This window comes from Lycorma delicatula, chromosome 7, assembly GCF_047948215.1.
Source record: "Lycorma delicatula isolate Av1 chromosome 7, ASM4794821v1, whole genome shotgun sequence".
In the NCBI taxonomy this organism is placed as follows: domain Eukaryota; kingdom Metazoa; phylum Arthropoda; class Insecta; order Hemiptera; family Fulgoridae; genus Lycorma; species Lycorma delicatula.
The window spans coordinates 18,716,405-19,770,623 of NC_134461.1; the positions used below are offsets into that span (position 1 = coordinate 18,716,405).

Sequence of the window (1,054,219 nt, forward strand, 5' to 3'; positions counted from 1 at the left end):
TTATTTCCGTTGCAATACTACAATTTTGAAGGTTTTTAATAATTCTATTCTATTGCAATATTATCAGAGATAATGTACACATCTCCCATTTTTTAGAAAATATCCTCATAAATACATTCATTCCATGTTTTATCCGCTTCTAAAATAAGGAAAAATTAGTAATCATTGTTATTTTGAGAATTCATTACGGTGAGCTTTCTTTTTTATAATCGATAAAAGTATGTATAACTAAAAGTCAATCCATCCTCCACTCACATTTTTCTTCTATCACCAGACGTCGGGTCTAATTTGTAATACACCTTTTTTTTATTTCTCATTCACTCATCAGTACACCTGTTCTTTTAGATTTTGGTAGATATCACAGAAAAGTAGGGGTAATATTTACCCCTACTCCTCCGACTCTTGCAATACTAGAGGTAATATTTACTCCCACTCCCACGACACTTTGCTGGGTTACTATACTGTTAAATTTGTTCATGTAAATCTGGAGATATATGTAAAAATAGATATTAAACATCATCTCATGGCAAATAGGAATTTTTTGTTTGTGATATATTTCAGTAATTCTTATTTTAATTATTTATTGATATTTTCGTAAAACTACTTAATTGTAACGAATACAAATTTATTTTTCTATATAAATATCATAATATCGTTTGATTTATTTCACTCCAACATATATAATTACATTTATGAATTATATATCAAACTTTATCAAGCCAAATAAATATAACATTTTAATGAAGCGTACAAGTCGATCTTTACGTCAGAAAGATTTTATTTACTTACAACAATTTTGTTGTTTGTAGTGTCTACGATTATGATATAACCTGATGATAGGCATAGTAAAAATGTCTGTACCAGTCTATGTATATATAATGTATAATATATATATATATATTGTTACCGCATATATGCCTAATTTAATATTGGCGGGCAATAACGATAGCAACGATGTGAGCAAGTGCACAGTATACGGACGCGCTCATACAAGCAGCACTCTTACCGCGCACTTCTCCCAACGTAATGGTGCTGCAGCCTCACCACTCTCAGGCTCCTATAAAATAGCGTGCACGAGAGTGAATTGGCAATCGCCTGAATAAGAGGGCGCCTGGTGGCGAAAAGCACTGAGCTCTCTATCAGGTTGCACTTAAGCAGCGAAGAAGACTTCCGTGCAGTGCAGAGCTTTCTGGACTTGCACGGAGTAGCTTTCCAATCTTTTCAGCTCCCAAAGGACAGGGAGTTAAAAGTTGTTATACGGGACATCCTTTATGGGGCCACCCCAGAGGACCTGACCTCGCTCGGTTTTGAGGCAGCTTCCGGAAACCCTCACGTGCCGCGTCGCACTTAAGCGAAATCTAGCCACCAGGAGTATTTACGACCTGGATAGCCTGTTTTATTGCGGGGTTAAAGTTACGGTATTTGTGTCACGAGGGGGCCCTCCCCAGTGCCACAGAGCTGAAGTGTGGTGAGGACCACGACACGGCGACGTGTGCCAAGCCGCGTGAGGAGCCCGCCTCGTGCGCTAATTGTAAGAGGCCTCACCTGGCCAATTACAGGGGCTGTCCTTATTACAAGGAAGAGCTCAACAAACAGAAGGGCACTGTAAAAAGTTCCACTACTATTGACGGTCGCAGCCGGGCGCGCGTTGCTGGAGGGGGAAACCAAGCTTCCAACAAGAGGAAGCCAAACCTACTGCAAAAGTGACGGTGGAAAAGGGGGAATTACCTACCCCTAACCGCCACCAAAAAGGTGAGAACAAAACAACCGCAAAAGGCTCCTGCGAAGCCTGCTCAACAGGGAAGTAAGGTAGCCAACCAAACGGGGTGCCAAACCCACGATCCCAGAAGCCCCACGCCTCACAAAAAAGGCGTCGACATTAAACGGCCCCTCCAGCGGCAAAACAAGTACGGCCGCACCCCCGAAGGAAAGTTCCAATACAGACTTCTCGTCACCAGTGACAATGAAGGATGTCCTACCGGAAATCCTTACTGTCCTACCACTCCTGCTCCAGGCCAAATCTCTTAACGACTGCATTCAGTCCACAACAGAGTGTCTCATGACCCTGCTGTCTAGGTATGGTTAGGCATACGCTCAGATTACTGTAGTGGAACGCCAACTCAGTAGTAACTCTGCCGTAGAGGATCTACTGGTGGACGTGATACTGTTGTCTGAGACGTGTTTGAACGCAAACAAACAACCTACAAATCGGAATTATTTTACGTATAGGACGGGTAGGCCAGTACGTCCCGGACTCCCTTTTCAGCGGCGGAACCGCAATTTTAGTCCATAGACGCCACATACATACGCGGGTTGACCTCCACACTAACGTGATGGTGCATATTTGTGTGCATGTGGAGCATCTAGGCACGGTGTATCAGCTGATTTGGGTTTATAATAAGCCAAATTCAGCGGTACCCGGTGCAGATCTGGATGCCATGCTAGAAAATTGGGTAGGCCCATGATATTCATGGGCGACCTCAACGCCAAGCACGTGTCTTGGAATAGCAATCTGACAAGTGCAAATGGCAGATTGCTAAATGAAAGGGCGCGAGCACGCCGGTTAGTTGTCGTAGGTCCCGAGGTTCTTCGTTCATCGATCGAGCAGATTGAGACCTGATGTTCTCGACATTGCAGTTATGAATGCGGTAACAATCCCGTTCATGATTGAAAGGATAGAAGACCTCAGGGTCTCACTCTCCTGTCTTGTTGGAGCTGGGCCTCGATGATAAAAGGGCTTTTTATAATCAAACGAATAGGATGAAACAGCTGCTAGCAATACATCGAGAGGATTCGTGGAACGAATCGCCTCGATTTCAGACGACCGCTTCTCAGTATTCAGGCTGAACAAAATTACGAGAAGGGAAGAAGCCCCGCCACCCGGTTGTGAGGCAACGAGGCCTTTTGGCATACTCGGAGGCGGACCGGGCGGAGGTTTTCGGCAACGACCTCCAACTGGTCAAAATAATAGACGGTCTTGTCGGAGACCTGATCAAGAAAGCGGTGACTCTGGATGTGGCTTTCTGAAGTCTTTCTGAATGTGGCTAAAGCCTTTGACAAAGTTTGGCATAGCGGCTTGCTATATACGCTAGCGCATTCAACGACTCCTTGTCATATGTCATATGTCAAGCTGATACAGTCCTGTTTACTAGACCGAGAATTTGTCGTACACGTGGGGGAGACGATTTCCTCCACCTCCGACATACTCGCTGGAGTTCCCCAAAGGAGCAGTGCTTTCACGTTTCTTGTACACGGTGTACGTCAACGACATGCCGCAGTCGGAAGGAGTAAAACCAGCCCTATATGCAGACGACACGGCATATTTTTATGAATCCGTAAATTTAGATTACGGGGTCCAGTGTAGAGCGGCCGTGTCCAAACACGGGCATCTTCGGGACATCAGCTGAGATGACCCAACTCCACAGGGTGTAAGGAAGCGGCTTCATTTCGTATACCACCGTTAAGAGACGGTACGGGTGTCGAAAATTGACAAACCAATTTTAGGAGCTTCTACGTCGCGTAACCTATAACGTGAATACCGTGTAAAAAAAAATTCCAACCGCGCAAGTGACCGTTTCCATTATCAAATCATAGAGAAAATGCAACACGCCACTCCGTCTTACGAAGAGACTACAATATGTACGTACATCTATTCAGATATTCATTAAAATACTTTCTTTTTTTCAGATAACAGGATCATGTACGTACATCTATTCAGATATTCATTAAAATACTTTCTTTTTTTTCAGATAACAGGATCATGGAAATGTTATGAAGCAGGATCCAAATATGAAGCAGGAACCTCGCCGCAAAACCAGCCCAGAAATGGGACAGAGGTAAGGTGTCGAGCGAACGTCGTTTTTGGTGTCTGGAAGCGCGTTTTTTTTTGGTTTTTTTTTTGCGCGATATCACCACCCAAGTAGTTCCCATGATAGGGGAAAGAGAAACAATAATGGTACACGCCAAAGTCGGTTAAGTTTTGTATATAACCCGCCGTACAAAGAAAACACTGCCTTTTCCCTTCCTATATTTCCAAATAAAATAAAATAAACTTCCATTTTTGTGTGTGTGTGTGTGTGTGTGTGTGTGTGTGTGTGTGTGTGTATGTGTGTGTTTCTGTTTCTATGATCCAGATTCCACAGCCAACACAACACAGGTTTCTTCATTGCGGCCACGCAGTTCCCTCAACCCCTTGACGTCCATGATTAATAAATCATCCAGACACACTTGTGTCTGGATGATTTATTAATTCATGATGATGTTTGAATATTCCGCTTCTTACAAATTCAAACAATAAGGCGATCGCCACTCCCAAACCGCGATCGCGAAAAATATTACCCCATTGTAAGTTCTTTATTTCCTTATCTTTCAAGAAAGAAGAGGGAACGAGCCAAGCAGCCACCAGCACTATACCAAAGAGAGGAAAAAAAAGAAACCTGCACTTTCCCCGTTCAGCCCTTAAGGGCCACGGGATTATTAAGGCGTGTAATTTGATTACTGCCGAGACACGGAAAGTGCACGCCAAAGAAGAATGAAAAGGTCATCAAACGAAGAAAAAGAAGAAACAAGACCCACAACGCAACCCGCCGTCACGGATGTAGTCCGGAAGAAGAGTCCAGCAGAGTAGCAAAGGGCAGCCACAAACCGAAGATGAAGTAACCCTTTTATCCACAATACTTAAAACTTACAATTTAATTTAATCAGCACATGCGACTCCCTCCGGAGAAGGGGGCACATTGCTCCCTCCAAACAACTAGGGCCCCGTTTTGACGAATTCCTGCTAGCCCATAAGGTGCTAGACTTCAGCGAATGGTATGAAGGGGAATCTCACTGAGAGCACCAGGCTCAAAAAAATCTCCCACAGTCAGACCCAGTAATCAATTTAAAACGTGGTCCAAACGGATGAGAACGCAAATCACCAAATCCGTCCATAAATAAAACTTAAAACCTATAACCGACATTAAAAAACCATTTAAACGCGCCCGATTACAGAATCAAGGGACATTGCCCAGGCTCTGCGATTCGTAGGGAGAGATGATGATACTCCAGCCACTCTTGCCTTCGGTCCCGTTACGAATTGGCAATTCATCGTCGACCGCCACCTGAAGAAGAAGTTGGAAGAAGTTCCCTGGCCGGCTCAACGTGAGACCTCCTGGCGGATGCCAATATTGCCGCCGGAGCACAAGGCCTGGCCGGCCCGCCGAGGGAGCCGCTGGACGCGGACGCTCCCTTCCCGATCCAGCTCCAGCTCGCCGGGCTCAGCAGCAAGAGCCGGCCCAGCGTGGAATCGCTCGGGGAGAACCGCCTCAGCCGCACTGCGGGGCTCTGGGGACCACCACTGCCACGCTATAGTGGGGATCCAACTGCCGCTGAGGGAATGCCCGGTCGGACTTCAATGGACGAGCCGCAACTTCCCGACTTCTCCAGAGACAAGCTTCCGGATCCGGCAGCTCTTCTCAAAGTTACCGCTAAACAACGGTCCTTTTCAAGGCCACCGCAAGGTTTTGAATTACGTGCCGTCAAAGCCATCCCGCCATCACCCCATTCGGTTGCCCTAAAGCATAAGACTGAATGTCTACGCCACAAACGGCTACTAAGCCACGAAACAGTTTAGCGATCAGTGTCCTAACTAGCTGCTAGAACTAACCTAAAAGCGTGAGCGGAATAAGCGTGGTACCACCACTCGCTTGCGGTGTCCCACCATCCACTTGTCATATATCACTAAAATGGATAGGCACACCCCGTCAACTACTAAAACATATATGACTATTAATAATTAATTTATCTTGTCAAAGACAGCAATTCGCTGCCATGCATTAATTGTCAAAGACAGCAATTCGCTGCCATGCCTTAACCGCTGAATGCCAGCAAGTACCTATCCACCATTAAAGCGTTTGGAGCCTTAAGCTGGCTGGTAGCCAGTCATACCTCTCTGTTAGCATCCTACAGCAGCGTGGTAAGAGTCTTTTCCCTTAGGTAAACTACTGATGTCGGTTGAACAATGCAACCGCATAAAAGAACTCTCACACGGTCCGACGATGCGGCTTTCCCCTTGTCCTCTAAGTTTCAGGGTCGCCTGAGTTCTGGCCCCCCAAGAGTTGGGCAGTCGAACATCATGTGCTCGTTCGATTAGACCTCCCCCGCAGACGCACGGGCTCATCAGCTGCCAGGCGGAACCGATACAAATATTGGTTTAAATTAACGATGTTGGAGAGCACGAACTAGAGGTGTACCATCCCCCCAAGACCTGTATAAATTTATAGAATGACGTACCCCTTAGTCTTGGTGTGCCATTCTTGCCGCTTTGCTTCCATCGCGAAGCTATAAAACCGCTTCCGCAGGAGGGAGGTGGGTAACTGTTTGAAATTTAGAACCGGTGCATTGAGATGCACCGGTTCTTCCCTGCCTCTTCGCAATTTTCACGTGGCCACCCGAACTTTCACCACTAAATCGATTGGGAGAGCCTTTCCCAATACAGTGATAGCCTCGTAGGTTTTTTAAAAACACCAGTGCATACAATTAAGGCTCTGCGCTAGGCACTCCCTAAATTTGGAATAAGTGCTGAAGGAAATGCTGCCTCTATGTGCCAAAACATATTTACAGTCGGCGCTTTCCTCCTCGGCAAGAGCATTTAAGATGCTCTTACTAGCCTCGATTTAAAAATGAGTTCATATCGATGCTTTCCGGAGCCTTTCCACCTCAAGCCTTTCAAGTAACTGCTGACCTCACTCGGATCCTTTCCTGATTTAAGAGACCCTCACCAAAGCCACCTTTCAACAAGTCGGAAAGCAACCCCAGTTTATTGCATTAACAACTTCTGATTTTTATCTATTGTTATTATTGCATAATTTAATATAAAACACATTTTACAATCAGAGGTTAATAATTTATTAATAAATCCATATATTTAAATTTAAAAAAATTTTTTAAAGTCGGATTCGAACCGACGTGCCTTCCCCTTGTAAGATCCTAATATTTTATTATTTAAAATTTTATTTGGCTATAACTCCAATGAAAATAAGTACCACTTATGATATATCGTTGAAAAAAACTCTCAATGAGGGCTTATTACTGCAGTTAAGAAAAGTCCAAATTCAAATTTTTTGGATTTTGGGCATTTTAAGACATTTTTGGTCAAGTCGATTGCAATCAAAAGAGGAGGCGCACAACTAGATGTTACGTTTTTAAATCCAAAATTTCTAATGCTATGACTAATCGTCTTTGAGTTATGCGAAATACGTACGTACAAACAATTCAGGGATGGTCAAAATGGATATTTCCGTTGAAATCTCAAAACCGAGATTCGCGATCACAATACTTTACTTCGTAAAAGGAAGTAAAAAAACATAAAGCGGTTTTATGTCTATTAATTTTAAAAAGTAAAAAAATTTGTATTGGGGGATACATTAACCTAAACAAATAAGTATAAGTAAAATTTCATAAAGTTAAATATTTCCTTTCCGCTTGAACAGTTTCTTTTTAGTTTTATCAATCTCGATGACCCAAACTACAACCTAATCCATCACTCAAACTGCAACCTAAATTTTATGATTATAGATAAAATTATATTTTTATGATAGGCAAATATAATCATGCCACGCGCACAAAGAATTTGATTAATAAGGTTTTAAAAACTTCTTATATATAAATGCGAAAGTTTGTCTGTTTACATCACCCAAGAACCAACCGTTTGCTTTCAAATTTTCAGGTTGCATTCGTGTTACCCCAAATAAGGTTTTAATGAATAAATCGACACTCTATTCCGCCTTGGGGTGAAATTGCGAATTAAATATTCATTAAATAACAAAGATTAATTCTTTTACTCCATTATATTTCTATCTCCATAGCTACAGAAATAATGATGTAAAATGACTAAATTCATTTTTCTTTAATGAATATCTGTAAAACATTTAATATTCACACTACTATAGTTACTACTATACTGTCTTTAGTAATTATATTTTTTCAAGTTTTGTTAAATCTGTAAACTTCCATCTTCGTCGTTTCCGCTTGTCTTTTTTCTGAATAATATGTTCCCTTTCAGAATTCTTTTTCTTCTTCCTTCCATGTAGTTATTTCAGTTTTTTCGGTATACCCTCTTAGAAGAGGACGATTATCAAGTTCCGCAAAGCGTAGCCGGGTTTTATGAGAACAAGATCAAAGAGGAAAAAGAGATAGCGCCTAGAGGTTGAATGAGCATACAATGAAAAATTTCTCTCAACCATAAGGATAGCTATCTGTGTCGGAGATCCACACTGGCTGGTATATAATACAAAAGTTTTATGTTTATTTTATGGATTATATTTAATTATTTAACTTTTTTTTAATCTTCTGTCATGTTTTATTTTCTCAATTTTTAATATATATTTTTTCATATTTTTGAAAAATATACACAGAAAATTTTATTTACATTCGCGATCAAGAATCGTTAATTGGTTTAAAATAATGCTAATCTAGCTAAGGTTTTTCATAATAATTATAATAAAAACGTATCGATTATAATTTTTGCATATAAAATATAATGACATCAGTAAAATTTATAATGAATTTAAATCTTTAAATTAATTAAAATAATTAAAGGCCAGAAGATTTTTTTTTAAATAAATTTATAAACATTTTTTCTCAAAACTGCTACAAATCTGAGAAAATAAATAAATTACATAAGTAATTTAATCATAATGTAATTATAATAATTCATTTTTTTTTTTTTTTTTTTGTCTTCAGTCATTTGACTGGTTTGATGCAGCTCTCCAAGATTCCCTATCTAGTGCTAGTCGTTTCATTTCAGTATACCCTCTACATCCTACATCCCCAACAATTTGTTTTACATACTCCAAACGTGGCCTGCCTACACAATTTTTCCCTTCTACCTGTCCTTCCAATATTAAAGCGACTATTCCAGGATGCCTTAGTATGTGGCCTATAAGTCTGTTTCTTCTTTTAACTATATTTTTCCAAATGCTACTTTCTTCATCTATTTGCCGCAATACCTCTTCATTTGTCACTTTATCCACCCATCTGATTTTTAACATTCTCCTATAGCACCACATTTCAAAAGCTTCTAATCTTTTCTTCTCAGATACTCCGATTGTCCAAGTTTCACTTCCATATAAAGCGACACTCCAAACATACACTTTCAAAAATCTTTTCCTGACATTTAAATTCATTTTTGATGTAAACAAATTATATTTTTTACTGAAGGCTCGTTTAGCTTGTGCTATTCGGCATTTTATATCGCTTCTGCTTCGTCCATCTTTAGTAATTTTACTTCCCAAATAACAAAATTCTTCTACCTCCATAATCTTTTCTCCTCCTATTTTCACATTCAGTGGTCCATCTTTGTTATTTCTACTACATTTCATTACTTTTGTTTTGTTCTTGTTTATTTTCATGCGATAGTTTTTGCGTAGGACTTCATCTATGCCGTTCATTGTTTCTTCTAAATCCTTTTTACTCTCGGCTAGAATTACTATATCATCAGCAAATCGTAGCATCTTTATCTTTTCACCTTGTACTGTTACTCCGAATCTAAATTGTTCTTTAACATCATTAACTGCTAGTTCCATGTAAAGATTAAAAAGTAACGGCGATAGGGAACATCCTTGTCGGACTCCCTTTCTTATTAGGGCTTCTTTCTTATGTTCTTCAATTGTTATTGTTGCTGTTTGGTTCCTGTACATGTTAGCAATTGTTCTTCTATCTCTGTATTTGAACCCTAATTTTTTTAAAATGCTGAACATTTTATTCCAGTCTACGTTATCGAAAGCCTTTTCTAGGTCTATAAACGCCAAGTATGTTGGTTTGTTTTTCTTTAATCTTCCTTCTACTATTAATCTGAGGCCTAAAATTGCTTCCCTTGTCCCTATACTTTTCCTGAAACCAAATTGGTCTTCTCCTAACACTTCTTCCACTCTCCTCTCAATTCTTCTGTATAAAATTCTAGTTAAGATTTTTGATGCATGACTAGTTAAACTAATTGTTCTGTATTCTTCACATTTATCTGCCCCTGCTTTCTTTGGTATCATAACTATAACACTTTTTTTGAAGTCTGATGGAAATTCCCCATTTTCATAAATATTACACACCAGTTTGTATAATCTATCAATCGCTTCCTCACCTGCACTGCGCAGTAATTCTACAGGTATTCCGTCTATTCCAGGAGCCTTTCTGCCATTTAAATCTTTTAATGCTCTCTTAAATTCAGATCTCAGTATTGTTTCTCCCATTTCATCCTCCTCAACTTCCTCTTCTTCCTCTATAACACCATTTTCTAATTCATTTCCTCCGTATAACTCTTCAATATATTCCACCCATCTATCGACTTTACCTTTCGTATTATATATTGGTGTACCATCTTTGTTTAACACATTATTACATTTTAATTTATGTACCCCAAAATTTTCCTTAACTTTCCTGTATGCTCCGTCTATTTTACCAATGTTCATTTCTCTTTCCACTTCTGAACACTTTTCTTTAATCCACTCTTCTTTCACCCGTTTGCACTTCCTGTTTATAGCATTTCTTAATTGCCGATAGTTCCTTTTACTTTCTTCATCACTAGCATTCTTATATTTTCTACGTTCATCCATCAGCTGCAATATATCGTCTGAAACCCAAGGTTTTCTAGCAGTTCTCTTTATTCCGCCTAAATAATTCATTTATAGTATTAAAAAAAATTAGAAGGACTTAAAAGTTTATTAGTTAGAAAATAAAAATAATAATCTATGTTACAGAAGCAGAGAATTTCCTTGATCAATCAATCATTTCGTTGAAAACTTTCCTAGACCAGTAGTTGTTTAGATGTGTTTAATTATAAATTTAGGGTGAAAATGGATTTTAGTATAAAAAATAAGTTTCTCTTAAACTGACAAAATGATTCAACGTAAATTCATTCTTGCATTGTATTATATGCCTTAATCATAATGGCCAAAGGCGACGTGATACGAGATAAAAAGTCGCTTCTAAAATGATACAGCCATCTCTGGTAACAACAAGCTTCCCATAAAAGATTAACTAGGATAAGTAAAATGAGAAGTTATTATGCCTTTTTTACCGATAGAAATATGCGGTTATACATCAGCATGCCAAATCCACCAAATTTTAAAGGTTATTCTGACCCACAACTTGAGGTTCTGATTATTGTAAATCCGTATAGAAGTATTATAGAATTATTGTAGAAGTGAATAATGTATAGTGAATATCGTCATTCTTGGAGCCATCAGATGTGGAAGCACCATAGATGAGGGTGATACACTAGATTTCAGTCCTTTGACAGTATTTTATTTGTGGAGCAGATGACGTATTTATATAGTATGTTTGTTAATATATAGTATGTTTGTTAATAGTCCCGTATCTTCAAAACGATTGTACCGATTTTCATAAAATAGGAATTAAACGATTTGATCGTTTAATTTCCAAACGAACAGAATATTTAGAATTTTTGAAAATAAAATAGAGGGTTAGTTTTTATAACCCGAATAACCAAAACTGATTAAAACTCAGATTTAAAAATATAGTATACTTGCGCATATTATCCATGAAAAATAGTCATTAGAATCCTAAAGTAAAAGTTATTTATAATAGAAAAAAATTGTATATAAATTATTAAATGTATATGTATTTGATATACAGGTTTGCCCTGAAAGTAACTGGATTGGCTCTGGCGCGTCGTGAAGGCGCGATGGGTGGTAAAATTTGTAGTGGGGTGTCTGAATAACACATCACAACTAACCGTAGCTGGCATCTCGTCCGCGTCCGTCCCGAGATCTTTGTCGTGGTGTATCCTACATGACAATGCGTCGAGCCACACTGCATTGACAACGATGGAGTTTCTGATCAATAAGAAAGTGTCAATTTTGCCACAGCCGCCCTACAACCCTGACCTGTCTCCCTTGAACTTATTTTCGTTTCCCCAGCTGAAAAGAAATTTAAAAGGACACCGATTCGCGACCATAGAGGCTGTGACGGGGAACCTCCGCAACAGGAGTTCGTGAAGCGAAAATGGAAACATCGCTGGGAGCGCTATGTAGCCACATATGTAGCCTATTTTAAAGATAATTAAATGTATTTACTCATACCTATAATAAATTGAGTTTCCCAATATCAAAACCGTTACTTTCAGGACAACCCCTGTATATACGAATATCTAGTAACAAGAAGTCGACGTTCAACAACAATTTTACATACGATGGAATGAGATGTTAAAACTTTAACTTTAACGATAAGAAATGGCAGCCTTACTGGTATTCAAACTAAGAACTGCTACAATTTCTTCACTGAGGTCGGCAGTTTCATAATAACGATTCATTTTCATGTAATTAATCTTGGTTTACGAATAAATAACTACGGACAAATTCGCTCACTCTGCCCAGCTTTATAATCTAGGTAGCTACATTTGTATGCACTGATGTAGGTATATATGTTTATTGTTGTTTTTGCAATATTGTTCACAATACAGCATAATATACATTCATTTCGTTCAAAAAGACTAACAATATGTTTAACAATTTTCATATTAATGTAGATCACCATTATTCCTACGAAGCAGACTGTGTAACTAGAATTTATATCTTAAAAATAATAATAAAAATAATCAATTCATGTACAAGTTAATAAAAGAAAATAACAACGTATGTGAAATTCTACTGAATACCAAATGTCTGGTGGAATTAGATATGCACAAATCCCCTACTGAAATACTCAAACACCGTAGTAACATTTCAATGAAATCCTGCACTCTAGTCGACAGCATTAGTTTTACAATGGAAGCGATGAAATCAGTAAAACAGATATATGCATGGAATACGATCTAAAATCACCATCACTTTTTAAAACACAAAAATAATTTTAACGTCAGTGAGGAATAATTAAGAATTAAAATAAATTGAAATTTTAAACATAGTACTAAATTTTTTTTTTTTTTTTAGGTTTTAGTTAATAAAACTCTTTTCTTCCTGTTTTTAGCTTTAAATTTACTTTTAATGTTATAAAACAAAGTGTAATCATCAATTTTTTTTCTTTTCAAAAAATTTTAAATGCAATTTATTTTTAATACGATTAATTTATTCAACGCTTCCATTTTTTTTTCTTTTTATTCATCTATTCTTTTTTTGTGAAAAAAAGAATATTATTTAGCGGGTTGTTTAGGTCCAAATTTTCTAATTTACAATAGTGAAGGAGATAAAAATCTTTTTAAATAAGAAAAATGTCTTGTTTGACCAGAATTCGAACTTTGAATCTTGGTATGAAAGACGAATAAAAGCTATAACGATTATATATGTTGGATAGATGTAAGTTAATTGTTTAAATATTTTAATTTAAAAATCAATTTTAAAACAAAAAAAATTATTAAAATATGTTTTTGTACCGTAAAAAAAAAAGATAATGTTTGAAAATTATGAATGACCTTTTTTTCCTTAACATTATAAATAAAAATGTCTTTCTGTATATTCCTCGGTTCGAATCCCAGTCAAGCTTGTTTTTTGTATTTTTTTTTATTTTCCCAGCTACAGCGAGGGAACATTACATACTGGGTTCTATAATGGGAAGGTACACAGAACAGTAAAAAAAAAATTAATAAAAAATTGGCCTTTTTTTGTTTTGTGTCTTTAAGGAGACATTTTAAACAAAAATCTTTTTAGCAAAAAAAATAATAGATTTAACTAAATTGTAAACATTCTGCGAAAAGAATGCTTTATTTCAATGCTGGCAAAACCAAAAAATCTAATTTTGTCAGACGGACGTTCATGGTTTTACGTACTTGTATGTATGTTGGGTAGGTCTGTATTTGGCCTTATGAAATCCGTATTTGGCCTCTGTAACCCGTGGACTGATTTTCTTCAAAGTCAACAGACAGGTTCTACTTTTGGAGGGAAATGTATTAACGTTTTCCAAAAACTGAAAAAAGAGTGCAGGTATTTAGGCAAAAACAAAATTTCAAATCCTTACTGGGACAAATTTACAATTAATTTTTCTTACAAAAGTAAGTTTTTATCGAGCATATAAATTACCAAAACTCGTTTAATATTCACGCCCTTCCCAAAAATATGACTTTATACATTTTACTTTTAGGTAGATTTCATAACAAAGCTACCTATTGTAATCGGTAATGAGTTCGACTTCGGGAAAATTTCAACATATCTTCGCCTTCGCGTTTCACATCTCCCAGACCCCAAAACCACCGTCAGTTCAAAAGTTTATATACACATTTATATATAAATATTTCTGTTTCTTGTGGACACAATAACTGCCGTAATTTTCCGCCGATCACTTTTTAATTGATATATAAAATATAAAGACCCAATATCTCGATCGAGTTCAATAATGGGCAAAATCGAACTTTGGGGTGGAAATGAGAGGCTTTTTCGAAAAACAAAAAATATCGTAACTTTCTTATTAAGTAGAATAACGAGTTAGTTTAAAGTATTCTATGGATAAACTATTCTTTGGATAAGGGCCTAAAACTTATCTAAGTAAATTTTTTGATATCACCAACCATTAGCCCAGGGGGTAGAAAAAATCCCGAAGACAAAAATATCATACCTCTCTTAATTGGTACACTATCAAATTGGTTTAAAGTGTTCTTTAGTCCTCTCAAAAACCGGATGGAAATTTTCCGGATCTTCGTGTTGGCCTCTAAATCACCTTATATTTTCAGAACTACTCAACCGATTTTGACCAAACTTGTTCAGAACCCTTCTATATATGGATCATTGATGTCATTAAACTTTCAACCTAAAAGGTCAAGGGGTAAGGTCACCTTATATATCTCGCGATTTCGCCTAATTAAGGCCTAATTTTTCTTAGCACATTTGTTAATTACAAAATAATATTTGCAAAAAAAGGTTTTACAAAATCTCACCTCCACGCAAACAAATCATCTAAAATACTCTACAAACTAGTGGTTAAGTTGGTACAGTGAGTTAGTGCAACCCCCTCACCACAAGGAGCGCTAGTATAGCACTATGTTTATAAAATAATGAACTACAACCAAAACGTAGGCAGCGGAATGTAACGATCACTAGCGGAAAATCCCGATTCGCTAGTTTCAATTTCTAGAGTTAAATTTCTAATTTAACTTTCGTTATATCAATTTTCATAAAAAATATTTTTACATCATGTAATAAGTTTTGGACAACTAATAATTCCATTCCGAGACGCCGTCCGACAGAGCAACCCACCCGGAGGGCCTAGCTACGACTTGCCTATGGCACGTCTCTGTAACTAATGTACTACAAAGACAAATGATTTCTTTGGCTATATATCAAACCTACTTGCCTTGTAATGTTACCTTATAGATATACACTCTTCCACATCTGTAAGTCAACCCTTCGAAAATCAATTTATATTCAGCTCTGTTTGCGATATTTACTTTGTTTTTTTTAGTAAAACGATTTTGCTGAGTCAGTAAAAAGGAAATTTTACGATTTTTAGAAAAAACTACTTTAGAAGTTAATTTGTTGTTGCAAATTACGATAAAAATCGTAAAATTTCCTTTTTACTGACTCAGCAAAAATATAAAAACATATCGTTTTACTAAAAAAAAATTGACGATAAGGTTTATCGAGATAATTTTTTGTGGATTCTCTTTACGATTCAGTACAATATACAAACGAGACATAAAAAACAAATGAACTGGCTCCCGGTTAATTTCTTGGATAATAGCGAGGATGTTAGGCGCCTAAAACGACTACACATGTTAGATCTGTAAGTTCTCCGAGATTTGATGCGAATCAGCTACCCTAGCCTGTTGTGCATCATCAAACTTCTCCATTTCGTTTCACCACTTACTTTTGTTAGTTCTTTGATTTGTTTCACTCTGTGATTTTATTATTATTTACTCTTTATTATTTTTTGGGAGATTAATAGACTATTTTTTGGTGTTTTCTTTCCTTTTTGTGCTCTGAACTAGATGAATATTCTTTTTTTGTATGTTTATTATATATTTATTTACACTGCTTAAGAAATATATATATGTATAGTTCTTTAAGAGATTTAAATTGAAACCTCTCTCACCATGTTATTTTTTTTTTGTATTAAAAATAAACCGGTTCCGGTAAATTAGAAACACTTAGGCAAAAAAGTTACAAAAAAAATTAAACTTACTCGTCTCTCAGTATTTAAGTTATGGCCAAAACCATAACAATTTATAGATGACCTGAAATAGATCAGGAGTCATTAACCATAGTAAAGAAGCTTTCCACGCCAGACTTACTAAGGAAATGAGGAGTAAATTGGTTTCCTGTTGATTTACAGCGTTGTGTACCTGCTTGTCTGATCCAATGAAATTCAGGTGACAATCGGCTCTCCACGGTACGTTCACTTTATACACCATAAGGTCCTATGGATGAAAATTTAATTAACACCGTAACTTTTAAAGTAAGCAAATCTGAATAGTGCTGCTTGTATATCACAACTATAGAAAAGACTACAACAGATAGTGCAAACCGATAAATTATTGTACCTGATTCTGTGGAAAACAGTCGATTATTATTAAAGGCTACATTATTATCACTCGGTAGAGAAAAATTTATTTAATACGGGTTGAATTTTTACAGTAAGTTGCTAAATCGAAAAGTTTCAAATTAATTAAAATTTATAATGCTGTATAACCTACCGTAATATATAATTGTAAAGTTAATAAGTAATTATCGGAAACGTTATCCGTTGTATTAGAACTGTAAATCAGTGTTAAAGACGCTTAATTAAAGAGACGGACCACCGAACTCGAGCCTTCGCTTCTTACCCAGCATAGTTTAACTAAAATCGGTTTTGCTATACAGATCGAACTAATATTGTCTTTCTAAGCGTATAGAATCTTCTTTTTGATACTAAGGTAGATTAACTGTTTGTTACAAACCTTTATTAGGTTTTAATTAAAATTTTCTTAAGTTATTTTATTATTTTACTCTAATTATAAAAGCGGATAAGACTCCTTTATATTTTATAACTCTAATAAAAAACATTTCTGTACAATAAAGATTTATAACAACAACGTAGCTTATCAGTTTAAACTCCTGAAAATTTTATGGATTATTTTTTACCCGTACTAAAATTTTCAAAGCAAAAAAAAATTATTACAAAACGGTGTTGCTCATGAAAAAATTTAGCAAAATTATAACATAGTTATAAATTTATGTTAATGAATCCTAGTTTATCATTTATTATACAGTTTAAATATTTTACCATAGCACTTAACGTTTGATCGTTTTGCACCGACGCATATTACATTTACATTCCGACAAACACATCTATTCTAAAATATACTCATACCGAAATTAGTAGGCTATTCTTTTAGGTAAATTTCACATTTTTTCATTTTTTTACGTATTGTAATGGGTACCATGAATCGACTTCCGGAAAATTTCGACATTTCTTCGCGTTTCACATCCCCCAGACCCCAAAACCACCGTCAGCTCAAAGGTTTATATATACATTTATAAATATATATATATACACATTTATATTTCACTTTCTTGTGGACACGATAAGTGTTGTAATTTTGCGCCAATCACTTTCAAATTGTTCCTTAAAAATAAAAATAATCTTACCATGCGGGTGGAAATGGGGGGGTCGTTTTCGAAAAAACAAAATATCGCTATTCGACCAGTCTCTCAGAGGATAAAATGGAATTTAGAAGACAAAAAAAAAATCATACCTCCGTTAATAGGCATAGTATCGAATCGGTTTAAAGTGATCGTTAGCCCTATAAATATTACCTAAAACTTTTGTCCGAGACAATTTTTGATATGACCGACCCTTATGGTAAGGGATGACCAAAATATTGTTGGAATTGTAAGAAGATGGGGCTTGTTTGTATGCTAAACATGTGAAACTTTTTCACATGCAACTATTGTCATATTGAGTAAATTTGAACTTTTTCTTTACTTTAAGGTGGAAATCTTTTTTATCCCCTAATTAGCACCGGTGAAATCTATCTCCACCTTCCGGCTTGCTGAAAGGGATTTTTTTTTTTAATATAGCGTAGAGTTTCACTAGCTAATATTAAGATACGATACTTCCTGATATGTAATGCGTAAAATAAATAAACGATTTCAAAAGAACAAGTAACCTGGAATCTTAGCTGCTATTTAAGTGTAATGATGTATTAGAGTACGGCTGGAAAACGGGTTATAAATGGACGTAATTTTAAAGAAAATAATTTTTAACTCGTGTTTATTTAGATTTTAAATTTGTATGACTTAAACAATGTGAATACGTTATTTTAGATTTACTGGGCTTAAAACTTGTGTTGACTTACTCTTGAAGAGATTACATGGCTGTGATAAAATATTTCGAAATAGTAACAATGTAGATTTGTTGTATTAAAAAACTTACGCGTATCTTTTTTTTAAAAATTAAAAAAAATTATTTGGACATCACATAACTTCTTGTACGCCTCTTAAATTACATGTACACATTTTCAAAAAATGAAAACTACATAAAATTTTATTTCATTAATTAATATCGGCTGGTATTTTTTCATACTTTTCTTTTTATTGTTATTAGTGAATTTTTATTTATTGTAAAACTTTTTTGACAATCATAGGTTATTAATTATTAATAAATCAATAATTTAAATTTTAAAAAAAGATGAAGTCGGATTCGAACCGATGTGCCTTCTCCTTGTAAGCTCCAAATATTTTATTAATTAAAATTTTATTTGGCTATAACTCTTGAACCAATGAAAATAACTAGCATTTATGATATATAGTTGAAAAGTTCTAAATAACTACTGCTTGTGATATATCGTTGAAAAACCCTCAATGAGAGCTTATTACTGCAGTTCAACTACATGTTACAACAGTCCTAAATCTAAAATTTCAACATCCTACGGCTAATCGTTTTTGAGTTATATAAGCTACGTTCGTAGGTACGAACAGACGTCACGCCGAAACTAGTCAAAACGGATTGGTCAAAACGGAGATGGTCAAAGTAGACATTTCTGTTGAAATCTCAAAACCGAAACTTTTCGCGATCACATTGCTTCCTTTACTTCGTACAAGGAAGTAAAAAGAGAAAATTAGATACTCTACACTCCATTATTCCAGTCAATCTTTTTTCTTAAGGCTATAAGCAGGACAAACAAAAAGAAAGGTTATTATGGTCTAAAAATCAAAAAGATATAACGATATAACTAGTACATGAATTTGCTGGTAAGTGGACAAAATGTAAACTGTCAAAAATCACTCATTCCTTTTATATTTGACATATGTTTCAATAAATACGACTGAGCAATCAAAAAAGATTTCTAACGATCGAAGGATTTCGATCCGTCATTTTCATGTCTGTCATTTTGCTATTGGATCAACAGAAAGGGCGAAATGTGGACTATATAAAAATTCTTTTTTAATATACCGGGTGATATTTATATATGGAAACAGATTTATGGGAGTTCTATCATAATCTGCATTATGATAGTGGGATTTTAATTATTGTCCGCTATCATGGATCCGCCAAATCAAATCAAGATTAATATTTTTAAGTAGGATAGTGTATATATGAAAAAAGATTTCGATTTTTAAATTTTACAAGAAAAACAATGGTGAACCCCGTTTTTCTGTTAATGTCTTCGTTATCGAGTTGTTAGCACTCAAAGTTGCAATGACGGACAAATCGTATTAAAAACAAAACGAGGTAAAACACGCTGCATGAACAATTTTTATTGCATTTTACATTCAAAATGCAAAAAATAACGATAACAATAAATAATAATAACAAATTAAACGGCTATATGCAGATATTATTTACTTTAAATATTGAAATATTTATTTAAAAATTTTAAAGTGCCCTTAGATAATAATGAGGTGGTAACCATCTAGCTGAAACTATATGTTATTTAAACATTTTCCCGGATATTTATTAAATTCGTATCAGGTAACAAGTTGCAGTAAAAATCTCCTGTAAAATAAACTCCTGTAAAGCAGTAAACATCTCCTGTCACCTAAAATAAAAGGCCATCTGGGATTTTTACCGCTCCATTATCGACAATTTTGTTTATTCACGTGACCATTCAACATAAAAGTTGCGAAAGTCATCTTCCGAAAGCTCTTACACCAGGTGTAGCTTATAAGAGTGAAATTTATTTGTTTTAAGAATTTTTTGAACTGAAAAATAACGTATGTCATGTTGGACAACAACTTTTGGAATCGATAAATGAAGGTCTTCAACAAAGGTCTGCAATACATCTAATGACTTTGCGTAAGTTGTAACAGTTCCCGGTCTACTGCGAAAACAATTCTTTACAGTACCAGTCTCTTCAAATCGCTGACTCTCTTGATCACAGTCGATTTATTTATCGGTTCTCTGGAAATCTATTATTAAGTAAATCACATACCACTTGTAAAGGCCGAACTTTGTCACCGTACCCGTACATCATCAACAGAGTTATTCTTTAGGTTTCACTAAATAAATGAACCGCTACGCCTACAACTTAATTTTTACTAGCACTATCAGATTTTACCAACAAGTATGTTGAAGTAAAAAGGTGAAATGAAAAGTTAATAAGTTGCATTGTTTCATCATAATATATACTGTATTCTTGTAAATTAACAGCTGATTTACTCAACTAAATTTGTAATATATTTTTTAAATAATTATTTTCAGCTGATTGTTTCACTTACAATATACAGCAAATATCAGCTGATATTAACACGGGAAGTTAATTTTTATTTAGAAAATAATATCTGTTGATACAGCCGTTTAATTTGTAGTTGTATTGTTAATTATTAGTTATTGTTTATTATTATCTATACAGAAATATAATTTGTTTACATCAAAAATTAATTTAAATGTCAGGAAAAGATTTTTGAAAGTGTATGTTTGGAGTGTCGCTTTATATGGAAGTGAAACTTGGACGATCGGAGTATCTGAGAAGAAAAGATTAGAAGTTTTTGAAATGCGGTGCTATAGGAGAATGTTAAAAATCAGATGGGTGGATAAAATGACAAATGAAGAGGTATTGCGGCAAATAGACGAAGAAAGAAGCATTTGGAAAAATATAGTTAAAAGAAGAGACAGACTTATAGGCCACATACTAAGGCATCCTGGAATAGTCGCTTTAATATTGGAAGGACAGGTAGAAGGGAAAAATTGTGTAGGCAGGCCACGTTTGGAGTATGTAAAACAAATTGTTGGGGATGTAGGATGTAGACGGTATACTGAAATGAAACAACTAGCACTAGATAGGGAATCTTGGAGAGCTGCATCAAACCAGTCAAATGACTGAAGACAAAAAAAAAAAAAAAATTATCTATACTATAGCTCTCCCCGACGGGGAGTCTTATTAAGACTTTGGGGGTTGACGTCCCCACGGGCCTAGCCTCTGCAGCTTTTCTTCCCACAATACAGAGCTGCAGAACACTCTAAACTATACACATATACTACACCAAGATAAATTACAACATACACAACTATACAACAACATCCTACGCTGATATTTCTTACGTTTACACTCGATGGTGTTGCGACATCTTACGACTTCTGATTTTATTAATTATATAAAACAACCGTAACCCAAGGTGGGGAAATCGTGCCGATGGGTGAATGGCTTTACGTGGTGAGTCTCGAACGATATCCGCTGGGCACCAGGGCGAATCCAGTTGTATTTAGCTCTAGCTCAAGTACGCGTGCGCTCTGCTGGAGTGGTCCGTTATTTCGCTGGTACTCGTGGGACCGAAATTTCAGTTCCAATAATAAATACTATGATGGTTGGTGGTCCATCTGAAAAAACCACCAAACCTAGTCTTGTGAAGAGACCTCGGTCAGCTTTGTCTGACGAGGATAAAAGTCCTACTGAGGAGAACCGCAAATCATTAGACTTGAATTCTAAAAATATTAGATTCGTTGTTCTGCGAAATAGTCAGGAAGGTGGCTCCCTACAAAAGGTTTCACCTTTCTTAATAAAGAAAACTATAACAGGTGCAAGTGGTTCCCCGAAGAACATCAGAAAATTACGTGACGGATCGATTCTGATTGAAACATTCAATGATGAACAGAGTCGATTTATCTTACGTCTTCGTAGTACGGGCAGTATAAAAATAAGTGCGGAATTCCACAATACCCTAAATACGAGTCGCGGGGTAATTTTTTGTCGAGATCTTATGGATACAGAGGTGACTGAAATAGCTGATGAGCTTCGTGCTCAAGACGTTGTAGAAGTGAAGCGTATAATAAAAAGGTAAAACGGAATGGAAGAACCAACTCCTTCTCTTATACTGACGTTCTACCTTCCAGTCCCACCGGAAAAAATAAAAATCGGTTATCTTTCAGTTAAGTGTTTCAGTTAAGTTAAGATTAAATTCAGCAATTTATCTAGAGTAGGAAGTGTTCTATTTATAATGTCCTAGAGTACAAACGATAGTTTATGAAAAAAATATTAATGAAAATGGTCAATATAAAGACTGGCAATATTAAATTTAATTTAATTTAAATGGTAAAATGTTCCAAGTCTGAATTTTCTTTGGTAAATTTTAATTAAAATTATTTAGGATTATTAAACAGTAAAAAGAGATATTTTCTTCTAAAACCAGATTTCTAAGGAATAAAGAACCCTTCAACTTAAAAGCACGTCGTTTTGTTGATCCCCTCACACGGAACGCTAAATGACGGAAATGATTCATTAATGAAATAAAAGGCCCAACCCCGTAAACGAAGACAATAAAGAGAGAGAAAAAGATTTTACACTTTTCTCTTATTCTTGTTCAACATCTCCAACATTGTGTGTGTGCAGAGTGTATCACGAAGTTCTCCCGGGATTTCCACTCAACCTATTCCACTCATGAAAATAATAGACAAAAAAGTTCATATAAATAACATATGTCTTAAATTGCTTCGTTTGCGAGTTACGGCTAGTGAAAGATTTCACTCGGATTTCAGCTACTCCGGTGAAATGAGGTCTACGAAAATGAGGACGTTAATTAAGGGGCAGAATTAGTGATTTCTTATAGTTTTTGACCTGAAAAATCGAATGAAATAGGTCAGCATAAATAGTAGAGAAAAAGTAGAATAGTAATAGTAGAGAAATTTGGGGTAAAAGACCCGGTTTTTATATGATGTACAATAATTTTGTTAAATCAGCAATAAACACATAAAACTTTTAAAAACAACTAGTAGAGAATTTATATCTGAACAAACTGGTGTAAGTTAAGGAATAAAACTTGGAAAAGTTAGAATTTTAGTAAAAAACACTAGACCTAAAGGCATTCTCCGTACCAGTTTCTAACAATGTTTAAAAATGAACCCACCATCTTCAACACATTTTTTGGCAACTCTTCAGGGCTGTCCTTATTTTTCTCATCTGCATCCATAATGCGGGAAAATAATTCTTCACGAGAATGTATCTTTGTTTTATATACAATATTTTTCATCCATCCCCAGACGCAAAAATCCAAAGTTGTTAGATCAGGCGATCTTAGTGTTCAAGAATGTGAACTTCCACGACCGATCTATTTCTCAGGTAAATGATGATTCAAATTAGTAGAAACGACAAGAGAAGTGGGGGAGGCACGCCATTGTGCTGGAAGTATACTTTGCAGCTCAGCGCTATAGGAACATGGCGGCAAGCAGCTGCGGCAATTCTTCTTGAAGAAAGTGAAAGTAAACTTCAGCATTTAAGCGGTTATGTAATAGAAACGGTCCAAACAGGTGATTGTGAAAAAGGTTGTACCACACAATTCGCTAAATCTATATTGAAAATGGCCTTCCACCGTTTCATGAGAATTTACTTCTTTTATGTACGCTAGTTGCGTAAGTTGTTGACTCAATCTCCAGTGAAATTTGACTCGTCGGTAAACAAAATATACTTGTAGAGTTGTCGGTTTGTACCACCAGTTGCAGAACTCTACGCGAAGCGGACGTCTCCTGGGTATAAATATTGAACTGGCTGTTTGTGATAAGGATAAACTTGTTCTGTTTAAGTGTCCTCCAAACCGTCGAATACGAAACTTCTAACTGCTTAGAAAGACGTCGTTTACTGACTCCGGACTGCGTTGAACTGCATCAATAATTATTTCATCAATAACAGCGTCGTGTTGGACAGATCGTTCGTAACTGGTACGATTACTAGGTAGTGAGCCTGTTTCCCGAAGATTTTCAGCAGTAGCGGTAATTGTTTTGGGATCTGGAATCCTGCGATTCTTTTTTTTTGTCTTCAGTCATTTGACTGGTTTGATGCAGCTCTCCAAGATTCCCTATCTAGTGCTAGTCGTTTCATATCTACATTTTCTACCCTACCAACCTTTTTTAAGCTTCTAACATTCCACGCTCCGACTCGTAGAATGTTATTTTTTAGTTTTCTGGTGACCCCTTCCTTAGTAGTCCCCACCCGGAGATCCGAACGGGGGACTATTTTACCTCCGGAATATTTTACTAAGGAAGGCGCCTCCATTATTGCTATGTGAAAATGCAGAGAGCCACATTTTCTTGGAAAAAAAACAGCTGTAGTTTTCCATTGCTTTCAGCTGCGCAGTACTCAGAGGAATGAGTGATGATATGTAACTCACGCCCCCTAACAACTACTGAAAGAGCTGCTGCCCTCTTTCAGGAATCATTCCTTAGTCTGGCTCTCAACAGATACCTCTCCGATATGGTTGCACCTTCGGTCCAGCTACTCTGTATCCCTGAGCACTCAAGCCCCTTCACCAACGCCAAGGTCTCATGATTCATAGAGGAGGCCTGCGATTCGGAAAACTTATTTCATATTTTACTGCAGCAGCTGTAGCATTACTTTGTTATAAATAAGTACGATATTACTTCAATGTCAAACCGATCACGTTCAAACGAAAATTCACAAAAAACCTTCGCTAACGACAGCACAGTTTACAGTACCCGATATACTTAATTTACCTTACGGAATGACCTAAACACTAATACAGTATTGCTCTGCTTACAGTATTCCTAAAAATAAAGTAAATTTTATTTATTTATATTTATTTTTCAGTTGTGTAATTTCCAGTTTTTTGTTTTTAAAAGAAAATTTTGTTTTTACGAATTTTTTACATTACCAAAAAAAAATTTGGTTTTTGTTTACATTAAATAAGTAATATACTGTTTCTAAAGAAAATTCGATTTTTTTTTTACTTTAATTTTTTTAATTAACTTTTTTTTTTAATTTTCTACAGTTTTTTTTTATGTTTTATGAGTTTATTACTACCACCCATTTAATAAAATTATTGTACTTCGAACATAATAAACAGAGGTTTTCCCCCAGAATTTCTTAAAAACTACTTATTTTATTCGATTTTTCAGGTCAAAAATCAGAAAAGATCACTAATTCTGTCGCTTAATTGACGTCTTAAAAATGTCAATACGACTTCATTTCACCGAGATAGCTGAAATTTGAGCGTTATCTTTCGCTAGCGTTAACTCGCAAACGAAACATTTTAGGACCTTTAAAAGCCCCCAGGAAAACTCCGTGATACTGTTTTATATATATATACGTTTTTATTTATAGGGTTTACTACGTTAATGATATAATGAGTCATGCATTGTTGTTTGTTTTCAGTAGAAAAAAATATTTTTACCCTAAATTGATGATATACCTTTGACCATTATTATCTTGTTTTGCAATGACTCTAATCACTCTAATTAGTAAGGTAGTGTATGTAATATTTTGTTAATTAATAGTTAATAACTTAAGATGGTAAACTAAGTCTTCTTACAACCTGATAATTCCAAGACACCTGGGTTGTCTCTGAGAGTCATATTCTGGAAGTTGAATTATATGAAGTAAGATAAAATGTCAACGAACTGACACAATTAATAGCAAATCTTTTTTTCATAAATCACCGTTATTAAAACAACTTTTGATAGAGTATACATTGTATAAATTTGGCATTTATTAATGCCTAGTGACTACACAGTCGTTGCTAGTTAATTTAAAAAATATAACTATAGCAATAAATAATATGAATATAAAATCACGATGTTTGGTATTTATAAATGCTAATAAAAAATTCGTTGATTAAATAATTTAGATTTCTTTTAATAAAAACTTTTTTAAAACTTACTGATATAAAAGTGTGAGCTATATATCATGATAATATTTGAAAAGAATAAAAATATAAATTCAAACATTCTTTCGATATGAGTACATTTTAAACCTTAAACCAAGTTTAATTTGAATGGTTACTTACGTAATTAAAATATATCCTAACATCAACCAGAAATCATCGATCGCAAAACATACCTGTACTGGTGCAATTTAATTAACTGCTAAAATTTATTTTAAAAAGATTAAAATTTTATAAATAACTAGCAGACCCGGCAATGCTAGATTTGAGTATGTGTGTGTGTGTGTGTACACAATTGAAAGTTTGATAAAACAAAAAAAAACTAAACGTTACGGAACTTCACAAAATTTAATCTTTCACTATTTCCCTTTTTCCCTATCTTCATATTTCTCCTTTTCCCTTTCCCTTTTTTCATTTTTTCTTTTTTACCGCGTGTAAATCGGTCCAGTACTTTGTTAGTGTATATTGACATGCCTTTTTTTTCTATATTTATATATAACAATAATATATATATATATATATATATATATATATATATATATATACATATAAAAGAAGAAAGTCTGTTTGCATATTTGTGTATTTCGTAAATATCTCGACACCAGCGCCACCTAGCAGGTATAGTTTTTGTAAAAATTTTTCTTATCACGTAACTAATATATATTCTGAATATGATCCAAATCGATCCATTAATACAATTTCTCGACCCCAGCACCACATAACGGGTCCAAACTAATTCAGAAACCTTCGCGAGCGTGCGTACAACTCACCAAAGTTTCATCGCAATCGGATGAATGGTATAGATACGCATATAGGACAAACAAACATTCATTTTTATACATATATATATATATAGGCGTACTTGACGTGTAGCTTGAGCTCTTCGATGCTCGTTCGATCTTCATCTTCGGCAGCTCTGGGTGCTGCTTTAAGTTCAGTTTGGGGGGTTTTTGTTGCCTAACATTGAACGAGTGACAACGATAATGAGGTGGAAAATGATGAGAAGGAAATAATAGATGACACACTCACAACGAGGTAAAAAACAAAACAGTTGTGCACCGATTATCAACTTTGATTGTTCATAACTTCGAAACTAAGATGCTATCAGATTCGGGTAAATTGCATTTTATAGGAAATTTTTATGAGCTTTCAAAAAATCACCTTTCAGTTTCCCCGCGCATTTTTGAGATATTTGCGAAAAACCACAAAGCTGCGCGTTAAAATTTTACTTAAGGGGATGGAAAAGGGAATGGTAATTTTCTCAAATAATTTCCTAAGAAATAGCCTCATGAATAAAAATTAATAGACCAATCTTTCTTATGTTTGGAACTGTTGGTATGCAAAAAGTTACTAAACTTCTGACGAACTACATTATAAAAGTTACTAAACTTATTATTGAATAATAATGTAGTTCGTCAGAAACGTCACTCTTCGCTACGATGCGGGAGTACACACCGTATCCGAGGTGGAAGTGGCGCAGGTACGCAGGCTGTTCGGGATAGCGGCCGTGTCCGAACACGGCCATCTCCAGGACATCTGCCGAGAGAACCGTACTCCACAGGTTATAAGAAAACGGCCTCAAGCCGTATTAAACGAACCACCGTGAAGAGGTGGTACGAGAGTCAAAAAATGACAAACCAGGCTTAGGAGCCTCTTTATTGCGTAACCTATAAATGGAAACCGCACAAAAATTCCGGCCGCGAAAGTGACCGTTTTTGCAATTAAACTTTATTAAAACTATAAAAAGCTACATAACACCCCACACCGTCCCACGAAGAAACCATTCATTTAGTCAGCATATGCGACTCCCTCCGGAGAACGGTGGCGCATTTCTCCCTCCAAATAACTAGAGCTCCGGTAGGCCCACTCCTGCTAGCCCATAGGTGGTGGTACCGAAAGTACTTCAGCGGATGGACTGAAGGGGAATCACGCCGGGATTACTAGGCTCAAAAACTTAGTTTATCACGGTCAGAACCAGTAAATAAATTACACCGTGGTCCACACGGATAGGAACGCAAATTACCAAATCCGTCCATAAATAAAACTTAATCGCCCGATAATAGAAAGATACAGCAGCAAGGGACATTGTCGAGGCTCTGCGATTTGTAGGGAGAAATATTGAAACTCCCACCATTCTTGCGTTCTGTTCCGTAATAATGTATTTAGTAAGTAATAAGTTTCAGTTATTCAATAACATGCACTGACTTCACCTTCTCAAAGTAATCTGTATCTCTTGATATTACATCACCTTTCTTTATTTAGTTTTTATTCCAAATTTATAGCTTTGAACAAGAGATAAATATTAAAAATTAAAAAACTCAACTGCCATAAAAACATTACTGACAAACATTGCTCTTTAGTGAGGGTGACAATTTGGTATATAGTATAATTTTTTTTTTTTAATCTATATATGTTCTTATATTTATTTATATATATATTACATATAAAATAACTAAACTAGTAGTAGGGTGGTTATTAGTAGTGAGGGTTTTAGTTTTTATTAGATTTTGTGGTGAGAGGTTTATTAGTGTTTGTTGGTGTTGTTTTTTGTCATTTGTGGTTTGTATTGATATTCCTAAATCTTGGACGAAACGTCGAGGTTTTCTGCTTTTGTTTTTGTTATTTTGTTTGTTTGGTTGTTGACCTAATGAATTGCATTAGAAAATTTTCTATTAATTCTGATAATTTTCTAACTTATTTAATTTTTTATATATACGCATATTTATATAGCATAACACTCCCGGTAACGTAAGAATTCTAACGCGTGGTCATATATCTAAATCGGTTCAACCGTTTACTTTAAATATCTTACACTTCTTTTTGGGCAGTCGTGTAAAAATAATATTTGATTACAAAATAGTTCGTTTTCGTTTTCTTGCTTATTTCCGTGATCGTTTAAGTATAAAATTCATTGTAATAATATTTTAGGAGAAATTTACTTCTTCCGAATTATATTCATATAATATAATACGTACACGATGCATTCATATGAAATAGAACGTGTATTTTATAAAATAGCTTTTTATTAACTTTGACGATGAATGGAGAAATATCTTATTATAGGTAGCAGGAGTTACAACAGTAGAACGCTGAAAGGTTGGAATTTATAGAATATTGTTCGGCTTCTAGATTCTAGACTATTGATTCCTAAAGTAGGTGCTATCGTCCCACTTTGAGATCGCGTTAGAATATTAATGAACAGCTTTGGGGTAACAAAAGAGAGTGGTATCTATATTTGAGGTAAAGTCATTTTTTAATTTAAATATAAATATTATTATTTTTATAATTTTAATTTATAATAAACGTGTTAATCGAAAGTTATACTCGAACAGTAGAAAAATAAAAATCACCTTTTAAGAAAAAAAATATTTTGAAGTTTTCATAACAGAAATAAATTTTTAAGAACAGAAAAACTGTAACAGTAGTGTTGTTAACTTTTTCTAATACTTGTTCAAAATAAAGTTTAACTTCCTCCAGTAATAAAGTTAAGAAATATTATGCAACCGCATAATTTGTTTAATTTAATTATTTACCTAATTTCTTAACTAAAGAAAAAACAATCTTAAATTATTTGTTAAACCCGTAAAAATTTAAATACAAATAATAATAGTAATAAACATTTTATTAAGATTCTTTTAACTACTTATAAAATTAACACAAATTTTATCCTTTTTTGACGTAATCTGTTACAAGTTCGAAGAAGTTCTTTTTTCATTTACTTAAATTAGAATACCAGTAACTTTGTTTTAAATTTAAACATTTACATTATGATAAAACAGACTTATCAGCGAATGTAATAATTATTATTGAAGGAAAAACAAAAGCAGAAAGTACAAATAATTAATCTGCAATAAACCTTTTACTTCCTTGTACGAAGTAAAGGAAGTATTGTGATCGGGAAAAATTTCGGTTTTCAGATTTCAACGGAAATATACGTTTTGATCATCCCTGAATCCATTTTGACTAGTTCGGCGTGACGTCTGTACGTACGTACGTATGTATCTCGCATAACTCAAAAACGATTAGCTGTACTAAGTTGATATTTTGGATTTAGGACTGTTGTAACATCTAGTTGTGCATCGTCCCTTTTGATTACAATCGATTGGACCAAAAGTGTCCAAAACAGACTAAAAATTTAAAAGATTGGGATTTTGGACTCTTTATTAACTGAAATAATAAGCCCTCATTGAGAGCTTTTCAACGATATATCATAAGTGGTACTTATTTGCATTGGTTTCAGAGTTATAGCCAAATAACCTTTTTATTAATGAAATATTTGGATCTTATAAGGGAAAGGCACATCGGTTCAAATCCTACTTCATTTCCTTTTTTTAACTTATTTTTTTATTTTAAATGTATTGATTTATTAATAATTATTAACCTCTGATAGTAAAAAAAAATGTAGAATAAATAATAAAAATATTAAAAAAATTAGAAGTTAGAAAAATAAAATTTCATGTACTTTTCATTTTAATCAACAATTTTTACAGAGATTAATAATTATTAATAAATCAATATATTTAAATTACAAAAAGAAGTTAATACATATATATGAAGTCCGATTTGAACCGATATGTGCATGGTTTCGGATCCGACCCGTTATCACTTTCACCACATTACTAGAGCGACGTGAAACTAATACAAAATTCTGATACGGAAACCAAAAAACATGTGATGCAATGTGGTGGCCACCGCAATGTTATTGTGTAACTGTCCATTTTATTAAAGAATTGGAGGATCGCATCTCACTTTTTCAAATGAAATAAGTTTAAACGAAGTGCAGCTAAAACGTGTACATGTAATTTAATATGCGTACAGGGAAGTCGAGAGATTTTTTTAAATCCATAATAAAATTATTTTCTAATATTTAACAAATAAAAATTATTTTTATTATAATTATCCCTGATTTAAACCAATTTTAAAATTCTTCCTGATAATCTCATCTCATTTTGGTATAAATTATTTTTAAAATGATATTAAATCTATAAACCGAGCTGGTCTCCGTACGCGAATGGTAGTGCCTCGGCCTTTCATCTGGAGGTCCCGGGTTCGAATCTCGGTCACGCTACACAAAACTGTCATCTACCTCGTCCTCTGAAGTAGTAAATAGTTGAAATTTATTTCCTCTAAATGATTCACCACAGAAGCGTACAAAGAAGTTTGTACATGGAATATGAAAATTGAAATTTGTATGTATGAAAAATTGCCGGAATTCAAACCTAGGACCTTCGGATGAAAGATCAAAGAGATACTACTCCGCCACAGAGATCAGCATTAAATTATTTAAACAAAGATAGTTTAAATAGTAAGTCAGATAGGTTGAAAAATAGTTTTTTTTAATGTTTCGAAGTATTTTGAAAACGTATAAAACAAATTGTTTAAGGATGAGTGTTACATAGTATTAAATTTTCGTCATTAATATTTCATGAAGTCTAGTCTCTTACGAAATATTAATAAAGCAAACCTCAACTCAGTTCTATTATCAATCGAATTTTTTTTTTTTAATAAATCACTTTAATACACATGAAATCAGATTAAATATCGACATATGGGTTTATACGAATAGGCTAAGACTTTTACTAGGATACAAAAATAATAATTGTTATGTTTGTATCAATAGAAATTTTTGCCCTTTTCCGTATCATATAATAGGTTGGTGATTCTTGGTCATTAATTACTTTTATGTACTTGATACATTTACGCGACAATTGTATCTTATCTGTAATAATTATTATTGAAGAAAAAACAAAATCAGAAAGTGCAAATAATTAATCTGCTATAAACCTTTTATTTCCTTGTACGAAGTAAAGAAAATATTGTGATCGGGAAAAATTTCTGTTTTCAGATTTCAACGGAAATATCCATTTAGATCATCCCTGAATCCATTTTGACTAGTTTCGGTGTGACGTCTGTACGTTAGGACTGTTGTAACATCTAGTTGTGCACCTCCCCTTTTGATTGCAATCGACTGGACCAAAAGTGTCCAAAAAAGCCTAAAATCCAAAAAATTTAAATTTTGGTTTCTTTCTTAACTGCAGTAATAAGCCCTTATTGAGAGCTTTTCAACAATATATCATAAGTGGTACTTATTTTCATTGATTTCAGAGTTATAGCCAAATAAAATTTTAATTAGTGAAATAATTGGATCTTACAAGGGGAAGGCACATCGGTTTGAATCCGACTTCATATACATATATATGATTTTTTTTTTTTTTAATTTAAATATATTGATTTATTAATAGTTATTAACCTCAGATTGTAAAAAAAGTTTTACAACAAATAATTCAATAATAAAAAAAAAATATGAAAAAAATTAAAAGTTATTAGTAAAATAAACTTTCGCATTTATTATTTAATTGTGCACTAGAATTTCTGATGCGGGAATGGTTTATAATTAATCCAAAAAATATTCACATAGGATACAAAAGAAATAACTTAAATTTAAATTGCCTAGGATTTTCCGACGATTTAGCTTTATTAGCTAATAGTATGGCAGAAGCCAAAATACAAATAACAAGTATAGAAGAACTTGCGAATAAAATTGGACTTAAAATTTCTTACGAAAAGACTAAAATGATGGCTATAGATCCTTTAGTTATTACTTCTAAGAATATTAATGGAAACAAAGTAGAACTAGTAGAAAAATTTAAATATCTTGGAGAGATCATTACTTGTAATTGTAACGAAAAACAAAATCGGACCCAAAGAGTTAATAAATTATTTAAAGCGCTACAAGTAACCAAAATACTTACAACAAAAAATCGCTCTCGATTAACACTAAAATTAGACATTACAAAACTGTGGTTAAACCGGTAATTACTTACGCGAGCGAGACTTTATTTAGATTAAATCGGAAAAATAGGACTGAACCTCTGCTTAAAGTTGAACGCAGGATTCTTAGAACCTGCATAAACAAAAAATATAAACACGAAAATCAGTACAGATTATCGCCTAATAAATTTCCGTACGAAAACTTGGAATCCTTAATCGATACTATGAAAAAGAAGCTAATTCCTTTTTGCGCACACTTGTTAATATTACCGTAGGATAGGATTACTAAGAGAATTATCGATCGATATTGGTCTTTAAAAAATCCGCCATTATGGATCAAAGAAATTAAAGAAGACATGCAAGAATTAAATTTGACTTACAAAGTTTTACTTAATAAATCTGAAAAATTAAAATTTGTTAATAAAGATCCGAATACCAACTTTAAAGTAAGAACTTTTAATTATACAAAAAGGGTTTATTCAGAAGAGGATCGTAAAGCAAGATCATTAATAATGACAAATATTGGGAGAAAGTAAAAGCTAAGAACTTAAAGGCCAAAAGATCGGCAAAAAGGACTTGAATTATTCTGACTAAAGTGGTCCTTTGCGGCCTTAAAAGTAAAAAAAAAAATTAACTGAATTATCAGAAACTGGATTAATTTTTTTTTCTTTTAATTTCTGACTGTCTGAGAGAATTAAGAATATTAATAATTTATATTTATTTTAAATTGGAAGCATTAATTTGGGAATCCTTTTTTAATAGAGATTTATTAAGACCAATTGTTAAAAGTTAAAAACGCATATAATAAAAAAATAACATTAATATTGATTGACAAATAAATAAACTTATAAATAATTTTAAAGTGTTTTTTTAACAGATGATATTTTTCAGATATGAAATAAATGGTAGGTGAACATGGTCACTTCACTTTGTATGTATATATAAATTAAGTGCTTACGCTGTTCTCTTATGTTAAGTAATCAATTTGATAAGAGTAAAACATCCGTCCATATGATTCTACTTATAAATCATTTATATTATAAGGTACGTACCTACTTTGAATTAATATACTATTGTCTGTGTGTATATGTATACGAGCGTGCGTGTTTATGCTTTAGACGTATTTTTAATACATAAGTCATATTATAAAATTATTTATTGCATATTTTATTTTTATGACGTAAAAGAATAATTTGTATTGCATTTAACATACTATGTTAATAATTTGTATGGAGAAGCTAATAAAACATAATTTAACATTCAAATTCGTAACATTACATCATAATGTTATAGGTTCTGTGCAGGTATAACCACGTAGCAATATGAATCCTAAAAGTATCATTTCGATTCACACATGCTTAATGTCGAATTTTTATTTTTTTTTTCACGTGACATAATATCTAATTGTAACTTCGGTAATAAATTTTTTCTTTGAGTAGAAACTTGGTCTTTCCTCCTTCTAACAATAATATGTAATGCTATGAAAACGGGCGATCTCTCGGACTAAGAAATATCGCTGTATCTAGAAACAACCATTTTCTGCTTTCTCCACTGTTTGAGGAGACAAAGATTCTTCACTTATTCGGACATATATATATTTTTGAAATAATTCCTAAATTGTTCTCAAAGAAACTGGGACTATAATCTTTACAAAGAGTGCTACTGCACACCATATGGTGATATTAATGCGGTGAAGTGGTTCTCATTAAGATTGTTTATATTTTCCGATACCGTACGTTTTGTTTATTCACATATCTTCATAAGTAGAAATGCGAATAAGTTAATATTTATAAACTTCAAAAATTGAGAAAAAAAGCGGAAATCCTAGTGAAGAATCCTTCCATTACTGGTGTTCAACAAGCCGGGTAATATTACAATAACAAGCAAACCGTTTGCATTCGTAGTATTGCAGCTTTTACGGCATCAATATTTTCAGCTGTACGTACACTCATTTCTTTGTTTATTAAGAGGTTTTGTGTTCAACGCTGAATAATTTTCTTCAATATTCAGAACCCAGTCATTAATAGGCTGGACATCTAGATGGATATTAAATTGGCATTAAAGCATCTGTGTTTTCCTCGTTTTTGTAGAATGCTTTAATCGAAAACTCACAATGTTCATTCATCCAGGGTATGGTTATCTATGCATCCGAGAGGAGTAGCGCTGTTTTGATGAGAGCAGTTAATAAATGAGAAGTATCGCTGTCGGCGAGATGGTGACTGCACTGCCGAGGGCATGGTTTCCCATGCAGCCGTGAGGTGCAGCACCAACTCGACGGTGGTAGTGACAAGTGAGCGGTTGGGACACGTAAGAGAGTGGTGTGTGGTAGCACGCTTATTCCGCTCACGCTTTTAGATTAGCTCTAGGAGCTAGTTAGGACATTGGTCGCTAAATGTTTTCGAGGCTCAGTAGCCGTTTGTAGCACAGACATTCGGACTTCTGCTTTAGGGCGGCCGAATGGGGTGGTGGCGGGAGAAATGCCAAGCAAACCGATCCATCTGCGATGGAGCTGAGTGGGAGTAGGAGATCTGTCCACCTCTCCATGATAGACCAGACCGAAGTCCGTAGTTCTAATTAAACTAAGGGTTAAACTATAAATTGAGTTTCACTAAGAGAACCAGGTATAAATTCCGTTGTTGGGAACAACATTTTCTTGTGGTACGTTTATATTACTGAATTTGCTTCGAATATTATGAGGCATCTACTTACTAATAGTTTACTTAAAGTGTAGAACTAGACGCGGGAGCTAGTTCAGAGGGCAACGAAGTAGGATAGTCAAGATGTCCGAAAGAAACCTACAGCAAAGGCGAAGGCCGAGACATAATTCACTGATATAAATGTCTACCGAAACATTTACACCGGTGGCATCCCAACGAGGCCTGGCTAATTACTGTGAGATGTAATCAGTTAGAGGGTCAAAAGACGACCTCTATTAAAGGATCTGGAGGGTGGTGTAGTGACCGGAATCGTCCCAAGCCGGGTGTCTTCCCCTACGAGGGTTAGGATTTTCATTCGTCCAACGTTCCATCAAAACTATATGCTGTACAAAGAAGTGTCTATTGTTTCCGAATATTTCCGTGTGTACCCGAATATTACCGAAAATATCACCTATTTCAATGGATCACTATCTATATATATAAAACTAGAATCTCCGTGGCGGCTTCGCCCAAGCTGTGTGGTTACTTGCGCTTCCCGTTGTGATCAGGGGATATTTAGCCAGGGATGGCTCGCTTCGCTCGCCCGTCTTGACTGTCGGGACGGCTCTGCCCCTGTACCCCGCTGTGTTCATTAAACTCATGCTCAGAACTCGACTCGAAAATCTAAGAATGTAAGTTTCAAAAGGCCTCCAACTTAAACTGGTTATCCGGGTAAAAAACGGGTAAAAATGTGTTTTACCCGGTTCTCATCGACACACGACAGACACCACTAGAAAGTGACCTAATTCGTTTGTCACTTTGTCTTTTCATTTTATGTTGTTTAGTTAAGTAACCGGAGGCACGTTCAGTCAATTGTCGCACATATACGAACAATGGCTGTGTTGGTTGAGCTACCGCGTCGTACACCATCGCAACCATTAAAAAATCTTAATTAAAAAAACTCAAAAATAGTTTTTAGATATTTATCTGAAGAGCATTTACAAGTCTAGTGAATATATCGTTTAGAATAGTAGGAAATGGGGGAAATTTGCAAAAATTATTCAATTTTTTTTTCTTTTCTTCACCTCTTTCAAGGTCGAATTTCTATCTTTTTTCATGTTTTATATTAAAATTTAAAAAATATTCTCTATTTAATGATTTAAAAATAAGTAACACACCAATACAACGGATCATGAGTATTTAAAAAAATACTGCTGCTATTTTAAAAATAAACGTGTTAATTACGTAGTTTCTTTTAATTTTCCTATATTTTATAGACAAAAACATAAAAAATAAATTTTTATTATTTTGTGTTAATTATTTTTAAAACAGATTAATTTTTGTTTATATATCGTAATTAAAAAATTAAAATATATAATATTCACGTTGTAATAAACAATAAACGGTTGAAAATCTAAAAAAATAATTTAATGTTAAAAAACACTTGTGTTACTTTTTAGTTTAATTTTTAAATAAAACTAAAAAGTAACTAGAGGAATAGGATACGTGTTCACAATGTACAGTAACACACGGTGTGAAGCATTTATTTATTATTTAATTATGAATATATATATTTTTTTTTTTTTTGAACTTCAGTGTTGCGACTATGCATATTAAAAGTATTAGGTATTTTTATAACCATTTGTGTGGAGAATAAAGCTTTAAAGTATTAAAACGTGGACATTAGAAAGTTTATTCACACAAATATTATTTAGCTAATATACTCTATCGTAGAATCAACAATCATCTTTGATTTAGATGCTTTAATAATCGAAAAAAATAGAGAATGTAGTGCCTGGGAACGCAACCAGACAAAACCACTGAGAAAAACGCTAAACATACCCTAGTACATAAGCAATAGCCTCATGTATAATAATTTTAAGTTGCGAACCGTTCGGCAGGAAATCCCTCTGGTCAGCCTACGATTTTAAAATCGTTTTTATTTGGCGGTCAATTTATTGGATAACACGATCAGTGATTTTTCAAGATTGTTGAGGAACAATATTCTTGGTTTGCCTTATCTTTCAATTAGGTAACTTTATGGTATACGGAGTGCTCTTCTATTTTATTTCGTTGTTATTGTTAAGTCACCAGCCGCTGTGTCTGTTACTTCTTAATGTTAGTTCAGATAGATCTTATTTAAGTTACTGTGTCGTTATAATAAAAAAAAAAGAAATAAAAAAGTAATAAATTAGTTAAATAACACAAAAATATAAGATCATAATAGTAAGTCTTGAAGAAAAATATTTAGATACTTAGCAATTTTTCAGTTTAGTTCAAATAAAAATTATCGTATGATTTTGTCATTACAATGATATATATCTTCAAATTAATAATAAAAAAAAAAACTTTAGAATATTGTAGTTTTGTATACGAATTCCCATTTTTCTTTGAGCTAAAATATATTTCGAGACTTGAGTTTTCCTTTTTTATTCTTAGAATTGTAAATTACAAAAACATTACTCCCAAGAGATAGCTATAGTTTCTTACATTCCGCTACAAAAAAAGTGCTTTCTAATCAGTGTTCCGTCTTCCATCAGTATTTTTTACTTTTAACATATTGATATTTAACATTTTACAGTTTTATACGTGAATTTTTTTCCTATAAATTTAATGAATAGATTTTCTATAAAAAACCATTTTTTTTAAACGAATAATATTTGTTGCTATACTAGCTGTATATGGGTGTTTTAGAGATCGGAAATATTTATAAGATTTTATACTAAATGAGATTTTTAAATTTTATAAAACATAAAAAATTATAAACTTTGAATTATAAAATATTACTTATACAACCTGTAAATAATATTTAGGGGAGGAAGCTACCAAATAAATATATACCCCTACGAATATTGTCCCTTATTTTATAAATTCATCTTTGTTATAAAAGTAATCATATAGCAATTAAAGGCTAGATTTTTTCCTAAAATGTTCAGTTTTGTATTTTTATCTGTATTTGAATATAGCTTATTAAATATTGCTTTTTATATGTGTGTGTGTGTGTTCGCGCGCTCTAGTGTTGTTCAGTGCTAGTCTTTTAACGAAATACTTAAACTAGGCGCAGTCATAGAAGGCTAATTTAGAATTTCCAGTCTGTTATCTCACACATTTTTTATGAGATTTTTATTTTATCTGTATACATTTTTTTATGAGATAATAAACTGAAAATACTCATAATAATTCGTTCATATTTTTAATAGGAAAAATACGTATAGGATTTTATAACTTTTAAAGAATTTCCGGCGTGAATAATTATGTGATTTCTCCTTTACTAGCCTAAGTATAATTATCAATAACTTTTTCAGATTAAATGTACGAAAAATAAGATTTTTTTTATAAATATTATTTAACTTGAACTATATTTCATTTTTTTTTTTTTTTATACAAACAAAAATATTAGTTAGCTTATAAATTAATCAGAATTTAGTAAGTGGATGACCAAACAAGTTGTAGTTTTAATCTAATTTTTGGGGTTTTTTTTCGGGAAATAAAAGCATTGAAAATAAATTTTTCGTTAAAGTTAGAATTTTTTAATTCATAATTTTCAGTTTTTTATATTAGATTTTTGTAGTCACGTTAAAATAACTAAAATTAAAGTGAATTAAATTTCTAAAATATTTAAGATTACCAACGATTACTAGATTTAATTAAATTAAATTTTAATTGAAACATTAATATTATAAAATTACCTTTTGATGACACGAAATTTTAATTTTATTATAAGCTGATTATCATCGTTCTAGGTAAGCAACGATATTATCGAAACGGAAATTACCGCGCACAGTTAAACCAAAATTCGAACAACTGTACGGGAACGCAACCAGGGAACGACTGACTAAATAATATGAAGGCTTACCCTGACCGTGAAGGGGGTATTACAGTATAGCCAACTTTAGAACCTTACTTCCCATTTCCTAGTTTTTACTTCCTTTTTCTCTTTCCTTCGTTTTTAATCACCAGATTTTCAACCCGTAACATTTTAAGCAACATTTAACCATAATTTATTTATATATGTACTTTTTATTGGATAAATTAAATAATTTTACTCTAAATTTGTTTGTTTTTAATATAATTTGTATGGAGTAAATTTTAAGAAGCGAAATTTTGATTTGTTGACATTATTTACAAACATTAAAACAGAAGTAAAAGCGTACACTAAAGCCCATGATGCACTCATAATAGTATTCGCGTGTATTAACGTAAAATAAACAGGGTGGTTGTAGTTATATTGAAATATAAATAAAAATGTTCCTTCATTTTACATTCAGAATAAAATCTGTTTTTTTTTCCTGTACTTCGAAAAATGCGTCTATATTCTTTTCATGTTTTTAAACTGATTTTTCCGTTTGTTTGATTTAATTAATCTTTAATAATAGTTTAATATAAAGTAAATTTTAAAAAAATTATGATTCTTTTTCAATTCATCTTTAAATTTTTACTTTTGAAAAGCAATGTTAAATTAAATACAACTCTTAATTAGACATATTACAACAAAAAAAATTAATAAATTTTATTCTTGAAATTTAAAATTGCAAGAATACGACATTTTATTTTACATGTTTAGTATTATTTATTGTTTAAACCGGAAGTAAATCAAAATTTAAAAAAAACAATTCTGTAAGAAAAAAAGCATTTGGCAAAATTTAAAAAGATAAACCGACGGTGTCTTAATAAAAAAAAAAAAGGTATATAGAGAAGTACATAAAAACTATAAACGCTCACTATCTAGAAGGCGGATATGTAAAAATACTAGCCGGTCGAGAGCGCTCTCTGGACCCCTGTAGCCCATAGGGCTGCAAAGCTCTCTTCGTTCACCATTATCGTTTAGCCAGGACCTCCGCAGTGTTCGTTACACTCGTGGTTGTGAAAATAATACCGATAAATTTCAATTTAAGAAACAAAATTACTAAAAGACAGGAAAGTAGTAACCTATGGTACTAAAGTACACAAACCTTCGACAAAGAAAATTTCACAACTAATTTCTATTGCCATGGTGAAAGTAAAGTTTTTTTCTTTTTTAATGATTATATAAAATGTCTATTTTGCTTCAATAAATTTTTTTTTTTTTTTAATTTTTGTTTACGTTTTACTGTATTGAATTGTATTTTATTGTATTTACTTTAATTTTCTCAGAATTAAATTCTCTACAAGTTTTTTTACTAAATCATTCGCATTTATTAGTCACTTAACAAAACTATTGTATTACAAACCTAAAAAAAAAACTTATTTTTCGACACGAATTTTGTGTTTTACGTCGGATATCTTAAAAACTACTGAAGTTACAGTTCCAGAACAGATTCCAGAACTGTAACTTCAGTAGTTTTTAAGATATCCGACGTAAAACACAAAATTCGTGTCGAAAAATAAGTTTTTTTTTTAGGTTTGTAATACAATAGTTTTGTTAAGTGACTAATAAATGCGAATGATTTAGTAAAAAAACTTGTAGAGAATTTAATTCTGAGAAAATTAAAGTAAATACAATAAATCTGTTTATCCTATTTCCCAGCTTAAATTACATAAGAAATTACCAACTTTACTTAATTTGGGTCTAAAAATCACATTAGGTTTTTCCGTTTCTTCGTGGGACATTCTGTAACAATTCCATAAAATATACAGTTATTCTACTAACAATAATATAATCAGTTTTTGCTCAGTAGCAATTATAATTACAATTGGATCTCTTGCAAAGTGGTTTACGTGATTCTCAAGCCTCTGAAAGTATTTGACAATGCGCTATTGTGCAATCTCACGAACCGACGGGAGCTCCAGATAATCGTGAATCTCATCATTCCGCGTGAATCGTAGCGCTTCGGCAATAACCCTCACTACTTTGTTCTGGAACCGTTGTATAATTTCCACACTACTAGTACTAGCCGTTCCCCACAATTCTACACTGTACTTCTAGATTGGGCGCAAGATAGCCTTATAAATTAAAATCTTTTTGGATAACGTGAGGCCTGAGTTCCTCCGTAGCAGCCAATGAAGTTACTCGTGTTCAGCTGTTTCCTCTTCATCCTCACGTGACTTTTCCACGTCAAAAGCTAATCCAGGTGAAGTCCCAGGTACCGCAAAGTCTCCGTTTGCGGGATCAAAACAACATCTAAGTACACATTCACCCTCCGTATGGCAAATGTGACGTGCCTCGACTTACCTTGATTAACCTTAATCCTCCAATTTTTCTGCCACACGCAGATACGATCTAGCGCCATTTGCAGGTCCTGCGAGGCTAGGTCAGTGGTCTTCGTTAACGGCCAGAATAGCAATGTCATCGGCGAACGTGCCGATGATGCAATCATCCAGGGCGGGAATGCCCGCTGCGAATATGGATAAAACACAGGGCCCAGCACAGAGCCCTGAGGGACAACCGACCCAATCTCAAAGAATCTTGAAAGCTCATCATTACATTTCACCTGAACAATACGTCCCTCAAGATAATTCCTCAAGACTAGGGTTGAAAAAGTTGCAGCTTTAACTTATAGAGCCAGCCAGGTATCTATACCTTATCAAAGGGCTGTTAGATATATAATAAGTGAGAAAAAAGTATGATTTTCTGATGGAGTATTATTAAAACCAAAATGGCTTTGAGCTTTATAAATTTACCAAATATTTTATTTTTTTTTTTTTTTACTATTAGTTGACGGACCCATTATCGCTGAAAGCAACGAAATGAAGCTTTTAGAAATGAATTATTTTGTTATGCAGTTTTACAATACAGAAAAACTTTATAATATAAAATAATTTTGGAAAAGTTTTTATTTTTAATAAAATTAGATTAAATTTAAAAATGTATTAATTAATGTCTACACTAAAAATTGAATATATTAAAAGAACTGATGTACCCATATTTATACTTTTTCCTTAACACTACCCAACCCTAACATTCTGTCAATACCTGTTAAAATATGGCAGTTGAAAAAAGCATTTACTTCACCATTTTCATAGTTTAGTAATCCAATCTTTTATCATCCTGCCATACAGATACATTTTAGCACATTCAGGTAACAAGTTAAATAGTTAAGATGCAATATAATAAGAAAAAATTCTGTAGTTCTCATTCTTCAGTTAAGACAAAAAAAAATTCCTTTATATCTTAATCGGTTCTTAATATACCTGTAATTTAGTTATCACCATTAAAACAAGAACTTTATAAAAATAAAAATGGTATAAAGGAAATAAATTCAGACGCGTTTGAAATGTGGGAACAAATGAGTTCTAACCGGCATTCTATTTTAAGAAGGTTTATTTGCCCTATTATATTAGACTGAATTCCGTTAAAATAAGTACCACCCTAACATTCAACTGCATACCTTAATCTAGACTTTATCAAATCTCCGTACAACATTTTCAAAATATTAACTGTACAGAACTCTCCTAATAATAATAATAACACTTTCTTATTTTACTGTACATTTAATTTTTTATTTATACGTTATATATTGTAGGGCCGCATTTCGACAAATTTATTATATTCATTCGAACTTTTTTTTTTCAGTAATAAAAAGTAACGTTAATATAGGTTTATAATTTATTTTGAATAGTTTTTATCCTAATTTAGAATAATTAACAACAGTTTATGAAGAAGTTAGCTGTTTGATTAGGGTGCTGACTGGCCGCTAATTTACCTTTTATTCGCTATGGATATGTCATAACATATTTTTTTATTTATGGAATGGTCTATTTTTCCTTGTTCATTATTTTTACCTCGATGTCACCTGCATTTATTTAACTATATTCTATAATTAAATAAGTCAGTTCTTATAACGGTATATTACGGTCTTTTTAAACCGTTATCCATTAATTTTACTTGTAGAATTAATTGGCTATATACCCAATAAAGCTATTTCCTTTGAGTTCTAACAACAAACAAATTTCTCACTAAGTTAGATATTGTACTAGAGATCACATAATGAATTTTTACATCCTTTCGTCAAAAAAGTCAGGTTTTTGTGATTACAGACAAATCATTCCGGAAAGATGGTTTTTTTTTTGTCTTCAATCATTTGACTGGTTTGATGCAGCTCTCCAAGATTCCCTTTCTAGTGCTAGTCGTTTCATTTCAGTATACCCTCTACATCCTACATCCCTAACATGTTTTACATATTCCAAACGTGGCCTGCCTACACAATTTTTTCCTTCTACCTGTCCTTCCAATATTAAAGCGACTATTCCAGGATGCCTTAGTATGTGGCCTATAAGTCTGTCTCTTCTTTTAACTATATTTTTCAAATGCTTCTTTCTTCATCTATTTGCCGCAATACCTCTTCATTTGTCACTTTATCCACCCATCTGATTTTTAACATTCTCCTATAGCACCACATTTCAAAAGCTTCTAATCTCAGATACTCCGATCGTCCAAGTTTCACTTCCATATAAAGCGACACTCCAAACATATACTTTCAAAAATCTTTTCCTGCCATTTAAATTAATTTTTAATGTAAACAAATTATATTTCTTACTGAAGGCTCGTTTCGCTTGTGCTATTCGGCATTTTATATCGCTCCTGCTTCATCCTTCTTTAGTAATTCTACTTCCCAAATAACAAAATTCTTCTAGTTCCATAATCGATAGATGGTTAGAAGGCTCGAAATTATAATTGTAGAAAATTTTTCATCGTACTCCTGCACGGGTAAATGAATATATTACTTAAAAATTTTGTAGATGAATTCGGAATATCTCCTAAAACCTGTTCTAATGAAACATTTCCGCTCATTTATTGGAAGATCCAATCAAAATTGGCGTCTAAATTTGTTGATTTAGATAGTTCCCATCTAAAAGTTGTTTCTGTCGTTGAAAATAAATTATTGTTTGGATACTTCCTCAAAAATTAGTATTTGGAGGAATAAGCAGAGAGGACAAGAAATGTTTTGTGTATGCAGATAGAAAAACTGTCAACCTACATGGAATTTTATTACAGCCTATATTTACCGAGTACAAAAATAATTTTTGACTGTTACAGCGTATAACAATATCTCAGAGATTTCGAATATGCAATACGTGCACTATACGTCTATATGGAATCAAGTAAATCGCCGAACAAACGAGAATGCGATCACACCTACAGATTTTTTAGATTCCTACTTTTGCGAATATTTGGGGAGATGACGTCACGTGGAGAAGATTAATTGCTGTAAGTATGACAAGATATAAACATATTCTGGCCACCCAAATAAACCGATGAATAAATATGATTAAGTTTGATTAATGAACCCACCGGTTGGTATAGTGGTGAACGCGTCTTTCCAAGTCAGCTGATTTGGAAGTCGAGAGTTCCTGCGTTCAAGTCCTAGTAACGGCAGTTACTTTCATACGGATTTGAATCAAAAAATAATTTTTGACTGTTACAGCGTATAACAATATCTCAGAGATTTTGAATATGCAATACGTGCACTATACGTCTATATGGAATCAAGTAAATCGCCGAACAAACGAGAATGCGATCACACCTACAGATTTTTTAGATTCCTACTTTTGCGAATATTTGGGGAGATGACGTCACGTGGAGAAGATTAATTGCTGTAAGTATGACAAGATATAAACATATTCTGGCCACCCAAATAAACCGATGAATAAATATGATTAAGTTTGATTAATGAACCCACCGGTTGGTATAGTGGTGAACGCGTCTTTCCAAGTCAGCTGATTTGGAAGTCGAGAGTTCCTGCGTTCAAGTCCTAGTAACGGCAGTTACTTTCATACGGATTTGAATACTAGATCGTGGATACCGGTGTTTTTGGTGGTTGGGTTTCAATTAACCACATATCTCAAGAATAGTCGAACTGAGAATGTACAAGACTACACTTCATTTGCACTCATCCATATCATCCTTAATCATCCTCTGAAGTAATACATGAACGGTAGTTACCGGAGGCTTAACAGGAAAAGAAAGAAAGGTTTGATTAATGGGGCTGATAATGTACACAGTCTTCAGAACATTCAAACAAACCTCAGGTATTATTGAATTTGTAAAATTGTTCAATATAAGATCCTAATACTGGTTATACGGATATCACCAAGTATATTTGCCCCACCAGTCAACCATATATAGAGTGTTTCATTTTATTCGCCCCAGGCAATTTTATCGTAAATTACGCACAATACAAAAAAATAACCTAAACAAATTTACTCAGATTGGAGGGGGACAACTCCTTGGTGACCTTGAAATTGACATCTTATTTTAACACGATTTTTTCAAATAGAATGATCTACTTTTGACCCCACCAATGAAAAGAGCAAAACCCTTTACATTGGAATATGTGGTCACACGTATAATATTTTTGAAGGTCATATGACTATAATCTTCATTTAAGAGTGAATCACATACCGTATCCGATTAAGACAATTTGCTGAATCAAGACAGCATCAGGAAGAGGATTGCTATAATCCTCTTCTCAGAATTTAGAAACCAGTGACTGTAATCTGCAAAAAGGATCCAACACCTGTATAAAAATATCTCTAATTGTTAGCCGTATGACCTTCAAAAAATTTCCAAAATGTGGCCCCCATATTTCAATGTAAACATTTCTGCTCTTTTCATTGATGGGGTCAAAATAGGTCATTCCGTTTAAAAAAATCGTGTTAACCTTGAAACAAGGTGAAGGTCAAGTTCAAGGTCAAATTTAAGATCACCATAAGGTGATCTTAAATTTGAGTAATCTGAGTAATTTTTGTGTAAGTCATTTATCTCTGTTGTGCATAGTTTATGAGAAAATCGCCTGAGGCACTTAAAATGTAACACTATATTTTGCATATACTTCAATTTGACATTTTCAATATAAATTACGATTTTTATTCTTTACATTTTTAATGATCCAATTGGGCCATATTTTTAATTACATTTTTATATTATTTGATACAGAGTAACCTCGTTTATCTTGACCAATGTGGCGTCGGAATATTTTTAAAGACTTGCATTTTTTATTTTTTATGTTTTTTTTTAATTCCAGAATTCCATTTCTGTCGCAATTTTGGTCTAATAGTTTTAATTTCAGGTTGTTACACTCTTATAAAGTGAATATTGTAAAATAATTTTTCTTACAGTATTTTAATACTGTAGTTTAATTTTTTAATTTAAAGATTACATTATTTAAATGAGTCTATTTAATACACAAGCGTGAGCTTTTGTAACAACATTGTATTAATTTATCCTTGGATTGAAAAATACAAAAAACAAAGATCCACTTTATTTCGACGTTATCTAAGTTTCAATCTACATTAAACAGGTCTTCAAATGGTTTCTGTATTTTACACGTCACGCTAATTATGGTCGATCTTCATCAGGAATATGTTATATTTGGATTATTCGAATTTTCAATCATTCATATTGCGTCGGATTTTTTCAAGACCGATTAATGAGACTAAATTGTAGTTATGAAAATATAAATGATTCTCTATTTAACTGCATGTATATTAGGTATCAGAACAACAAAAATTGTAGGGAATTCAATTTAAGATATACAAAATTCTAGCGAAAATAGCATAGCTACTCTCAAGAATAACAAGTTTCCTATGCCTGGCTAACTAATGAAAACGTAATTTGAAATGGTTAATAGATACTTCTTTATTGTGCCAAATATTTATGCACAACCTTACGTCGATTTCACCGATATTTAGATTTGATTTTCTTCTTATTAAGTGACATTTGTAATTCTGTTCATCGCAAGGAATGACCGTATAGTTAACAACATTACTTTCAGAGAAATTAACTCTTAATGGTGATACTGAGGGTTTTAAATCTTAGAAAAAAAATCATAAAAGATATCATTTGGAAAAATATAGTTAAAAGAAGAGACAGACTTATAGGCCACGTACTAAGGCATCCTGGAATAGTCGCTTTAATATTGGAAGGACAGGTAGAAGGGAAAAATTGTGTAGGCAGACCACGTTTGGAGTATGTAAAACAAATTGTTGGGGATGTAGGATGTAGAGGGTATACTGAAATGAAACGACTAGCACTAGATAGGGAATCTTGGAGAGCTGCATCAAACCAGTCAAATGACTGAAGACAAAAAAAAAAAAAAAAAAAAAGATACAGGAAAAACAAATACAGGAATAAGAAAGACCGGTATAGATAGGTGTATAACAAAAAATTTGTGTAAACCCCTTTTTGTTGTGAAATAATGCTATATATTAACTGCTGTTATTTAATTTGAGAAATTATTTCTTTTTAATATTTTTGTATTTATTTCAGTTAAATAATATATTTTTAAAGTTTAAATTTTCTTCAACAGTACGGAAAACTGTAGTTAATGGTGTTTTCACAGATTCTCGCAGTTTACTTGAATAATCATTTGTTTTCATGGAAATCGGATCTACTGTTTTACTTTTTACCGTTATAACTTCATAAACATATTTACTTAACAAATAGCCAAATACATTAATTTGTTTATTTATCGTATAAAAAATCTGATGTAGACACCGCATGACTTAAATTACATATACACACTTTTTTTTTTTTAATGAGAAGTACATAAAATTTAATTTTTTAATAACTTCTGATATATTTTTCATATTTTGTTTTTTTTTTATTGTTATTATTGAATTATTATTTTTGTAAAAATTTTTTTGCATTCAGAAGTTATTAATTATTAATAAATAAATTTATTTAAATTAAAAAAAAAGGATGTGAAGTTGGATTTGAACCGATCTGTCTTCGCATTGGAAGACAGATATATCGTAGAAAAGCTCTCAATAAGGGCTTTTTTGGATACTTTTGGTCCAGTCGATTGCAGTCAAAAGGGGAGGTGCATAATTAGATATTACAAAAGTACTAAATCTAAAATTTCAATAACCTACGGCTAATCGTTTTTGAGTTATGCGAGAGAAATACGTACGTACAGATGTCAAGTCGAAAGTAGCCAAAATGGATTCAGGGATGATCAAAATGGATATTTCCGTTGAAATCTGAAAACCGAAATTTTCCCCGATCACAATACTTCCTTTACTTCGTACAAGAAAATAAATAGAGTTCGTCACCTAGCAGTCGAAATCGGAAACTTCTGAGCGCGGTTTTTTTTTAAATTTGATTTTCAAATGAGCGCGTTAGGCTTGCGAGTGACAACATTGTATGTATTTTTTTTCTATTTTTTTAAATAAACATATATATATATGTCACTCCTGATAAAATAAGAATTCCAATGCTGGGTCATACATTTAAATCGGTTCAGCCGTTGAGCTTCTACAGTGGAACAAACATAAGTACATACATTCACCCTAAATACATTACACTCCTTTCTGGGCAGTCGTATAATAAGCTTATTTATTACTAAAATTATTGTTTTTTTAATAAAGTATTTTTTCTTCTTAATCACTAGGGATCAGTTAAGCTTCTAAATCAAAAAATCGAAGTGCATATCAATGTCCTTTAAATGGAAAAGATACATTTATTAATAATTAATCTGTTAAATTAATTAAAAATATTTTTGTCGGGATAATTAGTTGTAAAAAATAACACGTCAAAACTTAATAAGATACTTTATATCTTAGACAAAATTCCAAAAGGCCATTTATATTTGTCGACATTTTCATTGATGAAACTTTAAGAGATCTCCCTCCTTCCATTTTATGCGACAAACAACTTTGGCATTTTCAATATCACGAAGAGTTAAGCTCTAGGGGAGTAAAGTGTTATCGATGTCCGATAGACATAGTACTTCCAAATAAGAGGGTTGACAATTTAACGTTTAAAGGATGTTTATTACAATTCTTTACAATATTTAAATGTAAAAGGTTCAAAAAAGAATGTTAGAATTATTTACAAATTTTATACGAGTATCGCTACATAAATCTTAATATACGTTAAGAAAAAATTAAATTTTAGGCTCACACTTATTACACCGGCGCTGAAGCTGCAAATAAATAACTATTAATATATGTTTTATCCGAATTAAAAAAAAAGAAGAGATCTTCGATCCGAAAAGTATAAATTATTTATGTGTCCAAGTCTTATTCTCTACCAAAAAATTTCGATGACTTGTTTAATTTATTAAAAGATGTTCCTTTGATAAACCAGTGTATGTTGAAAATTTAATGGAAAATTTTTTTTAAAGAAAACTTACATTGCCAACGTAGATAATTTTAAAATACCTTTAGGAAATGTTTTATATATTTTAATTTTTTTTTTCTTTTAATCTTGATCCCCTTAGGGAAAGACCCGCCTTGTGACGATCCCGGTCCCCACACTTTCCCCTCCCCACCGTTCGTAGCTATGATGGACTTCACCGGGGGTCTTCTTTTAAACCTTTTAAACTTGACTATACAACAGTTTTCAGTTTGGCATGTCAGGATGCCACCGGAGCAAATGCCAAATATTTCCATCAGTTAAAATTCCCCTTGATTGTCAGTGCTTGACATAATATTAAAAAACAGAAGGATGAATTTTATCCCGTTAATTCGCAAGTTCTGCTCGACCAATTTAGTGATAATTTTTTACTAATGGAATTTAATGTACAAAGAGAATCACGAAGAATGAACAAACTTTCAGGGCATGCTCTACGATAAAAATAAGAAGAAAGTTCATATAACAAAAGAAACGCTTTGTTAACGAGTGTCGATGGCGAAAAATTTCGTCCTGATTCCCGATAGAATTAAACCAAACTGTAATTCTTAAACCCAAATTAAGTGTTAAATTTGGAGGTTTTATATGAAATTTTACCTGAAAAACCGGAGAAATAAATCTCAGGAGTGTATTTTTAGTAGTTTTCGAGAAATATGACATAAAAGACAAAAGATTAGAGTTGAAGAATACTATTTTATATTTGACGTAAAATAATTAATTACTAACATAACTTTAACAATTCAAACACCGTTTCTAAGAAACCGTTCAAATAATTTTATTTAATTTTAAATCTATAATCATAATATCTAACATAAATTTTTTTCACATATTTTGATCAGTTTAAATCAACTTTAACATAATTACGGTAAGGAATTCCTTTTTGAATTTTAGTTGTTTACGTTTTATAACTCTGTTGTTTGAAAAATATTTATACAACTAAAGAAAAAACGTTTTTAGTTTTTCATAACAGTAATCTTTTTTTAAAGATTACGAAGGTTGATCAAATAGATTTTTCATTCGATTTTAAAATTTAATTTCTCTCCAAAAATATGTTTAATACCCATATAGTTATTCGAAATAGTATTTTTATTCCCTTTATTTTATGCAAGTATATAAAATATTTATTTTTAATTAAATCATATGTCTCCATTCGATTACATTATTGGTTTTCATTTTAGTAATATTCTCTTGGAAGATTTCATGATAAAACATTTTCAGATTTCCTTCTGAAAAGTTCAACTTGAAATGTTTATTATAACGATCGAATATTACTATATTAAAATCGCTTATATTATATCGGTTATGTGAAATCTGATTGCAGAAATGAATTCCTGGTAAATTTCAATCTGTTTTGATACGTCACATGACCCCACTTCCATTTAAATAAATGGATGGAGATTCAAAATGGCGGCCATTGTTGTGTTATGTCCCAAAGGTGGGCTCCATCACACCATAGAGGTACCGGATTATCAAATAAATGAAGAAATATCCATATAATTAGTTAATGATTTATTTAAATTATTTAATTTTAAATTTATTACATATATAATTAAGTTAATTAATAATGCATATATAATTAAGTCCTTAATTTAAAGGAATTCAAATTTGAACTAACTAGGCAACATCTTCTTAATTTGAAAGTAACACTTAAAAGAAGCAATTCATGACAAACCAATTAATTAAGAAGAAATAATATTTACTTCCACGATCGAACTATTGTTATACGATACAATTATCAATAAATCAAATTTTATCAACAAAAAAAGAAGCGATTGGATAATAAAAAGAATTTATAAGTTCTCTCCATCCTCTCTTACCCACCGTTACATCGATTAAAAATCAATGAGTCGTTCAAATCCCGCGTGAGTGATTTAAAGATTCTATCACAACCGTATCTGAGATACATCAACAGCTGGATAATACTTCCTTCTCTATCTTAATTTCTTAAAGGATGAGTTTTTAAAAAATCTCTTGTCGATGGGTCTACTTCACAAAGCAAGGCCTCTTAGCAAGTTTTAAGTATCTAAGTTTAGGGCTTACGGAGATGTGCTGAGAGAAAGAATTTCTTAGGTCATTGACAACAAAATAATACATTACGTATACATTATGTAAATTTTAGTTCGTCGTTAGTCATGAACTGAGAATTAAATAATTATTATGTATACAGTATTTTATTAACTCGTTTTTGTGAGTAGCAGAATATAAGCAACTTTAAACTAAGTGAGTGACTACGCACAGAAGAAAACTAATGTGTTTGGTCGATAGCTTATACGTGTTTTTAATTCCAAACGGCTGCACAAATTTTTATAAAGTTGTGCTCGCTTTCATTTTACCAGATAAAAACCCAATATTTTTTTAACATCAAAATAATACTAATGTGCAACGAACCTATAATGATAGCCATTAATGTACGAATGCGAAGTAAGTTACGTGGCGAGTATCGTAAACTTCGTAGGAGTGCGTTAGTGACCAATATAAAGAGTTTCATACCGTATTTTTTCTACGACTGAGAAAATATTAGGATAATCAATTTAAATCAGCGATAGAATACATTGTTTGCGGAATATATATATATATTTTTTAATTTTTCAGAAAATACATTAAACAATAAATTTCAATTGGAAATAGGTTATTAGTCAGTCATACGTTTTGCCTTTTCTTCAATATAGATCGGTTTCAAAGTAATTTCTTCCTCAGAATTCGACATAATTAACAAAAGGATAAACAGTGTAACATAGAAATTTGGTTACCTACTGTTGTACTTTTAAATTAACTTCTGCTTGCTAACTGCTAAATCGGATTAAAATCAAAATAAAAAAAAAACTGCTGATACATTAAAGAATGCACGCTTCTGATTGATCGATCAGTGTTTGAAAAGAATAGGCTTTTAATCGGTGAACACCGGTATCATAATAAAAATCTGTTCCATAATGTCCCTCATTACGATGTAGGTTACGGTCGCGTAATTCAGACATTATAATGAGTGTTGGAAGGAGGCAAAAGTTGTGTTTTTGCCTAAAGGCACAAATGATACAGGACAATTGACATATAGACCGTTGAGCCTCCTCAACACGATGGGAAAAGTGGTTAAAAAATGTTGGCTGGCCACATAGTGCAGGAGGTGGAAGATGGTGCGAAAATAAGTGCTAATCAGTTTGGTTTTTGGAAAGGCAGGTCAAGAGTTCAGGCAATTAGTAAGGTGATTAGTTGGGCTAACGAAACTAGAAGAGGTACTTGGCGGACAAGAAACATTCCTTTGCTTGTCTCTTTAGACGTGAAGAATGCTTTCGGGTCGATTCCATGGAAACATATTAATGCGGCCATGGTTGAAAAGGGAATTAGCCCGTACTTGAGAAGGGAAGTAGAGGAATACCTCAAAAATCGCAGCTGTAAAGTCAAGGCGCAAGAGCAAGAGATATCCTTTAGTATGAGCGCCGGAGTACCGCAGGGCTCAGTCCTTGGACCACTTTTATGGGTCATTGCCTTTGATGGTGTGCTTCGGCTAACATTTCGTGAGGGTGTACAAATTATAGCATACGCAGATGATCTTGCAATCCTTGTGCAGGCCAGAACGATCGATGAAGTTAAAAACAAGGCAAACGCTGCATTAGAGACAGTCGGTAGATGGCTCATTGATAGGGGATTGCAGGTTTCGATTGAAAAATGTAAATACATTAAATTCACTGGAAAACGTGTATTGCAGCCAGTAGATATACGAATTGGAGACTATAATATTGAGGAAGTAACAGTATTAAAATATCTTGGAGTCATCTTACAGAAAAACTGCAGATTTACTGAGCAGGTACTAAGTGTCTGTCAGAGTGCGGAGAAACTGACTAAATGCCTAAATATAATTTTGTCAAAGCAGAGCGCTCCTCGGGCATCAAAAATAAGAGTTTTAGCGACAACCGTAGTGTCAACAATGATGTATGCCGTGCCGGCATGGAGTTGTGCTCTCACTATTAGCAGAAATAGACAGGTTGAAGAGAGCACACAGGGGGATACTACTGGGAGTAGTATCTGCCTATAGAACTGTTTCTTACGAGGCCCTCTGTGTGCTCTCGGGAATGTTACCGATTGACCTTATCGCCAGATATAGAACCGACAGGTTTTTAGGGAGAGCAGAAAATGAAGTCAGGGAAAACATACATAGAATCTGGCAGGAGAGATGGGCGGAGGCTGGAGTGGCTGGATGGACAAGAACCTTAATTCCAGAATTAACAGGATGGATAAACAGGCCGCATGGAGAAACTGACTATTGGATCACCCGGTTCCTGACGGGACATGGGTGTTTCAATGGTTATCTCCATAAGGTGGAAAGAAGGAATGAACCCACGCGCATGTACAGCGAACAGGACGATGATTCTGAGCATACGTTTTTAGTATGTAATAAATGGATAAGACTAAGACACGACGCGGGTATTCATGGAAAAACGCCGAAGGAAACCACGGATTTCATGCTCAGCAGTAAGGATAACTGGAGGAAGGTCGCTGATTATATAAAGACAGTACTAAAACAGAAGAATGAAGATGAAAGAAGTACGGGTTTCTAGTATGTTAGGTCGGGTGGACAGCCTCAGCGGTGAGAGCCAGCATGCTTAGGTGTGCTGGTTTCAATGACCCGCTGAGGACTCCTTGGGGTGTCCTGTAGGGACAAGAGAGTATTATGAAAGATCCGGGGGTCACATCACGACTTGTAGGTATGATGTGGTTCCATAGAGGACATAATAGAGAATAAAAAATCACAAAAGAGCCACCGGTAGGCCTGACCTGCCATGCCGGTATATAGCCGGTAGGCGGGGAGGGCCTATTAGAGTAACGGACACTCCCCTGGGTGGCGTAATACCATCAAGTCGGTCCGGCCCAGGGGAGTAGAGAAAAAAAAAGAAGACATTATAATGCCTTTCATTCGGAGGTCCCGGGTTCGAAACCTGGTCAAGCATGGCATTTTCACACACGCTACAAATCATTCACCTCATCTCTGAAGCAACACCTAACGGTGGTCCTGAAGGTTAAACAAAAAAAAAAAAGAAAAAAAGTTATATTTTTAATATCAAACGAAAGTTATTAAAAAATACATTTAAAGGATATCTTTTTATTACAGAATTTTCTACCAATTTTATGGAATAACAACACATCATTTAGTAATCTAATAATATTAAAAATAGTTATTAAATAAATTTAGATATATTTTATAATAATAAATAAATAAGTAGGAAAATTATTATAAAGGAATAAATTTTAATTTGTTATTACTATTCTTTTGTTATGTTTGCCTAAGGACCACTTAAAAATTTCATTTCCTTCTTCTTTTCCATGTCCTTATTTTCCTGTACTCTTTCAGATTTTCGCTATGCGTTTTTTCCTTTCCTCGGACCACTTTGTTCACGCAATTGACTCTAATAGTGTCCACAATCATGAGCACTATTCTAAAAAACTGTAATCCGCAAGAGAACTTTACGTGAAATAAAAAATGCACTTATTCACTTTATAAAAGATTACTTTTTATTTCTTTATTTACTTTTTATGATATTTGATTATATTATGTTTTACATTGTTGTGTCATATAAATGAAATGAGATGAATATCCTTTGTTATGAATGTGTGAGTGAACAATACAATAATGTTAATGAAATATGTATATTAACATCACCTGTACTTAGCTAACTAGATATATGGTGAAAAGAAAAAAATAATTAATATATGGAGCTGAACCCAGACAGGCAGCATATCAACCACTCTTATCTTTCCTTTCTTGAAATCCTTCTATTTTTTGCACTTTCGTATGAAATACATCTTTATTCTGTTATTTAATCCTTTTTTTATGTTGCTTCTTTCTAGATTCTTTTATTTTTGGGATCTAGCTTGTTGTTAACTTCTTTTCCCAAAGGAACTTGAAGATCTGTTTTGTTAACTTGTTCTCATTCATTCTATATAAGAGCACAAAGAAAATCAATCTACTTTTTTTTATTATTTTCAAAATTTTTTTCCACATTTTTATCTACTTATTTTCCAGCCTTCACTGGGTTTTAGTGGACCCAATATTTTCCTAATAAGTTTTTTCTCTTAAGCATATAATCATTTTGTTTTAATTAGTGTTATAATGCGATATTTATGTTTTTTTTAGATTTTGTTAGACTATATGCTCTTTGACATTCCATGAATCCTATCATTTATGGCGGATTTCTCTAATCAATTATTACTATTGACCACGTTGCGCTACTTGTCGCAGACCGCGACGTGGAGCGCGCCCAACTGAGGCTCAGTCGAGCCATGCACAGAGTCGGTGCCTGGCTGGTCGATCATGGATTGTCTCTAGCCCTCATCTCGATTCCCCCCCCCGAGGGGAGAAGAACCCACCTCGTAGCGTGTCCGGTCGCTAAACCACCCCCTCCGTTCCTAGCAAGCAGTTGTCTCTAGCCCTCAGCAAAACGGAGATCGTAGTTCTCACGAAGAAGCGTATCGACACCCTTCTCTCCATGTGGATCGAGGTAGAGGTTGTCGAGACCAAGCCGGCCGCAAAGTAGCTCGGTATGATGATCGACCGGAAACTCAGCTTTGCTGAGCAGCTTCGTACAGCCGCCGACAAAGTTGCGAGAACCGTAACTGCTCTCAGCCGGCTTATGGCGAATGTCGGCGGACCGAAGGCAGCAAACGGCGATTGCTGATGTCCACGGTTCATTCCATCCTGTTATACGGATCGGAAGTGTGGGCCTAGGCATTAAGAGTTGCGAGAAACCGGAAGCGGCTCGCGCAGCTGCAACGCACCGCAGTCTTGCGAGTCGCTTCCGCGTATCGGACGGTCTCCGAGCCTGCAGTACTTGTGGTCGCCGGCGTCATACCCATTGCTACTTTAGCAAGGGAGCGCCAGGTGATCTACAGGAGGCGACGGGCAGGCGAAGACCGGGTGACCATTGCCGACGAGGAACGCACTCGCACGTTCCTCGCACGGCAATAGACCTGGGACAACGAAACCAGAGGACGATGGACCGCAAGGTTTATCCCTCTGGTCAGACCGTGGACGGAGCGACGGCATGGAGAAGTGGAGTACTACATGACCCAATTTTTAACGGGTCACGGGTACTTCCGCGCTTACCTCCATGTCATAGGGAAAGCGCCGTCCTCCGACTGCCTGTATTACCCCGGTGTACGGGACGACGCTGAGCACACTTTTTTCAAATGTGTTCGGTGGGCGGCTGATCGAGGGACACTGGAGGCGGATCACGGAGCACTGAGTCCCCACAACGTGGTTGCGATGATGCTCCGTGACCTGAGCGGTTGGGAAAGTGTAGCCCGATTTGTCGGCAACATTCTCAAGGCCAAAAAGGTTGACCTGGATAGTCCTGAAAATTAGGTAGCACCTAATCAGGCTAGTATAGGAGGACTCGACCGGAAGTAATGTGTTAAACGGTTCCGGGTCGAGTCCTGGTAGAAAGGGGGGTGGTTTTAGTCGGTAGTCTGCTGATAGTGGTTGGATAATACCATCAGCGGGAGCCCGACACTCCGTGCGTAAATGCATTTCCACCTCCTTCCTCAAAAAAAAAAAAAAAAAAAAATATATTAAGCAGTGCAGAAGCGATTATTCTGTATGCTGCGTCTTCATTGTGATATCTCTTCTTTTGAAAGATGTCAGGAGGAGTGCTGTTTTTGGAAGATGCAGTCGCTTAAGATCAGGCGCACTGTACAAGCGCTTGTCTTTGACCGTAAAATGGTTAATGGGGTTATTGAATGCGATTTAAGATCGCATTATATTATGATAAGATATTATGATAAATAAAAGGAACCATACGTGTTCCTTTTATTCGCTTTAACAGGCATTGTCTGTTTAAATGGTGCAACAATTGTAGATTGCATGCTAAACGAATATGATTGTGATCGATGCGTTTCGAGTTAAACCCTGCGACATAATAAGTTTATTGGAATAGGATTTCGTGTTGTTGTGCCTCATTAGGTTAATATATTGTTTTTTGTATGTTTATTTATTTAATATATTATTTTTGACATTCCCCAGCTTGATACGTCCCCTGATATGACTATTTCATATAAGAAGGTTGTCTTTACTGTTTTACGCACTACCTTCACCTTAGAGTAGGGCATTCAGCTTTCCTGTTAGTTAAGGGTTTTTTTTTCAGGGATATTGGGATGGCTGTAAGAGAAGATGTGGAGTAGGTAAAAAAAAAAAAAAAATTTATTATTGCATTTATAGTTTAATTGGAGCTGTTTAGAATCGTTTCTTTTTCATGGAGATTTTGGTCAAGCGTCTTCTGATTGTAAGATCCAGTGTAGTTTCTTGGAATCTTCGATCCCTGAATGATCGGTTTTTGTTTCGCGTTCTCAAGGTTCTCGGTTATTAAGGCACTCAAAGGAAGTAAAACTTCATAGTGATTTAACCAAAATTGATTTTCGAGTGCCTTAATTAAAGCGACAGCCAGCTTCTTTGGTTCTTTTGGAAGGTGCATGGTGAAAATTAATGTTTGTCTTCCTGATTCAGTGGTTGTCTGTTGTTGATGATCGCATTTCGTAACAAGTAGAGCCTTAAATTAAAAAGTAAAAGTAACAGATGTAATATACAAGTATACATAAAGTACTATTTTAAAGGAATTCTGAAATTCCTCTCTGCCATCGTGAATCCAATTTTAATTTTTTTTTAAGTTGCAAAATGGTCATATGATACATGACTTGACATGATACGTGTAAAATTTAACAAAAAACTATTGTAAATCATTTTCATTATTTTTTTTATCCTGGTCATGCACGGCGCATTCTCACTCTACAAAGACACTCATTTCATTTCATTCTTTGAAGTAATACGTAATGGTGTCCCGGAGGCTAAAAAAAAACTTTTTTTCAAAAATGCAAAAATCGTTTTAGAAATGAAACAAGGAAAGACGTAGCGTAGGAAGTTTATGTATTTTGTTTTTTTTTGCCTTCAGATTGCAATCAATAGTACCAGGCACTATTGTAAACTACGATCATTAGAAAAACTATTCAATATTTCGTATAATAACCGTGGCAATGTGTGTCCACAATTATAAATTCTGTACGATACGTCATGTAATTCAATAAAATTGTATATGACTGATATTACTAATAACCTTATTCATATATGTAACACGCGCAACATTTTTTCCGGAACGACGGTTTTAATAACAGCCTGCGCATGGTACATGGATTTCAAGGTTTCTCATTTATGACAGTAAATAATAATCAATTCATACAGAATTGTAATAGACTGCTTTATTTTTATATTTAATATATATCCAGAGATAAAATGATTTAGATAAAACAAAAAAATTTGGCTACGAATAATTACCGGTTAGAAAATTAAACTTTTACCTACGTTGTGGCACCAGACTTAAAAGCAGTTTTTTTTTTTTATTTATTTCTCCCAGATAGGCGGCTATCCTTATTTCATTCAAAAACATGTTTTATCGACCATTTTGTAGTCATTTTATGATCAGTCTTCATTGTGACAGTGACCAGCTATATAACACCATTATTGAGATAATTCAAACATTCCAAAATGAATTAGTGAGGACCATAATAGAGACGACCGTGGTTTGTTAGGAGTAAAGAAATTCACTACTATCTAGGATTACTTAGATTTAAAAAATCTGATGTGGACCCCACACGACTTCCTTCTACAACTATTAAATTACATATACACGTTTTTTGCTGCAATTCATTTAAATTTATTTCTTTTGAAAGTGAGATACGATACTCCAATTGTTTTGCTGAAATATTAGTTTTTATTAACATCAAATATTTATACAATTATTAATTCAACAAGCTTACATGAAATATTAGGATACAGTAAACATCCCTTTATTACTCGTATTACTAGCTCAGTATTATTCGTATCTTCGTGAGTTGCATATCAACAAAATTGTTAGATGTGTCCGGTGTACCATATAAATAAAAGTTAATAGTCATTAAATTATTCCGTTTAGTGAACTCCTGTATACCGGTTACAAATGTTAATTTCGACCTTACGGTGTAAAATATTCAGTTTTCATTATTGGATTATTTGGTGAATAATCAAAAATGAAAAAGAAACAATCATACAGGAAAAACAAAGATAAAATGTAAAAATAAATCTCAGAAAAATGACAAGATGAATATGAAGTGGAAAAAATCTTAAGAACAAAGGAAGAATAAAAAAAATTAAGAGAAGATGATAAATATAAAGAGAGAAAACGTTAAGACCAAGGAAAGAATAAAAAGATAAGAGAAGATTATGAATATAAAGAGAGAGAAAAAATTTGAAATCTAGAGAACGAGTACAGAAAATGAGATCAGAAGAATTATATCAAACCAAAGACCGATTAAATGATTGGTAACAAAAAACAAATTAACGAAATGATGATCAACTGCGACTTAGGGAGAATATTATTCGACAATATCAGAGGTGTAATGAACTGAAATATTAGAATTTTTTGCAATTTATTAAAGATCGGGCTGTATGCCTCAGTGTATATGTTGTTCTGGTGAGGGTCTATTTTTCAATCATTCTGTAGTTAACTTTAATGTAGATAAAATTAAACAAAAAATCCGTAATAATTAAGTAAAATTAAACAGAAATCAAACTAGAAAATCCAAAAATAATACGATTCTAAATTATAATTTTCAATTAATATTAAATAATCAGATTTTTCACAAAATCTTACATATACGCATATGTAATACCTATTAAATTATATTTACACATTTTTAAAAGTACATAAAATTTTATTTCATTTATAATTTTTGTTTATTTTTTTTTTTATCTTTAAAATATTATTTATTGTAAAAGGTTTTTTACAATCACGGGTTAATAATTATTATATCAGTATATTTAAATTAAAAAAAAAAGTTAAAAAAGTAAAAAAAAACAAAAGGAGATGAAGTCTAATTCGAACAGAAGTGCCTTCCCTTTAAGATCCAAATATTTTATGATTAAAAGTTTAATTTTAATTTCGATTGCAATCAAAAAGGGGGTGCACGACTAGATGTTACAACAGTGCTAAATCCAAAATTTCAACATCTTACGCCTAATCGTTTTTGAGTTATGCGAGATACATACGTACAGATGTCACGCCGAAACTATTTAAAATGGAATGGTTAAAATGGATATTTCCATTACTTCCATTTACTTCGTACAAGGAAGAAAATTAAAAAAAAATGAAAAAAAGTAGATGAAATTTAAAGACCGAGATTTTTCGCGATCACAATATTTCCTTTACTTCGTGCAAGGAACTAAAGATCGACTCGCAATACAAACAGAGGTTAGACAAACAGGAAAATTATCTGGCAATAAATCTATTGGGCAACAGCGATGACACCAAGCGACTGAAACGTTTCCATATTCTGGACCTGGGAGATGTAACCAGAGGAGAGTGACCTGAAGAACCTAGGAGGGAAAACCTAGGAGGAAAACACAGGATTACTGTGTCACTGTAGCGAACGTCTCTTTGATAGTCTACGAATTATAGCTATTTTTTTTTACCGACGAATATTTGTTTTATTTATAATATTGTTTTTATTTTTTCTTCCTATAATTTATTTCTATTTCTGTGTTGTTAACTATTGAACTTTACTTGGACGATTTGTATAAATGTTTTTCCTATATATGAGGTGTTGAAGCTTTGTATGCTTTAATTAGGGGTATCGCCGGAGACGAATTCTATACGCGAATTTACTTGTAGTCCTCTAAGTACCGATTGTAAAGGCTAACGGATAGCAAAAAAAGTATGCTTTCCATCGTATTATTATTTAAGCGGATTTTTTTTTCAATTTCGAATTTACGGTCTAAAATAAAATTTTCTATAAAAATAAAAAGATAGCAGTAAACGAAAATCGAGTTTAATATTAGTTTTTCTCTTCAAATTTTAAATGAAAATCATATATAATTAATTTCACTATTTTAAAAATTAAAGATTCGATTCAGTAATTTCAAAATTTATATAAAATAGCATTTTTACACTATTGTATACATCTGCATCTCTCCTCAAGCTAATGAGAAGCTATTTTGAATCTTTTGAAATATTATTTGAATCAGACAGTAAATTCATCATTTATAGCTTATGAATAACAATGGATACATGTGATCTAAAAAAATAGTTAAAAAAATTATTAATACTTCTAAATCACTACAATCTTTCCGCCTAGAAAAAAACCGTCATATCTTCTCTCATTTTTTTTTAATAATAAAAGTAATTTTTTAACTCTCTAAAAGGTTTTAACATAACTGGTTGAGAAGTAACAACGACGTAGGATTTCTCTGGAATCCTGTTTTTTAATTTTTAGTTTTTTATATTGTTTCCTTATTGAGAAAAAGAGAATTTGTGTAAAACACAACTTAATCGGGGTTGCTACTTAATTCGCTTATTCGATTATATTTTTTATTAAATTTCACTGTCCATAAATAATTCATGTGTCTCATGAATAAATCGTCTATAGATCGGTTTGATTTTCCGATGGACATTTTTTCTATTATATAAAGCCTAGGCAGCACTAAAAAGATGTAATGATCAGTTTACATCTCGTTTGAAAAATGATTTACGCAGTTGTATCCTACATTGTGCAAATTAATGTAAACAAGAGATATTTTCAAAAATAATCAAATTTATTTCATATAAAGAATGTACAGTGTTAGAGTATTTTTTAGTATTAAAAATGTTCTCCTCGCCTTTAATAACCATTTTAATCCTTTAGGTACTGAATCTATAAGTTTTTTATATATTTCTTAAATTTCTTGATCGTGAAACCACATCTTTATCACAACACAAAACATCTTCTCTTTGGTAATGCAGTCCACTTTTTTAAGTCTTTTCTTTTTTAAGACCAGTTCAGTTTAAGAGATGATAAATATAAAGAGTAAGAAAACATTAAGACCAAGGAAAGAATAAAAAGATAAGAGAAGATTATGAATATAAAGAAAGAGAAAAGATCTGAACCCAAATGAATTGGGTTCAGGTCTAGTTAAAACACTGAATTTTTTTTCTGAGACATGAAAAGTTTAACTTTCTTTGATTAGTGTCAGGGAGCCAAATCTTGTTGAAAAACAGCGTTTTCGACTCCAAATAAATCTGCAAATTTTTGAAGTTCTGGTAGAACCCTATTTTCCAATAGTTTGATGTATTTTGGCAAAATCCGCTCGTCATCGCTTCTTCGCACATGTGACTCGCCTACGCCCTGAACTAGAAAATGACTCTTGTCAAAGAAAGTGACTTTTTCCCAAGCCTCAGCACTCCATTTTTTGTACTTTTTGGCCCAAAGAAGCCTTTTCTTCATGGCGTCCTTAATAAATTTTTTTATTATAGGCCTTGCGACCGCTTTCCAGAAGTCTTCTGCTATAGTAGAATCCTGAATTTTCACACCACCTGATTCTAAGGCTTTTTGTAACTCGAAACTATTTTTCCGAAGATTAATTTATCTTATTCTACGAAAAATAACATCATCTTTTAAGGTAGTTTTACGTTTTCTTCCGCAGTTAACTTTTCGCTTGGTGAATTGTACCAGTCTCAAGATTTTATCTAACTTTCTTATTAACTACACGTAAACTAACGTTACACTCTGCTGCTGCTATCTGTCTTTGAGTCATGCGAGTATGTTCATCGAGTTGCTTCTTTTTTTAGGAGTTAAATTCATATTGCTACTTTTCTAAATTTATTAACGAAATCACAAGAAGATCACTTACATCTGGAATCAGTGATACAACATAACTAGCTAAAAATTACCTCTTGTTCTCATTTGCACTAATTATTAATATACTTGCATAATGTTCTGAATAACAATCGGGCAGTTGCTAGACCAGCATGATAAACAAGAGTTATGAGGATGGAAGAAATGAGTTCAAAATGGAATAGCCATCGTATCGAAATGCTAATCAACAAATAGTTATTAATGCGGTTAATTTTAGAATGTTTAAAACATTTATAACAATATGAAATTTAATTTAATTTAAATTTTCAGACACTACATTTATTACAAAAATAATAAATGAAAAATATATATACTGAAAAACATGAATGTCCAGTCTGCGTATGTCTGTAGTGCGTTTACAGTGAAATGACAGATGTTATCAAATTAAAATATATTAAACGAAAATGAAGTTTGTTTCATGAATAAAAATATAACTGAAAGTGAAGAGACCTAAATAATGAAAGCAATTTGAAACTGAATCGATAATTATATTAGAGAAAACAATATTGTTCGTCGAAAATAAATGTCAAAAACGACAAACAAATTTAATAATAAAAATTAATTTATATAACTATGTAACAAAACTAATTTTATAAATTCGACCTCATCACTTGTATGTAGTAAAAAAAATGATATTTGTGATGTTTCCAAATTTATTCACTTATAAAAATGTTTTATATGCATCTATAGTTGTACAACTTTCATAATCGCCTTCATCCAGAAGATTCTTGGTTCGATTTCGGCTAATTGGTATCCATACATTCTAAAAAATTCATTTTTCATTGAAAACGATGGTGCGTGGTTTCGTTTGTAATATATGCTCTCATTTTTATTTTAGCTGCTATTGGCGCAGAGCGGTCCAATGCTTGTGCGCCGGGCGGCGGCGCGCATCGCATGAACGATTTATACTTTTTAATACGAACAATTTATCAAAAATTATATTTGTGAGTTGGGGATAAAAAATCTGATGTGGACACCACATGACTTCCTTATACGCCTATTAAATTCATATACACATTTTATTAAAATGAAAAGTAAATCAAATTTTATTTCATTCTATAACTTCATTCTATGTAACATTCTATATAACTTCTGATATTTTTCCATATATTTTTCTTATTGTTATTATTGAATTTATCGTATTTTTTTTTTACAACAAGAAATTAATAATTATTAATAAATAAACTTAACTTAATTAACTTAATAAACTTAAATATATTTAAGTTAAAAAATAAAAAAATAAAAAAGTCTTATTCGAACCGATGTGCCTTCCCCTTGTAAGATCCAAATATTTCAACTGTGGAACCAATGAAAATAAGTACCACTTATGATATATCGTTGAAAATCTCTCAACAAGGGTTTATTACTGCGGTTAATAGAAAGTCCAACATCCACTTTTTCTTGGATTTTGGGGTTTTTTGGAAACTTTCGGTTCAGTCGATTGCAATCAAAAGGATAGGTGCATAACTAGATGTTATAACAGTTCTAAAATCCAAAATTTCAACCTCCTAAGGCTAATCGTTTTTGCGTTATGCGTGATATATACGTACGTAGAGATGTCACGCCGAAACTGGTCAAAATGGATTCTGGGAAAATCAAAATAAACAATTCCATTGAAATCTGAAAACCGAAATTTTTTAAAATCACAATACTTCCTTTACTCAACTCAAAAAACAGTAAAAATGTTCAGGATTTTTAAGCTCTTCGTTGTAAAAGTTTTTATTGTTGTTACTACACTAAATTCATGAACGTTATTTAGTTACAACTGGCAAAAAGATTTAACAATATTATGTGTAATGAAACATAAACCATCTAATATTTCCGCGACGGGCCGGCACGCATTTTTTCTAGTATTTAATAAAATATATTTTAACAAAATTAAAATTTATGGAGCTATTATTAATTCAAACATTTTAAATGGCCGCAACTGTTGAATTTTCAAAAATAAAATTTCAGACTGATTTGGTTTTACGTAAATGTGTAATAAATAAAAATATCTCGATCTGTTCTTAAGACGGGTGGAAGAAAATTTAGCGAGATATAAATTTTGTATTTATTCTGATTCAGCAATGAATCAGTCCGTTAAGTTTGACCAACATCTCCCTGGACATTATCCATGTGCGCGCGCGCGCGTGTATGTGTCAGTCACACTAATATCCTGAATATAAAATATTAATTTATAATATAACTTCCGGAATATTTATAATGCTGAATTATTTCCTAAAGAGGTTTTAAGAAATTGTAATTAAAAGTTATTTTGCTTAAACTATCACTTTCTGGAATAAATGGCGGATTACTAAAACTTATAAATTTATTAGTTGTCCGTAGTAGGATAAAGTAAGTCAATTTTTGTTAAATTACAACAAAACTTTAATAAAGACTGACTGAACGTGGAGGGTTTTATTTGGTAATCGTCGTTTATTGTTTTAAATTGATTATTATCTCCACAAACAATTTTCATCGAAACGTAACGAGTGGCTTCATAAAAAAAAAAATATATATATATATATACGTATGTCGGTTTTTTTTAAAAATTATTTCATTTACTGCATTTTTTGCTGTTGGGAATAATATTACTTCCTGTGGAATTGTAATTATAACATATAAATTAAATGTAACCTAAAGCTGTGAGTTAATTGAAACATAATCAATTACGCTGCTGGATTTCAATTTCCAGTAAGCGAAGCTAATTTTAAACGATTTGTAAGTTTTTATATTGTTACTAATTGCAACGTCAATCGAACAAAACGTAGAAAAATACAAACAACTCTTAAAAAAAAACAGAATCATGAAAAACCTACACAATATTCTATTTAGTGTTCTTAAATTCTTTTACAGATATTAATGATTTAAATTATTCTATCACAAAAAATCTAAAAAGAATAATGTAAAAATTAAAAAAAAGGAGATGAAGTCGGATTCGTACCGATCTGCCTTCTCCTTGTATGATCCAAATATTTCATTAATTAAACTTTTATTTGGTTATAACTTTGAACCAATGGAAATAAGTACAACTTATGATATATCGTTGAAAAGCTCTCAATTACTACAGTTAAGAAAAAGTCCATAATTTTGGGTTTTTGAACACTTTTGATCCAGTCGATTGCAATCAAAAGGGTAGGTGCACAACTAGATGTTACAGCAGTCCTAACTCCAAAATTTCAATATCCTACGGCTAATCGTTTTTGAGTTGTGCGAGATATATACGTACGTGCGTACAAATAAAAACCGAAACTAGTCAAAATGGATTCAGGGATGGTCAAAATGGATATTTCCGTTAAAATCTGAAAACCGAAATTTTTCGCGATCACAATACTTCCTGTACTACAAGGTAGTAAAAATTAAAAATTAACCTTTACTTCGTACAAGAACGTAAAATTAAAAATTAAAAATATGCTTTATTTTTATAAAAATAACAGTAATGAGATATAAAATAGGCAATAAAATTGTACAACCAAAAAAGGATAAATAGGTTTAAAATACAGCTAAGAGATTAATTCTAAAAAAAAAAATAATTTCATTTAAAAACGAATAAGCTATACTGTAGTGTTTTTCAAATTGAATAAAAATACGTATTTTTACATATTTTGAATAATATTTTGAATATTCAATGCGGGAAACAGGTTCACTACCTAGTACTCTTACCAGCTACGAATGATTTGTCCAACACGAGTTATTGATGGAATTATCGGTGCAATTCAGCGCAGTCCAGGCGTCAGTACACGACGTCTTTCTAAGCGGATAGGAGTTCCGCATAAGAAAAATGCGGAGTTCCGCATTTTTCCTTATCATAAGCAGTCAGTTTGGTCCGCTTCGTTTAGAGTTCTGCAAGCAGTGGAATACAAATCGGCAACTCTACAAGTATGTTTTGTTTATCGACGAAACAAATTTCACTCGAAGTGGCTCAACAACTTACGCAATGACCATACATGAGTGGATGTAAATCCGCATGAAACGGTAGAAGGCAATTTTCAACACCGATTTAGCGTAAATATGTCATGCAGCCTTCTTCACAGACATTTGTTTGGATTACTTAGCCGCTTAAATTCTGATGTTTATGCACTTTCTTCAAGAAGAATTCCCGCAGCTCCTTGAAGATGTTCTCTAGCGCTGAGAAGTAAAGTATACTTCCAGCACGATGGCGCGCCTCCCTGCTTCTCTCGTGCCGTTTCTACTCACTTGAGAAATGGATCGGTCATGGAGGTCTACATTCCTAGACCCCCAAGATTGCATGATCTAACACTAGACTTTTGCATCTGGGGATAGGTGAAAAATATTGTATACAAAACAAAAGAAATACATTCTAAAGAACTAAAAGGAGCAATAAAAGTAGTACAGAAGCGTGCCACGAAATGTACTGAAAATAGCGGGTTAATTTTTAAACAATTATTATAAACTGGTACGTCTAATGCACTATGTTCTAGTGCATTGATTCCCAAAGTGGTCCAGGTGGACCCCCAGGGGTCCACGGGAGACTCGACGGGGGTCTACGTAGGCGTGACAAAAAAATGGGGGTTCACAATTCGTAAGCGGGGGTCCACAAAAATTCATCTGGTTTCGATAGTGAAGAATTAAAATGTTGGCTTGACTTTGCGTATCAATCTAGGTAGATAATGTTTTGAGAAGCTCAGCGACTGTTACTTGTAAAAACTTGCATATTCCATATTCAGTACAACGAACGTGTCGAGACTTGCAAAGCGCCGCCGCCGTCCGCAACGCTTGTTCAGACGTGCAAAGGAACGAAATACTACTTGTGGTGTGTGTGCTAGCAATCTTGCATGAACTTGTTTGATTCTTCACTAATATAAAGTTAGAATGCCTTGATGAGGATATTCAGACATACGTTCAACATTTAATTGCCCTGCATGATGACTTCAAAATCAGATTTGAAGATATTCAGACGATGGAAATACCACCATGGATCATAAATCCATTTGATGAAACGGAAGTGGAGAATGTGATATTACAAGAGGAGCTACTCGAGCTTAGCACTAATGAAGGTGAAATTTAAAAGAGGGTATCAAACATTTTGGCTGCAGGTAGAAATACCAGAAAAATATCCTCGACTGTGGGGAATTGCGAGAAAGCTTTTGGTAGCGTTTCCCTCGTCATATCTTGTCGAAAAAAGTTTTAGTGTAGTTACAAACCTTTTATCAAAAAAAAAAAGGAGCGGATTCAATATCACAGAACGGGGAGATTTGCGCTTATCCCTAACAAAACTGAAGCCAAATATTGATAATTTGCTGTCAATCCATCAAGTACATCCCTCCCATTAAAATTGTAACTATTTCGTGATTGTCATTGTAGAAGTGACATTACGTTATTAATGTTAATTTTAATTATATTACGACAATTTTATTATATTACATTGCAATATGATAACAATAATAATTAATAGCGTAATGATTACATATTTGAATAAATGCAACGCAAAAAATATACTATTTTTCTTTTGCTTTTTACCACTCTGAATGAGAAGTTTTCTAAAAAAAATAAGTGATAATCGATTGCTTTCTTGTGCTGTGAGTAGAGTCAAAAATGTAAAGTTGGATGGAATCATTTTTTTTGATCGGCCAACTATACTATTTTGACATCCACTCACAGCACAGTCAATCAAAAATTAACTAATTAATTCTCACTTTTTTCGGAAGCTGTTCGTGGAACTCAGCCGTATCGCAAATTTTCATAGTTAGATCTAATCTTCACATTTTCCGTCGACTGGAAATATGGTAGAAATGTAGCTGCAGGGGGTCCACCGGAACCAGCAAATTTTTAAAATGGTCTATGAGAAAATAAAATAAAAAAATGGTTTTTAAATAAAATTCGAACTTTTCTTTGTTGTCTTCAACTTATAAACCATTTTGTTTAGAATTAAATTTTCTGTAAGTTTTGTTTAAACAATTTGTGTTTATTACCCATTTAACGTATTTAAGTTATCGTATGTCAAACATAAAAAGCAGGGTTTTGGACCCCAATTTATTGGTTTTCATCCCAGATTTCTCAAAAACGACTGAATATACGGTTCTCGGACCTATTTTTATTTGATTTATCAGGTTACAAACCATAAAAAATCATTAATTTTGCTCCTTAATTAACGTCCTAAAAAATCTTAGTACGACCTCATTTCATCGGGGTAGCTGAAATCCAAGCGAAATCTTTCACTAGCCATAAGTCGCAAACGAAGCATTTTAGGAGATCTGTTCAGATGTAAGTTTTCTATTATTTTCGTGAGTACAATAAGTTATGAAAGTTCAGGGAGATTTCGTGATACACTGTGTATTTTCACTGTTTTCAGTGAGAGAAAATTTTTTTTAATGTATTTTTTTAAACATTATACTGTCTGAAAATAAATAAAAAAATATTCAAATTATTCAGCAGGCAAACATATATATATATTCTTTATAAGAACAGTTTTTTCTCCTTAAAACTTTTTGAATTTTTTTCTTTTATTTTCACTGATCAAAATTGAATTTACTCTCGGATTTGGGTTTATATTAATTTTAATTAATTGTTTTTATTAAATAATTGTTTCTTTAATTACTTCAATTTTCTCTGTTAATATGTTGCTATTAATTCTTTTTTATATATGCATTATTGTTACTTTTTTACTTCCTTGTACGAAGTAAAGGAAGTATTGTGATCGTGAAAAATTTCAGTTTTCACATTTCAACACAAATATCCATTTTGACCATCCTTGAATCCATTTTGACTAGTTTCGTCCTGACATCTGTACGTACGTACGTATGTATCTCGCATAACTCAAAAACGATTAGCAGTAGGATGTTGAAATTTTGGGTTTAGGACTGTTGTAACATCTAGTTGTGCACCCCTTTTGATTGCATCGATTGAACCGAACCAAAAGTGTCCAAAAAAGCCCAAAATGCAAAAGAAAATTGGATTTTTGACTTTTTCTTAACTGCAGTAATAAGCCCTTATTGAGAGATTTTCCACGATATATCTTAAGTGATACTTATTTTCATTGGTTCCATCCAAAGTTATAGCCAAATAAAATTTTAATTAATGAAATATTTGGATCTTAGGGGAAGGCACATCGGTTCGAATCGGACTTCCATCTCCTTTTAAAAAGTTTTTTTTTTTTTAATTTAATAATTATTAACCTCTCATTGTAAAAAAAAACTTACGATGAATATACAAAAAAAAATATGAAAAATATCAGAAGTTTTTAATGAGATAAAATTTTATTATTTTTCATTTTAAAAAAAATGTGTAAATATAATTTAATAGACCTACAAGGAAGTAATGGGATGTCTACATCAGATGTTTTATTTTATAATTTTCTGCTATTATATTTTATCGAACCGATTGTAAATTAAATCCTCTTACACAGATGAAATATCCGCTATATCCTGTAAGAGAATTTATCCACTTTTATAGATGTACTAAATCACTTAAACGCTTTTATTTGATATCCCAATCTATAGATTTTATTATTAAAATCTATACTTTAATAACTTTTGTTATTTCGGTTGACCAGAAATCCCGAAACATTGACTGTTTGATGTATAACAAAATTTTAAATACAATACATACATACATACTTTTGAGAGGGATCATAATATCACAATTATTACAAAATATTATAAAATCAAAAGAAAGTAGATATAACTTATAACATTCTAAACATATTATTTACAAAAAGATTTCTTACATAAAATCTAGGACTAAATTACCATTTTCGACTGTTAAACTAGTAAATTAAATGAGCTGAGATATAATGTGTAATCATATTTAAATAAATTAAAGTATTATAATGAAAAAATAATAATTAGTAATCATATTTCTAATACAAATATCAAAAGCTGAGAATCGATTGCAAAATTTTCCTTACGCTGCCCCTTATTTTCAATAAAATTAAAAAATAAAACTAGTAAAATAAAATTAACGACAGAAAATTGTATAATAATAATAATTTCTATTATTGCTATTTTCTTCTTTTACATAGCTCCAATGCTGGAAAACTGCTCCCGCAGACGTAAACAAACTATGTGGTCTTCTTTTGCTATGGGATGCTATTTTATATTGGGTGAAATATTATCGCATGGCTGCGCTAGCAGACGCCGGGAGCCCTCGACTGTTAGGTTCTTTCAGAGGTCCAGCTCAGAAGTCATATACTTCCTATCCAATGCTCACGTATCCAGGATTATGGACTTTTTCATGGTGAGATAGTTAAATTCGGAGGAACGCCTACGGCCTTCATTGAAAGTGTTGGGTATTTCACCTTGTATACCAATAATTATGGGCATCACTTTCACCCTACACTGACCACAAATCTCCCCGATTTCATTTCCCAAGTCCTGGTAGTTGTAGATCTTTACTGTATATTTCCTCTTCATGTTGGAGATCAATGGTACTCCACTGCTCTATCTGTGAGGTTAGTTCGATCATAATAATATATCCATAACAGAAAGTAGAGCATGAGGTTTTGCAGCTGTTCCCCTTAACAGATGAAAGCGAGCAGTAGAACTCCTCCGGTGATGGGCGCTTTCCGAAGTGAATTCTACTCGCATTTGTCTGTTTAACCCTTCCAGATTTGTCCTCTTCCATTTCAAGATCCCACAGTTGTAGGCAGTTATCGGCACCGTAAAAGTATTCACGTCCATTACTTTACTTTTACTCGCTTAACTGAGATTTCATAACGGCACGTCTATTGGCTGACTGCAGCAAACCAGAAAGCGGGTTCAACGCAAGACGAAAGTAGAAAGCACTAAGTGCATCGTCTGAAATATTTATTTATCTGGAGATATTCACTCTTCTGATTATTGTGCTGGGATTTATTATGTGATCTATGTGGTCACCCTTCTGACTCATCCATGGAGTGTCGCGGAAATTCCATGGATGAGTCAGAAGGGTGACCACATAGATCACATAATGTTTGAAGTACGCACAGAATCGAAAGCCTTTATACAATATATACGCTGTAATAGTTCTCTGCGCATCTTGCAGCCCGTCTACTCCTTCGTTGTAATTTTGTACCTTTCAAGGCAGGTATTCGTTGATTTGGCACAAATGAAAGACATTAATATGTTATACATCATAGGGGGGATAGGTGATAGGGAGGCATTTGCCAGAGTCTTCTTCTGCTGGATCTGTTTCAAGAATCAGGTATCTCATTCCCTCGATGAAAAATTTCGACATTAAATCCGCGTCCCTAAGAATCCTTCCTAATAAAGCCCTGAAAGTCTCTTATGTATTGTGAAAGCGCTTACACCAATTGTTCTGTACTCCGTCAACCCGGGCGCCTTCCAATTATGAATTTTCACAACTGCACAGTGTACATCAGCGCGAGTTACGACATAATCCATCATTTCTGGTATCCCGTCAACATTCCTTCTCTCCTCACGGATACTCCGAATCTGCTCCTCCTCGATGTTGTGAAGGTGGGCTTGACCATGTTGAAGCCCAAAATTCCAGTATTATTTTTATGCAGCATTGTGTGATTCTGAATTTTCAGCTGATTTGTTTGCTGCTGTTTGTAGTATGCATGCTGATGGTTACTGAACAGATGGTTTTGTTTAGACCGTAAATTACTCAATTTATTCCGGCGTATCTTCTTCAATAATACTACCCTCAGTGGCGGAGTTGTTCTCAGAGTTCTTATAGGTCTGGAATTGTGGATTCCTCCACCGATCGGATTCTTCGACTGAGGTTAGCTGACCTCAAAAATGTGATCATACGGCCAATATCTTTCCTAGCTTGTCAACCCTCCTGCCTAGCCGAGATTTCCAGCCTGAAGGCTTTGAAGGGCTCCCCCTCGGCATCAGGTCTACACACTGACCATTCATCACTATCACCCCGAGGCCACCAAAATACACTAAGTCGTCAAGGTCTTTAACTGTGTTGATATGCTTTACTGTGCAACTGATTGATATCCTCTATGATCTTTGTCTCAGAAAATAATCTGTTCACCCACAACCTCAGAATTCTGACTATTCATTGGATCAATGAACTCATACTCCACAAACTGACGCCTGTGACTACCTCTTCTGCACTACTCTAATCCGAAGATGGATTGGAAATCAACCCAATTTCCGTGCTTCTTTCACCCTGATTGCCACTGTCACAGGAAACCCCCCGATCGCTCTTCACTTTATAGGGTTTTACCCAGTTATAATAAGGTAAACTGTAGGTAATTCCGTGTTCATTTCATCTGTCCATTTAAACTGCTTTCTACCACGTGCTTTGGGGACGGAAACGTGATTATCAAACAGGGTTAAACACCCACAGTAGACGGTCCAAGTTGCTGCTTACCTTACATCTGAGGTGGAATGTAGCTGTTCCAAGCCTCAGACTGCATCTACGGTCTTCAAGCACTAGTTGCAATCCCTCCTACACCCGAGGGCATTCACTCTTTTTGTAGGAGCAAGAAAAGGTTTGCATGGGCGAAAACCGATTCACCTGTTTGAACAATTCATTAACTCTTTAATGATTTTTAAGCGTTTTTATTTTATTTTTTTTATTTCAATAACCGTTTAGATCTTCTTTATTCTGTTTGTGTGTGCGTGTGCGTGTGTGTGTGTGGAGCTCACGCGTAGGTGGGGTGTTTTTTTACATGTAACAATTATCTTCAATAGTTTCAGAGATATTAGTAAAGAAAAATACAACATTCTGAAAATAAAAAAAAAACGTAAAAGTGTTTAATAATCGAAATTCGTTCTAAGTTTAGACCTTTATCTTGTTTACAAATGGTTGGTTTTTATATTTTGTTTTATTTCAATAACCGTTCAGCATACAATTCATTGTATTAAGAAATCTTAAAAAATGAATAAATGTATTTTTAAATAAAAATTTAAAAACTTTATTCGCCTCTCTTAAATGGAAGGAAGACAGTATTATGTAGGAAATGTGAATGAGGTAAAGGAAAGGGAATGGTGCCAAATATATTATAGAGAAGGGTGATATAAAGGATAAAATACCGGAATTGTTACTCGATAGGGACAGAACATGAGAAGGGCCTGGCCTTTTGGCTCATGTCCACTTCAAATCCCTTAATCCTTTAGTACCTTATACAATTTCACAATATAATAGATTTATTTTTGGTTTAATTGTTTCTTTTATATAAAATTATCAAAATATATATATTATTTATAAATTGTATCAGCATATTATATAAAATTACATTTTTTTTTACCTGAAATAAAAATTTAGAAATAAAAAAATCTTGTTTAAATAATAAAATAAATTCAAGGTCAACCAACTTTTATTCAGTTTTGAATTTTTATATCTTCATTGATTAATGACATTAAAATCTATTATAAAAGAAAGGAATATGATGTCTGATCACCAATATATTAATACATGCAGTAAAACCTTTATTAGTTAAAGTAACATTCTGTCCAAATCATTTTAATAGTAATTCGGATTTGATAACATTAACAACCCACGCCTTCAGAAAAACAAAAATATTAATGTGCAGGACGCTCTAGGAAGTTCAACTCTTATTGTTTTAACTTTATTTATTTTTTAGATCTTCTACATTTTTTTGTCGTCTACAGAGGGAAGAGATCTTTTATAGGCACCTTGTAGTCTCGAACCCCATCGTAGTGGGGAACTCTCGCTTGCGAGAGGGGTTTTACCCACTAAAATCCCTCCTCTACAACATGAGATCCCGAGTCGACCTTACAGTATTATCACAGCATCCCATATGACTTATGTCAATTCACCCCCAATTTGGCCCCGTGCTTCAAATTCATCACATTCCTGCGGGTATCATCGTGCCACAGCAACCACTGTACATAATAGCTCGTAGACTCCCCTTACCGTTCCAACAATATTTTTTAATAGGATTTTTTATCTACAGGTCTTGTTTCTCTTCCATATGTTTCATTGTAATATTACCTATCATTTTGTGTACAACATCCCAACTCTGCTATGCAACATTACAGCTCTCACATGGTCGACGGGAATACAGTCAATTACTCTGACTTTCGTCGCCGTATTGCTCCCATCTGGTAATCTAATCAGGCGAGTCATTTTGTCTTCGCAGTATTTACCCCTAGTTGAGACAATTTTTTTGAGTGTTATTAAATACTCTTGAAAATACCCATGATCATGAATTGTGTTAGCTCAGAAGTCAACTCGCCTTGTTTCATCTCGATCCACATCTTAACATCGGAAATCAATCTCTTAGAACAGGGACCCTGTTTGGCTAACCAGTAATTACTATATCTACTCTAAAACAAAACATTTTCCTCATCTCTGTCCTATCACCCAAATTAAAAAATCTAAATATTAACTTTTTTTTGAAATTTTTTTGTTAAAAATAAACGTCAATAATAGTTTTAATTGGAGGGAGCAAACACTCTCATTTCAGATCCAAGAGGAGAACAGGATAATTTCTTTAAAGGTTTATCGGTATTAACTTAAAACATTCTAGATGTAACAAGAAAATAAAAAAAAGATCTAAAGGTAAAGAATAATTTTCATATTTAAAAATAAGAAAAAGAAATGCTGTATATCCTATGAAATTCCGGAAAATTTCAGCTTCTTTATTTTTTTTTAACCTCCGGGACCACCGTTAAGTACTGCTTCAGAGGATGAAATGAATCATTTGTAGCGTGTGAAAATGCCATGCCTAACCGGGATTCGAACTCGGGATCTCCGGATGGAAGGCCGAGACGCTACCTCTCGCGCCACGGAGACCGGCACCTTGTTTATTATTACCGTTTTTTAAACTTCACTTTCTTAATAAGCAATAGTAAATTTAAATAGCGCCTACATTCGATAAAGTAATAGTTATTTTTAAAAAATTGTTGGATAAGTTAGTGGGTGTAATCGGGCTATTTGTTTATTCTTTTACTACCGCAGAAGAAAAAAAATCTGATGTGGACACCACATGACTTCCTTGTACGCCAATTAATTACATATACAATTTTTTTTTAATGAAAAGTACATAAAATGTTATTTCATTAATAACTTCTGATACTTTTTATAATTTTTTTTTTTTATTATTGAATTATTATCTATCGTAAAACTTTTTTTACGATCAGAGTTTAATAATTATTAATAAATCAATATTTTTAAATTTAAAAAAAAAGTTAAAAAAAAGGAAATGAAGTATGATTCTCTCTTTCGAATATTTCCTTATTTAAAATTTAATTTTGAAAATAAGTACCACTTATATATCGTTGAAAAGTTCTCAATGAAAGCTTATTACCGCAGTTAACACAAAGTCCAAAATCCAATTTTTTTGAATTTTGGACTTTACACTTTTGCTCCAGTCAATTGCGATAAAAAGGGGAGGTGCAGATGTTACAACAGTCCTAAATCAAAAATTTCAACATCCTACGGCTAATAGTTTTTAAGTTATACGAGATATATACGTATGTACAAACGTCACACCGAAAAATAGTTAAAATGGATTCAGGGATGGTCAAAATGGATATTTCCGTTGAAATCTGAAAACCGTAATTTTTCGTGATATAATACTTCCTTTACTTCATACAAAGAAGTAATTAAATTTTTTTTTTACAAAATTCTTACAATCATTGAAATTTCAAATATAATGCGAGAAACAATGATAAATACGTAACATTATGGTTAATAAAAGCATAATTTACAATGTAAACCACTATGGTATAATCCGAATTATTATTTCAAATTGTAATCAAAATCCTGACCGTAACAACCACATTAATCTGCAATTGTATAGTTTGTTATACGGTATATGGCTTTATATTCTAATTGACTGAAATAAATAGCTACGTAATGCAAAGCTGGAATTTACAGTAAAGCCAGAGTGAAAGAATTTTAACCGCATTGCAAACTTCATCCTAAGCCGTTTAAATGTTATTGTAACTTTTAAAATTTTAATCAATCGAAAAAAAATTGGAAACTTTAAGATCACAATTTAAAATAAACATTCACTACGTCTGAACTAGCTCAAATCGGCATCAGAAAGTAACCTTGCACGAAATCGTAAATTAATTAAATAATAGTTAAGTTTAATATTTTTTATTACAATAATATGAATTTACCTTAATTACGATAATCAATCGCTAAAAACATCTTATTTTAAAATTCACATTTAATAGGTCTGAACAAGTCAAGATCTGCATCCGAGATGACCTCTAACTGAAACTATAAGTGTTATATTTTTTTAAAATAATTGGTTAATTGAAATATTTTTCCAAAAAAATATTTTTTTTTACTTAACTTACGATAATCAATTGAAAAAATATAAAAATTTTAAATCACATTTTAAAATTCACATTCAGTAAATTTGAACAAACAAGATCGGTATCGGAGAAGAGATTGAGCGAAACTAAAAAAATATGATTTGGACAGCACATGCTTCCTTGTACGCCTATTAAATTACTTATACACATTTTTTTAAAATGGAAATTACATAAAATTTTATTTCTTTAATAACTTCTATAATTAAAATTTTAATTGGCTATAATTCTGGAACCACTTATAAGTACCACTTATGTGATATAACGTTGAAAAGCTCTCAATTAGGGCTTATTACTGCAGTTAAGAAAAAGTTCAAAATCCAGAAAATTGAATTTTTTGGATTTTGAGCTTTCTTGAATACTTTTGGTCCACTCAATTGCAATCAAAATAAGAGGTGCACAGATGTTACAGCAGTCCTAAATTCAAAATTTCAACATCCTACGGCTAATCATTTTTGAGTTATGCGAGGTACGTACGTAAGTACAGACGTCACCCCGAAACTTTTAAAAATGGATTCACGGATGGTCAAATGGAAATTTCCGTTGAAATCTGAAAACCAAAATTTTTCTCGATCACAGTACTTCTTTTACTTCGTACAAGGAAGTAAAAATTGTTACATTTTTTTAATAATTAGTTAATGTTAATATTTTCTATTAATGTAATTTGTGTTACTTTAAAGTAATCAATCGATAAAAATTAGTATCTTTAACGTAACATTTCAAAATTCATATTTACTAGATCTGAACAAGTTAGGATCGGAATCCGAAAGTCACTGAATGAAAACGTAAAACATTTCATTTTTTTAAAAATAATTGTTAAATTTCCATAATTTTCTATTAAAATAACTTGCTTATACTTAAATTACGGTAATCAATCGATAAAAATTAGAAATGTTCATATGCCTTTTCAGAATTCACATTTACTAACAAGTTGAGATAGGTATCCTCATATGTCACCTTGAGATAAAAGTAAGCATTAATTTTTTTTTTTAATAATCGTTTAATGTCAATAATTTTCATAAAATTCGCATTTAACATGTCTGAACAAGTCGCGATCGATATCCGAGAGACCATTGAGCGAAAATAAAAAAATTGATATTTTTTTAATTAGTAAATTTTAATATTTTTTCTATTAAAATAATTTGTATTTATTAAAATTACGGTAATAAACTGACAAAAATTAAGAAACATTAAATTCTCCGTTTAAAAATCACGTTTACTAAGGCAGAACAAGTGAAGATCGACGTCCGAAATGACCACTGAGCGATGCTGTTAAATTAATATACTTTTTAATATTATTATTCAATTATTATAATATTGATTTTTTTTTACTCCGGGACCACCGTTAGGTATTGCTTCAGAGGATGAGACGAAATGGAATTTTTTTTTAGCGTGTGAAAATGCTATGTCTGTCCAGGATCCAAACCCGGGGACCTTTGGATGAAAGGCCAAAAGTCCCCGGGTTCGCTACCACTAATATTTTTCTATTAAATTTTTTTTACTTCAATTACGGTAATAAATTGATATATATTAGAAAAATTAACATCAGATTTTTTTTAAATTAATTTTTAGACATGAACAAATCGAAATCGGTATCCTAATTGAGCGAAAATATAAAATTTATATTCTTTTAAATAATAGGTTACCTTCAATATTTTTCTATTTATTTATTTAAATTACGGTAATCAATCGAAAAAATTAACAAATTTAACGTAACATTTCAAAATTCGCATTTCTTGATCTAAACAAGTTTAGATTGGAATCCTAAAGTATCTTGAGGGAAACCTTAAAGCATTTAAATTTTTAAATAATAGTTAATTTACAATATATTTTTATTAAAAGTAACTTAATTATTCATAAGTTTCGGGTTTTTTTTGTCTTCAGTCATTTGACTGGTTTGATGCAGCTCTCCAAGATTCCCTATCTAGTGCTAATCGTTTCATTTCAGTATACCCTCTACATCCTACATCCCTAACAATTTGTTTTACATACTCCAAACATGGCCTGCCTACACAATTTTTCCCTTCTACCTGTCCTTCCAATATTAAAGCGACTATTCCAGAATGCCTTAGTATGTGGCCTATAAGTCTGTCTCTTCTTTTAGCTATATTTTTCCAAACGCTTCTTTCTTCATCTATTTGCCGCAATACCTCTTTATTTGTCACTTATCCACCCGTCTGGTTTTTAACATTCTCCTATAGCACCGCATTTCAAAAGCTTCTAATCTTTACTTCTCAGATACTCCGATCGTCCAAGTTTCACTTCCATATAAAGCGACACTCCAAACATACACTTTCAAAAATCTTTTCCTGACATTTAAATTAATTTTTGATGTAAACAAATTATATTTCTTACTGAATTGTTATTTGAGAATTAGAATTACTAAAGATGGACGAAGCAGGAGCTATATAAAATGCCGAATAGCACAAGCGAAACGAGCCTTCAGTAAGAAATATAATTTGTTTACATCAAAAATTAATTTTTGATGTATTTATATCGCTCCTGCTTCGTCCATCTTTAGTAATTCTAATTCTCAAATAACAAAATTCTTCTACCTCCATAATCTTTTCTCCTCCTATTTTCACATTCAGTGGTCCATCTTTGTTATTTCTACTACATTTCATTAGTTTCGGTAATCGTTAAAAATCACATCATAGAATTCTCATTTGATAAGTCTGAAGAAGTCGAAATCGAAACCCGACATGACCAATGAACAAAAATATAAAACTGTTTTTTTAATAATGGGTTACTTGATTATTGTAATAATAGAATAATATATCAATTTTTTAATTAAATTACTGTACTCAATCGATAAAAATTATAACATTACATTTTAAAATTCACTATACTAGGTCTGAACAAGTCGAGATCGGCATCATCCGAGATATCCATTGAGCGAATATATAAAATTGTTTCATTTGTTTAAATAATAGTTAAATTTCAATATTGATCTATTAAAATAATTTGCCTGTACATAATATGTCACATAAAATGCACCCATCTATGTCAGCAGATATATTTAAATAAAAAAGGCATTTGTAAGTTATTAAATTAATATTTTATTTCCAAACTTTCCAATACTTTACCCTGCAGAGTAAATGCTGGACGTGGCCGCCATCTTCATGAATACACGCTTCCACCCCTTTTCATTGTGTTTCTTTCAACTGTTTTCAGAATTTTTTGGTCGATATTTAAAACACCTTGTTCGATATTGACCTTCGGTTGTTCAATTATTAGTGGTTTGTTATTGTAAACTTTTTTTTAGGTAAGCCCAAAGAAAAAATCTGGCGGAGTCAAATCTGGAGATCTTGGTGATCGTAAGCCAAGACCAATAACGCGGTCACCACCATTGCATTCGTTAACGAAATCGGAAGTTGAATGTGAATAGTGTGGTATTGCACAGTCATGTTGGAACCAGCAGTGTCGATTTTCTTCTTTCAGGAGTGCAATAAATTGCAATAAAATTGTACTCGAAGAAAAGAGGATAAATAACTTTATCGCACACCATACCCCCATTTTCTTCGGGTGCAATTAGCCGTCCAGATAATGGATAATCTATGCATACATCTTTTCACTCAGAATACAAGCCTCGCTTTATGTTTGTTTGGAATAAGTTTTGTAATATCCACTTCATTTTTGGCTTATAATTTAAATTTTTATCTAAATCTATTTCTTTTTCCAGCCAGTATGCTCAGTATGTTATCTCCCCTCCCGGATAATGAATTACATCTTTTGTCTATTTACAATAAAATATTCTCTGATCAGCTGTTTTCAGATTATTGGTCAGAAGAAAACTTGGTGATTCCCGTACCCAAACCTGGTAAAGATAAATCATGCCCTCAAGTTACCGTCCTATCTTCTTGACTAGTACCCAGTAGAAGTGTAATTCTATTAGTGTAATTTGCTTTTACTTAAATTACGGTAATCAATCGAAAAAATTAGAACATTATATTCTGATTTTAAAATTTACGTTTAGTAGGTCCAAATAAGTTATGATCGGCGTCTGAATGACCCTTTAGCGAAGTCTAGAATTTTTTAATTTTTTTCAAAATTGGTTTAACATTAATAGTTTTTACAATTTTTTTTTTTACGCAATCAATTGGAAAAGGTTAGAAACTTCGTAATCATACTTCATAATTCATATTTCGTGTGTCTGAACAAGTCGAGATTGGCATTCGAGATGATCATTGAGCGAAACTGTAAAATAGTAATATATTTTGTTTTAAATAATCAGTTAGTTTTAATATTTTTCTATTAAAGTAATTTTTGTTTCGTTTACGGTAGAAAATCGAAAAAATTAGAAACAATAGAATCATATTCATAGATCTGAATAAGGTTAGATTTTCATCCCTGTTGACCAATGTACGAATCTAAAAAATTGTTCTGTTTTTTTTTATTTTTTTATTTTTAATATTTTTGTGTCAAAATAACTTGAATATACTTTTCTTTTTAATTACGGTTATGTAACGATAAAAATCAGAAACATTAACATCACATTTACATGGTCGACCATATTGAGACCGGCATCCGAGATGATCATTAAGTGAAACTCTAAAATTATAACATTTATTTTAGATTAATATTTTATAAAAAAAAAAAATAATAATTTGTTTTTAATTAAATTAGGATAATCAATCGAAAAAATTTAGTAACATTAAAATTACATTTTAAAATTCACATTTGAAAGAAATTGCGATTGGGATCCGACATGACTATGAGCATCATGAAAAAATTGTCATCTTTTTTTAATTAATGAGTAATTTTAATATTTTTTCCTTAAAAATAAATTGTTCTTACCTAAATTATGCTATAAATTACAAAAATTAGGAACCTTAACATGACATTTTAAAATCCACATTTACTAAGTTCAGATCGGCATTCGAAAGTCACCTATATTAAATCCGAAGAAATCGAGTTAGGAATCCCAGATACACATTGACCGAAAGTATAAAAATGTTATATTCGTAATAATAGGGTCTGATAATTTTGCCTCGTCGGGAGGTGTGCCTCTGACTAAGCAGTATAGTTGTGTCCGGCCGTTACCATATCTACCTTACCATATCAACGTCTTGTACTTATTGAATGACGTTTTAGAACCGCTGTCAGTCGCTCTTTCTCTCAAAACCCATTCTTTACAGAGGCACCCGAACAATTCTGGTATAGTATTTTTTTTTATTAACGTTAAATTCCCACATTTTTCTATTAAAATATATTTGTTTTTTAATTAAATAAAATTAATCACCCGATAATAATTAACCACTTTTACACCAATTTTAAAATTCATGTTATATGTAAAAATATTCTTTAATTTTCAACATTTTTCTTTTAAAATAAATTGTTCTTATATGAATTAACGTTATTCACTCGATAATAATTGGAAACTTTACATCATATTTTAAAGTACACTTTTACCAAATAACGGATTTTATTCTAATTATATTAGTAGATTTAAAAATTTTGAATATGAATTAGGCAAAAAATATTTCCACCTGTTTATCATAAACATGTCCTTTAGTGCTGAAGTCGAGATCAGCATCCGACATATACAATGCGCGTATATTGCAGCGTTCGAGCAAGAAATTGTAGTGTGGCCGTACCTTTGATAATGAAAACATCGCCGAGGGTTGGAAATGAATGGATAATGAAAGCATCGCCGAGGGTTGGAAATGAATGGTCGTACTCGAATAGACATGGAGCCTACTCTTATTTTCTCCGGTGGGATGTGGGAAGGGGTGTAACAGAGGCTGTAAGGGAGTAGATTTCTCCGTTCCACTCTGACGTCTCATAATTCGTTTCACCTCTACAACACCTTGGGGACGAAGTTTATCGATAATCTCACAATATCGATCCCTAGAATATCCAGGCAGAAAATTACTCCGCGGTTGGTATTCAAGGATTTATGACATACCTCTTTTATTTTAATACCATCTACGTTGCGATACCAGTGTGATCGGACTCTATTCGTCACTAAAGGTCTTAACCAGTATTGTTCCGACTTTTAATTTCCTTTCCTGTAGTGTGTATCAGCTCAGCTATTCATACCAATTGCCGTGTAGCAGTTGAAAATTGTATTATTTTGATTGAGACATAAAATGTAATATCTTTTATTACAACAAAATATGTTCTGCCCAGACGATGATAACGCCGAAGCGTTTTTTGACCAGAAAAAACAAAAAAATACGTTTTTTGGTGAACCACTTGAGCCAGTTATCACTTTATTTATCAAGAAAGGAAACACATGTTTTCAAGGGAGCCTCTTCCCTGATTGTTTTGAAAAATAACACATCTTATATTTTTATACTGTGGACAGAATGCATCACCAATTAAATTGTTCTCTTCAATAGAGTATTTATCCTATTTTCAAATAACGCTGAGTGAAGTCTTTTCACATGGCTTCGGGTAAGGGTTTTTCAGCTGTACCTCCAACCATCATAGAGTTTTTAGGAGTAGAAATATTGGCCCCACTAGTACGCAGGAAGTACAAGACCACCTCTGCAGAGCCCACGCATACAGAAATTAGAGCTACGTACAACTGGGTTCGCCCAGGATGCCCAGAGGACATCGTTTGAGACTCACTACGTACAGCCATCCACCGATCGGCACGATAGATTTCACTTAGGATTACGGTTGCGTTTCTTAAGTTGTCGCAACACCACCGAGTGTAAGTGTAAGAAGAAATAGTATTGTTGTGTATGATATATGTTGTAACTTGTGTAGCGTTCTTGGTGTAATGTGTTTACCCTATGTGTATAGGGTAAACTGTCCAACAGCTCGAAGTGTAGCGGGAAGAAAAACTGAATCGGCTAAACTGCCGTGAAAACGACAACCTCTATGACTTAAAAATTTCCCGTCGTTTGCGAGTAGGGCACACAAGGCTCGCTCATGGATATCTCATGACTCAGAACGATGCACCCGTTTGTGTACGCTCCGACTTTCAACTAACGGTGTACCACATCCTTGAGGATTCTGTTATGCGGCATTGCGTCGGAAGTCTAAACTAGGAGCTAACATCCGAAATATCTTAGAGAACAATGTAACGGATATTATCGAATCCCTTACGATTTCGTAAGGTCTTGCATCTGGATTAAAAAATTTGATTTTTCATACAATCTTTTTGGTCTGTTTGCTTTTCTAGTTCGTTTAAGTTAAAATTTAATTCACAAAAAAATGCATGAAGACAAATGCCCTACCTCGCTTCATTTTCCTCTCTGTCTACCTTTTTCTGTTTACCCAATATTTTGTATAAAATATGTTTAAAAATTTTATCTTAATTTTTAAGATGGCAACCGTTAAATTTCTACAATCATTATTTTTTCGCAAATATTAATTTTATCGAATTATTTTTTTATTAAGTATAATATTAAGTTTTTTATTGTGAACAAAATAACACCCGATTTGTTTAAATCGTATGACAAAAAGATGTAATGACAATAAAAAAAAGATGTAGTCTGACAATTTTTTGCTTGTTTTAATTTTTTTCACTAATTGATTTAAAAACAATAATAATTTATATTATTACATTCCCTTAAAACGTGCGGCATCGTCAGTTATGTTAACCAATAAAAGTTTTTAATATTCTATTAAATGAAATGTATGAACATGAATTAATAATATATGCAAACTAATTTGTAAAAGATTTTATAATTATTAAAATTTATTACATCAGGTAACAAAATTTGTACGACGTGGAATGGGTGGTGAGATTTTAGTCTGATGTTTGATTTCTTGTGGGTGTGAGTTTAGTATCTGTTGACTGTGGTGTTTGAATGTTGTGATGGTGTATTCCCCCTCCTAAAGTAATGCATACCAGTTGTACCAGGAAGGGTGGGTAACCAGAGGTGGAAGTGGAGGTCGGTAGTGCGCAGGAACACATACGCATTTAATAATTTCTTGCGGAATCTGTTAGCGAACCCGAAACTGCCTAGGGGCCTGTAAATGGAGTTCCTCTGCCTCGTAGATGTTACCGGTGCTAAGTAGGGAATAAAAAACATTTCCACCTTAAAGTTAAGAAAACTTTCATATTTACTTAATACGACAATGTTGCATGTGAAAAAAGTTTCACATGTTGAGCATACCACAAGACCCATCTTCTAACAATTTCAGCAAACGTTTGGTCATCCCTTGCCGTAAGGGAAGATTGGCCAATCAAAAATTGTTTCAAGGTCTTAGGTAATGTACAGAGAGGACTAACGATCACTTTGACCGATTCGATACTGTGCCTATTAAGGGAGGTATGATTTGTTTTTGGTCTTTGACCCCATTTTTTCAACCCCTGAGCCAATGGTTGGTGATATCAAAAACGATATCAAATTAGGTTTTAGGCTCTTATCCAGAAAATAGCTGAAACTTTAAACGAATACGATATTTTACTTAGGAATAGTTATAGTTATAGCGATAGTTTAATTTTTCATAAAAGCTCCACTATTTCTACTCCCATGTCAAATTTTGGTCGTTAACGAACTCGACCGAGATTTTGGGACGAGTTATTTTTAAGGAACAATTTGAAAGTGATTGGCACAAAACCACCGTCAGTGGTGGTATGAGCCAATGGTTGGTGATATCAAAAACGATATCAAATTAGGTTTTAGGCTCTTATCCAGAAAATAGCTGAAACTTTAAACGAATACGATATTTTACTTAGGAATAGTTATAGTTATAGCGATAGTTTAATTTTTCATAAAAGCTCCACTATTTCTACTCCCATGTCAAATTTTGGTCGTTAACGAACTCGACCGAGATTTTGGGACGAGTTATTTTTAAGGAACAATTTGAAAGTGATTGGCACAAAACCACCGTCAGTGGTGGTATGAGCCAATGGTTGGTGATATCAAAAACGATATCAAATTAGGTTTTAGGCTCTTATCCAGAAAATAGCTGAAACTTTAAACGAATACGATATTTTACTTAGGAATAGTTATAGTTATAGCGATAGTTTAATTTTTCATAAAAGCTCCACTATTTCTACTCCCATGTCAAATTTTGGTCGTTAACGAACTCGACCGAGATTTTGGGACGAGTTATTTTTAAGGAACAATTTGAAAGTGATTGGCACAAAACCACCGTCAGTGGTTATATATATAAACATTTGAACTGACGATGGTTTTGGGATCTGGGGGATGTGAAACGCGAAGGATATGTCGAAATTTCCGGAAGTCGAATCATGGTACCCGTTACAATAGGTAGCTTATGAAATCTACCTAAATATGATATGAATAATTTATCAAATTAGATTAATTCAGTAGGTAATTATTTTGTAAAATTTATTTTTACAAAATTAATATTTCTATAAGGTATATTTAATCTATTAATTTTCTTTTCTTTGTATCTCTGTAAATATCTTTTATATAAAACAATTTGTCCTGTACACATAAACAACGCTTTGTTTTTTCTTATATTACAAATTCTTTTCTTTTACGGGTCTGTAGTTTTCAAACGGCATATTTAATTTGTTTTTCTATTATTAAAAAGTTATAGAACATTTATTATTATTATTAGTTTTAAAAGCTATATTGTAGCCATGATGTAAAAGAAAAACTCGTATAGGTAAAATATTATTTATTAGATACCAGAATCGTTTCTATACACACACACACACACACACACACACACACACACACACACACACACACACACACACACACACACACACACACACACACACACACACACACACACACACACACACACACACACACACACACACACACACACACACACACACACACACACGAAATATATATAAATATATATATTTATATATAATATGGAAACATATTTGTTTCTAGGTGTGTAATTAACATATACTATGAGAATGAAAAATGCCGGACAAATTTTAAGAGGATAATTTACTCTGATGTCTTCCATACAATTTTAATCAAAAGAATTTATCTCTAACGTGGGTATGTTTAACAATAAGGTTTTTTTTTTAATATACCTATTATGAACAGAATGTGATTTAATCACACTCCAAATAAAACATTTCATTAATCTCTTTCTTAACGCTTTCTTTCTTCTTCTTTTTCCTGTTTAGCCTCCGGTAACTACCGTTTAGATAATACTTCAGAGGATGAATGAGGATGATATGTATGAGTGTAAATGAAGTGTATAGTCTTGTACATTCTCAGTTCGACCATTACTGAGATGTGTGATTAATTGAAACCCAACCACCAAAGAACACCGGTATCACGATTTAGTATTCAAATCCGTGTAAAAATAGCTGGCTTTACTAGGACTTGAACGCTGGAACTCTCGACTTCCAAATCACATGATTTGGGAAGACGCGTTCACCACTAGACCAACCCGGTGGGTTTCTTTCTTAACGCTAAGTTTAACTTTCCACACGGCAGTCTTCCGTTCTTATTAAATGCCTGCTTACTTGATATTCTTGTTTTAATTTTTACTGTGCATGTTAAGTTATCAGTTATAAAGCTCCCTAAGTACTAAAATCTCTTCAACTGCTCTAAGACTTCATTTCCTATCTTAATCTCAATCCTTTCCTCTTTTCCACCTAATAACATACATTTGGTCTTCTTTTTATTGATCCTTATAGCTTGACTTTCGTAAGCTTCATTTAAGTCATCATTTAGTTTAATTGGACTCGCCACCAGTACCGCCTTGTCATTAGCAAAACGTATACATTTTATTCTTCTTCCTCCGATTTTTATTCCTGTTTTCCGTTTAGACAGCATTTAATTATTTCTTGCAGATATCTACTAAAACAGTGTTTGTGATATGCAGCATTCCTGCCTGACTCCCCTTCCAATCCCTATTCTTCCAATCATTTCGTCTCCTATCCTCACTTTTATTCTGGTTATAGTACAGCTCTTTTATTAGGCGCCTCTCTTTATAGTCAACTCCCTTCGTTGAATGAATAAATTAATAATTTTTTTTTGTGTTTTTAGCACAAGTGAAATATATATTTAAAAAATAAAAAAGGTACTTTGTTATCGCACCGCCACTTTTTTCACTTTCATTGATGCAACTTCTTCAGATTTTATAAGAAAATGAATAATAACGTTTATTTAAGATGGAAAAAGTACAATCTTTAATGAAAAATTAAAATTACAAAACACTTTAGATTATCTTGATTCCGTGTACTGACGAATCGTACGTATATCAACATAACCTAACCAAACAAAATCTACGCTCCCTTCACTCGCCAATCTCGTCTAATTAAGGTTAAATATGCATTATACGCTATTTATTTAACCATTATGCGATTCGTCAGTTCACGTAGTCAACATAATCTAAACAAACAACATTCGCTAGCTTCACTCGCTTACAGACTTTTTTTTTTTAATCATTGTAATACGTTTAATAGTGTTTTTTTTTTTTTGACAAAAAAGTTGCATCGAAAAACTGAAAAAAAGGGTGGCGGTGCGATAACAAACAAAAAACATTTATCCAAAAAATATGACAAAATGTACCAAAGAAATATTTATCCTTGAATTAATATACTATATAAAATTATTAATATAAATTAATTAATAGAAAACATTACAAATTAAAGAAATCCCTTTCGGCACGCCGGAAGGCGGAGGTAGATTTCACCGATGCTAAGTAGGGTAACGAGTAACAGAGTAGTGCGGCGATCTCTGGAGGACCGCTGCTTCCGCTGCTGGCGTCCAGGGCACAGGGAAAAAGCGTGTAGTGGCCCGGACCGTACCGGCCACTGCTTTAATTGTGGGGAGGCTGGCCACATCAGGAAGGACTGTCTGTAATGTGCATGGATACGCTCTTGGAGGCCGGGGTTGCAAAATTACCCATGCGGCATGAGGATCGGCCGCTGCTGCACCTGGATACCATGCAGTTTCGGCCTGGGACAGCCCCGTCCGGGAGGGGTGGGATGCTCCGGCGTCTTACTTTCGTTGATCGGGCGGGGACTTCTTCCGGATCCGCCGAGGGAAAAATTAAGACCGTAGTCCCGGGGAGATCCCCTCAGGGGTTCCCCATTTGTGGCAAGGCAACGTAAATACCGGAGTCCCGATGAGGGTACCCCCTCGGAGGTCTCCTTATTTGAGACTTGGCAAGAAAAGACCGAGTCCAGGCTGCCTGGGTGGGGCTTTAGGAACGGCATGGCCGGGACCAGGGAACGGCATGGCCGGGACCAGGGAACGGCTTAGCCGGGCCCAGAGTTATTGCCCAGGTGGTTTGAGGTCATGGTTCCCTCCAGAGCTGAGTTTCTGTTTGTGAATGTGTCCTACTCAGGAGGGTGGAGCAAAAAAAGAAGAAAAAAGTAGGGGATAAAAAGGATTTCCATTTTAAAGTTAAGAAATACTTTACTCAATACGACAATGGTTACATGTGACAAAAAAGTTTCACATGTTTAGCAAACTACAAGCCCCATCTTCTTGCAATTCAAGCAACATTTTGGTCATTCCTTGCCGTAAGGGTTGGTAGTATCAAACACTCTTCAAAAAAAAGTTTTAGTTAATGTTTAGAGGACTAACGACCATTTTAAACCGGTTCGATACTGTGCCTATTAAGGGAGGTATGATTTTTTTTTGTTTTCGAAACCCAATTTTTCTACCCCCTGGACGAATGGTTCGTGATATAAAAAAATTTACATAGATAAGTTTTATGCCCTTATCAAAAAATGTTATGAACTTTAAACAAATTCGATATTTTACTTAATAAGAAAGTAATAGCGATATTTTGTTTTTTTCGAAAAAGGCTCCCATTTTCCCATTTCCGCCCCTATGGTACACTAACGAACTTGCCCACTAACGAACTCGACCGAGATTTTGGGTCGTTATATTTTATGCATCAATTTGAAAGTTATTGGCGCAAAATTACGGCAGTTATCGTGTCCACAAGAAAGTGAAATATACTGATTTGGGGTCTGGGGGATGTGGAACGCGAAGAAATGTAGAAATTTTCCGGAAGTTGAATCATGGTACCCATTACATAGATACTTTTCTTATGAAATCGATAGATTTCATAATAGCACTAGATATATTAGATATAATAGCATATTAGATATAATAGCACTATTAGTAAAACTTTTCAATGATATTATTATATATAAAGATTGAATATAGAGCAGTCAGGATGAATTTTTTAATTCTCGCTCTAGAATGATTTTTTTTGAGGAACTGATAGAACTGAAAGTAGTTTTTTTATACTACTATTATTCGTCTATAAAAATGGTTTATTAAATTTTTCACCAAACCGCTTTTAAATTTTCATATTTCCCGCGGTGATTTTCACCAAAATGCACCTATAATACCAATAATAATAATAACAGAGTATCGGAATTGTGAAATTACAAAAGTATTCCTATTATAGAAGTAATCCCTACATCAATAATAACCGGAAAAGTAAAAGCAAATGAAGATAATTTTTAATGTATGATGTAATAAAAGCCACACATCTCCTTGCCTAGAATCGATGTATTTAGCATATTAATATTAACTAGACTTTTCAGTTTTAATTTATGGTTTAGAAGATTAATTAAATTTTATTCCTAAATTTTCCAAACTTTATTCTTTGAATTATATTGACATCATTTTGTAGTCCGATACCTACAACAAAATATATTTCCTTTTGTATTACAGGATCAAAGAAAGGGCTTTCCTTATAAAGATAATATATATATAAACATAATTAAATCCCTCATAACTGAAATTTTGGCTTAATTCTACTGAGGATATATTTCCTTACAAAGGCAGATTGTATAATAGTGTATATAGTTCTTCATTATGTAACATACGCGTATATCCGCACACACGCATGCATGCACATTCATGTTTCGACTATAATTTCTAATTATACTCATACTGGACTTACAGACTGTTATGTTACCGTGTTACTTAGAAGTTTTAGGAGTTTACAATTCAAGTTTTCCTTCAAGTTTTGAAGTATGAAACCGACTGAATAAATTTAGCATACAAGTTTTCTTATTATAAACTACATTAAACTTTATAATAATAGGGACTTATTAAACATTCTACGTTAAAATTAAATATCGATCTACATGATTATTATTGACGCCAAATAATGATCTGACAGTTAGTTTCAGTATCTTGAAAACTTGTTTTGACTTTTTGAGTGAACTCCTTCCAAAGAGTTGATATTATATTTCAGACTGGAATATACGTAAGGTACAATACATATTTAATAACGATCACGATAAGCTTACCGTTACACCGCTTCACGAGTAACGTTATCCATGGGCCGAAAAAATTATTCCTGCTTATAAATAAGCATTTTAATATATTTAATTAAAAAAATAATTTACTTCTAAAAAATAATTCATTTATATTATTTTTTATTTACACAATATAAATTTTACATTTTTAATTATTACTTCCCAACTAAACTCTGTTGCTGTTATACAGCAGCTATAAAAAGAAACTATGTTGATCGATCCAAAATTACGATCTCGAGTTTTTTTGCAATTTTGATTCACGGCTTCCTGAGTCTAATAAATGTAAAGCTAGAATCATAGAATTTTCCGGAACATGTATGTACGTAAGTATGTACAAAATTACGTACCTAAGTACTTGTGTTGACCTGTATTTTTATGTAGCATTACATTTTGGAAAACTTCAAAAAAGGAGATGATAAACAAGGGAGAGGGGTAGTTTTGTCATTTTTGTATAATTACTATTTTGACTTTTCGAAGAATAGTGGTCGTAGGAAATTGAGCTTTCATACGTTGAAAGTACTGGATTAGGATCCATTAGAATCCGATTAAATTTGGATCCAAAGATTAGGATCGGATTAGATTCGGAATTATAAGGGAAGATATTCAATTTCTGAAAAGTTTTCATCTCGTATCTCAAAAACCCGTCGAACAAAATGGTAGGAATTTGGTACAGATATTTGATGATCTCAGTCTTAAATTTTTTGCAGAATTTTCAAAAAGTGACACAACCTTACGGATGTAAGGTTGTGTTTCCTTCTTTCCAATGTTTCTTTTGTTGTAACTTTAATTGAGGAAAAATGAGTTATACAATGCAGCAGAGAATATTCATTGTCTCCCAATACAATAGATGTGGCAGTTATGCCCAGTCCCACAATGCCTTCACAGAAAATTATGGTGTGGAAGCACCAAACAAGTCCTCCATCAAGCGGATGTACGACAAGTTTCAAGAGACAGGAAATGTGACAGATGCAGCCAAAAGTAGTCGATCAGAAAAGTTGATCGACGTGCAAGCTGCATATTCTGTTAGTCCCGTTAAGTCTATGGGACGGGTACCTAGCCAGTCTGGTCTGTCCGTCGGTAATGCCCACACGGCATCATCGCGCAAGAGTTTAAAGATGAGTCCGTACAGAATTCGTGTTTTTCACGAGTTGTTTGTTACCTGCAGACACTGGAAAACGTGTAATTTTCTGTCAGTTGTTCATGTCATCTGTAACGCGAGATAGGAAAGAACTCGATGATCGATTTCGGTCTGACGAGGAGTGGTTCCACCTCAATGAATACGTGAATATACAAAATTTACCCGTTTGGTGTACGGAAAATCCACATCAGCTACACGAGTTTCTTTTGCACGGACAAAAGGTGAGTGTTTGGTGTGCAATGTCACGTAGGCGAATCTTCACGAAATTCTTACGCAGTGAACAACGAGCGCTACATACAGATGCCGCAACAATTTGTAAACTTTATACCTGCAAACCTGCTAGAATACATGTAGAATACAATGAGAGAAAAACGTCGTGGATCCCAAAGAAAAGGCGTGGTATTGCTACACGACAATTCTCGCCCTCACACCGCCCAACTGGCCTAAGAAATCATTGGAAAAATTGGTGAAAGAGGTTCAGCAACAACGAGGAGGTCAAAGGATTGGTATTAAGCAGGACAATGCTACGGCTCATACGGCCAACAACACTGTGACTTTCTTGGATCAGTGTTTCCATGAACAAGCAATTTGGAAGGGGTTGTGTGGTCCCTCGGTCTCCTGATTTATCCTCTTCTGATTTTTTCTTATGAGATACCTTAAGGATGCTTCTTACAAAACTCATCCTCATCATTTCCGAATACCAGAGCGAAATTGAACGATTTGTCACTGCAATCCCTCAAAAAAGGTTATAATATGTGTTTAAGAGCATGTAACATCGTGTTGAATTATGTGAATTGCATCATGGAGGCCAATTTCAACTGTTGTAAATTACTCATTTTCCCATAAGGTTGCGACACTTGAAAATTCTGTATATGGCGTCTTTTTCTTTCATCCGGAGGTTCCGGGTTCGAATCCTGGTCAAGCATGGTATTTTTCATACGGTACAAATCTACATTCACATAGGGCAAAATGATCAAAGCAGTCCGTGCCCAAGATCTCAAAAATAATCTGGTTATATGTATTCTAACTTTGGCAGGATTTTCGATCCCATCGGACAAGGGGGCATTACGAAATTTACTGTCTTATTTTTGTGCAGTAACAATACAGAGTGTCCCCGAAGGTGTTGGCTAAACTTAAGGGACTAATTCAAAACATCAAAATAAATAAAAACGTTCATGTGGACAAATACTTTACCTCTCTTCATTAAAAAGCGATTGATATATTTTAATGAGATTATATGTATATACCTTATGTATATAATCTTCTACAAAATAAAATTGTTTGAAAAATTTCCTTTAAAAATTCCAAAACAACAGCCGTTAAAATTTTATAATAAATAGTTTCGTAAATATTAATTCTATCGAATATCGAATTATATTGTGTTAAATAAATTAAGATTTTTATTGTTTACAAAAACACCTTATTTTTAGATTGGTTGACAAGCAGTAGAGATGTGGCTGAAATTATTTAAGTGGATTGCAAAAATTATACTGAAAATAACACAAGATGTTTTACACCATTTCTCTACGAGCGAGTACACAGCGGTTGGTACCAGATTTTACCTTTAATTAGTTTTCTAATATCATTAAACAGATTTTGTATTAAAGTTCGAAATTTGCCTAGAATATTTTCTTATGAGGGAATCATCAAGTAACCGGTTAAATTTTTATGTGAGGTAAATATTGCTCTACAGTACTTTCTACGACCCAATAAAATATCGCCAGAACTTCTAGAAAAATTTAGTAGAAACCGATTACTAAAATCTATTTCCAAAATTGTTTTTTATAGTGTATTTCATTATTAATTTGATTGATTTTAAGTAAAAATAATTAAGTGTGCAATATTTAAATACCCGATGACGCATTTGAAATAAAAATTTGTCAATGGGGAAGCTGGTAAAGTTATGCAACCTTTTCTCTCATTTTTTTTTTATATTATGATGATCTTACATTATTTATGAATTACGGTAGAGAACCTGTGCACAGTTTACTCTTTTTTTTTTCATGCCTAACACAGTATTTCAATGACGTATTTATGTATAATTCCACCTTAATTTTAATTTTTTTGATTTTAGGTAGATTTCATAAGAAGGCTACCTATTGTAACGGGTACCATGATTCGACTTCCGGAAAATTTCGACATATTTTCGCGTTTCACATCCTCCAGATCCCAAAACCACCGTCAGTTCAAAAGTTTATATATATATTTATTTATATATATATATATATATATTTCACTTTCTTGTAAATACGATAACTGCCGTAATTTTGCGCCAATCTCTTTCAAATTAATACATAAAATATAACGACCCAAAATCTCAGTAGAGTTTGTTATTGGGCAAAATCGGACCATGGGGGTGGAAATGGGTGGGGAGCTTTTTCGAATAAACAAAATATCGCTATAACTTTCATATTAAGTAAAATATCGAATTCGTTTAAAGTTCCTGCTATTTTTTTTTTTTTTTTTTTTTTTTTTTTATAAAGGACTAAAATTCATCTAAGTAAAGTTTTTTTTATATCACAAACCAATGGCCCAGAGGATGGAAAAAATGGGGTTTCGAAGACAAAAAAAATCATACCTCCTTAATAGGCACAGTATCGAATCGGGTTTAAAGTGCTCGTTAGTTCTCTAAACATTACCTAAAACGTTTGTTTGAAAACAATTATTTATATAACCAACCCTTACGGCAAGGGATGACCAAATTTTTCCTGGAACAAGGTATGCTGGAATTGTATTCTAAACATGTGAAACGTTTTTTCACTTTCAACCATTGTCGTATTGTGTAAATTTGAAGTTTTTGTTAACAAGAAATTGAAATGTTTTTTTATTATAAATTCCATTTTCCTACAGTAAGTTTTAATATAATTCCAGCTCTTTAGTAGTTATGTTTAATTTAGTTTTCAGTGAGATGAACTGTAAAGAATAACTATATAGTACATCAATTCCACCATATATAGATATGGTAGTAGTATTTATTCATGCATAGGTATGAGTAAATACTTGGTAATCCTTTTAAGTTGATTATAAGCTGTTATTATTACAACTATAACAACCAGGTGAAAATACATTTATCATAATGTAACCTCTATTATCCGTAACGTTATCGGTATTAAAATAATATTAAGAGATTTGTAATTATTATTGTTTATTTTCATCACGAACGAATGAAATTTATTAAAGACATTTTATTTTCTGTTTTACTGCAGCGTATGTACACATTTACTGTAAAACATGTACATATTTTTTTACCGCATAACAGCGTAAATTTATTCTACATACGTCTGTCATCCGCATATTACTTTAATATAAATATAATTTTATTTTATTTAATATATGATTTTTTTGTTATTTTTTGCAACCCCCGCAAAAAGGTGACATTAATTTATTGCTTTATAGCAACTGTCCCAACATTCTTTCTTATAATAATTGTGATCCATCGTAGATACAATCAGTATAAATCAGAATTGATTTTTCTGTGATTAATGATTTCATTATCAAGCTGTTCTTTTGGTGAATGAATGAATCTGTCACGTTTAGAGATGAAAATCGTCTACATTTAAATAGTTTTGCATGTGATGTGTGATAGTATATTCGGATAAGTAAACAAATTAACGACCGGGAAACTACTTTACTTATTGTTATCTAGTAAATGTGCCATTAAATGTTTGTTATTCTTTTATATATGGCAACTTGATCATTATCGCAGCTGACATACATTTAATTTATTTATTTATACTTCTTTTTTAAATATTTAATTAAATTTTCCAAAAACTGTAATAAAATTTTGATAAAATATAGAATATCTTTATTATTGTTTAAAACAAAACGTATTTTACAAATTTTTTTACAGCATACATACATACCATACATTTTTACAGCATAAAAATAAATTGCTTCAGATTATTTGGAAAACAACAGGATTTTCGTAACGATGCCAATTGATGTGGCGACCACGATTGGCAGTTTATATCACGATGACGTTTATATCAGTTTCAGTTACATCGTCATATTGTTCTGAGCTTATCAGGTATAAGTTGCAGATATACAGTGTGCATTTTATTATTAGAGATTCACTAAATAAATTAAATATTCCTTAGATGAGCTAAGGTATGCCTTGAATAATTCCCGTGACACTTCTGAAAATGACAATATCAGGCTCAGCATGTTATCTCACCTCCTGGATACTGCATTACGACATCTTTTGTCTATTTATGATAAAATATTCTCTGATCAGGTGTTTCCAGATTCTTGTTCAGAAGCACTGATAATTCCCTTATTTGAGGAGCATGATGAAATCATGCTCCTCAAATAATCGACCTATATCCTTGACTAGTACCCTGTACAAGTGATGGACTGAATGGTAAACCGTCATCTGGTGTAGTATCTTGAGAGAAATGCCCTAATTGACCCCTAACAATGCGGTTTCCGCCACGATAGATCGGCTATTGATCATGTAGTTACCCTAGAATCTGTTATTCAAAACGGCTTCCTACTTCGCCAACGCCTGGTTGCTGTATTTTTTTTATGTACAGAAGGCGTACTGCTTGGAGGAGAACAATCTTAAATAAACTGCAAGAATGGAAAATTCGAGGAAATCTTCAAGCATTTAACAAGGGTTTCCTCAATAATCGTTCTTTTTAAATTCGAGTTGGAACGACGTATCCGAAAGTTTTACACTTCAAAAACGGAATATCACAGGGAATTTTATTAAGTATTACCTTATTTACCGTAGCCATAATAATATAACAAATGCGTGCTAAAAACCCGTTATATGTTTTTTATTTTTAAATGATTTTTCAATTTACATAACATCTAGAACTTCAGATACTAGTGAGAGGCTGCTTCAAAACACAACAACCCATTTAGAATCGTAATGTAAAATGTCTGGATTCACGTTTTCTCCGGAAAAAACAAAATGCATGTGCTTTTCCCGATTGGGAGAACATATTGACCCTCAACTGTTTTCATATAACGAACCAGTTGACCACACACACGGGTTAGATTTTTAGGATTGTGGTTTGACCAAAGACTGACGAGGGTAAAAAATTTAAAGGAACTGAAAGTAAAATGTTTAAAAATGCTAAAGTTACAGAAAGTTTTATTTAAACTCGTTGAGAAGCTGATCGAGTATGCATGTTGCGCTTCTATCGAGCTTTGGTCCGTTCCCGTTTATACAACGGCTACGTAGTTTATTCGTCCGCTTGGTCCACCGCTCTTAGAATACTCGATGCAGTTCATACATCTAGCTACAGTTACATTTCGTTCTAGCCTGTGATAAGTGTACTGATGGAAAGCGGTAAGCCACCCTTTTGTAACAGACGTAACCAGATGATCTGTTCTTACGCAGCTCGTATTAAAGCGCAACCGAATCATCTAACCTTTGATGCGGCGTTCTTTAACCCGCATCTTAATCGATACCAGGAACAACTGAGATCTACTGCTCCTCTAGGCATCAGAGCTTAGCGCCTTTTCTTAGCTCTAAATATACAATTACCTTCAATTCTTACTGTTACTCCACGTTAATAACTTTCTTGGCGGCCTTCTCTCGTTAATTACTGCTTTAGACTTTGTCGGTATCATAAGAATACAAATCCGGTTATAATACGAGAAAAAATGTATAATATTATAAATAGCGTGAATCCTGATGCTACAGTTTATAAGGGCGGCTCTAAAAACGTTAATTTTGTTAGTTGTACTTTTGTGGTTGGCAATAATAATAATAATGTTTGGCCTTCCAAGCATCATTGTTTTTGTTGTAAAGCTGTATACTCAAACATAATTAGTCCAACATTTCGACTAGTACTTGTCTGTTCAGATACCATGAGTGCTTGGCTTGCCTTACAGGCGATTAGAGACATGTACTCTAGACACCCTGTTGTCTGTGACATACAATCTGTTATCTCTAAAATGACTCAGCGTCACAAAACTATGAGCTTCTTCTGGATTCTCAGCCATATTAGAATTTCAGGCAACGGGCGCGTTATAGTGCGGTTAAAGAGATGTGTTTCTGATGATCTTGTCTGTTTTCTTAAAAGGGTGATCCGTGATAAGTGGCAAAGTGAATGGAAAACTGTCATGAACAATAAACTTTGTCCTTTTAAGAATTCTGTATCATCTTGGAGCTCCTTATGCAGGAATAACCGTCGAGAGGAGGTTATTAATTGCAGTTTGCGTATAGAGCACACTAGGCTCACTCGTAGATATCTCATGACTCAGATTGATGCACCCGTTTTGTATTCACTGCGACTGCCAGCTAACTGCACACCGTCCTTTTGGATTGGGTCTGTTATGCAGCACCGCGTCGGGTTAACTTCCGAAATATCTTAGGAAGCAATGAAACGATGTATCGATGTTTTACGATTTTTTATGGCCGTCCCTTTATATTCAAATATTTAATTTTTATTACAGTATATTTTAACTATTTAAAACATTTGGCGAACGGCAGATGGTAATTTTATTGTTTTAATTTAGATTATTAATGTGGTTTTAGATTACTATTCATTGTGGTTTTATTCTATTTTTAAATACGTCATGTGTGTTTTCCATTTATGCTGTGTTTTTATGTTACTGGGTTTTAGTTTCTTAATTTATTTTTTAACTGTTAATTTTTAATATTTATTTACTGTATAAAGATCGTGTCTGGGCGCCGATGACTGGGTTGTGCGCCCAGAAAAAATATGTCTATTCCTAAATCAAAGTAATATAATTCTGTTCACCACAGGAACTGGCAGATGTATTCTTAAAACTACCTCTCTTATTTAAATCTAAATTATTCCAAACATGAATATTTATTCATTATCACTTTCAGAGAAATCGACTAGTTCCTTTGGTATCTCAAGCAGTTTAAATTATTCCATCACAACAATGAAAATGACGGGTAAATAGTGTATACAATAAATCTCTGTTAAGTAAAAATTGATTACATACATTGCTCTAGTAGAGGAAGGTTTGTCATCCCCCAATAAATTTTTTATTCAAATCTTTTATAGCTCCATCTTCACATATAATCCAAAGGGGGATAACCTTCTCACGTAAGAAACCCAATAACAGTCGATAAAGGATACCTTTATACTGGTACTTCAGCTTTTTATAGCATTTATTGTTGGCAATGAATAATTTAAACCAATAATTTATGAACATTCGTAGTTGTAAAAATTAATTTATCATATATAATTTGTAAATTTTATAAGAAACACATCAATTTATTATATTTTTTCTATCTCTTAGAAGGGCATTTTTTCCAGAGTTTTAACAACTTTTTTTTAATAAAAATTTATGTTTTTTGTTTGCTTCTAAGTTACATGATTCATGTACCTATCTTCCATCAAACTTTTTGACACTTAAAGTTTTAAATGTCAAAACTTTATTTCTTTCTAGCGTGTTACACATTTTTATATCATTCGACTTTTTCATTTAAAAAAAAATTATGTAAAATAACTTCGTTTAATCTCAGTCGATTTCTCTTTTTGTTTACCTGTGTTTTAACGGATGAATACAAATACTGCGCATTATTATTATTTTTATTACTATTATTATTATTTTAATCGTATTAAAATACTTTTAAAATATATATTTTTTTTTATTCAAATGTAAAATTTGTATATATTCTTATATTGGATTACGTTTTTTAGATTACAGAAGTTTCTTTGATTAGTTCGAAAATGGACCTCTGCTGGGCAATATATATTAAATATCCGAATCTGAAAATACTTTGAAAATCAGAATGAAATTACGCACGCTAAGTATGCTTTTTTTTCGTTTGTTTAACCTCCTAGACCACCGTTAAGTATTGCTTCAGAGGATGAAATGAATGATTTGTAGCGTGTGTGAAAATGTCATGCTTGACCGGGATTCGAACCCGGAACCTCCGGATGAAAGGCGCTACCACTTGCACCACGTAGGTCGGTTAAGTATTGTTATAGTGAAAAATTAAGTTCTCACCAGTGATTACGATAAAAAGTCAAGACAAAAAGAAACCTACGCTAGTCGTTTTATATCATTACCGAGGGTTTAAATTTGAGTAATTCGCTTCATAAAAATATTTTTAAAAAAATAATCAGTAGTAGTCTTACTTTATACTATAACGTTTTGCTGTTATTGCATGCAATTTCATCTATTCACGAAAATAATTTTTTTTAAACATTTAAAAAAAAAATCTTTGTGGACACCACCACCACATTACTTCCTTGTACGACTGTTAAATTTCATATTCACATTTTTCAAAAATGAAAATTACATGACATTTTATTTCATAAAATAGGCGTGAAGTCTGTAATACACATACATAGGTTCGTATGTATGTATGTATCTCGCATAACTCAAAAACGATTAGCCGTAATATGTTGAAATTTTGGATTTAGGACTGTTGTAACATCTAGTTGTGTACCTCCGCTTTTGATTGCAATCAACTGGACCAAAAGCATCCAAAAAAGCTCAAAATCCAAAAAGGTTTGAATTTTGAACTTTTTCTTTACTGCAGTAATAAGCCCTCATTGAGAGCTTTTCAACAATAAATTATAAGTGGTACTTATTTTCTTTAATTCCAGAGTTATAGCCAAATAAAATTTTTATTAATGAAATATTTATTTCTTACAATGGGAAGGCACATCGGTTCGAATCCGACTTCGTATACATTTTTTTTTTAAATTTAAATATATTGATTTATTAATAATTAATTACCTCTAATTGTAAAAAAAAAATTATTACAATAAATAATAATTCAATATTAACAAAAAATAAAAAAAAAATATGAAAAACAATAGAAAGTTATTAGTGAAATAAAATTTTATGTACTTTCATTTTAATTCAAGAATTTTTACAGAGGTTAATAATTATTAATAAATCAATATAATTAAACTAAAAAATATATATATAACTATATGAAGTCGGATTCAAACCGATGTGTCCGTGGTTACGGATCAGACACTTTCTCACTTACACCACATAACTACTTGAGCGACGTGAAACAAAATTGATATGTAAACTAATATAAAATGCTGATACGGACACCACAAAAAACTGTAATACAATGTGGTATCCATCACAATCCAATTGTGTAACTGTCCACTTTATTAAAGAATTGAGGATTCCACTTTCAAATGAAATAAATTTAAATGAAATGCAGCAAAAAATGTGCACATGTAATTTAGTAGGCGTAAAAGGAAGTCTTGTGGTGTCCACATCAAATTTTTTTTTTCTGGATACTCGTACTTCTTTTTCCTGTTTAGCCTCCGGTAATTACCTGTCAGATAATATTTCAGAGGATGAATGAGGATGATATCTAGTATGAGTGTAAATGAAATGTAGTCTTGTACAGTCTCAGTTCGACTATTCCTGAGATGTGTGGTTAATTGAAAACCCAACCACCAAAGAACACCACGTGGACACACGTACTTAAAAGATTAATTCGAAACGGTTTTAATCTTCTTGTCATTTATAATGGTTGTAAATTGACTGCAAACGTTTTAAGTTTTTAAAAACAGTATATTATAAAATTCGGTTTGTTGGAACAAAAGTTTACATTTTATATTAATGTTATTATAAATGCAATAAATAGATTAATTGTAATCTGTATAATTGAAACGAATCGTTCAATATCTAATACACGAAATCGACTCAACCGTTCTGTAATTACATTGGACAATAAAAGAAGCACGCTACTTAAAACATATTTCTCTCTTTGTATAGTTCGGTAAAAATGGAATAGCATACACTTTTCAATTATATAGCGATAATATCAAATGTGTGTTATGTCACTACTGTTTATCTTCGTTTTGAACTAAATTATTTATTGAGTTTTGAAGTAAAATTTCGGCTACCTTTTTATACATAAAACATAGCATTTTCACATTCTACTTTCTAGTGAAAAATTATCACCTATACTGTTCCTATGTCAACACGTATTTCCTTCTTTTAGTGGTACATCGATTTACTCGTTTTAAATTTTTCCGTTTGTTTTACCTCAAACTAAGCAAAATTCTTTACAAAAAAAAAATACATTACAAAATAAATACAGTAAGAATAAAATACTGAAGAAAAATAATAATTAAAATTAAATATGTATATATCACGGAGTTTGTTAGTACTTAGTCGGTAATGGGCGATGAAGTCAACGAACTACGTTTATAGTTTTAAACATGACCTAGCCTAACAGTGAAATGAAAATGGGGGAAAAAATAAGCGTGAAAACGTTATATTTCAGTTCAATTAGATTAGTAATAAAAAATACCTCGAATTTTATTAGACGTTTTTTTTTTCCATTTGATGAACCGCGGGACTCGAATATGTCATTTTACTCCGCTAGATAGCAGTACTTGATAGTATTAGGTAGCGTAAAAAACTTGATGTACTTGAAATAATAAAATTTAAAAGAAAAGATACTACAGCTTGTTTTAATAGTAATGCTCTTATGTAAATGAAAATACTGAAGATGAAATATTTTTTTTATTCTCATCACTTCTTAAAAAAAAAATAAAAGTATTAGTTTACAAAAGATTATACTAGTTTTACTAAAAGAGGAATAAATAAAACAGAAATAAATTCGTCGGTAAAATCGAACTACCGCAATCGACAATTGTGAAGATTCTACACAAGCGCCTAAAACATCATGCAAATTCAGTTGGTGAATACAATTGAAGATGACGGTAAACGACGCCGTTATAATATTACCGTAGACTTTCTTGATAAAGTGAACCAAGATAATGCGTTTTTAGAAAAAGTAATCTTCTCTGACGAAGCTACCTTCCATGTTTCCGGTCACGTTACCCGTTATAATTTGTCGGGTTTGGGGTAGCGAGAATCCTCATGCAGTTCGACAAACACAACGTGATAACTCCAAAATTAATGTTTGATATGCGTCGACTGCTTATGAAGTGATTAGACCATTCTTCTTCGCTTAACCAACGGTTACTAGCGCTAGCATGTTGCAGAAGTATGCACTACCATAAATTGAACATTCACAACCCGATGTTTACTTCCAATAAGAGGGCGCACTACCGCGCTGGAGTTTAATATTAGGGACTACCTACACGAACAATTTCCTCAACGTTGGGTTGACCACGGTGGACCGATTTCACGGTGGGCTCCCTCGAGCCCCTGGTATTACGCCATTCGATTTCTTTCTTTGGAGGTTTGTCAAAGACAGGTATACGTAACGAAGGTTGTCAACATCAATGAACTAAAAAGAAGAAATGAAGTTGTAATTAATTGAATAACTCCAGATAATAATCATCGTAATGTGTGGCATGAAACTGAATGTTGTCTAGACATTTACACGCCACAAAAGGTGCTCATCTGGACTTGTTTAAGTTGATAAGTATTGTAAACATAACTATTCGAAATGCCCTGTTGAACAATAAAACGTGTATTATTTGATTTTGTTGCAAACAAATTAAATTAATTTGATTATTCCTAGTAAAACAATCAAAAATTTAGCTTTATTGTCAACAGAAATACTATCATTATTGATGGGAATTCTGTCCACGTGATCAGCATGTTACGTCTAATGAGAAACACAATGCAACGGATTTACTTTTTTTAATTTTGGATTTTTAAAGATAGATGCAGACCATCCAGTAAATATTTTTTTATACTTCTTTCGTAGAATTTTCAATTCCTTTTAAATAATTATCTTTCGATATAGATAAGTTGTGTCATCTGCAAGTAGGATAATAATGAATGCAAATCATTAACAAATAATAAGAAAAGAAAGGGACTTAGGAAACTTCTCTGTGGCACTCCGAGTTCTATATTTCGAAGTGAGAATCTGCATTTTATACATGTATTGTTATCGAAAGATGAAATTTTTACATTTAGCCATTCAAATTTATATAAATTTTAACCGAAATAAAAAAATGCCTTACTGTTTTATTAATTTATTATAAACATTTAAAAAAAGGTTTCTTTTTTAAATAAAGTATTAGTAATAAATAACTCTATCAAAGTCAATTATAAATTATTCAAAAATGTCTAATATTAAGGTTTAATTTTTCAAATATATCAAATGTAAAAAATTGTTGGATTAAGAACAAACAAAAAAAGTAATGGTTGATAGTCTTAAAGCATTACACAATTAATCAAAGAGAAGTGGTTTTTATTTTGTTTTTTAACGACTTTGCTTCGGTACATTGCGCTGGGTAGGATGGAATTCAACTGCCTAAAATCGAAAGATTTAATGATGCGTTACGAAATGGTGTTCAGCTAATATACTCTCACATTTCTAAGGACGGGAGATTTTAAGTTAAAACTTATTATTTAAGTTAAATCTTACATTTTAGTACCATTTCCTTCTCTCTTTATTTTTAATAAATCACTCTGATCAAATAGTATAGTACAACAGACTGTGATACAAAACTAAGATCTCGTTAATGTTTTTTTTTTTTTTTTTACAACGAAGTAAATACTTTTAACATACATTTAATTTTATATGTTTTATGTGAGTGAATGTTTGTTTTTGAGTTAGTAAAGATATACTTTTTCTTTTCCTTCTTTATCTCCTTATCCACAATCCCTTCAGCTTCCTTCCTTCTACCCCTCTTCTTTATGCTTCTTCCTTCTTCTCCTCCTTTTCTACCGAACCCCTTATTTTTAATTTATCCTTCTAATTCTTTCCTTCCTTCTTCCCCCTCCCATTCAGTGGATTCAGTCAGAATTGGAGGAGGAGTTTGAATTCGGACGATAACCAGCGAGGAGGGGTCTGATTTGTTGGTTTAAACTTCCAAAGGTTTTGAGGTTTACCTGTAATTTACATGTTTTTATACAAATATTTTTACCGTTTTCTTTTAGCGTTACCCAGAAATCACCGTTATAGGGGTATTTTATATTATTTTTCTAAAATCCTGGCTAAAATTACTTGGAATTTAACGTTTTTAACGCTATTAGACAATGTTTTAAATTTTTATTAGACTAATTTACTACTTGTCTAACGCTAATTTTTTCTTTCGTTTACTCTTATAAATCTTTTATGTATATTTTTCCGTAGGGTTTACAGTAGATGATTGTATAACAATCGAAATGTTTATCTAGGTTTAGATTTTAAGTATGTTTTTTTAAACGGTTATAAAAGTGAAACTTGTTTTCAAATTGAAATATTTTAACTACAAAAAAGGATTTCTAGTTTCATAACATAACCAAGAAATGACGTAGATTATATGACTAAATTTTTTAAATCCATATTTTTTATAATTAAAATATTACTTCAAAAAACATTTAATAATTTTTTTTATAATTATATCCAACGTATAATTAAAAATATTTCGCATACTAAATACTCTTCCATAATTTTACAAATAATTTTTTCATGAGTATACTGGAATTTTTTTACTATATAAGTGAATTCTATTTTTTTTAAATCTGATGTCGACACTACTCCTTGTACATATACACTTTTTTTTTAAATTAAAAGTACATAAAATTTTATTTTATTAATAGCTTTAATAATTACATTAATAATTAATCAAACATAATTAATTAAATATTAGATTAATAATTATTAATAAATTAATATATTTAAATTACAAAAAAGTTAAAACAAAAAGGTGATAAAGTCGGATTTGAAGCGATGTCCTTTCCTGTTGTAAGATCCAAATATTTCATTAATTGAAATTTCATTTGGCTGTAAGTCTGGAACCAGTGAACATAAGTACTACTACTTTTGATATATCGTTGAAAAGCTCAATGAGGGCTTATTACTGCAGTTAAGAAAAAGTCCAAAATCCAATTGTTTTGGATTTTGAGCTTTTTTGTACACATTTGATCCAGTCGATTGCAATCAAAAAGGGAAGTGAACAACTAGATGTTATAATAGTCCTAAATCCAGATTCTGAACATCCTACGGCTAATAGTTTTGAGTTATGCGATATACATACGTACGTACAGACGTCATGTCGAAACTAGTCAAAATGGATTCAGGGATAGTCAAAATGGATATTTCCATTGAAATCTGAAAACCGAAATTTTTCGCGATACAATACTTCCTTTACTTTGTACAAAGAAGTAAAAAATGAGTGAAAATTTTTTGTGCATAAAGTACATAGAATAAAGGAAAGGAATCTACTCATTTATATTATTACGAATTTCATGGTTTTTACTTAACAATCAAAGAATTTTAATACACACCTTATGCAAATTCTTCTCTTCAAGTGCCTTCTCAAGAGGTCGGCAACCATCTTGGATCTTGATGTTAGAAACTGTTGCTCGGATCAGGTTGGTCACTCGATGAATATCCGAACCGCTCTCTCAAATTACGCAATTACGATCTTCTTTCTTTTCTTCCTCATTTTCTTCTTCTTCGTCCTCCTTTTCTTCTTCTTTGGATCCTTTTCAAAATTATCTCTTGTTGAATAACTTTTTTTCTCGTGATATATGACCAACCTATAACAGCTTCCTGTGTTTCCACAATTCTCTTTCACTTCCTCATTATTCTTAAATCCAACTCGGTCCATCTAAAACATTCCTAAAATACAATAGACCGACTTTTCAAGTGCCTTGAGATTTTTATTTGTGAGTGGTAAGTCAGAGTCCATTCCTCCATTTCGTAAAGAACAATCAAAATCGGACTAAACCAACTTTTAAATTTAAAAATTAAAATTTATTTAATCAATTGCACCCTGTTACATAATACCCATTTAATCTTTACTCATTTTCTTTCTTCTGAATTCTTGTTTCATGTGGTGTAGCTAGCAGAGCCGATAAATGTACCAAAATATGTAAAAAAAAAAATGTTAACATTTTAACACTATTTCTATTTATATCAGAAATTCGTTGATACTGCGTCTCTTCGAGAACGCACATAAATTTACATTTTTAACATTCAGTGTTTTAAATATCTTCAATGTATTCCGCCAAAGTCATATGATATCCTTGACATATATTATATTGTTAATATTGATTTTAATTCGGGTGATTTCTTCCTCAAGAGTCCTCTAAGAATTTTCTGATATATATAATGTACATATATGTACACACACAGGATATAAGACAACGCTGTTTTGTGTCTAGGGTTGATATTTATAAACTTTTATCGTTAATATTATATATTAACAGAGATTTATTTCAATTTGTTTTTCGTTAAACATAATTTGATTTCTAGTTGCATCAATATGATGTCATGACGAGAAAAATTAATTGGTATAAAAGATCTAAGAGTTTTATAACAAAATATCTTCTTTTTTTAAACTTAAATGAACATTCATGAGTTTCATTAAGTTAGGCATACATCAAAGTTTTTGTACCATAATTTATTTTATTTATTACTGACATACAAACGAAATTTAATTTTCGTTTTTATAATTAACTTTGCTTTTAAACAAAAATTCAAAAAATTATTTTCATCTTAAAAACAAGAATTTCATTACTAGAGTGGCTTATAATAATTGAAAAGTAATTTTATTATAAAACTAAAGGATTATAAAAAACAGAAAATTGAATTACCCTGTTTTAATTTTTTTTTCAAAAAAATAACGTTACGTTAATTAAAAAGTATTTCAAGATGAACTTTTAAATCAAGTGTAACACACATCTACAGTAATCTATATTAATAAAATTGGAGTGTGTGTGTGTGTATATATATATATATATATATATATATATATATAAATACATATATACATACTGAGATCCCCATCGCGGTTTCGCCCAAGCTGTATGGTTATTTGCATTTCCCGTCGCGGTCAATTATATTTTTTTTATGTTTTTTTATTCAATTAACAGTAGCCAGATGCCAGTCGCGTCGCACATAAATAATAGTGGCAGTGGTTGTGTTGGTTGAACGCCGCGCCGTCCGCCGTCGCACCCCATGAAAAATTGAAATTAAAAAAAAACCGAAAATGGATCTTAGATATTTATCTGAAGAGTATTCGCAGGTCCAAATATAGTGAAAACGACGTTTGGAAAAAGTCATAAATGGGGAAAATTTGCAATCATTGTTCAAAATATTTTACCTTTCTTCACCCCTTTCATAGTCGAATTTTTAGATTTTCATATTTTTTATTCATATTCATATTTTTAGATATTTTGTTTTTTAGATATATTATTCATATTTTTTTTTGATATTCATATTAATATTACACCAAAAATCAAGTTAACATCTTCATTTTTACAGAGAAATTTAAAAAAACAGCCGGGTTTTCAAAAATTAAAAAATTCATTTTAAAATTCCTTTAACCCGGAATTTCAATAAGTTTAGAGATTAACTTTTAAATATTCACATGAAGATTACACACATCAAAAATCAATTTGATATCTTCATTTGTTACTGAAAAATTCAAAAAATAGTAAATTTCATTTCTTAGTGTGCACTTACACTGTAAGAAGAACGTTATATAAATTTTCATTAGTAGTTTTTTTTTTGTTGGGCGTTGATTATGAATCACGATATGTTGTTTTGTTTTTTATATATATATATATAAGCATCCCTTATCGCGGCTTCACCCGCGCTATATGGTTACTTAAGTTTCCCGTCGCGGTCAGGGGGTATTTAGTCGTTCATGGCTTGCTTCGCCCGCCCTTTCCGTCTAGCTAGACGGCTGTGTCCCTTGGACTCCACTGTGTTCATTAAATTCATGCTTATGAGAATAAAAATGATAAATAAAAATTATGGTCTGTTCAATTTATAAAAAATATCAATTTATTTTTATTTCTTCACACAACAGTTTGGTCAGTATAGGACCCGAAACTTACAGTGATCTAAGAATGTGGGTTTCAAAACAGTTGGCCTTCATCTTACAAATATTAGTTATAACTGGTTTCCCGTACTTCATACAGGTAAAAATGTATTTTGGTCGGTTCTTATTACCCGACAAACACCACTAGGAAGTGACAGTACTTCGTTTCTAATTTTTTTTGTATACTTTTATTTTACGTATTTTAGTCAAGTAAAAAGAGGCAGATGTAGCCAGTCGCGTCGAACATACAGTAGCAGTAGCTGCGATTTATTAGAACTGGAAATTTAAATATAAAGTAAATTAATTTATTATTTATAAATTATATTCAATTTACATATTTACACCATAAGAAGAACATGTATACAAAATTTCATCAATTTATCTTCAGTAATTTTTGCTGGGCGTTGATAAATCAATTAGTCAGTCAGAACATGTTCTTTTAAATGTATGTGTATATATATATATATATATATATATAATATATATATATATATATATATATACTAGCTGCAAGGCATGCTCACGGCACGCCTCCGCAGCTAGGCCCTCCAGTAGGGTTTCCCTGGCGGGTGGCGTCTCGGAATGGGATTATTAGGTATCCAAAATTGATTACCTGTTGTGTAAAAATTTTTTTTTGAATGATGAAAATTCAAGGAAAAGCGAAAAAATATCATATCTCATCAAATCTTCCCAATTAAATTTGGTTTAGGCATCTTTGAAAGATTGCTCACTCTCAACATTTTCATCAATATCCGTATGCAAATTCACTCAATACGAGAATTGGAAGCTTAAATATAAATTAAATTAATAATTAATTTCTTTTTTTATATATTATATTCAATTTAAGAAAAAAAATATCGCATTACGAAACTAACCTTCCTTGACACAATTACAAAAGAAAAGTTGGCTTCAAATCAATAAATCGCTAAGGAAGATATATAGGATTCAAAAATCTCCTAATTTCGACCTTTATTGTTTACCATTTGATTTGACCCACGTGTTTTGTGAAAATGTATGTTTAAAATTTATGTATGGATGTATTTTTAATTGTAACTACAAGACCAAAAAAAAATCATATATACGATTCTAAATGGATAATCGATAATATTTTCAGTATCGATTTATTTGTATTGAAAATAGTTGTATTTTAAGATCTGTTGAATGTTCGATCATGTAAGCATGTTCTCAGCTAAGGGGAACACACACAAACACACATACAAATGCCCTTTAGTGGGGTAGGATATATATATATATTGTGAGCTATTTAAAGCTTTTTGTTTATAAACGTCAAGATTTTTTTTAAATTTTTGCTTGGCTCTGTTCGTCCGACTGGAAAGATTGATTATTTATTTATGCGTAAGTAGCAATGACAGGTTGACCCCTAATATTAGTCATTATAATGGATGATAAATTTTGTAATCTGTGAAAAAAACTGACCGTGACTCGAACCCAGAACTTCCGCTATAAAAAAGCAGAAACGTTACCACTCTGCTACAATTAAAAATGTTAGAGTATACAATTTTTTCATACTATGCTTTAGAATGACACCCACGTCATAATGAAAAATTCTTGACTAATACATTTTTAAAACCTTGAAGTTTCGTGCTCCAATTAGTAAAAAGTTGTTTTCTGGTTTATTTTACTTAGTATTCTATTAATTTACATTATTTATTGGGTCAAAATTTAACAGGAACGTAGATGTATATATATTTATAAATTACAATTTATAATTTTTTTTTTCATTGAAGTTACTATAGGTATCATATCTCAATTAACGTTGCTCATGTGAGAAATATTTTTAACTCGTCAAAAATCTAAGCTCGCTTGGGATTCGAACCATTTCTTAACGATTAATTCATTAAAAAATTCCATAGTTAATCCGTGGGATATAAAATGGAAATTTTTTGGCGTATGAAAAATGACAAGCCTGATCGAGAATTAAACCCGGCACCTTCTGGATGAGAGATGCTACCACTCTACCATAGAAATTCAGCAGGTATGTTTTAAAATCTTTTGATTCTGATGAAATATTTCGTTATTTTTACAAATAAAATAATTACGAATATAAGAAACATACTAAAAATACTCTCCCACAATTTAAACGATTTTGTACTGTAATTTAATCTTCTCAACCTTTGACGTGAATGTCAATTTTCCATCCAAAACAGTAATGTGCTTCTTTTATTCAATACTTCTATTACTTTTCTAAGCTCAGTATATATTGAGCTTAGAAAGAGGTACGCAACAGAGAGGTAGGTTTTTGCTGGATCCCTAGCCACGTTGGGATTCTAGGTAACGAAAGAGCAGATTCTGCAGCCAAAGAAGCGTGTATTCAAGCTCCTTTCATAACCCGAGTTACTACCTTTGATTTTATCAATCGTATAAAGCAATCACTGAGAGCAAGGTGGCAAAGTGACTGGGCGAATACCGTCGATAATAAACTCCGACGGATTAAAGATTCAGTGTTGCCATGGGGCTTGTCTTGCAGAAAATCTCTTCGTGAGGAAGTGGTCCTCTTCCGGTTACGGATAGGAAATACGAGGATCAAACACGAATAGCTAATGTCATGAGAAGCCCCACCCCTGTGCACACGATGCAACTGCCGCATGACTGTGCACCACATTCTCGTGGGCTGCGTCTGTTATGCGGCGTTGCGTCGTCTGTTTAATATACTTAGAAACATCCGTGATATCTTGTGCAATAATAACGGAATTTTGGACCGGATGTTTCTCTTTTTGCATAGTACGAGGTAACTGCAAAGAGTTTAATATTATCATATATGTTTTTCTGTAAGAAGAGTTTTTTTAATAATTTTAACCTTTACTTTCAATTTTGATTTTTTTGGTCTGTGTATTTAATTTTACTACCCGGGGAGAGAACTTTTGCACAACCCATCGGAATTAGGTAAGTTTTATATAGTTTCTTTAATCGAGTTTCTTTATTTTAGGGTTTCATTTTGTCTTCTTGGCTTGTTTTAATAAATTTTTATTATATGATTAATATTACGTTTACACCTTATATACTTTATTATTTTGGAGTTATTTTACCTTTTTATTAATAAAATTCCGGACGATGATAACGCCCAGGCGTTTTTCGCCCACAGACAACAAAAAAAAAAAAAAATATTGAGCAAGAACGGAAGAAATTTACAGAACAAATTCTGAACACCAGTTGGCCAGAATCTGAAATTTGGATTCAGAACTTCTAAAAAACATTCTGAAATTTCTCAGCAAGAACTAGAAATTTGATCTAGAATGTAAATTTCAATGATTCCATCGTAAATTTTTTCTTTAAATTCTATTATATTGTCACAGACTTTCAGGACTGGTTGGCCCGAAGTTGGACAGTGACTAGGCTGGCTGAAGTAAGTTTAAATGTCATATTATTCCTTCTTAAAATATATAATCGATTACAATGAAATTTTATCATTACCACCAATAATAAATGTGTCTGAAGATCGGTATAAGACACACAGCGAATCCTACAATAAGCACCAAACTCGAGAGGGCGCAAGAAATTAACTTCCAATTGTAATACAATTTTTCCTACTAGAGATAAAGAAATAATTCAAAAAGACCCAACGCTAAATAATCTAATTTTTGAAGTACTTTTAATTTCGGATTGCCCGTAACCGGACCTAGAGTGAAAATTTGTCAGTTGTTGATAAAACAGTTAAAACAAAATAAACCAGTTGCAAAAAATGAAAGTCAATATGTCATCCTGTTTTTCAGCTTACTAACTATTCATTCCATAAAGAATATCTCTGTCTTATTTAATTCTTTATTTTTAAAATTTCACTTTTTTTTAGAAAAATCGTATTTAGGTTTCTTGGCTAATGTTCAAAACCAATCATTATTAATTCTGTTTTTTTTAAATATAAAAATTTTTAATTGTTATTTGTACGGTAAAACATGTTCTTTAAGTTGGTAGAGACAGCTTTTCAAAAACGTTAATTTTTAAATCAGATTTACAAAGTAAATGTAAGTATACTTCATAAACACATGAAAATGACGCTATAAACAAATTCTTATAGACAAAATCTGATGTGAACACCAGATGACTACCTTATACGCCAAATTAAATCACATATGCATATTTTTAAAGTGCATAAAATTTTATTTCACTAATAACTTCTGATTTTTTAATATCTTTTTTTTATTGATATTATTTAATGTAAGTTATATTATTAATGTAATTTTTTTACAATCAGAGGTTAAAAAATTATTAATAAATTAATATATTTAATTTTTTTTTAAATTTAAACCGATGTGCCTTCCCCTTGCAAGATCCAAATATTTCATTAATCAAACGTTTATTTGGAAAAAATTTAAACCAATGAAAATAAGTACAACTTATGATATATCGTTGAAAAGCTCTCAACGAGGGCTTAGTACTGCAGTTAGGAAAAAGTCCAAAATCCAAATTTTTTGCATTTTGGGCTTTTTTGGACACATTTGGTCCAGTCGATTGCAATCAAAAGGAGAGATACACAACTAGATGTTACAACAGTCCTAAATCCAAAATTTCAACATCCTTCGGTTGATAGTTTTTGAGTTATGCGATATACATACGTACGTACATACGTCAACCCGAGACTAGTCAAAATGGATATTTCCGTTGATATGAAAACCGAAATTTTTCACGATCACAATACTTCCTTTTTACTTCGTACAATATATCGATTTTGCGAAATTTTGCTGTTTATGGAAAAAACATTATTTTTTGAAAAAATACGTAGTTTTCGTCAATATTTTCTTTATTTTTAATATTATGAAAAAGTAAATAAGACCAGTAGAAAACTAAGACAATTTTGCATAAAACAACTTAGGAACACTTTTTTCTATGAGCAAAATTAATAAATTATGGATAAATTTGTAACTTATCCATTTAGTCTAACTGTATACGAAAAGGTCTCCATTTTCCAAGTTGCTCTAATATAGTGCGATTTTGGTGTTTATTCGGTAAGGAAGCTAGCAAAGTTCGCTAGCGCCCTTGGTTTTGCTCGTACAAAAATAATCCCGGAAGGTTTTTTATGTAATCTTTCCTCGGTTATTTAATGGTGCTTTTTATTTTTACATTCGATTAAAAATAAACTTGCTATTGGCGAAAAACAGAATTTTTTCTTTAATTTAATAAACATGTTAAATACTGTCAGATGAATCGGTGGAATTTAGAGAAGCTTGAGGAAGAGGAGGTAAAGAAGAGATTTTTGAGGAGGACATCGCAAGAGGTCTGAGTAAAAAAGATAAGGTAGTAAATGTAGAAGAAGAATGGGAGAATGTTAAAAAGGAAATTCTTAAATCAGCAGAAGCAAACTTAGGCGGAATAAAGAGAACCGGTAGAAAACCTTGGGTTTCAGACGATATATTGCAGCAGATGGATGAACGTAGAAAATATAAGAATGCTAGTGATGAAGGAAGTAAAAGAAACTATCGGCAATTAAGAAATGCTATAAACAGGCGAACTGCTATAAATGCAAACTGGCGAAAGAAGAGTGGATTAAAGAAAAGTGTTCAGAAGTGGAAAGAGAAATGAACATTGGTAAAATAGACGGAGCATACAGGAAAGTTAAGGAAAATTTTGGGGTGCATAAATTAAAATCTAATAATGTGTTAAACAAAGATGGTACACCGATATATAATACGAAAGGTAAAGTCGATAGATGGGTGGAATATATTGAAGAGTTATACGGAGGAAATGAATTAGAAAATGGTGTTATAGAGGAAGAAGAGGAAGTTGAGGAGGATGAAATGGGAGAAACAATACTGAGATCTGAATTTAAGAGAGCATTAAAAGATTTAAATGGCAGAAAGGCTCCTGGACTAGACGGAATACCTGTAGAATTACTGCGCAGTGCAGGTGAGGAAGCGATTGATAGATTATACAAACTGGTGTGTAATATTTATGAAAAACAAATTGAAGAACATAAGAAAGAAGCCGTAATAAGAAATATAAAACCCTATCTCCGTTACTTTTTAATCTTTACATGGAACTAGCAGTTAATGATGTTAAAGAACAATTTAGATTCGGAGTAACAGTACAAGGTGAAAAGATAAAGATGCTACGATTTGCTGATGATATAGTGATTCTAGCCGAGAGCAAAAATGATTTAGAAGAATCAATGAACGGCATAGATGAAGTCCTACGCAAGAACTATCGCGTGAAAATAAACAAGAACAAAACAAAAGTAATGAAATGTAGTAGAAATAACAAAGATGGACCACTGAATGTGAAAATAGGAGGAGAAAAGATTATGGAGGTAGAAGAATTTTGTTATTTGGGAAGTAGAATTACTAAAGATGGACGAAGCAGGAGCGATATAAAATGCCGAATAGCACAAGCTAAACGAGCCTTCAGTAAGAAATATAATTTGTTTACATCAAAAATTAATTTAAATGTCAGGAAAAGATTTTTGAAAGTGTATGTTTGGAGTGTCGCTTTATATGGAAGTGAAACTTGGACGATCGGAGTATCTGAGAAGAAAAGATTAGAAGCTTTTGAAATGCAGTGCTATAGGAGAATGTTAAAAATCAGATGGGTGGATAAAGTGACAAATGAAGAGGTATTGCGGCAAATAGATAAAGAAAGAAGCATTTGAAAAAATATAGTTAAAAGAAGAGACAGGCTTATAGGCCACATACTAAGGCATCCTGGAATAGTCGCTTTAATATTGGAAGGACAGGTAGAAGGGAAAAATTGTGTAGGCAGGCCACGTTTGGAATATGTAAAACAAATTGTTAGGGATGTAGGATGTAGAGGGTATACTGAAATGAAACGACTAGCACTAGATAGGGAATCTTGGAGAGCTGCATCAAACCAGTCAAATGACTGAAGACAAAAAAAAAGCACTAGATAGGGAATCTTGGAGAGCTGCATCAAACCAGTCAAATGACTGAAGACAAAAAAAAAGAAAAAAAGTTAAATACTCGTTCATGTTCATGTTATTCGCTCATGTCCAATAGGGTACAATAATTTTGAATTTCTATTGACTCAGCTATGTGATGCAAGTAAAATATCCGACGAAAAGATTATGATATTAATCAAAGCCCTTTTTTCTGTGTAAGAAATGAAATTAATTTTTTATATACTTTCATCCTCTGATGAACAAAATGAAGACGTCGATTGTAAATCTGAATATTAATTGTTTATCAGTTGCTTTTGCATACTAATATGGAGTAATCTTCGACAGAGGAAAAAGTAGCAGGACATCGCATTATTTTTTTCAGTTTCCTCAGTAAGCCTGGTATGGGATACTTTTTATTCTTAAGAGTAGCTACGTTTAATTTTGGAAGGTATTCATATAGTAACTTTGTCTCTGAAGTCGCTTATAAGAAGTACCTGGAGGAACAGTGGCTTTTCAGTCACGGTTACTATACCGTAGTCGAGTTAATCCAGTTTTAAAGTGCCAGACACCCAGCCGCACCCTTCCTATTATGGATAGGATGTGCTGTTATGTAGAACACTAATTGACAGTACTTACTCGACATTAATTTCCCAGCCGTTTTAGACTACTTTACAGCTCTTCTAAGCGTAAGCTGCTACTACGTAAGACTTTTCAAACGTAACGGAAACATAGAAGGACATAGTTTACCGTCTTATCCTGATCTCTATTGCTTCTGTAAACGATCTGTTACATAAAATAGTACTTTTAATTACTTTAAATTACGTTTTTTTACTCTCGATTTTTAAATTTACCTAAAAGTTTCGTAATTTTCATAGTTTTTTTTTAGCCTATTTCCAAGCACATTTCCTCTCTCTTGCATTCTGTTCATCTTTATTTTTATTTTTTCCCGTAACAACTGCTTGACTTTAGAAAAAAAGCCTTTTCTACTGATGTATTCAATGGATTTTTACCTTTTACCATTTTAAGATAATTAAAAATTTCTTATTACCTGTGATATGTTTATTGGGTGGAGGTATTTAGATAGTATATCGTACCGTCTTTCCACGACTGTATGCGCGTGCGCGGACGGTAGGATGCGGGTGAATGTCTTTCTTTCTTTTTCCTGTTTAGCCTCCGGTAACTACCGTTTAGATAATACTTCAGAGGATGAATGAGGATGATATGTATGAGTGTAAATGAAGTGTAGTCTTGTACATTCTCAGTTCAACCGTTCCTGAGATGTGTGGTTAATTGAATCCCAACCACCAAAGAACACCGGTATCCACGATCTAGTATTCAAATCCGTGTAAAAATATCTGGCTTTACAAGGACTTGAACGCCAGCGTTCAAATCTCGACTTCCAAATCAGCTGATTTGGGAAGACGCGTTCACCACTACACCAACCCGGTGGGTTGCGGGTGAGTGTCTGGCAATTCAAAACTAGACTAGCAATTCGACTACTATGGTAATTTGTGTGAGTGTGTATGTGTGTGTGCGCGTGTGTATGAAATAATCTTTGGGATTCAAATTTCACTTTCAATAAATCCATAATAAACTTTTTTTTTTGAAAGACCTTTTTCCCTTCACAATTCTCATTTTTTATATTTTTTTTAACATTATCTTTTTTTAACTATATCATTATTTTTGTCCTTTCTTCAACAAAGTTTGTAGTGATAAATAATATTACAATGAAATTGAATTTTGACAAGGAAAATTCCTCTATATAAAGATAAAAAAGTCTTTTCAACAAAATTATTATACATATAATATTTCATCTTTGTTTTTTTTTTTATACATAAGACAAAAGTTGAAAGAAGAACATGAAAGTGTACTTTTTAAGTAATTTTTTGTATAAATATATTCAATTTATTACTTACATATTTTTATATTTAAAACTTTGGTATTTTCTTTTTAAAAAAAAATCTTTATAATTTAAATAAAAAAGTAGGCTATAAGTTCTTTTTGTGTTTATAATAGAATATTTTTGTAATCTAAAATTTTATAAAATAAGAATCAAGGAAAACGTTTATCATAAACAGATAAATTTTCCAGAAGATTTCTTACTTATATTTAATATTAAACTTATTTATATCTGAAACTTTTAATTTCACTTTCATTATCTTATTTTACGTAAATAAATATGAATTTGCATTATTTTTTTGCTCGGATTTTCCCATTTCTAAAACAATTCCATTATAAAATTTTATAAATGATAAACATTTTAACAGGGAAGAAATATTTCTATAGCTAAAGAAATAATAATTAGCGCGAAACACAGATTTAGATTAAAAACATAAATTCCTAGTATTCAAATCGTTAAATAACATGTAAATGCTACCTCTGTATTGTTAAATATTAAACAATATTTTAAAATTTAAAAACAATTCTATAAAAAATACATACATATATATATATATATATATAGAGGGGAAGAGAAAGTGCGTGTGTGTGTGTGTGTTAGTAAAGTATGCTAACCCTAATATTACTTTTCAATAGTTAAACGTGAAAAAATAAAATCTAGTATCTCTCCCTCCTTCCCTTTCTTAAAGTGTGTGTGTGTGTGTGTGTGTGTGTGTGTGTGTTTGTGTTTTGTGTGTGTGTGTGTATTTTAACAAAGTGTACTAACCCTAACATAACTTTTCAATAATTAAACATAGAAAAGTGAATGCTTCTACCTCGAAACGATCTATTTTTTTCGTTTTGGACCTTACATTCCAATTTCCCACTTGGATAAAACATTTTAAATGGAAAGGGTAAAACTGTATCAGATCAGTTTAAAAGGCAATCAAATATAGAATTTTTACATAAAACAGATTTGAAGCAACCCTAATCCTAACGAATATTGTAGCCATTTTTAATATTTTCACTTGGTATAAACTATTTCTTAAATAAGCATTCAACAGTAAAGCAATAAAACAATTAAAATTTATCAAATTCTACTACCACAAAATTATCTGTTCGGTATGAATGTATTGCAAGCCAGTTTTAAAACTAGCTGTGAAAAATATTAAATGCCGCTACCTTGGTTAACGTTGTCATAGCCCGAGGTTGTGTTCGTCAATTTTCTTTGTTTTTATTTTTTTAAATAATTATATTTCATTAATAAATTGTTTAATATACGTCTACACTATAAGCTAGTGAACGGTATGGTTTGTTATGTTTTTTCAAAATTCCTTTGTTCTCTAAATAAGATACGTGATATTCATATAAATATGAAGTAAAATTTTCTTAGATTTCTCCTGCTCTTGTTTAATACAGGATTCATAATACATTTTAAACCCTTCGGGCAATGAAAATAGTGAATATTATACATTTACATCAAAATAATTATGAATATATGCATTATTTAAAATTACGAATACAATAACCAAAATTATTCTCTAGTAAATATAAAAGATTTTCATAAAGAAATATGACATTTCTTTCACCGAAATTTTAAACCAGAACTTTGCAAGCAGCTCGTATGAACAAATGTAAACCTGTGGTTAATTAAATTAAAAATATTATATTAATGAGGCTCTTAATAAAATTTACTGTACGAGTATATAATTTAACTCAAAAATAATATCACATAAATGTAAGAAATTCATTTATTAAAATCATTTGTATAAATATTTTTTACTTTTGTAATTTATTATTACGTAACCTTCATTTACTTTGAATACATTAACAGTAAATTAATCACCATATAAATACCGAAGTTAAACATCCTTCGGCACAATTAGTCGAGTGACTCAAAATTGATTCATCTACATCCAATACTGTTGAATTTTACTTTATAGATTAGTTCCAAGAAGAACAACCAAGCCCCGTAAAATTTCCTTCCACTTTAACATAGATTTTACTAGTAAAATTGAGTATTTAATTACTTTCAAATTAACAAATAAAGAAATTCTATTGTCATTAAAAATGGCTAACCACATTTTATCTAAACCTGCAAAGATTAGAGTAATATAATACTGGTTACAATATTATAAAGCGATTCTAAATTGCACGGCAATCTCTCGGGAGAATATTCTGCAGCCGAAAATAAGAAAAAAAGGTTAATATAAACATAGATCAAAAACGGTTTGGCTCACAAAACATTTACCCCTGCTTTCTGCCCCCTCTGTGAAATTAAACCGTACTAAAATTCTTGGGGTACAAATCCAGAGATAAATTTGATTCTTCCTCGTGGTTTAAATTTCTAATTAACTTTGAACGGAATTTAATTTCTGAGAAAATTGATGTAAATAAAGTTTATTAAGATTAAACAAGATCTTCAGAAGTTCAAATTTAATAAAAAAGAAAACGCATAAACTGGATCGGAAAAGTGAAAACAATTAGATAAGTTAAATAAATCAAAAAAAAAACTTAGAAAAAGCGTATTACGTGCATTATGCAAGATAATGATAAATATTCAAAAATGAGCCCGTCACTTTCAACACATCTTGCCACGCTCATGTACTGCTTTTGATACTCTTTTTAGTTCTTCAGGCTTGTCTTTAAGTTGCTCAGTCGCATCCATAATGCGGGTAGTTAATCCCTCACGGAATGTATTTTTGTTTTGTATATAGCACATTTCATCTACTCCCAGACGCAAAAATCTGAAGATGTTAGATTCAGTGATTTTGGTGACCAGCAATGTGAACCTCTATGACCGATCCATATCTCAGGGAATAGATGATTTAATTGAGTTAAAACGGTATAAGAAAGGTTTTTAAGGCGCGCCATCGTGGTGCAAGTATACTTGGTGTCTAAGCAGCGCTAGAGGATCATCTTCAAGCAGCTGCGGAAATTCTTGAAGAAAGTGCAAGTAGACAGCATTTAAATGGCCAGGTATTATAAACGGTCCAAACGCTGATTGTAAATAAGACCGCACTATACATTGACGCTAAATCGGTGTTGAAAATTGCCTTCCCCGTTCCATGAGGCTTTTATTCTGCCCATGTATGCTCATCGCATAAGTTGTCGACACCATCTCGAGTGAAATTTGCCTCGCCGGTAAACAAAACATACAGGTGTCGATTTATATTCCACCAGTTGCAGAACTCCAGGCGAAGCGGACCGTCTCCATGGTGTAAATGTTGATTTGGCTGTATATAATAATAAAACTTGTTTCTACTGACGCCTGGACTGCACTGAACTGCATCGATAATTTCATCAATAACAGCGTCTTGTAGGACAGATCTTTACGAATACTAGCTGGTACGAATACTAGATAGTGAACCTGTTTTCCGAAGATTGCGAAAAGTCGCGCTGATTGTTTTGGGATCTGGAATCCTGCGATTCGTAAAACGTATTTCATATTCTACTGCGGCAGATATAATATTACCGTTACACACACCCAAAATGTGTTGCATATCAGCGTATTCATCTGTTTCATTTCATTTAAAAATTTATTTAAAAATCTGGATAATTACAAAGATAATAAATTTTTTATTAACATTAAACATTATTTTTACAAATTTTTCACATCACCAAAGAAGAATTTGGTTTTTGTTTACTTTTTTGGTTTATTAAATCCATATTGGTTTATCAAAATAAGTACTTTTCTGATAATTGTAGCGGTATACAACAAAATTCGAATTTTTCTAACTGTTCTTTGTTAATTGAATTTATTTTTCACTGCTTTGTTCAGAATTAAATTCTCTTCAAGTTCTGTTTAAAAGTTTTGTATTTATTACTCATTTAACAAAATTATTGTATGTCAAACATAAAAATCATGGTTTTTTTTTACCCCAATATATTGTTGGTTTTCATTACACATTTCTCAAAAACTCCTGCAGATACCGTTGTGGAATCTATTTTATTCGATTTTTCAGGTCAAAAACCAGAATAAATCACTAATTCTGCCCCATAATTAACGTTTTAAAAATTTCAGTACGACTTCATATCAACGGGGTAGCTGAAATCCAAGCGAAATTTTTCACTAGCTGTAATTCGCTAACAGATCATTTTAAGACGTACTTTTATATGAACTTTTTCCATTATTTTCAGGAGAGAATAGGTTATAAAAGTTCCAGTAGAACTTCATGATGTACTCTGTATAGTATATAAATATGGTTTGAGTGTCCTGTTTATAAATTTATTACAGTTAATATTTAGCTTAAAATAATAATATCGTAGTGGATAAATCTCATTATACTATGCTCTGAGTAGACGTTTAAACGGTTGATATAAATAGAATAAACCGGAAGAGATTTACATTCGATGTGTGGATTAATGAGAAAACAGACATAAATCTTACCCACCGGGTTGGTCTAGTGGTTAACGCGTCTTCCCAAATTAGCTGATTTGGAAGTCGAGAGTTACAGCGTTCAAGTCCTAGTAAAGCCAGTTATTTTTACACGGATTTGAATACCAGATCGTGGATACCGGTGTTCTTTGGCGGTTGGGTTTCAATTATCCACACTTCTCAGGAACGGTCGAACTGAGAATGTACAAGACTACACTTCATTTACACTCATACATATCATCCTCATTCATCCTCTGAAGAATTATCTAAACGGTAGTTACCGGAGGCTACACAGGAAAAATATTAAAAAAAGACATAAATCTTGATGGTTCCAATAACTGTTGACCTCGATATTCTTGGTAATAAATAACGCTAAGCTGATGTAACGACAATAGATCTATTAAATTTCTTGCCTATTGAGAACATTTATTTGAGATCAGGTCACTGGAAATCCGACTGAAACTATTCCCTTTTTTAAATGAAAAGTTTAAATTAAAAATATATTTTTTATATTCGTTTATCCGACTGATTTATATGATATTCTGGAGATCTCCAGATAACTAATTCAGTTTTTTACTTCATTGTACGAATTAAAGGAAGTATGGTAATCGAGAAAAATTTCGGTTTTCAAATTTCAACGGAAATATCCATTTTGACTACCCCTGAATCCATTTTGACTAGTTTCGGCGTGAGGTCTGTACGTACGTATGTATATGGGGAACGGAACGCAAGAATGGCGGGAGTTTCAATATTTCTCCCTACAGATCGCAGAGCCTGGACAATGTCCCTTGCTGCTGTATCTTTCTATTATCGGGCGATTTCATCGGTTATTTAGTGGCGGTTATAAATTTTAAGTTTTATTTATGGACGGATTTCGTAATTTGCGTTCCTATCCGTATGGACCATAGTGTAATTTATTTACTGGTTCTGACCGTGATAGAGCACAGTAATCCCGGCATGATTCCCTTCAGTCCATCCACTGAAGTACCCTCGGTACCAGCACCTATGGGCTAGCAGGAGTACGCCTACCGGAGCTCTAGTTATTTGGAGGGAGAAATGCGCCCCGTTCTCCGGAGGGAGTCGCATATGCTGACTAAATGAAATTGTGGTCTCTTCGTGGGACGGTGTGGGGTGATGTCTAGCTTTTTATAGTTTTAACAAAATTTAATTTCCATTTATAGGTTACGCAATATAGAGACTCCTAAGACTAGTTTGTCATTTTTGACTCTCGTACAGCCGCCTCACGGTGGTTCGTTTAATACGGCATGAGGCCGTTTTCTTATACCCTGTGGAGTACGGTCCTTTCGGCAGATGTCCCTGAGATGGCCGTGTTCGGACACGGCCGCTCTCCCGAACATTCTGCGTGTATGTATGTACCTATCTCGCATAACTCAAAAATGATTAGCCGTAGGATGTTGAAATGTTGGATTTAGGATTGCTGTAACATCTAGTTGTGCACCTCCCCTTTTGATTGTAATCATCTGAACCAAAAGGGTCCAAAAAAGCCCTAAATCCAAAGAAATTTAGATTTTGGACTATTTCTAAACTGCGGTAATAAGCTTTCAATTAGAGGTTTTCAACGATATATCATAATGTTACTTATTTTCATCAGTTCCAGAATTATAACCAAATGAATTTTTAATTAATGAAATATTTGGATCTTATAAAGGAAAGGCATATCGATTCGAATCAGACTGTTTTTTTAACTTTTTTTTCTAATTTAAATATAATAATTATTAATAAAGAATTCAATAATTATGAAAAATTACCAGAATTTATTAATGAAATAAAATTTTATGTATTTTTGATTTTAAAAACATGTGTATATGTAATTTAGTAGGCGTACAAGTAAGTCATGTGGGATTCACATCAGATTTGTTGAAACAGATCTGATTATTCATTTTTGTTTTAATTTTGTTGATAGTTACATCATAATATTTTAAAAAACATAGTATTAGATAGATATAAGACATACATTTATTTAAAAAGTAAGGGATCAAAAAAGAGTAAAGGGATTTTACATGAAACATTAGGATAATGTTTCATGTAAAATTGTTCAATTAATAATTGTGTAAATATGTGATATTAAAAAAAAAAAATATTTTAGTAATTGTGTAACTGTCCACTTTATTAAAGAATTGGAGGATTGTATCTCACTCTACGATGAAGTAAGTTTAAATGAAGTGCAACAAAAAATGTGTGTAAGTAATTTAACAGGCGTACAAGGAAGTCATGTGGTATCCAAATCAGATTTTTTAATTCGGGTACAATAGGTATCTGCGTTCCTTGTCCATATAATGAATATACCAGTAACTTGTTACATCCATAGATCTCCCAGTTAAGATGTATTGTTAATTACAACTAGAATTCTTGGTGGCCAGTGATAGTACCCGACGCGTTCAGTATTAATCATCATATAATCTGTATCAGTATGTTATTTATGTATTGTAATTTACCTAAAGTAAAAATTATTTGTTCCTTATATTGATTAGATTGATTTAATTCTTTATTTCTTATTTATTGAAAAGTATTTTTATTTTATTTCTAATTTATTTTTTAACTTAGAAATATATAAATGAATATATTAAGAAATTTATGTATTGATATTCTGTATAACAAGGAATTGGTTACGTATATGATATATTATCACGAGACAGATAGTGTTACGGTGTTGTATGTTTGACAAATGCTCTTGTTTGACTGGTCTGATTGATGGATAGCAACTACTTGACATGAGTGTTTGATTTTTATTCAGAAAAAACTTCTCATCTCTCCTTCTACTACTGAAGAAACAAAAAAAAAAAAAAACGATTTATTTTCATTTTTATTAATTGTATACTTAATGATAATTTTCTTCATTATGTAATAAATTGATCTAATAAATTTTAAATTTATATTTAATAATTCTTTTTGGTAAGCATGAATATTTGAATACGATATTAAAAATAAAAGAATTCATTACATTATATTCACATTAAATGTAATATTTACGTTTGTTCATTTATTTACTTTAAATTATTGAATTACAGATAGTCGTATTAAGTAACACTGGTAAAATCCTTTTTACTGCATACATACTATTACATTATGACTAGAGACCGGATTATATACACTTGCATATTAAGCCCATTCTCACCGGTTATTTCATATTTTCCTTAAAATCTAGTGATTATGCATATTTACTTCTATAGGGCAGGTAAAGTGAATTTCTGCAAAAGATATGTAGCACCGTTAATAAAATCATCAAAAATCAAGATATTTCGTCTTAAACCCTTCAGACCCAAAATACGTTATATATAATATACAACGGTAGGGGCAGCGGGAATCTTATAATTCTATATACGTGCGTCATATTACATGGTCTTGATATCGGTTTATATTAAATTGCATTTTAACCTTTTATAAAAGTATTAAAATGTCGGGTTCATTGACCGATAAATTATTATTACTCGAAAATGAAATTAAGTAACATCAGTTAGTTCCTTTTCATCATACGGTAAGTTACGTCAACTATATCTAATTAGCTGATAAACACTGAAAGCAGAGGCTGCTTCAGAGAGCAAAGCGTATAATTAAATCAGTCATGTATTTACGTATGGTACATTACAAATAAATTTAACATTAAGGTTGATTACTCCATTCCACCTCGTAACATACATACATCATACGCAACTTGCAATCTTATGTTCTTGTTTATAAGTACCAATCTTTTTTCCATTTAAAATAATCAAACCTCCCCTTTTACATAGAATTTTAAAATTTATTTTTAAAATATCTATCCGTTAAAATTTATATCCTTTCAATCAAAATTAAAAACATTTGAAAGGATTTTAAGAAAGGTTTCCCTCTTCTTTTTTTCTGTAATTCAGTGTGCGCGATTTATAATTTCTTATTGAGAATTTAAAAAACATTTCCACTTTATTTTTGTTTTAATTCTCCCAATTATTAATTTTGTTTTACATGTTGCTTAACATCCCTCTCTTTCCTTTTTTGCCAGCACTTTTTAAATCACTGGTCAATTTTTCTGAGTTTTTTTATTATTACTCTTTTTTATTTTAAAGTTTCTTATTCGTAAAAAATCCTCCTTTCAAATAGTTTTATTTTATATTTATGCAATCAATTATTCAATATGGAATCATATTTCGGAGGGAGGACATATGAAGCTTATTTATCATATAAAAAATAATAAAAACAATTTTAAATAAAATTTTTTTTTTTATTTAAAATAAAAAAAATACGGGGTACATATTTTTTTATTTTCCTAATGTGTACTTTGCAATCTATTCAAGTAGTGAACAATAAGGAACCTCCCTCACGGCCCAATGAGATGAGTATATGTATTACATGTAAATAAGGTGTAGTCAGAAATTTAACAAAAATTATTTTTTGATTCATTCGGATCGTATATCCAAAGAATTTTAATCTTTTTTTCTAGTTTCGGTTTCCAGTTGCCTCCTGGGTTTTGTAAATTTCCTTATTTGAATTTAGTTTGTAATCTTCTTCTGTTTTTCTGGAAACGTAGATTTTACTTTTGATTTTGAAGAGATCTTTTAGACGGAAGATCTCATATTTCTCATATTAGATCTCATATTTCTTGTTTCAATTCAATATAAAATCACTGTTATGACTATTATTTAATAAAGTATTATTTATTAATTAAATTTTTATTTTTGAAAAGATAATTTGAATTTGTATTGTGAAAACTGTTTAAAAAATGTTTTTATAAATAAGTTTTTAAGGTAATAAGAAGACAGTTTGAACAGTTGAGACACCCATACTGACAGGACGTTTACGTTAACTTAATTTTAAATATATGACGGCAACTGTGTTATAATTACGCAAATATTAAAAATTCAAAAAATTAACATGTGAAGATTAGATTATGGTTACAAATATGGAGAATTATATGAGTTCCTGAGGATTGAAATTTATTCCGAAAGCGCCTGAACGTTTCAAATTCAATTGTTGGTAAGCGGGTTTTATATATTAATTATAATTAATAAGAAAACTCCCAACTATTTATAAAATTTCTAATTGAAGTTTAATATAAAATACGTAATTTACAGATTGAAAATTTTAGGTTTTGATGCAGAGCTATCTTTTTAGAATATTGTTTCTTTGAAAAAGTAATTCTCTTTGGAAATCATAAAATATATAATCGTATGTAGGATAAATTTATTGTAAAAAAGTATATTTTTTTATTTTATGTAATGAGATACTTTATTCGTGAAACTTTACTTTCTGCATTATTTTTTTCTTTCTTCGAATTTCCTTCTGGTGTTAACAGTTTACGTATAGAGTGATAAAAATGTACATTTCTCTCAGTTTAAAGAAAGTAAAAAGTTAAAAAAAAACAGAAAAGAAATACCTTTTGAAGTAGCAATGTAATACAAAAGTATACTTATCTAATTCATTATCGTCTGACCGTTTGTTTAGTATCCAATTCAATAGAAATCATTAATTCCCTCGCTCATTGGCAGCTACTGTTCAAGTAAAAAATTTATACAAAAGCAAAGGTGTTTTTTTCACACATTTAAGCCCATATAAGCTTACGCCCACACATTGTATATATGTACTGATTGTAATTGATTGAATTTAAAGCTTCAATCAAAACGTATATAACGTTTTTTTTGTTTTTCTTTAATCTATATGTTTACATTCGGAATACCATTCGTTCATTACTGCACCTCCAGTTTACCCTTTTTTCCTGTTTAGCCTCCGGTAATTACCGTTCAGATAATACTTCAGAGGATGATATGTATGAGTGTAAATGAAGTGTAGTCTTGTACAGTCTCAGTTCGACCGTTCCTGAGATGTGTGATTAATTGAAACCCAACCACCAAAGAACATCGGTATACACGATCTAGTATTCAAATCTGTGTAAAAATAACCGACTTTACTAGGACTAAAACGCTGGAACTCTCGACTTCCAAATCAGCTGGTTTGGGAAGACGCGTTCACCACTAGACCAACCCGGTGGGTGCCTCCGGTTTACCCTGGTTCTTGGTTACTAAAGTATTACCAGAAAAGAACAAAATCTTCTCCAGGTAAAACTAAACAAATCTTAGCTTTTTTTATTCTATTTTTACTTCCTTGTTCGAAGTAAACGAAGTATTGTGATTTTGTGAATTTGCGAAAAATTTCGGTTTTCAGATTTCAACGGAAATACCCATTTTGACTAGTTTCGGTTTGACATCTGTATGTACGTATGTATCTGACATAACTCAAAACTGATTAGCCGTAGAATTTGAAATTTTAGATTTAAGACTGTTGTAACATCTAGTTGTGCACCTCCCCTTTGACTGAACCAAAAGTGTCCAAAAAGGCCCAAAATCCAAAAAAGTTTGAATTTAGGATTTTATCTTAACTGCAGTAATAAGCCCTCATCGAGAGCTTTTCAACGACATATCATAAGTGGTACTAATTTTCATTGGTTCCAGAGTTATAGCCAAATTGAATTTTAATTATTGAAATATTTGGATTTTACAAGGGGAAGACACATTGATCCGACTTTATCTCTTTTTTTTTAACTTTTATTTAATTTAAATATATTGATTTATTAATAATTATTAACCTCAGGTTGTAAAAAAAGTTTTACGATAAATAATAATTCAATAATAACAATAAAAGAAATATCAAAAGTTATTAATGAAATAAAATTTTATGTACTTTTCAAGGCGTCCAAGGAGGTCATGTGGTGTCCACATAAAATTTGTTTGCGACTTTTTAACCTAATACGGAAAAAGAATTTTATTATTCCCTGATAACTGCAAAGTAACAGATTTGTTTTATCATTGTTTACTCCTGATCTGATGGTTCTTCGACCAAAACTTTTCAAATTAACGACTACTTTCCAAATAATAACTATTTTATTCAGGGTTGGTTTAAAATTAAAATAATAATTAGTTACTCATTTTGATATTCTAAATAAGAAACTAATTTGTTAGGAAGAGGAAAAAAATTACGTCATAACATTGCTTACCGGCTGTTATTGTGGAATGTTGCTAATTAAGACTAAACTCCGCCCGTACTGGTGTGATATTTAATCACACTTTATTTTTTAATGTCTGTCCATCCGCTGTGTCATTGATATTGAACAAAAACATGTCATCCATACCGAAATAATGTAAATCTGAATTCAGATGATACTTACGCGTTCAAGGTATTACCTTCACTCCGTTCAAGAGATTGGTTATAATGTGAACATGATTGCTTTTAGAGAGAGCAACACTAACTACTATCTGGAAATTTTATGAAAAAACTAACAATCCTTTAATTAATTCCCATTCTAAAAATGTAGAAAATACAAATAATTAATCGCTAAAAGAAAGTAAAATATAATGAGAAATCCAAGCGGATATCTACTACATGAAACAGGTACTAAGTCGGCAATGTCGTATCCATAGGTAAGCAACCGAAAAGAAGAACTGACCTTCTCAGCACGATTTTCTCCTCTTTGAGCACTTCTTTTTTTTTTGAGGTGGCGGAACCCATTTACGGGCGCCGAAGCAGTGTCGGACTCGCTACCAAGTACCGCAAGCTGTTACAGAAACTGCGTATGTATTTCTGCGCACTACCGACTAAACCTCCATCCCTGCCGACCCAACCTCCTGGGAAACCGCTAATAAAGCATTACTTCAGGAGGGGAGTAAGCGCCCACACACATTCGGTCTCCACAAGCAAACATCAGCCATATCAAACCACGACACGCACGCACACACTGCACACCACAATACCTAAAGGAGGAATACATCCAGGTAACAGGTACCAAGACGTACCACACACATTTATACATTCATACAACCAAGCCAACAGAATACAAGCGCACAACAATCATGAACACACGGCCATAAGACATAACTTATCTACCAAAGCACACTCAAGAGTTTCACAATCTCACCCAGAGTACACACACACACACCCCCATCTTACACAAACAAAACTCAACTACTTACTAACTTATTCCTTACCCACACGACCGTCAGCCATAATCACTAAAAACGTGAGCAACGCCCTCAGGCACTGGGAGCGAAGTGTCCACGGCCTCACCTCACCAAAGCGACCCCTCCATGCTCGAGAGGGCCCCCAAGGCCCTCAGTCACAGACCTGTCCAACCCGGCACGCTCCGACGCCTCTTGAGCACCACTTAAAACATTTTATTTCTTCATAAAAAAAAAAATTCTGTGAAAAGATTCAGGTTAGCTATAACTTTTATAAAATATCATATTCATCAATTTAAAATGACGATGACAACAAAGAGCCTTGAATCGTATTTCTATCTCATAGAAACAAAGATAAAACGGTTTAAAAACAAAATAAGAACTCTTAGACGGTTAAAGATACTGATATGAAATTTAAAAGGATATATATTAATAAAATATTGAAGTTTTTAATGAAAATCACGTTGCGATTGATGCAAAGGTTTTTTAATGACAATTAGTATCAACCTACGCTACAGAAAATAGTATCTTTTTTCGTTTTCAACACACTAACATACTTTTTGAGATGTTGAAAAAATTACCGTTTACTACCATTAAAAGCAGAAAAATATTATTTGGAAGCTGATGTAACTTAAAATCGGCTGGATGATTTTTATTTTATAAAACTTCAAACCTGAGTACATATCATTTCTGCCCCGATAATATTTTCTCTTGTATATCAAATGCATAAAGCCGTAAAAATAATGGGGTGGATTTTCTAAAGCAACATATATATATATATATTAATAAATATATCTTTCTATCGACTAACAGTGCACTTATTCTAATACACTTATTCTTATTCAGGTTAACATTTCATTAAAATCTTACAAACAATTTTTGAAAAATACATTTTTGAAGCGAAACTTCTTAACGCAGTTTCGGGGTGGGGAGTCAACTGAGAAAAAATACATAAAAAAGAAAAAACTTTTTAAAAATCAGTAATATTAAATGCACGAAAGAGTATAAAATTGAAAATATGTAAAAAAATTTTTAAAACACCACGCTTTAATTAAACGCACTAAAAGGTAAAAAATTATTTTCGAACGGTATTTCAGAATGGATTTGACAACAAGCTTTGATAGTGATATGTAAGATTATGCGAGAGTCATAGATTCAAATTAAAAATTTGATGTTTTTCCCAATTTTTTTTCATATGCGTGATGAATGGCCTAAAGAGTTGGGAGAAAAGATTTGTACTTTGACATGAGCTCCCAACTCTTTAGGCCATTCATCACGCATATGAAAAAAAATTGGGAAAAACATCAAATTTTTAATTTGAATCTATGACTCTCGCATAATCTTACATATCACTATCAAAGTTTGCTGTCAAATCTATTCTGAAACCGTTCTAAAATTATTTTTACCTTTTAGTGCGTTTAATTTAAGAATGGTGTTTTAAAAATTTTTTTAATATATTTTTTATTTTATACGTTTTAGTCTTCATATGTTACTTATATGTCTTCATATGTTATACTTATACGTTATACAGCTGCGCTAGACCACAGGTTTGAGAGATCTTTCGAAGTTTTCATGCCTCCAATTTCCAATACCGCAGACAAGAGTATAGTAGTAAAAGTTTCTAAAATACATTGAAATCGATCAAAGAAAATTATAAAAGGACTATTTTTCAAGTAAATATTTTAATCACATACTGAAAACATTTAAATATCTAAATATGAGCATGATCAAAAGCCGTTCACAAAAGAGTAATAGTATCATTATTTGTACACGATTCTTGAATATAATATGTTTCAGCTAGCGCGTGACACTCATTTTTTTCTCAGTTGACTCCCCAACCCATATGTAAGTTTAAGTTAAGTTAATTAACGCATCTTAGCGACTTTCAGAGCGAATGGATAAACGGAAGTGCTTCAAAATTCGACTGAAAGGTTACGTAACATGAATCTCACATACATAGTCCATCTCACATCATATACATAGTTCATCTCACTTACTTAGTCTAAGAGCGAGTTAATATAAGAGTGGTAAAAAAAACGAGTGTAACGTAAAAGCATCACGCGCTAGCTGATAACACAGTTCATTCAAGAATCGTGTTAAAAGAATGATACTGTTATTCTTTTGTGAGCGGTTTCTGATCACCCTAATATAAGAGAAAGAATTACATTACTTTTCATCAACATTGTATAATATAAAGAATGTATCGGTCATTAAAATAAAATTAACAAATATGAGGATAATCAGAAACCGTTCACCAAAGAGTAACAGTATCATTCTTTGAACACGATTCTTGAATGAACTGTGTCTTCAGCTAGCGCTTGACGCTTTTTTGTGACACTCGTTTTTTTTTTTTACCACTCTTATATTAACTCGGTCTTGGACTATGTTATTAAATATTTTTTGAATAGTGATCGTAAGTAGGTTTTTTCATTAAACCGGTTAACTTTTGTTTTATTTTAAAATAATAATTTGCTTTGAAAGTTACTTGATTACTATTTAAAAATTGTTTAAAATTTAAAACTTATTAATTTAAAGTTTAGTATTAGACTAATGAATTAGTTATTTTAGATTTATTTATTTAATATAATTTATTTTGATAAAAAGCATTCAATACGAAAATAATTTGTCTATAAATTTTACGTAGAGCAATATTAGGATATGTGCATGCATACATAATAATAACAATTACGTATTAGATCTGAGCAAATTGAAGTAAGCAAAAGTTACCTCGTAACAATCTCTATAAAAATCTAATGTGGATACCATATTACTTCCTTTTACGCCTATTAAATTACATATACACATTTTTAAAAGTACATAAATTTTTATTTCACTAATAACTTCCGGTTTTTTCTTATTTTTTTTAATGTTATTGAATTATTTATTATAATTTTTTACAGTCACAGGTTAATAATTATTAATAAATCAATATATTTATATTAAAAAAAAAGTACATGAAGTCTATTTCGAGCCTATGTAACTTCCCCTTGTAGGAATCAAATATTTCATTAATTAAAATTTTATTTGGTTACAACTCTGGAACCGATGAAAATAAGTACCACTTATGATATATCGTTAAAAAGCTTTCAATTAGGGCTTATTACTGCAGCGAAGAAAAAGTCCAAAATCCAGATTGTTTTGGATTTTGGGATTTTTTTAGACGCTTTTGCTCCGGTCGCTCGCAATCACAAAGGGAGGTGCACAAGTAGAAGTTATAACAGTCCTAAATCTAAAATTTCAACATCCTACGGCAAATCGTTTTTGAGTTATACGAGATACATACATACAGACGTCACGCCGAAACCAATCAAAATGGATTCAGGGATGGTCAAAATGGATATTTCCGTTGAAATCTGAAAGCCGAAATTTTTGTCTATCACAATACTTCCTTTACTTTGTACCAAAAACTAAAAAGGAACATATTTTTCTCCTTTTCTTCTATAGTCTTTAATTAATATTTTCAATGCATTTCATTAAGTAGTTACTCAAAAGATAATATTAAGTTTTAAAAATCTAGAAAACTGATCCAAGAATAATTAATAATAGCTTCGGTAATCAAAAGCGGTATGTCAAATTAAATAAACTGTGTTGCATACAACAATTAAAAGAACATCATCAAATGAAAAACATTTAGTCGAACTTGAAATTAAGTTAAATTAAAATAACTTTAATCAAAACGTTTGATTGCTTTTATTGAAATACAAACATTTAAAAACTTTTACTATTAAATAACAATAATATTTGCCCGGTCAAAATAGAAACGATATTTGCCAGATGAAAAAATATTTTTATCTTATCTTGCCGTAAGGTCATATAAACAATATCCTTTCTCTTCTATAACTAAATCCTTTATTATTTTACCATTAAGCTAGCTACTCTTACTTACTCAATCTCCTCCCTTCTCGTCTTAACTTTTCTTATCGCTTTCTCGTCTTTTCATCCTTTTCTCTTTTTATTCACCCTGACGTATGTTTTCATTTCAGAAATGAAAGCACACGAAAGGAATTTCGGAAGCTTTTGTAGTACTCCTTTTATTTCACAGCCTCGAAATACCGTAACCTATTTCTTTTATTGTTCAAAACAATCAAATCTCTCTATTATTATAGTTTGTTCAATCTTCAATGTATATTACCTTGTGAACATAAAATAACAATTTCCTAGTCATTACTAAGTGTATACGATTAACCCACAAAATCAACTTTTAATACGTACGTACATGGCCTGAAAAAGCCGTTTTTTGAGTTAGCTCTGAGAAGAGCCTTTGGGTACGGAAGTTGGTCTCCGGAGAAGTTGGGGAGTTGCGGCTCAGCCATTGAACTCCGACCGGGCTTTCCCTCAGCGGCAGTTGGGTCCCCACTACAGCGTGGCAGTGATGGTCCCCAGAGCTCCGCAGTGTCGGATCAGCGTCGATCGTCCTTCGCCGGCGCGGCCGAGGCGGTTCTCCCCGAGCGATACCACGCTGTGCCGGCTCCTGCTGCTGAGTCCGCCGCGGCCAGGACGATTGAAACCCGGCGAGCTGGAGCTGCAGCGGGAAGATAGCGTCCGCGTTCTGCGGCTCCCTCAGCGGGCCGGCCAGGCGTGCTACTCCGACGGGGATGTTGGCATCCGCCGGGAGGTCCCACGTTGAGCCGGTCGAGGAACTTCTGTCTTCTTCCAACTTCTTCTTCTTGTTGGACTTCTCCAGGTGGTGGTGGACGATGAATTGCCTTCAGTCTCGTGATGCACGCTCTTTTATTGGAGCCTGAGAGTGGTGGGGCTGCAGCGCGGTTATGGTGTTTTTTTTTGTAGTCGTATTTTTTAATTTTCAACATTTATCTCTTCTTTAATATTATTCTTGAAAAGCGTTCCCTTCTTAAAAAATATGTTTAAAAAAGTAAACTATAAGAACAATTTTATTTTTATTTATGTTGAATTCGCTACGAAAACTTAAGTCTTTGTCTACCTATAAAATTTGTGAAGCATTTAAATTTTATGAATAAAATTGTAAATTTGTGAATTATCAAATTTCTGATGTATGGAGTTCACCGTATTTCCAATAAATGAAAAAAAAATAAAATTAATTTATTTTTTCAAATTTTATTCCCGGAAGCCGTTTAGAACAGAATGTCTTTTACCATAGAACAACGAGTTTTCATTCTTGAACAATTTTCCTACGAAATCGTACGCGAGTGCAAAAGAATCATTGAAATTAAATTTGTTGGTGTTCCTCCGCTAGAAAAAATGTCAATTTCTAGGCTAGCAAACCAATTTCGAGAAACAGGTAGTGTTTCCGACAGAAAACGTAGCGGTCGACCAACTCGCTTGACAGATGACGTTTTAAAGAAAACAAGATTGCTCAATTCTTCACGGAAAAGTTTACGAAACTTTCCACGCAAGTCGGTTTGTCATATTCGAGTGTTCAGAAACCCGCTAAAAAATTGAAATTGTATCCGTATCGCGTACGATTAGTCCAAGAACTTTCAGCCTCGATTGCAATATTGCCGTTGGTTTAGGTCTCTCGTAAATGATAACGGAATCGAATTTTTAAACACAATGTTCTTTAGTTATGAAGCTTGAATCCATCTCGATGGTTATGTGAACACTCAAAACTGTCGAATTTGGGCGGTTGAAAATCCTAACTCTTTACAAGACAAACTATGCATCCTGAAAAAATTGGTGTGTGGTGTGCGTTATTTCGTCCCGTATTCTTCGAAAAAACAGTAAATGGTAAAGTATACAGGAATATTGTGCTCCAATTAGTGTCCCTCCTGGAACCTCAAGTACGGTATTGCTGGTTTCAGTAAGACGGCGGTACATGCCGCACGTCTCGAGAAACCATGGATTTTCTGCAAGAGTTCTTTGATCGAATAATAAGCAAGGGCTTATGGCCTCCAAGGTCCCCAGACCTCACATCTCCTGACTACTTTTTGTGGGGCTATATTAAGTCCGAGGCCTTCAAAAACAATCCTCACACTATTAATTCAATATTACAGACTTAATCACGAATATTTCCAATGCAACTGTGTTTCTGCTTATATGCTGAAAAGAGTCCGTGCGTGTATAACCCCAAGGTGTGGGCATTTTGAGCATATTCTTTAACAGTTATGTAAGTAACTTTTTATTAAATCTCTTTTGTAAGTAACAAATACATTTTTTATTCGATCTACATTTCCCTTTCTTAAATTACATTTAAAATTGGGTAACAGAACTAAAAAATCACTCGTGTAGCATATATTTGCATTGGAAAATCAAATTATTCAATAATATAACATTATTTGTTCTATATTCTATACAAATGTTACCGTGAAAGACCGATATCTGACAAATGTCAATATTCTCCGGTGAATGTCGATGCATACCAAAAACGTCGGTGAACGTTCAGATTCAAATCATGTCTTCTTTATTAATTAAATGAACAAACAGCCTTCTTCTTACTCCGTAATATATGAACCGGGTCCACCGTTAGGCATTCTTCAGAGGATGAGATGAATGATTTGTAGCGTATGTGAAAATGCAACTCCTGACCGGGGTTCGAACCCGGGACCTCCGGATGAAAGGCCAAGCGAGTTGGGGATTTTATTTATTATTAATCTTTTATATTGTTTAAGGTTAGTCCAAATTTAGCATTCATAGAGTAAACATGTACATATAGTAGATTATGCATATTTATCAATGTTATATTCATTAAATTAAAAAAGGTGTTAAACATAAACCAAATATTCAATGAATTATTTCTTAATCATAAGTCTGAATCAGTGACTTAAAATCAAGGAATAATTCACCAGTGAAAAACCGAAATATTTGCTTATTCGGACTTTCGCCGGTATATGTTAAAAAACACAGATAAGTTCTGGTGGCAGTCGAAACGGTAACTAGAAATAAAGAAAAAAATCAACCAGTACCAATCTCTAAAGTAAATAGATTACGATAAACCTTTACGATAACCAATTAATGAATATTTATCATCTTAAATGCTGAATAAACCTTTTCACAATTGTAAGAATTTTTCATAACGAAAAAGATTACAAAAAGATTTTTTTTTTAAAAGTAGTGAATTTTATAAATTATACGTAAATATATTCACATCGCATTTTAATTATTTTTTTAGAAAAAGTTTCCATAGTATCGTATCATATGATGAAAAAAGATTGTTGTAGTTTAGCTTTTTCAAATACATTTATTTGTTTTTAATAATGCAGAAAGATAAATTTTAAATTTGTATAAAAATTAAAATTTTTTCAATTATTTTACTTATGACAAATTATTAGTGAATATGTTTATTTAATATTAAATTTAAATGTATCTTTTTAAAAATTTTTGTTTGATTTAAATGGATTATAGAAATGAGGTAATTAGAAAATCAATTGTATAATCTTGCTACGTTTACTTTGTCGGTTTTTTTTTTTACTTTTGTCGGTTGGTATTATTTGAGTAATTATTGTATGCACATTGTTTATCTTACATTATTTAACGATATTAATTACAAAAATACAATATTTTATAATATTGATTGCAATATTAATTTGATATCTTACCGGGATTTTAATTTTGTATTTATATCACACAGATAGCGTTCCAGCTGTGCAACTACACAAGAAATGTGTGACGTCATATCTTTTATAAACAACGATTGTTTTAGGTATACTATGCACGAGTCACCTACTTCCTCCAATGACAAAGTCATTCCGCTTCATTTCACGACGAAGTTACAAAACTAAAACGTTATCTATAATATAGATAACGGTTACATCACAATTTTGCAGTATGCCACCTTATTTTATTTTATAATACGAAAGGGCTGGACTATTTCGTTGATTAATAACTTATTACTAACTTATTAATCAATGAGATAGATTAATAAGTTGATAAATAAGTTATTTTTCAAAGAAAATAATTCTTTTATAATTAATCATTTTTTTCTTAATTATAAATAAAACTTTATTGGAAAAAAATATGTGATTCAACGGTTAAATGTTTGAACGAATGGAATAAATACGATACTTGGAACATTTTCTCTGATGTAAATTATACATACGAGGTCTGTAAATAAAGTAATGAGACTAGATTTTTTGGCAGCCAAAATGGCAACACTGTAAAGTTATTAGTAAATGTATGATTATATGAACAGCTGATTTATACTAGGTATTAATATTTTTAATCTACTGTTGCCACATGAGACGTAAAAAAACTTTTCGTTAAACGAGTTTTTGTTGTGCGTTACAAAAAATGAGTGATACTAAATATGAGCAACGTTGTGCAATAAAGTTTTGTGTTAAATTCGGTGAGAATGCTACTGAAACTTTTTCAAAATTGAAAACGGCATATGGAGATGACGCTCTGTCACGAGCCCAAGTTTTTAGGTGGTTTAATGCATTTTCAATGGCCGGTAACCAGTTGCAAACGATCCACGCTCCGGAAGACCTTTAACGTCAAAAATGTTAATGACGACAATGGTGACCTAATCAGAGACTTGATACGGTACGACCGACGATTAACTGTCAGAATGATTGCAGTACGATTGAATTTGAATGGTACCACAGTCCATCAAATTTTGATAAACAAAAAGAATTATGCAAAATTGGTCCCAAAAAACCTCACTGTTGAACAGAAAAACAACAGGGTGGAAGTGTGCCGCGATCATCTAGGGCGATTTGACTGATCCTGATTTTTTTTTAAATGTTATTGCTGGTGATGAATCTTGGATTTGAGTACGACCCAGAAACAAAACGCCAGAGCAAAGAGTGGCACACTTCAAACTCACTGTGTCCCAAAAAAGCAGAAATGAGCAAATCAAAACCATGCTAATTTGTTTCTTAGATAATAATGGCATTGTCCAAAGCCGTTTTTGCTTACAGGACAGACTTTAAATAAATATGTTTACCGAGAAATTCTTAAAAGACTGCGGAAAAGAGTTGCTCGCGTGGGACCAGTCATCAAAGTCAACTGGATGCTGCATTTTGTCACACTTCACTGTCAATGAGTTTTTGGCAAAAAAAAAACATTCCTGTAGTTCCTCAACCACCTCGTTCACCTGACATGAGTCCCTGCGACTTTTTACCGTTTTCGACTTTAAAAAAACACCTCAAAGAACACTATTTTGGAACAGTAGAAAACATTTTAAAAAAATATAACTGACCATCTGAAGGATATTCTGGTTTCTGAATTCCAACACTGCTGCCAAGAGAAGTATTTTGTAGGTGATAAGTTCATGCATATTTGGATTGTAAATAAAAAATGTTTCTGAACCAGTTTCATTACTTTATTTACAGACCTCGTATAATAAATAAATAAATAAATCTTTTATTGTGATGGATACATAATAATATAATAGATAGTTCACCTCGGGAATGGGAAGTTATGTTACTCCGTGAAGAAAATATAGGACTGCCACAGCATTTGCCTGGATGGATCAAGGGAAACAATGATAAAAACCTTTATCAGAGTAGCACAAAAAATACACCATTAATTACACAACATAAAATTTGATAATGTAATAAATCCGTGATAATAATGTAATCATCCGTTAACAAACATTTAGAATCGGTCAAAACCAACTGTTTAAATGTTAAAGTCCTACTTTTCACTTTATAAAATTTTATATTCTATCCGATATTTTCTGATAGATTTTAAACAGACGCTTTTCACTAACGAATTAACAAATTTCATCGAATGATGTTAATCGATAATGAAACAATTTATATTGTATGTTTGCAGTTTGCTAACGCCTTTTTTTTATTATATTACAATAACATGTACAGGAACCAAACAGCAACAGTAATAATTGAAGAACATAAGAAAGAAGCCGTAATAAGAAAGGGAGTCCGACAAGGATGTTCCCTATCTCCGTTACTTTTTAATCTTTACATGGAACTAGCAGTTAATGATGTTGAAGAACAATTTAGATTCGGAGTAACAGTACAAGGAGAAAAGATAAAGATGCTACGATTTGCCGATGATATAGTAATTCTAGCCGAGAGTAAAAAGGATTTAGAAGAAACAATGAACGGCATAGATGAAGTCCTACGCAAGAACTATCGCATGAAAATAAACAAGAACAAAATAAAAGTAATGAAATTTAGTAGAAATAAGAAAGATGGACCGCTGAATGTGAAAATAGGAGGAGAAAAGATTACGGAGATAGAAGAATTTTGTTATTTGGGAAGTAGAATTACTAAAGATGGACGAAGCAGGAGCGATATAAAATGCCGAATAACACAAGCGAAACGAGCCTTCAGTAAGAAATATAATTTGTTTACATCAAGAATTAATTTAAATGTCAGGAAAAGATTTTTGAAAGTATATGTTTGGAGTGTCGCTTTATATGGAAGTGAAACTTGGACGATCGGGGTATCTGAGGAGAAAAGATTAGAAGTTTTTGAAATGCGGTGCTATAGAAGAATGTTAAAAATCAGACGGGTGGATAAAGTGACAAATGAAGAGATATTGCGGTAAATAGATGAAGAAAGAAGCATTTGGAAAAATATAGTTAAAAGAAGAGACAGACTTATAGGCCACATACTAAGGCATCCTGGAATAGTCGCTTTAATATTGGAAGGACGGGTAGAAGGGAAAAATTGTGTAGGCAGGCCACGTTTGGAATATGTAAAACAAATTGTTAGGGATGTAGAATGTAGAGGGTATACTGAAATGAAACGACTAGCACTAGATAGGGAATCTTGGAGAGCTGCATCAAACCAGTCAAATGACTGAAGACAAAAAAAAAAATTTCAATAATTTTTCTAGCCATAAATTCCATAATATTTTTAAACTATATTACAATATTATTACTTTTAATAACATAATTCACGCTACAAATTGCTAATCTGAATAATCTTTGTTAATAGTTCTTGTGAAAATCTCTAGGAATTAGCGTATTTAATTGGTGCTATCTGTAACGAAAAAAATATGTACAAAATAATCATGATAATAATTAATTTGAGTGTTATTTTTTGCCCTTCCTAGTATTATCACTCTTAACATTCGCAGTTGAAGCGTTTAAGAGTGCTTCCATTCTCAAAATTAATTTTAGTACTGTCTTCAGAAAGGAACGCAAGGATAGCGGGAGATGTACAGTCGCCGCCAAGTAACGGCGAGCTTGGAGTAGCGACCTTTACTACCCACGCAAGTTGCTTCATGTTTATGCTACTAATCATGGTGTGCCAATGTTTCAGAGAACAATTGTGTAGCAGTGACGTGCGGACTGATCATCCAAGGTCGCCGTTACGTGGTGGCTACAGTATCTTGGTACTAATCGCCGAACGTGGACGCTGAACCTGTTCCCCTGCTGCTGTGTCATTCTTTTTATCGGGCGAGTAATTATTTATTTGGTGTTAATATTTTAATTTGTTTTATTTACAGATGGAATTTTGTATTGTGTTCCGATCCTTTAGACCGGAGCACTGTCTTCTTCGGAACGCAAAAATAACGGGAGTGTTTATTATCTCCTTCCTAATCGCAGAACCTGGACGAATGTCCCTTGCTGCTGTCTTTCGTTTATCGGGCTGGTCATTATTTATTTAGTAGCGGTTATAAATTTTGTTCGTTCCGGTCCTTTAGACCAGTGAGAAATAATTGACCGGGACTGATCGTGGGAGACTAGGCGCATACAAGCTTCGTTCTCCCGGCGTGATTCCCCCTCAGTTCGTCCCCTGTAATCCTTTCGGTGCTAGCGCCTTTTGGCCTAAAGGCTGTCCAGGCGTCTGTCTTTTGGCGTTCCAGGCTGTCTTCCTGACTTGGGATCGTCGAATAAATAGCGATGTTAAGCTCCTACCACTTTCCATCCGTACTGTCATTGCCTCTTTTACTTTGTCCCTCCCGCTTTAACGGTTATACAACTTCTTGAAACTAATCCTTCCTATTCTTTATTTTAACTTTAAATGTTTAAATATTAATCGGAGTAAGTTTTATTCGTTCACTAATAATTCTCTCCTGTCCCTTTAATTTTAACTTCAATTATTTCCATGTTTCTGTAAAATGTAATATGTTCATGAATTTTATCATTTCATTGGGAATATATCCTTTTTCAGTGAAATGTGTTGCGTTATTTGAATCCTTTTTCTCGCATTTATATGATCTATGTTCATTAAATCTTGTTTTAAATTTTCCCTTTAGTTTGTGTTAATTTGTTCTTGTTTTAAATTTTAACGTCGCGTTACAATCACGTTTTTTTGGTACATTCCATTTTTGTTTTTGTCTTTTCCTTCTACATTATTTCTAAATTTATTCCTGATGGTATTATTTGGGGTAAATGCTATATTTATGTTAGGAAGGGCAGAATATAACACTCAAATCAATTATCATCGTAGCGGAAATATAAAATATTGTGAAAATTTTAATGATGGTAATAATTTAGTGTTGTCGAATGATAACGACATAGAAATTAATTACGAATATTATGGTTTGTGTCAATGATTATAACTAAAAATTATATTTTGTTGTAAAAAATGATTTTGAATGTGGTTTTTGGTTATTCAATGTGGTTACGGTTTAATTTTAGTGCATTGTATTTATAAATATTTTGATATATGTTGGAATTATTATTAAAAATGGAAATATGATTTATTATACCCGAGTGGTGCATAAAATCAACTGAAGTGTTTTATCGAGCATATAAATAACAAATTTTATAAATACGAAAATAAAGTCCGTCTTCGATATCCAAATACTATAAATTCCTTTTTTTTATCTTCATTTTTATTTCTACATTTTAATTTTATTTTTATTTTTATTTCTTCTTGTTTGTTATATTCTTTACCTCTTTGTATATCCTTTAATTTCTAATCCATTTACTTATCTTCGTAATTATCTCTTCTCCTTCTAACATCCATTCTTTTTCCCCCTTTGTTCTTTGTATTTTTTAACTTACCACTTTTCTTCTGATTCAAAAAAGTGCTTAGTTTTTTATGCCCTTTTCAACCACTATATATATATATTTTTTTTTTCGTTATGGTCTCTTTGGACCGCGTTGAACTTTTTGCACAACAGATGTCTTCCGTCTGTTTTCCCAGTACAATTTCATTTCGTCTCGTTTAACTTGTTTTTGTTCATCAGTCCACTGCCTCGCAGTTCTAGTCTTATCTGTAAGTTTCCGGAAAATTTGTTTATTAATTTTATCTCTAAACTCAGTTCTGTTACACTCATCGCCTTCGTTCAGTTGTAGTTCGCTGAGGTCCTTAACTTCGACTACCCAATCCGTAGTCGCTTTCATATTTGTTAAAAAAACTAAAGACGCGCTTCGTTAACCTATCATCCGACATCCTGAGTATATGATCGTAGAACCTGACCCTTCGTTTTGTCATCGTCGACGTCAGCGGTTCGTTGTTCCCTTTATAAAGTTCTTCGTTACTTCTTAGTTTGTAAGATCCGTCTTCTAGTTTTCTTGGTCCCGATATTTTCCTCAAGATTCTTCTTTCACGTATTTCCATTTCCTTCAGTTCATTCTTTTTCCTGAGTATCAAACATTCTGATGCGTAGAGCGCCTCTGGTTTTCAGCACGGTAGTGTAGTGTCTTATTTTTGATCCGTATGATATACTTTTTTTGTTGTAGATATTCTTTATCCCGTATGCTCTTTCTAATTTCCTGGTCCTTTCCGTGTTAGCTGCCTCATCGAGTCCATTAGCTTGAATAATTTCTCCAAAAAGATATTTGAAACGATCGACTCTCCTGATATTCCCTCCTTTTGTTTTTATTTATTTCTCCTTGTGATGTCGGTATTCCATGTATTCCGTCTTCTCGTAAGATATCTGTAGTCCTGTCCTTATGGCTATTTCCTCTAGTAACTCTATCGATTCTCTAGCCTCTTCAACATTTTTTGTAATTATTGCTATATCATCTGCAAAGGTCAAACAATCCACTTTTATTTGGTTTTTACCAGCTCCTAGTCGTATTTCTTTTAATCTGTTTTCCTCTTTCTTCTTCCGCCATTCCCTTATTATTTTCTCGAGGATTAGATTAAACAACATTGGCGACAGCCCATCTCCCTGCCTCAATCCCGTTTTAACTTCAAAGGGCTCTGATATTTCTCCCATAAATTTTATTTTGGACTACGTATTTGTCAACGTTTGTCCTATTAATATTTTCGTTTTCCTGTCTACTCCGAATTCCTTGAGCGTTTCCATCATTGACTGTCTGTCTATCGAATTTATATATATATATATATATATATATATATATATATAAATTCAGATCTTGTTTTTGAAATCCGATTAAAATTTATTTTAAGTCAAGCCGGCAAGTCCTTAGATTAAACCATAATATCCAATTTCAATTAATAAATTTTATATAAAAAATTTATGAAAATTAACTACTGAATAACCTTTCCGCTATTTTTATCTCAGTCTTACAATATTATATTCTATAATGCTAACAACTACCCTCAGTAGGAATCCGAGTTTCTATTTCCATTTCCAGTTTTATTTCATTTCTTATTTCCTGGCGTTTCTCCAGTACCTCAGCAATTTCCTCTCTATGAAATAATTATCGTTTACATAATCTTATAAATTTTATATAAAGTTCCGTAAAGAAGAAACATAATAGAAGGTACTGAATATAAAAACTTTGAATCCTTAAATGTCAAAACAGTAATAGTTGTTTGTAAACTGTTACAAGACACAAATTACATCCGAAAATAACGTAACCACTTCAAGAAAAACTATCTAATGCTTAAGCAATTTCACTCTCTAGGCATTAGAATGTTGGTTTTCCGTTACTTTTTTGATTGAACTGAGTATTATAATATTGCACATAGAATGGCATTTCTGCTGAAAAATGGTAAAACATAGGTTAATGGTAAAACCATTAAAAAATTCATCAATTTGTTACAATTATACATCTGTTCGACTGTTTTAATTTTACGTTTTTTTTTTATAAACACTTTCATTATTTCAAATTTATTCTTTTAATTTTGAACTAGTTCTACTTAATCTAGTTAGAAAGTAATTAATCTAATACTGCTCTCAACCCTACTTACATTGAAGTCAGGGCCAAGTCTTCTTAATTTAGAAAGCTATGCAGAGACTTTCCTTATGTGACATTAATTATAAAATAATAAAATTGTTTAAACTGCTAAAACATTAAAGTTTTTTTTATAATAATATTTTTTTTGTACTTTAATAAAAATGAATAAATTTTTCTTGTTACGTTTTTTAACTAACCAAAATTTTATATGTGTAATTGGCCTAATATAAAATTTTGTAATACGTGATAATTTTGATTAATACGTGATTAATTTTGTAATACGTTTTCCTAGATAAGGATAAAATATCAGCGTAATGCATATTGTTATTCATAAGTAAGTGTAGTGAACACGCGTATGAGAATATATATGTATGTTCATGTGAGAATCATAAACCTTATAGTATGACGTGTTGTAATATCTATACAGTTACGGTAGATAGTAGCCCCGTAGTTTAATATCGTACCTCATATCTCATATTCAAGGATTAAACTTGTTCTTGTCTCTAACTTTTGATTTACGAGTACAAAATTACACGCTTGTAGAATTGGTAATTGTAGTTAACCTAACCCATGAACCGTTCTTAAAAATAATGGTTAAAAAACACGTAAAATTTTAATAAGGTTAGTTAAAAAAGGTACAATTTTAGTTTGTTTGTTTTTTTATATTATTCATTTGTTTTTTATCAGTTAAATTATAATAATGATTTATTAATTTAATTATTCCGGAAAATATTGAATGCGAGACGGATCAAAATGTATGTATGACATCTCCTCGCAACAGTTAGTCTCCTTTTTCGTACGATGAACAATCAGTTGTAACCGCATTCCTTTTCAGAACTGTTACCACCGCTCTAAAGATGCTCGATGCACTCATTCATACATCATTCATTCATTCGTCTTGCCATGGGTACCTTTCGCTCAAGCCCCGTGGTAAGTCTGCTGGCGGAAGCAGATTAAATGCTCTTCGGATTAAAGCCCAACCAACAAACTCATCCAACCTTTGACGCGGTATTCTCCAACCATCATGTTAATCGGTACCAAGAACAGGCGAGGTCTACCGCTCCGCTAGGCATCAGAGCTCAGCGCCTTTTCTCAGCTCTAAGTATACAATTACCTCCAGTTCTTACTGTTTCTCCGTGTTATTACTTTCCTTGGCAGCCTTCTCACTTAATTACTGCTTTGATCTTTGCCAGTATAATAAAAAGTTCGCAAATCCGGTTATCGTACAAAAAAATATATAATATTAAAAACAGCACGAATCCTGATGTTACAGTTTACATGGACGGCTCTAGAAAGATGATTCTGTTGGTTGTGGTTTCATGGTTGGCAACTGAACATACATGTTTGGCTTTCCCAGCATCACCAGTATTTTCATTGCAGAACTGTATGCCATTAATAAGGCCTTACATATAAGTAGCCGAAAATTTCAACATGTTCTTGTTTGCTCAGATTTCATGAGTGCCTTACAGGCGATTTTAATGACGTGTACTCCAGACATCTGGTTGTCTGTGAGATTCATTGTCACTTCGCAAAAGAATCGCCGTAATACAAGGGTGAGCTTTTGCTGGATCCCCAACCATATAGGAATTTCAGGCAATGAGCGCCCAGATAGTGCGGCCAGAGGCTTTTTTCAGCCTATTTTTACCAATCGCGTTGCTTTTGATGATCTTGTGTATTTGCTGAAGAGGCTAGTTCATGATGAGAGGTAAAGTGAACGGGAGAATACCGTAAACAATATACTTCGCCCAATTAAGAACGCCGTTTCACCGTGGAGCTCCTCATGCAGAAATAGCTGTTGAAAGGAGGTTATTATCTGCCGTTTGCGAATAGGGGATACTGGGCTCACTCATGGATATCTTTTATTTTCTGTTTAGCCTGCGGAACCACCGTAAGATATTATTTCAGAGGATGAACGACCATGATATGTATGAATTTAAATGAAGTGTAATCTTGTACACGCTCAGGACAACCATTCCTTTAACCCACTGGGTTGGTCTAGTAGTGAACGCGTCTTCCCAAATCAGCTGATTTGGAAGTCGAGAGTTTCCAGCGTTCAAGTCCTAGTAAAGGTTAGTCCGTACTTTTATACGGATTTGAATACTAGATCGTGGATACAGGTGTTCTTTGGTGTTTGGGTTTCAATTAACCACGCATCTCAGGAATGGTCGAACTGATACTGTACAAGACTACACTTTATTTATACTAATATATCATCCTCTGAAGTAATATCTGAAAGGTAATTACCGGAGGCTAAACAGGAAAAAGAAAGAAAAAGGTCAACCATTCCTGAAATGTGGTTTATTGAAAACCCAACCGCCAAAGAACATCGGTATCCACGATCTACTATTCAAATCAGTATAAAAGTAACAGGCTTTACTAGTATTTGAACTTTAGAACTCTTGACTTCGAAATCAGTTGATTTGCGATTACGAGTTTACCACTAGACCAACCCGGAGGGTATAACTCATGGATATCTGATGATGCAAACAGATGCACCCCTTGTGCTTCCTGTCAATGCCGAGTAACAATGCACCACATCCTTCTGGATTATATCTGATATGAGGCATTGCGTCACAATTTTCACTCAGATGGTTAATCTTTAAAAGAAAATGAAGAATTAAAAACTGACATATTGAAAATGATACTGGCTTCCTATAGCTGCTGATTCTAAAGGTGAAAAATAGATGAAACATCATGTATAAGAAATAGAGCAAAATTATTTTCGATATTGTCTTTTAACTGAGAACAAATAGCAAATGGCACTAACTCTTTTGCTCACTTCACTCTTCACTAACTTCACTTCTATTACTCAGAACTCTCATCTTCAAGATTCATACTCATTTATTCAGACTTAAAATATATTTTTCATACCTCTTCTGAGGTTACTTAAATAAAAAAAATTATTTATTCTCCCTCTGGTAATTACAGGCCTAAATACCCAATAACAGTTACTCCATTCTCCTTTTTTAAGATAGATCAATTTCATAGCAAGTTGTAAAAAATGTCAAGCCTAAATGGGATTCGATGAAAGAAACATTGCAGATGAAAGACAGAGATGTTATCACTCTACCGCAAAGTTTGGTGTCATAATAATAATAAAAATAATTACCATCAGCAGAAATATGTAATCAAAAAATATTTTGTTTCATATTCTATATACAAGACTTTACATGTGGCATGGATCCTGTCACAGCCCAGAAAAAAAAATAATTTTGTTTAATATGGAATGATCATTTTCAACAGACATGACCTGTTATAAAAAAAATAAAATTCACTAAGGAATACGAGAGGAACAATTAGAAAGTAAATACTTTTATTTCGAGTCAAAAATTTGAAATCTGAATAATTGGTAAATAGAGAGTTTTCATTTCTTTAATTTTTTTCATACACAAGTTTTAACAATAATATAAAATTAATTATCTTAATAGCAGATTAATTAGGATAAAAGAAATTTTTGTTGATGTCTTAGCAAAATTGTGAACTCGGTTACTAAACTAGAAACTCATTGGTAAAGTAATAATGTATTTAGTAGAGTCAAGAAAAGATTAAGCAAACACCTTACCGTATCTTACTGTCTATATCTTATACATAATTGAAAATAATCCTTCCTAAATCCAGGAAAGCAATTAATACTTTTTTTATTGTTTTGTATCATTGAAAACAAGCTACATTTTTCTTATGAAAAGGGATAAACTATCAAATATATAACAAGTATAATTTGTAATCACCAACCAACAAAAAACTGGAGAACAAAATTCATTGACTTAATTATCATCCTAAGAATTGATATGAATTAAAATAAATTTTTTCTACTATAAAATATTACCTAATTAATCAAAAATTCTATGCCCTCAGGGAAAGAATTTATTAGCTTTTTTTAGAATAGATTAGCCTACATAATTTATAAAAATAAAATATTTTATAATCATAAACTAAATTCTTTTATCTAAATTCCATTGGGATAAAGTAGTGTTGTGATATTTAGCTGTCCATTGTATGTCAAATTTTCTCTGTCTCTAATCTCTTGTGAACTGAAAACAACATGATTTGTTAATACAAAACAATGAAAGTTTGATACATAAACAGTAAATTTCCCACAAAATCGAATGAATAGTTAACCAAACCTGTATCATATGTAAAAAAAGAATTTAAGTTAACGAAAAAGAAAAAATGTTTTAATATGTGATGAAAAAATAATGCTGCAGCTATTGTATTGCACCAGAAATGAATTTACAGTATTTTCACTATTATGTAAAACAAAATGTAATAAATTTTTAGTTATCAAAATGAAATTTTGTTTTCAGATCTTGATAGTTTATACATTTAGAATTTTCTTAATTAAAAACAATGGTTTTTTTTCTATAGCAATTTTTTTAAGTGTTACTATAGCAGTTTTTTTACAATGGGTTTATATCTGGGTTTCTTTGAATGGTTTTTTTAGTTTTGTAGTCATTTACTGCTTCCTAATCTTCTAGCCTTTCTAGTTTGGATGATTTCATCTTCCAAGTCATACTATTCCTAATCTCAGTCACACCCATTCTCCACACTCTCCTCTCATACTTTTATTAGATTATTCCCAATACCAAATCTGTCATAATTTCTGCAGACTCATTCACTGCATGTGACTATACCACAAAAGTTGTTTCCTTGAAACATTGTTTACCAATGAAGATATAACCATAATATCCTTGACCCTCTCTCTCACTTCTCACTCTGAAGCAACATCTCCTGGCAATACATCCAGCAGTACATTACTTATGTACTGTTTTAATCTGCCTTTAAAAACTTAAATTTCCGATCAAGTTTGTAACAGAAGCAATACTACCTACTAAATGTTTTAAAAATACATTTCCTTTTAGAAATTCAGTTATTTCACAGAGCTAAATGTAACTTTCTTATAATAAGGTAACTTTCTTACCTTACACCACTTTTAACTTTATTTATGTCTACTTCATAGTTCCTGATGAAGTTTTCTTTCTCCCCCACAATTATAATGATTTTCAGTTCCCATTTCTTATACATAGCCTCTACAAGCCATTTCTTATACAAGCCATTATTAAGCCATTTCTTATACAAGCCTCTAGTTAGGTACAAAATGTTCTCTTCATCTCAGTCATAAAAAACTGACAGTCCATGAACATCAAACAAAAAAATAAAATTGCGTTCGACTAAAATCTCATTTGACTATATTTATGAATCTGGCATTCATGAGAGCTGTCTGTAAATAAATTTTAAACAATGTTTGGAACACACAACAACTTTGTCTCAAACCCTAAGTGAAATCAACATTCAAATGCAGCTTTCCAAGCTGTAATTTAACTCTACCTTTGGTGAAGCTCTGTACAATTTTAACAGCATTTACTTAAACAGTCTCCACTATACAATCTTCCATTGCTTCCCAAATATGTTTAATCAGTACACTGTCAGATGCTTTTTAATGCTCATCCAATATCAAACAATATCAGCTAACGTCTTTTCCTTGAGTTGTTTTACCACAAAAGATATAGCAATGCAGGAAAGATCTTGATTGAAACCACTCCAGGTTCCATCAAACCCCTTAATTGTGTTTATTTATCTATGTTAAGTACTACAAAAATATAAGTTGTGATTTCCAAGGTACTTGCAAAAATGACATAGAATCATCCATAAAAATAACAAAAATCCTTAGGAGTACTAGGGAAAGTGAAGAAGAGTTAAGCAGTTTTCCTTTCACTGCATCAATTATCCAGCTACATATCAGTGCGCCAAAACCCACTGAAATGCAGGTGATAACCTACAAGTGACATCTTCATTTTTTTTAACCATAATGTATTGTGAACATTGAACATTATTATTCTCAGAGAAAACAATTTTGACCAGTACCTTTTGAACCTTATAGCCATAAGAAAAACTGGGACAAAATTTTGTCTATAATAATTGTTGGAAATTTTATTTTGATAGGTTTAACTTTGTTTAAACTCAGAGGGTAAATCATTTGAAATTCTGTCAGGTAAATATAGAATTAAATAAATTAAGATGCAAAATTAGATGAGTTTCTTCCATTTTTAAAAGCAGTTCGGAAATACATATAATATAATTGTTCAATTTGGAATTCTATCACAATTATCCTAAGATGGTTTTTTTTAACTTCCATTTTTTAAGATATCTCAGTGAATAAGTTTTATTTCTTTTTTATGTTCACTTTTTAAAGATTATGACTGAATTTCTTTTCTTTTAACACACATTCTGCAACCAAAATTAATAAAATATTTAACTTTAAATTCACAAAATGAAAATAATTTATACATTTTATTTTATACTTTGGTCAAATTTTTCCAGTACATTTCTTAAGTTTTGACTCATTTCAAGTTACTTGTATATGCTGAAATATCGATGTTAAGAGGTTTACTACTGAAGTTATCTTTTTTCTATTTACACAAAATTTCTTCTTGACAATCAGTCTTTGGATTTTAAAACCCAGAAGTAATTTAAAGTATTTTATAAAAACTTCACTTTTTTTTCAACTTTCATTTCATCTAATTTTTAATCGGTTACATATGCCTGCCTAATTTTCAGATAAGTTCAAAACCAATCTTTTTTTTATTAAATTCATAAAATAGTTTATTTTTTGTATATTACACATCAAATTCAAAGTATGAGCTTAAAAATAATTTATTGTTAGGATAAAAGTTACATCATTATGACCAATGTGTGATTATAGATGTTCTGTAATGTTGCAAGACAAACCAAAGTGAAGAGATCTTTTAAATTAGTTTAATGCCTATGTCACTGATTTTTCTTTGCTCTTTAGAATTTAATTAAAAAGCCTTTAATCATGAATGGTAGGCCTAAACATTGACTTATGACTTTTACTGAAGCAGTATAATTTAAAAATAAAGAAATAGAGAAAACTTCATAAACTAACAAAAAAAATAATACAGAGTGAAACTAACAAAAAAGATAATACAGAGTGTATCATAAAATTCTCCCGGGACTTTCATAATCTATTCTACTTTCTTCTACTAAGTTCATATAAATAAATGTCCTAAAATGCTTCGTTTGCAAGTTTCAGCTAGTGAAAGATTTTGCTCGGATTTCAGCTATCCTGGTGAAATGAGGTTGTACTGAAATTTATAGAATTTTAATTAAGAGGTAGAATTAGTGATTTCTTATGGTGTGTGACCTGAAAAATAGAATAAAATAGGTCCTAGAATCATATCTTCAGTAGTTTTTTGAAAAATCTGAGGGGAAAAATCAATAAACTGGGGTAAAAACTCCCTGTTTTTTTATGTTTGACATACAAGAACTTTGTTAAATGGGTAATAAACACATAAAACTTGAAGAGAATTTAATTTTGAACAAAGTGGTGTAAAATAAGTTGAATAAAACAAAGAAAAGTTAGAAACAGTGCATCACTACATATGTCAGAAAAGTACTTATTTAATGTAAACAATAAACATTCTCTTTTGGTGATGTGAAATATATATATACTTTTTTATATATTAATATTTTCATACATTCTGACAATTCAAAGAACCTTGGAAAAGTGCTTAAACATAGTGAAAACAAGAAAAAAACAACCAGCTGCCTACAGCCATCATGTGAGAACCAATCAATTGTTTTCAAATTTGCAGGATACATTTGTGTTATCCCAGGAAAGGTTTTAAGCCATACATCAAGGCCCTATTCTCCTTACAGGTGAAGTTGTTAATTAAAGATAATCATTAAAGAAAAAAATTAATTTTTTTACTTCATTGTTATATTTCTGTCACCATGGCAACAGAAATGACTTGTGAAGTTTTCCTCATCAAAAGCACGTGTACTTTAGTTACCACAGTAATCTGTTTTTTGTAATTTAGTTTCTTTTTCAGATTTCTCTAAGGCCTGAATGAATGAAATGTTATTTATCAGTATTATTCATAATCATGAGAGTAATTACACCAGGTCTAGGGTTGGAGTCCTCTGGCATGTTGGGAATAGTGAGCAAAACAAGAATGCCAGGAAGCTCCTCAGGGACCAACTAGATAGTATATATATATATATATATATATTATTTACTTTTCTTTCAAACACTACCTTTGCCACTATATTAAATAAAATTATCTTAGGTAGGAGTTAGAGTTAAGTGTTCTTCCTTTTTTATTCTGGCTGCATCTGGTGGTTATAATACATAATTGTTTAAAATATAAATAAATATATATTATACTTCCCCAATAGAGTGTAGATAATCAAAATCTTTGAATAATACTTTGTCTAAAAAAAAGCAACTTGCTTTCTACAATTAAAGGATTCTAGCCGAAAATCTTTTACAGCTATCATACAATTTCCTTCATCAGTCGTTTAGCAGGTGGCATCATTACAAAGTAGTACAGAATTAGTTCTCTTCTACAGCTTATTAGATATCTTCATAGATGATTGTTAACAGTTACGTAAATGATGATCTCAATTTCAGAAATAGACAAACTTCTGCCACCATTTTTTACTCAGTAGACAAAATATAATAATAATAATAGTTTTATTCTCATCTTTTACAAACTCATGTTTCAGAATGTTACAGAAATGCAGTGGTGACTTGTGTATAGGCACTGGGAACTGCAGCACCTCCTATTTCCACTTGATATTATCGATAACATTTAATATAATGAGTCCTTTTTTCTTTAATTATTTCTTTATACTTATACAATATAAAATCCTTCAGCTTAATGTCACTAGCCATCCCTCAGTGTATGAAAAAGATACAAAAATCTTTATATGGAACTGTGTGCTTCACAGTTCCAGCAGCATGGTGTTTTGCTGTTGTGTGCATGCACACATAGGAAACGGCACGCAAGGCTGCGAGATAAAGCACTGTCGCTCCTGCAGTGCCAACCCTGACATGCTGGTGGTAGGTAGTTTTTTTTTTACATCGTGTGTATGGAACATTCCTTGTTCATTCTCTTTCTAGTTTAGTTGTTGGAAGGAATATGAAAGTGATTTAGTTGTTTTTTCAGTAGTGATCAGAAAATGGCAGAAAGCAAGTGCTCTTTCATTGCCAAATCTGTCGAAAAACACACTGGAAGGGCAAAAGAGAATGTAATTTGTAAAAACTAATTATGTATTTGTTTCTGTGTACATATAAATTTAAATTAAGCACCACTGGACTATAGTGTTTTTAAGCAAACATTTTATTAAGTTATTATCTAATAATACTAAAAAATATTATCTATACTGACATTTTATTATTTATTCGGTTAAACCAAATGCAATCCCAAAAATAAGCACACTGTGCTCATTTTTTTTAAGCACAATGTGCTTAAAAATCGTGTACCGTATTCTTGAATATGATAAACCGTAGAATTAGATTATTATCCTGCCTCCAGCTATTCGATTTGATTGATTCTTTTCGGTTCTTTTACTTACACAAAAACCTGGCCTTGAAAACACCCAGAAAAAAATTTTCTGGAGCAGCACCACCACTAATTTTAACTACAAGCCACAACTGCAGAATTGCGTTGTAACTTAATAACAATTCTGGCAGACGTAACATAAAATAAACACAGTATAGACATAAATAAAATATACACATCTATATGAATGTATACACGTATAATAATATTTATAGTATTTTTACAATAACAATAAAAGAAAATTACCTAATATGTTATTTATATATTGCAATTTTTAGATCATAAAAGAATGAGAAGTAGATACTCCTGAGAAAATCCTATATGGGCATTACCTTTTTTTATCACTTAACGAATATGAAAATTGGAATTATGTAACTGATTCATTTATTACTAGTGCTTTTATATTATTATGCAACTTTTTGAAAGAGTGGAAAAGTAAAAATAATATTGATGTAGAATGATTATGGTTTGGCGTAAGTTGATCTGTACTTCTGAATAAGTATTTACCTTTTACATCTTAATGTACTTGACTTTACTTTACTTACCTTATTTAAACTTATCTTACTTTTGCTTAATTATCTTATTTAAACTCAAAATATATCTTATTTATACTTACAATACAGCTCTAATTTCCTATCTACATGGTGGAGTAGTAGCATCTCAACCCTTTTTCAGAAGGTCCCAGGTTCAAATCCCAGTCAGGCATGACATTTTTCATGTGCTAAAAAATTCCATTTCCATATCCCATGCACGAGCTACAAGCTTGGTGATATCATCAAGAAAAAAAATCTTTGTTAAATTAGCATTTCTAAAAACAAACTTTTGATATAATCCTCTTCGGTATCAATTTTTTTAATGCCAATTTAAATTTTGTAATTATTTTGAATTGTTTGATGTCTGCAGGGATTTCACTGAAAATTTGAATTGCAATAAAAAAATAAAATCTGCGGAAAATTTCTTTAGTTTCGGAAGTTTAATGTTATAAATTTGCACATTGCAAGCAGTACAAAAGTGGTTTTGTTCATGCTGGCCACTTTTTATATAAAATATTATCAGTCTTATAGTTAAAGGGGTAATACATCCCATTCTCTGAAAATTGGTAAGCTATTACACGTTTGAGGTTTTTTAGAAATAGTTATCATAATACATTTTTGTTCTATTATAAGAGGTTTTAATACAGAGTAATAGGCTTCTCCCCACATTGATGTTCCATATTGAAGTCTACTTTCAGTTAAAGTATAATATATTGATTTTATAATGTAATCTGGGCAGAGATTACAAATTAAACTGCTGTAGGTTACTGAATAGATCAGACTAAATAATGAATGACTGCTTGTGTGGAACAGTATGAAGTCAGTTTAAATTGACAAGTATTTTATTTAAATATGATACACTAGTAAACTAAACTTCATTTTGTCTTACAATTTTGTTTAATTAGGTTGAGAATATTTTCCTTTGCATACAGAATGTGCATTCATCACAACCTTACTAATAGTACTGCTTTAAAGGTTTTTTTGGAAGATTAAGTGGCCTGACTTTCCCAACTGGTAATTCGTCATTAGGCTTAATGAGCAGCTACAAAACAGAAAACAAATCAAATTGATCCATAAATAGATATTACCCTAGCAGACACATTGGTTCATCCCAGCATCTTTAGTTTGGAGAAATCTAGCTGTAGGGTCAAGCCTACATTAACTAAAAAAATAATGAGGAAAAAGCATCAAGAATAATGAAAAGGAGTGGATGGTGTGAAAGGATAATCTACCCATTAGGATAGTTTGCTTTCTAGCTAAGGATCATACACACACTACCTAGTGAATTAAATATATATAAAATTATCAACTTTTTGTATGTTACACCATACTCTGAACAAACATTGTACTGTTAACTATATGTAAAAAAACTTCCCCAGTTTGAATTTATTTTCACATTTGACAGGATGATTAAATGGTACCAATATGTAAAAGATGAAGTGTAAAAGATAGTAGGCAATTCTAAAAAAATATTCTGACATTGCTGTTGAGAGAAATAGTATCTTTTATCATCTTATCAGGTTTTAAATCCACCGTCCCCTCACTCAAGCAAAAAAAAAAAAAATTTTTTAAAGTAAAATTTTACTTCAAAGAAAACAAATTATATATTTACAATATTTAAATAGATTATTAAAAAAATTGATTTGAGTTTACATTGAATGTATTCACTTTCAGTAGATCATTTTGTAAATTTCTGACCTAATTTCCTTGATTATGTTTGCATAATGAATTTTATTGATTAACTCTGTGGAGTTCAATGATTGATTCATTACATTAACTGATTAGGACGTTGTTCTAGTTATTTGTAACATACAAAACTGATTTAGTTTTGTAAAACTAAAATTATCATAAATGATGTAACTAGCTAAATTACTGGATAAAATATAATCAGTGCTTAAACCTTAATGTTTTTAATTAAGTAAATGCCTTCATATGTACAAAATGTCACTTTCATTAAGCACCTCAAAGAAATCCTATAAATTAGTTAATATGGAGATAATGGTTGAAGAAAAAACTTTAGACAAGCATAACAAAATGATGTAATGCTAGATCATTATATTATATTACTCTCATTTTTATCAAAATGCTTTTTTCATCATATTCTTCTATTCCCATCATATCAGCAATGAGGTAGATGAACAAAAAGATTGTTTATAAGTAGCAGATAATGATTATGGGGGTAATATAAAATGAGATAAAATAACTGACACTTTTAAAACAGCCCTTAATATTAATTATTAAATTAAAAATCCATTTTTATACAAAAATAATTATATCATTATTAACTAATTCAATACCTACATGCTTATACCCAATAGAACTACCTATTTACTCATACTTTTTTATTTCCTTGTATAAAGTAAAGCAAGTATTGTGATTGCAAAAAAATTTCAGTTTTCAGATTTCAACGGAAATATCCGTTTTGACCATCCTTGAAACCATTTTGACTAGTTTCGGCATGATGTCTGTACGTACGTATGTATGTATTTCGCATAACTCAAAAAAGATTAGCTGTAGAATGTTGAAATTTTGGATTTAAAACTGGATTTAAAACATCTAGTTGTGTACCTTTTCTTTTGATTGCAATCGACTGAACCAAAGGTGTCCAAAAAAGCCTAAAATCAAAAAAAAAATTGGATTTTTGACTTTCTAACTGCAGTAATAAAAGCCCTTATTGAGAGCTTTTCAACGATATATCATGTGGTACTTATTTTCATTGGTTCCTGAGTTATAGCCAAATAAAATTCTAATTAAATATTTGGCTCTTACAAGGAGAAGGCATATCGGTTCAAATCAGACTTCATCTCTTTTTTTAACTTTTTTTATACATAACATGGAAAAACTAGTATATATTACAAAAATGAAGAACATCGTACAATTTACGAACAAAAAATAATTTATTTACTAGATAGCAAAGTATTAAACCACCGGTTTTGAGCCAAACTTCTCCATATGAATCTGACAACAGTAATTATCTCATCATATGTAGAGTAATACAAAATTGAAATATCTCTACTTCAATTAATTTATATCAATAGCGATGTAGAAACTTCACTGAAGAACAGTGATAGGAGACCAATGACTAATAATTCTTTTTTTTGTTTATTAAAAATCCTTTTGTGGAACTTTTCAGTTATAATAACATTAAATAGTTATTTCTATCTTAAATTTTAATATCTCTTTCAAAGATTAAAGGATCATGATAACTTATGTGAGATAAATTTTATTTATCCAACTTATCTATAAAAGGATGGAGTTTTGGGGACAGCCTGAATTTGGTTTAAATGCTTTTAAGCTAAATCTACACTATCTATTGGGAATGCCTAACACAGCAACAATTTGTTTTTCTTACTTTTACATATTTTATTCTTACACTAAAATTACTGTTAAAAATAATTTCCTATAGTATTACACAAATACTGTTTATTTTTTTCTATACATATTTATTGTTATTCGTTTTTTTTTTTTCATTTATTTAATCATTTTTTTATATACTTTAACCACTGTTGATAATTGTTTAACAATAGAATGGCCATGTAAGTATAGGTGTTAAGTAAAATCCTTTTTAAACTGTTTTTGAGCATAATTTAAGTAAAGCAAATTCATTTTTACTTAAAAAAAAGCGAAGTTATTTATTAAAATTTGATATATTTCCTTGACAATTGGCGATAATTTTTTTAAATTATTAAACTTCTAAATGACAAACAGAAATAAATTTATTAATAATATACTTTTAAAAACACATGTCAAATGTAAAACTCATCTCACCATAATCCCCAAGAACATTTTGTGATCAAAGAACTCATCCTCTTTAGTGTGAAGGCAGAAGATTCTGTAGGAAGAATTAATTCTGATTAATTACATTCTTCATAAAAACATTATCATTTTTGTTTATTTTTAATTTTTTTTTATTTTCCTTCATAAAGTGAAATTATTTCAGGAAACTTCTTTTTATTTAATTTTGCAATACAATATACAGACAATTTTTAACTAATTGTTTTTTTTTATTTTTTGTCGTAGGTAATAGAAATGGATGAAACAGAGCGTTTAACAATTTCTCTACTCTGTGTTATGGCTTTAATAGTAATGATTGCACGTTTTGTGTGGGTTCTACTACACCCAGTTGTGGAAACATGTGTAAAAATGATGTTTGCTTTACTTTTATTTCAAATAACATTGCCCTTTTTATCAAAACATACTATACGATTCATTATGTCATCATTTATACATTATTTCACTAATTTTTTCAATCTTTTATTAAAAATGAAGAAATAAATTTATAGTATTCTTTTATTACAGTAATGTGTATAAATAAAAAATAAACAAATTGCATCTATAATGTTTGTACTTTATTTACAATGTTATTTTTGGATAATTGTCATTAAAGAACCTCTACGCAAACATCCTGATATCAGAAACACTGGTCATTCTTAAAAATAAACTCAAACACAACAAAGTACCAAACATATTTCAGAAGTAATAAATGATATACAAATATTACAAAAAAACCTGATGCCATTCCTCTGTACTTTCTTATTTTTATCATCTTAACCAAGTTTTTTTTTAAAAAAATATGGAATGAAGAACCTCTGATTCTCACAAATAATGGTGCATTATACAATTAGCCCTATAATGACGGCCATTAATGCACAAGTGTGAAGTAAGATACAACTTTGCAAGAATACATTAATGGCTATTATAGAGTTGCATACTGTATTTTTTCTACAGCTGAGAAAATATTGGGATTATTAGTAGTAATAATTTATTATAACTAATTAGTCATAAGTTACGCCTTTTCTTAATATCAGTCGGTGTTAGTCGGTGTTATTTCTTCCTTAGAATCCAGCATAATTAACAAAAGGATAAACAATGTACTATAGAAACTTACCTATTGGTGTTCTTTCAAATTAACCTCTGCTTGCTAACTACTCTTTCAAATTAACCTCTGCTTGCTAACTACTAAATCAGATTAAAAAAAATCAAGACACATTAAACAACATCAGCTTCTGATTGGTTAGTGGTTGAAAAGAGTAGGCTTTATATTGGTTGAACAGCTGAATCAAAATGGAAGATCTGTTTCATAATGATCCTCATTACAACACAGGTTTCAGCCGTTTAATCCAAACATTATAATACAACTGTAGAAAAAACACATACAAAAGAATATACTGGTACATTTAACACTGATGTCACTATCTTTTAACACACTTTCAGAATATAAGAAACCCATTATGACAGATACATTTTTCACATTTCAATCCATCTAAAATCATAACTCAGAGCTTTCAAAAACACAGACTATATAGATCACTCATGTCACCAAAGATCATATATAACAACTCTATAAAATATATATCTCTATACAAGTAGATACAAAAATTCATAAAAAAAATATATATCATACATTTTAAAAAAGGATTCAATATTGCTTTAAAAAAATTATCAGCCACAGAACATATCTCCCTTTTAAACATAATACTTCAAGAATACATAATCTAAACTACTTCAACTGCCACTGTTTTATTAATGGACACAAACAGGACATTCAAAGATACGATGAACAAATAAGTTCATTCTACAGTAATACAGATTATCACTTCATTTAATTTAATCACAACTACAGCTAAATTAATAACAGTCTTGTAATTCTATAGATATATAAAAATAGAAACAGATCGTAACAACTTGTAACATGAAATGAAATATGAAACATATTGTAACATGTAATATGAATATACAATCGCAAAATAAGATTTAAACGGGCACAGTTTGTATCTAATATTCTGTTATACAAAAATGTGATCTATTCACTTGTCAATCACATTCCTAATACGTGACTTTTGAAAAAAGCCGATAACTAATGTTGAACTTGAGCATCTGCAGAAGGTTGCACGAGTGACTGAAAACAATTTAAAATTATTAAAATTTATAAATAAACTCGCTATCAAACTATATGAAAATTGTTCTCCTAAAGGACCTTTAAGATCTCTTTAAGCAGCGCCTCCTCACTGGAGTTATATGTTAATATTGTTAATGGTGTCTTTTCATTAAAATGTTAGGAAACCATTTTAATTTATAGTTGAATAATGCTATGGTCTCTAACATTAAGAGAAAATTGACATGCCACATTTAATATCATACAAGACAAAACAATTAACTTCATCACATACTAAAGCATGAAAACTATATGCATTGCTTATAAAACACAAGAACTCAATCTTTGAACAGTAACATTTTTTCTTGAAAATATATTATATTTTCAGTCTGATGTAAATTCATTGGTTACTATTAGCCCTAAATTATTTTATATTCCTTTTGTCTTTTATCTTTTTCTATAATTGGTTGAATATTATTTACTCTGTTTTTTATTACAATATACTGGTGAAGTTTTATGAAGTTGTTTTTGACTTCCTTGTATGAAGTAAAAGAATACTGTGAACAAGAAAAATTTAGGTTTTCAGATTTTAACAGAAATAAACATTTTTACGATCCCTGAATCCATTTTGACTAGTTTTGGCATGATGTCTGTATGTATGTATCTCAAAAACGATTAGTCATAGGATGTTGAAGTTTTGCATTTAGAACTAGTTGAGCACCTCCCCTTTTTATTGCAATCACCTGGACCAAATGTGTACAAAAAATCTCAAAATCCAATTGTTTTGGATTTTGAACTCTACTGCAGTGATAAACCCTCATTGAGCTTTTCAATGATATATCAAAAGTGGTACTTAGGTTCATTGGTTTCAGAGTTATAGCCAAATGAAATTTCAATTAATGAAATATTTGGATCTTACAACAGGAAGGCACATCAGTTCAAATCCAAATCCATCACCTCTTTTTTAACTTTTTTTTTTAATTTAAATATATTGATTTATTAATAATTATTAAGCTCTGATTGTAAAAATTTTGCAATAAATAATTCTATAATCCAATTGTTATTGAAAGTTATTAGTGAAATTAAATTTTATGTACTTTTAAAAACGTGAATATGTAATTTAATAGGCATATAAGGAAGTCATGAGATGTCCACATCAGATTTTTTTTTTACTTTTATTTTATATAAAATATGGGAGGCTCACCAAAACTGTATCCATTTGAAAAGAAGCATTCATAAGAAATTAAGGCAACCTGATAAAAACAAGAAAAGGAAAATGCAGGAAATAGCACAAAATGACGGCTAATTTTAAATTTTTTTAATTTAAAAAAAAATAAATATATGTACACAATACATAAGAACACCATCAGGAGATATTCAAAGTATTTTTTTTTTAAATTAAAAAAAAAATTATATTTCTGCAATTCAAAAATTCTTGTAGTTGTCATTTTGTGCTACTTCCCGCATTTCTTTTTTTGTTTTTTCATCAGGTTGCAGTATTCTTGCCTTAGTTTCTTATGAAAAATACGTAAAAAGAATTTCCATACTGGTGTCTTCAAATCACCTACAAAGATAAAAAAAAATTTAATACATACATGTCATCTGAAAAAATGTTCAACTGGACCGTAGTGATTACTCTACAAAAAAGATTATTTTCGAAATTGGCCCATTTGACAAGAAATTAAAAAATCTGATGTGGATACCACATGACTTCCTTGTACTCCTATTAAAATTACATAAACACATTTTTTTTAAATTAAAAGTACATAAAAAATGTATTTCATTAATAACTTTTATATTTTTTTAATAATTTTTTTTTTATTGTTATTATTGAATTATTATTTATTGCAAATTTTTTTTTTTACAATCAGAGGTTAATAATTAATAAATCAATATATTTAAATTAAAAAAAAAGATGTGCCTTTCCCTTATAAGGTCCAAATATTTCTTTAATTAAAATTTTGTTTTGCTGTAACTCTGGAAACTATGAAAATAAGTATCACTTATGTATATCGTTTAAAAGCTTTCATTGAGGGCTTATACTGCACTTAACCAATTTTTGGGGGGTTTCGGGTTTTTTAGACACTTTTGGTCCAGTCAATTGCAATCAAAAGGGGACGTGCACAAATATATGTTACAACAGTCCTAAATCCAAAATTTCAACATCCTACAACTAATCGTTTTTGAGTTATGCGGGATACGTATGCACATATATACGTACATACATATATATGTACATATATACGTACGTACAGACGTCACGCCAAACCAGTCAAAATAGAATCAACATGGATATTTTCGTCAAAATCTGAAAACCAACATTTTTCACGATCACAATACTTACTTTACTTCGTACAAGGAAGTAAAAATAATAATACATGTTTCAAATAATAACATCTTCAATAAAGTGCGGAGACAAAAATAAAATGATATAGTAATTCTCATCAAATATTGACTGTAGAAAGTCACTAAAAAAAAAAAAAAAAACAATCTGTCATTGTTTAACGTTTACCACAAAGCTTAGTAAAAGAACATGATGTCTACTAACAGCTGATTTACCTGCAACTATAAGTTAACTAAGACTTATTTATAATTACCCGAAAAATATCTATTTTTTTTTCGAGTAACATCTAATAATTAATTTTAAATTAAGTTGTAGAAGTAATGTAAAATTGTTAAAATTTACTCTTCGCCGCTTGTCAGTGGCTACACCATAATTCAATAAACCGGTTCTCGCCTGCTCAAAGTTTAAGCAACATTGGATGCGGTTATTATTTGAATGTGACCGCCTGTGAACATCGCGAGATGTTCGGCTTTTTCTTTTTTTTCATTTATGAAAAAAGAATAATTTTCTTTAGATTATCTAAATATTATGTTTTTTATTGTAAATTGTACTAGTTTAAGCAGCGACGTAAAGATACAGATGGCCATTCTGATTAAAATCATTAATTCCGTTCATTATAAGTAAAAGTGTTTATACGAGAAGATGTTTAGAAACGCTTTGTTTTTATCTGATTACATTTCTATTTTTTTTTAAATAAATCCATACCTTATAAACACACTGAAATATTCCAGTAAAATTTGATTGAAACATTTAATCTGAAAAAATATAAAATAGTGTTTTTCACTTTGAAATTTCCAAAATAGCCGCCATTAATTTTTTCATTTAGGAGTATTTAAATTAGCAAGTGCTAATTCAGTCAAATTGTTAAATTTACTACAGTTTGAAGCAAATTTAATCTTAAGCAAAATAATACCTCGCATATCAAATGGTTTACAAACAACCAATTTCTTTTAGTTATGCAAATTGTTTCCATCTCATTCCAAATTGGGCTGCTGATCAAAACTAAATTTTGAGCCAGTTTTGTTTTCTTGATCATAAAAATAAGATTACTTATTTGAATGGAAAACAAATGTATTTTTATAACAGATGTTAATTAGCTGTGCATAGGTTACATCTATTAAGTTTAATTATAAATAACAAATTCTATAAATGTAAATAAAGTACCTCAACTAGAATTTTTTTCTAGATAGTTGTGAAATAATTTTAACAGCATTCACTTTAAGTTGATCTAGTTATCTAACCTTATTAGTATCAGTTAAATAATTTATACTTCCAAGGATGTTACTCTTGAGAGATTCCAAGTGTTGTGCAGCCTGGAATAAATTTACAGTTATAAATAATGCAATATATTGTACTGCTCAGGATTTGGATAATTGTTTTCATCATGGTTATTCACATTTTTTGGCGTTTTAACAGTTTTCATTATTATTAAAATTTCATTAAGCAATTTTAGTAACTTTTATCTTCTGGGCGAGCTATTTCTATTAATTAACGTTCATTTATATTTTTATTAATTTAATGTACATTAGAATTTTGTTATTTTTTTACAATTTTGAAAAAAAATATAGAACTTCGCTCCAATTGTAGTCATCTTGAGATCAGTGAACATACAGATAATTAAATCCCGGGCTTTCTATCAATCAAAACTGTAGTTTATAAGAAGTAAAATTGTATTAGATATATTTTTTTTAAATAACTCATGAAGTAAAGTTTGTAAGAATTTTAACCAAGTTTATTAAAAAAAAATCAATCTCCATATTAAATTATTACCCATAAATAAAACACCATATTTATTTATTATTTTTTTTCTAAATATTACAGTTAAGTTATTATTTACAAATTTAAATGATTTATCTACTTTTACTTACTCAACTATAAATAAGAAAACTATTCATGATTGAACTATAAGTTATAAACATGTATGTAATATAAACATTATCAAACCAGAGGCTAAGTTTACAAAAAATAATTTATAATTAAGCGATCTGGAAAACGAAAACTTTTTAATGAGTAGCGTACGTAAATCGAACCAATTTGAGCTACGAAAAATATTTATGGATTAGTTAGTTGTTGGAACGCAAGATAGCGCGTGAGGAGCAAACCTTTGATTAAAAACATTAAAGAGGTTAGGGTTAGAGTTCGTGCCTTCGTGCTCTGAACTCAACCGAGTTCATCGTTGTTTTGGTTACAATTTACGTGATGTATTTCTCGTATAAATACTAATACTTTACACGTTAACAGTGTGAATTGCATATTTATTTCATAAATTTCAGTATGTCACTCGTTGAGAATGTTCAGATTTTTATTAAACAGTCAGCGGAAAACAGTTTCTACAACCGCTGCTGCGGTAAAATATAACAATTATAATTGTGAAAATCATGTTCGCATATTAAATTCTTTGAGTTACAATTCTTGTCAATTTACGGTCTTAGCCAAATTTATGAGCATGGGATCTAGAAAGTCTTCAGCAGATTCTTTGTCAAGTATAACTGACAAAAGAGTGACATTTATGGAAAATTTTAAAGATGCAAGTAGAACGGACATAAATGAAGGTTCTAAATTATCGGTATTTGATGGTGAATACTTTGATGATAGTGTGGAATTTCACTCGGTTACTCCTAGTACGACTGCTGATGAACAGAAAGTTATTGATTTACTTAAAGAAATTTTAAGCTACCAGGATAAGAATTTAAGCAGTTGGATTGTTGAGGTAGGCATTTGAAATACATTTTTTCTTTTAATTAATTTTAATTTGTATTTGTTATGAAATGGAATGAAGAATCCCTTGTATAGTTAATTTTTTGGCTGAAAGAAAAATTGAGAATGCTTAATGTTGAATTTTTATGAAGCATGACTTTCATTATTTCCATGTGTATTATTCAAATTTCCCATCAGCCTTGTAAAACAGTTATACCAAAGTACTTTCTCTCTCCCTTTCTATCTCTAGAGACAGAGAGAAATATATTTTATATAAAATATATACACTGTATTTAAATTAAGGTAAATTATTGAATCACATCATCTATTGTAGACCTATATATAATCATTATTATGTTGTTACGTAAAGCTGGTAATAGATCTGAAATACCAATAAACAAATATTTTTTTGTGATCAGTACATAATAATACATTATACAGATAATGTCAGGAATAAATGGACTGATTCTCAACAGTTATAAAAACTCCAACATTTGCTGGATGGACCCAGCTAAACTGGTAAAATTTTATAATTACATAGTGTTATAAAATAAATTAAGTACATTTTAAATAATAATTTAAAATATTAGAACCTGCTTGGAATAATATCACATAAAATATGTGAACATATATAAGTAAAATAACTAAAGATAATTCGATAATAATAAAAAGTATACATGGCAGAGTGGTAGCGCCTCTGCCTTTCATTCAGAGGGCTTGGGTTCAAATCCTGGTCATGCATGGAATTTTTCATACGCTACAAAATTCCACGTCCATATCCCATACACAAGCTTCAAGCTTATGTGATGACATCATCAAGAAAAAAATGAGAAGGATTTGGGCACATATATTTACTTAGATGCAAGAAATCAAGATTTAAACTCATTTTTCTTTAATTAATATTATTTAAAAGGTCACTGATGGAGTAATGTTGTTTCTGTAAAAGAAAATAGTTTCATTCTATTTTAAATAAACTTATGAGAAGATCTTTCAGACGGGTTGGTAATTTATTTAAAATGATATTAGAAGGTAATAAGCCAAATTATTATGTTTAATCTCCAAATTAAATTCTGTTGTTTAGTTCATTGGACAAGAATAATTTCTATCTCCAATAATTAAAAAAAACTTTATATTTTCATAGTTAAAACTAGTGAAACAATAGAATGTTTTTATTAAATAAAGAATTATTATTTAAATTAGTTAATCATATTACCTATAATGTTAATGAGGAACATTTTATTAGGTATTAAAAATAATTTTTTTTCCATAATGGAAAAGATCATGTTTCAAATCAATATTTTCAATTGAAATTGAGATAGTCTGTAAAATAAGTGTAAAATATTTTATGGTACTTAATATTACCTTTTTTTAATGTAAAATTTGATGAGGAAGGTTATTTCAATAATTTATGTTAATTATACTGAATTACAACTTCATAGTACATTAGTTTTGGGGAAAATACAATATCATAACAAGTTGAAAAAAGTATTTTAATTTTTTAAAAAACCATTAAAAATTATTATGCCAAGATATATAAAAAAAACAAAGTAACGATATTAAATAATGAAAATATGGTTTTAATTAGTAGTTGTTTGGTTAAATTTTTTTTTTAAGAAACAAAAAAATTATCAGTATTTTTATTTGATGTTTATCATAATAGTGTGCAGTAAAAAACAGTATGAGATACTGGTACTAGGGATTTAAACAATAATTATTTATAAATGTTCATATTAAAGAGTAAAAGAATGATCAATCATAATTAATGAATTTTTTAAAAAGAACATTATCAAATTATGTGTGGTAGTCATTTGACAGTCTTTGAATAAATTTTCTTGAATTTCATGAAAGGATTTTTATTAGATCATAACAAACATGCTGGAACTTTCATAATTTTTATACAAAGTGGATATTGGATATTTCTTCATTTGGATAAAACTAAGAAAATGGGTATAGATTTGATATTCCTTATCCAGTATAATAAAAAAGGGAATGTCTATCTTGGTAATCATACCACACATTTTGTGACTGGGATCAAGATAAGGTTCAAATTAATGAATACCATACAGAGATCAATTAACAGCTTAAACATTGGATGCAGACTTATTCAAGTAAATTAAAACTGTCCTACGCAACTGAAAAGTTATTGCTGCAGTATTTTGGGAACACTATGTAGTTTTTCTGGCAAACTCCATGAAATCTGGATCTTAATAACATACTAGTTTCATGTTAAGCATTTAAGAAACTTTGGAAGTCAAGCTAAAACAATTGTCTTGTTTTTTCTAATGAAATATATGGCTCCACGCCATACACGTATTACACAAAACCTTAACCCTAAATATTAGGCCGTCAAGTGACTGCATTCTCATCATTAAAATAAAATATTTGGCTTCCTACCCAGTGCTTTGAAATCAATGAGCAGCCTATTGATGGTTACTCCAGTAATGGAGTTGTTAAAAAAGTATCCACAAAAGCCTCAGTGTATTAAGGCCTGATTATCTGTGGTGACTATGAGGATAATAATTTAGATAATAAATAACTTATTTGTGCATCATGAAAAATTTTCTTATTTTTTTACTAGCTAATTAGAAATCTGTTTTAATAGTGTTAATACATCTTTCATATTTTGTGTTTGCGTGCTTCGTATAAAAGTCATAGTCACAGTAATGCATAATATAAATATAATAATGCCTCAAGGATTATAATTAAAAAAAGTGAAAGATGTTTATATTTGGGAAAAATTATTAGATTTTATTATAGTGTAGTATATATGTTTAATGATGAAGAGGTCTTTTGGAAGAATTTAAGTACCTTAGTTTTTTTATAACTATAACATTGTTTAGACATGATGAATTTTAGACTCTGTACTTTTTATGATTAATTATTCTTCAGGGCAGAATAATAATAATTTTTATATTTCTTTGCTTTTTTTTCAGAAAAAAATTAAAATACTTTGTGCTAGTTATAAGTACCTAATGCAAATCCATAAGATCAATTTTCTAAAAATTCTTGCTTGCAATTATGCTGTGAATCATGAGTTGGTTACTAAGGCTACTAAACAAATGGTAAGTTGTAATTTAACTACTTTAATAATTATTTATTTATCTTTTTCTATTTTTTTTTTCTACACCTTTTGCTCTCCTGATTATTGTAATTTATAAAGAGGAATAGATTTCTAACAGTTAAAAATGACTTCTATCTCAGGGTTTGTTAATTTTTCTTGTTATTTTGTTGCCTCCTACCCCAAAAATAAAAATGTATTGGTTACAAAATTGTGTGTGTATGGACACGTGCACACATCTTTTTTTATTAATTGGATTAGCTGTTTGTGAGATATTGATAGAGTGCTATATTTCAAAAATGAGAAGGTTAAAATTTATCAAAAATTTAATTTGTACATTATTATATCTTGTGAAAATTTTATTTTTATACAAATGCTGAACTAAAACGAAATTGTAGCTATCAGGATCTTAAAATTTTAGCAGGGAGTAGAGGATGGAGGAGAATTTGGCACAACTTCTTAAGTCTGTACTGTTCTTTTATGTTTGTTTTTGGCTTTGTTAGTTTCTTATATGATCTTTTATATTTTGTTTATAATTGTGATAGAATGCAGTAACCTTCTGTCTTAAAAACTTGGCACTTTTATATAAATGTTGGTTGATGTGTTTTAGCATGTTTATTTTATTTGTTAATGTTTTTGATTTTATTTATTCACTTTATGTACTTTTGGTGTACGTGCTACAGAATTTTTTTATTAATCTTTTTTTTCTATTTATTACCAATTTATTTTTGTTTAATATTTCAGTGTAGCAGAAAATTTTAATTTTAATTATTGTTTCCTTTATCTGTCTTGGTATAATCGGGTTTAATAAATTTAAACATTAAATAAAGTATAACATATCTAAATTGATTTCCAAATCTAAATTAATCATTTGTTAAAAATATTAATATGGCTTTTTTTTATATTGAGTATAATTATCTATGTTTCTTATCTTCATCATAATTAAATCACATGCTGATGCGCTTCGGATATATTCCATTTTTAAAACTCTTTGCACTGACGAAGTTAAAATGATGCATAATTGTACTTAATATAAAAATTATGATGATTTGCAAAAAATATATATTCTTTAGACAACATTTTTTTTATAATTAATACTGCCTTTTAATAAACTATATACAGAATTTTATATAAAAACAAAATATAATCTTTATAAACTGTGTACAATATTCATATACCCATGGGTTGCTATTTATAATACAGGAAATAAAATCAATTTTTAGATTTTGAATTACTTCAATTGCTTGATATGTTAAAATGGGAAATAAAAATTAACAGTAAACAATAACTAAAACTGCAAATTAAATCTATTCAAAATTGTCTGAGCCTGTCACGTCATTGTTACCTGAACTTTTTCTTAAATTTATTAATGAAAGGAAATTATTTTTATATTAAAGAGTGTAAAGATCTTGAAAGGCTGCACAATATATCTTTGGCAAGTTTCATGATCAGAAATTTAGATATCAAAAGGTTACTAAGATAAAAAATTAATTAAAGGTGGATTATTCAGTAAAATAAATAATTAGCCAAAAATTGGTGCATTGTCCGAATATGAAGAAATATAGGAATTAATTAAAGGATTGTTACTTAGTAAAATCTTTATTAAAAAAAAGAATTAATTTTTACCTGTAATATAAAACTTTGTTCCCTCTGTTATATGAGAAAGAAGATAGTGAATACTTTCTAACTGAATTTCCAGTGGTAGTAGATGGAGATACTTCCAAGTAGGAACTTTGATGCTAATCAAAATAAGGTATATTTAAATGGAAAAAATGGAAGATTTTTAAGCTCTTATTGTAAACGTGCTTAGAAACGTACCTTATATCTGATTGAAAATTTTAGTTAAGAAAAAAGTATTTTATACTTTGATATTTGATATTACTTTGATATTACTCTTTTTGATATTACTACTTTGATATTTGATATACTTTGATATTACTCTTTTTTCATTTAGTTTTTTCCTAATCAATTTATTTATAATAATTCAATTAACTGTCACTAAATCAATTTAAATATAAATTATTTTACTGTTACTGAAAATGTAATGGATCTTATACAAAATCTAAATATTTTCTTTCCTATTTTAAGATGAAAATTTTAAGTTGTCATTGTAAATGAACTGTGAAATTCTGAAAAACGAAAAGAGTTAGTTTCTTTTATATTCTATGTTTTTGATCTGGTTTTATTTGTTTTTCTTGAGCTTTTATTTGTATTTTTTTTTAACTTATTTTAGGAAGGTTTGGATATTGGCAGCAGACACATGTTAAAAGCAGAAGAGAGATTAAAAACTCTGCTTACACCGCAGTATTCATGGCTCTTTAAACATGTAGGAAGAGTTGAGAAAGGTGTAAAATTTCTTGTTGATATGAGAACTGATGTGTTGGTAAGTTAATTAGCAATATAATTGACATAAGAATCATTACCAGATCAACTTATGTTTAATTATTTGTTACACATTTTACACACTTACCGATTCTTTATCAGGCAATTAGAAGGTGTCATTTATTAAGTAGAATTTTGAGTGTCATTTTAAATTACTTTAAAATATAATGACCATGTTAAGCATAATCACATTTACATAGAATTGTCTCCAACATATGTATTACCAGTGGTAATATAAACATGAGGTAGCCGTTATTAATGTTGACTGTATTAACGTTAATAATATGTAATATATTGTATGTATTTTATATATATATATTTCTCCAGCTAGTTTTCCAGCTACTGGCAGGTCTGGGTGTGTGTATGTACAAGCAAATTAATTACTGCTATGACTTGCCAAGCCTGATGTAGTGCAATGTAAGTGTAATTTACACTGTTATTTATGCAATTTTTCATTGGTAACAATTTTCTACCAGTTCCTACTTTAAATAAATACAAGATCTTTTCAGCTGGATTTATTCCTGGGAATTAGTTCCTTTTTCATCAGGAGGATTTCAGTAAAGACTGGATGGAGGTGACAAAAGGATAGAGAGAGGTGGAGAAAACTTTAGTCGCAGGTCATGGATTCATGAGATCTATCAAGATCAGGATAATCTTATTATAATGTAATCATATATGATGAGTTTTTAGACAGCCTGTTTTGAGTGTTTTCAACATCTACAATTATACTGTAATGTGTCTATTAACTCTTCTCTTTTAATATAAAAGAATGAATTAATGAATCACATTTACCAGTTGTAGAATGACACATTTGTCATCAGTCAACCCTATAAAATACCATAACTCCCTCTCCCTACCAAATGCATATCACAAAAATAAACTCCAAAAGGAAAACAAAATTTTGGAGTTAGACCAAAAGGGTCATAAATCAGAAAAAAATTTTGATTGACAGCAAAATGTATGGTATTTTTGTAACCTCCATACTAGGGCACTTTCGATTTGATGAATACCAAAGGAAACTTTGTGCAAAATTCAATTTAGGAATGATTTTGATGGTATGTCTACTTTTGAAGTAGTAACAATCTCCATGAAAAATACAACATGGTCTACTGATGATTGAGATACAACGTTTGTTTATCTTACTCTTTATATAGCGTCTGCCGCATAGACAGTAGAGTTATTAGTTGTGAGATATAAGTGTCACTGTGCAAACACACCTTTATTGAATGTTTTATTGTGCTAAAGGATTGTTACTTAGTAAAATATTTATTCAAAGCAGAATTAGTTTTTACGTGTAATATAAAACTTTGTTCTGTACAAAGTTAACTACAGTTAAAAAAAAAATTAAGTAATTTTAGTTAACTTACATGATGAGCAATTCATTGTTGCACTGTTCAGAAGGGTGTGGTTATGGCTTGCATTGTTACTGACTTTTATGCTAGTCTCTTAATTTTACTATTGTGTATTTCCAATTGTAGTCTTGTTTTTCTTACAGTTTATATTTCTTTATAACTAAAGTAAGATTTATTGATTAATGGTATGCATTTTAATTCACTCCTGCCTTTTCTGCATAAGCATGGCATGTTATTCATAAGAATGAGTTTCATTTTTGTGAATGATTTTTGTGTTTCATGTCAGATAGCTGGTAGGGTTATGACATTTAACATAAATACAAGTTAATTCTTTTTTTTATCCTTTATTAGAATTAATGGTACTTACGTATTAACGCCACCGCAGCTACAGCTTTATTTAAAATTGAGTATTTATTTCATTGAGTCTCTTTATTAATTTTAAGAAGTGGTTATTTATATTTATTTATTTTAACCAAACTTAACCTACACTCGCTTCGCTCACTAACATTGACTAATTAACACCGTAATTTTTTGAGTATTTATTTAATAAATTCAGTAATTAATGCAATTATTTATTATTTAAATAACAATAATTACTGAATTTATTAAATAAATACTCAAAAAATTACAGTGTTAATTAGTCAAGGTTAGCGAGCAAAGCTAGCGTAGGTTAAGTTTGGTTAAATTTTATTTATTTTAATCTATGTTACTATTATATCGGCCCATTTCCACCGAAATCCGATTGACTACTTTGTTTTTAAATAAAGCTGTAGCTGCGGTGGCGTTAATACGTAAGTACCGAATTAATTTTTGTTAAATTACTTAAAAAAATGGAAAAAATTCTTATTAAATTAAATCTGTATATTTGTTTTTGGTAGTTTATTCTAGTTTTATTGATCAACAACAGGACTAATTTTTGTGATTGTTTATTTGGTCAAGTTTCTCTGGTGATCATCTTTCCAGAAATTTAAGTGAACATTTTTTTTAAACATTTAGTTACCTGAACAATTTGAAGATCATTTGTTTCTCATTATCATTGCCTAGTATTGGATTGTTATAATGTTATTTTATGTAGCCTGTTATCTTTATGATATTCAATATTTCTAGAAATTTCCACATGAAATCCTTTGAATATCAGAATGATAACAGGCTGTATAAAATAATATTATAACAATCTAATACTATTGAATATCATTCAAATATTCAAAGGATTTCATGTGGAAATTTCTAAAAAAATAGTAGGAAAACTTAGCAGAATAAAATAATATATATATTTCTTAATTTCAAAGAGCTTAGCCGTTGCTCTGTAGCAATCTTTGGAAGTCTCTTACCATTGCACTTCTTGTAAGGGGCCTCCCCAAACAGTCATCATCATACGCATTAACTCTGTTATTTCTAAACCTTTCACACCATTTTCAGATGTTCCTTTCATTCATTACATTATTACCATACACAGCAACCTACTGCCTATGAATTTCAACTGGCTAATGTTTTGATGGTTTAAAAAACATATGACTTCACGTATTTGACAGTCAGTGGCAACATCAATTTTCCTATTAATTTACAACTTATATCAATGCAACAACAATGCAATGTGTACATTACAAGTGTGGCCATGGACGACACAGGTTCGCCAACCTTAAGGAGAAAAATTTCCCAGCAGTCTTTGCTTTAGAGATATCCCTCGTATATCGGTAGGCAAAAAAAAGTCAGAACCAACTCACTGGTATTTAGAACCCCAGGTGCCACCTACATCACAAACACCACATTTCAATATTAACCTGATTTTGGTTTTTAGTAATAATTATAATATTTTTAAATTTATATAAATTATGACAGGAAAGTATTTTTTGTCAGATTTTTATTGTAAGAGTTTTTTGTTATTTGTGTTCTAAATATGTAATCTATTTTGGAAATTTCAAGTAAATTTGATTTGTAAATACCATAAGTTTTATTTTTTAAGTAAATTTGCATAAAAATTATGACAGCGAAGTGTTTTTGTCATAGACCCGTTTTTTTTATATTCTAAATATGTAATAATATTATTATTTCTTTGTATTCTAAATATTTTAATAGATTTTGGAGTTTATAAATACAGTTGTTTTCTAAACATTATAAGTTTTGTTTTTTGGTAATAATAATTATAATTTTCAATATAAGTAGATGAAAGTTATATTACCCCCCCCCCCCCAAACTCCGATACAGTTCATTTTAAAAATATACAGTTTATTTTAAATATATAGTTCATTTTATATAGGACTAAAAAAAAATCCTTGTGGATTACAGTAATACTTCATGTGGCCAATCGCATATTGTTGAACCGCACGACCTCTCTGTAAAGTTAAAATATAAAGGAGAATTGAAAGCAAGGTTTTATTGCTAAATAAAAGTAGTGTTCAAAACAACATATTTATTCTATTATTTAACACATCAATAATTATTTATTATTTTTGTGTTTATAAATAGGGCAATAAATTACATTGTTTACTAACAAATAATGAAACATACATCTGTGATTATGCAAACATAAATACATTCAACTATATCAAATTACGTGACTCACAGTCTTCATGACTGTTATGAAACAGTGTTTTATAAAATAAACTTGTATTTAATCTGATTAGATTTTAATATAACTTGACTAAACCTATATGATTTCTTTATAAACTGTTTCATGATGAAACTTTTTATAAATTAATGAATTTATAATGTAATAAATTATATAACATTTAGTTTTTATGTTGAATACTGTTTTACCATTTTTTTATTATATGTTGTGCGTTTCAGAACAACTTCATTATCAAAACTTACTGTACTAATACAATAAGTTTTGACAATGTAGTTGTTCTGAAACGTGTCAACATATAGTAAAAGATGAAGCTAAGAAACTTAAACAGTACTCAATGTACACCTTATAGTGATCTTAACAGAAAATTTAATAATAATTATCTTAATAACAATTATAACATTTAGTCTTTATCCACACCTTTTTTTTGATAGTTTGTAATTTACATATTACATTAAGCGTTGCTATGAAAAGCATGTGAAAGCCTTATCAATGTTAATTAAATATGCTACTTTTTTCAGATGCTTAACAACAAAATAAACAGTTAATATAAGTATAATGTTAATATAGTAGTATAATATATTTTCAAAACTTAATGAAAAAAAATTTTTTCATTGAGTGTAGGGGTCTTGGGACTCCATTAAAATGTCAACAAGTTTTTAAGATCAAAAATAGGCAGTATGATTGTTTATCTGGTATCTGTAATTTTGAATTGTGTAAGCTGACATTTAGAAAATTAAATATATTAATTATTCTTGTGTTCATGAATGTGTCCAATCTTTGTTATTCCTAAAAATTAACAATATCAAACTTTACCAAATCAAACGACAGAATCATCCTTAATTTATATTGTTTATAAGCATTCTTTTTTTTGAACAGGAATTGTTAGCAGAAATAGATTCTCAAGGTAATGATTATGTTATGATGCAGCAACTAAATAATTCATTAAAAGAATTGTTGTCTTTATGGTTTTCTGTTGGATTTTTGAATATTGAAAGAATTACATGGAAGTCTTCATGTTTAATGCTTCAAAAGGTAAGCTTCCTCATAAATCTGTTTAATAGGCCTGCAGCACACCTCAAAACGCTTTAGAAGTGGAAAAAGTGGCTAGGGTGAAGTAACCGGTTCAAAACAAAAGTTATTAATAATTTATGCAAAAAGGTATCTACAGTTGATTTTTACAAAGGATTTACACATTGGAACATATAAAAAAAATAATTAAAATGCAATTTTTCACCGCATGTGGTTTTAATAAAATTTTCTCTATAACTCACAATATAATAATTATGTAGCAATCCAGTTGAAATTTTTATGCAATAAACTATTGATCTTTTGGAGAAAAATGAGCCTAATTAGAGGTCTTATAAATATATAAATTTCCAAATAAAATGGCAATTTTTGGAAATTTTTTCATCAGATTTATGAGATTTTTTTTCAAATTAAAGAGTTGTTACAAATTTTTCAAAACTAATGTGCACTCACAACACCAAGCAAGCATGCATATAATTGCATATATGTATACACGTAATATATATAAATACTTGTGAGAAGGGTGAGGGGGTGAAAGTTTCTGTATTCGTTTATTAAAAAAAACTATACATTCAAATGTAATATGAGGATGAGTACAATATTTAATAAAATTATCAAAATTTTGAATTATACATTTACATATCAAATCAATCATTAGCATTATTTTAATTTTCTTCATTTCTATCTTATTGTATGGGCTGCAAAGAGCATTCCAATGCACATTTACATAACGGGCAACATTTTGTATTATTAGCAAAACATCTGCAAGATTTCAGCTTTACTGTAAAGTTTTTTCTTTATTATTCCAAATGCTAATTGCAATTCTTTCCCAAACATCACTTATTTGGCACTGGCCTTTTCTTTTAAACCTTCATTTTGTCGCTGTTTTTGCAAAAGTGTGCATAACAATCTTTGTGATACCAGGACTTTACATCTAATAAATTTGTATGTTTTTCAGCAGAGCGCGAATATTTTTGGTCGTTTTGGCACTAGAGAGAATATTTTTTCATATTTCGTCTGATTTCAATGTAACTACAGTTAATTTGTTAACTTTAGTACCTTTACCATATAGGAAACACAAATTTTCTCAGTCAAAATCTGTATCCGACTCTAAAACATTTTTGTCTTGTTCTTATCACTGAAGTCAGAGCTTTTTGTGGTTCGCAAATTGTTTCTATTATTATAAGTAATTCTACAATCATTATGAAATTTCACTTTATCCCAAATAAAAATGTCAGTATCTCAAACCGAAAATAATTTTTGGGCTATAATATCGTTATTTCTTTTTTAGCAGACTCAAGAAGAGAATTAATTCCTTTTCAACTCAGTTTTGCTGCAATTTCATGCTGATTTAATACACTATCACAAAAAAGCACTTATTCACTTCTACACTTGATATTGTTAACCTATAGCATGAATTATATTTGATTTTGATAAAGATGTATAACTTGAGTTAAAGAATAATCAAAAACTCAAACGATTCAACGTAGAAAATCATGTCACTGTACCTACACCTGCACCGAGACTTGCATATTTTTTTATATCACTCAGTATGTATATTATATTTCTTGTACATTTGAAAGTTATATAATAATTCACTTATTAACATTAAAAATCACATTAAAAATAGTTAAGTAACAAACCAAATTCATTATTTGTATACTAGCTATGTACCGTCCCTTCCGCTCAACAGTTTGTGCAAGTATATATATGTTCGAGCAGTGAGTGTGTTGCCACACATCAACTCTATTATTATTACTTAACCATACATTTGAAAACTTTCCATAAAACTTCAAGTGTTCAACTACAATATTGCATTGATAAAAATATTAATCTTGAAAATTTGTAACAAAATTTTTTAATTTGAAAAAATCGTAACAAATCCGATAAAAATATTTTTTTTTTTAAATCACCATTTTTTTTGTAATTTATATTAAAAGCTCTAATTAACCTCATTTCTCTTGGAAGGATCAATAGTTTATTTTGTAAAAGTTTCAAATGGATCGCTGCATAATTACCTGAGGCAGTTAATTAAAGTGAAAATTTTATTAAAACTGCATGCGGTGAAAAAATGTTTTTTTTTTTAGTGATTTTTTTTATGTTTCAATGTAAAAATCAACTGTAGATCCTTTTTGCATAAACTATCGATAACAATTGTTTTGAACCAGTTACCCCATCCTTGCCAATTCTGGGGTTAAATAGGGAGTGTGCTGCAGGCCTATAATGTATGAATAATTTTACATTATTGCATATCCAGAAGTTATTCATTTATAGCCAAATTTACATTTACAATTATATTTAAATTCATTTATAGCTACCTTTATTTAGTTATTCATTTTGACAAACACAAGCTGACAACCCTTTATACATACCTCCATTTTAAGATAAGAAATTAATTTTATTGCCTATGAAATATGTCAACCTGATTATTGTTTAAAAACCAGAGATAGAAGACAAGAACTGTTGCTACCATTCCTACCGGTTGATGGAGTGACATGTTAATATTTAAAGGATAATTTTTTCAAAGAATTATTTCCATCTAATATTTTTTTAAATCAGTAGTTTTCAAAGATTAATTTTTGGAAATGATACTTACAATGATAGAAGTGTTTTGTATTGTACCTGAAGGCATATTTAAATATTTTTTTAATCTTGTTTGAAACTAGTAGTGTTCCAAGAAAAGTTTGAATGATTTTTTTCTTCAATTCATTCAATGTATGGAAGTTATTAAATAAAATTTTCTCCCATAAATGCCAGAGAGATAAGGTATAGAAAGTGAAGGACAGATCCAAGAAATTAGGCCTCCAATAATTGTACAACTGTTATATTGTTGAGTTCATTGGATGGGCTGTTGCTTCCTTTTGTTGCATTCTATACTATTATTCATGAGGCTTTAATAAAGCTGTGAAATAAATGATCATTTCTAAACAAGATGTCTAGAAATAACAATTCTAAATTGACACAGTACATCAGTCTTCAGTTATCACTGAATGGTTGGTTGCTCAAAGAAGGTTTGCTCTGCTGCCCAGATGTCTAAATTCTCCAAATTTGATAGGTAAAAACCTTAACAAACTTTGTTAATAAAATAAACTTAATAGCTGTATTATTTTTAGTACAAAAAATACTTGTAACAATGTAGACATTTTGTCATGTCTGGGTCTTATAATGTTGTTAATTGTTAATTGAATTTGGTATGGATAGTTTCAATCGTTTCTCATTCTCTTAACATTTATGTGAAATACATCTTGCTGTCTAGTAATTCTCTGCAGTAACTTTATCTAAGAGTACACCAATAAATGTTATATTTCTAGCAAACTTTTATTGATCAAAATATTTTGACAACTTTAACAAATAGTAACATTTCTTATTTACTGGAAGCAAGATATTAAACAGCATATGGTGAATATTTTTGGTACTTTATTATCTTTATAAACAGGAGAAAAGACTTCTTAACATTGTCAATATGGTTGCTATGTAAATAAAGTTTTAGAATAGAGACTTGATGTTACTTTATGAAAAATATCTCTATTTGCTGCAGATTTATTAGTGGCTACCTAACAGCTGTATAAGTGATTATAATTTTTTCTGAGGTTAACTACTTTTAGAAAAAATTACTTTGTCTGCAGAAATGGTTTGGACATGAACTAATATATAAATTTTTTTTAAATTGCAAATTGTAAATTGTATTTGTCTAGTGTGATAATTAACTAAAAGAGTAAATTTCATTCACATAACTTGAATCACTTCAAGATTTATAGAAAATGCTGTTTATCTATAAAAAAATGAAGACCTATATAATATTACCACAATAAAAGCTATCGTCTTAAGAGTAATAAAATAATATGGTGAGGTTAAAGTAGAATTATCATATTAAATTAATTTAATAAAGATTTCAGAGTATGAGGCTGTACATCCAGTGCGAAATTGGGCAGATCTGAAAAGGCGAGTTGGTCCATATAGACGTTGTTTTGTATATACCCATAATAGTATGCCTGATGAACCGATTGTTGTTTTACATACAGCTCTTAGCGATGAGATTGCTTCAAGTACAAAAGGAATTGTTGCTGCACGTTCCAGAATGTCAGGTTAGTTTTTTCTTTATTTTAAGAATCGTAACATAAATTTTTTCTTTATTAAAAAAAAAAATGAATTTATAGTTTTCTTGAAAGAATTTAACAAGCATCTCTTACAACCTGATTTTAATTCTACAACTCATGGAATATGTTAAGGTGTACCTGTTAAATTCAAAAGACATGAAGTATAAATAAATATCAACATCCGGAGGTATGTTTAATTAACTGATTCCCTCAGATCACTTCTGTTAAAAACATTTGGTGCAGATTAACTGTATGCTATGACCACATTTTAGTAGTTAATATTTATCAATACCACTTAAAATAGAAATTATCATTACTGCAGCACTGGTATATGCTATACCAGTGCTGCAGTGATTTTTTATAAATTAACAAAAGAGGTAAAGTTTAACTTCATGCTTTTGTGCATGCTTAATTGGCTAAAAACCAGATGAGAATCTTTGTTGCTAAAAATATTGTTGGTTCCAAAAAAAATTGACATGAGTTACTCTGAATTAGTCAGTTGAATGAATGGCTACTTTAAAATAATATAGTCTTTTTTTTGCTTTTTTGAACTACAAAGGTTTAAAAAAACACAAAATACTAGCAGTTTTTTATTAGCAAAATTAATTATTTTAAATTTGTACACATTATCAAAACCTTCTTATGTAGATTATTGGTTTTTTAGATTGTCTTTTAAAAATTGGAGTGCAGAAAATACAAAAAGAGCAAATATCAGTCATTTGCTAATAGCAGAAATCAACCAGAATTCAGAAAGCAGTTTTATACAAACAAAATTTTAAATAATTTTAAAGTGTTTGACACTAATTTTTTACTGATTTTTTAATTGTAATATTCTTGTACTAATTTGCATTAACCAAGTATTTTTATAATATTGTAGTGGCCACAAAATATTTACGCAGGGCCGTGAAATTTTTTATAGAAAATCTTTAAATGTATTATTTAATTATTGTTTTGAGAACTAATCAAATAAATTCACTTTTTCTCTTCAGGACTGATATTTAATTGCAACTTAATAATTCTCTATGCATTCAATAATTTATTGAAAAATAAAACAAAGTATAATATCTTAAACAATAAAAATATAGAATTTTTGTCATCATTTTATTGTGAAAAGATAAAAGCATTTATAAATTAATGTGTTATCAGTCTTTGCAATATTAATAATCCAGTTCACAAATAAACATAAAAGTTAAGAAACATTAGGGGTGATGAATATATATTGTCAGATATCAATTTCCTCTCACATAATCGCAGTTAAACTTGGGAAAAATGGATGTAACAGACATAAAATTCTTGTTGTTAATTTGTATTAACAACCCCCCCCCCCTTTTGATCGCAGTTGACTGAACCAAGTGTGTCCAAAAAAACCCCAAAATCCAAAAAAATTTGGATTTTGGACTTTTTCTTATTACTGCAACTGCAGTAATAAACCTTAACTGAGAGCTTTTCAACGATATATCATAAGTGGTACTTATTTTCATTGGTTCCAGAGTTATAGCCAAATTAAATATTTGGATCTATTAGGGGAAGGCACATCGGTTTAAATCAGACTTCATCTCCTTTTTTATTTTTTTACCTTTTTTTTTATTTTATTTTTTTTTAAATTAAATATATTGATTTATTAATAATTATTAACCTGTGATTGTAAAAAAAGTTTTACAATAAATAATTATTCAATAATAACAATAAAAAAAAAAATATTAAAAAAAGAATTATAATATAGAATTGTATTATTTATGGAAAGAAAGGTTAATGATTGATTGTAAATGAAAAAGAAAGTGTAACGAAAGTGGTACAAGGGATATATTTAATAAATTCAAATGATAGTCAAATATTGTTTAAGAATAGCTCACTACAGTATAAGATTAAAAGTTGTGGTCAATCCTAAATTTATTGATGTAAATGAATTGAATATGGTCGAAGTGCAACACTCTAAATCATAAAATAATATGGTCACACATGATATATTGATTTGGATAATAATATTATATTTTATATTAATTGTAATTATTATTGTATTATATATTGAAAGAAAAACACACCTGTGCCTCATAATCAACCCCACAGTGTTTTATTTGTGTATGGGGAAGTTATGTTACAGTAAAATCCTGACGCATTGCATTCCATAAGCCACGAATGCTTCTTATCATTAATATTTAGAAATCTACTGTATGATGGAATGTAATGCAGCTGCATCCTGTACCAAATGTACAGAATAATTATTCAGTTCTGAATACACTCTCGTTAACCCACCGAGTTGGTCTAGTGGTGGTCTTCCCAAATTAGCTGATTTGGAAGTTGAGAGTTCCAATATTCAAGTTCTAGGAAAGTCAGTTATTTTTACACAGATTTGAATACTAGATCATGGATACCGTTGTTCTTTGGTGGTTGGATTTCAATTAACCACACATCTCAGGGATGGTCAAACTGAGAATGTACAAGACTACACCAAATTTACACTCATACATATCATCCTCATTCATCCTCTGAAGTATCATCTGAAATGTAATTACCGGAGGCTAAACAGGAAAAAGAAAGAATACACTTTCGTCGAGTAAAGTTCTATTGCAGTACTTGTTCGATGCACTTCATTCTTCTATTTAATTCATCATTAACATATATGCAAAATGATGTTAAAAGTTATTTACAATAATGTTTACCAATTGTAATAATGTTAATTGTATAAATAAAGTTAATGTTTGATTTATTAATACTTATTAACTTTTGATTGTAAAAAAATTTACGTAAATTAGAATTCAATAACTTATTATTGAAATAAAATTTTATGTATTTTTTTTTTCTAAAAGATGAGTATATATAATTTAATAGTTGTACAAAGAAGTCATGTGGTATTTACATCAAATTTTTTAGTTTTGTAACCTTTAAAATGACATCTCCAAGATCACAAACTTTTTTCTAGTGCTTTACTTTCATTTAGCATTATTTTATACATCGGCATGACTTCTTATATCTCATTCCAACCTTGGCAATGATGGAGAAGAGACATATGAGTACACTTTCCTGCCTTATGCCGCTCCCAACCTCTAATATCATCTGAACACATTTCTGTAAACCCTTTATGATCTTTACCAGTTTTATCAATTTTTCTCTTTTTCATGTTTTTCCTTGTTGTATAGTTTTCTTGTAAGGTTCTTTTTATCCAAAAATTCTGTATCTAACATCTTAATAAATTCTCATTTGTTCTTTCAGCTCTCCCACTGTTTCCTTTCTGATAAAAAGATCTCTTAAGATTCCTTAACATAAATTCAGTGTTTGATGTAACATCCCTATGATTCATACTTTCCTTTATATAAATATATTTAAATTTAGCAAAGTAATTATGTAAAATATGGTATCGAACTTAAATCTTTTTCATGTACAAAATACCTTAATTTCATGCCTTATAATATGTAGCCGTTGCACATTTTGCACTTATAACTAATAAATTAAAAAATATTTACTTTTAAAGTTTAATGTCATAAATTTTATAATTAACATCTCGCTATTGTTACAATTACTGCATGTTTAGTAGTATTTATAAATTAATAGACTAAAATATAACTATAAAATACTACTAATATAACTAATATATATAACTATAAATATACTACAATGTTGAAAAACCTAAATCCACCTTGTAGAAGGATTTATAAATATGACAAATGTTTTTCATTATAAAATTTTTTGTTTTACCTACCCAATTAAATAATATCTACTTTTGTTTGTACACAATTACTGTTTGTGGTGAAAAAAATTTATAGCTCTAAAATTTTCAGGCTCATTATTCTTATTATTAAGGTATTTGTCAATATTGTATGAGGTTATTAAAAAAAAACCTGAACTTTTTAAATTGCTTGCCAATGTCTACAGATGGTGTCCTCTGGTTACTATACACACCTAGTGGGATATCTTTGTAACAGATCACCTTTCATTGGGTACCGATCTATGCATTAGTTGTCAAGTAACTATTGATTGAGTGAAGTCATTCATAAGCTGCTCATCACATAGTGAAAAAGTATAAATGAAGGAGTTGGAGGAACAACGTACCAATGCGAAATTTTGCGTAAAACTGTTAAAATGTTCTTGAGGAAGTTGTTGTCTGCATTTGCAAGCATACCTGACAGATTTCAACTTGATTCTGCTTTTGGTCATCTGTGATCAAAAAAGGCACGAATTTTGCACTGATAGGAGGGATTGCAAATTTATCAAATTTGATGGCAAGATCCCAACTTCTTCAAAATCTCATGGACATTTAAATCATGATCTTGATGAATTACAGCACGCGCCCTCTGAACATGTTAGTCATCTGTTGATGTGGAAGTCGTCAAGTTTTTGGATCTTCGGCAACCAAATTTCTGCCCTTCTTAAAATGCTTAAACCAATCATAGCATTGTGTTCAGCTCTTGTGGTCATCCTTGTGTGCTTGGTTAAGCATTTGGAATATTTACGTGAGAGTTTTATCCTGTTTTGTGCAGAATTTCACATGGACGTACATATCAGTATCTTCCACCAGAAAATACTAATTTTCAACTCCTTCCTTCTTACAACTCCTTCATTTTTGTTTTTTCACTAATCTGACAAGCAGCTTATGCATAACATCACTCAATCAATAGTTACATGGCAACTAACGCATAGATCGGAACCCAACGAAAGGCGATATGTTACCAAGATATGCCGCTAGGTGCGCACAGTGATCATTCTGCAGTGTATAAGAAATAAAATCTTAATTTAGAGTACAACTTGTGTTATTGATTTATAGAGTTATTGATTAACGTAGATCATGCAATAGCAAGCAAAATAAAAAGTAACATTTGATGAAGATGTAACTAAAAGTATCAGTTGCTTTCAGTTAACAGAAAATAACAGTTTATAAAGAGAAAATGTGAAAATTTTCATCATTCTTGGTAAAATATTTACATCATATAATATAAATGATACTGATAGTTACAGAAAGAATAGAAAGCATATTAGTGGTAAATTTATAGTTTGATTTAATGAATTGATGATTCAGAAATTTGAATACCTCAGTAAATACCTTTGAGCTTCCAATAGCAAGCAAAATGTGTATTCAGACCCAGAATTAAAATATTCTGTAATTATGAAAAAAAACTGAGGTGGATATCATATTCTGTTAGGATTACCTGTAGGGATTATGATTATGATTCTTTTCTGGAACTGTTTAGCTTCTTAAAATATCTTTGATTATTTCATTAAGCCACAATATACTGGTAGCCAGGGCTGACTTCAGCAATTTTAGAGAGCTCTCATCCACCCTTTACTTCCGGCTTTCTTCCTTCTCAGTCTCCCTTTTTGTTTGATTCTAGTTACTTCTTCTCCTAATTGATTTGGATTGAGATGCTTCTTAAAATACTCATACCATCTATTAAATACTTTCTTCTCTTTTTGTTATCCCTTACATATACGGTCTCTTCCTTTGTTATTCTAGTCATCACCAGATTTGTATAGAATATTATTATTTTAACGTACTGATTAAAAATTGTACTGTTTTTTTTTTTCTTTTTACAGTTGATACCAAAGTAACTAATATATTGGCTGAATGTGTTGAAGATCCTTCTTGTGTAAAGGCTGCTATTTTCTACTCTATTACATCCACTCAAAAAGGTCTCCAGGTAATGTTATAGAAACATTAGTATTTACAAAATTCAAGTTTGTTAATATTTTTCAAAATACCGTATTTCATTATATTCTTATATTTATTTCAAAATGGAAGGATCTTAATCGTTTTATATTTGTATATATTGCATATCAAATAAAACACAAATGATTTTAATGATATTGTTTGATGAATTTATCCTAATTATTGTTGAAATCTATGTTGTATCATAATAAATTTGAATGTCAAACACATACATATTTAAGTAATTTTAACCCCCATGTGGTTTGAGTTCAATTGATAGCATGGACTCCTGTATGAAATTGTCCATCTTGGAAGTGGAATGGCATCGGCTTAGTATTTCCTTTTATAAGAGGTCCCAGATTCAAATCCCAATCAGGCACGGCATATTTAATATTCTAAAAAATTCCATTTCCATATCCCATGAACAAGATTCAAGTTTATGTGCAAGATCATCAAGGAAAAAAGTAGGATATCATATATAATAAAATACTGAATACAAGTACAGCGATAATTGATCTGCATTTTATAAGTTGAGCACATGATTGTTTAGTCTTACAACTTCTATTTATTTTAAGATGCATACAAAGGGTGAAGATTTTGCAATATGATTATGTATTACATTTTTCAAAATAATTTCTACCACAAATTAGACACTTCTGTATCCTTTTAAAACAGTTTTCAAAGAAACCCTGTTATATTTCAACACAGATCTGGCCACACTCATCGTCTCAAGCTCTTGGGAGGTCGTTATCACTTGTAAAATTCCTCTCTTTCAGTGTTCTTCATCAGAAGGAATAGCATGAATCACATGGAGTGAGATCAGCACTGTAGGGAGAGTGCTCTAACAGTTTTATTCAAGTACTAGCTAAATACTCGGAGCAAACTTTAAAAGCTTTATTGTGGTGGCAAAAGCTTGAGTTGGGCGCAACTTCTTGAGAGCTTTGACAACTTTAGGGAAATATTCCTCGGACTACCGCTTCCAACTGTTTTCTGAATTTCCAACACAACTTGCTCTAAAACTCTTTTCACACTAAAAATATGGTCACTATTCTTTCTTCACTGATCTGGATTTTTGAACAGCCTCAGGGTTCTCGTCATCTTCAAACACTCACACTTCTGAGCCGTGATAGGGACATCATAATAGTACAGCCAAATTCTGTCACCAGTCACAATATTGTTCATATAAGGAGATTTCCCATTTTCAGATTTTTCAGCATTTCACGGTACCGTGAAACACGACATACCATCTGATAATGTCAGTTATGTAGCACCGAGAGGTTACAACCTTTCAAATTTGAAAGTGATCTTGCAAAATAACACGAACTGCTAGTGCATTAATGCCCAAGGACACCTATATTTGTTGGTAGGTTAACATTTATCAATCTCAAACATTTTTCTTATTGCAGCAGTGTTTCTCTCGATCACAGACAAATAGGTCAACCTAACCTTGGAGTATCCTGAAAGCCAAAATTTCCTCTTTCAAACTCTCTGTACCATCTAAATGTTGTTGTATAATGAGAACAATCCTCTCTAAGCGTAGAAGGTATTTCCTTTAAATACTGATCATTATTTAAACCCATGTGCAAAATTGCCTGGTATTCAGTTTTTGACAATGATCACATCACTACCACTTTTCATTAAATTGGCTAAAAAGCAAATGACATTAAGACAGTGATTAGAGCGGCTGTAGTGCAGGTTAGGACCTGCCTAAACATGCTTTAACTTGTAAACACCTGTGTTGATCCGTTCCATCGTACTGCAAACTTTCCTAATGCCTTATATAATAGAAAAATAGTGTGTACCAAAGTTTATACTTATATATAAATGAATGCAGAATAATAACCCAGTATTCATTTTTCATTTTAATATAATACTTCTTTGATTCAGTTTGATTGATTTAAATTCTTACAACATTGGTAATTATTATATTTCATTGCATGTTTGACTGAACTTTATGATCATCGAGGATCATTTCTTAAAAATTTTATGAGTTGACAGTTTGTGTATCATTATGTAAAAGCAAAGCAAGCACCCAATTGACCCAATTGAAAACTTTGTATTTTTCTAAATAAAATTATTGTGAATGTTCCCTCGCTATTGAAATACAATAATTCATTAATACAGCAAGTTGAAAGTGGAATGGAATGCAAAGTTGGCGGGAGTTTATTACTCCCTACTTTATCGCAGAACCTGGACAGAGTCCCTTGCTGCTGGATCATTCTAATCGGGCTTGTTTTTTTTAAATTGGTTATTTTTAAATAGCGGGTCTAATTTTTAAGTTTTGTTTATTTTTAGTGATTTTAAGACGGCTTTAGTTGCATTCCAATCCGTTGTTGAACCAGCATTATCGAACCCATTTTATGGGCCGACCACGGAAGGCTAGGCTTATGAAGCCTGTCCTCCCGACGCAATTCCCCTTCAGACCGTCTACTGAAGTCCTTTCGGTGCTAACGCTTAATAGGCTAGCAGGAATACGCCACAACGGGGCACTAACTATAAGGAGGGAGCAATGCGACCCCTACTCCGGAGGAGTCGCAATTGCTGGTTTGTTTTACTCTACTTGTAAGTTTTAAAAGGAGAGGTTGTGTAGGAGCTCTTCATCCGCTTCTGCTATGGCTGCCCTTCAGGTCGCATCTCTGCTGGGCTCTGTTCCGGACTCCAGTCCGCGATGTTGGGACGAGTAGTGGGTCTTCCTTCTTCTTCACCTTCTTCTTCCGAAGACCTCTTCATTCTTCTTTGGCCTGCACTTTCCAAGAATTGGCAATAACCGAAGTTACATATCGTTAACCTTGAAATTCCCGAGGCCCCGAAGGGCTGAACGGGGGAAAGTGCAGGTTTCTTCGTTCTTCGGTGCTGTCAGTGGCTGCTGGGCGGGTGACTGCTGGGCTGATGGCTGCTGGGCTCGTTCCCTCTTTCTTCTTTCTTGAAAGGAAAGGAAGGTAATAGGGAACTTACAAAATGGTGATACCTATTCGCGATCGCGATTTTGGGGCGGCGGTTTTCTTAGAAGAAGTAAACAAATTATTCACTCTACGTAATTATTAACCTTCAGACACACATGTGTCCGAGAAGGGGTTGGGGGGACCGCGTGGCCGCAGTGAAGAAACCATTTGTTTTTGTGGTGGCTGTTGGTATCTGCAACAAAAGAAGCAGAACACACACACACACACGAAGAAAAAAAAATTTTTTTAAATAAAAATTTGATTTTTACTTTCCTTTGGACTGGCAGGATGAGAGGAAGGAAAGGCCGTTTCCCAAGACGGCACGACGAGTCGTTCCACATCCATGTTTCTCCCGTTTCTGAAACAAGAGAAACACAACAAAACACACGCGGAAAAAAAAAAATTAAAATTCAGGACCGCAATTTTTTGTTTTATGCATGACTTACCGTATTTGACGTCTTCAGACTATATAACTCGCGAAAATTAAGCACTCGCGACCCCGGAAACGCCTCTGACGCGCTATTCCGTTTATGGCTCATGAGGTATGGAGGCCCCTAAGCCTGGTTTGTCGATTCTCGGCTCCTGCACCGCACCATCACGGTGGTTCGTCCAGTACGGCGTGAGGCCGCTTCCTTACAACTGTCGGGGTTGGGTCCTCTCGACAGATGTCCCGAAGATGACTGTGTTCGGACACAGCCGCTCTCCCGAACAATCTGCGCGCCTGCGCCACCCCCACCTCGGACACGGATTGAAATCTCGCATCAGATCGGAGAGTGCCGTTCCTGACGAACCACGGAGCTCCAAAGATCGTCCGCAACGCGATGTTTTGGACGGCCTCGATCTTCTTTTGAAGCGAGGAGCTCAACACTGCCCCCCATGCCGGGTAAGCATATGTCAGAATCGGCAGTACGTACAGCCGAAAAATGAGTAGCTTAGTTGCCAGTGGGTACGGGCTGGCACTGTTCAGCACTGGGTATAGCGAGGCTCTGGCGGCCTTAGCCCTCCGGGTCGCATAATTTACATGTTCCCCGAAGGTAAGCCGCCCGTCCAACACCACCCCCAGGTACTTTACCGTTTTCTCAAAAGGGATTTTCTCCCCTGAGATTTCCAGCTGTCTGGCCGGTTTTCGTGTCTTGTATGTGAACATCACGGCCACCGATTTTTCACCGTTGACCCTGATTCTCCACATATCGAGCCACGGTTCCACTAAGTCCAGCTGCCTTTGGAGCCTCCGGACCGCGTAATCCACATTTGCGGATTCGTAGAAAAACGCCGTACCGTCTGCATAAAGGGCCGTTTTGACCCCTTCCGACAGCGGCATATCGTTCACGTACAAAGTGTACAAGAACGGGGAAAGCACTGCTCCTTGGGGAACCCCAGCGGCTATTTCTCTGGTAGAGGAAATCGTTTCCCCTACGCGCACGACAAAACGTCGGTCTAGCAAATATGACCGCATCAGTCTGACATAGCGGTAAGGGATCGCCTTCGCGCTAGTTTGTAAAGCAGCCCGCTCTGCCAAACTTTGTCAAAGGCCTTGGCCACATCCAGAAAAACGGCTGCAGTCACCGCTTTCCTGTTCAGGCCTCCGACAAGGTCATCTATTATTTTTACCAGTTGGAGGGTAGTTGAGTGACCCTCCCTGAACCCAAATTGCTCGGGCCGCAATTCTCCCTCCATGTATCGCCTCAGTTATTCGAGGAAAATTCTCTCGAACAACTTAGACAATACCGGTAACAGGGAGATTGGCCTATAATTCCGTGGAAAAAGTGAACTTTTCCCCGGTTTGGGTAAACATACGACTTTGGCCGTTTTCCAACAATTCGGGAAATACCCAACGTACAAAATGGACGTGAATATCACCGAAATTGCTGTAATCACGGAGGCCGGTATGTTCCGGAATGCACGGGCGCTGATCCCGTCGACACCCGGGGCCTTGTCGGGGCTTGTGGCCTTAATGGCTGCGGAAACTTCCGCTTCAGTGACTTGGTCAATCTCTAGGGGGGCGTCCTCCACCTGTGATAAATAATCTACGAGAAAGGATTCCACCTCGGTTGTGTGCTCGTCGTTCGGGGCGTGAGGGCGGTTTGGAGTGAATTGCTCCTCCAAGGTATCGGCGGAAACCTCGGCCCTCTCCGCCTCCGAGTAGGCAAGAAAACCTCGCTGCCCCACAACCGGATGGCGAGGCTTCTTCCCCTCTCGCAGTCTCTTGTTCAACCTGAACACCGAGGAGATGTCGTCAGAGACCGAGGCGAGGTATTCGTTCCACGAATCCTCTCGATGGCTTGTCAGCAGTTGTTTCACCCTGTCCGTTTGATATAAAAGGCCCGCTTATCAGCGGGGGACAGGGTGATTCGATATCTCCTCCTCAGTCGTCGTTTCTCCGTTATGGCTTCGGAGATATGAGGAGGGAGGTCGTTTCGAACAACTGCTCGAGTTTTGGCCGATGAGCTGCCTGCCAGGGCCTCGGTCATTGACGACGTGACGCGCCCGATAGTGTCGTCGATTTCCTACGGGGTGTTCAGGAGCTCAGGATTTACCGGCCTGTACTCCCGCTGGAGGGTCTCGTAGAACCTTTTCCAGTTAACTGACCTTCGGGGTATAGGCGGGGGATCTCGGCCACCCCCTGCCTGACCTTGTTCCAACAGGACAGGGGAATGGTCCGAGCTGAGGACTTCTATCGTTTCAATCATGAACGGGAGGGTACCCCCCGTCATGACTGCGATATCCAGCACGTCAGGCCTGAATCTGCCTGTATGATGAACGTGCGTGGGCACCTCAGGGCCTACGACGACCAAGCGGCGGGCTCTCGCCCTTTCGTACAGCAATCTGCCATTCGGGTTTGTTAGATTGCTGTTCCATGACACGTGTTTGGCATTGAGGTCGCCCATGAGTATCATGGGCCCATCCCAATTTTCCAGCACGGCATCCAGATCTGCGCCGGTTACCGCGTCTTTCGGCTTGCTATAAGCCGATACACCGTGCCTAGATGCTCCACATGCACACACGTTTGTATGAAGAACAACGCGCGTATGCATGTGGCGTCTGTGGACTAAAACCGCAGTTCCACCGGAGGTGTGTTCTCCGGTTCGTACTGGCCTATCCGTCCTATATGTAAAATAGTTCCGAAGGGTCAGTTGCTTGCTTGGGTTCAAGCGCGTCTCAGACAACAGTATAACGTCTATCAGTAGATCCTCGGCCAGACGGCATAGTTCATCCGTCCGGCCTACTACTGAGTTGGCGTTCCACTGCAAGAGTCTGAGGGTGGGCCTAACCATACCTGGACAGTACAGCCATGAGGCACTCTATTAAGGACTGAATACAGTCCTTGAGATATTTTGCCTGGAGCAGGCATGGCAAAACCATCATAATGTCTGGCAGGACATCCCTCACTGTCATCTGTGACAGGAAGTCCATGTCAGTGGTCTCCAACGGGGTAGCCGGTTTCGGTTTGCCGCTGGAGGCGCCTATTGACGCGGCCGCCCTTTTGGTGGGGCGCGGGGCCACAGGGGCCGCGGTGTTTTTAACAGCCTGCTTGGCCTTCCCAGCCGGAGCAGGCTTTGCCTTTCTCGTCGAGGAAGGCTTGGCCTTCTTCGCCGGGGCCGGCTTTGGCGCGGCCTTTTGTTTTACCACCTTCTTGGTGGTTGCCGCCGGTTTTGGCTTGGCGGGTGTTGGGGAGGGTACCTCCCCTTTTTTCACGACCGCCTTGGCCACAGGTGCCGGCACCTCCGGTTTGGGGGCTGATTTTCCCCCACCGGCAACACGGGCCCAGCTGCGGCCGTCAACAGTCACGGGCTTTTTAATACCCTTGACCCTGTTGATTTGCTCCTTATAATAGGGGCAGCCCCTGTAATTTGCCGGATGAGGCCCCTTGCAGTTAACGGATGAGGCTGGTTCCTCGCGCGACTTAACACATGTGGCAGTGTCGTGGTCCCCACCACACTTGACACATTGCTGGGCTCTCCGGCAATAATTCGATGAGTGCCCAAATTTTTGTCATCTGTGGCACTGGGGCCGCCCCCCTCGTGACACAAAAGCGGTCACTCCGACCTTGCAATAAAAAATATCGCTGAGGTCGTATATGGTGCGCGCCATAGGGGGGTCCTTTTCAGGGCCGCTAGGCAGGTCGGGGTTTCCCGACCGTCCCTCGTGAGGAGCTTCTTGACCGAAGTCACCTCAAAGCCAAGGGAGGTCAGTTCCTCCCTTATCTCCTCCGGGGTAGCCCCATAGGGGATCCCCCGTATGACAACCTTCAGCTCCCTGTCCTTCGGGAGCTGAAAGGAGCCGGTAATCCGCCTCGCTGCCCAGCTGCAGCCTGATTGAAAGCCCGGTGCTCTTGGCAACCAGGCGCCCCCCTATCCTTGACTTGATATCTCGGGATAATGCTGGCCACTCCTTCGAGCAGTCCAGCATTATCGGCGGGATTTTCTCCCGCCTGACGGTAGCAGGCTGTGATGGGGCCCCATCATCAGCCTGCGGGTTGGCGGCTGCTGCAGCCCGCTACGGGCTCAGTTTCCATGGGAGGAACGGAGTCCCGGCGTTTCTGGCGCTTCCTAGCGCCAGCCCCGCTTTCCTCTCGTCCGTCGGACAATTCTGTGGAGGGAGAACGGGGCGGGGGAGGCCTTATTTTTCTTCCATGAAGGAAAAAAAAGATAAAGCCGAAATTAAAAATTAAAATTAAATCTTATATTAACACTTCTTATAAACTACACTTCCTGTAATAATAAAATACACAAGAAATAAAATAAAAATGGAAAGTTAGTCTTTCCTTTTATATAGAATAATTTAAAATTAAATTATTCTATATGGCTTAACAATAGACCTATACAAACTTTGAATAGGCTATTAAATGTATTATTAACGACTTAGAAAAGTTCAATTTACATAATACAATAGTTAGTTGAAATAAAAATCTATTCTAAGCTTATCTGAATGGAGAACAATAGCCTGCTATACAGGCAGGTGCGGCCCGGTGGATGTCCTAACAGCACTCCTCTACATGGTCGGTCAGGTAGCCAGTCGATCCAGGTATAAAGTACTGCAGAAGCCGGTCCTAGTAGCACTGCACAGAGACACACTATAAATCACGTCCTTCCACTACAGAAGCCAAGGATGGAATCCCCCCAAGTTGAAAGTGATACGCGAAGTACACATAGCAAATCTCCCATCTTTTTTTTTGATGCAGCAGTACAACATGCAACATGTTGACTCTAGAGTTAATAAGATATGTTTCTTGGCCCTAGAGTTAATAAGATATGTTTCTTGGCCCTAGAGTTAATTCAATGATTTGGATTTAATTATGAAATAAATCAAACATATCTCTTTATATCAGTTTATGATTACAATTATATGCATTATGTCTTTCAAAAATCTTGTTATCCAATTCTTAAAGTTTTATTTTATAAAAAAGGGAAATTTTAGTTTGTCTATTAGATTAGTAGTGGTACTTGTTTGTGACTTGTCTAATATGAATGTATTTTCTATAACCTGTGTTGTGTTTTTTTACATGGTTTGAGAGCACAATGTTTTCATTACTACAGCAGGTATTCATTCTTGAACAGAATTTTGGAAAAAATTCTGTTCAAGAATATATGGCTTGTAATAAATTTCAAGCTTGACCTGGGTTCAAACCCAGAAGAAAGAGATGCTTCCACTCTGGAAAACACATGTTGTTTTCCATGTTGTGATCATTATTAAAATTTATCTTTATAACATGAACAGTCTTTATCATTAATTGTTGAGGGTCAATTCACAGTGTTTATAATAGCTCATCAGCAACAATTCCAATTAATGACTTTTTTGGTATTTTAAACAGAATAATTAAAGTTATTTATTATAATTATTTATATTCATTTTTTTTTTCTATTCAGCCACAATTGAATAATAATTTATTTATTTTTTTTACTTCTTATTTTCAGGGTATTGAATTAGGCAATTATTTAATTAAACAAGTTGTTCGGGAACTCCAGGCTGAATTTCCATATGTCTTTCAATTTTCTAGTCTCTCTCCAATACCATCATATAGAGCATGGCTTATCGACAAACTTAAAAGTGCTGAGAAAGGTATTTTGCTTTACTATTTGTTTTTACCTGCTTCTTTTTTAAAGTAGCTTAATAATAATATGAGAAAATAAATAATTAAAATGAATAAAAAACTGGTGATAGTTTTGTTTGTGTAAAAGATTTGACTTACAAGAAGATCAGATTGTGTTTTTTTTTTTTATGTTAGTATGTTATATTAGTATGTTAGTATCATGTTATCAATACATTTGTGGGTTGTCAGGTATGTTTATGTGGTTTGATGCAGTTCTCAATCCTTCTAATTCATTGTTAATCTTTTAATCATTAAAATATTTGCTTTAATTACATTTTTAATTATCTGCTGCATGTATATGTAATTTATTTTACCTTGCAATTTTTACCATACATTATCTTTTGCTATTTACTAACTGTTAACAAATGCTTTTGTAAGTAGTCCACCTGCTTAATTCTTCATTTATAAGATTCTACAAGGTGTGTTTTTAAAGTAAAGTTGGTTTTGAAATAAAAACAAAACTGAAAAATATAAACAAACTTTATTACTTGTGCATAAAAATTACTTTTATTTGCTATTTTTCTACATAACTGCCTTCAATTTCTACACATTTTTCATAGCATTTCACTAGCTTATTCATTATCTCTTCTGCCATCAGTGACTACTATATAGTAATTCCATTTTTCAATTCGCTGTCATTGTCAAATTTTTGTGATGCAAACAGCAGTTTAAGGTAAAGGAAAAGAAAGTAATCATTGGGAAAGTCAGGGTTACAGGCTGGATGATTGAAGATTTCCAACAAAATTTTTCCAATTGCTCCCCTGCCTGATTCACCATATGTAGTTGGGCATTGTCATGAAAAAACAAAATCCTGCAGAATAGCATCCCACATCATTTGTTTTTTTACCTCTTCCAAAATTTTTTGAACGTATTGGCATTAACAGTAGTTCTGCGATCACTAAATTTGACAAGTAAGACATTCTTTGTCCTAAAATATGTTAGCCATTAGCCGCTATGTTCTTCATAATGAATGTATTTTTGCCCTTCTCAAAATGAATAACAACATTGTGTTACATTAGTGTCACTCAGGATATTCGGCCTGTGAACTTCATGAATTAGCCTGTGAATTATAGTCACAAAATTTGTTTTTGCCATCAAAAATCAGATTCCTTCTCGTTTATCACACCTGGCAAGATCACCAATTATGTACAAATAACTATCAATAAGTTAACTAGATTATTGTTGCTATCAGCTAAATATTGATTGAAATAACTGAGCTATTCATGTGCCTTGGTTTACATTGCTTATAGGCTCCAAATTCAAATTGACCATACTTCAAAAATGCATCTGATATTTAACTTTTTCTCTTTTAATTGTTTTAGGCCTTTTATTAATTTTTGTATGAATTTCAATGTTAGTAACTCTACAGACCCATGGAATTCATAACATTCTGCAACTGTACCACATTTCAAAAGCTTTGATGTTATTTATATTTTGAAGTGCACCTTATCTGTAAAAAGAAATTATAGATTTTTCACAGACAGCTGTTTCCAGAGTTAAAACCTGTGTCATAACACCATTCAATGAGGTATAAGTCGCATTACAATGCAAATTAACAACCCAAAGATAAATATTATTGTTGCAATTACAAAAAACTTAAAGCAAAATTCATTTCCGTAAATCAACCATATGGAATATTCATTCACTCAACCAAGTTCCTAAATAAGTATAAACATTACTCTCTCTGTTGGTAAGTAATATTATATTCAAATCTACTCTTAACTCTTTTTAACTTTTTACTATGAATTTTGTCTTTTGTAAAATATATTTTAAAGCTGTACTTGTCTCAGTTAAAACATCCTATTAGAAGTTTAAGATCCATTATGCCAATAAAATCATATCATCTGCTTAGTATATAATATTAATTTCTTTGCCTTACCCTTTGTTCCATTTATTTCTTCAGAAATAGTCTTACTTTAAGTTAAATAGTAAGGCAAATAAAATATTACTTGTACTTGTAGATGTATGTCACTTATTTTACCGACGTTTTGAAGAAGAAAAGTATGGTAGTACTTTCGGTTCATGGTTAGAGTGGGGTATGAAAATGAATTTTCTTTACGTTTTGACATATAAGGAATACAAAAATACTGTTCACTTAAATTGGGGTTTCCTTGTATTTATGTATAAAATTGTGCTTCTTGAAAATCTCTATAACTACTGGATCAGTTTCAAATTTAGATATTCTATAGTAGTGTATCTGAAATTAAACATATGAAAATTTGATGAAGATTGGTTGAGTTGTTCTTGAATTACACTCAATTTAAGCTGGAAAAACGTTTTGGTGAAACAAGTTAGAAATGTAGCTTGTCATGATGCTGCAAGTTGGAACATCGATGTTTCTTTATCTGTACTATATTGTTAGTAATATTAAACCAAATTAAATAAGCAAAAAGTTGGTCTTCTTATACAAAAAATACATATCACTCTCTATAAAAAAAGATGGTGTGTGGGTTTGTTTGTTGTGTGTGCTCATTTTTTTTTCAGCTGCTATTGGTGCAGAGCAGACCAATGGTGATGTGCCGTGCAGCTGCATGCAGCGCACATTTGTTTGAACGATTCTCTACGATTTATACTTCTTGATACAAACGATTTATCTTAAATTATATTTGTGTTTTGGGGATAAAAAAGGAAAACATTGAGGTTAGAACTTTGTTAAAAAATAGCAACTCAAGAAACAGTTAAAAACATTCAAGATTTTGAAGCTTTTTTTGTAAAAGTTTTTGTTGTTGTTAGTACAATAAATTAATTAATATTATTTTTTTATAATTTGCAAAAACATTTAAAAACATTATGTGTAATAAAAGATACACGATGTAACATTTTAGTGGCGGGCTTTAGGCCTGCTTTTTTTCTGGTGAAGATTAGAAGTGTTATTTATAAAATTATAATCAAAAAATTGTTGTATTTAAAAACATCCTATATCCTCCACGGTATGATACAGAACAGTCATTACCATACAAATATCTAACTACTGTAGGGGATTTCTTAACCAAGGTAATTGGGGGGGTATTGCCAGCCCGGATAACGGAATCCATGGTTGACAAGAGACCTTAAGTTTCATTCTTGAATTCGGGCAACAAACCCTATTAATATCAAATTGGTAGCAGAATTAGCCATGAATTAACAATGATTATAACAATATTATTATTTATTATAATAAAATCAATAGTTGCTAATCACTCAGACGTTGACTCACATAAACTAACATTGATTTTTTAATGAAAAAGTCTTGTCACTCTCATTTGTCTTAACTGATTAACATGGTCTGCAGCAGTGCGATCACATGCCAGTTTTGTACTACCATTAAGTCAAGGAAAGGAACATCGTTTCTTGTCTAATTTAAAAGCTTTAAAATTAGTAATTTTAAAGTCGGGTGCAGAAGCTTCTTCTTCCCTTGATGCTAGTGTTTTCGATGGCAGCATTCTAAAATTTAATCCTATTTCATCTGAGTTACATACCTGTTCTGGCCGCAGATTTTCTGACTGAACAAGAGCAGAAAATATTTTGATAAAATTAGTAGCGTTTTCAGTATCAGCAGATAAATTTTCCTCTGATACAGCTAATTGTCTTATCCCATGACAATTTCTAAATTTCTCCAGCCAGCCTTTACTGGCAGAAAATGTATCTGAACCGTTCAATTTTTTAAGTTGAATAGCCTTTTCATGCAAAATAGAGCCAGATTCTGGTACCCCAAAGGTTCTCTGTTTCCTGAACCGCAAGGAAACTGCATCATGTAAAGCATCCTGGACAGCCTTCATCAGTGTAGATTGTTTATTTAAAAATGGGCACTTTTGAACAGTATTCTTCAATTTCTTTTTTGTTTCATTTCCAATTGCCGATGGTTGTTTCTCCGACACCAAGCTCTAAGTAACTTTTTAAATCGATTCTCCAGCATTTAATCTTTTAATTGCTTCTATTTTTTTTGCCCAATGACACTACCACTGTTTACGTTTTGTATTAGTAATATTTTTGCTACAACTAGCCATTATAACACAATAACGTTATAAACAATTATCAGATTATAACACAATAACCACAATACAGTACATATAAGTAAACAATATCACACACACGGTATTACAGTACAGCAGATACTCGTAAAATATAGACCAATCTTTATGCGTACAGTAGATAACAGAAACTAAAGACAATTTATTGTTCTGCTTTACTGCCACGTGCTATAAATACGCAATACTAGTTACTACGCATAGTAATTACATACAACAAGCAATAATCTTCAATAATAGGCTATAATAAAATTCATGCACGAAGTAAATGGCATCAAAGTTAATTTTCTTTTAGTTTTACTGTACTTTAGACTTTTTGTACCTGAGGCTAATTATGGATTTAATGATTGATTTGTAGCATAGTGAAAAGATGCCGTGCCTGAGCAGAAATCAAACCCACAACTGCCAGATGACAGGGCGAGATGCTACTTCACCATGGCAGCAGGTCATCTTGGTTAAGAGAGACCTCGGTTAAGAGAGTCTCAGTTAAGGGAGGCCTACCGATATTGTCATCATCACCTTATTATTCTGTATTGTACCGTGGTTGATATAGGATATTTTTAAACATGATAACAGTATTTACAAGCTGCCATTTTTAATATTATTTGGCTATGTAGAATTTTAAAAGTAATATTTTTAGTTTTCATATTTTAATTATATTGTCTTATATAAGAAAAAGGTCTACTGATGATGGAGCTGAAAGTACTTAAGACAAACAGATTTTTTGTTTGGGTTCATAGTTTTATGAACTGTATCTGGTGATATAAGTATCATTATTATATAATACTTATTTGATACAGTGGTTATAATTTTAATAAAATAAAGCCACTATTACATATTAACACTTGTAGAAGTATTAGCAGCTACATTCATTGATATTTTAGTTTTATCCTTTTTTTCTGTACTAGTTAATCTACTCTCGTTCTCGTTAATCGTTTTCTCCAGTTTATCAAACTATATATAAGCACCAAATATGAAAATTATTGAAGTTTTACTATACGTATGAAACTGTTAACATATAAAGCTTTATTTTTTATCAATTTATATCTTAGGTGAAGAGGATAACATCTTTAATAAACGAATGTGGAATGATGTAAAAGAACATGTTAAGGGTGATTGGTCTAATTTGAAAATGTTACTACTTTCAAACACATGGCATCAAGATGCTGCATTAGTATCACTTTTGCAGAACCCGTTAATGGTTTCTTGTGCACATTACCTCTATCTAGAAAAAAGGAGGGGTTATGCTTTCGATAGTGTTGGTAAGTTTTGTTCCTAATAGTTTTTTTGTAATATAATTTTTATCATTTCACTATATTTAAGTTAAAATAATTTTACTTGTAACTATCTCCAATATGTCTAAAGAAAAATAAAATTAATAACTTCTATTGCCCATAGGATGATAAAACTTGTGGATGTCTTAATTTTTATAGCATATTGGAGGGTGAGCAGAATAAAGATATTAAAACAACTATTCTAAAGAAAACATAGAAATTTAAGAAAAAATAATGTTAATAAAATAGAAACATTGTAAAAGTATATCTTTTATAAATTTAAAAATAAGCACAAGTTAATGAATTTATAGGCAACTTTTTATAAAGAGGCATTTTGTTAAATTTTCGAAGAAGTGATAGTAGAGCTTATCATAATTGCTGCACTATTTACAACAAGCAATACTAATATAATTCAGTTAGATTGAACTAACAATTACAATTAAAACTTGACAGAGTAATACAATTTAAATTTAAAATTTCTTTTTAATTTCATGTCACATAGGCCAAGTAATTCTTAAAGATTTAGTATTTTGTGAACTGTTAATGGAGGTATCTTGTTATACATCTAAATTGTCATACATTGAAAAAGCAAGCAATGAATAAAGAGGTAAGAATATTTTCCTTAAAATTGTAACCATTTTTTATTTAGTTATAACTGATTAAAGAAAGTGTGGAAACAAAAAATAAAAAAAATTTGTCTTTTTCTAATTTTTCTTTTATTTCTGTAAAATATTATGAATTTATGTTTGTTTAGAAAATAAAATGTATTTTCATTAAAAACAATTTTTTGTGTAAAAAAAATGTTTCAATGTATTTATGATTTTATTTAGTTGAATATATTTTTTTTAAATTATCATTTATTTACAGCAAACTTCCATCTTAGGAATGGTGCTATGATGTGGAGATTAAATTGGTTAGCTGATTTGTCTCCTAGGGGTCTTACAAATTCTTGTGGTATTATGGTTAACTACAGGTAATTTATGTATTTATCTTTTATGTTTTATTTGTTATTTTTTTATTAGTATTCATTTAAATTACTGAAATTCAATAAAGCTATTTATTACATGAAAATGAAGTAGATACCAATCAAAGAAGTATTTCTCATACTCTAATGATGTATGATTTATTTAGCGTATGTTACTGGAATGAGTTTAGAAAATAACAAGATAGAAACTAAGATTACAGTTGTTGATTTTTTAATTTTGTTTTTATGATAATTTATTGCTTAGTTATGTTTATTTTATCACTTATGGCCCATTAAATCTAATTATGATAACTAATTCAGATAGTTATAATAGCTAATTTTATATTTGAGTTGAAACTCCGCAACATGGGTTTGCTCCTGAGTGCTACATATAAATTTATCCCTTGTATCTCAAATTTAGTACCTCCAACAGTTTTACAGAAATACTATAATATATTGATTACTAGATATAGTAAGTAAAAACTATGATATAGTAAAGTCTTCACAATATAGATTTTTTTTTTAAATGTTTAATTAAAATAAAACTGGAGTGTATGATGAGGTGACACATATTCATAGGACATTGATCCTGTTTCTAGAAAATTATTTTTTCACGTTTTTATTTAGGAGATCCTAACCTTGTAGTGCAATTATTCTTGTTGGCTTGTGTTCTATAAGAAATGAAAACAAAAGAAATAAAATATGTTATAAATCCTATCTAGTAGCTATGCAAAAAAATCACCCTGTAGCTGAGGTACTTTTCTGGTAAGCCCCTCCAAATCCTACCTGATACAATATAATACAATACAATTGTGTTGTGATACACTTTTATTGTGTGGTTAGTTGTCTCATAAAAAAACTAAAAGAGAATTTCAGGACATGTTATGTGACTGAGAAAATAAAGAAAATATTCATAAAAACAGGCTCTTTAAATGGGTTGATTTTTAGTTATAGCTAGTGAAAAAGTTACCCTGATTTCTGCTCTAAAGTTTAAACTGAGCCTTACTGTAGTTCTTGAAACTTAAAGTAAATAGGTTAAATTTTATGGTTTCATATGATTATGACCTGGTCCCAGAACAGTATACACTAATTTTTGAGAAAATGATTGTAATATACCAAAAATTGGTTGTCATGAAACATAATTTTTTTAGGTTTGATGTACATTAAGTTTGTTAAAATACTAGTAAACAAAATTTACAGATAATATAATTCTGAAAAAGCCTATGCAAATATAATAACTGAACATGAAGAAGATAAGGAATTTGACTTTTACTATAATAAAACAAACTGAAAAGTACAGTATTTTTCTGTCATGTTCTAATCTTACACAGCTGAAGTAATAAGAATTGTATTAGATTTCCTTGACTTAATAGAAGCATTGTATATAATAGAATAGTATATTAATTTTCTCTTTATCATTAGCTTTCTTATGTTTGTGATATTTGTAAAGCGTATATTCAAAGGTTGTTTTCTCTGAGAGTAATGATGTTCATTATACAGCCATTCCCTGTAATGTACATGAAGTGTAGGTTTCAATTACAAAGCTGAACATCTGCTTTTAGAAGGAGAAATTGTTAATGTGTTGCTATATGTTAGGCTTAATTAAGTAAGTAACAGAAAATCACTTCACTGTACACTGTGTTGTAATACAGGCAATGGAGCTTGATATCTTGAGATTGGATATGCCAGTTTTTAGAACGACTTTGTGTCATGTCATGTCACGTCACCTAATAACAATTGTTTTATGTATGGTTATTTATAAAAAAAAAAAAAAATAGTCAACAGGGATTGAGAGATCCCCACCCCTTAAAATAGCCTTCTATTTAAGATGTAGAAGTACTATGAAAATTTATTTATACAAATATTTTGCTTATAAAAAAATGCTGGTAGTTTTTTCAAGTATGTAAATTTTTTATTTAAAATGATTTTTAAATAAAAATTTAATTTAATTTTAATTTTTACCTTTTATGTAACAAGTTGCAAAAAAGAGCAATTAAAAGATTAATTTTTCACTAAACTTTTATAATATTGTGTTAATTCAACCAAACAATCAGACACATCAACACAGAAAAAAAACATTTTCTCTGTATGTTAGTTTAGTGTTTTGATTCAACTTTCTTTTTTTTTTGTTAAAATAATTAATTACTAATCATTAAAATAATTAATCAGTAGACATTATTTTAAACACCATACGAAGAAAACTTAGTAAAATTGTTGCAAGGTTTTGTCATAAAACACCTCTGACAAATTCCAGTCTAGAGAATCTTAAAGTAAAATGTGATTTCTATTCTACATGTTCTTTATTAATAAAAATTATATTTATTTTAATGTATATTGACATAATTTACTTAAAATATTGTGACTGATTCTGTATTTGGCTAATGCTATCATGCATCTTATCTGTTAAATTTTGTTATAGGTATTTTCTGGAACAAACAGAAGCAAATAGCAGAAATTATATAGAAAATAAACATGTAGCTGCATCAGAGCAAATAAATAATTTCATTGGACAGAACGTAAAAGCCAAAATATGACAATAACTGAGAGTTGAATTGAAAGCTAAAGAAACTATTAAGATTCAAGTCAGATTCACATAAAGGTTTTAAATGGTATTTAATTTCTTGAGTTAGATTTCAATGCATTACAATTTTTTTTTTAGCATTCATTTTAATTATCTGTATTGCATAATACATTTTGACTATTAGCTGCTGTTTCATTGTTATTTTGCTAAATAAAAAAGAAGAAAATTTAGATCTTTTCATTCAGATTACAAAAATAAATACATTTACTAGTCATTTTAAATGTTTTTATAAAAACAAAATAATACATGTTGAAAAATTTATTCAACATCATTACCTAATAAGATTTAGTCAGTGGCTATCCTGCATATGTAATTTAAAAGATAATATTTTATGTAATGTGAATGAAAAATATTATTTTTTGTTTAAAAGAAAAATACTTTAGTACAGTAAACTTCTCATCGATGGATGGAAATAGTTTTTTAATTACTTATTTACTAGTTTTGACAGATTCTGTCTAAGCATGTTTTTAGTATTTCAGTTTCATGGAAACTGCTTTTAGGTTTAATCTAATTAAACATAATTTTTAGTTAATCTAATCGGCTTTTAGTTAATCCAGTCAGTTTCAAAGGGTAAAACAGAGAAAGATAATATATAAAGCAATTTTTTTTATGGGGTATTGATTGAAACAGGCTTTTAATTTAATACAAAAAATAATTTTATTTTTTTATACTTATAAAGACATATTACAAAAGAAAAAACGTTTCTTTGAATGGTTTGAACCACGTCTTGGAAAAATTTTAATTTATATTGTATTAAAAGTTATTCTTTTCTGGTTTCTTATTTCTGTGGATTGTAGTTTATTCAAAGAAAACATAAAATTATGGAAAATTAGGGGTAAAGTATTCTATAATTTGCATATTTTACCAATAGCTCAAGATTTCATTACTTCATTAAGAATTTAAGTAGTTAATGTTTCAGTATGTATTTAAGAATGGAGTTTTATCTCTTTTATTTTTTCAGTGGTTGGTTTCAATACAAACCTTGTTTATTTTAAAGAGATGATAATTTAGCCTTATAGAAGAAGATGCTGTTATGGTCCACACTAAGTTTACAAAATAAAAATTATGAATTATAATGTATAATTTTTTAGTTAAGTAATTTAATCTTGAGTTATTATAAAAATTGTGGATTTACATCCTTGTACAGGTGGAGCAGAAATAATTAGACAATTTAAAACTTGAAAATGAACACTTTTAATTGCAAACAAAATACTAATGATGTACACTCTTGTAAAGAACAAGGACAAATGTATAGTTTTCGACTCATGTTTCAAAGATAACATCACACAAGTGATCACCATTAGCAGTAAGACACACCTCTTCACTGCACGTCATCCATGAATTTCCTCAGCCGATCCACTGGGATTGCATGAATTTCTGCTCCAATGAATTCTTTCATCTCTGTATAGTAAGAGTCGTTGGTATAAACCTCTTTCAAATGGCCGCATAGAAAAAATCACATGCTGATAAATTAGGCGAGCAGAGAAGCCGTGCAATGAAAGATGACATGTTGGGGAAACATTTCTCAGATAGCTGCCACAGGATTTCATGCAGTCCACCATTCTGTTGGAACCACACCAGGTGTGTTTCAACATGATGCCATCAAAGTTTGTTATGGAGAAACATTCACAACAGCACCACCTGCTGATCTGATGTGACCGTTACTGACTGACCATTAGCATTCTCAAAAAAGTACGGCCCAATTACTCCAAATGTACTAACACCACACTGTAACTTTTTTACTGTGCAATGACCTTTCATGAACATGCATGGGTTTTTTATAGCCCAAAATCGGAAGTTCTGCTTAACATATTCATTTAAATGAAAATGTGCTTCATCAAACATTAGCAGATGATCCAGTAATTGTGGCATTTTTTCGATTATTTGCAGCAGTTGCCTGCAAATGTCACTCCTATGATTCAAATCAAGCAGATTGAGTTGTTGCATTACTTGCATTTTGTAGGGATGGAACTAAGTTTTCTTGTAAGATGCATCCAACAGTTTACAGGTTAAGTCTAACCCAGCTATATCTGTTTCCTCCACCACTTAGACAGATATTGGCATCATGTGACTTTTACATTATCTAATAGTTTCTCCTCTATCCAGTATAATCAAACGTATAATTTTTTCAATTGTGGTTATACATTAAAGTGTCAGAATGCTTGTATTTTTTAGTTTTTTGCTCGATTTTAATCTTGTCAAGTTTAAAATAAAGTTAATCTACTTTTTGCTCTTCAATAGCTTCCTTTTTTGCTATTGCAGAAAGATACAAAAAGTGACATAAGAATTCTCATAAGTACATTTATGTAAAGCATTGCCATCTGCGTTTTCAGCTCATATAGGAGGCATTACATAATATGCTACTGTAGATTATGTAATGGAAAATCATTACTGTATCTAATTTCTATAATAAAAAAATTTATTTATAATTTTAATCAGTGTGTTATTAATACTTAAATAAAATAAATAAAAAAAATATTCATTACTGAAATTTTTGTTTTAACAGGCAAATAATCTACTATTATCATACTACATTATAACTAACACACCTATAACAACATTAATGCACAAAACTTAAACTAGTATACTTTGTGTTTTAAGAAACAGTTAGCAACAACAATTAATGAATGCAATAGACATTGATAGTAGTGATATTGGGTTCAAGGATTATCCCAAAATAAGGTAAAAAGGTGAGGTGATTGTTATGATTAATATTAAAACTGGTAAAAAAAACTACATGTGAATTCTTTAAAAGTATAAATAGAAATATAACTAATATCTTTATTTTAATGCAGTTAATAAGAATGAATTCATCCAACTTAACCGTTTGCGGGCAGCAATGTTTTGTGGCTGTGGGCGGAAGACATTTTCAAAAAAAAAAGTTGATGAAAAAAGTTCAGACATTTAAAAAAAAATAATTCATGTGAATATATTTTATCCATTCATGCATAAAAATAACATACAACTTGTGTTTTTGCTGAATTCTGCCAGTAATTTGAAGAAGTAGTGCACCTAGGCAGGGAATAATATAATATAGTTTTATTATAATAATAATATAAATATTTTTATTCATTTCCTTCTGAATTTTTGTTTCAAAAATTGTGTTTAAATTCAGACAAAACAAGCTGAAAGTGAAGTTTTGGAAGCAACAATTTGTAAACAAATTACTTAAAAAAGAGCAAAAAAATAATATTTCCCGTCTTGTTATATAACATTATTTTTTTGACGCACAGTCATTGAACTCATCTGATAATGGAAGTGAAATGGTTCCCAATCACATTGTATCAGGAATTCCCACCTCAAAATAATTGAAAGAACATCTCCTGCCATCTCTTCAAATTTATATGTAACTACATAAAGACAAATAGCCGGTCACATTCAGAGACTCATATATGGGTTTCCGCCCTCCAGCGTAAGTACTGGTAGTCCATATATGAGCATCCACCCGCGAACGGTTAACATCAACATTTTTATTGATCGAATTATTTTATTATGATTGGCATCTGTGAATATATTATTTTTGTGCAGCTTATTGAATTTTTATGAAAAATTTGTCATTGCATTTAATCATTAATCACTAATTTTTTGTTAATTGGTTGGTTGGGTGACTTGAATCATTCTCTAAGTATAATTAATTCGTTCATTTAGTATAATTAAGAGCTTGTAATTGGAGGAAAAATTTATTTAAGTCAAATTTATTTAGAAAAATGTTTCTTTAGAATTTAAGATATTCCTTTTTTTAAGAAGTTTATGTATTTATTTGCAGTAATGTGTATGAAATTTCTTTCCCCTCCAGAAATGAACCAGACTTATTAATGTTTAACAAAAACATGCGGTGGAGGTATATTATTTCTGTTGTGTATGTTATTATCTGGGTAATAAACCAATTATTACGTTGTATTTTTGCATCCAATGAATTAGAAAAAACTGGCCGATAATCATATGACTGTTGGAATAGAAGACTTTTTAGTTTAAGTTTTGAATGAAATCACTGCTGGCTGTTTATAGTGAGCTTATGTTAAGGTTGAACTCATTGTTGAATTAGTTTAAAAAATTTTTATTAATCAGTTGATCTAAAATGCATTTCCATGTACTGTTACACTGCAGTTTCAGAATTGCTAAGATTTTATAAAATAAATATAAAGATTAAAAAGATTGTTCCATGATCATAAATATTATAATAATAGAGTGATTATTAAAACTAAAAAAACAATTGTTTAAATTATTGTCAAATTAAATTTCCTTTAGAGGATGAAACATATGATTTGAGTATTTATTCAAGCAGTTGACAACTTTTTTTACTTGCCGACTTGTTTATGTTTCTAAGATGCCTGTTGAACAGAATTTTTTTCCCTTAAAACAGGATTATTTTTAGAATCTTTTTCACTTCAAATAATAGTAGTAGTTTTTATAAGTTGTTTTGCAATGATAAATTTTAATTGAATTATATCAAATTAAGCATTTGTAGGCTTTTTACATTAAATAAAAAGTAATAATGTTGTTTTTGATATAAAAAACAAAAATAGTTAACCCTGAAAACATTATCCAAATAAAATAAAGATAAAATTGTTCTAATTTCCTTAGAAGAGAATTTATTACAGAAAATTCCATTAGTAAAACTATTAAAAATTGTTTAATACAATGTAAATTGTTTATTTATTTTTTGTATTTAACAGTAAACCGTATAACTCAAAATAAACCAAGAAAATTTGGGTTTATCCTAATTATTACATTAAAAAAATACATATTAAGTGGCAGTTTTTTATTATTAGTTCTATTAACGCTATTGCAAAGTGGTTTATTTTATTAATCCTTAATTGTAGAGATCGCGTAATGAATTTAGTTGCGCCCAGACTCTGTAATTCAATATTATTGAGGGATGAGAGAAACAATAATATCTTTCCAGAAGTAAATTTAAATGAGTTTTAAAATGATAATGACAAGTATGATAACAGGAATAATATAACCCAAGTGAAGAGTTTGAGTGTCGGGTAAAACAGTAAACTGCATCTCTTAGCTTGTTGGAAATTAAAAATTATGATGTAAAGTAAATTGGCCAACTCGTTACTACAGATTATCAAACTTGTAGATGGTAGGTGCTTGCTGTTGGAATTTGTTAGGAATTAATAACCATAATTATCAGGAAATAGAAAATAAAAAGTAGCTTATCATTGTCATTTGTGTGTTTACAGCAAAACAATTTTTGTTAAGGGGAATATGTATATTGTTATTTTATGAATATATTAAGCCGTTAACTTTAAAAGGCTGCTTCATTGAAATGTCAGCATTATATGCTGTTAGTTTTTCATTTAGGTTGACATTGAAAACTGTAGTTTAAATGTTAGTTTATTTTCTGTAGAGAAAAATTATTTTTGTATTTTTAGCTTGATCACAGTTTTCTAAAACCATGATGTATTTCAGTGAGAATATTTCTCCCATTTCTTCATGCTGTGAAAAATTTCTCAAAGGGAAAAGCAGTTGTTTTCTCTTACATTATTGTTAAAAATTTGACACTATTACTTGTAATAAATTATTTTATTTAAATAGAACACAAGTGAATTAAAAAAATTAATTTTTCATAGTTTGATAAAGTATCTCTTTATAAGGTTTGTTTTTAAATTTCACTCAGAATTTTAAATACAATTATAAAAGTGTGTTAATAAATTCAATAAAATGTATTTAGAAACAATTTTAAAAACAATTTCTAATTCTTACTAGAATTTTTTTATTATTTCATTATAAATAGCAAATATTCTGCAATTTTGCACTAGTTATCTTGGTGAATCTTAATATTTTTAGCATCAAATATCTAAGTTAAATTGATTGGCACATATCTTAATGAAGTCTATACCTCTGTGATTTTTAATTTTTTAATAGACTAAGCGTTTTTCATACTAACTTAACTGTTTATCACCTACCAGTTTGCAGCCCTACCTATTGTGTTTGTGATATAAAATAACTAAAAGAATAGAAAGGATTAGAATAAGTAAGAGCAAACCTTTCAGTATTTTTGTGCAGTTCTTTATAATTTGTAGACAGCATACAAAGTAATAATTATTGAAAACTATTAAGTTTTAATGACAAACCATTTCTGGATTCCAATCACTTTGGAATCCTAGCTAATAAAAATTTTGGAAGCCATTTAGGAAGTTTATAATCAGCCAACTATCATAGGTCATTTTTTCCATCTTAATTGTGAATGTTTTATGAGTTATGAGCTGAAGATGACTTAGTGGAATGAATTGTTAAAAATTGACAATAGTCACATTAAGTTTATTGTATTGCCATGGAAGTTGCATATGGAAGATGGTTGTTTAAGGAGGTTATCCATTTTTACTTGTGTTTAGGGCTTACCAGCTTAACGCATGAACTGGTGATGCTAAAATATGCCCCTTGGATAACTAATACTTAACATTGTTATACATTTTACATGATTGTGTATGTTATATAGCGATGCATTGTCTATTTAAAGTAGGCAGTGTTGTTGATGATGTGATTTTTCAAAATTTCTGGGATCTCTTAGGCTTCTGTCTGAATTTTAATGTATTTTTTGGTCATGATTCATTTTCAGTAAGAACTCTTTTTACTTCTACCTCAATTATTTGTAATTCATATATATACAATTAAACCAAAGCTTATTATTTTGTGTTTGTGTGGTTCCTGCACAACTCATATTCTTGTTTCTGTTTTCTACCTGCCATAATCATTTGATTTGTTTGTCCTTTGATACTTATTTTGTTTACCGATTATCTGAAAATTTACATAATTGTTATTGTTTATCAGTAGTAAAACATAATTTTTGTTTTCATGGTTTTTGGGTACTAGTAACTCATCTGGTTCTTCTTCCTTAAAATAGTAAAAGAAATGGATTGTGTTTTTTTTTAAAGACGCTTGGCAAATTTAAGACTGAATATTACCTAAAGTTTGGTTAGATTTCTGAGTATTAGAAAACTTTTATAAGATTTCTGTTCAACAATTTAAAATTGTCATAAACTACATAAATTTGAACTGTTACAAAATAAAGTTACATTGATATAAATGAAAAGATGATAGATTCTCTTTTGTGGAATTTGATGTTCAATTCCAAATTTCTATCAGATGCTTTTACTAAATTTAATATTATACTGCTTTAAATTATATAACATTTTAATCTCATTGTAATTTATTCAAATTATAAATAAAAACTATATAAATCAGGGTTATTTTTCCATAAGAATACATTATAGTAGGTGTTAACTGGTTCCATGAAAAACAAAACATAATTTTGAAATATTGTTTTTACTTTGACAATTTCACATTAATATAAAACTGAATGGAATATTACAATTAAAATACCTAATTATAATTACATATATCTCATATTAGATATTACTATATTATGAAAAGTATTATATTTACGTAATTAATAATGTAAATAATATATATATATATATTTTAGTAAATTTATTCTAGGTTTGATTTCTTAAAATAACTATGAGTATCTAGTTTGCTCTGCTTTATCATGTATTACAGATTGTCAAATACAAAATAATATTTTTACCCGTTAAAAAGTGACTGTTCAATTCTATTTCAGAGTCTTCTCATCATAAACATTATTGCCAACAATCCAGTTTTTCTTATTTGTCCTAAAACTCTTCAATTGATACATAGTACATACTTCAGTAAAATGCACTTTGTTTTTGACCACATAATCCAAGGCCACACTAATTGAAACATTAAACCAATGGATTCTGTATATCTATCTTTCACTTCAAATTGAATCAGTTTCAGTTTGATTTTATATTATGATTTAAATATTTATCAGATTAATTATTTAATGCAAATAGTTTATCAAATAGGACAAAAGTATTAGTCATAAAAGCTAACTGATAAACTGCCTATTTGAGTAATTATAACTTAATCGTATGAATATGATGTCAATAGTAAAATATCTTATTGCGACAAATAGAATTATTTATACTTACCTTTCAATTTCATCTAGTGTATTCCAATTTAATTTTTGTTACATGATAGTTATGATTTTTTCCAGAAAAATTTTTTGTTAATTAATTAACTTGTTATTTGGATTTTTCTGCTTATGTATGTTGAAACTTTTATTATTATAAATAGATATTTTGTTTTGTTTTGATTTATGTTATTTATTTATGTTAACGATTTCACATAATTTAGAATTTACTTTACATGACCAAGATTTTATTTATTGTTTTAATTTTTAGTAGTCATGGTGTAAAATAACAATTAAGTATCAAAATGAAATGATATTACAACTGAACAATGAGTGAACTACAACATCTTGCTGTAAACCAATGGAATATTTTTAAATTTGTAAACAGTTCCTACAGTAACAGACATTATTGCCAAAATTATTTTACTTTTAGAAAATCAAGGTTTCGGTGGAATGTGCAATCACAGAGTTAATTAATTTTGCCTTTATATCACATAATTTTTTTTTTTAATTGTAACATGTTTTCAAATACATTTTGTGGTTATCCTTGAGATTTCATTTATTATTGTTTAGTTAGTTTGTTTTAGTCACATCTCATTTATTTGATTTAATTATGTATTTATATTTTCTATCCAGAAAGTCGTTAAAAAAAAGTAAGAACACAAAGCTGCTTCTTAAAACATATCTAAAGATTTTGGTTAAGTTAGTGCAAAATAAGTAACATGTTACACAGCCCATATGGAAAAAATGTACATGGAAACCAATATACATGGAAAAACTACTAAATCTTTTAATAGATAAATATTAAATAATTTCATAACTTACTGTAATTTTGTTATAATAAATGTTCAAAATTCCCTCCTAGTTATACAGATATCAACACATATCTTCCTGTGAGCAGCCAGTTTTTTAATAGTTGCACTGTTCATATGGGATATTTCAATGTCAGTGATCTCTTTGAGTTGTTCAGTTATGCAAGGTTTATTTCATAATACTTGTTCTTTAGATAACCCAAAAGAAAATATCCGTAGGAAATAAATCTGGTGACCTAGGTGGCCATGGACAACAAGAAACGATTCTCCCCAAAGAACTCACATAGCAGCATCATTATGTTATTTTCTGTGTGGGTTGTACCATCTTGCTGCAACCAGCAGTCGCATTCAGTTTAATTTACAAGCACTGTGCAGTCAGTTATAATTTGCTGGTAATTTTCAGATTTTAACTGTGTCTGTGAAACATATTGGATCTACTATTCTCTTCTGAGAAATCACACACTCAACTCAGATCTTTTTTGAATGTAATATTGTCTCATGGAAAACGTTAGGATTCTCTGCATTCCAATATTGGTTGTTCTGGCTGTTTATATCAATACAGATGAAACAAGAGATAAAAATAAGTATTACCAACTCACCCATTATGTTTTAGCTTGGCACCCATTAGTGCCAATCTAAAACCATTTCAGATCATGAAATAAATCCATTTCAGAAGATTAATGAATTAAGGATGGTTTTAACTTTTCGCTCAGTTTTTTTTTTTTGCTACGCTAATTATTTATTTACTTTTAAAATTTAAACTGATGTTTTTAAAAGTTGCTGTGTGCTTTTCATTTCAATTGTCAGTATAACATTATAATCATACATGTGCATTACAAATGATTATTACTCTGTGAGATGTCTTTCTCTAGGACAGTGTAAACAACCTGTTCAGTCGCCATCTCTCAGTAAACAGTTAGCTTTATGAAGTTAATGTATATTTCTATCTTACATTAATTTTAGTTTCATGAGCAAGGAAATTGACTCCTCATTGTTCAGTTTGCAGTTGAATAAAAGAAATATTATGTGTAGTATCTTATAACTTTATTATTATTTTTTTAAGAATTAAGGTTGTATTAGGTATTAATATAATAATAATTCAGAATAAATACACAAGTAATTGTAAAAATATTTGAAAACTTTTTTTCATGTATTATGTATTAAATAATTCATAAACTTATAATCATGTTTGAAAATGTATTAATTTTTAAAATATTATGTGGTGTATCAATCTCCTTTTAGCCTTGATTATTATTACTTTAGATGAAGTGGAAGGAAAATTGGATTGTTTCTCATTAAAGCATAGTTGTAACTAGTTTTCTGCCTCTCTTTTGTCATCATAGATTAATTGGATGACCTAAACATTGAGGTTTAAGAATAAACAGCCAGTTTTCTCTGATACTCTTGTATTAATTTTCAAAGTAATGAAGTATCTTATAAAAATTAAATTTTATTATTAATCCACCTATTGTTATAGATTTTTATTAGTTTTATGTAATTTTCTTACAGTATTGCAACAAATTAAATGGTTTTATATGTTCTATTTATTTTGTGTATGTTAAGCAATGAATGTTATCTCAGTACGTTTTTAGCAGTCTGACCTTGGCTAGAAGCAGCTTAGGTACAACCATTATATCTTAAGAGTCACATTTACTTTACTTCAGATTACTGGTATAATACATGTGATCAAAAACTTGCCCTGCCCAAATATTAAATTATATTTAGGTACAGTAGAGTCATCGTGTTAATGTGAATTTTGATATGCTGAATTTATAATAACCTGAGTACAATTAGAATTCAAAAAAAAAAAATGCGTATTACAATAACTTTTAATATTCATGTTAATGACAAAAGCATTTCATATCATTACACTGTACATATGTATGTTATTGTAAATGTAGGAGGAAGAATGTAGAAATACTACTTAATGAACATAGTTGACTTGTATCTAATGCTTACTATTTCTGGCCAGAAACCCCAGCTGACTTACAGAGTTTATTTTATGTTTCTATTTAGGGTGATTTTTTTAGTTTAATAATCTGTATATGTTGTATATTTAATATTATATTATTTACTTCATCTAAACAGTATTTGAATGATAGAGCAAGTCGAACTTCTTTATTATCTGTGTGTACATTCAGACCCACGTGTGCTTATTTTTATAAAATGATATTTTGGACCAGCACAACCCTTCAAACAGGAAATGAGTAATAGATATTAACAAGAATTCAGGTCGGTTACTGCAAACGTACTGTAAAATATTGTTTTCTACTGTAGTTCTAGTTATCGTTGGATACATAAGTGATGTTCTTTTATTTCAAACTGAATTTTACAGTTTGAACAGAAATAATTATTGTTCACTGTTAAATATAAATCTGTTATTTTTTGTAATGAACAAATCAGTTTTTAAAATTAAAAATATTGTACTATATCACACTCACTTTTCATTTTATACATACTGTAATTAACTCTTTTCATTATTTATGGTCTGTTAGTGTATTGTACCTTGAACTAATGAATTATTTAAAGCTAGAATTAATGAAGAATCCTTTAATTCTAGATTTAATAAAATACTTTTAAGTTTTTGATTTTAAAAAATAGACTTACTAATCTTATGTAGTGTTAATGAATGGAAAATTACCAGTGAGTGGAAAATTAGAAGCTCCCAGTTCTATTTTATTTTTTATTATTATTACCTTTTATGACAGCATAGGATCACTTAAGTCAACCCATTATCCAAGTTTCTTCGATGTTTGGGCTTGGCAGTTCTCCCAGTACTTTTTCATAAGTTCCGATCTTTGTACCCTTTCTAGTGTTCAAAATGTTCGTATTTTGAGTTTATTCTTGTGAGTGTGAAGCGAGTGTTATTGTTCTAGATTTTCTTACTTAATTTTATCTTATCTGTGGTGTCTTCCGGTGTAGGCCAATCTCCTTCAGATCCTCTCTTATTTCTCTGATCCATCTGTATCCTGTCTTTTTGTTTTCAAGCTGAGATTGCTATGTACTTGCTGTTTCAGAAGTCTTTAATCTTGCATCCTCACAATATGTCCAAAGAATCCTAGTTTCCTCTTACACATGGTATCAGCGATGGGTTCTCTTTGTACACGACTTTGTTAGGCACACTCCACCACTGCTCGTCTTTCTGGTACTTTTTATTGATGCAGGTTCTTCCAATTTTCTATCTATCTGATTGTTCGTTCAGGTGGACGAGTGTTTCTGCTGCATAAGTGGCTTCTGGTCTTATAACTGTCATGTAGTGTCTTATTTCTCCATTTGTTGAAAGGCATTTTATATTGTAAGAGTACCAGGTTAATTTTTGAGCTTAGCTAGTTTGTTTCTTCTTATTTTGATTGAGGTTTTTTCGTTTAGGTTGTTTGTTATTATTTCTCCGAAGTATTTAAATTGGGTTATTATTTTGATTTTATTACTGTTTATGTTTACTTCTTTTAATTGTGTTGGTTTTTTTGGGCATAATTTCTTTCTTTTCAAATGATATTTTTATTCGCAATATTTTTAATTTCTGATATCTGTAATTTAGCCTTCGTCAATGTCATTTGCTAGCAGTGTAAAGTCCAAGACAGTTTGTTTTGATTTTGGCCTATTTTTACTTTTGGGAGGCATATTTTGAGCAATTCCCTCATTACCATTTCTAGAGCACAGTTGAATAATAGTGGTGAGAACCCATAGCCTTGGCACAGTCCTGTTTTGATCTCAAATGATTCCAAGAGCTTGACTCTGAATTTTACCTTCATGACTTAGTGATTTTATCTTTCTGACTTACTGTTTGTGAGGGTCAGTTAATTTGGTATGTAGTCCGAGGTGTCTTAGAATTTTTAGTAGAAATTCATAAGCCTTCTTGAAATCTACAAATGTTATCACCATGTCTCTTGTTTCTTTTCCTGTTGTAATTCATTATTAGCTTGAGACTCATGATCTGGTCTGAACAGCTCCTCCAGGGTCTGAATCCTCCCTGGTATTCTCCTAGTACTTTCTCAAGTTGTGAACCGATCCTGTTGAGGATGATTCTTAAAGAATGTTGTGTCTAGGAGTGAGATTCCCCTATAATTGTTAGGGTCTGCTTTGTCCCCTTTTTTGTGTAGCAGATGGATGAGGGCTGTCGTTCGGTCTTCATTCTTGTAGAAATATATTCTATATTATTTATCTAACCCACAATCTTGAAACCATGCAGGTTATTGTACATGACTAGAAATGCAGTTGTATAAAAAAATCAACTCAAGGCAAGGTATTTCTTATTAAAATACATTATAATTTTACCATTATTATTTTCCAGTAAACAAAATTTTGTATTATTTCAAGTAACCCACAGTTCACATTCTCAAATCTCCTGGACTGTTATATTTATTTATGTAAATTGTAAAAACTCATACGTATGATTAAATTATAAGTTACTTAAAAGTCCTACTTGTAATCGAATAACTAACACTAAAGTGCTTGCCTTGTGACAGTAGGTCAAAGAACTTTCTTTGGAAGGGAGTTCTCCACATATAATTTTGTAATATTTGTCTCTTACTTCCACATCGTTACAGATATTATTTATGAACAATGCAAACAGTTAAGTAGGGATAAGAAAGCCTTGAATGCCTATCGTAATTTTTCCATTAAGCCATCTTTACATCTCACATATAAAGGATATCTACATTATACAAAAGATATTAATGCATTACATTGTAATGTATTTAAAAAATGTTTATTTTTTTGTATGTAATTTGTAATAGTAGCTAGTAAAGTAGAACTACATAGCTCAGAAAATTTTTTTAGTAAAATGTTAAAGAATTATATTTGTTTTTTAAATAAATAAATAATAAACAATTTTTTTTCTCATCCTGTATATGAAGACTATTTCTATAAAAATCTTAGCAGTAACTTATATGAACAAAGTTTTTATGCAATTATTTACCATTTTTGAAATGAAAGAATAACTGGTCTGTTGCTAAAAAATCCTTAAAGCAAACACAGACTTATTGGATATATGTTCTTAAACCTACAACAGAATTTTGTTGTGATCTGTTGTTTTTTTTAATCTCAGTACACTCATTCATTATCAGTGTCATTCAACAAAATGTTTTCCACAAAAGTATGTCTTTATTTGTCAATAAAGTCTCTAAAATTCTCAGAAAAACTACAAAAAAGAGATAAATTTCACTTTGAAAGTGAGTTATTGAATGGCTCATAAGTACATTTTTATTAACTCCCGTCAATGAAATAATTATATTTTTTAATAAAAATTGAAGACCACTAGCAAAGAACATTCTAAGACAATTTTTTTCAAAAATGGAATTTGTATGCTATCTGGTGGCTTAAATTGAGTAGCACAATCTGATCAATATATTTAATGGGAAAAACAGTCCATGTACAAGATACTGTTAATTTTTAAAACTGTATGCAGGCAAAGATCATCTTATATCTATAAAAAAGCAGGGTGGTGTTCAGTGAGACTAGTAACAGAGATGAAATTTTGTTCAACTAACACTAGAACATTACTTCTTCATACTATCTACAATGGCACCTGGAATTCATACATTATCAAACATCTCATGCCTAATTACTTGAAGCAGAAGATTTTAAGTAAGAAACCTGAAGGTTTATTGAAGTTATCACATGAAAAATACCAGGATTTTAAAGTTTTTTTAAAAAGATTTTGTTGTCCAGATACACAAGATTATTTTACAAACTTACCTCATTAAAATTTTATACAGAATGGGATTCTGTAATGCTATAAATTTAGTTTTTTTTGTGTTGGTAGCATATTGTTTTTACATTATTGTAGAACTGATTTTTTGTGTTTTTGCATTAATTAATAAACCATTATAGTAATTTTTTTTAATTTTGTACTTGCTTTTATTAAGAAAAGTTTTTTTACAAATTTTTAATTTATTGTTACTGCAGTTATAATAATAAAATTTTTGTTTATAACTAAACAGTTAGTACTATTTCACAGTTTATTATCATGGAGTACTGAAGTTTTTTTAATAAATGAGATGGGGTATTTTGTATTTCAGTAGGTAGATTAAATGAAAAGATTAGGTAGAATCTCACTTCACTTTAAATAAGATTTTGCTACATTTTCTACATGAACATACCAAATAGTTTACTATTTCTATAGTACATAGAATGTTTTTTCCTGTTTTATTGGTAGGTTAAGTTGAACTTCATTTTATTTTTATAGAACTTATTAAGAGAGATGAGTATAATGCAATGACATTAGTTTTAAAGTTTTCAAGATCAACTATTATTGTAATAAGTTGCATAATAGTCACCTGAATTTTTTTACTGAGTTTCTAAGTTTATTTTTCAATTTACTCAAAAATTCAAAATATGACTTAAAATGTTCTTCGCCTATCGTCTTCAATTGTTGAAAAGTGTGTTGAGCGTATGTTGAAGACATCTTGAACAATACACGCTTAACAGGAATTGCTTCAAACAACTAGTAATTGATGACTTTTTTAGTTGTTACAGCGGTATATAACCAAAATAATTTATTAAGTATTTGACAATTTTTTTTAAGTGTGATTTGGGTTCTGTGACTTTTGATCACTTGGTAAATTTTATAAGGATCTCATCTATGACATTAGTATTGATATATTTCAAATCTTCATTACTCTATTGTTACTAATTAATACACTAACATTGGTGAATCTTTATTACCAAAGTTATATATATATAATTGAAAAGGATGTTTGATTTTGATGCTCCATTTTACCATGCACAAGTTTACTGAAGAAAATAAATTGTGAACTTGATAAAATATAAACAATGAACTGTAAAAGGAATGTGCTGTTTTGAAAAGTGAAATAAAGAAATAAATATTTTTCTGATAAATTTAAATATATTGCTCTGTCTTTTTCTTCCTAGTATACATATTTCATTTTGTTACAGAAAAAAATATTTGGTGTTAGAGGATGCAAATCCCTATGCTCCTTTATTTTTTTCTAGTAACTTTGTACATCACATTCTACAACATCCTTTTACTTTTATGTTAAAAAGTGATCAAGTAAAAAATGAAACAACATATTCAATGTTCTTTATTAACTGTCATTGTATGTGATAGTATCACTCTTTATACGCCTTTTAAAATTATCAAACGGGTGACATGTTTTGTTATGCCTATTTAAAACAAAAATCATTTTTATTTACACTACTAATATTCTCTTTTTTTAGTAACAAATATAGTTCATCTTTAACATATTACTAATATTAATTTCATCTTTAACACATTATTAATATTAATTAGATCTACAAGGGATGCTGAAATGTAATACATATTTGCTCATAACTCGTAAATGAAAAAGATAGATAACACTGATAAACATAATTTTTGTTTCCTAACATGTGATACATGATTTTAATCTGTTTTTTGATGCTAAAAACGAATATGAACTCAAAATCTTTCTATCTCCCACAATTTTTGAAAAATTTTAATTTAAGGATTTTTTTCATTTTTCAACGTATAGTTAGCATTTTAAGCTCCTATATTTTATTTTGTTAGCTCATTTTTTATTGTTTAACATAATTTGTAAGCTATAAATAAACAATACTAGACAAAGAATTAAATCACATCATAGTCATATATTATGACATATCTAATACTGAATAGCGAGCTTTCATGGACAAGATTAATCATGTCTGTGCAGGTTAAAACATGTAGCTGAAAACACAGCTGTGTTGTTTGTATTAAGTACTAGATTTAGGAATGAATTAATTTTGTTCGGTCTTATTACTGTCTTAAGTTTGTTAACAGTGCAGTGTCAGAATGGCTTGAAATTGCGTAAATGATGTGGATGCCTTTTGTTATGTATGTGGTGAGTTTACTGTAAAATCAGATAGAAAAAACATTACACCTTCAGTTAAAAAAGCATATTATTTGTACTTTCAGTGTAAAATTGTTGATCAGGATAAAATGTAGGCTCCTCATGTAGTATGCACTAATTGTTCTGTATATTTAAGAGGATAGCTAAAAGATACATGGAAGGCTTTGCCATTTGGTCTACCTATGGTTTGGTGTGAACCAGGATCATGTAACCGATTGTTACTTTTAACAAGTGTGTCTGGAATTTCTAAAAAATCTAAACATACTGTAAAATATCCTTCATGGCAATCAGGCCTGTACCTCACAGTGAAATTATTCCAGTTCCTAAGCCACCTGTGAATGTATGTTTCAAAAGCAAAGAATCGGACAGTACTGAAGAAACCAGCAATGATTTTGATTTTGAATTATCTTCCAATAAGCCACATCTTCTTTTTATCATAAGGTGAATTAAATGACTTGGTTAGGGATTTAAATTTATCAAAAAATCAAGCCGAACTGTTAGGATCAAGACTGCAAGGTTGGAATTTCCTACAAAAAATACAAAAATTTTGGGCTTTCGAAGCTGACAAAAAGAACTTTCTCATTTCTTTATTGATGAAAATAATTTTTCTGATAGCACAAATATTGATGAGCTTATGTTGCACTTAGGACAAGTTCATAAAGCTGAACTTCCAACCTTTTCATAGGTTCGTCCAAGTATAGTTTAAAAGTGGTTCTACTACACAACGATAACAAATATACTTTGATACCAGTCACTTATGATATTAATTTTAAAGAGACATACGATGTGATGAAAGATGTTCTTGAAAAATAAATTATAAAAAGACATAGCCGGAACATATGTGGTGATTTGAAAGTTATAGCTGTTTTGTTAGGCATGCAGTTACACTAAGTACATGTTTCCTTGTGAAAGGAACAGCCGAGCTTGTTATAAACATTATGTTACCAAAGAGTGGAAGAAACGACACAACTTACTCCAAATGGGATAAGTTGTCATTTCTTCCACTCTTTGCTAACATAATAATTTGTGAGGCTTAATTTGTGTAGTAACATAATAAGTAAGTTGTGAGGGCTTTATTCATGAGCCCTTAGCTGAACCCCAAAAAATATCTTTACCCCCTCTCCATATCAAGCTAGGACTAATGAAAAATTTGTAAAAGCAATGAAGGATAGTCTCGGATTTTTGAACATCAGGCAGAAATTTCTGAATGTGACGGAAAAATTAAAAAAGGAATGTTTGTTGGTCCTCAAATAAGAGAGTTGGTTAAAGATGATGTATTTAACTCTGTGTTAAATAATGTAGAAAGTGCAGCTTGGGCTTCATTTAAAGACGTTTGCAAAAATTTTCTCAGCAAACAAAAATCTGACAATTACCATGATATTGTTCATCAGCTTCTTACTTCATACAGAGATATGGGATATAATATGTCTTTGAAAATACATTTCCTCCACTCGCATCTGGACTTTTCCTGGACAACCTTGGAAACATAAGTAATGAACATGGTGAACGTTTCCACAAAGACATTTCAGTGATGGAAAGCTGCTATAAAGGGAAATGCAATACAAACATGCTAGCCAATTACTGTTGGACATTAATTTGGGATGTGTCTGAGGCTATTTATAAAAGAAAAGCATCAGTGAAATCATTCTAACACATGTATGGCCATGGAAGATTATAAATTTTACAGATTTTAACTATATATTCCCTTAATTTTTTTTTAAGTGTAATTTATTTAAAACTAAGGGCGATAGAAAAATTGTACTTACAGATAAGATCTGTAATGTACAAAAAAAAAGCAGTTCAAGAAATTGTATCACACTTAACATTAAAATATTTTTTTTTGTCTATCAGTTTAATCAAATGTAACAATTAAGGCAAAAAAGTACATTTTATTTGCTACAAAAATGTTTTATTTTTTTCACCGTCATACTATTTATCTATACATTTATCCTGAGAGTAAAGCAGTCTTGTCAGTCCATCATTAAAGAAAGCTGACCAAATTCTACAACTTCATTATTAGTTCCTTCAGTTTATCATCTGTGGTGAAATGAACACTTTAATGTTTAATTGCAGGAAGAAGTGAAAGTAACAGGATGCTGAATATGGAGGGTGTAGATAGGTTCAATTTCAACTTAACAAGCCTTGACGATTGTATTCGATGCATGCGTATGACCAAGCATTATCGCATTGCAGAATTATTGGCTCTGTGGATGGTCAAACACAACACACACATCTCTAAGTATCCCTCAGAATCTACAATCTTCCCAGTTTGCAGATAGTCTAGTGACATACACATGTTTGGAATCCCAGGACACTGTGAAGAGAATGTTTTTGTAGAAGGTTGTTTTGAATTTTTTTTGTTGTAGCAAACCATAAGGCCAGTATTCCATTCTCTACCATTTTTCTTCCGGCTCATAATGTTGTACCGGAATTTTTCTGCACAATAATGTTTCAGAAGCTGTTCATAGCAATTGTTTCATTGTTTGTTATTTTCTGTTAGTTTGCATGACACCCACCATAAACAAATATGATTTACTATAGCCCAGTTGTTTAATAATGTGTACTACCTGTTCCTTTGATATATCTGTCTGGATGGTGATCATCTCTTTTATTATGTGACTTATCATTTTGAATCGGTTTATGTACCTCAGTTGGTGCTTTACATCAGTCAGAGAAACTGGTCAGCCACTGCAAGGTTCATCCTCAATATATACTTTACTGACTTCTGATATACAAAATTTTATTTCTCACTTACTCATAGTACTTCAATCAACATAAACATTTTTTAAATGAGGATGAAAGTCACTAGCATTCACTTTTTCCATTGTTAAAAAATTTAATCACTGCTTGTTGTTTTAGCATTGATAGCAAGTGTACTTAAATTGATATCAATGTTATTGCGAATGAGAGAACACGGAGTCAGTCAGGTTTAGAATGTCAGTAGTGCATAACCTGTTGCTTTGTGTGACATGTTGTACTCCTATATTATTCAGTGCGCATTACACTAAACATATTCATTGTAATCTCAGCTGCAGCTTGTATTATACCGTAGATTGAACACTTCAAACCGAGCAGAACAAGTGTCACCAATTTTCATTGTTATCGGGCGATGTGGAAGTTCTTATTGATGTTTTTGCAAAGTTGCACTACATTAATGATCTTATTTGCAAGGACAGATGTATAAAAATTTGGAAATCACTGAAATCTGTAATGCAAAATGTGTTTGAGGTAAGTTCCAAGATGACTCAAAATCATAAAGAAACCCAAATTCACATGTTTACAAAACTTTAATTTATGATTTTAGCAGAAGGTAACGCTTTTTTAGATTGCATTAATAACTAGTAATGAAACTTAAATTTATCATTTTAAGCCAGAATCCAAATATCAGAGTATGAAATGAAAACATCAGTATTCGCTTGCCAGAAGAAAATTAAAAATCTACATGTCAGTTTGTAAAATGATGCTAATGGTTTTTTGGACTATAAAAGCATAATTTAAGCCAATATTTGGTAAAACAACATATATTCAACAGCTAGTACTATTTTGACACTGTAAAATAAGTGAAACCCGCAATAAGGAGGAAACATCCCAGTTCTCTCTCAAAAGATATAATTCTTCTGCATAATAATGGCCATTTCTGTATCGCTCAAAAGATACTGGAAGCTATTCAAAAGTTGGTCATGAGATGTTATATCCATACCTTTTTTTTTATTTGATCCTCTCAGAATTTTTACGCGGCATTAATTTCGACAGCATTGAGCTGGAAAAATGGCTCCAATTCAAAGATGAACAACTCTTTACTATGGAAATAAGAAAGCCCACAAAAAGGGTCAAGGGTAAAGGTAGCCAGGGAGTGATACCTGAATGACCCTTGTATTCTGAGCTTGGCAGAAACTTTAATAACTTTTTTCCTTGTTTTTAAAGATATAAGCTCAAAACAAAACCAAATTAACTTGAATAAAGGACGATAAATTTTGTCTGCAGAACGTAACCACAAAATCTCAAGTTTTGTAATTTAATGGGCACATCTGCCACCCACACACGGTTAACTAAGTCATGTCTGTTGAAACTTACTTAAAACCTGTTACTTAAATTCCTCTTATAATATATTAGCAGCTTGTATTACACCTACTGTGACTAATTTGAGCTACTTGACAGTTTAATATTACCTGTACATCTTTATAATTATCAGGAATTAATTTAGTTGTGTTCCTTTGCAGCGTAATATCCAATTTTAATAAAGAGTTGGTTTTGAATAATGCAGCCTAGATCGTGGATACCGGTGTTCTTTGGTGGTTGGGTTTCAATTAACCACACATCTCAGGAATGGTCGAACTGAGACTGTACAAGACTGTACTTCATTCACACTCATACATATCATCCTCATTCATCCTCTGAAGTATTATCTAAACGGTAGTTACCGGAGGCTAAACAGGAAAAAGAAAGAAAGCCTCATAAAGAATATCTATCCAAAATCAAACAATATGATTTACATTACACTGCCCTCCATTGATGACAGGCCAGTTTAAACCTAACCATGACATTCTACAGTAAAGAGGCAGGATATCTCCACAGATACATTAGCTGCTTAGAAAAGGTTTTATGGTTAAACAGAGACTGAACAACAGTCATTCCTTACATACAGACACAACATCCCAAAAGTTTGGTTTGAATGTGTTCACAACCCTTTAGTTATATGTTCATTCCATTAACAATAACACTTTATTATTTATCTTAAAAATTGACTTTTTTCTTGAAAACGCAGTTTTAGGTATTAGCATTAGAATTTTTTAAATATTTATTAAGATAAATATTTTTAATATGAACTGCAATTTTTTACCTTTAGATTTATGACTAAATTGTGAAAAAACCAATACAATAAGAAGTAGGAAAATAAAAATAATAAAATCAGTAACAAAAATATGCCACAAAAATGTAATTCTTTATTAATCATTTATGTATACCATTATATTCAGTGTAGGTAGATTTCACATAAAATGTATTAATAATAACCCATATCTTTCATAAGAATCCATTTTGAGAAGTTCTAATGGTTTTATAATTACATATATTATGGAAAATAACACCAATGATTGCTAAAAAAAAAGCAATGAAATGTTAAAATTCTTATCAACCTTATTTTTAAATATCTATAGCCCAATCAAAATCTAAGTCATTATAAATATTTTTTTCTTTTTTTTAAAATTATTTACTTATATTTTAATATTTTTATGTTAATTTATTTTTATTTACATATATATATATATATATAATATAAGACTGTTCATTTGACAAAAATGTGTTTTACTATCATAAAAATATAACAATAGGTTGGTATGAATATATGTTTTTGTAATTTTAATTACTTAACATAATAAAATTACAACATATTAGTCAAAGAGGAGGCAGAATCACTAAGCTGTGGTCGATCAATGGAATGGGGATAAAGCGGGTGCCACCAATCAAGAACTCTAACTTTCATAACAGGGTTTAAGACTACCCGTATAGATCCTGCTTCAATGGCACACCTTGGACCAGAACCAAAAACTAACTGAAGTTTACATCGCATTGCTTGATCCAGAGTTAATGATACAGACAACAATGTCTGGCCAAGGACCATCGGTGTTGGTACGTAGTTCATACACGTTACCTAAAAGCAAAAATATGATTTAAAATAAAATTATTTTAATCGATATAAATAGATATGTTTAATAATGTTAAACGCAATATTTCAGCTGCATTCCTACGTAGATAGGAAAATAAGTCATGAACAAGGACATTTTTATTCAGTTAATATTCACAGAATGTTTGACCAGTTCTGATTATATATACTTTGTACATCATCTGAGATCAACATACTGATGATATAAGACTGTATGAGCTTAAACCATTGTCAGGAACAAGTTGCAATATAATAAAGACCTAATACTATCATGGACATTAAAGTGAGATAACCATGAAGAGATCAATTAAGGCTACTCTTGTCATTTGTGGTATGATTAATTAAACACATAGTTTTTCATGATATGTATGATACCTATTTCTTAAAGCTATGAATAATAATGTCTGATTTTTAATTTAGCGCATGCCTGAATTATTTTAGTATATTAGCTAAATTATCTTTAATTAATAATTCTAATTCATTAACTAATTTTATTAATATTAATAAATGAACCACCTAGTAATTAATACAGAAATAATCAATTAAGACATCTTGCACTCTTTCAGCTTCTATCTTATTTTATAATTATTATTAAACCAGTGTTAATAAAAATTAATTGCAAATAATTGTTTTATTGAGATGAAATGTAAATAAAATCAATTAAGTTAAATATAATATTACTATTTTTACATTAACAATAATTAAGAAATTTTAAAAGGGTATCCCTAGTCAGTTCATCAATTCTTTTTTTTTCCAAAAGTGTCCCACAAATCCAGGTATACTACAATATTTATTTTAAATTAACAAAATAAATATTTTTACTACAAAAATATTTAAATTAACACTGAAAATCTGCTTTGTCCAGCGATTGCTTTTTTCTGAATTGTTTTTTCAGAACAATTCAGGACATTCATTTTCTTTCTCGACTGTTTTTTTTATGCATGTAATAATATTTATACTGTAAAACTTCTTTTTTTTTTGTTATTTTGGTTATTTTTTTGTTATCATACCGTAACAGCCGTTTACAGTAGTGAAATTATAATTACCATACTGATACTTTCATTTAAAAAACTAATACATCATCTTAGTCTCAAGTTAGCTTTGGTAGAGCCAAACCCTTTAAACCAAAAGTACTAGGGACATGGTAACTTAAAGTTTCCACTGCTTACAAAGCTGATCACAACCAGACATTCACTGGGGAGATTTATGTGATAATAATAAACAATATAATTTTACAATTAACACATAAATAAGGGTAATTTTTCACAGCCAGCAGTATAAAAGAGAATGAGTTACGTATCTGGAACTAAGATTAAATTATTATGTAACATAAATAGTTTATGTTTAAATATTTAAGAAATCAGTAGTATTTAAATTATAAAGGTACTGGAGCTTTAAGAAATAAGTACAAAGCTTTTTGGCTGTGTAATATCAGAAGGCGAATCCATAGTACACTATGGATCCCTTCCCCTGCTCCTAACATCTATCAGCGACTTCTCACACCAGCAGCCAAAGTAGTGGGTAGGCAATCTACTGCTGTAGGTAGTTCTTCGGTGGCACCACTGACATGCTATATTGAAATAAGAAAATAAATGAAATTATAAATATAATCTAACCAAACTTAACAACCTATGCTCACTGGTCAACGTTAGTGAACGAAGCAAGTGTAGCTTAAGTTTGGTTAGATTATATTTAAAATATTATTTACTTTCTTATTTCAATATAGCGTTTCAGTGGTGCCATCTAAGAACTATCTACAGCGGTAGATTGCCTACTACATTAATACCAAGTAGTGTATTCTAAAAATCACATCAATTAATTTGCAATGACTTGCACCAAATCTAATTATGACATCACTATTATAGTAATGAAATACGTTGTGGTAATTTGATAACTTACAAGTATGTAAGTAAGTAAGTTTTAACTTACAAGTAGTTTTTATTTACAAGTAGGTTAAACTACGTTTTTGCTAGAAATAAACAGTACAATGATGTAATACAAAAGTATATGAAATGAGTTGTTTATTTTATAATAGGCTATAATGTTATATTAATTTTTTTATGAATTAATTTTTATTACATTATTTTATTTTTTTAATTTCCTATTCGAAAGAACTAATATTCTTTTGAGCTTTGTAGGCTTACAAAAATACAAAATAAAAATATTAAATTGTACAAAAAAATACACAAAGTGTTAAAGAAAAGTGAGGAAAGTAACTTAATTATAACATTTATTATAAAAAAGAAAATTATAAATATTACAGAGGTATTAAGTTCGTACTATAATAAACGTAAAATTAATTAAACATTAATTCTTACTACATTTTATAAACATAAAACATAAAATGAGTTCATACAAAATAATTTATACAGAACTCAAATAAATAGATTAATACAGTAGAATAAATAATAATAAATTCAAGTCTGTAGCATTTGGAGGTCTTACTTTTGTGCCAACCAGTAGCATGTGTTCTGCATGCCGCGTAATAGGAGTCAGGTAGAGGAGGCTTGTAGGGAGGACTTGCTTTAAGATTTTACATATACTCTATAACTTAGCTAGCCAAGTAATAACAAACTTATTTCATAAATACTCCTTTAAAACTGATAAAATGAATACCTGAAGAACTTTACATCCTTCTTCAGTGTTAGCAAATACATCGTCTAACAATTCCATTAAATTAGGCTTTTTTGAGTTTCTTTGTGTTGAATAAACTTCTTGACGAAGTTTAAAACAGAATATCCAGTGATTAGGCTTCAATTTCTAGAAAATAATACAAACAATAGATTAATTATAGTAAAAATATTGTTATATAAAAATTAAATACATGATAAGGCAAGAACACAAATTTTATTGTTGTCACCCATCTGAAAGGTCAGTTTATTACATACGTAATGCACTTCTTACTATAAGATCAAAATAAATTATCACCTCCACTTGGCTAGTACCCAAATAAATAATCATTAAAGTTTTCATTCATTAATGCTTCAAAAAACCTGTGCTTTTTAGCTCTAATAGAAAAACAGACGGTTGGTCATATATATTCTAAATGGCAGTTTTCACATTTCAGACTATAGATTCCTTGTTTATCTAAGATATTTATATTTTTCGAGTTTGCTATTTTAGTCTAATCGTTATTGTTATAAAATATTTTATTTTATTGTTGGTGGAGTATGTTGTTTTTAGATTATATATTTTATCAAAATATTTATAAAATCGATTAAATTCCATTTTTATATAAGATTTTTCTTATACAATATATATTTTTCCAACTATTAATATTCATAACAACTGCGATCTTCTTACATAACAGACATGACTAACTTTTTTATTATGACAACCAGTTGTGATTTTAAATTTACTTTTTACATAATTTAATTCTAATGATATAAATCGAAGAATAACTTTGTCTTTAGATGGTAGAATGACCTAAGTACTAGAAAGGAGACTGTGGGCAAATTGTTGGTCAGGTTATATTTCATTTATTTATATAAAAACATGAAATAGGTAATTTACTGTTCAGTTTATAGAAAATTAATATTCCATTCTGTGGATATGTGCTACTTTTAAAAGCTGGTAAATTTTAATCAAAGATGGTGGATTTTACCTCAAGATAAAAATTACTGTCGCAATACAAATATTACCTTAAAATGAAAAGGATTAAAAATAATCATATTTAAAAGATTAATAATAATTATCTTTACTTATAAATAAGATATATACCTCATGCCATACTAATGCACATTGTCTTTTAATCAGTTGATGTGGGTCGGCTTCAAATCCCATTATAGTTTTAGCTTTTGTAACAAATGGAGGGTACATGAAATACAAAGCACGAATTACGCATGCACGCAATCCATAATGTCTAACCATACATTCAGGTTTCAGTCTTTCTGGTAGTTTAGGACCTTTCATGTAAAACCTAAAAAAATATAACAGATTTCATAAAATTCTAAACATAGCACACAGATAAACCGTTGAGTTATATATTAAATTCATTCTTGTATATAAATAAAATGTATACAATCACAGCATTTTTCACCTTAAGAGCAAACTGCAGTGAAAATCATTACTGCAGCAGTCGAGATAGAATTTAAAAGAGATAAATTAAATTATAATATATTCTGTCATATTCTGAAATGCATTTAATAAATATAGATAGCAACACAATTATGTTGTCATTAAGTTTTAGTTTAAAAAACAATGCAAATCAAATGAAGACTAAATTTATTAAGCAGATGAATTAAAATGTTTTATTTGGGAATTGCTGCACCAAACAGAGGGTGTTAAATTCTGATTCAGTATAACCCCATTTATCTGGAATGGACAAGTCAGATGTGGTCCAAAGAATAAAAGTTCAGATAATCCAGAAATTTTATAGAATACTTTAAATTACATAAATGTGAAGAATAGAATACAAAAACTTATTTGAAGTCATTCTCATTTACAAAGAAATTCAAACTTTACTTGTAATATGATTAATGTTGAAAAAAATAGATCTTTAAATATAACTGATATATAGTAATCATGCCATTTTTATTTTTATGAACAAAAGGCAAGCAAATTCATTGTGCTGTGATAGCTGCAAGAGCTTATGCTTGTATATAACTCTTAAAATCTAACTGACAGGTCTACAATTAATAGGGTTTAATTTACTTATGAAAATAAACGGAAAATTAATTTTTTAACTTGAAAAAATTAATAAATTAAATTTACTCTATGTATATTTCATGGTATTATTACCAACCTGAAATTAAAAAGTGAACAGAACTATGAAAGAAATTGGGTTATACAGCTTAGTAAAAATAATCAATAATGCATACTTTAAAAATATCCTGATGGTGAATCGATCTCGATAAACAAAATAATGTCATATTACTAATCAGCCACATTAATGTCTGATCATTGCAATAAAAATTGTTTAATGAATTTAACCCTGTATTAAGGTTTAATACTATTTGTAAGTTTCAAATGCATAATTTATTTATAGAAAAACTATTTAAATTTCTTAAATCAAAACTGTAATAAAGTTTTACAGTTTGTATTCATTTTAGGTGAAAGCTCCATCTTAATTTTTACACTTTGTTTTTGCCATTGCCATTTTTTCTGCTTTTTTTAATTCATATGTATGAGTGAAGGCTTAAAACACCCATATTGGGTTTTTGCAACACTTTATTGCTCTTCCATTTGCAGTATGCTGTAATAAAGAAAATTTTTTAAAAGTACTTTTTCTTTTATAACTTTTCTGAAAAATTATATAAATGTTTTCTATAATTCACCTATAGTTTAGCATTTCATTATTCATACTTTCCAAACAATAATAAACTATATAGCTGAGAAGAAACACTTACATGATTTGAATGAAAATGATACTACACTTGAATTATATTTATTTTGTACATCAGAAACAGGTAATTCTATGTTTTATAATGTTTACATACATTAAATAAGGCCCTTCTTAAATAAATAATTTATCTAAGGTGGTAATGTGTCATACATTTCTAATTTTCTACATAATAAAAATCTCTAATTTGAAATGTCTGGTAAACTTCTGAATAATTGTACATCTTCAATGAATCTTTGGAGGTGGACACTGTTTTACCAACAATTAATTTCTAAAAACAACAGTTAATAAACTTGGGGTGTGGGTGGTGGTTAATTTGTTCTGATGTCTTGTTTTGTTCTTTCATATAATGAAACATTAAACAATAAAGTATGTTTACAATATGTACAAGTACAATCCTAAACTAATTTTAAATGTGAATATTTATTTTCTATCAATATAATAAAAATCAGAAATGATGAATTTCATAATAAACTGTCATAACATGCATATTTTTCATCTTTCATCTTTTGAGATGAGGTGTAAATAAGATTGAAAGAATTTAAAAAATGCAAGTAAATAGACTAAATTGATATAATTGCAGTTCTACTTTTCATGAAACATATTAAATTTCATAAAATAAGAAGTTGAACTTATAATAAAATCTATTTATAAAAGAAAAACTGACATTTAACAAATAATGATGCACCACATATTCATATTGAGTAAAATAAAAAATTTTTGCCATCAAACAGCAAATGCAGTTAATGTATATGAATGATACATTTAAATATGCATGACTGACAGATAACGTTTAAATGATTGGCTAGATATCAGTCACCAAAGTTCAAAAAGTGTAAACATGCAGATGTACAGTAGTTCTATCTGGTGTGTGAATTAGTGTTGGTACTGTTAATAGTACAGTGGAGAGAATGTTGTACCACAAAAGAAAGTCATAGCACCAAAAAGCTAGCCGCCAGTTGCCAGTCTAGCAATACATCCTTGAATCTTTCATTAGACTGAAATATTATAGTATATTGCTCAATAGTCAATTTTTAGTTTCTTCAGATAATCTTTTCTTTGAAATTTGTTCTTTTCTAAATGATTTTTTATAAGACTGCCTAAAAAGGAGTATGATTTTTTTTTTTATATATATATAGTAACGGAGATTTACCAGTTGAAGCACAAACTTTAATGAACTGTGAGCCTCAATCACTGTCAGCTGGGTTTGAACTGAATGATTGAAATCAATTTAATGAATAATATTAAAAAATAATAGAATTAGATTTATGTAAAATAATACTAAATAAATTTTTGTTTAATATTAATGGCTTTCCATGGGTACTGCGTGTGAGGTGATGACGCAAGCATCTCATGCAAGGCTAAACCAATTGGTGAAAAACAGGGTCTTTTGGGTGGTACAACGGGGTGCTCTTATAAATCTCTTCAATCATCCAATTTTCAAAATTCAAATGGGATATTTGGTATTAAGTTGAAGGCTAACTTTTGCATGCATCAGGTACACTCTCAATCATGATTATTTGAAGATGTAATATCTTTGCAACCAATCTTCTGATTCAAAAATTCAAACAGGATATTTGTTAGTATAATAGATAATCAAGATGGAACCAAACCAGAACAAAAATTAACTACAGAAAAATCGAGGGGCCTGCACTACACCAAGACCAGCTTGAGCCCGGCGAGCTCCCACAAATGGTCTTTGTATTGTTTGATGACAGTACGATTAGAGGTAATGCTGTTGGCATCGGATTGAGCCCACTATTGTCAAATTTGATGCTTTAGGGATATAGGGCAAAGTGAAACTGTGTATGCTATCAATAATATTGTGGTGGTGTATAAACTACAAAGGACTACCCTAGATAGAGCTGTCATAGGTCTGAGCACTAACATCTATGCCAAGGGCCAGGCCTACCTCATACACAAAAATAAAACCTGATGGCCAGAGTCAGGTTAACCCCATGGCTCCAGATAAGACAGAGATTGTTGTAATTACAACAACCAAGTGAAGGCCAAGATTGAAGATGGTGCTTGGAGGGCCAAAGGATAGTTTCAAGGACTGTGATAAAATACCTTGGAATATGGGTGGACACCAGGCCTGCTGTCTGGAGTGATATACTTTACATGCCAAGAAATGGGGAGAGGTCACTAGATACGGAATATACAGGAATGCTCTTAAATCAATACACAGAAGGAGCTGCCTCCGTATTACAGCTACATATCACATGGTTTCTTGAAAGGAAGTTGAAGTATTAGTGAGAATATTGCCAGTCGATCTGGAGATCACCCACAGGAAGAAGATTAAAGAGCAACAAAATTCTTTTGTTCTGCTGTAGAGCCATATAGAACATACTTCTGAATCTGGGTTAGGCCTATACATTCAGTCTTACGACCCAACACCATGGCTTCCCCAAGTAAATCTTTGACTGAAGCTGATTTTAAATGATTCTGATGAAAGTTTATTTTCTGATAGTGACACTAACAGTGAAAATCGTGAGAATGACATTGCAGTTGTTGATGCTGCTGCTGTTGCTGCTGATGAGGAAGATAGTAATTGTGAAGTGGATGTACAGGACAATTTCAATCGTCCATTTATTTGGGAGGGCATGGAAAATTATTGGGGGGCAACAGGAGCTATTTGTTGGTAATTCTGGACTACAAAATGCTTCCATAAATATTAATTCAATTGCATCTGCATTCATTTTGTTTTTTACAGAAGAATTAGTAAATACCACTGTTGTAGAAACAAACAGGTTTGCTGAACAATTTATGAATGCAAGAGGCAGACTTTTTTTACAGAATGCATGTATTTTCTTGTAAAATCTGCATGACACTGACAAAGCTCACCTGAAATAAATTTATTTGAAGGTTTTTATCTTCAATTAGATGAGTGTGTTTATTTACAACATAGTGAAAACCAAGTACTGTTTTTTTTTCTACATGACAATAATGATAGCGTAAGGCTACAATAATTTTTTCATATTGTAGAATTGAATAGAATAATAACAGATCGTATGTAGAATTGTTCTTGCATTATATAAATAGTGAACGGAGTAAAATTAGTCATTTATATGGCGATTTCAAATAGTTTTTATAGGATAATAGCAAATGAAAAATAATATGAACAGAGTAATAGCTATTTAATGATGATATTAACAATCTATGGACTCTTCTGTGCCTAATGGTGAAAATTTTGTAAAAATCCTCGTTTTTTTGGTTTTATTACAGAAGTTTTAACAAAGATGTACATTTTTTAAATCTCCGTCCATGGACTGTGTTAAATCCTCCAGCACCAAAGGGTTAAGTAAAATAGCGGTGACCAATCAACTTTTAGACAATTGTAATTTATTTAAATGTATTTTTCATTTTGTAAAATTAGAGGCATTTAAGGATTTCTTAAGATAAGATTCTCATCAGGTCTTGCATTGATAAGGAAATTTTGTCCTTCAATGAAAATATTTAAATGCAGTTGGAGGGCTCTGAATAGTAATTTTCCTACATTACTGAGGTCTGAGTAATGTTCTAAACTAAAATTATTCAATACAATGCACCCGGAATCATGAAAATGGTAACAAATTTTTTGTCAATATTTAAAAAAATTTGTTTTGCCAAATGGAATTGATGCAGTTTACCATTTTTGTTAGTTGATAATTTTTTCAATTTTGTATGGCATTTCTGTTTACAACATCTAACTTTCCGGCTTTCTTTTAATAATAGAAGATAGTTTTCAAAGAATTTTGTTTAAAAAATCACCATATTATTGATCAATTTTATCTGTAACTTGAAAAAATAATTTCAGATTTAGATTATTTCAATGATTAGTTATTATTGCTGCAAAACCAACAAAATAAAACAGCAACTTTTCTATGCATATGGTTCAATAAACATATGTATATATAGTGACCCAGGTCAATGGGTAGGATACAGCTATTGCAATGAACAAATCATGCAAATTTGAATGATCTTTGAGAGTCTCAATCAGCAAAAATATCTTTAATGTTATTTATTTTCACTTATAAAAAGCCTTATTATTAATATTTATGATGAAAAAATTATTTAGGTTGGAAATCATCAATGTATTAATCACTTTTTTTTGTAATAATATATTTAAATTTGGAATACCTTTTATAAAGGTTAAACCAAAATTTAGCAGTACTAACAACATGATGTGTACTTCGGCAAATACAAGCAAACGTAGAAACATCTTCAGGACGAATATATTCTGACAAAAGAAACCATATATCTAATGGATAATCAGCACCCTCTGAACTAGAACTACTTTCTGTAACAGTCTTCTTTCGCCGACGAGGACCTTTTTTCACAACAACTGTAAGCAAAATCATTGAAATGTTACTCTGTTTTAAAATTACCTAATGTTAATACAATAAAAGTTTATTCAATAAGACATAATTAAATTAAAATTATGTAAACAGGTAAATCAATCTTTATTTGTAACATTATATTTTCCACCAAACAGACAACATCTGAATACAAAATTGATGTTATTAAGATAATAATTATTATTATATTTCTGCTAAGAACACTATTACTTCTATGTTGAGTATTGTTTACTTTTCTTATTATATGGACACGTTTTGGAATAACTCCACAGTCAAAACTTATTGTACTGTTACGTTTTGACAATTTAGTTATTCCAAAACACAATAGAAGAATGAAGCTAAGAAAGGTAAATAGTATTCAACATAGAAATCCAAGTACAAATTGATAAAAAATAAATAAGATTTCTATGAAGAGAGGTTAGGATTAAAGTTACAGTTCTGTAGATTAAGGTTAAGGTTTTTTTTGAGAGGGGTTAAACACAATCTTACTTGGCTGAATTTATGTTGTCAGAGAACTACTCTGACAACTCTTAAGGTTATTTTATGGTTAATTTTAAATTTCTGACTTAATGGTTTTTTTTCTTTTGTGAAAAACACTTTCATGTTATCATCGCCTGGGTAAAAATAATAATAAAAAGCGCCTTCTATGTATTAATAAAATAGGGTTAAAACTAAAATAATAACAGTTCTCTTGGTCTTCCTTTTTTCTCATTAACATAATCATATATCAATATGAAAAAATTAACATTGATCAAGTAATTGCTCAGTATTACCAAATGTGACCTCCTACCAAATGACCTCCCATTTTAATAATCTTTTATAATAGCCAAACAGATTGTTTTTAGAATTTAACTCTTTTACCAGACAGTATTCAAATTGTAACACCTTAATTCGACAGACAATATAAAAAGTGACACTAATATACAGTAAGATAGAAGTATTCTACAAAACACAGAAAAGCAACTAGTTATTAAAAAAACTTACGTCTTTGATCAACTTCACTACACTCTTCAACTAACTCACGTTCAAATTCTTCAAGTTTTTCATCCCAAGCTCTATCATCATTGTTTAGATTTAAGTGTTTTACTGAAATAAATGATAACCAATAACTTAAACAAATATAAATAAAAAGTTAAATTGTATATTATTATAAATATTGGCAACTATAAAAGTGGTTAATCAGAAGTTTTAAAACATAATTATGATTATATGGAACTTTAGGTATAAAAATAATATATAAACACTCTTTTTTCTGAATATATAGAGTCCTCTTGTGCAAAATGTAAACCAATAACAAATTAAACTGTAATTATTGATTTTTATTCATTAATAACAATAATACAAATTCATAAATTAATTCTAGAGGGTATTTTTTTGCAAATAATAAACCAGAATTTTTAATTCAGTAAAACACTACAGTACACAACGCTGATATTAACCGATAAAGTTGTTAAATAATGCACAGTAGAAAAATTCCAAGTAAACACAAGATGAATTTTAAACCCACTAATTTCAGCAAAATGTAATATTAAGCTATGTATTATACTTATGATAATTTTTTACCTTCACGCTCTATAGAAGTAACAGCAGCCTTTTTTAAACGCCCCTTTCCTGATGGACAAGCAGAATTCGCAAAGTCGGCGAGAGTTACGTCTTAAAAAAAAAACAAATGCAAACTATAAGAGGAATGATAACCTTGAAGGGTTATGCAATTACCTTCACATTTAATACTTAATAATATTAAGCGGCAGTTATTTTACAACAAACACTTAAAATATTACTTAATTATGTCATTATAATGAAATAATTAAATGCGGGAATTAAGCAAACAAATTTGTTATGACATGAAACATAACCTACCACCGATGCTGTTTAACCGTTGATTAACTCTGTATGACCTAGAATTTTTGGCAGCTTTTTTCAGTTTTTGTGACATGATAGACCATTTAGAGTATTTAATGCTAAAGAACTACATTTTTACTTAACTTTTTAATAAGAAAACAATTATAAAAATATACACATAAAAAACAACAAACAGGATGAGAGTCAGCCATCTTGACAGCTGACTGCATGAACTGTGTGATTTCGGTAATGTGCGCTGCTCGGCTATTATTTTAAATTTTGGATTCAAAGATTAATTCTAGTTATAATTACTTAAATTGAATTTTTAAAATAACATAATCCATTTACCAATGACATTTTTAAAATCGAATATATTGTAAATTATATAACTGAGTATATTATGAAGGTTTTGATTAAATTATCTTTTATTTTTCCGATTATTAGTTATTTTAATATTTTCTGTAGAAAAGTCTGTATGTCTTTTGATTTAATAAAATATTGTTCTCAATGAATTATTGTCATTCATACAATCATTATCGAGTACTATCATCACTGCTTCCTTAATATTAATATGAAAAATTTTTTAGACTTATTTTACCCCCACCCAACTGACGTCACAGCCCAAGATGGCTACTGGGGATTTGATGTTTAGTAATAGGAGTGAAAGAATAGGAATTTGTAGGTGTGTCGATTTCGTACTTCGGCAATAATGTCGATGTCATACGCGGTTAGCAAATGTTTGGTGGTTAGGTGTCGTGTTTTAAAGCTTGTATACGTACTAGTGCGAAATTTTGGTAGCTAATAAGCTGCAGTGTGATTTAAAAATGTTCAGTGATCTGTGAGGTAAGATTGGCCTAGCCTAGGCCACCCGCCTGCCGCCTCTAATCTTTCCTATTGTAAATATACTAAATATTTTTTTTTGTTATTGTTCATCTAAAAATCAAGATTCAAGATGTGGAACATGATGTGTGATGTTATGCCTACCATATCAGAGGATGGCATTAGTCAAAGAAGTTCACAATTCTCAGGGGAGGATGCAAATTTTGAACAGCTTATGGTTTCCATGCTCGACGAGCGTGATAAATTAATGGACAGTTTACGGGAGACTCAGGAACGTCTTGCTGAAACTGAAGGGAAGTTAGCCGAAGTCGAGAAGGAGCGTGATTCACTACAACGTCAGATATCAGCCAACCTACCTCAGGTGAGTAACTTACTACGTGCGTAACTATCGGCCATTCAGTGAGCTGCCCATTGCTCCCGATTTGGAGCTTTATTGATTCTCCCAAGTCCAAGCTGTACTCTTTGACCGCCATATTCAACTTATTTCTTATTAGTAATTAATTATGATCGGTTAATATTTATTTTAAAGTAATTTCCATTATTAGGTTTAGTAAAAACAGGTATCTAAAAATGCCGGTTTCCAAAGTTCATCGACCTATAACATGAGCAACGCCTGGTTTTATTATCATTTTTAATTTATTTTGAGCAGTATGGGGTTTTATTACATATACTTATAGTAATGAGTGCTATTTAGTGTATAGTAAATTTATTTTAAGTGCTACTTATATTTTAAACTCTAAAACTTACTTATCGTTAACTTTGACATAACCTAAATTTATAGACAGATATCGGACAATGTATAGTTAACGATTTGGATTTTAAATCTCATACGAATAGAAACTTATATTCACAGTAACAAATTAGTTATGGTTTTCAATTTGGCCATTTTTTGAATATAACATAATTTTTCAATAACTACAAAAGTATTTGGATAATTTAATTTGTTTACGATCCTTTTATAAATTAACAAGCAAAAGGTTTATTTTACATCTTGTTATATTTAAGCTTTTTTAATAGTAAATTGAACTGCGGTCGATTGTATTTTTATTAAAAGTTTTTTTTCTTTTTTAATTCACGTTTTATTAATGCAAGTGTACTAATAAAGATGCTATTAAATATTAAATCAATTAGTATTTCTCTTATGTATTTATATTTTCTCATTTTATTTTCTGAGAATGAGAACTGAAATGTATTATTGATTTTTTGTCTGTATGCCCTGTATTTTGTTGTTTCTTATAACATTTTCATTCTTTTTATGCATTAAATGTACGTGTTACTGAAAAAAATAACTGCAACCATAGAAATTCAATGATTTAATTTTTCTTTTGGCATAAATATATTTTTCAAAGATTACAACAAAAATAATGGATACATCTTACAATAAAAATCTATTTCATTAAATTCATATATCATCATATATAAATAAATTGTATACACACAAGTTTGTTTAAAACACGAAATCATTCTTTATTATTATCATTCATTAAATTGAAGTAAATCTATTTACAATTTACAAGAAAATGTTACAGAATCCTCCATAAAAAAGAAGGTATTCATAATACTAAACGATATACTTTTATATCAAATAATATTGCTCTACCATCGAAGCATACATCAATTTAATGAAGTATAATTGGTATAATTTAATTTGGTCTATGTATCATTTGATTCTTAAATTACTGTATTTACATTATATATACAAGTAACTAAATAAGTATTCAGACTGAATTGAGTTAAAACAGTACTAGAGCTAGTAGTAAAAACATCTAACTTTAATGTTTGATAAGTCATTTTGTATGACATATTTTTTAGCTATGAGTATTTTGATGAAAATTTGGGATGTATCATATTATGAAAATTATTCATAGTTTCATATAGGAACTACACTATATGAACAAAACCTGAAAAATCTTTTTTCTGCCAGTTTATTAGTGGGCTCAGCTTATGCAACAATATGGATGTAAAGCAAAAATTGAATTTATGTCATCTGTTAAAACTATTTAGACTATTTATCACTATTGAATTGATCTGATTACCAAATTCATTTTTGCCATTAGATCTTAGAATCATCTGCATTCCTTTTCTTGTTCCTGCTGGGCAGCTTGGTAAATAACCTCCAATTTTCTGAGGAAGCCATTCTTTAGATTACCCTTCTTCTTCCTGCATTCTTAATCCTATATTCTCAGGTTTGTGGTGTTGGTATTTAATTAACTCACTCTACTCGTGCCTTTGTATTGACAAGCCCCTTTCTTAGCAAGTTTTCAGCTGGAGCTGTTTCTCAACCGAGATTAAATTGTAAGACTGTGTTTAAAATTATTTACCAGTAGAGTTACCCTTCTTGTAGAGAGGGGGTTTGCAAACAATTTTTAGTTAAACACATGCCACCCAATTCAGGAGATGGGTGTGGGGGAGGTTCCTAAAATAAGTCAGTCTATTCCAAAATGGTTCTTTACTATCTTAAGGTAAAAAAATTGACACAACATTTATTTCAGTTTATCAGCCCAAAATTGTTGGCAGATGTGTTGATTCTATTCTAATTAAGAATACTCCAAATTTCCTTGGAAATCAGATAGATAGAATGGATGTCTACAGTTTGAGCCTTGAACCACTCGTTTGTTGTGATTACTTGTTTGTTTTTATTTTAGTTGCTTTTTTAGTAGCCATCCCTTTTTCACTATCCACTTCTTTCTCATGTCCTTGATTACTTTCTTTGTGGTGATGTTTTGTGGGTTTTTTCTAGACCCTTATTGGATCCATATTACTGATACTGGGAATTGCATCCTTGATATCTTGTGGCTTGGCGCAGTTTACTCTGGCTCATCCAATGACTATTTCCTATCTAATAGTGTACAAAATGTCCTTGAGTTTAAGTCTCATAATGTAATGCTTATATACATATTCATGTGCAATTAGTGTTCTAGGTATATTTTATGTTAACATAAATTTAGTGCATTTTTAGACAGGCTAATCCATAGAATATTAATTTAAAAATTTCTATTCAGAATTCTGTATATTTATTTTAAGTCATTATGTGATGAATTTTGAAGAATTTGTATGTAAAAAAAAAAATCAGTTCATCATAACAGATAAATTCAAAAAAAGAGCAAATGTTTAGGTTTATTTCATAACAGGATAATGAAGAAATGGAAAGGAAAATTAAATATTCTTCTTATCTGTTTATTTATTAAGAATATATTTATCCATATAATTTTCTTGCATTCATATAGATTATTCATTTTTTCACATTTATGTGAAATATGTTAAACACATTTCTGTAAAAATATTTTTTAAATTTGTTCATTTTTACTAAGAAAGTAATTTTTTTATCGTTATGAAATCTTTGATAGCTAAGAGATTTTTACAGAAGTGAGATTTTTTATTTAACTTAACTCCAGCAACGTGTGTGTCAATGTCAGTAGTAATGCAATAATTGGCTAGCAGCCTTTAAAACAAAACTACTTTACTGGAAATTCTAAAATTCATAATAAAAATAACATCTCAAATTTTTAAGAAACATTCACCCTTTAATTTTTATTACTAAGAGTAGTTGAAGAATGAAACATTTTAATATTAAAAAAAATTTAGGTTTGATTAATCTACGTAAAAAATTATTGTGTTCTAAAATTAGTTTTACCTATATGCACTACTAATTTTTAATTTTCTGTGTCATGTTCTATGTTCATGCCCTCTTCTGAGTTATTCTTCACTGATATTCACCATCAAACTTATAACCAAATAAAAAAGGCAATTCTGAAACAAAAACAGAGACAGTTGATTTGCCAGAATCTTCATTGCTGTTACTATTATCAGTGTTTAGGGTCTTTGTGTAGCATGCTTATTATATTATCATTTAATGAATCCATAACAAAATATGTAGTATATACTTATGTACAACAAACACAGCTAAAAAATAAAATAATTTATTGCAAATGTATAAACAGTGAACACCAAACTTAAGTAGTATGCTGCTAGGATGCAGTAAATATAACTTCTCTCAGCTTAGAATTGTAAAGAAGAGACAAAAAATTGAATTTTATGGGATAAATTTACCATTTTTCAATACCTGAAGTGTTTCTATGAATACTTCATTATGTGTTACAATCTATAGCTAATTAGTATGAAATAAAAAAAAAACCATGACAAGCCACACAATTTGATTTTAACAACTTAATATAAAATCAGTCGTTACATCCATCAAAGTTGGAACTGCTAAGAAACATTAATTTATAAATGAAAAAATATTTGTTTTACCTATTGAACCTAGAGTCTTATGTAAAGACTGACATTTGTGTATGGATCAAATCCTTTTTTTGTTTTATTATAATATTTTTGCAGTATATATACTTAATTTTTTAAAAAGTAACTTTAAAACTAAATTAATTTGACTTTGTGAATCCATAAACTGTCTGATATTCTGTTGTCTGAAAATTAATCAACATTTACACATAAACATTCATTTGTTCTGTTGATTAGTTTTTTCGCATTATTTTTCCCTTCTTTAACATGATTTTAATTATATTATAATGTTATATTTTTAAAAATTAATTTTGACACCTAAATTAACAAACTTTATGTTCTCAATCTTTTTGAAAACTAGAAGATTTTTGCTGTTACTTGTCATTTAAAAAAATTAAATTATAGAGGTGTATAAAAAAGAATATTCAAGTTTTAAAAGCTATTTAATATCTCTTAAGTTAAGTAATGAATCACAATTAAAATGAAAGTGAAATTCTTATAGTTTATCCCTACAAGTGTTCAGTGTGGATAGTTTTCAACATATGGCACACATTCAACCAATAAAAGAGTTCATCCCATATTTTAACCCTTCAATGTGTTAGTTAGGTAACTATGCCCCGTCTACCTGCGTGAGTTTTTTTAATAAAATTACAGAAATGAGCATGTTAGTTGAATTTATTTTAACTTTTGCTTAAGATTTCAAATTTTAATAGTAAACATTCTAGAAAACTGATTAATAAATATTTTAGCATGAAAAAGCAGGTATACAGTTATCTTAAAAGGCTTTGTTAGTGTGATAAATATCAAAACATGGATCTATGCACAAGCCAGCTTCAGGTTGTACAAGCCATCAAACTTATATCCCAAATTATTATTATCAGTGACTTGTAATGCAACCCTAGAAAATAAATAGGTCATTTTATTAAAAATTTCATCTTGTAGGTGTACTACATCATCAGTCTAATGTAATGTAATGTAATGTAATATCTAAATATTCAGCATCAGAGAAGTCAGAGTCTGATGCTAAGTCATCTAATAACGCTGCTACTTCATTATCAATCACATACGCACTATTTTCTGCCATGTTTGAATTGTTTACTTTCTACAAAAAAAATCCCAAAAACACAAGAATTAATTTTTTTTGAAAACAAGAAATCAAGTGCAACAAATTCAAAAAAGATACGATAAAGGAAAAAAAATCGTATTATAAGCACAATGTTTATATAACTACATTTGGAAAAAGAAAAGTTACATAAACACAACATTACTAAAAATACAAAATAAATTAAATTATCAAAAGAAAACGTAGTATTAACACGATGTTTTTATAACAAAAATTTTGAAAATGTAAGTGTAAACCGAACAACAACATTGAATGATGTAGTGGAAATCAGAATGATGGCAGCATGGTGGGAGGAACAGGAGGCTATAGTAAAAGAACATTCTAAACAGCTGTTTCTCTTATCAATTTTTATGGAAATTAGGTCTATGAGTAACATTTTATAATGATACTATTTCCCTAATGGTACTATTCCCCTATATTAGTAAATAAATTGACTGAAGTCATTTTACACAGCAGCAGCTGATAGCAATACATAAAGCACACTATTACGGCAAAACACTGTGGAACTGAATTTTCACTGCCGTAATAGTATGGCAAAACGCATATAAAGGGTAATCAGCATGACTGGACTAATGGAAGTAACTGCTGCTACAATGATGTGTTTAAAATTCTTAGATAAGAATGTAGCAGAGGCTTAAAAAATGTCCTTCTTGTTCTTTGATTCTAGCCATAAATCATTGCCGTACACCTCATCCAATAGATATTATAACGAATTAATACCCTATTTGCTTGTTGGTATACCCAGTAGATTAATGTTTTCTATTCTTTTATTATTATGCGTGTGCTTTTTTTGCACATATATTTTGGTAAGAAAGATAGGATAATTAAAAAATTATAGGTTAAGACATTTGCAGGGAATTGAATTGTAAATTGATTTAGAATAACCATATGGTAGTGTAGTAGGTAATTGCTGATCGTTAATTTAATAGTTTACATTGAATTGAATGTAAATGTTACTTTTAACTTGAAAAATGTGTGGGAAGTAGTTTTGTAGCATATTTTTAATATAGGTATATTTGCTGTTTCTCATGCGCCCTCATGTGTCTTGCGTGATTACAAACAGGTCACATATTTGTGCTCAGCAAATAGGTTGGTCATTAACTTATTTGATGTTTAACTGTTACTATACTTTTTAACTTTTATAGTGACATTCTCTTATATGTTATTCAATTTTTTTTTAATAAAATTAAAAATGTCCTTTTCGCAGTTTAATTTTTGTATTAGTATTTATTATTCATGTGTTAATATACATTAAAGATTTATTAGTTACTTGATTGAGTTATTTGAGTGGATCTTTTTGTATTGTGTTGCAACTGAATCACTTTGGCCCATGTCTCTTGTTAGTTTACTGTTTTGATTCACTGCAAAATGTTAGTATTTAATTCAAGGACGAAAAGTTTTTAATGCGAGATAAAGCCTTGAGGATTTTCATATTAGTTGTGGTGGAATCTTTTATAGATCTCTTGTTTTAAATCTGTGTAGTAATAGATGTGTTTATATTATACATACGCGCATTAATTATTTTTATTTTAATGATATGAATAAGTAATGCGGTCGACAAAATAATACTATTTATTTATTTTTCCTTGCTGTCGACAAAATAATACTATTTATTTATTTTTCCTTTTTAATTTATTTCATCTCTGTAATATTTGTCTTCCACTTTTGTGCAGGTTTTGTTTAAATAGCATTAAAGTATGGTTCAGGGGCTCTTTTGGTGTGAATGCATACTGAGTACTTTTGATTTATTGTCGTGTAAGTTTTGTTTAATTTTTTATCGTGTAAAAAATTATATGAAAATTTGTGAGAATACGCTAACTTTTCTCAGTGAAGTATATTTTCAACCAAATTTATGTACTATACATTTGGTTGAATTTTTATTAAAAAACAAAATTGTAAGAGAAGGCTTGCTTTTAAAGGTATGACAGAGCAATTATTGTTGGTCTGTATTTACTGAGCTGAGATGTAGAATACTGTGTATGTATGAGTAATTCATTCTCAGAGATACCTGAATATTGGAAAATGTTTTGTTTTTTTTTATATTTGCACTGTAATACCTAAAAACAAGTTCTGGTTAGGCTGTGATATCTCAGAAGTATTTTCTGTTAGACACAGATTGTTATTTCTCAAGGTAATTTATTGTAAGAGATCATTTCTTACATATATAAAAACCTTATTCAACTGTTAGCTTCTTGCAAAATTTTTATTGCCTCTTTTTTTTTTAATCGAATCAGTCTTATGTTCATCAATTGTCATGTGGAACAGTCTTTCTTGTTTATGCAGTTTTTTGGTACTGTGTTGATTAAAATGTTTTTGTTTAAAAGTTTGATTTCCAAATACTTTAATATTTTGAAATGTAAGAACGTTTTCTGGTGTTGAAATTTTTTTTTTTTTTTTGTCTTCAGTCATTTGACTGGTTTGATGCAGCTCTCCAAGATTCCCTATCTAGTGCTAGTCGTTTCATTTCAGTATACCCTCTACATCCTACATCCCTAACAATTTGTTTTACATATTCCAAATGTGGCCTGCCTACACAATTTTTCCCTTCTACCTGCCCTTCCAGAATTAAAGCGACTATTCCAGGATGCCTTAGTATGTGGCCTATAAGTCTGTCTCTTCTTTTAACTATATTTTTCCAAATGCTTCTTTCTTCATCTATTTGCCGCAATACCTCCTCATTTGTCACTTTATCCACCCATCTGATTTTTAACATTCTCCTATAGCACCACATTGTGTTGAAATTACATATCCAAAAAAGTTCATCACATAGTCCGTGATTAAGATGTCGTGACTTAATCTTGATTCTTCCAATGTTTATTGTTTCTATGAATTTGCATCGTATTACCATTTGAAAACATAATCATGAAATAAGTATAATTTTTATTGTTGATAATTAATCAGGCTTTTTACTGCAATTGTAGCATTTGATCTGGTAAGATTTCAACCATATCAGACACAATCAATAATGTGAACAGTCTCAGCATGGTGTAATTTTTTGGTTTTTCATATTTTAACTTCTCAAGTGTCTCTTCATTTTTATTTGGTCTTTTCATTGCCTATACCTTATGTTACCTCCCAACTAATATGTCATACATCTTTCAGGTTTAACCTTTTAGACTATTCAAATGAATTGTTAACCGAATTCTCCCTTTAAATCTTCATTACACTTTCTTTTATCATCAATTGAGTGTTGATTCTTTCCACTCAACTGATCTATCTTTTTTCAGCTCTCTTTTCCAACCACATTTTAAAAGCTTCCACTCTTCTTTCGTTCTCTCTCCTGATTGTCTTCCTTCTAGTTTGTTTATATTACACTTCATATCAAACATTTTATTTTTTCCTAACCATTTGTCCAAGGGTGAATTTAGTTGCAGTCGCTTCTTCAAGTTGAAGGGTCCCTTATTTATTGGTATTTTTAATTTTGATACCCAAGCTACAGTCCATAATGTCTTTTCTAGCTTCCTAGAAAATTGAAAGCTGTTGGTTTATTTCTTCTTATCCAGTTCAATTAATTGCGGTATTAATTTTTGATTCTTTTGGATCTATGATTATATTATGTGTTTTGCTTTTATTAATTTCCATTCCGGTTTCCTTAATGTACATTAAGATCTTTAATCATCTATTTTTGCTCTCTTTACTTTCCACTTGATTATCAAAAAATTTTATTTTATTCTTCTTCCCCTTAATACTTATCGTACATTAGTTATATGGTGGTACGAGTACATTAAACAGTATTGAAGAGAGATAAAACTCCTGATTCGCTTTTCTTCTAAACCCGTTTGCTCTTGACCTCTCAATTATTTGGCTTCATTCATTCCACCGCTTACTTTAAAACATATTTATCGATTTGTCTCATTTCATGCTACCAAAAGCCTGCTTTTCTGCTGTGCTTCCTAAAAGCGACAAATATTCTCTTTATTTTTCGTCTTAAAATTTGTAATATTTCGTTGATTTTTCGTTACTTTTTGAAGAGCATTATGTATTATCAACTTTAATCATCGTACGGCTGACCACCAGCCAATTATTAGGGCTCCAAGCGCTATAAGATGGTGGACAGGTACTTGCTGGCATTCAGCGACCTAGGCGTGGCAGCGAATTGCTAGACGAAATAAATTTTATTATGGATGTCCATATATATTTTTAGTAGTTGACGGGGTGCGCCTACCCATTTTAGCAATCATATGACAATTGAGCGGTTGGGACACGTAAGCCGATGGTGTATGGCATCACGCTTAGTCCGCTCATGCTGTTAGGTAAGCTCTACGAGCTATGTTGGGTACCGGTCGCTAAACTGTTGGAGGCACAGTTGCCGTTTGTGGCACAAAAATTCGGTCTTATGCTTTAGGGCGGCGACCGAATGGGGTGGTGGCGGGAAAATTATCAAGCAAATCAAATGTTATTTATTATCAGTAACCTTAGTAATTCTTTATGATAAACAATAAACATATTTGAAACCGTTTTAAGTCTTGTTAAATGACGACTGCGAGATTTCATGATTTTACTATGAACAGTAAGGCAGATTTTAAGTACCCGGTGTAGTAAATTACTCTAGTATCTTGATGCCGAGTAATTTAAGAAACAATGGAAATAGAAAAAAAATGGATGACAGAATAGTGTTAGCTGTGTTATGTTACATTGTTAGGATTCAAAAGCGTTGAGAGATTTAATTAAATGAGAGATGGAATCTGAGCGATACGCCCGTGTGTATATACTCCCGTATATAATGATGTACATATACACGAGATAGAATGAAATGCAAATTAGAAAATACCAGTACCATTGTGTATGTAAAAAAAAGAAATTGACATATGAAATTGTGTGAAGAAAATAATTGTTGATGAATATAGAACAATCGCTTTTGTAATTCAGTCGTTCGTTAGCTCATTTGAATAAAAGTTCTATTGCCGTCTGACAGTTTTAAATCCAAATTGTGAAACACAGTCGGCCGAGGAAGTATTTTTTCTGAGCATTTTTAAAACTGTTAAAATTTCCATTGAATAAGTAGTAACATAATATATACGCTTATATATTATTGAAACGTAAAAAGAATTAAAAAAATTCTTCGGTTTGAAAATTTCTCATTGTTGCGGAAATATTCATCAGTAGTTAAATTATTTGTTAAGGTAATCCGAAGTAAAATCCTAATGTTACGTTGATTTCATTTTTTAGTTATAATTTTTCCTTCTCCGAATTACTAGCTCAAATTTATATAAATTAATATATTGGCATCTGTTTCAAATTTTCAGTCATTCTTTGTTTGTAAAGATAAAAAAACAAGGAACGTCCGCGTCTGTATTTTGTAGATATTCTCAAAATTTTATTTACTACTTGGTAATTTTAATGTAAGAAGTTTCGGAATCGATCGAGTCTAAAATATTATAATAAATTTAAGCGAAAGAAAAAAGGATTTCAATGAAATACAATAGAGAATCAATACTAAGATTATATGCATCGGCTGAGAGACCGAGTGTTATATAAAGCTGAGACTTCACATTGATTATTTAAAAAAAGAGAAGAATCGGAAAGCAAAACTATATATAGTATTGTGGCGTATTCGCGGCTCGATCAGGATATTAAGAGATTAACAATTGAAAATGTTTATGTAATTACAATTTATTAGTTTAATAATATAGAACTTAAATAAAATAAGGCAAATCAATAATAATAATAAACAACTAACAATAATAATCACAACCACAATAAGAATAATAATAAATTATTAATTACAAAATAGAATTTCAAGAAAGGACAGGATTTATTTACAGGTAGTTTAATCATAAAAACTAGAATTCATCTCGCATTGATAAAAGGTATTATCATGACCACTAATATTTACATCTTTAAAAACTGGTATCGTATTACTACGAAGATAAGATTATTCTAAAGTTCTTTCACTGCAAATACTTTTCCTTTTCACTAATAAAACTACCCTATAGTTTATGAATGAATTTAAAACTTTATTCTTTACTCTTATCGACAGTCAGTAACTCACCAAACAACTTCCTGTAGACACCCAATGCCCATACCGGAATGCTTGCGGCGTCATTTCAATCGCGTGAAACTTATACGCAGTAGATATTCACTGGCTTCTTCACTGCTTAATTTCCTCGCTTGAACTGATCTTAACTATCTTTCTTGGAGTATTTATACTCATGTCATCTTGACCTGCAGAACTAGGCCCAAATTGAAGCGTGAAAACGATCGTCCGAGTCCTTACATTTTTCCGTGAATTCCTACTCCGGTCTGGTAATTCTTCTCATCGAACAACATCGTTGAGTGTCAGGGGCAATATTACAAAGAACGATTGTTAAACGGACCTGTTAGCCTTAGAAAAAGGATCCTTTCTGAATTCCGTTCGTTATAATTTTCTGCTTCTTCTTAATCGGCAGGGATCAGTTACTCGGGTCCGTAAATGGATGATAGAACTGTGAAGAGTATCGGGAAGTGCGAGATTTTAAGGATCGTTTAGAAAGCGATAGCGGAAACTGTTTTATGTGCGAAAATGATAACCAAGAATTAGTCAATCATTTTGATATGTGAAAACGTTGAGCGTTTCTAAAAATTCAGAAAAGTAGATTAAATTATAAAGTAGGTAGTTTTACATTTTGTAAAAAATATTCTGAAGTCGGCTATTTTTCTCTAGTAAGTATATTACTAATAACGTTGTTATTCATGTAAACGAATTTATCTCTTAAAACTGACCGGTTTAGCTGTAAATGTTTATTTTATTTTTCCCACATACATCTGATCTATTTTGATTATATAAATCAATATTTTTATTTCGATGTTGTTAGCGTATTCGAGCGTTTGAAGTTAGATCGATTAGTCTGTTCAGTTTTATATCATTCAATCCTTCCAGTTTGTTTATATCACCATTAGCTCTGCTCTCATTTGTAAATGTTTCCCGACGGAGTTTTACATCTTAATCGGCAGTAGTTTTACTACTGTCTTGTTAAATTACTTCTTTTATTCTTTTCTTTAAACGATGTAAAAAAAAAAGTTCCATTTTTAATAGCTTATTTTGTATTTAATTTGATCGGTTTTTTTTTTTTACGATGTTACGTAAAGTATGTCATGCGTTAATAATTTGTTATTAATTTATCTTTTTCTATTAAACTTATTATTCTGTCAAAATTAAACTGTTTCTTTATGTTATTTGTCGATTCGTAAGAGGATGCCGGCATTTTTTCATCATGGTCAATATTTAATTTAGGTATTCGTATGGAAATGTGTATATTGGCAGCACGGGTAAGGCCAGCGGTCACTTAATAGGTAGTGGTAAAAAATTGCGACAAAATCTAACTCGTTCGGTTTAATAAATCAGTTTTATTTGATTTTATGGGTTTGTTTAATTAATTTTCCTCAATCGTGTTGAAATGTCATTTTTTGTACGTAAAAAATTTATGTTGTTATTAATGTTACTGTATTCTATATTATACTCATCTGTACCTGTACGGTAGTTTGTGAATGGTAGTCTACGTTACATTAATAATGTTTCCTGGTTTTCATCGATTTTTTTTTCAAAAGTTAGTTCCGTTTGCTTATTGTAAGTAAAACTTGTTGCTGTTAAGAAGATTCTTTTCAGTCAGCCTGTGTTTGGCCTAGGGTTGGTCTAGTGGTGAACGCGTCTTCCCAAATCAGCTGATTTCGAAGTCGAGAGTTCCAGCGTTCAAGTCCTAATAAAATCCGAAATTTTTACACGTATTTGAATACTAGATCGTGGATACCGGTGTTCTTTGGTGGTTAGGTTTCAATTAACCACACATCTCAGGAATGGTCGAACTGAGATTGTACAAGACTACACTTGATTTACACTCATCTTCTGAAGTATTATCTGAACGGTAATTACCGGAGGCTAAACAGGAAAAAGAAAGTAAGTCAGCCTGTGTTTTTATGTAAGCGGTGTTAAGTGAAGTTTTATTTTTCCGGCGAATATAGCTATTAAAGGGGAAAGTATGGTATGGTGATCATGTCATAAACGGGATATCTGATTTTTGACAAATGTTTACGTTTTAAAATCCATCTAGTTACATACGTATGTATTTACGATTGACCAATCTGATTTTCTTAATTTGACCTATTCTTGTATATTGGGATCATTATTACTTTTTTTTTCTTCAAAATTCGTTAATGGAGTAGGAGATATCATGAAAAAACCGATTTTGATTTTCTAAAGAGGAATTTTAGAGTACAATTTTAAAGCGAATTTCTTACCTACAATAATAATAAATATCTATTTTGTTTTCTTTTTTTTTTTCATGAACTCCCACCTCTTAAAATTGAAATATATGTTTTTTGTTCTTTGCTCTATCTCCCTTCAGTTTAATTATTATTCAAAAATTTGTTGAAATTTCATATACGGAGTTTATCAAGAAATTTCTACAATTTTTTTTTTTTTATTATAAATTCCTGATCTAAAATATTGAAACGTTTTTTGAAATTTTTTTATTTATTTTATTTTATCTTGAAGGAGTTGTAAGATTTAGAGAAAAAGTTACTTAAGTAAATTTGTTAACCTTAACATATATATGAATATTTTTTGAAAAGTTTTTCGTAAAATGTGTTTTTGTTTTGTGGCTCTTCACTAGTAATTTTTATTATTAATAGCCGGGAAAGTCATGGCAATACTTTGCCAGCTTTATTGTTATTTGCTGTAAAAGCTGTTTTATATTTTATTTTTTGATCTTAAGTATTGATAACGTAACTTTCGTCTTACACGTTATTTAAAATTATTATTGTTCAATTTTTTTTTTGCGAAATATGAAACCGAATTTATTTTTTCGTTTGATGGAATTTCATTCTTACAAGTGAAATCGATTTTAAAATGTTATTGAAATATTGTTAAAAACGAAAATCATATTTAGTGGAATTATTGTTATTCTTTCTGAGTTTCGTTGACGTGAAATATTTTAATATTGTAGTGAGTAATCGACAGAACTATTTCTTATTTAGTATGATAGAATCGAAGATGAGTTTACTTTGGTTTGCGCGCGCGCGCGCGTGTTTGTTCTGTTGGCCTTCGTTGGGTGGTCGATTTTCCGATACTTTAAACGCTGCCGGTTGTTAGGACCAGAAATAATGTCGAGCCAGTTGTTTATTTATTGCGTTGTGTGAATCGTTTATATATACCTAAATATTTCAACAAAAATTATTGGTCCTGTTATTTCCGTATGATTAGTATTTTTTTCCTCCGTATACATTTTTATTATAATACATTTATATACGTTTTTTTTTTTTGCTTTAAGGAAAGAAAATTCTATTATCTTTAGATATCCATTTTTTCAACCGATATATACACTTTTGGATTTCTAATATTAAATTTATGATTACTAGAATGTTGGTTAAAAATTGTTAGTAGGCGTACCCCGTACTTAATTGAGACGGGGAACGCAACGCATTGTTTCACAACCGAAAAAGATAAATTTTTTCTTTACACTTCCTTCTCCGATTTTCTGTGAAGCTCGTAAAGCGTCTGAAATACAAGAGACACATTTGCTTTCATTGAGAGCGATGATATTCAGTACGCAACAAGTCGCTGTTTAACAAAATCACGGAATTACTTGGGCTGAATATATTGTAGCCTTGTGAAGAGAAGGTAACAGAAAATCACTTTACTCTTCTCTTTCCTCCGATAAGTTTGACATCGTAGGTTTTGTAACCCGACGTGTATAAATGATATTGCGTTTCTCTGCGGTAAGATTGTCGTGCGGCGCAGACGATCGACTTTTAACATTATCTCCACGCCTTTTGGGAATAATAGCAGACTATCAAAACAAAATCTTTGATCTTTGTTTTCATACGGATCGACGGATTCAGCTTAACCGCGTGTTACCCGAATTCAAGCTTACAGAAAACGAACAATGAAGCAAATCCGAAAATAAACAAATCCGTCGTGGAGGATAGTTTAAATTCTCCTTCCAGCGTTCTCAAAACCTCCAAAGGAATGGAAGCATACGTTAATGATAGATGATTTTTCATTGATCAGCATCTTAGTTAAACGCTATTTAAAAAATGTACTTTTATTCGGAAATTAGAACCACCCGAGACTCAAGGATTTCTTAAGCAGTACCCTCTCCTTCCGACGAGAGGCGTGTTGAATTAACCAAGTGAACTGTTAATCGTTTGTCAGACCTCGTTAAGAGGTCGTTTTATTAATTATATAATTAAAGTAATTAACGCAGATGATGTGGAAGATATCGTTTATTTACATTAATTCGAAAGTGTGAATCGACCCTCACAATCAAAACTGTATGAAACGAATCGAAAAATTGTATTTTATATGAAATATACAACGGCAAAAGAGTATTTATTATGAAAAAAATAACTGATCACCTTCTCCTGTCCTAAATATCTATTAGTCTGTATAAAACTGAAATTATGAATGCACACAGCCTACAAATACAGGGTGTCCCATATAAAACGCAACCCAACCTTATATTGGTAGGTATTGAAATAATAAAAAGGGATGTGTAAATGTAAATGTAATTTTTATTATTACCTTACATTTAGAGTAAATGTTGGAAGTGGCCGCCATCTTCTTGAATACAAGCTTCAATTCTTTTTACAGCGTTTCTTGCAACTTTTTTCAAAGTTTGTGGCTGGATATTTAATACAGCTTGTTCAATATTGACTTTCAATCGTTCAAGTGTTCGTGGTTTGTTGCTGTAGGCTTTTTTTTTTTGAGGTAACCCCGTAGAAAAAAATCCGCCGCAGTCACTGTACTCTGTTGTATATTTCATATAAAATCAAATAAAATTTTTCGATTCATAATTTCAGTTTTATACAGACTAATAGATATTTAGGAGAGGAGAAGGTGATCAGTTATTTTTTTCATAATAGATTGTTTTGTTAGTGTTTGACTGTCACACTCATCGATAGTTTTGTGTGTCATCAGTTTGACTAAAAATGTAAATATTTAATATCGATAAGGTCGGCTAAATAGAACTGTGTGACCCGAGCAGGCCCCAAGACCTGGCATGCAGGCGCCTGGCTGTTACTAGTTACGTTTAGAGCCATTTTGTCTTTTAATCTGCCTATTTTTTCGCGTGTGTGCGGGCACACACACACACACACACAAATGTCATGACATATGTGTACATATGTCTTTTGGTGAAAAAATTTGTTTCTTGAATACTTTCAAGATCTTAATCGTTTGGTATACGTTAACAAGAAACAGTTTATGAAAAAATTAAATTGATTAAAAAAAGTGTATTTGGACTACTGGCTGTGTATTATATTTGCTAAAAACGTTTATTTAATTAATCCTTTTGTTAACGGAAGACGGGTGAACTTACTTGTATATAGTTTTTTTTTAAACTGTTCTCTTTTTATTACTATTATTAATGATTACTTAAAATTATTTTTTAATTAAATTTTATTCGATAGATTTAAAATCGGCTAGAATTAAAGAAATAGAAAAATAAATAAAAAATTAGCAGTTTTCGCAGGCGATTTTGCAGTTTAATGATTTTTATTTATTAAAGACATTTTTGTCTTTATTACTTTATTATTACGTTATTTATTCTGGCCTCATCCAGTTTTCAGTATTTTCGTTACCCCCCAACACAACCGAGTTGGTCTAGCGGTGATAATCGCAAATCAGCTGATTTCGAAGTCGAGAGTTCTAAGGTTCAAATCCTACTAAAGGCAGTTACTTTCTTACGGATTTAAATACTAAATCGTGAATACCCGGTGTTCTTTGGTGGTTAGGTTTCAATTAACCACTTATCTCAGGAATGGTCGACCTGAGACTGTACAAGACTACACTTCATTTACATTCATAATATACACTATATTTACATTCATATCATATATATTCACTTCATTTACATTGGTATGTATGAATCATATATATATATATATACGTGAATTTACTAATTCATCCTCTGAAGTAATACCTTACGGTGATTCCGGATGCTAAACAGAGAAAGAAAAAAGGACTATAACCCCGATCAAAAAAGGTTTTTTCTAAAATCGTCTGAAACTTTTTTGTTTGGTTTTGCCCCTCAATTTTCCCCCTTAAATCTATGCTTAATCATGCAAAAGCTCTTTTGTCCAAAAAGTAGTCAGAACTTCCTTCGAAATTCAAAAAATTGTGTGTTATAAGTGATAATCGTTTTTTTTTTTTACAATGAATTCAGAGCTAGTCAAATTAAGAAAACAAGGTTATTTCTCGTCAAAGTTCTGTGTTTGGATCTGCGATATCCTGTTTAATTAAGATAGCCCATAGATTTCAGTTACGAGCTAAGGATAATTTACTTCTTTTTTTTTAAGTTAGGTTAAAAACGGTTTGATTTTTTCATATATGGTGCAAACAGATAAAATTAATTTAATTCTATTCATCTTCTACAGAATACAAGAATATAACGATTGCTTTAAGTTTTTACTTCCCTTGTACGAAGTAAGGGAAGTATAGTGATCGCGAAAAATGTCGGTTTTCAGATTTCTACGGAAGTATCTATTTTAACCATCCCTGAATCCATTTTGACTAGTTTCGGCGTGACATCTGTACGTACGTATGTATCTCGCATAACTCAAAAACGATTAGCCGTAAGATGTTGAAAGTCTGTATTTAGGACTGCTGTAACTTCTAATTGTGCACCTTCCCTTTTGATTGCAATCGACTGGACCGAAAGTGTCCAAAAAAGCCCAAAATCCAAAAAATCTGGATTTTGGACTTTTTCTTAACCGCAGTAATAAGCCCTCACTGAGAGCTTTTCAACGTTATATCATAAATGGTATTTATTTTCATTAGTTTCATAGTTATAGGCAAATAAAATTTTAAATAATAAATTATTTGGATCTTACAAGGGGAAGCCATATCGTTTGGAATCAGACTTCATCGCCTTTTTTTTAACTTAAATATATTGATGTATTAATTTTTAATTAACCTTTTTGTAAAAAAATTGTACGATAAATAATAATTCAATAATAAAAAAAGGAGAAAAATATCAGAATTTTATTAATAAAATAAATTTTTATGTACTTTTCATTTTAAAACAATAAATAATAACAATAATGAAAAAATATGAGAAGTTATTAATGAAATAAAATTTTACGTACCTTTCATTTTTTTTTTAAATGTGTATATGTAATTTAATAGGCGTACAAGGAAGTCGTGTGGTTTCCACATCAGATATTTTTAAATGCGAATTCATATCCTTGAAGAATTTTCATGAAGTTATCATTGTTATTGAAAAAGCGCCCAACCTCATTTTAAATAAATAAAAGTAATGGAATCGCATGTGCCTAGTTTGTGAAACCGTTTTTAAGTTGTAAGACTAAATAAATGTAAAACACCGTTTGTAACTTTACAGAATTTTATTATTTAGATGTAGAAATTTTTTACTTTCTCGGCTATAATAATATATGATGCTGTAGCTAAAAAGGGAAAGAATATACATCGTTCAAAAAACATTTGTCCTTTTTTTAAGTTTTGTGCCGTAAATGGACATTAAAAAAAATATTACAAAAAAAAGAAGATTTAAACTTGTAAATAATCACGAAAAACTTATTCTAATGCTCTCCCAAGTCCAAAAAAATCTATCAAAAGGAGGTCTGAGTGTTTTGGCCGAAATAAAATTTCAAATCTACTGGGGCACTTTAGCCAAAAAAAAATTACAAAAGTTTTTTTTTATAAAGATAACAGAGTACCAAAATGTTTTATTAATATTCATCCCCTCCCCGAAAAAATGGCTGATGTGTTTCTTTTTTTTTATATGTATATGTTGCTTTAGAAAATATGTTGATTGGAGGTTTTTATATCTGTATTGTCTTCAGACAACTATAAAAATATTTTGACCCCCCCCCCCGCCATCCCATTGGCATGTAGCAACAAAAAATATTTCTTTTAATTTAAAAAAAAAAAATAATAATTTAAATCCAATCGTAAGTTACCCATTGCATCTAAAATGTAGCAGTCTTTTGATAACCCTTCTTTATACTTAAAAAAAAAAATTAACCAAAACCTTTTACCCTTTCCTAGAAAATTACGTTTAGCTGGCTTCCTCTTGGAAATTTTTAATTTCTTTAAAAAATCTTTTCTTTTTTATTAATAAAATCATTTTAGTTTTTTTAATTTATCACCATTTAGGAATTATTTTCTTAAAAATAATTTTACCCGAATGCTTCCTATTTAGTTTGGTAGTCCCCAAAATGAAAAAAATAATCTTTACATTTTTAAGAGCACAAAATAGTAATACCACCGTTCAACTTTCATTAACTTATTCACAAGTTTAGAATTAATTTTTTTTTTTTTTTGTATTTATTGATTTATTTATTTAACTATGTACACAATACTAGAAAGAAATATTTTTACATAAAAATGTGAAAAAAAGAATTCGTAATTTTAGACCGGCTTAGCCGGTCAAGTTATGAAATTCGTTAACCGTTTTTTTCTAATTCGGTTACTTTCTTTTTTTTCCCATTAGCTTTTATACTTTGTCTCCTATGCGACGATTTATTATTAATATTTTAGAATTCTCTACAAACTGTCTGCTTAAAATTATCTTGAATTTATTTGGTCAGATTAAAATTACACTTTCTATGAAACGTCAAAGCAAATTAAAATGTGTAATCGATTATCGGAAGTATTAATTTTTAAATTTTTCTATCGAAAACGACAACGAAGATTATTTACATTAAATATTACGTTTTCAATTAATAACTCTCGATAGACATCGTTTTCTCATGTGTAACTAAAAAACTATTGCCGCAGATAAAATATTTCAGTAAAAAAAAAAGAAGCTTTTTTTGAATAACGTTCATTTGGAATTCATTTTGCGGCATAAGGGTTGATCGTACGCTTTTATAAGAGAGAAGCTGAATTTTTAATATTTTTGTTCTGGATAAATTTATGATCTCATCAGCACATTTTTATATCTTTGAAAGGAATATGGTAATCGCCAATAAATTAAAAGAATTTTATATTATCGTTTTCATATTCTCTCTTTAAAAAAGGCATTAAAAAGGTTTGATAAAGTATTGTCTAATGTTTATTTTTTCTCTAATTATAAGGTTTTTTTTTTGTTTTGTAAATTCGATAAAGTGAAAAGTTTGTCAGTTTTTTGACAAACTGAAACGTATATAATTTACTCATTAATTTTGCTAAAGTTTGAATAAATATTTAATTTTAATTTTTGTTTCGTGCCATTATTTTTTTTAAAAACTTTCTTTGTTTTATAGATAATTTTTAAAGTAACAACAGCACATGTGGTATTTGGTGCTAAATGAACTCTTCCTTATTTTATTGAATCTATTTGTAAAGCGATTCCAAATTAAAACAAAAAATGTAATTATGAGGTTAAATACACTTTAAGGCATTCTTTATTTTATTTCTTTCTTTATTTTATTGAGTAGTTTTAATTTTTTTTTGTGATCAAGCTAAACAATGATGAAAAACTGTGATAAGAAAAAAATTTCTCTGTATATTTTATTCTTTTAAAAGGCAAAGGTATTTATTAGACAGAATGTTATGTATAATTTTAAATGGATACTGAGTAATTTACAATACGTACTAAATACGACATTGTTAAAAAACTTATTAAAACGAACGAAAAATCGGGTGGGTTTTCTTAAGAAAAGACGGGTCGTCGAGGGATAGAAAGAGATAAACATCTCTTGCATTTCGGTTGAATAGGCTTATTAATGTGCAGATTTGCTGATAAACATCTTACCGATTCGGTTTAATGACGAAGGGAACAGGAAATTACTTCTACATCTATATTAATTTTGACGCGGGAATGCTAGTTATTATTAAGTGTCAGTTCGCCTCAAGTCGTTACCGGTTACGAAAACTTTCAAGCAAAACAAATTATAAAGAGATGAGATGAAATTTATCTACAGTCATAAATCGATCAAAATATAAGAATTTTAGTTCGTTTTCATTTTAATTTTTATGTTAAAACATTATTTTTTCAATTATTATATCGCTATCAAAGAATAAATAAATGAAACGTTTTCGATAATAAATTCATTAAAAATACTCCGTTTATTTACGACATGATTGTACAAAAGTTAATCTTATTGGCCGTATTACATCCGGTTCGATTTCTAGTGAGTTATTTATTATTTAAAATGTAGAACTTGATTACCAGTATTTTCGTCTTAAAAAGGCGATATAATTCATCTACTTATTTTAAATTAAAAGTAATGATAATAAATATCTCGATATTATTGGTTTTCGATTCATATGATATTGAATCGGACCGATAAAGAAAGAACTAATATCTGAAAAGAGAGAATAAACGGATCGGCGAGGAAAGGGAAGGAGGTATAGCGGAGTGGTAAATATATGGAGAGAATTTTTTCCCCGTCTCTGCCCTCGTTCGCCGAGTAATTGATAACATTCTCGTTATAAGAAATTCTATTCAGAGTAATTGAATATACAAATTCGTATATTTATGCGCGCGGGCGTGTTACGTATAATGCGGATCGAAAAAAAAATATTAGTCATAAATTATAATTTAATTTCTAAAGATGTTCTCTCATTTTTTCAGTCTCTTTTCATCGCCGTTTTCGTACTTTGCTTAAGCATTTTCTTTTCGTAGGGACGACGAGAAATCAAAATTACGTCTACTGGTACCATCGATAACGGCATTTTCATACGATATTAAAGATTCTTTTTTAAATGACTTTTTTTAATGAAAAGGTATGAAAAATTTTCTATTTATATTAAGCTTACGCATTAATGTCTGATTTAAATTTTAATGCAGTAAGGAGGCCTACATAAAGGATCTTCCGCACATACCACGTACTGTTCGATCTTTATAACCCAGAACTGTTTTGCTTAAGTCACATTTCATGTGGTGGCTTGTATTAAAAGATAATTCATTCTATTATCTATGCAGTCTATGTTTAAATGCATTTAACATTTTTTACGATAATATTTTTTAGCAACTTATTTTTTTATTAACTTCTTTTTTTAACGGTATGGTTTTTTTCTATAAAATTACTAATAATAGTATTTATTTAAAAAAAAAAAATATTGGTATCCATAGAAATGGAATAATTTTTTGTATAAAAATGAAAAAAATTCAGTTGTTTAAATCGCAGCGGTTAAACGAGGTGATACATAATTATTTCACGAGTTTGATTTTTCTGTTGTTTCTTTTTCTTCAAATAGAACTATGTTAAAAATGAATTTGTTTTAACTGCTTGTGTCATCATTGTTGTGGTTTGATTCCACGCGCATGTTTGCTTATACTGTAGGTATGGATTCTTTATAATTTTTTGAAATTATTAAAATAGTATTACTATTAAATATAGTGTAGTGTAATTTTTGTTTTATAATAACAGCTATAATTTTGATCTAATAATATTACAGTAATAATGTTCGTACTTTTTAGCTTATGAAAACGAAGCGAACTTGTAAAATTATATTTTAAAGTCCAAAGCATTCTGGTCCGGTACAAAGAAAACGTAATTGCTAAATTGTTTGAGATTTATTAAAGTATAAAGTGTCTTGGAATCGTTCCTGAAATGGATACATAGCTGCAAGTCATGAACGTTCTGGTGTTAACTAATATATAGTGGCGATGAAAAAAGATATTTTAGCCACTCCATCGTAGGTATCCGCAGATGATAATCCGCAAATACTCATCTGTCCATCAGAAGCAGAGAGTTAGTGTTTTTATAACACCATAAAAAAGACCAGCTCTTAGCTTCTCATGGACTGGTGTCAACTTTTCTTATAAAAGCGGAACCAGCGTTAGAGGCGCTTTCTCTGCGTATGTTTATTAGATAAGCAATCTTTGTGTTTAATAGTATGAAGTGTAACGTGTTTGTTTTTTTTTCCTGTTTAGCCTCCGGGAATTACCTTTCAGGTATTACTTCACAGAATGAATGAGGATGATATATGTATGAGTGTAGTCTGGTACAGTCTCAGTTCGACCGTCCCTGAGATATGCGGTTAAATGAAACCCAACCACCAAAGAACACTGGTATCCACGAATACCGGTATTATTCAAATCCATATAAAAATAACTGACATATAAAAAAAAAACAACTAGGACTTGAACGCTGGAACTCTCTCTCGACTTCCAAATCACGTGTTTGTTAGCTGCTCTTATCAAAGAGTTTCACGATATGCTTTTGGATAGTTTCAGGCAAACGCTGGAGCAGTTTCTTTCTTTTACATGGAATAATGCACAATTACTACGTCTCATATATATATATATATATATATATATATATATATATATATAGTCTTTATCGCTTCAAAATGCGTAACAAATGAGTAATGAAAACAGATAAACATAAATACTGTAAATATATGATATAAAATGGATTTTTTAACTATAAGGATTTGTTTCAGAAAACGGAAATAATATTATAGAGCGAGTCAAAAGTATGGGAACCCCTCAACAACTTTAAAACCGTTCCAGATAGAATAGTGTAACTCTCAAGATAAGCCATCGTTCAACTACTTTACCTTTAAATAATTTCAACCCCTTTGCGGGGTGGCCCAGGCCTTATGACTCAAAACATTTTAAATGGTTACACCTTTTGTCTGATAGATCATTTTAAAGGTCTCTTTTAAGACAAGAGAATGTTATAAATAAAAAGTTGGTACAATGTATATACTCAAAATGGCGGAGGGATAAAGTTTGAATTTTGAAAAAATACATTGATAATTTATGGAACTGTCTGGGCAAATAAAAAAAATGTAAAATTTGATTAAATGTTTATTATCTTATACAGTTCAGTAGAAAATTAAATCTTTTCCGGCATCATCCAATTGAAACTTCGAAGAACTTTTGCAATCAGGTGATATTTTTGGTTGGGATCGCTAGAATTAACAAATCGAATAGAGTATTCAGCTCATTCGTAGGATTTTCATCTGCAGTTAGGAGTTTTCTTTTAGTCGATGTATTTCGTTGTTTGTGTAAGCAGGATTAAATTCATCATATTATCGGTGAAAACGTTTTTAAAATATTCAATCGGTTTTTGCAACTAAGGAGCTTTCCAACTCGGTCCAGGTTGAATGCGAATAATATTTTTTTTAACCGGTATCCTTTCTGTTAAATGGGGTAACGCGATTTCTTCAAACGGGGGTAACGCGATTTCTTCAAACGTTCCAGTTTATTTTTTTTAATTTATTTGTACGTGGAATCAAAATTCTTGAAACTGTCCATTCTCTTAAGGTTTATCTTGTTTGTTTCCGTTATTCACATTCATATTTTTCTCTTACACGGCTGTGCATTAACTTCTGCCGTTCTGCGATGTCTTCTTCCGGATCCGTCAGGGATATAATCGCTGATGGTATCAGTGTCGTCCAATTTTAAGTAATCTTCATATTTCGTATACATAATACATTTATTTTCTTCCAGAGTACAAATAATTTCGTCGTCTCCAATTCTTTCCATCTTAATTAAAGAAAATAATGTAAAAAAAATAAAGTAGTCGCAGTTTATCTTTAATGCTCTAAAGAAAAAAATTTTAACGATAGAATAAAATGATATTCGACCAACGTAAACACAAAAAAGACATGTTTGATTTTCACCGCTCTTTTAACACAAATGACCTAGGAAAGCACGGGTGGAAAGTGAGTGCATTACCACGCTGTACTACAGAAATAGCAGTGAACAAAAACACTGAATGCGTAAAATTTACGTCTGTTGGTAATTAAGGGTTTAATATCCATAAACATTCAGTTTTAATATAGCGTCTATGACGTTTTGAAATAGAGTTCCTATATATATATATATATATATATATATATATATAGGAACTCTATATATATATAGAGTTATATATATATAGACCATACTGTATATATATATATATATATATACAGTATGGTCGGGAAGTCACCGTACCTCTAATGTTGACGTTGAATATATATAATTAAAAATGTAATTATATAAATATTAATTAAAAAATATGTAATTTCCTTTTGAATGTATTGTTAATATTTTCTATACATATTGAAATTTACCCTTTCTCTTCTTTTTGTACCCTTTCGTTTGATTTTTGTTTTATAGTATAATAAAGTCGTTTTTATTTACGATGTTATAAAAAGGAAAATAATTTAAAATTAAATTGAAAATTTATCGAAGGTAATTCTAACTTACTTCATTTTTATTACTTTCAAAAACTTTGTATTTTAATATACCGACCTTCATTTTTAATAAAAAAGAAATACATTTTTTTCACTTCTTTATTTCAGAATTAATATTTCTGTTGAAAAATTGGGGTTTGCAATTTGTTTTGTAATATTTTTAATGTAGATTTAAAAAAAATAGGTTTGTCTTTTAAAGATATTGTTAATTTTATTTTTATTTTTTTACGAAGGTTTTAAGAAAGTATTGTTAAAGAGAATATGCAATTAAATCCACAGAATCATCCGGCATTCAGAGACCAAATACGGTCGGTAGTGGCAGTAGTACTACTGCACTATACTAAAGTATTATAGCTCTCTCTCTCTCTCTCTCTCTCTCTCTCTCTCTCTCTCTCTCTCTCTCTCTCTCTGTGGGTTTGTGTATGTTTATATATGCACATACATACATACACACACTCTTTCTTATTCCCTGGAGCAGAGAGAGCTAGGGCATTATTACTATTATTTCTAGGAACTATTACGATCACCGCTGTTACAATTTTAAAATAGACTGCAAAAATGTAATCTTTTTTTATGACAGTACCATCGTTTCATTGTACAGTTTTTATTTACGGTGTTATAAAAAGAAAATTAATTTAAAATTAAATTGGAAATTTATCGAAGGTAATTGAAACATATTTCTTTTTTATTACTTACTTATTTACTTTATTTTAATATACAGACCTTTTTTAATAAAAAAACTAAAATACATTTTTTTTTCATTTACTTGTTTTAGAATTAATTTCATTACGTTAGAGAGGCAGTAATCGATTAGTGTTAGTAGAGCATTTATGTGTATATTCGACACGGGAATAGTTGGCTTATCGATTGAAAACTATTTGGTTCATTACAGATCCATTGTAGCACATGTTTAGTTACGAGGCAGGATCCAGGTTCTTATCCATTTAAACGCTTATTTTTATTTTTTTTTTTTTTACGATAATGGCTGATTTGTGATAATTTTCCCCAATGATAAAATTATAACAAATCAGCCAGACTGATTTAATGGCTTGAAAATTTCTACGTTGGTTTTATGTATGTGTTAGTCGTTGTGTAGCATTTTTTAAGTAGTTTGTTGGGTTTTTTTTTTTAATTTCAATGTTTTTAAAATAAATCCCTTCAAACCAATATTTTTTTAAGGCAGATAAAATATGTGTGAACTATTTGTAAGAAATTATAGGTGTTGAATTTAAGCGTGAAAAAATAATTGTTTTCTTCCACGTTAGTAATTTCGCAAAGATCTCTCCTTCAACAGAACGTTCTACGGAAATAAAATTTAACACGCAGTTAAAATACCAAACAGAGAGAGATGTTTAATATCTGTCATTGATGTAATATGAACTATTATATTCTATTGCTATTATAATCTCTGACTGATAATGAAACTGTTCTTTTTGGTATCGTAATTTAAATAATTTATATTCAGTTTTCCGTTATCCAATCATCATGTCCAAACTTTAATTGTTAATTAAATAGTATTTAAAATTATTATTTATTTCTTACATATTTCAATATTCTATCCATGTGATATCAGTGTAATTAGATTTTTATTTGTTGTGTTCGTCATTGATATTTAGAGAAATTTTTTCAATTTTCTCTACGCATTCTATTTTATGAACTCTTGATTTGTTATATTTATTACGATTTTTTTTTTCTTTTACCTTTGAATTAATTCAACAAAGAAGCTTGTACGTATGAATGTAAATATAGAAATTTGTAGGGTATGAAAAATACCGTGCCTGACCGGGATTCGAACCCGGCAATTCTGAATGAACATCTGTTGAGATATTATTTATACGTTGTAATAAGTTTACATTTATACGTATTTATAATTGAGAGATATAAGAATTATTTTTTGTGTCATTTTAAATGTTTAAAATTTAATTATTTTGAAATGTTTAAGTTGAAACATACCTTATTAAATTAACTTCTTGAATTATTTGAACGTTATCTTCTATGGAATACTTGAGTATTATTCATTTTTACTAAAAACGTTGAATTCCGTTTTTCGGCAAGAAAATTGATTTCTTGAAAAAGTAATTTGTTTTGGACAAACAGATTTCGTGCACATATCAAATTCTACTCTTATACAATTCTACTATCTTTTTATATTGTTTTTTAGTTGTCATTATTAAGACAGTTTTGGTCTTATGGAGTTCAAATATTTGATTCGGTTATATAGATTAATTTTAAAAAACAAACACAAGTTTTCTACTGTAAATCAATACGTTTTATATCTGTAGCACATCGTTCTAAAATGAACAATTATATTCTTTAATCCCGGTTGAGTTTCTAAGTTGCAAATTTCGTTTCTTTACAAAATTAGCCTCAATCCAAAAATTTCACCGAGATCGCTTTCCTGGATATCAAATCCATCCTTTTAAACAGAATCCGGAGTAATCATTTGTATACTAACGTGTTGAAGCAGAAAATTATATTAAATTCAATCGATTTACGTACACTCTTATGTAGCGTATGGATTATCGGCGATCTGAAATTAGAGCAAACCAGTCGTGATTTGTAACCACATCTTCAGCATTATATGCATTCCGTGCCGAGCGTTCTAAGAAAATTACATGTGAAGTGGTTTTCGTATTGTCTTCTATGCATCCCGACCCCGTAGGAGAAGACACTCGCCTTGTGACGCTTTCGGTCGCCACCTCCCCCCCCCCTCTTACTTGCCCTGTTGGGCTTTAACCGGGAATCGTCTATCGCCCTCGACTTTTACATTTCATAGTAATAAGCCTGGCCTCATTGGGATGTCACCGATTTAAACGCCTCAGTAGACATTTACATCGGTGATTCTTAAAATCAGCTTTTGCCTTCGCTGTAGGCCTCGTCCGGACATCTTGAATGTCCTACATCGCTACCCTCTGAACTAGGTAACCGAGTTCGCGAAAGCACAAACCCCGCGCCTAGTTATACTTTTAGCGACCCGCTTTATTGTAAATGTCTGATAGATTCGAGACAAATTTAAAACAACGTGCCACCAAAAATGTTGTTCGCAACAACGAAATTCAACAAAGCCCGGCGTATTATTGCATATCAGGGATTGATTTCTTTGTGAACATCATTACCTTCAGGGAAAGCTACTCTTTCTTCTTTTTTGGTTTAGCCTCCGCGTCCGACATAAGGTATTACTTCAGAGGATGATATGTATGAATGTTAATGAATTGTAATCTTGTCTTGTATAGTCTCAGGTCGACCGTTCCTGAGATGTGTGGTTAATTGTAACCCGACCCCCAAACAACACCGGTATCCACGATCTAGTGTTAAAATCCGTGTAAAAGTAACTGCTTTTACTAGAATTTGAACTTAGAACTCTGAACTTCGAAATCAGCTGATTTGCGATGGCGAGTTCACCGCTTGACCAACCTGTTGAATTCGGGAAAGCAAGTCTGTTCGACGATTCTTGTACTTGAGGTACGTTTTACATCTATGGAAACTACCGTATCAGATCAGATCTAGCCAATTAATAAATTAAATCGGCAGATTAATTTTTTTTAAGTTTATACGTTAATTTTTATTAATTTTTCTATTTTTGTTTAATTTTGTTCGTGTTATTAAAGTTCGTATGCTAAACAATTATTTTGTCTTAAATTTTGTATATTATCTTTATACGATTGAAAATAGAAAATAAAAATTTGAAATGCAGGATTTTCAAGAAACAATTCTTTTCATTAATTTTATTAACATTTCTGCCAAGATAAGGAGAAATATTTGTAAAAACTCATTAAAAACTTTAAAGGTTTTTTTGTTTTACTAATTATTCGGCTTTGAAAGTTTGCAAAATAGTTTTTATTTTTTTTGTATTTAATAGTTTAAAATTATAAGGTTTATTTTTATTTTCTTGTCGAATTAAATATCATACGTTTAATTATACATCTAATTTTATTAAATTTTAGAACGAGTATATAAATATACTACCGACTACATTTTTTTACACATGTTCATCTATTTATTTTACTCGCTATTAATTAATTAGCTGCTGAGATGGCTTAGATTTGTGCGCAGGCCTAGTGAAAAATGTGAAGTATTTTTATATAGCTATAAGAATTTAGCAATAATATTTAAAACCAGTAAAAATTACCATAAATAACTTGTAAATTATTTTAATTTTAGAAAGAGACTTCAGTGACCTTCAACGATATAATTAGTTTATTACATTTTAAGAAACAGATTGGATTTGCCAAACGAATCTTTAAACGCTTTATATGTTAATTTATTTTATCGACTTGATTTTATTCGTTTGGGATCTAAATGAAAGTATTCATTGAACGCTGTTATATTGTTAAATTAAGTTTTCCTCCTTGTACATGGTCGCCAAAAATTAATTAAAAATGCTGTAGAGTCTCATATTTAGAAAATTTGTTCTTTTAAACATTATTTAAAAAATTCAATCGTGTTTTCTTTTGTAATCCTTTGTGTGCGTATTGCGGGGTTTTACTCGATGAGCAACTCTGATCAAAGTCGGGCTTTTTGTACAGTCGCTGTTTGCGAATGATCTCGTAAAATAGCAACCTTTACAAAATACTAAAGAACAGTGGCGGCTCGCGTGCAGCATTGTGGAACTGCAGTACTCCCTATTTCCACTTTATATTGTCGATAAAATTTTATATATAGAGTCCTTTTTTCTTTAATTCTTTCTTTATACTTGTACAATATATAATCTTAAGCTTAATGTCAGTAGCCATCTCCCAGTTTATGAAAAAGATAAAAAATCTGTGTATGGAACTATGCGCTTTACAGTTCAGCGGCGTGGTGTTTGGTTGTTGTGCGCATGCGCACATACAAAGCTGTACGCGAGACTGCGATGGATTGGGAGTACTGTCGCTCCCGAAGTGCCGACTAGCGTACCGATGGAAGGTAGTTTTTTTTACTCTGCATGTGTGTGTGGAACGTTACTTGTTCGTTCTCTTTTCTAGTTTAGTCGGCGAAAAGAATATGAAAGCGATTTAGTTGTTTTTTCAGTAGCGATCAGAAGATGGCGGAAAGCAAGGGCTCTTTTGAGCCCTCACACTCATAAATATCAAACCAGGAACGTGCAAATCAAACTGCAGTGATTACACATTGAATATCGAACAAACATCAACAAACCGAACGCACATTCATCCATCGATTGATGCAATCGATGGATGCAAGTTATTTTTGTCAAAAGACGGAATGGTGTGTTCCACTCGTCTATTTAAAGAATATATTTTTTACTCGCAAATCGTTCTCTTTTCAGTCAACTGAAAAAACTTACAGCGGACTCTGAAGGAAAATGAAATTTTTTTTTAAATAGTTTCATACAAACAAGATACACATTTGAAAATAACCGGTTACCGTGAGGGATGGATGAACCGGTAATTAACTTTGTAAGGTCTTTTGTACAAGAAATTCCATCAATTCGAAAGCGTTAGCATGTTATGTCATACTGTTACACGAATTTAAAAGAATATTAATACTTTTAATATATTAAATATTTAATATATTAATATTAATTCTTTTCCTTTTTGTACGCAGTCACATAAAATTACTTAAAAAGGGTAGTAGAGTTATCTCGTATTTAAGAAATTTTCTTCTTTTAAACATTAAAAGATTCAACTTTGTTTAAAAGCGCCGCCCGTCTGAAAGAAGTCGTACGTTAAATTACAGAAAGGCGCTAATCTCCATTTTCATAAGTGAGCTAAGGCTTAGGCCCTCCGAAATTTGGTATTTTAATTTTTGTAATCGAAGTTTTCTTATTAAATTTCTTGAATCTTTATTTGCAAAAAATACTTACAATTTTAAATATGGAAATGACATCAGACTATCATTACCCTGTACAATTTAACAATTGCCTGTAATGATAACTTACAAAAAATGGAAAAAAATCTTCCTTTCTTCTATTTAGAGAATATATTTTTTACTACAGCGGACCTCCGGAGGAAGTTTCTCTACAAAATAAAAAACAATTGTTGAAATGTCCCATTCGGTCCGTATTTACGAGTACGGCTGTTATACGAAATTGTTTCTATAAATCGGTTGTCTTATATTCGTATATCGTGTGGATTCTCCAAATAGAAAATAGAAGTGTATTTATAAAAAAAAAAGTTAATGGAATTTTTAATTTTAATTTTAATGAGCCCAAATTTTTCCTTCTTAAGTCACAAGCCAGTAGTTGAATTTTGGTAGACTGTGAATGTATTTTATCTGCAAAGAAATTTATTTTTTCACATCAAAACAATTTAAAAAAATTTTCTTTTGCAGCTTTTTTTTAATTTTAGGTGGGGAAATGTTTACTTGAAATGCGGACATTATTTACTTTAAAATCACTCAATTTTCAATAAAGTTAACCTAAAGAAACGTAATTGGACCCTCGGAGAAAGTTTCTCTACAAAATGCAAACGGTCGTTGAAATCGCTCCAGTAGGTTTGTATTTACGATTACGGCTGTTATACGAAGTTCTTTATTGCAGAATAACAAACAATGATTTCCCATCTAAAATAAAAAAGATTTTTCAAAACATATTATATTATGGAGTAGGTGTACATTGAAACTACGAGTATATTTACATAAATTTATATCGAAACTGTAGATCGTTATTACGAACTTGAAATGATTCGATCTCTGATGATTTTTTAAATTTTAATTGAATAACAGGTTGTATCAGAAAATTTATGAGCTGCTTATTCTTTTATTTATTAGGTTATGAATATTTATGAAAGGCATACACTTTTCCCGTTTAGTTTATTTTCTTGTAATTTATATATTCATTACAATTTACATTTAAAATTTATTACACGTCAATAATAAATAAATCATCTGTCAAAACAGTTGTAATGTTTTTTGTTTCTTCACAGAGTTAAAAGTTATAGATTCGTAGAAGAAGTGGATTATCCGGTGGCGGATAGAAACAGTCTTAATTAAAAGACGTTAGTGAAGTGCGGGTATTATTATATGTTTTAGGCAACCTCTTTATGTATTAGGTTACCTCTTTGCTCATACGATTCCTATGTTACTGAATATCGGCTCGGTTTCTACTCCAGCTGAGCCGGAAGGTTATTCTATTCAATTCCAGTTGCTTAACTAATGTTAAAATTCTTAGCCGTATCGAAACTATTGGATTGAAAAGTTATTAGCGCAACACTTGGTTACCGCAGTTCTGACCTATTTATTATTTTAGGTGGAAGTTGTCGCCGGACAACTTTAGAGGTAGAGGTGAATCTATAATGAATGGTTGACGCACGAATGGAGTTATAATTTAGTAAAGGTGGTCCTATTTTATTTTCCGATTTCTTTTTATGTTAACCGATGCGATTTCATTTCATTACTGAAATTAATATGCAAAAGTGGAAAATTATTTTCGATTACTTTTTAACGCAATTCGGTTTTACACGTGTGTGAAACTCGCCAGGTATCATCTGGTGTTCTGCTGGGCGGCAGGTTCCTTAACGCCACCTCCTTCTTTACCCGTTCCTGTCTCAAGCCTTCTGTTTCGTCCCCTTGTAATTTACAATTTTCATTTAATCTGTTCATTTCATCCTTCCTTCGTTCGTTTCTCGTTCTACTCATCCTTCCGACGCTATGTCAGTATTTCACTTTCTGTAACTTCCTAACGGGTTTCATTTTATTTTTTGCACTTTTCGCGTAAATGCTCATTCTTCTTTTATCCTGTTAATTACTTCCTCATTCCTCAATTTATCCGTCCATCTTACTTTTTTAGCGATCGGCTAATCTGTTCCTCAACTCCGCGTCCAGATTTTTACTACGTTGTAATCTCCTCTTATGAAGACTTCTTTTGCCGTTGATATTCTTCCTTTTATTCCCATTTTGCCTTTCCAGTTTTCAGTCTATACCCAAATATCTGTAATCTTTTACTTTTTATATTGTTCGTTCACTTGTCCTTGCCGTTAAATATTCTTTGTTGTTTACTTCCGTTAGTTTAGTTTTTCTACATTTACTTTTATTACATTCTTTTCATTCCTTGTTCTAGGGCTGTTAACAATCGTTAAAACGCACGTGTGCGATCAGCTAAAATTACCGTATCATCAGAAAACCTTAGCCGTCTTATTTTTCGTTCTCCTATACTTCTTCCTTCATCTCTTGTATAATTCTGTAATTAACCTTCTACCGTAATCTTCTTTAAATCTATGAAACACAGACCGTTTCCTCTTTCTCCGACCATTCTTAGTAGTAAATGGCATCAGCGGTTCCTTTCTCTTTCCTGAAACCAAACCGTTCCTTTCCTCCATTCTTTGAATTTCTTTTCCCGACCTGCGGCTTAGAACTTTTTAGCTATATTCTAGCGGTATGGGCTTTTTGTTAAACTTATTTTTCTGCGATTTGTTAATTTTCTGGTACCGGTTTTCTTCGAAATTGATATAATTACCGTTTCACAGTCTTATGGCCTTTCTCCCGTACTAATATGGTATTTCTCCCGTTCTGATATGGTATTTCTCCCGTTCTGATATGGTATTTCTCCCGTATTCTAATGCACATTTCAACTAACTCTTCCGCTCCTTCCTCATTTATGCATTTGTAAAATTCTACGGGAAGTTCATATCGCATAGTATATCTAAATTTGTCTACGATTAAGTGATCTTTTCTCGTTGTCTTTGTTATTAGCAATTTTTCAAGTAATAGATGTTCCACATTGGAATAGTTATTTAAAAAGGGAAATGATTAAATTGGTAAGTTAATTTGATAACCGTGTTTCAGATATTCTAAACAAAAATATGTAAAATTGATGTATATATATCTATATATATTAAATATTTTTATAATTATATATATAGAACCACAATATGCATCCGGTCGTGCGTAATTTAGAACATTGTATTGTTTAAAACCTTGAACAATGATGCATTTAAGCATACACGAAAAATCGTTCTTAGATAGTAAAATTTCGAACAATAAAAATGCTAAATTTATTAAAATTAAATGAGGGGAACATTTTATATTTAAAATCATCGTCATAAAAAAAAATCCAGTAAATATGCAATAAAAAAAGTAACAATTAAATTGTTGGTACGTCTATAGCCACAAAGAAATTATCTTATTTTTTTAAATTTATTATGAGGAAATGTCGGTATGAAAATTTTAATACCGTGAACGTACGACAAATCATCTTTGAAAATTAGTAATAAAGGATTACTTCATGTAAAAAAAACCATAAATTCATACTTATTTTACTAAATCGCGACTAGTAAAAATAAATAGTAGACATTAAAACTTAGTCGTAGATGAGCATTATGGATAAAAATAAAGTTTATTCGATTTTTAATTGCAGTAATCTGGTTTTACAACTTTGGGAACGTACGGTATTTAGGAATATTTTATTCTCTATACGCACTATCTTTTCATTAAGCGTTATTTATTTTTCAACATAACTAATAAATTGGAAAAATAGATTTCTACAGTTAAAAAATCCGCGACCATGTGCAAACGCTTAAAATGATTCACAAATAGTTGTGGACTTTATATACTTTTATTAAATTAAAAAAATTGGCCACTAACCAGCTTATTTTTTTCATCTTCGTTTTTTCCTCAGAAAAGTAGTGTTAATCATAATAAATAAGATAAAAACATAATTTTTTTTTAGTTTAGAGTTTAAACATCTTTTTATATTTATTTCATTCGTTGAAATAAAATACGGGGCTATTAAAAACCCATCCATACTAGTCAAATATAAATTGTCGTAATTTTACGTATAAAAATATTTTTCACGTACTTAAGGGTTTTTGCAGATAGCAGCAAGTTCAACCCGTTACTATAAACATTCAAACGAAGTATGTGAATTTTTTTTTATTGAATAGTAAAAACATATACAGTTTATTACAATAAAGAGATAAAAAACTAAAACCATTTTTTCAAAGATTAAGGAATATACGAAAGTATTCAAGGAAGAAACAAAAGAAAAAGCTTATTGGAAATTTTATCATTAATTTTAATAAAATGATATATTCTTTTGCTAGTATGCAGTTTTTTAAACGCTTTAATAATGCATATTTATACGTTTACATTTAAATATCGGTGAATTTTTATGCATTTACTGATGTATAATGTACATTTCAGAGACCGCTGACCGATTTGAATGCGTATATTTAGCTTTGAGAAGAGTTTGTTACCGAGAATCTATATAATGTTTTCGTGAATTAATATAAGTTTTCTTGAGGAAAATTTAAAATATATTCTGGATTTCATTTTAAGTTTTTTTTTTTTTATCAAAATCGGGCGACCGTTTTGGAGCTAACCAAAATTAATGGAAAGTTGTATCGTTCCATCATTGATTTTTCGTTACGTGAAATGTTAAGTTTCTTTGATTTTGTAATGAAGAGATTTTTTTAGTAAAAAAATCTATACAGTTGTTTTGTGTATATATTGTAAAGAATGTTATTTTCATATTCGTTCCCCTAACAATTCAAGAAAAATCTCTTTGTTACATTGATCATTATTATAATTTCCTGATTAATGAAGAGTCACAATGGATACAATCAATTTTATTGAAATTTACAGTATAATCGTTTCTTACTTAGAATCCTAATTTTAAAAATATCTTACTTAACTTGAAATAGTTATTATCGGACCCGTCCCTTTAATGAAAAACAGTTTTTCTGTCATTATCCCTCTCAAATAAATTTTAAAAGAAATAAAGAAAATTAAAGCTTAAAAAATCTGATGTGGTCTTCACATGACTTCTTTGTACGCCTATTGAATTTAAATTACATATACGCTTTTTTTTTTTTTTTTTTTTTTTAATGAAAAGTACATAAAATTTTATTTCATTAATAACTTCTGATATTTTTTCATATTTTTTTTTTAACAGCTTCCAACTCAGCAGCTCTTCTCAGAGCTAGCGTAAAAAACGGCCCTTTTTAGGACCACCACAAGATTATGAATTACGAAACATCGAAGCCATTCGACGACAACAGCCCTTCTCAGGGCTACCGTAAGGTTAGCAATTACGAGCTGTCGAAGCCAATCGATGACAAAACGGCCCTTTTCAGAGCCATCGTAAGTGCCAGTGCCGTCGAAGTCATTCGGCGACCATATATATATATTTATTTTTACTTCCTTACTGTGATCACGAAAAATTTCGGTTTTCAGATCTCACGGAAGTATCCATTTTGACCATCCCTGAATCCATTTTGACTAGTTTCGGCGTGACGTCTGTATCTCGCATACCTCAAAAACGATTCAATCTAACCGCTTACATCGGTTTGAATAAGACTTCATCTCCTATTTTTATCTTTTTTTTATTTAAATATTTTGATTGTAAAAAAGATTTAACGATAAATAGTAATAGTAATTCAAGAAGTATTTAATGAAATACATTTTTATGTACTTTTAAAAATGTATATGTCATTTAATAGGCGTACAAGGAAATCATGTGGTGTGTCCATATCATTTTTTTTTTAAATATGAATTAGTCATATTACAAAAATTAGTCGAGTTTTCATTAACCGGATGTGCACTATTTTAGTGCATTAAACAATATTGTACGTGTTATTATTAATACCTACTTGTGTATTATAGTCGGTCGACTACCTAAATTTAATAGAAGCTGCTACTGTTATAGACACAACTGTAGTAAAGCGTACTAATACAAACTCAGACGTCACTACAGCTTTCTTTCCAACTGAATAGACCCGTATTATAAAATTCTGAACAAATGGTAACATCACTTTTATATTGGATATGCCGAACAGCATGTTTATAGGAAATTAAAATTTTGACTGTTTATGTTAGAATATTTGGAAAACATAGTACTAACATTTATTTAATACTAATACAAACAACCCTTTACGCTACCTTTTAAAAGTGTAAGTGCTCTTACTGTAATGTTTCTGTTAATTTAATTAACTGAATGTAATTTAACAACGAAAGAAAACGCTTTAATAGTTATAAATGTGTTAAAGTAGTTTATAATTGGTATGAATGTTTTTAAAATTGGTGTGTGTATATATATATTTATTTATTTATTCATGTCTTTCCTTAAAATGGTTTAATTTTTGTTTCTATTTTTGCAGGTGAGGTTCTTTATGTTGTTTTATATTAGACTGTTAACATATTTTTAATCGGTAAAAGGTAAATAGCAATGTGTTATTATTTTTATTTAAATTTAATTCATTTCGATATAATCTAATCGTATTTTCTTTAATATAACTTGTGGTAATTTTGTTTACTTTCTTTTGTAATAATCAATAAAATTATTTCGTTAATGAATAGTTTATTTATTGAATACATTAAAGCCTGTTAATGTAAATATTGTTTCTAACGGACCGTTAGTATGTTTTCTAATATTCTAATGGATTTAATTTATTTTTCGTAACGCAGTTGCGATTTCAAGCACCTTTAGTTAACTTATATTTTCCTTTTTCTGTCTTGCTTCAAACAAACAGTGAACCGATTGTAAATGTGTATTTTTACCTTGTCGGTTTGGCCTACTAATCATTTGTTGTTTAGACAAAATCTGGATACATAGTGGAATCTATTACGCCGATGGGCGTAGCGTATTATGGATAATTTTTTTTTTATCCGCATTGTAAGTACTACGACCCTGGTTTAGAATCCACAGATTTTTCAGCTGTTAACATCAGTAGGCTGGGACTGTTCCTCCGCGTACTTGTACGATTCTTTTTCTGTTTTCTACTCATTTAAAATTTAGAAGTATGCTTTGGTGTTAGGAAATATTTTTTTAGGATATAGGGTGGTGGGTTTCGTTTTGACCGTCTATGAACGTCATTTAAAGTGTCATTTAAATCATCGTTAAAATCTAAAACCTGACTGTTAATTGTCATATTACTGTGGAAAAGGATTATTTTACTTAAATAAATGTGAAAAGAACAAAAATTAATCACATTTTATTACACACACACACACACATGAGAGAGAAAGAGAGAGAGAGAGTGTTTATCACCAAGTTCTCCCGGGATTTTTCATAACCTAATTCTACTCGTGAAAATGATCAAAAAGATTCCCCTGTTATTAATATTTCATATTCAAAACTTTGTAAATAGGGAAAACACATAAAACGTTTAAACAAAACTTGTAGAGCATTTAATTCTGATCAAGATAGTGTAAGATAAGTCGGAAAAAAAAAAAATTTGAATTTTATTTAGAAACTGTACATTACTACATTTGTAAGAAACGTACTTATTTAATGTAAGCAAAAACCAAATTCTTTTTTGGAAAAATTTGTGAAAACAAAATTTACTGTTAAATTTAATCTGGAACTTTCACAACAATTGTAAAAGAAAAATAAATAAAGATTACTTAGATAATATTTTTTTTTATTATTGAAATTATTTGAAAAATTATTGTTTCAAAGTTGTCAATAAAAACAGCTGATCAACAATTCACAGTACTGTATTAGTGTTAAAAATAAAAAAAAAATTTAGTGATATCTTATGGTGGTTGATCTGAAAGTTTTTAAAAATGGGTTCCTGAACTGTACTTCTATTAGTTTTAAAGATATCTGACGTAAAACACAAAAATTGGGGGTAAAAGGTAACACATTTTTGGGCTTAAGGTAAGAAAATTTTGTTAAATGGTTAATTAAGTTATGTTTTTTCAATTAGAAATGTAGAAAATTTAGTTCAAACGGTCCTTTTCAGGGCCACCACTTGAAAAACCTCAAACAGTTCTTTTCAGGTCTGCCATAATATGCCTCGTGAAGTCATTCGGCGACAAGTGGAGCCAAGATCGTCTGGACGAGAAGATTGGACCTATCCAAGCCTCTGCCGATCACATGTTAGCCGAAAAACACAAAGACGCCCGATAACATTGACTCCCTGATTGCGGGCATCCGTGGAGCATTTCCGCCGATAACAACGACGACCTTCTGCGGCCTGCCGCATGAAGATCCAGAACTATTCCTCTCTCTCAGCTAAAAACTGATTTACAGAGTAGAGAGTGCCTTTTGAGCAAAGGGCTCTGTCCTGGGCCAGACAATACAAAGACGTAATTGGCCCGAGTTGATCGACCGATTTCGGCATCGATATACCGCCCACTGTGCTCCCAAACTTTATGATAAGTCCCTAATGAACCGGTGGAGTTTTTTCCTATTGCAGAAGAGAAACTCATTCACAGACTAGCTCCAGGTAGTGAAGTTGCCTTCCTACCGTTACTGCTAGAGCAGCCCAGACCCCAGATTCGACTTTAGCTGGGAACGGCAACCAGCCATGATATTTACGAATTGCTGCATCGGGCCATCATCGTTGAAGCGGACAAACTACAGATCCAAACTAAAATAAATTTGAAAAGTACTCGCAAAAGCCGCGGTAGTTGTGGACGGAACTCGCTAGATCGAGTAGGTGGTCTTCGACCGGATACCTCCGTGGCTAGAACGGTGACAAGGCAACTGGAAGTAGAATCAGCTTGGCTCCGTGGTGTCATATCTGCCCAGACCGACTTTTCCACAGGGATTGGCCAGTAAAGAAGTCGCAGAAGGGAAAAGATTAAAGGTGCCGGCAGTGGAGCTAACAGAGTCCTTAATCAACTAGGCGGCTCGAACATCCCTAGAATCACCGTCGAATTAGCAGGACGACTCACGAAGGCAGCCATAGATTCTGCTGCCAACTTCAGCTTTGGAAGAGCTGAGTTGTTACCGTGGCAAGCCAATTTCAACACAAACTTTCAGATAGATCTTGCATTCAATTTTCTTTTTTGCCTTACCACGGGAGTGTGTAAACAGCCCTTTTTAGGACTACCGTAAGGTTGTAAGGTGCATTCGAGGACAGTATAAATTTTTTGAGTGAACAAATATAAATTCAAGACATGTTTTATTAATGAAAATTATGTTTATAGAAACGTATATCTGGAAATCATTTTATTTCCAGTTACTGTTACCTAAATGAGAAAACGTGTTTCTGTTCGACCGTAAAGTGAGATACCGAAATTTTGAGACGTGAATTATACGAGGAATTATTGGCGAGTTTTTTATATATGCTATATTCAACTGAAAAATTTAAAGAAAGATATGTCCCAAACATCTAATCTTTCTCTTTCAGGCCAAAATATTTGAAAACCATATTTTTATTAGTTTGACGTAAATTACGTAAATTTATTTCGTAATTGTCAATAAACAGTAACAATTAAAAATGTATACTGAATTTTCGTTAAGTAAAAATAAATGTAGATTAAATACTTTGAAATATTAAGAAATACTTCTCAAATTGATGCTGGAAAAGAAATTATAAATGGTAAAATAAATATATATGTGCTAGTGATTATTTAATTTTACGGGTAGAAGGTTTCTCATTTTCGAATTTTATTTATTCTCGGGGGATATGTAGAAGTAATTAAATTAATATTTACTGCTACGCGAGTTTTATTCGTTGTCTATTAATTTTGTAGGTCCAGCATGTGTATTTCAAATCTTTAATATCATCGGGAGTTTTGAATTTTTTTTTCTAAAATACAAAAAAAGTTTATTGAAATTTCCTTATAAATTCCAGTTATAGACGTTTGAATTTACGTGTACAGTATTAAGAGCTTTGATACTTACCTCATGTTTTACATTTGACTGGAAGGCTCTAGGGCTTTCTAAGCTTTATTGAAGTTCAACCTGTTACGGTTGAACGGGTAAAGCTTTTATATTGATTCTAGTCGAAATGAAATGCGTATCAAAAAAATATGAAAAATGTGACATTTTCGTTTTCGGTATATTATTAATACTGTTTTATTTTTTAAATAAAAATCTTTGTCCTCTGTTGCCTCGAGGATGATTTGACAGTATTATTTAATTGTTGTTTTTTATAAGAGTATAAAAAATATAACATTTTGATTCGCTGTAATCTTTTGTTATGAAAATAATCTGTTTATATTATTAACTAACTGAGCTCGTATGAATTACTTGGCTTTTCTCCGACCATCAGCAATTTTATATAAGAATCCTCTAAATTTAATAAAAAAATATCCCTTTTTTTTAGTTTCACGTGCTACGTATTGATTTTCCTTAAATATTTTTTTTAAACTGCATCCACGAGTACATCTAAAAAAATACCATCCTTACCAAGAATATATCTTTTAAAAAGTTTGTCAAAGGCGAGTGTGGAAATCCGTTTTTTTGGTGTTTTCCTGGGTAAGTTATTTAAAATTTTAATTTCTTTTATTATTATTTTTCTCATTTCTATAATGCAAGTGTAGTCATACAGGCATCAAGGATACGAGGATAAGAGACGATATAACTTATCGCGTTATCTTTAACTTCTCTCCGGCCGTTAATATTTATCCCATCGTTAATTATTCGGGTATACGGACGGGTTATTTTTACCCAGGACTAGAGTAATACGATATCAAGCTAATATTTTTCGTTTAACAAAATTACTTTTCTTTTAGATACAGAAGTTTTTGCGGCTTTTAAAGTGAATTTTATGATTAGAAGTGACTTCTCGTAGAGTAAATGCCAAAAATTTACACCTTTCTTCAATGAAAGGGATCGTTATAGATGTTTTATTATAAAACGTAGTTAAAATTTCCTTCAAAGGTAAGTATTTTATGACGATTGGTAAAAATCTGTGACATTTTTGCTGCTTCCGATTAGATGCTAAGTCGAGATATTTGGATATTTGTCCCTTTTTACTGTTTTGTATAACAAAGCTTGAAAATTAGTAATGAGCAATGTAAAACAATGTTTATGCGTCCGCGCCTGTCAATGTAGAAATTAAAGTGCACAGTTTACAAATGCTCAGAGGATTTTTTTTCATGTTAGTGGTGTAGGGAAAATGTCTTCACCATCCATTATCTGTATCTTTGCTTTGTAGCGTTTCAAAATAAATATCGGGGTTTTAAAGCTACGTAATATTTCTCAAGTTTTTTTACGTACATTGATTATCAGAAATTAAATAGCTACTCAAACAGTTTTAGCTGTGAACAAGCTCTGAAGTCTGCAGATTATGGTTTGCGTGCTAGCGTCGCGAATGAAATGACGCACCGTGACGATGAATACTTCTTTATCGTGTCGTATTCTGTGATGAATCAACATTTCATGTTAGTGGAAAATTAAACACTCATAATTTCGTATCTGGGGATCAGAAAATCCTCACGAAATATTGCAGTGTGAACGAGACTCCCCAAAATTGAATGTTTTTTGTGCCGTATCCCGACGACAAGTTTATGGGCCGTTATTTTTCGCGGAAGCATGTGTGTCTGGAATAAACTATCTTGATATGCTACAACTTTCCTCACGCTGGCATAACGCTGTACGTGATCGGTTGAATGAAATTCACCACGACCGCTGGATCGGTCGCCAGATGACAGGGCTTGGTTTCCGCGGCCTTCATGTTCGTCCGATCTGAACTCGTGCGATTATTTTTTTCTTTGGGGATTTATAAAGGATCACGTCTAATGTACCACCGTAACCAGCTGGTCTACTCGACTTACAGGATTGAAGTAGCTGTCGCATCAATTATTCTAGACTTGCTGATTAAAGTGTGGGATGAACTTTCCTATGGCTGGATGTTTGCCACGTGATGATTGGTGCTCACATTGAACACTGAAAGTAAATACTGTTCGAGTTGTTCTTTCATTTCCTGTATAATTTATCAATGTAAGTAAAACTTAATACATATATAACTTACTAAGTCGTGTGGTACGAATAGTCTATAGGTTGGTGTTCTTCCCGCGGTCATCTTAGGAAATTCTAGAACTATTTTACTACTCTTGCTGATCGATTTTCATTTTCCTACAGGTGATATTTACTAAATAAAAAGAGCTGACAAAACATTTTTTGGACTTTTCTTTTGATGCACGGCTTACATACACAACTTAAGTTAAAATACATTTTATTTAAATATAATATGTTTTGTTTATTTAATTCAATGATTCTAATTAAAGCGCGCGCGCACGCCATATTTCATTCGCGCGGGTGTAGCATTACTGGCGGCCACTTTGAATCTTTTTTTACACTAAATAATATCCATTTATTTAATTCTAATGCTCAGCTGTGACTTACAACACAGCTGGTTCCGGAGGCTAAACAGAAAAAGAAAGAAAGATGACTACAGCAGCTGTTCGTCATTGCTACACTAGAGCTCCTTGTGGTGAGAGGGGATACTAATAACACTCTGTACCCATTTAGCCACTAGGTTATTTAGAGTATTTTAAAAAAATTTTTTTAAACGATTTTCAAAAAAGATTTTTTATAAATATTTTTTAATTTTAATAAATATGCCTAAGAAAAATTCTGAGGGTAACCTTCCTGAACAGCCTCACCCCCGTGACCTTTTAAGTTGAAATTTTAGTACCATCAGTTACCCATATATAGACGTAATCTGATCAAGTTTCGTCAAAGTCGGTCGAGTTGTTCTGGAGATAAAAGGTGAGGCCACAGTCGTAAAAAATACGTACATACGAAGATCGGGAAAATTTCCATCCGGTTTTTTGGGTTCCTTAGGTGTCAAAATGTAAAGATCCGGTGAAAACCGCATATGCCGAAATGGGACCGATTAAAACCGTACTTTACCTTCTATTTCTATAGCAATAGGCGGGAAAGTAAAAGCTGATTCTGATCTATCCGACCCACATGTTGCAATTTTGTTCGTTTAAAAAAGACGACGTTACCAGTCTCGAGAGAATTCGTCAGTTTACATGAATCTTTAAACTATTTAAATAGATTTACATTTATCCAGCCTGAAAATCTCAAAATTACAATTTCTTCTTTTATCGGTATCTTTTAAAGGAAATTACAGTCGATTGGTATTTTTTTGTGAGTTGGGTTTTTTGTAACGTTTTTATTTCTTCGTGACCTCGTTGGAGGAGTGGTTTCATCCAGAAGATTTTGGGGTCGAATCTCGGTTAAGTATTTTATTTTCACGCACTATGAAATTCATCTGTCGTTGCCCATCAAAAGGACTAAGTAACGGTAAGTGGACGTAAGTCTATAATGTTTACTAGTGCGAATGAATAAATAATTTTAGCCTCAAAATAATGCCAGGTGGCTTTCTTTTCCATTGAAGCTATGTTGCCTTCTTAGCTTCAACGGGAGTAATTGTTTTGTTTTGCCTTTTAAGTTTGGCAGTTTGTACTTTCAAGATTTTAAATACTGTTTTTTAATCTTAAAATTCATAAAATATTTTTGTTGAACGTACTTTATAGAAAGGCGTTTAAGGAATTTCATTTGTAATACGTTGCGTTACAGATTAACATGTATAATAATCCAAGAAAAAAAAAAAATTATTGATTTTCTTTATATGTACTCTGATATAAAACAAAATTAAAATGGCTGGTACATATTGGGCATCTAAATGCAGATGCTCGATATGATTATATAAATGTAATCTTTTCGTGGTATTAGATATTAAAAAACATTTATTGTTTATTTACATTCTATAATGACATTAATATACTGTAAACACGTCGCGACGGTATTTTGCTTTGTTTAGCCTGTGATTTCTTTTAATGATGAGAGAGAAGGCAGGCAGAACGCCAGTCCAGCAGCCGGCGTTTTATTTGTAGACGTTTAAGAACCAGTAGAGCTATTTTTATCGGACTGTATTTTAACCTCGGCTTTCTCAGCAGTCAAGACGTCGCGACGACGACCCCCCGTCGAGATGCTGCGCGCCCTCTCCACTCTACAGCTTCTCGTAACGCTCTTGCGCTCTCTGCTTTTACTTTACAGTATGTGTCACCGATAAAGTGTCTTTAATGGACATAGAGTGTATCAGAATAACAACTGCTGAAAGATAAAAGTGTGTCCATCGTCACGAAAATAGATTGTATAATAAATAGTGACTGTACTTCGGGTTCATCAATTTCTTTCTTTTCGTTCGTTGTATCTTTAAATGTAATCTATTTACGATTCAGAATTAAACTTAAATACTTTTTATTCTGGTGATGTTTATTTAAACTAATTATCTTTATTTATTATTTTCTTAGTACTGAAGCATCTCGCCGTTTAGTTGCTGATTTTGTTATCGATATATATATATATATATATATATATATATATATATATATATATATATATATATATATATATATAATTATAATTATATACACAGGTGATTTAAAGAAACGGGAAATTTTAAAAATTAAATAACGTTAATGAAACTTTTTTTTAGAAAATGAATTGTAATGTAATTGTACAAATTTTGCCATTTTAGGATACATACATTTTAGTTTATTTTTTAAAGATGACATCTTGCAGGTGACCTCCTCTTCTACGTAAACACTCACGAAGTCTCTTCGTTAAATTGTTCATGGTTTGACGTAACATCTCAACTGGAATTTCCGCAATTGCTTCTCGGATCCTTAGCCTTCAGTTCTTCCGTTGTAGCAGGTCTACTGTGGAACACTTTGCTTTTAAGGTGACCCCACAAAAAGTAATCGCAAGCTGAAAGATCAGGCGATCTGGGAGGCCATCTAATGTCACCGTTTCGTGAAACGACACGTTGTCCAAACAATCGGCTTACAGCTGCCATCGATATTCGTGCAGTATGCGACGTTGCTCCGTCTTGTTGAAACCAGGCTGTGTTAAGAATCGGTGGAAATTTCTTTTGTTGTTCCACAACAAAGGTTTCAAGCACGGCTACGTAACGAGCCGACGTCACTGTAATCGCAAGACCGTTGTCATCCTCAAAAAAATAAGGTAACACCGTAAGATGACATAGCACACCACACGGTCACTTTCTGTCTGTGCAACGGACGCTGGTGTAGCTGCGTTGGAGTTTCTTGTGCCCAGTATCTGAAATCCACTGAGGTGGAATTGCGCTTCGGCTGACATCCACAGTTCGTGAACAAATTCTTCGTTATCATTTATCTTCTGAAGCATTATATTACAAAATTGTGCTCGCACAACTGCATCGTTCGGTTTCAGTTCCTGGACGATCTGCAACTTGTATGGATAGAATTGCAAGTCCTTCACCAACATTCTTCGAACACTTGAACTATGCAATTGTAAAGATGCTGAGAGACGACGGATTGACCGATGTGGACTTCGTGTGACAGCATCTTGTAAAGCTTGAACATTCTGAGGTGTACGGATGGTTCGATCACGGCCTGGAGGTTTCCTTTTCATTGCCGAACCGGTTTCCTCAAAATTAGATATCCATGTTTTAATTGTATGTCCTGATGGAACACGGTCGTGCCGTCCCAGATTAAAATGAGGGCGAAATTCTCTACGCGTTCCCTTCACACTGTCATTGTTTTTGTAAAACGCTTTGATAGCAAATGCACGTTGCGCACCACTCCAAGGATCCATGACAACGAAATGGCAGGTTAGGTTAGAGAGGCTGGCGCCACTTATCAAGTGGTACCAATCGCCCACGGCTACAAACACAACTTTCAAAATTTCCCGTTTCTTTGACCACCTGTGTATATAATATATATATATATATATATATATATATATATATAATGTCGATAACAAAATCAGCAACTAAACGGCGAGATGCTTCAGTACTAAGAAAAAAATAAATAAAGATTATATATATATGCACACAAGAAAAGTAATAAGTAACCGTCGATCAAAGTTTGACTCTCCTCGAAATGTTTTGTTTGTTCTTCTAATTGTAAGTTACATGTTACATACATGTATGTACCCAAGTATGTTTCCCTCTGTTCCCGAGATACGTATCTCGGAAACTATGTACAATACAATTAAAAATTTGTGTATATGTCATTTGGATAGTTTTAACTTATTTTAAACAATAATGTAAACGGAAGTATTTTTCTTTTTCGAATCTATAGAGGTTAATTTCTTGTTTTAAGAAATTATTCGCGTTTATTTTGACCAGGTGTTTTGATACGTTTGACAGAATATGCTTTAGTACAGATTTGAATAATTCAGTCTTTAGAAAGCGTAAACGTATATATGCGCGGTAGTTGTAACTGGGATTTCAGAAGTAGTGTTGGCTGGCACTGCTAATAGTTATGTAGAGTGAATAGTGCACCGTGACAGGTTGCAGGTAGCAAGAAACCAATCGTCGGTCTAGCTATCCATCAACGATGAGCTTCGACGAAGTAATACTTGTGCGTAATTTCGACGTTGATAAAGTAATTCGTTGTCACAATATATTTCTTTTTAAAAGGCCTAATAATTATTTTCTCGTTTTCTTTGCCCGGTTTGTGCCAACGGCTGTCGTTGCATACCAGTCTCAATTTATGGATTTAAAAAAAACTTTTTATGTTTGTTTTTATGTTGTATAAAAAAATTTTGTACAGTAATCATTACTACAAAACCGTATAGAATTCTGTATAACAATTGCAGCAGCAACATAAACATATATAGCTGGTATTATAGTCTGCTACCTGTAAGGTAAGGCGTCAAAATTATTGTCCATTGTTCGTATCGGTGTGCAATATTTAATCAGATTTTTATTGTCGTACATCGATGCATCCTGGATAAAATAATTGTATTATTTTCTCTGTTCGTTAACATTTAAAAATTGGAGCTCCTGATAGAAATAACTTCTATTTGAAAAATACTTTGCAATTAGTTATTGTGCAAAGGGAAAAGTTTAATAGGGCATGTTTGAAAATAATCACCTTAAGTGTAAAGTCATGGTTTTTAAAAAGTAATAAAAAAATGATATTGTTGTATTATCTTCTTCAGTTTTCTGAAAAAAGTTTTAACAATTGAATAAAATTTCATTGTTGTAGATTGCAAGATTTTAATATTCATTATGAATATTATGGAATTGCAGTTTGTTCTGGGTAAACAAATTTAGGAAAGCCGATATTTCGGGCCGTCTTGATTCACATGTAAATGTTTAAAATATATTAAATGCCGTCATATTAAAACGATGTTTTCTGGTTGCATGAAACCAATGATAAATGAACTGTCATTGTCATGCGATTGGAATAAGATACTGATGAAAGACGAAGTAATTTTATAATGTACGTTTCTTGTTGCCGTTAATACCTGTCTGTCATTTACTTATGTGTGTTTCCAATTGTAAAATTCCATTGTTAGACATTTTATATGTCAAGTATGGATTTTACGTTCGGCAGATAACATGAAATGTTGTGTATGATTTTATTTAAGTCTATCGTTATTGAATGGTGTTAAAACCAAAATAATATTTCGGTTTATCGGGTTAAATAATTCTTTTCGAATTATTTAAGCTGTAATTGATAGAATTTTTTTGGCTTTTAGGACTTTACTTTTTTACGAAAAGAGGGTCTCGGGTATAATGAAGCGTTTGTAGGAATTTTTTTGTGGTGAGCAATAAAGTAGCGAAATTGAACGAGAGGGAGTGGGGAAGAAGGTTTAATCCTCCCAAATTAGAACTCTTTAAGTTTTATTCAGTATCGGTTGATACATTTCCGCGGCAAAGTTAATGGAGCTGTCAGTAGATATACCAAAAGTTATCGGTTCGAATCTGATTCGTGATTTTAACTTAATTACATTAATCATTATTATTTTATATTATTTATGGAATCATCAAAAAAAAATTTCGAACTAAATACTACTCGGTTAACAAATTAACTTTAATAAAAAGATTATTCGAGTGAGATTCTCTTTATTAAAAGCTAAAATAAAAAATAGGTTAAGGTTGTTAACGCGTTGCACATAGAAATAAATTTCTTGTAATGGCTTGTATATTTGAAGTGGTAAAAGGATAACATTAAGAGAAAAAAAACGATTTAAGTAAGAAAAAAAATAAACTAGTGAAGAAATAAGAAGCTGGAGAGCGGTTGGTGTCGCGGAGGGGGGGTTAGTCGGTTGTTGTGCAGAAAACAGAATCGGCTATAAGTTGGAGCTTATCTTTTAGTCTTGAAATTTGTGTGGCTTTAGATGTATCGCCTGCCACAGTTGTGTCCAATTTAAGCTGTTTGAGGAAATTGCTCTGCGTACCTTTGTTCCGACAGTCTCTAATTTATATTCTTCTTGCCGTAGGTTACGAAAAACCGTACTTTATAACCGTCGCTCCTCTTTAAAACAAGTAAACATATTATTTGTATGTTTTCTAATCTTTATTGTTTATTTGAAATTATAAACCGTTATCGATGTGATAGACACAACACTTATATTCGTTTAGGTAATAAAAGTTACATAACCTGTTGGCGTTTTTGTTGCACGAGGACAAATAATAAAAATAATTATCGATTTATTCGCGATATAAGCTTCCCACGCGCTCGCGTGCACGATTATATTGTAATGATGAATTCTAAGTGAATTGATGAGATGAAGGTATGCGCACTGTTACCGCGCCAGGAATCGATTTTGCGCTCTTGTACGTTTAAATTAAATACATTAGACTATAAAAAATCAGTACGGTCTTTGTACTGTATATTTGTATTATATACATCTCTCGAACCAATAAAGAAAGTAAACAAGTGCGAGAATATCTCTTCATTATTGTTAGAATAAACCCGGTAAAAATATTTTTCACCCGTGTCATTTGATCCTCAAACCTATATTTCTTATTTAAATTAAAATGTATAATTTCTGTAAGATTTTATTGTATTCTTTGTTTAAATAGTTGGATAATAGTAATAACAGACTAAAAATTACGGTAAAAGATAACTAACTCTGTTACATATTATTTAGGCGGTAAAATTATATAGGTTAGACGACGTAAACGAGGTAAAAGAGATGTAAAACAAGCAAACTAGTTGATGGTAGAAAGAGGTTATGTACATCAATGAAAAACCTCTTCCCGGCCAACGTTCTGCAGTTTGGTTCTAATTAGGAAATCAAAGATATTACAAGCTTTACATGTTCACCGATGAAATGAACAAGGAATACAACTGCCTATTTTGCTCTGAATAGCGAGCGGTATTTTAGATATTTGGATCCCCGATATCCATGGCGTTTCTTGTTTTTTATCCGAAGGTTTTGGGGTTCGAGTTGAACCCCAGGGTAATGCTATACCCGTCAGGTATGGCATTTTTTCGCGTGCTACAAAAAATATCATTCCATTATCATCCATCGCTTTTGTTACAAGATGCCGATTAAAATAAAACTGAATGTAGAGTTTGTTCTCTTCTCTTCAAGGGAATGGAACATACCCTAAGGAATCTAAGGATTCCTTAGATTCTTAGCCATGCAGACGATGGCCGAGGGGGTCTGATGCTGTTATAGATGAACAGTGTGGCAGTGTGAAAGTCACCGCATCCCTAACGAAAAATACGAATTAAAACATAGGTATTTTCGTTTGGGGTCGGTTGGCAAGGTTTTTATTACGTTACACACTAGAGTAAAATACAGTTATACTAAAATCACTGACACGAGTAGTTACAGCGTCTAGGAGCGGTTAGTGGCAAATGTATGAGTTCATGAACGGCAACATACGAATCAAAAAATGAAGCTACTGAGTGCTATGAGGTTAGGAGGAAAGGAAGGGAGGTGGTCCTGTGGGAATCAGGATGCCTTTCCTTCAAGTCTATTGACGTTCAAGACCATGTATTCATTGTTACGAAGGAGTAGATTGTAGATCTTTAATTGGCCCAAAAAAAAGATAGCCGTATGGAATATTTATTTAGAAAACGATTTGTTTTCCAAATACATTTGAAGTACGCTTTTCAAGACCTTTCGTGATTAATTGTAGACTTCCTTTACCCCTCATGCTGAAGGAACCGGTTAATTATTCCGTAATGATCTTGTAGCACATTTCCTTTTTTTTCGTAGACCCCTTCCCTTAAAATCGTATTTTACCGTGATAATCAGTGAATATAATTAATTAAAAATTTGATTTGATATTACTGTCTTTTTTTGTATGTCACGTTTTTTTAGCAATGAATCGTGTACAGTTTGCTAACTTGAATAGAGAAGACTAGATTTTTTCGATGTGGTATATAAGAATATAAATATATATATTTAAAATTGCCGTTTGTGTTTCATATTTAAATTTACACATAGTTCTTGTTTATATCTTAATTTAAATTAAATTTTTTTTTTTTTACGTGCGTAACATAATTTTTATTTAATTTTCTTTCATTGAAACGTTTATAAATATGCGTAACATGTTTCTTAGAAGTTTGTGTTATCATTGTAAACTGCGCTTGATGGGTTTTGTTGAAGGGGGTGGTTGTATCCTGTTAGAAAGAGGGCCCTCTAGCTACTGTGGGTATTCCAGATAGTAAGAGATAGACAATATAAGAGAGACTGCCGTAGTAGTAGTAGTAGTACTCATCGGTGGTTAAGCTAGCTGCATCGTCTTAGTTATAAAGTACGGTACTAGCTTTCATCAGCCGTCGTCATTTCGTGGTCTTCAAATACTAAAGGGAAGTTAAAACCGCATTGAAACTATGAAACACATGAATAACGGTACAACTCTTTGTCTCTTCTCTTGATACTGAACCCGTCTTATTTACATTGCTTTATCATCGCGTTTATCCGTATATTTTGTTTGAGAATGCTCGTAACTTGTGTTTATTTTTTTTTTTTAACTGTGGTAGTATTTATTTGTATTCAACATTATTTTTCGTGTCATATATTATTCCGAATCGGTTGTATTAATGTTGAGAACTTAACAGATCTTTTTTGTCTGTTATAAGGTTAGTTTTACGATTTCGTTTAAATTAACTCTGCTATCTTTATTGTGTTGTCAGAGAGGTATATTACAAAAAAACTTTCGTTAGGAATCTGGCCGAACGGTTTATTTGGATATTTTCTCATACAACACGATTCCGGTATAAGCCTTGGTGAAACTTGAGCCTATTCTAAAGTCAACTATTTTTTTTTCTCTATCTTTTGGAGTAAAAATTTCCTACTCCTGTATACAGTTAAGGTTGAAAACGAAAAATCATTTATCGGTAATGTATAGCCAGCCGTCTTTTTTATTTTCACCGATTAGGCATTAGGCACCAGTGTTATACTTTGCATAAGACCAAAAAAAATAATAAAGTAGATTACCGACTCCTTTTCCTTTTTACCATCATCCACAAGCGGATAATAATTGATTCTCGTAAAAGATAGAAAAGATAATTTTTTACATTACCATAATTTTAGACCGAAAGATTTTAAGTACAATATGTCCGCTGTAAAACATGAAAATATTCTGTTCTACAAATAAAACTTTTACGAATTTTTGGCCGTAATTTGTTTCGGAATACTTTCAGAATTTTAACGTTATCCTAATGGTAAAAAAAATTCATATTAATGTTTTACTTTAAAATATTAAATTTACATTCCATTGTATGTAAAAATAAAGTATTAAACAAAAAAACTTCAGCTTCCTTGTTTCCATGTTTATTTATATATTGTTTGATGTTATTCTTTAATTGAAAATTTTCGACAGAGATATTACCCGCATTTTTGATTCGCTAAAAGTACAATAGATTCAAACAAATTTTTGTAGGCTTTGTAAAACTCGGCTGTGAATTGCTTTGTATAAAAATCGTCGGTTTTATTTTCCGAAAGCTACAACTTTAAACCGACCGAATAAATAAATAACTTGTTGAACATTTTAACTTTATAAACGAATTGAAAAGAATATCGTAGACGAATTTTTTATTTTGTCTTTAATAATACGGAGGGGAAAAAATGTTTAAGGTAAAACTTATCAAACGATAAGGTTACGGCCGTTACAAACTTTTAATCGTTTTGAAATGACCTATTTTACTCGTAGCTGTATAGTATATATAAAATCTAAAGGCTAGTCCTTACAAGCTGCCTCCACTACCGAACTCCTATGATCCGGCATGCGAACACGTGCTACTCGTATTAAATTAATAAATTCTACATGCTACTTAATGATATAAATTTTTATGAATTGTATTTGTATGAGGATTAACAATTTGAATTCACAAATCGCATTGCGATTCGACTAAAATTACTAAACAGTTTTGTAAAGTATGTACGTCATTAATGAAAACTGTTGACGTCGTTTTAAAATGTTTTGTGTCTGTGAAAAATATTTTAACGTTGAAAACTGTTTAACGTTAAACTCTTAGAATGTCAGTACAATAAAGAAAGGAAATCAAGTGGGAAATTACTTGAAAACTGTTTTATGTTGTAGTTTGTCGAGCTGAAAACGTTTGATGTGAAATTGGCAGCCAGTGATCTGTCGTGCAAGAAGAAATAATAGTGTATTGCGTGAATGCGGGTAGGGGGGAGGAGGAAGACTGAACATTTGAAGAGTAGGGTTGCGAAAAGTTATTTTACGCTTTCGATAAATTTACTTCGTTGAAACTATTGTAAGTATGATAGATAGGGCGAGGTTTTAGAACTTTTGATAATGGCCGATAAAACTTCGGTAATGGATGAGATGGTAAATGGATGCTAAGAAAGAAAACTATGATTAAGTACAGAGTATTTTATATGGGTATTTACTTCTTATTCTAACGTCCAAGAGAGAAAAGTGTGTGCGTTTGTTTTTTCTTGCATTGTGTATTGTAGTTTTTCGTTAAATTTACAGATTTGGCTATTTAAAAAAGTTTATTATAAAAAAATATATGAAAAGTTTACTGCGCTTTATTTTATTTGGTTCAAAAAATACATTCCACAGTAATTAAAATATTTTAGGAAAATGAAAAATACTGAATATACAACCGAACAAAAAATCCAAATTATTTTTGATAATAGCATAAGGAGCAGTCCGTAATTTTGTAAGCATAAATGTATGGTTTTTAAAAACCTTACACCGTTTATCATGTTTTTGAAGACGCTTTCCTACTTCTTACATAATGTTGGAATATTGTGTAAATAGTTCAAGAATAAAATTAAAAACTAAGAAGCAAAAATACCTATTTCTTTTAATCTCAATTTATTTACACTTTATTTATCGCTTTCGTATTCTCCTTTTTATATTAGCCTGTATTTAGTTTCTTAGTAAAAAAATTCACCTTTTTTCTTACTTAAAAAAAAAAGACGAAAAAACACAGTTACCGAGTCGATCCCCATGTAGTTCCCTACAAGATAACCAAATCTGCACGGGTTTTTTTCTGGTCTTGAATCCTAAGAAAGGAAAAACTATTACATTTATACCTGTACTTATAATAGAGATAACGGAAATGAAAAGGGATTAATTAAGTACAAAGGCTTTCCTTTATACTTAATTATTCCCTTTTGCAGATTACTCTTTAGTAATCTGCATATCGAGGTAAATGTAATTTAAACGATTAAGATAAAAAATTAATTTTTTTTAATATATAAAAATTTGAATCGCTGATTCTTTTCAGCGTTGTAAGATCCCTGGTAAAAATCGAGTGCGTTATCCTGTTTTTATTATTAAAAACTGAATTAAATAAAATGTTTATAAAAAGATTTCTAGTTACAACAATTTTTTAGGAAAGATTTACTTTTATGATTACTTTTACAAATTAAAAATTTATTAGAAAAGTCATTTTATTTTAATTCGTTTTCTTACCCCCCCCCCCCTAAAAAGTTAGATAATTAACAATTTTTATCCATGGGAATCAAAAATATTCTTGATCTTATTACGTAAAGTGAAATATTTTTTTTTTTTAATTCCCTCATTCCGTTTAAGCTTATGTAGTTAACTGGAGGTCAATTTTTAAAATAACAGCAATCATATATATTAATATATACGAGGGTTATTCAGAAAGTAAGGAACGTTTCCACCTGACGCCGCCAGTCGCACGCCAATCGCATATATATTGGTGTGCTCGTGCTCGGTACCTCAGTCAGCGTCCAGCCGTGACAACGGGAATATCTCCGCACTGCCCGTTTTTTTAATATTCAAATTTTAAATGTGTGCTGCAATCGAAAATCCCGCCAGTTGTGAGGTGCGGTCTGCGATTCGTTTTTTGTTGGCAAAAAACTTAAAAACAATAGAAATTCATCGGGAACTCTGTGAAGTGTACGGGAACAACGTAATGAGTGAAAGTTCTGTCAGGAAGTGGTGCATTCAGTTTAAAAATGGCCGAACAATCACGATAAAGAGAAGAGTGGACGTCCGAGCATTGTGACTGACGATCTGGTCTCCAAAGTTGACGAAAAGATTCGTGAAAACCGCCGTTTTACAATAACTGAGCTTTCTTTATGTTTCCCACAAGTCTCACGGACTTTATTGTTTGAAATTGTTTCACAGAAGCTAGGCTACCGCAAATTTTGTGCAAGATGGGTGCCAAAAATGCTTACAGATCACCATAAAGAACAACGAATGGGGGCAGCTTTGACGTTTTTGGAGGCCTACCACAGTCATGGAGATGCACTACTGGATCGAATCGTAACAGGAGACGAATGTGACAGGAGACATGTGAATTGTGAGACAAAATTACAGTCCGTGGAGTGGGGGCACACAAGTTCCCCTAAAAAAACCAAGGAAATGTCTGCAAACTTTGTCGACAAGGAAGATCATGGCAACAGTGTTCTGGGACAGGCAGGGTGTTCTTATTGATTTTCTCGAGCGTGGTGCAACAATAAACTGTGAGCGGTACTGCTAAACATTGCAAAATCTGAGGAGAGCTGTCTCTCTCAGCAAAATTTTGTTTTTGCATGACAATGCCCGACCTCACACGGCAAACCGTACGCAAGAACTCTTGAACTCATTCAACTGGGAAGTTTTCCTCATCGCCCCTACAGTCCAGATCTTGCTGCAAGTGATTTTCACTTGTTCCCGAAAATGAAGACCTGGCTAGCAACACAGCGTTTTGACGACGATGAGGAGCTCCAAGTACGCGTCACTGAGTAGTTGTTATCAACGAACGCTAAATTTAATAATGTTTAAAATGACCGGTAAAAAATTAATTGTTAAGAAGAAATTGATTTTTTTTTTTTTATAAAAATCTTTTTGATTTTATTTAGATCAGGTAGATAGATTAATCCGAAGAAGCCTACTTTCCTACTAGGTTGCTCTTTAATCCTGTGATCCTCAGCATTATTCTTATGAAGATCCGACCTACTCCCATATAACCCAAAATGAGAAAAGCGATGAAGAATAAGAAAAACGGGTGGATGGTAAGAACGGGCGATCTACCTGTGATGGAACTGCAACGCTACACAAACAACTCTGCATAAATACCTAGGGAGAACAGTTCATCTTTAAAGTGAAAAAAGCATATAATTTTGATGGGCAGTTTCACGATGAATATCTGAGATATACGTTGCAACAATTATTTGGTTTATTTTCAGAAATTGACATCCGAGAGCTGGTGTAGGGTGTCTAAAAAACAACTTCCCCCTTTCCCTTAAATTATACAACTGTGGAAGAATCCAAATCTTAATAAAATTATCAGCTCCAGTCTCTCCTAATGATTAGCCTTCTAGCATTCGTCCGATTGGCACTAAAGTTGTTTCGTAGTTTTAAAACCTGATTGTCGAACCTAATAGTTTCCTATTAGGAAATCTAATATTATTAGGAAATCTGTACGTTATCTAGATTGATACTTAACGTTTCCAAGACGGTGCAGGTCAGTTTTATCACAACCCTTTAACAGCTGCGTACTTTATTCATAATCGTGTTCAACATCTAATGTCTTTTTTTTCTTACAGCCTCGGTCGTAAGGTCATTTTTTTGTTAATTTCGAGTCAAACAAAAAGCATTGTTGCTTGGTTACAGCATCGTGGAACTGCCACCGTTAAAACTAAACCTATTCTTTACCTAGCACTCGATCGGCTGATTCTTCGTATGAAGAGCCAAAACAGTTACTCTGCTCCTAGATGTAATTTTATTGTGTAGCACTTAAACGATGTAGCGACTAAATATCGATACAATATCGGCTTCCGATTCGATTGTCGAACGCGGCAGACGTATAAGGATTGACTGTTATCCTTTATCTGCTTAGTTAGTATCTTTATAGACTTAAACGTCATGGTTTAATTTCCCGGCGCCGGGATTAACATTTTTCAAGAGGTCAAATTCATCTGTTCTCGTAATAAACGTGAATGCACATTTAACGTTTTGCATAATCTGTGCAATTATTAAATTGTAAATAATTAAATTCCTATGATAACTTTCTTTTATCGCTATACATCCGATTATACATACAAAAGACACAGTTACTCCAAAAATTCCACCGTAATTTTTATGGACCAAGCGGGCGTTTAGCCGAACACCTTCAAGGAAGAAGGAATCTATATGATAATGGTAAGCGGCAGGTCATGATAAAGAGATTCGATCGCAGGGGGACGGTGAAACGAGAAACTACTTAATTCAAAGGAGCGCTTGAAAGTATTCTCAAGGCGATTGTGTCGTTTCGCTTGCGATTCCTTAGAAGTCGGTTATCTTAACCCGGAACGGGAACCGGATATTATCAAGATTTTGTAGTGAAGCTTAAGCTTCCTTTAAGAAAACCCTCGCCTCTCCTGGAATTGTAGAAGTATCTGACAGTTACAATATAAAACTTCTGTTTAGATTCCCTTACTTGATATAAGTTTATAGATTATGTATGGAGCAATTCTTGATTAAAAGAGGAATTAAGAAATTGACATCCGGCTAAGCTTCTTTAGTTTTATTTTGTATCTCTGTATTTGTCTATCAACTGTGGTTTGCATGACGACCTACTACGTTACTCTTTAAAAAATCATTGGTTTTTTGCCGAGTTATAAGGAGATTATTGTACTTTCTTAAAATTTCTCTTTCACTTGGAATTGCTATGCGGTACGTAAGGAAAAAAATAATTTTTAATAATTACATTTTTCTCCAGCCCCGTTGCTTGTATTTTGCAATAACTTGACTTAAATTGAAAGTAAATTCCACCGTTTATTTTGGATAAATAATGCAATTAAATTTTAAACACGAACGATTCTTTATTAAAAGCAAAAAAAAAAAAATTAAATCAGGACAGTAGTTTTATATTCTGTATTCCATCAGATGTGAAGTACCGATAAACAGATGTAAAGTGTTTTGATCTAAGTTGTTCATGCATTCCAGTGTTCTTTATTGCTCGGTATTAGATCAGGGGTTGTTAGGTATTTTGTTAAGGAGTGTTAAGTTGGCAGCCCTGAACCGAACCGTATGTTACGAGTAGTATTTCTATGCGTGACCTCCTAAGCCCACTTTCAACCCTTCCTATCTCAAAGGCCCTACTCTTTACTCCGTTCTATTCTACCGTTCTCTTACTACAGACTTTAAGGTCTCACTCGCTTCGTACGTCGACCCCCTCCCTCCCAGGCGCTCGTTCTGTCTTTCGTTTTTACTTTTCTCTCGGTTTCTCGTTCGGTTCAACTTGAGCGATCGCTTCGCCTTCTTTGAATTTACACGCTTTACTACCTTTAACCCCTATGATTAAACTTAATTATTTCCTAACATTGTAGTCCCCGTTACTGTACTAATATCTGTGTGGCGTGGGTGTTGTGTGCGCTGTCTGTCAGGCTTTGTCATAGAACTGATTGTTCCTTTTCCCCTCTCGGTTTTAGAGCAACCCACATCTTTGTTCTTTGAAATATAACAAAGGTATTGATTAAGGAATGAATATGTTCGGTAGACAGAAGAGTCATTAACATCATTTGTGTGTACGGAAGCGGACATTGTTATATAATTTACTTTTTTTTATTCGTTACATATTTCAATATTTTATTAGGAAGTAAAAATCTTTTTCCTCGAAATAAAGTTATAGTCGCTGTATAAAATACATTAAAACAGTTAAATTAATTTCGGTAAGGTAAAAAGAAATCAAGCGAGCGTTAAAAAATGAGTCAAACCAAATTCAAAAAACGTCTGCCCTAAAATCTATACTTCAATCTTGAAAATCAAATCCTTAAATTGACAGATTTCTAAGAGTTGAAATTTGAAAAATTGAAAAATGATAGTGCAGAACATCAGAACATAATTTTTAAAACAGTTTTTTATAGATAAATAAACCCTGCTCGTAAAAATCTTTAAGACTTGAAGCCTACCTTCTGATATATAGAACGAATGTAGAGAAATGAGTGAAGTCTGAAGAAAAAAAATTACGACAGGTTGCCAGAGGATTTTACACGGATTTAAATACTAGATCGTGGATACCGGTTTTCTTTGGTGGTTGGGTTTCAATTAACCACACATTTCAGGAACGATCGAACTGAGACTGTACAAGACTACACTTCATTTACACTCATACATATCATCCTCTGAAGTAATGCCTGAACGGTAATTCCCGGAGGCTAAACAGGAAAAAAATATAGGTTGCCAGAGGAAGTTTTTTATAAAGTATAGACCAAAGAATTGGTCAAAATCTTAAAATTTGGTGAAAATGAGCCCATCAGAATTCATTGTGAATTTGAATTGTATACGTCATCGAATAAAATCAACTATCTATACTGGAATTATGTATATAATACTGGAATTATATATATTATATAATCACGACAGTGTCATTGATAAGGCGTTGACGAAATATTTATAATCTTTTTATAACAACTCAAATTTTTGTAATGCAAAGTCAATATTCTAAACTAATTTCTAACTATTCTTAATGATTTTGACCTACAAATTAAATAAAACGTATTTCATAACCATGTCTGAAGTAGTTTTTCATAAAATCCAACGTAAAACAGAAAAAAATTGTTGTAACCCTAGCAATCCGATAGCGTGCAGCCAAATATATTGAAGTAGGACAGATTTTTGAGAATATACCGTAAACTTTATTAAATGTATCACATTTTTATTTATGTACGATAAGTGTTAGTAATAAAATCAAATTTATTGGACTTGTAATTTTTTTTAAGGTTATTTAACATTAATTTTCTCAGAATTAAATTCCCTACAATTTTTGATAATACATTTCATGCATTATTTAACAATGTTTTTGTATTACAAAAGTAAAAAAAAAAGCGTTTTTAGACAGTAAATGTTTCTGTTTTGTGTCGGATCTTATAAAAACCAACGGAGATATGGTTCTGGAATCTGATTGATTGAATTTGTCAGGTCAAAAACCATAAGAAACCATCAAGTTTACTTCTTAATTTGGGTTGCTAGAATTCTGTTTGCCCAGAAGCCAGGGCGAAATCTTTCGCTAACCGCAACTCGCCAACGGAGCGTTTACGGACCCAGTTTACTTTTTTCATTATTTTCGCTAGCAGAATAATTCAGAAAGCGCCGATGCACTACTTCTATACTTGTATAGAAGATTATGTATACTTTTATTTTATAAATCTGTACTCTAATTTCAGTCTATGAAAATAAAAAATTGGTCGGTTTCCAACTCTACACATTTTATGAAAGTTTAAAATTTCTCCATTTACCTCTTTAAAGTAAATTTCATAATAAATTGCTTTCTCTCCTATATATATATATATTTATATTTCACTTTTTTGTGAACACAATTACTGCCGTAATTTACGCCAATTACTTTAAATTGTTCCTTAAAAATAACATCTCAGGAATGGTCGACCTGAGACTGTATACGACTTCACTTCATTTACATTCATACATATCATCCTCGTTCATCGTCTGAATTAATAATACCTTACGGTAGTTCCGGAGGCTAAAGAGAAAAAAGATAACCCTGAAGTAAAAGGTTACACACACACACATATATATATATATATATATATATATATATATATATATATATATATATATATTTGTTGTTTGTATCCTAATGTCGACCTATTACAAAATATAATTTTAAACGAGTGTTCCGGTCTAAAGTAATACAAAATATAAAGGGAAAAATATAAAGTAATATATATATATATATATATATATATATATATATAAAGTAATAAAAATAAATGAATTAATCTACACTCAAAAAAGATAATAAAAAAATAAAAGAAATTAATAACAATAAAATTCAAAATTTAAAAAAATTAAAACAAAAATTATAAATTTTAGACAAAAAATCAAAATAATGAAAATAAACAGAAAGCAAAACAACAATAAAAATTCAAACTCTCAGACAACAAAAAATATAAGATACCCTATCATATTACATTTGCTATTTAAAAATTAAAGATATAAAACATTTCATTTAATAGAACGCAATGATATTTAAAAAATGCTTATGTTAAATGACCTGAAAGTAATGACGTGATATTTAATAATTAAAGGTCCGATGTTTAATATATACGGTCATCTTTTAAATGGACTTTTATTTAAAATCACTAAACGATCTTTTATAGTTAAAAGTAAATTTTATTTTTTATTTTCACGTAAAATATGTATTATGTATTATCCAATTTTAAGGGGTTGTAAATGGTTAAAACCCTCAAATTACAATATAGTTTTATTTCATTATATTTTTGGACAATCTAATCTTTTTTAATAGATTTATGTAGATTTCATAAGGAAGCCACCTATTGTAATGGATACAATGATTCTACTGCAGTTTGAAGATACATCGAAAATTTCGATGTATCTTCGCGTTTCACATCCCCCGAACCCCGAAACCACCGTCAACTAAAAAAAAAAAATATATATATATATATATAACTGCCGTACATAACTGCCGTAATTTGCGCCAATCACTTTCAAATTGTTCCTTAAAAATAACTCGTCCGAAAAACTCGGTCGCGTTCGTAAACGGTCAAAATCAGATCATGGGAAGGGAAATGGGGAGAAAATAAGAAAGTTAACAGCAAAATATTGCTGTAACTTTCTTATTAAGACAAATATCGAATTCGTTTGAAGTTCCTACTATTCTTTGGATAAGGGCCTAAAACTTATCTAAGTAAAGTTTTTTGATATAACTAACAATTGGCCCAGGGGATAGAAAAATAGGGTTTTAAAAACAAAAATCATCATACCTCTCTTTATTGAAACAGTATCGTCTGAAACAATTTTTGATATGACCAAACCTTACAACAAGGGATGACCAAAATGTTGCTAGAATTGTAAGTTGGGGATTGTAATATGCTAAACAAGTAAAACTTTTTTTCACGTGCAACCATTGTCGTATTGAGTAAATTTGAAGTTTTTCTTAATTTTAAGGTTGAAATCTTTTTTATTCCGAACTTAGCATCCCTGAAATCTACCTTCGCCTTCCGGCGTACCGAAAGGGATTTTTTTATTTTGTATTGGTAAACGTAAATGTACAAAAATTACATAGAAAGGTTATGAAAAACCTGGTTTTATTTTTTACCGAATGTAATATAACAATGTTTTACACAAATTTTTATGTTTTTTTATATTAATTATTTTAGACAGAACCTGTTCATATGATGTTGTAGAAACGTAGTCGAATAACTTTTTGTTTATAAAAATAAAAAAAAAACTGTTTTGTTATACATATTATTCAAATTATAAATTTGTTAATTATATATAATTTGTATCAGTTCCTACGTATGCTGGTTTGTTTCCCATGCTACAGATTAGCTGAAAATTAATAGGTTTTATACGATGTGTAATACTATTTATATATGGGAAAGGTTCGATAAAATTATTAGGATCCAATTCAATCGAAGGTGCTATAAATATAGATTAAAAATAATTTGTACTAATACTAATGTAATTTACACGCTGATAATTTCTAAACTAAAAAAATACATTCTTCTTCTACTGAATGATTGGAAAAAGAGTGTACAATCTTTTCAAATATCATCGTATCTAGATGTCACAAGCCACTGCTTATAAGAGAACCATTACAGCATTCGTGTCCCCTCCCCCACCAACAAACTCCACTTATTCCTTAACTACTCTACGTAACTAATGTAAACAGCTGTTCATCAACGCAGTATATTTAACAGCTAAGATAGAAAAACATTATCTTTCAACAATTAATGATTGTATGCTTGAAAGATTGATAAACGAACTGCTTGGAAACTTGTGATGATGTTTACACTTCGAAATCGTTTCCGTCGTGTCTGATTTCGATCGAATGTAAAAATTAAAGTACCGAAAGGAGTTTTAACGTATACTTTTGGAACGTTTTTTCTTTAATTTTAAGTGTAGAAGTGAACGAGTACAAGAGTGTCGACGATGATGCGCTATATACAAGAAATAATGATTGTGAAATTTACTGCTTCCCGCAGCGTTTTAAATGCATTCGTTGTTGAGCGTTGTTTTTTATTTCCTTGTTCGAAGTAAATGAAGTGTTGTGATCGCGGAAAATTTCGGTTTTCAGATTTCAAATTTCAAAGGAAATAATCATTTTGACTTGTTTCGGCATAACGTCTGTACGTACGTATGTATCTCGGAAAAAACGATTAGCCATAGGATGAAAATTCTGGATTTAGGACTGATGTAACATCTAGTTGTGCGCCTTTCCTTTTTCGACCGGTCCAAAAAAATTCCAAAATCCAAAATGTATTATAAGTGGTACTTATTTTCATCGGGTCCAGAATTATAGTCAAATAAAATTATAATTAATGAAATATTTGATCTTACAAGGGGAAGGCACTTTAGTTTAGGGGAAGGCAATTTATTTACTAATTTGGCAGATTTAAGTGCTTTAAATTTAGAATTTAATAATGTATTTTTACAGTTGGTAAATGTATATTCTTAGTTCTTTTTTTTAATTTATTTTTATTCTTTTGGGTGTTTCAAATCAGTCTTCATCTACTTTTTTTAACTTTTTTTTTTTTTTTTAATTTAAATATATTGATTTATTAATAATTATTAACTTCTGTTTGTAAAAAAACATCTTTACAATATTAGAAGTTATTAATGAAATAAAATTTTATGTACTTTTCAATAAAAAAAAAAAATTTTTTGTATGTAATTGTAATTTTTGTAAGAGGCTCTCTGGGCCCGTCTCTGTAGGTGACCTCGATCGGTGGAAGCGTGCCAGGAAGGTCGCCGAATTTTCTGGATGGGCGGAGCAGGAGTCTCAGGGGCGTGGGATCCGCGCCTTTAAGGGTAATCGTGCGCCCGGTCCTTTTTCCGGGTGAAGAGATCGATCTTTTGAAGATGAGATTAACGTGTTCCCTACCCGTTGTTTCTTGCGACGCCTAAATCCGTCTGAGGACGTGGTTTGTCGGCGTTGCTCCTCCGCCAATGAGACCTTGGGGAGTGTCCTGTCGGGCGTGGTGCTCGTATTCGCCGCCATGACGGAGTGGTTGACTCCATTGAGGGGGCGGTGCGGGCTGCTGGTCTTCCCTTTGCCCGAGAGCAGCTGTTCTCCTGTGGGTCTACTACTTTGCGGCTTGACCTGGTTGTTAAAGCACCGGGGAAGGCCTTTGTGGTGGACGTCACCGTTAGGTATGAGCAGGGTTCCTCGCTCCGGGACGGTGCTAGGGAGAAGGTTGCGAAATATTCTTCCATCTTGCCAGCGATCGCGTCAGCTTTTAGTGTCCCAACCGCGCAGGTTTTGCCTGTTGTTATTGGGGCCCGTGGAGGTTTAATTAGCTCCACGCTTCGCAACCTTTCATCGCTCGGTTTGGGTGACCCTTCTGAGGTTGAGGCGATTGTGGCTCGGGTGCTTCGCTCCTCTGTAGCGATTGCCCGGGCGCATTTGGACTGCGGATAGTTCTTGGTCCTCCATGTCCCTCATCACCGCAATCCCACCTCCTCCTCCACCCACCCCCTTTCCGTCTGCGCCATTACCCATCCCCACTCCCCCTTACCCGCCATCCTCCCATCAGCACCCAACCCCTACCCTCCTCCTTCATTAGCAACCCCCTACCCACCCACCTTACACCTATTTTTTTTTTCTCCCTCCTGTAGTTAATGCTTGTAGTTGCTGCTTGTAGTATGTTTTTTTTCTCCTCCTAATGCTTGTAGTTGCTGCGACAAGCATTAACCACAGGAGGGAGAAAAAAACTTACAAAGGAAGACATGTGGTGTCCACATCAGATTTTTTGCATTTAAGTAACGAATCGCTTCTGGTGCACTCAATAACTTAAGCGTCGCATACAATTTATTGGAGTATAAATTTTTTTTGTACTGTCAAGCTTTTTTGACAATTTTTACAAAATTATTGAAGAATAATCGCGTGTTACAATTACAAAGTAATTCAGTAATCTGATCGGCTGACGTTTTTAATGTTGGTCGATGAATTTTCATTTTATTCGACTATAGAACCGATGTTTTTATGGAGCAGGGGTCAAATGGTATTTTTTTCAATCCCGCTAGTTAGGTGTCCTGTATGTTTTTAAAGATAAAATGAGGAAGTGTAGACACCATTTTTTATCAGCTGGAATACCAAATAAAAGTGCTAAAAATTTTTTTCTCTCTCACACACACACTCTCTCTCTCTCTCTCTCTCTCTCTCCGCGCGCGCGTGTGTGTGTGTGTCAGTCAAAAATAATTATGAAGTAAACATATTACTTTTTAAAATTAAATTAATAAATATTTTTAACTACACGTAAAAAAATCCGGAAATATGACATTAATAATTCAGTTAAAAAGTAAATGGAAAAATTTTAATAAATATATATAGTAGTCAGGCTTCAGAAGAGACCGAAAATCATAATGCAAAAGTGATCAAACTTGACTTATAGTATCATTAAAACGATTGAAGAAAATGCAGTTCATTTAAACAAACCGGTTCAGTTAAATTCAATAGAGAAAAATTAAATCTAAAATTGGAGATCCGTCGTAGATTTACTTTGTATTACTTACTACTAATCGTTATCGAAAATTTGCTGGACCGAAGAGTAATGTGATGTGTTAAGTTTAAATTGAAGCCTGCGGATCGGATCGGATAATAAAGTAACAAAAACGAAAATACACTTTAAAGTAATACTGTAAAGAAGTAAAAATATAACTGTACATTTGAATAAAATGTAAGACCGTTGAAATATTTATATTATGATGATGAAAGTATTTATTACAAAAATATTATAAATTGTGTCCAATTACTGCGCCATTTTTGTTTGTTCAGTTCCAATTAAAATAAAATATAGGCCTGTTTACATATATTATTATTAGAAAAATTGTGGAATAACATTTTAATTATACAGTCGGATAGTATTATATAAGTTCAAAAGAAATATTTTTATAGTAATACTCATTTTTTATTATAATAGACACACGCAAAGAGTTATAAGCGTGCGTGAATAAAAAAAAAAAAAAACCTGGCACAACAACGGCCTATTCAGGTGACGTGACAAACGGTTGAATAGGTTCGTTAAAAATAATAACAGACATTAATGATAACAAAATTTAGGTTCGCTATTATTTTTAGAATGTAAACCGTAAATGTTTCTTGCTGTTTGTTTTTGCTTCTTTAAAGAAAAAATATTTTCTCACTTTTTTTTTTAATTCAAGTAATTATTAGAAAATGAATCTGTGTATTTTCTTTATTGTGTTTTATTAAAATAATTAATATATTAAAAAAAAAAAAAATCCCTCTTAACGAAAAAATACTTTTATTATCTACTTTACGTTACGTTAAAGTTTTTCTAATATTTATTACAATTCTAACAAACAACAGAAAAATGATAAAATATTCATTATTATTATTATAAATAGATTGAATTTAAAATTTTAATTTTAATTTAAATTTTAAGTAGAGTTCTTAGTAGAGTTCTTTTATACGTTCTTAGCAACCTCTGATTACGAAATTGTAATAAATATTAGAAAAACTTTAACGTAACGTAAAGTAGATAATAAAAGTATTTTTTCGATAAGAGGGAATTTTTTTTTTTTAATCAGAGGTTGCTAAGAACGTATTAAAGAAATACTCTACTTAAAATTTAAATTAAAATTAAAATTTTAAATTCAATCTATTTATAATAATAATAATGAATATTTTATCATTTTTCTGTTGTTTGTTAGTTTCGTCAGTTATCTAAACGTTCTCGTATTGTACTCCCTTATCAGAGAAGATAAAACTAAAATTAAATGTAAAATAAAACGAAATAAAAGTATCGCGCCCTTTAATAGCGCAACAAGTTTTAATTTTACTTTTACCTTATTTGATGGTGAACATCCGTTGAAAACTGCGTTACCAAGTGATAAACTTAGCGATTTTGTATTATTTTATATGTATTATTTTACAAAGGCTGTTTTGAATTAAATTTAAGATTTTCGTAATGCGATTGAAACATATCTTTTTTTTATGCTTGAGTTTTTTTTTTAGGGAAATAATTGTAATCTATCACACTTTTATTTTTACTTATTAAAAACATTTATTTTGGTTATTCGAGTAACGTAGCAGAAATGACATTATTCACTACAGACCCGTATTACATAACGGGTCATTACAGTACTTACAGCGTCACTTAACGGTAATTTGTATCCTTGCCTGGCTTTGTTAACGATCAGCGTCGTTATATTTAAATTATTTATCGATTTTTTGGCATCGATTTTTACGTCTCTTGAATTCGCATTTGTAGCAAGACGGAGCTGCGTGATAACGTCGTTAAAATGTCGTAATTCGTACAAAAGTCATCGCCCTCATTGATATACTTGAAAATATTTTTCCAGACCGTTTTAACACGTTTAAATTTTCCCAAGCTACATATGTTTCATATAAATTCTGTACAATAACAAAACAGTTTCCGTATAGTGTGCGTTTCTCTAGTGTAAGTTTAATAGAATATATCGTTCGCTGATTAATGACTGTATTAAAGAATTCATATTACGCGGTTAATATCTTAAAAATAAGTTTCTACCATCGGTCTGTTGTGTATTGTGTAAAACTATAATCGATTGTAGTGGAATCAAACTTTTCAATATTTTTCGATTTACTGCATATTATATCTATGTATTTTCGACTGTAATTTTACGTTAAATTTTAGTGTTTTTTATAAAGTTACTAAATGTTTGATAATTTTATATATTTGACGTAACACTACTAAACAGTATTTAGATATGTTTTAAATTTGTGTTTGAACCGCCACTAATAAGAAGGAAGCTGGTAATAATCCTTGGGATAATCGAGGATTTAATTTATATTTTATAAACTAGTTTAACATTAAATAAATAAAATATATATTTATATAATAAGAGTATAGAGGCAACACAAACCTTAAGCGGTTCACACAGATGAAAGATCTCGTGATTGCAGGAATAAATCGAACAGATAAACTTGGATGTTCTTAAATGTATCTCTGTCCCTTATATCTGTCCCTTACATCCAAGTTTATGAAAGTTCTCAGAAAGGAGCAGAATGTAACAAGTAAAAAGAATGTAACAAGAATGTAACAGTAAAAAATGGTCGCAAGAAAAGAAGGAACAACACAGTTTGAAAATCAAGGAGAGTTGGAAGAAAAGGAAATTAGCCGCAAATTAAATATGATCCTACAGCGGCCGGTAACGAGAAAGAAAAACATATGCGTACTTATCGTTTGTATTTTTCTCTCTTTCGTGGTAAGAAAGCTTTGCGAAAATATGTGATTGTGAAGTACATAAAAATGAACAGATTATAATGACATTTTGGTGCGGGTTAGGTAATCCTTGTTACGTAGTTTTACTTCTCGTCAAAGAAAAATCTTTGACATCGATTTGTTCGTCTCTTGAATTCGCATTTGCTATTTGTAGCAAGACCGAGATCCGTGATAACGTCGTTAGAATATGTCGTAATTCATACAAAAGTCATTGCCCTCATTGATACACTTGAAAATATTTTGAATATTTATTTATAATGTTTATTTATTGAATTTGTTAGTAAAGATTATTTTCTTTTATAATACAGTAGTATCTAATTTTAATTGCATCATTTTAATTATCAAATAAATTCATAATCATCTTTTAATCTTTATTAACAAAAAAAAAATGTAGGTCTGCATTTTATAATAATAATAATAAAAATAGTAATAGGGAATATGTGTTACGTTAATATGTTATTGTCGGAATGTGTCAGAGATTATTGCACATTCTTTTGTTTTCTATAACCCTAAATGTCAAGGAAAAGCGAAATTGGCTTAAGCTGTCAGCTCTCTTTTCTGTTCATTTCTTGAATATAAGCCACTTAACTTTGTTTTTGTTGTCGCTGTTCTAATTCTTTAACGATACATAATCTGTAATTATTATACTTCGTACTGAACTACGTTTTCTATTATTTCAATTAACGTAGTGTTCTACCTAACGATAGTTTAATGAAAAGGTTTTAAACATAATACCCGCTCTAGAAAATAGTTTGGTAAAATGGACTCTGTAAAAATATTGGGTAGTAATAGAAGAGTATTCTTCATTAAATTTTGCTGGTATTGATCAGTCGTTTTCGCAATGTTCGAACGGAATGCAAGAATGTCGAGGGATACTTTTCCCTCCCTATTATACCGCCTGGCCTGGAAATCGGTCCCTGCTGCTGTGTGTTTTTGGGCGGGTGATTTTTTTAATGGTGGTTATGTATTTATTTTTATTTTAAGATAAACGGAGTCGGTTATTTCGTTCCGATACTTAGTAGAACGAGTTCTGAATTATTATTTTTACTCGTTATTGCGAGATATTTGCGTCTTTTCCCGACGTACAAGTGTGCCTGTTGGGGCCCTAGATTTCGGAGAGTGCAGTGCATACCTTCACGGTTGGAATCTTATTTGGTATCTGTAGGCTAATAGTTGTATGGTGAGAGAAGAAAAAAGATAAAGAATTCTATGCTGTAACATTGTATTTGGCATGTAGAGCAACTTTGCTATAGATCGATTTACAATAAAAATTGAAAGATTTACGATTTAAGACTGCTTCAGCCTTTTTTATAAACGCGGTTTTTATACGATATATTATTACTTTTTTTTTTTTTTAAATAAAAGCTATTTAGTAGAACCAAAGTAAAAATATCTGACATTTAAGTCGGTACATTTGACATAGAAATTATTAGCTGTTCGAAAAAATTTCTATTTTTATTAAGATGTTGGCTCCGGTTGAATTGTGGAAGTGTACGGTGGAAATCAGCGTTTTTTGATTCATTTTTATTTTTTAAATGTGCAAAACTGGCCGAAATTTATGTAACTGATGTTAAAACGTACGGTACTTAAAAAGTTTATTAACCGTGAAACTTTTTAAGTGATCGGACAGTTTTAATTGCGCAGAACAAATGTCATCGATTTTCATCGTTTCGACTGACATTTTGCATAATCGCATTAACGATTATATTCGCAAATAAAATGAAACAAAATAAGAGGGAAACGTTTCGGTTCTCTTTTAAAAAACTTAATTTTTCTGCAAGATAAAGTCCGCCACCCTCATACCGCTCAAAAGACATCTGTTTTACATTCCCGATATTGCATAATTCGTTTTATTTTTTTGTACTCGGCACAGAGTTTAGCAACAATAAGCAAATGACAAATGCTACACAAGAATGGCTCTGATGTTAAGGTGAACAATTTTTCAACTGAAGTAAGAAAGCTCTCGGAAAGACAAGATAACTGCCTGAATGCAGCGGGGGGGTTACGTTGAAAAGTAACGTTAGTTTCATTGTCATTGAATAAATAGTAATTTATTTAGTCATTTGTCTCTTTAATTTTTAAATGACCCTGTTATTATTATTGTCATTTATCGGTCTTTAACCCATATCCATTGTGTGGTTATGCAAAAATTTGATGTGGAAACCACGTGCCTTCTCGTACGCCTATTAAATTACATATATTTTTATTTATTTATTTTTTTTTAATGAAAATGACAAAAAATTTTATTTCATTAATAACTTATTGAATTCTAATTATGTAAAACTTTGTTTACAATCAGAGGTTAATAATTATTAATAAATCAATATATTTAAATTTAAGAAAAGGAGATGAAGTCGGATTCGAACCCACGTGCCTTCCCCTTGTAAGATCAAAGTATTCCATTAATTAAAACTTATTTTTTGGCTATAACTCTGGAACCGATGAAATTAACATGTATTGTATTTGATGAACTTATGATGAATTGTTGAAAAACTCTCAATGAGGGCTGCAGTTTACAAAAAGTCCAAAATCCAAAATTTTGTCTAGTCGATTGCAATCAAAAGGGGAGGTGCACAACTAGATGTAACAGCAGTCACAACTAGATACATATGTCACGTCGAAACTAGTAAAAATGGATCGGGGGATGGTCAAGGTGGATATTTTCGTTGAAATCTGAAAACTGAATTATTGCGATCACAATATTTCCTTTACTTTGTACAAGGAAGTAAAAGAGAGAGTTCGTCTAGTGTTTTAGAAATTTTAAACTTGGCAGACACAGTGACCTTGATCCGATAGTAAAAGATCTGAAATTTTTTTCATTGAATGATTCGTCGATCAAAATTTTCCAACATTATTATACATTTTTAAAATCTTTCCGTAATATTTATATTCTAGTCCTATTATCACTACCATAATTGTAACACGAAGTTACAACAAATTGATGTTGTAACTTCGTGTTACAATAATTAAGTCTATTATTGTGAGAAAATTATTACTTAAAACTGATACTAATTTAAAATACTAGCATTTAAAACACACCGAGTTAGTCTAGTGGTGAACGCGTCTTTCCAGATCAACTGATTTGGAAGTCGTGAAGTTCCAGCGTTCAAGATCTTGTAAATTCAGTTATTTTTATACGGATTTGAATAGTAGGTGGTGGATACCGGTGTTCTTTGGTGGTTGGGTTTCAATTAACCACACGTCTCCGGAACGGTCAAACTGAGACTGTACAGGACTACACTTCATTTACAATCATACATATCATCCTCTTAAGTATTATCTGAACGGTAATTTCCACAGGCTAAATAGTAACAAGAAAATAAGTACTAAAATTAACAATAAATAAAAAAATTAATATTTCATCGAATTGAACGTAAAATAGACATTAAAACAGATACATAGTGACAACATCAATTTTCTGCTATAACTCTGCTATTTGTTAACCGATTTTAAAAAGTAAAATGTCATTTTGTTCAAAATAAATGGATTATTATTTTAGCAATAACATACATTTTTATAAAACTAATATTTATGGAGATAACGTATTGAAAAATAAACATGGCCGCCATTTTGTAATTTACAAAGCTATTTAAGTCCTGATTTTTTTATAATTTTAAAATTTTATTACAAAATATAATTTTTAAAGAAATTGCAGTTTTTCATAGTATATTTTCCACGTCTTCATATCTGTGAAAAATAAAAACCAATAAATTAGGGTAAAAACCCCTGTTTTTTATGTTTGATGAACTACTTTATTAAATGGGTAATAAATACGTAAAACCTTTAAATGTAACTTGTACAGAATTTAATTCTGAACAAAATGGTGTAAGATAAGTTGAATAAAACAAAGAAAAGTTGGAAAAACTCGAATTTTATTTAGGAACAGTACATTACTGCATTTGTTAGAAAATTACTTATTTAATGTAAATAAGAATCAAATTCTTTTTTGTGATGTGAAAATTTTTTACTAACATAATTTACTGTTACATATACTGTTAAAAAATAAAATACTGGAAATTTTGCAACAATAGTGAAATGGAAAGAAATAAATAAATAAAGAATATTGAGATAATTTTTTTTTTATTAATGAAAGAAATACAATAAAGTATTATTTTCGTAAAGTATTTAAATTTTAAATACCACCATTCATAGGAAATTATTTTCACTGTTGGTTTTTAAATATTTTTTTTTTTTAAGTTCCAGACAAAGTTTTGTTATTGATCTTTAAAATTTAAATGTCCTCTGGTCTTTAAAATACGTTTTTAATCTTTTATTCTAATATGATCGGCGTACATTTAAAATTTTAAATAATAATTTTTTATCTTTCTTATTTTTTAAATTTTATTTTATTTTATTCTATTTTTTTTAATTTTAATTTTATTTTATTTTATTCTATTTTTTTTTTTAATTTTTAATTTTATTTTATTTTATTTAATTTTACTGTACTAATTATTAGGTAAATTTCATAAGAAACCTTCCTACTGTAATGGATACCATAATTCGACCTCCGGAAAATTTCGACATATCTTCGCGTTTCACATACCCCAGACCCAAAAACCATCGTCAGCTCAAACATTTATATATAATTCACTTTCTTTTGGACACGATAACTGCCGTAATTTTCCGCCAATCGCTTTCAAATTGTTCCTTAAAAATAACTCGTCCCAAAATCACGGTCGATTTCGTTAATGGCCAAAATCAGACCGTACGGGTGGAAATCTCCCGCCATTTCCACCCTGGACTGATCGCGAAGTTCTCTCGGAATTTTTACTCGTAGTTTTAAAACTACTAAAAGAGCGGTATCCCAAACCAAAAAATTGATTTTATATTTTTTTTAATGCTTCGATGTTAATTTTTCTTAATGTTTCATTTTGCCGATTTGATTCGGACAGAAATAGTTTTTAATAATTAATCTTTTTATTCGATATTTCCATATTTAAAAGTTTATTAAAACCACAGTATATTGTTTATGAGAATTTTTCTATGAAATTTTAACAATCTAATATTTTTATTATTAGTAAAGGCTCGGTAGAGTAATAATAATTTTTATATTAATCACAAATTCCGGGGTAGTTCAACCGCATTGTTGACAGCTTTGAGTGATATTTTATTTATTTATTAAGAATGCAATCGATTTACCATCAGTTATAAAATGCTTATAAATAGACATTTTTTCTTTATCCTTTCTCGAAACTTATTTTCTTCTTCTCCTGAATTGGCGTGCGTGGCCGTACGCGCGCCCTTATGATATGTCTGTGTGTGTGTATGTATATATATATATATATATATGTCTATTTAAAAAGTTTAATAAGTGAAGTTGACAGTACGTGAAATAGGATTTTGGATTTTCTTGGTATTACTCATTGTGTAGCCGACCAGAGCGGTGTTCATTGCCTACGACAAATTTACGATGAGTTCAAGTGAGTCGGGAATAAGTAGAAGAGCCTGGGGTGAGAACCCTTCATGCTTTTTAGTGAAAGGGTTTCCACAAACTCTTCTATCCACTCCCCTCACTTCCTCATCGTCTTTCACGCTTGAGACTTTTGAGTACGAAGCCTTTGACAATCGGCATGAATAGTCTTCTTCTATTCCTGCGTATACGTAGTGCACATCTTCGGTTCTGAACGCGCATACTTATTCGTATATTTTGATACATTTTTATATTATTTTTAATCGCCTAATGTAATATTTTTTGTTAAAAGAATTTTGTTTTTCCTCAAAAATTAGGTAATTGTAAATTTTTAATCCTATTTTCTAATTTATATGTTTAAAGAAATTTTGATTGTTCGTTAAGTATTCTGCATTAGTGCCCTCTACCTGCCAGTGTAATTACTAGTTTTTGAGCGGGTAAAGTTTTTGCTGAAAAATTTCCACATAGCTGGTGGGTTTGTGTACCATTAGATGACCTTTTATATTTCTTACTTTTATATCGCTTACCTAATACAAGCATTGATATCTATCGTTTTTAGTTGCCTGTAATTATTAGATAACTGTAAGAGTGGGCTTCTGTGAAGGTTTTGACTACCGAAGTAGAAGTTTGTAAATAAAACTGAACTTGAAACTTGTAAGATACGGACCACTCGCATTATTAAATGGATTTGTTCGTTTGGATAACAAATTTTTTTTTACTGCAAAACTCTTTAACAGTATGGTCGTACAAAGATTTTCTTACAACTTTATTTGCAGAAACGGATTTCACCTGCTACATTACACTTCATAATATAGTGGACGCCGCTTATTGTGATCTCATCAGGAGAAGCTCAGTAAATTATAGAAATGCATAGTTAAATGCGTAAATTGAGGAATGAGAAAGTAATTAACAGGATTAATAAATAAAAGAACACAATGTGGGAAGGACACAAAAGAAAAAGAAACCGGTTAGAACGTGTAATTAGAGGAATTGGAATCTTGACAACTGCATCAGAAGGATCTGTAGAAGGAGAAAGGAAGCTAGGAAGAAGAACGAAGATAATAGATGGAATGATTGGATACTATAACGACATAGACGAGAATGGTTGAGATAGTTGATGGAGACAACGGTGACGTAAGAGACTTCTCGCCTGGCAGAACACCATATGATTATGAGGTAATGAAAATTTTGTCTGATTATTTTTTCCAACTAAATTTTTTAAAGGTTTACACGGTAATTGCTCCGAAATTTTTACTACTATTGCGATATGTTGGTTATTTTTGAGATATTTATCACATCGCTATAAAAGTAAAAAAATTTGCTTTGATTTTCAAATCGTGCTTGTTACAGATAATAAGTTTCCTCCAAGGAAATTACACGATAATAGCGTGGTTTTTTCAATGCGGAATACAAAACCAAAGATCATTGTCACTTTATTTCCAGGACGATGTCATTGAATTGTACAGATCAGTCAAAACAAAAGGAAGAAAGATGGTATGATTTGTTCTGTATGTATGTGCTCCCTCCATCCCAATTTCCTTCTTTTGTTTATATTTGTACCCTAACGCTCTACTTATTGTTCGGTCTTCATTTCTGAGGACATTATTGTGGCGCTAAATTATGCAAATAACACGTACTACATTTTTTAAAATTAATTGATTATTTTAAACGAAATATATTTTTTTGTTGTACACAAAATAATATCGAGACTTGGCCTGCTACGGAATCCAGTTGACTACAATTTGAGACGTATCAGAAAATGTAAACATTTATATTCTTGATTGTAAACAAATAGAATATAATTAATAAACGTATTTTTATTTATTATTTTTTTTAAACAAAAATAATTTGTCCGATATACGCAATTCAAGATTCTGTTTTAAATTAGTGGTTTTATCGAATGATTTTCTTAACATTCCTCTCCACACTATTCTCGCCATTACAAAAGCTGACGGTCAGTTCTGATGTCCGGCAAGAATCCAATTTGCTTCGTTGAAATCAGCTTTTTACCGCTATCAAATCAAGTTATCTATCTCGGTACGTTCCAGCTATGTTTTGAAGCAATGCAAACGATTGCTCCGTTCGCTTATCGATGGAGCTATGTCTTTCGGCTCTTTGAAAATGCTTAGAACGACACAGTTAAGTAATCGCATTTACTTTACGCTCAAATTAAGTCGCAGTGAATACTAATTTACGATTTTTTATTTTGTATATCGGAATGTTAAATTACGATTAAAATGAATCCCGTTTATAAGGTCGTATCGTAAGGTAACGGTTTGTAGAAAATAAATGAAATGAATTTTACTGTAATAATGGGAATAAAAGTTCAATTTTCACTTCATTTCATTCATGATCTCTGTTAAAAAAGTTAAAAAATCTCTGTTTGTAAAAACTGTGTTAATTTGAGCGGGCTCGGCGTGTCGTGTATTCATATTTATAAAAGCGCGTTGTTTTTTTTTAGTACTGTAATAAAAGAATTGAACTAATTTTTTATTATTATTCAGCAATCACAAAAAATAATTCCGAAATCGGTTTTACTTATTTAGAATTAATGATATTTTAAATAACTGTATCCTAATTATTAAAATAACTTTTCGTGCGCTCTTTCTTTTCTGTTATTATTATGTATATGTTGTGTGTTGGTTTAGAACAAAACGATTTCATGTTACATGCCATTCATTCTTAGTAATAAATTATTTAACTAGACGTAAATCTATTTTAAGGTATACACCCACAGTAATATAATGTACATACCTACTTGTATGTTCTTTAGTGCTTAGGTATGCTTAGTTATAAACAAGTTAAAAAAAAAAAAAAAAAGACTTTTTTTGGTAACATTGAATTACATTATAGAATAAATTAAGATTAAAATATTATTTAGCTATTAAATGATTTTACTGCATTTTTATTTCATGTCAATCTATAATAATTACGTTGCATTAAGCTCTTTTATTGATGTGAATTTTTGTGCGGTTTGAATTTAACCCTGTTTTAACTGACGACTGCAGAACAAGAGATGGTTATGCGCGCGTGCGTAATTATTTTTTTTGTTTCCTTTAATACCCGAACGGAGCTTCTGATTAAAAAAAAACCAATGAAAATGAAGTTACCGTAAAATGTAAGTGTATCGTATTAAAAAATAGAAGACGGGAAAATTATTTGGGAACCTTAATCGAAGATGTTTGGACATCTCTTCTATTTTGAGAGAATTGTCTACACAAACCCGTCGATTGAATAATATTAGTTGTGTAAACAGAAAAATCTTAAGTTTCGTTTTATTTTTTGTAATCATCAGGTAGAAATTTTTTTAAACGATAATTTATGGAAGATGGGAATCTCAGTAAGACCCTCTGTTACTATTTCATTGTACGAAGTAAAGGAAGCAAAATTTCGGTTTTCAGATTTTAGCGGAAATATCCATTTTGACTAATTTCAGCGTGACGTCTGAACGTATGTACGTACCTTTCTATCCCGCATAACTCGCATAACTCAAAAATTATTAGCGTTAGTATGTTGAAATTTTGGATTTAGGACTGTTGTTAACGTCTAGTTGTGCACCTCACCTTTTGATAGCAATCGACTGGACTAAGAGCATCAAAAAAGCCCAAAATCCAAAAAAAAATCTGGATTTTGACCTTTTTCTTAACTACAGTAATAAACCCTCATTGAGAATTTTTCAACGATGTATCATAACTAGAACTCATTTTCATATTTTCCAGAGTTATATCCAAATAAAATATTAATGAAATATTTGGAATCTTACCAGGAGAAGGAAGGCAATCGGTTCGAATCCTACTTCATATACATTTTTTTTATTTAACTATACTGATCTATTAATAATTATTTACCTCTGCAAAAAAAAAGGTTTACTATAATAATTTATACATTTATACATTTATATATATATATATATATATATATATTAGAAATAGAATTTTATGAACTTTTCATTTTTATAAAAACGTAATTTAATATGCGTACAAGGAGGTCATGTGGTTTCCACAAAAAATTTTTTTATATATTCAAAAATTCTTTATAAATGAATTTTATTTTTAAACAGTACTAATTATAGCATTTTTAATTTGGTTATACCGGAATTAATTTGGTTAATTCACGAATAAATGTTGAAATGTAATTTCTAAGAAAATATAAATATAAAATTACTTGGAATTGAAAACTAACAAAAAAGTATTAACGTTAAAAGAGAGCGATGTATTATAAATAGGGAGAAAAGAATAAGGGGTGGTTAAAAAAGGGTTGTTTTTATTAGAGAGGGTCGAAATTTCTGGGGGAGGGTACTCCTACTATACTGTACCGACTGGACAAAGGCTACAAATAACTTTCCCCTTAACTCGCCCCATTATTTTTAAACTCATCCTTGTGTCCTTTGTAAAGCCTACATCGACCTACCTGCGTGCTTGTGTCCGCCCAAAGGACGGACCACAAATACTCGATTCTCTCTCTTATAGCGTTTGCGGTTTATATTGCAAGGTTGCAGTTAACTTCCTGAACAATACATAATTCCTACTGCGCCCCGGTGCGCCTTCCGGGGAAAATAATTTAATAATCCCCCCATTAAAGGAACAAATGTCCCCATTGTACTAATATTTATAGGAATGTAACTTTCTGAAACGGTGTAATATAATTTATTAAACCTAAGTACGCTTAAATGATTTTCAACGTAATAAAATTAAATCTAAAAATAAAGTAAAACAATTTGTCGAGTCGTAATTGAAAGGAAAAAATCGTTTAATTTCAATGAGAAGATAATAGCTTGCTTGCGTTATCGAACCGATCGGTGAAAAGATTAGATTTAGAGGTTCAGACAAATATTTTCAGTATTAAAGTAACATTCGTGATTTTGATATTTAAATTTGTATTAATATCGATCTCTTGCTTAAATTAATAAATGCGTCTGTACTGCATAACATTCTTTACGGCAAACATCGTACTTTTCTAGTTCCGGTTATCAAATTCTGTTTGTTTTCAATTTAACTTTAAAGCTTATATTGCTTTTTTTTCTTCAATAAATTTCTATTTTGTTTGATACCATGTATTTAGCCGCTACATTATCAATAATGAATTAATGTTTAAACATTAACATTCATTCAGACATTTAAAATATTTTTTTCTCATATTTAAACGATATAAAAATTATCAGAATTGTAATTAATTACTTCTTGCCGTCTATTGATTAAGGTAAAAGAAATAATAAAAAAACCGGTTCTGAAATAGGTTTTTGTGTTTTTTTCAGATTAAAATTCTCTGAATTCATACTTCAATCCCTTTAATAAAAACCAATTTTTACTAAGTTTTGTATTCTTTTCAACGTTTTTATGGTGTGATGAGAGATGCCTCTGTATAGATGTATATACTGAATTTTATTTATGAGGAAAAATGAATTTTTATAAACAGTTGCATTCTGCTGCTAGGATACAGTAAACTAGACAGACTATTTATTATAATTTTTTTACGTGTAATGTTTTAAAGTAAATGAATCTGATTTTAGAAAGGGCAGCAGCCATAAAATGTAAATTTTTCAGGATAGCAAAAAACCTCTTAAAAGGTTCAGTTGTGCAAATTCATGATAAATGAATATGTATATATGGGTTCATTAGTTTAAGAGTAGTGTAGTATATACAACAAAAGGTGAAAATTTATTAATGCCCTTTCTCAAAGAAATGATTTTGGAGGCATTGAGGTTTATTTTTATAAGTTCATTTTTTATGAACCCAAAATCCCGGTCACACGGCAGATAAGAATTCCCACATATTGGGAAATATGAAATATTTTCTTTAATCTCATGATGTGCCAAAGGTGTTTTTAACGATTTTGATCGCCGAAGCTATCGCTAAAAACATGAAATTCAGTGTCCTGTAGGAGTATCTCTGTAGAAATGTAATCGTACACAAATGAGCACACTGGCTGATTTGCACTCTGTGTCTTCAAGATACAAAGCATTCGTTTTAAGATTTTTAATACCAAAAATATTCATTAGATAATGAATATTACCTATTGGGATATTAAAAATCAAATATTTGATTTTATATATAAAATCAAAATATATACCTCCTACATGATTTAAATACGATTTGATTATTATGCTTATTTTAGAAGAGCCGTTTTCAACATTTAAGCAATTACATTTGAAATTCGTAACCTTTAATTTCGATTTAAATTTCAAGGCGGCCGCTGTCACAGTTAAAGAATCGACATTTCCTGGGAGAATGGAAGTAATGATTTGATTGTTCATTTTCACCCTCTGATTCTGCAGATGCAAAATCAGTTCTGAAACATCCCTTATAATCCTTCTTTACGCGCATCGGCACCCGGTACTAAGGTCACATATTTGCTGTAATTAAACTTTTTTAATAAGATATCGGTATTTCCTTTCAATATTTTGAGTTTCTGTTTATATATATTTTTTTAAAATATTTTTTCGACATATATATCGGAAATAGATTAATTTTAACATATTACATATTGTTCTCTACATTCACTTTATATATCGTAGCATTAATTTTTAAAATAATAATAAAAAAATCTGGTGTTGACACCACATGACTTCCTTGTGCGTTTATTAATTTACATACATATTTTTAAAAGTATTTTTTTTTTTTTTTTTTGTCTTCAGTCATTTGACTGGTTTGATGCAGCTCTCCAAGATTCCCTATCTAGTGCTAGTCGTTTCATTTCAGTATACCCTCTACATCCTACATCCCCAACAATTTGTTTTACATACTCCAAACGTGGCCTGCCTACACAATTTTTCCCTTCTACCTGTCCTTCCAATATTAAAGCGACTATTCCAGGATGCCTTAGTATGTGGCCTATAAGTCTGTTTCTTCTTTTAACTATATTTTTCCAAATGCTACTTTCTTCATCTATTTGCCGCAATACCTCTTCATTTGTCACTTTATCCACCCGTCTGATTTTTAACATTCTCCTATAGCACCGCATTTCAAAAGCTTCTAATCTTTTCTTCTCAGATACTCCGATTGTCCAAGTTTCACATCCATATAAAGCGACACTCCAAACATACACTTTCAAAAATCTTTTCCTGACATTTAAATTCATTTTTGATGTAAACAAATTATATTTCTTACTGAAGGCTCGTTTAGCTTGTGCTATTCGGCATTTTATATCGCTCCTGCTTCGTCCATCTTTAGTAATTTTACTTCCCAAATAACAAAATTCTTCTACCTCCATAATCTTTTCTCCTCCTATTTTCACATTCAGTGGTCCATCTTTGTTATTTCTACTACATTTCATTACTTTTGTTTTGTTCTTGTTTATTTTCATGCAATAGTTTTTGCGTAGGACTTCATCTATGCCGTTCATTGTTTCTTCTAAATCCTTTTTACTCTCGGCTAGAATTACTATATCATCAGCAAATCGTAGCATCTTTATCTTTTCACCTTGTACTGTTACTCCGAATCTAAATTGTTCTTTAACATCATTAACTGCTAGTTCCATGTAAAGATTAAAAAGTAACGGCGATAGGGAACATCCTTGTCGGACTCCCTTTCTTATTAGGGCTTCTTTCTTATGTTCTTCAATTGTTATTGTTGCTGTTTGGTTCCTGTACATGTTAGCAATTGTTCTTCTATCTCTGTATTTGAACCCTCATTTTTTTAAAATGCTGAACATTTTATTCCAGTCTACGTTATCGAAAGCCTTTTCTAGGTCTATAAACGCCAAGTATGTTGGTTTGTTTTTCTTTAATCTTCCTTCTACTATTAATCTGAGGCCTAAAATTGCTTCCCTTGGCCCTATACTTTTCCTGAAACCAAATTGGTCTTCTCCTAACACTTCTTCCACTCTCCTCTCAATTCTTCTGTATAAAATTCTAGTTAAGATTTTTGATGCATGACTAGTTAAACTAATTGTTCTGTATTCTTCACATTTATCTGCCCCTGCTTTCTTTGGTATCATAACTATAACACTTTAAAAAAAAAAAAAAAAAGTGTTATAGTATATTGTTATAGTTTAAAAGTATATAAAATTTTATTTCATAAAAATGTTTCTAACAGTTTAGAGATTAAATACAATGGCTGTCAATAATAAAATAGGGAAATTATTAAAATACATTTATGAAAGAAGTGAAATATATACAGAGAAGAATAATAACATAGTTAGGAGATCATTCATTAAAGCAAATTGATAAATGAATTATATACATTATCTGAAATTCAAAATCATTTAATATATATTTTATTTGATATATGGTAAATTATGTAGTCTAACTATAATAACCACCAGCGCAAAATTAAGCAAATTCTTCGCGGAGTTCTGTATTTTATTATTCACAAAATAAAATAGATACTCCGTACTAATTAATTTATTTAAATATACCCTTTGGGCAACTTAAAACCAAACCGCTCCAGAGTAAACACAGTTTACCTGACGTTTTATGGATGAAATGAAAACGTAAATTAAATTCTGACATACTTATGTACCATATTTTTACAAAGCTATGTTCGAAATGAACACCTACACGGCAATATACTTTTGTGTTTTGAGTTATCATATTGACAGTCATCTGACGCAAAACCGTTGTTTTCAGTGTTGTCATTTCCTTGTTGCATGTTCGCATTCAGTTTCAGAGGGCGATAAACGACTCCCGTTAAAGCCCAACAGGACATGGTAAAGGAGGGGGGGGAGTGGCGACCGGAACGTCACTGGGCGGGTGTCTTTCCCAATGGGGTTGGGATGTTCGCATTCAGTTCATCGATGGTGTGGAGATTCGATCAATAAACTTTATCCTTCAAATAGATGTGAAAGAAAAAAATCTCAACTATTCAAATCGTTTTTTTCTTTTTCCTTTTTAGCCTCTGGTAACTACCGTTTAGATAATACTTCAGAGGATGATATGTATGAGTGTGAATGAAGTGTAGTCTTGTACATTCTCAGTTCGACCATACCTGAGATATGTGGTTAATTGAAACCCAACCACCAAAGAACACCGGTATCCACGATCTAGTATTCAAGTCCGTGTAAAAATAGCTGGCTTTACTAGGACTTGAACGCTGGAACTCTCGACTTCCCAATCAGCTGATTTGGGAAGACGCGTTCACCACTAGACCAACCCGGTGGGTTCAACTATTCAAATCTGGAGCACGCGGAAGCCACGCCCTCTGCTGACACTTCGTCTTTTTTGTAAAAGCCGCATGAACCGGTGCTAGTGAAACTTATTTCACCATCCATCCATCCATTCTTCTTCTTTTTTTTTTGTTCCCATCCCCCTAGAACCGGACCCGCCGCGGAAGCAGACTTGGTCCTAGGCAACCTTCTGGGCAACCATGCCGGAGCTGGCTATGCCACCCCCTGCAGGGGGTACCACCCGGTCAACCGGAACTAGGTCCTCTCAATTGCCTACCTCAAATCAGGGGTCGCCCAAGTGGGGGTCCCCTAACCGGGTCTCGGGTATCCCAAGGGAACCTCCGATCGTGACTCGGTCTTTACAATTTCACTTCCTACTCACCCCAATCCCCGTTCACTCATCGGAAGTGCGACACCTCAGCATCGCACTCCTCATGAACGGGGCTATTCAGCCGCACCCTACACTACCGCACTAGGTACCATCCTCTTCCTCTTTAAAATCCTCCATCGCCTTCCTTTTCAAAATGTCCACCATCCTACCAATTAGGTTCCAGTTTCTAGGGCTATGCAACATTGCCTCTATCACATTATCTAGTGTTATGGCACCGACAATAGCCAGCACTTCCCTCCTAGCCTCCTCCCATCTAAAACAGTTAAACACCGTGTGTTCAACTGTATCGCATTGCCCACAATACCTACACTCCGGCGACTTCCTCCTCTTCCTATCATAGAGGAACTTATTAAAACAGCCATGGCCAAGGATCTCTAAAGGCTTAACAATTGGTTCCGTTCTCCTTGCCTAACTCTTACATTTCACCGCCAGCACATGCGACTTCCTCCGGAAATGGGAGCGCATTTCATCCTCCAAACACTAGGACCTCCGAAAGGTTCATTCCTGTTGAATCGGAAGGATCTACCACCGAAAGAACTTCAGGGGACGAACCGAAAGGAATCACGCCGGGGAACGAAGCTCATACGCGACTAGTCTCCCAAGGTTTGTCCTAGTCAAATAATTCTTCCCGGTCTAAAGGATCGGAACGCAGCAAATAATTCCGTCCGTAAATAAAACAAAATAAATAAAATCGCCGCTAAATAAATAATTACCCGCCCGTTAGAAAAAGATACAGCAGCAAGGGACTTTTTTTCCAGGTTCCGCGATCAGTACCGTGATACATAATTATCCCGCTATCCTTGCGTTCCGCCCGCTAGTGAATCGTTTCATGTGTTGTTGGAGGTAGCCGTACTGTCTTTCATGATCTAATAACTGAGAATAGAATTCCTTGAAAATTGTACGGCACACCTCTGTATTGACGGCGGTAAAAATACTGGCCACCGTGAAGTGGAGGCTCAAACATTCGGTGAGGATTTTCTGTAATCTGTTTTATTTTCTGGATGTGCGAATTGACATGCTCAGATGAATAAAAATTTCTCGACACATGTATCTACTTATATAATGTCGATTAGTAACAAAACTTTATTTTTGGAATGTTACTGATGCCGTTTCTCAAATCACCGGTTCATTATCTACAGACTCTTTATTTGCGTCGGAAATTAAAGTTGGCAGACATTTATGGAGCGATCTCTTAGTAATAATTTAGTGTAACTGTATGTAAAATTAACCTATAATTTGCGTTTCATTTGTTTTATTTAAACATAAAACATAAATAACAATTTTAAGAGATGGATATATGTGTCTTAATAGAAGCATATTCATGTTAATTAAGATTTCAAAAGTTTTGTCGTTAGTGGGGGCGTCCCTTTACAGCTCTTATGTTATTAACTTGTAGTCACATCCGTATTTCATATTGTACGGTGGTACTTGATTGTGTTTTCTGTATATATTTTTATACAAATACACCAATTTAGTATTCTGACATACCGCATTTTATGATGAAATCTTATTTAAGGTTTTGGTAGTTTGTGAAACGGCTAACATATTACTTTTACTTCTGTTTTTTTTAGGCGATGAAATTTCTGTGGTCGTTGATTTAAAAAAAATTAAGACATCAGTTTTCCTCTTCCTTTCTGTATTTGTTTCTTAGACGATGATAACTTCCATTCTTTTAGTTATTCGTCCTTAAAATAAAATGAAATATACGAAAAACTTGGACCTGGCGGAGGAAAAAAACCGTTCGATCGGTATGTTTATTTGTATCCATGTGATTCCAAAATAGTTGCATGAAGTTAAGTAAATATATTCCCTGTTAATTGCGAAATAACTACTAGTTTCTCTTTAATTTCTCCAAATTTGGACTTTTACACCGATTTAAGGTTTTCCTGTTACGTGTCAATCGTTTATTTTCTTATCTGAATAAGAAGATTTACGTGCGGTAATTAAAAGTAACCCATAATTATACCCCGAGGATAAAATTTTACTTTTAGAACATTGTTCATTAGTTGAGATGCTGGTAAATACTAAATTGTAATGTCTGCAACGGCGGGAAATTTATATTTCTACACATTACTTAAATTCCACGTAATAATAATGGTTCTTTGTTACTAACATATACAAAGGGTCTATTAATCGGTTCTTTAAAGCTAAATGGTAGTTTTTAAAATTAAAATAAGCGTAACCATTCTTGATAGAAAATTATGGAAGACCGTCCTCAATTTTTTTACCGTTATTTTGGGCGAGTTATTAAATTTAAATCCCATCTGCAAATTTATAAGCAAAACAATGGTTATGAAGTTATTCGGGTTCCTTACACCATGTTCATCTTCTTTCTCCTCTAACTCCAATTCCAAGTCTTACGATCTTAATAGATCCTATTTCTTTTAAATCGTCTGTAATCTTTACTCTTATCCGGATCCTCTTTTTACACCTTCTGATATCCTTTCTAGCATTGTTTTAATCAATCTCTCCTTTTATTATATGTTCCAACTATTTAATTTTCTTATTCTGATTATCGTGGTTATCATTACTTCTCTTTTTACTTTGTCGGTCTTCTCCAAACTCGTCCATGCCCACTCATATGCTTTCAGCGTTATTGTTTTTCGACGGTAATCTTAGGTTTATCGTTAATCGGGTATTTCGATAATTTTCACTTCCTATCTCCTATAGTCCTGGGTTTTTCGTCTATAAAACTTATCGATAATATCTCAAGATATTTTCAAATCAATAAATAATACCATAATAAGTTTTTTTTTGTTTCGTTTTGTCTGAAGCTTAAAACTCTACCTATTTCAAATACTGTAATTGAAGTAGAAGAATAATTGAAATAGAAATACAGATAATTTTTTTTTTTACTGACTTTTCCAAGAAAAGTACGCTATTAATTTTCGGTTGCAAAGTGGGATTGGGGTAAAATTGATTTCTTTTTACTTCTGAGATGTAAGGAGTAAGAAAATCCATTCATTTAAAATGTTATTTCCTTATTTATGTACATATAAAATATTTGACTCCAAATTCTCCAAAACTACTTGATCAGTTTCAATATATTTAAATTAAAAAAAAGAAGGAGACGAAGTCGGATTTGAACCGATGTGTCTTCTTCTTGTAAAATCCAAATATTTCATTAATTAAAATTTTATTTGGCTATAACTGGAAAAAATAAAAATAAGTACGACTTTTATATATAGTTGAAAAGCTCTCGATGAGGTCTTACTAACTGCATTTAAGAAAAAATCCAATTTTTTTTGGATTTTGGGTTTTGTTGGACACTTTTAGTCCAGTCGATTGCAATCAAGAGGGGAGGTGTACAACTAGATGTTACAGCAGTCCTAAATCCAAAATTTCAGCATCCTACGGCTAACAGTTTTTGAATTACGCGTACGTACGTACGTATAGACGTCACAGCAAAACTAGTCTAAATGGATTCACGGATGGTCAAAATGGATATTTCAATTGAAATCTGAAAACCGAAATTTTTCCCGATCACAATACTTCCTTTACTTTGTACAAGGAAGTAAAACAATCATGTTTTTAACTAATATAAAACAGTAATAATATTTTTATTTAAAACTTTTTCGTATTTTTTATTTAAAATGGTATTTTTAGTACAGCATAATGTAAAAGCAATTGTAGTACGTAATATTGAAATGTTTCGTTTCAAAAAAAAAAAAAATATGTCAATCACAGTTTTCCTTTTGTTTGTCTTGTTTAGAAAAAAAATTCTCTACCCTGCAGCCTGTTAAGTAGCTGCGTGTTGAAATCGATAAAGTAGTGTGTTATCCCCTTGAGAGATTTTGGCCTTAGAGGCTTTCAGATATAATCCCCGATGGGCGGTATCTTCACACCAAACAAAACGCCTTTCAACAAAGCAGACGTGTAGGAAATTTTGTTAAGTTACTGTTGTGCTGTTGGTATTACTGTACTGTATTTGTTCTTTTAGTTTGTGTTATCGGTAATCAGCTCTGCTACAGTGTACGATATAAGAAATGAAGAAGATGTTTCTGTGCTGGTTGATTAAAAAAAAATTGTCTTTTATCAACATTATACAGTTATTCTGTAGGTATCATATGATAACATTGTATATAATAATAATTAACCCAGGCATTAGTCAATTAATATAATTACGCTTAATATGCTCTTTAAAAAATCTATAATTTTTATAAATTTTGTAAAAAAGTGTTTTAGTTTATTTTATATAATTTTAAAACATAATAAAATTGTGCTGAGTTTTGAGACTTAATTTCCGAGTAACTGTACGGAATATGGCGATGTGGGTAGCACCATCCGTAAAATTTTTTTACCCCTGTAGGTCACCCGTTCGATTTAAAATTTGATTTAATCACTCTAAGGCCGATTCGAACACGTTATTCTTGGATTATAATACTATTACTCTACTATTAAATTTCCTTCATCCCATTTTTCGTAAATAAAATATGTAAATTTAATGCTTTTTCGCGGAGATTTTTTTTTCTTAAACTCCAGGACCACCGTTACGTAGTGCTTCAGAGGATGAGATGAATGATTTGTAGCTTGTGTGAAAATGCCATGCTTAACCGGGATTCGAACCCGGGACCTTCGGATGAAAGGCCGAGACGTTGCCACGGTGACCGGCGGAGGCGGGAATATATACAAAACCTTTTTACCACCTGAAAAACGCTTACTCTGTGGCTGAAGTTGGAACCCGAAACAACTGGATGAAAAGCAAAGGCGGTGCTATTCTGTTTAATTATTGTTAAACTTGAAGTTCCCGTTTGGTAGAACAAAAACAGTTGAAATTAGGTTTACCCACCTGGTTGGTCTGGTGGTGAACGCGTCTTCCCAAATCAGCTGATTTGGAAGTCGAGAGTTCCAGCGTTCAAGTCCTAGTAAAGCCAGCTATTTTTACACGGATTTGAATACTAGATCGTGGATATCGGTGTTCTTTGGCGGTTGGGTTTCAATTAATCACACATCTCAGGTATGGTCGAACTGAGAATGTACAAGACTACACTTCATTCACACTCATACATATCATCCTCATTCATCCTCTGAAGTATTATCTAAACGGTAGTTACCGGAGGCTAAACAGGAAAAAGAAAGAAAAGTTGAAATTAGGTTTGGTGTAGTACAACTATTTTTTGAACAGTTACTTTCTATTTCGAGAAATTGCTACCAACTTCTTAAACAGTAAAGTTAACTGCAACTCCAGTCGCCGATGAAAGCACATCCCTTTTCTAACTGATAATGTTCTGGAGTAAGAAAAAATTGCATTTCATTTAAAGTTTTATTCGGCTTTAGTGTCAATCTGTTTAAGTATTTGACTTTTTTATTTTTTATCATAATTTTTTTCGTCTGACAGCAATTAATATTGGATGACATGTTCCATCATAACGTTTCCTCTGCTTTTACGTCTGACTTTTATTTAGTGAGAAATGCCAGCCAGATAGTTTTACTTCCATGTGGATCTTGCTTAATGGTTTACAGATCACTTTGTTCAATTTCTTTGTGATGAACGAGAGGTTTTCTTTAGCCTGTGCTTGTCCTTGTACCCTAAGCGAAAAAGTGATCCGATCAATGCAAAACCGTAATACGGTCCTACTGTTCTTAATAAGTATGGTAAGTATGATCTCTTCAGGAATTGTGATCGGGGTGGTTTTGTTAAATCCTTAAAGAATTGTTTCGGATAGGTTAATTTTTCTCAATCGTCCTATTCTCACCATCTGCTATTTTCTCTTATTCCTTATCCTTCTTACCCAAGATATTTATAGGGTTTGGGTATTCGATCCTTGCTAAGGACATGAGACGGGAGTCTGTGATATTTTAGTGGTTTAGTGGGTGTAGCCTACCGGGAACTGCTGGACTCCAATAAAGTGTAACTTCGGTCTCAGGTCCTAATTTGTCATCCCTGAACGTGTATAATACATATTTACACATTATGATGTATACTTTCATGGTCGACATCGTGTGTGATTCGTGTGAGTTATCTTTTCGTCGCCAGAATGATTTTACACAGTAGCTGTTCTTGCCAATAAGGGAGTATCCAGTATCCCTCATGTAATCTAGGATTGTATACATACACTGAATGGAAGAAGTTAAGTGAACGCGTTAACGCGGATGCCATTCTTTTTTTTTCTCCTGTTTAGCCTACGGTAATTACCGTTTAGATAATTCTTCAGAGGATGATATGTATAAGTGTAAATGAAATGTAGTCTTGTACATCCTCAGTTCGACCATTCCTGAGATGTTTGGTTAATTGAAACCCAACCACCAAAGAACACCGGTATCCACGATCTAGTATTCAAATGCGTGTAAAAATAACTGACTATACTAGGACTTGAACGCTGGAACTCTCGACTTCGAAATCAGCTGATTTGGGAAGACGCGTTCACCACTAGATCAACCCGGTGGGTTAACGCGGATGCCATTAGATTTAGTGAAACCCACGTTTCAGTTAATGGTAAAACGATTGTAACGTTTTGTGGATTTATGTGAATTTTCCTCGTAATTACTTATTACGTTGCGCAAACCATATTTCTATTTTATGTCTCGTATATAGTGAAATCTACGAACCGGATATATGACATATATTATAAAATTTCTTTTATAATATATTCTTTTTTATCACTTTCTTCATTAAAAAATATGGAAGTCTCCAAATGACGTCTTACAATTGGTTTTTACACTAGCTTTGAAAAATACCATCCTTTGGTTCTTACTTCTCCCGGTCCCTTTATTTCTCCCTCTTTTAAAAATTTCTAAAACACCATATGAATTGAAATAGAGATAATTAAATCGAAAATTAAAGTTAAATGAATAAAATCCTGGATGTCGTTCTAATGTAATTTCTTCTTTTTTTTAATTTTATGTAGGTTATATAATAAGGACCAACTTCTTATGCATTACCTACACAAGAAGAATGTAGGAAATTTTAATGGGTCGATTAGATTAGAAAATATAATGTCCAAAATAGTTTTATTTATATAACAGATTATTATTTTTTTGATCATTTTTTTTTTTGTTGGTAGAAATTCATAATTATAATTAATGTCCCGAAAATGTTGATACTCTGTAATGAGAAGTGTTACTTACAAAACGGTCATATTGTATAATTGCTATTAATATTTTTTTTTTACTGATAAAAATTTAATAGAAAAGAAAGGCTTTCTTTAATTTTATTGTTTTCAGAGCTCATTGAACGTTTTTTGGTTTATTTTTACTGTTCAATTGCATTCTTCCATTCATTACAGACAAAATTTACACACCCTTCTTTTCCTTACATTTTTATAATGCATAAAACATATAGCGATATCAATTTTAGATACCGAAGAAGCCTTAATTTATTCATTTTTTTTTTCTTCATCCTGTCTAGATATTCGTAAACGGGGAAATTTAATTCACTCATCGAAGAGTTCTAAGCTAGCCGATTTTCTCTTCGACTTAACTCTACTACAGCAAAGTTCTTTGTGGGGGTCTTGGAATTTCAGTTATGCTCTGAGTACCTCTCAGAATTCCAGTCCCTCCTTATCCTTCATATCATATCATATCTCTTTCTCTCTACCTTCCCCTCACCCGCCCCCCTCTTTTCTACCTTTATATATCCTTTTTCTTGCTCGTATTCTTTTGTCCTGCTCTTTTTACTTCCATTCCATTTTTTTTACATGTATTGATACAATTCATTTGAAAATGCTGGTTTTGTAACGTATATTTGTTGTAACATTTTACCGATTAAAGAAAAATTTATAAATATGTGGTATTACGTTCATATTTTAATGGATAAATGGATTAAATTTTTTATTGTATTCGAGCTACGGTTACTTTTGTAACTTTATGAAATTTATTGCCGTGTTTTCTCGGGAAATTTATGAATTCTCTTGTTTACTTGCAGTAAACTGCATCCTGTAAGATTAGTATTTTCGTTTTATGCGATAGTGTTTTACGTAAAAGCTTTTTCTAGTTTTCAGTATGAAAATTTTATACGACTTAGCTTAGAACTTATCGTTATAAATAAATAAATGATTGCGATTTATCACAGTAGCATTACCGAGTCGTTTAAATTTAATAAATAAAAAGAAACGTGTTACGTGTAAAATAGTAGTGATTCAACTTTGTGACTAACAAATAAATAAAATCGGTGAAATAACTATTTTTGAGGTCTTTATAGAACACGCATGAAACCGATACTGGGAAAATTGAGGCGGATCTAATTAATGTTTTGTAAAAACACATCGACATTTTTAGTTTGAAAAAATCTTATAATTTGATTTTAAATAAATTAATAGGAAATCTGTTTTAGATCGTTAGATAATAATTAAACATATAAATTGAAGCATGTTCCTTTCGTGTAGGCCGAAGTGTTTTGCTTTTAGGCAGAAATATTGGTTATTGTTTAGTATATATGTGACTTAACACAAGTGAACAAACGAATATTATGGTTTAATTATTTGTTAATACAAAATTTCTGATAGCGTGAAATGGAAATTAGGAGTAATGGAAAGGAATATAAGTGTTTGAAATGTGATGTTGCAGAACGATGTTGAAAATCGGGTGGGTCGATAAAGTTCGAAATGAAGACATCTTAAAACTAATAGCAGAGAAGAAATTAATACAAAATCGTTTAGAGACAAACTAGGTTGGAGGGACAAGTATTACGAGATACCTATTCAGTTAATTTGATAGCGTGACATGTAGAAGATACAACTGCAGTTGTTATGTATAGAATAGGTTACTGAGAACGGTGGATTTAGTAAATCCTGTCGAGCTTAAAGGTTTAACTCTTCAAATTCAAAACAGAAATGAGAGTACCGTTGAACCGTTTAACTGATTTCATGATTTAAAAGGAAAAAATTGCATCGTATCAGTGTAAATTAAATTTTGACGACTTTTACAAGTGGATCAATATAAAAATATAATTAATTGTATTTTACTGCTGCTTATGTAATAGAATTAACTGCACACTATAAATTAAATGTTATCTTAACTGTTATTATTCGTCAATTCTTTAACCTACATTTTACTTCAATGCATGCCGCTACACTTAATTTCATATATCAGTAAAAAGGTTTTTTTTTAGAATAAGTATTTTATCTTTAAATAATATTACCAAGTGAAAAATATTCCGCTTATCTTTTATAATTGAAATTTCAAGCCGGATAATGAATAAATTTTATATTTTGTTTCTACAATTGACTTTCCTCCCGCTCGCAATTTTATCCTTCTTAAAGGATACATTTTTCTCTTCCTAATGTGTACAATGAGCGACTCCACGACCCGATGAAGTGATGATGATATGTACGACATGTAAATGATATGAAGGTACAGTCTCAAGCCGATTATTCCTGAGATGTATGCTTAATTGAATGAACCCCAATTATCAAAGTACACCGGTATCCACTGTATAGTATTCAAATCCATTTTCTAGGATTTGGAGCTTCAAACTGTTGAACAGTTGTTCAGCTGTTAAACAGCTGATTTGCGACGACGAGTTTACAGCTAGACCAACCCGGTGGGTTAACGAATAATTTTGAGCACTAAATTTTATCATATGATTTTCTTTTACCACTGCATTCTTATCAAGAATTAGCAGGACCAGATTTTCCAATTTCTTCCGGTTTTAAACTGTTATTACTTACCTACAACATCGTGATTAATTAATGTAATCTCATTTTACAATATATAATTTTTCCTGCAGGGTGTATCATTAAGTACTTCTGAGACTTTCATAACCTCTTCTACTCGTGAAAATAATGGAAAAAATTCACATAAATATGAAAGATTTCGCTCGGATTTTTAGCTATCCCGGTGAAATGACGTCCTACGAAAATTTCTAGGATTTTAATTAAGAAGCAGAGTTTTTAATTTCTTATGTTTCTGAGAAGTCGAATAAAATAGGTCTCGTAACCGTATCTGCAGTAGTATTTGAGAAATATCGGGTTAAAACCAGTAAATTAGGATTAAAATCCCTGTTTTTTTTTTGTTTGATGTACAATAATATTCTTAATTGGGTAATAAATGCATAAAATGTTTAAACAAAACTTATAGAGAATTTAATTCTGAACAAAATGATGGTTGAATTAAACTAAGAAAAGTTTGAAAAATTCGAATTTTATTTCAGAAATAGTACACTAGACCAAATTTAATTCTGAACAAAATGATGGTTGAATTAAACTAAGAAAAGTTTGAAAAATTCGAATTTTATTTCAGAAATAGTACACTAGACCAAAGCGCATTTCACGTACCAGTTTTTAATAAATGTCCAAAAATGCTCCCTTTAGCTTAGCACCGAAATGTACCGATCACTAAAATCCCGATTCTTTAGTACATGTTGCGTGGTGGTCAGGTGTATACTTGTTATATTATTATATATCGATATACCGTATATACATATAGAAGCAGCTGGAATATCGAGCGCAAGCAGCCTTGTCGACCGCGGAGGGCTGGATGGACATTGAAAATTTAAAGATTTCTATGCCCGAGACGAAGTTTATGCTTCTTAAGGGTGCAGACAGATTATCGTGCAGTCAAAACCCCCCACATTAAGTATAAAGATTGTGTAATCAGCCGAGTGAGAGTTTATAAGTACCTAGTGTTTTGTTTGATATTTGAGCAACCACATTAGGCAACTAGCGGCGTACGCTGTCTCAGTGATGCACAAACTTAGGAGGATTGCTCGGAAGGGCAACCCAAAGGACTATGGGTGTCTGGGCGTCAAATGTACATGGTGGTGGTGGAGGTGTCTTCGAAAGCATGATCTCTGGCGCGGCACCAGTTTGGGCGCATAGGTTGGATATGAATAGAGCAATTGTTCAGAATTTCAGGAGTGCCCAGTGCCTTAATTGTATGCACTGGTGTTTTTAAAACAACCTCCTACGAGGTATTGGGAAAGGCTCTCCCAACCGATTTAGTGATGAAAGTTCGGGCAGCCATGTGGAGGTTGCGAAGAGGTCGGGAGGCCGAGGTATTTGGATTGCGTTTTCGGGTTGGGCCAGTAACGGAACGGAACGGTGATCACAATATACCGGATCTAAATTTCGTTCAGTTGCCCATCTCCCGTCTACGGAAGAGGCTGAAGAGCCTCGCGATGGAAGCATGGCAGCTGTAATGGAACACCTCGACTAAGGAAAGATCCCTGTACAAGTTAATACGGGATCTGGGGGATCCCGTTTTTAAGGGAGTCCGTTTTTAAGGGCAACGGGTGCCAAAGTGCTCACGAACCATGTTAATTTGAACCAGTATCTATTTCGGCTCTGCCTGGCAGCTGAAAGGAGGTCCAGTCAAATGAACATCTGATGTTTGACTGCCCTGCTCATGGGGGGAGCCAGAGACCGGGCCACCCTGGAACTTAGAGGAAAATTGGCCACTCACAAGCGGGAAGTCAATATGGCGAGAGCCGCATTGACGGAACATGTGGGAGTTCCTTGATGCGGTTGCTATCTTCAACCGACATCAGTAGTTTACTTAATGGAAAGACTCCTAATCCACTGCTGTGGGAAGCTAACCTTGATGTATATGGCTTACCACCAGTCAATTAGGGCCCCAAGCGCTTTAATGTGGTGGACAGGTGCTTGCTGGTGCTCAGCGACCTAGGTGTGGCAGCTAATTGCTGTCTTGACAAAGTAAATTTTAATTTATGGATGTCATATATATTTTTAGTAGTTGACGGGGTGCGCCTACCTATTTAGTAAATATATGACAAGTGAGCGGTTGGGACACGTAACCCGACGGTGTATGGCACCGCGCTTAGTCCGCTTACGTTGTTAGGTAAGCTCTAGGAGCTATTTAGGACACTTGTCGCTAAACTGTTAGCGACTACTAGACTCAGTAGCCGTTTGCGGCACAGACATTCGGTCTCATACTTCAGGGCGACCGAATGGGGTAGTGGTGGGAGAAATGCCAAGCAAACCGATTAGTTTTGGGAAAATTTAGTACTTTTTAACCGGATCCGTATTTTCGGACGAAAATCGCAAATATCTGGAAAACGTGGTCCTAGCACTCAGCAAACCTTGATGATACAACATCCGCTCCCAGTGATACCCTTTGGATGATATATTTGCAAGTGCCCCTAGGACGCCGTTCGGGAATCGGGGAGGGGGTGCGATGGGGTGCCACCGTAATATCTCGCCAACCGCACATCCGATTTTCACGATTCAAATGGTGTATGTATCACGCAGGTCGAGCGCTAACTGTTTTAACTCATCGGGTATATTCTTGATCGACCGGATCTTGGTCGATCAAGAATATACCTTGATCGACATTAATACATTAAGGCTTTTTAGTCTTAACGTATTAAGACTAAAAAGTAGAAAATAAAAGATATTTTTAAAAAAAACTTAAAACACCACTCTTAAATTAAACGGTATCTCAGAATGGATTTGACAACAATCTTACATAGATTATGTCAAAGTCATCGCTTCAAATTAAAACTTTGCTATTTTTGCGAGTTTTCTTATGCGTGTTGAATGGCCTAAAGAGTAGGGTGCAAACACGCATAAGAAAAAATTGACAAACTTTTAAAAAACATCAAACTTTTAATTTGAAGCTATGACTTTGTCAAATCCATTCTGAGATACCTTCCTAAAATTATTTTTTACCTTCTAGTCCGTTTAATTTAAGAGTGGTGTTTTAAACATTTTTTTTACATATTTTTTATTATATTTATGTGATTTTCTTCATAAAATAATAAACTATAACCAAAAATCACTAGCGGAAAATCTCGATTCGTTAGTATCAATTTCTAGAGTTAAATTTTTAATTTAACTTTGGTTATATCAATTTTAATCATTCAAAAAAAAAAAAAAATACACAAGAGGTAAAGATTTTTGATTTGGGCGTTTTTAATTAAAATATTAGGTTGATTTTATGATTACTATTAATAAAAACAAAAAATAAAGTGGTAAATTTAATTAAATTTTAACTTTACGTGAAATTGTTTTCTGTTTAAACAATTTAAATACATTTTGGTTAACGATGAAATGTTTAAAAATATTTTAATTATTTACGGTGTAACATTTTTTGTTGGTTTTATCGTTCTGTTGTTATATTATTGACGTATGCACGTAATAGTAAACGTAACATTATGTTAATTCTATCGCTTGTTATGTAATTTTCTATTTTATTTATATCTATTTCAATCGTTTATTGTAGTCCGAAACGTTTACTTTTATTCTCCCTCTGTAATGAAAAGCAGAATCTGTTTTAGTTTGTCAGACGTTTTATTGAACAGCGATTGCTTTTACAATTGGATACATATGCTAGTCGTTTTTACAGTAACATACAATTTAGCTTAGAATCTAAGTCTTACTTTCTCCTGTACGTAGGAAGTATTTTTTAATGAATATCACTTTAAATGTATTTTGTTGATTAACTTTCATTAAAAATTCTTGCGCTTAAATATTTTCGTACTGATTTTATTTTTATTTTTTTTACAGGTATTACCAGTTTCCATGATTTTGTTTTAAAACATCCTCCGTTCTTTAAATTCAAAATTTGGTAATTATATAACTTTTGTTAATTGACTATTTTTAAATTCTTTAATTATATTATAGGGCTTTATATTCTTTTTATTTCGTAAATTTAATGAAAATTAGGCTTTCTATTATTATTGTTTTAAGTAGATATGTTGTATAGTAATGATTTCCATTTATTGTTGTTTTTTTTTTTTTTTTTGTAATGAGATCACCTGTCTGTTTTTATATATTTTCGGTTGATTTTTTGCGTTATTTATGTTCAGTAATCTTAACTTTTTATTATTGATTCGTAAATGTTTAACATATGAACGTTTTATATATATAGATTAAATGAATATGTTTGAAAGTTTGATAAAACATTAACAAAATGAACCTTACGGAACTTAACAAAATTTCCATTTCCTTCATTTTCCTCTTTCCTTCCCCCATTTCCTTTTATTTTCCTATCCCCTTCCCCTTTCCCCCATTTTTTTCTCCTTTCCTTTTCCCGGTTTTCCCCTTTTTCGTTTTCCCTCTTCCTCTTCTTCCCTTTTACCTTTTTCCCTCTTTCCCTTTTTACGATTTTCCCCTTTATCCCGTTTTTTATCGCGCGTAAATCGGTCCAGTAGTTTTTTAATCTAGCGGACACACATATCGGAAACATTGAAATGGAATCGTAAAATACTTAGTATAGCGTATGTTGGTTTTACGTCCAACAGGTAACGCTGTTTAAAAAAAAAAAAAAGTTTTTGCCTGTCACAGGCGTGACATCTTAGGTATATAAATAGACCAACCCATCGGGTTGGTCTAGTAGTTAACGCGTCTTCCCAAATCAGCTGATTTGGAAGTCGAGAGTTACAGCGTTCAAGTCCTAGTAAAGCCAGTTATTTTTACACGGATTTGAATACTAGATCGTGGATACCGGTGTTCTTTGGCGGTTGGGTTTCAATTAACCACACATCTCAGGAACGGTCGAACTGAGAATGTTACAAGACTACACTTCATTTACACTCATACATATCATCCTCTGAAGAATTATGTAAACGGTAGTTACCGGAGGCTAAACAGGAAAAAGAAAGGTATATAAATAGTGGGTTTATAAAAACACGCTCGTATTCGAATGCAACGTTGTGTCAACATTTGAAATCAATCAGTGAAGAACTTTCGGAGATTTAAGATTTTGAACAAACGAACATTTACATTTTTATTTATATAGATATAGCTTTTAGAAAATAAAGACCAGAAAATCAGTGTATGATTTTTCCTGAAAAAAAAAAAGCTTGTTGATGAAATTAAATTTGGATTCGTATACATATTTTGTTGTTTAAGAAAAAATATATAAAAACACATCTTTCAAATTCTGAAATTGTGAAATATTAAAAGGTTTCGTATTTAAAATAAAATTTTATAACAGTTTTTAACGTAATTTCTACCCTTTATTAGCAGATTATGTGTCATTCTAATTTTTTTAAATTAAACATTTTAAAAAGCTCTGCCATTTTAAAATATTTTTTAGAATACCCCTTTTTGAGCGGAAACTTCGTTAGGCGCTGTAAACTCGGGGTGTGCCGAGTTTAGCCGAACGCGGATGAAACAACTGGGAAGTGAATAAATTATGACACGTAAGGCTTTGTTTAGATATGTTCATTCGGGTATTCTCGGGGTAGCCGACTTTATGCGAGCGAGAGAGAAAACGGTCAGTTATGCGTGGTTTCTGGCTTTGCTGTTTCGTTTTGCATTTATAATTGTTCAGTGATATGTCTATCTTTCATTGTATACGTTTAGTACATCATTGTTCTAATAATGAAAAATATTATTGAATGAAGAATAATCCAATCAGTGTGTTTGTAATTAAATTTTTGTATTTCTCATATATATGGGGTGCGACATTTAATATTTCAAAATAAACTTTTCATTACGCACATCATTAACTTCGTGTACTCTGTGTATATATATATATATATATACTACTGTACCTATATTTAAGTGGATACGTTTAGTGCATCATCGTTTACTGAAAAATACTGAAAAATATTATTAATGAAATAGTTAAATTTGTTTAACTGTTAAAGTTAGATAGATTACAATCAAAAGAATTCATCTCATATTTTAGTTATTAGAAGCATGTTAGATTATGATAATAATGAAAAAAATATTGAGTTACAAAATGAACCACAGCAAGAGTCAACAGAATAATTGATAAATAGTTATATGTGCACACGCTGTATAAGAATAAAAGTAATTAATTTATCTATACATATATGTATAAAATATTAATTTATGTCTTATTCCTATTCGTTCAATTAACGTCATCCGTAATATAAGACTATTAATTATATATATTGGAAACGAATACAATCGCCATAGAAGTTAAGCACACACCTTTTTTTTTAATAAAGGTTAACGTTAAATCGTGAGTTAATTTAAAGAAAAAACGAACAAGTATAGGGATGGAAAACTATTTTTAGATTACATTCATTGAATATTTTACCTTCAGTTTGATATGCTTGCCCATTAACCAAAATTCGACATCATCTTTGGCAACACTCTGAGATGAAATAGTGTTATGTGTCGCTTATAGGACTGAATATAATCTGTGCATTTCGGTGAGCTTGTTACAGTAATTGTACGCCATATTCTTGGCGTAGTGATGAAAATACAATGTGGCATAAATACATTTATTTTTCTTAAAACGATTTATAACGTTTTCGGGACCGCTTTGGTGTTTTCCATATCAGATCACCTGTAATAGTTCGTTTACAGCATTTAAAAAGCAAACTACATAATATTAAAAATAATTTAATTTTGCGATTAATGTTGTACCTAGGTCTCGTTTTACTTTTAATTGAAAATTCGGATCCTACATTTTAAGAAGTTTGACTTGTTGTTTACACGATATTTTATTACGCTTTTTCAGACATAGAGCTGCAGTTTGGTTTATAATTTTCTACGTGGGAGTATAATTTCATGACCAAAAATAAATAATTTAGAATAAATGTTTAGTATATTTTATAGGGTGTAGATCCTGTTTATATTTGATGCATTTTTTTTTTTTTTTGTTGACGATTGTTATTGACAGTTGCGATTGTTTACCGGTTAAGTTATCGACAGTTAATGGCGGAATTTTCCGATCGATTTTTTCTGTAAGGTTCATCGACAGTTATTTAAACAATAAAATATGGATGTTTGCCGTATATATAAAATTGTTCTTTATAATAAGTATTTGTACAGGGACTTATTGTTTTATTCTGAATAGTATATTTGTTAAATACAGTTTCATAGGTGATCGTTTAGGTTCTTGTTTAAAGAGGTGCTTACCCAGTCTGCTGGCTGGCAGGAAACAATAAAACTTGGCGGTCGAGGTTGCTTGGCACAACGCCGTGTGCTTTCGATGCTGCTTGGCAACCGTATTTCTGGATTCTCTCCTCCCGCTCCCTCGATCGTTCTCGCTCTCTCGCTTCTGTCTCCCGCCGCCCGCCTCTTATTCTGAATTAATTCCAGTTCTAACTGCAACTCCAGTTCCAACGCGTATTCTCCTCTCTCCTTCCCCCTCCGTCCTTTCCCGCTTTAACACACCCTTACTCATCTTACATTATACGCCGCACACATGCCCTCCTCCTCCTCACCCCTCTATAACCGTCGTAGTAGGGGAACGTTTAATGATCAACTTGCAAAAAAGTTGCCTGCTACTGACGTATTTATAGCCGTACTTTCTGGAGAAGAGTAGGCGGGTTGGAAGAAGACTCGACCGCCGGTCGGCCGCATGCTGTATGATCTTTATGATTCAAACATTTTTTTGTCGACTGTTAATTAAGCTTTTTCAAGTTAAATCGTCTCGATGCGAGAAAAGTTTTTTTCGTAACTCATTACTTTTTTTTAATTATTAATTTTATGATATAATAAACTTTTTTTTCATCGGGGGAGGATTGTCGGACTATTTTATTTACTTAAGATTATGGAAATATTATTTTAACGCATAAATTAAAATGAAAGATTAGATTTATAATCTCCGATCTTAAACGGTTTCGAAACATTTTATATTACATTATCCTAAATTGTATTTTAGTCGGTATGCTTTAATGTCTTTTCTTTCATAATAATTATCGTACGGGTGGATTTATGAACGGGTGGTTGCATACTGGATCACACTAAAAACTGTTTTTTTAGACTCCGTTATTCGACCTAAAGATCTGACATGCGCCCATAGAACGGAAAGCAAGGAAGAAGGGATCAAGGATAAGTGAAAAATGATGAGAATGGACAATCACTAAATTACAGGGAAAATATTAAAGTTCCATCCCTGTCACGATCAATTTGTAGACGAAAATTGTTACATCCTCTATTTTTTCTTAAGAAAAAGTGTTAGAATTTTTCTCCGATAATTAAAAATTTACGTGAAAAGGGATACATGATTTGTAAGGAAACAAATTTTGGAATTACTGCATGTGGAGGTATTAAACTGTGCAATAATGCGTTTAGTCAAATCCTCGGTGGAGTTGTGTATCTGTGGTCTTTTAACTCGAGTCTATTACTCGTAACGGTTTTAAAGATAACAGTCCAACTCTAATTACAGCACGGTTTTTGAGGGTCATATGATGATCCGCGTTACATAAGGTGCCATATAAGACTTGGGTCTTATATATCGCTTAGTATAGGAAAATTTCTCTTTATTTGTAATCTTTGAGCATATTGGTTTTATTAATTAGAAATTTCGGTTAAAAATATGTAAAAAGCTCAGGTATAAAACGTACCTTGCGTTCACAGTAGTCTTCTTTCAAGCAGGCTTATTTTTTTTACGTAATTTTGTTGATAATTTTTTTATCTTACGGTTTTATCTTGTGTTTTTCTGTCAGATTACTAGTTGCTTTTATTCGAGCCGTGACCTTTTAAATTAAGGTATATTCTTATTCTTTGTTAGATTATTTTGCTGCAGAATTACAAAAATTGATTGCTGTCGAAGAAGATTAACGTTTTGTATTTCTGGGGGACGTAACTCGCCCACGTTCATTTGAATCCGTGATGTAAACAACTGCGTTTGTGTAATAAAATTCCTTTTCATCGATCGGTGTAACTGTGTTAACGGTAGACACGGCACAGTCTTTAGTTATTCATTACTTCTTTAAAATGTTTTTGTAAAAGAAAAATTAATAGTAATGTTACATTAATTGGTCTAAGCAGAAGTTTTTTTTTTTATTTGTTTTCATGGTTATATTTTTAGATTTATTCTTTAAACGATTACTTTTTATAATTAAACGTTGTTTTCTGGTTTGCTATCTAATTTGGTGTTTGGATTTTATACCTAAACGGGTTTGTCGGTTTGTTAAGATTTAGAATCCAAAATTTGCTAAATTTCACTTCAGTTTATCAACGTTAAACGAATGAATATTAAACTAGGTATGTACGTTTTAAAAATATTTTTTTATAGATTGTTTTCGTACATTGAGTTTTTAATTTGATAATTCGACGGCTGGATATTGTTTAGAAAATTGAATGGCTCGGGAAGTACTCTTTCACAGTTACGTATTAAAAACAGCTGAATATACTTATTTATACCGCGGTCGGGCATTTAAATTAGCTACCGTATGGAATAGATCAGGGAATAGTCGTTCTGGTCCGTTGAATTACGATTGTTTTGTGTCTATCTCTTATTAAATATCTGTTAAAAAAATATATTAATATATTAACTATCTGTATCTATTTCTTCATAAAAATTTTATCAATATGCTTTGTCTTTACCGTTTGAAGATTCAAAGTTGGATGCGTTAGATTTATTTTACTTTTAATTGTTCACAGATTGATTCAATGACGGTTCAGGATTTAAATGATCTATTGTACTACTGCTGATTTTTAACTCGATTTAGGCATGTCGTAGAGTAACCCATCCATAACGGGTTTTACGGATGACAGGCTGTTAAATCTTTTTATTTTTTTGTTTAATTATTGTTGTGGTTTTTTTACTTAATAAAGTAGTGATAGTGGTGGTATGTATTAATTCTACTTTGTAGATAAATTTATTTTTTATGTAAGTACGTTATGTTCTGGTTTAAAATTTCGATTAATCGAAGAATTTTTCAGATCCTAAAAGCGTGTATACTCATTCTTTCTAATAGGTTGGCATCGGATTACATAAGTTTCATCAATTTCTATTATATAAATTTTTTTAAGGCTGTTATCAGTTCGAGCTGTAATATTTTTCTTTTGTTTTATTTTGTATAACGCCTTCCTCTGGTGGTCTAATAATTCTTGTTTCAAATCGGGTGGAAAGATTCTTTTTGTTAAAAAATTGCAAAGTTAAATGATTTTTGAAAATTGTATTGTTAGTAGACGATACTCAAAAAACTTTTTGCAAAAAAAAATTTAAATATACTATATGCCCATTTGGCTGATAACAGTCATGTTGGGTATATTCAGGTGAAAAAAAAAAAAAAAAAAAAATATATATATATATATATATATATATATATATATATACACACCAATTATTAATTGGTAACCGCACCTCCCTATTTATATATTGAATATAAACTTGAAAAATTGATGAAATAGAGTAATAATTAAAAGTAATAAGTAGCCCACATGGGAAACACCACATAAGTGTCTATACTTGTGTTTATAATAAATTAAAAGCATGTACTAAAATATACAATTTTTTTTTGATAAAATTTGCATTTACGAGTGTCTGAATTTCGAAAAATCTGTTGGTAATTATTTAAAGAATATTTTTTATTTATTTTATATTCAACTTAACGTTTGTATATGTATGAATGCAAATAAAGTAGTCTTGTACAGACTCAGGTCGACTGTTCCTGAGATGTATGGTTAATTAAAACCCGATTACCAAAGTACACCGGTATCCAGGATCTAATATTCAAATCCGTATAAAAGTAACTGCCTTTAATAAGGTTTGATAAGCAGTTGAGCTAAGAACTTCGAACTAAGAAAAACTAAGAAAATCACAGATGTTTCTGCTCGGAATATGTAGTCAGCCGTAGTTCACGCTCGGTGACGGATAGTATCGCGTGTTCGCGGCTCGATCAGGATGTTGAGAGATTGACAGATGAAAATGTTTATATAATTACAAATTATTGGTTTAAAAACATAAGTAAAACAAGACAAATCATTAATTATAATAATGACAATGGCCCAACTGTTTTCGTAAATTATTTGAAACAAAATAATTATTATAATAATTAAATAAAGACAGACTTGAAAAAGAAAAACTAAAATGTATTTTAAAATTCGGCTTTTTAAAATCTGTACCGAATACAAAACAGAAACATTAAAAAAATGGCATTTTTGGTAGTTAGTATTAGCCCGTCGACCAATAAATTGCAAACTTTTGGGTTATTGTTTATTACCAATTTTAAAATCATTTATATTTATTTTATAAATATAATTTAACCAAACTTGACCCGTTTCGCTTTCGAGCTCGAAGGCGACCACGATTGGCATCCTGAATTTCGTCATGTATCGGTAGGTTTCGATTGTCCATAATCTTCTTGTACTCTCTTACAAGAGCGTTTATACGGTTGAGGTTTGGGGGTGGTATGTTGCCCAATACCGGGAGCCATTCCACGAGAGTAGACCTGATAACCCCGTAAATCATTCATCGTGTTATGTTATTATGTTGAGCATCAATTCTATGAACATAAGGGCTGTTAAGCCACACTGGCGCACAATATTCAGCAGCCGAGAAGACCAGGTTCAGAGCCGATGTGCGCAAAGTGGAATCCGATGCTCCCCACGTTCCACAGAGCTATGTATAATGTTGTTTCTTGCTTTCAATTTCTCTGCAGTTATCTTTAGGTGCTCCTTAAATGAAAGCGTTCTATCTAGGTCACGCTTAGGTATTTTGGTGTCTTATTGTGAAAGAGCCGTGTTATTCTCAAATAGAATTTTAAGCTCCCTTCCCGTAACTTTGAAGTGTTTTCAAAATTACGGGATCATTGTGGTTATGGTCGACGTAAGTACCGCATTTTTTTTACCGATACAAGAGTCAAGACGGATACTTTGAGTCAAGACCATGACCTGCTTGTATAAAATTTTTAAATATAATTTTTTTTACAGGGGTATAAAAACCCGACGATTTGAAAATTATGGTTTGGATGATAATTTAGTTGAAATTATTTATTATAATTACGCATGTGTTTCTTTATAAATAATAGTCTTATCATTACTGGCTCTTGAATATTCATTTTCATTTATAATCTATTAAGCTCTATTTTAATTGCATCGTAAATTTTATTTCAGATTACATTACCGGTATGAATTTCGCGTGTAAATTTATAGTTTGTTAAATTTTTAACGGTCCATTTACATTGAAGTATTATAATTCTTGCTTGCTGTGTGGTTAACTAATTAATGCTAGGCTTGTTTGGTGTAATTCGTATATTATTTACTTATTAATTTTTTATTGTTACTGTATGTCATTCCGTTCTGTGTAAATCTACATTTAATATGCTTTTATGATATTATTCATATGTTAATAGTTTATTAATGTATATGTTTTGTGGTTATTAATTTTTATTATTATACTCGTAGTTGTTCAGTAGTAAAATAATATACTTCCTTGTCGTGTATGTCGTTTGGCGAAATGAGTTTTTGACCTGAAGTTTTTGTTTTTTTATAATTTGATAAATTTAGATTAGTGTTGGTCATAATCGATTATTTCAATAATCGATCTTTAGTAATCGGATGACTTTCATAATCGAATGATTAATCCATTATAAATAATCGTGCTTGGCAAATACATTGTACTTGTTCAGTAACACGATTATACTTGTTTGTTGTTAACGCTTTGGACTATTTAAGTTCTTCCTCTGTATCGGAAGATAGGCTTGTTCAAGTCTAGCTGATAAGGCATTTACGCTCTTTAGTCTCGTCTTGTGGTTGCGTCTGGTTAGCGGGTTGCCTGGTCGCCGGGATAGGGGATCATTGAGGTTTCCCTTTTGTGCGGCTTGGCTTCCCTTCTCCTGACGTCTGATGACGCAGCGGAGCGGCATGTTCCGAGTGATGCCGAAAGATTGGTATCGGGCATGTCGCTGACTGGGGTTTTTTTTTAGTCGGTCCTGGCTTGATCGGGTTGGTTTTGCTGGAACCCGGCATAACCACATACGGGCGCGTTGTGTGGCATCTGCGAGCAGATGTTTGGCCTCCTACGTAACTGCCCCCCACCAAAAAAATATTTGTGAGTTCATTATACCGATTATTCTAAATAAGCGATTACGGCGATTATTTATTGTTATCGATTACACCCGTTACTTGAACTTATAGCCTGTTGTGAACTAAAATAAAATTTAAAAATATGTTTAAATGATTGCTATAAATAAATAGTTTTGGTTTGGTTTTGGTTGATAAAATATACTACAACTTATTTACGATTAATATTCACAATCGCCGCACTATGTGACTTATAAGTATTGGGTTGTAAAAGTGTACATTAACAACTATTACTATTATTACTTATCGGTAATGCCGCAACGATTATGTACGTATCGTAACCTTGGTTCATTTCAATAATCGCTATCTGCTCGTATTAACAAACGATTATTAATTGTTAGGAAACGATTGATTATCGCGTACAATTTTTATAATCGATTTCGATTATGTAAATAGATAATGCCCATCTATACTTTAGATAGGGTAAAAAATCTTTGTCGTTAACCAGCTTTTTACGTCTAGAAAATATTTTCCGTTATTTTTTATCAAGAGTCAAACCATAACGTAAGTGTGAAATTATATATCTACAGTTTTTAATTATATTATTATGCGTGTCGCAGAATGAAATTAATGAATAGATAAATATAGAATCAATCGTGCGCGCCACGCTATTAATTTTACGCAGTTTCATATTAATTTATCTAATGATATTTAGATAGATTGTAGATTTGATTTTTCTTGTTCATCATTTTTAATGATTATTATAATATGCAGTATTATTATTCTAGTGTTTTTTTTTGCATTCTATTTCTTTTAGCGTAAGATTCTTGGCATGTTGCCCGTGGGTTGTTTATTGTGCGAGCTCGTCATTATTGCACTTTGTAATATCCGCATTTTTTCAACATTATTAAAATACTTTACATGAATAATTTTAATGTAATTTTTAAAATTAGCGTTATAAATTTCTTATTTTTTCACCAGCTTTTCTTCTTTTCATTTTTTTTTTTTCATTACAATCAGTAGTAACCTACCTTTTAGCTTCTGTCATAATTTACACATTCGAGACACACGTATTACTTTACTGCTGTGGAAATAAAAAGTCGTGAAAAATTCACGTGTATCTGAAACGTGACCCGTTTTTCTTATGGTGGTTATATTTTTTTTTTCTGCATTTTTTTGATGAAGTATAAGCTAAAAAACATGTCACACTCCATACACGTGATTTGTATTTCTTCATATTTATACACAGTAAGCTTTGAAATACCTTATCGAATATTTTTTTTTTGTCTGTTTCTTTAATGTCATCCTCTTATATTTGTGTTTGTAATTGTACAGCAATTATTTGCGAATATTAAAATTTCAATTTAACTGAAATTTTTTTCTTTAAAAACACAATTCTGTTGGGAAATTTTCCTTTCGTAGTAACCTATATATATCTATCTATATAGATCTATATATATATATATATATATATATATATATATATATATATATATATATATATAAAACATTATATCTAGTTCAAAGGGCAGTTTTTTATGTTGGAAATTGCGGCTATAAACATTATTTTGAAGACGTTCCTGATTGTACATAAAATTACAGTAAAATTCCGAAATTATTTTATTTTATTAACACCTACATAATTTCATAAGATGTATATATGCTTCTTTTTAACAGAAAAGTATGCATTAATTTATTGCTCCAATTTCCTTTCGTATTGTAATACATCATTTTATATGCTTTCTCTGCAACTATAGATGTTCATTGTAGTATAAGTCCGTACGATGAGCAGAGAGTGCGTGTCAATTTTATTATTGAGTATGTGCTGAATTTCGGTGAGATAAGCATGTTGATATGTAACGGTATATTTAACTCTGGTTAGCATTAAACCAATTTTGTTCTTTTATTTGGGAAAAGGTTTATTTAATTATCTTTTATTTTAAGAGTCGATAACCGACATTGCGTTTCATAGTACTGCGCTTGAAAAATAAATTTAATGCGTTTGTCCTCTGCTTTTTTAATTGTTGGATAACCGAGGTCCCTATTTGATCAATGAAACGGGTAAATATTGTTTCGCACGATTTAAGTACAATACGAGCACATGTTGCTTCTACCCTCAACAATGGAATGTGTAGCAGTTAGGTTCAATACGTAGAATGCCGTTAGAGAAGAAGGAAAATGATTTTTAGTGGCTTCCCTTGCGATCGGTCATTGAACCCTAAGAAATAATTTGTAAAAAATTATGCGTAAGATGTCCTGTAAAATAAAATTACGACAAATAAAATTAATTTTAAATGAAATAGAAAATAGATAACTATAAAAGTAAAAATGACTTCATTTTTACTTACATTACTTACATTTTTTTACATTATGGAATTGATTTCTCAATAAGCATACTGTTACGGTAAGGCCGACTGCTCGGAATAGTCTATTAGGAAGAAAAAACCTAATAAAAATTGCGACGGATGTGATTTAGGCTAAGCTACTATTCACCTGCAAATTATATTTATATAATTTTGAGTAAAATATTTCCATCAAGTAAATTAATGTCGTTGGATAAGAGCGACCGTCAGTTACAAATACTAAATGTTTCGCTCATACGCTCAGTACATTTCCTCTAATATTGCTTCTTTACCCTACGTACAAGAGTTACTGTGATATACTTTAACGCAACCCAACATCAGGGTTACTGGCAGCATTCGAAAGAACAAAAACGATCCTTCTAAATATATAAATTTTGAGAGGAATCTCAAAATTTACTTCATAACTGTATAAACGGAGTTATTACATACACATTTTAATGGGGTATATCTGAAGTTGTAACGTATAGAACCAAACCTTTTCTAGGAAACTATATTTTCGTTGTATACTAATTTATTTCAGTGAACTCTTAATGTCTATTTAGTATTAATAACGAGAAGCTCTTGAAACAATTAATCTGTACAAGGAAATAATTATCTGTATAATTAATCTGTTCAAAATTTTCAATACACCAGTCGTAATCTTTAATCAGTAGAATGATGAGTTATTCGTCGAGAGGACAATGATTTCGTACCGTACTATGGAAATTTACCGGATATAATTTGGGAGTACAGACGAGTAGAACAATAATAGCTCTAATGTGTGGAACTTGTATCGCATGTTCGAAATTAGCCGAGATTCATTTTAATAATTTTTGACCGTGTGAGAATCTCCTAATAAAAACCGGTGAATCGCTGCTAACAATGGTGAAATCTTGCCGACTGCGTAGCGCTCAGTAGAAAGGAATGAGGTACCAAATAAAAAAAATCTTGTGTAAGCTGGTTTTTATGATAAAAAGAGAATAAAAAATTTATTCGTTAAATAATTATTGAAAATACGAAAGTTATCTCGCCAACGAAGTTTTGCAACCACATACTAGTTGTATTGTGTTATCGAATGATATGGTCTATTCATAGGCAGTTGAATAAATGTCAACGCAAATGAGTATATTTGTACAAGAATGTCTGTCTATGTGTTTATGTATATATATATATATATATATATATATATATATATATATATATATATACATAAACAGAATATCTAGTTCAAAGGGCAGTTTTTTGTGTTTTTTGAAATTGAGCCTATAAACATTCAGAAGACGTTCTTTATACATAAAATTTGAAGTAAAAGTCGGATATTATTTTATTTTATTAAAACACCTACATAATTTCGTAAGATGTGTAGTGCTTCTTTTTAACAGAAAAGGACGCATTAATTTATTGCTCCAATTTCTTTTCGTATTGTTGTAACACATGTAAAACATCAGTTTCTGTACTTTCTCTGAAAGTATAGATGTTCATTGTAGTAAAAGTCCGTACGACGAGCAGAGAGAGCGTGTCATTATTATTATTGAGTATGTACTGAATTTCGGCGAGATAAGCATGCTGATAACAGTATATTTGGCTCTTGTTAGACGGTAACAGGAAACGTTTTATTTAGTTTAAATCCGGCATGGAGTATTCTAGGGAATGACCACACCCCATTTTCAATGTCAATTTTTTTTTTAGTAATTTTCATTTTAAATTTTATATAATTTTTTAAATACCAGTGATGTGGGACGTGCTTCAAAATCCAATCTTCATTTTTTGTTGTACCGAACACATTTTTAGCATAAGTATGCAGTTTGAATTATTAGTCGACATTTGTAAGCTTGATTTTGCATTTAATATACTGAAGCCTCGCTGTATATTATAGAATTAAATCGTTTTGAGTTATCTCTACTCTTGTATATTTAATAATGCTGTTAAAAGAACTGATCGTGTCTCCAGGAAAACGTGGTAGTAGGAGTGTATTTTAATATATTTCTAAAGTGGTCACCGAGAATCTCACTTCATTAATATATTTCAGTTCGATTATAAAGTTTGAAATAGATGATTGGATATCCATCAGGTGGAAAATTCAAGATCACAATAATCGTTCGTATGTAGTTTGATGTATTGGAAACTAAAATAGTCGATAGAATTACATGAATTCCAATAAGGAGATTGTATTTTCCGGTGTCACTTTCTCGCCGTTACGTACTTATCACATTGTCGATAAATTTATCCTTGAACGGACAGAAGCACGCGTAAAATTGGGAATATTTCGTCGAATACCTGTGGGTTGTCGTTTCGGCTAACCGGATAGGCAGTATGAAAACGGGTGTTACTTGTATGTAAAGGTGTTTAAATATCGATTCGCAAGGACACGATTTTACAGTAAACAAAATTTTATTGCCCGCTCGTGCGCATGCATATGTTAATTAACTTTAACGAATCGTCCGATTCAAATCTGGTTAAAATTTATACGTACATTTATATGTTTATTATTATTTTTTTTTAATAAATTAATTCTTCTGTTCACTTCTGTATTTTAGCTTTTTTGTTTTTTTTTGCCTTTGACATAAAATCGACCGGATTTATACTTTGAAAACTACAAAATCGTCTTCTTTTATCTAATAATATCTATATGGACGCGTGGTAAAATAAAAATTTTTTTTTACATATTTAATTTCTTGATCGTGAAGCCATACCTTCATCACACCAAAAATCATCTTCTCTTTGGTAGAGCAGTCCATTTTTCTCAATCTTTTCTTCACAAATACCCACAGATTTTCAATTTGGTTCAGGTCTGATGAATTTCCAGGCCACTCCAAACACCGAATGAGACATCAAAAACTTAAACTTAACTTTTTTGATGAGTGGCAGGGATCAAATCTTGTTGATAAACAGGGGTTTCGACTGAAGTAAATCTGCAAATTTTTGAACTTTTGGTAGAGCCCTATTTTCATTCACCTCATACTCTGAATCAATACAAAACGGAGGTTAAAAAAAAATAATGCGAGCAAGAGGTAATTTTTAGTAAAAATACATGTATCTGTTGTTTTGAGAGATTTGTGTACACTGCTTACCTGTTTTATTTTGGTTTCTTCTAGTGTAAGTGATCTTATGATTTCGTTAATAAATTAAGAAATATAGATTTAACTCCTAAGAAAATAAGTAGATAATAACACTCGATGAACACGCTAAAATTAATCCTCAGAAAAATGGCTCAGTAAGCAGTGTACACAAATCTCTCAAAACAACAGATACATGTATTTTTACTAAAAATTACCTCTTGCTCGCATTATTTTTTTTTAACCTCCGTTTTGTATTGATTCAGAGTATGAGGTGAATGAAAAATGTAGGGTGGGAAAATATCATGCCTGACTGGGATTCGAACCCGAGACCTCCGGATTAAAGGCCGAGACGCTACCACTTGCGTCACGGAGGCCGACGCTCACATTAATTTGCATAAGAGAAATTTTATGAAATTTGTTTGCTTTAATCTTTTTTTATTCGCCTGAAATTAAGTCTAAACGGCTTAAAACGCCATGTAGCGTTTAACTAAAGAAAACAGCTGGCAAAGTATTGTGACTTTCCCGGCTATTAAAAAAATTAAGGGTTAAACCCAAAAAACAAAATATATTTTTTAGAGATGGAGAATAAATTTGAGAAGATTTTTCTAAAAATATTCATACGTAGATTAAGCTTAAGTAAAATTTTTTCTACCTATTAACATCCTCTTCAATAAAGGGTAAAATAAGAAAAAGGAAATTTTCAAAAACTTTTTTCATTTTAGGTTCGGGGTCTGTAATTTTTAAAAATTGTAAACATTTCTTAAGATAGAACAAAAGAATAAAAACATATATTTCAATCGTAGTAGGCTTTGATTTTTTCAGAAAAAAAATTAGGGCTATTTGTATATGCATTGTAGATATCAAATTTGCTCTAATAAAGTTTTTTTTCTAAAATTTTTCTAAAGAAAATCGAAATGGTTTATTCCCCCATTTCTTGAACGAACTTTAAAAAAAATAACGTGATCAATGAAATATAAAATATATAGAAATATTTTAGCCCTCATTTGAAAAAATTGTATACGTTCACAGGTGTGTTTTTGGTCTAGTTGAATTACCCTATAATGTAACGATTTTGCAAAAGAAACCCAGTACCCCATTTTTGACATGAGTATACTTTATGTCTGTACAGATCATTGATCGTTAAAATTTTTGTGTGTTGTTTTGCTAATTTATTTTTAGTCTTTAAAAGTAATTTAATTTTTAATTTATTTACGCTGCGACGTTTAATAATCTCATTACTTACTCGTATTTTCCCTTCATTCCAAGCATTCTAAACTATTGTATTTGTTTAATAAGTTTCATAGTTTCCTATCTACGTTAATACAACTTGTATTTTTTACTTATATCAACTTGTATTTTTATATTTTTAATAGTGTTTCACAACAGTTTTATTCCATGCAAGAGCAGTATTTTTAATAGAATTTATTTTTGATTTTTTTTTTTTATAATAAAACTATGATTTTAATCGTAAAAACAAACATTGAATTATTCAAAATAATAATCGGAACTAACGGAGAGGTTTTTATTTTGCAGTGTTGTTCAGAGTAGAACGATTATAACAGTTGTGGCAATGGACTGGAGGGATAAGTTTAAAGCAGGAAATCGTAGATAGAGCTATTTTAGAGTCGCTTCTAGTACTGTTCTACCAGTGATTGTTGTCTAGCGAGCTAATAATGAAATCCTGCATAATAAAAGCTTAGAATATTATTGTATCGTTCAACTTTGCATCCTCTATATGATAAAACTTTTTTTTTTACATTTTCCTGTGCGATATTATTTTCTATCGAAAGTAATTAATATAATCGATGTTTTGCGTGTAAATTCTCGGATTACCGATACTTTTTCAACGGTATCTTTACAATTTAATAAAAAAAATTCCGTTCAGTTGAAGCTGCGTATGCATTAACAATAAAATTTTTTGACTCCTTTTGTAGCTTTACATTATCTCTCTATCTTTATTTCGACTGTAAAGCGTTAAAGCGTCTGAGGTTTAAGAGGCACTCGTCAAAACCGGTTTCATTGAGAGTAAGGTTGTTCGCTGTACGTAATAAACAGAAAGAAGGTGTCTGCTGCGCGAAATATTCGGGCTTAACAAAGAAGGCAAAGTTTGGATGAAATTGTTTTCTAACGGTCGGAGTAAGCGAAACGATATAAGGAACTGTTCAGCGTTTCAAAATGTTCTTCGTAAAGTATTTATTTGTGAAAATTAAAACACCCAATCTTTCACAGTTCTCATTTCAAGCTGGGTTATGATAAATCTGTTACGTAATTTTCAATAAATTCGTGCATTATTTTTTTGCTTTAGATGAGTAGTAAGAGACAGATAAGAATGGAGATAGATAATGTTTCTCGCTGATTTCCTTCAATTTTCTACGAAGTTTTCTGATTTTCTCAAGAAACCGTGTATATATTTTTTACGAATATCTTTCTTAGTTCCAATCGTATGTATATATGTTGAAACGTTTTCTACAATATGAAATCAATCGGTTTTTTTTCAGTTTCATTGTGTTGATTTTTTTTTAAAAATATATATAAATATTGGAAATCAAAAGTTTTGTAACGGAAATTGCTTAGCTATTTATTTTGCTACGAAAACTAGTTTTTCAATCTATGTAAATATAATTAATTTCTGTCGCGTAATAGTTTGTTTTAAAATAATAGCCGTAATTATAGTAATTAAATATCAACAGTTAGGACTGCTATTAACCGGTTTTCGTTTGAAATTATCGGTGACTGTTCATTGTATCGGCATTGCACGTAGTTAATTATATTATATTACATTCCTTGACTGCCTGTTTACTGTTTAAGAATTTTAAAATTATAATATTAAATATATTAAAATTCTTTTTATTTCACACTTCTGATTTTACTTTTATCTGAAGAAGTGAAAGAATTTTAAACAAAATTTCTGTTTGATTTTTTAGTTTTTTAACTGTCTTTTTAGATTTATAAATTGTGTGCCATACATACATATATATATAAAAAATGTTTGTCCTGTACGCGTTCCTATACCATTCATCCGATTGCGATGAAACTTTGATGAGTTGTTGTGCGCACGCTCGCGAAGGTTTCTGAATTAGTTTGGACCCACTAGGAGGCGCTGGGGTCGAGATATCTCGAAAAACTGTATTAATGGTCCGATTTGGCTCATATTCAGAATAGAAAAAAAAAGTTTTTGAAAGAACTACACCCGCTAAGTGGCGCCGGTGTAGAGATATTTACGAAACAAACAAGCAGATATATAAACAGACTTTAAAAACTACTGGACCGATTTACGCGCGGGGAAAAAGGGAAAAAATGAAAAATGGAAATACGGAAAAAGGGGAAAAGTGAAAGGTTAAATTTTGTGAAGTTCCGTAATGTTCATTTTTCGAATGTTTTATCAAACTTTCAATTGTGTTCATTTAATCTATATATATCGCATGTACTCAAATCTAGCAATAGCGAAGCATTTCCGGGTCTGCTAGTAACTTTACAAAACAGTTTTTCTGTGGCTACGATAAGAAAAAAACATTTCGATAACAACTCTTCGGACAGGGTTTTTTAAGGTTCACTATTATCGCTGTAGCAAAAACCACTCAAAAATCGCTTCGATGTATATAGTCTAATATACTTGTTGATTACAAAATTATAACGGCACAAACTTAGGTGTCTTATTTTCATCACCCAAACTAATGTCAACATCTCTCGTCTACCCGTCTACCTATCTGCGCTCTCACTCGTCCACATATTTTTTGAACCTCTCACTCTCTTTGCTGTAGAACTAGTTATAGTTTCTCCGTCCCGTAATTTACACTATAATTCATATGAGCTTCAACACCGATTGATGTCGCACTCCTATCTTTTTCTTCATACCTTATAAACTTTCAAAACTTATCTTTTTTCTCCGATATACACCATATTTTTGCAAAAAAAAAAAATTATTCTATATAAATACAGCTAATAAAAATTGTTTCTATTCTCGAAAAAAGTCCGTGGATGGGTTTGATTTTTATTTTTTTTATCGGTTGTTTTATGAAAGTTAAAAAAAGAACGCGCAGTGAAATATTGGGATGCTTATTAAGATTAGCTTTCTTATTAAGCTTATGATGGCCAAGCTCTGTCGTCTGTTAAAAAAATATTATTCGTGAAAATGTCAAGTGTACAAAATTAAACTCGTTGAACTCTACCAGTGCACCGAATAAGGAGGTCAACGGGACGGCTGGAGGAATTAAGTTAATTCATTATTTCTGTAATAATTATTATTACATTTAATTTATTGTTCATTAGTATATTTTAACAGCGATTGAATTAAAATTCTTTGAACGTTTTGAAAGTAAGGTTTTATCTAGCGATACGCATTACGAGCTGTTAATACAAAGTGAGGTAAAAAGATGTCGTCGTCTTAGAATAAAATTGTTAGAAAGTTTTTTCCCACATGTTTCCATGTCGCATGAAAGTGATTATTATACGTTAGTGTTGGCCGTAATCGTTGCTGTTTCAACATTCTTTCAACTATGCCTATTTCATACCATGTGCACACCCAATAATATCAGTGTGTGTGTGTGTGTATGTGTGTGTGTGTGTGTATGTGTGTGTGTGTGTGTGTGTGTGTGTGGTGTGTGTGTGTGTGTGTGTGTGTGTGTGTGTGTGTGTGTGTGTGTGTGTGTGTGTGTGTATTTGGTACATGTAACCTATGTATCAGCTGGAGGCTGAAGGTTGGTCGTTTGTCGACTTGTCTTGCTAGAGTTACTTTATATACACAAACGTGATATACATATCTAGCGAATATAAGAGGTTGGGCTGCTGATAGAGTGAGCATGGATTAGATAAACTTTCTCCGTGTTCAGTTTGACACACGCGTATGCAAGGAGAAAGAGAGACAGAGAGAAATAATAGTGTTGTGTGTAATATGATACTATTTTAAGCGATTTGTTTGTTTTTCCTTGTTAATTTAGTACTAGTTTATTTATTTAACAATGTTGCTTTGATGTTTAACAATTATTTTTATTTTTTTATTAATATGTAAATCGAAATAAAATAAAAATTAATACCGAATTAGCCTTAAATTAGCGCCGATTTCAAAAGATCAGATTTTAAAAAAGGATTGATATTAATTGATATAAATTTAAAAAATCATTGTGGACATCACACGACTTTCTTGTACGCCTATTAAATTGCATGTACACATTTTTTTTTAAATGACAAGTATATAAAATTTTATTTTATTAATATCTCATATTTTTCATATTTTTTTTTAGTTTTGTTATTGAATTAATAATCGTAAACATTTTTTACAATCGGATGTTAATAATTATTGTAAGATCCAAATATTTCATTAATTAAAATTTTATTTGGCTATAACTGTGGAACCGATGAAAATAAGTACTACTTTTAATATATCGTTGAAAAGTTCTCTTACTGCAATCTAAATGTTTTTGGATTTTGGCTTTTTATAATAGTACTAAATCCAAAATTTCAACAACCCACGGCTAATCGTTTTTGAGTTATGCAAGATACATACGTACGTACAGTCGTTACGCCGAAACTAGTCAAAATGAATTCAGGGATGGCCAAAATAGATATTTATGGTGAAATCAGAAAACCGATATTTTTTGCGATCAAAACTTCCTTTACTTCGTACAAGGAAGTAAAAACGTTCTATAATAGAAAAGCGTCAGTGATGGAGAACCTATAATAAAACGGCACGCAATGTGCCATTTTTAGTAGATAAACACAAAATATTCAACAGATGAGTTCTAAATTACATTACGACAGAACGTAAAGTGAAACTGAATGTTAAGAATACAAAAGTAAAGAAGATAAGAAATAATAAGCCGATGAATGCCTGCAGAAAAGAAGGGATAATCGAACGAGTTAAACGGTGCAGATATGTGTACCCTATGATAACAGATGATTGCAAAACAGAAAATGAAATAACCAAAAGTAAAGCTACGGCTAACGAATAATTTCATAAAAGAAAAAATTATTTACTTAGATGGAGCTAGACTTGAATTAAGCGTCGTGAGAAGTGTTCTGTTTAAAGTGTAATTCTGTATAGATATGAAAGGGTAACGCTAAGAAAAAGGGGAAACGAAAGGCAGCTGACTTTGAAATATGAAAAAATTAAATTAATAAAAAATGAAAAATTAATGAAGAGAGTGAATGAGAATGAAAGCTTAATCAAAATAATTCAAAATAATAAATCCTTTCGGCACGTTTGAAGAGGGGCGAGGTAGATTTCGCTAAAATTAAATAATTGGAAATTATTTCTTAAACTTAACACCTACTATTAAAACACTTTTTTTTTTACTTCATCGTAATTACAAGTTTACTTTCCTGTGTTTTTTATATTAATAATTACCGATTTATTGATTGACTGTTTTATTTGGTTTTATTCTTTTTCTTGTGTAACTTTTGTTTTTATTATTTATTTTACCTCATCGGTTAACAATTGTTTTGTCTTTACTGTGTGGCAAGGGAACTAAAGAATTCATTTTGATTTCTTACGGTCTACATATATTTTTTTTCCCTGACGTCTGTTCTTTTCATTTACTATTAGTGTCCAAAATAATAATCCGAGGGGATCAACAAGCGGTAGTGGTTTGTAGTGTCGGTAAAAGTAATATTGTTAGTTGTGTGGTGTATACGAGTGTTGTATCCCGCTGGGTACACTATTACTCCATTACCAAAATTTACGTTATTTATTTTGATATATCTATCGTTATGCGAGAGAGAACAAAAAAGGTGGGAATGTGTGTATCGTTTATCGCTTTTTATATCTTGGTTATTTTAATAACGGGCAGTTGGTGGTCTCTATTTTAGTTGTTCTATTTGTGATCATTTAACGAAGATCTACCTTAATAATTTTTTTTAATAATTAAGATGGTTGACTTGGACGTACAGTATCAATTTTTATACTATACGGCATAATATAATTATATAATATAATTATAAGGAATCGATGTACAGTAAATAAATTTAAAAAATAATCAAAATAGAAAAATTTCACCAAAACGCGTTCAAATTCATTTGACAGTATTAGATTAAAGCTACTATGTTGTGAAATATAGACCACCTTTAAAGAAAGTTTGCTCTATACTGGATGTAGGAAAAAGAATATCGGATTAATTAGTTATCGCTTGGATGAGGAGAACAACGTAGCTTTAAGGTTAGAATCAAACGAGTAAAAAGATAGTTTTAGTTGCGCGCATGGCCGTTGATTAATTTCTTGTCCTTCCCCATGACAGCCCCGCTAACAAAGATGGCCACTCCTGAGCAGAAAACTTTCTGTGTTTGTAGTTTACTAAATACGAATCTATAGTTATAGTTCGACAGGCTTTCCGTAAATAGTTTAATTGTGATTCTTCGAGTGTCAATTCGATGGTATAATCGGTTTGAAACGACCGGATTTCTCTGAAAGAGTACGGAGCGACCAAGAGTGTCTGAAGAAATTGTTGAACGTGTCAAGGTGTCTTTCCTGCGTTGTCCTCAAAAATTTGTTAGGAGGTCCGGCTGCAAACCAGCAATGCGGGGGATGACGTGTGGATATTTTTAAATAAAACCCTTACGCTTGCGTCCGTACCGTTTACAGTTGAAATGCGTATTATGTAACCGTTTAATATCATCAAAATATTTCTTCGTGGTCTGGAGTTACTTTTTAATGGAATTACTCCCATCTTGGGTTAATTCGTTCTGTTTGTGCGGGTTCTTAAGCGGCGTTATTTTTATTTCGTTTTCTATTTTGCAGATTTTTGTTAAAATGAGTTTTATTCGTCAAACACTACGGTACTTTTGTTGGTCTTGATGTTCGGATGGTGACCCATCCGGTTTTTGGCCTTAAAACGTAGAAAAAAAAAACGTTCCCCTATTTATGCATTTCCGTGTATCTCTTGATATTCGATATTTTTTCTGTTTGTCACGTGCCCTGCCTACTGCATCTTCCTCCTATTTGCTATCGTGTAGTATTCTATAGTTATTGTAAATTTCTTCGCTTCTGTTTCCGTTCTGGGTTATTGACTAATTCTATTTTCGTATTCTTATTCTGTTTTTATTACGTCTCCAGTCATACAAAACTATTGAGGGTATGTCAGTACTGTTTATCTTCTTTTATTATTCCTTCTTTACAGTTTTTCAGTTGTAGTGTTTTTTGATTTATGTAATAATCTCTTGCCACTAATTCATTATATTCCCGCTTTATTTCCCGATTATCATCGTGTATTTACTTGGTTATTATTTCCAGATATATTGTCTCTGAATTCATTAAACTTTTTGTCATTTACTTCTATGTATATCCTACTCTTCTTGCCCGTTCTTACACAAATTGTATATTCTTTATAAAAAATTTATATACCTTCCAACTCGCTCGGTTTCTATTTCTAATTTATTTATTACTACTTGGAGACTTCATTCGTTTTTATCAATCGGCAACCTAGAAAAATGTCAGTAGTATTTGCCCTTCTATTTGTTTTACCGCAATTGTAAACTGAAGAGGTTTCATCTCGTCAAAAATCTTTCCCTTAATTCCTGCAAACCGCAGCGTACACTAATTTTTTTTTATTCCTAACTGGTATTAATTATGTGTAATTGATTGCTGTTATTACATTATAACACTGGGATAATTTTTACAGTTTATTGAGAGCAGGTGGTTTTTACTTCTTAATACTCTAATTTAGTGAGAAAATCTGCTTGTTAATCACCATTATATTCTTTATAATTCTACGTAGTAGTTTTTGGTGGAGAAGAACCCTAATAGGCACATTATTATAAAATAACATAATATTCCAAACAAAATGCGAGTTTTTTAGCTTTCTTTGTGGTTCCTATACCAGGGTTTGAAATCTGACGTGAAATATTGTTGCGTACGGTCGTTTTTATGGGAAGTGTAAAATGTATAGGATTTATTCCAAAAGAGAGAAATTTTTTTTGTAATTAATTTTATTTTACGTGTTATATTTTAGGTAATACGAATCACACAAATCAAGTGTGGTTCAAATTACCTAAAATGTAATATATAATAAAGTTATCTGTGTACTTCGAAATTTTTTACACATTAAGGTGTGTAAGCTACTGCAATTATCCTCTCAGCGTTATATGTTGTGGGTTTATTTCTGTACTTTCCTCATCAATTATTGGTAATAACATAATAGTACTTAATTATGGTACGCGTAATAATTACTTGTTTTATAATGATAACCAAAGAATAAGTGAATCCGAAATAGCTCTTATTTATTTCAATTAAAATCGGACTCAAGGTTAATTTTTCTGCTAGTAACTGCTTATTAAACAGTATTTTTTAAAAATTTCACGATGTTAAACTGATTTTTGTTATCTAAAAAATGTTAATTTGTTATTCGTAACTTTAATTCAAACAGAAGGATTTCAGTTTGACTTATATGTATTTTGTTTTAATCTTATTTAAAAAAAAAATTCAGTGAATATTTTTAATTTTGCATTTCTATGATAGTCCTGTTGTTCTATTAAGGGAAATACAAGGTGCGACAATAAAGTAATGAGACTGATGTGAATAAAAATGTTGCTTACCGTTTTAGTCATGTTTAGTGTTGTCTCCTTCAAAGTAGTTCCCCTCTGATTGCACACTTATTTCAGCGCTTCTGCCATTGATGGTAACATTTCTGGAACTCATCTTCTGTAATATCCTCCAAGACCCTCGTCACAGCTTTTTGGACATCATGTGTTGTTTGAAAATGGTGTCCCTTGACCGCCATTTTGACTCTTGGAAATAGAAAAAAGTCGCACGGAGTGATATCTGGTGAATAAGGTGGCTGTGGTAGTACTGAAATTTGTTTTGAGGTTAAAAATTGCTGTACTGACAGAGCACTATGGGATGGCGCATTATCGTGATGCAGAATCCAATTATCAGCAATGTCGGCACGGACACGAAGAACTCGTTTACGAAGTCTTTCTAAAATTTCTTTGTTGAAATATCGGTTAACTTTTTGTCCAGGAGGCACCCACTCTTTATGAACAATTCCCTTGGAATCGAAGAAGCACACAAGCATACGTTTTACTTTTGACTTTGACATGCGACCTTTTTTTGGTCTGGGTGATCCCTTTGAGCACCATTGCGAACTTTGGCGTTTTGTCTCTGTATCGTATTGATAAAACCAACCTTCATCACCAGTGATAACACGGCTCAACAAATCTGGATTGATTTCCGTTTGCTCTAACAGATCGGCTGCCACATTTTTCCGTGTTTCTCGCTGTTGTGTGAGATTTTTGGGGACCATTTTTGCACAAATCTTTCTCGTACCAAGATCTTCACTTAATATTAGACGAACCGTTTTTCGATCGATGTTGAGTTCTTCTGCAATCATTTTCACGGATAATCTTCGATCAGATCGTATGATTTCACGCACCCTGGTCAAGTTGACATCTGTCCGTGAGGTTGATGGTCATCCACTGCGGTCTTCATCTTCAAAATTCGTTCTGCCTTCGCTAAAAATTTTACGCCACCGAAAAACTTGAACCCTTGACATAACCTCCTCTCCAAAAGCCTTCTGAAGCTTACCGTAAGTTGTCGTCGCGTTTTCACCCGATTTAACGCAAAAAGAAATGGCATACCGTTGCGCAATATTTTGCGGTTTCATTTATGTGACGAGAGACACAAACACGTGTTCACTTATTACGGGACAACTCACGACTGAGCAGTCGCATCAATGTGCCGCTTGGACTAGAAGTAGCTTACAGACCAAGGTCAAATGGTGTGCCTACGCAAGCTGCAGGGTTGCCACATCTTGTAAAGAAAAATCAGCCCCATTACTTTATTTTCGCACCTCGTATATATTTCCCAAAATATATTTTAAACGTGTAAAATTCTACATGATTTAAACAGACTTAATTTTTTGTTTAAATTTTATTTTTTTATATTTGTTTTTATTATTAGAATTTCATTGTTAGAGTAATGAATACATTCCCCAAATTTCAAGCAGCCTTAACTCGTGCTCGGGGCCCTTTTAACTCTCTTAGGCCATTTTTATTCGTTATTTTTCTTATTTTTATTAAGACATATAGGTGTCTCGATTTACTTTTTATTCCCGATGACATTTTTAATACGGACTGTTTTTTTTTTTTTGTTTTGAAAGCCTTACCCTTATTTATCTCTTTAAAAAAGACTCAATAAAGAGTAAAAAAATAAATAAATAGTACTTCAAAAATAATACCAATAGCTTAAAATTGAAATATTTTTTATAGGTCTTGTTTGTTTTTTTGAAAAAATTATTTTGTGTATTATATTGTGTATTATATTTTCTAAGAAGTAAATGCAATACTTTTAACAGTAGCAACGGAGGACTTTCAGAAGTATCATACCTTAAAAAGCATAACGTCTATAATTCACATATCAATACGTGCATGCCTTCAGGCATACATGTTGATAATTTACTACGTGTCTGCTTTTGACCTCGGTAAATAAAATAATATTCGTTGTAACATAAAAAATATTTTTTTCTACAATTGCCGCCGATAAGAAAGTTGTAGGTTCGAAGGAAGAACATTGTTTACGTTTTAGGTGATACTGAGCGATAATAGCGATTACCTAACCCGCTTGGTTAGTCCAGCTGTTAAATTCATCGCAAAATCAGCTAATTTTCGAAGTCGAGAGTTCTAAGGTTCAAGTCCTTATTAAGGCAGTAGTTGTTTCTGTATATGGATTTAAACGCTAGACTGTGGATATCCATGTTCTATGACGGTTGGGTTTCAGTTAACCACACGTCTCAGGTGTGGTCGACCTGAATCCGCTTCGGACTACATATTTACCGGTACGTTAATACTTACACTGCAGCTACGTCGGGCCTGGCAAGCTGTATATGCCTGATTGCATCTGCCTTTACACACACACGCGCGCGCGCGTATATATATATAAACCCCCCGCGCTCGCGCAGTACCATACGGTACATACATACACACACGCACAGCTTTCATTTCAGTCTCATGATGTGCTGTTCGAAGTTTTATCACGTTAAAGAAATACTTTTGATAGAGTTTCTTCGAAAAAAAAGTAAAACGAAACATGTTTGTTTATGTTACCGTTAATTTTTGTTGCGTACATCGCCGTATCTTTGTGACCTTATTACTACTACGAGCTCTCGTTTTCATTCGCTGTTTCTTCATCTGCTGTTTCTTACTGCCCCTCTACAACGCTCACCCTCTCGTATCGATGTCGCCGCCTCGTTTTGGCTCGGCTTTCCACGTTTAAACTTGATTAAAATTGTTAAATGGAACTTTTCCAAGTCGATCTTAGACTTCCGTTCAATTACTGGCAGCCTTCTGCGAGTGTATACAGTTAGTTATCTTAATCGCAATGTATATAGTTTTTGAATTAAAGTTGTATGTTTTTTATAGTAGTTAGTGGACTCTACATCAAAAAAACGTATTAATAAGACTGTATTGTAAAGTTCTCTGAATTAAATTGTTTGTAATGTAAATATTTTATTTATATTTTTAGATATTAGATAATTTTTAGTAAATTCAGTAATATGTGATCTCAGTAAAGTCATCATTATATGATATTAGTAAAGTAATCCTTCTCGACATCCACGGTATATCGCTACAAATCTATAAAGTAATACAAGTTACTGTAAGAGTAGCTTTCTTTGCAAAGGGTCTGCCGAGTATGAACTGTTTTTCTACTGGGTCAGTGGATGTGAACAGCCTTCCGTAATGAGGTTGCATTTTCGAATCAACCGGTAGATAGTGAGGAACTCAGCGATGTAGGCGGAATTAATTCCACAATACGTCATACGCCGCTTTTAGAAGCATTCTTGTTAGTTTTTACTTTTTTTTGTACTTACCTGTGAAAAATTAATTAATTATTTCCGATTATCAGTGTATCATGGACAGATCTTTTCTGAATTACAACCTATTGAAACAAAGGCTTAATCCACGAGACAGAACGGTAGCAAATCGGTTGATTTGCCATCTGAAAGTGGCAGAAATTGTTAAAGCGGCTCTCAGAAATTATGCTTTCTGATAATTTTATGTCTGTTTTCATTTCGTTGATGGAATTAAAAATAATTATTAATTACTTTTATCCGGTAAAAAAATTCAGCGATATCTCAGCTGTTCATCAATCGATTTGAATAAATGTTATTATGATTTCCATTAAAGGCTTATCATTTTATCTTATGTTGGATAAAAATTATATTTAAGGAGTGTATTATATTCATTATAATATTTTATTGGCCGCAATTTTTTAATTTCAAACTTATTTATTTTGTAGATGTGTTTATATTTACAAAATATCTCATAATGTTTATAAGGTATAAATTTTTTTTGTTGAAAAAACAAAATGATGGACAGAAGGGAAAGTGAAATAAGTTAAGGCATTTGTACACATGGACTTTTTTTTTTGTAGTCCTGAATCAGTACTTTAAGTTTTGTCAACAGCCCTGGCTCACCCTAGTCATATATAATCAAGATATTAACTATAAATTTACTTTTTACAACGATTAATGAATTCAGTATCAGAATTGATATATTTAGATAACTAAAAAAAAAAAAACTGATGTGGACACCACATGATTTCTTTGTACGCCTATTAAATTAAATATACACATTTTTTTTTAAAATGTGTAAGTAAAAATTTTATTTCATTAATAACTTCTGATATTTTTTTCTTTTTTTTATTGTTATTGAATTATTTATTGCACATTTTACAATCGAAGATAAGTCGGATTTGAACCGATGTGCCTTCCTCTTGTAAGATCCATATATTTCATTAGAATTTTTTTTAGCTATAACTATGAAAAATCTCAATGAGGGCTTATTGCAGTTTAAAAAAAAAATCCAAATTTTTGTTGGTCACAAGACTTGCTTGCTTCGTACAAGGAAATAAAAAACGATTGATTGCAGCAAACACTAATAAATCAAACAAATGGTTTTTTAGGAAATTTTATTATATTTGTTCGTGCAGGTGTGTTTGTATATAATTTCTTTTATTTTAGATTTTTTCACTTAATTCTTTTTATTATTGTTATTAAACTCATCTTGGTTTAATATTTCTGTTTCTATGACATCCATTTATAACTCAGAATTAATTTACTGTTTATTTATTGTATGTCGCATATAAAAATTTTATTTATTTTTCATCTTGTCGTTTACATTAGATTTTAGATTTTAAAACGGGTTGCAGTTGTGTGGTTAAATATGGCTTTTACAAACGGAAATTTGGTTAAAATGATAAGGGGGAAAGGTTAAATTTTGTGAAATTCCGTGATGTTCATTTTATTAATGTTTTATCAAACTTTCAATTGTGTTCATTTAACATCTTGTCGTTTACATTAGATTTTAGATTTTAAAACGGGTTGCAGTTAAAACGGGTTGCAGTTATGTGGTTAAATATGGCTTTTACAAACGGAAATTTGGTTAAAATGATAAGGGGGAAAGGTTAAATTTTGTGAAGTTCCGTGATGTTCGTTTTATTAATGTTTTATCAAACTTTCAATTGTGTTCATTTAATATATATATATATATACTCAAATATAGCGATGCTAGTTCTTAAAATTAAAAAATTGTATCTGATAACTCATATTTAATTAAGAAACAGTTTTTTTGTTATTAGCGGAAAAAATAACAGGTAATCTAATCAAGAGGTAATAATTTTTTAGATCCTAATTTAGGCAGCTCTCTTAGCTGATTATTTTGGGGAAATTTTATTAGGATTTTATGTTTTTTGTTTGTTTATTTTTTTTTTTAATAAATAATAATCAAAGGAAAAGTGATAATTCCTATAACTTAAAAGTAATTGAAAATGAAATGCATCGTCATTTAATTCTTTCTTGAAATATTTCTACGAGTTCGAATGCGTAAAATATGTATAAAAAAAATTATAGTAAATTAACATTCTGCAGTTATATAATGTTTATATTATTTACTGATATTTTGACGTAAGCTGGTTTGTTTTATCTTCAGACTGTTTATTTCTGGAATGTAGCGTGGTTGTACCTCGTTATCGGCTTGTAAAGGTTAAGTTTTGTCACGTGACTTCGGTCTTATGACATAATGTGCTATATTTATCAAATTTTTGTTTTTATTATAATTTCTTGAAATATAACAGTATTTTTATTAGGATGGATGGGAATAGAAGATCCAACTAGATTTACCCGGTACCTGAGTGGATTCTTTGAACCTCCACCAAGAAAGCAAACCGAATCTTGAGGTCTACAGCCTGATACACCAACGAAAGAATTCAAAGAGGCCTCCATAGTCTTAACCCGAATCCAGTAGACGGCTAGCAAAAATGAACAAAAACGACTTATTCAGAAAAGAATCAAAAACATTGAAGGAAGATGGTGTATATTTTGGTGATGATAAAATAGATGATCCATCTATAAAACAAAAACATTTTATTTTGGGGTGGGAGGGGATTAATGGGGATTTAACCCTACATTGGTTTTCAATTTTTTTTACGAAGTGAAATTAAAACTTCTTTTTAAGGAAAATCTTCCCTCATATCCAGATTTGTGTAGTTTGTGAAAAATAGCCAGCCGAATTATGTAAATTAAATTCGTAGATATTTTTATTAGTAACCAAGTCAAGAAATTAATATGAACAAGTGAATTTATCGGGTTGGAATACCACTAACACAGCCTTGTTTTCCGTGGAGTAGGTAACGGCCCGGCCATTATACTTTGTGTTGATTTCTCCCCACCGTCTACGACCAGAATTCTGTTTTTTTGAATTCTGGACTATAACTAATGACGAATCCTAAGCTTCTTCTAAAAGCTACATTTACATTAATTATACGAACAAGTTACCTAATTCGTGTGGGACCACATATATCTGGAGACCTCTGGTATGTCGTACGAATTGGTCGATATAAATTTATAAATTCGATTAAAGTTTTTGCTGAGATAAATACTTAACTTTGAAATTTAAAAAAAATAATTTCTGTTATAAATTAGGTTAGTATATACAGTTTAAATATGGACTTTTACGGCATTCAAAGAAATTTAAACTTTTGTGATCTGCATCAAACTTTGCGAACATCTTAAAAAAACTGCCTTTCTAAGAAGATTATTTTTTCTTTATTTTGTTTTCCCCGCTTAAATTTTTCGAAGAACGCCCCAACCAATCCTGTGTATAGGCCTGTGTATATATATGAATATTAACTTATGTAATTTATTTTCCTCTTGATTGGATAGAATTAAATATAAGACGTATTTTACTTAAAAATATTATCTTTATTAATCTCTTGCGTTAACCGATCGACTACACAAACTTATAAATTAAATTCACCACGTTTCACTTAGAATTCTCTAAGCTTCCTCGGGTGACAATACACAGTATTCTCTTGCTTACAGTATGCAAGAGAATTTTGTATGATGTGTATATGAATGTGTATTGTCGTCTGAGGAAGCTTAGAGAATTCTAAGTGAAACGTAGTGAATTTAATTTATAAGTTTGTACGGTCGATTGGTTCACCCACGAGATTAATGAAGATAATATTTTTAAGTAAAATATGTCTTATTATACGAGATATATAGTGTAAAACCCCAATGTGTTTTAAGTGAATGGTATTTTCAAGAAAATCCATTTTCAACACCACACCAATTTAAAACAGAATAGACATCTCACCAATAGAAGGTTTTCTTACTCTTCTTTTATGATAAGAAACAATCTCTAGATGATTGAATTTGATTTAATGTTCGTTTTTCGTCGCTAGATTTTTGTTTTATATTTTCGTTGTTTCATCTTCACATATACTATTTATAATTCACGTATACTAAATTGTTTCGAAAACATACATTATACAGAATTACATTTAACATATTTTTAATTTATTTTTCACACCTTGGAAAAAAATCACATTTTGTGTTTTACGTTTTAAAAAAGTTGCTTACACCGTCATTTTGTTATGTATCCAGTTTCACTCATACGAGATGCAAGTACGTAGTTCTATAAAACTTGTTTATGAAAATCGCTGACGCAGATGTTCTATAGTCCTAAGCATGTAGTTTGCATAACCATGATACATACACATTCATATAAATATATACACACAAATGCCCAGTATATCCCGGTCAAATTCATTATCTTATTTGATGCAGTTGGATAAAATAGTAATTTTTGTATGCGGCTAGAATAGTGTCACGTTTACTTATTTCGGATATTTTGCGACACCGTCCTTTCTTTCATTGCTTTCAACTAAAATGGAATTTAATGTGAACGCCTTGTCTTGTTCTTCTCCTTACTAACCTTTACTCATTAGAATTTCCTTCTCAGTTTATTAAGTTGTTTTATCGTATTAACTTTATTTTATTCCTTATCGTGGAACTCACCGGCTGTGTTCTGGTTATAGTTTTAGTTTTGGATGCTGTTGTTATTTCTTTCCTTCTTGTCTCGATAAGTTATTCTTAAAATAACGTCCCCTTGTATTCATTTGCACTTCATTTAAAATTTTTAATGTACGCCAAAATAAAAAGGTATCTTCTATACTTATACTTTTAAATGTAAAGATTCAACGGAACCGGATTAAGAATATTTTAATTAACTGCATTTTACACCGTTTTTAAAAAGCGATTTAACCGCACGAGGGGATTTTCTTAATCTTTTTTTCATCGTTAAAAATTTACCTGTACTTTTAGCACCCTCATTAAATTCCAGTAAGGAAATGTTGCTTAGTCTAAGGAAATGTTTTATTCTAATGATTTTTCCCTTTTCCAAAATGGAAATAAAATAATGAAGAAATATTTTGTTGTAATATTAATAGTTTAACAAAAGGATGAACCGATACATTTTAATCACTTATCTTTAAATTTTATGCAAATTTTGAATTAAACATTTTCGAAAAAATTACAAAATATAAAGATGAAACTTGTTAGTTTAATGTGTGCTTCATAAGTGAACGACAACAGCGAAGTGCTTCGTCTGTGTTGTGCAGAATGAATCCGGGATCTCATATAATTCAGTTCGGTTTGCATAATAACTTTGAAATTGAAGGAGAAGGTTATCCTAATCGAAGAACTTCAGGACGAGTTTTATGTTCTTAACATCCGGAACTGATACTCAATTACAAAAAGTATCGGCTAAGAGAGATTCTTTTTTGGTCCTGAAGGAGGCAGTATCCTAAATACTTCTGTAAGAGGCAAAAGCATATAGCGGATGATTTGTCCAATATCTAATAGTTATCTTATTCCTCGTAAAATTTAATCTATTGTAAATATAATGTTTGACAAAGATGTAAGAGGAGGTTGACTATCTTCTTTTTTTAATATTATAACAATTGTTTGAGAAGAAGATTGAAGTTGTTTTTGCATTAATTGTAATGAGTTTTTATAATTGACAAAAAATCAAGTTTTAATTAAAAATAATTTTTACTTCTCGTAAAAAAAAGGTAAAAGTTTTGCTTGTTAAAAATATTTCAACAGTTTTTACCGACTACATTTCTATTGTAAATAGAGTTAGTGTTCCTGTGTGTGTTTGCAGCTGTACTGTTGCTACGGGCAACATGAATGTTGGTGACAGTAATTATTATTTAGATTTGTAGACAATCCACACAAACTGTCGTAGCGTTATTGCGATAACAGTAGCAGCGTGTGTTGTAGAATGATACAATAATAATAATAATTTTGTCGATTGAATCGGAGTAAGTAATGGGTAGTGAAGGGGGTAATTTGGGAACGGTGATTGTAGTAGTTTTGCGATACGTCGCGTTGGGGGGATTCTGTAGGGGGTATTGGTATTCAGTATATTTGTAGCAAATGTCGGGGGTAGAAGTGATGGATGGGGGGGAATTGTGGTGTTGGTAGTGCCGACAATCATTACCAGCTGTTAATTGCTCGGTACTCAACTGCGATTGACTAGTGGTCATTACCGACTAATAAATTTACCACCGCGATTGTATTTACTACCTATATTTTTGAAATATATGTATATGTATTTGTTGAAGTAATTATTCCCGTAACTTTTTTTTTAAAATTAAAAATCATTTATATTTTTATTCGTAATTTACAATTAGTTTTTAATTATATTAATTTCTTTTAGTTCTTACGTAGATGTTCAATATACACGTTGGTTCTTAGTATGAATTTCGGTACGTTTACATTCTTACCCTAAAGGCCACTTAAACCATAAATACGAGTGAGTAACCTCACGCTTTTACTCACTAATAGTGCATTAGAATGACTTCCTGGTAGTGTAGCGAGGACGGATCGAACAAATCGGCCAATTTAAATCCCGAATTTCACAACTTCTTATATTACGTGAATTTATTAAGTATATATAAATAAAGAAACTTATTTATATTCTTTTCCTGAGCGTGCTGTGCTACCTATCACGAGTAAGTTATATAGCGTAGTTTTCAATATTGGTTGCTAAAAAATCACTATCTTAGATTCGTTGCTAAGCGATTTTTTTAAGTAAACACATCCGAAATTGTCAGTGAGGTAATCGGTTTATATATGTACTAAAATATTGTTTTCATTTAGGTAAAAGACTTCCGAAATGCCGATGACGTAATCGACATGTACTATTTTATTGTTTTCCCTTTTAGTGAGTAATAATCCCTTAACATAATGCGAAATTTTTCTAGCATATCTAATTCGCCGTTATTCAGTTAAGAGCTCCTTCGGTAGTTGCTTATTTTGTTCGTGAAGTGAGTGTTGCACGTTTCCGTGTTATATCGTACGTCGGCTGGGCCAGGTCCTGTTTGTACTGAAATCCACCAAGATACAGTCGAAAAACGTACCGTTAATGTTTGAGTGGTGAGCTATTTCTGGATCTGCTGAGCTTTCATACCGAAAAGCAAACGTTTGATCATCTCCGTTTTACCTCGATATCCCCGGGGCCAATTTGGGCTTTTTTTACCGATTTGGACTTTTTGGAACCGCAGTTCCATAGCGGATCTCATAGTAAAGACGATAATATAAACAATGACGTATAGTACATTGCCCACAATCTCGACACCGGCGGTCGAGAAAGGATCGGCATGGAAGGAACGGCGGGGTAGATCGGTGGGTATATATATAAAATGATCAAGATATGACAATCCCACCCGTAGGAAAATACTTGAAGAGAAAATCCAAGGCTCCTTTATATAGAACGGGTTAAAAGAATTACTGATAGAAGAAGGTTTTGCGTTAACTCTGTTAAAAATTCGATGCTACAATTCGTTTAGGCTAATGGTTTCTCAAAGAAAATCCTTCAATTGCCTGAATTATGTGGTGCGATACTTAACGGTAAGATTATACTTTAATCTTATCCCGATTGTCGTCTGGTAATATGTAGATTTATTTCAAGTGTTTTATCAAAAAGGCTTATTCACGGAGAATTGTTACTGTACAAAACCCGTTTTCGCACGCGTCAATTTATTTTCAACTAAAAAAAAGGATGTATAGGGTTGATTGATCGCTTAACTTTAGTAATTTTACTTTTATAAAATAAAATCAATCGTTAGATTTTTACAGCTTATGTGACTTTAAAATTTATTAGGCCCGATGAGGTCGGCTCTACGTGTGGACATTTCGTAGATTCTTGTTTCCTACATGAAGATAGTAGAAAAATCCTGACCCGGTGCTGATCCGTTATCGGCATTGTAAATTGTGGGTTGTTCAGCATCGTGTAATACTCGTATACAAAGTCTGTATCCTAACGGATGGAATAACCTCTATAATATTACTTTTAGCTTTGGTGCAAAGACTAGGCATCAGCGAGACATCGTGTCACGATTCATACTTACAGGATAGGCAGACAGATAAAGTATTAGCTATTATACTTCAGTAGAATAAGTACTAGACTTAATAAAAGTTTAGCATAGTTATAGTAGATCGTCAAAAATTGTTGGGTTAACTTGTATTTTGTTGTGTTAATATCGTAACGGGTTGTTAATATTTTTAATCTATAACTTAGGAATTTTTACTAGGAAAGAAAAAAATTTAATCTGTTCTTAAACAGAATTCAATTTTTATGTGTAGTACATGTTTTTTGTGAGTTCCAGAAAATATTCTACAAACCTGTTCTGTCATATAAAAAAGTATCTATTGCATAAAAAAGTCCTCTTTTTATTTACCGTAGATTTACTTTTAATTAAAATAAACACTGCGGTGTTGAAAAGTAACAAGCAGGCGTAAAGTAGTTAATTAAAAAAGAAAAAAATTATAATTTGTCTAACCAAGAGTTAGTCTAGGAAGAGTTTTGAAAAAACTTGTACACGTAGTGTTATTTACCGATTTAATTTTAAAGTGTTTGTTAAGAATGACTTAGTACGTCGTAAAAAGTAGAGACTAAGTACCGTAGTTCGTTTGCTGGTGGAAGTTTTAATCCTAAGGATTGTGTCGCTGAAATACTCTGGTCTTTTATTAGTATTAAAATATTACGATAAGTTTTCGAGTCGGTTTTATAAACTTAGATTGATAAAATACACTCTTTACCGAGACTTAAATATAATGGATTATAAACTTGACTTTATGAATTTTAATTTCATTTGCGATTATGAAATAGGGTGGTACGAATATATAAAACTTTTGAATTTCGTATGAATAATTAAGCTTTGAGGAATAGGTCGGAGTATTTATGGATATTAATTTATTTTGGATGACCTGATTAAATATATTTAATTGGAATTTTTTGGTGAAAGCATAAAGTTCATTATTTCAGTTTATGGAATATCTAATGACGGTTTTCATAGAAGCAAGGTGTAAAAGAGTATTTCGAAATTTGTTGGATGAGTTTGTCTTAACCTCGGAAATAAGGCTACATCATGAATGAAAAATATTTGCGGCCGATGGCTCCTCCCCCCTCTCATGACCGATACCATTTATTTCATAATTATTTGGATCGGAACGCATTTAACTATGATTTTTAAGGGACCAACGGGATTGAACAGCGAAGTTTTTATTTTCATGAACGTTAACCAAAATAATATTATTATTATTATTATTATTATAAAATTATAAAGCGGCTTCGAAGATTTCTTAATCCAATGTTTTACCGTCGTTAAACCTTTGTTTAAGAGTGCGATTCTATATTCTGCGTTTAGTAATTTATTCTGATATTGTGCTTACACTTCGAAACAACTTCGAAACAGATTGTTCTCGTAGCTGTTGAAACGTATTTATTTTTACTTCCTTGTATGAAGTAAAGGAAGTATTGTGATCGGGAAAACTTTCGGTTTCCAGATTTCAACGGAAATATCCATTTGACCATCCCTGAATCCATTTTGTTCGGCGTGACGTCTGTGCGTACGTATGTATCTTGCATTACTCAAAAGCGATTAGCCGTAGGATGTTGAAATTTTGGATTTAGGACTGTTGTAACATCTTGTTGTGCACTTCCTTTTTTGACTGCAATCGACTGAACCAAAAGTGTCCAAAAAAGCCCAAAATCCAAAAAAATTGGTTTTTGGACTTTTTCTTAACTGCAGTAATAAGCCCACATTAAGAGGTTTTCAATGGTATATCGTAAGCGGTACTTATTTTCATTAGTTCCAGAGTTACAGGCAAATGAAGTTAAAATTATTAAATATTTGGTCTTACAAGGGGAAGGCACATCATTCGAAACAGACTCATTTTTTTTAACTATTTTTTTTAATTTAAATATGGTGATTTATTAATAATTTTTAACCTCTGATTGTAAAAAAAATTTACGATAATAATTATTCAAAAATAACGAAATAAAATTTTATTTACTTTTAATTTAAAAAAAAAATGTGTATATGTAATTTAATAGGTGTGCAAGGAAGTCATGTGGTGTCCACATCAGATGTTTTATTCTCTCGTTAACGATATACCCATTTACAGCTGTTTAATTTCTTCTTTTTTATATAAAATGACTGTGTGAAAAAATGTCATACCTGATCGGAATGCGAACCCAGATCCTCCGTATGAAAAATCGAAACCGCCATCATTCCGCTTTAATAAAAACTTAATAAGGGCTGGAATATGGAACCGTTGATTTTGATCGTATTCCTTATTTTTCATTAGTGATAACATACAATATGTCGTGGTTTCTTGTACACAACAAACGCTGAGAATTTCCATTAGTTAAACAAGCATGTACGTGCTCGTAAGTAGTTACAGATGACCGCTTTGAGCACAGCAGCCAATCAGAGACCAGCATTCTGTCACGTGAACACGTAAACCACGCCCACTTTATTCTAGAGAGAAATTTACATATTATGCAGCCTTTTAGGGGCAAAATTTCCAATTTCGCACTCATTGCGAAATATCATTATAAACATCATTGTTACTGAACAACATTTGCATAAACGAAAAAATAAAATACATTCATCGTTTTATATAAATAAACATTATATTCGTTAATGTTAAACAAAATAAAAAAAATTTCTAAACAGCGCGACCTTGAAGGTAAATTTATCTCTACGTAGGTCATTCAAACGAATTAAGTAACAGATTATTGTTTCAGACCAGTCGAACCAAAACGTTATAACGTTCAGTTTCATCTAATGTTTCGCTTTCCGTCCACGATATGCGTTTATATTTGGATATTATCATTTGTGCTATTCTCATCCCCCTCTGCAGTGTAAAATTTTTATAGCCCAAATTAATAAAACCGACTTTAATTTCACCGCGCATCGACCGTACCCGGCGAATTCACAACTGTAATGCCATAGCTCATCGCCATCCCCGATCTAGGTTTTATTTGCGCTTCATACTTTTTTGGCAGCGATATAGCAATGCGAGTATGCTGTGAACATTTCATCCGATGATAAATCCGTAGAATATTTGAATTTTTTTAATTATAACGTTTGTTAAACGACAGCTTATTATATCTGCCGGTTCAGGTTTGTTTTGAATTTTAAAGCCTGATTAATTAAGAAACTAATTATACTGAGAGAAAAATCTTTGAAAAGGATTATGTAAAACCATAAAACTTATAACCAGTAATATTTCATATTATCAGGCGGTGACATTAAAAATTACAATTATCAGGATATGAACATGAATATTATTCAACTTTAGGGAAAAAGTGTTCTTCATACATTCATAAACTGATAATGGTGTATTGAAAAAAAAAAGCGTAGATATTTACCAAAATAGTCTCTATCCTTAAACCGAAAAATCGAAGCCAAAACATACTAGCAAAATTTTGTAAATTATTTTTCTAAATTCAGAGTGGATCTAGACATTGTAAAATAAATGAAAACAGTTGCGAATCGTTATTTGACCGATTGAAATATTTTCCGTCTGTTGTCTTACGTCAACAGAGAAAATAAAAAAATGATACCGTAATAAATTACCAGGTAATTGCTTGGTATACTGGGGTATTTTGATGAGTGGTTTATTAAAGGTAAATTATGAATTGATTTGATATTCCCCTTTCTTTATTCGTTTGGTATTAGCGTGATAACGTTATAATGGTATATTATTATTATTTTATTTTTATTTTTCTATTCCTTTGTTCGTCTATGAATTATTACCAAATAGTTTTTTTATATCGCTAAAAATCCTGTGTGTTTTCTTCGTGAATCAATAGTTATTACAGTTTTTTAAACCCACTTTATTTGTTTTCTATTAAAACTTAGTAATATGATTGTTTAGTTGAATCTTCCTCTCACAGTTCATATTTTATGTACATGTACATTACTTCTCATTCAATTTTGTGGGAGTTAAAACGTGCTGACGTTTTACGTGTTTTACTTCTTTTTTTCTTCGGTTTTATATACACCCCTCTCGGAGCCTCGACTCGCAATTAAGCATAACTCAAGCTCCGGAAGGTGCCGTCGCCAACTAAACCTAACCAAGACCGATAGGTTGTATTTTACTTTTTTTTATGTTTAGCCTCCGGTAATCACCGTCAGATATTACTTCAGAGGATGATATGTATGAGTGTAAGTGAGGTGTAGTCTTGCACAGTGTCGACCATTTCTGAGATGTGTGGTTAGTTGAAACCCAACCACCAATGAACACCGGTATCCACGATCTAGTATTCAAATCCGTATAAAAGTAACTGACTTTACCAGGACTTGAACGCTCTCGAACTCTCGACTTCCAATTAGGTTGTATTTTACTTACCGTTTCCTTTCTTCACGGATCTATGGTAGTGGCTTTGAAATGAGCTTTTGTATTTTAGGGCTGTACACCGTATACTAGAACCCTTAGCCTTGGGTTTAATTTAATCTGTTGGTAAAATTACGGTGTGTACTTACAATTTGTATCAATTTCTGGAAGTAAACTTTTGATGAAAACGTATTGAGAACTTTTAAAAACATTGATTTCACTGGTACCGCCTTTATACGTATCAAAAGAAACTGTACTGGACGGAATTAAAGGTCTTGTGATCACCTTCCGTTAACCGACTTATTATACTGCCATCACTATATATATTTACGACAAGCCGAACCGCCGATGTTCTCCTTGTACCGGTACCAGATCTTATCCGGAAGGTTATTCTCGGTCAGAAATTCCAAAAAAAAAATTATCTCTGAAGGAAAATAAAAGCTGAAGTCCTTTTTTAAAATTAATCCGTAGTATTTAATATAAAAAAAAAACAAAAAAAAACTAGTAAATAAGTAAAAAATATCCCTACAAGGAAGAAAATCTGTCTCGCTTTTGACATCTCAAAACGTTCTATGTAAGTTACAATTTACATCCTTTGAATTGTTTTTGCCAAAATGCATGCATCCTCAGCATGTATAAAAAAAAGGAGTTACGAAAGGGGCGCGTATTTAATATTTTTTATCCCGAGCGAGTAAATGCTAAAAATAGTCGGAATTTTTTTGAATTTCAGTGTTATAAATCGTTACATTATAGGTAGTCCTCAAGTTTCGTTAACAAAGGTTATATTGTTTTACCGTAATCGTAAACGGGAGAAATTAAAATAAATCCTTTGAAACAGAACTCCTTTTTCTTTAGTTTGATATGACACAGAGTTACAAACTAATAATTATATATAGTATGTCCAAACTGCAGTTATATGTATGATACGAGTTCGCTACGAAATGATGCATCATATAGCAACAAAAGTTTTGAAAATTTCGTAGATATTTGCAGATACACGAAAATATTACTACTTTTTGCGTGCAACATTTCTTTAACACCCAAATTTCTTTAAGAGTTGGAAACAAAGAATACATTTTCTGGAGTTAGTAGAAAAAGGAAAAAACAGGATATATAAAGCATAGTCTGCATAGATAAGATTGTGTACATACTGGAATCGCTTAACACCACTGTACGTGAAATAAAGAATGCCCCTAGATACAACCTATAAAAACGTACACGCATGCGAACATATAAGAAACACGCACGCGCGTATACACACAATATTAAAATTTAAATTTAAATCTTGTATTCGTAGACAACGATATTCGTGGTAAGATAACATTTGTTGTTTTATTAAAGGTTGCCGTCTGGATAACCCTTTATCCGATCTTAATAAATAAGATACCTAAAAAGTATTCAACCTTTTCACGATTACTATTAAAAATATCGCTCTTAAATGCAACTCGTGGTTTTCTAAGCTAAGCTTTATTGTTCACCCTATATGGGGTTTACACTTAGTAAACTAGTTTTTTAAATATATGTAATATATATTAGTACAAAAATCATTCAGACTGTTCCACTTCCCCAAAACGACTAAAAATCCCAAAGCCAGGTTTACTATGAAACGTGAGGACCGAAATAGTTTATTATTGCTTACTTCATTAGACGAATATACAGTTGCGTATGACCATTCTAATCTACCGAATTGCTGTTTACTTTCAGTCCTAGAAGAAACAACTTAATTCGTTTCAACACAGGAATTACGATATTGCTTTTTTACGCACTCTCGATATTATGTTTTTTTTCTAACTACTACATATTATGTAGCGGAAGTTTCTAGTTTTCATACAGAATCATTTAAATAAAAGATCACAGAAATATTCACGTTACTGGAGCAATATTTTTTTTGTATTATTTGCGTTAATAAGATATTTAAGAAAAGTATATATAAACTGAAAAATGATACTCTACTTATTTTATAATATAGATTTATCGAGTAATTTTTGATAGAAGTTAGGTTTAGTGTTTAATATTTGATTTAAAAAAAAATTAATATATACGTTATTTAGTTGACATAATAATAAATAATATAAATCGTTTTAAAATAAATATTAAAAGGAAATAGTCTAAGCATTGTGAAAAATGAAATAAAAAATTGAACGAAAACGTGTGGAGAAATAAAAAGAAAATAGAAAAGCGGTTAACACAGTAATAATGGTAATACGTAAGCGATCTGAATTTAGTGTGCTGTTACAAAATAATAAAATACGTAGGTAACAATAGTTGTTCACAACTTATGAATTTGATTCTACGGTACAAAATACAGTTAGGTTTACAGAGCAACAAGCAAGCAATAACGCCATTTATTGCTTTATCTCACGCCAGCTGCAAAAACGAGGTATAACCATCGTTGCGGGAATAACTACTAGTTAACAGCGGTTGTATTTCATCACTTTAAACGAGTGTACATTAACAATTCTAATACGGTTTCTGATAAATAATTTAACTTCAAAATTACATTCTTCTTATATGTAACTAATAGAAAATCATTATTTTCTTGTGCGTCTTGTATTTTATTCGTGAAAATTATTCTCTATTTTTTCATTTACAATATTAAAATAAATTGTTACGTATTAAAAACAATTCGGTTACAAATTAAGAGATCAGACATCTCGAATCGGTGACAATTTTCTCGATAATTCCTCGGAAGTTCGACGTAACTTTACCCAAGATGGTAGCAGTACATTACTGATTATCAATTTTTCGATTGACCGGCTAAATTGTATACTGTAAAATATTATCTTTCGTTCAAATGACTGTATATCTACCGAAATATTAGTTGTGATTTTTCTATGGAATACTGTAGGCCGTCCTCAGAATTGTATATGGCGTGTAGAAAAAATCTAATTTAAGTACATATAAAATGTTCATCGTGTAAGAATTAATGCGATGAAATGTTGTCATACGGTCTTTATTGCCGTTTAGTTATGTTGAAAATCCATTTTGGCGGATCTTTGCTGTTACCAGCTCCATCACATGTTTAATGCACTGAACATTGAGAAAATTTTGCACTTACCTTTTCAGGTGGTATTGTCGTTCCTTTATTTATTAATCAAATTCAAATTTAAAATTTAAAACCCCTTTCATTTTAGGTAGATTTCATAAGAAAGCTACCTAGTGTAACGGGTACCATGATTCGACTTCTGGAAAATTTCGGCATATCTTCGCGTTTAACATACCCCAGACACCAAAACCACCGTCAGTTTCAAAGTATATATATATATATATATATATATACTAGCTGACCCGGCAATGCTTCGCTATTGCTAGATTTGAGTTTCTCTCTCTCTCTCTCTCTCTCATATATATATATATCTTTAACCATTCCTTTTTTCCACTCTTTCAATGTCCTTCCCTTCCCCTCATTTCCACCTTCCCTTTTTTGCAAAAATATTTGTTTTCACGTAACTAGTGGTAAAAAATGTTACCTCCGGCCCTTTCATCTAAGCTGAAAGCAACCATCCCTAAGCTTTAAAAAAAAATTCCCTCCCTTTTTGGAGAATTATTATATAATGTATTTTCCTTTTACCGGTTCTTTTTATTTGAAAGTGTATTATTGTTCGGATTTTAGGAAACAAAACTTAGTTCATCTATGAGAATATTTTGAGTAAAAATTTACTGTTTTTACTTCCTTGTACAAAGTAAAGGAAGTATTGTGATCGCGAAAACTTTTCGTTTTCACATTTCAACGGAATATCTTTTTTACCATCCCTGAATCCATTTTGACTAGTTTCGGCGTAACATCTGTACATACGTCTGTATCTCGCATAGAAAAAACATTAGCTGTAGGATGTTAAAATTTTGGATTTAGAACTATTGTAACATCTAGTTGTACACTTCCCTTTTTGATTGCAATCGACTGAACTAAAAGTGTTCAAAAAATCCCGAAATCCTGAACTTTTTCTTAACTGCAGTAATAAGCCCACATTGAGAGGTTTTCAACGATATATCGTAAGTTGTACTTATTTTCATTGATTCCAGAGTTGTAGCCAAATAAAGTTTTAATTAATGAAATATTTGCATCTTACAAGGAAGGCACATCGGTTCGAATCAAACTTCATCTCCCTTTTTTTTAATTTAAATATATTGATTTATTATTATTTATTAACCTCTGATTGTTAAAAAATTATTACAATAAATAAAAAAATTTTTTTAAATTAGAAGTTATTAACTTATTTAAAACAAAATGTACACATGTAATTTAATAGGCGTACAAGGAAGTCATGTGGATGTCCATATCAGATTTTTCAATTATACTTAACCATCTTCTAAAAATTTCAGTCCTTAACTTAATTAGCAAGTTTTGTTGCAGTATAGACATGTAATATCTTGTGGGTTGGGTCATGAATTGGCTTAATATAATGCAGTGGTTTGGTTTACGTTATTAGAGACTTTCTTATTGCGCATCGGTTCGCAGTTTTTCATAATACTTATAATATCTCTAGGTGTGTGTGTGTGCGTGTGTGTGTGTGTGTGTGTGTGTGTGTGTAAAAGCGCGCCTACATTCTGTTTAAGTCATATTGCAGATTTATGTTAAATATTATTTCCCTTTAAAATAGTTTTCCTGTTGAAACATAACTAAGGTAATCGATATTATTTAAAGATGCTTTTGCATAATATAGGGATGATTTATCTTTAGGTCTTTATATTTTTTTTAGGAAACGAATTTTTTATATGGAGATTTGTTCAAAATGCCTCATTACAAAAATAAATGTAATACATATACACAAAAATGGTACTTTTTGAAAATTAAATGTTTTAAATAGCGATCGGGTTGGTTTTCTTCTTATATTAATGTTAATATATACATATATAAATTTGCTTCTCTTTTTTTTCTCTTTTGTGAAATTTTTAACGCTTCGCTTTCTTGACAATTCTTTTGTGTGACAAATTCTCTTTCATGATGCATTTATATAAAAAATATTTAAAAATAACCAGCCCATCATATGATGTGAACTGCTGTTTGTTTTTTTGGAATTTTTGTCTTATTTTCTACAGTAGTTTTTTTTTTTATTCATAGATTTAACAGCAGTCTGTGACGCACTATTATAGTTATTTTGCTTCTTTATTTTTCAATGATGGATGAGAAATGAATTATGTATCTTGTGAAAAATTCCATGCCTGTCTGAGATTCTCATTCTCCCAACCTTTCTAATGAAAGTCAGATACCGCCCACGGGTTTGATGTAGTGATGATAGTGTCAGTATATTTTTAATTTTTTTTTTTAATATCAATTTTTTCACGTGTAAGTACGACGGAGTATTATAAAAGCTTGCTTGGCAAACATTTATTAAAAATTCTCGGTCCTGTACATCTTCCGCGTAATTTAAGTAAAAAAGTCCTTATCAAATTTTGATCGTACTTGTTCTTTCGTAATATTGTAGCAAGATTATTTAAATTATTATATTCTGCGTATACGCCCATGTTTGTTTCTTGTATGTTCGAATGCGTGTACGTTTTTATAAGTTGTACGTAGTTAAGGGGCATTCTTTATTTGACGTATAGTGGTGTTAAACGATACCGGTATGTGCCCAGTTTTATGTATGCAGACTGTGCTTTATATGTAGTATGTTTTTTCCTTTTTCTATTAACTACAGAGAATATTTTCTTTGCTTTCTACTCTTAAAAAAATTTGCATACAAAGTTAAAGAAATGTTACAAACAAACAGTAGGAATATTTTTATATATAAGAAACCGTTATAACGAGTTTTCTTCGCTTTTACATTATTACTTTTAACCTTCTTCGTATTGTATCGCATTGTTATTCGTGAAATTCTTTTCATTGTTTTATCCTCTTAATTTTTATTATCTTTTTTTTACATAAGTTTAAGACCGATGCAATAATGTACATGCGCAATAAGTAGCTTTTTTCTAAGCTTTCGAACGAAGTTTACTGTATTTCTTATAAGTTTTTTCTTTCTCATTTTAATCCCCTAAGTAGCTTTAATTCCCGCTCTATTCCTGTGATCTTTATTTTTCAACTTCTCAAATTATTTTCATTACTTTACAGAATGTTCGTTCATTTTAATATCTGTGAAATTAAAAAGGTATATTTTAAATTATGGGTTCGGAAATAACGTCATGGTCCTTTTTGTTAGTAGTTATTTGCGGAATAACAATTTGTGACGCGTGGAAAAATGTAACAAAGAGGCAACACTTTCTTGCATTACCCGTCATTAATAAGATACGAGTAAGAACAGTATCGCTGTCGGATTTTGAAATTTTATTGCTGTTATGATCTTAATACCGATTCATTAATGACCGGTTATTATAACTAAACTTAAATTTGTGTTTTCTCCAACCGATTTTTCCAGCTACTCCCGGGTCTGGGTGTGTGTATATACCGGCTTGCCCAGGCCTAACTCAGTGCAACGTAAGTGTAAATTTACCGGTAAACATGTAGTTTTGAACAGACAATCCACATTCTAGTTGCATTCAGATGCTTATAAAAGTAATTGCCTTTACAAGGACTCAACACACTCGACTTCGAAAATCAGCTGATTTCACGATAACGAGTTCAACCATTAGTCCAACCCGGCCGGTTTATAAATAAACTTAAATAATTTTAATAAAGTAATTGTTGTTGATTAATAACAACTATTTAGTATTATTTATTATACAGGATTATCATAAAAGAACGGTGCGGTTTTGAACATGGTTTAAATTAACACAGAATTACTTAGAGTTTATGTTTTTTATTTTTCAAATTTGTCGTTTATTACATTTTTTTTACGTAATTAATAAATTTCAATATTTGCGCCCTTATTCGCTCGACAGATGTCCAAACGATACTCAACTTCTCTCCAAATATTAGTTAACATGTCTTCGTTAATGGTTGTCATCGCTTCATTTATCCTGTTTTTTAAGCGGTTTAGGTCGTGAATTTTTTGTGTATAAACAACGCTTTTGATGTACCCCCACAAGAAAAAAATCGCAAGGTGTCAGGTCTGGACTCCTTGGAGGCCAAAGTATATGGGTCCTTGCCGGCCTATCCATCGATCTCCAAATTTTTCGTCCAAAGCGTCATAATCGCTTTTATTGCTTTCCTCAACCGGAGTTCATCCGGCTGAGGAAATCAATAATCGCTTAACATGTCAAGATACACAACTCCATTAATTGTTTTTTCAGCGAAGAAGAAAGGCCCTATTACACGATTTTTCATCACACCACACCAAACATTAACTTTAGGCGAATCGCGTTGTTTCTCAATAATTGCGTGTGGGTTTTCAGACCCCCATATTCGTGAATTGTGTCTGTTAACACATCCATTCATATGGAATATAGTTTCGTCTGTAAAAATTATATCGTCTAAAAATGATTCGTTTTCACTTATTCAGTCCGACATTTCAACAGCGAAATTCTAACGTTTTACACCATCATCGGGTTTCAATTCCTGCAGTATCTGCATTTTATAAGCGTGTAATTTCAGTTTTTTACGTAAAACTTTGTGAACTGTTGATTTTGGAATATCTAATTCGACGCTTCGACGGGGGATGGACTTCCCAGGACTTCTAATTGCCGATCGTATAATTAGTTCAACCGTATCCTCTGGTACACTTGTCGATTTCTGTTTCTTAACCGATCCGGTTTCTTCGAATCGTTTGAATCAACGTGTTATGTTATTTTTGTGTGGTGTATCTCTTCCGAATTCACGTCGAAACGCACGTTGAACTAAAATTACGGATTTTAATTCAGCCATCAATAAAACACACTTTGCTTTGTTTTTATCCGAGAACATAGTAACTTACTAAACTGATAAACGCAACAATACAAGAACTGACGTAGTGGTTACAACTGCTGACAAAAAAACTTTTGGGTTGGAGGCTTTCAGGGATACCAATATAACATCTAGAAATTTCCCTACATTCTTCCTATGAATTACTGAAACCGCACCATTCTTTTATGATAATTCTGTATTATATTAATTATCGTAAATAATTTACATTCCGATAACAAACAGTTTCAAATGTAAAATCAAATCTTTTTTTCCAATCCGAATAACTGTTTGCGCGCGCGCGCGCGTAGTACATCAAACAGATTACAGAGAGAAAGTATTTGAAAAGCAGATAAAAAGAAATATTTAGGAGATAAATTAGATAGATTGTCTTAGCGACATTATGAAAAAAAAAATAATAATTTACCTAAAAGAATCGTGGGAATATAAAATATTAAAAAGCCGTGTAAATAAATTATATATGTATTGTGAACAGGTAATCATTAGAAGTTGATATTTTATTTATTTTTCATTAACCTCTTTCATGCTAAAAATTATTTATTACCTTTTTGATAGATACTTTACTAAGACCGGTATAACGGACCTGAGTATCGGATTCCTACCAGTTAAGAAGAAAGTAGTAGGAAATCCAGAAAGGGGGTAGGAGGAATCCAGAAAGGGACTAAAATAAACCCTTTTAGTAAAGGTAACAGGTCCGTTTAATAATCGTCTTTTCTAGTACTGGATACTGACACACTAAACACATGTCATTCTGTGAGAAGAGTTACCGGACGAGGGTAGGAATGTCATGAGAGATTGTGTGAGGGCGGACGTTCTATCTCACGCATTGATTCCGGGCCGGTAGGTAAAGAAACTAGGAGTATAAATCCTCCGGGGAAGACCAGTTAAACATCAGTTCCGCGAAATGATTATAAGCGAGACGTTATGAATGCCAGTCAGCGAGAGTGTTCTGCAAGGAGGTCTGTGAAGCAACAAATTTCTAGTTTAGGTTCGTCCCAATTACGGTGACGTTACAAGTAATTCCAGTACATGAAAACAAGAAATGATGGGATGACTTGCTGTAAGACTGTCAGTGAAAGAGATAATGTACTAAATTTCATTCATAAACTGTTTACGGTAGTTTCATTTGTGAACAGCAAAGGTATTTGCAGTAAAAGAACTTTATACTTGTCTTACCTATTGTACTATTGTTGTTAATACCAAACTAGTGGTTAAAAGTGTTAAGACTAGCAGTCATGTAATGTCTTTTGTCAAATGGGACTGAGTTCTGGTTTATATTATTTATCTACCTATGAATAAATCCTGACAATTACTTCAAATTCTGTTTTGTATGCAACCACTGTTTATTATTATTATTATTATTTTATTATTAATATATTATTACTATTACTATTATTATTATGATTATTATTGTGGTTGTGATGTCTATCCTTTTTTTATTACTTGTTTTATTATTGTCGCTTACTATTATTATTCCCCATTGTCATTATTATTACTAATGATTTTTCTTGTTTGGAATTTTGAATTAAAGTCGACGGTAGTGTGGGTTTTTATATATTATTTTTTTAAGTTCTGTTTATTAAAAAATTGTACGAATATCTTTCCTCTTGAACTCGCCTTAAAACCTGTTCATTTTATCGTACTAAATTAACCACCCTGATATTCAACATAACGTAACGTTGTTATATCACATTTCGGGAAATTCTATATTCCTTTTTTATCGTTATCTTTTTATATTTTTTTCTTGTTAATAAAGCTTACGTATTTCTTAATCGTACGTACAGTGTGCCTGCTAATGAGTAATCATATTTAATATTGTTTTTATTTTATTTTTTACAGGTACGTGTCGTTTGGAACCACTTTTGTAACATATAATTGAATGTAAGTTAACAATTAATTATATTTATGTTATAATTATTGAATAAGCATAAGTTGAATCGTATGGATGTGTATGTGATCGAACTGTCGCTGGTTGTTGGCTTAAAATAACAGATCTAATACTTCATTGTAACAGTGGTATTACCAAATCATTCCCCCTAAATTTGTTCGTTTTTCATATCGGTATGTTTCGTGATGATAATAATAATTCTCCAGCCGAACTGAGTATGTCCTTATTGTGTCTTCACGGCATTCATATTTGAATAATTATTGTGGATCATTAATTTTCTTTTATTATAATAGATTAACAAAAATTAGTTTAACGTACTGATAACCACCCCTAACGTTACTTTTTTTTCTTCATTAGTCATCTGACTTTGATACATAGAAAACTATACGCATGCGGTCTTTTTAGATAGATTTCATAAGAAAGGTAGCTATTGTAATGGGTACCATGAGTCGACTTCCAGAAAAATTTGACATATTTTTTGTTTCACGTCCCCCAGATCCCCAAAACTACAGTCAGTTCAAAAGTTTATCTTTTTTTTTTCGCTTTCTTGTGGACACGATAACTGCCGTAATTTTGCGTCAATCACTTTCAAATGTATACATAAAATATAACGACCCACAATCTTGGTCGACTTCGGTAATGGCCAAAATCGGACCACGGAGGTGGAAATGGTGGGGGGGGGGAGCTTTTTCGGAAAAACAAAATATCGCTATAACTTTCTTATTAAGTAAAATATCGAATTCGTTTGAAGTTGCTACTATTCTTTGGATAAGAGCTTAAAATCTATATAGGTAAGGCTGTTTGATATCACCAACCATCGGCCCAGGGTTTGAAAAAAATTGGGTTTCAAAGACAAAAAAAATCATACCTCCCTTAATAGGCACAGTATCGAATCGTTTTAAAGTGGTCGTTAGCTCTTTAAACATTACCTATGGCTTCTAAACAAATTTGATATGACCAACCCTTACAGCAAAAGTATGATTAAAATTTTGTTGGAATTGTAAGAAGATGGGGCTTGTCGTATTCTAAACATGTGAAAATTTTTTTCACATGTAACCATTGTCGTATTGAGTAAATTTGAAGTAATCAAATTGTAGTGTGATTAATTTTTTTTTTAAATCCTGTGAATTCGTGTAGTTTTGTATGGATTCCACTTTTTTTCAGATTTCAATGAAAAAATTCTAAAAAAAATGATTTTTCGCGTTGGTGATTTAATAAAGCCCGTGTTTTTAATAAAAAGCTGTTTTTGAGAAAATATGTTTTCAAGTTAAATTTCGTTTATGTTCGTTGGAATTTATTTTAAGCTACTCAACATTTTTTTTTTCTGAAAGTGCTCATCAGTTTTTTGTAAATTTGGAGTTTCTTCATATTCATATATATATATATATATGTTTTATATATTTCATATATTTTATGCTTTTATATATTTTTTTATTCATATATTTTCTTCTATCAGTTTAATAAAAACTAGCAGATTGACACAATTGAGAAAAAGGAACATTTGTTTACGTAATAATATAATATTTTAGAATTTGATATTGTAAGGGTAGATAAAATATATAACATTAGCTTATCTTTATATAATTCTGAATCATAATTTTTAAACCTTTATTAATAATTCGCCATTCAGTTTTTGATTTCATAAAACCTATTTAAATATTTATAATATGCAGTTGAACTTTCTAGATAATTATAATATTTTATAGTGTATAGAAAATCGTTAAAATATTTTAACGATTTTAATAGTCTATTTTAAAACGACCGGCCTTTGCCGGACGTTTTGCTGTGGTTTTCTTCTCATTAATATTCTTAATTGTCACGCTTGCTTTCTGATTGACTTGATTTATTATAGATTTGAAGGAAGGGAACTGTTTTTTCCTATTCTTGCATATTTTGTCCAATACCAAGACAAAATATGAACAAAGTAACAAATCTCTACAAATTCATTCTTCAAAATAAAATAAATTAACGTTTTTGTTGAAGAAGGTAATTTGCTATTTTCCTAGAAAGGTTTTTTGGCGCTCCAATATATTTAAAGCGAGTATCTTTATAATTTTTAAAGATATTTTTATAATTTTTATGATATACGTTTTTACAAGCTATTCAAAGATATCTTTTTTTAGAAATTTCAGGTTATTTGCTAGTTAATTGTTTAAGTAATGGAATAATATTTACTATTCAGTATAAATATTAAATCGGCAAGGAGCCTTGAAATCCTTGCTACGGTGAATTACTTCTCTGGGTTTTTTTATACATGTGAGAAATATTAAACACTTTTTGACAGTTCAATCGGCGTGAGTAAAATAGTCTTAATTTTCTCTTAACAAGAAGAAAATTTCCTACTGGTACACGATTGCTGCTTTATTCCATTGTAAAGAGTTTTTAAACAAAATCAAATTTAGGATCTTTTCGTTATTTAATGTACCTTGTTCTTTTGTACATTTTTTGTACCAAATGGATTTTAATAAAAGATTCAGAGGAGGTATAAAAGTTAACATAATTTGTCTTTCCTTTCCTTTCATTTCATTTAATTTTGACCCTTTAGAGTAAATAAATTCAACTGCTAACTACAGAATCAAATTAAAGTAATTTATTTTAACGACTTAAAATTCTGTCATTAGAAAATAAATTTAAAAAATGTTTCTAAACCGGGGAAAAATTAAATTATTTAACAGTTTTTTTAAAAGTAAAGGTTGTACCGTTGTACTGCGTAATAAAATTTATTAAAATAAGATTTATTCTCGAGTTGTATTTCCTTACTTTACCTTATATCAAAAATATATTTTTCAATTTTCAATGAATACACAGTGTTTTTGTATACGTATATGCGCCCGCGCTCAAGCGAGAAAGAACATTTTTAACAATAAGAGTGAATATTTTATGTAGTCGCATGGATGGTAGGTCTACAGTTTTTGACGTATATATTACGTCGGATAAACTTCTTTACTTTCTTGTACGCGCTAAAATCGATAAAAAGACGCGAGCGGCTGCTGATTCGTTTAATGTAATAACTTAGTTGTTTTTATTTATTTATTCGTTCTGATTTTTTTTTTCTTTACTTAGTATGTATACAATTTTATTTTATTTTGTTTTTATGTTTTATTTTATCGAAAGAAAAATGTTTTCAAACTGAAAGGGTTTTTTCTTCTATGTTTTGAATTGAAAGAATACAGGAAAATGTCGTTCGTTCAAATTACTTTTATTTAATTTTTTTTCTCTAAATATTACGTAGGTTGTTTTTGTGCTGAATATAATATTTTCTTACTCTTTAAGTCGTTAAATTAATATTCATTACGTAGTTATTATTAACGTAAGTAAAGTAATTAGTACTACGGAAGATTAATGGTATTGCTATGGACTTTGTTTCACACGAAAGGCTTGAAATCTGTAAACAGTGTGTCTTTAGTAAAGTTGGTTGTTGCCAGAATAATTATATTGTAACGAAAGTAAGCGAGGGACGTTTCACCGTAGAATTTAACCCCTTAAAATCTTATTGGTTTCTTTTTCCTTGAAGATTTCTCTGCAGAAAGGTGTTTAGAATAATAAGGAATAAACATTAGAACCGGGATTAATAAAACTTATTGATTTAGCTGAACTATTGAAACTTGAGTTCTTCTTCCTGTAACGATTATTTTTAACGGATTTGGATAAATTTAATCGCGTGTACAACGCCGAAAGTTTATCGTTCAGATTATAAATGTCAGTCGCTGTTTATGAAAAGGAGGAGATTCCATTAGCAAGAAGAGTCGTTTAATTAATGAAGAGAATTGGTAAAATGAATTCGGCTCTAAAGAATAAAAGATCGGGACTGGAATATAGTTTATAAGAATTTTGATGCGGACGATGAAATTTTATTTTTGGTTCAAAAAAAGCACTTCTTAAAAACATTAAAATGTATACTAATAGGGGCTTTTTTATTCTATAAGGTATTAAAATGTGATATATGTAGCACATATAAAATCCTGAAGCGCAAGGGTTTTCGTAAATGGAAATATAGATAAAGAATCCATTACGGAAAAATATTCAAAATGCGGGTAACAATAGTTAAACTATATAGTATATTTGTTGATATAGAGTGTTCCAGAACGTATTCTCCGAACTTCAGGAACCGATACAGGACACCAAATGATCAAAAAAATTCATATCGACATAAATCTTATTCTGCTTTGTTTTCCTTCTGGACGCCATTTTGTGATTTTCAACAAAAACATTATTTCTCAGGAAATGGTAAACCTACTTTAATTAAATTTGGTAAAGATCTACAAAATAAAGAAATTTCAAAACGTCACCTTCAAAAATATCAAAATGGCGGCTATATTAATTTTTTAATCTTTACTATCTTTGTAATTATTTGTTAGACCAAATTTTTACTTTACAAAATTTATTAAGCATTTTATTTTGAACAAAATCACGCCTCGTTTGTAAAAATCCGTTGACAAACAATCCAGCTATTGCAGACTATTAACACGGCAGTACTCTTGCGCACCGTAATGCAAGTTGATAATTTTTATTAATTTACTTATTATTTATTATTTTTATTACATTTAGTGGAAGAAATAAAAACAGGCAAAAAATTATTAATACATTCGGATAGATTTCTATTTCTTAAAAAATTTTAGTTAATAATTTAATAAACAAAAAAATACGAAGATGTTTATTAATCATTTCAATCTCTAATATAAAATGAATGATTTATAATAATTATATTCTGTTGCTAGGATGCAGTAATGAAATAAATTTTTAAAAAATTTTAGAAAGCGTTAATGGATTCCTTAAGCGATGGAAACATAATAAGATCTGTGTAGTATTGCACTCTTTAAGCTGAAGTTAATTGCGAAACAGTTTTTAGATGTTAAGAAGCATAGGTCAATTTTTTATATATTCTGTTAAATATCTGTTTTTCATATTTACTTATTTCTCAGCTGTGCAATTCAATACCGGTCGAATTATTACCGAATCTATTTAAAGCTATTATTCTGGAAATACAAAGATCGATTGAGTTGTCCTTAACTACCTCAGTCGAAGTAGTAATTCTCTTGAGATTTTGTTTTTTATATTTTTATTTCATTACGAAGTGAAGTAAACAATATTTAAACGCTCCGCGTTTAAATATTGTTTTTCTAAGTAAGATACCGTGATGAGAATAAATCCCAGTACATTATTATTACTATTATAACAGTAATAGTGGGTGAACATCGATTCAGAAGTTGTCTGCCGTCGAAGGAAGTGCTTCATAAACCGTGTCTGCGCCGCCTGAAGTTAAATGGCGTGGAACAATTTCACCCGTACGCTGTGAATGCTGATAGTTACCGAGTCTGTTTATACTTTCTCTCCCCTCGCTAACGCCACTTCGTTTCATTTTGTATTTTTTTTCTTTTTTTATCGCTCGGGTGTGTGTAATATGTGTGCATTACCTTGTAATGTTCATTTGCATTTCATAGTCTAAAAGGCTCCGGGCGTTTTAGATAGGTAAGCCGGGCTAAAACACACAAGTACCGTTAGATAAAATGTTATTCCTTCGTTAATATTATATAAAGTATTCGTTTATAATGTAACTAACGTGAATATAAATTTTTACTTATTAAAATTTATAATATTTGTTATTCTTTTATGCGTATGAACTGGTTAATGTGCGGGCGCGGTGGGTGCGCTGCAGAATTTTAGTTTATTGTAGTTTATATAATAAAAAGCAATCACAGTAGATGCCCCTACGCACTTAACAAATCGAAATAACACCCGGGATTGTGAAAATGTGTGGTTCGGTATTTGGTGCAGGAATGTGTCGCTCGTTGTGGCCTCCCTGCTAAAGGCCGTTCCCTTGTCTTTATGATGGTGATACAAGGGTTGATTCCGTATTTATACTCAAGTTATGTAATACTGTATTTAACTATCTCTAGTTTTCCTGTTTGAAAACCGATTATATTTTCATCAACCCTTCTTTCCTTCCGTTCATAATACGTACATAAAAACAACTCCCACTCGTATGAGATGTAAAACATTTTATATAACATATTTTCTAGCCGGTTAGGGCTCGCTACTCCCCCCCTTCCCGTCTAGCCATGGTATTCCGCTTCCTGAACCCCTTATGTTCGTTAATACTGATAAATAACGATTAAAGCTTGAAAATATCTCTTCTTCCAACGTTTCCCTCGTATTCACTTCAGCTGTCCTTAAAGGACCGAAATACTTCCATTTTTTTTTAGTAAACATTGAATAAAGAAAGGTTACTCCTCTTTTTTGAAGGCGTAGTTTATTTTTTGAGAATCCATTATCGACAGCCACAAATAAACCGTCGAAACTCACAAAAGTTCGCTAAATGTGGTTAATTTAATTTAATCTTAATCTAATTACAGTATTAACAATAGTTTAATAATAATACACTTATAAAATATTAAATATTTTACAGATTGTGAAAGCTAGATGTATATAGATCTGAACACAAGAGATCGTTTTCTTTTACCACGGTAAGAGAAATATAATGAAGTAAAAGGATTAATTTTTTTCTTTAATATCTTAACCAATTAGGAATATCGTGATGTTTCTAATTGGAGAAGTAGATCTTGCGTGATACGCGCATAGAAACGACACTAGCATCATTTTATTATATATATAGTTTTACGAAGTAGGTTTTTTTTGTTTAAACCATATAACTACAGAATCGCTACGCTGATTTTCATAAATTTACCTAATATTTTTTTCTTTTGATACCTTTTTTCTGTTTAGCCTGGTTAATTGAAATCCGACCACTAAATAAAAGCTTAAGCATGATGGCGGGACCGCGTACATCCAAGCGCAGGATGTACGCGCATGTCGTCAATTCGGTGCTGTTATTTGGCATTCTTGTTTGGCACTATGCTATAGAAGTGGAACATAATCGGCGTTTATTAGAGGCGGTGCAGCGCCGAGTGGCCCTCAGGGTGGCTGGGGCGTATAATTCGGTGTTACAGAGGCGATAATGGTGGTCGCCGACGTTGTCCTGTTAAAGCAACTTGCACGGCGTAGGCCTAAGGTGTACGAGGGCAAAGATCGAAATGAGTCCTTGGAGATTATGATGGAGAAATGGCAGGCCGATGGAATGACTCCGGCAAGGGAAGATAACACGGGAGATAAGACTTTTGTTCGGGAGAATGGTTTAGTGAGCTGAACTATTGGCTCACCCGATTCCTGATCTGTCACTGTCCCTTCCGGATGTATTTATTAGGGAGGCGGTGGGCAGAGGAAAACCTATGTCCGTTCTTTAGAGAGCGTGTCACGCCTGAGCTTTTGTGATGATCGGGCGGTTAGATGGGCTCGTGAACCCCGGGAATGTGAGCTACTAGTGGGGTCGATGAGCCCATAAAACATCATATCAAAAACGATAGTAGATGAGTAGATGTTTGCCCGAATTTCCAACTCTGTGGCGGGGGGTCATGCGACAAGAGTATCGTGGTACGAGGGGTGTAGGATAGCCCATCGTGGAGCTTTCGTTTCGTCCGTGCTTGCTCGGGCGGGTTATGAAGCAGTGGGACTCCCGAACCCCGAGCCAGGAAGAAGCAGAACTTCCAGAATGGAACGATATGTTGATTTAATGAAAACAAAAAGTAATTTTAATGAAAACAAAAAGTAACTTGAATGACAAATAACGAAATTATGTATTACAAATTATAAAAAATTCAAAACATTTTACACATTCAATATACTTCTACAAAATTTTCAGTAATAAAGTGAGAGACTATATTAGGTTATAGTGTGAGGGTAGCTGTTTTATGGTTTGAATTTCTGGATAATGTTTTCTTTTTCGGTTTGAAAAAATAAAACTATTTTTAATAAATTTTAAATACTTATAAATATTTTAGGGATGTAGAATTTAACGATGCCAAATCATATGGGTTGAACTTTTAAGTTGTGTAGGTTTTTTGTTGTCAATTTTTACATCTTGGGTGTCGGTATTTGTTATTTTTATAGTAACTCATAAATTATGTACATAATTTATTAAATCTACTTTTGAATGGTGTTTATATATTCTATTAATAAATGTTTCTACTTCTCAAAATGAGTACGCGACTATCGATTTGAACCGATGGCGACATCGTGGAAACAACTCAAGTTATCGACCGTGAAGGTGTTGACAACTAGTTATTGAAAATAATGATTGTGAGAGTTTACTGATTATTACCGTCGCCGATACGCTTCTTTACTGGGCCTTGTTTGTAGATAATTAGTTGTTACTCGGAAAACGATAAAAAAATGCCTTGTCGATAAATTTGTTGAATGTATTATTGAACGAATAGATGGTTAGAAAAAACAATAGAAATATATAAAAAAAAAATAAGACCAACAAAAAACTAAATGGATCAAAATCATTCTACATAAATACTTGAAATTGTATGTCTGGTTTGTCTTCGCCCGTGATCTTGAACACTAATTTTCATGAAAAAATAATGGTCTTATCTCCTGATTGCTTATCTTAAGTTTGTGCAGTTTAATTACTGAAGCAATAATAAGGAAGAGTTACTTATTTGTATTACTTTTTAACCTAACTCTGTTGCTGAAATGCGTAAAAAATATAATTTTGCCCTTATATACACGACTATATTCACACAGACACATACATATACAGGAAGTCCTGGGAGGTTTTGTTTCTCGTCTACCTTTTGCTGGGATATTTTTTATCTTAAGAATGGATAATCAGCTCACCGCGACGGGATGATAGCGTTTCTGCCTTTTCATCTGTGGTCCTGGGTTAAAGTTGCCGTCAGGTGTGGCACTTTTCACACGCCACTAAAATTCAGTTATCATCATCGATCTGCATCTGTTACAGGGTACCAGCCAAAATAAACGGAATGTAAAGAAATTGATTGCTGATAGGCTTTCTCTCCTTCAAACATTCTCCAACTCCTACAGACATTCAGCATATGTATTCATGGTATTGAGACAACAGATTTTAGATATTTAATTGCCAGATATTTTAGTGAAATGGGTGTACGTTTACCCAGTAAGTTTGAAATTTTAACTCTGAAGATTCGGAAATGATAGTCATTTAAATACATTAATAATTAATAGCTGCTCCGTAAGTATTTTGTTTAATTGAATTATGTTCTATTAAATAAAATGTTAGAAGCCTTTCGGCCGATAAAGCCATGAAACGCCGTGTTAGAAGCCATGGAAACGCCGATAAAAATTAGACCAATGAACAAGACTTGTCCCCTACCGTATCTCAGATTACCATTATCATTTAACGCCATCTTCGGTTACTACGGTAACTATATAATCTCCATGGAAACGCCGCTAAAAATTAGACCAATGAACCAGACTTGTCCCCTACCGTATCTCAGATTACCATTATCATTTATCTCCAAACGCCGCTAAAAATTAGACCAGTGAACAGATATGTTCTGTTCCCCATCGCAGATTACTGTTATCTTTTAAAGGTATTTCATAATATACGGGGGTTTGATAAGCGTTTCCTATTTGAGAAGGCAAATAGCCTTTATCTTTTCTAAGATTTATTATGTATTATAATAAAAATGTAATATATTTTGTTCATAAGCGTCTGGATGTTATTGAGAAATGGTCGTTTTTCGTCTTATTGGCTAATCATTTCGTGCAAAAGATCGTGTTATCCATCCACGCCTTGCTTTAAAATCAACTTTATTCAATGATTTAGCGATTTCACGAGCATATGATAGACACATTTCTGTCGTGACAGCATAACCGTATTTCCTTTTTTCCATAACAAAGTCATACAATTTTTTTTCTAGATCTGTGTATTTTGGTTTTAAACCTTGTAAAGGCCTTTTATTACAGTGCCTTTCACCAGAAGTTGTTTCTTCGTACGCCAGTCTCAAATGCAGCTACGTCAAATTTTCTTCCTGTCGCCCGATTTCCAATTTTTTCAACCTGCTCTATATTGCGCAATTTTTCATTTACTGTAAAAGATCGTTGACGCTGTCCTTTTTTAACTCGTTTTAATTCCGTAATTAAAATAAATCACCGTATTAAATTTTACAAGATAAACAGATAAAATGCACGTAACCGTCCACATATACAAACAGTACAACGACTATGGGGAAAAGATAAGACGACGATGGATAACTGATACTGTAGCTGTAGTGTCATCAGAACCGGATGCAGCCTATACAGAATGAATCAGTTTTATAAAATTGCCTTAACTTCGTACCTATCGATAATGTGAACAGGATGTTATTAATTAAGGATTTATTCTGTATAAGCAGCATCCGGTATTGATAAACGAACGCCTAATGTAAATTTATTTATGTGATTGAATTTAGGTACTTCTAAGAAAACGTTTACTTTACGTAAATTATCCTGGCTAAAGGCTATGTTTCAAGTAAGCCTCTCACCCTTATTTTTTCTCTGCAATTCCAAGAAAAAAAGTGCGGTGGTACTCGAATAAATACGGTACATATAATAGTGTGTGTGTGTGTGTGTGAGATTTTGGAATTACGAGCTTGTGAAATTCTGCTAAAATTTAATTTAGTTTTTTATAATCCAATATTAGTTTACCTCGTATTTGTTTATATTAATAAAAATAATTATTCTCTTATTATAATCAAAATTATTTTGTTTGGTTTTCTTCTATGAACGTCTTCTTTCGTAGACTTTCGTACATCTGAACCTATACAGTACCTTATCCTATCCTACCGGGTTGGTCTAGTGGTGAACGCTTCTTCGCAAATCAGCTGTTTTCGTAGTCGAGAGTTCCAACGTTCAAATCCTAGTGAAGTTACTTTCATGCGGATTTTAGTACTAGATCGCGGATACCGGAGGTTTTTGGCGGTTGGGTTTCAGTTAAATACACATTTCAGAAATGGTCGACCTGAGAATGTACAAGACTACATTTCAGTTACTCATTCGTACGTATCATTCTCTGAAGTAATACATTATGGCGATTCCCGGAGGCCAATCAGGGGAAAAAACTGACTGACTGATTCATCAACGCCCAGAAAAAAAACGACTGAACATAAATTTATGAAGATTTGTATACGTATTCCTTTTAGGGTATAAATGCACACTAAGAAAGGAGTTTTTGAAATTCCGAGTTTAAAGAGTTAAAATGGAGTAAGAATGAAATTTATTAGTTATAAATTTATTAAGTTGATAGATATCAACTTAATTTTTGGTGTGTATAATCATAATGTGAATATCTAAAAACTCTTTTTTGAAATTCCGAGTTTAAAGGGTTAAAATAGATTTTAGAATTCTTTTTTGAAACGTTGCTATTTTTTCATTTTACGGTTAACTTAATTTTACGGTTAATTTATTAAGTTGATAGATATCAACTTAATTTTTGGTGTGTATTATCTTTATGTGAATATCTAACAAGCAATTTCTAAACATTTTGAAATATATATATGTTTACATTTGTTCCAATTATAGGCCATTTTTTGTTATAAGTAATGTTATTTTTTCAAGAATGGGGGTTTTAAGTAAATATTGGTATTTCTATATAATGTAAAGAAAAAAAAAATAGTAATTTAAAGAAAATTATTAAATTACTTTTCTGTAATCAATATACCGAAATGTGATTGAATATATTTCGCGCTAGCTTTTCTACTTTTTTTTTTTACAAAAAAAAATTGATTTGCATATGTGTTTTTCTTTACTAGCACAATTAGGAGAACACAATGGTTACGTTGTAATGCTTCTATGAAGAAAAAGAATAACTATTGAAAAAGTGGCTGATAACTGGACGAAGTTTTAGTATTGAAATTAAATTGCAGTTAATAGATTAGGTTAGTAAAATGACATCACCCTGAATTTTTTATTACTTTTATTTTGAAGAGAATTAAGAAGCTTCATAATATATTTATATTAATTTTTTTTGTCTTCAGTCATTTGACTGGTTTGATGCAGCTCTCCAAGATTCCCTATCTAGTGTTAGTCGTTTCATTTCAGTATACCTTCTACATCCTACATCCCTAACAATTTGTTTTACATATTCCAAACGTGGCCTGCCTACACAATTTTTTCCTTCTACCTGTCCTTCCAATATTAAAGCGACTATTCCAGGACTATTTATTTTAATAAAGATGTTTATTATTTATTTCTTAAAAATATATTTTTTTTTTATCTGTTTTGAATCAGACCATGTTCGGTTAATTTTTTGATGATGTAATATTTTTTAAACATTTTAAAGAAATTACCTTTTTTTCTTTTCGAATATTTTCTTGTTATAAGTAGAAAAAATTTGAACGTTGAATCGGGTTGCACTTTACTAACGGTGGTAATTATTTTCTCATCTTTCTCAAAAATAAGTTACGTATGATGAGTCGCTCGTAAGCGTACACAAATAATGGGGAACGACTTGCGAGATAGCGATCGAGTGTCTGACGAGGCGTAGCATTGTATTTTTTACTCGTAACATAGACATTATGCAAACAAGTTTTTTTTCATTCATAAAATAAAAAAAATCTTTTCGATGTAACTCTTTATCATCGTGAAACGGTTTGTACAATAATAAGCTAATGTTCTACTTTTAAACAATTACACCGATTAATCTTTTCCCTTTATATTTTTTTAAGTAGTGATATTATCTCTTTATTATGTAGTATATAATATTCTCACTTGTTTTTAAATACCAAAACTTAATGATATCCGTGAAGATGTTGATTTTAAAGAATGAATTATTCTGTTTTCTTTATTGTACGTAATAAACAATTTAATTTGAAGGAAATCGTCTACGTAGAAAGTTGTATATTTTTATCGATCGCGTAGTTAATATTAGGTTGAGAACGATAAGTTATACAAATTTATTATTCCTGTTGCCCTAAATATGTCGACGATCGTTTGAATGCTGATAATGGAAACATAAACATCAATATAGTAAATTTGTCTGGTTGGATTTAGTGTGTACGTGTACGGGATGGGTTTTTATTTATAAAGGGTATTACGAGTCTGCCGACTGCTGGGTGTGTATTTTACGAGGTGATGGATAAAGTTTATTCATTTTATTATGCGCTCTGGCTTTATGATCTGCTCTAAATTTTGATGTGTGTAACCTGAAAAACTTGCTTATATTGACTGCAGTGGCTTTATAAAAGTCGTCTTATATTTTATAATGGGTGAGAAATCGTTAGGTTTTCCCTACCTGTCAATTTAATAACAATTAGCGCTTACTATTTTATCTTGTAAAAATACACGTGTTTACTTTTGCTCATTATGTTAATCAATTATATTGCGTGTGTAAATGTATCTAAATATTATTTTTTTTTAATAAAATAGGCTTTTCTTAATCGATTAATAACCGTTGGCCGATTAAGGAAAAGTGAATATCAATATGAAATTCGCAAGTTCACATTTTTACTGTGGCGTACATCTTTATGTAACTAACGGATCAGTCTGTCATTAAACATCACATTCTTCCTTTAAAAAGTATATTGTAATTTTTAGCCCGATTTTTTTGTAGCGTTTGGCTTTCTATAGTACACGACTATATGTACCGTTTTTTCGTTCAAATCAACTTTTGCCTTAAAATTAAAAATATAATTATCGTATTGTTCGGCCGTTTATTATTGGCAACTGGACGTAGCTGTGTAAATCTTAAAATTACCCCCTCCAAACTGAGGTGTACGCATGCGTTTTCTCCGAGGACAAAAACTCAGTCAGCTAGAGACGGTGTTGAAGTCCTAGTAAAGTCACTTATTTTTACACGGATTTGATTACTAAATCGTGCATACCGGGGTTATGTGGTGGTTGAGTTTCAATTAATCACACGTCTTAGGAGTGGTCGAACTGAGACTGTACAAGACTACACTTCAACTCTCATACATATCCTCATTCATCCTCTGAAGTATTTATTATCTCAACGGTAATTACCGGAGGCTAAATATGGAAAAAAAGCTGCAGAGACGGTACAGTCATAGTCAAAATTATTGAAAAAAGCTCCAGTTGCTTGATTTTTAGAGGGCATATTTACAATTTGATATAAAGAGAATACATTTATGTTATACAATACACAATATAAATACCCTCTTTTTTTCCAGTTTAGCCTCCGGTAACTACCGTTTAGATAATTCGTCAGAGGATGAATGAGGATGATATGTATGAGTGTGAATGAAGTGTAGTCTTGTACATTCTCAGTTCGACCGTTCCTGAGATGTGTGGTTAATTAAAACCCAACCGCCAAAGAACACCGGTATCCACGATCTAGTATTCAAATCCGTGTAAAAATATCTGGCTTTACTAGGACTTGAACGCTGCAACTCTCGACTTCCAAATCAGCTGATTTGGGAAAACGCGTTAACCACTAGACCAACCCGGTGGGTTACAATATAAATACCCGATATAAACACGGTAATTCGCGTTTCACTTCTTTTGCTGACTATACGCGCACTAATGTTGACAGCACGAATTCAGTTTTTTTTTTAACCTCCGGGGACCACCGTTAGGTATTGCTTCTGAGGATGAGATTAATGACAATTTTTGTAGCCTATGACAATGCCATGCCTGACCGGGACTCGGATGAAAGGTCGAGACGCTACCACTCGCCCATCGAAGCCGGCAGCACGAACCCAGTTACGGAATGAAATTCGCACGCGCTACTATTGATAACCTCTAACAAACGTCTTAAAGCAAACTGTCCGTAGCCTTGCGCCGGGTTTCTGTCTAAACTTGTGTTGCCAAATTCGAACAGCCGAAATATATCTTGAGGTTCAGCTAATGGTTTATTGTAGACGGGCATCTTTCACTGGTCACACAATTCTACTGTCGGTGCAGTAAGTATGTATACACGATTTTGTCATTTTAACAATTGCCTAATTTAAAACAGCAATAGCATCTCCTTTTAGATAATTTTATTTTGCAGAAATTTTTTTAATCTTTTGAGGATATTTTATCGCGATAAGAACGTAAAAAGGCAACGTGTTTTGAAATCTTCACATCGGTATATTTAAAAGTTATTGATTTTTATTCGATTTTTAAAACCTTTTTTATATTTGACTGTATACGATCCACAAATGCAGAACAAGGCTCTAGTTATCTTCATCGTTATTTTAAATTAGTGAGTATGCCCTTTTATAAAATATTAAATTTTAGTAGGGTATTTATTTGTTGAGAAAATATTAGGGGCTTTGGCCTTTGAATTGAGAAAAGAAACATAATTTTTTGTAAAGGTAAAGGTTTCTTTTACTTATTGAACACGGGAGAGTGTTACCAAATGCGACATAACAAAATATTCGCATTCACATAAGTCAAAAAACATCAGACGTATTACTGTAAATAATCTCCATTATTACTCATTTTTGAATCGATTACTAATTTGATCCAGTCGATTGCAATCAAAAGAGGGAAATGTTACAAAAGTCCTAAATCCAAAATTTCAACAACCTACGGCTATCGTTTTTGAGTTATGCAAGATACGTACGTACGAGACTCGATTACCTCACAAAGCATCCTTGAGCGAGCCAAATAGATGAAGGTTGAAGGGGAGCAAGATGTGGGTTTGTCGGAGGGTGTGTTCCAGTATTTCAAAATTCAAGTTGTTGATTGTTTCAGCGGTGTTTGTGTTCTGCGGCAAGCTGTCTTGGTACTCGTCGCACGCAGACTTTGCGGAAGTCGAATTCGTCGTGGATGATTTGATGAACAGAACTATGACTGATGTTCAAAGAGGACGCTACCTCATCGAGTGGTCGAACTCGTCCGGCGTACTCGTCCGACCGCTTTTAACATCACGAAAAACACTTTTACGTGATAAAGCACTGTCCCCGGATTATTTTGGCTATGAACAGAGGGAGTGGTCTAGCGACCGGACACGCTACGAGGCGGGATCTTCAGCCCTCAGGGGGAGGGGAATCGAGATGTCCCCGTATTATGATAAAAGTCTACGACGAATTTCAGCCCCTTTCACACTTACGACCAGAGAAATCGGAATTCGCTCGTTGTTTCTGCTTTCTGCAAACTGCTAGCGGAGCGGATATGTTACACCGTAATAGCATAAGGCAAATTACGCGATCGCGATCAAATTTCGCATTCCAGACCGCTGTCGCACCAACTATAAGCACGCATCCGTTGAAGGCTGTACGACAACTACCTTGAGGGCTTGTTACGGCGAAAGTGTAGATCATTTTTGATTCGCCCCGTTGTAAGGCTGAATTACGAACTCATGCACGCACACACATATACAATGGTTTATACAGATCAGATCGTAAACTATTCTAATAATGTTATATAAATAGAATTGATGTCAAACGGGGGAAAACAATTTTATCAGTTGTACGATTCTACTTTCTTAAAAAAAAAATTGCTATCAGCAAGTTTTTTGCAGCATTTCCTGAAATGAGTGATTAGCGTTTTTTTTAGTTTAACTGGTAATGCCCGTTATCAGTATTATTAGTGGAGTGCACCGGTTATTTTAATTAATATTATCTTTTTGTTAACGGGTGACTCATAACAGTTATTGTTAACAGTTGCGGGTAACATATGATAACAGTTGTCATTAAATTTGTTATTTCTGTCCCTGAATAGTATATATTTTTTTGGTAATATTGTTATTAAAGTGACATAGTTTTTTGTTGTAAACTGATGTAATTTTCTTAATTTCCTTTTTTTTTGTTAATGTTTATCAGCAATTACTTTATGATAGTATCGAGTGTTTTTAATGTGTATATGACAGTTTTTTTGTCGCACAATTTTTATTTTCACTAAAGGTAATAAAATTATTGCACGATTCCCAATTTTTTTTCGATTCCTCTTTTTAGTAAAGGAAAGTAAGTATTGTGATCGCAAAAAATTTTAGATTTCAGATTTCAACGAAAATATCCATTTTAATCATCCCTAAATCCATTTTGACTAGTTTCCGCGTGACGTCTGTACGTATGTATATATTTATTTCGCATAACTCAAATACGATTTGCTGTAGGATCTTGGAAGTTTGTATTTAGGACTGTTGTAACACTAGTTGTGCAACTCCCCTTTTGATTGCAGTAGAATGGACCAAAATGTCCAAAACGCCCAAATTCTAAAACATTTGGATTTTGGACATTTTTTTAACTGCAGTTATAAGCTCTCATTGCTTTTCAACGATATATTATAAGTGGTACTTATTTTCATCGGTTCCAAAGTTATAGCCAAATGAAATTTTAATTATTGAAATATTTGTACCTTGCAAGGGCACGTCACTTCGAATCCGACTTCATCTCCTTTTTTTTAAATTTAAATATATTGATTTTTTTAATAATTATTAACCTCTGATTGTAAAAAAAAAATGACAATAAATAATTCCATACTACAACAAAAAAAAAGAAAAAATATCCGAAGTTATTAATGAAATAAAATGTATTTTTTCAAAATGTGTACGCGTAGTTTAATCGGCGTACAAGGAAGTCATGTGGTGTCCACATCAAATTTAAAAAAAAGAAGGATATTCTATTGGCTCCTTTCTTCCTCTCTTATAAAGATATATACACTACTACGATGTACGATGGTAGTTTTATTTATTTTATTTCCCTGATTTCTTTTTTTTAATTGACCTGTTTTTAGTTTACTTTATTTTATACGGATTTGTTGAAGGTTTTCTTATCTGAATTGGTTTAATATCATATTACTCGTGCTTTTTTTTCAGTCAATAATTTAATACCTTTGGAAAAAAGTATTAGGTTACAAGTATTTAGTATAAGTTCAGGAATTAAATACGTAATTAATTGTTAAATAAATGTTTATACCTTTTTTTTAATAAATACTTAATGTTGTTTATTAATATATACTAGGAATGTGCCAGGTATGTTTTGTTCGTTGTAAAGTTGTTTACCGATTTCGTTCCGCTTTGTTTATTCATTAATATTGTTAACCCGTTTCATTTAACAGTATTCATTTCTTTTCCTTACAACAATTTTATCGTCCATTCCCTCCTTTAGATTTCTTTTTAATACTTTCAGCAAGCGGGTAGCGCCTTCTTCGGGAATAATTGTAATTTTGCACCGAATACAATAGGAAGCTCATTATATTATTTATAATTTGTTATATTATAGATTTTATTATTATATTATATTATTTCATTAATAATTTTTTTTTATTATCTTTGAATTATTATTTCTTGTAAATTTTTTTTACATTCACGAGTTAATAACGTTTAATAAATCAATATATTTAAATAAAAATAACAAATGTTAAAAAAATAAATTAAAAAAATGTAAAAACAAACAAAATCAGATGAAGTCCGATTCGAATCCATGTTCTTCTCTTTAAGAGCCAAATATTTCATTAATAAAAATTTTAACTTCGACTGCAATCAAAAAGGGACGTGCACAACTATATCTTAGGCTAAATCCAAAATTTCAACATCCTACGGCTAATCTTTTTTGAGTTATGCGAGATACGTACGTACGTGCAGCCGTCAAGCCAAAACTAGTCAAAATGGATTCAGGAATGTTTAAAATGGATATTTCCGTTTAAATTTAGAAACCGAAATTTTTCGCAATCACAATTCTTCCTTTACTTCGTTCAAGAAAGTGAAAAAAAAAGTAAGTATTAGGCTTATAATAAATTACAATCTATACGTATTTGGAAATTTTATAGCAGCATTATTGAATGTTTTTCAAATTTGACGGGTGAAGAATAAATAAATGTACTTTCATTACACAGGAATCAAATCACTGTTGTTTTTTGTGCGAGAAGGAAATAATTTTTTAACTGCGGATTACCGGTGGGTTAAAGCGGTGTGGTGTGCGCACGTGTGCACGAGTTTTATACGTTTGTGAATTATATGGAGCAAACAAGCCATTAAAAATATTGTCGACACTTTTCTTTCGTAATTTCCACGTGTTTTATGTATAAATAAAGTATTAAGTTATCTTCTTTCTAAACGTGCGCTGCTGTTGTACATAGCACTTACTTTAGATGAATAATTTAAACGACAGATGGTTGCCTGCTACCAAGGTAGCTTCCGTATGTCGTTCTACCCGTCCCCCCCTTTACTGTAATCGTGAAACCGTATGCGTGTGCGTACACGTGCTCGCTTTCGGCGTTACCTTTTAAGCGGTGGGGATAGATGTCGGGTCGGTCGGAAAGTAAAGTGAAGAGCGATGAGAAATATTGCTTTCCGACTACGCTTCCCGGCTTTAGTGTCCATGAATAAATTTTACAAAACCCATAAGCACCCGCTCCGACACGCTGATATTTGTTTTAGTCGATTACCTGGCAGAAAAAAGGATGACATTTAAGCTATATTTTATACAGAGGGTGTAAAAACTGTTGAAATATGAAAGAAATTCTGGCTTGTTCGTGGTGTTATCAAATTGCAATCGATATTTAGAAATGTTAAAATATTCCAGGTTTAGAAAAACGTTTCTTCTTCGTAAATTTGATATATTAATTGTATCACCATTTAAGAAGTCTAAAAAAAATATTTCTTCAAAAAAAATAATAAATAAATAACTTATTCTTTAAATAGTATTCTTTTTATTATATTTATTTTCTACAATGTGATAGCCATTTAGAAATTCACGGTCAACAAGATGGATTTTACGCGAATGTAAAAAGAATGCAGAAACATCTATGCAGAAATCATCCCAACAATGAAGGTTTCCGAAGAGAAAAATAAATTTATCCTGCAACAGAAATTTGCCAGTTCTGTAAGCTTTATGACAGCTGTTGACATCGGTGAGAATTAAATTGTGTTTACTTGTGCCGGGGGATGGTCTTTTGAAATTGTAAATTGTGTTTAAAAAAACATTCATAGGTTGGGCGCTAGATATACAGTAGGTAACAAAAAATATTCAGGCTTTAAAAGCAATAAATTTGGTTTAATTCTTGAAAAATATATATCTATTTACAAAATTATTTTTTTTAATTTATCCATTTCTCTTCCTTGATGAGGTACACAAACATTTTCACATGTAGAAGTGAGTTTGAAACCTACAAGGATTCTCATTGCTCCTAATTTAGTGCATTACTTTAACCATTTATATGGAGCCCTGCTGTATCACTGAAGTAACCGTTATTTAATATAAGATAAACGGTTGAAATTTCTCGGTGTAATTAATTCGTTTTGTTGCAAACGGTTCTTTAAGTTATTAACCGTAATTTTTAATTTTATAATTCTACCCGTGTATTGCAGTGTAAATTGGTAAGTAACAAGATAGTTGTACTCAAAAGTTTCCTGAAGAGAGCGATCGACTCTTTAATGTCATCATTTGTTTAGTTAATACTAAAGAATGACCCGAGCTCCAATTAACTATTCTCCCCGCTACTTTTATGAAGACGATCGAGGATGTTTTATACTGTTTATTATTAAGCGCACGAACGTTAGTTCGCAGAATACTCTCTAAAATAAAAGGTCTTTGCTTTACTGAAACGTTCATTATACATCCGTATATCTCTACAGAACAGAAGCATTTCAAAATTTTTCGTCCAAAAAGCATTACCGACGATCGAAATAAAGCAACGGATCGCCACGTAAATAAAATTCGGATTTAAATTCAACTCAAACTGAGAACGAATTGCCAAGGAAAAAATTCAGTTTTACCGACGATATAACAATAATTTCCCTGCATATGTCTCCCCTTTGCCGAGAGGTACATTTTAAATACTGAGTTGTGTTATTTTTAGACGGCTTTTAGGAACGAAGGATGCGTGTTATGACTTTTGTTAAAATTTTAGAATCGCGTAATCGTTCTAAAATTCGTTAGGTAATATTGAACGATGTTTCTTGTAGCATTTAGTATATCTTCGCTTTTATTGATATACGATGTGATATTATTATCCATGGATGCATGCTCTCCATATTGTGCCATTATATTGCTGAATTTCTTCTTCATTTTGAAATTTTATTTCTACTGAACGCGATTTGATGTGTTCACTGACCTGAAAAGGAAGAATTTTAATCATATTTTTATTTTTATTATATATATATATATATATATATACACTATTTAGAATGTACTGAATTATTTTTTGTGAAGCCGTTCTAATTTATATTTGCTCGTTTGGATTTCCTAACTAAACTTTTACAATTTTGATCCGCCTAGAACATAAGAAAATACATATACTTAAATTCTCTTTCTGTAAAAAAGATCACCGAAGTTGGTTCCGTTTATTAGGAAACATAGCGACTGTCACAAAGTATCTATCGTAGCATTACGGCGAATAGAAATAGAACGACACGTTACGCAGATTGTTGAATGATATCCCTATCCTTTTTCACGTTTGGCCTCCGGGAATTACCATTTAGGTATTATTTCAGAGGATGATATGTATGAGTGTAACTGAAGTGTAGTCTTGTACAGTCTCAGGTCGACCATTTCTGAAATGTGTGGTTAATTGAAACCCAACCACCAAAGAACACCGGAGTCCACGATCTAGTATTCAAATCCGTATAAAGGTAACTAACTGGCTTTTACTAGGACTTGAACGCTGGAACTCCTGACTTCCAAATCAGCTGATTTGCGTAGACGCGTTCACCACTAGACCAACCCGGTGTGCTTGAATGGTTTCCCGTCTTAACTTATTTTAACCAAAATCTACTCTCTAAATAGTTCTCTTTTTACTTCCTTGTACGAAGTAAAGGAAGTATTGTGATCTTGAAAAATTTCGGTTTTCAGATTTCAATGGAAATATCCATTTTGATTAGTTTCGGCGTGACGTCTGTACGTACGGTATGTATCTCGCATAACTCAAAAACGATTAGCCGTAGGATGTTGAAATTTTGAATTTAGGATCTCCCCTTTTGATTTCAATCGACTGGACCAAAAGTGTCCAAAAAAGCCGAAAATCCCCCAAAATTGCATTTTTTTCTTAATTACACTAATAAGCTCTCATTGAGAGCTTCGTTTATCATAAGTGGTACTTATTTTTCATTATTTCCAGAGTTATAGCCAAATAAAATTTTAATTAACGAAATATTTGGATATTACAAGGGAAGACGCATCGATTTCAATCAGAATTCATCTCCTTTTTTCCATTTTTTAAAAATTTAAATATATTGATTTATTAATAATAACCTTATGATTGTAAAAAAAATACAATAAATAATTATTCAAAATTAACAATTAAAAAAAAGAAAAAAAATATCAGAAGTTATTAATGAAATAAAATTTTATTTACTTTTCTGATGTCCACATCAAAATTCTATTTTCCATCTTGTTTAGATTTCTTCCCTTCTTAAAATAATGATTAGTTCGAATTTTCGAAACTCATATCCGTTCCATTAACGTAATTGTATTCTCGTTCCGAGATATGCCGCTGAATCTTAGGCTACTTTGCAATATGTCGTTCAACCTAAGGCGGTTTCGTAATTCAGTAGTGGAGGGAATATTTTCATATTGTTCAGGCTATTTTTATTTCTGGTCAGTATATCTGATCAGGAAGAAATAATTACAGTAATTGAATACTTCTATCGGAAGACACATCTGTTTTCGGGAATACTTCTGTACCTTGAGTCGAGTTGTAAAAAAAAAACCAAATGTTGCCGAAAATATTAGAACGCATTAAGTCGAAAAAATAATCGGAAGTTGCCCCATTTCGTACGGGATTCAGCACCAAATTCAGAGTAGATAAAGGATATAACTACGCGATTTTCTGAAGCGTTGAATATGTGTAAAGAGTCACATCCCTTGGAATACTTGGGACTATTTCTAATTATAGACCTTGATGTTCAAGGCTTAAAGTCAGTTTATTTTTAGATTTTTTTTATAACGTTTTTTATAACGGTCGTCTTTTGTTTATCTTATACGAACTGAAGTGGCTTTCGCAGTTGGGTTTTTATTCTTTCTTCACTCCTTTCAGTGTTTCACAATTTTATTATTTTAAATGTCCCAGGTGTGAGAGGAAGCATATACTTTCCAGGACACTAATTTTGTTAGTTATACTAATCTTTTTTTTTTTTTAAATTAGCGTTAACAAACTTAAAATAAGCTCGAGAATAAAGTTGTTATTAATTTTACAAAGGATAGTTTATGTCTTTTGTAAGAGGAGAATCGATTAAGAGGTCATTTGTCGAGTTTTTTTATGCATAACGGTTAAATAAAATGAACGTTTATATGAATGATAGTGGTGATAAAATGATCTGAGTATTAAATTAGTTGATCTAATTAAAGTGATAAAGGAAAAACTATTTCACTTAACGCTTTACATTTAAAACTAACTAATGCAGATGGTAGGGGGATTTTATTAGAGGAAATTATCGTTTACTGTTTCATAGTTCGCTTTTGCGCTCACTCCATCACAATCTCGAGACCGAACACTCTGTCAGGTAATTAAAATGCATAATGTAACAGTGTAATAGCGAGACGGTGTGGTAGGATGCGGGTAAAGATGAGCGATCCTCGACGTTCTCTCTTTTCATTCTGTTACAGCAGTACGTATGGTCGGAACGTACTACGTTTTCCTTCCTCGCTCGGTTCTTATACAGTAATCCTATCACCGAATCGTCATCTCCCTTCAAAACCTTCATCTTTCCTATTCCAATTTTAGCCACTTTCATTCGGGATTCCTGTCTCTCTTCTCTCTCTCTCTCTCTCTCTCTCTCTCTCTATCTCCATCCTATTTCGCTTACTCGTCTATAGGTTGAAACCGGCAAAACGGATTACCTGCTCTGTAATGGATATGATGAAATAAATCCAGCTCAAAATACGCGCATATACGTCCCCTTTTCAACGCAATACACACTGCTACTTTTTTTTAAACGCCCGTGTGCCCGCGCGGGCGTTTATTCTAAGCTTAAAGAAGGCTTCTCTGTAAGCAGAAAAGAAAGAAGATTGGTCTTTTTTTTCTTTCAAAGAAAAATTCATTATAAGATTAAATTATATATATTATAATAAAAAAAAAAAAAACTAAAGCAGCAGTCTTTAATGTTTTCCCCCTTTTTTTATTCTTTTAGAAAAAATCCTTTTATATGATTAAAATTGTTTTCTTATCGTAATTGCAATTCGCTTTATAATAAACATTCTTTTTCCTATTTAATAACCGTAAGATTTATCTTAGCCATTTTGTGTGGTAAGTACAAATTATGATTTTTTTTTTCTTTGATTTAGATAAAACAGATAGGCTTTCCTGTCAGCCATTTAATTTCTGTAACTCACAGCTCCTTCAATATGGCTTTCGATCGGTTAGATTAACTACCTGGTGTTTGATTTTCGGATTAATTCCCGTTTTTATTTTTTATTTTCAAGGTCCAACAATCAGGTGCGTATTTCTGTTATATAAATTTTTTGGGATACCTTTTTGTTGAATTACCGCATCTTAATTTACATCTAATGCTAAGATATATAGCCTATCTGTACTGTTATACTCGTTTAAAGTAAAAGAGGATTTTTGCTTGTACGAAATAAACATAAAACTACTCACCATTGTTACCAAATTTTTACCCATGTTTCTTGGCATTACTGAGAAGGTTTCTAGATCACGGAGTTCGCTAGAACTTTGTCTGTAAGAGGCGTCGAAGTCAACGAACTACGTTTACAGTTCTAAACGTGACCTAACAATGAAATGAATACGGGAAAAAAATAAGCGTGAAAACGTTATATTTCTGTTCAATTAGATTAGTAATAAAGAAAACTTTCAAAAAAACCTCGAATCTTGTTGGCAACGTTTTTTTATTACATTTCATGAACTGCGGGACTCGAATATGTCATTTTATTCATTTTTTTACGGTGACTTTACGAATCGCGCCGCTAGATAGCAGTACTTGATAGTACTAGGTAACATACAAAATCTTGATAATGTACTTGAAATAATAAAAGTTAAAAGATAATATGCACTACAGCTTGTTTTAATAGTAAATGCTGTTATGTAAATGAAAGTACTGAAGATGAAACAATTTTTTTAATTCACATCTTTTGTTTAACGTAGTATTAGTTTACAATATTAGTTTTATTAAAAAAGGAATAAATGAAAAATAAATTCGATCGGTAAAATCGAATTTAACTATAAAAATCGAGGGTTACACTTAACAAAGTAATAAGTGCAATATTATAACACGGATTTTCGATTCGTAAAAGTCATTATACTAGTTTTATTAAAAAGAAAAACACGGTATAAAGTGAATGATACGACTATATCATTGGCTAATCAACACAGCTTCCGGTTACTTGACTAAAAAATGTAAAATTAAAAAAAATTAACCGCAACGGTAAAAGCAAGAAACCATATAGAGCGGGCGAAGCCGCGACGAGATGCTAGTTGTAGATAAATGTATAACTGTAGAGGGGGAAAATTAACCGGCAAAAATTATTTTTTTATTGATCTTTTTTTTATTTCAAAAATTGAAATTTAGATGTGAATTGTTTTTTATGTTTTCCTTTATTGCTTAAATTAAGGAACTCTATTGCTATCTGCCAAAATATGACACCGTGCTGATTTTTTTTTTTTTTTGTCTGTACTAAAATGAAAGAATATAATCCAATTAGGTGACCTGTGCGGAAAACTTTATCCCACTAAAAAAAAAAAAAAAAAAAAAAAAAAACAGATCCTTTAACCAAATGAATTTATTTATACAAAATAATAAGCAAAGGTAAATTTCACTGAACAGTTGAATTTACGTAATTACGTACTTTTCAGTATTAAGGCATGGTATTAGATTTTACCAATTGTCGACCGGCTAATGGAATAAAAAATCTGATGTGGACACTACATGACTTCCTTGTACGCTTATTAAATTACATATACACATTTTTTGCTGCACTTGCATTTAAACTTATTTCATTTAAAAGCGAGATACGATCAACATTTTTTTGTGGTGTCCATATCAGCATCTTATATTAGTTTATATATTAATTTTTTTCACGTCGCTCAAGTAATTTTCTGGTGTAAGTGAGAACGGTCGGATCCGTAACCATGGGCACATCGGTTCTTTACATATATATTGATTTATTGATAATCATTAACTTCTGTAAAAATTTATGAATTAAAATAAAAAAAACATAAAATTTTATTTCACTAATAGGATTTTTTTCATATTTTTTTTTAATTGTTATTACTGAATTACTTTTGAAATCCATATGTTTAAATTTAAAAAAAAAAGTTTAAAAAAGTATTTATAAGAATTTGGATTCGCCAAATCCAAATCACATCCATTCAAGGGAAGGCACCTCCATTTGTCTTCCCTTGTAAGATGCAAATATTTTATTGATTAAAATTCTATTGGGCTACCAAGTCTGGAACCAATGAAAATTAGTACCGCTTATGATATGTTCGTGTCGTTGAAAAGCTCTCAGTTAAGAAAAAGTTCAAAATCCAAATTTTTTGGACTTTGGACACTTTTGATCCAGTCGATTGCAATCAAAAGGGGAGATTCACAACTAGGTGTTGCAACAGTCCAAAATCCAAAATTTCAACATTCTACAGGTAATCGTTTTTTAGTTACGCGGGATACTACTCTTCGTACGTACTGACATCACGCCAAAACTAGTCAAATTAGATTCAGAAATGATCCGTTGAAATCTGAAAACCAAAATTTTTCGCGATCACGATACCACCTTTACTTCGTACGAGGAAGTAAAGACTGAATTAGTTAACGAAAGAAAACCTTTACCTTAGAAGGGTTAAAAGAAAAAACAGTTTTATACCAAGGGATTAATGAAACCTTGTTCTTAATAGTTTTTTATACGCATTTCAAAAAATTTGTTAAATAATTTCTAATACGGCCGATTCAATCGGCTCTATACGAACAGAGTAGAATACAGTCGCCTACAGTTTTCACCGTAACAGTTGTGCAAACATGTTACAAAGCGTTGAGTGTATTCCTGTGTGCGCATATCTTTTATTTTTTGTTCTACCAGCCGGTGTATGTTCCCCCCCCCCCCGTTTTTATGGAAATTCTTCTCCCTTTCATAACCCAATCTCTACGTCGTTATTATTAATTGAAACTTTGCATTATTAGTACTGAAATAATGTAGGTAGGCAACAAATTGTCCGTTGCAAAATCAGGTTCTTATTACGGATTTCGGTTGGTTTTTATTTGAATTTTTCGTTTAGTTGCGTTCTAATTATTTAAATCGATTGTCGGAAAAGTTTTTTAAATATTTAAACGACAGATTAAAAAAAATTGTTTGTAAGTGTAGTTAAACCACTAAATCGTTTTCATTTATTAAACAAGGAATAATCATAAGAACTGTATTATTTCTGTAAATGTGATATGTATTACATGTAAATGAAATCAGACCGGTAAGAGTTTTATAGTAAATTTTTCGTTTTTTGTTTGTTATACGGAACGCTTAAACATATAACATGTACTTTTTTTTTAAAAGAAAATTCTAAATTATTAACAGATTTCGAAAATAGAAATATAGTGTCTTACCTTTTTTTATATCACTATCGTTTTGTTAAAAACCGTTTTATATTAGAGAAATTTTTGTTTTTTGAGCGGAAGAAATAATATCTGCTAGACTCTTTCTGTACAGTTTACGATTTCATTGTAATTTATTTTGATATCACTGCATTTTGTTAGATTATTCTTTTACTTTTTTTATGAATTACTGATTGTTATCTTATGGATTTATTATTAAAATTTATTGCCTTAGAACAAATTGGATTTCTTCACGGCCATTTTTTTTAGTGCTATCTAGTGGCGCGATTCGTAAAGGTACATTAAAAAATGAATAAAATGACATATTCGAGTCCCGCGGTTCATTAAATGAGTAAAAAAACGTTGTTTAACGAAATTCGAGGTATTGAAAGTATTCTTTATTACAAATCTAATTGAACTGAAATATGTTTTCACGCTTATTTTATTTTTCCCCCATTTTCATTTCACTGTTAGGTTAGGTAATGTTAGAACTGTAAACGTAGTTCGTTGACTTGGCCTCTTACCGACGAAGTTCTAACGAACCCCGTGATAATTTATTTACAAAGTGATAATGTAACAACAGTACGTTGAACTTGCTGTGCTGCTAAAAATTAGTTAGATACTTATGCTTGTTTTTTGCGTAATTCCTGCAGTGTTTTTTTTAAACAAATAGAAACTTGATAAAACCCGGAAAAAATTAGTTTTCCTCATAATGTTCCAGTACTAGGCCAGTACGAGTCCCAAAAAACCGTAAGCGTCAGGTTTCCTGCGGACGGTTCGATCGTGAACTGTTTTTTGCAGGGCGAATTTGGATGTTTCCAGTCCATACTCTGCCGTTTACTCTCCGGCTCGTAACGATGGATCCATGTTTCATCACCGGTGATGATTCTGTCTAAGAAGATGTCCTGTTTATTTTACATAACGATCCAAATGTTTTTGGCAGATGTCCAAGCGCGTTTGTTTATGCAACTGTGTGAGTCGTTTTGGGACCCGTCTTGCACAGACTTTATGAAATCCAAGTCTGTTGTGGATGATTTCGTAGGCAGAACCGTGACTAATTTGCAAACGTCTAAGAAAACCATGTCACGTGCACGCTCAATGTTTTCCTCATTTGTGGCGGTAAACGGTCGTCCAGCTCCGTCGTGCGTAACACTCGTGCGACCATTTTTGAATTTTCCAATCCATTCGTAAACACTCCTTTGCGGCAACACATTGTTCCCGTACTGTACCGAAAGTCTTCGATGAATTTCGGCCCCTTATACACCTTCTGACCACAAAAAATGGATCGCTGAACGTTGCTCTTCTTTGGTGCAAACAGAAAGCGGAGCAGCCATGGTTAACGGCAGGGCAGCGATAATGGAACTAACCTTTTTTCTTTCTTTTTCCTGTTTACCCTCCGGTAACTACCGGAGGTAGGTAATTCTTCAGAGGATGAATGAGGATGATATGTATGAGTGTAAATTAAGTGTAGTCTTGTACAGTCTCAGTTCGACCATTCCTGAGATGTGTGGTTAATTGAAACCCAACCGCCAAAGAACACCGGTATCCACGATCTACCCTTACGACAAGGGATGACCAAATTCCTGGAATTGTAAGAAGATGGGGCTTGTCGTTTGCTAAACATGCGAAACTTTTTTCACGCGTAAACATTGTCGTCGTATTGATTAAATTTGAAGTTTTTCTTAACTTTAAGGTGGAAATATTTTTTATCCCCTACTTAGGACCGATGAAAAATCTACCTCCGCCTTCCGGCGTACCGAAAGGCATTTTTTTATTTCCACGTCTATTCCGCTAAATTTTATTTTGGTACATTTTTTAAATAACGTATATAAGCTCTTAACCCATTTGTGTTAAGAAATCGTAAGTAAAATTATTCGAAAATTATGTTTTGGTAAATTTCAATCGGACAATTAAGTTTTAAATAATTTTTTTCTGTGTTGTGACGTAGTGTGAAAGAAAACTAATCGATCAACCGCGAAATTTGAAATCGAAAAACAGATTAAAACCTATTTTCTTTAAGTCTCTTTTCAAAAACGAAACCTCATCAAAATATTTTTTTGGTACGTTAAGTTATAAGCTCAACAAATTACATTAGAATAAATTATTAGAATAACAAATTAAATATACGATTTGGTTTAGTAGAATAAATATAAAATGGAAATTATTGTTTTTTACATTATAAATTCCGAATCGATGTCTTCCTTTGTATATCGGTAAATGTAAACCTATCTCCATAATAAAACGTCTTTCCAAAATCTTAAAATAATTATATGCTACTTTAAAGTTCTGTCGACGAGTATGTAGTAATTACTTTCCATAATTTAGACGAGATTTGTGATTACTTTGCAAATTTAAAGATACATATTTAAATTTAATTAAATTAACGTAGCTACTGAAGTTGAACCACGCTTGTCCGTCATGAAGTACAACTTTGGATCGAGTAATCCATTTTAAGTTGTAGCCAAGTACAATACTGTATACCTTTATGATCTGTAGGCATTAACTCTTGTAAAGCCACGATCTTTCAGTATGGCTTCAGGTTCAGTACCTGAATATCTTCCTCTGTTCTCGATCCTTTTCGTAGGTAGTTGATATATCGTATCAAGCACAGATCCAGTTCGCTGAAACGTATCCATACGTTTCTGAAATGTATCCATACGCAAAGTTATGGATAACTTTGCGGGCGGATTACTGTTGAACGCTGAACGGAATTTTTCTTGCACTCCTTTGATCGATCTGCCCTGTGTGTAATTTTCGTTTCAGAGAATTTAAATAGAAACCGTGAATTTAGTTTAAAAACATCTTATCAGTCGTAATCTCAAGTTCTGATTGGCTTAGGACAATGTAAACTTCCGAAGAACTCTTTGTCAACTTTTATTATTTCCCTTTTTTTCATCTATTAATATAATTTATTTATTATACTTACTTTACCGTAGTGTCTACTGAGAATAAATAATTATTTAACGATCAAAGATCGAAATGTGCACCTATTTCTAAGTTTCAAGTAAAATTTTTGTAAACGATTTTTGAGTATACCTTTTTTCAGTCTATTTCAACAGTCGTTTAGAATATCTATTTATTTGTATTTGCTACGAATAGATAATCTATATAAACAAAAGACAATATTTCGTATGTGTGTGCCCAACAACAAAAATAATCAAAATCTACTTGACCGATTTTGTTGAAAATTTAAAAATTATTAATATTTGTCCCTGGAAGCAGTTACTTTTTATACGGATTTGATTACTAGATCGTAGGTACCGTATTCTTTGGTTTTTGGGTTTCAATTCATCACACATCTCAGAAATGGTCGACCTGAGACTGTGCAAGACGTACACTTCACTTACACTCTTACATATCATCCACTGAAGTAATACCTGACGGTGAATCCCGGAGGCTAAACAGGAAAAAAAGAGTTTTTATTTGTTATTAGTTCCGTAATATTTAATAATGTAATATGATAATATTTAATCACATAATAACCGTCTGAGGAAGTCGATGTTGACATAGACAACAATCGATATACACGATATCTCTCGATATATACGACATTAAATTTAGTAAAGTAATTTTTAGGTTATTTATTTATATATGTATTTTTTTAAATGATTTCTATAGTAGCGGGATTGGTCAGCCTTGAACTGTGGTAAACATTCTGGAAATAGCGAAGCAATGTCGGGTCCACATGTATAAAATAAACTTAAATCGACACTTTTATTGACCTACACAGGACCGTACTCCCAAAGTATTTGTGAACTAGAGAAACTCATTCATAAGAAAAAATTGTAGTTTATCCGTTTATTATTTTCAAAACAAGCATTGAAATAGTTTTTCTTTTTTTACACTTTTTTTTTGCTTATTGTAAAGAAGGATGACTTGTCAAACGAAATTAAATATGCCTGCCGTACTATGCCGGGAATTCAACCCGAGACCGATTGATCTGAAATTCAAATCATTATTGTATTTTTATGTGATTTATCATTATTTAAATAAAAAGGAAACAAATTTCGATGGAATTTATGATTAAAAACCGTACTTTTATAACGTTTTCAAAATTTTTGTTTTACATACAGTTCGTTGAACTTACTTTACTTACAACGTTACTCGACTCGACGAGGGCTTATTCATAAAACTAAAAATAAAACATCAATTAGGGGAAGGCGTAGTTAGTTATGGGGCAGAGGTACTCTTCTCCTTTTCTTTTCAACCTTGAATGAGAGTCTTTAACTGATCTATAAAGGCCTCTGTTTACTACACCACTGTTATATAATATATATCAGCTACAATGTAATGTACTATTTTGATAACAAAGAATTGTGTTTGTATTTAAGTTTCAGGACTCTTTAGAGATAAATTTGTTTTATTTGTTTTTTAATTTACTTAAGCGGATTGAAAATAAATCACTTGGGGCATTGTTCCCCAGAATAGTATAAACGGTTGTTAGTATTAATAATAGTCTTTTAGTTATGAAATTACTGGTTTTAAAACCTTTGTGTGTATGTAATTTTTTAATAATATTAAGCTATTACGGGGTTTTACCGCTTATTAAGAATTCAAATTTAATTTCGTAAATTATTAAATTGTAATCAGATTCTAATTTCTAATACGTTACAGGCATTAAATTACAGTTTAATATAAAACGCGTTACTAAATTGTGTAGTATTTTAGAATAAGTCAAAACGGTTAGCCTTAAGCCCCTTAATATGAAAACCATTAGGTCTAATTTCGGTTGTTTTACTTAATCCAAATCCGTATTTAATAGTGTTATTTGAAATAATACGAATATTCATGTCGATGTTTGCATTTATATTTTATGTAATAATCGTAGACGGATGTATAAATATGTTTTGATACGTAAAATATTAAAGGCTTAGTTTCGTATTATTATAAAAACTCCAAAAGAAAAAGAGGAAAAATATATAAATAAATTTAACTGAAGGCTAAATTTTCTTGGTTTCAATTGTAATACTACATTTATAAAAATAAAATTTTTATTTTTTATCTTAAAATGGCTTTTTGTGGCCCACCCTTTGTGTGTCTCTTCAGGTGAAAAGATACAAAATAAAACATATTTGGCAGCATTTTCTTAAATTTAGGGCTTTTTTCTAAGATTTATTCACCTGCTGAATCTAAGATTTCAGGCAGAACGGTATGTAAATTTAGCTAAATTTAAAAAAAAATTTTCTGTTAACGATTTATTTTTTTACACGAAAATGTAAATAGGCTGTATGTGTGTTTGTACCACCGTAGCAACTCAACGGCAGAATCGATTTAGATGTATGACCCCGCGTTGGAATCCTTAAGTTACCGGAAGTGTTTTTTTATATATATATATATATATATGTAGAGATTTTCCGGTTGAAACACAAACTTTAAGGAATTTACTTAATGAACTGTATAGTATGAGATGAACTGTATAGTATGAGCCTTCTAATCGATTTAAAAAAATAAAATCTCATTTTGTTGAAAATAAAAGGCTTAATATTTTAACAAATAGGTAAAACTTATACTTATGGAGATATAACGGATTGAAAAATAAAAATGGCCGCGATTTTGTAATTTGCGAAGGTATTTAAGTCCTGATTTTTTGCTAATTTTAAAACTTTATTACAAGACGCCTGCAAAAATATTAATGTGATTCCTCTATCCGAACTTGAGATATAAAAATAACAAAATGGCGAACAGCGGGAGGTCGAAGGAGATGTTGCCATTTTTCCTAAGGATATTTTTTGTTTAGTTTTACGAGTAGAATCCGAAGAAGTATAGCCAACCCACCATTTTAGAAACAATGTATATTAGTTACGTGAAAAAAAAATATTTTTGCGAAAAATTGTCCCGCTAGGTGGCGTTGGAGTTGATATATTTAGAAAAATTTATTCAGAATATATATTACCTACGTGAAAAGAAAAACTTTTTGTAATAACGATACCCTCTAGCTAGCGCCAGTGTTGAGGTATTTTTGAAACAAACAAATATTCAAACAGACTTTCTTAATATATATATATATATATATATATAAGAAGAAAATATATAAAAGGAAAAGTTCGTATATGTGTCCACTATAGACTAAAAAACTACTGGACCGATTTACGCGCGGGGATTTTTGCAAAATGGTCCGCGTTGTCCTGAGAAGGTATCGAATAATATGCCGCCTTGGTTCATTCAATATCTCGTTAGATTTTTCTAAATATTTTATTATTCCTGGTTCACTCACATAAATAAGTCTTTAATTTGTTTATAATTTTGAACTTGTAATTCTATTAATTAATTAATTATACATTTGTGATAAACACATGTTGAATATTTGAAAGATGGAACAAGACTGACTAACAATAGAGCATTAGACTAATTCATTTAATAAAACAAAAAATGTTAAAATTTATAAAGAGTTAGAAAAAAACTGAAAAAGTTTTATTTTAAAATTAAAAGTCCTCCATTAATAAAATTTAAAGTTCCTCCTCTTAATAAAAAAGGAGCAGATGAAACCTGAGTCTTAATAGATGGTTGAAAGCTATTGAAATCCTCGATCTGACCAGTATAATGAAAGTTTGAACAGACTACTGTATGTAGAGAGTAGTTTGAATTAAATCCGATAGGTAGTGCTGTTTTGACAATTGGATTTATTTACATTCTGACTCTTGTAAACTGAAAGGTTAAATTTTGTGAAGTTCCGTAATGTAATAAAACTGTAAAACAATAAAAAACTATTTTTTTTTTTTGTTTTATCGAACTTTCAATTGTGTTCATTTAATCTATTTGTATACTCAAATCTAGCAATAGTCAAGCATTGCCGGGTTTGTTAGTATGTTTTTTTCGTGTGCAACATTTTGAATGCGTGTCAGTAAGATTCGGTTACGTAAATTTATCGTATTTCTTCGCAGATTATTCAGTCTCGAACTAGGTTTTCCAAAAATGATGAACCATTACAACGCTTCAGTCGTAGTGCTTTTGTGGTTTTCTTTACTATTAAGATGTTTTAAAATTTTTTGTACTATTAGTTCCTGGTTTGTTCAGATTTTGAATTATTATTTCTTTTTTCTCTTTTTAAAATATCGATCTTTTCTCCTCCCTTTTTCTACTTCTTCCATCATTCTCTTACCCATTATTATTACCCTTTCTCTTCCTTGATTATTGTATTTCAATCGACTTGTAACTGCTCCTAGCCTGTATGGTGGTCTGTGTGACCAATTATTTCGTAGTCTCAAAAAGAAAAATTAGATATTTCAAGGTTTTATTTTATCGTCTCGTCATCTTTCACGTTAAATAGCCTATACTGTTTAGTTAACTTTATTTTTTGTTCCTTAATTATTATTTTTAATAAAACGTTATATATAAAAGGTTTTTTTTATGTAAAATAAGTTACCTTTTTGAATTAAATTTTAATAATTATTTTTTTAGGGTTGGATTACCTTATACGTATTAGAGACATTCTTTTTTATTTGCTTTTAAGTAGCACATAATATGTTTTATTAGGAACATAAACATTATTTGCTATTTAATTCTCAAGTGTATTATACATCTTACGTGTCGTGACAATCTTCGATCAAGAGAAGGGCTTGGTATACTGTATAAATTAAGTTTAATTTAAAAAAATAAAGGTAACGTTTTAATTCGATGTTCGTAACATTGTTATAAAGTTAAAAATTGGATGTAACAAAAATAAATATCATTTAATAAATGTATAAAATGAGAAGTAAGTTAAAAAAAGTGTGTCAGTGTTATTCCTCTCTAATTGTTGGATAAATTTTGGGCATTTTGATATAATTTACTCTGTGCCTTGTTTCTATAACTTATCCGCACTTTCGCTAATTTTATCCTTACTAATTTTTATTCAAAGTCGGTGCGGTGTACTAAGAGGAAGAAATAGACAGGATCAGTTGCTTCCTTACCTCTTCATTAGTAAACCGAATGAATAATAATTAATGCTTTAACTGTAATAAGATCTTATTTAATAAAAGTTATATTACTCTTGATTAACTGTGTGCGGTTAGAATCACATTTATCAACCTTATTCTGCTAGTCATGGTCGATTCATTCTTCCTTTAGACCCTAATTTAATTTATCAATTAGTTCTTCGTCAAATAACGCATAGTTGGCGGGGTAATCATTCTGCTCAAGACGGTATTGAACGGTTGAATTTTCTATAAATTAAACGTTTTTCACAATAATGGAACTGTAATTTATCTTTATGAAAAATTTTCGTTTTTTTTTATTATAAACATAAAAATTAAGTTTATCATAATATAATTTTTACAGAATTATTTTAGGTTGTTATAACTTCACCGGGGGAACTAGTTCTCCCCTCAATAATCAAAAATAGACTTTCTTTAGAAGTCTTATATTTTTCCACTTTTCGATTCAAAAACGTTTAACAGTACATTTACTATGAATGGAAGATCAAAAATGCTTTTTTAGAGTATTATCATTATAATTAACTTTGTTCATGATGTGGATTATATTGTTTTCGTTGAAAACAATAAAAAGACAGAAAATTAACTTATGTCCTCTGAAACACTGAAGATAAAGTAATCCAAAAAAAATGAACAGTTATAAATTAGCTTATGATACTAACTCTGTGGAATTTTTGAAAATAAAAGGACGATTTTAGTTAGAAAAAAGAAGCATTTGACTGGTTATAAATATGGAAGATCAGAGAAATTGTCATAGCCCGATATTACCTGCAAACCGGTAACAAAATTAATTTATTATAAACGAAAAGTATTTAAATAGTTTTTATTTCTCTTAAACTAAATACCTTATACTACTTCTCTATATAATCCCCACATCTATTAAGACATTTATCGTAGCGATACACCAACTTCAATACACCCTCGAATTGAAGTTCATTGTCACCCGCGAATTGCTTATCGCTCAAAAATTCTTTTAATTTCCCAAACAAATGGTAATCAGAAGGGAGTTAAGTCCGGACTATATGGTGGATGTTCGTAAATTTCCCATTTAAATATTCTCAATAAATCACGCACCGTCGGACCCGAAACATGTGGACATGCGTTATCGCGCAGTAGGACATTGAAGTAGGACATTGTTATCGCAGTAGGATTTTAAATGACGCGCCGTAACTTACGTAGAGTTTCGTAGTACGCTTCTGGATTTATTGTTGTACCACGCGGGATGAAATCGATCCCAAAAAAACTAGCCATCAGTTCGCGTCCAAATGGCTGCGGCTTGACCTTTGTCGGTCTGGTTGGTGATTGAGGATGATGCCATTCACTTGACTGCCGTTTCTCTCTGGCGTGTAATACGAAATTCATGTCTCATTGCCGGTAACATTGAATTAAGGAACTTATCGCCTTTTTCTATGTAGCGCATCAAAAATTCCAAATCACATCCCATTTTTTTGTGACGTTCCGTTAAAAGACTTGCGGCACCCGACGTGCACAAACCTTTGTGAAGCCTAAATGGTCATGAACAATGCGACCGATAACAGGTTTCTCTTTAAACATCGGGAAAAAGAAGGAGCAGGTCGGAAATCGTTGAGTGAGTGACGATCTTTTCTGATTTCATCATCGACGCTTTTCAAAGTCCTCGGTGATTATCGAGGGTCTTCCCGATAGTTCTTCATCGTGCGTATTAATTTTGTTATTTCTAAACCTTTCCCATCATTTTCGGACGTTTCTTTCTCTACATTATCACCGTACATAGCAACCAACTGCCTATGAATTTCTACCGGCTTAACGTTTTGATGGTTTAAAAACGTATGACTCCACGTATTTCACAGTCGGCGGCAACATCGATTTTCCTATTCATTTTATAACGTAATAACTCACATCAAATCAAAGATACTTCAACGCGACAACTTACAGACTACGATGCGCAGTGTGTATATGATTAGCGTGGCCATGAACAACACATGTTCACCCATCTTAAAGAGTGAAATTTCCCAGCGGTGAATCGTATTTCCCATACGATTCACACGCATAAGTAAATTAAATACACGATCGACTAACTAGTATTGTTGTACAGAATCTCTTTTTTTCAGTTAAAAATGCTCTCTTAGTTAATTAGTTAAAACAAATCAGAATCACTATTTATAGTGACAAAAATAGAGAAAAAAATAAATGCCTTTTAAATGCATATTGTTTTTTACTTAAATAAAAGCGGGTAAATTATCATCTTAAAAAATGTTATATTTTTATGATGGAACTTACAATATTTAGTGAAAACGTCAAAGGTGTTTTATTACGTTGCTGCAATGAATAGAACAACTAATAATTTATCCATCATCTTTTATATGTATTTTTTAAAAGTAAACGCGTTCTATTCGTAATTTAGCGTATGTAAAATCTGTTGCGTGAAATACATCGTAACAGTTGTTTACAAGCACAAATGAATTCATTAATAATTTAGGTTCTCGTAAGTTAATATATTTATATTAAATTTTTATTTTATTTTTATGCAGTAAATAAAATAAAAATCAAGGAAAGAAAAAATAGGCGTCGATGATTTGTTTTATGACTTACGGAAAAAAGAAACCGGCGTCGGAAACTTTTTAGGCTCGGTAAAAAGGAAGGTATCATCTTTACGTCGTAATCCTTACATCTGCGGCAAATGAGTTTTCACATCGCATTACGTGCTCTGATTTAAAAACGGTTTGGAAACATTACTTTTATCTGGTCTCTGATGTTAACCGTGATATTTGTACAGGGTAATTGTGTTGTAAAAAAAACGTTAGTAGATCAAAGTTTTTTTTTAATTTTGTTATAGTGGTGGTGGTGAATGTATAGTGGTCAACGTTCTGGGTACTTTGTGTTCGATTCCCGCTTAATTTAATAAGGTTCTGTTGTTATTATTATGTATATATAATTATATTATATTTTATCATAGGTTTCAGAATAAACAAGATTACAAAAATTTTCAAAATTCAAAAACTTGCTTTATATTTTTTAGTCGTACTTTAATCAAATTATTATTATACATTGAATGAGTTTAATTAGTAGGTTAATTTGGATTTCAAAAGATATCATATATTGAAACCCCGCTTACCCGTTTTGCAGATTTGGCAGTTTTTTGCACCCGCACCAATAATTTACTCCCATACGGGGGATGTTTGCAAAAGTAATGGTAGAATATTATGTTGTCACGCGACCTTAGTAACTGTACAAAATTTCATGAATAGGCAATGTCAGAAAGTATGTTAAATTATTAGACCCGAAACCGTAATTTACCCCCGTATGGGGCGATATTTGCAAAATTAATGGTGGAATATTGTATCGTAACCCGATCTTAGTAACTGTATAAAATTTCATCAATCGGCAATGTCAGGAAGTATGTTAAATTAAAGATGCAAGATTTGAGGACAAACATAAAAAAAAATTGCGTGTTAAAGAAAAGCTAGTGAAAAGGAGACAAAATTCATTTGATTGGAATAGATCATTGGTTACTTTTATAAGTAAATCTGAAAGGAAATACTTTTTATAGACTAGGAGTCTATAAATCCTTTTTTTACTCCCGTTCTTTTTGGTAATGTAAAAATATCTATCAACAGCTAATTGATAAAGAATAGATTGTATCGATGTAAATTTTTAACGGTTATTAATGATTGATAATACTATCATATGATTCGAGTGCATATAATAAATAATATGTGTATTTATTTGCGTTATGTATTTGGTGTTTAGTTCATAGGTTAAATGTAAAAAGTTCAAACGATTGAAATATTATATTGATTGGTTCTCCGCAGAGGGATTGAAAATGAATACAAATAAATCTAATTTTATTTTTTATAAGGTCAAAAGTACATCATACGATCCATCATTGAATTTCGTAACCGATTCAAATATGATAAGCGTATTAATATAAAACTATAAAATTCATAATTAAATTTCTTAGTTTTAACAATTAACGACTCCTTGCTACGGAAGGTTCAGAAATACTCGTATTTACGTTTACCTTTAAAGTTTTCACATTGTCCACTTTATCTTGTAAAAGCTACCTGTTGTATGGCTTGAAGATTTAATGTTTTTGTACTTTGCTTATGTGGAGTCCGGTTTGTGATCCAGAATGCTATTCTACGGGTGATTCTCATCTATTTGTGTTTATGTTTTCCGGGCTCAGAAGCGTGTATAATCTGCCCAAAATTGGAGAAACCGTACTCAAAATCGTGTCTGCAAGCTTTTTAGAAAAAATGCATATATTATATGTAAACATAGAAAAATATTTACATGAAGGCGGACGCTGCACAACATGATTATATCTGTGGTAGATGATTAATAATTTTTCTGCTCATAGTTATGTCGTTTTGAATTTACTTTTTAACTTTTTGAATTTACTTTTTTAAAAGATTCTGGAAAGTAATCACCATTCATTCCGCAATTGCTTTTGCGAAAGTTGGCTTGAAATTCATAGGCAACTTTTTTCTGTCTACATAAACTAAGAAATCGTAAGAAACAGCCGAAAATTGTTACATTAGTATAAACGTGCGAGACCGATATCGTTCCGAACATTCTTGACTTTCATCAACGTCGGTCCGTTGATAGTAATACGAATTATACTGTCCATCTAAGATTTGGAATTGTGTCCAATTTTACTAAGCTTGTTCGAAAATATTATTACCCCCATCTGTTCAGATTGTTGTCAAGCAATGATTAAGTATTCTCCAGAGGAAAAGAAGTCAGACGAGGCTGTTGTATATGTGGTTGTTGACGGCTTTAAAAGTATTCTTATACACGTGCGTTAATGTAAGATTTGAATTTCAGTCATTTAGGATGAAACTGCCCATCTTACCAATATTTATTTATTTTAAATAAATGACCTTTGATTTCGAGGTAGCTTTGATTATTCATAGAATTTTTAACCAAGATTGTAGTTTTTTCAGAATCTGGAATATAAGATTTCGAAGCATAAAAATCCCCGAAGTATAAAGGGATCAATTTTTCCCAAATACTGTAATATTTTTTCAGTATACTTTCCCTCTCGCAACAACCACCTAATCAAGACTGTCATTATAAAGGTAAGAATGAAATGAAAAAGGACACCTAAAAAAACCCGTGATGGAAAAAAATGAAAAGTAGGAGACCATTGTAGAGCTGTATATTCTGTTGACAGTTGCCGAGAACGAAACTTACGCTATTTAAAACCGGTTACTCGTAATCGGTTATCTTTACTAACGACTTACGGTTTGTACATGTTAATTAAATGCAACGTTGAATAAAGTTACTTTACCGTTGTGTTTTTGTTGTTGGATTAGTGTGCGGTTTTGAAAGTTTGTTCGTTTAATGTGTTACCTACATATATATACGTAACTTAATGAGAATAAAGGTGATTCCAGTTGAATTTCCTGTTAATCTGCTGCTACAATCATGACAGTCATCAAACGGAAGTTGTACTTTAACGTTGTAGTATGCAGATACATAAATACGTGTAATACTTATTATTTTGTACACAACTCTTAATTACTTCGTTCGTTACCGATTAGGTTAATTTTATATCTATTATATTAATGGCCTGGTTTTACTTTTACCTCATTTTATTTGGTTTAATTTAAAGAAAGTAATTTGATTTTCGTCTCTTGAATGCTCTTTTCCTTGGTTCTGCCTTTTTATTTGCTGTTTAGTTCTGGCTAATAACATTTGGAGTATTTAGGACTTATCACATAAACAATAAATTTCACTACGTGTGAAGATTATGAATGAGAGTTGGTTACTATTACGTAGTTACTTGTTTACTACAATTTATACAATTCAAGAATAGTTGAGTATAAATTTACTCAAAAAACAACGGTTCTTTAAGAGCCTTGTCTTTTTCTTTTTTTGGCATTTAACTTTTGAAGGAAAAGCAGTTTTCTCGCTTACGTTTAAGCTGATTTTTATTTAAACTGTTAGATGTTTGACGGTTGTTGAGAATGGTTTACCTTAATTAGAATTGCGATATTCCTGCCCTGAGACTGTCCCATATCTATTGAGATTGAAGATCGAAAAATGCCTCAAGCTAAACTCTGGATGGGGTTGTTACCTTTTGCTGCGGTTCGTCTGTGGGCGTATCGCACTAGTATCCATCTTCGCAGTTTGGTTATATAGGTGTAATTCGGTCGCTGCGAAATACATACTTTTTAAATGGCGGGATTTTCGTGTCAGAAAATCCGTGGGATTTACATCAGGTGTGTGAATGAATGATAAGACTCTCTATGGATCTGTCAGATAGTCTACCCCGGTGATTCCAAAATAAACCTTAAGTGTCTCGGATACAACCAGGTTTCCTAAAGCCTGAACCCTCTTGAAACGCAAAACCGGTTCTTGTTTTACCTAAGGGTCCGGAATAAATAAAACTATTCCACATATCCCTAGATTCCTGAATTATCGTACGGTTCATTTAGGAAATAAGCTCTTTTATTCTTTAAATTAAATTAAATTCTTTCATTGGAAAGAATTAAAACAAAATTTGAAAGAAGCCACCCCAATTTGAACCCTTTTGAAAACATGTTAAATAATTTATATATATATATATATATATATATATATATATATATATATAATTTATTTACATTTATATATACACGTGTAATTAAAAGCTTGTGCTCTTAAAATCGCGGTAAATTTTCATTTTTACACTTTGATTTACTATTATTTCGAGCTCTGTGAATTCCACTAAACGACTCTTAAAAATATTTAGTTTATATATATTTAATTACGTATTTTTATCTTTAACCTCATCGGTATTAAAATGGTGATTACTAGCCGTAAAATTATATCTTCACTTGTTATCTTGGTCTAGGCAAAATCGTCGACTAGAAATATAATTCTAATTCGCTCCTTTTTTATGGATAATAATATCTTGATCTCTTTGGCCTTTGATTAGGACTAACGGGATGGATACCCGTTGACTAGATTAGATGTGTCTTCCTTTAGATGGGTATTTCGTCCTGCGTCTGTACGTACATTTGTATGTGCGTATGTATCTCGCATAAGTGAAAAACGATTAGCCGTAGGACGTTGAAATATTGCATTTAGCACTGTTATAAAAACTGAATATTTATTTTTATATAAATCATTTTATTTAATTATTTGACAGAAAAGTAATATACATTTTTGAATTGTAGTCAATTTAAAGGTTGTTGAAATTTCTGGTGTGAAGATTTCTGGTGTGTCATATAAATAAAAGTTAATAATAATTAAATTCCGTGTAGTGAACTCATGCATACCGGTCTTGTTACAAATATTAATTTTGACCTTACGGTAGAATAATCACTTTTTATTATCGAATCGTTTGGTAAACAATTTATTTAAAGAGTAATCAAGCGACTTTTACTCTAAGACTTTACAGGTAAGATTGTTGAATTAATAATTGTGTACATAGTTGATGTTAATAAAACTTAATATTTTAGCAATTAAACTTTCCACTTTTATTAAAGAATTGGAGGATCGTATCTCACTTTCAAATGAAATAAGTTTAAATGAAGTGCAACAGAAATCTATATATGTAATTTAATAGACGTACAGGTAATAAGGTCCGGTATTGGTAGATTACTTCATTTATCGCCATCCATCACGTTTCACTTTTTCTTTGCTTGATTTTATTCCCCTGTATTTTCTGTTGATTTTTGCTAAAATCGGGTGGACATGTTTTAATGATGATAACCGTGCCTATAGACCTATCCGGTTTTCCTATTGTTGGATTTAAATAAAACCAATTCGTTGCAGGTTTTCATTGAGAAAAGCTGCATCTCATTTCTTAACACAGTACAACGGTTTAATCTGTGATCGTTAAATTTTTTACTGAAGCTTTTTTGTTTGAAGATTGAATTTTTATAATAATTTTATAAGAATCGGCTCCGGAAGTCGAGAAATATATTTTAGCTTATTTGTTTTATTGAATATTTCAGCCTTTTGACTAGAATATTTTTATTCTCTGAAAAATATATAACAATATAAGCATTCTGTCACTTTTTTTTACGTTTTGACCTACATCTTGAAATCTTTTATGTGTGTATATATATATATTAATTATATACATTTGTGTTATTAGAATAGTGATAGTTCACATTTTTTACCAGAAAGGGGTAGTATACATTCAAAATAGTATAACATTTTATGATATTCATTTTTTTTTAATTGAAATATTTTAAGTGCATTTTTATAATACGTCAGTAAGATAGTACGTTAAATGATATTGATTTATGGGGAGTAAATTGGTAGCACAGGCTTGAGTTCATGTAGATTCTTATATTTTATAAATACTTTGACAAATCAGTTTCGAACTTATTTTGTTTACAAAATATTTTCTGAGAAAAATTCATCTATAACTTCCTCATGACAAATTTATTTTTTTATTTTTTTTTTTCTGGTGACTATCTTAGGTAAATCATTATATAATATAATAATGATGACGACCTTTTATCTAAATTTACCAGAATACCCAGAAAAGCCAAAAGAATGAAAACCTGGAAAAGTCCCAACTGGAAACTAGGAGAGTTTCAACTCGACCATGTCTGTATGGGAAAAAATTCACATAAAGAGATCTACAATGTAAAAGTGATGAGAGGTTTGGAAGTAGACTCAGATCATTACTTAATCAAAATTAAAATCAAAATGACACCACGGGGAAAATCTGCAAGGGACAAAAGATTTAAAAAGCAATATGACCAGAATAAAATTACAGGAAATGTCACATACACCGAAAAAACTGACCAACTAGGGACTGAGAACAAACTAGAAGCCCTGGTGGAAAAACTAAGAAATAGCATCAGAAATTGCACCGCCAGATAAAAAAAGGAAACACCAGTAATGGAACATTATCTGTGATCAAGCACTGGCGAACAGACTCAAGGCTTGGTTGATCTTCCAATCAAGAAAGACAGAAGAGAACCAACAAAAACTAAGAATGCAAAGAAAACTAGCATAAAAAATAATCCGAAATCAAAAGAGGGAGTATCACAAGAAATTACTAGAACAGATTGAGGAAGACTTCCATAAAAACAATACAAGACAATATTACAAAACTGAAGAACACTATATTTAATGCCCCAACATTAATGTTAAGAAATTCAGAAGGAAATCTGGCACACACTGATAAAGAAAATGCCAACATCATGAGAGAAATCTTTAGAAAACTTCTGAATTGTGAAGAACCAAAAGAACTTCTGGAAATAAACACAAATACCCAGATTAAAACACCAAGAGAAAACATCCTTCCACCGACATTAGCAGAAGTAAAGATAGCGCTGAAGCAAATGAAAAACAACAAACCAAGTGGAGAAAATTTCCTGACTCCAGAATTATGGAAGAACGCGTCAGAAAAAGTACACAGAAATCTCCACAAAGAAATGGTAAAAATATGGCACAAAGAGGAATTTCCGGAAGAATGGAAAACCACCCTACACATAAAAAAGGTGATAAAACCAATCCTGACAACTATAGGGGAATTTCCTTACTAGATTGCACTTACAAAATTCTATCGAGAATAATTTACAACAGAATCAAAGACCACCTGGAACAAGAACTAGGCGAATACAAAGGGGGATTTAGACCATGGCGAGGCTGCCCAGAACAAATTCTAAATTTAAAATTAATTATAAGGTATCATAAACTAAGGAATAAACAACTGGTAGTGACTTTTATTGATTTCAAGAAAGCATATGATTGTGTATATCAAGAATCCCTGCTAAAAATCCTGAGAAATTTAGGGCTTCACCCAAAACTAGTCAAAATCATCGGACTAACACTAACGGATACCAAATCCAAGGTTAAATTCAGGGGAGAAATATCTGATCCATTCGACATCAAAACAGGACTGAGACAAGGAGATGGACTGTCACCGCTTTTATTCAACTGTGCCCTTGAATTTATAATACGGGATTGGAAAAAAATTAAATAAAGACAACGTTAAAATTGGAAAAGGTATGTCAGTAAATTGCCTAGGCTTTGCGGCCGATTTAGCCCTACTATCCCAAAATATAGAAGAGGCCAGATACCAACTGTCAACACTGGAAGAGATTGCAGGAAAAATCGGTCTAAAAATGGCATACGAAAAAACCAAAATTATGGTGAGAGACCCACTATGCATCAGCAAAGTAAAAATAAACAATAATGACATTAGAACTAGTAGAAAACTTTAAATGTTTGGGGGAAAACATCACGCACAACCTCCAAGAAAATCCAAACTGGAATGAAAGAATAAATAAACTCATCAAAGCCACAATAAAAACACAAAACATCTATAACAAAAAATGCATGTCCATAAACACAAAAATAAGACATTATAACTCAGAAATACGACCGTTATAACTCGTTATCCGACCAGAAATACTTTACGGATGCGAAACCATATTTGGACCGTACCAGACAAGGTTTACCGACAAACTGGAAAAGATTGAAAGACAGATTCTACGACGATGCATCGGGAAAAACATTAAAAAAGACGGGATTTGGAGAATTAAACCAAACGAAGAGATTTACAAAACGATCATCCCGATAACTAATAAATTTATAAACAAGAGAATTTCCTTTCTAGGACATATTTTCAGAACGGAAGAGACCAGACTTATCAGACGGATAATCGAACTTTTCTGGAACAAGAAAAGCAGACCGAACTGGTTGTAAGAAGTACAGAAAGACATGGAGGAATTAGATATAACCCGTGAAAACCTGAAAACGAAAACCGGAAACTATGAGAAATTAAAAAATAAAGAAACAAGATTCCTATCAAAACCCTAGAAAACAATAAGCCGGGTGTACTCTGAACAAGAAAGGGCAAGAAGATCTGAAACCCTTTGAAATTACTGGCAAAAAAGAAAAGCTGAAAAACAACAAATCAGCAAGAAAAGAAAGAACTTGCCAAAAAAAAAAAATGAACTAGTGATCCATTATGGTCTTAAAAGTAATAAAAAAAAAAAAATAATGATAGGCAGGTTAAAATTTTTTTATTTATTTTTTAATCATCCATTGAATTTATAAAATATTTATTATTTGATTAAATTGGTTTGAAATGAATGCAGACTTCCGTTGTATATGGTTTGTAATAAAAATTAATGGTTTAAATTACTTAGTAAATTGAAAAGCGCTAAGTGGCTGTTTTATCAGCAGTATTCAGTAATTTTGAAGATTACTTCCTTCTGTAAAGTTTATTATTTATTAAGAAGGAATTTTAAAACGTATCGTTCTTTTAACGTAATTCAATTTATTAGTTATAAATTATTTATATGTGAATTGTATATTTGTTGCAGGTAAGCGAGAAGAATTCGTTTTATTACGTCCGATTAATATAATATGCGAGGAGAATTTATAGTGAGTAAAAGAATGCCTGTCTATAATTTTTTTTCTTAACATTTATCTGATGATGTGTTTAGTATTTCAACATAACGTTAATACGTTATTGTACGCGTTTCTTGTCCGTATATGGCTGAAGTATAATAACACCTGTTCGATTTACCCGCGTTAAAACATTAATACAGTGTTTTGCTATTATAAAATTCAACACTGAATTATAGTAATTTGTAATACATCATATATATGTAGAGTATTTATTTTCACCTTTATAAATTCTGTGCTAAAATAATCTGTATTGCAGATAATCTTTATTGAATATACACACACGCGCGCGCGCGTTGCGGTTGAATGTTAAAGCGATTGAAAGAAATTATTTATTTCTTCTTCTTATCAACTTACTTGTTAACGCCCATTAATTATTTTTTTAAATAGTTAATTAATGAGCTTTGCAGCTTGTGAAAACAGCAAAGGCTGACGAACATTCGGATCGTAGAACTACCCAGATTAAAGGTTAAGTCGTTAACAGATGTCAACGGAGTAGACATAACATTTGATTACGTCTAGATCTCGGATTATAGTAATTTTTTTGCAGGGATTAATTTGTGTTTACCGTTGTTTTGTTTACCGTTTTTTTTCGTCATCCATCCATTTACTATTCTTGTGCTAATCTTATCTCTCCGATCGGCAACCGTTGTTTTCGTTTTACTTTCTTGGCTCAAGGCTTTTAGAATTATGCTGCAAGAAGGAAGTATAGTAATCATTCAAAAACTGAGATATTGTTTTTTCCATTTCTCGACCTTCCATGACCCAGGGATCCCAAAAAGTAAAAAAAATGTTGGGTGGTAATGTTTGTACGTGCGTTGGCTGGGTTAATCGATTTTGATGAAGGTTTGAACAGAGACTTGCGTATGGGACAATTTGTTGGTAAAATTTTTGGATCTCGAAGGGTTTTAGGAGGGTTTTTGGGGGTTAGTTTTGTTGAAATTTTGCAAACATAATCCTACTTTCTATTAAGTTTAGTACATGTGTACATGCTTTTCGTATCATTTTTTTTTTAAATTTGTCCCAAATTTATTCGCCCCTGTTTTACTTCCGTGTACAAAGTAAAGGAAATATTGTAAAAATATACAATATAACTACAATATGTAGGAATGTTGCGAAAAATTTCGGATTTCAGATTTCAACGGAAATATCCATTTTGACCATCCCTGAATCCATTTTACCTAGTTTCGGTGTGACTTCTGTACGTACGTATGTATCTCGCATAACTCAAAAATGATTAGCCGTAGATTTTTTAAATTTTGCTTTGAGGACTGTTGTAACATCTAGTTGTGCACCTTTTTTTTTTGAATCGACTTGACTTGACTTTTTTTGACTTGACCAAAAATGTCCAAAAATCCAAAACAATTTGGATTCACCGTAATAATAAGCTCTCTTTGGGAGCTTTTCAACAATATATCATAAGTGTTACTTATTTTCACTGTTTCTAGAGTTATAGTCGAATAATATTTTAATTATTGAAATAATCGGATCTTACAAGGGGAAGGCATATCGGTTCGAATTCGGCTTCATCTCTTTTTTTTCAACTTTTTTTCATTTAAATATATTGATCTATTAATAATATTATTAACCTCCGATTGTAAAAAAAGTTTTACAATAAATAATAATTCAGTAATAACAATTAAAAAAAAAATATGAAAAAATCAGAAGTTATTAGTGAAATAAGATTTTATTCTAATTCATTTCTTAACTCTCTTGTACTGTTTAAGTATTTAAATGTCTTTGAAATTCATCTACATTGTGGTGATTTATTGAAGAACGTCGACCATTCGTTGCCCATAGAAGAAAAAATAAAATTGTTGGTTGTTTATATATAATATTTTTAATTAACTATTTTATTCCACTGTGTACAACGGAGACGTCAGTATCTGATTGGAAACTCATGGATATCTATATTCAATGCATCATCCATTCAGTATTTGTTATTCTTTACATTTTACTCATTAATTGTTTGCTATACGTTATCTTTCTTAGTCGTTCTTACGGTTGTGACGCGTGTGATTTTGCTTCTAGTAGCTTCTTCTGAGAGTAATGATGTACTCGATAGAGCTAGTTCCTTTGCTGAATATAATGAATGTTCGCTTATAAGATTGAATATAATCGGCTTTTTCAGTGGCTTGTGCTGATATTAATGAAGAAGACGTTTTCTAAACCGGTTTATTGATTGTTCAGGGTCGCCTTCAACTTTTACGGTTATAGAATTTAACCGTACGTATTACATTTTCTATTCCGAGTAAGTAAACCGCGGAAAACAATCGACTTGTTAATGACTAAGTATCAATCAGGGGATAAGAAAATCTTGAATTAACCGAAATTTAAAACTGTTCAACCTGTTTTTGTCATATGACAAAAAATATGGACTACTTTCCTTACTTTGCAAGAAACGACAAATAATATCATTTATGCGATTTATGAAATTTACCAAGAAGATAACACGTTCAATATTTTCTACGTAGTTATTACCTCTGACCTTCACGATCTTTGCAATTATATTTTTTTTTTATTAGTCAAGCGAAAAAATTTAGTCGCACTAACTTAAGTCCCGTAAACCATACCAAGATCCCTTGGCGCTTAGATAAAGGAAAAAACCAACTCTAACTTTTGTTATGTGTATTTTCAAAATAGATGTTTTTTACAAGTCTTGAGCGTGAAAAAAGTTGTTCTATTGACCAACAGGTGGTAGAAATTTCATTGACCGTTCTGAACAAGTATTGTTTTAAAACCAGATAACTTTGTTACTTGAAAAATAAGCTCACTCACAATACGTTTATTTAAATATAATAAAATTACCGAGTGGATTCGCTATTTAAAAATCAGTTTTTTTTAATTGTATATATAATATTATTATTATTAAATAGTTTATTAATCGTACTGTTATTGGAGATAAAATTAACGTCGGACTCGCGTAATATATTTTTATACTTTTAAACGTTAACCGGTTTATAATTTTTTTGATTGAATAACGACGATAAGTTATTTCATGTAGAACATTGCCCTTATGGACGTCAAATTAAATGTTATGGTGGGTATTAAAAAATATTCAAATGGAGTTAATTATTATTTTTTAATGTTATACACATTTTTATTAAATGTATTAAAACAAAAATAGTAATCTTAGTTACTTTTTTTTTTTATTCATAATTTTCCTTATATAAATATAAACTAATAATTACGGTTTTAATGAGTTGCTAATTACTTTTTTATAATAGAGTGTGGAAACAGTATTACAATTGTTTTTATTTCAGATTCTACGAGTCATACTGAACTTCATACTTGTTACCTATGTTTAATTATCAATTTAAAACGAATCGTAACTGACGGTAACTTTTAGGCGTTACCTCTCCTACACTCTCCTCGGTAAGCCGAGCAGTAAAATCCCTGTAGCAAATGAACTCGCGTTGATGGCAGTTCTTGTTCAACGTCTCTTGACCTACCGGAGGGATTCACCGCTTGGCTTACCAACTAGAACAAAATTAATTGATGTTTTCTCATCGTTATACGTTCGTTCTCAACATTGTACATTCAACTTATCCGTTGTAAAAGATCGTTTCGAAAATTTTAATTACCTAACCATTATCGTGTGTGCTTTAGCGACCGGCATTACTATTGTACTTGTTCCCCTGATTCACGTTTTAGTTTGAATTGTCATTTGCGTATTGTACGTTTCATCAAACAACAGGCTTATGTTTAATCTGATGTAAACGTAAATGCTTCATTGTAAAATTAATTTTTTTACGCATAACAGAATTATATAATTCTTTTTTATTTTGTAGAAAAAATTCTTCTGGTGGTCCCATTGGAATTTTTTCCATATAAGTTCTTTAATTTTTTTTTTTTAACAAGTAATACGTTTCTTCATAGGTTACCGGAAATTTATTTGTCTCAGTACTGTTTATTGTACTAAAATGACCTGATGTTAATTCTGACATTCATATCATTTTAACTTGTAAAATGTATATATATATATATAAAATTACATTTTTTAACTAATTATATATTTTGTAAATCTTAGTAAGCTCGTTTGAAATTGTGTTTCACTCGATTCGTTTCTTATTTTTGTTAAGACTCTGTAGGTTTCTGGCGTTTATGTTTTTCGTGTGCTGCTTTCTTCTTAGGCGCTGTCCAAATTTGTAAATTAAAATACATTTTAAATTAATTTTTAAAAAAAGTATTTTAATTTTTTGAAATCGGCGCTATATTTACGGTTAGTAGATTATTTTTTTTATTTTTGTAGCTTTTGTAAACCAGAAATTTAAATATGAATTAAAAAAGTATTATTTATTAGTAGTTAGTGCAGTTGTTCTGAAGTTGGTGCCTGTTTTTTTTTCATTTCACATAATTTATACTTTTTATTAAATTTAACTTCTTTTTAACAATGTTTTTTGTGTATAAATAATCCTAATTTTCGACAACGACTTAATTTTCAATTTAGATTATTTTTTTTATTCATTAAGTTAATAGTTTTAAATAAGTGCGTCAAGTTTAATAGTAAAAAGTAGGTTTAAAGTTATTTTTTTCATGGATTGTAACTCCCGTGTAATAGCGAGTGTACAAAAAAATGTCGTAGTTTGAATCTGTTATAATATCTCCAAGTATTAATTTCCTTTGTGATTTTCCAAGTGACATTTGTATTCGACGATAGTATAATCCGTTTGAAACGTCCGGATCTCTCTGTAAATGGAAGAGTACGGGATGACCTATGTAGTCAGAAAAAAAAGTTGAACGGGTCAAGAAGTCTTTCCTACGTAGACCTAAAAAGGCCGGCCGCGAACTGTCAAGCCGTTGATAATAGTGTGGAATGTTTTAAGGAAACGGTTACATATGCGTCCGTTCAGACTTTGAAACTTGCCGAATTCGCGATCGAAACGGTTGCAGCACGAAGTCGATGACTTTCTTTATCCTATTTTGATAAGCGAGAAGGCAGTATAATCTTAGTAGAAATGTCCGTATCCGGGTGTCAGAAAATCCATTTTAAATCTTATAATGCGAAAGACTCCTTAAAATTAAATGGTTTCTGTGCTATTTCCTGATGGAAAGTTTTGAAGTCCCGTTCTTTTTCGCTAAAACAAGTGTAAAAGGAATTGCTTATTCGTATATATTGCGACGCAGTTTTATCCGGATTATTTATCACGATTAAATCCGTGTCTCCCCTTCAATTGAAAAATGAACCGGAGAATTTTATTTAGCATTAAGATGGTGCGCCTACTCACCGGCTTAATTCTGTACCGGATCGGTTGAATGACGTTTACTCCAACCGATGGATCGGTTGGCGTGCTTGTTAGCGGTGGCCTCCAAGGTCACCCGCGATTTGTTGTCCGCGTGTGATTTTTCCTTTTCGGTTCTATAAAGGATCTTGTATATGTGTCTCTGCTACCTACTGATCCCACAAGTTTGAAGCAGCTGTCGCTTCCGTTGTTTCGAACTGTCATGTCTGATGGACGTGTGTTACGTGACGAAAGATGTTCACATTGAACACCTGTAGGGAAAATCTGTAAGACTTTCTCTTGCATTTCATTAGTTTAATTCAAGTACATCCTGTGTTTGTCATTTTTACTGTACGCTGTGACCGTATAAACAATTCGTAATCCTATTCGTTATCTCTAAGTCTCCCTTTTTATATTATTACTAAAGTATTAATATCAGCTAATTATGTAGAACGATATAACTCAGTTAATTTTTTTCACTTTGATTAAATGTCAATAACACCTATCCAGCCGGTCGTCGTAATTAAATAAGTTGTTATATAAGTACATGATTAAACGAATGGGTGTGGAACAAACTTGTAGCCAACTGCGTTGCTAAATAGTAGTATTTAATACGTTCTACTGTATCCACCTACCCAAAACGACCTCCAGCAATCCTTGAATAATATAATAATGTATTTATGAACGAATGGAATCATTTTTTTTTTGTAAGTTTATTTATCAGTCGTTTCCGGTTTTATACATTTTAATGAAACCTCCTTGAATCTAAGATGCGTATTTAACACATTTTATGGTTTTGTTTTTATTTTTCCACTATTCGTATTATATAATAATGTGGAAATTATTATTTCCTCATAAACTGTCAACACGGGATCATTTCTTGACGTATTGTGTCCGTAATAATATAATAACAAATTAAAATAACTGCAATTTCGTGGTCGCAGTTTTTTTTCTTTCGAATAAGTAAATTATAAATTTACAATTTTCTTCAATAGATTCAAAGAAATAAGTAAAAAAAGTTTCGTTATTTTGAAAAAAATATTGTGTAAATAGACATTTAAAAAAAGATTTTAACTTGCAAAAAATATTAATACTCTTATGTATATTCTCTTCCGAGCTAGATTAAACTCATCGTAGGAAATTTAACGGTGTTTTCTTTCATAATATGAATAATTATTATGATTTATTTTGTAGAAGTGCTAAAATAATTTAATAAAAGTCGACTGTAATGCGGGTTTTTCTGGTAGCCCTATTTATTAACACTGTTTGTATTACATGCATTTACTCGTAGTTAGGAAACTTAATGTTCATCGCATAAAAACCTTTATTACATTAGAGTTTACTACCATTTTTTTTGTTTTTGTTTCTCTAACTATAAATAATTCTCATCATAATAAACCAGAAATTATTAATCGACGTAAAGTACGAACAGATCATTTAATTTTTTCAATCTTACAGGAAAAAAGTACGTTTATTTAATTATTGTGTTGTGTTATCTCAATAATATTGTATATAAAGCATTAAATAGGTTTCACAGATGTGGAAATGAAGTGTAACTGTTAAACCGGAATCCAGATATAGCGAAAGCTTTAATTGCGTCATGAATGATAAAAATTGTATTTGATTAGATGTATTTTATTTACATATCGATGGAAAGAAGTGCCTTTTTTAAAACCTATTATTTACTCATACGTTTTTCTGCGTTGCAATTTATACGATGAAAATGTGCAGAAATTACTACGTACTCCATTTTTGTCTTTCTCCGATATTGTAAATCAACGTATTCTGTATTCGTTGTTGGTCTCAATAAGGAGGCCATCAAAAAGAGATTCCAGCGTTCATTGAAAGTCTTTTTTTCACTAAAATAGGTGTTTCAAAAACATTATTTCTGTAATTGCAACCGACGATTCAATTATCAGATCCCTTACAGTACCTTTATTTTTGTTATTTTTACATTAGTTCTTTGGTTTATAACTAAAGATTTTCATCAAGTAATGTAGAACTCATAGACGAAACCGTTTTTCATTCGTTACTGAAAGTATTCCCGTTTTCTGTAAGACGAGGATTATTTGTTTTAATATAAGCGGGTATGATAGTGTTAAAGACATGCTTTCTACATATACCAAATTATTCTTCCATTTCATCAGGTATTTAAATAAAAATTTTTTCCCTACTATATAAAAACCACAACAAAAATATGCATAGTAAATGCAGATTAGACAACAGTAAACCATTTCATCCCTTATTTCTATTGGTTATTACTTTTTGATATAATTCATCTCAATATATTTCGTCAATTCATCTTCATATCGCCTATTATAGGGTGTCATGTAAAACATATCTAGATAGTAATATTGTTTTACTATATGGAAATACGTACAGTTCGGTACTGTACACTACAGGTGGTATTAGATTTCATTTAATATTTGTCACGTACATTGTTAAGTCTATAGTATAATGTTACATTGCATTTTTTATGCTATATTTTTTTCCTGTTTATCCTGCCGGAATCACAGTCAGGTATTACTTCAGAGTATGAATAAGGATGTTATGTAGAGTGTAACTGAAGTGTAGTCTTGTACAGTCTAAGGTCGACCATTTCTGACGTGTGTGGTTAATTGAAATCCAACCACCAAAGAACGGTATCCTCGATCTAGTATTCAAATCGGCATAAAAGTAACTACCTTTACTAGGATTTGAAAGATGGAACTCTCGACTTCGAAATCAGATGATTTGCGAAGACGCGTTCACCACTCGACTTAACCCGGCGGGTCATGCTTTATTTGCTAGAAGTTCTATATGTACCAGGGTCGTTCGGATCGTTCTCGGCCTGACAGAGATCGCGCAAGTTGTACCAAATGACTATGATATATATATCAAGTATGATCCTTTAGATGGTGTGCTTTAAAGTTTCAGAAGTATGCGTTTAGTTGCTTGTCTGTGGCTATCGAGTAAATCGAAAGGTTTTGATAATTTCTTTAAAGAAATTTGAGCTTTTATAAAGTAAATTTTTCTCTTTAAAATCTTTTAAAGCCGATGGACGTACTAAAAGAGTTAGATGCTACTTTTAAGGATTCTTCCCTTCCTTTTTAGACAGTAAAAAAGTAGTCTGCCGAACTTAAATGTGATCATCCATCTTTTCAAATGATGAACGCCTCGTGACTTCCAAAAATCGCTACGACCGACTGAATCTTCACAAAAACCCACAATTCCGTATTAAATGATCATCCACAGAAGGTACGCGAGCTTGTCATTGCAAATATCTCGGTAGAACCCATCGGGTAGGTATAGTGGTGAACGCGTCTTCGTAAATCAGCTGATTTCTAAGTCGAGAGTTCCAACGTTCAAATCCTAGTAAAGGCAGTTACGTTTAGACGGTTTTGAATACTAGATCGTGGATACCGGTGTTCTTTGGTGGTTGGGTTTCAATTAACCACACATCTCGGAAATGGTCGACCTTAGACTGTGCATGACTAAACTTCTCTCATACATATCATCCTTATTCATTCTCTGAAGTAATACCCGACGGTGATTCCCGGGAGCTAAGAAAGGAAAATAAATATCTCGGTAGACCGTGTACACTATATTTTACACGATGTTATGGGCATCAAAATGCCTTCTGCTCGACGGATGCCGTATTTTTTCTGTCGGTTGAACGCTTTTCGAGAGTGTTTTCAACAGTACTCTTGAAACTTGGATTCAGCATTAGACGCCATCGACCAGGAGTTCAAGCTGTGGGCAAGTAAAGGGTGTGAAGGAAAGCAAAAACGGTTCCATTTGCAGAAAACGTCACGGGTAGGGTTTTTTTTGTATTCTCGTAGTCATAACTACATATAAAAAGCCACGACTCCACCACTGGACCGATTGAAGGTCCGGGCTACTCGTCCACATCTGGCCAAAAAGAATGTGCACTTTCCCTACGATTATGCGCCTGCATACTCGTATCAAGTTATCGCTCCAAAACTAAATCAACGCTTTGAAGTATTTCCACATGTGTGCATTTACCGGATTTTTCTCCCAGCGATTACGTCATTTTTTCAGTCCAGAAGAAATGGCTCGCTGGGGGAAGATGCTCTTCAAATGATTAGGTCAAACTGAAAAAAACCGTTTTTATTTTACTGAGTTTGACGAATCCCATCATACTGTGCTTATTGAAAAGTTGTCGGTCTAATGTATCGAATCGCAAGATGACACATGGAAAAATAAAAAAAAGATTTTCTGAAAAATCTCGTATTTTCTTTATTAGGCCTAGAAGTTTTCGAAATCTGTACAATTCATGTTACTAAAATTATTAAAATACTTATTCTAAATGTTTAGATTGTTACACGTTTAGATTATACTATTCATGAGCACAATTTTCAGTTAATTGTCTGTTGTTTGTGACGATGTTGAACAATTGAATATTAATTTTTGGAACTTTGATTTTTTTTAAAATTATTATAGACTGCTGTTGTCGATTAACGATCATTTGTTCCTGTTAGTTGTGAATTTTATTGTGAGTTCTGTTTCGTTAGGTTGTAAGAACAATATAAATTTTGTGGGTAGGGAATTGTGTTGCAATCAATGTTCTGTTCTAATCGGGTATTTTCTTAATTTCTATCTCCGGATTTTTTTCGAATATCAGTTTAATTTGTTGGAGGTTTCTCTCTAAAAGTAAATTGATTACATTTATATATATATATATATATATAACCTTTAATCTAAGATTTATTAAAAATATTATTATTTTTTGGTTATTAATTATATTAATTTTTTTTTAATGCATCGATTGCAAGTTTGTAGTATCAAATAGTAATTAAATAAATGTTTATTCTGATCTATACATAAAAATAAATTATATAGATCACGTCAATATAAGATAAATTAAAAGTTAAAACAATCCATAAAATAAAAAAAAAAAACGTGTTTAAAGGTCATATTAGTTATATAAATAAACACATGAAGTATTGTTAAGGTAAATAAACTAAATCTAAAAAATTTCTACAAAGTAGATCATAATTCAATAAAATAATTTTATTGAAAATTATTTCGAGCACATATTAGTTCACGTTGAACGGATCACTCGCATTTTTTTATTTTATTTATTTATTTTTTTATTAATATTATTCAAAATTCATCAACAGAATAATGTTTCCGTAAAAGAGAATCTATTAATTGTGTTTTAAATAAATTGATATAAGGCCCTTTCTCATAACCCGAAGTATTATGTCGAGTAAACAAAAAAAAAAGATCCGTTATCTGTGTTTGTTGAAGGTGGCTATTACTAATTTTTAAGAATTTGATCGTTTTTTTAGTAGAGATTTCACATTCATAAATATAAACACTTCTAAATATAGGTGTCTTTTCTTTTCTTTTTCCTGTTTAGCCTCCGGTAATACTTCGGAGGATACATGATATGTATGAGTGTAAATGAAGTGTGTGTAGTCTTGTACAGTCTCAGTTTGACTATTCCTGAGTTGTGTATGAGCACCGGTATCTACGTTATAGTATTCAAATTTGTGTAAAAATAACTGACTTAACTAGGACTTGAACGCTGGAGCTCTCGACTTCCAAATCAGCTGATTTAGGAAGACGCATTCGCCACTAGACCAACCCGGTGAATTAAATATAGGCCCTATACGATTCATACTTATCGGCGCCAGATAATGATCTCACAGCCTATTTTTATATCTTAAAGACTGGTTTTGATTTTTTGAAGGAGCCCCAAGAGATAACATTATATCTTATAAGGAAATATATATGTAGGCGTGATAAACATTTAATATGATTTTCATATTTTTTATAGGCGGTTCAGAGAAAAACAGTACGGCTTGATTTCGTTAACAACGAAATCGGTTTCCGAAATCAATCATCCACGAGAACTTGTAACGTAATAAAGCACACAGAAATTTAGCTTTGCGGGCAACAGAAGTACTAATGTTTTCATTAATGAGAATTCTACCCACACGATCACCAATGTTACCTCTATCTGAGAATATGTTACGAACGCTTTTGTGATAATGAAAATTTTGTTCCAATTGTTTTTTATTATTCTTTTTTCCACAGTTTTATTTTTAATTACGTTTACCTAATTTTAATTCTTCTGCGCATTTTTATCGTATTTAATTTTCTATTGTTAATTTATTTATATTATTTTTATATATGTTTTTTAAATAAATTGAAAGTTTATGCGAACAGTCGCTCGTTTCTCGGCTTGTCTTTGTTTGATTGCGTGATGATTTCCCTCGGCAATTATTGTATTAATAATTAATATAGACGCGTGAAATATTTTTTTAAATTTTCTGACGTTTGGTTTCCGCTTAACATTTAAATGAATAAATTTGTTATACTCCTCTCTTAAATGTTTTTTTTTCTGTTTATTTATGAATTTTAATGATGTATAGCGCATTATTTTTTCCCTGATAATGTCTTCATATCAAGTTTATCTTTCTTGCTGATAGGAAACTATCGCGTAGGAAGCAATACGGTTGAAATATATTGCGCTCAAGTTTTTTTTTTCTTCGTGGTTATCGTTATGAGACAGTGGGAGGTTTCCCGCTGTTTTAAATTATTTAGCTTGGAAAAATTAATAATTAAAAGAGTATTTAAAATCTTTGATGTTGCCTGATAAAGGTAACGTAAACGTTAAAAGTTCTAATTTAGTCATTCTGATTTTAGTAGTTTCTAAAGGATTATCGGGTGTGATTTTAATGATTTAATAATGACAAGCTTTAAAGTATATATTTACTTAATTTAATTATATTTACTTATTTATTTAATTCCGATAGTTATGATCAGTTGATACTAATAAACAAGAGACATCATAAACCCAAATTGTATCCGGTGTTGTTTAATTTCGGTGATCTATGGAACAGGTTTATTTAATATGGTTTAGCTTGTGGCATTTTTCCTTACCTCACATGCTTTTAATTTCCGGGATGCTACTCCTTGAGACGTAGGTATTACAGAATTGCGGGGTCGTTTTAACATTAATCAAGAACCATTTAGTTAAAGTTTTATTTATTTTTATTTTTTTATTAATGTGGACAATCATATACCTGTTAGATTTTTCTTAGTGATGGATTAAGGATCTTTTTCGGTAAGCAGGTATTTTCCTCAAAAATAACAATAAAAATGCTCATTTTTACATTTATATAACAAGAACCAAATAAACCGAAAACCAAATAACATATTTACTGAAAAATGACCAATTTTCTATATTAACTATCAATCTTGGATTAGTCTGCTATATTTTTTTTATTTCTGCTGGTCGATTTAATTCAAACATGGATCTTCTAAATGTACCTGTGAGAAGTCCATTATAAGCATTATGCTTATAATTATAAATACAATCTAACCAAATTTAACCTACGCTCGCTAGTCAAGGTTAGCAAGCACATAATTTCTCTGAAAATACCTCCAAATAACCACTAATTTGGAAGAAAAAATAAAAAGAGTGGTACCCGCTTACTGAAAGAGGTCCTAGATTAATTCATTGCAGAAACTTACAAAAAAAGAGCTTGTACGTGGGAATATGAAAATGGAAATTTGTAACGTATGAATATTACCATGCCTGAACGGGATTTGAACCCGGAACCTCCAGATAAAGTACGAGACGCTACGGAGATCGGCGGATCTTCGTGGATGTGATTATTAGAATAAAATAATTACTTTATTTGTATTATTTAATTCCCAAGTCGTCCGTTACTTACATAAGCATATTTTTAGGAGAATGCGAGTTCGTTATGTTGGTCTTTGTTTGATAGATGTATATGCCCTTATAATTCCAGAACGACTGTATTAAAAAAAAAATCTTAAATAGTTTTCAAACGATTTCGTCTTAATTATACGTTTAACACATCATTATAATGATGTGAAAAAAAAATAATTTATGAACATCAAATTAACATGAAATGGTGATACGGAAATGAAATTGAGTGAAAGAGGGCGGCAATACTTGCCGGATATTTTATGCATATACTTTTAAATGCATCTATTTTATCCATGTATCAATGTTAATTAATTACATTTTTGTTTATTCTTTCTCCAGTGTTTTTTCTCTATCGTTAATACTTTCGCTGAGCTCTTGTTTCTACAGAATGGATTTTTTCCTAATATAAAAAAAAGTTAATTTAAAACTTTACAGAAAGATGTTTTCTTTTGTCGTTGGGACAAAATGAATTACTGCCGGAATTAATTCACAGATTCGATAACGAAAGTTGGATAGTTAATAAAACCTTAAACTTTATAAAAAATGAAGTTGAATTAATAAAGAATTTAATAATATACAAGCATCAAAAATGAAAAAAATAAATAAATAAATGTTAAACTAAGCATAAAAATAAAATTAATAAATTTAAAAAAAAATTCATATTCCTTTAAATTACAACGACCGTACAAATTGATAAAATATCTAATTATATAATATTTATAATAAAATATTTCTCTAAAAATTGGTTGTAGAGATCGGAATTGTAAAAAATTCTACATAAGAACGACAAACTGAATCTTCAAAGAATTCTTTCAACAACATTTATGTAATAAACAAAAATCTAATAACTACGGAGTTAATGCTAAGGAAAATAACTATTTTTAATATTTTCTAGTCTAAAAAACACGTCAAATAGATCAGTAGGGCCAAATTTAAGTTTCTTACTTAAAAAAAAAAAAAAATTACTTACTGAAAAAAAGTTACAATGAAAAATATAACTGATGAAAAAGGATAGCTCAACAATCTGTTCCGAAGAAGCCGAGATCCCTGCGAATATACTCGACAGACATAAAAGAAGAAAAGTAGTCGGCGATAAAATTTTTGAAATTAATTTTAATTAACTAATATATTCTACTGCTTGGATGATATTTTATATGAATGTTCTTGTAAATTATCGTGTGATAGAAGATACTTAGAGTTTAGATGATTATTCATGTATACGTGTTTTGTATTTTATTTATGTTAAATTTGAATTTTGTTTCCATAGATACGCGATTACTTAAATTCGTTTGCGGTTTTTTCCTACGGAGTTACTTCAAAACATTTCTTAGTTGTAGAGGTTCATTGGATTTTAAATTTATATATTATGTAGTATTTAGTAGTAATACGTGTTTATATTTTTAAATAATAATACTATTTTATGGATTATTACATTAGTATACGTATTATATTCTTATTATTTTATTTTCAGTAGATTAAAAAAAAAATCAGATGTAGAACGTTTACCGCTAACACGTCATGAATACATCGTTTCCTTTCGATATCAAAATAAATTGTAAATTAATGTTAACACGAACTAAATATTATACTTGAAACTAAATACAGTGAACGAATACCACGGTTGGAAAAATCAAAAACAGATTTCATAAATGGGATTTTATTGTGGTTATTTTAGAAGATCCATTTTCACGTATTTCAACATTTGGAATTGTTAACCTTTAATTTCATCCTAATTCCGAACAGTGACAGTGATTTCTCAGAGCGATCGATCGTCTCTCATTTCACCGGACAACAACTTAAAGACCTTTTTGTACCGGTCGATTTTCTTTTATTTACTAATTTTGTTCCATTAAAAGAAAGAAGAATGGCAATCGGCCCGCCAACACGAAGTGGGAGCCGGCAGAGTCGCAGCAGCGACGACAGCCCAGTGAAGGAAGACTTCATCTCACCAAGCATCCGACATCCTCTTTACCAAATTCCTACAATTATGTTCCCAGGCCAGCACATGCGAGTCCCTTCGGAAAAGGGATCCTCCAAACATTAGGGCTCCCGGAAGGCGCTAGCACCGATAAAGAGTTCAGGGGACGGACTGAAGGGGACGCCGGGCATACGAAGCTCGTATGCGCCTAGTCGTCCGCTATCAGCCCCGATCAGTTATTTCTAACCGGTCTAAAGGACCGGAACGAAAATAACATCTTCGTCTGTAAATAAAACACAAAATTTGTAACCGCCACTAAATAAATAATGACCCGTCCGATAAACGAAAGACACAGTAGCAAGGGATGTCCGGTCAGGACCCTTGCGTTCCGTTCCATTAAAATTAAATTGAAAATATATACCTGGAACGTTTAAAAAAAATGGCAGTTCGACTTAGATTTGTAAGGAGTAGAAGAGGGTTCGGCTTTACCTAAAGTCAAAGTAGCCGTCTCCATTGAGCTGTAATAAAGAAGTAGCTGCCTCCGCCGTTCAGAAGGTGTCTTCAAGGCGGCCGCTGACACTGTTGAAGAATTTATACAACATTTCTTGGGAGAATGGAAATGAGTTTGTTTAGTTTTAGCTTTATCTGTCGAATCAATTTTCAAAGTACCCCCTTCATTACTTTGAGTCGCGCATCGGCACGCGATACTAAGTTTAGATATTTTCTGTAATTAAAATTTTTTAATAAGATATGGGAATCTCCTTTCAATATTGTGAGTTATACCTTTTCATATTTATATCTTATATATATATATATATATAAAATTCTCGTGTCACGATGTATGTTCGGGATAAACTCCGAAACTACTGAACCGATTTTGATCAAATTTCGTAACAATCTGTAATTTGGTCCAACTTAAAAGATAGGATAGTTTTTATCTCAATTATTGACCTCAATATTTGTTATTGCAAATTAAATGTTTATTATACGACAATAGTGTATATTTATTGGTTAGTTCTATGAATTCCTAATAGATGGCGTTGGTTCGATTTCTAGATAATACACCTAGTCGTCCACGATCAGTCCCGATCAGTTATTTCTCACCGGTCTAAAGGACCGGAACGAAAATAACACCTTCGTCTGTAAATAAAATACAAAATTTGTAACTGCCACTAAATAAATAATATTAATATTCCATGTCATAATTGTTTATGTTCACGACATAACCGTACTATTTTAATTTTTCGTGAATATTTTTATAATTATACTGTGTATTGTGTTGTAATTGTGCAGTGTATCGTTTGGATATAATTATAATTTTTAACAGAAAAATTAAAACGTAAAACTTTATAGATAACTTTTTTATTGCTTGCTTTTTATTTATTTTTGTTTTTGTATTTATTTTGATTTTTTAATCTGTTAGATAAAAATTAATGAATGAATTAATTAATTAATTTATTTAAATAATAAATATTATCAACTTTTTTTTTCAATTTCATTATAATGCCGCGGAAAAAATCTAACCTTAATAATGCGTGTAGCAAAGATGCACGACGTATGCGTGTTAAGAGAGCTCATGAATGGAAAGAACAAATTGCAGCAAGAAACGCAGCTCAACGAATCAGAACAACAGAAATTCGTAGATAATAATCTCGAGAACAGCGTGATGAACGTTGCGACAAAATATCTAAAAACTGTGTTCGGGTTTTACTGGGTTTTAATTTTTTAAGAAGTGCGACAATGACTCTACCAACACAGCCCCCTGCCATTATTACTGTATGACACGACTAGCTGCACCAACCTCTGGGTTACTTAACTAAGAAACATAAAATAAAAAAAACAATTGACTGCGACGGGTAAGGCAAGCAAACATATATATATATATATATATATATATATATCGGAAATAGATTAATTTTTATATATTACATAGTGCATTGTACTATCAGAATACTATGTACGTACATAGTTTATAAAATAATAATAAAAAATTTTGATCTCAGTTTTTTCATTATGTACGTACAATTTAAATTAAATTATCGTTTATCCACACAGAATAGAATTTAAAAACAATGGCTGTCAATAATAAAATAAGGAACATTATTAAAATACATTTCTGAAAGGAGAAAAGTATATTCAGAAAAAAATAACAGATTATTAAAGCAAATTGATAACTGAATGATATACAAGTGAAATCAAAAATAATCATTTAACATATATTTTATTTGAAGTATGGAAAATTACTTAGTCCAGGTATAATAACCACTAGCACTGAATTAAACAAATTGTTTGCGTAATTCTATATTTTATAATTCACAAAAGTAAATAAATATTCCGTAATAATTAATTAATTAATTTAATTATAAATCCTTTGGGCAACTTAAAACCAAACCGCTTCAGAGTAAACATGGTTGCGACTTGTAACGCTTTATGAATGAAATTCTGTTAAATTACATTAGCAAAATTTTACATATTACCATATTTTTACAAAGCACTATACGAAATGAACGCCTGCACGGCGATACACATTTATGTTTTGAGTGATCATATTGACAGTCAACTGACTGTTGGAAATTTGATGTACTTTTGGGGTATATAAATTTATACATCGGACTTTTGGGAATTCTATATTTTATAATTCACAAAAGTAAATAGATATACCGTATTAGTTAATTTAATAATATACCCTTTGAACAATGTAAAAACCAAACCGTTACAAACTAAACACAGTTGCGGCTTGTAACGCTTTATAAATGAAATTAAAACGTAAATTAAATTATATTAGCAAAAGTTTACATGTTTACGTTATTTTAGAAATTTGTGTTTGAGTGATCATATTGACAGTCATCTGACGCAAAACGTTTCAATGCCGTCGTTTTCTTGTTGCTTGTTCGCATTCAGTTCATCGATATCGTGGGGGATTCGATTAATAAACCTTATCTTTCACGCCCCGAAGGAAAAAATAGCAAATGTTCAGATCTTCAGAACGTGGATGCTACGCCTTCTGCTGACAATCCTTTCTTCTGTAAAAAATAACGCGTGCTAGTGAATCGGTTTATTTGTGCGTGTTGAAAGAAGCCGTATTTGTCTTTCATGATCTATTAACCTAGCGTAGAGTTTTTTGAAGATTATACAGTGCACTTCTGTAACGACAGTCTCATTAAAAAATATTGACGCCGTAATAAGATTACGAGAAAAAGCACACTACACCGATTTTCATACCGTGAAGTGGAGGCTAAAACGTGCGGTGAGGATTTTTAATCGTCCGTATACCCCCAGATGATTAAACCGTTCTGAAATAAAATACCGGATCTATTTGTCCATCCGTAATGTTTTTGAGAAGCCAGTAGTAATAATTAAGTCGTTTCTGTTCGTTCTCTTTAAGTCGTTACGCAGTCCCGTGGACCGACCGAAGTAACGTCTTCTAGGCGGTTACCGGTTGCTCTCAAGTGGTAAAAAAAAAAGTACGATTTCATATTTAAATCGTGGAGAAGCGTAAGTCAAGATGTGTATTTTTAAGCCTATTTATTGTGAAGCGATAACTTCCGTATAAATATTTTCGGATCGAAAGAAATTCTTCTTTCAATATCGGCTACGGTCTCCGGACTTCTAACTGAAGGTTTTCCTATTTCGTTTTGCTGCTGAAACTGACTGAACATTTTTGCGCGAATATTTGACGCCTTTCTTTGAAGGATCTGGAGCGCATATAAATTCCAGTGTAAATTCCAGCGCGTATAAATTCCTTTCCTCTTATCTATTAAGGCGTTTTAGAGATACACTTCTGCAAAATACCAAATTATACAGCCGTGAAGCACGAACAGTCAAGTGGATAGGCGATGGAATAATGTATCGACTCAGACGGGGTATTTTTCAAAATTTCGACCTCCCTGGAGGGTCCCCGATATTTCAATCGTAATTTCCCCGAACGACGGTCCCCGTAATTTTTTCACGTAGAATCTGGTCTCTGATCTCAAACCCGGTGTGCGAATAGTCTGAATTCATCGTAATTGAATCTGTAGATTACTATCTAGTAACGTACTATCTTAGTAACGTATTCAACCGATACTGGCGCTAGTAGTAGTAGCAGCAACCTTAAAAGTAACATCAAATAAATGTAGTTCGAGCCGGATCGGTTCGGTTTTAAGTCGCTTACCTGGTATTATTTTGCCAAGTTGGCTGGCTGCCTGCATTAAAATTTATGAAGTGAACCTAACGTAAATATATTGTGAAATACAACAGTCTTTCGTAACCTCTCAAAGGCTATTATTTAATATTTTTTTAATGAAAATTCTTAGAAATACTTTACGTCGTTACAGCTCGATTAAGATGTAAAATGCGATTTGAAACATTATAATTTAATGAGAGAAGTAATTTATCCAGTTAAAATAACATCTTTAAAAAAACACTGTTGAGGTAACTTGCTACTAGCGATAAAGAAGAACGGAATAAAAGGAAGGAAAAGTAAAACAAGTTGACCGTTTACTCGCAAGGGACTGTTCTAATCCGGGTAGTTCACCTTTATGCACAGGATTTATTGATTGCCATTTACTGATCGCCAATAAACACTTGTTTTCAATAGAAAAGGTGGCTTCTTTTTCAGTAATTTTAAATCGTTGGGATATTATACAAAAAAATAAATTGATTTTAAGAATTAGGTTTGCATGTACGAGTATATTAATGTGTTATAAATGAATAAAATATACGGTTAACGGTGGAATTCACCTCATTCTTTTTATGTTGTATTTATCTCACGGTCAAGAATAGTAGTTATAAAATAAACTATAATGAAATATGTGGGAATAATAAATGTACATTATCGTTAATTTAATTACAATGACTCATTTAAATTAATTAAACTTTTCTCTGTTTATTGTTCCTGCCGATTAGAATACGTAAATCGTTTTTGAAAAACAGAACGGATCTGTTTTGTTTTCTTCAGTACAGATCGTTAGGTGTAATGAAAGTACAGAGCCTAAGTAATTAGCTTAATTAAAAATCTGATATAAATTAAACAACGTTGAATCAAATTGCCGTGTTATTATTAGCATTATAGTAATAACTTGTTTTAGTTAAATTTAATCGGTTGCGTGTTGCGTTAATTGAATTTTTTTTCCCACTTTTTACCTTAAATGTTAATTATTATAATTTAATTTAGCCTTCTTCGTTTGAAAGATCTCGCAAATTATTTACATATCCACTTTTCCGTTGTCTTTATTTTGCCTTTTTTTTAATCCCGTTCTTGTAAGTTTCCATATTTTCCCCAGGGACTTCGGTTAAATTTAGAAATTTAGATTTCTTTTCAACCTTTTAAGAATTATAAACATCGAGTCTGTGAAACTTATTGTTTCCTAAATACTCGTTAATTTTTGTTTTTGTTAACGATTCCTTATATGAAAAGAAGAAAAAATTGAATACAAATAGATGTTTTTCTTCCTTCTGTGTATGAAATTTGTTGGAATTTTGTAAGGAATTTTAAACTGACCTTAAAATTGAATTTCATTTTGGAAGCGAAAGAAAATAAAATTTTGTTTTTAAATAATTCTGTACTAATGTATCGACGTATTTCAATTCTTAAAAATGAAAACTACAGGAAGAAAATGATCTTGAAGCTTATTATTCTTTATAGAAAGTTTTCGTCGAGCAGGTTGTTGTTAGGTAAAATATAATAAAAGTTAGCGGTTTTAAATAATTGGAACGAACAAAAAAAAACTTTTTTTTAAATATAGAATATTCAAAAAGTGATGCAACCGTATGGAGAAATGAGTAAGTTACTATATTTGTTGAAAATAGTCTTCATTATGCGATTTACACAATCGAATACGACGTTACATGCTCTTAAACACGTGTTGTTGCTTTTAAACGTTTGAGGAATTGCAGCGACATATCGTTCAATTTCGCTCTGCAATTCAGGAGTGGTGTGAGGATGAGTTTAGTAAGCGGTATCCTTAAGGTATTTCCACAAGGAAAAGTCAGGAGGAGATAAATCAGGTGACCGAGGGGGCCACGATCCCTTCGAAATCTCTTGTCCGTGAAACACCGATCCAAGAAAGTTATAGTGTTGTTGGCTTTATGAGCCGTAGCGCGTGCTGAAACCACGTGTAGTTTAGCCTGGCTGCAGGTGTAGTGTTTTCTAATTGTTGCACCATCGATAAGTTGCGATCACTGTTTTGAACAGTCGCCTGCGCAACATTGCACACAGAACACCCTCTTTTTGTTCGTGCAGAGGAGACTCGTGCGACTGATGTGGATTTTTCTTACGCTAAATGCCTGAATTCTGTTCATTCGCGTTCCATCAAAGCGGAACCGTGCCTCGCCAGACCGAAACCGATCGTCGAGTTCTTCCCTAAATGTTGTTACAAATGAGATGAACCGCCGACAGAAAGCTACACGTTTTCCAGTGTCTGCAGGTAAGAACTTGTGAACAACACGAATTCTGTACGGATGGATCTTAAACACTTGCGCGTACCGACGGAGAGACCAGACCGGCTAGATAGACGTCGCACAGAATATTCAGCTTGCACGTTAATCAATTTTGCTCGTATTAGCGCTTTCGGTCGAACACGTTTGGTTACATTTGCCATATTCTCTGTCTGTTGGATCTTGTACAGCCGCTTGATGGAGGACCTGTTTCGTGCATCCACACCGTTCTTTTCTGCGAAAGCATTTTGGGTCTGGGCGTAACTGGTATATCTAATATATCGGGAGACAATGAATATTCTCTGCTTTATTGTATAACGCATTTTTCCCCGATTAAACCTGTAACAAAAGAAGGAAACATTCTTTTATAAGGTTGCGTCGCTTTTTGAACACTTATAACCTTAAATAAAGAGTGTTTTTTACGATACTGTTCGTGGATATTATTCGTTATTCATCGACATTTAATCAAAGCGAGTAGTTAAGCTTACGGTCGTAGATAACCCGATTTAATGGTCGGGTATCAATGGCCATGAGAAGCTTACAAGTTAAAAGGCTTCGAGAAAAACCGTTTTGTTTTTATTCTCTTTCTATGTTTCTTGCTTGCAGTCAGAAAACTGGCTTTTCGTTTATATTAGTCGATAAGTCTTCCAGCAGTATTTCTTATTAGAAATTTAAAAAATTACTCTTTTTGTTGGAAACCTGTAAGTGAATACTTTATCGATAAGGTATATAGTTTTCGCCTTAATGTTGTAAAGAGCCACAAGTGTACCTGTAAACAAAATGCAGTATTTAAGTTTCTTTTCTCTTCATATTTTAAAACCTGGTGTTAATTTGATTTCCTTTTTTTAAAATTTATTAACATTTTTTATTAATTTTATATAATTATTGTTTAATGTTGCAACGCGGTTGATATTTTCAGGTTGAAAACAAGAAATTCTACTTTTTTGTTAGATTTTAAAAACGAAATAAAAAAGTAAGTCTAGTATTTGTATAGAAGTTCTTTTATAGCGAATTATATTTTCATTCTATTTCATGTTCTTAGTGAAGCCGCTACTTCATTATGAAGTATTACTGAGGACGGTGAATGAAATAAATGAAATGAACAAGGTTAGCTTATCCTATCTTCCCGTTTCTTTTTCCTCTCTCTCCGCTTCTTTACTTCATCATCTTTCTTCTTTTTTTTTTTTTGTTTAAGAGCATTGTAAATTTATTTAACTTTTAAAGATAACGTTCAGAATCTTCATTTCAACCCCTTTGTATTAGTACTACTAATATAAATCCGTCCTTTCTTAACTTACATTAACTATACGCGTAAACTATTTTATTCCTCTTTGTTAACGTTATTTTATTTTTTTATAAATATTTGCCTCGGAAAAATATTTGTAACTATTTCTTGTATAATAATTATTCTGTTGGGATTTTCTATTTCGTATATATTGTTTAAAGTTACGCCGTACAAAGGATTAATTAATTATATGACATAGCCTAAGGTCTTGCAATTATTAGCGTAAAAGTACGTCAGTGAAGCTGGAAAATTTGAAACTGTATTTTAAATAAGTTTTATTATTTTATCGTGAGTGTTTCTACAGTTTTCTGTTAAGCAAGACGCGCCATTTTATTTTTTATAAATAACTTTAAAGGTAGGCACCGTTACGATCTACGCAACTCTAGTAATCTAGTAGAAAATTTTCCGTTACTTGGCGTAACATGTCTGGTTTAATGCGTGCAAATTCTTGAATTTTTTATTTTAGGTTCTCTAACCTTTGCGGAGTCGCTCGACATACACCTAGTATGACTTGAGCAAACGCCCAAAGAAAAAAGTTGCATGCGAATAAATAAGGAGATCTAATCGGCCAAACTACGCTTCCCTCTTTTTTGATACGATACTATTCGGAAAGAGTTCTTTTTAAGCAGTAATAGACTCACGGACAGTGTGATACGTAGCATTACCCTGCTGGACCAAGTAATTTGTGGAAATTTAACCGATTCTTACATCATAATCGTTATGATCGTCTTTATGTAACGCGCTGCAGTAACGGTTCTAGCGTTTCCTCCGTCGTCTTGAAAATACAACGGTCCAGTAATGCTAGACGACAAAGTCCACACCGCACTGTGACCTTCGGACTATGCAACGGTTTATCTTATAACTGAAGCTGGTTTTCAGCTGTCCAATATCAATTATTCTGCTTATTTGCGCAGCCGTTCAGGTGAAAATAAGCTTCATCTAACATTAAGATATGGTGGATTATGTATTCATCGACGTCCAAACGCTGCAACATTTCTTGACAAAATACCATGCGAGCAACCACGTCGGCGTTTTTAATCGGTAAACAGTTTGAGTTTTATAGAGTTAATAACTTAAGTCTTTAGTAAGATTCGACTAATCGATGGTTCACTGATAGTCAATGCTAGTGGGTGTTTAATCGCAGACGGTTTTTGGAGTACTTGTTATAACAATTAGAACACTCACCGTTGTTTTCTGGCTTACTAACATTTTGTGCTGTTCCTTTACATTTTAAATTTATGCGGGCCCAGTTTCCTCATACTTATTAACCTATAAGTGAATCGCATGATCAGACGGTACCCGCCCGTGACGCGGAATATCGAACGGATTGTGAAATAATCTTCGTAACTGTCGCGAAGTCACCGTTTTTGTAAAACAATTTAACACTGAAAGCACGATGGGCACCTAATCACTGTCCCGTGTTTACTACATGGAATTAATGAATGACTGGAAATATATCAAGTTCAGCGCCTTTACTTTAACTTCAATTGACCAAAATTTGAGATTTTCTCGCTTCACTGACGTGTTCTGTATCTGTTTGAAGAAATTGTTACGTTTGCCACATCGTTCTTTTGTGTCCCTTTTTCTCTACAATGAGATAGCCGTATTCTTTTGTTGTTGTTTGATGAAATTGAAAAACTATATATTGGTATATATATATATATATATATATATATATATATATATATATATACACACCGAGAGAGAGAGAGAGAGAGAGAAAAAGTTTGTTCTATACTTTATTAAAAACTAACTTACCGGAGTAGTATCGCGGCTTCATTCACGGCCCTCCTTCATGGAATAAAAAACGATGAAAATCGGAGCTGCAAAGTGTGGAATTAGAACGATGTTTCCACACCTTCCATTTCAATTTTTTAAGTGGCCAAACTTGTAATTCGTCCCGAATGATGTGTTGCTTTTGCTACTTTTCGGATTGTCAATCTTCATCACCTTTTGACACCCTCTTCAAGGTTTCACAGTGTGATTCCGTGTACTAATCGCACAGCCTTTGGCATAGATTCAGCACGCACCTTGTTTGTTGTAGATAAAGATCAGCATCAGGTTACTTATAGTAGAAATTTTCGAATGTTCCATCAAGAAAGCTCGTTTCGTTTCAAGTGAAAAATAATGTATCCAATATTCGTCTCCGGTCATTTGTTTAAGAAGTTTTAATTTGTCCCTTCTGTTAATGTTCCCAAAATGCGACAGGTCTTTGAAAACGTTTTCGTCTTGTGATCTGTTGTCAATGAACGAGGCACTCGCCGATCATAAATTTTGATATTTCATAAGCTCGGAAATTGTGTTTTTTTGTACGTCCCAATGTAAATTCGTTCACGACTATTGCTTTTGTGTGTAAGCACAAAAAGCGATCTTTTACATCGTTCAACGTCGTTATCTGTCGTTAAAGTCGATGACCTTTTCTTCTGGTAATCGTCCTCGATATCTATACTATCCCGTTTTTAGAATAACTCCACCGTTTGCGGTCACCTGGCGCGAGAATGATACGACGGTACACTTTATTCGAGTGGCGATAAATTTTTATTAGGGCTTCCACCTGCTTGTTATATAGAAAGTGGAGTTGTAATTTGGGTGCTACTTGCAACCGATTCGACTTGTTTATGGCTAATAATGAACTAACTATTCCTATCGCGTGTTAAGCTGAGGAAACGGAAGTACGATCAGTGTTGCCGATTACTTCATAAAAATATCTCTTTCAGTAAAAAGATTTCTGAGAAATCGCAAGAAATTTCTCATCATAAATATAATTTATTACCGTCGAATTATTCTGTAACAAAAGGTCGGGTGATAAATAAGTAGTAGATAAAAGTTTTCAGTTTCTAAAACGGTACCTTTGTTATACGCTTCACGAGTTTGCAATCAAGTATTATATAATAGATGTTTACAAATCGTCAAGAAGTCTTAATTTGCAACACGTAGATTTTTTTAAATAAACGCATAATCATCGTTTTAATTATTCGATGTAAAAAAAACATTTTTCTTGTATTGATTTTTGTTAGTAAAATCTATCGGTGTCGAGATGGAACATTTAGCTTTGTGAAATTGAACGCGCTCTCTCATAATTGTAAACATACACACTCTCACGAAGACAAGTACACCCGCTTATTTAATGCATGTTCATGTTTGTCAGACGATAGAAAGGAGGAATGATCTCCCTCACATGCTCGGCACTCTCACTCTCACACCCTCTCTTTCTCTCTCTCTCTCTCGCCCCCTCTCGCTCAACCCCCTCACACTCCTTCTCTGAGTGTGTGTGAGTTCTATATCAAAGGAAGAAGTGATAAACGGATGGTGGTTTGCGAGATGAGAGATGGTAACGTTCATTTACCGTAATGGTGTCCAGCAAGGTTAATTAAAGTTAATTAATTTGCTACTGGTTAATGTCAGTCCATATATCATACGTTTGAGATATCCGATCAGTGTGTTTAGTAACCTTCCTACATGATATAGGTTTGCGTTTAACAAGCAGTGTTGCTGCTATAATCAATATTATTATCAATAAAGCCACTTTATTATTATTTTATTTATAATCGCATTAATATATACAGCTTAATATATATTGTGTGCTCTTAAATTGCAATGGAATTTTAGGCACGTTCCATATTCATTGTTATTATTAATTCATTTTTATTTTATATTACATTTTGTTATTTTTTTATTATTATTATTATCGAGTTACCAGCCGAGCTTCGTTTTGAAAGATGTGTCGCAGGAATTTATCAATGGGAAATGCATCGTCTTATAAACCGAGATTAAATTATTATTCTGATGATTTATGTGACCCACGCATACACTCCTGGGTGTGCAAGTTATCGTTTGCAGACCGTTATTGTTTAAATTAATTGTTTTTCATTTATTTATTACCGATCTAAGAAAAGGATTGCATTTTCAATTCGACCTGAATGTATTACCAAATCCGTAGATTTCGAATATTCATTTTTGCTTCCTTGTACGGAAGTATTGTCATTGCGAAAAATTTAGTTTTTTAGATTTCAACGGAAATATCCATTTTGACCATTCCTGAATCCATTTTAATTAGTTTCGGCGTGACGTCTGTTTGTATGTATCTCGCATAACTCAAAAACTATTAGTCGTAGAATGTTGAAATTTTGGATTTCGGACTGTTGTAACATCTAGTTCTGCACCTCCCCTTTTGATTGCAATCATCTGGACCAAAATTGTTCAAAAAAGCATAAAATCCAAAACATTTGGATTTTAGGCTTTTTCCTTTTAACCGCACCTTTCTGTTCTTATATAACAGCAGATAACCCTTCATTGAGTGCTTTTTAATGCTATATCATAAGTTTTACTTATTATCATTGGTTCCAGAGTTATAGTCAAATAAAACTTAAATTAACGAAATAATTGGATCTTAAAAGGAAGGCACATCGGTTCGAATCAAGACTTCATTTCCTTTTTTTTTAATTTAAATATATTGATTTATTAATAATAATTGTTAAACCTCTGATTGTAAAAGAAGTTTTACAATTAATATTAATTTAGTAATAACAATAAAAATTTTAAAAAACCAGAAAGAAGTTATTGGTGAAATAAAAATTTTATGTACTTTTTAAAAATGTGTATATGTAATTTAATTGCCGTACGAGGAAGTCATGTGGTGTCCAGATCAGATTTTTTATTTTGTGAATGAAGTAAATGTTCTGCCGTTCCTCTTGTAAGAATGCTGTTTATACAAATAACTTATGCTGAAGATTTCGTTAACGAAAATTTATATTGTCTGCTCAAACGATTCGAAGGTATATTTTTTCATCATTGCTGCTCGGTATCGGATTGTTACAGCGTAATAATACAGCTGCCTGATGTCATTCTGATTTTAAAATTATTTTCATGCGAAAATGGTAAAAATTAGTTTGAAATCTTAAGATAAAAAAATAATTCATATCCACGAATTCCAGAGTCCCTTAGTTCACGTTCGGTAGCAGTCTCTTTTATTTAATTTTTTCTGCATTGTTTTTTTTTGTTTTTTTTTTTTAAGTTAACTCGCCTTAATGTTTTTTTGCATATTTTAAATACAAATTTTAAAAATGAAACACTTGAACAGAATTAAATTCGTATTAGCTTTTTCTTTGAATTACTACTTCATGAAGTCGGTATCAAATTAAGGATTGCTAAATAGTTGGTAGCATTTTCTATAAGTCTGACGCTTTTTTATATATATATATATATATATATATATAAAATGTAAAGAAGATTTTTTGAAGTGTTACTTTTCTGCTTAGTTTTTTAACTTTATTTTATTTTTATAATTAGGAGTTATAAAAGTGGATATTATTGAAAAATGCCTAGTTCAAAAACATTCAGTGCTTTATTTTGTCCTGAATTATGGAGGGGGAGGTCTAAGCATGAACTTTTAAACGAAGAGATAACGGTTTTTTTATTTGCTAAGTCTGCGGACAAGAATGATCGAAAAAACAAGTGTGTAAGATGGAAACTTTTGTAGCGGGTGAAAGTTGGAAAAATTTCAAGGTCGGTAAATCTTCGATTATTCACGATAACTGTTCCACGATTATTGAACAAATTTGGGGTCAACCGGTTTAAATAATACGTTGCAACAAAGGTTACTTGCTTTTCCTCCGAACACCTCGGCGTATATTTTATTTTATTTTTTTGTGATAGATGAATTACATCTATCTCAGATTTAATTTTTCTGAGTTTGAAATCCCTTTACGATCCCGTATTATTTTCAGTTTTTTTTATGTCGTACTCTACGTTTTTCAAGTTTATTGCATTACTTTCTTTCTGAAAATGTATTCGCTTGTATCTCACGCGTTTAACCGCACCTTTCTAGTTCCTTAAAAAAGCAATGGTTTCTTTTCTAGTTCCTTAAGTTACAGTGTACATTTTATTTATAATACAACTACGAATTACAGGTTTGAGTGGTTGTGTTTTTATTGAGCCTTTATAGAACCGATTCACCGATTTACGTAAAACTGATCGAACGATTTGTTTCGATCGTATGTGAATATCGCGTTCTTAGGGTAACGAGTTTAAATAAACAAAATCGTTGTCTTTGTGCTATTATCTTCCCGTAACCATCAGCAAAAATTCTTTATAACTCTGCTAATACGATATCACTAGCAAGCATTTTTTAATGATTTTAGCCTCCTCCCACTGCGAAGGAAATAGAAGCAAACATAACATAAGATAAGCTTATATAAGATTTCTACAAATATACAAATGTAATTTTGTAATTATATGGTATTATTTATCGATAATTTTATTGTTTTAATACCTGTCTTAGAATGTTTGTGTGTACCTGTCAGAATATAGCCCGCATCAAAGATTGTTTTTATCTATTTTTCTCATCAGTCACATACCCGCGACCGCGAAAACAGTTTTTTTAACGATCAGTTGTGTACCAGTGACCGCGCCATCTGCCGGTAGCGAGGGGAACACTCGCCATACTATCTAACGACAACCGCAGTCACATGTGAAACAATACCTGTTCCCAATTACATTGTTTATTAACAAAAAAAAACAAAAACGTATCCACTTGCATCTGATTCAGGTTATTATACAATCTGAATTAAATATTCACTTTAATCGAGGTACTTTTGTGTGATCGTGTCGTGATTGAGCTGCGTGATTTCACCAAGCTCTGAATTTATTAGAAAACGACCAACAGTGGGATATATGTATTAATGACGCGTGCAACACTGCACATCCAAACCAAATTCGCGCATATTCGCAATTATATTGAGCGCTTGCTTTCCTTCATCTCCCGCAGAGTTATGGGAAAGATATCGATCGCATATGGCTGAGGATATTTTGCATAGAGTACGCCTAGAAAATACCAATATGACCGTGGAATTTACAGAAGGCATTTACAACGAAGCATTGATAAATATTGAAGACTTTATTAGCTATTGCAAATAAAGTTCTTAGTCGATTGGGAATGCCAGCACCCACCCGAGCTGCGATTGCTTCATTTGATGTGGATTTACGCCGTGAACAGAGTTACAACATCGGTGGTCTTCAGTCATAAGTCCGATCAAGCATCCCAAATTAAACGCGTGAACAGAAAGGCATTTATGATCGCATAATGCAAATGATAAATGACGGAGTTGGGGGGACCTTCTTCTTGGATGCGCCAGGAGGAACTGGGAAAACATTCCTCATTAGATTGATTCTAGCAACGGTTTGATCAAAAAAGACAATTATCCTGTTGCGGAATATTAATCGGCCAAAACTCTGCAACGGCTCGCGACTTGCAGTTAAGAAATTGATGAATAACGTAGTGGAAGCAACGATTTTAACGGAGCCTTTCAAATGTGAAGATGTCCTCATTCCTCGAATACCCATGATCCCGACCGATACACCATTTTAATTTAAAAGATTGCAATTCCCAATTCAATTGGCATTTGCGATCACAATCGATAAAGCTCAAGGTCCATCTTTAGAATTGTGTGGTTTAAATTTAGATGCGGATTGCTTCTCACATGGGCAACTTTATGTTACGTGTTCTCGAGTCGGCAAACCAGATAGCCTTTATATCTACGCAGACAGTGGAAAAACAAAAAATATTGTATATCCACGAGTATTGCAAAATTAAACTTCTATGAAACGTATGCTTTGTTTTGTTTCTCATTTCTCATCCATGCAACCACAATGTGTCACAGCGAAGCGTGGCGGGTAGAGCTGGTATCGTTATAAAAACGATCTGGCCACTGTAATTTTTCAACAAGGGTATAAATACGTGAATTTTACTACCGTTTCACGTATAACTTGAGTTTTAAAAACACGTACCTCGTGAAATTTACGACGAAAAGAATTTTCCTTCCGAACAGATATTCTCATATTTTTTTTTATTTTATTAGCGTACGAGTAGTTTCAATCTTGTTAGGCGAGGGGTTTGGATTTAAAAAAAAAAAATATTTTTTGCTGTCTAGGCTCACTTTTTTTTTATTAACAGCTGCAAAGCGGCCTGATATTTTTTTAATGCGGATGTTTCATATTAATTTAGAAAAAACATGCTTTAAAACGAGATTCGATCCAATTTTTGTGATTTCTAAGTGTTAAGATATGACTTCATCTTTCATATACATCTTTCTATCGATCTGAATCGATCGGGAAAAAATTACAAGTTTAAAAAAGGAAACGTTACAACAAATTAAATTTTAATAAATTACTATTTGAATATTGATTTTCGATTATTTAAACTTTTTTTTTTTGTATTATCTATCTCTGCCGATCTCTAGCGGTGAAGTAGCTCTGCCTTTCATTCGGAAGTTCTGAGTTCGAGTCCCCGCTTAGGCATCGCCTTTTTTTACACGTTACAAAAAAAATCCATTTCAGCGCAATACTGCGCCTTTACAATGCATAATTAGGAACACATATCTCATGAACTATTCCTTCATGAGATAATTCCAATCGGTTCTTTTTTATGTGAAGCTTACCATTTTTCTATTTTAGAACATATGCTTTTTCATTAGTTTCGATTTTTTGAACTACCTTGTATCGCACATTCTAGAAAAATAGTATTTATTAAAAAATATTAAGTATTTCTACTCGCTAATCAATAAGTTTACAAATACTTATTTTGTAACTTTATATGCAGGAGTATGCCATAAAAATTTTAATTAAAAATGTTAAACTGTTACTGAGATATGTGTTCCGAAATTTGAAAAAAACATAATTTATGGAAAATGAGCGTTGAAGTATAACAAGCAATGAAATATAATAACTAACCATTAGTAGCTTCCTGCTCCATAAAAGGGATTGTTTATCTTTCCCAGCTTCAAAATAATCTTTTAAATTTCTTCTTGCTTGTGACAAGTTTCAGTTTTTCTCAATTTTTTCTGAAGAATTTGCAAGTACTTTTCGTTTTCGAAGACGCGAAGACAATCCGTTTTTTTATCCCCTGTACAAGATGCTTTCCTGCTTCTAATCCTGGCTCTTCCATGAATTGTGACTTCACTTATATTATTATTTACATTAATTGTCTAGCATACACCAAACCTAAATTTAAGAAGTACTACAATATTCTTTAATATACACAAATTTCCTGAAGTTTGTCGTCGGATATTAATAACAACTCTGTTATCGGATAGTAATAAAAATAATTTATTTGTAGATTTGTCGACATAGTTCTGGAAAGATCAACTGCAGTGTGGTCGTTTTATTTAGTTTGTTTTTTTTTTTTGTTTTTTTTTTAACGGTATGTGTTTCCGTCCGTTCTACATTTTACATCGGTCGTATTGGAATTTTGTTATTTGATTTTTAATTCGGTTCGGTTCAATGAAAAGTGGAATTCACTGTAAATTTACTGGTTTAACTTGAAATATATGTCGGTGAAAAATATTTTTCTCTTTTACGGGTAACATGGATTAAGTTCGCTGAAATTCTGGTCGATTGGTTTTGTGTGCTGTCATGCGAAATCCTCTGGTTTATATAATATATAAATATATATATATATTTTTTTTTATTTATAATTTTTCTCTAAAACAGTTACAACGTTTCTTTAAATTGATAAATCATTTTTGAGAATTATGTTTTATTTGAATGTTCATTTTTTAGCGCAAGTATTTTCGGGTTTTTCTCATAACGATGAGAAATTCGGAAGATTTTATATATTTTTAATATTTACTGTAATTTAATCTATATAAATAATGTTATTGGTATTATTTCAACAATTATTTTTCTGTTTACATGTTTACCGGAAGGCACACGGGCTGAATGAGTAAATATGTTACGTTTACGTATCCTTCAAATAAATAGTATAAAGGTTTTCATAATCGCATATCCCAGTAATTAAAATTATCAAAAATAACTTCCTCTAATTAGCGGTGTTCGCCTATTTTGTTAAAACTATTAGTCGATGGGGTTTGACAGAAATTATGAAGTTTGACAATTTTGTGCCGTGTTTTATTTCCTTCACTAATTGAATGAGTAATAATTTCTATTAATTGTAATTACGGTTATTGTGTTGATGTGTATTATTTGACTATTTTATTAGGAGTGAAATAATTTATATTTTTCTTATCTGTTACATAGCTTTGACAACATAAATACAAATTTATTAAAAATATTACATGCGATTAATTTATTACATATTATAAAGTTATTATCGATTAAAAAAAAACGAAATATTTTCCTAATTACAATTTTTGCAATCCTCTTTTACTCTTTCTAGCATACCTCAGCCTTTTATGAATCGCTTTGAACAAATGAGGAGTAATATTTTATCCGATAAAAATTTATTTTTAAAATTAATATTTACAGAATTATTAAGGATAAAAAATTGACGTGGACACCATATGACTTCCTTGTACGCCTATTAAATTACATATACACATTTTTTGTTACACTTCATTTGAAAGTGAGATACGATCCTTCAATTCTTTAATAAAGAATTTTTTTTTTTAATTTTTTTGTTATTGAATTGTTATTTATGGTAAAACTTTTTACAATCACACGTTAATAATTATTAATAAATTAATACATTTACATGAAGTCGGATTCGAACCGACTTCCCCTTGTAAGATCCAAATGTTTCAGTAATTAAAATTTTATTTGGTTATAACTCTGGAACCAATGAAAATAAGTACCACTTATGATATATATATCGTTGAAAAGCTCTCGATGAGGACTTATTACTGCAGTTAAGAAAAAGTCCAAAATCCAAATTGTTTTTGATTTTGGGCTTTTTTTGGACACTTTTGGTCCAGTCGATTGCACTCAAATGGAACGGTGTACAACTAGATGTTACAACAGTCCTAAATCAAAAGTTTCAACGGCTAATAATTTTTGAGTTATGCGAATACTTATGTACGTACGCACAGACGTCATGCCGAAGCTAGTCAAAATGGATATTTCCGTTTAAATCTGAAAACTGACATTTTTCGCGATCACAATAATACTTCCTTTATTTTGTACAAGGAAGTAGAAAAGACATTAAATGGCCGCCAATTTGGAATTTTCAAATATATTTATTTTTTAGAAGTTATTATTGAGTGTGTACAACAAACTTTATTTTATCTGTGTCTGTTCTTAAGATATAAAATCTTTATTGGAAAAAAAAACATAAAATTACGGACTGAGAAAAAGTGAAGGGAGGTATGAGATTTTTCCACATGAGCATTTTTTATTTTATTTTGATGTACTAAATCAGTCCCTTAAGTTTGCCCAAAACCTCCCGGGATGTTCTGTATTAAAAATTGCCATAGTCATGTTCCTAATTGGGTTATCTCATTGAATTTTTTCAAAATAATACGTTTCCTAAAGCGTTCTCTTTTTGTGTCATTACCAAGATTTGTGTTAGCTAAACAGAAGAAAACATAATGAAAAATGCATTTATAAAAGAATTAAATCGATTTTGTGCACGAATTATACAAATAATTATAAAATAATTTCTGTTGACCGCCTAATCTTTAATCATTGCCTCTGCCCAATTTACTCGTCTTTGGACATACGGTTTTACAGTTCTGTAAGTTATTTTATTCAAACTTATTATCTTTAATTATGTGTGTATTTATATACTCAATTTTTATTTTTTTAATAATGTTATTTAACTTTTCTCTCTTTTTCTGTTTAATCTCCGGAACCATCTTCGGAGGTTACTTCAGAGAATGAATGTAAATGAAGCATAGTCTTGTACAGTCTCAGGTCGACCATTCCTCAGACGTGTAGTTAATTGAATCCCAACCACCAAAGAACACAGATATCCACGATCTAGTATTCAAATTCATAGAAAAGTAATTAACTGCCTTTACTAGGATTTGAACCTTAGAACTCTCGACTTCGATATCAGTTGATTTGCGATATCGAGTTCACCACTGGACCAACCCGCTGCACGTAGCTATATTTGACTCCTGATCACAATATACTTTTGATCCATGCATCCTCATATTAGATGAGAATAATGAGTATAAATAAATGTCGGGCAATTTTTTGATTTATTTTTACGTTTTTCATACCGGTATAAATTCTAATTAAGTTCAAACCTAGTCAAAAAAATATTTTTTTTAAATATTTTATTATGATAGATGTTTTGACAGGTAAGTGATTATTAAAATAATATACCACCAACGTATTTAAATTTAATTTTCTAATACAATATTTTCTGAAATTTTTACCGTTTAATCGATTATATATTTATTTCTATCTGTAATAAAACACCTTATTTGAATGCTAAATTCAGGTATTTAAACTTTATGTATATTTTACGATATTTATTTAGTTTCCGTGCTCTGAAGTTATGAGATTGTAATACTTGTAACGTTGTTACGGCTTGTAGCGTTGTTACGACATATAACGTTGTTATGTGCTTATTTAAGTTAAGCAATCGACTAGTTTCGTGTCTGTATGCGTCCACGTATTTCGCGTACGGTTGGGGTAGGAGTTAGAAAAAAGATCAAAGTAGGATTTCATAAAATATTAATATATTATGTTCGACGGAGTCTGATTCATTAAGTAGGCGATGTCAGTACATTTCATTGATGTATCGTACAGTATTTCTCCGTATGTAAAAGTTTATAAATTATTCAGTTCACATATGTCATGTAATTTAATTTACTGTTGCGTGCATAAGGATTGGGTTTTCATAGAATATATCCGCGCGCGCAATATATAAATATGCAATATAAAATGATAGATGACCTTTTTACGTTATTTTTATATTTATAGTCGTTTTTCTGCTAAGTGCATCATGTGTGAGTAAATTAAAAAAAAGGAAACCCATTAAACCGTACACGTAAAAAGTTACTCTCTAGAGGGTTGCGATGGAACCTCGTTTAAAATTAAATTTAAATTTCTACAAAAGTATTTTACCTTTAAATCTTGAGTGATTTTCTTTTTGTAAAATGCATTGTAAGATGTAAAACAAATGTTACCCAAGTAAGAAGTTTGAACAACGTATTACAAAAGGTTTGTACTTAGTGTTTTAAATTCGCATAAAAAATTACTAATCTTATTTCCTTAATTTTGTTATATTATCTATGCTAATATAATTTTAAAATTGTATTATTACTAACGTATAAAGAATTGGGTTCCTGGTATTTTACAAAAACGGCATTTTGTGGTTTCCTCAGCCAAAAAATGCAACAAAAAAAAAATTGAAGAGAAAATTCTGAATATGTTTGTTTTGGTTTTATTAAACAAAGTGTTTTTTTAATATCGTCTGACCGGATGAATATACAACTATGAGAAGGTTTTGAACCTAATAAATTGTTATAATACTGAAAAAAAAATACTGTAACTTTTCTTTCATACATTACTATTTTGATACATTATGGTACAGTTTAATTTAAAACTTTCCGCGGGGTAATTTTGATTACTAGTATCGGTTTTGGAGTAGAGACAAGCCTCCCAGTTGCAATTAGATGTTATTATTTGTCGTGTAAAGGGACTGAGTGACTCCTTTAGAATTCCTGTGCTTACTAATCGTGTGCCGCATGTAATTTGATGAAAACTTTTTATAAGTACCGGGTGATTCAAAAAGGATTTCACAAGTTTAAAAGCGTATAAAAATTTATTGAGGTAACATACAGATTGGTTGAGATCTCATTACGTCACCCGATATCCACTTTGGTTCGATATGGCTTCCATTTGTAATGCTACATACATCCCATACCTAAAGACGATTTCATTCCAAACTGTAGCCAGTATATAGAGCGTTACCTCTGCAACCGCGGCGTAAATTCCAAGTCTTAGGTCAACAAGATCGTCAGGCAAAGGCGGTGCGTAAACCAGATATTTTCTTTCCCGCAAGAGAAAATCTAGCGCGGTCAATTTTGGGAAGCGAGGTGTCCATGCAGTTGCACCTTCACGACCGATCCGCTGACCTGGGAACGAGTATCCAGAAAATCTCGGACTTCCGGGCGGTAGTTTGGTGGCGCCTCGACTTGCTGACAGTAATGCGTCTATCGTGGTCATCGTCGTCTGACTGAGGAATTCGAGAATTTTGAAGCACGTCCAGATAAACGATACCATTTACGGTTGTCTCCTGGAAGAAGAACGGGGCGTTCTGTCCGGAAGAAAAACAACCTGTCTCAACGGATGTTTGGTGTCAAGAGTAAATTTTCTGCCTACTAGGAGGCTCCCTGCAGTACCCTCTACGAATGTTACGTTGAACTGCAGTTGCTGACTGCAAACCGTGAAACCAAGACGCGCAGCCAGTACGTTCCGCACCACTAAATGTATCCACTTTTAACAGCGCTGGTGGCCGAATTTGGTACTAATGAATTAAGCGGGTCAAAACTTGATGTGTGTTAACCACCCGGTACTCTCCGACTGTTATTTTTAAAACGTTACGAGAGGAGTTAGAAATAAATAAAACAACCTGGAAAATCTTGCGATCCTGTAAATTAAAAATGTTTTGCAAGATGTCTTAAACGCTCCTCTACTATTAATCTGTTCCTGCCGGTGGATAGTATCGGGTTAATTCAAAAACCGTTACCTACAAAATTTATGGGCGTTGACGCTTTTCTTATTTTGTAAAAGGATTTGCATAAATGGTTAATTATTATAACGTTGCTATTTTATATTTTTTTAAACTTCACTTCTGTAGCATATATGGATTTTTTATATATGTATCACGTGATATAAAAAATTGCTTTTAAATGATGAAGTAGTTATCTTCCATCGGTTTGTGAACTTCATTTTCACTTTTTAGCCGGTCCTTGTATTATTTTCATGTAAATAGGCTAAAGGTCATCGGATCTTGTAATTTTTTTTTAAGTAACCAAGCTTGCGTTCTCTTTTGTTGATTTTCTTTTACGCTATTTTCGTCTAGGATAGAAAGTAATGGAGTTAACCTTACGACATTATTAAGGGTGCACTTAAGATTTTAATGCTTCTATTAAGTATAATTCGTGAACTAAATGGTAGTTAAAATCGTGGTGTTTGTTGTAAACTCCGGCTTTTAACATTACTGTATAAGTAGTTAATTTACATTTTCCTTGCATCGCCTAGTTTTCTTACGGCTTGGCTGGTTGTTGTGTATTAGCTCTTTTTATGAATACAATTAATAATGCTTTAACATAATGTACGTATTTATCGAATCATCAATATCTTATAGCTTTGGTTTTATTTTGTTAATATTTTACTACGGTACATTTCTATTGAATGACCGTAAATAAAAATGTTATTATGTTTTTGTTATAAGATTAAGATCAGCGAAAACTTAAAATCGTATTAAAAGCCCTTCTTTTTTTCTGTTTCTATTCCTTATTTATTCTAATTACGTTTCATTAATATGAGGGTTGTCCAAAAATGTTTGATTTCTAAAAAAATACTAAAAATGATCTAAAATTCATATTTTTATTAAATTCTACAAATTTCAAAATATTTTTCTTCACGGCTTCCACTACGATTAAAACATTTGCAACATAAACTATTGTTTAAATCAATCGCCCACGTTTTTATCGATTGTTTTACTTTTGTTGCAACACATAATCTTAACCAAAATGCGGCACTGATCATGCGTTGACCTATGAACGTTATATCGACGGCTCGACGAACAAGTTATTATTTAATTACGATTGCCTGTACTTAAAAGTTCATACGTATCCTTTTCTGCTTTATAAACATCCAGGCCGTTTCTTAATTATATAATCTTTAATTATCGTATCCTTTACAAAATTCCTAAATGATTACGATAAATAGCATAATGCAAGGGTAACAAACGAGCTTCTGACTCGCATTTGCAATCGGTGGACCGTTTGATTAACTAAGAGGTAAGAATTAAAATACTTACAACTGAGTAACAACTGTAATTATCAAAACATTTTCGTATAACCTTGTGCGTATGGCTAAAAGAGCTACTTCTGAGATACGTGAGACGTATGAAGAAACGAAACATAGTCTATTGTCTATATGGACAATCCTAATAAATTATGATTGTACTTGTATGTTTATATTAATTTCAAAATTCGCTGCGCCAGATGTTTTGTCCACCAACGTTTTATTGGTTGGAAGTTTTCGACAATCTACGACACATTAGATAGATACTTACTTTTAAAATATTGTTTTATTCAAGGTATTCTGCATGAAGTTATTTTTTGGGTTTACCGGTTAACTCGTTTATTTCTTTTGTTGTCTTGGCTGTAATATTACTTGGAGAATGGTAGACGGTAATCATCCAGTTTATTACATATTTTAGTTGTAATTAATCACCAGTCAGTTGTATGTTTTTGAATTTTGAGATTTTTCCTCTTGTGAAAAATCACAAATTATTAATTTGTTCCAAATTAATAATTTTTGGATCTTTTCGCTTACCGTGAAACGGATTTAGTTAATCTATTTTTCAACAATTAATGATATATTGGCTTTAAGAAACGTAAAAGCAGCTGGAATAAATGCACAAATCGAAGAACTTTCTTCATAAGTTAATATAAACTCCGATGATTTTATGAAATCTCCTAGAAAGAAATGTACATTTCTTTTGTACTGTTTAATCAAAACAAAAAAAAAAAATTATAATGTTTGGTTGGGAATGAGAATTTGGACTTTGTGAATTTCTGCAAACATAAAGCTTTAGTAAGCATATTGTTATTTTACTAATGAAAATTATGTAAAATTCCTTGACCGGTTTTCAAGATAACCGTTTGCTTTAAGATCTAATTATTACTTCCTTGTACAACTTGAAGGAAGTATTGTGATTAAAAAAAAATTCCAGTTTTCAGATTTCAACGGAAATATCCATTTTGATCATCCCTGAATCCATTTTGACTAGTTTTGGCTTGACATTTGTACGTAAGTACGTATGTGTCTCGCATATAACTCAAAAACGATTGGTCGTAATATGTTGATATTTTGGATTTAGGAGGTTGTAACATCTAGTTGTACAGCTCCCCTTTTGATTGCAATCGACTGAACCAAAAATGTTCAAAAAAAGCCCAAAATCTAAACAAAATTGGATTTTGGACTTTTTCTTAACTGCAGTAATAAGTCCTCATTGAGAGCTTTTTCTACGATCTATCATAAGTTTTACTTATTTTCATTGCTTTCAGAGTTATAGTCAAATAAAACTTTATTGAATGAAATATTTGGATCTTACACGGGAAAATCACATCGGTTCGAATCCTAGTTCATCTCCTTTTTTTACCTTTTTTTTTTAAATTAAATATATTGATTTGTTAATAGTTATTAATATTTTTACAGTCAGAGGAATCTTTGATTGTAAAAAGACTTTTACAATAAATAGCAATTCAATAATAGCAATAAAAAAAAGAAAAAAATATATCAGAAGTAAAATTTTATGTACTTTTCAGTTTAAAAAATATGTGTATACGTAATTTAATAGGCGTACAAGGAAGTCATGTGGTGTCCGCATCGGGATAATAAATTTAATCATTAATAAATTAGTAATTTTTTTTTATCTGGATAATAAATGTTGGCTTATATCGCGTAAGTCGGTTGAATATGTAAGGGGATCGTCCCCTTGATTCTACGAACGGTATTCGTACAAAGTCGGTTCTTTATTTTACCGTCCTCTAGAAGCTGAACTTTTAAGTAGAAACGATGTTTTATCAAAATTCTAGATTCGTTGAACAATGAAAATCGAAGTTTTACATGACTGCAATCATTTCTATTGTGTTTAACATATTAAACATAACCCCAAGTTTTATTTAAAAAATTAATAGGATTTAATTTTTTAAATCAAATCCTATAAGTAAAATGGTTTCTGAAATATATATATTTTTAATTAATTTTTTTTTCTTGTTTTCAGGTAAGAGAAATGAGTAATGCAGTCGATATCTAAACATTGGGTAATTGCCAAGGTTGGGTTTAGCTGAAATGATGAAATAAATCAAACTTTATACGAAATATCAGATTTTTCATCATTGTATTTTTATTAACGGTAAGTAACAGACGGTATTAAATATTTTGAAATTTTATTATCTGTAGTCTGTAAATTTTGTTAAATTGAATTTAACTTCGGAATAGTTAAATAAGTTTTATCCAAAAGCCATTAAAAAAGTTAAAAAATATCTTTATGGTGATATGAAACTCTTACATCTTACGATATAAAAAGTTATTTATTTAATGGAAGTTTGTGCGCAAGTATTTTTAAAATGTTTCGTAGGCGTAGGCATACGTAAAGTGATAAATTAGGTGCAGTTTTGCAGGTGTGTATTGCGTGATGTATATTCAACGCCTGGTATTTCGTAAAGGTATAGTGGCTTAATACTCGTAAATTGTTACGTTGAATTAGATACTAGGCAGGCACTCCTTCGTTTATCACGTCTTATCTATATTATAACAGGAGGAAAATTCCCGGTAAAAATCCAGACAAATGTTTAGAAATAAGTTGTTTTATTTGCGTAGATTAAAAACGTTTATCTTATGAGAGGGCGTAGTCTCATTTTTGTTCAAAAACAAAAATTTTTTTCATTACCTTCCCGTCGTCTCTTGGAAATTTTTTTTTTTAAAGAATTAATTTTTTCCACTCGGTAACAGTTGCTAATTTCATGACCTTTTTTTTTAAATAGTAATTCACCCTTGAATATTATAAAAATAAGTCAGCCGGGATAGGGCTACGTTATATAAATTCTGCAAGTTTATATATTGATTTTAGAAATCATGTGTTTTTGATTTTCCTGTAACATCATATTTACTCTCCGTTTAGATATGTTGACATAATCTAGTAAACGTCAATTATTACAACATGATGGGGTATTTTCTTAATTTTATTTTCTTGTTCGCTCTCAACGTCCCGTTTGTTTTCAGTTAAGTGTGTTTTTTTCTTTTTTATTTCGTGATGTTTACCGTATATGTTATACGGTAGTAATCAGAGTTATCTAATTTTTTTAAGAAACAGATGTCATAATTATTTTTGAAGTATATAATAACTTTGCAACGTACTTACATTAGCAGTAGCGTTATATTTCTACCATAAGTTCTTAACTTATGTAGTATCATTTAATTACTGACATTTTTTATTAAGGGAAAACTGATTTACATTATTACGACTGATCTTTTGTTTTACACAATTACCCAAAAAGGAATGTATTTAGGGTGTATATATGTATGTTTGTTCCATCGTAGCAGCTCAACGGCTGAACCGATTTATGTGTGAGTGACATAGGTTATATATATATATATATGTGTGTGTGTGTGTGTGTAGTATTAGTAGTAGTAGTAGTAGAAATAGTGGAAATTTCCCGGTTGAAACACAAAATTTTAATAAATTGAATTAATGAACTATGAACTGTGAGCTGGGTTTGAACTGAAATTACAAAAATATTAGAATTAAATTTACGTTAATAAAATAATATTAAATACATTTTTTTATTTATTAATAATGGACTTCCCGTGGGGACTGCGTGTGAGGCTAGAATGATGAGGTGATGCGAGCACCCTTAGTGCGAGGCTAGACCAATCGTCACTATCAACTTATAAAATACGGGTGCCCTGAGGCGCGGTTTTGGGAGGTGCAATGAGGTATTTTTTTTGTAGGTTAAAGGCTAACTTTTGCTTGCATCAAGTACACTGTCGATGTAACAGATCACGGTTATTCGGAAATGTTATTTATTCGCAACCAACCTAAATTTTAAAAAATTGAAAAAATTATACTACATACATATATTGTATACAAAATTGTTACCCGCACGTTCTTCAATTATCTTATATTAAACAGAAATTCTGTTTTTTGCCAATCGTGTTTTTATTTATTTATTGTTTGTGTTTATATTCATTACCTGCGCGTCGGCATGAAATATTTAATTTCATTTCAGACTATGAGACTACTAGTTAAACATTAGACAAGACAGCCTGTCTTGTCTAATGTTTAACTAGTCGTCGTTGTAAATCGGTTGTTTAACAACTGATTTTCGAGGTCGAATATTCTGAGTTCAAATCCTAATAAATTTTAGTAGCTTTCGAACGGATTTGAATTCTAGTTTAGTACTTTGGTGGTTGGGGTTCAGTTAACCACACGTCTCAGGAGTGGTCGGCTTGAGTCTGTACAGGATTATACCTCATTTATATGACAAACATATCGTCCTTATCTCGTTGGTATATGAGGGTGTTACTTATTTTTCACTTGTTGAACAGATTGCAACGTACATATCAGGAAAATAATACATATATATATATATAACTTTTTTCTCGGTAATAATGCTTGATTGTAATATCTATCAAAATTCTCTTAAGCAATTTTTCTAAACGGACTTACAAATTTTTATAAATAACCTTTGGTATTGAAATAGCTATTACTTGTAAACTGGCTGGTAACTGCCAAACCGTTTATGTAAATATACCCTTAATGGATGAAGACAGTTGGACAAAAATTACTTATGGGTTTCTTTAGGTGGCCATATTATTTTTAAGGGTTTTCAGGGTATTTTCAACCTTGTTTAAAAAGTAGGATTTTTTCCTTATGAAATGAAACTGCTTAGTTTAGTATAAAAATTATTGGACAGTAAACTTACACCGCGTATGCGACATTTTTACCGTTATTGAGAAGCAAGTTTATTGAACTTTCAATTATACGGCAAAGATATAACGAGCTAAAGTGTAGCTTCAAGCTATTTCATTTTTGTTTTTATTTGGTTTAATTATTTACATATTAGATTTGGGTTATGATTTTTACTTCCTTGTACGAAGTAAATGCAGTATTGTGATCGCGAAAAATTTCGGTTTTGTAATTTCAACGGAAATATCCATTTTACCATCCCTGAATCCATTTTGACTAGTTTTGGGTTGACGTTTATACTTACGTTTGTACTATGTATCTCGCATAACTGAAAAAACGATTAGCCGTAGGATGTTGAAATTTTGGATTAATGACTGTTGTAACAACTAGCTGTGCACCTGCCCTTTTGATATTGCAATCGACTGGACCTGGGCACCTTTGGTCCAGTCAAAGGTGCCCAAGTCAACAAAGGTCAAGCCACAGTCATTTGGACGGAAAGTAATGACCACAATCTTTTGGGATCGATTTGGCATACCGCTGATTGATTTCATCCTACGTGAAACGACTATAAATGCAGAAGCCTACTGTGAAACGTTACGTAAGTTACGGTACGCCATTCAAAATCGACGACGTGGGCGGCTGACCGACGGCGTCGTCCTTCCGCAAGATAATGCAGGTCCATATGTTGCGGGTCCATCACGTGATTTACTGAGAACATTTGTATGAAAAAATTTACGATCATACGCCATATAGTCTGGACTTAGCTCCCTCTGACTACCATTAGTATGGGAAATTGAAAGAATTTTTGATCGGTAAGTATATATATATATATATATATAAACTTACTAAGAACAATACAAAAAAAAAAAAAATGCGACGGGTCTGCTGCGAATGAAATATAATTTTTTCTGCCGAAATAAAAAAATAAGTCCAAAGAAATGAAGAAACGAGAGACAGTTCTTTTATCTTTAAGATTAGATGACAAAAAGGTTACATTATACTCGTGCAGGTATTTATGTTTCATTTATAGTATTTTTTTATTGTAATTAAATTTTAATGCTATACGCAGATTTATCCCGTAAAAATGAAAAAGTGATTTGAACAACGGTTCAAATCCGACTTCATCTCCTTTTTTTAATTTTTTTTTTTAAATATTAAAATATATTGATTTATTACTTTATTAACCTGTGATTGTAAAATTTTATTACAATAAATAATATTCAATAATAATAAAAAAAAAAGTTATTAATGAAATAAAATTTTATGTGCTTTTCATTTTAAGAAAATTGTCTATATGTAATTTAATAGGCGTACAAGGAAGTCATGTGGTGTCCACATCAGATTTATTTCTATTGATGCGAACGATCTTTAAATCTGTTATGATTTCAGAATTATTTCAGTGTAGAAGTTTTATAAATTGTTTAGTTCCGGTTGTCGGCAGAATTAAATCATTAGTCTTACTGTTATTTTGCGTTCACCTAATTAAATTTTTGTTAGATTCTGGTTTTTTTTATTTTATTTATGAGAATATTTTATTACGTATTTATCTTATTAAGCGATTTAATTTACTTTTTAATCGTTTTAATAAACGATTCGCATTTTTAAATAACATCTTATATTAATTTTTTTTTTTTTTCAGGTTTGGGTTAAAGAAAACGAAACAGCGTTTTCTACCCCTACTTTTTTACTTTTAAAAAATTCTTTATCTAATTGATGCGTTTTAGATTTGATTTATATTTCTCGTTTCTCGTATATTTATTTTATATTTTTCGTTTTTCATAAAGATGCCACTTCTTTACTTCTATTTTGTTGGAGATGTAGATTTCAGTAAACGTTTTATTAATAATCATTGACTTTTAGCTTAGTGTTTAATTCGTTTTGACAGTTCTTGCCATTTTTAAAAAAAACATATTTTCGATAGTAGATTCCCGCTATTGAGTTACGAATATTGTTTTTGTATTGTATTTTACCAGTTAATGTGCACTTGTATTTATGGTCGAGGAGGCCTGAGCAGGTTTTTGAGATTTTCTTTGTACAGCCTACCGTGTAGATTCGTATAGTAAGCCGCCTCTACTAAACGAATACAAGCATTAAAGACACTTATAAAATGGGCGTCTAGCCAAAAACCATAATCACCACGGGTGAAGAAGAGATGAAGGTGTAGGATATGGAATTTGTAATGAAACGGGACGATTTACCCAAATAAGAACCTTATAGTGAAACAAAGAACAGTTCCTCGTAAGAGTACTTTGCGGACTTTCTAGGTAATGAATATCCATTTCACCTGCAATACCTTACAAGCGGTTTATGAATTTTGTATTCCATAGCTCAAATATATATTTTGGCAAATCGCATTTACTCCAGATAAATAAGAACCGCCCGATTTTTAAATCAAGCAATCCTAAAGAAAACAGTCGCCGGTATCCAGATTTGTGTGTCATGAAAGTCTGAATAAACTTATACTGAAACTCCGACTGCAAGTTTTTTTTTTTTTTATTATGTAAAAGTTTGTCATTAAAATAAGTATTCTTGAAATCCTAACCCTTAATTTAATAAACACCTTTTTTTTTTATCTTTAATCGTTGTTTCCAAGAATTCGTGGCGCGAGTGATAGCGTCTCAGCCTTTTACCTGGAGGACCTGGGTTCGATTCCCGGTCAGGTATGGCAATTTTCACACGCTAAAAATTTCCATTCGGGCTAAATGATCGTAGCAGTCGATTCCCGCACTCTGATATAGAATGGAAAAATAAAATAACGATCCAAATTTCAACAGGTAATGTATTCATTGCCCGTGCACAATACCCCTCCTGTAAATTTTTAATCGTGAATATTAATTTAAAAAAAAATTGAAATGTTTACGAATAAATCTGGATTAAGATATTTTTGGCAAAATAAGGAAGATATAATAAAAATAGAGAACGATTTAAATCATTATCCGCGGTATGATCGATTGGTTATTGTGAAATAAATTGACCGTGTTATATTATATAACCAAAAGTTGAAATGGAATGGAATGCAAAGTTGGCGGGAGTTTATTACTCCCTACTTATTGCAGAACCTGGACAGAGTCCTTGCTGCTGGATGATTCTAATCGGGCTTGTTTTTGTAAAAGGGTTATTTTTAAATGGCGGGTCTAATTTTTAAGTTTTGTTTATTTTTAGTGATTTTAAGACGGATTTAGTTGCATTCCAATCCGTTGTTGAACCAGCGTTATCGAACCAATTTTATGGGCCGACCGCGGAAGGCTAGGCTTATGAAGCCTGTCCTCCCGACGTAATTCCCCTTCAGACCGTCTACTGAAGTCCTTTCGGTGCTAACGCTTCATAGGCTAACAGGAATACGCCACAACGGGGCACTAACTATAAGGAGGGAGCAATGCGACCCCTACTCCGGAGGAGTCGCAATTGCTGGTTTATTTTTATCTAACTAGTAAGTTTTAGAAAGGAAAGGTTGTGTAGAAGTTCTTCATCCACTTCTGTTATGGCTGCCTTCCAGGACGCATCTCTGCTGGGCTCTGTTCCGGACTACAGTCCGTGATGTTAGGACGAGTAGAGGGTCTTCCTTCTTCTTCATCTTCTTCTCCCTCTTCTTCTTCCGATGACCCCCAAAAGTTGATGCATAACAGAATAGCAATGAAGTCTAAGGAAACTAATGGAAGAATCAGTGTGATTTAGATACTATTACAGGAATTAGAAAACTAGTAATTAACCTACTATTCTAATAATTTTTTTATTTTTCATTGAAAATATACCTTTGTTTTAGATTTATAATCATGAGGGCTCCATAAGGGACTCAACTAATCCATGTTATTTTATTTTCTAAGCGTTTGTAAAATTTTAAAATGCTGTTTAAAACAAAATTCAAATATGTAGTAAAGTAATTAAGTATGAAATTACGAATCTAATGCACATTTCTTCCTCATTATCGCCTTATGCACGCATACCGAAGGTAGCATTATCGAAATATGACTTCAAACGCACGTTACAGAAAGATTCTTTTACATCAAATCTTTCGTTTTTCTGATTGCACCTAAGTTATTGAAGCGGGATAACTTTTCTTCCTTGCATTCCGGAAGAAAGGTGCTTACTACATTTGGTGAAAAGTCTTCTTGTCAGTTGTATTAGTTTATTAAATTATCAGTATCCCCCATCCGCCAGTCTTTTAGGTAGATATTTTAAGAAAGCTACCTATTGAAACGGGTACCATGATTCCACTTCCGGAAAATTTCGACATATCTTCGCGTTTCGCATCCCCCAGACCTCAAAACCACCGTCAGCTCAAAAGTTTTATACATTTTTATATTTGCATTTCACTTCATTGTAGACACGATAACTGCCATAATTTTGCGCCAATCACTTCAAAGTTTCAGACGGCTAAAATCGGACCATGGGAGTGGAAATTGGGGGGGGGGGTGTCTTTTTCGACAAAACAAAATTTTGCTATAACTTTCTTATTAATTAAAGTATCGAATTCGTTTAAAGTTGCTGCTATTCTTTGGATAAGGGCCTAAAATGTATTTTTGGTATCACCAACCATTGATCCAGGGGGTGGAAAAAATGGGGTACAAAAAATCATATCTTCTCTATAGGCACAATATCGAATCTGTTTAAAGTGGTCGTTAGTCCTATAAACATTTCCTAAAACCTTTGTCCGAAACAATTTTTGATATGACCAACCCTTACGGCAAGGGATGACCAAAATATTGTGTGGAATTGTAAGATGATGGGGCTTGTCATATTCTAAACATGTGAAACTTTTTTTCACATACAACCATTATCGTATTGAGCAAATTTGAAGTTTTTCTTAACTTTAAGGTGGAAATCTTTTTTATTCCCTCCTTAGTATCGGTGAAATCTACCTCCGCCTTTCGGCGTGCCGAAACGGATTTTTTTATCGTCACTTGTTCAGTTAATGATAAATTAAAATAACTCTTTAAAAAAATTAATAAGATAAAAATTTTATAAAAAAAATTCTTAGAATATTGCTAGATTTAAATCTGTTTTGAAAGCGATAGTTTTTTGTTTTTTAATAATAAAAATAGGTTGTTTTTTTATTCGGTTATCCGTAGGTTGTTTATTTAATGAGGTCTTTAAGCCGGGTAATTACGCGAGATACGAATCATATTTTCCTTTCTATCCGTCTGAAAAATTGCGTTTGTTTTTACTTGAATTCGGCGTTTTAATAATAACTGTTAAATTCATGTAACAGAATTAAGGTCATCGTAAGGGATTAGAGATAGCATTGTTGGGAATAAAGTGACCAGACGAATTCTTGGATACACGATATTACGATGATGATAATATTCACTTGCCACTCATACCCCTTCCTCCCGTTATACTAACTCTGTCCGTCTCTCTTTGTCCAAGCCGTAATACATCTACATCTATGTCTGTATCTGTATGTAGACATTCTACTGAATGATGTAGGAAGAAAATTCCATCGCAAATAATCAACTGTGTCCACATACTTGGAACTCTTACTGCACTCCTCCATATCATCCTCCATCCGTCTCTTGTCATACCTTCAGTCTTTTTTCCGTCTTGACTTCCTACACTATTGTTAGATCATATATATGTAAAATATACGAATGCAGTCTTAAAATTATTCTAGCATTCTTTAATACGCTTTGAAATAAACGTAAAAGAACCATTAAGCGTTTCTATCTATCATCTCGTGTATTATGATTAATTATATTACTATGGACTCGGTATTTAATGGGGAGCTACTGTTAAATAACAATAATTATTTTGTTTTGAGCATTGTTGTGGTGATTGTACATCACGAAAATGCAACGAGCCATCGAGAGTTTCTGGTCAAACAATATATTACCGAATTAGTTCTTTCTGTTTATTCACCCGAGTCCCTGTGAACTCTGATTATAATCGGATTAAATATAGCGATAGAAGGATGAAAAGTTTTCTTTGACCGCCCATATCCAACGTAGGTATGAACGAAGTCAAAAAATCTGTGATAAAGGAACTCAGGTGTATTCGGAAAAAAGAATGTTCCAGGCCGGTACGGAGAATGTTTCGTAAGGTACTGAACGTATATATATATATATATATATATATATATATATATATATTTTTTTAAAAGTTTAATTTCGGAAATTATCATACTTCATTTAAGTGCTTAATTAATTCTATGGCAACACTCGTTCCACTCCTGCTTTTTCGATATAGCAAAATCATGTTGCTACATCGTACTTGTATATATTATGAACACAGGTTTAACTGTTGTTTACTCATCGCCCAACCTGTCAATATGCTATTCTAATCTTTACACTGCAGTAACATAATTGTATATCTGAAGTTAATTTAAAATAACATGTGGAGGTAACATGTCAAAATTTTCAATAAACATGGTTAATTTTTTTTTTTAAATTTGTTTCATAATTCTTTTACTCAAATTTTTTACGTTTATAAAATGTATAATTGTTAACTTTCTTTAAAATAATTTTTCGGTACTTTGCGCATCTGATGATAGAAAAATGTTTGTTTTTAAAGTCCGTGGAAGCATTTTCCTCATTTCTTATCGGGTGTTTTAAATATGAAATTGTAAAATTATTTCAGAACTGATAATCCAATGTCTGATAACCGAACAATATTATTATTTGTAGGCCGTTCCTGTCGTGAGGTTCTGTTTTATTTGATGATGATTTTTCAGAATATCCGCTAATTTTCGGCGCATTATACCATAGACACGTATTAAATTAAATTGTTAATCATGAATGTGTAATGGGTCAATATTAAACAATTCAAACCAGCTTGATTCTAATAGTAAAAACAAAAATATTTTTAAGAATGAAGAAGTTATTTTTACAAACATAACCGTTGTATCGGTTGATGTAATTAATGTAAAAATATTAATGATAAATTGAAAAAAAAAATACCTGTTACCAACAAAGAATAATAAAAGCTGTTGAGCACTTTCGGCTGTTCACGCCGTCATCAGGAGTATAGCATGTTTTTATTACGTAGTAAATTAGTCTGATATTATGACGCAGTAAAGTCTTTATGCGTTTTTCAGAATATTTAAAACGAATGGAGAATTAATTGTAAAATTCAATAACAAGACTTAATTATACGCATTATTAAATTGGCTATATATATATATATATATGTACGCGCGCGCGCGCACACACACACATATGTATATGAACGTAGTATTTAGGTTTAATTCAAATTGTGTAATTTATTAATTTGAGATTTTTTTTATTCAACAGTTTACTTGTGTATATAAAAATATTATTTGACAAAATCTACAAATTTACATAACTTCTTTGGATATCATTTCCATTCCATTAATCTAAAATAGCAAAATTAGATTTATTCTGTTAAACATGCATTTAAATTTACGATCAGACAAATCAAAACACTTCTTAAAATTTACTACGACATTCAAAATGGAGCCTGTGAGTACCATTATTATCGCTCTTAACAATGGAATTATTTATAAATTTTAATAATCTATTATTCTGTAAATCTCTAATAAATCCTATTAATTTCAATGCAGTATTTATGATTAAAATCGTATTTATAATAGATTAAATCGGAATATTTAGTTATTTTCTTAATTTTTATTTAATCTATATAAAAGACGTTTTGAAATTTGTTACTTGGGTTTTACGTTTCTCTTGAAAAAAATTAGAATTATGAAAGATTATTTTCAAAAAGTATTGTTTGGAATTGAAATTTTAGTAGTATTAATGCATTGTAAAAATATACATTATTTAAGGAGGGATGAGCAAGCCGGGCTTTATCCGACAGGTTGTTCATTTATTAGGCTTAATGGGCCATCGGACAGGAAACAACAGCTTCCAGATCGGTTCATAGGTAGCAGCTCTCTCCCGTCAGACTGCATTAACGATGCACTGGCTCTACAGGTCCTCGGCATGTAGCTAGCCGTATCATTATCACACCCGCATAACCTATGAAGATCTACAGTATTAGGCGTCGTCCTTTTCACGACAAACGTTCTGGATGTCAGGACGGATTATTCGACGGGGAACAGATTATTTCTATCGAACGATTTTTTCGTCGATTATTTTAGTTATTTTGTAATATAAATTTTTTCTTCCAAAAATGTTAGAACCATCCAATAACGAGTACAAGATTACTAAACTAAAACAATTTCCTCCGTTCAGCGACTGACGTAATAGATCTTATCATTACTGCGTTAGCTTTATATTGCAACTGATAATATCAAGTTAAACCAGCTTTCGGACGTAAAATGCAAGTATCTATTATACAATGGTAAATGAATGCATTCTTTTTAAAATTTTATTTTTTCTAACGTGTTCACTGCAATCTGTCGAACTATTGAATAAGCAAACCCCCCCCCTCCCAGAGTTAATGAGATGAGGATGATGTGTATTACATGTAGGTGAGGTGTAGTCTTGTACACACTCAGGCCGACCGTACCTGAGATGTGTGGTTAATTGAACTCCAACTACCAAAGTGCACTGGTATCCACTGTCTGGTACTCCAATCCGTATAACAACAACTAACCTTTACTATGATTTGACTTTCAGAACCTCCGACTTCGAAAATTCAGCTGTTAAACAACTGAATTGCGACGACGAGTTAACCTCTGGACTGGATACATTTTTTATGTGAGAATTTTGTTTTGACGACTGCTCAGGTGTCGGAATCGAATCGTCTTTTATTTGAATAACAAGGTGTGTGAGAAAATGAATGAGACTGACTTTTTACTTACCAAGGTTTTTATGTTTTTGAAACAACGATATTATCCCCTTCAAAATAGTTCCCTTGGGCAGTTATACACCGGCGGAGTCGTTATTCCCACTCCTGGTAGCAGCGCTGGAGGGCTTCAACCGGTAGGGCTTGTACCTGGTCAGTCACAGTCTTTTGAATGTTTTCCAGAGTTCCAAAATTACATGTACAATTTCGGAAAAAGGAAAAAGTCACAAGGACTCAAATCAGGTGAATAGGGAGTTGAGGAACCGTAGGAATGCGTTTTGAGGTCAAAAATTCCCTGACGGAAATGGCCGTGTGACACTGAGCATTGTTATGATGAAGCATCCACTTGTCTGCAATGTCTGGTCTCACGCGAATCCCTCTTTTCCTGAGCCTTTCAAGGACACCTTTGTATAACACTTGGTTGACAATTTGTCCTGGAGGAACAAATTCTTTATGCACGATACGCCTAATGTCAAGAAAGAAAATCAGCGTGGTTTTGATCTTTGATTTGCTCATTCGACATTTTTTCGGTCGAGGAGATGACGGAATGTGCCACTCTTCGCTTTGCCGCTTTGTTTCAAAATCGTACTCAAACATCCAGAATTTATCACCTGTGATCACACGATTGAAGAATTCTTGGTCATTGTCAATTTTCTCAAGAAGATCAACGCACATGTTTTGTTGTCCTTCTGTTCCGTTTTGAGGTTTATCGGCATCAGCTTCGCACAAACTTTTCGCTTGTCCAAATCGTCTGTCAAAATTTGATGTACGGTGAAAGCGTTTAAATTTAAACTGTTCCCTCATCATCCTTATTGTTAAACGACGGTCTGATCTCAGAAGAACCCTCACACGCTCAACGTTTTCGTCAGATTTTGGAGTTGAAGGTCTCCCTGAGCGAGGTTGATCTTCAACGTGTTCTCGGCCTTCCAAAAATGAATTGTGCCAGCGGAAAACTTGTGCTCATGATAAGGCATGTTCCCCATAGGCCTGTTTCAACTTTTCACACTCGCGGATTCCCCAAGTTTAACACAAAACTTGATTGCACAACGTTGCTCTAAATTCCGATGCTCCATTTTTGTAACACTCAACTTCACTGAGGCGCTGTCAAAAATAATGTGTTGGCTGAACGGAGCTGAAACTCGTATTGAGCATATGGAAGGGATGAACAAACCGGTCTAGCACAGACCAGTAGACACAGCTTTGCCAGATCGTTCGCAGTGTTACCAAATCTCATTCATTTTCTCACACATCTCGTATGTAATCGTAAAATTTAGTTGTTTAAATACCCGTATATTGATATCAGTTAAAAAGTTACGAAATAAAATGATTTACCAACGAAACCCGTTTTCTGTGAAAATTTTCTTAGTTTATAAATGCGTAATACTTAGTAATATAAATGCTACTATTAATTCGTGTACAAAGGACACTTTTATGCTGAAATCTTTTGTTAAGTTTTTGATTCGACTGGAAAATTTTCAACACAAAATTTATTACGCAATGGAAAGCTACAACTGATTCTTCTCTAACTAAGTTAATCTTTTCCTTCTCAATATTTTCAGTCGACCGGATCGTTGCATTCGATTGCGACTAATATGTACAAGTATATTATTGGTTGCATTGAGATTGATTGGGAAAAGACACCTCTGAAAAGTGAAGAGAAATTGAAAAATAAATTACCGTTTATAAAAGTAAGTAGACGCTGGAGATTGGAGAAACTGTAATATAACTGTTAGTAAAAATTTCCACCCGTATTTACCAAACGTAATCCCGTGAGTTGACTTATGATATAATAAATCAAAAAATGTTAAACGAATTTAACGCTTATATGAACTAGCCTGAGAGACAAGTTATTTTAAATTTAAATGTCGTTTGATGTAAATGTAATAACAGATATTAAAGAGGGGTTTTCCTAGTACATTATTCATTAAGAAAAACAATAATACGCTCAAGCTAATTTTTATTTAGCAGAAATTAAGAAATGAATACGCATTTCGATCGTTAATCAAATCGTCATCATCAGTAGCTGTATGGATTTATTATTATTTATTTGATCTCCAACAATAACATTTTAATACGACCTCGCTTTGAACGGATTTTTGGACTGCTCATCTAAACATTAGTTTTATCAAATACTAGCTGATCCGGCAATACTTCGCTATTGCTAGATTTGTGTATATGCGATATATATAGATTAAATGAACACAATTGAAAGTTTGATAACACATTTTTTAAATATGAGCATTACGGAACTTCACATAATTTAACCTTTCCCTTTTCCCCTAATTTTTTTTCTCTTTTTCTCCTTTTCGCAAATATTTATTTTCATGTAACTAATACATATCCTAAATGTGGGCCAAATTGGACCGTAGAGGCATTTTTTCCAAATATTTTAACCCCATCGCCATCTAGCGGGTCAATTTTTTTGCAGAGGTATTTCTTTCCATGTAAGTAACACATATTCTAAATATGAGCAAAACCGGACCATAATTACAATATTTTCGAAATATCTCGACCCCAGCGCCACCTAGCGGGTCGAAACTAATTCAGAAACCTTTGCGGGCGTGCGCTCAACAACTCAACAAAGTTTCATCACACCTGGATAAATGGTACAGGAACGCGTACTGGACAAACAAACATTCGTTATTATATATACGAGTATATATAAATGAATTAAATTAAATTAATTGTTTAATACATATTATTAAATTATTAATTAATAATTCGTATATAAAATTAATTTTTTCAAACCACATATTCTGAACAATTTACGGATAAAATTAAACGTAAAAAAAAAATTACAAATGACTTTCCCAGTATTGAACTGACATTGTCAGTGTCGGTTTTATTCATACAGCATTCTAATTCATTTAAGAATAAATATGAATAAAAGAAAAATACTGAAATTTGTCGAAATGAAAATAACGTCGAAATAGATATTGAGAGGGAACCTTCGTCAGAAGTTGTGAAATTTTGCTATTTAGGCACGCACACGTACGTGCTTGTTAGAAGACATATCAGTATAAAAGTAAAATCGTATGCATTGTCTGGGTATCATTAGGCGCATATATATGTTTCCGGCTGTTATTGCTTATATAGCTTACTATAATGGTTGATGTTTTTTTGTTGTTCAGTAATCCCACATTATTTGCTGGGATTTCGTTCTCCACTGAATACCGTAGTTATTGAAACCGTGGATGAAAACCACCTTATTATACTAAGTCGTATTTAGCATACTCTATAAAGGAATAAGATGTATATATATATATAGAAAATCTGGCAACGATTTTCCTGTACTTTACCGAATCGTATAGAGGTTTAACCCTTCCCCCTCAATAAAATTGCACATTAATAGTAAACGATAAATGTACTTATAAATTATTATAACTGTGTTAGGTGCGGTAATCAAACTTTTGTACGTGGCCTGAATCGATACATTAACCGCGCTCCGATTAATGGAAAATTTATTTCCATGAGTAACAAGCATACCATGCAAGGTTTACTTTTTTAAAAATGAGGTATTTGGTTTCATTGCCTTTTTCACAAATAAATTGATGCAAATCAATATACTAGCCTGGTGAAGTAAGATTGATATTCAGTTCTGTAAATAGGACCTTCCGTATTCGTCATAGAGATCGGTTTTAGGATGAACAGCTTTTATCTTAAAGGAAGCTGACGAGTGCCTCTTATACCTTAAAACTAGTTCGTTATATCTCAGAATAAAAAAAAAACTGTACAATTACGAGGGATATCTAAAGTAAAGATCGCTGGGAAATCTCTCTCCTTAAGGTTGGTGAACCTGTGTCGTTCATGGCCACGCTAGTAGTGTACACGCTGCATAGTTGTCTGCAAGTTGTCGCGTTGTAGTATCTGTACTTACGTGTAGAGTTATTACGTTATAAAATGAATAGGAAAATCGATACTGTGCCGACTGTGAAATACGTAGAATCACGTTTTTTCAACCATCAAAACGTTAAGCCGGCTGAAATTTATAGACAGTCGGTTGCTGTGTACTGTGATAATGTAATGAATGAACGAAACGTCCGAAAACGGAGTGAAAGGTTTAGAAACAACAGAATTAATGTGCACGATGAAGAACGTTCGGGGAGGCCCTCGATAATTACCGAGGACTTGTTGAAAACACGTTGATGATGAAATCAGAAAAAACGTCGCTTAACGATTTCCGACCTGGCCCTTCTTTTTCCTGATGTTTCAAGAGCTGTTGTTGGTTATTGGTTCATCATTATTTAAGCTTCAGAAAGATTTGTTCACGTCGGGTGCCACACGTCTTAACGGAACGTCATAAAAAAATCCGAATTGGATCTGCTTTGGAATTTTTTATGCGCTACACAGAAAAAGGGGATGAGTTCCTTAATTCGATCGTTACCGTCGATGAAACGTGGATTTCGTATTTTACACGCCAGAGAGAAAACGGCAGTCAAGTGAATGGCGTCATCCTCAATCACGAGCCAGACCGAAAAAGGTCAAGCCGTAGCCATTTCGACGTAAACTGATAGCCACAGTTTTTGGGATCGGTTTGGCATACTGCTGATCGATTTCATGCCGCATGGTACGACTTTAAATCCAGAAGCCTACTATGAAACTCTACGTAAGTTAAGGCGCGCCATTCAAAAACGGCGACGTAGGCGACTGACCGACGGCGTCGTCCTACTGCACGATAATGTACGTTCACATGATGCGGGTCCGACACGTGATTTACTGAGAACATTTGGATGGGAAATTTACGATCACCCACCATGTAGTCCGGACTTAGCGTCTTCTGATTTCCATTTGTTTGAGAAATTGAAAGAAATTTTGAGCGGTAAGCAATTCGCTGGTGATGATGAACTAGTTTAAGAGAAATAAATTTATTTATTTTATCTATTTGTTAAGTTTTCATAATAATTTTTTTTTTTTAACGAAAGGGTCTTTACTTTCGAGATAGCCCCTCGTACATACTAATTTCACTCGATAGAAGGACTATTTCACTCGGTAGAACTAAAGAAAAATTAATAATAAACATTCTAAAGTAATGTGATTATCCAGTGTAAGAATCATAAAATATTCAGTATTACGGCAAAGTTTACTATTATAACATATCATACATATACGTAGATAAAAAGCACCAAAAATGATAAAATATAAAATTTATTCGAACTCTTTTGACCCCCGTTAAATTATAGGACCATAACCTATATACGTAGTGTTTTCCCGTTCCAAATTTTATAGTTTTAAATTAAACTACGCCTTAGTTATAAAGGCCAACATAACGCGTCCATACATATAGATTTTTGTGCCAAGCTTCAGTATTTTTGGACAGTAAGGGACCCCAAAACTCGAAAAACTAGTTTACTCCATTATCGCGTAACATAATTTTATGCTCGATATCAATATTTGTTCTTTGACATGAACTAAATTTGATTTTATGGACAGTTTAAAAGGCTGGATTTATCCGATTGAAATTTCAGCCGTCAGGCTTCTCAAATCGATCTACTGGCATCACAAGACTCATAGGCATCATCGTCAGTATGAAATCTACAGCGTGATCTTACCTGTAAGCCGGATAACCCGCACATCTCTAAAATTCGAAATGAGGAAAACGGGACTATTAAGGATACGGAGAATTGGTGGATGAAGGATAATCTGTTTCTATAGGAAACCGCAGCTATGAGCCTCAAGGCCCTTCATGTAGCCGGTATCCATCCCGCTCATTATCCTTAGGATTTTTGAAGTATTTTCTGCCGGATTGTGAGCAGCACATTAATCCAATAATTTTATGACGACTTTTTCACACGTATACAGCTATAAAAATAGCAGCAGATTTTAAACATATACACCTATTTATCAACTTATGGTATACGGATTATTATTTTAATGAAATTTTATGTTATTATTTATCGTATTAATTTTGAAGCCGACAAGTAAAAAAACTGTAGATAAATAACGGATCAAATGAGTTACAAATAAGCCAGCCCTTCAGCCGTCGTATAGATATTTTAGATATCTATAAGCGAGATCTCCCTTCTTCGCAATGCACCAAGAAAACACTTGTAAATCTTATCCTCCTCAGGATTAAATCAACAACCACGCGATTCAAGATGAGAAGAAGACTCGAGAATAAGAAAAAAATATTGAGAAAATACGATTTATCCTCGGAGGAACCGCTGCGCAAGACCTTATTCGTGGACAACTAAAGCCTCTTCTAGACAGCTGTCGTCTACGAATGGGAATAGCAAGCAGCATTTTTACAAGATAAGCGCGATGCCGTACCAGAGCTTTTATTTGAGTGTTTTAGTGACCTGTAGGTAACAACCCCATTTATTTTCATGGTATATTACACAACCTTTTTTTTTTTAACAAAAGGTTGTGAGGTTTATTAGATCTATTATTTCTCCCTTAATTTTCTCTGCTATACGTTGCTTATGACGTTATAAGTTCTTATGCACGGTTAAAAGTCACCGGTAACGATACAGCTTAGTAATTCAATTTTTTAAGGAATAATTTTTTATTAAAAAAAAAAAACTGGTAAAAATATTGTTTTTGTTAACAGATTATGTGTAGACAAAATTATTTCATGCGCATTCACCATACTTGCCCCTTTGATTTCTATTGCGGAATAAATTACATAATAGAAAAAAATGTTTTGCGCTTTTAAAAGGATATTTTATAGCCGCTGCTGGGCACTTGTTATTTTTTTTACGAAAGCAAAGTTGAAGATTTTTCCTTTTGTAATTTTTTTACAGTTAATTAACTTTAAATTACAAATAGACGCCTTTACGTAATAAGTACTTCTTCCGCTATTTAAAATGTTAACTTTTCTCTATTTATATTTACGGCGCTTTTTAAAACGTTTTTTAAATTCACACAATTAATTCTTTATTTCTTCTTTCAACCGTTGTTTTATTTATTTGTATTATTTTCAATGTTGTTTCGGTTGTAAATTTTTTTTATATCAGAGTAATATTTTTAATGAAATGATTTCTTTATTATTGTATTTGGCATAAAGGAACCCGAACTGTATAATTTAATTTTCTAAATGTCCCTATTCGAATGCATTTTATTACACATCTTTAAAAATATGTTCATCAATACGTTTTGAGTGTCCAGTATTTCATGGCGTAACGAAAATATTTGACGTAGGACAAAAGATCAGAAAAAATTTCATCTGTGTTCTACAAATTTTTATTTGCTTAGTGTACTGCCGTAGATTTAGTTCATATTGCGCGTATAATCGTAATACGATACCGATAAAAATGGTGAATATGAATTTAAATTGTACTAGTAAAATGTGGTTTCAACGAAATTAAAAATTTAATTTCTAAACGTTTTAGTTGTAAAATATGAATGTCGAAAAGAAAATATACGGCCTTCTTTTTACTATAACGTGATGCTGGGTTTTGATAGAGAGAGGAACTGAACCCACCGGGTTGGTCTAGTGGTGAACGCGTCCTCGCAAATCAGCTGATTTCGAAGTCGAGAGTTCTAAGGTTCAAATCCTAGTAAAGGCAGTTACTTTTATAAGGATTTGATTACTCGATCGTGGATACCGTTGTTCTTTGGTGGTTGCATTTCAATTAACCACACGTCTCAGAAATGATCGACTGTACAAGACTACACTTCATTTACATTCGTACACATCATCTTCATTCATCCTCTGAAGTAATACTATACGGTGGTTCCGGAGATTAAAAAGAAAGTAGAACTGATTTTTAATGCATAATTACTGATAAGGTCTGTGTAATGTACTTTATGTAAACGACTGACGTCGATTTGGAAAGTAAAACTAACCTGAAGTAGATCAAAATGCCTAACTTAAAAATAATTCCGATAGATTCCGAGGTCGCTTTTTTTTAGGTTTTAGTTACTTGTGTTTGTTTATGAAAGCAGAAAGCTAATCATCAATACAGTGAGAAGAAATTATACAAAGCCTAGATGACGTTCGTGAAGCCTTCAGGCCAATAGTTATGATAGCCGACGATCAATTTCTTATAAAAGCCTCGTGAACAAAATTACGATCGGTAATAAAATTATTAGTAAAATTATTTATATTATAATAATTTATTAACCCGTTTGTAAGGACTCATTTAAGTTAAAGTAGAAGTTTAATGAAAAAGTGACAAAATTTAGGACCTCATAGAATATATTTTTGACCGCAATGTAATGTTCGACTAAATTTTGAGAAGAGATTTTCCAGTAAATTAACAGCGGAATCATTCTTCAAATTTTCTTCTGGTTTGATTTTAACCTACTGTACTCCCACCGGCTGTCTCGATTTTTGTATCTCTCTTACGTTTCTCTCTCTTGTTACATTTGTTTTTCAATGCTATCATTCGTTATCCTTATTAATTTTATTCTTGATAAACTCTCTGCCTTATCATTTGAATTTGTAGCATTTTCTTTCTAGAAAATATTTCTGATAATTTTTGTCTGATTTATGACATTTTTACTTCCTTGTATGAAGTAAAGGACAGATTTCAACGGAAATATCCATTTTCCCCATCCCTGAATTCATTTTGACTAGTTTCGGTATGATATCTGTAAGTACCTACGTTCGTATGTAAATTCCGTAATTCCGAATTTGATTTATTAATAATTAACCTCTCATTGAAAGAATCAGAAGTTATTAGTGAAATAAAATCTTTATGTACTTTTCATTTTAATTAAAAAAATCTTTACAGAAGTTAATTTAAATTAAAAAAGAATATGTATATAAGTCGGATTCGAACCGATGTGTGCATGGTTACGGATCGGACACGTTCTTACTTACACCATATAACTACTTTTTCTCTTTTTTTTGTTTGTTTTACGTCGGAAGTGGGAAAATCTGCCTCAACCAAACGCCCAGTAACCCGTACATACTGGGTGTGTTGGGTGGGTCCCACTAAAAAATCATTCCCTCGCGCAACGTGATGCTGGAATTGCCGCCGATGGCATAACCTCAGCACCACGTGCGTCACGGGCACATCTCACATTCATTCAAATATTTACACCTCTCATTCGCACTCTATTTATAAATATATACTGCATAATACATTCAGACACCAATTACACTCAACATTTACAATCAATAATATATGCAGCTCAGAATACATACCCACAGTTATACCGGCCTCAGACAACAGAAACGCGTCCCACGGTAGCCGTTGATGACGACAATGTCGAGGCCACCCGCCCACGAAGGCTGGCGCCCATCGCTGCTCTCAACCGACATCTCCGTTGTTCTCCTCGCGGTCCTCTTCTATCAGTTTCTGTTGTAGCACCCTTTTAAACCACCGGGCACACGCAATCCATCCCTCACCGGAAGAGAGCATCAACCGCACGCCTTCCCCCGGCGAGTTCGAATCGTCACGTGGTATCTCCTCTGTCCATCTGGGCCATACAAAGAAGGTGTGCTCCATCGTATCCACTTCTACACAATACTGGCACAGTTCTGTGCGCCTCTTTCAGATCCTGCAAAGGTAGACCCCGAACGACCCATGACCTGACAACCACTGAGCCGTCCACCACAGAACTACTTTAGCGACGTGAAACAAAATTATAAACTAATATAAAACGCTGATACGGACACCACAAATAAATGTGATATAATGTGGTGCCCACCGTAATACAACTGTATAACTGTCCACTTTATTATAGATTTGAGGATCCAATCTCAGTTTGAATTAAAATAAGTTTAAATGAAGTGCAGCAAAAAATGTGCGTATGTAATTTAATAGACGTACAAGGAAGTCATATTTGTTCACTTCAGGTTTTTTTTTAAAGAAATACTAAAGTGTAAGGGCTATTTAAAAAATTCACAATCTTTTACATTTTAAATGCGGTAGATAATTTTTCAAAAAACTTTAAAAAAACATTTTACCATCGCAGTGGGACGGGCAAAAACGTTTTGTGGTGACTTGAAGGCCTGTTGATATAGAAGCAAAAAGTTCCCATTAACGTTTTTATGAAGCAAAATATAGCTAAAAATCATAACATAAGTTATTTTTGTCGGGAGTGTTAAACATTCACTTCTCATTGAAATTAAAAGTTATTTCTATTGATGAAGTGATAATATTTAAAAGCGAATATTAAATACTAATTCCTGGTAATTTATGATTTTAATAAAAAAGAACCTCATTTTTGTAAGAAACATTTTTGCTAAAGTGCTCCAGTGAAGATTTGACATTTAATTTCGCCCAAACCACCAGTTAAGTACAAAAATTAGTTGTACGTTGATTATCATTACTAACAGAGATAACTCTGATTTGTACCTAATGGTCTTTGCGTACATCACAGCCTAAAAATATATCTGATGTGGACAGCACATGACTTCTTTGTACACCTATTAAATTACATATACACAATGAAAAATACATCAAATTTTATTTGATTAATAATAACTTCTGTTTTTTTTTATTGTTATTGAATTATTATTTATTGTAAAACTCTTTTTGCGATCAGAGGTTAATAATTATTAATATATCAATATATTTAAATTAAAAAAATAGGAGATGAAGTCGGATTCGAACCGATGTGCCTTCTCCTTTTAAGATCCAAATATTTCATTTATTAAAATTTCATTCGGCTATAACTATAAAACCAATGAAGGTAAGTACCGGTTATGATATATCGTTGAAAAGTTCTCAATAAGGACTTATTACTGCAGTTAATAAAAAGTCCAAAATCGAAAGTTTTTAGATTTTGGGCTTGTTTGGACACTTTTGGTTCAGTCGATTGCAATCAAAAGAGGAGCTGCACAACTAGATGTTACAATAGTCCTAAATTCAAACTTTCAATATCCTACCGCTAATTTTCTTTGAGTTACGCGAGATACATACGTACAAACGTCACGACGAAACTAGTCAAAAATAAATTCAGGAATGGTCAAAATGGATATTTTCAATGAAATCTGAAAACTCAAATTTTTCGCGATCACAATACTTCCTTTACTTCGTACAAGGAAGTAAAAATCCGGAACAGGCAGTGTAAAACTACAAATTTGTATTAATATTTGCTTTTATGGTATCAATTAGAGCAATTAAAGGGTTTGATTTTAATTTTAACAAATTTATTTTGTACGATAGCCATAGGATTGGTGGTTGGAATGTATTTGATTAACGTATAAAAATATTTTATTCGTGTGGTTGTAATTCTACGTCACCCCGTTTATTATTAAAAGGTTTAGTTTGATGTATTTTAATTATGTTATGGTTATCAAATAGTTTAAAAAATTTGTTCAGTAGCTTTTCTATCGACTAATTTTTCGAGAACAAACCGATGTGCATGATCTGACAAAAGATAAAAATTAAGTATTCGGAGGTAGATTATTATTATAAGCTTAAATTTTTTTATTAGATTTTTTTTAATTTAAATTAAAAAAAGTATTGAGATGGTGGTGACAATGATTTTAAGATTAAATTCATGGAAATGCTGAAGTTTAATTTGGTGAAAAGGCTTAGTAGAATTACGGTAGTAGATAGAATGAATAAATAGGATTATGAGACTCTTTCATGTAAGAAGAATCTGGATTTAATAACTGCAATTCTAACCTTTATTTAATTTTCTTAGACTCTAATTAATTTACTCAGTCTCTCTGTGTACATATAACCGTTGCTCTCCGGCTCACCCTTTTTCTCTTTTAAGCTGATTTCCTTTTCTCCTGCTTTCTATGATTACTTTATTAGAATCAGAAACTGTTATGATGTTGCCTGAATCTAAATTTTAATCCTGCTATTACAAAAAGTATATATCCAAGTACTCTACCCGTTCATCGCTTTAACGATAATAACCGTATATTTTTATTCCAGTAATTTACGCACCCGGAAGTTAAGTAGCTTTATAATAGTTTTGAATTCAATGCAGTTTTAATTTTTAATTTTAAAACACATCGCAAAAAAATGTTAGGCTTATTATGTCGGAGCGGTAAAAAAGTCAACCCTCAAAAAAATAATAAAATGTGCGTTTTATTTGATATATCTTTAAAACAGGTTTTATCGAGCAGAATTTTATAGAATAAATATTGAAAATTTCCACCGTCACCATCTATTGGTCGTCTCCACCTTTGGTAATGTATAATCCTTAAATTTTTTTAATTTCATTTTGTTTGTCCTCAGCGGTATATCATTACAATACACAGTAGATTGACAAGCAAGAAAAGACTGAAAAATAGTTTATAAAAATTAAATCTTAAATCAGGATGGCCGTTGCGACTGTTAATTAAGCGTCATAAGTAAACACTGAATAAATTTTATATATGTAAACAATATTTACGAAGCTTGCAAAGTGTAAATTTTTTCGGTTACGAACAATTGTCGGTTTTTACAAATCTTTTCCAAAGCTGAAAAGCGGAAATTTTTCTTCAGAACTTGTAAATCGCTGAAATACGATGCAACTCAGCTTTCCGGCCCGTCATGTCCTAATATGCAAACTGTTTGTAAGGTAATATCTCAATAAAGATACAGAAAGAATCAATCTTGGTCATTTTAACTGATGTCGCATTTTGTAAAGAAAATTTATCGATGGGAGATACCGTTTAATGCTTTTACTTCCTTGTATGAAGTAAAGAAAGTAATGTGATTGCGAAATATTTCGGTTTTTCAGATTTCAACGGAAATATCCATTTTGACCATCGCTGAATCCATTTTGACTAGTTTCGGCGTGACGGCTGTATGTATGTATCTTACATAACACAAAAACGATTAGCCGTAGTATGTTGAAATGTTGTATTTAGGACTGTTGTAACATCTGGTTGTGCATCTAGATGACTGAACCAAAAAAGCCCAAAACCCAAAAAAAAAATTGATTTTGGACTGCAGTAATAAGCCTAAGCTCTCATTGAGAGATTTTCAACGATCTATCATAAGTGGTACTTATTTTTATCGGTTTAAGAATTATACCCGAATGAAAGTTTAGTTAATAAAATATTTGGATCTTAAAAGGGTAAGGCACATCGGTTGGAATCAGACTTCATCTTTTCTTTTTTTTTAACTTTTATTTTTAATTTCTTTTTTAACATTTTTTAAATTAAAATATATTGATTTATTAATAATTATTAACTTTTAATTGTAAAAACGTTTTACAATAAATAATTATTCAATAATAACAAGAAAAAAATCTGAAGTTGTTAGTTAAATAAAATTTTATGTACTTTTAAAACTGTGTTTATGTAATTTAATAGGCATTATTATATATGTGTATTTGTAATAAGATTTGATGAAACATCTGATTCTTTAATACTAATTGAAAATTATAATATAGAATCGTAGTATTTTTGGATTTTCTAATTTAATCTCTGTTTAATTTTATGTACATTAATGTTAACTACAGAGCGATTGAAAAATATCTAATTTTCAAATCTTCTTGGTCTTAACATTTCTTCCTCTTCACGTTCATCTTCTTGTTTTTGAGATATATTTCTTCTTGCTATCTTTCTTTTTCCTGTATGATTGTTTATTTTTCATTTTTTATTATTCGTCAAATCATCCGATTATAAAAACTTAATATTTAACAGTGTTAGGTCGAAATTAACATTTGTAACCGGTATACAGGAGTTCAGTAAACAGAATGGTTTAATTATTATTAACTTTTATTTACACGACACACCAGTAATCTAATACGTTTGTTAATCAGAAACTCACGAAGGTACGAATAATACTGATCTAGTAATACAAGTAATAAAGCGATTTACTCTATTCGAATATTTCATGTAAGATTGTTGAATTATTGTATGAATATTTAATGTTAATAAAAACGAATATTTTAGCAATCGTGTTACTGTCCACTTTACTAAAGAATTGGAGAATCGTATCTCACTTTCAAATGATATAATTTTAAATGAAGTGCAGCAAAAAAGAAAATGTATACGTAATTTTATAGGCGTAAAAGGAAGTCATGTGGTGTCAACATCAGATTTTTTAGTCGTCTTAACCCACCGGGTTGGTCTAGTGGTGAACGCATTTTCCCAAATCAGCTGATTTGGAAGTCGAGAGTTCCAGCGTTTTTTGGATACCGATGTTCTTTGGAGATTGGGTTTCAATTAACCGCATATCTCAGGAGTGGTCGATCTGAAACTGTACAAGACTACAGTTAATTTACCCGCGTATATATCATCCTAATTCATCCTCTGAAGTATTACCTGAAAGGTAATTACCGGAGGCTAAACAGGAAAAAGAAAGGAAATCTAGTCGTCTTAGATGCTATTCGAATCTTATGATATTTTGGAATTCTTAAAAATTATTATACTATAACAATTTTTAAGAATTAAAATAATAAGAGAAAAAATAGTGGTATTAGCAATTCGGGCAATCCGTATATGCTTTTTCTTGAAATACAAAAAATTTTATTTTTGTCGGTTTTAAAAAAAAAACGATTTATTACGTGCATTAGCAAGATATTACATATTAATAAGATAGGACGATACGGATTTTCGCTGAGAAAATATCGAAATTTTTTTGTTATTTGTGGTTTTATAGTATTTAATAATTTTGTTGTGCTTTTCTTTTTTAATTTGGGTCTCATAAAGTATCAAACAATAATTTTTTACAATGGGAGAGGTGTGAAGTACAGTTCTGTAAAAGTCTTAATTGTAACAGTTAGTGTGTGTACATTAATTCATATAAAAAAGTTATATAATTTGTTGTATATAAATTAGTTATAAATGAATTATCGAATAACTCATTTATTAGTAACATTTAAATATTTTATTGTATAGTTATTATGTAAATCATCTTATAATTAAATTCCAGGTTTTTTATCGTTAAAATTCCTTCCTGATCGATTTTATTGTCGCTAGGTGTGCTACATTACTGATAATATTAGTAGTCGTTTTATTAACGTCGGACGCAAAATAAACCGATCGATCAATCTATATCAGTCTTTATCTATTTCTCGCGTACATCCTGTTTTTTCAATCCTCTTTAGTTCGTACTTTCTTTATATCTATACTTGTGTATATTTTTATAAGCTTATTAGCGCCCTTTTACGCAGTACAGTTTGGCACTTTTTTCTATTAATGATTTTGACATTTTTTTACGCCTATTGTTTTGGTTAATATGATTGTCGTTAGATTGTTTTTTAACATGCCGTACGTTCTTATGTAGTTTTGTACGTATCGTTGTTGCCGAATCGTACATTTTAAAGCGAAATAAAACCGGTCATTTACTTTATAACCCGGCCTGATGCACCGGTTCGGTTGTATATTTTAGCTTACTTTTGAATATAACCTGTTTCTTGATAGTTCGATTAATATCGGTCGATAAAGTCGGGAAGTGATTATTCGGGTGGATTATCTTTCCTCTGCATTCATAACCGACTAGTTTGTATCTAGTGCAACAGGTAGCTAGTTGTCAGGGCACAGATAGTGGTATAATAATAGATTTCCTAAGCGTGTGCGGTGCAATGTGTTATACCTTACCGAAATTCTTCTTTTAATATTTTGAAAATTATTTTTACCGATCGATAAACCGCAATACGAGAAGTTCGTGGTTCACACTCTTATCAGATATCGGATCTAGTAGCTGTGGACCGTACAGTCATCCAAATCTGGCTAACATACGAGACACTATTATCGTCGGTAATATCATTTATGTCACTTATAATTATAAATGGCATATATTTATTAAGATAAAATTTTAATAAATATATTTAATAAACTAGTGTTAACCGACCAAAATCTAATAAATCATATAGTCAATCAACATAATGTTGATTAAAGATAATTTTCTTCATGAGGGTGTTAAATGACATGCTTTAGTGCGAAATATTTTTCGCATTTTTATTTACAAATATTATTGATTTATCCATGACGTAATTGTTATTTTTTTTTGTAATTATTTAGATATTCTTTCTCGGTTTAACAAAATCAAAATTAGATTATTATCGATCTTGCAAATATTTCTTATTCTGATTTTTCTGTTTTTCACTTGATGATTACCAATAATTAAATTATTAAATAATTTGAATTTATGAACAATTTAAAATAGAAATCAGTATTTAAATATTAAGCCGCACGTTTTGTTGTCTTGAATCGACTTTTAGTTACTAAAGTTAATGTCTGGAGTAAATATAGGTTTAATCATAGATTACTATTAGCTGCGGTTAGATGAATTTTGTTAAGCGTATGTTAATTTGAATATATCAGTTTTAAGTGACAAGAAATTGAAGGTGGTCTCATTTTATTCTGTTAACCGATTGAATTTTTTTTCTTTCAAAAATTAATGAAAAGTACCGTTTTTTGACTGTTCAACCAAATTTTAATTTACGTTTGCGTGAAATTCCTAAATAAAAATCGAATATATCTTATTAATTGCTTAATACTCGTAGTTAAACTTTCCAAAATGATGATCTCCAGTTTTAGTATTTATGGGCAAATGAATTTTCATGTGTCGGCTAACTTTAATAAAAAATATATTTTACTCACAAATGTGTTTTTTCCCCATTTAAAACGTATGCTGCTTATTTTGAAAATCGTAATAAACAAATGTGAGCGTTAGCGGTAACCTAGATTACTTCCGAGTTAAAGTTCAAATCTTAGTAAAGATAGTTACTTTTATACGTATTTGAAAATTAGATCGTGGATACCGGTGTTCTTTGCTGATTGGGTTTCAATTAACCACACCTCTCAGGAAGGTTTGACGTGAGACTGTACATTTTCATTTACATTCATACATGTCATCCTCTGAAGTAATATCTTACGGTGGTTCCGGAAGCTAAACAGGAAAAGAAAAAAAGAAAGATTAGTAGCGAGTTGGGAGTGTTATTTGACTGCCAAATCACTGCCGCGATTAGTAAAAGTACTGTAACGTCACACAATATAATATGATTACGTCGAAGACTCCTGTTTATGAAATAATATGGCTAGACATTTTCTTCGTGCGGGTGTTACATGACCTGGTCTTTCTTTCTTTTTCCTGTTTAGCCTCCGTTAACTACAGTTTAGATAATTCTTCAAAGGATGAATGAGAGGATGATATGTATGAGTGTAAATGAAGTGTAAGTCTTGTACATTCTCAGTTCGACCGTTCCTGAGATGTGTGGTTAATTGATACCCAACCACCAAAGAACACCGGTATCCACGATCTAATTTCGCATTTTTATGTACGAATAATTTGTTCACGACGTAATGGTTGTTTTTCATAATTATTTAGATATTCTTACTTAGCTTACCAAAATCAAAATAGCAGTCTTTCATTTTTAAAAAGTAATCGTTCTTGAAATGCTATTTCTTAATAAGCAGTCGATAAGTGGAAACTCCACTGGTTTACAAACGCTTAAATTCAGTAAAAGAGCAGTTATTAGCGATATATCTTAGGTTTTTGATTTATAAAAAATTAAATTAATATAAGTCTAAATTTATAGACCGTATAGGCGTTTATAGACCTAGAAAAGGCTTTCGATAACGTAGACTGGAATAATATGTTCAGCATTTAAAAAAAATTAGGGTTCAAATACAGAGATAGAAGAACAATTGCTAACATGTACAGGAACTAAACAGCAACAATAACAATTGAAGAACATAAGAAAGAAGCCCTAATAAGAAAGGGAGTCCGACAAGGATGTTCCCTATCTCCGTTACTTTTTAATCTTTACATGGAACTAGCAGTTAATGATGTTAAAGAACTATTTAGATTCGGAGTAACAGTACAAGGTGAAAAGATAAAGATGCTACGATTTGCTGATGATATAGTAATTCTAGCCGAGAGTAAAAAGGATTTAGAAGAAACAATGAACGGCATAGATGAAGTCCTACGCAAGAACTATCGCGTGAAAATAAACAAGAACAAAACAAAAGTAATGAAATGTATTAGAAATAACAAAGATGGACCGCTGAATGTGAAAATAGGAGGAGAAAAGATTATGGAGGTAGAAGAATTTTGTTATTTGGGAAGTAAAATTACTAAAGATGGACGAAGCAGGAGCGATATAAAATGCCGAATAGCACAAGCGAAACGAGCCTTCAGTAAGAAATATAATTTGTTTACATCAAAAATTAATTTAAATGTCAGGAAAAGATTTTTGAAAGTGTATGTTTGGAATGTCGCTTTATATGGAAGTGAAACTTGGACAATCGGACAATCTGAGAAGAAAAGATTAGAAGCTTTTGAAATGCGGTGCTATAGGAGAATGTTAAAAATCAGATGGGTGGATAAAGTGACAAATGAAGAGGTATTGCGGCAAATAGATGAAGAAAGAAGCATTTGGAAAAATATAGTTAAAAGAAGAGACAGATTTATAGGCCACATACTAAGGCATCCTGGAATAGTCGCTTTAATATTGGAAGGACAGGTAGAAGGGAAAACTTGTGTAGGCAGGCCACGTTTGGAGTATGTAAAACAAATTGTTGGGGATGTAGGATGTAGAGGGTATACTGAAATGAAACGACTGGCACTAGATAGGGAATCTTGGAGAGCTACATCAAACCAGTCAAAAGACTGAAGACAAAAAAAAAATAAGTCTAAATTAAGTTAAAGGGCAGTTTAGTAAAGATATTTTACTTTTTTTAAAGTGTTTTTTACATTAACAGAAAAGTGAGATTCAAACTCATCGAAAAAAATGGAGATCGTCAACCGTAGGAAGCGTATGAATTTATTCATTCTGTAATTAACTAATTCTACGTATAATTCTAATAACAAAGTATTACGTGAATAATTTTTCATCCGTCGAGTTTTAGAAAAGGATTTCGGATTTGTGATAGTGAAGTGTTGTGAATTCTATCCGAGTCCGGGTTATCACCTGTTGCATACGTTTAAGAATTAGTACGTTTATGTAAATTCGTTGATCGTTTAAGTGATTAAATCCAGTCGCCGATCCGTGTACTGTACCAACCAGGTACAAATTTTGTTAGAAGTGTTTTTATGTGGCCACTCGTACCGTATTTATTTCCCGGCTCTAGCCACCATATATGGCTGCCGTAGCTGTAACGGGGAAGTATACACATCGGTTTTTTTTGTCTTAAAAAGACGTTAAAAAATAGGTTTTTATAAATTGTAAATAATCTGTGAAAAAAATTATGTATTCCAATACTCCCAAATCTAAAAAATTAATTTGGTCCACGTTTCTGAGTATGTATTAACCTATATTTGGTCTTATAATTATGGGCCCCGTTGACCGATTTTCTTCAAACTTGGTAGACAGGTACTACTTTCGATAGGAAAGAATTTATTAAATTCAATTAAAGGCATAAATTTATAAAAGCAAAAATTGGAAAACGAGTGGGAGTATTTTGCTCAAAGTAAAATTTCAAATGTTTGCTTTAGCAAAAATTTTTCTACATTCATTTTTTACATGAGATCAGAAATAAGTGATCTCATGTTACCAAAAACGTCTATCTAACATTCACCCCGTTCCGAAAAAAAGACTATATATTTTTCTTTTTTTTTACACAGAAAATTTTACTTCAGAAAATTATTTAATGGGATTTTTTTTACATGTATATTTTCTACATCAATAGGCCTTTAGACTACTACAAAGATTTTTCATCCCTTCCACTACAATGGTTTGTTGTAGAAAATTTTTTTTTTTAGATTTAGCCCGTCTCACAATTTACCCTTTGTATTTAAAATGTAAAAATGTTAATTTTTTGATAGCCCTTGCTCTTTAATATTTCTTGAAAAAAAAAATTAATGTGGATACCACATGACTTCGTTATACGCCTATTAAATTACATTTACACATTTATAAAAGTACATATTTCATTTCAGTAATAACTTCTGATTTTTTTCGTACATTTTGTATTGTTATTTAATTATTTTTTATCGTAAAATTTTTTTACAGTCAGAGGTTAATACACCTATGATGGTAAAAAAAATTAATAAATTATTAATAAATCAATATAATAAAGCAGTTATTAATAAATCAATATATTTAAATTTAAAAAAAAAACAGAAGATTAAGTTATATATGAACCGATGTGCCTGCATTTTTTAAGAAACAAATATTTCATTAATTAAAATTTTATTTGGCTGTAACTCTGGAACCAAAGAAAATAAGTACCACTTATGATATATCGTTGAAAAGCTTTCAATGAGGGCTTACTACTGCAGTTAAGCAAAACTCCAGAATCCAAATTTTTTGGATTTCAACATCCTACGGCTAATCATTTTTGAGTTATGCGAGATACGTACATACGAACATACTTAGATACAGACGTTACGTCAAAACTAATCATAATGGATATTTCCATTGAAATCTGAAAACCGAAATTTTTCGCGATTGCAATACTTCCTTGTTGTAAAAATTAGCCAAACATTTTCACCATCCCTACCTGGAAAATACCAACTTTGTTTATTTAGAATTATGGCTGGCTGTATTTTTTTTTTAAATTTATTATCACCATTTTGTGAATATTTAAAAAAAAAAATTTACTCGAATGCTTCCCTTTGGTACGGGAGCGCCCAAAATGAAAAAATGAAAAAAAAATTGCAATTTCAGATTTTTAGTCCTCAAAATTAATTTTAAAAAAAATAGTAACTAAAATAACTTAATACACCTTCTCTGATGGGGAGATCACAAATTTTAACAGTTCAAAAAAAAATTAATTTATTTAAAATCAATTTTGTTCATAGTTTAATCATCAAGCAAACTCTGATCCATGCCCCCCCTGAAATAGCAGGAATTGATTGAATTCAAAACACTTTCTTTCTGTGCCATAAGTTTTGTAAGTTTTTACAAAAATGAATTGCATAACTTGACCGGCGTAACCGGGAAATTTAGCCGATAAAGTTATAAAATTCACTACCGGCTTCTTTCATAACCATCGGGTAGGAAATAAGGTCCTTGCATTTGTTCAAAGGAGGAGTCGTAGTTTTATCACGGAGACATCTGCTCCTTTGTGTAGTAGCTGTCCGGGGTTGAAGTTAACAAGAATTAAAGAAAAGAAAATAATATTTGGGGATAGTGTAGTCTGACATTTCTACAAGCTATACAATTCTAGGGTTGCTCGAAGATTCTCCTTAAGGGAGCTTAAGACTGTCCTCTGGTAGCTCTTTAGTATCTGGAAAGAAAATCCAATTTTTTATATCATGCATCTGAACCGGTCACCCAAAAATTGTGAATTAGTAATACGCTGATCCCATTCTAAATAAAGATTTACTCTGACCTCCCAAGTAATTACGTGTGTGAAGTGTATAATGCCATCCTTAGTCTGTAATATCGGCTTTGATTTATTAATAACTTCACTAGATGAGGAATCGCCACTACCGATCTGTAATACCGGTCTAGCTGCAATAAAGCTCGGTCATAGTTCGCACATGGAACGGCGAGACCACCTTTATTTATTAAATCTGATTTATTATAAGTGTCAAAATTTAATCGGTCGTTTCAAACATTTGCAGTTATAAATAATTTTCTTAGCCGACCGTCATAAATAAAAATTAACAAATTCTATTATCGGTTAGTTTTATTGGTCGTTGTTAACATTTTAATAAAAATTATATACATATATATTGATGATGCTGATGATATAGTAATTCTAGCTGAGAATAAAAAAGATTTAGAAGAAACGATGAATGGCACGGATGAAGTCCTACGCAAGAACTACCGCATGGAAATAAACAAGAACAAAAAGAAAGTAATGAAATATAGTAGAAATAGAGTAGATGAACCACTGAATATAAAAATAGCAAGAGAAAACATTATGGAGGTAGAAGGATTCTTTTATTTGAGAAGTAGAATTACTAAAAATGGAGAAGCAGGAACAGACGAAACGAACTTTCAGTCAGAAATATAATTTGCTTACATCAAAAATTAATTTAAACGTCAGAGAAACGTTTTAGAAATTATATGTTTGGAGCGTAGTAACTTTATATGGAAGTGAAACTTGGACGATCGGGGTAGTTGAGAAGAAAAGATAGAAGCTTTTGAAATGCGGTATAGCAGGATGTTAAAAATAAAACGGATGGATAAACTGACAGATGAAGTTGTGTTGCGGTATATTTTTGAAGAAAAAAGCATTTGTAAAATACAGTTAGTTAAAAGAAGAGACATACTTATAGGTTACATATTAAGGCATCCTGGAGTAGTCAATTTGATATTGGAGGGACAGGTAGATGGGAAAAATTGTGCAGGCAGGCAACGTTTGGAGTGTAAAACAAATTGTTAGTGATGTAGGATGTAGGGAGGGATATATCCAAATGAAACGACTAGCACTAGATAGGGAATCTTGGAGAGCTGCATCAACTGAAGACAAAAACAAAAAAAAAATATATATATATATATTCTTGATAGATAAATAAATTTTTATATGCATGTTTTTTAAAAATATAGTAAATTCATTCACTCATTCGAACGATTTCGATCGGGCGAAATACGCAGACTAAAAAGGTTGAGGGGCGAAAGAGCGTCATGACGGGGATGTTGGAATTTATAAATGACAACGAATTAAATTCCCATTCCGATAATAGAAATACCGCATTCAAGGATCAGGGGACATCGATAAAGTAAAGACAACTTTGTTAATTAGTTAAAATAAAAGTTAAGCAAAGTTCCAGAAAGTATTTAAAAACGTAAATGTCTCAAACTGGTATTCAATTAATGTGTCTACTTATCAGGAAGAGAGAGAGAGAGAGAGAGTGAGTGAGTGAGAGAGAGGATGAGAAAGAAGAAATGTATTTTAGTATTATTGAGGAATTTTAAGATAAATTTGTGTTACCCGAAAACTCGTTATTTTTGCAATTCATAATAGATAATTTATCGTTTACGTGGTTTCCTAATAGATATACCATCCATCCCTTTCCTTCTTTCCACATTTCTTTTCATATGTGGGATGCTCTGAGGATTTTCGCTTGACGCCTGTTGTATCCGTGCTACGGAACCGGTTATCTGAAGAAGTTTTGCGTCCTTATATTTAAACGGGTTGAAGAGGCAATTTTTAGGGAACTGCATTTTATAGCGGTTAGTTCAGGACCACATATTTACAGACGTAATTAAATTCTATTTACAATAGTTTTAACGTTGCATTCATTTCCAATACGACCGTCAAAATGTAACTTTTTACTTTACAACTTCTTTCGAAGCACAAAATCTCTACAAAAAAATATTATAAATCAACATAATTTCATTATTTTGTAAAACGATTTGTATGCGTGTCTGTGTATGTGATAATATTTCGCCTATTCACGCTGTTTACGGGTGGATACGATGAGTTGATGTCGGATTTTTGTCTGGTTAGGCAATAAATAGCTCAAGATTACTTTTAGTAAAATATCGTAAGACAGCGTATCATGAACGAGCGCTGTTGTAAATGTGCATTTGTGTACGTTTCTGGCAGCCCTACGATAATAGGTTTAAGCAGAAACGTGATGCGTGTTTTTCCCTTCCGCTCTGTTGTATTAAATCAAAACAGCTGCGTCTCTTTGTTACTCCTATATCCTCCCGCTCTTTCACCGGTTTCATCTCCAGCTCACGCACATAAACGCGAGCACGCACAGGAAAGAATCGTGTTGTCTACGCATCTCTCTCTTTCGTTTTCACGTACATCCCCGTCACTCTCTAACCCTCGATAGTCCTTCTCTTTTCCTATTGTGTATTGAAATCACAATTTCAGGTATGCTCTGTCACTCTGTCGGCTGTGTGTCAGCCTCAGCGAGGTATTTCTCTTCCTATTAAGTATTATTGTTGCCTATAGAAATTTTTCCTCCCCCTTAACATTTTTGCTCTTAATATCACATTTATTGGACGGATGATTGGACATATTCGAATAACTGGCGTACCTTTCTTTTTGATTTTAAATCTTGTCAGTTTTAGATTGATTTAAAGCTTAGACACATGGCTTATATATACACACACACACACACACACACGCGCGCGCGCAAACATACACACTTTTTTTTTGTATATCAATTTTAATCTGATTTTGATTAAAGTTTTCTTTAAAAAAAAAAAAACAATTTTTTTTTTGTAAGGTATTGTGATTATTTCCACTCGTTTAAAGAGTCTATAGTCAGGCGCGTTAATAGTTTTCTTAAATTTTTATTGTTTTTTACCGCTTTAATTGATTTCGTTTAGTTTAATGAAACTTCTCAGAATTTTTATAATAAACATTTTTAATTTTAAAATGAAAAGGTGCATTAAACGAATAACTAAAAGGTTGAATTTTAATTATAGGTGTGTGTGTGTGTGTGTGTGTGTGTGTGTGTGTGTGTGTGTGTGTGTGTGTGTGTGTGTGTGTGTGTGTGTGTGTGTGTGTGTGTGTGTGTGAAACTTTGGAACAGGTCATAATGATGAACGCTTGCCTTAAGAAAATTTACAGTTCTTCGGAACCGGGTTCGAACCGATCGTGTTTTGACGCTAACAGCTCCTCAATACTCGTTTGTTGTAGATAACTAATACATATCCTGGTTTAGCTATTCAGGGAGTTAATGAGCTCCAAGTATACTCGCAGTCGTAAACAAAAGACTCTCGTATCTGCAAAAGTTACATGATTTACCCGAAGATCTTCTGAATATCATTTAAATTGATAATCGATCAATCGAATAGGCGTTTTATAAACGGGAAATTAAAAAAAAAATTATATGAAAAAATGTACAAAAAAACCGGTTGATTTTCCTAATATGTTAAATGGTCATCGAATTAGATAACAGGACAGTACGTAAAACGACGAGTAATGCAAAAAAGAGTTTTTTTTATAGGAAGTGATTTGGGCTGTTCGTAACATCGGTAATATTCTTAATATCGAAGGTTCGGAAATTAACGGTTCTTAACGATTGCGGATTTGTACCTTAAGGATTAAATATCCAATTTCCAATGAAAATAAATTAAATCCGTAATATTTATAGCTCCATATCGATGACGTCATCGAACAGTAACAGTGGTGTCTAGTTACGGGAAAGGACATGCTTAAGGGTCGGTTCACTTCATGGTGATAATTGTAATATTATAAATGATATATAATTATAGTTTGTTAATTTTCTGATAGAAATAATTAAAAGAACAAAACTAAAAAATACTATTTATTTAACATTACATTAAAAATAAGTACATTATAAAAAAGTGTAATAAAAGTATAAAGTGGTTAACGTAGTATGACCGTTTCTCGATTTCAATATACAATCATAAATATTTAGGAATTACTTAACATAAAACAAAAGGAAAACGTTATGAAGATATATTAACAGGAATAATGGTTAACAAATAAAACTTAAGAAATATTGCAAAACAAATATTTCTACCGAAGGTTATAGGATAATGGAAAACGTACAAATTACCGGCCAAGAGCAAGAAGATGATACTGACCGGTTTAGATTCCAATTTCTTAGTAGTATTTTTCACTTTCATTCTGTAAACTCTGTTAAAAAATTCGCTTTAGTAAGTTTTGCTTATTTATTATTAGTATTTATTATTATTTGTTTACATTTATTATTATTTTTTTTTACATTCTTCAGTGTCTACTGAGAATTGTCGAATGTTTTTCAATTTTATTTCAGTCCGTGTATAGCAGAACTGTTTCTTTACGCGTATAGAACAGTATCTAAAATATTTTATACTCTACCACACTTAAGTGTACGTGACCAACCTCTCACGAGGAATTTATATTGAATATTATGGGACGGTAAAAAAAAAGAAAGTAAATTACTCTAGACGTTGCCCGGATGTGTTAAATGAATGATGTGAACAAATTTAGGAATTTTTAGATCGCATAGCTATGGTGTAAAACTAAAGTAATCTTCGATCCTGATGGCATATGAAAATATTTGCACTTTGAATAATCATTTGACCGGTTTACTGCTCTTATCCGTTCTTTTTTGTATGCTTTTATTATTTCAACAAGCTCAAAGGCGGCTACGGTAAGATATGTGGTACGCGTATATAAACAGTGAATGTTTTATGTATTCTATGTCTTCTTATAGGGTATTTACCGCTTCGCTTTAATGCTTACAATCAAAATCGTTAATATTTAAAAAAATCGTTTAGTTAATTTTATATTTACCGCATTAATCTAATCGTGCGTTAAATTACCGGTCATAAATCATAGTTTCTTTTTTTCCTTCTGTGTTCATACTGTTCATCCTTAAATCTCATTTTTTCAAACTTATTTAATCATTCTGCTACGACGAAATACTTGAAAAAATGTAAAATCTTAGTTTCATTTTTTTAACTCTGCTACATACTTTTTAGATGGTTTAAAGACTTCTTTCTTTTACCTGAATGGGCCACTTGAACAGGGCCATTAAGAGATCAAAAAGGGATCATTGGTTCAAACTCTGTAAGGAATTGGACAATGATCCCTGGAGCCAAGCCTACAAGATAGTTACTAAGAGGTTTGGCAGGCGTCTGCCTGTGTTGAGCGAACGGCAGGCTATGGCACAGTTTGACGAATTATTTCCACGTCCAGCAGAGGCAACTGACATCTTGCCTGAATATGAGCTGAGGAGGTTTACCCCTGCTGAGCTAAGTAACGCTATCGGACAACTCGGTAATAAAAAGAGCCCCGGCACTGATAGAATCCCTGCTGCAATACTCAAAGGCCTTGTAAAACAGCTTCCCTGGGAGATGACATATAGCTAATTATGGCTTGGAGAATGATTCATTCCCGCGATGTTGGAGGGAGGCCAGGCTGGTCTTCCTCCCTAAAGGCGGTGGTGATCAAGGTCTGTCTCGATTTAGACCGCTGAGTCTCTTAAACAACTTGGGCATAGCGGTAGAGAAGATGCTCGCCAACAGAATTGTATGCGAAATTGAAGCAAGGCGTGGGTATAAGCGTCAATCAATTCGGGTTCTGGAAGGGACGCAGCGAAGACAGTCGGACCGTATTCAGTTTTTATCAACGTGTTCTGAATTGGTGATTTATATAGCTATTTAAATATTTAGTTTTTTCACGATGTATTTACCATAATATTATTTCCTGTGTTTATATTTTAAATAATTAAAGTCGTCTTTAATCGTGACTGTGTTATTTTTGTATTTTTAATACTATTCTGATGAAGGTTTTACGATAATTGACCTTAATATATGTTGGAAATTGTTGCACCAGTTCCTTTTTTATATGTGGAATAGCATATTTACCCGTTCTGGAACGTGATCTATATAATAAATTACGATATACTTATCAGAATAACAAATTTATTTATACATTGATGCCTATTCTACGGAATATTATCTATTATATCTGTTATTGGAAAGATCAAATCTGCTCCATAAAGCTCCAGATTGGATTTGGACAAGAAGAAAATGTTTTGTACCTAGAGTATTAGTTATAGATGTTTTCGTTCAGAAAGCGTGTTTTTCTTAAGTTTTTTGAAAACAAATTTCAGTAACGAAATAAAATATTAGTTCAGTTTTACTAGTAGAAAAGCGATTGACAAATAACGTAAAGCCATCCTTCTTATAATATTTATTTCGAAGCCTCAAATTCATCGACAAGATACAATGCAACAGTGTAGAATAATCGATGCTAAAAGTAATACATACCTAGTTATATATTTTTCCTGTCCTTTATATTATGTAACGTGCTAATATTCATGCACATGACATTTCTCATGTACATTTGCAATAAAATCCTCCCCGCTATTAACAGCAATAATATTGATTTGGTATTTTCCGTTATTTTATTTATTTTCTTTTTTTTATTTACGGAAAGCTGTTTTTATTAAGTTAATTATAATAATTTTTTGTTTAGGATATTATTATTTTGGGTTGAAAACATTTAGTACTCGTATATATAATTTTTGTAAGGAATAAATATAATGTTGACGGGTAATAATTTATTATTTAATAATTACAGCCTGCAGTATTTTTTTTTAACTCCCGCGGGTAGACTATAAATGTTTAATTAACAGGTAGCGCAGAAAATGTGAATAAACACGTGGAAATTATAGTTAATAATTGAACTGCTGTCGCTTAAGTAATAAAATTTTATTGTAGTTAACCTTTTCGTGTAAAAACAAAATTAAATGATTTTTTTATCGTTAATTTATATTTATTTAGCGTTTTCTTTTAATAAAATCTACATAAGGGAGTAAATGACAAATCTAACCTTGTAACATAAATTGTTTCATTGAAAATCTGATATCTCTTACGTTTTAATGTAAAGTATAGCTTTCGTTATAATTTTTTGATTTAGTCAAGCTTCCGTAATGCAGCGGCTAGTGAAAAGTGATGTAACAGTATTTCTTTAATTAGATGGAACCCTAGGATTTTTTAAACTTTTTTCTTAAAATCCAACTCGTGAAACTCCGGTCTTAAATGCTATTAATTTACATTTTCAAAAATAAAAAGTTATCTTTGTATAATCATTCTTTTCAGTAAAAATTTTATTTTGACACGAATTCATTATTACTACCGATATTGCTCACATGTTCTGACGTAGAGAGAAGAGTATTTTCGCTCCGTTACGTTGGTCACATTGTTTCATAGAAATATCGATCGAAGGCGTGTGCTTTAGTAGTACTTGTATGTCACCGCTAGATGGCTCCGCTCATCTTGTCGTATACTGCACTCTACCGCCAAATTTTTGCCGTTCCGGAAGGATGTCACCCCATCCTCCTTATCCATACGAATACCTAATGCAACATCCTTCCAACTCGTAAACACAGGAAGGAACATAACAGATTCGCTCTGTGTACTCTACTCCACTGTATCAATTTTGTTTGATCTTATAATTTTTTTCTACTTCCTTTTTTTAAAAAAAATATTATCGGTTTGAATTAATTACCGTATTATTTTTTTTTAATGCATTATTATAATGTAAAAACAGTCGTAGTCACGACACGACGCTTTTTCCCTTCTGCACGAATTTTTTTTTATCTTGTTATAATGAAATTTGTTTTCCTTAACTTAAATATCGGTGTTCCCGTTCTCTTGTTTTCTAAAAACAAAATTAATTATAAATTCATGTTCCAGTATTTATTTAAAATTCGGTCGGTTTATACGAAGTGAAGAAAGTATTGTGATCGCGAAAAATTTAGGTTTTCAGATTTCAACGGAAATATCCTTTTGACCATCCCTGAATCCATTTTAACTAGTTTCAGCGTGAAGTCTGTACGTACGTATGTATCTCGCATAACTCAAAAACTGTTAGCCGTAGTATGTTGAAATTTTGGATTTACGACTGTTGTAACATCTAGTTGTGTACCTCCCCTTTTGATTGCAATCGACTAGACGAAAAAAGCCCTTTTTCTTAACTGCACTAATAAGCCCTCATTGAGAGCTTTTCAACAATATATCATAAGTACTTATTTTAATTGGTTCCAGACTTATAACCAAATAAAACTTTAATTTATGAAATATTTGTATCTTACAAGGGGTAGATACATCGGTTAGAATCCGACTTCATCTCTTTTTTTTTAATATATTGATTTATTAATAATTATTAACCTCTGGTTGAAAAAAAGTTTTACAATAAATAATAATTCAATAATAACCATTTTAAAAAAAATTTATATATGTATATATGAAAATATATCACAAGTTATAATGAAATAAAATTTTATTTTAAAAATATGTGTATGTAATTTAATAGGTGTACAAGGAATTCATTGGTGTCCACATCAGAATTTTTTAACTGCCATCAGGAAATAAATATATATATATATATATATATATATATATATATATATATATTTATACATTTTTTTAAATTTGTTCAATACTGTTGTCCTAGGCAAGATGTAGAATCTGGCTTACAAAAAAAATTCGAATTTTTACTTTGGGAAAAGAATATTTTTTAAATGTTCTCAAATTTACGAATATACGTCTACCAATCTCATTAGATTGTAGCTATCATCTTCAGTTTAGGTCATTTTGATATATATATTGCAGTTAAAATAACATATCGAACTTCTTAAGATTTTGTTTGCAATCTGAAAGATAGAGGTTTACGAGTGAGATCGTTTGTTAAGGGTTTGGTACTCCAACGTTAATTTACTCATAGACATATGCGGGGTGCGTGTTATGTAGTATAAACTTTATAATGGTTACGTTTATTATAGCTACTATTAAACATAATATTTTTTGGGGTTCTTTTTGTCATAAAATGTTATTCACTTCAGAAGCACATTACTATTCATTTTACGGTAGCGTAAATTCGTAGTTCCATAAGAAAAACGTTTTTTAATTCTCTTTGTAGTTATCTCTAGTTAATTTTTATTACATTAAATTCTGGTTTAACCTTTTTATTGCCAAAAAAATAATAGTTACTGTAATTTTCTCAGCGGGTTTATTAAATTGGTTTTTTTTTTCAATATAAATGTATTAATAATCATTCACCTTAATATCAGAAATTAAACTGAGTTGGTATAAACATTTTGCTTCACCTAAAATATTTTCGACAATTTTATCTTTTATAATATTGATAGTTTTGAGTATTTTCTTCTTTTCATTTGATTTTTGATTGATTTCATAAGAAAGCTAAGTATTGTAATAGGTACTATGACTCGACTTCCGGAAAATTTCGACATATCTTCGCGTTTTTCTTGTAGACACGATAACCGTCGTAATTTTGGGGCAATCACTTTCAAATTTTTACGTAAAATATAACAACCCAAAATTTCGATCGAGTCCGTTATTGGACAAAATCGGACCATGGGGGTGGAAATGAGGGGGCTTTTTCGAGAAAAAAAAACAAAATATAGCTTTATTAAGTAAAATATAGAATTCGTTTAAAGTTCCTATTATTCTTTGGATAACGACCTTTAAAATTCCTACTATTCTCGACCTAAAACTTATCTAAGTAAAGCTTTTTTTTGTTATCACCAACCATTGGCTGAGGGGGATTGAAAAATGGTGTTTTGAAGACAAAAAAATCATACCTTCCTTAATAGGTACAGTTCGAATCGGTTTAAAGCGATCGTTAGTCCTCTAAACATTAACTAAAACTTTTGTCTGTAGAAATTTTTGATATGACCAACTCTTACGGCAAGAAATGACCAAAGTGTTACGGCAAGAAATGACCAAAGTGTGGAATTGTAAGAGGACGGGGCTTGCCGTAAGCTAAACATGTAAAACTTTTTTCACATGCAACCATTGTAGTATTGAGTAAATTTGAAGTGTTTCTTAAATTTAAGCTGGAAATCTTTTTTTTATCCCCTATTTAGCACCGGTAAAATTTACCTCCGCTTTCCGGCGTGCCGAAAGGGATTTTTTATTTTTTTTAATATAAAATGTCTTCTTTGTTGTTTATTTGTGCACTTAAAGATTTTTAATAAACTTTGAGATCAGTACAGTGTTATTTTCATTCATTATTTTCATTATTTTCAATTCGTAATGAAAAGTCGACCAATGGTCGACCATGGTAATGGTCAAGTCGACCATTTTCGATCTTGAGAATGAGTAAAGTTAAAAATGTTGTTTTTTTGGAAAGTAATTGTAGCAGATTTCTCTAAAGTAGGTAGTATACCTGGAAGAAGGGTAGCTTTGATTCAGATAAGTCTTGTCTATTTTTTTTAAAGAAAACGTTTAAAACTAAACAGTTCTTAATTTAGAAAAAGGTTCGTGAAATTTTATAACGATTAAATGAGGGGAGGTAACGGGTTGTTTTAAGTAATAAAATATTACGGAATATATTTGTATTGTTTGTGTGTGTACGTTGTTATAATGCTACGCTTTAGATCTTTATCGAATATACTTTCTATCGACCATTATCGCGACAAACATATCATTTCCAGAGAGATTGTATTACTGTTTTACGAAATCCACCGGGAACACAATATATAATACCATCCATCCTATTACCTCCTCTCTTCACCGACGAATATCTTTAATATACGGCCGCGTACCTAATGTCGTATGTTATGTTACGCGATATCTTATGCGGTTTTATGTGTTTCTGATAAGCTAATGGTACCTCGGTGTATTGTTTCGATTGCGATTTGAATCTCTACAATGTATTACTGACGTAGTATACTTTGTTTCATAGTACGATGACATTGACAAAAAACAACTTTACAATATATGTCTGTACATTCGTTTTATTTGATCCAGCGTCGCACCATTGTGTCTTTGTAATAATTTAAAACGGTTACTTTTAAATGCGCATCAATTTCTACACTAATGAATAGATTAATAATAGTTTATTTAGTAATAATAATAATAATATTGGTGTTTTTCAAAATGAATATCGCTGTTTGAAAGCTATGTAATATTTCTCAAGATTCACGTACATCGATTAATTTATACGTGAAATGAAAGAGCGACTCAAAAACGTTTTAGCTGTGCTAAAACGCTTAAACTGTTTTGTGTACCTTTATCGGGCGGATTTCATCGGTAATCTAGTGGCAGTTATAAATTTCAAGTTTTATTTATGGACGGATTTGGTAATTTGCATTCCTATCCGTATGGACCACGGTGTAATTTAATTACTGGTTCTGACCGCGATAGACTAAGCTTTTGAGCCTAGTAATTCCGGCGTGATTCCCTTTCAGTCCATCCGCTGAAGTACTTTCGGTACCAGCACCTACGGGCTAGCAGGAGTGCGCCTACCGGAGCTCTAGTTATTTGGAGGGAGAAATGCGCCCCGTTCTCCGGAGGGAGTCGCGTATGCTGACTAAATGAAATTGTGCCTCTTTGTGGGACGGTGTGGGGTGATATAGTTTTAACAAAATTTAATTGCGAAAACAAACGATTTAAAGAGTAAACTCAAGACGTTTTTTTCTGAAATTGTGGGGTTTTTTATCTGTATTGTTTTTCAAGATAATATCACGACGGGTTCAGACGGTAGGTTTGTTACAAAAGTATTAAGGCTGTTTTTATCGAAATATTTATTTATAAGTAACTTTCGAATCAACATTGTCCTGATCGAATTAATTTCTTAGAGAAGCATCTTCGTAACATTGTTGGAGATCCTGAAACGGGATTACTTACTCTCTTCACGACTGTATTTTCACCGGTTCCAAAATAATAAACTTTCTGTCTGATGTTAAACCGGAGGAAGAAAATAGACACAAGTTTCGTGTCTAGAGAGCAGGACTTTGGACCTCTGCAGTGCTTTTTCTAGTAAAAACTTCTTTGATGGGCATTATAATGTCAAATTCCTGGGTAAATTTTTTTTTAGAACTGTAAAAATTTAATTCAATTAATGAATTATTCTTATTGTCGATCTGATTTCGGCCTCAGTGCTCGCTTCTTCCACATAGGCTTGTTTTTGTTGTGGCAGGTCTTTCAGATTGAGACTCATCTTTCACAGTTTTTCGTCCTTTTAAAAATACTTTATTTTACCTAACAGATTTGTAAAAAAAAACATGCAAACATCTTAGTTTAAAGGGGGGCGTAACAGATTGGATTATATCTTAGGGTACACTCAGTATAAGAGTTAACTGTTTATTGTTTGGGTACAACTGTTTCTTTCACTGATGAACTCCGTGTCAGGAAATCGTAAAAACTTTCTCGTATCTAGCTAAAATTCCCAGGAAATTTCTTTTTTAAATGTACCTTTAAAATTTTTATTAATAAATTGTATAATTTTATTTCTATTTATTTCAGATCTTTTTTACATTTTTAAAGTGTTTTGGTGTGCTTTAGAAATTAAAAATTGTGAAAAAAGGGGCTCGCTTTAAGATCTCTGTTGTAATATTCAAAGAATAGTCAAAAGTTTATAACTTTTTAAATAAGAATTGAATGAAATATTTGGCAAAAATAAGTTTTATGTGAACTTTCTTTGGACTTCAGCGACCGAAATTTCCGGTGGTGAGTTAATTTGATGCTTGCTATAAATCCTATCGTGGAATAAGACAAGATTAAAATACCGATTCGAGGACTGCAATCTAGATCGAGTCCCTACTTAGTTGTCTCTTTTACAGTACTTCAACATCAATCTGTAATTTGAAATTAATCATCAGCTGTAAAGTATTCAAGGAATAATCTACAAAATTATTCGGTCATGTTACGATCCGTGAAGTTTTTAAAAAAAAATATCTTTCATAATATACTCGTGTGCGCGTATGTGTATACAATGCGCAAGATATTTTTCTTTTATTGTCAATACTCGAAATTTAAAAATACAGTATTACTCTTTTAATTTTATTTAAGCCGTAAAATATATATTTCACGTTTAACACTTTGTTGTACTATTTTATTATTTTATAGCTTTTCTATTTTGTGGCTGTCTGTAGGTGCTTTAGGTGTGAAGTATAAGCTGTTAGAGGATGGAAAAGAGAAAAATATAAAATCAATCGCTTTCTCACAATTTTTGTATAAAGGTTCTAGAAATTGTAGGATATCAGTCGCATTTTCCTGTGCTTTTTTTTAAATAATAAAACGTTCCATTACTTAATTAAAATTAAAATATTTTTTTTAACAGAGGAATTGGTTACAGTTGTATTGTAAATGATTTGAATTCTCTCCGTATGTTTTATGTCGTACGCATACTAATTACTAACAATATTATTACTCGCGTTACAGGACGTAAACGGATGATAATGTTATTCTTCCCTCCCCTTCTAATTAACGGACTAGATTATTGTCGACTGTTATTTAATTACTATTTTTAGTTATTTTCTTATTACCACTCCGCCGAGTTCCGTAACGGAGACTGACTTTCATCCTGCGGGTTCTGGGTTTGAATCCCGATCAGATTTTTATATTTTTCGTAGACTAAAAAATTTATCCTGTATAATTAACTACAATCAGGTGATTAGCTTGTAATTGCTGAAATAAATAAATATTTTTTCGCTTTGAAATAGCAATATCTCCTTTATTATTTATCAATACGAAATAAATAAAGTTAAATGTTAAAAAGCGAGTTGTTAAAGTAGTGTAATTGATTTATACGATTTATACTTCGCTTTTATATAAAAGGCACGATGTAATGGTAATGAACTTAAAAATTATACGAATGAATTTAATAAAAAGAGGAGATAGAATTCATCGTGGGTCTTTTTAAAGCAGGTAATGTTCGATGTAAAGAGAGAAAGAAGCGTGCGTGTGCGTTAAAATTGTGTAATCATCGACTCGTTAATAATCGTGTGATGAATTTATGTTGGCTTTACATCGATAAATTATGTCCTATAAAATACCTATATAATTATATCGACTTTTAAACTTAAAAAGTTAAGTAGTCATTTTAATGTAAAGTAAGAATGTCTTTTCTATTGTTTTTTTGCGTGGGAGATTTCAAAGCGATTAAGATATTTTCACATAACCAATTTTGTATAAATTATTACACGCCTATAATTTATTATTCTTTCTTTCTTCAAAACGGACGCGTACACACGTTCGTTACCGGAAACTGCCTAATTTTTTTTTATAAGAGATTTAAATTGTGATTTTTTTTATGCTTAGAATGTGTACTGAAAATTGCAGTTTATATTATTATTAATGCTATCTCGTAGTAGTTTTATTAGCAGTAATTATTTTGAAAATAAAGTTGGTAGCTATAAAAATGGAAAATTTTATAGTATACTATATATTCATTCAATGCTCTACGAATAGTGCATTATTGTATAATGAATGTTTTTTTTTTTTTTTAATTATGGGTCACGATTTTTATTATTACGATTTACTTCAATTGGTTCTTTATTATCGTTAAATTATGATCTATATATCACATTTTCCGTCGTTTGGTTATATTACAAAAAAAAAAAGCTTTGACGACAGTAATAAATATGACGTTTCTATAGTAATCTGTGGAACGTTGTTTTGCATTTTAAAATCATTTGTTTTTAAATCTGATTTTAAAAACGTGTAATATTTTGAAACGAGGTTTTTTCTTTATGAATTCCTTTTTTTAGGTAAGTTTTAAGCATACGTGTCGTATATTAAGGCTTTAGAACGTAATTTAAACTTTTCTACTTTGTAATAGGACATTTTAGATCAAATTTCTTTTCTGTTTGTTAAAAATCGTCACTTCACTACCATCATACCAAGGCAAGCATTTTTTACGACTAAATTTAGTTTAAGCGACTAATTAAATATTAAGAAAACGCCAAAAAAAAGTAGAGCCGTTTACTTTTATTTTGCTGTAGCAAAAAGCAATTCAATTTTGAGGATATTATCGAATCGATCTGTGAAATGTCCATCAAAATCGATCTAAAAGCGTTTAAATTTTCTGAAAAAATATTAATACGTATTATACAAAATGTTCCGGAAGGTGTTGACCGATCTTAAGGGACTCGATTCTGGCCAGCAGGATAAAAATTTCAGTTGTATTATTACTAATGATAAAAATTACGAGGGATATCTCTAAAGTAAAGATCGCTGGGAAATTTCTCTCCTTAAGGTTGGCGAACCTGTGTCTTTCATGGTCGCGCTAGCAGTGTACACACTGCATTGTTGTCTGTAAGTTGTCGCGTTGTAATGTCTAAGTGTGACTTATTGTGTTATAAAATGAATAGAAGATCTATGTTGCTGCCGATTGTGAAAAAACGTAGAGTCGTAGGTTTTTAAGCCATCAGAAAGTTAAGCCGTTTGAAATTCATAGGCGGTTGGTTGCTGTGTACGGTGATAATATAATGAATGAAAAAACGTCCGAAAATGGTGTGAAAGGTTTAGAAATAACAGAATTAATGTGCACGATGAAGAACGTTCGGGGAGGCCCTCGATAATCACCGAGGACTTATTGAAACGTGTCGATGATGAAATCAGAAAAGATCTTCGCTTAACTATTGCCCTTGCCCTTATTTTTCCTGATGATCAACAGCCGTTATTGGTCACACTGTTCATGATCATTTAGGCTTCAGAAGGGTTTGTTCACGTCGGGTGCCGCACGTCTCAACGGAACGTCACAAAAAATCCGAATGGGATCTGCTTTGGAATTTTTGATGCGCTACACAGAAAAAGGCGATGAGTCCTTAATTTAATTGTTACCGGCGATGATACGTGGATTTCGTATTACAAGCCAGAGAGAAAACGGCAGTCAAGTGAGTGGCGTCATCCTCAATCACCAACCAGACCGACAAAGGTCAAGCCACACCCATTTCGACGGAAACTAATGCCCACAGTCTTTTGGGATCGGTTTGGCATACCGCTGATTGATTTCATCCTACGTGGAACGACTATAAATGCAGAAGCCTACTGCGAAACGCTACGTAAGTTACGGTGCGTCATTCAAAATCGACGACGTGCGCGGCTGACCGACGGTGTCGTCCTTCCGCACGATAATGCAGGTCCATATGTTGCGGGTCCAACACGTGATTTACTGAGAACATTTGTACAATTTCCCAAATGTGGTAATCAGAGGGAGCTAAGTCCGGACTATATATGGTGTATGATAGTAAATTTTTTCATACAAATGTTCTCAGTAAATCACGTGTTGGACCCGCAACATATGGACCTGCATTATCGTGCGGAAGGACGACACCGTCGGTCAGCCGCGCACGTCGTCGATTTTGAATGACGCATATATTTTTATATATATATATATATATATATATATATATATATATATATATATATAAGCGGGAAGTCAGTATTTATAATGTATATGTATATATAAAATATACAAACTTACTAAGAACATTACAAAAAAAAGTGACGGGACTGCGAAAGAAAAAAAATATTTTATGCAGAAACAGAAAATGAAGAAACAAGAGACAGTTCTTTTAACTTCAAGATTTGATGACAAAAAGGTTACATTATACTCGTGCTGGTATTTATTGTTCATTTATATTATTTTTTATTGTAATTAAGTTTTAATGCTATACGCAGATCTATACCGAAAAATTGAAAAAGTGATCCAACTATTTACTCGTCCCATTTTCACTTCCTTCTACGAAGTATAGAAAGTATTGTAATCGCGAAAAATTTCGTTTTTCAGATTTCAACGGTAATATAAATTTCACTATCCCTTAATCAATTTTGGCTAGTTTCGGCGTGATGTCTGTACGTACGTATGTATCTCGCATAACTCAAAAACAATTTTCCGTAAAATATTAAAATTTTGGATTTAGGACTGTTGTAACATCTAGTTGTGCACTTCCCCTTTTGATTCTAATCGAGTGGAGCAAGTTTTGGATTTTGGACTGTTTTCTTAACTGCAGTAAAAACCCCTCATTGAGAGCTTTTCAACGACAAATCATAAGTGGTACTTATTTTCATCGGTTCCAGAGTTATAGCCAAATAAAATTTTAATTTATGAAATATTTTCATCTTACAAGGAGAAGGCACATCGGTTCAAATCCGACTTCATCTCCTTTTTTTAATTTAAATACATTGATTCGTTAATAATTATTAACTTCTGATAGTAAAAAAAAAATTATCAGAAATTATTAATGAAATAAAATTTTACGTACTTTTCATTTAAAAAAAAAATTGAATGTGCAATGCAGTGTTCACATTACATTGGACTTGTTACATTAATCTTTCTGCCCATTGAAAAAATAATAAAATTAAATCCCAGCATCAGTGACCTGAAGCTTGATCAATATTTATGCTAAAAAATAAATAAAACTACGGTTTGTTTTAGAAGTTGAAAATGTGCAACTATTAATTTTTTTATACTAATTTCTATTAGATAATACACGTAACAATTGTTGAAAGAATTAAAATATATAATATTGTTATGATGTCGATCTTCGGAGGAAGTTACAAGACGGGATAATACGTTAGGAAGGAAAACAGAATTACGTCACTTGTGTGTAACGGAACAATTTCAGATGGTATGGTAAAATATTATTGAATACAGAAGGAAAATTAATTATTTATTAAAGAAAAGAACTTGGTATAACGTTTTACTAGAACTTTATTTGTAGCAGTACCTGTTTGTAAACAGCCTAATCGACTGAAATGCGCTGCTGTCAACATTTTAAACCGACATACACGGTTCATAAAATGTTGATTAATTTTCGTAATATGAATAGTATAATTATTGTTTACTTCAAAAAAAGTGTTATAGTAATGATACCAAAGAAAGCAGGGGCAGATAAATGTGAAGAATACAGAACAATTAGTTTAACTAGTCATGCATCAAAAATCTTAACCAGAATTCTATACAGAAGAATTGAGAGGAGAGTGGAGGAAGTGTTAGGAGAAGACCAATTTGGTTTCAGGAAAAGTATAGGGACAAGGGAAGCAATTTTAGGCCTCAGATTAATAGTAGAAGAAAGATTAAAGAAAAACAAACCGACATACTTGGGTTTATAGACCTAGAAAAGGCATTCGATAACGTAGACTGGAATAAAATGTTCAGCATTTAAAAAAAATTAGGGTTCAAATACAGAGATAGAAGAACAATTGCTAATATGTACAGGAACCAAACAGCGTAACAATTGAAGAACATAAGAAAGAAGCCGTAATAAGAAAGGGAGTCCGACAAGGGTGTTCCCTGTCACCGTTACTTTTTAATCTTTATATGGAACTAGCAGTTAATGATGTTAAAGAACAATTTAGATTCGGAGTAACAGTACAAGGTGAAAAGATAAAGATGCTACGATTTGCTCATGATATAGTAATTCCAGCCGGGAGTAAAAAGGATTTAGAAGAAACAATGAACGGCATAGATGAAGTCCTACGCAAGAACTATCGCGTGAAAATAAACAAGAACAAAACAAAAGTAATGAAATGTAGTAGAAATAACAAAGATGGACCGCTGTATGTGAAAATAGGAGGATAAAAGATTATGGAGGTAGAAGAATTTTGTTATTTGGGAAGTAGAATTACTAAAGATGGACGAAGCAGGAGCGATATAAAATGCCGAATAGCACAAGCTAAACGAGCCTTCAGTAAGAAATATAATTTGTTTACGTCAAAAAATAATTTAAATGTCAGGAAAAGATTTTGAAAGTGTATGTTATGAGTGTCGCTTTATATGGAAGTGAAACTTGGCCGATCGGAGTATCTGAGAAGAAAAGGTTAGAAGCTTTTGAAATGTGGTGCTATAGGAGAATGTTAAAAATCAAGACGGGTGGATAAAGTGACAAATGAAGAGGTATTGCGGCAAATAGATGAAGAAAGAAGCATTTGGAAAAATATAGTTAAAAGAAGAGACAGACTTATAGGCCACATACTAAGGCATCCTGGAATAGTCGCTTTAATATTGGGGAGACAGGTAGAAGGGAAAAATTGTGTAGGCAGGCCACGTTTGGAATATGTAAAACAAATTGCTAGGGATGTAAGATGAAGAGGGTATACTGAAATGAAACGACTAGCACTAGATAGGGAATCTTGGAGAGCTGCATCAAACCAGTCAAATGACTGAAGACAAAAAAAAAACAGCACATACTTGTTTACACCGTGTGTTAACTTCTTACTGTCGCTATACCAAGGTTTAGAATGTGGTAGTAATGTTTAAATCGATGTCATAAAAATTCGTTCTGTATACGAAAAGTAATGCTGCATATGATTTGAACGGTTTTTGTTAAAACTTTTCTATTTTCTAGGTACGTAAGGTGAAAACTAACAGTATCTCGTAAACTCTCCTAAAATGGAGGTTGGTTTTACTTTAAAGAATACATTACGTTACAATGTGTTTGCTGTATCCCTGTAATAACTGTTAAAAATCTGTGAATACGTAAAGGACAAATATTTGCCAGTAGAAAAATGTTAAAAGAATATATAATATTTACGTTGATTAATAGTATGACAACGTGTTGTTAATTGACAATAATTTACTCGAATATTAGTGCTAATATTATGTAAAATGTAAATATTCTTTGTGTAAATTTTGTGATTACAGCGTTAATAATATCGCCATCGATGTTCTTTTTAAATAATTATTGAAAGAAAACTATAGAAAAACTTTTATACAATAATTTTTTATGTGTAAAAAAAAAGTTATTATTTATGAAATACATAGAATATTGTCACGCAAATGCAAATAAAACTATTATTTTTTACATTCGGTTTGAAGTATTTAAAAATAGTTAAAATAAAGTCCTTTTGTTGCAATATTGATTTTTATTTCCATGGATTTTTAAGAATATAACTGTGAGATTGTACTAATGGAGGTAAAAAAAGAAAGAATAGTCCAAAATACTAAAGAATGTGGTTTACGCAATTAGTTAATATGTAAATTTGTGTGCAGACTGTAGCCGTTGTCATTTTTTTAAAATGTAATCGGGATCGGTTTATTAAATTTTTAAATAAATGTATATATAATAAAGTGTATACTTCTATAAAATACATATATTTTAATGTTACGATAATATACTGTTCACAATTCTGTTCTTAAATTTAATTACCAGGAGCGTTATCAGGATAACACATTTATGTCATCAGTGTATTTGACGCTTTAATATTTCGGTTCTGTAGATTAAACATTTTTTAATTTTCTTCACTTCCTTGTGCAGAGTTCAACGGAGATATCCATTTTGACCATCTCTAAATCCATTTTGACTAGTTCCGGCGTGACGTCTGTACGTAAGGTATGTATCTCGCATAACTCTAAAAACGGACTGTTCTAACATCTAGTTGTGCACCTACCCTTTTGATTGCAATCGACTGGACTGAAAGTGTCCAAAAAAGTCTAAAATCCTAAAAAATTTGAATTTTGAACTTTTTCTTAATTGCAGTAATAAGCCCTCATTGAAAGCTTTTCAGCGATATATCATAAGTGGTACTTTCACCGGTTCCAGAGTTATAGCAAAATAATATTTTAATTAATGAAATATTTTGATCTTGCAATGGGAAGGTACATCGGTTCGAAATCGACTTGATTTCTTTTTTTTAAGTTTTTATTTTTTTAATTTAAATATATTGATTTATTAATAATTATTAACCTCTGATTATGAAAAAAATTTATAATAAATAATAATTCAATAACAACAATAAAAAAATGTATATGAAAAAATATCAGTAAGTTATTAACGAAGTAAAATTTTATGTACTTTTAAAAATGTGTATATGTAACTTAATAAGCGTACAAGGAAGTCACTTGGTGTCCACATCAGATTTTTTTTTAGTATTTTTAATGGTTTAAACTGCAGTCATCATTTTATTGATTATTTCAATTTTATGAATTTTATAACTTTATACTGTTAATACTTGTTCACTTGAATTTAATTACCAGGAGCGTTATCAGGATAATACATCCTTATATCGTCATTGTATTTGACGCTTAATATTTTGTCTGTGTGGATAAAAAATTTTTTTTAATTCTTTTTATGATGAAAGGCCGAGACGCTACCACTCGCGTCAGGAGGCCGGACGAGTGGTAGCGTCTCGGCCGAAGGTCGAGACCTTTCATCCGAAGGTCCCGGGTTCGAATCCAGGTCAGATATGGCATTTTCACGCACGCTACAAATCATTCATGTCATCATCCGAAGCAATACCTAACGGTGGACCCGGAGGTTAAACAAAAAAAAAAGAATTCTTTTTACGCTAAAGATAAGGAAAGAGCACATCATACAGTTTATTCATTTTTATTTAATTTTTTTTTCTAAGCGTTGACTTTTTTATCGTTCAATTTTTTTCTTCTCTTTCTGAATCACATTTACTATACATGTTTAAAGTAAGAATCGTTGTATATATTAGAAACAGAAATTGGCTTTGTCATAACTGTGACGCTATCGTTCAGCTACAAGTAGTTCATTAGCATTTCATTAACCAAGCGGAGTTAATTAGTCGTAGAGTAGGTAATTCACTGAAATGTGGTGAGAACGTGTGATGAACGAGGAATCTGTTGTTGGTTGTTAACGAAGCGAACATGATGACGCAATATCTGTACGCCCATCTGTCATCGGCGATCTTTTTTAAGACCGGAAATTCATAATTGTGATTGATTATCGCCTGGGGGTTAAACCATCTGCGAAACCTTAAACAAGTTAGGCTGCGGCACACAGAACCATTTGTGTGGCCTGATTACTACGAGGTAGAGGGGTGTGTTGAAGGTTCATCCTTCTCATGATGCTTAAATTTTTGTTGATGGGAGATGCCGGATTATCCTCCGTACAGTCTGGATTTTGCCCCTTCTGACTTAAATCGTTTCCTGAAATTAAAGAAATTTTGAGCGGGAAATTGCACTCAAAGAGATGAAATCCTACTATACTGTTATCGAAATGTTCAAAGAACAGGCAGCATAGATTTTCAAACTCGTCTCTTGATATCCATAAAGCTTGCGTATTAACGGGCCCAAAAAATTACTTTACTTTAGAATTATCGTTAATTATTCGTACTTTCTCTTATTGTTTAGTCTGTACGCCGTTACTCTCAAAATTTTATTTAATATTTTATGGTTTTCTTTTTCGTGTTCTTTTGTGAATGTCGGGCAGTAATAATCTCTTTGGTTTTTCGCTCAGAGAATTAAATCGAAAAAGCATTAGAAAAATTAAGACGGTAGCTTCGTTAAAAGTAATTATCACATCGGTGAACTTCATCAGCGTATGGACGTTTTATTAAAATCTAAATACTAAGCAAATACAGCAACATTTAGTATCGCTTTACCAACTTATAATTCTTTGTTTTTCCTGGAATTTATTGTATATTATTTTTAATTTTTTTTTTTTTTATAGATACCAATGACGTCTGACATTCATTTACAAGAAAAAATATTTATTAAGTTGTTTTTGAGAATGTCTTATTCATCCATAAAATCCTTTTTTGTTGTCGATAAAAATTCATTTACTTAGTATTCAAAGAGATACAAATGCGAATCCAGATTGAATATTTTTGTGTAAGCTTTTATTTATTTCGTTTTTTTCCTACTCAAAGGAAATGTTTGACAATTCTTTAATTAATGTCTTTTTTCTGTCACAGTTATTATCAAATTTTGCATTTATTTTCATTTGTTAAGCAACCTGGTCGTTAATTTTCAAATCAGAATTCTTAGGAAAAAATTATTTATATAAATTTACAATAATGTAATTGTTACTGGTCAAAAGGTCATTTATTCAGCGACTTGTAATTTTTTTTATATGTTAGTATTACGTTGAATTTCCATTTTAAAAAAATATTAATTATTTTAAATACGTTAATAATTTTTTTGTTGTGTCGTTTTAGTAAAAAAATAATTTCCCCAGGTGAGGCTCGAACTCACAACCCCGGCATTGCTCACGACTACTGTCTTATAAGTACCGTGCGCTAACCAATTGCGCCACTGGGGAATTCATATGTTTGTGTTATGCGATATCTTTCTTAGATTACTCGTAAAAATAGGCAGTGTTTTCCTCCTACATTCATACATCCCATGCTAGGAAAAATTGATTTGTATTATATTCATTATACCGAAAACTTTAATACTTTAAAGGAATCCAACATTTTTCATTCGTTGAATAAAAAAAAATTGATATGGACAGACATAACTTCCTTATACGCCTATTAAATTATTTTTTTTTTATTACCTTAATAATTTCTAATAATTTTTATTCCTATTATTCAATTATTATTTATCGAATAATTTTTTTTACAATTAGAGGTTAATAATTGTTAATAATTCAATATATTTAAATTTAAAAAAAATTTAAAAAGTCTGATTCGAACCGATATGCCTTCCCCTAAGATCCAAATACTTCTCCATTAATTGGCTGTAAATGTGGAACTGATGAAAATAAGTACCACTTATGATGTATCGTTGAAAACCTCTCAATGAGGGTTTATTACTAGATTTTATTGGATTTTTTGGAAACTTTTGGTCCAGTCGATTGCAATCAAAAAGGGAGGTGCACAACTAGAAGTTACAACAGAACTAAATACTAAAATTTCAACTTCTTCGACTAATCGTTTATGAGTTATGCGAGATACGTACGTACGTACAGAGATCACGCCGAAACTAGTCAAAATGGATTCAGAGATGGTTAAAATGGTTATTTCCGTTGAAATATGAAAACCGATATTTTTCGCTATTGCAATACTTCCTTTACTTCGTACAAGGAAGTAAAAATCACGTAAATCGGTCGGTGTAACGGATGTACTACAATCGATTATAATTGATAATCACCCAATATAAAACGTTGGTTTTGTTACTTAAACCGGTAAAACCACATCGTAAATAATGCGCACATCAATTTATCTCAATTTAAATTAAATTATTAGATATTTTCTTAATTTGATTTATTTTTTACTCTGTAATCATTTACCGAGCGAGCTATTTTCATACGTTTTTAAAATAAATAACAGAGCTGTCAGAAACGATGATGAAGATCGGTTGATTAATGCTTATGTAATATGTTAATCGTATTAAAACAACGATGATATATTTAGAATTCAACAAATGTGCCTAAGACATTTATTAGGCGAAATCTCGCGATACTGAGGGTGACCTTGCTCTACAGCCCTTGATCTTTTAAAGCTGAGAATTTAATGGCATCACTGCCCCATATATAGTAATCTGACCAAGATTGGTTAAAATCGGTCGAGTAGTTCTGGAGACATAAAAGGTGATTTAGAGACAACATCCCGGAACGTACATACGAAGATCCGGAATATTTCCGTCCGGTTTTTTGGATTCTTTAGAAATCAAAATGTAAAGATTCGGCGATTACCGCGTATGACTCAATTGATTCGATTACCATACCTTACCTTCTCTGGTATAGCAATAGGCGGGAAAATAAAAATCTATAAAGATCTCTTAAAACGGAACCAAGAAAAACGTCTACAGAAAAAAAAACTTATGTGGACATGACTTCCTTGTACGCCAATCAAATTACATATACACATTTTTTGCTGCACTTCATTTAAACTTAATTGATATTAAAGTAAGATACGAACAGTTATACAATTGCATTGTGGTGGACACCACACACCACTGCGTCATATATTTTTGTGGTGTCCTTATCAGCAATTTACATTAGTTTATATATTAATTTTGTTTCGCGTCGCTTAAGTAGTTATGTGGTGAAAGTAAGAACGTGTCGGATCTGTAACCATGGACACATCGGTTCGAATCCAACTTCTTATACATATATTTTTTAACTTTTTTTAATTCAGAAAATTTTTTGAATTAAAATGAAAATTACATAAAATTTTATTTCACTAATAACTTCTGATTTTTTTCATATTACTTAATTACTTAAAATGGATTCAGAGATGGTTAAAATGGATATTTCCGTTGAAATCTGAAAACCAAACCCATCATGTTGCCTAACCGACTTGTATTTTTTTTTTTAATTTAGGACAACAGTAAATTTTGAAAATTCCTTATAAAAATGTACAGTTAAAATTAATTTTGGTTTTGAATCGATTGGCATCAATATTGCATTATTCTTTTACATTTTATCCGGGTAAACCTTTTGTTTTCTATTTTCGAGTTTAATGTTTAATATTTACTAGAAGATTAACGTTAAAGAATCCTGATTTTTGATTCCCAAAATTCATGTTTAGTTTTCCATAATTGAATTGTTGATACCATCGATGTGGTAATAGATTACGTATGGGCGTGCGCATATATTTTATTACTATGATTGTATGCCGAGAATAAAACTGTTTGCCTAAACGTGATTTTTTAAGTACGGATCTATTTTAGGATGATAAAATTACTGTTATAAAAAAAATAATAAATAAATTATCTTTAGATGCGTTTGCATCGAGAAGCGTTGATGTTTTGTCGTTAATAATGATAATAGACGGCCTTGGTGGGGATCATCGGTCGGGCGGGCGGTGTTATATGTCGGTGAATGTAGTGGACATATGGGACCCGGATGATCGCAGCCGCAAGAGGAGTGAACTTTCCGTCCGGTTTACGATGGGTTTGATGGGCAGCCGGGTCCCCGCTTTATTAGCCGTGTGCGATCAACAACCCCCTTTACGATGAGGCTCTCTCTTCTCTCTTTTGCTTTCTCCTCTCCTCTACGGAACAAACTCCTATCGTCTCTTTCACCCTTTCACGACCGCGTATAACAACCGCTAACCACTCCGCTTCATACTCGTAGCTCGCCGCACTATTCCGATGACAACAGTGTATGCTTAGTTGAACTACTTGACGCCGTCTATCGCATTCTAAATATATCATCGTTGTTTTAATACGATTAACATATTACATAAGCATTAATCAACCGATCTTCATCATCGTTTCTGACAGCTCTGTTATTTATTTTAAAAACTTATAAAAATAGCTCGCTCCGTAAATGATTACAGAGTAAAAAATAAATCAAATTAAGTAAGAAAATATCTAATAATTTAATTTAAATTGAGATAAATTGATGTGCGCATTATTTACGATGTGGTTTTACCGGTTTAAGTAACAAAACCAGCGTTTTGTATTGGGTGATTATCAATTATTATCGATTGTAGTACATCCGTTACACCGACCGATTTACGTGATTTTTACTTCCTTGTACGAAGTAAAGGAAGTATTACAATAGCGAAAAATATCGGTTTTCATATTTCAACGGAAATAACCATTTTAACCATCCCTGAATCCATTTTGACTAGTTTCGGAATGTTTAAATTTTAGTATTTCGGACTGTTGCAACATTTAGTTGTGCACTTCCCCTTTTGATTGTAATCGAATAAATCAAAAGTGTCCAAAAAAGCCCAATATCCAAAACAATTTGGATTCTGGACTTTTTCTTGCCCTCATCGAGAGCTTTTCAACGATATATCAAAGTGGTACTTACTTCCATCGGTTCCAGAGTTATAGCTAATTAATGAAATATTTGGATTTTACAAGGGGAAGGCACATCGGTTGGAAAATTTTACATCGATGTATCTAAATTAAAAAAAGTTAAAAAATATATGTATAAGAAGTTGGATTCGAACCGATGTGTCCATGGTTACAGATCCAACACGTTCTTACTTTCACCACATAACTACTTGAGCGACGCGAAACAAAATTAATATATAAACTAATGTAAATTGCTGATAAGGACACCACAAAAATATATGATGCAGTGTGTGTGGTGTCCACCACAATGCAATTGTGGTGGACAATTGTGTATAACTGTTCAATTTATTAAAGAATTGGAGGTTCGTATCTCACTTTAAAATGAATTAAGTTTAAATGAAGTGCAGCAAAAAATGTGTATATGTAATTTGATTGGCGTACAAGGAAGTCATGTGGTGTCCACATAAGTTTTTTTTCTGTAGACGTTTTTCTTGGTTCCGTTTTAAGAGATCTTTATAGATTTTTATTTTCCCGCCTATTGCTATACCAGAGAAGGATTTTTAATTGTTAACAAGCCTTAATTAAATGTGCCTAAGCCTTAATTAGGCGAAATCTCGCGATACTGAGGGTGACCTTGCTCTACAGCCCTTGATCTTTATAGCTGAGAATTTAATGGCATCACTGCCCCATATATAGTAATCTGACCAAGTTTGGTTAAAATCGGTCGAGTAGTTATGGAGACATAACAGGTGATTTAGAGACAACATCCCGGAATATTTCCGTCCGGTTTTTTGGATTCTTTAGATATGATTCGATTACCATACCTTACCTTCTCTGGTAATCGAATCAATCAACTCGACCGATTTTAACCAAACTTGGTCAGATTACTATATATGGGGCAGTGGCTTTAAAAGATCAAGTCGCGAGATTTCGCCTAATTAAGGCTTAGGCACATTTAATTAACGCTTGTTAACAATTAAAAATATTTCCTAAAAGAAATTTTTACACAATCGCACCCTCCCGCAAAAAAAAATGCTCTAAATAAACTAGAGGCTAAGTGGGTACAGTGTGTCATTAGTACCCCTCTCTCACCACAAGAAGCGCTAGTGTAGCACTGACGTATAGTTGCTGTGGTCTTTTTTTCTGTTTAGCCTCCCGTACCAACTGTGTTGTAACGTCACAGGTGAGCGGTAAATTAAATAAATGAATAAAATGAATAATATTTAAAGTGGCCGCTAGTATGAAATAGGTATTAATTAAATGGCGATACTAGCGGCCACTTTAAATATTATTCATTTTATTCATTTATTTAATTTACCGCTCACCTGTGACGTTACAACACAGCGCGCAAATAAAGTAATATTACATTTAAATAAAATTATAAAGTTGTGCGTGTATGTTTGTGTAAGCCGTGCATCAGAATGTGCTACAACTGTGTTATCAGTTTTTTTTATATTTTTAACGGCTTGTTCATATGTTTATTACAACTATAAATAAACGTAATTTCTTTATAAAAATAATAAGACAGATTTAGAAAAGTGCACTGAAATATATTTTCACCTTTTGAAGTTTGTTTTAATTTCACAATTTCACTCCAAAAAAAAAAAAACGTGATAAAATATGAAGTATTGTAATCGGTCCAATTTGGGCATATGCGGTTTTCACCGGATCTTGACATTTTGATACCTAAGGAATCCAAAATCCGGATGGAAATTTTCTGGATATTCTTATGTACGCGTTTGTGTTGTGGCACTCTAAATCACCGTATATCTACAGACTTACTGGACCGATTTTGACCAAAGTTGATCAGTTTGTAGTCGTCTATGTTGTGACGTCACAGGTGACCGGTAGAATTAAATAAATTAATATTTAAAGTGTAAAAAAGTAACTCGGTCTGTCTGAGTCTCGAACTCGATCGCTCGGTTGAGGCTGTAACCGATGCGTTAAGCCTCGCCCGACCGCACAAGAGAATGTTCTGTGTAAGTTGTGAAATTACATTAGTTTATTAGTGCTGACCGTCGCCGCTAGTACCGCCAGTACGATCGGTTGAAGCTGTAACCGGTGCTTTAAGCCTCGCGGCTCTGCCAGCCGGTCGCACAAGAGAAATTTGTTCTGTGTAAGTTGTGAAACATTAGTTTAGTTAGCGCTGACCGTCGCCGCTAGTACCGCCACACCCGCCCGACGTAAGTACGGTATGCGCTCACGCTTCAGTTAGAATCATTCAATTAAATAAAAGAAAAAAAAAATGCTTTTAAATAAAATGATAAATGTTAATTTAAAATATTGTATCAGAAACAACCCACAGTTGTATTGGCTAAAGCCGCGTTCCGGGAAAGTCCTACATATGAAAATGCTGTGTGACATTTCGGATATCATAGATATCAATCGGTCAAAAAGAGTAGTTTCAAAAGTGTTTGTAGCCGCGCATGAATAACAGTCACTGAATTACTGCTCTGATAATATTTAATTCGTTCACTCTTATTCTAAAGCCAATTTATGTATACTGCGTAGATAGATCCTACCTTTCTAGCTTGAAATTTCAGAAACGGCCAAAAATAAACGAGGCTATTATTTTCTATAAATAATGAGGCTATAACAAATTCCCAACGAAGTTTGTAAACTGCCCGAATATTTGCAAAGTGCTTAAAATTAAGTCCTTCTCTTCCCACCTCGGTAATATAGTTGTAATTATTTTAACCCTTAGGGCTTTACGAAGTTGAAAGCTCTTCTTGGTAATTATTATTTTGCCATATTTTTTGTTTCATTCGAATATCTTTTTTCATTTTGATATTCAAAGGTACGAGTACAAGTAATAATCAAATGTACGAACATCACATTTCAGCCATCTCTCTCGTACTACCGTCTTTGAATTTCTTAAACCTGTCAGATTTCTGTTTTTTAATTTTAATATAATTATTGTAAACGGTTGAATTGATAGGAATATTTAACCACTCCTACCTTAGTGTAATTTACATTAATATTTGTTTGTATTTGTGTGTATGTGAACGCATGTACGTATTTTAGGTGTAGGCTATGTATTCATATGTAGTATGCATTTGTTCTCGTATTATATTTTTTCTGTTTTTGTAGTATATTTTTCCGTTTGTTTTGATTCCTTAACAGCCCGGAATTATATTATCCGTTTATTTTATTTATTTTTCATCACTGTAATTTCGTTATTCGTTTTCTTTGTTTTGTGCTTTATTCTAAAACGCTGTATTCTTTATGTCTTTATTCTAAAATTTATGTGCTTTAATCTAATGCAGTATTTTTTGTGGTATATTTTGGGCCGGTTGTTAAATTTGGGAGCTCATAAAAAAATTAATCGATCCTGGTAGTAAATATAAAAATTTTGCTTTATTACCAATAATTAAACTAGATGTAATTAGCTTGTTCGCATTATTATTAGATGCTGTTGCGCATATCTTTTGAATTAATTTTTTAAATTTTTTTTGTCGTGAAATTTATAGTAAAATAATAGAACGATTTTATGAAAAAAAAAAAAACTTCCCCAGGTGAGGCTCGAACTCACAACCCCGGCATTACTCACACGTCTACTGCCTTATAAGTACCGTGCGCTAACCAATTGCGCCACTGGGGAATGCGCGTGGCAGATGAGAAATATAATACATTTAAATGGTAGGCTGAATCGATAAGTTTCTGCTACGTCAAGGTTTTTTTTTTTATTATATTTTAATTTATGTACCCGATAGTACAGTAATTGATTTATATTTAGCTCACCAAGTCGTTGTCATTGTTATTGCTTTTTCACATGTTTGTTTTAGTAGAATGTTAGTTATCGTTTAGTCAGATAAAAAATATAATTGAATTTATTTGAAACCATATTAATTAAACTTTTTTGTTGATGTAGGATTGCCGTATAATGATGTCAACTTTTTATGTTATCGGATTACAAGTAATTGATCTGATTTTTCCTTTTTTTATTAATTGAATTTTATTTCTGTTAACAGGTAAGGAGTTTTTTATCCAAGTCGTTTGAAAGTTTTATTATGTAAGTTTATTAAATTTTTTATTATTTAAATATTAAAATTCTTGAATAAATTACTAATCAAGATTTCATATCGGTTTTTTCCAAATTTAAGTAACAGATCTCTTATTTATTATTAAAAAAAATAAATAAATACATACATTCTCAAGGAATAAAACACCTCTTACCAGTAGCAACAAAGTAGTTTTTTGTTACCATTTTCACTGATACGAATGCAAATTTTTTATGTATTAACACGCACGCATATTGAAATCCAGATGATAATTTACACTTAAGGTGATGCTCTCAATTCCTTCATTCTAAAGAAGATAGAATGTTAAAAAAATCATTTTCATAGCCATTAATATTTCAGATTGTTTTATATGTATCGCAGCCTTTTTTTGAATTTGTGTTAGCATTTTTTAATAAATTTTTGTGTTTTCTATTCACGGGTAGTCAGATTAAGGGTATTTCATCAAAGGCTTAATATATTTATATCGAAGTTAACGCCAATGTAACCGTACGAATACAGGTTTTAAAGATAATTCGTAGTTTCATGAAAGTCCTGAAGAAACATTTAACGTCCATTTTAAAAACATTAGTAAATCACCATTGTGTAGCATATTTTATTTATCAGCGTTGTACAAAAAGGAATAGAACAGATTTCCAAAACGTAGCGATGCGTGAATATCTAACTCGGTTGTTACTGGTGCGTCTCAAATAATTTGTTTCATTTTCCAAAGAATCTCTTACGCTTCACTACATTTAAAAGAAGAAAGAAATGTAACACAGTACTGAATTTTTTTATATCTATGGAAAATTTCTTTTCTTTAAATTTTTTTTCTTATACTTTTGTTCAGTTTTATAAAATGAAAAATTTTCTGTATTTATTACATTGTTAGTTTTTATTTTTTATGTGAAAAAAATACCGTGTTAACGTTTCAATTGATTTTTAAACTGTGTTACTGCCTCTTTTAAAATTTAAATTTTTACTCTGAAAATATAATTTCGCATTTAAATCAATTTCCTCTTGTTTATTCCTTTCATTTTAGTTTAATTGTTATTTAATAATAAGTTATTATTTTATAGTATGAAACCTTTTTGTTTCGGTTGAGATATTCGTGAAATTTGCAATTCTTGTAACAAATTTTGATGGAATCCTCAACTTTTTGTATCTGATTTCGCTATAGTACAATTTCAACTTGCTCTATACAGTCGCCTTACGTAAGCGTGAAATACACATAGTGCCAGGCATTGCGGTGCAATTCGAGCGACGACGGTCAGAAGTTTTAATGGGAATCGTTCTTCCCTTTCCACAACGTAAATCCATTACGTCGTTGATTAAAGTAACGATTACTCGTGAAAGGTAAGAAAGTATGCGGTCTAATGGTGAACGCGTCTTCGGAAGTCAGCTGATTTGAAAGTCGATAGTTCCAACGTTCATATCCTAGTAAAGGAGTTACTTTTATACGGATTTGAATACTAGATCGTGGATACCGGTGTTCTTTGGTTGTTGGGTTTCAATTAACCACACATCTCAGGAATGTTCGATCTGAAGATGTACAAGACTACACTTCATTTACACTCATACATATCATTCTCATTCATCCTCTGAAGTAATACCTTTGAGTACAGTATGACTTGTGTACACGGTATTTCTACCCAGGATGTCTGAAGTAGTGTACTGTGCCAAGGACATCGTATGCAGTAAAAAAAGCGGTAATCGCCGGTTCAGCGATACAGGAACACGGATAGACTGAGCTTTCTAAACATTAACGAGTAGTACGGATATAACTGTGTGTTAAAAAAAATTAAACGACAAATAAAACGCCGTTCTTAAATATAAATAAACCCTAACGTTTAATATACGAATAATGTTATGTAAATGTAATACCTCAAAAACAGGTGAAAAAATGAGTACATGATGCACACAAGTAGCCGTGTTTCCTAGGTGACCTAATATGTAGAAATTATCTTTAGTTGTTAACAATTTCTGTAGTAAAATATTTCAGCCGATAAAGTATACTGTTATTGTTAATGATAAAGTCCAAGTAAAGAATCGGGTATGTGAATTTTATTGTTCTAATCTTCTTATTCCTTTTTTTTCTTTAATAATGCGTTGATACTTAATATGTTAATTAAGTAGTTCGCTCGTATTTTTTGTCGGTAAAAAAAATAAATCGATAAATTAGTCTGAGATTTTAAATTATCCGTGTTCACCGTGTTGTATGTAAGCATCTTAAAAATTTCACTACGATCTGATTTCACCGGGCGAAATTTTTCGCTAGCCGTAACTGGGTAACAAAGCGTTTTCGGGCATATGTCTGTATGAACTTGTTTTCTTATTTTAAGTTTTAGAATCGGTTACAAAATTATTTCCTTTTCCTCTTGAATCACTTCTGTATGTGTGGGTGGCAGAACAGTATTTTCAACAGAAAAAAACTTTTGTAAAGCTCAAAAAACCGGTTACATCAGTACGGCGAATTACTTTGTTACACTACTAGTTAAACCTGAAGAGAATTTTGAGGAATTCATTCAACTTTTATTAACATAAAGCAGCTGTAACACGAAGGAAAGTTTTTTTTAAATTTAATACGATCCAAAATTCTTTTTTTGAGATTCAAAAAAAATAGGAACAACAAAAATTGTGATAACTTGTAAATATTTTTTTCTTTTATAACTAACTAGCAGACCCCGCAACGCTTCGCTATTGCTGTGAACACAATTAAGAGTTTGAACATAAAACTGAACATTACGGAACTTCAAAAAATTTAATCTTTCACTTTTTCCATTTTTCCCTTTTCCACTTCCCCAATTTCCCTTTTACCTTTTCCGAGTTTTCCCTTTTTCCGGTTGGTAAATCGGTCCAGTAGTTTTTTTAGTGTATAGTGGAATTGCCTTTATATATATATATATATATATAAAAAAGAATGAATGTTTGTCTCTCTGTATGTCCCTTATGCCTTCCTAAACCGTTCATCCGATTGCGATGAAACTTTGGTGAGTTATTTTGCGCACGCTCGCAAAGGTTTCTGAATAGGTTTGGATTCGCGAGGTGGCGCTGGGGTTGAGATATTTAGAAAAATTTTATTTATGGACCGATCTGGCTCATATTTAGAGTATCTATTAATTACCTGAAAAGAAAAATCTTTGTAAAAATTATACCCGTTAGATGGCGCCGGTGTCGAGATATTTACGAAACGAATATACAGACTTTCTTCTTCTATATATATATATATATATATATATATATATATATATATATTCAAAAGGCAATGTTCGTATGTGTCCGCTATAGACTAAAAAACTACTGGACGAATTTACGCGCCGGAAAAAGGAAGGAAGATAAAAATCGGAAAAGGGAAAGGTTAAATTTTGTGAAGTTCCGTAATGTTAATTTTTTAAATATTTATCAAACTTTCAATTGTGTTCATTTAATCTATATATATACACAAATCTAGCAATAGCGAAGCATTGCCGGGTTGCTAGTATATATATATATATATAGATAGATACATATAAAAGAGGAAAGTATGTTTGTTTCGTAAATATATCGAAGATTCTTTATTTGAACTTTTTCATTAACAGCAACTGTATACTTTATCGGCTGAACTATTTTACAACAAAGCGTATAAAAACCACCAATTTTGCCCAATTCGTGTCCAAATTTAATCTCACTATGCCGTCGCAGCAGATGTTTGGGTAAAGTATTTTGCTTCCCTTAATTAAAAAAAACAAAGCGTTGAAATTTTTTCATTATTCACCTGTAAAATTAATCCTTACTTACTTTTTCCTGTTTAGCCTCCGGGAATTACCATTCAGGTATTACTTCAGAAGATGAATGAGGATAATTTGTATCACTGTAAATGAAGTGTAGTCTTGTATAGTTTCAGTTCGACCATTCCTGAGATGTGTGTTTAATTGAAACCCAAATGCCAAAGAATACCGGTATCCACGATCTAGTATTCAAATCCGTGTAAAAATAACTGACTTTTACTAGAACTTGAACGCCGGAACTCTCGACTCGTTTGGGAAGACGCGTTTACCACTAGACCAATCCGATGGGTTTGTAAAATTAATCCTGATCTTTATTAACGTTACTTCGTGAGACAACTTTTATTGCAGGATATTGCCGATCTTCTTACCAGATTTTCGCGTCTCTCCCATTCATTCGGAAGGTTATGGGTTCCAGTCGCGGTCGGGCTTAACTGTTTACCATAACAAACAATATGTCATCCGTCATTGAGTAACTTATATTTTGTGGGTCAAAGATAATTAGTGAAACTACAAGTGTAATCGAAGAAAATATTAAAATATTTTATTTTATTTATTTATATTTTGGTATTAGTGATCGTGTTACTATGAAACGGGTAAGATTCATTCAGAAATCGCTTTTTTAGTTTTAAAATGAAATTGTAGAATTCTTAAGGATATTTTTCAGATATTGAAGTCGTATTGGATATCGGATTGGTGCTTCTGCGTCATCGGACCCAGAATCTACTCAACTGTAGTATAAAAGTGTATTGTATATTATCGTAGATAATTTACCCCGAAAACAGAAATGTTATGTTTGGTTCAGTTACTGGCACTGTGAGATCGTTGACCTTAGGCTTATACTAACATTATTTTTGTTAAAGAAGTAATTAAATTAGTTGTATTTTAGTGATAAAGTTTAATAATTATCGTGATGTTTAAGATCCTGTCTTTTTTTTTCTAAAATTCAGATATTGATGATTTTGTACGGTTTTTTTTAGTATATTCTGTTGTATGAAGTTGGTTGCTGTCACTTAATTTTTATATTAAAATGCTATTTTGAATAAATTGTGTGTGTGTTCAATAGGGATTGTAATAATTCATTGAATATTACATCACTGAGTGATCAAATAATATTATTAACGCTTCCTCAAAGAGGAAGATACTAGCAGTAATCTTTGAAAATTAATTACTGTATTGAAACGCAACAAGATTTTGTCTTTTATATATGTATTATATACGAAGCAATGAGAAGGACTACGATGCGGCAGGGAGATGTCGTGTCGATTTTCGTAATTAATGTGTGGGGCGGCAGGCTTACACTATTGTATCGGCCTAATGTGTTTCTAAATTGCTTGTGTGGTATTTGTACGGCGGGCTCGCAAGGTTTCGACCTTCTCTAAAGGCCTATTCGCCGTCTCTCTCTTGATAGTTATCATCCGTTCACTATCTCGCTCGCTGTATTTCGATTAAGGGATGCTATGCTTTTGGGATGGGTAGGCTGTATTACGTGTAAAATCTATTGTTGTTGATGGCTTATGATTTTGTGTGTTTGTAGGTGTTCGTAATGAATTGATTGTTAGTGTATTGTTCCGTCATTATTGTTATTGTTGAGTTTACAGGCTACTGTTTGTTTGGTGTGTGTGTTTTTGTTTCAATTTCGATATATTTTGCCTACGTGAATACAACATATTCCATTCTATAAGCAAGAAATAAGATTAGCTTTTTACGCTCAAAAAAAAAATTGTTTATCAACGGTTTTTTCTGTACTCGAAGACTTCCCTTGTGAAAGAATTTCTGAGTAATATGCTTGATCGATTGGTGGCGTCTAGTTCCAGAATATTTTATCCACGGCGACGATTAAGAAATTCGTCGTGTATTATATATCGGTCGAGAAAAAAGGAGGTCGCTTCCTTTTGTTTCTTCTTATCTTTTTTAGTCTGTATTCAAGGAACCCACCTGATATAACATTTTTGTATACATAAAAGAGTTTATGACTTCATTAATTATGTAGGTTAAATCAATTATTCTTATGTATTTCGTAGGAAGACCTTTTCCTTATGTAAAAAGAGAGATCGTCCTGAAAGTTTTCATGTGTTCAACATTTAATCTTTAATTTCATAATACACCAGCTTTGTTCCGTACTTGTTGATTATCTGGACCCCATTTATTTTTCAGTAAGTTAAGTCACGTGCGCATCCGCTATGCGTAGACGTTGTTTAGTTTTTGGGTGATTTTAGTGTGTATGAACATGGTTAAAATAAAACACATACTTTAAAGGTGTTTTAATCTGTTTTTTCCCCATTAATCTAGTTTAAATTTCACTGATGATTTATGAAATTGTAATTGCGTCTTTTACGTTGTAATTTATAAATGCTACCTATCGCCAGCCCTATAATACAGAAAAGAAACTATACTAGACAAACTTGAGGTAAAGAGAATCAGAGAAGAAAAGGAGTGAAGACAAAACTAAAACGGTTGGATCTCCCATGAGAAAACAATAGAAAAAGTTTTACTTTAGTGAAACATACAGACTGTTAAACGAGCCTTCTTAGTTTATTGAAACTAACTTTTTCCCTTTTTAAAGTTACTTTAAAATAAATCCCCTACTTCTAAAATACTATTTTAAAAAAATTCATTACCTTACTATTATTATTATTATTCAAAGCAAAACTGCATGTTTTTAAGGTTGTTCCTTTGTCTTTGTTATTTAAATAAACCCGTCAACGTGAAATGATAAAACCTAATTAACTGTCAACTACAAAGATTTCTGCATGTTCCACAAAAAAAAAAAAAATAAGAGCTAATAGTAATGCTAATAACGTAACAAAGGAATAAGAAGTTGAAAACTTTCGTTATTAAATTCTAACTATAAATCTATATAAATAAAAATGTAAATGTTCGTTTACTCAAAATCTGAAATCTCCGAAGGTTTTTCACCTATTGCTTTGAAATTTTGACAACTTAGCATTCGTATACACCCGTGTTTTTATATACCTACTATTTATATACCTAAGCTGTCAACCTGTGACAGATAAAAACATGCTTTTTTTTAAAAGCAGCGCTATCTGCTGGACGTAAAAGCAACACACGCTATACTAAATATTTTACGATTCCACTTCAGTGTTTCCAATATGTGTGTCCGCTATAGACTAAAACTATTGGACCGATTTACGTGGGGGGGAAAGGGAGAAAGGGAGCAATCGAAAAAGGAAATAAGGGGAAAAGGAAGTGGGAAATGAGGAAAGGGGGAAATAGGGGATGGGAAAGGTTAAATTTTGTTGTTTTATCAAACTTTTAATTGTACTCATTTAATCTATATGTATATACTCAGATCTAACAATAGCGAAGCATTACCGAGTCTGCTAGTATATAATATATAAATGCGAAAGTTTGTGGCAGGTTCTGTCTGTCTGTCCGTCTGCAGCAGCATGATGCGAGAACCAACCGACCGATTGATTTCAGATTTTCAAGATACATTCGTGTTATCCCAGGGAAGGTTTCAAGCCGTATATCGAGGCCCTGGCTTTCTTGAGGGTGAAGTTCTGAAGTCGTCAAAAGTCTGTCTACTTTATTGACTATAGTTACTACAATTCTTATTTTTAATTTAGTCTCTTTTTCATTTGTTTGTTAAGTCTGAATATATTTTTTTTATTAGTATTATCACAACTATGAGGATAATGAAGGCAAGCGAAGCGAGTCCTAAGCGGTTAATAATATAATTCAGTTTTAGAATTTGCATGAATGTAATTTATTTAATATCAGTTTTAATTTGGATGAAGGTTATACTAGATTACTATTTTTGTAATTAAACTTTCCGCTTGGTAAGTTAGTGTAACACGATCTGTCACGAATAAAAACACTAGTATCGGTGAAGCACTATCGCTATTAAAAAACCGAACTTAAGATTATTAATAAAGGAAAGAAATTTCTTTGTAAAAAATTACGATGCTCAGGTAAAGTAGTATCGATAATTTTAGGATGCAAACTTACTGGAATCGGTCAGCTAGTTCCATATTTTGATCACCGTTTAAAGCCTAAAGTGGTAACTACAATTTCTGTTGGGTAACTGATAATCGTCTCTTTTGGCTTTCCATTTTTCATAAAAGATTTTTTCGTGTGATTTCTGCAAGTTTGTCGCAGACTAGCGATTTTAAATATTCGAAGTCGTTTAAATCGCTTGATTTATCAAAACCTCGATTTGTTTCTTAAATAAATTGTTCATATTAACGATTAGCTAAATTCTTTCCCTCAGTCTTCCTCTCGGTTTCGCTTTTTTATAATCGTTTATTTCATTTCCATAATTATAAAATTAGGAAAATCCAAAAGCTACTTGACAGGAAACACATTTCCTAAGTCAGACCCCGCATCAAGAATGCCCAGGGCTGTACAGGTCTCGATGACCTCAACAAGGAACAAGCGGGAAGAGATATACTCCTACGGAAGCTATAGTAGAGGAACAGCATAAAGGTGAAGAAAATATGTGAATAGTAGAAAAGGACAATGTACCAATCTGCCCTTGAAGTAACCGAAGTAAGAGACAGACAGCCAGATTTTCTTTTAAACTCAATCCTGCAATCCCTAAAGACATATCCAAAAAAAATTACAATGAAATTTTAAACTGTACGGCAAGAGTCTCGCAGATATCATTACTTCCGCTCAAAAAACAAAAATTTCTGTAATGTAAATAAAGTTGTTTTTAACAACTATATAAAAAAAAAAAAGGTAAGACACTATACATTACTATTATTGAATTAAAATTTTGTTTAAAAAAAATACATGTTAAATATATGTAATAGACAATAGATATTCAATGATAGACGGCAATGTTTAATATAATAAGCAGAAAATAGAAAAAATTGTTCAAAACTCATACCGGCCTGATTTCGTTGTTTAATAAAGAAATCGGGCCGTTTAGAGTTTTGTAATAATTTTTTGCTTATTATATGGAACACTCTTAAACATTATCTATTATTGTCTATTACATTTTGTTTTTTTTAAAGAAAATTCAAGAGATTGATAATAAGCAAAAAATAGAAAAAAAATTGTTCAAAACTCATACCGGCCTGATTTCGTTGTTTAATAAAGAAATCGGGCCGGTAAGAGTTTTGAACAATTTTTTCTATTTATATGGAACACTTAAACATTATCTATTATTGTCTATTACATATATTTACTATACATTTTTTTTTTTAAAGAAAATTTAGGAGATTGATAATAGAAATGTAGTGTCTTACCTTTTTTGATATCAGTATCATTTTGTAATAACACTTTTATTTCTATTACAGAAATTTTTGTTTTTGAGCGGAAGAAATGACATCTGAGAAATGTCATTTGAAATGACTTCTTACAAATGTACATTTTTAAATTTCTTTTTCATTTTTTTTTTTACGTTTTTAATAAAATTAGTAAAATCACCTTCAAAAATCGAAGATTCATGATGTGTAATATTGCACATCAAGTTTACATTTGTAAACTTTTTTTTATTTCTCCATCAATTAGTTCAAATAGTTCTAATTGTAAAATAAAAATTTTGTTTTATGTAACAAATCTTTGCCACATTTGCTTATTTCATCTTCAGCATTTCATTTTACATAAGAGCATTTACTATTAAAACATGCTGTAGTATATTTTCTTTTAAATTTTATTATTTCTAGTACTATAAAGTACTGCTACCTAACGGTGCGATTCGTAAACCCACCTTTTTGAAGAAAAAGTGTCATATTCGGGTCCCACGGTTCATCAAATGAAAAAAAAGTATTCTAACAAATTTCGAGGTATTTTTTTCTTTATTGAACTGAAATATAAAGTTTTCATGTTTTTCTTTAATCCCCCCCCCCACCCCACAAATTGACTTCGCCGTGCTGTCCAGTTCTGCGGACTCTTACCGGAGAAGTTCTAACGAACTTCTTGACAGGAACTTTTATCCGATTGGTACCTATATAATACTATCGAGCATCAATTTTACTTTAGCTTCTTTACTAATATAATAATGATGTAATATAAAAATTTATATTCCTCGAAAATTTAAAGAGTTACCTTATCTTACTCAGAAATATGGATTTATCCATCGATGATTAATTTATTTTTTTGTAAAATAACAAGCACAGTAATAACCAATATTTTTACAACTATACAAGAATGGATTCATTTCAAATCTAATTAAAAATTATGAAATCAAAAAAAAACCAGAAACCGTATTATTTAGGAACTTCTGTTTCTGTACGTATGCTAAGTAAACTGGAAAGGAAATTGCGATCCATGTTTTTTGGTTTAGTATAAGCATTGTTGCGATGTGTTTTTTTGTGTGTGACCTTCAACGTGTAGAGCATGCGGGTCGTGGGGATACCTTACGGTAGTTCCAGAGGTTTTAACAGTAAAAGAAGAGCGAGGGTCGTAGGGATGAGTTCGTTTGTAGTTGACGTAGCATTATTTTCTTCCGCGCGTGTTGTAAATATCGTTTTATTAATTCTAGTTGTGTTAAAGAAATATGTTTTTTTGGGTTGTATGTACCTGTTGATTTTATTTTTTAGCGTCAAAGTATTCACGTACAGTAATAAATAATAATAATAAAAATTGTTTGATTTGTGTTTCTAATAAACTTACCATTTTTTGTTTCATTTATTCGTTTCGCTTTACTAGTTTTTCGTTATCTGCGCATTCTTTTAATTATTAAAAAGGGAATTATACTAATATTTCATGAGTCAAAATTGCTTTCGTATGAAAAGCAAAAAGTAACTACAGACTTACGCCAATTTACGTTTAACCCGCACTTTCTTATAACGAAATTAGTTTTGAAAAGCTAATTTTCTCCCCGCCTGACCCGTATTCGAACCCGGGATCTTCTGGAAGTCATATATTAATAAGGTAGGAAGGTTTTTAATAATTATTATCTAAATATGAAGTTAATAGTCATCGTTGTCATCTTTCTTTTGTAACCGAAATTTATTAGCATTTAATAAATAATTTATATATTAAAATGCGACTAGTTAGAAGTAGTTACACGCATTCAGACCGTTGGTTTTTTGTTCGTACACTTCGGATAATAATTTCTTTTTACAACCTCCCTCCCGAACTACTTTCATTGTCAGCATTTCCTAGTCGGGTTTTCTTTTTGCGGGTTATATATCTTTCAAATATGTTGCTGTTTCTGTTCTTTTGCGAAGTCCGAGTAGAGTAGGCTTCTTTTTGAAATAAAAACATAACTAAAATATCCCTCTTTCCTCTTGTCTTTCTCTTTCTTACGTCTTCATACATTCTCATTTTTCCTTTCTAGTTTTGTTTTCTTTATGCCTATTACTTTCAGCCTTCCTTCATTATTAAAAGAAAAAAGAAAGAATAATAAAGCAACAACCCTTTTACTTTTCTTACGCAACTTATTTTACATATATATCCTTTCTGTTTTGTCGTTTCACTATTATTTTAGAACTAATCTCCAAAAATATTTTACTTTTCCCCCTCTGTTAAAAATTGATTATTATTTAATTAACTTAATCTTATTTTCATATTTTGGTTATAATAAGGTCGTTTGTTAAATCATTGTTTTTTTTTTGAATTTTCCTTCTTAAGTCTGCCTTATCTCGATAACATAATTGTTCTGTTATTATCGTATTAAAACTAAGAATAGTATTGAAAGATGTGTCGAACTGGAATATTGTTGCCTCATATCATGGTCTGTAGTGCCTTTTTTTAAAGCTAATAAATAAGTGTATTACTGTGGTATACCTACCCATCTACCTCAAAAAAAGTGGGAAAAAAAGTAGAAAAGTTGTTATTAACAAAATCACCGTTCAAGATTGAACTTACTAAATATATAAGTTCAGTTTGTTAATTCAGCCTATACTGTAAATATTTAAGTAATATTTAAATAAAAATGTAGAAATTATAGTAGGTATTTACCTTAAAAATTAGTGTCATCAGTGTTCGAGTTCCCGACTTCCGTTGAATTGCAATTATCTGTTTAATATTTAACCGCGTATAATCGGCCTCACTCTATCGACAACGTTCGAAATGCATTTCTTGAACTTTTTTTTAATCGAATCATTCGGTTATTTTTTACCAAACCGCAATAATCCACTCACAGTTACCAGATGATGTAGTTTCGCGTTGGTTCTCCAGTTTGTGTAGCGTTTAAGGAGTTTGGTTTTAAACGGTCGGTTTAGGCAGATATCAACCGGTTGAAGTATAGATGTCATTCCCCCGTGAATAATAAACTGATCACACTTAGCTGTACATCTTTGCTGTACATCATCCGTCGTATGATCCCTAAAGCTGTCCGTTACAAGTAGAAAGTTTTTCGTAATAAAGCGTCTGGTCGACGCTCACAGACGCATTTAGTCCGGTCCGGTACTAATTCATTATTCTTTCTTCCCTTTTCTTTTGCTCGTACGACTGTATCGGGTGGAAATTTTTGTCCTTTCGTAACCGGCAATTTGTATATGAACATTCAATTTTTGCTACCACACGTTCAATTGCATTTCGAAAGTTACCGGCGTCTCCTCCGCATTCCCGATTTGACGTAGGGAATAATTGTTACTTTTTCGTAAATGCATGACATTTACGATAAAGCTTAACAGTTTATCTTCTTATCCTTGCTAGCTGGTGTGCTATTGTCGTCCTCCGAATAGAAAATTATGTCTCCAAAGAAATCGGCGTACACAATTAAGGTTAGTTATAAATTTATCCCTATCGATATTTAATTAATCGACGATTTCCATAGCTTTCAACCGACACATTTCTGCAGAAATCGCGTATCGACAGTTATATACATAACATATATACGCTTCAAGTTTTTCATCTTTACTGTTTGCGTCGCCACTCACAAATCCAGGACTCTCCTAATCAGATTTTCTACCTGTAGAACCGTTTTCGTGTTTCTTTGTATAAGCGATAACACGTAATTTTTCTGCAACAGTGAATGAACGCAGTCTTTTATTCTCGTTCCGTAGTTCTGCTGTACACAAAACCTTTTACTTACTGAACGGTCGTTTCACAAAGAATGATTATAAAATGACTACAAAATTCTATACAGTAAAAATAGTAAATGTGTGAGAAAGTCATTCCCGACAAAATTCTGCGCATGTTACGGTAATAGTCTTCTAAGTTGTCTACAGGAGGATGAATTTTTGGAGTATTTGTTTTTACAAATACTAACCAAGCAATATTAACAGGTCTGAAACAGGTTGTCTGCCTGGCGTTTACCGGAAAGTATGATCCGGAACGGCGGGCAGTCGAAGTTGCGAAGTATCGAAGATGTAATTATTTCCATTAGGCCCACACGGTAAGAAGAATTCTTGCGTCTATTTGTTAGAGAACAGGGAACAAGAATCCCTTGGGTGCTGCGTGTAGAATTTTAGGACGCAAACGTAGAAAGGACTTTTGTCTGTTCTCTCGTCACGGCATGGCGTAATATCAGATGTATCTGAAATCTTACGCAGATTACTTAACGATTTACTGTCTGATGACAACGAAGCTGGGGAGACCGCTTATCATCTGCGGGAGAGGCGTGAGGTCACTCTGTTTCCCGGAGATGCATTGTCTGTGGAGATTGCTGAAGCCGAAGTCCGCCAGGTTATTTGTTGTTTAGGCAGGGGTAAGGCCTCGGCTTTGGATATACAGCTCAATTGGAATAACCAGGCTGAACGGTCAATAATTGAAGAGTTTATGATTTACCTCGCAAATAAAGGATAGCAGAGGGGGTGTTGAGTCCTGACTGGGCTTCCATTGTTTCTATTGTTTTCTCATTTCTTTGTTACTTTGTATTTGTTGGTTTTTATGTTAGTTGTTATATTGTGGTTTTGTTCAGCGTTTCACTCGATGGGTTAAAGTTGTGTATCGAACTCACTTTTACCTGCTCGAATAGGTTATTTCAGTTCCTTAATGCAACGTTTAGGAATTCAGTATTATTTAAGACTATATTTGAGATGTACACCGATGAGAATGTCGCTTGCGGCATTTGCACTGGTGGCATCCTTGTCGAGATGCTGCAATATGTTAACCGCCGAGGTTTCTGAAGATGACCTCCGGTAAAACCCATCTTGGCTAGGTAAGAAGGGGGTGGCGCGGTGGCCACCGGAAACGTCACATGGTGGGTGTCTTCCCCTTCTGGGGGTCAAGATGTGTGCCAAGACATCCTCCCCATTTACTTTGTATTGCGTCCATTTACTTTAGAAGATGTTTTCGGAAATGTTATTTGTTTTCAGAAATTCGCGGCATTAAACGTTTATTCATCGCACAACACTCTATACCATCTTAATTTTTAATATCATATATACCCTTTGAATTGACATCTACTTTTTTTTTAATTTTGCTCATATTTGTTACCCCTAGTCGAGCTTTCTATACTTTTTAAATCTTATATCAAATGATTTTTACGGTTTCTTGATCTACAACATAGAACTAATTACTTTTTTATTCTTCCAATAAAGTTCTACACCTTTAAAATTTATCTGTTAATAATAGAATAAATTTTTAACGTTCTAAATAATTTTGTGATTTTTAACCGTATTTCAAAAAATATCACTATAAATAAATTTATAAAATCCAAGTAAAAATGTTAAGGTAAAAGTTTGCTGTTCACAGTATGTTTAAATCAGATTGCGAATGTAATTATTAAATAGCTAAAAGTTCTCTCTTTCTTCACGCAGTAGAAGCGCATCTCTAAACGTGTAGTGCGTTCGTGCGCTTGATTTTTGGATGGGATGTAATTTTTTTCGCTGAACTTTCATGTTAATATCGGTAACATTATCCTTTGTTCAGAATTTAATCTCGTCATGCTACATCTCATCTTCTGCTGTCATATGTAAAAAGCATACAATCCTTCTTAAAAAAAGAACGTACGTAAATTATTGACGACGAGTAAGGGCAGCAAAATAAGGTTAGATGAGGCGTACTAGATGGGAGTCAAATAACAGCCCTTATCTTACAAAAGGGCGACTTTCTCCCTTCTACATATTCCTTCTTCACTTTGGTATCCCCTTCTGATTAACTTTCTCCCCTCCTCTTATTTTTCTTTCTCTCTTAGCTTCATTTCACTCGTACTATTTTCCCGTCACCGTGCGTGTGTGTTATGCCCGTATGAGACCGAATTTAATTCAATTACTCTTTCATTTGTGGCCTCATCGGTCGTCGCATTCGAATAGGTTACTTACTATCCTATACTAGTATTTAGCTCTGTGTGTTCACACACGATCGTCTCTACGCCTGCTTATACGTGGGCTTTGGGAAGATTATTATCAATTACAATTTTCATTTAGTGTAAAAAAATCGTTGAAATTAGGTTTTAAATTAATTTAAAAATTAAAATCTACCTTTGTAATTAATACCCGATCCAATTGTAAGTAAGTAGATTACGTTTCTGATCGGTTGTTTTAAATACTGAAACAATAAGGCATTTGAATGTATTTATACACAGCAGCCTTGTCATTTTGTTTGGGTTGCAAATGTATCTTTACAAATAAATTTCAATATTTAGAATACAATTATTATTAAAAATTGACATAGTAGCACTAAAAAAATGTGATTTAATAATAAAATTCTTAAAGTTGAAGTTAAAGTAAAGTAGAGAACATAATTCGGTATAAAATGAATTACTTTTCAGGCGTAATTTGATTGACGTCTGTTTGGATACTCAGAAAGAATGCGTCAATAAAGAAAGAATATACTTAGTAGAAAGATACACTACACAGTCCTTAACTGTAATTTTATTTATTCTATGTTTACGTGAATTTAAATTCAGCTTACTTCGCTACCAATCAATTAGTTATTCGTTCAGTTATTTCAGGTGCATTTCTTAAGTTTCAGCACATCAACTGCTTTGGTCATTATCCACACAAGAGAAAAAAGGAAAAAATAAACTTGTCAAAGGTTTTAGAAACCCCAAGAAACACTAGGTTAGGGTGTAAATGGCCCCTGCCGCTAAATTTTCAGTTTCTCGTTAATGATAGGTTCAAAGGTTCAACCGTTTTCGCTAATGCCAGTGCCACTTCGGATATCATGTCTACTGTTTTAAAGGAGGCTGCAACAACAACAAGTCATCAGGATGCACACATAGTCATCGTTCTGTCCTCCAGTTCAAGAAGTATACGGGATTACAACAGTCCTTTCAGTAAAGAGTCGCGACGGACCGTGTCTGGGGACGCGGTCTGTGTGATTGCGGGAGTATCCCTATCCCCCTTAAAAAATTCTTAGGGTGAATGTCAGGCATCCTGGGACGCCTCAGTCAAACGGGTGTGGACAAGACGCCTTATCCCCAGGCCGTGGGTCCAGAGGAATCATGGGGAGCAGTTTTATTATCTTACCCGGCTCCTTTTGATCCACGGTGAGTTTGGCTCTTACATAGGTAGATTTGGGAGTGGCTCTTACTAGATAGTATGTTCTGTGGTGAGGAGGACTCGCCAGAACGCTTTTTTTTCTACTGCGATAGATCGGTCACATTCAGGACTTTACCCGAAACATGGAATTTGACTCCTGACAATACGGTTGAATACACGTTGGGAGGAGTCAGGCAGTGGGAGTCCGCCTTGGCAACAAACATCCTTAGGATATTAAGGGCTGCGAGCTGGGGTTTCGACTTAGCAGCCAATGTTATTCTGGGTGGTCCCCCTCCCTATCGGGAGATGGAGGAAGATTAAGGACTCTTCCACGAGAACACCTAAGGAAGGATAGTCCTACAAAGAAATGTCCTCTGTACGAAGTGGAAGTTTATGACTGGAGAGCGAGGCGGTAACGTCCCCTGCGGAGCCCCCGTTTGTGCACGCTTGCAAGGATGGGCGTCGGTGATGATGCACGTTAACTCCTGAACCCCTGAGCCGGAAGGTACCTTCCGGAAATGAGTATTGCTTAAATGCAGGGCCGGCCCCGGGAGGGGAGGATCGGTGAGATATGAGGTTTAGTCGGTAGGGCGCAGGCACACATACGCTCTCTTAATAACACTTAGCGAAACCTGTTAGAGAGCCCGACACTTCGCCCGCCCGTAAATGGAGTTCCTCAGACTAATCGTAAACAGGATGCAGCGGCTCACCGCACACAATTCTTGTGCATCGTGCTGCTGTGTGTCCAAACCTCTGGTACCCGAAATACCGCAACGAAGTCGGGATGAATGGACGAACATTTAATCGATAAAAACCAGCTTTTATCTACTCCGGGCACTTGGATTGGTTGAACGTCAGGACATTTGACGCGGAGGGTACAACTCTATTGCGTCGTGTATTCAATCTAATAATTTTTTTTTTAAATTCCCCTTCGCCGATACGGTTTGACATTCGGATAACTGACGACGCGTTACACTACGGCATCAGGATTCTAGGTACTTGTATAAGTAAAAAATATCCGGTTACTATTTATTTTTTGTCGGGATTTCATAACAAATATTTTTTTTTATTACCAGTTGTGAATGGAAGACGTTGCTACTTTATTATCCGACTGAGAAAAGCACGGCCTTTCACATGCGATATTAGCGTTACCTTTTTCCCTAATTAATGAAAATATTTTATCGATCTTTCTGTCTACGTCTCAAGCCGTATTAAAATTGTACTATTGATATTTTCCGAAGAAGATTGAAAAAATTCGATAATAAATATAAATAACAGTATAGGGTCGATTTAACTTGTTTTCTACTACCGTGCAGTTTCTGTGAATTTGTTTTTAATACACTTAAACACAATATATTGTTTTATTTTTGTTTTTGTGCATGGCTATACCTAATGTTGTAGGCGTGTTTTTCGGTTTTCGTATTTCCTCTGTTCTAATCTTCCGTTTTAAGAGCTACAGCAGCTGTTAGTTCAGACCCCTCAAAGCGCAATATATAACATCATCCTTTGCTCATAGATAGTACTTATACCGTTTTTACGGGATTCTTCCGTTGCACGATGAAAACTTTGTGTTGAGAGAATAGGAGGGATCTGTTAGATTATACTCTTAGCTACTTTACCTTCTACCACTTTTATTTGTTATTTTTTTCCTCTTTATGTCCACCCTTTCTTTCCTTTACTTTAGAAATTTAATGAGAGAAAATTATTGCTCTCGATAGAAATACGATGATCCTCCTGGACTTTTATAATTTTTTATATTTTAAGATGCCTTTTACTACTTTTCTAGATTAAAATCTGGGTTAAAAAATCGTTGTGAATTAGCTACTAGCATTATTCGATGTTATCGATAATTTTTTCCTAAATACCGAAGTAATTAAATAAAATTTGTGAACTAATGTAATACGACTTTTGACGTCAGGTAAGTAAACCAACATATCCGTCAATTAATATTTTTTTTTTTAACTAAGGTTCTGCTATGAATATTAGATACGATATATTTGTTTTGTTGCTTTTTAACTTATTTAGAAAGGATAGTTTTTTATGCGTGTTAATTGAGTGTAAGAAATAATTTTTATTTAGAAATAAAAAGTCCGATAATTTATAAAAAAGACAAAATTTTCAAATGTGTTTTTGAATTTTTTTTTCATAATTACATAAATTAAAATATTTTTATATTCCTTAAATTTAATTTCATGCATAAACAATTTTAAAATCATATTTTTACAAATTTTTCGCATATTATAATTTTAAAATTGTTATGAAAAAAAAATTCAAAAACACATTTGAAAATTTTGTCTTTTTTATAAATTATCGGACTTTTTATTTCTAAATAAAAATTATTTCTTGCACGCAATCACACAATTGTAAAAATATGATTTGTTAAAAGTAGAAAGCATAAAGACGTTTTATATTATATTTCACGGTATCCAGAAGTTGATGAATACTGATTATCGATAAACACGGTTTAAATATTTTATTTTTTTATTTTTCCGTAGGGGAAAGAAAAAGCTCTGATTATTATTATTGAAAATAGTTTTGTCTAAAAAAAATTGTCAAAGATTGTTAATGAAAATACGAGGGTTTTTTTTTTTTAATTAACTTGATTAATACATTAAACTCTAAGAAAAAGAATGCAGTTTTATTAAAGTACATTAAAGTACTTTCTTCTGCGCGCTAATCAATCAGTGTGAAATGAATTATTCGAGATCCCAAAACAGGTCTATACCGTTGCTCTTCTTCCTTTTTTGCTTCGTTCATGATACTTTCTTTTCTCTTTAAAGTTCCTGCTTCTCTCTCTTACGGTGTTTTTTTACCGGTCTCCGTGGTCGTGGTCTCTTTACCACCCTCTTTGATGTCGTTTGCCGTATCCAATTTACTCTGATCCACGGTACCTATCCTCAATTCCTTTCTTTTTTATCCCCTGTTTTATTCCCTCTTGTCATCCCCTCGGTTCAGGCTGTCTTTTATCCTTCTTGTGACATTAGATTTGTTGAAACCTTATTTACACCCACGTAACGAATAAATCCTATTTAATTCTTATATTTTTTCGTTGCTTGCGATTTTTTTTTTTCTTCCCCTTTTACAATTTATTATTATTTTTTCTGGGAAGGAGGTTCTTTACTTATTTATGATATTAACTTAGACTACTTTCATTAAACGGTCGATTATTCAAAGATACTTTTCAAATTAACCGCTTTACATATTTTTTTCTTTTTTGTGAATGTAATTACTCAAGCTGTACTTCACATACATTACCTAAAATTCTAATAAACATTTAATTTTTTTATTATTTTATCCGTAGATGAAAATTCATGAGCTACTCCGATTTACGTACAAGCCAAGCGGCTTGTTTTGGTATTAGTTTAAACTCGACCTTTTATTTTATCGATCGAAAATAACATATATTTTTAACTCTGACGCCTGTAGAGCATCGCCGAGTTATATTGTACCAATTTATATACCCGTCGTTGCTTGGGGCCGTAACTTCTTCATACCATCCGTTTCTTTTTTTACAAAAATTGTCGCTAACTTTCCCCGACAAACAAACGAACATAAATCTCCTCTGTATTCCTTTTTGTTGAACTTAACCTTTCAAATCTATCCTGTTTATCGCCCTACCCTATAATTGTACGGTTAGAATGATAGCACGAGGAGTTTGAAGAAAAAACATGTATTGAAACTTTAAAACAATATACCGTAAACTAATGCTACTATACAATATGTTTAACTTAATTTAATTAATTAATTAATCCTACCGTGAACACCGAGAAAGATGCTATAGACAGCCGTGAGTTGTGTACGAAGACACGACAAGTACATGATAAAGATGTTTTCATTAAAAAAAATTTTCTTCTTTCAGTAAAGTATAAATTTCCATAGAAACAATTTTTTACCACGATTTTTATTTATTAAATATTTACGATGAAATTAATAATTTTTATTGAAAAAAATATATATTTGTGAGGGCTTTAATTTAATTCTGAAATATATCCCCCCTGCAGTACCAAATTTAAAAGGATTGGTTTTATATACGACAAACAACTTCCTTTAAAAACGCATTTCTACCGAAACAATTTACCACGGTGAATTCCTGTAATTTTATATATTTTCGATGAAAAGTATAACAAAAAATAAATATTTTCAGCAAATCTTTATAAAAACAAACCAATACACTTTCTATTTGGTGAGCCAAACCTGGAAACTGCTGCATAAAACTATATTTGAGGAAAAACACGGGGGACTGAGAGAATGTTCTGGAATGTGTGTAATTTTCGAAAATTCTCCAGAATGTAATAGAAACTTCTAGGAAGTTTTAGAAATTTTCAATATGTAATAGTGTTTGAAAATATTCTAGAATATTCTCAAATGTTCCAGAATTTTAGGAATGTCTAACACCCTCAGTATTTTTCCTTAGTTAATTAGTAAGTAATTATGTCAAGTTTGATCCTGGTTTAGGAAATTTTGTAAGAAACTTTTATTTACATTTAGGTATTGCGGACAACAGTACATCACTCGGTATGTCAGGTCGGTTTTGCAGTTTAGTTAAATTAGTAATTGTAACTTGAGAATATGTACATATAATCGCTTGCAGTTGTTCGTTGCTGGACAAGAAATTAGAATGGGTCGGGCCAGTAACGCTAAATTTAGAAAATATTTAGCACGCAGACAATCGTCTTATGTCTGTTCCACGATAACGTTGGTCAAATTATCCCAAAATAGTTAACTTCTATTACTAAAATGAAATTATTCCCCATTTATTCTTTTCTTAGGTCTGAGCGCTGCCCCGGCCTTTCATCCGAGGGTTCCCGGTTTTGAATCCCGGTCAGGCATGGCATTTTCTTCACACGCTGCAAAATTGCCATTTCATCTAATCCTCTGAAGCAATACCTAACGGTGGTATTGAAGGCTAAAAAGAAATTTTAAAAAAGTCTGTGCTCAGCATCAGGAACGGTTATGAATATTGAATATTATAGAAAATAATTTGCGAAAAAAAATTGTTCTTATCCGGATTTTATATATTTGGTTTAAAAGATTATTGAAAATTTAGCGTATTATGCTCGTACAGGCTTCTCCTTGCGACTTTTCCTTTTTTTTTGTAGTTCTATGTTTGAAGGTACGTTCTTTGATCTTGTCATCCAAATATTACCGTACATTTTGTTTCTTAATTAATTTTACTTATTGTATACAACAATGACTTTTAGAGAATCTGCATTGAAAGCCATCTCGGTTAAGATTTATACGTAGCTTTAATCAAACAGTATGAGTACTTAACCGGCAATTTATCGTCCAAGGTTGCTAATGTAACGATCTCATATAAAAACTTTGGGTTTTGTTGATACATTCATGGTTCCTTTAGAAGATCTCTGTACATAAAAAATGATTTGTGTTTTCAAAACGAACGTGCCTTTTTCAAAAAAGGGTTTATTTTTTATGAAAATGTTGGTCGTGATGATTTTAGTGGATGGGTTTTTAATTTGAGAAACATGAAGTTTTCATGTAAAGAATGCATCCAATTGTACGTATACAGAGAGTATCACGAAGTTCTCCCGGGACTTTCATAACCTATTCCACTCGTGAAATAATGGAAAAAATTCATATATTTACGAATTACAGCTACTGAAAGATTTCGCTCGGATTTCGGCTACCCCGGTGAACTGAGGTAGTGAAATTTTTAGGACGTTCATTAAAGGGCAAATTTTTTATGGTTTTTGACCTGATAAATCGAATTAAGTGATTCTAGAACTGTATCTGCAGTAGTGTTTGAGGAATCTGGGGTACCAAAAAACCAATATTGGAATAAAAACCTTTTTTTTTTTGTTTGACGTATAATACAATTGTTAAATTGGTAATAACCACATACAACATTTAAACAAAACTTGGAGAATTTAATTCCAAACAAAATGGTGTATGTTAAGTCAAATAAAACAAAAGTTAGAAAAATTCGAATTTTATTTAGAAACAGTACATTACGACATTTGTCAGAAAAGTACTTATTTAATGTAAACAAAAACCAAATTCTTTTTTGGTGATGTGAAATTTTGTAGAAAAAAAATTTAGTGTTAAAAATTTAAAAAAATGGGAATTACAGTACAATTGTAAATAAAAATAAATTAAAAAGATTACTTACATAATAATTGTTTTGTTAATGGCGGAAATACAATAAATTATTTGAAAAGTTTTTTTGAAGTTGGGAATAAAAATGTTGTGTTTATTAACCATTTAACAAAGTTATTTTGTTCGTAAAACATAAAAACAGGGTTTTGAATCCAAATTTATTGGTTTTCACCCCTGATATCTAAAGAACTACTGCATATACGGTTCTGGGACCTCTTTTAATCGTTTTTCAGGCCAAAAACCATAAATCCCTAATTCTGCCCCCTTAATTACCGTCCTAAAAGATTCAGTACCTTCTGTTATCACCAGGGTATCACTGAAATCCGAACTAAATCTTTCACTAACTGTAACTCGCAAACAAAGAATTTTATTAGGACATGTGTTATTATGAAATTTTACCATTATTTTCGCAAGTAGAGTAGGTTATGAAAGTCCCGAAAGAACCTCGTGATCCATTTTGTATAGGAGTTCAGAAGTAATCGTAGAAATAAATGAAATTGTATACAAAATGTTTAAATCGAAATTTTTTAATTGTTTTACAAAAACTTTTTTGATTTTATTTAATATACAGTATTTTATATCTTGCAATGCACAATGAGCAATTCAATTGAGGGAATCTAATAATAGTAATACGTAAATCATAATTGAAAAAAAAAACACAACCAGTCATTTATGTTTGTTAATGAATTTATAATATTAACAATATCTGTTGGTATAAGGTACAAGAGTTAAACCTTAAACCCTAAAACGAAAGGAAAACAGAACTTAACAAACATTTTCTGAAGGGATGCATTAATTTCTGCCGGTAACGAGACTGTTTATCGGAAATAAGCTGCTCCCATCTCGAGTAATAATAGTGTAGGTTCTTTTCGAGAAACCCACCGGGTTGGTCTAGTGGTGAACGCGTCTTCCCAAATCAGCTGATTTGGAAGCCGAGAGTTCCGGCGTTCAAGTCCTAGTAAAGCCAGTTATTTTTACACGAACATGAATACTAGATCGTGGAGACCGGTGTTCTTTGGTGGTTGGGTTTCAATTAACCACACATCTCAGGAACGGTCGAACTGAGAATGTACAAGACTACACTTCGTTTACACTCATACATATCATCCTCATTCATCCTCTGAAGAATTATCTAAACGGTAGTTACCGGAGGCTAAACAGGAAAAAGAAGAAGAAAAGGTTCTTTTCGAGGGTTTGTAGATCGGGATAGACGACGCTCTGCTTGGAAGATAACCTTGGGTTATCACCGGTTAGAATTGTTTATCACGTTTTGCGGTTTCACCACGGTAGTCATATCTCATTACTTATTTGCTTTCCTTATACTTAATACATCATATCGTCTTATAATTCTATCGAAGTCACTAGTACGTTCATTCTGAAGATGCTATAGCTCCTGTTCGGGCCGCTTTAGGGATCTGAGTTTCGTTTCAGAGATCCTAAGTCCGAATGTGGATATGGGGTAAAGCCGGACTACCTAAAATTTACGATACAATCGGTTGCACAGTTTTTGTCCGTAATTTAGTTTCTGTAGCCTAAAATAATATTTCAAAATTTAATGATGTGAAAGAATGTATCAGTGTAAATTTGCGCTAGGGCTCGACTATTTTTGTTACAACATGGTCATATTATTTCCATTTTGTGCTGAAATAAAAAAACGATTCGGTAATTGGAATCGGATATTCTCTTCTAATTGAAGTAATTATCTTCTATTATTATTATTACTATTATTATTTTTTTATTATTATAATTACTTTGACGTTTTTATTACCTTTCAAAGTGATTATCATTTAGGGTTATATATATATATATATATATAACTGGATATTGTGTTGTATTTGGAATGTGTAATATAATTACAAGGTTATGTTCACGGATATTTTAATATTGTGTACAATATTGCTCACCATCACTATTTTGGGGATATGATGGAAAATTGTTTTATATGTGGGTGGGGAGATATTGGTGGAAATCCAATATGACAGGAGAAGGTTAGGAGAAATTGCACTAATAAAATACAACACACCTCCATCTCTCTCTCCCTTTCATATATATATATATATATTTTTTTTTTCTCCTCCCTTCACCGCTTGAAGTACAATGTTATATTTCGTGTAGCAGGGGTGGGTTCGGCAGTTGTTGGTTACTACCGTGTTGTATTAGTACTATTGGTTCAATTTTCCCCTTCCACTTCTCTTAAATGACCCCTACTGCCATTGAGAGATGGCTAATTTCTATCGGTAAATAAAGCGGTAATGAAGTTGAAGGGCGATATTGAAAGCCCTTTAGGGCATATGTACTCTCCGTTCTCCCTTTTCAATCATGCTTTTTCGTTCCCTACGCCTACCTCCTCGCCGCTTCTGTCGAAAGCAGTAGTGCCTACTTGTATTACGGCAGCGGTCACTCAGATCGGTCTCGTGTTCGTTTTACATAGGGGCTCGGTTTGCCGGCCGGACCGGCTTTCTAATCTTGTAGCGTGCTTTTGCCTTACAGGTGTATATTTCCGTTTCAATAAATAACATAGTAATCTCCTAATACCCGAATACTCTCTTTTGCTTTACTCTACGTTCCTTATAGGATTTCATTTCCCGGTTATATTAGTTTCTCGTTATCTGGTTGGTATAATAAATTGTTAATAATTATTTTCCATATTAGATTTTACTTCTTTATTAAAAAAAATAAATTGTATGTATATATATATGTGTGTGTGTGTGTCAGAAAACTTAGGTAATTTTAAATCGACATTAACAATTTCATTGGAGATTTAAACTCAATCATTGTGGATTTTCTTTTGTTTGCACTCATATTTTTCCCCATCTGGCCCCTTTAACCGTTTAAAAAAGATCATCGAACTAGCCAAACAACTTCTGATAACTTTGATTTGTTTTATAAATTATAACCATAAGTATAAATGAAAATGTAGATGTGATGAATGTGTATATGAATGGAGGTTTTAGAAGGTTGATAAACTACAAAAGATGTGTTGTTGGTTGTAATTTCGTAGCGGTTGTAGCATAATAAGTTAATGTCTAATTTTACGCTTAGGTTTTTTTATTTATACCCAAAAACAACAAAAAATTCGTGGCCTAAAAAGTCACCATTCGTAAATGAATTTATTTATTTATACGAAAGAGATCAATGAAACTTGTCAATTAATTAACACCTTAAAAGATTTTTCTTCAAGTTAAATTGTAAAAAAATAAAGATAAGTTGAGTAATGCATATTAGAAATGGATTAACACAAATTTTGGATTTATTTGTCGCCAGAACTGTAAACATTTGTAGAGTTCATTCTGGCCAAATCATCATCTAACACACTGTTACGTCAGGTTGTCAGTTTGAGTTCGCGCGGCAGTGCCACATAATATTTATATACAGAAATTATTATTTGATGAACTATTATTCAACATCCCAAACCCGTAGAGAAAGACACCCGCCTTGTGACGCTTCCGGTCGCCACACCAACACCCCTCCCCCCCCCCCCCCCCCACCGAACATAATAACCCTGATGGGCTTTAACAGGAGGCAGTCTTTCGTCGTCTAACTTTTTACATTTCATAGTAATAAGCCAGATCTCGTTGGGATGCCACCTATGTAAATGCCTCGATAGACATTTACATCGGTGATTTTTAAACTCGGCTTTTGCCTTTGCTGTAGGCCTCGTCCGGACATCTTGAAAGTCCTATATCGTTTCCCTCTGAACTAGCTAACCCAGTTCGACTATTATTCAACATCCCAACCCACCTAGGGGAAAACACCCTCTTCTTGTGACAAAAATTACTATTATTTAACAGTATTTTTATTTTGTATTTGAGGAGAGATCGGGCGTCCAGATTTTACCCGACGAATAAGGTTCAAGTGCTAAATGACCTACTTCAACCATTAGGGTTATTGTGCACCCACCGACTAGGAAAGCGCCTCGTTTCGGGTTGCTTTAGAGACAATCTTTTATATACATCAATGATTGACCGTCGCTGTACTGCCAGTAACTCACTTTACGACTATCTTATATCGATATGGACGTACCGAATTCAAACAGATCAATGAAACCAAAACATTTTGAAGAATGTACTCAGGGATCAGTAAAAATAATGGTCGTTAAGACCAGAATGACCAGAGGAAGATAGGAAGGCTCAAGAGCCCTCTCCTGGTAGATGGATTTACTTAGTAGATACTCGTATGTTCGAAACATTTCGCTGTGAATTTAGAAAAACCTTTCTCCCTATCGTCTGACGGCTTCTTCCTTCATCTATATGTTTTGTGGTGTGTGTGTGTGTGTGTGTGTGTGTGTGTGTCTAATTTATCTTAAAATCTCTTCTCATCAAAGTTTATCACATATATGTACGTTCAAAAAGTAACTATACGTTTCTCATGCACTGGTACAGCAATACGTAACCTGACTTAACTTATCAGTGTGAAGTTTCTGGTGGCTACGGGGGTGTTTCTTTAATAAAAAAGTATTACTTCTTGCATATAACCAGAAGTAAAAATCCGGTGGGCTTAAGTCCAGAAACGAGGCGAGAAATGATTTGATCCCCAAAAACCATTTTTAGTAACTTCAGAGACTGCCTGGCTGTACGTTCGGTAGCGCCGTCTTATTGAATCCATGCATTATTATTTCGTCCTCTGTTAGCTCTCTCGTGAACCGGTGAATGATTTCACAATAACGAGCTGAATTTATTGTTTCTGCAAAGAATATGGGGGAGACTATTTTCTTTTGGCTGTTATAATCCACATTTAATCTTCTGATCATGTATCGGAATTTCATGTGCTGCATGTGAATTGTCAGCAGATCATAAACGTCAGTTTTATGCGTACACATACCTTAATCGGTATAGAAATCACAGCCAGACATGTCCGCTAGATATTGTTGAAACCATTCATAATATTGAATTTGCTTTCCACAATGTACGGCCAATAGCTTAAATCCCTTTAACTTTATGTGGGATGAGACTGAGCTTCTTACAAATTGCCTTCTCTGCAATTACAATATCGATGTTTTCCTGTACGCCCAATTTTCGCATGGACTTGGGGCAGGCGTGGCTAACAGTTTTTGCCTCCGGGCCGAATTGGAAAGAAAACTTTTTTCACGGGCCGAACGAAATATTAAAATTAAATGTTAAATAAATTAAAAAAAGATTCATTTAAGTAGACTAAATTTTATTATGGAATGTTGTACTTTTATTTAGATTCATTAAAGAAAAAGTTTGTTCACATATAGAAGTTGAGCTGAAGATTACTAAATATTCCTCGTCAAGTTTTTAAATTTCCGTATTTTCCATTCAATTGCTTATAAAAAAAGCTAATATTGAAAAAAGGTTTGCGGGCCGGATCTGGCACGTGGACCGTTTGTTGGCCGTGCCTGGACATGGGACTACGTTACATAGAAGCTACTTGTTGCAGTTTTACTTCGTCGAGTACTGATGTCTAACCGCTTCGTTTTATAGTCCCTTAGTGTTCCAGTCTCCCTAAATTTCACTATAAACGCTTTGTCAATTAGAAACCAGTGTGCGTGGAAATCTAACGGAAATCTGGTTTTTCACTTTCTGTGTGTACTCAAAATCGCTCACGGAAGACGTATTCAACGAGAAAAATTGAACGAACACTGATAATGATACACCCGACACCCCTTCTCGTTTCAGAATCATCAGTCTGACAGACTCGCGGAAGCAAACGGTACACAACGCAGTTTTACCTTCAGAAAACATTACTCACAGCTCACGGAATATAAGTTAATATATAATCCTGTTTATATAAATGTGTAATTATTTTTCGAACACAGTGTATAATACAACAGCGCCATTCTTCTAATGTTTCAATTCCTTTTTTTGTTCTGATTTTCTATTAAGACGACAGCAGCATGAACAGCCGTCGAGAAATTTTCAGGTAAAATTGTTTTATATAGTGTGGGCTTTTCATTATTATAAAACGATATTACATTATTATAATCGGGCGTTACATTATCACAATACGATCTTATTACACCGCTCTTGATCCAATTTTATCTATTGCGGAGTTTTCCCCTTTGCAACTCTGAATAAAGGTTTAATGTATTTTTCATTATATTTATCCTGTTATTCATTTTATGAAAATTGCATCGCACTATAGTTCATCATTTATTCGACATTTTATTTATCGTGACTATTGAGGACGGTAAGGGATCTATCCGGTGGTCCGCTCCTATAACCAAAAAGTTGACAACACTGTTGTAGGACTTTCCCGTCAGGCGGTTTTTTCCGATGCACGGCTTACACACACATACACGCACATCTTAATTAAAAACACATATTTATCATTATATTTAAATATAATTTTTGTACTGTACTAGCGGCCACTTTAAGTATTCTTCATTTATTTAATTGTACCGCTCACCTGTGACGTCACAACATACAGACGATTACAGCAGTTGTACGTCAGTGCTACCCTAGTACTCCTTCTGATAAGAGAGGTTGCTATTGACGCGGTACACCCATAGAAATGTTTTTTGCAAATATGATTATTCTTTAATTGTGAACTAATGCGCCTAAGAAAAATAGACCTTAATCGGACGAAATCTCGAAATAATGACGGTGACCTTGCTTACAGCCTCATCTCATCCCCTTGACCTTTTAAGTTGTAACGGCGTCAATGTCCCATATATAGAAATAATGTGAGTAAGTTTGGTAAAAATCGGTCCAGTAGTTCTGGAGATATAAGGTGATTTAGGGCGTGACACCCTAACATACATACCCTTACATACACCCTTACATACATACGAATATCGGGAAAATTTCCATCCGGTTTTTTGGGTTCCTTGGTGTCAAAACTATTATAGCTATTGCTCTGCTACAGCGCTTAGACGGAAAAGTAAAAATTAAAATTTTTGATTTTAAGTTCAGCATTAAAATATCAGAAATTTTTTTACCCAAATTTTGCATTAGCGAGAGAGATGAATCCTGATCAGAGATTTCAGAAAAGAATATTCATGACAAATATCTCAGATTATAGTTGATTTGTTTCGTCACTGTAGGAGTTGATGTCTTCCGAACATCTGTTATACGCGCGCGCGCGCGCACGCACACACAGACACACACACACACACACACACACACACACATATATATATAAAAGATTTACAGATTGTAAACCGAATTACAATAGTTAGCACCTTCGGCTTAGAATCAATATTTTCTCCTTAGGTTGAGTAACAATATTTTTTTTTTGCATTTTATTATATTTTCTCTTTCTCATGTAAATTATTCTTATCGTCATGTAAATTTACGTATTTTTACGGAATACATTGTTCATATTTCCTTGTTATTTTTCAGTCTTTGTTAAAGAGAAATAACAGAATCGATTCCGTATATCATAACGATAAGAGTTTACGTATTTTTCTCCCCTTATTACAGATTTTACATTAAAATGCACTACTCGTACATTCATTGAATGACTTTTACAAGAGAATATATAATCGCTGTGCGTTCAAATATTAAATGTTTTATTTTTTGCCCTCTTTGACAATCTTCGTATACGGTTGAAAATCTAAACGATCAAGATCAGTGTTATATGCAATATGATTGCGGGTGGGGTGTTTGAGAGGAAACATACTCGCCTATTAGGGAAGAACAAAAAGAGAATGTTTTTTGTTTTTTTTTAGTGCCGCTTGGATACTTTGATTTGACTGATAGTATATTAGTACTGTATGCATATATTTGCTCGTGTGTATGCAAACTTGCAATTTAGATAACAGATATTATTATTTATATCTGTTAGAATAATTTACGGTAGTATTCCAGTACAGGTATGTGTAATACACACTCGCCGATGTATACTAGGAGGTGATTACATACCGGGTATATAAACCACGGTACCGGTCTGTATGTTTGTTTCAAGATGAAGCAGGGGTTGTTTGGTGTCGGGTGTTGTAGGGGTTTAGGTGGTGGACGGGTCGGGTTGATTTTTTGAGCATGCGCCGTTACCTTTCCGGTATATAGGCTGTTGTGACGGCAGATGTGTCTGAGTGCTACTAGTAATACTGCTTTTGCTAACGTCACTTACTTAACTTGTTAGTTTTGCGGTAATCGGGCGTTTTTATGTTGTGATATTTTATTAATATAATTTATCGTTTGTGTGCTATTTTTTTTATTGACCTTTTCTTCTTTGTGTGCGTGTTTTTTTGTATGTTTTTTTTAAAATTAATTATTTATTTTCTAGTATATTGAAAATTGATAATATTTAATTAATTGTATCGATACACATTAATTTAATTTTACTTCGTTTTATTTTTCTTGTGAGCGCTTTCGTAGTCCACCACTATTTAACTTAATAAGATAACGGTTCGTTTTTTTAATTATGTTGTTTTTTTTTTATTAAAAACCTTTTATATAAAAAATAATTGACGTTACATTCTTATAACTAAAGTAAATATAACGTTTAAAATATTTAAAAAATAAGCTTTTTCTATTCAATAAAAGAATATTTAATTACAAATAATAAAAAGATAATTATTAAAATTCAAAATGAATCCGATAACAATGAAATTTATAATAAAGCATTTGTATATAGAATAAAATGTGGTGAAAAAATGCAGAACGAGTTTACGTACGTATGACGAGCAAAATGTTTAAAAAAAATCCGTTTTCCTGAATATAAACAAGATTACAATAATTTAAATAGCTTTAAATAGATATCTATGCGGATTAGATTTATTTTTTAAATCGCTAACAAAAAATGAAAAGCTTATCAATAGTGAAAATTTAAACGAATGACAATCGGCTAAAAGAAATTTGTAGTCTATTTATTATAACAAATAACTATTTGTAACATGAGAGATTACAGAACTATCACAATAATATGATAACCAAACAATTTTTTAATTAGATATGACTGCCGACCTCTGTGGCGCGAGTGGTAGCGTCTCTGCCTTTCATCCGGAGGTCCTGGGTTCGAATCCCGGTCAGGCATGGCATTTTCACACGCTACTTGTCATTTATCTCATCCTCTAAAGCAATACTTAATGGTGGTCCCGGAGGTTAAAAAAAAAAGTCTTAATTAGATGTGGCTGAAAGTTTGTTTTTACCTGTGTTATTTTAAATTATAATAATAATAAATATATATATATATATATATATATATATATATATATATATATATATATATATATGTATTTATAACTTGCCATGATACCTAATGAGGAAGTAATTGTATATTTTAATAGCATTCTATAATAAGAAAAACAAATTAAGACGGCAATAATTGGTTTTGTGTTAATTGTTAATGCACTGATTTAGGAAGTTTAAAATACTTAGTTGTAATCTAAACTATACATAATTCTCTATATATGGTCGTTAATACCTACTTTGAACGTACGTAATTAAATAGTTAGCTTACCTCGCGGTTCGGTTTCATAATTTATCTTGAGCTTTTATTTTTATACCTTTTTTAAATTCTACTTATTTATCTAGTATTGTTATAATTTATCAGATTTATTTATTTACTAATAGCTATATATTAAGGTTAAGAATAATAAGGAAATCATTTATTTTTTATCTTATTGTCGCTTAATTAAAAAAAAACCACATTATTTAAATTATTCTTACTAATTAGGATTAACTTCTTTTGTGTAATTTATCGTAAAACTTAGCGACGAATCGGGGATACAAAAAATAAAATAAAAAATGATACAACAATCAACTTAAATAATTTAAAGAACTTTCACATAAAAGAAAATATTTATATAATAATAATAATCACCACCCCAATTTTAAGTCTTTATAATTAGTATTTAAGTGTAAAAAAATATCAGCTATATTAGTGTAGTCATTGTTATTACTGTACGCTATTTTCTACCAAAATTGTCCTTTAAACGGAGTGTAAAATCTAAAGAGAAAATATCCCATCTGTGAATGCAGTAAAGCGCTTTCGTCCTTTAGGACGATTTTAATTATCTATTCGGTTATGTATAACGAATAACGGTTTTTCATGAGTATGAATATTAAGATTCAGTTCCGTCCTTGTGAAACTTTATAGTATGTACATCATTGATGTACTAAACTGTTATCCGACCTTCCTTCGGTTACAACTTAATTTTTTTTTTTTTATTTTTATCATTTAAGTTAAAAAATACTGTGCGTTTACTTCTCTTATTCATACACTTACTTTTATTAATTAAAAAAAAATCTAAATTATGACTTATTAAAATTAAAACAACGTGTCTGATATGGACACCACAAGACTTTACGCCTATTAAATTATATACTTTTTTATTACATTTTTTTATTTTTTGTAATTGATTTTTTATTTATTGTATAACCTTTTTTTACAATCAGCGGTTAATAATTATTAATAAATTAATATTTTAAATTTAAAAAAAAGAAATTAAGTACTTGTATAATCCAAATATTTTATTAATTACATTTTTATTTGGCTATAATTCTAGAACCAATGAAAATAAGTATGATATATCGTTGAAAAGCTCTCAATGAGGGCTTATTACTGCACTTAAGAAAAAGTTCAAATTTTCAGATTTTAGGCTTTTTTGGACACTTTTGGTCTAGTCGATTGCAATTAGAAGGGGAGGTGCACAACTAGATGTTACAACAGTTTTAAACCAAAATGTTAACATTCTACGGCTAATTGTTTCTGAGTTATGCGAGATACATAAGTACGTACAGATGTGACACCGAAATTAATCAAAATGGATTCAGGGATGTTCAAAATTGATATTTCCGTTGAAAACTGAAACCGAAATTTTTCGGGATTACAAAAGTATTGCAGAGTAGATTTCAGTAAAAAGAACTAATGGTGATAATTGTTAACCCTTGTTAATTTTTTGTGTTACTATTAAGCTATTTCAAAATTCTTTTACTACTTTTTTTTTGTAATATTTTCCTGGGCTGTTATAAATAAATTATATATATATATATATATACACAGTATATAATATCATACTGTGTAATTTTATTGAGAGAAGCCTACATGTACATAATAAGCAGTTTCTCAATTAAAATAATTATAGTAAACTATGAAAACTAGGCCAAAAGAGGCTACTACTCGCATTACTATCAATCGTAGACATTTTATAATTAATTCATGTTTTCACTGCTCAATTATTGCTTGAAATCGAATTATGTTTTGACATTAAAATACCGATCTCCGTGGCGGAATGGTTACGTCTTGGCTTTCCACTGTGGCCGCGATGGGTTCGAATACCCATCGGGCTTCTTCATACGCTAAAAAAGTCCATTTCATAGCCCACATTCAAGCTTCAAACTTACGTAGCGATATATCATCAAGAAAAAACTATTTCTCATCAAATTTCTTACAATAATACGTACTTAGGCATTCTTAAACAAAATTTTTTTTAATTTAAAAAAAAAGTTTTTGTTTATTTTATATTATAATATCAATTTATCCGTTGCCATGAAATTAATGGTAATAAGAAAATTTAGCAGCATTTTTTGGTTAGAATCAAGGTTTTCCCCGTTTTATTAATTTTTTCTTTTGATGATTAACTAGTCTGTAAGTGGAATTTTCATAATTTTCTATGAAAAATCTAAACCGAAACACATATCGAGATTTTCTGGATTAAATTTTGAACGGACTCTTTTACTATATATTGATTGGCATTATCTACAAAATAATTTTTTCCGTAAGAATCGTTTTGTCAGTTAAATTTATTGCAACCAAAAATCTTGCTTTCTTCAGTTGATTATTTTTCATTATAATCACCATTGTATGGAAAACATTTTTGAGATCGGAAGTCGTGGTTGATGTCTCTTGACGATCTCTTTGAAGAACTCTGCCACCGATTCCTGAACCAATCGTTAGTAATCTGGTGAACGTCTTCATCGGCCTGCTTGTGTTTTCTGCATAAAAGTTGAAAATGAAAGTCAGATGGTACACGATCCCGACTGCAGTTAGTACGGTCCAATACCTCCCTTCGAAATTTGTCCAACTGTTATTCCGTGTTTTGAGCAGCGTGAGCATGCGCATTTGTAGCGGACGAATCGCCGTTTTAGCAAACTGGATTGAGTGGTACCGTTCAAGAGACTCGTTTGGTTTCAGGTATTGATGAAACAACCGGTAAGAAACAGTCTGTGTTCTCGTGTCAACATTTTTTGGACCCATCTCTTAAAAATATTTTAATGAACTTAACCGACAATTAAACTACTCGTAAGTAGCACGAGAAACTCTAGGGAAAGCAGCATCATCAAACTTGAAATCTCCTGTTTTGTTGTGAAATGCGTAATGTAATAGTTTTCAGTTTCTTTTTTTCGGTAATGATAGATCGGCATCCAAATTTCTCGCTTCATCGTGCACCTTTGATCTCCCTACGTTGACTGATACTATTTTAGCTCAATTTCATCGTTCATCACACCCTTTTCTGTTTGTTAACCAAATGTAAATGAGTCTTACTCGCGGAAATTTATTTTACATTTAAAAACCGAATAGCTTATCGTATCACCCAATCGGCGGGATCGATGACCAACGTGGGTAATGAAATGAAATCCAAAAGGTAACGAGATGTACTTCAGAGCTTGGGACTGACAGTGTTATAAAAGTTAAGACACGTTTCCGATTGGGTAGCATTGCAAAGGGCAATTTGTCTTTTAAATTATGTGCAAACGATTCTTACTTTAAAATGATCCTTCTACTTGGTTGAGTTTTGCCGTTACGCAATTAGATTTTTAAATAGTAAAACAGTTTTTATAAGAAAATTTATGAATGTGGTTCAACAATTTTAATTTTTAAACGGAAATTATTTCTACTGCAATATTTTTATTTCAATCACCGTGTTTTGATTAAAATTGAAAATTTTCTGAAAATATGTAATTTGTACAAAAAATGTTTATTCTGTTTTATACAGAGTCCTTGTGTAGCTGAATGTTTGTGTCCATAATTAAATTAATTCCTTTGGATCTGTGTTGAACTTTTTTCACGAGTTGTGTCAATAGTTAATTGGATCAATATGAAGTCCTTCCGATGAGAATTTCCAAATTACATTCGGTAATATAAAAAGACTAAAAGTAAAGAAATATACTAGAATGGTTATTAAAATAAATTCGGAAAAAACGCTTATAAAGAAATTGTGAAGTAGGTAGCCTAATTTATTTTTTAACAATCATCATAATAGATAATTAGGAATTAGTAATTTCTGAGCGGACGAGAGTACTAAAACTTGCACAGGATTCAAACGCGGGCCTGAACTTATTCTCGCTTAAAACTGGGAAAAAAATTACCAGCATCTATTAAAGATATCCAAAAACTGTGGTATTTTACGCAAAACATATGAACATTTTATCAAAATAGATAATTTTTCAAAAATTCAGTTTTAAAATATTGCTAAATAAAAGTGCCAGTCTTGAAAAAGGTAGAAGCTTTGAGAGCGTTTACTTTGCTGAAACATAATTAAATGTTTATGTTAACGCGACCATTTTTTTAATGAAGTTTTGAAAAACTTTATTTATTAAAGTTTTCTAAAACAAATTATTAATATATACAGACAAACACTCAAACATTACTTTGAGATTTACTGTACTAGATCTTATTTATTATTCGGAAAGGAACCTTATTAAAAATTTCAAAAAAGTTTTGTGAAAATTAGTAAATATGTTATTGCTTTTAATTTTTGTCATCGTAAAATCTTCTTCCGCAAATCATCCAAAGCGAATAAAACGCAAAAGAACTGTCCGTAAAATTGATGAACAGAAATGCCCGTTTAAAATTTATTTTCTTGTTAAAACTGATTACAACTACAATATTATATTTTTCTTCAATTATTTCCTTACTAGGAATTTCAGTGATCGCGAAATATCGGTTTTCAGATTTTAGCGGAAAAATCCATTTTGATCATCCCTGAATCCATTTTGACTAGTTTCGGTGTGCCGTCTGTACGTGCGTATGTATCTCGCATAACTCAAAAATGATTAGCCGTAGGATGCTGAAATTTTGGATTTATGACTTATCTCTCCTTTTGATTGCAATCGACTGAACCAAAAGTGTCCAAAATCCAAAAAAACTTGGATAAAGCAGTAATAACTCCTCATTGAGAGCTTTTTAACGATATCGTAAGTGATACTTATTTTCATCGGGTGCATAGTTAGAGCCAAATAAAATTTTAATTAATGAAATGTTTGAACTTACAGGGGGAAGACACATCGAATCCGGCTTCATTTCCTTCTACTTTTTTTTTTAATTTAAATATATCGATTTATTAATAATTATTACCTTGTGATTGTAAAAAATATTTTATGATAATTCAATAATAATGAAAAAATCGGAAGTTAATAGTGAAATAAAATTTTATGTACTTTTCATTATAAAGAAATTTTATGAATGTAATTTAATAGACGTACAAGGAAATCATGTGGTGTTCACATCAGATTTTTACCTCTTGTAAATTATCGCTGAACTTAAACCATAAAACAATTATTATGTCGATGTTTGGGTGTAACGGCCCCGTTTCCCCCTTCAAAATTTAAATAAATATTTTTTAAGAAAGTTGTAATATTTTAGTAAAACATATCGTTATCTATTATTGTTAGTTTTCATTCGTATAAATCATTTATTTATTTTTTTTTTAATTTGTTAATTGTGGAAGTTTTCGGCTAAAACAGTTTAGTCGTTTTAACAGAATAATGAACGGAGATAAAATGTAAGGTTAACCTATTAATGTACCTCTGTTTCCGATTCTATTACTGATGTGACCCGATTATGTAATCGGATCATATTAGTAAATAAAAAATAAATCAAATTTGAATAGTTTTATATACACTTTTAGTGTTTCTGATTCTTGTCACTGGATAAGTCATTTCTTATGTCGAGTTGAAAATTTTCATTTCGATACAAAAGGTCGAAATTGTAACCAAGCAATTTCAAAAGAATTGTCCTAATTTTAAATTTGAATTTTTTATGTCGTTACCGTTGATTTTTATGTGTAATTATATTAATTGTTATAATCTATTTTTTATATGCAATGTAAAATTAGTTTTCGCAGTTGTTGCCGGTTGCCTTTTCTCGCAAAAAAAAAGAAAATATAAATAAAAGCAGATACACCAACTTTATTAACATGCTTCTATAAGTACATAACATATGAGTGACTGAACCGATTGTAATGAGTTTCCCTCATAAAATTGAAGTATCTTCAACTCTGGTGAAACTCTTAAATAATTTTAAACATAATATTCTGTTCTTAGCAGCGTTGTCAAAAAAGATTTGTTAAAATAATTTTATCTATTGTATTTACTTCATGAGGTGAGGTACTTAATGTATCCTATTCATATTCATGATAACATTTATTTTTAGGTTTTGAAATCCCAGCCGTCCTTTGACGAAAATGTGTTTTGTAATTTAGTTCTTCAGGGCCTATTTAAGTAGAAAATGCGAAAGGACAAAATTTTGTGTGTATGCGTGAGAGAGAGCGAGAGAAAAGCTCTGTGACCTTTGAAAGTACGTAGTATGTAGACATTAGTCGCTGAGACATTACTTTGCTGAAAGTTACGATGGTAATTATAAACTGCTCGTTGGTGCAGAGTAAAAGTCTCACTAGATGGGTTGAATATCGCCTTTATTTCAATAGGCTTCAATTATTGATACGACAATGAATATTCGGCTCAAAATATATCGTGGCCGTATTTCATAGAAAACTTTCTTCTTCATATCAGGGTCTCTTCGGATACCAGTGTTATTGATTTTTATTAGAAAAAAAAAAATTTGGTTGAAGGTTTTAAGGGGAGAAGTTTTCGATTAAATAAAATTTGAAGCAACTTTCCTGGGGATATTTCAATCGAAGATTCCCTGCGGGATATTTCATAAAAAAAGTACTACCTTGAAGGACGCTAGTTATTTCAACTAGATATTATCATCATTACGATGATGAAAAATTTGTACGTACGATTTTTTTATTTTTTTCAGTTTTATGAAAAATAATTTGTATGCTCATATAATAACATTTATCTTTATCCGGTCAAAAAGAAACTATATTTTTATACCATTTGTGAAAATTCAGATTTTTACGAATCAACCTGAAAAAAAACAACATTTACCTTCGAAAAATAAGTGAAAATAAATGAATTATTTCCTTGTATTATTTTTCCCATGTGTACCGTATCATTCGTATATTTTTTTATAACGTTTTCTGATAGTAGTTAAATTCAAAATTTGGTGGTACTTAATTCATTTTAAAATAAATTTAATGATACGTATTTAGTTCAAACTTTTGTCACTCCAAAAAAAATACTCTAAAAATTTTTTTTTACCTCCCGGAGTGCCTGTTTTCGTTTGTTTCCTTTTATTAAGATTTTATTGTTAGACCACTACAGCAGTTATTTAGTTATTGTGTTATTGTATGAAACTTTTGAGTGCAGTGCGTGAAGGCACCCTTCATGCTGCTGTATATTGATCTACTGTGTTAGACTTCCGCTTTCTGATAGTTCATACAGAACTTCTGTATTCATTGAAAACAAAAATAAATATTATTCACATTTTCCGAACGTTTTGTAAACTGTTAAATTTATACTAAAAGAAGGTATGTTATTTTGTGTTGTAAACTACTTAAGAATTTAAGGAATGGTAATAATTTACGTATGTTTAGAAAGTAAAAGCTTGTTAACGTCTGATACTTTGATTATAATTTAAGACTAGTTTATATGTTGTTAGGTACCACAAGATATTTACCAGAGTTAGCGACTCACCTAAAATTCTTTTGTTCTACTCGTACATTCTTTTTTTTCTGCCCGTCATATAAACGTTATAAATATACCAGCTTTCGCCCGCGATATCAATGCGACTTTTTATTAGCAAACTTATTGATTTATAAACAAAGATTATTTAATCAAGAATATTGTTTTCAAATTTTCATTAAATCCCCGTCGCGGCATTTAATGAAAATTAAGCAAATTTTTTTTTCTCGTGATAAATGAATAAGACCCTACGTGAACTTATGTAGAGCAGGCCGCATAAAATTGTCCTCCAGACCATTTAATCGTCATTTTTAGCATCCCCGTTGCGGCTTCGCCCGCGTATTTGCGTTTCCCCTCTTGGTCAGGTATTATTTAGCCGGTCATGGCTACCTTCGTTCGTCCCTTCTCATCTAGCCTGAGGGCGTTGATGAATCAGTCAGTCGGGACAAATTCCTTTATAGGTGCAGAAGATAGTATTATTATGGTTGAAAGTATTATGTTACAGTTGAAAAAAATTTACCCCTTCAGGTTTTTCTATCTCTGTTTTGAGATACAAAAATTAAAGAAAAATTCTTTGTTATTAGTCTGTATGTATATGCTTGTTTTTATCTTTAGTTGTAGGAAAAGATTAGAGGCACGTTTAGTACATTAAAAATATATTTTTTAAAAAAATCGATGTAAGAAGAAAATAATTAAGGACTGTATTTTATTTTTATAATTCATATATAATTCACCTCTGGAAAGCCTACGAACAAATGTCTATCGTTTTTTGGGAAAGTGAGTACATTTTTTTTCTGAAATATCTAAAAAAATCCATTGGTTTTACCAGTAATATCTTTTAGGAATTAAAAAAAAAAAAAAAAATTAAAATTCCTTCAAATTATATTATAAAAATTAACAGAAGTAACTTATTCACGTTTTGGAATTTTTATACTCTTTTTTGAAAAAGAATTTTTTATTTCAGTCCTACGCGTTTAACATTACAACGAAGGACATAAGAAAATCATTTAAAATAGACATTTTGAGAAATTAATCTTCTATTATTATTATTATTATTATTATTATTATTATTATACCTCCAAAACTGATCGAGTAATGAACAAAATATGCGAGAAATTAATCTTTTCTTAAAAATTCCTTTGTTATAAGCAGTACACTGGTGAGCCTTTCAAAATTTTAGAAAAAAACATTAATTTTCTTTATTTCGGAAAAAGAATGTTAATAATTTAAAAGTTTCTGATTAGTAGTATTGTTTTTTGTCTTCAGTCATTTGACTGGTTTGATGCATCTCTCCCAAGATTTCCTACCTAGTGCTAGTCGTTTCATTTCGGTATACCCCCTACATCCTACATCTCTAACAATTTGTTTTACATATTCCAATCGTTGCCTGCCTACACAATTTTTTCCTTCTACCTCTCCTTCCAATATTAAAGCGACTATTCCAGGATGCCTTAATATGTAGCCTATAAATCCGACTGTTCTTTTAACTATATTTTGCTTCTTGCTTCATCAATTTGCCGTAACACCTCTTCATTTGTCATTTTATCCACCCATCTGATTTTTAACGCATATCAAAAGCTTCAATCTTTTTTTCTCAGGTACTCTGATCGTCCAAGTTTCACATCCAAACATATACTTTCAAAATTTTTTTCTGACGTTTAAATTAATTTTTGATGTAACGAAATTATATTTCTGACTGAATGAAGGCTCGTTTCGCCTCTGCTATTCGGCATTTCGTATCGCTCCTGCTTCGTCCATCTTTAATAATTCTTCTTCCCAAATAACAAAATTCCTTCTACTCCATAATCTTTTCTTTTCCTATTTTCACATTCAGTGGTCCATCTTTGTTATTTCTACTGCATTTCATTACTTTCGTTTTGTTCTTGTTTATTTTCATGCGGTAGTTCTTGCGTAGGACTTCATCCTTGCCGTTCATCGTTTCTTCATCTTTGTTATATGAAAATACAGAGAGCTACATTTTCTTGGAAAAAAAAGCAGCTGTAGTTTTCCATTGCTTTCAGCTACGCAGTACTCAGAAGATTGAGTGACGTTGATATGCCCGTTTAAGTCGTCCTGACCTACGCCCTTAACAACTACTGAAAGAGCTGCTGCCCTCTTTCAGGAATCATTCTTTAGTCTGGCTCTCAACAGATACCTCTCCGATATAGTTGCACGTTCGGAACAGCTAGTCTATATCACTGAGCACTCAAGCCCCCTCACCGTCGGCAAGGTCTCATGATTCATAGAGGGAGATTTTATATATATATATATATTTATATGTTTGTTTGTGTGGTGTTAATAACATTAAACGTGCAATTTTTTTTAAACTACCTTTGACGCTTAATTAAGTAATATAAGATTCTACGTAATCAATAAATTTTAAAAAGTCCTTAAACATTTTTTGCTAAAAACCTATAAAATATTTAAGATATTTTCATAAAAGAAAAAACAATTTACTCTTCCATTAATATCACCCGTTCGAAAACATTTTGAAATCATTCATTCGGAAAGTATTTCCAGTAGCCTAATAAACCAGTCAACCACGCAAAAAAAAAAAACAAAAAAAAAAATCAATAGCCCTTAATTATTTCCTTCTTACATACTTTTATTCTGTTATTTTGTAAACTTACATTTAGATCTTCCCTGCATTAAAAAAAAGAAATTACACTTTACCTTTCCCTCTTTAATAACCTTCTACACCACCTTCCTATTCCTTAAGACATTCCAGAATCTTAATAAGCATGTAAAATTTGATGTGACACAGCAAAGTCAGTGGTGTTTTAATTACATTTCCTTTCTCAACATAGTCTTCTTGTACTGCACTATTAAATTTGAAATATTTTTAATCTGAAATATTAGTTCGTTCTGTAAATGTTTGGTTGAATATATATTTATTTACTACACCCTTATTTTTAATTTTATCATAATACTATTATTAAGTTTACTTTATATATATATATAAACGAGTACACAGTTAAATTTTTATTTCTAATATTTAACAGTTAATTAAAATAACGAAATTTATTCCTCTGTATGTATACATATGATGGAGTTTATATAGGATTGTAATTAGGTAATTAGATTATTGTTAACTTAATTGGTCTCAATTATACAATAAGTAATAAAAAGTTCTTATAAAAACATCGTAAAAAACTTTATTAGGGAAAAATTATAAAATAATTTTATTTCATGAGTTACTCGTACAGTTTTAATATTAATAGTGTAATAACACGCTGGTGTTATACTGTAAGTAATATTCATATGTGTAACTATTTTGAGAAAAACTTTTATTATATTTTTTTCTTTTTTTTGCAATTAAGGCTTTGTAATTAGAATTGTCTTAACATTGTAAAATATGATTAACTAATTTGCAATGTCGGTTATTTTTAATAGTATCCAACCGCTTAGATTACTTTTTAAAAAATGTTAATAAAAATTTCGAAGAAAATATTGGAAATTCTTCATCAAATTTATAGAGATTTGAAAACTTTTATTATTGAATTTTACTTTCCTGACTAATAAACAATACAGTTACAAAAGGGAAACCATTGTATCGGTTCAACATTTTGGGTACCCAATTTTTTTTACTCGACGTTTGAGGTTCTCTTTCGAAAAAATTAATGCAATATCTTGTCTGTGGCTTTTGTTTTAGTTAATATTCATCTAGAACGAGTAATTGTACGATCATGAAATTTGAAAATTGTGATTCCTGTATAATATAGCATATGTCATTAATAAGGAAGCGAAAATTAAAAATTTAATTAACGTTTCCGTATAGATCCATTTTTGTTTATAAACTTCATCGTGGAATTTTTGAAGAGTATTAGTAATAGTATAATAGAAACATCTTGAAATCTAACAAAAAAAATTAAATAGATGCAAAATTGAACGAAAGGATGATCAACTTCATAGGACCCCTGTGATAAATTTATCCATTGTTTTTTTTTTAAATATCATTAACGGTGTTGTCAAGTTTCAACAACTTGCACTCGGGTCAACATAGTAATAGTTTCTATGAAGTTTATCACCATCCTTTCGTTCAATTTTGCATCTATTTATTTATTTTTGAGATTTCAAGAAGTCATTTTTATTACTACTAATACTACTATGTTGTTGACCCGTGTGCAAGTTGTTGAAATTTGACAACACGTTAATGGTTTTTAAAAAAAAACAATGGACAAATTTATCTCAGGTTTATCCTGTTATTAAATCACAATAAGTATAAGGTACAAAGATTAATAATTTTAAAATTTATTCTTAAGAAAGATTAAATTTTATCGTAAAAAATATACGAAAATTTCAATAACATTCTTGTAGCTTCTTTAAAGAAGGGATTCCTTTGATGTTTCATCATTTTTAACGTAAATTTTTTAATGTAATTTCAACAATCGACATTTAAAAAAATATACAATTAAATAAATCCTGATATAGAGGTAGCTTTTTTCGCTTTACTATATGTGTCCACTTTCATTATCAGTAATTTTACTTTCGTAAATTTGTTGTTCGTTCCTACAAATATTATTCGTTGTAATAAATGTTTTCTTTATTAGTTATTTGTTTGTTATTCATTATTTCAGTGTTGTATTAATTAATAAAAAAAAGATGAACGAACTCTGAATAATATAAAATTTATCTACGGTATGTAAATTTATTTATACTTTAGATCGAACAGGTTCAACGTAAATTTTCGTTCAAGATTACGTATCAATTAATATGAGAAGATGTGAAACGAGATACGATCGATAAATTATTAATTTCTGGAGTTGATTGACTAATTCCAATTAAGGTAGTGCGTTGCGAAGAAGGTAGGGGGTCAGATCGGTGTCGGGGTTGTACTCGGTATTAAGTGGTGAGTTGCAAATTTGATTAAGTTATTTTAATAATGAAATCTTTATTAAGATGATAGTGGTGTCGACGGCGTACGGTCGGATTTCAATTAAATTAATGATCAGTATTACGTGATCGGAAGAAGTAACGAAATAAGGAAAGCGCTACGATAGGAGGGGAAGTCGTAGGCGGAAGGAAGAAATCAAGAAGAGGCGTTCAATAGGTCGTCTGCTTATTCGGAGATGTTTTTCTCCGTGGCCACCACAGCCAATAATAATGGCTATAAACTGTTATCTGCACAAGGAATGGAAACGCTTCAAATATTTCTTAGAGAACACGGAACGGAATGTATTCGCCAGTTTGTTCAGGTATTTTTAATTTCATTGTTTTATTTGCTTGCCTTCTTATTTACTGTGTATATTTGTTTGAATGTAATTGAACTTGTTATCTCCATAATTATATCAGAGTATACTCTATTATGACGAGCATTAGGTTCTCGTTTGCCTCCGGCAGGAATTTACCGCTCTGCAGCGCATCCGTTAGCGGCCGAAAATGTTTTTTAATGAAAAATAAATTTTAAGAAATAATATTTGTTTCATTCTACACGAGTATTAAAAATATATTATTAACATATAATTATATTTATATTCCTATTGCGTACGTTGCAATCTGTTCAACTAGTAAACAATAGGCCCCCCCCCTCCAATGTCAGTATAAGATGAAAATGATGTGTAAATGAGATGTAGTTATGTACAGACTCATTCTGTTCCTGGGTTGCGTGGTTAATTAAATCCCAATCACCAAATTACACCGTTTTCCACAGTCTACTAACTTTTACTAGGATTCAAACCTCAGAACCTTCGACTTCGAAATTCAGTTGTTAAAGAAGTGATTTTTCGACCACGAGTCTACCAGTAGACCAGCCTGGTGGGCGTAAAATATATATATATATACACACACACACACAGGATGTCCATTTAATTAGTGACGAAAAAATTAAAGAAGGAATATTTGTGGGTCCACAAATACGATGACCGATGCATGATGAAAAGTTTGAGGAACTATTGAATCCACTGGAAAAAGCAGCTTGCCAAGCATTCAAAAATGTTACTCAGAGTTTTTTGGGAAATCGAAAGGCGGAAAATTACCGTGATATTGTAACTATCTTATAAAATTTATAAACATTTTGGTTGTAATATGTCCTTAAAAGTACACTTCCTGCACTCGCACCTAGATTTCTTCCCGAAAAATCTTGGCGCAGTGATCGAAGAATACGGGAAACACTTTCATCAGGAGATTTCAGCTATGCAAAAGAGGTATCAAGGCAAATGGAATCCTAATATGCTGGCCGATTACTGTTGAACCATCAAGAAGGATGCTCCACAGGCGAAATATAGCAGAAAATCTTCGTTTTTTACTTTTTAGGCGAGTCAGATGTTTGAACATTTTGCAGTTAAGAATGCAGAAATTATTAAAATGTTTGAAATTATAAATGTGTCTCTCGGAAATCATGCTTGATGGGGAAAACCGATGATCATATTTGAATTCAGGAGAAAAAATACTATCAGAATCATATATTTTTCTTCCCGAGACAAAAAAAATTTTTTTTTCCCCCCAGAGTAATTAGAACACAAAAATGGCGGTCGAAAGATAATAACGATTAGCTGTTTTTACAACTCGTCATGCTGGACCTCGAATTCTCTTTACGTCTGATAACAGAAGGTTTGTTGTTAACGCACTGTGATAAATGACTATAATAAAATACAAAATAATATCGGTTACTTTTTTTCATGATGAGATATCAAAAAAACACAGCAAGAATAAACAGCAATGTATTTAACGTACGGTTGTACAAATATATTATAATAACGAATTATTATTAAAAGTAACATTTTCCAATTTGTTTGATGAAAGTTATTCATGAATACCGATTTTAATATATATTTTCAAGAAGAATTGTGTTTGTGAATCCCTGTAAATTAATCGATGTACGCTAATTTTAATACTTTCAATAAATTAAATTAAATTTAAGCAAGGTGAGTTTCTTCTGGAAAATTTTAAACGTGAAATTGTAAAGAAATGTTAACCGCGTCTATATTTCATAGAATTAAATAGCAGCTTTTTTTCTTTTTTTTAATTTTGCTCCTTTTCAATGTGTTACCATAGTAACAGATAGGGCGTATCGTCTCATCCTAATCATTTACATTGCTTTCGTTATAATGAGAGAGCGAATAATGTTAATAAAATGTTTTGTCAATACCAGATAATTTTACCGGTATTTAATTTTTATTTCAATTTTTTAGTTGTAGTTTGATTAATTTTTGTAATATCAGTGCAAAAAGGAATAATAGTAATTTAATAAATTGATTATTCAGTAATAGTTACTATTAAACAAAAAAAAAATAATAATTTTCTCTAAGTGTGATAGCATTTCATGAATTGCTTAATACAATTTTTCTATCACCCTTAGTTTCAGATAAATTACGATTCAAAAAGATTAAGGGAAAATATAGTTAAATGTGTAAAATTTGTAATTTTGGCACGCCCATACTTGTGTTAGAATGATTTCGCTGGTGCTTTTCTTTATAAATATCCACAGGCACGTCCCGAATTAATGTCCAACAGTAATCGGCTAGCATGTTAGTATTCCATTTCCCTTTATAGCGGGTTTCCATCACCGAAATGTCTTTGTGGAAACGTTCACAGTGTTCGTCACTTACGTCTCCGAGGTTGTCCGGGGAAAAGTCCAAAGCGATCGCAGGAAATGTATTTTCAAATACATATTACATTCTACAGTCGTGTATGAAGTAAGAAGTTGATTAACAATATCGTAGTAATTATCAGATTTTTGTTCGTCGAGAAAATATTTGCAAACGTCTTTAAATGAAGCCCAAGCTGCACTTCCTATATTATTTAAAATCGCGTTAAATAAATAATCTTTGACCAACTCTTATTTGAGGACCAACAAATATTTCTTTCACTTACATTCGGAAATTTCTGCCTGCTGTACAAAAATCCGGGACTGTCCTTCATCGCCTTTACAAAATTTTTCATTAGTCATAGCTTGATAAGGAGAGCTGGTTAAAAATATTTTTTTGGGTTCAACTAAGGGTTCATGAATAATATTTTTTCCGTGTGGAGCTGTTGTCTGGTTTCTTCCACTCTTTGGTAACATAATGTTTATCCCTTTCGCAAAGAAAACACATGTACTTAGTATAACATAACTGCATGCCTAACATAATAGCTATGGAATGGAATGGAATGCAAAGTTGGCAGGAGTTTATTACTCCCTACTTTATCGCAGAACCTGGACAGAGTCCCTTGCTGCTGGATCATTCTAATCGGGCTTGTTTTTTTTAAAAGGGTTAATTTTAAATAGCGGGTCTAATTTTTTCAAGTTTTGGTAATTTTTTTATTTAGTTAATTTAAGACGGATTTAATTGCATTCCAATCCGTTGTTGAACCAGCGTTATCGAACCCATTTTATGGGCCGACCGCGGAAGGCTAGGCTTATGAAGCCTGTCCTCCCGACGCAATTCCCCTTCAGACCGTCTACTGAAGTCCTTTCAGTGCTAACGCTTAATAGGCTAGCAGGAATACGCCACAACGGGGCACTAACTATAAGGAGGGAGCAATGCGACCCCTACTCCGGAGGAGTCGCAATTGCTGGTTTGTTTTACTCTACTTGTAAGTTTTAAAGGAGAGGTGGTGTAGAAGCTCTTCGTCCGCTTCTGCTGTGGCTGCCCTTCAGGTCGCATCTCTGCTGGGCTCTGTTCCGAACTCCAGTCCGTGATGTTGAGACGAGTGGTTGGTCTTCCTTCTTCTTCATCTTCTTCTCCCTTTTCTTCTTCCGAAGACCTCTTCGTTCTTCTTTGGCCTGCACTTTCCAAGAATTGGTAGTAACCGAAGTTACATACCATCAACCTTGGAATTCCCGAGGCCCCGAAGGGCTGAACGGGGGAAAGTGCAGGTTTCTTCGTTCTTCCGTGCTGTCAGTGGCTGCTGGGCAGGTGACTGCTGGGCTGATGGCTGCTGGGCTCGTTCCCTCTTTCTTCTTTCTTGAAAGGAAAGGAAGGTAATAGGGAACTTACAAATGGTGATACCTATTCGCGATCGCGGTTTTGGGGCGGCGATTTCTTAGAAGAAGTAAACAGAAATTATTCACTCCACGTAATTATTAACCTTCAGACACACGTGTGTCCGAGAAGGGGTTGGGGGGACCGCGTGGCCGCAGTGAAGAAACCATTTGTCTTTGTGGTGGCCGTTGGCATCTGCAACAAAAGAAGCAGAACACACACACACACACGAAAAAAAAAAAAAAAATTTTAATTTTTACTTTTCTTTGGACTGGCAGGATGAGAGGACGGAAAGGCCGTTTCCCAAGACGGCACGACGAGTCGTTCCACATCCACGTCTCTCCCGTTTCTGAAACAAGAGAACAGAACAAAACACACGCGGAAGAGAAAAAAAAAATTTTGACCGCGTTTTTGTTTTTTATGCGCGACTTACCGTATTTGACGTCTTGAGACTATATAACTCGCGGAAATTAAGCACTCGCGACCCCGGAAACGCCTCTGACGCGCTATTCCGTTTATGGCTCATGCGATATGGAGGCCCCTAAGCCTGGTTTGTCGATTCTCGGCTCCCGCACCGCACCATCACGGTGGTTCGTCCAGTACGGCGTGAGGCCGCTAAAATAGCTATAACTTTCAAATCACCACATATGTTCCAGCTTTTTTTTTTATCATTATATTAAATATTTTCCCGTTTGTAATTTTTGTTTGGTGCTACAAGCCGATTCTTCTATCCATTCTCTTTCTAATCTTACCAATCCATTTGATTTTAAGTTTAATTTTGTTACCCATTACCCACCCCATTTCAAAAGCCTTTCTAGTATGAAATTACAGTAGCGTTTCTTATTAGCCAATTAAACAATATATATTATTTGTGTTAAATTTCTATTTTATTTTCTTATACGTTATTATAGTTTTATAAATCCAAAACGAAGCTATAAATTAATTCTACTGATTTAAAATAAATAAAAAATAACATTTGAACTGCACTCTATGGAATTAATAAGAAAATTGCGTATGCGTATGCTAGTAAATTGACTTGTGATATTTTTTTTTAAATCAAAAGTTTTGTTATTTATCTTTCACTAAAATTTATTTTTTTTTTATCCTAAGCATTATTTTTTATGTCTTGTGTAACAATTTCCAACTAAACCAACAATTAAAAAAAAAATTAATATAACTACTAATACGGATTTTTAATTTATATTTTATTTTTATAGATAAAAGGATTAAGACAGTTCTTTCTCTTAATTTTTTTAAACAAATTTTACTTATATAAATCAAATTTCCACTTACCAACAATTTAAAAAGTGTAAATCCTGAAACAAATCGTTCATTCGCCATAAAAATTAAAACTAATAATGAAAAATCTAATCTCACCAAACACATTTTAGAAACTGGCCGTAACTATAATCCCAACGAATTAATTAAAATATTAGAATTCAATAATAATTATTATAAAACCAGTATCTTAGAAAAATTTCATATATATTTAAATAATAATAAATTAATGAATGAACAGATCAGATTCGATAATGACATCCCTTATAAACAAATTTTATAATAATGAATTATTAATAGGTTGGTACCATTTCATTTAATATTAAATCTATTTCATAACAGTCTCAAACATCTTACAAACATGACGTTACTGTCTTCCCTGAAGATGGAGTAACAGCTCCGAAAGTACTAGGAACACCTTTTAAACTGTTGGTAAGTGGAAATTTGATTTATACAATTGTATTAATACCAACGGTGCCAAATGGTTTGTAAAATATTTTATTTACTTATTTATGCTGTTAGCGATTGTTTAATTTTACACGCATAATGGTGGTTTATAAAGTTATGCCGTGTCGTTCTGATATAGAGTACTCAGATTCCGTGTCGCGTGTGTGTTGTTTCACCTCCCACAGGTATTACGTTGACTGTGTTCTGGGGATTTGATACCCAGTGTTGCGAATAGCAACATTGTCATGTAATCTCTGGTGTATTTTGTTTTATCCCGTTGCGTTTGCTTTAAAATTGGTCGATCAATTTCCTTTTGTTTTTTATTTTCATATTTTTTCATCCGTCAAGTATATTTTACATTTTGTTTTTCTTTTTCGTCTGTTATACAGTGTAATTATTAAGTGATGACGTTTTTTGTTGCGGTCAGTTATTAATTATATAAATAAATATAATTTATAGCCATAAATTAGCCATTTATCTATAACATCGATTTATGCAGTTGAAGGTTAGAGTTTAATTTAAGGAGAAGGCAATCGGTAATTGCTCGTCAGTCTATTGTTTGTGTTGGAATGATTACTTTTGTGAAGGTTGGTACTCTTCAAGTTTGAGAAGAAAAGAAGGGACTGAAAGACTGCTCTGTTTATTTTTTTGAAGTGTACAAAATATATTTTCTTCTTTCTTTCTACTTATTTTTTTTTCTTTATGAACTTTGATTTGTTTCTATTTGTATTCCTTGTACTGGAAATTTTTAATATCTTCTTTCTTTTGTTGATGTTTGAGTCTTACTTTTCACCAAATTGACCGATTTTGATTATCCTTTTTTTAAACATTTTAATAAGGAAATCTCCTGGTGATCCTGTTATTAGTTTATTCCAGACAACTTAAGTTGATGATTTTTTTTTTACTAAAAATTTGTTGGAAAAATCGGTGTTAACACTATCTCGCATTCCAGAGGAAGTTGGGTAATAGTTTTTAGTTGTTAGTTTAAATTCTTTTTATTACGTTTTTTTTTAGGATGTACTTTTCTTGTCTTTGCGTTGCTTGAAAACCGGAATTTTTTTGTAAGGTTATCCAAATATTAATTAGAGAATAGTAAATTTATTTTAAATCGGCTCAAATAAACTGCATGAATGAATATCATTAAAATAGAATGTAATTTCATTGGGCGATGCTAACAATTAGAATTCTAAGAACAATTCTTTCATCCAAAGTGAATGAAAGTGGACACTACAGATTAAGAGCTGTATAATGTAGAAGGCATGAACTTGTACAAAATAGAAGATGCAATTAGAAAAGTAAGGCTCAATTATCTCCGGCACTTTACACCGAATGGATGGAGGATGCCTAATTAAAACTATCCTCAACTGCCTCTCTCGCTCTCTCTCTCTCTCTCTCTCTCTCTATATATATATATATATAGAGAGAGAGAGAGCGATGAACATATAAGAAGAAAAAAGCAGTATTAGCTACTTAAAATAGAAAAGGAAAGCAGTGAGAGTTACTGGTAGAATGAAGACGTATCCACAGGATGTAGGATGTAAGATCGGGAAGAACAATGAGAAAAGTAAAATCCAAATAAGATTGTTATTCTTAGTCCATAGATGTCTTGAACGAAAAATATTCTCATTTGTTAAATAAAAAATAATCATCTGTTAATTGTTTTTTTAATTTTGTGCCAAATTAAGAGTTAGGTTATTTCTGGTAATTGTCTTTATTTTGGCGCGGACTTGTAAAATCGGAATTTAAGGAATTATTACTTTTTAGTTAAAGTTAGTTTTGATTAAAGTATTGATTTTTTCATCTTTATTTTATTATTTCTAGCGAATGTGTACGATTTTTATTTATTTTGGTATTAATTGACCGTTCATTTTAATGATATATTTATATGTATAGTTAATACATCATTATATAGTAATTCTTAGTATGCAAGAGAATTCTGTATGATTGTGTATTGTCACCTGAGGAAGCTTAGAGAATTCTAAGAGAAGCATAGTGAATTTAATTTATAAGTTTGTGTAGTCGATCGGTTAACCCAAGAGATTAATAAAGATAATATTTTTAAGTAAAATATGTCTTTGTTATTATATTTAATTATATCCAATCAAGAGAGAAATAAACCTTACATAAATTACATTTAAGTTAATATGCGCGCGTGTAACCAATTATTCTATTTAATATTTCCTGAATTGAATTAAAGCAGTGTACGTAATTCATTGTTTCATATAAAGGATCGCGTTAACTTTATTTACCGTATTTGCACCGATCTTTCTTATGATTTAGATGTATGTAAAGTAACTGAAATATGAAATACACCCGGTGACTCGCTTATAAATCTGTCACATTTAAGTGACAAATGATGATATGATAATCATGTTCACATCACCGGGCTTTATGTAAGCTTCCTGATGTGCAACTGTATTTATATTATATGTATATAAAGTAAAGTACATACCATAAAATTTTGAAGTAAGTAAATTATATATAATAGGAAAAATGAATACCAACATAAGCGTTGAAAAATTTATTTTTTCTTGGATCGGAGTTTTCAGTTACATCCTTAATTTCTGGATTATAAACAGTTTTGGTTGGTATATTTTAGACGAAATAAAACAAAATTATTTATCGGTGATGTAAAATCATTGTTTTTAATAAATGTTTAAAAAAGTTTTTTTTTTTTTAATTGTTGTTACTTTTGCTCTACGAATGTAATATCAAAATAATGTAATAAGTATCGATAAATTTGGTGCGGTTGTATTAGTTGCGAATCATTACGTATGTTTTAGTTATTAATTTATATACATAAATTGTCGTTTACTAGAGTTTTTTGATGCGTTCTCTGAAATTGCTGTCGCCTAACTTTTACATTTAATACAGTTATGAGATTCTATTAGTTTTATTTTTCTTAGATTTTATATAATAAGAAAAAAATGTTTTAGAATTAAAAAAAAATGTTTTCGTAATTTATATATGTAGATTTTTAATTTTATCTTAATTACAAAAGTGTCCAACAACGGTAGTTAGCTAAATGTAAAAAAAAAAGTATGTGACTGTATAACAAAGCATCTTCATATTTTGTACAGAATTTGGTTTCTGATTTTGTACAGCTAGAAAAGGATCTTTATACCGTAATTTAGTAAGTAGTCGTGAAAAGGAATTTTATTTTTATTAATAGTCAGGCTCAACTTTGTAAAAAACTCATTATCAGTGACGAATCTCCCCAAAATGTTCAATATTTAACCACCCTTTAAATTCGAATTTATGTTTTTTCTATTTTTCTTTATTGTTCAATCGATATTCTTCTCCAATCGGATCGAATTCGACGATACTTTCCTTGTTTTGTAAACGAAATTCTTCTGGGTTAGTTTCAGGTATCTTTAGTTGTAATTTTTAAGCGAAAAATTGCACTATCAGCTTAGACCATTGAACGATTATTTATATACACAATTTCTTTTTTTAATAGTACTTAGTACCAATTATCTTTGTAATAAATCTTAAGTTTTGAATAAACCAATAAAAGTAAACAAATAGTTAATTTTCGATTCCGATAATTTCAGCTGTTGATGAAGCCATGTTAAGGATTATTGAGATGCTGCAAACGGTTTTTTTAACGGTGCGAATGTAAAAATCAAAATTTAAATTCAAATTAAAGTAATAAAACAAATATAATAATTTTTACTTGAAAAGTAATAATCATTTTTTACTTTTTATTGCTGGTATTGTAATTTTTAACGTCTTTTGCGTTGTTGTAAACCATAAAACTGTAGTGCATAATGTTGTAACCAATATACATTTATTAACCGAGTAATTTCAGTTTAAAAAATGATCTAATATGTGACATTTTTTATATGATTCGGATTTAAGTAACAGGCTTATTTTATTTAAAACTAGCCTATCAGAGGTCGCTTACCACGCCCGACCGTCTAGTCAGGACCCTTGACGCATTCGTTATCCTCACGCTTGTAAGAATATTAAATATTTTACAGGTATTCATTACATTAAAAAATCAGTTTATTTCGCTATATCTCTTTTCCCATGGTAACAGAAATATAATGATATAAAAAGTTTATTTGTTTTTCTTTAATGAATGTGTTTAATATCATAACCCCTAAGGGAACTAGGGCCTCGATCTATGCTTCCCTGTATTAACACGAATGTATCCTGAAAATTTGAAAGCAGTCGGTCGATTGGTTCTCGCGTAATGTTGTTACAAAGAGACAGACAGAGCCACAAACATTCGTATTTATTAATAAGATACCTTGAATCGCTTATTTTAAACATCGTGTAAGGTATTTTTGTTTTAGTTTTATTTGTAATTTTTTGCTTCATTACTCATTAGAAACTTGCCTCTTAAATATTTAGTAGCATTATCCTCGAGTATAGAGACTGTCTAAATGTGCAGGAAATTATTATATATTCTAAAAGTATTACAAAAACTTATCTCAAAATGTATATATATATTTTGTCGCCAAGTGGCTTCGACGGCACGTGGCACTTGCTAAATACATGGTGGCCCTGAAAAGGGCCGTTTTTATCGTCGATTGGCTTCGACAGCTCGTTGTAATTGCTAACCTTAGGGTAGCCCTGAAAAGGGCTGTTGTCGTAGAATGGCTTCGACGGTTCGTAATCCATAACCTTGTGGTGGCCCTGAAAAGGGCGTCTTTTGCGTTAGTTCTGAAAAGAGCTGGTGGGTCCGGAAGCTGGTCTGCGGCGAAGTTGGGGAGTTGCGACTCGTCCGTTGAAGTCCGACCGGGGCTTTCCCTCAGCGGTAGTCGGGTTCTCACTGCAGCGTGACCCCCAGAGCCCTGCAGTGTCGGGTCGGCGTCGGTCGTCTTTCGCCGGCACGGCCGAGGCGGTTCAGCGTCCGCGTCCAGCGGCTCCCTCGGTGGGCCGGCCAGGCCTACTGCTCCGGCGGAGATGTCGGCATCCGCCGGGAGGTCCCACGTTGAGCCGGCCAGGGAACTTCCAACATCTTAAGGTGGTGGTTGACGATGAATCGCCAATTCACTCTCGTGAACGCTCTTTTATTGGAGCCTGAGAGTGGTGGGGCTGCAGCGCCGCTATGATGGGAGAACTGCGCGATGGGAGTGATACTTGTAGCAACGCGTCCGTATACTGTGCGCCCCGCCCACATCGTTGCTACCGTTATCGCCCGCCGATATTAAATTAGGCATATATGTGGTAAAAATATTTATTTTTGTGTATTATGTTTATTATTACTGTTTGAAAAGGACGTGTTTTGAAATAGTTAAAAGAAATTTCACAAGTCGTGTTCATTGAAATAGAATCACATATATTTAATAATAGGTAGAAATGATATTATTTTGAATCTGTTACGTTAATGTCTTATTTGATTTATTCCTTTTATTAAAAATTGTCTAAACGTAATAAACTAATATTGTATTCTTTTACTGTTGGACAGAGTAATAAATTAGAGTACAGCTGTAATTATCAGTATAGTCTAAAAAAAAAAAAAAAAAATTTACCGGGAACTAAAGAATAAAAAATAAAATCAATTCTTTAAATTCTGGCCTTTTTTAGTTTGGCCAAATCATAAACAAACTACTTGTAACTTACTGACTTATTTTAATTTTGGCTCAAACTTATAAATTCCAAATTTAAAAAAGAATGATAAATGTGTTGTTTATTTAGTAATACATTTTGTATTTAGTATTTGTAATTTAGTAATACAAGTCTGTTTGCTTAAACGTTTTTTTTTTAGATTTAATTTTTTTTTTATAATACCAATGGCCTATCAAGAAAACACTGCCCTGTTAGCTAAAAGCCGTTCATAAAAGGGTTGCGCCTTGATTAAAACAAGTAAGGAATTTTATTTTACTTTGAAAGGGAATCAATCGTTGCTATGATATTTTCGGTATGTTAAATTTTGTAGTTAATTACATTTCATAAACAGATTTTATTTATAATTATGAAATTTGTAAGATTTTGTCAAAGAAAAATGCAACATTCCCGTTAACTCCAATTTATTATTAAAAAAAAAAAAAATTAATATAAACGTAAGTTTTGATAGGTTTACGTTGAACGATCATCAACTTTCTATACGACACATTTTATGGTTTCCGTTAAATTAATTTGTATCAGTTTTAGTACAAATTAACGGTCGTAAAATGTGTGATGATTGTATGAACAATTTTTTAAAGTAGAGACTGCGTCAACCTTACGGTGGTTTTATTATTAATTTTTCTCGTTTAAGACTTCGGTAATAAAATTTGAAATATGCCTAAATTATTGGGACATTATTTTAGAATTTAATTCTAATTAAGAATAATATAATTTAATATTTTTAGTGTAAAACGTATTAATTTTACCGATGTAAAAAATCAGGAAAGGTAAATATTTTCAATATGCTTCAAAAAATATTTTTTTTACAAAAAAATGTTAAATGAAGTAGATCAGGTGTAATTTCAGATAACTCATTACACAAGGAAGTTAAATAAAATAAAAAAAGATTTAAAAAAATAAATAACCTCTAAAACCTTACCCTTCTAAGAGGATATAATATATCAGAATATAACCGGTAAGTAGCCTCGGTCGGTTGACAAGTCGTAAATTAAGAGAAGACATCGCACATATCATACACTAGACGACAAAACGTGCGACGGATGGGACGAACGCGTTGTAGCGGTGAAGGGAGTGTGTGACGTCGTGGGTAACTAATGAAGGAAGAGACACGTCGCATAGGGATCACGCCGTACGTCATCAATCACACGGTTAAATGGTGAAGCGGCTATATATATATGGTAACAGACCTTCATACGGAAAATGAAGATTGAAACTAAACTTAAGCCTGTCCGTTCCCCTTTATACGTAACCCGTTTACTTGGCTCGACTAAATCGTTATTATAAAATACATCAAACCAAAAGACAGCGTGTCATCGTTATATACAAACATAATAGAATAAAAAGAGAAGTTGTAGGAAGCGGGAGTGGGACGAGTGAAAGAATTTCTTAAAAACTTCCCGGAGCAGAAACTACTCGTTCATAACCAATAGCGAACTCAACTAATTTCTAAAAATACAATAACCGGTTTGTGTGTCCTGGTACATTAAGCAATGAGTTAGCGAGTTGTATAGTAACACGGTCTGCAAGATGTCAGATGTTGTTTCAATTTTGACGGTACTGGTAGATAACTACGTCCGTTGTCCGATAATAAGAATTTAGATATTTATTTACCGATGTTATTTAATTTTTTTTACTATAATTTACCGAGTAAAAGCTGACAGCTGGATTATGCTGTTTCCAAAAAATAAAGCGCATTCATTTCTACACTACATTAACTTATTACTAAAAGGATTTCTAAAATATGGGCAGATTGATATCCAAAATTGAGCTCCGTCTCCTTTCCAGGAGTTGGCTAGCAAGTCTATACATGACGTAATCCGCGCATAACATTCTTGATTACTCGGTGCCAACGGACGAGAAGAGAGTTCAACTTCTTTTATTTTTGAAAAGGTACACGTACCTTTTCAAAATATTTACGAAGTACATTTTGTTAGCAGTACAGGGCTAAATTTAACCAAAAGTAATGGCCTATATTTAGAAAACTTGTCCTCGTAATCTCTTAAACTTAGGCTCAATCGACAAGAAATATCTTCAAGATTTGTTCTGTATACTATCAAGCTCAGGGGAATAAGCATGTGCAGCCAAACCGACTCGCAATGCAATCGGTCGACTCACAAGTCAGTCGAGATGTGGATTTCACAGTAGAAGATTCGTGCGTGTTGTGGTTAGCGGAGTTTCAATCACGCGTATACGAACGGAATAGGATATCGATCTTCCTATATCCAAGTCTGTTCGTCAGATGGATACGACTTTTATAAACCGGGAGTCATCCGAAAGTTTCAGTTAGTGACGAGACTGTGGATCGTGTACGCGATGCATTCACTGCCAGTCCTGGAAAGTCGATTAGGCGGGCTAATTACTAACTGTAAATTCCTCGTTCTACTGTTCATAAACGGGCTCCGTTCGCGAGCGTACAAATTACAACTCCATCACGTTAAACCAAACGATCGCCGCCTACGATATCAGTTTGCTTTGCTGCAGAAGTAATGTACCGTGTCGAAAACAATCCTAGTTATCTTGATACGTTGATATTTAGTGATTAGGCGATCATTCATAGTGCAAGAAAGTTAACAGACACGATTGTCGAATTTAGGATTGAAAATACCCCCCTTAAAGTAATCGAGAATGAAAGGATACACTGAAACTCAATTTCTGATTAAGATAACACAAAAATGGCGTCATCGATTGGTTTTTTCGTGGTATCCACTGTGACAGGACATCGGCAGGCTTCAGTTTCCAAGATGGTACTAAACCATATTTTCATCGAGATGTTCCCCATTCTTGATGAATACTTTCTCCGGATGTTGGATCGGACTAGGAGGTTCAACTGCGTGGCTACCTAGATCTCCAGATATCACTCCTTTGGATGTTTTAGCATGGGGATTTATTAAAATTTGTGTGTACCGAAGAAAAGTTCGAGATTCGGACGATTTAACACAAAATGGTTGAATCTTTTGGTCTAATAATGCTGTAGATGTTCCTAAACATCTGGCAAGAATTAGATTGTCGTCTAGAGGTCTGTCAACCTACAAAACGTGCACACGTAGAACCTGACTAACCAGTATTAAAATTTTGTGTGTTGCTATGTTTATTAAAACATATTATATTCTATTAACTGGTTCTCTTAATACAAGCTATTACTTTTGGACACCTGTATATATGCCGGAGACTAATTTATAATGAGATGGACTCGATTGGAAATGCCTTCAGTTGGCTTTTATGACATATTAATATCATCCGGGTAATTTGCATTAAACTGTTTAAATGTGGCATTAAAGACATGGCATTTCAGGTCTTTGTATATGATGCATTATTTGGGCGGTAGTAGGTCTTTAAAATAATTTTATTACTTTCTTATACCTTTGTTATACGATAATCATATGTTATCGTATTAAAATTGTTTTAGCATTACGGCGAAAATTAAAAAGTATGATAAAACGCAAAATTGGAATTTCGTTTATTAAGAAAACGGGAATTAAAGGTTTTTTACTTACATTCTTAGATCTATGTTCAGAAGAGAAGAATCAAGAGCTCATGTTGACAGCATAAAATAAATTATGAAATAGTCATTAAACAATGTTTTACGTGCTTGTAATCGCTGTAATTCTTAACGTTTTTAAATACGGGCATTGATTTTATCTTGTAGGTTAAGCAGCACTTAGGTGTTACGGTGCGACTGGCAGTTGACTGAACGTTTTTAATTGAATTTCGTTTTTCATTAAATTCTCTCTTTTTATCTATCACCAATTCCCAATTTATAGATTACTACTTTATTTTTTGCTTTATTTCGTTGGAAAAATTTATTGGTGTATGAGAATACAAAAACCTTCGTTATTTATTTTTTAAGACGGATTAAATTGATAAGATTTTTTTTTTATTACCTCCGAATTGATGAAGAAAATGCTTATAAATTCATACGGTAAAGGTAAAAATTCATATTTTTACACTTTACGTACAATTAGATGTATTTTATAAAGTTATTTGATTAAAGTAATCGAGTTTGGAAAATCGTAGACTAGATAAATTAAAAATAATAGTATAAAATAATATTTTATTATAAAGGAAAAATTACGTTTGTTCAGTTTTAAAAGAACAGGATTTTATGATTGGCGTATAACGTATTTTCCCCGCAATTTTCGAACTAGATTATTATTTTTAAAAAGCCGAACGTAATTCCTTTTGTTCCGTATCTATCGATCTTCTACAAAGGGAATCGGAATGATGGATCTGCTTGGTGCTATTCTTTCTTGTGGAAGGTCGATACATACTTAGATCTGGTCTAACAAGTTATAACTCGACACTTAACTATTTGTGGTTACTATCATTTTGTTGGTATGTTATTATTTTTATTAGAGACAGTACATATTAACCTGTGGTCTACGAGTGGAAAATATTCTTTGTGCCTGAAAAAAATCGCAGCTGCTTGTGGTCAGCGAATTAAGTACTCGGAGGCTTTAGGAATATCATATAAAACGATCAAACTGAGAAAGTAACTGCTTAATTTTTTTTCACTTAAATTATTAAGAAAACTAAAAAAACAGCCTTCTATTTTGTTCCAGTTTACACTTTATACCAAAATAACGGCTCGAAACGCCGTTTGAATGCAATCCCTAATCAAATATGTCAAAATTTTGAGTATTTAATAGTAACTGTGAACAGTTCGTTGAATTTTATCACACCCAATATTACTATTTTATATACACTTTGTAAGTATTTACCATTGTATTAATAAGCTCGTACCATAAGCTATATAGACAGTGGAATTACTGTTAAAAAGATTGAAAAAATTCGTAATAATTGTTATATCCCGTTTCTTTCCATGCCAAAATAATATCATGCGCATTTTAAATCGAAATAAAAATAATAATGGGGAGTCAAAATCAAGCTCTCCTGATAGCTAGAATGCTTAATCTGATTGCTAGAATGCTATGTCAAAAGGTAGAATAATATTTTCTTAAAATCGTATTGGTGTATTGGATTCTACGATAGTCTTTTATTTTCTATAGAATTTCTGGAATCAAGGTTACGTTTTTAAATGTTTATTAATATATCAATCGTATTTTCATATGTAATGGATTTGTTAGTTTAGTTTTTCCATTAAAGTATTTTGAAAAAATGAGAAAACTTTTTAAATTTGTTAACTCATTCTGTCACGTTTCATACCAAAGTAATCTTATCGTGCACATTTTTACCACATAAAAAATGATGATCGGTTATCTAATCTAGAAATTGATTTTATTGGTTGCTACCGACAGATGTGGTGGATTGCGTAATGCGACCCTACGTCAAAATGTTGAATAATAGTTTTTTTTTTTTAAATACTAATGCTTTGTTAAGTATTATCATAATCTTGACATTTTACAGATGTTAAGTATTTATTTGCTATTGTCGGGAGGGGAGGTGGTTTACTGCATAAAAATTCACTAGCCTTGATTTTTTGCTGAAATACTCATAAATAAACCGTAATTTGTTGCGTCCTGTCTTATCTATCCACCAAAATAATCTGGTCGTGGATAGTTTATATCCAATTAAAAGATAACCGAGGTAAATCTGAACGTAGATGTCCAGCAACTTTTTAGCTTACGTTTTTGTTTGTTTTCTGATTTTTATAACAACATACAGTGCAATTTCTTATATATTTTACGAAGAACAAATTTTAGGTTTCAACAGTTTACTTAAAATACTCTCTGCTTCGTTATGTTCGAAATTTCTATGTTACAGAATAAATAATTTAATTTTGTATTTAAATCGAAAAGAAATTTTTTATAATGTTTAAAACCGACCGCTATCGATTTCAAATTCAGTAAACCAGTAAAATGTTTAAAACCTACCGCTATCGATTTCAAGTAGTTTTTGATAATATTCTCTTTACCGTGACTGCCGACTGCAGAACGTGGATTGTTTCTACGCCAAATAGTTGTTATATTTTCTTAAACTTTTACTATTCTATCTTAGCCCGTTTACTACAGATTTTGTGAATTAAATATATTCTGTGTTTAAAATTCGATTGAAATAGAAAAATGTTATATTAATTTCGTATATTATGAATCCATTTTACGTTATATCTTCTTCTTCACTTTGGATTATAGCAGAGCGGGAGCGAATTGCTTTAGCTGTTAATATGAACGTCTTAAAATTACTGAAATTATGTCCCTATTGCCAAGATAATCTATGAAATTAAATATTTTATTTGAAAGTAAAATTGTGATTATTGAAAATAGTATATTTTTGGTAAATTAGAAATTAGAAAAATTACAGTTTATTTCCCGGTTTTTAGATACCGAGGGACTTTTGTGTTACACCTTCTCTGCTGCTTTCCTTCAGTGCATGTGTGTATTTAACTTGTTTCAACTGAATACCTTTCGTTTTTTTCGTTTGTGAGTTCTTTCTTAATTTCCTTCTTCCCTTTTTTTACTTTGTTATAGTTCTATAGATAAAGTAGTTATATTTTCTCTACGTTTTATTGTCCCGTTGTATGTCTACGGTTTTACTTCTACATAATGAATATTATGTATTCAAATACAGTTCGATTTCTTTATCAAGAATAGTTAGCCTACAATTATGAAATTTAGTTTTGTAATACGGGAGATCGATTCGTTATTATATGTTAATTGATTGAAAACTTAATATTTACTATATCTTAAAGCGTCGGACTCCTTTTTTAATTAGTATTATTTGTCTGTAGTAGTATAAAAAGTCTGATCCGTCAGGCTCCTGAAGTGAAACGCTCATTTGTGTAAACAAAGGCGAGCCGAACGAGGGGTTACAGTCGGCTGGGAAGTGAAATAAGTACGATGCGTAAGGCTTTATGATACGCTCATTCGGATAAAATCGGAGAAGCCGACTTTGTCCGAGCGATAAATGAACAGTCTATTCTGCGTGTCTTCTGTGCTTGGCTGTGTTTGGTTGTATGCATTTATAATTGTTGTTCGGTTTACGCGTATTATTCGTGTAACTTCTACATATATATTTCAGTGTAAACGCGTAGTGCATCATCGTTTAATATTGAAAAATATTATGTAAATAATTCAGTCTTGCGTTCATTCATCACAAAAATTTTAAGGTACAGTATTATAGCAGAAACTATAGCTTAAATAAATAATTTTATCTACATAATTTTAATTTGTGTCATTTGTCCTCTTCGTCCAAGCAATATCATCCATAATATTTAAAATCATTAATATATATATCGAAACGATTTCTATCGCCATAGAAGTTTTCACTTCGGCCCTGCAATCTTAAGCACACAGAAATTGTTTTTTTTTGTTTTAAGACTAAATCGTTTTTACCTAGTGATCAGTTTTTCACCCGTATCCTTAGAAGTTGAAGGTAATTTATTTTTTTTTTGTAAGGAATAATTTTTACTTCCTTGTACGAAATAAAGGAATTATTAGGATCGCGAAAAATTTCGGTTTTCATATTTCCATTTTGTCCATCCCTTAATCCATTTTGACTAGTTTCGGCGTGACATCTGTACGTACGTGTGTATCTCGCATAAAACTCAAAACCGATTAACCGTAGGAAATTTTGGATTTAGAACTGTTGTAACATCTAGTTGTGCACCTCCCCTTCTGATTCAATCGACTGGACTGAAAGTGTCCAAAAAGCCCAAAATCCCAAAAATGTGGATTTTGGACTTTTTTAACTGCAGTAATAAGCCCTCATCAATGAGGGCTTATCGATATATTGAAGTGGTACTTTTTCATCGGTTCCAAAGTTTTAGCCAAATGAAAAATTTTCATTTTACAATGGGGAGGCACATCGGTTCGAATCCGACTTCATCTCCTTTTTTTTAACTTTTTTTTTTTTAATTTAAATATATTGATTTGTTAATAATTATTTACCTCCGATTGTAAAAAAATTTACGATAAATAATAACCTCAATAACAACTGTATATAATATCAGAAGTTATTAATGAAATATAATTTTATGTACTTTTCATTTTTCAGAAATATGTATATAGCGTACAAGGAAGTCATTTGGAGTCCACGTTAGATTTTTTACTAAAAATATTATTATTTTTTTTTAAGCACCTATTTTAAAAGGTTCAATTTGTCTTGATTTTTAACTGTAACTTTACTTTATGTATTTTTTATGGTTTAACAAATCAGTGTCGAGCATTCCCAACTATTTTGTGTCGATGGGGAAAGTGATAAATAACTTCATTAGGATAAAGAATGATTTTCCGTTTTTAATATCCGACTAGAATTTAATTCTAATCTCTATGAACATTTTTAACAAAAAATATATTTAACAATATTACATCGTTTTAACATTTTTGTATATTTGTATATTACATTTTAGGAGCTCTAGATTAAATGGATTTTGTTAAAATAGTTGTAAAATATTATATTCATATAGTTTTATGTTTTTCTCGCTGTTTATCTTCTTTTCCACGTTTTAAATGTAATAAAAATTGATGCCCTGCTTTTTCTTGTATACCCTTGGGAAGTTTATGTAACCTCGTTATTTGTTGAAGTCTTCATCCTTTTTTGTTATTATCGTCTACTAAAATAATAAAGAGAAATTATGCCGTAATTGTATAAAACTCTATTAACCGTAGGAAAATTAAATTTTCTTTAAGCGTAGGTATTCGACCTTTTGGGATTCCGTTTATTGTATTTGTGACGTAGTTATGGCCAAACACGCTTTCCAATTTTTATGAAATTTTACCTTACGGTTCTTTGCCGTAAGGCAGAACGATTTACGTGCAACGATTTTCCATTTACGTTTTAGTTTCAAAACGGTGTCTAATATTTAGATATGGAGTTGTAAAGGACGTTTCCATCACCCAACCGCCTTTGCTAACATACTAATTGTGTGTTTTGTAATCGATTTTTGTAAATCGGATTTAGGGATGGGTAGGTATTCAACATTATTTCTAAACAGTTTTTGTACCGTATCTCGACCAAAAAAATTGAAATTTGGCACAAACATTTTACTCTATGTATCCCAGCTTTGGTTTGATTTTCGATCCCATCGGACCAGGAGCCCTTACGGGGTACCCATTTTTGTATTTGTTTCCCACCCGTTAATATGGGTAGTATACAGGTAGGTATACCGTAGTTATTCAGATATCTCAAGAGCTTTTTAAGAAAATAAAATTTTTTAACCGTTATCTAGATAGATATAATTTCATAAATATTATTTTATCGTAATATGTTTTATTAGATAAAACATTAAGCCTTTTATTGGAACAAAATGACACTTCATTTGTAAATTGTTCACAAAATCGGTTTGTAAAGTCGGTTGACAAACAGTCTAGCTATGACTAGAATTATTAAAATGGATAGCAAAAATTATACGAGAAAATAAGTCGTAAAATTGGCATTGTTTCGCCTGATTTCCAGTCTAACGGACGACCGGGTAAGGCGGTACCTGGTTTTACATTTTATTAATAGTTACCTTGTAATATCAAATTTATTGTAGTAACAGATTAGCTGCAGGGCGTGCCTAAGGCACGCCTCCGCAGCTAGGCCCTCCGGGTGGGTTGCCCTGCCGGTTGGCGTCCCGGAATGGGATTATTAGGTGTCCAGAATTGATTACCTCTTGTGTAAATATATTTTTTTTTTAGTGGTGAAAATTGATCAAGGAAAACAAAAAATCTCATATCTCATCAAATCTTCCTAATTAAATTTGGTTGGTTTAGGCATCTTTTAAAGATTGCACACTCAACGTTTTCATCAAGATCCATAATATTCATATGCAAATTCACTCACTACGAGAGCTGGAAGCTAAATATAAATTATTTATATTTATTTAAGTAATTATTTTATTATTTATGTATTATAATCAGTTTACGAAACAAATTATCGTAATACGAAACTAGCATCCGACAAAATATCAATGTCGAAGGTTTAATTATTCTAAATATTTAATTGTTCGCTGGATCATTCAGATAAATAAGTCTCGTTGATAATATAAATTATGTTTAGTGTGATAATTGAACTTGTAATTCATATTAATTAATTAATTATACATTTGTAATAAACACAAGTTGAGTCTTTGAAAGAAGGAACAAGACTGACTAACAATAGAGCATTAGACAAATTCATTCAGTAAACGTTAAAAAAAAAGTGGGAATTTATAAACAGTGAAAATTTATAGAGTAAGAAAAAATTTTTTTTTACAATTAAAAAGTAGGAAATAATACCCGAGTAAACAATCGATTTTATGAAGAAAAACAATCACATAAATAAAAAAATCTGATGTAAATACAACATGACTTCCTTGTATGTCTCTATTAAATTACATATACACAATGAAAGTACGTAAAAAATGTTATTGATTTATAACTTCTGATTTTTTTTATTGCTATTATTGAATTATTTATTCTAAAACTTTTTTTACAATCAATGATCAGTACTTATTAATAAATCAATATATTTAAATTTAAAAAAAGGAGATGTCTGATTTGAACCGATGTACCTTCCCCCTTGCAACATCCAAATATTTCATTAATTAAAATTTATTTGGCTATAACTCTGGAACCAATAAAAATAAGTACCACTTATGACATGTCTTTGAAAAGCTCTCAATGAGGTCTTATTACAGCAGTTAAGAAAAAGTCCAACATCCAAAAAAAAATGTATTTTGGGACTTCCTACGGCTAATCATTTTTGAAACTAGTCAAAGTGGATTCAGGGTTTGTCAAAATGGATATTTTCGTTGAAATCTGAAGACTGAATTTTTTCGCGATCACAATACTTCCTTTACTTCGTACAAGGAAGTAAAAATATATTGTTAATAATATATATTTCGCATATATTTGGGAAAAATAATTATATTTTAAAAAATACATATTTTTCTATATATATGCGATATATTGGTATATAATATAAAAACTATATGCCTGACCACTATGAGACATATTTTAAGGAATCGGAATTTCCACTGGTGATCTGTTCATTCTGGTGCTAAGCTAAGGTGTGTGTGCGCGCACACACACACACGCACAGACAGACACATACAGATGCCCTTTAGTAGGGTAGAATATTCTCTTAAAGTACGAAATTTGCTCAAAACATTTTCTATAAGAGAATCTTACAACCGGTTAATTTTTACATATTGCTGTATTCGGTGCTCTCTACCGCTTAATGAACATCGTCAGATCCTCTTGGAGCACTGTGTAGAAATCGATTTCTAAAATCGTTTACTAAATCAATTTCCAAAATCGTTTTCTATTTGATTCTCATAATTTATTGATAGATTTTAAGTAAAAATAATAATTTCATTAATATTTAAACACCCAGTAACGTATTTTAAATAAAAATATATGAAGGATGAAGCCGGGAAAGTCGTGCAAATTTATGCCGACATTCTTTTATTGACCTTTTGATTTTGTAAAGTAGTAGTGTTTACGTCTGTCAAATTTGTTCATTTAGAATATATATTATTTTGTACTCTTCCAACGTAACCTATTTTGTAGAATGGTGGTTTAGAGTCTTGTATTCCAGCTTTTGTTAGATAAAGTTTTTTTTTGTCTGATAGGCTTGCCAGATTCAAGAGCAATCTATCTTGATGTATTTCAGCTTCCTAAGACAATTGAAAATGTCTTTATTCGCAACGGAATTGGGTTAGAACTGTCTGTTAGTTTCATTTTAAAATACATTACGGTAAGAGAAATTCCTCATTACTGTTTTTCTTCTTTGTTTATGTATTTCCTTTCGTAAATACTGTTTGTTGTACAGCATTAAAATGTATTATTTTTCTTATAATGTATTTTCCGTTATAGTATCTAATATTATTTTTATATATATTTTTTTTTAATCGATTGCCTTTATTATCTGTAAGTTATATTACGCATTTATTTTATGTTTTAATTATTAACCAAATCAGTTCTTTCTTTTTTGATTCAAAATAGATTAGTTACCAAGTTTAACAGGGGGTATAATAATTTATTTGGTTGTTTGTAATTCGCCGTGATGTATATTTGAATGTGAATTTAATAGTTAATTGAACATTATATTCAATGTTATTAATTACTGGTTTACATAGCCCGTATATAATCGGTTTATTCTATTTAATTGAGTTGGCTTTATTTCAAACGTCCAAATTTAATTGCATCACTAATTCATTCATTCATAGTTGCTTTATATTTCCTTCTCTTAACTTTAGAACATATTAGTCACATTGAAAACGTTTCACTCTCGTTGCGACTTGTAGTTTATTCTCGTAACGTTTTCTGCGCATTTAATTATATTTCAATAACCGTTTATCATTGTTTTTTTTTTTTATTTATATTTATGATTTTATTAAAATTAAAACTGGAGAATAATGATACAGCTCTAAATTTGTTCGTAATACGTTAATTTAATCTGAGGCAAACAGTTAACAAATTGGTATAATTTGTATTTTGTTTTATAACGGCAACTCTATAAATTGAAAAAAAATGTTTCTTTCGTTTTATTGTCAATTACTTTATTGACAATATGTTGCTTCTTCAGTTTTATTTATTTGCGATATTCCCAAAGAATTCTAGAAAAAAAGTGTAAAAATGTAATAAATAATTATGTGCCTTAAAAAATTTAATTTGTTTTCTTTAAATCAGTATTCTTCGGCAGCTACTCGATCGTATCCGAATAAACAACTAACACAAATTAATAACACAAATAACACGTTTCTCTCGATTACGATCGAAGAGCTGCCGAAGAAAACTAATTTAAAGAAAACAAATTAAATTTTTTAAGGTACATAAGTATTTATTACATTTTTACACTTTTTTTCTGGATTTCTTTGAGAATATCGGAAATAAAATGATATCTGAAAACCAACATGTTGTGAGGTAGGCAGAAAAATGTATCAAATAAATAAAGTAATTGACAATAAAACGAAAGTAACATTTATTCAATTTATAGAGTTGCCGTTATAAAACAAAATAGAAATTATACTAAACCGAAGTTCTTATTCTCGGGAAATTTTTGCCTGTGTTAGTTGTTTTTTCGGGATCAGCGATGACATTAAGCGAGAAACACGAAAAAGTCAGCCTATGTTGAATAGTTTTAGATCACTGTTCCTCACAATTCTGTAGCGTACATAAATATTGGTATTTTAAATTCTATTTCTTAAGGATAAAAATAGATCTTTCATCAATTAGAATATTATCGTCACGTTACAGGAAGTCCATTATCCTTTGTGTCACTTATACATTTTCATTGTTTTTGTTTTTTTAACAAAACTTTATTGTTTTATTGAAAAACAATATCTTTTGACGGAAAGTTTTGTTACCAGAACTTTAATATTTGTTCGCTGTTCAAATCAGTGGGTAGTTTGATGTCCGATGATGTCGCCCACGTTATTCCAAAGTAAAACTAATTGTTCCTATTTTTTTAATAGGAAATAAGTTCAGATTATTTAATTTTGAATTGCTATTTCAAACAAAAACCCTAATACAAAAAACTTTCTGAAGATAATAATTTTGTTAATATTTTATTTTATTTTAAATAAAAACATTAATATTTTTTATTAGTGCAATAACTTATTTTATTTTCAGTTTTCTATATGAACCAGAAATGTGTGCGTGCGAGCGTAGTTGTAGTCTCGGTGCTTTGTTTGTAGTGAAAGCAGCAATGTTATAGGTCAGGGTCTTTTGCTTCACTTGCAATTATTAAGTAAATATTGACGGAACGTGTTCATGAAGTCTTTTTCGTACTTGTTTGGTTTTAGTACTGAAAGAGTTTATATTTTACTCATTATTACTGATAATAATAATATTATTATTATTATTATTACTATTATTATTGTTGCTGTTGTTAGTTTTCTTTTAACCCTTTAACGTGTTTGTTTCTTTGTTCATTCATATCCCCCATCCGCGTGAGTTTAGTTTTACTTTTACTACTAAAAACGAAAAACCAATTCAATAAAATGCGCTATCTATCATAAAAAAAAAAATATTCTCAACTATAAAATATTTATTTTAGTTAAATACTAAACCGCATGCCAACATATGCATGAACAATACGTTAGAAAAAAAAGGTAACCATTCAGACGCAAAACTCGATATACAAAAGTGTATATCGAACGATAGATCGAATGTCACGTAAAATCGATAATGGAAAACATGAAATATGTAAAATCAACTCTATAGAAATGGACTGCATCTAGTCCAGTGTAATTAAATTCCATTTGAGACCACTAGACAGGAACATATGACGGCATGTCAAAGTGCGTACACCGTACGCCGAAACGAATTCGGGATAATACGCTTGTATGCGTACCGTGTATGGAAAAACGTGTTAAAGGGTTAAGGAATGTTTTGTTTTTTTTCTAAAGTCATTTTATGAAATTTATTCTGTATACTCGCACGTGTTTTGGGGCGGTTCATTAGGAGTTACCAACGCGAAACAATTTTTTTTCCTGATTATAAGTATTTATGGTAGTTCTTATGTTAGTTTTAATTTTACTACTACAAACGAAAAAACAGTTCACTAAAATGCGCTATCTATTATAAAAAATTATTGTCAACAGAAAAATACTTATTTTAGTTTAAAAAAATAATCGGGTTAACCTCTAAACTTTACTAAGTTAAAACACGTAATTTATCTTCAAAGATATTTTGCGCTGATCTTCAGATTTTAACGGTTAGGATGGCCATTAAAATCTGAAGATACGTACAGATATTCCGGAAGTGTACAGATATCCCATGCAGGTTTCTAGATTCGGGGCGCGTAGGCTGCCGCGTCCGTTGTTCGAGACATGCCCTGAGACGTATGGTTAATCGAAACCCAACCACCAAAGAACCACGGTACCACGATTTCGTAAAAGCAGTTGCCTTTATTAGGATTCTAACCTGAGTACTGTCGACTTCGAAATCAGCTGATTTACGATGACGAGTTTTACCACTTGACTAATTCGGTGGGTTTAAATTGGGCGAAATCATAAAAAAATATTCATTCATTTTGTATGCATTTAAACATAAGTACACAAAATAAAAATTTAGTACAAATAAAACCCCACGATGTACACGGAAAGAATTTGAAACAAACAAGGTAATAATTTGTACTTAAACAATGTAATTGATAAATTATTTATTATGTAACTGATTCTTTGTGTGTCTGAACCTAGTAATGAATATCGCATAATTACTAATTAAATTATAAATTATTGAATAATATTGGAAAACATCAGTTCAAAAAAAAATCGTTAGCCAAAAGATTTTCTCAGTGATAAACAGCCGACAGTTAAGTTTATCACTTAAGTTTTCCACTTAGCTGTGATGTTTAATTTACGTTTTTCGCTGAAAGTTACTGTTTACTTATTTGCAATGTAACCTCATTGACTGAATGATTATAAAATTGACCGAATGTTTCAGAAATTAGATTGCAAAAAATTGTGAGGTAGATGAAAAAAAAATTTTCGTTTATTCAGAATGGATTAAGTTTATTGGCAAAGTATCCCTTTACAATATTCTAATTTTCTTCAGGGATATTAATTGTAAAAAAGAATTTCCTTACTACTTATGATTTAGTAGAAAAATTGTTTTTTTTTTTAAGATTTCATTTTTTAATTTCTCTAATAACATATCTAATTTTATTTACACTGAATGAGTTGAACGCATATTTTTCAATGTTTAATTTCTTTTATTTTTGTTAACATCATTCTTTCGAAATTATGAGTATATTAAATTTAAGAAGTATAATAATAATGCTCCGGGTAAACCCAACCCCACGTCCGTGCGGCAACATCTACGCACAAGTCCAGGGCGATCAGCGACGTGGTACTCGTGTCCATATATTAACTTACCGCGTCCATGTGTTAACTTTCAACAGATCGAAGTGCCCAGAGAAAATAAAGGCTGGATTCCACAGATTGGACGTTCGTCCGTTTATCCCGATTCTATTGCGATGTTTTGGATGTCACAGCGACAAGATATACGAAGAAGAAGATTGTGGGTGTGGCGAGCCGTTACATAGTGATGACCTGTACAGGGATCTATCTGTCTGAGTCAATATTCGTAGACACCATTCGGCGAGTTAACGGAATTGCCCGATCTATAAGCAAGAAGTAGTTGTTCAAGACGTCAAGACTCTAATAAGTCGGCTACTATGAAACTAGTAAAATTGTACTCGGCTGAATATCAAGGTCTGGGTTCTATGAACGTGTTGCTGCAGCTCCCTTTAAACCAGAAGATGTCTCGCAACTAGCGGCAGCTCTTACTAGTATGGTCGAACGAATCGTTAATGAAAAATTGTAGAGAAAAAAATTAATGAAAAAACAAACTAAACCGCCGAAGAGACCGGAACCAAATGTACCGACGGTAAAATTTGAAACGCAGAAAGTCCCCACCAGGTTAATTAACAAACTCGAAGTAAAGTTACTAGAGAAAGAGGATTGTGAATGGCCGACAATGGAACCTCCGTAAGCTCGGAGGCCCTTAAATGAGAGGCCGGACACTTCAGTCGCCCCACATGCCTCAACTCTGATGGATTGCTGGCCGCACCATCAAAGCCGGTATCATTTGATGCCGGCAGAAGGAAATCCTTCGTGATTTATTGCGGAGGATCAGAAGAATCAATCTCCGAGGCCTCTTGACACCCTGGAGTTCGACAACGAGGCCTTCAAGAAGATGGAAAAAAGAAGAGAGGATGGTCTAAGTTCAAACCTTGGCGATAAGAATAAAGAATGTAACTAGTTTTACGAAATGATGACGAATTTAATGAAAGGATAAGTTTTTAATAATTCTACGACTTGCAGTTGCTTTGATATATGCGACTACATTTCGTTGTAAGTGGCAAGGGCCCTTTACACCCTTGTCGTCTTATGTTTTCATTCAAGATTTTAATATCCTTTACAATTTTTTTACAGGATGATCTACGTTACAAGAATTTTCTTTTGACTAAGTCGCTTTTTTTCAGTAGAAAGGGAAAGACATACCTTTTCTTTTTTTTTGGAAAGGGGTTAATGACCACAGTAATCTATGTCCCTAAAAAACTACAAAAAAAAATTTAATTAATGCATTGTTTTCTTTTGTTACAGGTAAATACAATTGTGGTTTCTTTTTCCTACGAGGTATGAATTTAACAAGTATTTCTTTTATAAATAGTTACTTAAGAGATACACAGTACACTTTTAATATTAAAACTTAAAATTTAACCTACTTTTTTCTCCATTATGAAGTTCTACCTAGTTGTGAATTTGTCTTTTACATTGATACAATTGGGATTATAATCACACCCTCATTGTTTATAACCTCAAAGTAATAATAATAATAATAATAATAATAATATGAGTTCTGTCGTGTTGATTATAATATCTTCAGTTTATTCGAAACTAGGCTTTAATTCTGATTTTAACTTCGTTAAAGAAAAAAAAAAATTAAAATACTTTCTCAAGATAAATATTGATTTTGAGAATAGCAATTACCAGATTCAGTTTACTTGGGTGGCCTAGTATGTACCCTTAAGAAACTTTAAGGCTTTTAACTTTTTTCTGATATATCTACAGTTTGTTAAATATATGTATTATTTATACTCTTGTGGAAAACTATTAAAGTTTGAACTTCATTGCTTAGTACGATTATTTTACTCGTTATGTACACTTCAAAATTCTGGTAGTTACTGAGCTGCTAATACGTTTCCCTCTTCCGTATGTCTTCTGTTTTTCAACCATTTTTTGTAAAGTTTATGCAACATTAATTTCATAATAAATAGTACGTGCCTGGTTTAGTAAAGGCAGTTAACTTTTACACGGATTTCAATACAAAATCATCGTGGATACCGGTGTTCTTTGGTGGTTGGGTTTCAATTAACCACACTCTCAGAAACGGTCGACCTGAGAGACTGTACAAGACTACACTTCATTTACGTTCATACATATCATCCTAATTCATCCTCTGAAGTAATACCTTACGGTGGTTCTGCAGGCTAAACAGAAAAGTATATGAAACGTTATAATAAATGTTTTACCTGTAACTGAACGATATTAAAACATTACAGGATTGTAGTTTATATATCAACAGTAGATTGAGATCAAATCTAGTTACGGTATATATTACGATATAAATGATAAAATTAAAAAAGAGTTAGTATTTTTGAAAGGTGCGACATAAAAACATTTTGTAGTATTTGTTACGAGAAGATGTTATGCAGGTAATTTTGTTCTCCTCTTCTTCGATTAAACAGTTAGCCTTGTTTTGTATATAATACGTGTTCAAAAAGTGAGAGGCTTGCCTTTTTTTTAATCGGTAGCTGTTTTTAATTAGGGATATTGGACAGGAAACTGATTCTCAATTCAAGCCTGATTAATTCTCAATATGCCCTACAGAGCGAAAGGATTACCGTGGTATTTATCAATTTTAAAAAGGGCTTAATTGTAATATAGTTTTTTTGTTGCAAGATGAATTGACCTAAAGGGTCAAATAGAATAGCCAGCGAGATCACCCTATTTGTCACTATCGTATTACTTTCTTTGGGGCCACTTAAAATGTATTGTTATCATAAGCCCCAAGGTACCGAGGATTTACAAAATAGAATTCTAGATTCGGCTCAAAGTATCACTAGGAAATCATTCAATAATTTCTTGTCTTAAAGAGACCTTTAAAATGGTGTATCACGCAAAGAGTGTTCCATTTAAAATATTTGAGTTATAAACCTTGGGCCACTTTCTTGTCTTAAAGAGACCTTTAAAATGGTGTATCACGCAAAGAGTGTTCCATTTAAAATATTTGAGTTATAAACCTTGGGCCACCCCACAAGAAGGGATTGAGATTCTATTTCTCGTCAAAAGGTAAAGTAGTTTACCGATACCATATCCTGAAAGTTACAATATTCTATCAGGAACGTTTTTAAAGTTGTTGAAGGTTTTCCATACTTTCGACTCTCTCTGTATATTTTAATTTATTATAAAATATATTAAAAGTACGGATTTGAGAGAACTCGAGTGTCGGTTGGGTTGGAATCGTTTCTAAATAACTCATGTAGCTTTAAAGTGGTAAATGAAATTTTTTTAAGATGTTATACGGTATTTTGTAACTTGCTATACTTTATTACTGGTTTTATTAAATTATCTTTATACCGATTTTAAATTTGAATGAATGAAAACAGATGAACTTCTTTAAGATATCCACCTATACATCACGTATGCACTTAAATGTATAATAGTAATAATTTTGTTTGGCCGTAAATTTGTTTTCTCATTTTTTAGGATTGTTATAATTAGTTACTTATATTAATTGATTTTAGGGCGTGTAGTAAAGTTAAAGTGAACTTTACTGCTAACTTTTAAGTACTCTTGTTTAAGACTCCACTACAAGAGAGAGAGATGCCCTGCAACTGTACAACCATAGTAATGCTATTGTTGAGAGGACTTCTACAGTCTTAAGTTAATAAACTTTTTATTGAAGTCGAAAGACGAAATACATGTAGAAAATTAATTTTAGAAACTAAGTTTCATTTTTGATCTGCACTCGCTTCTTGCGCACTTAATTACATGAAGTTCCTGTTGTCATATTTCTTTAAAATTTTCTTTAGTTTAATGTTAACGAACATCCGAAATAATTCGTTGTAATTTTCTGTTATAATGTTAACCATTCGCTTGTTAAATATTAAAATTGTATTAACACAATCCCAAATATTCATTTTATTCGTATTTGTGTGCCTTTGTATCGGCGGGTGGGTGGGTGAGTGTACCGCAGACAGTATTTCATGAAGTAAATCAGGCAATCGGTATTCTTTTATTAAATGAACTATTCGTATTTGACTATCCCAATTGCGGGCAAATATCTTCAGATTTTCTTGGTTGTAGTCGTATAAGTAAAACCTTGGGTAATTTAACAATTTTTGCAAGGATTGGCATATTACAGTAATGTAGCTATGTAGCAGGAAGATAGACTAAAAATAATCAGATTTATTTACAAATGAACATTGTTGCAAAAAAAAATTACATGAAATTTCTAATCGCCAAAAAATTGTATTAAAAAGAAGCGCATAAATGGTGATTTAAAAAAAATGTTGTAACATTGAAAGACGTCAAGCAAGTGCTGCCCTCCTTGTTGGAGTGTAATATCTTTGTTTTTCATCCGAAGCGTCTGTGTTTGAAAAAACCATTCTCATTTGGTGGCCGTGATAAATAATGTATTATTTAAGTAAAAATTATTTTAATCCTCGTCTTAGAGTAGATTTTTGCTTAATTATTGACAATTTGCAAGTAAATAATCCACAAACACCGGTTCGTTTGTAAATCAACTGAATTTAACGATTTTAATGTCCTATTTCAGGCAGATTCGGCTGATTTACAATCCGTGGAGAAGGTTTGTTTAAATGAACTGCCAGGAAAATGACACCAAAAGATGAGGGCCCTAAAAAAATACCTTAGTCCCTTCGGTCTAAAAAAGCATTTGTATTACCCAATATTTTTAGAGCGAAGTACCCCTAAATAATATATGAAATAAACCTATCAAATAATTGGTAGAAGCTGTTTGTTTGCAGTCGCAGTTAGTCAAATATTATCCTCCGAGGCAAACAGCACATTCAGTAAAAGAGGCTAGAAGATATAAATAGGATTATTGTTTGAGGTCTATTTAATCGTAAACTTAACATTTTAATTGTTAGAGATGAACAATTTTAATTTTCGTTGTTCTTATCCAATATCGTATTACCTTCCCAGTAATAGGAAAGTTGAAAGGAGAGGTATCTCAAACATTTGAAATTATGTTATGTAAAACTATTTTTCAAGCATATGCTCGTATATATGCTCACCGGACTGGTTTAGTAGATAGCTTGTCGCTAAATCAGATGTTTAACAGGTGAGTTTCTGAGGTTCAAATCCTAGTAAAGGTCAATTGCTTTTTTACGGGTTTGAATAGTAGACAGTGGATACCGGTGTACTTTGGTGGTTGGGGTTCAATTAACCCCACATCTCAGGAATGATCGCCCTAGTAGTCTGTTCAAGTCATCTCGTTTACAGGTCATAATGTCATACACATCATCCTTATCTCATTGAACCGTGGATGGCCGGCCAGAGTTTAAAAAAAATCTATTTACTGTAATTTAAAAAGGAAAACTAGTAAATTATTGCCTAACTACCTGAGGATTTTATTTATTTTTTTGAGACGGAAAATCGCCGATATGTTTTTCAAAAGTTCTTGTACCTTTGATATCAGTTTACATTAAAACTTCGAGTATATGTTGTAACGTGAAACCGTACATAAATTTTTACATACTCGTACTCCTACGTGTAGCATTTCTGAAAACTCGTGAAAATCTAATACCGGAAGTAAAAACAAGTAAGGTATTTCTTTGCAGAAGTATTAATTTTTTTATTTTTTTTTCTACCCTACGGGTCCACCGTTAGGTAGGTATTGCTTCAGAGGATGAGATGAATGATTTGTAGCGTGTGTGAAAATGCCATGCTTGACCGGGATTTGAATCCCAGACCTCCGGATGAAAGGCCGAGACGCTACCGGTCGGGCCACGAAAGCCGGCGCAGAAGTATAACCTAGTTAAACTACATATAACTAACTTGTTTTGTTGTTAATATTTTCTATTATAATTTGTTTAGCTGCCTGTTTCTTTAACACTTCTATTTATCTTACAGTTTAACGCAATAATTTACTTTCTACCGCTTTCTTACCTGATTAATTTATGTACAACATTTCGTATTTGTCTTCAAAAGTTAATTTGTTTCCGTAATTAATATATATATATATATATATATATATATAATACAGGGTTCAAGTTAAAAGAAGCCCCGTTACTCAGTAGTTTATACTAAAGTATTTTTTATTAAAATACATATATTGGTATGACGTGGGTAAAATAATGTGAAAGATGTTGACTCGACTGGAGCTGGAATGGGGAGGACTGTTTATTGCCTGCACATTTGACTATTGCCAGCCTGTGTCGAGCACTGGCTGTTGAAGCCACAGTTGCGTTGGAGCGACAGTTGCAAGAACTACTCATATTTCCAAAGATAGCCAGAAAAAGAACATTTCACTAGGTTCAACCTATACTTAGTGAGGAGAATGCTGAAATGCTATCGTATGGAATGCAGGTTTTCCATGAGCTAAATAATGTTGATTATGCTAAAAGGGTTCATTACTGTCAACGGTTCAAGAATTTCAGTAGAGACAAAATTGGATTAGATCAAGAATTTTCAACAGATGAAACGTGGTTTCACCTTCGGTATGTTAATAGTCATATCTGCGGACCTGGGGTACGAAAAACCCGCACATTTTCTTTCAATTTCCCTACACACACAAAAATTAGGCGAATGATTTACTATATCAAGACGACGAATAATAGGATCCTTGTTTATGAAAAATTACTGCAGTAAGTTGCCTTACTGCAAAAGGATGAGCGTGACTGCTGATTGCAAAAGGACAGCGCCAATTGCCATCCATTTCGCTCTACCATGTCTACAATGGAGATGCACGGGATATATTCGGTAGAAGAATCATTTTTAAAAAATTGTGGCCACCAGGATCCCCTGATATGACTAGTCCAGAGTTCTTTCGTGGGATTACTTAAAAGAAATTCTTTAAAGAAGCAATCTACACAACCTGCAGGAATTGAAGACAAACATTACCGATACCATCCAGGAAATAGACACGGTACAGATAACAAGAGTAGCCAGAGCCGTGGTCAAACGTGTTGACAAGTGCGTAGAAGTGGACGGGCATCATTTTCGACACCTTCTGTAAATTATTATGTAAGTGTTTTCCAATAAACTGTTCTTTATAGACTATTCTAAGTAATGGGCCAACGCAAAAGCGCAGTAAAAAAAATCTTTGACTAAAATGTTGAGTTCACCAAGCAAGTCACCCAAAAGAAAAAAGAAACTATAGTCACGTTAAAAATACTGTATCGAGTTACAAACTGCAATGCAAGTGAAATGTTTAAAATACCGTCGAGCGGTTTATTCAGCCGGAATGAGTGGATGAGATTCAGGCGAGGGCGAAGTAATAAAATCGCATTCTAGTACTATTACAAGGGCGCGTAAATAGACGCAATAAACATCGCTTTACTTTGTTCTGTTCGTCGATCACTTATTTTTAGTAAATTAAGGGCGTCGTTTTAAAGTTATTCGTTACGGCGAGCACTTTTAATTCTACGGCGGTCTACTCTGTTTTGAAATTCTAAATATTCTTTGTCGGTTTTACGTGTTTAAAACTTACAGATTAAAGATGGAATGTTATAATAATCATTGTGTACGTGTGGCCTTTGTAATACTAAAACTCTATAATAATATTAAAACATTTTTGATTTCATTGATTGGTGGTCGATAAATTCAATATGAATTCATCTGGTTATTTTTAGTAGGCTGCCTTACAATCCTTAACAGTTAATATCTTTTATTTTTGTGCAATGATATTTATAAAATACTTTTTACTTTTCATTCCTCCTTTCTAAATAAATATCAATATTTACGGTTTGTTTTGCAGCTAAAGTGATATTTTATTAAACATTAAGTTCGTAAAGTTTTTTTGAGGGTTGGTAAAAAAGAAAACCATCTTTCTTTGTTGTTTCCAACTGAAAGGAGTTTTTAAAAAAAAATCAGTACCACAAATAATTTTTGGTTTTATATAAGATTTTATAAAAATTAAATGGACGTGATTATTTTTTTCAGTAATTTTTTATCATTCCTGTTGGTGATGATTTTTCTTTACTCTTCGAAATTCTTAACATTTTTTGTAGAAATTTTACTTTCTAAATGGAAAAATTAAATTAAACTGTCCCTATTTTTTGCTGTCTATGCCATAATGTAGTCCACGTTTTCATAATAATATCCCTTTTCCAAAATGATGGGCTGAATTTTCCTATTTAATGTGTTTTTTTTCTTAATTTCGTTGCTGTAAAACCAAGTTGAATATTGTGTGCTGTTTTTTAAATCCGCTCTTTCTTTTCGTTATTTTTATAAGCTGTTTTTTGCTTCTTCCGTTTCATTATTTATTAAATAAATCTTTCCAAGTTAAATATGCAGAAGGAACTTATGTAGGTTAAAGTTGCGCGGTTTTTATGTATTTCTTTTTATTCACATGTCGAATAAATTTGGTAACCAATCGTTATAAATTTTGTACTACTTCGTAGTATATTTTATTTGAAAACCGACTCGGCGTTGGAATTTAGTAGTCTAATTCTGAATCGATATTAAAAAATAAATGAAATAAAAAAATTAAATCCTTGAGCTGATTAAAATTGTAATTGAAATTTAAAGCAAACAAAATAGGGAATATCTAACAATTACTCGCTCGATAAGAAGAAAAACCCAGGAGCAAGGTACTTTTGTCCAGGTTCTGGCATGATATACTCGTTTATATATATACCGCTATCCGCGCGTTGCATTTCTCCAAAGGGAAAACGAACCTGGTATCTTCGATATTTGTTATTAATTTGACCGGTTATATTTCATTATTACTACAAGTATATACGTAAAACTTTATTTTTATCAATTTTTTTGTTTGATTTCTTTCTCATTAAAAAAAAAATTAGATAGCTTATGTGTCTATTTTACGTCATTTCGTGATGATAAATGCTAGAAATTTGACGCAAGTTAATTGGATTTTTGTTCGATGATTGATCAGTTACCGTTATCTTTAATATTAAAGTACTTGATGAACTAATGAATAAATTGAAAATTATTTAAATTTTATTTGTTACTATTTATATAAATTTGTATAAAATTATTATTATTATCAATAAATTAATTGAACTTTTATTATTTCACGGATGAAGTGTAATTTGTCAAGAAACATTTTATTAAATATTTCTTGTCGCGACGGTCGTTTACTGTAAGAAAGAACAGGAACATCAGTCCTTTTTTAGCAGTTGTGTACTTTATGTTATTATTACGTGTTATTTGATCGTTGAATCGGTTAAAATTCTTTATCCAAATAAGTTTTGTTCGCATTACAATATATATTAAGTCAAATAAATACACGGAAAGAAAGAAATATTTAAACTATTATAATAATAAAATTATAATCAAACTTTTCATAGAAATGACAGTCGATGACAAACCTAAGAATATAATGAATCAGATAAGAACTTATTCAAAAATTAACAATAAATAAATCTGGAGATGTTAAGCGAACGTCTAACCCCTAAACTCGAGGAAGATGGAGCTCCGCCTCACTGGCATTTACAGGTAAGAAATTTTCCGAATGAATGACATCCCAGACGAGGATCGGCTGTGCACGTGAGGAAAATACGGTGTTTAAGCGTGGGCCACCACGTAGTCCAGGTTTAACGCCTTGAGATTACTTTTCATGGGATTATGAAAAAGACAAAGTATTTGTACCGCCCCTTCCTGTTGGTATCGACGACTTAAAACAACGCATCACAAATGCTGTTGTTACCGTTGACCGGCGTATGCTTGCACGTGTTTGGGACGAATTCGACTACCGTGTTGCTATCTGTCGTGTTAAAAACGGTGCGCACATTGAACACTTATAAATAAAAACTTAAAGAATTCTTCTATATCATCGTATAAATAATCATCTCAACTCTTAAAAAATAAATTTTTAATAAGGTTTTGAAAGTTTTTGAAAGGTTTTGTAATCTGTCTGTACTGTTTATTAATGCAGTCTATTTCTATCGGTTTTATTTATTAAATATTTTATATAAGTTAAATTCTGTATATCGTCATATATTTAATATGCTTTATTTTATTTTAGTAATTTATTTATGATTTAAAAAAGGATAAAATACTTTTTTTAATGACAGTTCAGTGTTGTTATAAATTAATGACCGAGAGTTAGGTTTCCTTACGCGGTAATTACACGTTTAAATTCCGCGCACGGTTTTTCAATTTGTAACTTAATTGACGTCCTATTAGACGGGGTACATTAGTGATGAATCCCACAGTTGACTTAGTCTGTGTCGTAATGAAGAGACTTAACAAAGCTTTGTACTGATTTAATCATTTTTATGTAACTAGTGTCGTACGTTTATTTTCATTAAAAAAAGTTAGAAATTTAATCGCCTTATGCTCGTACTCCATAAATATAGTGTTTTACAAAATAAAATATCTTCTAAAACCCTATTGGGGTAAGTTTATATTTATTTCACTGTTATAGTCGCTTGTAAGTCGGATAGTTTCGGTTCTGTTCCTACAAGTTTTATATTTTCATATATAAGCTGATTCACTTTTATTACTGATGTTTTTTATTTCAAGGTGTACTTTGTTGATCAAATATCATATTGCTACAAAGAAATATTCTGTTCCGTCTGATAAATTTCTATTAGTGCCGACTTACCGCAATGGATTTCGGATGTGTATAACATCTTACACTGTGGAGTTCTCATGTTACACTACATTTTTTTAATAATGATTATTATTATATTTACTACAGGAAATAAAAATTATGTTTTGGAGGTTAACTTAGTAATTAAAAAACAAAAAAAATTACGGGTTATTTTTTGAAAAAAGAAGTGTTTTTCTGTGTACTATAGACGCGAGTGGTAGCGTCGTCTCGGCCTTTCATCAGGATGTCCCGGGTTCGAATCCCGGTCAGGCGTGTCATATTCACACACGCTACAAATCGTTCATCTCATCCTATGAAGCGATATCTAACGGTGGTCCCGGAGGAGAAAAAAACAGATTAAGGTGACGCCACCGGGTTGGAGCTAGTTATGAACGCGTCTTTACAAATCAGCTGATTTCGAAGTCTTCCAACGTTCAAATCCTAGTAAAGGCAGTTACTTTTATTCGGATTTGAATACTAGATCGTGGATTCCGGTGTTGTTTGGTACTTGGATTTCAATTAACCACACATCTCAGTAATGGGCGACTTGAGTCTGTACGAGATTACTCCTCAGTTGCATCCCAATTCCCCCCCCCCCCCGAGGGGAGAAGATCCCAACCTCGTACCGTGTCAGGTCGCTACACCCCCCCCCCCGTTCCTTGACAGTAATGGCTTTAACGGAGGACATCTTCTTGCCCTCAAACTGTAACACATTCCAGTGTACAGCCCGGCCACGGGGAGATGCCCCGAGGGACATCTACATCGGTAATTCGTCACGAGAGATAGTATGAGTCCTGTCTTCCGAAGAAGACAGCTGACACCTAACGCTACCACGTTGCCATCAAGAACTAAGCAAAAGTCTAAAATCGCGAAGAAGAAGACCCCGCGCCTACCACAATCAGTCTAAATTATTCCATGCCGCAGATGCATCAAATACGCCACGACAGCATATCTATCAGCAATTTCGGTAACCGCAACGACACACACACCTCAGTTACAGTCATACATCATCCCCATTCATCCTCTGAAGTAAAGCCTGACAGTGATTTCTGGAGGCTAAACAGGATAAAAAAATTAAACTCGCCGGACTCCGTTGCGCCAGTTGTAGCGTCTCAGCTATTCATCCGGATGTCCCGGGTTCGAATTCCGGTCAGGCATGACATTTTCACGCGCTACGAAAATTTTCATTCATCTCATCCTCTGAAGCATACCTAACGGTGGTCCAGGAGGTAAAAAAAAAATTACGATTTAGGTTGGAAGCGGTGGCTGGCTATGGATGCAGTTGTCCTCTACGGTGGCATCCCTTCATTCGAGTCGAGCCGATTTAGAAATAATAATTCATTTGTCTGTAATATGAACGCCGTCAAAAAAAAATATTCTGAAACATTTGCGTATGTATTCCTCTTCAAAATATATTCCCGTGTTATCAATGGAATTTTCTATTTTTCTGTAATAGTGTGTGAATCCTGTGGCGATATTTTCCGTAAATCTTCCGTGAATTGGAATTTATAACCTTTCGGTTCAGGATCTTCGGAAATATAAAATAAACCGCAACAGCTAAATTTAGCAAACATTTTTGGACTTAGACTGAGGAACAGTGAAAATTGGATCCTTGAATGGTTATTTTAAAAATTATAAGCCGATTCAGAAAATGTAATTAATTAAATGTATCCGTTATTAAGACGGGGAGAATAATTAATTCTGTTAAGTGTTTTGAAATAATTTTTAATAATTATTTTATATCTTTTGATAAACATTTAACAATTGAAAGTACCTACAGTTTTATTTTGTTAATAATGTTTTATTTTATCGATGGATTCTATTATTCTTTTTAAGGTTATTCTTTTAAAAAGATGTGTTTAAGTTTTTAACGAAAAGAAATCTTTATGATTTCTATTACGAACGTCATAAAGTTTTATATACCTTTTTGATTTGTGAGAAGCTGTTAAATTGAAAAAGAGTTAATTTTTAAAGTGCTTTTTTATTCTTAATCGATTTTATTTTTTGTTGCTCTTACGTCATCGTTATTTAAAATTAAAAGTACATCTACGGTTGCAAAAACTCAAGACAATGTAATTGTCGAGATAATTATGTTGAAAGGTTTATGTATAAAAAAATGAGTTAGAATAGATTGTTGTAAGCTCGGATAATTAAACATTTTTTAAAACTTAATTATTATAATTGACGGCTTTTTTTATTGTTATATTTAAATGAAATTACTTACAGTTGGCTTCCGGTTTAAAAATATTAATTTGGATCCGAATGTTTTTTAAAACAATATTTATTTAATTAAAATATTCTTGACGTTCTAATCTCGTTATTTAATTTTTCATATGGGGAAAATTAATAAATTTTTCTCACGTGAAATGAGTTGCTTAAACCGTATAAGAACGCTACCATTTCAACACGCTATTTTTTATTATACATAAATAAGTTTCTTTGTGCTGCTTTGTTACATTCGTGTCTTCTTTAACTAATTAATAGTGTTCTCGGTTTTGATTATTTACAGTTCTAAAATGAGTTACATAAAGTTTTCACTTCAATATCGCTTTTTTATGCGGTTGAAACTGTTGAAAATTGGTGGATTTATAAAGTACGAAATGAAGAGATGTTGAAACGAAAGGAAATCTGTGACAGAATCTTGTTAAGAGATGAAGTTGGAATTTGGTGTGGGATTCATATTTAGGCAAAAATTGGAATCTATAATACATATAATTGAGTATGCAGGATGCAATAAATGTGTTAAAAGGGAAAACAAAATAAAAGTTTTTCAGGTCACTGCTTTGGCAGCAGCTTTTCTTACCGATACAGTCGTATCGTATTTCGATTTTACCCTATTATCATACAAAATCGCTTGTTCTTTCTCATCGTGAAATATTTATAATGTTTATATGAGATCACATTAAATGAGATGACATTTCGACTCAAAAAATGGTTCGTTAAAGTTAGATTGTTAAAATTTTATTCTGGAATTATCAAATCCAGTTTTTGTACATCACATAATTACGATTTAACTGTTATTATTGTAGGTGATTGTGATAAATGGTTTTTTTATCTTATGAATATATATGTATAGTAAGTAAAGTTATTTTACTGTTTGAATCGGTGATGCAAAAATATTCTCAAGTATCCTGAACCACTCCACGAGACTGTTGGGCTTCGGAAATAATCTTTCACAGTTCGAAATGTTGACACGTAATTTTTGTTCTCTGATAGAGGGATAACCAGAATTTATTTCAGTGCTGGTTTTTGAAAGGATATTGGTTTGCTTGGCATTTCTCCTGCCACCACCTCATTCGGACGTCCTAAAACATAAGACCGAATGTCTGTGCCACAAACAGCTACTAAGCCTCGAAACAGTTCAGCGACCGGTGTCTTAAATAGCTCCTAGAGCTTACCTAACAGCTTGAGCGGACTAAGCGCGGTGCCATACAGCACCGGCTTACGTGTCCCAACAGCTCACTCGTCATATATTTACTAAAACGGGTAGGCGCACCCCGTCAACTACTAAAAATATATAAGACATTCATAAATTAAAATTATTTTGACAAGACAGCAGCAATTCGATGCCACGCCTAGGTCGCTGAATTCCAGCAAGTACCTGTCCCCATATTAAAGCCCGTGGAGCCCTAATTGGCTGGTGGTCAGCTATATATCTCAAGATTAGCTTCCCACAGCAGTGCGTTAGGAATCTTTCCCTTAAGTAAACTACTGATGTCGGTTGAACATAGCAACCGCATCAAGGAACTCCCACAGGGTCCGACAATGCGGCTCTCGCCGCTTGTGAGTGGCCAATTTTCCCCTAAGTTCCAGGGTGGCCCGGTCTCTGCACCCTCCCCCCCTTCTAAGAGCAGGGCAGTCAAACATCAGGTGTTGATTTGACTGGACCTCCCCGCAGACGCACAGCTCAGCAGCTGCCAGGCGAAACCGAAACAGATATTGGTTGTAATTAACATGGTTAGCGAGCATCTGGGCACCCGTTGCCCTCAACAACGAACTCGAGGCATACCATCCCACCAGATCCCGTAGGAAGGACAAATTACAGTTTAGTTGAATTGAACGTGAATAAGTTAGGGTACTCTGACTTACTCACTTTCAGTAATAATTAATACCCCGCGGTCCGCCTGCAACCCGTGAAAAATTTTTCAGTATTAGCTTTTTTTTAAAAACAATTGAACAATTGAAAATACTAGGGTAATTTAAAAAAAGACTTGCCAAGAAATATTTAGTAATCGTCAGCTCAACTTATATTTGTGACCAACTTTTTCTTTAATAAAAGTGCAACAGATTCCATAATAAAATTTTGTTTACTTAAATGAATCGTTTATGTATTAACATTTTTTAATTTTATTATTTTGTTCGGCCCAGAGGCAAAAACTGTTGGCCACCCCTTACCTAATACTTTTACGTACACTTAAATATTTAAAACGATCATCATGTTCCTAAAAGCTTGTTTTAATAAATTTTTATTATATGATTAATATTACATTTACACCTTATAAACTTTATTATTTTGGAGTTATTTTACCCTTTTATTAATAAAATTCCGGGCGATGATAACGCCCAGGCGTTTTTCGCCTACAAAAAAAAAAAAAAATAATGTTCCTAACAGTTGTTCGAATAATGTTCTCTCCTTTTCAATAACTTACTCTAATTGAAAAAGTACTTAATAATTGATAATTTACGCATAAAAAACATCATTATCTTCATGATTGCTAAACAAAAAATTTTCAACAGGCAGTTTTATTTCTGGAACAATTAACATCAATAATTGAACTTTGTTATGTCTTGAACAATTAGTATTTGTATTAATTGTATTGAAAAATTAAAGTATTTTCGAGTAATTAACAAGTTTAAATAGTAAATCCGTTATTAAAATATTACATCAGCTTATATTGTACGGTATAATTGAAATGAAAAATAATATATGCATAATTCACGCTAAAAAACGTTAAAACGATTTTTTCCAAGTTACCAAGAGGTGATTTTAATTTTTTTGTAAATTACTTCTAAAGGGTTAAACCGGTCATGCCCACCAAAAACAATCGGTGGTCTTATGTCAGTCGAATTAAAAAGTGGTTCAAGCCCGCTGTGGGTAATGATGTGCTGCCGATTCGCGCTTAATATTTAGTTAATTATCTCTACTCCACTTCGTGTTGTAAATTCTTTATAAAGATAAATTTTTAAATAAATAATTTGTATAATCGTTTATAATTTTAAAAATTATGTTGATTAAAAAAAAAATCAGTTGAAATTTTATTAATGAACTACACAAGGATATATCTTGACGTAGAGTTTATGGAATGTAAAGTTGGCGGGAGTTTATTACTCCCTACTTTATCGCAGAACCTGGACAGAGTCCCTTGCTGCTGGGTGATTCTATCGGGCGTGTTTTTAAGGTTTATTCTTTGTTAGCGGGTCTGATTTTTCAAGTTTTCTTTATTATTATTTAGTATTTTAAGACGGATTTAATTGCATTCCAATCCGTTGTTCAACCAGCGTTATCGAACCCATTTCATGGGCCGACCGCGGAAGGCTAGGCTTATAAAGCCTGTCCTCCCGACGTAATTCCCCTTCAGACCGTCCACTGAAGTCCTTTCGGTGCTAACGCTTAATAGGCTAGCAGGAATACGCCACAACGGGGCACTAACTATAAGGAGGGAGCAATGCGTCCCCTTTTCCGGAGGAGTCGCAATTGCTGGGTTATTTTATCTTACTTGTAAGTTTTGAAAAGGAGAGGTTGTGTAGAAGCTCTTCATCCGCTTCTGGTATGTCTGCCCTTCAGGACGCATCTCTGCTGGGCTCTGTTCCGGACTCCAGTCCGCGATGTTGAGATGAGTAGTGGGTCTTCCTTCTTCTTCTCCTTCTTCTTCTTCCGAAGACCTCTTCGTTCTTCTTTGGTAGAGTTTATACCTTGTTATAAAATATAAAACGCAAAACTTAAGTAAGATTTGAAATTTAGGTATAAATAACAGAAAGATAATATAAATCTCCTAGAAATCACAAAGCATAAAACTTCTTACTTTAACAGGTTCTTCTTTTTCACTACATAAGTTGTAATCTTGTGCCGTGGGAATATGAAATGGAAATGTAGCGTATAAAAAATGTGCCGTGATTTTATCTCTTGAACGGTAGTAATAGAAAACGATCGCTCAAATTTATTTTTTATCCGAATTCGCATTCTAATCTTCTTTATTTATCGTCCTTATAATTACGAATTATAGATATATACATACTTAGTACAGAATGATTATACAAGATACATATAAAGTGAAAAACTTAATTAAAATGCACAATAGCACCACCGGCACAAAAATAATGATACTTGTCTACCTCTCTACTCTTACAAAAAATTAACATCATAAACCTTGCGGATTCGATTATTTACTTGCCGGCGGACGATTTTGACTTTAAAAGTTTGATGGGCGTTAAATAATGACGGTAACAAAATAATTACGATAAGTGCAGAACATAAAATTAGGTGATTTGTTTCTTGGATCCCGCTACGTTACTGGAAAGTCTTTAGTGCCTACCGATGCGAATTAGCTTTTTAAGCTTTACACTAGATTGCGGTATAAATACGGCTAATCACATTGATAAATTTCTACCGTTAAGTTTTGTTTCATAAATCGCAGATTATATAAAATTCAAATCGTGTTTGTTCTAACGAAAATGCGTATTTTAGTAAAATCATTAAATAGTTATTCCCGATTTTACTTTAAATAACAAAAAATATAATAATCAATTTTTTCGTAATATTTCGTGATATTAACAAAAAATTATTACTTCTTTATACGTAATGTTGCATAAATCGAAAAATATTTGTCGTATATTTTTATTTAAGTTTTATAAACGCATTTATTTATACGTGTATGTTACGTTCTATTTATAAAGTTCAGCATTGCAGTTGTTTGTGAATTAAATTGTACGTTTGAAATCCATGTCGTACGTTTAGGTAAAGAGAACTGAAATAGATGAGGGTCGGGTATATTAACACGTGGGTAGGAGGATTGCAGGTTATAAAGGGGCGGACAAGCTAGCTTCTAGTAGGAGGCGGTAGCGGCGGTGTGGAAGCGAGGAGGTCATGGATGTCAGTTGTCTGGCAGAACACGTAACGCCACTCCGAATGAGTCTGGCTGTGACGTGACGGTTTGAGGGTAATAGGCGGGGAATTAAGGGGTACGTTTAACTGGAAAGGAGGAAAACTACTATGTCTGATTGCAGCGAGATTCTGAAAATCAGTCGAGTTACGTTAACTTGTTTCGTTTTTACTCCTGCGTTTTTCACTTGTCCAGTATAGGTTCGTTATTTTTTTCTTCTTTTATTTAACCGCGTTACACTTTGACCGTATTATTACTTTTAATAAATAATTAGGTTTTTTATTTTAATTTTAATTATACGAATTGCGTGACCGTAGTATGCGCACGACTAATGTAAACGAAATGAAAGATGTACGAAATAATTATTATAACCGGAAAAGTATAATTTTCTTGTTAAATGTTTCATGAAATTATATTCCGTCTTAATCGGTAAATTTCCCGTCGTCATCATTAGTGTATTGTTTTACTTAACTAATTATATACCTGATGAAAATTTTATGACGTTCATTTTATCGACTTAATTTATAAGTTAAGTGGCATTTTATGATCGGATTATAATTATTTACGTATACAATCAAACTGTTATATAGCGAATTCAAAGGGACCTAAGGAATTCGTTCGTTAAATCCGATTTCCCTACTACTTTATCACCGAAAAAAGGTATACACGGAATTAAAAGAAACCATACAATAAATTCGAATTAAGTATCGTACAAAGATCGGTGGGAAAATACGGACCGTAAAGAAGGCAAAACAGAAAACAGGTTCTTATTGCCGAAGCTCTAAAAAACGTTTGAATATTTAAAAGATTTTTTACATCCCTAAGGTATAGAACATTATACCGCATAATTTACACTGAAAATTATCAAGGTATTTTCGATTATTAACCTCTCGCGTGTAACGTAGGCGCAGAATTTTTGTATATACCCAGTATAACATTTTTCTTGAGTGTGAAAAATATTAACAAATCTTATTTCATTATACATATGAAATATATATATATAAATACAAAAATGTATGGCGGGTTCTACCTGTCTTTCTGTTTGCAACAGCTCACTCGAGAACCAACCGATCGACTGCTTTAAAATGTTTCATTCGTGTTATTAAAGATATTCACTAAAATAGGACAAAATTAATAATTAAAATTTAAATTAATTTCTCCCACCATGGCAATAGAAATAAGTTGTGAAGTTTTCCTCGTCAATATTCTGTATAGTTGCTATAGTTATTACTATTTTTAATGTAGTTTCTTTTTCTAATTACTATCAGTATTATTCTTACAACCATGAGGATAATGAACACAGCGGGAGACCAGGGAGCAGAGCCCCCTGACCGGCTAGTATATACATATAAGAAAAAAAATTGATAGTTAACGTCTCTTCAGCAATTTATTAATTTTCTAGATATGTATGGGTTTTTTATTATTGCTAAAATAGTGGGGCAATTTTGAATTACTGTTATTATTGGTGCGGTTTGATGTGGTGGTGGTGATACTAGATATGACAAACCGATATTTGTAGAAAAAAACCTTAACTGTGACAAATTCAAAACGGATAAAAACTCGAAATCTCGACCTGTTCTTGCCACCACTGATTGAAAGAAAAGTAACAGTACTTGTAATAATAAATGAAAATGAAATCGTAATATATACTACTTTTATACGCAGATCTTTCCTAATGTATCTCTATTTTATTGAGTTACTTTGAACGACATAAAAAAATAACGCTTTGTTTATGACGTTAGATATTATTTCTATCATTTATCTAAATAACACGAGTTTCCGATCTCGTCAGTATACACGGTTTCATGATATAAGTGAGGACGGTTGGCGTTTCTACGTGAGTAAATGTTTCTCATTTATTAGCCTTTATTTTTATTGCCGATGATTAAATCGAATTTTTATTGAGTCGACTTGTTAAGATGAATTGAGCCGTACCTAGTTGATTACGATCGCCTTTAAACGTACGTTATGGTTTATTAAGATAATTGACCAAAATTTCCTTTCTTCGCACGGTCAAATATTAATATTTTTAGCCTAAGGATCCTTTTTTTATTTTCCCTAAAGACCCTTGTGGTAAAATTCAGCTTTCTAACTAATCGGCAGTTCCAAAGATTTGTGGGTGTGAAAACATTCTCTTAAGATTTGAAACTTTTTAGTGAGTGAAGGAAAAATTCATTATTTTAGCTGTTGCTGTTATATAGAGAACATAACATGCCGCTAGGTTTCAATTTTACTTTTTTAAGTTTATTCAATCCTTTTTGAATTAAAAGTGTATAATTATTTTGGGTTTTTTTTATTAGAAATCTCTTTTGGATATATTTCCTTGGGGCTCGTAAACCAAACAGAATTTCAGCTTGTTAGTTTATCGCAAAAGTGGGAAAATACTGATAAATGTCGGTGAGATATTCCCTGTTAAATATAGATATTTACGATTAAAGTTATCTTATTTCATTAGTGTACTTACTGTCGCTATCCTTTTAAGTATGCGCATATGATTTATTTCGGTCGTTAAAGTTAACGTATAATTTTTACTCGTAACCCTGTTAATAATTCTACAGGACGTAGTTTAATTTTAATCCTGGATCAATTGAAGAGTAATTTTACGAATCTCATTTTACTCGTTGATTAAGGTACAAATATTTCATTTTCCCAGTTATTTTCTTAACTTAAAACTATTCTTCTATATACTTTTTTATTTTGTTGCAGGTAAATGGAGAATTGGATTACCGTTTTTCGTCACCGCTTTGCGGTGTGAATTTAAAAATCATTTTAATTTTTAATAACAGGTATTGCAATAAGCTATGTATTTTATCATTAACATTTTATAAGCTATTATTCTCAATTATTTAAACGGTCAGGTAAATACAGCCGAATAGCGTAAATTTCTGACTGGAAACATTGGATCTAATAACCGCTTATTATATTAACCGAGGAAATATCAACTTTATGCGATTTCTTCCGTGTTATTTTAACGAGAATCCCAACTTTACTGCCCCTGCGATCGTTCAAACTCAACACCACTACGTACTTGTTCCCTTCCTACCTTTTGCGTATATTTTCCATTAATTTAACTTTTCTCGTGGAAATTTCCACCGTTAACTTGTCGCCTTAAGTTAACTTACTTAAAGAAAACTTATATTAATGACTTGATATTCTAGCAAGGGTTTTCACTACTTACTTTACCCGATGAATGCCTTATCGTTTCGCATTACACTTTTCTCGGGTCCGCACTATATCAGTCTTCTTAATTCCTAGCCGCATAGGAATCGCGGGACTATGAACGAGCGATTTAGTCGCTAAGGAAGGTTGTATTCAATCGATCGATTTATCGTAGGGTAGGTAATAAATCGATGTATCAATTTTTCGAACATGAAATGCGAGAAGTAGCGTGAGAAATAGTTCGCTGAAGTCGACGTTAAATTTTGGTTTATTAATTAAATTATTTATTGAGATTCTTAATTGCTGCTTAATTCGATGATACGATTATACTAGATTGTCGTGAACCGGGGATAAGCTCCGTTTGCGCTACGGTTGTTTCGTGTTACCCGATTAAATGTGCATTCCCCTAGATAATTAATGATCTTTAGGATTTGTTACTCGAGCAGCAGTAAGCAGAGAAAATAATTTAATTTGGAGTAATTTTTATCGGAAATTTTTTTCTAACGGTCGACTCTGGATTCCTTTTGTATTAATAGGTAAAAACTTGGACTTTGCAAAAGTCCAAGTTTTTACCTATTGGGCGTTCAATAAGAAACATCTGATCTCAGATGTTTCTTATTGAACGCCCAAAAAAGCAAAAGATAACTCATTCTTTTAGCTAAATCAATTCTATTAATGCTCGCCGAAGATTACATATCTAGATTAGTATTTTTATGGAGAAAAATTCTAAAATATTACCTCTAATGAAATTCTTATATCAGTGTATATAATTTATTTTCGAGTTTGCCGATATGTAGGCGATTTTGTTAAAAAAAAGCTATCTTTTTCATTTTTTTAAAACTTGATCATCGTACGGTGTTAATCCCAAAAACAAACTACAAAATACAAAAATTAAATCGATATGCGAGGAACTTGTTTGGTTCTTACATTCCATGAAGTACTCAAAAGGAATTCATATGTTGTGTTATTGTAAACGTTTAAATTTTTATTTGTCTATAATATTTTCGATTTCTGTTCTAAACAGTTACATGTAACCGGCTCTTGCATTACATTTTACTGATTATTTATTCTTGGCGATATTTTTGGATATTCGATGAAATAATGTAATAATTATAAATCGTTTAATTTTTATTTTAAACTGTACTACACAAACAATCGTGGTCGCCGACCGTAAAAAGGAGGGGAATTGATGTTCGGTAGGGTTGAATATATTGCTAATGTTCAACGTAATTCATTTTGTTTGAAATCGTGAAAATAAACCGGATAAACTTTTCATGTAGAAAACATTTCGCTTGTGCTGTACAAATTTTTTTTGAAACTTTTGTTTTACGATTCAATTTAGCCTTCGGACTAATGACGATATTATCTTCACACTAATATAACAAATTTTACAAAAACGTAAAAATAAAGGGTTTATTTAGGTCCGAACATTGCTATTCTTCCCGCTCTCGTAATCTGCTTTTACCGTTGAAGTAATCTGCTTTTTTGTATCGGTGTACGCATTCTGACACTGTTATGTAGTACGTGTTGCTGTAATAATCCGACCTTTACGGGACTGCTGTTATATCATATATCCGGGGTTTTATATTTATAAAAATTTCTGCTTCATTAATTAAAGTGAAGTTATTTTAGCTTAAATTTCATAGTCGTATCATTTATTAAAACCGACGTATTGAACGATTGTAAATTCAAGGTTGTGTGGGCTGGCAGCTTGTTGTAGCGTTCGTTGTTCATTAAATCTAAATTCGTTCTGAGGTTCGAAGTCCCACATGTGTGTTCATTACGCGCACGTGTTTCAGATATGACAGGGGGAGAAACGAGATTACAACACCCTTTATATGTAAACGTACGTGCATACATATACACCCGTATTAATTGTTTATTTTATTCGTATTGGTATGTAATTTACTTTAGGGTCTGTTTATACGTACGTACATTCCGGTATTTATTTTTCACCTTTGTTTCTACCTGCTAATTAAGGATTTAATTATTGTATATAAAATACTTTTAAAATTCATTCCAGTCCGTCGGTTTTTGATTTTATTTCGCTTTAATATCGTTACCTTTTACACGATTAATCTTTTTTTTTCTTATTTTTTTTTAATAATCATTATTTTGTTATTTTTTGACTGCATCTCTCGGCTTACGTGGATCTCACTTCCTTGCTGGATCAGTAAGATTCGTCTCGTAATCGAAAATTAATACTCAGGAAAATATATATTTAAGAAAATAAATTAAAGCGATAATATTACTTGGGTCGTTCAATAATTAGAGACAAATTTCAACAGCATAATAGAGTAAACTGAAACTGATATAGAATATATTATCAATTCGAAAAGAATTTCTGTTATTATAAACCTCTTTTCTTTATTTAAAAACTAGCTGAAGGCCGCAATTAGGCCCTTTGGGCGGGTTCGCTGGTGGGCGGCGTATCGAAATGCGATTATTAGGTATTTAAAATTTATTACCTCTTTTGTAAAAATTTTTTTTTTGAATGATGAAAATCGATATAACGAAAGTTAAATAAGAAATATGACTCTAGAAATTGATACTAACGAATCGGCATTTTCCGCTAGTGATCGCTACATTCCGGTGCCTACGTTTTGGTTATAGTTATTATTTTATGAAAAAAAAACAATCGCATAAATAAATAAAAAAATATGTAAAACAAATTTTAAAACACCACTCTGAAATTAAACCCGCTAAAGGGTTAAAAATAATTTTAGGACTATATCTCAGAATGGATTTGACAAGAAGCTTTGATGGTGACATGCAACATTATGTTAAAATTATAGCATGAAATTAAAATTTTGATATTTTTGTCAATTTTTTCATATGCGTGATGAATGGTCTAAAGAGCGGGGGTGCTGCCGGCACTCCCAATTTACAGTGGGTGAGTGCAATCAAAACATAGGGCTAAACGATTTATTTTCCGGATAAACAAGATCCGGTCTATCAAGGGTAAACCCGATGCGTTAAACAGTTAGCGCTGATCTGCTGATACATACGCCGTTTGAATCGTGAAAATCGGACGAGCGATTGCCGAGATATTACGGTGGCACCCCTCACCAGTTTTCGAACGACGCCACGGAGGCACTTGAAAATATTATCATCCAACGTATATTATTTGTACCGTATATTATTAGTACCACTGAGAGCGGATGGGGGCTTATCGTCTGGGCGGGGTCGAAAAAATTTTTTGACCGTTTTATTTGCGATTTTCGTACGAAAATTCGGATCCGGTTAAAAAGTAGTAAATTTCCCCAAAACATCGATATATATATATATATATATATTTCGCAAATATATCGATATATGTATGGTATATCGAGACATGTACTAACAAATCGGGATTTTCCGCTAGTGATCAGTACATTTCGGTGCTAAGCTAAGGGGGGGAAGACACACACACATACAAATGCCGTTTTTAGAGTAGAATGTCGGCTCTGCTTTAAACGTGTACCGTGGTAGAACAGCTTGCTTAGATGTAATTCCAGCCGAAATTCAACCGCAAACGTTAAAAGAATATGGTAAAAAGTATATTAATCGAAAAATTTTTTATTAGCGCATCGGATAATATAAATCTGGCAGAACAAGTGTCAGCTATTTTCTTCGTAGCGGAAGACCGGTGGAGGTTTCGACTAACCCTTGCAAAATCGCATTAATGATCTTATTTACGAGGATAGACGCGCAAGAATTTGGAAAATCGAAGAAACTTGAAAGCGCGAGATTCGGCAATGTCCATTCCTTTACCGCTAAACGTGTTCGAGGTGGGTTCAGCGACTGTGTACTCAAAACCACTAAGACATCCTAATTCATATTTTATAGAACTTAAACGATGATTTTTAACGGAAAGTAGTGATTTTTTACATCGCTTAATAACTTATAATGAAACCTTGATTCACTATTTTCAGCCGGAATCCAAACATCAGAGTATGGATTGGAAACATCACAGCCAGAAAAAATTTGAAACCTACTTGTCAGCCGACAAAATTATGCTAACGGTGTTTTGGAACAATAAAGACCAAATTTATTTTCATTAGTTGGAAGAACAACGTACAATCATTGGCGAATAATATCGTGACACGTAAGGAAACAAATTTGAGTAAAAAACGTCTCGGTTAACTCTCAAAAGGCGTTAATTCTTCTACATGAAATGCCCACCACATACCACTCAAAAAAAAACAAGAAGCTGTACAGAAGTCAGGTCTTTACCATATCCACCTCACATTCCCGATCTCGCACTACGCTTTTTTTTTTATTGTTAAGTTCTCTCAAAGAATTTTTACGTGACAACAAAGCCCAGGTCAAGAATGCTGTTCAACATTGGCTTAGACACCGAGGTGAACGATTCTTTACTGCAAGAATGAAAACGTTCACAGAAAGACGGGACAATTGTCGTAATGTACTCGTGGATTATGTTGAAAAGTATTGTTAGTTTCATTGTCATTGAATAAAACTTTTCTACAGTCATTATTTCTCTTAAATTATCGTACGATTCTCGTAGTAATAATAAAAAAATTAGTATAAACAGCTCTTAAAAAACATTATAAAGCAAAAGTTTCTTGTAGTTTACATCATTGTTGAACAACGGTTTGGGGCCGATATGTAATAGCCATTTTAAATTATAAAGATATCTTTTCATGAACGTATTAAATCGTGAGAATATTTATTCTATCCTTAAATTTTTCGTTGGAGAGAATATATTTTTAATAGGTTAAAGGTTTATGCTATTATTTTTATGTTTCTTGAGATAAGTTTCTTTTAACTAACCTATCTGTTCGTAATGGGCTGTCTGAACGTCAGGATTTAGTAATTTAGATACATTTAAGTCAAATTTATGATTTACCTAAGGTATGTATCTTTCAAAAATCGAATCTGTTAATAAGGAAACTGGATGATTAAAAAAAAAAAAAAACAGATTCTCTAGTTTGTCAACCGTAGATCAAAGTTCATCGTAACACAGAGTAAATCGATTATTGAAATCACGAGCTTGCCAAATTCTGCTGAAAATTTAATTAGGTTTTTTCGTGCAATATTAATTTATAAGTTTTATGTATAAAAATTAATTCTATTTAATATAAATTAATTTGTCTGGTTTTCTTGACTGAACGACGTCTGTCCTGACTGACTGATTCATCAACGGCCAGCAAGAACTACTGAATACATGTTCTTATTGCGGTGTATGTGCACGAGATGGAATTTTTGAAATTGCTAGTTGTGTTAAAATGGAGTAGCAGTGAAATACACTTTTTTTTTAATTTCTCAGTAACAAATGAAGATAACTCCATTATTTGTGTGTGTGCGCGCGCGCGTGTGTATATTTATCTTGTGAATATTTAAAAATCAATTTGTAGATTTTTTGAGATTCTGAGTTAAAATGGATTTTTGAAACCCGGCAATTTTTATTATTTTTTCGGTAACAAATGAAGATAATTTGATTTTTGGTGTACGTAATCTTCATGTGAATATCTAAAAATTAATTTATATGTTTTTCGAAATTCGACCGTGAAAGGGGTAAAGGAAATAAAATTTGAACAATGATTGCAAATTTTCCCCGCTTCCAACTGTTCTAAATGACATATTCACACTAGATTTGGGCTTGCAAATACTTTTCAAATAAATATGTAAAAACTATTTTTTCGGAATTTGGATTTTTTAGTTGTTGCAACGGTACGCGGTTCAACCAACACAGCCACTGTTACCGTATGTACGATGCGACTAGGTGATTGCCTCCGATTACTTGACTAAAAAATCTGATGACATCACATGACTTCCTTGCACCTCTATTAAATTACATATACACATTTTTTCTCCACTGTCGCTTATCTCATTTGAAAGTGAGATACGATTCTCCAATTCATTAATAAAAGTGCGACAGTTACACGGATTGCTATAATATGAGTTTTTATTATCAGATATTTATACAATTATTAATTGAACAATCTTAACTAAAATATTAGGTATAAGTCCCTTTATTACTCTTTAAAGAAATGTACGTCTTATATCTATCTATACTATGTTTTTTTTTTAAATTATGATGTAACCATCAACAAAATGAAACAAAAACTAAATAGAAGATTACTAATTTTTTAGCGATATTTCTTATCAAGTAGGCTGAAAAAATGCATAAATAAAAATAATACGGTTCTAAATTATAATTTTCAGTTAATAATAATCAGATGTTTCACCAAATTTGATGTGGACACCACATGACTTCCTTGTACGCGTATTAAATTACATCTACACTTTTTAAATTTACATAAAATTTTAACTTTTGATTTTTTTTTATTGCTATTATTGAATTATTATTTATTCTTAAAAAAAATTTACAAACGGAGGTTAATAATTATTAATAAATCAATATAAATTTAAAAAAAATAAAAAGGTTAAAAACCAGTAGATGAAGTCGGATTTGAACCGATGTGCTTTCCTCTTGTAAGATCCAAATATTTTATTAATTAAAATTTTATTTGGTTATAACTCTGGAACCAATTAAAATAAGTACCACTTATGACATTCTTGAAAAGCTCTCATGAGGGCTTATTACTGCAGTTAAGAAAACGTCCAAAATCCAAATTTTTTGATACTTTGGTCCAATCGATTGCAGTCAAAAGGCGAGGTGCACAACTAGATGTTAAAACAGTCCTAAATCCAAAATTTCTACATCCTACGGCTAAAAATGGATTCAGATATGGTGAAAATGGATATTTCCGTTGAAATCTGAAAACCGAGATTTTTGCGATCACAATATTTCCTTTACTTCATACTAGAAAGTAAAAACATGAAATAAAAGTAATTAGAAAATTAAAAAAAAAAAAGAGAAATGAAATACGGTTACCTACAAATGATTGTCTTGTAACGATAAGAACTGGGAAAAATACATTTTTATCCGTTCGAAATAACTGTGTAATCAGTTTGAAAACAGTCGGCCTCCAAGTTAAAAATTTACTAACGACTGTTTTCAAAGCTACATTGTTATATCATTCAAAATTTCGGGTCCTGTGCTGATTAAACTGTTAATCTGAAGAAGTTTCAATACACTGATATTTTTTTAATAAATTGAACTTTAAATTTTTATTTATTATTATTCTCACAAGCATGATTTTAATGAACACATCGTGGTCCAAGGGGTAGAGCCGTCTGGCTAGACGGGAAGGGCGAGCGAAGCGAACAATGACCGATTAAATATCCCCTGACTGATGGGAAACGCAGGAAACCATATAGCACGGACGAAGCCGTGACACGGGGATGTTAGTGTGTACATAAAAGCATAAAATAATTTATAAAACATTGCAAGTAATAGCAACAGCTAAATAACGTACGGAACAGTTTATTAAAACACTCCAGAGTATTGGAACAAATTCTGTGTAATCCCGTTGTCTATTATAACATAATTAATTACGAATAAAATATAATCCATAACCGTAAATTATTTATTACGGAATTAATTAATTCTGTTTTTATTCATTTTTAATAATTAATTATATTTTTATCCCTTGTCTATACTTTTTTCGCTTATTTTTATTGCTTATTCATCGTTAATTGAATGCTTCTGTTGATTTTGTCGAAATAATTATTTTTTTAATTAATTTTATTTTTTAGGGCTTATCATCTCTTATTCTTTCAGTTATTACATTAATAAAGAAAGGTTGTTACTACTTATGCCTTTCATGATTTTTTTTTTATTCCTTAAAGCAAAAGGTCCTTCTTTTGCTTCTATACTATAAATAATTGGCATTTATATTACTTTACATCAAGTGGCACGCATAGAAATTATGTATCTCGGTCCATTGCCCCGAATTTGTTCGATATTTTTTTAACTATTCCGTCATTAAGTGTAACTGTTTTGAATATTATAAGTTGCATAGCCTCCGCAACCACCGTAACATATTACTTCAGAGGATGAATGAGGATGATGTCTAACATATGAATAATAACATCTATGATAACACATAGTTAGCATTTAATCGATTTAGAAATCATTTGTTATATTTAATTTGTCACGATTAACTTTTGCTTATTTATCCTATATACGACGGTAAGTCAGTTATTATCCGTAATGTAGTTATAAGTTTTATTGCAATACAAATAGGAAACTTACATGTACATCATTTTTCAACATAGTCCCCTTGCATTTCAACGCAATTGGTCCGTCATTGCACAAGCCTCCTGTTGTTCTAGTACTGGGCCTTGTGAGTCCCAAAAAGCCGTAAGCATCAGTTTTCCTTCGAACGGTTGGATCTTGAACTTTTTTTTGCAGGGCGAATTTAGATGTTTCCATTCCATACCTTGCCGTTTACTCTCCGGCTCGTAATGATGGATACATATTTCGTCACCGGTGATGATTTTGTCTAAGAAGATGTCCCGTTCGTTAGCGTAACGATCCAAATGTTTTTGGCAGATGTCCAACTGCGTTTGTTTATGCGACTGTGCGAGTCGTCTTGGAACCCATCTTGCACAGACTTTACGAAATCCAAGTCTGTTATGGATGATTTCGTAGGCAGAACCGTGACTAATTTGCAGACGATGTGTCGCTTCATCGATAGTTACTCGTCCGTCTAAGAAAACCATATCACATGCACGCTCATTTGTGGCGGTAAATGGTCGTCCGGCTCTTTGGTCGTGCGTAACACTTGTTTGACCATTTTTGAATTTTTCAATCCATTCATAGACAATCCATTGCGGCAGTACACTGTTCCCGTACTGTACCGAAAGTCTTCGATGAATTTCGACCCCTGATACACCTTCCGACCACAAAAAACGGATCGCTGAACGTTGCTCTTCTTTGGTGCAAACAGAAAGCGGAGCAGCTACGGTTAACGGCAGGGCAGCGATAATGGAACTAACCTAGCAGCATCAAACCTGCACAGACATAACAACAATTAAACTACGCATGCGTCATCTACGCAACACGACAGTACTACCAACATAAGAAAAATATAACTAAATTGCTGATAATATTTGACTTACCCTCGGTAAGTTGGTCGGTTGTTTAAACGGAACGTGAAGTATTGCTCTGAAGTTACTAGTTAGTTAATGTAGGCGAATACGCTGCTGTTGGATTTTCTGATTTTCTTTACTTTTTCTATTCGTATCTTTCAAGCCATCTAATTAAGCTGAGCCCTCAGGTTTGTCATCATTTTCATGATTGTGATCTCATACAAATCATCTTGTGTTTTTAAGTTTACCAAACTGTTAATCTGTCTTGTTAACGAACTATTTATCTACGTTTCATCATTCACTCGCACTAAGTATCTCATGAAACGTGTTGATATAAAATGTTGTCTACACCTTAAGTCGTGTTATATATCCATTCGATATAAGTGTTATAAGGAAATTTGAGCGTACAGAAGGTATTTCAATTTATTATTACGGTGTCGGACTTAACAAATTCTTAAACGGTGAACATGAACTAAATGGAACGGTAGAAAAAAAATCCAGAATCATTTCGGGAATCGAATCTGATACAAATTGATTTATATAAGCCACACACTTTATTATCTACGGTTTAATATAAAATATGTGATGGTTGTAGGCGGTCTAACAAAAGAACAAATTTTCCATTCCCAAATTAAATCATTCGTACAAGATTTTCTTAGAAACGTAAGGAGAGAATCGGTTTCACTTTTCTTTGATACTAATATGCTATCGCATAATACTGTGCAGGTGCATCGAATACTAGCGATGTTTTATCAGACAGGTAACATTTTTGTTAAGTTATTCTCAGGAACGGGTATATAAAGATCGTTGTTATTTTCACAGGAAACAATTTTATTAATTAGAAGGTAATGAAGGATAGGTAACGTAAAATAAGTGTAGAATATTTCACCTTCGCGGTTAAGACTTTTGTCTTGTCACACTTTCGTTGTGGTATGGGAATTAAACATTGGTGGTTTAAGCAATGTGGCAGATGAAAATGCTTGACTTTCGCTGTCTTATTTTTTGCATAAAAATTAAAGAAGAAAAAATTACTTGTAAATGTAAAAAATGTTGTCTTTAAAACTGTATTTATTAAAGGTACTGATACAAAAATGTTCAACATTTTCGTAACGTGTTTTTCGAAATTTACACAGTATAAGAATAAGGTTTTCTCAAACCTAAAGTTTAGATGCATTTCGTTTTATAGTCTAATAATTCAAAATATTTGATTAAAGGCAGATTATACCGACCGAGATTTTGTATAACAAATTGAAATTTTATTTTAATAATTACAATGAAATTTCAGTTTTTACTTCATTTAAAAAATACGTATCCAAAATATTAATCATTTATGAATTTAAGATATACACCATTTTTAGATTTTAAAATGTAACGTTTCACAATTAACTAATTTTTTGGAGAATTTCAATTTAAGGTTCTTAATTAAATTTTGAATGAAATACTTCATTCCGTTCTAGAAAAAGTTTATTTTAAAAACGGAAAAATAAGCTTTGTCGGATTTATCTTCTTTTTTTTTTCATTTTGATGTTAATTTATGAGACATTTTATGGAAATACAGTACGCGCCAAAGTATACAGTACTGGAACTGTTAGTCTGTATTATTTTTATTTATTATTTATTTTTATTTCTTATTATAAATATTCAAAAGGTGTGCCGCCGTGCTGTAGGCACTGTTCACAACGGGTCACGCAGATTTTCAAACATTCTGGAACACAGGTTGCTGGAGATTTTTGTAAACGGAGACGATATTCTCACGTAATGCAGATACAGTTCTGGGTGGATCTGCACTGCTGAACACTTTCTCTTTTAACATTCCCCATATGTAGGCGTCAGATGATGTAATATCAGGGGAATCCGGTGGGTAGTTAGACTCAGTCCCACGGGAATTGATTCGTCCCGTAAAGGTTTCCTGAAGCATCGCTAAAGACTATCGAGCGATGTGCTGGTTGCCCCGTCCTGTTGAATGATGGAGAGGAAATCTGTTTAAATAAAAAAAAAAACTTTTCCTTCATTAATGTAATCGCTACTGATTATATATGTTTTCAAATTTTAAGAGATTAATTATGTAGCGGTATATTTTACGCTTAAAATAATGATAAATTTCTCAAACTTAAAGGCTTAAGAATTTTCTTTAATCTTTTTTTTTTTAATTAACTTAAGATGTATTTTAAATAATTTTTTCTCCTTCACTTCGCAAGTTGACTTAATTACTCCAGAATAAATTTTTGCTACTTTTTCATCTAATAATGATAAATTGTAAAACTTCTTAACGTTAAAGTTGGACGTTTTAATCATTTTTTTCCTTTTTTTAAGTATACTCTAATTACTGTAAATTTTAATACTAAAGAAAAAAAGAAGCTATCAGTTTTGTCAGCTTATGTCAAAAAGTTTTTTCTCATATAATTTATTATAATATTTGTTATGCGGTATCTTTTTAATATTATAAATAAATTGTTGTAATGTTAATGTTATTTAAAAAGAAAATATTTTTGTCGTTTTTAATTTTATCATTTGAGGATTTAATATTATTTTCATTTTTAAACCAAAAAAAAAGTAATTTTAGATTTTTATTAGTTTTACAGTTTTCAGATTTATAAAAATGTGTGAAACCGAAGTGTTTTTTTATTGTATTGAAATGTTTTTTATTCCGCATATTCTGGTCGCCTTCACAGTCCAAAATGTTTTTTTCGTATTGTTCAGATTTCAAATTGTAAGCCTTTCAGTTTATATAATTATTCAAGCCCGAAGGAAACGATAACAAAAGTTTAAAATTTGATAAATGTTATATAACAGTGCATTGCCGATCGAATCATTTTATATTTGTAACGTTGTACGTTAAGTCTCTATCACATTTCAGAGGTAGCTAAATATTCAGTGGTATCCGGCTATGACAAGATCGCATTTATCCCTAATTTTTTTAATTAAGTAATTAAATGTTTTATAAGTCGAAAAGTAGTACGTTTCAATCAATCTTAGTGTAATAATTGATTTTTGTCCGAATTTACTGCAGGCTTTCACTTTTTTCCAAAGAAATCATTAAACTCGAGTAGTTTGGTATTATTTCTTGCTTTTTTAATAATTTATATACTATTATTTATTAAAATATATACAATTGACAAAAAAAAGAAACCTGTTCCGGTGATAGAAGTGATTGTTGATAAAAGAATCTAGAGAGGTTTTATAATAATAATTCATGGCAAAATATTCATCTGAAGAAGATTTGAAAAAATTAAATGGTTTTAAAGTTATTCAAATATTTAACAGATATTAACAGGTAAGAGGAATTTGAAGGGACAGGATATTTATAGCTCCGGATTGATCGAGGTAGCCCCACCGCCACATCTATTAATGATACATCGGCTCTTAACAATTCCCTCGCTGTGGAAACTTTTAAGATTCTATCTAGGCTTTGGGCATCGTCCCGCCTCTTTTCCTCTGAAAATCAGAGTATTTTCTTTAAATTTATCCTGTAACAAAAATCGCATTACCTTAGAAATTAAAATGTCATTTAAAAATAGAATATAGAGTTCTTAAAGCAACAATTTCATCCAATGAAAAAAAGAAGTATCCGGAATTATCCAGTTGAATTATTAACATTCTTCTAGACTCTCTTTGGAATTTATAACATTTTAGTAGATATTAAATACAATTCTAAGCAACGATTCGAATTACCTTTTGATTTTTTCCTTATTTTGTAAGTGTTCAATTGCAGTAAAAAGTTTGTAGAAAATCAGATGCATTTATTGATTTACAAACATCGAGTTTGTAAACCGTTAATATTAATGGGTTTGAAAAGATCATAGAAGGTGAGATTGACTCCGCTCAATTCTAATCAGCTTTCAAGGTGAAATTTATTAAAAAGAAATCAATTGCTAAAATAAGTAGATAATAATAGCCGGTGAATTTTACCTTTTTTGCTTAACTATTTTGGAGTGTGTTACTCGATAGAGCTGGATCATGGACGATGAGAGAGGCAGACAGAAAACGAATTGAGGCTTTTAAGATGAGGGTATGACCCGGAATGATAAATGTCAGATGGCAAGACCGTGCGACAAATGAAGTATTAAGAAGAATCGGTGAGAACAGGAAAATGCTGAACGCGATTGAATATAGGAAAAGGAACCGGCTAGGACATCGTATGGGAAGAAGTTGTCTATTAGTGGATGCGGTAGAATGTTTGATGAAAATATTCGGAAACAAAGGTGGAGAGCAGCAGCCGTGGCGACTTTCCCTAATGGCAGAACACTATGAATGAATTCCTTAACTATTGGGAGAGTATGGATCCACCAGTACATGTGTGTAAAAAGAAAATAATAAATTTCACATCGCAGTACATTTAATAATAATAATAAAGATAAATTGTACTTGTATCGTGATTTAAAAGACTACACAAAAAAAATTACTTTGTAAATACAGTAAATCGTATATTATGATACAATTACAAATTGCACATTTATGTTCTCTCGTAGTGGTTTTCAGTTGGAGAAAAATCAGAATACATATTAAACATACATTCTAACGTTAATGAGTTATAAACGTTTGACCTAACTTGTAACGTAAAAGGTTGGAGAACTATTTAATAAAAGTTTCGGCTTTGTGATAATTTTGGGTGATTTCTTTCATATCAGTACCGTATTTTTAATAGCGCAAAAAAAGAAGAAAAAGTTCTTATTTAAGAATTACAAAAAAACCTCGTCACAGGATGGATTTTAAATTCGTAACGGTAGAATCGATAAAACAGTTGCACTTCTGAGGCCGACGCTTAACGTCTGTAATTTTGTGATCGGTATTCTCATCAATGCTAACAGTATTTGTTACCCGTTATTTAAAATTTTTTGGTTTTGTTATTGGATGATAAATATTTGTGGACGATCAGCTTGATTTCGTAAGCGCTGTATTCGGCATAATTAAAAACTAATACATATATTGCCGTCCGGTTTGAAGTAAAATATCTTTTCATGATGTAAAACAAAAGTGGGATATCAGATCGTGTTTCTGATAAATTTGCTAAAAAAAAATCTTATTCCGAAAGTAACAATATCCACCTCTATCAAAACTTAGAGGAACTATTTTTTAGATCAGTTCTTCGGCATATAAAAAACCTTTTTTTTAATACTTTCGTTGCCATTTTTTAATTATTGATGCGAAACGATTTTTTAATCGATAAAAAAAATACTCTCAATAAGTTTATAAATGAAATACGTTTTATTTTTATGATTTCATTTTATTTTTTAAAATAAAGTAATCGTAAAATAATTATAAAAAAATGAATTTTCAGCATATACGTTTAACGTTTATATTACTAACTTCTATTAACGCTTTACAAATTACTTTTTTTATTTATTTTATTATTTTTTAATTTACCATTACGTTTCAAAAATTTTTTGCTTATACGATAGATTGGTGAACGTTTTCTAGAACACTTATAACTTATGTTAAGGACGATTGATTCTCTTATGTTTCTTAGAAACATATTCAAAATAGAAGTTGAAAGTTTGTAAAGATTTAATTTTGTTTATTCTTTGATTTCTGCATAAACTTGGAATTGAATTCTTGTTGTTCGTCTGTTAGAAATTCGTCTGTTCCTCATTAAAAGTTATAAATTGAATTCAGTCGGAAAGTTTTTAGGTTTGTACTGCGTATACGGCCCCGATGATGCTTATGTACGAGTATATGTATTTGTATTGCTGTAAAATTTCACAATAATGATGTTTTTTTCTGATTCAATTGTGTTTACAATTTTTTTTTTTATATACTTAAATTTTACTTAACAAGCTATTGATTGCTAAGCTGTTTGTAAAAAAAAACTAAGTGGAAACTCCATAGCGTTATTATAACTTTAGGTGACCTGTACAGATAACATTTTTATTATTATTTTGAAGTAACTTGTTCTTCCCGAGACATTCTAATCATAATCGTTTGTCAAATATTGAGAAGACTTTATTCCTATCTATCCAGATGCTAAAGACGCGAAAATTCCGTCATCTGCCGTATAATATTTCGTTTCCAAATGAAGTGCCCGACCGTGTACGTTCCGGACGTTTTTAAATATTTTACTTGTCTGATGTAAGATTTTTTTTTTGAAGAAGTGGACATAATTTATTGGTCTGTTTTCAGTTTTTACTTCCTTGTACGAACTAAAGCAATTATTGTGATAGCGAAAAATTTCGGTTTTCAAATTTCAACGGAAATATCCATTTTTACCATCCATGAATCCATTTTACTAATTTCGGCGTGACGTCTGTACGTACGTATGTATTTCGCACAAAATACAAATTAGCCAAATCAGAATCAATTAGCCGTAGAATTTTGAAATTTTGAATTTACGACTGTTAACATCTAGTTGTGCACCTCACCTTTTGATTGCAATCGAATTGACCAAAAGTGTCCAAAATCCAAAAATTTGGGTTTTCGACTTTTTCTTAACTGCAGTAAAATAAGCCATCATATCATAAATGGTACGTATTTTCATTGATTTCAGAGTTATAGCCAAATAAAATTTTAATTAATGAAAGATTTAGATCTTAACAAGGGGAAGACACGTAGAATCCGACTTAATTTCCTTTTTTTAACTTTTTTTTTAATTTAAATATATTGATTTATTAATAATTATTAACCTGAGATTAAAAAAAAAATATGAAAAAATCAAAATTTATTAATGAAATAAATTTTTATTTACTTTTCATTTTAATTCATAAAGTTTTACAGAGGTTAATAATGTTTTAGAATTAAAAAAAAATATATATATATATGTATATGAAGTTGGATGTAAAATCACCGATGAAAATGTTTCACTTAACGATATATCGTTGAAAAGCTCTCAATGAGGGCTTATTACTGCAGTAAAGAAAAAGTTCAAAATCCCAATTTTTGGGGTTTTTTTGGACGTTTTCGGTCCAGTCGATTGCAATCAAAAGGGGAGGTGCACAACTAGATGTTACATCAGTCGTAAATCCAAAATTTCAACATCCTACGGCTAATCGTTTTGAGTTATGCAAGATATTAAGACAGACGTCACGCCGAAATTAGTCAAAATTAATATTTCCGTTGAAATCTGAAAACCAAAATTTTTCGCGATCACAATACTTCCTTTTGCTTCGTACAAGGAAGTAAAAGGAAAAAAAGTTTTATAAAATTATTTAATTTTCTGTATATCCAGTTAAATTACATGTAACCGGGAAACTTAATTATTTAAATTTAAACAAAGTATATATATATATATATATATATTCTGAAAATAGGTGTTATATAAATTTCTGGTAACTTTTACGTTTTAATGTAACGACTTAATACTTTTCCTAAAGTTCGATTTAACAGAGTGGATAAATTTCAACTTTGATCGTGGAGGTAGAAAATAAATTCTTTTTTTTTAACTTCAGTTATTTAAATATTCAAAAAGGTTGTCATTTCGTATGTGTGTATCTATTTTTTATTATGCCTTGGAATTTTACGTTACAAGATTTGATTTAATAAAATATTTATTATTATGTATATATTATACGACTTTTGACTGTCCATTGAATAAAAATATTTTGGTTATTTTATGTTTACTTTTTTTTTATCTTGATTTGTTTAATTTAGTAAACAGAAACAATACTTCTGGCCTTATAAATTCATTTTATGTGCCCGATATTCCCTATTTACTTTTGTTTTCCCGTTCATCTCAAGAACGGTTCCCGTAATTCTGTTGCATGTGAATCGTATATTCGACTAAATTTCTGTGTCGGTCGGTTTGTTAGAAGGGTTGTTTGATGAAGTGCGGCCGGGTGGAGTCGATGGTAGACTGTTAACTTAAAAGGAGGGTCGGTACGGAAGGGTTATATAGTAGGAAGTTACTTAAGGAAGGGGTTGCGAGGGATAGAGTAGAACTGGACTGGATTGCCGGGTTCGGCCGGGCGGATGGACGTCGGCCGGCCTGAATCGGGTTGTAAAAGTGAGGTATGATGCAGCAGAATAAGATACTACGGTGTAGTACGGTACCGGTGTGTTTGTAGTAGTGCTAGTTGCAACTTACAGGTATAAGTTAGAACGCTGCTGAAGTTTATTCTCCGTGTGCTTCTTCACTATTCGAGGACTATATTTTCTTTTTCCATCTCCTACTCTTCCTATCGTCTTCTTTTTCTTCATTTTTTACTTATATATCTAACCGGAGAGAGCGCACTGCAGACTATTCCACTTTCGTCTCGCTACTTCTTCGTCCCTCCATCTTGATTTCCCTCCCTTTCGAGCTCGGTATTCTTATTTTATCGCCTAGAATTTCTGTGGAAGATATTCTACGTTTTTAAAATTTAATTTTTTATATTTTTGACTATAATCTTATAAAGTGACATCAATCATTTTTATGTAAGATTTTTATGTCGTGTATTCATAAAATAAATATTACGTACAATCCTGCGGGAGATTATCGTGTCTTTTTCTGTGATTATTATGTTACGTGTTCCTTTTTAGTCTTACCAGTTTTTCTTTGCTCAACCGTACCGTTTTATTTAAAATTGTCTGTCTTAATATTTTTTTTATTTTTATAATCTTTAATGTATTGAATGAATATGAATAATAAATACGTTTCTCCATCGCTCCATTGAATCAATATCGGACTGGTTTTGATCTATATTTCTGTAGGCTTTTTAATCGGTTTTCAATATTACAAAAAATATTTATACGTTAGAATGAAAGTGTAAAAATATTTTCTTATAGCGAAAAAACTTTTACTGCAGCGAAACGAAAAAGCTTCTGAGATAAATTGTATAGTGTCAAACTAGGGTACAAACAAATTGTATCTAAATTACTTTACAAACATTCCGTTATATACGAAAATTCATAGTTTGAGATGAGGTTGGCGACACTGGTTGTCTTACATGGTGTTGAGGTAGATGTTTTTTTATTACCGTTCTATTTTTATACGTTTTATATTTAGTAAATGTCACGGCAGAATGAATGTAATATTCAACATCGTAAAAGTGTTTAAGTACATTTTCAATGATATCGCTTCGGCAAGACTGTAACAGAGGCAGAGAACTAGGTTTCTATTCCAAAATTATTCTCTTACGATTACGAAAAAGGGGAGTAACGGATTAGAAACAGAAATAGGAAGTCTGGCTTTACATTTTAATCGCTTCGATCGCTAGTTTATTCTATAAAATATACGTACATTTACAAAAAAATTAATTTTTTCTATTCAGAATTTATAAAATTCTGTTATTATTGTCATACGGTGTTCAGATTATAGGAAGTTCGAACCAACTGTAGATCATTAAAGGCTACCATAATGAAAAATCCAACTTATTCAACAATTGGTTTTATAGTTTGGTAAAAAAATAAGGTAGTTATCCAGACAAATTGTTTTATTAGATACATTATGGATATCTGGTGATAATTTTGACGATTCACATCTTGTGAATTACTATAATCTTTGTTTTTAATCGAACACGAACCCAATAAATTTCCATAAACTAACACTGCATTGCGGAAATCACTTGTTGATGTCCCAACTTAACATTATCGGCCGTATTCTTTTCGAGGACGTTGATATTTATTGTGGAGCGGTATGTTTAGATGTTGTAAACTTTCAGTTCCAATTTTTAAAAAATGACCTCGACAATATGTGATTTCATTTAGATCACACTGAAACACAAAGTAAGGTAATTCTACGTTGTTGGAACTGTAATAATTATTTTATTTGTTGTTCTATGTCTTTTGAATTTTGATTAATAAATTTGTCATAATTTGAACGATTGTTTAATTTGAGAAGAAAATAATTTTAAAATTTAAGATATTACTACTTCATGAGTGTAAAACTTTTTATCCGCTAAATTAAATTGAAATTATTTATTTACAAATAATAATACGAGCGAGTGGACGCACGCTTGTATAACGGTAATTGCTAGGGGAGGAAAGCCGTAGTATAGTAGTAGTAGTGTTGTAGGAAGTAGTGCGTTTAAATGAAAGTGACTTTAGGGGAAAAAGTTTTTATATTTTTTGTACGTAGCAATATTTAAGTTTTTGAAACATTATATCTGAAGTTTTAAAAGTTTTTAGATTTCAGTTACTTTTCTTTGAAGTGTACAAAACATTGAAAAAAAAATACTTGAATTTTTTGTGTATTATTTCGTTACTGCGTAAATTCATTAACGCCTCGTTTCGTAACTTTTTTTATGATATAACTGTATATAATGGTGGTTGTGTATTATTTCATTTCTTGTGTTGTATTCTGTAGCAATTTTCAATTTATTGTTCTTTTATCTATTTCTTCTTTTTATTTTCTGTAAGATTAATTTTTTTGTTGATTACTTCTTGTATGTTATGAAATAAATTGTGCAAAATGTCAATTTTTTATTATATAAATAAAATTTATCTTTTTAGAAAAAAATCTTTTTCTTTGTTTGAGAATATAATTAAAGAAATTCATTGGTATTTTTACAGAAATGAATGTATCATTTATATTAAAGCTGAGAAAATGAAAATTGATTTGTATTATTAGAATATATCTATGGTACAAGGTAATTAAAAGAGATTCTGTCACTCAGTAGTTCATATTAAATGCGTATTTTTGCTAAAATGTATATATTGATGTAAGATGGGTAAAGTATGTACAAGATATTAGTACGACTGGACCTGGAGTGAGGACTAGTCTGTATCGAGTATTTGTTTTGTAGAAGGTTGTGTAATCGTGTGATGTTAAAATGCTGTACTGTTGAAGAATGTGTATTCGTGATGGAAACTTATTTTGAGACGAAATTTCATGTTTGTCGACGATAGTTCAGGGAGAAATTTGAAAAGGATGAATCAGTGAAAACTGTTATTCATAAGTTATTAAAAAAATGTTATAAAACAGGTTCACTATTAGACCAGAAACCTGCCCGACACAGGTCAGTTTTAACGACGCAGGTCGTACAGGAAAACCCCCACCGGGTTGGTCTAGTGGTGAACTTGTCATCGCAAATCAGCTGATTTTGAAGTCGAGAGTTCTAAGGTTCAAATCGTAGTAAAGGCAGTTACTCCTTTATATGGATTTGAATACTAGATCGTGGGTACTACCGCTGTTATTCGGTGGTTGGGTTTCAATTAACCACACGTCTCAGGAGGTACGTCGACTCTGAGACTAAGAGACTAAACACTTCATTTACATTCAAACGTATTTCATCCTCTGAAGTAAAAAAAAAGAGATCGTACAGGAAATTAAAGCGGCAGTTATTACAAGATCTTATAAATCTTTGCAGGGACAACCGGGGTAAGAACATTTCACTAAGTTCACCTCACACTCCAGTGAGAAGAATGCTGAATTGTTATCCTTATCGAATGTAGGTTTTCAATGAACTAAATAATGCTGATTGTGCAAAGTGTTCACTACTGTCGATAGTTCAACAACATCATCATTAAGAGGCAACATTAGCTTAGATCAAATGTTTCTCGCAGATAAAGCGTGGTTTTACTACCTACGGAAGTGGTTTTACTTCCGTAGGTATGTTAATAGTCAGAACTACCGGAACTGGGGTACTAAAAACCCGCACATTTTCTTTGAATTTCCCCTACATTCACAAAAAGTAAGCGGACTCATAGCGATGAATAATAGCACTTTTGTTTTAAGAGAAAACTGTGGATGCTTCCATCTACCAAAAAATTATTCAACAATTCAGCCTTACTGCAAGAGGATGAGCGTGACTGCTGGTTGCAACATGACAGCGCCACCTGCCATCCATCTCGCTCTACTAGTCTACTATGGAGATGCATAGGATATTTTCGGTAGAAGAATCATTTCTAAAGATTGTGGCCACCAAGTTCCCCTGATCTGATTAGTCCAGAGTTCTTTCGTGGGGTTAGTAAAAAAGAAATTGTTGATAGGAGCAATCTACACACTCTGCAGGAATTGAACACATTACAAATCTCATCCAGGCAATAGACGGGATGAAAATTAATAAGAATAACAAGGAACATGGTCAAACGTGTTGATAAGTGGATACACATTATTTTCAACATTCTGTATAACAAAAGGGTATTTTAAAAATGAAATATTTTTAAACTTTTTACTGAACTTTGTTTTAGAACCGTGTTTTTCCCTTCAAAATCGTTATGACACTAATAAGATTGGATACATGTGTATTGAGGTGGAGTGCAAAATAATTTTATTGCGTATTACAGTTATTGACAGTTGTTTTTATAGTATATTGTTTTTTTTTTTTTTAAATAAATAAATAACGAATCTCTATTGCGAATCTTTTGTAACAGGTAAATTTGCGTCAGTATTTTGATTGTTGTTCATCATTCATTAACCAATTTTTTTTATCTTTAAATGAATGAGTTGTTTTTTATTCGAAATCATATTTATTCTACGAGATTGGTTAAAAATTATTTTATAAAAATAAATAATTTAAAATAGGATTGTAATTTTTTTTCAGTAAATAGTTGTTAATTTATTTAAAATAGATAAATATTTAAAGATTTTCTTTACAGGCAAATCGTGCAGTTATGTATTTTGGTTCTTAAATTAACATCAGTATTGCATTATGAAAAATTTAGTGGAACCGATTAATTTTTTATTACTTTATTTTAATAAAAGTAACATTTATTAATAACATTATTAAAATAATATAACTCTTCCGGCGCTTCTAACATAAAATTTAGTATATGTGGTTTACGTATACAAAACATTCTGTGTTAAAACAGTTTTTTCGACTGTCATTTTAGAAAAAGGTATAAAACTGAAAAATTTCTTTAATAATTCCAAAATTATGAAAGATTGAGAAACTGTTTTTGGTCTTATTGTTAAACATGAAAAGATAAACATCTTTTAATTCGTTATCTTTGATTTATATTTAGCGGCTTTGTTTTTCAATTCTTCTAAAAATGATACTGTTTACAATGAGCCCTGTTTACGTATCCCTGTGCTCAGACAAAAGTTTGTTTTAAAATTCCAAACGAACACTGTTTAGTTTGTTATATCAATATAGGTGTAAAAAATCAACGCTGCTGCATTTCAAATTATAATACTCATTAAATAATTACAAAATATTATACGTATTATTAATTTAAAAAAAAAAAAATTGCTATGGACATTACATGGCTTCTTAGTGCGCCGATTAAATACATATACCCAATTTTTTTTTTTTAAATTAAAAGTACATAAAATTTTATTTCATTATTAATTTTGGTATTTTTTCATATATTTTTATTTTCATTATTGAATTATTTCTTGGAAAGGTTTTTTCAATCCGAAGTTAATAAATCGATGTATTGAACTTGAACATCTAAAATACATATTATAAGGAAAAATTAAACTTATGAACGCAAAAATAGATTATAGGAATGAAAATTTATAAAAGTTAACTTATAATTGAGTGTCTAAACTATTGAAAACCGTTAAATTAAGAATTATCCGTTCAAAAGTTCTAATGACAAAGCGTATACGGCTAATTTTAATTCCGCGACTTATTTCAATTGAAATATCACGAAGCTGAAACTGAGCTTAAGAAAATGTTATTTCTACTTCAAAATATGTAAAATAGCATTAAACATACCGTTTAGGAATTATTTCTTGTTAAAATACCATTAAGCACTACAGCATTTAAAGCGGACTTGAAATCCTGTTACTACACTTACTGGGCTACTTATGGATCAATTACCCGTTTTTCCTGGTTGTTGTGATTACACTACGAGTGGTATATTTATAAGCAGCCTATGTAATTTTACACTGCAACAGGAAATAGATATTACCACAAAAAAAGACGACTACTGTTGTCGCTAATAGGATTGATACGGTGACCTGACGTCGATCTCTTCCTTTCTCGTTCTATGTTGAGTATTGGTATCTGTATTATTCAGTATATTTGTACTAATTGTAAGTTCTCCAAAATTGGGTTGAATTTTAACGGTTTAAACTTTCACACATACTTCCCGTATTCTGTACATATAGGACCTCGGATTCTTGAAACATTTGGATTTTGGACTTTTTCTTAACCGCAGTAATAAGCCCTCATTAAACGCTTTTCAACGGTATATCGTAAGCGGTACTTATTTTCATTCATATTTTACTAATATATTGATTTATTAATAATTATTAATCTCCGATTGTAAAAATATTTTTGACAATAAATAATAATTCAATAATAACAATACAAAAATAAATTATTAGTGCAAAAAGTTTTATGTACTTTTCATTTTAATTCAAAAATCTGTACAATCAAAGATTAATAATTATTTTTTTAATAAATTAACGAAGTTAAATTAACCCAAAGTAAAAAAAAAAAAGATTTAAATGCCATAAAAATTAAGACGTTGTAGATGTTCAACAAAAGAAAATAGTATTTAACAAACTTTTATTATTCATAAATTCTGATTTCAGTTTTATCGAGTCTATGATGAAAAGATATTAGGGAAAATAATAAAGAAGTAAGGGCTTAAAATTCTAACACTACAACAGTTCAACATAATCTCTACAATACCATGATTCTTCAGCTTCATGAGAACGAAGATGCGCCTATCAACAACTGAAACCGACCGGACAGTAAAAAAAACAACACGATCAAAGAAAAATCGCTGTCATATGAAATCCAAAAGACAGGAAAGTAGTTTACAACTTATATTAGTAAAAGAAAATAAAGCTGTCGATACACAGCACCTTCTTCAGATGTTACAAACAGAACACTTATGTCAGTATTTTGGAACGGATTCAGTGAACAAAATTTAACCAAATAATCGTGTTAGCCAATAAGCTTTGTTCTACAGCCATTGTTTACGAAATACGAGTACCCAGATGCGTCTAAAGACACCTTGCGGATCCGACTTACACCAAGAGAACCCAAAATGGAAATAAGAGATACGGAAAAGCAGACCCGTGAAATAGTGTGAAATATAGTGTGAAATTTCGATAAAACTGAAATCAGAATTTATGAATAATAAAAGTTTGTTAAATACTATTTTCTTTTGTTGAACATCTACAACGTCTTAATTTTTATGGCATTTAAATCTTTTTTTTTTTTACTTTGGGTTAATTTAACTTCGTTAATTTATTAAAAAAATAATTATTAATCTTTGATTGTACAGATTTTTGAATTAAAATGAAAAGTACATAAACCTTTTTGCACTAATAATTTATTTTTGTATTGTTATTATTGAATTATTATTTATTGTCAAAAATATTTTTACAATCGGAGATTAATAATTATTAATAAATCAATATATTAGTAAAATGTGAATGAAAATAAGTACCGCTTACGATATACCGTTGAAAAGCGTTTAATGAGGGCTTATTACTGCGGTTAAGAAAAAGTCCAAAATCCAAATGTTTCAAAATTGAAGCCCGGCTTTATTTAGAGGTCTGACTGTTTACACATTTTTGGCCCAGTCGATTGCAATCAAAAGAGGAGGTGCACAACTATGTTATAACATTCCTAAATACAAAATTTCGACATTCTACGGCTAATCGTTTTTGAGTTATGCGAGATACATACGTCAAGCCGGAACTAGTCAAAATGGGTATTTCGGTTGAAATGTGAAAACCGAAATTTTTCGCGATTACAATACTTTTTACAAGGAAGTAATAATTTTTCACGTAATTTTTATTTTATTTACATTTACATTTTTTGAAAGATTTTACTTTTTACTGTATTTTGTTATCGACAGGAAAAATAAACAAATTTCGATCAATTTTCTTTTCAACGTACAAATTTTTCCGTCGGTTAAACCTTTTTATAATATACGGATTTTTGTTTTATGCCGTGTTTATAAAGGATTATATTAACGGTCGGGAAAATTCTCCATTGAGATGATGAATGTTGTCTTTGTGTATGACAGTATGATGGAACTGGCTTTCATGAAACTTTCGTTCAAAAGATATACTGCTTGTTGAAAATGGATTGACTAATAACATGTGTTAAATTTATTGATTTTTTTTTGTAGAAAACTTTGTTTTGTATTAATCTTTGATTAAAGGGGAAGTAATAAAAAAGAAGTATATATATATATATAGAAGTATATCTTAATTGAAATTTTTTTTTAAATTAACTTAAGGGTTTTTTAAATATTCTGTAACTTTTTTTTATGTTTTTGTTTATATTTTTCCTTTAGTAATTTATAATAAAAATCTTAGATATATTTTTTTTCTTAAACATTTCTTTTAATAAGGTGTAATTTCAAATGCCTGCAGATATTTTTCATCTATAATTTTTTTAACGAGATTTGACCGATTTCAGCGAACTTTAAGGGTTATTGTTATTTTAACGTACCATAAACACCAAACTAGGCTTATCAGGTAATTTAATTATTATTAGGTTCTCATTTTGTATAAGATTTGTTGATTTTCTTCCTTATTTATTTTATTTTTTTATAATTCTAAAATATGATAAAACCAAATAATAAAAATTCAAAGTAATTTTTTTATCTCTTAATTTATAATCAACTTCTAAACATTTCCTGAAAAAAAGTATAGATTTTTATTATTTCTATAAAATGGTGTTTTATGTTTTTATATTTTTTATCCGTTTAAAAAATGTTATATCCATTTAAAATATCGGTGTAGGCCTACAAATAACATCCATTTAAAAAAATCATTCATGAGAAGTGGTAGAAGTGAGAAATTAACGTTTTCATTAAAAAAAAAAGAAAAGTAAGGAATGCAAAGAAACTGCATAAAGAGACCGTTATAAAGTATGAACGTAGGCTTTACAAAACCTACCTATACACGTATATTCTGTTAATTTTTCACTGTAATCTTTTCAATTAAGTTTCTTGTGTTTTAGTTTGAAAATTCTTTAATATTCGAATAACATGTTTGTTTAACTAATAGCCAATGACATCATAATCGATTTAATAATCTTAACCGCTACTATTATTGCTATGTATTAACCCAGACCAGAGTATCAGTTTCCTATTATTGCTATGTATTAACCCAGACCAGAGTATCGGTTTGCGAGTTTGTTATTTTGTTTGTTCCTACTTTTCTGATGCAGTTGTATCATTAGTAATTTATAAAAAATCCCTCGTAGTTGTAACAATTTTTGGTATATGTGTGGTGAATTAATTTTTTCTCCTGACTTTTTTCCCCTTGTAATGTAGTAATTGAACTGACTCAGGCCGACCGTTCTTGAGATCTATGGTTAATTGTACCCCGACCACCAAAGTACATCGGTATCCGCTGCCTAATATTCAAATACGTTTAAAAGCAACTAAGGTTTACCGGGATTTGAACCTGAGAACTTTCGACTCCAAAAATCAGCTATTAAACATGCGATTTGGGAGGACGAGAAATAATTAATCCTTTTGTTAAAAATCATATGAACACCATTTTTTCTGTAAAGTAGATCAGGATAAGTCTATATTATACAGCTATCTGCTGTAATTCTCGTGTAACATTACTAAGAACCTGGCTAAGTGGGAATGCGTTTTGCTGTTCATGTGATATGGATACAGCCTGACGACCGTTCGAGAGACTCTGTTATTTTTGTATCGAAAAAAATGAAAAGTAGAGGATCGGCCGGTACGGCACGTCTTAGCTTACAGTGTTCAGATGTGTACACCTGTGGTACACATGGTTCGGATGGTTGGTACAAGTGGAAGTAATTTATTAGTTTTTTAATGTTAACTATTTTTTGGTACGTGTAAATCAGAAGTCGGCAACCTTTTTATCAGTAACGACGCAAATTAAGTTCAAAATTTATCGGGAGCACCACACTATTATTACACAATAAGCAGATACAATTGCCTTTAAGGTCATTATTAAAATAATACGCGAAAAATAATATACGTAAATAATAAAATATAATCAATAATAACGCACAGAATACGGTAACGTACTACCAAATTTATAAAAAGCGAGAATATTCCAACGCGCTAAGTAGCAAGTGTGCTAGTGTATGACCTTCATTGTTATTTGCCGGCAATGAGCTTCCGCAATTATATTCTTATATACGCGCGACGCCGATATGGTTATTGGGCTCTTAAGTAGCTGTGTAGTTAAGTCGTACAAAAATCTCATCGGGAGCGCCATGGCACCCGCGGGCGCTGCGTTGCCGACCCTTGATGTAGATTATAAATTTGACATCGGAAAGTTCTGTATTATTAATTTTTTTTTTTAATTTAAAATATAATAGAACGTGTACGTTATGCTAATAATTAGGTTTTTTAATCGTATTTCTTTTGTTTTCTTGATGACGTTGTGAATCCAGTTAGAAATAATTTTTTGTGGCATTTGTATGACCTCATTTTGCTTGTTAAAAGGACTTTTATATTAAATAAAGGACTTCTTCTTGGGTTGAAATTAGTGCAGCAGAGCTTTTCCTTTATTTTAGTGCTGCTGCTGCCGTGTAGCCGGGTCGGTCGGTCCTTTCATTTTATACTCTACCTCCCTTCTACCCACTCGTACCCTGTACCGTTATTATTAAAGGCAAAAAGATTTTTAACGTAATTATTTCTTTTCTTCTTTGTAAATTATTATTAACGCTTACTTTGAGGTATTTGCTTTTAAAATTAACTAATTAATTTTACTCGATATGAGAGATTGTATTTTAAGATTTTTTTCTTTTAAGTTTACGATTTTTCATCGGGTCGATATCTTTATTCTACATTTCTATTTTTCTTTTTTTGCCGAGTACTTATCGTTACAATTCTACGGTCTTTGTTTATTGTTTTTACATTTTCAGTAATAGTTTGGACCAAGTTTTATTTATAAACGTTTGCTTATAGTTTATTTCTGCCGCTTTTTTCCTACTGTTAAAAAAATAGTAATGACGAATAATTAAAGTACTAATCTAGATCGTGATTAGGTTGGTTTTTGTTACCCACTGGGTTGATCTAGTGGTGAACGCGTCTTCCCAAATCAACTGATTTTGAAGTCTAGTTCCAGCGTTCAAGTCCTAGTAAAGTCGGTTATTTTTATACGGATTTTAATACTATATCGTGGATACCGGTGTTCTTTGGTAGTTGGGTTTCAGTTAACCACACATCTCGGGAATGGCCGAGACTACACTTCATTTACGCTCATATATATCATCCTCATTCATCCTCTAAAGTAATATCTGAACAGTTATTCCCGGAGGCTAAACAAGAAAAAGAAAGTGAACAAAAGGTTGGTTATTGTAAATTAATGAATTTTAGTCGGTAGTCGTTAACCATATTTTTAGAAAATTTATTCTAAATAATTTCAGCAGTCTTTAGAAGGCGTAGAAAATAAAAGTCAGATAAGAGTAAAAATTATACAACGAAAACAAATGTTAAATGGTTTGCCGGTAGTGTTGGAGAATGGAGAACGGTCGTAATGCAAGAGTTCGGTTATCTGGTCAGATCGTACGTTAATGATTACTTCATTTAGTCCTATGTATTAAATCTTTTATAAAAATCTTAGGGCTCGGCTACGAAATGTGCTTTATAATCCTGCGAGAACGTCAGGAAAAATCTGTTTTTTGAAAGTTATTAATTTAAAACTGCGAGTTGCTTCGGTTCTTTCGTTGACTATGACTTTCGTTGTATGAAGTATATAAGTTTGCGAATACACGCTCGTAGCTAAATATTGCAACAGGACCTTTATATTGTTGCATCAGTATGAAATTCTCCGTGACTAGTATTAGTAATTCCGCTCCCGTATTTCTAAAACAGGTATTTAAAACTTAAACGAAGTACCTCTATAATTCATAGATTTCAAAAAAATACTGATTTTTTTCAATCGATCCTTATTCGTACAATGCGGTCTATTTTTACTTTCCCATCTAGAGAGCACCGTAGATCGGGCTAAAGGGATTTTCACAGGGTCTTGTTTGTTTAGACACTTAAGGAACCCAAAAATTAAAAAAAAACCGGATGGAAATTTTCTGGTTGTTAATGTCGTCATATGTACGGTGTGTGTGTGTTCGCGCGCGTGTGCGTGTTTGTTGGCCTTTAAATAATCTCATATCTCCGGAACTACTGGACCGATTTTGACCAATCTTGGTCATATTGTTTCTGTATATGGGGCACTGATGCCATTAAATTTTAAACTTAAAAAGATCACGGGGCTGAGGCTACTATGGACAAAGGTCACCTTCAGTACTTCGAGATTTCGCATAACTAAGGGTCATATTTTTCGTAGGCATATTTGTTTACGATTAAAAAATAACAATATTTACGAAAAAAGGTTTTTGCAAAATTGCACCCCCTCCCAAAAAAAAGTGCTATTGTAGTTGTTTGCTATGTTGTAACGTCACAAGTGAGCGGTAGAATTAAATAAATGAATATTATTTAAAGTTTAAAATAGTAACTCGGTTTGGTTGAGTCTTGAACTCGATCGCCCGGTCGACTCGGTACCTGGTGCGTTAAGCCTAGTGGCTACATCAGTCGGCCAACCGTACAAGCGAAATTTGTTCTATGTAAGTTGTGAGATTACATTAGTTTAGTTAGTGCTGACCATCACCGCTAGTACTGCCATACCCACGCGAATTAGATACGGTATGCGCGCGCGCTTTAGTTAGAATTATTGAATTAAATAAACGAAAGAATATTAGATTTAAATAAAATTATAAATATTTTAAATTGTGTGTGTGTAAGCCGTGCATCAGAAACAACACACAGTTGTAGGACTTACTATTTGGGTAACTCATTAATAATAATTTTATAGCGGTAAAAATTCTCGCAACGAGAGGCTCTGAAGCTCGTTCGGTGGTAATCTATGGTATTTTTGTACATTTATCTCGTATTTTTATCTTGACGCAAGTTTTTGGCATTTTTAAAAAATTGCTCGTTTTGTAACAGAAATTTTTTTTATACCTAGCGTTCTTTTAAAATGAAAATAAAAGTAAAATTGCATTAAAATGTAAGAAAATAATACTTTTCGAGTTTATCTCTTTTCCTTTTTTAAGTCGATACTACATTAAGGAGTAGTATGTTTTAATGATATTTTTTTCAAATTCCCTGCCGACTTCAAATTATCAGAATATAAAGAATAAGATATAAGATGTATTTAGTTTTAGTATATCTCGTAAAAATCTGTTAAAAAATTTATTTTTAATGTGAAAATAGACCATAGTCAAACAAATTCATATACACGTTTGCACCGCAGTTTTGTGACACAATCGCAGAACTGTGGTGGAAATATGTTATAAATTTAGAATTCCGCACAACAAACGCAAATTTTGAAACATTTTGTAGTTGATTTTTAATATTTTTTTAAAAAATTGTTTGCATATGATAAAAATTATTAAAATCAATGATCGTTTTTAACAGAAATAAATTTTTAAGAAATATTAAGACGTTTGATTATTTCTTTAAGAATTAGGCGAGAGCTGTTTCCGAGCTATTAAAAAGTACACGCAAAATTTATTTTTTTGAACTATACAAAAATAGCTTCTTTTTAAAAATTGTGTCTTTATCATTCTCTATTCCAAGCGGTTGCATATCATAAATGCTGTTCCTTAAAAATTTCTTCTGCGATTTGCAAATTGAAAAGTATAAGATGAACTGCAGTTAGATTATATCTATCCCGCCAACATATCCACCATTCTCATGCGTAGCCCCTTCAATATGATTTTATCGTAAAGGGTAGTCACTAGTAAGGGTTCTTATTGTAAACCTTATCCTGAACGAAGTTATATCGACTCCAGTAGATGATAGGGAGATTATTTTTTGCTTTCCTTTAGCGTTCGAAAAATTTAGTTTGGTCCCCCTATTACGTTTCGTGAAAAAAATCTCTGCAGTTAAATAACATAACAGTATTTTTTCCTTAATGTAAAATTTTTGTAGAATATTTATAAAATCTTGTTAAAAAGAATACCGCATAATAAATTGTTGTTGTAGGAAAATTGTTGAATTGTTGTTGTTGCAGGAAATTGAATTAATGTTAAATAACGGTGGCAAATAATAGAACGCAGCAGTAGGTTTTTTATGCTTACTTAAAAAAAACCGATCCGAGTTTTATTAATGACTTCAACGACCGTCTACAAATGACACAATCATTGAAACGAAAGACAACTGAAGAAATTTTGACGTTCTGTATAAAAAACCTATTTTTATAAAATTTGGTTTGTCGTTTTAAAAGATTATGTTTTTAAATAATGTCCATCTCCGACCATCGTGGACATAAAACATATGAAATCGGTATTCTTATCTGTTTTCCACTTTGTAGCGAGATAATGGCTGCAGGGAGGCGATTAAAGACTGTGAAAGGGTTGTAGGCTAACCTCTGTATGTGTTGCGGTCACGACCTTAATGTTAAAGCAAATTGTTATTGAGTTTTTGGAGAATGTAAACGTGGAACTGGGAAAGATAATATTGCGTCCATCCGCAAAAGTTCTTCCCCCTTTGATTATTAAAATTAAAATCTATTAACGGAGCAGTTCCGACACAGCCTATTTTACTACTGTTGTTTATTTTTCCCTTGGAATTGTTTCTTTACGATATGAAAGGTAAGTTAAATCGTTTTAGTTTGGTTTCGTGTATTAATCTCTTATCTTAAATTACGGAAATTATGATGTTGATAATGAATTACCGGTACTTTGATTTCCAGTTGAAGAATTAAAAATAACTTATTCGGTAAGTTTTCTGGAACTGTTGACCGCGTAATGATGCGGATCAGTTATCGCTCCCCTCCCGTAAGGATCTGGGCGAACTAGTAATAGGTAAATAATTGGATGCTCTCGTCCGCCATACATCGCTGGGGTTTAGCGTTGGATTAACTCTTGATATTTTTAACGGTCCCTAGGAGATGAAGAAAATCAAACTACTCTTTTGTATTCTGAAAATGAGCTCTATGCCTGCCGATGATTACGCCGTAAATATTCTGCAGTTTGCTCTATCAAACTACTCTTTTGTATTCTGAAAATGAGCTCTATGCCTGCCGATGATTACGCCGTAAATATTCTGCAGTTTGCTCTATCAAACTACTCTTTTGTATTCTGAAAATGAGCTCTATGCCTGCCGATGATTACGCCGTAAATATTCTGCAGTTTGCTCTAATTTTGTTTTTATACATTAGTTCTGTTATATTGATCTTTTTAGCGTATCGTAAGAATGGAAGATAATATAAGTAAGCGGAGAACCGGTGTAAATTCCTCGCAGTGATGTAAATATGCCCAAAAATACAGCTAATTGAATGTTTAATTTGAATAGAGTTGTTCATTTTTTCGGCGTGACGTCTGTACTTATATATCTCGCATAACTCAAAAACTATTAACCGTAGGATGTTAAAATTTTGGATTTAGGACTGTTGTAAAATCTAGTTGTGCACCTCCCCTTTTAATGCAATCGACTGGACCAAAAGTACAAAATTTGGATTTTGTACTTTTTTTTTTAAATGAAGTAATAAACCCTCGTTGAGAGATTTCTCCGATATATCATAAGTGGTACTTATTTTCGTTAGTTCTACAGTTAGAGCCAAATAAAGTTTTAATTAACGAAATATTTCGATCTTACAAGGAGAAGGCACATCGATTCGAATCCGACTTCATTTCTTTTTTTTTTTATTTAATTTTATTAATTATTAACCTATGATTGTGAAAAAATTTTACAATCATATGTAATTTAATAGGCCTACAAGGAAGTCATATGGTGTCCACATCAGGTTTTTGTATGTAGGAAATGCAATTTCTACAGTGTACATTTGAGCCGGTCATTACAAATTCGTTGATCTTTTATGCGGAATGTCGATTTCGAGTAAATATTCCGCCTTGGAGTAATACTGTACGTATTCAGTCGATATCGTACGAAACATTCTGATACCGACCGAAACTTTCCGACAAAAAAAAATACGTTATTCCTTCCGTGGAGGCCTGCAAGCGAATTTATCCTAACATGCTCCCAGTCACTTTAATCATTCTCCTAAGAAATTATCTGATTAGTCTGAACCCACAACCGGTTTTTTTTAAAAATTCAATCCTACATTAGGTGTTAATTACAATTTTATTCTTTGTTACAAAATTCACATGTCGTTCTTTATTCAGGTAAATGTACTAATTTTGAATGAAAGAGCATACAGTTCTACGTAACGTATTACATGATTATTTGAATTAGATTTGATGTAGAATTTAAAAAACTAATACGCTATCAAATTTGTGATAAATCAGTTTCATTATTACAAATCGTTCTATTTTGTAACTATTCTACGTATCTTTCCTATAATGTTACTTTAAATAATGGGTTACGAGTTGTCTCTTTCTTTCATGATACTTTTTATATTCAGTCGTTTTTTCAGCTTGAAGATTACGTTGTATCATAACGTACAGCGGAGTAAACGAAGTAATGTTAACTCTTTATTCATGTATGAGATTTAGTGAAATCGATTTCTGTTCTAGCCGACTTGAATTTATCCTGAATATGGGTTAATACAGTTATTTTAGGAAAGGTTAGGATTTTGCAGACGTTTAACAGATGTCTTACATAAGGTAGAAAGTTAATATTGTGATAATCCTGGTTTAAAGAATGGAAAAGAAATTACCATTTTTAGAATCTGTGCAGAGCGGTATTCTTTTAAAGTATTATTATATGAAAGAAAATTCTTAAAAAGGAATATTTTAAAAAAAGATTATTTTATGTAAATGTTTGTTTTTAAGTAAATTGCTTTGCTTTAATAAAGCTTTATTGTACTCTATACTATACGCGCTTTGTTTAGCAAAGCAGTACGATAAAAGTAAAAAAATATTTATATAATCGAGTCTAATAAAAAAACAAATTGCGTAAATAAAAAAGTAAGAATTTTCTTGATTGAAAAGTTACCCTGTTACGGAGGAAACGCAAAAAGTAAATACACTTTACCGTTTGTTCTTTGCGACTTCTTCCGTTTATTTTTTCTTGTTTGACTTTGAGTATTTTTTCTCCTGTTCAATTTATTAATATTGTTTTTAAGTTTGTTTGCCCTAAAATAAACGAAGAAATTCTTTTAATTAACTGAATTGACTGACGTTCTTTCGTCATCAATTCTTCGTTATTCCCGGGAGGACATCTCGATTCTGAAAAACGCTTCCTATGACGGTTTCAAATTTAATTTTAAGTAATGATATGTTCGGCTAAGTGAATCCTTCGTGACTAAATCTCACCGTTTTGCCACGAAGGAGCTGGTTTCTCGTTAAAAATTAAAAGAAAGTAATCTTTGATGTAAAATTTCGTTGTTAATTTTTCGTTGAGGTACTGTCGAATATACTTACTGTAGAATATTTTGTACGAATATACACTATTCTATTATTTTGTATACTACTACACTACACTATTTTGTACGAATATTTACGTTAGCGAGTTCAAAATACGAGTTTAGGATTTGAAAAAATAGAACATTTTCTAACAGTTTCGTTGGGAATATTTTTACGTATTATTCTTGCATAGCGATAAGTCTCCTTGAATATTGGTAGTCCTGAAAAGGATCATCGGTTTCCGGATCCGAAAATTCAGGGCGATCGTTATGAGAACTATTTTGGCTCGCGGTCTGGTGGCTGTAGTCAAAAGCTTGATCGATGTAGTGGTTTTAACCATTGTGGTACTGTAAAAAAATCGTTTTGGCCGACTGTAGTAGGGAGCCTGACCGGGGTGATCGGCTTTCTTATTCTTTTTCCAGGATATCGTCTTGAGTCTATCGCTGGCCATGAAGCCGTAGGCCCAGAGGTATAAATAATGCCGAGAATAAGTGAAAATTAGTACAGTGTGCGATAACAAACAACCGTACGAGCGAAGAGTTCGTCAAAAATATTCCGTTTTGGTACAGTGTTCTTGTTTTCAATTAATTATTGAGTTAATTATTAAGTTAAATTCTGTAATTATCTCACTGCTACAGTCAGTTTTTGGGGGGTTGGGGGAGGCCCAGGGCTTGTAACTCAAATATTTTAAATGGTTACAGCCCTTGTGTGGTAGATCATTTAAAAGGTCTCAGGTTGGTACGATGTCTGTACCGAAAATTGCGGCGGGATAAAATTTGGATTTTACAAAATTACTAATTATTTCAGATAATAAAATAAATAAACAGAAATTAAATTTAATCGCATTAAATGTAAACTAATTTAATTAAAATTTATTTTAAAAGTAAAGTTTAAATTAGTTTTTGTTCCGATTTAATGAATAAACAAATGAAAATATCGTCCCCGAATCATGCTGATCGGCTAATCATCGATGATCTCTTACAATGTACAACAGTGTAGTAATGAAACACTCTAAATGGAATAACACAACAATGAAGTAAGCTTAAATTGATTGTGATCGTTTGGGTAATTGAGTTTTTCTACCGTTACCGCATTTGTAAGCCGCTTTTTTATTTACATTCTTTTTCACCTTTTTTTGTAAATTTTTACCGAATTAATTTTTTCTGTACTACCTGTTAACAATGCTATCATGTCACTTAGTGAACAGTTGATATCTATTTTATCGTTCTGCTATGTATTTATAATACGCAGCAGTGATTCCCAAACTGTGCTCCGCGGCCTCGTCTAATAAAGTAGAAAAATAATGAAGATACACGAGTTTTATTTATTTTTATCTCTTACTGAGTAGTCGTACTTTTACTTAGGGTAGGGCCCCATGGAAAAATTTTAATTGAAAAAGGGCGCCGCGACTCGGAAAAGTTTGGGAACCACTGCTGTACAGTATAAATAATACAGTAGTTATTTACCGGCATAGAGGAGGTGGCTGAAGAATTCCAGTTATCCAGTTACTAATTTATTTTTACATTACAAGAAGCTGTAAGCTCAAACTATTATCTAGAAGCTGTTCTTGAGTTTAAGATCGGTTAGCAGTTCTTTAATAATGATATTAATTTAATTCCAGCTACCGAAATACGACCCTGTAATTGGAGTTAAAATAGGCGTATTTATATTCAGACGTAAAAAATAGTTATTTTTGTTCAGTTCCTTTAATATATTGGGTTTGTATTCATAAGATAAAAAACAATCTTTTAAGTACTTATTTAATTAAATCCTTTAGCATGTAATCTACTTTTTTATTTATTATAACCATTAAAACCCGGTGTTCTAATAATATAAGTATAGCTTACTCGTATTAAATTGTGAAATCAAATCGGTTGATATTTTAACAGTGACAGTCTGTCCTGGTTGATGGCGTAAAGGTAGAGGAGTATCTTCTGTCGTTGTTAATATAGTGCACTAAAAGATACGGCCAAGGCGTCTCGTCGCTCCCTCGGTTCTTGTAATGCTTCTCTCGAAAGTTCTAATCCCGGTTAATGGTTTCTCTGAATCTTCTAAATGTTTCATTATATTACTCCGAAGCCGGACATAACCTGTCCTTTAACGGGTAATCCCCTGACTTATCTTAGATGTAATAACTTATCTGAGAATGTACGTTATTCGCTCTGTAAAACATTATTCTCGGTTTATAACTGATCTTATCGGCTTACCCCACCTTAAGAGGTCTCTTTAAAATTCCCATAAATTTTATATCGCTCGTATTATTATAAATTTTCTTCAATTTTCTCAGAGGTGTGGATTTATACAATTTTAATTTTTTTTTATGGTGTGAACCAGCCTCTCGCATGAGTGATAAACCTTTCATTCGGGTATGAATAGTTGCGACTTGTTACACGAATTTCGTACGTTGAAGAACGTATAATTAATTAATGTTAAGTAAACTCTTGATTTTTCGGGGGCTGATTAATCGGTTTTCAGTTTAAGCTGGATAGAAAAATACTTCTTTTTAGGAAATACATTTAGGTACATTATAAATGACTTTTTTTTAATAACAAAAATTCTCAGAAATCATTTTATGCTTAGTAGACCAAATTTATTATTACTATTATAACAATTACATAAAATCATATGTATTTATAAACCCGATTATGTTTTGCATACCCGATAAAGTCAGCCTGATTAAATATAATTATTTTACAGACCAATTATGGCTTTTAATAAACACGTAATTTTCTTTATTATAACCGTTTGACTAACGATTAATTTTTTCTATGAGAATACTGTGGTGCTAAAATTTATTACAGAGAAATACAGTAACGGAAACTATGCAAAGTGATTGTATAAACAGTTTACTGTTCTTTATGCAATTTACGACTTGGCTTCAGCGCGAGTTTAATTTATTATTTATTGAATTTTTAATGAATTTGGATATTACATAAGATTCCATAAATATGTTATTTAGTAATTTTATAAACGTATATGCTACTTAACGTAAGCTACATTTGTTAGTATAAATTTTTGTGAGTCGCAGCCTGGAAAATATGGAAACTACGGCATCAGTATGGTGTCTTTTTTGGCAAAATAATTGTATTAAATGTTAAGTGTGAGCTTAGTATTAATATGACATCCAATTTGTCCACATTTGCGGTCGTTTTATTCGGATTCCTTAAGAATTTATAATGATCGATCCCATTGTTATCCAAAAATATAGGAAGGAGGAGTACCTTTATATTCGATCGAACTCTTCCTGCTTTTTTCGGTTTTGATTCTTTAGAAAGCTTCCATGGAGATGATTGGACAACATAATAATGAAAATTCGTTTCAACATCATAATGAAAATATCGTTCAAATATCATTTGTTTTGGAACAAATTTTGCTGTACTTGTTTCGTACCCAAATCAATTGTTTTCCTACAAGCCATAAAAGATTCCTACCTCTTTAACAAATTCTTTAATACCGAATTGACGATTATTGATCACAATGCCCTATATTTTGTCCCTATTTTCATTGTTGATGTCCAACGTTTTGACAGTGACAACACTCATAAACCCTTGATGTCAGTATAACATCAGTAGTGTGTAAGTTTACCAAAGTTAAGACAAAAAAGTTAATCCCGAGGACCCCCCACCCCAACATGCCTCCCAAAAATGGTCCCGAATCCAGCAATCCCCTAGACACCATTCTGGATGAGGTATGGCATGTCAGAATTCTTGTGTGAGGCAAGACGAGCATCCAGTGTGACTAGTCTCTTAAGCGAGCATCTCATGCGAGGCTAGATGAGGTAAGTTGTATACCCCGTGCGAGGCTATGGAGACTGAAGCACAGAAGTTTTTGAAATGAACTAAATGACTCGAATCAATCGAGCGATTAATAAATCTTTTCTGTCAAACTACCCTTCACCAGACCCCCCCCCCCCAGGCTCCCTCTCTCTAGTAGGAATATAGGCTCCACCCGTCAGAACCAATCAAAAGCCGGCCTTTGGGTCAAATGATCTAAGCCTCGCCTCCTAGCCAATCAGATAAGAGTGGGTATGGTTTAGGCCTAGCCCCGTGTGAAGTGTGGGTAGTAAACTTATTTCATTTGAAAGTGAGATACGTTCCTCCAATTCTTTAATAAAGTGGTCGGTTACACAATTGCATTGTAGTGGACACAACATAGCAGCACATTATGATATATTGTTGGGAAGCTCCAGATGAGGGCTTGTTTACTGCAGTTAAATTAAAAAAAAAAAAAACAATTTTTTTTTGATTTTGGGTTTTTTTGACACTTTTGGTCCAGTCGATGTTGTAACATCTAGTTGTGCACCTCCCCTTTTGACTGGAATCGACAACTAGATTTTACAACAGTCCTAAATCCAAAATTTCAACATTCTACGAGTAACCGTTTTTAAGTTGTGCGAGATACGTTCATACGTACAGACGTGACAGCGAAACAAGTCAAAATGGATTCATGGATGGTTTAAATTGATATTTCCGTTGAAATCTGAAAACCGAAATTTATCGCGATCACAATACTTCCTTTATTTCGTACAAGGAAAGAATCTTTCTATTTTATTTTTTAAATCTCTTTAACGTATCCTTTCATTAAAAAAACCTTAAGTTTTGTGTAGCAAAACGTATAACAAATATTTATTTGTTAAAAAATAATTATTTGAGTGTAATCTACTAAAATCTTTTTTGGATTAATGTTGTTTAATAGTAATTATTAATTACTATTAAGTTATACATAAATGAGATTAAAATATTTGTGACTTTTAAATATTATCTGTATACCTTAATCTACCCAAAAGTATTCATACTGCTGTGAACAGTGTTGGTGGTTGTGAACATTATTTGCGACTTGGTCGTGTGTTATTGGCAGACTAGTTTTACGTGTAGGTAAAATTTATGTCCACGACGATCGGTTTCTTCTTTGCTGTTTTAGTCTACCTTTATCGCCTACCCTCGTGCTTTTTTTTTCCTTATCCGTTTTGATATATTATTTCTCCCTTTTTATTTATTTTATCTGTTCTGTGTTGCAGGTGGCACGATTGATTTTTACTAAGAAATTTATATCTCGGATTTATTTCACTTCGGTTAAGACATTTAACGATACTAAAGTTTTTATTCTGTTGTCATAGACTAATGGTAGTTGTTCGTTCTTGTCATCTTCAAATTAGATCATTTACGGTTACTTTACCGAAACGTAACGATAAACGAATGAATTTAAGATCGATTCTAGTACGTCTAGTCTCTCATGAAAAAATTGTATAATTTTTTGTCTCTCTTCTGTATAATTTTTAACTGTGCAATGATACACAAAATTACATTTCGTATAAACAAACTCGATTAAGTTTTTCCCGAAAACTAATTTATATTCATTATACGATAAAAAAGATTTCTTGTTTTTTAGTACTGATCGATGATAATTATTGGTAATAGATACTTGATCTATAATTTTAAAATGGCATATTCCCATTAATAAAAATAACATTAAATAGTTTTAAAAGGATTAAAAATCCTTAAACATATAACACTCCTGCAAGTGAAATGAGATGCGTGTAAATGACATGTAAATAAATGAGATGTAATCTTGTACAGACTCACGTCGACCGTTCCTGAAACGTGTGGTTAATTGAATCCCAATCACCCGGTTATTATTTTGCGAATACTGTTTGTCCGAAGTCGATTCTCAAAATATATTACACCCGAAAAAAGGAAAAATACTATTTTCAGTAGTAAAATTTCCACGGCAACGAAACATTATTCGAAGTCAAATTTTGCAGTCTTCGCGTACATCCTATTTACTTTTTATTAAAATTGACTAGCTTTATTAAAAATTTAAGTAATTTAAATTTAACGACTACGCCTGCAGAAATTATTACCAATAAACCTTTCCTGGACGGTTATGTGTACTGTAAGGGACCGTTCAAGGGTAAAATTTGCTGTAAATGCCGTTGGCTACGCCTTTATTAGAAATGCACTACAGGAGTAATCGCGACCATCCCCGAGCCTGGCCAGGAGCTTTAAATTTTAAAAAGGCCCGTTGCAACGGATCACAGAACACTATCAAGAATATAAAAATGATGATATAAAGAACTCGATATTTACCTTTGATAGCGCGCAATATTTCATATTGTTTGGTTACAATAATAAAATTCCAATATAATACGATTAGGATGCAGCAGTTTCGAATTAAATATGTTTAGATATTAGACTGATCGAAATAACTCATTTAGATCGAGAAAAAAAAATTATTACCTGGACTTTTATAAGTGAAAATGGTGAAGGGGCTTATAAAAATAAAAAAAAAATCCGTGAGGAGGGTTGATTTGGGGGGTTGAAAAAGGGTGGAAATGGTATTATTGCGATTACCTGTGCAAGTTGACGTCAAAAAAGGTTTCCAATACAAACGTTTGTAGATGATGCAAAATCTACAGTAGTAAAATTATTTTAGTGGTAACTTTTTAATATAACCTCAAAATTTACGGGTAAAAACGCGAAAAGTCTTTTTTATTGTTTTCATTTTCGCAAAAATAATTTAATTTTGACAAAACTGTGAAAGTATACCTTTCTGTGTCTTAAATAAATGATTTTGATTAAAAGATAAGAAGTTTCAGATATAGTAATTTTTTCCGGTCCGAAAAAAGGTTAGTTTTTTTTTAAATTCTACCTAGAAAAATCATTGTATAGAGTTCTGCCGGTCCTCATTTTTTTTTTTGACATATATTTTGGTGAAATAAAAGAAAATCTATAATCACAATTCAAAAACATGCTTTAAAATGCAGAAAAAATTACTTGCAACAATGCATTTTTCAGTAGTTGTTGATAATTTGTTTAAATATTAAAAAAAAATTCAAAAACTGATTACACCATTCAATTGTACGGAAAAAATACAACAGAAACTGTCTTTCATTGTTTGACCTGAAACTTTGTGCAATATTGCTATAAACAGTAAATTCGAATAATGAGGCGTCAGATATATAAAAAAATAATTTTTTTAATTTGTTTGTTGTAGAATCGATTAGTGTACCATTTTTTTTTTTTTTTTTTTTTTAATTTTTATTAATTCATAGATTTATATGCTATTTTTAATTAAATTATTTAAAATTCCGATCTTTGGTTTCAAAATTATTATATTTTTTCAAAATCTTTATGGGTATTTACAGTTAAATACTATATAAATACTAGACCAATCTTTGTCTTTTTGGCAACTTTTTAACTCGATCTTTATCGTCTGATCCTTCATTAGACTTTGTTTTTTCCTAATCTTCAAACGTTTCTTCGATATCACTAAATTCCTCGGGTAATTGATTTTCCAGGCTCAAGCAAATACTTGGCTGCTTGTTTTAATGTGAAATGTCTTCGGAATCACTGAAATCTTCCGAATCATGTCAACGTTCGAACAGTTGTCCGAACTTATGACATTTTGTACATAAATCTGTACATCGCAGTCCATGTTTTTAACACCCGCATCTTATTATTACCTTCTTATCTTATTATTACCTTCACGACTGGTTTCGCAGCTGCAAGAGATTGTTTTTAATAAATCTTGAGGCATGACTGAAAAATTTGTAAAGCGGGGCATGAGTATTTTTGAATTTATTTATTTAGCGTATAACACCGAGACACAATACCAGTTACACTCAAAAATTACAAACATTTAACAAATTAATATAAGCTATTGATTCTGGAGCCACCATCAGGAAATATTCAGGAGGCCTTTCATAAGCTGTCCTAGGGCAAACTTCTGTGATGTGTTTAACAGTTTGATTTTCACCACACTCGCAAAGGTGGCGACGGTGTTTTACCTCATTTATACAGGAAATAGACGCACCTACCATGCTGAGTTCGTATTCAATTTAACGTTGACTATGTCTTACGTGGCAAGTCAAAACCCGGCGGCTTTTGAGTAATACATGGAATTTGGTTATTCTGTTTTGTGGACATTCTTGACGCCAGGCGTCAGTTAGGATAAATCCTTCCTCTGTGGCAGCAATTCCTGTTTTGATAGGTGGCTTTCCAGATGGAAGGCGACCACGATCGGTATCCTCAATGTCCTCATGTATTGGTAGGTTTCGATTGTCCATAATCTTGTACTCTCTTTTTAATTCTGCGCTTTCATACGGCGCAGATTTGGGGGTGGTATGTGGGTCAATACCGGGTGGCATTCCACAGGATTAGACCTGATAATCCCGGCAATCTTTCGGATTGTAGAACTTATTCGCAGTTATTTATTTTCAGCCCTACTTAGTCGCAGTTATTTGTTTCCAAGACACTTTTGAAGCTGAAAGTATACTCTATAGGGGTGTTGTGTAGCTGCTCCAACAGTTATTAGTATTTTTTTAATTTTGAAGTAGATTTTGCAGTTAATACTAATATTGCTGAAATCTCAAATAATCCAGAGATAATTTATCATTTGTGCATTTGTAAATAGATTTTACAACCATTTCGAGCAAAGACTTTTGGCTCTGCGTTAGTTTAACAAAACGGCTTTACCAACTGTGTAGTTTTATGTGAATTCTGTTGTTTTGTCCTTTGCCTGCAAAAGCAGATGTTGTGTCACAGCCAGTAAAACAATGTAAAAACCAACAATTGAACGATAATCTTCATACTTAAAACTATTTGTCGAATACATTTCCTGAACCTGGCTTGAGAAAGTAAATTGTTGCATTAGTCCAATTTAATTGATTTAATAGAACCAAAATAATGTACAAAATGAAGTTTCAGGTCAAACAATGAAACACAGTTTCTTTTGTATTTTTTTTTCTGTATAATTGAATGGTGTGTAGTCAGTTTTTGATTTTTTTTAACGTAAAAAATCAACAATTGCTGAAAAATTCATTGTTGCAAATCATATTATGTTTTTTTTTTTTTTTACATTTTATAGTATGTTTTTGAAGTGTGATTAGATTTTTTTTTTACTAAAACGTACATATCAAAACGAAAAAATTAGCACCGGCAGAACTCTGTAAGATGATTTTTCGAAGTACACTTTTTTTAAAAAAAAGTGTTTCGGTCCGGAAAAAATTAATTTCTCTGAAACTTCTTGATTTTTTTTCAATCTAAATTGTGGTTATTTAAGATACAGAAAGGTATACTTTCACCAAGTTTCGTCAAAATTAAAGTAATTTTGCGGAAATGAAAAATAAATAAAAATTATTCGCATTTTTCTCGGAAATTTTGAGGTTAGGTTAAAAAGTTATCTCTACAAAACTTTAAACTTTTGCATGATTTACAACTTTTGTATTGGATACTTTTTTTGTCAACTTTCGCAGGATATCGCAATAATATTATTTTCCACCCTTTTATTGGGTGAATTCCAGAGTTTTTAAATTTCACAGTCTGTTCGGAGTTGTTGATTTAACAGAATTTTTTTTTTCGGAGAAATGACTATGAATTTTTAAAAATAATCAATAGGAGGTTACTGGTTTCCTTTCAATTTTTATTTCTTACCTACAACTATTTGGGAAAAACATATGGTTGCTACCGTGGATATGTGACTGTTGCAAAATAAATAATTCGGATTCAAGCTCACCTGCAACTGCCTAATAATATCGGTACGAATTTGAGTTAAAATAAATTGAATTTAAATAATATTGTTCTATTTATTTATTTATGCGAGTGTGTGTGTGTGTGTGTATGTGTGTGTGTGTGTATGTGCGTGTTTAATTCTTGAAAAAATAAGTTAAACCTTGTATTTTTTATATGCTGTTAATGAAGAAGGTATTAGCGCCAGATGTTACAAAATGTTTCTTTTTCTTTTCTTTTTTACACCCGACCTCTGTTAGCAGATTTATAAAGAAAAATGTGTTGAGCTCTGTATAATGCATAAAAGAATTTTCATGCCGATAAAAATGACGTAAATAGGGTGTAACGGTTTACAATGAGTATAAAAAGGTTTTAATCGGCCAAGATCAATCTGAGAACAATGAGTTTTTAAACAGTGGCTACCGATATTGCAAAATTTTACGTTGTTTACAGATAACTTAAAAGTCTTTTACCCTTGTAATAGATTTGGTGTTTATTACCTAAACCTTTTTACTATTTTACTTTAAAAGAAAAAAAAACTATTTTTAAAATAGTTTTTAATGTTTTTTAATTTAGTGAAAATTTATAAAATGCTGCGCAAATTGAATCTTTTCCAATATTTTATAGTATCATAAAATTTTGATATTTACAATAAAATTTGCTATATAGCACATTTATATAATAAAAAAAAAATAATTGTAGTTTAGTCACGCTTTTAACATTTGCTAGGCAGTAGTTCGGTAACCGCGCTATGAAAATTATATATCAAATATAAGGCTAAGTGGAATCGCAAATAGCGAGTAATAGATAGCAAATATATCAGGCGTCAGCAAAGACGGCAATTTTAGCAAATTAAAGAAAAAAAGGAAGGAGTTCGACCGACTCTAGAAGCAGAAACATTGGCAGTGTTCTTTTTAGCGAATTAACGAAAGTTGACTGTGAAAGTGAGAGTTTAAACGATGAAATTCTTCGAGACGGAAGGTTAAAATATTTCTTACCGTGATAAGATCCTGACAAAGGGTAGTGAAGGTTATCGTGATGTGAAAGTAAAGCACGGGACCGAAACAGATAGAGAAAGTGGTGGTGCCAGGGACCTCCAACAAGACAAGAGCCACCACATGATGATGAATTGCTAATACTACTGGTCCTCACATTTTTATTTTTATAAACTTTATTGGAACTATGCATTACCCGAATACTCTTTCACGCCAGATTTCATGACTTACGAGTTCATTTAACCATTCCTGATATTTACAGACCGATATTCATTCGTGAATGCATAGACAAGTTTTATATTAAAAAATAATTTTTTTGATGGGAAAGAAGTCTAGATATTTTAGGAAACAGAGAATTTTTTCGTATGATTTCACGATACTGTAAAAACAGTAGGTTGAATATGAATAAATTGCTGGGTTTGTTTTAATTGTATTAAATGAGCCGTTTATGTTGCGTCGGGATCAGCTATTTGTTTGCTTGTGGCAAATAAAAAAAAAAACAAATTTATCGAGATCATAACAGAAGCATTTGTGTATGTATGTGTAGATTTTATGATATCCGGCCGTTAAATTAATTTCCATAGAAACTGATGTATTCATTTACATTCATGACTTATGTGGTATTTGCGGCGAATTTAGCGAATGTCCCCCTTAGTTTACGAGATTAGGACGAAGAACATCACAGCATCCCCTACTATCGGATGCGGAAAATATTAATCCCATAAAAAACAAGTCTAAGACCTATAATTTTTATTTTGATAATGTGATACTGGCTGGCTAGACGATAGGGTGAGCGAAACTAGTCTGCTAGACTAGTCTGGCAGTCTGCCAGACAGTCTGCTAGACAGTCTGCCAGAGCGACTGTCTGGGCAGGGTGCGCCTTGCACCCCTGAGGCCCAGATCGACCCAGGTGAGTCCCTGGGCCGACCGTGGAGATCCCCGTGACCTCCATGTATCACGGGGCCAAACCTAAGGCCGCCGAGATCACTTCGCTCCCCATTCTCGTCCGGTCAGAGGGCTCCGCTCCCTAGATCCCGCATTGTTCGTTACCCTCGTGGTTGTGAGAATAATGATTATAGCGATTAAGTTATTCAGGTTTTTTAGAAACCTGGAAAACAAACTAAATTAAAATGACAATAATAGTAACTGCGGTAACCTTTGATGTGAAAAACTCCACAACCTATGTTGCCGCCGAGCTCACTTCGCTCCCCATTCTCGTCCGGTCAGAGGGCTCCGCTCCCTAGATCCCGCATTGTTCGTTACCCTCGTGGTTGTGAGAATAATGATTATAGCGATTAAGTTATTCAGGTTTTTTAGAAGCCTGGAAAACAAACTAAATTAAAATGACAATAATAGTAACTGCGGTAACAGACCTTTGATGTGAAAAACTCCACAACCTATGTTGCCGCCGAGCTCACTTCGCTCCCCATTCTCGTCCGGTCAGAGGGCTCCGCTCCCTAGATCCCGCATTGTTCGTTACCCTCGTGGTTGTGAGAATAATGATTATAGCGATTAAGTTATTCAGGTTTTTTAGAAACCTGGAAAACAAACTAAATTAAAATGACAATAATAGTAACTGCGGTAACAGACCTTTGATGTGAAAAACTCCACAACCTATGTTGCGGTGGTTACAGAAATATAATAATGAATTAAATAGATTAATTTTTGTTTCTTTAATGAATTTGTTTAATTTAAAACTTTACCCGGTCCTCGATCTACGACTTAAACCCTTCCCAGAGATTACACTAATATATCTTGCAAATTTGAAAGGGATCTGTCGATTTGTTCTCGCATGATGCCGATTCAAACAGTCAAACTTTCACATTTATATATAAGATGTCTTTATTAAAAGACATTAGCTTTTGGAGGAAATATTTTTGTTACCGGTGAATCCTTCTCCGCATAAAAGAAGTTAATGAGAGTTTTTTGAAACGAAGCTTCTTAATCCAGGCTTCTGATGAATCAACCGAGAAAAAACGAGCGTCACGCTGTAGCTAATTTCACCTACTACGCCTACCTCGTGCTTTATTTAGATACTAACACGCGTGTTTGGTAAGCGGTCTCACATACACACTGTTATACACGGCTTTTGGGTATACGCGTGTTTTCTCTGTCATCTATCACACTCACTTTCACTCTTATACACGGCATATGCGTATACATTTTTCTACCCCCTCTTTCTACCCACCCTTCATACTCGCCCTCTCTTTTACACAGCTTATGCGTATACTCGCATTGTCTCTGTCTCTCTCGCAGTCTATGCTATAGTATGATGCGATACAGCTGACCATATAATATAGAAAACAAGTGCTCCGACTTTAATAACCTTTTAATTTAAGTTTGACTTTAAAAAAAAGATTATTAACAACGGGTGACAGTGTTTTTATCAATAAGTGACAGTGACAGCGGTTATTAATTTATTATTAACTATGGTGTATAATATTGTGTAAGAAGCTTCGCTTCCGTAGTAAGTATACGATTACCTCCCGGTAAAATCCGGGTTATACATTTATTAATAAACGAAACCTTCTCTACTATAACGATCAAAAGTACCAGGTCGTTTCAAAATATTAGATATTTATGAACAAATGTCGTTTATTAATTAAGCTGGAAAGTACATAAAACATTTTTTTAATACAAAATTTGATTTAAAAGGTATGTATATATTTGACTCGGGGGGAAAATACTTTATAGGCGAATTATATATATATTACTGTAACGGTTATGGGACTTAAGCTAAACTATATATTTATTTTTCTATCTAAAATTTGTTAAGAAGCAAGTAAATCTAATAAATATTTATGTTGTTATGCAGATGTGAAGCTGTTTATTAATTATCTCGGGTATTAACTTTTCTCTGGTACCGCGACAATTTGGATGCAATCTATTTATTGTTTCTCTTTTCTTTTTTAACGAAATACAAACGCGTAATAATAAATATTTATCAGGTACTTAAATCATTTATTCATTATTCCTTAAGAAGTTCCATTATTAATTACAATAGCGAGCGATTTATTTTTCTTGTTTAATTATTTTAATTAGGTCGTACAAGAGAAAGAGTATTATTGTTATTTAGAATAATAAATGATTTCATATTTTTCTCTTTCATTCCCATCGGTTCATTTTTACTGAAAAAGTTTGTAGAGTTTTTTTAGTACTCTTTTTAACAATGCTAGGTCAGGTAAGGTCAGAAAACATCGCCTGCCTTATATTATCTATTGTTATCGAGTGCACTTGACTATAGAAAGAGAGAGAGAGAGAGGAAACGATTGACTTGCCTTGTATTTTACGTTATCTCGAACTTCATTTTTTCACGACTCTGTAGGTTTCAAGAGGATGCGCAAACAAATATTGTACAGCATTATAATTTTATTCAAATAAATATTGTGATGATGTAGTTTTTATATTTTCTTTTCGTTATTACGGTTTATATCAAATAGCTCGCTATAAACAAGGTCGGGAGGATCTAAAACACGTGCTAACTTCAAACACTGAATGAAGTGTGTTTTGGTGTCGAGAAAATAAATCGAGCAAGTATTCTTTGTATGTTGAATGCCCTAAAATTGACTTCCGATTGATTATTAAAAAAAAAGCGGGTGCCATAATAGTGACGCATGCATTATAAATCTTATTACTCACTTATTACTGACCCGACCACCTTTGAGTATGTTTAATGTTCATAAAACAACGATTCGCATCGAAGTTTTTATTTTTAATTCCGGCAGCCACGAATTATGAAACGCGATTCATTTCTCTTATAAGAGAAAGGATTTAGCGCCGTCGTGATCCGTCGACGATTGTGTGGTTTTCACGTTAGTAATCTTATGAATTATAATACTTTGAGAGATTTTTGGCAGAAATTTTGGAAGGAACACATTTTCGCATGACGCTGGGCCAAATTGAACTAGACTGTATCGATCTGGAAAAAATTAAATACAGTGTGCCGAAAGTGAATTTTACTGTTACAATTCTTGTATCAGTAATAATGTATGTCATAATAATGTCTAAAGTTTTACCAAATATGCTGAACAAACTTCGAGAATCGGTTCGAAACAAATGCAGTGAAATTCTGAGAATCGTTTCTCTTGCGTAACAATGCGTGTCTCAAAATCTGCAAGTTGTACTAATGTTGAGCAATTTTTTCCCCGTTTTCTTTTTCAGGCCGAATTTGATGCCGAGTACCTAATATTTTTTTTTTTTATTAAAGTGAAGGTCTGGGTGGTTACCCAAGCAGTATGTCTCGATATGGTCATGGATGGGGATAATATCTGACCGTAATCCTGATGGTGTAGTTCTTAAGGAGAATCTGCAAAACCTAGTCTTACGATACAATAAATGCTACTTTACCTTTAACTAGAATAGAATTTCAACCCTTTCTTGGGTGTCTTGGCCCCCGTTTTGACGCAGGAGTTGTAACTTAAATATTTTAATTGGTAACACCCGTTGTGTGATACAGGTTTTTTAAGAAGAAAATTGGTATCAATTTCAAACCCTTCAAAATTCGTCCGCTGCAAGAAGATGACTACGATCGAAGACTCGAGTTCTGCGAAATTTTTATGAACAATATTTGTGCAGATCTTAATTTATTAAACAACATACAGTAGTTTTTGAGGCACTAGTAGTAGTTTATCGTGAGGCACTTTTCACAGTATTCAGTCAAAGTAAATGTACGAGCAGGTATTTTTGGTGGACGATTGATACGGCATATGTTTATTGATGGAAATTCAAACGTAGTGACGTATGAGGCTTTGTTTTTCGACCGTATTATTCCAAACATTCAAAAAGTTGTTGGCCCCAACTTTCAAAACATTTGGTTTCAACAAGATGGTGTCTCATCTCATTTCGGTCTTTAGGTATGTGAAATTTTAAACGAATCTTTTCTTCGAAGATGGATTGGCCGGTGGGATCAAATAGAACGGCCAACGAGATCGCCCGACTTGTAACCATCGGATTACTTTCTATTGGGCCGCTTAAAAAGTTTGTTTTCATAATAATCGCCAAGATATCGACGGTTTAAAAATAGAATTCGAGAATCAACCGACTGGCAGGCGCACTGTTAAACAACAGAAGGAGTTTGTTTCTATCATTTGTTAACGTGAAATTTAAGTAAATAATCAAACGTTATACTTAATAAATAATTATTTTTTTAAATCTTAGATTATACCTATTTAATCAAATTTTTATTAATTTATGTATTTGCTGTAATGTTCCTTAAATTGTCAATGCCAGCGGTCTAAAATGTCTGTCTAGTATAACTGAGCCACTTAATCCCTTCTAAAACACAAATACAAGAGCGTAATTATATAGATACCGCGAAATGGTTATCAATGTATATAATAATAATGAAGAAGTCTCACCTAAATTGTTTGTGTTGTTTTAAGGAACTGTTTTTATCTTCTTTGCTTCTCAAAAGTTGTCAATGTGTAAAATATTTTTGTATTAATTTACTATTTTTTTTTTTGTTTCAGGTAATTGATCGACGATAAAACCTGTAGGATTTCTACATGTTATTATGTCAAAGTAAGTTTAGATGTAAATTTAATAGTTTTTCATAGCTTAAGAGCATCACGGTAGTAAATATATCATATAGTTCGTAAATCTGCTTAATTACTTGTGCAGCTTTATTAATCGTAATCTGCAAATAATTACGTTAGAGAAGAGAAAACCGAAGTTAAAAACTTTTAACTTAAAATAAAACTATAATGCCTTTAGGCTTTCTTGTGACCTTCCAAAAGCGCTTCCTCTAAACCTATACATTATTTACCGTCTACATATAGTACGTAATCCTACTTATTTTTCCTGTTTAGCCTCCGGAAATTACCGTTGACGTATTACTTCAGAGGATAATGTATGTATGTAAATGAAGTGTAGTCTCAGGTCGACCGTTCCTGAGATGTGTGGTTAATTGAATCCCGACCACAAAAGAACACCGGTATTCAAATCCGTATATTTAAAGTTCAAAACTGCCTTTACTAGGACTTGAACGCTGGAACTCTCGACTTGCAAATCAGATTTGGGAAGACGCGTTCACCACTAGACTAACCCGGTGGGTTATAGTATATTATCCTAAGCCCATTTAACTTTCCTTTACCTTTTCAAACGGTTGAAGATGAACATTTAAGGTATAAATCTAAGGTTATTTGGTGTAAACATACCAAACTACGCAGAAAACCTCTTAGGAAGATCGTAAAGAATTTATTTTTCTTTTGTTTTAATTTGAAGAAATGTTATTGTCGCTTTAAACTTGGACCAGTCATTTTTCAGCGGCTCTATTTATCCTTTAAATTCATTCGGTTGTCACTTAATTTTTTAATAGGCCTTAAAAAGTATGCCGCATGTATATAATACTTTTATATTAAATATGTTTGATGCCGGTTTCCTGTCTTCAGTCTCCCAAAACCGAAGAGATTGTATATTGAATAAAGTGTAGTAAGCACTACGAAAATTAAGTTTTTTCATCATCAATTGTAAAAAGTTAAAGGGCGTTTTTGAAAATTCACTATTTATTTGTTTTGTCAGTGTAAATATTATATGGCCGATAATTTACTACTCTTGACTCATGTTAGATCTCTGTAACCGTTACGTTTTTATCTCGCTTAACATATATATATATAATTATGTGATGTATCGTATTTTTGATATAGTTCCGTTCTTATGATTGTGTTTATTTTTTATGCAAGCCATTATATGGTACATAATATTTAAATTGACATTTTAAGATGTTAAAAAAACGTTTCACAATTTGAGATTTTCAAAAATATATTTTTTACAATTTAAATGGTTCTGTTTGTGGTTTCGCTGGAGTAATTCCTAGAAAGTATCGTGGGCTACTTTAGCCTCGATACGAATTCACTATGAGATCATCTCAGAATCTAGGTGAAAACGCTTCTAAATTAACTAAATTATGTAGTCGTCCCGACACAATCAAAATGATACTCTTTTACTTAGAATTCTTCAGTTACGTACGAAAAACTTGCGTTGTAATAAAATTAATAGGCGGTGTTTTCAGCAAAGTTCTTGTAATTCGGACGCAATTTTTTTGTGTAGATATTTTTGTATTGGACTGCAATTTTTTTGTGTAGATATTTTTGAAGTCTTTTGTTGTTTACAAACACTCTGTGAATAACAGAATTGTGTTGGATTGATTTTAAAGGCCGCTTCGTGTTTATCTTTATACAGTTTACGATGTGGATTTTCAGTTTGCTTCTTACAATTAAAATTGCATTAAAAAGGAAATCTGAAACGATGTTATTGTTCTCTCCCAGTACACCGTTTTCTAAAGCTTAAAATATAGAGTTATGTCTCCATAGGTGGGCTAAAAATAATAATTTTTTTTAATTTAGGTATATGTTTGTTAATTTCCTTTGTACAAAGAGACGTTTAACTATTACTTATCGGTAATCGCTAAGGATTTGTTGTATAAATTACCGAACTAAGATGGCTTCTGTTACACCATCACAGTTTGGTCGATAGTAAGTTGCTGGAAGTCAAGCCAAATTAATCGGTAGGGCGAGCTTACATTCCGTACCGTAGGGGTTAGTTCCAGGATGAACCGAACTCTCGACCGGAGGTGGTCGGAAATTCCAAAATTGAGAAGGGATAGGAACCGTCGTTGGCTGCAGAACAGTTTGAAATTGTATAGTATCGCGCGGTTTCTCCCATCTGTATGTTTAACAGGTGGGGTAGAGCGTAATGGTAATTGAAGTTTAACATCGGTTTTATCAGTGAAAAATTCATCAAAATTATTTCGAATTCAACTGATAGGGATAAACGTAACGCGAGTAGGACAGGCTTATTACGTACAGTAGTACGTAATAATAGTAGTACATAAATGAAAGGCCAAGTTTTATTTCATTTGCCAAATTTCTTATGTTTATAGCCTGTAAAACTCGATTCTTCTATAAAACGGTGTTCGCGTTGATTGCAGTTTTATTTCCAAAATGCACATAAAAATTTCTATAATGAGAAATAGTTATAAATCAATAAAATCTTTTACCGGTAGCAGTTCCAAAATTGGAAACGGCATCATTAATTCGGAAATTTTACTAATTCTCGTATTGTGATCTCGGATGAGATGCTTATCTTTTCGGAATATATTATTTATGTACCGTCCTAAAGATTGGCAGTCTATTTACAACTCTAAGTATAACTTAATTCTAAAGTAATTTGTTGAACTATTATGTTTAGTAAACAAAACTAATGTACGCCAATTCTAAAATTGTATTTTTCGACTCAATTTTTACTTCCTTGTACGAAGTAAAGGAAGTATTGTGATCGCGAAAAATATCGGTTTTCAAATTTCAACGGAAATATCCATTTTGACTAGTTTCGGCGTGACGTCTTGTACGTACGTACGTATCTCGCATAACTAAAAAAAGATTAGCCATAGGATGTTGAAATTTTGGATTTAGGACTGTTGTAACATCTAGTTGTGCACCTCCACATTTCACGATCGCAATCGTCTGAGCCAAAAGTGTCCAAAAAAGCTCAAAACCCCCCCCAAAAAAAAAATGGATTTTGGATGTTATCATAAGTGGTACTTATTTTCATCGGTTCCATTTTATAGCCAAATGAAATTTTAATTAATGAAATATTTGGAACTTATAAGGGGAAGCACATCGGTTCGAATCACACTTCATCTCCTTTTTTTAACTTTTTTTTTTTAATTTAAATATATTGGTTTATTAATAATTATTAACGTCTGATTATAAAAACAATTTTATAATAATTCAATAATGAAACAATATCAGAAATTATTAATGAAATAAAATTTCATATACTTTTAAAAATGTGTATATGTAATTTAATAGGCGTACAAGGAAGTTATGTGGTGTCCACATCAGATTTTTTTTAACTGAAATTTCAGTTTACCTAAAAGTGTAGAGCAGTTTAAAACAGAGATTGCAGGTAAAATAAACAGATAAAACTACTAATTTTCCCAAATATCTTTGAATTATGTCTACTTTTCTCCTTCTAAATGGGAGCGAAAAGTTTTCTAATCGTAACTAGAATACTAAGCGTTTCTGTATTTTGTTTATAAAATGTTTTCCTAAAAATGATTTTCCTCTGATGCACTCTGGGAATTTATTTCCAAACTGAACTCATACATGTTGATTGTCAAATAAAAACGATGTAAAATTGATTTAAAATATATGTCTTTATTGTAGAGTATATAATTAATTATACAATATTCTTCTAGGGGAAAAATTGGTAGAAATTTATTTTTATATTTAATGGACATTGTATTTTTGTTTATTTATTGATTGTATATCATAAATTGTGAGGTATGGATTTATTTTTTTTTTTTTCAAAAAAAAGGGCTGACGAGATAGAGAGAGAGCATTTACTTAAATTATGTTTCTTTATATATATTTTTTATAGAATTTTGTGACTCGAAAATCTCCAAAACTACTAGATTAATTTAATTTACATATGCTGTAATAGTTTATCTGATGTGCATGTAAAATTTTCATGAATTTTGGTTTAGTTGCTCTTGAATTTCGCTCAATTTAACGTCGAAAAAATTTGAACAGGGCGTGTTGGAAGCGTTGTCCGCTATGATGCTGTAAGTTGGAACGTTGACGTTCTTTATCTGCGGTATCTATTGTTAGTAATATTGTTCGGCATATTCAGATAGAGTTACCTACTTTGAGAGTCATGATAACTGCTTATGTAGGTGTTTGAGCGGGGCAAAAGGAAACAAAATAACGAAACATCTTTCTTGTTACGTTATTTTTCTCCTTATAAATTATATGTTCTAAAATTTATACAAAATGTAACTGAAATGATTCAAATAATTTTTTTCTTTTATTAACAGTAAAATATCTATAAATCGTAAAATAAATTTATTTTGGGATAATATACAACAGTATTTCATAATTATCTAGCGAGAGAAATTAATTATTCAAATATAGACGTTTATTGGTAATGTTTTATCTGCTGATAAAACAGACGATGGTCATTTTACCCCTTGCAGAAATCACACAAAGCGATAATTGTTATCGTTTCATTTCATACACGTACAACACTTACATGTTGTATACTCGTAACATTAGGGTTTCTGTCGCCGGAGTACGATGGTGTTGTACTCCGATGTGTTTGTGGTAATGGGTTGTTGTTAGGTTTGCTTGTTTATTCGTTTACGTTAATCGTAATTGATTTCACTTTATTTTGAGGACCGATCGATGCAAACATGTTCATTTCGTATTAGCCGTTTGTCAATCTCCTACTAACATTAATGCTACCTATACTAATCGCGTTATAACTTTGCCCGATAAGAAGAGTAACTAATAATTACTCGTAATTCTAAGAACGTTGTTCTGTTCCTTAATTGCTTGTATTTAAAATTCACTTCATTAATATAATTTACAGTTATGAAATTAAGGTAAATTCTTTCTTTTAGTTATTTTCTTTTTAACATCTTGACTTTTCCGTATAAAAAAAAAATCTGATTTGGATACCGCATGACTTCCTTGTACGCCTGTTTAATTACTTATATACATTTTTTGCTGCACTTCCATTTAAATTTATTTCATTTGAAAGAGAGATACCATCCTTCAATTCTTTAATAAAGTGGACAGTACACAATTGCTAAAATATTAGTTTTTTAACATCAAATATTTACACAGTTATTAATTCAATAATCTTACCTGAAATATTAAGATAGAGTAAAAGTCATTTATTACTCTTTAAATAAATGTAAGTTTGTGTTTATAAAATACTATATTTTTTAAAATTATTATGATGTAACCATCAACAAAATAAAAACAAAAACGATACAGGAGAAGGTTACTTACTAAATTTTATAGCGATATTTATTATTCAAAAAAATTACTATAAAATTGTAAACCGTACGATAAGAGTCTCGCCGATATCATTTCTTCCGCTCAAAAAACAACAATTTCTCTAAGAGAAATAAAATTTCTATAAAAGTAATAAAATCTATTATTGTATATTTTGTCTACTACATATATTTAATATGTATTTTTTTAAACAAAATTCTAAATTAACAGATTTCGATAACAGAAAAGTAGTTACCTTTTTTGATCGAGACACTACTTTTCTATTATCGAAATCTGTTATTAATTTAGAATTTTGTTTAAAAAAATGCATATTAAATATATGTGTAGACAATAGATGTACAATAATAGATAATAAACAATGTTTAAGCATTCCATAAAAGTAAAAAATAGAATAATTTGTTGCAAAACTCTTACCGGCCCGATTTCATTTATTAAACAACGAATAATCATAAGAATTGTATTATTTCTGTAAATGTGATATGTATTTTTAAATAAAATCGGGCCGGTAAGAACAAATTTTTCTTTTTTCTATTATATGGAACGCTTGAACATTGTTTATTATCTATTATTGTATTCTCTATTAAATATATTTAACACAATTTTTTTTTTAAACAAAATTCTAAATTAATAATAGATTTTGATTATAGAAATGTAGTGTCTTGTATTTTTTGATATCAGTATCGTTTTGTTAAAAACAGCTTTATTTTGTTTTTTGAGCGGATGAAATGATATATCCGAGACTGTTACCGTACGGTTTACAATTTCTTGTTATTTTTTTTATATCACTGCGTTTTGTTAGATTATTTTATTTTTTATTTTTTTATGAATTTCCGACTGTTATCCTGTGGATTTGTTATTAAAATTTATTGCCTGAGAACAAACAAATTGACTTTCACGGCCAATTTTTTTGTTGACATTTATATATCATTCACTTCATAGCATATTTTTCGTTTTTTTTTAATAAAACTAATGACCATTACGAATCGAAAATCCGTGATGTAATATTGCACTTACTTTGTAAGTGTAACCCCTTGATGTTTATCCTTAAATTCGATTTATCAATCGAATTTATTTCTATTTTATTTATTACTTTTTTACTACTATAATCTCTTATAAATTTATACTTTTATTTTTTTTTAAAGTGTAAGGAATTAAAAAACAGTTTCACCATCAGTACTTTACCTTCATTTACATAAGAGCATTTACTATTAAAATAAGCAAGTACATTATAAAGTTTTTGAGCGCTACCTTGTACTATCAAGGAATGCTATCTTGCGGCGCTTTCGTAAAGGTACATTAAAAAAATGAATAAAATGAGATATTCGAGTCCCGGGGTCCATCAAATGGATAAAAACACGTTGTCTAACAAAATTCTAGATATTATTTGAAAGTATTGTTTATTACAAATTTAATTGAACTGAAACATAATGTTTTCACGATTATTTTTTCCCCTTTTCATTTAACTGTTACGGTAGGTCATGTTAGAACTGTAAACGTAGTTCATTGTAAGTTGCTTATTAAATTACACAGACATATTTTTTTTAATATCAGAAGTATATAAAATATTATTTCTTTAATAACTATTTTTTTCTTATTTTTTTACTATTATTGAATTATTTATTTTTTTTACAATCAGAGGTTAATAAATTAATAAACCAATATATTTAAGTTAAAAAAGGGATATGAAGTCTGATTCGAACCGATGTAGCTGCCTTCTCCTTTGTTCGGAGTTAGGTTTCTTTAATTTTTAAATATTCTTTACATATTTATATTTTGTTATTATCGTTTAAGTGTTGGAGCTTTAATGTGTTAACTAAGATTTTTAAATTTAAATATCTCCGAATTCATTCGGATATTTATCGTACGCTCGGCTCCTTTCCTATGCATTCGGCTGCTAACGATTCAGCGGCTCCTTATACTTCACGCGGCTCGATCGTGTCGTTTGGTAGAATGACGCCGGGGAGAGTTTGTCCACACCGAAAGACTTACTCTGACCAACTCCCAAATCGACATTTCAAAATTTTTTTAATCGTATAAAATATTTAAAAAAAACAATAAATTTTAAGAAATAAAGCTACATATCATCGCAAAAGTAGATGTTCTTAATGAATATAGGTTTTTTCGATGAATATGTGATAAATTTCTTAATTTCACGTTTTTTAATTTGAAAATGTGAAATTCGTGTTCTCCTAACCCGTTTACGAATTGCGCCGCTAGATAGCAGTACTTGATAGTACTAGGTAGCGTACAAAAACTTGATAATGTATACTTGAAATAATGAATAATGAAATTTAAAAGAAAGTATACTACAGATTGTTTTAATAGTAAATACTCTTATGTAAATGAAAGTACTGAAGATGAAGCAATTTTTTTAACTCCCATCACTTCATAAAAAAAAATAAAAATAAAAATATTAGTTTACAAGAGGTTATACTAGTTTTGTTAAAAAAGGAATAAATAAAACAGAAATAAATTGGTAAAATTTTCATTATACAATTAGAACTATTTGGTGGCGCTGAGGTCATGATATTTCGAAAAATTGTACATATAATGCATGTATAAATATATATATGTATATATTTTTACACACGTTACATATACATACGCATGTATACATATATTTGTCTATAAAAACATATATATTATTTATTCATTGCTTTATTTTTATTTAGAATTAATATTCAACTTTTTTAACGTTTTGAAACTGGTATTATTTTATAATTTTGTGTCAACACTATTAAACATTTTTTTAAATAAGCTGAACCGTTTTCAAATTATTATTACAATTGCTCAAATCAATGAAAATAAAAACTGAAATAGTAATAGATGACTAGATATCGATTACAAAAATTTACCGACATGAACTAAATCAATCTTAATTTCATTTTTACTGCAGTGAAAAAAAAAGGATTTTCGTTCATGAAGATCGAATGCTTTGTTTGATGAGAATTTTGAAGTTTTTTTTTTCATAAAAATAAGAAGAATTTTATTTCTAATACAAGACTAGTTATTGACTAGACTTGATATATCGTCTAAAATTTCACAGAATTTAACGAATGAACAGAATACAAAAAACAGGTGATATCAGAACTCCCAAAACAATAAAATTAAGTTTTCAGCGAGATTTTGCCGTCAGTTGAAAACATCGAAAATTAAAATTCAACAATTTAAAAAAGACATTGTCCGAATCAAAAAAGTACAGATATGTATGAAAGGCTAGATAATAATCGCTTTAAATCTGTCCTACTTTATTTTCTCAAACACAAAAATATACACCGTTAACTATTTTGTTCCTGCCCTACTAATATTGTAACTAAACTATAGAACTTTTTTAATATAAAACAAATATAGAATCATCGAGAAATAATAAACAATTTTTTATATTTTAGTTTTAGTTCGTGTCTTTACAAGATTCCGTCTTAAAACTCTATCGCCTATTCGTTTCATATTTTGTGAACCAGTCAAATTTCAATACCTTTCCGTCACATCATACTTCAATAACCTCTTCTAGTTGTTTTTTCTTTGTGATCTTTGTAGTGTTCGTATTATTGTACTATTTATACTACAGTCAAAAAAAAATACAATCTTATCAAAACCTCATCTACTGTTGTTTATTATTTGATGAAAGAAAATTTATTCGAAATCTCTAATTTAAAATTTTATCCATCTGGGTATGATAATATTACTGTTGAAATTGCTATTTGTAATTAAATTACAACGATAGATTATTTTTTTAAATCTGCAAAAATAGAGTCGATTACCAGTGTTTAGAAATTTATTTGAATTTTATCTACTCCACATTAAATATATGTATATTTTTATTTTTTCTACCAATAGTGTTTATCTAAGCCAAGCCTAGAATCGAACCCGGGACCTTGCATTCAACAGTCAGCCGACTGAGGTACCGATTGAATTTGTAACCGATAAGAAATTGGAATGCCTTTCAGGGATCGTTCGACTCGGTTTAACGTTTTATCGGTTTTTTAATTTGCTGACTTATTTGAATTAAGCTGGTGGCATAAAGATGACAGCAAAATATTTATATTTTGTTCCTACCACGACGAGTAAGTTATCGGATTTAATTATAATAGCCCTTTTTATTTTTTTTTACCTTCGGGACCGGCATTGGGTATTGCCTCAGGGGATGAGATGAATGACAATTTTTGTAGCGGGTGAAAATGCCATGCCCGATCGGGATTCGAACCCGGGACTTCCGGATGAAAGGCTGAGACGCTACCACTCGCGCCACGGAGGCCGGCTCATTATAATAGCCTACGGTGAAGTATTTCATGTTTGTTAAAAAAGAACAGAGTTTTATGCACAGAATTTATTTTATTCTAGTCGATGGTACTAGACACATTATAACATTTCATAAACAAATGTTGTAATACGTGTAGTTCCATCGACTAGAATATAATAAATCCTGTACATAAAACTACGTTCTTCTTTACAACAATTCAGGAATAGGGATTGCTTTTATTTTTCTTAGAACGCTGAACGGAACAAAGGGGCTTACTGCTTATAGAAATGCTATGTACTTTACAATCGGTATTCGAGATAGATATCGCATATATTTTAGTCTTTTTATTTAGAAAACTACTAATGATAATACATCTTCCCGAACGTCCAACGGTAGTTTATTTGAATTGTATTACAATCTTGAAAATTTCTTTATTTCAACCTAACGATTAGGCAGAATTTCAACTGAGCGCAGTGCTCTAGGGATGGACAACTTATTTAGCCTATAAAATAACTAAGAAACGATGGACAGTTTACAAAAAGTCAAGATGTAGATGCGCATTTCGATTTTTAAATAATCATCATTTCTATTTGTAAAGGAAATGGTAAAAATAGATATAAATACAAAAATTAAACAAAACCGTGTACCTCTGGAGACAATTAGATAAACTTGTAGTTTTTCATTTGGATTGATCCCAGTGAAGTTGAATTATTTTCTATCAAATTTCTTTAAATACTCACGTGTTAATCATTATTTACTGAATTTTTTTGTATTAATATTTAATATTACGGTTTCTTTTAAAATCATTGAAGGTGATTATTTACCAGTCAGATTCACGGTTTTAAAGTTACTTTTTATCATTCTGCTTATTTTATTTCAATAGATGTCGGTTGATTTTTTTAAGCGGTTTTAAAATTAGTAGATTCCAGAATATGAAATTTTGTTTATGTTATTCAGTCAGTTGTATGAATAAACTTTATCTCTTGTTAATGCATTAAAAAAGTTTATCGGTACGAACCTGTAGAAAAAGTAATTTATCATCTACTCGTAAATCATGTCATTCTATTCCATTGTTATTATTATATGTTAAATGCCTTTCGCTGTTCTGAGTAAATTTTAACGAATGCTTTTCCATTTCAACAGCTGTGATAAAGTTTGACCTGTTAAATTTAAGTTGGTTGGACTTCGTTATTGTTAGTTGAACTTGAAAATCTAATTTGGAAACTTTACTCCTTGGTAAATTGCTTTATATATTCGGGCGTATGCGTGCGTGCGTGCGTGCGTGCGTGTATTTGTGTGATAATATTCTAGTAAATTAAATTAAAATATAATAATTGACTCAAGATGTTTGTACAGTAGTTAATTACAATAAGTTTTTTCAAATATAAAATTGTCGAAGAGTTTTTGGAATATTAAATAAAATACAACATCGTTTTAATTTTATTAAAGTAATGTTATAGTGTGGAAGGAACAAGCTGTCAACATTTTTTTACATTATTACTCTGATCCGTTCTGAAAATTCGATTCTACTAAAATTGTGTACCTAAATATTCCAACAGATAAATTTAGGAATCGAGAACAAATTATATGAAATTGATGGGAAAACAAGATTATGCTCCGAAAACTGTTTTAAAAAAATTTACTTAAAAATCTATATCTAGAAGGTAATTTCTATTGTTAAACAGTTATCATTAGTAGACGTTATCGAAAAAATTATGGTAAATGATTTTATATAAAACTAAATTTAAAAGATAATTTCAATATTTGTTGACAGGTAAGCTGTATTTTATGAAATATATACATTTTATGAATATGTTTTTTGAATGTTCTTTTGAGATCCCTAGACCTCACTCCGTTGGATTATTGTTTGTGGGGATGGTTGAAAAATGAGGTTTACAAGCAAAAAGTAGACACACGCGATTAACTGATCGCTTGCATTCTCAACGCTGCAGTTGTAATCAAGGAACGCAAAGATACCGTTAGACTGGCAACACAAAATCTAGTACAACGCGTTGAAAAGTGCACTGAACACAACGGTGGCATTTTTGAAAGTTATTAAACCGCTAAACAGAATTTCACTTTTTTTAACATACTTGATTTTTATGCACTGTAAAATGAATACAAAATTACACTTCTTAACAGTTTTCTGAAATTTTTACGATAAGAATTCGACTTAATACTGCAAACACGATTGATTAGCGAAAGGTTATTTAACACATTACCGCAATTAACTGACAACAATGAATAGTATTTAAACAAATTGTGATGAAAAAAATCAGTGTTGCCAACTTGTTTTCCGTAGGTCTAAAATTATTGTACCTACTAGACACGTCTGTTTCTTTTTTTGTAACATTTTCTTTCTAAGTTTCGTCGGTCTTATTGTTAATTTGAGTCGACATGTTTAAAATTTTATTTGTTTTCTGTTGACATTATTTACATCAGTCTTCAATTAAATTCTCTACAATTTATGTTTAAAAAATGTATGATTTATTGCCAATTTAACAACGTTATTGTACGTCAAACGTAAAATAATGTGTTTTTTGACCCTATTTTTGGCGTTTTACAGGGGATATCATAGAAACTAAAAGAGATACAGTTCTGGGACCTATTTTATTGTATGATTTATTGCCAATTTAACAACGTTATTGTACGTCAAACGTAAAAAAATGTGTTTTTTGACCCTATTTTTGGCGTTTTACATGGGATATCATAGAATCTAAAAGAGATGCAGTTCTGGGACCTATTTTTTTTCGATTTCCCAGCTCAAAAACCATAAGAAATAATTGAAGTTGCCCCTTAATTGACCTTCCCAGAATTTCAGAAAGCCTTAATTTACCCGGAGGAGGCTGAAACTCGGGCGAAATCTTTCACTCTGTATAACTCGCTAACGAAGCGTTTTCGGACCTATGTTTATATTAACGTTTTTCTTATTTTTAGCCTGTAGAATGAGTTGTCAAATTATTGCCTTATCCTCCTTAATCATTCTGTATTTACATTAAAAAAGATGAATCGAAATCGGATTCGAACCGATGTGTCTTCCTCTTGTAAGAACCAAATATTTCAATAATTAAAAGTTGTTTGGCCTAACTCTGGAACCAATGAAAGTACAATTTATGTTATATCGTTGAAAAGCTCTCAATGAGGGTTTATTACTGTAGTTAAGAAAAAGTCCAAAATCCAGATTTGTTTGGCTTTTAGTCTTTTTTGGACACTTTTACCCAGTCGATTGCAATCAAAAGGGGAGGTGCAAATTTTCATACAAAAACAAAATAGTTAGATTGTACCGAAAAGTTTTATTTGTTAATATAGGTTTCTGTTAACGTTACACGTATTAGTAAATTGCAATAAATATCTCCAGGGTAGCTACATTAATATCATTCCTTGTAATTAATTTTCATTCCATAATATACAAGTATCTTAACTAATACTTACCGTTTGGTTATTTTACCAAATAATCGGCGTGCCTTTTTTGTTGTGCGACAAAATACAAAATATTTATATATTCGCGAGTTAAATATGTACTCTGAAGTCTTACTGTAGTTGTATTTCATTTTTAACCAGGAAATTTTATTACTGTGCATTTTTAAACGATGTAAGAAGTTTTTATTTGTTTATAGTACGTTTAACAATAATTTATTCCTTATTTCATAAACATTATTGTAATAAATTACAATAATAGATTGCGGGTTTTAATTGTTTATCGATATCTTGGAACGGATATATATTTTGCAATTGGCGGTGAATGTTAGTTGTAATCTAAGATACTGAAGAGTGAATAATGTCTGTTGTCATTGGTTTAATTATTATCGGCTATTCTATTCGGATTGGTAGTTGTTGAATTTAACATTGAAGGCGGTGAAGTGAATGTGAGTACTTTTCATCACGCGACATACATCCAACCTCATAATTTAATGAATACGTTTGGAGTAATCGGGGAGACGGCTGCTTCAGTTTTGTGTTTCAAATGGGGTAGATCACTAAGTATTTTTTCTTGTATATAACCCTAAAGGAGAATATTAGACTGTTTTGGAGATTGGGTGATCTTGGAGACCACAGCAAACTAGTTCTGTCATCGGGTCCATGCTTACCGATTCAGCGTTCGGGAAAAACTTCATTCAACCGATCCTGTATAGATTTATGCCAGTGAGGTGGCGCGCCATCTTGTTGCCATTAAAATTTTTCGTTCCTCTTGCAGTTGCGGAATCGGACGAATGAAGGATTCCTCAACTGTTTGTAGCATATCCGAGTAGGAAACTCCTGTTACGCTTGCTTCAGCAAAAAAGAACTGCTTGTAAACTTGCCGTCGGGATATTTCACAGAAAACATTTGGTTTTTGGGGAATCCCTTTAGCATTGTAAAGGGTTCATTTGGATGTGTGGGAAATTTTGTACCAAAATGTCGACCGTCACTAAACATTACACGATCATGAGTCATCATCTTAATGCTGATCGCGAAGTCGGCATGCACAGCGTAGCCGGTAGGCTTCAAAACCTATAACAGCTGTAAACGTACGGAAGCATACGTAATCGTTTGCTTATAACACTACACACTTCAATCACCTTCGTTGCAATACGTCGCGCCTGGTTTTCCTAACATTTTTTTGGGACTGAGGAAGAAAGACTCCCTCAGATGTTCAACTTTACTTTAGACACCCCGGTCGTCTCGTACTTATTCCCTTTACACACATGTAGGCCGTTTCAAAACCGGTTATGCCATCGACTAATGTTATTGTCTCTGGGAGAATCACAACTTTCTACGGAACGCACGTTGAACTATAACTACAGATCACATTTACCCAACTGCGAAATAACAAAGGTTTTCTGTTCAGGAGTCCCCGTCTTTGCTAGTGTCGCTGTCAAACGGAAAGCGTTCGTGCGCGAAATTAAAACTATTATTTTTACTTCCTTGTACGAAGTAAAGGAAGTATTGTGATCGCAAAAAATGTTGACTAGTTTCGGCGTGCCGTCTAGTCCGTACGTATCTCGCATAACTAAAAAAAAAGATTAGCCGTAGGATGTTGAAATTTTGGATTTAGAATTGTTGTAAAATCTAGTTGTGCAAATCTCTCCTTTTGATTGCAATCGACTGAACCAAAAGTGTCGAAAAAAGCCCAAAACCCAAAAAAACCTGGATTTTGGACTTTTTCTTAACTTTAGTAATAAGCCCTCATCGAGAGCTTTTCAACAACGTATCGTACGGGTTACTTATTTTCATCGGTTCCAGAGTTATAGCCAAATGAAATTTTAATTAATGAAATATTTGGTTCTTAGAAGGGGAAGGCACATCGGTTGGAATCAGACTTAATTTATTTTTTAAACTTTTTTTTAATTTAAATTATTGATTTGTTAATAATTATTAACCTCTGATTGTAAATAATTCTACGATAAATAATTAAAAAGAAATTTGAGGTGATTATTGAAATAAAATTTTATGTACTTCTCATTTTAAAGAAACGTGTATATGTAATGTAATAGGCATACAAGGAAGTCATGTGATGTCCACATCAGATTTTTTTTCTCTTTTCCAGCTTTAAGTCAACATTATACACTTATCCAAGAGATGTTATAACAAATTTAAACCCTGATATTATTTTTTGTTCATCCGGTATCTTTAAGAGCGGTGTTTCAGTACAATTGTGAGTGAATCCTCAGGTTGTTATGATGCAATATTTTTCGCCTTTATTGTAATTTAAAAAGTATTACACGAGAGCAATCGGAAAATGTTAAAACACAAGTTACAAAATTTTTCAGGTGTTACAAGAAAATTAATAAGGTTTTAACACGAGTAATTCAGATCGATCACTTTCACTTGTTAAGTTTACATTAATGTATTTTTCCACTTGATTTTGATATAATATTGTAAAAGCGGCTATATATTTATTTTGCGTTCAGTAAGTACGTCCCGTATTCTTTGAGCGCCCCTTCGCAAATGACTTTCTTCTTCTTAGATTAAATTTGTTTCCAGGTAGAATTCGCCAACGAAGTAAACTTTGCCTCGTGTCACTTTTTTTTATTAAAAAAAACATTTTATTTTCTTATTTTGTATGCTACTTTCTTCCGTTTCTTTAGTATTGTAATTTATTTTTCTAAGTTGTATTCTCGTGTTTCTAATTCGTTACATTTGTTAATTTAGAAGTTTTGTAATTTGACTCGATGCACATTAAGACGGAATGAAATTTTATAGAATCGTTGTGACGGGATCGTATCTTGGTTTTAGGCCTTATATTCCCTTCGATGGTGGTGGTGTACTCCTAAATGCAACTAATTTGACAGGATGGAGGGAAATATAATTGAGGAAAGGAGTGTGCGTCGCGCCCCACCCTTAGACAGAAAGAAGCCACCCTAGACGCCGGGACGCCACGCGCCCACACTTTTCCTCAGTCCCTTTCGTGCTACGGTCCGACGCGTTCCTCGTCCCGTCTGTCGTTATGAATTTGTCTTATATTTTCTATGTGCACGTTTTTTGATCTAAAGTTTTTTTTTTGTTTTTGTTTCTTTTGAAAATAAGATTCAACAGATTTTTATTATTATTATATTTTTAATGTTTGTACCTAATGATTACTGCAGTGTAAGTTGTTATTATGCGGTTTTGTGGCAGATTTGTGTGGTGGTTTTCCATATTTAATGAATTATTCAGCGATACGTCGGCTGGATTTTATCTCTTCAGTTGTTTTTTTTTAGTTCGTTTTTCATCGTTTTCTTTATTGTCATGCTCTTTATCTTATTATTTATTTAATTCGTAAAATATACACAGAGTGTGTGTGTAATAGTCCCGCGGGCGCGCGACTATAATAACTATATTTAGTAGTAGTTAGTATCGTTTTATATCTGGTTTTGTTTCGATTTTTTAATAACGACTGGTTTATTGTTAGCTTCAGTTTATTTCTACATAGTTTCTTTATGTTAATTTAATGTAACAGTTATTTCCTGCGATGTGAAATTGGTTAGTTTCAATATATCCTTCATGTATAAAAATTTCGTGATGGAGTGGGATAGATTTTTTTTCAATTTTTTAACCTTTTTTTTATTTTAATATAACAAATTCATCGCTTTTGCTTGCATTTATTAAAGGTAAACAATAATTTTATCAAATTTTGTTTACTTCTTGATATGGGCTGTTTTAATTTTTATTTCTTAGGAAGTAATTCTATAGAAACGGGTCTTTTCTATCCGCTAAATGTTTAATTTTTTCTGTTTGTAATAAAAATTGAGGTATTAATGTAATGTTGTACGGAAAATTTGAGAAAAATAATGAAAAAATTATTTCGATATTTTTTATCTTGTTAAGGATTTTAGCATGAAAAATAAATATGCTCAAGTAGATGGTCTAGCCCGTCTAAAATACTTTTAATTATAAACATCGTTTCGTTTTTCAAGAAAAACGAATTAAAAGTATTTTAGAAACCTTCACTTAAAAAGAATTAAATACTTCTTAAAAGTTATTTTAAATTAAAACAATTTTATAAACCTTCCCGTTTTCACCTTAGTGTAATATACAAATAGTGTATATTGGAAATAACATAATCAAACTGAACTAACATTTAAACAAAATTGTTGAAAAAATTACGCATAAAATAAACACACGCCCAAATTCAAATAATATACATATAATACAACAGCATAGTATTCGCTTAATATATTTAAATAAATAAAATAACTAAAAATTGGTATTTTATAAATGGTGGCGAGTAACAAACAGAAAGAGACCCCAAGAAACATTTTGATTGTTTTGTGACCGGAATTTTACTTTTTTATTCAGGTTTATTTTTTTAAAATAACATTATAGCCGCTCAGTTCTGACTTTCTACATGACTGCGGTTCATGTCGGGTAGGTGTAGTAGTTGATTTTAAATAGATTTGAATGCCTGCTCTGGCCTTTAGTTTGGTCATTTCGGTTCAATTAACGGCATTGTTTTCTAGAATATTTTGGCTGGGAGTGGACAAGTCCAAATCCGAACGTTAATTGAACTATAAACTAGTAAAATTTAAAACAAAAACCTTTATTTATATTTTGCCTAAAACTGTAGGTAAAAAGTTCATATCTACCTGTTCAAATTCTTGAAAATAAAATGTTATGTAATGACATTATTTGTGTGTCCCTGCGTAAACTTTTCGATGTATAAGATCTCTTTTCATTCCTAATATATACAATTTGTTGATTACCTTGAATATATGTATATGTGTATGACGGTGGGTGTGTGTGTGTGTGTGTGTGTGTGTGTGTGTTTGTGTGTGAGAGGAGAGAGAGTAACGAGAAACTGATATTTAAGTTATCTGAAATGTATTCACGAAAAGCTACTGCGTAGATTTGACGATATCGAATAATTATCATTGGTTAGCAAAATTAATTCATGTTGGTGGCTTCTCTTTATCTGTTACGCTCATTTCAACTCTACAGATTGAAGTTATAGTAAATCAAACGGAACATAAAATAATTTTTTTGTTTTGATGTTAGGTAGTTTTGATTTTTCTTTTTTACTGATTAATTATCTTTATGAAATGAATAATAATTATAACCAAATTAAAGTTAAACAAGTAAAAAGTTATAAAAAATTTTCATTCAATGAATTCGTTTGAAACTCTTGACTTATATTTTAACACAAGTTTAAAACAGCTCGGTTGAGAATATTTTTGGCCCTTTGAACGAGAGAAATTTGGAAAAATTCCCTCTGTACTCTTGTGGTAAAAAGTTTAAGATTGAATGAAATGGTTTCAGAAAAAACATGCTAGGTTATAACGCCTGTTTTTAGGGGTGATAAATTTATTATTATATCCTTATCCGTTAATAATAATTTAAAATTCTTCCTAACTTAACGTTTATTTATATAAAAATAATTTTTAAATTGCAAGTCAAACAGATTGAAACCGCGAAACGCTAGAAAGATGTTTCAGGGATTTATTTTAATCTTTTTAAAGGAATTATTTCAAATGGCGTTACCGATGGTAATTTTTACTAATCTATTAAACACGTACTTCTAAAATTTCCTTTTGATTATTTTTTAATCGAGAGATGGTGGTGGTCTTAGGTATTATAACAGTCTGATAAAGCTATTTTCTTTTTAAATTGGGTATTTACATCTGCGATAAAAATATGTTGTTTATGGAATTAACCCGTTTACTTTGTACGGTCGTGTATACTGTTATACTGGAATCGTTTGTCCCGTATAATTTTAAATATTTATATAAATAATTAAATTAATTTCCCTGGCGTAAATTCTCTCTGTATCTCTGTGAGTATGTTCGCTTTTATGTTACGACCTGTGTGGAAGGGAAAATAACATCGCTAATTTTTCCCCCTTGTGGTACATTTATTTATTTTACTACTGGTTTTAAGGTAAACAATATTAAGTCCCAACCGATAGCTGTATTTACTGTATTCCCACTTATAGTTTGAAATGCCGTTACGGTTTTTAATAATTTATTAAATTATATATTTGTATCTATTTTCAATATTTTATTAGAATTATTTCTAGTCTAAAAATTAGCCCTAATCCGTTTGTTGATTTGATACAATTTGAAACGTTTGTCTTTTATCTCGATTTTCCGGGAAGTACGTACAGAGTATTTGTAAATACCGTTTCAAGAATTCAGGGCACGGTCCTCACAATCAAAATAAAGAAAATATTTTATATCGACATACTTCCGGAAACGTTTAGTTTACCCGCTATCCGCCATTTTATATTTTAAAAATAATGTATTTCTCAGGAACGGTTAATCGTATCGAGTTGAAATTTCGTATACTGCTAGAGTTTTACTTGTATAAAAATAATAAACCTGCTATCACGATCCATTTCAAAATGGCGGCAATGTAATATATTTGCAACCGCTGGTTTATTTAAAGGTTATGTTTTTACAAAAAAATGTTAAGCGCTTAATGACAAAGAAAATGAAATTTTATTTATTCAAATCTATCGATAAATAACAAAGTTATTGGCAAAGATTCTTGAAGCGAGTCGTTACATTAAAAAAGCTGTTTTCATTTCCTCCTAATAAAATTAAATAACACGATCTCAACTGGAATAATTTTATTAATGTTATCATGTAATAAATTATAATATTGAAAATATAAAAAAATATATTGAAATTATGAAAACATTACAATAGTAAATAATATTAATATTGAAAAATAATTTATATTAAAGCGGACGTAATTAACAAGTTATTTTGTAAATGTAAATAAAAACTAATTCCCAGTTTGTGTTTTGCCGTTGACCAAGCCAGTACATCGACTATGCTGTACGAGGTAATTATTTCTTTTACCGTTATCTTATTCACCGCGGCAAGGAATATGAATCATATTTATACTAAATTAGAAATGGCTGATAAATACTTAATGTACGGTCTTGCACGTTGCAACACCTTGATGCGAGGCGGCTGTAACAGGAACACTTCCCAATCGAGTGTTATCTTCTTACACAATGTTTTCATCCATTCATAGACGGCTCAGAGGCACAGAAAGCGTAAAACCTGAAAAACGGGGTAACTCAGGACAACCGTGTTCAATATGTACATCCGATTCGAGGAGAGTGTGTTAGATGAAGTAGCTAACCGTTCCGAAACAGAGTTCATTGTTAGTAATGCAACAGTTTTGAAGGTTTTGCACGAGAGCAACTCCAAGTCTATCACTATCAGAAAGTGCAAGCTATTTTACCTCACCGTGAGGTATGAGAATTGAGATCGGGAACCTTGCAGGCCGTGCTACTGAGCCTCCTCGACCGATCCATTTGATCGGCCGAGGAGGCTTGGCTTGGCTAAAGACGCTTGTACACGACGCTCCCGTGGATATCATTGAAGAATTCGAAATTGGATTGTAAGGATTCGTCAAGACATCTGACATCTTTGAAAGAGTTTGGCAATTAATAAAAAAAACGCCTGGATCGTGTATTTTGAATGAAGGCCGCCATTTTAAACAGCTAACGTAGTTTCTTTTAATATTTGTTTTATTATCTGATACGATAATGTATTGTTAAATAAATTGGAAAAAACTGTTTGTTAAACGGTCTGCTCATTAAACGAAAAACATGTAATGCAAACTATTTTTCAAATAATATTTTCACGGTTTCAATAATACTTTTATTAAATTATGGTAATTATTTTACTAATTTAATATATTATAACGTAAATAAAATTATTCCGGTTGAGATCGTGTCGAGTTATTCAATCTTATTCCGAAGGAAATGAAAACAGGTTTTTTAATGTAGAATTATTCACTTCAAGTATTTTTGTCAAAACTTTGTTATTTTTGAAAGGATTTCAATAAATAATGTTTCATTTATTTCACAAGGCGCTTAAAATTTTCTGTAATAACATATTACCTTTAAGTAAACCGTCGGTTAAAAAGATATTAATCATAACAAAGTTTACGTGGCCGCCATTTTGAAATTGATTGAGAGAACAGGTTTTTATTATTCTTATAAGTAAACAGTATGTACCCTAGCTTGAAACGGTTTTTATGAACACCTTGTATACTACGTGTAATTTAAATATGGAAACGGCTTTATACTGCGTATCAGATATCTGGAGGCAGAAAGAAATGGGGTTCTACATAGTTAAAAAAAAAAACTGCATTACGGTGGGATTTTAATTTTTATCCGCCATATTGAATCAAACTTAATTTTTTTTAAATAAGAAGGTGAATTTATGATACATGACTTCGATTTAACATTTTACAAGAAAAACAACGGTGAAACCCGTTTTCTGTTATCCAGTTATAAGCACTCGTAGATGCGATGACGAAAAAATCGTATTAACAATAAAACGAGGTAAAACGCGTTGCATGAACAATTTTATTGCATTTTACATTCATAATACATACGAACTTTAAACAGGCGTTGACGAATTGAAAAGAGTAAGACGAATCTAGTCGTGTACCAGTAGACGTGATACAAGTTATTAACGGATATTACTTGAGGTTAATACACTGCCAAGCTGCAGAAGGGAAGCGCTTTGAACATTTATTGTAGAATGGTATACTTTCAAAATTTATTTCATTAGTAATTTACGATAGAAAACATTTATTTAAAATTTTAAAATGAATATTGAAATATTTGAAGTAAATAATATCGGTTGATCTAGCCGTTTAATTTGTTGTGTTGTTAATTATTAGTTATAAGTTTATTATAGCACTGTTTAAAGTTCGTTATTGTATGCTTTATGAATGTAAAATGCAATAAAATTGTTCATGCAACGGGTTTTATCTCGTTTTATTGGTAACACGAGATTTCCGTCATTGCAACTTTGAATGCTTATATCTCTTTAACAGAAAACGGGTTTCACCATTGTTTTTCTTGTAAAATTTTAAATAGAAGTCGTGTATCATAAGTTCACCTTATTTAAAAATATTAAGTTTTCAAGACGAAAATTAAAAATACACCATAATACAGTGGTTTTTTAATTATGTAGAACCCCATTTCTTTTTGCCTCCAAATACCTCCCAGATATGCAATATAAAGCTGCTAAATAACAATCGGTGTATATGATTGTGTGCTAACTACTTGTATATACCGTTTCGTATACTTATCATATATGCTACCTCTATATACTTGTGTGTGGGTGTGTGTGTAAAAAAAAAACAGAAGGAAAGAAAGAACAGGCTGATATATTAAACTTGTTATAGCTTATATATTTATATCACTTTATTTTACTGTAGAACATTTTGTAGAAATCAAAAGCAACTTTGAATTTTTCAAATTATAAAGGACACCCCAGTTTTTTTTGTATATAATTTTTTTTCTTATAATTTGTAAATTTTTCTCCAAATCGATTTTTGTGTATATAGGATAGTGTTCATCCACTAATTGTTCATTTACAGTTGGGAATGTAATTTAACTTTATATTGTTACAATTTCAAGATAACATGGTTGGAGATTGTCAAATAACGTTCATTGTTATATTATTAATACAAACTGTCACATTTCTTAGTTTAACACAAAAAGGCTTTATTTCCTTTTTTTCTTTTTAATTTAAATATATTGATTTATTAATAATTATTAATCTCTGATTGTAAAAAAAATACAATAAATAATAATTCAATAACAAAAAAAAAAGTGAAAAAAATCAGAAGTTATTAGTGAAAAAAAAATTTATTTACTTTTAAAAATGTGTATATGTAATTTAATAGGCGTACAAGGAAGTCATGTGGTGTTCACATCAGATTTTTTCTCAAGAACCTGGAGAATATCATCAATGCTTTGTCTTCATTATATAATACTCTACATTTTTTTCAGGATATTCTCTTAACTGTACATACAATTAGTTGAATTCACCATTGCAATGTTCCTGCCCCAGAAAATCATGAATCCAAAAATTACCTGGTTTTTCTTTTTTCCTGTTTAGCCTCCGGTAGTTACCTTTCATATAATACTTCAATGGATGAATGAGGATGATATGTATGAGTGTAAATGAAGTGTAGTCGTGTACAGTCTCAGTTTGACCATTCCTGAGATGTGTGGTTAATTGAAACCCGACCATCAAACAACAGAGATATCCACGATCTAGTATTCAAATCCGTGTAAAGGTAACTGACTTTACTAGGACTTGAACGCTGGAACTCTCGACTTACAAATCACCTGATTTGGGAAGACGCGTTTACCACTAGACCGACCCGGTGGGTCAGTTTCAAGCCTAAAGCGAACTTAAATAGTACGAATTTTATTTAACAGGATGCCGGTCTTTATCTAGTTTACCTAAAGATTATATTCCACTTCATAAGAATTTTGTACAAAAAGCAAGATTAAATCTGCTCTGTTCTGTCCGCTTGCAATGGAACCGTACCTTTAAGTAGAAGTCGACAGTGGTTTAAAATTTAAACACCGACACAGGTGTTTAATTTTTTTAATTAATGATTTACCCAAACATTTTTGGAAGTTTTTTCTTAGTTATCAAATCAGTTGACCGGTTTAATGCTGTTCTTCATTCTTTATCTTCTTTTGTAATGTTTTGACATATCCTTCAGAGGATGATATGTATGAATGTAAGTGAAGTGTAGTCTTGTACAGTCTCAGGTCGACCGTTCCTGAGATGTAGGGTTAATTGAGACCCATCCTCCAAAGAACACCGGTATCCACGATCTAGTATTCAAATCCGTATAAAAGTAACTGCCTTTACTAGAATTTGAACCTTAAAACTCTGAACTTCGAAACGAGCTGATTTGCGATGTCGAGTTCACCACTAGACCAACCCGGTGGGTTGCTATACTACCATGTACTGACCCCGTAGGGGAAGACACCCACCATTTGACAATTGCGGTCGCCAAGCCACCGCTTCCGCACCTAGCCATTATGGACTTTACCGAAGGTCATCTTCAAAACCTCGGCAAAATACATCTCTCAGCCTTGTTCTTGCCTCAGTCGGGATGCCACCGATGCGAATGCCATATGTGACATTCCCATCGATGTACTACTATTCCTAAAAAAAAAAGGAAAACACATCTCGTGTTAGTCTCAAACAAGACTGAGTAACAAAATATGGAAAGGAACTGAAATCCACTACCTACTCGAAGGCAAAAGAGCGAGTTCAACACGCAATTACAAGATAACAAACCAACAACAAAAACTTAAAACTTAGCAGTTACAAAACAACAAACAAAAAAAAAACGCGGGAAGGCCCAGGCGACAGCCTAAATGCCCACGGCAATCCTTTCTTTTGCTAAATAGTGTATAAAATTCTCAACTATTATCCGTTCGGCCTGATTTCGCCAATTGACACGGAGATCCAGCGCCGACCCGATAATATCCAGCCGAAAGTTAGTCTCTGTGCGTATCATTTCATATTTTGAACAGACATACAAAACATGATGTACATCGTCAAATTGTCCGCCTTGCATTCACCTTCCTGAGTCCACCAGGCCGAACCTCTGCAGCCTCTCCCGGAAAACGCCATGCCCAGAAAAATATTGCTGCTATTAATACATCTTCAATTACTAGATTGTGCCACTAATTTCTTCCCTCTTCTATTCGTCTTAAGACCTTTTCGTTTTGAATTTTATCGATCTGCCAACTTTTTCAGGTCACCTTTAACATCTGATTTCAAATTATTAAAATAGTTGTCTTTTGTATTTTTCTAGGAACTGGTTATTCTTGTTTCGGTAAGTGTAAAAATTGAATCGTTTTTTGCCGTAAATTGATTAAAATAGAGCAGTAGGAAAAATTTAAACCCGTCTTATTTGGAAAATAAAACATTTGTGTGTGTGTGTGTGTGTGTGTGTGTGTGTGTGTGTGCATGTGAGTGATTAGTTGTTAACAATGATTATTCTTTGATGTTGCTAGGCCTGTGTTAAGTTAAAGTAAAGTTATGTTTTTAGACGTAGGCCTCCAGTAGTTACTTTTAATTAGATTTGGGATGCCCATTTACTACTTAGAGGGGAAATTCTAATTAGAAGGTGGTTAGGGTTCGACTAGTAGCCCGCTTTCCGTCTATCCACGTTACGTTCTGAACAAAATAGAATTAATGGAGCAACTGTGAAAAGAAAATAATAACAATGGCTGTAGAAAAAGTAAATAAACTGGGAACAAAAGTAATGCAATTTAAAATATATTAAAGGTTAATAATTGTCGGTGTGTGTGTGTTTTAGAGCTGTGTATCCTTGTTACATAATTTTTTTTTTATTGCAGTAAATAATTTCTTCATCGCTTTTATTGCGGTGTGTTATACGTATTAGATGAAAACGATGTGAAGTAATTGTAGAGTAAACATTTCAGTAACTATAAAAAGGATTTGATGAAAAGGAGAAAAGTAATTTTGTGTTAATGATATTCTGTTTGGTTTATTCAATTTATCAGCAACTTGTTATCTTACTTTTTTTAACTTTTAATTAGAAAGAGAGTTGTATAATATTTCATATTTTTCTTTATTTAGTTGTACTTTTTTTAATTTATACTGGTATTTAACATTCGACATTTTGAAATCTATATTTTTTTAAAGAAATTTAATTATCCGGTTTTAATGATAAATAAAATTACAAAGTATACGTTTTATTTAAATTTATGTAAAGTTTTTTGTGCATGTATTAATTTTATCTGAATAATAAGTAATTTGCAATTAAATTGAAAAATTTGATTGTGTATAGGGCAGCCGTTCAGAATTCTATTTTCATATTTCATATTCATTCTCCATTTACTGTATCATTAAAATTAAATTAACGTTAGTTTAATTAGTTTAATCTGTTATTTAAATTGTTCCGATATAAATTTTAACTAGAATTGCTACTTGAATTCAAGTAAATTATTAATTTCATATCTAGCTATTTTTAGAATTAATATTTCACGTTATTTATACTGGTTACGCATCTTAGTTAAATCGTAGAACTGTAAAACAAAATAAAAGTATTACTTTCGTCTTATCAATTCACACACTGGATGCGAAGACCGGTTATAGCGGCCGTTAATATTAAATTCTGTTCGCTGACCGAGTCGAAGCTCTTTGTTGAAGTTATGATATAAAGTGTTCGGTCGAGGTAAACAAGCGTGTGTCTTACTATCATTAATTACTAGTATTACTCGTATTAGAAAAATTAATGATTTTTTTATGAATGAGCTAAACAACAGCGTATTTCAATCGGTTAGTAGAATCTACCATATAAAGACAACACCAGTAAAAAGTTAAGGCATTTCCCACACTACAGTATTGACAAACTACATTCCTTTCAACTTGAGTCTGGACGCCGCTAGTATCTTTATTAGTATGACAGTCACAAAACAAAGTTGGTATCACTGTATTTAAGGCTCCTATTTCAATTAATCTTCGGATACTATAAAGAAGGGTTGTACACTCAGTATATTATAAAATAAGAGTGTAGTTACAGTTTATCTTTGGTTTCGTTTTGTTACGATTAATTTTTTTTTTATTAGATCATAAAAGTACATAAAATTCAACTACGTATGAAGAAGTGTAGTTTTAGTAATTATATAATCTATTGACCAATGTTTGTTTTAATCTTTATTTATATAAATTTAAAATGACTTTATTTTTGGAATCATAATTATTTTCTGTTTTTCACTCGGTCCTGCGTTTTATTTAATTAATTAATTTTATTAATTACTAGCCGGTCAGAGCTCCAAACCCAGAGCTCTGCAGCTCTGGGTTTGGCCCCGGAAATCTAGGGGTCGGAGCCTCTGACCGGCTAGTAATTAATAAAATTAATTAATTAAATAAAACGCAGGACCGAGTGAAAAACAGAAAATAATTATGATTCCAAAAATAAAGTAATTTTAAATTTATATAAATAACGATTAAAGCAAACATTGGTCAATAGATTATATAATTATTAAAACTACACTTCTTCAAACGTAGTTGAATTTCATGTACTTTTATGATCTAATAAAAAAAAATTAAATCGTAACAAAACGAAACCAAAGATAATTTCCGAGGCCAAACCCAGAGCTGCAGAGCTCGCTTCGCTCGCCATATTCGTCTGCCCAGAGGGCTCGGCCCTCTGGATCCTGCATTGTTCGTTACTGTCATAGTTGTTACAAAATACTGATAAATAACTAACCATTAAGGTATTAAGGCTTTTTAGAAACCTTTAAAAGAGACTAAATTACAAAAGACAGAATAGTAATAATATGTTTAGTAAATAAAGCACACAGATCTTTGTCGATGAAACTCCACAACCTATTTCGGTTGCCAAGACAACCGAAAATATAATTATGAATTAAATCGATTTTTTTTCTTTAATAAGTATTTTTAACTGGCAGATTCAATTGCAAGACGGGTAAGTCCTCGATCTTTAGCTTAAAATCTTCCCAGGATAACACGAATGTATCTTGAAAATTTGAAAGGGATGGTCGGTTGGTTTCCGAAGTAGAGGGTGTATTAATCTGTTTATTTTTACTCTCTGTAGCATTTTTTCTTCTCTCTGTAACGCTGTTAGCGTCAAATTTGAAGTATCGGTAGCCTGTAGGACTGAATGAATATCACTTGAACTTAGATGAGCTTGGTTTGTTGATATATAAGAGAACACATTCGACGCTGTGACGTAGGGAAAAGGAAACCGCTCACTTTTCTTAGTAAAGGTGCCATGGGATGCTTGGTAATTTTAGGAATGGATAGGTTATAGTTCATATATATTCATTTTTTTAATAGTTTTCAGTTTTTTAGCTGCGATTGTCAATTTAAAACCGCAATGTTTAATTAATTAATTATAACAGAATTAGCAATTTCGTATGGGATCGAAAAGTTTCGCAGATATGAATTCATTAACTCGCTGAAGAGGGAAATTATCTTTTGGGTTGGCACTGAGTGGACGGACCGACAATGCTTAACCTTGTAGTAATAACATATATGTACACAGGAATCACGTAATGTCTATTTTATAAATCAGTGGTAGGTATGCTATAAAATACTGTCGGGCGATTTGTACAGTCCCAATGTACGTTTGTTATTGAGAGTTGTTGTAAATCGCAACCGCAATGCCAGGATGACTTTACTGTAGCTTTCCTCGATCAAACGTGTACCCGGTAAATCAACTGTTTCACGCGTAGTCGCTGGTATTAGAGAAACGGGTGGTGTAGATGAACGAAAAGGGTCCGCCGGCCAACTATTTTAAGTGTTTCACCTTCATCTTCAGAACGTATCTGTGCATGCTTCGAACGATTACCTCTAAGGTTAATAAGAAGGCAGTCTCTCAACAGATGGTCGAATGTCAACGAATGTCATTCGGGAGTTTTCGCCAAGCCAAAAATAAATTAAAGTTGTCTGTACCCTATTTATGTCATGCAGGCAGGAATTGTTAGAACCCGATCACGGAAAAGACTCTATTGCAATTTGTGCGCGGCAATTGGGATCTTGGATAACATTTTCTTTTGTGACGACACACGATTTCATCTAAGCGGCTATTTAAAGATCCAGAACAAGCTATATTGGAATGTAGAGAACCCCCGTGAGTTCTCTTGCACTCAAACAGTTTGGTGTAATTTTTAACAAATGTCCCAAAGAATAATAAGACCTAATTAGCCGAAATCACGAGACACTAAGGGTGATCTTGCCCTACAGCCTCACCCTCTTGATCTTTTAAATTGAAAATTTAATGGCATCTTGCCCCGTATACAGAAGTAATCTGTCGCAAGTTTGTTCAAAATCAGTCCCGTAGTTCTGGATATATAAGGTGATTTAGAGGGCGAAACCGAACATACATACGAACATACGAAAAATTTTCAACTGGTTTTTTGGGTTCCTTAGGTGTCAGAAAGTAAAATCTGTGAAAACCGCATATGTCCAAATTGGACTGAATACAATACTTTTCCTTCTAAAGCTACAGGTATGCTTAAGCGCAAAACGGGAAAGTTGTGTTTTTTTTAAAATACTTATCAAAAATATGAATTTAAAATAATAAAAAGCATTTGGATTATGAGTGAAAATAGCATTGAAAAAAATTTTAAATTGTCTAAAAAACACTAATAGCAATTTAAAATTATATTATTAAAAAACTTTTATACCGTGCACGATTGTCGTTAAAATGTTTGGACGAGTAAAAAATAATTGTCAATTAATAAACGAATAGTTTTATTTTACTCGTTATACAGATTCCAATCATATTTTTGTTTATTTATGAAATTTCGGTCTTTTGATTCGTGACAAAATTGAAAGTTATGCTTAAGTTATATAAACTTCAAATCGAGGTTTTATTGAACGAGTGGTCAGTTCCGTTACCGTACACGTGTTGTGAGATATGCATGGTTTCTTTTTAGAAACTTGATTTTAATTTAGTCTTATACTACACCAGATATAAATTTTAGTTTTATAAAAATGGCGAGAGATCTCCGATATTAAGTATTAGGCCCAGTTTATTTGAATGTTTAAGGGAATTTTTGCTTCTTCTTTTACTAATTAAGAGACATGTTGCGTGTACAATCATATTTTTTCAAAATTATTAATAGAGGTGTTTTAATATAGTTTTGACAAAAAGAAATGGATTTATCAAATTCTAGAATTATGCTTTTACAGATTTTTGTTAAAAAGAACCTGAATATTTTCATTTATTTTTCGCAATTATTTTTTTATATTTCGTAGGAAAGTTATTTTAAATTTCATTGTTGTTTATGTGATTTATTATCGTAAAAACTTTTGAAATTTAGTTTTAATTTCTAATATATAGCAGCAACCTATTATAGTGTCTCCTTTTTTGTACGGGGATATAAAATGACTGATAGATTATCCTTGCTTGTATGTAGCCAGTTGAAGTCGGAGGGGTAAAGAAGGACCGAGTCATGCGACACCTCTTTTACAGCTCGTTTGGTAAACAGAACACGTATGTCGTGTGATCTGAATATTCTACTGGTACATGGTGGTTGATATATCCTTGATCTCTGCATGTCGAGTTCATTCTCTCTTCCTGTCTGTTAGGCAGATCGCTGTCGGTTTCCCGTGGCCTGTATCGGGATATATTGTTACGTGTCCATATTACGTACGTGTGTAGGCTTTAGTTTGTGTATGTGTGATTGCGTGAGCGTGTGCGTCGCTCATATTGTAAGAACTCGTTCACGAATGTACTGGTTAAAATGTTTATAATTGTAGTCATTAATCTTGCAATCATAATCCACGTATGTACAGGGTCATTCACGGGAACCGGATGTTTTTAAAATAATCATAAAAAATTGAATATTTACTTTTAAAAAAGTTTTATTGGTACTGAAACACTTGTTAAATCAAAGCATTTGTTACTTACTCATGAACGAAAAATTATGTCCGGCAATACATTGTTGTAGTCTTTCACGGTAACTGGCCTCAATTCTTTGCAGCATGTCTACATCAATCTGGGTGAGGTGATGACGAATTGCGATCTTTAGGTCCTCCAATGTACGCGGTTTATTGCCGTACACACGCGATTTCAGAAACCTCCACAGAAAAAAATCACAACTACTCAAGTCGGGGGACCGAGGGGGCCAAGGAATGTCGCCGAATCTGGAAACGATCCGTCCCGGAAACAAGTTACGGAGAACAGCCATCGTTGCCCTCGCTGTGTGCGCTGTAGCTCCATCCTGCTGGATTAACACATTTTGAAAATCGATTCCCCGGTTTCGTAACTCAGGGATGAAAAACGTATTCAACATCGCGATGTAACGATCAGCTGTTACAGTTACGGCAGCGTCATTTTCTTCAAAAAAACGCGGTCCAATAACACCGACCTTTCCTATTGCACACCAGACCTTTGGGCTATGAAGTGGTCTCTCGTGAAGCTGATGCGGGTTTCTTTCTGCCCGATACCGGCAATTCTGTTTGTTGACGAAGCCATTCAGATGAAAATGAGCTTCCTCACTCATTAACAATAACAAATTTTCATTTTCTTCAAAAATGGTAAGCATTTGTCGACAAAATTGTAATCGCTGCGTGAAATCTTGCTCGTTTAACTGCTGCATGACGGCTATCTTGTAAGGATGGAATACAGGTCTGTATGCAGAATTCGTCTTACCGTACTTGTGCTCATTTGAAGCGTTGCTGAATGCCTCTGAATAGAGCGGCGTGGGCTTCTGACAATGGCTTCCCTTACTCGTTCGATGTTCTCCGGAGTGCTAGCAGTTCGTCGGGGACCCGGTGGTTTTTTCTTCAATATTGAACCGCTTGTTCGAAGGTTGTTTACCCATTCCAATATTGTGTTACGAGAAGGGACAATTGCATTACGATGGATATTAAATTGACGGCGGAAATCTCGCTGTACAGCAGTTACGGATTCGTCATTTCGCACAAAACTGTCATACGCGTACAGGCGTTGGTCTAGCGTCCACGGCTCCATCTCAACGACTAAAATGTAAATGCTATGAATAAAGGAAACGTCAAACACCAGCCACGTGCCCCTCCCACCACGAACGCCCGAGTACAACCCACTTCAAAAACATCCGGTTCCCGTGAATGACCCTGTATATTCTGTAAAATTGATAATAATTAAGTAATTCTTAAACTCGGTATTATTAAGTATGCATTGTAATTTTTACGTTCCTCGCGTCATAGCTGTTAGAGCGTGCAAGGAAAATATGGTAATCAGTCAAAAAATCGGATATGGATCTTTTGCATTCTTTGACGTATCATGATCCAGGGACCCCGAAAAACAACAAAAGGGAGGATAATGTAATGTTCATACATACGTACATGTATGTACGCTGTTGGCGTGTTTGAAGCTTAATAACTTTTGACTGAACAAATCGATTTTGGTGAAATTTTATGCAGAGACTTGTGTATTTGGGGCAGTGTTTGCAAAATTCAATATCTCTAGGGGGGATGGGGTAAGGTTTTTTTTGGGGTCAATTTTCTTAAACTTTTGCAAACATGATCCCAGTTCATATGAAGTTGAGTAAATCCGTGCATGCTTATCTAAAATTTTTTAAAAATTTGGCATAAAAATTCCTCCTTCCCCAAAATCGAAAAAACTATATTTTTATTTATTGCATATTTTTTAATCGATTTTTTTTGTCATCCTAGGCATAGTAGTAGTAGTGCAGACCCAAACAAACTATACTTTGGGAACAGTGTTGGGAGTGGGGGAGTCGATCAAAGTTTAAAAATATAGATTTTTTGAACTTTTTAAAACTATTTTGGGTTATTTTCATTTATCATTTTTTTCCAGTATATAAGAATAAATAACGAATGCAAGTATTACAATTTTGTTGACTGATTTTTTTTTCTTATGTAAAAAAGATACGGAGGTTAAATTTTATAAATACTTAGGCTTAGATTGGTTTTAAATCGACCTCCAAAGATTTCGGTGGAGTGATAAAAGCTCAGCCTTTCATCCGGAAGGTCCCGAACTCGAATTCTGGTCATAATATTTTCAATGTGTAACAAAATTTCCACACGAGCGGAAAGTTAAATGTTTTATGTATAAAATGTTTTTAATAAAATATTTTCCTCGAGTAAATTTCACGGGAACATTTCCTAAAAACTCCAAGCAGAGTACTTAAAACCTTTTTCTGCATATTTTAACCCTTAATTTAAAAAAAAAAAATTATCTTTAAAACACTAAAGAATGTTCTGTATTTTGTACGTAGAATAAATCCCTGGAGACAGACACTACAGGATCAATTTGTTTATTTATTAGAAAAAGACTCGATTTGTGTACAAATATAAATAATGCAATCTGGTATATGTTAAAACTAAAAAAAGACAGTACTTTGGCATAGTTTAAATGGATTACCGTTTTACGGTTTTTTATATCGTGATATAGTATGCAGATACCGCACATAATTTTTACTGCAATGTACACTTGTCACAAAAAAATAGGTCTATTGTATTCTATCAACGGTCTGTAGTGAATGGGGGTTTTTTTTTTGTTTGTTAGTGATGCACGGTTCTCAAAAAGAGAGTAGTAGAAGATGTGCAGGTCTATAGAAAAGGACTGGTTTGAGCCAAATACTTCTATGGTGAGATATAAAAGATTCTAAAAGAAATGTAATAGAAAAAAAGGGTACGAGAGATGGAACTGGAGGGTGTGTAGACTCGATGGAAAGGAGAGAGAAGATTGCGCACATTGATAAAAAGCAAAAGGGGAATTCTTTCTCACTACATAGCGTTCTCGTTTTCTTTTTTCCTTTTTTTTTTTTTTAATTAAATACAGTTTTGACGCGCCTTTTTTTCATAATTCTTCGTTATTGGTGTAAATTGTCAATTTTATTTATCACAGAATTAAAATTATAAAGAATATTTTATTGGATGTATGTCTAAAATTTAAAAGGAATAATTTTAAAGAACATCATCCTTTGATTTACTTGTTATTCTTTATATATGAACGTCAATTTTCAATTTATTCAAACTAATTTTGTTTTCTCTATTTATTTATTCGGTGATTGAAATCGTTTAGTCTAATATTCAAGTATTGTTTAAGATGTTTTTTATTCTTTACAAGACGCTTATTAAATTCTGATCGGCGTTATTTTGTATAAACGGAAAACACTATCTTTTAAATATATTTTTAAAAAAACAGGATATTTAAAGGATACTTTTTACGTTAATTATATATACAATTACTAATTTAATTTAAAACACGTGCATACATCCAAAATTAACACGAATGAAAGACCTGTAAATTCTTAATGTGATCGGGGGATTAAAAGGTGAAAAAGTCCCTACAAACTTATAATTAGTTTCAAGTCGTTTAGTTTTCGTCCTGTCTATAATAGAATTTCATAAATCGAGAACAGATTGGATTAATAAACAGAAATTCGGAATACACATTAATCCAATATTTTCTACCTAATTAATAAATCTATTAATTCTACGTTTTTGAAATTCTAAAATTGTGGATATTTTTGAGTTGTTTAACTATATATTCAGTAAAATTATATTTTAATAATTAAAAACTGGATCTCTGTATTATGGAAAAAATGGATAATTTATTTAAACAACCGGGTTTCCGACGGGAATAACCGGGTTATACAGCACGCCGATGCTCCAGTTCAAAGTCGGGTAAAAGGAGAAATTGGTTTTTGAGCCATATTTCGTTTATTCCAACATAAAAAGTAGAATACTTCATTATTGATTCAGTTAAGTGCCTAAGTGTTAACACTTATTAGGATTATAAAAAATTTTATTACGATTTACAGCGTTCAAAGAATTACCAATTTTGAATTATTGATTGGATAAAAAGATGTAATTGTTTTATTTTGTAGAAATTTTCGTTTTAATTTACTAAATTTTAGTTAAATATTTTAGTTTGTTTTTAAGGTATGATTTCCTGTTAAAAAAGAAATAGAAAAGAAAAGAAAATTAATGTTTAGATTCCCAAAATTATGTATTACTCTGTTCTCTCTCTCTCTCTATATATATATATATTTATTATGAAAGTTATGTTTAAAGATGTTTTTGTTCATATATACTTGAAGGTCTGATAATAATGGTACCTTAGTGATTTGTGTCAACGTTTTTTAACAGTATTTTAGATATACAAATTTAAATGTAGACTGTTTTCACTCTGAGTTTTACTTTTATTTGGATATATTTCTCTCTGTGTTAGGTATAATCTTCAAGAGTCATCCGTGCGGGTTTTTGAACGTGATTTGTGTTTGTAATGAATAATTTAAAGGGATATACGAACGGGGGAATGAAACTACTGTAGGACATCTGGGGACTGCGAGACTACGACCGTGCCAGGTCGGGATGATCCGGGCCGGGCAGGGCTGCGCGACAGGGGACGCAAAATTGAAATTAATGGTATTCCGTTGGAATGATACAACACAACCTGGTCGTATATTTTAATAATACGTTCGTTTGTAACATTAGAACTCCCGTCTAATATTTACCGGATAAATGAGTCGAACTGTTGATTATTAAACTCTTGTCGGTATTCGTACTAGTATTATATCTGATGTACGGTCGACCGAATTCTGTAGTTTAATTCTCGTATGCGATACGAATTTTTATGTTATTCAATCTGTTGAGAGGCGCCCGGTGTGTAAAATGTTAACTTTGAAGGGATTGAAGGACAACTTAAATCGTAAAACCAACAAGGGAAGCGAGAGCATCAGGAAAGTACGGAAGATATCACTTCAGTAAAGAGAAAATTGGTCCCACAAAATATATCCCCGTAAACATGTAACAAATACTTCCACAAACTCTATTTGGTTTATTTTGTCCCTTTTTTTGTATTCTACATGCTGTCTTTTTTTTTTTCATGCAAATCGTACAAGAATTTTCTGTGTAAACATATATAATTTTTTTGTTTGCTGTTTTTTTTTAATTGACAAAAATAAAAATGGATAAATTATTAATAGTAATAAAAACCGAAGTACTTAGTGTCTTTAGATTTTTCAACAATAAATAAACATAAAAAATAAAGGAGTGATAAAGAAAATTATCTAATTAACCCAACTTTGAAATGAATTTAATCCGAATTAATAACAGCTGTTATTTTATTTAAATATAAAAACTCAGTAAAACAATTGAAAAGGATTTATTAAGTGAATCGCAAAACATTAAGAGAATAGTATCTGTGACATTATTAATTTAAAAAAAATAATTAAAATTATATAAAAACAAATGAAATGATAATAGTAAATACAAAACAGTTAAAAAACGATTTATTTTCAACTTAACAGATTAATATTAATTATGTATACGCTCACAAACCTCATTTTACTTGTACGAACTAAAGGGAGTATTTTGATCGCGAAAAATTTCGGTTTTCAGATTTCAACGGAAGTATCCATTTTGACCATTCCTGAATCCATTTTGACTAGTTTCGGCGTGACGTCTGTACGTACGTATGTATCTCTCATAACTCAAAAACGATTAGCCGTAGGATGTTGAAATTTTGGATTTAGGATTGTTATAACATCTAGCTGTTCATGAATCCCCTTTTGATTCCAATCGACTGGAGCAAAAGTGTTTAAAAAAAGTTTTTTAACTGCAGTAATAAGCTCTCATTGAGAACTTTTCAACGATATATCGTAAGTGGTACTTAGTTTCATTGATTCCAGAGTTATAACCGAATAAAACTTTAATTAATTAAATATTTGGTCTTACAAGGGGAAGGTATATCGGTTCGAATCCGACTTCATTTTCTGTTTTTTTTTTAATTTAAATATATTGATTTATTAATAATAAATTTAAATTTATTAAATTTGAATATTGTAAATTAAAATTTACAATAAATAATAATTCAACATTAGTAACAAAAAAAATATGATATAATATATCAGAAGTTATTAATGAATTAAAATTTTATGTACTTTTCATTAAAAGAAAAAATTATATATGTAATTAAAAAGGCGTAAAGTCACGTGGTGTTCGCATGAATTTTTTTCTGTTGATGGAAGCTGCAAAACAGAAATCAACGATTTTCGGTTAACTAGCTTTTAGATAACGTTGTCATGTGTTGCTTTAGGTCAACTAGCTTTTGAGTAAAATAATGCTTTTTCTCCAGATATTAAAGAATTGTCTAAGAAGAAATGTAAGGTTCCTGAAGGACAACCTCACTTATCACTGGAATTGTGCGGCTTACGATGTAAAAGTAAATAAACAGTTCAGTCCGATCCCGCGAGAGGTCTGAATCTTATAAAACAAATTTTGTGAATTTCTTATTTTCACGTAAATTATACGAGTAAATCGTCGACACTTAATTATTTTTTTTTTTTTTGTTTGATGGATGTAGCATTCGTGATTCTAATTTTAAATTTATTTAAAATTTTTTTCGAGACCAGTGCCTCTTTCTAGATGTTGAATATTGTATGGGGATTTTTCAATGTATCGTTGCAGAGGCGTTTGAAATAAAAACATGTAAAAAATTGATTACAGTTTTTTTGTTGCATTGAAAGTGTTTAAAATGAGGAACGTAAAAGTTCATCCTCGATAAGATCTAACTTTGTGATCGGTTCTCATAAAATGCGCGTTTGGCAACGTTAAACAAACCGGTATCTGTTATTTTATGATACTTTTGATTAATGTTGTATAAAGTAATCAGTGGTGTGTTAAATTTTGTGGGAGTCTAAAACATATATGTTTTCATGGTATCCAATTCGTAGGCTATTCGCTTGTTAAAAACCACAAATAATAGAGTGGTTTCCACAGTTTAATTTTCACTAACTAATTCGATATCGGCTGTTTTCAGTGAAAAATAAGGAATCTGAAGGTAATAAATTTAGATTTTCGATTATAAAAAATTTCTTCCTTAATTCTGAGGTTTATGAAATATCTAACGGGTTGGTGGTTGAATTATATTTTTGTATTATTTTTATTCAGGTACATCAGCCATTTTAATTTCTACTGAAATAAAACGTGCCTTGTTCTTTTGGTTTTTTCTAATTCACTTAAATTCAAAAACAGAATTACCTGGTACTATTTATTCAAATAAAACGTACAGTTATGAATGATGAAAAGTTCGACTGGAATTTTTTATCACTCCCAATAAATTAGAATTCAAGAATAAAATCAATATGGTTTTAGTTTTAAATTACCGGTGCGCCGGTACACTTGGTAATTCGTTTTTTTTTTTAACAAAAAGAGTAATATTTTATTAATGCGGTTATAATTCAAAAACTGCCGCATGTATTGCAAAATTATATACATATATATTTTTTCTTTTGTCTTCAGTTATTTTACTGGTTTGATGCAGCTCTCCAAGATCTGCTGGCCTCCTTGGCACGAGTGGTAGCGTCTCGACCTTTCATCCGGAGGTCCCGGGTTCAAATCCCGGTTAGGCATGGCATTTTCACACACGCTACAAATCGTTCATCTCATCCTCTGAAGCAGTACCTACCGGTAGTCCCGGAGGTTAAAAAAAAGAAGAAGAAAATTCCCTATCTTGTGCCAGTCCTTTTCATTTCAGTATACCCCCTACATCCTTAACTGTTTCCAAACATACATATTCCAGACGTTGCCTGCCTGCACAATTTTTCACGTTTACTTGTCCCTCCAATATTCCAGGATGCTTTAATATGTGGCCTATAAGTCTCTCTTTTTTTAGCTATGTTTTTCCAAGTGCTTCTTTCTTCATCAGTTTGCCGCAGAGCCTCTTCATTTGTCACTTTATCCACCCATCTGATTTTTAACATTCTCATATAGCATCGCATTTCAAAAGCTTCTAATCGTTTCTTCTCAGATACTCCGATCATCCAAGTTTCACTTCCATATAAAGCAACGCTCCAAATATATTCTTTCAAAAATGTTTTTAAATTTTGACGTAAGCAAGTTATAATTACTGAAAGCTCGTTTCGCTTGTGCTATTCGGCATTTTATATCGCTCCTGCTTCGTCCATCTTTAGTAATTGTACTTCCTAAATAACAGAATTCTTCTAACTCCGTAATCTTTTCTCACCTTTTATATTCAGTGGTCCATTTTCATTATTTCTACCACATTTCATTAGTTGGCACTAGTTCCGTGTATGTTACACTACGGCAAAAGTTGGCAAAGCCGTGGATAAAAATTTAAAGAAAGTTTAAGCGTCTGTAATAGGATTAAAGTGATCTAGACTTCAAGCACAATCCAACGTAGATTCCTATCGTTCCTAACATTTATAACGGAGAGAAGTATACTATGATTAGGGTATATATTCTTGTAAAAGTACATTTTTAAACTTATTCCATACTAAATTATTTTTTAAGAAACAATTAACAACTTTTAAACAGCAATAATCGTTTAAACGCTAAGCTGTTTGTCATTATTTTCAATTATACGTCCGTATATAAAGATTTTAAATGTAATTTTACCCCTTGAGTCTATTTCAAAAAATCAAGACAAGTTTCTTTAGGCTAAAAAAATTGAATATTACATCTTTCTTTATTGTCGGAAACCTTCCAACATTTCGCATATGTACATACCTACAAAAATATGTGCAAACTTTAGTTAAAAAAGTTTAGTAACCTCAAACCGCAGTTCTACGTTCGATTTATCCGACATAATACTTTGTGATAAGAGAAAGGAACTTACTGTGCTTCACTTGCTGATTTTAATAAATTACCGAACAGTCGAAAAAATCTGATATCTTTAAAATTAAAAGATTTCATTTTATTGAAACATTTATTGCTCTATGAAGATTTAAATTAAAATTAAAAAAAGCCTGAATTTTTTACTCAGTAATGTGGGCTACTCAAACGTACGTATAATAATGTACTTTGGTCTAATGTACCGTTTCTAAAGAGAATTCGAATTTTTCTTTGTTTTATTCAACTTATCTTACACCATTTTGTTTAGAATTAAATTCTCTACTAGGTTTTTTAAAAGTTTTATGTTTTTACTACCCATTTAACAAAGTTATTGTACATCAAACATAAAAAACAGGCGTTTTCATCCCAATTCGTTGGTTTTCACTCCAGATTTCTTAAAAACCACTGCAGATATGGTTCTGGGACCTATTTTATTCGATTTGTTTTCAGTTCAAAAACCATAATAAATCACTATTTCTGCTCCTTAATTAATATCCTAAAAATTTAAGTACGATCTCATTTCGCCGGGGTAGTTGGCAAGTCCGAATGAAATCTTTCTCTAACCGTAACTCGCTAACGAAGCATTGCAGGGCGTATGTTTATATAATTTTTTTCCATTATTTTCAGAGTAGAATAAGTTATAAAATTCCCGGGATAACTTCGTGTTACATTCGGTATAATTCGGTGTTATATTCGGTTACATTCGTTTAAGTTATTTTGTTCCGGTTAGATTTATTATTTTCTTCCTGTTCAGTTGCATTTAATTATTTTTTGTATTAATTATGTAAATGAAGTGTAGTCCTGTACAGTCTCAGATCGACCGTTCCCCAAATGTTTGCACTTGAAAGATAATCATCATCCAAATCGTTATAAATCCCACTCAATACTTTACGGTCTGAAACTCTGCATCTAGGATAACTACGTCGGTATTGTGAAATTAAAGATTTAAAATCAAAACACGTAAACCTTATCTGGGTATTTGGCATGAGTAAATAAGCGTAGAATTTTTAAAATAGTGTGAAGTCCAATAGTGAAAACACAATTCAAACTTGGATTCTTGTAGTAGTATTAAATTACATATATTTTTTATTACATTTTCTCATTATTTTTTTATTATTATTGAAATTATTATTTATTGTAAAAAAATGTTACAATCTAGGTTAATAGTTATTAATAAATTAATGTATTTAAATTTAAAAAAAGTAAATTAAGTCTACCAGTACATAATAGTGTATGATCGATAATGGAATCAAATTAAATTTCAGTTCATTTATAGTCAGTGATGGCAACTAGTAGGTCAAAGTAATAAAAAACAATTGAAAATGTTATATAATATGCTGATTTGTTAATAAAACAGTCGTATTAAATTGCACTCTGACTTTTCTTTATTAGGTTGACCATTTTCTTTTTCTTTTTATTGAAATTATTTTCTCAGACTAGGTATTTAATTTTTAACCACATTATATACATCAATTTTCCTGTTGAGAATTAAAAATTTTCTACATAGAATTATTTGTTAGTTGAAAATTTAACAGTTTTTTTTTACGACAAATTTGAAACACAATTGATTTTTTTAAATTACCTTCAGGTCAGGTAACATAAAAAATTTGATGTGGACACCACATGACTTCCTTTCCTTTCCTTGTACGTTTATTAAATTACATTTACACATTTTTAAAAGTACATAAAATTTTATTTCATTAATAACTTCTGGTATTTTATTTTATTTATTTTTATTGTTAAATTATTTGTCGTAAATTTTTTTTTACAGTCAGAAGTTAATAATTAATAATAAATCAATATGCTTAAATAAAAATAAAAAAGTTTAACAAAAAAAAGGAGATTCGAAACGATATGTGCCTTCTCCTTGATCCAAATATTTCATCAATTAAAATTTCATTTGGCTTTAACTCTGCATCCAATAAAAATACGTACCACTTATGATTCATCGTTGAAAAGCTCTCAATGAGGGCTTATTACTGCAGTTAAGAAAAAGTTCAAAATCCTGATTTTTATTTTGGATATTTGGTTTTTATGGACACTTTTGGTGCAGTCGATTGCAATCAAAAGGGGATTCATGAACAGCTAGATGTTATAACAGTCTTAAATCCAAAATTTCAACATCCTACGGCTAATAGTTTTTAAGTTATGCGAGATACATATGTACGTACAGACGTCAGGCCGAAACTAGTCAAAATTGATATTTCCGTTGAATTCTGAGAACCGAAATTTTTCGCGATTACAATACTTCCTTTACTTCGTACAATGAAGTAAAATATTTTAACCTATAACATTGTGTCCAAAAAATGTTGTTACTACATTACACTCGTATTATTTAGGCAGCAAAATTAGGGGGAAATCATTCGGCAGCCATAACTGTAAAACAAAAGATTTTCGGACTTGTTACTGTGTTTTCTTATTATTAACTATACAATCTTCTGAAATAATGTGGTTTTCTGGTGGTTATTTATATTTGTATGCTCTCATTCATAAATTAATTTTATTCTAACAATCCATAAATGTTTTTTATAACATTAATTTTAATCTTTGCCTGTATGCTTAATAGAATAGTATTTAAAAGCTTTATTTATGGGAGATCCTTAAAGGATGCCTTAAGCCGTTAGTTTCAAGAAACGTATCCCTGTTTGCGAAAATTTCACAATATTTGATGAAATTCGAATAATTTAGAATTTTTAATCGGTCTGTTTCCTGTGTACGAAATTCATTCTTTTTTCTCAATTTTTAAATTAAGTATTATTTAGGTAACATATATATAATTGTAGTAAAATATTTTTTTCATGGTAAAACTTTGCTTTGTTTTTCATAGAAATTATGTGTTGTATGTTTTTCTTCAGTTATGTTGAAATAACTGAATATGCAGTAAGCGGAATTTTATTATTATTATTGTTTGAACTCTTCATTAACGTCGCTTTGTTTCATTTGCATTTATTTATTATAAAGCACGGTATGTTATATATCAGTTAAAATACTATCCGCATGCATATCATTATTTTTAACAAGGGTTGACAAACACCAAGGTTATTTGTTGAAGTTCTCGAACATCCCTGAAATACATGACAAAGCACGGAGTAGCTTATGTTTATCTCTCTCTCGTTTTTCTCTTCTTCTTTCATGCTCGCTTTATCATTCTTCTGTTATTCTCGTCATCGCTTAACTATATATATATATATATCTTATGTTTTATATCAACTATGATGTTATTTAATGAGAGTTCTCGTAGCCCATACTCGTTATGCGAAATTTCATTTGTCACGTAAGTAAGTATTTTTTTGCTTGATTTAGAGTTTTATTGTAATTTTATGATAAACGGTTAAGTATACAAATAATGATATAATTGGATGATAAAATTATAATCCCTACAGATTCTTGTTGTGTTTATTCACGCTTTTCATTTATGTATTTGTCATTGATTATAGATTATTTATATAATTAGAAAATTATTTACTTAATACATAAACAAATATTTCTATTTGTTATTATTGTTATTCTGTTTTAATTGTGTCGCAGCGGGGCATATTGAGCTAAACAAAGTGTTGTGTTTGATTTTGAAATTGAATGCGATAACATTAAGAAAGTTAACTGCATAATATAGATGCTGAGGTGGCTGATTCTGTCTGTAATTATATACTACTCGTGTTTACGTATAGTTGATGTCAGTTTTTTTTACGGAGCAAATTTTTCTATATTTCCAGGACATGTTTCCTAACCCACCGGGTCGGTCCAGTGGTGAAATCGTCATCGCAAATTAGCTGATTTCGAAGTCGAGAGTTGTAAGGTTCAAATCCTAGTAAAGGCAGTTATTTTTATGCGGATTTGAATACTAGATCGGCGGTACCGGTGTTCTTTGATGGTTGAGTTTCAATTAACCACACATCTCAGGAACGGTCGACCTGAGACTGAACAAGATCGCACTTCATTCAGATTCATACATATCCTCCTCTGAAGTAATACCTTACGGTGGTTCCGGATGCTAAATAAAAAAAGAAAAAAAGGGCATGTTGCCTAGACAACGATAACTTCTCAATATCCTGCTGTCGGTGACGTAACTTCTCAATATCTGCTTCTTAATTCTAGCTGTTTCTCTCAAATTTTTTCTGGATAATTCCGGCATCGTGTATAAATTACCTGATTATTTATAGATTTAATCCAGTTCGATATGTAATTCAGCCTCGATGGACTTAATTCATGAAGATTATCGGTCGATTGTACAAGTTACGGAAGTCGATAAATAACTTTTTTTACGTTCACTTAATTTATAATTAAATCCTCAATGTAAATGCAAATTTATTTATGCATGCGTGCGCTTACTTTTTACAATAATCTGTGTAGTTTTGCTTGCTGGTGAAATTATTCTTAGAAATGTAAAATTTCGTCACGTTAGAAAATCCTTTTAAAAGTAGTTTTAGTATTTGAATAATGTATACTACTACGTTGAACGTATTCAAAAGCCATTTTCATTTGTACGAAAACAATAGACTGTGGTGTGGCTGGCGTTTACAGATGGATTGTTATAAATGAAAAGGGGTGGGGAGAAGAAATAAAAAAAAAATGTGTACAGGAGGCATCGCTTTTTTGTTGTCTGTAACAGCTTGTACTTTGTTTTTTGTGCGTGTGTGTGTTTCACTGAAATCTTACTGTGCTTTTAAAAAACGTCTGTTATTACTGTTTATGTTGTTAATAGCGTATATACATTAAATTTTATTAGATAATTAAGTACGTCTCTCTTGTTTGTGAATGTAAATAAATGGTGTGTTTTACTTTCTCATGTCGGAGTGATACAAAAGTTTATTAATTAATAAAATTAAGTAAAGGTTTTAAATATTTATTATTTGATTTAAAATTCGACTCGGACATTTTCTTTCAAATAATTATTTAATCTTTTTTTGAGTAAATTGCGCTTAGGAATTCTGAAATGTTATTTAATTAAATTTTGATTCCGGATCGTGTAGCTCTATGCGTTTCCGTTTTTTGTATTTTACTTGATAATTAATGACGGACTTACCTGATCGTTAAAAATGTTCCATTTATCTAATTGATCTTAGTCAAGTCGAAGAGAAGTGAATTCAATCAGAATTCACCAGGTGAATTTATGACGTTTTGAATTTTTTTTTAGGATTGATAATTTGTATGAAATAAAGTGGGATTAAATGTATTCATCCGGTAAGAAAAAAAAAAAAAAAATTACCACTGCTCTGGTTTATATTGTGATATTACAGTTTATCTTAGAGAAAAGTCGGATCCAGAAATAGGTTTGAGAACGCTGGTCCAAACGGATATGGAACGCTATTCACAAATCCGTCCATAAAATATAACAAAACTTGAAACTTAGACCCGACATTAAAATAAACCCTTGAAACACGCCCGATTAACAGAATCATACAGCAGCAAGGGACACTGTCCAGGCTCTGCGATTCGAAGGGAAAATTTGTGATACTCCCGCCACTTTTGCGTTCCGTTCCGTTAGAGAAAACTGTCTTAGACTGAGAAACGAGACCGTTACAATTTACTTTTAAGGTATTTAACGGTCAATCCCGAAAACGGTAGATATCGATTTGAACGGCATCATGATAATAAATTTAACATATTTTTAAATACTGATATAAATAAACAGTTTGAGTGCAACTTGAATTAGTCGTAAAAGTAATTTCTGACGTGAATAACAGACTTCGATTTGAGTATATTCTGTTTTTACAATATAATCTACAAAAATAAACATAACCGACCTGTAAATGAATTAATAACTTTACATTGTGTTATTTTAATATAGCGTACATAATTTAAAAAAGTTTGAGGTCCTGCATTAATAATTTTAAGTTAGGATATAACTCGCCAATAAATGAGTCGATATTTATAATCTCCAAAAATAAATGTTATCGACTTTTTCATAGTAATAGGTAACATAATCTAAGACGACTATGCAAACCTATCACGGCTTTATACAGTACCCACAACTCTGTTCAGTATATACGGGGGTCATTCAATAATTAAAGCGACAAATTATAAAATGGAACAGTTTTTAGGAGGAGTTTTGTATTTTTATGACTAGGTTGGCATCACTGGGATGAGCGGAGAACAGCTGACGGATAAAAGTTATTTTGTTTATAACTTCAGTATTGCATTTAACGATGGCATATCCGCTTGAAGTTTCCACATTAGTTGAACGACGTTTAGCGATCCGTTTTTTGCTTTCTGAAGGTGAAAAACCGGCTAAACTCTTTTCTCGTATGATTTTACAGTGCGGTGAAAGTTGTATGAACCGCGGAAATTTTTATAAGTTGGCAGAACAGTTCAAAAACTGTATAACCTCAGTGACTGACGAGCAACGTCCCGGCCGGCCAGTTGAAATGTCAATTCCTTCGCTTGAAGCCCGCATCGATGACAACATTAGTCACGAAGACCGACGTATTACAGTTGAACATATAGCAAAAACAGTTGCAGTAAGTTTTGGACCGGTTCATAACGTTATCAGTGACAAGCTCAAGTACAGAAAAAGTTAACGCAACAACACAAGGAAACAAGATTCAAAGTGTGTACAAACGTGAAAGAACGCTATGAAAGGGAAGGTGACCCTTTTCTAAACAAGATTTTAACGTGTGATGAAATTTGGGTTCACCGTTTTGAACCAGAGTCCAAAAGACAAAGCGTGGAATGGAAGCACACCAGCTCACCTGTTCGAAAGAAATTCGGAACGCAAGCATCAGCGGGAAAAGTCATGTTGACCGTCTTTTGGGATGCCCAAACTGTCGTCTTTTGAGATTACTTAGAAAATCAGCGTGTAATAAACAGTGTCTACTACTCAGACATGCTGATGAAAAAAGTACAGCCAAAGAGAAAAACATCGCGTATTTCAAAGAAAAGGCGTGTCATTCCTACACGACAGTGCCCGCTCTCACACCGCCCAGCTGACCCAAAAAACCATCGGAAAAATGGGTTGGGAGATACTACCACATCCTCCCTACAGTCCAGATTTGGCTCCCTTGGATTTTCATTTGTTTGGTCCGCTCAAGGAAGCATTACGTGAAAAAATGTTCAGTAACAACGAGGTCAAAGAATTTGAGGGAAATCAGTTCAAACAACAAGACAAAGACTTCTTTCCATCAGGTATAATAAAAACTAGTTCATCGTTGGGACAAGTGTATTAATGTTGGTGGAGATTATGTTGAGAAGTAGTAAAGGTTTCATTTTGTAAAAATACACAGCTTTTTTCTACACCAATTTGTCTCTTTAATTATTTAATGTCCCTCGTACATATATATTTATATTATTATAAGAGAAGAAATTATCATATGTATTTATTTTTCGGTATTGTTATTAAAAAAATGAATTTCGTATATTAATTATTTACGTCTGAAATAAATTTATCACTTATAAAGAAACTGCTGGTCCAGGTATAACTAAATGATTTTTTAAACGTACAGTCAAAAGTATAAACAATATATATATATATATATATATATATATATATATATATATATATATATATATATAATCGTCAGCTCAATGCGTAATGTGGTTTATCGAAAGAAGATCGGTTATCTCAGTTCATTGTAATTATGGCCGTGAATACGGCTGTGCCGCTTCTACGAATAAAACGATACTCCAGCAGTTTGATCAGTTAAAGAAAACAGGCAAGTGTTAAAGAGGAAGATACCTGGCAGGCCGTTCTTATCTACACGGAATGGGCAACGGATCCGAGCATCTTGTACGCGTAGCCCGAAAAAGTCGTTATTAAGGTGCAATTTAGTTAGGAATACCTATAGTAAAGCCCGAAAACACAGTGAAAAGATTGAAGTTTGCAGTTTTACTGCGTAACAATATTAATGAAAATGAGGGCTACGTGAAAAATGCCATGTTTACAGATGAGGCGACATTCCACATTGATGGGTCAGTTGATCGATACGTACAGGATTTGGGGATGAGAGCCACCGCATTAAATTATCGAACATCAGCGTGAATCTCCCAAGTCAATGTTTGGTGCGAATTGATGAACGACCGTTTTGCGGGCCCGTTCATTTTTGTTAACATAACTTTTCGAACGCGCTGAATTATTAAAAAGAAAAGAAGCATAATATTATTGATTTTTTTGAAGGATTATTCTGTTTTTTATATACGATCTCGAACCTGTTTCTAATGGGTAATTAATGTGTACAATGTTTCATCTTTTTAACAATAAATTACAGTGAAGCCTGTTACACTAAAGCGTAGAGAACTTATTTGTGGTTATTGAAGCGTAAGTACTGAAGATTGAAACGGATCGGTATTGTTCATCCTACTTTATTGTGGTAGTACGAGGGAGTTCTAGGGAGATTAGTGTAGAAAACTTAACCCGTCGATAAAATTTTTAAGATTCGCTTAACCGATGAGCAAATTATTAAAAGTGAAGACGGAAGAGATTTTGCAACGACGGGTGAATCATGAGCTTAACATTTTAATACGTTTATGACCTCGTTGAACACCTGGAAGGTCCTAAGTATACTTTGTTGGTCGTTAAGGTAGTATTATATGGACCTTTAATAAGACTTAACGACTAAATATTTTCAAAAGTTTTCAACTGATGTACAGAAAGTTTGTGTTAAGCTAAATCTTACATTATTTTATCGTATAATACGGGTATCATTTTATCAGTATTAACCTTTACACCCATCTTAAATATTTTTCCGTTATTGAATAATGTTTGTCTAATTAGTTTGGTTTTTTATTCTCCATTTATTTTAGCTTCCACCCGTTTTAAGGATTTATATGTTACTTTCTATAAAAAGACAACGGTGTAAATCTTTAATTGAGATAATACATTTAGATATAATAATAAAATCTGGTTTGGACACCGCATGACTTCCTTGTACGCCTATTAAATAACACATATACATTTTTTTTATTACATAAAATTTTATGTCGTTAATAACTCATGCTATTTTTTTATTGTTACTATTGAATTATTTATCGTAATTTTCTTTTTTAAATCAGAGGTTAATAATTAATAAATATATATTTAAATTAAGTTAAAAAAAGGGGATGAAGTCTGATTCGAACCGATGTACCTTGCCCGTGTAAAATCCGAATAATTTATCAATTAAAATTTTATTTGGCTATAACTCTGGACCCGATAAAATAAATACCACTTATGATATATAGTTAGTTGAAAGGCTCTCAATGAGGACATATTACTGCAGTTAAGAAAAAGTCCAAATTGTTTTGGATTTTGGACTTTTTTGGACACTTTTGGTTCAGTCGATTGCAGTCAAAAGGGGAGAGTGCATAACTAGATAATACAACAGTCCTAAATCCAAAATTTCATTTTACGGCCAATCGTTTTTGAGTTATATGAAATACGTACGTAAAGACGTCACGCCGAAACTAGTCAAAATGGATTAAGGGATGGTCAAAATGGATATTTCCGTTGAAATCTGAGATTTTTCGCGATCACAATACTTCCTTTACTTCGTACAAGGAAGTAAAAAAAAATGCGCCAATTTTTTTATTATTTTTTCCTTCATTATTTTTAGATAACCTCCGGGGAAGTATTGGAATGGAATGGAATGCAAAGTTGGCAGGAGTTTATTACTCCCTACTCCATCGCAGAACCTGGACAGAGTCCCTTGCTGCTGGATCATTCTAATCGGGCTTGGTTTTTAAAAGAGTTATTTTAAATCTCGGTTCTAATTTTCTCAAGTTTTGTTTATTCTTATTTAGTATTTTAAGGACGGATTTAATTGCATTCCAATCCGTTGCTAAACCAGCGTTATCGAACCCATTTTATGGGCCGACCGCGGAAGGCTAGGCTTATAAAGCCTGTCCTCCCGACGTAATTCCCCTTCAGACCATCCACTGAAGTCCTTTCGGTGCTAACTCTTTAATAGGCTAGAAGGAATACGCCACAACGGGGCACTACCTGTAAGGAGGGAGCAATGCGTCCCCTTTTCCGGAGGAGTCGCAATTGCTGGGTTATTTTATCTTACTGTACGTTTTGAAATAGGAGAGGTTGTGTAGAAGCTCTTCCTCCGCTTCTGGTATGGCTGCCCTTCAGGACGCATCTCTGCTGGGCTCTGTTCCGGACTCCAGTCCGTGATGTTGAGGCGAGTGGTTGGTCTTCCTTCTTCTTCTCCCTCTTCTTCTTCCGAAGACCTCTTCGTTCTTCTTTGGCCTCCACTTTCCAAGAATTGGTAGTAACCGAAGTTACATACCATTAACCTTGAAATTCCCGAGGCGCCGAAGGGCTGAACGGGGGAAAGTACAGGTTTCTTCGTTCTTCTGTGCTGTCAGTGGCTGCTGGGCAGGTGTCTGCTGGGCTTGTGACTGCTGGGTTGATGGCTGCTGGGCTCGTTCCCTCTTTCTTCTTTCTTGAAAGGAAAGGAAGGTAATATGGAACTTACAAATGGTGACACCTATTCGCGATCGCGGTTTTGGGGCGGCGATTTTCTGGAAGAAGTAAACAGAAATTATTCACTCCACGTAATTATTAACCTTCAGACACACGTGTGTCTGAGAAGGGGTTGGGGGGACCGCGTGGCCGCAGTGAAGAAACCATTTGTTTTTGTGGTGGCTGTTGGTATCTGCAACAAAAGAAGCAGAACACACACACGAAGAAAAAAAGAAAAAAGAAATTTTTTAATTTTTACTTTTCTTTCGACTGGCAGGATGAGACGGCACGACGAGTCGTTCCACATCCACGTTTCTCCCGTTTCTGAAACAAGAGAAACAGAACAAAACACACGCGGAAAAAAAAAAAATTAAAAATTTTGACCGCGTTTTTGTTTTATGCGCGACTTACCGTGTTTGACGTCTTCAAACTATATAACTCGCGATAACTATTCACTCGCGACCCCGGAAACCGTCTGACGCACTATTCCGTTTATGGCTCATGCGATATGGAGGCCCCAAAGCCTGGTTTGTCGGGAAGTATTGCGAACTAATATTCCGATTAATCGAGAATTAATTTCACACATAAATGTTAATTATATTGCCGTTTTTATATCGATAAATAATTCTTATTTATTGCGTAGAACCCATTTCAAAGTAATTTTATTTCGGAATAATTAATACCGATACTAAATTAAATTTTTGTTAAGATTAAGCCGGTTAGTTAAGCAAATATATTATGTAATGCATTTTAATCTGCATTACATTTAGCGTAGAATAATATAATTTGTAGCTATAATATTAATATTACACCTTACAGGATTACTTGATGCGCCATAAACGGTTTGCCGTTTTGTTTATTTATATAAATAAATAGCTACTGCATAGAGCTTTTTAGATGGTACTCCCTCTTGGTTTTAGATTCATGTCGGTTTATTACACAAATTTAACACGATACTGCTGAAAGTGTAATATTATATGTTTATGATGAAATATTTTAGGATTCTATGTGGTATGATTATGCTACATAACGAGGTATATATAAAATGATTTGTTTTAAACGTTTTCTATATTTTAATGGAAATATCGTAAATAAGCTGAAAACAATTAATTTCCTTCGAGTTTCAGATTTTATTACCTACGGGAAACCTCAGTTAAAATTGTAAAAATTCATCGCAAAAAGATAAATTGAATAATTTTAATTTAAAATTGATATTTATGTTGTTGAGCCTTAAGAACAACGTTACAGCTTTTTTTTTTACCTTTAACCGCGATGCAAAGCCATAAAAAATGAAATCGTACTTTTAGTGTGGTTTTCGCTTTATAATCTCATAAAATAGCATGGTTCATTTTCTTTTTAGTTATTAAAATGTTACATACAATTGACGGAGTAGTTTGTCGGTGTTTAGAGTTAATAAAAACATACATATCAAATGTCAATTTATTGACTAATATTTTCATTGTACACTTCTTGTCTCGTGTGTGTGTGTGTGTGTGTGTGTATATATATGTATAAAAATGAATGTTTGTTTGTCCCGTATGCATTCCTATACCATTCATCCGATTGCGATGAAACTTTGGTCAGTTGTACGCACTCCACGAAGGTTTGTGAATAAATTTAGACCCGCTAGGTGGCCCTGGGATCAAAATACAGGGTTATCATAAAAGAATGGTGCGGTTTTGAACATGGTTTAAATTAAAACAGAATTACTTGCAGTTTAAATTTTTTATTTTTCAAATTTGTCGTCTCAAACATTTTTTTACATAATTAATAAATTTCAATATGTGCGCCCTTAGTCGCTCGACAAATGTCCAAACGATACTCAACTTCTCTCCAAACATTAGTTAACATTTCTTCGTTAATGGTTGTCATCGCTTCATTAAACCTGTTTAAGTCGGTATAGGTCGCGAATTTTTTCTGTATAAACAACGCTTTTGATGTACCCCCACAAGAAAAAATCGCAAGGTATCAGGTCTGGACTCCTTGGAGGCCAAAGTACGGATCCTTGCCGGCCTATCCGTCGATCTCCAAATTTTTCGTTCAAAGTATCCGTGATTGACGCATTGAAGTGCGGGGGAGCACCATCTTGTTGGAAATGAAGTCGATGAATGTTTTCGAGTTCATTCGGCTGAGGAAAGCAATAATCGGCTAACATGTCAAGATACACAACTCCGTTAATTGTTTTTTCAGCGAAGAAGAAAGGCCCTATTACACAATTTTAATCACACCACACCAAACATTAACTTTAGGTGAATCGCGTTGTTTCTCAATAATTGCGTGTGGGTTTTCAGAGCCCCATATTCGTGAATTGTGTCTGTTAACGCATCCATTCACATGGAATGTAGCTTCGTCTGTAAAAATTATATCGTCTAAAAATGATTCGTTTTCACTTATTCTGTCCGACATTTCAACAGCGAAATTGTAACGTTTTACACCGTGATCGGGTTTCAATTCCTGCAGTATCTGGATTTTATAAGCGTGTAATTTCAGTTTTTTACGTAAAACTTTGTGAACTGTTGATTTTGGAATACCTAATTCGACGCTTCGACGGGGGATGGACTTCCCAGGAATTCTAATTGCCGATTGTCTAGTTAGTTCAACCGTTTCGTCTGGTACACTCGGTCTGCCGGTTGGCTGATTTCTGTTTCTTAACCGATCCGGTTTCTTCGAATCGTTTGAACCAACGTGTTATGTTATTTTTGTGCGGTGGATCTCTTCCGAATTCACGTCGAAACGCACCTTGAACTAAAATTACGGATTTTAATTGGGCCATCAATAAAACACACTTTGCTTTGTCTTTATCCGAGAACATAGTAACTCACTAAACTCGCCGCAACAACAATACAAGAACTGACGTTGTGGTTACAACTGCTGATAAACAAACTTTTGGGTTGAAGGCTTTCAGGGATACCAATATAACATCTAGAAATTTCCCTACAATCTTCCTATGAATTACTGAAACCGCACCATTCTTTTATGATAACCCTGTATTTCAAAAAATTGTTTTATGTGTTTCTCCGATTTGGCTCTTTTCAGAATATGTGTTACATGGAAAGAAATGCCTGTGCAAAAAATGGACCCGCTAGATGGCGCTGGCTTTGAGATATTTGGAAAAACTGCTTTTACGGCCCGATTTTGCTCATATTCAGAATAAATATTAGTTACGTGGAGAAATATTTTTGCGAAAAATGGAGCCTCTGGGTGGCGCTGAGGTTGAGGTATTTAGAAAAATTTATTTATGGACCGATTTGGCTCATATTCAGAATATATATTAGTTACGTGAAATGAATGTTTGCTAAAACTGTACCCGATAGTGGCTCCGGTGTCGAGGTATTTACGAAACAACAAACAAATATAAAAACAGATTTTCTTCTTCAGTATAAAAGGCAATATTCGTATGAGTGTTCTCTATAGACTTAAAAATTACTGGACCAATTAACGCGCAGGGATAAGGGAAATAGGTAAAAAGGAGTAAAGGGAAAATGAAAAGTAGAAAAGGGGTAAATTAGGAAATAGAGAAAAAGGGGATAAAGTGAAAGGTTAAATTTTGTGAAGTTCCGTAATATTCAGTTTTGTAATGTCTTATCAGATTTTCAGTTGTGTTCATTTAATCTATATATTTGTACTCAAATCTAGCAAAAGCGAAGCATTGTCGGGTCTGCTAGTATGTTATAATTATAGGTTTGGTATAATTATTACACTCAAACGATTAACATATAATTTACATATTACAAATTTTGTCACCGGACGTTTAATCGGACCTTACCGTTGGTTTCCTTTCTTTTTCCTGTTTAGCCTCCGGTAATTACCTTTCGGATAATGCTTCGGAGGATGATATGTACGATTGTAAATGAAGTGTAGCCTTGTACCGTCTCAGTTCGACCGTTCCTGAGATGAGCTGTGCGGTTAATTGAAACCCAACCACCAAAGAACACTGAATTTTCTGCTGTAATATACGGCGCAAACAATCTTGTCCTTTTTAGAGAATTGTGCTCTACAATTTATTCTTCCGTATATATTTTTACTTTGCCGTCAGATAGTTCTAGAAGGTAAAGTACTGTTATCGTCTAATTTCGGCGATATCAGTTTTCATCGGATCTTTACGTTTGAAACCTAAGGAATCCGAAAAACAGGATAGAAATTTTCCAGATATTAATGTACGTCTATATGTTCGGTATTGACCTCTAAATCATCTTATATCTTCAAAACTGCTGGACCGATTTTGACCAAACTCAGTCAGATTTCTTCTACATATGGGGCGGGCATTGATTGATACCATTAAATTTTCTATTTAAAAGGTCGGTGGTGAGGCTGTAGAGCAAAGTCACCCGTAGTATCTGGAAATTTCGCTTAATTAAGATCATATTTTTCTTACGCCCATTTTTAAACGATTAAAAAATAACAATATTTTCAAAAAAAATTTTCAAAATCGCACCCCACAAAAAATTCCTTAAACTACTGCTATTGCGATGTCGTAGGCGAGCGGTAGAATTAAATAAACGAACAGTATTTTAAGCGTAAAAATGTAACTCGGTCTGGCCGGGTCCCGAACTCGATCACCCGGTCGATTCGATACCTGAAGCGTCAAGGTTCACGGCTACACCAGTCTGCCGACCGTACGACCGAAATTTGTTCTACGTAAGTTGTGAAATTACATTATTTTAGTTAATGCCGACCGTCGCCGTTATTACCGCCACACCCGCGTGAATTAAATTCGGTATGCGCTTTCGCTTTAGTTAAAATCATTGAATTAAATAAACGAAAAAATATATTTAAATAAAATAACTATTTTAAATTATGTTGCGTGTGTAAGCCTTGAATCAAAAGCAAAGCACAGTTGTAGGACTTTTCTACTACCGTGTTCTCAACTTTTTTCATTCACTTATATCATCATTTTTCAAAAGCCTTATACTTTTTTCTGGATTTTTCTATTAACCGTAAAACATTCATAAACGTAACATAACATAAAATTTCCGAGTATTTTTTATTGTGTTTCTCTTAACTTAATATTTAACTCTACATATAAAGTTTTCCGTCTGTCCGATTTAATTTACTTTGTTTTACTTTAAACTTTCATACTGAATTTTTCGTACAGCAATGAATCTACTTTTTGTTTCTTCAAATTTAATTTCCACTAGAACAAAACTACAATCGGCAACGTTAAATAATGATTATTTATTGTTGTCCTCTACTTTTAACACACCTTGAAGATGTTTTTTTTTATATCCTAAATAGTAATAAAATTAAATTAGGATACATCCCCTCTACGCACCATTTCTTTCTTTTCCGAGGTTTGCCTCCCTCGTCTTTTGTTCTTAGTGTTTAGTTTATTGTAATTACGAAACACAATATGTGAAAACAAATATTTACACGGTATTTGTGTGAATACTGAACAGAGTAAATATCAGTAGTTTGTAAGGTTAAAAGTAAATACGGGATTCATAACTATATGAGATTCTAGTTTTAATTTATAATTCGTGTGTAATTTACTTAGTTATGTAACGGATGTTATGTTTGTTTATTAGTTCTTCATTTTACGTCGAAACGGATACAAAGTCTTATCGCATATCGTATATTTTCTAACGAATAAGTTAACGATATTTGTACTTGATTTTTTTTTTCTCTTGCTAACAACAGCTTTCTAAGTTAGTTACGTTCGTTCGCGAATAACAAATAAGGAATGTTAGAAATTTTAGCAGCAGCTTCTTCGAACTTTATATACAGTTCGGTCGACAAACTTGTTTAACAAACATTTGCATTACATTCTTGTTACAATACAACTGTTGCTTAGAAGATATTTAGAAATTCGGTCTTTACCTAACGTTTTCCAACTGTGTATGTTTATTTTACATCTAATTTAAAAAAACATCTTAGATGTTGAATAAACTTTCTGTTTTTAACATAGTTTAAATTTTTAAACGTTATTTTTGTTTTAAAAAATGGCGTTCTTCCTTTTAAGTAGTCTTGGAATTTATGTTAAACGTTTGTATTAAAACAGTAATGTAGGCCTGTCTAAGAATACTTTATTTTGCATAGTTGGTAAACTTTTGGCGTGTATTTTGGGATTAAATTATAGTCTTAGTGGAATATACCAAGAGAGAGAGAGAGAGAGAAAGAGAAAGAGTAAGTGAATGCATATATTCTTTATCTGTGGTATTTTTGTTTATTTATGCCATCCCTGTAAACTCATTGCGTTTAATTGTAACGAAATAGTTGTAAAACAATTTGTTTCTATCGAGGGAGTAATGCTGGGTGGTAGATGACGATCTGGAAAATCCAAAATGGTCGTCATCCAAGAGTAACATTTTTTTTTTTAACCGAATAATATAAATAAATTTGAGAAACATTTATTAAAATTGTAAATCTACATTTAAGTTAAATAATAGAAAATTATTAAAGTTCCAAATTTATTTCTAAAATGGAGAAAAGAAAAAAGACTAATCTTTTATTTAGTCTTTTCCGGCTACTATTCTGTTTTCTAACCCTGGGGCTAACTATCCTTGGATGTAAGAAGTTACAAGTATAATAATTAAATGACGGTACATAGTTGTCCGAAAGTTCCAAATCAACACAGCTGCAATAATTATCAATAGACTTCTGGAATATCACACAGATCAGTCCGATTATTTCTAATATTTCAAGGAATGTTCAAATAATTGTTTTATATCTATTGCAAATTATATAATTTAATCTATTATAATTTATTTTGTTTACGTTAACATTATCTGTTTATCGTTATTTAAATATTCTGTATGTTTTCTTGATTAAAATTCATTTCAAAATTATTTAAATTATTTTTACTTTATGTGTTCGAAACATTTTTTTTTTAATGTGGGGTTTTGGGTGAAAAAATAATAGTATATTAAGATTTATTTAAAAAAACCGGTTAAACCAGTAAAAAAAAAGAACATTTTGTATGAGTATATTTACATATTTGCCTTTCTCGTAAACTTTGCGTTAAATGTATCAAATTGATGTATGAGATGCTCGATTGCGTGTAGCCTTTTTTGCGTGTTCATCTGAGCTATCAGAATTGAATAAACTATCCTGTTTAGTCCGTGCGTGGAATATTTGGCGTGATTTCTTTTTAATAGAAAGAAATGTTAAGTATTTTAGCTATATTTAGTTCAAACAACAATATTTTGAAAAAATATTACTTTGCTAAATATTTCATTAGATGATTAACTTAATGTTAACGGTTGAAATAGACCATAACTTTATTTATAGCTATCAAGTTAGCTTGCAGTAGTATGACGTTTATTCATATTCTTCATTAGTGATGCTTTTCAGATTGGTAGAACGATACAAACATTAAAATATTTTATCTTTATGATTCACCATTAAAAATTATTCTTCTTGTAGATTATTCTGCTGAGTAAGGGATTTTTCTTTTTCCTGTTTATCCTCCGGTAATTACCTTTCAGATAATACTTCAGAGGATGATATGTATGAGTGTAAATGAAGTGTAGTCTTGTACAGTCTCAGTTGGACCGTTCCTGAGATGTGTGGTTAATTGAAACTCAACCACCAAAGAACACCGATATCCACGATTTAGTATTCAAATCGGTATAAAAGTAACTGCCTTTACTAAGATTTGACCTTAGAGCTCTCGACTTCGAAATCAGCTGATTTGGGAAGACGCGTTCACTACTAGACCAACCCGGTGGGTTACTGGGTAAGGGATCTGCTATCCCTTAACACCACTTGTCTCAGTTATTCCTATCCCGTTCCCGTTGTTTGATCTTCTTCTCCAGTCATTCTTGACCCGGTCTATTAGCTTCAGTCTCTTCCTTTCATTTCTCTTTTCCTCCTTTAATTGTCCCGTAACAATCATTTTTCTCTTAAAAACATATCCGATTCTATTTTCTTTCTTTTACTGAATTGTACGTAGGAGTGTTTTGTTCTCTGCAATCTTTTCCATCTTTTTTCTTACCCGCATCTAAAAATTAATGAAATAAAATTTTATGTACATTTAATTTTTTTTTAAATGTGTATGTGTAATTTATAGGCGTACGAGAAATCATGTGTGTTCATAAATTGTACTGTCTTCAACGATAATGTTTTTTTACTTTTGGTGTTCTCTCTTTGTGGACGCTTTTTTTTCAGACATCTTAATTGGGATATTTTTACAAAAAGGTTACATGCTGTTCGTAAATGATTTAAATATGTGTATTTGCTATTGTTTAGGAACGGATTCTATAGCGTAATAATATGAAGTCATATCTCATACTCGCATTCAAAGTATTTTCACAGAAAATTTAAGAAAATAATCAGAAAATTTACAATAAAAAATAATATAATTTTCATAGAATTTTATTTAACAAACACTCGGTAGCGCTCTCTTTCGTTCTCTCACTCTCTCTACGTAGTTTCTGTGCGTTCCTCTACTTATTTTTATCAAGACTCATATTTATTGCCTTTGCATTTCTAACTAGTAATCAAACGTCTTTTCGTATAGGTAATCGTTTTTTTTTTTACTCATCTATATTTTATAACTATAATGTATATGTAAAATAAGATGGACGTTTTTTTACAAATATTAGCTTTTAAAAAAATAGCCAGCGGTAGAATGCTGGTATATGTGCAATCCAAAGTTTAGGGGGTTCAAATCCAGTATCAGCCAGTTAACATTTTTGTACTAGTTTTTTGGTTTTCTTGTGTGAAACTGTTTTGAGGTTACTGATTTATGGGACGTTGCTGACAATGAAGTTTAGTATTTGGGTTTATATTTTCCTCTTGAACTACGGTTAATTGTGGAACGGAGTAAGTTAGTCTCGACTTTACCTTCAGAAATTTATTTGTAAATTCTTCATTACATTGCTGCAAAATTAGATTTTATTGTTTTATTCGGGATATACTTACGTAATACGTATTTATTTAATAATTTTTTTTTCTATTTGTTTTACTCTGAGATTGTTACGTGGAGAGCGGTTTAAATCGAATACTTTTTACGTGTTGTTAAAACTAAAGGACATGGAGGTATATAAAATGGCTTTAATGGACCTTATTTTCCCCCCTTTTACGCTCGAATAATGTTAAACTCTGCTTTTAGAGGGATGTGATGTTATTTTCATCGGTGCGAAGGGGTGATTTTAAGGGGTTTACGTTTAGGTAACGCCATGACAATGTGTTGACTGCGGTCCAGTTGAATGGAAATAGTCTCTCCTTGTATAGTAATTCTCTTTCGTTCTTACTAGATACGAACTTCAGTCGTTTTCTTCGTAACCATATCATCAACCTACGTCTTAATGTAGCTTTTCTCTTCGCTTTATTCTTGTTTCTTTTACGTCTTAGTTTTCATTAAACGTTAACAGTCGGCTTACACGATACGCTTTTTATGTACTTTCGTAAAACCACGATTTTACTCGGTCAATATTATTTCAGCTTATCTCTGTATACGCCACTCGGTCACTCTGTTTACGAAAGTTGAAAAAGAATGTGCTATTTAATAAAAAAAATACTTTGTTAAAGTTAATTTAGTAACTATTATTGATTTATAAATATTATAAATTAATATTTATACCATAAACACATCTGAAGAAAAAATAAAACATTTTATATAAAATATTTATTAAAAAAAAAATCTGATGTGGACACCGTATGATTTACTTGTACGCCTATTAAATTGAATATATACTTTTTTTAAAAATTAAACGTACATAAAATTTTATTTCATTAATAACTTCTGAAATTTTTTTCATTTTTTTTTGTTGTTATTATTGAAATATTATTTACTGTAAATTTCTTTTTACAATGAGGTTAATAATTATTAATAAACAATATATTTAAATTTAAAAAAAGGTGAAGATCCAAATATTTCATTAATTAAAATTTTATTCAGTTATAACTTTGGAATTGACGAAAACGAGTACCACTTATGATACATCGTAGAAAAGCTCTTAATGAGGGCTTATTACTGCAGTTAAGAAAAAGTCCAAAATCCAATTTTTTTTTGGATTTTGGGCTTTTTTTGGACCCTTTTGGTTCAGTCGATTGCAATCCAAAAGGGTGGTGCAGAAGTAGATGTTACAACAGACCTAAATAAAAAATTTCAACATTATACGCCTAATCGTTTTTGAGTTATGCGAGATACATATGTACGTACAGTCGTCACGCCGAAACTAGTCAAAATGAATTCAGGAATGGTCAAAATGGATATTACCGTTGAAATCTGAAAACCGAAATTTTTGCGATCACAATACTCAATGTTAAAAAATAATTTTAATATTATTCTACTGCTAAGAGGCTTTACTATTATTTATACATTAGCAGCAATATATTTGTAGCTGTACGCCCAATACGAAGCAGTTTCCAGACGTTCATAACGCAATATTTAACTCGGTCGCTCTAGCAACCAAATTATCTTCTGAGATTTCAGTGCAGTAATATTAACCGTGAGTAAATGTTTTCCGTGTCACCTTTTTTCGATTGTTTTTATTGTAATCATTAAAAACTTTCGTGTTTTGTATTATCTATTCAATCGTACTTTATTCATAACTTTGTTTGAACGACGTATTTTAGTGTGAATAAAAGAAAATGCTCAGTCACAGAGTACAGTTTGCTTCATACTTAGTATTATCCGAAATATTTAGTTGAATATTTACTACTCGCGTTTATCATCGTTTATCATCAATAATACTAAAGATATAATTTTCTTTTTGAAAATCGCATAAAACCCGATTTCATGCCGAGAAGTGTTTTTCAGATTATTGGAAAATCAGCTAATGGAAATCTAAAATATCAGAGAAAAGGAAGAGATGAAATTGAAAAAGAATACCAATGATATTAACAATAATAAGAAAAGAAATCCATGAAATCGGCCATATTCTTCGCACATGAAGTTTTACTCCTGTTATAATTGATAGGATCGAGCAAGTTGTCAATTTCAAAGTGTTTTATGATTTTTTTGTTGTAAAAGTTTATTTATTATAACGGCATAAACGAGTATTGTCTGAGAATTTATTAAATATTTTATTTCAAAACTAGCGGACTATTTCATATTTTTATTATGAAGTTTTACGAGTATTTTATAAATTTTTAAAGAAAACGATGTCAGTACGGTTTTTACTGTAAATTTGTCCACAAACTCTATAAATAAATCTCTAAATATCAGTTTACTTGACAGATTAAATGGTGATTTCACTGATTTTATATATTTAATATACTTCGGTGTATATATATTTTATATTTGCGAGTATTCGGTGTTAACGTATTGATTTTCAGGTTATTTAATAATAAAGTGTTTCGGTTAATAATATATTTTCTGTAATGATATATCTGAAAATATTCTGATTACAGAGCCTATAATCGGTTATTTTCTCGACTAATTTCTGTAAATCGGTTTCAAAATTAAGTTTTTTAAAATGTATTTTTCTTATTAAATAAAAACAATCTTTAGTATCGCTCGTTATAATCGTTTACCTGAGCCTAAATGTATATCGGCTACTGCCTTCATGATTATTAGATTTTATGTAGGTAGGGTTGTAACAGTAGTGAGTTTCCGCCCTTTTGGCTATTTTATATGTATGCAGTGGTTTGAGAGAGGGCTATTAAGACAAAGTGTAATTAGAATTTGCCTCATTAAACGTTACGCAATCAAATAGACTTCTTTATTATACTACCTTTTTATTTTATTTTTTTATGGGGGGGGGGAGAAATTGCCTTCTTTACTCTCCCTCGTTGTTTTATACATTATTGAGCATTTTAAAAATAAATCTTTATCGATTGTAATCTTTACTAACGACTTTATTTAATATTTCTTTATTATAGTACATAACTGTTATTTTGAATCCCGATGTCTGAAAACGAATTTTTCATCGGTGAGAAAATACTTTAAAAACATTTTTCATTGTTTTATAATTTTTTTAATCTATATTTAAATATAAAAAGAAATACAGTGAAATTGTAAACCGTATGATAAGAGTCTCGCAGATATCATTTCTCCCGCTCAAAAAAACAAAAATTTCTGTAATATAAATAAAACTATTTTAACAAAACGATATTGATATCAAAAACGGTAAGACACTTCATTTCTATTACCAAAATCTGTTATTTTAATTTAGAATTTTGTTTAAAATAAAAGTACATGTTAAATATATGTAATAGACAGTAGATAATAAACAATGTTAAAGCTTTCCATATAATAAGCAAAAAAAAACTGTTACAAAATCCTTTCCGGCCCGATTTTATTTATTAAACAACGAATAATCATAAGAATTGTATTATTTCTGTAAATGTGTTATGGATTACTTATAAATGAAATCGGGTCGGTTAGAGTTTTGTAACAATTTTTTTTTTTATTATATGGAACGCTTAAATATTATCTATTTTCTATTACATATATTTAATATGTATTTTTTTAAAAGAAAATTCTAAATTAATAACAAATTTTGATAATAGAAATGTAGTATCTGAATGATATGACTTATCAACAAAAAAAATTGGCCGTGAAAGTCAATTTGTTTGTTCTAAGGCAATAGATTTTAATAATAAATCCAAAAGTTAACAATCGGTAATTCATAAAAAAATAAATAAATAAATAAAATGATCTAACAAAACGCAGAAATAAAAAAATAAAAAAATGAAATTATAAACCGTACGGTAAGTCTCGCAGATAACATTTCTTCCGCTCAAAAAACAAAAATTTCTGTAATATAAGTAAAACAAAAAGATATTGATATCAAAAAAGGTAAGAAAGGTTTATAATTTCATTTTTTTTTATTTTTTTATTTCTGTGTTTTGTTAGATCATTTTATTTATTTATTATTTTTTTTATGAATTATTAACTATATGATTGTTAACTTTTGGATTTATTATTAAAATCTATTGCCTTAGATCAAACAAATTGACTTTCACGGCCAATTTTTTTTGTTGATAAGTCATATCATTCACTTTGTACCATATTTTTTCATTATAAAATTTGTGTAATGATTTTTACTAATCGAAAATCCGTGATATAATATTGCACTTATTACTTTGTAAGTGCAACCCTCGATTTTTATCGTTAAATTTTACCAATAGAATTTATTTCAGTTTTATTTATTCCTTTTTTAATAAAACTAGTATAATCTCTTGTCAACTAATACATTTATTTTTTTGAAAGAAGTGATAAAATAAAAAAAATATATATATAAAAATGAATAAACAATAAATAAAATTGTTTTATCTTCAGTACCTTCATTTACACAAGAGCATTTACAATTAAAATAAGCTGTATTATGTTTTCTTTTAAATTTTATTATTTCGACTACATTATCAATTTTTTGTACGCTACCTAGTATTATCAAGTCAGCGGCACTATTCGTAAATCTACATTAAAAAAATGAATTAAATGACAAAATTCTAGGTATTATTTGAAAGTATTGTTTATTACAAATTTAATTGAACTGAAACATAATTTTTTCACACTTATTTTATTTTTTCCCATTTTCATTTCACTGTTAGGTTAGGTCATGTTTAGAACTGTAAACGTAGTTCGTTGACTTCGTCGCCTCTTACCGACAAAGTTCTAACGAACTCCGTAACATTGATTTAACGTTAAGTCTAAGGTTTGCAGGTCTACTTGTGAAACCCACCGGGTTGGTCTAGTGGTGAACGCGTCTTCCCAAATCAGCTGATTTGGAAGTCGAGAGTTCCAGCGTTCAAGTCCTAGTAAAGTCATCTATTTTTACACGGACTTGAATACTAGATCGTGGATACCGGTGTTCGTTGGCGGTTGGGTTTTTCAATTAACCACACATCTCAGGTGTGGTCGAACTGAGAATGTACAAGACTACACTTCATTCACACTCATACATATCATCCTCATTCATCCTCTGAATTATTATCTAAACGGTAGTTACCTGAGGCTAAACAGGAAAAAGAAAGAAAAGGTCTAGTTGTGAAAACCAGCCGGATTGGTCTAGTGGTGAACGCGTCTTCCCAAATCAGCTGATTTGGAAGTCGAGAGTTCCAGCGTTCAAGTCCTAGTAAAGTCAGTTATTTTTTCACGGATTTGAATACTAGATCGTGGATACCGGTGTTGTTAGGCGATTGGGTTTCAATTAATCTCAGGAATAGTCGACCTGACACTGTGCAAGACTACACTTCATTTACAATTCATTCTTATCATCCTCATTCATCCTCTGAAATATTAACTTCGGTTGTTCCGGAGGCTCAGAGTTTTATACTTTGAGGTTACGTCATTTGAAATTACGATTGGAGAAGAAGCGGTAATTGATGTTTAAATTTGAAAGGTAATTATAAAAATCCCGTTAGATTTAGGGAAGTATACCCGGGTTAGGAACTTAAAACCAAACCGCTACAGACTAAATACAGACCGACTTGTAACATTTTATGAATGAAATGGAAAAATGAAAACATAAATTCTTTATTTTTTTTAGCAAATATTTACTGATTTCTGTGCCTGTTTTTAGAAAAATTGATAATGTTCTTGATTTATTAAAAGTAGTATTTTAATGAATTTTTCTTTGGAGAAATTTATGTCACTTTTCTCTTTTGGAAATTAATGTAAAAACAAAATTGTATTTTTAATAGGCATTTATTATTTTAGCATTTCTAATTAACAATTTCCTTCATTATGTTTTTATTGTATTTTTTTTTTTTCTAAATGACTGTGCGCTTAGAGTTAGTTAGTTAAGTCTGGTCGTGGTTAAAATAGTAAGCGGTCGTACACTTTGACGTACTCGGCGGGTGTTGTTAGTGTTTTATTCCTTCGGTGTATGTGAGTTCTGAGCAGACGATTTTTCTCTTTTTCATTTTTAAAACTAAGGAAAGATGAAAACCAGAGAAAAAGAGTGAACGTGGGAGTGTGAGGGAGAACTTTGTAGAGACTCCAGGTTTTTTTCTACTCTTTCTCTATTCTAGCTTAAAAATGACCTGAATCGTAAATAAGATCTTACAATTTTTTTGTTGAATTTATTACTGAAAGAAACCTTTGGGATGGAGGATATATATATATATATATATATATATATATATATAATATTCATTTTCATTACCGGTGACTTTTTTTTTACGTACATTTTGATATTGCTTTCTTTATTCGTTATTACATCTACTTTTATTCTTTTTTTTCTTTATATTTTTATTACTTATTACTTTTTTCGTCCCTGATGAGTTATTCAATTTTTATTACTTATTACTATTTATTATTTCTTTGTCATTTCTTTACCGCACTGAAATTCGCTATAAGGCTGGTCAAAAAACAGCTTTTTTTTTACTGCAGCTGTTGCTTTTTTCTTTTCCTTTTGCCCGATCATCCGCTTATCTTTTTCTCCGTCTACTTTTGTGTTGTGAAACGTAAACTGTGGTAAATATTTTGCTCTATATAACTCATTTATTTTTTCTTTATTGGATTTTTATTGGAGGTTTTATATTTATATATATATATAATTAAATGTATTAAGAAGGATCAGAATAAATAAAAAAAAAACCCGGTAGCAAAGTTGTTATACTTTCGTGACATTGGTTATTTATTCTTATAGTGGAAAAATAATGATATATGAAAGAAATTAATTAAGATTGCTTTTTTGAATTGGAGGTAATTTACGGTGACGTTTTGTTGTAAAATTATCATTACACGTTTAAATAAACAAAAAAGTTTTAAAAATTCCAAAAATCATTTCTCTTTTATTTCTTTTGCTCCCCCAACCCAAAATCACCTTCCAAGATTTTTTTTTGATTTCTGTACGTTTACTATGTTAAATGAAAGAAACTGCAAAAAAATTCCACAAAAAAGTACAACCAATACAATGTTATCCAAGATTTCTTTTTCGAAGGTTGGGATGAATTATGATGCAATTTATTAATAATATTATTATTATTATTAAAAATTTAAATAAACCTAAAAGAATTTCAAATATTACAAAAAACGATATTTTTAATCTTTGATCAGCTCCCCCACCCACAATGTTGTTCTTAAAGTATTATTTTTTTGGGGTCACCTACACTACTACTTTGCCTAGGACGACATAAAAAAATCTGTTAAAAAATATGCAATAAAGATAAATTTTTCTATTTTTGGGGCAAATCTTTAAAAAAGATCTGATGTGGACACTACATGACTTCCTTGTACTATGCAAATATTTCCTTGTATTATGCAAATTACAAGGAGCACGTATACATCAAGTTGGAACCTATAAATTGCTCACGAACACTTCATATATGCATGTTCTTCATACCCGTCGAGATCAACTTAGCTAAATAGTTTTAACTAGGTTTCAGTGGGTTGGGGTTGCGGATCACGGGTCACGAATATTCATTATATATCTTTTTTACTTTTTGGGAATTGTGGAGTTAAAAGGGTTGAGAATCACTACTCTAGAGGTTGTTATGCTAGAAAAGTAGTAATAAAAATAGATTTTTTGTTATTTATTTTGATTAAGCGGAGAAATGTCAATAATGAGAGGAAAAAATCATGTATTTTATATAATTAGGATGGAATTTTTTTTATTCCTTTGTAACACGGTTTATAAGTTGATAATGATAAAAAATATTATTTTAACAATTAATAATTCTTTTAATAATATGTATATTAATCGGTTGCCATATTTATTGAACCAGTACAGTAAATATAACCGAGTGTAAAACAAGAAAATAATGATAAAAATCTAAACAAAATGAAGATGTTCGTTATCATTTCTTTTTAAGGTGATCTAGCCAATTTAAATCTTGCTAATTTTTTTTATTTATTGATTAGTGGAATTTGCTTCTAGGTTTACATTTTTTTTTACGAATTTTTTCCTACATCTGTTGAGCGAACTCTTACATTACTTTAGTATTCATTTTTTATATATTTTTATAGAAAATATATTTCTCTGTATTTTAAAATAAAATATTAAAATAAACTATAAAATTAAAATAAAAACTACTGCTGAAAAAAAAACTGAAAAAGTATCGTTTTGGACAGTCTATTTCTAGCGGAGAGGTAGAAAGGTAGCCTGCCAACTTTCCGCTTCTACTTGAATTTTCTAAAACGAATACCGTTCACTTTTTGATTTTCTCAACAAAGATAAAAAAACATTTTTTTTTGTTACCGTTTAAAGTTAGTTTTTATTTTCTTTTACATCCTTTTGTAGGTTTTTCCAAATATATATCCTTAACAATGATTGTATGACAATTGAAATGCGAATCTAGGTTTAAATCTTGATTTATTTTTTCGGGCTAGTATAGCCCGAAAATTGATTTAATTTTATAAGGTTTTAATTGAAAGCGTTTTCTAATAAAGTTATATTTCTTTAATATACGTGTTGTAAGTTGATATAGCACAAAACTTTTATTAAAAATGTCTCCAACATTTTTTTATGCGATACTTTTTTTTAAATTTATTGTTATTTTAGTTATTTTTTCTATTTGATTATGTATGTATCTGTGATAAATAAGTGAAATATGCGTAGTTAAAAAACCCTTATAATGAAATTTGGACTTTTATTATATTAAAATAATTTGTAAAAATAAAATGGAAAAAACATTCGATTATTATTAAGAATAAGAAATTATAAAATGCGAACACCGGTTATAATTATTAGTTGAATGTGATTCATTAGTGAAGTGATTTTGTGTGATTAGCCCTTTTGGGCGTCGGCATGCGGCGTGGTTGGTATAATAATAACACCAACCAAGGGTTGGTAGCGCTATTGGAAACTGCATGCACCGGGACGGAGGCCCAAGCACTTAATGATTTATTGCCACCTCGAAATGGATTGAAGTCTTGTTCTTGCCTGCTTCATTTGTTACTTCTTCAGGTACAAATCTTTTTTTATATTAATTCTTGTTAATTTTTTTTTTATTCTTTCACACTTAAGTCACATCGTTCTGTTTGTTGTTAGCTGATTTGCATGTTGTGAGCATATTTTTTGAGAGTTTTTTTTTAAGAAGAGGGAGCAGCAAATGAGTTCTGTTAGAAAGTGGAGTGTAAAGAGAGGTACAGTCGTTTTTACTAGTTGTATATGTTTAAACTACCCCTTTTTTATCTTTGCCGATAAGTTGGAAGTTTCATAATGATAAAAAAAATCGAGGTTTGTCTTTCTTTCCCGTTCTTTTTCTGTTAATCTACACAATCTCATTTCATTATTGAAATTGTCTTCCGAAAAAGAAAATACGACCTTTTTTAATCTACCGGGACTTGCTGACCGTGTAAAACAGAACAATTTTAAAGGTATTTCGTATTTTTTGCCTTTTCTCATTGTCTCGCTTTATTTTGATTCTTTCGGCCAAAAATTCTCCAATTATTATCCTTTTCGTTTCCAAGTAATATTTTATTCAGTTTGGAATAGTTATTTTAAACATTAAAAAATTGACTGTTCCTTTTTTATAAGCTGAATTTTAATAGTATTATTAAAAAATATAAATGGTTATTAAAAAACAATTCTGAAACTAATTGCAGTAGATAATAATTATATTTATGATTTAGGATATATAGTATTTTGTTACGGTTTGTTGCTAATTACGCGCCGCGCCGGTAATTTTTTTTTTTGCGAGAGTTACTGTACACGAATCGCTCGCACTACCCCGAAATACTTAAAATAAATATTTCAATTATATTTCTATTTACAAAAACTAATCCGCGATGAAATTGACTATTTTTCATTATTATAGACATATACTAATTAAGCTTAACAGTACGAAACACTGATTTTTTTTTTAATTAAAAAATAACTTTTTGAATTAATATTTTTTTTTAAATATTGGCCGATTACTGGGTAATTATCGATCCTGAAACTGCTCGAAGCTGTAAACAACACTGGATGTTATACGGTAGACACATTTTTTGATTATTTTAGGCTAAAAAGTAGACCTAATTTTAATTTGAAAAGAATTTACGGTTAATTGAAAAGAATTCGGTTCTTCGGTTTAGTTGAGAGAATTAAATATTGAGCCCGCCCTCGATTTTTTACTATTAATATGAGGTATTGAATCAAGCTACCAAATCATCTACAAAAATACAACGCGATTTATGTAATGAAAAATATTCTCTGTAATATTCTGTTTCCACGAAAAAATAGTCTGCTAGCGATATATCATATTCATATTAACAAGTTTAAGTGTTCCCTAACAGCATTGTGTCAACGTAGTTTATTTATGTAATATCATTTTTTTATCTTTTAGCCTTGTGAAACCGCAATGTATTTTCATTAAAATATTTATTTTGTCCCCTTTTACGTTTAAAATTGAACGGTTACGGTTTTCTTCGTAACAAAATAGGAAAGGTACTTTACGTAACGGGTATTTTTGTAGCTTTCTATTTAAAAATTATAATTGTAAATTTGGTTTTATAGATTGCGATTAAGAGGACTTTTTTTAGCATAAATGTCAGCTAAAAAATCGACAATCTTTTACTCCGAAAGATGCACCAATTAATTCTAAAAAAATTCGGGTATTCGGTTTTAGTTTTAATTAGAACAAATAGTTATATTTTATGTTACGTTATGACAAAGTTTTTGATTGGTTGTTACAAAATAGAAATAAAAAATTGAACGGTTTTGATTGTTGTCCATAAAATAATGTTGTAAGTTGTATGCGACTGTTAAATTAACATTTTGTATTATAAATTATTTTTATTAAGTCTAGAACGAATATAATGTTATTATTTCTTTTTTTAGTATTTCATTTTTAGTACATCACTAAAAGATTTAATGTCTTGTCTATGTGTTGGTCTGTAATACGAATATTATTACGTAATAAAATTTTGTCCACGCAAGATAGTTTTTTTTCTGTTTGTAGTATTCAGTTTTATTTTATATCTGTCTTGTGGAAATCATCTGTTTTTATATTACATATAACTTTTTTATAAGTGGGAAATTCAAGCACCTGTGTTATTAAGTAAGATTGTCACGATGTTATTCTGTATGCAAAATTATTCCGCTCTGGAAGGGTTTGTTAGTTAAGTTTACGTTACTTAATCTTACTTTTAAAAAATTAGTTTGTTACTGAAAAGTAATCCTTTCTTTTAAATAAGATTATTATTTAGTTATTATGCGCAGTTAAAAAAAAGAAGAATTTTTGTCTATATCCATTAAAAAATTTCAAAACTTTTCAGACACCGGTTTTATAGTCATAACCGTATAATAATCTGACGATATTATCGTGATTAGATTTTTAATTAAATCTACGCAATAATTGATATAATTATAATTATTTATATCGTATTGAAATCTATATATTGTACAAATGATTTTCCTCTTTTCTCAGTAATTTTTTAGCCTGGCTGTAATCTCTGATGGTTTGCCGGATCAATTCTTACGGTATAGTTACAATTATTTATTGGATATTGACTTTTGAGTTCGTTAATTAAAATCCATTTCTTAAGGAATAGCTCGGAAGAATCGATCACGGAACGTATAAGATCTGGTGTTTGTGTGGAGATTGTAATATCGCTATGACTGTTAAATCTTATACTTCGGAAAGATTCATTGGTATACATCTGGTGCAGAACGGACTCTTTTGCGTCGTCCTTGTTTCAAACAATTTGTTGAGATTCGTTTTTAAGAAGTCACGCAATATCTTTGGCACACAAGACTAGAAGGAACATTCACGTACTTTGCCCCTCTTCGGTCATTAAATACAATTTACGCGGAATTGCGGCGTAGATTTATTTACACAGGATTTACTGTATTTGGAGTGTTTCTAGCCGAAATTGAAAAACTTCGTCGGTTATGTTTCTTATAAATATAATATATTTTGTATTGTTTTTAATTTTTGTGGGAGCCTTCTATATCTCGTCAGTAATTACATTTACATATTATTATTAATCATCGTCAGTTATTATAATTCTTTTTGTAATTTGTTTTCTGAGTGGTGAATTTTAAATCTCATTTTATTTCCCTATTTTAATTCTTCGATTTATGTTGTCTCTTTTACAACCGTTTTATTTTTGCTACGTTTTCCATTTCTCCGTGTGGCGTTATATCCAAATTTTGGTTTATTTCATTATATAGTTATTATTCAGATCTATTTCACGATTAATTTTTTTTCAAATTATTTGTATTGCGATAGAATGTACTTTTATAATTGTTTGGGCGATGACAACTTCTGAGGTTGTTGGCAAAAAATTCAAAGTTTAAAACTGGATACACCAGACGGTCACATATCGACTGTAAAATAGTCGAGAACTTTCTAACAAATATTGGAGATCCTATTAATGTAACTATTTGAATTTTTCTCGTGGGTTGATATCCTAACCGTTGATGGAAGTTGCTTATGTATGACATCCTTGGGTGTAAAAGCAAATTCATCATTCGAAAAACAATTGCTTGTCTACGACGCTTTCCAGAACTGCCCTGCCGAATACTCTCCGAACACCCGCTCTTTCGCATTGAACTCCTGTAGAACAATCATTTTGTAAGTAATAAATTTAATTCTTCTTCGCATTAAAAACAGAAATCCCGTAACGAAACGGGCATGCTTTGAGGCTGCAAGACGTTACGGCTAACCTAATGGCGTATTAAATGTACAATATGAATAACCTTTAGATTTACTTATTTAAAGCGGAAGCTGTATTTTTGTAATTATTTATCCTTAAAAATATCGCATTCCTACTGGGAATAGCTTCGATCTATGTTTAAAACGTTGATTACTGCAGTATCACTGCTTGTTTGAATTCCCTTTCAATTACGTCAATGTAACGATCATCTTTCCTGGTACACGTGCGCTACTAAACCGCTTAACTAAACTACCGTATATCCGTCCAGAAGTTTCCCTACTCATTATCTTACACAATAGTACCAACTTGACAACGATAATAAAATTCTTCAACAGTATTTATATCAATAATTGCAAAAACCAACTCTGTCCATAAATAAAACATATACAATCTGTAACCGACATTAAATATATAATAACCCGACCGATAATAGAAAGACGCAGCAGCAAGGGACATTTGTCCAGGTTCTGCGATTAGTAGGGAGATAATAAACTCCCGCTACCCTTGCGTTCTGTTTCATATCAATAATACCTCCACTCATTTACTCAAACAGTATATACTTTAACGTACATTATGTGTTAACATTTATAGTCATTCTGATCAATTGTCGGACTGTGTAATTATACATTGGCAATTCTTTTTATTATAAAGTATCATTCTGATTATTAGATTTATAATTTTCGGATTTAAAGAATGTTATTTACGTGCACTATATCGTGTGACTTAATTTTTTGTATCGCTATAACCAATCTTATTGTATCGCAAGTTATCATTCGTTAATTTTGAAATCAATTACGAGTGTGTAATTTTTTTTTGTGTAATTTTATTGCATATTATTTTATAATCTAATCTTTTATTATAAATTATTTTATGAAAAATTTAAAAAATCATAATAAATCGTCGTACTTGTTTTACAATACAGTTCGTTTCGATTTCTGCAGAAGCTTACGTAATTACTGTAATTAAATAATTGATTATTATTATAATTAATAAGTAATTCACTATACTACAGAGTGTCCCATATAAAACGCAACCCAACCTTATATTGGTAGGTATTGAAATACTAAAAAGGCATGTGTAAATGTAATTGTAATTTTTATTATTACCATCCATTAAATTACATTTAGAGTAAATGTTGGAAGTGGCCGCCATCTTCTTGAATACAAGCTTCAATTCTTTTTACAGCGTTTCTTGCAACATTTTTCAAAGTTTGTGGCTGGATATTTAATACAGTGTTCAATATTGACTTTCATTTGTTCAAGTGTTCGTGGTTTGTTGCTGTAGGTTTTTTCTTTGAGGTAACCCCGTAGAAAAAAATCCGCCGCAGTCAAATCTGGAGATCTTGGTGGCCACAAGCCTCGACCGATAACACGATTACCAAAGAATTCCTCGACGAAATCAGAAGTTGAACCTGCGTAGTGCGATGTCGCACCGTCATATTGTAGCCAGCAGTGTCTGTCTTCCTCTTCCAAGAGTGCGATGAACTGAAATAAAATATCCTGATATCGTTCTGCATTAATGGTGTACTCGAAAAAAATAGGACCGATTATTTTTTCCGCGATATCGCGCATCACACGCCCGACTTCTGCGGGTGTAATTATTTTTCGTGATAAACGTGGGGATTTTCAGCGCTCTAAATTCTACTGTTTTGGCTGTTTACGTAGCCATCCAAATGAAACCGTGCTTCATCTGTGAAAAATAACGAATCCATAACATTGATCCCTCGCGCAGAAATCGACGAACCGTTGACAATATTGTAGCCGTTTTTCTTTGTCGGGCTCAAGAAGTCGATGAACCGTTTGAATGCGATAAGGTCGTAATTGTAATCGTTTGGTCGCCCGATGACCAGTTGATTTAGACAAATTAATTTCAGCAGACAAACGTCTGATCGATTTATTTGGCGAGGCGAGTAATCGGTCTTTGATTTCAGCGACTGTATCTATCTGTATTCAACACTGACGCTGATCTTTTGTGTTCCTTGTTATTAACAGAACCGGTCTCTCTAAATTTTGCGACTAACGTTAATACTGATGTTTTGTTAGGAGCCGGTTTATCTTGGTACTTATGGCGAAACAAATCTTGCACTGCAACCGCTGATTTCGTACTGAAGTACGACTCGACAATGAAAACACGTTCATCTAGCGAAAACATCATCTTGTCTCTAGCAATACACTGAACGTTATGATTGCATTGTTGTTGCTATCGGTAGTGTTCTACTGCGTCGCCGCGATGTTCAGATGTTGGACGAGTCCATTTCATTAACGAGTAGGGGAGTAAGCTTGACTTTTGAAATTTCATGGATGAGTGATTGATGGGTTGCGTTTTATATGGGACCCTGTACTTGGTAATTACGTGATTATTATAATTACTTCATTATAATAAGACTCCTGTAAGAAATTCACTACTATTTATTTATTTATTTTTTTTTACAAAAGAGACGTCACAAAAATTGTTGTTGATCTGTTTGTAAAATTGTTACTCATAGAAAATTGTGCATTAATTTTTTATTTTACATTATGTGTCCCGGTGTTTATTACGGTTGTGACGAACTAAAAGCATCTAAATTACAGCTGACACTAATCAAAATTGTTTTCTTTGGAAGTATGATGGTTTTTTTTTATCCAGCTGTTACCTGTGGTGAACAAAGCGATTATCGCTTGTATGGCTGAATATCATGTGAAAATTTCAGAGTTCTCAGCATGCTGATGTACGATTGTGTGAAAAAAGCGACAGAAAGCTACTAGCTTATCAGTTTTTTTTTTAATAATAAATCCGACATGGTACATTTATATTTCGGGATTGATTGGCTAAAATATATCTGTCAACTAATTGGACGTTGAAACGGCGTAACTGGTAAACTGCAAACATATAATTACGGTATGATCCTCCACATTTCCGATGTCCAATGTATAATTTATGTTCTTACCTTGAATGTAGTTTTTTGTTGTTTGAATCGATGACTGTCCTGTCAGGTACTATATATAATAAGGAACATTGTTTCATATTTTTGTCGGTTCATTTAAGAGGTTTAATGCAGTAAAAATAATTTAATTAAGGGAAATTAAATGATTTATATATATTTAGTCGTACAGCAAATCGTCTGAAAATAATTTAGGATTATTTTTATTTTCCATTGTGAATCAAAGGTGAATTTTTTGGTTTTAATGAGTATGCACCGACTTTTTTAAAAAATAATTCTACTCTATTAGTGAACTGAAATGTGAACTATCATCTGTATTATATTCCCGTCGCTATCAGTATTATCTTTTTAATACGACAGGCAAACACATTAATAGATATTCGTTCGATTTTTAAATAAGTGTAATTTTTTTATTCTTTAGTTATATTCTTTATTTTTCTTACGCTTTTATTACAGACTCGCAACGATTCATAAAGGCATATCGGTCGCATACACATATATATATCGGTACTGCAATATTATCATTGTTATTTTTGTTTATATTATTACGGGAATTATCTTAACGTAAAAATAGTGCGTGTGTTTGATTTGTATTTACTTCGCTATCTTTTGGTTGCTTTTGTAAAATCCACGCTCTTTTTGGGCATTATCCCAAAACTGCATATCGTAAACGTTTACCCTTATTTCATATAAATCATATTTAATAGCTTTTTCCCTTTCTTCTCCCCCTTTTTTTTTGAATTCGCTCTTCGATATATGAGACACCTCTACGGAAGGGTTTTATATAATGACTTTTTTATAATATATATTAAAAAATATAAGGCGGAAAAAATATTCAAGTTCCATATTTTATAAACATTTTTTATTTAGAATGCGATGGAATTGATTTTTAATATTGTGAGGTGCCAATAATTACTTCTTTTTAGTTTTTTTTTTTTACCTTTGTGTTATACAGTTTTTTAATTATTTTTTTTTTTTTTACAGGAGTTCGCAACCCTGACCAAAGAATTAAACCAAGCACGCGAACACCTGCTGGAAAGGGAGGAAGAGATATCGGAGTTAAAAGCAGAACGGAATAACACTAGGGTGAGTATTAGAATTTTTTTTTAATAAATAAATTTATTCTTTTATGTACTTTTTCTTATGAGATATTATGTAAATAAAGAAAATAGATTTTCACGGTGCGAATATATATTTTATAAACGTCAACAGGTCTTAACATTTTGACAGTATTTCAACTCGAATCGACTCCGAGATGTTAACGCAAAAAAAAGTTTAGAATAATGTTCTGTAGAAGAAAAATAAAACGCTTGACATTATGTTCCGTTAGTATTCCATACCGATTAGTTTCAATCGGATGCTTTTTACCATTTCATTCTAAACGCTTTAAACTTCTTTCTTTTATCGATTGTGAGACCTATTATAAAAATAGGTTGAATTGTTAAATCGGTAGGGTAAATTATCGACTGAAAATTTATTCTTTATAGTTAATTCTTGTACTTGAAAAGTAAGAGATAATATTATTCCCAAATACTCGGGAAAATTAGTTATTGTCAGAAAAAACAGGAGAATTATCGAGGGATAATACTTGGAATGTCAGGTATTAAATGAATTTGGTTTGTATTTACATTATAAATAGTGATTAGAGTTATAATTGTGTGTACTGGGTATTTATAAGTAGTATATATACAGAGTGAGTCAAAAGTACTGCAACCCCTTTTGAATTTTAAAACTGTTTCGGATAGCGACTTGAGATGTTTATACTTGTTCTTTTTATATATCGTAATTTGTCACGAATATTGTGAAACGTGTTATTTTATAAATTTTGTAAGTTTAGAGTAAGTGTTTCTAAGAGAGTTTAATTTTAAAATAAACGTTTAAGTGTGGTTTCCTAACCTTTTAACTGACCGTACATTCATGTCCAAGATGTCACTGCTAGGTCTAATAGGAAGAGTAACGACAATGATTCTATGAATTCTGATTTGAATTCAGTAATTATTAAATTAAACGTTATAAAAAATCAACAAAATAAAAGCGAACTAAATGGTGTTTTTCTTTGACATGAAAGGAATGAAGATGTCTTGAAGTCATTTGATGGTTTTATTAAAAAATTTTAAAAATTGCTTACTGGATTTCAGGATTTAAAAAAAAAAGGTTATACGGTGGCAAAGAAAGTTGTTTTGAATAATAGTGCGAAGCACTTTAATGAAAATTATGAGTGTGCTATTAAAAAGGTGAAAATGTTTTACATATTCCGAGTAGAATTGCCATTTTGTCATATTATTAAACAATACATTTTGACATTTTTAATGTTAATAAAAATGTTAGTAATTTTAATTTGTTTAATGTTAGTACATTTAATGCTAATACGAGACACAGACTGCGTTACATTTATTTGCCTCCCGTCTCGCGATTATTGTTAAATTTCTATATCGTTTTACTGAGTAGGAGTTTGACGAAACGTAGTGAGACCTTAAACAGCTTTAGTTGTGTAAGTAACCACAACAAACTGTTTATCTATGGATCTGTAACTGTTTAAAAAAAAAAATTCTTAAACCTCCCCTCCCCCTCATAAACTTCCCCTCACAAAATAAAAAAATATACGTATATATACGAGGGTAAGTCAGTTATTATCCACAATGTATTTATAAATTTTATTACAATAAAAATAGGAAACTTACGTGTACATCATTTTTCAACATAGTCCCTTTGCATTTCAACGCGCTTGGTTCACCGTTGCACAAGCTTCCTGATGCCCTCATAAAAGAAGGTTTTCGGTTGAGCTCTGAGCCAGGAATGCACCGCTTCTTTCACTGTTTCGTCCGAGGTAAATCGACGGCCCCTTAATGCCTTCTTTGAGTGGACCAAACAAGTGGTAGTCAAAAGCGGCAAGATCAGGACTATTCGGAGGATGAGCCGGTACATGAAAGTTGAGTTTCTGGAGCGTTTCAGCAGTGCGGGCAGCAGTATGTGGACGGGCGTTGTCGTGCAACAACACAACACCTTTCGACAGCAGTCGTCGGCGTTTGCTTCGAATTGCAGGCTTCAGCTTGGCAGTAAGCATCTCACTGTAACGCGCACTGTTTATTGTCGTACCACTTTCTTCATAATGTTCCAGTACTGGAGCTTGTGAGTCCCAAAATACCGTAAGCATCAGTTTTCCTGCGGACGGTTGGGTCTTGAACTTTTTTTGCAGGGCGAATTTGGATGTTTCCATTCGATACTCTGTCGTTTACTCTCCGGCTCGTAATGATGGATCCATGTTTCGTCACCGGTGCTGATTCTGTCTAAGATGTCCCGTTCGTTACCATAGCGATCCAAATGTTTTCGGCCGATGTCCAAGCGCGTTTGTTTATGCGACTGTGTGAGTTGTTATGGGACACATATTGCACAGACTTTATGAAACCAGGTCTGTTGTGGATGATTCTGTCGTAGGCAGAATCGTGACTAATTTGCAGCCCACTTCATCAATAGTTATTTGTCTGTCTAAGAAAACCATGTCACGTGTGCTCAATGTTTTCCTCATTTCTGGCGCTAAACGGTCGTCCGGCTCCTTGATCGTGCGTAACACTTGTGCGACCATTTCTGAATTTTTCAATCCGTTCGTAGACACTGCGTTGCGGCAACACGCTGGTCCCGTACTGTACCGAAAGTCTTAGATGAATTTCGCCCCCTGATACACCTTCCGACCACAAAAAACGGATCGCTGAACGTTGCCCTTCTTTGGTGTAAACAGAAAGCGGAGCAGCCACGGTTAACGGCAGGGCAGCGATAATGGAACTAACCTAGCAGCATCAAACCTGCGCAGAATAACAACAATTAAACCACACATGCGTCATCTACGCAACACGACAGTACTACCAACATAAACAAAAATATAACTAAATTGCGGTTAATAATTGACTTACCCTCGTAATATAAATATATATATATATATATATATATAATATGTATGTATGTATATGTTAGCGTTCATAACCATAAGATTCCTATGAGAAAACAGGGTGTTTAAACAAAATTTATAAATCGGTTGTATACTTAACGCAAATTTTAATTTATTGTTGTTTTAACATCTGACTGTAAAACCTTTTAGTATTTATTATCAAAATGTAAGGGCTCCAAACTATTACATATTTAATACTTGTTATTTAATTAATAATTTTGATTCATCTATAATATCCATATCTGAAAGAGGGTTAAACACTAAAAATCAACTATTCAGAGCTGTTCTATGATGCATACAACATATTTAGGAACGACACAGGAATTTTAGAGTAAGTGGAGTTCAAATTGCGGTGACATCCTTTATTATGTACAAAGGTTATTTGAAAATAGGCACCGAATTATTTCGATTAGCGATAAAAGAATTTTTACACGACTGCCCAAAAAGGAGTGTAATATATGTAGTGTGTATGTATGTTCCACCTGTAGCAGTTCAGCGGTCAAACCGAACCCGCGTTGGAATCCTTACGTTACCGGGAGTGTCATAGGCTATATAAATATATACGTTAATTTTATTATTAAGCACGGCCCGTTGATATTAATATAGCAATTATTTGTGTAATAGATTCCACTTACAACAATTTCAAATAGTAATGTTCGAGCGCTTTCGGATTATTAATCCATCCTCAGGAACAATGATGTGTTATAAATTATAATTATTTACAACATATGTCATTAATTATACTAAAATAAATTTAAAAAAGAAATAAATATAACAATCTATCGTAAAAAGGAAAAATAAAGTTAACGTTATCCATCATGTCAGTATGTACGAATAAACATAACAATTGAGACCTTGCTGACTTGATGGATAACGTTAACTTTATTTTTCCTTTTTACGATCGATTTTTATATTTATATATTTTTTTAAAATTCAATTTAGTATAATTAATGACATGTGAAGTAAATAATTATAATGTGTAACACATCATTGTTCCTGAGGATGGATTAATAATCCGAAAGCGCTCGAACATTACTATTAAAGATTGTTGGTAAGTGGAAACTATTTTATAAATAATTTAAATATGTACGTGAATATTTATGTACATAAATATATAAGTAGTGCCGCGAGTGGTAGTGTCTTGGCCTTTCACCCAGAGGTCCCGGGTTCGAATCCCGGTCAGGCATGGTATTTTCACACACGCTACAAATCATTCATCTTCATTCTCTGAAGAATGCCTAACGGTGGATCCTTTGCCGGTTGGAGCACATTTGAACTGAATGGTTCAAATCGATCGATTGTATAAAATTACAAAAATAATAGAATTAAATTTACGGTAAATAAAGTAATATTAAATAAATTTTAAAAAATTTGTATTTAATAATAATGGACTTTCCGTACAGACTACGTGTGTGGGTAGTGTGATGCGGTGATGCGAGCACGTCGTGCAAGGTGCTCGCCAACCAAGGGCGTATGTATACCTGCGCACTACCGACTAAATCTCCACCCCTGGCTTCCCCCTTCCTGGGATTGCTTATAAAAACATTTCATCTGAAGAAGGGGGAACCGCCCACACACACAGTCGTAACAATCCAACAATGTCACACACCACACAAACAACACTACTAGAAGCAACACATACAGCACGTTAAATACATACACCGACAACAACAACACACAAGAACCTACAGAAAACAGGAAACGCTACTAACATCCACGATAACCACACAGCCGCCAAGACAGAAATCTTAATAAATAGTCACACCACTTACCAGTAGCCATCATCAGACGCACGAGCAGTCTCCGGCCTCATCGCACCCAGGCAACCCCCACACGACCTCGTACAAGGCTAGACCAATCATAACCATCAACCGGTAACAAACGGGTTGCCCCTGGGACGCTGTTTTGGGAGGCGAAATGGAGTGCTCTTATAATATCTGAAAACAATCGTCCGATTTAAAAAATTCAAACGGGGTATTTGTTAGTAGGTTGAAGGCTAACTTTTGCCTGCATCAGGTACACTCTCGATCTAACAGAACTCGATTATTCGGAAATTTTTGTTTTCTACGCAACCGACCTTCGGTTCTGAAAATTCAAACAGGATATCTGCTAGTATAATTCAAAATCACGATGGAACCCAATCACAAGTAACTGATAAATCGAGTGACCTGCGCTACGCCAGAAACGGTCATTGTAAAATTTGATGACAGTACGATTAGAAGTAATCCTATCCGCATCGGATTGAGGATTGAGCCCACTCAAGTCGAATTTGATGCTTTAGGGGGACAGGACAAAGTGAAACGGTGTATACTGCCACTAAAATTGTGCTGGGCTGTGACAGTACATAAAACTACAAGGAACTACCGTAGATCTGAGCACTCGTATCTTTGCCGTGGTGCTCATTATTATAGACTATTACTATTATTCAGAGTCCCCCGACTGCATTTAAGTATTTTCGTTGAAGATCAAAATTTTCTTATCGATGTAAGATCTAGTGAGAACTTAATCATTAGACTATTTTAAATGCCTGCTATTCCTACAATATTAAAATATATTTAAACAAATTAAAACTTCGGGAAAGTTGATTGATGGTCACCCATTATTTTATTTAAATACTGCATACCGATGCTTAGTCTTTTATCACCATACCTTGTTTTCTTTTTCTTAGTTCGATTTATTGTTTTTTTATTTCGATTTTTTTTTTTTTTAATTTTTATAATTGTTTATATTATTATGTATTAATCTGTGTTTAATTATATTTTGCTTTTAATTCCTCTTATCGATATGTCCACCTTTTTATGATAAAATATTTCAGCAGTTAATTACGAATTTATTAAATGGTTCCGCCTGTATTAGATTTTAATATAAACAAAATTTTCAGTTCTGTTAATTTTGGAAGATAATTATTGTAAAGGTTACTTAATTTTCTGCACTTCTCTAATTTTGTTGTACATAATGATATTGCAAATTATCAAATTAAAACTTTGGATTTAGTACGTAGTTACATTTTAGAAATAGCTGTGCGTAGAATAAGTGAAAAAGAAAAACAGATCCGTACCGTCTGAATAATGTTGAATTTTCAATTGAGAGGCGATCGAAGAATTGATTACAGCCGAGAGTAAATTAAAAAAGAGCCAACTTTTTATTCTTTGTATATTTATTCATTAATTTATAACTGGGCTTACTATTTAGATCGGGCTGGTTTAAGTACCGATGTTAATGATGCGGTTTTTTATTTTACGACAAAATTTGCAGTATTTTAAATAATACTGTTAAATTAAAGCGAAAAAACGAGAATCCTGTACGGTTTACCTTAGAAATTATTGCAAACGCTAAGAAAAAAGCTGTCGGAGAGAAAATAATGTTTCCCTTTTTACAAAATGTCTCTTCGTAGTTTGTTCAGGGTAAGTACAATGAATATAATAATTTTTTTAAATCCCTTAGAAGGACGATTAAACGTTAGATTTCTGTTGCTTTTGGTTATTTTAAATCGGTTGCAGAACATGCTGTTGGAAAGAATCCAAATATGTTCGGGGATTCAGTGATTTAATTGACTCTCCTAGTTTAGTCCTGATTTAAAGATGGTGTTTAATGTAATACTTATAGAATTGGCAAGAGCCGGTTGATGCATTCGGTTGATTTTTTGAGCGAGTCTGTAAATGGGGGCTGCTAGAAGATAGATAATAATAGTTTTTAAGGTTCAGCTGCGCTACGCCGCCGAGTGTTTTAATTTTATCTCCAATATTAAATAGGATGAAATGAAAACTTTTCAGAAAATTTGAAATCTAAGCGAATCTGTTTTTCTAGATTTAGTACCGTCCTATAGTAATTAACGCCTGTGCAGAATAGCTAATTATTCCGCATTTTATGCGGAATTAATATTAATATTAATATTTCTCTCTTTAAAAAGTGCAAGAAGGCACTATTATATATTTAATTGTGATAGAACAAAACAAAAGTAATGAAATGTAGTAGAAATAACAAAGATGAACCACTAAATGTGAAAAATAGGAGGAGAAAAGATTACGGAGGTAGAAGAATTTTGTTATTTGGGAAGTAGAATTACTAAAGATGGACGAAGCAGGAGCGATATAAAATGCCGAATAGCACAAGCTAAACGAGCCTTCAGTAAGAAATATAATTTGTTTACATCAAAAATTAATTTAAATGTCAGGAAATGATTTTTGAAAGTGTATGTTTGGAGTGTCGCTTTATATGGAAGTGAAACTTGGACGATCGGAGTATCCGAAAAGAAACGATTAGAAGCTTTTGAAATGCGGTGCTATAGGAGAATGTTAAAAATCAGACGGGTGGATAAAGTGACAAACGAAGAGGTATTGCGGCAAATAGATGAAGAAAGAAGCATTTGGAAAAATATAGTTAAAAGAAGAGACAGACTTATAGGCCACATACTAAGGCATCCGGGAATAGTCGCTTTAATATTGGAAGGACAGGTAGAAGGAAAAAATTGTGTAGGCAGGCCACGTTTGGAATATGTAAAACAAATTGTTAGGGATGTAGGATGTAGAGGGTATACTGAAATGAAACGACTAGCACTAGATAGGGAATCTTGGAGAGCTGCATCAAACCAGTCAAATGACTGAAGACAAAAAAAAAGACCCGTTGGTATTTTATCGTGTTTTAGACAAAACAGTTTTAAGAACAATGTTGTACAGTAAAATTGTATGTTGTTTCCGGTAGCATATAATGGAAAGAAAGAATGATTTTTGTCGAAACACTGTCGAATGTAATTTAATCAATAATATTGATCAATATTTTTTTTTTTTTGCTTGTAATTAGTCCGATGAGCAATCAGTTGCAATTTACACCGATTTTCTGAAGGCATTGGATAAGATTTTTCAGAGGCTCTTAGCAAAAATGGTTTATTACTAGTTTTCCGATGAGTTTGTGAAGTTTATGGCATGTTACCCGTTTTCTATCAAGATACCTTTTAGCCGGTTCCGAAGTTCTTCAATATTCCAATTTGGAATTTTAATTTTTTATCTTCATAAATGACATTGGAAAAGATTTAAAAATAATATTCACGATGTCTACTTTTTGCCGTTAAAAATTCACAAAAAATTACCTCTTTTCATGATTATGAGAAGTTACAAACCGTTATTAAATCGACTTAAACAACGAATTGAATTTCGACACAACGAAGAGCTGTATCGTGAGTTTCACTAAACCTTAGCAATCTGTTACGTATTTAATACTCTGTTGATAATAATAATCGGTTCCGTAAGAGATTAAACTTTAAAGACCATCGACTTAGTAGTAGGTAATGCGTATTCAAAATCAAGAATATCGTTAGAATTTCGCCGGTAAAAGCCCGCAGAACTGGACGGCACGGCGAAGTCTCAACGAACTATTTTTACAGTTCTAAGTGAAATGAAAATGGGGGAAAAAATGAAAAAATAAGCGTGAAAACATTATATTTTAGTCCGATTAGATTTTTAATGAAGAATACTTTCAAAAAATACCTCGAATTTCGTTAGACAACGTCTTTTTCTTCCATTTGATGAACCGCGGGATTCGAATGTCACTTTTCCTTAAAAAGGTGGGTTTACGAATCGTCCCGCTAGGTAGCAGTACTTGATAGTATTAGGTAGCGTACAAAAACTTGATAATGTACTTAAAATAATAAAATTTTAAAGAAAATATACTACAGCTTTGTTTTAATAGTAAATGCTCTTATGTAAATGAAAGTACTGAATATGAAACAATTTTTTTAATTTCCATCACCTCATTAAAAAAAATATAAGTATTAGTAAGTGTTGCAAATGTAGCAACAAAGATTTGTTACGTAAAACAGAAAAAAAATCGATCGGTAACATTTCTATTTTACAATTAGAACTACTTGAACTAATTGATGAAGAAATAATAAAAAAGTTCATTTAATAATAATATGGAAAGTGTGTCTACGGATACGATAAAAAACAAGAGTCACACTTACAATTAAGTGCAATATTACATCACAGATCTTCGATTCGTAAAGGTCGTATACTAGTTTTATTAAAAAGGGTAAAATATGGTGTGAAGTGACTATCAACAAAAAACAGTTGGCCGAGAAATTCAAAAAAATGTACATTTGTTTGTTCTAGAAAGGCGATAAATTTTAATAATAAATCCATAAGATAACATAATCCATCAGTAATTAATTAAAAAATTTAAAGAATCGAACAAAACACAGTGATATCCAAAAAAAGTTACAATGAAACTGTAATTCGTACGGTTAACAGTCTCGCGGATATCATTTCTTCCGCTCAAAAGACAAAAATTTCTGTAATATAAATAAAACTATTTTTAAAAAAGTTAACTGATATCAAAAATGGTAACACAGTAACATTTCTATTATCAAAATCTGTTTATAATTTAGAATTTTCTTTAAAAAAAATACATGTTAAATATATGTAATAAACAATAGATATATAAACAATGTTTAAGCGTTCCATATAATAAGCAAAAAATATTACAAAACTCTTACTGACCCGATTTCATTTATATGTAATACATTTCATATTTATAGAAATAATACAATTCTTATGATTATTAGTTGTTTTTAATAAATGAAATCGGGCCGGTAAGAGTCTTTTTTTCCTTTTATATGGAACGCTTAAAGATTTTTATTATCTATTATTGTACATCTATTGTCTACTACATATATTTAATACGTATTTTTTTTAACAAAATTCTAAATAATAACAAATTTTGATAACAGAAATGTAGCGTGTTATCTTTTTTTATATCAATATCATTTTGTTAAAAAAAGTCTTATTTATATTACAGAAATTTTTGTTTTTTGAGCGGAAGAACTGATATCTGCGAGATTCGTACCGTACGGTTTACAAGTTCATTGTAATTTTTTTTGGATAAGGATCAATCCGATCTTTTACTGTGCTCGGTTCGTTCAGGGTACTGTATTCATCCTTGATAACTTCTTAAGAATTTGGTTTTATAGTCTTATGTCCGTATCGTTCTGATAGGTGAAGAATTTAGAAAAAATACAGGAACATTTCTACTGTATTTGAAGATTTACTAGCGTTTATAATCCCCTTCTGGAGCAGTACAATTTCTGTTCTTTAAAAAAGTATCGTATAATGTTTTTGTTTTAATGAGTGGTCGTTTGAACGAGTCGTTTACTGTCTAGTTCATTTATACTTTCCACCTTGTAATCGATTTAAAATGATTCATATAGCCTTATCAGGCTATACGAATAAAAGTTTTATTTAAAAAAAAAGAAAAGATTAATAAAACTTTTAAGAAAATTATTGACAAAAAATTATCCATGTCTGTTACACGGGTGGCAACGACAAATTCAATATTTTTTGTTATAAAGTATTCTATGATGTTTAGGTTTACATTATATAAATGATGGAAAATTAAGAAAACGTTAAACAATAATAATATATAATTAAGTTCAATTAAATTTATTTAATATTTTTTTTTATAAAATCGTGCTATGATTATTTTCGCATATTCTTTCATTCAAAAGAATATCCTTCTGTAAAAACACGACCGCGGCTTTTTTTGGTACGTGGTAAATCCCCAAATATTTATGTTAATTACTGTCATAAGGTACTGATGTGAAGTACGTTGCACGACTGATACACAAAATAATGCAAAATTTCTTGCAAAAATCGAGGAGTGAAGCAAAATATATTAACAATCTACGCCATTTTATAATCAAGTTTAATTTTCCATCGGTTAAATAATATATGCCTAAACGACCCTGATATTACAAAAAAATGTAAAAATTGTAGCGGCTCGAGGCATATGAATATGCCTCGTAGTATTCAGTATAGGGCCGTCGGCTTATATTTAAGTATTAGCGGGTCTGAACACAGTTTCATGTACGCAGGGCTATCTATCGAGGGCTATTTACGAAGCCACTGCAGTTGTTTTGATGCAATAGTCGTTTGCCTGCCGGTGAGTGCAGATCGAAGAGTCCGCGACAATCGTTTCTCCCGACGGTTGTGAAGTGCGCGCTGTGATTTGATTTTTGTCTGCAAAAGGATCTTCAGCTGCTCAAATTCATCGGGAGTTGTGACCAGTGTATGGACCTACAGTAATGAGTGAAGTATAGGTTAGACAGTGGTGTCGAGACTTTAAAAACGACCCCGCAAACGTTTATGACAAAGAGCGGAGTGGCAGGCCCAGTATTCAGACCGGCGATTGATGTTTACTGCTCTGGCTGATGAATTTCCGCATGTTGGATGCACCTCTATCTACACGATTGTCACAGAAAAGCTCGGATATCACAAATTGTGTGCAAGATGAGTATCGAAAATGCTCACCGACTAACACAAAACGCAGAGAATGTGCAGAGGATGAGGCTTTTTGGACCGCTGTCGACAAGATGGAGATGATTAGTTTTCCCACATTCTTACGGGTGACTAGGAGTGAATATCCTACACCGACGCAGAATCGAAACAATAGTCGATGCAGTGGCACCGTTCAAGTTCCCCAAGACCGAAAAAGTTAAGCAATCTCCCCGTACTCGCGTGGAAAAATGTTGGCTACCGGTTTTGTTTTTAGGGGGACGAAAAGATCGTCATTTTGGTTGATTTCATGGAACGTGGATCAACAATTACAGCTGATGTGTATTGCGAAACGCTCGCCAAACTGAGACTTGCGATCCAAAACGCAGGAACTGTCGTCTGACGTAATCTTCCATCATGACAACGCGCGTCCTCACACCGCTGTCTTAACCAAGAAGATGATTCAATTTTCATTGGGAACTTTTTGACCACCTTTATATATCGTCGACCTTGAATCTAGCTACTACTTCTTCTTCTTGCATTTGAAAAGGTGGCTTGGTGGACAACGTTTTGAAAATAAGGAACTGAAGATTGCCGTTGTCAACCGGCTCAATTCCCAGGCGGCGAACTTCTATGCAGAGGAGTTAAAGAAACTGGTGCAGCGTTACGAAAAGTTCTTAGAACTGAATGGCGATTATGCGGAAAAGTGAAGTAGATATGTAGTAAACTAAAACTGTAAGTATGAGCCTTTTCTCACGAGTTAATTTTTTTTAATGACCAAACGGTTCTTACTTTATGAATATGCCTCGTAGATAGGTACTGATGGAGTCGTGTAATAATTTCAGACAATCTGGTGATATTTAATATAAATTTAATACGATATAAACACTAACTTAATCGTTCCACATTTCGATTTTTATTGCTTTGTGTACTTTGAAACTTAAGTCGTAGTATACGTGATGTTTAAGGGATGATGTTAGAGTTGTTTTACGGTTAAAGATAATTAAGGAGGTAGATAGAAGGAAGACCTTTGTAAACGGTCTTCATTTAAATGCGAAAGGGTGACGCCGAGTCAGCGATGTAACCGACCTGTCGGCTCGTTGTTGCTGCGGCCCGACCCTGCGTTTCGTATATCGATCCTTAGTTCGTATTAACGTGTTCCCTTCGGTTTCCCCCTTTTGCGTGAAATATCACTTAACTATATATCATGTAGTCGTTTAGTATTAGTTGCGGACTCAATTGGGGTTACTGAAGACAGGTCATGTATCTTTTGTTACTAAAGAAAACGGGCGAGATAAGTTAGCGCAAAAGGAAAGCAGAATTAGTATTTTATTTTAGTTGCGCTTGAATGTAAGTGATAGTAGATGTATTAGCAGCATTTTTTTCTTAGAAAACTAGTTACTTTAATTAAAAAACTATTTGAAACAAATTTTTAAAGATAATTTTTTTAAATTTCGCTTATTCGACCATCGACGCTTTTTTGATACGGTTATACCTGATTGCTTTTGTATCTGTACCCGTGCAGAAAAAAAAGAAGAGAAATAATACGTAAAATTTCTTGTTGCAATTTAAAATTTCAAAATTTATAGTTTTTGCTTGATACACGGCAGGAATTTGATTTTTTTTTATTAAAATCTCGTAATGGTAATTTTTATTCGGCGAGTAATAATTGTTTTTAAAATGGAACTCTTTTTTCCAGTTTTTTGTTATCGACGAAAAATATTTAGAAATGAATTTTTGGGTGCTCCACCCTTTGAAATTCAGAGATGATGCCGATTCGCCAGCCCGTAGTGGAGTAATCCACGACGTCTCTATCTTTCAATCTTGGACAATCATTCTTCACCTGTATCATTCGTAAGACTTCGCTTTCGCTGTGTAGAGATGAATTACATATAATTGTTAATTTTTACAATACCGATTAGTCGTGTAATGTATAATTATTATTTTTTAAGTATCTTTTTTAATATTATTTTAAATCATAAATACACTAAATAATACTGTTAAATCCAGTTATAATAATTATTTTATTTTTGCCAAATCCAGTTACAAATGGCTTTATTTATACTTTAAAAAATTCGATCTAAAGAACCAATGCTTTCTTTGTAAGTATGTTACCGTGTATAAACTACGTAGCTAGTACTGCATCACAACTTTTTAACGCCCTTTGTTTGACATTTAAAAGAGCTTGTGTTCTAACCACAATAAAGGTTTCTATATAGCGTTCGTACAGTAATTTCAAAGAATACTAGACTACAGACCCTGATTACTATAAAACAACTTAATCGGTGTTGTGTGTTTGATGTAGAAAATATTTTTTATGTCGATGAGTTTTACCGCGTTATACATTTAGTCGGTTTCTACGATATAGGGTTGTATCGGCCGTTCTGAGTACAGCAATCGTTGTTTTATGTAGGAAAGGGTGTGAAACCTCTTTCTATAGTTACTACTTTTAAATAGTGCGTTTCATTATATCGTATGTGCAATTGAGCGGTGGCGTACGGTGTTCTTTTCACGGTGTACGTTAGTGATGTCGGTCGAATGAGGGATGTTAAAAGAAAGAAAAAAGTTGGGTTCGGTAGAAAGTATAAGCTACAAAAGTCTTGTCACGTTTTATATGACATCACCAATAACTTCACATTAACTTAAAAGTATATATCCTTTCTCCTTACCGCTCTCTTTTATTTTATTTATTCTCGCCCACCTTGCGAGCCCGCCCCTTCGCATCTACAAATTACTATTTTCTGACCTTTCTTATTTCTTTTGTTTTTTTCACTTTTTTATTTCTCTTCTTTTTTTTGTTTTTTTCTGTTTTGAAATCGAACGTAATTATGTTTGTTCGTTAGTTTTCTCTCTAGGTTTCTTATTTTTTCTTTTAATTTAACCTTCTGACTTCAGTTGTTCATTACGGTTCTTGTAATTATATTGTATCGGTTATACGTGTATCTGTTCGATTTAATTACTATCTATTAAAATAGAAAGTTACACGTAAATGTAATTTTTGGTGTTAAAATTAATCATTCTGTATTAATTTTTACATTATAGTTTGTCGTATTGTGCTTTAATGTTTATACAAATATCGAGTAAATATTTATACAGATAATTTTTTTTTTTCATTTTACTTATATATTTGGACGTTAGATAACCTATATCCACCAGTATTAGTTTAACCCGTAAACAATACGGGATGTATCATCATCATTCGTGTATCTTTTACTTGCAAAAGAAAGATGATAGAGAATTGCTATCGCACATCCCTATCTATCAATTTTACCGAGAAGGGGAGTAAACCGTTTTAAGGAATATCTCCAGCCATACCCGACCACTCTTATAATATTTTTCCTATTGGCCGTAATGGTAGTCGTTTTTCTTCCCAAGAACATCGTTTCTTCTGGCAATTTTAAGCCGCGCAGGCCGGTTGTAGATGCGAGTGTGGACCTAACTAAATTCGTTAACAATAATTATATTATTATTTCTAAATGTTGTACTATTATTGTAAGTGTAACTTATCTGCGATAATATTTAACGATTGTTTCAACGAATAAATTTTTTTTATTACAATAAAAAAAAACTTTGGCAATTACTTCTAATTTTATTTAAAAACAGATTCGACATATTTGTTGCAAGTGAAGACTCGTATATGTTCCATCGTTAATCAGAAAAAGGGTTCATTATTTGTTACAAAATCGTTATTTAAATCATCGGTCCCGTTTATCTTAAGATTGTGACGTATGAGTAATAATGTTCATTGTATATCCAATACTTTTGTGAACAGAATGAAAATATTTTCTATACGTCATTGCATATTGATATATGCCACGAGACATTCATTTCTAAAAAAAGGCGTCTGAAAATCCTAGGCGTAGTTACGCTCCATAAGTATACCTTCCGTAAATCCGGAATTATGAGAATGGCGATGCCGATTTCGGGAGTCATTTACTATTCTTTTTTGTCTGCAATCATTCTGTTACGGCATCTATCCATATCCATATTTAGTACTATCTGGTTGTTTACTATTTGCTTTACTATACACGTTTACACATCAATTTTTTTTTAGCCTAAATAATAAACTCGCTTCAACATCAACTCGCATCGTAACAGAATTGAGTCGGTCTTAATGTGCTTTATCGCATCATTTTTTTGTTAATTTACACACACCCATACATATACATATGCGCGCGCGGGCACACACATACACACACACACACATATATATATATATATATATAATTTCTGAAATATAAAAAAGCCGTCAAAGTGTTGCCTAACTTTCCAGACTTTGCCTTTCACAAATTACCGACAAGGTTTTAAACATTAATGACTTAATTATGGAATATTTGAATACAATTGCGAGAAATATCAAATTGTTGAGTATAATAGCGTTTATTTTATAAGATTATGCAGTATTAAAAATATAATTGAGAAAAAAATCAAAATTCTTTTAAAGAGCTTTTGACATCCTTGACCAAACAACTTTTTTTCGTCAAAATTATACGATACTTAGCGTAGCGAACAGTTGCTAAAATAAATATTTATATGTATCTGTTTGAGTCCTACTTGTCCTCTGCTCGACAGCTACTTCGCATAAAATTTTATTAACAACTTGAAAAACAGAAGTATCAAATTATAAAACAAAATTACTTAACTCAATTCTTAAAGTATTGGAACCCCGCTCTTTAAAAAAACATTTTCCCATGTCATCTACAGTAATACTAGTTATAGATGGGTTCTGGATCTGAAACAAGCACGCTGAACGACATCCTACTTAAAATATCAATCGATTTTAATTTTCAAGATTGATATTTTAAGTAGGATGTCGTTCAGCGTGCTTGTTTCTTCTGGGCTTGATTGGAGTAATTATTTACCTCAATAAGTCGGCCCGGTTTAGTGCACAAAAAAAGGCTAAAAAATTATATTTTACTAAAAAAAAAATGTGGATACTGCGATGTCCGATGTAGTAAAAAATTAGGCCAAAGCCGGAATAGCCAAATATTTCCGCCAAATTGCAAACTTTTTGGTCAACGGGTTTTTGAGCTATGAGGAATAAACTAAGAAATGATGTTGAATAACCTCACTCGTAAATTCGATTGACGTAAATCAATCGAATTTAGGGATTTGGAATTTTAAACAACTATATAAGTACTTTCATCGTACTAAAGCTCAATTTTCTACGATCCTTATACAAAAAGTAAAAAATTAAGGGTGGCGAAAATAACCAAATTTTGTCCAAAATGTAATACTATCGTATTACCTATACATTAATACTCGTTCATACATCATAATACCCTAAACATAGAAAGGTTTTGAATCATTTTCGAATAATTTATGTTGACCCAGCCTGATGAATTAAAAAGGCATTTACCGTAAATTTTTGTAATATCTTTTGCTTTTTTTGGATTAAGAGAATCTTTAAATATTAACATTAGCCAAAACCCGTCACCCAAAATTTTGGCCGGTCGCAATTTTGTGGCTTTAGAATAACATTTTTTCCTGTTTCAGTCCATTATTCGAGTGTAGTTAATTCAATTTAGTATACTTGTTTACCCACCAGGTTGGTCTAGTGGTTAACGCGTCTTCTCCAAATCAGCTGATTTGGAAGTCGAGAGTTACAGCGTTCAAGTCCTAGTAAAGCCAGTTATTTTTACACGGATTTGAATACTAGATCGTGGATACCGGTGTTCTTTAGTGGTTGGGTTTCAATTAACCACACACATCTCAGGAACGGTCGAACTGAGAATGTACAAGACTACACTTCATTCACACTCATACATATCATCCTCATTCATCCTCTGAAGTATTATCTAAACGGTAGTTACCGGAGGCTAAACAGGAAAAAAAAAGAATAAAAAATAAGTATACTTGTTTAAAACCCACCGAGTTGGTCTAGTGGTGGACGCATCTTCCCGAATCGGCTAATTTGGAAGTCAAATTAACTTTAAAGTTCAATTAACTTTACATCTTAGGAATGGTCGAACTGACACTGTACAAGACTACACTTTACTTACACTCATACATATCATCCTCTGAAGAAATACCTGACGGTGATTCCCGGAGGTTAAACAAGGAAAAACAGTACAGTTATTTAAGAGGAGGTATGTTTGTTTTAAAGTGTGTTTTTTTTCCATTTCTCGATGTTTCATGATGCAGGGACGTGGTTTGGTGTCCTTGAAGCTTAATACTTTTGGCTGGATAAACCATTTTAATGAAATTTAAACTCGCGTATATGTATTGTGGCAATCTGTTGGTAAAATTTTGGAGCCAATATTTCGAGTTGGTGGTGGTTTGGGGGTCAGTTTTCTCAAAATTTTTCAAACATTTACCCCACTTTTATATTTAAAAGTGCGTGGTTATCTTACCATTTTTTTTTTTTAATATTTGCCACGAAATTCCTCCTTCCCGAAGAATCGAAAAGAACTTTCATTTTATTTATTGCTTATTTTTTAAACAAATTTTTTTAATGACTTTCTAGATAAAATAGTAGTAGAACAAGCGATCCAAAAAAAAAAATACTTTGGTGCCAAGATTAGGAGTGGAGGAACCGATCAAAGTTGAAAATATCGAATTTTTTTCTAATTCTTCATATTTTTTTGGGTTCTTTAAACTTTTAGTAATAGTTACAGTAGAATTTCATCATAATTCACCCCCCCCCCAACACTTCCTCGCCTCTAAAGAAGAAATCTTAGGTAACTTTTTATTGGTTGTACATTTTCTAGTGGAAATTCTTTTTGTTTCTTTTAAGATGCTGTTGTAAACATAGAAAAAAAATACAATTTCTTGGAAGGTGATTTTGGAGCTGGGAGAGCAGAAAAAATGTATAATACCGATTTTTTTAAATTTTTTTTGGTTTATTTAAAAGAATTATGATAACTTTACTAACAAAAAAAATCTTAATTAACTTTTTTATGTATAATTATTTTTCCATTGTACGAGGTGTGGTTATTGAATAACGAGATTAACGCTGTAAAATATTCTATTTTAAATTTATACATATTTAGTTATTATCCTCTTCAATATACACTCCTCCTCTATCCCTGCAACGCTCCATGCGAATTTTCCATTGTTTGAAACAAGTGCTGGAAGAGTTCTTCTGTGAGTTCTTTTAAGACGCGTGTCGCGTTTTCTTTCGCAACTTCAACGGTCTGAAATCTTGTTCCTTTTAATGCAGATTTGATTTTGGGGAACAGATAAAAGTCACATGGTGCCTATATGGTCTTATATTGGATATTACACTTTGCTAGAAACGTCTTGACAGACAGTGCAGTGCGAGCCGGTGCGTTGGTCTGATGAAGAACCTATGACTTTTTCTTCCAAATTTTTATGTAAAATTTACCTTTTGCATTCTTTGTCAATTCCTACAGTTTCAGCAATCGCACGAATAGTTAACCGACGGTCAGATTACCAATTTTTTCAATATTTTTATCCGTTTTTGACGGGAATTTGGAAGGGCGACCCGGGCGAACATCATCTTCAACGTCTAATCGGCCATTTTGTAAACGCTTAAACCACTCAAAAACCCGCGCATGTGATAAAAATTCATTGCTATATACTCTTATATATTGCTATATACTCTTAAGTTACAGTAACGATTTTTCAAATTTTTTTTTTTTCGGCAAAACAAAAAAATAGATGTTATCCAAATGAAGGCCACGGCCAGACTAATATGTCTATAGAAACTGGAATGGCAACAATCAAAAGAGAAAGCTTCACGCTACACAGCCGTCGTCGTACGAATTTGGCGCATGCGCAGTTCTTCTGTAGCAGCATTAGTCTCGTTATTTAATACCCACACCTCGTATAAAAATAAATAGCCAATGCCAGGAAGGTATTAGAACTTTTTTGTGAGATTTTTAACACTATGTATGGGACGTAGTGATGGCAGTAACTGTTATATAGTATTCACACACACATATATATATATATATATATATATATATATAAATTTCGAGGTCACTTGGTTTTTTAATAATTATATTGTTCATTATAATTACCCGATATCCTTTCATTATAACTTGTGTCATTTTTTTGGCTATCTGGCTAATTGTGCTACTTGTAGTAGTTGTCAAATATGTCATTCAGTGATAACATAAAACATTAGGTATGATTTGTCGCGTATTTTTGGTATTTTATTATTATTACGTTTTTAATGGGCAATATTACTCATAATTTATAACTTCCTTCTTCTAATGGTACTTGAAAATTTTAATCTGAAGATAATTTTATGAAATTTATTATTCCTATACTGTTTTGTGATTATTTTTTAAATAAATTATTTATTTATTTATTTATTTTTACTTCCTTGTACGAAGTAAAGCAAGTATTGTGATCGTGAAAAATTTCTGTTTTCAGATTTCGACGGAAATATCCAATTTTATCATCCCTGAATCTATTTTGACTAGTTTCGGTGTGACGTCTATGTGTACTTATGTATCGCGCATAACTCAAAAAGATTTGCCGTAGGATGTTGAAATTTTTTATTAAGGACTGTTGTAACATCTAGTTGTGCACATCCCCTTTTGATTGCAATCGACTGGACCAAAAGTGTCCAAAAACGCAAAAATCCCAAAAATTGGATTTTGTCCTTTTTTTAACTGCAGTAATAAACCTTCATTGAGAGCTTTTCAACGTTATATTATAAGTGGGGTACTTATTTTCATCGGTTTCAGAGTTATAGCCAACTTTTTTTTTTTAATTTAAATATATTGATTTTTTAATAATTATTAGCCTCTGATTGTAAAAAAAATCTTTACGGTAAATAATAAATCAAATTTTATGTACTTTTAAAAATGTGTATATGTAATTTAATAGGAAGTCATGTGGTGTCCACATAAGATTTTTTGATTGGTGATTCGTACATAAGATGTTATTTCTTAGATAATGTGAGAATGCTAACCGATGAAAAAGTGACAATCAAGCCGGGGAACAAATAATGCACCCTGGACTTTCAGTCGTTACTCTGTCATTTGAGCTATTCAGATGAGGTTTGTTTGTTAAATTAACGGCATAAAACGTGTGGATTGAATTCAGTTTTCATTATTGAATGTTTCCATCAAAATGATGTAAACCATTTTTACGGAGTTCGTGAAGTAAGAAGTATTATTCTGCTGCAATAACTTGTACGTAGGTGTCCTTTTCTTAGTCTTTGCTTTCGATGTTACGTTGTATATTGCCGTCACACGCGCTGCGTTTAAGGGTGTCGTAAAGATGAATAGTTGAGGCAGAAAGCGGGTCGTAGTTGTCATGACAACGAATAATCTTTACCTCTTAGCATTTTTCAGTTTTGTATATAACAAAGAGACAAACGAGCCCGATACGTAAATATCATTTTACGCTTTGCATTCATTTTAATAAAACGTTCCATTATGTATATAGTTAATTTTAAAGACGTTCGATTATGTTGAAGCTAATACGAAACGTAATAAACGTACCTGTGGTTACGTTTTCACATAAAGTAGTGTAAGTTCTCTACATTTCTTTATTTTTTTAATTTACATAACGTTATCGTTCATATGCACATCCATTATTAATAACCGACCGGGATACGTGGTTTCGCCCGGAGTTATTCGCTATACCTCCACGATTTTCTCTTAAGCATTGGATGCACCAAGCCATTTTTCCATAAACTTTACATTGAGATTGTCTTCAGAGACTTTGTCTCTTAAGCGTTGTATAAATTTGGTACATGTAGACGGCTTATTCTTTTGATTATCTGTCAGTTGTTATTCCCGAACGCTTTCTCTAATTTTAATAAAATTTGGAGGTTGATTATTATTTTGTCTTTGTCCTGATTCATACATAGATTGCACGGTATTATAGCACAGTTAATTCCTCCCTCCCTACTAGAACGATAAGTTTTTTCCTATCCTCTTTTTACCATTTTCAAGTTTCAGTATCATTTTGGTTATTAAATTACGTAAACTTTTTACATCCATAACAATTTTTTGGCTTTTTGTAATTATTTAAATGTTTGACATCAAATAATCAGAATTTTCTGCTAGACTTCTAGCTAGACTTCTGCTAGACTAAATGGAGATTCTAGATTATAATAGTATAGTTTGTGTACATAAAAGGGTATAAGTTGGTGTTACTGCTGTAATGAATGTTTATTGGCGCTAGCCAGAGTTGCTTTCTCTGAAAGTTATACCTAAGTCAAATTCAGAATATCACTTACATTTCATTCAGCTACTGGCATGGGATGCTTGTTATTATTGGAGATCACTATTCCATTTTTGGGAGTGACTGATCTGATGAAAATTTTACAGTTTATGAAATATTTTTCTGATGTAAATAAAAATATTAATGATAGCGTGCGCGCACACACACACACAATTTGAATGCATGTTTGCATGTGTTATTATAAGAGTATCCACAAAATAAATAAATGAGACGAAAATACACAACCACACGCATCAGATTATCCACAAGAGAATGAGGTTGTCACCAATTCACTCATGATTGATTGGTTACAAAGGCCGAATTCAAAATGAATTACAATATTTGCAGCGATATTCTAATAAATTATTGATTTATGTACTGTTGATGTAAAATGTCAACCGGCTAAAACTTCTTAAAAGAGCTGGAAACTCCTGTATAGTACCATTAAATGTGATATAAAATTTATGTGTACCATTAAATTTGTTATAAAAAGTTATTTGTCACAAACAGCTAAAAGATAACAGCAAACAACCAAAAGATGTAAAAAATAAGCAAGTCTTTCATTTCCACAGGAGAAAGATAAAAAGTTTGCTTTACAGTCTGTGTTTATGATTTAAGAAAAATTTGTATCCATGGAAACTAATCCAAAATTTCATGAATCTGATATTGGACATTTTTCTTTTCTTTACATATTCTTGTAGGTTGCTATTCTTTTAAATGATTTTGTGTTCAGTTGGGCTTACATGCGTAATGATTGATGTAATTGGAGTTTTTGAGGTAAGTGCTGGTCTGTTTTGGAGGTTTACATCTGAGGGGAGATTATTTTTTGACTCGGGATCCTGTTGGGTCAAATAGTACTTTGATGTTCAAAGATAATTTAAATGTTGTAAGTACGGCCACAGAGCCAAATTTTGTTAATTTACACTGATCTGTGCGCATTGTGGCGAGGAAGGCCACATACCCGATTATTATCTACAGAACTCAGAGGCTCCGATCTGTGTGAACTACAGTTGTTACTTGCAGGCAGTTGAGCTCTATTTTAAATCTCTTGATGGTTAAGCTTGGTCAACTGAATCGATAGTCAACTGAATCGTCTGATGGTGTTTAAATGGAGTAGGAACCTGGGAGGCTAGGGTTTTGGCGAAGAGATTTTATTAGCTGGGGGGGTTAGGCATTTTGGCAAAGCAGTGATTGTTGAAGTCGAGTGGTGGAGGTCCTGCCCTCAGTAGCACAGTATCCACCCCGCTGTTCAGCAGGGAGTGACTGTGCTACCGAGGGCATGGCTGTCACTGTCTTACCAAGAGTTATCTTTAAATGTGGTTGAGTAAATGTCATGCGGTTAATTTAGAGTAGTAGTTGTTAAAGTTGGGTGGTGGAGCCACTGTCGGCGAGGGGTGACTGCGCTACCGAGGGCAGCTGTGAGGTGTGGCACTATCTTGCCAAAGGCGGTCTTCAGGTATGATGTTTATAGTGGATGGTAGGATGTAGGTCTGAATTTTGTTATTAAATACAACACATTTTGAACGTTATAACTTCTTAGTTGATGTTTGAGGCATTTACAATCACAAGCGTTGGTATTAAAATTGGGCTAGGCACGGGGTTTGCACTTCCACAGCCGAGGTTACCTTGTTCAGAGGGTGATATTGTAGGAAAAGAAGAGAGAAGATGTTCAAAAAAGCCTGAAGCGAAGGCGTTGGCTGAGATAATAATTTTTACTGATGTAAATGCATTTTCTTCGATAGCATGCCAACTGGGGCCTGGCTGAGACTGTGTGATATAATCAGTTAGTGAATCTAAAGACAACCTCCAAGCCCCTTAGGGCTTGGCGACACTGAAAGACGCCACAAGGTGGATGTCTTCACTCGCCTACGGGGTTGGGATGTTCGTATATATGTTAGTCAATCTTTTCAAGACCTATATTTCTCTGTATTAATATTCAAATTGTAAACCAAATTGATCCAGCTAAGTACCGAAGTATACATTAAATGACACACCTTATTTCTTATTTTACAAAAAAAGATTTTGTGGATACCCACATCATCAGTTGTAATTATTTTATTTTAAACTGTCTTTAGCAAACTACATTCCACACTTCATACATTATTTATCAAAAAAATTAAAACTTTTTTGAATTTAAGTATAAAGTTAAAAATTAAAAATATTAATAATTAAAAAGTCAAATTTAGTAAAAATTAAATAAATGAATAACCAAAATTAAAATCGCGCGTGTGTATGTGTGTGTGTTCTGAGCAATATTTATTAAAATTGTAGTTAGTAATTTGATGATATTTATGTTGTTTTTTTATTATTTCAGCTGCTGTTAGAACATCTGGAGTGTCTGGTATCAAGACACGAACGATCTTTAAGGATGACTGTTGTTAAAAGACAAGCAGCAGCCCAATCTGGTGTCTCGAGTGAAGTTGAGGTTTTAAAGGCTCTTAAGAGCCTTTTTGAACATCATAAAGCATTAGATGAGAAGGTAATTCTTTGTTTTTCATCAATTATTAATGTATAATCTTAGCATTGTTTTTATTTTTTATACCAAACTATGTATCTTTATGCCTTCTATAAGTAATTAATAAACAATAAACATAAAAATGTTAAGTTTTATTCAATTCCTGTAGTTTATATCGAAATAAAAAATTGGTAAAAAGTTTTTTAATGGATTTGGCAACACGAGGTATGTTTTTTAAGTAAGTACTGTTTTGATATTTATCTGCTGCAGCTTGGCTTTGACTGTTTCGCGCACATGCGTTGAGTACATCTATTTAGACGCCATTATGAGGTACTCAGTCTTTGTTTTCTTGGGCGTGTTTAAAATGCCTGTGACTATAAACAGTGCCGCTGATTGTGAAATACGTACTCTAATTCATTTTTTTCTAATGCAAGAGGTATCAATGCGGCTGAAATTCAACAGATTAGTCGGTGTACAGGGATAATGTGGGTTAGGGTATTTGAAGAGGGTCATGCAAAACACAATGTGGGATGGAGTGGGCGACCAACTGTCGTTTCTGATAACCTGATGCATAGAGTCAGTATAAAAGTCAGTGAGAATAGACGGTTTATGATTCTGTCACTATCTAATGAATTTACTTTAATTTCATTTAGCGTTCTCTATGAAATTATGTTATGAACATGAATAATATTTGGCAATCATTTATCTTTAACCCCAAGGGTAGAGCCAGATTATTTGTCTGTATTATATGAATGACCTTTATTGTTATATTTTAAAAATAAAAACTTTAGTTCTTAAAACTCCAGTTCTTTTTTAAATATTCCTAATTGTGTTAAACCAGTTTTGTCTTAAATTGTGTAGGAAATTTTGTTTCTTATCCTGTTTTGACCTTATAATATATTCTTATCAGTAATTCTAATGAATCTTTTTACAACACTATACTCAAACTGATTATCTTTTTTCCTAATTGTTAATAAACATAACCAGTAAACACAAATTCATCTGTCGTTTCTTTTTTGCTGGTTTAATCTTCTTTTTAACAAAGGTAGAAATAAAAATGTTCTTTAGTACCTTTTTTTTTAATAAAATAAGGTAGTGTTAGACAGAGTAGCTTATAATTATTGAATAAACTGTAATCAATTTCCCAAAAGTTATTATATAACTTTGTTATGTTTAGAGTTTGAGCTACTGGGTGAGGTTGTAATACTTTGTATAAACAGTCTTGTATCTTGTAGTACTTAAATATATTTAACAAAGTCAAAGTTAAATACTTGTTTATACTTGTATATCCTATATAAGTAGCTGTATTGATGCTAATAGTTTAATATTACATTCTAATAGAGTATTATATTATTTGAGAGAAGACTGTAACTTAACACATTGTAATCCTTTGCATTATTGGCTGAAACTATTTTCAAACTTTGCCTATGTATACAAATTGAATGTTAAAAAAGGTTTTGAGTGGTATTTTGACCTGTGTAACCCAAGAGGTAGTTGCTTTAATTTCCATAGAAACAATTCATATCAGTCATTTAAGTGATACTGGGTGTATTAAGAAAAAAATCATTGATGCCATTTTCTTCAAGCCATAAAACCAAAAATAGTAGAAGTTTACAAGCAGGTATCGAATTGGGTTAAAGTACTTCACACTTTTAAAATAGGATGGATCTCAGTAACATTTTTCATGAAAAGTGATTATAGAAGATAAATCATAAGTTAAAGCTGTGTTAATTTTTAAATGTAGGGTCACTTATTTTAACTGAAATTCATGATAGCAGATGAAATGTTCTTTAGAGAATTTAGAGATAGACATTGTAAACCAAGATTATATTTTTGGAGGATGTTTTTTATAATAGTATTACTCACCCTTTATTAATATAAAGGACTTTGTAGGTAATGGTGTACAAAATGTAATCTTCAAAATTTAGTTTACATCAACTTCCTAATGATTCAAATTTATTATAATTTCGTATAATTTTTTATGTGATCAGCAGTTGGGAGGTTTTATTTCTTTTAATTTTATTTGACTATTTAATAAAATCAATCTTTTTCTGGATTTAAATGTAGATTTTATAATTTGAAAGGTTAATTTTTCAATGCTATTACTATTACTCTTTTTTCTTTTATTTATATTACTTGAATTGTGAAATTTTTAGTTAAGTAGTAATTTGTTTTGTCTGTATTTTTTAACTGAAGTATTGAACGCCTGGAAATATATTGTAAAAAGTTAATTCTGTTGCCAGGCAACACCGATTTGTTTATTTTGAAGAACAGATGAGGCCTGTTATACGTCGATGTGTTGAACTTGTTGCTTGCTTTAGTGATGATGCTATAGTAGTGGCATTTAATCCTGCAGCCCTCCAGCTTCAACTTAACGTTACTCATAGTTCACTCCTAACCATTCATTCGACGTTCTTAGTCTCCTTCTTTTACTTCTTTTTGTGTTTCTTTATCTCGTATCTAGGCAACACCCTCTTTAACATGGATAATACTTCAACATGCACCACTTGCCTTATATAAAATACCAACAATTCCTTTCATAGTTAAAAAACAACCTCTGCTGAATCTTTCATCGCTCTGGGGAACGTTTAAGGAAATTATATTATTATTTTTGTTCTTGGATTTATTGTTTTATTTTTTATAATTATGTTTGTGTTCTGGAATTTTATACATCCTTATAGTGATGATTAAGTTAGTTTGTGTTAATTATATTTATTGGTTCATCCCTTCTCTGCTTAGAATTAAGTTTATAATATTTAGGCCAAACACTTAACGTATTGGAAAAATTATTATGGAAATTTCTGCAGTTTATTTTCACAGGGAGGAAAGAGTAAATATTTGAGCTTTTTTTTTGCCTCTGGGTCCACCATTAGGTATTGGTTCAGAGGCTGAGATGAAATGGCAATTTTTTAGCTTGTGAAAATGACATGCCTGACCAGGATTCAAACACAGGACATCCGGATGAAAGGCTGAGATGCTACCATTTGCACCATGAAGGCCGGAAAATATTTAGTTGGTCAATGTAAAATCATTATGGGTCCTCGGTTAAGATATCACAATCTCCTGAGGAATTGTGGGCAGGAAGGATCCCTTGCTACTTGGAATGGTCCTGAAGCACTGTTTGGATAGGTTTTGTCTTGAATTACAGTTAGATTTTCCCTTTTCTTTCGATTCCCTATTTTTTACTATTTGTTGGGCACGGTTAATACAAATCAATATGATTTGTATTAGGTAGTAAACTTTGAAAAAATATGTTGGGTTGTGCTTCTGTTTGGATAGATTTTTTTTTTAATGGGCAAAAGTTTAAATGCATGTACTTTTCTGTCATTAGGTAATGAAATCAGTTTATATTGATTTCATATTACATACATTTAATTTTTCATTAGTTGTGGGAAATTCTGTGCAATTGTTGTGACCCTAGTAAACATTTAGTAGATTCCATATGTTTTACTGTAATGTAGTGTAAATCATTTAATATCTTTTTCACAGATTATCATTATGATAATCATGCTGATAGATGCAATGCTGATGTGTTCTGTAATTGTCTGATACTGAATAAACTCATAAAATTTTACATTCACTTGATTATATTCCTGTTGGTTATTCGTATCGCAGTTCCATATATGTTCTAGGATAGTGGTGATTGATCCTTCATGTCATCATCATCATCATTATTATTGTGCAACTTTATCTCATGATTGTTGCTCTAACTTTAAATGCGTATATATACATTGGCATGAATCTGATTAATACATTGTTTTTTTTTTCACTAAATTACCCAGTATCTATGGAAACAAACACAATAATTACACATAAATTCTTAATTATAATAAACAGTTCTGTCCTATAATTCTGTGACATTTCAATTTTTATTTTATTACTTACTCTTAAGTTTCACTTAATTTTTTATTTAACTTAGAAATTATTCATTTAAATCATGATAATTTATTATGTAATTAGTCTATTTTGAATGTGACACGTATTAGGTTTATTTTCACTAATTAAGTGAAATAGGAGTCAAGTTTACTGTTACTATATTACCAGATGATGGTTGTATTGCTTATGTTGGTAATACAGGGGAGTGAAACTTTCCTTTAACTAGAAGGGATAAACATGTTCTACTCGTTGGAAGTCCTGCTCATTATATCGCAGCACAGGTCTTTAGGGGAGTAGACACGAGTATAACTTAGTTGTGCAGGCGGCCAGTAACATACAACTAAGTTTAGTCATGAATAATCACTGTTTAGCTGCTGGGGATAATAGTTTGTAAATTTTATTTGCTTACTTAATAGTATTGTTGTTGCTACTGGCACTCCTGTAATAAAATTTATTAGTGTTTTATTATTAGTTTTATTTTTTATCATTGTAACTCCTATTGCTTGTATAAGCTGTAAATTTGTAAATGTTTGTTGTACTCTGAATTTTACTGCTGAATTTTACTGTGTTTTGGTTGGGAGTTGATTAAAAATATTAAAAATTTGACAAATTTTATTCAAAAAATATTATGATTTTGTTTTGTTTTCATATAATGTATGATAACAGTTATTTTCTACCTTTCTCCTTTTGTATTTATTAAAGGTTAGAAGTATATCCTCTAACCTATTTATTAATAGGTTCATTGAAAACAAAACTACAAGATTATTCTGAATTTCTAGGAAATGTTTGATGAATTTTCAGAAGCCATAATTCTCTGATCGGTTTCATGAAGTTTAATAGAAGCAGTCAAGCGTTTATTACAAACATTTCTAGAATGTCAGCATCGATTTGACTCAGTCAGTTTCATTTCACATTCGTGTTTAGAGAGAACAAGGTTATTAAACAAACTATTTTGTGAATTCACCCTCCTGCCTGGCAGGATCTGATTAAATTTGGAGTGTTGTTAAGTCGATCGGAATAAACATGCATTAGATTATAAATAATATATCAAGGAAAGTAACTTTTATATCGTCTGATAAGATGCAAGTTGTGCTCCAGGTACTTGTATTGTACTTGTCATAATTCTACCGACAGAAAAGACTTGAAGCGCTTATACTGTGGCTGAGCATATGACGTAGAATATTGTAATTGTATTGTAACGTTAGAATATTTAATTCCCTTCAACAGTAAGTAAGAAATTAATTAGTAGAATGTAATTGCGGCTTGAACAAGACACAAGTGACACGGGATGTAGAATAAAAAATGCTAGTCAATAATCTCAAACTGGTAAATAGTATTATTGAATATCTAATTCCTGTTATTGTACTTGTCATAATTCTACCGACAGAAAAGACTTGAAGCCCTTATACTGTGGCCGAGCATATGACATTGTAGAATATTGTAATTGTATTGTAACGTTAATATTTAATTCCCTTTCTAGAGGAGAATATATTCCGATTGTTTAATATCAGCCAGAATGTTCAGAGAATAGTCCAAATAGTTATCGGTCGTTGCAGGAGGGTATCGTCAGAAGAGTAACTTTTAGCAGTCGCTGTACTTTAATAACACGGGTTGAATAATCTCTTCTTCTGTGAGGAAGCAGAGAGGGGTTTGTTGTGTGAGAAGGATAGAGGCGTCACTGCTGTGTACATGTTTATTGCTTTAGCATGCAACACACCGGGAGAACGACAGAGTTACTGCTCTCTGTGTTGCCATTGGTGATATTCCCATATGGCATTTTTCCCCCTTTCCCCCTTTTAACCATAACCTCTGCAACTCTGCTTCACTTAAGCCGCTTATATTACACTACTGTAATGTATTTATTTACATTTTCACCGTTACAGCAATGATTTTTAGGCGGGATAAAAATATTCAGTTAAAATGCGGAAGGAAAATTTCAAATGTTGGATTTATTTTTATTATTGTTTTTATGCGCACGCATTACGTATTTTCGACCGACCGAAAAACCCTTTTAATATATATAGTTATTTTGAATATTTTTTTCCAATGTAAATTAAAGTAGGGAAAAGCCACTACGATTTCGATCGAATTACGATCGGTTAAATGAATGTTTTTTCCCGTGTTTAAATGTATGAAGTAAGCCTCTTAACACGCCCAATTGCTTTATCGTAATTAATGTAGAGAATTAACACCAACACGTATCGGTATACCGGCACAAATTTAACTACTTTGTTTGATCGCTAGCCAATCTGATATCGATGGCTTTAAAATTATTTAATCTCTTAGTCGAATTTAAGTCGTAGTGGGAATTATGTTGTTTTGTATTAACAACCGAAAATTAATTATGAAAATATCATAGGATTTGGATGTGTTGATGTTGCTAATTTTTTATGTTTTATGTGGCTTTAATATTAATATTTTATGTTTTAATATTAATAGAAATTTTACGTGTTGAAGCAAAGCAATCTTATATCCGAATAAAGAGTTCTTATCTGAGGGAGAAAAATTCGAATTTATGAGCTTCAAATGCACTTATATAATAAAAAATCATTAAAAAAACTTTTTTAACCGCCTTACCAATAAAAAAGATGTATTTTCTCAAGATCTTTCAGTTTTTTCAAACCACCAGATAAGTCAAAAATTACTGTCTGAATGTCAACAGTATACGTTAACATTTTTCTTTCTTAGTTACGTGTATTAAAATAATTATAGGAAAAAAGTACTTTGATTGTATGTATGACCCCTATCTAACATATGTTTAGCAAAATTAGGATTTTGGGTGTGTTATGTTTAACAATATTAATATGTTGTTCTTTGCCGCGTATGGAAAATTTACGGTTGGTCATACCGATATATATCATATCAAAATCTTTATAACTTAGACTATGAGTGTTTTCTTTGTAAAATTTTGCCTGTATTGTTTAAATTTTATATTGTTTTAATTATTGTATTAATCTTATTATTTATTATTTTATAATTATTATATTTATTTAGAGAAACTTTTAAATAATGTAATGCTCTATATAATAAAAACAGCCATCTTTTGTAACCGTGGATGAAATGAATTATACGAAATATTTCTAATTTTATTTTATTTTTATGTCTAAAACATTTAAACATAACGTTTGTATAAAATAGTGTTTGCACATTAAGGTTCACCACCCATTGCTAAACCAAATGTCTGTTTCTAGCAAGTGAAAAACTACATTCGCAGCATAATTTAATATATAAATTTTCGTTTATGTTTATGTCGATGTTGTGTAAAGACATAATTTTTGTATTATTATGTATTTTAATTTCACGTAAAGGCTCTATATTAATATAACCATTTTTTAAATTCTATGTATTTAATTTGGTTTGCATTCAAACAGTCATGACTATTCTCATTTTAATTTTTGACTTATCTGGTGGTTTGAAAAACTCGAAATGCATCTTTTTTGCTGGTAAGCTGGTTAAAAACATTTTTTAAATTATTTTTTATTATTAAAATATATCAGCGGAACCATTTTTAAGAAATTTGTACTTATATAAATTACCGACAAAAATTACGTAATTAAATAGACTGTGTCACATCAATACCAGGGTGTCGAGTTTTAAAGGTTGCTATGGTTGTGACATTTTGCTTTACGGCCTGAATTTTTTGTCTGCATACTCATTCTTTACACACATTTCCATAAAAAAATTTAAGCTGTGTTTTGACTTTTGGATATCTTTGTAGCCATACGATAAAATCAGTTTTCTTCTGTAGCCCACCTGTTTGTAAATCGACTGATACAGCATATTATTGTAATATATTCTTTTATACGATCGATTGTAAGATAAACGTTTCAGGAACGTAATTCAAACACAAGAGCTCAGAATTTTGTATGTTGTTTTATGTGATTCGAATGATTTTTCTAAAGATATCAGTCTTAAAATTTTATTTATTTCACAATTTTATTTATTTCATTAGTTTCACATATTTCATTTATTTCATGATCGATGAACAAATTAATAATTATGAAATTGAAGATGCAAAAATCATTACACCGCTCTGCTTTCTGATTTACTGTCACCGTGGAACTGGTAATAAAGTTCGTAATACCTATAATTATTGATAGATAAATTTCAAATTCATTTGATTTATTTACTAATCGTGAACAAACCGAATGGTTTCCTATTATTAATGAGTTATAAATATAATGAGTAATATAAATTTCTAAAACCCGAAATTCTTGTGTATATTTCTGTTATATTTATTTCTTATGAGTATTACAATTTTTTATTTTTATTTTTAATAACTTCGTTTACAACTGCAATATATTGACTGTGCATTCTGTTCCTATTATATTATATTATATTCTCAACATTCTTATTATTATAAATGGAAGTTGTGATCTCCATAAAATTAACAGGAGCTTTTTATCGACTCTGTGAAGGCTGTGTTCATTTTTTAATGAGAATTTAAATGATTGTTACATAATTTTTTTAATAAAATTTACTTGTTTAAATGTACTTCTGATTTCCCTTCTGGATCATCTTTGTAATTTTCTGATAGCGAAATTGAAATAGGATTCAGTTAACGATATCACTTCAGGACAACGGCCTGAATAAAATTGAACTCCTCCCGATCGTACAACCAGAATTAGTAATTATTACTCGTACTTTATCATCGACTACAATTAAATAATGTGGGAGTAAATAGATTCCGAGTTAAAATTATTTTTCTCCGGCTCTAGAAATTTATTTTATTTCATTTTCTATGTTTAAAAAAAAATATTTGGTACATTTTTAATTAAATATTGGCTCGTTAAATTACAGGATCCGTATTGATATAACGCAAAAAAGTATGATATTTATTTTTAAGTTCGTAACGTACGTAGAGCTTTTAAATTTCACCGGTACGGTGGTGGTGTATAGCGAGTTAAATGAACTGTACGGCGTCTGTCTTTCTCGGATTCCCCTCCGTCGAATTACAGCACGTCGAGATGAGCCGAGTGAGAGAAGCCCTCGGATAATTTACTTAATTCACTTTTCTTCACCGAGAGCCTCTCAGAACCCCTACGTTCACATTACACAGGAAATATTAGATGTAGCTTTCTCTTAGTGTTAACATGTTTAAAAAAGAGAATATAAAGCCCTTATTTTATTAGGTCTTTCTATTTTATTAGGATACCTTTATTTATTACGTTCATCGACTCGAGTCTAGTTCATGATGCAGTATTAATTTCTTTATTTTTTTTTTTTAAGAATATAAATCTTCAACTTACATATGTTGTGTAAGTGCTCTTATTATATTAAATTGAATTTTCGGATATTTTAAACGTGAAAAAATATTAAACGATTAAGCAAGTTTAAATACAATTTGTGGTTTTCTCTATTAGAGGGAAAATTATTTTTTCACTTTTTTCTTTACTAAAAAAAAATAACTAGATAACCTTTCTCATTTGAAGCATAATATAATGCGTTATGATTAATTTATCACTTTGCACCATCTGTCGCCGTACTAACCTGTGATTTATGTAATTCACCGAGCGATACAGTCAGCATTTTTTTGCACGAAAATAACATTGTATTCATTACATACTCAGATAGATTATGTAAGACTGTAGTCCATTTAATGAATTGAGTGAAGTTGTCGCTTCTAGAACTAAATATCATCAGCATTTCGAACCACTTGTATACTATACTGGATGACTCTATGAAAAGGCACCAGTCCTCAGGTTTAACAATATTTGTCAAAAGCCTGAAATTTTTGTATTTTTTTCTATTTGATTTTACGGTAAACTCACCACGTACATAACAAAAGGCAAACACATCATTTACACAATTTCAAGGCATTATGACACTGTGCTGTTAACAAGCTGTATTTTAAGCTACATGTTTTGACCTGCACAGACATGATTAATCTTGTCCATGAAGGCTCACTCTTCAGTTTAGATACGATGTCATAATATGTGACTATGATGTGATTTAATTCTTTGTCTAGTATTGTTTATTTATAGCTTACAAATTATGTTAACAAAGTTAAACAATAAAAAAAGAGCTAACAAAATACAATATAGGAGCTTAAAATGCAAGTATACATTGAAAAATGAAAAAAAATCCATTAATTAAAATTTAAAAATTATTTAAAAATGGTGAGTGATAGAAAGATTCTGAGTACAAAATCATGTATCACATGTTAGGAAACAAAAATTATGTTTACCAGTGTAATTATTAACCTCTGATTGAAAAAAGGTATGAAAAAAATCATTAGTTATTGGTGAAATAAAATTTTGTCTACCTTTCATTTGAATTCAAAAATTTTTACAGAGGTTAATAATTATTAATAAATAATATATGTAAGTTAAAAAAAAATATGTAGATGAAGTCGGATTGAACTGATGTGCCCATGGTTACGGATCCGACATGTTCTCACTTACACCACATAACTACTTGAGCGACGTGAAACAAAATATATAAACTAATATAAAATGCTGATAGTTACCAAAGTTTAAATGAAGTGTACAGTAAATCAACTTTGGACATATCTTTCGTCCTTTAAGAGTGTTGTTCCTTCTCTTCTTGTGTCTTTTTAGTTGCTTCTTTAAAAAGCATTCTGTCCTTAGTGAATATGTATTGATAAACATTTATCAAATCAAAGATCTGCTTGGTTAGTCTGTTAATACAGTAGCATTACGCCTTAGGTGTTTTAGGAAAAAATGTCACCAGATGATGACATTCATCAAAATCATGACTGTTATTCAAACAAAGTTTTTGCTGATTATTTGGTATATAGCAAATTGTTTCAGAAATGAAATTTCTTGATACACAAGTCGCTTTTTACACTCCCACCTTGATTTGTTTTCATTTATGTTAATATTTTTTTAACTTTTATATTAAATTTTATATCATATGTTTTGCACTGCAGAAATTGTAAATTATTCAGTATAGAAATTGTAAGTGTTAAAATTAAAGTGATGGTGAACAGGTTCTAATTTAATAAATTGGTCTCCCTGACCTTTAATGTAATGTAAAAGTGCTTTCCATTTTATTTATTATTTATCATTTTTAATTTTTTTAAGAATGTTGAGTTTGTTTGATACATGCTAAGTAATGGTAATACTTAGTTATTATAATTTGTTTTGTTGGTATGGTTTAAATAAAATGCAACATGTTTTTGGATTTTACATCTTTCTGTGGATCCTGTCCCGTGCTTGGATAATGAAAGTTAACTTCTTTTTATTCAAAATATGTTGTTGAAAATTTGTATATACGTACATGTTCTTGTGGAATAAGTGCGCACTAACAAATGATTTTTTGAAATTCGCAATTTAAAGCATTAAAATGGAGTAACAATGAAATTACTATTTTTTAAAAATTCTTGGTAACATGTGTTACACTGTCATGAGAAAAATCTAAAAAAACGATTTGTGTATTTTTATGAAATTCCGAGTTTAAAGAGTTAAAATGCATTTTTTATTTTTTTGAAATCAGATTTGAATTTATGTCAACAAATGAAGAAATCATATTGATTTTTGGTACGTGTAATCTTCATGTGATTTTCTAAATTATTTGAAATTCCAAGTTTAAAGGGTTAAAATGGATTTGAATTGCCAACAGTTGCTGCTAAAACAGTTGGTCAGTGATGTATGAATTTTATGAATGAAATCTTTTTTGAACCTAAACCTAATTTGCATGTTTAATTAATAACTTTTTTTCAGGTGCGGGAAAGATTACGGGTGGCTTTAGAAAGAAATACGACTCTTGAAGAGGAACTTGCATCTACCAAAGAAGAAGTAAGTATTTCTTAAAAAAGGTCCCAGAGCAGTTCACTAGTAATTTTTTTAGAAAATTTTTGTAAAACAAAGAAATCAACACGCTTCATTATACTTCTTCCTTATACTCTTACTAAATATGAAAATTTACTCTTACTAAATGTGAAAAGAGTCCCAACAGATCTTTTTGTTTTATTGATGCTCTTTTTTCGTATGGCTTTCACTCAATTAGCTGTATAGTTCATTTGATATAAGATTATATGTTTAATTGTAATTATGCATAAAAATAATAATTCAGCCCATTTTCCTCATAAAATGTATGTTAGAATGCTGCAATGTTAGAATATTGCAAATAAAATCGCATCAGAAGAAACTGATTGTTGTAATGACGTCATCCTTGCACAAGTTTTTCTTTTAGTAACACTATAAACTGTCATAAAACTTGTTATCTTTGTATCTGTATAACGGGTAATGACGTCATCCTTGCACAAGTTTTTCTTTTAGTAACACTATAAACTGTCATAAAACTTGCTATCTTTGTATCTGTATAACGGATTGAGTGAACGTCCCATGTCCCTATGCACAATCTTCTGAGATTAATTTTACACAGAATTTTGAACATTCAGTTCTATCCCTTCCCAAGTAAAAAACATTTTTTTTACTTGGGAAGGGATAGAACTGAATGTTCAAGCTTGCAGATTTAAGTATGCTTTTAATGTGTACATTTTATCAGTATTATAGTAATAATACAGGAAACCCTGCCTACTACAAATATACATAGATTATAAAATTATATAAATATGGAATTGTTAGTTCATTAATAACTGGTTTACAACAGTTTTGAAAAAACTAATAACAAATTTTTTTCAGTAATAGTAAATCTAACATTTCGGACTCCATTGACAAAAAAAAAGTTAATTTCTATACTTTTTAATAAAGTTAATTGCAATTATTTTTTCAGTAACTTTTGATTTATTTGTTGTTTTGTATGAAATCCCTGTACCAGTTTTACAGAGATCTGCTTAATTTTTTATTGCTTACTTGCAGTCTATTGGCGGAGGGTGGGAGTCTTGCTATGATAAACTGGTAATTTCACACTACAGGAGTGAACAAAAAAGAATATTTTTTAAAGTTCACACAACCCAGAAGAATTCAACTTGATAAGAGGTGTGCTACAGATGGTTACGGTGTGCTGCAGATCGTATTTTGCATTCATACAATACATGGAAGGCATCTTCCTGTACCCCATACTATGGGCACAGATCTGAATTCACCTGGCCAAACCCAGCCAGTAAGAAACTGAGTTACATAACTGTTAGGGAAAACCTAACCTTGGAGGCCAGTGCAAACAAGCTCTATTATTGGGTCCACGCCCAGCAGTCAGGGAAAATATCATTCATTGTCACTGTACAAAGTTAAGCCAGTGAGGAGGCGCACAATCTTATTGTGAAATAAAATTCCCTAGTGCACCTTGCAGTAGAGAAAAGACCCATGTATAGTTGCTTCTTTTTTGTTATACTTGCTTCAGTGAAAAAGAATGGCCCATAAACTTGCTGTTGGGATATTGCATAGAAAATATTTGATTTTAAGGAATGCCTTTCGCATTGTAAGAGTTCACGGGGGTTTTCTCATACCGGGTATGGACATTACATGTGCTAACTTTTCCACTAAGTTGACATTTTGGCTCGCTCATCATTACTAACATTTAGATCACAAAGTCACCATGCACAATATACTTGGTAGGCAATCAAAGCCTGGAAAGTTATAAACTGTATGAATGTATACTCGTATGCAAGCGTTTCCTTGCTTGCATATTCCAACATTTCACACTGTCATAACCAGCAATGCTGCTTCACAGCCAACCTTACTAACTAATTTAGTACTGTGTAGGAAAGACTCCCTGATGCATTCAACATTTTCTTCAGACATATTGGTTGTCCTGTATTCTTCCCTTTCCACAGATATCTGATCTTTTCAAATTGATTATGTCATTGATGAATGTTATCACTCGGAGGATGACAAACTTTCTATAGAATGCTTGTCAAACTAACTAAAAATGCAATAAAATTGTCCTTTTTTCTCTTTGATTATTTATTAACTTGTATCAACTATGTACACCTCATCCAAGAGACATAATAAATTAAAATCCTGATATTGATCTTTGTACACCCAGTATTATTGATATAATATTTAATAGTTATTTATGAATCAAATATTGTACTGCAAAAAATTGTTAGAAATATTTTATAGTATTTAATTAAATGCTAAAAATTAACATGTACTAGGAATAACTTACACTTTCTGAGAATGATGTAGAAAAATATTTGTCTCTGAGATTACATTAAACAAAACGTAAAATAGGTAGTGATACTAAAAAATTAGTTTTGTAAAATAAAAAGATAATCTTTATTGTGTAAAAACATTTGAAAGTGTGTGTGTGTGTGTGTTGGCTATTTCATCTTATATGGAATGTCAAATGTAAATATTTAAAAATTAACTACACATTCTTTAGATTATTTCTTTCATGTATTTCATAATTATGTAGACTAGAGATTATTAATTTAAATTTAAAACCTGAATACCAATAGATTATTCAGACTAATTCATTTCTCAGATGAGAAATTGTTAAAAGGAAACGGATGTATTAACACATCCAGTTTTTAAATTAAACAGATTTATAATAATTGCTTATTTTTTGTTAGTTGTTTTCTTGAGACAAGGCATTGACTTATTTTTAATTGTCTTTTATTACCTTAAATTCATATCTTAAGTTATTTATCAAAAATAAGTCTTATTGATAAAATGATTTATTTAATTTACATTCTTCTTTTTCTATACAGTTGCAACAGTACAAATTGGGACGTATCATTCCAAGCAATGTTGGAGGAGGCGCAGGCGGGGAAGAAGGAAAACCAAAGGAAAATGGACCACAAGAAGAGAAAACTACTACTGACGGCCCACACCCAGCTATTATTAAGGTATTATAATAATATTAGTTTGTATAAATTTTTGTTGTAATAAATTACAGTAAATGTTTTATCATTTTTAATTTTGTTGTTATTCAAGAATATTAACAAAAATTTGAGTTCTTTGGTCTACAAGATTTAATTTTGTTAAATATTGTAATGTTGCTTCATTTTATTGAATATATTAACAACAATAGTTTTAAAGCAACAACAATTTGATTTCATTATGCCACTTTTATCCCCGTTACCTTTTTGCTTCAACTAAAACATTTAGAAAATTCAAAAAACCTTTTAACAAAAACAAGCAATTTTTGGATGCAGTTAACAGGTAAATACTAGAATGTTTCATGATGACTCAAATTATTACTAAATAGACAATATTCCTGCAAACAAAGTGTTTTATTATCATTTTGTTTACCAAAAATCACAATAAAAAAATTAACAGATTAAAATTCATGTTTTTATTATTTCATTATTGCTTTTACTTGGTTAAATTTAAACATTTTTTTTTATTATTAACACTTTTTGTTACTAAGTACATATGTATTTAATATGCATAAAGGGGTTTATTGAAATTTGTCAGCAGGGATCTTTCTCACATTACTGAATTAATTTGCATTTTAATATCGATATTACAGTGCATATGCAAGGGTTGGGGTTGTTAGAATGAAATTAAGGCTTGCATATTAGAGGAATCAGATTAAAACTCAAAATTAAACTTAAATCAGATTAAAAGGATTGATGCTGAATTGCTGAAAACAATATGCATTAAAAAAAAAATCACAGAACCGTGATAAAATGATAAAATATTTGCTTAATAAAAGCAATATGAATCAAATCTTATAAAATTGTATTGCTTATTATTATCTCTGATTACTGGTATGAGGAGTTAAACAAATTAGTGAAAAAAAAATATTGTATCAAATATGTATTTTGTAAAACAATATTTAATAATATTATTGCAGATTTAATTGTTCATTATATGTTTTAATGTAAAAAAACAATCAGATGGCAGTTAATTGTTCATTATTTTTAATTTAAAAAAAAAAATTGGGTGGCACCTATGAAATAAAACAGCCCTGTAATAAATCTGTTTTGTATAAAAATTCATTTTGTATTTGCTCTTTTATTGGTTGTGGTTATTTTTTCTGGTTTACTGCATTGTCATTAATAAATAATGATAATTAAAAAAATAGCGAGGTATTACTTCAGAAAATGGAATGTACAAGTTTACATTAATATAATATGTCACCCTCGTGCATCTTCTGAAGTAAAACCGAAAAAGAGATTATGTCCCACTATTTTTTTATTTTTTTATTAACCACATTGGCCAATATAAAATTTAATACTGAAAAAAGTAAAGACGTTCCTTTATCTATTAGTTCATAATTTGTACGTAAAATATGAATATTAAATAGTAAGTAAATTGAATACAATATTTACCTTTTTTTATAACTGTATATTTTTGTGATATAATTAAACTTTGTCAGTACTGTTCATGAAGCTATGTATGATTTTTTTTTATATTATTTTATTATTGTTAATTGCTTTCCCTTCTCCTATGCATGAATGAATGATGTTGCAGGCTGTACATTTGTAATTTATTTATTAATTTATCCCTCGTTTTTAATCATCCTGGGAGTTTATGTACTTATCATTAACAAAGCATGTATCTTACTTAGCATATCTCTATCATTTTAGTATCAGTCTGAATCATATTCATTTTCTTGTTTATTAACACTATTTCAGATATATATATATATTCAGTTACTTCCTAAGTCAGTGATTCCCAAACTGTGTGCTGCAGCACCCCGGGGAGCTGCGACCTCTTCATATATTCGTGAAATATTGTAAAAGCTTCATAATTAATTGAACAAAAAACAAAGTAAGGAACTAAAAATATCTAGATTTTGTTTTGTGTGGTGTGTTTTTACTTGACTCTGTATAAAAGTAAAGTCGCCGGTGGAGAATATTCTAGTAAACATGAGCCGACAATCCAGTTATTAGAGTTTGGTCTTACGTCAACAGAAATTAATGGTGAAGAGACGACAATGTGTATTGTGTATGAAAGTTTTGGCAGCAGAGTGAATGCTTCCAAGTAAATTAAGTGCTACTTAGAAGCTGATCACCACATGGTTGGTTGGCAAATCTCGTGACTTTTTTTTAAGACTACATGTATACCAAACAACGCTTTCATACCATCGCAGAAGAACTTATTCTACTGGCTGCTGTAGATATGGTGAACATGATGGTTGGTCTGCTGGAAAGCTGCTTTTAAAAGTGTCTTTGTTCAATAACACAATTAGTCAGAGAATACAACATATGATGAAGGATATCAACAATCAATTAATTGAAAAAATTAAAGGAGTGGAATTTGGATTGCAGTTAGATGAGGCTATGGATAATAAGGATTCTCATTTGATATGCTATGTATGGTTTATAGACGGTAATTATTAAAGAAGACCTTCTGTTTTATAAAAATATCATTGCAGGAGCAAAGGTTCAGGATCTGTTCGAAATTCTTAATACATTCATATCTGAAAATAATTTGAATTGACCTAAGTGCGTTGGTGTCTGTACTGATGGAGCTCGCTTCATGCCTGGCTGCTATGGAAAATTACAGGCACTTTTTCGAAGCAAATCACCAAATACAGTGTGAACGCATTGAATTATTCATAGGAAAGTGCTTGCATCAAAGCATCTGAGTCCTGCACTGTGTCAAACAAGATAATCTGGTTTAAAAAATACTTTCAAAATGAAAATTTTGATAGGTTTGCATGGATTCAAGTTCCATTTAACACTAGTGCTCCATCTGAATTTACTTCTGCGGAAGAAAAGAATCTTATCGACAACAGAATCTTGTGACAACAGTTTGAAAGCAAAATTTGACAGCATGGAATTGACAGAATTTTGGATTTCAATAAAAAGTGAATATCCTCCTCTTTTAAGTGATAAGGCAAAGCTGGGTTTTTGTAATAAAAAGCAAGTATAGAGAAAAATCAACATGGATAAGGAAATAAGGGTGGCCGTGTCCAGTTTAATTCCACGATTTGAAAAAATTTGCAATAATTTGAGTTTCATCTTTTAATTGAAACAGGTCGCCGTGATTTAGAAAAGTTTGGGAACCACTGTCCTAAGCAACCTCCTTAAGTATCTTAACAGAAATTTATCTAACATTTTCTTAGTTATGATTACAATTTCTGCTACTTCCTTATAGTTCTTCCCAGTTACATCACCCTTTATTATTTTGTAGATTCAGTTTTGTCATGAGTAAATTTTCTTTCTGTTTTTTTCATGAAACCTATAAAAAATTTTCCTTTTACAGTATCAATAATTTTTTGTGGTGTTGAAGAAAATAATTACGTTTAGAATATCAGCTTCTGGTTAGCACAGATTAATAATTTTAGTTATAAAATTCTCTTGAGACAGAGTTACCATAAACTGTTGTTGTCAACAACAAATCCATATATAAAATAATGACTAAAGAAGAGGTAATGGATATGGATCAAGAAAACAAGGAAAATAAAATTTTATTTGTAAAGAAACCTTATAAATATTTAACAGTGTGATGTGGAGACCTCCAAAACAATTATTCATTTAAAAGATAACAAACTAAATAACTGACGTTTTCAACAAAAAAAAATTTTAATTATAATAAAATAATTTTAATTTTCATGCTTTGTACAGCATTTGACAATACAAAAAAATAGCCTGTATTCATTATAAAAGGAATCTATATGGCAGAACAAATATCATTCTCTGATGTATATGCCAGTAATACAGGTTTCACAATGATGAACTCTGTACTAGTAAGAAAAATTTTTTTTTAATAATATTCTCATTTATTTTGGTTATAAAAACAACTTTTTTACTATATCATTATTTAGCATGGGAATTTTGTCTTCCAGTGAATTCGTATGAGTGGTATTTTTTTTTCTTAAAAAAAAACTGTTCTGAAATTGTTTTAAAATATTTGAATATGCTAAATATGGTTCTCAAGAAAAATAAAATGCCAAGTTACAAAAAAAAAATACTTTTTCGTAATTGCTTCAATTTTTGTGTGCAAAAGGATCTTCAGCTGCTGAAATTCATCAGGAGTTGCGCCTAGTGAGTGGAACACTACAGTAATGAGTGAAGGAAAGGTTACTGGCAGGCCCAGTATTTAGACTGACAAAATCATTCAATAAGTGAACCGAAAACCGATGTGATTGGCGATTGATGATTAGTGCTCTGGCTGATGAATATCTGCATGTTACAGAAAAGCTCGGATATCAGTACCGAAAATGCTCACCGACTAACACAAAGAGCAAAGAATGTGCAGTGGATTTTTGGGCCGCTATCGACAAGCTGGAGATGATTTGTTTTCCCACATTGTTACAGGTGATGAGACTTGAATATCCTACACCAACGCAGAATTGAAACAACTTGAATGCTGCCACTGCACCATTCAAGTTCCCCAAAACCGAAAAAGTTTAAGCAATCTCCATACTCGAGTCGAAAAATGTTGGCTACTATTTTTTGGGACGAAAAGGGCTTGATTTTGTTTGATTTCATGGAATGTGAATCAAAAATTTACTGCGAAACACTCAACCAAACTGAGATACACAATACAATTATTGCATTTTATGAAAGTACTCAGTTATATACAATAATATCTGTCTCTCTATCTCTTGGATGCATCATTTGCACATAACTCTACTCCCCCCCCCCCCATAAAATTCACCAATCAGTATCATTAATTTACACATTTTTACTAAAACAGATTGATTCATAATTGCTAAAATGTATCAAAGCATCCAAATCAGTGCCAGAAATGCCCAGTAGACATTCCGTAGTAAGAAATTTTTACACAGTAAATTTTATTGTCTTGCATTGTTTTGTATCCCTTAAAAAAACTCACAATCTTGATCTTATTGACTGGTTACATAACTTTGAGAACTGCAAAATTATCATAATATTGTAGGACTCATACATTATCAAATGTACCAATGGTTCATGGATATCTTTATTCAGTAGTTGCTTTCTTTCTTATCAAATGATTTTTACTGTTATGACTTGCTCATACATTTCATCCTGGGACTTGTTTCCTGACACTTATTCTGGTTTGAAAACTTGTTTAAATATGACCGACATGGATGATTAGGAAATTAATACAGCAACATATTATTCATAATAGTTTGTTTACAGAATCATATTTCATGTGAGTCTCTCTTTGAAATAAACGCGACCATTTAATTGCAGTATTTGTTTTTTTTTTGTATGGTTGATTAAAAATTAAATTTTTATATTATGCAAAGTTGGTATTTCAGTTTTTCCTTTTTTATTTATTAGAAAGGAACTTTTTCTTCTTCTGTTATGTTTGATAGTTAATTACTGGTTGATTTCTTTTTCTTCACTCTCCTTCCTTTTTTCCAGCTCTCATTCATTATTCCTTCCTTTTTTGGGACGATTTTTTTATTGATGCACTCTCTGGTTCCTTTCTGAAAACCTTCATAAAGTTGGTTCTTTTCCTATATGTGTCTGTCTTATCTGTTGGATTTATCCCTGCAATTGCGAGATCTTTGTGATTAATTCATCTGTGTGAACTGCTTAATGTTTGCTTTTTGCTCAAAAATGCTCTTCATCAATTTGTTTTCATTCATTCTTGTCATGTATGAGTAGAAGGCCAATCTTCTTTTCAACTGGCATCTGTGAGTCTCTCTACATGGATGTAGAGTAATTCATTTTCCGTAACCTCCAGCCCTCATCAGTTTTCCATGGTTTGAGTAGCTTTCTTAGTATTTTATACTTTCAGCCAACTCCAGTTTGTCAATTTCTTCTCTGTTTAGAGTTTTGCACTCCATAGCATACAGCACTGCAGACCTAACTGCTGTGGCATGAGCAGTTGGCCTTCTTAAGTTTATTTATGTCTCGTGTAACCAAGGTTTGTTACTAAATAATTTGGTGAATGCCTAATGTTGGTCATGTACTCAGTTTTATCAATAGATATTCTTAGCTTATACCTACCTGTCTTTTCAGCCAACTCCATCAAGATGTTCAATAGTTCCTCTGTTGTTTTTATGTCCTGTATTAGGATTGCAAAAGCGATACAATTTATGTTCAGATTTTCTTTAGCATAGCCTAATCCAACATTTCAAATTTTCTTTTCACAGATTTTCCTCCATTCCCTAATGACCTTCTCCAAGACCACATTGAAAAGAAGCGGTGATGGGGGGGCCTCTCCTTGCCTTACACCTGTCTGAATGCTGAATAGCTGTAAAATTTCTCCTTTGAACTTAATTTTTGATGTTGTTCCTTCCCGATCAATTGTTTTCTCATTCAGTGCTTTTCAACACTTGTCTCCACTTGGTGATCCTGGATAGGTTTGAAAGAAATTTTAGACCTAAAAAGAAATTTCAGCGGAGATTCTAGGACTAATAACTCTTGCTGATAATAACTTTGTAATCCAGATTTCCAAATCGTATTAATAATCAGATCCAACATTTACATAAATAATTAAGCATTATGGCAAAAAAATCCACAGGAAAGGAACATTTTATTTATACACGTTATGTCTTTCTTAAAATGTTTGTTCTGAAAATCAACTTATACAGGAAATTTCACATGACATGTGAAATGTTGGCTTTAATATAGCTTTCCTGGAATAATATGTATTTTGTGTAATATTTTTTACATCCAGGGTTTAATAATAATATAATTACATACATAATGTTATGTACAGAGTTGTAATATGCAAGTATACATACATAATGTTGATGCATAATGTTTTATAAATGCATAAAATGACATGGCACGATGCTCATTGTAGCCAAGAATGAATGCTTTTACTATTCTTATTATAATTGTTTTTGTTTTTAATAATGAAAACGAATTATGTATTATATTTTTGTATGTTGTTGCACATAATTATGTATCTCTATTATTTGTTTTTAAAACAGTTGCTGGTATATAATGTATTATTTAAAGCACTTTGGAAATTTATTTAATTTATTTATTTAATATTATTATTTTGTAAGAATTACTATTATTCATTATTCAATCATCTGTATTGCTTCTTTTATATATTAATTGTTATTAAAATGTCTGCTATCCTCAGTTCAATTATTACATTTTATTACAAGAGGTGTTATTTTGAAATGATTTGTTTTTCATTTTTTGAATGTTTCTATTGTATATTTTATGTATTTAAATTGAAAATTATATTCAGCAATAAAGTAACAAAATAGTACCAGAAATCTATTCTCGTACTGAAATCTAATTAATACTAAAGAACAACTTCCTAGCTCACTTGTGATTGGGGATTAGCTTTTCAGATATTTTATCAAATCATATTGTATGCCAAATTTAGTAAAACTTGCACAACAGAATTCATCAGTACTGTTATTTTAATCTACATATAGCATAAGGGGGTAATTCCCTTTATGCGTACAAAAAATTTGTTTTGAATCATTGAACATAAACCATTTTTATGATTTAATTAGAAGTGCTAATCTTATTTTTAAGGAAAATAGATAATGAAAAATGAATTTGTAGGTGAGTATTACTGAATTGAAGATTGAGATTTAGGTTTAGAAAACAAGATGATCAAACAAATTGAACAGACTTTGCTTAAAAAACAGTATACTTAAAGATTTTCCAATTTTCTATTTGTTTAACTACATTAGGGAGATCAAGCAATCAATCCATTGTTTGTTAGCATATAAATGATCTTTTTGCCTTTATTAACCTTTTGCCTCTATGAACAATTTGATCTGAAAACAAGATTGGACTGAGGATGGCATAAATTGTTATTGTTTATTTCTTTTGTTTGTTGTTGTTGCTTTGTTGTTATTGGTGTTGAATGTTTGTTGGATGTTTGTGTTGTCATTGACAGCAGCGGCTGTCTAATGGTGCCATTGAACCGGATTCTGAAGTTGCTCGTGTCATAGAATTACAAGACACCATACAAAAACAGGTAATAATTAAAATAATCATTTTTATTTGTCAGTTATTGTAATTTGTAATTTTAGTTATTTTTTGTTCAAATTTCAATTATATATGAAAAGATGTAAGATATTTTTATTTATTTAAAAATTTACAAATGTTTTTTTTTTATTTATCATTGGGCACATATATTTGTGTGCCTGTTTACTCTTATGTGTATTACAGTTTAGAATTTTTATTTTATTTGCTTTTATTAAGGTTTATGATTTTAATTAATTGTTTTTGAGCATATGTAGACTTTGGTTATGTAAAATCAATATTATTGTGCAGTTACATTTTAGATATGTGAAAAAATGATTTTGAGTTGTTTAATAATTTTGTGTTCTGTATATATGTTCATTTTTATGTAACTTCTTTTCTCTTTTATATTACTTAGAAATTGGTGAGCCATCATAAGGAGGAAGCATGTTATTTTTAAAAAAACTTGCTCCCATATATGCATCAAATCTCAAAAAACCCGCTAAAAGCTTAAAACTCTATGTTAAAAAGCTGTTAACTATACTGCACTGCTTTTATTTAATATTGTCTTCCTTTGTGGATCAACTCTTGTGATCAGTTTTTTGCCATTATCCAACAAACTTGAAATTTTATATGTAGATTTATTTTTAGTGACATTTATGATATCAGTTAATTGCTAATTAATGAAATTACAAAAAAAATCAGTTTTTAAATGGAGTTCAGATTAAGAAAAAATGCATATTTTTGAAACTAAAAGTATGATTAAATTCATGTTTGATTGTTTATGCTTCAGTAAATGAATCAAACACAAAACACGTTTTGTAAAACTAAAAATATAAAATAAAAATATATGTAGTTACACTTAGTGAGAAACATTAAGGCAGTTATCAAAGATGAGCGCCCACAATTTAATTTTTAACATTATTTGTTAATAATGTAAAAATTTTTATTTTTTTAGTAGATTTTAAATAAAAACATTCTTTAAAAAATAATTGTATCTATTATGATTAATTCACCCCTGGAAGCTTGTGAAAGGCTTGTTTATAGAAATGCTATTTATAAACATTTACAGTGTATGAAGCAAGTCCAAATGGAATTTGAATAGAACCTTCACAATAGCAAACAGACATCAGAATTGCACCATGGAGGTTGGGATATATTTAATTAAAAGTATTTTTTATTTTTATTAAATTTATATAAAGAAAAGGAAATATTACATTTTCCTACATTATGGGGTTTTTCTATGATAGAAACTTGTAAGTCCTTCAACATTTATTTTTTTAATTTAATTCTTTATAACTATAGTTTTCTCTATAACTGCAGTTATTTTTTCAATTTTCTCTTGTCTTATGAAGAAAATATTGAATATAGTAATTGAACCTCTGATTATACAATATGAATAACATGTTCTTGTAACTGTAGCTTAATTACTTTCTTGTAAAAATAATTTCTTGTTTTGGAAATGTTATATAATAAAATCGTAATAAAATGATTAACTTACCATTTTTATATGTTTACTCATGTTTTTCTGTTATTTTAAATTCAGTGTACATTAAACTGTTCGGTCATATTTTTAAAATTCATTGGTTAATCTTTTAGTTAAAAATTTAAAGATCCTTTTCTTCTGTTTAGAAACTTATTTTCTACTCCAAGTTTTTTCAATTTATATAAATTTAAAATTGGGAAAAACTGTTTAAAAAGACTTTAGTTACTATGGTAATTGATTATAAATGTCTGTTAATTTTTAATTTTAATTTTAATTTTTTTTAGAAGAAATTGATTATTTAATCAGTCTTTTTATTATTTTATTTGTATCTATTTATCATGTATTATTATTTTTTTTTGTTTAAAATAAAATCCGTCTCGATCATTGAACAAAACTGATAGAGATGACTTAGAAAAATCCATATTAAAGGGGTGATTCATTAACAATAGATGATTATTTACTAATAACAGAATTAGAAATTAAAAGTATTAACAATATTAAAGTATGAAGTATTATGGATTGTTTATTCAAGTTTTATTTTGGGAAAACTACATACTATTCTTTAATGCAGTATTAAATAAAGCCTGCTTGTATGTTATTATAAAAGGAATTACAAGGGTACTTATTATTAGGAGACACTTAATTTTTGTTTTCTTGAAAGTATTGCGAATATATTTTTATATTTTGCTGTCATTTATAAATTAATATTACCTATTTTGATTTAAGCGTAAAGTTAGCTCAAATTTACCCTTCACACCAGGGTTTCAAATGTTTGGTTTATCTAGTGTTTGGTTTATCTTTGTAACTATTAGGAGAGTAAACAAAAATGTTCTTTTGCTGTAAAGTCACATATTCACTTTTGATCAGATGCTACCATGTGAATTTAACTTGTGAGGGTTTTGTAATATTTTTTATTTACCAAATAGAAAGTACACCCCACATTTTTTATCTCCTACATTGTTACTAAATTAATTAACTGGAGTCAAATTTTGTCCAAATCTTTTACTGTATCTTCTACATAGACGAGTATGTTAATACCAATAATAATAATTAGGCTATATTGTCTTTATTCTTTCTGTAATGAAGCAGTGCCTTTTCTTTGTATTCCACTTTTAATTTTTGACATTTAATTTAGATAAGATTAATTTAATGAATAACTGTTTTCGTAAAAAGTTAAAATAATACATTTTATGTCCATTGTAATTTTTCATTTGTGAGGTTGTAAAAAAGTTCTAACCTCACTTAAAAAAACAAATAGAAAAATTGTTATTGATGAAAGATGACAAATTGTTGTTTAATTGTTTTATTTACCAGTACAAAAGTTATGAAATTATTTAGAAATAACTTAGCATCAATTTTAAAGGTAATCTGATGTATTGTTTAATAATTTCTTTTATAATGATCAGGTAGAATTAGTTTTTTTCTTGTTTTATATACCTTTGATAATAAGATTTAGACAGACAAATTTAGAATTTTAGTGTAGATAAACGAAAAAACTAATTAAAGTTTTTTTTTGTAAGATTTGTTTCGATTAACTGTGAACTGTATATTTTGGGTTTTTTATTTTTCTTTCAGATAATTTCATTATTTCAGCAAGGCTTTTTTTCTCTATAAGTATTTGGTGATGAATCATTTAAATTTTATTAAGAGTAAAACTGTTTTCTTCTTAATTGTTTTAGAGCGGAGAATTGACGACATGGCAGCGACGTGTCTCAGAATTGAGCAGCCGTGTATCAGAATTAGAAGAGAATCTTTCAAAAGCGCAGAAGGAATTAGTTAAAGCTCAAGATACAAATTCAAAACTTCAAAGAGATTTAATGGAAAATGTTGCTCAAAAAGGAGATCAGGTATTATATTCTATTCTACAATATAGATGAATATCTTTTATATATTTTACTATTGTGTTTATCTGTGTTGTATATACAGGAAAACTTTTACATGTAAAAATTACATTACAATTTAGTCTCTACTAAATCTGAGCATTTTTTGGCCAAACTTCTTGTATAATTATGAAAACAGAATAATACAATAAAACTGTTTTAATAAAATTTCATTATTTACAACTCTAGAAGTTACTATCTCACATCTACAACCTTTTATTTTACATAAAATATTTCCCTAATTTTCCCACATTTTCAAAAATTTGGAAATTTTATGGCTAAATTTAAATATGGACCCTTTTTACCTGAACAATGTGTAAAACTTTACATAGAGTCTAAATTAATTATAATCTTAAAGTCAATATCACCTGAAATAAATTATAAGTTTTCATCATCTGATAAATCTGTTGTATTTTCGTCACCATCATCTTCTTGTAAGTTCACACTGTGTTGTAGTAAGTGGTCATCCCAACAATCCTTCATCATGAAAATCTTCTATTTGAAGGTTTTCTGCATGTCTAATGCATTTTCTCCAGTCACCTATTGTTATGTGGTTTTTGGCATCCTCCAGTAACATTTTTACATTATTTATTTGAAATATACTTTTTCCACCACACCTTTTATCTGTGCCCAAATTAGCTTGATTAAGTTATACTGGCAGTTGTAGGATGGTAATCAAATAACTTCATGCCCCATTTTTGTTGCAGTGTTGTCAAGCTGACACTTTCTCTTTAAGCAGAATGATAGCTGATGTTATCCATCACGATAACACGGCCTTCTTCCAAAGATTGCAACAAATTTACGCACCATTCTCTAAATGGATTACCGTTCATTTCTTTGCCGAATTCCCCTATATACTTTGACTGAAAAACAAGAGCACAGTGTTTTATAAAACCAAGTTTATAACAATCATTGTGGCGTATAATTAAACAGGATCCTTTCCCAACCAGAATCTTAAGGCCATCACTGCTTGTTGAATTATTCCAGATGTATTTTCTGAATGGTTCTGGTTTACCCACGTTTCATCTTGGTAAATTTTTGGTCAAGAATTATTTTTTAAATCTAATTTTGTGCATTTTCCTTAAAAAGTTTACCCGAGCAAGAACAATGTTAGATCTCTCCATCAAAAATTTTCTGCCATCATTACAATTACAAAATCAGAACCCTATTGTCCTATTGAAAAATTTCCATATAGACTACACACTGCTGGTAAAATTTATTTAGTTTTAACCCTGTTGTCTGACAATTTTTCTTGTAGAATATACACTGCTGGTAAAATTTATTTATTCTTTTGAGAATATCCAATTTTACTGCATGTCGTTACTCTTTTCTATTATAAAATTCTTGAATCGAATGACAAACTATATCTTAATTAAAATCATCCAGATCGGTTACCCAGTTAATACAAATAATTTTTTTTTTTTGAGGCGATTCAAAAGAATGTTCATATAATTTGCCTTGTACTGATGCATTTTCATTACTTTCTTGACAAAACGTTTTTTACTGTATGCACGAATGCAGCACATGGTTGCAGTCATTCCTGTGTGGCATTAAAAACCTCATAAATAGTAGCACAAAGTTCTTTGCTCTGACAGGTTCTTTTAAATAATTATGTTCCCTACAAATCATTTTTTAGATTGTTTCTGAAGATGAAGACTCTTTGCTGCCATGTTAACATTTTTATACGCTTATACAGTTAAAATAATGTAACTTTCATAATTAAAGATCAGCCAAAGAAACTGCATGTTCGATTGATATAAAACCATAATCTGAACTGGTTGAAACTATATTACAAAACTAAAGTTGTGTATGCAGTAGTGACAAATATGATGTAACAATGGCTTGAAATAGTAGACTATTTGAAAGGTAGACTATTTAAAATAACAATTAAACTGAATAGTATAAATGATAATTATGCCAGTTTTTTTATTTAACAAAAGGTTTGCCTCTGTATGTGATTGTTATTCAATAACAGTACAAAAAGAAATTAAGTATTCATTCACAAAATATATGAAAAGACACAATTTTTAGAATGAGATAATCTTAATTTCTGATGCTTAGTTAGTGACGGGTTTGGTGATGTACTGGACATACACATTTGACCTTCACCCACAAGATGATTTCAAATCTATTATAGTTAATCTGTGTCAATGGTTTCCATAAATTAAACTGATAAATTCATACTGCAGCTATATATATTCTTTGTTTTGTTGTTTACTTAAGAGACTAGTTTTCCTAGGATACTACGAGCTACAGTTTTAACTGATCCCTTCCAATGGGTTCATGTTACAAGTAGACCGAAATAAATATCCTTTATGAAAGGATGTCATTGCTTATTCAGTTTATTTATGAAGCAAATTTAATATTGAAAATTTTTCCTCCTTTTAAAATATTTTGTAGTAAAACAAACAGTGCTTTCACATTATTCTTACCTATCTACTTATACTGATTTGTCAAAATCATTCCAGTAGTTTACTGGTTGTAACAGTGATAAGTCTTTTGTCTGTGCACACAGATATTAGGGATATTTAAGTTCACAAAGTTACCTTTTAATTTTGCCACACTGTTTTAAACAGGTCAGTTATCCTGAAGATTTATAAACTCTCCTTCCAAACCATATTATTTTTAACAGTGATTTTAGACTTAAATTACATCTTGGTTTCTCTGGAAGGATTCTTGAAGTAATTTTCTAAAAGAGAAAGATGATAAAGAGCTGGGTAGTATAAGGTAATGGAAATTTTGATGAGTGTGTCCAAAAGTGTGCATTTCTGTTATTATTTCTTATGGCAGTGGTGGTTAATTGCTTTGCACAAATACATTCTTATTTCAGAGAGATTAAAGTATGTGGAACTCAAATATGTTACGGTGAAAGGGAATAATCACAAGTATAAGAAAATAATTTTTGTGTTAAGCATCCAGTATGTTTCAAGTTGTTTTTCTTTTAAAATAAGAAAAGAAAAACTTGAAAATAGGTTTCTTGTTCATTACCAGTACTATGGAACACAAGTATATTAATTTTATGATACTTGCTGCACCATTATAAATCCAGGCTTATTATTATTTTTTTTTATCTGTTCATTTTTAGTAACTTTTCGATATGCTACAGCTATTTATTATATGCTATTTTGATATGCTACAGCTAACCTATTATTGTGTAATTATCTACTTTAATTCTTTCATAAATATTGATTGCATCATGGGTAGCAGTGTCACACTGGAAGCAAACAGATAAGTTCAAAATAGTGATGGATGAATACTCAGATTCCTGAAATACCAAAAAGTATTTAAATATCAGACATAAAAAAAAAATCCAGATATCATGCCATACATACATCTTTGTATTTATTGCAGTGAATATTACTTTTGACAAGGAAGTATTAGGACCAATCATCAGCTCATTACAAATAACTATAATTCATTAAAATAAATTTGAAAATAAAATTTTATATTTTAATTAAAGTAAAATAATATTTGTTGCAATACTAGTTCATAATTCTTACTTTTGCTGAAAAAATTGTCTACTGAATTATTTGTGCAAAGTTTTGTCGCCAGTAAAAAGCCAGATCAATGTGTGTATATATATATATATAAAATATTCTATGTATGTTCTATTAATATTAAAGATCAATATAAAGACTGAAAGGAAAATGTAATTATTATTAAATTTGGAGAAGTAAAAAATGTATAAATTATTCTTTGGTGGTGCGTTTGCTTTCAAACAGAAATAGTTATTTTACTTTGATGAAAATTGTCTTGCAATACCTTCACTTACTCCTGCAAATAAAGCTAAATAAAAATAGTATCCAATTCACAGATATAAAGATGCAATGTGTAATAAATATATATTTGGTCATTACATTATAAACTGTAATAAAATCATCCAACTCATAAATAAGTTAAAAAATATACTTTTAATATGTTTTTCCTTAAATTAATGTGTTACATATTAAAATAATAAAATTTTTTAATCATATTATAATGTTATTTAAAGAATTTATCAATTTATGTCTGAGCATTCAGTATTTTAATTATGCAGATTAAAGACTAGAAAAAGAAAACTTTATTTACTTTAACTTTATTTATCTTATTTTACCAGCATTTATCATTTTGTACTTGAATTTATTGATTAGAAAAACAGAATGATTTATCTCATGAATTCAACTTTTTTGAAGGTATTATAGAATAATTATTAATTTTTAAGGGAGTAATGCATTTAATTTTACTTGCAAAATTTCAGGAAGAGAGAATAGCAACATTAGAAAAAAGGTATTTAAATGCCCAACGAGAATCTACATCACTGCACGATCTCAATGAGAAACTAGAGCAAGAATTGCAACATAAAGAAGCACAACTTAAGGTAGTTAGTCCTCATGCCACAATATTAAATTTATTAATTGTATTTTTAGAAATATTATTTTCCCATATATAGATTGAATACAGTTCACATTGAATTTAATTAATACAAATAAATTTAATATCGAAATAAAAGCTGTGCCTTCTGAACAGATATATACATATATATTAATGAAATATAACCACCAAAACACAGTAACTAGATAAGTTTAAATTATACTTTATTAATTCCAAGAATTGATTTTCGCAGGATCCCGCATCTTCAGTTCTTGTTGAGTTTTATAATTATATTAAAACATATTTATCTATGATTTGGTAATTTGTCAAAATTGGTTTTTGAAAATTATGAAATTTATTATGGATGGATACACAAATTCTGCTGTCCAGAACTTCAATCATTTACATTCCAGTACTGGAATTTTATTATGTAATAACAAAATTATTTCAATCATGACTGTGGATGCAGGATCCTGGGAAAGTACTTTTATAAAAAATTAAGGTAAGATATGTCTTATCTCAATATTATGTACTATGTCGTTTATTTAATAGAATTTAAATAATTGAACAGTACTGAGGAATAATATGAATCTTAAAAGATTAATTTCAGTAAAATGTATATATGAGGGTGGTCCAGAAAGTAACTTTGATTTGTGCCTAGCGTGGAGATGTGTGGGGATAGAGCCGCCATCTTGGCGTCAAAACGTTTCTACATTCAGTATGCATCAAGTTGTCGTAGCGTGTGGACTGTGATTTTTCTACTTTGTTCATTGTGAATTATTGAAATGAGCACTTCAATAGAAAATCCAGCGAGTTGTGAGGAGCGTTCAGTGATTAGTTTTTTACCGGCAAAAAAGCTCAAACCAATTGAAATTCATCGGCAACTTTGTGAGGTGTTCGGAGATGGAATAATGAGTGAAGGTGGAGTGGGGCAGTGGTGCATTCAGTTTAAAACTGGCCATACCAATAATGTTCATGCTGAAGACCATAGTGGTCGGCCTAGCCTTGTGACTGATGAACTGATGCTGAAAATCAAGGATAAAATTTGTGAAAATCACCACATTACTATTACGGAACTCTCGCTTTACATATAAGTATACTTTCTATCTCCCAAAATAACATCATCAGTTTTCATGCAGAAAGTCAGTTTTGAATTCTTTGTCGTGGGAAATGAAGGATGTTTTCTAAGCCAAACTTTGTCAGTTATTCTCAGGTTCTATGAGATGGACCTACGTCTCAATATAAATATTATTTTTTGTCAGAAATAACACCTTTCATATCTTTATAACTTTGTAACAGTTTCTTTGAAATTTTTAAAAGAATTTCTATAAGAATGAATATCTACACATTAAAAAATGAATCATACAGATTTAAAAAATTTGAAGAATCATGGATATTCGAAAATACTGAGCCACAGCTCATATTTAATTCAGTATGTAATTTCGTAAATTTTTATTTGGTGATTAACATGAATCATTTGATAACTGCTTTGATGTTCTTTTTGTTCATTGTTACATCACAGATTGAGAGATCTCATGTTTTCAAAGCAATTAATTCACTTATAAATCTCTTTTCATTCTAACAATTCTCTCTAGATTGCTGCTTCGTTCTACAAACATTCTAAAAGTTTCCTTTCCCCTCCGAATTAAGAAAATTTATTACAGCATTTCTCCCTTGGTTTAGTTGGACACTGGAGTAATCATTTCTACTTTTTCAACCCCACTATTAAGATAACAATATGGCAAGCTATTTCAATAGGGCCGAATGTTAAGAGTATGTACTCTACATAGCACATACTGTTCTAACATCCTCATAATTTTATTAATTCTCAACAGATGTTATTTAATATCAGTTAGTTCCTTTTACAGAGGGATTAACCTTTGCAATTGTGTATACCTATATCTTCGATGCAGACTGTTGATCTGTCTAAAATATTGATACAAATGCATGAAAAGTTTGTAAATTCAGGTGTTTATATTCATGGTGTTAACATAAAATCAATTTCCATCAATAAAAGAACTTACGAGCATTAAAATGAAATAAAAGTAATATAATCGTGTAGAAACTTTTATTGTTTTCGTGAACGTATTAGTTAAAAATTAAATGCAAATGTGATACGTATTCCTAGTTATACATGTGAAATGTAAAAGTATGGCCAGGATGCAGGTGCAGTTTACCTTTATGGTTATCCGAATAAAATGTAAAATTTATTTAAATTAGATTTTTATTCAATTAGATTAATAAAAAAAAATAATATTTTTGATGGACTGACATTTTAAGGATATGCTTTATAATAGAGCAGCCAGTATTATCAGCTAAGTGATTGGCCAGGAAAGAAAAATTTTCCTTTACTTTTTAACTTTTCCTTCATATTTTAGTAGCAGTAATAATATTGAATGAATTTATAACTTTATTTTAAAGGTTTCAGTTTTTTGTTTTTTTCTTATATTCTTCACTAATTTTCAGTGAATCTCAGAATATTTATTATATCCATCCTACATGTTTAATTGACAGTTTATTAATGGAATAATTTTATTCATAAATGTTGAATGCTAATATTTGATATAGGAAAATTATGAAGAGAAATAATCTTTCAAGCTGACAGAAATGTTTTATAAGAAGAAAAACAAAAAAAAAGTTTGATTTATATGTATAGGTCTCTACTGCGTGGAGACCTATATATATATATATATATATATATATATATATAAAACTTCACTGCCATACTGGAATCAAATAAATTAAATTGTAATCTGATTAATTAAATTGTATATTTATATTCTACAAGATATCAATTTAAACAAAAAATGTAATTTTCATCTCTGGTAAAAAGTAACCTTTGATATGATTACCATTTCTATAGATTAATTTTATATATGTACTGAAAGCATCCTGCCATTACTTTGTGACTCAGTTGAGTTTATAAACATTTATTTTATTGTCAAGTGATAATGATTGAACTCTATGAAGTAGAATTCTCTAAATTCTACTAAGATGTGCTGTAAAATTCTATGGTTTATTTATATAAAGATAGATAGATATTTATTTAATTTGTTGTATTTTTGTATTTTGTTGTATTTTTATTTAAAATTTGAACTTTTTAATGAGCACTTGTATTTGTCAGCTGCAAGAGGAGAAAACTCGTGCAATACAGGAGAAGTTAGAACTTTGTGAACAAAAATTAGCGCAATACGCAAAACTTCCGGAAATGGAGGAAGAATTAAAACAGAGAATGGAGGCGCTGACGCAGGTGAGACCACAGGTATGCCACTCCACGCTCAAACTCTCAATTTATTTTTATTTTGTTATACTATTAATTCATTTGTCTCAATGTCCATACACACTGCTTATTTGCTGCTCGTTCACACCCTTTATTCCTTTAGAACCAGACAGGTGTTAGTTCTAGATCCATTAACTTTTCTTCTATATACTTATTAATATATTGTATAATGTTATTCTATGAATTCTACATATTTATTTTATTTAAATCTCAAATCTCAAATATACTTTTTAATTAAATACATAATGCACTTTTTGATAACTTTTTTCACAGTTCTAGTTGATATCTTTAAACAGTAAGAACTTAGTTTCGGATTTTTGCAGTATTTACTTATTCTTATAACTTGAATGTAGCATGTTCTCTAATGTATTTCTTCATCGTTATTAAATTATAATCTTCCTACGTTTCATCTTTTTTACTTTTTTTGTGGTATTATGTATAATTTTTATTTAGTACTCTTTGTTATGAGTCTTTGATATTAACATATTCATATACTTACCTTTAAGTTGAAGTTTTTGCATTCAATTTGCTCATACTGAAAAGCAAATATTAAATAACTAACATATTTTATAATTTATTTTTGTTAAAAGTCTGTATTTTTATTATTATTGTTGTTTTTAAAGAGTTTTATTCCTCTTGTTATAAATATTTTAGATTGACAAATTAAAAAAGAACCTTGTTAAATATCTCAGCATTGATGTGTTCTTATTGAAGTTTAAAGTGGTTATGTAACACTTGTACAAGGTTAGGCAGACACTTGCATATAACCTAATGGTTAAATCATTTATTTATTCTTTAAAATAACCGCATCATATTGTCATTTTGTTTAGAAAGATGTGTGGAAAACTAGTGCAATACTAAAAAATATTACTCTTGCTGGTTTTTTTTTCAAAGTAAAATTCTTTTTTACTTTTTGAACCCCAAAATTTTATTTTCAAAATATTATACAATTGAAATATAAAAAAGCCACACTATTTTATGCCGTAAAAATTCATATGTATGGATGTTTATCTGCATAATAACTATAAAGCATAACACTTGAATAATCAGCTGATTTCCAGTTAGTGTGACAACTTTCAGAATTACAATATCAACATTTATCAATTCATGAAAGAAGGAACAGAATGTAAACGTTGCATTCTTACCAAAATAAAGAGAATCGAGAATCTATATTAGTGATCAAAATGTTGACTATTGTATATGACTTTGAACTTATATTTTTCAACAATGCCGTTTAAGAAACATTACTTAAGATAACTAATTCTTATTTACCTACACAATTATATGAAAATCTAGAAAAATTATATTTTATATATAACATTCAACTACTCAAGCATATGTACTTGCAAATCTTTGTTTACTTATATTAAGGATTAAGGATATACATGAGGGCTATAAATAAGAAAGAGACAGGACAAGGTAGATAGAACAAGGTAACAGGTATAACAATAAATTTATTTGCCCTCAAATATACCTGTGGTTGAATAATACAGTAATTTAATAAGATGGGTAGTAAATATTGAGCCGATGAGTACATTTCTTACTTATGATATGTAATAATAGATAAATAAATTTATTAACAGCCATGAAATTGTTTATTTCTTGTAATAAAATTTTGTAACCTGTTTATTTATTTTTTTTATTACATTATTAAAAATGATAACCGACTACTTTCCCTCAAATTAATGGAAATTGTTTTTATCAAGGACCTTTCAAGACTAATTATTCAGTTTCTTCTTCAATGCATTTATTGTTAGCCGCCATTTCTATATTGAATATGAGTGAGAATTACTAGTAGATACTTGGGTAGGTTTTAACTTAGTTACTTAAGCTAAATTTTCTTTTTACTGAATTTTCACTTCCTTTTAGAATCGTCTTAAAAACAAAATTTGTTTGTATTTTTTTTTTTATTCTAAAATTATTGTTTTGTAGTAAGTACTGATTTTTCAATTAATATTTCTTTGTTTTTTCATTCATTGTTATTTATAATTTTATCTCTGTTGATGATTGTTTAACAATTGAAAGTACCATGTAGTTTTAGATTTTTAGCAAAATTTCTATTAATGGGTTTTGAGTGTAATATTATTTACAAATTTATTTCAATAACCATTTAGCATTCCACTTTATTTATACTTAAGTGTTAACAGTCTTCTCTGTTCTTATCACTCTACTTCTCATTTCAGTGTAGTTATTGATAGCTTATGAATTATTTTATGTACATAAATAACAGTATTAATATTCTCTTTATTATTATATGAATATTTTAATATGTAAATAATGAAATAACATAAAAAAAAAACATAATCAATTTCTTATTTACCAGAAAAACTATCCTCTGTCTTGATAAAATAAGAAAAACCGCCCTGAGGTAGATAATCCCCACGTCTGGAACACAACATCTATGTTCCACGTCCAGGGCGGCAGCAGCTGTACTTTCGTACATTACATATAGCTGGCTAACGGGGTTCCGAGTAAATTCCTCGGTTATGCTTTAAGTTTGACCTGGTTCCAACTTCAGGTCACTAAACAGACTGGATTTTTGGCTACCTGCAGGAAATGGAATAACAAACGATTCTGGAAATGGATTCATACCACTCTTAGAGCTGGCGGTGTGGCGGCCACGGTCAAAGTTATTTGCAGGTGTAACGGAGACCTTTCGTCGTCCACATGCCCCCCGCGATGGCAAGCATGTAGTTAAGGTGCCCATGTTCGGAGCATGGGAGCCCTGAAAGCTTCGGTGTGTAGGGGCCTGGAGTCAGTGCAGAGACTGCGCATTTGCTCTCTGCCAGGACATATGCCGGTTCCACCGGAGTACCGGAACGGACCTCCAGGGTTGGTAGCCCTGGAGTGGGGGTGTACCCCAGTGGCTAGCCTTACTACAGAAGGGATTATTTGTTCATGGAAACTGAACAATTAAACGTGGCAGAGGGTTCATGCAAACACCCTCGTTTAGAACCGGCTGTTTCGCCTGAAGCGAAACGCCGAAAGAGTACAGAGATTAAGAGGATTGAGTTTGAGGCTAGGAAAAGCTTGCAGAAAGCTTTTTTCAAGAGCAGCATTCCAAAACCTAAATATTTGGTTATTACGAAGGAAGAAGGTAATTTCTCGAGGGTGAGTCCTTTCCTCATCGCTCGGAAAATAAACAAATGTGCTGGAGGCCCTGTTAAAGAAATAAGAAAAACTTTTACGGGACTTCATGTAGAGACTGTTAATGATATACAGTCTCAGAAGATTCTAGGACTAAAGAAAATTGGAGAGCTAGCTGTACGCGTTGATCCCCACGGCACGCTCAACACCTCAAGGGGTGTTGTGGTCTGTCGGGATCTTTTAAATTGTTCGGAGCAAGAGATTGTAGAGGAACTGACAGCACAAGGAGTAATAGAGTGCCGTCGACTGAACATGAGAAGGAACGGTGAGGTCTTGCCCTCAGCTTCTCATGTCCTCACTTTCAACCGGCCTACTTTGCCAGAAAAGATAAGAGCGGGGATTCACCGTTTGGATGTGCGGGCATTTGTCCCACAGCCAATGAGGTGCTTCAAGTGCCAACGGTTTGGTCACACCGCTCTTAGATGCGAAAGACCGCAAATATGCGTGTGCAGTGAAGAGGTGCATGAGGGAGAGCCGTGTAAAGAGCCTCCTACATGTATTAATTGCAAAGGAGCGCATTCTTGTAGATCAAGGAATTGTCCTGACTACAAAGATGAAGTAGCTGTGCAGGAAGTAAAAACCCTGCAAAAGGTCAGCTACTTCGATGCAAAGAAGATAGTTAACGCCCGTAAGCCTAGAGCAACAACAACTTACGCTCAGGCCGCGGCTGCCGCTCCTGTCACTGCTCCAGTTGCTGTCGATGAGGGTCAATTCATAAGTAAACTTGCTCCGACCTTGGTTAATATGATTGAAAGAATTATAGACATTAAAATGAAACCTCTCAATAGTAAAGAGCCAATAAAGCCAAAGATATTAGTACAGCCTCCTGAAGATAAAACACAGAAAGTTGCTCTTACTCTCAAGAAAACGGACGCAAAACCAGAATGTCAGATCCGTCTCAGTGAGAATCTTGATGAAAAGAAAAAGGTGACTCCTACAGAGACTGTTATGGAGGCTCCAAAGCCTCCAGCAACTGAGTTGGCCTCTAAACCCCAGAGGCCACAAAAAATCACACAGGGGGGGCGAGTGTCCCCCCTCCCACAGGCGGTGACCGGTGCTATCCCCGTGTCGGGGAGTGGCCAGGTTGCCGCCTCTCAATCGGCGCCTGAAACCGGCGCCGATCCATGTCCGTCGTCGTCGGCGGCTTCGGTGGTCTCCGACACGGAGACCGGAAGCCTTACAGGCGACGACCTTCTCCGCGAGCATGCTGCTGTTCGCAACATGGAGAAGAAGCGAAAAAAAGGATGGCCGAAAGGAAAACCCAGACAATAATTTAATTAAAAATTAGTGAGTCGATAGTACAGTGGAACATCAATGGATGTTTTTCAAACATCCATGAGCTCCAACGCTTGGTACATGATGTAGACCCGATCTGTATATGTCTGCAAGAAACACATTTCCGCCGAAATGAAAATTTTAAATTAAAAGGATTCAATATATTTCGGCGAGATCAACCGCCAAATATAAGAGTTAGAGGTGGAGTAGCTATATTAACATCGACTAGAGCTACCACCGAAGCGGTTGTTCTAAACACAAACCTACAAGCGGTCGCCGTCAGAATGAAGCGTCCGCTCGAGGTCACTGTCTGCAGCATATACTTGCCGTATTTTGATTGGAATAAGGATGACATAGCAAGACTAATTTCCAAGCTTCCCCCACCTGTTTTACTGGTGGGTGACTTTAATGCTCATAATTCTCTTTGGGGATCAGATCGAGTAGATCCCCGTGGAAGAGAACTGGAAGGGTTCCTGATGAATTCAGAACTTATTATTTTAAACGACGGATCAGGAACCTTTTTCAACGCCAGAGATGGATCGACGTCCTGTATAGATCTTGCACTTATAAGCGGATCGATAGCACCGAGGTACAGCTTCCATGTTATAGACGATCTGCATGGAAGCGATCATTTCCCGGTGCAAATTGTAACTGATGTTACAAGAACAATATATCCCATCCCTAAAAGATGGTTATTTGAAAAGGCAGACTGGACGAGCTTCACAGCTAGAACGATACTCCCGGAAACAACTGGAGTTATCGGAGACAATGTCGACACCATAACAAATGCAATAATTGAGTCGGCATCGAGATATATTCCCAAAACATCTGGGAAACTTACAAAGAAACCCGTTCCATGGTGGAACGATGAAATAAGTGAAGCTATAAAAAGAAAGAAAAGGGCGTATAACGCCTTTAAGAAGCGTCCTAGTATAGAAAATTTTGTTGCCTTTAAGAAATACAGGGCGTATGCAGAACGTCTTATGATAGATTCGAAAAAACGATCCTGGCAGCAATACGTGTCATCCATCGACAAAACTACTACTGCATCAGATGTTTGGAGGAAAGTGAAGGCGATTTGTGGGCGTAATGATTTTACTCCCATAACTAGCCTTCAAGATGAAGATGAAATAAAAGATACTCCATATGAAATTGCAGAGCTGTTATCCAATCATTTCGAAAAGGCCAGCAAAACGGCCAACTACGAGGAAGGTTTTCGAACCAAAAAAGAAGAACTCGAAGGTCTACTAAATTTTAGATCTGAGTATAATTACTCATGTAATGTACCATTTAAAATGGAAGAATTCACGAAAGCGTTGGAAAAAGCAGGCAACACAGCTGCTGGTCCGGATGAAATCCACTATAATATGATCAGGCAGCTGAATACCACTGCAAAGTGTAGATTATTAGAACTTTACAATAAAATATGGCGGGATGGAACGTACCCGCAGCAGTGGAAAAAAACTCATGTTGTTCCAGTACCAAAGAAAAATAAAAATTTAACAGACCCCAATAGCTATTTCTTTGACGTGTGCTATGGGGAAAATATTGGAAAAAATGATTAATAATCGACTCGTCTGGGTTTTGGAAAAAGAAAACTTGATATCACCGTATCAAGCAGGTTTTCGACAATACCATTCTACCACTGATCAAATGATCAGCTTAGAGGACATTATATATAACAGCTTTATTACAAGGAAACATTGTGTCGGAGTCTTCTTTGATCTTCAGAAGGCTTTCGATATGACCTGGCGTCATGGTATAATGCTCCAGTTACATGAATGGGGCATTCGTGGCAATCTGCCTATACTGCTCAGCAACTACATGAATGACCGTACCTTCCAAGTACGCGTCAACAATGAATATTCATGTTAAAGAATCTTGGAAAATGGCATACCGCAAGGTTCGCCGTTGAGCGGTACCTTGTTTACCATTGCCATTAATAAATTGATATTAGCCATTCCAGTAGAAATCAGCAAAAGCGTCTATGTTGATGATCTGGCAATCGTATATGCCAGCAACAAGACTGCTATGGTGAGGTACAAATTGCAACAAGCGATCAATGCTCTAAATGAAGTTGCAAGGAATAATGGATTCCAATTCTCACCAGAAAAAACATGCTGTGTACACTTTTGTAGGAAGAGAATTCCTCATCAAAGTCCTGCTTTGACAATTGATGATAATCCAATACAATATAAAGACAGCGTAAGGTATTTAGGACTAGTATTGGATAAATCCCTTACATGGGGATTACATATACAGGACTTGAGTGATAGATGCAAAAGAGCCCTAAACATTATAAAATGTTTATCGAACTTAAATTGGGGCTCAGAAAAAGAGACATTATTGAGATTGTATAAAGCATTGGTTCAATCTAAACTAGACTAGAAAGTCGCACTTTCGCGAGAAAGTGTATCCGCTAGAAAGTCGCACTTAAGAAAGTTAGACGTAGTTCATAATAGCGGAATAAGATACGCAACAGGTGCTTTCCGCACAAGTCCGGCGGCTAGTCTGATGTCTGAAGCCGGAATAATGCCACTACATTATAGAAGAGAGATCCTCTTGTTAAGATATGCAGCAAATATATGGGCTTTCCCTGCTCATATAAATAATAAATTGTTTACGAATCATCCCATGGCTGCATTATACGAACGTCGTGCTACCTATTCCAGACCAGCCGGAATTAGGTACCACGAATTAAGAAATAAATATGAAGTTGCCATTCCAGATACATTGGCAATTTCTACTAGAGAAATACCGCCATGGCTCTTGCCAGCGGTTAATACAAGTTTGGATCTCTATCAAGGAGAAGTAAAAAAGAAACCAGCAGTGATCATCCAGCAGAAATTTTTGGCAACCGTTAGTAGTTATGAAGAACATATTAGAATTTATACTGACGGTTCTAAAACCGAACATGGTGTTGGATGTTCGATATATGTAAATGAAGAAACCCACTTTTGGAGACTGCCAGATGTGGCCAGTGTCTACACGGCAGAACTCACTGCAATTCAGCAAGCTCTTCGCTACACTGAACACTATTGCGAAGAGAGAGTGCTAATATGTTCCGATTCATTAAGTGCACTCGTCGCAATTCGGAACAAGAACATTAAGGATGTCCTAATTGCAAACATCCTGTCCATTTTATACGTACTAAAACAACGAGGACAGCGATGCGTATTTGTATGGACTCCGGGGCATGCTGGTATTACAGGTAATGAAATCACAGATGAAGCTGCCAGAAAGGCAACAGTCTGCGATGATTTGGATGCATTTCCTGTAAGAGTGGCAGATGTTAAAAACCGTCTAACAAACATAGTAAAAAACAAGTGGAATGCTGAATGGAGGAGATTAAATACAAAATTAAACACAGTAAAATCTTCTCCTTATAAATGGAAAAGCGACTATAAGTTGACTCGCCGTGAACAAGTAGCGGTGACCAGACTTAGAATCGTTCATACGCGATTAACAAATTTATATTTGTTAACCGGCGAAGTGAGACCGATGTGCGGTGTTTGTAATAAAACACTGACAATCAAGCATCTTATAGAAGAGTGTGCCATATATGAGGACCTCAGAAAGAGGTTCCGTTTTAGAAATAATATTACTGCTGATCTGGATAATGGAAATGAAGAAAATATAGTTGCATTTTTACACGCCAGTGGACTTCTTAAAAGTCTATAAAAATGAAAGTTTAAAGTTGTGACAAAAGAAACTCTAAGCGGTAGCTTATATATATATAAAGAAAAAATGGTATTGATAAGTTTAATTTTAATTTTAAATGTATGCATATATACATAAGGGAGTCTCGAAACGTGGCACATATAGTGACGGGAGGTAGCCCTCTTGCCTAGGCCATTTTGGCTCACTTGCATTCAAGAGCAGTGAGTCGGGGTGTGTCCGATGATGGCATGGGGGACCCTCAAGGGTGGATTGAGGGCGCGAGGCTGTGGGTGTGCGCTGTGCATGCCTATAGCCTGTTTATAAGAAGGATTCAACTGCCACGGCACCCTGGCGCGACTGATATACTGCTCAACGGCGGTTCTGGTCGCCCCGAGGGTGCTTAAATAAACTATAAATGAGACTCGTAGAAGAAAGAAAGAAAGATATGGTAGGATAAGTTTTAATTTTAATTTTAATTTAATGGTTTTTTGGGAACCTATCTCAAATTTTAATATTGGGGCCCTTTACACCCCATAAGTGTTTGTGATTGTCCTCGTCTTTATGTCTTAAATGTTTTGTGTAGTTTTGTGCTTTTAAATAAAATGTAAGAGCCCTTTACACCCTTACATATGACGATCCAGATGGTGATAGTAGTTTCTTTTAAAGATTATGACGAGGGCTAATGACCTTAGCAGTCGATGCCCATAAAAATTCAGAAAAAAAAAAAATAAGAAAAACCTCAGAAAATCAAAAAGTTCATTTTGGATTTATATATATGATTCAGTGAAGGTAATTGTTTCAAGTTCTGTACTGCAGGTGAAGAATTCTTTTGGGTCTTGTTTGTTTAAGTCTTTTGCACTACTTCCTTTTCGTGTTTATTATTCACAGATGGAATATTATAATTCACAACATAAAAATACATATTTAATAATACCCTGGAAGAATTGATAAGTCCGATATCAATGAACAGAAATCTATACGGAACACATTCATGATTTAGTACAAATAATAATAGTGGTTTATTGGTAATCTTGGTGTAAAAAAAAGCAGTGTATGTTGTCGGGTTTGAAAATTGTTCTTGAATGTTTTTATTCAACTAAATAATAATTGAATTTTAGAGAATATATTTTAAATATTATCTTAACATTCAGTAGTAATTATAAAATAAGAATGTTACTTTTCAGTTGATATGATATTAACACTGTAGATATTTTGGCAGTAAATATGAAGTATGTAAAAATCTGAAATGGATATCATACTGCTGAAAAATATTCTGTGTAATAATAAAATATAAAAATTTAACTAAGTTACCACAGATTAAACGGTGCTAAAAATCTATGACTATTTGTTTAATGTAGAATAATGAAAAATATAGAAAGAATAGAGTGCATTTTATTAGTGTAACCTTTTCAAATTAGTGGGTCATACGATGACATTTAAATATATCAGTTAATACCTGAAAGCAGCTTCAACTTGCACCTGATGCATTTTATTGAGCCTAGAATTAAGGCTTCACTGTTAGTATTAAAATGCATTTGAGGTGGAAAAACATATTTCTTACAATTAATTGTTACAATAAAAATCTTATTTGTAGCTATCCATTGTGGGTTTTAGCAAAATGTTTTAAAGGAAAAAATTTAAAACATACAAAGTGTTGTGTTTTATGAACTATAGGCTTCTTTTCTTAAACTCTTTCTTTCATTTGTTAAATTTTTTTTAATCTGCAGTGAAACACCTTTTGTAACAAAAATGTATGTATAATTTTGCATCAACTTGTTTTGCTTCTGATAATAGAGAAAAAGAATAGACTGTAGTGTAGGTAGTAGAAGGATAATACAATTGATGACTGGAGGAACATCCCTCACTAATTGAGATTATAATGCTTTCCATGAAATGCTTCTTTTTTATAATTTATTTCTAAAGAAATAAACATTTTTATCTTATCTTGTACAAAGATATCTTTTTATTAAGATATTTTCTGTAAGTGTCTTATTCCTACATAAGTTATTATTTTGAATGGAGATCCTTTATAAAGTGATATGTATTGTTTTAGTAATGTCCTAAATTTACCAAAATATAGTCAACTTTCAGAAATTAAAAAGGTTGAATTATTGATTGCATTAAAATAAGATTCTAACATGTCTGGTTCTAATTGATGTTGTATTAGTTGCCAGTGGTTGGCTCAAGCTCCATGTATTAGCATTAATTTTTATTTTTTATTTATTTATTATAATTTTAATTTTATTATATATATATATATAATTATTATTTAATTACTGTTTGTCAATTGCTAATTAAATAATATCATGGCTCAGATGTATTTCTTTTATTAATATTGATATATTGTTTGTAGTTTTGTGAATATAATGTAAATAAATGGAACATTTATAATAGTAACAATTTTTGTTATTAATTTAAATATACCTTTAATTAAATTTATTTGGTTCAATTTTTACATTTTCATTGTAATAAAATTATGAGTTTTTTATGTTTTAATTATATTTTTATTTGGTTTTGTTGATCAGTTTGATTTTGTTCAGTTTTACTATTTTTTAAACATCAGAAAATTATTACTTTTTGATTAGTTCAGTCTTGAAAAGCTTTCAGTGTATATTATTATATATATTTATTTTTATTTTTTAAATGTTTATTTATAGTATATTTTGTATTTATTCATTATACTATATTGTTATTACTTTGTTTAATAATTTTAATTAAGTTTTAATACAGTGTTATTTAGAGTTAATATTTTTTTTGTTAGTAAACGATGATTAGAAGTGGATTTAGGATTTGTTTTTATACATATTTTTTTTTAATCAATTGTTTTTATTTTATATGCATAGACTGCATTCACTAATTATTCTCTGAGATTTCTGTATCCTAACTTTTTTTTATTGATTAGTTGGTTAATATTTGTTTACTTTTATAGCATTGGTTTTTTTTTCTAAGTTCTGTGATTTTTACCGAAACAATAACTTATTCATTTAAGTTTCTTTCACCTTTACTTTCAAAAACTACTAATTTACTTAATATAAAGAATATTTTGTGGTGAATAAGTTCAGTACAAAAGTTGATTTTTTTTTCTAATTAAAAAAAACTACATTGTAGGAAGTATTCCTTTGTCATAAACATTTACATAGTGCATTAGAAACATTTTATCAAAAATGAAAATGTTTGTTCCTTAGATAGGTACTAAGCACACCAAAGTTCCCTTTTTTATTATTATATTAAATGAGTATGTAAATCTCAGTTTTTATCATCCTCAAATCTGTTGTCTACAGTAAGAGGTTTTTGCCATAGAAGATAACTTGTGTTTAACTACTGCTAGTTTAAAAATGTATAAATATATATATATATATATATATACAGTGGCCTCTCTCTTAACTGATCTTTCCATTAACTGACTCTTATTTCAAGCGGGTGATATTATTTTGTATGTTTGAATAATAAAAGACTGTAACATAAATATGTACTGTATTTATGTGTGTAATATTTTATCTGAAACAAAATATGAGTACCTACAATAATAGCATTACATAAAATTAATTACGATTTGTAGTTTACAAATCAAGCATTTAGATAAAGGAAATGAATCATAATAAACATTATTATTTATCCTAAGAAATTAGTCATGTCCTGTAAGTCCCTATTAATGTAAACACTGTATATATTATACTGTAACTGTAATAAACAATTGCCATCCTTTCAATTAATTTTATTATAGACATTGAAGGTTCAATTCAGTAGTGCGCATTCAGTTTACATATTATCTGAATTGAAAAATTTTCTTTGTTCTGTTGTGGTAATTTACAGTTTACTGTACTTTGGAGTTTTTATTTGGACTTAATTTAAATCGGACTGTGTACTGTGACAAATAAATATTGGTGATAAAAGGAAATGCATTGTAATTTCATTGGAGAAAAAATTACAAGCTTTGGAATATTTAGAAAAGTAGGACTCTGTTAAAAAAATTGCTGTACGTTGAAGAAACCATTCCTAGAAACGTTGGATAAATGCTTTATGGTTGTAGTTAGTTCAACAAAGGCGTAAAAACATGCCTTTGAATGGCCCAAAAATTCAACAAAAAGCTTTAAATTTAAATTTGTCGCTTAATGGTGACTTGAATTTTTCTGCTAGCAAGGTATGGTTTACAGAATGGAAAAAACAATATTGTATTCATGTTTTATCAACTTGCAGAGAAATGTTACCAGTTGATTAGCTGGCTGCTACTAATTATTCAAATCTTTTAATAGATATTATAACTGATAAAAACTTGTTGGCTGATCAGATTTATAGTATAGGTAAAACAGATCTAAATTATATGATGCTTCTACATTTTATAATTTATTCTTTAATTTCACATCCATAAGACATTTGCTTGACAAGCATTAAATGCACCAGATCATATAAATTGTCAAAAGACAGAATTACTGTTGGCTCAAATGCTTCAGAAATAATTTTCTTTAATAATATTATGTACCTTAGATAATCTATTTAATACCATTTAAAGTCATTTTTTATTGTATAATGAATGTTTAATTTGTTCTCATTAATACTAATTAAATAGCATGGTAATTATCAGCACTGCATGGATAGGTGGTAGTTATTAAAAACATTTACATATTCTCTACGCAGTAGATTTATTTTTCTGAGTTTTATGTAAACCTTCTCATTTTTATGTAATTTATTAAAATTTTTTCTTCATGCATTTTCCTCTTTTGAATTTATGTATTAGGATATATTTTAAGCAGGATTTTATTGTTTTGCTATTTTAGAATGTAAGGTTGGTTTTATTGTCTGAGACTGTAATTCCTTAATCTAACCTTGGAAATTTATATTTTGTGTTTTATTGAAGACTTCCTACTGTAAAGATTTCCAAATCTACCAAAACCCTACCATGTTGTGATTATAAGTCATTTAATTTTTTTTGTGCATTCCCACATCTTTAATTCAAATGGGATCTGTAATGATCTGCTACAAACTGTTAGGTTTTTCACTTGTGGTTACTGTCTAAAGGGTTTCTAGACAAAGTTTGAGAGATCTAAACAGAGATTCAGTGTGACAAGTTAGTATCAAAATATAACTGAATAATTCAGTTAAATAAATAGCTTATTCATTATTGCTTTTACCTCTTAATCTGAATCGCATTCATTCCCAATGAATTGAAAATCTGTTATAATTGATTAAACCATTAAGTCCCTTGTACACCATTCTCACATTTCTTATCATTTTTAATGTTCCAGTTATGATTTAGTGTTATAATCATTTATTGTCATTCTTTTGTTGATCAGAAGTTACTGTCTATTGAATAGATAAATATGTGTAAATTATCACGTAGAAATGATTTGACCTTTGAAAACATTTTGCAGGAACTTTATGGACTGCCTGGCTGTATATGAGATCACCTCATCTTATTGAATCCAGTTATTAATTTTTCTTCTGTTAGCTTCATGAACTATTGAATAATTTAACAATTACAACTGAATTCATTGTTTCTGTGAAGAGTATTGGGCTGACCATCTTCTGGATATTACAGTCCACACCCCTATCTTCTCTAGTCTAGAGGAATGTCAATACGGCATGCGGGTTGTAGGCAGACCATAAACATGAGTTCTGTGCTTGCACAATCTCTGATAAATGGAACCATGCTTCATTGATATACTATACTATATGTACTATATATACTATATATATAGTATATATACTATATGTAGATAATAGATATGCAGTGTATAATAGATATATACTATATGTAGTCCAAAATATTTCAAAAAATATTGTCAAAATTGTCTGCTTGAAATTGTTAAAACCAATTCACAGTATTGAATCTTTTGAACCTCTTTCACTATATGTGAGATGAGACTGGGTTTCTTACATACTGCCTTGTGAGCTGTTGCAGCATAGATGTTTTTCTTTTAGGCCACTTTTGCACTTATTTGTTGAGTCTGTATTGCATTAGCAGCTGATATGTCTTGCAGTTTTTCCTCGGTACTGATGGTCAGTCCATAGTCCTGATGGTTTGCTCATAGTCCTTTACTGAACCTATCTACCTAAATTTCTCAATAGCACTTTTACATTATGTTGAATAGGAATATGTACTTGGAAATCTATCGGAGAAACTTCTTTTGCTAACTTTATGTATACTCATCATGGTTATGGGAAAAAAATATATTAAGTGAGAAATATTGGCTATTCTGAAGATAACATAATTCTGAGCGTAAATGGAAAGACGGTCTCAATCGTTTGAAGGTGATGAATACACAATTAACAACAAAGAAGCAGACACATATTTTCATTTCAAGGTCATCAGCATGACTGGCTTGCAGTAGCAATTTGTATACAACACAGAATTAGCAACTTTTGTAGAAAACGTTATTCACAGTACAAGAATACACTCTCCCTCATCATATAATCGTGTTTATATAGGTGTATAGTTTACATTTTCGAATGCACTGTATAATGTAACAACACTTACTGTCAACTGTTACAGTCAGTTAGAAGCTTCTGAATGAAAGAAAAACTAATGCTATTATTCCACAAAATATAGGTCAGTGTCCATAGGAGTATTTTCTGAAAGTTAAATCAAGTTGTGTAAAATTACATGACAGTTATAATCTCTACATATGAAAACACAAAACCTAAAATTTCTGCTTTGAGTTATGAAAATAATTTCTTATTATTATTGTATTGTCATAAAATGGATTATATATTTTAAATAGAATGTCTTGATTTGTTTTATGACTAAGAAGACCAGGTTTTTTAAAACAAATTTTCAGCCTTTAAAATTGAAAAGAAAATATAAAAGTACATTGCATTGCATAAAAGTAATACCACATTTTTTTATTTATTACAAATTATAAGTGTTATAAAACTGTTAAAAATTAATTAAAAATACGTTAAAATTTGAAAATAAAATTACATCAATAACTTTCATACATTGAACAAAATTGTTTTGATTAATTATAAAACAGAAATTTGTTGGGAAAACTCTAAATTCTGAATTTCAATTTTTGTAATTAGTTTTATTCATTAATTTAGTTGGATTAAGTCTTGGGTATTATCAATATTAGATTTACATTTGAGCCATTTTAATTCAAATATTTGTTGACTATTTGTTTGTTAGTTGTTTTGTTTATTTAATAATAAAAAGGACATTTTGAGACATGAACACATAATAATTTAAATATATATTTATATTTTAAATTGAGAGTGGAGTGGTTACTTATAATTAAATTAAAACTTTTAATTGCATCATTATAGCAATTAATCAATATACCATAATAAATCACATATAAGACCTCTTACCTGTTTTGAGGTGTGATATTTAAATTTTATTCATATTTTGAATTGGGTAATTTTTAATAAGAAAATATTAAGAGTATGATATAACTGTATTGCACTTTAATTTTTGTCAAAAATGTCACATCCAATTAAATATTTTGAGTTATTTGACAGGTGAAGGTAATTTCTTTTTCTGTTAAACGTATTACTTGAATGGTTAAGTATACCAAAATATGGTTAAGTATACCAAAACTGAAGAAGTATGGCTTGCTAATTAAACTACTTGAAGGCAAAGATTCGGGTTACTGGCATGTGCTAACATTAAACTTAGCATAAAAAAGGAAGGCTTAGGATTTTCTTAACATTTTGTTTTGTTGTAATTTTGCATAATGTTTTCTTAATTTTAATAAAATATTTGAACTGTTTTTTATTTTCTTAAAATGTCCAGAGAAAATATTCAGTCTAAGAGATAATTTTGCACATTATATCAATATGGTAAAAAACCCATTCTTCTTGGTGTTATTTTACAAGCTTTGAATTATTGTTAGGTAGGCCGTCCTCTTATGAGTCCTTTTTTTTATTGTAAATACTAGAGCTATTCAAAAGTTATATTTAGTTAAATATGAAAGCTGCATGATTAAATCATTAGATTGATCAGTAATTCACTGTTGTTGATAAGATTTAGAAGATTATGGAATCATACTGGCAATTATATATTGCTTAGTTGATTATATGCCCAACTCCTTTCTTGTTTTGTTGATATGAATGGTTGCATTATTCGTCAATCTTATCCATTCTTGTCTGTCTAACATATCTCATCTCTTATTGATTACAAAACTTTGAAAAACCTTTCTCATAATTATCCTTCACCTAAGTATAGGTCATTCCTAGTGGTTGCATCCCTGCTGCTTCTCTTCATTTGATAAGTTTTCTCTGTCGTTTTATAAGTTTTCTCTGTCGTTTTATTTCATCTTTGTACATGTTCTAACCACCCATCCCATCTGCTTTTTATTGTTACACCTGCCTCATTGGGTTTTAATTTTTTTTTAATTTTGCCCTCCTCTTTACCAGGCCAAAGATCTTAGTTTTTTTTTTCAAATACTAGTCCTTTTCCATTTTTTGACAAAAGTGTTCTCACAATTAATGTATTTTTGAAACTTTCTTTTACTTTATTATATCCTTGATCACATAACATTCTCATCAGGATACATGAATAAATCTGAATAAATGTCAGATGTGTTCAGTCAACCTAGAAAATGCCAAATATTAGATAGATTCTAGGTACTTAGATAGATATGCCTGCTTCTAGTTTAGTTGCTTGATATGTCTGAAGAGATTATTATCTTTTAATGAAATAGTCATTGCAGTATTTAAATGAAAATTCTTTTGATTTCTTTTAGACAATTTTTTTTTTTTAAATTGAAAATGGCAGGTGAACTTGATCAGAAGTTAGGACTGTAAGCAAAATTACTGGATAATTAAAAAAATGTGGATTCATATAGGTTTTTTATATATATGTTTTTATGATTTATAGATTTGTTGCATCGTAGCAATGTTAATCAATACAGTTGCGGTGTTAGCGTTAAAATAAAGCAAAGATTACAACAAAAAAAATTGCACTGTGTAATTTAAATGATTATTTTTTTTTTTCTTAACAAGTAAGTAGCCATATGTAAAACTACTTTAATTAATCTATTGGTGTACATTTCAGAAGAGGGGTCTTATATTTGAGTAGACAGTCATTAAATATTATTTTAAAATACTACTATCATGATATTATTAAGTTATATTACATTTGACACTAATTTGTTTCTTTATGTACTAAAATATGTTTTATCTACTTTTTATTTTCTTAGTGTATTATATTTAACACAACATTGATATCTACATTGTAATTATCATTATTTATTTACTTTTTTTTTTAGAATATTGCATTGTTTTGAATGTTCATGCAGCATTTCAATGGTGTTTTCTTCTTTTTTTAATTATGTTACATGCCTGCAATGGATATAATTTTTTTTATCGGTTGTTATAGAATTCAATGTTATCTCTTGTGTTGTTAAGTGCATGTTTGGATTTAATTGTTTTTTATGTGTGTTTTTTATGTATGTTAAAGTTTTTGTAGAGGATTATATGTGACTTTAATTTTATAGTAAAAATTCCAATAACCTTTAGATGTCAAAATGAGAGTTTTTTCAATTTATTAAATTAGATCTTTACTACAGATGACGTTCAGTAATATAACTGCATATTTTCATTCTTTTTCACTATATCAATTTGGTTATCCCTAGAAAAAGCTGTTCTGATGAGTGCTTCTTATTCCTAAAGTGTTCTATATTTGTTATAGTCACTTAGGACTGGAACAGATAATCTAATACAGCAAAAAACCAATGAACTATATATATATAAATTATTGTATATATATATATATATATATATAATCAGTGCATCCTGATATATTACAGTAAAGTGTCAAAAATAAAAATTCAGTACAGTACTGTAATAGAATTTTAATCCTTAAATTAGTCATTAAATCTCTTAAAAGTGTAACTACAGTTCTTTGTTTTCAAATGCCATTACTGTATAGTGGAATAATGTTTTTCAGTATTTTCATTTTTACTTATTTAGAAAAAAATCTTTTATAATTTTTGTTTTGTCGTTTTCTGACCTCTTTTTTTCTGTGGTTTCTCTCCATATTCGTAACCAGATTATATTGGCTGCAGGCCCCTCATCCTGTTGTGACGGTTCCGATGGCTACCAATGGCTATTAAGGCATCAGAATGAGAAACCTTAGTTGAGCTTGAAGTTACAATGTCATCTTCGTCTTCTGCAGGTTCATTGGACACCATAGTGCTATGTCTTCATCCGTGATCTCTTCATTCTCATTTTCTGTCCACTCATTGACATCAGAAATGTCCAAAATTTTTGATTTACATCCGGGGATAGCTTGAAAAGAAACAATCTCAACATTGTCATCTGTTTGTATTGGTTCATATTTATCACCCTGGTGATCAAGTAAGATCTTCCAGGATCGGATGAGTGCGATTTGTGAGATTCCTTCCCAGGTTTCAGAACGCCATGTAATCACATCAAGGATGTCAATCTGCTTCAGTCTCTCAATAGATCCCTCATTGATCTCAATGCCATCAATCAGAAAAAACAGAAGCCGCTGATGATACTTTTTTTTTAATGCCTCCAATACTCTCTGATCCATAGGCTGGCACAGAGATGTTACATTTGGGAGAAGAAAAAGCACTTTAATATCACTATCCTGTATCTCATCATTGATAAGTTGCGAAGGTGCATTGTCCAAAAAAGCAAGGCTTTCTTTGGAAGCTTGTTATTCTTCAAAAACTTCTCCACTGATGGAACGAACTTCTTAAAAAAAACCATTCCTTAAAAATAAAGCCATTCATCGAGGCTTTTTTTTGTACACTATATTAGAGAAGGAGTGACTCTGAAGTCTTAAGTTTTTTAAATGCCCTGGGGTTCATAGCTTTCCCAATAAGTGTGAGTTTCAGTTTGTGGGTAACATTTGTATTGCTTCAAGCAAGCAACATGACTCGTTCTTTGCTTCTTTTGTAGCCGCTTGCCTCGGCTTCTTGTATTGCAGCTAGAGTTGAGCCCCATCTCGTCACAATTATATAATCTGATCACCTGACATGCCAACTATCAATTTATGGAAATCCTTCTTAAAATCATTTACAGTTTGTTTTTTAGTAGACAAAAATTCTTCTTCAATAGTTATCTGGTGTATGCATACCTCTTCTTCCAGCGATCTAACAAACTGCTGTAGGGTGTAAATTCACTGCTCTCATCTTCTAACATATTTTTTAATTGGCATGGTTTTTCTTGCAATAAGGTTCCTGTCCTGATATGGACACACCTTTTCCCCATTATTTTGTGCCATAAAAACAATGCCTCACTAACTTTTCAATGTGAGTTTTTTCATTTCTTACGCACTTTTATGCCACTTTCCAAGCCTTGCTATGAGCTCCATTTCTCTAATTCAACACTATTTTTCTTCCAGTCACTAACTGCACTCTTACCTACTCCTAATTCTAAAGCTATTTTCTTGGCCAACTCTCCAACATGAAGTCTGTTAATAGCGTTAAGTTTCTGTTCAGTTGTTACGAGTTTTTTCCTCTTACCACCATTCATCTTCACTTAACAAAATTTCAGCACATTAAGTTTAACTTGCACAGTAAACAACACTATCACACTGCAGTCTTAAATCTCTAAATACGCAAAACATAACCTCAGTTAGGACACAGTAGCACAATGACAATTAAACTGATGAAAACAGAAGAAAGCACATAAAATGCAGATCATATGCTAGCACTCCTTATAGATCCCAAAATAACAAGTTAAAGTAGGCCTAGTACAATACTATATGACCTAACACCTGCAATTTTTATGATACTACACACAAACATGAAAGTATTATTGAGGTTATCGCTGAAACATTGCCGGCACCATATTAATACAAGACTTTTTGTGGTCACTTTTTAATTTTTTTTTGCCTCGGCTGACTTGGCCAGATAACCCAGAGTGATGGATAAAACAAGACTGGATACACCAGACTTTACTGTACTTTTATTTCCTTGTTGGTTTGTGTTAACTTTTTTTCAGTATCTATAAAAATACAATTTATTTGATTATGCTAACAATAATTTTGTAAATAATGTTATGCAGGGTGAATTCACAAAAATTGGCTAACTTTCAGGACATGTTCTACTGGTGAAAATAAAGAAGAAAGTTCATATAAATATAAGTTTTGGAAATTTACTTCATTAGCGAGTGTCGGCTAATAATTTTGTCCTGATTTCCGTGCCTTGAATAATATTAAGCCACACTACAATTCTTGAGACCCAAATTAAGGAGGAAATTTATGCGCCCTAAAATTTATGACTATTTATGAAATCAGACGTTCAAAATTGAAAAAATTTTTCAAGGTCAGAACTATATTTTTAGTAGTATTTCAAGAAATATGGGGTAAACGACAAAAGATTGGGGTCGATAAAACACTATTTTATGTTTGGTATAAAATAACTTTATTAAATGGGTAATGAACACATGAAAGTGTTAAACAAATTGTAAAGCATTTGATTTTGAGTAAAATGGTATGATTGAAGTCTACAGAAACAAAAGTCTACAAATACAAAAGTAAAAATTTTAAAGTCTATTAAAAAATAAACATATCAAAAATGCAACAGATATTAAGTAGGTATTAAAAGAAGCAAAATTATCAATATTATAAAACAAAAGAATTAAATATTTTAGAAAAATAACAAATATTAACACAAATAATAAAACCAGTTAAATCTTGTTGCAGCACTCTTACTAACATACAGTGTTTTTGGTGGCTTTCCTTATTTGAATGGGGCTGTTTTCTATTAGTTGTACCACACTGTGAATTCTAATAACTAACTCTTCTGTTGTACTATACTTTTGTCCATACAATATGACTTCAGGTAATAATCCAGAGACTCAGGCAACCTTGGAAGCTGTTGATAGGTGTGCCACGTCCAATCTACTTGAAAAAAAATCACATTTAAGCATTGCCTACAGCCCACTGGGCTGGGCTGAACTAATGGTAAACTTGTTGCAGATCACTTGTTTAATAGCTGATTTTTGATGTCAAGGCTCTCAGGTTCAAATCCTAGTAAAGGTTTGAATGCTAATCATGGATACTGGTGTACTTTGGTGGTGGGTTTAATTAACCACACATCTCAGGAATGGTCAGCCTGAGTCTTTACAAAATTACACTTCATTTACAAGTCATACATATCATTCGGTTGCTTATTGTTCAGTAGTTGTTGAACAGATTGCATTGTACACAATATGAAATAAATAAAAGCATTGCCTAAATGCTACAGAAAAGTGTTGAGTTGTCCTGTTCTGAAAAATCATCCAACTTCTTATCAGAGGAACATCTTCCAATAAATCAGGAGATTATTCTGCAAAATGTTAAGTATGAAGTAACAGAAACATTCTATTGAAAATCAATGGTCTCAATAATTTGCTACCTATAATACTACACCAAACATTTGTGATGAATGTTTATTGGTATCCACTTTTGACAATGCCACGTGGATTTTCATGACTTCATGTCTGACTTTTTTTTAATTAAAAATTCTTCTTTATTAGTACAGAAAATAGAATTATTTAGAGTAGAATTAGCATTGTCCAAAATCCAGTGATAAAGGTTTTAAATTTACAGGAAGATCTGTAGAAAGTAAATTTTGAATCTTTTGCAGATTAAAAGGACGAAGTTTATCTTTTTGAACTTTTTGCCATACCTTACTTTGTGCCAAGCCAGTGCTGTAAGAAATTATTTTGGTACTGATGCCCAGGCTATGTTCAGTATGTTGAATTATGTTTTCTTCATCCCCAACAGGGATGGTATTCTTGCCATTAAGGAGTATATGCAGATGGAAATGATCCAGTGGTACGTAAGCAATGAAATACCAAAGCAAAGGATTTGGGGCCTCACATCCTCCTATTCGGAAATATTGGGAATGATATTCTTACTTTGCAGCTTGTACATTTCCACTGCAGAACCAATAAAAAAAAAAAATGTATTTTTTATTGGAAAATTTATAACGCATTATTAGTTAATGATATACACGCACTATTCCATTCACTTATTTAAATGTTTATTGCTGTTCAAATGAAATACAGAAAAATTAATTGTTGGAATTAGTTGTTAGTATTGCCAACTTTCTGAAATATTTATGTCTTTTTTTGTAGTATTGAAAATTTTGTTTTATTTAATACCTGTTTAAAATCTGCCTCATTTTGATATTTAAAATCTGCTTGTATTTAGTTTCCATGGACCTTATTCATACCATTTTACTCAGATCAAATTCTCTACAAGTTTTGTTTTAAAAAATTTACATATTTAAAACATTTTTATGTGTTTATTTTATGCCAAACCTAAAATTGTATGTTTTTTGACCCCCAATGTTTTGTCTTTTATCCTAGATTTCTTGAAAACTACTAAAAATACTGTTCTGGGACTTTTTTTCAATTTTTCAGGTCAGATTTCATAGAAAACACCAAATTTATTATTTTATTTGGTCTCCACAAATTAAGCTACCTGGCTTAATTTTACTGAAGCGACAGAAATCCGGGCTAAACCTTTGCCAGTCTAACAAGGTTACTGAACCTATAATTATCACATGATTTTTCTTTTATCTTAACCGATAGAATATGTTCTGAAAAATTGTTACATTTTTTGTTAATCATTTACATTATTATTCTTATAAAAGGTGGTTATTTTCATTGTCTTAAGTTAATTGATAAGTTTTTATTTCATTGTACAGGTGCTGGGGAGAATCATTGGACTGTTTTTTATCCATTTTAATTTTACTGTTATTATAAAATCTTGTTACCCCATGTTACTCTGTCTGTCATATCTGTTTTAATATTTATTAATGTTATACTAATATAAATGTTTTAAACCTCTTTTTATTTTTAGAAAGGGTGTGTTTTTTTATTGTTACCCCTTACTTAATTTTTTGAATGTGGTTGTCATTTACATGTGAAATTTCTCTTCATAAAGAAATATATTTTTGCAAGTGATGATGAAAATACCTTTTTGTATTTTAGCGTTTTCTTCTTTGTACAAGGGTAAGTAAATTATTATCCGCAATGTAGTTATAAATTTTATTGCAATACAAATAAGAAACTTACATATACATCATTTTTCAACATAGTCCCCTTGCATTGGTCCATCATTGCACAAGCTTCCTGATGCCCTCATAAAAGAAGGTTTTCAGTTGAGCTGCGAACCAGGAATGCACCGCTTCTTTCACTGTTTCATCCGAGGTAAATCAACCTTAATACCTCTTTGAGTGGACCAAACAAGAGGTAGTCAGAAGGGGCAAGATCAGGACTATACGGAGGACGAGCCTGAACTTCAAAGTTGAGTTTCTGGAGCGTTTCAGCAGTGTGGGCAGCAGTACATGGACGGGCATTATTATGCAATAACACAACACAACACCTTTCGACAGCAGTCCTCGGCATTTGCTTCGAATTGCAGGTTTCAGCTTGGCAGTAAGCATCTCCACTGAGATGTGTGCGTTACACTTAATGCACACTGTTTATTGTCATACCCCTGTCCTCATAATGTTCCAGTACTGGGCCTTGTGAGTCCCAAAAAACGTAATCATCAGATTTCCTGCAAATGGTTTGGTCTTGAAATTTTTTTCTGGGCAAATTTGGATGTTTCCATTCCCTACTCTGACGTTTACCCTCCGGCTCGTAATGATAGATCTACGTTTCGTTACCAGTGATGATTCTGTCTAAGATGTCCTGTTCGTTACCATAGCGATCCAAATGTTTTCGGCAGATGTCCCAAGCACATTTGTTTATGCAACTATGAATTGTTTTGGGACCCATCTTGCACAGATTTTATGAATATCTGAATGAAGTCTGTTATGAATGATTTTGTAGGCAGACCAACCAATTTGCAGACGATGTGCCACTTCATCAGTAGTTACTTGTCTGTCTAAAAAAACCAAGTCACGTGCACACTCAATGTTTTCCTCATTTGTGGCAGTAAACAGTCGTCCAGCTCCTTCATTGTGCGTAACACTTGTGCGACCAATTTTGAATTTTTCAATCCGTTCGTAGACACTCCGTTGCAGCAAAATACTGTTCCCATACTGTACTAAAAGTCTTCGGTCTTGATTCACCTTCCAACCACAAAAAAAGGATCACTGAACGTTGCTCTTGTTTGGTGCAAACAGAAAGCGGAGCAGCCATGGTTAACGGCAGGGCAGTGATAATGGAACTAACCTAACAGCATCAAACCTGCACAGACATAACAACAATTAAACCACACATGCGTCATCTACGCAACATGACCACTACCAACATAAACAAAAATATAACTAAATTGTGGATAATAATTGACTTACCCTCATAGATTAAAAATTAACAATTTTAGATTAATAATTTTAAAGGTCATAATTTAAATTAAACATAAATTCTCTGTGAAGATGAGTTTCTGAAAAAGTTAAAAAAATTATTTACTTATTATTTATTCACTAAAATTCCTTTAATTAGTTTATTTTGCACTTAATGAGTTTGTGAAGTTTTTATTGTGAATATGTATGAGGTCATCTGGCAAGTAAAGAATGATTGTGTGATCGAATAGCTTTAATTCTTCAATTTTGAAGAATTCCTTGAAAAATACCATTACATTGAATAGTGTGGATTATATGCAAATCCATGTTTTAGCACCAGTAACAATTCATTAATGAGGAATTGTCTAATCTTGATATGCATCTCATGTTTAATTTTTTTGCTTTGTTTCGATAGCTGCCCAGAATGATCTTTGACTGGAAATCAGACAAATCTTCCTTCTTTGAACGTACTATTTTTTCACAGTTGATGCACTTCTCTTATTTGCCTATAAATTCCACCAACTGTAAAACTTTTCTTTTATTTAAAAATCGTCGCTCTTAAAATTTCACATTTGGCAGAATGATTTATTTTACACATTTCAAATACTCAGGGAAACAGTAATAACATGTTATAACTATAAAGTGTGAGTCAAACCCAGTTAATAAAACAGAGAACTGACTTTTGCATCTGTGGTATGTCATCTGTGAGTCCTACATGCAAATGTTTTTACTTTTTTTGGGTGACCCTTGCTGTAGGGCGTATAAGAAAAAAAATCTGTTTAACATAATAAAGAATGTACAATATTAAGACATGTCATTTTCTCACCGTTTATTTATTTTCTATGTAGTTTGTAATTATTTTGCTTTTTTGAGGTTTTGTGTACTCTGTTATATGTTACTCTGTTAGGCTATAGAGTACTTTTGATTTTGATTTTTCTGGTTGTTACTTTTTGTTCCATGTTGCCTGTGATGTACAATCTATTTTTGTGAAAAAGATAGGATTGCCCATGTGTAAATCATACCATCTGTTTTTTTAAGTTTATTAATTTTTTAGGTTGTTTGTACATAACATAAAATTCTCTCTTCCGAGTAGTTCTTAATGTCATCTTTTAAGTTGTCTTTACTTTGAAATTTTTTTCTTTTTATTAGTTTATTCTTTAATTAGTGACTGGATTGATGGGGAAATGTAGTTTTTAATACACATCTTTTAAATCATTATTTTTGCTTTCCTCCTGGTCCGTGTAATTTTGTTTTATAATAAACATGTCATTTGTTAAGTTTTTATACATGTATGTTTTGGTCCTTTCTTAAGTGAAGTATAATATAATTATAATTTGTTTTTATGCATGATATGTGGAATAAGTAAAATATGATGTTCACGTTTTATAATTTGTTAGTTTTTTAATTCATTTTAGCATATAGATGGATGGGTAAACATAATTATTCTGCGATTTATGTGTATTTACATATTTGTGTCTGCTGTAAGTTTTTTTGTGCAGTTTATTTTTGTTTTGTTAATGTTTGTTAGTATATTTTGCATTTGAGTGTTAATTTTCTGTACGATGATAATTTCAAGTACTTGTAAAATTTATTTTGTTGATGTTGTAACATTTATATTGAAAAACATATGAACCGTAATAGAAGTTTGCATCAATTATTTGTACTTTCATGACAAATAACATCCTGAGTATTAAAGATAGGGGAGAAGGTTTTTGTTCAAAATATGTGAGGAGATAAATTGATTGTGATATTAATTAATTGTTAAATTATATAAATTATCAAATCAAGTCCATAAACCAATTTCCTGAAGTTCACAAATGATATTTTAGGTATATGTATAGTAAATTACTCAGAAACAGGATAGTCCAATCTGTAGCAACATTGCTCATATAGCATAGGGCAGAAAAACCTGATGATTTTTAGAATAATATAACACAGTAATTACAAAGAACGCATATGTCATTGTTAAAAACACCAATTCTTTACAAGTGGAAAATAGTAGTTTGCAATTCTTTTCCATTTTGGTCCACATTTTGCTGGAGTTGCTTCTCATTACATATCACTGCATGAGTCGTGGTATAGTGCCCACCATTTGTTGGGAACGGCAGAAGATAACAATCAGATCAGTTAGTTCTCCAGGGGTTTTTTTTATGCTGATACTGTCATTGAATTTTACACTCCCAGTATTATTGTGTTATAAGGTGTTGCATCCAACATTGAAGTGTTGATGGAGTATTATGTGCATGAGTACAACAGAATAGTTGAAAAATGTATCTATAGCAAAAGCGTAGTGCATAGTATTTAGTGTCTCCACTGGACTGGCATGTGCTAAAGAATGGAGTCTGCATATTTAGCCTCTTGACATCCACCACACATGCAGTAACCAAACTAAAATCTCAAGTTTTTCTGCTCTATCCTGTACAAGCTATTGTCACAGCAGGTCAAATCCCCAGCTACTATTTACACATTGCATGCTGTTTTATTAAGGTTTGTTCTGATAAAGATCTAGTCCTACCTATAGTAGGAACCAGTGTTATAAGAATATGGTTTTGCATCTACTTTGACCTGGTTAAATTATCTGATATTTTTCTTGCTTTAGTTTTCTTAACTGCCTCTCAGCAAGTAAATATGTAACACAGTTTCTTTTTTGCTCTTAAACGACCAGAAATATCCCATATACATTTATTCTTATTAATTGCACAAAAAATTATAATTCTTCTATCTGTATGATTATATAATGTTAATTTATTTTACAAGCCTGAATTACAATGATTTTAAACAAGAAAATATATTGAGATCTAATTATCAATGTTAATTACCATGTGAAATTAAGAATTAATTAGAATTTTTTTTTATCCCATATGTTATTTCACTTAATTTTAAATCAAGTTCAGGTAGCAAAATGTTATTGACCATCAAATCTAAATAATTCATTTAGTATGTTCCCTGAACTTGAGATTCTTCTTAAACTGAATGTAACATACATTATTAAAAGTGGTATTATTTTTTATTTAATTATTGTATTCTGTGGATTTTTTTTTTAAGAGATTGTGATTTTTTTTTTTTTAACTAATGAAAAAAGTTATAAACTAATGTAACTAAAAAATATTCACTTATTTTTTTTAAAATTCAAAGTTGTATATTAGTTTGTTACTTAATTTTTATTACTTTATATTAGGCACAGGAGCGGCATGGTACTGCTGAAGATCGTATACAAAGGCTTGAGGCACAAGTTGAAGAGAAGAATGCAGAATTATTAAGGTTAAATCAAAGGCTTAAAATGAATGAAGAACATAATACAAGATTATCATCAACTGTTGATAAACTTTTGTCAGGTAATAATTAATGTGACAGTAAAATCTGGTGTTTATAGTAAATCATTCTTACTAAAAATCTGTTCTGTATAAAAATGTTAACATTTTTATGCCTGGAATATTTTAACTTCATTAATAATATATCTAAAATTAAATTCAAATATATTAAGATTAATTTTTTTCTAATGATTCAATAGTACTTAATACTGCAAGCAATACTGCAAGAGTGGTAAATGCATGTTCAACATTACTAAGATGTCCAGGAGGCACTACCATTTTATATTTATTTGTTGTAATTTATAAATATCTGGAATTTCAGGTAGTAGCAGTTATTTACATACATATCTATGATAAGTTTAATTGATAAATTATTATATACGAGGTGTGTTCAAAAAGTGACGAGAATTTTTGTTTTTTGGGAAGAATTTTATTTATTCATCTACATTAATGTTATCCCATTCAAAATAGTCCCCATCAGATATTATATATCTAATATTATCGCCAGAACATTTTCCAATCCTTGAAACACTTCTGGAACTCAATCTTTGGAGCACTGTTTAGCTCTTTCAGCTATTTGCTTTTAAACTCATCTATGCTTGTAAAACGACAGCCCTTTAAAGTTCTCTTTATTTTTTTGGAATAGAAAAAAGTCACCCGGGGCCATGTGTGGTTGGGTTATCATTGCAGTGTTGTTTTTGGCTAAAAATTGAAACAAGCAGTAAAGTGTGAGCAGGCGCATTATCATAGTGCTAAAGTCATGATTTGTTTCGTCACAAATCTGAGCATTTTTTCGGGTTGCTTCACGCAAATGGCATTGAGCTTGTAGGTAATACTCCTCATTGATCGTTTGACCTTGTGGCAAGAACTCATGGTGAACTATGTCGTTAAAATTGAAGAACATGGTGAGCATAACCTTCACATTCGACCGCATTTGTCGAGCTTTGGTGATCCAAAATGCCTCCACTGGGACGATTGAGCCTTAGTTTCGACATCATATCTGTAAACCCATGTTTCATCACCTGTTATGACACGTTTCAGTAGTTCTGCATCGTTGTTGACTTAATTTAGCAACTTCCATTCACCACTGTTTTTGTTCGAAATTCAACAGTTTTGAGCAAATTTTACTGTCATACATTTCATACCCAAAATATCCAGAAAAATTTAATGGCATGAGCCAATTGATATCTCAACATCATTAGCGACTTTTCTGATTGTGATTCGGCGATCATTCATAATCATTTCGTTCACTTTTTGCACATTTTCATCGTTTGTTGATGTTCTGGGGCATCCAGGGCACTCATCTTCAACGTCTTCATGACCTTCTTGGAAACGCTTATACCACTCGTAAACCCTTGCTTTATTTAACGTTTTTAAAACATTGCTACACTTTATTCCATTCTTATAGGAAAATTTAATATAAAAATTTATATTCTAAAATATAAATAATGGAATCATACCAAAAAACATGTTATCTTTTTGACAGCTAACAACAGACTAAACATCCAATATGGCTAAAAATGTACAGATACTTTTCAGACAAGTTTACCAATACAATAATGAAAAAATCTCGAGAATCAGAGTAACACAACCCATGAAATTTCAAAATTCTCATTACTTTTTGAACACACCTCATATATCAAGATATTACTTGCATTAAAAATCCTTTCTTGGATTAATCAGTTGTTTGAACATTTTGTCCTGTTTTCCATTCCTTTATATCCTCAGTATTATTTATTACTACCTACATCCTCATTTGCATATTTTATGTATTTGTCTTTGTTTTCTTCTACATTGATCCCTTCCACTATTAGTAGTATAACTAAATGTCAGTGTCTCTCATATCTCTGGATGCCCCAGAAAACCAGCTCATCTCTGATTGATTCTGCCATAAATTGCTCTTCTGTCCTGTTTGCCTTAAAATCCATTTAAAACAAATTGACCTTATCAGTTTCCTGCGACGCCATATTTCATCAAAATTACTGTGTGGTTATTTTCCCTTTTCATTCTGACATGGTTCTTTCATTCTTTTCTTTTCTTATTTCTCTTATTTCACAAATGTATTTATTTTTAGTTCTTCATTATCTTGTTATGTGTACATTTCATAACTTATGTTTTACGTTTATTTACTTTCAAACCGAATTTCTCTAATATGAAATTACTTATTTTTTTGTTTTCTGTCAAAAAAAAAAGTCATTGACAGATCCTTTAGTAAACTTCATTCTCAAATTTTTACTTCATTTCTTGTATTGCTTTCTCTATTTAGAAGTTTAAAAGCATCTTGGATCTTTCTCTCAATCCTCTCTAAACACAGGTTGCCTTTATTATTTCTCCTCTTTATTACTGCTACCTAGTTCTTTTACAGATCATATAATTATGTATTTTTTCCTATATTTTAGTCAAATTTTCCTTTTTTAAATATTGTTCCATTCTCCATTTCAAATGCCTTTGTTAGATCTTAACCTTGTTAAAACTTAATTTCAAATATGTAGATCTTAATCTAAAATTATGTGAAACCAAACTGGATTTTTATCTTAATGCACTTACATTGGATACATTCTATTCATCTTTAAGTTAGTATAGTACTTTTTATCTGAGAAATATTAAGTAACGTTGTTGTAGTTCTTATACTTATCTAAAATCTATGTTGATTTCATCCAGTGTGAACTTAAAAATTCCTTTTAAGAAATGACACATATGTGTAAGATTGTCTCAAATATTAATTTTTTGTTTTGTGAAGTGTCTCTCAATATGTTTGAACTTTTTCTTTCATTTTATTTATAGCTTCTCAGTTCCCAATCTCTTGTAAGCATCTCAACTTTTATTTTTCCTCTTCCTTTCTTTCCTTCTAATTTCTTCCCTTTGATGTGATACTTTTTCAACACAATTTTTACACAGAATCTGTCCCAACAAAGATGTTTTACTCTTTATTGCCATTTTCATAAATTTTGCTTCTCTATTAATTTCAATAACTTGCTCGTTCCTTATTTTGTCATATCTAACTTCTTCCACTCTTCTCCACAACCACAAAACTATCTAAGCACTTCTTTTTCTTCTTTCTGATTATCCATGATTCAGATCCACATGTTACTATACTGTATACTAAACATTTGGTAATTTTTTTTCTTAGTTCGACCAGAAACCTTGATGTCTTACACTACAGTGATAAGATTACTGATAGCAAGAAGGATCCTGGTTGAGGAAGAGATTTACCAAATGTTTTGATTAGGGTGTGGAATTTGAATCATGAACTGATAGTGAAAAAATTAAAAGAATCAAATTAGTCAACTTTTATGAAGCAGTATGTATACAGCAGTGCATTTAGGCTGATCAGTCAAATAGAATCATTACATTATAGTAATCTTTTTGGTCATCATACTTGGTATTTCCCAAAAATCAAAATGAAAGTCACAAATTAAACAAAGATAGTAATGATTGTAAGCAGACCTTAAGATAATCTTATGGATAAAATAAGATAATCTTAAGATAAACCTTATGGATAATGATCTTAAGGAGGGAGCTTCTGAAATTTTACTGAGATTCATTGGATAGGTACAGTAAGTCTTAAGTTTTATAAATGTAGTTGGATGATGTTCAGTAGTTATTTTTGCTTTTCTCTGAGTACGTGTTGTGTTGATGAGTCTGTAGTGGGAGTGTATAAGAGAGGGAGAAGAATAAACTGTTACATGATGTTAGACAATTTTCAGTCTTGCCTGCAGAAAGACACACGCTTGCACACACTCAGGTGTATGTTGTGTTTCAAGCTTTTATGTGTTTCTTCCCACTCTGGCACTGCAGCAGTATAGTTCGCTCATCCACAAAATACCACTCCTTTCAACTGCATGAAAACTATGCTTACAAAACAGACTACTGTACATCAGCGTTTAGTGTTCTAATAGTTTTAACTTACAGAAGGCAAAAAAAATATTTATTGATGAACTTGTTACAGATTAACTTTTCTTGTGCTTTGACTGATTGTACTAGGATAGAATCAGAAGATATCTACTGCCAAAAAATTCTTTTAGGGATAAGTTGATACATTTAAAAAATCTTATTATGACCTCGAACATGCTTATAGATGTATTTTTAACAAGGGAGATGAGATTGATGGAATGAGGAAAGAAAAGATTCAGACCTTTACCAGGAATCAAACTGGCTGATTTTAGAAGCCAGTTTGTTTGTTAACCTTACCAATTGGTTAGTCAAGAATAAATCATTTTAAAATTAACTGTGAACTACAAGTTAAAAGAACAAAGGTATCTTATCAGATAATGAAATTTAATTCTTTTCTATTATCACATGTCTAATCCTTATGACACCAGAAATTGCTGCTCTTTCATTGTTCCATTGGACTATTGAGATTGCATTGTAGTTCAGTTGGATACTTCCACATTGCCTGCTTATTGAAGTTATTGGGGTTGTTTGTCTTATAATGCATTTCCAATGTGATATATTTTTCATACTTTTTATTTATCCTTCACACCTTTATGTTACAGGTTATACACTGCTAGGTTTATGCTCAGGATCCTAGGACCTGTAGTCTAGTGAATCTTTATATTAGTCTGTTAGCAAGAGGTACTTAACAAATGATACAGCCACTTTGATAACTGTCTGTAGAGTAAGCCATAGTGGCTGAGGTTATTAGATAAATGATAGGTTCTAACAATATAAATTGAAATAAGAATTTCTTATATTGTGGTACATTATTTCTTACATTCTAGTGTACTTAATTGTTCAATACATTTGTTCTGATATGAGTAGATCTGTTTGTTAAGAAACAGTAGAAAAGTCACTAGGATCTATTTTTTAATATAACTTAGTTATGGATTTTTTTATTGTTTTAGAATCAAATGAAAGGCTACAAGTTCATTTAAAAGAGCGTATGCATGCACTAGAAGAGAAAAATGCTTTAACACAGGAACTAGAAAAAACAAGAAAAGTTCTAGAAGATATACAAGGAGAAAAGGTAAAATAAAAGGGGTAGTTTTATAAAGAGGTGAGAATTAAATGAAATAAACATATCAAACTTCTTTTTTTTTTTACTGTTAATATACAACTGGTTTTATGTATTCCCCCCCCCCCCTATATGTGCTAATCATTATAGCCTGTATATTAATTTATTTTAATCTTTAGATACCAGTACAGTTTTTACCCTCTGTTTTCTTGAATTTTGAACAGATCCATAATTACTTAACATAGATGTAAATAATAAATGAATGTAAGGAAAACTTGAGCAAATGTAAAATTCTCTGATTTTAGTAATTAGGTAATGAAGTTTATTTTTATTACGTATAAAAGATTGTAGTTCTGTTATACAGAGTTTTCTAAAATGGTGGGCTGGTTATACCTTTTTTGTATTCTACTTGTAAAACTAAACAAAAAATATCCTTAGGAAAAATGACAATTTCTCCTTCGTTCTCCTCTATAGCAATACAAAATTTTCTCGTTTTATATAAATATAAAAATTTATATCTCAAGTTCATATAGAGGAATCACATTAATATTTTGTAAGCGTCTTTGTAATAAAGTTTTAAAATTAGCAAAAAATCAGGACTTACACCTTCACAAATTACAAAATGGTGACCATTTTTATTTTTCAAATTATTATATTTGCATAAGTTTTATCAAAATGTATGTTATTTGCTAAAATATTAAGCCTTTTATTTTGAACAAAATGACTTTTTTTTTAATTGGTTAACAAATAGCCAAGTTCTGACAGAAAATTGATTGTTAACTAACAGATTTGGTTGTCATAACATAGAAAACACATCAGGTTTATCACCCAACATTCACTTTGATTAGTTGGCTTCCATTTGTAATGCGACATACATCCCTCCTGAAGTCAGTTTCATTCCAGACTAGCCAGCAAGTCAGGAATTACCTCTGCAGCTGCATTGTTAATTCAAAGTCGTAGCTCAACAAGATCAGAACAGGCAAAGGTGGTATAATAAACCCGTTCTTTAATGAAACCTCTCAAAAAAACCCTGGTGGTGGTGGGGTCATATCTGGGGATTGAGGAGGCCATGCAATTAGACCTTCACAACCAATTGACCAACCTGGGAATCAAATATCAAAAGATATTATTACATTAGATAGACTTCTGAGCGGTAGTGAGGTGGTGTCCCTTGTATTACTGATAGTAAAGTTGTCTGTGAAACACCGACTCGTTCCACAGCAGCTTCAGGAACACATGGGTGTCCTGGTAATTTGTATGTTTTAACAGAACAACCTGTCTCAATGAAGTTTTGGTGCCAAGAGTGAATTGTATGCTTACTAGGATGCTCCCTGCCATACTCTACAAAAATTACATTGAACTGCAGTTGCTGGCTGCAAATCATAAAACCAAAACACGCAGCAAGCATGTTCTGCACCAGTAAATGTATCCATTTTTAACAACACTGGTGGCCAATTTAATACTAATGAACTACACAAGTCAATACTTGATTTACTTTGCTGCGAAGTGAGACTCATCCGAATCTGTCATTTTCTAAATAAATTTTTATGTGCTTTTAAAGCTGTGAAGTCCTTTTTGAATCGCCCAGTATATTGAATAATGTATCTAGCTTTTTATTGATTTCTTTGTTATTTGTGTATTACAAAAAATGTTTCAACTATTACTTTTATTTTATTACTTGCAGGGTGAAATAGTTAAAGAATTAAGTAAAGCACGACTAGAAATAGATAATGTTAAAAGACAGATGCTTCAACAAGAAATAGCTTTTAACATTCAACAAACTGATGCTCTTACAAGGTATATAGTGTTAACACATTGCTATTATTTTACTTTACAGTATCATATTTTGTAATAAAATATTTCTCTTTTAATTCTTTTTTAATATGTGTGTAAATATAAATAATCATTTTAATTGAGTGATAATTTTTTTGACACTTGACAAATAATTATGGTCTCATTTAAGGGTTTGAAATTAATTTTATCTAAATTATTGATTATTATTAATTCTTTTTCGCAATTGAATAGAATATTATAATGTTATAGAAAGTAGTATCAAATCAGATTTTTTTCATATTGACAGTCTACTGTAATAACAAAGCCAATAACATATTTCAGCCAGTTATTTACACCTCTCACAGGTGTACAAGGTTTGTTAAAAAAAATACCAAACTTTTTAAATGAAACATGTTCTGCTTGTACACACTGCAATTTGTCAAAATCGTCATTTACTATCAATGAGGTCGCTGAAGAAGTTGGCATAAGTGTAGGATCTTGCCATCAAATCCTGCTGAAAAACTTGCAATGCAGTGCATCAGTGCAAAATTCGTGTCACGTTAGTTGACAGATGACCAGAAACAGAATCAAGTTGATGTATGTCAGGAACTGCTTGCAAATACAATTGTGACAACAACTTTCTCAAGAACATCTTAACAGTTTTACACAAAATTTCACACAGATACATTGTTCCTTTTAACTCTTCAGTTTTGCTTTTTCACTAATTCAACAAGCAGCTTATGCACGACCTCACTCAATCAGTAGTTACCAACAATTAACGCATAGATCTGTTCCTGTTACCAAGGTATGTCATTAGGTGCACACAGTGGTGGGAGCACATCAAAGTTTGGCCTTTTTTGAACAAACCTTGTAAGCTGAGACATGTTTATTTTTCTTTAAGAATCTTGTACTATTTATTTATAAAATATTTACAACATTAAAACTCTTGGAAACTTGTTTAAATTTTAAATATTTTCTTATCTTCTTACAATGTGCTATTTTATACTCTCCATAATGAAAAAGTCTGACATTATGGTTAGATCTTCAAGAAACACTATTCATTATCAAATATGTAATCTAATTTAATTTAATTATGAAATATACTAATCTACTTCATCGAATACAATAGGTTAGGTTAATCAATTGAGGTGTGATAAACTAATGGGAATTTTAACCAAAAATAATTTACTTTTCTATATTGATATTGTCCCCTTCAAAGTAGTCCTCCAGACATGTGACTCACATGTCGGAAATGTGTTCCATTGTACATTTTGGTAAGTAGGATATTTATAAGTATGAAAAGAAATTATGTCTAAATAGGATACAATTCATAACCTAAATAACATAAATCTTGAGTTTCTGCACTCAGAGATTCTGGAAAGATGTGTGTAACAAACTTAATAAAGATAAATGCAAGTAAAAATAGAAATTGTCTGTTACTTAATAAAAACAATGTCGTGTTAAAAGTTTTTTAATGCTTCTTAATTTTGATTTAGAACTATATTTGAAACATTGAGAAATAAAATGTCTACTATTGTGTCAGTTATTAGTTATTCCGTAATTATATTTTTATGTATCTTTTGCCATTACTTTATTGTATTGTAGAACCAGTTTACATATATGAAATGATTGTAGTACTGCTGTGACCACATTAACCTGTAATATTTTCTTATATTTATTTAAGACCCATACCCATAACTCTTTCTTTTGTTAATTCTTTGGAGAAATTTTTAATGTCTGAGAAAATGTTTTTGTGCCTCCATTAGAGATATTATGCTGTTTATGTTTTCTGATTGGCAGCTTTCTTTTAATTTTTTTTTTTTTGTCTTCAGTCATTTGATTGGTTTGATGCAGATCTCCAAGATTCCCTATCTAGTGCTAGTCGTTTCATTTCAGTATACCCTCTACATCCTACATCCCTAACAATTTGTTTTACATATTCCAAACGTGGCCTGCCTACACAATTTTTCCCTTCTACCTGTCCTTCCAATATTAAAGCAACTATTCCAGGATGCCTTAGTATGTGGCCTATAAGTCTGTCTCTTTTTTTAACTATATTTTTCCAAATGCTTCTTTCTTCATCTATTTGGTGCAATACCTCTTCATTTGTCACTTTATCCCCCCATCTGATTTTTAACATTCTCCTATAGCACCACATTTCAAAAGCTTCTAATCTTTTCTTCTCAGATACTCCAATTGTCCAAGTTTCACTTCCATATAAAGCGACACTCCAAACATACAATTTCAAAAATTATTTTCCTGACATTTAAATTAATTTTTGATGTAAACAAATTATATTTCTTACTGAAGGCTCGTTTAGCTTGTGCTATTCGGCATTTTATATCGCTCCTGCTTTGTCCATCTTTAGTAATTCTACTTCCCAAATAACAAAATTCTTCTACCTCCATAATCTTTTCTCCTTCTATTTTCACATTCAGTAGTCCATCTTTGTTATTTCTACTACATTTCATTACTTTTGTTTTGTTCTTGTTTATTTTCACGCGATAGTTCTTGCGTAGGACTTCATCTATGCCGTTCATTGTTTCTTCTAAATCCTTTTTACTCTCGGCTAGAATTACTATATCATCAGCAAATCGTAGATCTTTATCTTTTTACCTTGTACTGTTACTCCGAATCTAAATTGTTCTTTAACATCATTAACTGCTAGTTCCATGTAAAGATTAAAAAGTAACAGAGATAGGGAACATCCTTGTCGGACTCCCTTTCTTATTACGGCTTCTTTCTTATGTTCTTCGATTATTACTGTTGCTGTTTGGTTCCTGTACATGTTAGCAATTGTTCTTCTATCTCTGTATTTGAACCCTAATTTTTTTAAAATGCTGAACATTTTATTCCAGTCTACGTTATCGAATGCCTTTTCTAGGTCTATAAACGCCAAGTATGTTGGTTTGTTTTTCTTTAATCTTCCTTCTACTATTAATCTGAGGCCTAAAATTGGCTCCCTATACTTTTCCTGAAACCAAATTGGTCTTCTCCTAACACTTCCTCCACTCTCCTCTCAATTCTTCTGTATAGAATTCTAGTTAAGATTTTTGATGCACGACTAGTTAAACTAATTGTTCTGTATTCTTCACATTTATCTGCCCCTGCTTTCTTTGGTATCATTACTATAACACTTTTTTTGAAGTCTGACGGAAATTCCCCTTTTTCATAAATATTGGACACCAGTTTGTATAATCTATCAATCGCTTCCTCACCTGCACTGCGCAGTAATTCTACAGGTATTCCGTCTATTCCAGGAGCCTTTCTGCCATTTAAATCTTTTTTTTTTTTTGTCTTCAGTCATTTGACTGGTTTGATGCAGCTCTCCAAGATTCCCTTTCTAGTGCTAGTCGTTTCATTTCAGTATACCCTCTACATCCTACATCCCTAACAATTTGTTTTACATATTCCAAACGTGGCCTGCCTACACAATTTTTTCCTTCTACCTGTCCTTCCAATATTAAAGCGACTATTCCAGGATGCCTTAGTATGTGGCCTATAAGTTTGTCTCTTCTTTTAACTATATTTTTCCAAATGCTTCTTTCTTCATCTATTTGCCGCAATACCTCTTCATTTGTCACTTTATCCACCCATCTGATTTTTAACATTCTCCTATAGCACCACATTTCAAAAGCTTCTAATCTTTTCTTCTCAGATATTCCAATCGTCCAAGTTTCACTTCCATATAAAGCGACACTCCAAACATATACTTTCAAAAATCTTTTCCTGACATTTAAATTAATTTTTGATGTAAACAAATTATATTTCTTACTGAAGGCTCGTTTAGCTTGTGCTATTCGGCATTTTATATCGCTCCTGCTTTGTCCATCTTTAGTAATTCTACTTCCCAAATAACATTCTTTTAATAGGTTTTTTATTAAAAAATTTGTTCACTTTATTTCTAACTGGAAAAATGACTATGGTTTGTCAAGTGTCAAAAACCTAAGGTAGGGATATTTCTAAATTAAAGACTGCTGAGAAATTTCTCTCCTTAAGGTTGGTGAACCTGTGTTGTTCATGGCCACATTAGTAATGTACACACTGCATTGTTGTCTGTAACTTATCGCGTTGTTGTATGTTTGATTACGTGTGAGTTATTGCGTTATAAAATGAACAGGAAAATCGATGTTGCTACCGATTGTGAAATACACGAGTCATATGTTTTTTAAAATCATCAAAACGTTAAGCCAGCTGAAATTCATAGGCAGTTGGTTACTGTGTACGGTAATAATGTAATAAATGAAAGAAATATCCGAAAATGATGTAAAAGGTTTAGAAAAAACAGAATTAATGTACACAATGAAGAATGTTTGGGGAGGCCCTCAATAATCACTGAGGACTTGTTAAAACGCATCAATGTTGAAATCAGAAAAGTCGTCGCTCAATGATTTCTGACTTGGCCCTTCTTTTTCCCGATGTTTCAAGAGCTGTTATTGGTCGCATTGTTCATGACCATTTAGGCTTCAGGAAGGTTTGTATACATTGGTTGCTGCTCGTCTTAACAAAACATCACAAAAAAATCTGAATGGGGTCTGCTTTGGAATTTTTAATGCGCTACCCAGAAAAAAGTGATGTATTCCTTAATTTGATTGTTACCGTTGATGAAATATGGATTTCGTATTACATACCAGATAGAAAACAGCAGTCAAGTGAATGGCGTAGTCCTCAATCACCAACCAGACTGATAAAGGTCAAGCCACAGCTATTTGGATGTAAACTGATGGCACAGTCTTTTGGGGTAAGTGCAGAAGCATACTGCAAAACTCTACGTAAGTTACAGTGAATCATTCAAAATCGGCAATGTCGGCGGCTGACTGATGGCGTCATCCTGCTGTACGGTAATGCACGTCCACATGTTGCAGGTCCAACATGTGATTTACTGAGAACATTTGTATAAGAAATTTACAATCACCTACCATATATTTTGGACTAAAAAGAATATTTGAGTGGTAAGCAATTCACGCACGGGTGATGATGAACTTAAAATTCTGTTAATCAGTGGCTAAATGTGCTGGCAGCAGAAGGATACGACTGTGTATTGAAACTGGTGTATCGCTACGATAAATGTTTTAATTCATTTGGTGATTATATAGAGAAGGTAGTATATGGTATGTAGTGTAAGAGAAATAAAAAATATTTGTTAAGTTTTCAGAATAAATTTTTTTACACTGAAACGGACTTTACTTTAGAGATAACCTCTCCCGTATGTTTTAATTTTATTGTGTTCTGATAACATAATTTACAATAATTAAATCAATGTTTTTAGGCAATTCTCTTGACAATTTTGTTTTACTCTAAAATGAAACAACTTTTTTCAGTTGCAGCAGTAAAATTTGTGTGTCTGTTTCGAAACATAATTTAATAAAATCTCTTTCAACAGAATTTATATTTTTTTTACATAATTCATTTTTTTCATTTTATTTTTAACATAATTTATTTGTTTTTGTTACCTACAATTAAATTACAATTCAGATAAATTCAGTTTCTCTTAATTGTAGAATTCTGGAATTACATTGTTATTTCACAAGTTATTGTTGCTTACATTACCCAAGTTACTCTTATTTTTAGTTAATTTTCTTCAAAATTGAATTTTTATTTTGTGGTTATTCTGTGAACTAGTATAATGAAAGTTTAAATATATTGTTTAATTTTTTTTTGCTAATGAAAATAATAAAATTTATTGTGTAACTTATTTTCTTAGGAGCTTATCCCCTAGTGCTGGTGATCCAAGCAGTTTTGTACGTAGTTCTAGCCATTCTAGTTTTGATACACATTCATTAAGAAGACAACATAAATCTAGAGTCTCTGCACTCGATGAAGATTCTGGAAAGGTATTACTAACTTATTAGATGCATTTATAGTATTGTTTATAACAATATTGTTAATAGAGCTGTTGTATTAAATTAACTTCTTTATGCTACTTGTGTTTTTTTTTTTTTTGGCACACTTGTGCAATGTTCACTAAGAACAGATTTACTCCTTAAAAAAATATTTGGTTGATTTTAAAATGGTTAAATGAATCTTAAAGATATGAAAATAATAGTTGTGAGTATGAAAATGATTCTTGAAATTAAAAAGAAATGAAAGTGCAAAAAGTTAAGGCAATTATGTTACAAATTGACATATTATGAAAAAAAAATTGAATTGTATTTCTTCATATGTATTTATTATTTATTACTTATTTATTTATGTGTATTGTACTAATTCAAATAGGGCTGGGACTGTGGTCCACAGGTGTGTGGTGAACAAGAATGGGAAAAATTACAACAAGCACATGTTCTCGCTAATGTACAACAAGCATTTGATGTTTCAAGTGATGCGGAAGGTGATGATAATGAAAGTATATTTTCAGCTGCTGATATTTTATCTCCTTCTGGACATACTGATGCTCAGACATTGGCTATTATGCTGCAGGAACAGCTTGATGCTATCAATAATGAGATCAGGTATTCACACACATTTTTTAGTTAATTTGACTTTTGTTGTAAAATTCTTGGATTTATTTAATTCATTTATGTTCATTGTTAGGACGATTTCCAAGTGGAATCTTGTATTATCATAATGCCTAGGCTTTATTGGTAGGAATCACAAGTTGAATTTTATTTGCATTTTTATTTTAATTATTTTTATTATTGCATGTGTAAATTTAATTAATTCTTATATGACAAGAATCAGTGTACACTTGTTTATTCTCTTGTTCCATTGCCATATCCAAAAGGAGGTTTTTCTTTGCTTATCTAACCCTCAGATATCAGTCAATCTCTAGATTAATGCTGAATGAGGTTACAAATGGGAAAAAAATTGTTATTCGTTTTGATTGTGGTTATAAAATGTTTGATGAATAATATGTTTGATTGTCCTAACTGAATTGGCAGAGATTTGATTCAGGCGATGGTTGGCTAACACGGTTTGATAATTTAACTAACTTTTTTATACTAATTTATGATATAATTTTTTATGTACTAAGGTTTATTCCAATCAATAAAAAAATTCATATCATAAATTGAATTTCAGACTAAAATTGCAAATATCTCGAAAACAATCGGTCCTAGTGTCTGAAAAATTTTTTCAACCCCTTCTCAATGACACCCCATTTGCTCCCAGTGGTACCTGTCAGATGATAATATTTTTAAGTGCCCCTGGGATGCCATTCGGAAATTTGAAAGGGGATGCGATGGGGTAATATCTGTAACTGTAATATCTTGGCAACCCCTCGTCCAATTTTCATTATTCCAAAGGTGTATGTATCAGCAGGTTGAGTGCTAACTTTTTAATGCATCGGGTACACTCTTGATTGACCAAATCTTGGTTATTTGGAATTAAATTGTTTAGCCCTATGCTTCTATGCTTTGATTGTACTCGTCCATGTAAAACGTAGAAACCTCTAATATTAAATGCACTAAAAAGTAGGAAATTAAAAATATGTAAAAAACTTTCAAATATTAATATTTTAAAATTAAATATTTAAAAAAAACACCACTCTTAAATTAAATGCACTAAAAGGTAAAAAATAATTTTAGGATGATATCTCAGAATGGATTTGACAACAAGCTTTGATGGTGATATGAAAAAGATTATGTGAAAGTCATAACTTCAAATTAAAAATTTGATGTTTTGTCTATTTTTATATATGTGTGATGAATGGCCGAAAGAGTGGGGCGCAAACATGAAACCACATTCCTTCGCAAGGAGAAACAATTTTTTTCTGAAGCTATTTCACCAGTAATTAGTTAAACTGTTCTTTTTGAGATTCCTGTGGCAGACGCAACACGTTCTACAACTTTTTGGGGTCACTAACAAACATTCCAACTGCAGCTTCTCCTGCCGTGTACAGTTTAAAAAATGCACATATAACATATGTATGTATTTATGTGTTTTAAACATGACTGACTTGTTCATCAGGATAGAATTTTTTTTCAATAGTGATAAAAAAGAACTTTCTTTTCTATTGATTGATGTAGTTATTATTTTTTCCTCATTTGGATGCCCTGGCAAGGATGAATAATATTATTACGCAGTTATCATTCTACCCTTCTCTGGGAAGTATGCCATGAGAAGCCCAAAAGACAAAGGTCATTCAGATAAAAGGCTGAGATGCTACTACTTTGCACATAAACTCAGCAGGCCATCCAGAATAATCGGCATCATTTGTGCTTATATGACACTGAAAATTATCAAACCACTTGAAACACTGTTGTAATCGATAAAACTAATTTACCAAAATATTTATCTAGGTTGGCTTTAGTTTTTTTGGGGAATTTTGCCTTTCAAAAAGTAATGATTGAAAATCACTAATAGTATATGTAAAATATTTCTTGTGATTTATGAATATCCAAAATATGAAGTAATCATAAATTCATTCATTATTCATGTGCCCTCAATATGTAAAATGATCATTTTTAGATATTATAAACATGCATCCCAACCCTGTATGGGAATACACCCACCTTGTGACATTACCAGTCACCACACCATCCCTTCCATTCCGAGCCCTGAGGGCCTTTATCGGAAGTAGACTCTGCGCTTAGTCTAAATTTGACAACACCATTCATCACTGCGAATGCCTCAGAAAACGAACAAGTTTTAAGTCAAATCAGTGCTACACTCATACCAATCAAAATTATGTTTTACTCAACGTAGAAATTCAGACCTACACCCAAATAAGTAGACCAAATTAGGTCATCTAACAAGGGGAATGTAACCTCATTCTGGTCCACACAGGAGCTGGGGACAAACCCCGCACTCCTATATATGACTGCCACCGGCTGAACAAAGCCACGCCCCAGGTCGCACAGGCTATCATACCCCAGCAGCACAGCCACATCTGCCAGTGGGAGCCCCAAATCAAATCACAAACAATACCAATATAACCATGGCACAAAGCCTAGGCCGGAACCCTAGCCACCTGGGATCCTACCATGATCAAATACCTTGATTAAACTCCCTCTGCAGACCTACACACCACAAGGGTGCAAAGAAAACCAGCCACTGCAGATATTTATTTCTTGATATTTATTTATATAAAATCTAATATCAGTTGTGTTCATGGTAAGAATATCTGTTGCATTTTTTTGTGGACTTATCTTGAAAACTTATTTAAGCCTGTTCAGAATTTCATTAATGTAATTTCTTTTCATAGATTAATACAGGAAGAGAAACAGAGTACAGAGGCACGGGCAGAAGAGCTAGAGTCTAGGGTAGGTAGCTTGGAGCATATGAACTTATTGGCTCGGGGACGAAGCTTTGAACGGACATCACCACCTTTATCAGGCCGTTCAACGCCCAAATCTCATCACTCACCTCAACGTGATTATCTTCATAAATATCACACAGTCAGTATAATTCAGTTTATTTTTATTTGTATTAAATCCAGATATTATCCACTTTCTAATAATCTTTTTTTTAAATTGTTTAAATTTAGATATGTGTTTTAATTAATTCTATTAATTCTTTGTTTTATGTTATTATTAAGTAAAATGTAATTGTTTAGTTTACTTTGTTTCCATTATTTTTATGGTTTTGTTTTTTATTTATTCTAACATTACAAAACAAATTTTGCCTTTTATTTGATTTCATTGCCATATTTCCACTGGTGCAACATTGTATCCACCTTGAACTCTTTTATCAGTATATGTAATTACTTGCTGTATAACATATTTCAGCCAGTTTTGAATATTATTCAAATTTTGGTAATTATTTAGAAAGGTGATATGCATTCAAAAGATAATATTTGAAAATATTTCTATAAAATAATGTGACGTGCCTTAAAATAATTGAAATATAGGGTTTTTTCAGGGTGGAAATAATATTAAAAGATATCTATTTATAGATTTGCTTACAGTTAATGAAACACTTTTTGTTGCAAATTCTTCTGACTAGCTTAATTTAATTTTACCTATATCTCTAAAATCATTAATTACATCATGTTGATCCGTAGCTGTTTTCTATTTTTTATTTTATTTTATTAAAACTTTTTTACTTTGAATAGTAAATTTTAAATTAAATATTTGTTATATGTGTGATAACTTATAAACAAAATAATATTTTTCTATTACTACTTCAGCTAATATTTTTTGAACTATTAATGATTTGATTGTATGCTATTTCAAAATGATAAAACATTTATGGTTATATATAGAGCATTTTTTTAGAGTGAAGTAATGGTTATCAATTTATTATAATATTGTTGTAATATTAATTGGTAAAAAGTTTTAATTTTGTTGAAATTGTGTATTAATTACTTTTATAGACATAATTATAATTATTATTATTGTAATTTTTGTTTAACACAATTTCATGTATTATTTATTTTTTTTTAAAGCACTGTCATACTTACTGTTGTTTCATTAGCGTTCTGCTTTCTGATATTGTCAATTGCAACACTTTGATTAGATAATTTTATTACAAAAAATTCATTCTAATTATGCCAAATTTAAAAAAATCTAAATAAGATAAGATAAGATAAATTTAATTGTATCAGCAGTTCTTTTAGGGTTGGCATAATTTTAACTTTGTAAGGCCTAATTTTCTAATTTTAAACTTTATAAAATTGTTGTTTAAGCAAAATTGTAGAGATTAAATTTCGAGAAAATCTATGCACCTAAAGAAGAGTTTTAATAAACTTGAATTTTATTAAAAACAAAACAAACTGAACGCAGCAGAAAAATAATAAAATCATATAGTTTTAAACAGAAATAAGAGTCATTTCAGTATCGAGAAATAAACTACAAAGCTGTGCGTCCTCTCTTATGATCCAGGAAATGTTTCAAAAAATGAAAGAAACGTTGGGTATGGTACATTACCAGCAACTAATTTGAAGTGAATAAGCAGTAATGTTGTAAATAAATAAATTATTTTTATTACTCAAGTTCAGTCTTTTTTTACGTACTTCACGTAGTAAATAAAATTTTATATTATCAGTTAATAAATGTTTTTCAGAGATGAGGTGTATGCTTAAAAGATGCTGGAATTTACTGGACAAATGGAAAAATCTAAGTTACGTTATTATCATCATATGATTATTATAATAATCTTCATTAGCTGGGATGGTCAAGAATGTCTTGATTGATGTTAAAAACTGTAGCATGAGCTGCATTCAGTATTACCATTGTTAAACTGCATTTATGGTACCATTGTCCATTGATGTGGAAGGTAATCCAGGTCTGGGATCTTCATTAGTCAGTGTCCTACTTCCAATTCAACACAACATTTAGATACTGTGATCTGCTCATAGAATCTTCTCCAAATACTTATTGTAGGATTTTAAACGTCTCCATGAAAGTTTTACAAAGTTAAAGCAGGATTTGCTCTCTGATTCTTTTCCAAATACTTACTGCAAGATTGTAAATGTTTCCATGAAAGTTTTACAGTTTTTAACACTTTAAAATTTTTCATTTTCACTTTATTAAAAGTCTGATGAGATAACATGTTCACTCCAATTGTTGTAGCTCAAAAATTAAGGTGCATTAAACGGCTATATTTCTGAAAGTGGTTCACTAGAACACATCTGTGTGTAATGTTTATTGTTATTATGTTCAACAATTTTTATTCACCAATCTTTCCAACAGTTAAGTTGAAAATTTCAAAAACCATAGTGTGAACTGGATCATTGTTGCCATTGTCCAATTTAAAAGTTAAAAATTGTAATAAGCAGAACCGATTTAATTAAATTATGATTGTATAGCTCGGTTCCTTTGGAATTTATTAATCAAGTTGTTAGCAGTTGACAAATTCAGATGCTAAAGTTTATAAGGAGTAAACATATCTGTACCATTTAGCATATAAAACTGGTTACTTATCTAATTTATCATAAAAATTAATAATTTACAGATTTTGTTATTTAAAATTTGTACAAATTTGCCAACAAATTACAAACATATTTTAATTATTTTATTTTAAATATTTTGGTTTTTGTGTAAACTGATGGATGTATAACTTCTTACTTTAGAAATTAAGTTGATAGTTCTCTTTAACTATATGAATATTTATTAAATAAGAACATTAAAAACTAGTGATTCTTTTTTTATATATTTTTGTTTTGTAATAAGCAGTATAGCAGTTTGTACTCAATATGATAATTATAGAATAAAACTTGCAATCAGCTGCTGTAAGTTGCAGACAGTTGCTTGAAAGAGATAAAATAAAATTATTCAAAATTTTTAATAACACCTTCTGTATAATGCAATATGTCCAGCTCTGCAATAAGCAGTTGTCTCAGCTTTTACCTCATCATTTGAAGTAAATCTTTATCCAATGAGCCATTTATCAGGTTTGGGAAGAGGAAGTCATCACTTCCAATCATAAATCATTGACAACATCTTGAGATGTGTGTGCAGAAACATTATCATAGGAGAGGAGCACTTTTTTGGCCAGATAAGGACGTTTAGCCTTAATAGCAGCACCCTTCAGTTGATCCAGTTGTGAAGTGTAAGTAATACTCCTCAGTGATGGCCCTGACCTCTTCTACTTAGCCCTCACCACGAGAATCTCAATATACCCATGATTTTTCCTGCAAGTAATGCTGAATCCACATTTCATCTTCATCACACATTTCATCTGATTTATGAGGACTACTTTTTCAACCTCTGATGGGGCTATAAAAAAAAGACAACTTATTTTTCTACGTAATCACCAAAACGATCGAGTCATTTGTCGTATTGTGACACGTGATACCTTCTTTCGATGCCCTCTTCAAAGAAGAAGAAGATTGCAATGGCAACAAGCTTGCGTACCTAAATGATCACCAGTTGGTGATCATTTAATAGGGCATTATGAATTTGATATACGATCACATTTAAATTCAGCAGCCCACATTTTTATTATCAAAAATGAAAAGGATGTTTGTCTTCTATGTCAGTATCAAAGTTATTTTCTGTACTCATTTACCCAGACAAGCAACTAAGTGGACATGAGAAACTTTGCTGCATACTTAATCACGGTCAATGAGAACTTTCTCTGGAACGATTATATATAACCTTACAGATTAGTTGAAGCCTAACCAGGATGTTTTCATTATCATTTGAATTGGATTTCATGGCTATTATTATTTTTGGAAAATTTTTATTCACACTCAAAATAAATTATGTTTTTTTTTGGTTTTAGTATTAAATTGTAACCATAAAAAAGTATTTAAATTTTATTATTAATTCGAATTTGTACAAGGAAAAATTTCTACATAGTAGCATGATTTTCTATTTTATAATCGATCAACATTAGTTTTGAATACATTTTGTAGCATTTGATAGTACCTTTTAACCTATTATTTATAATTTACTTTTATTAGTCCCTGTCTATGTTTTCTATTAAAAAAGGGATTTTAACATTTTTGTTTTTGTTTTATTGTTACTTTTTTGAAATCTTATTTTTATAGCTATAATAGTTGAAAGCAAGAAATGTTTTGTATCTATTTTTAATTATATTTTGTAAAAGTATTCTATAGATTTATCATACCTAAACTGTATGAATTTGTCTAGTGAAGTTACCTTTATAAATTACTTTAAACTGTAAAACATTAATAAACCAAGATTAGAAAGGCTGTACTTATTTAGTAAAGTGAATATAAATTTATACTTATTTGTCATTAAATTTTATTTTTATAGTTTAATATTTAATGCAGATCTTTTTTAATACTTCATTTCTACATTTTTTAACAAGTTCTTTTTTACGTATTGTGTCTGTGTATGAACGCTTGATAATTAGTAAATTTTTTAAATGTGTTGTGATACATTAAAATGTGTTAAAAAGTAATCAGGTTTCTTCAATAATTAATAACTATAATTTTTTTATTCTATGTTTCCTTAAAATCAACCTACTATATATATAATGACAAATTACAAAGATAATGAAATAGCTTTGTCACTTTAAAATTATAAATTTAAGTTGGTATCAAAATTTTTCAGTCTGTTTTGATAAAAATATTTAAAAATTGATAAATAAAATAAGTAAATAAGGCTGTTAGATTGAATCAGATACAATGTGTGCCAAATTAAATTAAATTTCGATTTATTATGTTAATAATTTCATACAAAACATCACTTTTAAATCTTCCTTCATTTTAGGTGAAATTAAATGGACCAATTGAGTTCTGTGTTATATTGCATAAGCAATATATTTATGTGATAGAGATCGTTGTCTGATTAAGAGATACAAGTTTATTGATTCTAAATCATTTCAACTTTTTTCAGTTACTTGACATAGTTTGTTATATGTAGTTGAATAATTAAAACATTTTATGGCAGTTCATTTACTTTTAAATACCTACAGTAAAACAGTCTTGTAAAAAGAGTACATTATTTTCTGTTCAAAAAACAGTATAAATTAAATTAAAGCAGTACAAGAATGTGTAGGAGGTTGAACAGAAGGAAGGAAACAAGTTTTTGGGTGAAGTGTGCAACAATTAATATGACCTACAGAAGAACAAAAAATGTTTTTGTTATCTTTCTTCACCCAAAAAAAAAAACATTTTTTGTTCTTCTGTAGGTCATATTAATTGTTGCACATTTTGTTATGAAAACAAACTGAAATTTTTACGTGACTTCCACATAAATGTGTTTTTAAAATTGTTTGTTCTGAGGCTTTGTTGGTAAGATGTTTTTTATTATTCTTAATGTTTTTAATTTAATTTTATTGATTTTGTGGATATGTTTGACAAAATATAAATTTAATTAAATTGTTTTATCAATTAAAAAGAAAGCTTTTCAGCACAATGGTAAAATCCTAAATTAGAATTCAGCTGATAGTGGATAGAACTGTTTTACAAGCAAATAGATAGATTTACTAGAAAATCCTTATGGAACTATTCATCTAGTTTCAGTTGATAGTAAAATTATTTGAAAATTAATTTTAATTTTTGGAATAAATGAAAAACCGTGCATGCATATGGTTGGTTTCTTTATTTCTTATTTTATGAACAAATGAGAGGTAATGTTATCAAACTTTCTGGTTATAACACAAATATTTTGTTTCAGTGGTGTAGGATTTTATACAAATACTTTTGCTTATAGTTGTACTAGACCCTCTCCAGTGGAAAGCTTATGATATTGATTATTTATTTGAATTTAAAAATTAATATTTAGTTCTGCCCAAATTATCTAAAATACATAAATTTCATAAAATTTGTCACTCATCATATATTTTACTACTTTGCTGGTTTAAGTCCAAGCAGTCAGATTTGGCCATTTACTAAGAATTTGGCCATTCTTAATCAAGAATCTGTTAAAATTGGATATTTTTAATTTTTACTACTATCTCTTTGGGTAAAGTAACATTGCTTTAAACTGCTTCAAAATTCCATTTATGGTAGCAACTTATTATTAGGATCTCCAGTCAACCAGAAAAACGTATAATTCATTGTTTTTTAACTGAGAATATTAAATATCACCTGGGAGTTTACAGATAGAACTAGAGATTTTTTGAAACGTGTGTTACATTCACTATAATAGGAGTGTTGAAATTATGTGAGTTACGAGTCAAGTAATTACTTGACTAGTACAAGTTATATAGTGGGATAAAGTCAGAATTATTATAAAAGGATAAAGTCGAATCTAAAACTTGAGCTTAAAGTTTCAGACTAACCTACATAAGTAGACTTCATGTAACCTACATGTATCCTTCATTATGTATAATGTATATATTTCAGTAATTATTGAAACCCTCTACTTTTATCTAGGACTGGGTGCTCTGCCAAAAAGTCCAAAAAATCTATTAATTATCTAGTTGTATATAAATTTTTATGTATACGGTGCAGTGAAATTAATGGTACTTTTCAACCTAATCCCCTGATACGTTTACACATTTGTCTTTCTGTAAGCTGTAAGCTTTCTTATTCCAGTCGTAAAGAATTGTTCACCTTGGTGTCTGAGCTATTCTTATACAACATTCATTGTTGCTGAACTGGGTGCCATGAAAAGTTTCTTTGAGAGGACCAAACAAGAAAAAAATCAGGTTGTGTAAAATCAGGACTGTAAGACAGATGGATGCAGCGCCTCTCAACTTCAACTTAATATTAGAATGATTAGCTTCCCAGTTCTTTTGAGCGATATGGGTCAAGGTTAATATTAGAATGATTAGCTTCCCAGTTCTTTTGAGCGATATGGGTCAAGGTAACTAGAAGAATTATGCCTTTTGAGAGACACTGTTGATTGTACATTGTTCTTTCAAATAATCACAATAAATTGCCCATGGATAAGTTATAGTTATAATTGAACCATAAGTTATCGTGGATAATGGAATGGACAGTGCTGATATTCACACTATAAATTGTCAGTTAAAAATTTCCAATTTTATTTAATTATAATCTTACTAAACAAAAGAAGTTATAATAATGGTTTCAAAAAGAAGATAGTCAGGGGTGCTAACTTTAACATCAATTTCAGTTATTCTATTGAACAGTTCTGTTACTCCCATTTTTATATTTTTATTTCCATTTGTCTGAGTGGCTATCCAAGAATATAAACACAAATATTCTGTAATTTATATAAATATTTTTATGAGATTTATTTTTATGAGCAAGAAAAGGGGATTAAACAAAAAATTAATTACTTGTGATGTCACAAATGTTTAAAATATTAGTCTAATACTCCCTTGAAATATAGTTTTATTGTGAAATAAGACTAGGTCAGTGGTAATTTTAACAGCAGATTTTTAAAAATCTACAATGAACTGATATCCTAAAGTAGTATTAATAAAACTATTCAAATTTTCTTCTTAAATAAAATATCTCTCAGGAATACTTTTTTAAATAATTTTATTTTCAATCTTCCATTTTTATTTAATATGCTGGAAGTTTATATTTAGATTTTCATTGCCAGTACTAAAACTTAAACTCTTAGATATAACACCAAGTGTCTGAAAAAGAACTCTGCAGTTTTGAATTAAATTTACTCTATTACATTTAGAATTAGAAATATATTTATTTTTCTACATGAAATTACAGTCTTTTTTTTGCTTAATGAGTCCACACAACTTCTGCATGGAGGAGCTCCATTCTGTTCGAAAATTAGGCCCTCCATATTTTTCCATAATGATTTGCTTATGGAAAAAAAATTGCTCAAAAATTTGATTATGTATGCTACCACACCAGACATGCTTTTTCAGTCAGGTGGAAACAAACTTCTTCATCGTGTGGATTTTCTGAGCCTTGTACTCGACAAATGGCAATTTCCAACTCCATGAACATAAAATGTTGCTTTAACAGAAAATAAAACGTGGAGTAGCTGCATCTAAGTATAATGTGAATCCAAAAAATTTATATGACACGCATATAATTACTTATATGGCGATCACTCATTTTCTCTGTAAACCAGAATTCTGTAAACTCAGAATATATAAACTAATACTTAGATGTTGTATAAAAACTCTTTGTTCTTGAAATCCCAGAGTTCTGTTTCAGATACCCAGTATTTTTTTTAAAAATAGTTGCTATTAGTGAAACATGTAGAAAAATTGTTTTTAAATCATAACTTGTTTTTGAAGAGGTATTAGTACTTATTTGCAACTGCTCTGATGAAGTATAGATAATGGGAAAGTAAATTAAACAGCAGTAAAATGCTTTTCAGAATTGCAATCAAGATTGTTTCAAAAGTATGCCTTCTATATTTTTAACAGCAATACTAATAGTATTAAAATTTTGGTTGTAATACTCCATTAAGTTAGTTGTGCCGGCTGTTTGCATGTGTGTGAATGGCAGTGATATTTTGTGGGGTAACATCTTATGAGTTTTTTCTATTTCTCCTCAAATTACAGTATAAGTTTTTACTATGATATTATGGTATTTTACCATAATAAACGAATATATACCTCCTTGATGTTGTCAAGAATTTTTCTGTAGCATATTTACTAAATGTTACACAAACAATTTCTTGAACTGATTTAAAATATAACTTTTTCTTATTAGAGTGTTGAAAATTTGCCATTAATTTACTTATCTGCTCATATTCTGTGCATTTTTTACACTCTTTGGTTATTCAAAGTGTTGTAGACATATAAAATCAACATAAAATAGCCATTTGTGTAAATTAATAATAAAAGTTTTACTACCCGCTAGTTTTTGTATAATCATATGATAATTTTTTTTAATTAAGTGACTGCTGTAAAGAAATTGTGGATTGGTTTGAGATCTCTTGTTTAAGTAGTAGAATTATTAATTTTAATTTTAAAAAAAATTAATTTTATAGCATTTAAAGTACATTTACTCACTAGTATATTGTATGGGTGTCTTCAATAGGCCCCGGCATCAATGTCACCAGCACATCTGCATCAGTATGCCGCCAATTTGCTCAGTCCAGGACAGCTATCTGAATCTCTTCCGGCAAGTCAGGTTCGTTTAGTTTTGACTCTCCTCGCCTCTGTCTGTTGTAAAAAAAAAAGTTAACTAAACAGAAAGTCAGCGCTGTTATTTTATATTGTCGTTTACCATGCACTTTTATTACCCCTCCCTTTTGCAACTTGTAATTCTGTTATGCTTTGCAGTAATTTTTAAACCTTTCTTGCTTTCTCTATTTTTTTCTTAGTCATGAAGTTATTGCATTTGTTTACTTTTAATGCCAGGAGCTTAATATTTTATTTTATTTTTTTAATAAAAAATTTTTTATTCAATTCCTAGGCGACATCATTAATTATTGGAAATCGATTTTATTAGTTGCTATTCTAATTTTATTTTTTTGACAGTTGTAGCTTACCGTAAAACTAGTTATACAGTTTTTCAAGGTGTTTATTCAAAGAAAAACTTATTCAAACAGATTTATAAATATGAATTATATAGTTGAACGTTTGTTAAAGTTACAGAATTTCATGTTTTATTCACATTATAATTGAAAAAATTGTAATAAATTTCAGTCTCAAATTTTAATAAAATCTGTGTATTTTTAATTATTTTCCTTTCATTTTAAAGAATTTTATTTTTTTTTAATTGATTTTATTGATTTAATGATGATAGTAATCATTTTTTATGTCTGTATTTATATAAAAAAAAGCCAAATGTAGTTTTCTCATTGACATTTTTATCATTGTTAACAGAAAATTCTTCTGCTGCTAGATTGATAATGCAGTGGGTAGAGGTAGCTCATTTTATAACCTTTGATATTCAAGGTGGAAGGTGTATTTATTGTAATCTCTCTCCCTTTTATACCACCATATTTCAGTGTTTTAACAAAATATGTAATTTTTAGTTAAACTGTATCGTATTGTGTATATAGATTTTAGCAATAATAATGTTTCTGTCTTTTCAAAACATCTTTTTAAAAAAATTATAACGGATAAGCCGTTGGTTTTAATCTGTTGGTTTTAAATTGTAATTCTCAAGCTGGATTCAGATGAGCAAGTTTTATCAGTATTAATTTTTTTTTTATAAAAGCTGTAACTTGTGCTCATCTGAATCCTTCTCCTGATGTAGGTGTTTATTGGCTATTATTTTTCTTACTCCCATCTGAAGTATTCTGGCAAAGAAAAAAAAGCATATTTTTTGTGATCTTAATGGTACCTGTCATTAGTATGAATGTATACATTTTTGGTTACCAAAGAGTAAAAGTTTTAAAATTGTTAATTTTGCAGAAATCTTTTAAATATTTAATTTTTTGTTAGCCTGCAAAACAAGCAGAATTTTTTTTAAAAAATCCAAGCAATTTTTTAATCACAAATTTTTTTTTAATTTTTCCTCAGTTTTTTTCTAAGAAAACAAACAACATGAGTTATTTACACCAAAGAGATTACTATTGCTATTTGTGTAGATATGTAGTGAGTATGTGTTATGCTGAATGACACTGCTGCTAGTATAGGTAGCTGAAAATTAAGTATCTTTCATACCTTATGAGAACAATATAAATTAATCCTTAGAAGCATCATAAGTTACTATACCTTCCAGTCTTTGTTTTGGTTTGATGCATATAATAAAAAAAAAAAAGTTTTAAATTGTAAATTGTCATCATCTCATTTTGGGAAAGTTTTTATACAGATTATAAAAAAAAGTTTCAAATGAAAATTGTTTCTATAAGGATGAAAGAAAACAGCAGTATTAATTTTTCAATTTAGTGAAATTTTCCATCTTCTTTTTTTTGACAGGAATCTTTATTCTTTAATAATAGGTTGTGTAAATAAATCACTCATTTACATATGTTGTATAAATAAAATCAGAGCGTTTTTCATCATATAATTTTTAAAATGTTAGAAGAAAATTCAAAGGCATTTTTTGAAAGGTTAAATAGTAGTAACAGCTATATAATTTGAACAGAAGTCATACTGATTGCACAAAATGGTGTTTTGTATATAATTTTAATGAAAATCCATGTTTTAGTAATTTATTATTCTATGTTAGACTAACATTTTATTCATTTTTGATTTTAAATTCAACATTTTTTAAGTGCAATACTTAAAGAAAGAAAAAGATAGCTGCCATAATCTTTTTACTACTGGAGAGCTGAATATAACAACACTTGCTCTGCACCTACTTTCACACTATTTATTTTCAGTTTGTATAATGCAGGTTTAGTTTGTGAATTCTCTGTACTCTTGTGTTTATTTAAACAACCTTTATGACTTCAACAAAAATCATCAAATTTTTACAAGATTTTTATTAAGTTATTCAGTAAAAAAAAGGTATTAATACAAATATTCTACTATAAAAAAAAATTACAAAAATATTTTTTTTTAAACTTGTGGATTTAGTGCTACACTGAAGTACTGCAACAGCTGCAATTGGATATGAAACATCATTAACTGATCAGTGTTTAGCAGATTCCCCATTACTAAATACAGTGTTATAAAAAAAATTTTCTGTAATTATTTAATTCAAGGTTGTTGTACAAATTTAAAAAAAAAACTTTTTTCAATATCCATATCTGTGTATCATAAACAGAAAGAATCTTTTATTTACGATAAACACAGTTATTTTAAATAATTAAAAAGAGATTTTTGTGCAGAGAGCTACAATATATAAACTTGCCATTGCAAAAGGTTTGTCTTTAATAATTTTAAAAAGATTTATTCTATATTAATAAAGTAATATGCTATATAAAGCAGATTAAGAAGAAACATTTTTTTTATTGGCTTTTCCATGAAATATTACTGTTGAATGTTAATGAAAGCTCCTTTAAAAAAACAAAAATGTTGACCTTGAAATGTTCACAAGATCATCAAAAAGAATAATGTAATCTTCTTTCTATCTTGAAACAAAACAACTTTTAAAACTTTGTTCCTAAAATATACTGTGATTTATTTTTTTAATGATTAAGTTTGAAAACAAATCGGTGTTTTTTTTTAAATTACATTTTTATAGAAAGAAATTATCTTTATGTTTAGGTAGGACTGACAAAAGAAAATTTATGGGAAAAAATATTAATGGATAATGTTTTATCCATGTTTTACTGTAGTTGATGTAAATAATTTGCAAGTTTATACTCAATGAATATGTATAAAAATGGATTTGAAATGTTTTGAATGTGTAGTATGTAGTGATTAATTTTTTTTTACATTAGTCTCTTTATTTTTTGCTGCTTGTTTTTGTTTTATTTTAGTGTGGAATATTTCATTTTTTCTTTTTTACTGCTGTGTTGATTATTTAAATTGAATAAAAGGGTGAATTACTACTCTTGCAAGTAATTAAAATGTTATTAAAATTTTTACAAATTTTACTTTTTTTTATAATTTGTGAATCTCATTTTCATTAATATCAGTGAAAACTGAATTGCGTGAATAAATAATGCATTTACAACTTTTTAAAACAATGTACACATTTAGCATGTAAAATAATATTTATAAAAAATATAAACAGATACAGTGTTTTAAGCTTTTTATTATACTTTGTTGGCATTTATATGATTTTGTTATATGTAGATTTATTATATAATTATAGCCTTCTAATGTGTCGTCATATTATTTAGAAATGTAAAATTGTTCTTAAAAGTTGTTAGTATTTTTACAGTGAATATTTGGTGATTATTTTTTGCTTTTAATGTGTCATTACTTCACTACAGTTTATGTTGTATTTATATTTTTTTCCTATTGTTGTCATACACCTAAATAATCTTGTTGTGCATTGCTTTGTATTAAACTTCTGTAAAAAATTTTATAATGCAAATACCGCATTGTTGTATTTGAACGAAGTAGTTGTATAACACTATATATTTTTGTTTAATTTGCACATAATATAAAAATATATATAGATAAGCAGTATTATGTTATTTTTTATTTTGTTTTGTTTGTTTTATTAGTGGGGATTTTTTTAATTTTTGTGTGAAATACATTCAGATTAGAACCTTGACAATTTGTCTCTTCTACAATTCATTGCTTTAAATTTGTGATTAGTTTTCTGGTTACTTATTTAGTAATAAAATAAACTAACTGACAATGGATGTTTAAAGAAAATAAATATTCAGTTTAATTTGGAATTCTTATCAGTATTTACAAAATATATGCTGCCACTATTAACAGGTTAGATATAAGTGGGAATAAAGTTTTCAGCTGTGTGTGTCCTGTCGTATGCCATTTATACCGCATTATAAAATTGAAATTATAACATCAGTTCTTTTTTAACTATAATTGATTATCAAGCTGAAACAGTTAAAACTTGATTTTAATCAATTGTAAACTAAAGTTGCAATTTGTTTTATGTTCTGATATAATATAATGAACTCAATTCAATTCATACATTATACAGAAAATTAACATTTTTAAAAATACAACTAACAGCAATCACAAAAATGTACAAAGAAGTAGAAAATAATACTTTCCAGTTCTTGGAATTTTGATTTATGAAGAAGTTGGCACAAAGTGTTAGTAGATATGTTTAATTTGGCTGGCACTGATTTCAAAAAGTTGGAAGTTAAGTAATTGTAAATTTTTTCTGAAGTTCTTTATTTTTTTAAAAAGTGTTGTGTTTAAAAATTTTACTTTTAGATTTTATTTAAAAAAACGTTTTCCTGATGAATAAAAAAGTTCATAAGAAGTTGAAAGGTTATTACCAATATTGTTATAAGGCTCGTTGAAATGTAGTCATACATATAATTTCCCTACCCTCTACTCTTAGATTTTCTTGGTGTTTTTTTTTTAAATTCATTGAGTATTTTGAGTTACATTATACCTATACTATTATATAAAGATGAAGATGTTTTTTTTTGTTCTGGATAAACAAAAAATTACCCAATCTATCGCTACTAAATTTTTACCCATGTTTCATGGCATAACTGAGAAGATTTTTGGATTTGTTTCAACTTGAAAAATTTCTAATAAGAAAAAAAATATATATAATATAGTAGTGGAGATTTCCCAGTTGAAGCACAAATTTTAATGAATTATGAACTGTGAGTGCCTATCACTGTGTGAGCTGGGTATGAGCTGATTTGTTATGAACATCTAAAAACGTATTTCTAAATTTTTTGTTTCATTCTGAGTTTCAAGGGTTAAAATTGATTTTGAATTACTTTTGAAACCCTGTTATTTTTTAATTTCTCAGTAATTGAAGAATCAACCTGATTTTTGGTGAATGTATTCTTCATGTCAATAAACCAATTTATAGATTTCTAATTCGACCTTGAAAGCAGATGAAGAAGGTAAAAAAAAAAATTTTAACAAACATTGTAAATTTGGACAAACATTGTTATAGATTTGGGCTTGCAAATACCCTTCAGATAGATAGTTAAAAACCATTTTTGTTTTTTTTTAAATTCCAATTTTTTAAGGGGTGTGAAGATATATGGCACTGTGGCTGAACCACCACAGTCACCCACTGTTACTGTATGAGTGACTGGCTGCATCTGTCTCTGATAACTTGAATAATAAACATAAAATATAAAGATTGACTGCTATAGGAAATGCCATTAACCATACAGTGTGGGCAAAGGTGCCACGGTGAGCTAGTATAATTTATGTTACAGCAATTTAGTAATAAGAAATTTGGTAAAAAATATATTAATAACATCTGTGCGATATTTCATTTCAAAAAACATTTTATATTCTTCTTTAGACACCATATAAACCTCTTATGCCATAAATTATGTATAAGAAATTTCCCACAGGTGCTTTCGATTAATTATTAATGTAGTAGAATTTTTTTAGATAGCTTAAGTTAGTGTAAGGGCAATGTTTTCAATATGATAAGGTGCTAATAATCTGAAAATGGCAGGTATTGTTTCCTTTTCACTCGTGGAAATGAAAGGTATGTAGCAAAATAGAGTAAAATTGAGATATTTATGTTATTCTTGTCCACTTTTTATCTTTTAATTTTTGTCAATTAAATTACCTTTTGTACACCAGGTTCAATGAATTATCATCAGGTTCTAATGTATGTACTTTGCAGACATATTCTGTTATGTAAATTTTGATTTTGATTATCAGTTTTTTGTTTTAATATATGCTTTTCTTTTGTTTTGATTCTTTAAAACCTCTTTATTTTCTGATTTACTATACTTTTAAATTGTATTAGTATTTTAATAAAGCGCAATTATCTGATGTGTTATGTATTTGTTAGAAATATTTGTGCTTCATTTAATTTTCTTCTGTATTTATTAAATTTTAGGTCTGTAATTTTATGTTTTTAAAGCATTCAAAATTCATTCACACTAAGTTAATGCTGATTTATAATTAATTGGATGATTGTTTGATGGCTTGGAATAAAAAATCTTGATGCATTATAGATTTTACATTTTTAAATGATGTGCTATTCAAGGTTTCCATTCTTTTTTGTTTTTTTTTTAGATAAGAATGTTTTTAATTATATCTCCCTTTTCCTTCACAGTTGTTCTTCATTAAATATGAACATAGATTCCAATATTATTCCTGTATTCTATGAAGGATACTTAAAATTAGTTTTTCATCAGTGCATTTTTTATCAGTTTTTTTTTATTCATGTAATACATTCTCTAAACCCTTCTCACTTTGAGTTTTCTTTTCTAGAATATGAAAATTTCATAGGAGATTAAAACTATGAATATAAAATTGAATATTGAGATCAGAAAATTATTAGCAAGAAGTGTGGTATCTTTATAGAAAATCCAGTTATTTCTGGTCCATGTTGTTGTTTGACTGTTAACACTTTTTTAAGCTACCATCAAATATTGATGATGGTATTTTTTACCATCATTATCTATTAATATAAAAAAAAATTAAATGGATATTGCTTTTGAATCATATTATCTTCTTTGCTCAAATAGAATTTTTATATAGTGGGAAATGTTTTTTCTCAAGGTTTTTAAGGTTAATATTTGTTTCTAATATTCATTGAAAAAAATTGAATCATTTCTATATCATTATCTTATGTTCCATATAAACCTTCCAAGAATGTAGATTCTGTTCAGCACAAACTTTACTACAATCTTCCACATGTTGAAATTGTTCAATATAAATTACAATGACTTCCTTTGGTTAATCTTATTGCCACAAACATTGTAGATTTTTGTCATATAGTCTCTGATGACACAATAACACTTATTTTCTGTTGTTGTAACTTGTCTGTTTCTATAATGATTAACTGAATTGTAATAACTTAAATTAATTTTTTTTTACAGCACCTTAGAATTGATGTGGTATTTTAATTTATTATGAAAACTTTTATTACTTAAGTTCTATTAATCATTTCTTAGAATTATAGTTGTTAATATTATGCTCTGTGAATTTTGAATTTCTAAGGTCTTAGAATAATGCAATATTTCAATTATGTAATATATAAGATGTTTTTACTGAATTAATTAGTTAATGATAAAATACCATCCCATTTATTTGATCTACATTAACACTAGTTAACATGTTTTCCTGAATTAGTGATAAAATATTCAAATTTTAATCTGAACTTAAATTTCTGCCAATTTTAAAATTCAACCCACTTAAATTGATTATATTGAAGAAGAATTGTTGCAAATTCTCATATTTTCTCTTTTTAAAGGATATATCTATTATTAATTCATACAATTTATATGTACATTAAAAAAATCATTAGCTAATTAATGTATCATTTGTTAAGAAAAGTATAACAGCAGCTTACTTCCTTTTTTGTTCCTGCTTCTATATCATGTCTTTTTTGTGTCATTCTATATGAATTTTATGAATTAGTGAACTTATAGGTCTTAAATAAAAAATACTGTTCTAACTGGTTATCAGAATAAATTGATGAGTAAAAAATGCTTAAGAATCACTTAAATAAAAAATTAAAATGCTCATTTCATCCATTAAACAATGAAAAAATTAAATTATTTAACTATCAAATTAGCAAAGCTAAATATAAAGAAAAACTTTTAAAAAATACGAAAAACAAAATATTTATTTTTAACACATATAAATGTTTATGAGTATTTTGTATTGCAAGTATTTGTTTTATCATATTTTTCTTATATTTTTTATGTTTTTAAATTTATTCAGCTAATTCCTCTTTATTTACTAATTACTGTTTTTTGTTTTATTTTTCATCATTCCTGTATGGTTATCTACCCTGAGGCAGGTACCTTGTACCATATCTGTCTCCATTCTCTTCTACTTCTGGCTAAACTTTTGAGTTCGTTATAACTGCTGTTTTTAGATCATCTATTATTTTTAATCTTCTGGTCTCTCCTCTATACTTTTTATTGATCCTTCTAGCCCTGTTTTCCAATTTGTATATCCAAGCCAATTAGCATTCCTATTTTGAATTGTTTTGTCTTCGACTCAAGTTTCTATTCTTGTTCACTCTTCTCATTACTTCGTTTTCACCCAATCCATTTAATTTTTTCTAACCTCCTCCATGCCCACATTTAAAATACCTTCTGTTTCCCTGTTTAGTTGTAAAATGGTTTTTTAAGCAATTTTCTATTAATAAATTTATTTCAGGTCTTACAATGACATAACCCCATCAAATTTTCAGTTCCTTATTTTTTCTATTATATAGACTACTAATCTGATCTAAATTAGTTTTGGCTTAGGTTGATCTAGGACTGTGTGGAATGTTTGTGCAGATGCATAAAAATAAATTTGTTGTTAGAACTAAACCCTCAATTTAATTATGAAACAAATTGAAGATGATTGTACAGGCAGTCATTATATTTATTGTTCTATACTTAAGTATAATTGCATTTTAATATGAAATTTTGATGAACTATATCAAGTGGAGTCTTGTCAAGCCTGGACTATTTGGTTTTACTGAATGAGAGAGAAATTAAAAGGATTTTTTCCCCAGTTAGGAAGCTGGATACTGACTTTTCTACTATTTTGCATAACCTCAAAATTTTATGTGTTAATTACACAAAGTTAATTTATAATTAGCTTTGCCTGTTGTCTCCCTGTTAATTAATTCAATGTTATCTCTCTTACATCAAGGAAGAAACGTGAGAAACTATTTTCAGTCTAAGGAGTTGTTACTCACAAATTTAAAAAGATGAATGAGAATGCACTTAATTAAGTCGCATCAGAAATCTATCTCTTTCATTTTGATAACATTTAAAATATTACTTTGAAATTTCAAAAAAAAAATTTCCTTCCGACAGTTCACATAGAAATTCATTAAAATTTAATGACTATTTGATAATTAAAAATGCAAGAGGTCACGCCTTATATTGCTGAAATTTGTAATTTCATCAATTTTGATTTGCTCAATCAGTGTGAATGATTTGATCTACAACTTCAGCACTACATTGGCATTGATATAGGTGTGATGTAGAAGACATACCAGAATGCTGTTATTATAGAGGATTGAGTAACATTTTTATTTAATTATAGCTCTTGTACTGACTCATTTATCTGAGTCACAGTTCTATGAATAATCTCTACAATTAGTACCTCCAAATGAAGAGAATTTTACATGTTACCATGTATTGATTGTATTTATTACTACTCTTTGGTACTTTCTTTGTACTGAAAGACAGTGAAACAAACACTCACAAATTAGCAGCATGTTATTACAGTAACATAGCGCTTAATTAACTATTACTTTGAGTACATACATACAAATGTTTTTAGATCACGATAATTCTTCAGTTTCTTAATCAGGAAACTTAAACTCTTACTTGTTTTTACTTTTTTGATAAGTTATTCTGTCATTCTTTGATATTTTATTAATGTTTAGGTTGAAAATAAGGCTATTGTCTATTAATTTACAAGTTCATTAAAATAACTTAGACCTATATTATTTATGTGTATTTATGAATTTAATAAACTGTTTTACAACTTAAAAGATATTGTTTTTATAAGATTTTTCTTTTAAATGCTCAGAACTGAGTAAATATAATCTCTGAAATTCTTCTATTCAAAATTGTTCTGCTTTCATTACTTTATATAAGTGGGATTGTATTTTAAATTAGTAATATCAGATCTCACTGGTAACATTTGTTATAATTTTTTATATATATATGTTTATTTATCTCTAAATGGTCATGTTTCTTTATAATTTTCATTTTCAGCAAGCTACCTTTGGAAATTTTTTATGATGATCAAATTTGAAGCCATTTTCATTTATTATCAGAGCACAGTTTATTTTACCTATACAATTGTGAAATTTGAAATAAATAGTTTATTTTAGACCAAACTTCATGCTATATTAATTGAATACCGCTTGTAACTGTGAAAATTAGATTAAGTATGTGATTGATAAGTATGATATAATTAAATGATAAATATAAATAATAAACTCTGTGCGTGTGTGTGTGTTTCTGTTTTATTAAATAAATAAAATAAAAATATCGCCTACTGATTATTCTTTTAAAAATTCTCTCAGATTAGTGCTTTCGTGGTGCAAATCACTTCATCGAATGTATAAACAATTTTTTTTTTAATTTAAAAAAGCAGTGTGTGTGTGTGTATATATATATATATATATATAGAGAGAGAGAGAGAGAGAGAGTTAGAGAGTTGCAGTAATAATATATCTCTATATTATTAAACACAAAACTTTTTTTTATATTACTCATCTACGTACATTATTACATCAAATTAAATTATTGTTATTATTATGAGATTATTAAATATTTTATCTTTTGTCTTTTTGTTAATTTAATGGAAAGTGGTTATGTTATTTCAGCTTCAGTTGGCTCAATTACCAAGCGAATTATCAACAGAAGAACTTCAATCTGTCGCTGGTGGTGATAGTAGTGGTGCTGCCAGTCCTTTAACTGCACGATCGTTAAGGCTAGAAAGAGTTGCCCAAGCTTTGGCTCATAGTCAAGAAGAACTTCGCAGGTTAGCTTAAGCTTTTCTCAACTTTATGAAAATTTTCTAAAATTATGCAAGAAAAGTCATTTGATAATTGAGAATAAGACATCTTTTTCTTTTCTTTTTAAAAAAAAAAAAAAAAACTGGTGGAAAATTATAAGTATGGAATTTTGATTTTATTTAACTTATCACTGTGTGTTAGTTAAGATTGATTTCTCTTAACATCTTGAAATTTGAATAAGTACTACGTGTTCTGTTACTGGTCTAATAGCATGAATAAAATTGATTCCATTCCATTAAGTCAATTCCATATTGTTTTGAATGGTTATTCTATACCATTTCATTTTTACTCCGTCATCAGACTTGTTTTGTAATTGTTTTAAGTGTAATATTTTATAAGAACCTTATTTGACCTTATTTGTTTTTTAATGTAGAAAAAATTAATTAGTACAGTTTTTAATTTTAAAAACTGTATGAATTAAATTATCAAGAGTGGGTTATTTGATTTTGTTAATGTTTAGTTATAAAAATGATTTTTTTTTTTTTTAGGGTTGATCAATTTATTATATAAAGTCAAAACTTCTTAGTAATGTGGAATGAAAATTTTAAAGCCTATCTTCAAACTCAGAACTCGGTTACTCAATTTAATATTGGAACTTTGAACTTCCTACTGAGACTGTAAATGAAAGACTTAGATGCTGTCACTCCACCATGGAGTCAGCATTGTCTTCTTCAACAAACTTTGTGAGCCGCAGTCATGATCTCAAACTTTCAGAATTTGGTTGCTATCTTGATTTTTGAATAGCTGATTACTGAAATTGTTGGAAAGCAGTATAGCTCTTATAAAAATTTAAATTGTAATTTTGATAAATTTTGGTTTGAGCAAATGAATTTATTGTTAGTTACTTTGTACAAAAGGTAAAAGGTTTTAAGTCATTTAAAACACTCGTATTGAAATTATTGAAGAGTTTTCACATCTTGTGAAGATGATTTTCCTGCAGAAGCAGAAGGAATGAAAAGCAATTGAACAGGCTCAGACTTTCCTGAAAAACTTTATTTTATTCCTGGTACAGTAATGTACTCCTGGTATCAGGACAACTACATAATATTCAGTCAGTCTCTTGTTACAGAGTTCATTTTCCTTTTTACCAGCTCTTACAAATGGCAGTATAGCTTTCATTCGCAATATTCCTGTACCTCTGAAGGTTTGATATAGATCTCTGACAATTGGTTTCAATCAACAAATATGTCATCTGAAAATTTATTCTTTTTCATGCCTTTTTTTGGAAATGTTATAACAAAAAACAATTCAAAAAGTTTGCTTTGCAAATTTCTGATGTTCTTGCTGATTTTAAATTAAATCATCTGATGTAATAGTGTTAACTGTAAAATTCATAATTTGCAGCTTAAACTCACTGGGGCCTGCACTAAGTTTATGTTCTAAAATATTAGCTAATTTCAAGTTATTTTCTTAAAAAAAATTTTCCATCACCCTTCATAACAGAAAAGTGAAAGTCTGATGATGATTTAAATTAAAACTAAATAGTCTTGCATAATAACATGGTAATTTTTATGCATTTGGTTGTTAAATTTTCTGAATTCTGCAATTAAATTACCGTATTTCCTATTAATCTATAAGCTGTAGTTTTAACTTTAACTATCTGTTGGGGAAGATTTATAATTTAGTATATTTATAAAAAAAATCTTATAAAAATTATATAAAAAACATTTTATATAATTAAATTTTAAATATCAATTTATTGATATATATTTCTCATGTAATGTAATAATATAAATCAGTAATATTAATCATTTTGATAGTACTTATAATTTAAAATGATAATTTCTAAAAATAATTATTCTGCAAGTATTTATTTAATAAGTTGGAAAAAACACCACTTTCACACTCAATGTTTTGATAATATAATCTGTAAAATATTTTCAAGATTTTGTGTTTATAATAAACGATAAAAAAGACTATGCAGTAATGAATGACTGTGAACTTTAGAAGAGCTCTTATTACATTCATTTCATTGACTATAAAGAATCCTATTTCTTTACAGAAAACATGTTTTTTGTATTCTGTATTCAGTTTGCTTTTTATAATTTTTTCTTTTTAGAAAAGTTTTTTAATCTCATCAATGTCTTTGAATATGAACCATTAATAAATGTCAACAGGATACAGTGAATTTGCATGTAACATCGTATAACTTGAGTGATTCACAGATTAAAAATGGCTTTGGTCATTTATCCTTTAATTTTAATGATCCAGATGCAGCAAAGTAGTATTACTCTTATTAATAACAAAATGATACATCGGCTTAATGGCCATTGTATCAATAAGATTACATCAATATGTTTATGTAATGTAGAAGAACCATCATCACCAAGAATCGACAAGTTATTGTGATTTCAACTTTTATGATTTACTTTCTTTTATAAATATAAAACTTTTAAAAGTCTTGACTGAAGCTAAACAGCTCCTTAAAACAACCCATTGCTTCTGTAGTACCAGAAAACTCTCGCTAGTAGCATTAGAAGAAAGATGCCAAGTAAGGATGGGATGTTTCTTAAAGGATATTGAAAATTTTACTTTATTTATATATACGAGAGGTTATCTCCAAAGTAAAGATCGTTTCATTGTAAAAAATGTATTCTGAAAACTTTATAAATAATTTTTATTTCTCTTAAACTACATACCTTATACTACTTTTCTATATAATCGCCACATTAATTAAGACATTTATCGCAGTGATACACCAGCTTCAATATACTCTCATCGTATTCTTCTGCCGCGAGTCCATTTAGCAACTGATTAACAGCATTTTTAAGTCAAAAAAACTCAAAAATTCTTTCAATTTCCCAAACAAATGATAATCAGAAGGAGCTAAATCTGGAATATATGGTGGGTGATCGTAAATTTCCCATCCAGATGTTCTCAGTACATCACATGTTGGACCCGCAACATGTGGACGTGCATTCATTATCGTGTAGCAGGACGACACTGTCGGTCAGCTGCCCACATAATCGATTTTGAATGTTGCGCTGTAACTTAGGTAGAGTTTTGCACTATGCTTCTGCATTTATAGTTGTTCCACGTGGCATGAAATCGATCAACAGTATGCCAAACCGATCCCAAAAGACTGTGGCCATCAGTTTGCATCAAATGGCTGTGGCTTGACCTTTGTTGGTCTGGTTGGTGATTGAGGATGACACCATTCACTTGACTGCCTTTTTCTCTATGGTGTGTAATAGAAAATCCATGTTTCATCACCGGTAACAATTGAATTAAGGAACTCATCACCTTTTTCTGTGTAGCGCATCAAAAATTCCAAAGCAGATCCCATTTGGATTTTTTGTGACATTCTGTTAAGATGTGCAGTAACCAATGTGCACAAACCTTTCTGAAGCCTAAATGTCCTTGAACAATGCAACCAGTAGCAGCTCTTGAAACATCATGAAAAAGAAGAGCCAGGTCAGAAATTGTTGAGCAGTGATCTTTTCTAATTTCATCATCGACGCCTTTCAATAAGTCCTCGGTGATTATCAAGGGCCTCCCCAAACGTTCTTCATCATGCACATTAATTCTGTTATTTCTAAATCTTTTGCACCATTTTTGCACATTTCTTTCATTCATTACATTATCACTGTACACGACAACCAATTGCCTATGAATTTCAGCCAGCTTAACATTTTGATGGTTTAAAGAACATATGACTCCATGTACTTTACAGTCAGCGACAACATCGATTTTCCTATTAGTTTTATAATGTAATAACTCTCACGTAATCAAAGCTACTACAACCCGACAACTTACAGACAATAATGCAGTGTGTACATTAGTAGCGTGGCCATGGTTGATATTGGTTCGCCAACCTTAATGAGAGAAGTTTCTCTGCGATTTTTACTTTAGAGATATCCCTCGTAAAAGCAATAAAATGATATTTAGAAGTGCACAAAGTTTTTCCAACCCTGAAATTTCTGTTTCTTGCAGTATAAAAAATATTGTAGATGGTTATTTGAAAATAAAAATTATAAAGCATAAATTTTTCTGTGTTCATCAGAAGCGTGTTCATTATAGTAAAATAATGCACCTTATTTAGTAATATTAGGAATTATTGTATACCAACAGATTGGAGTTCTTAATACAGTACTTAAATATTAATTTTAGACCGGTCTCAAAAAGAAACCTAAAGTTTTTGTTTTATTTAGCTTACAATTTTTCAGTATAAGCTCAGTTGGTTTTTCTGCAAACATCCAGCTGAACATGACTTCTGTCCAGGTTCGCTGGATCATCGCAGGCATAACTGTGGCAATAGCAGCGGTGATCCATTGTCTTAAATGTTGTATATCCGTGATTTTTTCAATGTAGACAATGTTTATAACCTATCCCCATAGAAAAACGTCTAGAGGTGTCAAATCTGGGCTTCTCAAAGGTCAATATACAAAATTGGCCCTACCAATTCAAAAATTAGAGAATCTTTCATGAGATCTTGTTGAAAGCCTAGGTTAAAATGTAGAGGCTCACCATCTTGTTGAAACATTACAGCAACATTACTTTCTTGTTCAATTTGGTCTATCTGGTTTAATTTGGTGTATACGCTCAACTACTTCATCACTTGTTTTGGGCCATTCAGTAGACTCTTTCACTTCCACTTTGCCAGATTCTTTAAACTGCTCATACCACAATCTAATGCTGTTTGTATGGTTGCCAGAAAGTTCCTTTGAACAGTTACAACTGATTTATACTCCACTAACCACAAAACACACTGCTGAACTGTTGCCATTGCACTAACTGACAATGGTGCAGAGGCATTGTGCTGTTGTGTGCATCGGCTCAAGGTCACAGCCAGTCATGTCTAAAAAAACTTCATGATATCCCAACTGTTTTGCAGTTCCAGTTAATACTTTATCCCAATTACATAGGAAGATATGATTTTTTTTTATTGCTGCATCCTTTTTCAAGATTCTCTCCTTGAACCAATCAATGCATCCTTTGAATTACATTTAAGTGGATGTAAAAATCTGATGTTTGTAAATCACATTTCAGTAAGTTCCATTTTTTGCTTCTACAAAAAAAAAAAATTCCTGAATAGATGTAACTATTTACTTTCATTATAAAATTAAATATTTTATTGACTATGAAAGTGGTGAAACATTTTTTTTTAAATTTAATGTAAATTAAATGTGTAATTTGCTATGCATGATCTGTTAACAAGAGTCTTGTAATTAAAATTATTAATATCATTGATTTATGCTGCATTTATCTCATTACATTCTTGTTTTTATCTCATTACATTCTTGTTTTTATTTATAAATAACAGGAGTTTTTTCTGCTAATTAACTGCTTTTGATAATTTTACAATTTTATTACATGTGTTGCTTGTGTAGCAGCAACTAAATTAACATCAGCGATTGGATTATGTATGTTAATGGTGGTTTGTTATCGTTGATGTTGTGCTTTTTTTATAATGCTTTTTGTGCTTGCAAAGCTCAGCTGTGACTTCGCTTTGTCTGCAGACGTACTGCTGGAGGTGGCGGTCCTCCGCTTGTCGGGCCAGGTGCCTACTGCCCGGCGACGTTAAGGTCACTATTTTAATGCTGCATGATGCCTGAATTACTTGCATGTCAGTCCATTGTGTTTGTTGTCTTGTTTCTGTTTTCAATTGAATTGATCTAGTAAAAGTTAATGGTAATAATACATTTTTATTTATTATTACCATTACTTTTTCTTATAAAAATACTAGACTGTACTGAATAAAGGGCAACTTTTTTCAAGTCAAGATTTCTTGAAGTAAAATTGTTAAAATAAGATTTATGAGAAAATATTAGAAAGAAATAAAACTAAAAAAATGGATTATCAGATTGATTAATGAATTAACGAATGTATAGCTTCTTATCACTTGAATATCTAATTCAGTTAGTCCTCTGTCACTAAACCCATCGATCGGCAAGGGCTGAATGTAAGCACCATAACCTAGATTTGAATGCCTGTATTAGAATATAATTTGCAACATTGACTCAAGATTAGAGCAGCTCAAGTCCTGTACCCTGCATATATTTTTTTTCATGCAATCTTCATTACTAACAATATAAAAAAAAATTATTATAAATGCTATTCAAATGCTTTCACAATTAAATTTTGATTACTTCACTTTAGTGGAAACATTGTCTATTGTGTGAAGGTGATTTTTTTATTGTTTTCTTTTAAGTCTTCAGTACATAGAATATGATTTTAATGTAAATCAAGTTATGGGTTAAAACTATTGAGAATATTAGGGGAGATAAAATCATAACAGAGCATTATTAAAAGAAAGAGACAAGATAATTCAATTGTTTCTTTTGAGTAATCTATGAAAAATGTGTGTGTAGAATTGTGTTAGACAAGTTATAATTATTCAAATTTAATAGTATTAAAACCACTTAATCTCATTTGTTCCCTTCTAAGCAATCTAAATAAATAAAACCTACAAGTACATCAGCATGTGTTAAGACCAACTGCATATCAAAATTGAATTATGGAAATAATCACTTGTGGATTAGTATGATTATCTTTGTTGAAATTTTATACACCTCCTGATCAATATTTTGTACACTTTGACCATACGTTAATCTGATTGTGCTAATTTAATTGTATAAATTGATTTATAAAATAGTTTATATTCATAAATTATATATTTAAAATTTAGATAATTGTAATTATTACATTATGTTTTATAGCAGTTTTAATTAAAGCTTGTTATAATCAAACTGCTATGATTGTTAAATCAACATTTAGAGTAATGAGAAGATTTTATAATGAAAATTTGCAAGTTATTAATTTATAAAAATATATCGTGTCTAAATTTTTTCTTATAAAGTCAGTTTTCTTTTAAGAATCACATTCCTCTGTACTAGTATACAAATTATATTTATTTGATCAACCTATGTACAGAATAATAATTAAAGTAGGATGACATATACTTTATTTCATTATGCATGCAGAAGCGCTTTCGCGAATTTCTCGCATCATCAGTTACATTAAATTACTTTACAAATTATTCAGATCAAATTACATATTAAAATGAAAAATTATTTTTATATTACATTTGAAATTTTAAAATTAATTTTTTTTAAAAATTAATATTAAAAATTTCATATATAGAAATATGACATTAATTATTAAAAATAAAAATAAATAAATAGTTTAAATAAAATAAAAATGCATGCGGTCTAGCTAGCCATTGTTTCATAACTATACTGAGTTGAAATATTATAAAGTAACTGTCTGAAGAAGTGCTTTTATCTACCTACAGTAGTTAATTTATAATATTTCAACTCTGTACAATTATGTAACATTGGTTAGACGACATGCATTTTTATTTTATTTAAACTGCTTATTTGTTTTTATTTTTAATTTATAATTAAATTTTAATAGTTGATGTCTTTTCTATATTTGGAATTTTTAAATTTCAAATATAATATAAAAATATTTTTATATTTTAAAAATACATACATACGTACATTTTAATAAAGCATTTCATGGAAGCGCTTTTCCATGCATAGTGAAATAAGGTACGTGTCATCCAACTTTATTTATTATTCTGTACTTAGGTTGATCAAACAAATATAATTTATATATACATAATTATATAATTATGTATAATTTGTGTTTTTTAAAAATTCAAATATTTCATTAACATGCTGTGTAAATTAATCTCAAAACAATATTGTAAAAAACAAACACCAAACAGTCATAGAAAAATCTAACATTCGAATAGTTAACTTTCACAGAATCCTGCACCATCAGTTTAAATAAAACTTAAATGAAATTAAATAAAATTTTAATTTAAATGAAAATATATATATATCAGCTGGAATCATATATATAAATTTAAAACTGTTATGTAATTATATGTTTGTAAATATTGTTGCCAACTGCTACGTTATTTTCAAGAACTATCAATTGATTAATCATTTTATGTTTTACATTAAATTTATAAATGTAATATTTTTTAAGTATATTCATTTTTTTTATTGTTGTAAATTTCTAAATTATTATTGTAATCAGTGATACTATGTTTATTTTGTGGCAGATGGTCAGCCATGTTAGATGTACTTCTTTTCTTGTTTTTTTAGGCATTATAATGTTCCATGAAGCTTTTTTTAAAGGATCTGTTAGTTTTAGTTAAAATAAAATGTACATTGATAAAACAGATCCTTTAAAAGAAAATTGACGGAACCGTATAATGCCTACAAAAACAAGAAAAGAGGTATATCTAACATGGCTGACCATCTGCTACAAAATGAATATACTCAAAAAACATTACATTTATAAATTTAAGAAAAACATAAAATGATTACTTAAAAAACAGGTGTTTATTTTCTTTGCTTAAATAAATAAATTTTTTATTCAGACCATAACATAATTATTCATTATATACATCACATCAGGACTAGTGGATTTACTATTTCATGAATAACAGGAAAAACAGCTCCCTTATATATTTGGAAAGGTCAAGGGAAACTTTTATTAATCAGTTCACAAAATAATAAAAGATTGTGAAATATCTTAATACGTATTTTAAATACACATTAAACTAGTTTACAAAAGTTAGTTGCCGCAAAAGGTTAGTTAAATTTAAAAATAGTTTAATTCTAAATGAGTTTAAAATATTTTCAAAGACAAACTATTTTTTATAAAGCCATGGTACAAGTATTAATATATATGTTCAGTTCTATGTGCATTACTTATGAAATAATGGCAACATCATTTTAAAGTGTCTTATATAAAAAAAAGTTAATTTATTTGATAGAAATAGAAAATTATGGAACAGTTTAAACAGACAAAAAAGGAGTGGGTTAGCATAAACTGTAATGACAGAAGAAACAAAGAAGTAGTGGCCAATGCTTTGGTAAAGGTCTCAGATAAGTCTGTTATGAGGATGTCTATGAATCATAATTTACCAGATGCTAAATTCATTGAATTGTGACCATTTTTAAACTAAGACACAATAACCGGTTATTTGTACACTATTTATTTAAAGATATACACTTACCTTGTTAGGTGTATAAAAATGTGTGAGATATTTATTTATTAGTTTTCTTAGTTGCTAGATTATTTTTCTGAAACACCTTAAACTATTATCTAAAGAAGCTACATACTGTTTCTTTAGGTATATAATTAGTACATAACTAAAAAGTACCTGAACCTAAGGAATTCCAAGATTGTGATCAAAATTCAACTTGAACCGTTAATTAATGGTTGGAAAGAGCTTTATTTCTGATTTTTTTTTTTTTATAAAGTGATGAATAACATCCCAAAGCTTTTAATTATATGTGGATGTGGAAATTAAAAATTTTAAATTAGAAAAAATCAAATAAATAATATTTTATTTATGCAAAATAATTCAAAACTAAGTGATTCATGTAATATTCCAGAAGTGTCCTCATATTTGATAGAACTGGCTGCCCTGGTACTGGATCTATAGACAGCTATGCTATGTTCATTACAAATTAACACTTTGCTTGTAAAATGATTATACTGGCTAGTTACATCCATGCATCACCATACCAGGGTGTGTTATCAGTTAGAACGCAACAACAGCGTGATAGATAGGTATAGTATCAAGGAACAAACTCCCATATAGAGAAGCATTAACCATTGTCAATACTCCAACACTCAGTAAATTAAACAAAGATAATAGAAAGTACTATGAATTTTAGGATACTGTTTGTGGAGAATAGTCCAATGTTTAATAAAACCAATTTATATATATCTAAATTTATATTAATCTAATTGGTATTAATAAATATTAGGTCAAGTGCTGTTTTAGATCCTTCATAAAAAAGCTGTTTGTTTTAATTAGTTTTTTTTTTTTTTTAAGTTGCCTTCTAATTCTATACAGTATAGTAAGTTCACTAATATTATGTTCCTAACATATAGTCATCTAGTTAGTATAAGTGCCTTCTTTTGGTGTTTATTGTGTAAAATTCAAATTGAAAAAAAATTGTCTATTCCTTTGAAAATTTAATAAATTTAGAGAATATAGATTTATAGTAATGAAGAAACAAGTAAACTTAGGCTGATTAATTTTTTTATTAATTTTCAGTAGTGTGAAGTATTATTTTTTTCAAATGCCATTTTCCTGTTGTAATGTAATTTATTTATAATAATTAATTTAATGTGCTATTAAGATTTTTTTGTTAAAAATGGACTACTTCCTTTTGCAGTATTACTTCTTTGTACAGTATTGTTATTTGTTTATTTTGTGATGAATTATGACTACTTTCTCATTCGTGAACTAACTAAACAAACTGATTATTTTAAATTTACAGAGTTTGGTAGATCTTTATGTTTTCAAAAAATCCTTTAGTCCAAAAAAATGGCTTTACAAAAAAAAACACCTTCTCTATATTTTAGTTTCTATCAGTGGCTTTTGAAAGCTGCTAAACTTGAAGATTGATTTCTGAATTTCTATGTTTATCAGCAGAGATATGCATTTTCTTTCTGTAATAAAAAGGGTATATCACTAAGTACTCCTGAGACTTTCATAACCTATTCTACTTATAAAAATAATGAAAAAAGTTTATATAAAGATATGACCTAAAATGCTTAGTTTGCTAGTTACGGCTAGTAATAGATTTCGCTTGGATTCCAGCTACTCTGGTGAAATGAAGTCGTACTGAAATTTTTAGGATGTTACTTAATGGGCAGAATTAGTGATTTCTGATAGTTTTTGACCTGAAAAATCGAATAAAATAAATCATGAACCAAATCGGCAGTAGTTTTTGAGAAATCTGAGGTGAGGTTTTCTATCCCTATAAATTGGGATAAAAACCATGTTTTTTATGTTTGAAGTACAATAACTTTGTTAAATGGGTACTAAACTACATAAGACTTATAAAAGAAAACTTGTAGAGAATTCTGAACAAAATTGTGTAAGATAAGTTGAATAAAACAAAGAAAAGTTAAAAAGATTTGATTTTTATTTAGAAACGGTATAATAGACCGAAGTGCATTATACATACCAGTTTACAATAAATGTTTAAAAATGAGCCCACCATTTCCAGCACATTTCTTTGTACACTTCTATACTTCTTTTGTTGCTCTTTTTAGTACTTCAAGGCTGCCCTTAAGTTGCTCAGCCCCATCCATAATGCAGATAAATAATTCCTTATGAGAATGTATTTTTGTTTTGTAGACAATATTTATCATGCATCCCTAGACGAAAAAATCTAAAGGCATTAGATGAGGTAATCTTAGGGGCCAGGAAAGTGAACCTCCACGACTGATTCATTTCTCAGGGAAGTGATGATTTAAGTAAGTGGAAACGGCACAAGAGAACTGAGGAGCCTCGTCATCATGCTGGAAGTACACTTTGCATCGCTAGAGGAACATCTTCAAGCAGCTGTGGTAATAAAAAGAAAGTGCAAGTAGACCTCAGCATTTAAGTGGCCAGATAGTAATATGAACGGTCCAAAAGCTGATTGTGAAGAAGGCTGCACCATACACTGACACTAAATCCGCGTTGAAAATTGCCTTCCCTGTTTCATGAAGATGTACTTCTGCCCAGTATTCTTATTGCTTAAGTTCTTGATGCCATCTTGAGTGAATTTTTCCTCATTGGTAAACAAAACATACTTGTGGAGTTGTTGATTTGTATTCCACCAGTTGTAGAACTCCAAGCCAAGCGGCTTTATTCTCGTTCAAACTAAAATTCACAGAAAACCTTCGCTAATGAGATCACAGTTCACAGTACCTCATATACTTGATGTACCTTACAGAATGACTTCAACAGTATTACAGTATTGCAAATTGTTTATCAGCTGTTGTTATTTTATTACCAACTTTGAAATAATAATTTTTCAAATAATTTATTGTATTTCTGTCATTAATAAAAAAATTATTTAAGTAATTTTTATTTATTTATTATGTAATTTCCAGTAGTCTAATTTCCAGTTTTTTAAAAAATTGGAATTTTTAACAGTAAATTTTGTTTTTACAAATTTTTCACACCAAAAAAGAATTTGGTGTTTGTTTACATAAAATAACTACTTTTCTGACAAATATAATATACTGTTTTTAAATAAAATTCGCATTTTTCTAACTTTTGTTTGTTTTATTCAACTTATAATACATCATTTTGTTCAGAATTAAATTATCTGCAAATTTTGTTTAAAAGTTTTATGTGTTTATTACTCATTTAACAAAATTATTGTACGTCAAACATATAAAAAACATAGTTTTTTACCCCAATTTATTAGTTTTTTCCCAGATTTCTCAAAAACTACTGTAGATATGGTTTGGGATTTATTTGTGAAATGTTCAACAAGTTCATAAAAATCTACTGAATTTTTTTTATTTTTCTAGTCACTTTAATTTTAGTATTTAAACAACTTTTTGCATGTAAAATTATTTTTAATTTATTTTCTTTAATGCAAATCTTTAATCTGTTAATTCTGTGTATCCTAAATTTGTACTGAGAAAGTTTAATATTGAAATATTATTTATCTCTTAATATTGAAATAGTATTTATAATCAAAAAAAAATTCTCTATCATTTGGGTTTTTTTGTTGGCTATAAATTAAAAAAGTTTAAATTTAACAAGCTATGCAAATTTAACGAGTTAAATTAAAAAAGTACGGGGATCATAAATAAATAGACAAGACTACTATCCAACATAATTCCCAGCAAAATTTAGATAGTTGTACCATCTTTCTTTAAACAATTGTTCACCTTCGTGAATGAACCGTTCTTGACCCACTCATTGTTGCCATGTGAAAACTCTTTAGAGGACCAAGCAAAGAAAAATTTGTTGGTATAAAATCAAGTCTCAACAGCAACCCCTCCTTACCCAACTTTTGAATAGCTTCCCATGTCTTATGAGCAGTTTGAGGGTGGCCATTATCATGCAGCAGAATTGCATTTTTGGAGAGAGAACCAGGAAATTTCCTCCTTATTATAGGTTTGACTTTTTCTAGCATGTTACATTTGTACTGCTGTTGATTATATTATTGTTCTTCCAAATAATTGCAATAAATTGGAGTCCCAAAACACCATTAGCATCACTCTACTGGCTGATGTACAAGTTTTGAATTTTTCCTGGTGGGCAAACTCAGATTTTTCATTCCATATGGTGGTGTTCAGATTCTGGCCCAAAATGATGAATCTAAATTTCATCACAAGTTACTATGCTATCTAAAAAAAACCTTAAATATTTGCTTAAAAGTCATTGTTCAAGTTCTGTATTCGGATGGCTTTGTGATTTTGAGTTTACTGTCTTAGAACCCACTTTGAAGACATTTTGTAGTAATACAGCTTATTGGTAATGAAATGGACGGTGTCAATACTTGCACTACAAATTTCAGCAATTTCCTAAATTTTTTATGCATCATCCTCACGAATAAGATCATTAAAGAAATTTTGCAAAGCATTAGTTGAAACTTTCAGCGGTCTTCTGTTACAATGAAAATTGGTGAAACTTGTTCTCCTTGATTTAAACATTTCTATCCACTTCTAAAGATTTGTATGGTTAATACACTTTTAATCATACTGTTTTAGCATCTGCTAGTGAATTTCAGTCAGTTTTATACCTTTAAAATAAAAATCTTATCCTGGCTCACAGTTCTTCCACAGTACACATCACAAGTGGAGCCAACATTTGAAATAAAGAACTATAATAATGATATGTATAATAGTCAAAATCTTTTGAACAGCTTATATTTTCTATGTCAGAGGTGCCAATTTGATTGTCAGACAGTTTCAATTTATTCTATTAAGATAATTTTTCCACTGTTACTATTTGCCTCTTATAATCATTGAACAACCACATAACATTATTCAAAACTTAATCTTTGGTTATAATTTTTTTTTTTAAATTAAGTCCAGATTTTACTTCCAAATATACTGCCCAATGTATGTATAGCCATAACATTTATCTATCTGCAGTTAATAGAAAACATTTTTTTTTTTCACCTATGCTTTACTGTCCAAAAGGCTAAAAGAGGGGTGAATATATATTATTTAATTATTTCTAATAGAATATGAATAATTATTTTTAGTAAATCAATTATTTTATCACCTAGATAAATATTTAATCTGATGTCTCTGCCTTTTGATGTACGAACACCACTAATATAAATTTGAGGTTCAGCATTTGTAGTGATTGTTTTTTCTTCTCCGCTAACTTTTACATTGATTTAAAAATTAGGCATGTAAAAAGGTTATCCTCCATATAACAGAATTAAAAGTGCCCCAAATTTCTCAATAGTTTTATAAATTTAACATTTTAATTTACTTTTTAATACAGAATTTGCATTCATTGTTTCACATTAACCCCCCCCCCTATATTTTTACTTTAAAAATATTTTTTTGTTACTCTTTTTTGCTTAAATTCCTTGTTATTGTGTTTTTTTTTTTGTATTTTATGATTTGGTTTTATATTTATTATTGTGGTGTTGTTAAAAAGTTACATTCCAGTATAGCTTTTTTGACATTGTTTATAGTTCACTTGCTTTTACTTCTAGCACTTCGCTTTGCGTTGATTAAACTGGCTGAATGAATTTTATCTTGTGGTATCAAACACAGGTATTTTTTACAGAAATATTGTAATCCTTGAAGCACTCTGCCTGTTCATAATACTTTCATCTTTACTTAATTTATTTATACAGATAAAGTGCCTAAAATTCATAATAATCATTTTTCCTGGTATTTATATATGATATGTAATAATTTTTTTATATATGATAAGAGTAGAAAAAAAGACATTGTCTTATTATTTTTGCTGTTATCCTTAGTTTTTTGCATTATAGTATTGTCTTCTGGTCTTCATTGCCTTATTTTGATAGCCATTTTTGTTATTTTCCTTCTTTCACATCTCTGAAATTGCATTACAACCCTAAATCCCCTAATTAAAGAGAAGCCAATTGCTTTTGGGTAGCTGAAATTCTCTTTAATGAAATTACTTTGTGTTTAGTAATAAAATTGTTCTATCCTGAATAAGACTGTATATTCTACAAAATATGATTGTTCCTTAACATTTGAAACATCTTACGTTGTAGCATCCTAGGAAGTGAAAGGTGTGAGGTAAGATAAAATGATAGGGAGGACCTTCAAATTTAGTAAACCATTTTTTTTTTACCATTTAAGTTTTGAAATGCTGTTAGTAGTTTATTGCTTATGATTTCCTTGTGAATTTAAAAACAAAGTCTTTGTGTTTGATTGCAAAACATACTGTCTCAAAAATCAAATTTTTTTTTATTACTTAGCACTAACTTTATATTTTACCTCCCATTTGGGTCAAAATATTGATATTGGTTATGTTGTTCATCCACAGTAATCTTGGAAAATCCATTTATTAAATTTCTTTGTTCTATTTAATATACCAGCTTTAAATATCCAAGTCTTCATATCATACAGCAGTACGGACAAAACACATTCTGAACAAATCTCATGTTTAATTGTGTTGTTAATTAGTTGTTTTTCATCATAATAAGTCCTGTGATTCACAAAATTCTGGTTGAATCTTTACATCATGATTTTTTTCAATGACAACAAATTAAAAATATGTGATTGCAAGATTTTTTCAGTTTACAGAAATCTTTTTTTTATTAAAATTTAAAAAATTTGAAATATTCTGTATTTTATTTATCTTCTAGACTTTTTACAATGTGTAGAATGTAAAGGTTTGTCGATGTTATTGGAATTATGATTTGTGTCCATGATGTAGTCAGCATATATCGCTATGGAGAGCTTTTAGATGTTCATTGCACTGTTGTTTGAAGCTGCATCCCAATTGACATTTGCAGTCAAATCAGTTTATTTTACATATTTCACGGGCCATAATATTTAAGCCCTGGAATTTTGTGCTTTGGTGATTGTGTACAATTTATTAAGATTTGTTTTCTTTTATTTTTGCTCTGTAGGATATATTGTAACCATTATTTTTATATATGTGAAGTATTTTTTTTTTTTTTATCATTGATTATGTTAATGTGATGATTTTTTTTCTAAAGAATGTGTCAGTGAGTGCCCTATTATATCATTTTGTGTGTGCAAGTTATTTTACAGCGCTGAGTTCTATGTGAACTCATCATTGTAAAATACCTTCAGGGAAATGTCATAGGTGTGTTAAGTCTATGGATCATATTTTTCAAAACACAAAACTCACATTTAGATTATTTAAGGTGTGGCAAATGACTGTCTGTCATTCATTTTGAAAGTGCATCATTTTTCTCATTTTGAGATTAAGAAAATGTGTTTCTTTATTGTGTTCATAACCGGCTGTGAAGTTTAATTTCTAATATATTTTTTTATTTAATCTAAGTGAAATTGTTTATATTTTAGGCTTTGGCTATTGGCATTTTATATCTGCTTCATATGTTTATACTTCAACTTGCTTTATTCGTAATATGTTTTGGATATTATGAACAATATTATTTTAAGAAAGTTCAGTTCATAATTGTATTTTATATGTATTGCACTTATATGTTTACTATATAACATTCACATACTGCAATGAAGTGTTAAAGTAGTCAAAATAATTCTGGTTTACTTTTTCTCTACTTGTTCACTTTTTTTTACCATAAACTCATTTGTTTTTCTAAGAAGGTACTTATTCTGTTTTTAAATATATTAGTACTAGCAATTGCATGGAGAATTGTATACGTTTTCTTCATGAGAAGAAAAGCCATTTATGTTGCATGTTATTCTTTAATATTTATGAAATAATATTCATAATCATAATTTAATAAAAGTAATGTGGCATAAAATCCTTTCCTTAAAAAGGAATTTTTATTTACAGTAGCATTACTTTGAAGATTTCTAAATTGTACAGTAAGTGAGAAACATTTAAATATTGATGTTTGCTTCTTCTCATTTAACTAGATTATAATTGTTTCTCGCCTATTGTGACTAAAGATCTGTTTTTATTAAAAAAAAATGCATATCATAACTAGCAGTTGAACTCATATGATCCAACATTTAAATATTAATCTGTTTATGACAATCTTATGGCCTACTGATATCATTAGATTCATAATTTTTTTTTTTTTTTTGTAACTTGCCTGTTGAATGATTTTATGCCATTTTATTTTGACATTGTTTACATCATTCTTTGTGTATGTGTGTGTATAACACACACACACACACATATTTTCACCCAAATAAGTGGAATTAAAAAAGATTAATAACATGTAATATGTATGTAATATACCCGCTGGTAAATTTTAAACATCATAAATAAATTTTTTAAAAAGTTTAAATTTAAATTTAAAAAAAATGTTTATATTAAGAATAAGAAAAAGCTAGTCTTTGAAAAGTTACGAACGCAATTAAAAAAAAAAAAAACATTAGTTTTATATAATGTTGTTAAACCTTCTTTTTTCTTCTGCAGTGTTCTTAAAAATTTTGATTTATTTGAAGAAAACCTGTTGGAATTATGGGAAATGATGCATAAAAAATACTCATAAAAAGTACTCCAGTTTTCCTCATATTTTTATGATAGAGCAAAAACACCATTCCATAATTTTGTAATAAAATTTATAAAAAATATTATTTAAGAACATAATTTTATTATGAGTTTGTTTTATTTTAAATATTTTTTTTTAATTTTTTATTTTCACTTTCAAGAAAGATAGGAATTTTTTATTTTTTTATTTTAATGACACACAATACGTATTACAGCGTGTACATAATTTCAATTAACAATTAGGTGGTAAAAGGGTTGGGAAGGAAAGAAGCATTTACACTGAAACAGGCAAAAATTTTGTTGATTTTAAGGGAAAAATTATTGCTTCAGATAAGCGTGGAATGTAATGAAAGTATTGTAAGTATAGATGTTTCATAGTAGAGTAAAAACATTCAAAAATAATGTACAAAAGAACAAGATTTAATATGTGATAAGTCACTTTTTTTTTTACATAAATTGGTTCATAAGATGTAACTTTTAGAATTTTTTTCTTTCATTATAAATAAAATAGAGTGCTGTTGGTGGGGCAAAACCTCAGGGTAAATGCCAGCTTTTTTTTGGGGCTGTAGTAGAAAGAAAAATCACTTTATTTAATGTCTTATTCTGAAAGAGTGAGTGCAAAGTGTTTTCTGTCTTGTAAAAGAAACATAATTTTTTATTTCAATTTTATTCTGGTTAATTTCTATTTTAAGTTGCTGTTGCGTAAAAATAATATAATGTTCATTACTCAATATAAATTATATACTAGTATTGGACACCTTTAATAGTGATTATACTGGATGCCAATATACAACTGATATAACACAGTTCGGTTTTAGAGGTTGCTGTAATCCTCTAAACTTATCATCAGATATTTATTTGTACATGTCTAAAGCAGTGATCACAATAAACATTATAAAAGTTTTATTTCAGTTGATAAAAACTGTTGTGAATCCAAAAAAAATTCTAGGAGATAAAAACATCAAAGAAATTAACAAAAAGTTTTTTTAATTTTATTATTACTTGATTGATTGTTGTGAAGAATAGCTTCAGTTCTTGAATGGGATAATATAACAAAGTGTTTGTTATTCTTATACAATATGTATAAGATGGTGATGCTACAATATATCCCTTGGATAACTTCTATGATAACAATGTGTTACTTTATCTGTGATTTTGTATTTTATATGTGATTACATGTGAAACGTAAATCAGCACATGGAATTTGTAGTATTCTATATAATGATATGACTGAAATTAATGGAATATTTAAATCTGTTATATCTGTGTGACCTTATTTAAATTTTTTCAATCATGTGCAAATTTTTATGAGGGTCCGTAATTTTTCCACTTTAAGTGCTGTTAGTGTATGAGCTACTTTTTATTTGTGTGGTTTATTTTATTTTTACACCCATCTTGGTTTACTTTTATTTCTAAAGTACCTTTACTATTACTTGTCATTATTTGACTGTATGCTTCTGCTCGAAACACTTTATTTATGTGAATTTATTGCTATATCATTTAATTATTTTATAGATTTTCTTTTTTTAAATTTAACTGTATTGTATTTTGTTTTGATTTTTGGTTTTGGTTGTTTGCCTGTAATAAAAAAAATATGTTAATGAAATTTTAGTGGACATAATGCAGTTTAAAATAGAAATTTATTGATGCAATAATTAGCAAAATGGTTTAACACTTTCTCTGAAAATTTTTTTCTGTTGTAAAATTAAGAGAGTTGTTGGTAAAAAGAAAAGCCAACATTAACACTATATTTAATATTGTTTATATTCAAAATCCTGTTTTTTTTTTTTTGTCTTCAGTCATTTGACTGGTTTGATGCAGCTCTCCAAGATTCCCTATCTAGTGCTAGTCGTTTCATTTCAGTATACCCTCTACATCCTACATCGCCAACAATTTGTTTTACATACTCCAAACGTGGCCTGCCTACACAATTTTTCCCTTCTACCTGTCCTTCCAATATTAAAGCGATTATTCCAGGATGCCTTAGTATGTGGCCTATAAGTCTGTCTCTTCTTTTAACTATATTTTTCCAAATGCTTCTTTCTTCATCTATTTGCCGCAATACCTCTTCATTTGTCACTTTATCCACCCATCTGATTTTTAACATTCTCCTATAGCACCACATTTCAAAAGCTTCTAATCTTTTCTTCTCAGATACTCCGATTGTCCAAGTTTCACTTCCATATAAAGCGACACTCCAAACATACACTCTTTTCCTGACATTTAAATTAATTTTTGATGTAAACAAATTATATTTCTTGCTGAAGGCTCATTTAGCTTGTGCTATTCGGCATTTTATATCGCTCCTGCTTCGTCCATCTTTAGTAATTTTACTTCCCAAATAACAAAATTCTTCTACCTCCATAATCTTTTCTCCTCCTATTTTCACATTCAGCAGTCCATCTTTGTTATTTCTACTACATTTCATTACTTTTGTTTTGTTCTTGTTTATTTTCACGCGATAGTTCTTGCGTAGGACTTCATCTATGCCTTTCATTGTTTCTTCTAAATCCTTTTTACTCTCGGCTAGAATTACTATATCATCAGCAAATCGTAGCATCTTTATCTTTTCACCTTGTACTGTTACTCCGAATCTAAATTGTTCTTTAATATCATTAACTGCTAGTTCCATGTAAAGATTAAAAAGTAACGGAGATAGGGAACATCCTTGTCGGACTCCCTTTCTTATTAGGGCTTCTTTCTTATGTTCTTCAATTGTTATTGTTGCTGTTTGGTTCCTGTACATGTTGGCAATTGTTCTTCTATCTTTGTATTTGAACCCTAATTTTTTTAAAATGCTGAACATTTTATTCCAGTCTACGTTATCGAAAGCCTTTTCTAGGTCTATAAACGCCAAGTATGTTGGTTTGTTTTTCTTTAATCTTCCTTCTACTATTAATCTGAGGCCTAAAATTGCTTTCCTTGTCCCTATACTTTTCCTGAAACCAAATTGGTCTTCTCCTAACACTTCTTCCACTCTCCTCTCAATTCTTCTGTATAAAATTCTAGTTAAGATTTTTGATGCATGACTAGTTAAACTAATTGTTCTGTATTCTTCACATTTATCTGCCCCTGCTTTCTTTGGTATCATAACTATAACACTTTTTTTGAAGTCTGACGGAAATTCCCCATTTTCATAAATATTACACACCAGTTTGTATAATCTATCAATCGCTTCCTCACCTGCACTGCGCAGTAATTCTACAGGTATTCCGTCTATTCCAGGAGCCTTTCTGCCATTTAAATCTTTTAATGCTCTCTTAAATTCAGATCTCAGTATTGTTTCTCCCATTTCATCCTCCTCAACTTCCTCTTCTTCCTCTATAACACCATTTTCTAATTCATTTCCTCCGTATAACTCTTCAATATATTCCACCCATCTATCGACTTTACCTTTCGTATTATATATTGGTGTACCATCTTTGTTTAACACATTATTAGATTTTAATTTATGTACCCCAAAATTTTCCTTAACTTTCCTGTATGCTCCGTCTATTTTACCAATGTTCATTTCTCTTTCCACTTCTGAACACTTTTCTTTAATCCACTCTTCTTTCGCCAGTTTGCACTTCCTGTTTATAGCATTTCTTAATTTCCGATAGTTCCTTTTACTTTCTTCATCACTAGCATTCTTATATTTTCTACGTTCATCCATCAGCTGCAATATATCGTCTGAAACCCAAGGTTTTCTACCGGTTTTCTTTATTCCGCCTAAGTTTACTTCTGCTGATTTAAGAATTTCCTTTTTAACATTCTCCCATTCTTCTTCTACATTTTCTACCTTATCTTTTTTACTCAGACCTCTTGCGATGTCCTCCTCAAAAATCTTCTTTACCTCCTTTTCCTCAAGCTTCTCTAAATTCCACCGATTCATCTGACACCTTTTCTTCAGGTTTTTAAACCCCAATCTACATTTCATTATCACCAAATTATGGTCGCTATCAATGTCTGCTCCAGGGTAAGTTTTGCAGTCAACGAGTTGATTTCTAAATCTTTGCTTAACCATGATATAATCTATCTGATACCTTCCAGTATCGCCTGGCTTTTTCCAAGTGTATATTCTTCTATTATGATTTTTAAATTGGGTGTTGGCAATTACTAAATTATACTTCGTGCAAAATTCTATAAGTCGGTCCCCTCTTTCATTCCTTTTGCCCAGCCCGTATTCACCCACTATATTTCCTTCCTTGCCTTTACCAATGCTTGCATTCCAATCTCCAACTATTATTAAATTTTCATCTCCTTTTACGTGTTTAATTGCTTCATCAATCTCTTCGTATACACACTCTACCTCATCATCATCATGGGCGCTTGTAGGCATATAGACGTTAACAATCGTTGTCGGTTTAGGTTTTGATTTTATCCTTATTACAATGATTCTATCGCTATGCGTTTTGAAATACTCCACTCTCCTCCCTATCTTCTTGTTCATCACGAAACCTACTCCTGCCTGCCCATTATTTGACGCTGAGTTAATTACTCTAAAATCACCTGACCAAAAGTCGCCTTCCTCTTCCCACCGAACCTCACTAATTCCTACTATATCCACATTTGTCCTACCCATTTCCCTTTTTAAATTTTCTAGCCTACCAACCTTTTTCAAGCTTCTAACATTCCACGCTCCGACTCGTAGAATGTTATTTTTTAATTTTCTGGTGACCCCTTCCTTAGTAGTCCCCACCCGGAGATCCGAACGGGGGACTATTTTACCTCCGGAATATTTTACCAAGGAAGGCGCCTCCATTATTGCTATGTGAAAATGCAGAGAGCCACATTTTCTTGGAAAAAAAGCAGCTGTAGTTTTCCATTGCTTTCAGCTGCGCAGTACTCAGAGGACTGAGTGATGTTGATACGGCCGTTTAAGTCGTCCTGACTCACGCCCCTAACAACTACTGAAAGAGCTGCTGCCCTCTTTCAGGAATCATTCCTTAGTCTGGCTCTCAACAGATACCTCTCCGATATGGTTGCACCTTCGGTCCAGCTACTCTGTATCCCTGAGCACTCAAGCCCCCTCACCAACGGCAAGGTCTCATGATTCATAGAGGAGGCAAAATCCTGTAACTCTTGAATTGATCAGAAAATGTTTCAACCTCTTTAAATAGCAGTTTTTGTAATTATTATCTTTTAACCATGATTTTCTAAAATGCCATAATGAAACAGAAGAGGGTTTTGAGAAAATGATTTTGTAACCATTATGGCAATATTTATAAAAAGTTTTTTTTTTCTTTCTATATCTTGGAAACAGAATCATACTTTGTTTCCCTTCTAAAGTGATTTATAAACACTTTCTTGCTAACTCTTACAGAATTTAGTTCATTTTCATCTTTATAAAATTACGCTTAAGAATCTTTCCTAAGTAGCAATTTGGAGGTATAATCATTTTTTCAACAGTAGTTATTGCTGAAAAAGTGAAGTAATTTTTAATAGCCTTAATGCATTAACATAATAACAAAAACATTATGTAATGTTTTTATTATATTCGTTTTTCAATATGTTTTTCATTTTTTGTTTTGTGAATTTTTATTATCTAAATGTTTTCTATGGTTTTATTACCTTGAGTTTTTCATCTGCATCATTTTCTTATTAGGTGTTTTTTTTTTACAGAAGTTGAGTTAGAATACATGTATGTTATTGTTATTAATCTTTTTTAAGGCACATTTTTAGTAAATATCTATTTATTAAATTTAAAATTAAAATGCCATCTCTTCTTTGAATGCCATATTGTTTTTTGCTTGAATATTCTTTGATATAAATTTTTAAAAAGTTTGGCCTTGTTTATTAATATTTTATTTAATATGGCATAAAATTATTTGGTATTTTATTTTTAATATCTGTTTTCACAAACCTATTTCAGGCAATTTTGACATGTTTATTTGTACTTATGTATATGTATATATTAACAAAAATATATTCATTGAAATTACAATGTATATATTTTGGGGTAAAATGCATAATAATATGCTAATGTTATTAATGCATGTTATATTTTTTTATTTAAATTGCCTTTTATATTATTTTTTTGTATTAATATCATTCATATTAACAGTATAAAAATTTGCTATTCAATTGACTTCTCCACAAAGCTTAGTGTATTAGGAAAATGCCAATACATATCATAATAATTATTTTCATATTTCTATGACATCATTTGACATTTCATAATATGCTTTCCATTCTGAGAGATTGCAAAAAAACATTTGTTACACTGTTCTCAAAGTTATTAACTAATTTATAATACATAAATTGAGTTAATTTTTTTTAACAAATCATTTTTTCTGTCATTAACATAATGTCAAACACATCAGAGTGTCAGTTAAAAGTAGAAAGGTTAATTTTAATTTGTAGGTGTCAGTTAAAAGTAGAAAGGTTAATTTTAATTTGTAGTATGTAATCAAGATTTTTTAGGAACTGGATTTTTTTTATTATGTATTGTGAATTTTTAATTTAAAGTTAAATAATAAAGAAAGGATTCAGTTTGCTGTCTTACCCAAGACCACACACACTTCAAGAAATAATTAAATAAAAAACAATTTTTTTTTATTCTATCTGTATATAATAATATATTTTAGTGATCACATCTTTATAAGAAAAATAAAGGTGATTAATTACAAACACTTAAATAATGTTAAGGTAAATACATTAAACATAGAAAATTACAACATAATTCACAATTCACAATTCAGATGGCACTATTGTAAATCATTTTGAGCACATATTTTTATACACATAGAATGGGATGCAGAAAAAACAGGTTTTTTTAAATTATTTTTTTCAGTTAGTATTATGTAAAAATTCTTCAGTAAAGTAATGTTTCCACAAAAGAAAATCTTTTTATTGTATTTTAAAAAATCTGGTAGGAGGATTTTCAAACGGTTCGGTAATCTATTAATAGCAGCTCTCTGATTATGTACCATTAGAGAGAGAGAGAGAGAGTGCGAGAGAGCTAATTATACATAATTATAATGTTGAATACTGTTGTAATTTTTCATTAAAAATATCTTTCATGGTTTTTATAGATAGTAAGAAACTTACTAGCAGGTCAATCAGAACAACTCAAGAGGAAGATTTTCTACTAACCCTATAGAGCTCTACATATTACAGAGTGACTACAACTTGCTCAACAAAATAAAAGTCTAGCTGGTATACCGAAATGTTTAAAACCGTTGTGAAATTTACAGATGGAATAAAACAATTTTTATGTTTTAAAGACATATATGTTATATAATATTGAATTACTGCAAAGTCTCTCTGGAAATATAAGTTACACAATTTTTATTTTAAATCATGATGTTGACCATTTCAAAATTGACTTCCTTACTGCCTGGTAAAAAAAAACTTCTTTGCATATATTGCCTACATATCTACATTAATATTATTTATTCTACTTTAACACCAGCTTTTACAAAAGCTTATGAAATATACTATTCAAATTTCAATATCCGTAACACAATATCAGTTTCTTCATTCCCATTTGTGTTCAGATTTCTCATACTAAACGTGTAAATTTCCCCATCCCACAATTTTAAATGTATGCTTTGAATTGCAATAATACAATAAATAAAAAGAGCAATATTACTGATTTGTTGTATGATTGTAAGGGTAAAAATATTGTGCTTTTCTTGTTATCAAACATGTTATAAAAACTAAAAAAGCTAGATTAAGAATATAAGTTGGAGATCTAAAAAATTAACCTAAAAAAATTTCTGTTCACCAACCAAAATAAACCTGTCTGTCATCAACTTTACAGCAGGACTACACCTACAGATATGTTCAAATACTTTTTTATTTATATTTAAAAAATAATAACATAGGTTATAATATAAGTTCTTTTTCATCATTTAAAGTTGGTTGTAGATTAAATATTTTTTATTTAATAATTTATTTTTTTACTGGGTTTTGTTTTAATTATTTCATTTTATATATTTATTTGATAATTATTATTAATATTTTAGAAAAGTAATTTCGTAATGTTAATAATTATCAATTTAGTAATTAGTAATTATATTAATCTAGTAATTTTAATCTACTTTTAATTTGTTTTTTTAGTGTATGAAATTATTTTATTTTTATTTAGTGAATGGGTCAACTCCATTCATAAATTTCTCAATGGTTTTAAAAGTTTTGTTAGCAGCCAGGCAGACTTTTATTTTGTTGAGTGGGTTGTAGTAACAATGTAGTAAGTTAGAGCTATATGGGGGTTAGATGAAAATCTCCTTCTTGAGTTGCTCTGAGTGACATGGTAGTAAGTTTCTTATCTGTATATATACAAATAAAAATAATGTTTATTTGTCCCGTATGTGTTCCTATACCACTCATCCAATTGTGATGAAACTTTGGTGAGTTGTTGTCGTTTGCCACGAGGTTTCTGAATCAGTTTGGATCTGCTAGGTGGCGCTGGGGTCGAGATATTTCAAAAAAATGTATTATGGTCTGGTTTGGCTCATATTCAGAATATGTGTTACTTGGAAAGAAATCGTCTGCATAAAATGGACCTGCTAGATGGCGCTGGGGTTGAGATATTTGGAAAAATTATATTTATGGACAGATTTGGCTCATATTCAAAATATATATTAGTTAAGTGAAAAGAAAGTTTTTTTGCAAAAACTATACCCGCTAGGTGGCATTGGTGTCGAGATATTTACGAAAAAACAAATATACAAGTAGACATTCTTCTTTTATATTTATATAAAATATATATATAAATATATATATATATATATAAAAGCCAATGTTCGTATGTGTGTCCGCTATAGACTAAAAAACTACTGCTCTGATTTACGCATGGGTTTTTGCAAAATGGTCCATGTTGTCTGGAGAAGGTTTAAAGCTATTGAAATCCTCGATCTGACCCATAGAAAGAAAGTTAGGGATATTTTGAACAGACTATTATGTTTAGAGAGTAGTTTGAATTAAATCCAATAGGTAGTGCTGTTTAACAATTGGATTTATTTACATTCTAACTTTTATAAAGTGAAAGGTTAAATTTTGTGAAGTTCTGTAATGTTCAGATTTTTAATCTTTTATTAAACTTTCAATTGTGTTCTTTTAAATTAATTTTATTTATATATGTATATATATATATATATATATATATATATATATATATATATACACTCAAATCTAGCATTACGAAGCATTGCTAGTCTGCTAGTTATCTATAAAGGCCATCAAAGATGTGTTTCTAATGAAAACCTATAGAGCTTTTAAGATCTTTTCATTTATTTTACTTCAGAAATATTAAAAAATTCAGATGGAAAAGTTAAAGTAAAAAATAATATGTATTAGCAATTCATTCTTAATAATGGTTACTATTGTTTTTTGTGTTCTTTTTCTTATTTTTATAATGATGCAGGTTTCATATCTTTTGAGGTTTTTGCAAGTAACCTTTTCTTCATATTTAAATTTACCCATATTTTAGATAAAATTAATATAAGTAAAGAATAAAACCAACTTCAAAAATTTCACTAAAGATTTACACTTTCCTTTTCTTTCTATTGCAAACATTTGAAGTCAGTGCCACATAAAGAGTTACCGAGTAGGTTTGTTGTACAGAGTTCAAAAAGTTGAAATTTGAGGAATTAATTTTTTATTTATTTTTTAGTGCCTCTTTAAAAATTTAGTTTTATTTGTTTTTTATTTTCTTACATTTATTGCTTTGAAAAAGTATTGAGCAAAATATTAACAATTGTCACTCTGTATGTAAAAGATACTTGTACATTTTTTTATATAGCTATTTTCTAAGTATTATAGTGTATGTAAAGCATTTATTTTTGTTGTCATGCAGCCTGATTTAGATTAGTGAAAATATATTTTTGCTAAATGGTATAGTTTAGTTTATGGTTTAGTGCAAGCACTGAAGTAGTAGTTGAGGACTTTAAATTAAATGAATATATATTATTTTTCATTATTTAATAGCATAATGGTAGAGAATGTATTGATTAAAAGGCAAAACTATATACTTTCTATTCTAGGCAATATTACCTTTAGCCAATATTAAAACCACATATCTCGAATCTGATTCATGATTGCAGTTGGTAATTTTTTTATCAGATTTCTATGGATGCCTTCTCCATTGTTCTATTTCCTTCACAGTTTTCTGTTTTAAACTTTCTGGTATAATTTCTTTTTATCTGTAATTTTGTTCTTGTTTTTTTTTAGTACATGATTATTTACTTTTTATCATTATTCCATGTTATTTCTTATATCCAGCTCTTTTCAGCAAAATTTGATTTAAAATTTCTAAATGTTTTTTATACGTTGTTCATCTTTTTTTTGTCTTATACATTTCCTCATTATATTTTTAGGATTTTTACCTGCTTTCTAAATCTTTCCTATTTTCTAACTAGCCTTCTTATCTCATTAGTGGTTCTTCATTTTCTCTCTGTACTACTTCTCGCACACTACTCCACTGCCTCTCTTGTGCTTGGCTTAATCTAAAACAATTATTTTTGTAAGTAGTAAACTTTCATTTCTCAAGTGGCCATAAAAAATTTTAGCTCCCTACATCCTATTACATTATGGTCTGCTGACCAAAAATTGATTGGAAAAGATGTAAATTACTAGTAATGTCAAGTTTCAATTGATATGTGCATACTGTAACCATATTATCACAATTTTTGTAATGCAAAAATAACATGAAAACTATTGGATTTAAAGTTTCCGTTTAAAAACAAGATAATTTACCACATGTAGTTTGAAACAAATTTTCTTTCCTAGCAATGAATTCAGAATTTCTTCTAATTTATTTTTGGTTCTGTCAAAAGAACAATGGTATCATTGAATCTCAACATTTATATCCTTCTCCTTCTCTTTGGTTAGTAACTTCACTCTCAAATTTCTCATTTAATTCTTGTATGCTTTTTCTACAATCAAAAGTTATTGCTTGTACATACAAGTTGACATTCGAAGGATACAGATTAATTCTTATTTGATTTAAACTTAACAATCATCTTCTATTCTTATTAGTGCTACTTGATTCTTCTAATTAATAAATGCAGTGAGTAGCTTTATTCTTCCTTGCTTGCCTTTTAAGATTAATTTGATTCCCAAAATGGCCTCCATTAAGGTGATAATCCTTATTCTTTTTTCTTATTCTTTCTGAAACTGAACTAGACTGAACTTTTCCACTACAGCTACCACCAAACATTCATATCTAAACAATATTTTATGGATGAAATGATTAAAATTACTAGATACTGTATGAAATATATGTAAATATCTAGTTATATAAATGATATTCCAGTAATAATTAATAATATATCTTCCCAAAATTAAGTTGTCCTGTGATTTGTGATTTCTCATAATTTACTTCTTCTACATCAACTTTTGTTAGGTCATATTTTAAATTTAATTTTGTCTGATAAATTTTTGAAAGGTCTAATATTTATTTTCACTCGGTTTGATGATCATTGTAATTTTCTCTTAAGATTTTTTCATAATTTTCTTTTAGCTGTAGTGTATGCTATTTTTAGTTCTTTAATCTTTTAACTCTAATTAGAAATTAAGTTGCTGAAGTACTTTAATGAAACATTATATATGTCTCCCCTTCTTTTTTCAAAATCAATATTTATTTATTTTTCCTTCTTATATGCTGGAGGTTCTAAACAAATTAGAACTTCATTAATTCATTGTTTCTGTATCAAAATTTTACATAGGGCATCAGAAACAAAGCATGGCTCGTGCTACTTTACATTGTACTTGCTCAAATTGCAGATCGTGTTATTTTTCTCCTTATAATTCCTTATTCTTTATGCTCTTAAATTTAAATTTGTTATAATTAACAACTGTTTTTTTCTGAGATCTTTTATCTGTTAGAGTAGTTTTGCATTTTGATTAAAAAATACAAGTCGCTCCCAGTCTTTCTACTTATTCAGTTATGTTTTTTTTTTTAAATTGGTGTAAATTAGTTATTGTTATTGATTTGATTATTTTCTTCTGTTATTTTTTTTTAATTCCAGTGATAATAAAGAGTTATTTATTTTTATTTATTATTTTTAAAATGAAAATTGATGAGAAGGGTTTAATTTTTTCTTGATTTTATAACTATATTTTTATTACAACTACTACTATAGTGCAATGTAACAGAGCTTGTTAGAGTAGTGGATGTTGTGATTCATGGATAGGCCGGGTGGATATTCGACCCCTCCCTCTCCTATGTCCTCTCGTCACAGCAGTCAAGATTCATTGCACAAGAACCTTGGTCCAACATATATGGCGCCTTCACATCAGACTGCAAACCTGAATACCTCTTCACCATCCTCTGCAGCAGCTGCCGCAGCAGCAGCCGCAGCACAGAAGAAGAAAGGAATCAAGTCATCTTTAGGACGATTCTTTAGTAAAAAAGAAAAGGTGAGTAATTTTTGTTTCATTATTATATTTTAGTTGAACATTTGTTATAAATTGTAGAATTATGCAGTTTTAGGGGAGTTCAAATTCTACAATGATATCAACTAAGCAAATATGGTTAATTTTTTTGAGGAAAATGATTTCATATTTGTCGCATAGATTACGTTAATGGATATTAAATTCTGAAGTTCAAATAATTTTATGATAATGCACTTTTTGATGAAACATTTTTGTTAATGTTTCATTAAACATTTGTAACTAACAGACTTATCTTAGAATATTTGTTATACAAAAAATGCCATTTTTGATTATTTATAGGCTAAATTTTTCATTTTTTTCAATAAATAGTAGAAATGATGATATTTAAAAAAAAATAATAAAAGCTAGCTCAAAAGAAAATTAACTAACACTGGGGTCAGAAGTAACCATTTCTTCAATATATATTTTGTTTAATTTTTAGATTTAAGTAGAAGGAACGTTGCTCTATATATTCTTGAACTTTCAGTTGTTCTGTATCTTTAGCAAAATGCTGAAACTGGCCTGCCAAATCAAAATCTCTGTTGAAGAGGAAAAATGCTCCTAAAATTATTTTATTTAATGGAACTTCTCACATTCACATTCACTTCTCACAATTATTGATGACCAATCTTAATAGGTGTTGACTACCCACTTATTGGATACTCTTATAATAACTTGTGGCTTATGAATGAAACTGATTTGAACTAAGTGCTTTATAAATGCAGCTTAACTACCCAAGAACATTATTATTCATATATCAATATGTTTTCTTCTCTTGACACAATTATAAGTACTTTTCCGAGTTGCAGTACAATTTTCAAACTTTTCTGAGTTGCGGTGCCCTTTTTCAATTAAAATTTTTCCATGGCGCCCTATCCCAAGTAAAAGTATGACTACTCGTAAGTAAGAGATAAGAATAAATAAAACTCGTATATCTTCATTTTTTTTACTTTATTAACATTAAATTAATAATTATAAATGTCTTGGTTCAATTAATTATGAAGCTTTTACAGTATTTTTTGGCGCCCCTGTGAAGAGACCGTAGCTCCCTGGGGCACTTCGACACACAGTTTGGGAATCACAGACCTAGACCGTTAACATAAGAACCATTTGTATATAATATCGGACAAGCCTTTTTAATTTTACTTAATGAATCCCTCCAATACCCCCAACTGTAACAATGAAGAATCAAAATAATGAGATTCTGTGTATATGTTTTGAAAGATGTACTTTTTTAATTAATTCTTCTTAACTAAAAATTATTATTCTTTTTTTTCTGTTTTAATTTTAGCTGAAGCTGATTATTTAAGAATAAAAAACTTTCTTTATTTTTTGTATTGTATATTTATAATAATGTGCATGAAAATTGATTTATTGGATGGAATACACATTCATACCATACATGAGCTGAATGTTTACCCCTCGCCAGCTGCTGTGTCTAGTGTACTAGTCATGTAAAAAACAATGCATTACCTGCTCATATTCATTTCTTTTTATTTCCGAAGTTTTATAGTTATTATACATAATATAAATTTATTAATTTCACATATTTATATGTATATATTTTGTCCCTGTTCTTATTTCACTTATTTTACTCTACTGCAAATAAATACTAATAGCATAAAAATATTTATTTTGACTTAACCATAATGGAGAAACTAATACTTTAAAGATGTTGCTAAATCTTCATCACTACTTTCTCGTAAATTGATAAGAAATTCTTCAACTTCATCAACTAGATGTTCTTTCTCCAAATATTCATCTTCTAGTTTATCCACATTCTCATGTCACTGACTAATTGTCACTTTCTTATCTCACTTTCTTCACATAGCATAATTGCAGCATTTAACTTAAATGTGATGTTTCTTTGGGCCACATATCCTTTTACCTGTATCATTTCGATGGGTTTAGATCCAGGTGGTGTAGTGGTAGGCGAATGGCTGCATGACCATGAGCTATTTTAGGCAGTCCAAAATATATGTCTTGTACCTTGATTTGTGCAGCTTAATTTGTAAAGGTCTGGTCTAAGCCTTTTAGAATGAAATTGTATTTGCTTCTTCTGTAACCAAGATACCATTTCCTACTTCTTAGATTTTGTGGTGGTGCCTTATCATATTGATTTTTATAGTATGCAGCATTATCCAGTACTACAACCAATTGCAGGGGTAGTTTGTTTTTCATGAAATTCTCAGTGTTCATGTTGTGATAATCCCCACTTGACGTGCTACTTTTCCATATCAGCAGAGTGTTTTTTTATGAATCCCATCTTGCTGCCACTGTGCACAATTATCACTTGGTTTGCTTTTGATGAGGGAGAATGTATGCCTTGATCAGAATTGTTCAGTCAAGTTTTATTTGAGATATGAGAAGATAAAATGTATGTTTCACCTACTTAAACAATTAAATGTCTCTGTGACATTTAATACATTTTAAATAATGTATTCTTTGTTCTCATGTTTTATCATTTTCTATGAGAATATTTCTATTGTTTTTTTGTTTTTCTCCATCGAAATCCTAAGGATTTAAAAATTTTCTTGCTCCATACACCAACCTGACAACTAATGGCCTCTTTCAGTTTATTACAAATACGTTTAGCGGTAGGAAGCACTTTTTCTTGTAAATAGAAGTTGTAAATTATTTGCCCAACTAAACATTTATTGAAACCGTCTAAATTAGTAATTCTGTATTCCTGTTTAAACTTTTTGGGGGTTTGAAACGATCTCACTCTCTGACATCCCATTCTTTTCTTTTTTAATAGTTTTAACAGTCCTGGCTGAAACCCCATATGCTGCAGCAGTTCTGTCTGCACACTTGTTTTACTTAAATAATAAATTGTTCACTTGGAACTGTTTGGCCTTTTTTTCCATAAACTGATTAGCATTCCATATAATTCCCCAAGCTTGACTGTAGAGTTTTCTTAAGTTTTGATGTAAAACCCTCCATAACTGTTCAAAGAACATTAAAAATATGCAAGAAGGTAAATATTCACTAATATTAGAATGCAACTATAAAAATATTATATGCAGGATAATGCACTCAACATATGAAAAACCAAAATACAAACGAGTATAAACAAATTTACTTTACGCAGGATGCTGCAAGACATGCACATTAACAATAAGATTGTTAATGTGTTTACATTTTCTATACGAATGTGTCACGTTATTGGTAATTGGATGATATCATCTGGTTTGGTAGTACAACAAACCCACTTGTCCATCCCGCCTAAGTTAGCCGGCAGTTTGGTTGACAAAGATTTAGTATAACTCCTGACAAGGTATATTTTACTTGTTTAATAAAAACATTTTAATTAACTTTTCTTTGAAATTGTGTTCATAAAACAGCATATGTAAAATGTATCAATATAAGGTAAAATTATATACATAAAAGAAGCCAATTTTTTCCTCAAACTAGATATTAATGTAGTAGGTGATCTACCGCTGTAATTACTTAGTTAGTGATCAGGTGGCACCACTGAAATGCTATATGGAAATAAGAAAATAAATAAATAAAATAATAAATACAATGTAACCAAACTTAACCTACACTCGCTAACCTTGACTGACAAGCAAAGGTTAGGTTGACGAAGTGAGCATAGGTTAAGTTTGGTTAGATTAACTACAGAGGTAGATCGCCTACTACATTAATACATCCAGTTAAATGTAATGTTTTGGGAATGGTTTTACACAGTAGACATCTCACCTGTTAGTTGGCTTTTGTATAAGTTCAAGGTTGAATACAGAGTCCTTGTTTCACAGGCACAAGAGGTTGTACTCACTGAGCCTCCACTACTCTGTACTGTTAACTATAATAAAAAAGTAGCTGATGTAATGGCTACTAGAAGGTGACGCATGATGCCATAGATAGAACAAAGGAAAGAGGAAAAGAAAGGAAGGAGATGGTTGCCTCTGATAGACTGGACTAGTTCACTGTCTCACCTTGACCCAGTTGGTTCCATTACTAGTTTTACAACAAAAAATTATGTGTATATATTACTTAATTTCAGTTTTAACCCTTAGAGCCTCGACAATTACAAACTCAAATTACACTGAAATTATTAATTAAGCTCTTTATGTGCTTCTTTATTTTTCAATTGTTTTTTTACTGTCATTTTTTAGTTGTAAGTATGTCTGGACAAAATTAATCAAAGTCTTAGTAGTTAATTTAAAAAATTTGATATGGACACTACATGACTTCCTTGTACGTTTTTTAAATTACATATACACATTTTTTTAAAATGAAAAGTCATAAAATTTTATTTCACTAATAACTTCTGATTTTATTTTATAATCAGAGGTTAATAATAATTAATAAATCAATGTACTTAAATTAAAAAAAAAAAAAAAAAACAGAAGGAAATGAAGTCGGATTCAAATCGATGTGCCTTCCCCTTGTAAGATCCAAATATTTCATTAATTAAAATTTTATTTGGCTATAACTCTGGAACCAGTGAAAATTAGTACCACTTATGACATATTGTTGAAAAGCTCTTCATGCTGCATGCTCTTTCATGCTCTTTTATTGCTGCAGTAAAGAAAAAGTCCAAAATCCAAAAAATTTGGATTTGGAATCAAAAGAGGAGGTGCATAACCAGATGTTACCACAGTCCCCTAAGTCCAAAATTTCAACATTCTACAACAAACCATTTTTGAGTTATGCAAGATACATCATGAGTTATGTACAGACATCACGCCGAAAATAGTGAAAATGGATTCAGGGATGGTCAAAATGAATAAGTCTTTTGAAATCTGAAAACCAAAAATTTTCGCGATTACAATACTTTCTTTACTTCATACAAGGAAGTAAAAAACTTGTTTTTTACAATAACATATTTATATTATTTGTTTTACAATTTTTATTTCCTTACAATTTTAAATTCTGAGATGTACTATGTATTATTTGAATTCTTCATTTTGGTTTTGTAGATTTATGTATTTTATTTATGAACAGGGCAAGGTTAAAGAAGGTTCAATGCTTAGTGTCAGCCAAGGAGCTGAAGCTGCTGCAATGACATCATCATATAATGAACTGGACGCAAGTGCTGGTGATACATTAAGTCTAGGTGGTAGTATAGGACAGAAAGGAGATTTCGACAGGAGAAAAAAGAAAAAGTAAGATGTATATAAAATAATACATTGATTTGTTTTTTTGTAAATTATTTTGGGAAATGAATGGTATACTCATGTTAGTTAATGACTTTGAAACTTGTCCAGTATGTTTATGAACATGAATTTTTTTAGTGTTGGGAATATATAAACAATTTTTTTAAATGATTTTAGTACTGTTTGCTGGTGTTAATTATGCATCCATTGCATGAATAGTTTCCGTAAATAAAAAATGAGATTTTATTATAGATTTTTAATTTTAAACCCTGCTTAGTACTATGATATAAAAGAAGCAAATGATACCTGTATTCTATTCTGTGGAAGAAGAGTCCTCTTATAATAAAACCTAATATTCTGCTGTTTTTCTTTTTCTGTCTTCTGTTGTTTTTCACTAGGCACAGTTGGTTACAATGCTATTGCAATTTGTTTGAACTTTGTTGGGGTCGTATTTTTCTAAAACATTTTTCACGTCCATCCATTTTGCAAGGATTTCTTTGATTAATGAAGAAGGAGCTTCCTCTACCTCTTTCTTCTCTGAGTCTGAAGAGAATGTATCCATTCTAGATGCTCATCCTTCTCTAGTTCCTGTAACTCCTCACTGGTCAGTTCTATCCAGTTCCATGAATCTGGCCAGAGAAACAATATCCACCACTACAGAGGGCACAGATATGAAGTCGCTTTCAATTATTGCTCCATTTAATTTCTCCAAGTGGAGTTCATTGTTCTGTAGCAAACTTCCTGTCAAACCTTGTCAATGAGCGATAAGGAATGTACGATATTAAAATGATCTTTCCAGAACTCTCTCAGGGTTAATTCTGTTACAGAGGTAAGCTGAAAGCACCTCTGGAATAATGCTTTAGTGTTAAGTTTCTTGAAATTACGTATGACCTGATCCATGAGCTGAATGAGAAGAGTCGTATTAGGGGGAAGGAACTTTATAGTAATGAAGTTAAACTCTGGCTTCATTTTGCAATCTCCACTAGTATTGTCACAGAACAAGAGAGTTAGCCTGTCCTTCACTGGGTTGTGCCCTGGCAATGACTTCTCTTCTTGTGTGATGTAGGTCCTGTTTGGCATTTTCTTTCAAAACAGGCTAGTTTCATCACAATTGAAAACTTGTTGGGAAATAAAACACTCACTTTCCACAAACTCCCCAAACAAATTTATTAGCTGCAACGTTATTGGTACTAGCTCCTTCTCCATCCTACACAATACTGTGAATAGTCCCTTTTTTAAATTCGCAAACCAACCGTAAACACCTTGTTTTCCAGGCTAGTTTCTACTTTTTCATGAGATCGGCATTTATTGTAACTCTCACAAATAATTGCTTCTGATATGCTATTGCCAGCATACTGTTTTTCAGTTATCCAAAGCAAGAGTAATTTCTCAATATGCTCTGTCTCCGATCTTTGTTTACAAACTGATTTAACCTTCTTGGCAATGTTAGCATATTTAATAATGTCTTCATTTTTCATGATTGTTGATGTCATCATTCTCGGTATATGGTATGCAGCAGTTAAGTCACAGATACGCATGCCACCTTCATATTTTTCAACAATCTCTTTTTTCAGTTCCATAGTGATCCTAGTCATTTTTTTAGTTTTGTTTTTCTTTTCATTTACCTTTTTACATTCAATGATTAATAAAAATATTACAATTTTACTTAAAAATCAAAATCAGGAGAAAATTAACAAAAAGTTATAGAATGAGTATTGTTTACTTATATAGCACCAGCCATACTGATATTCAACCGATTACAGTACTGTATCTTACTCGCATATCCCTACCCTAGTCATCCATATTGCCCATGTGAGCACTCTGTTCAATACAATGTGTCATATTTATGGTTTAAATTCAGTTACTATCGAGCAAAGTATGTAATAAATTATCAGTCATGAACAGCATTTAAATGATTTCCTAGAAGTTTATAAAAAATATTCACTAGTTTATTTATCATAATTAATTTGTAAAATATAAATTTAACCTAATAGATTCTAAATTAACGAATCAAAGGGAATAAACTTTATTGCCTCCTGTTTTGTAGTTATATTTTGTTATATGATATCATCCTTACTTATATGACCTTATAGTACATCAACTCCCAATATAATTGATTATTAATTTAATTTTTCCTTTGAGATAATTATTTAAAAATTATGCAAAATTCACAAAAAAAATTTGTCATATACTGAACAGATGTTGTATAAAGAGAAACGTTTGTCACATCCAAACAGGATGTATTCCAAAGTAGACGTATACCGAGGTACCACTGTACTTCCTAGTTCCAGGTCCTCTCCTTCGTATACTTGTTTGTGATCTTCACCTCATCTATTAACTTTCAACCTTCTTCTTCCTTTTTTCCTTCTACTGACTCTTCTGATGCAGATTTCAAGATTTCTCTCCCTCTAACCAGTTTCCTTTTCTTTTTTGTATTTCCTTCATAAGTGCTTTTTCTTCTTTAATCCTTTTCATTACTTTCTCATTCTTCTTTTCATCTATCCATCCATCTTACTTTTCCATCCTTCTCCATACCAACATCTTCAAAAGGCTTAATTCCATTCCTATCCATTGCTTACTAAATGTGTTATTCAAATGATTCATCACATCACAACAGTAGTGAGTTGAAAAAGCACATCTGCTGTATATGCAAGTTGAATTTCTTTCAAGAGTTCCATCAGTTTTGTATGCTAAAAATGCAGGTACCACTATCCATGACCCCTGATGGTAAGAAAAAATGGCCTGTGAGATTATCACTAAGAAGACCACACTATACATTAAACGAAAATGTGCTTTGGAATGACTTGCGGATTTTCTTCTGCCGAAGTGTTAGTGTTTTGATAATACAATGCCAGTTCTTGTAAATTAGGATTCATCAGTAATTAGAATATTACAAATTTACCCCTTGATTTTCATCGCAAGAATTTTAGTAAGGTTTAATTTCACAGATGGAGCAGAGAGCAGAGAGCCGAAACTCCCTGCTTTCAGTTGTTGTTAACCGATGAAGTGGGAAACAGCTCTGTGCTGGACTATAAATAGTGATGCATTAAGCGAAACTACAAGTGTAATTAATAATAATAATAAAAGTTCCTTTATTGAACCCAAATGAGACAATACAATAAAGCAGATTTGAACATTGGACACAATGATAATGTTCATAACTGTCTGAGGGCAGTAAATTTACAGTATACTAATCTTATTATAAAATAAATAGATATTTTATTTTAATCGCTACATAATAATACTTTGTGTAGGCACACTGGGAATGTGTTATACTCATGGATAAAAAAATTGCCCCAGCATTTGCCTGGATAGATCAAGGGAAACTGTAATAAAACTTCAATTAGACCGTCCCAGAATCAGAATTTATTATAGAAGTGTTTAGACTTTAAACACTTAAGTATTAGTCCGTAAAAATAATAGTTACATAAGATAATTGTAAAGTGAATTTAAAAAGATGTTAGGTAAATATAATAAGTACAAAAAACAACACTTTGGAAAAATTAATTAAAATTATTCACATATGCGTCATTTAAATATAATTTAAAACTTAGTTTTTTTTTTTATTTAATATTAATTAGTGTTATTTAGAAACTAAACTTAACAGGGTGATCAATATTGATTCTGGTAAATAAAATTCTGTTTTAAATAAATTGGTGGAATGATGTTTTTAAATGGCTTTTATTTATTTGGAAATGGCAGTGGAAACATAATACCCTTCTTCATACACCCAACTATTGTGTTGAGTTAACATGAAAAGATGTCAGAGGTGGATATTATTATTTTTTTAGGAATAAGTGACTACTTTTTTAACACATATAACAACTTGATAAAAATAAGCACATGTATAGATTAGAATTATTCTCTATACCAATTCATTATAAGTAATTAAAGAACTCTTGTATTATCTCTGGCAATTACTGCAAGTTTTATTATATTCTTCTAATGGTCTCCTTCTGAAAAGAAAAATGACTATCATGTTGTTAAAATTTGAACTGTGTATATACAACACTTCTACACATATATACACACACACTCTCTCTCACACACACACACTCTCACACACACACACACACAACACATAAATGAGTGTACAAAAAAAATATCAGGTTTAATTTATTATATCTTTTGGATGAGTACAGTCTTGATTTAAGGCTAGAATCAAAGAGCAAAAAGGAGAGGTTTAGTTGCACACATGACCATGGATTGATTCCCTATGTTTCCACTTGACAATGCCACTAGTGAAGATGGCAACTCCTGAACAGTGCAGTTTGCTAAGTGTGAATCTGTAGTTACAGTTCAACATATTTTCTGTAGAAAGTTTAATTGCTATAATTACCTCCGAATGACAATAACATTCATCAATGACATAATTCGTTTGAAATAACCCAGATGTTTGTAGTATACACCTGTATATTATTTTTATGTATTATATAATTTGTTACAGAATTACTGAATTTTGTATAGTTTTCTTTTAAATTTAATAAGAATTTTTGCAGAATTTTAAAATTTGTAATCTGAAAACCATGTAATTATCTATATAAGATAATAATAAAACCCACATCCAAATAAAAAAAAGAACATTAACATTTTTTAAAATATTTTTTGCAGACATGAACTTTTAGCTGAAGCAATGAAAGCAGGTACACCATTTGCATTATGGAATGGTCCTACAATTGTAGCATGGTTAGAACTTTGGGTCGGTATGCCAGCTTGGTATGTAGCAGCTTGTCGAGCAAATGTAAAATCTGGTGCGATTATGAGTGCTCTCTCTGATACAGAAATACAAAGAGAAATTGGTATAAGGTTTGTAACATTAAAATCCAAATAGTTTAATGAGATAGATTGCTTCTTATTTTTTATTTATGTTGTATTTTATAAAGTATTGTGTTCATTAATTTGTTATTGTGATTATCAAAAGTTTTTTACATAATAATAAATGATGAATTAATAATAATTATTTAGTCATAGAATTAAAGTTAGACAAAACAGTAAACAAAATTTTTCTGAAGATATTACCTTTTTTAAAAAAAATTCCATCAACTTTAATTTTATTTAAGCCTACAATTTTGTTTTTACTCTAATTAATTCTGATTTTATCATTCTTGCTGTCATAGATAATTTTCAGTACTTTTTTTTTAGATATAATGAATTTGATTTAAAATTTTCGTAAACTTTTTGTACACAATAGAAAACATAAAGTAAAAAAGTGAAGTATATCTATTGACTAAATTACATGTGCTAGAATGTAAAAAAAATTAATCTAAATATTTTAGAATTATTTGTTATTTTTCTATTATGGTTTGGATTTGAAAAAGTGGATCCTTGGATTGCACAGTGAGCAAGGCTCATCAAAGAAGTGGAGAACCCCGTAAATTTACAGTAAGCAAAATAAATTAAGCATATTAGTTTTACAGATAAGAAAATAATAAGTAGAAAGAAAAATATTTATGAAAGCATTGCTTATAAAAAAAGAACTTATTTCTTTAACAGAAGAGTAACTTTTTCAAAGATGTTTTTGTGACTTCCACTTTGCTGAAATTTGTTACTAAATAGAAGAAAATAGTAATTTTCTTTACTATTCTGTCTAACACTACAGCAGAGCTGCAGCTTTAAAAGTGAAACTATTGTAATTGGTCCAATTTGGGCATATGCAGTTTTCACCAGATCTTGACATTTTGTCACCTAAGGAACCCAAAAAACCAGATGGAAATTTTCCAGATCTTTATACAGAGTGGTGCATGAAATGATCCAACATTTGGTTTGGTTAAAAAATATTTTTTTGAATCGCAGTACAGAAAAGTAAAACACAAGGTGTTTACTATATACCTGGAGATTATGTTTTCTGCTTATCACATGTTCAGTATGACCACCATCACATCTAGTAACTACTTCAACATGAACATCTATGTTGTTAATAACTCCATGACACATTTCCTCGGTTATCTCATTGTACGCCTCAATGATCAGCACTCACAATTCGATCACTGTATGAGGATGTTTTGAGAAAATTCTTTTCTTTTAGAAATCCCCAAAGAAAATAATCACGCTGATTTAAATCAGGACTGTTCGGGGGTCAATTCTGCCCACACACAAAACTTCGGGGGGCAGAATTGACCCCCGAACAGTCCTGATTTAAATCAGCGTGATTATTTTCTTTGGGGATTTCTAAAAGAAAAGAATTTTCTCAAAACATCCTCATACAGTGATCGAATTGTGAGTGCTGATCATTGAGGCGTACAATGAGATAACCGAGGAAATGTGTCATGGAGTTATTAACAACATAGATGTTCATGTTGAAGTAGTTACTAGATGTGATGGTGGTCATACTGAACATGTGATAAGCAGAAAACATAATCTCCAGGTATATAGTAAACACCTTGTGTTTTACTTTTCTGTACTGCGATTCAAAAAAATATTTTTTAACCAAACCAAATGTTGGATCATTTCATGCACCACTCTGTATAAAGATCTGGAAAAAAACTATTAGGAAATCGGTTTGAAATTGCATATATGTTAAAAGTTTCATGCAGAAAGTATAAAACAATATTAGCTGTGTGGGTCTGGCTCCATGAACCACTCATTTTCTAATTGAAACCCTTTTTCAAGAAGCTGAGGAACAAAATGATTATGCAGCATGTTTAGGTAACGTTCACTGTTCACTGTCTGTTAAAAAAAAGTGGCCCTATTACCCCATACTTGAAGTAGTGGCCCAATACCGTAATTCTTGGAGTGTGATGTACCTTTTTATGAAGTACATGTGGATTTTCGGAAGCCCAAAAACACCATTTTGTTTATTAACAATTCCATCTAGATGAAAATGTGCGTCATCTGAAAACCAAGCATTGTTTAACAATACGTGTTGGTTCACAGCCCATTCAGCGAATCCCATTCTTTGATGTTTATTTTCAACCGTTAATTTATACAACACTGTTATTTCGTATGGATACAAATGCAAATCAGTTTTTAAAATTCAATTCACAGATCACCTAGAAATTCCAAGTTGTGCTGCTGCTTTTCTTGTTGATTTGCCTGGGCTCCTCAGCAACATTGCTCTGACAGCTTCATCATTCTGTGAAGAACAAACATTGGCAGACCATTTGCGCTCACTCTCAAACAGTGAACCGTCACTGTTAAATTTTTTGTAAAGCCTACATATTGCTTTATATGAGGGCGACAACCGAGTTTGAAAATGTGCACGAAACCATCTTTGTGTAAGCACCACACTTATCATTTCATTAAAAAACAACACAGTCTTTAAGCATTGTTCAACAGTCAGTCTTTCTTTGTCAGCCATCTTGAAATGATACACGAACAGCGCACTTGGAAAGAGAAGAAACTAATATTCATGAACTGCTAATACTTCTGCCAACATAAAATACAATAATAATTATTAACGTAAACAATTATTGCCAAAACAAATGTTGGATCATTTCATGCGCCACCCTGCATGTAAGTGTGTATGTGTTTGGTCTTGCACTCCTTATATCTCTAGAACTGCAGGACCAATTTTGACCAAACTTGGTCAGATATATATGGGACATTGATGGCGTTAAACTTTCAAAAGGTGAAGGAGTTGAAACTGTACAGCAAAGTCACTCTCATATCTCAAGATTTCAACTAATTAAGGTCTTATTTTTCTTAGGCACATTTATTAACAATTAAAAAATAATATTTACAAAATCTCACCCCCAGCCCAAAAAATTATCTAAATAAACTAGCGGATAAGTGGGTTACTGCCTCAGTAGTATACCCTCTCACTGTAAGGAGCAGTAGTGTACCACTGACATACAGCTGTTATAGTTGTCTGCTATATTGTGACGTCACAGGTGAGCGGTAGAATTAAATTAATGAATAATATTTAAGGTGACCGCTAGAACTGCTACACCTGCATGAATGAAATACAGTATGCGCGCACACTTTAATTAGAATCATTGAATTAAATAAGCAAAAAATATAATATTTAAATAAAATTATAAATATTTTAAATTAAGTTGTGTGTGTAAGCCATGCATCAAAACAAAGCCACATGACAGGAAAGTCCTACAACTGTATTGTCAGTTTTTTTTACTAAAATATAAGCTCCAAATATAATAACAATAAAGTAATTAGAATAAAAATTAGACATACCATTGATAGTTCTTTTTTAATTAAATTATATGCAATATTATATTTACAGAAACTAGCATAAGTTAGTTGTACTCTAATTTCGGAAAAAAATAGTATAAATTTAAATTTTAACCCCAGTTAAATAAATGTAAAATATGCCTGATAAATTATCAAATTTATGAATTATTTCACCAATAAGCACTATTGTATATTTTTATATAAGGCAACAGTAGGAAATAAATGAAAATATTTTGCTTAGTATTTTGACAACTTTATTTATATAAGCAGGTTACAACTGGATATATATCGTGGTTGTATTGAAGAGAAGAAGATTTTTCTAAGTCATGAATTTGTATTTGGTCAGTGACAAATTAAAATAAATACTTCATGGAGGAATTTGAGAATGAAGATTTTATTGTAAACAAAGGTACGATAAATGACTGTTTTCTTTGATTCTGTGGTCATCTTCAACCATGAATTTCTCCAAAATTTTCTGAAAAAAAAAATGAAAAAAATTGTTGTTCCAATCAATAAAATAGATAAATAAAAAGTGGCCAGAAAACAATTCACCATTATTATAAAATTATTGTTGACTTAGAGAACTGATCTTACATCAGGAGGATATATTTAACATTTAAAAATGATATTGAAAAACTGATTTTATGTCTGATCACTCTGTAAAGGAATTTCTGTGAAATTGTGTGGTGTCCCAAAAGAAAAATTTCAAAATTATTTTCAAGAATTAAAGAAACACTGGCATTTGTAGTACACAAATTACATGAGTGCTTTGAAGGCATCAAGGGCAACTAACTTTAAGGTAGATGAAAAAATATTTCAAAAGTGCAGGAATTAAGCTAGTAAAAAAACAATAAATTTCATTTTTTTAACTATTAATATGACAATTTTATTTATAGATAAGAAATATGAGACACGTGTATTAAATGAGTTATAGGGTAGAGGCCAGTTAGTTCCCTCTCTATTTAGGGAGTATTGGAAACCATCAATGGATTCCTTACTGCTGGTATTGTTCATAAGATCAATAAATCTAAATTAATATTTACCATATTTCCTGGATAATCAGAAAACATTTTTAGAAACTGGATCAATTTTATAATTATCTTATAGCCTTTTGCTCCATTCACTAGAAGGGAGAAACTTAGCATTTACTAAAAATTGTGCTTTCATTTTAATTTGAATAATATTAGTCTTTTTACTTTTCAGTCCTTTTTTTTATATATTATATTTTCTCTTTGTTGGGTTGTTCTAAAAGTTTTGGCTAGAGGCCTATTAAAACTATATCAAGTGTACAAGCACCTGTTAAGTTACTCTGTCTGCTTGATATTTCCCAAACAGAAATACAAGCTGCATAGGAAGCAGCGCTGCTCTATTGACTTGTTCATGGAATCCATCTTAGCTGAATAAATAGCCGATATTTGTTAAGTTGATATTAAAAATCTCATTAAAGAAAGGTGTGTACTTAAATTCATGCAAGCACTGAAATTCTTTAAGAGTACTAAACTAATTTCATGTTTTTTCATTAAATAGTTTTTTACCATTCTAAAATAACATTATCCAAACTTTTTTTTCAGCAATCCCCTTCACAGACTTAAATTAAGATTAGCTATTCAAGAGATGGTATCATTAACTAGCCCTTCAGCACCAAAAACATCGCGCACAACATTAGCGTTTGGTGATATGAATCATGAATGGATAGGAAATTCATGGTTGCCTTCATTAGGACTGCCACAATATCGATCAACATTCATGGAATGTTTGGTCGATGCTAGAATGCTTGACCATCTTACAAAGAAAGACCTTAGAGGACAACTTAAAATGGTGGACAGCTTTCATAGGTAAAAGCATTATTTATATAATTAATTAACAATTATTTAATCATTAAGTTTAGAATTCAGTATATTGTATAATGTAAATTTTGATTAGAATGGTTAACTTAAAAAGTTTAAATTTGCTAACTTAAAAAATTATGATTTACAAAGTGCAACTAAAAAATAAGTGTAGTTTCTATTTTAAAAAAAAACTACATTTAAACATAAATCATTAAGCACATTGATGCACTCATAAATTATCTCTCTAATTTGAAGGTACATTGTCATAAAATTACACCAAATCATTTCTGGAAAAACTTGCAGAATTACTGAATTTCTTGCTGTCTAGAAATTTCTTGATGTGCATTAACAGATGTGAGTTGCAGTAAGTCTAGACAGTAGGGGAATGTTCTCAGTAAAACAAGTTAACCAGTTCCTGTGTCATGTAGGCAGCAACAAAACTCTAGAACTTGATAGGTACTTTCAGTTATGTGTATTATGCTCTGTAACCCTTTCAGAGTTTAACTGTATGCTTCTGTATTGATTATTGTGATGAGATTCACTAACAAAATTCCTTGACAGTTCCAGAAAACTGTGCACATGATTTTCAAAAATAAAAACAGTTGCCTTGAATTTCTTGATTCTGGGGGAACAACTTTAATGATTCTTAATTTTCTTTCTAGTTCACATGGAAAATTACAGATTTGATTGTAAATTTCATATGGTTGAACATTTCTTGTGTTTATAAACCTGATTACAAATTGAATTTTGCAACTGACTGGCTGATCAATTGTTAAACAATCAACATGATAACTCAACATGAACATAAACTGTAAATAGATTTCCTTGAACAAAATCGTTCTGGGCTACTTCATTCTTGAGTGAAACTATACAAGCCTTGGCAATACTAGGTAAATATATGTACTAGCATTATTACTTTAATATAAATTAATTATTTACTTTAGTATAAATTATAGTTTTATTTAAACAAATGATTAAGTTCATTAACAAATTATTTCTTTCGTTTCGTTTATAGAACAAGTCTTCAGTTTGGTATATCTTGCCTGAAGAGGCTGAATTATGATAGAAAGCAGTTAGAAGAACGAAGAAGAGCTTCTGAAAACGAACTTATTGACGTTTTAGTGTGGTCCAATGATAGAGTAATCCGCTGGGTATCTTCCATTGGCCTTAAGGTTTGTTTAATGTATACTTATAATTTATTGTATATTGATAGCATATTTATTACATTTATTATATTAGGATTTATGTATATGATGTAACTGGCTCATTTTTAGTCAAGATTTTATTCTATTAAATTTTTTCCATCTTAAAATTGTTTTTATTATTTTTTTCTGTTCTTTTGATTTTTTTCTTAATCCTTCTAATAAAAAAAAAAAAACAATCTTAAGCATTTAACTTATTAAATGGGTTTGTAGACAAATTTAACTATTTTAAAAATACTTTTATGTTCAAAATTCTCTTTAATCTTCCTTAACATTCTAATGATTGAAAAAGAAAAAATGGATTACTGTAACACTTACAAGGCCACAATAACTATCATTTTATCCAATATCCAATCTTCCTGATTTTAGAGGGCTGAAAGGAAGGAACTCATGTAAATTATGTAAAGGTGCTATTTTTTTTATTTAAGAATGTTTTTTCTATTTATTTATATAATGTTCTTGTGCACAGGAGTATGCAGGCAATTTATTAGAGTCAGGTGTCCATGGGGCATTATTAGCGCTAGATGATAGTTTTGACCATAATAGCATGGCACTTGCGCTTCAAATACCAACTCAAAATACTCAGGTAAGTTGTAAAGCATATGTTTTTTTATAAATTTAAAAGTATTTTATTTCAACTGAGAATTTTATTGTATTAATGTTTATGGCTAATATGAATGTAATAGTTAAGTATCTATGAAAATTTGATTCAGTACATAGGAGTAGGAATATTGTTATTTCTATTGGTATAAACAAATTAGTATTCATACTAACTGAAGTTAAAAAAAGCTGATTCATGCTGTCGTCTTATTCTTCAAATAATGTAATCAGTTTTTGAGTTTAGTAAGATGAACAATGTTCCTATAAAAGACATTTGAATAAAAATTCTCATAATGTCAAGTGATTCAAAAAGGGCTTTACAATAAAAGTATATTAAAATTTATTTAGATAACTTAAAAATTTGTTTGAGGTCACATTTCACAGCAAAGCACATCAATTTTTGACTCGCATAGTTCATTAGAATTGAATTTGGCCACTAACAGAGTATGGTTGGGAGCCTCCTAGTAGGTATACAATTTACTCTTGACACTAAACCTTCGTTGAGACAGATTGTTCTGTTAAAACATATACCAGACGTCCAATGTGTCCCTAAAGCTGCTGTGTAACAACTCAGAAAGCTTTGCAAGTAGTCTAAAGAAATCCACTTGACATGCATCACACAAACTACATGCATCACTGACATTACACAAACTACTGTTGGTTCGTATTACGCAAATGATTGCACCTTGAAACCATATAAACTTTGGTTGCCAGTCTCCATGGCATGAGTGTTAGAATCTTTGCCCTTCATCCTGCGTTCGAAGCCCAGTCAGGCATGGCATTTTCACACACTAAAAAATTACCATTTCACCTCATTCTCTGAAACAATACCCAATGGTGATCCCAGAGGCAAAAAAAAAATAACACGGTTCAACACATTACAGATGACTACAGTTATGTGTGGAAACTGTGGATAGAATTGCGAACGTCACAATTTTAGACAATGTAATTTTTAGTTGTAAGTTAATGTTTCACATCATTGGAAAGATGATGAAACATCCATAACTTCCAAATATGGGGTAGTGAAAACTCTCATGAACTTTTGCAGCAGATTCATGACAGTCCTAAGGTCAATGTTTTTCGTGTTCTAAGCAAACGGACAGTACGGCCTGCCCTTCTTCCAGGAGGCAATCATAAATGGTATCATTTATCTGGACATGCTTCAAAATTTTCTAATGCCTCAGTTAAATGATGATGACCAAGATTAATGCCATACTATCAGCAAAGCAGGGTACTGCCTAGAAGTCAGATTCTCTTGATACTTGATTTCCAGGTTGGTGAATTGGTCGTGAACAGTCGATGAACATTGGTCGTGTTGGAACAGTATCTTTATGATACAAATTGAGTATATATTAAAAAAATATTATAAATATAAAATATATAAAATATTATATATATATATTTATAAAAATTGAGTATATATTTATGTACATATTGAACAGAATGCATTAAAATGTTTTTTTTAATATGTATTATTTAAAAGTTCATCAACAGAGTAATAATGTTTCTGTAAAAGATTACATTTTTATTATATTATAAAATTGGTGGGAAGATTTTTAAACAGTTCAGTAATTTATAAAAGTGGCAGTAGAAGTATAATAAGGCTCTTATTTGTAAGTTCAAATATTGAAAATACAATTTTTGTTAGTATAATAGAATTTTTAATTCAATACTGTGGTCTATTGACCATAGTCAACATGATTTTTTTTTAATTTGACTTTGTAATACAGTTTATAAACATGAAAACTCTTCCTTTGAATTATTATAATATCGCACTGGTGATGAATGTTTTATTTATTATGGTAAATTATCAAACTTTAATTTTTTTTTTAATTTGTTACTGTTTCAGGTGCGACAGATGTTAGAATTAGAATTTACAAATTTGTTAACAGTTGCAACAGAAAGAAGAGTTGAATCAGATTTGAATAAATCTTGATATCCACAGGTAGTTCTCACTTAGCCATCTCCTTCAATCCTTGTCTAGGACTTGTTCGACAATCCCACATCACTTTGAGCTGCCTAATATATTATTATTATTATTATTATTATTATTATTATTATTATTATTGATATTATACTTATTTCTACATTTATATTATAATTTATTTCCGTCATTGATGATGCTGCATTGTCAATCCATAACGTTATTGTTGCTGTTAAAAATTTTTTTTCTACACCCATTTTTTTACATGTTTTGTTTCGTGTATTAGTATTTCATAAATTTGCCTGAAAAATTAATAGTATATTAATTGATGTTAATGCAAAAAAAAAAAATTATATCAATTTTTCTAAATAGAATAATTAATAATTACTAAAGAGGATTTAACTAATTTTTGTGTTCAGCATTCTAAATATTTTTTATTTTAATGTTTGATTTGTTTTACTCTGAATTCTTTATTACTCTATAATTCATGAACTGTTCAATTTGAATTAGGCGATTAAAAATAATGAATTAAATTTTCTGACATTTAGTACTATGTTGCTTGAATTTGTTTATTGTATTACACACAATTTTTATATAAATTAAGAGAACTGATTATCAGTAATTTTTGGACATTATTTTTAGATACAGTAGTATGGAATTCTGCTTCAGAAAATTTGTAAATAATCAATAAATGCAAAACAATGTGTTTAAAAACAGTCTTGAAGAAAGGTGCACACACTAAATGCATTAAAAAAAGCAAAAAGAAAAACATTTTCTTACTAGTGAATACTTTATTATAATTTCCATGTATTACTCTTAACATATTGCTATACTCGCTTCAGAGAGAGTGAGAGACAGAGAAGTAACATAATATTACATTCAGTTTAATTTTTTCTTAATGTAGCATTTTTATGTCTACTAACATAGCATTTTTATGTAGATATACATATTGGATAGTGTGAATAAATGTATGAAGTAAATCCCTATAACTGAGCTTTGACTTCAATAACTGAAGTACATTCTCTTGAAAGTCGGGAATAGGAGTACTTTGTTTTGAAGCTGAGTTTATACATCTTAATTCTCTAAGTCTTGTTAGTATCATACTTCATTTAGTTGTGTGATAAATTTTAAGTTGTAAATTAGCTGCTGAAAAGTTGTAAATAGCTAAAACATAGCTGCTGAATTTATAAATTTCGGTACACATAAATTTTTTCAGTGCACAGAAGAGGTGGATGTATGAGACTAAATTTTCTTGTTTTTGAATTGAATGTTTCAAATTTTGAATGGACTTTTTGAATGGATTTTTTTAGGCAAAAATGTATAATTCGTGGATGATGATAAACAAAAGAAAAAATATATCTACTAACCATGGACACTTCAACTCAAAGTGTGCCAAAAAAAAATAAGTTCATTTGAAAAATTAAACAGTATTGTAACAAAATTTTAAAAACTGTAAATCAGTATTTAATAGTTTATAATAAAAAATTGAAATATAGTTACAATTTTTTTTTATTTTAAAAAAATTATTGTTATGTATAACAAATCTTGCATATTTTTGTGTAGACTATAATGTAGAAAAACAAAATGGATTTAAATAATAGCATACACATACATATGATGATCTGAATTTTTCTTTATTCTTATCAAGAAGTCTTTTGAATTTTTAGGGTAAAATGTCTTTTTAAAATTCAAATTCTTTTGTTAGTCTCAACAGAATTATTTGTTTGCTACTTGTGTTTTCTTTAAATCAGTTTTGCCCTCTAAGTAACCGATAACTGCAGTTTTTATTATTATTAAATCTTTTTGTTACAGTTAAATATCTTTCTTTCCTAATGTGTACATTGCAATCTGTTCAACTAGTAAACAGGTTGCACCCCCCCCCTCGCACTACTGACCAATGAGATGAGCATGATATGTATGACAGAGTATGATATATAAATGAGGTGTAGTCTTGTACACACTCAAGCCGACCATTCCTAAGACATGTTGTTGATTGAACCCCAACCATCAAAGTACTCCAGGTATCTCTGTCTATTATGCAATTTTTATTTATAATTAAAAACATTTTAGCATATTTTTTGAGAATTTCCTTTCTTATCACTTTTCATCATGTCCACTTAGGATTTTCTATTATCGTAACATAATATTTTATGATCAGGATAAAACCTTTTTTTTTTTAATGTTGTCTACATCTAACTACAGTTTATAATTGAACAACATTTTTTAATGTGCAATATTTACTTCTTCATGTGAACAATATAAAAGTAGAACTACATATGATTGATTTGTATAGTGTGAAAAAGATTTTTGTGAACCTCATGGCAAGATGTATTGTCACAAAACTAAACCACCGATATTGTCTGGACTTCTCAACTGCACAGACAACAATGACTAAGTTTTGGCTTGGTTAACAATAGCAAAATTTTAAATACTTATCAAATTACAACACATTTTATGATTTTTTTTTTTCGTTTTTTTTCATTATTAAGAATTTTTCTAATAAAATAACTTCCCAGGATTAGATTTTTTATTGTTATAATGATTGTATCAAACAGATTGCAGTGATATTTGTATTTTAATGTCAATAAAACACTGGCATATTAAACTCTTAAAACTGAATGTGTTACAGGAAGAACTCGGTTATCTCATTGGGTAAGATAACCTCATTAAATAAGTTACACCAACTGCATAGGAAAAGCATGAATATGATAAGATATTTCATTAGATGCAAACTTCAATTATTCAATCTGTACAGAGATAAAAGGGGAATTATCAATATGGGCGTCTTTATTGATTTAAAAAAAAAAAAACAAATAAAATAATGATGAATGATCAAGTTAACAGAAATAATAGTCTGTAAATTAATGTTCACGAATTGGCAGGTAGTGTTGTAATATACACATTTCAAATTTTTATTTTATCGGTCATATATATATTTTAATTAATTTAAAATACTTCCCAGATCAGGCTGAAAATTGCAATCAGCACTTAAAGATTGTATGAGTAATTTTTTTTTAAAGTACCTTTTAAACACTAATGACATTTTTCATGGATTCATTCTGATTTGAAATCTAAACTTTTATATCTATCTCCATTACTTTATTTCAAATTTTGGCTCTAAAAGGATTAACCATCATTTATCAAGAGAATTAAAAACAATTCACTGAAACTTCAACTCAGAGTTAATACTTTTACTCATATCACCTACTATAGTTTATGATTATTGATGTACAGCATATAATCATAAACTATATGTTTATAATTTATAACTTATTGTGGGGTTTCAGATTTATATATAGTGGAGCATATTAATCAGAAACAAATTAATATTAGTGTGACTCTAGTTTTTAGTTTGTTCCAATTGCTGAACCTAAGGGACAGAATGTAGGTACCAGTGTTTTAGAACAATTTTTTGTATATAATCCCAACAATTATATATTAAAAAACACTATTTTTTCCCATATATATATATATATATATATATTTTTTTATTATTTTTTTTTTTAATGAGTAAATATAATGTTAATAACAAATTTTAATAATACTGTAGCATTCTGTGCTGTACAATAAGATAAATTCCTTAAGAATGTTAGTTCCACATAACTTGGAAAATCTCAGGGAGTAGTTTCATAGAAATTGAAGATGTCAAATAAAGATAAAAATACTTACAATCGAAATAAAATTTAAAAAACCGTTCCTCATAGTTAACTAAGTTAAACAATGTTGGATATACTTTTACTGCATATTGTTAGACTTTCTTTTATTTAATAGCCAATGACTGTAGTATTTATGTGACTAAAAATAAAAATTAAGAAAGAAAATGTTATGAGTATTTACATTCTACTTTCTGTTGATGTTGCACATGAGGTAATGTTAGATATGATATAAAAAATAAATAAAACAAATTAACCTTCTCTTTGTATTAAAGATGTTAGAAAATTTATTTGTATTAATTTTTTTATTTTATTATTTATTCTTATGCAAAACATCCGGACAATAGAATTGTAATTTATGATAGTTTAAGCTTATAAAATTAAACTTCAAAAAATTTTGTAAAATCCAAAATAAAATAATAGAAAAACCCATTTTATTTTTAATATAGTATATGAAAAGTGAAAATTTTATTAAAGAATTGAATTTTTAACATTACCAATATTACAGTTAATAATGCCCCGTTGTATTTGCCCATTTTTTAATTCTACATATATAAAACTAAAAATACAAATTCAAATTTCATTTAGAAATCAGAATATTTTGATCTGACTACTTTTGTTCATGATTACTTCTTTTCACCCCTTATGCTTCCAAGAATAGTTTGACATAGACATACACTATGATTCTCTGATTGTCAATTTATTAGTGTTAACTTAATCTCTTCCAATTATGAATTGCTATTACCTCAGTTATTCCTTTTTAATAATATTTTACTCATTCAAACCAGTTTACTTCATAATATGGTAATTTTTTAACATAGCTACTTGTAATAGTTATATTAGTTGAAACATGTTTTTATTGACATGATTTTTTATAAATGTCTGTATCAATAAACAGTTCTAAGCTTAAACAGATTCACTGTAACACAGTCTTTGCAGCAATTACGCAAAAATAAACATATAAAGTAACATATAAAAGGTAATTATTTACAAAGAAAAAACCTGAAAATAATATTGAAGTTTCTTGATCCAATTATTTTTTTATAGCTATGTTTAATTTTCTGTTATTAATTTTAACCATATTCATTAAAAAAAATATTAAGATAAAGGATTGTAATTGTCTTTTATTTAAATTACAGAAATGATATTGAAAAATAAAAGTATATTTCATTTTGTAAAAGATGGTGTACTGTTACTGCTTTAATATATGATGGCAGTTCTCAGAATATCATTTAATTACAAAGTAATACTTGACTGTTCACTGACTGTATCATTAACATTAATGATCAAGCAAAAGTATCACTATTTATTTTACTGAGCAGTAAATCAAGCATTTGTTCTGATATATGCTCATTTTAGAAAAATACTTGACAAGGTATTTCATTTTATGAGAAATTGCATTTCTTATCGTAATTATTACTTATTACAAGCAAAAGACTAATAAAATGATGATGCATGTTTAATGATTGAAATGAAAATTGGTTGATATCTTGATTATGATACCCATTTTTTGTTAAAAGATTACAAATTATGTTTCCACATCACTAGCTTTTACTTTTTCATATTTTGCTGGAAAGTTTAATTTATAATTATAGATAATTTCAAGTTTTTTTAATAATATTTTTTATACTTTGTTGATCGGCATGGCAGAATGTTATTAAAGCTAAATAAAAAACTTAATTTATAATAAATACATCACAGTATCTAAATATATAGAAATACACTTTTAGAATATCTTTGCTGAATTATTGTTCAGTTCTTAATCAATGATTAGTTGACTTTAGATATAAAAGAAATAACACTGATAAAGAAACTGTACAGTAATTCCAAAATGCCATTTGGAAGCATCTTTCAATATATTTACAACGTAATCACTTAATTTTCCTTTCTTATAATTAATTTCATGAAAAAGATTATCTGATAATAGTATTATTAGATAAATAATTTTTTGTTAGTTTTTTATGCAGTTTTAGCAAATATTCCTTCTACATTATTGAATTTGATTTTATAACATACATACAAGTGGTGGTACAACAATGCTGTTACTAGCAAATATTGATTATTGGGCTGATGGATAGAAATATTTTAATTTTTCATATGTTCTGGATTGACATTGCAGTATTTTAGTTGGGTTATTTTTTATTAATTAAAATTTTTTTATGGGGATTAAAATAATATGTTAATGTTATCAATTTTATTAATTTTTTTCCTTCTATTTTGATAAATTTATGTGTGCTTGCTACCTTACCCTTAATACAAATTTATGGCAGGGGGAAAAAATTAATTCCTTATTAAAGACTGCTCAAGTATTACATAATACACTTCTGGTATATAGGAATAGAGATTTATGTTATACTTACTTTTTTTGATAAGCTACTCAAATATTTGTCTAAGATAAATTGAGAAAGCAGAATTGACAAACATATGTTGTCAATAAATGTTTAATATGTACCCTAATAATATAAGTTGTTTCATTATGTCTAGAACGTTCCAGGAACATTGCAGATATGTTTTACAAGTATCCAGTAATTGCAGTGTTCTAGAAAAACTTTATATTCATTCCAAGAATAATGTAGCAGTTTCGATATATTAGGGTAATTTCAATTAATGTACCTCTTCATGAAAATTATCATCTAATTATGATAATTATCATTTTCATCTAATTTTTTAAGCATCACATTTAATAATAATTACTTCTGATTAGCAGTACATAACATTGCTTAATATAGCAATTATTAAAACACATTAATAAATAATATTAATGAGTAAGTTTAAATCAATGATAAAATAACTTGCTAAGAAATCTTATATAAAGACAAGGAAAGATTAATATTTAGAAATATTTTAATATTTCACTGTGGGGGGCTTAAATTACTAAAGAAAGTGCTTGTGAAATACTTGAACAGCCTTATGTATTTAAACCAAATAATTAAAAACTTGCAGCAACTTCTTTTAAAATCCTCATTTTTATTCTATTCAAAACATTGTTCATTTGTTTAGCAATACATTTTCTTTATTATTTATTTTTCATTGTCTTTATTAAATTATATAAAAACAACTATTATAAAGTTATATGATGAATAAAACTTATACAATAAAGAATAGACAAAAATATTCTAATCAAAGTATGTAAAGAATTACACTGCACGTCAGAATGAAGGAACACTAATATCCTACATGATGTTTATTCTTCCATTTATTATAAGGTACCAGTTTCTGTGTGCACTTATACAATAGGACAACTCATTAATCAATCCTTAGATAATTCTCAAATCATCAAAGTTTTCATACTTAAATGTATCGATGACAGTTTAATTATTAATAAAACTTAGACGTTTTCTGAAACTTTGAGAGAATTGGCTTTATAAATCTTGCTTTTCACATATTGCAAATGAGATAACAATTTAATGGATTTCCTGATTTTCAATTTATGTTAGTAACCAGTAATGAAAATATCATGAACACTCTGACATGAATTAAAACTTACTTGAGAAACTCCATGTCCATCAGTGAACTTTATATTATGAGTGCTATGACAAAAGAATAAAAATGTTTTGATTGATTTGTTTTAAATCGCACCTTTAAAAAACAGGCTTATGTACACTCAGAAAGAACTGTCAGATTGTAATAATTTGTAAAAAATATTTTGTTTTTATGTTTTTTTTGTGATTTGAAAATATTTAATGTTCTAATTAAATTCTCTTACATTACACATGAATGTGATATTGTCTTGCGAACTCATTGGTAAATGGGTTTCAAAATGAGTAAGTAAATAGTCATTATGAGACATTTTAAATGTACAATTTCTAAATTTACATAATAGGTTGACTATACAGCATTTTATCATAATTTTGTTTATTGTGCTCAGATAGTTTTCACGAATTAATTCACTCTTTTCTGTCATCAAGCAACTAATAAATTATTTTTGTCTAATAACCAACTGCTTTTTTTAAGGCATGAGACTGATCAGTCCTACCAAAGTTCAGATATTAAAATCATACACATAATTTATTCTATGCAATCTGGTGAAATTCACACTCTTTGAAATCGGTTACAAATATTTTTTTATCAGTACAGTCTGAAACAGGTCAATGCATTTGTAATCGAAACAGATATAAGGTCTAAAGCAATTTTGCAATACCACTTTTCTTTGTAGTTGAGTTAAATATGATGCCATTTGGTCATTGCAGTAACTAAATGACATTCCAACATTGTAGTCTATGACCACATTTGGTTTTACTAATGGTCGTCCTTGCTGATGTACTGTCATCATGCCTAGAACTTATCATTAACACATTTTGCTTGTGTTTACACTTCAAGACTATGAGTTAGTTGTTAGTTCATTTGAACATAAATTTCACCCTTTTTTATTTTTATGTTACTACCTTTTGAGTTTGCCTTCCTGTTAGAACAAAGGGTGCCAATAATGTGTATCATACTGAAAATGTTTTGCTAGTTTTAAGACCACTTTTGTTGAAACGTTACATTCAGACTGCTTTTCTTTGCCTGCATAAACATTATATTGCTAACATATAAAAGTTCTTTGAGCACAATTTAAAAATTTTAATGCCATACTTAGGTTTCTTATTTTTATTGTCAAAAATGGAACAACAGATTCATCTATGCATACAACTTTCTCAGGCATGTATCACCTTCGAAAGCTTTAACCATTAAGTCTACAAGACCCTGTATTTTATTTAATCTTATAAACCTCTTGAGTGGTTTCATTATTGTTGCAGTGAAACATAAATAACAGTTTTTCAAACCTATCTCAGGTCATTGATGATACAGTTTTTGTACTGAAATACTCATCATTCCACCAGTAATGTCTAATCAATGGTATTTGAACATTTCCCGTATAAATAATTATTCCAAGAAATATTTTCATTTCAGCAGGATCAGTATCGACTCAATTACATAACAGAAATGTTTGGAAACTGTTGTTGTCATGCTTTAGAGCTGCATTTAAATTAGTATATTCAACCAAAAACAATACTACATTATCGTTAGCAAGTAAACTGTAAAGATCATGGATTGCTATCTTTTAAACAGTCAAATAAGTCAGGGCTTACTCTCCCACTACTTCATTGTCAGGATTATAATTAATGATTTTCATTTCACCTATATTTACATTGAATTATCATCATTTGCATCAATATTGTTTTGCACAACTTGTGTATTATTACGATCAGAAACATGTAATATAATACTGAAACGGTCAGACAGCTCTGTAAGGCAAGATCTTTCATGACCTGCTTGAATGATGAAAGGTTCTTTCACGACCTGTTGAAAAGATTGAGTAATACCCAAGTATATAGAAATGTTCTACTGATCCCTTGCTTATTCATATGAATGAGTAGTACCAATCTATCACACACAAGTTTTAAATCCAGTATTGCATGTGGGACTGATTGGTCTCATGTTGTTCACTGTAACATACTATTGAGGGACTAATTAGTACCACAACCTGTTGAAAAGACGCTTAGAAAATCTAACAAGTAATTTACAAAATTTGAGTATAAAAATAGTTATTGTCCAAAAAAAACTGGCATCTCCAATTATAGAAATAATTTTATGCCACTGCTGCTCACGAAAAGAGTTATTCAAAATTATAATTTGAATCTGTTTGGTTTTAAAACTTTTTTTGTGGGAATAATAAATTACCTCTTTTATTGGGTGATAGTATTACAGTGAAAATAAACACAAATTAATATAGACAAAACTGGTATGTAAACTTATAATTCAGAAAGTTAAATTATAAATAAAATGGTCCGTTTCAATTAAATTAAGAATCCATTGAAATATTAAATAAGTAAAATTATAGAAATCACAATTTCACATTTAACCAAAACAAAAACTTAATTATCAAAAATTATCTTAATTCTTTCTGATTACTTTTTAAATTTTCTAAATGTTTGTAATAATGAAATCTGAGGTATTGTCAGTTTATAGAGAAAAAACTTAACAAATTGTAATCTCATTAAATTTATTGAGTGCATCTGGTTTAATGGAAAAGAACAGCAACACTAAGAAAGTCCTTTTCATTTTAATGTTCTTCTCATAAAGCAGATTTTTATTTTTTTTTATTAATTACAAAATGAGATACTGCTGTGTTTTTACTTGGAATTTTTGTAAACAAAATCGTTTTATTTATGCTTATTTGAATAAACTGCCTTTTTTTTAACTACCACAGCATTTTGTACCACACTATTTACATTTATCCATAACTGACATATATAATGAACTGGTTTTTTATATAAAACAAGATCTGTTTGACCATCTTACCTATGTACACCTTTAGTATACTTCAAAAATTGGTTGCTATTTCTAGATCCTTTGCAGTTTTCTCCACTACATATTAGACTGTTGATTACAGAAGGTATTTTTTTGTAGCATCTATAAAGAACTGCATTGGTTGCTAATTGTTTGTCAAAAAATTATGTGCAACAGTTTTTGATTTTTGAGTTCAGAAAACATATTGTTAATACCTAGTTAAATAATTGAGGGAAGATTGAAAAATGAGATAAACATCATGTCATTAAGTTTGACAGAAACATTCAATGAAAAAAGACCTCTTCTTCTTTGTTGTTTCCTTCTTGAATCCCTCTTTTTGCACTCCTAGTTTTTGGGTGAGATATGAATGTTTAATAAATGAAAAATTGTAGACTGGTTGAACAGATTATAATTTTTCCTTTAGACATACTTCTCAGATTAGTTAGAAAAAAGGTTTTCAAAATAATTTTTATTATTACTAACATATTTATTTACATATGTAAATTGACATATTTAATTTTATTACTGATTATATAATATCTTTAGTTATTTTGGTCCCCATAGCCTTTTAATTGTTATATTGTTTATGTGCTTTATTATTATTAATCGCAAATTAAAGTTCTAACGCAGTATTGGCTTTAGCATTAAATAAAGTCAATTATCTGCTTTAAGAAGGGATGGTTGAAGTGTTTGTGGCAAGGAAATGTGGACTTCATGAATTGTATACAAAACATAAAAAATTTCTTTATGTTAATTGTTTTAATTAACTAAGAAAAAGTACCTTAGTAAATTAATCGTAATTATTTTGATTTAGTGCTATTTTGTGTATTTCTTTTTATTTTTATTTTTTAACTTAATTGTGGTAACTTCTGGTAATGATTTAGAAGAGGCTAAGCCTGATTATTATTATTAATGAATAAATGAACATTTATTTACCTTTACCATATACTAGTCGTCCATAACAATTTTTTTTCTTTTTTGAACAGTGTCTGTAGTTTTCCTTCGCTACCTCTAATATAAATATAATCTTTATCAAAGTTGATTAATTTTTTTTATATTTAGATTATAACAATTATTAATTGTACTAAATGAGCCATGAGCCAAATAAATAAATAAATAATGTAAATTAATAATATGATGTATCCAAGTTTTTATTATTAATTTAAATTTAATATTATTGTAAAATTATATTAATTGAAAGTAAATTAAAACAAAAAACTAACAGCTTTAAGTATTTATAATGAATAATTTTGTAGATAAATTTAAAGAATAATAATATATGTATGAACGGTTTTTGTCTACATTATTATATAAATATTATTGTAAATTATTGTATTATATATCTTTTTGTGCATCCTGTGGGAGTATATATAAATATACCTATTCGGGATGCACATAGCATAAAAGAATATTTGTTGTGTAGTTATATAATTTGTAATTATTAATAAAAGTAATTTAAGTTATAAAAATAAATAAAATGAAATACAATAAAAAATTTCCAGTCAAATCGACAATATTTCATGAATGTAAGTATGTACACATGTATGTACGTTATGTACAAATATGATTTAAGCGTAATGAATTGATATGTATTACTATCACGATTATGATTATGAATTGTAAATAGACAAATTTAATTAGTTAATGCATATAAAAGTAATTTAGTCTAAGTTGTATTTACAAAAAAACAACAAAAACAAAAAAACAATAGTGTGTTGTGTATAAGTCATTTTGTTTACTTGTATAAATTGGTTTATTTTTCAATACTTGTTTTATTTAACAGTTAAGTTCTGTTTATCTAATTTAATTTAGAATGAATCTGTAAGATGATATTGTTATTCCTTTTTTATGGTCAGTAGGAAATATTCAGTTATTAAAGCCATCATCAGTGTAGTTAGTTAACTGAACAAGTAATAAAAATATTTTGTGCATTTATAACTACAGTCAAGTCTGTTGTAATATATTTTTTAATTGATAATTTATTTATACTGCATCAAATTGGGTTATTACAAGCTGATTATAATTTGTTTGGTCTAGTAGACTAATACTGAATCTTAAGTTTAACTATATGACCGAAAACATAATAATTTGGATATTCACATACAATTAAACATCATTACAGTTCAATTTCAACTTTACTATTACTGAATAAATCCTGATCCTGATAAATTGATAATCGCAGATAAGGATAATTATTATTTGGTATTTGTTCTTTTTCAATCTCATATTGGAAATAATCCAATCTTCTTATTCCTGAGGTACTCTAATCAATCTCCAGTCACCAAACGACACTACTAAAGTAAATATTAGATACAATAATAAAAATACTGCTTCTTTAACTAGACCTTTTTTTTTCTTTCCTCTACTCCTCCAGGTTGGACCAAACTGGTAGGTATAACTCCACCTGAAGGAGTGTCAGGCACAAAAAAGAAGATCCTCAAAAGAGCTGACCGGTGAGCTGACCTACCATGCTAGATATACAATTGTTAGGTGGGAAGGCTCATTAGAGTAACCAGACACAATAGATATACAATTGTATATCTAGCATGGTAGGTCGGCTCACCGGTCAACTCTTTTGAGGATCTTCTTTTTTGTGCCTTTTCGACGTCATGTCCAGACAATTCTACCAAACACGGCCCCAGGTCTTTTCTCTTAGTGTTCAGCCTACTATCATCCCCTGGGGTTTACAGAGCCAGCCCTTGCCTTTGGGACTATCCTCCTACCTTACGCTAATAGCCCAGGTGCTGCTCCTCTTGATCTTTGCTTTTTAGCACTTTCTTAGCGTATGCATCTACTCTCCTTCACTGATCTTCACTGTTTAACATCCACCTGGTTCACACAACATCCACCAGATCGTCTGGTGTAAACTGAGCAATTCCAGCCCTGTTCCACAGTGTGTCCCATCATTGACATCTGAAGACTTTATATTCCACAGAGTCTTCCTCTTGATGACACTCGTTTACCAGTTTTTGTAGGTAATCCTGATAATTACTGTGTCCTGTTAAAATCTGTGCTGTGTAATAGTTCACATCTTCAAATTTCCTTTTCTTCCATGCTTCTAAATCATCTATGTTCCTCTTGGTTCACTGTGCCACCCCTCCTCTTGCTCTCCACCTGTTCTTCCATTCGGTGATCAATCTTGTTCTGGCATCTTGCTTACTCAGGCCTTGTGTTATGTCTACCCTTTCATTCACTTGCAACTCGATTGGTGGGACCGAGGTAAGAATACATAATGCTTCGTATGAAACCGTCCTCCTAAGCAGAAACTACTCCGATCAGGGCTCTTCTGTGCACACTATTCACACGTGATAGGTTCCTTTTAACTTGTAAGGCTCTCCTCCACACTGATGCTGCATATATAATAGAGGAGGTCACTGTTGATACTACTAGCTTTCTCTTAGATGCCCTTAGAGCGCTTTTTGATGTTAGTATTGCATTAAGTGCTTTAACTGTTCTTTCTGCCTTCTTACAGCTATTCATGGTATGGTCAGTAAATTTTCTACTTTTATCTAAAAAACTACTAAATATTTTAAGGCGTTGGTTTCATAAATTGGTTCCCCATTTACCACTAAATTTATCGGTCGGATTTTTCGTTTACCGGTCATGACAATGTATCTACATTTCGTGGGTGCTAGATTTAGTCCTCGTGCACTCATCCAATTATTAATCACAGCCAATGAGCGATTGCCTCTGTCCTGAATTTCTTCTTCCCTTCTTCTACACACCAAGATCAATAGATCATCTGCATTGGCAATCGCTCCACCCGCTCAGGCTGTAGTTCCAGAACCCCATTGTAAGCTAATATCCACAATAATGAGACTATCTTGTAGGCTTGACCCCATGGGTTGTTATCCAGTTCTTGACACAAGTCTCCAACTAGACTTGGGCCTATGATTTGTAACATCAAAGAATAACCATAACGGCACATTTGTGATTATGGTAACCACTCATTCAAACTGATAGTTTTTTTTTTTTTTAATTATTAACCCAAATTTGGATGAGTATTTTATAATATAATTTAACATTATATGCTCAAAAAAAGTGGAATGGTGTTCCAAATAAATTGAAAAGTAATTGTGGTAGAAGAGTGTAATGATAAAGATGGTTATCAAGGGATATGCTCTTTCAAGGCATATTGACTTATTTTTGTTTTTAAAATAAAGGCAGTATACTCTCTTAAGAATAAAAAAAATTGTAAATTCGCGTGCATAATATGATGATATTATTGTCCAAACATTTGTGTGTGAATATATATTTAATGAAATATAAACCACCAAAATACAGTAACAGATAAAGTTAAACTTAGATTAATTCCAAGAAAAGAGTTTTGTGGAATCCCACATCTTGAGTTATTAAATTCTATAATTACATTAAAAAGACATATAATTTTGTTGAAATTGTTATGTATGTTGAAATTTGTAATTATTACGTATGGATACAGGCAAATTCTGCTGTCCAATACTGTACAGCAATAGCAGACGAATACGCAAATTCTGCAGTCTAGTTGGACAGTAGAATTTGTGTATTCATCCATAATAAATTCCAAAATTTTCAAAAAAGAAAACAATTTCAGTAAATTAACAAAATTGTAATTAAATATGTTTTTAATGTAATTGTAGAATTTAACAACTGAAGGTGTGGGCAATGCCAACAGTGATCCTCCAAAATCGATTCTTGAGATTATTATTGAAAATTTATCTATAATGTGTTTCAGTAGTTTATATTTCATTTGATATTAAATTGTACTAGCACAGTGGTCAATATGTTAAATATAAGAGCTGTTCAAAATGAATCTGGCCATATATCAGGGGAAAACTGCTTATTTAACTGCTAAATATTCTTTTAAACATACTAATCTCCTTCATCCTAATGGCTAACCTCCTCTTACACCTAGCAACAATGCTAATCTTTGTTACCAGTAAAAAAAGATCTGAATGGACATCACAACCTTTATAAAAATCTACAGCTAAATGTGTTCCTCTTGAATTCCATGAGAATTTATGTTTAAGCCCACAGTGCATTTTTTTTTTTTAAGTTAATGTAAATATTTATTTAACTAGTTTATTGGTTTAATAACTATGGAAAAATAATTTAAACAATATTGAAATAATATTTTTCCCAAAACAATAAAAAAAAACTGATTGTAGTCAATTGGCTACATCATGCATTGCTGACATCATAAGTAAAAGTACCTTTTGTGGAGTTAGTTTTTCAATCACTGATTTTTACTGTTGTTAATCATAAGAAATATTGGTTTTTACACTATAAATTCAACAAATCAGCAATAAGTCACTAAAAAAACAAATACTAGCTTTCATTTAATTTTTACTTTAAATATGTTACTAGAAAAATGTATTATTTACAGATTATTATTTAATGATTGTTTACATACAATTTACTGTTTATTATGATAATTACTATCTGTAAAGAAATAGGAAAAAACTGAAAAGGTATATTTAAATTCATTATATTATTTACTAAATCTGAGTTACCAGAAAATGTTGTCATCGTCACGAGATCAAGGGATTTTTGTTTCTATACAATATTTCTATATATTTGAACTTTTGTCTGTCATTTTTGTTTATCAAGAAGATTGGAATTATCATCAATTTCTTGGGAAATAATGACTGACATGTGATGAAATTTAAGTAGCAGAATCTAAAAAAGTGTGTTAGAAATAAATCTAAAAATACTATCAATAAAAAATGTGTGTATAAAAATAAAAACACTCACCTTTCTCCATTTCTGTGCAGTTAAATTATCAAATTAAAAGATTTTACACAGATTTGATAAACTTTTATAGAAAAAACATGAATAATATAAAACACACACAGTCAATCCTAATCAAAACAAAGGAAACATAACGTAAATGTCAATGCATGGTATAGCTGATCGGCTACCGCACGTTATTTGAATGTATTTATTTATAAACTTCACTTACAATGACTAATAAATTTTTAAACAATTATTTAAGATATCAGAAATAAATTTTTCTAAACCTTTTGGCATCCACAAATCATCACAACACTAACACCAAAACTAGCAACACTGACAACCACTCCCAACAAGAGTAGGTAAGCCGAAGAAAACATATGGTTATTAAAATAAAAGCAGTGTTACCAGGTCAGGGAAATAAATAAATTCCCTCTGAATAATACAAATATTTTGTGTAATAAATGCATGGTGTAGCTGAATTTCTACAATTTAGGTGTCATATTACTGCAAAACTGAAGTGTAGCCAATCGGCTATGCACTATGTGTTTAACTACGCTATGCACTGTACGTTTAACTTTTTCCCAAAAAAAACTTATTTTCAAGTTATTGTATGTAGTAAACTGCCTTCATCACCATTATTATTTTTACTGGCTCTCCAAAAGCACATATGACCCCTTCAATCAGATCATTCCCCACCCTTGCATTAAAAAATCTTGCGAGTTATGTTTACTTACCACAACTCTCTATATCTCAATGTCTCTCTTCTGGAGCATAAACACAATCAACTTTTAGCATAAGAACTAAGATTCTTTAATTTTTATAATTGTAACTTTTAATCCTATGCTTCCATTTATTGCTTTTGTATATGGCAACCCCAGTCTTCACCCTTTGTTTCTTATTTACACCAGAGTACATGAGTATCCATCTACCAACATCTGTGTTTCCTTGAGTTTATGGGTTTCAGTTACCACTGCAATGCGTATCTTCTTTTCCCCCTGGATCTCCAATAATTCAAGTTCTTTAGAGGTCAAACCACCACGAATATTCCACATGGCAATATTGATTACATCTGTTATATAAAATTTCTCATTCTTTTTATGTTTCGAATTACCTTTATAACAGGTCCTATCCAAGCCTTGTTGAAGCTTGCCAGTAATATAGATTCTTCTGGTCATGTTACAAGTGCTACCCAGGGTAAGATTGGTGGAGAGGCTGCCACCTTACTGCCTCCAAACCTGTAGGATTTTTCTTCCCTCTATATATCTCCACATCTCATCTTGTACTCTCTGAGAGCAGCAATTCAAACATAATATTTAAATTACATATTATTTTGAGAACGATGGTACCACAAGAATACATAAGAAGCACTCTTTCATAGCTAAATGATCTAATCATTTATTTTATTATATTGATGGATGTTTAATTCTTATTTTTAAAAAAACACTTTAGAATATGTTTCACAAGCGCAGTAGGTTTTTGGAATGAGCTTTGATGTAGTAAATCAACCAACGTAACAGTTCAAACACCCTTGTACAAGATATTGAAAACTCCGGTATTATGTTACTCCCACAAATATTTAAACATCGTACTAATAAAGAGAATAAAATTAAAAAATAATTTTTTTAAATGTGCTTTTGAACAAATGTAAAAAAAGGGTTACCCAGTAAACATAAATGGAAGATAATTTTGCTTTCAACAAAATAATATATATAAAGTTGTCTATTTTCACAAGGCCACAATGAAAAGCATGGGGCACGCTTCCATATTCAATCAATATATACATAAATTTGTTAAATATGACAAATGTTTTTATGTAAAATGGAAATGATAGCTTCAATATACAATATCTAGTAAATCTCTTTGGATAAACTAAAGACTAAAGTTAAGAGACTTAAGAGTCTCTTAAGTTAGACCATTTGACTAAAGTTAAAGTGCAAAATAGAACCGAGATAGCATCCCATGGTTTTCATTGTAATTATGTGAAAATAGACAACTTTATACATATTATTTTGTTGAAAACAAAATTATCTTTTTTGTATTTACTGTGTAATCTATTTTTTTTTTTTGGATTTGTTTAAAAGTATTTTTTTGTAAGTTAATTGAGTAATCTTAGGAAATGATCTGAGAATATTCTATCCAATTTATTTTTTCTTTTAGTTTCAGTTTTAAAAAAAAAGTAATTTAGCCAAACAAAAGTAGTTAAAAATCATGTTCATTTAATAAATTAGTATTCTTTATTAAATGTTATAATAATTTATGGACACCTCCAGTGTTTGTACAGCACTGGATATATCAGACCAATCTTTCCCAAGTATTACAGTGATGACTTCTGAATAACTGTAACTTCCAATGGAGAGTTGAAGGATTTCAGATAAATAGAACTTAACCTGTAATATTATATTTATACATATATACATATTTATAATGATTATGATAATAAAACCAGCTTTGTGAAAGCCAACCTGATCCTATTGTAAAAAATATTATGTGTGGCTAAGCTCTGTCAGAAAAAAAAATGCTTCTTGTAATTTAATATAATATGGATGATTATTACCAAAGCATTCCTGTATTTTGTTCCACTTTTTTATTTTTTTTTTAATTGGCTTATTTACGTTTCATTATGTTTACTGATTGTTGATTAATTATTTTCATTACAAATTTTCAAATGTAATTTTTTTATGGTGTATGTGTACATAATATATAGTAGTTAGGTAAGTATTCGCTAGAAAATCAAAGAATTATTATTTAATACCAACATTATGTGTTATATCTTGTCTATTTATGTATGTGTTTGTAGTATTTTTTAAATTTTATTTCGTTTTAACCAAATGTGCTATTATTGATCATTTTAGGTACTAACATAATTCTGTTAATTGTTAATAATTATAAGTAAGTTGTAGTATAAGTAATTTTTTTTATACATTTGTATAAAAAATGTATTCATATTTATTATGTAAATATATATATATTTTAAAAGTAAATTTAATAATTAATTATTATTAATTTATCTTTAAATTAAAAATATCAGTTTCCTTCCCCCAATACTCTTCGTGGTTACATTTGTAAATATTATATTGAAGTTATAATTTTTTTTATTATTATAATTGTATATAATCATATTAATAGTTACCATGTATTAATTGAAAAGATAATTTACTTAAATGTAATATGTTTTTCAAGTTTTTATTTATTTTACGGTTTTATTATTATTATTTTAGTAAATTAACCTGTTTTAATGATATTAAATATGATAAAATTATTTAAAAGATGACCAGCGACATTAATAAATTTAAGGTTTCCAATTTGAAATTTATTTTAATGACTATCAGTATTTGTTAAGTCAAATCAAATGTATTTTGGATGTACTAATGAAATTTACATTAAATTTGTATTATAAGTTTTTAATCATACTGTGTTTATAATATTATTCTTATTACTTTTTTTTATTTACTGTTACCAAATGTTTAATTTTTATTTTGTTTATAAAATGAAAGCCCATTACACTTAATTATTTGTATAATTTTATGTTTTCCTATTCAAAAGTATTTAAATTTTGGAATTATCATCTTGCTTACTTGCTGAAATTTGTAAGTTTTTGTTAAAGATCAGTAACATTTTTTTTTTTTAAACAACAAACTGGACAAAATTTAATAATTGTAACATTTCCAAAATTCCATTGTAATGCTTTCAGTCACTCTTGTAGTCATCTTCAGTTTACAGGTGCTGCTATTCTTTACCTACTTGAGTTATCTCTGGCTGAATTTTTTTTTTTTGAGCTAGGCGGTCACATTTAAAATGCGTTTGAAAAGTGTGTTGGATTTAAAATGTACATTCGTATATTACATTGTGTTTTTTATATATTTCATAATGTTGAAGTTGTTAAGATGATCCTTTTTTATGTACAATGTCAAGGTAGCTGATAGTTTTATATTCTATTCACACATAAAAAGGACTGCTCTACATGTTACAAAACAATAAATTAACAGACACTATTCAGATTAAATCCCTTTTTAACCATATTCTTAATTCTAGCCTGTCTAACTCTAAAAAAACTGCAGTAATAACAACTGCAGTCGCATTAAACTTTTTCAGTCTGTAAGAGCATTGACATAAATTTTGAAAATTGTATATAATTTAATTTTGTTTGTTTTATAATTTAAACATATCTATAAATAAATACATTCTTCTAAATATAGATTACTTAATGTTAAAAAATCAGTATCGTGAAAATTCCAAACTTTTATAAAGTATTTAGTTTGCCTTTTCGCCTCTGAACAACATTATTTCAGTTAATTATTTTTTCCAGAGTTAAGAATATAAAAATATATTCTGCTCAAAATTAGTTAAAAATTTTTAAAAGCCTACTAACTAGAATACAATTTTTTTTTTTTTCAATTAATACTATTTGTTTAGTTTGAACAATTCGTATCATTCACATTTATACTTTACTATATTTATCTAATACCCAGAAGTACTAGGCTTTATAATAAGGTAAAATACTTTTAGATTCTCACATTTTGTTAAATTCAATAATTATAATAATCAGGCTGCTTTTTCCAGTAGCAAATATATAAAATATTATACTTTGACTAATTTCCTTTTTTTGAACTATGGATAAATCATAATCATATTTGATTTGTTTTACTTGCTTACATACTACTTATATTAAAAAGCAGTGAACTGTTCTATGGAAAATATATATTCTCTGAGTACATTAATATAAATATATATATATATTTTTATTCTCCCTTTGTCTAGTAACTAGTAACAATAGGCCTATGCACAGTTACAGCTACCATGCTCTATTTTTTTTAAAGAAATTACAAGAAAGTCTTGTAACATTTGAAAAAATGTCAACTAGGATTTGAACACAGAATACGTTTATATATATATATATATATATATATATATATATATATATATATATTACATATATTAATACTTAATAAAGTATATATAATTTACATTACATTAATTTTATATGTAATTATGTAATAAAAGTATATATAATTTGTATATATATAATATTTTTTCAGCCAGCATTCACAAAGTTCAGAATTAAAGCACACTTTTACCTTTCTTTTTTATGTTCATCAAAACGTGTTCATTCGAAGCTCATCTTAAGTGATATTTTTTATTTTAACAAATTCTTCATTTGTTTATATTTACACATTAATTTTAGCTTTTACGTTTTATTTTGTAAAAATTGTTTATTAATAAAATTTAAAAAATTTAGAATAATTATTTGTTCAGTCAAGAGAATGAAAAAGTATTGCAATAACTATATATAACTGTTGCAGTACTTTTTCATTCTCTTGACTAAACAAATATTTGTTATGATTTTTTTAAATATTTTAAAAGTTATTAACAAACAATCTTTACAAAATAAAATGTAAAAAGCTAAAATTAATGTGTAAATATAAACAAATGAAGAATTTATTAAAATAAATATCAATGAAGATGAGCTTAGGCCCGAAAACATTTTGATGAAAAGTAAAGGAAGAGTGTTCTCTAATTTTTTACTTTGCAGAGGCTGAAAAAATATTATATTATATGTAGTTATTTAACGTACAGAGGAAAAAGAAAAAATGGATTTTAAAAAATTTAATCTAAATAGATTATATATATTTTATATACGTAGTACACCTCCGATTAGAACACCATCATTTATTCTGTGAATTTGCATGTAGCATAGAAAAGGATATGTTTCACGAAAAAATCCCAATATTTACAAGTATGTAAGTATTATTAAGTTTTTGTGAACATGTATATACATCAGCAAATCTGGTGAATTATAACTTTGTTATTCTAGTTTACAAAGATATGAATGATTCTTGAATAAAGAATTGTCCCTGATGAAATTTATATACAGGGAGTGAAGGTAATTATACAGAAAAACATAAGAAATAACATATTATTTTTATATTACAAAACACAGTTACAAATTTACATAGATCAGGTAATGTAATAAGAAGTTTAGTTTAAAAATTTATAGGATAATTGTGATTAAGTTATTTATCTCACAAAATTGATTAGTTGTTTAGCATCCACATCCACTATGACTTTTATATTATTTCTAGCCTTATAATTGACACCATTCTTTTTAAACATTCCTTCAGACCATCAAAACTTTTATGCTGTTCAGCATGGAATAGTTTCAGTAAAACTGTTTGGTGGTTTTTTAATTTTTACATTTTAATATAACCAATATGTTCAAAGTGCAATAAATTTGCTAATACTTAATAGCAGTATAAGATTTGAGATCTTTTATATTGTATGGTATATTCTCCAATGTGGCTCATGTGTTTCATTATAAGTGTTGTACCTTTTGTTTACTATATGTATGAGGGTGGCTATTAAATAACGAGACTAATGCTGTAAAATATTTTATTTTTAATTTATACATGTTTAGTTATTATCTCCCCTCCTTTATCCCTACAACGCTCCATGTGAATTTTCCATTGTTCAAAACAGTGCTGGAAGTCTTCTGTGAGCTCTTTCATGACACGTGCCGCTTTTTCTTTCAGTGGTCTGAAATCTTGTTCCTTTTAATGCAGATTTGACCTTGGGGAACAAATAAAAGTCACACGGTGCCAGCTCAGTTGAATAAGGTGGATGGTCTTAGACCATCACAACACTGGGATGTTATACTTTGTTAGAAACGCCTTGACAGACAATGCAGTATGAGCTGATGTTGTCCTGATGAAAAACCCATGACTTGTTTTTCCACAATTTGGGTTGTTTTTTATTATTTTCTCACAGAATTGAACAAGGACGTCAAGGTAGTAATGTTGATTAGTAGTTTGTGTACCTTCACTGGGTTTCTAAAGGTCAATCACATGAATATAAAAAAAAACAATCATAATCACTTTGAATTTTGATCATCTCCACCGTCTTCTCAGTGATCTTGGAAAACCACTTTAAAACCTGCGCACATGATAAGCATTCATATCCATATACTTTTTTTAATAAAAAGTAAGTTTCATATGAAATTTCACGACAATTCTTTGTTCAGCAAAACAAAAAATGAATGTTATCAAATGAAGGCCACAGCCAGAATAATATGTCTACTGAAACTGGAGTGGCAACAATCGAAAGAGAAGGCTTCACACTATACAGCTGTCAGTCAGTACGAATTTGGACATGTGCAGTTCTGTAGCAGCATTAGTCTTGTTATTTAATAGCCACACCTCTATATCTGAGGTCTAGTAATAAAAAAATGTAAAAAGGAAATATTGTACAATATTTTGGTCTAAGTTAGCTGGTGTCAAAGGACTTACTGATTTGTAATACAATATCCTGGTTTCAATTGCCTCATCAAATGGCTGGTACCCCACCTAATTAGGTAAGCACTTCAACAAGAAAATTAGCTATTTTATACTGTATGTGGAAAGATATAAAACTAATCCCACAAAGATATTCAGAGTTTTTCTCCTTATAACTCTATTACTTTCTATTTATCCCTATTTACTAATGAATAATTATGAATTTTTTGTAGGAAACATATTTTCACCTGAGGTTTTTATTTTTATCAGAATTGTTTTTTTTTTTAATTGTCTAAATGTTCTTATTTTAAAGGTTCAAGACAAACTAATTTTAAATTTATAAGAACTTATAATCTTAACCAGAAACATTTGTTTATTAATGATTATAATGAAAACTTTTCAATTAACAAAATAAGAAATTAGCAAATGTAGCTCCATTATCTACTAAATTTCCAAGGAAAAACTTGTACTAATGATCTAAAAACAATAATATTGCATTTTACTTTAAACTATCATTCAGTTTTGCCCTCATCATCTTCTGGTAACTAACTTGCATATTTGTATGCACAGTGTTCTTATATGAATGAAATTCTGATGGCAAATAAGGTAGTAAATCCATTAAGGCTGTACTTCCGATTAGATATTGACTTTGGTTTATTATTTTCATCAAAGTTTGCTGGAAATTCAACTTTTTCCATGTCTTATTAAACTTCCTGAAAATCATTAAAATTTGTTTTTATAATATTCCAGTTTTTTTCCTGCTGAACTTGTTTGTAAAAGGAAAATTGTTATGTTATTTACCTTTTTTCTGAACGTAAAATGTGATTCTCTGCTTTTTCAAACGAAAAAAGCACATTATTAAAATCATATTTTTATTTTACCCATAGCAATTATCTGTCCACAAGGTTATTTCTTTGACACTTGAACTTGGAATAATGTTGTCTGCCTATTTTAATTTGACTGGAGCTATTTCTTTACTGCTGTGATCACCTTTGGTTTCATCCCATATCATGCAATGGCTTGTGTATATATAGTGAAATTTAAGGTTCATAACTTACACTTGTAGAAAACAAGTGTTTGTAAACACCTTGGACAGAACTTAGGTTTTTTATTTTCTGTTGACATGACAATATCTTTTGTTTTTAAATTGTCCCAGCTAGATGTGGTTCATATTCAATTTGAATAACCTTTTTCTCTGATTTTACTCGCTTGATAATTTGGCACAAAAAGAGTTACATGTATCAACTTCAGGAGGGTTGAATGACAGATTAAACATTTTATTTAAAACAACTGAATAAACCATTTTTTAGCCACAAGTTAAGAACAATATTATTTTCTTTACAAAAAATTACAGTTGTTATATCTCAACAGTCATCTCTCTAGTCCTAAGTATTTTCTTTTCATAAAATGGAAGAGATGAAATATGGTGGATTACATTTACTTTAGTAGCATCTGGTGCTTTATTGGTAGGAATATGTTTTCTCTTTGGCCCAGTACCTGGCTGAATTTTTTTCACAACATTTATTACTATGTATTTGATATACAGAAAGCTTTTAAAAGCTTAACTTAGCAGAAACAAATTCTTATTTACATCAAAAAAATATCAAACAGAATTTCCTTCTGATTGCCAGAATCAAATTTTTTCTGGTCCGGACAGTAGGAGAACTAATCAAGCACGAACTAATAAATTGTCTTTTGCATCATAAATTCAGATCTGAATTTAGAATATTTTGTTGGTCCTGTTTGGTAATTTGCTCATAACATTTAATTCTAGAAGAGCATGGAGGTTTCAAATTTCTAGAAGCAACAGATTTATTTTTTTTATTCACGTACTCTTTTCCACTTGCTACATTTCTCTTACGTTTATTGCAAGACCTGTGACCAAAGTGTCTCACTCATTTTTACCCAGCTGTTTAATAGTGGTCTCATTTACTTTCATAACAGATGAATACCTGAGATGGTTGCTTCACCAATCTTTTGTAAAGAAGTTTAATTCTGGGCACCAGATTTAACAACATCGCTACTCAAGTATAATTCATTTTCTAACAAAAACTTCATTTCTTCAGAAATGACATAATTTCTATCATGCTTAAATTTTTTTCTCACCTCATTTTTAGATTTTCTGCCTGAAACAACAGATGTCTCGTTTTCAAGTATAGGGACATCAGAATTTTAAGAAAGGTTGTAACTTTTTCTGCAACTGTGTCATCAATTTCACTCAGATCTGAATATAAATCTTCTAGTACCTACATTCTGCACAATTTCCTCATTTATATTACAAGTATATGATTTTGAAACAGAAAAAAATCCCAAAAATTGAACAGATACTATTCTCTTAATTTAATTTAGGTATCCATTACTAAAATACAATTGAAGTTAATTTCTAGTAGTATATGTGGGTAGGTATTTCATATTGCAGATGTGATTGTTGGAATTTTCAGTAGTGTAATATGTGATAAATTTTTCTTTAATTTAGCTAAGATTAAATAATAGTGAATTCCCTACAACAAATTTCTTGTAATTTTGTCCACTACTGACATTTAAGTGTACATTATTAGATATTTTAGATTATCAAATGACCACTAATAAAACATTTTAAAGGTTCAAAGAAAAACTAAAAAAAAAAATTGTGATATATATCTCTTAACTTTAAGATAACCCAATGGGTGAGGAAGAATTGGTTCAAAATAATATGTCTTAGTGAAGTACAATGAAAATAGAATAATGAATATTCTCCTTATACTAGTAATGTCCACTACTCGTCTGTGCATTTATTCTACATATTCAGGTTAAGTAAATGGGTTGAAAGAAATCCCTTTTACATGAACTTTATAATAGCCAAGAAGCATCATGAAAGAAGACTTGATATTAAAAATCTCTATATTTCACCATAGTAAAGTGGTATACCAGAACACATTACTTTACAAGAAGTTCAAAACAAATAATTCTGTAGGTTAGGACTTTCATTTAGAAAGCAAAAAATATATTTGACCTTTACTAGTTGAAGCACTGTATTTTTCTGGCTTGTGAAACGTTATTTGAATACATTCTTTCATTATGAAAAAAAGTGAAACCAAAAGTACATAGTAACAGTCCAGGACAAAATCTTAACACCACGTATCATAATAGTTCTCAAAGAATCCCCCAGATTGTATTGAAGCAAACTACCATGTGCAGGTGGTGTTTTGGTTACAATAAAAGTTTCAGAGGCGAAAGACATGTTCAGACAGTATTGTACAACTCTGAATTGTATGGAACATAGTATTATTTTAGGAGATGCATCTCCTTTATTCGTTGAGCTAGGACTAGTGCTAATATGTAGCACTTATATACTTACTTCTTAGTATATTATATACTTCTAAAAAGAGCAAAACAATTACTCTTCATTACATAACGTTAATTTTTATAAAAATGGACACAGTGTTGTTTACTTTGAAGGTATAGTTAGTTGTTATATGTGCTATAATCTATCTTTACCACCTACAGCCTTATACCTTTCTATGAAGTAGGGTCTTTGGTTCAGAAGAGAGCATTTTTAAAATTATTATTTTAAAAGATACATTTGGTAACAAACAAAAAATATTATTCTTTAATATATATGCAAGTAATCTTGCTTTTAACATATAAAATTTATTGTATTTTAAAATGTAATTTCTTTTTATACATTGCCTAAGAGGAGGTACACTTGTTTTTAATAATATGACTAAATTTTTATTTAAAACAACGCAAATTTGTGTATATAAGGAAATGTTATAAATATTAATGAAAAGATATTAATACAAATTTCATATCAAATAATGTGATAATATTATTATTTTTTTTAAAGTATATGTATATTTAATTAGGAATTTAAAAAGAAAAATTTATAAATAAATAATGTATTTGAATTAAACATCTTACTACATGTTTAATTTTGGGTGCTTAGTTGTTTTTTTTTTTTGTTTAATGACATTAAAAATTTTAAAAGTAAATTTTATAAAAAATATCTGTCATCCTTTTCATAACATTGTTTTTGTTAACCATTTCTAATTTGTAACTTTTTTCATTATTTTCCCCTATTTATAATTTACTATTTATTTTGTGAGATTATTATTTGTGTGCTGAAACCATGCCATATTGTTTTAGAACTTCTTATGCAGCTTATTTGTTCACTAGTATTTTTCCAGGTGCAAACCTATATACTCTTACTAAGCATTGCATTTCTTATTATTTTGTATGTCTGTATATATTCAGCGTGAGGGCAGCTCACCCATTGTTCTTGTAGGCAAGTTTATCTTGAATATTTGTATTACCGTGTATTATTGTTAAGTAAAACCAATACAGAATAGCAGGTGAGAGAAATTAGCTGCCAGTTTTGTTTAAATGTAATTTGTCCAGCTCTTTATTATTTGCTATAAAAAAATTGTTTATTAGTTGCATTTATTTTTTTTTTTACTGTATTTTAATTTAAATTCAATTACATAATTTATGGTATTTTATCCTACATTAAACTTATTATACTTAAATTAAGACCTGATATTGGTTTTAACTGATTCTCCAAAACTAAAATCTTTAGAAAAAAAATTAAATTTGCAAATTTTAAATCCGAAAGCTCAAATTGAAGGATTTATACAACAATGGGCTAAATCTTTTTACTTTATTTGGGCAGCTGTCATTATCATTTTGTTGTAATATGGAAATATATATCATTAAATTATTATTGGCCTATTCTTATATTTACTGTAATTTTAAGTTAGAAAAATGTCTGCATTTTACCTTTTGATCGCTTGGAGAATAAGAAGAAATTGCAGTTGAAACTAAATTATAGGATAAATATTCTTGTTAAAACTATCAAATATTAAGTTAAAACTAAACATTTTTACTTTCAGTTATATTTATTTTATGTATATTTGGAAAATAAATAATTGTTTAAATTGGGGTAACAATCTTCAACTAAAAAAATTGTCTACCATTTTTATAAATGTTTATTTTAGTATTTTATTATTAGTTTCCCAAATTTGTCATAAAGGATATTAATTTCTGTATTTGCTTATCATTAAAAATATTGTTTTTTAGTTAATTATGTCTGTACTGGAATTAATTATCTCTTGACATCAGCATTACTGTTGGAATTCTGTACATTTGATGTCCACTTATTTATTACAAATCCATAAATAGTATGGATATAGGCTTAAATCTGTGCAACTAAGCAATGTTATGAAGTAATTTAAAACACAACACACCGTACTTTTTATTCTGGATTGTGTTATATAGTTTCTTCTTAGTCTTACATTTGAAGGATTCATGTATTGGGTTAAAATTGGTTCATTAATGAGATGCTTCCATTAACTTGCTTTTAATTTTAATTCCAGTCAGATGGAATCTGACTTTTATGTTACAGTGACAGTATGGTTTACAGACATTCCTTGCTCTCTGTATCACGTGGAATAAGTTAAAACACTGCCAGCCTGATTCATGCTTGATTGAACTACTAGATCCATTTCATCACTCAACATTTTCACCAAACTCAGTGACTGAAATAAAAAAATAACACAAGCTCATTTAGATGTTACTAAAAATAATTACGCCATTAACTATATTTGGCTGGGTCCTCGATCATTATAGAGCAGCTATTCAAAACATTAACCATTTATCCAATAATATTTTTATCTATTAGTAAAGTGTATATAATCTGTAAATTTAGTCGTCAGAAAAAAAAACATGTTTAACAATTTTGCATTACAAATTTTTTGTATTATCCCCCTGCAAATATCATTGCAGTACTTAGTTGCTGTATGTAGTGAAATTAATTTGTTTTTATTATGTCTTTTTAATAATCATGTTTATAAGAAATAATATTGAAGTTCAGTGATTGAGAGATAATTGCATTACAATTACGACATTCTGCAGCAATTACAAAATCTACCAAATGAAGGATTTTTTATTGCAAATTTTTATTACAAAATAATATTACCCAAAGCTGTACTTAATTTTGAAATAAATCACAGAGATGTTTTATAACAAAATATTTCCTTTCTTTAAGAAAATTAAATGCATTTTACATAATATCATCATCAGTGACCCTTTCTCTGATGTCTGAGAGCTAGTGACACAATTCATATCCAGTTGACAATTTTCCGCCATATATCTTATACCACCATATATCTTTTATCGCCATATACCTTATCTGTATACCCAGCTCATTTATAATCAAGTTGTTCATCCTTTTTTCTGTCCATGCAGTGCATCTTCTGTAAGCCCACATTTCAAATACAATTCTCCTCCAATCTTCCACCTTAATGGTCTAGGTCTCAACGCTTTATATGACTGTTGGGAAGACTACTACCTGAAGCAGTCTCAGCTTTGGATTTTTCATGATTGCTACCTATACTTCCTAATAGCAGTCAACTTTGTGAGCTCGTCCTTCACCTTTCACAAAGATAATTCTTTGTAATTCAGCAGACAAGCCCCCATGTTTATCTGTTATTTACATAATTTACTGACAAGCCTTAATTTTTATCTGTTATTTACATAATTTATTTTACCTAAAAATGAAATCAGAAATTTTTCTTTGTTTTGGTTTATCAAGTTGCATCATTACTGGTTTCATGTTTGGCTTTCTTAACCCGTATTCTCATAGTTTTTACTTATTTTTCCTTTTCAAAGGATAAACAAATGTAGCTTATAATAAGAATTTTCTTAACTTTTTTATCTTATAAACTCCTCAAATGGGTAGAATTAATTTTTAGAAGAATATTAACTTTTATCTTAAATTTTGAGTTACTCCAGCAGTTATACTATCAATATTATAAAATTTTATGGCACAATAATTTAAGATGTTTTACTGTCTGATCAGGTGATTGTATTTCCTGATTACTATTTCTGCTCCAGTACAAATGAATTTCTTGTTTGTTTTAAGTTGTTTATTTTTATAAACATAAAACACATTTCAAGATAAAGAAAGAGTCAAGATATTAAATAAATTTCATAAATTTACTGTGTCAATCCCAATTTTCTTTTCTTGTAATAGTGCTTCTCTGAGCTTAACACAAACTGAGGAGAGTAACCCCCTAAGATAACAGTGAATTTGGGAGTATACTATGGTCACATGAACGCATACATAGCTAATCAAACTGTGCAACAGATAAATATTTCTAGTAATATTGTTGACAAAATAAATACTATTATATTTACTGTTTACTATTATATTTAGTAAACCCAGCTAAAACTCAATCTTCAGTCCTAGGAATTTTATTTCCTGAAGATTAAAGTCAACTTAATTTCTTATGCCCAAGCACATGTGTTTTTTTTAATAATTTAATGTAATTTTTTAACACTATGTCCAATTTTATATTGCTTGGGAATTTAATTCTCCATTTCAACTGATTTCATTAATTGTCTTTATCTTTTACATTCATGTTAATTGTAACAAAGATTAAAATGTAGAACTGTAACAACTCTTTGAACATCAACATGTGCAGTTAAAAGTTTTGCTGTAATTTTCAATGCGTTTACATGAACATTATTTTGTACAATACTAATAATATTTTTAGGAAAAATTGTTTTAGTTGGTAATCTTATATACTCGTACATCATAAAAGCAATAAGATTGAAACTAGAAAAATGTAGGTAAAAGAGATTTCACTGCATTCTTTAAAAGGACCTTTTATTTATTCCTGCTATCATACTGATGCTTAGACATTAGAGAATTTTTTTTTTTTCTATTAATTCCAATTTGATAATTTTTTGTATGTTTGAAATTTCTTAAAAAAAAAAAAACACTTTTTTCAGTGTCCAGCAAAGAAGACTACAATTTATTTTTATAAAAAAAGATCTTACTTATTGCAAGAGAATATAATAGTAGAAAAATCCTGTAAATAGGAAGAATTTGGACAAATTTATCCAGTGTAATTCTTTTTTTAAGTTTTGCAGTGAATATATGTTTCTTTCTTTCAAATGAGTATATTATCATCTTTAAAAAAATTATGAAAAACTATACTGTTACATACCATCTTGAACAACACAATTTCAAGGTAAATTGTTTTCAAGTTTGTTGTGTTTAATTGATTTTTTCCCACCAATTAGGAAATTAATTGCCCAAAACAATTAATTGCTAGAGAACAAAATTTTCATTTTGTTCTCTAGCAGTATGTGTTCTTTCATCACTTTGAAATCATAAATAAGGTAGTATGTATTAATAGGGTGAAAATATTTTATACACATATTGAACAGAGTGACTTTCAATTTTACCACATTATTAAAAAAAAATAAATAAGTTTGGTAATATTGAGCCATTAAATGTTAAATCTCAAAGTAAATTCAGTGGGGTGGTAAAATCAGTCTAATTTTCAGAGCATGTAAACCTACCTGAAAGGTTGATTAATATATGATAAATTTTAAAATAAATAAAGGTAAGCTGTAGATTAACAAATTGAATCTTTTGCTGTAAATGTATTAGAATAGTAAAACTTTATTTATTTTTTTTAATTTAGAGTATATTGCAAATACAGAGAGTGTTGAGTTAAAACACAACACTCAATGTATCAATGATACATTATTGTGAGGTGATAACAGCATTTTTGTGATATTAGTTGATGAGATTTATTCCAGTAGGATGGTGTCACACATCATGTGGTGCATAAAACCTATTGAATTGTTACAACAGAACTTCATGGAAGCTGATTTTGCACAAAAATGATCACAATTGGCCATCAAGGGCATTTGATCTTACACCGTATGACTTTTATCTGTGCGGATTTGTAAAGGCCAAGGTTTACAGCAATCACATATCAACCATTCCTGAACTTAAAGAAGAAATCCAATGTCTTATTGCAACAATTAACCCAGAAATCTGCGAAAATGTGATAACAAATTTTGTCAAAAATTGCATGATTATCATATGAGACATGGAGTTTATCTGCCAGATATTATTTTCTATAATTAATTGGAGTATTTGCTCTTTCAAAGTTTGTCACAACTTTGCCAATTCATGCATAAATAAAGGCTCATTTTGTAAATTTAAATCCTGTATTACTTTTGGGACACCTATACTAAACTCTTAACACTGGTAATTTTCTGAGATGTCTGTTTTAAAACTGGCTGAACTATAAGGATTATGAATAATACCTCCCAATTATATAATACTGAACTTCCCTGAGCTATTGTGTTAATCTCCAGTACGACTAAGTAGTTTTTCCAACAGCTCCTCTCCTTATTCAGAACATATAAAACAAATTTTCATATTTTGTACTGACATTTCTAATCAATTATTTTTGTAAAGTAATAATACATTTTGCGAAATTTGATATTAAATTATGATTAGCAATTTTATAGAATTAGACATTCTTAGACATAAACTTTTATTCAAACACTATATATTTGTGTCTCTGTCTAATTATTACAGCAATTAACCGTTTTTACTTCTTTCAGTTTGGAAATAAGGTAACAAATATAACATTACAACTAGTTTTAATTTTATTTAATATTGTTATGTTTAGTTCATAGTTAATACATGAAAAAAGTGATAATTTGACATTACAATATAGTTTGCTCCTTGTATAACAAATTTGTTTGCTGATGCAAACATTTTATTTAAATATTTACAAATTTGAGTTTTATTACGCACAAAAATATGTTAACATAATGAATCTACTATATAAATGGAATTAGAATATTTAAAAAAATAAATATATCCCTATATGTATTCTTTTTCATTTCTTTATGTTTATAGTTATTAATTTACATATGCTGTCAAGTGAGTAAAAGGAATGTAATATGTTCCCACATTTTCTGTAGCTTATTTTTTATCTGAATCGTACATTATTGATATTGTTCCGGGGATTTCCCATAAACATAAAAGTGTGGTAACATGGTTATTGTAGTGATAATTTGCCAATCTATTTCTAGCTCAGGATCTATAATTTTGCTATAACCAATGTCAAAATAAGACCCTTGTACTCAAATGTAACCTAGGTATTCATAGATTTTCCTTTTCTATTTAATTTTTTTTATTACTGTTAATTTAATTTGAAATTGAATTTTTGTTTTTAATTAAACGTTCAATAACATTTGAGGATTTTTATGCTTGAAGAACACAGTTCTACATGGATCTGCTAAAAGTGTGGATCACTTTGACTGTTCAGCAAGCCAAATGATAATAATAATAATTAAAATTTACGCTTTTATTCAATATCTGGCATTTGCTTTGTAAAAATACTTTTAAAAAATTCAGTTTTGTTTCATATCTTAATCATCTAAGTGCTGTGATAACGTTTTAATAGGTGCTTCTTAACTTAAAAAAATTGAGGAACAACACTGGTTTGTTTCATACATTATAAATACTTAAAAATAAAAAATAAAACCTTTTTTATTTTTACATATAGAAAAATAACTGGTTCTATATGCATATACATAAAACCATTTATAAAATGTATAACATTTTATGTGAAAAAATAACATTGGATTTTGTAAGTTGAATGAATATCTGTCACAAAAATATTACAAGATAATTTTGTATACTTATATTCCTTATAATAGTAACAAATTCATTTCTAAAATCTGATAACATTATCATTTTATTAACGTATTCAATAAATAATGAATCCACAATGGTCCTAAATAAATTAGGCTTTACAATTATTAAATATCAAATTACTCGCTTTCAAAATAATGAAATTCTTTCTTCCTAAGGACCTATCAAATTTAATTATCGTTTAATATTAATGTTAAACATAAACCTTTAACATTAAAGACAACATATTGGAGCTACCAATCACTTCACTAAAGAAGGTGCTATTAATTAACTCTGGAAAGGCCTTTGGAAGAAAGAATTGTATTTTTTTAAAGGAGTTGCCTCCTTTAATTTTTAAAATATTTAAAAATAGATTTTTTAGATGCAGTAATCATATTGAAACATCTGTTAACAAAAATCCTCCCATCATATAGCACCATCATCACAAGAATTTCAACAAATCTACTTGCATTAAACTGATGCATAAAACAAGCCAACTGCCCGATTTATTGGTGATTAAGATGGCATCTATAGCTGGTCTCTAGTTAAATTTTTATTTTTTTGCTTTTTACATTTCATCTTCCCATTAAAATTGTTTGTATAGAATGACTGAGAATAGAAACTTATTTCAAATTATATACAAACATGTAATAAAACGTGTAGAATAATCGATTCAGATTCATACAAACCAAATAATTTCATTGTAAAATATCAACAGATTTTAAAATAAAGACTGTCAGAAACTCTGGTGCATAAAAATTACATTCAATCACTTCAATAAAAATGTAAAAATATAGATAAAATCCTTTAAATATTGCTGAATATTTAATAAAACAATAAGTAAAATTAAAATTTTATGTCAATAATAATAATAATCTAGAAATATTAGACAATAATACAAGAAATTATATTTATAAATATACAGGATATGAATCACCAGGTTATAATTTAGTCTTTAAATTGGTTACATTGAATTTAAATATCCTGTGAGCTACAACAAACAGCTCATACATATATCTGCCATGAAAATACATTATAATAAATTTGAAAATAAATTATATCGTGGGATAATTTCAACAATGCAGAATATATAGTTAAATAATAACCTACTGATAATAATGTAATAACTGGTTGAAACTTGAATTACTAAACTAATAATAAAATCAGTAAGTAATTGATAAATTGAAATTGGGAAAAAATTATATAATTTTGTTTATTTGTAAACAAAATTTATTTTTTTTTATTTATAAATGTTTAATTTTTTTTTTATAAAAGTTGTATAATCCTTCAAAGAATAAGATATTTGAAACAGAATATTCTTTATCTATTTACTTGCAAAATTTTGGTTTATTTATATTAATTTATTAAATATTTATTTAAAAACAGAAACAATTTGAAAAAAATATTAAAATTTAATATAATTTATAATCTTGTAATATTTTATTATGTTTCTTTTATTTATTAGAATTAAGATATATTTAATGTTAAGTGCTAGATTTAATTAGTTAAATGAATAAATAAATTTGTAACCATTAACATTTGTTCAAGTTTGTTATGTTAAATAATAAATTATTACTATTATCATTATTATAAAAATAATAATAAAAATTATGTTATAGGGTTATATTTTAAAGTTATATATATATACATAATATATATATATATACATAATGTATATATATATACATAATATATATATATACATATATATATATATATATATATATTGTATCTATTTAATTATAATTGAAATAATAGATACTGTATAAATATTTTTATTGTATAAATTAAAAAAAACAACATTAAGAAATGTATACATAAATGATATAATGTTCGGCTGTTATTGAAATCTATATTATATAAAAAAATATATATTCACTGTGAGTTGTTTACATTAATACATATATAACCAATGAGTGATTTAGTGTAGCTTTTTTTATGTGAGGTAAAAATGGTGGTTATTATCGATAGATAAAAGCTGATGTTTTATTTTGGAGAATAAGAAAAATATATATGTACAATCTTTAAGAAATTTGTTTTACTAAATATGTTTTTGTTATTTGTTTTTACAGAATACGGTGATGTTGACATTTGATTCTGCTATGATGGCAAAAGTTAAAAAATATCTGTACGAAAATTTATGCTATTTGGATATTCACTAGAGGTCATTAACATAATTAATAAGCTGATAAAGTTGCAGTTAGTACAATAATCACTGTTACCAATATTTTTGGACAGAATAATTTTTTCATAGATCATTTTTTAATAACTTTAGTAACAAACCGAGCTTTAAATTGATCAATATGAATAACCACAGTTGATTTGAATGCTGAGATTGCTGGAACTTACCTTTATGAAATTTTTCCAGGAATTAAATGGACATTTTGAATAATTTTTATCCTATTCTTATCACAATTTAAGGGAAAAAAAATAAAAAAAATTGATTTGTTTATATAAAATAACTTATATTTTTAAATGAAGAATAATTTTAGGTAAATCTGTTTTTATGATGCACACTGTGTAGTCATTAAAAATATATTATAAAAATAATATTTACACCAAAATAATGTTATATATTTTCAAACATTGGAGAAATTCCTCTTTTAGTACTGCTTTTAATTGGTCTATCACTGCAGCCTTGATGACCTCTATCATCCAATATCACATTCCTTTTCACGGTTCTTTTAATTTTAGGAAGGAAAAAGTAATTAAGGGGGTCAGATTTGGTGAATAGGGTCTTTGATAACTTTTTATACTAAAAATTCCTACGTTTATACCAGAATTAGCAGTTACATTATCGTGCAATAATGACCAATTTTTGTATTCAAATATTTTGTCTCGTCCAGGGATTTTGATTTCATGATGGCCTCTGTAAAGGCTGCTTATAGCCTGCTTATAACTTTTTCATGATCATAATTCCTTGAAGAACAAATTTACAATGAATTCCTTGGATATCAAAAGAAAAATCAAGATGGTTTTCATTATTTTTTTCAAGTGCACTTTTTCTCTTGTTAGGAGAATATATTGAAGATCATTCTTTTTTGGTTGAGACTTACATCAACATAAATATTTTTTAATTCGTTAAACATTTCCATAGCACTCTTAAATAATTTCAGATAAAGTTTGATTACTGCTGTTTCCTCAACCAATTGATTCTTTGACAGCACCCTTGAAAAATATTACTTCTTTCAATGCAATTTATGAACTGCAACTTACACAAGCTACGACTTTCATCTACAGTCAATGAAAAAAAAAAACATTTGTTCTGGCAGATCAAACTGTATACTATTCTGCCTTCTGTATCAATACTACAGAGTGAACCTCAGTTCTCATTATTTAAAATTTGTACACCTGTTTTTTATACATTTTCTGTACATTTTTTTTTTGTTCCTTACATAAAGTTATTTCATGTAAACTTCAAACCTACAAAAATTAAATATCAAATCAATGGTTACATTTTAATTATATTTTTATTAATAAGACTATTTAAAATAGCAATATTTATGTAAAAAAAAAACTATTATTGAGTGTCTTTTAATTTTACTTTGTCTTCATATTTTGTAACTAGGTATAATAATAGAAAAAAGGCAAAGTTTAATAACAAAAAAAATAAATTTTATTTCACAATTACAAAAGTATACCAAAATAAAAATAAGAATAGTATTGTGTAAATAAAATTTGTTTAAATTTTTAAATAACTATAAAATCATTCATTTTTCAGATAAATTTAATCATGATAAAAAAGTAATAAGATTAAGACAGAATTAATTGTGGTAAAATTATACAAAAATAAAATTGATTGGAAATGAAAGTCCACATCCATTTTGCTTGTTCTAGTTTTGGGTGTAATTATGTTAAAAATGTAAGGTATTGCAGTCTATCCTTTTTTTGCAATTTTTGTCTTTGCAGTAATAACTATATAAATTCTTTTTATGGATAAGCCTCATAAAATAAAAAAATAAAAATAATAATGTGGTATCCACACATAATTAAATATATGACTGACAGATCATAACCAACCCATACAAAACATTTTTAAAGAATTTAATCATTTGTTATGAAACACAGCATTTAGTTTAATATGCTCACCCATCTTATTAATGTTATGCTGATGAGATAGTAAGGAATGTTCAGTTTGCATAGAATTTAAATAATAATATTATTGTAGAAATAAATTCCGAATGTTAATTAATATTCACCTGTTTTTGGTCATTTGCAGTAACATAAAGGTACAGCATACCTATAGAAATTGAAATACCTTCTAGAATGATTGTGCACTATTCCTGCGTATTGCATATTTGTACTATTACAATAGTTTTAAAAATAATTATAATTTGTCTTGTAATTTTTTATCTTGACAATAGAGTTATAATTATTATTTTATGAGTTGTAAAAAAATAATATTTTTTTTATTAATTCATTTTTAATGATTAAGCAAATCTGCTGCCATTAGTTTATTGTCTTATTTTTCAAACATTGTGTTTTTGTAATTATTGTTTGATTTTGTAATACATTTAGTTTTATGGTTATTATTGACTTTTGCACTGTGTATAGGTTACACTAATTAGATTATTAATCGATTTATAATTTTAAATGTATAAATTGTACAGATGTACTATAATTACTATGATTATTGTTTAATGAAAATGTTGTTATAATTGATTAATAATTAATATTGCCCATTATTTACACCGATGTGTTCTTTGCAGAATTTAAAATATGTTGCATGTTTATGACAAAATAATATTGGTTAAAATACTTCTAAATTATTTAGATTTTTACTTTCTTTTCCTTTTTTAGATGTTATTTTAAAAATATTTTAACTCCATTGTTTTTGTAGAATTATAAATTTTTACTTATAACTTTCAAATCATCAAACTAAAATTTTTTATTTTATGTATATTTTTCAGTCAAAATGTGCCAAAGATATTGTTATTAACTGATATGCTCATGTTACCTTTTTCTTAAATTTAACTTTGTCTTATTAATCAAATTTTTGGGTGTTAATCATGTTCTATGGATTTATAATTCTGTTTCTTTTTGTATTAGATTTTCTTTGATAGTTAATCTTAAATAGTCGTTTTAATTATATAATTACCTAAAGTTCACATAAAGCATGTTTAATAAAAATTGGATTATGTTGTTTTAAATTATTATATCTTAAAAAATTTTACAAAACAAAATTTCTGAGATGCAATCAATCATATTGTTATTAAAGTTAAACAAAACCAGGAAATCTAGTCTTAGTTGTTAATGAAGGAAACATGATTTCATTACAACTTGAAAGAACAATTGAAATCTTTGGTTACTATTGTTATTTTACAATTATGATTAATAGTTTTTAATAGTTCAAAATGTATAAATTACGTGATACTAGTTATTACAAGATTATTTGCAGGGACAGTCCAAGGGTTTTATCTGGCACATGTGAGATTTAGTTTTGGCACCCTTCCCCAAACAATCCCTCCCTCGTTCCTACAAACGTAAAGAAATTATTATTTCTCCTTTTGTAATTTAACTTGTATCACTTATACATAAAATTAATTAAAAAAATTAAATGTAATTGTATAAAAGATTGTATTCCTCTGTACAACATTATGGGCTTAAAATTGAAAAGAAATAAATACAATTTATTTTACACATTTTAATAAAACCATAAGAATAAAGAATTTACAGTGTTTTACATAGGTGTATTGTAAATTAAAGTTTAAACATAACTAGACCCCATCAATGAAAAACAGGTAAGATTAAATGAGAAAAACATCAAACATGCATTTTTTTTTTTTTGCTTTCAATTTAGCAGTCTTTTAATCACTAAGTCACTTAGTCAGATTGTCACTAAGACAATCCTGTGAAATGGTCGACCAAAGGTAGTTCTCAATGATTTTGAGTTTTGAAAAACTCCTTTCTCCACCAGCTTTTAACATTGGTAGTGTCAGTCTCAAGGCTACAAAGACATTAGGGAAACCATCAGTAAGGGAGTTTGTAGTTATGTAAGATAAAGTTGTTTCAGGGCAGCTATCTTTAGATAACATTGGTGCCAAAATAATAATTTTCTTCAGTAAGTCATTCCCATTGACGTCACACTCATCATCATCAGTCAAAACCGACGAGATCTTACACTGCTCTTTTATGATATCTTTTTCACATTTCTCTAGTAGTTTAATATGACATAGAAATCTAAAATTTTTGCTATGGTTTTTCATCTCTTCCTCACTGTTATGGAATTGATTGCTGGGTCAAGGACTAAATAAAAAAAGTTGACTTTGAATGATTCCTTCCCTGATGCACAGTTCATCTTCACCCTCGTAGGAAAGCTGTCTTTTTGTCTTCCTTGACCACACCAGAACTTCTGCAAAATCTGGGCTGATATCCACTTTTTGTGCCAGCTCCTTTGCATGTGTTATTTACACTATTGAGATCTTTTTCTGACTTCCTATTTTCTAAAAATCCTCTTACACTTTCAATTAGTTTCAAAGCATTCTGTACATTAACAACTTTTTTCTATAGCACTTTACTCACTGTTTATTTTGAAAAAAATATTGTACCATGCAACCAAAGAGCAGATGAATTGGAAATTTGTAAGTTTCTTTTCAATGCTAATGGCTGTGTTTCATTCAAATGCATCAATCTTGGAAACTGTAGTTTCTTCATAGGTAGTGTAATACATTTCATCTATTTGGTGTTTCTGAGGTTCGAGGGCATCTATCCTGCTCTCCCAGCGAGTATTGGTGAGAAGTTTTACAATCTAATTTGTTGCATGGTTTGTTAATAAACCCCACCTATGAGTAGATACTGAAAAAAATTGTATATCTCTTGAACATTGCTGAAGAAGTTTACAGCTGTAAGGCAGGAAAGAGCTGCATCACTGGCAAGAAGTACCTTCTCTTTTGAACACCCACCTTTTCTCCCCTTCATATTCAGCCCACTGTCATACCCTTGGTCACACATATTTTTTAAGGGTGTATTTTTTTTTGAGAGCTTGCCTAATAATTATGCTGTCAACCCATCACCAGATGTGTCCTCAACAAATTCTCAAGAAAGTGTTCCCTCACTACTACTTCTCCTAACACCGTACAAACAAACTGAACTGAAAATTGTATAATTTGTGCCACAAAATTCTAGTTCTTGAGTACCAAGAAACTGCACAACACAATGAAGTCACTTCAAAATTTCATACCACTGTTGGCAGCTTTAATGATATGCTGGTTTTCAATAACAATGATTTTCCCTAACCGCAAGTTTTGAGAAAGTTCTCGTTATGTCAGAAAAGAATTCATATGAGACGTTGACTTGTCATAATGTGATAAAAACCTTGATATGTTTTGCCAATCAGAGAACCCGTTTGTTCCAGAAAGTAATACAGCAAAAACAAAATATTGTGTTTTTTGATGTTGAGTTCACCAACCATTCCCTGAGAAATTCTTTTCCATTTTGGAATTTCATTTTGTAATTTGCAGAAGTGAACCTGCTGCCTCTACTGTCAGTAGAGGCAGCAGGTCTCTACTGAGACAAAATACATAGGTGATGTATTTTGTGAGCTGTGCGGTTTTTTGAGTCTATATTTCCAATTCTAGGAAAGAGTATTATATTTTAATATAAACTGTGTTGTAGTGCTTCAATTATCATAAATGAATGTGTGTGTGTGTGTATACACATTTTTTCCATATACAAGATTGGAATTTAATTTTATGAAAATTTTGTTCATACAAACAACTTAAGCAAATTAGACTACCTCTGTTAAACAAAGTCTATCATTAAATCTATGTTTTATCATTAAACACATTAGACACTAAACACCAATCACTTACGTCTTGCAGAAGTACCATCTTGAGTAATTAAAACCTAGATCATGACCTAGCATTTCAAAAGAAACTACGTTTTTTTAGAGTGCTTACTATAAAATACTGATTAGTAGGCATTGTCTTTATTACAGAAACATACTGATGAAAGTTAAATCACCAAAAATTGATTGTATTTCAGTGTAGTATGGCAAAATTTGTGAAAAGCATATTGAATTCTTTCAATAATATTAACTCCTTTCAATAATCCTTGATATAAATATATTGTTCACCCACCATGCTTCTAGTGAAGCTAACAAAACTATTCTGAGAACTAGAGAATTATATACTTCCTCAATTTTTTTACACTTTTTGGAATGAACCATAAATATTTAAATCACTAGATTAATATTAGGGTTCTTTAATTAGGCAAGTAACTATGATATATATAATTTTATAAAGTTAGTGTCTTTTGTAAGATACTTTGTACCTGTTAAAATCTGTTTAACTTTTATTGGAATTGTGATTTAAGCTTTAGAATATCAGTAAAATTCAAAGTTATAAAGCAGAGGTGGTATGCTGATTCCAGGTGTGACATAATTCTGCAGAGACCAATCATGTATAGACAGTTGTTTTATTGGTTTTATTGCTTGCACTTTCTGGTAGTGAATATTGCATTGAAAGATTTAATGGTTCATAGTTTTAAAATACATGTGAAGAATGTTGTACTTTGCAAGCACAGTAAGGAGGAGAAAAGCTCAGTCTTCAGTTGGTTCATCGTGATGCATGTGATTATATTAAGTTATAATGTTGCACTAATACACAAGTTTATTTGACAAAAGAACCAGTAAATTAACTATTGATGTTATTTATGATTAAGAGCAAGTTTTTTGATCACATTATTTCTGGTTTTTAGGTTCACCATATAAATTTTATGCAAAATTGTAGTATTAAATTAAATACCGTGATGAGGGGGGAAAATAAATGTTTCTCACTGATTCCATTAAAAATAATTGACAAGATTATTTTTTTTCCAAGTGGCATCAATGGTTTTGGTTATTTGATTAATAATAAATGATAATAGCAAGTAATTAAACTGCTTCTAGCATCGTTTATCTTTGGCGACGTACAATAACCAACTTATTATTACCATGCAGATAAATGGTTACAAACTCGATTCATGGTCTGAAGAGTAGTTGACTGCCAGAAAAATTATAATTCTTAATACTCAAACATAAGGATAGAGACCTATGTGATCATAATCCTGTAAAAATAGATTTCAGTTGGTGCTCAATCTTTTCTTCGCGGTCTCTAATTTTCAGCTTTTCTTGAGATATACCATTTCTGTCTCCACATCTTTGAATTTCCTACTTATGTCACTATACCTTGTCTACCCATTGTTTCCTTTGTCTGACTTTTGGTCTCTGCTTTCACTTCCAATTATATTTATTTTGTTAGAACTCTCTATGTTCATTGTTTTTATGTGTCCAAATCATCACCACAATCTGCACCGTTTATTTCTCCCTCAATTTTTCCAAAAGTATTATTTTTATGCATAGCATATTCTATTTCTTCTAACCTATTCATTTTTATTTTACTGCTTTAATAGTTTATAGATCCTACAATTGTATATGATCTTTTTATATTGATATCATGGTAAGAATCGAGATTTAGATTTATCTGAAAGTATATTCGCTCGGTGAATAACTCAATAGATATCCATATTGCTCCTCAGTTTTTGTTCCATTATATCTTCAAAACCTTTATTTTATTTATTTCTTCTTAACCTATCGTCTGTGTATTACTGCTATTAATCTCTACTTTCATACAAGTGTTTATTAAAAATTTCCAGGTTGTGTATAGTGGTTGATTGTTCTAAACTTTCTATAATTAATTTCTCCTTTCTTGTATCTCTCTAATTTTTATATCATTTGATTATTTTATTTATTACATGATTTTTTGTTTAGGAAATACTGAAATTCTGTCTTTCTTACTTTGTTCATCCTTTGTAATTTTCTATTAGCTAAATAAAAAAATCTTTTTTATCCGTTACATTACGTGCTCCTTCTTTAATATTAAATTCATTTTTATTTATTCTGTCTAACCATTATTATTCTTATCTAATAATAGAATGAACAAAAAGTTACATTTATCAAATTATTTGTTTTATGTTAAATATAAGCTAATTAAAATTATGTTAATATAAGTTTTTATTATTTATTGTTACATAACGCAAGTTTATATATATAATTTGTAATATATTACATGAAATTGTATGATAGATCATAGGTCTTATTTTTATTATCATGTACAATGTTATTTGCATTAAAAATATATATACTGTATTATATTTATGTTAATGTTAAAACATGCAACATAATAATTATTATTATGAATTAAAAGAAAAAAGATAATAAATAATTGTAACAATATTAATAATAATTATTATTACTATTATTGTTATGATTATAGAATAGCTTATTTAATAAATAAATAAATATTAAAAAAATATAAATATATAAATTGAAGCAGATTATATAAATATACTTCCAGGCTGTTATAAATATATAAATAATAAGTTCATTCAAGTCATATACATATTCAGTAAATATTAAAATTAAATAATAAGTATGCAATTTGTAATGTGCATGTTAATTTATATACAATAATAAAAATCTTGTTAATATATTTGTAAATAGTAAATATAATTAATTATAAATAATAATAATTAATACTTTAAGAAAAATGAAAACAAGATTGTTTAACAGTATTATTATTCCATTTCAAGATTAAAAGTCACACATGGCATATATATAGTATATATTTATTATATATATGTATAACATGAACTATAGTGTATATGTGAACTAATTCCACTAAAATTTAAGTAATAAAATGAATTGTGTTGATTTATTTATTATTTGGTCTTTCTATTTTTACCTCTACTAGAACAGAACAGATACGTTTGTTTTTAAGAATATCTGTTGCTTCTTAACTCAGAAAATAATGTTCCAATCTGTATGAAATTTTGTGCTGTTTCATTATAGTTTATATTCAACAGTAACTGAAGAGTACATTTTATAATTGTGAATATGCTTTATTGGTATTTTAGTAGTAAAGATGAGACTGAGGAATAGGTGAAAAAGTGTCAAATTCTTTTTAGGAATCAAACTTTGGCACGCGAAACATTTAGCCTTGCTTTCTGCTCCCTCTGTGAAATTAAACCATACTAAAATTCTAGGGTTCGACTCGAGGAGTAAATTTGGTGCTTCCTTGTGGTTTTTGATCTAAGAAATTTAATAAAAGTGTTATAATACAAAATCAACCTAGGGTTTAAGAAAAACGGGATAAAACAAGAAAAGGTTTAGTCGGAAAATACACTTTTTTTAGTTTAGAATAAAATAACTTTGTTAATTTACCAATTAAAATGTCTACTTAACTGTGTAGATAATCTAATTCTGAGAAAATTTAACTTAATAATGTCTATTAAAATTGAACACAAATTTAAGAAGTTGAACTTTAGTTAGAAACAAAGCACAAACTGGATTGGAAAAGTGATAAGATTTAAACAGAACAATTTACATACAAACGCTAAGAATTATAAAAATAAATTTGAAAGACATCCTTTTAAAACATATTAAATATTTATTTTTCATAGATTGGAAGTAACAGCTGATCAACAATTAAGTTTAGTGTCTCATTTGAATATTAATTTGAGGCTGTGTTTGTGCTTCTGTTGTTCAGTCAAACACTCACAATTGGTGATACCACAAATATGTTTTCACTTGGAGAGTTGACGGATATATTGTTCATTTTTGGCATAGTAAATAAAAAGGATTAGCTGCTGTGCGTGAATACCGGTAAAAATATCCAGAGGTTGTCACATAGCTTTAATAATTCACAATCAAGTAATGGCGAACAGACGGGAGCAACAATTAAATCCATTCCATACAGCACGTGTTAAAGAGTTATTTTACAAGTGTTATTTTATTTACCAAGTTATTTTGATTAACGGAAGAAATTCTGTTGATGGTTACTTAGAAATTGTGAACATCATCCTGATTTCCTAAATAATATTCTAAATATCGAAACACTGACACTTGGGCAGAAGTGACTGTTATAAGTCATTTCCAATGTACTTTGCATTTAATGTATAGTGTGGTCTTCTTGGTGATAATCTCATAGGTCCTTTTTTCTTACTGCCAAGGCTCAGTGGTGAGCTGTACTTGCATTTTACAAACAAAACTGATGGAACTTGTAGAAGATATTCCACTTGCAGGTGTGGTTTTTCATTGATGGCACACCTGTTCACTACTGTCATGATGTGATAAATCATTTAAATAATGCAATTTAGTAAGTAATGGATTGATTGAAACGAACTAGTAAAATTCCACCTTGATCTCACGCCAGCAGATTTTTCTTTTAGGGTTGGTTGAAGTCGTTAATATACTTCGTACTGGCACACAAGAAGAATTGAGACATCATATAATAGCAACTGGAGTTGCTATTAGGAACAATAATTGTGGTAAAAGATGTGTTCGGTAAGCATGGATTTGCCAAGCTGAACTATTCATTGAAAAGAATGGCAGCCATATTGAGCAACTACTTTAAAGAAATGTTTGTAGCTTTATCAATAAACCACTTTGATATTTAATAATTTTTAGAAAAAAGTATATGATTTTTAAGTTATTAAATTTATTTTTTTCTTTGTTATAAGTTTTCTATATGTTTTCATTTACATTATGTTGTTTAAACATTGATGAAAATTGTTCTGTTTAAAATCATATCCCTTTTCTGATACAGTTTGAGTGTTTTGTTTCTAATTGAAGTTGAACTTCTCAATTTAGTGTTTAATTTTTATAGATGTTATTTACATCAATTAACATCAAGTTAAGTAGAGATTTTTATTTGTTTATTGGTAAATTAATAAAGTTATTTTATTACATACCTAAAAAAGTGTATTTTCCAACATAATATTTTTGTGTTTTACCCCGTTTTTCTTAAAACCTAAGTTAGATAGAAGTCTGGTACCACTTTTATTCAATTTCTTAGATAAAAAACTATAAGGTAGCACCAAATTTACACCTCGTTTGTACACCAACAGTTTTAGTATGGTTTAATTTCATAGAGGAATTAAAAAGCAGGACTAAAAATATTGTATACAAAACAAAGATATATCTATCTGCGGAAATTAGTACAGAAAGCGTGTCAAGAAATATGTTGAAAATGGTGGGCTGATTTTTTAAACATTTACTACAAACTTATTAGGATAATGCACTTTGGTCTAGTGTTCTATTTCTAAATAAAATTCAAAGTTTTCTAACTTTAATCTGTTTTATTCAACTTTGGTCAGAATTAAATTCTCTACAATTTTTTTACATGTTTATCGCCCATTTAACAAAGCTATTGTATGTCAAACATAAAAAACAGGGTTTTTACCCTAATTTATTGGTTTTCACCCCAGATCTAAAAACCCGTATTGGGTTTTCATCCCAGTACAATTCTAGGACCAATTTTATTTGATTTTTCATGTCAAAAACCATAAGAAATCACTAAATCCCCTTAATTGACGTGCTAAAAATTTCAGTATAACCTCATTTCACCAGGGTAGTTGAAATCCAAGCAGTCTTTCACTAGTCATAACTCAAAAATGAAGCATTTTAGAATGTACGAGTATGTTTATCATCATTCAACTTTTTCCATTATTCTCACGAGTAGAACAGGTTATGAAAGTCCTGGAAGAACTTCATAATACACTCAGTATGTGTATTTTATATATATATATATATATATATTTAATCCGGTGTATTTAGTCTTTGACTACTATGTTAAAAATTTGTTTTAACACTGATTTTAATTAAATAAAATCAAACTCACTGAAATCAGTATTATTTTATAGTTACTTCATTAATTTTTTTTATTGTGCATATCATGAATCAAATCATACAATATTAAAGCTGTAAGAAAAAATGTAACCTGAATAATACAACAATGAAGGATGGAGAAACTCTAATAAATATTTCAAAATTTATATAATTGACCAAAAACTTTTTTTTTCAAAAGGTAAGTAACACAGTGAGATGCTTCAGGTATTTCAGAGCAACAAATTTAAAAATAAATTAATTCTGATATAATGAAAAATTCCTCTGAAGTATTAATATCAAATTGGTTAGTGGCAGCATTACTCCTATTATGCATTTGACTGATCAAATAATTGGGGAAAGAGAAATGATGACTGGCTTTAAACCAGTACATATCTGTCATTTGTTTTGCTTTTTGTGCAACATTTGCATAGAAAACAGATCCATTGAGAAGAAGGAGAGGGTTCGAAGAGGAAGGGAGCAGTCAACTTACAAAGGGACTGCCTCTGATCATGGCATAAGAAGCCCAAATGCAACTGAGCTGCCTGTTAGATAAAACTGGACTTACAGTAAAATATTTTTTATTTAATTTGTATTAACTTGAAATAGTTTTTGAATTACTGACTTGATTCATATGATCTTCTGGAAGTATTCACCTTTCATAATTCTGTAGCTTAAAACACAGAAGACACCTACCTAATAGAGTTCTAATTATCAACACAACCTGGCCTGGTGCTTCATGGATGACAAAAAACAGAAAAAAATCAAGGACTCTTGAATCAAGAAAGATGAAATACATTTATTTTAATTCATTCACTTATCAGGCATATGCCCTGTTACAAAGATCATTATCTATTATTTTTTTATGATGATGAAAAAACTCTAAACCCTTGCCTGGTAATTAAAACTAAGTCCAGTTAAATGCTAACCATTACATCAACTGACTTCCAGTTGGTTACATGAAGACTATTATATGAGCAATTAGTCAAATAGAATCACCCTAGTCTGAAAACTCATTAGGAAAAAAATTCAAAAAGATAAGTTTTCCTTTAAAATTAATTCAGAACAAGACAATAGAAAAAAAGCAATTTTTCATTACTCATGACCCTTTCCATAAGATAGTTCATTGTGTTTTTTTATTATAAATAGATAAGCTGCTGTAAGAAACCAGCCAACTGAAATTTAAAACCCTGAGCCGTGACATTTCATTGATGTAGGTATTGGCAAAAATATTAATTTTGAAGCTTATATATATATGTTTAATAACATTTAGATAACAATACAACCAGGTTGTAGTGCCAATATGTATTATTTACAGTTATATTACATCCATTAAAATGAGTATAATTTTACTAAAAATTATATTAATTTTTAGAAACATTTTATCAGGTGTTTTAATTAAAAAAATATATCCAAGTAAATTATCAGAAAGTATTGAATAACTATATAAAATTACATAATGGAAGTGTTTTTCCAATCATGAACGCCATCAATAGATATGGTATTTAAATTTCATAATTCAATGAGAAGTTGTTCATGTTAAATAAAAAATTGTTTAAAAAAATGTTGTAACATCAATTCTTCATTTAATGATACATTTAATTGTGTATATAACATCTGAAAATTTGATATAAAAAATTATTGTTTAGAACATTATGAAGGAACTAAACAAGTTTCAGCAGTTATATATTTACATAAAGATGATCATTTAAGAGTGGAAGTGGATGAACCACCAATAATTAAAATCATGAAACTGTTGATATTAATAATAATGGAATGGAATGCAAAAGTGGCAGGAGTTCACAAATTCTCCTTTTGAATCGCAGAGCCTGGACAGTGTCCCTTGTTGCTGTATGATTCCGTAATCGGGCGTGTTTAAGGGTTTATTTTAATGATGGGTCTAAGTTTCAAGTTTTGTTATATTTTATGGACGGATTTATGATTAGCATTCCATATCCATTTGGACCAGCATTCTCAAACCCATTACTGGGTCCAACCATGGGAGGTTAGGCTTTTAAAACCTGTCACCTCTGATGTAATTCCCCTTCAGACCGTCCGCTGAAGTCCTTGCGGTGCTAGCGCTTCATAGGCTAGCAGGAGTATGCCACAACAGGGCCCTAGTTTTTGGAGGGAGCAATGCGCCCCATTTTCCGGAGGGATTTGCAATTGCTGATTTAATTAATAACAGTAATTATTATTTCACTACTAATGTTATACTGTATACATTACTAGTATCCTGAAAACTCAATCCAAGATTAAAATAAATTAATCGTCATATTATGTAATTTTTCATAAATAAATGTTGGTGAAAGAAATTTATTCTAATTAATTTTGAGAAAATTATAATAAAATTTAAAAATAAAAATTTTATTACTTTCTTAAAAAGTCATTCACCAAAACTATATTTGGGAGGAAAGTTAGTAAATAGTTTTATATTTAGTAATTTTTCAGTACAGTCATAGGTTAATATCATGCAAACCTATAATTTATTTAGAAACTTATCATGCAAACTCAGATTTATAAATTCATATACAAGCAGCACAACAAATCTAATCTTTTGGTTTATTATAGCGTGCCATGAACTAAATTACCATGATCATTATTTATTTGTATGGGAATAGCATCATTCTGCCCAATTATGCTTAAATTTTTTTATGATGAAATCTGTAATGCATGAAAAATGGCCAACCTTAAACGGGATTTAAACCCAGAAATCCATTTGGCAATGTTTTACTAACAGAGAAGTAATGAAATAGTTTTATCCATATTTAATTATTTTAAAAAATATATCAGCATCATAAACTAAAAAAAATATTTTTTGTCATCCAGTTTTACAAATTAACTACTAACTTTATCAGTTTTTTACCGATTTCTTTTTTGAATTTGCTGTATTAATGAAATGTTCCTGATAAATGGTGAAAAGATAAAAGACAAATAAAATTAATATACTAAATGAGCAGACACAATTCAGATTTTTTTGATTGGTTGTTTCATATGGTATAGTGCAGAAGATATTCGCGTATGATATAGTATTCAGATATATAGTTACTTGATTTAGAGTCCATAATCAGCTGTGTCCCTTGTTCATAGAAGGACAAAGTTCAAAGAGTAGAACAATGGTTGGGGGGGTAGTATCAACGAGCTGTTGCTTTACAAATAAGGCAGGTCTTGAAATATCAACCTTCTGCATGGGAAAGCTAATTCTAACCATTTGCACCACTCTGACATAACTTAAATCTTACATACTTTTGACCATATCCTATATCTCTTCTGTTCCTATTCTAAAAAATAAACCACCAGTAATAACATTTGAAATGACAATAAAATATAAAAGGATTAGTTTCAGAAGAAGATTCCAAGACTGAAAGCAAGGCATAATAAATATCCTTCATATTTGTTTATTATTAAGAAATAATTTATAAAATAAATTATGTAATATGGAACTGCATTAAAAATTAAACAAAATATATATAAACATATGAATTAAAACAAAGATAAAAGAAAAAAAAAATAATAGCATTGATAACAAAATTGGCTACGAGTCATTATTCATTTTATATTTGAGTTAAAATCCTGTTTTAGAATGTACATTATTAACCAACATTATTTTTTATCTGAAATTGTACCTAATGTATTTAACCTTTGTAATTTTATCAAATTACTGGTCTAGCCAGTTAGTATGCTAACTTCTATACCAACTGGGTTGGTCTAGGGGTGAATGCATCTTTCCAAATCAGCTGATTTGGAAGTCGATTGTTTCAACATTCAAGTCGTAGTAAAGGCAGTTACTTTTATACGAATTTGAATACAAGATTGTGGAAACCAGTGTTCTTTGGTGGTTGGGTTTCAATTAACCACACTTCTCAGGAATGGTAGAACTGAGACTGTACAAGACTACACTTCAATTACACTCATATATATCATCCTTACTGATCCTCTGAAATAATACCTGAATGGTAATTCCTAGAGGCTAAACAAGAAAAAGAAAGAAGTATCTCTAGAAGTAACTTCTAAATATTCTACAACTGGTTTCTGGTTTTTTTTATAAGCCTCTGTGGCACAAGTGGTAGCATTTCAGCCTTTCACCAGAGGTTCCCGCTTCAAATCCCAGTCAGGCATGGCATTTTCATATGCTGCAAAATTATAATTCCACATCTCATCCTCTGAAGCAACAATTAATGGTAATCCAGGAGGCTTAAAAAAAGAAAAGGTTTAGGACAATTTTTGGCATGTTCCATACATTTTTTCATATCCCTCACTGGAATGTACGTCAAGGTGTGTCGGATAATTGTAACGCATCATAAATTAAAATTGTTTAGCAAGAAATAATGAAACTAATTTCTCACAGTTTTATTCTCTAAGAGACGAGTGGAGATTATGTTATACATCAAAACATGCAGAACGCATTGTTATTTATGCATAACTGATGCAATCAGTTATATTTACATTACAAGTAAACATTTCATGTACATGTAAAAAGTAACATGTAACAAGTATTTCATATACAAATAAAGATTTCAGTTGCATGTATTCATTTACATTGGTTACATTTCATGTTGATGATCCTACAGCTCAAGTATCCTGCAAGCCTGCAAGGCTTGCAACTGAAGCTCCCTCTACGAGCATCCTTTGACCAGCAGACACCCATCATCAGCATAAGCCACACTGCGACACCCGCTAGGCAACCTCAGCCACAGAAGAGAATCGAACTCCACCACCCACAACAGAGAACCCAACATGCTACCCTGGAAAACGTATTGCCTACCTCATAGCCACATCGTGGAGCAGCACACTCTGATCATTGAAGTAGCTTTGCATTACCTACAATTCACTCATAGTGCATTATCTTTTTTGCAGTTGATAAATGGCTGAGGACCACCACAAATTGTTAAACGCTTCTGAAATGTCTAGGAAAATTCCCAGGACATATTCCATCTCACTGGTAGTCACCACACTCATCACATGGATATGGCGTCTTCAGTACTTTTTCCGGGACGAAACCTGAACCGGTTCTCCATCAATAAGCAATGTGAGGTTAACCTCTCATTTATGCAAAGGGATAGAACCTTTTCAAAGACCTTACCAACAACCGGCAGTAACGTCAAGGGCCTATACGACGAACTAACAGTGGGATCCTTGTTGCCACCTTTAAACAACAATTTAACAATCCCCTTTTTCCAATAAACCAGGAAACATCCACCAAACAATTTACTGAAAATACGCATGATAATTCTCACACTTACCCCTACCGAGCGAACAATGATCTCCGTCGTTATTTCATCCAAGTCTGGGGCCTTACCCCTACCTAAACTACAGATGGCTTGATGCACTTCGACCTCAGTAATCTCCAAAGACAATGCTCCCTCACAAAAATGAGCGACCTCATGTTACACCCACAGACGGTATGTGGTCTCCCCAGCTTTGTCATCATCAGGCAGTAAATCGTCTGATTTGTGCAAGATTTCAGACATATATGAAATCACACCAAGCCTAGTCGAGAGAGCAGACAGAAGAATGTCCTTCCTTCATTTGTGCCCCAAAACCCTATTTATGACCCTCCAGGGATCCTTTTTTTCCCCTGCTCATACACAAAGGAATACCAGGAATCCCTCTTCACCATACGAACCTTATATAAGTAGTGAGCTCTGTGGTCCTGATATCTGCAACAAGGACTGCCCACCATACAGGATCACCCTCATGTTGAGATGCTCTTGTTAAGTGACAGACGCCTGTTTCATGGCTGGCAATTCCCTTGATCACCACAGTGCAAGCCTCTCTTGACCTGAACTGCAGGGAATCAACAAACTCTCTGTCAAGTCCTCAAATTCCAAAGACTCCAGACCCCGATCCAAAATTAGAAGTCTGGCTGGAAGAAAGTCAATGGATTCTTCCAGTCTGCTTGCCTGTAGAGGAAACAACAAAATGTTTCATAAACATGATTTTTACTAGATTAATTTAAGACACAAGTCACTTCCAAAAGCCATTCTGTTAGAAATAACAAACATTCCTTTACAGACTTACTAAAAAAAAATGGATTTCACTTAAGGAGTGAAGTAGTTTCCTACTGCCTTCAATACTAAGTCAAATACATATTGATGCATGTCACCATGCAAAGTCCACTTACCGATAGATGATATTCAATCTCATTAGTGACACCTTCACTCTATTCACAGCAGGTAATAACTAGATGATGAACATCATTACTAACATAGAAAGCATCATCTATCACTATTTGTTCCTGGATGCTTTACATGAATGACAGCAATAAGAAAGGCTGGATTAGACAGTAAAAAGTACTAGATTAATGTCTCCCTTTCAGTTGAAAAACAATCCAAAATTATTGCTTAAATTAATTGCTTTATGTAGTAGCTAGCTATTTTTTATTAAGTTTTTTGTTCATTAATGGGCTATCATATCACACCTTAGAGCCATAGAGGATTAAATCTAACCTAACATAGAAGCAGGAAAGGTACAACAGAAGAAAACTACACCAGAGGAGTATGAAAAAAACCTTAATATTTTTATTATTAAACAAAAACAATCAACACTTTTGATAGAGGTACTACCCACTGTAATATTTTTGTCTTTTATCTATAAAATTCTATGAAACGAACCTTTAATATGTATTTACTGCAATTTAAATCAACCGGTGAATCAACATATAAAAATGAAAATTTAAACAAAAACGAACTCTGTAAGCACCAACTTAAATGATGCATTTAAGAACTCACAATAAAAATTTCTGTTGTCAGGTGTGGGGTTCGAACCCACGCTCCCATTTGGGAACCAGAGCTTAAATCTGGCGCCTTAGACCACTCGGCCAACCTGACGACTGACAATGTGACCCAAATTGGTGCTATTTTAATATAATCGATTACGCATCTCTTGCTATACGTGTTAAAAATTGTTATGTTTTTTAATTTCAGTCAGTTTTCGTTCTGTAAAACTATGATCGTTCGTACTTAAATAAAGTGCGGTACGTAATTAAATTCATACATGTACTGTTCCTTGAATTATTTTAATATGAAATTTTTCGACACGACGCAAAGTAATAAATTTAGTCATAGTTCACTGAATAAATTCAGTAAATTGGTGAGTAAATTGATAAACTGAGTAAATTGGTGGAATTATATTTGTTAGAAATACGCGAACTGTTTACTGCCTGTATCTTCGTTATCATTGTAAAGTTGTAACATTCACCCTAACCAATACCTTATTCAAAATGAATAAAAAAATTTCCCTTGAAAATCTATTTATTTATTTTTCCAACGGTAAAGATTTAAAATGATAATTTACTATATTAAATGAAATATCAATTGCAGCATTAATGATATGAGAATCCTTTAATAAAATAAATGATCCTAATAATTATAATAATGCTTACAAAAAAATTTAACATTAATAACACTGATTAACACAATTTTTGTTTCCTAACATGCGATACATGATTTTAATTTTTTATGATTAAAACGAATATGAACTCAGAATCTTTCTATCACCCACCATTTTTGAAAAAATTTAAATTTTAATTAAAGGATTTTATTCATTTTTCAACGTATAGTTAGTATTTTAATCTCCTATATTGTATTTTGTTAGCTCATTTTTTATAGTTTAACATGTTAACATCATTTGTAAGCTATAAATAAACAATACTTCTTTCTTTTCTTGTTTAGCCTCTGGGAATTACCATTCAGGTATTACTTCAGAGGATGAATGAAGATGATATGTATGAATGTAAATGAAGTGTAGTCTTGTACAGTCCCAGTTCGACCATTCCTGAGATGTGTGGTTAATTAAAACCCAACCACCAAAGAACACAGGTATCCAAGATATAATAATATTCAAATCCATATAAAAGAAACTGCCTTTACTAGGACTTGAACGCTGAAATTTTTGGCTTCCAAATCAGCTGATGTAGAAAGACGCATTCACCACTAGACCAGTGGGTTAAAAAAAAACAATATTAGACAAAGAATTAAATTAAAGAGTGAGCCTTCATGGTCAAGATTAATCATGTCTGTGCAGGTCAAAACATGAAGCTGAAAACACAGTTGTGTTGTTTGTATTAAGCACTGGATTTAGGAATGAATTAATTTTGTTCAGTCTTATTGCTGTCTTAAGTTTGTTAGCAGTGCAGGGTCATAATGCCTCAAAATTGTGTAAATGATGTGGATGCCTTTTCTTATGTATGTGGTGAGAAATGAAAAAACATAAACCTTTAATTAAAAAAGCATATCGTTTGTAATTTCAGAGTAAAACTGGTAATCAGGATAAGATGTAGGCTCCTCATATAGTATGCACTAATTGTTCTGTATATTTAAGGGGATGGCTGAAAGGTACACGGAAGGCTTTGCCATTTGATGTACTTATGGTTTGGCGTGAACCAAAGGATCATGTAACCGATTGTTACTTTTAACAAGTGTGTCTGGAATTTCTAAAAAATCTAAACATACTGTAAAATATCCTTCATGGCAATCAGGCCTGTACCTCACAGTGAAATTATTCCAGTTCCTAAGCCACCTGTGAATGTATGTTTCGAAAGCAGTGATGAAGAATCAGACAGTACTGAAGAAAACGCAATGATTTTGATTTTGAATTATCTTCCAATAAGCCACATCTTCTTTTATCATAAGGTGAATTAAATGACTTGGTTAGGGATTTAAATTTATCAAAAAATCAAGCTGAACTGTCAAGATTGCATGGTTGGAATTTATTTTAAAATTATACAAAAATTTTGGGTTTTCGAAGCTGACAAAAAGAACTTTCTCAGTACTTTATTGATGAAAATAATTTGGTTTATTGCACAAATATTTATGAGTTTATGTTACACTTAGGACAAGTTCATAAACCTGAGGACTGGCGCCTTTTCATAGATTCGTCCAAGTGTAGTTTAAAAGTGGTTCTACTACACAACAGTAACAAATATCCTTCAATACCAATCATTTATGGCATTAATTTGAAAGAGACATACGATGTGATGAAAGATGTTCTTGAAAAAATAAATTATAAAAAACATAGCTGGAACATAGGTGGTGATTCTAAAGTTATAGCTACTTTGTTAGACTACACTAAGTACATGTGTTTTCTTTGCGAATGTAACAGCTAAGCTAGGGATAAACATTATGTTACCAAAGAGTGGAAGAAATGAGACAACTTAACTCCAAATGGGAAAAATATTATTCATGAGCCCTTAGTTGTACCCAAAAAAATATTTTTACCCCCTTACCATATCAAGCTAGGATTAATGAAAAATTTAGTAAAAGCAATGAAGAAGGATAGTCCCGGATTTTTGTACAATTTCCAAATGTAAGTAAAGGAAAAATTAAAGAAGGAATATTTGTTGGTCCTCAAATAAGAGAGTTGGTCAAAGAGGATGTATTTAACTCAATGTTAAATAATGTAGAAACTGCAGATTGGGCTTCATTTAAAGATGTTTGCAAAGATTTCTCGGCAAACAAAAATCCAGCAACTACCACAATATTGTTAATCAACTTCTTACTTCGTACAGAGCTATGGAATGTAATATGTCTTTGAAAATACATTTCCTCCACTCACATCTGGATTTTTCCGTCGGACAACCTTGTAATGATGAGATGTAAGTGACGAACACAGTGAACATTTCCACCAAGACATTTCGGTGATGGAAAGCCGCTAATTCGATTCTAATTAAAATGTTATAATTTTTTTACATAATTTATTAAATAAAAATTACATTGTAAATTAATATTTTATTAAAAAAAAGTGGGGTTAGATTACCTAAACAACAAAAGAATTAAGGTAATTTTTCCTTCAGTTTCTCAAAACTGAATACAATACAATTCTCAAATTGTATAGGTGAAAATAGAGGAAAACTACTGTTGCATTTAGAGGAATAAGTCTCCTCATTACTTTTCTTTCACAACTCCAAACTGATTACAATGTTAAGGTAAAATATTCGGGAGATAAAATCTCCTGGTAGGAGCTGCTCAAGAGTTTATCAGTGAAGTGATCATTCATGTTTTTTCAAGACAAGGTAAAATGTTTAAGTTTAAATAGGAATATTAGGCTATATGATTTAAAGCAAGAAATGGGTAGTTTAAGACTAGATGTAGGAATAATTAGTGAGATTATAAGATGAACATGATTTTTGATCAGGGAAAATTAATTTAAAAAAATAGAAAAATCAAGATGCAAGATGAGTAAAAATAATGAATAAGAATGTACAAAAAAAATGTATTATTACAGACAACATAGAGGATTAATTTTGTCAAGACAGTTTCAAAGCTCAAAACTACAAAATTAGTATATATTTATTTATTTACCAAACTCCTCACAACAGAAGATGAAGAGACAAAAAGGTATAAGATAACAGATTGATGATCTAGTCAAATGTGTAAAAGGAGGTAACAATTTGTCAGCAGACTGGAATGCTTTTGGAGTGGTTGGGAGATAAGGACTAGGACAAAGAAATAAAAGAAAAACTAGTTTTTCAGAATTTTTTCTAAATATACAATAGTAATTGCAAAAATTACAGAAGATACGCATGGATAAGGTGAAGATACAGGAAGATATCAGATACTGAATAAAGCTATGATCTGTAAACCATATTCAGGAATAAACATTGATTCTAAGGTCAGTTTAATAATGATGAAAATTTAGTAGATTGAGGTTTAAAGAGGAACAATTTTAAGGCAAATTAAACGAGTAATCTCCTTTACAAGTGAATGATTGAACACAAATAGATAAATTTAAAAAAAAAGGGGTTAAGCTAATTAAGGAAAAACAGGAGACTTGGTAGAAAGGTAACAGTTGGTTGAAAACAAAAATACATTAAAATTGATGGATGAGTAAGAAAGTATAAATGTAACAAAGATGATATGCTTTTTAGAAATAAAATTAACGGATATAAAAAAGTAACAAAGGAAGATTTTTTTTATTCAGAACTATAAAGAAATATGATTCACAGCAAATAAGTATTGTATAATAAAATAAGAAAATAATTTGTGGAAATGAAAGGAAAATGCATTATGAGATGTACAGATTGAAATTTACTTTTGGGAAGTATAAAATATCAGCTAGAAGGTGGCAGCAAAATGTGAAGAGGAAAAATTGTCAAATGAGGTTTTAATAGAAAATAAACAAATTGGAAATCTCAGAATAGTCTGAGATCAGTTCGATAGAATCTATTCATAGACTAGATGTACATTTTTATGAATTGGACATTGTTGGTGGATTTTTATTGGCTGTGTTTCTTTTGTTTGTTGAGTTTTTGAATAACGGATTACTTAGTTACAACGTTTTTGTGTCATCAACCTAAAGAATCATTGTGGTGTGTTTTGAGACTTTACATATCCAGACTTGTAGTGAATGTTTGCAGTGTATTGTCAACAACCCTGCTGACAGTGTTGGTGAATTTTCTAAGTAACAGAGTAGATTTGTAGGGGAATCAGCTCCCTTTAATCTTTTTTATTTTTTCTGAAACTTTTCTTATAATTTCTTGATAATTACATCTTTGTCAGATTTAATTTCAAGTTGATTCCTATAATTATATACATTTATACTTTTATTTTTCCTGTTTAGCCTCCAGGAATTACCATTCAGGTATTACTTCAGAGGATGAATGAGGATGATATGTATGAGTGTACATGAACACACTCATATGTATGAGTGTAGTCTTGTACAGTCTCAGTTTGACCATTGCTGAGATGTGTGGTTAATTAAAACCCAACCACCAAAGAACACCCGTATGCACGATCTAGTATTCAAATCCATATAAAAGTAACTGCCTTTACTAGGATTTGAATGCTGGAACTCTTTACTTCTAAATCAGCTGATTTGGGAAAAGGTGTTCACCACTAAACCAATCCGGTGGGACAAATACATTTATACTAGTACAATTATGCTACTGACTTTTAACATACTTCATATTTATTTTCATTGGTTAAGAAAACTGCTTATTTCCTACACATAAATGGTCTTATGTCATTGGGAATTAATGTATTTCTATAATTAAAGTTTTCCTGCCAGTTACTGTTCATTATAAGTTACAACAAGCTATGTCAATTGTGCCTGAAAGTCACTTTAATGTCATGAAATATTGAAATACGCCATATAAAATTGCTAAATTATGTTCATGTGTGTTTACATATATACACATGTTTTGTTATAATGTTTTTGGGTTAATAAGTTGGGATTGGTTGGACAAAAAATCTGAATTTGGCATGGTGACTTACATATGGGGTGTTTTCAATGAATGATGCTGTTAAAATTTGTGTTTGAACTGAAAGTGGTGGAAAATAGAGGACACAAGGAGTCTATTTTCTGAGAAAACTTAGCAGTGGTCCTGCTAATTTTTGTATGTCATATAAAAAAATGTGATAAAAATTGGAAAATAATATGATAAAAATTGGAAAAGGGCCTCATCCAATGATAGGTTACAACTACCATTGGATATTGTTATACATGTTACATAGGCATAAAATAGTGTTTTTACTTACATACCAATAAAAAAATTAATACATTTTAAAGTGTATCCCTAACCTCAGTAGTTTAGGAACTGACACTAATGATTAGAAAAAAAATCTATATAATTTTTGTACATTTTTATACAAATTATAATTACTAATTCATATTGAATGTTTAAATTAACTCTCTAGCATTGTTATATTAAGTACAAATGAGATTTTGAGAATAGATTATTAATACAGTAATATTTAGTTTTTTAACTTAAAACTGCTAGTTTTGCAGCACTTGGAATATTTCAAGGAGTATTGTACTGAAAATTGTTCGGCGGAAGATATGCTAATCTGCTAATGTTTAATAAACAGTTATTACAATTTAGCTGGAGTTATTGTGCAGATTCCGTGCATTCTCCATTGCAGTTAATGCCACCAATTAATAAAAAAAATTGTAGCGTAACATTAGGTAACTCTATATTATTAATTTATTGGGTAACTTTGTCACTAAAACTATAATTTTTTTTAGACTATTTATAGATTAATATTATTGATAGCAGTTTTTAATTATATTTGAGCCTTTAAAAAATTCACATTTAAAGATTCATAACTAGGAGTTACACCATATACTTATTTAGGTAAGCTTTTACAATTTATCCTGTGATTAATTTTTTGTTACTTTAATTAAAAATTATATATTTCTTAGTTACCAGTTTTCTACTTTTGCATTTATATGTTTAATATTTTCTATTAAGTGAATTTCAGAACTGATTTTAAAAATTATAAAAAAAATTGCATTAGAAGCAATTAGAAATATTAATACTATATATTTATTTGATACTTTTGTATTATAACGGCACCACTATGTTTGGAAAGTTATATATGTAATAGGTCTCTAAATTTATGATGTTAGGAATAAAGTAGAAACACAAAACTAGAAATTGAATCATTTATTCAAATTTCTGGTGGCCAAAATTAGATAATACTTGTTATATTTCTTGAAATATATAGTTCAATGTATGTTTTCGGTGCCACATAAACTTAGCAAAATACGACTCTATATGGTGACAGTACCTCTATGTTTTTTATTTCTCCATTTCAAAGAACCCCATAATTTTTTTCACATTTTGTGTGTGTACACCCAGAATTTATTTCAGGATCAATGAAATTATAGTTGTGATTGAAAGTGAAGTGTTAGTAACCAATGCTTCTCAATTTCATTTGTCCTATATGCTCTCCAGTCAGAATACTGAGTTGTACTATATTACACATGCTTTAGGATTTTATTCGAGCAGTATTGAAGGATCTGTCGGGAACCTCAACTATAAAATATTTCCCCGCCTCCCGACACATTCCCCCAAAAACCCACTGTTGGGAAAACACTCATCCACCTGATTTTTTTTCTTCAACTGAATAGAGTTTCATCTACTTCAACTATTTTACCTGGACCTTCTATTTTTCCAGGCTGATTTATTAATTGTGAAATGCCTACCTCATGAAGGTAGTTGTTCCAGTCTGTACACATATGAATGTTCATGTCCAGCTCACATGAACACCATTTGAAAGAAATCATTTCATACGCCCAGGCATAAATAAAACGGACTGCATTCAGAAATTTTATTTTACTGCCTTTCATCCAATTACCTGTGTGCATACCTATTTTACTGCGGCAACTTCTCTTGTTGCATTGGCAAATGACTCCTTTACTAAAATACATAGTCATATATTCTTTGGCACATTTTTGTCTCTTCAGAAGAATACTCTTTTCCTGCAAAAATCTAACAGCTTCTTCTTCATAATGTGGGAGATTCCAAAGTGCACACATTTTACTTATAAGTTCACGTTAACTTTAATAAATATTTTTAATTTATTGTCTTACTCATAAGAAGTAGAACATAGTTATTTAACTCGCCACCAGTCATGCTGGTTATAACCTCCCAATGATGGTCGCACCATTATAATACACAACTACCATTTTTTTATATTGTTTTCATTTATGTTTATTTAAAACTGATGTATGTAATAAAATTAATGTTCTCACAAAAGCTGTGTTTGTTTGTCAATACATTTAAAATTTAACCCTTTTAACCAGTCATTATTGGGCAGTGAATTTTTATCCTCTTTCAACTCACCTCTTGTATTCAATTATCCTACAAACATTATGTAATCTTCTACCAACTTTCTCTACCACTTTAAACCATTGCATTTTTCATCCATTATTTTAAAATTCTCATCTTTTTTTTAATCTATCTCCCTAGCTGTTCATTATTACATTCTCCTACATTCCTTCATTTCCATTGCTAATATCTTCCTGTTATCACTTATATTTCAGCCTCATTAATCAGAATTCATGAAAAGTAACATACAAAGGACACAAGGATATTTTTATGCTGAGTACAAGTTAATATTTTTTGCAAATACTGATAGAGTTGCTTAATCTAATACTCGATGGACTCCAGCAAGAAACACCATTCTATGTTTATACCGTAAATTTGAGGAAGAAGGCAGCATAAAAGAAAAACAACCTAAAACATCTACCCTTCATTCTCCAGAAAATGTTGAAGTACTTTGATTTGCCGTGTAACGTAGTCTGTGAAAGTCAACACAGTGAGCTTCACAAGAAATGAGAAAATCTAGTCATATAGTACAAAGAATGTTACATAGTGATTTCAAGCTGTTTACATACAAATTGACTGCTCTGCATAAGTTAACTTAAGCTAACAAGCAACAAATATTAAGAGTTTGTGCGCAGTGGTCAGGAGAGAAAGATAACGTTCTGTTCAACACTTGGTTTTCAGATAAGGTCTATTTTCATATTAATGGGACTGTTAACAAACAAAGTGTCTGCTTTTGGGTGATAGCAGCACTGCAAATTGTGCATGAAAAACAACAAGGGCCTAAAGTAACCGTTTGGGCAGCTTTATCCAGTCATCAATTAATAGAGCCAGTGTTTTTCGACGATATAGTTAATCGTCAATGCTATTTGGATGTTAAGGCATGATTGTCTACCCAAACTACTTGTTACTGAGTTGCCTATATACTGAGTTGCCCATAGATACTGGTTCGACTTCATAGATATTGAGTTGCTAGATGGTTCAACCCCTCATACCGCTAATGTTGTATTGAATTTTTTAAATTCAGTTTTGGTAATCACATAATTTCAAATTTAAAAATAAATATGTAATTCAAAATTCAAATGTATCAACTTATTATGTGCCATTCTTTATTTCATTACTAGTTTTTAAATTTTATTATATCTACAGTTATCTACTCCATATAACATATTATATACTACTTACTGGGGATCTCAAAATAATATCAGAAAAATGCAAACATGCAGTAATGATTAAAACTTAGAATTTGGTGTAAGTTAAAATTGATTATAAAATGATAAACGATTAAAAAAATAATTTAATTAAGCCAACATAAACTTTAAAAAAGTAAATATGAAATAATGATAAATAACATTAAAAAATAATATGAGGACACAGATATTACAATTCATTATCAACAATGGATGATTTAAAGCTATTGTGAGGCAAATGAAACTAATCTAATGAGAGACAGTTTTTTGCATACAGCTTTATCAAGCCCATTCTTTATATTCACTGATGAATTTGCTCACTGGATATGTGAACAAAAAACAAATCATTCAACTGAGTATTAAAAGGTAAAAAATTGAAAATATTTATTAGACAGCAAAAAACTGTCAGTTTTGCGGCCTTCAATAACCAAATAAGAACATTAAAATACTTTTCTTTAAATATTTGAAAATTTTACGTGTCTAATAATCCATCCAAAGTGATATAATAATTTTTTAAATACCAGTTGACTGAAAATGTAAGAACCACTAGAATCTTTCCTGGATTTTTTGTGAAATTTTAAGTTACTTGGTTGCCAGCTCTGAACACTAAACTTAGATTGAAAGAGTGGTGACATACATAAAGTTTTAATAAATTCAGTGAAGTAAATTGTGTTGATTTCACTACAAAAATTGTTTTTGTCCCATTACAGGCAGAAACACCATCAGTAAATCATATGATTTACTGACAATGAGATTAATACAATATAATCGTTGAAGTTCACTTTGTTCTAAATCTGTTATCAAGTTTTTAACCTGTAACTCTACATCACAAAGTGAGTAATAATCATATGAAATCATCTGTTTGTTTTAATGAAACTGACAACAAAATACTATAATAAAAAAGTTAATTTATTTTCATTGCTTTGTATCCATCAGTTTCTCAATATTAATGTACGTTTGCTCATAGTTAGAGGTGAAATTAAAAAAAAATTCCTTAAGTCATCTGCAAATAGTAACTATTGAGAATGCTTAAGGTTCACCAACGACATTTATAAACTCTGAAAATAAAAATTGACCCTAAAGAACACCAGAAGAACAAACTCCAAGTTGGTTGGAAATAAATTCCATATATCTAACATATTGCCCTGTTTTGATTTTTTTTAGATAGGATGCCCTGAGTTTAAAGGTACCCCCGTGGTTGAGCCATTCTTAACTGCTGATCCGACCCTGGTGTGGAAGAATGGTGAAATAGTAGTTATAGTCAGTAGGATGCGGCACACGTAGGCTCTTACAAAAACATCTAGCTGAACCCGTGCGAGTTCGACACTCCTCCACTTGTAGGGAGTACGTAAATATATTTCTCCGCAACACCGATAACAAAAAAAAAAATTAAGATCACCTGAGGAGTGCCTCAGAGATTGGTCCTTGGACTCTCTTGTTGTGGAACATCTGATATGATGGGGTTCTGGGACTTGATTATCCTGAGGGTGTACATCCAAACATCTTTGCTGATGATTTGGCATTGGTCATTTTTAGGAAGACAGAAGAGGAGGTCATGACAGCTGGGGTAATGAGTCGCTTACTATGGTCAAAATGTGAATGGAAGATAAAGGTTTACAGGTGGCAATACAGAAAACCAAAGGCGTAGTTATGGCAGGAAGGAGGAAAATTTGGGCGGTTTCCTTTGTCCTGGATGGAAAGGAAATCTTTCCCTCTCCTGCTGTAAAATATTTGGGAGTCTGACTAGACCAGAGACGTTCTTTCCAGTTCCATATTCAGGAAACAGTAAGTAAGGCGGAAAGGGTAGTCAAAGCACTGTGTAGCATTCTTGCCAAAACCTTTAGTCCAAGATATTTTAAACGAAGATTATATGCATATGTAGTACACTCCATCATCCTATATGCGGTCTCTGTTTGGTCATGTGGGCTGATGGTGAAGCACGTGCCAGCCAAGCTGGACAGTATGCAGAATAGGCTAGCACTATGGTCTATTGTGGATATAGAACTGTATTCATGGACACAGTGTGGTTGTTGCAGCCATTTCGCTGATTGACTTGCTTGCTTGTCATTGACAAGCAAGCAAGTCAATGTGTGAATATGAGAAAGGGACTGGAAAGAAAGAAGCATGACCAGATGACAGAAGAGATGGCTGGAGTCCCCGAAAGACACCTGGACTAGACAGTTGCTCCTGCAAATACAGGCATGGGTCAAGAGGAAATTTGCGGAGATTACTTATGAACTGACCCAGTTCCTAACCAGCCATGGTTGTTTCAGAGCATACCTTAAGAAATGTGGTAGAGCACAGACAGATCAGTGTATCATAAGAGATCTGAATCTGTACAGTGAATCCTAAGAGATTTGTATCTCAAGAGATTGATAATGCCGAGCATGCGGTTTTCCATTGCAAAAGATGGGACAAGAAAGAAGAGAATGTTGATCAGCAAGTAGGTGTATTAGATACTCATAACATCACAAACCGCATGCTAGAGTCCAGGAAGAGCTGGATCTTGAACAAGAGTATGATCACAGTGATCATCAAAGGGAAGCTGGCAGTCCTCGTGGGTGGGCAGCAGAGGCTTCCATGGTTGCTGTCTGCTGATGACCCTCAGGGAACACCTGATCCTACTGCTCAGAAGTCAGTTAACTAGAGATGCTCGTAATAACAACATAGGGACTGTGTTCATGCCTCGCTGCCAGGGCCAGTTCCTATGTGATGCGGTTTCTTTAATAGTAAGAGCCCAACTCTACCACCTTATACGAGCAAACAGTAGCTGGAAGAGCTTTTTTCTCCTCCTAAAAAAAAAATGAAGCACTCTCAGAAGAGTTGACGTTGAAGACTGTGAAGAAGAGAAGAATTTCTTAACAGACTTTCTGAGAAAAACCCGCCTCAAATTAAAATGTACATTTTTTACCTATTTTGTAATGCTTTCTCTTTTTCTGTTTAACCTCTGGAACCACCATAAGGTATTACTTCAGTGGATGGGTGAGGGATGACATGTATGAATGTAATCAAAGTGTAGTCTTGAACAGTCTCAGGTCAACCATTCCTGAGATGTTGGTGTTCCTGAATTGATACTTGACCACCAAAGAACACTGGTATCCACAACCTAGTATTCAATTGTGTATAAAAATAACTGCCTTGTAATTTTGTAATGCTACTCTGATCAAGATTCATCCATATTTTTCCTTGATCTCTCTAGACATATGCTGAAGCACTTCCTTTTTTCTTATTCATGTAATAGAACACCTAGCAAACATGATAGGTTTGGATTTGTAATTAATTTATGTGAAATATATAAATACGTTTAGATCTGAATTAAGAGTTTTAAGTTATTATGAACATGTACAAGGGACGATCAGAAAGAAAGTAACACCCCCACTATGAAACAAACACATATTTTATGACAATTTTTTTTTATTGAACAAAAAACTACATATTTTTATTTATTTTTCGACATAATCACCAAGTTTTTCTTAACACTTTTCATAACACCTTGTGACAAGTTTTTCAATTCCACTCTCATAAATACTTCATCCAATTTACTTTAACTGTTTAAGGACCACTTCCTTCAGTCCATCATCAGTAGCCAAACATTCCCCTCCCAGTTATCACTTGAGAGGACCAAACAGGTGGTAGTTGCAGGGTTCTAGGTTAGGGCTGTAAGGCGGATGAGACCACACTTCCCACTTTTACAGTAACTCCTTTGTCACATTAACTGAATGAGGAGTAAGTAGCATTCTCGTGAAGAGAAACGATCCCATCGCTCAATAAAGTCTCACAGAAAGATTTGGATTGATTGTCATTCATCGAGGCATAAATTCACTGTAAAAAATCTCCCTCAGAATTGAAAAAGACTGTCAGTATAACGTTTCAAACATGTGGGGATGTTTTCACTTGTTTTGGTGAATTTTTGTATCTCCATTCACATGATGCTTGTTTAGTCTCAGGAGTGTAATGAAGCACCCAGCTCTCATCCTCTGTGATGATTTGTTTCAAAAACTATGGATCAATCCTGAAATAATGTTGAAGAAAAGAAAGAGCAGATGCAAAACGATGTTTGTAGATGTTGGTCAACAGATGTGGCACCCAACATGCACACATGTTACAGTAACCAAGCTGATCGTGAATAATCACAACACACTACCATAACTGATGTTAAGTTCTTTTGCAATCTCTCTAATTTTAATGTGTCGTTTACTCAAGATCATTTCTTTCACGTGTTTCGCATTACCTGTCATGTTTGCAGTTGAAGGACGCCCAGCATGCAGTTCATCATTCACATTTGTTCTTGTTTCTAAACATTTGGCACCATTTTGTGATCATGGGGCATGACACTACTTTCTCACCATATACCTCAACAATTTGGCAATGAATTTCATAATTGTAATTTTTTGCCCACAAAAATCAGACTATTGAATGCATTTCTATGCTGAACGAAAATTCTAGAGGACATGCCACATTGACAACATTACACACGTACCGAATGTCATGCAGAATTGCTGCTGGGGGAGTGTGAAGACAATAACACAACCCGTGCTGCCACCACAAAACATTAATATATTCCTTTCAGTTCAAGAACAAGAATAGAGTGTAACTTATTTTTTGATCCATCTCTCGTATACAACAAAATAATATTTATATCACTACTTCACAGAATGAATGAGAGAAGAGAATGCAACAAAATTATAGTATGATCAGTAAACTCGCCACAAAAACCTAATAGGCTCGGTCAATCTTCTTCTTCTTTCTTTCCTGTTTAGCCTCTGGTAACTACCGTTTAGATAATTCTTCAGAGGATGATATGTATGAGTGTAAATGAAGTGTAGTCTTGTACATTCTCAGTTCGACCATTCCTGAGATGTGTGGTTGTTGGGTTAGTAGGAACGAGGTTAGGCATTTCTAACCCCACCGGGTTGGTCTAGTGGTTAACGCGTCTTCCCAAATCAGCTGATTTGGAAGTCGAGAGTTACAGCGTTCAAGTCCTAGTAAAGCCAGTTATTTTTACACGGATTTGAATACTAGATCGTGGATACCGGTGTTCTTTGGTGGTTGGGTTTCAATTAACCACACATCTCAGGAACAGTCGAACTGAGAATGTACAAGACTACACTTCATTTACACTCATACATTTCATCCTCTGAAGAATTATCTAAACGGTAGTTACCGGAGGCTAAACAGGAAAAAGAAAGAAGAAAAGGTTAGGCATTTCTGGGTTAACTGTTTCTCACAATGTTTATTTATTTTTAACGTTTGTAAAACTAATTGTTCTCTAAATTCTGTAATTTGCATTTTTTTATTAGAAAACTTATTAAAAATTTTCCAAGAATTAACAACTGATGTATTCTCTGCACTTCAAAAGCTACATTGTGGTACCATCTGATTGTTCGACGTAATGGAGTAAAGTATCTGATCCGACAAGTCAATGTCTTGTTTACCGGTGTTATATTCTATTATTGCAGCTGGCTTTCTTACTCTTTCCTCACTTCTATTTACTTTTCCAGTTTCAACCTTCTTCAAACTGATGTTTTGTGCTTAAAATGTAGTCATTTCTCTTATCCTACCTTCTTTTTTCTTTTTCTTTTTTTCCTGTTTAGGTAACTACCGAATTAATCATCTAGATTAATTTCACAATGATTAGAAATCATAGTCTAAAATATATAACAACTACATTCTTCATCACCTGTAATTTTGAGAGTTAAATAAACATTTTTATACATAATCAATGTTCTGTATTAAATTAGAATGTTGTTACAAAAACCCATTAAATTTTGGGTTATAGATAAAACTGGCACATTACTTCAGATGATGCAGCATGTATGATAAATACAAACTCAGTTTACAAGAACTATAAAAAAAGGAGTAAAAATAATACACCAATAAAACATTTGAATATTTTTATTTGTAAAAAAAAAATTATAAAATAACAAAAAAAAAAGAAAAGTCAATTATCTTTTTTAAAATAAAATGGAACAATTTATTATTATAAATTAAAACTAACAATAAAATAATAGCTTATTAAAAGTTAAATAGTCATATTAACTAAATCAGTTAATTCGGAATAGATGAATTTTACAAATATAGGCCAAACATCCTTCCAAAATTAAAAACTGCAAATGCTACAGAAAAGGAGATAAATAAATAATAGTAATAATAATTTTAATGCGTAATAATAAATTACAATACTTTCAAACATTTTTATCTGCTTTCATGACTAGTAAACAATATTTTTATTAATATTTAATTATGTTTATTATTACAATACATTATAATTAATTTTATAAACAAAAACAATTTTTACATTGACAGACTACATACATATGTATATATAAAAAATTCTATAATTCTTAGTACAAATGTTTTATAACATTTTTTTAAAATAATTATATTATTTTTATAACAGTTGAATCTAACTACTAAGTTGAATATCGAGGAAAGAAAAACTGCTTAAATTTTACAACTTTTGATTTACCAAGTTTTTTAAAATTATAGAAATCAGAAATATACATTATTTATTTATTTTTTTTTTTTTTACAAGAAAGATTCAACAGATTTTGTGAAATGGTTCAATGATTGGTTAGATGGTATAGAGGTTAGCATAATGACTTCTATATTATGTGGCCTGGGGATTAAAATTTTTGAGGGATTAATATTTCCTAACTCATCCTCTCATCTTCCTCAATTTAGATTATTCACATAAAAAAACTTTACATTCCAAATAAAAATATGAAATCATAATTTTTTTAATTATTGAAAGTCTTCTTCTTTTTTTTCATTCCAGTTATAATTTTCCTTTTTTAATATTTTGAATAAGTTACTTGCTCATCTACTTACTGTAATGAAATAGTATGCAGACATATGTAAAGATACAATGGCATGAACATTTACACATTAGCGTGACCTTGGCGAAGACAGTAAATTATTCCAATGAAAGAAATAAATCTCTGTAAGCTGATACCTCTTCTTCCTAGTTCTCTCTATTACTTGTTCTTGGATGGTGCGATGGTAATCGGTTCAGTTGCTTTTCTGATTCCATCTGTAGCATGATGTCGGAAAGGCAGCTGGTTCTATATCGGGACTAAGCAGAATAGCAACCTTCTCTGCTGTTCAACTATCCAAGGAGAGTGTTTCCTATCTGAGAAATGAACAAAGATCAAAGTAGCAGACAGTATGTCTTATGAGTAAAGGCCCAGGTCTGCTTTTCTTCATAAATCTAATCTAATTGTACACTTGTGTATAATAAATTTCAGTAAAGTATGACTAAGTGATAATACAAAAGAATCTTTTACAATTCATAAAATAAAAAATAAAAAAACTACATAAAAAGGATTCAAAACAAGAAAGTGTAAGTGCAAAATCTCATGCATCCCCAAAAGTTCATGTTCAAAGTAACTATATAATATAATATTTAAAAAGACAGACGTTTTATTCATTTTTCTACAGTAAATGATAATTCCATAATATCAGAGATACTATGCTGATAAGGCCTTGAAAAATCACTATTCTAATTTCCTATTTTATTTTAAATTATAGAGTTTTAACATTTGAGATTCAACTGTATAATATAATCATTTTTTATTTACTAATATATTTACTTTAAATAAAGCACCAATATACATGCATACAATATATAAACAGACATTTACAAATACATTCATGTATAATGTATAATTATAATAAAATATTCAAGAAATTACACCTGTTCCCAAAAATTCCAGTTTTTTCAAAATAGAAAATGTCTATAAACAAGCCTCTTTACACCATTAATTTATACAGTAAAAAATACAACACAAATTAAAAACTTTTTTCAATTTATTATATTTGATATATCACTTAAGGAATATAAACATTTTTTAATATATATCACAATTAGTATAATACAACAAATACACAAGTTACTTACAAACTCTTATTAAGTAATATCTATACAAACAATTATTCTACAATCAGTATATTTCACTACTTTTCAATTTTCATAGGGATTATTTATTTTTTTATATTCATTTCATTCAAGAAGATATGTCAATAAAATATAACAATTATGTATTTAAATAAAAATATAATCTTTTACCGCCTATTTATTAAATTAATAAATCCAAAATTAAGACCATTAAATATATATAAAAAGCTGTAATAAAAGTTATTTTAATAATATATATCAGTGTTCCTAAGTGTTTCATTTTAATAAATTTTTTGAATAGTAAACATATTTATACATTTACTTACAGCTGTTCATTTATAAACGCTTTTAATAATATAATAAAGTTTTTCTTGGTCAGAGGTACTGGGAATCTCAACAAGAGATATTCTTAATACTTATTACTGGCCTTTCAATTTAAAATTTTTTTAACAATGACTATTAATTCCTTCTAATTTAATACAAAGTATATTTGTCCTTGAAAGAGCACATATCAGTGTTCCTAAGTGTTTCATTTTAATAAATTTTATGAATAGTAAACATATTTATACATTTACTTACAGCTGTTCATTTATAAACGCTTTTAATAATATAATAAAGTTTTTCTTGGTCAGAGGTACTGGGAATCTCAACAAGAGATATTCTTAATACTTATTACTGGCCTTTCAATTTAAAATTTTTTTAACAATGACTATTAATTCCTTCTAATTTAATACAAAGTATATTTGTCCTTGAAAGAGCACAAACTGCGTCTGCCTCATTACTGCGAGACAAACTGTTTTTTATTACATTCTACTCTTTCATAAAAATTTACAGATCAAGAAAGAGAAACTGTAATTCGACTATTTGAGATTAAATAAAACAATAATTTGATTGTTTAAGTCTTAGGTCGACCAGTTCCTAGGCAATATTACTAATTCAACCAACAGAATATAACTGGAATTAAAATTGAAGTGTTTGCATCTTTAATTGAATATAAATCTGGGTAATGTACAGAACTGCTGAAGTAACACCTGATAAGCAATGACACTAATTGCTAATCCAACCAGCAAGATTTTTTTTTAAACCCTAGGATGTATAGTGAATGATTATGACTCGGTAACAATTTTTTTTAAATAGAGAGGTTTTAATTACACTAAAAAGTTAAATATAAGAATTATTAAACATTTATTCAAATAATATTTTTACTTCAATAATTCTGCATCTAAAAATATATAACTATTTAGCCAAAAAATCATTTTTCTAGTGGTGGAGAAAATGGGAAATCTGAAATTTATTTTTTTTCCATATATAAAATTTTTTTTTTGTAAGTAGTAAAATTCCCATTATCAGAAATTTATAACAAATAAATAGCAGTAGTTTGAACCATCAATGCTTCTGATTTTCTCAAGAATCTTCATGAAGGTATTTATGAATTAAAAACAAATGCTACAATGAACACTAAGGGAATAATGAATGCGAGCAGTTGATTTTAAACATATATTATTTACTGTGCCACTTTTCATAAAATCAACTGATTAGCCCAATACCATTATAACCTGTTGCTGGACAACAGAAAAACCACAAATTTTTGGTCACATACTGTAAATGTTACACATAGTTATTTTTTTGTCAAACATGAAGAATGGAGCCTAACAGTCAACTGGATAATGTCATCTTTGAATCGTGTATGAATATAGCTTATGCAGGCTCAGTAATATATTAAAATTTCATTATTACCTTAGATTTGATCCAAATGGAAGTTTTTGTCTTTATGATGTGATAGTTGTTTGATCTGACTTTTCTGAGATAGTTTAATTATTTAGTTTTTTTGGTTTTTTGTCATACAATAGTGAAAAAATTAATTTACAAATAATGTGTATATCACATTATCAATTTTCCCCTAATTGTTTGAGTAAATGAAAATATAAATTATCAATACTTTAAATAAATTACTCATTAGTGTATATTATAAAATTTTATGTAATAATCTATTTTCACACAACTATGTTAAATAAAGATATATACTATTTGCTTTATCTCTGTAAAAATTGAACAATGTAGTATGGAAATTTTGATTAAGAATGTCTAAAAGAAAATTTATAATGTAAATACAGATTTTCGGGTCACGTCTGAAGATGTTCAAAGACCAAGCATTTTCTACTTTCACCTTGGCACATTCAGGACCTTTGAATTTTAGCCCCTTTAGGACATTCTGTTTTAGAAAAAGAGGAGAACTTTAACAACAAAAAAAGTGGAAATTTGAAGCACATACGGTCTCCACTGTAAATGGGAAACGTACATGCATTCTAGAGACCTGAACCCAAATTATAAAAATACAGAATCTAAAGTAGTGTAAGGTAAGAAATGATGAGAAAAACAAAGAGACCATCAAATGTTTAAATTACCTTACTGTGTTTCATGTTCAAATCTGTTTTACTGTCCTGTATGTGTTTGTATACAATAAAAACACTTTTGTTATGGTTACTATTGTTAAAGAGGTCACATCTCTTATAGTGCTGCCATTATCCTTTTCTTGTCCTTATTTTCCCAATGACTACCTTTTTCCAATAATAAAAAACTGTCCTTTCATGTTTTTAGATATACCCCTTCCAATCAAATATGAAAATCCCTATGACAAATATTGAAGCTATAACTGTAATTGAGAAAAAAATATCTCGGCAATAAAAGAAAATTTGGTATGTATACTTTTCAATTAATATTTCTTTTCAAATCATTTGTTTATGAAATCAACAATATCTTACTTAAATTAGAGAAACAATTATAGAACAATCAGTAGGGAATCCAGTTTAATGACCCCCTCACCCTCTTCTGACAGGAAGAGGGTGAGGAGGTCATTTCTCCTGGAAATTTCAGAAGAGACCTCCCGGAAGAGGTCACCCTCTTCTGGAAGAGGGTGAGGAGGTCATCATGCCCGTGGAAAGATGGGTGCCCCAGGGGTCAATATTGGGCCCCTACTTTGGAACGTGGCTTATGACGGCCTATTGAGAATGAATTTGCCACCCAGTGTGGATATGGTAGCCTATGTGAATGACCTCACCGCTGTAGTGACAGCGAGGTGTCTTCAAGAGGTGACGCTGCTGGCTAACAATACATTAAAGCGTATTAGATGGATGGCGGACAGAGGACTCTCAGTTTCTGTCCAAAAGATTGACATGATTTTGATGACTGGAAGGCGACGGAATCCCTAGGTTCTTCATTAGAATGGATGGTGCCAACTTGATCCCCTCAAGGAAACCAAATACCTGAGTATGTGGTTGGACAGGTCAAGGAGGTTTACAACTTACATTGAAGAAACACTCAAGAAGACAGAAAGGGTAGCATTGGAGGTCATTAGACTGATGATTAATGCCGCTGGACCTAGAGCTTCAAAAAGATGAGTAATAGCTTCGACAACGACCTCCATTATTCTCTATGCAGCACCAATATGGGGGGGGGGGGCGACCTCTAGACATCTTAAGGATTAAGATGAGAGCAAACAGGATATACTGGAGATTGGCACTGAGAGTGGCTCAGGCACTGTTTTGAATCTGTTAAACTCTATATCGGCTCATTTTCCACCGAAATCTGATTGACTACTTTGTTTTTAAATAAAGCTGTAGCTGCGGTGGCGTTAATATGTAAGTACCGGATTTTTTTAAATAAAGAACAAATTCAGTATTTTTTTTTAATGAAAAAAGTTGAATTTTATTTATTAAATAATTAATCAAGGGTGCAACATCATTTTGGATCTCAGCACCACAATCTATATAGTTTACTGAGTAATTACAATTTTTTTTATAATTTTATTGTGTATATTGTTATTTCTGTGGCATTTCTACCAAACATCTACTTTTTCTGAAAAACGTGCTTGAGGCTTTTAACTAATACTTACAGAATAGGCTTGAGGCCATAAAGGTTAATATATCTTTAATTAACTGAAGATAGTTAGTTACTGTAGACTAGAGAAGATGGCAGTAATAACTATCAAAGGTAATCAACAAACAGAACTTACATTGTTTTAAAACTAACAAAATATTTTGTTAGGCTGCTCTGATTGCATTTAATACAATGTGCAATGCGGACTTAATACTGTGACTGGTAATGCACTTAATATTTGTGCAATATGCACTTATTACTGTGACTGACAAATAGGTAAAAGCAGCACTATTAGAGCAATGTTTAACTTGAGTTACCTTTCAGATGGCCGATAAACTGATCTGAAATCCTATCTTTGGGTGTAATAAAAAATTTAATCTTCTTAGATTTATTTATTCAATATGTTTATTCCTTTAAAATCAGTTAAAATGACGATATGCCTCTAATACAGCTTTAACTGTACTTATTGTTAAACATTTTAGCATTATCAGAAAAAGATTAGGTAAGCTAAGTAATCTTAGCAGTTTTTGGATTTTTTTTATTGGTTTTTCTTGAAGTAAATTTAAAATTCACATTAGTGAATACTCTGTAGAAATTTTTAATATTCCAAAATTTTGACAAAACTTTTTGTGAATAATGAATTATTTTCACTATAAAATATTTTATAACAATTTTCTAATATTTTTAATATTGTTTAAAAAATATTGGAAAACGCAATTTTTTTAGGTATTGTAATTTTTATATATGTACATTTTCAGCACAACATTCTGTTATGTCTTTTTCTAAAAATTATAATTAAATGTGCCAAATTTTCTAGCAATATTCATATTTCTAGGAACGAGTAAAATATGTCACGTAAAAATAATCCCGATTGATACTCCAGGAGGCGGAGGTAGATTTCACTGGTGCTACGTAGGGAATAAAAAAATTTCCATCTTAAAAAAAAACTCCAGATTTACTCAATACGACAATGGTTGCATGTGGAAAAAGTTTCACGTGTTTAGCATACGACAAAGCGCCCTTGCCATAATCTTCTTACAATTCCAGCAATATTTTGGTCACCCTTGCCATAAGGGTTGGTCATATAAAAAATTATTTCAGTCAAAAGTTTTAGATAAACAAAAGTTTAGATAATGACCACTTTAAACCAATTCGATGCTGTGCTATTAAGGGAGGTATTCAATTTTTTGTCTTGAAACACTACTTTTTCTTCCTCCTGGGCCAGTGGTTGGTGATATAAAAAAACTTTACTTAGATAATTTTAAACAAATTTGATATTTTACTTAATAAGAAAGTTGTAGCAATATTTTATTTTTTTTTGGAAAAAGCCCCCCCCCCATTTCCACCCCTCCGTGGTCTGACTTTTTCCATTAATAAACACGACCGATATTTTGGGTCGTTGTATATTATGTATCAATTTGAAAGTGAATGGTGCAAAATTACGGCATTATTGTGTCCACAAGAAAGTGAAATATATAGATAATACATACATATAAACTTTTGAACTGAGGTGGTTTTGGGAACTGGGGGATGTGAAATGTGAAGATATGTCGACATTTTCCAGAAGTTAAATTATTGTACCCATTACAACAGGTAGCTTTCTTATGAAATGTACTTAAAAGTATAAATAGTTGGTTTTTTAATTTTCTTTCATAATTTAGCTGCATAAAATAACTACTACATAGTTCTGTATATAAACTGAAGAGAAGAGAAAACCAATATTTTATTTTTCAGGTCTCACTCTGATATCAACTGTAAATGAAAAAAATACTCTATCATATTCTAAAATTATATCTAATAATTTTAATATAATTACAAAACCAGTGCATAATAATTCTGTCGGTAATAAAACAAAAAATAACATAATTATAAAAATAACATGTTATTTTTTTTTTTTATTACTGACAGAATTATTATGCACTGGTTTTGTACACGAAATAAATTTAAAAAAAAAAAATTTGAAAGAAAAAGAAACATGGTCTTTCCTGTTTCAGACGGTACATACATTATAAAAACAATGTAACATTCAAAATTTAGCGATAAGGAGTTAGATTGTGCATTGATGAATTATATATATTCTTTATTAAAAAAGATTGCAATTATTTATGAAATACAGAATTACACATAGTATAATCATAAGAATTGAAAAACTAGTATTTACACAATCGGAAATATTAGTCAAGCAACAAATTAACAATATTTGTCATTGAATTTGAACGATAAAACCATGGGGGAAATTGGGTGGGAATAGTCTTCTAGAATTAGTAATGCTTCAGAACGAGATGTAGTAATAATATTATAAAAGCGATAACCATCTAAAATTTTTATTTTTCTACTTTATAATATATATATATAACATTCATATATATAACATTCATAGTTCATAAACAAATTATTCTGTACTAATAATTTTTTTTCTGATCTGTTTTTCCTTTCAGAAATGTTAAGGTGGCATGTGACAAATCAATTTGGATTGAGTTTAATTCTGCCAACAAAATGTTACATATTTGATGGTAAATGAATACGGTTCTGATAAAAATCAATAAGAAATCTTCATTCATAAGGAGTATGTGTAGTTAGGAGGTTGGTAGAAGGCGGGAAATAGAAGATGACGATCCTCAGTTTTGCCAACGTTTGAAATATTTGTTTATTGAAAACACTGAGACAACAATAAAAAAGTTTCATTCATCAAATAGTAGTCAGCAGTTAAGTAGCTAGCAGACAGTAGCAGGTGGAAAATAGAAGATGACAACATAAAATATTTGTTAATTGACAACCCTGTGAGTCAACAATAAAAAAGCTTCATTCATCAAAAGTAGGCAGCAATTAAGTAGGTAGTAAGCAGTAAAGTAGATATGTGATGTAAGCGAGGTGGTAGGCAGTAGTAGACAGGAAATAGAAGATGAACATAAAATATTTGTTAATTAACAACACTAAAAAAAGCTTCATTCATCAATAGTAGGCAGCAGTTAAATAGGCAGTAGGCAGGAAATAAAAGATAACAAAAACTATTTGAAATATTTGACAACACTGTGAGACAACAATAAAAAAGCTTCATTCATCAATAGTAGGCAGTAGTAGATGAGAAACGAATAGAAAAGATGAGAAAGTCAGTAGAAGATGATGAATCCTCAGTTTTGCCAACCTTTGAAATATTCGTTAATTGAAAACACTGAGACAAAAGAGAGTTTCCCACAGTGAAAACAGAAATTCCTAGGTGGCCGACACTGTGTATGCAGTACCTGCGCCCTTGAGGTTATGTTAACGCAGCACTAGTGCCTCGGTAGGTTAGAAACGAACTAGATGAAGACACTAGCAGCAGTATGCAGGGTACAGTTAGTTAATACATATAAAATTCATTTCTGATAAACAATAGACTCTATACTAATATTTTTTTCCTGATTCATCTTTTGTTTCACACCCCTGATGCTGACAAATATTCTTACTTAATATTCATATTATATTTTATATTAATATTTAATCAACATTTGTCGTAATGTAATAGTTACGATGGACTACAGAAAACTACAGTTACCCATGAAGAGAAACTCAGTCTATCCGATCATACAATGATTTTTCCCATTCACAAAGAACATGTAAGGATAAAAAAAAGGGCAAATAACACCCTTGCATTCTTACAACAAATGCTACAACACACAAAAACCTAGTTCGGAGTCAAGATTAATGGACGGTTAATGCCGACGGTTAAGTAGAAAAGTAGTAGATCCTGTAAAACATTAACTGCATCAGGGATTTGTTTGACATAAACACCCTACCTGTCCTATCATCACTAGGACTAGGTTCAGGTTCTGACCCAACATTATCTTAGGTAATATTTTGTCAGTACTAATGGGGGGGGGGTTATTATGGGTAACATAAGGCATGGATAGGGGTGAATTGAACATTTGATCAGCATAAGGATATATAGGGTTTTGGTGTGATTTAGCTAATAGGTGTTTGTTAAGGAGTAGTAGGAGATAAAGTATGTAAAACAATGTTGTGATAGGTGTTATGTATCATCAAGTTTTTGATGTAGTTAATGTATTTGCAGCATTTGCTGCTTTTCAACTGACCCCGTCGGTATTAAATCAGCGCCGGTTGCTTTGATTACAGCTCTGTATGGCTTAATTTCACATTTATTTGTTTTATCCGATTGCTTCAAGTCTGAATTTTTATAGAATAACAATTGTAACAAACTAGGTCTAATAATTGCTCATCAATATGCATTCCCTTTTGGTCAAAGCTGACAATTTTCTCTCATATTTAACTTACATCTACTTTCTTGACTCTGAACAATTATCATCCACTATATTCTTTATACACTTCTCTACTTTTTTACACACGTTGATAGTTTCACATACCAACAGTCTAGTAATATACTGAAGAAGTAAACAGGAAATATCGCCTTTACTGTTATCCAAATGTATATTATATATTATCTATATCAATAATATATCAAAAACAAGAATTATACAAAAAAGATAATCACTCAAAAAATAAGTCATACTCCAGAAATATTGTAACATCTTTATTTCTTACAGAATTTTAATTGTAATATCTCTTTGTATTTGATTGATCTAAAATTGAAGAATTCAATTTTGTTAGGTAACTATTTGTCTGTAGTCCATTATAATTATTACAGTTTAACGGTTACAAATTGAATATAGAAATAAAACATCTTTGATACACATCATCCAAATAACAGTAAAAACATAAAAAATACAGTATCAAGATATCATAACATCACAATAAGTGATGTTTTTCAGCATCAGGGGTTACCCGACCATAACACTGATAATGTCTACACCTAGGTTGGTTCTAACCCTCCACAGAGCTAGTGTCACCAAACTAATTTTGTTTTAAATGCTAAATGTTATACCAATCTAGTTTATTTTTTCATGTTATAAATATTATCTATTTAACGAATATCTCAAAAGTTTAAAAAACTGTGGGAACACAATCTTCTATTTCGCCCTTGAACCAACTACTTTATCTTGTAATGTTTAAAAAAATTGTTGTAAATTTTTAGATAATTAAAAAAAAAAGATTACATTGTTAATAAAAAGAAATCATTACATAACAAAAAAATAGTCTATAACTTCATATTGAAATAATTACAAATAAAATTAACATAAATGATTACAAAAAATTGAAAAAGAAAAACTACAGCCAAAAGAAATCGTTACATAACAAAAAAAAAAAAAAAAAAATTTCTTTAATGTAATTGAAATAGAAAATACTACCATCAAAATAAATTTTTATGAAAAAAAAAAAAAAAATCATTACAAAATAAAAATTGCTGCCTACTACTGTCATCATATTCAAATAGTTACAAAGTTTAAATTAAATGATTTACATTCATCATATTGAAATAGTTGCAAAGAAAATTAACATAAATGATTACAAAAAATTGAAAAAGAAAAAAATTACAGCCAAAAGAAATCGTTACATAACAAAAAAAAAAAAAAAAAAAAAAAAAAAAAAAAAATTTCTTTAATGTAATTGAAATAGAAAAATACTACCATCAAAATAAATTTTTATGTAAAAAAAAAAAAAAAAAAAAAATCATTACAAAATAAAAATTGCTGTCATCATATTCAAATAGTTACAAAATGATTTACATTCATCATATTGAAATAGTTGCAAAGAAAATTAACATAAATGATTACAAAAAATTGAAAAAGAAAAACTACAGCCAAAAGAAATCGTTACATAACAAAAAAAAAAAAAAAAAATTTCTTTAATGTAATTGAAATAGAAAATACTACCATCAAAATAAATTTTTATGAAAAAAAAAAAAAAAATCATTACAAAATAAAAATTGCTGCCTACTACTGTCATCATATTCAAATAGTTACAAAGTTTAAATTAAATGATTTACATTCATCATATTGAAATAGTTGCAAAGAAAATTAACATAAATGATTACAAAAAATTGAAAAAGAAAAAATTACAGCCAAAAGAAATCGTAACATTAAAAAAAAAAAAATTGCATTTTACTACTTTCATCATATTGAAATAGTTACAAAGAAAATTTATTACATAATTCATTAAAAAAAAAATGAAAAAGAAAAAACTACCATCAAAAAAAAAAATTTACGTAAAAAAAAAACAAAATTGCTTAGTCATATTGAAATAGTTACAAAAAAAAAATACAATTGTCAAAAGAACATTTACATTTACATTAAAAAAAAAGATTACAAGAAATCCTTACGTAAAAAAAAAAAAAAATCAAGAAAAAACTACCATCAAAAGAAATTATACAGTTGAATGTAACTGTCTACTAATGTAACTCTTGAATGTTAGCTGTCTACTAATTTCATCATATTAACATTTTACAAAGAAAATTTAAAAATACTATCTAAACAAATATTTCAAAAGTTTGCATAACTGTGGGTACGCCATCTTGTATTTCTCGCTTGAACCAACCTTTTATATTGAAATTGTTACATACTTAAGAAAAAAAAAAAAAATTGTTATATATTTATAAAAAAATACACACATGCTCAGATTCACATTGTTTTTTTTATTATTTATTATAATATCTCTTAATATTATTGTTACACCATAAATAACAAACAAGTTCTCTCAACATAGACATAAAGATCAACTAGAAGGTTCAGTCTTAGTAACTATAACTGTTACTTTTTATTAAATAATACTACCTTTATAGATTCATTTTTACATCTCCAAACTTCCATACTCTTTTATCTGTTAAATTCTTCCTTATTTTAAGAGGATATTTCATTAATTCTGTTTTTCTAACATTACTCCTTTTCATCCATTAGTCTTCTTACTTGAAATCACAATTTCAAGATTGTAGAGACTATCTGCTAATTGCCAGGGATTCACTTCTGGGGTGCCAGAATTACATTCTGGTTATTTATTTAAACATTAAGTATTCATTTATCTTATCTCTTAATAAAGATGCTTCCTTTAATGGTGTGTGACAAAAGACACACCTATTGCTTAGACATATCCTTCAATAACGAGCAAGTCCTGTATCACTGACACATTTCTTTACATTTAGCAGACAGCATACGGTATCTAAAAATGACAATTCATTTCAGTACCAATTTATTTGGAAAGGTTGTAGCTATATGATATTGATACTCTATAATTTGATACAAACTTGGACAATTTTAATGAATAAAACATGTAATCCTGTTGTTGCTTAAAGAATAAATAAATATATATTTGTTTACCGGTAAGGTATGAAACGAGCAAAACAATAACAATTAACTGGCACTACAATTACACCAATTACAAGTTTAGCTGGCACTATACCGCCAAGGATAATCCACCTCCATAATGTGGCCTTATGAAGAAAATCCTAGGATATGTCTGCAGTAGTCTTCCTCTTCCAGCCGATTCTATCATGTGCTGATCTCTTTGTTTCCATACACGTTTTACACCCAACATACTGTATGTATGATTTGTTCAATATTCTCTAATCTTGATCTTCCTCTTGTATTGTTTCCTTCAACTATGCTCTCTATTACGGTGTGCAACAAACTGTTATGCCGTAGTACATGTCCTATCTGCGTATCTTGCCTTTTCTTTGATAAGCTTCATAATCAGGGCACCTCGTCAATCCTTTGTAACACTTCTTCATCGGTTCTGAAAACATATAAGAAAACACTCCATATGAATGTTATCATCAGTTGTTTTCTTAATTTTTTGTTTTTTATTATATTGTTTGAGGTTTTTAATTTTCTTATCGAATGCTAATTTTGTCTGTTTTATTTTGCTAATTATGTAATTCAAGATTCACCCATCTAACGTAATTCTGCTTCCAAGATAGGTGAATCCTTCACACACTATAATTTATGTCTATTCGTATCTATATCATCTTTTGTACCATTACATTTAAGTAGTATTATCGGTAACTATTATCGGCAAAAATTTTCCCCCACCGCTAGCAATTGTCATGTCTAGAAGATAGTATGGTGGATTCTACTGTTTGTAAAAACAGAAAATAAATATAATCAGATGCCAAATGTTTTTCAAACTTATAAAATGAAGGGTAGTAAGTTTTTTAAAACTGTAAATAATCTGATACAAAATGTAAAATTCAAAACCGCTCCACTGGAATAACAATCTGTAGGAAGTTTTATGTATGATAATGGTAAACTCTTATCCATATATTTTACATGGAAAGATGAACCGCTTTATATAAATATGTATTTAAAAACATTAGCGCATAATATTTCCAAGCCGTCTTTGTTAGAAAAAAAAACACTTAATTAAGGTTTTATCAGCACAATGCAGAGCAATTTTTTTTAACGATTTTTGAGTAGCGATCAATGTGTTGGGTTCATCACTACACTAACTAACTAAACAAAACAGCAGTTAAAAACAATGGGATGCAGGTCAACCTGATTCAAAAAAGAAAACAAATGTTATGGCAATTGGTTTTTAGGATGTAAGTAGAAAAATTCTCATTAATTATCTTAAAGGATGAAAAAATAAATGGCGAATATTATGCGACCCTACTACATTGATGAAATTAACAGGTTGACTGCTGTGAGACATCAATTTCATTAGCATATTTTCCACTGTACACAAAATTTCAGCCCTTATTGTTCCCAAGAAATATCTTTACGACTTCTTTTTCAACGACCTCCTCCATTTTGGTTTGAAAGGCCATCTTTGACAGTTGTTCTTATAATAAAATACGTTGCCATTCTTTTCTAGTCCAATGTCATTCCTGCTGCCCAAGAAACATAAAAATTTTGTGAAAAGAAATAATCGTCCGAAAAATGGACCTGCTAGGTGGCGTTGGGGTTGAGTTATTTAGGAAAAATTGTATTTATGGACCGATTTGGCTCATATTCAGAATATATATGAGTTACGTGAAAAGAAAAACTTTTGCAAAAACTATACCTGCTAGGTGGTGCCGGAATCGAGATATTTACGAAAAAACAAATATACAAACAACTTTCTTCTTCTATATATATAAAAGGCAACGTTGATATGTGTGTCCGCTATAAACTAAAAACTACTGAACCGATTTACGCGCGGTTTTTTGCAAAATGGTCCGCGTTGTCCGGAGAAGGTTTAAAGATATTGAAATCCTCGATTTGATCAATAGAAAGAAAGTTAGGGGTATTTTGAACAGAGTACTGTGTTTAGAGAGTAGTTTGAACTAAATCCGATAGGTAGTGCTATTTTGATAATTGGATTTATTTACGTTCTAACTTACAAAGTGAAAGGTTAAATTTTGTGAAGTTCGTAACGTTCAGTTTTTTAATGTTTTAACAAACTTTCAATTGTGTGCATTTAATCTATATATATTCAAATCCAGCAATAGTGAAGCACTGCCAGGTCCAGATGTGCACCTGCCCTTTTGATTGCAATCCACTTGACCAATAACGTCTGAAAAAGCTCCAATCCAAAAAAAATTGGATTTTGGACTTTTTCTTAACCGCAGTTAAACCCTCATTGAGAGTTTTTCAAGGATATAAATAAGCGGTACTTATTTTCTCATCGGTTCCAGAATTATAGGCAAATAAAATTTTAATTAACGATTTATTTGGATCTTATAAGGAAAAGGCACATCGGTTCGATCTGACTTCATTGTTTTTTTTGCTTTTTTTTAACTTAAATATACAAGAAAATAAACTAGAACAAAACGAAAATAATGAAACGTATTGAAAATAATAAAGATGGACCGCTGAATGTAAACATATGAAGAGAAAAGATTACGGAGGAAGAATTTTGTAATTTGGGAAGTAGCATTACTAAAGATGGACAAAGCAGGAGCAATGTAAAATGCCGAATAGCACAGGCGAAACGAGCCTTCAGTCAGAAGTATAATTTTTTTACATCAAAAATTAATTTAAACGTCACGAAAACATTTTTGAAAGTATATATTTGGAGCGTAGTTTTTTTATGGAAGTGAAACTTGTACGATCGGACTACCTGAGAAGATTTTTAAATTCGGTGCTATAGGAGAATGTTAAAAATCAGATAAGTGGATAAAGTGACAAATGAAGACGCGCTGCGGCAAACCGATGAAGAAAGAAGCTGTAAAACGGAATCAGTTGTTTGACTCAGTTGTTTGAATCAGCTGTCCACTGAAGTGGACAGCTGAAAAAAAACAACTGATATCTTTCTGAAACATTTTATCAGTAAATAGTTCTGTATTTAAAAAAAAAGTAAATTTTTAAAATTAAAATATCTTGAGCAAAACAAAAATAAAATTGAATATACTGAAGACTAAAAAGGCTGATTCTGAGAAATTAATACAAAATACCAAAACATTTTCATAATTAACGCAAGATTGTAGACTTCGACAGGAAACATGGGAAGAACATTAAAACCAAAATGATACAAAAAGGAGAGTAAAAAGTCATGTAAAAAAGTTAAAAAACATGCGTGATGGATATCAGAATGTGATGATCTTATAAGACAAAAAACCTGGCAAAAGTGAAACTTCACCAAAAATGAGGAAAACATTTTGGTTTTGGAAGTTACATACAAGATTTTATCTGGAACTCTTTTTACTTGTGCTGAACCTCAACTGGATACACAACTAGGTGAATATATCAGGGTGATTTTAGGAAAAATAGATCTTGCACAGAGCAAATCTTTAATCTCAAAGATATTATGGAATATTGTAAATGTCAAAATAAAACATATGTTATAACTTTGATAGATTTTTGATTGATTCAGTCGATAGAACATAATTTTTTTCAACATTAACAGAATTAGATTTAGATAACAAAACCTAGAGAAAGTGATCATTTCAAATATCTTAACGAATAGATCAGGTGGAATTATTTAGATAAAAAAACCATTAACAGTTAGAGCTAATAAAGTGAAATTAACTTTCCAAATAAAAAGGAATACATATAACAAATACTTTTCATCATGGAACTCAAAAATTTGACATAAAATCAGTGATAAAGCCGTAAGCACTATATGCAGCAGCATATAGTCTGTCTATCTGCAGCATTATCACTAAGTCTGTACAACTAAAGTCTACTAGAAAATCTATAAAAAAAAGAAAGGGAAATTATTAAAAAAATGTTGGGTCCTAAATTTCAAAATAATCAGATAAAATTAATTCCAAATAACAAACTCTATATTAAAATTGAAAAATTATCAGACATGATAAGGAAAAGATGAATTGCACTTTAGTCCCATTTATTTAGAATAAACAGTAGATCAACTAAACAAATTTTTTATTTCTTCGAAAGTAAAAAAAGTAAAGGCATAACTTTTATTTTAGTTATGTTCACGAAGACCTAAAAGAATTGAAGAAATTATAAGAGAAAGAAAAATTTTAAAGGGAATATTAAACAATGAAAATAAAGGTTCCAAACAGTGTCAAAACATAAGAACAACAGAGTGTGCCAAATGTAAGAATGAAGGAAAGAGATATCAGAAAGAATGAAGGGGCAGAAAAAACGAACAACTGTAAATAAATAAATGATCTAACATGTTCAAAGGTACCTATTCAGAGAAAAAATGTTTTATTTTTAATTTATAGATTTAGCTTGCACAATGTATTCTGTATTTGTGTTTTATTTTTCTTTCTTATTTATTGATTATTTTAATTGCAGTTAGATTTTTCTTGTTCTGTGAATATTTATACCAGAATCACATATCCTAATAAAGAAAAAAATTAATGAATAGCTACAAAAATGTTCTAAAATTCCATTAATCTCTGTGATACAAAGAAATATATAACACCCGTATTAAGCTTGTAATAAAATAAAATATATTCAAATACGTATTTATTAAATATCTGGTTCATTTATTCAATACCATCACTAGATATGTTCCTAATTGGTTCCAATTGATTGATATATCAATCAATAAAAATAAATAAACATATCAACATAAATCAGTGAAACGTTATTAGACAAAGCACTCTTCCCAATCAACCAAAAATTCCTCAATGTGACTTGCTAATTGTTGGCTAGTACACTGAACATGAGAATTAATGAATGCATGCTCATTTAAAGTGAGAAATACTGCGTGAAACTACATAAGCTAGTTTAACATGGTGTTCTATTTTCTATTGCACTTGTAATAGAACATTTTTTTATTAAAAAAAAAATGTTAATAAAAAATAACAGTCAAAATTAATAATTATTGCATCTTATCACTGAATACAATATAATTTGAAAGGATAAATCTACACTTTCAAACCTCCTCTCCTACTGATCTATTGTTATACTGTACATCTGTAATCAGACTTAGAAATCTGACTATCACTGTGAACTCTATCCAAATGATGTGATGAAAAGAATGTTCACATTATGTTTATCATTGACATGAGTATTGGATGGGGAATCCAGGACAATTATGTTAACAAAATAAAAGTGGATCTCTTATTTTCTAGAATAAAACTAAATCTTTCACAAATGATTGAAAAATATATAATATGTAATAATTAGTACATCTAAACAGCAACACTACATTGGTAGTGTTGTCATAACATTGGTAGCAAACGGTTAAGTCTAAGTCGTAGTGAATGTTAAACCGTCAAGTTATCAACCATCATCAAGTTATCTTTACTTGTATGCAAGAACTAATTTTTAAATAAGGCACACACAACTACTTATAAGTGAAAATATGGGAATAAAAAAATAAGTAATAACATAGCTCTACACTATTGTATTTAGTAGAAAATCTTTTTTCATTTTAAGAAAATACAACAGTACACAAAAAATATTATAGTGTGAGGCACCTTTATATACACTTATAAACTAATAAATAAATAACTTGTGAAAAATACAAGCGATTAATAAAATTGTCATAAATATCCACTAATATAATAAAGATCAGTAATAAAATACATTTATAAATGTAAAACTGTAATACATTCCTAATATAACAACATATATATTTAAATAAAAAATTTATATATATATATATATATATATACTAAAAATCTTAATAAACAGATAAATTCAATAACATTACAAAGCTACAAATATTTTGTACATAAAAAAAGATCTAAGTTTAACTTACTGAGGAATGTCAAAAGTGCAATTATTTTTTTTTTAAATTACTGTAATTCATGCTTTACTGTAAGGCAATAAATAATACTAAAAGCATGTATAAACTTGATAATTTTCCAAGCCTGTGTACCTAACCTAACTTATTTACCATGAAACATAAATATAGTGGTACGATATTTGTTTTAATGTTATACACAAATGTTCGATCAAGATTTCCAAATACATTTAGGTCTTCATTGAAGACTTACGGTCCAACAGTACTTTAGAATTTCAGTAATTATTCTTTTTTATTTATTACCAGACAAACTGAAATAACACACAATTTCTAATGACTATAAGAGATCAGATGTAATTATTACATCAGTGTGAACTACCAATGCTTGGAAATCCTTTTACTAAATTTTAACAAAAGTTCTAAAAGAACACACCGTTCAATGTTGACACATTGAAGAGGTTTCAGGAGGAGGATTTTATATTCTTACCAAGTATTTAAAAACAACAAAGAAAACATTTTCATTCAGGCTTTCATTGGAAGTATATAATATACATTTTAATGTATTATAATATTAAAAAGTTATTGTAAAAAAAAAATTAATTTAAAAGGTGATTTGATTTAAATTACTCTCACAAAATGGACCTAAGGTTGCATTAGACATTGTTATGGGGTACATGATAATAATACTAATAATGATAATATTGCTTTTGTGTACTTTCAATGATGCATTATTCTGCAATTATCTTTTACGATAGTGCACTTCTGGTAATCACTCCAAATTATCATAATATCAAAATGTTTGAGCGCTTTCAGATTAGTAATCCATCTTCGGGAACACTGATGTATTATAATTATAATTATTTACTTCATATATCATTAAGTCTACTAACTTGAATTTAAAAACAAAAATTATAAATATAAAAATTCATCATCAAAAGGTAAAATAATATCAATGTTATCCATCATGTCAGTATGAAGGTCTCAATTGTTATCGTTTGACGATCAATTGTTATATTTATAATTTTTGTTTTTAAAAGTTAAATTAGTATAATTAATGATATGTAAAGTAAATAATTATAATTATGACACACATCAATGTTCCTGAGAATGGATTAAATTCGAAAGCGCTCGAACATACTATTAAAGAATGGTGGTAAGTGGAAACTATTATATAAATAAATTATACACCAATACCAACAGGCCGTGATTAATAAAATTAATTTATATCAAAATGTAACAGTATAATAAATAAAATTAATATTAATAATGTAAACTTAACATTATGTACTAAATATAATAATATATTAACATTATTTTATCATTTATCTGAGAAAAAAAATACAAAATACTTTTACGTAACATGATTTGCTTTTGAAGTACAGGATGTAGCAGAACCAACTAAGTGGTTTGTAGGGGTCAATGCCTGAATGGTGGTGGGGGTAGGCAGGTGCAAGTAGTCTCCTTCTGTTCCACCATTAGCCATTTCAGTAGCCAACACGGTTTGGATCGGAACACATCATGGTTTGGCCGTGTGCACATATTTTGAAAATAACCGATTCTATGGTTGCAACGCAAAGAGCTTTTAGGTGATGGTTTAATATTCCATGCAACAATGCCGTTACTACTGTGAACACAATTCAGTCTGAGTTAGGCAGTCTGAGGAAACCGGTAACATACAAAAAAAGAGATACAAATGGCCAACACAGGTCCATCAGAACATCAAAAAATGTGCAGTTGGTGAGAGCAGTGATCAAGCGGTTGTCTTGGGGATCACAGTTTGAGGAGGATTCTGCATTTTGATTTGAATTTTCAACCCTTTGAAATAATGATATCTCAAGAATTGAGCCGGCAGACTATGCCAACTACCAAAATCTGTATGAGCAAATGCCTGCACAGATTGCACCAGAGGCAGCTTCTTCAGTAGTGACAAAGCACATTTTCACCTCAGTAAGGCTGTGAATAAGCAAAATTTCTGCTACTGGGATGAAAATAAGATCCAAATTATTAATAAAAAAAAAAACCACTAAATTTCCCTAAACTAATAGTGTGGTGTGCTGTATAACCCGTATTTCTTTGAGGAGGACAGAGTGACCGTGACTTCTGAATGTTATGTCTCAATGTTGCAAAATTTTCTCTACTCCAGAATGAAAGAGATTGTTGAAGAAGAGGGATTGGGTAGAGCTACAGCTCATACAGCCCGAAATTCACTCATTGTTTTGAGAGAAATCTTTCCTGGACATCTGGTCTTTCTGAAGGGTGATATGGAATGGCCTACACACAGTCACCTGATTTGAGTGTTTGTGATATCTTTCTTTGGGGATATCTGAAGGAAAAGGAGTTTAAAAATCGCCCTCACACCCTACCAAAGCAAAGGAAGCAGATTATACTAGAGGTTAACACCATAACCCATGATATGCGTGAACAAGCTGTACAAGGTTTCAGAGATCATCTCCAACTGGTTCTGCCACACCCTGTATGATCAAAATTATATAACTAAATTCTTAAGTGTCTTACACCAGACAAACTATACTTTGGAATGCTTTAAGTGATTACATACTAAATTACCAATAAAAGAATAGAATGTTTCAAATTATATGATAATCAAACTATATAAAATGAAAACAAGACTAAGAACCATACGCTTGAAAACTTTCATTTAAAATATAATACAGTAAAAATCAGATCTACACACACATATATGGAAAAAAACTAAATATATGTCGATTAGAAACAATTAAAAGTAAATAATAAAGTATAATAAAGAAAAAATTGTAACAAGTTTTCACATAAAAAATCCCCAGAAATATTTTTAATGAAAAAATTAATAATTTAAAATTTTTTTTCAAATTAATAATAAATGTATAAAAATTTCACTGCTGATATTATTAGCGACTAATGCATCTAGAGTTCACTGGGGAAAAAATTGTAATGATGTGCTGGGTTGGTTTCCGTAAAAAAATTCAATAAAACTGAGATTATAAAATAAATATGGAAAGAAAAAGCTTGATTTGAAGAATTATATCGCATAACAACTTTGAAAACACTGGCTTTAAAGAATATAAAAAATGAGATAAATAAAACTTAAAAAGAAAAATTGCAATAATAATTGATTATTTTCTGCATTATTGTTACAAGCTGAAATTTAATTAATGAAAACCAACCTGCGGGAGTTACAGAAAATTATGAATAAAATTTACCCTATTTTATAACTATTTTCCTAAAATAACTGAACATTTCATAACTTTTTTGAATGTTATATAAAAATTATGTTTGAAGTTAACTTAAGAACAAGTTTTATCTGTCATTTAAATATTTCAGACAATTTCTCCAATAGTTAATTTCAGACAGTCATTTTAAAAAATTGCTGTTTAGATTTCTTAATTGAAAAACCAATTTTTTAACGGACCAACATATTTTTTTTAAACAACAAAATAATAGAAAAATAATTTTTAATTTCAACTATAAATTTTATTTTACGTTTGAGTAAAAAAACATAACAGAACGATATTATATTTATTTACACACAGGTTATAGTGTAAAGAACTTTATTCTTTTATAAAGACAGCTAAAATTTCCATTATCTTTAACTGAAATTCTTCTTTTGTTCACGATCATCTTTTCACCAAGTGTTTACTGAAATAAATATACCAAGGGAGCACGCACTATTGTAACAGTGTGGTTATAATACCAGATTAAAATAAAATAAAAAATTATCTATATCAAGAGCTAAGAATAAATTATTTTTATAGTTACCGCATAGATATCAATCGCTGGAAAAATTATTTAAAATAATAATACATAATTTTCTATAATTCCAGTAGATTTTCTTCAAATAAATTGTAACTGATAATAAAAATTCAGAAAATAATAAGCTTTAACATAATTAATTTTTTAATCAAATGGATCATAAAAACACAAATATACAATCCCTCTGCATCACAGTTCTTATTAATCACTGATATACATGAAAAAAAAAAAGATTTAAATTATTTAACAATACTTTAACACAACAGGAGAATTTTGAGAAAATCATATAGTGGTGAATTAAAAAAAAATTAATTAGAAAACTAATTAAAAAAAAAAGAATCAGCAATGAATATTTTTACATTTGTAATAATTTCTTACCTAATATCAAAAAAACAAAAATTATAAAACAAGAGAACATTAAAACAAACTACCTTTATATAAAATAAATGAATAAAAAATTATAAAAAATAAAAGTAATAAATTTATAAAAATTAAATTAAAATATTCCTTGAAAAAGGAACAAAATGAAAAAGTAAATAAAAAATAAACAAAGAACAACTGCATTAAAGTAAAATATTAAAACTTTTATATCATTTACAGTAAATACAGTATTACATAGATAACAATAAAATAAAACCTAAGCTACCCAACTGCAGGTTAATAAAATGTACAAGAATACAAGTAATAAAATAAAGAATGAATAAGCCATTCTTATACTTTGAACAATAAACTTAATTCTCTTTGGAAAAACCCCTAATTTATAGTAACAAGGTCCATCGTGAATGATAAACTGCAGTACAAAATAAAATATTTTACTGGAACGATGCAGTGATTAAAATGAAGAAAATTCATATGTTTACAGGAGATAATTCTTTTCCGGCTTTGCCGAGCACAGTTTGATAACAGGACATTTATTGTTGGGTAGTAAAAAGGTCACATGAGTTATGGTAATAGTCGGTAATTTTTAACGTCTGGAAAAATGGAACAAAGAATTTGCATTCAAGAATGGAAAAAAGTACACCATCACATTGGAAATGTTAAATGTTGCTTTTGGTGATTCTTCTATCAATAAAACAAGCATTTACAAGTATTTCCAAAAGGGTCGTGAAGATGTTGAAGATGATGAGTGCCCTGAATGTCCCAGTACATCAATTGATGACAACATTGAACAAGTGAAGAAAATGACTACGAACAATCGCCGAATCACTATCACACAGCCAATAAGGATTACAACCAGGAAGTTCTACACCATTTGAGTAAAGCAATCTGAAGGAAATACCTGAATTTGTGGCAAAACAATTCACGGCAGTTGCACCATGATAATGCACCTGCTCACTCTTTACTGTTTGTTTGTGAATTTTTGGCCAAAAACAACACTGTTATGATGCCTCAGCTTCTGCATTCACCAGACATGGCTGCATATTTGGGACCATGTTCCTTCTTCCTATTCTCCAAGGTGAAAAGAATCGTGAAAGACAACATTTTACCAACATTGGAGAGATAAAGACAGAATCGCTAAAGCAGTGTAGTGTAACACCATATTGGAAATTGCATTCCAGAGGTGATTCGAAGATTGGAAAAAGTGCTGGCACAAATGTATTATATCTGAAATGTTGTACTTTCCAGAAAGTTGTACTCTGATAAGAACAACTTTTCAGAGTAACAAAATTTATATCGACAAAACAAATATTGCGAAACAATATTGAGTTTAAAATTTAACAAAATTAATATTGATGAATAAATAAAAATATTCTGCATATTTTTTTTTTTCAAACCCGTATACGGCTGAAAAGAGTATCCGAGTTAAATTAATTAATACCAGAAAGAGGAAAATTGATTTTAACAGACACACTTCTGAATAGGAAAGAGATTTGGATTGGCATAAGCAGAACTGACAAGACACTCAAATAAAGCTTCTTTTCTTGGATTACTTGTCTAGGAATGTAGACACATGTTGACAGATTACTACTTATGACAAATTGACAACCGATTTAAAAACAACAATCACATAGTGAACACTATAATTTATTTTGATATGAAATACAGTAGTAACATTTCAAAAAAGGCTTATCTACAACATATGAGATTTTTTACAAGGGATATGTTTTGAAAACATATATATAAAAAAAGAAGAAAATGGTAGATATTACTAATGATATGTCAATGTCAAAATTCTATTAAATGCTTTCAATATAAACAACTTTAAAAAAAATTACAAAACTACAATGAATAATACCAACGGTCACTAAACGGGTTATCTTAGTCAATATCTGCCCAAAATACTGTTGTGAAGAGAAGTAACAGAATAGTTTCAGGAGTGTGTGAGATCACTTAGTAATTCTACCTGTCTTTACTACAAAAAACTAGTGATGTAAAGATAAAAAAAAAGTTGCTCCCAATAGCTACTGCCTTCTTATTCTTAGCCTAATAGACAGAACCAAAGTGCAAGGCTGACATTACCGTGATTATCTATTAATGAAATAAGAAGAGATCACAAAGGTAAGGAATTATCAACTTTCAGGAATGGGTATACGAAAATAATTATGAGCGACCTGAATAAACATATGAAAAGATCTGTCCGTGAAATATAGTACATCTTGTTCTCCAGAAATTTCAGATTCCTTTTCTAACGTTCTGATCATCTTTGATTCTGAATAATACCAATGGTAACAAATATTTTTATAAACTACATATAAAAGTACTTGTAAAAAATTAAGTTGAGATTACCAAATTTTCATTCAAATAATTGTAAAACATTAAAAAAGAATACATAACAAAAGCATACATCAATCATAATAAAAAACATAAAAAAATTCATTAGAACAAAAATATGTTGATAAAAAATTATAAATATTAAAAGTACTTTATTAATATTATTTGCACAATAAAAAATAAATTCAATATTTATTGGTATTTTAAAGTAATAATTATTACTATTCGATTTGTTAAACATTTGGAATAAAAGTACTTGTGAATTAATAACATTCATCAGAAAATAAATAAACAACACGTATAAAATTACATTAAATTCATGCAAACAACGTTTTTCAATAACAATCATACAGAGTGAGGTGCTACAGACATCAAGAAATAATTTTCTACAAATAATAGTCATTCATAAAATAAAATTTACATAATAAAATATTTTCACTTTTACCTTAGTAATGCGATTTACATTTACTATTTACTTCATGTTAGTATTTTATTAAATATTAGTACTAACATTGTAATGAAACATGTTAGTATTTCATTGTTTACCTTTGGAATGCTTATTTCAGGACTAAACATACAAGTACAAGTTCTAAAAAAGCAGAATACTGGGAAAAGTGAATTCAGAAAGTATGTCATCTGAATATATATAATATTAAACATTATTTAAATCAAGGAACTCACCTTCTATATATAATATACTAAAAGATATTAATTTTTTTTAAAGTACGTGTGTAAACAACATTTTTAATTTATTTTTTATTTTCTGATGATTAAAGGTGCTTCTGAAAATAAAGAATAATTCAGTAGAATAAAATCTTCCTTGTATTTTACTGTTTAGATAAATTAATTGATACTATTAAGCAAAAAGCACTGCTACTAAAAACAAAATGTCAAAATCTAAATATACTGTGCACCAGAATATATTGACAAAGGAAAAGGGCTGTGTTATATAAGGCTATACTTAATGATGTTAACCGATTTTGCAAAAATACTGCAAAAACACTGAGGAAGAAAAACAAAGTAAAATCATACGATTAACTTTTAATCGATAACAAAGCACTCCTTTAACCACAAAATTCTCTTCAGATAGACGGTACTTAACACACAACTAAAAATAATTAAACAACTTATGGTGCAAGTTTATTCCAAATGTAAAAAAAAAAATAATAAATAAAATCACTCTCACTACTTCTTAAATATAACACAGAAATAGAATAAATGTATTACTAAAGTATAAAGTAAAAATATATAACTTTAGTATTACTAAATAAAAAAATAATAATAATAATTAAACAATTTACTTAAATAGGCGTATGGGAAGACTTTCTTTGTTCCATATGATATGCAGATATCATAAGGCGCTCAGTAGGCGCTTTATTTTATGTGCTCTGGCTTCCACAAAGTACAGTGTACCGGAAATATAAGAACATATAACACCAATAACACCCAGTGCATATGAGTAACCGATATCATTATGTTCCCAATTAGGCATCCACACACGGCCATCTCCATTGTATCCAAATATTATTAAAGCAATGGTTCCAGATACAGCTACAAAAAAAAAGAATGTATATTTATTATTTATAAATAACATATATTATTTAAATAATATTAACAAAGGTGAATTTAAATAATATTAACTAAATTCAGATGTGGATGTAGTTAAGTTACAATGGATACATATTTTTTCAAAATAGTAAATTGATTTTACAAATCAAAGAATGAATATGATGAATTTTTTTTTCACACTTTTTAAAATCTAAATTTCTTAAATTACTAGTTTTAACATAATACCTTTTATTTATTTTTTCTTTTCACACAAGCACATTAATTAAATATTTATTACAAACAAAAATTAATTTTCTGATGTTAAAATTACATCAAAATTCTGTATTGTCACCTGACCTTAGTAACCGTGTAAAATTTCATCATTAGGCAATGTCAGTAAGTATGTTAAATTATTACACCCGCACCCTTAATAAACCCCTGTAGGGGGGGGGGATATTTACAAAAGTAATGGTGGAATATTGTATTGTCATCCAACCTTAGTAACCGTATAAAATTTTATCAATCGGCAATGTCAGAAAGTATGTTAAATTAAGGATACAAGATTTGAGGACAAACATGAAAAAAAAAACCATTGTGAGTTAAAGCAAAGCAAGTAATTATGTACTCTAACAATTTTGTGCCTGATTTTATCCCTTCATTAAGTTTTAAATAATTAATAATTTCTATTTTTGATAAGTGAAAACAGGCCCAAAATTATCATATTCTGTATCAAAACTTCCTGAAATTTAGATTTAAATGACTTAAATCCTTTTAACATATGTAAATCTTTTTAAGATAACAACTGCTTCATGATGTAGTTGTGAAAGCTTAAAAGCGTTTTTGGTATGTATTCTTGAGTTAATTAACTACTATATCTTGTTTCAGAATTGTAGATTTCAATGATTTTTACAATTTAAGTGAATTTTATAAACATATATAAATTATAAACAAGCCTAACTGCCTGGTGTTCCTCCAGGTATAAAATTTTATTTACTATCTGGAAAAGTAAAAAAATAATAAAACTATTGTTTGTTTTATACAGTACAAGTATTGTTGTAAATTTTATTAACTTTAATTCTTGTACCCTAAAATCTTTAATTACAATATATCCACAACTTGTGCTCGGACAGCGCTGCTGTCTGGCACACCGTATGATATAAAATATTAGCCTTTCTTCTTTTTTATATATATATTTTTTATTTTATTAAGCATATGTTTGATTTTTTTAATTGTTAGTATATGATATGCAATCATACTATACGGTCTAGTCACCAAATGTGTAAAATTCAATGTTATTGTATCATCACAAGATGTATTAAATTTATAATTGTTTATACGAATCAGTATTTGTTATTCACAGTCCATTAAGCATAATCAAAACATAAATTTGGTCCTCTAGGCTGGATTTTTGGAATTTAATACATAGTAAAATCGACTAAATTTTATAACTATGGGCATAATGTAACATTGTTAAAGCATGATGGCGTCACAAAGCAATCAATGTATACAATTCTACTTACTCATAAGAACAAACCAAAAGGTGTAAAAGTGAAAGTGTGTTTTTAATTAACTGGTGCTGCCTTTTTTATGAATCGTACGCTAACAACAAAAATTAGCTGTATGCTGACTGCAATTCATAAATTAAATATGTATCTTCATTATCACCAGACGTCTTGGATTCCAATGTGGTTAAGCTAACTGCCTATCTAAGCAATAATACTTATACTGTTAATGCCTGTTTATCTCCATCAATATTTTGGTCTTAATTACCAATTTATTGACTTTGTATCCTATACGCAGATTACTATTATGTATTCCAAGTCTACTAATACAACCTAAGTATTCCTAACTTTATCGTTTAATCTCAACCTGGCATAAATATGATGAGGTCCAAACATTTTTAGAATATAATGCTGAAAATGAAGAAGCAGGTAGGGGAAGAAATGGAAAACAAACATATTCCATAATCTTTATGCAAAAAAGCAAAGAATATCAAATTCTAACCATGAAGGGTCATTGCCCTCAAATTCGTCAAATTCGCTTAAAAACAGTACTATGAGATCAATCGATCACTCTTCTTCAATCTGACTTACCAAAATTTAATGGCTCATATGAGAATTGATTAGCCTTTAGTGAGTTTTTCTGCGCAATTGTTCATAACAATGATATGTTAATATTAGTCCAAAAATTTCATTATTTATTGTCATCCTTGACAGAATCTGTTCATCAGTTAATTAAAAATCTATCACTTGACAATTATATGGTTGCATGGAGGTTACTTAAAGCTAGATATGCAAACAAATGTCTCATAGCACCAAAACATGCTTGCAAAATACTGGATATACAGAGTATTCCGAAACAATCTGCCACCGGCTTGGTTAATTTTATTGATACAATTTCTTGTAATATAAATGCTTTACAGACATTAAAAATCGATACGAACTATGCAGAATTTATATTAATTCAATTATTTGCAGAATGCTTAGATCAAACAACTGTATGATCTTGGGAATCAATTTTGACAATTAATTCTTTTCCATCTATCGATGAATTTATTGTTTTTCTTGAAAAATGAACATAAATGTTAGAAAGCTCTGCTATCTCAAAGAAAGCCACAGCAGAAATACATGAGTCTTTCTCGTCTTTGAAACATTCTAATCAATCGAAGCGAGATAAAAATAAATATCAGGCGCATGCTTATATACTATTACAACTAATTTGCAATGCCCATATTGCAAACAATCTCACATATTGTATAAATATGCAAATTTTCTTAAGTTACCTCCTGGGGGTAAAATATCATTTGTCAAAAAGCAAAAGCTATGCTTTACTGCCTTAATGACAATCAAATTGTTAAGGATTGTTACAACTCTCATTGTAAATATTGTAATCAAGAACACCAATTTTACAGGAAAAGCAAAAATTTGAAATTGACTACTGAAAATAATTCTAAGGGCAAAAATGAAATTGACAACAGATGCACTGATGAAAACAACGCTCTTAATTTTAATACAAATGGAAGTAGCAATTATTGTAGTTTAAAAATTCAAAATGTAACTCAGATTTTACATGCTATGGCTGTTGTTAGGGTTAAAAATTTGAACAATCGATTACAATTTTGCCAATGTTACTTGATGCCAGCTCTCAGGCTAATTTTATTACCGAAAAAATGGTTAAGACAAAAACTACAAGAAGTTTTACCGATCTCCAAAATAAATAATGTTTCCACTATGATAAAATATAGTGTAATTACTGAATTGTACTCCAACTAAGAGAATTATTCTACTTCTATTAAATGTTTTGTTCTACCATGTATTACAAGTTTGATGCCCACTGCACGTATAAATACAAATACTTGGAAATTTCTGAAGTTTGTGGCGCTTGCAGATAACAATTTTAATACACCCGGTAATGCAGACATGTCGGTTGGACCTGAATTATACTTACATTTAATTAAAAAGGGTCAAGTCAAGAAAAGTGAAAACATTCCAGTTATTCAAGAAGCTAACTTAGGTTGGATAATTGCTGGAAGGTTACCATCCACAATTGCAGAAAGAAAACCTCCTTGTATAACATTATTAGTCAATTGTGAAATGAATATTCAAAATCAACTGAAGAAAAGTTTTGGGAATTAGAAGAGATTGCCACTAAAACTCGCACCAAGGAAGAAAATTTATGTGAACAGTACTATTTAGAAAACCTGAAGAGAGCTAAGATGGAAGATACATTGTGCAATTACCAAGAATTGCGAAGCATGTTCCTTTAGGCAACTCTATTAACAATGCCCAACATAGATTCCTGGCTTTAGAGAGAAAATTTAACAAAGCCAGTACTTTAAGAACTGATTACAACAATTTTATGAATTAATACCTTCAACTTGGTCATATGCAGATGATTCCACTATCAATACAAAAAGGATTATTCAACATGTAGCAGTGATATCAAGAATCCATACTATCTACCACATCATGTGGTGCTTAAAGAAAATAGCACTACAACAAAAACACAAGTAGTTTTTGACGCGTCTTCCACGGTGGAAAATGGAATATCACTCAATGATACCTTGATGAGAGGACCTGTTGTCTAACAAGATTTAATATCAATTGTTTATGGTTTAGAACTCATGTTTATGCAATGACTGCAGATGTTGCGAAGCTGTACCAAGTGCGTGTTGACCAGAAAGACTATGACATTCAATGGATTTTGTGGCAAAGCTCAAGCGATGAAGAAATCAAACACTATCAATTGAACACTGTCACCTGCGGAACTGCATCTGCTTCATTCCTTGCAAAAAGATGTATAATTCAATTAGCTAATGAAAATTCAGAATAATTTCCAAAGGCTTCTGAAATAAGTCTCCAGAGATTTTTACATGGATGATTTACAAACTAGTTGGGATAATTTAAATGAAGCAGTACAATTACAGTACAAAAGTTCATCATTATAAACCCACGTACATACACCAAAACGTTAACGACGAAAGTGAAATTGAGATGGGATGGCATCATAAATACTTTAAAAAAAATTATTAACAATTTTACATATAAGAAATTTAATAATAATAAAAAAAAATTATATAGCTTGAAACACAAACGTTTTGCCACTGTTTGTTCAAAAAATATTTATGATCAATTAATAAATAAACAGAATAAAATTGTTTCTAAATCTTATTAAGAGATTGAAAAATTTATATACATTTTTAATTATGATGTGTTTACAACAAATTATTCCTCGAATTAAGATTATTTTAAGCCAGCTTAAAATGTTTAATATCAAACAAAAACAAGATCGATAAGTAATAATGTATTAGTTGTCAGCTAATTAAAAATATCGTTGAATTTAGCTTGGGCATAATTATAACAATTATTTACTAGCACAGTAAAAGTAAGAATCTGTAAATTTTTTGATTTATTAATCATGAGGTTTAATAAATTTTTGAATTTCACTCATTAAATTGCCGTTCAATAAATCTTAATAAAAACAAACTTGGTTTTGTTTTTCTAGGTTAAAAAATTTAATCACTATCTTCCGTACAACTTAATCTTGAATTCTTAATATTTAAAAATGCATTCACAAAATATACAAATTATTATAGTTAATTTTTCCTAAAGTGTGTGTGTGTGTGTGTGTTATACTTTTAAAACTGAGTAATAAAAAGTCCTATTCTATATCGTAGCAGAATTGAAACTGTAAAACGGTTAAAAGTTAAACCTTCAACACGCAGCAATTCTTCCCTCTTCCCTCTCCATGTCTAACCGATGTATCCTTTTTCTCCTCTGCGTTCATTGCACGTATATCTTATATAACACACTTTTTGCCCTTGAAAATTAACTAAGCATTTTTTTCATTACCTCCACAATGTGGGAAACCGGTAAAGAAAATACCTCCTGTTTAAATAATATACCTCAATGTTATATTAATGTTTTTTTTTCTAAGAGTAAAACGTTCTGATATTTTATCCGAGGCTACTCTTCCATTTAAAACAAAAAAAGCTACTTTAACACATTTAAATTAATCTATAAAATTTAAAATAAACTGTAACCGATCTTATATCATGCAGTCTAATTTTACGATTCAGCGATACGGTCTTCTTATAATGAAAAAAAGGAATTCTAATAAAATTGATTCAATCGTCTAATTTATTTGTTTCAGACAAAATAAAAATAAGATAAAAATAGAAGCAGAAATGATATCGCTACAGATAGAAATAATTACGTGAGGCCAAGATTTGAAATTTTTGTCCGATTTATTAAAAAATATTTTTTTTTAAACTATTTTTAAAATAATACAGAATTGACCGAACTGTTTTGAATCAAGTTCGGACAAAATACAGACGGGAATTTAAACACGGTTGAAAAAATAAAGCACGATAATATTTTGAACAAACTGTTATTTTAGTAGAAGAAGTTTCTTTTATACGCATCGAATGTAAGGGCAACTAATGCTAAAACTGCTAGAAAATCTTTCTAAATGGAAATAATTGTTTCTCGATAAGGAAAACTAATCGAAGATAATTTCCCAATTTCGTATTACTGATAATAACCGAAACCTTATCGACCAGTGATTCCCAAACGGTATGCTGCGGCCTCTTCATAGGGGCGCTTCGAAATATTGTAAAACCTCCATTACAAAGATGCTTAACAAATGTTAATGCGATTCGCCTATCCGAACCTGAGATAAATTTTTGATATAAGAATAACAAAACGGTGGACAGGAGCGAGAACGAAGGAGAAAGTGTCTCCTTCGTTCGAAGGAGCAAATTGAAATTAATTTTTATCGCAGAATTCTTCAATTCTACGATGAATCGTATTCATTTAAAAAGGATAGTTTAATTTATCATAAAGAAATGAATTTGTTATTTTGATTATATTTTTTGAGTTGACAAATGGAAATCGTACTCATACTTCAGCAATATTTCCACTGTTCTGTCTTATACGAACGAGTTGAGTTACTTATAATCTAAATAGATTTGATAAGATAGGAAGTAGTGGGGCTACTGCTGTCCATAGATATTACCTCCTATCCATAGATAGATAGATTCATCTATTTTGTAGAGGAAATTCCTCTGGTAATCCTGAGAAAAGTTTTTTTTATAACTTATGTGAACGGAAAATTATTTAGTCTAAATAAACGATTTGAAGGGTTGTAGAGTGATTTAATGTGATTCTTTTATTTAAAGGATTTTGCGCAAAACTCGTTTATTAATTTGTTTTACATATCATTTCTATTTCTTCTAATGACTGTACGCAAAATATCTTATAAACTAATATTACTTATTAAGAGTAATATTTACGAATGTAATGATGTTTAATAATTAGACAATCCATTTGGCGATCGTAATAAACATTTTGAATCGGTATATCGATATATAAAATATATATTCGTCTTTTGTGAAGACAGGAAAATATTTCATTTCTCATTCTATAATTCCTAGTAAGCCTGAAAAAAGGATTTCTTATTGAATTTTTTTTTGTATTTGTTCGTACAAGAGTTATGTATATAAGATAATACGTACTGTAAAGTAAAACTCTATATAATTACACTGCCGCTTGCTAAACAAAAAAGAAATTTCAGTTAAAACTGGCAGTGTAGTCAAAACAAAAATACAGACGCTATTATATGTAATGTTTTCAAGGTCAATAGCATATAAAAAAAACTATATAACAAATTACTTGTACGTGACCACTGTTCATACTTATTTGATACTAGCAGAAGCGGCAATGCTTTTATAGAGAGAGAGAGAGAGAGAGAGATATTGATAGAGAGAGAGTTTAAATGAACGCAATTGAAAATTTGATAAAACAAATTAAAAAACTGAACTTGACAAATTTTACCTTTCACTTATTCTCCTTCCCCTTTTCCCTTTCCAACTTTTTCCTTTCACCGTTTTCCCTCACCCCTCTCCCAGTTTCCTTGTATAACGTTAAGTCAATGCCCCTCCCATTATTTGATGTCATACCTTATCGGACCTTCCTCTTCCTGTTTATTTGTTATTATTCACAGTATTTATCTTTTAATTTTATTATAATATAAAAATATATACCGTATTTATTCGAGTACCCCGCGCCACGATATTCCGGACCGAAAAGCTAAAAAAAAAATCGAGTACATACCGGTATTTTAAAGTGCAATAGATGATAAAAAAATACGAAAATATTCAGAAAGTAAAGCGTTTAATTCGTTCATTTAAATTACAATATTAATATTACATTCATAATTAATTACCGTAAGTACTAGTTTAGTTCAGAATCAGTAGGCCAGTAAAACGAAAAGAAAGTACCACGATGAAAAAGATAATTCAATTCGCTTTTTAATATGGGGTTTTATTTTTAATTAATCACCGTCTGCAAAGATATAACATTGCTATTGTAATTATGTAATGTTAATGGCGTAAAATAATTAAATATAAAATGAAATCTATTAATTTTCATTACGCGTTTTCATTTGACGATGAAAAAATATAATTGACAACATTTTGTCGTCGATGTCTATCTTTTTGCTAGTTGGAGGGTTTTAAATAACATGTAAATCAATACCGGATAAAAAAAGACAAATAAAAATGATTTGTTATTAAAATTTTAAACAATTTTTTTTTCAATAGACTTTTCTGTTCCACACCTATATTAAAATTGTACAATTTGAACATTCCTCAAATAGCACATTTTAATAGGTTAATATTAAACTGGTGGGTAATATTTAGGAAAAAGGGTAAGTTACGTCAGACTTCAAAAAGAGTGTTGTAGTCACGATACCGAAGAAAGGAGGAGCAGATAAATGTGAAGAACACAGAACAATTAGCTTAACTAGCCACGCATCAAAAATCTTAACTAGAATTCTGTACAGAAGAATTCAGAAGAGAATGGAAGAAGTGTTAGGAGAAGACCAATTTGGTTTCAGAAAAATTATAGGGACAAGGGAAGCGATTTTAGGCCTCATATTAATAGAATATTTGGGTTAAGAAATACAATTTAATGACACATCCTCATTTTCTTCATACGAGTGGATTCCGAACTTATAACTAAGGTATCTTTCAGGCCGACTGGGACGACATCGGTAGTCGAATTCACCGAGAAGCACCTGCCATGTTGTTTACGCAAATACGACGAATCGGCATATTAAGTTAATTTTTTCTACTGGGCTCCTAAAAAAAACTTATTCAGAATTTCTATTATCGACTGTCATAGCTCTCTCCCAATTTTCTAGAATTAAATAACGTCGACCGAATCGGTCGTGATATTTCCGTCCGCGACAGCAGTTCTGTTCAGTACAAGATACGTTATTTACACAGAATTTCTTCTCACAGTCGTAAATATGAATAGATCGCATCGCCGTCTCTGCAAAAGTCCGGCTGTCTGCACGAACAGAGTGGGATCCTACGGGCGCAGACGATTTTTACCAGACGTGAATAAAAAATTCTTTTTTATGAAGATATTTCATTCTAAAATCGTAATTCTTGAGAGCGATGAAGCGGCCAGAGAATAAACCTTTTTGATTTGTGATTCTCATCGAAATTTTTGTTTTTTTATCTGTTCATGAAATTTTACCTTCACAGTAAAATACATACGTTAATGTATTTTTGTTACCGCGTTGAACTCGGACTTTGGTAATATATCTTCATATTACAAGAAATTTATTTCAACGGACAGTTTGAAGCCCGTTTTAAATTTTGTAGATTTACGGTTACGGTCTTCGTAGACGTATTATTAAGTTTAAAAGCGGAAAAAAGAGTTAACCTTAATTAGATATTTCTGTGTCGTTTATTTACAGATAATTGTGTTGTTTTTTATTTTCAATCTCTTTAATTTAAGTTAGAAACGTTATTTTTTGCATACTTTTGTTGTAATAACGATTGGATGGTAATCCCTATAAAACTGTGTCGTGTAATTTAGTAAGCCGTTTTGAAAATGTCAAAAAAATAATTCTATATTTATAAAAGTTTGTTTTTAATTTATAAAAAACAGGATTTATGGAAGAGGTATTTAATCATTCTTTGGGATAAGAATTACCTTTATTGTAACTACTTAAATTACTCGAAGTTTCGTCGGTGACAGGTTGCTTTCTATTGCTAGTACGGAAATTCCTCATATTACAAATTCTACAGGCTTTTAATTCGATTTTTCTATTTCTTTGGTATCATAATTTTAAAAATGACTTAACCACGTTTATCCACGTGTAATATTAAAATCGTTTCGGATTTCTGTGCGTCCCCCGAAAATAGAGGTAATCGAGTTTGCCTTAAAATAATTATGAAACTAAAAAAAATATCCAAGCGACCTAAAAGTATTAAATTTATACATTCAAGCTGCATTACTTCAGAATTAAAATCGTCTGAACTATTATATCTGTTGTTGCAAGTATAAGTATGTAGTCAGATGACATAAAACGTAGAACACATGATCTAGCCGACCGGTTGATATAAGCAGCTTGTACCGGGGAAATACAAAAAATTGTAATAAAAAAAAAGTTCTTAAAAAGTATTAATTTGTTTTTAATTAAGAAGAGTAAGCTTATTTGTTAGAAGACACTTCTAATAATTCTGTAAATATCATTAAGTAAACGCTAACGCGAGCTGCAAATATGTTTTCTAAATAAACTACGTACTAAGGACAACCGATAAATATATTATGCGGACACATAACAAAACTATTTTCCTTGAAAATAAAGAAGGTAACACTTTCTAACAAATTTGGTTTTTATTACCGTAACTAAAATTTATATTTTCAGGGACTCAAAAATACGCTTTCTTTAATATAATAGAAAAATTTATGCCCGTGAATATTTTATTTTTAAACGGTCTTTGCTATCCTTTTTTTCAGGCGACGAGGAAAAAATTTACCTAATAATTAATATTTAGGAGCTGGAATATATAAATTCAGTATTATTATTAAATTTTTAACTCGGTAAATTTCATAGCAGTATGATTTGCTCGTACACTCTGGAGCTGAAAAGAAAACCGATCCGAAGAAAGTAAGCGGTCTACGATCAACTCAAGAATAATTCTCAATCTTTACATTAATGCGAGCTACATTATGTAGAAATATCACTTTAATGCACGTCACGAAAGATAAAACTAGTCTTGAAAGAGTAACAAGTTTGAAGAACTGGACAAAAAAAGATTTATATGGTATTACATTTTTTTTTCTACGTTACTATTGTATTGCGAAATTTTTATTTTATTTTTATAAAACACGTAGGAATTAAAAAAAAAAACTGTTTCTTTATTCCGAACTGTCCAAAACGGAGTGTAATATATTTAGGATGTGTGTGTGTGTGTGTGTGTATGTATGTTTGTTTCACCGTAGCAGCTCAACGGCTGGACCGATTTAGATGTATGACCCCGCGTTGGAATCCTTACGTTACCGGGAATGTTATAGGCTACATAAATATGTAGGTATACACGTGTAAATAAATTTAAAAAAATAGAAAAAAATATATACTATATACAAAATTTTCACGCTCTTTAATTATTATTTATCAAATATAAATGTTGTTTTTTTTTTTTGGCTGTCGTGTTTTTTAATTTTTAATATTTATTTCTTATTTCACTTAGCTCGACAGCGCAATTTCAATTTTACATAAAATTATTAAAAAATTATATTAAAATGATACCGTTTAAGAATAGAAGTTAATTAAATTTTATTTAAATATTTAAATACCTACAGTCGCTTTAAAACAGCGTCCATTAAAAAATATATAAAACAAACAGTAACGGTACGTAGTTAGTTTCATAATTTCAGTCGATAATAGGGAGGTTTGCGTAGGAAAGAACAATTTCTATTCAAACTGGAGGGATTTATCCGTCTATTAGGAAAGAGTAAAGCTGCTGCACGTAAGAGTAGAATTAAGGAACTCGTCCATGTCTCTACACCTGTTACGTTGTTGTCACTGATGCGACTGTATTCTTTCTTGTAGGACTGGCAGTTGTGGTGATTTTTGTTTCCTTCAAACCTCCCTTCTATTCGGTTATTAACTAAAATCTTGACCCTGCTTATGCACTGTACAGTACTATTGAAACAACCGGTTCGGTGAAAAATGTTTGTTTGTGGGCGAAAAACGCTTGGGCGTTATCATCGCTTAACCCGATGTAAACGTCTTATTATAAAAGTTAATCGAAATTTATACAGATTACTTATGCGAAACTTCTTTTTTTTTTAATTTAGCCTGTAAATTAATTTTATTTTTTGATATAATTTTATTCGAAGAAAAATAAATTATATTTATATATATATATATCCATCAGGAAGAAAATCAGATTGAAAAAAGTCTTAACGTCGATTGAAAAAAGCTAAGTTCTAAAAATTAGAAAAAAGTTCAACATCTATAGAAATAAGTAATAATTTTCACTGTATAGTAGCATTTGAGCTCACGGCTGACGTAAGTTTAAACCCGAATCGGTACAGATATACTTTTTTTTTTCCTGTTTAGCCTCCGGTGATTACCTTTCAGATAATACTTCAGAGGATGATATGTATGAGTGTAAATGAAGTGTAGTTTTGTACAGTCTCAGTTCGACCGTTCCTGAAATGTGTGGTTAATTGAAACCCGACCGCCAGAGAACACCGGTATCCACAATCTAGTATTCAAATCCGTGTAAAAATAGCTGCCTTTACTAGGACTTGAACGCTGTAACTCTCGACTTCCAAATCGGCTGATTTGGGAAGACTCGTTCACCACCAGAACAACCTGATTGGTTGGTACAGATATACTTATTAGAATGTTTTTGTAATATAATGTGACTTTACATATATATTGTAATCTCGTTTAAGTTAAACGGAAAGGCGATAATATTCATTATACTGTATGAAATTAAAAAAAATATTTAATGTAATTCGGTCCACTATGACTAAAACTGTTGTATAATAGGAGTTCCTATGTCTCCAGTCGCCAAATAAACCGCTAGCCCATTGGGAAGACAGAACTCACGACAATATAATACTTCAAAATGTTTTGTGTTAAAATAACGAATGGAGGTTTTATTAAAATTCCAGTTTTATTGAAAATCATTGCTAGATCCCCGTAAAAAATTTACATTTTACGTAAACGAGTAACTTATATAAATAAAGGGATGATCGTAATCGTTCCCATTAAGATAATGCACGAGTGATGTAAAATAATATTTGATGTGTGAATCTTCACTAATTAACTATTTATTTGAGGCTTTATCCTTTCCATCACATAAAAATGAAAAGTTCTATTTATCTATTCTTTCCTCAGTATCGTCTTAATTCAGAGAAATATTACGAGATAGCCGCATCTTTGTCCGTTTAAAGTGAATTTGTTGTAAAGCGTTTTTAATTGAAAATTAATTGATATTCTAATAATCTATCGATGATTGTAAAGGTATAACGATCGTTATACCTCTCGTTATACAGAAAGATCAGACGAATAGAATAACAGTTGAAAATTTAATATTAAATGTTAAAGACGTAATTAAAATAAAAAAAGCTGTAATCGATTGGTATTGTTTAATCGGAAAATTAGGGTACCGCTTCTGATTCGACCGTTTTAATAAAATAACGTATTATTTACTATTGTGTAAATTAAACGACAATTTCGTGTAGTTATATCAAAACTGCAGATTATTTAAAGGTAAGAACCGAGTATATTCTGCGATGGTGGAACCCTCCAATTTTTTAATTTATAGGAAATCGATGAATAAAGCTTTAAATGTAATAAATTTCTTGAGCGTGATTTCGCTGGTATATTTTAATAAAATAATTAAAGTAATTAATAAGTAATATAGCCATCTTACCGGCAAATAAGTCCTCGAGAGCTTTCGGTTTTTCCAAATCGTCATCAGGAGTTAGAATATTATAATTAAGTCAAAAATTAAAATACTTATACAGTCATGACTGCTTGCATGTTAACAATGCACTCGCTTTTAATCATACGTTGAGTATACTGTTAACATGCAAAGTAATGACTGAATACGTATTTTAACTTTTGATTTAAATATGATATTTTAACTCCTGATGACGGTTTGAAAAACCGAAAGATCTCGAGGACTCAACACTTATTTGCTGGTAAGGTGGATATATCACTTATTTATTACTTTTAATTATTCTGTAAATGTAACCTAAAATTAATCGAAGAGCATGTTGTTATAAAGTAATATATTTAATGCGAATGGGATACTAAACCGTTATGAATTTAATAATCGGTTATTAAAGATTAAGTAATACGTTAAACTGTTTCATTCTTCCTTTTACACATTTGCTTGTCTGTATAATACTTATTAAAATTTAAGTAATTACATACCTCGCAAATAAATATAAACTGAACTACGGATATCTCGACGTAAAACCTTTCTCCTAGAGATTGAAGTATAAGATGTTTGAAACGTATGTTACAAACACCATACTATTGTGTGTTTAGTTATCCAAAATGAAAAAAAAAAACGTTCCTGTGAATGAATATTTTAAAATAATACGTTTATAGTCCATCTTTTGTATTTCCTTTTTCCTAGTTATTGCGAAATCTGTTGAAATAATTTTGTGCAGGTTTTCGTTTCCTCCAAAAATAGGAAAAAAGTTTATTTTTTGAGTAAATTTTTTTTTAGGAATCTGTTTTATTATATGATTTCATATTATTTTTAATATTATATTTTCTAAAATTATTTCATAAGATTTCCACCGGAACACGATTTTGAAGAATTATTTGAACAATGTCATGTCATTTTTTTCTATTTTAACAATTAAACTCTTACGATTTTAATAATAAAATATCGTATATATAAAGCCGATAGTTTGTTTGTTTGTATGTCTGTCTGCATGCCTGTTTATTTGTTCTCGCATCATGCGAGAAGCAGCCGACCGCTTTCAAATTTGCAGGATATATCCCAGGTTAACCCAGGGAAGGTTTTAAGTCATAGATCAAACCCAAGTTCCCTTGGGGGTGATGTTGTCGATTAAACGTATTCAGTAAAGAAGAGAAAAATTAATAGTTAAAAACTAAACTAATTTCTGTCACCGTGGCAAGAGAAATAAGTTATGATGTTTTCCTCTTCAAAGGTCTGTGTACTATAGTTACTACTACTCTGTCTTTTGTAATTGCCTATTTTTCATATTTTCATAAAGCCTGAGCACTTTAATAGTTATAATCAGTATTATTTTCACAACCGTGAGGGTAATGAACACTGCGAGCATCCTGGCTAGACGTAAATGATGAGCAAAGCGAGTCCCGATCGGCTAGTTCTATAAATTAGTATAATGGATTTTTTCTAAGGATTTGTCACCCTTACCTAGGAGTGAACTGAAAAAGATTAAATTAGATGTAAATAATAATCGGTATCTACTCGTACTACATCTTTTACCTGAGATTAAACGTGATTTCTCTGTAAATCGCTTACAATACGTTTTACGTGACATTTCTAAGTTTCATTCAATACTGAGCTAATAATATCCATTTGAGTCTGTCTGTCCGATTGAATACGCATCACGAAAGCTCCAGAATTTATATTAAAATCGGTGGAAGAAGTTTTAGCAGCCATAACTAAAAACGATAACTGGAGTTTCCCATCCTTAATAAAAATTGTTCTTTGACATTTACTCGGTCAAGATTTTGAAGTAAACAATTTTTTTAAATCTTTAAATATATTTCAAACGCCTGTCTGGCGGAAAGTTATTTTATGATTCAATCGAGGATAAATTCCAGTGAAAGTTGCGGATGGATGATAAAAGCAGTAAAATTAATAATAATAATAAAAATAAAAAAACTATTGTCTATAAAATTTTTTAAGATAAAACAGGGACTTGGCCGCCTTGTAATAAAACCGGATTTTTTTTTTTTTTTTTTTAATTGACACTCCCAGAAATCCTATTCGTAAAACAATTTAGAGCCAAAAATGAAATACAGCTTTATTTGAAACGATTTTTGCTGGACTATTGAAATTTTCAGGGGAACTTCGGTCCCCTCGCAGCAAATTTCACCTGTTTGATAGTTGAAGGTAATTTCGCCGAAGGGAACGCTCAGTAATAAGAATTAAAGTTAATAAAATTTTAAACGGCATTCATAGGAAATCGTTAAACATTTCAAAGGCGGTTCAATACCCTGGAGCGGAAATAGTTTTTTATGATGTATTTGCTGAGGAAGCATTATATAAAAATATTTCGGAGCATAAGAATTAAAGCGAATAAATATTGAAAAAGCTTTCTTCTTGCAACAATTTTCGTTATTTCTACGGTTTCTTTCGGAGTAATAAATAAAAATTAATAACCGCTGGAACGTTAGATAAAAGTTTTTCCCCCAAAGACGGTAGAAAAGCTCCGTATTTCGAGCAAAATCTGTTTAAATTTTGTTTCTTTAACGTATCTCCCTCGAAATGCCATCTTAGCCGAAACATCACCTTAAATTATTCAATAATTTAGTATTTCCAAATCATCGTATTTAAAACTACGCTAAAAGTATATATCTACTCGTATCTCTATCTAAGTATATATGTATCTACCTCAAATTTTTATATCGTGAACCTTAAATATTTGTAAAATGTTCCATCTTGAAGCCGACGAAGAATATACATTTTCTAATCAGAAAGGTAAGAATTTTTATTTTTTACAAATTATTTTTTAGATTACTCATAAAACTCTTTCACCGGTAATATTTTATATATATATCTTTTTAATTTTACCGCCTTACGACGAATTACACCGATGGTTTTATGTTGCAGGTGGTGTTAGGTCGAAGAAATCAATCGCCCGACCGATCGACAACGGGCGATTTCTTCGCCTATCTTGGCGAAGAAATAAAGAATTTTTATCGTTAACTTCGATACGGCTCGACACGTCAGTGATTTAATCGATTTGTTTTCTCTTTTGTCAGCCCGGCCATCGTGTCCCGAGATTCAACATTATCAACTGGGCGGTATGCGTACCGTCGTCTTGTGGTGCAGCGGATATCGAGGAAGCACTTTCAGAAACCGTCAACCGTCATATCGGCCCAACAGGTCTCCGTATTCGTGTCCAAGTGGCGACGGAAATGCGCCAAGTTAAATCGGATTCCATTATCCCGCCTACTTCAAGTCTGCTCGTACTGTAAGTTGTCAACTGATAATATTAGTATTTATTCACTCGTTTATTAATTCATTCTGTTCCACAAAAAAATCTTATCTTTTTAAGGCAAAAAATAGAAATTAAATAAATAAAAGCGTTTAAGTTCCTTTATTTTTTAGTTTTATTGTAAAACTAAAGTAGAAGATGATCGATTCACGACTAATTTTAAACTAAAGAAACTGCCTTGAAAAACAGAACGAACGGTTTTTAGCTTCAACCACATAGCCGGTCAGGATAAAAAATAAATAAAATAGAGCTTCAAGAAAACAGTCAATTTAAAAATATAAAGGGAGCCCCGGACTGTCCTTTTTGTACACCAAAGACTACTAACATGTATCGTGTACCAATTGTCATGTAGACCGATTTTGATATTTCCTTCTATTTTTAATGGCTTTTTTTTGGATAGAACCAACAAGAAGTTCCTGAGACAAAATAGAACTGAAATCGTAAAATAATAGAACCGATATCGTGAAGTTCCTTTATCTAAAAAGTTACTATTATTTTTTTCAACGACTTTTGAAACCTGGCTGCAGGACGCGTAATATTCTACATACAACATACATTAAATTTTCATCAAAATCGAACGGAGCATATTTATTTTTAATTTCTCAAATTTTTGTGGTCAAGTCTACAATATTAAAAAAAAACCTATTTTTCATGCGGCAAGGGTTATTTAATTTGTCGGTAATATATATATATATATATATATATATATATATATATATCACACCTCTGCTGTTAAGTATGAAACTTAATACAAGAGTAAAACTCTAAGGGTCGACATACTTTATTATCAATTAACTTTTATGTTACAATTTTCCTTACATTATAGAAAATTCTAAGAAAACTGCCTTTTTCAAAGGTTTTCTAAAGTTCGAAATTCTGTACAGGTCGAATTTAATAACTGAAATTTGACACGCTTCCCGTTATCCGGTCAAGCTGAAATTTTGCACACAGCTTTGGTTCTGATGACAATATAATAAAGGCATATCGGTCATTGTGAAAATATATTTCTTTGTTTACGTACAGATAACAAATCATATGTTTCTGTCACTAAGGGTTTGTTGTGGCAGCGAAACGATAAGTTATCTGATTCTGTTACGACGACAAACCGATTTGTTATCGTAAGTAAACGAATTTTGTTACTATAACATCATTTCTCATCCCGTCTTTTGTTATTTAAAAAAAATAGTTTTTCTTCGTGTGAAGATCGTAAAGATTTTCGTGGGAACAAAAAATGAAACCAAAGAATGCAAAACAAAAAGAAACTGCAACACAACGTAAAAGGCGGTTGGAAAAAGCACGTCAAAAATACCATGAAAAGCGAGCGAATGAAAGTGAAAAGGCGAAGCGGGCGAGAGTTGACGAATGTCGCGAACGCTTCAATGAAGAAACGCTTGAACAACGTGAAGCGTACTTGCATTCGATGCGTAATCGCATTTCAAAAATAAGAGCTGAAGGTACACCAGAAGCTCATGATATTTGATTGTAACATCCAATAGCTGCAAATGGTTTTCTCGAAGTTAGACGTTTTGAAGCCATTAGAAATGATTTCATGTTTGACAGAGCGTTCTCCATTACATGTAATGAAGATTCTCTATATGAAAATCTAAAGAATTCAATCTATCAAGGCAATTCACAACCGATGACACTGCGCAAAGCATTAATTACGCTATTCACCGGTCTATTAATAGCCTAATCAAAATCACTTGGGAGTCATTTACTATGATAAGTACTACTTCACAGATTCGCATTCACGTGGTGCGAAGGGCGGTTTGTCCTTCGCACCACTAGCTGCGGTTTGCAGCTAGTGGAAGAGCATGCGTAATTGAATGCGATACAATCCAAGAACTTGGGCGCATTAGCAGAAGAGTTACAGGATCGAAGAATGTACAACACACAATCGGTTACGTAGATGAACGTGCGAAGGTTAACATGTATAATTCATCATCGCATCAGATTAATCCGGTGCAAGGAAATATAGAAGCACAATCGATACCTATACGCACATCAGTCACGGCTGAGATAGCTTGCAATCAGCCAAATGTTGAGGACGAATATGAAGTATCTGATAATGCTTATGAAACACGGCGTAAAACAACTGATAATATTATTAATGAAGCACACGAATTGAAAGCTGAAGATTTTGCACGGTTTTATCTCTTTCCATATGGCATCGATGGACTGAAGCAAGTGAGACCAGTAAAAATCACTCCATCGGATTATTTTCGATTTAGAATTCTGGGTAGTGATACACGATTGTCTGTTCTACGCCTTATCGAGGTTTGATCAAAGCAACCTTCTCTGCTTGCGGAAAGAAAGTTGAACGACAAAATCTTATAACCTATAAAAAGGAAAGGACCAAATAGATAAAATAAAATAATTTCAATCCTAAACACAACCACTAAATAAAGGATTTCCTATCTAAGAAAATAGATTAACCTATTCCAAACTCCAATAAATTTAAGTTCATTTCCTCAATACTTAACCTACTTGAATATTCCGATATATGATCAACCTGAACATCGGCTACACATTTATAGCGACTATTCACATTATGCGAACTTAAAGAGAACATGAGACGGCAGGGGATAATACTTTCATCAACGTGTTAAATGCCTTGAGAGTTGGAGAAATGAGGACTGGGCAAATGTATGAAACGGACTTTCTATCGATCCGTATAGACTTTGATAGAGATGACCTACACAAAATTGAACCAAAGTCTATACAATTCCCTGCCACTCGATGATATGGAATAGCTGAACGAAGAATTCTGCCGATAATTTTATTATGGGCATCAACAGTGGACAAGATGCAAGAATGTACGGTGGATTATGCAGTGTGTACTTGGGATCAAATCTCTTCGAGGCAGGTCAAGCATACACCGCCTTAAGTCGGGTTCACTCGCTTGATGGTTTAAGGATTGAAGAACTTGAAAACACAAAGCTTACTGGATAACGACATAACTATGAACTTAAATTCTACTATTACACAATATATTGCACCACTCTACACAACAATCCTGATCTGTTCCAATTTTTAGAAGTAACATCTTTGTTGATGCTGTTACGTTAAAAAAGGTAATATTTAAAACCATATTAAAAAAAATATAGTGTCATCATATATAATTACCAGTTTATGTGTCTGAATAAGAAGAAGACATTTAAGTTATGAGAAAGTCGAAACTTGACATAATGCTGCTGCCACCAAAATTAAAAAAAATTGAGGTTTTCCATTTAATACCACAAAGTAAGATATACCCAAAACACAACATTCATTTCTTACTCAAAACAATTCAAGAGTATAAGAGCATACAATTACATACAATTTGAAGGTATACTTTTACTTCTCTAAATCAAATAGTGAACAGTTTAAAAAAAAATTACTGCACTGCACACGCAAAAGCAGAGATCTATAAAACAATTTAGTTTACCAATAACATAAATAGTTCAGTGACTTAGAAATAAAATAATTTGTTGGTCAAAGCAAATATTTTAATGTATGCAACAACTACCTAGAAATTGTGTTCATTTATTTTGAAAAAATATTAACACATACAAAACATTTTTACTTCATACAATTTAAAATCATAAGTTTTGTTTATTTTTTTAAACTGCCTCCAGCCAAATTAAAATACTCATCACAAATTATCACATAACTTTTGAACTATCATCGTAAAATTGTTTTACCTGTAATCTTATCTACCCTTTAATAATGAATTCCAAGTGCTCATCCTCATAATCATCAAAGCACTGGTTACAATGCGATAAAATCAGATTTATTTTCCTAAGTTTAAAAAAAAGAGAAATAAATACTGTCACTTAACTAATATTGAATTAAATCATTAATAAAAAAATTAAAATGTTACAATTCAATTATGCATAAATAATATTCAATGCATATATATTAATTATTAGTTTCAGGAATGTATGGCTATCCACACTGCAATCCTGTTTATTAAATTCTAACTTGACATTACAATGACCTAAAAACCGCTTGGTCTATTCATTAATTTTATTTAAAAAATTGTGACAGTGTATTCTAATCTATATTTAAAACAGTTATTTATCTTGAACCCTAATATAGATCTTAAAGCAGCAGATAACTTTAGACACAGAAAAGAATTATTTTATTAAATATTAAATTCTGCATATGAAAAAAGTACTTTTTTAGGAACATATTTCTTTTTTCAAAATAAGACAGAGATTCTAAGCAACTGACAGCTAATTAAAAGTTATTTTAATTAGAAGGATCAGTCAATCACTAAAGAGGAAAATGGCAACAGAGGAAAAACTGTTTAATAGAATAAACTTAAACTATCTGATGTTCAAGTCCAATGACATAGAAAACATCAACTGTCCAAAAACAATTTCCTTCATTACAACTCTTTTGTTTATTTCAAAATGCTGGCACCATTCAAAATCTGTAATGTGAAAGAACAGCAGCTGTGATAAGGGTTTTATTTTCTGAAGGTGTAAAAAACCAACCAAAATTCACTAGCAGCTGTGGTATTTAGTGTATTAATAATGCAAATTTTTCAAAGTGGATCGGGCAGAACAACTGTAATCAATTTTCATCATAGTAGAAGACTGATGGAAGTTTCTATTGACGCTTTGCAAAATTGCATTAATGGTCTTTGTCACAGACAGATGCATAAAAATTTGGGAAATTACTGAAATTTGTATTACAAGTATCAAACAGTCTATTCCATCATCCATAATAAGCTGAAATACTGCAAAATATATTCAAGATGGGTGCTGTGAAACAGTCAACTTGAATTCAAATATGTATGAAACTTAAACAATGATTTTTAATGGATGGTAATGCTTTATTAAATCGCATAACTTGGATTCATCATTTTGATCTAAAATTCAAACATCATACCCACCAGGAAGAATTCATTACCTAGACATTAACCGGTAAAGTGATCCTAACAATGTTTTGGGACTAAAAGATACCATCTATTCCTATTATTTGGAAGAAAAATGTACGTACAGCAAGTACTATTGTCAGAGGCTAGAAAATAAAATGAAATCCCCCAATAAGGACATGTGCCCCCACACTGCACAAGAGTCATGAGCTATTCAAAAGTCGGGTCGGGAAGTGTTGCCACATCCATGTTACAGTCTCAATCTCACACAATCAGATTTTTTTTTGTATCGTCCTTTCCAAGAGTTTTTGTCTCATTAAGCTTGGCAATAATGAGCAGGTCCAGAATGGCTCAAAGACTGAGGTAAATTACTCTTTATTACTGGAATAAGAAAGCTCATAGAAACATACAAGAGTTTACATATAGCCAGCAATTATGTTGAAAGTAGTGTTATTTGGAAATTGCAGTGTAGTTTGAAAGTTTTAGTGTAATAGTGTTTGTCATTGAATAAATAATCATTTTTCTACAGTCATTTGTTACTTAAATTTTTTAGCAACCTCGTAGATTTGATGAATGAAATAAATTAAAGTAAATACTAATTGTAATTCTTTAGGACATTAATAGAAATTGTAAACTTTGCAATATACAATAGAAATTGTACATTTATAGAAATTTAAAACTTCTGTTATGGCATTTGTTTATATAACATAAAGAATACAGCAGCAGTCTGATGAATGGTAATTCATAGTAACTCCTAGAATTTTTACAACACAGTACTTGTTTATCTTCTTAAAGAGAACAGAAACGGAAGATGAGAAAGATGACAATCCATTCCTTCCCTTTCTGATGGTTTTTTTTCATTTTGATAAAACTGATTATGCTCTCAAAATGAAAAGATAAATAATTTCTGCACACGTAACTAGTAGAAATTACTTATCCCTTACATTGTTAAATGACTACATTAAAAATAAGCCTATCCCATAAGCCTTGTTATATATGTAATTTTTTTCCTGTTTAGCCTCCGGGAATCACTGTCAGGTATTACTTCAGAGGATGATATGTACGAGTGTAAGTGAAGTGTAGTCTTGTAAAGTCTCAGATCGACCATTTCTGAGACGGGTGGTTAATTGAAACCCAACCGCCAAAGAACACCGGTATCCGTGACCTAGTATTCATATCCGTATAAAAGTAACTGCCTTTACTAGGACTTTAACATTGGAACTCTCGACTTCAAAGTCAGCTGATTAGCAAAGACACGTTCACCACTAGACCAACCTGGTGGGTTGTTATATATGTAATTAACTAAATAAACTCACAGAGAAGATCATAAGATCAACTTAAAAGTCACGCATTAAATTGTTAAAGACTAAACAAAAGTAATAATTAATTAGATATAACACTTCAAAAAACTATTCAAATAACAAAAAAATAAATATATTAAAAGAATATAAAAATACTATGTTTTAAACACAACACATGATCATGATCAAAGAAAAAAAAGAAAAAAAACAACTTTGAGATTTACCAGTAACATTGATAGCAAAAGAATAATTTTAACAAAGATGTAATTAAAAAGAATACTTATTACAAAGTAGTTATAATAATTATACTAAATAAATAATGTAGAATCATAAAATTGTAAAAAAATGTTATTAACATCTGTTTCTAGTTACAGGCCAATTACTTATTTTGACAAACCTTGTACAGCTATTTACTAAAAACACTACAATCGTTAAAAAAATTATTTAAAAATTATTAAAATAACAAAATACCAGTTAAAAATGAATGCACTACAAAAACAAATTCAAAATGTATGTTACGAAAAAAAATTAAAAAGAATAAAGACATTAAGCTCATTTTACAAACAACACATATGAAAAAAGCCAAGATGAAAATAGATAGTTTTAAAATTAGTTCATATGAAAATTAAGTCAATATCACAACAATGACATATCCCAAGATATAAAAAAAAACTCATACTACCTCCTAGCTGATAATAATTAGCTATATAAATAAAAGTAGCGTTATAATTAGATTATCCAAAGAAATTGTTAAAAACTAGTTTAATTATAAAATTACAACATTTATATATAAATTTACTAATTTAATGTCCACATCTGGTAACAAAATAATCTATTTTGACACCCTAGTATAGTTTCACACCAAACAGTAGAGTCGATTAAAAAAACAGTTTTAAGATTTTAGATTTGTTTTAAGTAAAATAAGACTAAATTAAGTTTTTTTAATATAATTACAATAAATATTTTTGTATTTTAAATGTTTAAAGTAATTAAGTTAGGGCCAACATTTTTATTGATCTTTTAAATCCACAAAAACAATCATTATCTAACCGATAAAACAATAAATATATATATATATATATATATACAGAAATTTATTTAACAGATAATACGGATAAATGAAGAATTTCAGCGATTAAACATTTTTTTTTTTAAATTGAATTATATTTATACAAATGTATAATTTCAACAAGTTAGTAAAACGATACAAAAATCTAAATAAAAATGATAGTTATAAAATAACCCTATTACAAAAACTTGAGAATAAATGGTTTAATATGTGAATGCACTCTGGTGGATGTTGTAGAATATATAGTTTAAAAACAGTAGGTGGTAAAAGGGACAGATGTCATATGTTAATTTATAACATAAAAATAAATGAAAATTATGGAAGAATTAAGAAGGCAAAGGGAAGAGAATTATTTAGAGATGCCACATGAAGAAATCACATAGTAAAATCACATGAATACCTATGATAAAAATCACACGCTACTTCAAAAATATATAAAATAAAATATCGTTTTTTTAATTGTGCAACAGAAATTAAAATAAAATTTCAAAATAAGCGTGTTAGATAAGGTAACCACTACCACCGGCATTTAACGACCATAAGATTTAAAACTTTCATACTAAAATGGAAATACCACAAAAGCAAACAGTTTATTCTAATCGACACCATCACAGAATGTGTATAACTACCTTAGAAAATAAAAGGGGCTGACAGAAAATGAAACACTGATAACAAAAGAAACCACTAAAAAATCAGTGAAATTCTATTACATACATAAAAGGTGAAAAAAAAAACAACAAAATATGATATTTACCTGCAATAACTGTACAATAACATTCATAAAGAAGAGACATAGCTGATGTACTGAAATTAAAAAAAAAACACAAAAAATTAAATCTTAAATGCAAGAACAGAATCAATGCTTATAAAATAATTATTAATAAAGAAACATGAAACTCAAGGTGAAATCAAGTAATTCCAAAACTAATTCTATAAAAAAAAAAGACTTGCAGCATATCATCAGCACGAGTACATACACGTGGTTCTTTTATAACAATTGCAATACACAGATTTTATAACCACGGGCTTGATCGATCATATCAGTAATTTCATTGTGGACACTAAAGTAGAAGAGAGGTAATATTAATTTTGCTTTAACACTATTGAAATCCTTGATGAAGATCTACGAAAGGACTAAGCAGGCTTATAGCAATGAAGCAGATAAGGTGTTTCAATAAGCAATCAGGTATCAACAAGATGAAAGCATCATTTGAAACAGCACAGGAACTCATTTCTGTTTTAAACATGCATCACCATCTGCCAATCTTAGCAGGTTCAGTTGTCCAGAGATCCTGAGTTAGGGCAACTGACTGTCCAAAAATCCTGACGACTTTGAACAATTTCAGTTGAAATTCTAAATTTGTCAAAATCATGTGGAGGTCATATCTAATACTGAGAAATGGATTTACGGTTACAATCCAGAGACTAAGCAGTTGTTTCACAGTAGAACAGTCAATTCCAAGTTAAAAAAAGTGAGAATGTAACAGGGATGAAAAAAGGAGAACTTCTTTGTTTTATTTTTATTTTTCAATATATACAACTGCTGCTCCATGAATTTATCTCCAATGTCAAACTGTTAATGCTGTCTTCTACCATAACATTCTAAGAAGACTAACATTTGACAAATGTAACCTTAACTATAAAGTAAAGGAGATTGGGTACATCATTATGACAATTTTCTTATACACGAAGCTTACAAAACACTTCAGTTTTTTTACCACAACATGATTATAGCCTCCATATCCCTCATACTCATTGGTTTCTTGTCCTAAAACCTCTTTCTTTCTCATTTTCATGGTGAAACTTATACTGCAAGATAACCATTCTTGTACACCATGTCTAGTAGCAGTAACAAACCAGAAGAACGGTATACAACTTCAAAGGGAAAAGATATTACTACCAAATTAAAGTGGGATTTTTTTCTATAATAGACTTAGTCTTGGAATTAGTTGACCGCTTAATATTACTAAAAAAAAACAAATTGAAAAAACTACATCTTGAAATATTTTATGAATATTCAGCAAATATAAAGAATTTTTAACTATACATCTTTTTTAGTAAAATTAAAAATCTCCCTACATTTATTGAATTTTCATCAATATTTAAAAATATTATCTTCTTTCAGTATTATACTTTAATAAATGTGCTAGTCTAAAAAAATGGATTGTTCTATTAAATATTACTTTTTTTAAAAGATGACATATCTAAAGTAGACACCTGCATAGTGAAAAATCATACTGTAAAAAGAAATTATATAAAAAAGTGTTGATATCATTCTCATAACAAACCAATCAAAAATTAAATTAACTATATATAAAAATATTATATGTCCAACTTCACTAATAAACCTACTTGTATAAGAACTAATGAAATCCTCTAAAAGAATTATAACAAATAAAAACAATCAATCAAAGTGAAGAATTAAGCTATTAAAAATTGTATGATAAATTTGATACGATAACAAACAAAAATTATTATTTTTCACTAAATTTTAATTAATAAAAAAAATGAAAGATTAAATAAAAAGTAATATTTTAAAGAAAAAATGAAACGGAAGCAAAGTTTTAGTATCGGCACACCAAGCAGCCTAATGCAAAAAAAAAGTTATGAATTTATATTTATTTTTTTTTAAAGAAAGTAAATAAATATCAGTTTGTTAGATTCACAATATTAAAAAATACAAAATAATAAACCTCTTTATTTATTTTTAAAACTTACTGAACCTCAAACTAAACTGTTTTTAAGTGCTGTGAATTATATAGAGTTTATAACAGAAATTTTATTTATTCATAAAAATTATTTATTTTTTTATAAAAACATGATTACACGTTATATAGAACACAGATGTATTATTATTACAAATAATACATCTGATATAATAATAATACATGTGATAAACCACAGATAATAAAAAACTGCTCAGACAGTGAAAATTGTTAAAAGATTAGAGCAGTATCACAAAATACAACAATAATAATAATAAGCAAAAAATAATAATAAAGTGTCTGCTTATATTAATACATAAAATAATAAAACTATATGAAAATAAATAAGCAGACCAATATTAATGAAAAATTATTTTCTTTCATGTTTCTCTCATTCTTCAGAACTGGTTGAAAATGATGGTGAATTCAATAAAAACCTTACATTAATATTTGTGTTATTGTAAATATATTAGAACTAAAAAATAATATTTCATCATAAAAAAGTATTTGGAAATTTAATTTCCATTTATTGTTAATGAATAGGACATATCTCGAAACCAATGGAATTTGATAAAAGTTGTTTTTCAAAAGTTGTATCAAAATTAATATTAATTTTAATAAGTAATAATGACATCATCACATGATATCATTTAAATAATTTTACATTACATTGTTGAAAAAGATACTAGTGTGTATGCTGACAGTAAGAGCTCTAAATTTAGCTTAAACAGTGCATTAATAATGAATTACTAAAATAAAGTATCAGCTGATAAAATAGGCTAGCTGAATATTCAAATTTATTTACTTTTTATATTATTAAGAAATCATTAATAAAATGTCAGCTGTTGACTGAATTGTAACAACTTAATACTTTAACAGGTAAGAAGGGCAATTCTTTTAATTATAAGCATAATGAAGAAGAATCAATGTTTGAGTCTGAACACCTACAGTCTATAGCGACTAGGATTTCTTTAAATATGTTAATGATGCAGGAGAAGATGTGTCCAGTGGTCCTAATAATTAACAGTAATTGAAGTATTGTGTTAGGTTACATGAACAATCTGGTCTGATTTAAGGTGGATTTGTTCTATTTTTAGTAGTAATAAATAATATATAAAAAATAATATATGTAAAATAATATATAAAAAATAATATATGTAAAAATAATATATATAAAAAATTCTTACCTCGACCAACAACAAGGGTAATCTATCTAAAATAAACGTATAAGCATATATATCCGCTGGATGGAAAGATGGCCGCTGGATCCATAGCTTCGTTCTGTTACGCACGTAATTCACTGTCTCTCCCCATCCCTTCCACAACTAATGTTTATAGCTTGGAAGGTTTATTCTATGTAAATGTTGAATGTCAAATACGCAACGCAGTTACCTGATGCCGATTTTGGCAGGCAAGGGGCGAAGGGTGAAGTAAAATTCAGGCTAATTGGCAACAGAGCACCTGTCAATACCTAATGTTAGAATTATTTCTTATATAAGCTTCCTATTAAGATTCTCCGTATATTAAGAGAGGGGGAGAATGCAGAGACTCTCTCCCCTCGTTTGACTCTCGTTCTCTTGGCTCGTGTCGAAATTCATCAAACTGAGTGTGTCAAAATGTGTGTTCGTTGATGAAAAACTATATTTGTTTATATTATTAGCTGTTTCCATTATATTCAGCGATGTAGAAAAAATAAACAAATCTTACATAATAATAATATTAGCTTACATTTTATTTCTGGTAATTTATTAATCTATTAAAAGTGTTGTTAACGAATAACGTTGTCATACAGTAAATAATGTTTTATTTCTCTTCTGTAAGTGTTTTAAAAATTTTCTGTAATGTTTTAAAAATCGTATCAAATTTTGATTATTTGTATTTTACGTGAATCTAGACAACCGTTTAGAAAATAATTCTACGTGTAAACTAGGTAAGTTCTTTCAAATAATAATATTTTGTAATAACAAAATTAAATAATGTGATTATTGGTTAACTTATGGGAATTTAATGAACTAAACGTTTTGCACATTTTGTTTTGGCAAAAGTCATTTTTTTACATTAGTCAAATATATTTTTATTCTTGTTATTTTAATTAAAATTAAGTATCTGTACTTAATTTTTATAAAGTAATCTGTTACTTTATAAAAATATGTAACTAAAATAATTTGCTTTCAAGTAAGTCCCGATATATTAGAACAGGGAGTTTGGTGAATATTTTGTATACTAAACGTTTTATTTACGTATTTCTATTTAAAAGTTAATTATTTCGGGTATCAATATTCTAATAAAGTTCTGTTTTTTTGTTTAGATTTCTGTTAATAACAAAACCTTTTGCCTGTGTCTACATTTGGTGATTAATAAATTAGCTATCTATTTTAGAAACATAAATTGCCTTCGTTGTTTAGTATGAAATACTTTACAAATATTTTCTCACTTTTCTTTGAAACCTACACTGATATGTTCTGCAGATCAAAACGGTCGGTTTTTATGTTAGATGGTCAGACTTATTAACTTTTTTCGACAAAAATTTAGCCAAAAGTTTTGTTCTGATTTAAAAAAATCAGAACAAAACTTATAGAAACTTACAAAATTTATTATAGATTATAAAAACGATTAACGAGTGATACGTAAGGATGTAATGATATGATTTCACTATTTCTAAATTTATCCAACTTAGCCGACAACCCACTTCTACAATGCAAATACGCGCGTGCGCGCTCACACGCGCGCACACACACACACACACACAATCAAACAAAAACACACACACAGTGGAGAAACAGAATAGATTTATTTGTTCCGTTTTACAACGAAGGGAATTTTTGTTTAGCTTTTATTCATAATTAATTCATATAACAATTGAATTGCACAATAAAACTATGCATATTTTACGGATAAATTAAACACGGAAGTCCGGGTAATTGAGAACCGGATTAGTAAAATAACTAAGTGTTATAGTAATTGTATCGTTTAATTTTTTGTAGCACGGTGATCCGAGCGGTAACGTAATCGTATATTCATTTTTTTTAGGAGTAAAGCGTGGTCTTTGTTCGTATGAATATAAATTATTAAGTACAGATTATAAATAAATTTTATTTTTTTTTTAATTTTTACTTAAATTATCTAATAGTTTTTTTTATTATCTGATACTACAAATCGTGCTTGTCTATGTAAGAAAGAGAGATAGAGAGAATAATCTAGGGGCGAGAGAGAGTGTATTAGTATGCAATACTAGTGAAAAAAAAAAAAAAAAACTAGTGAAAGGGGAGTGAGAAAATTTAAACAGCATTACAACTATGGATGTTTATTTATTTATTTATTTTTTTTACTTCAGTATTTATTCACTAACTGCGCTCGGCAAAAAATTACAAAAATGTGTATTTCTATGAATATAAAATATTAACACTCGGATGTTATTTTGCTGAATCGGTTACATTTTATCGTCCGATGACTCCTCAAAAGTGACCGGCATTATTCTGTTGTCGAGTTCCATTAACAATATATCCCAGTCTGGCGAGCATTTTTTAAATAAATAGGTAAAATCGGTTTAAAACAGCAATATTACATCGCCTTGTTTTACAACGGCCACATTAATTTGCTGTTATATCTGTCCCAGATTTTACTTTAGTTTCAATACATCTAAAATACCTCAGATACTAAATGTAACGGTCAGAACTGTTTTCTCTGAAAGTAATAATGTTCACTATATGAAGCTTTTACACGGATGAATATTATCTGCTTATTGGTGGGTTTCGTATGTCGACTTGCAATCGTATAGTCGGTTCGGTAAATAAGGGGAAGTGAAACCATTTATTTCCAGTCTTCACTTTTCCTTATAAGCACACGAATTCATAATTTGGAGAAATATTTAAATAAACTCAAATAAATTTTGTAACATTGGATAAAGGTGTATGATTATTTTATATTTTGGATACCGGATGTAAAATTAGACAATTATCTTTTCTGTTTATATAAGTTATTTATTTTAACGAAAAATATTTTTGAAAAAAAAACTTATTTTACAAATTAATTCTTTTACATATAGATACACGAAATTTCTTAATTTTTCTAAGTCTACAAAATCATTTACGTATTACGTAATTCCATAAAATTATCTTCAATTATATAACTGTTTTATGAAACTAATAATATTTGTACTAACAATTTTTTATATTTTTCTCCATCATAGCATCTAAATTGGTAGTAAAAAATTTAACAATCGAACCGAGACCATTAACAATTCCTCTTTTATTTACTTAATTACTTACCAAGACTATTTTTAACTTTTCATTTATTAACATTTTTGTACGAATAATACTTCTATCTCTAGACTTATGACTATTTTTACTTACATTATAGAATTTAATTAAAAGTTACGATTAAAAAAATTTAATACATATTCAGAAATATTATTCAAATTTTATAAACGATTTAAAACTTTATCTATAATAATGTTCGGTAAGAGGCTTCTAATTTGGCTAAATCCAATTCTATCGGGATCATTTACGAATTAATTTCAGCCGCTCCAGGATGAATTCATTTAGGAACAGGACCTGCAAGAGAATTCAAATACCGATTAGTTTCTGTATTCGGAAGATTTTTCTGTTGTATCTGTTTAATCTTTCGAGGTCGTTGAACTAGGACTTGAACGCTGTAACTCTCGACTTCCAAATCAGCTGATTTGGGAAGACGCGTTAACCACTAGACCAACCCGGTGGTGACCCAGTACTTACCTACTTTCAACGCCGCTGTTTTCTTTAATTAAATTTCTGTCTTTCCATTCTACTTTTCTCTCTTAAATAATTTTCAAAATGTTTACCCGTTTGACTCTTGAAAATCGTCTTCGCCAAAGCTCATTATGTGAATATTAGTTTAAATATATATTTTGAGTGTAACCGTAGATCAAGATTTGCATAAAAATGTAAAATTATTAGCCTAATTTATGTTTTTATTTTGTTCGTAAAACTGCACCGTTTAAGTTTTTAACTTGTAAACGGTAAGTAAATAAATATCCTATTACATTGTTTAACTATTTATTCAATACCCGCCTCATTAACGCACTTATGAAATTGTACGGGAAGTTCGTCTACTGCAGTCGATTTTTCATTTTTCATTTCTTTAATTTGCTTTCTATTCTTCTCATTTTAGTATCGATGGACCTTTATCCTCTATATATGGTCACAGCCGATATATCGATCTCGGTAATAATATTATATCGTATATTAATTGTAATTGTTATTATTGTATTGTATATTGAAATACCTGTAGGAAAACACCCCTGTGCCTGATAATTAACCCCACGGTGTTTTATTTGAGGACGGGAGAGTTATGTCGCAGTAAACTACTGACGCATTGCATTCCATAAGCCAGGTGTGTTTCACGTGGCTTGCGGAATGAAAAATAAATATTTTTTCTAAATACTTTACTAGATATTATCGCTTAATGTTTAGAAATCTACCGATGCAGCTGCATCCTGTACAAAGTGTAGAGAATAATTATTCAGTTCTGAATAGATTCTCGTCGAGTAAAGTTCCATTGTAGTACTCGTTCGATGCACTTCATCGTCCTTATTTAATTCATCATTAACGTATACGCAAAATGAAGTTAAAAGTTAATTTATACCGATTGTAATAATGTTAATTGGATAAATAAAGTTCATGTTTGATTTATTAATAATTGTTAATCTTTGACTGTAAAAAAAAAAACTTTTACGATAAATTAGAATTCAATAATTAATAAATGAAATAAAATTTTATGTGCTTTGCAATTTTAAATGTGTAAAAAGGTGCCCACATCAGATTTTTTTTTAATAGTTTACATCACAAAAAAATTGACCTGACTTTGATAAAAAAACTACTAAAATAAAATATAATCTTCACCTTTAAATTTCAATAGGTAAAATAACGCAGCTCTTCTTTAGAAAATTATTTATTCAACGATTAAAAAAATTATACCGTAAAACAATGACGCTATAAAATATAACCGCAATTACGTTTAAAGTTAAACCTTCCTCGATAATGGAGATACCTGGAAAAAGTTTTAATTAAAATCATTCTCTCAAAGTTAAATTAAAATATTGGTAAAAGAATTGTTCATATCACGTCAGTGGTTGTTGAGTTAAAAGGATAACCTGCACACGCGCGCGCCCACACACACAAATGTATATATTTATATATATATGGTTTGTTACCAATTTAACAAAGTTATTGTTCATCAAACATACAAACAGGGTTTTTTACCTTAATTTATTAGTCTTTATCACAGATTTCTCAAAAATTGCTGCAGATACGGTTCTAGGACTTATTTTATTCGATTTTTTATGTTAAAAACTCTTAAGACCAGCTCACGCATTGGAACAAGATGGTGATCCACTGCGTTACAGTTTATCGGTAAGAGAAAGTACTGGCGGCAACTTTGACGAGTGGCTCGGAAGACGTGGTATAACTGATCACGTGATCTTACACAGTTACACTTTTCAGTTTGGGTAATTTTGAAAAATAATGTTTTTTTTCATAAGTCTAAAGGTTTGCGATAGACGAGACGAAAATTTGAAGATGAATGTAAAGCGTTATACGGAAAGAAAGATTTGTATAAAAAATTTATACAAATGTAAAAAACGGCTGTAAAAAATGTGTTAAGTACGAGTACATGGGAAGCATTTTGAGCAATTCTCGTGAGGTTTTAAAAAATGTACAAAACTTTTACCATCTATAAAAATTTATTATCGATTTAAAAGCGCAAGTATTGTTTTCAGTTTTTGAAATACTGTATTTCTCATTAAAGCGACTTTAAGGACGCTGTATTTTCTTAATTAGCGTAAGAAATGGAAATACGTAACAGTTTCTTTTATTTTTAGAAATCATCTGAAAAGTTAAAGAAATATTATCTTGTTTTTTTTTAGTAATGCAAATGGCAGTGAAGATATCTTGCAATTGTATTATTTATTTGGAAGAAGGTGGTCGGTTTAAGTACATTATCAAAGAAACATATGAAGCAACTATAAACTAGTACAGTTAAAAAAAAAATTGAAGCCGCAAGAGAACTGATCCAAGACAAAAAGCATCCAAGATAAAAAGCAATGTATCTATGACTTATTACAGTAGACAAACTACCGAGAACTGTCCAGTATGTTATTAAAAAAAGCCGTCAAAGATTCAACTTTCATATCTTATGTACATGTGTCATACATTTATGTATACGTTTATATATATATATATATGAGTAGAGAGAGAGCGATTGAGTGCGCGGATTGATTAGGAACAACTAACAAATCTGTTCACTGTTCACTTTTATTCCTTCCTTTTTTGTTTTTTTAGACTTGCTATACAATTGTGCGCCATTATGTCTCAATACATCCACACTCACGCCCATAGTCAAAGCAAATAAAATGTTTAGACTGCAGAATTAACGGAAAAACTATTATAAATATGTTGGTACTATAAAATAAATTAACTAATTGGTCAATCGATCTTAAAACTAAAAATAAAAGGATCGAATAAAATAATTAATAATGAATCTTAATTCTAATATATTTAAATTAAAAGTAATGTTTATAAAATATAATTTGAAGATAAAAATTATAAAAAAAGATATAACAAATAAACCGATTCAGAATCATTTACAGAAATGTTGTAAATGTATGTCTATATATAGCATTTTTTTTCCGACAGTTCGGAAAATATAATTACATATTTTGTCTGACACAGACACAAATACACTCATTCACACACCCATAATAAACACATACACACACACACACACACACACACACACACACACAAAACCACCCACCCTCCCGACAGCACGCGTGACGTGTATGTATGTACATACACGTCATATACGTCACGCCGAAACTAGTCAAAATGGGTTTACGGATGGTCAAAATGGATATTCCATCGAAATTTGTAAACCGAATTTTTTCGCGACGACAATATTTCCTTTACTTCGTACAAGGAAGTAATAAAATATTTTTACATTTATAACATATTTTTAAAGTATAACAAATTGTAACATATTTTAAGTAAGTATCCGATCGCGAAAAATTTCGGTTTTCAAATTTCTACGGAAATATCCGTTTTGACCATCCCTGAACCATTTTCACTAGTTTCGGTGTGGCGTCTGTACATGCGTATGTACGTATGTATCTCGCATAATAAAAAACGACTAGCCGTAGCGTGTTGAAATTTTCGAATTAGTGCTCTTGTAACATGTAGCACGGCTTTTTTTTTATGCACGGCTTACACACACAAATGCAACAACTTAACTTAAAATATCTATCATTTTATTGAAATATAATAGTTTTTATTTATTTAATTCAATGATTCTAACTAAAACGCGCGCGCTTACCGTACGTATTTCATTCGCGCGGGTATGGCGGTACTAGCGACCACTTTAAATACTTTTTTAAAGTTTAAATATTATTAATTTATTTAATTCTACCATTCACTTCTGACTTCCAACATACAGACGACTCTTGCCGGCCTCCGTGGCACGAATGGTAGCGTTTCGGCCTTTCATCCGGAGGTGCCCGGTTCGAATCCCGGTCCGGCATAACATTTTCACACGCTACTTGTCATTCATGTCATCCTCTGAAGCGATACCTAACGTGGTCTCCTGAAGTAAAACAAAAAAAAAACAAACGACTCCAGTGCTAAAAACATACATACGTCAGTGCTATACTAGCGCTCCTTGTGGTGATAGGAGGTACTAATGAGGCACTATACTTACTTAGAAACTAGTTATTTTGAGCATTTATTTATTGGGGGGTGCGATTTTGCGGAATTTTTTTAAAAATATTATTTTTTAATTGTTAACAAATGTGCCTAAGAAAAACCTTAATTAGGCAAAATATCGAGACGCTGAGAGTTACCTTACTCTAGAGCCTCATCCCCTTGATCTTTTAGCTTGAAATTTTAAAGGCATTAAGCTCCATGTATAGATAATTTGTATATATATATAAATAATCGGACCAAGTTTGGTCAAAATCGATCCAGTTATTTTGGAGATATAAGGTGATTTATGGTGCGTCACCGAACACACACACATACGTAAATATGAACATCCGGAAAATTTCCATCCTGTTTTTGTGTTTTTTGGGTTCCTCATGTGTCAATGTAAAGATCCGGTGAAAACCACACACGCACAAATTGGACCGATTACCTTATTTTTCCATCTACTGCTATAGCGCTAGACGCGAAAGTAAAATCAACATTTTATTTAAAAGGGTTTGTCCCATTTGGTCCTTTGTCAACGGCGACGTAAACTACGCGATATAAAATTTTTAATAACAGCAAAAACTTTAAAAAAACTTTTAAAATATAAGAAATTTGTAAAAATCAATAAATTTCAAACAGACGGTCCCAACGGATCCTCTTTTTTTAAAAAAAGTATTGAAAAGTTAATCCAACATCGCCGCGAATCCGATCGACTTGAAACTGTGGAATTTTAAATAAGCACTTTTATCGAACTAAAATTCAATTTTTTATGAACACTATACAAAGTAAAAAAAAAACAAAAAAACATTAATTTTCGGAGAATTTATGTTGAGCCAGTCCTGAGATATTGAGATACAAGCCAAAATACGTACATATTCCGAAAATATGTAGTATAAACAAAAATGAAGGTTTTAGGTATTTAACAAAACAAAATGTACAATATTATGAAACAAAAGAATTAGATGTTCCAGAGAAATAAATAATCAAAAATTAAAAATAAAATATGTTAACATCAACTAAAATCATTAGACATAGTTAATTAAAAATTATTTTATCTAAATTTGTTAGAAATAATTTACGTCACAAGTGTGCAATACTAACAATTAATTTCATTAAATTTAACAGAGTAATACAATTTTTAACAAAATATAAATATTATTTAGATAAGAAATTCTGCCAAATGTTCAATCGGTGTGTGGATTCAAGAACGTAATTTTTTAATTTTAGATTCTATTAATCTTTTTTTAATGCGACGAATTAATATTTCTTGTAAACATTATTTTGATGAGGAAGCTGCTAAAAATATACAAATTAGATAACTTTTAGCAAGCGTTTTCAGTAAACTTGAAAACTGAAAAAAAATCGTTTTATACACGCCGATTACTAATTTTTTTCGTAGTCACAAAAATGTTCTCAATATTTTTTTATTGTACGATAAAATTTTTAAGCGTAACTTTGGAATTAAATGTCAACCGACCGTATTTGTATTCGAGGACCTAGATATCTTAATTTCGAATTACAGCGGCAAACTGCCAAAATACAATGGATTCCGCAGTTCATATAACTTAATCGTCCCCAAAAATCAAAGCATTCCCGAAGATGTTTCTACGAAACGCCCTCACTGCCGTCTACTGTTCCTCCCCCTTCTGTACCTCATATATTAATAAAAAACCAGTGTAGATTTTAAATATTAATATCGATGAATGAGAGATCATTTTACGAGTATTCCTACGCGACTAACTACCGGGTGATTCAAAAAGGGCTTTACAACTTTAAAAGTATATAAAAATTTATTTCGATAACTTACTCGTTCGATTAAGGTCTCATTCACCGAAAAACACATCAAGGTTGTCGCTTTAGTTCGATATGGCTTTCGTTTGTAATGCGATGTATATCCAACCTGAAGTCGATTTCATTCCAGACTGTAGCCAACAAGTCGGGCGTTTCCTCTGCAGCTGCGGCGTTAATTCCAAGTCTTAGCGATTCAACAAGTTCAGCAGGCAAAGGCGGTTCATAAACCCGATTTTTAATGAAATCCCAAAAGAAAGAAATTAAGCGGGGTTAAATCTGAGGAGCGAGGTAGACATTAAGTTGGACCTACACGACCGATCCACAGAGCTGGAAATCGAGTATCAAGAAAATCTAGGCGGTAGTGAGATGTCCATCTTGGTCATCATCGTGTTACTGAGGAATTAGAACATTTTGAAGCACGCCCTGATAAAACGGTACCTCCTCTAAGAAGACCGGGCCGAATTTGCTTAAGAAGAACGTACAGTCTTTGTTTTCTTAAAGCACAAAAAACACTGACCTTAAGGCGATCACGAATGTGCTGCAAAGTTGCATTAAGGTTTTTGCTGTTCCATATTCGGCAGTTAGGGGTGTACACCTTGCCGCTGATGGGAACCGTTGACTCATCGCTAAAAATTACGTTCTCTAAAAATGTTTCGTTGTCTGCATTACTATTTATCATTTCCACGCAAAACTGTCACCGTTCAACGTCTTAGTCATTTGCAATGTGTTGAATCGCAGTTAGTTTTTACGGCTTCAAGTGCGATCGCTTACGTAATACGCGCCAAACAGTCTATTGTAAAATGCCAATTTCACGTGACGCACGTCGAGTTGATTTTTTGAGATTACGTGCAAAGATTTCGCCGATAAATAAAGTAAATAAAGTAAATTTAATAAAGTAAAATAAAAAAAAATTAGTTATACAGTTTAAAGAATCATTTAAATCGATTCAGCGGTTCTAAAATTTTAACTTAATATAACTACATACGTTATTCTTTATTTAATATTATTATATCGTATTTGGTTACAAACAAACACCTTTTTTTTATTACAATTATTTGGACCATATGATGTGAAATATAAGAAATTTTAATAAAGCAGGAAATAAAAAAGTTCATTTAAACATTAAAAGAATGTAAAATTATACGGGTCATTTAAAAATTAAAATGTAATGATGCATATCGATGTAATTAGTTGAGAATTAAAACCGAAAACGATTTTTCATTATTAAACTTTTAATTCGGTTCCAAACAAAAGAGCAAATCAATTTAATTCACAGTTTTATATAAAATGTTACAACATTCGATTCGATTATAAGTTTTACTGAAAATTAAAAATAATTTTTAATTTTGGTGGTTACAGTGAAATATAAAATACAGGAAAAATTTCTTTACCCATCCAAAATGATCATCAACCGGGAGCGTATTTAAATATTTCATTGTTTTTAATTGTCTCGACCCCATAAAATTATTAAAATACGCAACCGAATGGAAAATGCCAATACTCCCGCTATAAAATTCAGTAGTTTCCCAAATTTGTACGAGGCTGAAATTATTAATAAAACCATTAATGCATTTTTAAAAACTTCTACCGGTTTTCCGGTACGATGAAAAATCCATGATTTTGTTCTACCCGATTTAAATTGTTTGATCCATCTATAAATATTTATTTACTCGGTTAACACAATTTTTAAAATACTAATATAACATCCCCGACTGAATTTCAACCGGTTTTATTCGTTGAAAAATAAAAATAAATTTAAAATCATTCTTTCAAACGTTTTTGTTTCGACAAAATTACACATACATTTCTATTTTCAAAAGATCACAATGAAAAGCACGGGGCGCGAATTCAGTTCTATTTTGCACCTTAACTTTAGCCGATCGAAAGAGATTAACTCTAGATATTGTATATTGAAGCTATCATTTACATTTTGCATCAACACGTTTGTCGTATTTAAAGAATTTATGTAGATTTTTTTTTTTGTCTTCAGACCGGTTTGATGCAGCTGTCCAAGATTCCCTATCTAGTGCTAGTCGTTTCATTTCAGTATACCCTCTACATCCTACAACCCTAACAATTTGTTTTACATATTCCAAACGTGGCCTGCCTACACAATTTTTCCCTTCTACCTGTCCTTCCAATATTAAAGCGACTATTCCAGGATGCCTTAGTATGTGGCCTATAAGTCTGTCTCTTCTTTTAACTATATTTTTCCAAATGCTTCTTTCTTCATCTATTTGCCGCAATACCTCTTCATTTGT

General features: G+C 31.1%; 3 protein-coding genes and 3 non-coding genes across 11 annotated transcripts; 2 read left to right on the forward strand and 4 right to left on the reverse strand.

Moving 5' to 3' along the window:
• Nucleotides 1-165,514: 165,514 nt before the first annotated feature.
• LOC142328002 (malonyl-CoA decarboxylase, mitochondrial-like) lies at nt 165,515-208,641 on the forward strand. 3 transcript variants are annotated; one of them, XR_012757151.1, is made up of 11 exons: nt 165,515-166,094; nt 169,015-169,143; nt 171,373-171,522; nt 176,319-176,474; nt 180,358-180,553; nt 186,092-186,195; nt 195,061-195,205; nt 200,296-200,505; nt 201,385-201,490; nt 203,901-204,080; nt 206,569-208,641. XR_012757151.1 is itself a non-coding variant. In XM_075371438.1 (10 exons), the coding sequence occupies exons 1-10, from the start codon at nt 165,675-165,677 to the stop codon at nt 204,013-204,015; spliced, it is 1,731 nt and encodes a 576-aa protein (XP_075227553.1). In that variant the 5' UTR covers nt 165,515-165,674; the 3' UTR covers nt 204,016-206,553. The 3 variants fall into 3 exon arrangements, 1 of the variants encoding a protein (XP_075227553.1); XR_012757150.1 differs by having other exon boundaries at nt 203,901-204,090; nt 206,569-208,639; XM_075371438.1 differs by lacking the exon at nt 206,569-208,641 and having other exon boundaries at nt 203,901-206,553.
• A 16,930-nt stretch (nt 208,642-225,571) lies between these two features.
• fsd (transmembrane protein fates-shifted) lies at nt 225,572-238,062 on the reverse strand. The gene is made up of 7 exons (XM_075371011.1): nt 237,849-238,062; nt 237,552-237,641; nt 236,973-237,074; nt 235,771-235,975; nt 230,031-230,229; nt 228,927-229,070; nt 225,572-226,298 (listed from the first exon to the last, which is right to left on the reverse strand). Exons 1-7 carry the CDS (start codon nt 237,922-237,924, stop codon nt 226,029-226,031), a joined length of 1,086 nt encoding a protein of 361 aa, XP_075227126.1. The 5' UTR covers nt 237,925-238,062; the 3' UTR covers nt 225,572-226,028.
• Nucleotides 238,063-238,456: 394 nt separating this feature from the next.
• On the forward strand, nt 238,457-919,754 carry Liprin-alpha (PTPRF interacting protein alpha). Of its 4 annotated transcripts, XM_075371365.1 has the most exons (26): nt 238,457-239,031; nt 700,098-700,118; nt 750,080-750,181; nt 773,763-773,927; nt 785,465-785,539; nt 788,359-788,496; nt 796,358-796,438; nt 799,591-799,758; nt 804,029-804,148; nt 807,266-807,403; nt 834,878-835,034; nt 839,855-839,976; nt 841,649-841,761; nt 847,442-847,571; nt 847,954-848,186; nt 850,880-851,072; nt 859,964-860,056; nt 870,707-870,864; nt 876,358-876,423; nt 900,410-900,635; nt 905,601-905,761; nt 910,364-910,558; nt 915,451-915,714; nt 916,724-916,880; nt 917,380-917,496; nt 919,360-919,754. In XM_075371365.1, exons 1-26 carry the CDS (start codon nt 238,783-238,785, stop codon nt 919,444-919,446), a joined length of 3,729 nt encoding a protein of 1,242 aa, XP_075227480.1. In that variant the 5' UTR covers nt 238,457-238,782; the 3' UTR covers nt 919,447-919,754. The 4 variants fall into 4 exon arrangements, with proteins under 4 accessions (XP_075227480.1, XP_075227482.1, XP_075227483.1 ...); XM_075371367.1 differs by lacking the exon at nt 700,098-700,118 and having other exon boundaries at nt 919,360-919,753; XM_075371368.1 differs by lacking the exons at nt 700,098-700,118; nt 859,964-860,056 and having other exon boundaries at nt 919,360-919,752.
• On the reverse strand, nt 526,476-526,567 carry TRNAI-UAU (transfer RNA isoleucine (anticodon UAU)). The gene is given in 2 exon segments: nt 526,476-526,511; nt 526,530-526,567. It is a non-coding gene; the product is annotated as a tRNA-Ile (tRNA).
• TRNAI-UAU (transfer RNA isoleucine (anticodon UAU)) lies at nt 533,512-533,605 on the reverse strand. The gene is made up of 2 exons: nt 533,568-533,605; nt 533,512-533,547 (listed from the first exon to the last, which is right to left on the reverse strand). It is a non-coding gene; the product is annotated as a tRNA-Ile (tRNA).
• A 53,463-nt stretch (nt 919,755-973,217) lies between the features above and the next one.
• Nucleotides 973,218-973,301, reverse strand: TRNAL-UAA (transfer RNA leucine (anticodon UAA)). Its single transcript has one exon. It is a non-coding gene; the product is annotated as a tRNA-Leu (tRNA).
• Nucleotides 973,302-1,054,219: the final 80,918 nt, after the last annotated feature.

Coding starts and splice junctions, on each gene's coding strand:
- LOC142328002 (XM_075371438.1), top strand. CDS start 165,675: ATGTTCAGATTTTTATTAAACAGTCAGCGGAAAACAGTTTCTACAACC. Junction 195,206..200,295: donor ACTTAAAAGTGCTGAGAAAG/GTATTTTGCTTT, acceptor TTTATATCTTAG/GTGAAGAGGATAACATCTTT. Junction 201,491..203,900: donor GGTATTATGGTTAACTACAG/GTAATTTATGTA, acceptor ATTTTGTTATAG/GTATTTTCTGGAACAAACAG.
- fsd (XM_075371011.1), bottom strand. CDS start 237,924: ATGTCACAAAAACTGAAAAAAGCTGCCAAAAATTCTAGGTCATACAGA. Junction 237,642..237,848: donor ACGGTTAAACAGCATCGGTG/GTAGGTTATGTT, acceptor TTTTTTTTTAAG/ACGTAACTCTCGCCGACTTT. Junction 230,230..235,770: donor TGGTTTAACCTTTATAAAAG/GTATTCCAAATT, acceptor ATATTTTTTTAG/GTTTTACATGAAAGGTCCTA.
- Liprin-alpha (XM_075371365.1), top strand. CDS start 238,783: ATGTGGAACATGATGTGTGATGTTATGCCTACCATATCAGAGGATGGC. Junction 841,762..847,441: donor CAAACTGATGCTCTTACAAG/GTATATAGTGTT, acceptor TTATTTTCTTAG/GAGCTTATCCCCTAGTGCTG. Junction 915,715..916,723: donor ATGGTGGACAGCTTTCATAG/GTAAAAGCATTA, acceptor TTTCGTTTATAG/AACAAGTCTTCAGTTTGGTA.